The following is a 907,931-nucleotide window of genomic DNA, read 5'->3' as shown; positions in this document are numbered from 1 at the left end:
AGCATGGCGGTGAATGGGCAGCATTTAGCGTGATGGAAGAATAGATGATGGCAGTGGGGAAAACACTTAGCTCAAGAGCTTGTGATAGTGTGATGGGTCACTGCATTTGTGAATGGATTGGGCACGATGGAGTGTCATCGCACACCTCCATGTCTGCATCAACTCGAGAGCCAAAACCCTCTCATTTGCCTTTGTTATCTCAGGATGTCGATTCCAATACAATCCTGGCTGCCCTCTTTAATTCCAGGGATAACATTGAAGTAATCTGGGACCCCGCCATCGATGTCCTAGCTCTCCAGGTCCTTCCGTCCATCATCCCTGTGCTTGCTAAAGAAATGCCAGCTCCCAGTTCAGCGATGCTTGGAATTTCTCATCCTCAGTTTCAAACTCCTTTGTGGCCTTGAATGCCCTCCACAAACAACACAACACAACACAATCCTCAGCAGTTCCCGACCCTTGCACTTCCCCGAATGATCGGGCCATCGCCCAAGGCGTGAAATTCCCCGCCTCCCTAACACTCGCTCCCCGAAGGTGTATTTTCACACGTGCCTGTTTGACCATGCTTTTGCTAGCTATACTTATCCTGCCCGTTGTTGCTGGAGTTGAAGTGTATTTGTCGATGCTCGTTCAAAGTACCTTGGCGTCATCACCAAAGATGGCGTTGCTCTTTTGCTGGTACACTTCGTAGCTCGTCAGGTTTGTGACGTTACACGCGCCCACGACTTTTTCCCCTTTACAAATATTGGAGCCAATAGCAAAATAGAAAGGCTGCATGATAAAGAAATGAACCAGTAATCCAGTCTCCAATAAGTAACATTTGCCCTGTAGGATCCTTCCATTTACATCAAGTTGCGGGCGTATGATTGACCATCACTAACACCTCAAGCTACAGGTGCTGCATTGGAAATATCAGCCTGCAGGTAAGTGTCCTGACCACCAGGTGGCATGGTGGCATAGCGGTATATTTGCTGCCTTGCAGCGCCAAGTTTGATCTCGACTACAGTTGCTCGTCTTAAGGCATCTGTACGTTCTCCCCGTGACCTGCGTGGGTTTTCCCCGGGTGCTCCGGTTTCCTCCCACACTCCCAGGTTCGTGGGTTAACAGGCTTGGTATAATTGTAAATTGCCCCTGGTGTGTGTAGGGTAGTGTTAATGTGTGGGGATCGCTGGTTGGTACGGACTCGGTGGGCCGAAGGGCCTTTTTCTGCGCTGTATCTCTAAACTAAACCTGCAAAGTCAGGTGGTTTGGTGCAAAGGAAGGGGATGTCCGTGATGGGGTGGGCATGTGAGGTCCACTTGGTCGCCCAGACTTTCAGTGACAATTATGAGAGGGAAATAAACGCGTATTAATGGTCATTGATGTAGCTGGGGGAGAGTAAATGGCGAAGATGAATGAGGGCTGCTGCACGGCAACAAAAAAGCACAAGTCTTGCTGGAAATATGAAACGTACGAGATGAAGCTGGAATGGGCACAGAAAAACATCTCCAGTACATTACCAGGACTCGAGAGATTGAGTTATAAGGCTGGGGATATTTGTCCCTGGAGCTTAAGAGATAGAGGGTGACCTTATTGAAATATTCAAAATCATGAGAATAGATCACAGTCTTTTTTCCCAGGATAGAGAAGTAGCCCCAGAGGGCATAGGTTGAAGATGAAGATGAGAGGGAAATTATTTAAAAGAGACACAAGGGGTAATTTTTTTTCTTTTATGCAGTGGGTGACGTGTACATGGAATGAGCTGCCAGAGGGGGCTGTGGTGCTGGGTACGATGGCAAAGTTTAAAATACATTTAGACATGCATGTAGATAGGGAATGTCACGAGGATTTGGTCCAAATGTGACTAGCTCATCTATAAAATATTAATGGCAAGGATGAGTTGGGCCGATGAGTCTGTTCCCGTTCAGCATGACTCTGCGAATGCTGGAAATACTTGGGTCAACCAACCACCGCGGAGAGCGAAATGGATTATGCAATGTACTGGTGACTTTGTATTAGAGATCGCCGTTTCTGACACAAACAGGAAAGGCTGGTCATCTGAAACTGTTGAATTCAATATTGGGTTTAATTGGGTTTTACATTTGAACCAAGCTTAATTAGGAATCTTTAGCTCAAGGAGTATAGAATGCTCGTGTGCTCGTTAGCCCAGATTTCCGAATACATCATTTAATATTTTGGTGATCCCCATTTAAAAATGTAGATGTAGAGAAGCTCTTGCAGTGTCACCATTCAATGAGCTCATGGTTGCTTTAACCTCAATACCGCCTTCCGGTATTCGTGACATAGCATTTGATTCTTATAATAGCCAAAAATCCATTGACTCCTGCTTGGATATGCTAAGTAACTGTACCTTCATCACTGTTTAATACTGCCAACTAATTTTCCACTTATACAATCTTGACACACTACTATTGTGCAATTTCTGGTTTTCATTCTGCCATGCCTGCAAATGTGGTTTTGGGGCTTTGTGTGATTTAAGGTGATTGATTAAGTCATCAGTAATCAGCTTCTTGCAGTTCCGCATTGCTTCCTCTCAGCCAGTGCTTGTATTTCAGTTCCTCTTTGCAAACTGCACTCGCTTTTCCTGTAGAGAGTTGTGTTTTGGAAGCTTTTGCCCATTTCTGGATCAAACAATAATTTCGAGAGAGCAAATCGCTCTTGGTCATTAGTTTATTGTCGCGTGTACCAAGGTACATACTTCTTCTTGAGCCGAGGCGTGCACAGCTTAAAGTTGCAGATCAATGGTAGACATCCAGGCTGGAACAGCATCAGTTACTGGGTGGATGGCTTTGATGCCCCCAGGGAAAAGTCTCGGTGGGCAGTCATTCACGATGCGCAGGATGGTCTGGTGTAGATGCCTGCGATTGTGAGCAGGGCTGTCTGTCACCCCCCACTTACGCAGGTTATGGGCTGTTCTTGCATGGAGGGTGCAGATTCTGCTGCAATACAGTGGGCTGAAATGCTCCACATACCACCAGACAGACTGTGTTTGTATAGCTGAATGAAATGACTGATGCAGTGCCACAGGGAAGAAGAAACGTACAGTCTCCTCTTTGACTGGATAGTACATGTCAAAGTAGCAGAATTAGGCCATTCGGCCCGCCGAGTCTGCTCCACCATTCAATCATGGCTGATCTTTCTTTCCCTCTCTGCCCCATTCTCCTGCCTTCTCCCCATAACCTTTGACACCCATACTAATCAAGAACCTGTCAGTCTCCATTTTAAAAATACCCAATGACTTGGCCTCTACAGCTAGCTGCGGTAATGAAATCAACAGATTCACCACCATCTGGCTAAACAAATTCCTCATCTTTCCAAATGTACATCCATTAAATATGAGGCTGTACCTTCGGGTCCTGGACTCTCCCACTAGTAGAAACATCCCCACATCAACTCCATCCAGGCATTTTACCATTCGGTAAATTTGATGACATTCCCCTCCCCACTCTCATCCTTCTAAAATTCCAGTGAGTACAAGCCCAGAGCCATCAAACACTCATCATATGTAAACAAAAGCTTTTAACTGTACATGTGACAATAATAAACCAAACTAAAACAAATTAGTGTTGAACTTTCGTTAGAGAGGACAACGGATGGATGTGGGACTGAGAGCATCCACCAGACAGAGCCCGCTGACCATGAAGAAATTCCATGTGGCTCTCGGAATGCCATGGTATCAGTCGGTATTGGCAAAAGTTGTTCCGTGCAGTTGGTGCCAAAGATAGGACATCATAACCGTAATTCATAATTTAATTATAAGCCAAGTATGTTAAAATACATAGAGAAAGGAACTTTAGACCAAGACCATTGCTAGTATTGCATCGGACAAGTTTGGCTGATTGCATGTTGTTCCAATCTTCTACCCCGTGGTGGCGCTGTAAAGCCATCAGATTTGTCCAACTTTAAAATCATTGCGTTTTCATCCATTATTTCCAATAAAGTGATTTACTTTGAGGCGACAAAGCTGAACAAGAACTGACGATATTCCTGCTTTATTCTTCCGTCTGCTGTTGTGTTAGTGACTGGAAGAGGCAAAGCGCTTTGTGAAACAATTGGCCAGATTTTTTGCACAACTGTCAGCTTGACGTTACTGCATTGCCCAACATTCCCTGCCAATTCATCAATTTAAAATGGAAGGTTAACACCACAGTGGGGCTGTTCTGCAAATACATACACTAAAGCAAATTGTCTTGCTTCACTCTATTCAATGGTGCACGTTCAAATTAAACCTGGGTCCTCATCATACAATGGATTGGAATGGAATATTTTATTGGCACATAGAAACCTAGAAAATAGGTGCAGCAGTAGGCCATTCGGCCCTTCGAGCCTGCACCGCCATTTGATATGATCATGGCTGATCATCCAACTCTGTATCCCATCCCTGCCTTCTCTCCATACCCCCTGATCCCGTTAGCCACAAGGGCCACATCTAACTCACTCTTAAATATAGCCAATGAACTGTGGCCTCAACTACCTTCTGTGGCAGAGAATTCCACAGATTCACCACTCTCTGTGTAAAAAATGATTTTCTCATCTCGGTCCTAAAAGACTTCCCTCTTATCCTTAAACTGTGACCCCTAGTTCTGGACTTCCCCAACTTCGGGAATAATCTTCCTGCATCTAGTCTGTCCAACCCCTTAAGAATTTTGTAAGTTTCTATAAGATCCCCCCTCAATCTTCTAAATTCTAGCGTGTACAAGCCGAGTCTATCCAGTCTTTCTTCATATGAAAGTCCTGCCATCCCAGGAATCAGTCTGGGATAGCAGGACTTGTGAGGAAGGCACAGTGAAATTCTTTGCTTGCTTACCCAAGGCATACAAATGGTCACCACATACACAGCGCTGACAAAGCTCCAAGGTACCCCCACCAACTCCTCCAAATGTACATGGTGATTATCTTTTCTTATTATCCACGTCAACACACACTGACGCAGCAATCCCAATACATTCACAGATCTCTGAACAGACCAGATGCACAAGGTTCAGCCCTGCCTCTGTGGGCGACTTGCTCACCTCTGATCCGGATGATTGTAGATTTAAGTCCCAATGACTTGAGCTTCATAATCTAGACTGACACTGGTTGCTGGGGGAGCATTGCACTGTCAGAGCTGTTAGCTTTTAGATGAGATGTTAGAAACATAGAAACATACAAAATAGGTGCAGGAGTAGGCATTTTGGCCCTTCGAGCCAGCACTGCTGTTCAATATGATCATGGCTGATCATCCAAAACTAGTACCCCATTCCTGCTTTCTCCACATATCCCTTGATTCTGTTAGCCCGAAGAGCCGTATCTAACTCTCTCTTGAAAACATCCAGTGAATTGGCCTCCACTGCCTTCTGTGGCAGAGAATTCCACAGATTCACAACATCAGGAATGGAATGGGTAGGAAGGAACTGGTTAAAACCGAAGATAGACATAAAAAGCTGGAGTAACTCAGCGGGTCAGGCAGCATCTCTGGAGAAAAGGAACGGGTGACGTTTCAGGTCAAGACCCTTCTTCAGACTGAGTGTCAGGAGAAAAGGAAACGGGAGATATACATGGTGATATAGAGAGATATAGAACAAATTAATGAAAGATTTGCAAAAAAGTAATGATGATAAAGGAAACAGACCATTATTAGCTGCTGACTCGGTGAAAACTAGCTACGGACAATGAGACTCAACATGATGACTTTAGCTGGTACAATCACTTGGGTGGGGGAAGGGACGGGGAGAGAGAGGGGATGCAAGGGTTACTTGATGTTGGAGAAATCACTATTGATACCACTGGGGGTTGCAGTAATGGGGATTGCTGCATAACTGTGTGTTGACTATTCACCATGTGGCTTCTGTGCATTATTAGTGAATAGTTTTCACCCCGTTTCATCCATTGCCCCGTGTAAAATCTTGTGCCAACACATGCTACCATCCCCATCTTTTGTAGACGAGTGGGATAGATGTGTTGGAAGGAACTGCAGATGCCAGTTTATACCGAAGATGGACACAAATGCTGCAGGAACTCAGCAGGTCGGGCAGCACAAATGTGTTGATGGTTCAGATCATGAGGGGTGGGAGGAGATCCATGTGAAGTGTGAATCTTGAAACAGAAGAGAGCGGCTGAGTGGCCTGTCTCTGTACTGTTGACTCAATGTTTGCCCTGGCATCCTAACCAATATTTATCCTTTGTTACGATGTTGGTTTACACCACAGACACTGGAGTAACTGAGCAGGGCAGGGAGTATCTCTGGAGAGAAGGAATGAGTGACGTTTTGGGTCAAGACCCTTCATTACTCAGCATCACCAAACCAGGCTGTCCAATCTTTGTGGTGAAACAAAGAACTGCGGATGCTGGTGAATGCACAAAAGAACAAAAAGTGCTGGAGTGACTCAGCGGGTCAGGCAACTATCCCCAGAGAGCATGGAGAGGTGACGTCTTCAGGTCGAGACCCTAATCTTTAACACATCGCTGTGCTCAAATTAATGCAGCGCTGCTTCCTATTCTGCAAGAGCAACTAAACTTCAGAAGCAGTTAAGTGTGTGTGGACATACCGAAAGAGATGTGAAAGATGCTATATAAATGCAAATCTTTTTTGCTGCTTAGATTAGTGGGGAAGAATGAAAGGTAATGCATTTTGCAAAGAAACTGACGCAAGGGCATAAATCTCATTTAAATGAATGGATTTATGCAAATGAAATGGGTTCATATTACAAGCAAAATACTTCAGTGTCGTATAACTTAATGAATTATGTAATAAAAATGTGCAAAGATATGGAAAGAACTGTATTGGCTGTATTTAAATAACCCATAAATCTAAGGCAATTACAATCAACAGTTGTAATGTTCCCAACTGTAAAAAAAAAGTTAGAAACAGGAAACATTTAATGTTCACCTTTTATGAGTTTTAAAATGGCCATTTTTATTCTGTGCCTTTGGGTGGGATGCTGAGCAAAAGGCACTTATTTTCTTGTAGATGTATCAACTGCAGATGATCCCACGAAAAGAAAGCACACTAAAGATTTGTGCAGGCTCTCAACCTGTTTGACGGAGAGCGAGAGAAAGAGTTCACAGAGCTTCTCTGACTGGTAACGTGACAGCTCAAGCAGATAAAACATTTTCCTATTCGATTTGTGGAGTTTGGGTCACAAGTTCAAGGCTGGAGGTTGCCTGCCATCTTAACCATATTAATTCCAGTGGGCATAGGACTTGCGGGACAGTGAATGGAGCAGAAGGCTAGTCATTCCATCACACAGGGGACAGTGGGGAGAGAAGGGAGCGCGGTCTCGTCATAGGGACATCCTACTTTCGATTTGTTTTGTTCCCGCTAATTTCTAGTTTACGGACTCATTGGAATATCTCACAAAATAATGAATAGGAATTGCAATGAAGGCGCCAAACTGAGTTTCATTGCAACACTTTTTGATTCAGAGGTTATGAGTTCAAGGTCAAATATAGAGGCTTGGGCATCATAGGCTGATGATGCATCACAATCCAGAGGAAGTGTCTCAATGTTGTTGGCACTCAGATGGTCTCCCATGCAAGGGTGGGGTGGGGGTGTGAGGGGGGGGTCAAGCAGCATCTCTGGAGAAAAGGAATAGGTGAAATTTCCGATCGTGACCCTTCATCACTGCAAGAATCGACTGGGAAGAATGTTGGTCAGCATGCTCGGACATCTTTCCTGGCATTACCTCTCTCCACTCACCATTGGGACTTGTCACGGGATAGTTAAGCAGAAATACAATGACTAGCAATTGGCTCTGTCAAGTGCGGGGATGCTTGGGAGGCCAATGAGAAAGTGGCTGAAGAAGAACAGCAGAAAATTGGCTCCTGGAGAGAAAGGTGTGATTGGAATTTTATTTTGCTTTTATTCACAGGAACCTCTCATCACAATTCTCCTGCCAACATATTGACTTCCTGAGCATTCCTTCACCTGAAAGAGCAAATTGTTAGTCAGTATTCATCAGCTAAGTGGCTGTGACCAATTATGTAGCAAGGAACTGCAGGGGCTGGTTGAAACCAAAGATAGATATTAAAAAGCTGGAGTAACTCAGCGGGCCAGACAGCATCTCTGGAGAATAGGAATAGGTGCCATTAAGTGTACGTGACCAATTCACTTTTTCAAAAAGAGAGTTGTGAGTCTGTGGAATTCTCTGCCTCAGAGGGCGGTGGAGGCCGGTTCTCTGGATACTTTCAAGAGAGAGCTGGATAGAGATCTTAAAGATAGCGGAGTCGGGGGATATGGGGAGAAGGCAGGAACGGGGTACTGATTGGGATGATCAGCCATGATCACATTGAATGGCGGTGCTGGCTCAAAGGGCCAAATGGCCTACTCCTGCACCTATTGTCAATTGTCTATAATTCAACAAGTTCCTTGGTTCTACAATCAAAGAGGAGTGATGCGCATGTCGGAAAGAAAAAATGTAGGGCTCCAAGGAGATAAGGAGGGGGTGATGGAACTGATGGGCTAGCTCTGCTGGAGGCTGGATGGATGTGATGGGCTCTACAGCTTCCTCCATTGTCGTTGCATGTCTGTATCTTCTGAACCATCGTTTCATCCATCAATGTGCATCATTAGGGGGAGGAAAAGGCTTGCTGAGCTTGAGCAATTAAAACAGAATCTCAGCTACAAGATTTTCATTTCCCCCTTCGTCTCAAATGCTTTGCCCGCTTGTTAGTGTTGGAGAGAGCTATCAGCCGCCCAGCCAGTTCATTAAACAAGGGTGACAAAGTTGCTACCCCCTCAACCCATGTGATTTGAGAGAGAGAGAGAGAACAGGGCTGAATTAGCCATATCAGTGGTGCAGCGGTAGAGTTGCTGCCTTACAGCACCAGAGATCCGGGTTCGATCCTGACTTCGGGTGCTGTCTGTACGGAGTTTGCATGTTCTCCCCGTGACCGTTTGGGTTTTCTCCAGGTCCTCACACTTCGCAAATACGTGCGGGTTCGCAGGTTAATTGACGTCTGTGAATTGCCTCTAGTTAGTAGGATAGAACTCGTGTATGGGTGATCACACCCGGGCGATCCGGTCCGGGGGCTGGGACGACGTTCTGGCGGCGGTGTCCCGAGTCCTGGGTTCAGCCGCGGGCCGGCGGCTGCGTGTGCTGGACTGGAGGTGCGGCGGCTTCGACCACCCCGGGCCGCAGTGTTTGAACCGGCCCGTTTGCGGGGTTCGGTGAGCTGCGGGACTGTTTGTACCATCGCCCGGTGGGGAATCGCCTCAGCGCAGAGGGAGAAGAGGGAAGAGACTGCAGCCCTAAGATTTTTGCCTCCACCACAGTGAGGAGGTGTTTGGAGGACTCACTGTGGTGGATGTTAATTTGTGTTTATTGTTGTTTATTATTGTATTATTGTATGTATGACTGCAGGCACGAAATTTCGTTCAGACCGTAAGGTCTGAATGACAATAAAGGAATTCAATTCACTGATCGGCGCGGACTCGGTGGGCCAAAGACATGTCTCCACACTCTATGCTGAACTAAAACTAAAGGTATGTGAAGCAAAATGAAAGGAGAGAAAGATAACATCATGCATATGAGAAAAGTAAAATAATTTGGAATATTATTTATAAAACATAAAATTAAACTCAATTTATTATTGGATTGGAGTGTCAGTATCATTGTGAGAATATTTTATCAAACGGTGCTTGTGTTGTTGAGTGACTGCGATCTCTGGTGATTTGCAACAAAAGCACAAACGACCATGTAACTGTGAAGCCAATTGCCTTGCCTTGTGTCAGATTGCAGCACTTCTGACTTTTTGCAGTTCACTGAACAAGTGGCACAATGGCACAGCTGGTAGAGCTGGTGTCTCTTAGTACCAGAAACCTGGGTTCGATCCTGACCCGAGTGCTGTCTGTGTGGAGTTTGCACGTTCCCCCTGTGGGTTTCCTCCAGCTTTCAAGAGAGAGTTAGACAATAGATGGACAATAGACAATAGGTGCAGGAGTAGGCCATTCGGCCCTTCGAGCCAGCACAGCCATTCCATGTGATCATGGCTGATCATCCCCAATCAGTACCCCGTTCCTGCCTTCTCCCCATATCCCCTGACTCCGCTATTTTTAAGAGCCCTCTTTCTTGAAAGCATCCAGAGAACCTGCCTCCACCGCCCTCTGAGGCAGAGAATTCCACAGGCTCACCACTCTCTGTGAGAAAAAGTGTTTCCGCGTCTCCGTTCTAAATGGCTTACTCCTTATTCTTAAACTGTGGCCCCTGGTTCTGGACTCCCCCAACATCGGGAACATGTTTCCTGCCTCTAGTGTGTCCAAGCCCTTAACAATCTTATATGTTTCATTCAGAGTTAGATTTAGCTCTTCGGGCTCGAGGAATCAAGGGATATGGGGGATAAAAAGCAGGAACGGGGTACTGAGTTTGATTGATCAGCCATGATCATATTGAATGGCGGTGCTGGCTCGAAGGGCCAAATTTTTCCATGTTTCTATGTTTCCTCCCAAATCCCAAGGATGTGAAGGTTAGTTGGCTCATTGACCTCTGTAAATTGTCCCGTGTGTTGGGAAAGTAACATCATGGAATGGATGATGTGAATGGATGATCGATGGTAGACATGTGGTGCATCTTTCAGTCAATTAATGATGTGTTTCATTTAATTCAAAGGTAGATAAAAATTCTGGAGAAACTCAGCGGGTGAGGCAGCATCTATGGAGTGAAGGATAGGTGACGTTTCAGGTCGAGACCCTTCTTCAGACCTACTTCATTGAATTCAATGTCACTACAGTGGCCTGTATAAGCTATGTTTTTTTTAATTTGGAGGGAAGCATTTATAAGGCAATGAATTAACTGTCCACTAGTTGTTTGTCATCTATCCTTTCTATTGTTTGCTTCCTTGTAACTCTGTCATTAACACATCTTCCCCAACCAACAATGGACCATTGTGGACTCCACCCTTCCTCAGGTTATCTGTTGCCGGCCCTGATTTGCTCTGGTTGAAGAACCTTCCTTGCATAAGATGTCTGACTCCACTAATTAACTTCCAGCGCCTCATGAAACCATTGTGTCGACAAGATGACTATAACTGTGTTAATTTTACTTCAACTTCATTTTGCCACATTTAAGCCCATCCAGAATAACTTATTTTCCAGATGGAATCATCAATATTTATATCTGATTTATTTTCTCCATCTGCTTCAGCCACCTGAGAGCACTCCCTATGAGGTGTGGGAAGCTTTATAACATGTTTGCAAGGCTTTGCTATATCCTGTTATGCCTTTCCTCGGGGACTATCCTGACCCTAACACCACATTTGAGTCAGTGCACTCTAGACTCTGAGCCTACTGTAGAACAAGCTTAATATCTTTGCATCGGACGGAACTGCAGATGCTGGTTTACACCAAAGATCAACACAAAATACTGGAGTAGCTCAGCGGGACAGGCAGCATCTCTGGAAAGAACGAATGGGTGACCCTTTTTTCAGACTGAAGAAGTCTCGACACGAAACGTCACCCATTGCTTCTCTCCAGAGATGCCGCCGGTCCCGCTGAGTTACTCCAGCTTTGTGTCCATCTTCAAATTACGTCACGCGCTCCAGATGGCTGTGCGTATGCATGTAATCGCGCCCGACCTTCGCGGGCGACCACGAGGTCGCGTAATTTGCGTGCCAAGGACACGTAAGTGGGACAGGCCCTTACATCCAGCATTTTGTGTCTAAAGTTCTCTTTCATTGAAATGATCACTCATGAAGTAATTGCCAGAAATATATCTGCTTGCCTCTCTCTCCAAACGCATTTTATATTCAATTCTTGTTGATCCAGATGGCAAATTTTACTGATTTAAGATGACATCTGGGAGAGCGGTTCTTATTCATTTTATTGAGAATAAGGTCTGAGCAGTAACAACCGATCAACATTGATAACGGTCTGGAAGATATATAAAGGCTGCACAGTTAAACCATTTCAGTATTCTGGCCATCATAACTAACTGCCTGAAGCCTCATTAGATGAAGTTAACTTATAGACGGGGTGAGAAATTTTAAATAATACACACGCATGGGCAATTTATCTGCTGTAAACTGAATAATTCTCCCCGTTGGATCTCAACCTTGTGGTGGTAGGGGAGCTTGTGTGTCTCAGTGACCCCTACAGCTATGCCAGTGGGAGATTCGTCTCCTGTTAGGGTCTCCCATGCTGGACAGGTCGAAGGGTAGAGGCGAGACGAAGAGCGATCCACTGGTCCTCCAGGTTGGAGGTTGAGCACAGGGCTAACAACCCTGCCTCGTAAAACAAACATGTTACGGAAACAGCAACTGAGGGAATCAACACTGCTGGGTGGAGGACCTTTGTTGCTGCCCTACATGCCAGGAGGCAGCATAGGCTGTAAGTACGTAAACTGAATCATTCTCCATCTGAATGCCACATAAAGTTGCAAAGGCTACACAAACGCTACCAGGAGTTCAATGAGGAGCGTGTTCACGTCTGATGAAGACCATGGACTGCAGGTGTCTTCCGGGACTTCCGAAACATTGCAGCTGAGAGAGAGGATCCTTCCTACTTGCACACTGGAGTGTAGATGAAATACATCTTGCGCTGATTAACTAAGAGACCCAGGTTTGATCCAGATCTCAGATGCTTTCATTGTGGAGTTTGCACGTACTCCCGCGTGAGTTTCTTGCACATTTACGAGAATGATCCCAGGAGAATGTGTGTGTTAACATATGATGAGCGTTTGTCGCCACTGGGCTTGTACTCGCTGGAGTATAGAAGAATGAAGTGGGATCTCATTGAAACTCACTGAATCATGAAAGGCCTGGATATAACGTATGTTAATAGCTGGGGTGAATCAACACTTTCTTGTTCATATTATTTGAGGTGTCAATACTGACCAGGGCAGTGGGGAAACTCCCTGCCTCTCTTCAAGACTCCATCAATGGAGCATTAACACATGTCTGAGAGGGCAATCAGGACTTCAGTCCATAGGAAATGCCTCCAGGAATGCAACATACCATCAGCTGCTCCAAAGAAGCGGTGCAGATTATTTTCGTGTCTTCAGACTGAAGAAGGGTCTCAACCCGAAACGTCACCCATTCCTTCTCTCCAGAGATGCAGCATCAGTTTTGGATCAAGACCCTTCTTTTGACTTCAGTCTCAACCCGAAACGTCACCCATTCCTTCTCTCCACAGATGCTGCCTGTCCCGCTGAGTTACTCCAGCGTTTTGTGTCTATCTTCGGTTTAAACCAGCATCTGCAGTTCCTTCCTACACGGTGTGGATTATTTGTGCTTCAGAGTCCAGAATGAGAATTGATACAGACACCAGAGGTGAGAGTGCGGACAAATGTGCCCAGTCTGAAAGTTTTGTATTCGAAAAGCACAGACTGGAAGATTCAAACTGTGTTTAAACGTTATCGATCAGAGCATTGTAATCAATATGTGCTTAGATATTAAAGAAATCAAGGGATGGTGTGTTGCTGCAGGAATGTGGTACTGAGGTAGAGGTCAGCCCAGATCTTATTGAATGTCGGAGTGGAGCCAAAAGAGCCTCTTCATCTTTCTCTTATGTTCCAGCAGAAAGATGGTTGCAGTTGAAGAAGATCGTCACTTTCTCAAGGACCACCAGGACGGGACAATTAGTTAGGCCAGCAATGACTACATCGTGAAAAATGAATAGATCCGAAAAATAATATTTTATCTCCATCTTCACTGACTACTGCCTCAAGTCTGGTTCCTACTAAAACCATCATTCGTGCAAAGATCTGACTATTACTGAGAGTGTTTTCTCCTCAATCATTAATACCCTGCTCCAATTCCATGCACAATCATATTCCCCTACACCTCAAACTAGAAGTTTTCAACCATGGGCATAAATGTATTCATCGACCTCCCTCTTCCTTATCTTCTGACCTCCTCCAACCCAAATGTTATGTCCAGTATCACCATCTCTAATCTCTTGTGCAGCCAAAGCCTCCTTTGTCTATAAAGTAGGCATCCGGAGAGAGGAGGAGATCAGTCTGAAGAAGGGTTTCGGCCCGAAAAGTTGCCTATTTCCTTCGCTTCATAGATGCTGCTGCACCCGCTGAGTTTCTCCAGCATTTTTGTCTACCTCCTTCATCTATTGTTGGTGACTGGGTGGCACTGAGGCACAGCTGCTGGAGCACCAGAGACTCGGGTTCAATCCTGACCTCGGGTGCTAAATGTGTTGAGTTTGCATGTTCTCCCTGTGATCGCAAGGGTTTCCTCCAGTTTCCTCCCACATCCCAAAGACGTGTAGGTAAAATTTGTTTATTGTAAAATTGCCTCCAGTGTGTAGGGAGTGGATGTATTTTGTGGACTCAGTGGGACAAAGGGCCTGTTTCCATGCTGTATCTCTAAACTGAACTAAACTAGTAGTTGTAGGAAGGAGCTGCAGATGCTGGTTTTAACCAAAGATAGACACAAAAATGCTGGAGTAACAGCGGGAAAGGTAGCATGTGTAAGAAAGAACTGCAGATGCTGGTTAAAATCAAAGGTAGACACAAAATGCTGGAGTCACCCATTCGTTCTCTCCAGAGATGCTGCCTGTCCCGCTGAGTTAAATTAAACTAGACTGCCTTTTGGCTTTCTGTCTAAAACTTTCCATCATTTTAAGATCTTAAGGAGGATCTTTTTAAGAGACCCTCCTTAAAAGCTGGCCCTTTGACGGAATTGTAATCACACCTCCAACATATCCTTATTTGGTCTGTTTGCCATCTCTGGTTCAGGTCCCTTCCAGGATCCTTTATGTCGAGCTTCTCCTTGAAAGGTACAATATAACATTAGTTATCCCCGAGCAGCATCTTTGCTCATAAAAACAAACAAGGTGCCGTTAATTAACTGGTAATTGCTTGCTAACTTATCACGCCATTATGACAACAATCTTGGTTAAAATGAACCTTCATTTCTATGAGTAATGAGTGCAAACATTTTAACATTAGAGACTTTAAACACATTTTGTTTTTATAAACTGCATCTGATAAATAATTACAAGTTAGCTTCAAAATGATTTGAAATAATTCATCGCTTCAGAGCTTCATAGACATTATCCAAACCCAAGATTATATTAGAAGATTGAAATCACTGTGGAATTGTCTTTCTGTTTACGTTTAGATTGCTTGCAAAATGTTATTCCATTTCTAAGTCACGGTTAGCTGTCATTTTATGACATCAGTTGTCACTCAGACCATGCCTGTGATGCATATGGTTTTAAACACCTAGTGGATTAGAAATTTTGACATCAGTTTGACTGGTTGAGGATGGAATATTTTCCCTTCACGGTAGTCAGAGGGTGGTTATTTTTTTTCGTCAGAGGGTGGTGAATCTGTCATTCTTTCCCACAGAAGGCTGTGGAGGCCAAGTCAATAGATATTTTAAGGCAGAGATAGAGAGATTCTTGATTAGTACGGGTGTCAGGGATTGTGGTGGAGAGGGCATGAGAATGGGGTGAGGAGGGAGAGATAGATCAGCCATGATTGAATGGCGGAGTAGACTTGATGGGCTGAATGGCCTAATTCTGCTCCTATCACTTGTAGTAAAGTTATCAGGTCATAAGATTCCCATCCTTTACAGATATTATGTTGGATTTTCCACTTTAGGTTTCGGTTCATTATTGTCACGTGCACTGATGTAAAGTGAAAAGCTTTGCTTTGCATCCAACCCTAAAATATCAGATATACTGTCAAGAATCAAGAATAGATGGAACCTTGAACAAGGGTTCAGACCCAAAACGTCACCTATTCCTTTTCTCCAGAGATGTTGCCTGACCATTTTGAGTCTATCTTCAGTATAAATCAACACCTGCAGTTCCTTCTGACACATAAATGCAAGTCAAACTGCAGTACAATAGGTAAAGCTAAGGGGGAATGCAGAATACAGTTTACTTTAGTTTAGAGATACAGCATGGAAACAGGCCCTTCGGCCCCGCGAGGCCATGCTGACCAGCGATCCCCACACACTAACACTATGCTCCACACACTAGGGATAATTTACAGTTTTACCAAGCCAATTAAACCTATACATCTGCCTGCAGCGCTCAGCATTCTCCAATGTCTGCAATGTTGGATCCTTAATACGCCGCCTTGAAGCCAAACACATCAGCCAAGACTGTTCTCAACCCCCTGGATCCCAGGTCAAGCTCCAATGCAGACACTTAAACACAAAATATAGACTGATGCTTCCGATCAATATTCCTGCTGTACTCTTACAGACAAAGCACTCTCCTGACTTTGTAGACATCATGAAGTCATACAATACAGTGACACAGAGGTAGAGTTGCTGCCTTACAGCGTTTGCAGCGCCAGAGACCCTGGTTTGATCCCGACTATGGGTGCTGTCTGTTCTCAAGTTTATACACTCTCCCCATGACCACATGGGTTTTCTCAGAGAGATTCGGTTTCCTCCAAAGACGTACAGGTTTGTAGGTTAATTGGCTTAGTATAAGTGTAAATTGTCCCCGGTGTGTAGGATGGTGTTTATGTGCGGGGATTGCTGGTCGGCGCAGACTCGGTGGGCCGAAGGGCCTGTTTCTGCACCGTATCTGCAAACTAAACTACACAACACAGCAGCGGGCCCTTCAGTTCTCCGAGCCCACGGCAATTATCAGACCCCATTCCCCCTAATGCTCTTTGTATTCTCCACATCTTCCCATCATCTATCTTCTGCCCCCCTCCCACAAATAAAATCCCTCCACTCACCCGCACTTACTGGAAGCAACTACCCCACAAATCGGCACGTCCTTTGGATGTGGGAGGAAAGCAGAGCAATTGAGGAAATGCATGTGTGGCCAAAGGGTTAACGTGCAAACTCCACATAGACAGCACCAGAAGTCAGGATCATACCAGGTTGTGGGAACAGCTACTCAGCCTTGTCCATCCTTTCAGTTGGATGTAAAAGCTCCCATGCCAAGGAATTACCCCACTGGCTAAATATTGATACTTCATCCATTATCACAAAAAAATGATGATTTGTTCAATATTTGGTGTTGGTGTTGAAGAAGGCTGCATTATAGACAATAGACATTGACAATAGGTGCAGGAGTAGGCCATTCAGCCCTTTGAGCCAGCACCGTCATTCAATGTGATCATGGCTGATCATCCCCAATCAGTACCCCGTTCCTGCCTTCTCCCCATATTCCCTGACTCCGCTATCTTTAAGAATCCTATCAAGCTCTCTCTTGAAAGTATCCAGTGAACCAGCCTCCACCGCCCTCTGAGGCAGAGAATTCCACAGACTCACAACTCTCTGTGAGAAAAAGTGTTTCCTCAACACCATTCTAAATGGTCTATTCCTTATTCTTAAACTGTGGCCCCTGGTTCTGGACTCCCCCAACATCGGGAACATGCTTCCTGCCTCAAGCGTGTCCAAACCCTTAATAATCTTACATGTTTCAATAAGAGCCCCTCTCATTCTTCTAAATTCCAGAGTATACAAGCCCAGCCGCTCCATTCTCGCAGCATATGACAGACCCGCCATCCTGGGAATTAAGCTTGTGAACCTACGCTGCACTCCCTCAATAGCAAGAATGTCCTTCCTCAAATTAAGGGAGCAAAACTCCACACAATACTCCAGGTGTGGTCTCACTAGGGCCCTATACAACTTCAGAATTACCTCTTTACTCCTATACTCAACTCCTCTTGTTATGAAGGCCAACATGCCATTCGCTTTCTTCACTGCCTGCTGTACCTGCATGCTTAGTTTCATTGACTGATGAACAAGGACCCCCAGATCCCGTTGTACATCCCCTTTTCCCAACTTGACACCATTTAAATAATAATCTGCCTTCCTGTTTTTGCTACCAAAGTGGGTAACCTCACATTTATCCGCCTCAAACTGCATCTGCCCACTCACCCCACCTGTCCAAGTCACCCTGCATTCTCATAGCATCCTCCTCACAGTTCACACTGAAACCCAGCTTTGTGTCATCTGCAAATTTGCTAATGTTACTTTCCAACAGTTCAGGAGTAATTCCTTGTTTAGTTTTAGTTTAGAGATACAGCATGGAAACAGGCCCTACCGCCCAGCAAGTCCACGCCGACCAGCGATCCCCAAACACGTACACTAGCACTTTCCTACACACAAGGGACAATTTTACAATCATTACGAAAGCTAATTAACTTGCGTGTTTGGAGAATGGGAGGAAACCGGAGCCTCCCAGAGAAAACTCATGCAGGTCACAAGGAGAACGTACAAAATCCACACAGACAGCACCCGAGGTCAGGATTGTACCCGTGTCTGTGCTGCTGTGAGGCAGCAACTCTACTGCTGCGCCACTGTGTTGTCCTGTACACATGTGTAGAGTGCGTTGGCAGCATGGGGAGGCAGCTGCAGAAATGCCAGCAGTTTTTACCTTTCAGGAGCGAGCAGGCTTTGGCTCACCGACAATGTGGAGCAGTTCTGACAGCGGACCCATAAATACACCACTGACAGTGCTCCATAAACCCATTGTGTATCTCATTTACAACATAGCTGAGTGATTTTTATCAGTTTATATAAGTGGGTTTTTTTTTTTTAACTTTGAGTTTGAAAAACATATTCTGTGGGCACAGACCATAGCCGAATGATGGGCTGTTGTAGGTGACAGTGGATACATTCAGTGTGGAGATGTGCGGGTTGATTAAGTCATTAGGTATTGTAATGAAAAATTGTTCCATTATGAATGCAAGAACGCTCGGTCTATGGGCCTTGTCCCAACTTCAATAAATGGTCAGTTAATCCGCATGTTAAGCACCTAATGGCTGTCGAGCCTCTGGGAGAAGCCTTACAACATTAGCTTCGTCATTCAGAGAGATCAGGTGTGATTCTGTACCTATTCCACTTTTCCATTTGCCCCGTTCCTCTGTATTGGAGTCAGACAGAGTGGAAACAGGCCCTTTGGCCCAATTTGTTAAGAGGATTATCTAATCTATGCGTTTATCCGTTTTGGTATTCACGTAAAAGCCCAGGTGATGGTTTAATCAGCTGCCACTGAGTCAAAGTTATTGGTCCAAGACCCTCTCCATGTGATAAGACAAACATCGGGACTGGTATTCAACCAAGTGCTGGAATAGGGCTACTCTGTCAGACGTTCTGCATTTCTAGTGAGATGTTAAGCTGAGATCGCACCAAAATATTCCATGTCCATGTTTAAATTAATGCAAGCCTCCCATAATGTAGAAACAAGGAAGTGCAGATACGGTTCATATACAAAAGGACTCAGAGTGCTGGAGTCGCCAGACTCTGATTCAGTCTGAAGAAGGGTCCAAATTATAAACGTCACCTATCCATGTTCTCCAGAGATGCTGCCTAACCTGCTGAGTTACTGCTGCTGAGTTACTGTATGCCCTTTCAAACCACCCATAACGCTGGATAAGATTTTACCCTCAACTAAGCACAATAAGATTTGTGTGTGTAAATTGGTTGCTGTCTCTCTAACACAAGAATGATTGTCTCTCAAAAATATTTTATTGGCAGTCGTGCTTTGGGCTGGGTTGAAGTCACACAAGGTGCTCTATAAATGCAAGTGTTCACCAAACAAAATGACTAATTTCCCTAACTGCACGAGGCATAAATTACGAGGCATACATTTTCTTTAAAATTCACCTTCTGTTCAAACTGTTTCGTTTCAAAAGAAATCTGTAGTGCAAATTAGACCCTGGATTTTTGTTTCACCCCTTGTGAGAAACGATTCATTCTGAAAGCACTGATTAGGGAAAGAATGCAAAGCAATCAAACTGCATCACAAGTGCTCCACATGCAATTAATAATTTTGCACGTGAGTGACTTTTGCAGAAAAATACAACAACTATTTGGTGCAGGTTAGACTTCCAAAATGGCAAATAAATTCAGTGACCGGTGAACCACTGTATGTGTGCGGCTGGGTCAGATTGTTGGACAAAACACTGGATGAACTCTGCACTCTTGAAGATTGCAAGGGTCCCTTAATGTTCAGGTGCATCAATGAAGCCAATATTGAACAAAAAAGAGTGACACCTCTGACAGTGCAACAATAACTCAGAATAGAATTGAATACTTTATTGTTGCATGTGGCAAGTCTCAGTGAAATCCTTTGCTTGCATACCTTGTTAAGGTATGCAAATAGTCACCCTAAAGGGCGCTTAAAAGTTACAAGTTTTCCAAACCCCCCTGTCCCCCCCACACTAGTTCCCCCTTTGTTCTTCCCTCGCCCCCCTCCCCCACGCTGGGTCCTGCATTGTTCCTCCCCCTCCCTCACGGCGATCCTCCCATGCCTGGTCCTCCGCTGTTCCTGCTCTCGGCAGCGGCGTCCTCACTGCCACGTGTCCGTCCGCATCAGGTGCTGCTCAGTGGTGCAATGTCGGAATTAGCCGAGATGGTTTAGTCAACGCTGCAACTTTCAATATCAGGAAAGAGTTACAAACTCTTCGTAAAATTTCTGAAGAGCCTTTGAAAGATTAAAATTGTGCATTGTGCCCCCGGTATTGATTCAATCCCAGGCCAATGTAAAGCAAAGACTGATTATACTCTGTGGTGGTACAGTGGCGCAGCTGGTAGAGCAGCTACTTCACAGCACCAGGGTCCTGGGTTCAATCCTGACCTTGGGTGCTGTGTGTGCAGAGTTTGCATGCTCTCCTTGTGAGTGTGTGGATTGACCCTGGGTGCTCTGGTTTCCTCCCACACCCTAAAGATGTTTTTTTTTGTACATCGGCCTAGATCTAGGCATCTTGTTGGAAGGTTTGCTGTAAATCGCCGAAAATGTGTGGGTGGGGGTAAAATCTGGAGGGAATTGATGGAAAGGTGGGAAGAATTAAATAGAATAATGTAGAATCAGCAAAGGTGGGTGGTTGATGGGCTGAAAGGTTTGTGGGCTGCAGAACTCCATGAGAGGTCATTCAAAAGCAGGACCTTGTGGACAGGTGATGAGCTGGAGAAACTCAGCGGGTGCAACAGCATCTATGGAGCGAAGGAAACGGGCAACGTTTCGGGCCGAAACCCTTCTTCAACGTTTCCTAAACACCTACAGGTTCTTCCCCCTCCCCCACCCAGTGTGTAGGAATGAACTGCAGATGCTGAGTTTGTACATTCTCCCTGTGGCCTTTCTCCGAGATCTTCAGTTTCCTCCCATACTCCATAGACATAGTTAATTGGCTCGGTGTAAGTGTAAAATTGTTCCTAGTGAGGTCGGGTAGCGTTGATGTACGGGGATCCCTGGTCGGTGCGGACTTGGTGGGCCAAAGGGCCTTTTCTGTGCTGTATCTCTAAAACTAAACTAAAACGAAGTCTAGGCAGAGTTATATGCACTATTTCAAGAGCAGCAGTCTCACTCGAGCCAGCAGTTATTCCTGAATTAACATTGCCAACTTGGTCATTACTGCATTTCCTGTGCATCAACAGGCTGCTGTGTTTCCGGGGGTACAACAATAACTCATTGCAAATTGATTACAAAGTCCTTTGAGCTATTACTAAAGGTGTCACCACCAGTTCCACATCCAATGGATACCTGGAGGAGGTTTTGCACTGTTTAAAAGGGTGTGTCCGCTGTAACATATTCCACAACATTTGGTTCATCGAATCTTGAGAGATGTGATCGCAAGTGCAAATTTTGTAGATGTCTATTGATCTACCACACACAGAGAATTGAGATCATCAGAGTTAGAAATGAGGGTGCTAGAAATGGCTTTTTGGAACGAAAGTTGTTTGTGGGGTTTTTTTCCCCCAAGGGAACATAAATTTAAATGAAGAGAAATGCTGTTTAACAATAAAAATAATAATAAAAATGAGGAAAATAACAATGCATACTTCAACCAAAGTTCCAAAAGATTTGAGAATATAAAAGAGCTTTGGTGCTGTTATTCTTAAAATATTTTTAATGTGGTCCAATTTAAATTATTTTAGATTGTAATGCATTATGCATTGCATTTGAAGCCTTTACCATGTTTATCAATATCTCATTAGGAGTATGTTAAGATTTTCAATATGCACAATATATCTTTTTTGCATTATGCATATGATATGCATGCTAGATTTATGTCTTTCTTCATTTTTCATATTTCACACAGTATGCATTATATTGTCATACACTAGGTAATGCAAGCATATTTGTTTGTATTTTATTCACAGTGTGAGCAAATCAATGTAGCACATTACATACCTCCAATTAGCAGGCAAGCCATTTACCATTGTATGGTGCTGTGGCACATTATATGTTATTGGTATCAATTTCCAATTACTTTTTGAGAGAGGATTTAAATTCACCAAAGTGAGCATTGTGCATGTTGATTAATTAAGTAGTTTCCTATCTGAACGTTTAATGTTTTATGTGTCATTCCTAACTGTCACTGTATGTCATGTAGACAAATATGCTGGAGGAACTCAGCGCGTGAGGCAGCATCTATGGAGCGAAGGAAATAGGCAACATTTCGGGCCGAAACGTTGCCTATTTCCTTCGCTCCATAGATGCTGCCTCACCCTGTGAGTTTTACCAGCATTTTTGTCTACCTTCGATTTTCCAGCATCTGCAGTTCCTTCTTAAATAACTGTATGTCATGTTGTCATTTGTGGGCGGAGCACCACAGCAAATTCCTTGTATGTGAGTATTTGGCCAATAAACTTATTCATTCATTCATTCATAATTTGATCAAGCACTCAATAAAGTAAAAAAAAAAGACAAGGTACTTATTGTCTCAAGGAGATAAAATGAAAATTATAGATTTTTTTTTATTTGGCTCTTTATTGTTGCTGTCTCGATAGGGGAATGCCGCAAAGCTCCAATCACTTAAGTGAGGAAATATAATTCTCTGTTTTTTCCCTCTCTTTTCCACCTACAAAGTGTTTAACTTCTTTCAGCATCATGCATGAAACCTGAATTAAAATGGGAATGCGTTCTTTGTGTTGCATTCAGTATTGCTGCTGCCGTCAATGAACATGGAACTTTGTCCTGCAAATCTTACTGACTAATAGCTAATGTGTTCAATTTCCTTTCCCTCCTGTGCCTATGGAGCAGATGATTCAAGTTCCTGCTTGTGGTGAGGTGCCTTGCCTCCAAGGTACACTATGAACTGGGTAATGATGACTTTCAACTATGCTAACTGGGTGCAAATGTTCTTATTTGTGGGTAAGGACTTGGAAAACCTAACTTAAAAGACGATAAAAGAGTACACTAAGAATTAACAACCAACAACCGACCATTATTCATTCTGTCATTCCAAAACCGGAGGGACTTTTTAATTTCAGTCTCATTTTTTCAATTGAAAACCGTGGAAGACAGATAATGGCACTCAGTCTGATAACGTTCTACCTGACCATGCTGCATTTAACTGATATTCCTTCAGTGGAAGTATTAGTTATGTGTATGATTAAGTACAATTAATATAAATTTTGAATGGAAATAGAAGATATTCAACTTGAAGGATCGGTCTCTAAAATATTTATGTCTCGGATTAAGAACTAACAATTTAGTTTAGTTTAGTGCACCTTTTCACTGTGACAATAAACTAAACTGAACTGAACAGGGAAGTCGGGAATGAACTGGGTTGACTGGAGCTATGGAGCTGGAGCTTTACCTGCTGAACCATCTCATCAACAACTGACCTTCACAAACCAAATCTGACAAGATCGCCTCCTGGCTGTTTGTGAAAGGTGCTGGCGGGTGAGTGTCAACTATCACAGTTCCAGACTTCCTATGTTGACACTGTGGCAGATTCTGTTTTTCAGGCTGCAGATTCAAATGCATAGCCACATAGTCTGAGGATCAACAAGGAGGTAGATAGTATTTAAGAGGGAACTGCAGATGCTGGAGAATCGAAGGTTACACAAAAAAGCTGGAGAAACTCAGCGGGTGCAGCAGCATCTATGGAGCGAAGGAAATAGGCAACGTTTCGGGCCGAAACCCTTCTTCAGAGGTAGATAGTAGTTCAGGACTGCTCTCCAGTTGTAGTGGGATGGTTCAGTTGCCTGATGGCAGCTGGGAAGAAACGGTCCCCATAATAATAATAATAATAATCTTATTTATATAGCACATTTTTAGTCAACTTGCATTGACCCCAAAGTGCTTCACATAATTACATTACATTTACACACAGGCAAAGGTGGGTGAAGTGTCTTGCCCCAAGGACACAACGACAGTATGCACTCCAAGCGGGATTCGAACCGGCTACCTTCCGGTCGCCAGCCAAACACTTAGCCCATTGCGCCATCTGTCGTCCCACAGACACCAAGGAGAGTCCCTGAACTCTCCTTGGTGCTGTCAGTGTGTCCGATGCACATTACTCTGTGATGGTGGGTCTCTAGTCTACGCCCACATTCTCACTTTTTGAGAAGGCTCAGAGGAGCACCTTCTGAAGAAGGGTCTCGACCCAAAACATCACCCATTCCTTCTCTCCAGAGATGCTGCCTGTCCCACTGAGTTACTCCAGCGTTCCAGGAGATCATTCTTCCCTGTGGCTATCAAATGTTACAACTTCTCCCCCTTCTGTCGTGGGGTAGAGTGAGACTGGGACTGACTACTTTCCCTCCCCAATCTTTGCACATCCCCAATCCTTTCCACTCGTCACTTTAATTTCATGTTTCATGTATTTTGCACTTTTGTGACTGTTGGCAGATCAATTTCCCTCCTGGGATAAATAAAGATATATGGTATCATGTCGTATCGAGACACGCTGACTGATCAGCCACTGTAAATCACCCTGAGTTTGGATGAGTGGCAGAAGAATCAGGAGGAGCTGTTGAGCAACTGAGAGAAGATGGGTTGGGATGGGGAAAGGACCAGATTTATCTGGAGCACAGACCTGTTGGCCTAAATTATTATTAATAGAGCGGAAAAAAAGACCACATCAGAGATTGCTGGCGAATTCTGTCCTTATCCAATTGCTGAGTATCCATGCCGTCTGAAGAAGAATCCAGACCCAACACTTCGCCCTAGCCACGTTCTTGAGAGACATTCGACACTAAATGCTGGAGTAACTCAGCGGGACAGGCAGCATAAATTCATGTGATGGGAGCAGAATTAGGCCATTCGGCCCATCAAGTCTACTCCACCATGGCTGATCTATCTCTCCCTCTTAACCACATTCTGTGTTGTCTGACCCGATGGCTTACTCCAGCTTATTTTCTCATAAACCAGCATCTGCAGTTCCTGTGCCAGCATTTCCCTGCTTGCATTCTCATGATCCTCACCTTTGATCACAGTAAACACACATAGTTAACGAGAGGAGTAAACATCTTGCTCGCTGTTTGCTACTCTTCCTTCCATTTGGGTTGCCACATCATTGATATTACCCAGAAATGTTACTCTACCATACATTGTGCATTCTATATTTTCAAGCAATAGCCGAGTATTTGTCTAATGGTGGTCTGAAGGCTCCCGACCCAAAATGTCCCTTGTCCATTCCTCTCCACCGATGCTGCCTGACCCTGCTGACTTCCTCCACCACTTTTTGTTTTGCTCAAGATTCCAGCATCTGCAGTTCCCTGTGCCCCCAGGGTGCCTAACCTTTGGTCTTCGCATTTCACATTTTAACTTTTGATTTTCATAATTTACCTCTGATATTGTTCAGGATTAGTAAAAATAATTTACATAATCAATCTATCTTTAAGTGCCCTTGACATCCCTGTGATTGCAGATTGATGCACGGCCCGCATTTCTAAAAACATCGATCCAATAATCATAACTAATTGCAATATGTCACTTATTCCCTTCAATTTGTGCTTTTGTTGGCGAATGCTTACATCTTGAATGGCTTGAACGTGCATGGAAATTGAAGGCGTGTGTAGGAAGGAACTGCAGATGCTGGTTTACACCGAAGATAGACTCAAAATACTGGAGTAACTCAGTGGGACAGGCAGCATCTCCGGAGACAAGGAGGGCATTCCTTCTCTCCAGAGATGCTGCCTGTCCCGCTGAGTTACTCCAGTATTTTATGTCTATCTTTGGAAATTGAAGGGCGCTCGACATGTTATTATTATGGTCATGGCAATCTGAGGTTAAATGCAAAAACAGTTCCCACATTGAATGATGCATTTGGGGAATAATAAGGAACTTCAACCTCCACAACTATCCCTCACTATCAAGTCTGATATTTCACAAGACACAATTTCACCAACTCATCAATGCTGATTGATAAGAATGAACCTATTGTATTGGGTCGGCACCCAATTTGCAATTGCTTTGGTTGATGCTTTATTTCCACCCCCCTCCTTCTCCAATTGTAATTTGTGCAACTATTTGCACGGGAGCTTGTTCTGCTGCAATTGGCTTTGCAGGAATTCACCTTTTCCTGCAACTGGGGGAGTGACTAAGCTGTGATCCCGCCCCTACCAGCACCAGGGCCAATCAGCGGCGTCCCCGCCCATCGCCGGGTGATTGACGCGGCGACGGACCAATCGCGCGCTGGGAACGCCTCCCGGGCCCGCGTTCTGATTGACAGGGGGAGCCCTCCCCGGGGCGTTGATTGACAGGAGGCGGGTGCTTGCAGGTAGCGCTGCTCTTGATCTCGCCGCTCTCTCTCTCCCCCCCCCCCCCCCTCTGTGCCATCCCCATTCGTGGCGACTGAAGCTCCCTCGGACACTTTGCACCGTGCCTGGCAAGATGCACGGAGCAGCAGCTCCTCACTCAGCTCTTGGCGAGGATGGTGGAGGTGTTTGTGCAACAGGTGGACGCTACCCAGCTCTGCAAGACCGGTAAGAAGGGGCTCAATCGATGGCAGATGGGACCGGGGAGCAGGGTTGGAGAAATGTATCGTTTACACACATATCTATTTCCCACTTGCCTGTGAGGTAATTCTATTTGTAACCAGAGCTGCCTCTTGTTACTTTGTATCGTGTCCTAAATTGCCTCTCTTTCTCATTCATCTCTTTGCATTAATTTTGTTTCCCCATTCAGTATTTTACATCTGTTTGCTGCCCCATGCATACATTTAACCAGAATGTTTTGCAAATTAAAATTCTTCCACAACAAAAATGTCAATTTGTAAGGGACGTGCGGGTGACGTTAATATTTTTATCCCATCTCAATTTAAGTCTCGTTCAGGTGAAAACCCAAAGGATGAGAGGTAGACTTTTTTCTGCTAGTCTGATTCAGAGGGGCCGAAGGGCATCGTTGTACTGTTCATAATATCATGCATTGGAAACTCGGCTTGTCCAATATTTATGCAAGCAGTCGAGCGGTATTTAGAAAGAATGTGCCCCGTTTAATTTGCAATGAGAAAAGTCACAATATTTAATTCTGCACCGCGCTGTAATGAAACGAAGTGGGGAGAATACTGGACTCTCAACTCCTCTTCGTGGGCTAATATATAAACCGGCCTGAGGTTATTGAATCTCCGATGTAATGAGCGGCGTTTGCGGGTTTATTTGCCCAGGGGGGTGGGAAGGGTTAAACCCCAGAGACAACAGGGTCGTTGTTAGCAGCGGGATACAGAGCAACTCTGCGCTCCATTGCATGCACATTGGAATCTCTCCCATCGTAAGTAACTTCCCGAGCAGTGGATTACCCTGTCTGACAGTGTACAGTCTGAAGAAGGGTCTCGACCCGAAACGTCAGCCATCCCTTCTCTCCAGAGATGCCGCCTGTCCCACTGAGTTACTCCAGCATTGTGTGTCTACCGGTGGATTATCTACTGCAGGTTAACGACTGCACCAGGAGGAGGTGGAATGAAGATATATTTACTTTTTGTCAATCTACCTTCCTCCGGCTGCTTGCAATCAGCACGTTACTCGCACACAACGCTGTGAAAACTAATGTATGGCAAAGCCCTGGGTGCCAAATGCCAAATACCCGTGCAATGGTCGGAGAACCTGCACTAGTTCGCCAGCCTAATCTGCCAGAACTAAGAAGAAGGGTCTCAGGTCTCGAAACGTCACATATTCCTTCTCCCAGAGATGCTGTCTGACCAGCTGAGTGACTCCAGCCTTTTGTGTTCATCTTCGGTTGAAACCAGCATCTGCAGTTCCGTCCTACACAGAACTAATAACACGTTTTATTTTACGCTGTGTGTCTTCGAGGGAACAGAGGCATTGCATTGCAAATCGTATATATCAGTGTGCATTGCAAAGGAAAACTGTCATTGCAGAATCCATGTGCACACAGACATTTCCAATCATCTTGCCTAGTGATGTAGAATTGTAGTTATGGTAGGAAAGTGAAGATACTTAATGGAGTTACCTTCTGTTGACTTGTTCGGACAGATAGAAGTCTGAAGAAGGGTCTCGACCCGAAATGCCATCAATTTCTTTTCTCCAGATATGCTGTCTGACCAGCTGCGTTACTCCAGCTTTTGTGTGTGTGTGTGTGTGTGTCTTCAAGATATAAGACCCTCTTAACTCGTGCAACTAATTTATTAGTTTCTGGTTCCGTGTTTAATTGCAATTCAAAGCTGCAGAAATATCCGAGACACGTCTGAACAAATTATCCCAGCTGTGAGCTGGGGCTGGGAGAATTGAGTGGGAAATGAATCCTGGGTTTATTAAACAGGGACACTGAGAAAGCTCCCAATAACTGCAGTCTGTTGATACTAATCGAGTTGCTCATTGATTGGAATCTCTGTGGGCTATTGTAGTTAACGAAGGCTCCTTTATAAATTGCACCCGGCAGAATTGCCTTCCGGACTGAGTTGGACCATTCACGGCCAACAACGATACGATACGATAGAACTTTATTTATCCCAGGAGGGAAATTGATCTGTCAACAGCGATAAAATACAAGATACATGAAACATGAAATTAAAGTGATGAGTGGAAAGGATTGGGGATGTGCAAAGGTTGGGGATGGGGAGAGGGAGAGAGGGCAGGGGAGTCGGTCTACCCCACGACAGAAGGTGGAGGAGTTGTACAGTTTGATAGCCACAGGGAAGAAGGATCTCCTGTGGCGTTCTGTGCTGCATCTTGGAACACTTTCTGTTGGAGACACATGGGCACAATGGGCGCTTGCTTGGCTCCGAGTTAAAGTCCCATTGCAGAACACTTGGAGACTGGCTACTGTGTCTGTTTCCCTTACAATTGATGTAGCTTTACATAGCCTCTTCTCTACACCCCTGACACCGTCCCAAGGTTCTTCAGGGGCAACAAAGTTCTATTGAGATACACAGTGGCACAGCTAGTAGACCTGCTGTCTCAAGACGCCAGAGACCTGGGTTCAATCCTGACCTTGGATGCTGGCTGCGCGGAGTTTGCAAGTTCTCAATGTGACTGTGTGGGTTTCCTCCCAGTGCTCGGGTTTCCTCCCACATACCAAAGGTGCATGGTCTTAATTGGCTTCTGTAAGATTACCGTTAAAGTATAGGGAGTAGAAGGGTGGACGGTGGGCCAAAGGGCTTGTTTCCATGCTGTATCTCAAAATTAAATTGGGAAACACGGTGATCGTTACCAGCTAATGGTCTGGACACCAGAAACAACCTTTCTTTTTTGATAGAGAGTAAGGGGCGCCTAATGTTCACATCCCATACACAAGATGTCACAAGCCTAATGTTCACATCCCATACACAATACGTCACCTCTGACTATGTATTGCCCCTCCAAAACTGCATTGAAGTCAGTATTGTCTGAAGAAGGGTCTCGACCCGAAACATCAACCATTCATAGAAACCTAGAAACATAGCAAAAAAAGGTGCAGGAGGAGGCCATTCGGCCCTTCGAGCCAGCACCCCCATTCATTGTGATCATGGCTGATCGTCCCCAATCAATAACCCGTGCCTGCCTTCTCCCCATATCCCTTGATTCCACTAGCCCCTCTAGATTCCTTCTCTCTAGAGATGCTGCCTGTCCCGCTGAGTTACTGCAGCTTTTTCTGTCTATCTTTGGTGTAAACCAGCATCTGCAGTTCCTTCCTGCACTGGTTTTTGTACTTGGGTCTCCATATTAAATCACTTCTAAAATTCACTCCTTTGGCTGTAATGGACTCTGTAATGTTTGGAGATCATGAAAGATGCTGCATAAAGGAAAGTTATTTTTTTCATAGTTTTGAGAGACATTGCCTCTTCTGTCTTTTTATTCACACTCTCCATCATATGCAATAAAGATCTGGTCTGCATGCAGAGTTTTATGCCACATTGGAGCTGTGCTGCTGTGCTGGGTTATTCTTTGGCGAGGAATTGCTATCTTCCTACAGAGTCTCGATGCACCTTAACAGCGCCATCATTGTAAATAACCTACTAAAGATAATCTCTTCTCCGAAAGTTTGCAACCAGAGGATATTTATTTGCCAATACCAGGTTTAAGACTTTATAGTTTTTTATTTTGTTTCAGTGCAAAAGTGAAATATAAAAATAACAATTTTTAGTTGTTGGGACAACACAAATTTGTCTGATTGGAGCACATTTCTCAAACTATAGAATCCAATAATGCTTTGTCACATATAAACTGCACAGGAAATTATTTTTGCACATATTACACATGCGGGCACTGCCATTTTTTGGTGCTATTATTCAAAGTCCAAAGTCCAAAACAGCTAACCGATTCTTACAATTAAATAAAATTCGAAATGGTGGCAGAGCCACTGCCTCCCAGCGCCAGGGACCCAGGTTCAATAGTCACCCCTGACTATGGGTGTTTGTCTGTTCAGAGTTTGTTCGTTCTTCCCGTGACCTGCGTGGGTTTTCTCTGAGATCTTCGGTTTCCTCCCACACTCAAGACATACAGGTTTTTCCGTTAATTGGTGTTAATGTAAAGAAAAATTGTTCCTTGTGCGTGTAGGGTAATGTTGATATGTGGAGATCGCTGGTCGGTGCAGGCTCGTTGGGCCGAAAGGCCTGTTTCTGTGCTGTATTTCTAAACTGAGGTAGTGGCCATAAAACATTGCACATCGAGGCCATTTGGCCCATTGCATTCCTGCTAGCTTTGTGAAGGTTCCATCTGTTTTATAGGAGGAGATGATATGATCAGCAAATCGTAATGATATCCAGAGAGATTGTTCTAGTTGCTGACAACCCATTCCTGGTCTGAATGTGGCCAGACCTGGCAAAAGTCAAGTGGTTGTTGTGTACCCTACAGGACTGAGGATGATTTGTTATTAGTTTATGGCTGAAGATTGGAAGAAGATGTGTGCATTAATTTTGGTGAATACGTGTGAAATCCCATTGCACATCACCGTCCTGATGAAGTGAGATCTTGGTTATTGGAGACCAGATTCTATTGCACAAATGTGTGCATGCATCTTTGTTGACCCTGTGTTCACAACGCAGCATATCCTAGATATGTGTAGGAAGGAACGGCAGATGCAGGTTTAAACCGAAGATAGACACAAAAAGCTGGAGTAACTCGGTGGGCCAGGCAGCATCTCTGGAGAAATTTATGTATCTTATTCCTCAACATCTCCCTTCATCCATTCCACCCCCACCTGTCTAACCCGGCTCCAAATCCCTGGGTGCGTTATCTAAGGCGGGTAGCGTCGCAAGAATAGAGCAATGGGGACACTTCTTACAACAGTGAATAGAAAGTTTTGCTCACAAAATTAATTTGTGAAGGTTGAAGACATCGTGGGGGATGAGAGGGCTGGTGCGTGGAGTCATTCAACACAGAGACAGGTCCTTTGGGTCAACCTGCCCATGTTAACCAAGTTGCCCATCTATGCTGGTCCCATTTGCTTGTGTTTAACCCACACCCTTCCAAACCTTTCCCATCCACGCTCCTGTCCAAAGACCCTCAAATGATGTTATTGCAGTTGCCTCAACTCCTTCCTCTGGCAGCTCGTTCCAAATATGTAACGAGGAGTGAAAGTCAATGCATCTCCTGAGAGTCGGCTGTGGTGATCTGAACGCTGAGTGGAGCCTGGACGATTCCAGTGCCAGTGAGTCTGAAGAGGGGTCTCGACCCGAAACGTCGCCTATTCCTTTTCTCCAGAGATGCTGGGTTACTCCAGCATTTTGTGTCTACCTTCGGTTTCAACCCAGCATCTGTAGTTCCTTCCTGCACTGTGCTCCTCCTGCTTTAGCCAAGATGCAACTGTCTGAGACATCCGTGCGTGGCAGCTCCGTGTGTGGCACTTTAACCAGAGTTGGGATGTGTTTGTGTTCAAGTCCATCCCTGGAGAAGTAGTGCTGCATGGATGATGCTGCAGTCGGGAAGCCACTCGATGCTTGAGATGTTCAGCTGAGGTCTCGGAAGTGAATGTAAATATACAATGCCATGATTTCTGTAGAACTGGAGGGGAGTTATCCCAGGTACCCTTACTCGCATCACTTAGAATAATGCATCTGAACGCTGTGATTTGGTTCTGATTAGATTGCATTTAGTTGGGACCTAGCTGTGTATATATCAGCTGTTGTGCTCTCTGCTCTGCAACTGAAGGACTTTGGTTTAATAACACACAGTCATGAAAGACTTGCATGGCATTTTGTGTCTATCTTTGGTGTAAACTAGCATCTGCACTTCCTTCCTACACTAGTTTAGTTTAGAGGTACAGGACCTTCGGCCCACCAAGTCCACGCCGACCAGCAATCCTACTCCGCGCACAAACTCTGTCCTACACACACTAGGGACCGTTTACTATTTTACCAAGCCAATTTAGCCGACAAACCTGCACATCTTTGGAGCGTGGGAGGAAACCGGAGCTCCCGGTGAAATCCCACGCATGTCACGGGGAGAACGTACAAACTCCGTACAGACAAGTATAGTCAGGATCGAACCCGGGTCTCTGGTATTGTAAGGCAGCAACTCTACTGCTGCATAGTGAAATTTTGAGCACTTCATCTTATTATTTGCACATTTGTATTTGCTGTGCAAACTGTTTGCCTATGTTATAACAGCGGCAACACTTCAAAGCCTGTATTGGCTGCAAAGTGCTACATGTAAAATAAATGCAATTTACATTGCCTCAAATGTTTTTGCTGCTTTATAAACAACTGTTTCGCACCCCACCTCTCCATTAATGTGAGAGTGAGACTAGCTCCTGTCACTAACCAAGTAGATTAGTGCCACATCCCCGTTGAGGCAGTGATCCCACATAATAAGAGTCTTGGTGGATTGTGTGGAGTGTGAAGGGTTTGCAGAAGTGATACAGTTCATCAAAATTTTGAGTAACTTAATGACTGGGTTTGTCTCCACAACTGGTATGAGATATTACAGCTATCATTGACTGGCCACTTGAGCAGCCCTCGATATAATTGCTCCCACTGTTGGCAGCAGCGCCTCAGTCAAAGCTCAGGAAGCCCCCCCCCCCCGTCTGCTGCCTGTCGGTGATTGTTGTGCATTATATTGCAAACAGTGGCCAATTTACAATAACGTTGTTTCTGTGAGTGACCTGTCCATTTTGTTTTATCTTGGGGCTAATTTGTTCACTTGCCCTAATATCTCCTTATGTGACTTGATGCCAAGTTGATAACACCTGAGTTATGCAAAGTTTGAGGAATGTTTTCAAGTGTTAAATCCATTGTACAAGTGTTGTTGGCTGAGTGCATAAAACAGAACTTGAAGCTAAACCTTGAAGAAGGGTCTTGACCCGAAACGTCACCTATTCCCTTTTCTCCAGAGATGCTGCCTGACCTGCTGAGTTACTCCAGTTTTTTTTGTGTCTATCTTCAATGTAAACCAGCATCTCCAGTTGCTTCCTACACATGGTATTCAACAACTAGAGAGCAGTCCTGAGCTACAATCTACCTCATTGAAGATCTTTGGTCTGACTTTGTTGGACTTTACCTTGCACTAAACGTTATTCCCTTTCTCATGTATCTGTACATGGTGGATAGCTCAATTGTAACTGGGTATTGTCTTTCCACTGACTGGTTGGCACACAACAAGAGCTCTTCACTCTACCTCAGCACACATGACTATAAAGTAAGCTCAAACTAATCTCAAACTGGATTTCTTGAAGTTGCCCTTGATGCAAGTAATTTAGCAGATCAATTTTGAGAAATGGTTACATTGTTAGAGGTTGTTTCCCTCTCCCCTGACTCTCAGTCTGAAGAAGGGTCTCGACCAGAAACGTCATCCACTCCTTCTATTGAGCGGTGCTGCCTGTCCCGCTGAATTACTCCAGCATTTTGTGTCCATCTTCTGTGTAAACCAGCATCTGCAGTTCCTTCCTACACATTGTTGGAGGTCAGTGTTTTGGCTTGGCCTGCTCAAAGGGAGAGGGGGACTTTTTTACCGTATTCTCAAATATTTTTGAGATCCACTTTATTTATCTACTGATCTTGGTGGGGAATTTATTGTTCATTCCTAACTTATTTCAATTAATAGTCAACTATGTTGGTGTTTAGCGACGCATTTAGCAGACCAGAAAACAACAGGCAAACTAACTTCCTTGCAGAATATTTAAGAATCATTTTTGTGTTGGCTGCCAATTCATTTGTTGCCAACACCAATCTATTTCAGATGCTCGGGCCTCTGGGTATTAGTCCAGTGGCCTCACCACCACTTATTAACACTCGTCATGCGTACACTATTCCTCTTGAAATTGGGTTACAGAGATAATGGATCGAATGATATATTATTTAATTATAATATAATATGATAATTTAGGATGAGAGGGGATCTTATAAAAACATATCAAATTCTTAAAAGATTGGACAAGCTAGATGCAGGAAAAATGTTCCCGATGTTGGGGGGAGTCCCAGTACTAGGGGGTCACAGTTTAAGAATAAGGGCTAGGCCATTTTGGACTGAGATGAGGGAAAAAGAAAATCCACCCAGAAAGTTGTGAATTTGTGGAATTCTCTGCCACCGAAGAGCGTGAAGGCCAAATCACGATGTTTTCAAGAGAGAGTTAGATTTAGGGCTAAAGGAATCAAGGGATATGTGGAGAAAGAAGGAACGGGTTTACTGATTTTAGATGATCAGCCATGATCATATTGAATGGCGGTGCTGGCTCGAGGGGCTGACTTGCCTACACCTGCAGTGAGATTCTTTGCCACGCATCACCGTCAAAGTGACAAAGTATTCCATTTAGCCCCCAATAGTCCCTCTTTGATCTCGGCTCCCCCACCATACTGGGGCCCCCTTTGTTCTCCTGCGCCCCCACCCACGCTAGGTCCGTCTTTGTTCTTGGTAGCCCACCCCCAGCGCACCATGTATAGACCCTCTCTTTGACCTTGCTACATGACACTTGGGTTGGTGAGAAAGTTTTCAGGCCCTGGTTAATTGTGCGATCTCATGCCTAAAAATAAGCATTGAAGATCAATGTTCATAGAGGGATAAATATGTCGACTGCATCTTAAATATTACTGAAGAATTAGCCTGAAGAAGAGTCCCGACTCGAAACGTCACCTATCCATGTTCTCCAGAGATGCTGCCTGACCTGCTGAGTTACTCCTGTACTTTTTGTCTTTTTGTGTAAGCCAGCATCTGCAGTTCCTTGGTTCTTCAAATATGACTGCTTTGCCCTGTCTGAGGATGTTGAACTAATTGGGTGCTTGGGGAAATAAATTGGGAAATAAAACAGTGGAATATTTTTGTTTGTTTTTGGCAATCTGACAGATATTCATCTGATGCCCATTTCTCTCTCTAGCATACTTTTTCCTTTCTCTTGCCCTGTTCCTCTGTTTCGCTGTCTTATCTGCTTATCTGCTCCTTTGCCCCTCTTTGTTTTAGTTCTTCCCCATCTCTCCACTTTTAACACTCTCCAGTTGGGAGTCATTGATGAGGGGGATCGACAGGACCTATCTGAACAATGCTCTTGGATGAGGCTCCATGGCAGAGAGTAACACTTGAATTGTAAAATTGTCGGAGGCCGCTAACTCGGGAGGATCGGAAAGAGAGCATCAAAGGCGATCGAGAATCCATTGTCATCCCCGGAGATGCGGATGGCTGTGTCCTAGCAGCGTTGAATGCTGATCTTAAAGTTTTTGTTGTTAGTTTTGAATGTGGCAGTGCGGAGTAAAACAGACAAAATGCCTCGGGGTGGGTTTAGCATCTCCCTGACGTGCTTCTTCCACACGGAGCATTGACAAAGGAGAACATGATCGCACTGTAGCAAGCTGTTGCTACTGTAATAATTGCTCTGCTTTCTGTCAGAAATAAAATTGAATAAAATTATGCTTCTACAGGAGGTGGCCTGCTCAAGGCTTTGTGTGTGTGTGTGTGTGTGTGTGTGTGTGTGGGGGGGGGGGGGGGGGAAGAATAGTTCTCAAATTATTTTTTTTCTTCTTGCTTCCCATGTTCTTCAAACCAGTTCAGACATCTTTCTAACCAATATCTTTACACGGAGGGCGGTGAGAATGTGGAGCTTGCTACACGAGGGAGTGGTTGGCGTGGAAAGTTGGGAAAGCGCTTGTTAGATGCAAGGGAGGAAACTTGAGGGACGAGGCATTAGATGGGGTTCATGATCAAAACAAATGTACATCTCAACCAGGACTAGTATTTTCTTCACCTGGAACATCAACTGACTTTATCCCGCCTTATCTTTCAAAGCTCTCATCCAAGCTTTGTTTACTGGTGAATGAAAGACAGAGTGCTGGCGTGACTCATTGGGTCAGGCGGCACCTTTGGAAAACATGGATAGGCCACATTTTGGGTCGGGACCGATCTTCCTTCTTCCAGCAGCATTCCTTGATCAATTTTGATAAATTGGAAATTTTGCAGGAATCTATTGTCCAAGCCCCCAAATATTGTCACGTCAATTTTATTTACCGTAATATCTGTACTAGGCCAATTTACTGTAATAGGCCAAGCACAGATTCCCGTGTGATCTCTCCGAACCTCTCCAATGCTGCTCTTCCAGCTATGAGGAATTCTGACAGACCAGCCAAGGATAGATCACTCCAATTTCTTGCCCTCCTTTTGTTGTTGGTTCATAAATCAGTCTGGATGGGCAAACTTGCCTTCATTTTTCTAATGCATTTGGATTTAACGCAGATCCCAAGCTTGTCTCGTACACAAAGGAAGATAGTCACAAATAGCTGGAGTAACTCAGAGGGTCAGGCAGCATCTCTGGAGAAAAGGAAAACATGATGTTTCGGATTGAGATCCTTCTTCAGATACAAAACGCGGTGCGGTGGCGCAACAGTAGTGTTGCTGCCTTAGAGCGCCAGAGACAAGAGATCGAATCGGACTACGGGTGCTCTCTGTACGGAGTCTGTGCATTCTCCCCGTGACCTGTGTAGGTTTTCACCGGGAGCTCTGGATTTTTGCCCGCACCCCAAAGATGTACTGGTTTGTTGGCTAATTTGCTTGGTAAAATTGTAAGTTGTCCCTAGTGTGTGTTGGGTAGTGTTAGGGTAGGGGGGTCGCTGGTCGGAGCGGACTCGGTGGGCTGACAGGCCTGATTCCACGCTGTATCTAAACTAACCTAACCTAAATTAAAATGACCATATTAAGCATTGGTGTGAATGTGGCAGCTATATCACCCTTCAGTATGATGGCAGACTGCAGTAACTAAGCCGGTGGATCTCAGCAGGAATCCAATCTAGCCTTAAATATTCATCAGCAGACGGTCCAAGATTCAATTAGATTCTGTTCATTCAGGGCCTGGATTGAGAATGTTTCACTGTGTGTATCTGAATGTGGTGCCTTGGCATGATGTTCTGCTGATGCACAATTATGTGGTACCTTACCCTTTGAAACATCTTGTGCATTATAAGTCCATAAGTCATAGGAGCACAATCAGGCCATTTGGCCCATCGAGTCGACTCTGCCATTTAATGGTGGCTGATCTTTCTCTCTCAACCCCATTCTCCTACCTTCTCCCCATAACCTTTGACACCTGTCATAATCCAAGAATCTGTCACTGTCCACCTTATGCACATTGAATTCTGAAGCGTGTGTGTGTGTATCTATCTATCTATCTATATGATATTAAAACTGTGGCTGGCTGGTTGTGTGTGTTTCTGCCTGACTTGTGGGTGCCAGCCTTTGATTTGTTGCTACGCCAACACCAGACCTACAAACGCCCAGATTTTTTCCATTTTGGTAGAGATTTCACTTTTCATTCCAAGTATCCACTCCTGATTAAATTTCGTCATATTTATGTACACATTTTTAATAAAATCCTTCTCGCCCCCCCCCCACTCACTCATTTTGTCGCCTCCTGCTGGCCAGCGACAATAACGGCTGCTGGCGCCCGCACCTCGCCTCAAAGACGCCATTTAAAAACAGCCGCACTGCTGAGTCCTCAACGGCTTGAGTTGGAGGACCACGTCTCCCGTGGGGGCTACGGGTGGGGAACGGCTGCGTTGGGGGAGCAGACCCAACGGATCTGCACTTGGTCTAGTATATAAATAAAAAGATTTGACACATTAACCCTGCCAGGAACAATGTTATTGATGCCTGGGTTATTGGTATCTCAGAGAAGAGTGTAGATAAAGCATTAGTGACATAATTCATTTATAAACAGCGCCGGGACCTTGAACAGGGCAGTAGGAATTACTGGATAAAAAAGACCAGTGTAAAGCGCGAGTGACTTCTGCTAACTTGACATTTGGTCAATACTGTAATGGATTTGTTGACTAATAGCAATCAATCTCTCTCAATTTAACCTCCATTTAATATCTCATCTAAAAGGCAATACCTCCAGCAAAGAATGCAAACCCTGTCAATACCAATACCAGAGAGCAGCACTGCTGGTGTTAATGCTTTGTGAAAATTATTTAATTTTCCTTTCAACATGCTGCTTCCTTTACATTTCCCGCAGGCCTCACTGCTTCACTGGCTTTGGTGACGGGAGGATCCAACGACTTTCTATTCTGCTCATTTAATAGCAAAGTTTTGGCTTTGATGATGAATTTGCCACAATTGCCAGCACGCTCCACCTCCAATAACCCGGCCCCACGGGACTTTAGTGCCAGGCTCGCAGAGTTTCTGGGCTCTTGGATGTTGCTCAATCTCATAAGGTCATAAGTGATAGGAGTAGAATTAGGCCATTCGGCCCATCAAGTCTACTCTGGCATTCAATCATGGCTGATCTATCTCTCCCCCCTATAACCCCATTCTCCTGCCTTCTTCCCATAACACCCATACTAATCAATAATTTATCTAACTCTGCCATACCACATGGCCTTCTGTGACAAAGAATTCCACAGATTCACCAATCTCTGATTAAAGACATTTCTCCTCATCTCCTTCCTAAAAGAATGCCCTTTAATTCTTCGGGTTTGACCTCTAGTCCTAGAGGTTTCAGTTTAGTTTATTGTCACGTGTACTGAGATTCAGTGAAAAGCTTTTTTTGTTGCGCCCTATCCAGTCAGCAGAAAGGCAATACATGATTGCAAACGAACCATTTACAGTGCATAGATTCATGATGAGGGAATAATGTTTAGTGCAAGGTAAAGCCAGCAAAGTCAAGTCAAGTTTATTTGTCCACATACACATACGAGATGTGCAGTGAAAGTGGCAATGCTCGCGGACCTTTGTGCAAAAGACAAACAACAAAACAACCAAACAAATTATAAACACCATCATAACACACATATTCTTTTACATAATAAATAATGGAAGGAAAAAAGTTCAGTAGAGTTAGTCCCTGGTGAGATAGGCGTTTACAGTCTGAATTGCCTCTGGGAAAAAACTCCTTCTCAACCTCTCCGTTCTCACCGCATGGCAACGGAGGCTACACTCGGAGGATAGGGATAGTCCGAGGGTCATTAAAAGGTCATCAGGGATAGTCCGAGGGTCATTAAAGAGGAAGATAGTAGTTCAGCACTGCTCTCTGGTTGTGGTAGGATGATTCAGTTGCTGATAACAACTGGGAAGAACCTGGTAGTGTGCGTTTTCACACCTATAAGTTTTGCTTAATGGGAGAGGAGATGAGGAACTCTTATAATCTTATTAATATCACTGCACATTTTGTATTGTCAAATCAAGTCAATGTTTAAGAAAGAACTGCAGATGCTCGAGAAATCGAAGGTAGACAAAAATGCTGGAGAAACTCAGTGGGTGAGGCAGCATCTATGGAGCGATGGAATAGGCGACGTTTCGGGTCGAGACTCTTCTTCAGACGTGCAGTGAATGTAGTAAACAAGGTGCTTTTAGAGGGATCCCATGGAAATTGGACCTGGTGAGTTTAGAAGGAATTCCACAGCAAAGGGAACTGATGCTTGCAGGGCCATCCCATGGATATGGGATCCAGTGCTTTTAGAGGGATCCCATTGAAATGGGACCTGGTGCTTTTGGAGGAATCCCATAGAGATGGGATAGGGTCAACTTAGGGGATCCTATGGTAATGGGAGCTGGCGTTTTCAGAGGGGTCTTGTGGAAATGACCTGGCACTTTTAGAATGATCCCATGGAATTGGGACCTGTTGAGTTTCGAGTGTTTTCCATGGGAATGGGATCTAGTGCCTTTCGATGGATCCCAGGGAAACGGGTGCTGGTGAGTTTGGAATAATGATGCTTTTCGCGGGATCACAAGGAAGCTGGTCCTGGTGAGTTTCAGCGCCAATCTGGCAACTTATCAGATCAAGCTGAACCCTTGGTCCGGTTCCAATCCTGGCAGCACACTGGCACGTGACTGAGATTCCCCATCAATTGGATAGTCGATCACAGGTCCATTGTCTGACCTGTGGACTGCTCATGCATACGAGTGTAGGTTTGGGAGTTTGGTGGGAAGGATTTGCGGGCATCTTCTCCCATGAGGGAACACCTTTTGTGCAATATTGATGCATCTTGCAGCAGAATCTAATTGATTCAGTTAAATGCCCTTGCTCGCCTGTGTTATTAAATTCATTCAGACAGGCTGGGGAGGCATTTTTTGGTACCGGTACAATGATGGATTTTTTGAAGCAGGCAGGGACCACGGACTTGTCCAGGGAGAGGTTGAATAATGTAGTGAGCACTGCGTAGCACAGGACTTGAGTACTCGCTCCGAGATGCCATCGGGGCCTGCAGCTTTTCTCGTGTTCACCCGTGTCAGAGCCCTCCTCACGTCGTGCTCGGACAGTGAGAATGTGTGCACATTCCTCCCTTCAGCTTCGGTAGCCAGCCCACTGTCGGTATTGTCGATAGTCGACAGACCTGGAGTGGTGTTGCCCCTCTCGAAACGAGAGAAACGGTTAAGCTACTAATAACTGGATGTAACGCTGACTGTTCGCAGGTGGGAAAATCAGCTGCCATACAATATTGAATAATGTGTAGGAAGGAACTGCAGATGCTGGTTTATACCAAAGATAGACACAAAAATGCTGGAGTAACCCAGCGGGACAGGCAGCATCACTGGAGAGAAGGGATGGGTGACATTTCGGGTCGAGACCCTTCTTCAGAATATAAGCTCAGAGAATCGGCAACACAAAACTCATCGAGCTGCTACCCTGACCTGCATTTTGATTCCTTCCAATATTGTGAATAGGATTTTGTATTAGGCACCTTGTTATAGTTTGTAAAAGAATGCTTGCATTTCCAATGCACTGTTCACAAAGTCCGAGCAATCCAACTGCTTTGTGGCCAATTATGTGCCTTCTCAAGTGAACTGATAGCGGGTAAAATGGAGTAACTGCGCACATTGTGAGCTCTCTATCGTAGTGATGTCATAGTTACCTGCTGCAGTGTTGAGGAATAAATACTTTGCTCAACATGGGAGGAGTGGCACCGTGGTGCAGCGATAGAGTTGTTGCCTTACAGCACCTACACACCGGTTCGATCCTGACTACGGGTGCTGTCTGTACGGAGTTTGTATGTTCTTCCTGTGACCATTTAAATAAAATGTATATATGTGTGTGTACATATGTATATATGTGTGTGTGTGTGTATATATATTATATGTGTATATGTGTGTGCATATATATATGTTCACACACACACACACACTCTCTCACGCACACACTCGCACGCACTCACACACTCACACACTCACACACACACACACTCTCACACTCTCACACACACATTCTCCTCCCACATTCTTCCAAAAACTTCAGTCTGAAGAAGGGTTTCAGGCCGAAACGTCGCCTATTTCCTTCGCTCCATAGATGCTGCTGCACCCGCTGAGTTTCTCCAGCAATTTTGTGTACCTTCTTCCAAAAACGTCAGTTTTGTAGGTTAATTGGCTTCTGTAAATTGCCCCTGTTGTGTAGGATAAAACTAGTATATGTATGACCGCAGGCTGGCGTGGATTTGGTGTGCAGAAGGGCTTGTTTTTGCTCTGTATCTTTAAACTAAACTACTGTGTGTGTGTGTGCCAAAAAAATATTGCGTTTTGATTTGCCGCTCCTTGGTGCTGCACAGCACCTTACTGATGCTGAAATTCCTGCAAGGTTGTGAAATTGTGGTCAACACAATGACAACTTGTTTTTCTCCAGAAATGCTGCTTGACCCACTGAGTTACTCCAGCACTTTGTGTCTATCACTGGGATGCACCAGCATCTGCAGTTCCATTCGATGCATGCGCAGAACCTAAATCAGGTACCACGAAAACCTAAATTTAAATCGGGTGGAGAGAGCAAAATAAAGGAAGTGAAACCAAGTCTGGATAAAAATAGAAAAAAGTGTGTATTTAAAGGAGGAGCAGTGGTGTGGGTCTTGAGTTCTGCATAGTTATGATGAGGTTTCATCTCTGCAACTGAGCAACGTATTGTAGAAATGCAGGTTTCTTTCCAAATCGCCTTTTTGAGTTTAGTGAGACGGCTTAGAAAGGCCCTTTGGCCCACTAAGTCCAAGCCGACCATACATAGATCACCCTTTCAAACCAGTTCTATGTTATCCCACTTTCTCGCCCACTCTCTGCACACGAGGGCCAATTTTACAGGCCAATTAGCCCACAAACCCGCACACCTTTAGAATGTGAAACCCACGCAACCACGGGGAGAACGTGCAAACTCCACACCGATAGCACCCGAGGTCATGATTGAACCAGGGTCTCTGGCACCAAGGCAATAGCTTAACGAGGTGTGCAAGTCTCTGCAAGTACCCACTCTCAAATATCTGGGATAGAACTGAAGGATTTGCGATCATTTTTGACATTCTTTTTTCACATAAGTTGTGGGGCAGCACAGTGGTCCCTCATCCTAAAGACATGCAGATTTACAGGTCAATTGTAGGCGGCATGTTGGCGCAGCGGAAGAGACTCTCTGCCTTACAGCGACAATGACCCGGGTTCAATACTAACTACGGGTCTGTACGCTGCCTGTACGGAGTTTGTACATTCTCCCTGTGACCTGCTTGTCTTTTTTCCAGGTGTTCCGATTTCCTCCCAAGGTCCAAAGACAGACAAAGTTGTAGGCTCATTGGTTTGGTAAAATGTTTTAATTGTCCCTAGTGTGTGTAGGATAGTCTTAGTGTGCGGGGATCGCTGGTCGGCGCGGACTCGGTGGGATGTAGGGCCTGTTTCCTTGCTGCATCTCTAAACTATACCAGACTGAACTCTGTAAATTGCTCCTCGTCTGTAGGGAGTGGATGAGAAAGTAGAGAGGGGATAGCATAGAATTAATGTGAATGGCCAGCATGGACTCGATGGGAGAATTCATCTTTCAGGCAAGTTACCATACTGTAACTCTCAACAAAACTAAACCAACTGTAAACTCTGGGTGATAATATTCATTGGTTCCTTCAGAAAATATTGGGGAAATTGGAAAATACCTTGTGTTACAGGTCACATTTTAATCATGATGTAAATTACGGAGTCTTCAAACATTTCATCTGGTTCACTAAACTGCAATGGCAAGCTGTTAAATGCAGATTAAAATAAATAACGAGAGCTTGCTCCTGACAAATGAGTCTTCTGTTTAAAGCTTTGTTGCCAGAGTGTTCAATAACTCTGTGCTTCAATGAGATGCTTCCAATGCACAGCACCAGGAGTTGTACATGAGAACGGACAAGGAAGATGGACTCTGAGTCGCTTCCAAGATGGCGCCCAACGCAGGCGACGATTTGCGTAGTAGCCAATGAAGCAGATTTACATATTACAGTCGCTTCACACTCTTGCATCACTATACATTAAATGGCTCGCTTGTAATCATGTATTGCCTCTGCTGACTGGATAGCACACGAGAAAAGCTTTTCACTTCACCTCAGTACACCTCAGATTCAGATTCAATTTTAATTGTCATTGTCAGTGTACAGTACAGAGACAACGAAATGCATTAAAATACGGTTTCTTCGAAATGCAATTATTGCGTTTGAGCAGATCTACCTTTAATTGGAGTTAATGCATTATTTATGGGGCTACCACCATTTTGAATTTCGATGGAGCTCAAGACTTGAACCCACAACCTACTAATCCTGGGCCGAGGGTACAGCCCACTGAGCCATAGGGTCTACACGTGACAATAAACTAAACTGAATTGCCAAAGATGGAGGAGGGGTGTATTTTGGGATTGATTTCTGGATCTGCATCTCTGTAAAACATCAGCATTCCCAAGTGAAGAGATCATGTTAAGCGGAAAGAGTTGCCTTGAAATTATTGGCGTTCAAAGGAAATATGGTGGAGTTCCTCATGAAGATGTGAGATTCTGAGGGGTCTTGATGTGATAGCTGCCAAGACAATGTGCTCTAGGTGGATGGATGGACGTTGAAATCTACAGAACTCTAGCTGACTGTTTCAGAATAAGGGGTGTCCGATGTTGACGTATGTAGAAGAAGTTGTTCTGTAGGTCGTGAACCTTATGGATTTTCTTTCTTGGGCTGGCGAGTCTGCAGCATTGAAAGTGTTCAATGGCTCAGTTGTGTTTAGTCTACAGTGGATTTGAGAGCAACAGTGAATGATGAGGAAGGGGAAGCTGAGAACATGATCAGAGAGAATGATGTTGTCGCTGCATCACTGTGTTGACTTAACACCGAATTGGAATTATGGTGTTGAAGATGGAGCTATAGTCAATGACATGGAGTCTCGTGGGTGTTGATGTATTCCAGATGTGATCCAGATGTTCCAGGAAAACGCGCACCTCCAGATTCAGAGACCGTTTCTTCCCAGCTGTTATCAGGCAACTGAACCATCCTATCAATAAGACCAGGATGATGCTATCTGCCTTGGAGCTGTTGCAACTGTAGGCAGATTAGTGGATCAAGGCTGCATTGGAGGCTAGAGCTGATGACAGCCGTGACCTATCTTTCGTAGCATTTCACGATGGTGGCTGTCGGAGGCCTTTGAGGCGTGCTAACTTGCTGTTACTTAGCAGCAGAGCACCAGTGGTCATCTTAAAGACTCAAAATGCTCGGACATCTCAGCGGGTCGGGCAGTATCTCTGGAGAAAAGGAATAGGTGACGTCTTGGGACGAGACCATATTGGACCCGAAACTTCTCCTCTTCCTTTTCGCCAGAGGTGCTACCAGACACGCTGAGTTACTCCAGCATTTTGCGTCTACCTTTGGTGTAAACCGGCATCTGCAGTTCCTTCCAACACACCGTGGTCATCTTAAAGCAGGTTGGAATCTCAGACTAGCACGGGGAGAGGTTAAACATGTCCACAAATACTCCTGCCAGCTGATCCGTGCAACTTCTGAGGACATGACCAGTGACTCCATCCACCCAGACCTGGTGCTTTCCGACGGTTGACCTCAGGAAGGCCAATCAGTGATGGTGACCATGGATGGAGGTGCACTCGTTGAGGTGGGTGACATCAATCCCTCTGTTCATAGTCGTGGTCATAGGGTGATAATGTGGAAACGGGCCCTTCTGCCCAACTTGCCCACACCGGCCAACATGTCCCAGCTACACTAGTCCCACCTGCCAGCATTTGGTCCATATCCCTCCAAACCTGTCCTGTCCTGTCCATGTACCTGTCCAAATGCTTCTTAGACATTGGGATAGTCCCTGCCTCAACTACCCCCTCGTGCTGCTTGTTCCATACATCCATCCATCCTCTTTTGTGTGAAAAAATTATGTCCCACTTAGCACTATTGTTTCAAGTATTGATTTATTCTTAGAAACCATAAGGAATGTATAATATATTTCAATTCGATCTAATTAAAGCTAAGAGATTACTGAAAACCACGAGTAGAATGATTGGCGTGCAATTTTCTGTTTAAATTGGAAGATCAGTATGTTTAATACCAATTAGAAGAGCTAAGTACTACCCCACTAAATCAAATAAGGTAGTTCGTGATTTTTTTGGGCTAACGCAGGAAGTTGAACAAGGTTTTAAATTAGATGGGTCTTCATCACATAACTTACATGGCCCCATTTGTAATGTATTGTATATCCATATTGTATCATGTATTATTTTGTCTGCTTTCATTCTGAATGTGTGGTTGTTGTTGGCTCCTGGACATCTGAATTTCCCTGAGGGGATCAATAAAGTATTTATTTATTATTATTTATATGATGAGGCAAGAAACAGCTGGTATCTCGAGCAGAACATAAAGTGCTGAAGAAACTCAGCAGGTCAGGCAGCATCTGTGGAGGGAATGGACAGATGACGTTGTAGGTGCTGCCCGACCTGCTGAAATCCTCCAGCACTTTGTGGTAAGCTCCATTTATGCACCTGCCTCTTGGGCTTGGCTTCATATCCCTGCAGTTGGCCCACTCCCCTGGGCTAATATTTAATAATTGATATTTATTGGATACATTTTGCCTGATGGGTGTTCTCTCACTCCCTTCAGGCAAGAGGGACACAATTGTGAAAATGTGCACCTCCAGATTCAGAGACAGTTTCTTCCCAGCTGTTATCAGTCAACTATCAACAACTAGAGAGCGGTCCTGAGCTACCATCCCCCTCGTTGGAGACCCTCAGACTATTGTTATTCAATCTTTACTGGACTTTATCTTGCAGTAAACGTTATTCCCTTTATCATGTATCTGTACACTGTGGACGGCCTGATTGTGATAGTTTATAGTCTTTCCGTTGACTGGTTAGCACCAACTGGGTACACGTGACAATGAACTAAATGAAACTAAGGTACACACAAATGCTGGAGAAACTCAGCGGGTGCAGCAGCATCTATGGAGCGAAGGAAATAGGCAACGTTTCGGGCTGAAACCCTTCTTCAGACTGATGAGGGGTGGCGGGGAGAAGAAAGGAAAAAGGAGGAGGAGGAGGCGGAGGGATGGGAGGAGACAGCCCGAGGACTGAGGAAGGGGAGGAGACAGCTAGGGCTAACAAAATTGGGAGAATTCAATGTTCATGCATTTTTGTGTGCCTTCGATTTTCCAGCATCGGCAGTTCCTTCTTAAACACTAAATTAAACTAAGATGAGTTTTAATCCTTTTTTCTCTGTCTGTCCACCAGGTAATGGCAACAGCAGTCCAAAATGAAGTCTGGTCCACTTCCTTGTGTGTTTGGCTCATTGCTGTTCCTCCAGTCTTTATCACTGGGTAAGTATTGTCACTGAGAGTGTTTGTGTCATCGGAACGTTGAGGATAAGGTTGAGCAAGTAATTGCCAGCCAAATCATCCGAAACCTTGCACATTGTGTGTCGCTGTCAGGTTGTTTCATTGAGGTTTAATGCAGCAAAGTCAACCGGGAATAACTGTTGAATGAAAAGCAATGGATGTACACTGTAGATCGCGAGTGACAAGATCTCTGTGTTAGTTGCCGTTCAGTGTTATTCTGTGCTGATGTCGCTAGCAACGGCAATATATATTCCCTATATTCCTCAATGGTTCTGAACCGTGGAGGCAGTTGTTGGTCCGGTGTCGATCCGTGAATCCTGGTAAAGATTGCAGATGTCTAATGGAGGATGACTCGACCACTATGTCAGCTCCTCTGTCCAACCCTGACCGACACCTGAATCTGAGTCTTCCACGTTACTACAGGCCAGCCTCCCTCGATTAACTCTTTGTCAAGTGTTATGTTTATCATTATTCTTTTTACTCTTTTATTTATGTTTTATTTTTGGAGTTTTTAAAAAAAAAAACAATAAAAAGATTTTAAAAGAAAAAATGGGATCAGTAAAGCATTGTAAAGCGGAGATCCTGCAAAGATCTCCTGTCCCTGCCAAAGTTGTACCAATTGTTATTTCTGTCGCTGTTTACTAAAAAAATAAAATGCTGGAAGCACTTGGTGGGTCAGGCAGCATCTGTAGAAAGAGAAATAGGGATTACGTTTAGAATTGTGAATCTCTTTCTGTAGATGCTGCCTAACATGCTGAGTGTTTTCACCAGTTTTTGATTTGTATGGAGACCTGTTGAGGCTCCTGGTTAAGCGATGCTTCAATCCTAAAATTGACTCCCCTGTGTTCATATCCTGCCAGGGTTAGTCTTCCTTCAATCACCTGTCTGTATAATCTCGGCTTGTCACACTGTGATCTCCAAATTCTCTCTTTACAGCATCCAATCCAACCCCAAATTCAGTTGCTCCAGTACCCGATGAAGAGATTTCTGCTGCCAAAATCCAAAGATCTCTAGTTTCCTCCCTCATCTCCCCCCACCGCTCCCCACATGCCTGTCATAGAAACATAGAAAATAGGTGCAGAAGTAGGCCATTCGACCCTTCGAGCCTGCACTGCCATTCAATATGATCATGGCTGATCATCCAACTCAGTATCCTGTACCTGCCTTCTCTCCATACCCCCTAATCCCTTTAGCCACAAGGGGCACATCTAACTCCCTCTTAAATATAGCCAATGAACTGGCCTCAACTACCTTCTGTGGCAGAGAATTCTGAAATATAGCCAATATTTCTGAATTCAGAAATATAGCCAATGAACTGGCCTCAATTACCTTCTGTGGCAGAGAATTCCAGAGATTCGCCACTCTCTGTGTGAATTTTTTTTTTTTCTCATCGTGGTCCTAAAAGATTTCCCCCTTATCCTTAAACTGTGACCCCTTGTTTTGGACTTCCCCAACATCGGGAACAATCTTCCTGCATCTAGCCTGTCCAACCCCTTTAAGAATTTTGTAAGTTTCTATAAGATTCTGTCCCTTGCCTCCTTTAAGCTGAACCTTGTAAACCCATGGTGTCGGAAGGAACTGCAGATGTTAGTGTGTACTGGAGATAGACACAACATACTGGAGTAACTCGGAGGGTCGGGCAGCATCTTTGGAGAAATAGAATGTGTGACGTTTTGGGACGATATGTCTGAGGTAGGGTTCCGACACCCTATTCTTTTTCTCCAGAGATGCTGCCGCCCCGTAGAGTCACTCCAACATTTTGTGTCTGTCTTTGGTGTAAACCAGCATCTGCAGTTCCTTCCTCCCCCAGATGAATTAATCACCCATGGTTTTGTTTAGAGACGATCAAAAACTGCCAACGTGGGAATGGTCAGCAAATCGCTCCGAGAGAGAGAACGAACAATTCAGGTCGAAGATCCATCATCATTTGACGAAGGAATTGATCATCTGCCTGAGCTTCCCCTTGCGTAACTTGGCTGAAATTTGTTTGATGAAAGCTCCAGTGAGCAGGTTGGGCTCAATTAAAATATCTGTGGAATTGAAAGTCCAGCAGAATTATGGAACCGATACAACAGTGATCACACTCAACAGGACCCAGTTTTGCTGTAGAACTGGGTATTCCCTAGAGCTTTCATGTTGGTTCTCCACAACTTCCCAATTAGTTTTTTTTTGTTGTAATTTTATTGACCTATTCATAAGAGACATCAGTTTCTGTTTAACATCTTCTTTTATCCATTTGAACATGTCTCCTTTCATTTCAGAGTTTGTGACCAAATTCTGAAGTGAAGACTATGCTCTGAAGTAACCTTCACCCTTTTTACAAAGTGTGTGTGTTAAGCTGTAGTGGGTAGGGGGTCGGGCATGGATGATGGGGGCTGGAGGATCCGGGGAGTGGCATGGGCAAGTGGATGGGAAAACTGGGAGGATGGGGGAAACACATGTAGGGGAGCTGACCTAAAATTGGAAGATCCGCCGTTCTTGTCTTTGGATTGTAGACTACACGTGGAATATGATGTGTCGTTCCTTTAGTTTGTGTTGACCTTCACCTTGGCATTGGAGAAGGTCAAGGATGGACTGGTTGGCATGGGAATAGGAGAGTGGGTTTTCTCTAGGTGCTCTGGTTTCCTCCCACACTCCAAAGACGTACAGGTTTGTAAGTTAATTGGCTTGGTATAATTGTAAATTGTCCCTAGTGTGTGTGTGTGTGTGTGTGTAGGATAGTGTTAGTGTGTGTGGGGATCGGTCGACCGAAGGGCACTGTATCTCTAAACTAAACTTTAGATATCTGCAAATTGCCAAGTGGGACTCCCAAGGCTAAAGCTCAGGGACTCAAATGTAGTGAATCTCTCCACCTGAGGACTAAACTTTATTGCCATAGAGGGAGTGCAGAGACGGTTCACCAGACTGATTCCTGGGATGTCAGGACTGTCTTATGAAGAAAGACTGGATAGACTTGGTTTATACTCTCTAGAATTTAGAAGATTGAGAGGGGATCTTATAGAAACTTACAAAATTCTTAAGGGGTTGGACAGGCTAGATGCAGGAAGATTGTTTCCGATGTTAGGGAAGTCCAGGACAAGGGGTCACAGCTTGATCAAAGTCGAGATGAGAAGAACTTTTTAGCTGGTGCACTCTCTGCCACTTGTGCCTATTGCTAATTTAAGAGGGAGTTAGATGTGGCCCTGGTGGCTAAGGGGATCAGGGGGTATGGAGAGAAGGCAGGTACGGGATACTGAGTTGGATGATCAGCCATGATCATATTGAATGGCAGTGCAGGCTCGAAGGGCCGAATGGCCTACTCCTGCACCTAATTTCTATGTTTCTATGTTTCTACCTCCTACGATCTGGTCACACTGATCAAAGTGAGCTAGTAGCTTGCAGACTTGTGCTAAACGTATCTCTGTTCTCGCTGTCTTGGACTGGGAAATGCTCTCTCCCATTGTTGCAAAAGCTGAGAAGTTGCCCCATACGTGTGGCCACAAAGCGAGTGCATCTTAAAACGCATGCCGGCACTCTGCTCCTTGCTCACTGTTGAACACTTTAAGGGCTGATGGCTGATAGCTTGAAAAATCATTAGTATTCAATCAAGTGAAAAGAAGCGTAATTATATAGTGATGGTTCGGTGAACTGAGTTGTATTGAGTGGCAGGGGTCAAAAGTTATTTTCTACATTACTGATCCCTTAACAGTATTTTATATGGGAAGCTGTAAACTGCATAATATAGTATCAACATATAAGTACATTTTTGCATTCAATTGTGATGTTGATGGTATATTTTACATTTCCGTGGTCTTTTATTTTGTTTTGAATTTAAATGAGGTTACCCAGTCCCAACATTGTTCGGTGTGGTGTTGAGAACATTTGGCAGATTTAACATATTTAAGAGTTGTCCTGAAATGGGCCCTTCAGGCTCAGTGAGTTTAGGCCATCCACCATGCATCAATCTTGATTGATTAATCCAGCACTGACCCCATTTTCTTCCCCCTATATGCCTATCGCCTCATCCCAGAGTCTACCATTCACTGCATGTGAATGCATTCTACAATTCATTACTTGGAGTGACCAATTAGCCTACACATCCAGAGCAGAGGTGGAGCGGAGCCTTGATGGAAGGATATACAATTATGGGAGACATAGATAGTCAGAACCACACGGGTCTCAGAGGTTATGGGGAGAAGGCAGGAGAATGGTGCTAGGAGGGAGAGATGGATCAGCCATGATTGAATGGTGGAGTAGGCGATGGGCCGAGTGGCCTAGTTCTGTTCCAATCACGTATAATCTTATGACAGAGTCCGCACCCGACACACTAGCACTTTCCTACACACCTGGGACAATTTACTATATATTTTTCACTGGTCAACTAACCTGCAAACCTGCACGTCTTTGGTGTGTGGGAGGAAACCAGAGCACCCACATGGTCACCAGGAGAACGTGCAAACTCCGTACAGTCAGAATCGAACCCTGGTCTCTGTCACTGTAAGGCAGCGACTCTACCAATGCCACCCCAAAGCACATGTGCACCCACACATAGGGCCTCTTAGTAGACAGTGCAGTGCCGCAGAGCTCAAGATACTGTCCTTGGGTTAAACATTCAGACCAAGGCTCACTCCCCATCATTGCATGCCTGCAACAGAGCACAACCATTCTCCTGCTGCATGTTCATCGGCCAGTGTCGAGTTGGCTGCCTTATTTCCTACAAATGGGGCTCAGTGATCGCCTTTTCATTTGATTTGCTCATGGGATGCAAATGTCACTGGCAGCGTTGACATTTTGGTATCTTCCCCTCGTTGTCACCAGGCGGTGGATGGAGAGTGTTGTTTACATACAACATTAGTGGGTCTAGACCGAAAATAGACACAAAAAGCCAGAGTAACTCAATGGGACAGGCAGCATCTCTGGAGAGAAGGAATAGGTGACGTTTCGGGTCTTCAGACTGATGAAGGGTCTCGACCTGAAACGTCACCCATTCCTTCCCACCAGAGATGCTGCCTGTCCCGCTGAGTTACTCCAGCTTTTTGTGTCTATCATCAGTTTAAACCAGCATCTGCGGTTCCTTCCTACACATTAGTGGGTCAAGGCCAAAGTGAGTCAGGAGATCGGGCATCTTACCTGGTGGACGTTGTAACAACAACACATCACGTTCAGCAGTCCCGTAGTGTTGTAATGGAGACAAGCTAATTTTTTTTGGGTTCCAGATTAATTTGAGCTTTGAATTCAGCAGCTGCTGTGGTTGAATATGAACTCATCCCTGGATCAATGGTCCAGAACTTTAGCTGACAGTCCAGTACCTTAACCACAATATTCACTGTAAGGTTCTTTGGGATTTTAAGAAATTATGAAAGACACTACATGAATACAGCCCCCCCACCGCCCTCGTTGTCCAACTAGTTTCACTGTCTCCTGGTTCATTTTACTGTTTGCACGCCTCGTTGTCACCTCAGCCAACACTGAAGCATTCCATACTTCCTTGATCATCGTCTGTGAAATGCATTTGCACCTAGGGTGATTGCCTGTACGGGGGGGGTTGGTGATTGGCAGTCTCCCGTTGTTGAGTGTGACCGAAAGAAGCTGTTCCTCGACCTGGTGCTCCAGTCCCCTGTAGTGTCCGTAGGATATTGTTTGTGAGAGCAGTCCTTGGCGTGCGCGCCCTCCGCAGACAGCGCTTGCTTTGGACAGACTCAATGGAGGGTTCACCCTCTGCAATGCCTTGGGACAGAGCCTACTGTGATGCAGTTGGTCTCGATGGTGCAGCGGTAGAAGTTCTTGGGCCTGTTCCCGCGCTGTATCTTTAAACTACAAACTAAACACCACAGCACCACCCGAGTTCTGACTCGATACACCGACGTGACCACATGCTCAGCTCTTTGGTAAGCACCAGTTGGTTGGTTATAATGGGTGAGCTGAAATAAGGAGTTACATAGATATTCTACCTTTCTAAGAACAAAGTGAGGCTTGAGTTGTAATCGATTAGATACAATCAATCTTACAAACTAATTGTGTTTCCAAAACAAGGCTCTGCAGAAGATCCACGCCAGTTGATAATGAATGTTATTGTTTGTTTGTTTACAGGTCTGGCTTACAACCAACTACCTTACTTCCTGAATTACTACTTTGATCAATATTTTTTAGTCTATGAAAATGTTTCTGTCGGTGAGTATTTGATGCCTTTTAAAGACTTTTTTGTTAAACCAATGTTGTGATGTGGTTTGAAAATGTTACGCTGAGGAAGTGTTGTCCACTTGCTGGGACTGTCCTCCAGGTGTTTGTGGAGGTCCCTGCGGCCCCATTAAATGTGGGAGCGGAGGATAAACCACGTTCCATCCAACATTCCTCATCCCAAAGATGAATGATGTAGCATCTAAACCTGTCTATTTGTGGCTACTGAATCTATTCCTGTTCTGTAGAAACCTATTGTGAAGTGTGCATGGTTACGACTGAGTGAGAAAGAGATCAAGGGCCCGAGATGAACAGAAAAACCTTCATATCCTGAATGCAAAAAATGGAGCTGAGCATTTCCCATTTAACGCAGATCCGAGCAGTCAGTGCAAAATGAAGGAACAGATTGTGGAAGTTATTTATTGGTCGTGCCTGCTATGTTGGCTTGATGTTTGGACTTTAATGCCCATTTTTGCAGTCAATGGAGAAGCACAGTGTCCAGTGGAAGCTGAGGAACAGATTGAAGGGAGGCAGTGAGAATTATAACTCGAGTAACTCTGATTAGAGCAGTAATGAGATTGAATCGAGGCATGGGGAACAATACTGATTGGAACTGTGCAAAATGTATGGGAATGCAAAGAAGCAAAAACTGAAAAGCAATTTGTTTCCACGACCAATATATAATTCAGGTTGGATGTTTTTTTTTCCTTAATCGATTTAATAAGCTATTGATCATTACAAGGAAATAAATAAAAGAGGAAAATGCTGGAAATGTTCGTCAGATCATGCAAGATAAATGCAGTTAATGACCTTTCTGTCATCAAAGCCGTCTGACACAAGTATTCTCACCATTTAGACAAACACAAAATGCTGGAGTAACTCAGCGGGGCAGGCAGCATCTCTGGAGAGAATGAATGGGTGACGTTTCGGGTCGAGACCCTTCTTCAGACGCGGAACGTCACCCACTCCTTCTCTCCAGAGATGCTGCCTGTTCAGCTGAGTTACTCCAGCATTTTGGCTCTCTTTGGTTCCTTCTGACACATTATTCTCAGCATTTTCTGTGTTTACTTCAACTTTCCACCACCTGCTTTGTCTTTTGATTGCAACCAAAGAATTTGGCTCCGATTCTGCAAAGCAAACTGATTCTGCTGCTGTAACTTGCAAGTGGGTACAGGGTTTGTTGAAGTCTCCGTTGGGGAACAAGTGTAATTTAGCAGTAGTCCGAATGGAGAAATGTTGATGGCCCAAAGGATTTGTTTCCTTATCAAATGCCTGGTTGGTAGAGAGGGAATCATGATATGTCCTCACCAGCACAGTGTCCCAGTGTGATACAGTGAAAGACCTGTCCCCACTGGTATATCATACACCAGTGTTACAGTGACTCACATGTCCCCACCAATACTGTACCCCAGTGTTATGCAATGACAGACCTATCCCCACCAGTACTCTACACCAGTTATACAGTGAGAGATGGTTGGACCCACTGCAGAGTTCTGGTTTTCAGTGATTTTTCCGCATACATCTACCGGTTTTGTGGGGCAAAATACATGAACGTGGGTTAATATTCCAACAAGAAATTTATTGTTAAACTACTTGGAACCTGATGTGTGATAATTGTGATTGAGTACTTAAGAGAATCATTGGTCAATCTTGGGTAATGAGCTTGTCCTATTGACAAACCTCTGAAGTATGTAACTAGTACAGATAAACGCCAGGCTAGAGAACTCCCAATGCAGGTAGGTTGAATGAATATTCAATGTTTATATAATAATGTATTGCACGAGAACATTGTACCGGGCAACTGTGCATGGAATTTTTTATCTGCGTTAACCGTTCCAGAGGAGAAGGCGAGGTCAAGTGCTGGGTGTGGTGTGAAAGTGTTGGGTGTGGTGTTGGACATTCTCTCACGCTTGATGCTGGGGACACACGTGGTTTCTCTTTAATTACGGTGCCGCAGCGGTAGAGTTACTGCCTTACAGCCCCAGAGTCCCGAGTTCAATCCTGACTCTGGCCGCTGTTTGTACGGAGTTTGTACGTTCTCCTCGTGACCTGTGTGGGTTTTCTCCGGGCGCTCCGGTTTCCTCCCGCACTCCAAAGATGTTCAGGTTTGTAGGCTAATTGGCGTGGTATAAATATAAATTGTCCCTAGTGTGTGTAGGATAGGGCAAGTGTGCGCGGATTGCTGGTCGGTGCGGACTCGCTGGGCCGAAGGGCCTGTTTCCGTACCATATCTCTAAAGTAAAGTAAGTATCTGATCTGAGGGAAAGAATTAAGAGAACAACAGATTAGAATTTCTAGTTAATAACCCAGGAAAGGCTTGGATAGGGAGTTGCCTGGGTGAAAGGCACACTTTAAACAATGGGAAATATGTAGCATGAGTAAAATGTATTTTGTAAGTATAGAGAAAGCTGTCGAGACTTTTAGTGGAAGATATTTAATGGTATAGGCGCTGGAGGGCAGACACTTGTCTCATTAAGGATAGATGTTTAAAAAGGCAAATACAAGCTGAAAGATGGCACATTGAAAGAATATTAAATTTGATTTGGTAGGATGTGTTGGGATGTGTTTGGAATATTTTTTTGAGTAGATTATTATAAAAAACAGTGAATGTTGGTTTTTTGGGTATTTGCAGTTGAGGGAATTAACATATGAAAATAATCTTGAGAATTTGAGTTGTTTTTAAATTGTAACCAAGATTAAAGCCAAATAACGAAGGGCTCTGTGTGTGCTTCCAGCACCTGATAGGATGAGAGGGCAAAGGATAATTGTCAATAATTAAAAATAAAATAAATTGATATTTTGTGTAAGTTGGGTGGAATGTGGAATTCCAACAAAGATTGAGATTATATCTTCCAGGCAAACTTGGAAATGTGATTGGACCCTATCTTTGGATCCAGTCTGTCACTTCCCATCACATGTTAACTCAGCTGGAATTGATGCATCTTATTCATTCTGTTTCTGGCTATTTTTTCCTTTATCAGTATTCCTCCTGCCTTTATTTTGATTTTAAGTGTTGCCTTTGAGCAATGTCTTGACCCAGTGAGATCATCGATGCAAGGCAAGAGATAGTTGCAAGACTGAAGAAGGGTCTCGAGCCAAAACGTCACCCATTCCTTCTCTCCAGAGATGCTGCCTGTCCCGCTGAGTTACTCCAGCTTTTTGTGCCAAAGAGCAGGCTCAATACCTCTCTTGCTTCCAGTCTGATGGTAGTGGAATGGCAACCCATTCAAGAGACCTGAACACTGCGGTTGAGGTGGTTGCAGCAGGAATGCTGAAATGCAAAGGAAATGTGGAAAACACTCATCAGCATCGACGGGAAAATAGGTGGTTGTTGTGGAGGAAGGAACTGCTGATGCTGGTTTAAACTGAAGATAGACACAAGCTGGAGTAACTCAGCGAGTCAGACAGCATCCTTGGAGAAATGGAATAGGTGATGTTTTGGGTTGAGACCCTAATTCAGACTGAGAGTCAGGGGAAAGGGAAACTAAAGATTTGGACGTTGATATCGAGAGATGTACAGCAGAACAAATGAATGACAGATATGTAGAAAAGTAACATTGATGAAGGAAACGGGCCATTGTTAGCTGTGGGCTAGGTGAAAATGAGTAACACATTGCAAACAATAGTTACTGTTTTGAGTTTGCATATTGTTGATGTGTGGTACCTTGCAAGCTGGAGGAACAAGAATTGAACCTTGGCACGTTGTGGTTTCAGGACTAAGTATAGACTTCTCAACTTTGGGTAACTTGTTCTGTCCATCTGCAACAGAGCTGGTCATTTCTACCCATCTTTTTCTGGGGCTATTTGTTTTCCCCTCTCTCTCTCTCTGGCCTACTGGGCATGTCCTGACACTACGCTGTTTGCTGAAAGAGTTTAGTCTCATTGTAGCTACCGGGCTACATCATTCTACCCGCTAATTCTACCCGCATAAAACCACGTGGCGCAGGAAGAAACCGGAGATGGTGGTTTATGGGCCTGTCCTGCTTGGGCGTTAGTACACAAACTTAAAGCACACCTAATTTACGTGTCACGACGCATGATGCGCGCATGGTGCTTGGTGACGTAGGCAGTGACGCAAAGAGCAGGAGTAAACGGGTCCTTTTCACAATGGCAGGCAGTGACTAGTGGGGTACCGCAAGGCTCAGTGCTGGGACCCCAGATATTTACAATATATATTAATGATCTGGATGAGGGAATTGAAGGCAATATCTCCAAGTTTGCAAATGACACTAAGCTGGGGGGCAGTGTTAGCTGTGAGGAGGATGCTAGGAGACTGCAAGGTGACTTGGATAGGCTGGGTGAGTGGGCAAATGTTTGGCAGATGCAGTATAATGTGGATAAATGTGAGGTTATCCATTTTGGTGGCAAAAACGGGAAAGCAGACTATTATCTAAATGGTGGGCCGATTGCTGGAAAGAGGGGGAGATGCAGCGAGACCTGGGTGTCATGGTACACCAGTCAATGAAGGTAGGCATGCAGGTGCAGCAGGCAGTAAAGAAAGAGATTGGTAGGTTAGCTTTCATAGCAAAAGGATTAGAGTATAGGAGCAAGGAGGTTCTACTGCAGTTGTACAGGGTCTTGGTGAGACCACAACTGGAGTATTGCGTACAGTTTTGGTCTCCAAATCTGAGGAAGGACATTATTGCCATAGAGGGAGTGCAGAGACGGTTCACCAGACTGATTTCTGGGATGTCAGGACTGTCAATGTGACACTAAGACTGGATAGACTTGGTTTATACTCTCTAGAATTTAGGAGATTGAGAGGGGATCTTATAGAAACTTACAAAATTCTTAAGGGGTTGGACAGGCTAGATGCAGGAAGATTGTTCCCGATGTTAGGGAAGTCCAGGACAAGGGGTCACAGCTTAAGGATAAGGGGGAATCCTTCAAAACCGAGATGAGAAGAACTTTTTTCACACAGAGAGTGGTGAATCTCTGGAACTCTCTGCCACAGAGGGTAGTTGAGGCCACAGTTCATTGGCTATGTTTAAGAGGGAGTTAGATGTGGCCCTTGTGGCTAAGGGGATCAGGGGATATGGAGAGAAGGCAGGTACAGGATACAGAGTTGGATGATCAGCCATGATCATATTGAATGGCGGTGCAGGCTCGAAGGGCCGAATGGCCTACTCCTGCACCTATTTTCTATGTTTCTATGTTTATTGGCCTGTCCCACGGGCGTCATTTGCGCCTCATTTAAACTACCTCATTTACGCGTCACGACGCATGATGCGCGCATGGTGCTTGGTGACGTAGGCAGTGACGCACGTTTGCGCGCGACGCCCCAGGATTTTGGGATGTACAAAATCATCGCACGCCATCTGCGTGACATGCAAATGACACCCAAGTGGGACAGGCCCTTTACACAAATAGTTAGTTTACAGATAGACTCAAAATGCCGGAGTAACTCAGCGGGTCAGGCAGCATCTCTGGGGGAAAAGGAATAGGTATGTATTTATTTTCTCTAGAGATGCTGCCTGACCCACTGAGTTACCCCTGCAATTTGTGTCTTCATTCATTGAGCCTCTCCCTACCTGAGACATTTCCTTTGTTCTACCTGTTCCTACCCATCTTCTCTGTGGCTGAAATAAACTTTTTTTCCTCTCCCTTTCCCATTTCTGACGAAAGATCTCGGACCTAAAACGCTAACTCTGTTTCTCTTCGCATCTATGCTGCCGGAACTGCTGAATTTTTCCAGCATTTTCAGTTTTATTTTAAAATTTCAGATGTCCAGCATCTGCATTTAAAAAAAAAAAAAAAAAAAAATCATTTACGATCAGAGTGCTGTCATGTTATAGAGATACAAGATGAAGCAATAAACTGAGCCATTGGATCCTATGTGGGTGAGCACGCAAGAACATCATCGCACTGATTCAAAGACATCCCTATTTCAGGGCCAATCATTTATCTTTCAATTGACACTATCACGAGATCTGCCCCATAAATCGTCTCTGGTTTGAAGTGTGGATGAATGACTGAATGGTAAAGCTGATGGGAGATTGCTGTGTCTCCGATACTGCAGCAATGATTACACTTGAGAAATATATTTTGCCTGTCTCGTGTTCAGAGACTGAATTGTAGTGAATAACACAAGGGTTCTTTTATATCCAGACTGGATTGCTTCCATGTGAAAGCGAGAGTGAATTAGGAGACGATTCATGCAAGATAGTAAACATTTACTGGGTCCATGATCTGTAGAACATTTTTATGCAGAACCGATTAAATGCTTAGTTGGGGTTGTCTTTAATGTGGCACACAATGCTTTTGTACCATTTGTAATTCATTTGTCTTGGAGAATATGTATTAAATGACATTAGTGTATGGCCATGAAGCCATAATTGATTTTTAGGCTTCAAGTGGCTACATACTGACTTAGAGTGGCACGGTGGCACAGCGGTAGAGTTGCTGCCTATTGCCCCTGTTCCATTTAGGAAACCTGAACGTAAACTTCTGGAAACTTTGCACCCCACCCAAGGTTTCCGTGCGGTTCCCGGAGGTTTTTGTCAGTCTCCCTACCTGCTTCCACTACCTGCAACCTCTGGCAACCACCTGCAACCTCCGGGAACCGCACGGAAATCTTGGGTGGGGCGCAAAGTCTCCAGTGGTTTCCGTTCATGTTTCCTAAGTGGGACAGGGGCATTACAGTGCTAGTGCTGGGATCGATCCTGACGTTGGGTGCTGTCTGTGTGGAGCTTGAGAGATCTGCGTGGGTTTTCTCCGGGATCTCCAGATTCCTCCCACATTCCAAAGACGTACAGATCGGCTAATGGTAAATTGTCTCCAGTGTGTGTAGGATAGTGTTCGTGTGTGGGGATCACTGGTCGGTGGACCAAAGGGACTCTTATCTCACTGTATCTCTAAACTAAACTAAACTTGATGTTCGATGTAATCTTTAGTTAATCAGCAATGCACAAATATTTCTGGAAAGAGTTGTGAATCCCTGGCACTGATATCTGGGCTAGTGCAGTAGATGCATTACCAGATTGTCCACATGGCCACATTACCAAGTCTTGTCGTTTAGTTTAGAGATACAGCGCGGAAACAGGCTCTTCAGCCCACCGAGTCTGCATCAACCAGCGATCCCCGCACATTAACACTATCCTACACGTACTGGGGACAATTTACATTTATAGAAAGCCAATTGACCTCCAAACCTGTACATCTTTGGAGTGTGGGAGAAAACTGAAGATCTCGGTGAAAACCCATGCGGTCACAGACAGCACCCGTAGTCGGAATCGAACCCGGCTCTCTGGCGCTGCAAGTGCTACAAGGCAGCGACTCTACCGCTGCGCGCCTCCAATTATTAGAAAGATAAAACATTGTCTTGTGTTTCATTGGCGCCTAATGAAAGGGCATCAGTAAGTTTTCCTGAACCATGTTGTGGTCTGTTTGTTTAATCATGTTCCTATATCAGTTGTGTCCACAGTTACCCGTGTCTCCACGATAACTAATGATCAGATCTGTACTCCAGAAGATGCAATGATGTAAGGCCATAAGTGATGGGAGCAGAATTGGGCCATTTAGCCCATCAAGTCTACTCCGCCATTCATTAAAGGCTGATCTATCTCTCCCTCCTAACCCCATACTCCTGCCCTCTCCCCATAATCCCCGACATCCATACTAATCAAGAATCTATCTACCTCTGCCGTAAAGATTTGTGAAGCTCAAGCTGGTAAAGATGCCATGTTGGCCTTGATTGTAGAACCGATGGCTCGGACTTTGAACCATTACTGCACATCACATTTATGCTGACAGATTTCTGAAACTTCAGTTAATCGAGTGTGTGAGACGTGAGATAATGAAACTTATGTATTGCATTCCAATATTCTGGTCACTGCTGCAGGATTTGCTACCCAGTTTTGCTCTCACTACCTGCCTTGACAAATTATGTGTAAAAGGTGTCTCGTTTCAAACCCGATTCTTTCAGCGCAATGGAAGGTTTGTTGATTTTATCTCAATCTTAAACAGATCGATTATGAGGACGTGTTTTGAGCTCTTGAAGTTGGGTAAAAGCTATCGGTATAGATGCTGGGCATGAGCACAGGTGTGGACACTGGTGTAGCAGATGACATGTTACTCATGCTTATACAGTCCATCAAGACAATAGGTGCAGGAGTAGGCCATTCGGCCCTTCGAACCAGCACCGCCATTCAATGTGATCATGGCTGATCATCCCCAATCTGTACCCCGTTCCTGCCTTCTCCCCATATCCCCTGGCTCTGCTATCCTTAAGAGCCCTATCTAGCTCTCTCTTGAAAGCATCCAGAGAACCTGCCTCCACCGCCCTCTGAGGCAGAGAATTCCACTTTTTCTCACAACTCCCTATGAGAAAAAGTATTTCCTCGTCTCCATTCTAAATTGCTTACCCCTTATTGCGTAAACTGTGGCCCCTACTCCCCCAACATCGGGAACATGTTTCCTGCCTCTAGCGTGTCCAAACCCTTAACAATCTTATATGCTTCAATAAAACCCTCTCATCCTTCTAAACTCCAGAGTGTACAAGCCCAGCCGCTCCATTCTCTCAGCATATGACAGTCCCGCCATCCCGGGAATTAACCTTGTAAACCTACGATACACTCCCTCAATAGCAAGAATGTCCTTCCTCATATTAGGGGACCAAAACTGCACACAAAACTCCAGGTGTGGTCTCACTAGGGCCCTATACAACTGCAGAAGGACCCCTTTGCTCCTATACACGACTCCTCTTGTTATAAAGGCCAACGTGCCATTCACGTTCTTCACTGCCTGCTGCACCTACATGCTTACTTTCATAGAATGTAAATCATTTTAAAATCGGCCTTTTCTTCACCTTTTCTAGGAACCCATTTGATCCCTTGAATGATTTCAATGCTGTCTTGATTTACTTGCTATTGATAGTGAAGTTCAAGTTCGCATTTAGATGAGTCCTTCTAGTTACAGTATTTACGTGAATGGACCAGTTAAGGGTTTAACTTAAGTATGTGACACCTTCAGGCAAAACTAATGCTTTTTAAAATAATAATAATTTCCCTGACTGCTTTGGTTACATTTTCTTTTCCTGAGGTTTATTTCACTAATCCTTTTAGCATCATTTTTATACTTGTGTTTGATGTATTATCCGTTTTGTCAGAAACCTCCTCAAGCTCTACAGTACATCTGCTGGATCCAAGCACTTGTTAATTTAATCAGTCACCCTTTACTATCCCGAGCTTTGTTTCTTTGGATCTCTCACGTACCTTGCCGCCCTCTTGGAAATGCTCCTTCAAATAAACCTCTCACCTGCGTGAATACTGCAGTAAGACAAAGATTGAGATAGCTGCACATCACAACAACCTTTAGACCTTGTGTGTAGAAAGGAACTGCAGATGCTGGTTTAAACCAAAGATAGACACAAAAGGCTGGAGTAACTCGGCGGGCCAGGCAGCATCTCTGGGCAGAAGGAATGGGTGACGTTTCAGGTCGAGACCCTTCTTCAGACTGATTTCAGGGGAGAGGGAGATGCATAGATAAGTCTGAAGAAGAGTCTCGACCCGAAATGTCACCTATTCCTTATCTCCAGAGATGCTGCCTGGCCCGCTGAGTTGGTCTAGTTCTTTGTGTCTATATTCGGTGTAAACCAGCATCTGTAGTTCCTTGCCTACATTACATAAATGCAGATCATTTGTTTATCTTGGTTAGTTTAAGTTTCATGTCATGTGTGTGGTACAACACAAAAAATCTAGTTATATTGAATCTTTGCTGTGGTGAATAGATTTAGTTCAATTTGGAGGTACAGCCCATCGGCCTAACAAGTCCCCATCAACCAGCGATCCCCGCACGTTAACACTATCCTACACACACTAGGGACAATTTTTTTTTTTAGATTTATACAAAGTCAATTAACCTACAAACCTGTACATCTTTGGAGTGTGGGAGGAAATCTCGGCGAAATCCCACGCAGGTCAGGGGGGCCAACGTACAAACCCCATACAGACAAACACCCATAATCGGGATCGAACCTGGGTCTCTGGTGCTGTAAGGCAGCAGCTCTACAGCTACTCTGCTGTGCCGCCCTGTGATTCAACCTCCTGAAGAGGTCCACCTAAGCCCTGGAAGTCCTCTAGTACTGACGGTGTACCTCCCTATGTCTTCAACATGTTCATCCCATTTGGTCACTGCAATTTCTATGAAGCATCACTCACTATGGGAAGAACTATCTGTATTTACGTGGAACCCATCAGAGCTTTGGTCCCAGCATGACAGTAAACAACGCTGTACGTTTTCAAAGTGCCGTCACTATTGTAATACACCAGCCAATTCCTGCACAGCTGCACCCAATAAATAGGAGTGTATGTATATATGCACCTCGGTCCACGCGACAATAAACTAAACTCAAGAAAGCTGCGAGGTCTTCGTTTTCCAACAGCCCCCGGAAATATATTGAAACAAAGTTTCTGCCAAGCTAAAATAATAGGGGTGAGACACAAAAAGCCGGAGTAACTCAGCGGGTCAGACGGCATCTCTGGAGAAAAGGAATAGGTGACGTTTTGGGTCGAGTCCCTTCTTCTCGACCCATTCCTTTTCTCCAGAGATGCTGCCTGACCCATTGAGTTAATCTCTCTTTTTGTGTCTCCGGTTTAAACCAGCAATCTGCAGTTCCTTCTTCCGCTGAAATAAAAGATTTGACAAGCAAGCAGAATTAAGTCGCCTCTTTTTTGACGTGGCTCTGTAAATTGAAAATTAAAGAGGATATGATTTGGGAAATCTTGATGAGAATCTTCCAGTCCCATGTTGTAAAAATGTAATTTGTTATTCAGTCACTGAAGTGTGGGATTGGAATTTACAATCTTACAGACAAAGGATTGGATTCAGTCAATTGGCCCCTAAATGAATGGAGTTCAATGTTAATTGTTTGTCCAACCATTTGTAGGAGGATAACTCTTTTAATAGCCAAAGTTAAATGGTTTTCAAGCTGTCATTTGTCGCAAAATTGAGATACGGTAGTGCAGGTGCATGGAGGGTTGTGGATAGCTGGATGTTGGTTCAAAGATAATTTCAAAGTGAATTGCTTGGAGGATCTCAAACAGCAACGCCTTGCTTAAGTGACTCCTCGATGTGCTTTGTGCATGGAACTGCAAATTAAAGATTGTATCTGAGCTACATTTACTGTACATTTTTTCTGCATTTATTGTACCTTTTTCTTCATCTTGCCAATGGACAATAGGTGCAGGAGGAGGCCATTCGGCCGTTCGAGCCAGCACCGCCATTCACTGTGATCATGGCTGATCATCCACAATCAGTACCCCGTTCCTGCCTTCTCCCCATATCCCTTGACACAAAGCAGTGGAGAACTCTGTTCAGTTTAGTTTATTGTCACGTGTACCGAGGGACAGTGAAAAGCTTTCTGTTGCGTGCTAACCAGTCAGCAGAAAGACAATACATGATTACAATCTATCCATTTACAGTGTATACATACACGAGGGAATAAAGTTTAGTGCAAGGCAAAGCCAGCGGATCCAATCAAGGATAGTTAGAGAGTCATCAAAGGGGTAGATAGCAGTTCAGTACTGGTCTCTGGTTGTGGCTGGTCAGGCAGCATCTCTGGAGAACATTCAGTTTAGTTTATTGTCACCTGTAGCAAGGTACAGTGAAAGCTTTTTGTTGCGTGCTAACCAGTCAGCAGAAAGACAATACGTAACAATCAAGCCATTTTCGGTGAAAAGATACTTTATAAGGGAATAACGTTTAGTGCAAGGTAAAACCAGCAGAGTCTGGTCAAGGTAGACAAAAATGCTGGAGAAACTCAGCGGGTAAGGCAGCATCTATGGAGCGAAGGAAATGGGCAACGTTTCGGGTCTCCCGAAACGTTGCTCATTTCCTTCGCTCCATAGATGCTGCCTCACCTGCTGAGTTTCTCCAGCATTTTTGACTACCTTCGATTTTCCAGCATCTGCAGTTCCTTCTTAAAAACAGAGTCTGGTCAAGTATATTCCAAAGCTTGCCAATGAGGTAACCAATTTTCAGTTCCAAGCACAACAGTGATTGGTGAAGGGTCTCGACCTGAAACGTCACCCTTCCATGTTCTCCAGAGATGCTGCCTGATCTGCTGAGTAACTCCAGTGCTTTGTGCATTCACCAGCATCTACAGTTCCTTGTTTCTTCCTCTGCTCTAAGCGACTTCCCAAGAGGAGAGACAACAGTGTAAAAGAGACTCCTCTAGCTGTAAAGCACTTTTATATACCCTGAAGTCAAAGGTTTTACAGAAGTACAAGCCTTTAATTTTTATTTCTTGCTGTTAAGCCAATATAAAAGAATAAGGGCAATTGCTTGGGTTGTGTGGATACTCTCATTGTGATGAAATTTGCTGGAGGCAGTAAATGGAATTTTATATGCATGTCGAAGCAGCAGTATCAATGAAATTGGTTCATGATGAGTGTTGCTTGATGCAGGGGAAATAGAAATGCACTGCCTCAAAGCTGTGGTTTTAATTAAACATTCACTTCAGTGGTGAACAAGCTTTGAAGTGATTTTTTTTTCTGACTCTTATTCAAAAGCAGCTGGACTTCATTCCTGAAGATCCAACTCGATGAATGGCGGTGGTTATTCCCATTGTGCAATTTCATTTGAAAGTTTAAAGGCCTTGTGAATCGAATTTGTACTTTTCAACATTAAAAGCCAATGTGATCCTCAAAATCTGAGGCACCCAGTCCAACCCTTAACCATACGGCAAGAGTTTTAGTGTCGATTGACAAAATGTTGCGTGTGCCGAGGTACAGTGAAAAGCTTCTTGTTGCGTGCTAACCAGTCAGCAGAAAGACAATACATAATTACAATCAAGCCATTTACAGTGTATACATATATTACAAGGGAATAATGTGTACACACTGGCCAATAAGTCCACATTCAATAACTTGCTTCAGGGAGTCTTATGATCTGGATTAAAACGTGCCTGGTTCTGATCGCAACGAGAGATTGTTATTTGTCTTTTCCTGATTGAAATTGACTAAGTGTTAAAGAGGGAACTGCAGATGCTGGAAGATCGAAGGTACACAAAATTACTGGAGAAACTCAGCGGGTGCAGCAGCATCTATGGAGCCACAAAATTACTGGAGAAACTCAGCCCCCACCCCCCATCAGTCTGAAGAAGGGTTTCGGCCCGAAACGTCGCCTATTTCCTTCGCTCCATAGATGCTGCTGCACCCGCTGAGTTTCTCCAGTAATTTTGTGTACCTTTGAGTAAGTGTTAGCTTGGCTTATAACACAGATCCATGGTCTGAAGACTGGTCTCGTCCCAAAATGTCACAGTTTCCGTCTCTCCAGAGATACTGCCTGACCCGCTGAGTTACTCCAGCATTTTGTGCCTATCCACAAAGTATTGGATTGAAGATAAGGGAAATGAGATATCTCGATGATGATGTGGAGAGATGAAGAACAATGAGCATCGTCCATATCTCTCGTTTCCCTTATCCCTAACCAGTCTGAAAAAAGTCACCCATTCCTTCTCTCCAGAGATGCTGCCTGTCCTGAGTTAAGCCCCTTGTCCCACTTTCCTGAGTTACTCACAAATTCTCCCGAGTTTTCCCCCTGTTTCAAACTCGGAGAATGTCCGTAGGAGTCCATAGATATTTCGTAGCGGCTCGTAATGTCAGCCGTAGGTACTCGGAGCATCAGGTAAGTCGGGACATTTTTTCAGCATGTTGAAAAATGTCCACAAGTAAAAAAATAAATAAAAATAGCCCAAGTACCTGCGGCTGGCATCTCCGAGTTTGAATCCAGGGGAAACCAGCATCTGCAGTTCCTTCCGACACAAGTATTGGATTGATACTGGTTGCAGTTGCGGGAGCTGGTCACCAGGTGGCAGGGTGTTGTATTGTACCAAGTGGCTGTAAAATCATCAATCATCTCGTGAAATTTCAAAAGCTTCTAAACAAAATTAAACATTACCAAATCGATACCTGACAAGCTTTGCTGCATTTCACTGTGGGCCATGTCTCAGCGGCCCGTGCCTTGGTTATTCTTAATGTGTTAACAATTGGTCAGTCTTCACTAAGGGGCTGTCCCACTTGGGCAACCTAATTGAAGAGTTTAGGAGAGCTTGAAAAAGTGTCATGTTTAGACCTCCTTCGACTATGTTGAAGACTAGCTTTGACTAACTTCAGGAAAATTGGACACCGAATAGTGGAGAATGAAGATGACCTCCTTCGACCTCCCTTCGACTATGTTGAAGACTATCTCCGACTACCCTCGACTACCTACGACTAACATGCCGACCTACTACGACCTACTTCGACTAAACCTGCGAGCAAAATAAAATTGTTTTTTTTTCCATGGCGACTTTTTTTACTCGTGGACATTTTGCAGCATGTTGAAAACTACGCCGCGACCTAGTCGAGGCCTCGAGTACGCGGGGACTAATCTCGAGCATGAAGGAGAGTTACAAAGACCTCCTAGGACCTCGTGTCGACCATGCTGCGAGTATGAATCGAGGCAAACTCTTCTAAACTCGGCAATTAGGTTGCCGGAGTAGGACAGCCCCTTTACACTCACAGTGAATATTTAACATGCTACCCCTTCACCCACAGTTAAAAGGTGTAGTCGTTGATACCCTGATAATTCTGAGATCCTCATGTGCAATTAATATTGTTCGTACCCAATGAGTGAAGGTTACGTAAGGCACAGTAAAGATTTTAATAGCTACAAGGCATCCTTTAAATGGAAGATCAATCATTGTGTTCGTTTGTTTACATTCAGTTAACAAAACCACATCATTTTTTGAAGAAGGGTCCTAACCCAAAATGTTGCTTACCTGTATTCTCCAGAGATGCTGCCTGAGGTACTCCAGCACTTTATCTTTTGTAGTAAACTAGCATCTGCAGTTCTTATGTCCCCATCATTTTTGAGATGTACAGTAAAATGAAACCTCATGAATAACAGACGATAGACAATAGGTGCAGGAGTAGGCCATTCGGCCCGACAAACCAGCCCTGCTAGTCACTGTGATCATGGCTGATCTGTTGATCAATCTTTGTTACACTCAGCAGTGAATGCATTTCGTTGTCTCTTAATGCATTTCGTTGTCTCTGTACTGTACACTGACAATGACAATTAAAATTGAATCTGAATCTGAATATTTAACATGCAGCCTCTTCATCCACAGTCGTTCGCTGAACTGACCAAATGTTGTTATGGTGAATGCTTTTACAGATTACGCTATGTTTATTTTACTAATTTATAGCAAGGTGTTCCACCTTGTTGGTTGGTGCAACTAAATGTGTTTCTAAGTGTGATACACACACTGGATTTTTTTCTCATTGATTATATTTACAGTGTACTATGTTTACATGTTGTGTTGTGCTGCTACAAGTAAGAATGCCATTGTTCCATCTGGGACATTTGACAATAAAACACTTTTTTGACCACTCTTGAAGCACCAAAGTGGAGATGAATCCTGAGGCAAATTGGCCATGATGTTATTGAAGGATGGAACAGCATTGAGGGGGCGAATGGCCTTCAATTTTTTTTTCTCTGCATGTAAATCCTTTAGGCAGGATTCTGAAGATAGGATTGAACAATGGATGAGATTAGCACTGTTTAAGGAATAATAATTAGTGCAAACAGCATGATGTTTTAAATATGTATGTTTAAAGGCTTGATGTCTTAATGTTTTGACATTACAAGGATCATTACTGAGCAACATTTCAAAATATTGTAATGAGTGCTATAACATATTAGTTTAGAGATACAGCGTGGAAACAGACCTTCCGGCACATCGACCAATGATCCCTGCACGTTAACACTACCCTACACACACTAGGGACAATTTACACATAAACCAAGCCAATTAACCTACAAACCTGTACGCCTTTGGAGTGTGGGAGGAAACCGAGGATCTCAGAGAAAACCCGCGCGGTCTAAGAGGAGAACGTATAATCTCCGTACAGACAGCACCCGCAGTCAGGATTGAACCCGCGTCCCTGGAGCTGAAAGCGTTGTTAGGCAGCAACTCTACTGCTGCACCACTGTAAGGCTGAGAACTATGATCATTCAATCTCCTTTGATGAGGGCAGAGGTGCTTTCTATTTATTCTCTAGACATCTCAATTTTATGAACCTCAATTAAATTTCCCCAATGTCTGTTCTGTTTCAAAGAAAATAGCCCTGGCTGAATCCATGCATCTGTGAAAGATCTTTATTAACACACATACAGCATATTAAAAATACTGAAAATGCTATAAATCTGAATTAAAATACAAAGTGGGATCATTTTCTGAATAGAAGGCAGTGGAGGCCAAGGCAGAGGATAGTTTTAAGGTGGAGATCGATAGATTCATGATTAGTACGGGTGTCTGGGGTTATGGGGAGAAGGCAGGAGAATGGGGTTGAGAGGGAAAGATAGATCAGCCATGACTGAATGGCAGAGCAGACTTAATGGGCTGAATGGCCTAATTCTTCTCCTATCACTTATGAACATGTAATGACTTTGTAGGTCAGGCAGCATCTGTAGATAGAGGAAACAAATAACATTTCAGGTTGAAAACCTTTGTCAGAACTGGGAATGGAAGAAAAAAACAGTCACTGTTAAAATGCAAAAAGTGGTGGAGGAGGGGTGGATAGGACAAAGGGAATAATGCTGTTGCCAGGGTTGTCACGGTGAAAGGCTACTGAGGATGCAATCTCGTTGATGTTATTGATGGCAGATAGAGAAATGGCGAACTAAGCGATATGTGCATGTTGTGTAATGTGGATGGGGGACTGCAAGGGCAGTGATCCCCGCATATTAACACTAACCCACACGCACAAGGGCCGATTTTACATTTACACCAAGCCGATTAACCTACACACCTGTATATCTTTGGAGTGTGGGAGGGAAAAACAAAGATCTCGAGGAAAAACCCACACGGGGAGAACGTACAAACGGGATCGAACCCTGAACTTTGGCGCTGTAAGGCAGCAACACTACCACTATGCCACCCTACTGCCCTATTTCAGCAGGTCGTGGGGAATGTGGAATGGAAACTGTGGCCACGAACTCATAAAATGGAGGGGTAGGTTCCAAGGGCTGTGTGTGAGCTCCTGATCTGTACATTCCCAGTAGGGGCCAGACACCCGACGTTCTTCATTGCCTCAAGGATTTTCTAAACACGGTTCATTTTCTTTTTCCCTCTGCAACTTGTTGCACTGTGGACATTTTAAGGGGTTTGTCAAGAGTGTTTTATTGACACATGGTATGTCCCAGATAAAACAATGAAATTCTTACTTACAACGGAATATGTAAACAAAGTACACTATAAATAATTTAAACAAGAGAGGAAAAAAAAGGTTCAGTGTGTGTATACACACACATACTCACAAATACACATATACATAGATCGTATATATGGGTGTGTATATATACGCACGCACACATATGTATAAACAAAAAAATAATAATAGTGCAATAATATGAAGCATTTTTAGCGATTTCCAGTTATATCGTGCCATTGATGTAAATGGAGTAGTTATTTTGTGCTTTGATTGTTGTGGTCATTACTGGCAGTGCTGATCTTTCTTGTCCACCACTATTTACCTGGGGAATTGAAGACAACTGTCGAGAATCGGCCACATTTAGGCCCTCGCGTCACGTCATGTGCGATGGTGAGCAAGGGGAGGGTCGTGTCGCATTGCAGATCAGCCACAGGAACGGCGGAGGTTACAAGCGTTGTCGGCGAGAGCATTGTTTACACGGCACAAATAATTGAACTTATCCCAAGACTAAATAATTCACGTCCCCATGGACCAGAAGCAAGAGGGTCGAGAAACTCTTTGGAGTTTAGGATTCTGAAATGATTCAGAGGTTTGCCAAAAATGTTCAGAAAGGGGAGAGTTGCCATTTATATTGTGCCTTGACACATTCTCCAAACGGTCCTCGCTCGGTTCCGTACCTCTGGTTCTGCGGGGGGGGGGTCCTGTAGTAACACCTGCTGGTGCCTGTGGGTAGTCGAACCCTGCGGTTGGCTACCTCGGTCCTGTGACTTGGGGAGGGGCACCTACTTCAAATGAATACTGTATTTTGAAGCACAGCCCGCGAAATAGGATGGGAGAAACACAGCAGTTGGTTTATGAAGGTACACAAAAATGCTGGAGAAACTCAGCGGGTGCAGCAGCATCTATGGAGCGAAGGAAATAGGCAATGTTTAGGGCCGAAACCGTTCTTCAGTTGGTTTATGAATTCTTGGCAAAGATCCATGTAAGTGTGACCAGGTACGAGCCAAATACAACGTGGTGGAGGAACTCAGCAGGTCAGGCAGCATCTGTGGAGGGAATGGATAGAGGAGGCTTTGGCTTGGGGCCCTTCTTCAGACTCATTTCAATGGGAAGGGAAAGTTGGAAAATAGTTTTCTGGGGGTGTGGGGGGGAGGAAGGAGCAAAGCCTGCCAAGTGATAGGTGGATATAGGCTGGGGGGGGGGGGGGGGGGGGGTGATATTAGATGTGTGTATGCAGAGATGAAAAGATGACAAAAGGGTGTCAGATACAGAGAGAAGTGGAATGAAATGTAAATCCAGAATGTGGGACAAAGCTGATGGGTGTACGAAAGCTGCAGTAGGAGCAGGTTGATGGGAGATCTTCTATGTCCACCTGATAGGGCTGGACGTGCCTCGTATTTGTGTCTCCGTTGACGGGCTGCATGTTGACCGCTCACTTTTCACTGCCGGAAGAGTCAATATAGACTTGGCTGGAGCAGGACTCGAACACTCAACCTTTGGAGTGGAAGGCGAGCGTGCTACCTACTGAGCTGTGGCACTGGGGTGAAAGCACCATAAGTGCAATTGGACAAGGGGAGAAGGCAGGAACGGGTTACTGATTGGGGATGATCAGCCATGGGGGTTGGACAGGCTAGATGCAGGAAGATTGGTCCCAATGTTAGGAAAGTCCAGGACAAGGGGTGACAGCTTAAGGATAAAGGGGAAATCCTTTAAAACCGAGATGAGAAGAACTTTTTTCACACAGAGAGTGGTGAATCTCTGCAACTCTCTGCCACAGAGGGTAGTTGAGGCCAGTTCATTGGCTATATTTAAGAGGGAGCTAGATGTGGCCCTTGTGGCTAAGGGGATCAGGGGGTATGGAGAGAAGGCAGGTACGGGATACTGAGTTGGATGATCAGCCATGATCATATTGAATGGCGGTGCAGGCTCGAAGGGCCGAATGGCCTACTCCTGCACCTAATTTCTATGTTTCTATGTTTTCTATCTCATTAAATGGTGGTGCTGGCTCGAAGGGCTGAATGGCCTACTCCTGCACCTATTGTCTATTGTATATTGATGTGTGCTATGGGCTGGATCTTGGAGTATGCAGGGATTGTGGACCCCAGGAGTATCAAAGCAAGGCCATGCACCGGACAATAGACACAAAAAGCTGGAGTACCTCAGCGGGACGGGCAGCATCTTTGGAGAGAAGGAATGGGTGACCCTTCTCCAGACCCCGAAACATCACCCATTCCTTCTCTCCAGAGATGCTGCCTGTCCCGCTGAGTTACTCCAGGTTTTTGTGTCTATCTTCGGTTTAAACCAGCACCTTCCTACACAGGTCTGGAGCAGTTCTTGATGTTGGCTTAAGTGAAATGCTTCTGTAAAACAGCGACATTATCGTGTACGTGCGTTGTGTACCACGGGTTGTTTACATAGACTACCAGCAATCAAATTGATCAAAAGGAAGATTTTGTAACGAAACGTTTGAAATTGATGTTAATGGGGCATTTAAATGTTGCAATGGAGTCCGCTTTTTATCTCTGTGATTGCAAATGTGCAAGTAATTCATGAAATTAAAATACACACACTACACCATGTCAGAATTTACTGTTCTCTTTATATGATTTCCAACATCTGTACTGCCAGATAGATTTTTTTTTTTTTGCTGTGTTTTAACTCCGGATCCCAGGGGACCTATGAACACTGACGGGATTTTCCACTCTCAGTGAATATGGTTTATTTCACAAGAAAGGCACAATGCTGCACTGAAGATGTTATTGATCTTTCAGTAAAGAGTGATGTTCTGGTAAATGTGGAAATAATAACCCCATACATCAGATGCACACTGTGATGCGACACTTGGTTTATACACCAGGAAATGCCTCATTATCTCGTCCTGGCCTGCATCAGGTGGAGAGGCAAATGATATGTGTTGGATTTGTTCCAAGACGGGCTGCGAGTTTGAAGATTTGACCCCGACTACGTGCGCTGTCTGTACGGAGTTTGTACGTTCTCCCCGTGACCGCGTGGGTTTCTGTCGGGCGCTCCCGTTTTCTCCTACACGCCGAAGACGTCCAGGTTTGTCGGTTGACACAAGATGCTGGAGTGACTCAGCGGGACAGGCAGCATCTCTGGATAGAAGGAATCGGTAGCGTTTCGGGTCGAGACCCTTCTTTAGGCTGATGTCAGGGGAGTGGGCGGTTGTAGTGGCACCTAGTGGTGGGGCTGGGAAGTCAGAACCCTCGTCATTGGTTGGCACTGTCACGTGACCGTGGGCTTTTAGTTAGTTATTAACGCTCCTCCCATCGACAGGAGCTCTGTTCGTTAGCGAGACTAGGTACGCGGTTTTACAAGCTTGTGTTTTGTCAATAAAAAAACATTTTGCCCAACCTGCCAGGTCTCACTACACGGTACAGAAATAAAATGTAGTCAGAGACAGTCAGACTGGTAGGAGAACTGGGAATGGGGAGGGGATGGAATGAGAGGGAAGGCAAGGGCTATTTGAAACTACCAGTCTTACTCTCTCCAATAACTCTCTCCACCCCCCTCCCCCCTTCCCAGTTCTCCAACCAGTCTTTTCACACAGTTGTGAGTCTGTGGAATTCTCTGTCTGCCTCAGAGGGCGGTGGAGGCCGGTTCTCTGGATACTTTCAAGAGAGAGCTGGATGGGCTCTTAAAGATAGTGGGGTCAGGAGATATGTATGGGAAGGAATACTGATGGGGGATGATCAGCCATGATCACATTGAATGGCGGTGCTGGCTCGAAGGGCCGAATGGCCTACCCCTGCACCTATTGTCTATTGTCTAAGAAGGAGTTATGTATTGTGGGTAGTTATTAGTCCAAGCTTTCTTCTGTTCATCATTGGTGAAATTGGTGAGGCAAAGATACGAGCATTAGCAAGGGTGGTGGGGATGGGATGCTGAGTGGGGGAGGATTGACAGCAGATGGGCACATAGGCCATTTGACCCAACCTGTAGCTGGGTATTTGTGCTGCACCTGAGCCTCTACTTTTCTTTCCTCATTGAATTCACTCTTGGATGTTTCTCCATGTTAGGTTGATCCACACTGGTTGCTTCACCACTATCTGTGTTTAGTTTAGGGATACAGCGCGGAAACAGGCCCTTTGGCCCACCGAGTCCACACCGACCAGCGATCTCCGCACATTAACACCATTCTACACTAGGGACAATCTTTGCACTTATACCAAGCCAATTAACTTACAAAGCTGTAGGTCTTTGTAGTGTGGGGGGGAAACCAAAGTCCTCGGAGAAAACCCACGCGGGTCACGGATAGAACGTACAGACAAGCACTCGTAGTCAGGATTGAACCCGGGTCTCTGGAACGTTCAGGCAGCAACTCTCCCGCTGCGCCACCGTGCCGCCCTTATGGCAGGTACCACATTCTAGTAGAGAGGTTGGATGCGTAGATGCCAATTCCCCATCCGCCTCACAACAAGCGTTGCAGCCTCACTCAACTCCAGCCAGAACTTTATTTGAATTTGACACTTAGGCTGCTGCGTTGATTTTTCCAATTGGCCACAAAGATATCACCATGGATATTCCAGAGAAACTGTTAATAACCGTGTTATGGTTGGAAGTGACTGGCAGGCGAAGAGTACTGTATTGGCCCGTAGGTGAACTAATTGTCACCCATCTTCACTCGCGATCAGGAGGTTCTAGTTGTCCACCTCCGTGGAAGTGAGGTACAAGTGACTTTATTGAGAAGCACGCTCAGTGGTGAAGTCTTCGGGTAAATCCCTGACCATCTGCTCTCTTACGGGCGATAGATGTCCAAAACTGATGATGCCTGCCTAATCTAAAACATTTGGGCGAATGCTTTTTATCTGTAGTCATTTAAAATCGGCATCTTTTAATAGTCCAGGTGTTTGCGGTCTGTCATAAAGTATTCTGCATCGTAAAGAGATAATTGTAAAGAAAGCAGCTGGTTGAGGCTAAGTGTGTCGGATCACATTCCCCTCACTCCCGAGACCAGGCTTAAACTCTGCACAGATGAAGATGATTAAAATGGTATCTTTCTACCTGTTAAGGCTCATTAAGTGAAATGAGTTGGGGGCAGCCACAACCAAGCTTTCAATGGGCTAATGTACTGTGTTGAGTTTGGCACATTGCTTTATGCTGGCAAGATGTTGAAGCTACTGGGCCTATTTGTTCAAGACAAATATGGTTTATTGAATGGAGGGCAAATGTTAATGGCCAAGATTTGCAACTTAATGCTTGTAAATGTTGTATCTGTATTGTACTTGGTTTAAAACTGGTAGTAAGAATTTTATTGTTTCATTTCGGGACATATGACAATAAAATGCTTTTGGCTGGGTGGCAGTGTGATCTGTGAGGAGGATGCTATGAGAATGCAAGGTGATTTGGACAGGTTGGGGGAGTGGGCAGATGCATGGCAGATGCAGTTTAATGCAGATAAATGTGAGGTTATCCACTTTGGTAGCAAAAACAGGAAGGCAGATTACTATCTAAATGGCGTCAAGTTGGGAAAAGGGGAAGTACAACGGAATCTGGGGGTCCTCGTTCATCAGTTTATGAAAGTAAGCATGCAGGTACAGCAGGCGGTGAAGAAAGCAAATGGCATGTTGGCCTTTATAACAAGAGGAATCGAATATAGGAGCAAAGAGGTCCTTCTGCAGTTGTACAGGGCCCTAGTGAGACCACACCTGGAGCATTGTGTGCAGTTTTGATCCCCTCATTTGAGGAAGGACATTCTTGCTATTGAGGGAGTGCAGCATAAGTTTAGAAGGTTAATTCCCGGGATGGCGGGACTGTCATATGCTGAGAGAATGGAGCAGCTGGGCTTGTACACTCTGGAGTTTAGAAGGATGAGAGGGAGATTTCATTGAAACATATAAGATTGTTAACGGTTTGGACACGCTAGAGGCAGAAAACATGTTCCTGATGTTGGGGGAGTCCAGAACCAGGGGCACAGTTTAAGAATAATGAGTAAACCATTTAGAACGGAGACCAGGAACCACTTTTTCTCACAGAGAGCTAGATAGGGCTCTTAAAGATAGCGGAATCCTGTTCCTGCTTTTTCCCCATATCCCTTGATTATTTTAGCCCTAAGAGCTAAATCTAACCCTCTCTTGAAAACATCCAGTGAATTGGCTTATGGGGAGAAGGCAGGAACGGGGTACTGATTGGGGATGATCAGCCATGATCACATTGAATGGCAGTGTTGGCTCGAAGGGCCGAATGGCCTACTCCTGCACCTATTGTCTATTGTCTATTTTCTCCCATCAGGCAAGAGGTGCAGAAGTGTGAAAACGCACACCTCCAGATTCTGGGACAATTTCTTCCCAGATACTGTCGGGCAACTAAACCATCCAATCACCAACCATAGAGTGATCCTGACGTCCCATCCACCCCATTGCAGACCTTTGACCTATCGTTAACATGAATCTACTGGAGTTTATCTCTCACTGTTATATCCTTTATGGAGTTTGTACGTTCTCCCCGTGACCCACGTGGGTTTTCTCCAGTTTCCTCCCACACTCCAAAGCCAAACAGGTTTGTAGGTTAATTGGCTCTGTAAAATAAAATATTGCCCCTGGTGTGTATAGAATAGTGTCAGTGTGTGGGGGTGATCGCTGGTTGGCGCGGACTCAGTGGGCCGAATAGCCTGTATCTCTAAACTAAACACTTGGTGAATTGGTCAGACACGAGCTAGATGGTTCTTCGTGGAGTGAAGGAGGGAGTTGGTCAAAGGCTGGGAGGGGGTTGAGAACAAGCCACCATCTATCTCACTGGCTGACAATAGGCTCGGAGTGGTGGTCTACTACTGAACCAATTTGTCTTGTGTGTTCCGTGGAATGGTTTCTTGTCTCATGTACATCAAACTTGAGAAGTTAGGTTTTTAAATTTTAGTTTGAATCTGAATAATGTGGGCCAATGGTATTTGACTCTCCCATTTAAAATCTGTAGAATATTTTATATTCCCCCTTGAAGGTAGGTGTGTGTGTGTGTGACAAATAAATAGAGAGTACAAACTGCAGGTGTGATATGTCCTCGTGTAATGTTAACTACTTTTGAGTATATGCGTTGTCTCGTGTATATTCAGCCATGTATTATTAAAAGTATTAAATTAGCATGAACTGCTTTTCCTGAAACTTTATTCCTTTCCTTGACTATCCTTGGGGGAGAAAATATTACGTCATTGCCCGAGGCTAGTTAATTTTGTGTCAGTTTCTCCAATTCCCTGATTGTAGTTTGCCGTAACCTGATTACATCTGTCACTCCTGACTTGCAGCCATTAAGTTGTTATTTTTTTTAGATGAGGTTTCAATTCAATCCGATCCTCCAGCCCATTTGGTCTCTCACTTCCAGACTTGGTGTTTTCCATTGTAATTGTTCCATTTGAACATTGGTGTGATGAGGTTTCAGCTTCTTGTCTCTTCCTAAAGCCTGTTGGCTTGATTGTGTTTAAGAAGGAACTGCAGATGCTGGAAAATCAAAGGTACACAAAAATGCTGGAGAAACTCAGCGGGTGCAGCAGCATCTATGGAGCGAAGGAAATAGGCAACGTTTCGGGCCGGGGAAATGTTACCTATTTCCTTCGCCCCTTAGATGTTGCTGCACCCGCTGAGTTTCTCCAGCATTTTTGTGTACCTTGGTTTGATTGTGTGTTGGTCTCTGACTGATGTTATGTCCCCCTTTGTGTATCATATGTGTATCAGTTTTGTTTATTGTCATGTGTGCCGAGGTACAGTGAAAAGCTTTTGTGGCATGCTGACCAGTTAGCGGAAAGACTCCACAGTGTGGCATGACAGCGACAAAGACCTGGGCTCTATCCCGACTACGGGTGCTGTCTGTACAGAGTTTGTACGTTTTCCCCGTGACCTGCGTGGGTTTTCTCCACGGTTTCCTCCCACACTCCAAAGATGTCTAGGATTGTGGTTTAATCGACTTGGTACAAATGTAAAATTATCCCTGGTGTGTGTCGGACAGTGTTAATGTACGGGGATCGCTGGTTGGCGTGGATCGGTAGGTTTCTGCACTGTATCTCTAAATTAAACTAAAGATGATAAAGGGAATAATTTGAACAACGTTTAGTGTGAATAATGTTGAACCCGCACCTGTATTTTAAGTTGGGCACTTAACATTAATGTACAGTACGTGGCCCTTCAATCTTCAGAGTGAAATGCCTCCATCATGTTTCCCTGGCTTCAAAGTTCCATGGCATTGTTTTGGAGGAGGATGGGGTTCTCCCTAATGTTCTGCCCAGCTTGTTGCCCTTGATCAGTGTTACTACGTTGGATGAGCTGGCCGTTACTGTTTAGTTTAGAGATATAGCGAGGGTAACAGGCCCTTCGGCTCACCGAGTCCGCACCGTCCAGCGATCCCCGCACATTAACACTATCCTGCACACACACGGACTGGGAACAATATTTACGTTTATTTCAAGTCAATGAGCCTACAACCTGTACAACTTTGAGATTTTTGATCTCGAAGATCTCGGAGAAAACGCACGCGGGCACGGGGAGATTGTACAAACTTCGTACAGACAGCACCCGTGGTCTGGATTGAACCCCGGTCTCTGGCGCTGTAAGTGCTGTAAGGCAGCAACTCTACCGCTGCGCCACCGTGCCGCCCAAACAGCTCGCTGGCACATGGTTCCCATGTTACAACAGAGACTCCTCTGAACATTGCTTTGTTGGTGCTGGAAGGAACTGCAAGTGCTGGTTTAAACCGAAGATAGACACCAAATGCTGGAGTGACTCAACAGGACTGGCAGCATCTCTGGAGAGAAAGGATGGGTGACGTTTCGGGTCGAGACCCCTCTTCAGACTGAAGAGGTCTGACTCCAGTTGCTGTGTGGAGCTTACATGGTCTCTGTGATCTGCTGCAGTTTCCCACCACATCTAAATGTGCGACGGATGCAAATTGTTCCTCAGAAATGGAGCCCAAAATTGCTCACAATACTCCAAATGCGGCCTGATAGAGCCTCAGCATTCTAATCAGAATTAAATGTAGATACATTCAGTTCAATGCAGTGCTGAGCCACAGGAAAACATTGGAGCTGGTTGCTTCCATAATTTGATCAGGTGCTTCAAGGTCACAGCCACATCGAGTCACAAAGTGTTTGTATGAATTGAACAGACCATTCGGCCCAGCATGTTTGTGCTGTGCACAAGATTCAGCCAGCTGAAACTCATTCACCTGCCTAGAGTAGGAGGAGATAGAAGTGGATAGATGCAATGGTGTATGTATTACAACACCGTAATAAATCTGCTAATTAAATCATTGAGTGGGTCATTAGGTTGAGAAATGTATTCAAGATTTTACTAAAGATTAACAGTGGTGGTGAACAGGTGGTGGATGTGTAGAATTAATTGCCACAGAAGGCTGTGGATGCAACGTCAATGGATGTTTTCTCGGAAGAGATTAACTGATTCTTGATCAGTACGGGTGTCGGGGGTTATGGGGAGAAGGCAGGAGAATAGAGTTGAGAGGGAAAGATAGATCACCCATGATTGAATGGCAGGATAGACTTGATAGGTAAAATGGCCTAATTCTGCTCATAGAATTTATGGACTTATGAACAGTGAAAAGGGCCATGAGATGATTCCAAATATATAAACTCCAGTGTGCAGTAACATAGAAATAGAAAATAGGTGCAGGAGGAGGCCATTCAGCCCTTCGAGCTAGCACCGCCATTCATTGTGATCATGTCTGATCGTCCCCAATCAATAACCCGTGCCCGCCTTCTCCCCATATCCCTTGATCCCACTAGCCCCTAGAGCTCTATCTAACTCTCTTAAATGCATCACAATGATTTGGCCTCCACTGCCCTCTGTGACAGGGAATTCCACAAATTCACAACTCTCTGGGTGAAAAGGTTTTTTCTCACCTCAGTCTTAAATGACCTCCCCTTTATTCTAAGACTGTGGGCCCTGGTTCTGGACTCGCCCAACATTGGGAATATTTTTCCTGCATCCAGCTTGGCCAGTCCTTCTATAATTTTCTATGTTTCTATAAGTAAAAGTGGAAATCGAGCAACTGTCAATATATTGTGATAAAGGAAATTGATTTGGGAACGGGATCAAGGGAAATGTATTTAATTTTTGGAATTTGGAGTCTGGAATTGTCGCAGTTGTTTTGGTGATTTCATTCCGAGACTTGTCTGTATTAGATGAATCTGTTCATCAAAAGCTCGTTTTTCTTCAGTGAGTATATATGTTTGAAGTTTAAATATCAAGCGATAATATTTGCTGGGATTTAAAATGAAATCCAAACGTACACTCATCCTGCTGCTGGGCAGGAGTTCCAGGATATAGAGCTGCTGCCGATGATGAAGAAACAGCAGTGTGCCTTCAAGCCCAGATTATATGTGACTCAGAGCGGATATTGGCGGTGGTTCTGTTTGCATGCAGCTATAACTCTCTTTGGGTGGGTGTTATGGCACGGCTGATGCGCTCTGAGAAGCCTCAGGGATTTTCCGAAATGATAGGAGCAGAATAAGGCCATTCGGCCCATCAAGACTACTCCACCATCCAATCATGGCTGGTCTATCTTTCCCTCTGAACTCCTGACTCTCGCCTTAACCCCTAACACCCGTACCAATTAAGATTTTCTGCAGCGAACCTCGGGCACACTGGTGGGACCGAACAATTTCTGATCATGACAATATAATATACAATACAATATTTTATTACATGTCATTTGAGCCTCAGTCAGGCTCAAATGAAACTCCGTTTCCACAGTCATACAAACAGACAATTCCTGCAAGACATACAAACAATTCAATTTACACAAACCTCCATCACAGTGAATCTCCCCCTCACTGTGATGGAAGGCAAAGTCTTGAAGGGGTGGGGTGTTTACCAAGTGGGTTTTATTATCTAGAATAAACTCAGCGGGTCAGACAGCATCTCTGGAGCAAAGGAACAGGTGACGTTTCAGGTCGGAACCCTTCTTCACTGTCGTGGGTTAGGACCTGAAACTTCACCGATTCTTTCACCGAAGGATTGGAGCCCTTTATGCAGAAGAAGACCCACTGAGTCTGCGCCGACCAGCAACCCATGCGCATTAATGCTATCCTACACGCACCAGGTCCAATTTCCAATTAAACCAAGCCAATTAACCTACAAACCTGTACGTCTTTGGAGTGTGGGAGGAAACGGGAAATCCGGAGAAAGCCCACGCAGGTGACGGGGAGAAGGTTTAAACTCCGTACAGACGGATTGAACCCGGGTCACTGGCGCTGTAAGGCAGCAACTCTACCGCTGCGCCGCCTTGTGTGAATGTGAGGTTTGTCTTCCGCCGTTATCCTTCAATTCTCATGGCCAAGAAACACAAAAAACTGGAGGAACTCAGCGAGTCAGGTAGCATCTGTGGTGGGTAATGGTGCCCCAATCAGATCGACCCAGCTGAAGACACACCAACGCACAATAATGTTCACAAAAGTTGACGTTTCGGGTCAGGGCCCTTCTTCAGACAGAAGTTGAACAGGAATTGTTACTCCCTGGTGTCAAACAACAATTGATATTGAGCACCTGCTGAGTTTATAAAAACTAATTATTCAAGTCAATTAATTAATAACTTGGTGTGTGGTTCAAAGGATAAATGGCCTGCTTTTATTATTTGATGAAGCATTGTCACGAGCTTTTAGCAAGCGGTTTCACAGCGAGTCAACTGAATGTCGGCTGGCATATAATCCCAGTAAACTCATTAGCTCTTGCATAATGGCAGACACCTGATCCACTTGGAAGTCACAGCAGACATAATGATGCTGCAGTTTCACATGCTTCGAAGGATGGTTCCCTTTTGCATTGCATGTTATGTAAAGAGTGGGGAATGGTTCTAGTCTGTAGAAGGGTCCCGACCCCAAACGTCACCTATCCTTTTTCTTCAGAGATGCTGTCTGATCCGCTAAGTTACTCCAGCGTTTTGTGTCTATCTTTGGTATAAAGGGCCAGTCCCACTTTCAGGAACTAATTCACGACCTCTGCCGAGTTTGCCCTTGACTCATCCTCGCAGCATGGTTGTCACGAGGTCATAGGTAGGTCGTAGCAGGCCGTGATGCTAGTCGTTGGTACTCGTGACATTAAGTAGGTCGCGGCGATTTTCTAGCCTGGTGAAAAATGTCCATGAGTAAAAAAGGACGTGAATTAGGTCAGGAAAGTGGGACAGGCCCTTTAAGCAGCATCTGCAGTTCCTTCCTAATACATGAAGAATGGTAAATGTCTGTGACGTTGAAATACTAGTTGATATTTTAGCGTTGCGATGATATGCAATCTGGCTAGACTCCAGGACATGATGCTGTGACATAGAAGGTCTCTTGTCTCTGGAGCAGGGTGTTGTCCACCTCTAGTGAACCTGAGGCTGCTGCCTTTCAGATAAAACAAAACTGAAGCCATGTTTATGTTGTGGCGCCGCATAATGCAAGTATTTTCAAGACCTCGGTGTCCCGGCCAATACTGGTCCCTTGCGGTGCACCTTGCATCATCTTATAGACGTGTACAAAAATCACGAGAGGAATAGATCGGGTAGACGCACAGAGTCTCTTGCCCAGAGTAGGGGAATCGAGAACCAGAGGGCTTAAGGTGAGGGGAGAAAAGATTTAATAGGAACCTGAAAGGTTATTTTTTCACGCAAAGAGTGGTGGGTGTACCTAACGAACTGCAGGAAGAGTAGTTGAGGCTGGGACTAAGGCAGCCTTTTCAGAAACATTTAGACAGGTGCATGGATAGGGCAGGTTTAGAGGGATATGGGCCAAACGCAGACAGATGGGACTAGTGTAGATGGGATATATTGGCCGGTGTTACTAAGTTGGCCTGTTTCGACGGTATAAGACTCTATGACACCGTTAAAGCAGATTATCTGCTGGTTATCACATTCCTGCTGGTGAGATCTCACTGCGTCCAAATTGGCTGCCACATTTCCTTCATGGCAACAGAGACAACCCAAAACATCTCAGCGACTTTGTGGTGTCCTGTGGTCATGAAAGGGAAGAGAAAACCTGGAGTTTAGTGTAGTTTAGTTTAGAGATACAGCGCAGAAACAGGCCCTTCGGTCCACCGAGTTCGCATCGACCAGCGATCCCTGAACGTTAAAGGGCCTGTCCCACTTTCATGAAGTAATTCACAAATTCTCCCGAGTTTTCCCCTTGATTCGTAATGAGTCCGTAGGAGTATGTAGATGTATCTCAGCGGCTCGTTATGCCAGCCATAGGTACTCGTGGCATCAGGTACGTTGGGACGTTTTTTCCAGCCTGATGTAAAATGTCCACGAGTAAAAAAATGGTCGGGATGAAGGAATTAAGTCATGAAAGAGGGACTGGCCCTTAATGCTACACACACGAGGTACAATTTGCATTTTTACCAACCCAATTAACTTACAAACCTGCACGGCTTTGGAGTGTGGGAGGAAACGAGAAAACCCACGTGGTCACGGGGAGAACGTACAAACTCCGTACAGACAGCACCCATAGTCTGGATTGAACCCGGGTCTGCAAGCACTGTAAGGCAGCGACTCAACCGCTGTGCCACCGTGTCGCCCTTAATCTGAAGCAGCGCAGAATTGTATCGCAAGGCGAACCTTCAAAGAGTCTGCTGCCAGGAATGAATTATAAATAATAATTTAGATACTATTTACATATATAAATATGCAAGCCATTTTGCATGGTAGGTGACAATCTTTTGTTTCATTTGAGCCTCATTGAATCTGGTTAATGTTGACGTAGAAGATGTAATGTCTTTGCCATGATGTGAATGCTGAGATCTGTTCTACCATCTGTGCTGGGGATATTGTAGAAATGTCTGATTGCTTTATTCACCTTCCACTCTGCCCCCCCCCCCCCCACCCCCTCCTCAAAATGAACGTGTCTCTGGGAAAACTAATTTGCCAGGATCCACTCTCACTGACCCCTTTGAAATCCCACTTCAAACACGCATGGAGCGTCAGAAGGCAGCTGACTTTGAAGAAAAGCTATTGCAATCAAGGATGCACACTGATGCACGGGTGCAAAAGGATTGATTCGATTACATCCAGCAGCTGTGGTTTGAGGAGGATGGAAAGTCTGAAAAAGGGTCTCGACCCGAAACGTCACCCATTCCTTCTCTCCAGAGATGCTGCCTGTCCCGCCGAATTACTCCAGCATTTTGTGTCTACCTTCGGTTTAAACCAGCATCTGCAGTTCTTTCCTACTGCAGTATATCCTGTATTCTGTACCTTCCCCTATCTGTACTGGAGTTTGACTTGATTGTATGGATGTATAGCATAATTTGATCTGATTAGATAGCAACACTTTTCACTGTACTTTGCTGCAAGTGACACTAGTAAGCCTGGAGCTAAGACTAAATTGCATTGAATACTTAAATTAGTTAAATATTGCAAGCTTTTAAAAAAAGAGCTATTATCGGTTAAAGGTTGACAAACTGTAAACAAAGCACTGGAGACCTGTCACAACAACAGAATGGAGAAGTAGTGGGATTTATTTTTACGCTTGGATAAAACCCATAAGGTTCGCTGGAAGCACTGTGAACGGTTATGGCCTCCATGTTATGAAGAAGCTTCAAGATTCAAGAGAGTTGATTGTCATGTGTCCCAGATAGGACAATGAAAGTCTTGCTTTGCTTCAGCACAACAGGATATAGTAGGCATGAATACAGAACAGATCAGTGTGTCCATATACCATTATATAAATATATACACTCGTGAATAAATAAACGGATAAGGTGCAAATAAACGGATAATGGTCTATTAATGTTCACAGTTTTGTTTCATTTGAGTTTAATAGCCTGATGGCTGCGGGGAATGTCCTGAGAATGAGAGATCCAGAATACTGGGCTAATTATTTTAGCTTATAGAAATACAGCGCGGAAACAGGCCCTTCGGCCCACCGAGTCCGCACCGACCACCGATCCCCACACATTAACACTATCCCACACACACAAGGGACAATTTACAATTTTACCAAGCCAATTACCCTACAAGAAGGAATGGTGATGTTTCATGTCTGCAGTTCCTTCCTACATGAAGAAGGGTCTCGACCTGAAACGTCACCCATTCCTTCTCTCCAGAGATGCTGCCTGTCCCGCTGAGTTACTCCAGCATTTTGTGTCTATCTTCAGTGTAAACTGCAGTTTACAGTTTACAGCATCTGCAGTTCCTTCTTGCATGAAAACTAAATGATGCATCTATCTTCACTGGAAGTAAGGGACTTTATGGTGCTTTTTGTATTGAAGTGGGCAAATGCACCTAAGTTATTGACTGATGTATCTCTTTGTTACCCAGGGGCAATTTCACCCTTTACCGACGCCAATCAACCTTCAAACCTGCACGTGTTTGGAGTGGGGGTGGAAACTGGAGCATCCGGGGAAAACCCACGCCAGTCACGGCGAGAACGCACAAACACAGTGCAGTCCATAGTCAGGATCCACAGTGGGTCTCTGGTGGTGTTCAGCAGCAACTCTACCACTGTACCGGCATGCTGCCCCCAAATGATCCTTGCACTATAGTAGAGTCTGACCCCCCCCCAAATGTGGCCCCTGCCCACAGATCTTATTTTATCCCCGGGACATTTCTCCCCAGAATCAAGATGAGTCTTGATTCTGAAGTTGAAAGTTAAGCCAGTGCAGTGTACTGATAAGATAAATGTGATAGATTGAGAATTTCAACAACTGTATCACAGACATTTAAGCTGCTTACACCCCTTCTTGACTCTGTTAATTTGCCATAATCTTTAATCATTGCTGTTCCAGCTAATGAGAAATGCTGCAAGTCTGCCAGAAAACACGCAGGTCCAATAAATATATTCCTCGAAAAATATTCTGTTTTGGAAAATGTGAATTATTTCCAGGGCACTACTTATCTTTGAATACATCCATGAACTTGTAACACTGTTAGGTAGGTAAATTACCCCCTCATCTCCTTTAACCACTTTGGGGCGCAACGGTGGAGTTGCTGCCTCATAGCGCCTGAGACACGGGTTCGATCCTGGCTACGGGTGCTGTCTGTACGGAGTTTATATGTTCTCTCTGTGACCTGCGTGGGTTTTCTCCGAGATTTTCTCTTTCCTCCCCACACTCCAAAGACGTGCGGGTTTATGGGTTAAATGCTTTGGTATAAATGTAAATTGTCCCTCGTATGTGTGTGGGTTGGTGTTAATGTGCGGGGATCACTGGTCGGCGCGGGCCCGGTGGGGAAGGGTCTGTTTCCACGCTATATCTCAGCGGGACAGGCAGCATCTCTGGAGAGAAGGAATGGGTGACGTTTTGGGTCAAGATCCTTCTTCAGGATGTTAGTTTAGAGATACAGTGCGGAAACAGGCCCTTCGTCTCACCGAGTCCACACCGACCAGCGATCCCCACTTACTGATACACTAGACGGCAGCATTGCCTGTCCCGCTGACTTACTCCAGCTTTTTGTATCTATCTGCGGTTTAAACCAGCATCTGCAGTTCCTTCCTACACAACTGAATAGGCATGTTATACATGCACGTGCAAGGATTTGCAATGTCTATATTACAAATTTAGCTGCAGGCAATCAGGTTAGAGTTGTGTTACTATAATACCCTGGTTCCTGTGATCATCCAACTACTAATGTACATCTACAAACTATTGTATGAACAGTGTTTGATGGCTCTCCTATGAAGGGAGACAAGAAGAGAAACTGATGAAAGGATGTGTCTGTGGCAACGAGAGGTTGATGTTAAATGCATCAACTCAAGTAAAGTTTGTGTACGCACGCAGCTGCTGTCACTCCTTTGGAAGGGATTGTGATGAATTGTTTCCACTTCAGTTCCGTCGCTACTGAACTGCTGATGAGATAAATGTGGAATCTACAGACCTGACCACGGATGAGACAGGAGGAGCCTGGTGGGTGTGTGGAGCTGCCATTTTGAGAAGCTGCACACTCCTGCCGCTCATGCTGAGCTTCTGTGCACCTGAATACATGGACTGGAGGTCCACGTTTGCCATCCAGAATAGTCCCTCTATATTCTGAGCAGTTAGGGTGCCCCCTCAGTGGATGGGGAGGCTGCACAGTTTTCACGGAGGCTTTGAGAACAGCCCTGATCTGTTCCACCATTGGATTTGCAATCAACAAAGTTTCTAACCTCTCTACCACGGTGGCACAGTGGTAGAGTTGCTGCCTTACAGCGCCAGAGACCCAACTTCGATCCTGGCTGTGGGTGCTAACTGTGCAGAGTTTGTACCCTCTCCCCGTGACCACGTGGGTTTTCTCCGAGATCTTCGGTTTCCTTCCATACTCCAAAGGCGTACAGGTTTGTAGGTTAATTGGCTTGGTGTGTGTATAAATTGTCCTGAGTGTGTGTAGGACAGTGTGTTAGTGTGCGGGGATCGCGGGTCGGTGCGAATTCGGTGGGCCGAAGGGCCTGTTTCTGCACTGGATCTCTAAACTCTAAAACTAAATGGAGCTATTTTTGCACCCAGCATAACGTTTCCTTAGCACAGGGAAAAAAAGGTATTACATCCATGGCTCGCCAAGAGCTATTTCTCACCACAATGCATGTGGATGTTGTTGGTACATTTTGTGTAGGTTGGGCCCCAATAAACATCAAGGCTACGCATTCGGAGCAAGCATTGCTAATAATTTGGCCAATGATTCCGATTAGCTTTACAGATGTTTGCTAATCCTCTATGCACATTTTCAAGCAAAATCCTTAACTGGTTGGAAGGATTCTGTCAGCTTTCACACTTCCTAACTTCATTGTCGATTTCACGCTCCAAACACCTAGTATCATTCTCCCCTGAATAGAATCGAATTGCCTTCACAAGCACCCGGACACTCCAAGCTCCAAGCAGTCGGACAAATTATTTTCGATAGTTTTGAATATTTTTGTCTTCCACTTTTATTTTCTCCGCTTGGTACCAAAACAGAAGTTCCCAGTAAACTTCAAAACTACAAGGATAACACACATTTTAGTCACTCCCAGTCGAAAAATGGGCTTTCCTCTAGGGTGAGTGAGAACTGGGACAAGGGGTTACATAGAAACATACAAATAGGTGCAGGATTAGTCACGGGCCCTTGCCTGCACCGCCATTCAATATGATCATGGCTGATCTTTCCACTCAGGTTCCTGCCTTCTCTCCATACCCCCTGATCCCTTGAGCCACAAGGGGATTCAACTCCCTCTTAAATATATGGAAGTGCAACTACCTTCTGCGGCAGAGAATTCCAGAGATTCACCACTCTCTGTGTGAAAAAAGTTTTCCTCATTCGGTCCTAAAAGATTCCCGCTTATCCTTAAACTATGACCCCTTGTTCTGGACTTCCCCAACATCGGGAACAATCTTCCTGCATCTAGCCTGTCCAACCCCTTAAGAATTTTTAAGTTTCTATAAGATCCCCCCTCAATCTTCTGAATTCTAGCGTGTACAGTCTGGTGAACCTTCTCTGTACTCCCTCTATGGCAAGAATGTCTTTCCTCAGATTAGGAGACCAAAACTGTACGCAGTACTCCAGGCGTGGTCTCACCAAGACCCTGTACAACTGCAGTAGAACCTCCCTGCTCCTATACTCAAATCATTTTGCTATGAATTTCAGTCAATTTCAAAGTTTAGTGCACACACATTAAGAGTACATCAATGTCAGGGTTCTGTAGTATGATACTGCACCGTGTAGATGGGTAGCAAAACATCCTCCACCATCATTTTAGTTTGGTTTAGAGATACAGCGCACCAACAGGCCCTTCAGCCCATCGAGTCCGACCTGCCATACTCCCACATATTCACACTATCCTACACACACTGGGGACAATTTACATTTATACCGAGCCAATTAACCTACAAACCTGTACGTCTTTAGATTGTGGGAGGGAACCGAAGATCTTGGAAAGAACCCACTCAGGTCACGGGGAGAACGTGCAAACTCCGTACAGACAGCACCCGTAGTCAGAACCTAGTTCTCTGGCACTGTAAGGCAGCAACTCTATCACTGCACCACCGTGCCGCCAAATCAGTCTCTGATTGTGCTTCATATTCTGCACGAACTGTGACATGTAGCCCTTCTTGTTAGACTAATGATCACGAGAGCTCCCAGTGTCCTTGCCAACCTTCATGCCATGAGTGCCACTGAAAATGGATGGCTGTCTATTTCCAAGCTGCTTGTTGGTCAGAATCATGCCATTTGACTCTATTGTGATGCCAAATGCTTCATCAGCTGCATAGCACTCTGGATCACGCTGAGTTAGTGCAAGGCTAACTTTGATTCCGTTTCTAGCTTTAGTGACAGAAATCCAGAGTCGTGTCTTAATTGGGCTGCATCAGGGCTGGTTACTGGAACCATAATCGCAGCCAAACGTGCAATCCACGGCATTCCCACTTATCTGGGAATAATTTCATGTGAGATCCCACACGCACAGGAAAAGCCTCTATTTCAATGCAGTTGGGAGGCTGTGCAGCTCACAGTGCAGCTCAGCCAAGCTTGCTTCATGCTTGTTAGTGTAGGAGCCCGCTGATTTGGACCTGCTCCCTGCTCAAATGCGAGTTTGTTTTCACGCCAGCTAGTTAGTAAAAGATTGTGCGTGTCAGAATTGGCTTTCTTTTGCCTGAGGTAGTTGATATCATTACATCCAAACTGATATTTCTGTTTCTAATTAAACCCTCCAGCTAATGAATCTTGTATCTAATTAGTTTATTTATAATCCAGAAAATTAGCCTGTTTGGTTTTAAAATTCAGCTGTTTTGTTGGATCCACAATCGCTCCAGTTTTTTTTTTCTCGACATGTTAACATGCCTTTTTCTCTCAGTATTAAAAGGAAAGCCTCGACTTTGACTGTAAAGTCTCCTGATGTCAATTTGTTTCGATGTGAAAATAATTATATATATCAGCGAGAGGCAGTAGGATGATCAACAGGCGCATATGGCCAGATTATTGAACAGCTGGTACTCTGCGAATCACACTGCCTGATGAAGCAGCAATATAGCTGAAGATATGGCCACTCCACCAGCTGCACTTTGAGGAAAGGAACTGAATAATTTCTCTTTAACTTGTAACATCAAGAAAATTAGTCCCTTATTCACCGTGTTAGAAATTTAAAGAAAAAATGTAGATGTTGGAAATTTGAAATTACAATGCTGGAAAAACTCGGCGGGTCAGGCAGCGTCTGTAGAATGGGAAACAGTGGATATGTGTAGGACGGAACTGCAGATGCTGGTTTTAGTCCAAAGATAGACGCAAAAAGCTGGAGTCAAGGGTCTATCCCACTTGGGCGACCTAATCCGCGAGTTCTGGCGACTTTGCCCTCGACAGCATGGTCGACACGAGGTCGTAGGAGGTCTTCGTAACTCTCCTTCATGCTCGAGAGTGGTCTCTGCGCACTCGAGGCCTCAGCTAGGTCGCGGCTTTTTCAATATGTTAAAAAATGCCCACGAGTAAAAAAAGGTCGCCATGGAAAAAATTGAAACTTTTTCTACTCGAAGGTTTAGTTGTAGTAGGTCGGCATGTTAGTCGTAACTAATCGAGGGTAGTCCTAGGAAGACGTAGATAGTCTTCATCATAGTCGAAGGAGGTCGTCTTCACTCTCCACTATTCGATGTCCAATTTTCCCGAAGTTAGTCGTAGCTAGTCGTAGCTAATCTTCAACATAGTCGAAGATGGTCGAAGGATGTCTTCTACATAGTCGAAGGGGGTCTTCAACAAGTCATTTTTACAAACTCTTCTAAACTTGCCAATTAGGTCGCCCAAGTGGGACAGCCCCTTAACTCAGCGGGTCAGGCAGCGTCCCCGGAGAAGAGGAACAGGTGACGTTTCGGGTCGAGACCTTTCTCCATTCTGACTTCACAGTTCACAGTTACAATTAACAGGTAATCTCCAAAAGACATTTTGTGTCTACCAACAAAACACTCCCTCTTCTCCCGTTTCCCATCAGGCAAGAGGTAGAGAAATGTTAAAACACACACGTCCAGATTCAGGGGCAGTTTCTTGCCAGCTGTTATCGCCAACTGCCCAGCAACTAGAGAGAGGTCTTGAGCTACCATCTACCTCACTGGATAATCTGTGGTCGGACTTTACTGGACTTTATCTTGCACTAAACGTTATTCACATTATTCCCTTTATCATGTATCTGTACACTGTGGACGGCTCGATTGTAATCGTGTTTTGTCTTTCCGCTGACTGGTTAGCACGCAACAAAGCTTTTCACTGTACCTCAGTACGCGTGACAAACTAAACTAAAACATGCTTGAGGAACGTAGTGGGTGAGGGAAGGAACAGATTATCTGAATGGTGGCCGATTAGGAAAAGGGGAGATGCAACGAGACCTGGGTGTCATGGTACACCAGTCATTGAAAGTAGGAATGCAGGTGCAGCAGGCAGTGAGAAAAGCAAATGGTATGTTAGCATTCATAGCAAAAGGATTTGAGTATAAGAGCAGGGAGGTTCTACTGCAGTTGTACAGGGTCTTGGTGAGACCACACCTGCAGTATTGCGTACAGTTTTGGTCTCCTAATCTGAGGAAAGGCATTCTTGCCATAGAGGGAGTACAGAGAAGGTTCACCAGACTGATTCCTGGGATGGCAGGGCTTTCATATGCAGAAAGACTGGATAGACTCGGCTTGTACACGCTAGAATTCAGAAGATTGGGGGGGGGGGATCTTATAGAAACTTAAAAATTCTTAAGGGGTTGGACAGGCTAGATGCAGGAAGATTATTCCCGATGTTGGGGAAGTCCAGAAGTAGGGGTTACAGTTTAAGGATAAGAGGGAAGTCTTTTAGGACCGAGATGAGAAAATCATTTTTTTACACAGAGAGTGGTGAATCTGTGGAATTCTCTACCACAGAAGGTAGTTGAGGCCAGTTCATTGGCTATATTTAAGAGGGAGTTAGATGCGGCCCTTGTGGCTAAAGGGATCAGGGGGTATGTAGAGAAGGCAGGGATGGGATACTGAGTTGGATGATCAGCCATAATCATATCGAATGGCGGTGCAGGCTCTACTACTGCACCTATTTTCTATGTTTCTATGACAGGCGATGTTTCAGGTCAGGGCCTTCTGTGGAGGGAATGGATAGGCAACGTTGCGGGTTTGGATTCGTACCATTTTGCTCCCGTTTTATAAAGTCTATCCCTGTCAAGCCCATTATGTCAAGGAAGTTTGGATTCTCTCTGGAGCATTTGTAGCCCCTGGCGCATCAGCTGTTTAAAGCACAAAACTCCGTCTTGTGTGTTGCTTCTTCCTTCTGCTTGGTAATGAATGTGTGTGTCCAGGAATCTGGATGCAAGCACAGATGTAATACTTGACTGGAAATGCAGCCTTGGTGGTGATATTGCCTCTCTAATTCTAATCTATGGTTAAAATGTAGCTTTAATAATATTCGTCGCAACATGTCGAAGACTTGACCTTCGAGTGTGTGTCTTTTGGGGAAAAATACAAACTCCCCATCCGTGACTCAACCGGCTATAAATCTATGAAATTAATATTCTCGACCTCCAGGTGCATTGTCTTGTTTGTGTGGCGGAAATCCGTGGCTCTCTTGGACATTAATTTTTCAAATTATCTGTCGTCTTCAAAAGAGGGAAGATCTATTTCTAGTACGCCTTGTTGCTTGTATCACAGAACAAGCAGGATGGCTTTGAGAGCCCCTCCAGTGGAATGGTAAAGCAGGCTTTAAAATGGTAATACCTCAAATCCTGCTTTGATCTGTTTCCTGAAACAACGACTGAAATGTCTTTACCCTTGCACTTGCTTTGGCAGCTTCGACAAGTTCTCTGTAGATGGAACGGGAGTTTCACTCCCGTTCCATCTACAGAGAACTAGTCGAAGATGCCAAACCAAGTGCAAGGGTAAAGACATTTCAGTCGTGGTCTTGTACCAGAGAAACAGGCCCTTTGGCCCAACTTTCCCATGCCGACCAACATGCCCCATCTACACTAGCCCCACCTGTCCACATTGGCCCACACCCCTCTCAGCCTTTCCCATCCATGCACTGGCCGGAATGTCTTTTCAATGTTGTTTTAGTACCAGCCTCACCTCCTCGTTCCATGTACCCTCCACCCTCTGTGCGAAAGAAGTTACCCTTTGGATAATATTTCCCTTCAAACCTATGTCATAGAAACATAGAAACATAGAAATTAGGTGCAGGAGTAGGCCATTCGGCCGTTCGAGCCTGCACCGCCATTCAATATGATCATGGCTGATCATCCAACTCAGTATCCCGTACCTGCATTCACTCCATACCCTCTGATCCCCTTGGCCACAAGGGCCACATCTAACTCCCTCTTAAATATAGCCAATGAACTGGCCTCAACTACCCTCTGTGGCAGAGAGTTCCAGAGATTCACCACTCTCTTTGTGAAAAAGTTTCTCCTCATCTCGGTTCTAAAGGATTTCCCCCTTATCCTTAAGCTGTGACCCCTTGTCCTGGACTTCCCCAACATCGGGAACAATCTTCCTGCATCTAGCCTGTCCAACCCCTTAAGAATTTTGTAAGTTTCTATAAGATCCCCTCTCAATCTCCTAAATTCTAGAGAGTATAAACCAAGTCTATCCAGTCTTTCTTCATAAGACAGTCCTGACATCCCAGGAATCAGTCTGGTGAACCTTCTCTGCACTCCCTCTATGGCAATAATGTCCTTCCTCAGATTTGGAGACCAAAACTGTACGCAATACTCCAGGTGTGGTCTCACCAAGACCCTGTACAACTGCAGTAGAACCTCCCTGCTCCTATACTCAATCCTCTTGCTATGAAAGCCAACATACCATTCGCTTTCTTTACTGCCTGCTGCACCTGCATGCCTACCTTCAATGACTGGTGTACCATGACACCCAGGTCTCGCTGCATCTCCCCCTTTCCCAATCGGCCACCATTTAGATAATAATCTGCTTTCCCGTTTTTGCCACCAAAATGGATGTCCTCTGGTTTTTGATGACCCTACTCTGGGCAACAGCCTCTGAGCATTTACCCTATCTATTCCCCTCATGATCTTGTACGCCTCTATAAGATCACCCCTCATCTTGCCTTCCACCAAGTTACAAGCACCCAGCACAGAAGTAAACCATTCGCACCCTCAGTTCTGCATCTACCAAAGACCAGCACACTGGGTCCCTACTCCCAGTTCATGCTCTAAAACTCTGCCTTGGTCCCTACTCCCAGTTCATGCTCTAAAACTCTGCAACTTATTTCCTCCCCCCGTATTCACTGTTCATTGGGAAGACGGTCTTTGAGCCTCCTTGCCGGCGGTTTACCCAACGTTACCGCTTGTACATGAGAAAAGGTTTTTATTTTGCAGGTTGCTTCTGGTTCTGTTGAATCGTAAATACTTTGTGAGCACATTTTACCTCTTAGCACTGATGTACGCCACCACTTAGCTTGCTGCTGGAGGAATAAATGCAGATAAGAAGCAAAACAAAATAACCTGACTTGTGGAGATACTGGGCTAAAAGCTGAATTGGACACCTCTGATGGTTTGCTGCTCTTGCGCCAGGAGTGGTGGGGAGATTTGTAGACCAGTATCACATTTTGGATTTTTATTGCCCAAGTAATTCAACTGTCGGTGAATAGGGTTAGTATACTATCAATTTGTAATTTGTGGGCAGCATGGGGGTAATGGGGCGAAGGGCCCTTTTCTGTGCCTTCATCATTCTGAGTGCAGGCAACATTTAAGAAGCGTCCAGATAAACACCTGAATCACCAAGCTGAGGGAACAATGGGACAAGGGCTGGGTATAGGTTTAATAACAGATGGGTCCCAATGGTTGGCATTGATGTGGGGGGCTGAATGGCCTTCGTCCAAGCTGCATGGCTCTGTTTCCATGTCATATTGTGGCATGAAGCTTAGGATTAATGTAAATGGTCAGCATGGACTTGATGGGCCAAAGGGCCTGTTTCCATGCTGTTTCTCTCTATCTACAGCCCTGCAATAATGACTCAAAACGTCACCCATTCCTTCTCTCCAGAGATGCTGCCTGTCCTGCTGTGATACACCAGCTTTTTGTGTCCATCTTCAGTTTAAACCAGCATCTGCAGTGCCTTCCTCCACATGTATTCCTAGCGTGCTGGGCTGATGTTCATGGGACAAGATAATCAGTGGCCAACTGTTGGTGTTGGTTCAGGAGGTCGAGTCCACATTAGACACGAGACTTCAAGGAGTGAACAGGCATTTCTACACAATAGGTTTTCGAAATATGGAAAGCATCCCTGAGTACCCATTGGAAAAAAGGAACTACACATGCTGATTTACACTGAAAACAGACGCAACATGCTGGAATAACTCAGCAGGTCAGGCAGCATCCCTGGAGAAGAAGGGTCCCGACCCGAAATGTCGCCTAGCTATATTCTCCAGAGATGCTGCCTGACCCGCCGATTTACTCCAGCACTTTGTGTCTTTTCACGAGTAACTGTTGATGCCCAAGAATATTCCGAATATTTCAGACACTTGGCTCAATGATTGAGGTGGGAAATTGAAGGGCAGGGGGGTGGAGGGGGTGGGGGTGGGGGGGGGAGAGGTGATGGATGGGAAATTGTGTCCATTTCTTCCAATGTTCTGTTGGAAAGTTGTTGGCTTTCATCTTGTGAAATGTTCTGGCTGTTCGAACATTGATGAGAACATCAGTTCAAAGATCTGAGTGAGTCTTCTATTTATAATGCATGTAAGAAGAGGAATATTGCCTGGGAGTGATTCGAAGGCCCAGGTTGAAAGCGCAAAGGAAGTGGCAAGCTGAGAGCGAAATTACTTTCAATTGTCCTCTGAGATGGGATATTACCACGTCGATTTTTGTGGTTTAACGCTCGAAGCAGATATCACAGGGATGAACGCCAGGAATTCAGGTGCAGAGATCAAAGAAGCCAATTTGCAATCCCACTATTTTTCTCAGCATCCTCGCCACCACACTCGAGTTGCCCTCAATGCGTTCTTGACTCATTAATCTGTGTCCTTGGAGAATTAAATTCTAAACTTCACCCTCACCGTACCAACTTCAATGTGCCGTGTTTGCACCTTGCAGCTCGTACCGTGTGTTTGAGAATGAACGATAAGACTTTAAACACAAAGGGATAATCAGTTCACCTTTAGTATCTTGATTGTGGGGCAGTAAACTGAATTCACAGATAAACTCTTAATAATGGGATTCCTTGTTCAATGCTGTTATTAAGAAAATAAATTAGAAGCTATCGTTTACTGTTTAGTTCCCACTCTTGAGGTACAACTGCTGCAATTTCAATGGAAGATTTTGGCACTCTGAATGCTGAGACAACTGATTAGCAATAACATACATGTCCGCAGGTGTAATGTACCATTTGACCAGAGACCACCCTATCGGGAAAGTCCATACACACTGGTCAAACCTCAAATGAGAGAAAGTCATTGTTGTCTCTTGACCCAATCAATATTTGCTTTAAATCAGAACTTTAAAAAAAAAAAGTATATGATGCATATCTTTGTGGCATGTGTGATGTCTTGACCCCAGTATCCTCTGTGGGTGGCACAGTGGCACTAATGCCTTACAGCGCCAGAGACCCAGGTTCGATCCTGATCATGGGTGCTTGTCTATACGGAGTTTGTACATTCTCCCTTCTCCCTTTTCTCCGGGATCTCCAGTTTCCTCCCACGCTTCAAAGACCTACAGATGTTTAGGTCAATTGGCTTGGTAAAATTGTAAATTGTCCCTAGTGTGTGCGGGATAGTGTTGGTGTGCCGAAGGGCCTGTTTCCACGCTGTATCTCTAAACTAAACGAGAGATAGTTAGTTATTGAAGGCAGCATTGTCGTATCTTGACCCAATTAATATTTGCTTTGTTTTAAGTCTGAAGTTTTAAAAAAAATGAACACGATTCAGATCTTTGTGGCACAGTGATATCTTAACTCCAGTATCCACTGGATCACAAGCTGAGTCTCTTGGGCATTGGGATGTGCATGCTGAGAAGTCATGCAGGAATTGCAAAGGCAATAAAGTGCTCCACAGAGAGAGCTTGGCTGTGATTTAGGAACTGTAAACCAACAGCTTTGCAACAGTGGTTAAGATAACGCATTATCTTGAAGGATAAAGGTAAGTGTTTAGTTAAAATGTCACAGCCAATGTGTCCGAAAATGAATCTTGTTTCTTGCAAGCACTGCATTACTGATGGAGGACTGCAATCTAATTATCACCCATGGCTCACAGGTAGCACTCCTGCCTCTGAGTGCAAGGGTCGTGGGTTCAACACCCTTGACCTCCCAATGAGCATTGATGCTCCAGGCTGTTACTGGAAATGCAGAGTCAGAGCTTTTGATGGAAGATAGACCAAATGCTGGAGTAGCTCAGCGGGACAGGCAGCATCTCTGGATAAAAGGAGTGGGTGACGTTTCGGGTCGAGACCCTTCTTGGGACGCCTCTTCTTCTGAGGAAGGGTTTCGACCCGAAACGCCACCCATTCCTTCCATCCAGAGATGCTGCCAGTCCCACTGAGCTACTCCAACATTTTGTCTATCTTTGGTTTAAACCAGCATCTGCAGTTCCTTCCTGCACTTCCCTTTGATGGAGATATTTTGTCAAATCATTTCAACTGGATGCCAAACATCTTTGCAGAGTCTTGCCAAATCTTGAGTCTGAAGAGCGGTCCCTCCCCAGATGCTGCCTGCCCATTCCATCCCGAGATGCTGCCTGATCTGCTGAGTTATTCCCACTCCTTGTGCTTTGCTCAAGATTCCAGCATCTACAGTTCCTTCAGTCCCCACTGTAAATGGCTTTCTGGTGAAGTGAAGCAATGTGAATGACTCTAATGTAAATGTGTCACAGAGTCATAAAGCCCAACTTGCCTCTGCTGACCAAGATGCCCCATCCATGCTTGTCCCACCTGCCCGCTTTCGGCCCATGCCCCTCAAAACCTTTCCTATCCATGAACATGTCCAAATGTTCTTTGTTAATTGTTGTTATAGTGGCTTGCTTTTAATTAGTTTAGTCCAGGGAGATGCATCATTGAGAGCAGGCCCTTTGGCCCATCGAGTCTGTGCCGTCCATTGATCACCCACACACTAGTTCCACGTTGACCCATTTTCGTATCCTCGGGTCAACTTGCAAAAACCAATTAACCTGCAAACCTGTATATCGTTGGAAAGTGGGAGGAAACCGGAGCACCTGGAGAAAACCCACGAGGTCACGGAGAACTTGCAAACTCCGCACAGACGGCACCCGTAGTCTGAATTGAACGTGGGGTCCCTGGCGCTGTGAGGCAGCAACTCTACAGTTGTGCCACCGTGTCACCCTGCTATGATCCAATCTGGGCGTTGTCAATTCTTCATTGTAAAGATTCTTCATCTTTACCTGTATTACTCTTGTAGATAGGCTGGTGGTGAGAGTGTTTAGAACTACATCTCTCATTACATTTGGCAACATTCCTGGCGTGTCGAAATGCCTTTGATGTCTTTATTTATTTTTCCTTATGTGGCTGATGTCGTCTTGTTGCAAATTCAACCCCTTGTTTTGCCAGTGCAGTCATTTGAGAAGATTGAGCTGTCTGCACTGGGATGTAACAGCCCATACTTAGTGTGAAACAGAGCTTGAAGACTGCAGCTAAATTGAAACCAAGTGTTGGTTTCTAAACCATTACCCCTGATCCGAATACAGAAATATCGCAAAATGGTTACTGGGTCATTAGTCAGCGCCCTTCCGAGAAGGCGGCCTGACATGAGACAAACATACAAGGCCAAATTTGCAGAGTCCCTCGCAGTAGGATATAGAACCATTCATTAGGAAAACAAACGACAGCAGATGCTGGAAATATTCACCGGACCAGGCAGCAACTGTGGAGAGAGGACCAGTTTATTGTCGCAAAGGCAGCAACCTCCAGTAACTTGTGTTGTAAGGAACAAACTCCAGATGCTGGCTTAATCCGAAGATAGACACAAAATGCTGGAGTTACTCAGCGGGTCAGGCAGCATCTCTGGAGAAACGAAATAGGTGGCGTTTCAGGTCGAGACCCCTTTTCAGATTGTGTGCCGTTTCTCTACAATATAGTTTGATGTGGCTCAGCCCATCACGTCTGTGCCAGATCTCAGAGCATTGCCATCGGTCCCATTCCCCACTTACATCCTACAATCTATTCTCGTTCATTCCCTTCAACGCCTCCAAATCTCCCAACCCCCCCCCCCCCAACCTACACGCAAGTTGACGTCCAGCAGCTCATTGATAGAAACATAAAAAGGTAGGTGCAGGAGGAGGCCATTCGGCCCTTCGACCATACATTGTGATCATGGCTGATCTTCCCCAATCAATAACCCGTGCCTGCCTTCTCCCCATATCGCTTGACTCCACTAGCCCCTAGAGCTCCATCTAACTCTCTCTTAAATCCATCCAGAGACTTGGCCTCCATTGCCCTCTGTGGCAGGGAATTCCACAAATTCACAACTCCCTGGGTGAAACAGTTTTTTTCTCAACTCAGTCTTAAATGGCTTCCCCTTTATTCTAATACTGTGGCCCCTGGTCCGTGACTCGCCCAACATTGGGAACATTTTTCCTGCCAACACGGACATCATTGAGGCTATAGGGGAATCCATTTGTTGAGGGGAGGAACCGGCAAAGTTTATACAGAACCAGAGGGCAGATGGCGCTGGGTCACTGGAGCCGTTAGACGGCAGCTCGTCCAGCTGTGCCACTGTGCCCTGTCCCTGATGGGTTTTCCCCTGGGGCCGTCTGCCTGCATTGTACACTGCTGCCCGTCGAAGTGTTCAACAATGATTATTCATGCAGGCAACAGGATCCTGGATGCCTTTACAGGCTTCTCCTTCTTTCCTGTCCATCTTCCATGTTCACATCGCTGTCATCGTCTGTCCTGAAAAGGGCGCAAGCTTCCGTCGACAATCAGTGGGAGCCATCACTTGTTGCAATAGATGATGGTGGTGGCAGAATTAGCTCGGGATACTTCCAGTTTCCAGCCCCGTGATGTAGACGCTATTCTGTTAAAGGCTGATTCCATGTCTGATGCGAATAACTTCCAGGAGTTGACTGTTGACAGACAATGTGTGCCCCAATTTACAGAGACAGATGAAAACCAAATATTTTTTTCCTGTAAAATGCATTTAATTCAGTGATAATTCGTATGTGGTGCAAAAAGAAAACTGCATTTGAAGTAACGTTAAATATTCTACATCCCAGTGTTTAAGACTGGATCCTGGAGCAAACCTTGGGTTGTGACTGAAACAGTGGAAGTGTCTGCTGGTGGGAGTGATTGTAGAACAACCTGAAGCTTCATCAGCGCAGAAAGCTGGTGTGGACTCTCAAATTGATTGAATTGATTGAAAGATACAGCATGAAAATGGTCCGACTTGGGTCCATCGGGTCTATGCTGACCCATTCACACTAGTTCTATGTTATCCCACTTTCACATCCACTTCCCACACATTCGGGGCAATTTACAGAGGCCAGTTAACCTACAAACCCTCCACCAACTAGTGGACTGTCCAATTCACCTCTGTAACATAAGGATCATTGCATTTGGACTAAAAGCCCTGTCCCACTGTACGAGTTCATTCCAAGAGCTCTCCCGAGTTTGCCCTGATTCGAACTCGGAGATTTACAGTAATGGCCACTCGTCAGTACTCGGGGCTCTCGTGGACATTTTTCATCATGTTGAAAAATCTTCACGAGTCTTCCCGTGCTTACCTGCCATTAGCGAGTCTTCCCGAGTACCTGCCGTTAGCGTTACGAGCCGCTAAGGGACGTCCCCGAGCTCCGACGTACCCACTACGTTCATTCTCCGTGCTTACCACGAGTTTGATTTTTTTTAAACTCGAGAGAGCTCTTGGAATGAACTCGTACCATGGGACAGGGCCATTAGGAACTGATACGCTACAATGCAGAGAACTTTATTCTGCACTCGGTATCTTCTGCGTTAATCCTTCAATTGTACTTGAGTTACAACGGATTCTAATCTGATCTGTTTGGATAGCAGGCAAAATATTGGATAACAGTTTGACAGCCGCAGGGAAGAAGGATCTCCTGTGGTGTTCTGTGCTGCATCTTGGTGGAACCAGTCTGTTGCCTAAGGTGCTCCTCAGGTTGACCAGTGTGTCATGGAGGGGGTGAGCTAGATTGTCCAAGATAATAATAATAATAATAACTTTATTTGTAACCACTTTTCATACAATTGAACGCAGCCCAAATGCTTTCCACATAGACACAGGTCTAAACAAAAGTACAATTTACAACAGGAAGAACATAGGCAGTTAGTTGCATAAAAAGCACATTTATACAAAAATATAAAATATATAATTGAGAGTGTAAAAGGACAAAGGAAGTAAAGTTTTAAAAGCTTGATTAAAAAGATAAGTCTTTAGCTGCCGTTTAAAAAATGTCAACTGAGTGGACGTCTCATCGCCCTGGGTGGGATATTCCACTGCTTTGGGACGTAATTGAATAAGATGCTCTGCTCCGCAGTTTGAGGAGCATCCTCCCCTCCAAACCCTTCTACAATGAATTCAATCGAAGCTCTCAGCGTTGGCTGGAAGCGGATAGTCTTTGGCTATCACTATGTTATTCGTCACAAAACCTCTCCAGGGCTTGTGTAACAGTAAATCACACAAGGAGACTTTATGTTGATTTAATCAACCATCACCACAAAGGGCTGTCATGAAAGATAAACCTAATGTGTGACTGGAGAATCACAAACATGTACTTTTACTGCTCATGTAAAGGATGCGTGTCTTTCATATTCACGAATCATCTTCAAAATAAGACTTGAACGTTGCTTAAATCCCGGCTCAAAATGTGTCAATTTGCACTTTCCTTCCCCCACCCTTTCACTGTGTTTGCCCCCCCCCCCCCCTCTCTAACCCCCCCCCCCCCAACTCCACCCATGTCTATCCTTTCTCTTCTCCATCTGGGCAAAATGTTAGAGTTGCTGCCTGACAACGCTTTCAGCGCCAGAGACGTGGGTTCGATCCCGGCTACGGGTGCCTGTCTTTGTACGTTCTTCCCGTGACCGCAGTGGGCTTTCTCCAAGATCTTCGGTTTCCTCCCACCCTTCCAAAGTTTGTAAGTTAATTGGCATAGTATGAATGTAAATTGTCCCTAGATCGTAGGATAGTGTTAGAGTGTGTGCGACACTTGTACTAATTGAACCCTTCCTAACCCCATGCCCATTCTCCTGTTTTCCATATCCATGTTCCTACCATTTTGTCCCCACATCCACCATCCCCATTTGTGTGTTCAGCTCCCCCCCCCCCCCCCTTCCAGCCAGTCTTGCACTCTCTCGCTACCCCTCACCATATCTGTGTCCTCCTCTCCAGTAACTACTGATGTTCTTCTTGCCGAATCTGCCCCAATCTCTCCACCCATCCCACTATGACCAACCCACATCAGTGTGGGCGCCAAATGGTGCCTGTGGAAATAGGGTTTGGGACCTGAAATTATCAATGTTTCTATCACCTGTAAGATTTAATAGGTACAGCTATTTAGTTGCATTAATTGCAAACCTTTCGTGTTATCATTTCCAATTTGAGCGCATTAGACCTGATACGTCACCCATCCCGTCTCTCCAGAGCCGCTGCCTGTCCCGTTGATTTTAGTTTAGAGATACAGCGCGGAAACAGGCCCTTTTGGTCCAGTGCCGACCAGCGATCCCCGCTCATTAACACTAACCTACACACACTAGGGATAATTTTTACATTTACACCAAGCCAATGAACCTACAAACCTGGAGTGTGGGAGGAAACCGAAGATCTCGGAGAAAACCCACGCAGGTCACGGGGAGAACGTACAAACTCTGTACGGCTAGCACCCATAGTCGGATCACCGGCGCTGCATTCGCTGTAAGGCAGCAACTCTACCGCTGCACCACCGTGACTGCTCAAAGTTATTCCAGATTTTTGTGTCTACCAATGATTTTGTTCCCACCTCTCTCACGTCTTTCAGTTAAAGAGAACGGATAATTAGCTCTCCCAGTGACTTTGAATTTGACGACAGCAGAATGAGTATGTGCCACTTCATCAGCGCATAAAAACATCACTGCTTTTGTTCTGTTATTAATGGACTGGGTCTGTCATATCATTCATAATACTGATAGGAGCATCAATTGTCTCAGCGAGCGGCATTAATCACTTTGCAAATTGATGAGGGAATGATCTGAAAATGAGAAATCAAAGCAGGCTGGGATGTCTGAGTCCCTCGGGCATATCTGCCTCAATATTGCGGCCAATTTTCTGCCTTTCCTAAAAGCATCCTATTTCCCCCCAACTCTCTTAAGGCAGAGATGGATAGATTCTTGATCACCACAGGTGTCAGAGGCTGATGGGGAGAAGGCAGGAGAATGGGGTTAAGAGGGAAAGATAGATCAGCCATGATTGAATGACAGAGTAGACGATGGGCGGAATGGCCTAATTCTACTATTCCTTACGAATGCCCCAAAATCCTTGCCCTTAGTACACTCGGAATGTGTGTATAAGCTTGCGGTATGCCAGCTATATCCCAAGGCCTTTCTTCAGTTTCACTTTGCTACACCTTAACTATCACCGAAAATGTCTTCCTGGTGGCGCAGCGGTAGAGTCGCTGCCTTAGAGCGCCAGGGACCCGGGTTTGATCCTGACTACAGGTGTTTGTTTGTATGAAATTTGCATATTCTCCCCGTGACCTGCGTAGGTTTTCTCCGGGATCTCGGGATTCCTCCCACAAAGATGTACAGGTTTGTAGGCTAATTGGCTTGGTGTAAATGTAAATTGTCCCTCGTGTGTAGGATAGTGTTAGTGTGTGGGGATCACTGGTTGGCACGGACTCGATGGGCGGAAGGGCCTGCTCCCGTGCTGTATCTCTAAACTAAATCAAAACAAGAACTCCTCTCCCTAAAACCTGTGGATCAGAAGATCAGTTCCAAACGTAGAATATCCTCAACATTGGTTCCCCGCAACGATGTGTTCTCGGTCCCCGACAATACTCCAAAAACACTCTCCACTGTGCAGCTAAAATATCAATCCCACTCAATTAACGTTTGTGACGACATCAATGTAGCCCGATATCAATACTCCAGACAAAACACATTCGACACGTGCACTGTGCAGCATAGACACACACAAATCATGCACACATGCACACACCACATCAATAGTAATCGAGCTTGTCATTTGACCCCGTCCAATCAATGTAGCGGGCTGGATATACAAACAATTGCTGTGATGGAGGCAAACTTACTCCACACACACCCAGACAGACAAAGCCCCCGGCTGGCGATGGCATTGTGCCATTAAAGCCACGCTGCGAGGTCGCACACCGGGCTTGATGTTGGAGCCCCACAGAGTCCCGCACATTCCAAGCCGCACGCACACACGCACGACCGCACACTCCAGACGTCGCCGTTGCAGAGCCCCTGAAAAGTGCAGGGATGCTCCCGGTGCCGCCTCAGACAGTTGCAGCCTCCAATCAGCAGCAGCAGCAGCAGCACACACACCCGCTCTGGACTCGGCCAGCTCCCGACAGAGTCGGCACAGAGTCCCCGGCTTCTTGCAGGCCGCTCCTCACACTCGACAAGAAAAGGTCGCAGTGCAGGGAGAGATTTAAAAGTTGCCCCCTCCCTCCCACCCCACAGACCCCCCCACACACACACACACTCTACATGTAAACATGCACGCAGACGGGCTACAGGCCACATGCAGAGTACGCCCACACACATCACATATGTGGGTGCCTGTGTGTGTGTGTGTATATACGTGTGTGTGTGTGTGTGTGTATACGTGTGTGTGTGTGTGTGTGTGTGTGTGTGTGTGTGTGTGTGTGTATGTATGTGTGTGTGTGTGTGTGTGTGTGTGTGTGTGTGTGTGTGTGTGTGTGTGTATGTGTATGTGTGTCTGTGTGTGTGTGTGTGTGTGTATATGTGTGTGTGTGTGTGTGTGTGTGTGTGTGGTACCATTTCGGTGGCTTTAGACTTATGCAAAATAAAACTATTGTGTCCTTGTGTGCACTCGATTAAAGATGGTCTTTATGGGCCTTCCTTGCGCTTCCACTTTAACAATGCTCTGGGGCTGTTAAAACATTGCCGTTTGCGAATCCAACTTTTGACAAGAGCCGGTTAAAATATTATTTCTTATCTGTTTTCTCCAGAAAGATTACAATCCAGTATCACTGTAATGGATGATACAGCTCAGCCTACAGGAAGCACCATCTTATGTTCTTTGCTTGGGTTTACTGGATGGGTGTAAGAATTGGCACCACAGCTCTGCTCAGACCATAGCAAACTAGATCGGAACCTAAAGCGCAAGTTGCACATCACCGTTCTCTCACAAGAATGTGTTTTCCAGCTCAAGCCCAACTCTTTTTTCAGAATCTGCATTTCCCGCTCGTGTTAAATTTATGAAACACAACATTTATTCATGTTATTGATCTGACTTTAACAGAGTTTTATTGACTTCTGAACAATAATATATCCACTCACAGAGACTCTTTGCCAGTTTACAAGCCACGCAGCTCCTCACAATTACAAAATATTCCCTCTTTCATAAAACAAACACTTTCCAAATCGGGGGGAAAAAAACGCTAAATAATCACGTGATATGAATCGATGCGCTCACATTCAAGTAAAGATCAGCTGTAATTGAAAGGACTTTCATGTTCATTGTCAATAAATGTAGTTAGTAAGCAGAGTTTTACGCAGAACACACTCTTGTGGAAGAATCTTGAGACAAGCTCAGGGTGTAAGGTTAGGTTTTAATGCTGTAATTACCTATTTTCTGCTGCAGAAGTGATAGGAACAGAATTAGGCCATTCGGCTCATCAAGTCTAGTCCGCCATTCAATCATGGCTGATCTATCGTTTCCTCCCAACCTCCATTCTCCTGCCTTCTCCCCAATAATCCCCGGACAACAGTGCTAATCAAGAATCTATCAATGGATTAAAACATGTGTTTACTGTCCAGTTCTAACGCTGCCACTTTAGTGCCACCGTGTCACCCAAACAGAACAATATAACGCAGAGCACAACACACTTGAATAGAATTTGTGAATGCCTTTCAAATGTTCCTTGTGCTCGTGTACCAAAGAGAGTTTGTACCAAAGTGCGGCAAGGTGGCGCAGCCCAGCGGTAGAGTTGCTGCCTCACAGCACCAGGGACCCGGGTTTGATCCTGACTGAGGTTGCTGTCTGTAAGGGGTTTGGACGTTCTCCCTGTGACCTCGTGGGTTTTCTCTGGGTGATCCGGTTTCCTCCCACACTCCAAAGTCGTGCAGGTTTGCAGGCTAATTGGCTTCTGTAAATTGTCCCTAGTGTGTGGGGTGGAACTAGTGTATGGGTGATCACTGGTTAGCACAGACTTTGTGGGCTGAAGGGCCTGTTTCCCCACTGTATATCGAAAACTAAGTTGATGCAAAACGGTTGCATTGCTGTGTCAAGTTGTGCCTTTGGTCTGTTCAGTGACGTGGCTTCAATCATCTGCAGGGCTTGGTGTAACTGTACCCTGAGCAGGCGGTGATGAAGTCTTGGACCAGTGAATGTGGTGAGGCCACTGACCCATGGGCAGGGTAGGATTGAGATGCAATCATGGCAATAATTTCTGAATCATATTTCTTTAAGCGATAGGAAACCATTTAGCCCAGTGATTCTATGCCGACTCAGCAGTCTCATTACACCAGGCAAAGATAGCACCGGAATGTAGAGATAATTTGCCTACTGACTTATCTACTTGCATCCATTACAATCGGTCTATTTTTAAATCTCACTACCCAATGTGCGTGCTTGTGTGTGGTCCGTTTGCTCGGATAGAATGCAAAACAAAATCATGTATCTTGGTCCACATGACAATATTGCAGCAATACTTCCCAGTAACCGATACCCTCCCACAAACCAGCAAACACCCCTCAACTCTCCGACCACACACTTACAAAAGGGGCAATTTAATATGGGCGATTCAGCTGGCATAACTTTTCCAAGTCAGGATGCTGGGAACAACTCCTGAAATGTTGGGCTTATTGAAATAAGATTGGGTACCATTTTATGGTTATCCTAAATACTTAAATCTTGAAATAACGAGAAATAATAAGATGAATTCGAAATGTACTTATTACTGACGGAGTCACTCACATTTATTGTCTGTCCTTGACCACCAATGGTTAGAGTTGCTGCCTCACAGCGACAGAGACCCGGGTTCGATCCTGACTACAGGTGCTGTCTGTACGGAGTTTGTACGTTCTTCTCCGTGACCCGCGTGGATTTGTTCCGGGATCCCCGGTTTCCTCCCGCACTCCAAAGACGTACAGCTTTGTAGGTTAATTGGCTTGGTATAATTGTAAATTGTCCCTCGTGTGTGGGGTAGTATAAGTGTGCGGGGATCGCTGATCAACATGGTCTCGGTGGGCCGATGGGCCAGTTTCCACGCTGTTTCTCTCAACCAACCTCAACCATTTGGGAAACTGGAGTGAGCTGCTTTAATAACACAGGTATGTTCAGTACAGTTTTGGTCTCCAAATCTGAGGAAGGACATTATTGCCATAGAGGGAGTGCAGAGAGACGGTTCACCAGACTGATTCCTGGGATGTCAGGACTGTCTTATGAAGAAAGACTGGATAGACTTGGTTTATACTCTCGAGAATTTAGGAGATTGAGAGGGGATCTTATAGAAACTTACAAAATTCTTAAGGGGTTGGACAGGCTAGATACAGGAAGATTGTTCCCGATGTTAGGGAAGTCCAGGACAAGGGTCACAGCTTAAGGATAAGGGGGAAATCCTTTAAAACCGAGATGAGAAGACTTTTTTTCACACAGAGAGTGGTGAATCTCTGGAACTCTCTGCCACAGAGGGTAGTTGAGGCCAGTTCATCGGCTATATTTAAGAGGGAGTTAGATGTGGCCCTTGTGGCTAAGGGGATCAGGGGGTATGGAGAGAAGGCAGGTACGGGATACTGAGTTGGATGATCAGCCATGATCATATTGAATGGCGGTGCAGGCTCGAAGGGCCGAATGGCCTACTCCTGCACCTAATTTCTATGTTTCTGTTAGGTGGTGATTCCAGGATATGGATGCAGTGATAGTGATACTTTTCCAGAACAGGATGGCATCTGCCCAATACCACTATGTTGGTTATTCTCTGCACACTAGTTGATCAGGGGATAGACACAAAAAGCTGGAGTAACTCAGCGGGACGGGCAGCATCTCTGGAGAGAAGGAATGGGTGACGTTCGGGTCGAGACCCTTCTTCAGACTGAAAGTCTGTGGAGATACAGAGATATGGAAGGGCGAGGTGTGAAAACATGCGATCAAAGGTGGACAAAGAAGTTGGAAAATGTAGATCATCGATCATTGATGGGGGCCTGGGTTGCGTGCACAAGTTCTGGACAGAGCCTTGCGTCCCGATCCTTTTCACTTCAAGATGACTAAAACCCCGTTGGTATAATTACCTTGCGCAAATGAAGCCTTTTTTTGTTGTTATTTGAGTGATTGTTGTAGAATTTTGCAGGTTTTAAGAGATTTCTTATTCCTTGGTCACAGCTGCTCCATGCAAGATAAATGAGCTCCCACTTTAAACCTCATTAAGCTGGATGAGCAAAACAGAAATAATCGTCTAGTAATTCAGTTGGACCGAAATTGGAAAATAAGCTCAACTGAAGTAACTGCTGTGGGCAGTTTTTAATTCACTACTTAACTTGATTGTTAAAACAGAACTAGACAAAAATTTATCCAACGTAATAAACCGGTTTCAAAGCTGACTAGTTAATCTGTTCCTATGTTGGTTGTGGAAGGGATGTAGACCAGGAGAGTTCCTGCTCTCATTGGAAATTTCTGTGATTTAGTTTAGTTTACATAGAAACATAGACAATAGGTGCAGGAGTAGGCCATTCGGCCCTTGGAGCCTGCACCGCCATTCAATATGATCATGGCTGATCATCCAACTCAGTATCCTGTACCTGCCTTCTCTCCATACCCCCTGATCCCTTTAGCCACATCTAACTCCCTCTTAAATATAGGGAGGGGAAATTGTTGGATTACAACAACGGATTCACTTCAAATGATACTTAGATAGGTGGAGCAGCACAACACTACAATGAGCCATTTGACCCACAATGTTGAGTTTTGTTTAGAGATTCATCGTGGAAACAGGCCCACTGACCAGCGATCGCCTTACACTCACACTATCCTACACACTAGGGACAATTTATAGTCTATACCGAAGCCAATTTGTTTAGTTTAGGGATACAGTGTGGAAGCAGGCCCTTCGGCCCACCAAGTCACACCAACCAGCGATCCCCACACATTGATACTATCCTACACACACTAGTGACAATTTTACATTAATTGAAGCCAAGTAACTTACAAACCTGGACATCTTTGGAGTGCGGGAGGGCACCGAAATATCGGGGGAAAACACACGCAGGTCACGGGGAGAACGTACACACTCCATACAGATAGCACTCGGTCGGGATCGAACCCGGTCCCTGGCTCTGAGAGGCAGCAACTCTACTGCTGCGCCACCGTGCCTGTGATGTACATGGTGCCAAATTAAACTAACTTTCTCAGCCTTCACATGATTCATATTCCTTAATTCCCTTTACTTCCATGTTCCTATCTAACCTGGAGATACCAAGGAAATGGATGCATTAGTGCCTATGTTTGGTTTTGCAAACTAGCTCGGTTGTCTTTGGAAGGACTGTGAAGCTGATCAGAGGGAAAGCAATGCTACTCATGCGGAGTCTGAGTTGTGGTGTTGGTGACAGATGGTATTGTGTCGTGCCAGCAAATCCCTTCACATTATTATTGTAGCTCTAACAAGGAGCAGTCTTATTCAAAATCATACTTGAAACCTTAAAATTATACATTTTGCTAAGAATACGCGCTCCACAAATTCAAGTGTGTCAATTGCTGTCTCTTTTAGTATGAGATATGATATTGCTTTAACCGTTTCTGTGTAGCCTTCTCGATCGTCGCAGTCCCCCGCTCTCCTGTTCAGTGCCAACCACTCTCACATTTTATTTGGTCATCGAGTCGTACAGCACAAAAACAGGCTCTTCAGCCCAACTCATCCATGCCAACTTACGGCACAGTGGCGCAGCGGTAGAAATTGCTGCCGTACAGCGCCAGAGGCCCGGGTTCGATCTGGAATTCGGGTGCTTGTCTATACGGAGTTTGTACGTTCTCCCCGTGACCTGCGTGGGTTTTCTCCAAGATCTTCGGTTTCCTCCCACACTCCAAAGATGCGCAAGTTTGTAGGTTAATTGGTTTGGTCTAAAATCTAAATTGACCCTAGTGTAGTATAGTGTTAATGAACGGGGATCGCTGGTCGGCATGGACTCGATGGGCCGAATAGCCTGTTTCTGTGCTGAGTTTGTACGTTCATCCTGTCTGGAGTTTCTCTGGGAGCTCCGGTTTCCTCCCACACTCCAAATACTCACAGGGTTGTAGGCTAATTGGCTTGGTATCATTGTAAATTGTCCCCAGTGTGTGTAGGGTAGTGTTAATGTGCAGGGGTGGCTGATCAACGCGGTCCCGGTGGGCCGAAGAGCCTGTTTCTGTGCTGTATCTGTAAACTGAACTCCAGGTGTCCCATCTCACCAAGACCTCTTCACCTGTGCTTAACCCACATCGCTCACAGCCTCTCCTATCCATGTCCCTGTCCAATTCTTTGTTCTCCAGAGTGCACTAAATTTATGACCAATTATTCATTAAAATTTGCTTTGCCGTTCAGTTTTGAGCTTGCCCAGTAACTGCATGAAATACTTAGTGTCACTTGGTGTAATTTATCGGTCTTCATCTGTGTTACGGTCCCATAATATAGCTGGCTGCAAATCACCGCTTAACGACCCACTCATGATGATTATTATTAGCTTAATTATATTTGCTTGCCCTCGAATGGTGGAAAGCCAAACATGATCATGTTTTCACAGAAGAATACAGCACGGAAACAGTCCCTTTGCACCATCGAGTGAGTCCACGCTGACCATTGATCGACCGTTTGCCTTAGTTTAGTATATTTTGCTTGGGTAACTTCTGACCTAATGCTATGAATTGAATGGAATACTTTATTGTGGCAAGCCTCAGTAAAATTATTTGCAAGGTATGCAAATAGTCACCACATAAAGGGCACAGACAAAGTTACAAAGTACGCCCGCGCCTTTGTTCTCCCCCCTCCCCCTTCTCACGGTGGTCCTTCCAAGCCGGGTCCTCCCATTGTTCCTTCCCCATTGAATTCTTCAACTTTGGGCAACTGCAAACCCTCTCCCTCTCCCTTCCAGTCACTCTTTCCGTCTCACGCCTATTTCTCCCTGCCCCTTCCACCTATGTTCCTTCCTCTAGCTTCACAATTCTCAACTCTTCAATCTTTTTTGTCTCACACCTCCTGTCTTTGCTCACTGGCCTTTCAATCTCTCTGGCCTTTGCTCACCGTCTATTAGCCTGTTACCTGCCATGCTTTGCCCTGCTCCTCGTCTCTTCCAGCTTTCTTCCCTCCCCCCCCCACCCCCCTCTAAAATCTGTGTGAAGAACAGTCCCAGCCCAAAATGTCACCTATCCATTTTCTCCAGAGATGCTGCCTGACCAACTGAGTTACTCCAGTGCTTGTGTTGTTTTTTTTGTAAACCTGCATCTGCAGTTCCTTGCATCAACACTCCAGTTCTGTGTTGTCCAAATTGTGCATCCATGCCCTACACATTCCAATTAACCTATAAACACGCACATCTTTGGAATTTGGGTGGAACCTAAACACCCAGAGGGAACCCACACGATCACAGGGGGAATGTGGAACTTGTACACATAGGTCAGTGTTAAATCCAGGTCTCTGGCACTGTGAATCAGCAGCTCTACCAGCTACCCCACTGTGGCACACATTCAGCTTGGCATCTATAAATTATGTCTTCATAGGTTCTAAGAGCAGTATTAGGCCATTCGGCCCATCAAGTCTACACTGCCATTCTATCATGACTGATCTATCTCTCCCTCTCAACCCCATTCTCCTGACTTTGGCCCATAACCCTTAACACCCATCCTAATCAATAATCTCCACTTTAAAAAATATCCATAGGCTTGGCCCTCACCGCCGTTGAATTCCACAGATTCACCACCTTCTGACTGAATAAATTCTTTCTCTTCTCCTTTCTAAAGGTACATCCTTTTATTTTCAGGCTGCGGCCTAGACTTCCCCACAAATGGAAACCTCCTCTCTCCATGGACCCTATCCGAGCCTTTCCAGGCCTTGAAAAGCGGCTGCTTCCGTTAACCTGGCGGCTTTTGTCTATCCCCGCTCCTTCCCCGACAGCACGATGTCGATTTGCCTCAAGGTCTGCAGGAGGACTGGTGAATTTGTCCAAGTGGCTCGTCAGTCAACTAACAAGCATGTCCCAAGTCAGTGTGTCGAATCCCTGGCGATCGCCCTCTTTCATTACTCGTTGTGCATCGTGGCAGCCGTTCGATTTATCTTGCAAACGCGAAAAGCATTGTGCACCTATCTGTCGTCGCTGGCTAATTCAGTGGCAATGGGATGGGCCAGGTGAGAAGGGAGGTGACAGCTCCAGAGACTCGGGGAGTCAGCGAATCGAGGGAACGTGTTAACGCGCAGTTTTTTCGAATGCCTTCAATAGCAAGCTGGTAATTGTCAGCCTTTCCACTGAAAGAGGCCTTTTGATATCGAGGCACTGGAGAAGGTACTTTAAAGATTTACAAGGGTGATACCGGAACTGAGAGGCACTGCCTGTCAAGAAAGCATTGAGCAAGCGGTAGGTCTCTTCCCCAGAAACAAGGAGGCTGCCGGGCCACCTGAAAGGTTTATAACACTTTGATAGCTTGAACCTAGCAAAGATATTTCACTAGGGAAGCCAGAAAACGGGGACCTGTAAATATAAGACAGTGCCCAGTAAATCCTCAAGAGAATTCAGGAGAAAGTACTTTAGCTAGAGTGTGATGGATGTGAAGCTCGCTTGCACGGGGTGGTTGAAGTGAAGGCTACACATGATTTACAGGGGAAGACGAGGAAGTAAATAGACGAGGAAGAAGAGAAGGATAAAAGCGAAATTGTCTACTATTGTAGGCAAGTGCATGGGGCATAATATTGGCATTCACCACAGCAACTATGCTCCTGTGCTGTATCATATCATTGAGGTGTAAGATGCTAGGGACTTGATCAGTAGAAACAAAGGACTACAGATGCTGCTTCATATACTGAAGGACTTAAAAAGCTAAAATGTTGCACATTTCAAGCTCCTGTACCTTCTACCTGATGGCAACGGAGGGATGAGTGCGTGGCCGGGATAGGGTGTGGGTCCTTGATGATGTTGGCGGCCTTTTTGAGGCAGCGACTGCGATAGATCCCCTCGATGGTAGGGAGGTCAGAGCCGATGATGGACTGGGCAGTGGTTACACTTTTTCAGCCTTTTCTGCTCGTGGAATATAGAGTGAGTGCAGCAGGGGGCTGAGCACGCAGCCTTGAGGTGCTCCCGTGCTGATTGTTATCGAGGATGACACATTTCCACCAATATGGACAGACTGTGGTCTGTGGATGAGGAAGTCGAGGGTCCAATTGCAAAGAGATGCGCAGAGACCCAGATCTGAGAGCTTGGTAACCAGCTTGGAGGGGATGATGGTATTAAATGCTGAGCTGTAATCAATGAATAACAGCCTGGCATGTGAGTTTTTGTTGTCCACGTGGTTCAGAGCGGAGTGGAGGGCCAGTGAGATTGCATCCACCGTTGATCTGTTGTGGCGGTTAGCAAACTGCAGTGGGTCCAGGTTTTTGTCGAGGTAGGAGTTGATTTGCGCCATGATCAGCCTCTCAAAGCACTTCATCATCACAGACGTTAGTGCCACTGGTCGATAGTCATCGAGGCACGTCACCTAGCTCTTCTTGGGCACTGGTATAATTGATGCCCTTTTGAAGCAGGTGGGGACCTCAGACCTCAGAAGTGAGAGGTTGAAAATGTCTGTAAAAACTCCAGCCAGTTGGTCCACACAGGTTTTTAGAACACTCCCGGTTATACCATTAGTCCAGGTCCAGGCGCTTTCCGAGGGTTCATTCATCCCTCTGAAGGATCTTCTGACGTCGGCCTCCGTGACTGTGACTGAAATGCCATCACAGTGAATGGGGGTTCGGGAAGGCACATCAGTATTCTCCCTGTCAAAGTGTGTGTAAAACGCATTGAGCTCGTCAGGGAATGATGTTTCGCCGATATTCGAGCTGCCTCCTGATTTTGCCTTGTAGGAAGTGATGCCATTCAAGCCCCGCCTCAGCTGCCAAACATCTGTCTCATCCTCCAGCTTGGAGCAAAAGTCCTTTTTGGCCTTTTTGATGGCCTTACCAAGGTCATATCTGGACTTCTTGTGGACTCTGTATCTCCGGACCTGAATGCCCGGGATCTGGTCTGCAGAAGAAAGCGGAGAAGAAGAAGTCTGGGTATAGTTTCGAGATACAGCACGGAAACCGGGTCTTCAGCCCGCCGAGTCCACGCCGACCAGCGATCCCCGCACCCTAACACTATCCCACACACACACACAAAGGACAATTTACAATTTTACCAAGCCAATTAACCTACAAACCTGTACGTCTTTGGAATGTGGGAGGAAACCGGAGCTCCTGGAGAAAACCCAACTAGGTCACGGGGGAACATACAAACTCCGTACAGACAGCACCCGTAGTCAAAATCAAACACTGGTCTCTGGTGCTGTAAGGCAGTAACTCCACCGCTGTGCCAAGGTGATGGTAATATTGTAGAATAAAACGGGATGAGTGTAATTGGGCATTTGATAGTCTGAACTTGGTGGCCACAGGGCCAGCTTCCATGCTGTGTAAACTCTGGAACCATCTCCTTCCATGAAAGCCACTCACTATTCAGGAAGAATTTAACTACACTTATCATTACTGATACTGGTCTCTTACTGCAGATCAAATTAATTACTTGAATTTAAATTTTCAAGCTGCAGTTTGGGAATGTAAACTCTTATCTGGATGAAACGTATAGCCTTTAGACATTAACCACTCTGCTGATGTACCCCTATTTGAATAAACATCGGCATTGGTACAGGAATTAACAAATAATTAATAATTAAATAATTGCCCATGTAATTAGTTCCAGTTGTTTTATCGCAAAGCAGTGCAAGTTTACTCCGTCCCATTTATCGCCTCGATAATCTACTCATCTGTCTTGATGAGTTAACAACTCTGACTTTTTGAGCTCTGATGTGAACCTGGGCTGATCGACCATGAAGACGTTTGAATTGTTGTTTCACCGGAGGTAAAAAATTCACAAGCGCTGGGCATTTCGGAGAATATGTGACGAGATCAAAGTGCCGTCAATACGAAGGATGATCGCGACTTAACTTCCTCGGCATCGGCCCGAGTCATCTGTCAGAAGTAATGAACAAGTAGAAACATTTGCGTCTTTGTTCCGTGGGCCCGCAGCCCTTTTTTGATGTTTGGTTGGAAGTGTGAGGCTCTTCACCGCATGTTTGCCTGGTTAATTACTCCATCATTTTCCACAAGGACCGGCTGTAGACTAGCTAGCTTCCGGCCTGCCATTAAATATGCAGGCAAACTCCCTGCTGCTCCCTGGGCAATTTGTGAGGGAAAAAGAGAGAGCGAGTCTATTCTGAAATACTCAGTGTAAGCAATCTCAGGTTAACACCACACTCCCATGTAGAAAGTCAGCAAGATCTTATTTATTCTCTGGCGATTGGATTCCCTGGCCAGAGCAATTTGTTATCCACCCTCAACATTGCTGAGCAACCGCCAGTGAAATATGTAAGAAAGAAGCTGGTTTAAATCGAAGGCAGACTCAAAATGCTGGAGTAACAGCGGGTGAGGCAGCATTCAACGTCGCCCATTCCTTCTCTCCAGAGATGCTGCCTCACCCGCTGAGCATTTTGTGTGTGCCACTGGTGACTAAATGTTCTATCCCACTGCCGACACTTATTATTTGATTATTATTGAGGTTGTTTTTGATTTTTGGAGGTTTAATTGGCTTGCTGGGCCCTGTGCCTGGAGCCCATCAAGGAGCCTGAAATCTGTTACATCCAGGTTCAGGAACAGCTTCTTCCCCACAGCCATCAGCCTATTAAACTCGACAACAACCAGAGTCTGAACTGTAACAGCCTATTGCACTTTATCTGCTTATTTATGTGTAGATTGAACTGAACTGTTCTGTATTTTTGCTTACAATACTCTGTTGTGCGGCAGCAAGCAAGAATGTCATTGTCCTATCTGGGACACATGACAATAAACTCTCTTGACTTGACGATCAGATGCTGGTGTTGGGTCCATGGAGTTCAGACTTGGGGCTGGATGGACCATTCACACTTGCCCCACAGTTCTACAAGATTAGGGCTGCAGTGCATTTCAGAACTCCACCTCCTGGGTGGAAAAAAACATCCCGACTCTCTTAACCATTGGGTTTCAATTAATTGGCTGTTTATTGCCTTGTTACTCAACTCTCTGCTGAAATAGATAGGAAGAATCTATTCTCAATCTTGTGTGGGGAGGAACTGCAGATGCTGGTTTACACTGAAGATGGACACAACATGCTGGAACTAATTGGGAGAACTTTGGCACCATTGTACTGTCTTCCTCAAGTATCCAAAAAGCTGGTGTTGCATCTACTCAGTGACTGAATCAGCCTGAAGAAGGGTTTTGACCTTCTCTCCAGAGTTGCTGCCTGTCCCACCGAGTTACTCCAACATTTTGCGGTCTATCTTCGGTTTAAACCAGCATCTGCAGTTCCTTCCTTGCTCAGTGACCAAATCTCCACAGCTCATTAGGGTAGAGAATTCCAAAGTTCCCTACCTTTTGAGCCATAAGGAATTATTTTAAAGATTGCAAGCCTTAGTTTTAGCCTCGTCAGCCAGGGGAGGCCACTTAATGTTCCGATGAGGTTGCGTCTCAATCTTTAAAAAGTGGAATTCTTTGCCACAGAAGGATATGGAAGCCAAGACGGTAGTGGATATTTTTTAATACACAATAGACAATAGGTGCAGGAGTAGGCCATTTGGCCCTTCTAGCCAGCACCGCCATTCAATGTGATCATGGCTGATCATTCCCAATCAGTACCCCTTCTCCGCATACCCTTTGACTCCGCTATCTTTAAGAGCTCTATCTAACTCTCTCTTGAAAGCATCCAGAGAACCGGCCTCCACCGCACTCTGAGGGAGGGAATTCCACACTCACATCCCTCTGTGTAGAAAAGCATTTCCTCATCTCCGTTCTAAATGGCTTAGCTAGATTCTTGATTAGCACGGGTGTCAGACGTTTTGGGGAGAAGTTGGGAGAATGGGGCTAGGAGGGAGAGATAGCTCAGCCATGATTGAATGACCGAGTTGACTTGATGGGCCGAATGGCCTAATGCTACTGTCACTTATGACTTTAAACTTGAGGACTCTCCCCAGTTGGGAGTTAATACAACCCCAGGGTCCAGTCTGGTGATTTCCCTCAGTCGCTCGGCATTGTTCGGCATTCCTGATGGTCCGGCACCGGGGTACAACTTCATACACCACCCCCCCCCCCCCCCCATAGCCCCATTCGGGTACCATTCCCGCACTCCCTTTAAATGCTTGAGCATCCTGTCTGCAGTGCTACTTTCTACATCCACCAGGGCCCAGATTCCCATGCGACCTATTATACTTGCTGCAAGCCTCTTGTCCATACTCCCTTGAAACCGCTGTGGTTCACTGAATTGGGAGAACCACCAGTGTGAAAGATTTGCCGGTCCAACACGTCCAAGATTCCTTGATGCTGGTTTAGCTATGTCCTGAGTTTTTAAGAAGAAACTGCAGATGCTGGAAAACCGAAGCTACACAAAAAAGCTGGAGAAACTCAGCGGGTGCAGCAGCATCTATGGAGCGAAGGAAAAAGGCAACGTTTCGGGCCGAAATGTTGCCTTTTTCCTTCGCTCCATAGATGCTGCTGCACCTGCTGAGTTTCTCCAGCTTTTTTGTGTACCTTAGCTATGTCCTGATATTGAAAACTCATTTGAAATACCGAGGCAAAACAATAATGCATTGAAATTGATCCGTTTTGTCGGCATTCTTAACGTGGTTGTGAGTTCTATCGTAATTTGCAATTTCCAGTCGGAAAGCTCCTAACCCATGCTAATTGGGGTTCAAGAGTTCACTGCAGAAGGGTGAGGTGTCGGACATTCTCTAGTGGTGATCATCGGTCACTTTGAGATGATTAGTGCAGGAAAACAGGCACCAGGTGTTTGCAACCCTACATCTGGGCCAGATGTTTCATTGGTCAGATAAGCTTAGAGCACAAGAGGAGGCTGGTTGTCCCAATGAGTCAGTGACAGCAGGAACATGGACAACCAAGCCTCATCTCATCTAATGTTTCAATTCCTGGGCTGCAGCCCCATTCTCCTGCCTTCTCCCCATTTACCGCTGACACCCATACTAATCAAGAATCTATCCTGCTCTGCCATAAAAATATCCATTGTCCTATCCCCCACAGCTTTCCGTGGCAATGAATTCCACAGATTCACCACCCTCTGACGAAAGAAGTACCCAGACTTGCTTGTGCATTCTCTTCGGACCAGAACCAGAGGAATCGCTGGACTAAACCTTCACAGAGTCAGTGAATACTCAGTAGATAGCTTCTGTGGATATTGACCTTTCTGGCCAGTGAACTTTCATCTTCCTGTTTCAAATCCTGCAGCACTGGTGCAGAATACTTCAAAAAAAAAACATACATATAATCTGATGAAAGGTCATTGATTTGGTCTGTTAACCATGTTTCAGTCAGCGCCTCTTGACTTGCTGGATGCTTCACCGTTTGGCAGTGTGGAGGAAGGAACTGCAGATGCTGGTTTAAACCGAAGGTGGGAAGGAATGGGTGATGATTCTGGTCGAGGAAGAAAGGTCTCGATCCAAAACGTCACCCATTCCTCCTCTCCAGAGATGCTGCCTGTCCCCCTGAGTTACTCCAGCTCTTTGTGTCTATCTACCGTTTCTCAGTCCTTGTTCCAATATCTGCTGCCTTTTTGCTTTTTGTTATTAAGTTATTGTTTGTCTCTTTGTTAGACGCCTGCTACAAGCATTACCATGATACGCCCCTGCACTCCAATGTAAGTGAAGTGGCGAGCTCTCTCCGATATGCGATGAGACTCCCTAACAAGACAAGTCTTTTATTCATTCCCAAAGAACTCCTCCACCCGCTGTCAGTTGAGACGAATTATATCAATGATGTTGGCTGCAGCATCAGAGAAGTTTTCAAGTGTTTTTGCTGTTAAGAGTTTTGAAAGGGGAGAAGAAAAGCTCTCAGCGATGGTTGAATTGCCGCGACACTCTATCCCTGTCTGAAATCAGTACAAAGGATAACCTGGGCAGACAATTTGCTTTGGTGGAGAAGAATTGGATTTAGATTGTGCTTTTGTAGCTCTCTTATTGAAGTGCTGTCTTAGACGAGTTGTTTCCTTTGGGGGTGATCAAACACAGGAGCTGCAGCTCTCAAAGTGTACATAGAGCTTGGCAGAATAAACAAGCACATTTAGAGACGGATCGAGGAGCACCAGTGCCGGCCGGTGAAACTCAGCGGGTGCAGCAGCATCTATGGAGCGAAGGAAATAGGCAACGTTTCGGGCCGAAACCCTTCTTCAGACTGATCAGGGGTGGGGGTGGGTGGGGACAAGAAAGGGAAAAGGAGGAGTAGCCGGAAGGCTGGAGGGTGGGAGGAGACAGCAAGGGGGGGCTGAGGAAGGGGAGGAGAGACAGCAAGGACTTGAATTGGGAGAAGTATGTTTCATGCCGCCTTTTTGCTTTTTGAATATGAGGTAAGTTCCTCCAATTCCGTTTGCTCGCTTGGCCATGGAGGAGACCCAGGACAGCTACAGGCGGAGTTACCATGAGTGCTGAGCCCCTGGAGGTCCAATGTAAGTGAAGTGGCGAGCTCTCTCCGATATTCGGCGAAACGATCGCCCTAACTCCGCTTGGTCTCACCGATATAGATCTGCTGACCAAAGAGCTCCTCCACGCAATGTCAGTTGAAGACGAGGTTATATCTGGAATGATGTTGGCTGCATCATCAGAAAGGGACAAGTGTTTTTTGCTGTGCCCGGGGGGGGGTGGACCGAGAGGGAAGGGAAGAAGAATTTATGGAAGCGGTCTTTGCGGAAGGCAGATATGGTCGGAGATGGGAAGATGTGGCGAGTGGTGGGGTCACGTTGGAGGTGGCGAAACTGACGGAGGATTATTTTTTGTATGTGACGGCTGGTGGGGTGAAAGGTCTATCCCGGTCTGTTGCGAGTCAGTACAAAGGATAACCTGGGCAGACAATTTGCTTTGGTGGAGAAGAATTGGATTTAGATTGTGCTTTTGTAGCTCTCTTATTGAAGTGCTGTCTTAGACGACTTGTTTCCTTTGGGGGTGATCAAACACAGGAGCTGCAGCTCTCAAAGTGTACATAGAGCTTGGCAGAATAAACAAGCACATTTAGAGACGGATCGAGGAGCACCAGTGCCGGCCGACCTCTGTGAAGCCCTCCCCAGAACAAGTGCTCAGAGGCCGGACATCCTTGTACTTCATTAATTGTATGGAGCCATTTCAAAAATCCAACATGATTAGTGGCTCGGACTTCAGCGTAGAGAATTCACTTCTTCCTGTTGTCCAGGATTATACAATCGTGAGCAGAATAGATAGGTTGAATGCCCAGACGAGGGGCATCGACTTTAAGGTGAGAGGGGAAAGATTTAATGGGAATTTGAGGGACAATATTTGCACACAGACGACGGTGGGAATCTTTTTTTCACTTCTCTTTTAATTTAAATTTTAATCACAACTTTATCGGGTGCCTTGTTGTGCATTCTGAGTGTTGGCAGACCGATTTCCCTCTGGGGATGGATAAAGTTTTATCGTATTGTATATGGAACAGGCTGCCAGACGAGGTAATTGCGGCAGGTACAATGACAATATTTAAAAGACATTAGTTCAGGTACATGGAAAGGCAGGTGGGGCTAGCACAGATGGGGCATCTTGGTTGGCATGGACACGTTGGGACTAAGGGCCTGTTTCCATAATTTGTGACTAGGACTATTTCAAATATATCTCAGCCTTTGAAGAGATAACTAGTTATAATGTCAACTTTGGATGCTAGTATTCTCCAGCAGCGCTAAATTAGATCAGGAAGCTCTAATCATGTTGCGACTGGTGTGAACAATAATATGCAAATAAACTTTTTGTTGGGTGCTAACTAGTCAGCGGAAAGACAATACATGATTACAAAGAGTGTTCCTGAGATATCATCTACTTCACTGGAGACCCTCGGACTGTCTTTTATTGGACTTTATCTTGCACTAAAGTCAAATAAGTTCCCTTTATCCGACCGGAAAGCATTGCAGAGGGTGGTGAAAATTGCCCAACGCATCACCGGTTCCTCGCTCCCCTCCATTGAGTCTGTCCAAAGCAAGCGTTGTCTGCGGAGGGCGCTCAGCATTGCCAAGGACCGCTCTCACCCCAGCCATGGACTGTTTACCCTCCTACCATCCGGGAGGCGCTACAGGTCTCTCTGTTGCCGGACCAGCAGGTCCAGGAACAGCTTCTTCCCTGCGGCTGTTCCACTACTCAACACTGTACCTCGGTGACTGCCAATCACCCCCCCCCCCCCCCCCCCCCCCCCCCCGGACACTCCTCCCACAGAAAAAACACTATGGCTGTATACATGTAAATAGATTTATTTATTGAAATCATATTCTATGTCGCTCTTCCAGGGAGATGCTAACTGCATTTCGTTGTCTCTGTGCTGTACACTGACAATGACAATTAAAGTTGAATCTGAATCTGAATCTGGTTTATCATGTATCTGTACACCATGGATGGTTCGATTGTAATCATGTACAGTCTTTCTACTGACTGGTTAGCACGGAGCAGAAGATTTCACTGGACCCTAGTCCACGTGACAATAATCATCTTCATCATCGTTGAAAACATCCGCGGGCACGGTGCCTTAAGGGCCTGTCCCACTTTCACAACCTAATTCACCACCTTTTTTACTCGTGGACATTTTTCATCAGGCTAGAAAAATGCCCCGACCTACTTGATGCCACGAGTACCTACGACAAGCATCACGACCTACCTACAACCCACCTACAACCCACCACGACCTCGTGACGACCATGCTGCGAGTACGAGTCAAGGGCAAACTCGACAGAGGTCGTGAATTAGGTCGTGAAAGTGAGACAGGCCCTTGACAATGCTGTGTACGACAGTGATCGCAACTTCTACTAAAGTTGGATGTCCGTTGGCACTCTAGGAGCTCATCCGCCCTTAGACAGGTCTTGTTTTTGGTCCTGCTGGGGGTCCACAGCCCCCTCCTCACCTGGCAAACCAGGTGGGGGAGACAGTTTAGTCGTTGACTATCCGACCATGGAGCAGGTAGCACGGGATTACATGGTACCTGTGACTTGACCGTAAACTAAACTAAACTAAATTAAATTATCTATAGATGAGACAGGCATCCAGTAGCCTCTCTTATGGACCGGAATGAGTCCTAGATGTTATTTCAAAGTAGAGCATGGTAATTCTCCCAAATTCACGGGCGAGCTTGTATCTCTTCCGAAGGGTCTTGACCCGAAAAATCAGTCTGAAGAAGGGTCATCGACCCAAAACATCACCCATTCCTTCTCTCCAGAGACGTTGCCTGTCCCACTGAATTACTCCAGCATGTTGTGTCTATCTTCGATTTAAACCAGCATCTGCAGTTCTTCCCTACACTAGAGTCTCTTGAGTATTTTTCTGAACAAACAGTGGTGTTTTAATCAACAGTCATGGCCTTAAATGACAGGCTAGTCTTTGTTTCAGAATAATTATCCATCCCTGCAAAATAGGCCACTGGTGCCTGTTAGAACCGGAAATGAAATAATGTCCTTGTTCACATCTGTGGTTGGATTTCTGCAGGGTCTGGTTCACATGAGATTTCTAACTGGTGTTTTGGGGAAGTCCTGTTTGAAAGATGGGTGAATTACTCGAGCTCTGTGGCTCCGAGGTGCTTTATATTTGTTGAGATCATTAGAGTGCTCTCACCTCCGGACGCAGAATTAGATATTACTCCACTATATCACTGAATACTGAAATTAGTTTTCATTTGTTCTCGTTCGTGCCATGTTAATTGTGATTTGTGGATCATATCCTCGATTCCATCCAGCTTTATTAGAAACCTCCAGCCCCTTGATCTTGGCCCTCTGCGTTTATTTGCTAATACTCTGTTGCAATTGCTCTTCAATATTTGGGGGCGGAGGCAAACAGTTTAATAAAATAATATAAATCACTTCGGAAGCTCAGTTCGAGTTACTGTATGTAACATTTTCTTCACTGTTTTACTGGAGGACAACGTATTAAAAGGTGATCTCTGGAGGAAATGGATGGGCGACGTTTCGAATCGGGACCATTTGTCTGAAGAAGGCTCCCAACCTGAAACGCCAACCACCATTTTTCTCCAGAGATGCTGCCTGACCTGTTGAGTTACTCCAGCACTTTGTGTCTATCTTTGGTATATACCGGCATCTGCAGAACCTTCCTACACATTGTGTCTGCCCCACTGCAAAATCTCCGCAAGGCATGACTACTTTGAAGAAGGTCACTTCCTCTCTCCGACCCTCTCTCCCGTCTACCCCTCTGTAATTCTGACTGCTCTCCGGCTCAGCGAAGCCTGAAGAAAGGTCCTGCTCGAAATGTCACCCATCCTTTTGCTCCAGAGATGCTGCCTGACCTGCTGGTTTAGTCCAGCACTTTCAGTCTATCTGAAGCGTCACTTACCAAAGACCAATGGGCCCATGTGTGCTATGTGATGAGTGCAGACTGTGCCCATTGTGGAGGTTATGTCTATCCAGGGGGCCTTTGGAGCGATGAGAAGGAATTTCTGTACTCAGTGGGTGGTGTATCTGTGGAATTCATTGCCACAGATGGTTGTGGAGGCCAAGTCAGTGGATATTGGCAAGGCAGAGATTGACAGATTCTTGATCAGAAAAGGTGTCGACGGTTTGGGGGGAGAAGGCAGGAGAATGGGGTTGAGAGGGAAAGATAGACTAGCCGTGATTGAATAGCGGAGTAGACTTGGCCCTTAACTCCAAGAAGACCAAGGAGCTCATTGTAGACTTCAGGAATTCCAGAGGCGGCACGCACACCCCCATCCACATTAACGGACGGAGGTGGAACGTGTTTCTAGCTTCAGGTTCCTGGGAGGCAACATCTCCGATGACCTCGCGTGGACCCACAATACCTCTACTCTGATCAAGAAGGCTCATCAGCGTCTCTTTCTTCCTGAGGAGACTGAAGAAGGTCCATCTGTCTCCTCAGATCCTGGTGAAATTCTACCGCTGCACCATCGAGAGCATCCTTACCAACTGCATCACAGTATGGTATGGCAACTGCTCTGTTTCCGACCGGAAGGCATTGCAGAGAGTGGTGAAAATTGCCCAACGCATCACCGGTTCCACGCTCCCCTCCTTTGAGTCTGTCCAAAGCAAGCGCTGTCTGCGGAGAGCGCTCAGCATCGCCAAGGACTGCTCTCACCCCAACCATGGACTGTTTACCCTCCTACCATCCGGGAGGCGCTACAGGTCTCTCCGTTGCCGAACCAGCAGGTCGAGGAACAGCTTCTTTCCGGCGGCTGTCACTCTACTAAACAACGTACCTCGGTGACTGCCAATCCCCCCCCCCCCCCCCCCCCGGACACTTATTATTTTTTTTTTAATTCAAATCGTTTGCTATGTTGCTCTTCAAGGGAGATGCTAAATGCATTTCGTTATCTCTGTACTGTACACTGACAATGACAATTAAAATTGAATCTGAATCTGAATCTGACTTGGTGGGTCAACTTATGGACTTAATAGAGATGTGTGGTATTCAATGATCCAGTGGCTGCTGAATGCTCTTCAGCCGACCCCCTCACCGACTAGTAATGTGCGTGTCTGCCATGAAGATGAGTGTCCATTATGGATCATTTTGATAAACATCAGACGTATTAATCGAAGGCAACTCATTGATTGAGGAGTTCTGTTAAATGTTGAGAAATAATGAAGTGATTCAACGCAGTGCTTCAAAAATTCCCCGCCAACAGTGGTATTGCTCATCCTCTAGTTGGAAGGTTTACAATGTGAATTCTTAAATATTGGAAATAAATATTGCTTAAGACCTGAAAAAGACCTCTCAGTCCAATACCAGCTGGCACACGTCTACAATATAGAGTGTTAAATTGTGATCCTATTTGACTCTTTAAACACAAATGATCCTCTGGCATACTTAGGAGAAGATAATTTGTCCAAAATGTTTCCAGTTAATAGAAGCAATTACACTTTATATCTTTATTTTTTTATTTCTTTTGCTTTCTTCACTTCTCATCTTTTCTTTTCATTAAATCTTTCTTTGTTTCTCTCTCATTTTCCCATCGGTGCCGTGTCTTGGCGAACACACTGACCTTTTTACACCCGGCAAGGTCCACACGTCTACAATGATACAGTTTTCATTTGGCGCTCGGAGGAGAAATCTTCACGGGGATCTTCACAGCTCCCTGTTCCTTTTATCAATGGTTCAGAGGGTTTAATGTCCCAGCTGAACGAAGGCACCTCTCGCAATCAGCACTACTCTCATGTGTCACTTTAGATTAGACTCTCGTGTGTGGAGTGGATTGAGAATGCACACCCTGAGGCTTTAGCCAAGCCGATAAAAATCCATGAGGATTTGAAGTGACTCTCCCCACAATCTCTTCGCTGAGTGAGTTTCTCAGTCTTTTGAAGTTTGTTTTAAAATATTAGTGCAGTAGGTCATAAGGACTGTTGGAGCATGGGGCAACTAAGTGCCAAGGTAAGCTAACCTCGTCTGCTCATGTCATAAGGAATAGGAGCAGAATTAGGCCATTCGTCCCATCAAGTCTACCCCGCCATTCACTCATGACTTATCTATCTGTCCCTCCTAACCCCATTCTCCTGCCTTCTGAACATAACCTCTGAAACCTGTACTAATCACGAATCTATCTATCTCTGCCCTTACAAGTATCCACTGACTTGGCCTCTGCAACCTTCAGGATCTATAGGATCAATAAACTTATCAGGAAGGCTGGCTCCATGCTGGGGGCGGAGTTGGATCCTTGGGAGGGTGGTCTTGGAGGGGAGGGTGCTCCTCAAACTGCGGAGCATCATGGACAATACAGCTCACCCCCTCCGTGACAGCCTGAGGAGTACCTTCAGCAACAGACTGGTTCCACCAAGATGCAGGACAGAACGCTACAGGAGATCCTTCTTCCCCGTGGCTGTCAAACTCTACAACTCTTCCCCCTTATGTCGTGGGGTCGACTGAGACTTGGCTCCCCTCCATTTGACTCTGGTGCCTTGGGATATTTTTTTGCCACAATGCTGTCACTACTTAACGAAAGATTAATACGATGCATGCTGATGGTGTGTCACGTGTATTTCATGAATTGGCTTCGCCCGAGATTGGTTCTGATGTGGAGTGACTCTAGTATAGTGTGGGTGCAAAGATGCATTCAGTGCATTCATGAGGGAGGAATGAATAGAAGCCCACATCAACAGATGGAAGGAGTGTGGGCAGAGGCTCATGCAGGGCCAAATGGTATATTTTCCTGTGTTTGAAATGCAATGTAATTCGATCTAATTTTGGAGGAGTAAATGCTTCCTCATCTGCCTGTAAATGCGTCAGCCTATTGCCATAATCTCGCACCTTTCTCTGCTTTCTGTGCGAACCTCAAATTCATGCATTGCAGGGAGATGTTCGTCTTGCTTTACCAGCAGGAGATAAAAAAAAGTCTGCAGTGCTTCGTGAATGATAACAGGTTGGTGACGTGCCAAATTCCAGCTTCAAAGGCATCTATTTGGCACTGCCTCAATGAGGCCCTGACTGTTCATTTTTTTTATTATTTAAAAGGCTAACATTTACAGTATTTAAACAAATGTAATTCCATGCTGATCAGGATAAACCCATATCAGGAACATTGTCCAGCGATTAATGTCAAACATGCTCCAACGCTTACACTGAAAAATGTTTTAAAGAGGAAACTAATTTGTATGTTCCCGTCATTGAAGTTACTGACAAAATATATTGAAAGAATTGAGCAGTTATTCAAGCTGAAGTTCATTAGTTCATATGTGATAGGATCAGAATTAGGCCATTCGTCCCATCGTCTACCCGCCATTCAATCATGACTGGTCTATCTTTCCCTCTTAACCCCATGATCCTGCCTTCTCCCCATAACTCCTGCTGCAATGTAGTTAGGCTGCCTACATTGATGGTATACAAAATCCAACTTTAGTTTAGTTTAGTTTAGAGATATAGTGTGGAAACAGCCCCTTCGGCCCACCGGGTCCGTGCCGACCAGAGATCCCCGCACATTAACACCATCCTACACCTACCAGGGAAGTTTTTTGCATTTACCAAGCCAATTGACCTACAAACCCAATATCTCGTAGAAAACCCACGCAGGTCACGGAGAGACCGTACAAACTCCGTACAGACAGCACCCATAGTCAGGATCGAACCAGGGTCTCCGGTGTTGCATTTGCTGTAAGACAGGAACTCTACCGCTGCGCCACCATGACCAAACTAAATAAGAGCTGGAGCTACCTACCCAATGCTCCTTCTTGGAGCCGAGTGATATTCTGTTCATTATGTCAAAAGTGATCGGAGCAGAATTAGGCCATTCAGCCCATCAAGTCTACCCCACCATTCAATCATGGTTGATTTAACTCTCCCTCCCAATCCAATTCTCCTGCCTTCTCCCAATAACCCCTGACACCCGTACTGATCAAGAATCTATCCATCACTGCCTTAAAAATATCCATTGACTTGGCCTCCACAGTCTTCTGCAGCAAAGAATTCCACAGATTCACCACCCTCTGACTAAAGAAATCCCATCTCATCGCCTTCCTAAAGGAACGTCCTTTAATTCTGCGACTATGACCTCTGGTCCTAGACTCTCCCACGAGTGGAAACATCCTCTCCACGTCCACTCTATCCAAGCCTTTCATTATTCTGCATATTTCGATGAGGTCGCCCCTCATTCTTCTGAGCTGTCGCGAGTACAGGCCCAGTGCCGTCAAACACTCATCATGTGTTAGCCCACTCATTCCTGAGATCATTCTCGTAAACCTGCTCCAGAGCCAGCACATCCTTCTTCACATATGGTGCCCTAAAATTGTTCACAGTATCTAAATGCGGCCTGACCAGCGCCTTATAGAGCCTCAGCATTGCATCCCTGTTTTTGTATACAAGCCCTCTTGAAATAAATGCCAGCAACTGCGTTGGGGCAAGGTGAAGTGCAGGGGTGTAGTGTGTTATTTGTATTGTTATAGCTGAATAGAATTGTGTTGGTACTTTTACATAATTTCAGTAAAGACTGCACAGGAGGCAGAGCTGAGCGCAGGTGCCAGCCAGCATCGCCTGGCAGTGTGACTGGGCTGGGCTATTTATCTTGTCTTGCTCGGAACAGATGGCAATTGCTTTTCATCTTAAGCTGTGCGTCTTGTTCAGTCGGGGGAGCTGGAGGTGACAGACTCGAGGGGTTCTTCATCAAAGTACACCACTTGCCGCAGCTCGATGAAAGTTGTTGCGATGTATTGGCTGTCCCCGTATAGTTTGTCCCCTCTCACTGCGATGTACATGCATGCCCTGGTTAGAGAGGAAGGATGAGGAGTGCTGGGTTCAAGTCTCACTCCGGAGACGTGCTGCCCTAAATTCCAGTTTTTGTACTTGGGGGATTATTATTGTACGTGTTCACGATGTCACCAATCCCCTGCACTTGTTCACAGTATCTAAATTGACCAGCGCCTTATAGAGCCTCAGCATTGCATCCCTGTTTTTGTATACAAGCCCTCTTGAAATAAATGCCAGCAACTGCGTTGGGGCAAGGTGAAGTGCAGGGGTGTAGTGTGTTATTTGTATTGTTACAGCTGAATAGAATTGTGTTGGTACTTTTACATAATTTCAGTAAAGACTGCACAGGAGGCAGAGCTGAGCGCAGGTGCCAGCCAACATCGCCTGGCAGTGTGACTGGGCTGGGCTATTTATCTTGTCTTGCTCGGAACAGATGGCAATTGCTTTTCATCTTAAGCTGTGCGTCTTGTTCAGTCGGGGGAGCTGGAGGTGACAGACTCGAGGGGTTCTTCATCAAAGTACACCACTTGCCGCAGCTTGATGAAAGTTGTTGCGATGTATTGGCTGTCCCCGTATAGTTTGTCCCCTCTCACTGCGATGTACATGCATGCCCTGGTTTAGAGAGGAAGGTTGAGGAGTGCTGGGTTCAAGTCTCACTCCGGAGACGTGCTGCCCTAAATTCCAGTGTTGTACTTGGGGAATTATTATTGTACGTGTTCACGATACGTGGGTCTCTGCCAACATTTCTTATCAATCCCCTCTTGTCCCTGATGGAGGAGGTAATTAAGAGCCAACCATATTGGAAGGTCTGGTATTTACTACACCTGAGCAGATGATAAGAGCCAAATTCCTCCCCTAGAGGACATACTGAACCAGATGGGTTCATACTTGCCATTAATAAAACAAGTTTTAGTTTCAGGTTGAGTTGAGTTTAGCTTAGTTCAGAGATACAGACCCTTCGGCCCTTCGCGTCCGCACTAACCAGCGATCCCCACACATTAACACTATCCCACACACACCAGGGACAATTTACACTTATACCAAGCCAATTAACCTACAAGCCTGTACGTCTTTGGAATGTGAGAGGAAACCGAAGATCTCGGAGAAAACCCACACAAGTCACGGGGAGAACGTAGTCAGGATCGAACCCGGGTCCCTGGCACTGTCAGGTGGCAACTCTACCGCTGCGCCACCGTGCCGCCATGAGTTGACTATTTGAAATTGAACTCTTCGCTGACATGGTGAGATTCAAATGTTCTCGGGGTTAATAGTCCAAAACTGTGGTGATGGTTTAGTAGCGTGATCACAGCACCACTGCAGAGGACCGTGTGATCAGAGATGATCTTCTTTGGGTGAGAGATTAGAGACATAGAGTGATACAGTGTGGAAACAGGCCCAACTTGCCCACACCGGCCAACATGTCCCAGCTACACTAGTCCCACCTACTTGGTCAATCACCCTCCAAACCTGTCCTATCCATGTACCTGTCTAACTGTTTCTTAAACGTTGGGATAATCCTAGCTTCAACTACCTCCTTTTTCCTTCAATCAACATTGAGTCCTCCTTGCTCTGGGCAACTTTTGCTGACAAATTAAGAATAAAATAAAATAAAAGGACGTAACTTTTAGAAAGATGGGGAGGAATTTCTTCAGTCAGAGGGTGGTTTAAATCGAAGGTGGACACAAATTGCTGGAGAAACTCAGCGGGTGAGGCAGCATCTCAGGAGAGAAGGAATGGGCGACGTTTCGGGTCGTGACCCTTCTTCAGACTGATGACTGCTTCCGTCTGAAGAAGGATCTCGACCCGAAACATCGCCTATTCCTTTTCTCCACAGATGCTGCTTCACCCGCTGAGTTTCTCCAGCATTTTTTTTGTCTACTTTTGACTTTTCCATCATCTGCAGTTCCTTCTTCAACACTTCATCAGACTGATATCAGGGGAGGGGGGGGGACATAGAATGTAGACGGAGACAGTAAGACGAGCGGGAGAACTGGAAAGGGGAAGGGGATGGAGATAGAATGGGTAAGTTGGGCTGAGGGCCCTGCCTCCATGCTCTTTAGCTTCTTCGTCATTTGTGTGGTGTGCACAGCCTAAAGTTGTGGACAACTTGTTCTATTTGATCTTCCGTTTGTGCACGTCGAGTTGATTGCATTAGTCGAAACAGGGCGGACCACGTGAAGGTTGCAATCTTCCACCCCAGCTGTTTAGCTCTATGAATCTGACTGGGCATAGGTTTGTGATGATTGCGATGTTGGGCCAGCTGGTTTGCCCTCCACGCTGCACCTACTTGCGGTTCTAAGTTACAAAATGCAAGTAGTGGCGTTCCTTCCGATTTCAAGGTCTGATGAGCGTGCCTATGGAGATCTCTGCTGGAGCTTATAAATGATGCATCACCATAGTAATTAGATTCACTTCATATTTATCCTTGTTGTTCATAATTAATGAGATGTTTGGGACTCAGATGCCCGACAAGATCCCAAGGTAGGATTACTGTCGAATCTTAATGTGCCAGATGACAGAGGGGAGTTGAAGGGCCCTTTCCTGACCTGATTAGAGATAAACAAACGTAACAGCACAATCAACATTCAACAAAGACATTCGTTCTGTGCAGTAACTTTCTTGTGGATTAGTTGAATCATTGAAGTTTACAGCATGGTAGATGATTATTGACCCACTGTGTGTACAAACGCTGCTTCCCAATGCTGGGTTATTTACAGGCTGCACAGTGGGAGAGTCACTGCCTCACAGCGCCGGAGACCCAGGTTCAATCCTGACCACGGGTGCTGTCTGTACATTCTCCCAGTGACCGTGTGGGTTTTCTCCGGGCGCTCCGGTTTCCACCCACACTCCAAAGATTCAGATTCAGATTCAGATTCAATTTTAATTGTCATTGTCAGTGTACAGTACAGAGACAACAAAATGCATTTAGCATCTCCCTGGAAGAGCGACAGTAAGGAGCCAAAGACGTACAGATTTGGAGGTTAATTGACTGCTGTAAAATTGTAAATTGTCCCGAGTGTGTAGGATAGTGAAAGTGTATGGAGTCGGCGAGGACCTGGTGGATTGAAGGGCCTGTTTCCATGCTGCATCTCTAATGTTAAAACTGTGTCAAGAGGTCGACTGAGTTACGGTTTCTACCTTGCCCACCCCATTAGGGAACATGTTCCATACCCATAACCCTTCGTTGGGTGAAAATCATTTTCTTTAATCCTTAAATCTGTGTGGCTCCGAATTTTTAACCCCTCTCAGAGTATTCGGTCTTTCCAGTCCATTATGTTAATGATATTTATGATGGAACACTTCTCAATTGAATCTTTCCTGAGCCTCAATCATCGCAAAGTGAAACAACCTGTCCTGAACCAGCCTTTCATTGTAACTTTTCCTGGCCACCTCCTGAGCAATTTCTATACCCTGCTGAGGTTGTGTTAGAGTCTCCTTGTAGCATGATGACCAGAGCTGTGCTCAGTAGTTTTAGTTTTAGAGATACAGTGCGGAAACAGGCCCTTCGGCCCACCGAGCCTGCACCGACCAGCGATCCCCGCACATTAACACTATCCTACACACATGAGGGACAAGTTTTTACATTTACCAAGCCAATTTACCTACAAACCTGTACGTCTTTGGAGTGTGGGAGGAAGCCGAAGATCTGGGAGAAAACCCACTGGGTCATGGGGAGAACGTGCAAACTCCTTGCAGACAGCACCTGTAGTCGGGATCGATCCCGGGTCCCCGGCGCTGCATTCGCTGTAAGGCGGCAACTCTACCGCTGCGCCACCGTGACCGCCCCCAGTCCAGCAGCAGAACATCAACAAGTAGCCATGAGTTAAACTTGTGCCAGAGGGAGCTGGGCCCACTGAAGTTGATCTCCGCTGGCTCAGCAGTACAGGTCCTCCCCAGCTGACGATCGCTTGACAATACATACGTGAAAGTAGGATTATGATTATGGAGAAAGCTTGTGAAGAATGTGAGGTTGCGGAGGATTGATGGGCTAAATGGCTGCCATCTCCTGTTGGAGAAGGGAATATGGGACCAATACTGGCCTCGGAGATGTGCTAAGGTTTTGAGCAGTTTTTTTAATAAAAGAGTTGGTAATGTCCTTGGTTCAAGGCCATTGGAGGAATATCAGTTTTCATTGGGTACCAGTTGATGTAATTGGGAGAGAGAGCCTTCACATCATCCACTTCTTTAGATATATCTTACGGAAAGGAGATTTATCTCGGTGACAGTTATACAATACCATTGAACATCCATCATGGTGAGGGCAACTTACATTAACAAACATTAGAAGAAAAATATGATGAACTTGGCCTGGGAAGATGGGCTGAATGGCTCGTTTTGGCTGTAGGATTCTCTTCGTTTTGTGTCCATCTTGTTACAAATGTCGCCCTCATTATCATCGTCCGCACTGAAAAGGACGCAAGCTTTTGGCGACAATCAGTGGAAGCCATCACTTGTCGCAGTAGATGATGGTGGTAGCAGAATTAGCTCAGGATACTTCCAGTATCCAGCCCCGCGATGTGGACACTTCTGCTATGGGGTCGTAAGCTTCACTGATGGGGTAAGGACATTTGTGTGAGCCCAAGACAGTATTTAAATTGGTTTTGTTTAATATTATCACGTGTACTGAGGTGAAATGAAATGAAAAGCTTTTTTAAGAAAGAGGGGGAGAGGGAGAGGGAGAGGGAGAGAGAGACCCTTGAAGATGAAGAATCAAGGAAACATTCATTAAATTCAACAGCACTGATATAGTTGAGAAGCTGCCTTGCAGTGCCAGAGACTTAACCAGCACGTTTAATTACTTTTCATCAGAAATTTATTAATGAATTCTTAGAAAGAGATATTTGCCATCAATTAAAGCTTTAGAGAAACATTAGCATTGCCAACCCTGTTTTGACCAATTGTTGACATTCCATCACGTGACATAAAAGTCATGTGATAGGAGCAGAATTCGGCCCATCAAGTCTACTCCGCCATTCAATCGCGGCTGACCTATCTATTCCTCCTAACCCCATTCTCCTGCCTTCTCCCCTCAACCTCTAATACCCACACTAATCAGGAATCTATCTATCTCTGCCTTAAATATATCCACTAATTTTGCCTCCATGGCCTTCTGTGGCACAGATTCTCCACCCGCTGACTAAAGAAATTCCTCCTCATCTTAGCCTAACCCACATTTGGTCACATGGCATTTAATCACATGGTTCTTGGTCACATGATCACAGCATTGACCGTATTTGATTTTTGTTTCGTATCAGTTAGACTCGTTCAAGCCATTGAGTCTTACAGTGTGGACACAGGCCCTTCGGCCCAACTTGCCCACACTGGCCAAAATGTCCCATATACACCAGTTCCACCTCCCTGCATTTGGCCCATATCCCTCTAAACCTGGTCCATCCATGTACATGTCTAAATGTTTCTTAAACATTGCAATAGTATCTGTCGCAACTACCTCCTCTGGCAGCTCGTTCTGTACACCTACCACCCTCTGCGTAAAAAAGTTACCCCTCAGATTCTCTCCCCTAACCCCCTTAAACATATGTTAGTTGGGTCTTACTCACACATCCCCTTTAAACTTGCTCCTCTCTCCTTAAAGCTACGCCCTCTGATCTTTGTCATCCACCCTAGGGAAAAGGTTCAGACTCTCTATTCTGTGCCTCATCATTTTATACCGTAGACTGGGGTGAAGGAAAGAGTGTTCACGTCGCGGCCCTGTTTCCACCAATCTTTCCACCACCATGCACAAGAAGCACAAGACCTACACCATTGTATGCAGATGCCGAGACGTGTGTTCATCTCTGGCTGAACAACCTCTAATCTTGCGTGTGGACTCGATAAGAAGAAGACTGTAGACTTGCCCATTAGCAACTGCTTTATTTAGTTTTTGTTTAGTTCAGAAATACAGCACAGAAACAGACCAGTGATCCCCGCACATTAACACTATCCTACACGCTGGGGACAATTTTTTACATATCATACCTATAAACCTGTTGGTCTTTGGAGTGTGGGAGGAAAGCGGAGATCCCGAAGGAAACCTAGGCAGGTCATGGGGGGAGAACGTACAAACTCTGTACAGACAGCACCCATAGTCAGGATCGAACCAGGTTCTCTGGCACTGTAATGCAACAACTCTAGCTCACCATGCCGCCCAATATTATACAAGTCACCAAAATGAATTAAAACAAATTCCATTCATTAATTCCCACATGCCAGTGCAGTACAGCGTCAGGAATGTGAAATGATATCTTTGGAGGGAGTTGGAAAAGAAACTACCCAATGCTTAGGAAAGCAGCATATTGTACGGCAATGCATTAGCAGCGGTCATGAACATGGTCTCCTGCAGTTTCTGACAGGTACAAGTAGTTAGCTGAAATGAATGAGCAATACAGAGCACAGAACTGTGACTGTGGGACAGGGATCACCATTCATTTATCATCTCTGCGTCGAAATCCAGGGACTCCCAACCCAGTAACTTTGTGCGGACATGTTTGTCATTTGGACAGCAGTGGTTCAAGGGGGCAGCTCAGCACCACCTTCTGAAGGGCAATAATTGTCATCCTTCCGAGTTCCGCAACCTGTGAATTAATTAACAGAACGCTAAGGCCTTTGCGGTAAACTTAATTGCAGCGTTGTTTGATCCATCTGTCAAGTTGGTGGCTGAGGTATCGAACCCTGCAAAAATTCAAAGTGAAAAATATGAGCAAATAGGAAAGAATTGTGTAGGAAGGAACGGCAGATGCTGTTTTAAACCTAAGATAGATACAAAAGGCTGGAGTTAAGGGCCTGTCCCACTTGGCTGTCATTTGCGCCTCATATACGCATCATGATGCGCGACATCGCGTGCAAATCGCGCGTCAGCACAGCTGTCTGGTGCGCGTGATGTCATTAGAATGCCCTGCGGCAAGCGGCGGTGCCTGGTTACAGACTTCGACGCACGGTGACGTAACCATGCATCACTAAGCGATACACGTGAGACGTCGGGACGCCAACGTGCGACGCCAATGCGTTAGCGATTCGTCACTTGGTGGCGCGTGAGGATTTTGTTACACTACGAAATGCTGGAGCGCCGCGCAGTACCGCGCACCACCACATGCGATTCCACGCCTCACCATGCGCAATGCTGCGTCATCCACGCGCACCCCATGCATCAAGACGTGTCGATCTATTTTACATATGACGCATAAATGAGGTGCCAAGTGGAACAGGCCCTTAACTCAGCGGGACAGGCAGCAACTCTGGACGGAAGGAATGGGTGACATTTCGGGCCGAGACCCTTCTTCAGACTCCAGGGAGAGGGAGACTAGAGGTATGAAAGGGTAAGGTGTGACAACAGCAGATCAAAGCAGACAATGATCAAGGAAAATGTAGAATGGTTCATTGCTAGCCGAGGGAAAGGTGACAACGAGGCAAACAATCGGAAACAATTAATCAGGAGGACAGTGAAACTAGTCTGAGAAGTAGGGTAGTGGAGGGAGGGTTACTTGAAGCTCGAGAAGTCAATATTCTAACCACTGTATTTTAAGCTGCCCAAGAGAAATATGAGGTGCTGTTCCTCCAATTTGTGTTGGGCTCCACTCTGACAGTGGAGGAAGAAATAGTGGAAATAGATCAAGTGAGAGGAGTAGAATTAGCCCATCAAGTCTACTCCGCCATTCAATCATGGCTGATCTATCTCTCCCTCTTAACCCCATTCTCCTGCCTTCTCCCCATAACCCCTGACATCTGTACAGAGGGCAGTGGAGATGGGAAAGAAATATTGCGTGAATGTTGCATCTTATCACTTTGCTTGGGAGCGTTTTCATTTCAGACAATGAATTTATTTAAAGTCTGCAGGAGTCTTCAGCAAGGGAGTGCAGCAATGAAACCCTAGTCTCAAATAGGATGGATGGTGTGTCAGCGTTAATGGGGGTAGTAACGGCGTTAGCTGGGGAATTTACTGTCTTTCGGATGGAGTCACTGCATCTTTCGTCCCTATCTGATCATGCGTCTTTGATCAATGTTCAATCTGAAGGAAAAGCCTCTGAATAGGCAGCTCTCCCTCAGTGCTGTGTTGGGGAGACAGTTTTAGTAATCTGTGAAATGCAAGCTGGCTCGGCAAGGTTGTCGTTGGAATTCCTCAAAGTACTTAAACGACGATAGTTGTGTGTCAGATCTAATTCTGTATCCCTTTCCTGCCAGCTCCATCAATATATCTGTTTCATTCTATTCTCCCTCTGGTGTTTATTTAGCTTGCTTTCAAACACACTTGTGTTAATTTTCCCCCCAGTAATCCTTGTGGTAGTTAGTTCCACATTCCCACTCTCTGAGCAAAGAAGTTTCTTGTTAATTCCTTTGAGATTTATGAATGTACTTGAGGGCTTTAGTATTGAGCCAATTCAAGTCATGTTTACTGTTATATGCACAAGTACCATCGGGCTCCATGGTGGCGCAGCGGTAGAGTTGCTACCTTACAGCGCCAGAGACCTGGGTTCGATCCTGACCATGGGTGCTGTCTGTACGGAGTTTGTACGTTCTCCCCATGACCTGTGTGGGTTTTCCCCGGGATCTCCAGTTTCCTCCCACACTAAAAAGACGTACAGGTTTGTAGGTTTGGCTTGGTATCATTGTAAATTGTCCCTAATGTGTGTAGTTAGTGTTTGTTTGCTAGTCGCTGGTCGGCGCGGACTCAGTGGGCCGAAAGAAGGGTCTGTTTCCGCGCTGTATCTCTGCACTAAGATGCAGGTACAATGGAAATCCTGCTTGCAGCAACATCACAAGTGCCTGGGTCAGATAACACACAATAACATATCTTATACATAACCTGCAAGACACTGAAGTAAAAGATTGTACAGATACAAAGATGTTAGTGCAAATAAGCTTTTGGCATTCTCGCTAACCAAGAATCTATCTAACTCTCCTGAAGACTTTGCTTCCACTGAATTTTAAGGTTGAGAGCTCCAAATACATTCAATTCCCTGGGATGAGAGATGCCTTATTTTAAACAGTGGGCACAGTTCTAGATTTTCACACACAGGTCTAACTAAACGCAACACTAACAAAACAATGAACTACTATCTTTGGTTGCACTGAGGACTTGGGTTTTTTGCGCTTGAATCGGGGCTATTAATTTATTGATTTTTATTGATGATGTTATCAATGGATATTGTGTTTGCAAGCCTTTTATGCTGCTGCAAGTAAGAATGTCCTTGTTCCGTTGCCAATCCGAATGGACACTGGACTTTTGACTTGCGATGGGGAAATATCCACATTTGCCAGACTCTCCTGTATCTAGTGTGTCTCAGTCTAGTCCCCCCTCATTTTCTAAAAGTCAGCAGATCCAGACCTAGTCTTGCCCAGGTCCATTCCAGCATTTCTCTGAACTGCCTCCAAACATTGTCTATTCCTTTTCTCCAGAGTTGCTGCCTGACCTGCTGTGTGTTGCTCCAACACCTTTGTGTCTATCACTGCAAGGTAGCCCCGTATGTAGACATTGGGTGATGTTCCTCTACCCTCTATTCTTAGCTCATGCTTATGTCTGGGGCGACTGACTGACTCACTGACTGTTCTCTGTATTATTCCACAGGAACCTCCGTGACCAAACTGCGGGCCAGAGATCCAGACAACGACACGCTTGTGTTTGGTGTCGCGGGGGAAGAAGCCAGCAAATACTTTGCCGTGGAAAGCGAGACCGGTGTGGTATGGCTTCGCCAGCCTCTGGATAGAGAGGTGCTTAGAAACATAGACAATAGGTGCAGGAGTAGGCCATTCGGCCCTTCGAGACAGCACCGCCATTCAATAAGGTCATGGCTGATCATCCACAATCAGTACCCCGTTCCTGCTTTTTCCCCCCATATCCCTTGATTCCGTTAGCCATCATTACTATCATTGCTCCTGGCAGGGCTGGAGACACAGTACAGACCCCAAGATCTTCAAGCAGGTTTCATTGCTGGGATGACTGATTTATCTCAACTAAAACATATATTAATTAAGCAATATTCGGCCCTTGAGAATAAATTACTGCCAGTTTGATTGTGGTGATTTGCGGCAAGTAGCACTCATCTATTCAATAGAAAAACAAATGTCTGCTAATTGGCAATAATCCACTGTAACCAAGTGCCTTGTCATAATTCACTCTTAGAGTGGATTAACACGGGACGTGACACTTGTGCCCCGCATTCATAATTATCTCGAATGTCTTCCTAGACGTGATTCTTGAAATGGTTTTTAAAAGTAAATGCCCCCCCCTTGCACAATGTAACTTTGGCTTCCTATGTAATATGATCACTTGCTCAAATGATTTACTGTGATCTGTCGTTTGCTGTGGTATTTTTACATTAGACTTCCACATGATGTTCTCTCCCCCTCTCTCCCCCCCCCTCTCCCCCCCCCCTCTCTCTCCCTCTCTCTCTCTCCTCTCTCCCCCCTCCCCCTCTCTCCCCCCTCTCTCCCCTCTCTCTCCCCCTCTCTCTCTCTCCAAATTAATGACCTACATTGTTAATTAATTAATAATCTTATTTATATAGCACATTTTTAGTCAACTTGCATTGACCCCAAAGTGCTTCACATAATTACATTACATTACACACAGGCAAAGGTGGGTGAAGTGTCTTGCCCCAAGGACACAACGACAGTATGCACTGCAAGCGGGATTCGAACCGGCTACCTTCCGGTCGCCAGCCGAACACTTAGCCCATTGCGCCATCTGTCGTCCCATGTTGGCCCAATGATGTGTGTGGGATTGGAGGGGTGGGAGGGGTTGTGGAGAGTTTGGCGGGTGGAAATACTGAAAGGAAGTAAAATATTGAAGAGTAACAGATTGGTAATTAAGAAGGAAGGAAAATAAAGGAAAGTGTGGCTCGAAGTTTGCTTTAACTGGGAACTCTTTGCAGTGCTTTAAACCCCATAATCTGTTTGAGCAGTTAAGATGTGGTTAATTCCGACAGTCTCACGTTTAACATTGTCATTTTGTAGCAGACAAACAAGTCGTAGGCCAGTCACGGTAGAGTAGGCTGGTGAAAGGTCACCACCCGAAACGTCACCTATTCCTTCTCTCCAGAGACGCTGCCTGATCCGCTGAGTTACTCCAGCATTGTGTGTCTACCTCCGGTGAAAACCAACATCTGCAGTTCCTTCCTACACATGGTAGAGTGGGAATTTGTGGGCTAGAAGTTCTCCGGGACCGTGACCCACCACGGGAATCCTTGTCCATCTGGAGTAAGCACAAGCGGACAACCTAGAGGTCACTACTTCAAATTTCAGAATCCAATCGTTTTTGATTCAATGATGCTTTTTCCACAGTTCTTCCCAGGACTTGTATTCCCTGACCTGTTTGTCTCCAAACTGCGGAAAGGAATTCATTCTTAAGGTCCTGTCCCATTTTCACGACCTAATTCACGAGTTTGCCCTTGACTCGTACTCGCAGCATGGTCGTCACGAGGTCGTAGCAGGTTGTGATGCTAGTCGTAGGTACTCGTGGCATCAAGTAGGTTGCGGCGTTTTTTCTAGCCTGATGAAAAATGTCCACCAGTAAAAAAGGTTGTGAGTTAGATCGTGAAAGTGGGACGGGCACTTTACTCCCTCCCTCAATGTCAGTTTGTGGTTTTATGTACATTTCCCAAATGTCTCCACGAAGTGGTTGCTCGCTCAGTTCAATGTGGTGGAACACTTACCATTCATAAGTGATAGGGGTAGAATAAGACCACTCGGCCCATCAAGTCCACTCCGCCATTCAATGATGGCTGATCTGTCTCTACCTCCTCTACCCCATTCTCCTGCCTTCTCCCCATAATAGACAATAGGTGCAGGAGTAGGCCATTCGGCCCTTCGAGCCTGCACCGCCATTCAATGTGATCATGGCTGATCATTCTCAATCAGTACCCCGTTCCTGCCTTCTCCCCATATCCCCTGACTCCTCTATTTTTAAGAGCCCTATCTAGCTCTCTCTTGAAAGTATCCAGAGAACCTGCATCCACCGCCCTCTGAGGCAGGGAATTCCACAGACTCACCACTCTCTGTAAGAAAAAATGTTTCCTCATCTCCGTTCTAAATGGCTTACCCCTTATTCTTAAACTGTGGCCCCTGGTTCTGGACTCCCCCAACATCGGGGACATGTTTCCTGCCTCTAGCGTGTCGAAACCCGAATAATCTTTGACACCCGCTACTACTTTTCACACACTCTACGAGATGGTGTTTTGTTCTGGGGAAGTGGACACATCAGTCCTACCATCATGCGCTATGTAACATTTGCTCACTAAATCATTATTCTTTAGTCCCAAGGTGCTTTCTTAATTACACTTTCAGACTCAAATTTGAGCCTTGTAACCTATATTCAAATTACAGGCAATGTATTACCATTTTCCTTGGAGAATTCACTGTATTAATGAAGGATGCAGAGCATTAATGGCAATGGATTCCTATTCATTCTTAAAATAGTGCTATCTTGGGAGTTACTTTTTTAAATGAAGTAATTTTTTATTTTTAAAAACAGATGTCGCCTTTTTCAACCAGAGTTTATATTGTTCAAGAAAAGGTTGATTTTTAAATTCAGAGGTCGAATTGCTTTAATGCCAACATTTTTTATTTATTTGGGAGGCACAAGGAATTGCAGATGCTGGCTTACAAAAGTGGAGAGTGCTGGAGTAACTCAGCAGGGTCAGGCAGTATCTCTGGAGAACATAGATAGGTGACGTTTCGGGTCGGGACCCTTCTTCAGAAGGAGTCTTCATTTTTATTTGAGTCGTCTTCCTGCATATGGCGTGCACAGCCTAAAGGGGCTGTCTCACTGCGGCAACCTAATCCGCGAGTTCGCCCTCGACTCATACTTGCAGTATGGGCGACATGAGGTCCTAGGAGGTCTTTGTAACTCTCCTTCATGCTCGAGAGTAATCCCCACATACTCGAGGCCTCAGCTAGGTCGCGGCGTATTTTGTAACATGTTGAAAAATGGCCGCGAGTAAAAAAAGGTCGCCAGGGAAAAAAATCGATTCTTTTTTTTACTCGTAGGTTTAGTCGAAGTAGGTCGTAGTAGATCGGCATGTTAGTCGTAGGCAATCGAGGGTAGTCGAAGGTGATCGAAGGTAGTCTTCAACATAGTTGAAGGGAGGTCGAAGGAGGTCGTCTTCACTCTCAAATATTCGGTGTCCAATTTTCGAAGCTAGTCGAAGCTAGTCTTCTAGTCGAAGCTAGTCTTCTATACACTTCTAAACTCGCCCATTAGGTCTCCGCAGTGGGACAGCCCCTTTAAGTTGTAGGTCAATTTGTTCCATTTGATCTCGTTTGTACACGTCGGGTTGATTGCATTCGTCGAAACAAGGTGGACCACGTGAAAGTTGCAATCTCCCACCCTTGATTTGAGTGCACAATGTGATTTGCAATTTATTTTGTAAAAGTTCATTTTTCATACAAATTAGCCCACCTGCCTAATGATACAAGTCAGAGGCTGGAACAGTAAGCTGCAAGCCCCCTGATCATTCCATTATAAATCTGTAATTGTATTGGGTATCCTGAAAGCACTCACTTTCTTCGAAAATAAAGAATTAGGCTGAAGCTATGGATTATAAATTGAAACAAATTATGGGATGCATAATCAGTAGTTTAAATTGGAAACAAGGCAGGGCATAAATTGCAAGTCCTCTTTGGAAGCTTTTCTATCGACACAGAAAATTGCAAGAAGAAAGCCAATTATTGTTCCTAATGTGAGTGTCTCCATGTTTCAGCAATTCCTACCGGCTTAATGGCAGTATGCAAATCGAACAAACTTGCAGCGAAAATATAACCTTCACAGTATTGAATGTTTTATAAGCTGGAGTGCCTTTTTTATTGATGGTGTACACTTAGTTTCGAGAGACATGCAAGGCTTTCTGTACTTTTGATTATAGCTTTTTTCTGTCAGGACATAGAATTACTATCCAAACTGTTTTATTTCATGTTGTCACAAAGTCGTACAGCTCAGAAACGGGTCCTATCACCCATCACGTCTGTAACAGCAATCAAAGACCTGTTTATATTGTTCTGTTTTTCCAGCACTCAGCCCCAGCCTTTTATGCCACGGCATTTCAAAAATGCCCATCTCAACATTAAACGTGAGAATACCTGTTTTGTCCAACCCATCAGGTGGTGTGTTCCTGATTTCCACCACCCTTGGGGTGCCTACCTTGTCTACCTGTCCTCCACCTGAGTAATCCTTGGACATATATACTCACAGATCTTCACTCCTTTTTAAAGTCATATTAGCCATCTCAAAATGCATTGCCTCTTGCAGTATTAATTTCCATCTGCCATCTCTTTGCCCATCCTCCCAACTGATCAATATTGTTCTGCAAAGTTATCTCGTCCAAATAACTGCTGTGTATCGGACAAAACTTTGATCTCGTACTTCTTTTCAATTTTTTTTGGTAAAAACTCAGAAATTGAAGTTTTGATCTAACTTCACATGTTTCGTTTTTTTTTTCAACTTTTTTTTTCCAGCTGATCTCGGAACTTCAAGTGGAATTCTCCGTAAGCGACAAGCAGAGTGTAAGTAATATTCTTTCAGCTGAGTTTAAAGATGTGATTTGTGAAGTTTAGTCGTTTTTCACCATCAATGTTAAAACAAAGCACCTCTATTTGAGAGACTGCGGATGAGATAGATGTGTCCATTACACAACTCTTCGAGAAAGTGAATGGACAGAGCTCAAAACTGTTCGCGATTCTCCAACTACAGTTTGACCAGTCCCCACCGGACACAGCCCCTCAATGTCCAGCAGCGGAAGGACCCCGGATTGTTGTCCACCCCCTGCTGAGTATTTGTATTGGTGGCACCAAGCTTCAGTGAGTCCCTCAGCATGAAATGCTGGAATGGGCCAGTTGGCAATAGTCCTTGTGGAGGAAACAAACTGCAGATGCTGGTTAATTGAGTAATGGGGCTGCCCCACTGTACGAGCTAATTCAAGAGTTCTCCCGAGTTTCCCCTGATTCAAACTTGGAGAATTGCGATAATAGCCGCTCGTAGGTACTCGGAGCTCTCGTGGACATTTTTCAACATGTTGAAAAATCTTCACGAGTCTTCCCGAACTTACCGCGTTTCCCGAGTACCTGCCATTGGCGTTACGAGCCGCTAAGAGACGTCCCGAGCTCCGACGTACCCGCTACGTACATTCTACGTGCTTACCACAAGTTAGATTTTTTTTTTAAACTCGGGAGAGCTCTTGAATTAGCTCGTACAGTGGGACAGGCCCATTACTCAACGGGTCAGGCAGCATCTCTGGAGAATGTGGATAGGTGACGTTTCGGATCGAGACCCTTCAATATTCCCTAACGCACATCTCACTGCGCTGGGAGATCAACACGTTTTGGACAGACCAACGAACGTCTTCCACTGAGTTGTTGGCCTTGTAGCAGCATGATGTCTGTCACCATGCGTGTCCCTGGGAACAGCCGTAGATGGAAGAGTCGACAGTCGCACAACTCCTAGGGATGAACCGTGACAAGGGCCCTTGCATCCTCCTCTAGACCCTCTTTACAAATCCAGATTCGGAGAAGAGGCGGGGAACTATCTCCTCTCCACTGCAGCTGTTCCCAGATCCTTTTACTCTAAAGTTATGAATAAAAAGGAACTAAAAGTTGACTTTGCTAAGGTTCTGTTGGATGCATATTTAAACACTGCAGTGTACATGCATTGCTTCAGTTCTAAAAATACAATTTTGATTTTGGTTAGTTGTACTGATTAACTATACAAGCCCATAACTGGTAGCACAGTCAGTGATCTGCATGAATTAATCAAGCTATTTCACATTTAGCATAATGCATAATGATTAGTTGGGAGCTCTGTCCTCTCCTGCATTGGGGTAGAGAAGCCTAATGAACGCCAAACTAGCAGTCAGGTGGAGGGTAGACAAAAGTGCTGGAGAAACTCAGTGGGTGAGGCAGCATCTATGCAGCGAAAGAAATAGGCGACATTTCGGGTCGAGACCCTTCTTCAGTCAGGTGGAGGGATCCATTCTGTTGAGAATTTGATTAATTTACAACCAAGGGCGGCACGGTGGTGCAGCGGTAGAGTTGCTGCCTTACACCGAATGCAGCGCCGGAGACCCGGTTCGATCCCAACTACGGGCGCTTGTCTGTACGGAGTTTATACGTTCTCCCCGTGACCTCCGTGGGTTTTCTCCGAGATCTCCGGTTTCCTCCACTTCTTCTTCTTTCGTGTGGCGTGCACAGCCTAACGTTATTGGACAACTTGTTCTATTTGATCTTCTGTTTGTGCACGTCGAGTTGATTGCATTAGTCGAAACAGGGCGGACCACGTGAAGGTTGCAATCTTCCACCCCCCTCCCACAATCCAATGACGTATGGGTTTGTAGGTTAATTGGATTGGTAAATGTAAAAATTGTCCCTAGTGGGTGTAGGATGGTGTTAATGTGCGGGGATCGCTGGTCGGCACGGACCCGGTGGGCCGAAGGGCCTGTTTCCGCGCTGCATCTCTAAGTTAAATTAAACTAAAGTGCAGTACAACTTCTGAAACCCTTCTTGACTTTTAATTTGCAGGTGATTAAAGGCATTGTCAATATTCAAGTGGGCGACGTGAACGACAATCCACCCGTGTTCCACAACCAGCCCTACAGCGTGAGAATCCCTGAGGTCAGTGACAATCCCGGATGGGGAGCCTTGTATTAAACCCAATTATTGCCCAGTTAATGTTAATTTACCTGCTCTCTGCAAGGTCATCGAATTTCTCTCCATGACAACCACTTGTGGATTGCGCTACCTCGACAATTGTGTTTATTTTAGGTTTAGGCAGAGAGTGGTGAGTCTGTGGAATTCTCTGCCTCAGAGGGCGGTGGAGGCAGGTTCTCTGGTAGCTTTCAAGAGAGAGCTAGATAGGGCTCTTAAAAATAGCGGAGTCAGGGGATATGGGGAGAAGGCAGGAACGGGCTACTGATTGGGGATGATCGGCCATGATCACGTTGAATGGCGGTGCTGGCTCGAAGGGCAGAATGGCCTACTCCTGCACCCATTGTCTATTGTCTATTGTCTTTCTTCATTTTATGAGGCCAGTGCAACAGAATGGTGGAACTTGTGCAGGAAGGAACTACAGATGCTGATTTAAATTGAAGATAGCCACAAAGTGCTGGAGTAACTCAGCGGGACAGGCTGCATCTCTGGAGAGAAGGAATGGGTGACTTTTTACGTCGAGACTGAAGTAGTCTGAAGAACTTTGAGCCTGAAGAAGGGTCTCGACCCGAGACATCACCCATTCCTTCCGTCCAGTGTAGGTAGACAAAAATGCTGGAGAAACTCAGCGGGTGCAGCAGCATCTATGGAGCGAAGGAAATAGGCAACGTTTCGGGCCGAAACCCTTCTTCAGACACATTCCCTTCTCTCCAGTGATGGTGGCTGTCCCGCTGAGTTACTCCAGCTTTTTGTGTCTAGAGCATCTTGGCTCCAAGTCCAAACACTCCGGATTCATGCACCACTGACTAACTTAGGTTGACATTCCAAATGCGATGTTGAGATTGTACAACAATAATGAGGTCGCTGTTTTTTATAGCTGAGATGAACTAATGTTTCAGAATTAATTGAAGACACCATGGTGTTATTTGCAGAATGTTTTTCGTATACTTCATCCATCGTTCACTGAGGAAAACCAAGTGAAATGATTCCGAGTCACTGTTTGCACCAACAAAATTAAGTGAAATGATTGGAGTTATTCTTTCACTAATTTTCCTCATTCAAGTATTAACTGGACTTGAAAAGCATGTGTTCCTTGGACAACCTTTCATTTCATCTTCTCACGGATACTCACTCGGTTCTCTCCACTCCTCCTCAATCTCCAATTCACTCAATTCCTTGGTGTGCGACTTCTGACGAGGGTTTCATTTTAATTGCAATGTTTTTCTCCCTTTACAAAATGTTGCCTGACCTACTGAGTATTTTGGGTGAGATTGTTGTTCTACTCAATACCGGCGTTTACTAAGTGAGAAATGGCTGCCATGTTTATGCTACAAATGAATTCTATACTAATCCCATCTTTGTCATTGTTAATGGGTTTAAGGTGAGGCGGGGGGGGGAGGAAAGATTTAAGATGAATCTGAGGGGCAACATATAGAACGCGCTGCTGGAGGAGGTAGTTGAGGTAGGTACTATCACAACATTTAAGAAGACAGGGACATGAATAGGATAGGTTGAGAGGGTTGGGCAGAAGGGCCTATTTGGGCAGAAGGGCCTATTTCCACGCTTATGACTCTATGGGTCTATGAGTCTATGAGACAATGAATCTATGACCTACTATTCAGGGGCACCTGGAAAGTGTGATGGTTGTTCCTGGAATATTTTTGTTTCGTGCCTTTTAGAAATTCACAGCACAACATGGCGAATGCCAACATTTCCCCAGGGTCCTGAGAGCAGATGTGTTTCTATAGAGAACAGATATAGGATCGTTTATTTTATAACTGTGTATTTGAAAACCATTGTGTGTGTGTCACTTTATGACTTGGCCCCTCTCTGTCTTCCTAAGCACCTGACTTGTCACCTCTGCGCTGCTCCAATTCTGGTTGATATTATGTGTTCCTGGTTAGAGCTGTTCCTATAATCCAAAGCCCCTGGGTTTACTGCTAAACTGTCATTACCACTCTACTTGCCTCGCCTCAAAGTTTCTCTTTAAGACTGTTCTGTTTTGCCAAACTTTAGTTCTTTTTAGTTTTGTTTAGTTTTTTTTAAGTTTTGTTTAGAGATGCTGCGTGGAAACAGGCCCTTCGGCCCGTCGAGTATTCACCGACCAGCGATACCCACACACTGACGCTCTCCTACACACACTAGGGAGAATTTACATTTATACCAAGCCAAGTAACCTACAAACCTGTTCGTCTTTGGATTGTGGGAGGAAACCGAAGATCCCGGAGAAAACCCACGCAGGTCACGGAGAGAACGTACAAACTTCGTACAGACAGCACGTATAGTCAGGGTCAAACCCGGGTCTCTGGCGCTGTGAAGCAGTATCTGTACCGCTACGCCACTGTGATGCCCTTTCCATCTATCCTAGCATCTCCAACCTGGTTCAATGTTAGATCTTAGTTGGCAAAGGCCCTGTAAAACCCAATGGGACATTTTGCAGTGTTATAGGTGCTGTATAAATTCAAATTCAACATTCGGATAATGCGTACTCAAATTTGTAACAAGGTGTATATTTTCAGCTAAAGTTGCAAATATAGAGTTTGGATTATAAATCTGATGTGTATTTAATACTCTTGCCATTTGGTGATGCTGAACAAAGTAGAACCAACAATTAAAGCACCTTGGATAGACCTAAAAAGCTGGAGTAACTTAGCGGGCAAGAGAGCATCTCTGGAGAAAAGGAATAGGTGGCGTTTCAGGTTGAGAACCTTCTTCAGACCATGCCAACGTTCTGCTCTGTATGGTATCCTTTAATACTGGATGAAAATCAAACACCTTTATCAGGAAGCAAGTTCTAAAATAAATGTTCAGAATTGTTGTGCATTTGTTGATGCCAAGAAGAGAAATATTGTCTTTGCATTTTCAAACGCAATTATTGACCATGTATTATTAGCTGTTCAGCTTAAAGTGGCAAGTGATCCAAAGTCACTTAAAGTGGTCCAAAATCAATTGCCGAGACAATGTTCAGAAGGTACAAATTTTCAGCAAGATTGTATTGATGAGATTAGATATGAATGCAATTAATATTTGTAAAATGCCATTAGGATTACAAATTGCAAAAGAACACTGTCTCTACTAACAGTTAAAAGGCAAAAGTTGTAACACGCTGGTTTAAAGCGAAGATAGGCACAAAAAGCTGGACTAAAGGGCCTGTCCCACCTACATCCTCTGCCAAGTTTCCCCTTGACTCATGCTCGCAGCATGGTCGTCACGAGGTCGTAGGAGGTCATAGGTAGGTCGTGATGCTAGTCGTAGGTACTCGTGGCATCAAGTAGATCGGGGCGTTTTTTCAACATGATGAAAAATGTCCACGAGTTAAAAAGGTCGTGAAAGGTCGTAGGACGGGCCCTTATCTCAGCGGGACAGGCAGCATCTCTAGAGAGAAGGAATGGGTGATGTTTTGGGTCGAGACCCTCCTTCTTCTTCTTCTTCTTCAGAAGAAGTCTGAAGAAGAGTCCCGACCCGACACGTCACCTCCTCTCACACACGACTTCTCTCCAGAGATGCTGCCCGTCCCGCTGAGTTACTCCAGCTTTTTGTGTCCAACATGAGGAGTGACGCTGCAAGTTTATCTCAGCAAATGGGAGCTGAAGGTCAGTTTAAAAACATCTTTCAGCCCTTAACTAATGTGCAACAATGAGCGCTGGTTGACAGACATTCTGCAAATTGGAGAGTCATAAAACTCTATTACAAGGAATCAAATACCCCGGCAGAGAACAGTGATACGCATAAAATGAATACATGCAAATTTAATGAGGTTTGTCACGTTCAGCTCCTGGTGTCAGTTTCAGCCACGCCGACACTCAGCCATCCTTTAAGATGACGAAAGAATCATTACGGCTTCACAAAGAAAGTTTTGTGCAATTGGTAACCTGTTTTCATACTTTATTCATGAATAAGCATTGTGATTTGTATTCCATAAATTAAGCTATAAAACCATTCCCAGACCATAAATAATTTACACAAACATGCCGCCCATGCTGGTGATCCAGATTTCTGACGAAAGATTTCCAATTCCTGGGCTAACAATGGCTCGTTTCCTTCATCATCGTTACTTATTTTGCCTATCCTTTATTCATTGTACTCTATCTCTCTACATCATCATCCATATCTCTCGTTTCCCTCGTCCTGAACCAGTCTGAAGAAGGGTCTCGACCCAAAACGTCACCGATCCCTTTGAGGCACGGAAATCGCTATCAAAACATGGGGGGGGACACAATTTCCTGTCGACCGCGCGCGCGTATGCGCACACACGTGAGGTTTCGGCCGTGGGCCCTGTGGACGGTAACAACGGGAGCTGACCTGGTTGGTGACTGACTCAACACTCCAGCAACAGCAGCTTCGTCCGCCCCCGAATCGTGGGGCTTGAATCGGCCCGTTCACGGGGTCTTTCATCAGCCGGCGGGGGCTTCAACATCAGGAGTCTTGATCGCCTCGACGCAGCAGTTTGATTTTAAGCCACGACGGGGGCTGAAAGGCCCCACGAATGGGCCGATTCACCCCTTAGAAAACGTCTGATAAAACATGGGGGGGAGGGAGATTGTCCCCCATATCTCAAAGCAGCTTACGTTTAAATATTGCAACTTACTTGAAAGCTTGGACCATGCAATCTTACTGTTTTATTTATGAAGTCTATAGGAAAACATCGTCAAGCACAGCTTATATTGGCAAAGAGCTCCACACACTTTTTATTCAAATCTTTAGGTTATTTTGATATTTGGATTACCCCCCCCCCCCCCCCCCCCCCCCCCCCCCCCCCCCCCCCCCCCCCCCCCCCCCCCCCCCCCCAAGATCCCCCCCGTTCCCCCCCCAGGATTTCCGCCCAGAGATGCTGCCTGTCCCGCTGAGTTACTCCAGCTTTTTGCGTCACTTCTATTTCCTGTATTTGTAACTGGCCGGTCGTCAGTCAATAAAAAAACCTGATTCCCTGCTATTGCCCTTCCCACTGAGAACCTTTAATATTCTCACCTAGCCCAAATTATTTTGTGACTAACTGAAATATCACCATCATTTTGAAAACAGGAATGGCTGATAAGTACACACAGGTTGAAGTGAGACCATTGGAAAGCAGAGTGCTTATTGTACAGAATCCAAATGCATTTTCAATGCTTAGTTCAGTTTAGTTTAGAGATACAGCATGAAAACAGGCCCTTCAGCCCACACAATCCACGCCACCTATGTCAAGTCAAGTCAAGTCAAGTCAAGTTTATTTGTCACATACACATACGAGATGTGCAGTGAAATGAAAGTGGCAATGCTCGCGGAACAACAAAACAACCAAACAAATTATAAACACAATCATAACACACATATTCTTTTACATAATAAATAATAGAAGGAAAAACGTTCTGTAGAGTTAGTCCCTGGTGAGAAAGGCGTTTACAGTCCGAATTGCCTCTGGGAAGAAACTCCTTCTCAACCTCTCCGTTCTCACTGCATGGCAACGGAGGCGTTTGCCTGACCGTAGCGGCTGGAACAGTCCGTTGCAGGGGTGGAAGAGGTCTCTCATGATTTTGTTTGCTCTGGAGTTGCACCTCCTGTTGTATAGTTCCTGCAGGGGGGTGAGTGAAGTTCCCATAGTGCGTTCGGCCGAACGCACTACTCTCTGCAGAGCCTTCTTGTCCTTGGCAGAGCAATTCCCGAACCAGATGGTAATGTTCCCGGACAAGATGCTTTCCACCGCCGCTGCGTAGAAGCACTGGAGGATCCTCGGAGACACTCTGAATTTCCTCAATTGCCTGAGGTGGTAAAGGCGCTGCCTTGCCTTACTCACCAGTGCTGAGGCGTGTGATGACCATGTCATATCCTCAGAGATGTGGACTCCCAGATATTTAAAACAGTTCACCCTATCCACAGGATCCCCATTTATACTCAATGGAGTGTACGTCCTCGGATGATGTGCCCTCCTAAAGTCCATGATCAGCTCCTTCGTTTTTTTGATGTTCAAGAGGAGGCTGTTATCCTGGCACCAGAGTGCTAGATCAGCCACCTCCTCCCAGTAGGCCTTCTCATCATTGTCTGAGATCAGGCCCACCACCACAGTGTCATCAGCAAACTTAATTATTGAGTTGGAGCTGAACCTAGCCACACAGTCATGTGTGTACAGGGAGTACAATAGGGGGCTGAGGACGCAACCCTGGGGCGATCCTGTGCTCAGGGTGAGGGACTTTGATGTATTCCCTCCCATCTTGACCACCTGGGGCCTGGCGGTGAGAAAGTCCAGGACCCAGGCACACAGGGAGGTGTTGAGCCCCAATTCCAGTAGCTTCCCAGGGCAGTCTGGTGGGGACTATCGTGTTGAAGGCTGAACTGTAGTCTATGAACAGCATCCTCACGTAGTCCCCCTTCTGGCTGTCCAGATGGGAGAGAGCGGTGTGCAAGACCTGGGAGACCGCATCGTCCGTGGATCTGTTCGGACAGTATGCAAACTGCAACGGGTCCATGTTCCGAGGGAGGAAGGCGCAGATGTCAACCCACGACAGCAATAATTGTCACCACTGTCACCTAAAATGTTTCAACATGTTGAGAATTTTGAGGCAGTCGCCTGTAGTTGCCTAAAACATCGCCTAAGTGGGACAGGCCCATTACACTAACACACACACACACACACACTCACACACACTCACACACACGCACACCCATACACCCACTGACCCACACACACCCAGTGACAGATACACATATGGACTCCCACATACCTAAGCACACACACACACAGACACACACACACACACACACACACACACACACACACACACACACACACACACACGCACGCACACGCACACAAGACTATTTACAATTTTACCAAGTCAATTGATCCACAAAACTGTACGCCTTTGGAGTGTGGGAGGAAAACAGAGATCCCAGAGAAAAACCATGAAGGTCATGGGGAGAACGTACAAACTCCAAACAGCCAACACCCATAGTCAGGATAGAACCCAGGTCTCTGGTGCTGGAAGGCAGTAACTCTACCGCTGTGCCACCGTGCCACCACAGTAGCTGTGATAAATTCATCAAGGCTTGAACCGTGGAAATTGCTTTTCCCTTGGCCTCTTGGAGTTCAGTTCTACACCCTCTCTGCATCTGCACCAACATGCCCTCTGCTTGGATGTGTTAGCTGAGGTTAAATGCTTCATGTTGGAGGAAGGCTTCAATGTGAAAGGTGCAAGAATGCTTCCAACTGAAGTACATTTGCTACCATTGGTTTGAAAGATTTTTATCGCGAATCAGGAGCAATGTGTTGACTTAGATTGTACTCTGGCAGATTAGCTCCTGTGAGGCTGAATAATTCAGATGTTCCACTTCCTGCCTCTGTGTTTATCTGTTGGCTCAGCTAATGTTTGCTCGGTGAAGCAAGCTGGGGAAGGTCCATTATTTCAGATGATACACTTGGGACCAGCCATAGCTGTCCATAATGTTGTTTCACATTACACAGCGTTGCAGGAGGCACGGAAAAGATACAGATTGCACAGGAGTCACAGTGTCACAGTGCGGGCTCTTATTGTGATTTAACTCAAACCCAACAATGAAACATTTGAGATGTGGAAACATACAAAATAGGTCCAGGAGTTGGCCATTCGGCCCTTCGAGCCAGCACTGCCATTCAATTTAATATAAGACTTTAAGACTTTTGCCTTCCGTCACAGTGAGGAGGTGCCTGGTGAACTCACTGTATGGATGTTAAATTTGTGTTTATTGTGTGTTTTTATCATTTTTATTATATGTACGACTGCAAGGCAACAAAATTTCGCTCAGACCGAAAGGTCTGAATGACAAAAATAATATTCAATTCAATTCAATTCAATATGATCATGGCTGATCATCCAGAATCACTTTTTTGTTCATCTAAGGCAACGGCTCCCGGCTGGGGTAATCTACCAGCCCCCTGAGACAGGCATCAGTTTGTGGGTCAGTTTTGTACCATCATAGCTCTGTCACCCATTCCTTCTCTCCAGAGATGCTGCCTGTCCCGCTGAGTTACTCCAGCATTTTGTGTCTTGTCTTTGGGTTTAAACCAGCATCTGCAGTTCCTTCCTCCACAGAAGACGGCCAAAGTTGGTTGAGAGGTTAGGAATGACACAATAATTCAGGTAATAAATATTTCGCACGGTTTCACACGTTTCGTCTGCGTGAAGCTATTCATTTGATGGAACAGAAACATTGTTTTTGTGGTAAAAGGAGGTGAGGTTCAGATTGCTGATGATGCTGATTTATTAACATGCATCACAGATTGCATACTGTAGAAGTGTTTTAATTAAATTCACACATGCTGAGCAAATATGAATCTGGAACAACTAATTTTACTTGTCTGTATTTTAATAACTTGACTACAGAAACATGTTTAATGGTTTTCCTTCAGCTCCATGGTGAGTGAATTAACATGAGCATTCACCAAGGGGTTGTTTCAGGCCAGTGATTTTCCCCACTAGAGGGTCCCGCCGTTTTGTGCTTCATTATGCCCCTGTCCCACTTAGGAAACCTGCATGGAAACCTCTGGAGACTTTGCGCCCCACCAAAGGTTTCCGTGAGGTTCCCGGAGGTTTTTGTCAGTCTCCCTACCTGCTTCCACTACCTGCAACATCCGGCAACCACCTGCAACCTCCAGGAACTGCACGGAAACCTTGTGTGGGGCGCAAAGTCTCCAGAGGTTTCCGTTCAGGTTTCCTATGTGGGACAGGGGCATTTGTTCACACAAGGTTTTAAACGAAGGGCCTTGTTGTTAATATCTCACTTCGGGGTGCATTGGCCAATTTTGCAGCAAGTCACTTCTGTTTTGAGATGTTTTTATCTAGTTGCCTAAGTGGTGGGAGATGAGGTCGAGGCAAGGAACTGCAATAAGCTATTGGCATTGGCTGTGTCGTTCTTACCATTTGGCATCTCCAAGATTTCCTGGTTCCCTGAAGTGTTTCTATTAATACCAGAGTAAAACACAAAGTGCTTGAGGAACTTAGTGGGTCAGACAGCATCTGGGGAAGGGAATGGATGGGCGATGTTTAGGTTCGAGACCAGTCGGGTGTTGGGGGGTTAATGGGTAGAAGGCAGGAGAATGGGGTTGAGAAGGAATGGCAGTGGACATGATGGGCTGAATGGCCTAGTTCTGCTTCTATAACTTATGAACTGCTTGCTGTTTTGCTCAAGAATTCAGCTTCTCAGCCTCTTTTTTCTCCTTAATACCAAGTATTCTGTCTCAAGTCCCTGGCTTTGCACACTCCATTGAGTATAAATGGGGATCCTGTGGATAGGATGAACTGTTTTAAATATCTGGGAGTCCACATCTCTGAGGATATGACATGGTCATCACACGCCTCAGCACTGGTGAGTAAGGCAAGGCAGCGCCTTTACCTCAGGCAATTGAGGAAATTCAGAGTGTCTCCGAGGATCCTCCAGTGCTTCTACGCAGCGGTGGTGGAAAGCATCTTGTCCGGGAACATTACCATCTGGTTTGGGAATTGCTCTGCCAAGGACAAGAAGGCTCTGCAGAGAGTAGTGCCATTCGGCCGAACGCACTATGGGAACTTCACTCACCCCCCTGCAGGAACTATACAACAGGAGGTGCAACTCCAGAGCAAATAAAATCATGAGAGACCTCTTCCACCCCTGCAACGGACTGTTCCAGCCGCTACGGTCAGGCAAACGCCTCCGTTGCCATGCGGTGAGAACGGAGAGGTTGAGAAGGAGTTTCTTCCCAGAGGCAATTCGGACTGTAAACGCCTTTCCCACCAGGGAATAACTCTACAGAACGTTTTTTCCTTCTATTATTTATTATGTAAAAGAATATGTGTGTTATGATTGTGTTTATAATTTGTTTGGTTGTTTTGTTGTTTGTCTTTTGCACAAAAGTCCGCGAGCATTGCCACTTTCATTTCACTGCACATCTCGTATGTGTATGTGACAAATAAACTTGACTTGACTTGACTTGACTCTACTGAATTCATTATCCACGCTTTTGAGATCTCTACATGTTTTCCCTGTGTTAAACAAAACTTTAAAACACAACACAAAGATCGGGTAAGACGATCAAGGCTTTATTTAAGAGCGCCAAATACAGTGATTACATGTAACTCAACGAACAAAGATTCATCTGCTTCTTTTATACAGAATTTTCCTTTGTTATTTGTTTATTGAAGAAGGCACTTTATAACTTTTCCTTCTTCCAAATGGTCTTCCAACAAATATACATCGTGCATCTCTGAAAGACCCAGCAGAGTAAACACAGCCCTATTCCACCCCATTACCAATGTCCTGTTACGCTTTCGACCTTATTTTACACTTTTACGATTGCTATTTGTCCTTTGTCAACAGAGAAGAGAACCTGACTACAGTAGACTGCAGTAAGTGCCAGGTGCACATGCTCAGTTCCAACCCCCTTTAAAGCACAGAATTGTTATAGCACATGAAGAGGACTTTAAACATTTTACACATTCTACCTATCCCTAAGCCTTGCCGTCTTCTTGAAGCTTTGCAATTTATTTTTGATACTTGTGACCACATGCATTAACCCTGCGAGGGCCCAGTTTCCTCCACCATCACACAAATGGGGGGGGGGGGGGGGGGTAAATTGACTGTTATAAATTGTTCCTAGTACGGAGGAAGTGGTAAAATCCCAGATATGATAATGGGAATGTGGGAAAAATAAAATTGGATCAAGAGTCAAGAATTTGTTTTCCATTCTCTCAATTTTGTCTTTTCGGGAGTCAAGTTAATATCGTTCGGAGGTAGAACCTTTTGCACTTTATCTGCTTATTTGTGTGTGTATTCAATGGTATGTGGTCACACTGATTTGTTTTGTGTTTATTTATGCCTACTATATTCTGTTGTGCTGAAGCAAAGCAAGAATTTCACTGTCCTATCTGGGACACTTGACAATAAACTCTCTTGAATCTTGAATGGCGATCGTAGGTGTTGTATCCTGAGATTTTCTGTTGCCGTAGAGCAAACTCAACAGCAAGTTGTAGCTGCTCTGGTCTCTGTTTAGGGCCCATGAGAGGCCAAGTGGGAAATTAAGCTATAAATTAAAACCTTTCAATTTAGCAGTTACAGCACAACTATGGAAACAATTACTAGGTGAAATACTTAATTGGAATTCCTCATTTACTGAAGCAAGATTAAATCATGTCGGAGCATTTAATTTACCCTCACCGCCTCCTTATTTTTGCATCAAATTTTACATTAGCTGCTGCCGTTGTCGGGTCATTGAGCTGTTTACATGCAGTGATGCTGACACTTAATAAAGGAGACGCATTTCAGCCAGGCGTAGTTTATGCTTTGCCGCAAATGCCATTTGTGAGGGTCTCGTTCAATTTTAGACAAACTTTAAGCCGTGGCAATTATTTGGGCAAGGTGGGCTCCCCATATTGGATGGGCATCTTGGATTGAGGGCAAAACATGTCATAGAATCACACAGCAGAGAAACTGGCCATATGACCAAACTCACCCATTCCAACCATGATGCACCATCTTAGCCAGTCTCCTTGGCCTGATTTTTGCCCATATCTGTCTGAACCTTTCTTACCCAGGTATCTATCCAAGTGTCTTTTAAATGCTGTATGGTACCTGCCTCAATTACCTCCTCTGGCAGCTTGTTCCATATGCCCACCACCCTCGAAGTGAAAAAGTTCCCCCCCGCCAGGTTCTCTATAAAATCTTACCTTAAAGCTTATGACCTCTGGTTCTTGATTCCCCCACCCTGTGTAAAAGACTCTGTGCATCCACCCTATCTATTTCCCCTCATGATTGTATACACCTCTATAAGATCACCCCTCATTCTCCCATGGTCCAAGGAATAAAATCTGAGTTGGACCAACATCTCCCCATAGCTCAGGCCCTCGAGTTCTGGCTACAGAAATTCTCCTCAAAATCAGGGTTATTTAAAATGAGCTACATATTTGGTCTGGAAGCCTTTTATGACATCTCCAGATAGAAACATAGAAAATAGGTGCAGGAGTAGAGGCCATTCGGCCCTTCGAGCTAATCAGTATTAGGAGCATCTGGCAGGTTAAAGGAAAACTTTGGAGTTTAGGAGCAAGGTAGTCCTACTGCAGTTGTACGGGACCCTGGTGAAACTGCACCTGCAGTCATCAGTCTGAAGAAGGGTTTCGGCCCGAAATGTCACCTATTTCCTTCGCTCCATAGATGCTGCTGCACCCGCTGAGTTTCTCCAGAAATTTTGTGTACCTGCAGTACTGTATGCAATTTTGGTCACCTAATTTGTGGAAGGACATTATTGCCATTGAGGGAGTGCAACGTAAATTCACCAGGTTAATTCCTGGGATGACGGGACTGACATATGAAAGAATGGGTGGACTGGGCTTGTATTCACTGGAATTTGGAAGGATATGAGGGGGATCTTACAGAAACATAAAATGATTGGACAGGCTAGATGCAGGAAAATGTTCCCGATGTTGGGGGAGTCCAAAACAAGGGGTCGCAGTTTAAGAATAAGGGGTAGGCCATTTAGGACTGAGGTGAGGAAAACTTCTTCACCCAGAGAGTTGTGAATCTGTGGAATTCTCTGCCACAGAAGGCAGTGGAGGCCAATTCACTGGATGTTTTCAAGAGAGATTTAGCTCTTAGTGTTAAAAGAATCAAGGGATATGGGAAAAAGCAGGAACAGGGTACTGATTTTAGATGATCAGCCATGATCATATTGAATGGCAGTGCTGGCTCAAAGGGCTGAATGGCCAACTCCTGCACCTATTTTCTATGTTTCTATGAAGCGTCACCTATCCATGTTTTACAGAGGCACTGCCTGACCCGCTGCGTTACTCCACCTCTTTGTTGTCTGAAGAAGGGTTTTGGCCCGAAACGTTGCCTTTTTCCTTCGCTCCATAGATGCTGTTGCACCCGCTGAGTTTCTCCAGCTTTTTTGTGTACCTTCGATTTTCCAGCATCTGCAGTTCCTTCTTAAACAGTTTGTTTTCTTTGTTTGGTGAATGGGCATCAGCATTTTGTTGTCTCTAATAAATCTTCTACGGAGCTTTGCTTAACAGCGGCAGACATGATTGCATACAGATGGCAGCACAGTCATGCCTCACTGCTGCTGTTACCTCGGTTCAGTCCTGATCTTGGCTGCTGTCTTTTGCGGAGTTTGCATGTTCTCTCTGCAACCACGTTCAGTGAGTTTCCTCCGACTGCTGCCGTCTCCTCCCACGTCCCAAAGGCTTCAGAGTTGGTCGGTTAGTTGGCCATAATAGATTGCCCCAAGTGTGCAGATGAGTGGAAGCATCTGGGGGGAGCTGAGTGAGTGAATGAATGAAAGATACTTTTTTGTCATATGCGGCAAGTCGTGGTGAAGATTCTTTGCATTGCAAACTCAAGGTATGCAAAGAGTCACTAGATAAAGGGCGCTGACAAGGTTACATAGTATTCCATTTTAACACAAAGTATCCCATTTGTGGTTCCCCTTGGAATGCGTTGGGGAAAAAAGAGAATTTGGGGTAAATAGTTACTGGATGGATCGCGTGAGCAGAAAGGCTTATTTCCATGATGGGGGAAACACTAAATTTGTCTGCACCGGCCACCTACACAGAACACATGAGAAAACACCCCCCATATTGTTTATCAGAGCACTGTCCCGATCCGAAAATACTGTCAACCCATTCCCTCCACAGACGCCGCCTGACCCACTGAGTTATTCCAGCACTTTGCTGGGTTATTTCACCCTGATTGTTCATCATTTGATTTGCATTTAACACATTCTATTGCTTAAAATGAAGTGCATGTCTCGATGTTAACATGTTAACAATTTCCCAATGAGTAATACCTAATCCGTAGGTGGCAATATTTTGTTGCTTCCAGATGTTTGCCTCTTTTCAAATATATTTTAAGCTGACCCAGAGGACACATTTCAAAAAGCATTTTCCTTTGGTGAAATAAAAATTCATTTGTGTTTTTTTGTTTTCAAACCAGTGCGGGTTTGAAATTGTGATGGATTAAACTGATTACCTGAATGCTGTAGCTTTTGCCAGTGAGTTTTGTGAGATTTTGAAAGCGTAATAAGCTGTGAGAAAGATGGTCTCCCTCTATGAATCGCGAGCTGAAGCATTAAAGGTGGATCCCTACAGTAATGAACCATTGCTACAACCTAAATGCCGACTAAAAAATATAACAGGGCTAATTTCCGACCTGACAACGATTTGGAGGGCAGGTGAGAAAATAAAATGATTCAAAGACTGCAAGGTTTAGTGGACGAAGCTTAAAATAATGTTGCCTGGGCTGGAGTAGCTCAGTTATAAGGTGAGACAAGATAGACTGATCCTGGTTTCTTTGGACGAGTGGAGGCTGAGGGGGGTAGGGGGAGATGGAGAGATAGTTGTTTCTTCCCAACAGAGAGATACATCTCAAGCTCAGTGGCATGGGTGTAAGAAAATGGGTCAAGGTTTCGAGGGGATCTGAAGAAGAGGTTTTACACGTAAGGGCCTGTCGCACTGTACGAGGTAATTCAAGAGTAATTCTCCCGGGTTTTCCCCTGATTTGAACTCGGAGAATGTCCGTAGCGGGTCCGTAGGAATGTCCGTAGCGGCTCGTACGAGTAAAAAGTAACAATTTTTTTCATCACAAGTATTTTTTTTTACTCGCTGACATTTTTCACAGTGTTGGAAAAAAAAGTCATGAGTTTGCCGGATGTCCCGAGTACCCGCCGTTAGCATTACGAGACATCCACGAACTCCAACGTACCCGCTACGGACATTCTCCGAGTTCGAATCAGGGGAAAACTCGGGGGAATTACCTCGTACAGTGGGACAGGCCCTTTAGTGGGTGATTGGAATCTGAACTTAATGGCCAAAGGAGGGAGAAGTACCTTGATGGGCACTTGGATCACCAGGGTTTGGAAGGCTGCATAGCAATTGCTGTTCAGTTGGATTAGTGTAGGTGGGTAAAGTGGTGGGCATGGATGTAGTGAGCCAAAGGGCCTGTTCCTGATGCTCCTTGATTCTCACGGCCTATCGAGAACCAGAGGACATAGGTTTTGAGAACCAGAGAGCATAGGTTTCGAGAACCAGAGGGCATACCTTTTGAGCACCAGAGGACATAGGTTTAAGGTGATTGGGAAAAGATTTAATCGGAAGCCGAGGGGCAAAATTTTTTTACACAAAGGGTGGTAGGTATACGGAACGAGCTGCCGGAGGAGGTAGAGGAGGCAGGAACTATCACAACATTTGAGAAACATTTAGACATGTACATGGATGGGATAGGTTTAGAGAGATATGGGCCAAATGCAGGCAGGTGGGACTAGTATAGGTGGGACATGTTGGTCAAGCATGGACATGTTGGGCAGAAGGGCCTGTTTCCACGCTGTAAGACTCTGGGTAGATGTAAATTGTGGAGTGAAAATGCGTCTGAATATTGATCTAATCCCAATAAAGCTACAAAACCTTGAGGAAGTCTATGAGGAAATGAATGATGTAGATGTCGGATTGTGTGTGGAGTCAGTGATGGTGACAGGAACCTTGTGTTATGCTTTGTGAGTGAGCGTGGGAGGGTGGATGGACGGAGTGGAAGGGTGGTGGGGAGCGTGGGGTTGGGCTTGTCAGAGACACAAAATGCTGGAGTAACTCAGCGGGACAGGCAACATCTCTGGAGAGAAGCGATGGGCAACGTTTCGGGTCGAGACCCTTCCTCAGACGGCTATGTTCAGTTTGTTATGTTGGGGTTAAATCAGTTGTTTAATAGGGAAGAGAAAAGATGTGTGAACAAAGTCAGAGACTGTAAGAAGCACAATTTGGAGTTGTGATTCAGCCCAAGTGACTTGGAGTCACAGTTGACCACAGGTCAAAAAGTGAGACCATATTCTCTGACGCTGAGGTGCAATGGGAGATCAAGATGAAAAAAAATCAATATCCTTTTTCATTTAGTTTTAGTTTTGGAGATACAGCATGGAAACGGGGCCTTCAACCCACTGAGTCCACGCCAACCATCGATCACTAGTTCCATGTCATTCCACTTTCTCATCCACTCACTGCGCATGAGAGACGATTTACAGAGGCCACTTTACAGAGGCCAACAACCCCGCACGTCTTTAGGATGTGGGATGAGACCGAGTACCAAGAGGAGACCTACGTGGTCCCAGGGAGATCGTGCAAACTCCACACATACAGCACCTGAGGTCAGGGTGGAGTCGGGATCTCTGGTGCTGTGAGGCAGCAGCTCCAGCCTCTGCGTTACTGTACCTCCAGGCTCATTTCTCTCCAAAGATGCTGCCTGACACAAAGAGCTCCTCCAGCAGTTAGATTTTTGCAGCTGATTGGGTTTGTTGATTGTGATATCACTTCGAAATCATGGTTCAAGTGTAGAGATTCAGGTAGTCTCTGAATGTTTTGTACCTTTCTGTGTATAACCAAGACATTAGTTGGTTCTCATTTATCCAACATACACTAACTCCATCTAAAGTCCAAACTATAAACTCCCTTGGTTGCAGTAAGGACATTGGGCTTTATGTTTTTGCACTCTATTGCCGTTTTTATGTATTGAACTTTTATTTCTGTTTATTATTTTATCTATTATTGAGTACTATGTTGACAAATCTGTCATGCTGCTGCTGCTGCTGCTGCTGCTGCTGCTGCTGTTGCTGCTGCTGCAAATAAGACTTCCATTGCTCCGTTTTGGAACAAATGACCCGGGTTCGATCCTGATTACGTCTGTAATCTAGATTAATCTAGATTACTAGATTAATTTACCCACATTGTACATATTGTTTTAACTAGTATTTTACTACTTTCCACTGATTAGATGCTTAACTGCATTTCGTTGTACCTGTACTCGTATTTGTGCAATGACAATAAAGTTGAATCTAATCGAATCTAATCTTGTCTGTACGGAGTTTGCCCGTTCTCCCCGTGACCGTGTGGGTTCTCTCCAGGCCCTCCGGTTTCCTCCCACACTCCAAAGACGTACAGGTTTGTAGGTTGATTTGGCTTTGGTAAAAATTGTAACTTGTCCCTGGTGTGTAGGATAGTACGAGTGTACAGGGATCGCTGGTCAGTGCGGACACGGTGGGCCGAAGGGCCTATTTCCGCACTGTATCTCCAAAACTAAACTAAACTAAATTCTGCTGTGGTTGTTCCAGGGACGATGAGAGAGGTGCTTCCGTTAATAGCGCAGAATTGGTTGAAGGCTGCTGTGTTAGTGCATGGGGGACCAATGGTCGGCACAGACTTGGTGGGCAGAAGGGCCTTTTTCCACGCTGTATCTCCAAACAAAATACTAAGATGAACAACAAAACACCCGTAACTCTGCATATTAAGAGTCTCTTGGCTTGTTCTGCAGGGGAAGTATGTTGCATGAAGTATGAAACTTCATAGGAAGGTAGGAATTAGGACCAGGACCAGGCTGCTTGGTCCCTCAAGCCTGTTGTAACATTGAATCAGATAATGTATACTATGAATGCAGCCTGGACTCTGCACTCCTGCCCACCCAAGGTAAACTCTCACCCCTTACTTATCAAGAATCTGCCAACCTCTGCCTTCAAAATATTCACAGCAATCTCATTACGTTCAGTGACAGCACATCAATAATATTAGTCATGCGTTTTGGGATAACTTCAGGGCATGATAAGTATATTTATTCTCCATCAAAAGAAGAGTTTGGAAATAACCCAAGCAATGTAAAATGGACCTTGATTCCACCGTCCTTTGAGCAAGACTCTATTGACATTTCACACTGCCTCGGGAAAGCAGCCAACGTAATCAAGAACCACTCACACCCTGGTCATTCCCTTTCCGCTCCTCTCCCGTCAGGCAGAAAATATAAAAGAATGAAAGCATTTGCCTCCAGGTTAAAAACGCAGCTTCCTCCCTGCTGTATCAGACCTGTGAATTGTCCTCTCCAAAGACAAGGATGTATTCCGGATCCTCCAATCTACCACATTGCGACCCTTGCATTTTTCCTATCTGCTTTTTATCTGCACATTTTATTCTGCACTTAATCCTTTCACCATTTGCACCATCCCTCATACTCATGGATGATTTGATTGTAATCATTTATCGATAATTTACCTGGACAGTACTTTGTTTTTCTGTATCTCAATATACATGACAACAATAAACCAATACCAAGAACTGCAAAAACTCAGAACTTTAAAAGCAGAATATGTTTCATTCAGCTCTGTCCTAGTTTACTCCACATTTACTCTGGACGTGAGGAGCAAGAGCCGGTCAGAAGGTGAACTGGAGTACTGCCTCCGGCCCCTTCAAGGTCGCCTGTAGGAGGCGCTCCCGGGACACAAAGATTTCCGGCCGAGGAAAGGGACATCAGCTTGCGTCGTATTTATCTTTGGTATAAACCAGCATCTGCGGGCGGCATGGTGCAGTGGTAGAGCGACTGCCTTACACCGCCAGAGACCCCGGTTCGATCCTGACTACGGGTGCTAGTCTGTACGGAATTTGTACGTGACCTGCGTGGATTTTCTCTGAGATCTTTGGTTTCCTCCCACACTCCAAAGACGTACAGGTCTGTAGGTTAATTGACTTGGTGTAAATGTAAATTTCCCTGAGTGTGTGTACGATAGCGTTAATGTGCGGGGATCGCTGGCCAGTGCGGGCCTGTTTTCACACTGGATCTCCAAACTAAACTAAATTAAATCTGCAGTTTGTTTGTTTCTACATTTCCTCAATACTATTCTGAAGGAAGATCACCAACCTGAAGTGCTAGTTGGTCACTTTATTTGTTTGTTTTCATTATGTTTTTATTTCATCACCCTGACTTCTGCAGTGTTTTGTCTTTGTGGCTTGGTCACTCATGTTCCGGCTACTCATGCAGTACTGTGTTCAGTTTTGCTCAGTCTGTTACAGGAAAGATGCCAGCAAGCTGTAAAGAGCCCAGAGAAGATTTGCAATGATGATGCTGGGACTTGTGGGTTTTGACCTATAAGGGGTTGGGCAGGCACAGTAACAGGGAGAAAGTCAAACTCCGCACCCACAGACAGCACCCGCAGTCAGGATCGAACCCCAGTCTCTGGTGCTGCAAGGCAGCAACTCTACCGCTGCGCCATTGTGCTGCGCCTGAGTGGCAACGTTTACATGCGGAGGGTGGTGGGTAAATGGAATGAGCTGCCACAGGAAATAGTTGAGGCAGGAAACAATAAAATAATGTAACAGACACTTGAAACAGGTTCATGGATAGGAACGGTTTGGAGGGCCATAGGGCAGATGGGACGGGCTTGGATGGGGCATCTTGGTCGGCATGGTCTTTTTCCCCTTCAGTGCCAACTGTTCCTCCACTACTGCCTGAACGGTAGATCTTTTCCTGCTGGTGATGTCTTCATTTCGTATTCCTGGCATTCGCAGTGTTTTGCCTCGGGTACTCTTGCGCTGTCCCAGCTCACAGTCCTAAAGTGCAACGTGCTCCTCGCTGGGGAATCGGACGCATTGTGACTCCTCATGCAGTCTGATTGCTTTGGCTCGTGATAGTGAATGATGACCCCAAACCTTGGTGCCTTGGTGTTGCAAATGAAAGGCTAAAAGGCTAATGTGGATGAAGACAACTCAGTCCCCTGGCATCCTCTGTTGGTCTTTATTGTGTTTGACTTTGCAAATCTTGCAGCCTGATCGTGTGAGTCAATCCACTGGAGAGAATGGTCAGCAGTATCTTCTGTTTTAGTGCATGTTTTTAAACTGAAGATTGCCCACTGTAATATCGTTTAAACATTGCATATGTAGCAGACAAATGAGGATGTGGTGGCTGTTAAATATGGGCTAATACTCTAGGATAACTAAACAAAGATAATTGAATTAAATCGTTGTTAAAGCGATTGAATCTTCTGAAGAAGGGTCTCGACCCGAAACGTCGCCCATTCCTTCACTCCAGAGATGCTGCCTCACCCGCTGAGTTAAGGGTCTGTTCCACTTTCACGTCCTAATTCACGACCGTTTTTACTCGTGGACATTTTTCATCAGGCTAGAAAAACGCCCCGACCTACTTGATGCCACGAGTATCTACGACTAGCATCACGACCTACCTATGACCTCATGACGACCATGCTGCGAGTATGAGTCAAGGACAAACTCGGCAGAGGTCGTGAATTAGGTTGTGAAAGTGGGACAGGCCCTTTACTCCAGCAGTTTGTCTACCTTCGGATTGACTTCATAAGCGCACCTTTGAGGCGCTCAACACCATGCCTGGGAGAAAGTCCACCCCTACTACCCTCAACGTTCCCCACTGTGCGGGAAGGCAATAAAGTCCAGTCATCTTCCTCTTTGTTCATCCGTGGTCGGGGCCTTTGAGCGCTCCGCAGTCACCGCAACGCTGGCCCGATGTTTCAGGCCCTCTCGCCGGGATGATCGGAACTCCGGTGTCTGAACGGGAGAACACTCTCAGCCGCTTGGATTTACGAATCGGCCACTTCTTACCGGAGACCATGGCTTCCGAAGTCCACAGGCCGAGCTGGGTGGAGCTCCAACACTGGCGATCCTCGGCAAAAGATCCCAGGACTCCGCGATGTTAAAAGTCAATGCCGCCCGCGGCTGGAAGCCCCGGAAACTACAGCTGTACGATGTAATCAGCTGACCCAACTCTCTGGAGCTCCAACACAGGCGACCCCCGGTAAGGCATCACCTGTTTCACGACGGGATTCAGTGCTGCTCCGCCGCTGAAGCTCTGGCCGATCTCCGGCAGGAAAGGCTGCGCTAATCCAGATGGTAGGCCGCGAGGGGGGAGGGCTCGGAGAATAGACACATCCCGATCATGAAGTGACTGTGAAATGGTTTCCCCCTTCCCCTTCCCACCTCCCCCACATAAAAACGTCTAAGCAACATCCAGGAACATACTTTTAAACAGATTAAAAATAACAAAAATGGTGAAAGGACGAACAGACTGCTGCGCAGCGCCACCCGATGACGTAATATCTAACAGTTAATTAGCAGTTATATTAGCAGTTAATCCCATTTACCCTGTTCTTGTATAGCCTAGGTTGTGTGATTTTTTTGTTTTTGTTTTCTTGACTCATTATATTGTTAGCCAACACAAAATAAATAGTTTTGCATCAAGTTTCCATTTACATTCTGGACATTTTCAACAAAAGACACTCCGAAAAGCCTCCAACATTATAAAGGACTCCTCCTACCCTTCCCATGGACTGTTTGCCCCTTTGCCCTCCGGCATGAGGTACCTGAGGCATCAAGGCCAGCACCACCAGGATGTGAAACAGCTTCTGCCTCCTGGCTGGTAGAATGATGACCTTGCTACCCTCCAACGCACACACACACACACACCTCACCTAGAACACACACACCTCACCTAGAACAACACACACACCTCACCTGGAACACACACACACCTCACCTGGAACACACACACCTCACCTGGAACACACACACCTCACCTGGAACACACACACACGCCTCACCTGGAACACACACACCTCACCTAAAACACACACACACCTCACCTGGAACACATACACCTCACCTAGAACACACACACCTCACCTAGAACACACACACCTCACCTAGAACACACACACACCTCACCTGGAACATACACACCTCACCTGGAACACACACACACACCTCACCACACACCACACACCTGACACACACACACCACACCTGGAACACACACACCTCACCTGGAACACACAGGCCTCACCTGGAACACACACACATCACCCAAAAACACACACACACCTCACCTGGAACACACACACCTCACCTAAAACACACACACACCTCACCTGGAACACACACACCTCACACTAGAACACACACACACACCTCACCTGGAACACACACACCTCACCTGGAACACACACACACACCTCACCTGGAACACACACACACCTCACCTAGAACACACACACCTCACCTGGAACACACACACACACCTCACCTGGAAACACACACACACCTCACCTGGAACACACACACACACCTCACCTGGAACACACACACACCTCACCTGGAACACACACACACCTCACCTGGAACACACACACCGGCACCTTATATCAATATCAACCTCTACGCACCTTGCACCTCAGCCCTGTGACGAACGGCACTTCGTTCAAATGTATACTTATATGTTCGAATGACAAATAACTCATTATTATTATTACTACTACTATTAATATTACTATTATTATCACTCATCTCTAGCAAGTCTCTTGAATAAAAATAGAAAATGTTTGAAAAATTCATTAGATCGGTGAGGAACGGTGAACGTTTCAGGTCAAAGACCCTTCGTTGGAACTATACTAGAGAGAAACAGGTTGGTCGTGGTAAGGGCTTGTCCCGCTTGGGCGTCATTTTCACATCAAGCAGATGGCGTGCGAAGATTTTGTACATCCCAAAATCCTGGGGCGCCGCGCGTCACTGCCTATGTCACCACGTACCATGCGCGTGTAGCGCCTCGTGACGCGTACATTATGTTGCGTAAATGACGCCCAAGTGGGACAGGCCCTGAGGTTTTTTTAAAGTTCAGGAACAAAGGGAATTTCTGGGATAGGATGGAATAATGTGTCCATTAATTAGCAGTGAATCCCATTTGACTTGTGCTCTTGTACAGCCTGGCTGGTGTGATTTTTTTTTTCTTCCTTTCTGTTTTCTTAATTCATTATATTGTTAGCCAGCACAAAATAAATAGTTTCTTCAAGCTTCAAGTTTCCATTTACAATGCAATTCATTTCTCGTGGATGAAAGCTGTTTTTGTTTCGAAATTGATTTAAAGACGTACAGGTCTTCCAGTCCAAAGGATTTCAATTGCTTGTGTTTTCCTGTAACAGCGAAAAAACATTTTAAATTGGGGTCTTTAAAAGCACCCATAACTGGAAGTACTGACTCCAAGGCTGCATTGTATTATTCTTGATACATTTGTTTTACATTTGATAGATTTAATCTTTCAATGACCTGTTTACGCAGTATGTCTGATCATCTTTTAGCGTTCCATCCCTTGAGGGGAGAGAGCTTAGTTTAGTTTAGAAATACAGCGCGGAAACAGGCCACTCAGTCCGTGCCGACCAGCGATCCCCATCCACTAAAACTCTAGGGACAATTTACATTTTTTTCACCGAAGCCGATTAACCTACAAACCTGCCAGTCTTTGGAGTGTGGGAGGGAAGTGGAGCACTCGGGGAAAACCCACGCAGGTCTCGTCTCAGGGAGAACGTACAAACTGTGTACAGCCAAGCACCCGTAGTCAGGATAGAACTTGTGTCTCTGGCGCTGTAAGGCAGCAAATCTACCGCTGCGGCACCGTGTTTGCACTGAATAGAGACAGTAGGCATCTTTCCTTGGACCTTTGTGCCAGCAAGGTCATGGATGGATGTCCAGGGGCTGCTTATGAACATGGGGTGGGGAGTGGTATTCAGTTTGAAGAAAGATTCCAACCAGAAATTATGTCAGCCCTCCCCCCCCCCCCCTCCCCCCCATCCCATCCCTTTCCCTTATCCCTAACCAGTCTGAAGTAGGGTCTTGACTCGAAATGTAACCCATTCCTTCTCTCCAGAGAAGCTGCCTGTCCCGTTGAGTTACTCCAGCATTTTGTGTCTATCTACGGTTTAAACCAGCATCTGCAGTTCCTTCCTACACATGTCTTCCCTGGTAATTGGGCCTTGGCAATTCTCCACTCTGGAGAGTCTTTGCATCATGGCCTGGAGTATATTCAGATGGTCGGCTTAGGGGCACCAAAGATTTTAGGGCCAGTCAGGAAAGAAGGCCAGATCAGCCACGATCTTATTGAAGGGTGCAACAGGATCAGGAAACATATGGCGTATTCTTGCTCTTATATCTTGTGCTGTTATGTTCCAATATTGGTGGCCATTGTGTTCAGAATATTTGATTGAGGGTGCAACCTTGCCAGTCTGCCCAGTGGTATCTCAGCAGATGCCACATGAGGGGCTTGAGACTGGGTCATTGCGAGTTCAAATCAACCAAGGAACCCGCACATCTGTGGAATGTGGGAGGAAACCGGAGCACCCGGTGAAACATAGAAAATAGGTGCAGGAGTAGGTCATTCGGCCCTTCGAGCCTGCACCGCCATTCAATATGATCATGGCTGATCATCCAACTCGGTGTCCTGTACCTGCCTTCTCTCCATACCCCCTGATCCCCTTAGCCACAAGGGCCACATCTAACTCCCTCTTAAATATAGCCAATGAACTGGCCTCAACTACCTTCTGTGGCAGACCCAGGTGGTCACAGGAAGAACGTATAAATACCGTGCGGACAGCATCCGTGGTCTGGATCGAACCCCCATCACTGGTGGTTGTAAGGCAGCAACTCTACCGCTGCGACACTGTGCCTCCCCTAAATACTCCCTCCATTGTCTACGGCCTGCAGCAATATGTATTGTAGTGGCAAGCAAAATCTCTTGGTTGGTATCACATTGGTTTTCCATTTATTGGCTCATGTTTCCCCCATTTTTATAGTTTTTATAGATTGTGCTCTCTCCCCCTCGTGTGGGTTGATGAAGTGTTACCTTCCTCCCCGAGTGCTGCGATTGTCTGAACTCTCCAGGCTCCTGCTCTTTATTTCTCTCCCGTCTCTACTCTGCATTCTGCACCTCTCTACCTTCTCCTTAGATCTGACCTTTCAAATCGATCGCCTGATCTTAGAAATTGGATTTTTTTTTTTTTTTTTTTAATAAGCCTCTGTTCTATTAAACTCTTAAATTTCATCTCCCGATCTACAGTTTTGCCTGGGTATGCTGGCTGGGCTTTATCTCCCAGTACTGGCCACATGTGACTGCACATCGAGGCATCACTTTGAATACAACATTGGTGTTTGTGTATTCAGTGGCAGTCAGTCAGCCAGTCGCTCACAAGAAGCAGAGCAGAGGCAGTGTTAAGGCCCTGTCCCATGATGCGAGTTTACCCAAGAGCTCTCCCGAGTTTAAAAAAAAAATCAAACTCGTGGTACTTCATCACGAGTATTTTTCTACTCTTGGAAATTTTTCACACTGTTGAAAAAACGTCACGAGTTTCCGCGTTTCCCGAGTACCTGCCGTTAGCATTACAAGCCGCTACGAGACATCCACGAGCTCCGACGTACCCGCTACGTACATTCTACATACTTACCATGAGTTTGATTTTTTTTTTAAACTCGGGAGAGCTCTTGGATAAACTCGTACCGTGGGTCAGAGCCTTGAGGAAAATTCAAACTGACTCCATCCAGCGTTGAGTGCAGCAAGTAAAAATACAGAGAGTGTATGTTGGGAGAGATTTGAGAAAGAGACTCACTATTCCATCTCTCCAGAGATGCTGCCTGTCCCGATGAGTTACTCCTGCTTTTTGTGTCAATCTGTGGTTTAAACCCGCATCTGTAGTTCCTTCTTACACGGAACTATTTACATGTTGCACGACTGTGAATTTCTTTCCGTGGCTGATTTTATTGGTGTTGCCTTTTGCCTCATTGAAAATGTCTCCAGTTAGAACTACAACCAACAGGTGCAGTGTACGATTCAAATAAATAATACAACAAAGACTGTGAGCAGTGGAACAATGCATGATTTATGTGCATGGAAATGCCCTGCGGGGCGGTAATTAAAATAAAATATAGTCAAGAAGCAACACCAACTGCGGAAAATAGACACAAAATGCTGGAGTAACTCAGCGGGACAGGCAGCGTCTCTGGAGAGAAGGAATGGGTGGCGTTTCGGGCCGAGACCCTTCTTCAGACTGAGAGTCGGGGGGAGGAGACACAGAGATAAGGAGGGGTAAGGTGTGAAACTGGGACATCAAAGTGGGCTAAGTTCAAGGAAAATGCACATAAGCTCTGGGAAGTTGGAAAGATCTTAAAGCCATCTGATCATTTTAAACTTGACCTTTCTTTCCAGTGATTGCATTTTTATCCCTCATTTCATTGCACCATCGATAGAATAGAGAGTCAGAACTGTTCTTCCAGGTGGAAATATCAACCACGGCCTGGTCTGGCAGCTCAAAGTCCCAGGTATTAAGGAGATTACAAAAAGTAATCTGCCCGGTCCATCACACCCTCCCCACCTCCCCACCATCTAAGGGATCTACAGGAGGCGTTTTCCAGCATTTTCTGTTTTTATTTCAGATTTCCAACATCTGCAATTTGTTTGATTTCCAATTCGACTCGGGGTTTGAAGGTGGGTCAGAATTTCCCAGGAACCAATCTAAGTTGCTTGGAGGGCCAACAAGTAAAGAGTGGCACTTCTCATATATGACGGACAGATTATCCCTGCCATTGCTAATTTCTTTGGCAGTTTCATTTCTAAAAGTTGGTGTATTTGAACAGGATTATCCAGTCTGATAATCAATAGTTTATGTATGATTTATGGAATTGATTGCATGTCAACTCTGTCCAAGAGAGTTAACAGTTATGAGGAAGGAGCTCCATTGATTCAGGAATTGAAGTGGGTGGTTTTGCAGATTAAAAATTTCTTGCTTGGTTTTTTAATTAATTCATTAACAATGCTTGATTTTCCCGTTATCCCTCACCCCTGCCATTGTCCCCGTGTCCAATTGTACTGGCCGAACAATCGACAACTTCCGGCAGCTTCCAACCACAAGAATAAAAGGATGTACCTTTAGAAAGCAGATGAGAAGGAATGTCTTCAGTCAGAGGGTGGTGAATCTGTGGAATTCATTGCCACAGACGGCTGTCTATGGAGGCCAAGTAAATGGATACCTTTAAGGTGGAGATTGACAGGTTTTGATTAGTACGGGTGTCAGGGGCTATGGGGCAAGGGCAGGAGAATGGGGTTAGGGGGGAGAGATAGATCAGCCATGATTGAATGAAGAGTAGACTTGACGAGCCGAATGGCCTAATATAGTTTAGCTTGGAGATACAGCGCGGAAACAAGTCCATCGGCCCACCGAGTGCGCGCCGACCAGCGACCCCGCCCATCAACACTATCCTCAGCGTCTCTTCTTCCTGAGGAGACTGAAGAAGGTCCATCTGTCTCCTCAGATCCTGGTGAACTTCTACCGCTGCACCATCGAGAGCATCCTTACCAACTGCATCACAGTATGGTATGGCAACTGCTCTGTCTCCGACCGGAAGGCATTGCAGAGGGTGGTGAAAATTGCCCAACGCATCACCAGTTCCACGCTCCCCTCCATTGAGTCTGTCCAAAGCAAGCGCTGTCTGCGGAGGGCGCTCAGCATCGCCAAGGACTGCTCTCACCCCAACCATGGACTGTTTACCCTCCTACCATCCGGGAGGCGCTACAGGTCTCTCCGTTGCCGAACCAGCAGGTCGAGGACCAGCTTCTTTCCGGCGGCTGTCACTCTACTCAACAACGTACCTCGGTGACTGCCAATCACCCCCCCTCGGACACTTATTATTTTTTATTCAAATCGTTTGCTATGTCGCTCTTCAAGGGAGATGCTAAATGCATTTCGTTGTCTCTGTACTGTACACTGACAATGACAATTAAAATTGAATCTGAATCTGAATCTGAATCTACACACACTAGTGACGATTTACATTGATACCAAGCCAATTAACCTACAAACCTGTACGTCTTTGGAGTGTGGGAGGACGGAGTTTCCAGAGAAAACATACACAGGTCACGGGGAGAACGCACAAACCATGTTACAGATAGCAACTGTGGTCAGGATCGAACCCGGGGCCCTAGCATTGTAAGGCAGCATCTCTGCCTATAACTGCTCCTACAACTCATTACTGGAACTATCATTGGGTATTGGCTGAATGCCCTTGATCCGCTAGAACTTAGCAACTTATAATACGAACCTTACCTCAAACACGCAAGAAAATGGACAATTATCTGAGACACCTCTCCAGGAAATTATGGTGCAAAAAAAAAAAATCTTGGGCAGTTTTCAGCTCGAAAAGTGGTCGTTATGTGATTTTTTTTTTTGTTTGTTGTATGTGACAATTTGCTGAGTTAATTAATTTTATCTTTTGAATCTTTTTCTGTAATTTTACCAACAGAAGTAAGGTGATGTGAAATCTGGCAACTCTGCAATGGCATTGAAAGGCAAGCAGCATGTGTGAGGAGAGAAGCAGTTTTTAGTTCCAGTTGAGGAATGAATCAAAGTTGTTCGACATGAAATATTAAATTTCACTCTTGGCGGATGCTGCCTGACATATTGGTTGTGTTTTATTTCAGTTTTCCAACATCTGCGCACTTTTGAGTACATGTGTAGGAAGGAACTGCAGATGCTGGTTGAAACCGAAGATAGACGGGAAATGCTGGAGTAACTCTGCGGGACAGGCAGCAACTCTGGAGAGAAGGAATGAGTGACGTTTCGGGTCGAGACCCTTCTTCAGTCTGAAGAAGAATCTTGACCCATTCCTTCTCCCCAGCGATGCTGCCTGTCCCGCACAGTTACTCCAGCATTTTGTGTCAATAGACAATAGGTGCAGGAGTAGGCCATTTGGCCCTTCGAACCAGCACCGCCATTCAATGTGATCAAGGCTGATCATCCCCAATCAGTACCCCGTTCCTGCCTTCTCCCCATATCCCCTGACTCTGCTATTTTTAAGAGCCCTATCTAGCCCTTGAAAGCATCCAGAGAACCTTCCTCCACCGCCTTCTGAGGCAGAGAATTCCACAGACTCACCACTCTCTGTGAGAAAAAGTGTTTCCTCGTCTCCGTTCTAAATGGCTTACTCCGTATTCTTAAACTGTGGCCCCTGTCTATCTTCACTTTTGAAAAAAGTCAGAAGTTACTCATAGGTATTTCGCTGGGTTTTTTTTGTGGATGCTTTTGTGTTAAGTCTTTCCTTTCTCTTCCTTGCAGAACACACCGACAGGGACACCGATATTCATAGTGAATGCCACGGACCGCGATCAGGGAACCGGGGGCAGTGTGCTGTATTCCTTCCAGCCTCCATCACGCTTCTTCACCATTGACGGTGCCAGGGGAGTGGTGACTGTCCAAAGACCCCTGGATTATGAGACCACTCGAGCCTACCAGCTACAAGTCAATGCAACGGTATGATTCATTATCATTACACTTTAGAGACACGGAAACATCGATGTAGAAAATAAGTGCAGCAGTGGGCAATTTGGCCCTTCGAACCAACCCCACCATTCAATACGATCATGGCTGATCATCCAAAACCAGTACAGGTACACAACCTTTTATCCGGAGTTCCGGAAACTGAAAAGCTCCGAAAACCGGACATTTTTTCCAGGATGTCGTCTGCGCACCAAAGCTCGCGTTTGGCGCCAAACTTGACCCGAAACGACCCACGGTCAACCCAGGTCTGTACTACTGTAGCGGCTGCCTCCTCCCCGGAGACCGGGGAGACACTTAAACATCTGTAAATCATTGCTTAAATGTTAGTCAGTTAGTTTGGAGGGCTTTTATGTGAGGGGGGGCGGGTGAAAGGGAAAACTTTAATTCTTAGTCCCCTACCTGGTCGGAGAGGCGGGGAGCGGGCAATGCCTTACCGGGTCGCCGTGCAGTAAGCTCCGGAGCGCTGTGGCCGCCGACTCCCAACATCGCGGAGCTGGGGCTGCGGGCGTCCGGCCGCGGGCGGCGCCGGTTGTAGCTCTGACCCCGGCAACTCTACCCCTGGCTGCACGGCGCTCCAAATCCAGCGCGGCCCGTGGCCGGATTCCCGCAGCCCCCAGCTCCGCGATGTTGGGAGTCGGCGGCCACAGCGCTCCGGAGCTTACTGCACGGCGACCCGGTAAGGCATTGCCCGCTCCCCGCCTCTCCGACCAGGTAGGGGACTAAGAATTAAAGTTTCCCCCTTCACCCCCCCCCCCCCCCCATCACATAAAATCCCTCCAAACTAACTGACTAACATTTAAGCAATGATTTACAATGATTCCCCGGTCTCCGGGGAGGAGGCAGCCGCTCCAGACTTTTCAAGCCGCCCGCGCTACCTACCTAATCTACGCTAAAAATCTTCCATTCGGAAATCCGAAAAATTCCAAAATCCGAGAAGTGTCTGGTCCCAAGGCTTTTGGATAAAAGGTTGTGCACTTGTACCCCGTTCCTGCTTTCTCCCCATATCCCTTGGTTCCGTTAGCCCGAACATCGTGCAGAAACACGCCCTTCGGTGATCACCCCTATACGCTAGCACGATCCTATACACTAGCGACAATCTACAATTTACAGAAGCCAATTAACCTACAAACCTGCACGTCTTTGGACTGTGGGAGGTAACCGTAGCTACATGGAGAAAACCAACGCAGTTCACGGGGAGAACGTACAAACTCCGTACAGACAGCACCCGTAGTCAGGATCGAACCCAGGAGTCTGGCGCTGTGAAGCAGTTGCTCTACCACTGCACCACCTTGCCACCCCCTTGCTCCCTTCCCTTTACAGGTACACACAGGGAGCCGGGGGGAATTCTCTTGGGCATGGGAAGCTGACCAAATCCCACCTTTCATTTCCCTGATGCGATCACACTGTCGTAAAGAAGAGTACCTGAAATGATTGTGTGGGCTGATGAGGAGACGTTGGACAGGCTATGTGTCCATTGGGTGGAGTTTACAATTTGAGGCAGGGCCAACTCTTGTACTGCCATGGACTTGTTTCCTAATTGTGTATTCTGGCACAAATATATTTTTCTTGCAGTTTTTCTCTTCTCGCTGTCTTGTGCCATTTATGTGTCATTTATGTCTCCAGATATGCTCCAGATGTGGCCTCTCCGACGTCTTGTAGACTTCAATGGTTCATTATTGTCACGTGTACCGGGATACAGTGAAATATGATTTGCCATACTGTGGATATGAGCGAGAGATCGTATCCAAATTATGGATAATTGTGAAATTGCCGAGACCAATTGTGAAATTGCAGAGAGAGAGAGAGAGATGATTGTCTTATTGTGGCACGGTGGTAGAGTTGCTGCCTTACATCAAATTGCAGCACTAGAGACCCGGGTTTGATCCCGACTACGGGTGCTATTTGCATGGAGTTTGTACGATCTCCCCGTGACCTGCGTAGGTTTTCTCTGAGATCTTCGGTTTCCTCCCACACTCCAGACGTACAAGTTTGTAAATCAATTGGCTTGGTAAATGTAAAAATTGTCCCTGGTGGGTGTAGGATGGTGTTAGTGTGCGGGGATCGCTGGTTGGCTTGATAAAAAAATGTAAAATTGTCCAAGTTGGCGATGTGCAGAGTACTGCCCTGCTGACAACAACATTCAGAAGGTTCAGAAGGTATTGATTCAGGGAGGGAGAGCGAGATGCAAGAGTGTACATTTCACTGAAATGATTTCAGTGCGAGGAAATCTGTAGAACATGCAAAATGCTAACTGCAAAAAAAGGCAATCAATAGGAGAAGTTGTACAAAGACAAATCAACATTAAAATTAATTTGAGTGGATTTGCTTTTTGTGCAGCAGGATGTGATTGCAGGCAATTTGGTTGCCATCTTTATCAATGTTAGCATATTAATCAGAGGCAATGACAAATAACCTAGAAGTCAGCGTCATTTATTATTCATTTATTTAGAATTTAATTTGCAGCCATTAATGACTTCCGGCATCAGAGAGAGATGATGCCATTTGACTCGATGCATTTGTAATATTCATTTATTGTGGCTAAATTTGACCTCTGTGCTTGTGAAAGACTTGGATTTTATATACTGCCTTTTACAATCTGGGGATGTTGAAAAGTGGTTTATAGTCTAAAGGACCTTTTAATACATGGTCACCTTTATCCCCCGCAGGTAACTTTCTGGCCAATTAGTACATAACAAACTGCTGCAAATAACACAAGTGAAGATTAAATAAAGCACAAAGTGCTGGAGTAACTGTGTGGCAAAAACCCTTCAGCCCACCGAGTCCATGTCAACAAGCTATCACCCATACACTAGTTCTGTCTTACACACTGGGGACAATTTACAGAAGACAATTAACGTACAGACCTTCACGTCTTTGGAGTGTGGGAGGAAACCGGAGCACCCCAAGAAAACCCACGGGGAGAACGTACAAACTCCGTCCGGACAGCACCTGTAGTCAGGATCGAACCCAGGTCTCTGGTGCTGTTAAGCAGTAAAGGGCCTGTCCCACTTGGCCGTCATTTGCGGGTCACGCAGATGGCGAGCGAAGATTTTGCGACTCCGCGCGCGGCCGTGCGTTACTGCCTATGTCATCGTGCACCGTGCGTCGTGACACGTAATTATGTCGCGTAAATCACGCACAAATGACGTCCAAGTGGGACAGGCCCTTAACTCTACCGCTGGATCACTGAGCTGCCCAACTGAATCCCTTACTGAATGCATTCACTTGAGATCAATGAAATAGATATCTAGAAATTAACTCAAATCCTATTAAATCAGTTGATTAGAGCTGGTTCAATGGCCAATAAATATGAATGAAATAATCATAGAACATATTATAGTCTAGCATAGAATTCAAGCCCTTTGACCCACGATGTGTGCAGTGAACACGATGGCCTGTACATTGGGCCATCCGTACGACTACGGAGGGTTTATAGCCCCGACCACGGATGAACAAAGGAGGACGACTGGCTGAACTTTCTTGCCTTCCACCGTGAAGAATGCTGTGGTGGATGTTTGTGTTAAATTCTATTGTGTATTGTTTGTTCTTTTTTTAAGTGTATCGCTGCTGGCAAATTCATTTCACTGCACCTTCGGGTGCATGTGATGAATACATTTGACTTTGACTTTGATATCCATGTGCCCATCTAAAATCCTCCTAAACACATCCATCATATCTGCCTTCTCCGCCACACCTCGTGGCATGTTCCAGACACCCTATGTAAAAACTTGCCCCACACGTCTCCTTTACACTTTCCCCCTCTAACCATAAAGCTATGTCCTCTAAACCCCCCAGTTCTGACTGCTTACCCTCTCTAAGCCTCCCATATTTTTATGGACTTCTATATCAATCTCCCCTCAGTCTCTGGCATTGCAGAGAAAACAATCCAAGTCTGTGCAACCTCTTCTTTTAACCAAAGATAGGCACAAAATGCTGGCGTAACTCAGCGGGGCAGGCAAGGAATGGGTGTGACATTTGAGAGAAGGAATGGGTGACGTTTCGGGTGGATTCCCTCCTCCAGACTCGTTTAACGAGATCACTTGTTTCTCCTGGCTCTGGTGAGCATCTCTTGATTTGGAGCTGGGTCAAGCAATGATCACTAAATGTCCAAACGTTGGGGGAGTCAGGTGGATTGTTGTTCCGTTGTCCACAAAACTGCTGGACTGGTGTTACCTCTCAAAGACACAGCTTGTTGCTTGGCGTCTACCTGAGCGTGCAGCTGGGCTTCTTGTGTCTACAGATGGTCACAGTGGTACTAGTGTCACAGTTTGACTTGAATGAAATACTAGCTCTGCATGAAAGGAACTGGAGCAATTGCTTTCTGACAACCTGTTTCAACTTGCAAATGAGCAACACTGCTGCAGAAACCAATGTGACATACATCAATGTCTGTGTAAAAAGAATGACGGGCTTGTGTAAAGTCTTTCCCTGCCTCAGGACATATTATATAGTCATAATTAACGATTCATAAAACATGGAAACAGACCCTTCGGCCCACCAAGTCCATGCTGACCATCAAGCGGGCATTTTACACATCTTATTTTGTTCTTCCCTCACCAATTGATTACCCTAACCTCTACACAGGAGGCAAATTTACAGCAGCTACTTAACCAACCAACCTTTGGGGTATGAGGGGGGGCAGAGTACCAACAGGAAGTGCATGTTGGTGCTGGGAAAACATGCAAACTCCACACAGAAAGCACCAAGGGATCAGGATCATCAGCTGGGTCCTTGACCCATCACTGGGTCATTAGCACCACTGTGCCGCCCGTACTCACCGACATACTTGTCGACGTGCAGCCACTGTTGCAGTGTGTGGGTCTTGTTCCATTGCAGAAGAACACGGCATGGGAACTTGCCATTTGGCCCAGCATGTCTATGTGAAGGGTCTCAACGCTGCTCTCCTCCATTGTCAGCTCCGAGGGACCTGGAGGGCGCCGAAGCTTTTCCCCAAACAGCCGCAATCTGGGCTGGTGTGTAAAAGATGGCAGTGAGCTTTAGCCCCGGTGTCTGCCTTTGTGAGGACTTGGTCCCTTCTCCAGCGATCTGTAGTGGACTCTTCATTGTCACCCCTCTGCTGACCTACCCTTGGTGTGTACAGAATAAAGCGAACGATGGCACGGTTAAGAAATCCATCGCTGAAACGAGGATGAAAAAGCTGGGATAAATAAATGTAAATTAATTTCTCTTTGTTTCAGGACCAGGATAAAGACCACCCACTCTCCACGTTGGCTAACCTGGCGATCACTATCACAGATATCCAGGATATGGACCCCATTTTCAACAACCTTCCTTACAGCACAAACATACATGAAAACTCCCCACCTGTGAGTAGCAGTGTTTTGTTTTATATCTCTCTGCAATAAGATATAAGCATTGCAGCAACAGCTTCCTAAATGTATGGTGGACGAGGATTTTCAAAATGTCGCGAAGAAAAGTGGGGAAGGAAGGAAAGTTATGTTGAAGATATTGTGACTATGCATTGGGACAGGTTGAGTTGGTGGCTGAAAATCTAGCAAATTGAAATTAATGTGGGAGATTGTAGGAACATAGTCAAAGGGCAGGTTATTATCTAAATGGAAGGAGACTGCAAATGTGTATAAAGGGTAACGTTTCAGGTCGAGACCCTCATACTGACGTCTGAAGAAGGGTCTCAACCCGTTACGTCACTCATCCCTTCTCTTCAGGGATGCTGCCTGTCCCGCTGAATTACTGCAGCATTTTGTGTCTGTCTTCAGTTTAAACCAGCATCTGCAGTTCCTTCCTACACAATGAGGATAAAGGGATTGTGGTAAATGTGTATGAATCTCAAAAAACTGGTGGGCGAGTTTAGCAAGAGGTTGAGATTTCAAATGGCCATTAGTTTAGTTCAATTTAGAGTTACAGCAGGGAACTTCAGCCCACCGAGTCCGCGCCGACCAGCGATCCCCGAACACTAACATCATCCTACACATACCAGGGGCAATTTACAATTTTTACCGAAGCCAATTGGCCTTTAAACCTGTACTGTATGTCTTTGGAGTGCGGGAGGAAACCGGAGCTCCCGGAGAAAACCCACGCAGGTCAGGGGGAGAGCATACAAACTCCATACAGACAGCACCCGTGGTCAGGATCGAACTCGGGTCTCTGCGGCTGTAAGGCAGCAACTCTTAACTCTGCGCCACCGTGCCATATTATTGCAAAGAGTTTGGAGTTTAGCAATAGGGAAGTGTTGACATGATCTTGGTGAAGCCAAACATGGGGTTGTGCACACACTTAGGGTCCACCAACCAAAGAAAGGGGATTAGGCAATGCAAAAGGGATTCTCCAGGCTAATTCCTTGGATGTGAGGATTGTCTCTCAGGATAGACTAAACATATTAGGTCTGTATTCTTTGGAGTTTAGAATAATAAGTGTTGACCTTATTGACAGAGTAATGTTGAGATACTTTCCACCAGTTGTCCTTTGTTGTGTTACCTGTATTTGGGGCCATCTCATATTCAGGTATTTGGCCCTTTCTTGAAGAGGCATTTGAAGATAAGGAGATGGTCATTAAAAACCAAGGTACAAAACATTTTCTTGCTGCAGAAGGTAGCAAATCTCTGGCTTTCTCTGCCCCCCAGAGAGTTGTAGATGCCAGCTCATGAGAAATACTTAACATGGAAGAAGATAGGTCTTAGATATAAGACATGATTATTGTTTTTTGTTTCTTCAGGGATTGATTCTCAGTGAATATTAATGTTTTATTTCAACCCATGAACCGTTACTTTTAATAGAAATTTTTATGTGGTAACTAATTGAATGTCTTTTTCAATCTAAATATATTACATCTACTAGTTCTCCCTTATCCATCCCGTGACTCACATCTCACGTATGATTTTCCTAACGTAAAAGCATAAAGCCTATGCCACTGGTTTTGGCTGCTCAAATAGTGAATGATTCATGTAAATATTCCTCAGAAATTGTAACTTCCTCCAGAGGTACTTTAAAACACTGTTCTAATGCCTCCTTGAGTAATGCCACCAAGTGTGGTTTGATCCTTTGAACATATTAAAGCTGTTATTATTTTATCAAACCTCATACCAAATATGAATGCACAGTCCTTTGCCTTGGGTAAAGAACCAAGGTCCAGGTGACCTAGGCTTAAGGTGAGAGGGGAAAAATTTAATAGGAACCTGAGGGGCAACTTTTTCACACAGAGGATAGTAGAAATATGGATCGAGCTGCCAGAAGAAGTGGTTAAGGAAAATACTACAAAACCATTTAAAAGATATTTGGACTGCTACATGAACAGGGAAGATTTAGAGGATTATGGGCCAAATGATGGCAAACTGGGACTAGTGTAGATAGGACATCGTGGTTGGCATGAGCAGGTTGGGTCGAAGGGCCTGTTTCCATGCTGTAAGTCTGAAGAAGGGTCTGGACCCGAAACATCACCCATCCCTTCTCTCCAGAGATGCTGCCCGTCCCGCTGAGTTCCTCCAGCATTTTGTGTCTACCTTCCATGCTGTAAGAATCCGACTGACTCAATCCATGAGCCTTCCCGTGGATGCATTACTAATGTTATTAACTGCTCAGAGTTAGAAATGATTAAGGTAAATTATATGGTAGACAAAAATGCTGGAGAAACTCAGCGGGTGAGGCAGCATCTATGGAGCGAAGGAATAGGTGACGTTTCGGGTCGAGACCCTTCTTCAGACTGACGTGGGGGGTGCGGGGTGGAGGGCGGAAAGAAGAAAGGAAGAGGCGGAGACAGAAGGCTGTTGGAGAGCTGGGAAGGGGAGGGGAAGGAGGGAGAAATCCAATGTTCGTACCGCTGGGGTGTAAACTACCCAAGCTTGAAAGCAAGGATTACCTGAAACTGGAGAATTCAATGTTCATACCGCTGGGGTGTTTCTTAAACAAGGTAAATTATATATACGGTTGTCATTTTTAGTTTGTATATCACACATTGGGGATTTGGCTTGCTGTCTTCTCAAGAGTGGTGGACTGCTCAACGTGAGGAATGTCTTGGAGCTGGCCACCCATTCTAGCTTCATCTCAATTTAACACGTCCATTGTTATGGCCCAGGTGGAAGGCAATGCAGCAACCAACGAAGGGATTACAGAAAGATTACTTTATGCACCAGCTTCCCCAACCAAATGCCACTAAAAATAAATGAGCTGACTAATCTTTGTGTCAATATTTAGCTGAGCATGTTGGAGCATATAATGGCTACAGGTGCTGCACTTTGAAGTAATTAATTTCTGAGATGCAGTGAGTTCAATATATAAATGCAAGTCTATGCATCATGGACTTTATTTGACCCACTGAAGGTTTAAAAATGTAGAGATTTGTAAATATGTTTCTAGTTGCGATATCAAAGCATTGGTGTGAAATTACTCACCTTCTAACTTGTTAATCAAGTTAATAGACTGTGATAAAGTGACTTGTATGTCCCCCATGTGGTGAAGGTTTATGGTGGCCCATAAAACTCAACAGCTCTGAATGTCCAAGTGTGGAACCTGCAATAGAACTGGAACCCCTTATTTAAACTTCTAAACATGTGCGGGGCCATTTGGTTAGAACCAAATCTTCCTGAGGGATTTCAATTAATATCCCCATTACAGCCCTATTTTTGTATACAGCCTTGCTCAGTAATGCATCAAACCCTTTAATTAAATATTTAAAGATAATTGAAGTGAATAGTAGCGATTAAGTGCTCATGTATCAATGAGGCTCAATCGACCATTTCCTTCAAGTGTTGCAATAATGGCAAGCAAGGGCTTGTGTCACTGTTGGTACTTTTAATATTCAACCCATGTGCTTTCAGTCAGAAATAATTACCAACAAACTGGAGTTACTCTTCTAAAACGCAGAATAATAGGCCCTGCGGTTCTCTGTTTCGATGCAAATAGCAGTGGCTTCAGAGACTATCTGGTGCGTTTTTCTCTGTGTGAGGCTAATACATTAAAATAGTGAAGAGAGACTTCAAAACCTCTGTTGTATCCATTATAAATATAATTAAAACCAGCTCCAAATCTCTTAATCCTTTTTATATCAAGGAAATTAAATGATACACAGAGAGTTGCATTTGCTTAATGAAATTACTACATAATAGAATTTAATTATTTGCTGCAACAAATGCTTCTAACTGAACATAAACACGATGTTTGTTTTACACCCCAAGGGATATTCTCAGAGATATCTTGTGGCTTTCAGTTGTCCTACTTGACACGATGTAATCCACACAGCCCTCTGCCTCTCCCACCACCATCACACACACAGTGGCGGCTGGTCCTTGGTATGCACTGAGTTCTTACTTTTAAAGAGGGCAGTCACGGTGGTGCAGTGGTAGTGTTGTTGCCTTACAGCGAATGCAGCGCCAGACACCCTGGTTCGACCCCGACTACGGGTGCTGTCTGTACGGAGTTTGTACGTTCTCCCCATGACCTGCTTGGGTTTTCTCCGAGATCTTCGGTTTCCTCCCACACTCCAAAGACGTACAGGTTTGTAGGTAAATTGGCTTGGTAAATGTAAAAAAATTGTCCCTAGTGGGTGCAGGATAATGCTAATGTGCAGGAAACGCAAGGCGGCGCGGACCCGGTGGGCTGAAGGGCCTGTTTTAGAAACTTACAAAATTCTTAAGGGGTTGGACAGACTAGATGCAGGAAGATTATTCCCGATGTTGGGGAAGTCCAGAACAAGGGGTCACAGTTTAAGGATAAGGGGGAAGTCTTTTAGGACCGAGATGAGAAAATCATTTTTTACACAGAGAGTGGTGAATCTGTGGAATTCTCTGCCACAGAAGGTAGTTGAGGCCAGTTCAGTGGCTATATTTAAGAGGGAGTTAGATGTTGCCCTTGTGGCTAAAGGGATCAGGGGGTATGGAGAGAAGGCAGGTACAGGATACTGAGTTGGATTATCAGCCATGATCATATTGAATGGCGGTGAAGGGCCGAATGGCCTACTCCTGCACCTTTTTTCTATGTTTCTATGTTTCCGTGCTGTATCTCTAAACTAAAATTGAACTATCATAGGTTGAAGTGCAGAGATGAGGGCGCACATGAATATATCCTGACACTTCCGGGTGGGAATGCCACCTTTCGCACCGACCAGTGATCCCCGCACACTAACACTAACCTACACACCAGGGACAATTTACATTTATACATTTATAACATTTATACCGAGCCATTTAACCTACAAACCTGTACGTTTTTGGAGTGCGGGAGGAAACCGAAGATCTCGGAGAAAAACCCTCGTGTTCACGGGGTGAACGTACAAACTCCGTACAGACAGCACCTGCAGTCGGAATCGAACCTGGGTCTCTGGCGCTGAAGGCGCTGTAAGGCAGCAACTCCACCGCGGAACCACCTTGCCGCCCACTCCACTTTAGTGAAGGGGCATTTAGATCGAATCTCCAATAAGCGAGGCATTGAAGGATATAGACCTAATGCGGGCAGATGGGATTGGTGTAGATGGGCAAAGCAGTCGCCATGCACGTGATGGGCCACAAGGCCGATTCTTTGACTCTAATCCTTGTGGAGCGGCTTGATTTATTATTGCTCAGCATGGCGTACTGAGTTCAGAAGCCTGGGGCCCGTGGCTTGCACTGGGGCCTGTGGGGCCTGTGGAGCTCTGGGCTTTGCTTGGTGCAGCAACCCTGTGGGGTAGAGAGGTCCTCGAAGGGGAACTGAGCCTTTGGTGGAGGATCCTGAGATCATTTCTCTGACTGTCCCCATCTCCACATCATGGCCGGAAGGTCAATTGCCTTCAGTAACGCTGATGAGCTGACATTCATTTGAATAATTAAAAAAATTAAGTTCTTAAAAAAGTTCAATTTTGCTTAAAATATATTTGTGACAGAAAGTAAAGACATTAATATTAATGATAATAAAACAGTGCATATTGACACCAAATGCTGGAGTAACTCAGCGGGACAGGCAGCATCTCTGGAGAGGAGGAATGGCTGACATAGATTCATAGACATTAGGTTCAGGAGTAGGCCATTCAGCCCTTTGAGCCAGCACCGCCATTCAATGTGATCTTGGCAGATCATCCACATCAGTACCCCGTCCCTGCCTCTTCCCCGTACCCCTTGATTCTGCTAGCCCTAAGAGCTCTATCTAACTCGAGTCTTGTTGGGTGAGTTTGGTCTCCCATGGGATCTCCACAAGATCGCCACATGGGCTTGTTGCTGTTCAGGGAACATTGCTCTGTGGAACTTCAACCCTTTGACAGGCAGTGCTTAACTACTAAGTATTTTGCCTACATATGTTGTAACCAATATTCTTACAGGCTTTAGATGGACACAACGAGCTATGGCTAAGCAGGTCAGGCAGCATCTCAGGAGAAATAGGCTTTGGGTCGGGACCCTTCTTCAGACCCATCTTTTGGTACCGACCCAAAACGTTACCTATCCTTTATCTCCAGAGATTCTGCCTGCCTGCTGAGTTACTCCAGCACTCTGTATCTATCTCTGCTATAAACCAGCATCTGCAGTTCTTTGTGACTATAGGCTTCTACTGATGTGTGCTGAGTGTTTTTGCCATTGGTACAACCTCTGTTATTTCTCCTCACAAAGTAGATGGTTGATCAGACTTCCATGGGACTTTGTCTCTGTGTCTCTACATGAAGGAATTTCCCAAGGATTTGTAGGTGGGAGGAGGTGTTGTTGGCATCGGTTGTTGTGGTAATATTTGCAGGAGAGGGCATATCTCCAGGCGTGCTGGTATATTCAGTAGGGGGGGGGTAAGGCTTCATGTGTCAGTATTTACAAGGCAGTATTTAATGGTAAGCCATTGTGTGAATAGGATTTCACGATGTCAGTTATTGACTTTTACAAGCAATCTTCTGGGACTGGTGCAGTCAATTAAATTCAGACGGTCCTTCTTACTGATAGCCACGGGAAAGAGCAGATTAAAAACAATTTACAATGTAATGCAAAACTCTACACATTCTCGATTTGTATTATGAGGTTTTTGTAACATTTCAACAGAGATTGAAACCTACACGGTCACTGGGTGAATGTACAATCTCCGTACAGACAACTCCTGTGGTCAGGATCGAACCTGGGTCTCTGGAGCTGTAAGGGCCTGTCCCACTTGGCGATATTTTTCGGCGACTTCCAGCATCATTGACTGATGTATCCGGTCACCGATAAAGTTGCGGCGTGATGACGAATGACGCGCAGTGTCTCCTCAAGTGTGGCAACATTTTTTTTGTCGCCCGCTGGATTTTGAAATGTTCAAAATCTTTTGCTGTCCCTGATGCATCAGTCAATGTCGCCGGCAGTTGCCGAAAAAGTCGCCAAGTGGGACAGGTCTTCTGTTCCAACTTCCTCGTGTTCTTCCTCTTGTCTGTTGTTATTTGCAAGAAGGCTCTCTGGTAGTGTCTATCCAAGCATCTTGAAGGAAACATCAGATAGATACAAAATGCTGGAGTATCTCGGGGGGGCAGGCAGCATCTCTGGGGAGAAGGAATGGGCGACATTTCGGGTCAAGAACCTTCTTCAGACTAAGATTCAGGGGAGAGGGAAACAAATGATAGTGACAATGACACAGAACAACGAATGAAAGACCAGGAAACGTAAATGGACACTTCACTTTTCGCAGGTAAATGTAAAATGTAAGCTGTTTCACCAGATAAGATGCATGATGGCCCCTTGAAACCTTAGGGACTCAAAGCTCCGCTGGAGATTCTCAGCGAGTGCGTCTATGTTTTTATACCTGGCAGTAGGCTTTTATGCTTCACAGGGAAAGCTGCTGAAACGTGCTTGTGATTGTGCAGATTGTCCCCCTGAAGGTTAACCCACCCTGACACAACTGTCAGACACTGTTTACTGCCTTTAAGAAAACAGAATGTCAGTTTTGCTCTGAACGAGAGATTCCCAGGCTGATTTAAATTAACTGCGATAAATTCTGGAAATGGGATGTTAAATATCACACGTTGCGTCTCTTTCCCCCTCTCTTTAATACTGTGGCTGATTTGGAAAACAATTACCGCATGACTTATGGCCACCAGAGACCATTTGCGTTCTTTCCCCACCCCCTCTCTGGTCTCTCTACATGGAAAGGTCAGTGGCCTTGGATTTATAGGTATCGCTGTCTAAGTCGAATGCACTTTTGATTCTGTAAGCTTGGTGAACATGCTGCAAATTTCAGCTACTGCAACAGAGCAGGCAACACATTATTTTCTGCTGTTTGATCTCAAGACAAGATAGAGCTGAGACCCTGGTACGGTTTAGTAGCATTTATTGGCAGACTGTTTAGTTTAGAGATGAAATGCAGAAACAGGCCCTATGGCCCACCGAGTCCGCACCGACCAACGATACATAGAAACATAGAAACATAGAAAATAGGTGCAGGAGGAGGCCATTCGGCCCTTCGAGCCAGCACCGCCATTCGATATGATCATGGCTGATCTTCCAACTCAGTATCCCATCCCTGCCTTCTCTCCATACCCCCTGATCCCTTGAGCCACAAGGGCCACATCTAACACCCTCTTAAATATAGCCAATGAACTGGCCTCAACTACCTTCTGTGGCAGAGAATTCCACAGATTCACCACTCTCTGTGTAAAAAATGATTTTCTCATTTCGGTCCTAAAAGACTTCCCTCTTATCCTTAAACTGTGACCCCTAGTTCTGGACTTCCCCAACATCGGGAATAATCTTCCTGCTTCTAGCCTGTCCAACCCTTTAAGAATTTTGTAAGTTTCTATAAGATCCCCCCTCAGTCTTCTAAATTCTAACATGTAAAAGCCGAGTCTATCCAGTCTTTCTTCATATGAAAGTCCTGCCATCACAGGAATCAGTCTGGTGAACCATCTCTGTACCCGCACATTATCACCACCACCACACACACTAGGGACAATTTTACATTCATACCCAGCCAGTTATCCTACCAATCTGTACGTCTTTGGAGTGTGGGAGGAAACCGAAGATCTCGGAGAAAAAACCCACGCAGGTCACGGGGAAAACGTACAAATTCCGTACAAACAGCACCCGGAGTCAGGATCGAACCCGGGTCTCTGGTGGTGTAAGGCAGTAGCTCTCCCGCTGTGCCACTGTGTGGGACAGGCAGCTTCGCTGGAGAGAAGGAATGGGTGACGTTTCGGGTCGAGACCCTTCTTCAAACTGAACCAAAAACCAGCTGACTAGGAAGCTCGATCTCACACACAGAGTCTGAAGAAGGGTCTCCAGAGATGCTGCCTGTCCCGCTGAGTTATTCCAGCTGATGTGATGGGACTTGAGAGACGGGAATCTTAAATGTTCACTGTGTAAATCAAATAACTTTGTCGGAGTGAAGAAGATCTTTCCCAGAAACACCAACATATTTTTATTTTAAGCCCCACTCGGACTTCATCTGCCCCAAGTACTTGCGTCTTGTTTTGAATTGTTAAATCATAATTTGAAAGCAAAAACACTTCACTGCCTTTCAAAGCAGAACGATACCAGGAGGCCAGTGGAAGAAGTGTCGCGACCCCCGTCATTTCAGAACAATTTGCTGTCTGTACAGGTCCCGTCATCTTTTGGTTCGACAATTAAACTGATTGTTTTGTTCAGCATTTTCCGCATGAACGGACGACATTTACGCAATATTTCGCCCTTTCTTTCTGTTAAAAGTCAGGATGAGGGGAGAAATTAATCCGTGACACCATAAAAATAACGAACGCTTCTGGTGGTCGGGTCTAAATTGGTTTGGGCACTTTATGCGCAGTGTGGTGGAACACTTAAATGAATGTTGATTACCAGGGTCAGTTCTGTTGGTAGCGCATGGAATTCCAGTACACAGAGCAGCAGAGTGGATTTTAACCAGCACTACCCCCCCGACAGCTATTGCATTTCAACGGAAGGACACAAAAAGCTGGAGTAATTCAGTCGGACAGGCAGCATCTCTGGAGAGAAGGAATGGGTCGAGGCCCTTCTTCGGACTAGTTCAGGATAAGGGAAACGAGAGATATAGACGATGATAGTCAGGTTTATACCTTGGTTTATAGACTTGGTTTATACTCTCTAGAATTTAGAAGATTGAGAGGGGATCTTATAGAAACTTACAAAATTCTTAAGGGGTTGGACAGGCTAGATGCAGGAAGATTGTTCCCGATGTTAGGGAAGTCCAGGACAAGGGGTCACAGCTTAAGGATAAAGGGGAAATCATTTAGAACCGAGATGAGAAGAACTTTTTTTACGCAGAGAGTGGTGAAGAATGCCACAGAGGGTAGTTGAGGCCAGTTCATTGGCTATATTTAAGAGGGAGTTAGATGTGGCCCTTGTGGCTAAGGGGATCAGGGGGTATGGAGAGAAGGCAGGTACGGGATACTGAGTTGGATGATCAGCCATGATCATATTGAATGGCGGTGCAGGCTCGAAGGGCCGAATGGCCTACTCCTGCACCTAATTTCTATGTTTCTATGATATAGAGAGATAAAGAACAATGAATGAAAGATGTGCAAAAAAGTAACGATGATGAAGGAAACTGGCCATTGTTAGCTGTTGGGTGAAAGCGAGAAGCTGGTGCATCTTGGCTGGGGGAGGGATGGAGAGAGAGGGAAGTTAGAGAAATCAATGTTAATACCACTGGGCTGTAAGCTGCCCAAGCGAAATATGAGATGCTGTTCCTCCAATTTGCGTTTAGCCTCACTCTGACAATGGAGGAGACCTAGGACAGAAAGGTCAGTGTGGGAATGGGAAGGAGAATTAAAGTGTTCAGTAACCAGGAGATCAGGTAGGTTCAGGCGGACTGAGCGAAGGTGTTGAGCGCAACAATCGCACAGTCTACGTTTGGTCTCGCCCAATGTATAAGAGTCCACAGGTACACAAAAATGCTGGAGAAACTCAGCGGGTGCAGCAGCATCTATGGAGCGAAGGAAATAGGCAACTTTTCGGGCCGAAACCCTTCTTCAGATATAAGAGTCCACATCCTGAACAACGGATGCAGTAGATGAGGTTGGAGGAGAAGCTTGCCTTGACAGCTCCGGGCATTTTCCCTGAGGTTTGGTGCCTGGGTTAGACTGCCCTGTACTTCACAGTGGAAGCCTGTTGTTCCCTGACTCTGCCAACTCGACGGAGCTTCCATTAAAACTCTGGTGTGAAATTGTGGGAGAGCTCTCGTTTCCCATTCACGGGAAGTTGAGGTAATGCAGACAAGCGGCAATGCAGTAACGCAGATAGCAAACCCGTTCCCAGTACCCCGGAAAGTCCTGCATTTCTGTAGCACCTATTGTGATCCCTTTATGCTACACTGGGGTACTTATGAAATAAATCAAGGACAGCATGGAATTGATGGACCGAATGGTCTCCATGGTCATAAGAAAATGATCACTTGTAGCGGCGCCTGCTAGCGCACGCAGATATCGAACCCGGCGTTCGGAAGCCGCGGTCACGTGACTCGGGAGGGGCTGGGGTTTTCGTGCGTTTTTTCCCTTGCGCGCGTTAGTTCAGCGCTGACCACCGATGTGGCCAGACGTGTCTGTTAAACCTGTATGCTGCAACTTAAACTTTTGAATAAAGTATTGGTGGAAAACTCCAGGAGTGGTTTATCAGACTGCCAAACACTGTACAATACAATACAATACAGGCATTGTCTGATGCAGCGAATGGGGATTGTGTGCACATTGGTTGCCACAAACTACAGGGGCGGTAATAGCCGAATTAAGACCATTTTGAGGCTGAGAGGAGAGATGGCTGATCCGAGCAGCCCGATTACATTGGGAATGTGGGAGGAAAATGGATCGATGGCTTAGTTGCTGTGAATGAAGTTAGATTGTGGTGGGAAGTGGGGCTGCAATGATGGAGCATCATTCAGGCTAGCTTTCCCTTGCAGTTTAAGTGCAGCCGGGCAGCGCTGATATGCTGCATTGCTGCTGTCTTGGTATTAGTGTTTGCTTCTGCCCGCTGGCAACATTCTCAACATTGAGCGATGAGGCTGTGGACTGAGGGGGCGAAGCACAAACCTCAGGAGTGAAGGTTGGAATGTTGATCAGAGGAGACATTGAATCCAGCCTTTGCCTGTTACAGTCAGTCATAGTCATGGAGCTTGGCTCTTTGGCACAACTAGTCCATGCTGCCCCATCTAAAGTAATCCCATTTACCTGCAGTTGACCCATTTGGATGCCGCTCTTAACAACGAGAGCGCGGGCTGGACTATGAAAATGGCGCCAAAATGTGCCGTGTCTTGTACGTGGGCTCAGTGGTCTATTTCTGTACACTTTGTTAATCCAGGATGTGCTTGGACATGGGAATACTGTACTGGACTATCTGTGAGAACATAATTTATCTGTATATTTGCACCTGTGATAATAAAAGCACCATTGAACCATTGATATCCCTCTAAACCTTTCCTGTCCATGTACCTGTCCAATTGTCCATTAAATGTTGCTATAGTACCAGTCTCAACTACCTCTGCTGGCAGCTTGTTTGATATACCCACACCTTCTGAGTGAAAAGGTTCCCCCTCCAGGATACTGTATATATCTTTCCCCTCTTACCTTAGACCTATAATCTCTGCTTCTCGGTTCCCCGACTTTGGATAAAAGGCTGTGCATTCACACCATCAGATTCAGATTCAGATTCAGATTCAGATTCAATTTTAATTGTCATTGTCAGTGTACAGTACAGAGACAACGAAATGCATTTAGCATCTCCCTGGAAGAGCGACATAGCACATGATTTGAATGAATAATAATAAGTGTCCGGGGGGGGGGGGTGGTGATTGGCAGTCACCGAGGTACGTTGTTGAGTAGAGTGACAGCCGCCGGGTAGAAGCTGGTCCTCGACCTGCTGGTTCGGCAACGGAGAGACCTGTAGCGCCTCCCGGATGGTAGGAGGGTAAACAGTCCATGGTTGGGGTGAGAGCAGTCCTTGGCGATGCTGAGCGCCCTCCGCAGACAATTCCCCTCGTTGTGGATGAATCCTTGATACAATTTTGAATACGCAAGGCTATTTATTTCCCAGTTTTAGCCAACATTTAACGTCATTTATCAGTTTAGCAGCTATCGGAGATTGCAGTGCACTTCCAGTGCTATCTATGTGGAGTTTGCATGTCCTCTATTTGACCATTGGTGCTCCATTATCTTCCCACATCCATAATATCATCTCATTGTTAGTCACCTGTTAGTTATTTCTGGTGTAGGTGAGTTGCAGGAGGGCTGGGGGACTTGATAGAAATGAGAGGGCAACTAGGTTACATGCAAATAAGTGCAGGAATGGATGACAGAAATACTCTGAGAGTAGGAGAGGACTTGATAGACAAAATAATATGAAAATAACATGCTGCATGTAATGACACAACTAATCCCAGAAAATGTGTGAACTTATTCATCAGCGTCTGAGAATGTGATTTTTATGCAGATAATTTGGATAGAACTACATCCCATTCACAACATTTTGTAGTGAAATTAATCTTAGATTGATAGACTCTTGATTAGTATGGGTGTCAGGGGTTATGGGGAGATGGCAGATGAATGAGGATGAGAGGGAAAGATAGATCAGCCTGATTGACTGGTGGAGTGGACGTGATGGGCCGAATGGCCTAACTCTGCTCCTACAACCTATGAACTTATGATTGGAGGACATTACCATAGTTTCTTAAAATCTCTTTCCGCCTTGTGTTCTGTTTAAGTGGTCTGTCTTCGAATCTAATTGAATATTGTACAATCTGTGTGTGCCGCATAATTAGACTTGACCATTTCCAACTCTTTGGCCAACTCATTAGATTTAAGTCAAATATAAATATACCTCAATTATCATAAAGGGCTTTGGGAAAGAGTTCACTGTGAAAAGAATCGAGTGTGTTTAAATTGTCATGTGTATCACCACTGAACAATAAATCCTTGCATGCAACAGCACAACAGGCTGGTAAGCACAGATAATACATAGATAATATATAATAAACACAAATTCAATAAATAGCCCAAAACACGCTCAAAAATATGTCATAAATCTCACCCCACAGGCAGTCTAAAATGTAAAGGCACATGCCATCATTTTACACAGAGAGTGGTGAATCTGTGGAATTCTCTGCCACAGAAGGTAGTTGAGGCCAGTTCATTGGCTATATTTAAGAGGGAGTTAGATGTGACCCTTGTGGCTAAAGGGATCAGGGGGTATGGAGAGAAGGCAGGGATGGGATACTGAGTTGGATGATCAGTCGTGATCATATCAAATGGCAGTGCAGGCTCTAAGAGCCGAATGGCCTACTCCTGCACCTATTTTCTATGTTTCTATGTTTCTATCATCAATGACATGCAAAACAGGCCAAATGGCCACTACACTAATTGCAACCAAAACAGGTCCGTAGAAGTTCATTGTTGACATTACCGTTGCGTTCAATAGTCTAATGATTGTTGGGAAGAAGCTCTTCTTGAACCTGGAGGTACATTGTTTGATCTCCTTTCCCTTCTTGCCGATGGTAGGAGTGAAGTGAGAGCGTGGCCAGGGTGGTGTGGGCCTCTGATGATATTAACTGCCCATGCAAATTCTTCCTTTCCAAATAGGATTTCAGCTATTTGTTTGCAATTGTTTTCCAGGGTAAGACCGTGCGAGTTATTACGGCGCTGGATCAAGACCGCGGACGGCCTCGGGGAATTGGTTACACCATCGTTTCGGGTAAGAGAGTTGGTATTGCTTTTGTTTTAATGCCATTTTGCTATCCATTGGTGAAAAGAGATGAGCAAGGACCTCCATTGGTGGTGAAAGGAATTTGCAAATGCATCCAACAGGAATGGAAAACAAGGAGTGAATAATAGAGCTATTGAGTAATGTAACTGTCACAATTGGGAACATTGTGTAAACTGGTTATTGTGAAATGGAAGTGGTCCCTTCTCATGAAGCCTGGTGGCTGTGTCAAGAGCTCGGAGAGATTTTCAATTACAGCTCTGAGCAACATTAGCTTGCAAAGTGAATTCTTTCATGTTGCTTTCTCTGGAACATAAAATACCAGTCCCACTTAGGCTATTTTTTAGTTGACTACAAGCGACTGGGCTGTTGCCACATGGTCACCGAGGTGTCGCCTGTATTATCGTGAGTAGTCTCCTCGGTCGCCCAAAGAGTCATAGCGTTGGATTTTCAGCATATTCAAAAAATGTTGGCAACAGTGGGTGTAGCTTGACTTCTCCTGATGTAGGTGCTGTTGTAGGTTGTCGCTGGGTGACGTAGGCTGACTTTGGTGAATTCCATTGGCGACTACCTACGTCAACCGGCGACAGGCACCGGCGACTGAATTGTCTTCAGTTGTCGCACCAAGTCGTATCTGTAACAACTTAAACGAGAAGCTACGTTTACTGAAAGCAGAGTGATCTCTCCTGCCAAATGCAGTCGGTGGGAGTTCGCCACATAACAGAGATTCTGGGGAACATCAAACTGCAGTCAGCTTCAGGAGAGTCTAAATGAAAGAATTGCGTTATCTGACTCATGGCGGTTAGTTCCTTGTCACTTGTTCAGAAGGTTGGCAGATTTAAATGTGCTCCCAGAAAAATCATTTCAAGTATCCAGGCCAACACTTGGCATGAAGCAAGTGGTGAGGAAGAACAAATGACTCAGACTGACACAGGGATTTGAGTGCGTCATCAAAGGAGTGTCGCCCTGTCAAAGATGTTGCCTTAGAAATAGAACATTAAGCCAAGGCCCAGTCTGGTGCTCCAGCTAACTGTAAATTATTACATTAACACTATTGCAACAAAGAAAACTGGGAGATATCCCATGGCCTGGCCAATATTCATCACCAACCATAGCAAACCATATCTGTCCTCCAACATATCGTATCTGACTGGGCTCGTCGTGCAAATTAGCTGCCAAATTTCCTTCATGACATTGCGACTGCACTTCCAAAAACTGTCATTGGCTGCAAAGCAATTCAGGACATGCTGAAAAAATGCTCTGGAATTACTCTCCGCTTGGGTTTCCAGTCATTGCTCCAAAGCCGCGCAACACGCTAATTTGTCTCTTTGACCTTTTGGTGGCCAGTTAAAAGGCCACGGTTAGCTAAACAACTGATTGTGGCCGCTTCTCTCTGAAACTACCAGTCTGCAAATAAAAGCTATTTGGAAATTTGGTCCCTGAGGAAAGTTCCTGAGGATATTAATCCTTACCTGGAGAGACGGGAGCAGAGAATCAAAATTCCACATGTAATACCAAACGCGACAAATTAGTTTACCGCTGGCTCTGGGTATCCCAACGCACAAGATCTCACTTCATTCCGTTCACAAGAAGAGAAAGCCTGCCCTCAGGGACCTGAGTTTTATGTTTGGTTCAAATCATTACAGTTGTGTAACAAAAAGCCACATGACTGTTGTATTATAGTAATGGACCCACTTGAGCGCAAGTCAGAAATTAAATGCACTTTTCAATCAAAGCCCTTATTGTGTTTTTTTTGTGCTTTGTTAACTCAGGGAAGGATTACGTTAAGTGAGTAATTGGATCTTGGAGCTTGTTTGTGTCGGGAGTTCATTAATTCACTCAATTTCTTTTTTGAAAGTGCATGTGTGTGCATCGGTAATTTTACAGCCACACAATATATTATGGCCTTTGAAAAAAGGTCTCGAGGAATCTGTTAAGTCCGGAAATATTTCAATAAAAGGTTAACCATTAAAAGATCAAATCAGAACGTATGATACAGGGAAGTCAAGGAAGTAGTAATCACAAACTCCAAAAAACGTAAGGTCTGAAGAAGGGTCCCAACCTGAAACGTTGCCCATCCATGTTCTCCCGGGATGCTGCCTGACCCACTGCGTTACTCCAGCACTTTGTGTCCTTTTTATATGTGAAATGGGAATCAATCCAACACCATTTCTGCCTGTTTTACTGTTGAATAAGATTTTGATGGACATTCTGCCTAACATCTATTCTCTGATCAGTTCCATGAATCTTTAGATTAGTTTAGAGACCCAGAGCGGAGTCAGGCCCTTTGGCCCAGCACGTCCGCGCCAAGCAGCGATCCCCGTACACGAGCACTATCCGACACATTAGAGACAATTTACAATTTCTACAGAAGCGAATTAACCTACAAACCTGCACGTCAGTGGAGTGTGGGAGGAAACCAGAGAAGACACACGGGGAGAACGTGCAAACTCCGTACAGACAGCACTCATAGCCAGGATCGAAACTGGGCCTCTGGCGCTGTAAGGCAGCAACTCTACTGCTTCACCAGCGTGCACCCTCCTCTTGATTTCTCCCAGTCTCTTATCGTAGACAGATCAATGATAAGTATTCATCTACTTGAATGACTGCAATTTTAACAAATGAAAGAATAGAAATTGCTCATTGTACCTTGAGCAAAATATAGACTCGAGTGCAGAATATGAAGAAAATTTGAAGACTATTCTGGTTCCAGAGATTTAATAAATGGATGAATTTTAGCAACTATGACATTGTTTTAGATCCAGGCGTCGTGATCAGTGTAACCTCTGTACTCTGCACATCTGCTGATGCATAGGAGCAGACACGTCCTGCTTCTTGGGGTGTGGAGTTACAAGATGCAGCGCGGGAACAGGCCCTTCGGCCCATCGGATCAACGCTGACCTGTGATCCCTGCACACTAACCTATCCTACACACACTGGGGACAATTTACAATTATGCCCAGCCAATTAACCTACAAGCCTGTGCATCATAAGCCCCATCTACACTAGTCCCACCTGGCCCATATCCCTCTAAACCTATCCTATCCATGCACCAATCTACATATTTCTTCAATGTTGTCAGAGTAAATAAATTGTTGGCTTGTGTCCTTCGCCAGAATGAGCACAAAAATTACCCTGATGATCTACGATAAAGAACTCCTGCAGTGTTAACCTGTGGTTGAGATCATTGATCTGAAGGTCCCATTAATCATTCCTTACAAGAGCAGAGCTTTCTTTGATGTCTGCCAACATTCATGCCTTTACAGCATAGAAGTGTAATATCTCATGATTATAACATTGCTAATAATGGGAGCTTGCTGTGCATAAACAGACTGCCATATATCCTGTATTACACCTGTGTAGGAAGGAACTGCAGATGCCGGTATAAACCGAAGATAGATACAAGATGCTGGAGTAACTCAGCAGGACAGGCAGAACCTCTGGAGAGATGGAATAGGTGACGTTTCGGGTCGAGACCCTTCTTCAGACCCGAAACGTCACCCATTCCTAACCTCCAGAGATGCTGCCTGTCCCGCTGAGTTACTCCAGCATTTTGTGTCTATCCTGAAAAATACATAACTGGTTGTGAAGTGTTCGGGGATGTCCTGAGGTTCTCAAGGTGCTATATAAATGCAAATCTGCACTTTTAAAATACACAATGCAAGTCACCATCCCAAGTCTTTATCTGTTTCCCTCTCCACAATGGCTCCTGAACACTCACAATATTCTCCACTTTTCTTTGAATTTTCTTTTACTTATTTTTCTTGAAAGAAAAAGTTTTTGGGCCAGCGAGCATTCCATTACAGCCTTAAATCGCCGACAAACGTCCATCTCATTCATGTCGAAAAGCATTTTCTATATATTCACGTTTTTCATTAGGCAGAACGTCAACAGTATAAACAAGACCTTACTAATAAAGCACACTGCATTTTAAAACAGCCAGCTTCAATTTACAATCAAATGCATCTGAGAATTTGATTAAATCGCATTGAGTTCTGCTCGAGGTTGAATAACCCTTCCCAGTCAATAGTTGCCACTTTCGCTAACAGAGACCAATTTATTGGTCTCAAAGGCTTGACATATCAATCCCATTTGCTCAGGAGGAGATCGTTAATTTTTAATTAAAACTCATAATTTCAGCATGAGATTCATTAGCTACGTGGGGAGGGACATCAGTTGTTAATGGTTCAACACTGGCCTGCCCGTGATCATTTTTGCCGAGACCGGTGTTTCGATGTTCAAGCACTTTACATTTATCCTTTGATCAACAGTGTCAAAATAATAAGGTTTGCCATTGCAAGTGCTGTTTGAGTGAGGTTCATGTGTGGTAATTGGGTGTCATGCATTGTATGGTCAAACAGTCAATGCCCTCCAAAACTGCTGAGTTGGCTGAAAGGTTTTTGCTATTAAAGGCACTGCACAAACACAAGTCTTTCCTCTTTCATTGACACCAATTCCAGATGGTGTCTTAATCCAGGATGATGGATTGTGAAAGACCTTTCAGCTGCATCACCTTTTTCGTTTAGAAATACAGAGTGAAAAGCCCCTGGCCACTGGGTCCAGGCCAACCAGCAATCATCTATACACGAATTCCATCCTAAGCACTAGGGCGATTTACACAAACCAATTAACCTACAAAAACCTGCACGTCTTTGGAATGTGGGAGGGAACTAGAGATCCCGGAGAAAACCCACGTGGTCACTGAGAGAACGTACGAACTCCACACAGACAGCATCCGTAGTCAGGATCGAACCTCGGTCTCTGACTCTACCATTGTGCCATTCTATCAAGGTTGTCTTTATGGTGCAGTGCTGCGGCAACTCTACTGTGTGGAGTTTGCACATTCTCCCTGTGACTGAGTGGATTTTCTCAGGATGCTCCCAGTTTTCTCCCACATTCCAAAGACGCAAAGGTTTGAAGGTTAATTGGTTTATGTCGATTGCCCCTCGTGTGTAAGATAGAATTAAGGGCCTGTCCCACTGTCCGAGATATTTCAAGAGCTCTCCCGAGTTTAAAAAAAATCAAACTCATGGTAAGCACGTAGAATGGACGTAGAGGCTATGTCGGAGCTCATGGACGTCTCGTAGCGGCTCGTAACGCTAACGGCAGGTACTCGGGGAAACGCGGTACCTCGTGACGTTTTTTCAGCATTGTGAAAAATGTCCACGAGAGCCCTTAGTACCTACGAACGGCTATTACCGTAATTCTCCGAGTTCGAATCAGGGGAAACTCGGGAGAACTCTTGAATTACCACGTACTGTGGGACAGGCCCGTTAGTGGGCAGTTGATCGCTGTTCGGCGTGGACCAGCTGGGCTAAAAGGGCTAAAGGTTTCCATGCTGTAACCCTAAAACTTAAACTGTAGATTGGTACCTGATGGATCGACATGGATGTAGCGGTCTGAAGCACTGCTGTGGAGTGGGGCTAGTTGCACAGGATTTTCCCAAGCATAATAGATGCATTGCCTTAGATAGACACAAAAAGCTGGAGTAACTCAGCGGGACAGGCAGCATCTCTGGAGAGAAGGAATGGGTGACGTTTCGCGTCGAGACCCTTCCGCATTGCCTTGTTTGTGCTGTGCAGTTCTGTGATTCTGCTGCGGTGGACGTGGATGGATTGGGAGAATTTCAAATTAACATTTTAATCTCTTTGTCATCCCACCTTGTTCTCTGTGCACGCTGTCAGGGGAGCAAAATAAATAATTTTCTGCCGGTCTAGTCATTGTATAATAATAATAATAATAACTTTATTTATATAGCACTTTTCCTACAATTGAATGCAACACAAAGTGCTTTCCACAGGACTGAACAGAATACAATATAAAACAGAAAGAACAGTTAATAGCATAAAAAGCACAGATTTATATAAAAATATAAAATATCGAATATAAAATTGAGAGTGTAAAAGGACAATGGAAGTAAAGTCAGTTCAAAGCTTGATTAAAAAGATACGTTTTAAGCTGCCGTTTAAAAATGTCAACTGAGTGGGCATCTCTCGTAGCCCCCCCTGGGTTGGGTATTCCACAGCTTGGGGGCGTCATTGAAAAAGGCCTCTTCAATTTTCTCATTGCTGGGGCATTGAGAGGCTAACAGTCCGGCATCAGAAGACCTGCGGGCTCGAGTAGGGGCAAAGGGAAGGGGAGACTGTAAAATATGCTGCTCCTGAGACATTTAGGGCTTCATAGACAAGAAGGAGGACTTTATAGTCTATCCTGGATCTCACTGGGAGCCAATGAAGGGAGTATAATACTGGGGCGATATGTTCCCTTTTCTTGGTTTTTGTTAAAAGCCGGGCTGCGGCATTTTGAAATGAGCTGTAACTTGTTGGTGGATTTTGAAGGCAGACCGGTAAATAAGGCATTACAGTAATCAAGTCTGCAAGTTATGAAAACATGTACGAATACTTGGTGCTGGATGCTGTCATGTCACATACACGCCCAGAGACTTGTGAATTACTCAATACTGGTTTTCAGCACAAGCATTTTGTGCAAATTTATCGCCCGAATAGAAATGGCCCTGATAAGAATGAACATCACTGACAATGGTCATAAAGAATAAACTGTGGTTGGACCCGCCATATATTAAGTGAACTGTTTGTGAGGGAGATTGCTTCTCCACAGCAGAAATGTTGGGAGGGAATTTAATTCCAGACTATACACTTCAGTGTGCTTCTTCAAAGTCCTGAATATTATCGACCAATTTCGTTTCTGCATGGTCGCTCTGTTACGGTTGGGCAACGCACCACATCTTTGATCTATCGTGCAATTCCACGGTGTCTAGACAGTTTTCCTTCGTAGCTGGGTCAAGAAGCAGAGAAGAGAAAAAAAAAACATGTGGCTCAGAAAGCTGATTTTAAGCGAAAAAATGTTCTTGCTTAAATCTGTCACTTGTGGCTGCTAAATTGCACCGTGTATCTCAGCTCATGGCAGAGGTGCTGTAATTCTTGAAGAGAATCTCGCCACTGGGGAAAAAGTTTTATTCACCCCCATGAGAGATTGTGCGCATTTGTGCATTTATTTACACATCCCCGATATCAGACCAGTCGCAACGTGTAGAAATAAGGAATTGCAGATGCTGGTGCATACACAAAAAGGCCACAAACTCAGCAGGTCAGGCAGCATGCCTGAAAAACATGGACAGGTGACACTTGTGGGTCGAGACCCTTGGTGTCGAGAAAGTTGTATTGTGGCGTAGTCCGTGATGTTTTACAGTTTGAAAAATGTTCCAGGCCCCTCAAGAATAATGTGACCACAGAAACATAGAAACATAGAAATTAGGTGCAGGAGGAGGCCATTCGGCCCTTCGAGCCTGCACCGCCATTCAATATGATCATGGCTGATCATCAACTCAGTATCCCGTACCTGCCTTCTCTCCATACCCTCTGATCCCCTTGGCCACAAGGGCCACATCTAACTCCCTCTTAAATATAGCCAATGAACTGGCCTCAACTACCCTCTGTGGCAGAGAGTTCCAGAGATTCACCACTCTCTGTGTGAAAAACGTTCTTCTCATCTCGGTTTTAAAGGATTTCCCCTTTATCCTTAAGCTGTGACCCCTTGTCCTGGACTTCCCCAACATCGGGAACAATCTTCCTGCATCTAGCCTGTCCAACCCGTTAAGAATTTTGTAAGTTTCTATAAGATCCCCTCTCAATCTCCTAAATTTTGTAAATTGACCATTGTAATTGCTTTCTGTGACTGTGGTTTTGATGGCGTTTTAAAATTCTAATAACGCGTGAAGATTGGCCCAAACTCTCCACTGATGCCACCTGAGCTGCCGGGTGTTTTCATCAATGTTTTTTTATGTTTGGGCATTTCCGTGTCTCGTTCAGAAAGAGATATGTTGCAGAACTTTTACAAATGGAACCGAGTTTCTGCAAAAAATATCTCTGGAGTTAAAGGGCGACATGGTGGCCCGGAGGTAGAGTTGCTGTCTTTCTGCACCAGTGACAGGGGTTCGATCCTGACTTTGGGCGCTGTCTGTACGGAGTTTGTATGTTCTCCCTGTGACCGCGTGGGTTTTCTCCAGGTTCTCCGGTTTCCTCCCACATTCCAAAGATGTAAAGGATTGTAGATTAATTGGCTTTGTTAAAATTGTAAAATTGTCCCTAGTGTGTAGGATAGTGCTAGTGTATGGGGGTGTATGGGGATCGCTGGTCGGTGGGCCGAAGGGCCTATTTCTGCACTCTATCTCCATAGTCAGAACACAGAGGATGTAACTACTCTGAAAGGCAAACACATGGTCAGGGGTGACTACACTCAGGATTGGAGGAATGCTGCAGATGTGGCCCAGTGTATGAGATGCTAAAATGAGACATCTTCTACCTCTTGCTGTTCTATTAGTGCTAGTGTACAGGGTGATCGCTGGTCGGCATGGACTCGGCGGGCCAAAGGGCCTCTTTCTGCACTGTATCTCTAAAAGCTAAAGTCCACACATGCGTTAGCCATGACAGGAAGGCTGAGACCAAGAAACAGGACGTGAAACAGCAGTAACGTGAAGTAAAGGGCGAATGGAGGTATATAGAGATGCAAAATGGAAATTCAGTGTTAATGGTCCCTTGCAACAAGATATGTAACAGTGCAATTTCACTGTTTCCCTTCAGGGTCTTCATGGTTAAATCATATGTCAGGCATCCATTCCATATTACAGATGCTCCTCGATTTACGATGCTTCGACATGATATTTCACCTTTACGATGGTGCTAACGCTGGGTAGCGACAACGAGCCACAGCGCACGTCCGTCACGTGATCACATTGTATTAAATGTGTTTCCGACTTCCGATATACGATGGGTTTATTGGAACGTAACCCCATAGTAGGCCGAGGAGCAGCTGCATATTCAGGGTCTCTGGTGCTGTAAGGTAGCAACTCCACTGCAGCGCCACCGTGCCTTCCCACCTAGAGCCACGACACGGGCAAGCAGTGTGGTACAGCGTTGGTTTAGTTTAGTTTCGAGATACAGTGCGGAAACAGGCCCTTCGGCCCACCGAGTCCGCATCGACCAGCGATCCCCTAACACTACCCTACACACACTGTGAACGTTTAGACCAAGCCAATTAACCTACAAACCCGTACGCCTTTGGAATGTGGGAGGAAACCGAAGATCTCGGAGATAAAAACCACGCAGGTCACAGGGAGAACGCACAAACTCTGTACAGACAGCACCCATAGTCAGGATCGAACCCGGCACTCTGGCACTGAAAGCGCTGTGAGGCAGCAACTCTACCGCTCTGCCACCGTGCCGCCCAGCAGGTTGCAGGCTGGGGTGAGGAGACGAAGCTCTCTGTTCACGTCAGGCATTCTGCTACTCCAGTGGTTTCCAGACCATTATTGATCAATATTGTTTGAACTCGTGTAGCCTCGGGTGCTTTTAACAAAATGTTTCTGAGAAGTAGAGGCCTGACCTCGTAACACCCTATCCCTCCCAAGTGACTGTCACTGACTCTAAACCTTATTCATCCACAAAACAGTGAGTCAGTCAACCAAGATCTGAATTAAACAATCAATTGGCTTTCTACTCCCGGACTTGAGGAAATGGTGTTTCTGCCTGAATGGTAAAGGCTTTGGAAAGTTTCAGAAAGCTTTTCACATTGTTTTTCATTCAACGTTGAACCTCTTGTATAGATTGCAGACTTTAGTTTGGATTGCAATCAGATTTGTGAATCTTTGGCCTAAGATCGTGCTATGCGACCATTTCAGGTGATTTGAGCTTGGCTTTCTTCAGCTTCTTAGTTTGATTACACAGTCTTCCTTGGTTGTAGATAAATCCCACCACTAATACTTTAGAGTTGGGTCGTTATATTGCATAGAAACAGAGCCTTTGGCTCAATGCATCCATGCCAACCAGGATGTCCCATCAAGTCTCATTCCCATCTGGCCCATATCCCTCTAAACCTTCCCCATCATTGTACCTGTAAATTGAGCTGTAATACCTGCCTCAACTACCTCTTCTGGCAGCTCGTTCCATACGTGTCCGCCAACCGCAGTTCAGTTTAGTTCATTGTTACGTGTATCGATGTACAGTGAAAAGCTTTCGTCGTGTGCTAATCGGTCGGTGGACTGAATGAAGAAGATGACACAAAGTGTTGGAGTAACTCAGTGGGTCAGGCAGCATCTCTGGAGAACATGGATAGCTGATAATTCGGGTTGGGACCGTTCTTCAGGCAGTCGAGTTAAAACAATGTCCCTCAGGTTACTATTAACTCTTTCTGTGTGCCCTCTCTTCCTCCACTCCACCACACTGTGCGTTCACTCTAACTATTCTCTTTGTGATAGTCTCTTCGTGCTGTATCTCTAAACTAAAAGAAAAAGTGATAGGAGCAGAAGTAGGCCATTTGGCCCATCATTTCTAGTCCACCATTCAATCATGGCTGATCTAGCTTTCCCTCCCAACTCCATACTCCTTCTCCCTATAACCCCTGACACCCTATGTAAGTTAATTGGCTTCTGTAAAGGTCCCTGGTGTGTAGGGAGTAGTGGAATAACTTTGAGATAATGTGAACAGGTGATCAATGGACTCAGTGGGCTGAAGGGCCTGGTTCCACGCTGTTTTGTTTAATTAATCAACTGATTAGTTATTGGAGTTGAAGAAAGTTGTGCTCAATATATAAACTCTTGTCCAATTTGCCAGGATTGTAATTGTGAAAGCATTTGTGTTTCATTGACCTCCCACAGTGTCTTTGATGAGAAATGGTTTTCCAATCATTCATTCGTATTGATATTGAATGGATGCTCTATTGTAGAATAGATACACATCACTGAGATGTGAGAATGAGAGGAAGTACATCCTTTACAGCTTTGAGCTGGAGACAAGGAGTTATCAAGTGATTTGAACCTGACAATTTCCTTCACAAAGTCCTTTATAAAGATAGGTAGCTCCTTCTGTAGCTGCATCTATTTGCAGGTGCACCTCTATAAATAACAGTGCAAGTAGAACTACAGTAGCATTGACCATTGCTCCACTTAGAAAGGCAGAGATGCCAATAGCTACAAGAACTTCTATTTAGAAACCACTGTTAGGAGAGGCAAAAAGTCTTAGGTTGCCTCATAACATACTTTTCAATTGGAATTTGATTTGGTGCCATATAGCAGAGCAGGGAACCCAAATTTTGCCTAAAATGGTTTTCACTATAGAATGGGCGGCAAGGTGGTAGAGTTGCTGCCTTACAACGCCAGAGATCCAGGCTCGATCCTGACTGCGGGTGCTGTCTGTATGGAGTTTGTACGTTCTCCCCGTGACCTGCGTGGGTTTTCTCCGAGTTCTTCGGTTTCCTCCCACACTCCAAAGATAATTGGCTTGGCAAATGTAAAAATTGTCCCTAGTGTGTGTAGGATAGTGCTAATATGCGGGGGTCGCTGGTTGGCACGGACCTGTTGGGCCGAAGGGCATGGTTCCGCGCTGTATCTCTAAAATAAACTAAACTGTGGTTCCTAGTGCCTCTATGAAATAAAAGCATGATGATGTTGTGCCACTGCGGTGTGTGACTGATCTGTTGGTGTAAACTCAAGTATATTCAGATGTCACAACTTTTTCCACATGCTTTCAGCATTATTCAAGAATGAAATCGCATTTACAGACAGCTTAATTCCAATCGTTTAAATTGCATTCACCGCTTTCATTTGTTGGGCAGAGTGATACTGTTTACAAATCACCCCATTTCATTGTTCCTTCTTCGGACTTGCGAGGTGGAGGAAAGTGCCTCAGTTTCTAACAATAGTAGTTGATTCAAGTTTTAAATTGATGCTGTTCAGCGTGTAAATTTAAGAATGGATTCCCAAGTAAGATATCTCATTCATGCCGAGCTGTTTCACATTTAATGAATGGATTTTGCTGTCAACACATTTAAATGATGCCTGTCAGGATCTGAGTCACGATCCAGTTATTTGGTTTTATTTCATGGCTGTTCAACTTCGCCAAGAAGAACTGGCGGGTGAGGCACCGTGTTCAGAATGTATGACCCTATGCCTCTTTCCAGGCAGCTGTTGTGATACAGGCTCTTGATCCAAAACGTCAAGCACCCTTTAGCCTCCACAGATGCCGCTTGACCTGTTGAGCACTCCCAACGGTTTATTTATTTCTTGTCTCTGATTAAACAATCTGCGACGAGTGGTGTGCCTCAGGGTTCGATGCTGGGCCCATTACTTACTTACTTACTTACTGCCTATTATGCCTCCTGGCATGTAGGGCAGCAACGAAGGGCCTCCACTCCTGTGTGTTCTGGGCTAGCTTCTGGACACTACCCCAGGTCAGCTCCATTGTTTTCATTTCCTCCTCTACAGTTCGACGCCAGGTGGTTTTGGGTCTCCCTCTCTTCCTTTTCCCTTCCCGTGTCCAGTGCAGGCCTATTCTTGGGATGCTGTCGGGTTCTCTTCATCATTGACATTCATCCTACAATCTGTCGATAGCCCTGGAAGTCCATCACGCCCAGTAGGGTTGATTCCCTCAGTTGCTGTTGCTGTAACATGTTTGTTTTACAAGACAGGGTTGTTAGCCCTGTGCTCAACCCCCAACCTGGAGGACCAGTGGATCGCTCCTCTTCTCGCCTCTACCCTTCGACCTGTCCAGCATGGGAGACCATAACAGGAGACGAATCACCCGCTGGCATAGCTCTAGGGGTCACTGAGACACACAAGCTCCCCGACCACAACAAGGTTGAGATCCAACGGGGAGGCTGGGCCCATTGCTGTTTGTCATCTCCATCAATGATTTGGATGAGAACGTACAGTACATGATTAGCAAGTTTGCAGATGACGCAAAAGCGGGTGGCATTGCAGGGAGTGAAGATGAAGAAAAATCAGTTGGGCAGGTGGGCTGAGGAATGGTTGATGGAATTTAATATAGAGAAATGTGAGGTGTGGCATTTTGGGGGCACTAACATGGGCAGAACCTGCGCAGTGAATGTTAGGGCTCTGGAAACTTGCAGAGCGGAGGGATTTAGGAGGACAGATACATAGTTCATTGAAGGTGGCATCACAGGTAGATAGGATTTGGCAAATTGACGTTCAGTTCAGTTCAGTTTACTGTCACGTATACCAAGGGTCAGTGAAAAGCTTTTTGTTGTGTGCTAACCAGTCGGCAGAAAGACAATACATGATTACAATCGAGCCATTGACGGTGTATAGATGCATGATAAGGGAATTGAAGTAACGGCAGATCTGGGTCATTGAGTATAGACGTTGGGAGGTCATGCTGCAGTTGTATAAGTTGTATTCAGAATGAAGACCGCGGGGGGTTTTTGGGTTAACATTTCACCACTGCGTTAATTTTGTTTGAAACGTACCAATAGTGACACACAAATAATTTCTACAAAAATCCTTTAGCATCATTTGGTTGCATCTAAGCAATATTAAGTTCTCAACTGCAGTCATTTGGTTCACCCACAAAAACCATGTGTGAGAAAGACCAAGTACCACATGGACACTTTCTTCCAAACAAATCTTCCTCTGTCTTAGCTGTTCACCACAGAAAACAAGTTCCCCCATAGGCACCGCGGAACGGAAATGCAGTGAAGTCTTAGAGCTACAGTGATTTGTAGAGTATAATAGAGTAAAAGTTGATCTGGAACTTGAACTATTGATTCCAACATAATTTGTAGAATCCAGAACAAGAGTTGAATTTAGATATACAGCGCGGAAACAGTCCCTTCGGCCCATCGAGTCCGCACCGACCACCGATTCCTGCACACATACACGATCCTACACGCGCTAGGGACAATTTACAATTTTTACCAAGGCAATCAACCTACAAAGCTGGGAGTGTGGGAGGAAACCGGAGCACCTGGAGAAAACCCACGTGGCCACAGGGAGATCACACAAACTCCATACAGACAGCGCCCGTGGTCAGGATCACATCCGTGTCTCTGGCGCTGTAAGGCAGCAACTCTACCGCTGCACCACTGTGTCGTTAATGTTGGATGAGAAAGAAAGAAAATTATTGAAAAATGCTGCGATGCATATCATGTGCATTTTTGGAAAACGCTGTCCATTCATGGCTATCCATTAAGAGACTCACTTAAGTCTCTTTGTAGACTTTAAATTGGAAGTAACAGATTTGAGCTCTCTTGAGACAGTCACGTGCAATTTCTAATTACGTCGGCAAAACTTAACTGAAGGTTAACTTGCTGTTTTTCTATTTGAAAAGAGAGATTGGAAAGAATCTATAATATGGCTCTTGCTTGATGCGATCTTTGTTTTCCAAAGCTGGAGCCATAATTGGAAACGTTCTTGAGATTGGAGCGCATCTGTGTTTACAGAGTGGTGTCTGACTCTCACAATAGCTGCATATACACCGACTGCCATGCGGACAAATGCAGCTGTTATTTCGCAAGCAATGGGGAAATCATGGTAGCACAGCAGGTAGAGCTGCTGCCTCACAGCGCCAGAGACCCAGGTTCCATCCTGACCTTGGATCCAACTGAAGACCCATCATTTCACTGTGGTCATTTTGTCACAATGGCCTGGTCAACATCAGGTCAAGGTCAACATCAGCCCTGAATCTGGACTACCAGTAGCACACAGTAGAAACATGGAACTGATGCTGGCCAATACACAAAAGGACACAAAATGCTGGCAGGTTAGGCAGCATCTCTGGAAAACATGGATAGGTCATGTTTCAGGTCGAGACTGATTGTAGAGGGGTGGGGGCTGGGAAAGGGAAGGGGCAGGACGAAACGTGGCAGGTAATAGGTGTTCAGTTTATTTGAGAGATACAGCGCAGAAACAGGCCCTTCGGCCCACCGAGTCCTCACTGACCAGCGATCCCCGCCCATAACACTACCCTACACACTGGGGACAATTTTACATTTTTTATACCAAGGCAATAATTAACCTAAAAACCTGCACGTCTTTGGAGTGTGGGGGGGGGGGGACCTAAGATCTTGGAGAAAACACATGGGGAGAACGTACGGACTAAGTACAAACAAGTCGGGATCAAATCCGGGTCTCTGGCGCTGTTAGACAGTAGCTCTACCGCTGCGCCACCTGGTGGGCCAAAGTATGTAACCCCCCCACTGCTACCTACAGACCAGACCACCGCCAACTCTCCACCCACTACCTATCATTAACATGCAGGTGGCATTGAGTGGCAAGACCTGGGTACAACGTTGAGCATCTCAAGCCAGAGCTGCAAGGACAACATGGCTTCCTCATCACCACCCAGCCCTCAAAACCCATGGAATCTGTTTGGATACGGAAGGTGGTGACTTTTTTTGTGTGAATTAAGTTACTTATCGGTGGGATTTGGGCAATTCTCCCCTTGCATCTCATTTGAACGTCAAACTATTGCTGTCTGCGATGTGAGGCAGCACAGATACCATGTTTAATGAGGTAGGACTACAGAGATTAGTCATTTAATGAGATGGGATCAGACCAATTCCGTACTTAATGAGGTGGTACTGTAGAGGGTCGTCTTAATGAAAGGGAAAGGACTTCACAGTTTGACATTTAAAAAGTATTATCTGATTAAAATAGAAAGTGACTCTCATAGCAAGACTTTTTTTTTGTTAGTCTGTGTGGAAAGCCTTGGCTGTTGGTCAATGTGTGATGACTTGGTATCCAGGTGCCCTAGGTATCAATGCCAAATGGAAAAGCTGAATAGCAAATGCCTGATATCCAGAAGATTCAAAGCTTGGTATACATCTGTACTTGCTTGCTTCTCTCTGCAGGAATTTAGACCCAGCTTGTCACCTGGAGATTGTGCGGGTCTTTCTGGAGTCTCCTCAGCCGAAAGAGGAGCTGAAAGCCCAACAAAGTCATATTGAGAGTGAAAGATCGATCAGCCATGGTTGAATGGCGGAATAGCCTTGATGGATCGAATGGCCTAATTCTGCTCCTAGAACTTATGGTGCATGGTCGCACTTGGTTCTTTGTGGCCTAAATAGGTAACTTTGGGCATGCAGGAGTCCCTGGCAGAGTGTGTGGTCAGTGCTACAGATGCTGACATTCTGAAACAAAAACCAAAAGTGTTTCCACTAGTGGGAGAGTCTGGGACCAGAGGTCATAGCCTCAGAATTAAAGGACGTTCTTTTAGGAAGGAGATAAGGAGAAGTTTAGTCAGAGGGTGGTGAATCTGTGGAATTATTTGCCGCAGAAGGCTGTGGAGGCCAAGTCAGTGGATATTTTTAAGGCGGAGATAGATAGATTCTTGAACAGTACAGGCATCAGAGGTTATGGGGAGAAGGCAGGAGAATGGGGTTAGGAGGTAGAGATAGATCAGCCATGATTGAATGGCGGTGTAGATTTGATGGGCCGAATGGCCTAATTCTACTCCTATCATTTATGACCTTTTCAATCTTGAAACACCCAGCAGGTCAGGCAGCATCTGTGGAATGCAAAACAGAGTTAAACGCGTTGAGGAATAACCGTCAGAATGCAGGAGCACAATTCTTGGTGCTGTGCTTCATTTTTGCCCAGGATAAAGGAATCAAGAACCAGTGGTGAGAGGTGAAAGATTTAATAGGAACCCGAGGAGCAACATTTTTTATCAGATGGTGGTAGGTATATGGAACCAGGGGGTAGTGGAGGCAGGTACAAGAACAATGGTTGAAAGGCACTTGGAAGGGGAAAGGTTGAGAGGAATACTGACCAAATGCAGCTTAGATGGGGCATCTTGGTCGGCATGGACGAGTTGGGCCGAAGGGCCTTTTCTGTGCTCAATGACTCAATTACTCTATTGGCGATAGTGGCTGATGAACTGTCTGTGGCTGTTCGGCGTCAACCACTTAAGATGGAGGGTCCACCATGACCTGGAATGATGGATCTGTTCCTCTGCCCTCAGATGCCGCCTGGCTTGTTGAGTGTCTCAGCGTCTTTGTTTCTCATCTCCAGCATCTACCATTCATTCTTTTTTTGTTGTTGTTACTTTTCCTCTTTGGCTTCCAGCACAATAAGTGATCAGCTGTGACCAGACTCTATTCGGCAGAAGATATTTGATCTGCTTCCGCTCCTAATTTTTACAGATATTTGCCTGGAATATTTATGAGGCTGATAGCAAGAAGCAGTATGTCTGCGTACAGGCTGGTCTACCCGTGCTGTTCTACGTACAGTCAGAACACGGAGTACTGATGTATTTTACAGGCTGGTGCTGTTGCTGTTAAAATGGAGGCCCAGTCTTGGTGATTTTGTAAGGCTACTCAAGGTTATCAGCAGTGTATTAGATGACTGTTCAGGACAACATAGATGGGTCATTTATAAAATGATAACTGTGGCTGCTGAGAACTCCGTGAAGCACATCAGAAAACATTTATTTCAGGTGAAGAGTCTGACAGAGCAGATTTTGAATAATAAATTCTCTGACGCAGACTGGTCTGATGGACTTTGCCTCCGTGTTTCTTCAAAGTCACAAGCAACTTTTGCTGAGGAACAGGGGAGGGAGAAGTCTTATGTGAGTGTGTCAGTGAAGAAGGGCCTCAACCCGAAACGTCACCCATTATTCCTATTCCAGAGATGCTGCCTGTCCCGCTGAGTTACTCCAGCATTTTGTGTCTTATCTTCGGTTTAAACCATCATCTGCAGTGTGAGAGGGTGGACCAGTGGGTCCAGGAGCTGCTCACTGAAACAGCTCAGAGTTCATCATCAGCTGTGGCAGGTGCTATCCTTGAATCAAGGGAGCACTGACAGTGATTGGAAATTATGAGATCTACACTTCTGTATCACCTTTAACGTCTAAGGGAATGTTGATGGTCTCTCTCTCTCATCCCTTTACATACTCTCACTTTATCTTGCTCTTTCTGCCTCTAGTTCCTTTTCTAAATCATTCTCTCTCCCCATTCTCTCTCCCTCCCACATTTCCCTCACTCCCCCCTTTCCCTCCCCCCCTTTCCCCCCCCTCCCCCCCCTTTTCTCTCCCTCCCCCCTTTCTCCCCCTTTCTCTCCCTCCCCCCTTTTCTCTCCCCCCTTTCTCCCCCCCTTTCTCTCCCTCCCCCCCTTTCTCTCTCTCGGTCTTGTAAGGCAGCGGTAGAGTTGCTGCCTTACAACACTTGCAGCACCAGAGACTGGGGTTCGATCCCGACTACGGCTGCTGCTTTTTAACGGAGATTATACATTCTCCCCGTGACGTGCATGGGTTTTCTCCGAGATCTTTGGTTTCCTCCCACACCAAAGTCGTGCAGGTTTGTAGTGTGTGTTAATGTGTGGGGATCGCTGGTCGGTGTGGTCTGGGTGGGCCGAAGGGCCTGTTTCCGTGCTGTATTTCTAAGTTAAATTAAACTAATCTGCCAAAGAAGGTGAAAAGTGAGACTGGAATACCGGATACAGTCCAAGGAAATATGAGAAGGAAGGCTGGGACAGATGGTGCAATAAAAATAATAGGTAGACTCAAGGTTAAGATGAGAAAGCAGGAGACTCCATAGTGGCCGAGCAAACAGGTCTTCATTGATGAAAAACCTCACATACTTCCCCCATATCTTTATCGCTCAGTCTCCTAACCCTCCCGTACATTATTGGACCCCTTTCTATCTTTCACTTTCAATTGCTTCAGCTTTGAGTCATGTTCATAAGTGATAGGAGCAGAATTAGGCCATTCGGCCCATCAAGTCTACTCCCGCCATTCAATCATGGCTGATCTATCTGTCCCTGCTAACCCCATTCTCCTGCCTTCTCCCCATAACCCCTGACACCCGTACTGCTCAAGAATCTATCTATCTCAGCCTTAAACATATCCATTGGCTTGTGCTTGTGAGTGTGGTACATCTAAGATCTCACTTTAAACACACATTTCTACTCGAGTCATTTATATGCACAATGGAGCCATTTCCAAAAAGAATTGGGCGTAAGAAGTCATATTAGATGTGCTCTGAGGCTTCATTCAGGTGACTGCATATTGTTAGTGATGTGAACACTTCTAGACTGCAAATCCCGTCAGGGCAATGGAGCAGACAAACCAATTTGGAGCCATCATTTTCTGTTTTATTGTACAGCATCGCTCTCCTGACAGTCAAGGTTGTCCGTTTAGGCAAGTCTATTGGAAATGCAAACATTTCCCCTCATCGTTCTATCGAGTTGGATTTCAAACAAACCCATCTCAAGTTTCCATTACATTGATTATTTACTTGACGCCAATACGGGCAGCACAGGGGTAGAGTTGCTGCCTTACAGCGCTAGAGACCCGGGTGCGATCCTGACTACGGAGTTGTACGCTGCCTGTACGGAGTTTGTACCTTCACTCCGTGACCGAATAGGTGCTCCAGTTCCTTCCCACACTCCAAAGACGTACAGGTTTGTAGGTTAATTTGGCGTTGGTAAAAATTGTAAATTGTCCCTGGTGTGTAGGATAGTACGAGTGTAGGGGGATCGCTGGACTCAAAGGGCCGAAGGGCCTGTTTCCGCGCTGTATCTCCAAACTAAACTAAACTAAGGTAGACAAAATTGCTGGAGAAACTCAGCGGGTGCGACAGCATCTATGGAGCGAAGGAAATAGGCAACGTTTCGGCCCGAAACGTTGCCTATTTCCTTCGCTCCATAGATGCTGCCGCACCCGCTGAGTTTCTCCAGCAATTTTGTCTACCTTCGATTTGTCCAACATCTGCAGTTCCTTCTTGAACATTTAAACTAAACTAAACTCTGCTGTGGTTGTTCCAGGCACGCTGATTAGGGGTGCTTCTTCATTCATAGCGCAGAATTGGTTGAAGGCTGTTGTCATCGGACGTTGCAATGGAAGTGAAGTTGATGCCCGACACCAAGAGACTGTGGTATCGTTGGAGAAGCTAAATGTGCTCTAAACCCCAACTCCACCACCCATGTTAGTTTAGAGATACAGCACAGAAACAGGCCATCGAGGCCTCACCGACCAGCGATCCACATACACTAGCACTATCCTACACACTAGGGGACGATTTACAATATTTACTGAAGCCAAATTAACCTACAGACTTGTACGTCTTGGGAATGTGGGAGGAAACCAGAGCTGCCCGGAGAAAACTCATGCGGTCATGGGGAGAACGTACAAACAACACCCGTAACTAGGATCGAACCCGGGTCTCTGGCGCTGTAAGGCAGCAACTCTACCGCTGCGCCACAGTAGCTGCATATTCTTTGGTATCATTTATAGACCAGTGGGTAATGTGGGAGAATAAATTGGGGTTAGCGTCAATGGGTAGTCGGAGATTGGCATAATCTCAGTGGGTCAAAAGGTCTATTTTTAAACTATATATTGTTAAATGCTGTTTCTAAAACTCACACTTGGGGTGAAGAATTCCTCTGTGCGTCTGTCACCGTGTAAGTATGGAACGGGCTAAATATCCTTTTGATATTAATGCACTTAAATGGTTTTATTGACCCTGCTCCTGTCAAATTGGTGCCTTGGGTTCTCTCCATACCCACCTGACAGAGATGGAGCATTGGTTTAATGTTCTTATAGAGTCATAGAGTGATCCAGCATGGAAACAGGCCCTTCGGCCCAACTTGCCCACACCGGCCAACATGTCCCAGCTGCATGTCCCACCTGCCAGCATTTGGTCCATATCCCTCCAAATCTGTCTTATCCATGCACCTATCTAACTGTTTCTTAAACGTTGGGATAGCCCCTGCCTCAACCACCTCCTCTGGCAGCTTGTTCCATATGCCCACCTGTGTGAAAAAGTGACCTCTCAGATTCCTATTAAATCTTGTCCCCCTTCGCCTTAAACCTATGTTCTCTGGTCCTCAGTTCCCCAACACAAGAGGCTCTGTGCATCATTCTACTCTGAACGAAGACATCCCTGGCAGTGTGGTGCATCGGTTTGCGCCCAACTCTTTAAACTGGTGTAAGGATAAAGCAAAGCTAGTGACGCAGAAACCTAATTTCTCTGCTGCTTATACGCCCACTGATCCTTTGCCCCGCTTGATTTTAATCACACCCAGTAATGGTGGCAAGTCTTAAAAAACGATCTCCAGGGTGGTATTTTCGAACTGCTGCAAAATGCATTGGAGGGAGGGATAATCCGTCTGATGCCTGTGTGGAGTTTCTCTCCTTCCCCTCGCCATAAAATGCAATTAAAGCGCTGGCTGCCTTGAAACAGCGGAGAGCCTCCTGAAAGGCAGCTTGATGTGCCTTCTGAATCTTTGCATCTGGAGATTTTACAATGCAATATTATTTTACAAATGCTCACATCATCCTTTCACTGTTTCTCTCTGCTGTTTTAATGAAGTCATTAGACTGGATTAATGCTGTTGGAGCAGCCAGTATAAATGTCCTTAAACATCCTCAGGATGGTATTAACCCGTGCAATTTACAGTCTGTGAGTGAAACTCCGTGGAGCATCACTGATTGACATCAATCTGACATTCTGGATATAAGTGGTCTTTTTTTACAATAAGTGGATGCCTCGACAAAGGAGCTACATGTATAATGGAGCTTTCAGGCAGACTAACAAACAAATACTCATCAGTCCAGAGAAGGGTCTCGACCCGAAACGTCACCGACCCCTTCTCTCCAGAGATGCTGCCTGTCCCGCTGAGTTACTCCAGCATTTTGTGTCTACCTTCGGTTTAAACCAGCATCTGCCATTCTTTCCTACGCACAAGTACTTCTTTCAGCCAGAGCCTTATTTTCTCATGCATTTGTAAATATTGAACATAGTACCCCTCCCGTTCATTACTCAAGTGAGACATCGTTTTTTTTTTTTTAAAGTAATCACAAAGTGCTTTTTGCTCAAGGACGCACAGTGGTTGAGCTGCTGACTTACAGCGCCAGAGATCCAGGTTAGATCCTGACTACCGGTGCTGTATGTACAGAGTTTGTACGTTCGCCCCATGACTTGCATGGGTTTTCTCCGGGATCTCAGGTTTCCTTTCAGACGCCAAAGGCGAGCAGGTTTGTAGGTTAATTGGCTTGGTATAAATGTAAATTGACCCTAGTGTGTGTAGGTTAGTGCTAGTGTGCAGGGATCATGGACTATGAGCTAAAGGGCCTGTTACATAGAAACATAGAAATTAGGTGCAGGAGTAGGCCATTCGGCCCTTCGAGCCTGCACCACCATTCAATATGATCATAGCTGATCATCCAACTCAGTATCCCGTACCTGCCTTCTCTCCATACCCCCTGATCCCTTTAGCCACAAGGGCCACATCTAACTCCCTCTTAAATATAGCCAATGAACTGGCCTCAACTACCCTCTGTGGCAGAAAGTTCCAGAGATTCACCACTCTCTGTGTGAAAAAAGTTCTTCTCATCTCGGTTTTAAAAGATTTCCCCCTTATCCTTAAGCTGTGACCGCTCAATTTCCGCTCAATATCTCTAAACCAAACTAAATTAACTGGCCGAAGTTAGACACAAATAGCTGGAGTAACTCAACGGGTCAGGCAGCATCTCTGGAGAAAAAGAATAGGTAACGTTTTGGGTCGAGACCCTTCTTCAGACTTCTAACTGGCCCCCTGGCCCTCATCCCTTGTTAGTGGTCGTGTTTTCAAGATAAAGAACGATTGGCAAAAATACTTCAGTCATTTCCCTTGAATGGTTGTATGGGATCTTCCACAGGCATGTTGACTGTGTTAGTGATCTTTAGTAGCATCCTAGCTGGGGCCTTGAGTGGCTGATACAGACATTGTCGTCACCTTGCCTTGTCATTGGCACCACATGAAATTCTAGTTATATCTGAACCAAAATAATTAGTTGTAGATGCAAGGAACTGCAGATGCTGTTTACCAAAGAAAACACTAAGTGCAGAATAGCTCAGTGGGTCAGGCCACATCTCCGGAGTGAATGGATAGGTGACTTTTGGGGTTGGGACACTTCTTCAGAATAATTGTATGGGTGTGGGGTGGGAAAGCTGGAAGAGGGGTAGGGCTCTTGTCCTGCCACACCCCTCTTCCACCCCCACCCCCCCCAACAACAATCAGTCCGACTGCAAAAGTTGCCTATCCACGTTCTCCAGAGATCATACCTGACTCGCTGAGTTACTGCAGCATTTGTGTCTTTTCAAGATAACTAGTTGTTTGATATGCTGTCCAGAATAATGTCTACATTGGACTTGTGTCGCTGGTGTGTGATATAGCTGTAATTCACATGCGACTTTATAATTTGTTAGGTCATCCCAATTGCTTGATGTAAATTGTACTTGGCAAATGATAACTCGATATTCTTGGAGAGAATTGCTGGAGGCATTGGTTTGAGCAAAAGAAAAACTGTTTGAGGTTTTGCATTTCAATTCACCCAGTAATCTGCTGTAACCCCCTCATGTCCTGGCTCCTGCTCCAAGCTGCTCCTGACCCAACAGTCTCCCCACTGGCTAACACCCCCTCCAAAACATTTGGATTAAAATGACTGCTCCGATATACTGGGAATAAAGGCTGAGAATCAAGGGATGTGGGGAGAAAGCAGGAACGGGGCACTGATTTTGGATGATCAGCCATGATCATATTGAATGGCGGTGCTGGCTCATAGGGCCGAATGGCCTTCTCCTGCACCTATTTTCAATGTTTCTATATTACTCTATGACTAGACACGGAAGTGTTCCAAGATCTCCGTAGCAGTGCTGGGTTGGGTGAGTGCAACATTGCAGGGAATTTGTTATTCAGAAGGTTGAGCGTTCAAGTCTCAATGTGCAGATTTGAGCGTCAAGTTGCAGACTGACTGACCCCTGCACTTCACCTGCTGCACTGTCGGAGATACCATGCCATGGAGGATCCTCTGTAACTGAGAGTGTTGGCCAGCAATTTGGGAGTCAGATCTGTGGAGTGGAGTGTCTATGAACACAGAAACACTCCGCAGGTAAGGTGGTGACTGTCAACGAAGGAACGCATCAGTTAATGACATAAAACACACTCTTGTAGGTGGTTCAGAAGAGGTTTTGCTACTTTTTCCATTATTTCAATTGATTTTAATAATATTTTTCCATTATTTCAATTGATTTTAATAATATTTTAATTTACATTGGAAAAATATTTTAACGAATTAAATCATTTTTAAGTTTTGAGATTTCAACAATTCATCATCTATGGTCAATAAACACTGTATAAAGAAATGGAATGGCCGAGCGCAGCCCAAGATGTTCAGTCACCATGAGGGTGGTCAGTGGATGGTGTCTCGGGACCCACCTGAGAGCTCTGATTGCTCTGATTGCCCCGCCCCCCAGTGTGGCCCCGCCTCCCCGAGTTGCACCCCTCCCCATCTTGTCCCACCTCCCAGTGTTGCCCTGCCCCCTCTTGCTCCACCTCCCAGTGATGCCCCGCCTCCCGTTGCCCCACCAACCAATGTTGCCCCTCCCCCTCTTGCTCCACCTCCCAGTGATGCTCCGCCTCCCCATTGCCCCGCCTTCTTGCCCCGCCCCAAGCGTTGCCATGGCAGTGAGATCATAGCCGCCATAGCTAGGTGCCAGTGAGGTAGAAGCGAGGAACTGCAGATACTGGTTTCCAACCAGAGATACAAAGTGCTGGATACTTTGGATACCTCAATGGGTCAGGCAACCTCTCTGGAGAACATGGAATTATGAAATTTTGGGTCCCGCCCCTTCTTCAGTGATTGTGGTGGAGGAGGGTTTGGAAAGAAAGCTGGAAGTGAGAGAGATGGGACAGGTCAAAGCCTGGCAACTAACAGGTGGTTTCAGGTGAGGGGGAGAGATGGGAGAGGAGGTAAAGCTGGGGTTTAAATAACCTGTATATAGCACAATTCTACTTTTTGTTTTACATTGAGGACCTTTTATCACACTTGGAATCAATATCACTAACTACAGGGCCGAGGGGAAGAGAAAGGAATAAATAAAATATGTGTGTTTAAATAAAGGATGAAAGTGATAAAAAATACAACGTGGGATCATGGAAATGATTTCCAGTATATGTTTTGTTCACGTAAAGTGCTGGAGTAAGTCAGTAGGTCAGGCAGCATCTCTGGAGAACATGGTTACAAGTGGAGATACTTCTTCAGACTGATGGGTGGTGTTTTAGGTTGCGTCCCTCATTGCTTTTGTTCTCGTCTTCATAGTTAAACTGGACTATGCAATCAGGCAACCGAAACAAAGCATTGCTCTGAGCCCAAATCCATTGCATTAAACACTTCTGCTCACCACAAAATCCTTGATTAGTTGAACACATCACAAGGTAACAGTTGCCATTGCAGTAGTCACAATCTTCTGCAAGAAGATGGGTAATGGAAGTGTTGGATGTATTTAGCTGGATCATCCATCTTGGGGCAGCTAACATTCTAGGCTGTTTATTTCCACAGGGAACACCAACAGCATCTTTGCCCTCGACTACATCAGTGGAGCTCTGACTCTCAGTGGACCTCTGGATCGGGAAAACCCCCTGTACAGCTCGGGATTTACGTTGACTGTGAGGGTGAGTGTCTCCAGTTTGGAGTTTTCCTTCAAAAAAAGGGGGGAAGGGTAAATTGGGTTCCGCGCGGAGAATCGCGCCATCCACCCACGTCACCACTGCTGCAGCATGCAGAGGGGAACAAAATGAACGCAAGGTTTTTCCGCAAGGTCCGCCTGCGATCTCCAGATTGTCGCTAGAATTTAGAAGATTGAGGGGGGATCTTATAGAAACTTACACAATTTTTAAGGGGATGGACAGGCTGGATGCTGGAAGATTGTTCCCGATGTTGGGGAAGTCCAGAACAAAGGGTCACAGTTGAAGGATAAGGGGGAAATCTTTTAGGACCGAGATGAGGAAAACATTTTTCACACAGAGAGTGGTGAATCTCTAGAATTCTCTGCCACAGAAGGTAGTTGAGGCCAGTTCATTGGCTACATTTAAGAGGGAGTTAGATGTGGCCCTTGTGGCTAAAGGGATCAGGGGGTATGGAGAGAAGGCAGGGATGGGATACTGTGTTGGATGATCAGCCATGATCATATTGAATGGCGGTGCAGGCTCGAAGGGCCGAATGGCCTACTCCTGCACCTATTTTCTATGTTTCTATGTCCTTCATAGAGTGGGGTAAACATAAACAATTGATTGAGGTTTACTTTCTACTGCTGGTGGTGGAAGCTGATACGATAATGGCATTTAAGACTTTTAGATAGACTTATGGATATGCGAGGAAAGGAATGATATGGATCACGTGCAGGCAGAGGAGATTTGTTTAACTTGGTATCATGGCCAGCATTGACCAGCCTTCTCCTGCGCTGTTCTTTGTTCTATGTGAGATTTCAAGAGTCTTGTTTAACTATGGCGGCACGGTGGCGCAGCAGTGGAGCTGCCTTACAGCTCCAGAGACTCAGCTTGGATCCTGACTACGGGTGCTGTCTGTACAGAGTTTGTACGTTCTCTCCGTGACCTGCGTGGGTTTTCTCCGAGATCGTCGGTTTCCTCCCACAAGCTCCAAAGAAGTGCAGGTTTGTAGGTTAATCCCCGCTGTATCTCTAAACTAAACTTGAATCTGTTATAAAACTTGAGCAAGTCATGTAGAGAATAATATCTACTTATTTGCCGTGAATTATAATTGTGCTGCTTTCAGATCAGAGCCCTGCGAATCTTTGCCAGTTGGAAGTACTTTCATTCTAATCAAAATTGCCAAGATCAGAGGAAAGCGTGTGTGTGTGTGTATGTGCGTTGGTGGCCAGATTTCTTTACAAGGTTGGATTCAATCCACTGGATTTGAAAGAGTTCCAGCAGCACTCTGGAATCTGAATTGTAATGGGAGATGTTGGGACATCTTTGGCAGTGATAGGAATCGTGAGTTAGACATTAACACCAGGACAAGTAGGAAATAATATTTAAGGATCATTTCCTACATTCAACTTGAAGTTTTACATATTTTAATCACGTGAATGCAGCTGATGTCTATATGTTTAAAATAGTCTGTATAGATCATGTATAATATCATGAGAGGAATAAATCAGGTATATCATAAATATATATATATAATATATATGTGTGTGTGTTGTGTACGCACATATATATATTTATAGAATACTTTGATAGGATGGAGCGGCTGGGCTTGTATACTCTGGAGTTTAGAAGGATGAGAGGTTAGCTTATTTAAACATATAAGATTATTAAGGGTTTGGACACGCTAGAGGCAGGAAACATGTTCCCGATGTTGTGGGAGTCCAGAATCAGGGGCCACAGTTTAAGAATAAGGGGTAAGCCATTTAGAACAGAGATGAGGGAAAACCTTTTCACCCAGAGAGTCGTGAGCCTGTGGAATTCTCTGCCTCTGAGAATTCCACAGAGGTGGGGGGTCATGAGTACTTATAAAAGATGAATTTCTCCCTCTTGTATATCTAAATTGAGCCATCTCTCCCCTCTCAATAAGGAATTTCCATGGCCATATTGCAGGGAGGGTTCAATTTGTGTTGCTAATTGCTGAAAATAGTTTAGTTTAGAGAAAACATGCCCTTCAGCCCATCGAGTCCGCACCGACCAGCGATCCCCGCACATCAATACTATCCTACAAACACACACGAGGGACATTGATACCAAGCCAATTAACCTACAAACCTGTACGTCTTTGGAGTGTCGGAGGAAACCGAAGATCTCGGGGAAAAAACACACGCATTCTACGAGGAGAACGTGCAAACTCCACACAGACAGAGCCCGTAGTCGGGATCATAGGCGGGTGTCTGGTGCTGTGAGGCAGTAACTCTACTGCTGCGCCGCTATGCCACCCCAAAAGAGATTCTGTGGACACAGAGGCGGAGGGCTGTTGAATATTAAGTAAATAAATAATCTAGGGGCATATTATATTGATACCTGTGTGATCTATTCTGATCAGTCCCCTGCTTTACGACAAGATGGTGAAGATTAACATGTAGTCAGCCCGTCCTCTCTTGATGTGGCTTCTGGGCAGCTTTTCAAGGCCGGGATTTGAGCAAAGCATTTCTCTCTCATTAGACCGTTCTTTCCTGGCATTAGCTCCTTTGTTCTATATTGATGGAAAACGTTTAATGTACCGCTTTGGGACACACAGATCTATAAACACTTTATCGGGGAGCTGTAATTACTGAAGTCCATGAGCTGATGTATGCAAATCTGTCGCTGTAAAACACACTTGGACCAAATACAGTCCATGTGGAAACAGTGATACGTCTCTTTAAAATAAAGAGCAATTCAGGGAATTCGACAAAACGCCAACACTTTAAGAGAGGAAAGAATGGATATGCTATCGATGGCCTCAAACATCCGATTTTTATTCCAATCCCCTATCCAAGAAATCATAATTATAGCTTCCAGCACATTAATGTGGCAGGAACAATAAGCTTTTAATACCCGATCATAACCGTTCCTTAATCCAGCATTAAGTTTAAAGACAATTTTGTATACATTTACATTTCGGAGCGAAATAGAATAATTTTAAAACAATGTATTTACTTCCTATTTATCTGCGCTGTGTGTGTTTCCCCGAGGTCCCACCTTGTCTCCAGTGTTGCAAGTATCTGCCAGTGTTTCCATCTTTGCATGGTCTCCTATCTGTTCCACCCGAGTAAAAATGATATCTGGGATCTACATACATTGTCCAAGCGATTTCAGTAAATGTTGCTGCCAAAGTAGGCCATGGCCCTTAAAAGAGGTCGTTAAGCCTTAGATTTCCAAGACCCGGTTGTGTTGTGCTCTAAACTGCAATTGATGCTTCAGGAATTTATTAGCGGTTGAGCATCTAAGACATACCTTGTCCGACCCTGGTTTAGCTGCAGCGTTATATTTCTTATGTGTAGGAAAGGGACTGCAGATGCTGGTTTACACAGAGGGTAGACACAAAATGCTGCATTAACTCAGCGAGTCCGGCTGCATCTTTGGAGTAAAGGAATAGGTGACACTTCAGGTCGAGACCCTTCTTTTTCCGACTGAGAGTCGGGACAACTAGAGGTATGAAAAGGTACAAAGGAATAAGGAGTATTCCTTTAAGAATAAGGAGTAAGCCATTTAGAACGGAGACGAGGAAACACTTTTTCTCACAGAGAGTGATGAGTCTGTGGAATTCTCTGCCTCGGGTGGAGGCAGGTTCTCTGGATGCTTTCAAGAGGGAGCTAGATAGGGCTCTTAAAAATAGTGGAGTTAGGGGATATGGGGAGAAGGCAGGAACGGGGTACTGATTGGGGATGATCAGCCATGATCACATTGAATGGCGGTGCTGGCTCAAAGGGCCGAATGGCCTACTCCTGCACCTATTGTCTATTGTCTATTGAATGGTACAGTGTTGATGATGCAGAACTCCAGTTGGAGAGAGGAGGAGAACTTCTTCAAAGTAGGCGTACCTTGAGGCGATTTCGCGGTGGAGCAGACGAAACGTGTCGGAAGAAACCGCAGTGGAGCATATGTTGCTTCACAGGTTGGTCTTTGTTCTAATTTGTAGAGCAGTGATGAAGTCTGCCCATTTAACAAAGGTAAACAGATTCAGACAGTGGCTGGACGTAGAATCATACTTCCAATAAAGACTGACATCCCAATGGAGAAACACCTGATAACTGGCAGGAGGACATTGCTGGATCTCTCGATCCCAGGTCACAAGCTCGATGTCCTGCCAGTTCTCACAGGTTAGTGCCTGACTCTCACCCGCCCAAGAGTCCAAATCCTCATTGTCTCTGCATGAGGTGATGGAGAGATCTCCATCTTCACAACAACATCTAGCTGAGTTGTCAACTGCTTCAGAACTTTAATCTGGAGCCTTTGGGTCTTTGATGGTGACCAATGATTGTGCCCAATTCTAGTAAGGCATACATTTAATTCACTTTTTTAAAGATGTTACAAATATAATAAACTTTCTAGTGTTCCTGGTTAGTTTAAAGGGAGCAATGGAAACTAGGTACTACTATGTTTAAAGGCTGAGAAACGTGACGGTGGTGAGATTAAAAGCAGAGCAGGAATGCAGGGTGGTGAGTTTCAAGGGAACATGGGAAGCTGAACTCAATGATCCATTTGCTAGATTATTTGGATTTTCAAACGACCTTAACATTGGACACTACCACCCTGGGAACAAGGTTCTGACAACCTAGCCTATCTGGACCATAATTGGCGCATACATGCTACACACACACACACACAATAATGTCACGTCTTTGCTTTACATACTCTTCTTTGGCAGTGGAGGAGAGATTGAATGCCTTCAGTTTTTCAGGAACTGAATCGGAGACGGGCCATGCTTTTCAGTCTTGTCATCCAAACTACTTTGAAGCCAATAATGATATATCTTAGAAGTGCATCTACCACAGCAATGCAAATATGGCAGGCAGGTTGTACATCGCAAACTGCCAGAAACAACACTGATAACTAATTTCCATTTGGCGATGTTAATTGGGGATAAACATTAGCCAGCACACTGGAGAGTCTCCCTCACTAATGTCTGATGAAATGATCTGGGACTTTTTTATGCCCAAGCAATAGGGTATAATTTCATCCATGAAGCAGTGCCACAGTGATGGACACGCACTCTCTCAGTTCACCACTAGATCCACAGTGTAAAATAAGGCCGGACAACGATGCAGCTGGCGGAGCTGCCGCCACACAGCTCTAGAGACCTGGGTTTGATCCTGACCTCGGATGCTGTCTGTGTGGAGTTTGCACATTCTCCCGGTGACTGCTTGGGATTCCAGGGTGCTCTGGTTTCCTCCCACATCCAGAAGACGTGGGTTTGTAGGTTTATCTGTAAATTGATCCTTGTGTGCAAGTAGTGGATGTGAAAGTGGGATAACATAGAACTGATGGGAATGCATTGTCGATGGTCAATGGTCAATGTAGGCTGATTGGCCAAAGTCCGGTTCCCATTGCTGTATCTCATAATATTTCTTTAAAAAAAATTGTGTTTAATTCCATGCGCTGGGATTGGAATCCACTGTCCTCCTGATATTCATCAAACTAGTGTGAATGGTTGTTCGATGGTCATTGTGGACTCAGTGGGCCAAAGTCCTGTTTCCATGCTGTATCTTAATTGTTTAGTTTAAAGATACAGCTTGGGAACAGGTCCTTTGGCCCACAGTGCCGACCAGCGATCCCCACACACCAACATTATCCAACATATACCAGGGACAATTTTACCATACCAATTAACCTACAAGCCTATACGTCTTTGCAGTGTGGGAAGAAACTGGAGCACCCGGAGAAAACCCACGCAGGCCACGGGGAAAATGTACAAACTCCCGTGTACAGACAGCACCCGTAGTCAGGACTCTCTGCCGCTGCATCACCGTGCCACTGCCTGTTCTATTATAGGTCAAGCAATACTGCCTGGATCCATATAAAACCCATCACTTCTTGGCAGGCTTCTTCGGCTACTTTGTGTGCTGTATTAAAGATTAATGGGCTGAGATGTGTAGCTGCAAATTGGCCTAGAATTGTCAAAGCTTGATTTGAAGCCTTTGGAGTTGCCTGGACAGATGCAGCCTCTGCCACAGTATGAGTTCATGTTATTGTCACAAACTCTAAATATGGGAGGACCTCATTGAAACTTACAGAATAATGAAAGGCACAGATAGAGTGGATGTGGAAACTATCTTTCCACTGGTGGGAGAGTCTCGGACCAGAGGTCATGATCTCAGAATTAAAGGGCGTTCTTTCGGAAAGGAGGTGAGGAGGAACTTCTTTAGTCAGAGGGTAGTTAATCTGTGGAACTCATTGCCACAGAGGGCTGTGGAGGCCAAGTCAGTGGATATTTTTAAGGCAGATTTAGACGGGTGTCAGGGGTTATGGGGAGAAGACAGGAAAATGGAATTAGGAGGCAGAGAGCAGCAATGGTTGAATGGCGGAGTACTGGATGGGCCGAATGGCCTATTTCTACACCTATAACTTGTGAATGTCACCTGTTCCACAGTTCAGTGAAAAGCTTTTGTTGTGTGCTAACCAGTCAGGTGAGTGGCTGAATCTGAAGGGGGTGGAGTTGGAAAGAGTTGTGGAACGTGGGAAAAATAAAATGGGGTGAGTGTAAGTGTCCACTTGGTGGATGGTGAAGACCTTCATGGGCTGAACAATTCGATGACTCTGTCCAACCATATATAAGAATGCTTGACAGTTTCTCTATAAAGGCCCTGTCCCACTGTACGAGGTAATTCAAGAGTTCTCCCGAGCTTTTCCCTGATCCGAATTCGGAGAATGTACGTAGCGGGTACGTGGGAGCTCGTGGATGTCCCGTAGCGGCTCGTAATGCTAACGGCAGGTACTCGGGAAAAGCAGAAAGCCGTGAAGTTTTTTTCAACACTGTGAAAAATGTCCAAGGGTAAAAAAAATACTCGTGATGAACTTGCCACGAGTTTGATTTTGTTTTTAACTCGGGAGAGCTCTTGGGTAAACTCGCAACGTGGGACAGGGGCTTAAATTCGTTACTGTTTTGCAGCCGCAGGTGGAATTAACTCGGCTTAAGTAGAATTTGAAGAAATATTTAGCAGCAAGAAGAAATGCCAATGAAAGTAACACTGCGGAGCAGACAACATTACAAGACACAACTAAACAATATTGTGCTAAGTCTAATGCATGTCATACACCCTGAAATGTCATTATTTCTGATCCCTGGCACATTCTCCTTCAGTCTTTGTGCTTCAGATTCCTCTTATGCATTCCTTAAACTTTCGTCCTCACCAGGTTTTCGATTGTCCTTGCGTGACTCCATCCCCACCATTGCTCGATAACGTTTCCCCAAAGCCTTTTGCTACATTAAAGATGCAATATAAACTTTGCGTGGTAAAACACTGCGATATTTCAAGCAGCCATAATATTGACACATTATTCCCTCAGTGGAGAACAACTTCCACTTACTTGCACACTTCTCAGACGCTTCATTGAATTCTGAGCATTGATTTGCTTCCAAGACATTCCTCAAAAGCTCCTCCCCTGATCTGTCTGCTAAAGCTGTGAAAGTAGTGGTATCTCGAAATTCCAATGTAAGGAATAACTGTATCCAGATTGTGCTGTTAGTGGAAACATCCTTTCATTAATTTCTGCTACTAGTTGGAGATGAGACTGCTGTTCTAGACTTGCAATGTAATTATTATTGGGGGAAAAAATATCTCCTTGACCTGTTTTTACTGACATCTAGTCCATTCTGTGTTACTCCATTGGGTTAGAGCTGCTCTAACTCCAACATCTTAATTGTTCTTGAATTTTTTTGCACCATTAAGCTCTTCAAGTGAGGCTATAAGCTCGGAGGTTCCTTCCCCAAATACCCTGCCCACTTTTCCACTGGCATGTACCAACAACTGCCCCTCAATCAAACCTTTTGACTGAGCTAATATCAGTTTTGACTTTGGTATTGTCAATGGTACTGAAATATCCTTAAAGCCCTGTCCCACGGTACAAGTTCATTCCAAGGGCTCTCCCGAGTTTGCCCTGATTCGAACTCGGAGATTTACGGTAATGGCCACTCGTCGGTACTCGGGGCTCTCGTGGACATTTTTCAACATGTTGAAAAATCTTCACGAGTCTTCCCGTGCTTACCTGCCGTTAGCGAGTCTTCCCAAGTACCTGCCGTTAGCGTTACAAGCCGCTAAGAGACGTCCCCGAGCTCCGACGTACCCACTACGTTCATTCTATGTGCTTGCTACGAGTTTGATTTTTTTTTAAACTCGGGAGAGCTCTTGAATGAACTCGTGCCGTGGGACAGGGCTTTAAGGAAGTGATAACTGGATTCTTGATTAGTACGGGTGTCAGACGTTATGCGGTGAAGGCAGGAGAATGGGGTTAGGACGGAGAGATAGATCAGCCACGATTGAATGGCAGTAGACTTGATGGGCCGAATGGCCTAATTCTACTCATGACCTAATGGACAACAAATGTTTGAGGAATAGAATGTTCATTTTTGCTCGCACAGTATCGATCCCATGCCCATTAACTGAATGAGGTCATTCCTCTCATGATAGATTATTGCTCTCCCAGTGGGGGCTATAATTACAACAGCAGACTTTCCAAAAGATGCTGAAGACTTTTCATGAAAAGTACAGCAAATGCTTTCTTCATTTATTTTGGATTTCGAGGGTCTGCATTTGAAAAAAGAAATCGTTTTGATTTATTCCAGGGTCCGTCCAACATTGATCACTCCACAAACATTGCCATTATTTGGTCGGTGCTTTATCTTGCTGTTTGAGGCACTTGCTGTGTGCCCATTATTTGCTGAATTTTCTACATTACAACAGCGACCACACTTCAAAAAATACACCAATGGCTATAAAAATCCTTCGGAGAAGTGAAGTCTGTCTTTTATTATTGTTGGGAAGCAGCAAAGTGGAATCCCTGCTGGACAGAACAATTTCCTTCTGTGAACAACTCCTCACAAAAGAAAGTATTAAATTACTTGGATAGAAAAATTGCAGTTGCACTTAGTCGGAAAAAAATTGATCGGAGGGGATAAAGGCCTTAATCAAAAATGGGACTTTGAGATAGTGGATTGTTCAGGCATTTGTTGCAAAGGTGTCCCTTGCCAACTTTTTATTGTCAATTCCATGGTCATTACATCAAGCAGTGAGATTAATTTAATGCACCTTGTGATTTCTTTCAAGGTTTGTGCTCAGTTTTATGCAGCACCCATGGATTGGAGAAGCAGATTAATTCTGGACATTGGTTTAATTCCGGCTGCCACTCTGCTAAAAAGTTAGATCTTGAGCATGGAGATGAAACACGGCCGTACGCTCATGGTGCGAGGCGATCATCCAATTATTTCATTTAATGTTTCATAATATAGTTTTTAGTTTAGTTTAGAGATACAGACAGCATGGAAACAGGCCCTTCGGCCCACCGAGTCCGCGCCGACCAGCGATCCCCGCACACGTTAACACTATCCTACACACACTAGGGACAATTTACACATACACCAAGCCAATTAACCTACAAAGCTGTTCGTCTTTGGAGTGTGGGAGGAAACTGAAGATCTCGGAGAAAACCCACGTGGTCACGGGGAGAACGTGCAAACTCTGTACAGACAGCACCCGTAGCCGGGATCGAGCCTGGGTCTCCAGCGTTGCGAGCGCTGTAAGGCAGCAACTCTACCGTTGCGCCACTGTTCCGCTTGCTGCGTTCTTAAGACCCAGATCCTACTTCCCTTTGGAGCACATACCACCATCTTCAGGAACAACTCCTTCCCTCTGCTGTCAGACTCTTGAACAGCAGACTAAGGTTGTCGTCCCGATCTCCCAACCTGCCCCTTTGCATCCCTTGCACTTTTTTTTATCTGCACTTCCTTCCTATCTGTAACATTAACAATATAACGTTTCAACACCAGATCCTACACTCTGGTATTTTTCTCTGCCCCTGTGGACTTTGTGTATAGCATGATTGTACTCGTGTATAATATGATTTGACTGGGTAGCATGAAACAATAACAAACCATAACAAACCAATACTAATACCATCCCAAAGCTAGTCAGATAACCCAACTGGAATGGGCAGTGTTAGTCTTTGGGGAAATGTCAGTGAAGATTGTAACTCACTCTGTGTTGCAGTAATCGTAAACTTGTCATTGTAGCAGGTAAATTGAGCTTTGATAATTTGGAAAGCATGACCTTAATTATTATAAATGTCAATAAAAACTGTTAGTGAAATTATTAAAAGTTAATTTTTAAAAAAGCATTGTTGTGAGGGCTGTGCTCAAACCAGCTCACTCTGACACTGTCCTCCCCTATTAGTGTGATGTGGTGAGTTAGCGTGTCCATAAATCAATACCACAGGGTCATTCATTTGAGGCAGCGCTCCAGGATTTATAAAGTATTACAGAGTAAAATATGTTCTGTACTCTGACTTCACCTTCAGGAGGAGCTGCATTAAATCTTTTTTTTATCTCATTGTTCTCATGATGCTGAAGTAACTCAAATCCATTCACCGTTGTGACTATGACAGACACAAACTGTCAGAGTAACTCAGCGGGTCAGGCAACATCTCTGGAGAGAAGGAATCGGTGACGTTTCGGGTCAAGACTCTTGTTCAGACTGACCTGGTACTCATCCATGGAAGGGTCTTGACCCCAAATCTCCACCTATTCCTTTTCTCTAGAGATGCTGCCTGATCGGCTGAGTTACTCCAGCATTTTGCGTCCATCTTCGATGTGCAGTTCCGTCCTGCACCATCCTATCCATTCTTAGAACAAAGCAAGAGTTGTCCTACCTACAATGAAGAGGCATCAGAGATAGATCGGGCAGTCGGTTTGGAAACAATGTCTTTCCCGCTGTTACCAGACTACTGAATGGACCTCCCAAAAGTTTAGAGTGTGGTCATGATCTTCCAACCTGCCTCATTGCAGCCCACTTTTTTCTTTTTTGCCAACTGCACTTCCTCTGTAGCTGGAATGCTGAAGCATTGTATTCTGTACTCAAAAGAAGGGACTTCTGACCTGACCCCGACACCAAGGTGATCGCTGATCGACCCGGACTCAATGGGCCTGTTTCTGTGCTGTGCCTCTAAAGTCTAACCATGTTCTCCAGAGATGCTGCCTGATCAGCTGAGTTATTCCAGTGTTTTGTGTCATTTTTATACACCAGTATCTGTAGTTCCTTGTTTCTACATTCTGGTGACACTTCAACACAATGCAGAGAAATTAGGTATGATCTGTGATTTTGTTTTCTTTCAATCTTATAAACTGGAGAGGAAAGATGGCCAAGCATAGATATGCTCAATATTTTGAGATGTTGTGTAAACAGACACTGTACATACATGATAGGAGGAGTGTTTCAGTGTGCATTTTTTATTTTATTCAGCAAACATTGGAAAATGTGCTGAGCTGAAGAGGGAGAAGTGAGAGTGTGTGACTGGCTTTATTTAATGCAAGGTCAGAAAGAAAACAACATTGATATTCAAATCCCATTAATCATGTCTCTATTAAGTCAACCACCAGGAAAGGTCCAAGGCTGTGGCGTGCATTGGGAATACATAGAAACATAGACATAGAAATTAGGTGCAGGAGTAGGCCATTCGGCCCTTCGAGCCTGCACCGCCATTCAATATGATCATGGCTGATCATCCAACTCAGTATCCCGTACCTGCCTTCTCTCCATACCCCCTGATCCCCTTAGCCACAAGGGCCACATCTAACTCCCTCTTAAATATAGCCAATGAACTGGCCTCAACTTCCCTCTGTGGCAGAGAGTTCCAGAGATTCACCACTCTCTGTGTGAAAAAAGTTCTTCTCATCTCGGTTTTAAAGGATTTCTCCCTTATCCTTAAGCTGTGACCCCTTGTCCTGGACTTCCCTAACATCGGGAACAATCTTCCTGCATCTAGCCTGTCCAACCCCTTAAGAATTTTGTAAGTTTCTATTAGATCCGCTCGCAATCTCCTAAATTCTAGAGAGTAAACCAAGTTAGTCTTTCTTTAGAGACATCCCAGGAATCGTCTGGTGAACCGTCTCCCTCCCTCTATGGCAATAATGTCCTTCCTCAGATTTGGAGACCAAAACTGTACGCAATACTCCAGGTGTGGTCTCACCAAGACCCTGTACAACTGCAGTAGAACCTCCCTGCTCTTATACTCAAACCCTTTTGCAATGAAAGCTAACATACCATTCCCTTTCTTTACTGCCTGCTGCACCTGCATGCCTACCTTCAATGACTGGTGTACCATGACACCCAGGTCTCGCTGCATCTCCCCCTTTCCCAATCGGCCACCATTTAGGTAATAGTCTGCTTTCCCGTTTTTGCCACCAAAATGGATAACCTCACATTTATCCACATACACTCTAATTGTGTAGGGAGGAACTGCAGATGCTGGCTTACACTAAAGATAGGCACAGAATGCTGGAGTAACTCAGCGGATCAGGGAGCATCTCTGAAGAGAAGGAATGGGTAATGTTCGAAACATCACCCATTCCTTCTCTCAAGTGATGCCGCCTGTCCCGCTGAGTTACTCCAGCATTTTGCGCCTATCTTCGGCACTCTAGTTATTTCTCACTGCCTGTAATATTCATTGTACTCAAGCATGGTATGATTTGACTGGATAGCACTCAAAGGTTTCACTGTATCTCGGTACACATGACAATAATTAACCACGACCAGTACCAAGAGTAACTCAGCGGGTCAGGCAGCACTTCTGAAGAAAAGGAATAGGTGACATTTATCATCAGATTGGATGAAGGTTCTGAACCCAAAATGTCCTTCTCTCCAGAGATACTGTCTGACCCACTGTTAGTCCAGCATCTGCAATTCCTTCTTATATCAAGACGTCATGTCCTAAGGTGTCGGAGATCCTTGATGTTAGAAGCCTCCTTCTTGAGGTAGAATCTTTCTATGGACTGGTGGCATGTGCTCATGATGGAGTGGGCTGAGTCCACCACTCCGTGCAGCCTCTTGTGTTCCTGTAGGTTGGAGTTGGAGTACCAGGCCATGATGTCACATCGATCAGACATGATACTTTCTGCTGAGCATTTGCACATGTTGGTCAGAGTATTCAGTGACATACTGAATCGCGTTAAACTGCATGGAAAGTAGAAGCGTAATGGGGATAGTAAGACCAAGCAAAATAGTGTAAGAGAGGCTGGTAAAGTTAGAATAGGGAGAACTGATGTGTATGGGGAAGTATGATTTTGGAGTACAGGGAGGAAGATGAATCTAGGCGGAGACTGAAATTACAAGATTTAGATTCTTACAATGGACTCTTTGGCCCAACATGACTATATACACTAGTCCCACCTGCCTGCGTTTGGCCCACATCCCTCTAAGTCTGTCCGATCCATGTACTTGTCTAAATGTTTCTTAAATGTTGCAATAGTCCCTGCCTCAACTACCTTCTCTGGCAGGTACACAAAAATGCTGGAGAAACTCAGCGGGTGCTGCAGACTGAAGAAGGGTTTCGGTCCGAAACGTCGCCTATTTCCTTCGCTCCATAGATCCTGCTGCACCCGCTGAGTTTCTCCAGCATTTTTGTGTATCTTCGATCTTCCAGCATCTGCAGTTCCTTCTTGAATACCTTCTCTGGCAGCCTGTTCCATACACCCATCACCCTTTGTGTGGAAAAAGTTACCCCTCAGATTCCTTTCACCTTAAACCTATGTCCTCTGGTTCTCGATTTCCCCTACTCTGGCCAAGAGACTCTGTGCATCCGTCTCCTCGATCTATTCCTCCCCTGATTTTGTACACCTCTATAAGATCAACCCTCATCCTCCTTCACAGGTTATGGTGAAGCAGTTTGGTGTAGAGGTTGAGAAAAGAATGTAGTTCAGATGTCTCAGTTGAAACAAATTTATAGCTCCTGGGAGTTATATATATGTTTGCTCCTGGGAGGTCAGGAGCAAACAATGATTTTCAATAAATGCCATGCAATAGAAACAGAATTTTGATTCCTTCAATCACAAGAGACTCAACAGTTATCAGTTTGTCTTTTTATTCAACCCCTCTGCTATTTTTAGATCCCCATTCATTCGCTAAATTAAACCTGAAAGTTCTAATAAAATGTGCATTGAAGCATATGCACACCATAAAAAGTGCTGACTTATCTATTTTGGATTTATGTTTAACTCCCAAGGAATTCTTTTTTAATTAAAATCAATATGAGAATTGGTGGACTCGCAGAATACATATTTGTTAAATATGGATTTATGACTCGAATACTGGTTGTCATCGATTCTGCGAGCCTAACAGCTGGAAAAGTATTAAAATAAACATTTATTACACCTCAACAAATGTTACTTATTTAGGGCTTGAACGAGGTGCATAATCACGAACTGGCTGCCTTCACTGCCACAGTTGTACGTTTATATTACGGTTGGATTCCGTCAATAAGCAGTGCTCATCATAACAAGATCCATCATAATCCATTGTAGTGCACAGTTGAATTGATGGCCCCTGCAGTCCTCAGAGGGACATTTTGATCAAGTTCCCATCTCTTCTGGTATCAGTGATTCTCAGACTCTCTTCCAGGAAAGCTGAGAATGCTTCTGATATCCTGGCAAGTATTTATCTTGCAGACTGCACCTTCATTGCCTCAATCACCGGTCATTTAATGGGGGGGGGATTTTGCTGAGTGCGAAATGCCTACCTACATTTGAGTTTAGTTTAGAGATACAGTGCGGAAATGGCCCACCGAGTCCACGCCGACCAGCGATCCCATCACACTAACGCTATCCTACACACACGCGGGCCAATTTATAATTTTGCCAAGCCAATAAACCTAGAAACATGTACGTTTTTGGAATGTGGAAGATCCTGGAGCAAACCCACGCAGGTCACGGGGAGAACGGACGAACTCCGTACTGACAGCACCCGTGGTCAGGATCGAACCTTGGTCTCAGGCGCTGTAAGGCAGCAACTCTACCCCTCTACCGCCCTGTTAATATACACTTCTGCTTTCAATTGTCAATGGTTCAAAAAAATGTTTTGGAAACGATATATAAACTCTTGTCCTCATTGACACATTCTCTTTATCATCTTCACCGTAGGGGACTGAGCTGAACGATGACCGAACGCCATCAAACGCCACCGTCTCCACCACGTTTAATATCCTGGTCATTGACGTCAATGACAATCCTCCACAATTCAACCGGTCTGAATACATCGTCAGCATCACAGAGCTGGCTCAGGTGGGCTTCGCTCTCCCTCTCTTCATCCAGGTGCAAGACAAAGACGATGTAAGTAGCAAAGTACAACCCCCTAGGGTTGGGCCATTGATGCCTTTTTGCCATGCACGGTAAACCCAAACCAATTGTTTAATTTATTGTCACGTGTGCTGAGGTACTGAGGTATTGTCATGTGTCATCAAGTCAGCAGAAAGACAATACATGATTACAATCGAATACAATCGAATGTAATCTGTACACGATTACAGTGTACACATTGCATGATAAGGGAATAACGTTTAGTGCAAAGTTGAGCCAGCAATCTCCGTGGATTGTCACCTTGTCGTGGTGGAGAAGCTTGTGTGGTCCTGAGATCCTAAGAGCGATGCCGTCTGGAGCTATGCTCCTGGTAGGGTTACCCATGGCGGTAAGGTCGAGGGGGAGGTCTCTCACAAAGAGCAATCCAACCAAGACCTCAACGGTGGAACTGGAGACCCGAAACGTTGCCTATTTCCTTCACTCCGTAGATGCTGCTGCACCCGCTCAGTTTCTCCAGCACTTTTGTCTACCTTCGATTTTCCATCATCTGAAGTTCCTTCTTAAACAATATATATGCACTCTGTTTATTTATCCTCTTAGACTACCTGATGTATGATTTAGCTGAATGGAACGCAAAACTTTGTTTCGGAAGTTTAGAGCTGATCTGAGGGGACTTTTTTAAGTTCAGGGAGTGGTTGGAATCTGAAGTCGGATACTTTGTTTTCCACTATGTTGTCGGACTTAACAATAATAAGCCAAGAAAGCTGCAGCAAGCAAAAGGGTTTCATTGTTCTAGTTCATATTCAGTGCCGATGATAAATAAGCAGTCTTGCCTGTTGATTCTGCCGGGAGATTAAGTTGCAGGGAATCTGTAAAGGTGAACCATTGTACATCGATCACCAAGACAAAAGCCAGGTTAATTGACTTTTATCTGTTCATCCACACACAGTGTTGTCACACTATCTCGACTCCCAGAATCAAAAGGCAGTGCAATCTCTTCCTGCCTTCACCTCTCCTCCTCCTCGCCCAGCTACCATGTGTCAATGTCTCGTCTATAAACTCTCTTGAAATAGAGCACCAAATATTTTAAACATTGAGGTTTTTGTACAAATGCAAACGTGTGGATTCCTCGACTATTGTGCTTCACAGCGGCCACAGGACAAGCACTCGCCATTTGACACAACCAGTCCACGTTTAATCCCACACACAAATCTCCTGCCACTCCTGTTTGGTTTTATGCCTGTTGGCCCATGCAGACCATTGCACCCAATACACAACATAACCCCACAGTGGCACCAAAGTTGAGGAAGGTACCATAGTCCCATCACCCAAGTCTCGACACGAAACGTCACCCATTCCTTCTCTCCAGAGACTCTGGGTTACTCTTGCTTTATGTGTCCAGCTTCGGTTTAAACTAACATCTGCATTTCCTTCCTGCACCAATATACTAATCCCACTCACCCACACAAGGTAGAAACGAGGAACTGCCGATGATAGTTTACAAATAAAAGGCACAAAGTGTCGGAGTAACTCAGCAGGTCAGGCAGCATCTCTGGGTCAAAACAATTAAATGTCTATTTGGTGGAAGTTGGTCTTGTCTGGCATCCCTGGGGCTCCATAGAGATCAGCACTGAAGAAGGGTCTCGACCCGAAACGTTACCCATTCCTTCACTCCAGAGATGCTGCCTGTCTCACTGAGTTACTCCAGCTTTTTGTGTCTACCTTCACCACCACATATGTGTAGGAAAGGACTGCAGATGCTGGTTTAAATCAAAGATAGACACAAAATGCTGGAGCAACTCAGCGGGACAGGCAGCATCGCTGGAGAGAAAGAATGGGTGACATTTCGGGTCGGGACCTTTCTTCAGACTGAAGTCAGGGGAGTGGGCAATACATAGATAAGGACGTTTATAGATAAGGAAGTGTAAGGTGTGAAAACAGGACCAAGGGAATGGAGATCAAGGAAAATGTGGAATAGATCATTGTTAGCTGGGAGAAGGTAACAACAATAGACAGATAAAATGTAGTCAGCGACAGTAAGTGGTCGGAGAACTGGGAAGGGAGAGAGGATGGAAAGAGAGGACAAGCAGGGAAGTTAGAGAAGTCAATGTTCATTCTGCTGGGTATTCAGCACTACATATCTCCATTGGAAGTTTATTTACAACATCTTGGGCAGCTCCACCAGGACACGGGAACAGATCGCTGCAAGGAAGATTTAATTTGGCTCGTGCTGCACGGCAACGTACCAAGAAATAGATTGAAAGGGAGGGGGAGGTGGGGTGGGAGAAAATCAATGGCCTTAGCCATCAGGCAGAGATAAGCTGGGAACCTGTTGAGTTTCATTGATCTTTCTCCTGTGTCTGTCTGTATGGAACCCAAGTGATAATTCACAGGGTGACAACAGGACAAGAGAAATAGCAGAATTGTAATGATTCGCTCACTTGCTTTAACTGCTAGAATAAGGCACGGAACACTTGTCCACATCACTGCCTTTAGCCACACATTTAATTAAAAATATGGAGGATTCAAACTCGAAAGGGAATTCTTTGTGGGTTTTTTTCTGAATTTCCAAACACTTCAACTTAATTCTATTTTAAAAGCAGGAACGACCATTTGTTTTTGACCAGCATTTTGTATATATTTCCTTCGGTCTTTCTCACTCCTGTCATGATCCCAACCGATGACCTGCTGCTTCTCCGTGTCATCCGCCCTCTGGAGCTTGTATCCAGCGTGTATCTGATCCCAACTCTTCCTCAATGGAAGTGTCTGAAGAAGGGTCTTGACCCGAAACCTCACCTATTCCTTCCCTCCTGAGATGCTGCCTGGCCCGCAGAGTTACTCCAACATTTTGTGTCTCTTCCTGGAGTCGCTGCCTTACAGCGCCAGAGACCCAGGGTCGATCCTGGCCTCAGTTGTTGTCTGTATGGAGTTTGTACATTTTTCCGTGACCGCGTGGGTTTTCTCCTGGTGCTCCGGTTTCTTCCCACACTCCAAAGAGATACAGGTTTGCAGGTTAATTGGCTTTGTTAAAAATTGTAAATTGTCCCAAGTATGTAGGATAATGTTGGTGTGCGGGGATCGCTGGGCGGCACAGAATCAGTGGGCCGAAGGGCCTGTTTCCGTGCTGTATCTCTAAACTAAACTAAAATACATCAACGCTGATTCTTTCAAAAAACTGGATGTTTACTATTTAATCGCAGTGGGCAAAAATTCTCCCCCCCGTCCTAATTTGGGAAGCTGCTCACGGTAACACAGTCTGCCCGCACACTTCACAATCCTTTACAGCAGCAGCCTTATCTTGGAACATGTCGGATTCCTGATGGGCACAAAATGCTGGAGTAACTCAGCGGGACAGGCAGCATCTCTGGTGAGAAGGAATGGGTTGACGTTTTGGGTGGAGACCTGCCCGTCTCCAGCATGGCTAGGATCTGGGAAGGGGCAGCAACAGGGATGGTGATTTGACCATCACACAGCTGTTGGTGCCAGTAGCTGCTGATTAAAGAAACCATTGACTTTGCAGTTGGTGCTGGTGGGACATCTGGCTTGGTGCAATCTGGTGCTCAGTGCCTGGGTCACCATAGAACATTGAACAGCATAGGAACTGGCCCTTCGGCCCACAATGTCTGTGCCAAACATAATGTCAAGACAACTCCTATCTCCCTGCATACGATCCATGTCCTCCATTCCCTGCATATAAATATGCCTTTCCTGAAGTCTCTTAAATGCCTCAAGATGCATCATATCTGCCACAACCACTATCCCTGGCAGCTTATTCCAGGCACTCACCACCCTCCATGTGAAAGATAAACTTGCCCCGTACGTCATCCTTTAATTCCCCCCTCCCCTCTCACCTTAAAGCTCTACCCTCCAGCATTTGATATTTTTATCCAGGGGGGAAAAGGTTCCATTGGCAGCAAATTCATTGCAAATAGGTTTTAAAAGCACTCTCTTTCTCTTGCGCCATCTACCTTGGTCCTTTTCCCCCCCCCACCCCCAGATTCTCAGACCCCTTAAACCCCCTCCCCCCCTCCACCCCTCACTCCCGACTCAGCACGTCACGCACGCTCTCGTACACGTCCACTTTCTACCTCCACTCGAGCCACTCGAGCCAACCTCTCCATTGTCCACAATCCCAGACTCTCCTTCGCGCGCGCGAGCGTGCGTGCGTCCGGGCGCTGACAGCCGGCTCGTTCCCTGCTGTTGCCGTTGTCAAGGCCAAGCTTGCTCTTGGTAGCCTGTGCAGCCGGAGGCCGGAGGCCCAGGCACATCCCAGTCACACTCAGCCAGTTTCCCCATTAGTGGCACTCCAAGCTTGAAATTGGACACCGTTTCCTCACGCTCTCCACTTGATTCCGAAGAATTCTGATTACACGCTGTTAGTTTGTGCCATTATGTTGCATAATTCTGACATCAGTTTGTCTTCCTCACTCACCACCCTTCCCCTGCACAATTTTTCTAGCAAGATGGTGCTGGAGACTGGTGGCATTGTGCAGGGCAGCAAGCCTGGAAACACTTGTGCCCTCACCTTGTAAACATTTTAAAGCTGAAATCTGCACCCTGTACACCAGCAATTGGAAATTCACTTTTTAACCAGTATCCGCAGTTCTTTCTTTCTAAAGGGCGGCACGATGGCACAGCGGTAGTGTTGCTGCCTTACAGTGCCAGAGACCCGGTTTTGATCACGACCACATGTGCTGTCTGTATGAACTTTGTATGTTCTCCCCGTGACCGCGTGTGTTTCCTCCGAGATTTTCGGTTTCCTCCCACACTCCAGAGAGGTACAGGTTTGTAGGTTAATTGGCTTGGTGTAAATGTAAATTGTCCCTAGTGTGTGTAGGATTGTGTTAACGTGCAGGGATCGCTGGTCAGTGCGGACTTGGTGGGCCGAAGGGCCTGTTTCTGCGCTGTATCTCTAAATTAAACTAAATCAAATGCATTAGCGATCGTACGTTTGATTGCCTGACAACAACTGGAGACACTAGGCTGCAGGAGCTGGAACATTGAGCAACACAAACTACTGGAGGAACTCATCAGGTCAGGCAGTATCCGTGCAGAAAATGGAGAATGTCCCAACCTGGAATCAGCATCGCCCGAAGAAGGGTATTGACCCAAACCGTCCCCCATTCCTTCTCTCCAGAGATGCTGCCTGGCCCGCTGAGTTACTCCAGTGTCTTGTGTCTGTCGTCTGTCACAGATGTGACCGGTCCCACTGTGTTCCTCCTGCTCTTTGGTTTTAACACTGAGAGGTAACTTTTTCACACAAAAGGGTGGTGATGGGACATGTGCCTGTCAGTGGAGGTAGTCGAGGCAGGGATTATTGTAAGGTTTAAGAAACAAATTGACAAGTCATGGATAGGACAGGTTTGGAAAGATATGGGATTAGTGTAGATGGGACATGTTGGTCGGTGTGGGCAAGTTACACCGAAGGGCCTGTTTCCACACTGTATGACTCCATGACTCAAAAACCTTATCTACCAAGGACTTATTCTCCAACTTATTTTTTGCACTAATGTCTTACTTGGCACATTATTTTTCTTTGCACTGTCTTGTATAATTGATGTCTAACTAATGTTTTGAGTGTTGCATCTAAGTAGGCATGATGCTGCTGGGAAAAGGGTTTCTCTTTACATCACTGTATTTGTGCATGTGACAATAAACTCGACTCAACTGTTGCACAAGCCCAGTGATTTGGTCAAGGTGAGTTGACAGTGAGTTTGTGAGGTACAGTGAAAAGCTTTTGTTGCGTGCTAACCTGTCAGCGGAGAGACAGCACATCTTACAATCAAGCCATTCACAGTGTACAAATATACAAAGGGAATAACGTTCAGTGTAAGATAAAGCCAGTAAAATCCAATCAAGGATAGTCCAAGAGTCTCCAATGATGTAGATAGCAGTTCAGGACTGCTCTCTGGTTGCAGTAGGGTGATTTCAGTCGCCTAATAACAGCTGGGAAGAAACTGCCCCTGAACCTGGAGGTGTGCGTTTTCACACTTCTATACCTTTTGCCCGATGGGAGAGGGGAGAGGGAAGAGGAGGGAAGATGGTGTTGACATTCCAAATCATCATAGCCACTACTCTACTTGATTTCTTCCCAGGTTCCCAACAACATGTTTGACGTCCAGCTCATTGGAAACAACTCTGACCACTTCACTATTTCCCCGACGTCTGGCCAGGGCAAGATCGATATCCGGATGCGAGTGGCCGAGCCCTTGGATTACGAGCGCATCGCCCACTACCAGTTTTCAGTAAGTTGTCCCGGTTAAATCTTGCTTCACGAGCTGTTCCTTTGGTAAAAATACATACAGGCGTATTGGACACAAAATGCTGGAGTAACTCAGCGGGACAGGCAGCATCTATGGAGAGAAGGAAGGGGTGACGGTTCGGGACGAGACCCTTCTTCAGACTGATGTTAGGGGTGGGGGTTGGAGATGTATAGATAAGGAAGTGTAAGGTGTGAAAACGGGGTAAAGGGAGTGGAGATCAAGGAACATGTAGAATACATTATTGTTAGCTGGGAGTAGGTAACCTGAGATCATGGCTATATCTTGTCATTAATCCACATGCCACCCATGGGTAATGTATTAACAGTGACCTTCCCTCACTTCCAATTAAACATTTTCCGTATACATTGTGTAGCTAAGGATCCCGACCTGAAACTTTACTTGTCCACTACCTCCAGAGACGCTGAGTTCCTGAACTACTTTAGTGTTTCAATTAACAATTCCACCGAAGACAGACACAAAAGTGCTGTAACATAGAAAACATAGAAACATAGAAAATAGGTGCAGGAGTAGGCCATTCGGCCCTTCGAGCCTGCACTGCCATTCAATATGATCATGGCTGATAGTAACTCAGCAGGGTCGGGCAGCATCTCTGGAGAAAAGGAATAGGTGACGTTTCTCGTCGGGACCAAGGCCTTTTTCAAAGAGGTTCAGGAGGTGGAGATTTTCCTGAATACTCTCTGATAAGCTGCGTAGTTTTGCTGTTCCAAAAATGGCTACTATATTCATCTTGTTAATAGTCACTGCTGGAGGCCAGCGTGAAGCAGCGTTGGAATTTTCCTCAATGGCCAATTTTCCTTTGAGTTGCTTAATTGTTCCTTCAGCTTTTTAATAGCTAGCGATTTTCAGGTTTAACAGCCCCAAGTATCTTTATGGCTCATAGCTGCTAGAACATGGAATGGCTTAATAGTTCTTATTTATAAAGCAGACATATCTGAGGCAGGCCTTGTGTCTTAATGTTAGTTGAGCTGAGCTCCGTCATTAACCAGTATTATACGAGGCCATATGTGCACAGTATGCTTGTTTGTGTGTGGTTGTGTAATTGCCTCGTCAACCAGTGTAATGAGGTGGATAAAGGTAGGTGTTCCTTTAAAAGTCCCTGAAAAGGAGTTGACTTGCAGGGTTGATAACATAATAATCGCGATGATTGGACTATAATTCTAACACAAATATTGGATCTGCGATGTGAATGTTCTCGGAGATATGGCTGTTTCCATTAAAAAAAAACACAGCGTATAAAGGAGCTATTTAGTCCAATTACTATGAATTAATTCCCCACACATGCCTCCTTCCATCCAGCAGTTCTTTCTCCTGATGTACTTAACCACCTTTCACTGAGCATCTTCGTTGATATGGAGAACCCAGGAGAGAGACGGCAGGCCAGATGCCGGAAAATGAGGAGCAATCTCCTCTCCTTGTGAATAATGAATGAGTGGATCAACTGGGCTTATATTCACTGGAATTTATAAGGATGGGAGGGAATCTTACAAAAACATATAAAATTTATAAGGTAGACAAAAGTGCTGGAGAAACTCAGCGGGTGCGGCAGCATCTATGGAGCGAAGGAAATAGGCAACGTTTTGGGCCAAAACCCTTCTTCAGACCCTTCTTCGGCCCGAGACGTTGCCTATTTCCTTCGCTCGATAGATGCTGCCGCACCCGCTGAGTTTCTCCAGCACTTTTGTCTACCTTCGATTTTCCAGCATCTGCAGTTCCTTCTTAAAAATTCATAAGGAATTGGGCAGGCTAGATGCAGGAAAAATGTTCCCAATGTTGGGGGAGACCAGAACCAGGGGTCACACTTTAAGAATAAGGGGTAAGCCATTTAGGACTGAGATGAGGAGAAACATTTTCACCCAGAGAGTTGTGAATCTGTGGAATTATCTGCCACAGGAAACAGTGGAGGCCAATTCACTGGATGTATTCAAGAGAGAGTTAGATATATCTCTTGAGGTTGACAGAATCAAGGGATATGGGGAAAAAGCAGGAACAGGGTACTGATTCTGGATGATCAGCCATCAGCTGGTTCGAAGGGCCGAAGTGCCTACTCTTGCACCTACTCTCTATGTTTCTATGAATGAACGGTAGTTTATTGTCACATGTGACAAATCACTGTGATATTCTTTGTTTTTAGTACCCAAGGTATGCAAAGAGTAGCCACAGAAAGGGCGCTGACAAGGTTACATGATTCTTTGTCTTTCTTCTTTTCATGTCCATCTTGTAACAAATGTCGGCCTCGTTGTCATCGTCCGTCCTGAAAAGGACGCAAGCTTCCGGCGACAATCAGTGGGAGCCATCACTTGTTGCAATCGATGATGGTGGTAACAGAATTAGCTCAGGAAACTTCCAGTTTCCAGCCCCGCGACGATGATTCTTTGTGGATTATGAATCTTTATGAAATTCAGAATCTTTGGAACTCGTAACCCGTGACAGCCTTGATTTAGTCTGTTTTCCTCTCCTGCTCCAGCAGATAGCAAGTTCCGTGTTGTCAGCAGCTGGGAGTTACTTCACGGTCAAATCCTCCAACAGAAGGTCGCTCACTCATTCTGTTAGTCTGTTTCAGAACTCGTCATTTCCAACTGTCATCGTTTGGGTTCAACCTTTTTTATTTTATTTGTGTAGGCAGGCATGTCCCACAGCCTCACCATTCACAATGAAACGTACAGCGCAGGTAATTGTTCTAATTAGCTCACCTAACTTGCCTGATCGGAGACAATCACCTTTAATCATCCCTCCCCCATTTTCTCTGACAATGGAAGCTAAATTATTTTCCTATCTTTGCCAATTCAAACATAGAAACCTGCACCTGATAGATTAACTATTTATCTTTCCACTAAATGCCGAATCTGCTGTCTCTTGCATATCTCTGTGGTCTTTGTAATAAGTAGCGCAGGTTTAGTTTAGAGATACAGCGCGGAAACAGGTCCTTCGACCAGCGATCCCCACATATTAACACTATCCTGCTCACACTGGAGACAATTTTTGGTGCATTACAACGTTGTATGAACTATATTTTGCACTTTTTCTCTTCTCCTTTGCTCTGCCTATTGTACTTGAATTTGGCTTTTAATTTATTTTTGTGTGGTATTATCTGATTTGATTGGATAGCATGCAAAGCAAAGCTATTCGCTGTACCTTGATGTGACGAATCTAAAAGCTAAAGTAATTCTGCCTCACTGTTTTTACTTTTGGCAGCTTTGTTAACTTTCTTTGGCACATTTACTGAATTCTGAATCGGGATTCTTGGATTCATTTGCTCATCTATCTCATTTTCTAAATTTTCCAAGGGTTGCGTAAACTCCTCCAACCAAAATACACCTTTTCATTATTTAGTTTAGTTTCGAGATACAGCGCGGAAACAGGATCTTCGGTCCACTGTGTCAGAGCCGACCGACGATCCCCGCAAAGGTAGACTTTCCTACACACACTTGGGCCAATTAACCTACAAATCAGCACTCTTTGGAGCGCGTGGGAAAACCGGAGCAAACCCACGCAGGTCACGGAGAGAACGTACAAACTCCGTGCAGTCAGCACCCGTAACCACCTTGCCAACGAGGGTTTTGTCACTTCAGAAGAATCTGTCCTAGTTGTTTCTACAGCAGTTCATTTCCCTAGGTAGACAAAAGTGCTGGAGAAACTCAGTGGGTGCAGCAGCATCTATGGAGCAAAGGAAATAGGCAACGTTTCCGGCTGAATCTTCAGTTTTGTAGATTATTTGGTTTTGGTAAAATTGTAAATTGTCCCTCGCATGTAGGATAGCATTAGTGTATGGGGTGATTGCTGGTCAGCACAGACTCAGTGGGCCGAAGGGACTGTTTCCACGCTGTATCTCTAGAAACTTTAAAAAAAACATTGGCTTTTGAAAATTGTCCCTTCTTCAGACTGATGAAGGTTGTGTGGGAGGGGGGGGAGAACATTTTCCAGCCTCTGCAGTTCCTTCTTAAACAGGTAATTTCCCTAGATTGGAATGGCCTGATGCCAATCTACCTTTCAGCATTCTCTAATATCCTTCAGTTTGTCACTAGTGTTTGCTTTTCGCAGGCTCATGCATAAACATGCTTGCCTTTGGGTCTCAATTAGGAACGGTGCTGTGTATTCACATCCCATTACCAAGGGAGTAATGGAAATCTGCTGTATGATTGAGTAGTTTAGATTCATTTATTAAGATACGTAATTGGAACCAACTGTACATTCTGATACCAAGTGCAGGCGCTCTGCTGACTGCCAGTGTTGCATGTTGTAGTTTTGGAAAAGAACACAAATGTAGCCATGTTCAAAGGTTCACAGGTTCTTTATTTGTCTCATACACCAATTGGTGCAGTGAAATGCGGATTGCCATTGCAGCACATTAAAAAGAATACAACATAACAATAATAAAGAAATTTAAACATAAAAACATCCCCCCCACAATGGTTCCCATTATGAGGGAAGGCACAAAGTCCAGTCCCCATCCCCATGTCCACCCATAGTCGGGCCTATTGAGGCCTCCGCAGTCGCCTTTACGGAGTCCCGATGTTTCAGGCCGTTCTCGCCGGATGATGGTGCGGGAATCGGGAGAATCCTCTCAACGGCTTGGGATACCTGGAACGGCCGCTTTCTTACCCTGAAAAGCAGTCCCCCCCCCCCCCCCCCCCCCCCCCACACACACAAAAAAGACTAAACCTCCAAAAACAAAACACTTTAACTCACTAAAAATAAGAAAAAGAGGTGAAAATCTACACAGCTGTAGGCTGGGCAGTCGTACCCATACAGGACGGCACCCCCCGTTTTATAATTTGTCCAACTCATGTCTTTTACAGTGAAATAGTTTTAAATACAGCAGCGCCTTGGGGCATTGAGACAAATTTGTAATTGAGTGTTGTGAGTGGCTAGTGTTTGAAGTGTGTAGATTGGTTATTTCCTACTAGCCAGTTGTCGTGCTGGTTAGTACCACACCCGACGGGTCCCCAGTCACATCCCCTTCTCCGGTGAAAGTGGGGTGAGGCGGATTCGAACCCGTACACATGCCAGACGGGTTAACAGGCCACCCATTAGATCCGGTGATTTTGTGTAACTCTATAAACTTCCCCACGTGCGTTATTAACGTTCCGTTTCCTATATCGCTCAGCCGCCATGTTCCCACCTATCGATGCTTTATTTTTGTTTCTACAAGGAAAGATGTAGATTGGGTATTTCTTACTAGCCAATTGTAGTCCTTGTTAGTACTTGCTCTGCCTAATATGAGATTCATATATCCGTAGTATGAGTAGCTGCTAGGAACTGTAATGTCCTGCAGACCGATGCTGTAGGTAGATTTAATAAACATGTGTTGCATCTCGATGTGTGTTTGACTCGACTCATTACAGAATGGGCTTCTCCAAATGCCAGAACCAGAGCATAAGTTAAAGAGTTGATGGATTAAGGGCCTGTCCCACTTTCACGACCTAATTCACGACCTTTTTTACTCGTGGACATTTTTCATCAGGCTAGAAAAACGCCCCGACCTACTTGATGCCACAAGTACCTACGACAAGCATCACGACCTACCACAACCTCCTACGGCATGTGACAACATTGCTGCGAGTATTAGTCAAGGGCAAACTCGACAGAGGTCGTGAATTAGGTCATGAAAGTGGAACAGGCCCTTTAGCATCTCATATTTCGCCTGGGCAGCTTACAACCCAGTGGTATGAATATTTATGAGTGTATGAAGGAACTGCAGATGTTGGTTTAAACCAAAGATAGACACAAAATGCTGGGGAACTCAGCGGGACATGCAGCATTTCTGGAGAGAAAGAATGGGTGACGTTTCGGGTTGAGACCCTTTTTCAGACCTGTAGAAAACCAAAGAAGAAGACCTGAAGAAGGGTCTCGACCCGAAACGTCGCCCACTCCTTCTCTCCAGAGATGCTGCCTGTCCCGCTGAGTTACTCCAGCATTTTGTGTCTATCTTTGGTATGAATATTGATTTCTCTAAATTCAAGTAACCCCAGCATTCCCTCTCTCTCCATCCCTCCCCCACCCAAGTCACACCAAGTTCTCACCTAACAAACAGCTACCAATGGCCTGTTTCCATTATCATCATTCCTTTTTTGCACATCTTTCATTCATTTGTTCTATATCTCTCTACTTCTGCGTCTATAAACTCTCATTTCCCTTTCCCCCTGACTCTAGTCTGAAGCAAAGATCCTACAGCGAGCAAGATAGTCCACTCGACAAAAAATACATAGTACGGTCACGGGCAGATTCATGGGTGATTTTCGGCCCCATTTCCGTAACCGGCTTCCGTCTCCGCACCAAAGATCCCAGAGGATAATCGTGCGGAGACGGAAGCCGGTTACAGAAACATCCTCGTAAAAATAAAAGTTATTTGGTAAAAATCTTCTCCTCATTTTCAGAATTTTAATTTATTAACACAAACTGTTCCCCTGCAACGTTGATTACACTGCGGGTCGGGTCCGGTTACGGAAATGGATGAAAAAAAGACCCACGTTCCGTTCCGTTGCGTACTACACATCAGCCCATTGCATTTAGCAGGAGTGGTCTATCTTGCTCTGCTATAGGATCTTTGGTCTAAAGAAGGGTCTCGACCTGAAACGTCACCCACTCCTTCTCTCCAGAGATGCTGCCTGTCCCGCTGAGTTACAGCATTTTGTGTCTGTCGACAATTGAAGACTCTTGACTCTTCTGTCTTGAGGCAGTGTTTGGGGGGTGGTGGCGATGATAGTGGTTGTGTTCTGGGGTGCTGGAGTACCCCTGGGTCCCTGAATCTTCACCAAAGTGCAGTTTTGAGCCTACTCGTTTTTCACACCCATTTCTTCCTCCGTCCCGCCAACAGCTCTTTGCGAACGAGACCTTCTCTGATCACGTTGGGTTTGCACGCGTGAAGATTGACCTCGTCAATGAAAATGACAACCGGCCAGTATTCAGCCAGCCGCTCTACAACGTGAGCTTGTACGAGAACGCCACGGTCGGAATGATGCTTGTCCATGTCCTCGTGAGTACCACTTATTTTGTTTTGGAACAGCAAGTTAGGAAATAGTTTTATGCAGAGTGAAATGATTTTCCCCTGAAGAAATGCAGTAAAGTTCTTAAGCGGTTGACAAGAAAATTAAAAATGGTGTTACCTGGATCTTCCAATACGCGATGACACAAGGAACGACACAAGATGCTGGAATCTTGAGTAGGTTTCAACGTGCTGGAATACCTCGCTTCTGAAGAAAGGTTCCAACCTAAAACGTAGAAAATAGGTGCAGGAGTAGGCCATTTGGCCCTTCGAGCCTGCACCGCCATTCAATATGATCATGGCTGATCATCCAACTCAGTATCCTGTACCTGCCTCTCTCCATACCCCCTGATCCCTTTAGCCACAAGGGAACATCTAACTCCCTCTTAAATATAGCCAATGAACTGGCCTCAACTACCTTCCGTGGCAGAGAATTCCAGAGATTCACCACTCTGTGTGAAAAATGTTTTTCTCATCGGTTCTAAAAGATTTCCCGCTTATCCTTAAACTGTGACCCCTTGTTCTGGACTTCCCCAACATCGGGAACAATCTTCCTGCATCTAGCCTGTCCAACCCCTTAAGAATTTTGTAAGTTTCTATAAGATCCCCCCTCAATCTTCTCAATTCTAGCGAGTACAAGCCGAGTCTATCCAATCTTTCTTCATATGAAAGTCCTGACATCCCTGGAATCAGTCTGGTGAACCTTCTCTGTACTCCCTCTAACATCACCTATCAATTCCCTCCACGGATGCTGCCTGACCGGCTGTGTTAATCCATCATATTCTTCCAATGCAGTCCATGTTGTTGGTCACATGCATGCCTTGATGTGCTTACTACTTTGCCAAGAAGGGAGAGAAAGTAATGATTTTGATGAGATGTTTTTTTAACAAACCGGCAAATTAAATGCAAGGTGTCTTTGAATTATTCTAGTCCTCATAGTGTCCATGACGTTTGCCAAGAAACATCAGGGAGCTCTGATATTCCTTGTGAGGTGCTTGTTGCTGCTGCACCTGCAGGTCTATCGAAGAAGCTTTTCCTTTGTCTTCTTCTGAGAAATAGTGGTCGCTTCCAGTTGTGGTCGGTAATTATTGCCGTGAGAGTCGTTCGCTCATTACACTAATTTGATGTTGAATGGATAATTTCCAGCACTCTCCAAGAATTTGATATAAGGAAGAAAGGAAGTCTTCCAAAGATGGGCTACCGTGGGATCTGCAGGTGGTCTTAACAAAGAATAATTTTCTGGAATTGTACCGCATCCTGTGAAATCAGACGCATTGGAACTGAATCTAAATCAGGGAACATTGTTGTGTTAATTATGGTCCATTTCAAGAAATTTCTGGTTCAATTAATGGCTGGTGTGTGTGTGTTGTTTTTCTTTAAAGGAAAATAGAATATGATGGGACACCTGTTGAAATTGTCAGCAGTAAATGTGTGCAATAAATTATGGTACGGTTGATATTTTCAGTACAGGCTGAGCAGATGTTATCCTTTATTAAAATAATAGGAAGAAAGAAATGTTTAGTTTAGAGATACAGTGCGCAAACAGGCCCTTAGGCCGACCGAGCTTGCAATCGCCACACGTCAACACTACCCTAACATACACTACCCCACGCACATTAGCACTACCCTACATACAATTGTTTTACATGATGTGTTTTACATTTAACATTTATACCAAGCCAAAAAGCCAAATAACCGACCAACGCTGTACAACTTTGGAGTGTGGGAGGAAACTGAAGATCTCGGAGAAAACCCATGCAGGTCACGGGGAGAACGTACAGACAGGCGCCCGTAGTCAGGATCGAACCCGGGTCCCTGGCGCTGTAAGGCAGTACCGCTGCACCACCGTGCCACTCCGTTTCTCTGCGGACACCACAGCTGTGTGGTTCCATTCTATGTTATACATTTTCCTAAGGCTGAACCAGTCTTTGCAGTTTTATTTTTAACCTACGATGGGGTTTCTGAGCAACAGTCCACACTTTTACTGTGGTTTCAATGTTACCCATGGTCGCTGAAACATGCACGCTCTTTATTTTTACCAAGATTGGTATTTCAGCAGCCTTTGACTGATTTGTCATTTTCAACTCTTCATTAAACTAAATCCTGTCCAAAACTCGTGCTTGGACTGTAGCTAGCACCAACTCTTCCATCCAGCACCCTGTATCGAATGACCAATATCATTTGAGCAAACTCTGATCATAAAAACCCAGCCTTAAATCCCACCCTGGCTCTTGTAGTTTTATCTCTCTGATTTCTTCCAACGCAACAAGCCTTTGTACCTCTCCAATTCATAGGTTCATGTGATAGGAGCAGAATACAAAGATAGCGGAGTTGGGGGATATGGGGAGAAGGCAGGAACGGGGTACTGAGTGTGGATGATCAGCCATGATCACATTGAATGGCGGTGCTGGCTCAAAGGGCCGTATGGCCTTCTGCACCTATTGTCTATTTAGGCCATTCAGCCCATCATGAATTCCTCCTCATCTCCTTCATAAAGAAGTGTCCTTTAAATCTGGGGCCATGACCTCTGAGACTCTACCACAGTGAAAACATCCTCTCCGCATCTACTCCATCTAGGCCTCGAGTACAGTCCAGGAAAATCATACAGCAGACCTCACCTGGACATTATACAAAGAGTCGCCATGTGTCTGGCATCGACTAAGTTACAAAAGTTCATGGGCCACCTTGTCTACAACAGTGAGCATGAAGGACAGCGTACGCATCAACAGCCTGTGTGCTCATTCCCCTTATATACTCCTCCTGCCTTACCAACAAAACATCTTAAATAGGAGTAATGCATATTATTATTATTTACAAGCTCATTTTAAAACACTAATCCCATTTTAGATTTTAAATGTTAATTAGTACCACTTTCAGTATCGCTCTCAAGAGTTGAATCTCATTTGAGCCTCTTGTTAGAATACTTATAGCTTCATAATCAGTCCCAGGTGTCCATTATGCTCTCTGTTCCATTCCAACAATGGCCTGTAAATTTTACATCAAAATTGCGCTGCTGTGGCCCCGCAAAACAGTGGGTGTTTTGTTTGCTTTTCCAAAGTAGATGGAAGACAGAATATATTTGTGATTATTTTATAAACAGATGGTTTTGAATTAGGAATTGCACACAAGATGGCCACATTTGGCAGGTGTAATTACCTGAAACAGATGCTCAAAATCTCTAATTGCTCAGCCATTAACAAGAATAACGTGATACCTTCTGATTTTAAATCCACCAGACCAGCAGGGCAAGCTGGTCAACTGCTTCCAAGCTATTAGTTGATAGCTAAGGAGTCATTTGGAGCTATTGACAACATAACAATGTGCAAAGTAGCAACAGGCATAGGTCACAAAACCATCAAGTCTGTTCCTCTACTTAAAGATTACGACTGACCCATTATCTCGTCCGTTTCCCTGCCTGGTCTCTGTGTCCCCTTGGTTCCTGCGATGCCCAAGACTCTATTAATCTCAAGATACATTTATTTGTCACATGTACCACTTGGTACAGTGAAATGTGTGGTCGCCATACGGCCATACGAATAATAAAGAGCACAGAACACGATAGTCTTTAACGCAGACATCCCCACACAGCGGGATCAAAGTTTCTCACTGTGAGGAAAGGCTCCAAAGTTCATCCATCCTCCTCTGTTGCCTCCCGTGGTCAGGGGGGAGGCTCCCAAACCCCCCGCTGTACCCGCTACGGGCGGCCCGATGTTCAGGCCGGGGTGATGGAAGTCCGACGTCGGGACTGGAGGACACCCTCAGCGGCTTGGACATTTGATCTCCATCTTTGTTATGGGTCTTCCTACACCTCCCCCACCTCCAGAGCATTGTGGATGCTGGGAGATTTGCTACTGCATTTCACCTCATCTCCATCCTAACTGGCTGACCCCTATTCCTGACTCTGAACACCATCGGGAAACATTTAAAGCTGATTTATGCTTTAAATCACCACCAAAGTTACGACACAGACAGCTTAGTGGACCTTTCACATCAGCAGCAATTCTCAACCCTCTTATTTCCTTAAAGTGCTTTTTTACATTACTCTTTATTGTTACTGTGGTCTCTGCTAACTCTGGCTTCCACAGCTTCAAAAAGTTTTCTCCCACCCTCTGCCCTAAATCTCCAACACTTCCCAAGTACCACATTAACTCATTATCAGCAGATCATCAGCAAAGTTTTTATTTGTTTAACAACTAACCCTCATAAGTTCATAAGTGATAGGAGCAGAATTAGGCCATTTGGCCCTTCAAGTCTACTCTACCATTCAATCATGGCTGATGTATCTCTACCTCCTAACCCCATTCTCCTGCCTTCTCGCAATAACTTCTGACACCGATACTTATCAAGAATCTGTCTATCTCCCCCTAAAAAATATCCATTGAAAGCCTCCGCAGCCTTCTGTGGCAATGAATTCCACAGGTTCACCACCCGCTGAATAAAGAGGTTCCTCCTCATCTCCTTCTAAAAGCGATGTGCTTTAATTCTGAGGCTATGACCTCTGGTCCTAGACTCTCCCACTAATGGAAACATCCTCTCCACATCCACTCTACCCACTTAAGGAATATCTGCAGATTCCTTACTGTCTTGAACTCAATCCTGGCAGATCTGATGTATGAACGTTGAAAGCTGTGGATATCTCAAGATTCAAGATTCAAGAGAGTTTATTGACGTGTCCCAGATAGGACAATGAAATTCTTGCTTTGCATCAGCACAACAGAACATAGTAGGCATAAATAAATTCAGAACAGATCAGTGTGTCCATATACCATTGAATCTATATATACAGACACATAAATAACCAGATAAATTCCAATAGGCTATTAAAGTTCAGATTTTTGCTTGAGTTGATCTGAAATAAAAACTGAAACTGCTGGACGCACTCAGCGGGCCAGGCAGAATCTTTGGAAAGAGGAAAAACTTTAATGTTTCAAGTCCAAGTTCTGATTGCCATGGAAGGCTGTGGGGGCTGAGTCAATGGATATTTTTAAGGCAAGGATAGAAAGATTCTTGATTAGTACGGGTGTCAGGGGTTGTGGGGAGAAGGCAGGAGAATGGGGTTAGAAGGGAGAGGTAGATCCGGCATGATTGAATGGTGGAGTAGACTTGATGGGCCGAATGGCCTAATTCTGTTCCTATCACTTATGAAGTTATGAAAGGATGGAAACAAGTTTGTTTTCAGTTGCAAATGATGTGGGGGGACTTTCTCATGACCTGAAAATCTACAAACTATAAAAACTAGAAATCTGGAGTGTAGCACGGAGAGCTGGGTTTCGCTTGCTTTGAATTTTACATGATTGATGCTTATAAAAATTGTATCCAGCTGTCAAAATGTCTGTGCAAGACTGAAGTGAGTTTGGTGTTTGCTTTGGGGTTCCTCATGGTGCGCAGATTAAAATGTTTTGAACTACCTCTCCAATGTATTGGGGGCAGAAAGGTGATGGTGGGCTTGAGAGCATCATTGGAAAACGATACTTGGGAGCCAGGTAGAATCCGGTTTATCTATTGATCGAGGCTTACTCCATGATGGTGGTTCTCCCTCAACTATTAACACTGTCTGCCATACTCCAGACATAGATCTGTCTCAGATCATTGCAACCTTAACTGGGGAAGGCTAAATTTATTTTCCCTGTACGAGAGAACACACAGTAACTGTAGGACCTGCTTTTTTGCTTCTAAATTGGTTTAGTTTATTATCACGTGTAATGAGGTACAGTGAAAAGCTTTGTTCTGAACATTGACCTCTAACTTCAGGTAGCCCTTGCCCTCTCTCTTCATCCCCCCCCCCCCCCCCCCTTCCCAGTTCTCCCACTGTCTCCGCCTACATTCTTTCTTTGTCCTACCCCCTCCCCTGACTCTAGTCTGAAGCAAAGATCTTATAGCGAGCAAGATAGTCCACTCGACGAAAAAGACGTAGTACGGTCATGGGCAGATTCATGGGTCATTTTCGGCCCCATTTCCGTAACCGGCTTCCGTCTCCACACCCAAGATCCCGTAGCGGAGCAAAGATACTAGTGCGGAGACGGAAGCCGGTTACGGAAACATCCTCGTAAAAATAAAAGTTATTTGGTAAAAATCTTCTCATTTTCAGAATTTTAATTTATTAACACAAACTGTTCCCCCGCAACGTTGATTACACTGCGGGTCGAGTCGGGTCGGGTCGGGTCGGCTCCGGTTACGGAAATGGATGAAAAAAAGGCCCACGTTCCGTTCCATTGCGTACTACACGTCAGCCCATTGCATTTAACAGGAGTGGTCTATCTATAGGATCTTTGGTCTGAAGAAGGGTCTCGACCCGAAATGTCACCAATTCCTTCTCTCCATAGATGCTGCCTCACCCGCTGAGTTTCTCCAGCATTTTGCGTCTACCTGTCTACCAGCATCTACAGTTTTTCTTAAACGAAGAGCTTTGTTTGTTGTGTGGTATCCCGTCAGCAGAAATACTCCATTTATTTCAGATATACGGCCCACTGAGTATGCGCCGACCAGCGATCACCCCGTACACTAACATCATCCCACACATTAGGGACGATCTACAATTTTTACCGAAACCAATTGGCCAACAAATCTGCACATCTTCGGAATGCTGGAGGAAACGGAGCACCCGGAGAAACCCCACGCGGTCACGGGAAGAACGTACAAACTCCACGCAGACAAGCACCGGTAGTGAGGATTGAACGCAGGTCTCTGGTGCTGTGAGGCAGCAGACAACCGTGCCGCCCCTTAACAGGAACATGGTTACAATCAAGCCATCCACAGGGTAGTAAGAAATGCTGCCGTTGGAGTGGAGTTTTAAGAGTGGAGTGATTGTAAGGAATTGTTACCGATCCACTTTTGGGACCAGCACGCAGCGAGTCGCCTAGCTTGGGCGCCATGCTAATATTGATCCAGTTTCAAATCATACAGCTGTGCAGTCACGTCTCATTGTGATTTGTGTTTGAGAGGTTTATTTGGATATCCTTTTATTTGAGGACACAATAGGACACAGCGTACAAGTGCCTTGGAGTTTACCTGGACTGGTCCAGGAACGCTGAGGCACTGTATAAGAAGGGACAGAGCCGCCTGTACTTTCTGAGGAGGCTCGCTCTTTCAACATCTGCAGTGAGATGCTGCAGATGTTCTATCAACCGGCGGTGGCTAGTGCCATCTTCTACGCTGTCGAGTGCTGGGGCAGCAGGGCGAAGGCTGGGGACGGCAACAGAATCAACAAGCTCATCAGGATGGGTGGCTCCAACTAGGGGGTAGAGTTGGATTCACTTGGAGATGGTCTTGGACAATACAGCTCACCCCCTCCATGACACGCTGGTCAACATGAGGAGTACCTTCAGCAACAGACTGGTTCCACCAAGATGCAATTTAGAACACCACAGACAATCCTTCTTCCCTGTGGCTATAAAACTATACAACTCCTCCCCTTTCTGTCATGGGGTAGACTGACTCCTCTACCCCCCCCCCCAATCTTTGCACATCCCCAATCCTGGACTTTCCACTCATCACTTTAACTTCATGTATCTTGTTGTGTTGTATGACCGTTCTTCTTCTTCTTCTTCATTCATGTGACGTGCACAGCCTAAAGTTGTTGGACAATTTGTTCTATTTGATCTTCCGTTTGTGCACGTCGAGTTGATTGCATTAGTCGAAACAGGGCGGACCACGTGACGGTTGCAATCTTTCACCCCGTATGACTGTTGGCAGACCAACTTCCCTCCTGGGATAAATAATGTTCCATCGTATCATATTGAAATTAACATGGGTCCTCAGACCAAGACCATGCGTTACCCTATTCCCCATCCACAGGAACCTCCACTAATAGTCAGTTCCATTGACCGAATGGAGTTAAACATATTGATTATGGGGAGCACATAGCACAACTAGTGCTGTTGTATGCATTTGCATTTGAGAATTTAAGGTCTTTAGCCTCAAGCTCAGGCAGCTCGCTATTTAATCTGGCTGTGTGTTTCTCTGCAAGGTCTTAAGAGTTAATATTCCCAGTGTGAAGTTGTAAACATATTAACTTGCCATCTGGTCCTAGCTGAGGTGGGAGGTGACTCAAGGTAACATTTTTGACTGCATCTGAATGGCACCATGGAATGAGGCAGGAAACATTTGGTTTTCTGAGTTTCCATTATTGCTCCAGATCCCGAGAATGCCTGGAGGTTGTGCTCCGAATCAAGGTCTCGCTTCAATCAGCTAGAATTAATGTCACTTAATTCACAGCCAATTCCCTGCAGTCACGGTGGCGCAGCGGTAGAGTTACTGCCTTACAGTGAATGCAGCGCCAGAGACCCGGGTTCGATCCCGACTACGGGTGCCGTCTGTACGGAGTTTTATATTCTCCCCGTGACCTGCGTGGGTTTTCTACAAAATCTTCGGTTTCCTCCCACACTCAAAATACATACATTGGCTTGATAAATGTTTTTTTTTTAAATTGAAGAAAGAGACTGAAGAAGGGTATCGACCCGAAACGTCACCCATTCCTTCTCTCCAGAGATGCTGCCTTTCCCGCTGAGTTACTCCAGCATTGTGTGTCTATCTTCAGTGTGAACGAGCATCTGCATTAATTCCATGTCCACTAATGCCTTGCTCATTCCAGTACTATCCAGATGACTCTGAAATACTCCTATTCCTGACTTCACTAATAGCTCATTCTTAATATTGATCACTCTTTGTGTGAAAAATATACCCTGCAGACCCCTTTCACCTTAAAACTATGCCTTCCAGTTTTGAATATCTACATCATGGGAGGCAGGCAATGGCTAACTGCACTATTGATGAAGGAATAATTATATATATGTCTATAATGTTAGCTCTTAGCATCCTTCTGCTTGGCAAAAACTGCTTATGACCCAGTTTATCCTTATACATCCTTCCCTCCAATTTGGACATTGTGCTCCAAATGATTTATCTTTCTATTCTGACAGATTCATCTCTTCACCACACCAATGATCTAGTTTAAACAGCAGTGTTTCATTTTATTTCTCCTACCTCTGAGTGAGTCTGCCTGCCTTTTAAGGAGAGGGCATTTCATCTTTTATGCTAACAGTCACAGGAGACAACAGGATTTAATGCAATGACTTTCAGAGGAACATGGAATTAAAATGCTCATCCCCCTCAACAGACTCGTTAAAATTGGAATAATTTAAACAGCTTTTCTCTTGCCCATCCCACCCATAATCACCCCCTATTGTACCACCAGCAGTGCTAAATCTAACCACTAATGAAATGTTTGCAGATAGAGCTTTTGTCAAAGTACCGTGATTGAATTTGATCAGGAGTTGATCGCACAAATTTCCAATCGGTAAAATCTCTGCTCGTGTTCCAATTTTGAAGTGGAAATCTAATTTTACAATGAAGTGGATTAAGCCTTAAATCCCAGCCTGTGACCTTGAACGAGCGGGTAACTTTGAACCTGGTTTGGTTACTTCTGTGCCTCCTGCAATGCTAGTTTCTGAGACAATGACAGTGATGTTGGGTTTCTCCAGCTAATCTTTTATAAGTTTGACCTTGCCTTCAAGATTGCAGCTCCTTGTGTAAATAAGATTCAAATCATTTTTTTTTTTTTTTTTTTTTTTTAAATTTTATGTATTTTATTTTCTTTTATTAGAAGTTAATACAATACAAAACAATACAGTGGTACCTAATTTTAGGTGCCAACTATGTCATAACGTAATACATTCTATGTACAAACTCTAGTTGCAATCAAATCAATTTTAACGCAGTGGGCACTGATTGTGATATTGTACAGTTGCCTTGTACGTAATGATCAAACCCTCCTGGCTAATATTTTTGTCTAATTAACCCATCTTGGAGACTCTCCCTGAGAGGGCGGGGAAATAAATGGTTTGAGACATTGTATTAACTCTCTACTTGTATTATATTCAGTTCTGCCTTTCTGAGAATAATGGCTATTATTGTAGTGATACAGCACAGAAACAAGCCCTTCAGCCCTCGACAACGAGCTGCAAACCTTGCCTACATCAAACACCAAGTTATTACATAATTACATTATTACAGGGCATCATGGTGGCGCTGCAGAAGAGTTGCTGCCTTACAGCTCCAGAGACACGGGTTCAATCCTGACGTGGTATCTGTACAGAGTTTGTACGATCTTCCCATGGCCACATGGGTTTTCTCTGGGTGCTCCAGTTTCCTCACACGCTCCAATGACCAACAGTTTTATAGGTTATGTTTAAGAAGGAACTGCAGATGCTGGAAAATCGAAGGTAGACAAATATGCTGGAGAAACTCAGTGGGTGCAGCAGCATCTATGGAGCGAAGGAAATGGGCAACGTTTCGGGCCGAAACCCTTCTTCAGACCCTTCTTCAGTTTTATAGGTTATTTGGCTTTGGTAAAATTGTAAATTGTCCCTCGTATGTAGGATAGCGTTAGTGTATGGGGTGATTGCTGGTCAGCACAGACTCAGTGGGCCGAAGGGACTGTTTCCACTCTGTATCTCTTGAAACTTAAAAAAAAACATTGGCTTTTGAAAATTGTCCCTGAGGGACAGAGTGGAAGGCATTTTTTATTGATGTGTAGCAGTGATCTAGGGTGTTCTAGCCTCTGACAGTGGGACAGGCAGCATCTCTGGAGAGAAGGAGCAGGTGTCATTTTAGGTCGAGTTCGGAAGAAGGGTCTCGACCCAAAACATCACCCATTCCTCTCTCCAGAGATGCTATGTGCCCCGCTGAGTTAAACCCCTGTCCCACGGTACGAGTTCATTCCAAGAGTTCTCCCGAGTTTGCCCTGATTCCAACTCAGAGATTTACGATAATGGCCACTCGTCGGTACTCGGGGCTCTCGTGGCCATTTTTCATCATGTTGAAAAATCATGACTGGACGAGGGTTGGTCAAGATTATAAATAATGATCTCCTTTTTTTATTTTTATTTTCTTTTTTCTATTTTCTCTTTCTCAACTTTCTTCATTTACTCGTTTTCTTTCTTCACACACGATATATTTCACATCTTTCTATCCTTTACTATCTAACTTCTTTTTCTTATTCTAATCTTTTTTCAATGTAACAAAAAAAAAAGAAGTTGTACATAAAATGTATTATGAAAATATATATTAGGCACTTTGGTGCCATATGATTGTACTTACTTCTAATAAAATAAAAAATTAAAAAAATAAAATTAAAAAAAAGAGAATTTTTCACGAGTCTTCCCGAGTACCTGCCGTTAGCGAGTCTTCCCGAATACCTGCCGTTAGCGCTAAGAGATGTCCCCAAGCTCCGACGTACCCGCTACGTTCATTCTCCGTCCTTACCACAAGTTTTTTTTAAACTCGGGAGAGCTCTTGGAATGAACTCGCACCGTGGGACAGGGCTATGACTCCAGCATTTTGTCTCTATCCGTGTACCTGCCTGATTGCTTCTGACTTGACTAACTTTGTTTTGTTCCATTGACGTCTCTGGTTTTAAAGAAAAATGCAAACACCAGCAATGCTGTGAGTTGGCTGGCATGCATTATCATTCCTATAGCGCCAGAGGTGTTAGCCAAACAAGATTTTTTTTTTTCTCTTTAATAAAACCAAGATGGGTCACCTTCTGTTTAAGTTAATTGATAACTACAGATGGTACAATGTATAGCTTAGAGTCAAATGGCCCAAACACACAGGAGTTTCTTTTGGAGAAGAACAACAGTGTTTAATTTCAGTTTACAACACCTGGCCCAGCAGATGGAAAGATTCAAGAGGGAAAATTAATTGTTTTTCAAGTCGGACAGAGTTCTGCTGCCGTTGTACTACCTATACATTTTCAGGGAGATGCTGTCTGTCACACTGAGTTACTCCAGAATTTTGTGTCTATCGTTCAAATAATAATCTGCCTTCCTGTTCTTGCCACCAAAGTGCACAACCTCACATTTATCCACAGTATACTGCATCTGCCATTTTTCTGTCCACTCACCCAACCTATCCAAGTCACCCTGTAGCCTCCTAACATCCTCCTCGCAGCTCACATTGCCACCCAGCCTTGTGTCATCCGCAAACTTGGAGATGTTACAATTCATTCCCTCGACTAAATCGTTGATATATATTGTAAACAACTGGGGTCCCAGCACCGAGCCTTGTGCCCTTGGGGCTAACGGAATCAAGGGATTAGGGGAGAAAGCAGGTACGGGGGGGTACTGATTCTGGATGATCGAGGGGTCAAATGGCCTACTGCTGCACCTATTGTCAATGTTTCTAACTGCTTGACAAGCTGTACACTGTAGTTTGTATACCAATAACCTAGTAGAGAGGGGTTTGGGTTGTTGGAACAATGGGTCAGTGGGTTAAGCAGCCCCTGTTTCTCTCTCCGTGGTTGCAGTTCTTACATTGCTGGAGGTAACGAGGAAAGAGCATTTCATCAAACATGTTCTAATACTCAAACAGCAGCAGAGGCTGACACAGTACATGAAAGAGTCAAATCCTACTAAAGGTAGATAGGCACAAAATGATGGAGTAACTCATCGGATCAGACAGCATCTCTGGAGGAAAGGAATGGGTGACGTTCTGGGCCGAGACCCTTCATCAGACCCGAATGTACTCTTTTTCTCCAGAGATGCTGCCTGACCCCGCGGAGTTACTCCAGCATATCATGTCTAACTTTGGTGTAAACCAGCATCTGCAGTTCCTTGTTACACATCCTACTAAAGATATACGTGCACGCTATACTATTCCAGCATCATCTTTATTCATTCGCAAAACAATTCCTGAACCCAGCCACCGTGTGATCTGGGAGATCAGCGAGAATTCATCAAAGACAACACCACTTTAAATTGCAAAGGTACAAATCTTCATGACACCAACTCTACACAAGCGCTGAGAACAGCTTCAAACATGGAAGTGTACAAAGTGAGCCAGTAATCATTTGAACAAACAGTGCCCAGCAGGGCGGCACGGTGGCTCAGAAGTAGAGATACAGTCTTACAGCGCCAGAGACCCGGGTTCGATCCTGACTACGGGCGCTGGCTGTGCGGAATTTGTATGTTCTCCCCGTGACCTGTGTGGGTTTCCTCCAAGATGATCCGTTTCTTCCCACACTCCCAAAGCGTACAGAAATGTCGGGCAATTGGCTCGGTATAAATGTAAATTGGCCCTCGTGTGTGTAGGGTAGTATTAATGTGCGGGGATCGCTGGTCGATGCAGACTCGATGGGCCAAAGGGCCTGTTTCCGCGTTGTATCTCTAGACTAAAGTAAACTCCATGACCAGGATGAGTGGTGGGACAGACGTGCGCTCCTCTCATGAGTCCAAATCATCGGTTTTAGGCAAATTGCACAATATAGCCGAGCGCAAATTAATGCCATTCCGACTGCAGGCTGGTTGTGTACAAATAATCACAGCCTCTGCGACGCAAACCCTCTCCAGTGTTGAACCTCCTGCCTAATTTATCTTTTTTGTCATTGACCAAGTCCTGAAGGGAAATGCAAATGACATTTTGAAAATAATGGCCTACCATACAATTGCCCAAAGGCTTGCTGAGCATAATTAAGTAATGCATCATTACTTTATGCAGGGGTGAAAAATTAATCCACATCACAGATGCGCACACAGAAACAATATTAATGGGAAGGCGTTAATGCAATCGAGAAGCAAAAATAAAATGCAGATGCTGGAAATCTGAAATAAAAACAGAAAATGCCAGGAATATTTGGCAGGTCAGGCAGCATCTCTGGAGAAAAAGAATAAGTGACGTTCAGATAAAAGCCTTTTATATTGATTGATATTTTGGAATGCATTTCCAAAGGGTAGGGTATTGACATGGATAGAGAACTGGTATGGCAGACAGGAAGCAAAGAGTAGGAATTAAAGGATCCTTTTCAGAATGGCAGGCAGTGGCCAGTGGGGTGAGAGCTATATCCAACTCTCTCTTGCCTCCATCCAGTGAATTGGCCTCCACTGCCTTCTGTGGCAGAGAATTCCACAGATTCACAACTCTCTGGGTGAACACGTGTTTCCTCATCTCAGTCCTAAATGGCCTACCCCTTATTCTTAAACTGTTGGTTGCACAAGGTCACGTTGGCTCTGCACATGATTTGTCAACTTATTTTGCAGTGATGTGGTATCAATGGCATTGGGCGAGATACCATCTCTAATTGCACCAGAAGCAATTGTAATGTACAACACCGTATCTCTTGGAAACAGACAAGTGATTATTTGCCGTCAGCAGCTAAAGAGGGTGGATAATTTGTTGTAATGGATAGTACTTTCTCAGGAACCACACCTTGTGCTCGGCTCTACTGATTGATACAAGAGTGGCTAAATTTGTTTCAGCAGTCAGCAAGTCTGAAGTGACCTTGCTCCAACAAGCTTATCAACACCTATTTATCCAACCCCTTCAATGCAGCAAAATGTCCACAGGCACTTTGTGAAGCATTGTCAACATTTGACATGAACACACCTCTGTAATTAGTAGGGCAGGAAGTTATTCAAATAACTTATAGAAGTTATTTGAATAACTTCCTGGCATCTTAAAATAGGACAGTTATGTGGAGGTACACAAAAATGCTGGAGAAACTCAGCGGGTGCAGCAGCTTCTATGGAGCGAAGGAGATTTTTTGTGTACCTTCGATTTTCCAGCATCTGCAGTTCCTTCTTGAACACAGATAGGTGGAGGTCAGATTCCAGAGTGGAGATCAGAGTCATAGTCACACAGCACGGAAACATGGCCTTCAGCCCAACATGTCCATGCTGATCAACATGCCCCATCTAAGCTAGTTACATTTGTCGGTATGTTTAAAAAGGAACTGCAGATGCTGGAAATGGCTATGCCACACATGGCTTACTATGTGGCGGAACAGTGACACAAGGTTGGCTCGGAGGGTAGTGTGAAATATTGGCTTCTGCTCACTGGAGTTCAGAAGAATAAGAAGAGACCTCATTGAGACAAACGACATCTTCAGATGGTGGATGTCTCAAGGTTATTGCCTTTGGTTAGCGAAAAGGATGGATCTGGTATGATCTTGGGATACAGGCCGTTCATCTGCACAAGGTATGCAAAGAGTTGCCACATAAAGGGTGCAGACAAAGTTACAAAGATGATGAAAGGTTGTTTCCCCAATGAAGGAATTATAATCTCAGGTGCTCCCATTAAGATGAGGTTTGGAGGGAATTCTCCTTTGTATTATGAATCTTAACCCCCTGCCCCACACCCCTCCCCACCCCCCCAAACAAAAAGTTTTAGGATGAGTCACTGAACATATTCAAAGCTGAGAGAGTATTTGAACTATGTTGGGGCTGAGGTGACAGGAAGGCAGAGCTTAGGCCAAATTCAAACCAGCCATCATCTTATTGATAGTGGAGCGAGCAGGCTTGAAGGTTTGTATGGCCTATTTCAATTTCTTGTAATCTTTATATTGTCTGTTATAATGTCATTGAAATATAACCAAGCCCAGTAACATGGCAGTATATTTGGTTCCTACATCATTGCTGTGGAAGCGATTGAGTAAATCATAGAATGAGGCAATAATGCCATAGACGGGAACCAGAGATTGGAAACTGACTTTTGGTGTGAATTTATTTTAAAGTTATTCATAGCCAACATGATGAAATCTCACAACTGCAAATGATGCATTTTAAGTGTCATGATTCAACAGTCGGGTGGTATCTGCAAAATCGGCAGCTAACATTTCAGGCTGAGTTTTGTACGCACAATTTTTTGCTGAGGTGTCATAGAGTCATGCAGCACAAACAGACCATTTGACCCAACTTGTCCATGCCGACCGAGATTCCCCATCTAACCTTGTCTGCATGTTCTGAACACGTTATAAATGTAATTACACGTACATACTTCGGCCTCTCAACTAATATTTAAAGAGGAAAGCCCGTGACTGTAAAGAGCCTGTCCCACTTACGTGATTTTTTTTTGGTTGACTTGCCGGCACCCGTCATAGTCGCAGTAGGTCGCCGAAAATTTCCAAAATGTTGAAAACCCAACGGCGACCACGAAATGGTACGACTCTTTGGGTCACGACTTACAACCAAACAGGCGTCAGTCGCCCCGTCAATGCCTCAGGGGCACCCCAGTAGTTTACATGTCCCATTAAAACTGTTTCTCTCAGCAACTGCTCTCCGCTGCTTTTAATGTTTCTGAGGGAACGCTGCCCAATCAACGATGGCATTTCGGGTGGACATAAAAATCCATGGCTTGATGATTTCTTGATTAGCACGGGAGTCAGGGTTCATGGGGAGAAGGCAGGAGTGCGGAAACAGACCCATCGGCCCACCAAGTCCATGCCGACCAGTGATCCCCGCACACTAACACTATCCTACACACACTAGGAACAATTTGCATTTATACCAAGCCAAGTAACCTGCAAACCTGTACGTCTTTGGAGTGTGGGAGGAAACCAAAGATCTCGGAGGAAACCTACACGGTCACGGGGAGAACGTACAAACTCTGTACAGACAGCACCCGTAGTCAGGATCGAACCCGGGTCTCTGGTGCTGTAAGCGCTGTAAGCGCTGTAAGGCAGCAACTCTGCCGCTGTGCCAATGGGGTGAAGAAGGAAAAATAGATCAGCCTGAATTGAATGGCAGAGTAGACTTGATGGGCCGAATAGCCTACATCTGCACCTATCACTTATGAGCTCATAGCATTGTATTTAGGAACTTTCCGGCTGATATTTATCTCCTGACTGGACACCAGAACAGATTAACCAGTCATGCAACTCATTTACAGCTGTGCGGGTGACAGCTGAAACAGAGGCCCTTTCTCCTTCTGCAGCCCATGAGGATGTTAAATATTCCACCGCACCATCTTCCCTCAACCCGCACCACCAAAAAAATGAAGTTGTCAGACCTCTTGCTGAGGGACCTTAACAGTGCATGAAATGGCTACAGCATTCCCATGCACAGCAAGAACATCCAGACAGGAAAATAATTGTGTACTAAATAAAGCAACCTAGGACATTCTGAGATGCGATATAAATGTAAATTCTCTGCTGAAAGCTGCAGACTGCTGCTGACTTTCACCTTGAATCGCAACCCGCAGTCCTCGTTGAGTTTCTGAATATTTGGTGATGTACGTGAATACAGTTTTTGTGCCCCTTGAGAGTGTGAGAGAGAGAGACAGACACAGAGAGAGAGATAGGGAGAGAGAGCACCTCAGGCCCATCAGTGATTAGCCATGAGGAAAACGAACAATCTGTTCTAATCAACTTGCAGTCCAACTGGAGGGGGAAAAGGGGAGAACGCACAGGAGGCCTCCCTCCGCAGATAGCCCGACCTTTGCTTGTTGTCTCTCGATAGCCCACATTCCCACGTTTGCATCATTCATTACCATTTCAGTGCACAAAAATCTCTGGGTTTCCAAGAGTCATTTCAATTTTGGTTGCAGAAACTGGCAATTTACGAGCAATAAAATGTCAGCTTACAGGGCACAAAATGTTTACAAAATTACATGAAATGATGGTAAAAGTTGATAAAAAAAAAACAGCTTGAGTCATTAAAAATGTAATTCGCGCGTGTATTCTAATCCAGTTGGTTAAAAAAAGAAGATAGTTTATGTGTTCAGATAGCGGAGTTATTTTTTGCCTGGATGTTTAAAGATGATATTTGTGAAACATGTCCTGAAATATTTCATTATGATTTGTGGTTAAAATGGATAATTCTGGACAAGTCCGAATATTTTTGTTTCAAAATATCATTAATTCTTATTGAGAGTTGCTTGTGGCAGATTAAAATGTAATTAAAAAACTGATCCAGAATCTTATATTTTCTTTAAACTTTAAATCTCCCCCAACAGTTCGGTGAAGTGAGGCCAAATATATAAAATGAGACCAAACCAAAGTCACAGATCGGTTAGCAATTTGTGGAAGTTGAAATGCTTTTGAATCTATGTACAGGGATAATTGATGCCTCTCAGTGGAATGTAGATGATAGTATCTGATTTTTCTCACTGTGATTTAGCTTTGCAATTCTTTTTCCATGCAAAACAAATAAAAATAAGGTTTCTATACTTGCTACACAAACAAATGAAAATGTAAAGGGCCTCCCACTTTCACAACCTAATTCACGACCTCTGCCGAGTTTGCCCTTGACTCATACTTGCAGCATAGGTCATAGCAGGTCGTGATGTGATGCTAGTCGTAGGTATTCATGGCATCAAGTAGCGTGGCATTTTTTCTAGCCTGATGAAAAATGTCCATGAGTGAAAAAGGTCGTGAATTAGGTCGTGAAGGTGGAACAGGCCCTTAATAGATCATATTAATGAATTGAGAGAAGTATACAGGAAAAATGTTCCCCATCTTGGGGGAGTCCAGCTCCAGGGGTCACTGTTTAAGAATAAGGGATAGGCATTTAGGACTGAGATGAGGAAACATTTTTCACCCAGAGAGTTGTGAGTCTGTGGAATTCTCTGCAGTGGAGGCCAATTCACGATGTTTTCAAGAGAGAGTTGGATTTAGCTCTTCGGGCTAATGGAAACAAGGGATATGGGGAAAAAGCAAGAACGGGGTACTGATTTTGAATGATCAGCCATGATCATATTGAATGGCAGTGCTGGCTCGATGAGCCGAATGGCCTACTCCTGCACCTATTTTCTATGGTTCTATGTAGGTAGTATATGGAGATAAGTAACACACTAATTATGATCTCTTTGATCGTGGAATAACCTCCTCCTTTTCCTATATTTGATGGTCATCTCATACAGTTAGTTTGACTAGACAATTATTCATCTCTACACTCTGTGATTTGCAACTTCCTATCTCTGAGAACCTGGTCCTTTTCAAATCCTGGCTTCTTGTACAATGTCAATTTTCATTGATCCACTACTAACGACCACACTGACAGCTGCCTGGATACCAGTCGCTGGGATTAGCACTACCACTTCTCTGCTCTTTAAAACATTGTTTTAAACCCTTGATCTGCTCGAGCCTGTGTGGTTACTCCATCAAAACACACCTAATCCTTTACCTTAACTCTGTCTCTCCTTGAAAGCACATTATCCGATGCCTTTGTGTAAGAAAAATCGATCTCAGTTACATAGAAACATAGAAAATAGGTGCAGGAGGAGGCCATTAGGCCCTTCGAGCCGGCACCGCCATTCATTGTGATCATGGCTGACCATCCACAATCAGTAACCCGTGCCTGCCTTCTCCCCATATCCCTTGATTCCGCTAGCCCTAGAGCTGTATCTAGCTCTTTTTAATTAATCCAGTGAATTGGCCTCCACTGCCTTCTGTGGCAGGGAATTCCACAAATTCCCAACTCTCTGGGTCAAAAAGTTTTTTCTCATCTCAGTTTTAAATGGCCTCCCCTTTATTCTTAGCCTGTGGTCCCTGGTTCTGGACTCCCTCAACATTGGGAACATTGTTCCTGCATCTAGCTTGTCCAGTCCTTTTGTAATTTTATATGTTTCTATAAGAAACCCCCTCATCCTTCAAAATTCCAGTGAATACAAGCCCAGTCTTTCCAATCTTTCCTCATATGACAGTTCTGACGTTTTCTATTGATTCGCTGTGTAAACAGAAATTTTTTTTTGACAGGAAGGTGCTGTACTAGGAGCTTCACGAACTTTTACATGAATAAGCCCTTCCTTACAACATTACCCCCATAATTCCACCTCTGCTTTTGAAGAAACATCCTCCTTCCTTGGATTTGTACATCTGAGAAAAAAAGATCTTAGCTTCTAGAGGCAAGCCTCAACTCGATGTGTCCTTATATTTAGTGGATAAACAGCAGTGTTGCACCATTAATCAACCAGATCTTCCCCGTACCAAAGGCAGAGGCCCATTAAATATTCTTACATTGAACTGGCTTGGTGATATAAACTTGTCCCACTGACTCCCTGTTGGATCTGGGCCTTCCCTCGTAGTCCACTCTCTCTCACTCGTTCTCAAGCGCACCAGCTCCATCCTGACTAGCCCACACTGGGGGTAATTTACAGTAATGCCCCTGTCCCACTTAGGAAACCTGAACGGAAACCTCTGGAGACTTTGCGCCCCACCCAAGATTTCCATGCAGTTCCCGGAGGTTGCCGGATGTTGCAGGTAGTGTAAGCAGGTAGGGAGACTGACAAAACCTCCGGGAACCGCACGGAAACCTTGTGTGGGGCGCAAAGTCTCCAGAGGTTTCCGTTCAGGTTTCCAAAGTGGGGCAGGGGCATTGTCGATTAGATGACCAACATGTCTTGGAGGCGTGAGAGGTGACTAAAGTTGAGGACACGCCACCGAGAACAAAGGAGGACCCAGTGAGGGGGGGGCAGCCGAGAACAAGAGGGACTGGGGGTTGGGAGAGGGCAGAGGACCATTGACTCTATATTGAAGGTAGACACAAAAAGCTGGAGTAACTCAGCGGGACAGGCAGCATCTCTGGAGAGGAATGGGTGATGGTTTGGGTAGAGACCCTTCCTCAGACTAGTCAGGAGAAAGGGAAATAAGAGATATAGACGGTGATGTAGAGAGATGAAGAACCATGAATAAAAGATATGTAACAAAGTAACGATGATAAAGGAACGCCATTGGTAGCTGTTTGTTGGGTGAAACTTGGCTGGGGTGGAGAGAGAGGGAATGCCGGGGTTACTTGAAGTTAGAGAAATCAAGGTTCATACCACTGGGCTGTAAGCTGCCCAAGCGAAATCCTCCAATTTGCATACTTGTGTATTGTATGCAAAACGAGGAATGTCACTGTACCAAGCACACATGACAATGAATTACCAATCAATTAATCAATCAAGCACCAGGAAGAGACCAGTGGTCACAAGGTCAAGCCGTTGAATAGCTCATGGAAAGCATTCTACAACAGTTTGCGGCATAATTTAAATTGTACCTTGGCAAAACTAATTTTAATCCACACTAGGAATAAGTGTTTAATGGATTCCTAGACCAAATCAAAGTCAGTTGATTATGAATAGGGTGATAGATATATCTTACCAATGAGTGATCACCATCCAAATTATAACATAACTGTTTAGTTGATTGCAGTGCACAATGTGGTAATTATCTGCCTTCTACACAGAGACAATTACTTGTGATTAACTCCACCGTTTAACTTTTGAGGGTTAGAGGTATTAAATGCAGATTTATTCCGTCTGGGTCCAGGAGATTGACTCCAAACCAAACAATGCAAATAGTGGCTTGACAAGGTGTATTTCTCCTGTTGTCCCCTGTGTTTGTTTAATCCTTTCATGATGAGTTCAGTTCAGTTTAGTTTATTGTCACGTGTACTGAGGTACAGTGAAACGCTTTTGTTGCGTGCTAACCAGTCAGCGGCAAGCCTATGCATCATTACAATCGAGTCATTTGTAGTGTAAAGATACATGATAAGGGGGTAACGTTTCATGCAAGGTGAAGCCAATAAAGTCCGATCAAAGATAGTCCGAGGATCACCAATGAGGTAGATAGTAGTTCAGCACTGCTCTCTACTTGTGGTAGGATGATTCAGTTGCCTGACAACAGCTGGGAAGAAACTGTCCCTGAATCTGGTGGTGAGCATTTTCACACTTCTATATCTTTTGCCCGATAGGAGATGGGAGAAGTGGGAGCCAGGGTGCGACTTGTCCTCGATTACGCTGCTGGCCTTGCCGAGGCAGCGTGAGGTATAAATACTAGATCCAAGATACATTTATTTGTCACAGGTGCCAGTTGGCACAGTGAAATGTGATCACCATACAGACATAGACTAAAACAAAGAACACACCACACGATAGATTGAAACATAAAACATCCCCACGCAACAGAATCAAAAGTGTGTCACCACTGTGAGGGGAGGCACCAAAGTCAGTCTCTTCCTCGATGTTCACCCGTGGTCGCCTCGGGGCCTCCGGAGCCCTCCGCAGTCGCCGCTATGGGCCGCCCGCCGCTCAGGCCCGCTCGCCAGGATGTTGGCTCTCCGACGTCGGGACTGGAGGCCAACCTCAGCGGCTTGGACCTCCAAAAACAGCCGCTTCCCACCGGAGTCACACGATGGAATCAATGGACTCACACGATGGACGTACAATGATTTATTCAGTAGGCATTAATAAGACTCCAGCGTTGATTGGCTTGTCATTTGAATCATCTGGAAAATACACATTGAATGAGCCCAATACAATTAGGGGGTAAAAACAGCTGTAATAACTGAAGGACTGCAGCGCCTTTAATCCATGGCACCCAATGTACCAGCACAGCTCAGTTTCCAGCAAGCTGCTTCAGAATTGGAAGACTCAAGACCACTGGAGAAGCTAAGTACTTCATCCAGACTGATACTTGAGTGCAGGACTGCCGCGATGGATCGTGTCTCTTTCATGTGACATGCAGCCAAGTTTCCCAGCTCCACTCATCGAATGAATGGTAATTGCACAGAAGTGGAGTTGTGAGCGTGTTTGTCAAGAGTGTTTTATTGTCGTGTGTCCCAGATAGAACAATGGAATTCTTACTGACAGCAGCACAACAGAATATGTAAAAATAGTACACTGTAAACAATGGAATAAACGAGAAAGAAAAGTTCAGTACAAAGTACATATACTGCCCACATAAATGCAAATTGGAGGAACAGCATCTCATATTTGGTTTAGGCTGCTTACAACCCAGCGGTATGAATTTTGATTTCTCTAACTTCAAGTAACCCCTGCATTCCCTTTCTCTCCATCCCTCCCCCACCCAAGTCGCACCAGCTTCTTGTTCTCACCTAGCAAACAGCTAACAATGGCCTTTCCTTTATCATCGTTACTTTTTCCAATAACTTTCATTAATTTGTTCTATATCTCTCCCTATCATCGTCTACATCCCTCGTTTCCCTTTTTCCTGACTCCAGTCTGAAGAAAGGTCTCGACCTGAAACGTCACCCATTCCTTCTCTCCAGAGATGCTGCTTGTCCCACTGAGTTACTCCAGCATTTTGTGTCTATATTATTACTTATATATATATATATATTTGTTGGAATCTCACTTTAAGTATCACCAAAACCGGCTGGTTGAGCCTGTGCAGATTATGCTTGTACCGAGAATAATGATGAGCTCAAAGTCATTGCAAGTGCAGCACTTTACAGTATTTCTGTGTTGAGGTGCTGTATGTTTATACCATTAGGCTCATGTTTCAGGGAATCCAACACATGTCCGAAGAATGGTTTTGGCCCAAAACGTTGACTATTTCCTTCGCTCCATAGATGCTGCCTCACCCGCTGAGTTTCTCCAACATTTTTGTCTACCTTCGATTTTCCAGCATCTGCAGTTGGTTCTTAAACATGTTTCTAGATGTTGGTTATCTGTTTCATGTTCTACAAAACAATGGCTTCCTGCTTGAGCATACAACCCTCTTGGGGTGGGAGATGGTACAAAAGCTTATTTGTGTCCGAGAGGCTTGAATAATATTAGTGCAATTTAGTTGGAACATTACAAAAAATTAACAGTCAATAAAATCTCTATTCAGGGTTAGGGCTAGTTGCCCCAATCATTGCACTCCAGGAATCCCAACTTCTTAAAAGATGTGGGATTCTCGAGGGGATGGGACATTTATGGGGCCGAACATATTTTTACCAAGTTCGAGCAAGTCGGGCTTTCACTTGGAAAGGTTGAAAGTCTCTGCTTTAAAAGGTCACTTTGTAACTCATCTGCAATTTATTATACAGCGTTTTGAATCAGCAACATATTCACTTTGTTATGTGTTACAATGGGCGCAACCAATCCTGCTAGGCATAATTAATAAAGGAATGTTGACCTCTGTTTGCCTTCTGGTTAATAACAGTTTTGCTAATTTACCAAATATTAGATTAGTCTCTTTGACAGATTTCATGGAGCTTACCTTGGCTGCGTTGGCTCCTGGGCTAATAGTAACTGAATTATGATTCATGCTTGTTTTTAGATTCTCTTGTGGCTTTAACCACCTCCCAATCGCTGTTTAAATGCACCAGCCTTCCAATTTAGGTTTAAGTTTATTAGTGTCACATGTACCAAGGTACAGTGAAAAGCTTTGTTTTACATGCTATCCAGACTGATCAGATAACACTACACATAAATATAATCAAGTCAAACTCAAGTACAATATATAAAAGAAGATTTTTTTAATTTGCTTGTTTATCCTGTTCAAACCCCAACCCTACACAATAGAGAAGCTGTTGCCCTGTCTCATTTGCACTTTGTCGGTCCTTGTGTGCCTCACCTATTTGTGGATGAGAGAGGCTTGAACACAGAATAGAAGAGCACAAAGACAGGCCTCTCAGCCCACCATGTCTAGACCAACCATGATGTCAAGACCACTTCTTATTAACTGTGCCTAATCCATATCCCTCCATTCCCTGCATATCCAACAGCCTCTTCAATGTCACCGTCGTATCTGCTTTAACCATCACCCCTGGCATTGTGCACCAGGCACTCACCCTTTCCAAGGTTGCAGAGGAGGTTTACTTGACTATGTGTCACTATTTGTCCCTCTTCTCCCCTCTCCCATCAGGCAAAAGGTACAGAAGTGTGAAAATGCACACCTTAGGATTCAGGGACAGTTTCTTCCCAGCTGTTATCAGGCAATTGAACCATCCAACCACAACCAGAGAGCAGTCCTGAACTACTATCAACCTTATTACTGATCCTCAGACGATCCTCGATCGGACCTTGCTGGCATTACCTTCCACTAAACACATTCCCTTATCCAAACAAACTGTTAATGACCCCATTGTAATTATGTATTGTCCTTCCCCTGACTGGATTGCACCCAACAAAAGCTTTTCGCTGTACCTCTGTACACGTGACAATAAACTAAACTGTAAACGGTAAAAAAAACTGTGGAAATATAAAGAAAACAATCTCTGTCTTCCAAATCAAATCAACTGAGAGGAATTCTCAACTAGGAATTTAAAAAAAGTGACACATACTTATCCAACACACATATTTCCCATTTGTATTGGCGGCACAAAGAGTTTTCCTTTCCAATAGCCAATTACACTGTTTTGTGAGTAATGATCCTTTTATTTTTTTTGGCAGCAGATTGAAATGATCTGGGCCGTTGAGTAGCGCACGACCATTAGAGATGGCACTCTGATTTATGGTGTCTGCATGTTCGTAACAAGGTGATAAGACTCTCCTTGTATTTCATTTCTTCCCAATTGTCCCCGCGTCATCACCGGGCTTGGTTCGTGGAAACCTTGCCTCTGGATTACCATGTTTGTAATCTCCACAGAGTAATGGGCCTGTCCCACTTAGGCGATATTTTGGGCGACTGCCACAAAATTTTCAACATGTTGAAAATTTTTCAGCGACAGTTGCGACAATTTTTGTTGTCGTAAGTGTTGTGGGTTGTCGTAGGTGAATTCCATTAAAACCAGTCCCTGGCAGTCGCCTAAAGTGTTGCCTAAAGGCATAAACCCCAATAGTAAATTATGAGAGGCACAGATTGGGTAGATAGTCAGAGTCAGTTTCCCACAGTTGTAATGTCAGGAGCAGGTCGTTCAGTCCTTTGCTAACCATATAACATATAACCATATAACAATTACAGCACGGAAACAGGCCATCTCGGCCCTACAAGTCCATGCCGAACAACTTTTTTCCCTTAGTCCCACCTGCCTGCACTCATACCATAACCCTCCATTCCCTTCTCATCCATATGCCTATCCAATTTATTTTTAAATGATACCAATGAACCTGCCTCCACCACTTCCACTGGAAGCTCATTCCACACCGCTACCACTCTCTGAGTAAAGAAGTTCCCCCTCATGTTATCCCTAAACTTCTGTCCCTTAATTCTGAAGTCATGTCCTCTTGTTTGAATCTTCCCTATTCTCAAAGGGAAAAGCTTGTCCACATCAACTCGGTCTATCCCTCTCATCATTTTAAAGACCTCTATCAAGTCCCCCCTTAACCTTCTGCGCTCCAGAGAATAAAGCCCTAACTTATTCAACCTTTCTCTGTAACTTAGTTGTTGAAACCCAGGCAACATTCTAGTAAATCTCCTCTGTATTCTCTCTATTTTGTTGACATCCTTCCTATAATTGGGCGACCAAAATTGTACACCATACTCCAGATTTGGTCTCACCAATGCCTTGTACAATTTTAACATTACATCCCAGCTTCTATACTCAATGCTCTGATTTATAAAGGCTAGCATACCAAAAGCTTTCTTTACCACCCTATCTATATGAGATTCCACCTTCAAGGAACTATGCATGGTTATTCCCAGATCCCTCTGTTCAACTGTATTCTTCAATTCTACTACTACAGTAAGATCATGACAGATGTTTTTATCTTAGTGCCAACCTCGTGTACGGAACCCATTTCTTCAATTCCTTGACCATCTGAAACCTACCACTTTATGTTCTTAAATGTAGTCTGCAACTGAGTTTCTACTCCCCTCATTCCTATGCAATTACTAGACTCCAAGCGCCCTGGGTTAAGATATTTCTGATCTATCTATAAGGTAGTGAAATGGATCATCCATTTTTCCTGGAACCTTTGTGCTTGTTTTCAGCTCGTCGTTCTACATTTCTGGCCCATATTATTTATTTTCAAACCTGCTTCACAGCAGCGACTGATCTTTAACCAACATGCGAACAAATAAAATGGATGGCCTGATTACACCAAGGTCCATTTATTCTCACAGTCATTTCTGTTGTCAATTATTTAACAAGTCATTACGGGAGAGGAAATAATTTTGTTCTTGATGTATTTGGCAACGCTCCAGTTTAATTTAATGCTGGCATGCAAATTAAACAAAAAAATGTAGGCATTTCATTTTCTGCAGACATTTACTTGTGAATCATAGCTATTTCAATATTTGATTATTTTGTATTTCAGAACACTTCACTTCAATTAGATGAAAAGGATATTGTGTTTGGGTTTGATCTAACATGTTATTGTAATTTGAGGAGGAGAGGAGCTTCACAAGAAAAGCCACAACCAGCCCTGTTTATGTGCATGACGTCTCAAGTTTGTCATTACAAAAGAGAATTCTCAGTGTAGTTTAGTTTATTGTCACATGGACTGAGGTACAGTGAAAAGCTTTTGTTCTCTGTAACCCGTGACAATAAACTAAATTGAACTGAGAATTTTCATGTTTACATCGGATAAAATTCTGCGTGTGAATTCTGGCTGTTGTTCTGTTGTGTTTCTCACTGTGATGTTCTCCTCTGACCCTCTGTAATCCTAGTCACATGGTACTCCTCTCTCTTGCACTGAGTCCCTTTCTCCTGTCACAAGTTAAACAACACCACGACTTTTAAAATTTGTTTCTCGGTTCTCCCTCTTGCCTCCTACTATCGTGACCCAGTAATTATCTCCAGTCCTGCATTCCTCAGGGATTCCCACTGTTTTTAAATGTTCGTGATCTCAAAATCTAACTGCTGCACTATTTGGTAGCAGAGCATAGCCAGCCAAGTCCCCAAGTTCTGGAATTTCCTTCTTCAAGTTCCAAATACACCATAAAATCTCGCTCTTTGCCAAGCCTTTGGACAAGGGTCCTGATACCCATGGGCTTGGTTCTGAATTTTTATTTGGTGGCACTTCCATAAAACACCTTCGGATATTTTTCTGCGTTGAAGGAGCTTTATAAACATAAGTTGCTGTGTGTTCAGAATATGTTGCTATTAAAAGATAGCCGCTTTGGGGCTCCAGCTAATTCGAAGCCACGTAAAACCTTGGATTAATTGGGAAATTGTGCAATGGTAAATTTGAGGGTGTTGGGAAGAGTTATCCGTTTGTGCACATCTAGTTGATTGCATTAGTCGAAACAGGGAGGACCACGTGAATGTTGCAATCTTCCACCCCGAAGAGTTACCCCTGAGCATGCTAATGAATTCCCCATTTTGCAAGACAAAATATGATGTCTGTAAAACGGGACAAATATGCATGGTGCGCCATATAAATGTATCCCAGGTGAAGCTCCAAATCGGGTCTGTGGCCTAATGGGAGGATAGCAACCGCAAACAATAACCCAGCAGTATGAACATTGACTTCTCTAACTTCAAGTAACCCTCACTTTTCCTCTCTCTCCATCCCCTCCCCCTTCCCAGTTCTCCGACCCGTCTGACTATCCCCGACTACATTTTATCTCTGCTTTGTTGGTGTTATATTCTCCCAGCTAACAGTGGTCTATTCTGCACTTTCCTTCATCTCCATTCCCTGTGTCCAATATTCACACCCTACACTTCATCATCTATTTATCTCCCTCTCCCCTGGCATCAGTCTGAAGAAGGGTCTCGACCCGAAACGTCGCCCATTCCTGCTCTCCAGAGATACTGCCTGTCCCGCTGAGTTACGCCAGCATTTCGTGTCAGTCTGCGGTTTAAACCAGCATCTCCAGTTCCTTCCGACACATAACAGCCACCCCTGATGGTTTACCCTTTATTACTTGCAAGAGAGATTGTTTTCTCGGCAGCAGATGAATGAATGAGAGCTGAAGGCATCCTGGAAATAGAGCAGCCTGCTTGGAATTATCTCCTTCTGTGGCACAAGTGTGCAGTATGAAAATGGACCATTTCCCCCAACTAATCCATAACTGCAATTAGTTTCCACTGTCCCTCACCTTGCACCATCACCATCTATCTCTACGCCTTCCTCCCTCAGATATGCTCAGCCCTGCCAATTAATGTCTTTTTGTGACTGCCATCTTTCCATGCGGTTGATTGAGTTGGGTCAAAGTATTGGCTGTGGTGGGTCGGTATAAATACTGACTTCTGGCTCCAAATGATTCCAATTCCTTCTCATGCTTTATTAGTGGTAGCATTGTGATTATAATACCCAGTTAGATAAACATTGCAGACCTGGTACAGGAATCTTTTGTGCATGATTACCTTCATTATAGGGCTTTGGAAGAGATGTCTGTGGAGATGATTGATGCAGTGGTTGCTATCTTCCAAAATCAGAGGACGATCAGGTTTCTCATAGATTGGCCCCCAATCTGTCATGAGAACAGTACCAGAACTTATTATTAAGTATGTGAGAAGAGAGCACTTAAAAAAATAACAATAGTAATAAGAAGAACTGATGCCTGGATTAGGGGGTATTAGTTGCAGGAAGAGATGAGATAGACTTGGATTGGTTTCTCTGGGATGTCAGAGGTCATAAAGTCATAAGTAATGGGAGCAGAATGAGGCCATTCAGCCCATCAAGTCTCCTCCGTCGTTCACTCATGGCCGATCTATCTCTCCCTCCTAATCCCATTCTCCTCATAACCCCCTGACACACCTGTACTGATTAAGAATCTATCTATCTCTGGTTGCGGGGATATAGATGAGGGAGGAAGGAACAGAGAGATGCGTGCTAATGGAGTGAGATGGCAGCCACTTGCCAGGGGACTGACTGCATGGAGAATGAAGACCATACACTTCCATGGGTGCTGGCTGACTGATGTGCTTGTGTATCAGAACACTGCCTTCAATGTAAATCATTATACTGGCTTCCGTGAGCAGAGATAATCTGATGGAAGTGAGAATGTCACTTAATATTGTCAAGTATATTGGGTGAACAGTTTTTTTTTATGACTGGTACTTTTCCATAATGCATGGCCTTTTAAGATTGCTATCAGGAGTTCTCCATTTTCCAACAATGATGCACTTTATTCCATAAATTCTCCGTGAAATAAAATTCTGTTCGGAGAGAAATTCTAACCAGGTGCAACCAAAATCTCTAAGGTACAGTGTTGTTTTCTGAGAGGATAAATTACTAATGGAAACCAATTCATAGGTGATGATCTAACACATCAAAGAATATTTTGTTCTATTAACTGAAGTAAAATATTTTAGTTCATTCCATCTTTTTTAAACACTCTTTTCTCTTTTAAAATGTTTTAAAAAAAAATACAATTTACACCTCAATTTCAGATTCACAGCTTCAGGCTGTGTTCATCCCAAGGCAGATTATGGATGGTTGTTCATTGTTACTGTGTCGATTCCTAGTGATAGTCTTCCAGGTGGTGAACCAAGGGAATACATATCTTCCATCAGGGTGCCTGGTAAAGACAGGGCACACAACAATACTACGAGGAGATAGACACTAAAAGCTGGAGTAACTCGGCAGGTCAGACAGCATCTCTGGAAAAAAGGAGTAGGTGATGTTTTGGGTCGAGGCCCTTCTTCAGACTGAGAGTCAGGGGAGAGGGTGACGAGAGATATAGACGGTGATATAGAGGAATAGAACAAATTAATAAAAGATATGCAAAACATTAATGATGATAAAGGAAAAGACCATTGTTAGCTGTGTAATACTGAGTGTACACTGAGATCTAAGTAGCATGTTTTAATTTGGGATTTGATATTCTAGCCTCAGTGTTAGCATGGAGATAGCACAACTGTCCGGAGAAACTTGGTTACCTGGGGTTGATTGAGTTGATCACTTTAGGGCAGCACTTTAGGCGGCACAGCAGCAGAGTTGCTGCCGTACAGCGCCAGAGATCCGGGTTCGATCCTGACCGCGCGTTCTTGTCCGTAGGGAGTTTGTACGTTCTGTGTGGGCTTCCTCCGAGATCTCCGGTTTCCTCCCACACTCCAATGACGTACAGGTTTGTAGGTTAATTGGCTTGGTATAATTGTAAATTATCCCTAGTGTGTGCAGGATAGTGTTAGTGCGGGGATCGATGGGCCAAATGTCCTGTTTCTGTGCTGTTTCTCTAAATTACATTAAACTTTGTTCTGAAATACAAATACTCCTGGAACACAATGTAGGGTCAAAAGTTATCCTCTCCCATACTCATTACTGCACTCACCATCTGAAATGTTGCTACTGTTGATGACTAAAGGGTTGGAATAGAACAGGCTGAAGTGATGATTCAGTGGTTCAGGCAGCATCTCTGGAGAACATGGGGAAGGACATTTGGGGTCGGGGCACTTCCAGTCTGATGACGGATCCCAGCCCGAAACATCACCTATCTTTCTCCAGAAATGCTGTCTGACTCGCTGAGTTCCTCCAGCACTTTGTCTTTTTTTTGTTGTAAACCCAGCACCTGCAGTTCCTTGTTTCGGTATTTAAGGAGAAGCTGTTTGAATTGGAATGGAAAGCTTCATTTGTACAATTTGAGGTGTAGTGGGAAGCGATTCAATTGGAGTAAAGACAACAGCATGGACATAATAAGGAGGAGCTTTCGATGCTGGTTTATACCAAAGATAGTCACAAAATGCTGGAGTAACTCAGCGGGTCAGGCAGCATCTCTGGACAACATGGATGGGTGATATTTCAGGTCAAGACCCTTCTTCTGGTTTGAAGAAGGCTTCCGACCTGAAAAGTCATCTATCCTTTTAACCCAGAGATATTGCCTGACAACTTGTGGTCTATCTCCGGCATAGATGCGTAAGATGTAACTGCAGATGCTGGTTTATACCAAAGATAGACACAAAATGCTGGAGTAACTCTGTGTCTATCTCAAGCATGGATGTGTTGGGTTGAGTGGCCCTCTGTGTGGTAGAATCGCCTGTTGGCCAGGCATTGACTCACTGAAGGTTAATTTTCAGCAAGCCATCTCCTCTTTATTGAAAGGTATTACTAATGCCTTCTGATAAGAGTTGAAAAGATTTCCCATGTGCTGTCTTCACTCACTCCTCCCCATTCAGACCGGGTCACCCATGTCCGTCTGTAGCCTCTGCGCAGAACTGCCAACCTACGAGGTAAAGAATTAGTTCTACTATCTGTCAATACGTGTTTGTGATCTCCAAGCTGCTGTTCAAACAGAACTGGCCACAACAATCAGCAGCAGCAGAAAATCAGTGCTTTCCAAATTACAGCACAACTGAGCTGTTGTTTATTTCCTGCAAACATCCTGTTGTCCTCTGAAGCCAATTTCAGCAACACTCTCGCAAGGCAGAAATTAATTTTCTCGCTGCTGCTGTGGAACAAATCGCCGTGAAGACCTGAATCTCAGGCTCAGCTAGAAACCATCTAAACAGTGTTGGTTGATGCTCACCACCTTTTGAAATGTCTCCAAGAATATTATGTTGACTGCCAGTTCCTGATGGCCGCGATGTTAATCAGTGCACTGGGAATTATGTGGGGAAAAGCAAATTGCTTTTGCCCTTGTTGCCTATCAGTCACGAGGCACACTGTGTTGACTCCTGTAACTTTGCACAACGAGATTGATTTTCATTCAGAAATGCCATTTCCCCTCGAGGAAAGGGAGCAGCGGTTTAATTTTACTGCGTGTAACTTCACTTCCTGCGCCGAGTCAGCATATCTCTGAGCTAGGCGGGAGTACTTTCATCAGAGGTACCGCATGCGCGCCTCATCAAGATGCCTCCTCTGCTGCTGGGAACTATAACTTAATAGCCAATGATAAACACAAAAAGCTGGAGTAACTCAGCGGGACTGGCAGCATCTCCGGAGAGAAGGAATGGCTGACGATTCCGGGTTCCCGGGTTCGATCCTGACTACGGCTGCTGTCTGTACGGAGTATGTACATTCTCCCTGGGACCACGTGGTTTTCTTTGGGAACTCTGGTTTCCTTCCACATTGCAAAGACATATAGGTTTGGAGGTTAATTGGCTTGGTATAAATGTAAATTGTCACGAGTATGTGCAGGATAGTGTTAATGTGCTGGGATCACTGGTCGGCACGGACTTGGTGGACCAAAGGGCTTGTTTTCATGCTGTATCTCTAAACTAAACTAAATTAAATTAGGCCATTCGGCTCATCAAGTCTACTCCGCCATTCGATCATGGCTGATCTATCTTTCCCTCTCATCTCCATTCTCCTGCCTTCTCCCTGTTACCCCGAACACCCTTACTAACCCTAACTGATGTTTTAGAAATCGTGATGCAACAAGTACTGAAAACGTCAGAGATTCTATTTCACTCTGAATAGTTTTTTAAAAAGCGTGGGAGAAATACTGCTTTTACTCTCTCTTCAACTTTTTTTTCTGAGACTGCAGGATTAAAATGACTGGCTCCTAAAATCAAACATCCTGGTGGGAAAGAGATCTATTCAGTGAGTCACGGGGCTTCGATAATAATGAATCTTCAGCACTTTTCATGCAACTAACGAGTCCCTTAATGAGCATAAATGTTGGAATGCTTGTTAATACAGCGATAAATTACATCGGTATTTTTGTGTGAAAATTGCGGAAACAAAAATCCCGATTCAACTAGCGGGCTCTATATTTTCAGGCGTAATTTGCAGCTTTTGTACTGGGAGATCAATGTAAGCAAACATTCTATACCATCTATACTCTGGACAATTGCCTTGTGCATAGACGGATGGGAGTTATAAGCCTGATATTTTGTTGTACTGTAAAACTGATTGCTCCAGGATTTAAAACTGGACTAGTAAACGTCTTGTTCAAGAAGGAACTGCAGATGCTGGAGAATCGAAGGTAGACAAAATTGCTGGAGAAACTCAGCGGGTGCGGCAGCATCTATGGAGCGAAGGAAATAGGCAACGTTTCGGGCCGAAACCCTTCTTCAGACTTGTGTAGGAAGGAACTGCAGATGCTGGTTTACACCGAAGTTACACACTAAATGCTGGAGTAATTCAGCAGATCAGGCAGAAACTCTGGAGAGAAGGAATAGGTGACGTTCAGGATTGAGACCAAGAGGTAACTCCCTCTCCCCTGACGATCAGTCTGAAGAAGGGTCTCGACCTGATACGTTAACTATTCCTTCTATCCAGAGATGCTGCCTGACCCGCTGAGTTACTGCAGCATTTTGAGTATAATTGTCTTTTTGGTAGAACAGTCGTTGAGTCATACAACGTGGAAACAGGTCCTTTGACCTACCTAGTCTGCACCAGAATTCTATCAGGGATGTGTAGAAGCAGGGGAATGTCTCTGATACTGAGAGTCCAAATGCCTTAAGGGAGGCAGGTAACAGCACATTACGTTTCTGTGGGCAGTGTGATGTGTTGTGATTGGTGAGGCTGTGTTATATAAGGTCATGATAGAAGCTGAATTAGGCCATTCGGCCCATCAAGTCTACTCCTCTGTTCAATCATGGCTGATCTATCTTTCCCTCCCGACCCCATTCTCCTGCCTTCTCCCCATAACCCCTGACACCCGTACCAATCAAGAATCTATCTATCTCTGCCTTAAAAATATCCATTGACTTGGCATCCACAGCCTTCTGTGGCAATAGACAATTGACAATAGGTGCAGGAGTAGGCCATTTGGCCCTTCGAGCCAGCACCGCCATTCAATGTGATCATGGCTGATACTCAACATGAATATCAATGAAATCAACAGATTCACCACCCTCTGATACATGTGCAAATATATGAACAGAGTAATCACAGCCAACATTACAACAGGCAGAGATGTCCAGGTGTGATTGACACAGGAGGAGCGAACGAGTTAACAAAGTTGGAGAATTCTGTATCGACCGATCGTATCATCAGTGAAATGGGATGAGTAGAAGGGTCTCGACCCAAAACGTCGCCTATTCCTTCAGCATTTTTTGTCTCCCTTCGATTGTTCCAGCATTTGCAGTTCTTTCTTAAACATGAGTAGTTACATTGATCAATCGCCTTTCTTTTGCACTTGGATAAGAATTAGAGGGGAAATTTTGGGCACTCAAAACTAGTTCCACTATTCAATTAGATCATGTCTGACTCGTACGGTAGCTTTTTACTGCCATGGTTCTGTAATCCTTAATAACTTTAATTCCAGTCGAAGTGGAATGGAAGGGAAAAAATACACTCCAGTAAGTTGATGATAAGCTGAAATAAATAGAGATATAATCTACATTAAAATCTCTAATTCTGGTCTAGCTGCAGCATAATTGCTTCATTATAACCTCTCATAAATCAGATGACAGTATTATTCCTTGGAAATGGATTCACGAGCCTTTTCACTCATCAATACGTATAATTTCAGTTTCATGTTTCGCTGTGATTTGAATTTTCAAGCTGTAAGACGGTAGAAGATATTGTTAAATGCCTCGAAAATCAGAGCATGTAAAATGGTCGTTTGGTCAGGCCGTTCCGCTGAAATTCGTTAATAGCTGGAGATTAATTTTGTGTTACAAATTAAGGTATTCACTCGATTTCATTGCTGTAAAGGTAACATGTTCTGGTTTCATTGTACATCATAAAATGAACAAGCTGGTGCCTGATGTGGTTGAGTTTGTAGCAATTGCTTTCTTGAGGTAGAGATTGTAGGTTAATTGGCCTCTATACATGACCCCAAGCATTATTTATAGAGGCCAATAAATAACGCCTCTATTTACTGTGGGGGAGTTGTGAAAATTGGATCACTTGCAGCGAGTGTGAGTGGGCGATCGTATGGATTCGGTGGGTCGATGGGCCTGTTTCCATGCAGTGCCTTTAATCAAATCAAAGGTTCTACTTCAGGCTTCAATTGAAAGACTTGGCTGTTGCAAACTCTAGTACTGAGGGACTGCCGCACTGCCTGAGGTGCTGTGTTTTACATGACCCAGTTTAATGCATAATATGCCATTCATCTGCTTTGAAGATTGTGATATTCTCCCTACTCTGCTGCACGATGTTTATTCTTTAATCTATGTAATTTCTGACTGTGGAAGTTCTCTGTGAATGTATTGATTCCCCTTAACGGGCTTCCCCCCCACCCCATATCAAACATCTTCTAACCCACCATTCTACCTCCAGGTCTCTCAGGTCGGCCGACTTGGGACGACTGACTATCCCGCGGTCTAGGTTTAAGCTCAGGGGTGACCGCACTTTTGCGGTTGCAGCACCAAGACTGTGGAACAGCATCCCGCTCCTCATCAGAACTGCCCCCTCCATCAACTCCTTTAAATCGAGGCTCAAAACCTATTTCTGGAGGTTCCGAAGCCATCTGGAAATTAGTTTATCTCAGCATCATGTTCGGCACAGACATTGTGGGCAGAAGGGCCTGTTGCTGTGCTGTACTGTTCTACGTTCTATCTTGGGATAACACTATGAAGTAGGTTCATGATCCACTCCAGAGAACTCAATGGATGTGGTGGGTGAAGATATGCAGGCGAGACTGGGTGAGGATAGTAGGTATTTCATTTCATTTCCAATTAAGCATTGCACTTTCAAGCACAGACAGGGCAGCGGGCCAAACAACTCATGGCATTGTCATTAAGGGCTAACAAATCATTTATTGCAAGTACATTACAGTTAGTTGTTTGGCCTGCTGCCCTGCCTGTGCTTAAAACGGCAATGCTTTCTTAGGTCCGACTGTGTTTGGAAGGAATAAATGCTTTATTAGGTCCGATTGTGTTTGGAAGGAATAAATGCTTTATTAGATCCGACTGTGTTCCGTCCAAAAATCCCGCTCATTTCGTGATTTCCGCTTAGTGGACAGGTCGCGCTGTTTGAAGCTCGGCCCACCATGTCCGTGCTGACCAGCGATCCCCGCACATTACCAACATCCTACACATACTAGGGACAATTTACAGTCATACCAAGCCAATTAACCTACAAACCTGTACGTCTTTGGAGTTTGGGGGGGGAAACCGAAGATCTTGAAGAAAACCCATGCTGGTCAGGGTTGAGAACGTGCAAACTCCGTGCAGACAGCACCCATAGTCGGGATAGAACCCAGGTCTCCAGCTCTGCGGCCTGTCCCACTGTACGAGGTAATTCAAGAGCTCTCCCGAGTTTAAAATCAAATTCGTGGTAAGCACGTAGAATGTATGTAGCGGGTACGTCGGAGCTCGGGACGTCTCTTAGCGGCTCGCAACACTAACGGCAGGTACTCGGGAAACGCGGTAAGCTCGTGAAGACTCGTGAAGATTTTTCAACATGTTGAAAAATGTCCACGAGAGCCCAGAGTACCTACGAGCGGCTATTACCATAATTCTCCGAGTTCGAATCAGGGGAAACTCGGGAGAACTCTTGAATTAGCTCGTACAGTGGGACAGGCCCTGAAGGCAGCAACCATACCGCTGCGCCATCGTGCCGCCCCTTGATATTGGTGCATTGACGTTAGCCAGAAAACAATGCTAGTGCTCCACGAGCAATGTTGATACTCCACACTGGTCAGGAGATGGCTCAAAGACTTCACACTGTCTCAAATGATTACCTGATCACTGCTGATTGGCATTTTACCCATTTAACTGCAATCACCACAGTCACCGACATATTCATCTCGTCTCGTTTAAACGTGAGTCCCATCTGTGAAGGGAAGGGGACTGCTAATTTGAATATTGACAGCCACATTGTATTAAAGCCAAAGCTGTAGACATCTGCTGCAGTAATGTAAAGGTTGATGAGAGTGCTGAAGATCCTAACCAGTGTTAAACAGCCTCTGCTGCAGGGTTTTGCCTCAAACGGAACTCAGCAGAGGAATAAAAATAGAAATGAACACTGCCCTGGTTCAGAAATACAAAATAATTTAACAAAATAGAGATTGAGCCATTTATGATTTTCGGATAAGCCACTTACTAATTAATGATTTGTGATGACGTGGCTCGGACTATGCTTGGTGTGTTCAGGAGATTGACAGCTGAAGTCGCTAAACACTTTGCATTTTAATTGGCTATTTATTGACGTCTGATGGCCAGACCTTGAGGGACAGTTGCATTATTACATCTGTGCAGTAAAGTCTTTGACAACTGGCGGAGGATTGATTTATCAGCTCTGATGTGAATTCTGAGTAACTAGATAGAAGGTGTTTTTTTTTCCCCTGAAAGGAAAGACTTGCCATAAAATTGGTCAAACTTGCCAAATTGAATCTAAAATTCACATGATGGATGGCAAATCTTCCTCCACAGATGATTCCCAGAGAATCTGTTTTGCTAAGTTCTATGAGAAAGGGAAATTGAGTTGTATCTAAGTTGGTTTCCATGTCCCTTTCAGAATGTCACAGAGCTTCAATGCCAATGAATGTCTGGCAGTGTCGCCACTCTTGTCCTATAAGAAATCCAACAGCTAATTTACCCAGAGCATGTTTACATTATCAGTATTTTTTTTTCCTGAGGTTGGTTGGAATCTGCAGCCCACTGCCTGAGTGGGGGTGGTGCTGGCATGTACTCTAGACACCTTCAAGAAGTAAAGACACACAGGTATGTAGGTTAATTGGCTTGGTGTATGTATAAATTGTCCCAAGTGTGTATCTGCTGGTGTTAATGTGTGTGGATCGCTGGGCGATGTGGCCTCGGTGGGCCGAAGGGCCTGTTTCCACTCTGTACCTCTAAACTAAACTAAAAGTAGCAACCTTTAAGGGCAGCACAGTGGCGCAATGGTCGAGTTGCTGCCTCACAGCGCTAGAGACCCGGGTTCGATCCTGACTAAGGGTGCTGTCTGTACGGAGTTTGACTAGTTTTCTGGAATTCTCTGCCACAGAATGTAGTTGAGGCCTGTTCATTGACTATATTTAAGAGGGAGTTAAATGTGGCCCTTGTGGCTGAAGGGATCATGGGGTATGGAGAGAAGGCAGGTACAGGATACTGAGTTGGATGATCAGCCATGATCATATTGAATTGCGGTGCAGGCTCAAAGGGCCAAATGGCCTACTCCCTATTTTCTATGTTTCTATGTTTCTATGTACTCCATGTAACAGTCTGGGTTTTCTCATGATGCCCCGGTTTTCTCCCGCACTCCAAAAGTCTATGGGTTTGTAGGTTGATTTCCTTCGGTAAAGGTTGTAAATTGTCCCTAGTGTATAGGATAGTGCGGGTGTATGGAGATCGTTGGTCAGCACGGCTCGGTGGGCCGAAGGGCCTGTTTCCTGCTGTATCTCTAAACTAAACTAAAAAATCAGTATTTAGACAGAAAATATAAAATCATGATAGCTTGTTGAGATGGAGCAGGAGCTAAGTTCTCTCTCTCTCTCTCTCTCACTCTCACTCTCTCTCACTCTCTTTCTATTTCTCTTTTTCTCTTTTCTCTTTCTCTCTCTCTCTCTCTTTCTCTTTCTCTTCTCTCTCTCTCTCTCTCTCTCTTTCTTTCTCTTTCTCTTTCTCTTTCTCTCTTTCTCTTTCTCTTTCTTCTCTCTCTCTTCATTTTGTTTCCCTGCACCAAGCTTGCAACCAAAACCCATTGGAACAGTTGGGACACCAGAAGCTGTTGGCCAATTGATGCGGTACCCTGTTCATTTTAGATTAGAATAATATGGAGTTGATGATATTAGTGCGACAACAGTTAAATTAATGTTTCATTACCCCAGCTTCATTGTTTCTCTTGGAAGTGTAACATTAATCTATTATTTTGTGTTGCATGTGAAAACAAACAGTTATCCATGATGGTTTATAACGTCAGGCACAGGGATTGTCTTGACACCTTCATTCCACTTCATTGCCACACACTGTTACCAGAGCCCTCTGCTCTTCCTGCAAAGCCAGCTTGGGTTTCTCCGCATGGACACCCCCTTTCATTTTCTGCAGCAGCTTTAATTAATTTAGTTAATTTTGTGCATTTGTTGGTGAGTAGACGTACACATCTTGTAATGGCGCCAATCTCCAGTCTGTTATGTTCACAGTTGCCGACAATATTTTAAGATTCACCGCTCGCTGTGGTGTTCATGTTTCTCACTAACACAGGTAAGCGTTCTTCATTCCAGGCATTTATTAGTTGGACCTCCTGAGCTTGTATTTTCCTGCAGAGCTCACTGCTTGTGGGGCTTTGCACATTGCCTTGTCGCAGGTGGATACGGTGTCACAATGACATCAGATTAACACCTTACTGTTGTGCAGGTGCATAGGGTGATAAAGATCCTATACTGAAAGAGCTATCCTTAAGAGGCTGTCTTGAAAATTATATTCATTAATAAATGAGATCCAAGTGCAACTGGCAACACTGGCATTTAACGCCTCTCCCTGATGTCCCTTGACCTGCATCTTTCGAGTGTTGCTGTTGCATCCAGTGAAGCTACTTCCACAGTTGTCGTTAGGTCAGGTGTTCCGAGATTTGCAGCCAGTGAGGATAAATGATGGTGAAATATTTTCACAAAAAATAAGACACAAAGTGCTGGAGTAACTGAGCGGGTCAGGCAGCATCTCTATATTATATCTACACATATATCAAAGAACATCAGATGAAAGATGACTGAACTTTGGTGCCTTCCCTCACAGTGGGAAACTGATTCCGCTGTGGGGATGTTTTATGTTGGAGTCTATCGTGTGTTGTGTTCTTTTTTATTCGTAAGGCTGTATGGTGAACACACATTTCACTATACCAATTGGTACATGTAACAAACAAATGTATCTTGTATGTATATATAAATATATATATATATATGGTAACATGGATAGGAGATATTTCAGGAATGGACCCTTCGTCACTTTGAAGGGTCGCGGCCCAAAACACCATCTATCCATGTTCAGAGATGCTGCCTGACCTGCTGAGTTACTCCAGCACTTTGTGCTTTTTTGGTAAACCAGCATTTGCAGTTCCTTGATTCCACTGTTTCAAGGAAAATTTGGTTTTCAGCAACTCTCGGCTCACGTTCTGTTCCCTGCAGTTTAAGCTGACTAGGCCATTTGATTTGCAAGATATTAAGGTGTGTAGATGCGGGGAAACTATTTTTGGATTTGAAATCTCAGTCTGCGAATTAGAGAGAGTCTTTTCAAGAGTGAAATTAAGAAATGCCTTTCCCACCCTTTGAGCTTAGAGATATGAAAATCTCCCACAGAAACCAATTGATGCTGGAGCAAATGTTATCTTAAAATGTACAGTTAATAGTTTTGTATCCACGGGTATTAAGGGACACGGGACAACATCATAGATTAGTCATGATCTAACAGAAAAGGCTCGAGGGTTTGAATGCACTGCCCCCCTGCTCCTTGGTGCCTGCCCATTCCCTGAGTTAGCTGTTGTGTTTTCTTTGTGTAATATTATTCCTTCCTTGCACTCGACACTTATCCTATTCCCAGCACTCATTACAGATCCGGGATTATACCACGACACGGCCGACTGACCCTGTGTCCCAGGAGTGTTTGTATTTTAAAGATGAGAAACGCCAGAGGTTAGTCACTGATAGGAATTCTCGATCCCACAGGTTTGTGATGGGAGTTCATTGAAAATGTGGATCAATAGATTTGTGAATGACAAGGGAATAGAGAGATAGGGGGATAGTGCAGGTAATTGACATTGCGATGGAAGATAAGCTACGATAATTACTGGCTGGGCCAGCCGGCGGGGCCTAATTTTATTTTCTAACTATTAGTTTTCCCTGATCTGTGGCTGATTTACATAGAACGTACAAAATATGCTTTTTTTTTTGCCAGTTGTGAGAAAGGAACATTGTCATGAAACATAACAGCACAGAAACGGGCCCTTCGGCCCACAATGCCATGAGGGGATAGGAGCAGGATTAGGCCATTCGGCCCATCAAGTCCACTCCACCATTCAATCATGACTGATCTATCTCTCCATCCTCACCCCATTCTCCATAACCCCTGACACTATGCCGTGCCGGACAGGTTAAACAAATCTCACATCTGACCCACATTCCTCCATTCCCTGCATATCCAAGTGCCTACCTAAAAGCCTCTTAAATGCCACTATTGTGTCTGCCTCCTCTCACCACCCTTGGCAGCACCTTCCAGGCACCCACCAACCTCTATCTTAAAAAAAAAACTTGCCCCACTCATTTATTTTAAATGTTGCCCTTCTCACCTTAAAGCTACGCCCTCTAGTCATTTACATTGCCACACTGGGGAAAAGGTCTTTACGATGTTTTTTGAAAATTCTTCTTTTAGAGTTATTGAGTCTTGGGGTCGTACAGTGTGGAAACAGGCCCTTCGGCCCAACGCCCATGCTGACCAACACGCCCCGTCGACACTAGTCCCACCTGCCTGTGTTTTGCGGGGAACATTCTGCTGCCGTGATTTTCAGGTGGGAGAGAGGGGTCACAGGACTCGCCTGTGTGTGTGTGTGCAGAGATAAAGCCCTGACCATCTCACAAAGTTAGTGGTAGTTGTCAGCGATGATGTAGAAACATGATTGTTGACCTGCTGCCTTCTGCTGGTTTACGACCAGCTGCATGTACTTGTGGGCAGAGGCAGTGGGACTATAAACACACATTGAGGCACCGTCTAGTGATCCAGAATGGGTTTAATTTGTTGAATAGATGTTGAAGGTAATGATCTTCCTAGATGTTGATTTAAGCCACTTAATTGAACATAATAGAGATAATGAAAATCACCTGAATAAAATTGCTACTTCAGTCAGAGTCGAGCCAAAGCATCTTGAAAACCCTGCCTGTGATTCACTGCTGGCCTCTTTTGCTGCACAAATGGTACTGTAGAATAGCATTTAAACATGTTGGAACATCTCCATTCATGGAAGGATGATTGGACTGTTCAGTGTAACATATTTGTGATTACAGATTTGTACTTTAATTGGCTTCAGTAGGTTGTATCATTGTCCCTAGAGTGTGTAGGATAGTGCTAGTGCATGGGATGATCGCTGGTCGGTGCGGACTTGGTGGGCCGAAGGGACTGTTTGTATCCACACTGTACTGTATCCCCCAATGTCTAAAGTCTCAGCAGCACCTTCTCTTGGCAATTAGGGCTTAGCAATAAAAATAACTGCCATTGCCAATGACACACAGACATTGATAACACAGCAACAAAAGAAATAACTGGGTCATCTCCTGCCTGCAATTGATGGCAATTTAAAGCAAGGGTCTAACCAAATGCTCAATCAATGATGCTGAACCTCCATTGACTCAGGTTTCTGGAGTTATTCCAATTAATTATTGAGGATAGCTTTGTATGGCTCAGTTTGGGCAGGGCCCACAAAGATGGCAAGGAAAACTGTCATTGCAATGGCCTTGTGTATTACTTGCCCCTGGATAGTGACTCCTCTTTTCTCTATCCACATCCGTTTCCTCCCAAAGACACATGTGATTCTTTTGATATGAAATACGGAGATGTAAAAGCCCAAAGTTCAGCTATTGCTCACTGCAATCCAAGATTGCATGAACATTAATATGTTTTCTTTCATGTTTTGTGCATCATCATTTTTTTCTGTTGAATAACTCCCTTATCTGGTTTGACACTGAGTTTTAGTATGTAAAAAGCACGTGTGAGGCTACTTGGGTAAGTTTGTTGCTTGAATGGCAGTATGAACATTCAGGTAGTGATGGGACACGGGTTCCTTTGAACTGTCGGCTGCTGCCTTTGTTCCAGCCTGCCTGATTCCTGTATTGTATTTCCAGTTTCCACGTTCGAGGTTATTATCAAAATAAGCACTAGTGCAGTTTATTGGCCTGCCCAACATGGCACACATCACAAAATAGACACAAAAAGCTGGAGTAACTCAGCTGGTCAGACAGCATCTCAGAAGAATTCTGAAGAAGGGTCTCGACCTGAAATGTCACATTCCTTTTCTCACGTCACGTATTCCAATCGTATCAGATACGATATGATATGATAAATCTTTAACATTGCCGACATCGTAACAAACGAACGAACGCACACAGACTTATCTAGAGCCCCCCCCCCTCTCCCACCCCCCACACCGGGTCCCCCATTGTTCTCCCGCTGCCCCTCACGCCGATCGCTGCCATGCCGGGTCCCCACGCCGGATCCTCTATTGGCTTCCCCGCTCTCCCATCTCACGTTCCACTACCATCGATGCAGTCTGACCCGCTGAATTACTCCACCTTTTTGTGTCCGTCTTCGATTTAAACCAGCATCTGCAGTTCCTTCCTACACATGACATGTGTCACAACTGTTTTCAGCATTAGGATCGGAAAGATGGATTTGAAACTTCATTGAGGCTTAATATCTCCTCACAATCGAACTGCATCCCAACAGCTGAGCACCAAATCAATGAGAGCCGTGTCTCGTCACAGGTCATAGGTTGCCTTAATAGCATTCCACATTGCTTTTGCATTAAGCAGCAAGCTGAGAGCTACGCATTTATATCACCAGCTGTTGGGTAACGAGTTAACTGTGTTTGGATGATGGAGTACATGTTGAACACTTGGAATAATGATAGACAGCAACAGTGCTATTATCAATATTGTTTATTAGTCTTTCTTAGGCAAACTAAGTTGCGTAACGATAGACATGCTGTTAATGATCCTTTTCAATATAAAATATTATACAGGAAGTAAATTCAGAATTATGGACGCATTGGTGATCAATTTCCAATTGTTTTCCAATGTTCTATAGGTTCTGGATCAGTTCCTGTGGATTGGAGGATAGCTAATATTATCCCACTTTTTAAGAAAGGAGGGGAGAGAGAATACTGGGAATTATAGACCAGTTAGCCTGACATCACTGGTGGGGAAGATGCTGGAGTCAATTATTAAAGATGGAATAGCGGCACATTTTAGTGACTATCCACCATTTAATCAGCTAACTTCACTTGCCTTTATTATTCCCATTATTCACACACTGCTGAAAAGATATCACTATGGTATTGTTAGAACCAGGGGCCACAGGTTAAGAATAAGGGGTAAGCCATTTAGAACGGAGATGAGGAAACACTTTTTCACACAGAGAGTTGTGAGACTGTGGAATTCTCTGCCTCAGTGGGCGGTGGAGGCCGGTTCTCTGGATGCCTTCAAGAGAGAGTTAGATAGAGCTCTTAATGATAGCGGAATCAAGGGATATGGGGAGAAGGCAGGAACGGGGTGCTGATTGTGGATGATCAACCATGATCACATTGAATGGCGGTGCTGGCTCGAAGGGCCAAATGGCCTACTCCTGCACCTATTGTCTAGACTTTATTGTCTATAATTTATAGTACAGTCTAATATCCTCCTCTGGACACTTTTGTAATATATACATACTGGTTTTACACATGTTTGATTGAGCATTTTTGGAACAACGCGTTGAAATTTACTGCTTACAGCATAGTCCTGTATATGTTTAATTTAGGTGTTGTTTGAATTAAGTGTTGCTTCTCAAGTGCGTAAATCCCGCATAAAATGTGAGGTGCCTGTGTATGTATAATATATGATTTCCACAAAAGTGTCAGTGCAAGTTTGAAGGTGACACAAAAACCGGTGGATTTGGAGACGGTGGCTGTCAAAACATATGGAAGGATATAGATAAATTAGAAATTCGAGCAAAGAAATGGCAGCCAGAGTTAATCTGAGCAAGTGCAAGGTCTTTGGAAGGTCAGTTGTAAGAGGAAAGTATACAGTAAAAGGCAGATTTTCAGACTGGTGGCCTGTGACTAGTGGTGTACCTCGAATCAGTGCTGAGCCCATTGTGGTTTATATCACCGATGTGCAAGGCATGCACATGTCAATGAATTTGATGCAATCATAGACAGAGTGGGTGGTTATCAAAAACTACAGCAGGATCTTGATCAGCCGGGGCAAGTGGGCTGAGGAATGATCAATGGAGTTCAATGCAGGTAAGTGTGAGGTATTGCATTTTGGAAGTCAAAGCAGAGCAGACCAGAGGAAGTAGTTGAGGCAGGTACAATAACAACATTTAAAGGACACTTGGGCAGGTACATGCATTGGAAAGGTTTGGAGGGATATGGACCAAAAGCATCGAATAGGACTAGCTTAGATCGGGTATCCTGATCAGCATGGAGTACAGTTGTAAGGCCTGTTTCTACGCTGCACGACTCTCTGACATTGTATTCTGCCCACCTGGTCTGTGATTGTTTCAGCGATGTGCGGACACTGGAGAGGCTTGTGCGGGACATCAGCTGTGTGTCTGGACTCCTGTTTTGCCACTTGACGTGAAGTATTCGGCACAGACAGGCCGTTAAGCTGTCTGGTGTACATTGTCCATGCCTTGTGAGCATGGAGTAGAGTGAGGTTGGCATGACAACAGATCGATACACCTTCAGCTTGCTCTTTTGACTGATCCCACTTGATTCCCACAGTTGACATCTCATTTTTTTCCAAAAGCAGAGCTGTCCAGTTGCTGAATTTATCATCAGTGTTGACTATACCGTACACAAGGGGCCTTGCCGTGCCCTATATCTTTTCAAGACTCAAGTGAAAGAAAAGTTCAATAATGTTCCATGCAGTTCCTGGGAAGACAATCCAGAGCGACTAGGCAACACCAATTTTAGTAATGTCCAATGCAGACGAAGTGATGATTACACAGCGGTATTGAGTGATGCAGTTGTTGAGGAACGATACTGATTACCTACTTCAAAGGATCTATGTACAGCATTGGCAGGAGCCAAAGGTTTCACCAGACTCCATCTGTCGCATGCATATGCTCAGCCGAATGTGGATAGAAAATGTCAACACAATCTGACAATCAACAAGCATAACGCCATTAAACATATCCCAAACCACCTTCTGGTGTGAATTTGTGACTCAAGATCTTTCAAACTATCTTGGACAAGTTACACAAAATGTTAAAGAAGGAACAGCAGATGCTGGTAAATCGAAGGTGGACAAAAATGCTGGAGAAACTGAGCGGGTGAGGCAGCATCTATGGAGCGAAAGGAATTGGCAACATTTCGGGTCGAGTTGTTTCGGGACGAGATTGTAAGAGGTGTGTTTGCTACATCTGAGCCGGACAATGAGAATTAGAAAATAGGTGCAGGAGGAGGCCATTCGGCCCTTTGAGCCAGCACCGCTCGAAGCTGTGCCGAACCATACATAATTGTATGGAGAGACAGGAAGAGACAGCGAGTTGCTGCGACAATTGTGATCGCTTCATTCAGCTCTTTATAAACTACAAAGGTGTTCAATATAAACAATGTTTAATTGGTGCCAAAATATAAAGAGTGCCTGCATCGTGTCTGGAATAAAAGACAGGTGGCGTGGTGGCGCAGCAGTAGAGTTGCTGCCTTACAGACCCAGGCGTGATCCTGACTACAGGAGCTGCCTGTACTGAGTTTGCACGTTCTCCCCATGACCTGCGTGGGTTCTTCCGGGATCTCCAGTTTCCTCCAACACTCCAAAGACGTACAGGTTTGCAGGTTAATTGGTTTGGTACATTTGTAAATTGTCCCTAGTGTGTGTAGGACAGTGTAAGTGTGTCAGGATCACTGGTCGTTGTGGACTTGAGATAGATAGATTCTTGATTGGGTGCAAGTCTCAGAGGTTATGGGGAGTGGGGTTAGGAGGGAGAGATAGATCAGCAATGATTGAATGGCGGAGTAGACTTGATGGGCCTAATTCTACTCCTATTCCTTATGACTCGGCGGGCCGAATGGCATGCTTCCACACTGTATCTCTAAACTAAACTAAAATGTCTAAAGATGTAATAACAGTTGGCGTGGGCAAGTTGGGCCCAAGACTCTGTTTCGTGACTCTGTGACTCTATAACATAGTTTAGTGAACCACCAATGCATCTTGAATGTAGGCTTGGAAATTGCCCAAATACGCCTGCATTTAAAAAAAAAAAAAAAAAATTCTGAAAAGGCTCAGCGGGTTCGGGAGGAGGAACGGGAGATGTTTCAGTTGAGGAACTCCCTGCCCTGCTGACAGTTTACAGCATTTTATGCTTCTATATCTTATTTCCAGCACCTGCAAACTTGTTTTTCATGCCTGTATTTCATCGTGTTTTTTTGAAAACTAATGCAGCCTGATTTGTATTGCTCACGGATCCCATCAAAGTCTTAAATGGATGCTTCGCTCCCGTTTGTGTAGCTGTTAATTGCACATAAATATACTTTCCCATCTTTGTTTCAGTTGAGGGCAGTCACGGTAAATCTCAGTGCAAGAGAATTCCCGGTTGGTTTTCAGACTGAAGCTTAGCTTGTGCATAGATGACCAACACGAAGCTCACAGGGTAAGGATTCTCTCCCATTTAATGAGGTATTTTAGCTCTTCCTTCAAGTAATGGGGGGAGATGGAAAATATAATTCCCTCTTTCATCAAGTGTCAAGCACAGTATAAAGTGGAGAATGAGAGTTGCTACAGAGAGGTGATTTGTTTCCAGTATCATTGATCCATTGTTTACTGCGATGTGTTTTTGCCGTATATCCTTTTGTTAAAGATAACCTTGCACTTGTACCGAGGGTCGGCACATATTCTACACTTTAAAGTTCTTCCTTCACCTATCTGCAAAACACCTAGCTGCATTCACAGAGCAGAATCATCATAGCATGATGCTAATTCATACAGCATGGAAATAGGACCTTTATTCCAACCTGTCCATGCTGACCAAGATGCTTGTCTAAGCTGGTCCCATTTGCCCATGTTTGGCCCCATATGCCTCCAATCTTTTTCTATCTATGAACCTGCCCAAGTTATTATACCTGCCACAACTACTTTCTCTGGAAACTCATTCCATATGCCCACCATCCTCTGTCTGGGAAAGATTGCTCTTCAGATTCCTATTACATATATTTCCCCTCCTTAAACCTGTGATCTCCAGTTCTTGATTCCCCTACTCTGAGAGAAAAAAACTCTGCACTCATGATATTCATTCCTCCTATGAGTTTGTACCCCTCTGTCAGATCATTCCTCAGCCTCTTGTGCACCGTCCAAGGAATTAAGTCCTAGACTGACCAATCTCTTCCTTCATCTCAGGCCCTCAAGCTCCAGTGACATTCTCATAAATATTGAGTCCCAGTCCAGAATTGCCATTTTCAAATTCCTGTATCCTTCTCCAATAGCCTCTTCCAATTCTGACCTCTTGCACAGTGTCAATTTTAATCCATTATTGACAAAAGCTTGGACATTAACTGAGGTTTAAATCAATAAATGGAAGGTGACTGTCCTTTAATTATTCATTTGCACTGTGTGGATGTTGTTGGCAAGCCCTGTATTTATTGCCCATCTTTCACTGGGTTTGAGAAGTTGGTGGCAAGCTGCCTTCTTGAACCATCTGGTGAGGATATTCCCAGAGATTAGCATCCCACGGGAACAAAGAGCTGTCGGAGGACAATTCCCAATCTTAGGGTCTTGACAATTTAAGCTGCAGGTGAAGCTATCTGCCTGCTGCATTCATATGTGGCCCTTATGTTTTGTCGAATATGCTACTTTGGACTTTAGAGATACATTGCGGAAACAGGCCCTTCGGCCCACCGAGACCACGCCGACCAGTGATCACCTCGTGCTCCTGTACTATCCCACACACTAGGGACAATTTTACCCAAGCCATTTAACCTCCAAACCTGTACATCTTTGGAGTTTGGGAGGAAAATGGAGCACCCAGTGAAAACCCACGCGTTCACGGAGAGAACGTACAAACTTCGTACAGACAGCACCTGTAGTCAGGATCGAACCCGAGTCTCTGGCGCAGTAAGGCAGCAATTCTACCGCTGCATCACCATGCCTTTCTGTGAAATGCGTTTGGATGTTTTGCTGAACAAGTTTAAAGATTTTTGGATTCTCATCGTGTTGGTTTCAAATCATTTCCATATCAAGCATGTTGAATAATTAAATTATACAATGTGCCACAATTTTGTTTCTACGTGCATGTGAATGCAAAATATCAGCTAACGCAGCTGGCAATGCTCATCTATATGCAGCAGAGATTATTGATACTGTATGACTCCCTTTCATTGTGGAAACTAATGGTCTTGCTGGGACAATGAGCAAGAGAAATGAAGGCAAAACTGCAACAAGCTCCTTCCGTTTGGATCGGCCCATGTTTTGGGAAGTTAAGTCAAGTTGAGTTTATTGCATACACAGTACAGGTACAATGAAAATCTAGCTTGCAGCAAAGTCATAGGCATGTAGATGAATAACACACACACATAAATCTAAAAACCTACACAAATTTTACAAGACAGTAATGTTAAAGAAACAGTTAGACAGGTACATGGATGGGACAGGTTTAGAGGGATATGGACCAAGTGCAGGCAGGTAGGACCAGTATAGTTGGGATATGTTGGTCAATGTGGGCAAATTGGGCCGAAGGGCCTGTTTCCACACTGTATCACTCTGACCATCACAGTGAACAGAAAGAGACTGCAAAATACAATTAGAGTTCAGGGTTTGAATAAGGGGTTTCAACACGGACGGGGAGTGGAGGCACTGCTTTAGGGTACTGTAGAGTCGTGGTTATGTCACTAATGTCCAGAGTCCACGGGTGTTCAGAGATCCAGATGTAGATGTATAAAAATGACCCAGAATCTTAACATGAACCCATTGAATCAATTAAACTAAATAAATTTGGACAATAAGCTGTTTTTAGTAATGGAGTTTGTGGAACGACCAGATTGTCAGTAAAAGTCTGTCTGGTTCCTTAATCTCCTTGGGGAAGAAAATCTTCCAATTTTCTTGTAATGGTTTTTGACCCTGCAATGTGGTTGACTTGTAACGGGATCATTTACTAAAATATACCACCTTTGCCTTGATGTGTACTATGGTGCAGTACTGAGGGTGTGCTATACTGTGCTATGTAGCGCCCTTTAGATTAGTTTAGAGATACAGCACGGAAACAAGCCCTTTGGCCCACTGAGTCCGCACCGACCAGCGATCCCCGCACATTAACACTGTCCTACACGCAAGGGACAATTTAAATTTATACCAAGCCAATGAGCCTACAAACCTGTATGGCTTTGGAGTGTGGAAGGAAACCGAAGATCTCTGAGAAAACCCACGCGGTCACGGGGAGAACGTACAAACTCCTTACAGACAGCACCCATAGTCAGGATCGAACCCGGGTCTCTGGCACTGTAAGCGCTGTAAGGCTGCAACTCCAGCACTGTGCCCCTAAAGAGGAATGGTTAAAACACATTCATAACTGCTGGATGCAAACATCACAAGGCATTATTTTGAAGAAATGCAGGTGCCCCAGCTAATATTAATCCTACAGTTAATATCACTAAATATGAATCTGTTCACCATTGCTTTGCGGCAGGCAAGCATATTTTTGATTGTGTCATCTACAGTATGGTAAACTAAATGGGGCACGCTGTGGAAACAGATGCGTAAATGCACATACTGCATTCAGTACACTTGATGAGGTTTTAAAGGTGGTAAAATGGCCACGGTGACATTGCACGTTGGACTAATAAATAGCATAAGAAATATCATGAATTGTTTATGAAGTACAGGAAAGTTATGACTTCTCAAGTCTACAAGGGGAATATATCAGGCACTGATACGCGAATTGCCATTAATCCACAGGCCACAAAGCAAACCTGGCCTTTAGTCTCACTCACTAAGACAATCCGACCACTGGTGTCAACCTTTCTGACCTTACTCTGTCAATCCTCTTTGTGGATTGGAGCACCAGTAATAGAATTCAGTTGCGTTTGATGGCTTCAGGTCATCAAAGCTTCTGACATGTTTTTGACATTTAATAATTGGATTCCTTTATGACTCTTTTTAAGAGAGCTTCTGGCAAAAGCAATTTGATTTCCATCAATTTTATTCGTAGTTTAAATAAAAGCAGAAGCTCTTTATCTAAAAGCATTCTGTCGCCGTTTATTATATTGGTTATGTCACTCTGGCCTTACAAAAGTGAGCGATAATGAATGGTTTCCTCTGTTCTGTGTGGTTTGGAAGGAGTACGACCACATTTGGGTGAAAGGGGAAGAGGACACAGATGAGCTGGAAGACTTGTCTCGGAGTGATGCATAATTTTATCTCGAGTCCTGTCCAAGGTGACGAGTTCGCCACTGAATTTTCAATTGATGATAATGGCTGGAAGAAATTGTGCACAAATTGGAAGAAATGGTGGCACGGAGGCTGCCGAGCATTTCTGATGCAGAGGTAATGGAGTGTCAGAGGATACCCAAACGCGAGATTATCTTTTCATTTCACCGAGGCACTTGTGTCGGATTTAGCATTCACTTGCTTCGAAGCTGGGCTCCAGGTGACTCTAAACTACAGACAAATGTTTCAACAAATTACCAAGTAGTGTAATATGTGACCATTCCAGTCTAAGAAACAATTGAGGGAGGAATGGAAATGCACACAGTGGTGCTGAACAGGCCAGATGGTGTCTGTGGTAAGGAAACGTTTTGGATCAATGATATTTTACAGTGGAGCCAGCCTCACATCTTCCACCTGTTGTAGGACCCAGCTGATATTCATTTCCTTTGGCTTGGTATGCACTTACTCAAATTAACAATTACACATAAAGTCTTTGGTATTGAATGAAGAGAAATATGGTGCCGAACATGAGAGAGATCTGTGTAAAGAAGGTGAACACTTCAATACATGACAGTAAATTGAAGTATAATCCAAGTGTGATTTAACTCGTTAGAAGCACAGATACTCTTTGATATCTCCACTATTAAAGCGTCCTTACATTGAGCATTTCCTTTTCATCGTTTGATTGTGATGTGTAAATTGAAGGAATAATTTTGCTTTCAGACGGCCATTCCATTTCAAAATCCGTCAATCACTAGGCTTGGGTTTCGAATTTTTATTTGTAGATTAGGTGGGATAGGGAAATATCTGAGATTGTATCTGGATTTGTGGGGCTTGTGCAGGAGTGTCTCTGAAAAATCCCAATGAGTTAGTTCAGTTTATTGTCAAGGGTACCGAGGTACGGTGAAAAGCTTTTGTTGCGTGCTAACCAGTCAGTGGAAAGACTGGACACTTACAGACAGACACACACGGAGGGACACACGCAGACACAGACACAGACACACGCAGACACTGACAATTGCAAATCGAATTGGCAGTAAGGAAGGAAAACGCAATGCGAGCATTTATTTCAAGAGAGCTAGAATACAAAAACACGGATGTAATACTGAGGCTCGAGAAGGCGTTGGTCAGGCCCCATTTGGAGTATTGTGAGCAATTTTGGGCATCATATCTGAGGAAGGATATGCTGGCCCTGAAGGGGTTCACCCAGGAATGAGTGGGTTAACATTTGATGAGCGTTTGTCAGCACTGGGCCTGTACTCGCCGAAGTTTATAAGGATGAGGGGGAACCTCATGTGAAAGGCTTGGATAGAGTGGATGTGGAGAGGGTGTTGCCATTAGTGGGATAGTCTATGACTGGAGGTCATAGCCTCAGAATTAAAAGACATTACTCTAGGAGGTAGATGAAGAGGAATTTCTTTAGGCTGAATCTGTGGAATTCCTTGCCACAGAAGACTGCCGAGGCTGTCAGTGGATATTTTAAGACAGAGATGGATAGATAGATTATTGATTGGTATGGGTTTCAGGTTATGGGGAGAAGGCAGGAGAATGGGGTTGGGAGGGAGAGATAGATCAGCCATGATTGAATGGCGGAGCAGACTTGATGGGCCGAATGGCCTAATACGGCTCCTATCACTCATGACCTTATGAACCTCTACAGAACTGCCCACCTCGAAGCCGTTTTCTTTCTTACCATCCCCTCCATTAAGATGGTAGTTAACGTCATAGACCCAACATCCAGATCTCATCACAGCAGCTGGTGGAATTGAAAAATTGAAAACCTTTAATTAAAAAAATCTGGAATCAAAAGCTGGTGTCAGTAATGGTAGCCATAAAAGTAAGTGAATGATATATTTACCCATCTGGTGAAGTGATATCCTCCAGGGAGGGGAATCTGCTGCCTCTCCTGCCTCTGACTTCAGACAGGAGCCTGATGGGACCTTGCTGTGTGCCTCAGGTTTGTGTACAGTCAACCTCTAAATATCGCCCAGTCATGAGCTCAGGCTTCGGCCTACTTAGCCCACGTTTTATCATTAAATATGCTGATGCTTGGGACTTTATACACAATATCACCTCTTATAAATAAAGCAAATGTTTTAATGGTTTCTAAACCACTTTATAACTGTTTTCTTTCTTACCATCCCATACTTGGTCACGGGGAGAACGTGTCTCAGGAACTGATGCACTACAATGCTGAGAACGATATTTTACACTCTGTTGTCTTCCCCTTTGCTGTATCTAATGTTCAAATTCAAGTTCAAGTGAGTTTATTGTCATGTGTCCCTGATAGGACAATGAAATTCGTGCTTTGCTTCAGCACACAGAACATAGTAGGCATTTACTACAAAATAGATCAGTGTGTCCATATACTATAATATAAATATATACACACATGAACAAATAAAATGATAAAGTGCAAATAACAGATGGTTATTAATAATCAGAGTTTTGTCCGAGCCAGGTTTAATAGCCTGATGGCTGTGGGGAAGTAGCTATTCCTGAACCTGTATACTCACTGTGCACTGTGTCCCACTGTATCTAATGACCCACACCACCCTGCCCACACACTCATTTCATCCCTGCTATCAGGAAGAAGGTTCAAGAGCCTGAAAACCATAACGTCCAGATTCACAAACAGCTTCTTCCCTACAGCCATTCGGCTGTTAAACATCTAATTTGTTTACTGGAGCTCGGTACATGTGGCAATAATAAACCTAAGCAGGTAGCTTAAACCTAGTGTCAGTGCGGAAACTGATCCTTTGGTCCACTGAGTCTGCGGCAACCAGCGATCCCCGCACACTAACACTATCCTACACACACTAGGGACAATTTACAATTATACCAAGCCAATTAACCCACAAACCTGAATGTCTTTGGAGTGTGGGAGGAAACTGAAAACCCCGGAGAAAACCCACGTGGGTCACAGGGAGAACGTACAAACTCCGTACAGACAGCACCCGTAGTCAAAATCAAACCCGGGTCTCTGGCGCTGTAAGGCAGTAGCTCTATTGCTGCTCCGCCCACTTGATATAACTTTTCAGTTGGCCAGATGATTCATAACAGAATAATTAATTTTCCTGCGAACCCCATCAATTTAAAGTGCAAAACCCAGGCACAGGTGAGTTTCAAGAGAGTGTTGGAAACTATAGCAGGGGAGCTTCAAGGGACTGGTTCTCATCACAGCAGTTTAAGCATTTCGCACGTGTGTTACAAGTAAAATTGTTGCCAAGGTTAGAGAGAGTTACATCCAATTTGGGAGCACAGAAATTTAAAGATCAGTCATGAGGCAGAATCCATCGTATTCTCATGAGATGAAAGGTTTATCTCTCGGCTGGGTTTAAGAGTCTTAAGTGAAATGAGTTTGACCAGTCAACAGTGTTCAACCGTCGTAATATCAACAGCTGAAATCTGACTGTAATTTGGCAATAATTGGAATTAAATTGATAGACTCAATCAGAAATGGAGGTGTCACACTGATTTAATATTAAGCATTCTTAGAAGATTTAAGGTTACGATTTCTTCTTAGCAAAGCGGAGTTGGAGCATCATTTCACATTCAGTTTGCGGTACTTTACCTGACCTTGCTAGGCTTTACTCCAATAAAGATTGTGAATAGAGAGAGCTATAAAAAGGAAACAGACCTGCAAGTGTCGCTGGAAATGGGCAGAAGAATTTGGCTCTCTGGACACGAGTCTGAATTTAACAGTGTGAAAACTTCAACTCTCCAGAGTTTGAGTAGGAAGGAACTGCAGGTTCTGGTTTCTACTGGAGGTAGACACAAAGTGTTGGAGTAACTCAGCGGGTCAGGCGGCGTATCTGGAGAAAAGGAGCGAGTGATGTTTCAGGCCGGAACCTGTGAATCTGTGGAATTCTCTGCCAGGGAAGGCAATGGAGCCAATTCACTGGATGTATATAAGAGAGAGTTAGATACAGCTCTTGGGGCTAATGGAACCAAGGGATATGGGGAGAGAGCAGGAACAGGGTTCTGATTCTGGATGATCAGCCGTGATCATATTGAGTGGCGGTGCTGGCTCCTGCACCTAATTTCTATGGTTCTGAATTTCTATGACTGAAAGGAGAGGGGTGGGGGGTGAACTGGAGGTAGGAAAATCAGTCCCCTACTCTCTCCCCCCCCCCCCCCCCCCCCAATCCACTTTCAGAAGAAAATCCAACCTTCAGTTCCTCCCCCTCTCAGTCTGAAGAAGGGTTCCAACCCAAAACATCACCCACCTTATCTCCAGAGAGTTTAAGGAACTGCAGATGCTGGAAAATCAAAGGTAGACAAAAGTGCTGGAGAAACTCAGTGGGTGCGGCAGCGTCTATGGAGCGAAGGAAATAGGCAACGTTTCGGACCAAAACCCTTCTTCAGACTGATGTAGGGGGGGGGGGGGGGAGAAGAAAGGAGAAAGGAAGAGGAGCCAGAGGGCTGAGGGAGAGCTGAGAAGGGGAGGAGACTGCAAGACCTACTGGAAATTGGAGAAGTCATTGTTCATGCCACTAGGGTGCAGACTGCCCAAGCGGAATATGAGGTGCTGCTCCTCCCATCCCAGAGATGCAGCCTGATCAGCTGAGTTACTCCAGCACTCTGGATAGTTTGAGTGTTTGTCACAGTTGGACTAGCCAGCCCGAGAGAAGGACCATCTACCTCTGATCAGGATAGAAACGAAGGTGGATTTCATAATTAGAAAATTTACGTAAAGAATCTAACGAGAGAAATATCTGACTTTCTTATTTTCACATTTCCCCAGAAAGAATTAAAATCTCTAATGTAGTTTTCAAGGGGAAGCCAGTCTATGTATTGGAAGCTTCCACCAGTAGCAGTGTGATGATCATTAGGTTACCTGTTTGTTGTTGGGTATGGAGTGAATGTTGGCCAGAGGAAGAACTCCTCTGCTCTTCATCAAAGTCATGTGGGATCCTACTGCCTCCCCGACAATAGAGGCGGGATCTTGGTTTACCTTCTCATCCCAAACACCCGCAAAGCAGTGCTCAAGTCTGAGAATGGGCTGAATTCTCAACCTTCTGTCTTGGTGGGAAGAGGCAAACACCACAAACAAACAACATAAATAACAAATAAATAACATTGTCGAGTGGTGGCACCATAGGGTGTGGCAGCCTCGCCTGCAGCTGTTCGTTCGTCACCCTTTTTTATATTTGTAGTTTGTTAAAAAGTTTTGTTCTGGAGGCCTTTTAGTCTTTTTTGTGTGGGGGGGTGGTGGTGGGGGGGGGGGGGGGGGGGTGAGAAGGGGGAAACCTTTTTTTCCAGTCCCTACCTGGGCGAAGATGCGTCCTTCCTCCGAGCCGCATCTTCGCCCCTCCTCCTAGTGGCCTACTATCTGGATTGACGCAGCCTTTCCTGTCGGAGGCCAGCCAGAGATTCAAGCTGCAGCTTCAGCACTGAGGTACCATCGCGGAGGGGGGCGATGCCTTACCCAGGTCGCCGTGCTGGAGCTCCAGAGTGCTGGGCCTGCCGACTTCAGCTTCATGGAGCTGTGGTCTGCGGAGCTTCCAGCCACGACAGCGCTGACTTTATCAACGCGGAGCCTGGGATCTCTCGCCGAGGTCTCCAATGTTGGAGCTCAGCCCAGCGTGGCCCGTGGACTTCGGGAGCCGCAGTCTCCGGGAGGAAGCGGCCGTTTTGGAACTCCAAGCCGCTGAGAGTGTTGTTCTGTTCCAATGCCGGAGTTCCATCATCCCGGCGAGAGGGCCAGAAACATCGGGCCGCCATAGCGGCGACTGCAAAGGCCTCAATAGGCCCCGACCACAGGTGAACATCGAGGAATGGACTGAACTTTGCTGCCTTCCCTCACACAGTGGGAAATGTTGATCCCGCTTTGGGAAAATGTTTTTTTTTAGGTTTAATGTTAAATTCTATAATGTTGTGTTTATTTTATTTGTGTGCTGCAATGGCAACTCAAATTTCACTACACCAATTGGTGTATGTGACAATAAATGTCCTTTGTCCTTTGTGATGAGGAGTGGGAGTGATAAATGGGATTAGCCAGGATTATGTGACCCTCTATATGATTGTCCAGTTCGAACTACAGGGCTGCAGAGTTGAATTAAAACTTCCTCTTCTGCAGTTCCCAAAGTAGTTACTGATATTCTGTCGTTAATTGTTTGACATTCCCAGAGCTCATTTTAGTTTTCAGCGTGTTCATCGCGGCTGATGAACCACAGAATCCTAGTCATGGTGTGATGGCATAACTGGTACAGGATGGCCATTGAGTCTGATGAAGGGTCTCGACCCAAAACGTAACTGATCCATGTTTTCCAGAGATGCTGCCTGACCATCCGAGTTACTCCAGGACTTTAATGGAGGTGGCCCAATCTGGGTTGGGATTAGATTGTTCACCACAATCGTCACCCAGTCTTAGCTCCTGGATGGGGTCATTTCTAGGGTCAAATATTCAGTCACTTCAGAGACCACTGTGAATACCAGAACACTGTATGCAACACAATTTCCCTAGGAAGTGAAATGTGGGCCGGATGATCCGTTAGTAATCATCTCCTTTCCTCATAGAGACTCTGACATCCGTGTCCCATCCAAGGCCTGTTGAGATTGTAAGATCAGCCCGCATCAGGTATTTCCAGCCCATTTCTACCAACTTGACTCTCAATCCTTTCTCTCGCATTGTGATCTGATAATGGAGGATCATTCCATCAATGTTGAATTGATAGCTCCTTGCATCATCATTTTATTCATTCTAGTAAATGATCACATCATTCTCGGGGAGAGACTGGAGTCAGTCCAGATCAATCAGCTAATATCTCCACTGATCTCGGTTCCCGTTCCCGTCACCAGTGTTGGATGGCTTGAACCATTTGTCGTTTTTTTCTGAGAATTTGTTCCAACATCTTATTGGAGAGTAAAAGAGACAAAGATCTTTTTTGGTCGAGCCTGAAGTGATGGTCCGGAAATGTGTCCTTTTCCTTCCCCTGACCATGTTAACACTCTGTTTGAAAAAGAACTGCAGATGCTGGTAAATCGAAGGTAGACACAAAATGCTGTAGTAACTCAGCTGGTGAGGCAGCATCAATGGAGAGAAGGAATAGGTGACGTTTCGGGTCGTGACCCTTGTCAGGGGAGGGGGCGGGACAAGGAAAGAATGTAGGCGGAGCCAGTAATGGCTCCGCCTACATTCTTTCCTTGTCCTGCCCCCTCCCCTGACATCAGTCTGAAGAAGGGTCTAGAAACGTTGCCAATTCCTTCTCTCCGTAGATGCTGCCTCACCCGCTGAGTTACTGCAGCATTTTGTGTCTACCTGTGTTAACACTCTGATTCCGAGTTGCATGTTCAATTTGGGGCATGGTTTGAGCAGGTATGAGCAGGCGTTGTTTTGTGGCGTCGTTGTGGCGGTATGAGCAGGCCCTTCGGCCCAACTTGCCCATACCGACCGACATGTCCCAGCTACACTTGCCTGCATTTGGCCCACACTCCTCTAAACCCATCCCATCCATGTATCTGTCTAATTGCTTCTTAAACGTTGCGAGCCTGCAACTAGAAGGGGGATGCCCCAACGGTTGCTTCCTGTCTCCCCTGCATCTCCTCTCTGGCTGGAACACCTGGGTTTATAAGGAGGAGGCTGACGAGGTTCGGGTGGGCCTGTCCAACAGCAGCTAATTGGACACAGCTGCGGCATCAGCTCAGTAGTGCTGAGGTTTGGCTTGTCTTCGATCGTCGGCTGGTGGCTGCGATCACAGCAACAACCAAGGCAGGGAGCGCTGGCACATGTTCTTCATTCCTCCGTCTTCTCCAGCTCCGTGGCGGCAAGGTTGGTCACCCGATGACCTGACTGTGGAAGGAACGTTGCTGTCTGACTGAACTTTGTTTGAACTGAGTGAACAATAGACAATAGGTGCAGGAGCAGGCCATTTGGCCCTTCGAGCCAGCACCGCCATTCAATGTGATCATGGATGATCATCCCAAATTAGCAGAATGTTAGCCAGGTGAGCTAAATCACCTGTGGTGGTGGGTGTATGGACCGAGCTGCCAGAGGAGGTAGTTGAGGCAGGGACTATTGAAACAATTAGACTGGTATGCATATAGGACAGGTTTAGAGGGATATGGGCCAAACGCAGGCAGGTGGGACTAATGTAGCTGGGACATGTTGGCCGGTGTGGACAAGTTGGGCCGAAGGGCCTGTTTCCACGCTCAATGGCTCTTTGCTTAAAAATCCAGTGTTAGCTATTGGACTTTAGTGTTCTATCAATATTAATGTTGTTTTTCAATGTTCTTTTCCTCAGGCAACAGATAATGACATTGGAAGCTATGGAGACATTCATTATTTCTTCAGTGACGACTCTGACAGGTAGGACTCAGCTCTGGGTAGTAAGCATTTCTGAATGTTTACCTATATACACTGATGGTGTCATCCATTTATGAACTATTTGCTGAAAGGTGTGATGCATGAAGTCTCGTAAATCTCCTTCAGCGCTTCGAAACATCTGGGCTGAGGAAATGTTGCATTTGGATTTAATCGACGGGAGTTTTGTATCTCATCCCCTCCTGGTCAAGACGTGGTGAATATTTGTAACATCCGACCTATATGTTGTAGTCAGCCTCCCGCCTATATCCAACTCCTTTCTCCAGCTTTCAACAGATTCTTACTGAGCTTCTGAGAAGACCTGTGGCTCTCAATCTGCCAGAACATTGAGGCAAGATTCATAGAATCATACGGTGCGGGAACAGGCCCTTCGGCCCAACTTGCCCATACCGACCGGCATGTCCCAGCTACACTTGCCTGCATTTGGCCCACAACCCTCTAAACCCATCCCATCCATGTATCTCTCTAATTGCTTCTTAAACTTTGCGATGGTCCCTCCCTCAGCTACCAAAGAGATTATGATTTTAGACATAGAGACATGGAGCTATTGAGCGACGGAGCTCTACAGCACGGAAACTGGCACATCAACCCAACCACGTTGACATTCTATTGTGGTTATTAACAATTCATTTTTGTTTGCTATATATTATCTATGTTTACAGGCCTTATGCTGCTGCAAGTACGAATTTCATTGTTCCGTTGCCAGTATATATGACTTATTAAACAATCTTGACAACCCTCACACCCTCCGATCCATATATCTGTCCAAAAGTCTTTTGATGGTCGTAATTTTATCTGCTTCTCCAGCTTCTACTTGTGGTTCATACAGACTGCCCTCAGAGTGAAAACATTATTGCCGAGGTCCCTATTAAATCTCTCCCCTTTTACCTTGAACCCACAGCCTCCAGTTTTAAAACCCTCCACCCTGCGAAAAAGATTCTGATCGTTCACTGTTCCGTCCAAGGCAGTCGGCAAATTAACCTGCAGGTTTATGCGTGTCCTAAATAGATCATATTGTTGGAAATGTTACCCTCAGGTTGTACCATCAGTGCCTCTAGATTGCCTGTTAGGGAGAATACAAAAGATCTGGTACATTCTTGGAAGAGGAGCATGATGTTAGTTGTCCTGGTGTTCTGGCCAGCTGCAGCGAGAAATGATCAGTCGTCTCTATGTTGTAGCTCCGTGCAAATGGACTGCCAGGTTTGTTTCTGTAAGCAAGGGTGACTCCATTTTGAGTAGTAATTCTTTGTTTATCAAAGTGCTTTAAAAGATCCTGAGAAAGTAATAAAGCATTACTGTATATAAATACATGTACTTCTAATGAATGAAGAGCATTGATTAAATGGCCTTTTGAGGGCGATTTTTTATTTATTTTTCTTTTCATCTATTTTGTGTCCTGTAGAGGGCTTTGAATGTTTGTTTTTAGTGCGACATCTTCAACCAAACTTCAATACAAGTGGCATCTGAAATTATTTAAAAACAGGCAATATAAAAGCATCCCCAGTTACTAAAATGCAAACACAAAATCAATTTAATTTCACTGAAATGAGTACTTAAGAAAAAGGCACTTGGGCTTTTGATTCCTTGGATATGGCAGGAGGATATTGCAGGGTATAGTGTCGTCAGCTGTACCATCCTGCTATCACAGAGTTGTTTTGTTCCCATTGAAACCAGACGCAGCGGCAGGCCGAGTAGAGATGCTGTCAGTGTGGAGTTTGCACGTTCTCCCTGCGACTCTGTGGGTTTTCCCCTGGTGCTCCAGTTTCCTCCCACATCACGAAACCCTGGATTGACGGGTTGATTGACACCAGTGGTTGACCCTAGTGTGATGATAAGTCGAAGGATGTGAGGGGAAGTTGATGGGAATGTGCGTGGTGTTCCGTGGCTACCTCAGCAATGGGACACTACTGACTACAACTTACACTAGCATGGACTTGTTTTTCTAATTATGTTTTTCATGAGTCTTGTTTTTTCACAGTCTCTTTCTATTAAATGTCTGGTATAATTTACATGTTTGTGTGTTGTCTAAGTTGATGTGCTTGTGATGCTGCTGCAAGAAAGATTTCCATTGACCTCACCGTAATTGTGCACATGGCAATAAGCTCACATTGACTTAAGTAAAATAGGCGATTAATGTAACAGTGAATGCTGTGGGCTCCTTGAGTGGATGAGCCTGTATTACTATGACTCCAGATACTGTGCAGTATCCAGTGAGTGTTCCCAGTGGGAATGGGTGGGAGTCACACCGATATAGCCTGCTGCCACCATCCAACTACACATGGGAATGTTTAGGAAGGAACTGCTGATAATAATAATAATAATAATAATAATACATTTGTATAGCACATTTAAAAACAACTCACGTTGACCAAAGTGCTTTACATCAGTGCAGGTACAAATTTGATACATACAACGGTAGACAGACTTAACAATGCATACATAAACTGTTCACAGCGCCCCCTCAAAGGGGCTCAAAAACGTTAGGGAGTAGGAATGGGTTTTGAGTCGTGACTTAAAGGAGTCGATGGTGGGGGCAGTTCTGATGAGGAGCGGGACACTGGTTTACACCGAAGATAGACCCACAGAAGGAATGGGTGAAGTTTTGGATCGAGACCTTTCTTCAGGCTGGTGCACACAAGGGTAAACCTTTGACTGCAGCTTCCATTCATGGAACAAAAGCCAGGACCTACCCCAGGTGCTGACTTTGCCAGGGGAGAGATATTCAACAGTGCGAGTAGCAAGACCCAACCATTGAGCAACTGTGAACAATGGAGAATTTATTTCCAATTATAATGTTGGTGAAATCTCTACGCGTGGGCGATTCAATAAAATATGAGGTCAAAATATCAAATAGAATTAGAATGGACAGTTCCTTCTTAAATATTGTGCAAACAAATTCTTGTTTTGCAAATTGTAATATGTGTCATCATTGATACATTTCTAGCATTGTGCAAATGTACTTCCTAGTTTCTTCAGCACTTCACGTAGACTGGGGTCCGGTAATGTGATGAAGCACATCAATTACAGTGTAATGTGGAAATAATGAAAAAAACAATTTTATTCAAATCTACATTTGCCCAGAACACATTGTGAAACACATAGTTAATTTATTTTACTGTGAGGATATTGCATACGCATCACATTTCATTAGATTGTTGCCCATATATTTAAATATGTTGTGCTGTAAAGTATTGTCATTGATCTTACTCCACGGCTGTCTTCTAACATTTAGAATCGGGCGGCACGGTGGCACAACGGTAGAGTTGCCGCGTTACAGCCCTTACAGCGCCAGAGACCCGGGTTCGATCCCGACTATGAGCACTGCCTGTACGGAGTTTGTACGTTCTCCCTGTGACCGCATAGGTTTACTCCGAGATCTTAGGTTTCGCCCCACGCTTCAAAAGACGTACAAGTTTGTAGGTTAATTGCCTTAGTAGACACGTAATGCTGGAACGCTGCAACTCAGCGGGACAGGCAGCATCTCTGGAGAGAAGGAATGGGTGACGTTTCGGGTCGAGACCCTTCTTCAGTAAATTAGTGACTTAGTAATTTAGTAAATTAGCCCTAGAGTGTGTAAATTAGTGTAAGTGTGCGGGGATCGCTGGGCGGCGCAGACTCGGTGGGCCGAAGGGTCTGTTTCCGCTCTGTATCTCTAAACTAAACTAAACAAATGAGAAGTGTGTAGGGGGGAACTGCAGATGTTGGTTTAAACCAAAGATATACACACAAAAAGCTGCTCAGTGGGTCAGTCAGCATCTCTGGAGAAAAGGTATAGGAAACATCACCTGTGCCACATTACGGGAGAGCCACATGAAGTATCGTGTCAAGGGTCAGCAAGTTCAAGTCTCAGTCGAGCTTGAACCAGAGCACATAGGATTAAGGTGAGAGGGGAGAGAGGGGCAATGTTTTCACTCAGAGGACAGTGGTATATGGAACAACCTGCCAGAGGAGGTGGTTGAGGCAGACACTGTAACAGGCATTTAAAAGATATTTGGAAAGGTGTATGGAAAGCAGAGATTTATAGTGATATGGCCCAAAAGCAGGCGAATGGGAACAGCTTAGATAGAGCATCTTTGTCTGTATGGACGATTTGGACCAAAGGGCCTGTTTCTGTGCTGTATGACTCTATATTAGCTAGTCCTCCGTTGGGGTACCCTGCTATATCAGAGATGCCATCATTTGAGGGATAAGAGTCAACTCCATGGAACGTAGCCTATCTCCTTCACTCCATAGATGCTGCTGCACCCGCTGAGTTTCTCCAGCATTTTTGTGTACCATGGAATAATATCCTTGTGCTTCATCATGCTGCCTTTTGGGTCATCAATATCCACCTTGGTGACTGGACACAGGTCTCTGATTAACGCCTCATTCAAAACAAAATGGTATTAATGTTTCCATAAGAAGTCAGAAGTCATTCGCACCATCCGTTCTTCCCACCAGATTGTTTTTATCAGTGTCCCTGTTGATCTGCCTGACATGCTACATCCATTGTAACAAGCATCCTCTGATGTAACAGTTAAAGATCAGCATAGCGTTTTAAAGCGAGTGTAAAAGGAGTCTGGCAGCGTGTTTGAGGCAATAATTCAACTGCAGAATCTTGATGGTCGTAAACTGCTCGAGTTTTGTTTTTATGGCACCATGTGAGATAGTGGACAGGAATATTTCCCATTAAAGGCTGCCAACCATCGTTTATTTCACTGTTAAGTATGGTGTACATTGATGGTGATTCAGATCTCGTTGGACTAGCCTCGGGGATTAACTTTGTAAAAAACAGTAAGTATCCAACGGAGATGAGGAATGGTTTTCATGGAATGCCAAGGGTTTATTTCATAGCACTTGGAGCAATTATGAAGGGTCATCACAAACTCATAATTTTTCCTTTTATGCGTTTTGTTTGGTTCAATATTGGTTTGGTGGCAGTTAATATTTCTGGAGAAGAACTCATCCATTACTTCCTTGACAGGCTCGAGAATGTTCATTGTGTCGGTTTTGTTGTCGAATCTTCCCGTGCGTTTTAATTTGCATAATGCGAATATGTAAATCATATTTTAATGTCATTAATATGGTCTGATCACAAGAAAGATTAATCAGCGGTTAATGACTGGCTGTCTTTCTTGAATTAATGGAAATGCAGTTTGTCTTTGAAATCACTGCAAACTTCCTTGTTGTTAATTAATCCATGGTATTAATTTTTTAAAACAGGAATCTCAGCCTATTAAGCAGAATGACTCTTCCCTTCAACGTTTCTGTCAAAATCTGCTCAATTCCCTCCAACAAAAAAAAAATCACAGCCCACAAATTTCCAAACCAGACCTCGGGATGATTGATTACCGATGAATTGATCAACTAATTATTTCAATCCTTTAAGCACAATACCCATAATAATTAATCATAGTGAATATAACAAATATTTCTAAACTTCTCCGAGTGCAGATAAATGGGATTAGTACATGCCCCGTACTTGAGGTGTGTCATGGACATGGTGGGCCTGTTTCTTGCCCTCCATCACTTCTCGTTCATCTACATTCTGCTGCGTTACATGTGCAGATTTTCGGATGGGTTGGGACATCTTCGACCCTGGAAGTGATTATTTATCAGCTTGAGTCTTATTTCAGAACTTCAGGCTGACCAGAGACAGCGTACAGGTTATGAAGTGGCGCTGAGGTTAAAGAGATTATAAACCAAGCCGACTCGGACAAAAACACAAAGTGTGAGGAGGAACTCAGTGGGTCAGGCAACATCTCTGGGGATGATAGACACAAAATGCCAGTCATTCAGTGGGACAGGCAACATCTCTGGAGAGAAGGAATGGGTGATGTTTTGAGTCGAGACCCTTCTTCAGACAGATGGACGTTACATTCTAGAGGGTTAGCAGAGAAGTTAACCTGGACTTGCAGAGAACGTCAGTGGGAAGGCATATATGGGGAGTGCTATAGTCTCCATTTTATAAGATAGGGAAGGATTGAGGAAAGGTGTGTGGGGGTAAAGACATCTGAGGGTGACTCCAGCACTCTGAGATTCACCTGTTGGGATAGGTACATTGTTTGCGGAGTGAAAACCTGCCTGTGAAATAACTGGTCGGCTAGGATTGATGTGAAGAAGAAGTTGTTCCTCTTTGCATGCGAGATTCCAAACTAAAGTCCTCAATGTAAGACGGTGCGAGATGAATCCAGGAGACATTGTTTCACCCAGAATGTAGTTAGACTATGAAAGTTGACACCCTCAAAAGTAGGTAACGCAAAAATCACAACTGAAGCTGGATAAATACATGAGGGGGAAAGAGCAGAAGGAAATGTTGACCGGTTAATGAAGGGAGGCGGGAGAAACACCTGGCGGGTGATCTATCACCTATCATCACCCATCCACGTCCTCCAGACATGCTGCCTGAGTGACTCCAGAACTTTGTGTCCTTCCATATGCTTCCCTTCTGGTCACTACTCGGTGTGGTTTAGAGATACAGCATGGAAACAGACCCTTTGGCCCATCGAGTCCACACCAACTATCCGTCACCTCTTCGCACTAGTTCTATCTTGGCCGTCTTTTAAATCCATTCCACACACTACGGGCAGCACAGTGGCGCAGCAGTAGAGTTGCTGCCTTCCAGGGTCAATCCTGACTAAGGGTGCTGTCTTTACGGAGTTTGTATGTTCTCTTCGTGACAGCATGGGTTTTCTCTGGGCGACCTGGTTTCCTCCCACATTGCGAAGACGTACAGGTTTGCAGGTTATTTGGCTACAGTGAAAATAAATTGTCCCGTGTATAGGATAGGGCTGATTGCTGGTCGCTGCAGATTCAGTGGGCTCAAGTGCCTGCTTTCACACTATATCTCTAAAGGGGCAATTATACAGAGGCCAGTTAACCTACGACCCCACACAGCCTTGGGAATGGGAGGAAACCAGAGCACCCAGAGAATGCCCACACAGTTCGAGGGAGAATGTGCAAACTCCACTCAGACAGCTCCCAAGGTCAGGAGTGAACCCGGATCTCTGGTACTGTAAGGCAGACATTGGTTACATGTGCAGAATTCATTTTTATTTTCAAGGAGATTTTCTTTCAGCCTATATGATGGGTTCAGGAGTCCTGTCTGCCCTTAATCCTATCGTTCCACCATTCAATTATTGACTGATCGTATTAATTATTGACTACTTTAGTTCCACCTGAGAAGGGAAGACCTCTCCTCCTCTTCTCCTCCCCTTCTCAGCTCTCCCTCAGCCCTCTGGCTCCTTCTCTTCCTTTCTTCTCCCCCCCCCCCCCCCCCCCCCCCCCCCCCCCCCCCCCCCGCACATCAGTCTGAAGAAGGGTTTTGGCCCAAAACGTTGCCTATTTCCTTCGCTCCATAGATGCTGCCTCACCCGCTGAGCTTCTCCAGCAATTTTGTCTACCTTCGAATTTCCAACAGCTGCAGTTCCTTCTTAAACTTGATTACAATCAAACCTTGTTCTTGTTTCTATGGACAGAGGAAGCAGCCCTACAAAAGACACCCCATCAAACCCTTAAGAAAGGTAGATGCAAAATGCTGGAGTAACTCAGTGGGACAGGCAGCATCTCTGTAGAAAAGGAGTGGGTGACACCCTGAGTCTGAAGAACGGTCTCGACCCGAAACATCACCCATTCCTTTTCTCCAGAGATGCTGCCTGTCCCTCTAAGTTACTCCAGCATGTTGTGTCGATCTTCGATTTAAATCAGCATCCGCAGTTCTTTCCTACACAAACCCTTAAAAAATATATGTTTCAGTGGAGATAGAATCTGTAGAATTTGTTCATCACCCATTTTTCTATGAATACATTGCCTGAAGCTTAGTAAAGCATTAACACTTCATGCATTTGTATGAAATGACTTTCTCCTCTGTTTGAACAGTGATGTTAACATATTTATTTTAAATTGCTAGTAAAACAACTCATTCTAAAGGCACCCAGATATTTTTTTGCTTAGCTGCACAGTGTAATCTCAAAAGAGTCAGTGTGTGGAAGGAGGCTATTTGGCCCATCAAAGTCTGCACCAGCTCTATGTTAGAATGGTTCATCTAGTCTCATTGGCTCTCCTCCCCAAAACTGGGCAATTTCACCTTGGTCATTGAGTCTTCTCCCCTCTCCCCTCTCCCATCAGGTAAATATATAAAAGCTTGAAAGCACATACCTCCAGATTCAAGATGCATTCAGATTCAAGAGTTGCTTCTTTCCCTCAGTTACGGGTCAACTGAATGGTCTTCCCATAAGCTTGGTCCCGATCTTCCAATCTACCTGATTATAGACCTTTAGTTTTTTTTAAATCTGCATGTTCTCCATAACTGTAATGTTATAATACTGCAGCACTGTATTCTGCACTCTAGAATTTTCTCTTTGTAATTGTGTAAAGCTTGAATGCATCATTTGACTGCATAGCACGCAAACAAAGTTTATCATTGTATCTCGGCGTATGTAACAATAATAAACCAATACCAGTAACAACTTCTTTCCTTTCAATACCAAGACATAGAATCATAGAAAATAGGTGCAGGAGGAGGCCATTCGGCCCTTCGAGTCATTGTGATCATGGCTGATTGTCCCCTATCAATAACCCGTGCCTGCCTTCTCTCCATATCCCTTGACACCACTAGCCCCTAGAGCTCTATCTAACTATCTCTTAAATCCATCCAGTGATTTGGCCTCAACTGCAGTTTCCTTTAAATTGCTGCAGTTGAGTTTTGGGTCGACCCCCTTCTTCGGACTGATCAGTCATCACAAATAGATATATTTATGTGACACTTAAGCATTAACATGAACCGAGACACGGGTTCTCTGCCACAGAAGGCAGTGGAGGCCAATTCACTGGATGTTTTCAAGAGAGGGTTGGTATAGCTCTTAGGGCCACCTTGCCAATGTTAGTACAGCTTGATTGGATGAGTTCCTTTGCTTTGTATCTGGAGCAATGGCCACAGATGGCATTACATGGAATGAGGAAAAACATTTTCACCCAGAGCGTTATGGAATTTTCTGCCGCAGAGGGCAGTGGAGGGCAATTCACTGGATGTTTTCAAGAGAGAGTTAGATTTAGCTCTTGGAGCTAACGGAATCAAGGCATGTGGGGAGAAAGCAGGAACGGGGCACTGATTTTGAATCATATTGAATGGCGGTGCTGGCTCGAAGGGCTGAATGGCCTACTCCTGCACCTATTTCCTATGTTTCTAGTACAAGTATATTACAATGAGCTTTATGCCATCTTCGCCTCTTTGTTTTGTGACTTGTTGCAGTAAAACTTCCTTTGCTCGGTAGGTTTGCAATCAACAAGGATACTGGCAAGATAACGCTGATCCGGAGTCTGGACTTTGAGACCACGCGGCGATACACGTTAACCCTGATAGCGAGAGATGGCGGGGGCGAGGAGAGCACGGGCCGGCTGCGCGTCAACGTGTTAGATGTCAACGACAATGTCCCCACCTTCCAGAAGGAGACCTACCTGGGAACGATTCGAGAGAACGAGGCTGCCCCAGTGCAGGTGGTCCGTGTGCGGGTGAGTATGCTGGTCGCGTTGGGCTCGGTGGCGTTGTCCACACTGACTTCACACAGCCCTTCACGCCCCACCGCCCGCACGTGTCCATGGAGTTCCTGAAGGGATTCGGCCCCATCCCTCCCATGCAATGGGACACCACGATAGCCGATGGCTTTGTCGTTGGGCCTCCGTGTATGTGGTCATTTGCTGCAGCTCGGCCGTCTGATGCAAACATCCTCTTCCCATCTCTTCTAAGATCCAAATACCAACCCCCTCCCCCACCTCCCCCTCCCCTCCCCCACTTCAACAAGCGAGAAAAAAACACCGCGTATGAAGGAACTGCAGATGCTGGTTTACACCAAAGCTAGGCCCAAAGCTAAGCTTCCCGATAGGCGGCGCGACTCTGGGTCAGCAGCGGCCTCTGCAGCCTGTCCGCGTTTTTATTATTTTTTGTCTGTTTTTTTGTATTTTTTGTTATTTTTTGTTGGGGTGTGTGTGTGGGGGGGTGGGGGTGGGGTGGGGAGGGGGGGGAAACTTTGTAAATCTCTCCCTGCACTGGAGACCCGACCTTTTCTCGTCGGGCCTCAGCTGTCGTTGGGGCCGCAACGAGGAGCGGCCTCCAACAGGAAGAAGCCGGGGACTGAGGTGCCGACTCACCTCACCGTCGCGGAAAAGCGGGTGAGCGGTGGAGATCGTTGCCGCTGCCGCTGCTGCTGCTGCTGCTGCTGCTGCTGCTCAGCGGGTTGCCGGCTGCTGCTGCTGAGTCGGATCTCTGCTGATGAAAAGCAATAGGTGACATTTTGGCTTGAGCCCTTAGCACCACTGCCCCGTGCAAGCTGTTGGCCTGCAGATCACGCTTTGCGGCGCTGCTGCTGGGGCTCAACAGCAGACGCCGATGTTCTCAGATTGTCACTGTGCTACTGTCATGTTTCTAACCTAACTCCTGAGGAAAGGACCTTTGACTTTGTCTGCGACCTCGCACCACCCGGCGTGGCTTTAATGGCTGCGGGACAATCGCCATCGCCAGCCGGGGGCTTTGACTTTGACTCTGACATCGGGGGGGAGAGAGTGCAGTGGAGAGATAAGTTTGGCCTTCCATCACAGCTATGTGATGGATGTTTATGTAATTATGTTGTGTCTGGGGTCTATTTGTGTGTAATGTATGGCTGCAGAAACGGCATTTCATTTGGACCTCCAGGGGTCCAAATGACAATTAAATATACTCTTGATACTCTTGATACTCTTGATACAAAAGGCTGGAGTAACTCAGCGGGTTAGGCAGCATCTCTGGAGAAAAGCAATAGGTGACATTTTGGCTTGAGCCCTTTCTCAGATTGTCACTGTGCTACTGTCATGTTTCTAACCTGACTCCTGAGGAAAGGACCTTTGAGTCTGCGAAAGGAACTCGACCCAAAATGGCATCTATTCCTTGTGTCTTTAAGAAAAACACAGGGCCATAAGCCAATTCCTATTGAGCGATATAGCATGGAAATATGCCCTTCTGCCCTTCGAGGCTGATCTATCTCTTTTCCTAACCCCATTCTCCTGCCTTCTTCCCATAACCACTGAACACTGGCAGCGCTGAAAGAAAGGGTTCCATGCTTGCCGTGGGAGTGACCAAGGATTGCCACAGTTTGAGCAAACTCTCGTTAGATCCCACTGCATCCATGGAATCCCTTCCCCGGCCTCAGTTCATGCATTGAACACATGGGTCAATGTATCTATCAGGAGATTACATCTATCCATCGAATTAAACCATTGTTCATTTCTGTAATATTCCTCCCAGCTTCACGATAATGTCTCTAACATAAGATCCATTGTTTGATAGAACTTTTCCCTGTTAGAATATGATGATTCACTAAGATTTGTATTACCGACACTTGTGAAAGAATAGTATCTCTCTTTCCAATCTACCCTCCGAATTGCTCTTTTTGTATGTGTGTCCATTGAATTTGTGAGCAGCTCTAGGGCTACAATGGAGATTGCGCAGGGTCCCTGCAGAAGCCAGTGTGTGTCAGTTGAACCAGGCTCTGACCAAGAACTGAGACAAATCATCTTCTCATCCAGGAGCACTGATTGAAGTGGAGGTCCTCGGTCATTAATAACCCTCTTTCTGGACAATGAGCCAAGCTATATCACACTCAAGATATCCCATGCAAACCTTATGCTTCGTAATAATTGTTTTTAAAATCTTCCTGATTGATGTTGCATTGAAAAGCAAATACAAATATTGGACCTTCTGAGTTTAGTTCAGAGATACGGCGTGGAAACATGCCCCTCAGCCCAGACTGTCCAGCTATTACCCGTACATTAATTAGTTCCACACTACGCACTAGGAACAACTTACTGAAGCCAAATAGCCAACCAAACCTGCACGCCCTTAGAATGTGCGAGGAAATCTGAGCACCTGGAGAAAACCCACGTGGTCACGGGGAGAAGGTACAAATTCTGAACAGACAGCACCCATGGTCAGGATCGAACCCAGGTCTCTGCCGCTGTAAGGCAGCAACTCTACTGCTGCGCCACTGTGCCGCTCACAAAAAGAGGGTGTGGTGTAACTTCTGAGGGAGCTGTCTCTCCTGAGGATTGGCACCCTGCACATTGTAATGGATGGCCATTTAATGCCTCTTGAAGAATAGTGCTCTCTTTCCAAAAGAAAACGATATATTTTTTAAATGTACATAATGAGGACAACTCCGTGTTACCCACTGTCTGCAGCGGTGGTCAAAGGGGTCACGTTTCACATGTCTTTTGGCAATTACTTTAATTTGTGTTTTAATGAATCAGTTAATGCCTCACTTAGTGAGCCAGTGAAACGCGCATCTTCCTATTAATGTCAGCGATAATCCTCTCTATGCCCATGTTGAGAGGCCAGCTCTACAGTTTTAAACTTCACTGCTTTTATTCAAACATTTATTACAAAATAAATCATAATATTTAAAATGTTAAGTCATCCAAGATCTGGTAATGTTTTATGAAGAGATCTTCTTTTAAATATCTATAACTACTTATTCTCCCATGTGTTATAATTGGACCCATTGTGCCTTGATAGTGCTTAATTGTGTCTTCCTTCTCCCTGAAGAAAAATGTTAATGATTATCAGATACATTTCATTAGCACCAGGTGATTCTATTCATCACCTTGCCAATGTTAGTACAGCTTGATTGGATGAGTTCCTTCGCTTTGTTTCTGGAGCAATGGCCACAGATGGCATTGCATGGAGTGAGGAGAAACGTTTTCACCCAGAGATCTGTGGAATTCTCTGCCGCCGAGGGCAGTGGAGGCCAATTCACCGGGTGTTTTCAAGAGAGAGGTAGATTTAGCTCTCGGGGTTAACAGAATCAAGGGATGTGGGGAGAAAGCAGGAACGGGGTACTGATTTTGGATGATCAGCCATGATCATCAGCCATGGTCTGTGGAATTCTCTGCCTCGGAGGGCGGTGGAGGCGGGTTCTCTGGATGCTTTCAAGAGAGAGCTAGATAGGGCTCTTAAAAATAGCGGAGTCAGGGGATATGGGGAGGAACGGGGTACTGATTGGGGATGATCAGCCATAATCACATTGAATGGCAGTGCTGGCTCGAAGGGCCGAATGGCCTACTCCTGCACCTATTGTCTATCATATTGAATGGCGGTGCTGCCTCGAAGGGCCAAATGGCCTACTCCTGCACCGGTTTTGTATGTTTCTATGAGTGTATTTCCCTGTTTTTGCTAATCATAGAGGCCTGGTGCAATTGACTCCATTCAGAGATATTGTAGAGGGAATGGCAACTGATGTTTCACACATCACATAGTCCGAGGGTCACCAATGAAATCGATAGCGATCATGAACTATTATCCATCTCATTGGTGACCCTCAGACTATCCTTGATCGGACTTTGCTGGCCTTACCTCCACACTAAATGTCATTCCCTTATCATGTATCTATACACTGATGGCTCGATTGTAATCATTGTATTGTCTTTCCGCTGACTGGATATTACGCAACAAAAGCTTCTCACTGTACCTCGTGTAGTCCATGCAGCCAAACCCTTTTACATCCCCCTCGCTCCATCCCTCCACCACCCAACTCGTACTAGCTTCAAAGTCGTCTTGTTCAAGAAGGAACTGCAGATGCTGGAAAATCGAAGGTAGACAAAATTGCTGGAGAAACACAGCAGCATCTGTGGAGCGAAGGAAATAGGCAACGTTTCGGGCCGAAACCCTTCTTCAGACTTCTTCAAAGTCGTCTTGTTGAATCTTATTATCTGTGCTCTTTGTCACGTAGTTCACAGCAAACAGTGACCTGTTTCTTTTATCATAGCATATCTTTCATTCATTTGTTCTAAATCTCTCTACATCACCGTCTATATCTCTCCTTTCCCTTTCCCCTGACTCTCAATCTGAGGGAAGGGTCTCGGCCCAAAACGTCACCTATCCCTTTTCTCCAGCGATGCTGTCTGACCCGCTGAGTTACTCCGGCTCTTTGTGACTAACCTCAGTCAGACCTTGTCGGCCCGAAACATTGCCTATTTCCTTCGCTCCATAGATGCTGCTGCACCCGCTGAATTTCTCCAGCATTTTTGTGTACCTTGTTGGATCTACAATGTGTATGTAATGCCCTCTTCACATTGACTAGTCCCTCGGCAGGGAAATTAAAACAAGTCATTTCCAGCATTGTCTGTACTTGTGTCTACACTTTTAGCTCGAGCTGTCTGTTTGATGAAAGGTAGCAAGTTCTACGCCTTTGGTTGCCGACACTAAGATTGTAGCCCTTTAATTACAAGCCTCCACCTTTATCTGTGCATTCTCTATGATAAAGCAAGACTGACTGATCCTTAATTACTTGTATTTTCTTTAAAGAAAAGCTATTTACTGCACTGTCGGGTTCTCCAAATCTACTGTCATTTTGGTCATTGAGTTTGATTAAGATGTGATTGTGATGCTAATGGAATTGACAGTGTGTTGATTGTGTGGCAGTTTAATTTATTGGAGGCAAAAAGGAAAGCAGGTGAAAGCATTCTGTGTTACTTCAAAAGTACGTTTTAAATATAAGATGTGACCTGTGAAACTGATGTGAAATCCAGGAGAAGGAATGTCACCTGAAAGGGTCATTGTCTCGTGAATATTGTTCGGCAAACCTCTGCTTTCACATCTTTGCACGTGCCCTGACCTCTTGAGTCCCGCTGTTGCAGATTACAATGCCACTGGAAATATTGCAGACTGGAGAACAGGAGGAGGCCATTCAGCCCGTCGACTTTATTCCCTTTTTCAGTTATATCAAATAAACCAACTTGAATTTGGAGCATTGTCTTAAAAACTAGCCTGTATGAAGGTCTTGTCAATAAATACTTGTTCAGACAAAAGGATTGATCGAGCCAACATCAATATGTGAATTAAGCATAGGGGCAGGCCATTCGGTCCTTCTCTCCCGTTCCATAATTGATTAAGATCACAGCCGGTCAGATTGTACTGGTATTCTTGCCTCCCTCCTGTAACCTGTCATCCCTTTCTTATCAAGAAGGGCAGCAGAGTGTCTCCCAGCTGGTGGAGCTGCTACCTCAGTGCCAGAGATCCTGACCTCGAGTGCTGCCTGTGTGGAGTTTGCACGTTCGCTCCGAGTTTCCACCCACATCCCAAAAACGTACGGGTGTGTAGGTTAATTGGCCACTTTAAATTGCCCCTTGTGCTAATGCAAAAGTGGGATAACATAGAACTAGTGTGAATGTGTGATCAATATCAGCGTGGACTTGGTGAGCCAAACAGACAGTTTCCAGGCTGTAATGTTAAATCAATTTCATTCATCAAAAAGGATGGGTGACGGTTCGGCACGGGACCCTTTTTCAGACCCCGGTCCCAACCCGAAACGTCACTCATCCTTTTCCTCCAGAGATGGTGCCTGACCCGCTGAGTTACTTATGCACTTTGTGTTTATCATCTAATTAATTAATATTTTTGGTTTGCACAAGTTTCAACTTTTAAGTTGTCATCCCCATCAGTTGCTGAATCATCTAACATCCTTCTGTTGCATGCTTCCTTTCCCTTGAGTTTACTTCCTCACTCATGGTCGTTGCTGGACACATCAGTTTTTATTGTCCATCCCGAATTGTTCCTGACCTGAGTGGTACTGACGCAGATATCAGCCAGAGCAGGTCAAGATAGTGTCCTTCCCTGCATCAAGGGCATTATTGAACCAAATGAGTTTCCAATGAAAATCTGCTGGTTTCTTCCAGATTTATTTAAATTTCTTGAACTTGCTACCATTACCGAGCTACCGTTGTGGATTTGAACCCAAGCCTCTGGGTCAATGTGTAGGAAGGAACTGCAGATGCTGGTTTACACCGAAGATAGACACAAAATGCCGGAGTAACCCAGCGGGACAGGCTGCATCTCTGGAGAGAAGGAATGGGTGACGTTTCGGGTCGAGACCCTTCTTCATCTATGAAGCTCAGGACCAATTGTCCCAAGACCTGGCTGCCAACTCGATTTGGCTGTTGAAACATAGAAACATAAAAAATAGGTGCGGAGTAGGCCATTCGGCCCTTCGAGCCTGCACCACCATTCAATTTGATCATGGCTGATCATCCAACTCAGTATCCCATACCTGCCTTCTCTCCATACCCCCTTAGCCACAAGGGCCTGGTGTTGAGACCCAATAGCTGCCATGTGCACAGATGGCCATTGGAAGAGGTGGTGTTACTCCTTGAGCTGGTGTTGGACTTCTTTGGAGCAATGTAGGAGGCCACATTGTCAATGTCTGCTTCATCCTCGGAAATGTGCCAGTGTTTTTACTTCCAAATGATCCATGTGTTTTTCTTTCTCTTGTCCCGCAGGTGATCGATGATGACTCCCCACCAAATAACCAGATCACCTACACCATTTTCAACGCCTCCATTCTCAGCAACTCCTTTGATATCGGGGTGTCAGAAGGCTATGGAGGTAAGATGTCTTGCCGATGACTCAACGCCTCTCAGGCACAGGTTATGCAATGTGAGATGTTGTGATAATGCTAATGGATGTGTGGGAGGGCGTAACCCAGATGGGGCTTACAGGAATGAGCAGAAGCCAATCATTTCATTGTATCTTTGTTGTAAGTATTGGGCCTGTCCCACTTGGCGATTTTTTTAAGCAACTGTCATAGTTGTAGCAGGTCGCCGAAATACCGGCGACAACCTACGTCATCCTGGCGTACGACAACCAACGACAGCACCTACGTCAGGAGAAGTCAAGCTACGCTCATTGGCGTCAAACCGACTGTCACCAAAAATGTTTCAACATGTTTGAAAATTTAGAGGCGACCAGAGAGACGCTACGACTTTACGATTTTTTGCGCGACTGAGGAGACCATCGGCAACAATCTAGTCGCCTGTAGTTGCCTAAAAAATTGCCTAAGTGGGACAGGCCCATTAATGATGATAAACAGGTCCCAGCGTATAATGTGTTGGAATGGGAATCTCGATGCCTTGACTCTTCCACCACCTATTGCTTGGATTCAGTTACATGGACTTGTAATGAGGGTAAATGTATCAGCAGTGGCTTGGTAGCTGGTGCTTTCGCCACTCATTCAGGGGGTTGTGGGGTCAAGACCCTGCTCTAAGCTGAAACACATTGTGTACTGTGGCAGTTTTTCACTACTTGAGATGGCGTTGGTTAGGTGAGGTGCATAGTGTGGCTCTCTCTGCCCTCTCCCTTCGACAGACAGAGATTCGGTTTTAGTTTTAGAGATACAGCGCGGAAACAGGCCCTTTGGCCCACCAAGTTTGTGCAGACCAGCGTTCCCCGCACATTAACACACTAGGGACAATTTACAATTATGACAAGCCAATTAGCCTACAAATCTGTACGTCTTTGGAGCGTGGGAGGAGACCGGAGCTCCAGGAGAAAACACACACTGGTCGCTCAGAGAACATACAAACTCCGTACAGAAAGCACCCGTAGTCAGGATCAAACTCGGGTCCCTGGCGCTGTAAGGCAGCAACTCTACATGTGATGATATTTTGAAGAATTTTGGGTGACTGTCCTGTAACACAGGCCATAATTTTCCTTCCATCAACATTTCTCTCTGTTGCTGTTGCTGTTTATGGGAACGTTCCAAGCACAATCTATCAGCAATATTTGTGACACTACAGCTGTGACTACACTCCAGAAGTGATTCATTAGCTGTAGAATCCTTTGGAATACCACGAAAGAAATGTAAGGGACAGAATAGAAATACAAGTCTCTCTGATCTTCAGCATTCTCCTGTCTGCTGTTGCTGCTGCGTGACACTGCTTGCCTGATCACCTGTCACAACTTGTTAGAACTTCCTTTGTCTGTGCAGTTTCTCAGTTTGGTGGGCTGTCAGCATTGAAGGTAAGAAAAATGTGATGCTTCTGGGTGCGATGCAAAGCTTTAAATCTTCGAAGCTCCGTGTGGCAAAGGATCGCATTGGGAAATAAGATGTACAGATTAGAATGCAGATGCCTCGTCATTCACTTCCCAACCCCACCCATTGCTCTCCCTCCAACTCCATCCCATCTTTCAGTTCTTTTCTTTGATTAATTCCCAAGGTCTTGGCCAGCTTGGAACTCCAAATCAACACTGCTTTTAGTTTAGAGATACTGCAAGGAAACAGGCCCTTCTGCCCATCAAGTCCATGCTGACCATCGCTTGCCTCTTCACACTAGTTCTATGTTTTGCCACTTTCCCATCCGCTCCCTGCACACCTTTCCAGAGGACAACCAACCTTCAAACCTGCACGTCTTTGGAGTGTGAGAGGAAACCGGAGCACCTGGAGGACCCCGTACAGTCACAGGGAGAACGTGCAAACGCCACATGGACAGCACCCGTAGTCAGGGTCGAACCCAGGTCTCTGGCACTAAGGCAGCCACCGGGACAGCACCCGAGGCCAGAATCGAACTGGGGTCTCTGGTGCGGTGAGGCAGCAACTCTACCAGCTGCACCACTGTGCCATCACCATGCTGAGCCAGTTCGCAATTGGTTTAATGTGCTGATGGGTGTCTACCCTATGAGCATGACCCCCACCTTGACTCAGACTCTGCGGATGTGAAAGGCACAGATCTGTCCTGAAATCTTGTAACGGAGAGACACACACTGGCGCATGTTCCCCATGGGTTGATGTCAGGATGCGAAAGGCCATTATTTGAAAATCAGGAATGTTACAAGTTTTTTATTTTTTGGGTGGCGCAGTGGTGGAATTGCTGCCTTACAGCACCAGAGACCCGGGTTTGATCCTAGCTACGGGTGCCGTCTGTACAGAGTCTGTACATTCTCTTTGTGACCTGCTTGGGTTTTCTCCGGGATCTCCAGTTTCCTCCCACACTCCAAAGACGTGCAGGTTTGCAGGTTAATTGGCTCGGTATAATTGTAAATTGTCCCTAGTGTGCGGAGGGTAGTGTTAGTGTACGGGGATCGCTGGTTGGCGCGGACTCGGTGAGCTGAAGGGCCCGTTTCCGCGCTGTATCTCTAAACTAAACAAAATAAATTACAGTGATTGAAATTTCAACAGTTTGTACATTGAAATAGAAAACGGAACCAAATGTAGACCATGTAGTCCTTTGAAACTGCCCCACCTTTCGTTACGGTTGTAGTTCATCACCTCTCTCACAACACAGTGGCTGGCACTTATGTTAGGCAGGTTAGGGCGACCACTATGCCAGTAGTAGTGAAAGCGTACTCTGCAGAGACGGACATTTCTGAGGCTGCAAACAAGACTCCTGGATGGTGTGGTGCTTCCCTGTTGCCAAGGTCAAAGTTGTCTCAGAGTCAGGACATTCTGAAATGAGCGGGTGAGCACTGACTCACTGAGTTACTCCATCACTGTGTTTTTGTCTTCCAGACCAGCCTGCAAGGAATACATGTGTCGGAAGGAACTGCAGATGCTGGTTTAAACCCAAGATAGACATGATAACCCTGCAGATGCTGGTTTAAACCCAAGATAGACACAAAAAGCTGGAGTAACTCAGAGTGTCTCTGGAGAAAAGGAATAGATGGCGTTTTGGGTGAAGGAGGATCTCGACCTGAAACGTCACCTATTCCTTTTCTCCAGAGATGCTGTCTGACCCTCTGAGTTACGCCAGCTTTTTGTGTCAATGCAAGGAATACAGTTCCTTGTGTGTGCAAGTTCAGGAAGTTTAATATCACATCCAAAAGATGCCTCTTTCCACCAATGTGCACTCCCTCAGTTCAGCCGACTAAATTAACCATTTGTGTCATTGGTGTCCAACCCATGGTCTTCATGTCTTCACCCAGACATGAAGACTCCAGTCTTCATGTCTGGAGATCAGACATCGTCCCGTGCTTAGCCACCACCAACAACTCCAAAGATAGACACAAAAAAGCTGGAGTAACTCAGCGGGACAGGCAGCATCTATGGAGAGAAGGAATGGGTGACATTTCGGGTCGAGACCCTTCTTCAGACTAAAGTCAAGTCAAGTCACTTTTATTTATATAGCACATTTTAAAAAACAACCCTCGTTGGCCAAAGTGCTTTGCATTGGTGGAGGTACTAACGTTATATAACAGTGGTTCATAGATTAAGTACATAAAGAAGGGTCTCAACCCGAAACGTCACCGCTTCCTTATCTCCAGAGATGCTGCCTGTCCCGTTGAATTACTCCAGCTTTTAGTGTCCAGCTTTGGTTAAAACCATCACAGTTCCTTCCCACAACAACATGTCCAACCTTGAACTGCGATATTTTGGGCCGTCAGATTCAGTTGGAATCTCGAGAGCTGGGACTCTTTCCCCTCTCACTGAGTGCAGGTGGGGAAGCAGGAGGCAGATGTTTGCCTCCAGCTGTACGCTTGTCACGCAAAAATAATAAGCCTAAAGAAAGGAAATAACTCTCTGAACGGTTTTCACAAGTATTACCATAAATACACAACACAATGAAACAGAAGGGTCATTATTCTTAAACCTTTGTCACAATGTAATTACATGCAATGGTTAAAAATAGCTCCCTGGTTTGTTAAGACCACAAACTGCATGCTAATAGTGGAATCACAAAAGCATGACTTGCACTGCAAGATGTTCTGCCTGTTGAAAAATCTCATCGTTCCACAAAATACTTTGAGTGAAGCTCAACGAATGGGATTTAATTTAATCCCTCACCTCTGCGACAGCTCTGCTCTGAAATAAGTGGCTTCTTACAAATTTCTCTCCAGTCATTTTTTGTTGTTGTGAAGAACGACTGCATTTTTTGTTTCTTCTGATCTCCGTGATACAACCAGTGAGCAAGAAGAGACCTGGTCCTAGTTCTGTTTTGAATCTGTTCTGAAACTATCCACAAAGGACAGTGTAATGAAGGATTTGCCTTGTTATAGCGTCAGGTATCATCTCAGAAGATCCAAGGTACTTTAATGCCAATGAAAGGTTTTCAACATAACAGACGAACATGTCGGGGAGGCTCAGCAGGTCAGGCAGCATCTGTGGAGAGGGTGCTTCAGGTCAATGTCTTCCCGTCAGAATAGGAGAGGTGAGAGGCAGGATTACAGTGTGGATGGGGGAGGAGGAAACGAAGAGAATATGTGCAAAAGACCAAGAATGTTCAGGTGCTTGTGTACCGTCTGAAGTAGAGTGATGAATTCTCATCAATCATTGCCGATATGTGTGTGTGTGGACTGGTGGAGTGGAGGGGGAAACATTTCCAAAGTGCGCTCCATGTAGGAATTGCAGAAGCCAATTTGCTCTCTCAACCTGGTTTGCATTTGGGTTTATTCCTGTAACATGTACCGAGGAGCAGTGAAAAGCTTTCTTTTGCATGCTAACAAATCAGGTAATACTACACATAAGTACAATCAGCCCCGACTACAGTATAACAACAGCACCTTTATACAAATTAATCATCCACCTTTGATGGTGTTGAAGGGAAAAATATTTGCCTGGTCATTTGGCCTCACTCCCCACTATTCCTAAATATTGGAACAAGATAATTTCTATCCAGTGAATATAGGAAAGATAGACCCAAAGTGCTGGAGTAACTCAGCGAATCTGGCAGCATCTCTGGAGAAAAGGATGGGTGCCGTTTCGGGTCAAAACCCTTCTTCAGACTCTTCAGACCCACCCTCTTTCTCCAGAGATGCTGCCTGACCTGCTGAGTTGCTGACCAGCATGTTTTGTTCATCTTCAGTATAAAGCAGCTTCTGCAGTTCCTTTCTACACAGTGAATCTAGGGACTTGATTAAATGTCTCATCTGAAAGGAGCCAATTAAACAATAGTCATTTCACCATCCTGGTGTTAGCCTGTAGTTGTGCTAAGGTGTTGGAGCAAACTTTAATCCATTAAACTTCCTGACTCCGTTCCCGGAGGTTTTTGTCAGTCTCCCTACCTACTTCCACTACCTGCAACCTCCGGCAACCACCTGCAACCTCCGGGAACCGCAAGGAAACCTTGGGTGGGGCGCAAAGTCTCCAGAGGTTTCCGTTCAGGTTTCCTAAGTGGGACAGGGGCATTACTGGGTGTCTGCTAACATCCAATCCTATGAGCCTGATGTTTGCAAATGAAGGAATTACAAGCTTAATACTTTCTTTAAAGAAAACAGCCACCTCTGCAAACAGTTAGGAATGTAAATGATGTGGTGGCCTTTTTTGCATTCAGGTTGATCTACAAGAGAAATATTGTTCGATCGTATTGGACTTTAACAAGACAACATCTGCGTACAATTTGTTCTTCACACCTGAAGAAGGGCATACACAATGGAGTCAGTGCAGCATAGATTCACTGGATGAATTCTAGAATTGTTGGCTGGGTCTGTACTCATTGAGAGGTGATCTTGATTCCAATAAGATTAGGAGAGAGATTGATAGGGAAGCTGCTCAGGGACTGAGTCTGGAACCAGGTCGTAGTAGGTTTAGGAGTTGGACATGTAGGGACTTGGATGAGAAGAATCTTTTCATTCAGAGCACTGTGATGCTCAAGAGTATCTTATCCAATATACTTGATTTTCAAGTATACTCAAAGCTGAGACTGATCGATGTTTGAAAGTAGGGCTTCAAGGGATTTGAGGATTTGATGTGAAAACGAAGTTGATCAACTGTGATCTTATGATGGAACAGGTTCAAATCCTTCTTCTTGTTTTCTTACAAATGTAAATGCTTTGGCAGTGGTGGCTGTTTTTTTTTTAAAGGAAGTCTTAAGCTTGTAATTCCCTCATTTGCAAACATCAGGCTCATAGGATTGAATGTTAGCAATCACCCAGGAGTTGCATTCACCCGCTTTGACTGTAACTAATGCAGTGCCGTGAGATCGGGGCAAAGAGAGGAACATCTATCCTCTGCATATGAGGAACACATTTCCAGCATTTCAAGGTTCCTGTTTCACATCAAACAACATGTTCCAGTTAACTGTGTGGAATGCTCTGTGTATGGATCAGCTACAGATGACATTTGATTGTCCTCTTGAATTGATGCTGTTAATTACAACCAAGTAACGATTATCTGTGCCTGTAGTGGGCAAGTGTTTAATGTGCCCTTATGACAGTACTCCCCTATAATTTTAATTAAAAATGTTCAAAAATCAATGGTTCTGTCTCTGGAGATGTATTTAATAGTGAAGCAGGCAATTAATTTTTTACGGAGTCAAACAAGTTTAAATTATCTGTTGCTGATGAGGATAAATCGAAAACTTGAAAAAATAAAGCTACTGTTGTAATCTCCAGCCTGAAGAAGGGTCCTGACCCAAAATGTTGCCTGTCTCATTCTGTTCACATATGCTGCCTGACCTGCTGAGTACCTCCAACACTGTGGGTTTTACTCAATGTTAGAATTCAGGCCTGACCATCTTTCTCAAGTGGAGACCAGCAATAATCTTCCTCGTTGCATTTCTGTCTTCCAGTTGTGATCGTCACCAGGCCCATTGACTTTGAACAGGTACCAGGAGGGTTCATCTACCTGACTGTCATGGCCAAAGATGCTGGGACCCCGCCTCTCCATAGTACAGTACCTGTGATTGTCGAAGTCTTTGTAAGTATGCATCAGCCCATATTGTTACTGCTTCTAGCACTTGTGGCAATGCAGGTTAGTTCTGGGCAAAGATACTAGAGGAGCAAGTTAGACCACTCCTACAAAATCCAATGGACTGACGTGTAGTACGCAACGGAATGTCACTTCCGCCATTTTAGGAATAAGACCCCGACTTCCGTTATGCCTCTCGCAGTTTATATCTTTGGTTGTGGGAAGTGGGAGGGATCTGTGGTGGCCTTGCTATCACTAAATAATCTACCGTGGGATCTTAGTGCCAATATCAGATGGGAGAAAAACGAGATTTCCATCCATGTAGCACATTGCACAAATCCAGTAAAGTGTTATCAAATATAAACAGAAAATACTGGAAGTGTTCAACAGTTCAGGCAACATCTGTGGAAAGATCAACAGAGTTCAAGGGCTGCCGGAAATTGGAGAAGTCAATGTTCAAGCCGCTGGGGTGCAGACTGCCCAAGCGGAATATGAGGTGCTGCTCCTCCAATAGCCCTAGCAGTCTCCTCCCCTTCCCCACTCTCCCTCAGCCCTCTGGCTCCTCTTCTTCCTTTCTTCTTCCCGCCCCCCCCCCCACACTGCATCTGCAGTTCCTTCTTGAACATTCATTGGCATTGGTTTGGTTTATTATTGTCACATGCGCCAAAGTTCAGGAAAACTGCAGGTGCAGAGAAAGGTCTCGTACCTGAAAGAGTTTCCCTTTCCACAGATGCTGCCTGACCTGCTGAATGTTTCCACCATTTTCTGTTTTTTGTCACAGATTTCCAGAATCTGCATTTTTAAGAATGTCATAAAGCATCGACATAGGGAAGCATCCAAACTATGTATCAGGACAGTTCGCAATCAAAAACTATAGATAAAGAATCCAAAAGAGTGGTCAAAGTGATGTGTTTTTCAAAGAGCGTTTTATAAGGGGAAGGAGAAGTTGGGAGATTTGGATCTTCTTATCGAGTCCACACACAAGATTAGAAGTTGTTCAGCCAGAGCAGAACACACTTCTCAGCATCTGCACACAATGGTGCCTGTCTTGTGCTTCTTGTGCGTGGTGTTGGAAAGATTGGCGAAAGCTGGGCCGCGACGTGAACGCTCTTTCCTTGAGCCCGGAGTCTTGGATACTGGCAGCTGAAGGTAGGGTTTGTGGTGGTGGTGGAGCAATTCAATCTGAGGATGGCCAATGGACCAGAAGTAGTGGCGGACTGTGTCATGGAATTATAGGAGGCAAGAGATGAGGAGGGCTGAGACCAAGGAAAGGAGGGAAAATGGTTTTAAGAATTGAGGTAATGCTTGGTGGGTCAGCAAGTATGGGTGAACAGCACCTGGTGTGTGGTGGAGCTCATGCAGCTGGATTTTGAATGATTTGACGTTTAGGAGAATAAAACAAGGGAGGATATCAGGAGTGTTGGAATATCATGGTTAAAGGCGGGCTGAGGCAGGACGGGAGTTGGATATGTAGTCCATACATCACTGTAGGGTTGATTACAATCTCAAGGTTGTTGACAGTCTGGTGGTTGGTCCAACAAGTTGCCAAGAGGAGAGGTGTTGTCATTGACAGCGATCTGTCCAACATTTAGTTGAAAGGAATTTCTACTCCTTCATTATTCAGTCTCTGACAAACACAATGAGGTGTTAAGATGAATGGTACTTCAGAATATTTAAAAACTAATTTTAGCTAATGATGAAGGACATGAACTGTAATTAGTATCGAATGTCATTTGGACACCAAGATCCCAGAAGCATTGAGATAATCTGACTAAGTTATTTGAGGGGTGAATATTGGGCCTGCGCTTCTTCAAAATAGTGATCTATATTGATTTATGTAATTTGAGATTAGCATAGTATCACCGATTGAAACACAGTGACCATTTACAGTCTCACTGTTGCAGCCTTTAAAGTATCTCAAATTAATACTTTGTGAAGGGTGACAAGTTAGTTTATTAATTTAGTTTAACGATACAGTCTAGAAATAGGCCCGTCAACCCAATGAGTCTGCACTGACCACTGATCCCCGAACACTAACACTATCCCACACACACACTCGGGGCAATTTACAATTTTATCAAACTAAACCAGTGCGTCTATGGAGTGTGGGAGAAAACCAGATTACCCGGAGAAAATCCATGCAGGTCACGGGGAGAACGTACAAACTCCATTCAGACAGCACCTGTGGTCAGGGTTGAACCACAAACTATGGCGCTGTGAGGCAGCAACTCTATTGCTGTGCCACCCTGCCGCACTCCCTCAAGTTGTTGGGGCCCCGTTCAACAAACGGCAAGTTCACATCATAGAGTGCAAGTTGAATGTTTTTTTTATTCCAAGAATTGTTTGTTGAGGAGGGGGAGTTGGTGTGAAGATGAGGCATTCACCCTGCTCACCTTGTGATATGTGAAATTTGACACGTTCCCACGGAGCTCAGGATCTTGTTGGCTCTGGTGTTGGAGGATCAGCTTTACAATAAAAGTATTACAAATTCTCAGTTATCAGAACTTGACAACTCTAACAGTTTTGCGAATGTTAGACTCAGTCCAAACACCTGTCAGTGGTCTTGAACTCCCAAACCTCTGGCTCTGAGGCAAGTCTAGATTTCCCCACACTGTGAAGAGAGCCTCATTCAAAGATCACAGTGGTTAATGGCCTCGGGCAAGTTCGGAATGAGCTCATTTATTCCTGTGGATATCTGCAGTCTCGACTCCGACACAGCGATATGAGTCCCAGGGCTATGTCTTGTCCACAGTGCACAAAAGACTGTTTGTAAACAAAGCAGGAATGAATCTTTGTAGGTTTTCCAATTATCATTTAATGAGGGGATGGTGCACAATTGTTTGAATAGAGCATGGGGCATTTGTAACGTATACACCTGGTAGCATTGTTCATAATGAGTTCACATTGCCATTGAAGTAGCATTGAAGGTGTCATGCAGTCATGATCTGGTATCTGACGACTAAACTTAGAAAGTCCATGGACTTTTGTTGCGACTTGGCCTATCACCAAAGTGAAATTCTAACTTTAAAATCTTGTGCTTGGTTTATCAATTATTGATTTTTTTTTTTTTTAATCTGCTGATGCTGGAAATCTGAAACAAAACCCAAAAAAACACCTGGGGAAACATTCAACAGAACAGTCAGTTGGGATTCTGATGCAGATCTGAATACCATGTCTACAGTTTAGTTTATTGTCACATGTAGACAAAAGTGCTGGAGAAACTCAGCGGGTGCAGCAGCATCTATGGAGCGAAGGAAATAGGCAACGTTTCGGGCCCGAAACATTGCCTATTTCCTTCACTCCATAGATGCTGCTGCACCCGCTGAGTTTCTCCAGCACTTTTGTCTACCTTCGATTTTCCAGCATCTGCTGTTCCTACTTAAACGCTTATTGTCACGTGTACCGAGGTACAGTGAAAAGCTTTTGTTGCATGCTATCCAGTCAACGGGAAGACAATACATGATTATCTGAAGAAGGGTCGCAACCCGAAACATCCAGTCTGAAGAAGGGTCTCGACCCGAAATGTCACCTGTTCCTTTTCTCCAGAGACACTGCCTGACCCGCTGAGTTACTCCAGCTCTTTGTGTTTATCTATATGATTATCTTCTCTTAATAATAATAAAAAAAAATAATTAAAAAAATAATAATTAAAAAAAATAATAATAATTTTAAAATAATAATAATAATAATAATAATAATAATAAATAAATAAAATAATAAATACTTTATTGATCCCCTCAGGGAAATTCAGATGCCCAGAAGCCCCCAACCAACAAACCCACACATTCAAAATAATGCAGACAGAAAATACATAAAATACCATGTGGACACTTCCTGAGAGCAATAAATACTTAAAAAGACCAATTTTAAAAAAGGGGGAAAAAAACCACAAGTCCTCTCTGATCTACTAGCTATTTCCAACATTTTTTATATTTATTTTGTGCCATTTTATATTAAATAAGAAAAACAAAGTTAACATTTCAGATCAAAGACTAATCTTCAATCAATTCTTCTGTTGCCACCATTGCGGGCTGGACCTCTGTCTCAAGCCCCTCCACGCTCTCCAGCTACGCTCCTTCATGGTTTAGTATTGTATTGTATTGTATTTTAATGACCACACAGCCAGGCTGGTGGAATTTGTTATCAGTGTAGCTCGGTACAGGTTCCAACATTTCATCAAACATTAAACATATAGCATAGATATACATACAAACAGACGCATTTCATAATACATAAGGGCCATGCTTATTCTTATTCCTCACCGTACAGAGTTTAAAATGTTAATTGCAGTGGGAATGACACTGTTTTTGAAGCGGTTTGTTTTGGAGGCAATTGTCCTGTAGCTGGTGCTGGAGCAGGGCTTCACTGTGAGATGGCACAGCTGGGTAATCTCAACGACTTTGCATAATTACCTGTTTACGGCAACTTGCCGCTTTATTGGTTCTTAATTTGAAAGTATGTTTTCAAAAGAAAATATGCCTGAGATGATTGCTTGAGATTAACCCAGGCACTGGCAGCTGGCAAAAGGAAATGTCAGCTGTCCATTTGACACTGCATGCAGTGACTGGAACGTTCATTTATACGGGGTAATTACCTCTTTTCTAAGTGGCTCTGCTATCTCGTAGATTCATACAACATGGAAAAAACGTCCTTCGGCCCATTGAGTCCGTGGGTGGAGAGATTTTTGTTCTTAAATGTAGACTGGTCCTGGTCACGATAGTCCCAATGCAGGGCAGCACGGTGGCACAGAGGTAGTTGCTGCCTTACAGCGCCAGAGACCCGGGTTCGATCCTGACTACGGGAGCTGTAGGTACGGAGTTTGTACCTTCACTCTGCCACTGCGTGGGTTTTCTCCGGGTGCTCCAGTTTCCACCCACACTCCGAAGACATAGAAACATAGAAAATAGGTGCAGGAGTAGGCCATTCGGCCCTTCGAGTCTGCACCGCCATTCGATATGATCATGGCTGATCATCCAACTCAGTATCCCATCCCTGCCTTCTCTCCATACCCCCTGATCCCTTCAGCCACAAGGGCCACATCTAACTCCCTCTTAAATATAGCCAATGAACTGTGGCCTCAACTACCTTCTGTGGCAGAGAATTCCACAGATTCACCACTCTCTGTGTAAAAAATGATTTTCTCAACTCGGTCCTAAAAGACTTCCCTCTTATCCTTAAACTGTGACCCCTAGTTCTGGACTTATGGGTTTGTAGGTTGATTGACTTCTGTAAAAAGTGTAAATTGTCCCCAATGTAGTATTAGTGTACGGTGTGATCGATAGTCGGCGCAGACTCGATGGGCCAAAGGGCCTGTTTCCACGCTGCATCACTGAAGTCTAAAAGTCTATCGTGTGTGTGTCAACTATCATGCACCTATTCTCACTAATTCTACGTTATTCCAATATCATTCTTAACTCCCCTCATCCTTTCACTCACCCATGCTAGGGGCATGTTGAGCAGCCGATTAATTCATTGACCTGCATGCCTGGTTTAGTTGGTGTCAGGATTACTCACGTTTTCCATATGGCCACCCTCCCAGATGTGCTGAGCTGAACCAAATGATAGCCCTCCTCCAAAATGAGAACGGGATTTATGTCATAAGTGATAGGAGCAGAATTAGACCATTCGGCCCTTCAAGTCTTCTCCGCCATTCATTCATAGCTGATCTATCTCTCCCTCCAAACCCCATTCACCTGCCTTCTCCCCATAACCCCAACACCCGTACTAATCAAGAAACTATCTCTGCCTTATAAATATCCACTGACTTGGCCTCCACAGCCTTCTGTGGCAAAGAATTCCACAGTTCACCCCCTCTGACTAAAGAAATTCCTCCTCATCTCCTTCCTAAACGAACGTCCTTTAATTCTGAGGCTATGGCCTCTGGACCAAGACTCCCCTAATAGTGGAAACATCCGCTCCTCATCCACTCTATCCAGGCCTTTCACTATACGGCAAGTTTCAATGAGGCCCTTCCCCTCGTCCTTGTAAACTCCGGCGGGTACAGGCCCAGTGCTGCTGAACGATCACCATATATTATTGTTCCTTTACATGCTTTTGCATTTCAACAAGTGTTGACAAGGCTGCCTCAGTGGGCAGACTATGTGTAATCACATGAGACTAACATCTCCAGTGATCTGTTTCAGAGAGATGCAGCCCTGCACTGACTTTTGTTTAACCTTTTTAAATATTTACATTAAACGGCATCGACTGCCACCAGTTTTAAATAAAATTTACCAAATGCTGTTGAATATATAATATACAGACTGAAAGCATCACCACTCTACTGGAAATGCAATTGCATTTACAATATAGAAAGGTATGGATGATTAATTTGACTCATAAACCAGGTAATAGAGAGCTGCAAATGTTAGTTGGAATTTGTAACTACTTGATTGCTGGAGTTACATAGAAACATGGAAAATAGGTGCAGCAAGAGGCCATTCGGCCCTTCGAGCCAGCACCGCCATTCATTGTGATCATGGCTGATCGTCCCCAATCAATAACCCGTGCCTGCCTTCTCCCCATATCCCTTGATTCCACAACCACAAGGAGTTGTCTCCTTGTTTTGTATGTGGAGAGAATGATGCACAGAGGGGTCTAAGTCCACAGCTCCCTGAGATTGGAAATACAGGTGAAATACTCATAGTGCAGCTTTATACATTCTTGGTTAGGCTGCACTTGGAATATTGTCCTAATTTATATGCTGCAATAACCCAACTTTTAAATTGGAACTTAATGCTTGTCCCATTCTAATTATGCCCACACGTATTAGCCCTGCTGAAATTAAACACATGTAAAATTTAAAATACTGTATTGTTTATGGTGCTAGGGAGAACTGGATAGAATATCCTCTCCGGTTATGCTTAACAAAGTAATAGACTTGCTTATGAGAAAAGGACTACCTATTTATTACGGAGACAAAATCTTCCACAGTGGGCACCTTTCATCCTCTGCAGGGTATCTTGCAAATACAGCCTTTACAAGTTTAATGCTCCGTTATTTGTCATTGATGAATTCCAGAGCCATCACTTCCAACCGACATCAGCTGATGAAATAGCAAATTGTGATGGGGATGCCTGGCTGTGCTTGTCAGCAGCTTTCAGACCAAGTGATGAAAATCGTGTCAGCTGAGAAAGTGTGTAAATAGCTTTAGCTCTGCTGATGCACCTGCCCCCTGGGTACAGATGGATGGGATAACACCATCTCAGAGCAGTGCAACTTAGAAAGTTTATTGAAAGTCAGAAAATGCTGAGAGTAAAATAAATGCCAAATGCGACAAATGTTATATTGCAAAATATGAAATAACTCATAGAAACAAAGAAAATAGGTGCAGGATGAGACCATTCGGCCCTTCGAGCCAGCACCGCCATTCATTGTGATCATGGCTGATCGTCCCCAATCAATAACCCGTGCCTGCCTTCTCCCCATATCCCTTCATTCCACTAGCCCCCAGAGCTCTATCTAACTCTCACTTAAATCCATCCAGTGATTTGGCCTCCACTGCCCCCTGTGGCAGGGAATTCCACAAATTCACAACTCTCTGAGTGAAAAAGTTTCTTCTCACCTCAGTCTTAAATGGCCTCCCCTTTATTCTAAGACTGTAGCCCCTGGTTCTGGACTCGCCCAACATTGTGAACATTTTTCCTGCATCTAGCTTGTCCAGTCCTGTTATAATTGTATATGTTTCTATAAGATAACCCCCTCATCCTTCTAAACTCCAGTGACTCATGATATAAAGTGGCACAGACTGTTGTGTACAAAAATGTCTCTGGATCTTGCACAACCTGAAGGTAAGGATGATAATGTTTGAATTCAAGATGTTGGCAGAAATGGGGGCCAGTGTTAATGAGCTTTGGGATGAGAAGTGAACAAGACTTGGAGTGAGTCCAACAGTGAGCAGCACAGACCTTGGGAGAAACTAACATGAATTAGTGATCGGAAGGAACTGCAGATGTTGGTTTAAATCGAGGATAGACAAAAAGTGCTGGAGTAACTCAGGGGGGCAGGCAACATCGCTGGAGAGAAGGAATTGGTGTCTGAAAGGAATTCAGTCTGAAGAAGGGTCTCGATCTGAAACGTCACCCATTCCTTCTCTCCAGAGATGCTGCCTGTCCAGCTGAATTACCCCAACATTTTATGTCTATCTATGAATTAGTGATATGGGTGACACACTTGATAATTCTCATTCATGATCCAAAACGAGGAAAATTCTTTGATTTAGTTTAGTTTAGAGATACAGCGCAAAAAAACAGGCCCTTCAAACCACTGAGTCCGCGCCGCCCAGCGATCCCCACACACTAACCATCCTACACATACTAGGAACAATTTACAATTATACCAAGCCAATTAACCTACAAACCTGTACGTCCTTGGAGTGTGGGAGGGAAACTGGAGATCCCGGAGTTTAGTTTAGAGATACAGCACAAAAACAGGCCCTTCAGCCCACTGAGTCTGCGCTGACCACCTACCACACTGTCTCTGCTATCCCTCTCTCCCATCCCACACCCTGCACCAAGGGCAATTTCCAGAGGCCAATTAATCCACAACCTGTACGTCCTTGGGGTGTGGGAGGAAACTGGAGCACCCGGAGGAAATTCACGCATTCACTGGGAGAACGTGCAAACTCTATGCAGACAGCACCCGAGGTCAGGATTGAACCCCGATCTCTGGTACTGTAAGGCAGACAATCTCTGGTGCTTCGAGGCAACAGCTGCACTAATGTGCCACCCAGTTGTGATTGAATTGTGCAAATCAGGGAAATAAATTAATTGATGTGTTCACGTCAAATAAGGTAGTTAACAAACCCAGCAGCCACTAAATAATGTGAGATTTACTGCTGATGTGCTTGTCCCTCTAATTATCTACACTCCAACCTTTTAAACACATTAATTGACAGCTTCCAGAAGCCTTGTTAGGTGATGTTTGCTGGTTAACTCTCAAAGGCATTGCAACAACCCCCATTTGTAGCATTGCCTGAGTCAGTGTGTCTAAGTGTGTGTAAGGCTCAATGACGGAAGGCACTGCAGGAGACCCTCTTGCAGGTCTGCAGAAGCGACTTTGGGTGAAGTTGAAAGCTGTTACTGAAAGGAGGACCTCATCGGAACCTACCGAATAGTGAAACGCCAGGATAACATGGATGTGGAGAGGATGTTTCCACTCGTGGGAGAGTCCAGGACCAGAGGCCATAGCCTCAGAATCAAAGGACGTTCCTTTTGGAAGGAGATGAGGAGGAGTTTCTTTAGTCAGAGGGTGGTGAATCTGTGGAATCTATTGCCACAGAAGGCTGTGGAGGCCAAGTCAATGGATATTTTTAAAGCAGAGATCGATAGTTTCTTGATTAGTACAGGTGTCAGGGGTTGTGGGGAGAAGGCAGGAGAATGGGGTTTGGAGGGAGAGACAGATCAGCCATGATTAAATGGAGGAGTAGACTTGATGGGCCGAATGGCCTAATTTTGCTCCAATTACTTGTGACCTTATGAACTAATATATTCTTGTCTCTGCTCTTAGGATGAAAATGACAATTCTCCAACTTTTAGCCAACCCTCCTATGTCATGGCAGTCTCTGAAAACATCATCGCAGGTGAGACCAGTGAACTATCAGCAGTTCAGCTTCAGTCCGTGGAACGCCACCTATCCATGTTCTCCAGTGATTCTGCCTGACCAGCTATTACTCCAACATAGTGTGTGTTTGTTTTGTAAACCAGCATCTGCAGCCCATTCTTTATCAGTTCTGCTCTTGCTCGATTAGCTGGGAGCACCTAGCCATTACGCGGAGAATATTGTTGACCTAGGAGCCATTTATTGTTGACCTGGGAGGACATGGGCAACGTGTCTTTGGTTTGGTTTGGTGAGGTAATGTGATGCTCGTTACATGATGTGCCTGAATATATTGTACAGGTGTAACAGTGTGGGATTCACTGAAGATGATCCATGACAATCCTGTTTCGGCCCGAAACGTTGCCTATTTCCTTCGTTCCATAGATGCTGCCGCACCCGCTGAGTTTCTCCAGCACTTTTGTCTACCTTCGATTATCCAGCATCTGCAGTTCCTTCTTAAACATTGTTTCCATACTCTATGTTTTTTTCTTCCATTTGCCTCCCCATGGTCATCGAACGGATGGGGATAGATGGGAAGGGAAGTGATTGATGCAACAGTAACAGTCCAGTAATCAAGAGAGTCAGGTATGACTTCCCCAATTATTGTCTATTTCGTATTGACACAAGGAACTTCAGATGCTGGTTTACAAAATAAGACACAGTGCTGGAGTAACTAAGTGTGTCAGGCAGCATGTTCTGTAGAGATACTGCCTGACCCACTGAGTTACTCCAACACTTTGTGCTTTTTCTTGCCAATTTCCAGTATTTTGTTCCTTTATCCTTTTGTGACCGCAGTCTGTTTCTCTGTCACAGGAGCGACCGTATTGTTTGCCACCGCATCTGATTTGGACCAGTCTCGGGAGTACGGGCAGGAGTCAATAATCTACTCTTTGGAGGGATCCTCACAGTTTCGCATCAACACTCGCTCAGGTAGACTGTTTGCCTCCTAGGTGGAATTGACCAATCTGTCACAATTTAATTGAGCAGTCATTCACAAGCAGGATTAATGATTTCACCTAAGAACCAGTCAAGGGATCAGCTGAAGGACAAGTCAGAGCCTTAATGTAAATGGAAGGATTTCTCTCTTTTCTGAGTTCACAAAACCGCTTTCATTGAATGTTGAATGGCTCGTAATAATTTTACAGATTCTACCACTAAAGGGCCTGTCCCACTTGGGTGTAATTTGTGCATCATGCAGATGGCGCGCGAAGATTTTGTACATCCCAAAATCCTGGGGTGCCGCGCGCGACCGCGTGTCACTGCCTACATCACCACGCACCATGCGCGGCACGACACGTAAATGATGTCGCGTAAATTACGCGTAAATTACGCCCAAGTGGGACATGCCCTTTACAAACCTAGCAATGATAATGCAATTACCTTGTTCAATAAAGAAAGCAACTGTTTGATTCTAATGAGTGAATGATCTGTGCGAGGACTGCAAGACCCACACTTAACACAGTTTACATAAACATCCATCACACTGAGTCTCCAACACCTCCTCATTGTGATGGAAGGCAAAGTCTTATCTCTTCCCTTTATTCTTCACCTACGGTCCAGAAGGCAGGCGGAGGCAAAGAAAATAATAATATCAAACACTACAGTGATTCACAAGGCAAGTATTTTCATATAAAGGGAGTTGAGTCTATGGAATGAGCTGCCAGAGGAGGTAGTTGTGGCAGAAACTATAACAATATTTAAACGCTATTGGACAGGTACATGGATAGGGAAAGTTTGAAGAGATGGATAGAATAGAGTCATACAACAGGGAAACTGGCACTGTAGCCCACCTTGCCAAATGTAGGCAGGTGAGTCGCATAGATGGGGCATCTTGGTTGGCATGGCCAAGTTGGGATGAAAGGCTGGCTCCCGTGCTCTTTGACTATGAAAGAAAAGCCTGGATTCCATGCTCGATTCCAATGACTTTTCCAAATCAATCATAATGCAATTTAATTACTAATCCATCTCCACGAGCAATTAAATGGGAGGGTTTTCTAGCTGTGTTGGGGAAGTCTAAAGCAGTCACGTTGTGCTGTGATTTTTGCAACGGGGTGGAGAGATCTACTCGGGTGTAAAATGAAACACCACCTGAGCCCAGTGGTTTGAAATGGTCCCTATTGCAAACCTGAAAAGTCTCAGTTGTTGAGATAAACAAATAAAGCATGCAATTGATCTGTTTGAGGATGAAGCATCTAATAATTGATCGAGAACAAAGAATGTTTGCAGTGATACTGAACAACTCCTCCTGGGATAAGTCAGCAAGCCTGGCCTGGCTTGACTCGACCCAAAATGTTTTTTGCAGAATTTGCAATTGACCCAAGCTTGACACATACAGTTAATATCCAGTGGGCTTAAGTTCGAGTGTTTGTGTGAATTTACTGAAGGCAAGAAGAGTAGTTGGGCAGTCTACATATATATATGATGTTGTTTAAACGTCATGGTCTTTAAAGGAAAGATCGGTGCGGCATGGTTGCGCAGTGGTAAAGACCCGGGTTCGATCCTGACTACGGGTGCTTGTCTGTACGGAGTTTGTACATTCTCCCCGTGACCTGCGTGGGTTTTCTCCGGAATCTCCCCTTTCCTCCCACCTTCCAAAGACGTAGAGGCTTGTCGGCTAATTGACAGTATAATTGTAAATTGTCCCTACTGTGTGCAGGATAGTATTAGTGTGCGGGGATCACTGGTCAGCGCAAACTCGGTGGGCTGTAGGACCTGTTTCCACACTGTATCTCTAAACTAAACAAAACACAAAACCATGCATATCAAGATACTCTTGATGTAAAACAAAGGGTCAGACAACTGCTGTTCAGTCCCTTGAGCCTGATCTTGTAATCAATTAGATTTTGACTCATCTGTATCTCTTGCCCTGTTTCCATTATCCCTTGGACAAGACACATGCTTATTATTTGTAATTAATGCTTTGACTTTATTACTGCCATTGTGCGATTATAACAATCCTGTCCATTTTCTTGCAGGGGAAATAACCACAACTTCACTGCTGGACAGAGAGACCAAATTTGAGTACATCTTGATAGTCCGAGCAGTAGATGGCGGAGTGGCAAACAACCAGAAGACGGGAATAGCCACGGTGAGTGATGTTGCCATACCAACCAGCCGGCAGAACACTAGTCTTGTGATGGGTGTCTCCCCTGATACAGATCTCTTCGCAGAGCTAATGGCCGCGTTTGTTCTACTGTCAGCTCTTGGCGGACAAACCTCATTTAGCTGACAGCAACTTGAAAGGCCAGCAGTCAGGATTGGGCATTGACCGAGTCTTCGCTGTGGGCGGGCTTTGTCACACCGACATGTTTCCACTCAAATGCTTGTACCTCCGGAGGTGCCAGTGTTAAACTATAGCACACCCATGGCACATAGGACATAGCACATTGGGCGGCACCCATGGCACATAGGACATAGCTTGTAGGTACTGGCTTGTAGGTTAATTGTCTTGGTATAAATATAAATTGTCCCTAGGGTGTGTAGGATAGTGTTAATGTACTGTGATCGCAGGTTGCTGTGGACTCGGTTGACCGAAGGGCCTGTTTCTGTGCTGTATCTCTAAACTAAACAGGATGTCTCTAACAGCTGTACACTCAGTAGTGTCGCCCCAATATTCTTGGCATCCTGAATGTGCATAGAAAGCTCCCACAAAAAACAGCGATAATGATCACGGACAACAAAAATAATCAGACATTTTTTGTATTGAAGTATTGTAGAAGGATAAATATCAGTCATAATGTTGGAAAAACCCCCCTGTTGTTCTTCAAAATAGTGTCATGGTCACTTTGACATTTACCGTCATGGTCAGATTAGATGTCTTCAGTTTAGTTTGGAGACGTAGCGGAGAATCAGTCCCTTTGGCCCACTGAGTCCACGCTGACCAGCGATCACCTCGCACACTTGCACTATCATACACACTAGGGTCAACATACAATCTTTACTGAAGCCAATTAGCCTACAAACCAAAATGTCCTTGGAACTAACTCAGAAAGCCATTCTTCTTTTTCCTGCTGCATTCCTAATTCTAAGGTACAGTGCATGGAATGTGATGCATCTCTTACTTGAGTTCTTGCCAAGGAAACTTTCCAAGGGCATTTTGTTTGCATAAGGAGTCTAGGCAGCTTTATTAAAGCATCCTTTTAACAATCCATCAGTTATTGCAGTTGCTGGTTGGTGTTATTGATGCCTCCCTAAGTATAGCCCTATATCTCAGTGTAATTCTGCAGGGCACTGGTGAGACTGCACCTGGAGCCCTGCTTTAGGAATGTTTTAGGAAGGATATCCTTGTGGTGCAGAGAAGGTTCCGCAGGTTGAGTTATGGGATGAAGGGGCCAATGTTCAGTGGGTTGGATGACGACTCATTGGAAATCAGAACAAAAGGTGATCTTTGTGAAACATGTAGAGGGTTTTCCCAAAGTGGATGATTTCACTTTAATGCCTGCCTATATAATGAGGCTAATGAGAATGGTGTGAGAGTTGGCATTGACTAGTTGGAACCAATGGCTCTCAAGGGTGTCCGGGGTTATGGGGAGAAGGCAGGAAGATGCAGTTGAGGGGGAAAGATAGATCAGCCATGATTGAATGGCGGAGTAGACTCGATGGGCCAAATGGCCTAATTCTTCTCCTAGACTTCTCAACTTTTAAGACATAGGAAACTATGATAAGCATCGGGTATTGTTACAGAATAAGTGCCCGTCCATTTCACTTGGAGATGATTAGAAATTACCTCTCCCTGTGGGTTGTTTCCATGCTATATTTCTAAACTAAACATAACTGGTACCTTACTGCTACTATTGGGCAAGTGTCTGGTGTCAATGGGAGTTTATTTTAAATTGGCAAAGCATCGACAAGTCCAGGGTCCAGTCAAGCCCAACACGAATCTCCAGGAAAAATTCCTCTAATGTGGCGCTTTGCTCGAATTTGTGTACTTGTAAAGCTGCAGTAACTAAGAATGTCATTGTTTTGGTCCCGGTACTTATGACAATTAAATACGCTTGACTCTTCAACCAAACGGCATGGTGGCGCAGCGGCAGAGTTGCTGCCTTGCAACGAACGTAGCGCCGGAGACCCAGGTTCGATCCTGACTACGGGTGCTGCCTGTACGGAGTTTGTACGTTCTCCCCATGACCTGCGTGGGTTTTCTCCGAGATCTTCGGTTTCCTCCCACATCTCCAAAGACGTACAGTTTTGTCGGTTAATTGGCTTGGTTAAGGTTAAAAAAAAATTGTCCCCAGTGGGTATAGGATAGTGTTAATGTGCAGGGATCGCTGTTCGATGCGGACCAGGTGGGGCGAAGGGCCTGTTTCCGCGCTGTATCTCTAAACCCAATTTATTCCATCGATCCTCACCGCAAAAGTGTCGTTTATTGTTATTGTCACGTGTGTCGAGGTGCAATGAAAAGCTGTTTTGTCGCGAGCTGTCCAGTCAAAGAAAAGACCTTTACATGATTACAATCAAGTCGTCCACAGTGTGCAGGTACATTAGTTTAAAGTCACATTATCCATCCGTCTAACACAGTCAATTATTCTGCCTGATCATTCTCTGTCCCGTGCCTGACACCACAATGCCTCTCCCAGCTTTTATCTTTGCCCATGCTGATAAAAGAATTGTCAGCAGTCCTGTGCCATCGACCAAAAGCAATTGCAGTATTTCCCAACTCAGCCTGTCCGCCTTCAGTCTTTTGTTCACAGCTTGCAGACTGTTTTGCTTCAGCTGATGAGCAAGATAACTTTCCCATTCTCTCTCCACCGCTGTTGGAAGCCCGGGACTGAATATCACCAGACTTTGGCACGTGACGAGTTGCGAGCTTGGACTCAATCCATCCATCCTGTCATTCGACATGGAACCCCTGCAGCCGTTTCCTGCTCCTGTCTTGGCTGCTCTGCTGGAGGGATTTTCAGCATATATAGCACCTGGCCCATTCATATTTCTTCTTGCAAAGACTAAAGCAGGTTTTTGACCATTGTCGGGACAATGATCACAGCAATTGTTAAGGACTTGCGTTCCTTGGGTAAGGAAAGACAAACTGCTGAACATTCCAGGAGAGAATGCAAGGCTTTGGACAAAGAGTGCACCCGATTTCTGGTATGTGTGCCCTGCCATGTTGAGCATGGCCATTGTGGCCCAAAGGGTTTTTTCCTGTGCAGTACTGTTCTTTGTGGGCGACAGCACCCATAGTTGGATCACACCCGGGTCTCTGGCATGGAGACGAAGCAACTGCTGCTGCACCATTATGTTCCTCTAGTGTTGGAGCAACTCAGTGTGTCAAGCAGCATCTGTAGAGGGAATACATCACCTCTCTATTCCCTCCAGCGATGCTGCCTGACCCATTGAATTCCTTCAGAACTTTGTGTTTCACATCAAAGAAAGTGTTGGTTGAGGAATGAATGTCACCAATGCAGAGATATGATTAGTATATGAAATAATATAAAACCATGAGGGCAATAGATGGGGTGAATGCACTGTGTCTTTCAACTAGGGTAGGGGAATCAAAAACAAGAGTAGATAAGTTTAAGGTAAGAGGAACTTTATTTAGTATAAACATAAGGAGCAACTTTGTCACCCGGAGGTCAGTGGGTATATGGAATGAGCTGCCAGGGGAGGTAGTTGAGGCAGATGCTATAACAGCATTTAAAAGACACTTGGACATGTACATGGACAGAAAAGGGTATGGGCCACATGCAGACAAATAGGACGAGCTTTGGAGGGGCATCTTGGGCGGCATGGATGTGTTGGGCCGAAGAGCCTGCTACTACGCTGTATGACTCTATGACATGACCAGGCAGCAGAGTTTTGGATGATCCCAAGTGCGTGGAGAGTAGGTCAGGGCACTGAGCCGGAGTCGGTGTCTAAAGGAACTTAAACAGCTGAGTTGTGGGATGCAGTGGTCAAAGGTGATTGTCCAGTCCACAACCCACTTTGGGGCCACATATGAGACCTAGATTGCAAACTGATTAGCCTATTTTTAGTTGCCAGAGGGAGGGATATATGGAGGTGATTGAAAGCCAGGAAGTTAAGGTCTACACCTAACCTTTTTGACCATGGCCCAGAAAATAAAGGCTTTTTCTCTCTATTCCAACCCACAAATTGCCTGTCCCTTTCCTCATTTACTGTTCCATCATTTCACTTGATTTGAGGCTACTTAAATCAACAGCAAATTTTATTGTTTTGAAAGGGGTTCCTGGTTGATAAATTCCACCTAACTAACAGTTCAAATGAGAGTAGCATTATTCATTCTGAAGGATTTATATGGTAAATAAATTGTCTCCTAGTAGCTAATAATTTGATAATTTAAGGCATTTTCTGCATTGTTTCAGGTGAACATAACTCTGCTTGACATTAATGACAATCGCCCTGTTTGGAGGGATGAGCCATACTTGGTCAACGTGGTTGAAATGTCACCAGTTGACACAGATGTCATAACTGTAAGTGTTGTATTATTACCGCTTCAAATATCTGAACCTGTACATCAGAGTAAACCAGAAAATGTTTTACATACTCAGGAGATCTGTGGAGAGAGAAGTGATCTTTCACTTCTTTGTCTCTCTCGGTCTCTCTCTCGGTCTCTCTCTCGGTCTCTCTCTCGGTCTCTCTCTCTGTCTCTCTCTGTCTCTCTCTGTCTCTCTCTGTCTCTCTCTGTCTCTCTCTGTGTCTCTGTGTCTCTGTGTCTCTGTGTCTCTGTGTCTCTCTGTCTCTGTGTCTCTCTCTGTCTCTGTCTCTCTCTCTCTCTGTCTCTGTCTCTCTGTCTCTCTCTCTGTCTCTCTCTCTCTCTCTGTCTCTGTCTCTCTCTGTCTCTGTCTCTGTCTCTCTGTCTCTCTGTCTCTCTGTCTCTCTGTCTCTCTGTCTCTCTGTCTCTCTCTCTCTCTGTCTCTGTCTCTGTCTCTGTCTCTGTCTCTGTCTCTGTCTCTCTCTCTGTCTCTGTCTCTGTCTCTCTCACTCTCACTCTCTCTATTATACACACACACGCACACACATTATCTCAGTTTTATCTCTGTTTGCTATGGTGTTACCTTTTCCTAGCTAACAACAATCCTTTCCTTGATCTTCACCCCCTTTGATGTCTGATTCTCACACCTTAGACTTCTTTATCTCTGTATCTCCTGACTCGGTCTGAAGAAGGGTCTCGACCCACAACGTCACCCATTCCATCTCTCCAGAGTTGCTGCCTGTCCCGCTGAGTTACTCCACCCATAGCCCTCGCTAGCTCCCTCTCTCCTTCCCCCGAACTCCATGACTGGTCAGTATGTTGATGGCATGTGCATTTATCTCGGCATCATACATTGTCAGCTGGTTTGCCTTGTATACATGAGCTGAAATAGGGCAGGAAATATGTGAGAGTTGGACAGAGTGAAGAGCAAATTTGCAATGATGATGCCCAAACTAAACTATTCTAACTAGCTGGCGAGATTAGCGAGGCTTACTTTTTCCTTGCAGGACATTAATCTGAAGGATGATTCCATGGAGCTGCATGTGTCTGTACAGCTTACCTGCTACAGGTGTACAGACACATTAAACACAACAACGATATGAATTTTGCAATAATTATGAGTTATTCTAACTAAACCCCAATAATGTAAAAAATCAAAGGACACAGAGGAGCCAAGGGAGTGCAATGGTCCGCTGCTGAGGTAGGGTTAATGTTCGGGTTCACAAGCCTGTAGGAAGGAACTGCAGATGCTGGTTTACACCGAAGATGGACACAAATTGCTGGAGTAACTCAGCGGGACAGGCAGCATCTCTGGAGAGAAGGAATGGGTGACGTTTCGGGTCGAGACCCTTCTTCAGACTGAGAGTCAGGGGAAGGGGAAACGAGAGATATCGGCAGCAATATAGAGAGATATAGAACTAACAAATGAAAGATATGTAAAAAAGTAGCTGGTGAGCAGAAGGAATCACAGCGGAGGAGCAGCGAGAGAGGGTGGTGCAGAACTCTCGCCGGAGAAAGGAGGATAATTACTTCAAAGTAGGCATACCTTGAGGAGAGTTTGCAGTGGAGGAATGTGTAGGAAGGAACTGCAGACGCTGGTTTGCACTAAAGATAGACACAAAATGCTGGAGTATTGGGCCTGTCCCACTTGGGCGTCATTTGCGCTTCACGCAGATTCTTAAGGGGTTGGACAGGCTAGATGCAGGGAGATTGTTCCCGATGTTGGGGAAGTCCAGAACAAGGGGCCACAGTTTAAGGATAAGGGGGAAATCTTTTAGGACCGAGATGAGGAAAACTTTTTTCACACAGAGAGTGGTGAATCTCTAGAATTCTCTGCCGCAGAAGGCAGTTGAGGCCAGTTCATTGGCTATATTTGAGAGGGAGTTAGATGTGGCCCTTGTGGCTAAAGGGATCAGGGCATATGGAGAGAAGGCAGGTACAGGATACTGAGTTGGATGATCAGCCATGATCATATTGAATGGCAGTGCTGGCTCGAAGGGCCGAATGGCCTACTCCTGCACCTATTTTCTATGTTTCTATGGCGTGCGAAGATTTTGTACATCCCAAAATCCTGTGGCACCTCGCGCATCACTGCCTACATCACCGCGCACCATGCACGCATCACGTGAGCGTGCGTCATGACGCGTGAATGATATCGTGCAAATTACATGCAAATAACACCCAAGTGGGACAGGTCCTTAACTCAGTGAGTCAGGCAGCATCTCTGGAGAGAAGGAATGGTGACGTCTCTAATTGTTGTTTATTGATAAAAATCAGTAGAGGTAAGGAAAGATGTTTCCACCTGAAGAGTAATGGTGGTCTCGGATTTGCTGCTTGAAAGGGTGATGGAGGCAGGACCCCTCATCACTTCTAAACAGCAAGGAAAGACCCTTGAACATTTGTAACCGGCAAGACTGCAAAGTGAGAGCGGGGGAGATGGGATTCGCTTCAATAGATCTTGTTTTGTCCACCATAGACACGATGAATAGATGGTGTCCCACTGCGTCATGAGTTTCTACACCTCAATAACAATGAATTAAAACTGCACACAGGTCATTCACAGTAGCACGTTACTGGTGAGCCCCTGTCATGATTCTCTGCAGAGTGGCTGTCACCCATTTCATTCACTGAACCAATGCATGTGCTTACTTTTGAGCGATGAGGAGGGGTGATTGATTCTTAAGTGTTAAGTACTTGAGTGGAATAGAGAGTCAACTTAGCTTATCTACTTTCAATAGGCATTGACAACATTTATTGCTCTGTAGTTCATCAGACTTGATGCTTGTTACAAGATGGATGTTTTAGAAATGCCATTTGAGTATTAATGTGAATGCCGGGTAGGTTTAATATAAATGCTCTTCCTGACTTCCGAGTATTTAAATGAATGATCGGGTGACACCGTGCTTTGATGATGTACTCGCTGCAAAAGTGTCCTTGTTGTACAGACCAAAAATAATTGAACAATTAAATATCACAACGCATCTGTGATTATATTCATATTGGCGTCTGCGGAATCAGCTCCATGAATCTTCACGTTCTCAAGCCGAAACAATTAAATAGAGAATTGGCAGACTTGTGCATAAACCCATAACAAAGTGAGTTGATAATTGAGGGAGTGTGAGGATTAGTTATGACAGCTAATTTTCTAGGCAATGTTTCTTGGAGAGAATCACACAGTGACTACATTTGACAGGATAGTGGAATGATTTTTTTTGTTGTTGCTTTGTTCATAATGCTGATAAGCAAGCTGTTAAGTAGCTGCTTTATCTGTGATTTACTTTGGCTGAAAGGCAGACACATTTATTTTTCTTCCTTATCATGTGTCGTGACAGCCTTAACACTAATCATACATTTTGAAATGTAATTGTAGATATGTCAACTAATGGAGCAACCATCTTGCAATGAATCAGTCAGAGAGAGAATAAGATGATTTGCCCTTCATTTATTTCTCTTTTGGTGTTGTTTATAGTAAAGGGTTACACTGCCTCTTTGCTCCATTGACCCAAGTTCAATTCTGACTTCTGGTGCTCTTGAATTTGCATATTCTCCCTGTGACTACATGGGTTTCCCCTGAGTATCCCAACAAAATGTGCAGGTTGGTAGGTTTATTGGCCAATGGAAATGAATGGTAGACACAAAAAGCTGGAGTAACTCAGCGGGACAGGCAGCATCTCTGGAGAAAGGTTTCAATGAAGAGTCAAAACCCTACTTCAGACTGAGAGTCAGGGGAAAGGAGAACAGGAGATGTAGACGGCGATGTAGAGAGATACAGAACAAATGAATGAAAGATATGCAAAAAAAGTAAGGGATGATAAAGGAAATAGGCCACTGTTAGCTGTGCGTGAGGTGAGAACGAGTCGAGAGAATCAGGCTGTTAGGGTCAATGAATGGCTCATCGTGCAAATAAATGGTAGAGTCAAAAGGTGAATTAATGGCAATGTGGAGAGAATACAATGGGATGCATATTGCAATCGTGCGAAGCAGTGGCTAATGGTCCACATGGATTCAGTGGGGCCTGTTTCGCTGCCGTATATTTCGGTAACGAAGAATATTGCTCTGAGCATCCAGTTAAACATCTGAATGAATGGACATTGACTCTGACAACTTGCAAACTCAATTATATGCTAGTCCTACTTACACCTACAACATTCAGGCTGAACGACAATGTTTGTAACATGCCTTTATAGTCGAACTAGTCAAGGAGTAAGTGTAGGTATAGATTAGAAACATAGAACATAGGTGAAGGAGGAGGCCACATCCTATATAGCTGTACTGAAGAAGGGTTTCGGCCCGAAACGTTGCCTTTTTCCTTCGCTCCATAGATGCTGCGGTGCCCGCTGAGTTTCTCCAGCAATTTTGTCTGCCTTAGCTGTACAATAACTTTCCCGTTCCATTCTTTGCTATGAAGGTATTTGTTATTATGACAGAGTTGCTTCCAAAGAAACCTTATATTATGCAAAATCGTGTTATAAAAACAATCATGTCAGTGGGGGAAAAAAAAGGGGTTAGGGGCCAGAGAGTTTCAGATAGCAATAACAATGTTATTTTTCATGCACTATAATCAAAGCAAAAATATTTTAATAGCACAAGTTTATGTTGGTTACTGCTAGCTAAATATAGTAGTAGTTGGCCCCTCTCGGTCATGACTGACCATGGGTGATGCATCCTAGTCGGATGCAAGCCTGGGCGATCGATGTCATATGGAGGACAGGCTGTTGCCCATGCAGCACGTCCCCCCTCTCCACGTCGCTGATCGATCCAAAGGAACAGCAGGGCCGTTACAGTTTGGCACCAGCGCCATCGCAGGAGCTGCCAGAGCGAGGTTGTAGACAACGACAAACTGCCTTAGGGGCTCCGACTCCGGATTTTCTTGAGGTTTACTCCTGGAGCCTTTTCCATGACTGGATATGGCCACAAGGCAGTGGAGGTTTTAAATCAGAGTTTTCCCTCTCCTAGATGGACTGCCTTCCCAGGCTGACGAGCCCCATCTGCCCGAGACTCGTGGGGGTGGGAGCGTCTACCTTCCCGTGCAGGTCTATAGCACCTGCCCACTGCCCCGAAATATACTAAAGGCTATATGTGGCATTTAGTGGAGTATAATTACACATGTGTCAGAAAAAGCAACTATTTTAATAGCCACACAGTGAAACTCACAGCCTGTATTCTTAAGGGTCAATGGTGCTAAATTACTGCAGGGAGGTTACTTGGAAACTGTTTTTGTTTTTCAACAAAGACTTGTTTTTGTCCAAGACAGCATTTTTTACTGCTTGGTAATTGCCAAAGTGACCTTTCTAGTTCTTGGTCAAAAATTGTGCTATAACCAGATAGACCCACGCAAAGCAAATAGTCTTCCCGAATACATCAACAGCCTTGTATCTATTCATCACAGTGCAGCAGAACAACCTGCATTTATTATACTTACATTCTCAGGGACACCCAGCCTCTCCTGTACCCCACTGTATTCTGTAGTTTCTCATCGATTTAGCAATATTCTACTTTTGATTGAATGATTTCTAACTTTTGCCTTCAGTTCTCTCCACAGTTTCTGCTCCCGTTTCTCTTTCCCTGATTATCTCCTGTCTCACCCACATCATTCCAAAACCTTGGTGCTGTCCTAATCCTGAATCTTGGCTCTTGAACAAATTTGTCATGAAGGAACAATAGGTTGAAAAATCAGCTTTTATTGCATTCTTTAAATGTCAGTGAATACTGGCAGTCTAACAAGTTACTTTGAACCTGACGTGCATTCATAAAAAGCTGTTTTTTTTAAATTATTGATCCACCATCTGTCTTAATTTACCATTTTTGGTCCCATCCTCTACTCTGTGTGCTTCAATTATATCTATTTTTATTTTTATATCTCCTTATTAACAAAAAGATTTCCATGGTACCTCAGGGCACATGACAATAATAAACTAACTAGAGTCTCCTTGTCTGCTTTTGCTGCTTAAAGCTGCTCCTTAAAGCCCACCTTCTTGACCAACTTTTTGGAAATTGGCCTCGGCCTTGCCTTGTGTTGCTCACTCTCACATCTTATCTGTGAGTCTCACTGGGGCATTTTCCTTGGTGAAAGGTTACCCACCTTGTATCTACTGCTGCTGAGCGAAATAATGAATAACAAGGCCAATTGTATCTCTTCCACAGGTGTCGGCCTATGACCCAGACCTGGCTGAGAATGGCTCTGTGGTGTACACCATCAGCCCTCCAAACCCTTTCTATCGAATAAGCAGAACCACGGGGAAGATCCGAACTTCAGGAGCAGTGTTGGACCGAGAGAATAAAGATGCCAGGGATGCTGAAATGATGAGAAAAATTGTTGTTTCAGCCACGGACCGTGAGTAATAAAGAAACACATTAAACAATTAAGACTTCATGTTGCACTTTGCTACATGTGCCTTCCAATAGTCACATACAGGTGCACAACCTTTTATCCGAAGATCCAAATAACGAAAACCTCCGAATAGCGCCATTTTTTCGGTCCTTGAAGAAAGGTCCTTGAAAACGTTCACCGAGGGCGGCCCGCAGAGGTGACAGCGGAACCTCGGTCGGTCCTCGAAGAAAGGGGAACTAAATCCCCATTCATAAAAGAGGTGAGGGTATATTGCGCGGGAGGGTTAATAATTGACAATATGCTGCTACCTGCCAGCTGAGTTAAAATGTTCCCACGGTAGACACGATACAGTGTATCGTGAGTCTTGCGTGGGAACTTTGTAACTCAACGTGCAGGCAGCAGCAGATTGTTGCTCCCTTCAGTTTCACCCCACCTACACCCCTCTGCTTCCCGGCCATGTGTGTAACCCCATCCCTCCCCTCTCCAGCTCCCCGCTCATCGCACCGGCGCGGGGGCTTTGTACTGTCTTCACGTCGGCGATGGCAGCCAGCAGGCTAGTGCAGTCACCGGAGATGTCAGGACCAATTGGACGTCGACCACCAGGCCCACCGCAAGCACGGAGAACCCAGAGACCCACAGCCAGCAGCACCCAGCCCCGCTCCAACTACAGAGGAACCTGGGTTGCGGATGTCGGGGCGTCGTAGGGGCCCATCGGGGAGCGGGTTCCTGTTGGTTCTGACGTCTCTGGCCATCTGCTATCCTCCGTACTGTACCGCCCTTGCAGGAGAGTTGGGTTGTTTGCAGTTGCAGAGGGAGGGGGCAAGGGCGGTACAGTTCCCAGTCTCAGCTCCAGTCCAGGGGGGGTGGCCGGAGACGTCAGGACCAACGGGACAGCGACCCCCAGGCCCACTGCAAGCACGGAGATCCCAGAGACCCACAGCCAGCAGCAACTCCAGCCCAGCCCCGCTCCAACTCCAGAGGAACACGTAGGGGCAGAAGCTGATGGTGTGCAAGGTGTTCTTGGGGTGGCGCAGCTCGGGATGTGGGCAAACTGCCACTTGTCTCTGTAGCGGCCCATCGGGGAGCGGATTCCTCTGGAGTTGGAGGGGGAGGGGGGTATTGTGCTGTTTGATCGCCCCCTGCTATCCCAGGGACAGGGAGACACAGCGGCTTTTTAGACTGGTGGGCAATCACTTCCAAAGTTCTGCCCACACAGTCAGTACACCTCTCCTACACTGCATTTCTTACAAACATTTATTCTGCAAGAAAAAACGACATTGAAGACTCAAACTCGCGACCGAGTAACTGCAGGGATCAAGGCGCAAACTCGCGACCTTGCGGATATGAGCCGAGCACTCTACCACTGAGCCAGCCATTAAAATCTACGCTAAAAAAATTCCATTCCGAAGACCGACAAATTCTGAATTACGAAAAGTGTCTGGTCCCAAGGCTTTCGGATAAAAGGTTGTGCACCTGTAGTATTTTATGTCCAATTACTATCGCAACGTTTAGACAGGTACATGAATAGGACAGGTTTAGAGGGATATGGGCCAAATGGAGGTAGATGGGACCTGTATAGATGGGACATGTTGGCCAGTGATCCACCATGGGTTTTCTCCAGGTGCTTCATTTCATCCCAGATCCCAGATCCCAAAGACGTGCAGGCTTGTAGGTTACTCGGTAACCTACAAGCATAGAACTGGTGTACAGGCAATCGTTGGTCAGCATGAACTTGATGGACAGAAGGGCCTGTTTCCGTGCTGTATCTCCTAAAACCATGCTCTTTATACTGATGTGTTTGTAGTAAAAATAATCCCATATTTGTGAAAATGTTTGTGCTGGATACGGAACTGTTTATCTACAACCATGGATTCTGGTGCATGGTGACTGACCAGTTGAACTAATTTGTTTCCAACCTTTGGCATTTGAGCCTTTACTTCCAGAATTCCAGAGAACCACATTGCTTGATACTCATGGAGCCCCTTCCTTTTCCTAAATGTAATCCACATTTTATTTCACAGCCATCTTATAGACTTGAATTATTTTGTGTCCAGTTCATTCATTCCACGATAATCCCTCAAACATTTCCCTTGAACTAGGTGAGCCTTGGAACACAGGAGGTTTTGAGGCAGAGGTCAGGCATAGAGAAGCTCCTCAGTCCTTTCCAGGGTGGTTGCATTGTCAAAGGTCCATCAGTCAAGTGAAAGTTCACACCAAGATCCCTCACGTTGGTGAGGAAGAGCCTCTGACACTTGGAAAAAGACCAAGGGAGATTCCCCTTCATTATTTATTATTTATTCCTCAGCCGCCACCACTGAAAGATTGGTTCTCTGGGCAGAATCATTGTGGGCTGCAGAGATGCATTGACAGCATGACTTAGAAAGTGTCATAGAAGATATTTCCTTCAGTATTTGTAGAGTGTGACAATTATAATCAAGGAAGGACAGTTCTTGTCTGCTTATCAATGTGGTCTTGTTCTATAAATGCATGGCCATCCACTCAGGCCCTGAGGAGGGGAAGTATGTAGGTAAACAGAAAAGTATAACATACAGCACCATTATAACAGCTGATCAAAGTCCTTTCATTAACTCCTATACCTGCTCTAAAACTGGAGGTGCTACATTTGAGTACTGTCACAATTCAGCAAGATCAGTTCCTTGTTTGTATCGGAGAACTAGTGTTTTTTTTTCTCTCTTTTCACTCTGGGCTTTCTGCCGGTCGATCGTCCAGTTGCCATTCCCTCCCAGCTTTGCAGTGCGTGCGCTGTGTTGCTGACTGCCCCACTAATGGGAGAACCTGCGATGACTCTAGCTTGATTTGCCATTATTTGGATTCCTTTCTCCTCCCTCGGTGTTAGTCTGTGTTGCAGCTGGTCCTGTAATTGGGCAACCGCACTCCATGAGCCATCATCCTTACAGAGCAAAAAAATATATATATATAGCAGAGAATGTCTACAAATAAAAGAGCTTCGGCTACGAATCCCCAGCACCAACTCTGCACAGTTAGTAACCTGATCCCTTGCTTGCTGACAATGCATTTATTAGCATGAATCACAAAAGCGGGGCGCTATGGAGACCTGATTAGATGAAATCATTCTTAATGAACAAAATGTGACTTTTATCTTATGACTTCTGCGGTTCAGTCGATACTCAGAGTGTCGAGCGAAGGGACTCCCATGGTGGCATACACATGGTGTTATATCAGCTTCCTCTGCAGAAAGGAGCAACTCGATCCAAGTCCATGGCTATTTTTATACTCGCTCACAGAAGGTTCTCATCCTCCTTCACCCAACCCCATCAACATATCCTTCCAATCCCAATCCAATTCTTTCAAGCACCATCAAAACTCACGCTCAATGTCTTTATTCACAGCCTCAATGGTTTTGATTTTGTTAATCCCAGCCCAGGACATTCCTGAATTTATTTATTCTACCAATAGTTTCAAGAAGTCCCGACCCAAAACATCACCTATCTATGTTCCCCAGACATTGTCCGCTGAGTTATTCCAGCATTTTGTGTCTCTTTTGTAAACCAGCATCTGCATTTCCTTGTTTGCACATCTGCCTGTTTAGAGATTGTACAAGTAAGTCACTTTCAATAGCTGTTATACACACACACACACACGCATGCATACACACATGCATACACACACAGAAAACACCACATACAGCAACGAGATGCAAAATCAGCATTAGTCAAAGCAGACATTTAGATCTTTAATAGTCCTGCATGAAGGGCTTGGACAGATCTTGCACCCCTGGCTCTTTACAGGATATTTATGTGTACATAACAACTGTTTTAAAATAACTTGCTCTTTGTAGTATTGGATGGTGTTTAACAGATGTAATAATATGTCGAAGATAGACTCGAAATGCTGGATTAACTCAGCGGGGTCAGGCAGCATCTCTGGAGAAGAGGAGTGGGTGAAGTTTTGGGGTCGAGACCCTTCTTCAGGCCAGCAATAATATACTGATCGTGGTCCATTTCCAATTGAAAATAGCAGGGCTCAGCCAAATTACAGCTCCCATCGCCCCAAGCCTCCGTTCATGAGCTCAGAATGTTTTAAATGCAGCCGGTAAGCATGGTGTCCTGATCCGTGTTATTTCCATTGCAGAGGGAAGGCCAGCTCTCCAAGCCAGCAGCAGCACCATTGTTTCCGTCAACCTGTTGGATCTCAATGACAACGACCCAGCTTTCCAAAATTTACCATTCACCGCTGAAGTGCGAGAGGGTCTACCCATAGCCTCGTCCATTTTCCAGGTAGCTTTTTTAGACCTGCGTGCAAAGCCGCCTCCACTTTACAATGTGGAGCGCGTGTCTCTTCCCCTAATTCAGAGAGGAAAGCGAGCGGGGCAGACATTTCTCTAGTGACTGGGGTGGACTGGGCTAAAGGGCCTGTCCCACTGTACCAGGTCATTCAAGAGCTCTCCCGAGTTTAAAAAAAAAATCATACTCGTGGTAAGCACGTAGAATGTACGTAGCGGGTACGTCGGAGCTCGGGACGTCACTTAGCGGCTCGCAACGCTAATGGCAGGTACTCGGGAAACGCGGTAAGCTCGTGAAGACTCGTGAAGATTTTTCAACATGTTGAAAAATGTCCACGAGAGCCCCGAGTACCCACGAGCGGCCATTACTGTAATTCTCCGAGTTCAAATCAGGGGAAACTCGGGAGAATTAGCTCTTGAATTAGCTCAGACAGTGGGACAGCCCCTTAAGTCTTTCCTTGATCTCTGATTAAAACCACAGTCAAACCACACTAAGCCCAGTTCTGAATAAATGGAATGTTAATCTATTGAAGGCCGGGAATGCAGCACTAGTTTAGAAGCACTCATATACTTAGTGTGATGCACATTGCCCTTGCCACAGTTGAATGATTTATTGGAAACATTGTGGTCCTGTTACTGTACTGAACGTCCATATGTCTGGATCAACTGCTTGGACGCCTGAATTAGTGATTACACTACAGTTGCTGTCAAACTCAAACTAATTTAAATGCAGCTTCTGGCGGTAACCCATATGGTTGTAAAAACCATATGGTTCGCAAAGCCAGTGAAGATTCTTACCTGGACTGACCCACATATGACCCTGCCCCTTGAACTGGCCGGGCAAGCCCATCGGTTCAATACAACAGTTAGAAACGCCCAATAAATCTCGTCATTCCCAGTAAAATCCATAGCTGGGAATGAATGAATGAATATGGAAGAAATAGCTTCTGTCTACATCTTCTGACGTTGATGTTTTATGGATTCCTCTCAAGGCGGGAGAGAAATATCCCCATTCTAATTCCCAATTCTTAGTTCCCATTCGCCATTTGTGAGAAAACACCTTGCTTGCGCGCCAGTGACCATCATTAGTTTTTCCACGTTTTGTTTTTGTTCAGTTTATTTCAACACGATGATGCTTTACTCTGCCCACAGGTATCGGTGCTGGATCCAGACGAAGGGATGAATGGATTGGTCACGTACTCAATGCAAGTGGGCATGCCCCGACTGGACTTTGTGTTAAACGCCAGCTCGGGCGTGATCACCTCCACGGTGGTGCTAGATCGAGAGAGGATAGCCGAGTATTACCTCCGGTTGATAGCCAGTGATGCAGGAGCAGTGCCGAGGAGTTCCACCAGCACCCTGACCGTAAGAGGTAAGCAGCAACAGTCCTGGGCATCCTGCAGTAATGAGTCAACTCTAAACACTGCAACATCTCTGCTCCACATTGAAGTCTTAGGTCAGGACATGCGAAGGAAAGTTCTCCGCTTGCCTGGGTGAGCCTAGCTCCAACACCCAAGAAGCTCAAATCTTTCCAGCCCACTTGATTATCACCCTATCCACTACCTATACAGGTCCTATACAGTGAATGGCAGGGCATATGGGGAGTGTTGTCGAGCAGAGGGGTATCGGAGTGCAGGTACTTAGTTTTCATTGAAAGTGGCATCACAGGTAGACAGGGTGGTTAAGAAAATTGTTTCAGCACATTGATCTTCCACAGCCAGAGTTGTCAGTGTACAATTTGTAGGAGGAACTGCAGATGCCGCTTTACACCAAATGCTGGAGGAACTCAGCGGGACAGGCAGCATCTCTGGCGAAAAGGAATAGGTGACATTTTGCGTCGAGGTGCTTCTTCAGACTGTGACTGTGCACTCTCATGCTTCTAACTTTTTATACATAGGGGAGGTTTCGGAAGCGGGGCTTTCGAATTCCAAAAACCCATTCACGCCTGGTTAATAGTGAATTTGTTCTGCCGAGTCCTCATTTTAGAACACGGGCCTTGTTTGTTCTTTCAGTGATGGACATGAATGACGAGACTCCGACGTTCCACCCAGCTGTTTACCGCATCTCTCTGCTGGAGGACGTGCCCAGGGATTATGTGGTCGTTCATCTCAACTGTACCGACGCAGACGCCGGTCTGAACGCTGAGCTCAGTTACTTCATCACAGGTGCGTGCCTGGCAAAACCAACAAAGCTGAAGTTTAGCCACAGAGCAATGCCCAGTAAATCTTTGTCCTGTCTTGCAACATCCATGTCCGCACCATTGTTTGCCAGCACACCAGTTTTAATCAACATGTTTAAATGAACATGGACAGGTACATTGATCGGAAAGGTTTTGATGGATATAGACCAAAGGCAGGCAGGCAGGTAGTATATAAGTGACACCTGGAATAGATGGGGTAAATATACAGTATTTTACCCTGAGTAGTGGAATCTAGAACCAGAGGACATAGGTTTAAGGTGATGGGGGAGATTTAAGAGGAAACTGAAGGGCATCATTTTCTTGTCATGGAATGTAATTCAAAGAAAGCCAATTCTCGCTCACCTACACTTCTGTAGATGGGACATGTTGGCTGGTGTGGGCAATTTCCACACTGTAAGAGTCTATGACTGTAACTAAGCTGAACTAAATTTAGATTAAAGGCCAGCGTAGTAACCAGGCACATATGAAGATGATTTATTTGTACGTGACTGAAGGGACTAGCAGGTTACGTTCCTGAAAATCTTTCAACAATGATTTCCATTTTGAAGTCTTACTACCATTGAAAGCTTATTGACTTGAATTCATAGCTCTGCCACTCCCTTCAAAGTTGCTGCCTGGCCTGCCGGCTACAGATATAATGCATCATAAGGTGATTTGGGATAGGTAGTAGAATTAGGCCATTCGGCCAATCAAGTCTACTCCACCATTCAATCATGGCTGATCTATCTCTCCTGCCTAACCCCATTCTCCTGCCTTCTCCCCAAAATCTCTGACATTAACTCACTCTGTTGCCTGACACTATGGTTGTTTTCTGAACATAATTTGGTTGCTGGTGTTAATTTAAACAAATGACTGCACTTCAAAAGTAATCCAGTGTTTGCTGAAGATTTTGTTTTGTAAAATTGAATGCATGTTTCCTGAATTACTATCATCCATTAAACATATCCTGGTGCATGCTATGGGTATATTCACAGTGGCACGCACGTGTAACTTCACAAGGAGCCAGAGGTCACAAACGTAGAAGGAGATGGCACTAGAGAAGATTAAATGGCGCAGGATTAACTCCAATAGATTTACAGTAGTTTAGTTTAGTTTGGAGATCCAACAGAGAAACAGGCCCTTCGGCCCAACGAGTCCACACTGACCAGCGATCCCTGCACATTAACACTATCCTACACACACTAGGGACAATTTACATGTATAGCAAGCCATTTAACCTACAAACCTGTACGTCTTTGGAGTGTGGGAGGAAACCAAAGATCTCAGAGAAAACCCACGCAGGTCACGGGGAGAATGTACAAGCTCAATACAGAAAGCACCCGTAGTCAGGATCGAACCACGGTCTCCGGCGCTGCAAGCACAGTAAGGCAGCAGCTCTACCGCTGTGCCACCGTTGTAAGCCATATTAGTAACATTTAAAACATAGGACATAGAATAGAAATAAAATAAAACACAGAAACAGGCCCTTTGGGTCACAATGTCTGTGCCGAACATAATGTCAAGCTAAACTAATCCCATCTCCCTGCATGCAATCATTAGTCCTCAGTCCCCTGCATATCCATGTGCCTATCAAAAAAAGCCTCTTAAATGTCACTGCACACCACTGGTTTCCCCAATAACTGAATAAGCATCCAGTTGCTTTGTGAAAATTGTGTGTGGAATTAACTGTGGAATACATATTCCTCTGGAGCTTTTGTCTACATGTGATCCCTGGTCTCATTTAGGAGAAGAAACAGTTTCTCCACTTACGTCCTCATGCCTAATATTTTTAATGTCTCTCCTGGCAGCCTTCCTCTTCTCCAACTACAATCATTGCATCTCCAGTTTCACCACACGACTGATGCCCTGCATCATTGTTATCACCAACATAAAGCTCCCCACAATGTTCTATTCTTCTGAAAGTGTAATGCAAAAAGGATTATTATGACATGACTTTTTGTATTAGTGCCCTTATTTACAAAGCCAAGCATAAAATGAACTTTCTCAACCAGTATAAACCTCCACTGCCTCCTTCAGACTGTTGAATATGAATGATTCCTCTGGGCCTGAAAACCCACATGCTCTGCTCATAATAGAACATAGAACACGACAGCCCAACAACAGGTCTTAAGCCCACAATGTCTGTGCCTAACATGATACCAAGAGCAACTCATACCAAGAGCACCTGCATATAATCCATAAGAAGGATTTCGGCCCGAAACGTTGCCTATTTCCTTCGCTCCATAGATGCTGCTGCACCCGCTGAATTTCTCCAACATTTTTGTCTACCTTCGATTTTCCAGCATCTGCAGTTTATTCTTTAACATCCATATTCCTCCATACCCTGCAGAGCCACAAGCCTAACCAAAAGTGTCTTAAATGCTGCTAATATCGGCTTCCACCGCCATCCTCGGGTACCCATTCCAGGCACCCATCACCCTCTGTTTAAGAATCAAAAAACTTGCCCCACGCATCTCCTTTAAACCTTTACCCTTTTTTTTGTTTTTATTGATTTTATTTATTTTTTTGTTGTTGTTGTTCATGATTAGTCATGTACAGCACTTTGTTGCAACAGTGGTTGTTTTTAAAGTGCTCTATAAATAAAGTTATTATTATTATTACCTTGAACTTTGCCCTCTTGGTATTTGACATTTCCATCCTCGGAAAAAAGTTCTAACTGTTTACCCAACCTATGCCTCTCATCATTTTATAAACTTCCATCAGATGTCCCCCTCCAGTATTCCAGAGAAAACATTCCAAGTCTGTCCCACCTCTCCTTGTAGTAATGGCCATCAGGCTATTAAGCACAACAACAAATAGGCTCTGAACTGCAACAAACTCATTATTATTGTTTCACTATATTTGCCATTTATTGAATATGTGTGCATGTGTGTACACACACTGAACTTTTTATCTTCTCCCGTTATGTACTATGTTTACATATTCTGTTGTGCTGCAGCAAGCAAGAATTTCATTGTCCTACCTGGGTCTATCTGACAATAAAACACTCTTGATATAGCCACTAATCCGTGCAGCCTTCTGGTAAAAGAGCCTTCTCCTCTGGCCCCTTTTTCACATCCTTACTGTTTTGGGGCAATCAGAAATGCACGTTAGATTCTGGCTTTGCCATGAAGTCACCTGTGAATAATCCCCATTCCTCGGGCTAAATGAAGCAATTCTAGACAACATCCGGGTCTGGCTGTTACATGGCAAGAAGCATCCATGGCCCATCACAAAGCTCAACAACGTCTATCCACCTGCCCTCAACATTAATTGGCATTACCAATGCAAAGTCCTCCTCCGTCAAATCCTGGGTGACCACCATTGACCAGCAACCCGATTAGATTGACCACATCAATGCAGTGCTAGAAGATCAGTTCTAAAGTTGGTTATCCCGCAGTGAATGGCTCACCTCCTGACGCTCCAGAGCCTTTCTCCAAGTCGGGAGCATGGTGAAGAGTGTCAGGGGTTATGGGGAGAAGGCAGGCGGATGGGGTTGAGAGGGGAAGATAGATCAGCCATGATTGAATGGCGGAGCAGACTTGATGGGCCGAATGGCCTAATTCTGCTCCTATAACTTTCCACTTGTCTGTGTGAATGTAGGGAAGTTTGATACCATCAGGACAAAGCAGCTTGCTCAGTTTGTACCTTGTCCACCATGCTAATCATTCTTTCCTTCCACCATTGGCGCACAGTGGATGCTGTGCGGACACATTCGACATTCTGCATCCCAAATAAATGAAGAGTTGAGTGGCCTCCCCTGCTATATTATTCTATGATGATGTGGCGCTCATTTTAATGTCTGCGGGCATTGGAATAAACTGGAGCTACAAAGGGAGACTGCATACAAATGCTCTGAGTGTTCTCATGTGAAGCAAGTTGCATCAACCCTCCATCTCTCCCTTTACAGCGCAGGAAATGAGACCTGTCCTGTTTAATCTGTCAGATTTGTGGCCTCAAGATAACAAGTCCATCTCACAAAAAAAATAATGCAAAGTTATCTTTCAGGTGGAAACAACGATGGAAAATTCAGCGTTGGCTTTCGAGACGGAATTGTCAGAACTGTGGTGAACCTGGACAGAGAGACTCAAGTTTCTTACACACTGATTTTGGAAGCTATCGGTGAGGAGCTAAGCTGAGCCATTACAAATGGGCGTACAGTATTTCGGTTGTTTAAAGAGATCAAAACATAGAATCTCAGTCTGTCTTTCTCCAGTTATCGCCTTTTGATTGTCCTTGGTTTTAATTGCTGTGTCAGTGGTGATGGAACCTTCTGCTATCAAGGCCCTTTTGCCCGGCATTTCCTTCATAAACCTCTGTCTCTCTCTCTCTCTCTCTCTCTCTCTCTCTCTTCACCTCTCACTACTCCGTTAAAACAATCCTCAAATCCTAACGGTTTGGCCACCTGTCAAGCTCCTTGAGTTATTTAATTACGCAAACGCTTCTGAGACTTATTACTACTTAAATATTGGGCTACAAGAGCTCTTCTGACTGTTCTGATCAATACCAGTTTCTCCTAAAGCAAATTAGCAGGTCATTTACTGCCGTTTGTGGCAGCTTACTCTTTGCTGCTCTAACAGTGACCCAATTCAAATCATTTGTGGCGACTCGAAATTACAAAGGATATGGTGCATTTTTGGCCTTTTCATTTATCTTGATTCCCACTGGCCACTTTATTTTAAGTTTGCAGAACCTTTGATCAACATTCAGCTAGAGCTCTAATACCTGTTCTTATGTGTTCCTTTGCACTTAATGCTTCAACATCAATTCCCATGCTAGTCGTGTCAATTCTCTTCCTCCCCAGTGTCCCATTCTACATTACCTTGGCCATCGCCCCCATTGATCAGTGTTTTCACTTCTTCCCCATCCATATCTCTTTGCCTCCCTCTCTCCTGACTCTCAGTCTGAAGAATAATCTCAACCCGAAACGTCACCCATTCCATCTCTCCTGAGATGCTGGCGGTAGCGCTGAGTTACTCCAGCATTTTGTGAGCATCTTCCCATTGTAAATGAATGATGGTGGTGCCGAAAGGCAAAGTGATTAACGGGAACCTGCGCACAGAGTTACTTTAGAACAGAGTTCAAAATAACATTGAATGCATGCCTTATGTTGGCCTTCAGGCTTGGCTAGCCAGTCCGACCCCACAGCATCCAACCAGTGTAGTTGCGAACTGGACAAAACAATGGAGTCGGCTCATGCCTGCCCAGTCCATCCCCCTGCCCGATTCAGGCCGACCCACCCAGCATCACCATGAGTCAGTTACACATCTGAGACTTGTAGACAGGTCAAGGTGAACATAGGAAAACCCACCAACGCTTGAACTCAGATCAGCTCGAGCAGTCATATCTGGGTATAAGGCCCCACATTTAGACTCAAGCACACTCCTACATGTGCACTCCAGAGAAAATAGTCTAGTTAAGGTGGAGGAAGGTTAGTTAACTGGATAGCTCAACACTGCAGGCCAATGCAACACATCTCTCCAGAAGACCAGGTGGTAACCGAGTGCCCTGTAGTGCTGCTCATGCCATGACGTGTTTCACAACCAACGCAGCACTTTTGAAATGTAATACAAAGGCTCTGTAGATGCTTGTTTGTAACAAAAATGCTGGAGTAACAGTGGGTCACGCAGCATATCTGGAGAAAATGGATAGGTAACGTTTCGGGTTGGGACCCTTCTATCTGACGTCACTTATCCACGTTCTCCAGAGATGCTGCCTGACTCGCTGAGTTACTCCAACACTTTGTGTCCATCTACAGCACGTTTGAAGTTGTAGCCACTGCAAAGAAATTAATAACTTGAATTTCTGTCGCACCTTTCATGTCCCAATGAACCACTTTACATCACTGGGGTAATGGAGCACAACAAGGTCCCAGCAACGCAATGTAATAATGACCCTGAGAATCCTTCTTGGTGACTTTTGTTTAGAGATGCATCGTGGAAACGGGCCCACTGAGTCCGTGCCGACCAGCGATCACTACACACTAACATTATCGTACACACAATTTACAATTTTACCAAGCCAATTAGCCTACAAACCAGTACATCTTTGGAGGAAACCTGGAGAAAACCCACACGGTCACAGGGGGAGAAAGTACAAACTCCATTCAGGCGGCACCCGTAGTCAGGATTGAACCCCTGATCCCTGCAGCAGTAAGGCAGCACTCTACCGCTGCGCCACCGTACAGACATGGTCAGAGAGATAAATATAGTTGTACTATCAACTTCTAGCTCTTCGTCAAAATGATTCCTTGCGATCTGTAGGCAGGCAGAAGCTTATTTTTAATTCCAAACTGAAAGATATCTCCTGTAACCATGCGGCACCCTGCAGTGCCAGCATTGAGACGGTTAAACTTGTAAAGATCTGGTGTGGGACTTGCACCCACCACCTTATGACTCAAAGGTGAGAATACATCAGGCAGAGAGGCCAATTAAAGATTGAGAACCGACAACTCAGCCTTTCAGGATTGGCGCATGATTTGAAAATACTTGAGAAAACAGTGACTCATTTTCTTTAATTCGAGGCTTTAAGTAAGAATGAGCCTAACTTTATTCAGCGTTGTCAGAAGTCGGGAATGGAAGTGAGGAAGGTTATTTGAATTGATGACAGCCTTAGATTATCAAACCAAGGGCTGATCTGATCTGACATGAATTCTCTTCCGCTGAGTGCTTTCATCCTTCCAAATTAAGTCAGATTTATTTTTTCTATTATTATATTTGACGTTTATTATTAATAAAAATCAGTGTTGTCATAATGACCCATCAGGGAACAGAATAGTTTTTAGCAAGGAAATTATTTTTTTAAAGTTTGAGTCTTGCACAAGTTAAGTTTGATTTTGGCTACGTTTCTGGTCAATTGTGGGCTTGGCAATGATCAGTTAAATGCCGGCCGTGATTTCTCCCTGGTGGTACAGTTTGAACTCTTTGTGCTTAGTTTAATTCCAGTCACGGATGCACATTGAAGGGATTGGATCAGGCAGACTGCACAGGGGAGAGTCATGAGGGTGGACAAGTATAATTTAGACCCTTTGTGACATTCTTCATGACCTTTAGAAACTCCTTGTAAATGGAGCAAAACCCTTAACTGTTCCAAATTAATCCAAGCCACACGGATTTAGTAAAGGGGGTTCCTACCAGTAAGTTCAGGAGGTTGTCCTGCAACACGGCAACAGATTCCTTGGGGGGTCATGGGTGGGGGCTTGGAATTATCTACCAACTCTGCTGGAATTTTGTCAGAAGTAGTTACAGACTGCGATGGGGGCATTCTGGGTTGAGGTGTAGAATCAAAGAACTGCTGATGTCAAGTCAAGTCAAGTCAAGTTTATTTGTCACATACACATACGAGATGTGCAGTGAAATGAAAGTGGCAATGCTCGCGAAACAACAAAACAACCAAACAAATTATAAACACAATCATAACACACATATTATTTTACATAATAAATAATAGAAGGAAAAACGTTCTGTACAGTTAGTCCCTGGTGAGAAAGGCCTTTACAGTCCGAATTGCCTCTGGGAAGAAACTCCTTCTCAACCTCTCCGTTCTCACTGCATGGCAACGGAGGCGTTTGCCTGACCGTAGCGGCTGGAACAGTCTGTTGCAGGGGTGGAAGAGGTCTCTCATGATTTTGTTTGCTCTGGAGTTGCACCTCCTGTTGTATAGTTCCTGCAGGGGGGTGAGTGAAGTTCCCATAGTGCGTTCGGCCGAACGCACTACTCTCTGCAGAGCCTTCTTGTCCTTGGCAGAGCAATTCCCGAACCAGATGGTAATGTTCCCGGACAAGATGCTTTCCACCGCCGCTGCGTAGAAGCACTGGAGGATCCTCGGAGACACTCTGAATTTCCTCAATTGCCTGAGGTGGTAAAGGCGCTGCCTTACCTTACTCACCAGTGCTGAGGCGTGTGATGACCATGTCATATCCTCAGAGATGTGGACTCCCAGATATTTTAAACAGTTCACCCTATCCACAGGATCCCCATTTATACTCAATGGAGTGTACGTCCTCGGATGATGTGCCCTCCTAAAGTCCATGATCAGCTCCTTCGTTGGTTTATACCAAAGAGAGACACAAAGTGCCCCTGCGTTCAGTCTGAAGAAGAGTCTCGACCCGAAACGTAGAGTCTGGTCTCAACCCAAAAGGTCACCCATTCCTTTCCAGAGATGCTGTCTGTCCCGCTGAGTTGCTCCAGCATTTCGTGTCTATCTTCGATATTAACCAGCATCTGCAGTTCCTTCAGTACCCATTCAGACCTGAGATGTCACCTTTCCTTCTTTCTCCAGAGATGCTGCTAAGTTACTCCAACACTTTATGTTTAAGAAAGAACTGCAGATGTTGGAAAAATCGAAGGTCGACACAAATGCTGAAGAAGGGTCTTGACCCAAAACGTCGCCTGTCCATTCTCTCCATAAATGCTGCCTCACCCGCTGAGTTACTCCAGCATTTTTGTCTACCTTCTACACTTTAAGTTCATCTTTGCTATTCTGGGTTGCTATGGGAGAAATAGATCATATAACATACACATTCACTCTTAATGTTGTGATTTACAAAATCACTTCTTCATGTAACTCTTTAAAGACAGAGATTCAGAATTAACAGAGATCAAATCTACTTGAAATAAAATAAGTTTATACCCCCAATTGTTACTGCCAGCAGTATAACTATCTTGAAATGCTGTGTGTTTGTTTGTGACAGCATTCATTTACCTCAAGAACGCATTGCTGCTTTGATCAGTGTAGCTTTGCCTGTCCTCAAAAGCCTGACATAGTGAGAAATGCATTGGAGACTTCTCAGTGTCTAAAATAGGGGATTCAGCCTATCAAATCAACAGCGGTGTCTATCTCAACCCGAAACGTCACCCATTCCTTCTCTCCAGAGATGCTGCCTGTCCCGCTGAGTTACTCCAGCATTTTGTGTCTTATCAGCGGTATCTGTCTCCGTGCGTTGATACCCATTCCTTCCTTCCTCTCCACTTCATTCAATGCTCATTTCTTGAGCAAAATTTATTTTGATGAGGTTTCTGCCTCAGCAATAATTTGCAAAGAAATACTCACTGCATTCACACTCAGTGAGTTTTAGCACATTTTAGATGCGGTTTCTTGTAATTAAATCATTATTGTTTTGTCTCGTTGCCGCTGCCGTGACTGAACCTTCGTGATTCATTTTGAATGGATCTACTGCTGCTCATTCTTAATTCTTGCAGTAGTTCCCTCCCGAGCAGTGGTTCCTAAAGAGGGCTGTGGCATTTCCTATGTGTGGGGGGGGGGGGTTAAGAGGCAAGAGGATGTTTCCACTCGTACAGGGGTTCCCAATTTTATTTTGTCCTGTTTACCCCCGGCAACTTTAATAGCACATAACAATAATATTTCACTTATTTATGAACAACTAATGATGAACAGATACCGGTATACCAGAACCAAACACAGTCAGTCAATGACAATAAAATATGTACAAATCCAGAATCAACAAATTTACCCCCTGGGTAGGCGAAATTTACCCCCTGGAGGTAAATTTACCCCAGGTTGGGAACCTGTACACTAATGGGAGAGTCTCGAACCAGATCAGAATAAAAGAGTGTATCGGTGCACTTTCGGGTTCATTTTAAGTTACTGTTATTTGTTTTTAAATCTCTGAATGGGCTCGCCCCGCCTTACCTCTCTGAGCTGCTCCACCCATACACTCCTGCCCGGTCCCTCAGGTCAGCTGGTCAGCTGCTCCTGGAGGTACCGAGGTCTAGTCGGAGGCTCAGAGGGGATAGAGCCTTCTCTGTTGCTGCTCCGGCACTCTGGAACACCCTGCCGCTGCACATCAGACAGGCCCCCTCACTGTCCACCTTCAAATCCAGTGTTAAAACGCATTTGTACTCCCTGGCTTTTGACCATGCCTGAGGCTTTGCTTCTGTTTGTGGTGTTTTTGATGTTTCTTTATTTTACATGTCTTTTCCTACTATTTCTTTTGATTGTTATTTTTGGTGTGTATTAACTTTTTTGTCAATGATTAGTGATGTACAGCACTTTGTTGCAGCTATGTTTGTTTTTAAAGTGCTCTATAAATAAAATTATTATTATTATTATTATTATCTTTAGAAAGGAGATGAAGAGGAATTTCTTTCGTCAGAGGGTGGTGAATCTGTGGAATTCATTGCCACAGACAGTTGTCGAAGTCAAGTCATTGGGTATTTTCTTGTCAGAGATTGACAGAGTGTTGATCAGTACGGGAGTCAGTAGTTATGGGGAGAAGGCAGGAGAATGGAGTTGAGCGAAAAAGGTAAATCAGCCACGATTGAATGGCGGAGTAGACTTGATGGGCTGAATGGCCTACATCTGCACCTATGATTCATGGATTTATGAAGAGGGGTGGACCAGGCATAAGGCGAGAGAGCAGTCAGTACGCACTTGATTGCTCTGCCGTGCAATCCACAGACCTTCTCTCTAAAAACACGCACTCTTTTGCTAAATAGGATTTGATGAAACTTCTCAAAGTTGAGAAACTGGTGACACATCATCAAGCCCGTCCATCGCATTGCAAATTGCCGGAACAGTGAGGTAGTTACTAAATGTGTTAGAGATACAGCACCAAAACAGGCCCTTCGGCCCACCAAGTCTGTGCTGACCAGCGATCCCCGTGTGCCAGCACTATCCTACACACACTAGGGAGAATTTACAATTAAACCAAGCCAATTAACCTACAAACCTGTATGTCTTTGAAGTGTGGGAGGAGAATGGAGCTGCCGGAGACGGTCCACGCAGGTCACGGGGAGAAAGTTCAAATTCTGTACAGATAAGCACCCGTAGTCAGGATCGAACCTGGGTCTCTGGCGCTGTTAGGCAGCAACTCTACCGCTGTGCCGCCATTCTGGTTTCTAAGACTCCAGCTAAATGAGTATCAGTATCAGAAAAGCTGGTATCATGGGATGAAGTTCATTAATTTTGTTAAATTAATTAAACGAAAGCAGTAATTGGACTTTGAATAAATGTGCAATTAATTGCTCCTGTTTTTGAATTTTATTTTGTCATTATCTTCCTTAGTGGGTTGTGCAAACCGCTATTCTGAATAATGCTTTTTATTGAGTAGGGGAGGGGAGGGTGAGTTTATGGAGCCAAGGTGGCCCAAAACAGGTTCTAGGGAGAGCTGGGTGACCTGAGCAGAGAACTGGCTTCATGGAAGGAAGCACAAGAGTGATGGTGGAAGGTTGTTTTTCCAGACTGGAGGTTTGGGAGTAATGGTGTGCTTCAGAGATCGGTGCTATTTGTTTATATCAACGATTTGGATGAGAATGTACATGGCATGATTAGTAAGTTTGCAGATGACACCAAAGCGGGTGGTATCGTAGAGAGCAAAGATGGCTATCAAAAGTCACAGCAGGATCTTGATCAGCTGACCAAGTGGGCTGAGGATTGGTTGATAGATTTAATGCAGATAAGTGCCAAGTGCTGCATTTTCAGAACTCGATTCAGGGGAAGGACCTGAGGGGCAACTTTTTCACAAGGAATATGGTGGGTTTATGGAACGAGCTGCCAGAGGAGGGAGTTGAGGCTGGTACTATAACAACATTTAAGACATTTGGACAGGTAGGTGAATAGGAAAAGTTAAGAGGGATAAGGGCCAAATGTAGGCAGATGGAACTGGCATAGATGGGGCATGGGGCAAGTTGGGCAGAAGGGGTTGTTTCTGTACTGTATGAATCTACAGTATGTCTATAATATCCTGTTGATTCTCATCATTTTGCACTGCGGAACAAGGTAGCAAGATAACTTCCTCAAAGCTCATTAACTATCCGTGTCTGTAATATTAGCGAGTGGAATTCTAATCTCTTTCACTTCCCTGGTAAATAATCGCCATCCACTTTAGTTTTCCCAAGTGCATTCCTCCTGAGGTGAGGAAATAAATGGCAGCTTTATATATGGGAATATTCGAAAGGTGCAGGAATGAGCGGATGTTCACAAAGTTCACAATCTTTCGATGAAACATCGTAGATGGTCTGGAGTCTGGATTTTTTCTTTATGGCAGAGGGAAAAATGGCGATACATGTGTAAAGAGATCATTCAGAAACTTGCAATGGAAAGAGTTAGGGAAAGAAAAGCACAATTTGAGTTGGTGAAAATGTGTGAGGAAATCTGCTCCACCCATGACAAGTTGTGGGTGCAGCCCTGTCCACCACATAAACCGCCCCCCACCCCCGTTCACCCCATCATCTCCATCTATATTTCATGCTGCCATGAAAAGCAGCCAAAATTATCAAGGACCACTTGCACCCACTTGAGAGTTTGTACCATCAGACTCGGATACAACTTCTTCCCCATTGTTATTACACTACTGAACTGACTCTCGTAATCTAAGGGTGTAGTCCCGTTCTTCCAACCTACCTTGTTGAGCCCTCGCACTTATTTTTATCTACACTTTCCCCCCTACCTGTTGTACATATGTTACGGTTTGATTGTACTCGTGCATGGTAAGATATTACTGGATAGCGTGTGTTGAACAAAGTTATTCATTGTACAGGTGACAATCATAAACCATAACCAATCTTCACACAGATAATGGTCCCGCAGGAGGCAGAAGGACAGGGACGGCCACTGTGTACGTCACGGTGATGGACGTCAATGACAACCGCCCCATCTTCCTGCAGAACACCTACGAGGCCAATGTCCCTGAGAACATCACCAAGTCCACTAGCGTGCTACGGGTGAGTTAGACTGAAGCCTATTGCCTGCACAATCGGAGATGAAATCTAGATCATAAAGGAACAAGACGTTTGTGTGTGTGATAAGGGTCTGTCCCACTCAGGTGATTTTCTGGGCGACTGCCGCAAAATTTTCAACATGTTGAAAAACTTTCGGCGGCAGTGGCGACAATTTTTGCTGTTGTAGGTTGTCGACAGGTGTCATAAGTAAATTCCATTAAAACTAGTCCCTGGCAGTCACTTGGAGATTTAAGACTGAAAATTGATATTTTCATTTTTTTAGTAACCAAAGTTATCAACGTATAATTTTTTGTGTGTTGGAAAACATAATATAGTGGCACAGCTGGTAGACTTGCTGCCTCAAACGCCAGAGATCTGTGTTCGATCCTGTCCTGCGCTTGGTCTCACCGAGGTTGATCATCCACTGAATAATCCAACCACATTTATGTTTGGATGTGGAAAGAAATAATAGAAATAGCATTTATTGCAACATGTAAAAAGAGTTGAGCTACTTGATTATAATTTTGCTGCATGTCATTGTGGTATATATCATGTCTTGATTGGTGAATATGTTTAGTTTGTGACTTTATTTGAAGCAGAAATAATATGTGAATGCTTCATTAAGCATAATTCCGACTGGTAACTATGCACTTCGAGCACATTATCACACGCATCATGCAAGCCGTCTTAAATGACTTAAAAACTTAAAAAGCTGCCAAGGTTGCTGACAACAGAGAAAAAAAATTAAGTGAGAGCCCAGCTATGTGTATAATATTTTTGACACTGTCATAGGCCTTTCTCACATATGTTGTCACAACGCACTGTAGTCTCTAAACAACCCTTCAGTAATTTTCCTTGTCCTCCATTTCAGAATAATAGTGTTTTAAGCCGATAACTCGACACTAGCACTGGCAATAAATAAATAAGTAAACAGCGCTGCTTTCCAGCCACTCATCTCATTGGCCACGCTCGGCTGCAAATCGGTGTCAATCTGGTGGACCACCTTCCTCTAGTCGTGGGGGTGGGGGATTGGGAGGGGCCTCACAAGTGGAACAGCTTAGGGCCTCTCTTCATCTAAATCCAGCCCTGAGGGTGATCGCTGGTCAGCGCGGACTCGGTGGGAGACAGGGCCTGTCTCTGCGCTGTATCTCTAAAGTCTGAAAAGACTGCAGAGTGCTTTGAGAAACATTGACAATGTGATAAATGCTGCAGAAATGTGCAGATTAGGCTGGAATTATCAATCAAAACAAAGCAGAAATGGATCGAGGCTTCAGTGGTGATCAAAATCATTGATAGATGGGACAGGTCTATTTCTTTACCCTTGCTGATGCTTCACCTTGAAGTTGTGAAATGTTTTCATCGAGACATTCACTCCCTCAGCAGGTTGAGATGTTGATGCAGCCTTGCAAAAACATTGGTAAATTCCTTTACAAATAATTGAAGGGCCTGTTCCACTTGGGAATAGCGCGCCAATTACGTGACCTGCTAGCGTGTGGGTAGCGCGTGGATAGTGCGGGATGGGCGCATGGAGTGCATGTGGAGGAGTGTGGACTCTGTCCTGAACAAATTCTGTCGTGTAACTGACGGCCAAAGTGGGACAGGCCCAAGATACTGGCGCGGCACAACGTCTCACCTCCAACAGCAGCAGAAGCAGGCAAATGATCGCCGAGCTCGACCTGGGGCTCACGGCCGTTGCGGATCCGAATCCACCCCCACTTCTACTCCCAGAGCGGGGCCAAGACGATTGGAGATAGATGCAAAATACAGGAGTAACTCAGCGGGACCGGCAGCATCTCTGGAGAGAAGTAATGGGTGACGTTTCGGGTCGAGACCCTTCTTCAGGCTGAAGAAGGGTCTCGACCAAAAACATCATCCATTCCCTCTCTCCAGAGATGCTGCCGGTCCCGCTGAGTTACTCCTGTATTTTGTGTCTATCTTCAAATGACATCACGTGCTCCAGACAGCTGTGCGGACACATGATGACACGTGCTACCGTCGTGGCGTCAGTCACTACCGGCCTGTCACGTAAATGACAGCCAAGTGGGACAGGCCCTTAACACTTCAGAGCTTCAGGTTGAATAATGGTTGTAAAACCACTTCCCATCTGGAGCAGAATAACCTTCTCCATTCTCCGACAGTCCACTTTCAGATTTTTACTGTTCTATTTTGATGGATTTAGTATGTTATTTTTCCATACAATGTCGATCATTGGGAATTCAATGTCGACCAAACAAATGCATTGATCCTTTACCCAAATCAGTTGATCTGCACTATGCGATTAATTGCTGCCAACGTGTGTAATGTTTGCTCCGCATGTTAGATCTGGCCACTGCTCAATGGCTGCCTGTTGAAATGTTTAAGCAGACAGGATTTAGTGTAGTCGGTCGTGGCCAGGATCAGACAAGCAAATAAGGTTGTGCCCTGCACGTCTAATTCCTAACACCTGCAGAAAGGCAACAAAATCTGGGTTGGAGGAAATAGATAACACAGTGGGCAGGACCTGTGGGGCATTGAGTGGAAAATATAGACACAAGGAACTGCAGACATCCAGTTTATGAGTAGGGAGGAACTGCTGGTGTACACAGAAGATACACACAAAATGCTGGAGTAACTCAGCGGGACAGGCAGCATCTCTGGAGAAAGGAATAGGTGACGTTTCGGGTCGAGCCTGAAGATAGGTCTCGACCCGAAACATCGCCCATTCCTTTTCTCCAGAAGTGCTGCCTGACCCGCTGAGTTAATGAAACTTTCTGTGTCTGACTTCCCTTTAACTGTATAAGAAGGAACTGCAGATGCTGGAGAATCGAAGGTAGACAAAATTGCTGGTGAAACTCAGCGGGTGCGGCAGCATCTATGGAGCGAAGGAAATAGGCAACGTTTCGGGCCGAAACCCTTCTTCAGACTGTAGTTCTCCAACTCTGGTAACTCTTGCACCCTCTCTCTTGTTGCCTTGTCCTGGTCAGTGCAGTGATGAGCAATATAAACAGTACCCAAGTTGTGGCCTGACTAATGTTCCCTTCTAATTAATATGGCTGAAGTGTTATTGCTTCAGACCCAACAATGGGGCTTCAAGAGGTGATGCGTTTAGTTTAGTTCCGAGATACAGCGCGGAAACAGGCCCTTGATCCCACCAGGTCCATGCTGACCAGCGATCCCCGCACACTAGCACTGTCCTACAAACACTAGAGACAATTTACAATTATACTAAGCCAATTAAACTACACACCTGTACGTCTTTGGAGTGTGGGAGGAAACCGGAGCACTCGGAAGAAAACACGTACAAACTCCGTACAGACAGCACCCGTAGTCGGGATCGAACCCGGGTTCTCTGCCGCTGTAAGGCAGCAACTCTACCGCTGTGCCACCCTCTAAGTCGGCCAGGCTATAATTGTAGTGCAGTGCAGAGGTAGCGTTGAAGTGTCAGAGGCACTGTGTTGATCAGGGGTCTGTCACCCTCTTCAATAGAATAAGTGAAGGCTTCCATGGAACTGGTTAAAAAAAAAGCTGAAGTCCTTGGTCCTGTGCCCACCGCACTTTGCTTAACAAACATGCCTAAAACATTCTAATTGGTCGTTCATTTGACTTTAAGCCTTTATAGTGTACAAAATGTTCAGCTTAATGACATTGATCTACTTAATGGTCCCTGTAAGATTTCAAAGTAATTACATTTATGCAAAATGCTTTGAGACTCTTGAGACTCAGAAGATGAATTGCAATGGAAGTAAAAATGTTTTTCTCCGTTCCTAAATGAACTGGAGTAGACTAATGGTAATGTGATATTTACCATAGTGAGAAAATATGTGCGTGCATGCACATATTTCCCAAGTAAGTCCTTTGTACTCCCCCTTCCCAGTTCTCCGACCAGTCTGACTGTCCCCTGATTTCATTTTATTGCTGTGTGCTTCATTGTCAATCTTCCCCGAGCTAGCAATGATCTATTCTATATTTTCCTTGACTTTTGTCCCCTTTGATCTCATTTTCACACCTTACCCTTCCATATCTCTGTGTCTCCATCTCCCCTGACTCTCAGTCTGAAGAAGGGTCTCGACCTGAAACGTCGCGCATTCCTTCTATCCAGAGATGCTGCCTGAAACCCCTGTCCCACTTTACAAGGTAATTCACGAGTTCTCCTGCGTTTTCCCCTGATTCGAACTCGGAGAATGCCCATAGAGGGTCCGTGGGAGTTCGTGGATGTCTTGTAGCGGCTCGTAATGCTAACAGTAGGTACTCAGGACATCCGGTAAACTCGTGACATTTTTTCATCCCTATAAAGAATGTCCACAAGTAAAAAAATACTTGTGATTAAAAAAATTGTTACTTTTTATTCATACGAGCCGCTACAAAACATCCACGAACTCCGACGGACTCGCTATGGACATTCTCCAAGTACAAATCAGGGGATAACGCAGGAGAACTCGTGAATTACCTCGTACAGTGGGACAGGGGCTTGACCCGCCGAGTTATTCCAGCATTTTGTGTCATCCTTTGAGACTTCACTGAGGATTCATCCAGCAATGTAGTCCAAGTGTTTGGAGTGCAAGTCTTCCACTCATATCCACTTTTTGTCATGCACCTTTTATTTGTGCATTATAATGTTGACAGTCTCCGAGCAGTAGAATCATGTTCAATTCGACACAGTTAAATGATTACTGGTGGTGCAGTATCCTGACTCCAATGTTGTTTCAAAGGTTCTGACACTCGGCAACCGACCTTTACCAGAAATCACGATCATTTAAATTTTTAAGACATGGTCATGACTTTGGATTAGTGCACTCAAAATGTGATTGAAGTTGTCATCTTGCACTTATTCCCTGGAGGTACTGACTCAGTCCTCCGCCAGTTCTGTTAATTCTTTCTGTGGAATATTTTGTTCCACCTAATTCACGGCTTGTGCTGTTTCTGATGACATGCACTGTGGCGTTCCCTCGGATTAAAAACACCCAGGAAAAAAAATAATAAACAGGATCATAAGTTGCAGGAAGTGCACAGCTTGTTTTAGCATAGCTTCCACAGACCCAGCCCAAAATATTTGTTATTAGTAGAATAAACAGTGCTGCACTGGGGCCCAGCTACTGCCTTACAACGCCAGAGACCCGGATTTGATCCTGACTACGGGTGCTGTTTGTACGGAGTTTGCACGTTCTCCCTGAAGTTAACTTTTATTTCACTTGCACTTTATGTGCAATGTGACGAATAAAACTGTATTGTATTGTATTGTAAGTCTGAAGAAGGGTTTCGACCCAAAACGTCACCCATTCCTTCTCTCCAGAGATGCTGCGTGTCCTGCTGAGTTAATCCAGCATTTTGTGCCTACCTTTGATTTAAACCAGCATCTGCGGTTCTTTCCAAAGCATGTGCTGTTCCTTCATACACCTAACCATTCCCAGAACTCTTTCCATGGCAAATACATGCCTTCCTATAAAAGGTGAGTAAACACAGTTGCTCCTGAAACAAACACCTCTTCTTCTTTCCTTCTATTTCCTTCTATTTCCTTCGCTCCATAGATGCTGCTGCACCCGCTGAGTTTCTCCAGCTTTTCTGTGTAACCTTCGATTCTCCAGCATCTGCAGTTCCCTCTTAAACACCTCTTCTTCTTCATGTGTATGGTGTGCACAGCCTAAAGTTGAAGGACAACTTGTTCTATTTGATCTTATTTGATTGTGCACACCAGGTTGATTGCATTCGTCGAAACAGGGCGGACCACGTGAAGGTTGCAATCTCCCACCCCGAACAAACACTCATCTTGTCAAACATTAAAGACCACCCCCCATCTGCTATTTGCAATTCTCCATTCTCAATTCAGTTTCCTTTGCCCCAAGCTGCTCTTTTATGATGAACAAGTTAGATTCTTGTCCCTGGATAAGATAACGTTGTTGGCGTCTGCTTCTATTATAAAGGCAGTCAATAAGGTAAACCTGGGAAACATGTGTCCATTGTGGGGAAAGACCCAAACTCTTCATATAATTACCAGAAATAAATGCAACAGTGAATGTTAGCAAGCGTCCTTTACCCAGCGAGGGTGGAATTCTCGACCACTTCACGTAATGCGGTGTTGACAATTCTTGTATGTAAGCACGGTGATATGCAGAGAATGGAGGGATATGGAGCATGTGCAGGCCGATGCAATTCGTTGATCTCTGCATCATGTTCAACAGAGACATTGTGGGCCTGAGGGCCTGTTACTGTGTTGTGCTGATCTATGGTCTCTGCTTCATGCAACAGTCTTGTGACTGACTGCAGCAACTTAGAAACTTCTGCTCTCAAGCACCATTGGAAAGGTCACCCTCTCGTAAATGATACTTGGATGAGAGAGGAGTGCATTATCTGCAAACTGCATTCTGACCCTGACTTTGCTCAACAGAATCTTGGAGATTATTTGTCTTTGCTGCCCTAATAGGTTGGTGTTTTATAAACTATTTCTATTAACCTGCGTGCCATTCATTCACCCCTTGTGTATGCTGCAGCACAGAATGACATTCCACTTACCGACCGAGAGTTTAAGGGACAGTTCAACAAACACTTCCCCTCGGATTTTCAATCCGAGTTACTCCAACACTTTGTGTCGATGTTATGCGGCGTTTAAAAGGCTTTTAGAGAGTCACGTGGATATACAGGGAATGGAGGTATTATGGCAGGCAGAGGAGATTAGCTTAACCTGGCATCATGTTCCGTACATAAATTGTGGGCTGTACCCACACTGTCCTGTTGTATGTGTTGTTAGCACACGTCAATTGTGAAGGAGCTCCGAAAAGTGACAAATGGACTCACAGCCCAGATATGTATCCAGGTCACTTCAGAGAGTGACGTGGTTTGACTTGTATCTACTTTGCATGACCAGCTATCGATAATCACATTCCCATTGCCATTTTGACTTTGAGAGTAAGCAATTTTCACTGTCATTTCAAATTGCTCCAGGTACCTTTTGTTGGCTGTCAGCTGAGATTATATGCTTCCATTCTTATTTCTCCCTCAAATCCGACCTTCAGGAAGCTGACTCATTGCAATTCATGTTGAAATGCAGCACATGGAGTTTAGCTGCTAAACAATCTGCCCCTTGGGGTTCCCTCTGCAAACTTATTCCCCCCCCCCCCCCCCCCCCCCCCCCCCCCCCCCCCCCCCCCCCCCCCCCCACCCCCCACACCCCCCCCCCCCCCCCCCCCCCCCCCCAGGTCACAGGGTGTTGAATCACTACTCACCCTCTGCACTTCCCATTTCACACGGACTCTACACCCACCTTCCCACACTTCACCATCCTTAAAGCCCATCACAAGATCTTCCCCCATCCACCTCCAGCCATCCCTCTTTCCATATACATGTGCATAGATAGGATTGAGTCACGGAGTCATACAGTGTGGAAATAGGCCCTTCGGCCCAACTTTCCCCACACCAAACCATCATGCCCCATCTACACAAATCCCACCTGCCCGCAGACACAAAAGCCTGGAGTAACTCAGCGGATCAGGCAGCATCTCTCGAGAAAAGGAACAGGTGATGCTTCGGGTCAAGACCCTTCATCAGACCCGAGACATCACCTATTCCTTCTCTCCAGAGAAGCTGCCTGTCCCGCTGAGTTACTCCAGCTTTTTGTGCCTATCTTTTGTATTCGGAAGAATGTATGCTTAAAGGGCCTGTCCCACTGTTCGAGCTAATTCAAGAGTTCTCCGGAGTTTCCCCTGATTCGAACTCGGAGAATTACTGTAATAGCCGCTCGTAGCTACTAGGGGCTCTCGTGGACATTTTTCACAGGAAATTCTTCACGAGCTTACCCCGTTTCCCGAGTACCTGCCGTTAGCGTTACGAGCCGCTAAGAGACGTCCCGAGCTCCAACGTACCCCCTACATACATTCTACATGCTGACCACGAGTTTGATTTTTTTTTTTAACTCGGGAGAGCTCTTGAATGACCTCGTACAGTGGGACAGCCCCTTAAAGTGGGCAGGTGGGATTCATGGAGATGAACATGACAGTCAGCATGGATAAAGTCGGGGAGGAAATGTTTCTTATGATTCAACTTTCCTCCCCATTTTATTTGACTGGACTGACAGTAGTATTTCAATGCAAATAGTTGTTGAAGTATTAATAAGGAATTTGTACCAAGTATGTAAGCCCATCACACACAGCTCAAAGGGACAGTTGAAATTCTACCTCCCCGTTGTGACAAAGGGAATATTCAATTTCTCCCCGGGTGCTTGTGTGATTCTGTTTCTGGGATTATGGTTCAGTCATTTATGAAGGCCAACTAATTGGATTTCAGAAGTGTGGTTTTTAGAAAGGGATTAGTATCCACAAGATAATTGAACAGTTACCTGTCGTTGAGGGGGATGGTTCTCTTGGTTGAGTGAGTTCAACTAAATGATGGGTAAATTATGCATGGTCTTTACAGCCATTGAGAGCTGGATCGTTGCCGCTCGTTTAGGACATATTGTGCTTATTATCGTAGCAAAGTGTAGATTTCACAGCACTGTTGCGGAAGAGAAAGACCTTTTTCCTGTAATAGTCCATCCATTTGAAACAGGCCTGCAGTGTTATTTTTGATTGTGTGTATATGTCGGGGTTAACCCCCATTAATGGATCCATGTGGAGGAAGTTCCTGGGACATCATAAATTTTACATTTCGTAGGGAAAAGGTACGTCTGGGCAACTGGCATTAGTTCTGTGGGTTTTGGTTCAGTGATTGAAGCCCCTCCCCTCCACCCATCCCTTCTTCCCTCTTCCCCCTCTCCCCATCTAAAGGACCTGCCCCGTCACCCCCCACCTCTGGAATTCCCTCCCCCACCTCTGGGAACATCCACCTCCGGAACCAACTCCCATATCACCCACAGAACCCCCACCCCTTCCTTCTGGAAACCCTCCTCTTTCCCCACAATACTGTAAACCTGTGGAATTATTTCCCACAGAAGCAGTGGAAGCCAGGTCATTAAATATATATTAACAAAGGAAGGTGATCAAGCAGTGTGGGATAAATATGGCAACAAGGGAATGAAGCGGATGATCATCTTGAAGGGTGCAATGGGCCTGAGGGGCCCATTGGCCTATGTCTGGTTTTTGCTGTGTTTCTGTGATGTATCCATCCAATTAAACCATAGCTCGGAGGCAATGAATTACATCCGATAGCGAATACAGCCTGGTGTTTGTACATCCTCCCCGCTCACTGTGTTCAACTGTGAAAGATAACCATAGATTATCGCATTGGAGCTGACGTGTTGTTCTTTGGATGATACTGTTTACTGCACGGCATGAAAGATGCTCAGTATTACCTAATGCATTCTCCAAAGGCTAATGAACGATGACATTTGTTTTCCTGCTGATATTGATTACAGCAGTAGCTAATCTTTTATGACTTTTAATCCCTGGTTCTTATCACCAAACAAGTCGGTGCACAAGTTTTATAGGCGCTGAATCTTTACATTTTTGTCGACTCTGCAAGGTCTGTGTCATTCTGGTCCACTTGGCACTGGGATGCAGGAGTAGGTTGACGTTGAACGAGGGATCGATTGCGCCGGAAGCTGTTTATCGAGTGCCTCAAGGAACCCAAACGTTTCCACAGTTTTAACCGAGGCTCGCTGGCATCCTCGGCGTGGTGGGGCATACATTCGTAGGGGCCGTAGCGGGAGCTGTCCAGCCCAGCAGGATTGCACAAGGCCACAAAACTGACACACGTGGCCAAGAGAAGAAAGATGGATATCACGGCTATGATGGTTGGCAAAGGGTCCGCTGCTCTGGTCGGCAGTTCGATCCCCCCCTGGGCTTCTGTGGTTGTCAGAAGAAGCTTAAGCAATACAGTTGTCCCATTTTTGGTCTCTGACGTCATTGTTCCTATTTGGATTTTAAATAAAATAAAAAGACCAGTTAATTTAGGTTGAATAAGTTAGGTCTTTATTCTCTGGAGCGCAGAAGGTTAAGGGGGGACCTGATATAGGTCTTTAAAATGATGAGAGGGATAGACAGAGTTGATGTGGACAAGCTTTTCCCTTTGAGAATAGGGAGGATTCAAACAAGAGGACATGCCTTCAGAATTAAGGGACAGAAATTTAGGGGTAATATGAGGGGGAACTTCTTTACTCAGAGAGTGGTAGCGGTGTGGAATGAGCTTCCAGTGGAAGTGGTGGAGGCAGGTTCATTGGTATCATTTAAAAATAAATTGGATAGGCATATGAATGAGAAGGGAATGGAGGGTTATGGTATGAGTGCAGGCAGGTGGGACTAAGGGGAAAAAATTTTTGTTCGGCACGGACTTGTAGGGCCGAGATGGCCTGTTTCCGTGCTGTAATTGTTATATGGTTATATGGTTAATTTATTTGACACTTATCTGAGAAAATGCAGCACAGTCCAATCTTGTTGAAGCATGTTTTAACAGGAGGAGTGTGTTACATGTCCATTGGAGGCAAGGGAAGCAAGGTTCAGCCAGGAATGGGTGGAGATTGGATGAGCCATATTAATGCTCCCAACCCATTAGTTTGAGCTGTAGGTACAATTGTGAGCTTGCAAAATAAAGAAAGTTTTCCCAACTGCGCAGTCACAAGCAAATATTATTTTTCAAGTCAACCCCCCCTGGCAGGTCTTTAGTTTAATGTCATCTAGAGGATCTATAGGGAATGTAGGCAGAGAAGATGTTTAACATAGGTCAGCAGTAGAATTGCTGCCTTATAGCCCTGTCCCACGGTACGGGTTCATTCCAAGAGCTCTCCCGAGTTTAAAAAAAATCAAACTCGTGGTAAGCACGGAGAATGAACCTAGCGGGTACGTCGGTGCTCGGGGACGTCTCTTAGCGCTAACGGCAGGTACTCGGGAAGACTCGCTAATGGCGGGTAAGCACGGGAAGACTCGTAAAGATTTTTCAACACGATGAAAAATGTCCACGAGAGCCCCGAGTACCGACGAGTGACCATTACCGTAAATCTCCGAGTTCGAATCAGGGCAAACTCGGGAGAGCTCTTTGAATGAACTTGTACCGTGGGACAGGGCTTTTGCAGCGTCATGGACCCGGGTTCGATCCTGACAACAGGTACTGTCTGTGTGGAGTTTGTACGTTCTCTCGGTGACCCTATGGGATTTCTCCGGGTGCTCTGGTTTCCTCCCACACTCCAAAGACATGCGGGTATGTAGGTTGATTGACTTTGGTAAATTTGGATGGGTGATGGCTTTGATTGGGATCCTCCATCAGTTTGGAATGTCCTGAGCCATTACCCCCACAGATGCTGCGTGACCCACTAAACTCCCCAAGCAGCTTGTTCTTTGCTGAAGTATAAGATATGGTGCTCAGGTATTCTTTCAACCTTCTCGTGTTATAGATGGTGCTTCTTCCAACTACATTTTGACAGCGATTGATCAGATATTGCCTCATTTAATCAAAAAAACGTATTTGGAACAAAAAGACAAGAAAATCAGATATAAATGTACATTGAAACATTTACCTCACAATGTTGGTTGTCAAATACCTGTGGAATTCTGAAGCTAGTTTTCTTAAAGGCATCAATTGGGGATAAATATCACCACTTGCTGTGAATTTGTCAGCTTGCCCTTCAAACAATTCTTTCTTCAGCACATCTCTTCCAGTGTACAACTATTTCCATTTTATTAGCATTGTATTGTGTATTTTGGAAGAAATTTCCTAAGAAAAAAGGAAAATGTGACCCATATATTAAATAATACATTTATGAGCCATTTCATTCAAGAAATGAATTTCATTGTCCTATCTGGGACACATGACAATAGACTCTCTTGACTTGACTTGACTTGAAAACTTGCTTGACTTAATAGTAAATCTTAGAAACAAGGAACTGCAGATGCCGGCTTATAAAGAAAGACACAAAGTACTGGAGTAACTCAGCAGGTCAGGCAGCATCCCTGGACGATATGGATAGGTCATAGAGTGAAACAGTGTGGAAACAGGCCCTTCACCCCAACTTGCCCACACCAGCCAACATGCCCCAGCTACACTAGTCCAACCTGCCTGCGTTTGTGTTTGGTCCTATCCATGTCTGTCTCTGTTTCAAAACTGTCCCAGTGTCAACTCTCTCTGGCAGCTTGTTCCATGCTGCTTTGTGGAAAATTACCCCTCAGATTCCTATTAAATCTTTGTGGCTTTTAAGCTGAACCTAATCCTTATTCCCCTACTCTAGAGATTCTGTGCGTTGGGCAGCTCATGATTTTATGTGATTTTAGGTGATTGCAGGGGTAGAAAATTGCGAAACATCCTTACAACGTCAGGATTTGATGCTGACTACAGTGCTGTCTGTACAGTGTTTGTATGACTACTGTGCTGTCTGTACAGTGTTTGTATGTTCTCCACGTGGCCTGTGTGTATTTTCTCCGGGAGATCCAGTTTCCTCCCACACTCCAAAGATGTACATCTTTGTAGGTTAATTGGCTTCAGTAAAATTGTAAATAATCCCTAATGTGTAGACAATAGATAATACACACTAGGTGCAGGAGTAGGCCATTCGGCCCTTCGAGCCAGCACTGCCCTTCAATGTGATCATGGCTGATCATCCCCAACTAGTACGCCGTTCCTGCCTTCTCCCCATATCCCCTGACTCTGCTATTTTTAAGAGCCCTATCTAGCTCCCTCTTGAAAGCATCCAGAGAACCTGCCTCCACCCGAGGCAGAGAATTCCACAGACTCACCACTCTCTGAGATAAAGTGTTTCCTCGTCTCCGTTCTAAATGGCTTACTCCTTATTCTTAAATTGGCTTAAATTCTTAAAATAGCTTACTCCTCATTCTTAATTGTATAGGATAGTGTTGGTGTGCGGGGAATTGCTGGTCAGTGCAGACTCGATGGGCTGAATGGCCCGTTTCTACGCTGAATCACTTAACTAAACATCAAGAAAATGTTAATTCTTGGTCAAATCAGGGATGGAAAGGAACATTCTTATAAAATGTAACCTGGTTCTGGCCTATTGTAGACAGATTAAATGGGGGAGAGAAATTGACGGCAGTTAAAGTCGTGCTGAGTTGCAAAGCTATGTTGATGTTTATACTGTTAGTAACATGGCAACTAACGAAAAGTGTTCCCACTACATTAACAGTTTTGCTGATGTACCGTAGCCTGCGGAATCTCATCCTATGGCTGCTGTAAACATTCCCAGCCCTTTTGGAATCATGCAATAATAATTGCAGAAGGCCATTCTATCCATACATCTTTCAAAGATAAATCTGTGTCGTCCTATCCCCGTTCATTCTCACCGCCCTGTATTTTGTTTCTTTTTGAGAATCTATCTGATTTGCATTTGAAAGCTACTATGGATTGTGATCCCACTGCCCTTTCAGGTAGCATATTCCAAAACACAGCTCACTACATAAATACATTCTGAGAGAACCACTTTAAACAAGCACGTACACGATGCACCAAATGATAAAATCATGCCATACATTTTCTCTGGTTCAATGAATTAGCTTTAATCTGTTGCCTTCCAATTACAGAATGTCCTGCTATTGGATGCACTTTTTTGTTATTGAAAACCTGTGCTGAATCGCTTAATTCTTTTCTCTCTCTGTGAATGGCCCTGGCACTTCCAGTCAGTCCATATACCATAAGTTAGAGGGTTGTAGGGGAAATACACAGGCTACGGTTTTAGCTGCTCGTGAAAGATCAACGGAAATTTTTGTTACCTTTTCACTCAGTGTTTTAGTAGTTAGCGTTTGATCCTCACTATTTTCTTCGTAACGTGGCCAGAATCATGTTCGCATCAGACTCCTGAAACATAGATAAAAGTCATTTGTAAGCTCAAAAAGCAAGGGCCACGTGGATAAATGTGTGTCGGAGCAGAAAAACCCTGCCGTGCTTTCAGGAAGTTTTATATTTAGACAAGGCAAGTTCTTAGTGAATTATGTAACGGCAAGTTGACAAATTTAAAGCAATGGGTGTTTTTATCACCTTTGCACTAAACCCAAGTGATTCATGCCTTTTCTACAACATGTGACCGAAATCAATGTAAACTGTGCTGGTTCATGTAACCATCATAACTTGGATCAAGAAATAAACAGGTGACGTTGTGCTGTACAATCATACAGCAGCAACGTTAAAAACCTTGCCTGCGATCTCAGGAGGATATAAAATATCTCATGGCATGACTTTAACCTACTTAGGTGTCTAAGTTAAATAGGCACTTCTACTAATTTTAAGCCAGTGGTTTGCCTTGTGTTTACTATGTGCCATTAGTTAATTGATGCATCGTGCAATGATACCCAAAGCATCACATCAAAACCCTGCCCGTGGTGTCTGATAGCAGTAAAGGACTATATAGGTAATATCTTGTGAAGAACCTGGAGAGCCACCCTTTTCTGATGACACATGCAACATCACCGCCCTATTATGGCACTGCTCATTGTAGAATCCTCTGTAGAATAAGGCAGCAGTCCCACTGTCCTGGTGAAGGTGCCTGCTTCATACTCCACAGCTGATCCACAGTCATTTCATTCCACTGTGGGCTATGAATCAAATTCTTAACAGGCAGGAGAGAGCTGCAGCCATTATGGAGATGTAAATCAAATCTCAGTCAAAGGCTTCTCGAAGAATCTGGATAGACAATCAGAATGGAGTCAGCCTCCCCCTCCCCAGTTATCCTCTACGTAATAAAGGCAATTTAGCAAATAGGAGATCCCGAGGGGGAGGGGAGGTTGTGACCTGCCGCCCATCCTTTAAGCTTCAGTCACATTGGATCTCAGGGGACTGGGGAGACAATGGGAGGGTTACGTGACCTCCGATATAAAGAGTTGGTTAATGTGCAGTCTAAACAGAGTACCTAACCAAGAGCAACGATGATTTATATCGACTGGTTGAGATTGGCCATAACTCAGCTGAGAGCTATCCGCTGACTAGTAGGGGTGTTAATCAGATAACACGGCTCTTCATCAAATGTCCTCTGTCACTTAACCAACACCACTACTTTTTGAGGTATGTCGCTCAGTGATTAATGGGAAGCCCTTCAGATCCTCTGATAGTTAGCGGTGATAAAATGTAGGCTCAGGTCCTCAAGGGCAGCATGAAGACACCTTGCTTTTCTTCAAATTCTTCAGAGCTAATCCTTTTTTTTTTACAGAAACTTTTTTTCTTTTCTGATGAAACGTTACAAAAACCAGGGACAGCCTAGTAGCTGGGTCAAGAACCTGTTCCTATTTTAAGAGGAACATAGCAAATTTAACAAAACTGTCACTCAGTAACTCAGCCACGCCACTGGAATGTTTCAGTTTAGTTTATTGTCACGTGGACCGAGGTGCAGTGAAAAACGTCACCCATTCCTTCTCGCCTGAGATGCTGCCTGTCCTGCTGAGTTACTCCAGCTATTTGTGTCTTTCTTCAGTGAAAAGCTTTTATTGCATGGTGAGAACTATATTCTGGTGTAAAATTTGCCACAATGCCCAAATTGACACAATTAGTCAAGATATTGTGCACAGTTTGCAGTGTTGGGTCAGTCCATCATGTTCTCTATTCTTTGTTCCTCCACTCAAATCCCCTCCCACCCAACATCAACCAAAACTAGTAGAATTTCTTGAAGCTATTTTGATCTCCGTATTTTCTTCTTCCTGCCTTGTGTTTTGTACATTGGTGTTTTTTGTGGGCTTCCATGTTGACATGAATATAAACAAGAAGTGGACATTGCACCTCCCATATGGAGCCATGCCCACAGCTCGCTGTGTTGGAGAAGGCAAGATGTTTGATGCCATGCCGTGTGACATCAATTTCTGTTCACCAGAGCATGCAGGGAAGTCGTCAAAGGAGCTGCTCCCAGTTTTGCTTCAAAGGTGACTGAGCGCTGTGATCTGCGTGTGTGTGGACCAGAGTTGGCTCTGTGCGTTGGGCAAGCACAAAGAGCTGCCCACAAGTAACCACACTCAGCTGAACGTAAACGCACGAGCAAAGGGCCATCGTACTGGACAGTGGAGTCGTGAGGAAGCAGCTTCAATTTACACCATGGCTTTAATGTTTGCAGGTCTAGGAGGAGCCTCTATTCACAAGTAGTGCCATAGAAATCTGCCTGGGTGGACAGCTGGGGATTAGTCCTCTGTCTAAAATGTGCAGGACACCCTGATTATGATTGTAACTGAGGTAGCAGACCAGTTCCCATCCCTATGGCTATTAAAACATTTAATTGCTCTTGTATTCTGCCCAGATCCTTTGGGAAGCCTGCAAAAATAGTGGAAGTCATCACTTTAGCTTTAAGTTAATTACTGTCACAAGCACCGAGGTGTAATGAAAAGCATTGATGTGCATGCTATCCAATCAAATAAAAATAACACTGTACAGAAATGCAATTAAGCCAAACTCAAAACGATAGGTAGAGTGATGGGGTAGATACAGGGAGCACAATGTGGTTCTCAGCGTTATGGTGCAACAGTTTGCAGAGCCAAACTCCAATGGCCATAATGAAGCAGAGGAGAATTGGACTGCACCGTACTAGCATGTGGAAGGATGGTACAGAAGCTTGATCACAGAGGGGATGAAGCCGTTCCTGAGTCTGGTGGTGAGCATTAATGCAATATTTAAACAATAATCTGGACCGGCACCGATGGCTGGTGCTTGTAAATAGGATTTGCATAGGTGGGTGCTTGCTGGTTGGTGTTGATATGGTGGGTCAAATGGCCTCACCTCTGCTGCATGGTTCAAACCATTGATTTATTTGAGTTGGTATTTCAAACCATTACTCAAGTTGATTGGCATGTGAGAGGGAATTGGTTGCTGGGAACTGTGCAGGACTGTTGGGATTGTTGACCCAGCATAGACTCTGTGGGCTGAATGGCCTCTTCCTACATCATCAGGGAACATCTGAGAAAGTGGTGGAAACTGAGTCACTGACAGGATTTAAGCAGCATCTGGATTTCCTTAACGTATTGAACTGCCGAGGCATTGAAGGCTGTGAGCCAAGCGCTGGAAGATGGTATTAATATGGATAACTGCCCACACTGGTTGGTATGGACATGATGGGCCGAATGGCCTGTTTCCAGCTGTCTCCCTGACTCTACATGAAATGTGACGCTGCCCAGCTGCAGCACAACATAGACCAAGAACCGAGTGTTTACAGACGGGTTTACGTCGACCTTTTCCATTTGCAAAGGCATTTTATTAGCACACACTAGTCTTTCTGTTGCACAGAATGTTACATTTTCCAGCCACAATGTTTTTCCACTGTCCGGTTAGTGTTGCCCACAGAATGATGCAACGTTGAAAGCCTTTTATTCAGTCTGATTATTTCTGACTGGGTTTTATGAAAGGCTTCATTTAGTTTTGGGTTTCCAGAGTGGGAGCTATGTTTGGTGAATCTGACGTCGTGATGTTTACCTCATGGAGCTGATATATATATTGCAATCCTCCCCCCTTGGCCTTTGGCGTTTAGCCCAGCCTTCAGCGCTCTCATTTCACCAGGACTTGCCCTCCCATGCTCACTGCACCTCTCCACACTTGTGGCTTTCGTGGAGGAAAATGTTTTTGTAGGGAAATGTTTGGATTTTTGTCATTTATTTCATGGGCGTTTGACATGCGATGATACAATGATACACAGTGTAGTTTCTATTCATTATTTTGGGGATATTCCTTGGGGATTCCCCATCCCACACTCTTTAATGGGTTTTTAGTAAGTTTTCATTTATGTGCAGGATATTGGAGTTGCTTGCTAAACTGACATTCATTGCCCTTGAAAAGGTGTTGATTAGCTGCAGTCTTGAACTGGTTATATGAACTTTAGCTGAGTTTACAGATACACCATGGAAACAGGCCCTTCGACCCACCAAGTCCACACTGATCAGCCATTCCTACACATTAACACTACCCTACACACGCTAGGGACAATGTCACATTGAATCCAAGCCAATTAACCTCAAAAACCTGTACACCTTTGGAGTGTGGTAAGAAACTGAAGATCTCGGAGAAAACCCACACAGTCATGGGGAGAACGTTCAAACTCTGTACAGACAACCACCACGTACAAAATCATGAGGTGGGGGGGGAGGGTCTAGGCTGCCAAGAACAAAGAGGGGCTATCGGGACTCTAATGAGTCAGTGGATATTTTTAAGGCAGAGTTAGAGAAATTCTTGATTAGAACAGGTGTCTCGAGCTATGAGGAGAAGGTAGGAAAATGGGATTAGGAGGCAGAGATCAGCCGTGATTGAATGGCGGTGTGGACTCGATGGGCCGAATGGCCAAATTCTACCCCTATAACTTGTGAACTTGTGAGTACTTTTGTAACTTTGCCGGCACCAGATACTTGGCGTCCCTTTGCCTACTTTGTGCATTGTATGCAAAATTATAAAATATATTTAAATTATTATTTAAAAATAATAAAGTATCATTGAATTTCCTTTAAAATTTGTCCCTTTCACCTTATAGAAAGCTAAAATATTCTCTGGTTTTAGAGTCATGGAGTCATTCAGCATGGAACCAGGCCCTTCAGCCCAACTCATCCATGCCAACCAAGATCTCCATATAAGAATGTCCCACTTGCCTGCGTTTGCCACAGATCCCTCTAAACCTTTGATATCCATGGAGTTTGAAAAAGGGAGTAGGGAGTTTTTCAATGTGTAGGAAGGAACTGCAGATGCTGGTTTAAACCAGAGATAGACACAAAAAGCTGGAGTAACTCAGCGGGACAGGCAGCATCTCTGGAGAGAAGGAACAGGTGACGTTTCGGGTCGAGACCCTTCTCCAGACCGTACAGCATGTTTCAATAGTGTGCTGACCTCACAATTGGTGCCAATATAAGCAAATGATGTACTAATCCAAACAGTATTATCGAGTAGGTTGCGGGGGTCTTATTTGTACAATTTAGTTACAGCATTCCGGACTATACTTCAGAAGTACTTCATTACCTGCAGAGCACTTTGGGTGCACTGGTGTGGTGATAGAAAGCAGGCACGTGCAACTCTTCATCTTTCTACTTTCAAAATACACCTTAAATCCTTCCTCTTGGAGGCTTTTGGGCACGTTGCAAAATGAAGGAACTGACAAGGACCACTAGTTATAAGGATGAGGTGTGGGGGGAGGAAGCCTCATTGAATCCTCCCCAATAATGAAAGGCCTAGATAGAATGGATGTGGAGAGGATGTTTCCAGTAGGGGTCGGAGAGTCCAGGACCAGTGGGGCACAGCCTCAGCATTAAAGGATGTACATTTAGAACGGAGAGGAGGAGGAATTTCATAACCCAGAGGGTGATGAATCTGCGGAAGTCGTTGCCACAGGCAGCTGTGGAGGACAAGTCATTGGGTATTTTAAAAGCAAACTTTGATAGGTTCATGATTAGAAACATAGAAACATAGAAAATAGGTGCAGGAGGAGGCCATTCGGCCCTTCGAGCCTGCACCGCCATTCAATATGATCATGGCTGATCATCCAACTCAGTATCCTGTACCTGCCTTCTCTCCATACTCCCTGATCCCTTTAGCCACAAGGGCCACATCTAGCTTCCTCTTAAATATAGCCAATGAACTAGCCTCAACTACCTTCTGTGGGAGAGAATTCCACAGATTTACCACTCTCTGTGTGAAAAAAGTTTTCCTCATCTCGGTCCTAAAAGATTTCCCCTTTATCCTTAAACTGTGACCTCTTGTTCTGGACTTCCCCAACATCGGGAACAATCTTCCTGCATCTAGCCTGTCCAACCCCTTAAGAATTTTGTACGTTTCTATAAGATCCCCCCCCTCAATCTTCTAAATTCTAGCGAGAATTAGTAACGACATCAAAGGTTGCAGTGAGAAGGCAGGAGAATGGGGTTGAGAGGGAAAAATAGAACAGCCATGATCAAATGGCGGAACGGATTCAACGGACCGAATGGCCTAATTCTGCTCCTATGTCTTATGAACCTATGTTTAAGAAGGAACTGCAGATGCTGGAAAATCGAAGGTAGACTCAGCGGGTGAGGCAGCATCTATGGAGCGAAGGAAATAGGCAATGTTTCGGGTCTCGACCTGAAACATTGCCTATTTCCTTCGCTCCATAGATGCTGCCTCACACGCCTGAGTTTCTCCAGCATTTTTGTCCTATGAACCCATGGCCATCTTTTGGCCATTTATCGAAAAACAATTAGCCTGTAGGCAGTCAACACAGCGTTAGCAAGGTTTATCGGTTAAAACCTGTGGGATTAAACATGCAGTCCCCTGCCAGAAAACAACATATTCCATAAAAATCCAGACGGGAACTTCTGCGTCAGATGGGGAGAAACTTTCTCACGGTTGACCCAGTCCCCAAAGCACAGACACTGGTTAAATGCAAGTTATCAGAAGAGTGCCTTTACCTGAGGTTCATGAGCAGCTGCTGAATGATTGCTCTCTCTCTCTCTCTCTCTCTTTCTTCCACATTCACCGCTTGGTCAGGCAGAGCTGCATGTTATAGGGCTGGAGGTGGTGGGAGAGCAGGGGGTGGAGAGGATTTCGTGGCGGTAGCTCTACAGCTCTGGCCTGAGGCAGCTCAGCTCAGCTCAGCATTCGATGAACCTTCGTTACGTTTTCCTTTTGCCCTGGAGAACTGCCCGTGGAGAGGTTGGTCTGTCTGTCTGCCGCCTGCCTTTAAAGGAGTTTGCATTTCCCTCCTCGATTCCTTGCGGGATGGAATATTCCAGAGCTGGGGCCACTGTCTGTCTGCTGGTGTAGAGGGATTGCCAACTCTCCAGGAGAGTCCCGGGTTAACCATGAGTTTGCTAATCTCCACAGTTAGAGACAGCAACACCTCAACACCAAACAGCTACAACTGGGGGAGAGAACTCCTAAGAGCCCTTTTAAAACAAAATGTGCATGTGTTTAACTGTAACAGTAGCCCTGCTGTCTTGTAATCCCAGTGACCCAGGTCTAATTCTGACCTCCGCTGCTGCCTGTGTGGATTGTTCACATTATCCATGCGACCACATGGGCTTTCCCTGGGGGGCACCAGTTACCCCGCACATCCTAGACACTTGTGGGTTGGTAGTTTAATGGGCCACTGTCGTGTTGCTAGTGTAGGTGAGAGGCGGGTGATTGAACTGTGGGAACAATAAAACGGGATTCATGTAGGATTAGTGCAAAAGGACGTTACAGATTCGTCCCGACTGAGGCAAGATAACTTACGGGCGTAGGTAATTCAAGAGTTTTCCCAGTCCTCCCTTGATTCGAACTTGTGTAATGTACGAGTGAAAAGTGACCATTTTTTTAATCACGAGTATTTTGTTACTCGTGGACATTTTTCACAGTGTTGAAAAAACGTCACGAGTTTACCGGATTTCCCGAGTACCTACCGTTACTCGTACGAGCCGCTACGTGACATCCACGAGCTCCTACGTACCCGCTACATACAAAGCAGGTACAGGATACATAGAAACATAGAAACAAAGAAATGAGGTGCAGGAGTAGGCCATTCGGCCCTTCGAGCCTGCACCGCCATTCAATATGATCATGGCTGATCATCCAACTCAGTATCCCGTACCTGCCTTCCCTCCATACCCCCTGATCCCCTTAGCCACAAGGGCCACATCTAACTCCCTCTTAAATATAGCCAATGAACTGGCCTCAACTACCCTCTGTGGCAGAGAGTTCCAGAGATTCACCACTCTCTGTGTGAAAAAAGTTCTTCTCATCTCGGTTTTAAAGGATTTCCCCCTTATCCTTAAGCTGTCACCCCTTGTCCTGGACTTCCCTAACATCGGGAACAATCTTCCTGCATCTAGCCTGTCCAACCCCTTAAGAATTTTGTAAGTTTCTATAAGATCCCCTCTCAATCTCCTAAATTCTAGAGAGTATAAACCAAGTCTATCCAGTCTTTCTTCAAAAGACAGTCCTGACATCCCAGGAATCAGTCTGGTGAACCGTCTCTGCACTCCCTCTATGGCAATAATACTGAGTTGGATGATCAGCCATGATCATATTGAATGGCGGCGCAGGCTCGAAGGGCTGAATGGCCTACTCCTGCACCTATTTTCTATGTTTCTATTACACGAGCTCGAATCAGGGGAGCTCTGGAGAACTTGAATTACCTCGTACAGTGGGACAGGCCCTTTAGCAAAGATGGGGAACAGCGCTATCCCACGACAGAGTGCTTCACACTGAACAATCAGACTGTTCTAGGTCCTGTTCTACTGAGGACTGTTCTACTGTGTCTTGGACTGTTCTACTGAGTTACCTTGTAAACCTTACCTGGTTAACCATTATAACCAGTGTTAATGAATGCTTCATATTGATCAATTAGGTTTAATTTCCCAGGTAGACATCTTGACTAAATTAGGATCTGAAATTAATATTGAATTGATTCACAGATCATCTGTTTCCTCACTTGTAAACGTGGTGTTTCCAAGATCCGTGTCCCAGTCAATGTTTTTTGTTGAATAATAGTGGTTGAATTATTTTCATTGCTTCTTTAGAAACATAGAAACATAGAAATGAGGTGCAGGAGTAGGCCATTCGGCTCTTCGAGCCTGCACCGCCATTCAATATGATCATGGCTGATCATCCAACTCAGTATCCTGTACCTGCCTTCTCTCCATACCCTCTGATCCCCTTAGCCACAAGGGCCACATCTAACTCCCTCTTAAATATAGCCAATGAACTGGCCTCAACTACCCTCTGTGGCAGAGAGTTCCAGAAATTCACCACTGTTTTAATACTGTAAAACATCTATGACAATTTCTCAGGATAGTTCTATAGTTTAGTTTGGAGATACAGGGTGTAAATCGCCCATTCGGCCCATCGAGACCGTGCCGGCCAGCGATCACCTCTACAGTAGTTCTGCCCTACACACTATGTACAATTTTTACAAGGCCGATTAACCTACAAACCTGCACGTCTTTGGAGTGTGGGAGGAAACCGGAGAACCTGTGGAAAAGCACACGTGGTCACAGGGAGAATGTGCAAACTCTGTACAGATAACATAGAAACATAGAAATTAGGTGCAGGAGTAGGCCATTCGGCCCTTCGGGCCTGCACCGCCATTCAATATGAACTGCAGATGCTGGAAAATCGAAGGTAGACAAAAATGCTGGAGAAACTCAGTATCCCATCTATGGAGCGAAGGAAATAGGCAATCTCTCGGGTCTTGACCCGAAACATTGCCTATTTCCTTCGCTCCATAGATGCTGCCTCACACGCAGAGTTTCTCCAGCATTTTTGTCCTATGAACCTATGGTCTTTTGGCCATTTATCGAAAATCAATTAGCCTGCAGGCAGTCAACACTGAGAGTTCCAGAGATTCACCACTCTTTAATACTGTGAAAAATCTATTCTTTTCTCAGGATAGGTTTTCTATAGTTTTTCCCCTTTATCCTTAAGCTGTGACCCCATTGTCCTGGACTTCCCTAACATCGGCCAACAATCACCTCTGCATAGTTTGGCCGTCCAACTATGTAAATTTTTGTAAATTTCTATAACCTGCACCCCTTTCAATCTTCTAAATTCTAGAGAAAGTAAACCAAGTCTATCCAGTCTTTCTTCATAAGACAGTCCTAACATCCCAGGAATCAGTCTGGTGAAACCGTCTCTGCACTCCTACAAGGAATGATGGCAATAATGTCCTTTCTCAGATTTGGAGAGACAAAAGCATTGTACGCAATACTCCAGGTCACTTGGTCTCACACAAGACCCTGTACAACTGTATAACACCCATAGTCAGGATCGAACTCAGGTCTCTGGTGCAGTGAGGTCTGTCTATCACACCTACAAGGAATGGTTTGGGATGGAGTTTCTAGGTTAGTAAAATAGCAACAAACATTGTTCCAAAGATGTGTGTTCATAACTTCATAAAACATAGGAGTAGAATTAGGTAATTCGGCCCATTGAGACTGCTCCACCATTCAATCATGGCTAATCTATGTTTTCCTCTCAGTCCCTTTTTCCTGCCTTCCCCAGTAACATTTGACACCCTTGCTAAACTGCAACCTATCTATCTCCGCTTTAAAAATGCCCAATGACTTGGCCTCCGCAGCTGTCTGTGGCAGTGAATTCCACAGATTCACCACCATCTGGGTAAAAGAATTCCTTCTCATCTTCATTCTAAAGGTACATCCTTTTATTCGGAGGCTGTGTCCTCTGGTCCTAGACTCTCTTACAACTGGATGAATCCTCTTCACATTCACTCTTTGGATCAGTGACTTACATTGAGGGGGTGAGTTGTTTGGGATCTTTTTGGTTCATTTTGGAGTTTTAGGACTTTGTTTGTACTCTTCGTAAAACTCATTTTGTTTCAGTAATTGGAAAATATCACTCGATTAGACCAGTGACTTGCAATCTCTAAGGGACCAACTATTGGATGAAGGTATTTCATGACATTCCATTTTTCTTTATGACGTAGATGGAGGCCATTCAGCCCACTGAGCCTGTGCTGGCCAACTGGTCAATCCCATTCCCCAACTCACTTTCCCTTTATTCCCCTGACATTCCCGCCAACCAGTTCTCCCAGATGCTGTATAGGAAGGAACTGCAGATGCTGGTTTATACTGAAATTATATACAAAGTGCTGGAGTAACTCAGCGGGCCAGGCAGCATCTCTGAGGGACAGGGTTCATCACCCATCCTTTTTCTCCAGAGATACTGCCTGACCCGCTGAGTTACTCCAGCACTTTGTGTCCATCTTCCAGATGCCGCCTTGAAATCCTCTGTTTCGAGAGGAATTCACGCGAAGGATCCCTGCTCCTCGTTAGAGATGGTGATGAAGGTCAGCCTTAACCCTGGTGTTAAGGAGGAAAGTAGTTTTGTCATTCATGCCGGTGTTTCAGTCAGACACGCACAAGCGCTGAAGCGAGTCTACTTTCCAATCTGCCAGGAAATGGGTTTAGCACTGATAGCAATCCTGTCAATGCCTCAATGGTTTTCTTTTACTGCACAACTTTTCTGAAATCTCTCAGTCTAAACAACTTGGCAAATCCCCTTCACTTTCTTTCATTGAACTGCGCACCGTTTGGCTCAGACTTTTTACCCCAAATCCGCCCATGCCTTAAAGTCACTGTGTTTTTCAACCACGTCTTGTCCATGGACATGCATCCCACTGACATGTGGGATTGCTGAGTGGTAGGAACACATGTTTTGAAAGGCACTGAAACTGCATTTTGTTAGCAAAGTGCTAATTTTGTGTGATCACTGTTTATTACCAGCAGGTGAAAAGAACAAGTTTGTCCGTAGGATTGAGTTCCACTGGAGTCCAACTTAAGTGTGTGTCTCTACTGTGATTCAGAAGCTAAATGAAAAGTCCAAGCAATTTATGTGAATCTTAACTTGATGAAAATAACTCATTGTTGATGTAATAACCATTAACTCCAATTGAACAAAAACCTCATCACCATCAAACAAAACATCTCATCATCTCGCCTGTGTTGGAAGGAACTATAGATGCTGGTTTATACTGAAGATAGACAAGCAATGCTGGAGTAACTCAGCGGGTCAGGCAACATCATTGGAGAAAAGGAACAGGTGACGTTTCTAGTCGAGACCATTCTTCAAGCCTGAAGAAGACCCCAGAGATGCTGCCTGACCTGCTAAGTTACTCCAGCATTTTGTGTCCATCTTTGGTATAAATCATCATCTGCAGTTCCTTCCTACACACAGCAGAGTGAAGGACAGACTAGATAAACTTGCCTCTGAAGCTTGGAAGTGAAATGGCTTTAAGCGGCTTGATCTTATTTAAACAGTCTGCTGCGAGGTGGTGTCCAGGGAGATAACGTAAATATGGTTCATCAGGTGCAAATGCATGAGAATTAGCAAAACACAGATAGAGAATTAGAATGTAGAAACAAAGAACTGCAGATGTTGGTTAATACACAAAAGGAGACGCAAAGTCCTGGAGTAACTCAGCAAGTCAGGCAGCATCTCTGGAGAACATGGATAGGTGACGATTCAGGTTGAGACTGAAGAAGAAGGGTCCTGGCCCAAAATGGCACTGATCGATGTTCTGCAGAGATGTTGCCTGATGTGCTGAATTACTCCAGCCATTTGTGTCCTTTGGAGAATTAGGACTTTATTAACGCAGCGATGGAAAATAACCCAATTAAAATAGTGCTCACTACAAACTCAATACTATCTTTCCAAATTGCATGAGTAAATTGTATCTTGTAAGTTGAAGCACAGGAGGAAGCCACGGAGTCTCCCGAGTCATCGATGTTCCCCTGCAGTACAGTCCAGTACCTTACCCCAGGCCCTTTCCTTCAATCAGCATAAGTTATCTTTCTTCAATTACGTGCCCAATTTCCATTTACAAACCCAGACTAACACTTGCATCCCCCACCTCTGCAAGCCATGTGTTCAGGAGAAAAGCCACACATGAAAAAAAAGATTCCCTGTACTTTGGACCAGTTTATTGATACACCACGTTAACTGGTCCTTCGGCCCACTGCATCCACGCCAACCATCGTTCATCCATTCACAACAAATCTATGTTATCCCACTTTCTCATCATCTCCCTACACAATTTTATAGAGGCCAAATAACATGAATATGAATTTAAGAGGGAGTTAGATGCAGCCCTTGTGGCTAGGGGGATCAGTGGGTATGGAGAGAAGGCAGGTACGGGATACTGAGTTGGATGATCAGCCATGATCATATTGAATGGCGGTGCAGGCACCTATTTTTCTATGTTTCTATGAATATCTTTGGAAGAATGTGCAAACTCCACACAGACAGGACCCGAGGTCAGGTTCGAACCCAGGCCTCTGGCGCTTTGAGGCAGTATCTCTACCAGCTGCACCACTCTGATGCACTGTTTCACTGGTATGTGTCCAGTGAAAGAGAATTATTGATATTGTTTCAACAAAGATTTTCCTTTGTTGAAACACTGCTCAGTAACTGCAAGAACAGCAGAACAAGAACCACATTGACAAAGGTGCAAAAGATATCTGAAATTTCAATGACACCACTTGTTCCTGTAAATCCTTTAGAACGATATAATGTTAGTCATTCCTTCCTTTGTTCTGTTGCATTTGCCTCTTACGTTGAGAAGAACACTTTGAGCAGGACTTTGGAGATAAACTAATGTAAGTGGAGTGTGTAGAAAGGAACTGCAGATGCTGATTTACACCGAAGATAAACACAAAATGCTGGAGTAACGCAGCGGGACAGGCAGCATCTCCAGATGGAAGGAATGGGTGACGTTTCGGGTCGTGACCCTTCTTCAGACCCTGAAAACTTGAAGAGGGGTCTCGACCCGAAATGTCACCCATTCTACCCCGAGAAGCTGCCTGTATCACTGAGTTACCCCAGTATTTTGCGTCTATCTCCAGCAAATGATGTACAGACTTGAAGGTTAAGATTTAAGAAGGAACTGCAGATGCCGGTCTAAACCGAAGATAGACACAAAAATCTGGAGTAACTCAGCAGGACAGGCAGCATCTCTGGAGAGAAGGAATGGGTGACGTTTTGGGTCTGAAGAAGGGTCTCGACCCGAAACGTCATCCATTCCTTCTCTCCAGAGATGTTGCCTGTCCCGCTGAGTTACTCCAGCTTTTGGTGTCTATCTTGAAGGTTAAGGTGTTTGGCAAATCTCCAGAGTTATCATACAGCAGGGAGGTCAACATTAGTGCACATTAGCAACTTAATTTGTCTCCGACAGCAGGTTAATCAGAATTTAGTTAAAATCATGCAAATCTACCACAGTCGTTGCATATGGCAATTTATTATAATAAGCATTAACAAATGTCAGTAATTGTGACTTTGGATCATGGATGGTAAATGAGCAGATGAGAACTACTCGTGTAACAAAGAGGTGGTGCAGATGTTCGCTTGGGTTTTTGGAATAATTATGGCACTTAACCCTGGAGGAAAGGATCCCACACACGAGAGAACAGGGAGAAAGTGGGCAGACTTGACAACTGGATAAAGCAGAATATGAATTAGAAGCTTTTTAGAGTTTTCCATTTTAGTTTAGTTTAGACATATAGCACAGAACAAGGGGTCACAGTTTAAGGATAAGGGAGAAGTATTTTAGGACTGAGATAAGAACATCATTTTTTACACAGAGAGTGGTGAATCTGGGGAATTCTCTGCCACAGAAGGTAGTTGAGGCCAGTTCATTGGCTATATTTAAGAGGGAGTTAGATGTGGCCCTTGTGGCTAAAAGGAGCAGGGGGTACGGTGAGAAGGCAGGTACGGGATACTGAGTTGGATGATCAGCCATGATCATATTGAATGGCGGTGCAGGCTCGAAGGGCCGAATGACCTACTCCTGCACCTATTTTCTATGTTTCTACAACCAGGCCCTTCGGCCCACCGATACTGCACCGACAAGCGACCTACACACACTAACACTAATCCTACACTCTAGGGACATTTTACATTTACACCCAGCCTATTAACCTACAAACATGTACATCTTTGCAGTGTGGGAGGAAGGCAAAGATCTCGGAGAAAATCCACGTGGTCACGGGGCGAACGAACAAACAGCACGCGTAGTCAGGATCGAACCCGGGTGTCTTGCGCAGTAAGGCAGCAACTCTACTGCTGCACCACCGTGCCACCCTAAGTTGCAAGTTTCATTAAACTACATTTTATTTTCATTAAACTCTCCAACCATTTCCAGAATAGCAAGGCAACATCGGTCTGTTTGTGCTTCAGCTTTTGACCAGGGGATTTGTTCTGCAATGGCCTAGAATAGTAAGATTAAACGAGAACTTACCAGTTTGAAGTTTGATCTGTATTTTATGAGGAGGAACGTTGAGGGAATACATGAAAGAAACCCGCTACGCGCATGCGTGTCATCCTTCAAAGCAGCGGTGTGAGGTCACAGATACCCTATATTGACCTAAAATAGCAAGATTATCAAAGAGATACCAGCTCAAGATTTGACCCTATGAGGGTGGGAGCGGAGGGCATGTATTCCCTCAACGTTCCTCCTCATAAAATACAGATCAAACTTCAAACTGGTAAGTTCTCGTTTAATCTTACTATTTTACTTCGGAGTCACGTGAGGGACTCCATGAAAGATTTCAAAGCTCTGTGACCTCATGCCGTGGAAACGAGTCCATGCTTCACAACTGCCTTGGTAGTTAGAGAGAAATTGTTAATTATATTCAAAGCATTCATACCAATTATTTAATGGAAATGATAAATAATATCGAATTAATTGAAATCATAACCCTGTATTCTTCAGGGATAAATTATCATACAGAACTTAAAATTGGTCCCCGAAAACACGTTCCCATACTGCTAACTGGTTTGTTAACATTTCTGAAACGTATTCTCCAACAACCATCCTGCAATCCTGATGATTTGGTCCATGGATACATCAAGGCGTTTTGCTGCAGATGTAGCTGCAGCCCTGGTGGGGTGAAAATGAAATATGTTATTGTCCACTCCCGCCTATCAGACCATTTTGCGGTGGCAGAAATATGGGATATGAGTTATACTCTATGGTACAGTATCTTAAAGCTGATTAAACGCCAATTCCTTGCCTCTGATAGCCTTTTTTCTTACTGTATAACAAAACCATACTTTACTATACAGAGGCATTGTCCTCCGGGTAGGCCATCAATTCTATGACCTGCCCCGCTAATCCTGGCCTATTTTGTTTAATAACACGGTCCTGGATCACAAACCTCAATCTTCGTGCCGCAATAGTGAAGCCATCCAGTCTTACTTTTAGCAATAACTGGAGCTTATACACTGTGACTAGCGCTATCAGCATACCATTTCTAGTTAGTTATCCAGATTTAATGCTGTAGCCGGCGACCAATTCCTTAGCAAGATCAAAGCCACACTTACATTCCAAATATAGTTATGTTACTGTTTCTTGCCATAAATAACTTGACAATGCACTTTCGGCATTATTCACAGTGCTGAAACACAGTCCTCCATATTGCAGGCTGGTAAGCAACTGTAGCACCCCCGGAACATCCTTATTTCTGTGGTCCAGAAAGTTATCATGGCAGTAATTAGTCCATATTAATAGGACGTAAATACTGTTATAGAGTAGACCTTCTTCGTGCTGCTGTGATCATGTCCACAGTTCTATCGATAGCCCCATGTCCCATAGCGGTGTTATAGAGTCTACAACCTACTAAATCAATATTTTCTATGACATGGATAGCTATCCTCAGTTACTGGATGCACCAGCAACTTAGGACTACGGCTATCATTATACATAGTTCCAGCACCATGTCCTGTACCCCGGGAAAACCATAGTTGGGTAAGCCAATCAGGTACTAAGACATCCCCAATGCCGATTCCTGTTGAATGTCCCTTCGTACCCCAAATTTATAACTAGACAAGGAGGTAATACATAAATGGAAAACCCCTCCCCTAGTGCAGTGAAAACAGCATCTGTAGCTTCTGCCTCAGGATCTGGTATCAATGATACATACCTCGGTAACTGGTGATTTAACCCCGGATACAATTCTAATATCCGGCCTTACCTACTTTACTGATTTTAGCAAATACCATCTATCCAACATCCATTTAGTACTTCCAATAATTTTTCGTGGCCTGGTGTCTGCCACTGATTTAGTATCCCTGGTAGATATGTAGCCCATAACCAAATATTCCTTTGGACACACCATTCCCAACTTTAATTTGCCAATTCATCACAAGCTGGTGATATCTTTCCACCCATATGACTTAAATATGCCATCACCGAGGTATTATCTATCTACCATCTAGCATGCTGCAGTTTCATTCCTGAGCAATAAGATTTTTGCCCATGAAATGCACTTAACATTTCTAACCCTTAGTGTTATGTAGGTTAGCTTCTTATATATTCCATCTCCCCCATAGCTCGAGATGGTATCAGTTGTACCATAACCAATTGCACTGGCGTCTGTTTGTAATAGCACAGACGGGTTGTGAATAACTATTGGGTTTGGAGCAATACTAAACATTGTGTTCCCCACATTGTAATTCTTTTATAGCTTCTATCATTTTTTCCCCTTGGCCAAAATAAATGACCTCTATAATATATGCACCCATTAAACTCTGTGGCTTTCCATATTAGTAAAGTCATTAACATATTAAATGTGTTAATGGTGTCAATTTTGACTTAAGTGGATGGATAATGAATCCCAGCTGTTCAAACAATAGTTTAGTGGCAACCACTGGCTAACATGCCGATTCATAAGTTATTCCCACAATAAGGATATCATCCAACTATACCATTACTCTATGATTTTGGTGTTGCCACAGTCCCAACGCTGGTTTAAAATTTTTCCCCCTGTTGGATATTGAGTAGCAAGGATCTTAAAGATTAATACTTGCCATACAGTAGTCTGCTGAACACTAAGTCTTTAGCACTGCTAAAAATATCCATTTTTAAAATGAATAAATTGCACAACATTGTGAAGTATTGATAATCCATAAGAATACGGCACCCCCATCTTTCTTATTTCTAATAAAGATATTTGAGACAAATCCTGTTGTTCAGGTTTGGTTTATTCCATTACCAGCATGTATATCTGTCCGGTATATGTTGTACTGGAGGGTTTTGTTTGTGTAGAAACTCTATCAGATATCCCTTAAAACCCTTGCTAAGGATATATCTGTCCATAGATATATTACACCACACTTCAACATGAAGTTGCAATATCCCCCAACTTCCGTGCTCCCTATTAATGCTGGAGCCCCAAATTCACCTACCTCCATGGTATTGTTGGTAACCAAGTTATTTTTCTTGGTTTCATATGCGGTTGTGGAGAGCCTAATGGTTAATGTTACTTATGCATCTTCCACAGTGGTCGTCCCGGCCCAAACCCTAAACAGGACGCTGCTGCTGGGTACCTCTGCCCAATTCTTTGTAGTATAATACAAAAACACTACCTCTCTTAGGATGCACATGAGGTTAATGTCTTCCCCAGATAACCTTTGGATGCTTTAATCAGCCCCAAAGTGAAGCCTCCTCGCCAATTCTTTACCTGTTTAGACAGGTCTCCCCCCCCCAAATAACGGGGTGTATAGCCCTTTGCTTACATAGTATAGCGAACTAGGGTCTAGAGCTGGCTTAATGGCCCTTCAAACTGCACATTCCAAAAAAAAAAATAGTGCTAATGGCATCCTCGTGGTCACTAATATTGTACACCTTATTTAACATGCGGGCCAAAGCTGTTATGCCCGCCATGAGACCTTTCAGAGTATTACGGATTTTCCCCAACTCCTAACGGCCTTCCCAACATGTCTGCAAATGTACCTGTAACAATGGCTACATTAAGAGCAGCACAATATTCCGGGGTATAGAAGCCTTGCCAACACTTCAGCAAAATATTAGCTTGAAGTTGATGGGTGGACACACAGTCCTTCAATACTCACAGCCATCCTCTCGCAATCCTTCTCCGTGAGTTCTGCTGGCAGTACTGCTCATCATGTTCGGCAGGTTGTTTTCCCCCCCTTCAATAGGGGACAGTGGCTCCATCACCTGCTCAGGCTTTACCCCGTCAGACCTTCCATACCCTCCTAAGAGGCGTCCGACATTTCATGCAGCCCATATGGGAAACAGCTGTGGGACTATTATTTGCCCACTGTGGCTACCTCCAATCCCGGAGCCTGCCAATATGGAGAATTTTACTCCAGCAAACCGCTCCAGCCGACTTACATGCTCTCGGGCACTCGTCGTCGCGGGTGCTTAATATATGGGACCGCTCCTGCCGACCTTGGTGCTCTCGGGCACTAGTCGCACGCGGTATATCCCACAGCCCGTCCCCATGCCTACGGGCACTGGACCGTTCCCCATGGTCCTGGTCCTCACGGGCACCTCTACCCATTTAGGGTGAAGTTTGGCACTCGCTCCCATCTGGGAGATGCTGGTGCCGACATTTATAGCTGGCTGCTGCTGGTCATTAAACAACAGCCCTTCAGCTCTATACTGACATCAGTCGGTGGCTCCCTGCTGTTCAGCATCCCACCAGTAACGACCTGTGGCTGTGGCCTGCCTTCCTTAGGTGGCTCCCTTCTGTTCAGCAACATACCAGTCTCTTCAGAATTCAGCAAGCACTCTGGAAAAAGCACCAAAAAAGGTAAGGGAAATTTGTTCTTACCTGTACTGGTTTTCAGCCTGCCGTTTTCGGAGGAACGTCCTTCCTCCCGCAGCCCCACAGACCCCGTAGCACAGGGCCATGGGCTGCTGTTCCCGATGTCTGCTCTCTCTCTCTCTCTCTCTCTCCCCGGGTGGAGCAGCTGCTTTAATCAGCTGCGGAGCGCCGAACGACTGCGTCTAAAAATAGACCCGACTTGGTCTAGAAACTCCCCGGGCCGTGTAGCTTTATTTCCCGCCCGGCAGCAGTGTTTTGCCGGTGCGGGAAACAACGTCGGGCACAGCTGTTCTGTGCTAAAAATAGCCGTTAGGGAAACCTCTCCGGAGGATTCCCCGCTAACGGCTGCTGCTGGCTGGTTCTGGCTGCAACATTTCTACAGTCTCCCTCCAGCTCCTGCAGCTTCTTGTATTTCCTACCTGCAAGGTAAGTGGAAAAATTTTGCAGTCTCTTACCTGCTTCTTTGCCTTTCTCTCTAGGGAGACGTTGTCTCCCACTTCTGACTCCGTCAATGCGTGTATGCGATATGACACGCATGCGCGTAGCGGGTTTCTTTCATGGAGTCCCTCACGTGACTCCGAAGTAAAATTGTAGAATTTATTCATGGTACAGGCAGGCTCTTAATCAATAAATATCCACAGATTACAAAACATACGGCCAATGCAAACGCTGGTTTAATTCCAGGATATTCCTTTATCTGGACGTAGACATATTTGTCAAAATTCCCGCTCTAGCAGTCTGGATCTGAAGCTGATTGAGGAGTTTCCAAGGTAACAGCGTTTCATTCCAAGTCCCATTAAGAATTAGATAAGAGATAGCCGTCAGTGGAAGTTAAACTAGTTTAACTGGCACTCAGCCACGCCATGTGCCTTTCTGGAATCCTCCCATATAATAAATGAAGCATCACATCATTAATTTACATTATGGCTGCTCAAAGGCTGCCATTAGCTCCTCTAGCTTGCCACTTTCTGGTGGGGTGGAGCGATTGATATGATTCCCGTGATGCATTCTGCTCGGCAAACTGATCCATATTGGGATCTGAAAATGAACATGAAAAGCAACCGAGCATTTCACACGGATAAACTTTTGCAGTTTGAATTTGTGCAATGTGTAGAACAAGAGGCTTTGAGCTGACAGCTTGTTTTACAATGTAGCGAGAGATACAGTTTCCAACCCAGCACTTTTTGCAGTCTCGTGCTGATTGAACAAACTTTGCAGCCAATTAGTTATTTTCCAAAGCACAAAGTCTGTGTTGCAATGTGAGGAAGGAGCAGGGGTCTGAGCCATCATTCCACAGGGTATGCGGGGCAAGTTGCAGATGAAAGTTGTTCTGCATAGTGTGGGAAGATTTTGGCACAGGTAGCAACATTGAGGTGGGTGGAAGATTGGCTGTTTCACAGCAAACAAAGAGCAGGCAAAATGGGTCATTTTCAGAATTGGCAAAGTGTAATTAGTGTTCTGCTATAGGATTGGCACTGGAACCTCAACTTCCTAAACATGTATTGGATAAAGGCACTGGAGACAAAGTTGGTAAATTAGCTGATGACTCAAAAATAGACAGGAAAATTCAATGATACTTTATTGTCACATGTACCCAGGTACAGCCATGGAACTGAAGATGGTGTTGGGTAAATTGTTGGGACTGAAGGCAGATAAATCCCCAGGGCCTGATGGTATACTTCCCAGAGTACTCAAGGAGGTAGCCCTAGACATCGTGGTTGCATTGGTGATCATTTTCCAATGTTCTCTCGACTGGATCAGTTCCTGTGGACTGGAGAGTAGCCAATGTAACCCCACTTTTTAAGAAAGGAAGGAGAGAGAAAACAGGGAATTAGAGACCAGTCATACATCGGTAGTGGGGAAGATGCTAGAGTTAAAGATGTTAGTAGTGCATTTGGAAATCAGTGACAGGATCGGTCAAAGTCAGCATAGATTTATAACCATATAACCATATAACAACTACAGCACGGAAACAGGCCATCTCGACCCTTCTAGTCCGTGCCGAACACTAATCTCCCCTAGTCCCATAATCCTGCGCTCAGACCATAACCCTCCATTCCCTTCCCATCCATATAACTATCCATTGGGGGAAATCATACTTGACTAATCTTCTGGAATTTTTTTGAGGATGTAACCAGTAGAATGGATAAGGGAGAGCTAGTGGATGTGGTGTATCTGGATTGTCAAAAAGCCTTTGACAAGGTCCCACTCAAGAGATTAGTGTGCAAAATTAGAGCATGTGGTATTGGCAGTAGGGTATTGAGATGGATAGAGAACTGGTTGGCAGACAGGAAGCAAAGAGTAGGAATTAACAGGTCTTTTTCAGAAGGGTATACAGTGACTAGTGCCACAAGGCTCGGTGCTGGGACCCCAGTTATTTACAATATATATTGACGGTTTAGACGAGGAAATCAAATGTGACATCTCCAAGTTTGTGGATGAAACAAAGCTGGGTGGCAATGTGAGCTGCGATGAGGATGCTATGAGGCTGCGAGGTGATTTGGATAGGTTGGGTGAGTCATATACAAGATCTATGTCTGTCTAGAGTGGGGTTTCATATTTCCAGGGTAATTCTTGCTATGGTTGGCAGGAGAGGTTGATCCCACTGCGTTAGTGTGTTGAGCTGAGACAGGCAGGAACACCATAGAAAATAAATAAACTTTATCCTTCTGCTGACAAAGTGCAATACATATGGGTACAATGATTTACAAATTAAAATGCAGGGTAAACGTGTAACAGAAGCAGGAAAATGGGAGATGTTAAATAATTGATTTTACTGTTTGATTATGTGTATAATGATGAAACTGACTCTCAAAACGCTCGGCAACCAGATACCAGCAGCATCAGTGAAACAGCTGAAATATTCTTGCCCCGGAGAGAACATTCTTGGTGTAATAAATAATGAAAGTGTAGGAAGCTCACAAAGACCGACAGAACAACTGGTGTAAGTCTGTGACGGGCAAAAACAGGAGGCATCAGCAGGAGAGAGCAAGTCGGAGATGGGATCAGAGGATGACAGAGCTGTGAGAGAGAGTGAGAGAGAGAGAGAGAGAGAGAGAGAGAGAATGTGACAATGTCAGAGGACGAATTGGGACTGGCTGCTGATGGGTTTGGAGGAGAGGAGACGGGTGACAGAACGACAATATTAGAGCATGCATTAGCACAATGAAAGAAAGAGCCAGACGGTATTAGTGCACAGAGAGACATGGCACTGGAATATGAATTTAGAACAGTCATGGATCCAGCACGCATTGCTGAGTGGACACAAGTCGGTACCAAGCACATAATATTGCTTGGTCTGGCAGATCACAAGCTGGCTGTAATGGGTGCAATTTAGTGTGTTTTAGTGTTTACGTGAGTCTCTGTTATATCTGTCAGCTCGGTGCTGTCAGAAGCAGCAGGAACCCAGTACTTATCCCATGGAGGAAGGAGAAGGTGCTGTTTGAGCCTCTTTACGTTTTCCAGTAAGCTGTCCTCGACTGTTCTGAATATGATTTAAATGCTTTCTCACAAGTGCATCCAGCCACTGTCTGAAGAAGGGTCTCGACCCGAAACGTCACCCATTCTTTCTATCCAGAGATACTGCCTGTCCGCTGAGTTGCTCCAGCATTTTGTGTCTATCTTCGGTGTAAACCAGCACCTGCCGTTCATTCCTACAAAGTAATTTTATGTGCTGCTCTTGGTACTTGGTCACTACTCAGTGAGCCAAAGAGCCTGGCTCCATGCTGTATCTCTAATCCAAACTGGCCAAGGCTTCTTCACCTGCAGTTCAACGCAGCATTGTTTTGTACTGTTGTTCTAACAGCAAGAGGCTGGGTTACAGTTCCAGAGTGTTGAAGCAATGTAAATGATTCGATGAGTTCTGGAGGGTTTTTCAGCCTCGAGAAGCAAGCGGAGGTTGTTTGCCGTTAGACCCGGGATAAACCTGGGATAAATTTACCCCCAATGGGGTACATATTTTTTCTCATTGACTGACTGTGTTTGGTTCTGGTATACCAGTATCTGTTCATCATTAGTTGCTCATAAATAAGTGAAATAACATTGTTATGTGCTATAAATGTTGTCGGGGCAAACGGAACGAAAAAGGATGGGATCCCTGTCCTAGATTGAGATGCAAGATTGAGAGGATGGGCTGCTGGAACGGTCGAGAGGTGTAAGCTGACTTCTCATTTGTTTAGATAGACACAAAAAGCTGGAGTTACTCAGCGGGTCAGACAGCATCTGTGGAGAAAAGGATTAGGTGACATTTCCTATTCCTTCTCTGCAGAGATGCTGTCTGACACGCTGAGTTACTCCACTGTTTTGTGTCTATCTTCGATTTAAACCGGCATCTGCCTTTCCTTCCGACACATTTCTCATTTGTTTAGTTTAATTTGGAGCTACAGTGCGAAAACAGGCCCTTCGCTCCACCGAGTCCACACCAGCCAGTGATCATAGTGTGTACACTCTCCTACACACACTAGGGACAATATACATTTATACCAAGCCAAATGAACATGCAAACCTGTACGTCTTTGGTGTGTGGGAGCAAACAGAAAATCTCGGAGAAAACCCACGCAGGTCACGGGGAGAACGTGCAAACTCCGTACAGACAGTGCCTGTAGTCTGGATTGAACCCGGGTCTCTGACGCTGTAAGGCAGCAACTCTACTGCTGTACCACCCTGGGGTCACGTGTTCTGAGGATGCAAACATGTTCTTCCTCTTCCTCTTGTCTCCCATTTCTGAAGATGTTGGTATTAGTATTGACAAGAGTATTTTATTGTCATATGTACTGAAAACAGAGTAATGAAATTCTTACTTGAAGCAGCAGCACAACAGGTTTGTCAGCACAGTACTTAATTGATAATGTAATAAGCAAACAAAAAAAAATCAGTGAATATATATCATACAATATAGTGCAACTCAGGCAGTTAGTTCAGTGTTTAGTTGGTGTTCATAGTGTTCAATAGCCTGATGGTTGCTGAGAAGATGCTGTTCACTGGTGTTCAATTAGTAGGTGTGGATGTGTGGAGCCAAAGAGCCTGCTTCATGGGGTCACAGAGTGATACAGTGTGGAAACAGGCCCTTCAGCCCAACTTGCCCACACCGGCCAACATGTCCCAGCTACACTAGTCCCACCAGCCTGCGCTTGGTCCATATCCCTCCAAACCTGTCCTATCCATGTACCTGTCTAACTGTTCCTTAAATGTTGGGATAGTCCCAGCCTCAACTACCCCCTCTGGCAGCTCGTTCCATACACCCACTACCCTTTGTGTGAAAAAGCTACCCCTCAGATTCCTATTAAATCTTTTGCCCTTCACCTTGAACCCTCTGGTCCTCGATTCCCCTACTCTGGGCAAGAGACTCCTCATCTGTTTCCTCATGACATGAGCTTTGTTTATGTGTAGTCTGACTCTGTGGATCATCCTGTGCAAACTAGTGACTGATTCCGTGGGATACCCTACAGCACGCTCTGATTTGGGTCAAGTTTTCAGCAGCCAATGAACCTTATAAAGCTGCACTAGATAGCCCAAACCTCAGCTGCAGATGTGCCCTTCCTTATTCAGGCCAGTGGTTTAAATGTAACTTGGAGCTGTGAAACCTGTCATCGCACAAGTAAAAGGGCTAAACCCCTTCTGCCAAATAAAAAGATTCTCCGGCGCATTCGATTTTTTGAAAGGAAATAACAATTTGGAGAGAGGGAGAAAATGATAGGTTAGCAGAAGAGTGCTGGTGAGATTGGTGTGTAGAATGGAGCATTGACTTGAATCTGAGTGGAAATGGGGGCTGGAGCAAAGCTGGCAATTGTGTGTGTGAGCGGGGAGAGAGAGGACAGACAACTTCTGATGGCACTGTGCACTTCCGACCACTCCATGCAAGTCACTTTAAAGCTTTTAAGGAAGGATGTCTAAGCAGTTCCTATGGAGCAGAGCAATTTCGTTGTGAGTTAATCACTATTTGCAAACCCACATCCACTGATTTATTTTTGGTAAGTGTATAGAGGTCAAAAAAACATATCTGTACATCACCTGCACCCATTGCATCATTACATCCCTATCCACTTTCTTTTCTAGAGAGTGAAACATTGACTCGTGTGCATGTAATGAAAGATCGCCATCTACAGGTTCACAAAAAACCACCAGCCAACCCAAAATTATTACAATCTCTCCACTAATTTGTCCTTTACAATTTAGTTTTAGTTTTTTTATAAGATACAGGCTCGTCAACCCATCAAGTCCACACCGACCATTGATCACCCGATCACAGTCGTTCTGTTTTCCTACTCAGTTCCTCCGCTCCCTACAAACTGGAGGCAACTTACTGGGCCGATTAACCTACAAACTGGCACGTCTTTAGGACGTGGCGTGAAGCCGGAGCACCCAGAGGAAACCCACGTGGTCACAGGGAAATGCAAGCAAGCAAACTCCACACAGACAGGACCTGAGGTCAGGATCAAACACGGTTTTCTGGTGCTATGAGGCAGCAGCTCTAATAGCTGTGCCATTGTGTCATAGAGTCATGGAATGTGGAAACAGGCCCTTCGGCCCAACTTTCCCATACCGACCAATCTACACTAGTCCCACCTGCATACGTTTGGCCCATACCCCTCCAAATCTGTCCTATCCATGTACCTGTCTAATTGTTTCTTAAATGTTGCTATAGCCCCTGCCTCAACCACCTCAAGCTACAAGTGTCAGGGAGAAGTAGATGTGACCATTCAGCCCATTGACCTTTTTCCATCATTTATTGAGATGTCTTGGGTTGACAAATGTTATTCGGCCTTAAAATAATCAATTGCCATTTGTGAAGGTGGATTCCAAAACCCTACGTATTTCTTGAACCCACTATGATTTTTCAACGTTGACCTTCACTGCCCAGCTTGTGAAAAATGTTTTCAGTCCACCTAGCTTATTAGTTCTGATGAATACCTTGAAAAATGCAGTCAATTCACCCAATAACCAAAATCCGAGAGGATAATCCCAGGTTTAGTCTGTGCACCGGAGAAAATACTCTGATAAAAAGCTGCACGATATGCAGGTGGAATTCAATCCTCCTCTGAAATCCATTCCGACAATGCATTTGAGCTGAAGGGCAAGAAAGTTAAAAAAAAAAACACATCCACACATGCATATGGTTGGTGTGTGTATGTGTGTATGTGTGTCCACACAGTGGGACTGGCTTATGCATGAATTCGAAGGATGATGTGTGCAAAATGTATGGAATAAGCAAACTAAACAAGGGCTTCTCCCTGGTGCTCAGTAATAATATTTAAGGTCAGGCATTCCATAAAATAAATGCACTTTCCTTTTAAAGTTTATTAGGTCTAAAACCCCCCTGGGTGAGTACGCTGGCAACTGTTTGTGTTTTATGTTTTTGAAGACGGGTTTTTGGAGCAGATTCAAGGCAGGGAAAAGGCATTATAATAATCATAGCCTTACTATTGCACTCAAACAAATCCTATTTATTCTCCTCATCGTTGCCATCCACTGAACCAACCTTTCCCCAGGCCAGATTCCACCAGCCATCTGCTAGCAATGGGCAATTTGCCTCCAAACCTCCCAACCCACGTCCCGGGAGAAAACCGTCGTGGTCACAGCGGAAATGTCCAAATTCCACGCAGATGTGAATCGGGTTCCGTTTTTATTCCATGACTTTACCGCACCTTATTTTTCATTATTCATCAAACCATCATCTGCAGTATGACTGATTGTAAAAAAAAAACAACTTGACTGTTTGTAAAAATAAATAAATCTGAGGATGTGCAGAGGTCCTGAAAGAAGGGAATTTTTTTTCCAATTATTTTTTCCCCAATGACTGATAGTCGATAAAAAACAAACAAGTTAAAGTAGTTGGAATCTGGAATTCACGGCCTGTAGGTATGGTGGAGGCAGGGTCCAGTGTGGTTCTCAATAGGGGAACGGGAAAATAAATGGTGAGGAAAACTCTTCAAGCCAACAGAGAAGATGCTGGAGGCCTGATCTAGTGCATCGCTCTAGTGGAGAGCTAGTATCGTCACAATGGGCTGAATGGACTCATTTTGTGGTGTAATCATCTCATGATTCTAAAAGCCGATTTCTTAGATGACCCTTATACACCAGATGGCGGGGTCTTATATGTGTCCATATAACCATATAACAATTACAGCACGGAAACAGGTCATCTTGGCCCTTCTAGTCCGTGCCGAACACTTATTCTCCCCTAGTCCCATCTACCTGCACTCAGACCATAACCCTCCATTCCTTTCCCATCCATATACCTATCCAATTTATTTTTAAATGATAAAATCGAACCTGCCTCCACCACCACTGGAAGCTCATCCCACACAGCTACCACTCTCTGAGTAAAGAAGTTCCCCCTCATGTTACCCCTAAACTTCTGTCCCTTAATTCTCAAGTCATGTCCTATTGTTTGAATCTTCCCTACTCTCAATGGAAAAAGCTTATCCATGTCAACTCTGTCTATATTTGCCCATGAAACAATTGCATTGACTTGCGCTTGTAATCCATGGCTTTCATCACGAACAAACAAATGCAGTACATTACAGCTGCCAGATGATGGTGGCCTAAGATTCTTTGACAGGGAATCATAAACTCGCAACCTTTACCCTGAGGGCACCAGGTGCACGGGAACAGCATCATCTGCAGGTCACCCTTCAATGGCGCACCATTCTGATTTGGGAGCCAAGTGGCGGTTTCCTTCACTGGCGCTTGGTCAAAATCTACCGTGGACACTCCTTCACCAAAAGCTCTGCAGCCGTTCAATGAGGTGACGCACCACACCGCTTTCTCAAAGGCGTTTAGCGATGGACAGTCTGCGCTGGCTTTGCCTTCAATCTCCACTCCTTGTGATTGAATAGAGAAGATAAACTTAAGGGCCTGTCCCACTTTCACGACTTAATTCAAAACCTCTGCCGAGTTTAAAGGACCTAAAAAAAAAATAAAGATCGTGGTAATGTACGAACTCCTACGACCTTCCACGACTATGTCCACGAACTTCTACGAGTATGTCTACGCATTCCCACGACTATTTCGATGCCCTCCTTATGAGTAAAAAGTTGCAATTTCTTTCATCCCGACCATTTATTTTCCTCGTGGACATTTTTTATCGGGCTGGAAAAAACGTCCCGACTTACCTGATGCCACGAGTACCTACGGCTGGCATAACGAGCCGCTACGATATATCTACGGACTCCTACGGACTCGTTACGAACATTCTGCGAGTTTGAATCAAGGGGAAAACTCGGGAGAATTTGTGAAAGTGGGACAGGCCTTTTAGAGTTGTGTTTGACAGGAGGGACGGCACGGTGGCGCAGGGGTAGAGTTGCCGTCTTATAGCGCTGTACAGTGCCAGAGACCTGGGTTCGATCCTGACCACGGGTGCTGTCTGTATGGAGTTTGTTCACTCTTCCCGTGACCTGCGTGGGTTTTCTCCGTTGTTTTTGACGGGGCTCAAGTTGGCAAATGCAAACTCTTTTGTTATTGTGGATCGCAGCTGATTATAGTTCCTGCATCCGCGATGTGTGAAAACCTGGCTCCGAAACACGTCCGAGCAGCTAGAAGCTGCCTCCTGTTGGTGTTTTTGCTGAATCTGTCTTTACTCTTGCTTTAATAGGTGGAAGCTACTGATGCAGATGAAGGAGATAATGGGAACATTTGGTACAGAATCCTCTCAGGTAACGTTAAGCTGCTCCTCCACCATTTGCCTGACCTGGCATCAAGCATTAGAATCTAATTTGAGGGTCTGTTTTCGCTGGAAGCAGATGTTTTCCACAGAGTTTGGCCGTGTGGAATCACAGGCTAGACAGAAGGGTCACATCAGTTTAATTAGCATCAATAACAGAATCTCTTTCAGGGGTTCTTACATTGCCAGCCACGGGAGTCTGAAGGTTGTGACTTCAAGACCCTCTCTAGTAGGTGTCCTGCCTAACCTAGACTGCCTGGGAAACAGCTGAAAGGTATAGTTTACTTTAGAGATACAGCGCGGAAACAGGCCCTTCAGCCCACTGAGTCCACGTCGGCCAGCGATCCCCAAACACTATCACTATCCTACACACACTGGGGATAATTTACAATTTTACCAAAGCCAATTAGCTTACAAACCTGTACGCCTTTGAAGTGTGGGAGGAAATCGGAGCACTAAGAGAAATCCCCACACAGCTCACGGGGAGAACGTACAAACTCTGTACAGGATCGAACCCGGGTCTCTGGCGCTGTAAGGACAGCAACTCTACCGCTGCTCTATCATGCCACCCTTAGCAAGCCCCTATTCCGTCTCTATGTCAGATGTAAGTGTTCAGAGATACCGCATAAATGTAGCCCTGAGCTTATCTCTCTCCTGGGGGAGCTCGGTGTCAGATCTTTGTCTACGTTACAGCTTTAAAGCACTTTCTGACATCTTGCTACATTAAAGATTGCATTAATACAACTTGTCGACGTCTTTAAATGGTTTGGAAGTCTCCTCTGTTAAATGCAAACTTGCAGGCACTGGATGACACACAGTGGAATTCACTTTCATGAGTAGAGAAACAGTAATAAAACGGTCTCATCTGATTCTCGAGACGTGTTTTCCTGCAGGCACTGTTTTGTATTTTGATCCTGCCGCTACTTAACCATGTTCCCTTTGATTTTTTTACGTCTATGTAAATAGTTGCCACTGACTTTCCTTACTCACCCAGCTTCCTGCAAACTATTAACAACCAAACGCTGACCTATGACAATTGAAAATTCTTGACTAACCTTACAAGGTGAAAAAGCCTTCGTTATAGACTTGCTTCCAAAACCTATGCCTTCACATTTATTTTCACATTGAACGGCACCTGCCACTATTTGCCTCCCCTGCAGCCTATTTTTGTCTTGTCTTTGTTCCTTTCCCCAGAGATTTATCAGACATTTCATCAGTTGAGACATTCAATTTTTTATTGTGTAGCAAGGAACTGCAGGTGCTGGTTTACACCGAAGATAGACACAAAATGCTGGAATAACTCAGCGGGACAGGCAGCATCTCTGGGGAGAAGGAATGGGTGACTTGTCGGGTCAGTCTGAAGAAGGGTCTCGACCCGAAACATCACCCATTCCTTCTCTCCAGAGATGCTGCCTGTCCCGCTGAGTTACTCCAGCATTTTATGCCAATCTTCATTTTTTTAATTATTGGATAAGAGATCTGTAAAGCAATTAAACCCATGAAATAGTCATTGGTATCATCCTTCTGCTAATTACTATAGTTCTACAAGACACAGCAGAACACAGTCTCCTTGCCCTGCTGAGCTGTACCATTTGCTCCGAGTTGTAGCATCAACAGTCTCTAGTGTGTCTGTTTTACAAGTTGCAAAGTAACTTGAGAAGAAAATTGGAACTTTCAGCCAACTATAGAAAGAAAAACAATATGTATGGTGCTATTTCTGCCATTGGTATGAGTTAATGCTCTTTTTCCAAGAATTAGATAAAGGCTTTGTTTATCAGTAACATAGGCTTCCGGGAACTGTAGACCTGATACAGGCTGCATCCTGTACCGTGGAATATCCCACTGCTTCCTCGGACGTCAACAAGAAAATAAATTATTGCCCTTAACAGTATGAGGGATAGATAGCCAAGGATACATATTTTTAGCTTTGAAGCCATTGGCGTGATGTGTGTGGTTTTGTTTTTCAGGAAATCCCATTGATAACTTCCGGATGGACCAAGGCACCGGACTCATCTCCAGAGGAACCCACCCTCTAGACCGAGAGGGCAGTACCACCCATGTGCTAGAGGTGGAGGCCTACAACAGTGACTTTGGGAGGATGCGGAGTTCTGTCAGAGTAAGAGCTCAATGCTTGCTCATAAGTGTCTTTTGTTTGAGTTTAGTTTAGAGATACAGGTGTATGGAACGAGCTGCCAGAGGAAGTAGTTGAGGCAGGAACTGTTGCAATGTTTAAGAAACCCCCCATCATTCTGAAGAAGGGTTTTGTCCCGAAACGTTGCCTATTTCCTTCGCTCCATAGATGCTGCTGCACCCGCTGAGTTTCTCCAGCATTTTTGTGTACCTTTAAGAAACATTAGACAGGTACATGGATAGGGCAGGTTTGGAGGGATATGGACCAAGCGCAGGCAGATGGGACTAGTGTAGTTGGGGCATGTTGGTCAGTTTGGGCAAGTTGGGCTGAAGGGCCTGTTTCCACACTCTATGTTATATCTAAGCACCTGAAACAGTGTTGATCATGACTGCCACGGTCAAATCTGGATCATGTCACCAAAGACTACATCCCATTGACAATGCAGGACTTTATCAGTCATTTTAAATTTCAGTTTTCAAATTTCCAGAGCAGGATTTGAACCCAAAATCTGTCGGGGAGTCAAAAGTGTTACCCGCAGCTGTAGAAGCACCCTCTCCTGCCTCACTCGAATACTGCATTATGTTTGCCATTCTCGTTAATATTCTCACATTCTCCACAAGGCAGTAAACTATTACATGACACACAAAGAGCTGGAGTAACTCAGTGGGTCAGGCAGCCTTTGTGGAAGACATGGGCAGGTGACGTTTCAGGTCAGGACCTTTCTTCAGTCTGAAACATCACCTGTCTATATCCTCCACAGATGCTGCCTGACGCGCTACTTTCCTCCAGCACTTTGTGTTTTGCACAAGACTCCAGTACGTATCTGCAGTTCCTTGTTTCTCCAATTGTTAATTTAGGCTGTGGGTGTGTCTTCAAAGGGATAGCGGAATTCATGATAATCCTGCCATCTGCTTGTCTTGTCTTTCATTGCCCTTGACTTGGCCCTCCCTTGTCCAGGTGATCGTGTATGTGGAGGATGTGAATGATGAGACGCCAGTCTTTACCCAGCTGCAGTACAACCGGCTCGGCCTGAGAGAAACAGCAGGGATCGGCACATCAGTCATTGTGGTCCGGGCAAGCGATGGGGATACAGGTAGCGCTCTCCTCCCAAACCAGCATTGGCCTTTCCTCAGCCCCAAGGTTGAACAAACAGGAATAACTTTGAAATAAATTAGCTATGGAGGGATAGGGATCGTGTGCAGGCTGATGAGATTAGTATCTCAAGTGTTCCAGTTTATCACTGCATGATTGGAACTAGAGTCAAAACTGAGATAAACAAACTTCCATCCCCATTCACGGCAGTCAGCAGATGTGAGCAATGGCTCTACTGTTGCCATTTATGTAAGAATGCAAGACAATCACAGGTATAGCTGATCAAAGTGCTGGAGAAACTCAGCGGGTGCAGCAGCATCTATGGGGCGAAGGAAATAGGCAACGTTTTGTCCCGAAACGTTGCCTATTTCCTTCGCTCCATAGATGCTGCTGCACCCGCTGAGTTTCTCCAGCACTTTTGTCTACCTTCGATTTTCCAGCATCTGCAGCTCCTTCTTAAACAGGTATAGTTGATCATTTGACCCTTTTAATCTGTTCTGCCATTCAACAAAATTGTGGCGGATCTCTCTCAAATACCATTCTCCTGCCCTATCGCACTAGTAAACTGAATACAGAATAGTACACCCAAGGAACAGGCTCTTCCTCTCACAGAAACATAGAGAATAGGTGCAGGAGTAGGCCATTCAAGCCAGCACCACCATTTAATATGATCAATGCTGATCATCCAAAATCCTGCTTTCTCCCCATATCCCTTGATTCAGTTAGCCCTCAGAGTGATATAGAAACATAGATAGAACATAGAAACATAGAAATTAGGTGCAGGAGTAGGCCATTCGGCCCTTCGAGCCTGCACCACCATTCAATATGATCATGGCTGATCATCCAACTCAGTATCCCGTACCTGCCTTCTCTCCATACCCTCTGATCCCCTTAGCCACAAGGGCCACATCTAACTCCCTCTTAAATATAGCCAATGAACTGGCCTCGACTATCCTCTGCGGCAGAGAGTTCCAGAGATTCACCACTCTCTGTGTGAAAAAAGTTCTTCTTCTCATCTCGGTTTTAAAGGATTTCCCCCTCATCCTTAAGCTGTGACCCCTTGTTCTGGACTTTCCCAACATCGGGAGCAATCTTCCTGCAGATATCTGACTATCTCTTAAATACATGTGACTATCTCTTAAATACATCCAGTGAATTGGTTTCCACTGCCTTCTGTGGCAGGGAATTCCATAGATTAAGATTGTAGAGAGGGTGACAGGTATTTGTCATCATTCCAGGTGATGGAGGTACAGTGGCCTACACCATTTTGAGTGGATCGGACGGGAAGTTTTCCATTGACGAGAGCACAGGTCTGATCACCACGGTGGATTACTTGGACTACGAAACCAGCACCAGTTACCTGATGAACATCTCTGCCATGGACCAGACCACACCTTACAACAGGGGTTACTGCACTGTGTACATCACCCTGTTAAATGAATTGGATGAACCTGTGCAGTTTACAAGTCTAGTGTATGAAGCCACCATTACAGAGAACATCGCCACTGGGACTGAGGTGGTTCAGATTCAAGCCCGTTCTGCTGACAACATGAACATGATCACCTATAGATTCGACCCGGACACCTCTGCTCAAACACTGTCCCTGTTCCAGATAAACAGAGTTACTGTGAGTATACACAGGCACGGCAATCGCTATCAAAACATGCGGGGGGGGCACAATTTATTGGCGGCCGCAAGGGGCATGCCCACACACACACACACGCGCGCACATGCGCACTCACGCGAGGCTTCGGACGTGGGCCCTGTGGACGGAAACATTGAGAGTTGACCTGGTTGGTGACCGATTCAAAACTCCAGCAACAGCAGCTTCGTCCGCACCGAATCATGGGGCTTGAATCAGCCCGTTCACGGGGTCTTTCATCGGCCAGCGAGGGCTTCAACATCGGGAGCCTCGATGCAGCAGTTTGATTTTAAGCCGCTCCGGGCGCTGAAAGGCCCCGCAAACGGGCCGATTCAGCCCTTAGAAAGCGTCTCATAAAGTCCGGATTACAAAATGGGGGGGGGGGGGGGGGGGGGGTTGTCCCCCACATCTCAAAGCATAGGGGGGGAGGGACGTGTCCCCCCTGTCCCCCCCGAGGAGTTCCGTCCATGAGTATACATGTTGTGCTAATTAGTGGTGTGTGAAGTTACAATCATTTACTGAACCACCTCCAATGCAAGTTTTGCTTTTGCTGTAACCAGTTTAGCGAACTTTGAGATTATGTTTTACCTCGGCCATGTCACACAGAATGAAAAGGGGAGAATTGCTCTCAGTTTTGAGGAAGCAATCTCAATAACACGCTTCTGGTTTCCAAGCATAACAACCCAAAGAGATACATCTTGGAAACTAGCACCATAGAGAGAGAGACTGTGCTGACCACCCATTTACACTAATCCCTTTTTAATTCTCCCTCACTATTCAGTAAGTTTCAATGAGGTCCCCCCTCATCTTCCTAAACTCCAGCGAGTACAGGCCCAGCACCCGTCAAACGCTCATCATATGTTAACCCACTCATTCCTAGGATCATTCTCATAAACCTCCTCTGTGCCCTCTCCAGAGCCAGCACATCCTTCCTCAGATATGGGGCCCAAAATAGCTCACAATACTCCAATTGCGGCCTGACCAGCATCTTATAAAGTCCCAGTATTACATCCCCGTTCTTGTATTCTAGTCCTCTCGAAATAAATGCTAGCATTGCGTTTGCCTTCCTTACTACCGATTCAAACTCGCAAATTTTTTTTTTTGCGAATCCTGCACCAGCACTCCCAAGTCCCTTTGCACCTCCAATTTCTAAATTCTCTGCCCATTTAGAAAGTAGTCCTTGCCTTTATTCCTACTACCAAAATGAGTGACTCCACACTTCGCTACGCTGTATTCCATCTGCCACTTCTCTGCCCACTCTCCCAAACTGTCCAAGTCCTTCTGCAGAGTCCTTGCTTTCTCTACACTACCTGCCCCTCCACCTATCTTTGTATCTGTATTCTTGTCAATATATGTCCAATTTTAAATTCAAATCTACTCTGGCAAGTAAAATATCCATCAGGATGGGAGTTGCAGAAAGGCTGTTATTCACAGGATATGGTCATCTTATTCTTGCCTTCCCATCGCAGGGGATGATTACAGTCAGAGGGCAAGTGGATCGGGAGAAGAGCGATTACCATCTCATCACTGTCATCGCGGATGACGGTGGACCTAAAAAAGACTCCACTGTGGTGAGTGTACATTTAAATAAAATCAAAACAAGCTCATGCATTTCTAATTTATGTTAAAGATAAAAAGTAAACATTTTATTCATAAAATGAGTGATATCGACAATAGCTGGAGTCTATGTTGTGGCCGTGGGAACCAAATATCCCCGTGCTGGGTTGAGAAGAGAGGCGACTGATGAGGCACAAAGATCTACGTTGGTGTTGCCTTCAAGCACAAGGCAATCTATTTAATCACCAGATTTGCTCTCTTAACTAGTGCGGCACGGTGGTGCAGCGGTATAGTTGTTGCCTGGCGGCGCCAGAGCCACAGGTCCCGGGTTCGATCCCGCATACGGGTGCTGTCTGTACAGAGTTTGTACATTCAATTCAATTCCGTCAATTTAATTGTCATTTGGACCCCTTGAGGTCCAAACGAGTTTCCTCCCGCATACATTAAAGACGCGACAACATAATTTCATTTTACATAAAGGTAATTGGCCTGGTAAAAAAAATGTAATTGTCCCGCCCTAAAGTCACGCCGGGTGGTGCGGGTCGACCGGGTCTTGGTGTAGAGCCCCCGGCGTGCGCTCGCAGGTCCCGCGGACCCGGTGGGGCGAAGGGCTCTTGCAACTTCTTTCCGCGCTGTTTCCTCCCCGCACTCCAAAGACTAACTAAACTATAAAAACTGTGTCGGGGATCGCTGGTCGGTGCGGACCTGGTGGGCCGAAGGGCCTGTTTCCGCGCTGTGTCTCTAAACTAAACTAAAACTAACCAACTGCACCCGGGGTAACATTACGCAAAGATCTTGGTCAAACCCTTGAATCTTTCCATGTTTCTCTCCTGATCCTTCATATTATCACTTCCCATTGCTTCCAATCATCCTCTCCCCATCCACAATCCTTCACATCATCTCCTCTCAATCCTTCCCAGCATTTTCTCCGGAGAATCTGGCAGTCCAACCGACCTATGTGTGAATCTCTCCTGAATCCATTCTTGATTAGTGCAGGTGTCAGAGTTTATGGGGTTAGGAGGGAGAGATAGATCAGCCATGATTGAATGGCGGAGTAGACTTGATGGACCGAATGGCCTAATTCTACTCTTGTTCCTTATGACCTTATGACAAGACTCTTGTGAATGGCTTGAATTACCACTGGGTTTAACAGTGGTCTGTTGACCCTACTCCCTTGGACTGGTGTAACAAGGCCTATGGGCGGCGCGGGTGGTACTTGGACCTCTTGGAGCTTTGGGCAGAGGAAACAATCACTGCACACATTGCCCGTGTGTGCCGTAGTGAGTAGACTGATATAGCATTACCAGGTTGCCAGTATTCTGTTTGCACATACCTTTTGATCACAACAGCAGAAGCAGCAAAGTTGAAGTGGCACCTTATGAAGGAGGAGATGTTACAACGTTAAGTTAAGTATTGCTGATGTAAATTGATTGATGTTGTGACACATTTGACTAATGATCTCCTTTGTTTCTCTCTTATCGTGGATGAGCAGAAGGTAAACTATGTGTCTCAGAGCTGCTTGGTGTTGCTTGCATTACCTCAGTGGAGCTGTGCATGTTGCATGCTACCCGGTCGAGTTTGCTCCCTCAGGAACATCCTTAGACTTTTATTTTGTTCATGAGCATTGTCCGAAACTCACCACATCTATCACTTGTAAGCCCAGTGGAGAAAGCACGGTGATACTCAAGTCACATACCATCTTAACTTGGAAATATGTTGCTGCATCTTCATTGTCACTGGTCAGATTCCCAAACCCTTACCTACGTACTTTGTCAGCATGCCTTCACACTGAGATTAGCTACTTCATTCTCATGAACATTGCATCATAGGCATTAAATGGTGATCTTGCCTGTGAAGCTTCTTCCCCATGAAACAACAATTATAAAAGGATTTTTAAAGAAGTGGAAGGAAGTTATTTCCAATCTCTGGTCAATAGTCAATTTGATGTTTTGTATGCAGTTTTGGGCCCCATATCTGAGGAGGGATGTGTTGGCCATGGAGAGGGTCCAGAGGAGGTTTACGAGAATGATCGGTGGGGGGGTTACAACCTGTTACGACAGCTCCTATGTCAGCAGAAGTCAAGCTAATTGTCACCAGAAGATTTTGTACATTTCAAAATCCAGCGGCGACCAGAAAAACGCTACAATTCTTCGGGCGACTGCGGAGACGACACATGACCAACAGGCGACACACCGGCAACCATGTGATGACAGCCTAGTCTAAAAAATCACACATGGGTCAGGGGCAGCATGACACTCTGAGAAGAAGAGCTATGATGTGGCAAGTCCAGCTCATTATCTGTCTGATTTATTGATTTAAACGATGGGTGTCTGGGCATTTCAAGGGGCAGTTAAGAGTCAATTATGTTGCTGTGGGTCTGAAGCCTCATATAGACCAGACTGAGTAAGGATGGTAGATTTCCTCTCATGAAGAACATGAGTAAGAAAAGGATATTTACAAAAATCCGGTGGATTCACAGCTGGGTATTACCATTTGAATTACAGGGAAGAGTTACTAAATTGGTTAAGTTCCCCAGCTAATAGTGGCTATGAACCTGTTTCTTTGCATCATTAGACCAAGTTTCTGGATTAAGGAGTGTGACCATCCTACTTGCTGTGAGATTTGTAATAAATTGATGTCAGTGCAGACTTAATGAGCTTTGGAAGCAATTGATAGTTTGCATGGGAGATGAGATGAAGGATGTACCTCTATTGTGCACCTATGGTGTTTGACTCCAGCAGGACTCTTAAGTATTTTACTAAGCTTTTGGCATATCAGAAACGCATGCTCGCGATGCTTACAGAGGACCCAAGGCCAGTACGTTGGGAATAACATATCTGGTGTAAAACTACCGGGAATAGGGATGGATTTCACATTCCTTATTCTAATTAAACCTGGGACACAATAAATGAAACAGGAAAGCTTAAATAAAAAAACAAAGTAGAAATAAAGAACAGCAGATGCTGGTATAAAAAAAGACACAAAATGCTGGAGTAACTGAGCAGGGCAGGCAGCATCTCCGGAGAACATGGATAGGTGACATTCTGGATCAGGAACCTTCTTCTGATTCAATAAGGGTATCATAAAAATGCATTACTAATTTTTGAAAATGTTAAAAATGAAACCAAACCCGAATTGTAACTCTGAAGGAAAGAACTGCAGATGCCGGTTTCAACCGAGATGGATACAAAGCTGGAGTAACTTAGCGGGTCAGACAGCATCCCTGGAGAAAAGTAATAGGTGACGTTTTGGGTCGTGTCTGTCTGAAGAAGGGTCTCAACCTGAAACGTCACCTATTCATTTTCTCCAGAGATGCTGTCTGACCCACTGAGATACTCCAGCCTTTTGTATCTATCCTGAATTGTAACTGATGCATGCACATGTCCAGTTCCTAACCACAGCCCACACATGCACACCTCTCATCAATGTATATCAGGAGTTTAGTTCAGAGATACAGAGATATTTTCAGGGATCAAGTTGAGGGACATATTTAAGAATGATTTTGAGTTAGGATCTGAAGTGCTGTCATCAACCATGAAAGGAAGATGGTGGCACAGGAGAGAAGCAAGAACTTCCTTCACGTTCAACGAACACCTATAGCCAAAACATCTATCACTTGGAAACCCAACGGAGAAAGACAATAGACAATAGGTGCAGGAGTAGGCCTTTCAGCCTTTTGAACCAGCACATCCATTTAATGTGATCATGGCTGATCATCCCCAATCAGTACCCCGTTCCTGCCTTCTCCCCATATCCCCTGACTGCTATCTTTAAGAGCTCCATCTAGCTCTCTCTTGAAAGCATCCAGTGCTAAGCCTCATGTATTTTGCAACTGCATCTGCTGTACTGATTCCTGCACTGGGTCAGCCACAGGTCTCCTTGCTACACCCCTTAAGTAGTTGAAATGTTTACTCAAGTTGGCTTTTGAGAGGAACTTGCATTGTTGGAAGAAGCAGTTGAAGGATTGCCTGTGATAGCTGAGAACAAAGAGCAATAATTTTATCTCTGCAAAAGAAGATGGTGACCAAGTAGTTGTTACCATCATCTTTTGCCAAGGATGATGATAATGATACTTTATTGTCACTTGTACCTAGCGAGGTGCAGTAAAATTCAAAATGTCACCCATTCCTTGTCTCCATAGATGTTGCTTCACCCACTGAGTTACTCTAGCATTTTGTGTCTACCTTCGATTTTATCCAGCATCTGCAGTTCTTTCTCATACATGATAAATTAAGTATTCCACCACTCACTAATGAAACGGTCTGGGCGTGATGCTGTTACGTTAATCGGGAACTAACAACAATCAATTATTTTGTAAGAAGTTGAAACAAAAAAGGGCACACAACTTCTCTGGTGAGCAACATTTGTGCTGACTATGTTTGTGAATGCTGGAGGTTTGTAGAATGAAAGGGAGGTTGATTAATGAGTTTTGCAGCCGGATGCAGAGAAGATGTTTCCTCTTGAGGCAGAATCTAGTACTAAGGGTCACTATTTACAAATGACCCCATTTAAGATAGAGATAAGGACAATTTGTTTTCTCTCAGAGGGCCTTGACTCGTTGGAATTGTTTTCCTCAAAGGGACAGTACAAATAAGTCTTAAATAAATGTGAAAGCAGATAGATTCCTGATAATTAAAGAGATAAAAAGTAACCAGAGGTAAAGAGAAGAGTTGCGTTATTATCTGATTAGCCATGACCTTGATAATTAGCAGAGTAGCTAATGGTCAAATGGCCTACTCCTGCACTTCATTTGTGTTTCCTAATGCCCAAGCCTTCTCTGCCGCACATTAACGTCATGACTGTTCTTAAATGCCCACATTTTTGCTCAATCTACAGATCCCTTGAAAAACCCGGTGTCCAAATCTTATTCAATTATCAGGCTTGAATATAATGCCCACATGCTGTGGTAGGGTTTTCCAAAGGTTAGCAATCATTTGTTTTAGAATCTTACCTTATCTCGGTCATAAGTGTGTGATATCTTACCTTGAAAGGATGTTTCCCAGTTGTAGGCACTCCATCGATGAAATATCCCTCAGCATATACCTTGCCAAACTTTCTCAGCACGCCGAGGTCTCAAAGAGGCCACTTTAAGTTCTTCCAAACTCCAGTGAGTAGGGGGATCCATCAATTTTAATCTCTCCTTCTTGGATGACCCCTTTACACACACCTCCATGTCCCAGCTGCATCTCATTGCTGGAATGATTTGGGAATTCTCCTCCAAACGTTACCACCTCCAATTTAAACACCAAGATCTGAGTTTAAATCTTGGGAATACTGCTTTCAAAAAACAGAAATTCAGGTTGAGAGGAGGTGTGAATAATCCAGGTACAATTTAATTGAATGGATACTTTATTATTACATGTGACAAGTGACAGTGAGATTCTTTGCTTGCGTATCCAAGGTATGCAAATAGTCGCCACATATAGGACACTGACAAAGTTACAAAGTTTCCCGCACCAGGCCTACCCTTGTTCTCCCCTCGCCCTTCCTCAAGGCACCCCCCCCAACCAGGTCGGGTCCTCCTTTGTTAATTTCAGTAACGCCCTGGGTTCTGTTTTTGTTCAAGGTTATTGTGGCGGGTCAGCCAGACATCTTTCACAACTGAACGTACAGCCTTTGGTCAATGTAAACAAATCATCCTTGTAACAGTAAGTAACAGCAGTGGGCCGAATCCTCCTGGACTCAGTTCAATGCCATCTGTATACCAGCTGGTCATATACATACACATACACACACTCAAATATACACACACATGCACACACATCCTGGACTCAGTTCAATGCCATCTGTATACCCGCTGGTCATATACACACATACACATGCACTCACGCACACTGACACATAGACACAGGCACAGAGAGACACACAGACGCACGCATGCACACACACACACACACACACTCAGACATACACACAGACTCACTTACACACACGCACACACACGTGCATACACACAGACTCAGACACACACACACGTGCATACACACATACACACAGACTCAGACACACATACACGTGCACACACACACTCAGACACTCAGACACACACACACAAACACCCAGAACTGAGATGTCAGTGTTATAGAGGGTTCCGAGGACTGATCTCATTGACCATGTGCACCAGCCACAGTTCAGCCTCAGGAGGCTTGGTTAAGGTTGAAGGCCATTGACTGAAGGCCGAATTTGGGCCAGAGCTTTTTCTTTATCACAGCTTCAAGAATTAAACAGAGACATTTTAAAATTAGTATAACAATTTCTAAAATATTTATTAAACACGTTGACCATCAACAATAATATTTATTTATTAACAGATTAGGAAATAATTAAAAATGTCGATTTTTTTTAAACTTGGCTTTTGCTTGTGAATCTGTCTCTGAGCATCCACTGGTCTGGCCACGTAATGGGTTACTGTGACAGATGCGATGCCATCTGTCGCTCAGCAAGCCCTGGCTACCAGCCAGTCTGCACAAGCCAGCAATGTAATGCCATTGGAATGGCCAAACCTTGGCAATTCCCTTCAGAACCACCAGTGCAGGCAGGAGGTTGGCCTCAATGAACCAGCTCCAAGAAAGACAAACAATTAAAGCTCCCTGATGGATACAAAATGCTGGAGTATCTCTCGAGAGAAGGAATGCGTGATGTTTCGGGTCGAGACCCTTCTTCAAAGCTCGCTCCTTAGTTTAGAGATTAGGTTAGAGACACAATGCGGAAACAGGCCCTTCGGACCATAGAGTCCGTGCCAACCAGCGATCCCCGCACACTAACACTATCCTACACACACTGGGATCAATTTACAATTATAGCAAGCCAATTAACCTGCAAACCCATGTGTCTTTGGAGTGTGGGAGGAAGCCGGAACACCCAGGGGATACCCACACAGGTCACGGGGAAACATACAAACTCCATACTTAACTGCGATAGTATTCTGCAGGGAAAAAATACTTTTTCATAGAATTGTAGATATTCTGGGATTGAAGAAACCCTTTAAATATAAGCTGGATGGAAAAGATGAATCCAGCTAAATTGTCCTTCTCAGTTCTTGGCTCAACAAGGAACATATTATTCAAAATTGAAAATCTGAAGAAGGGTCTCGACCCAAAACGTCACACATTCCTTCTCTCCAGAGATGCTGCCTGTCCCGCTGAGTTACTCCAGCTTTTTGTGTCTATATATTATTAAAAATGGCGGTGACTGTATCCCACTTCCAGATAGGTTGGGAATTCCAGATCCCACACCACTCTGTGTAAACAAATAAAACCCTGGATTTGCCTCTAATCCCTGTATCCTAAAGGGCCTGTCCCACTTGCCGATATTTTCAGAGACTGCCGGCATCATTGATTGACATATCAGGTCACCAAGAAATTTGCAGTGTGATGAAGTAATGACGCGCGGTGATTTTTTCAAGTGTCGCAACATTTTTTTTGTCGCCGCTGGATTTTGAAACGTTCAAAACCTTATGGCGACATTAATATGACGCCAGCAGTCGCCGAAAAAATCACCAAGCAGGACAGGCCCTTAAATCTACTCGCTTGCATTCCCTCTCTCTCCATCCCTCCCACATGCTTGTCCCCTTACTAATATCACCATTTGCATTCGTTCCTTACAACCTCGTCCCCTGCCAACAATGGACCATTGTGGGCTCCAGTTTTCCTGAGTCAACAATGCAGTGTCTGCTTTGTTCTGTCCCTTCCCATACCTCTAGTTTCCCCTTCCATGACTCAGTCTAATGAAGAGGCTCGACCCGAAACATCACCTTTTCCTTTTCTCCGAGGACGCTGCCCGTCCCGCTGAGTTACTCCAGCATTTTGTGTCTGTCTCCGGTGTAAACCAGCATCCGCAGTTCCTTCCCACACTACATCATCTCGATGCTAACAGGCCTTCCTTGGACTCTCTTTATTTTAAATACTTTCAATGAGACCACTCCTTCAGGTTCACCCTCGTACCAAAGGAAACGCAGACAGAGCCAATCTCAGTCACAACTCAAATGACACAGCCCTTGACACAAATTCTTCTCTCCACTTGCTCATAGTTACATCATTCCTGCAGTGTGGTGAGGAGAACTGTGCATAGTGTTTCATCTGCAACCTTACTGCTGATTTGAACAGGTCTAACTTTTGGCCGAGGCACAGCGTACAAGTATCCCGGGCACCAAATTGTAACCAATTCATTGACGTGTCCCACTAGCTTCAAGAATTGTGCATTGATTATCCCTGACATGACCGAGTCGATGTGTTTAAGAGTTATTTGTTTCATGTGATGCCGTTGAATGTGGCTCTGAAAGGTAAGATAAATTGTTAGATCGTTAATCTCTCAGTCTCAGCAACCACAGCTTCCTTTAACATCACAAAAACAGCCATGGCACTGTACAGACCACAAATGATGTACCAGGCTGCTGAAACAAATATCACTGCAGGTAACAAAAGACTAAGTCAAGGGTTTGCTTTCTGAAGCATCTTAGTGGGGAAGTCAGAGGTAGAGAGAGGTCTCTTTCCATGTACAATGCCAGTGATCTCTTCATAACCACTGTGTCGCTGTACCTTATTTCACCACGTTATTGTACAAAGGGAGTTATGGTCCTGTGTTGGCCTAGATACCTCCAAGTCAGACCTGCTGAACCACTGCCTCAGTGAAAAGCAGGAAGCGACAGACTCTAGAAATGTAAGAGAACAACAGGAAGCAGAGCAAGCAGCATCAGTGGAGAGAGATGCGTAGGAAAGAACTGCAGATGCTGGTTTAAGCCGCAGATAGACACGAAAAGCTGGAGTGACTCAACAAGACAGACAGCACCTCTGGAGAAAAGGAATGGGTGACATTTTGGGCCTCGGACTGAAAGCCAGGGGCCCTGCTGAGTTACTTCAGCTTCTTGTGTCAATCTGCAGTGGAGAGAGAAACAGCTTTAGCATTTCAGGTTGCTGACTCTGCCGTAGAACAGCAATTTCTTCACACTTGTTTGCCCGACTTAAATCATTTTATTCTCCGATCCGGTTCCAAGCTTCCAGTTAACAAGGTTAACTTCAGAGCTCATGAGAGTGGATGGTTGATGAATGATAGGTTGATATAGTGAACCATCATCCAACCCACGGGCCCACTGCCACTTTATCCTGTGAGCATGTCCAGTGCCTGCTTCGTAGAAGGGAGAGGATGTGCTCCTCACCTGTGAACGGCACTGCCTCTCTAATGTTTGATTCTCTCTCAGTTCATGATGACAAGGCCAACATCGACAAGGAAAGTTTGCTGCATTTCTTCTAACAATACGTTGCATCCTCCTTGAGATATGGAGACTAAAACTACACATTGCTCCACGGATAGCCTTATCTTATCATATTAAGCTATCCTTATTCTTCCACTCTTGTAATAAAGGTCAACAAACCATTTGCCATCCTAACTGGCTGCCTAAACTGCATGTTTGCTTTCAATGATGTGTACCTGCACGTGGACAGAAGGTTTCATTTCAACATGGGCTTTTCCTAATCTCACACCATTTAAAATCAAATAGCACTTCTGCATTTTTTGTACCAATGTGAGTAACCTCACGTTTTTCCACATTCCGTTCCCTCCGCCATGTTTGTTTTCCACTCGGTCAACTTGTCCATGTCACCTTGAAGGGTCCTTTGCATGCTCGTCACTACTTAAATTGCTACTTGTGTGTCGTGTGTTATCGGCAAACTTGGATTGAGATGGGAGAGCATGTAAAGGTAATGGTTTGAGAATTAGCAATATGAAATCACTTTGCATTTGATGGGAAGGCAAGTATGGAGTTGGGATGCACTTCTGTTGACCACCCAACTGCACTGAATGGTGATCAATTGAAGTTGAACATCGGAAATTGAGAAGTGTCAAAATATCAACACCTTTGTTGTTATAAGTTGGAGGATCTCGCAACTGGCAAAGAAATATTTGTGATGGGTTGTGTGTGACTCTGCAATCACGGCCAATTGCTACTTTTTACCTGGCAGGTCATCATCACGGTGGAGGATGAGAATGACAATGGGCCAGTGTTTGATGCCAGCTCAGATTCCTCTGTGGAGGTGCAGGAGGATGCTCCCGTTGGGAAGCAGGTAGCTGTCGTCTCTGCACGGGATCTAGACGCTGAGAGGAATGGACAGGTAGGAACAACTGATCTCCTGTTGCACTAAAGCATTTTGCTCAGCATCATATTGTTCACCACTTATTTGTTTTGGGGAGTTGCTGGGCCAACAAGCAGCTGCCAATTTAATTCGTAGCAAGGAACTGCAGATGATGATTTCAACTGAAGATAGACACAAAATGCTGGAGTAACTCAGCGGGTTAGGCAGCATCTCTGGAGAGAAGGAATGGGTGATGTTTCGGGTCGAGACCCATCTTCAGACCACACCTCACACGCCCTTCGTCTCTTCAATGATTTCCATTTTACCAGGCCCCCAGTCCCTCATCTTTACTAAGCAGTCTGAAGAAGGGTTGAGTTACTCCAGCATTTTGTGTCTATTGCCAATTTAATTATGTTGTGCTATTGCAAGTTAGACTTTCATCGTTCCATCTGGGGCATATGCCAATTAAATTGATAGAGGGGCGGCAATTAACAGTTTATTTTTGATGTTAAGATCCATCTAATTTACTTCTGTAACTAGACTGGCTGGCCAAGTGCTTTAAAAGCGTTTTAGATTATTGGATAAACCTTTGAACCACTCGACAGGCTTGTGGATTCACCTGAAGGATACAACAGAGGATCAGTCATTAATAACATGGGAGACCTCATGTGGTTGTCACTGAGTTGACATTATGTAGGGTGGCAAAGTTGCATTCATTCTTTGTGTCTATCTTCTCAACCAAATCATATCCGCTGAAAGTAGTACTTCCATTAAAAGCAAAGAGATCTTTGACGTTATTCCTGTGCTGAAACATAGGTAGAAATTTAAGAAACATTTAGACAGATACATGGATAGTGCAGGTTTGGAGGGATATAGACCAAATGCAGGCTGGTGGGATTAGTGTAGATGGGACATGTTGGCTGGTGTGGGCAAGTTGGGCCGAAGGGGCTGTTGACACTCCATAAGACTATTACTCCAGAAGTGCAGATGCTGGTTCACGAAGGGAAGACACAAAATGGTGAAATAACTCAGCGAGTCAGGCAGCATCCCTGGAGAAAATGGATAGGTGACACTTCGAGTCCAGACCCTTCAGGACCTGAAACATCACCAATCCATGTTCTCCAGAGATGCTTCCTGACCCGCTGAGTTACTCCAGCATTTTGTGTCTTTCCTTACTCCCATGCTGTTGCTTTTATCCATTTTCTAATTCCATCAGGTATAAATTGATTTGTCTTTGTATAAACATCAGGTTAATTTCACTATTCTGTCTGGAAATACTGACGGAGCATTTCGGATTAATACCACTAACAGAAGTCGCGGAGAGATCTACCTTGCTCAACACCTGGACAGAGAACAGACCGACAGATACGTGTTAACGGTAAGTTCCCTGGAGCTCCGTGTGTGGTGGTTTAGCTGGGCTGGGAAACCAGCAGCCGTCCTGTATTTATCCTTTGTCCACTTAAGTACGGCTTTGCAATTATTCTCAAACTCAGAGATTGAATCACAATTCACAACAGCAAGCTCTTTCTGTGTCTATTCAGTCTATACAGTGCTATTTATTTTGGGTTACTGCCTCACATTGCCAGAGACCCAGGTTTATGGCCTTGCTTCAGGTCGACACACTGAATGAAGACTGAGAGGGAAGAGGAAGGGCAGTACTGTGTTCTTCCAGCATTCTGTTTCAAGTTCCACTTTCCATCAAATGCACACTCTTTTGTAAACATGAGAATTTATTCTGATTTTCCAACCATTGCTTCCACCGTGAGGCCAATAAATGAAAAGTATAAACCCGACTTTATTGGTTTTAGTCTTTCTTGTGTGACGTGGGCCTGAGAGCAGTATTGTGAGCCTGAAATCATTTCATTTCATCAGAATGTCTGAGCCTCAAATAATTTCATTTGATCAGAAAAATAGCCCAATTTTTTCTGAACCCCGAGCATGTCATTTAATCTGGCAGCAACACCTGACCTCTGCTTTCTGACAGTTTTCTCACAGATTTTCTTCCACAATGAGGTAATTTCAACGAAGTGCGTATGGTTATAAGTGGGGTTGACAGAGCGGAGGCTAAGAGGCTGTTTCCTCAGGTAGAGACCAAAACCAGGGGTTATTCTGTTAGCTTGAAGGGTTGGGTGCTTAAAACTAAGGAGAAATGTCTTCACTCAATGAGTTGTACAATTTCATAATTCATAGCCCTCAAGGGTAAGTGGGGGGTGTTGGAGTCATACAGCATGAAAATAGATCATTCAGCCCAACACTGCCCATGCCGACCAAGTTGCACCATCTACACTATTCCCACCTGCCCGCATTTGGCCCATATCCCTCTCAACCTATCCCATCCACGTACCTGTCCACATGTATTTTCCATACCTGTCTCATATACCTCCTCTGGCAACTTGTTCCATATACCCATCACCCTCTGTGCAAAAAGTTGTCTCTCAGGTTCCTATTAAATATTTCCCCTGAAGAAGGGTCCCGACCCGAAATGTCATCTATTCCTTTTTTTCCAAAGATGCTGCCCGACCCGCTGAGTTACTCCAGCACTTTGTGTCGGTGTATGCATGGTAGAGTCTGGTAAAGATGTCTGCACTAATTAGCGCAGTGAACAAGATCCATTAAGAACTGATCTATTGTTTATTTCAGGTCCAGGCCTTTGACAATGGTTTGCCACCACGCACGACAAATCACATCGTCACCATTAAAGCTGTGGATGTCAATGACAATGCTCCGGAGATCATAAACCCTGGCAGCTACAACCTCAGCATTTATGAGGTAAACTCACTGTTCTCTGGCGAAACTACTGGAGGTGAAACATCTTGTTCAGACGGTGTAGGAGGAAACTGCAGATGCTGGTTTATGCCAAAGATAGACACAAAATGCTGGAGTAACTCAGTGGGACAGGAAAGTCTCGACCCGAAACGTCACCCATTCCTTCTCTCCAGAGATGCTGCCTGTCCCACTGAGTTGCTCCAGCATTTTGAGTCTATCTACTTGGATGAGACTATGCCATTTAAAGAGTTTTGCAACATTTCTGTATTTGTCTATACAAGTTAAATAGAACAAGATTATCACTGCATTATTAAGGAAAGACCGACGCAATCTCAGGGCAACAAAAAATTATTTTGCGGTTGATGGAATACATTTTCTTGCAGCTTTAGTTACTGATGCAATGCAGGAAATGCGGCAACCAATTTCCCACAGACAGCAATGTGTGAATGCCCTGCCCGTCCGCACTGTCGTGGACTGAGGTGTAAACATTGGCCTCGACGCTGGAGATGTCTCAAGTCTGAGGTTTTGCATCTTAACTGAAAGGCCAGCACTCACGTCACAACTGGTTTTCTTGCTCAACTCCCTGAAATGGGTCATGAACCCACAGTTTTCTGAACCAGAGGGACGAGTGTGACCCACTAACTATTGACATGTGATGGTCCTTATGAACACAAATATTTATTTTCATTTGCATCCTCCCGACATAAAAGTATATTTTAAGTGATTTGGGTGTTTTTTCTTGCTTATTATGACAGCAATGGAGGCCGTTTGGCCCATTGGGTCCATACTAGCTCCCAAAAGAATCATTGCATTTTACCTCTTGTCTGTGTGTAGCTCTGCAACTTATTCTCACTTATCACGAGATGAGAAGAACTTTTTTCACACAGAGAGTGGTGAATCTCTGGAACTCTCTGCCACAGAGGGTAGTTGAGGCCAGTTCATTGGCTATATTTAAGAGGGAGTTAGATGCGGCCCTTGTGGCTAAGGGGATCAGGGGGTATGGAGAGAAGGCAGGTACGGGATACTGAGTTGGATGATCAGCCATGATCATATTGAATGGCGGTGCAGGCTCGAAGGGCCGAATGGCCTACTCCTGCACCTAATTTCTATGTTTCTATTCCCTGCAATTTATTCTCTCTCATATACCCACTGACTCGGTGGGACGAAGGGCCTGTTTCCGCGCTGTAAATCTAAACTAAACTAAACTAAACCAGCAAAATGTTCATGATCAAATGCAAAAGTGCAGTCAGTTAGTTGATCCACACTTCACTGCAGAGTTTAAAGGGCCTGTTCCACTTGGGCGTCATTTGCGTGTCACGCAGATGGCAAGCAAAGATTTTGTACATCCCAAAATCCTGGGGCACCGCGGGCGACTGCACGTCACTGCCTACGTCACCACGCACCATGCGCGCGCGTCTTGCGTCATGACGTGTAAATGATGTCCCGTAAATTACACGCAAATGACGCCAAGTGGGACAGGCCCTTAAGTCATTTTCACACTAACATGCACATCGTTTGATCCCCAGTTTCCATTCAGAGTTTCACACCTCACTGCTTTGGTTCAAACATTCACGGCTTATGTACATTTCAGATCAGCTTGCACATTTAACATTAGGCATGCAGTCAGAGTAAAACATTTTTATCGCTTGCTTTTGCAGAATAAATATTTAAGTTTGTCCTTCATCTTGTGCAATGAAAAATAATTGGTATAAATTAAAACAGATGGTGTCTTCTTAATTTTTCTTCTCCCAAAAGAGGGAATACAGGCAATGTTTTGAGGACTGGAACTCTTTCCATTTTCTATCCATGTCCACGTTAATCCGTCAGGATTAAAAGTTGAATTTTGGATAGAGTGAGACGATGGCTTCTGTGTGTTCTTGATGTTCCTTAACCCTCAACTGCAGATTAACGTTCCATTTTGGAGACTGTTGCATCTTAATTTCCCAGTCCTACCCTGCCCATTTTTGTGACCACTTTGTGGCCATTTGCTGGAAGCTTTGGTTTGTGGTTCTAACCCCACGTGCAAAGTTACACTGATAGCTTGAGACTGAAATAGAGGATGATATTTTTGTCGCTATTTCTATTGCAACCTACTCATCAGCTGTGTAAAAGGTATTAATGATCAACCAAAAAGCAACTTAAATAAATACCTACAGAATTCAATGGCATCCAAGTGCACTGATTTTTAATTATTAAAGGGCATTTATTGGAAATGATTTTTACTTTTCACCACTTGCTTCATTATGAATCCTTGGAGTATCATGTCTTCTCCAGTCACAACTCGTATTCCTCCACTGATCCCTGAGTAAATTATGGTAATGCTGATGATATTTCTCCATTGCTCATTGTCACAGACAGAATCTTGCTACACTCCACTTAACACCTTATGTGGAAGTACCTTCACCATGCTCACTGCCGCAGTTCAAAACATTTCACCGCCAATTTTTTATACATTCTCCCCGTGACCTGCATGTGTTTTCTCCGAGATCTTCGGTTTCCTCCCACACTCCAAAGAAGCACAGGTTTGTAGGTTAATTGGCTTGGTGTAAAGGTAAAAAAAAATATCGCTGGTGTGTGTAGGATAGTGTTAGTGTGCGGGGATCGCTGGTCGGTGCGGACTCGGTGGGCCGAAGGGCCTGTTTCTGCGCTGTATCTCTAAACTAAACTAAACTGGTTTTGTATCCAGAGAAGAATGTAACATCATCACACCCCTTCAGCGTTTGCTTCAAGTGTCAGTCCCATTAATTATCTCTAATCATACAATGCAGGCAACAACTATTGTACATTAATTGTATATCTGTCGCTCATTACTGAGAATCAAGTGACTTGGGGGTCAATTTTACTTTTAACCTAATTAGCTGAAATATTAGCATTTGAATTCCCACTTCACAACCCCAATTTCCTTGCAATAGCAATGTAGTCCTCAAGCCAGCCCTTTATCATTAAGAAATGCCAGTAGGAGGCATAGAAACAGTGGTGATAAATATGAACACTGATTACAAAGGATAGAAGGGCCTTAAAGGAAGAGAGAGGGAGCTAGATGTATGTGAGGAAGTCATTGTTGGTTCTGGGCATATGGTGCAGGAAATGAATTCGGTGCTGGTGTATTACAGTTGGCATCATGTTAGGCAGACACACTGTGGGCTGAGGGTCCTGTTTTTGTGCTGTATTGCTCTATGTTCTATAAAGAGACAATAGAAGCAGGAGTAGGCCATTCGGCCCTTCGAGCCAACACCACCATTCTCTACGATCATGGCTGATCATCCACAATTAGTACCCCGTTCCTGCCTTCTCCCCATATCCCTTGACTCCGCTATCTTTAAGAGCTCTATCTAGCCAAGGCTGGAGAAGCAAATAGAATCAGAAATTGGAGTGTATGGGAGAGGGCATTTCACAGCACAGAAAGTTAAGGAGAAATCGGGGCTGGGATTTACAGGCCAAGGGGTAAAAATGTTAAATCAGAGCATTTATATAATAAACTTAACAGAGTAAAATGTCCCAAGGTATGACACTGATCGTCAATGCCTTCAAGAATTAAAGGGGAAGAAAGATCTAGGACTTGCTGCAGAGAAGGAGTCAAGAGGATGGTGTAAGCTTGGCTGTGCACATTGGATATTGTGTAGGTAGGAACTGCTGATGCTGCTTTACACTGAAGATGGACACAAAATACTGGAGTAACTCAGCGGGACAGGCAGCACCTCTGGAGAGAAGGAATGGGTGATGTTTCCGAAACACACGTGCACACACACACACACACCTTTTGATTCAGATCTTAATAATAACCCTACATTCAAAAAGTGTTAGAGACAGGAGAATTATTAAAAATGCCCAAAGATATAAATGATAGATTTCTACAATACTATCACGACCTTTATTCAACTAAAACGGTAGCACAACCAGAAGGAATAGCAGATTTTTTAATAAAATGTAATTTAAAAGGTTTAGATGTAAATGATAGAGAATTATTAGAAAGGGAAATTACGATAAAGGATATTGAGGAGTCTATTGTCTCTCTAAAAAATGGTAAGGCAATAGGGCCAGACGGTTTAGGTTCAGAATTTTACAAAAAATTTCATGATCTGCTGAGCCCACGCTTGCAAAGACTATATGATTACATTTACACTCAACAGAAACTCCCAGACACCTTAAATGAGTCTATAATAACGCTTATTCCTAAAGCCGACAAAGATCCGGAAGATCCGGGATCATACAGAGCAATTGCACTTCTGAACACAGACCAGAAAATACTAACTAAAATACTAGCACGTAGATTAAGTACAGTGATAAATAAATTAATACACCCTGACCAAACAGGTTTTATTCAGAAACGGTATTCATATTATAATCTAAGAAGATTATTTAATATTATATATACCAAGAGAATTATTAATGAAGATTTAGCAATAATCTCACTTGACGCTGAAAAAGCATTTGATCAGGTCGAATGGCCTTATTTATTTTCGGTGATGGAAAAGATGCAGCTAGGGGAGAAATTTTGCACATGGATAAAACTACTATACACAAATCCTACGGCTAGAATACTTACCAACCAAAGACTTTCATCTAAATTCAGTCTATCTAGAGGTTGTAGACAAGGATGCCCGTTATCTCCATTACTATTTGCACTTGCAATTGAGCCACTTGCAGAAAGAATTAGGGGGCATCCGGAAATATATGGGTATAACACTAAAGACACAGTGAATAAAATTTCTTTATATGCAGATGACGTATTAATTTACATCACTAAACCAGAAATTAGTATCCCAAACCTATTAAAACTAATAAACCAATTTGGTGCACTTTCAGGATACAAAATAAATTGGAATAAAAGTGAAATTATGCCAATAAGGGAACATAACAAACAGATAATACAACAATTCCCATTTAAAGTAGTAAATGAAAAATTTAAATATCTAGGTATCTACGTAACTAAGATATATACATCATTATTTAAAGCGAATTTCCCTCCATTATTGAATAAATTACATAAGAATATCCAATACTGGAAAACATTACCTATCTCAATGGTTGGCAAAATTAATGCCATAAAAATGATTTTTTTACCACAAATATTATACCTTTTTCAGACGATTCCGATATACCTGGCAAAAAACTTCTTTAAAAAATTGGACTCTATTGTTAATGATTTTATCTGGGATTATAAGAATCATAGGATAAGCAAAAGACACTTGTGTAAATCAAAAAATAATGGAGGCTTGGTTTTACCTAACTTTTTGTTTTATTTCTGGGCAGTTAATATTAAAAATATGAACTTCTGGTTGGGGGAGAAATAGACCAGCAACCAGACTGGTTAAAAATGGAAAAGGAAGATTGTATGCCTTATGACATTGGTTCGATATTATTTGCTACGTCCAAATTAAACAAGAAAATTTACAGGGAAAACCCTATAATATTTAGTGCTATAAAAATTTGGAAACAATTAAAAAATACATTAAAATTAGATAACTTATCTCTTTCTCTTCCAATCGTGAATAATTCATTGTTTAAGCCTTCATGTTTAGACGGGGGTTTTACACAATGGAAGAATAATGGAATTAAAAATATGGGACACCTTTACAAGGAAGGCTCTTTTTTGACATTTCAGGAGTTGCAACAGGTTTATGGACTTCGAGGGAATGATTATTTCAGATATCTTCAACTTAGAAATTATGTTAAATCAAATTCTAAAAACTTTCGAAATAGAAACCCAGAGATTCTTGACGAATGTTGGAATAAGCATCCTAATACAGAAAAATTAATATCTTTTATATATAATATCTTATTAGACAGTGACATCCCTATGACGGACTTACATAGACAAGCATGGGAAAAAGAATTAAATCAGGTAATAACGAAAGACACTTGGGAAGAAAGTTTACAACACATACATCAGTGTTCACTAAACGCCAGACACTCTCTAATACAATTTAAAGTAATACATAGGTTACATTACGCCAAAACAAAATTACATAAAATTTTTCAACATATCTCACCTATATGTGATAAATGTCAACATTCAGAAGCTACGTTATCGCACATGTTTACAAGCTGTACAAAAATTAAAAATTTTTGGGTAAATATTTTTAGTATAATATCCAAAGTAACCAAAACACAACTGGAACCAAACTCAAAATTAATAATACTCGGAATATTAGAAATTAAATCAAACACTTAGAATAACACAAAGAAACTTTATCGATTACAGTTTAATAACAGGAAAAAAATTAATCTTAAAATTTTGGAAAGGCCCTACGGCCCCCACAATCAGAATGTGGATTATAGAAATGACGGAGACCTTAAACGTGGAAAGAATTAGACTTGCCCTGTTGGACAAACAGGAATTATTCGTTGGAACATGGTCTCCTTTTATTGAGTACTTAAAGGGTCAGAATAGTTCAGCACAGGAACCTGACTAGCACCCGGACTAAAGATTGGATGAAATACTACACTTTGAAATATACGAACATATCTCGAATGATGTCTTTAAACTTAAACAAACTTTTCCATTCTTCCTTAATTACCTTTTTCACCCCTCTCTCCTTTTTTTTTTTTTTTTTTTTTTTTTTTTTCCTTTTTTTTCCTTTTATTTTCCCCCTCTTTTTCCCTCTTCTTTCCCTCTATTTCACCTATCCTTTTAGTTCTATCTAGTTATAAAAAAAAAAAACGAAGAAAAATGTAAAAAATATTGGAGACAATGTAATAATAACTGTCAATGTTATCATTTTAAAAATGTAAGACAGTAATGATGTAATAGACTATGTACTTATCTCCAATAATAATAAAAATATAAATTAAAAAAAAAAAAAAAAAAATAAAAAATAAAAAATAAAAAAAAATAAAAAAATAAAAAAATTTAAAAAAAAACAAAACAAAAAGTGTTAGTCTCAAGGGTAAAACCTTTCATTTGGTCGTGCACCCCCATTTCAAGAGAGAGAAAATTCCATGCACCTTTTTCTGGTGAATGGCTGAATTCTGCCTGTGATATTTTTGTGGAGTTCCTCACTGGAAGAAATAACTTCCCCAGCGTATTCGTCAAAGTATTTGTCCAATTTCAAACAATTAAATCACCTGAACTTCCCAAATCCATGGCCAAGCCTAAAGCACTTCCCTTGTAATTCAGTCATCTTAGCTCTGGGAAGTTTTTCACACAGAGAGTGGTAAATCTCTGGACATCTCTGCCACAGAGGGTAGTTGAGGCCAGTTCATTGGCTATATTTAAGAGGGAGTTACATGTGGCCCTTCTGGCTAAGGGGATCAGGGGGTATGGAGAGAAGGCAGGTACGGGATACTGAGTTGGATGATCAGCCATGATCATATTGAATGGCGGTGCAGGCTCGAAGGGCCGAATGGCCTACTCCTGCACCTAATTTCTATGTTTCTATGTTTCTAAGTCCACACTCTTCTCCTTTCCAAGACCAGGCACGTCCCTGGATGTTTGGTCACTAACATTGAGCAGGGTATTGCTGAGGCTCCATCCACCAGCTCCATGTAACAGGTTCTCTGCACTGTTTCAGAATGTCGGTGGAGGTACGCCGGTCACCAGGGTTCAAGCCATAGACATGGACTCCGGTGCCAACGCAGTGCTCTACTATTACATCACCCAGGGCAACAAGGATCTCACCTTCCGAATCGACCGGCTGACGGGGGACATTGTTACCCGCCCGTCTCCGCCGGACCGGGAGAGACAGAGTTTTTACCGGCTAACCGTCACGGTGGAGGATGACGGCACCCCTTCACTCTCGGTAAGTGTTCCGCTTTAATTTACCTCAGTGAACATCCATTGGAGGAAAGTTATGGGCCTGTCACACTTGGGTGATTTTTTGGGCGACTGCCACAAAATTTTCAACATGGTGAAATTTCTTCAACGACAGTGGGGACAATTTTTGCTGTTGTAGGTTGACGTAGTTTGTCATAGGTGCTGTTGTCGCCAGGTAGGTGTCGTAGGTGAATTCCATTAAAACTAGTCCCTGGCAGTCGCCTAAGTGGGACAGGCCCATTAGAACACAGATCGAGCTCACCTGGCCTGAGTCCCTCTCCAATGTGTTGAGTAATGTACCAGCCAGCATAATGACGTTTGTAGTTCACAATGCTCTGATTTGATCTTCTGACAAGGCCACCCCACAAGGATCCTTGTGGTGGTGATGGTAAGCTGTTGCCGTGACCTGTAGCTGCCCATCTGGTAAAGATATTCTACTGTGTTCTTGGGTTGTGACTTTGAATCTAGTGACAATAAAGAGAATGGCGACCTATTTTCAAGGCAGGATGACTTAATTTGGTGCTTTACTGGTACAGTAGTTTATTTGTCACTTGTACCGAGGTACAGTGAAATTCATTTGTGTATACGGTTCTGTACAAGTATCACTATACACATAAGCACATAGATACATATTAGATCAGCATCCCAGCTCCAGTACAAGTGTACAGCAGTAGTACACTGTGAGAGTATACAGAAGCCCAGTTTGACGCCATTCCCAGTGATTTGTAACTGTGTTGAGAGGTGAAATCTACACCAAAGGTGTGCAGGTTTGTAGGTTTAGTTCAGCTTTTTAGTTTAGAGATCCAGCGTGGAAACAGGCCCTTCGGCCCACCGAGTCTGTGCCGACCAACAATTACCCCGTACACTCGTTCTATCTTACACTCTAGGAACAATTTACAGAAGCTAATTAACCTACAATACCGGCACTTCTTTGGAATGTGGGAGGAAACGGGAGCAACCGGAGAAAACCCACGCGGTCACAGGGAGAGCGTGCAAACTGTGCACAGACAGCACCCATAGTCAGGATTGAACCTGGGTCTCTGGCACTGTAAGGCAGCAACTCTACCGCTGCGCCACTGTGCCGCCGGTCACTTAGTTTCTGTAAATTGTCCCTGGTCTGTGTGTTGGATAGAACTAGTGTCTAGGTGATCGTTGGTCTGCACGAACTCGGAGGGCCGAAGGGCCTGTTTCCACCCTTAATCTCTAAACTAAACCAGTTGAGCTGAGAGTTCACCACCTCTAACATGGAGTTGACAAATTCCCTGAAATAATACGGTTTTTATATGTGTGCATATGATGGGGCATTTCATGCTCTCTCCCGTTGACAAGGGAATAACACTGATTGATTTTGGTCGCTCTATGCATTTTACATATTCCCCATTTGTTAGTTGCATCAATTTAAATGGAGACTCATGAATAGTTGGAAATAAAATAATTTCTGGTACAGCTGTACCATAATCAAAATGATCTCCGGTGAATTTTCTTGTCACAACTGATACATTTGATTCAGAAGTTAACCAATTTGGAAAGCTTGCCATGGCTCCTGAGCCCTTAAATATGAGGTCTGTGCTGCTTTATAACTGTTAGTTCATTCCAGACAAATTGGCTTTGCACTGACCAGTCAGTCATGGTGAAAGAGATGAGAAATTGTTTTCACAACTCGTTATCTCTTTCTAATTTGTTCACTTACATGGATGTCACTGCCGATGTTGGTGTTTAGGCATTTAGTGTCTGTGCCGAACTTTTCCTGAACCGATGCACATTTACGGGGATTAAATCACTTCCTGACTGAGCAAGAACATCAGATTTCCTTGCTCGAAAGACATGAATGAACCAGATAGATTTTTTTGTTATGAGACCCCAGTATTTCATGGTCAACCTTGCTCAATCTATCAATTGTTCAAATTTTCAGATGTATTTACTTACAGTATTTGAATTGAAATTCCCCAGCTAATACACTGGGATTAGGAAATTGCAGAGCAGAACTCTGGTAGCTGGTCCAGTTACTTAATCAACAATGCTTTCATTCCTGTGTACACCGTGAATAATGTTTTTCCGTGATCTACTCTGGCCAGATGTTTAATTATCCCGTCTAATGTTGTGTTCTCAGTCACTGCCTGCACAGCATGGGCTTGCTGCCTTGAATCTCCTCAGTCCCCAGTCATTGCAGTTGCAGCATATGTTCTATGCATGTAAATAAGGTCGGTGATTTGCCACGAGTGACCTCATGCTGCTGCAGAAGCACTTTACTGGACTGATGGCAGTGGAGTATATTGAAGAAAAATCATCAGAATGTTTTAATATCTCACGTGTGAAGATTTTTCAGAGGGTTCAGAGTGGGATGGGGATGGGGGTGAGGGGACGAGTGGGAGGTGATATCAGGAGCTTTTAATGGTACATTGGCTGCAGAATGTTTTTTAATCTGTTCAGTAAACTCTTCATCTTTCGTGTCCATCTTCCATGTTTCAAATGTTGACATCGCTGTCATCATCCGTCCTGAAAAGGACATGAGCTTCCGGCAACAATCAGTTGTTGCAATAGATGACCGTGGTACTTTAAAATGATGGGAGGGATAGACAGAGTTGACGTGGATAAGCTTTTCCCACTGAGAGTAGGGAAGATTCAAACAAGGGGACATGACTTGAGAATTAAGGGACAGAAGTTTAGGGGTAACATGAGGGGGAACTTCTTTACTCTGGTGGCTGTATGGAATGAGCTTCCAGTTAAGGTGGTGGAGGCAGGTTTGTTTTAATCAATTAAAAATAAATTGGATAGTTATATGGACGCGAAAGGAATGGAGGGTTATAGTCTGAACGCAGGTAGATGGGACTAGGGGAGAATACTTGTTCGGCATGGACTAGAAGGGTCGAGATGGCCTGTTTCCGTGCTGTTATATGGTTATAAGGTAGGAGAATTAGCTCGGGATACTTCCAGTTTCCAGCCCTGCCTCGCGGATGCTTCTGCTATGTGGCCTTCAGTAAACTTAATAACCAGAAAACTGCCCAGCCAGCAATCCAGTCATTTTGATCTCCCTGACCAACATTTTATTTTCCTAATATCTTTTCCCCATGACAAAGAAGGACATTCAGCCCATCAAGTCTGGATCTCAGAATAATGCCATCAGAACCACATTCTCACCCATTTTTGCAACAATCTCTTCTCCCACATGCCAATTAACACATCGCCTACCTGATGTGCTGGCCACTGTAAGTTAGTAAACTTTACTGTCATTTACATTAGCCAGTAATTCTCCCTGCAGATGCAAGGAATGGCAGATGCTGGTTTACTAAAAAAAAAGGCATCTCAAATTGACATCCCATTAGAAAGATGGCACAGTGGCGCAGCGGTTGAGTTGCTGCCCTACAGTGCCAGAGACAATTGTGACTGGCGCTGTCTGTTTGGAGTTTGTACGTTCTCCATGTGACCATGTGGGTTTTCTCTGGGTGCTCCGGTTTCGTCCCACATTCCAACGTCATTGTTGGTTAATTGTCCCTCGGGTGTAGGGTAGAACTAGTGTACGGGTGATCATTGGTTGGTGCGGACCACGCTGTGTCTCTAAACTAAACATGACTGCCAACAATCCAGCTGCCCTTTGGTACTGCTTTGGAAATGGCAGCAGAGATTTATATGCCCACATCACTGGATTACAACAAGAACACACTGGCTTCTGATTCAAAGCAAGAGAACTAAAAAACGGAGTCACAGTGTGTAAGGAGCTATCAGGATATAGAGTGCTTGCTGACTGGTCTCTCTGCTATATCAGTGCCATGATAAATTTTGTTTGTTATGCAATAGCAGGTGCAATGTTGGTCAATGCAAAGCAATTGCAGATGTTTCCGCAGCTTGGCCATCATCAAAAGATTTATATTTCACTGCAAAACTTCCCTATCATCAGCTCTATCCAAGTGCCTTTTGCATGCTGGAGTCAACCTGATGGGACTGCTGCATGATGTTTGACGGCGTGCATTGACCCAGACGTTGAGACAGATTAACTGGATAAACATGTCTGACAGCAAACAGAATTGATCTGATTTCTTTGACGTCTCGTTTTTTTTGGGGGGTTTTGCTCTTGCGCTGATCCGATAACCGTGTAGCGATGCTGCATTTCGAGGGACAGGCAGGGAAGATCATCTCCTCAACCCATGAAAGAGTGGGGAAGAAAACGGGACGCAGAGCGATGGAGCGAGAGAGCGGTGGCAACTTGGGCAGGAGTAAAGAGCAAGAACAGAAATAGACGACGAGGGGAGGAAAGAGTTTAAAAGAATATTAAGAAACATTTTTTTTTTAAAGTGACACACATTGGGACCAGAATTTATAACCCATTTGTAATTGGAAATGACTAGCTCATCTAACTCACCCACTTATTTCCTGGATAATAAAGCTCTTAACCAACCATAGCAATAGATTGCTATCCTAACAACTCTGTGGAGATGGTGGTAATTTTCTTCCTCAACCTGCTGAAGCAATTTTGTTGGTGATGCTGCTGAAAGGGGGAAGGCCACTCTGAGCCGGCTCCTGCTCTCTCCCCCCCCCCACAAAACCCACAGCCGGACGCACAAAGATCCAGTGTGCCGCGCCTGCAGTGGGGAAGCTGCCGAGCCGGCCCCCCCTTGCTCGCCCCCAAAGACCTGATCGGGCAGGATGGAGCAAGGCAGGTAGGAGAGGGACAGAGGTCAGGCCTATCATTCCCTCAAGCTCACCTGGATCGGGCACCGCTCATAAAACCTAGAGCAGACTGGACTTCGAACATGGCGCCAAAACATGGCGCCTCTTCATGCAGGGCAAGTGGACCATTACTGGACACTTTGCTAATCGGGGATTGTGCTTGGGTTTGGCAATGCTTTACTGAACTCTACGTAAGGAAAGAATTCCACTGTGCATTAGCACATGTGGCAAAACATCATTGAAATGCAGATGCTGGAGTCTTGAGCAAAACACATAAACACAAAGATACTCAGCGGGTCTGCCAGCATCTGTGGAGGGAATGGACAGGCAACGTTTCGGGTCAGGACTGTTCTCCAGATGCAATTGCTCTTCTGTGACCCATCCTCTCACCTTCAGCTGGAGGGATCACATTCAGCAAAGTCACAGCTAACAATGGGCACCAAATTGTGATCAAAAATCGATTAGGGAGGATGCATTTTAGACTTAGTCATAGAATTGTATTTGTATTAGAATTGCTAATGGTGGTCATTTGATGAAAGCTGCCTCACGAATGCTGCATTATCTGTTGCGCTCTTTGCTTACAGCACTGATGTGGTTAATCTTCGTTGTGTCAAGTAGCTAATCTAAGGAAAGTCAATCAATGCAGAAAACAAACAGTTGTTAATGTTGGATCATTTGAGACAGGAACTGGAGCACAGGCTAATGGAAGATGAAAGGAAATTTCTTGATTAGATTTAACTGCTGTGATTATCCCAGCTTTTAATGGGATCAAATCTTTTTTAACCGCTCGTTAATTAATTATATACAGAGTTCTGAATAATTAGAACCGTGTACTCTGCCAGACAAAGGTGCCAAGTGAGGCACTAGTTACACTCGGTTAGTTCCACTGATCCCAAACCGTCACCTATCCATGTTCTCCAGAGATGCCACAGTAGGCTGTGGAGGCCGAGTCAGTGGATATTTTTAAGGCGGAGGTTGATTGATTCTTGATTAGTATGGGTGTCAGGGGTTACAGTGAGAAGGCAGGAGAATGGGGTTGAGAGGGAGAGATAGATCAGCCATGATTGAATGGCGCAGTAGACTTGATGGGCCGAATGGCCTAATTCTGCACTTATCACGTATGATGATGCTGCCTGACCCTCTGAGTTACTCCAGCACATTGTACCATTCTTTATCAACCAACACATGTGGTTCCTTGCTCTCAACATCATCTGAAGACTCCTGAAACAAATACTGACTACGGACAGAGGAAAAGATTCACGATGTGACCAAGGCTTAGCCATCCTGAGACATGAAAAAGACCTCTACTACCTTCAGTGGCAGAGAATTCCACCACTCTGGATGAGAGAGTTTTTCCTCATCTCAGTTTTATATGGCCTCCCCTTTATTTTTAGACTGTGACCCCTGGTTCTGGACTACCCTATCATGTTCCTCCTCAAAAACATTTTCACCCAGAGAGATGTGAATTTGTGGAATTCTCTACCACAGAAGGCAGTAGAGGCCAATTCACTGGATGAATTAAAAAAGAGAGTTAGATAGAGCTCTTGGGGCTAGCGAAATCAAGGGATATCATGTAAAGTCTTTCCGCTGACTGGTTAGCACGCAACAAAAGCTGTTCACTGTACCTCTGTGCACGTGACTATAAACTAAACTAAATTAAACCAAACTATTCCAGCTACCATCCAAGCAGTGTTTTAATAAGGTTTAGTGTAACGCCCTTGCTTTTGTAAACTGTGAATAATCCCAATGAGTTTTTATTTTTCACCAGCCTCCATGAGAGTACCAGGTTGGTCACAAGTAACTCAAAAGTGATATCCCTTGATATGCTGCTTCTTGGAAGATAGGTGAGCAATCAGGATCCATCTCTGCATGGCACAGGTTCAACTAGCAGCAATGTAAATATATCTGTCCCCTTTACAACTCCTTTATGTTCACACCACTTTCATGTGGTGATCTGATTGCTCTGCTAACCAGTTGGACAGTGAGTGTAGTTTTTTTTTACAAAAGGTAGATGTGAGCTTACGGTTCATTTCAGATGGTTGTCAACTCTTAAGAATGTATTTGTGTTATTCTGCACCACATTACCTGACTTGTATAGAACATTAAGAACAGGAAACCTCAATGTAACAAGGGACACAGGTTTGTGCACCATGAGTCTCTTGTTTTTAGCATGGTAGCTATGTTTAGCAAATTCAGTTGAACTTTCCGGTGCCTGAATTTCCTTTCTGTTAATGTCCTAAATGTTTTGTTTAATTGGGTTCAACTCGTGCAGAAAGATACGAGCTGCTTTATGTTAAGAGAGGATTTTGGATTTTAATGGTGCAAAACATTTGCAAGTGAAATTTCAATGGAATGAGATACTTTTACGCATTGAGTCAAAGGGACCAGGGTCTTGTCTCTCATGTCCTGGCTGCACAAAGTCTTCTGCTGTTCTTGGTTCTTGGTCCTCCAAAATATTCCAAATGGAATTTAAACTGGAGGTTGATACAATCTCCATACTTGCCTTACTTCATAAATGGGCGGTTAGCTTTGCACCATTCAGAGCAACACACCCTGCTAGACTGGCACTCCATTCTCCACCCTCAACACTGCCTCTGTCCACCACCAGCACACAGCAGGTACAGTCTGTAGCACCCAGGAGATGCCCCTGAAAAACTTGACAATGCTTCCTTAACACCACACCCCAAATCCACAACCTCTGTTGAACTGAAGGGGAGGAACAGCAGACACAGATATCTAAGTTGGACACACATTGCTGTCGCTGGGTCAAAACCACTATAGAGGTGTTCCCTTACCACAAGAACTGCAGCAGACCGAGATGCAGCTCACTGTCAATGCTGAATTTGATTTCTCATGCATGCATGTGAATGTGTATGTGCAGAGTTTAGTAAGTAAGATTGGTGACAGGGAATATGTTGTTACAGTGATAACAGAGATGTGGTTTAGAAAGTAGCAGGACTGGGGATTAAATGTACATGCATAGAAATTGTTTTGCAAAGAATGAAATGGGTGGCAGCATAGAGACCAGCCAAGGTATTGAAACGCAGTAGAGAGAGGATGTTGCAAGGACAGAATCTGTCTGGAGAGAGTAACGGAAATGTTGCACTGGATGTATTTGGAATAATTTGGAAGTGGCAGAACAGATTGAGAGACTTTGCTGAGCCTTTATAAAGTTTCGATCCAGGCTCATCCCAATGTTCATATCGTATCATCATTTAGTTTAGAAATACAGTGGCCCTTCGGCCCACTGAGTCTGTACTGACCACCCATACACGCTAATTTCATGTTAACCCACTTTCGCATCCTACACACTAGGGGCAATTTACAGTGAACCTATGAACAGCACGTCTTTGGATTGTGGGCGGAAACCGGAGCAAGGGGATATTTTGGGCCGGGACCCTTCTTCAGACATATGGAGGCGGGACAAAATCGGGCAAGTGATAGGTGGATACAGATGAGGGGGCTTTGATTGGCAAATATTTATCCCACCACTAATCTTTAGTTAAGTTATTGAAGTGCGCAAGAACAGAGTTGAGTATTTCTACGAATGTAGCACAGGAACTTTTATTTGTTAGATTCGTTCAATTCATAGAAAGCTAATTTTTGATATAAAAATGTTACAACCATAAACTTCTAAGAGGTATTACAAAGAAGTCTCTTTCAAAGTAATTTACATATATTTTGAATAATTAACAAACATGGTTAACAAATATTTTATACATTTTGTTACATAAAAATATGATCCACGCATTGTTTCCAAGGAGATTTGATATTTGTAATTGTACATTAAAGAGATGGGATATAATTCTGAGAGTGTAGGAAGAAACTGCAGATGATGGTATATATTGAAGATAGACACAAAGTGCTGGAGTAACTCAGCGGGTCAGGCAGCATCTCTGGAGAACATGGATGGGTGATGTTTTGGGTTGGAATCCTTCTTCGGACTGCTTGACATTTAGGGTTGGAACCCGAACCGTCACCCATGCATGTTCTCCAGAGATGCTGCTTGACCCGCTGAGTTACTCCAGTACTCTGAAACGTCACCCATCCATGTTCTCCAGAGATGCTGCCTGACCCGCAGAGTTAGTCCAGCACTTTGTGTCTATAATTCGGAAAGAGACTGGGCACTCATTCCAGGAAGAATGACTACGTGAGGATCTGATAATTGCACACTCTGTGAACAACATATCCTCAGCCATTTGAACTTGTCCTTTATTGTCGGGTCTTTCTCTCGTATCAACATCAAGCGTGCGAGTAGGGGTGGCAGTCCCCACACACCACACCAAATAGCAATCACGTATGTGTTTTCATGTAAGGCACCCATCCAACACTGGTCAGACCCAACTTCTGTTGAAATGCATTAATGACATCTTTTGGTGGTAGAACAGTTTGCCCATGGAGAAGATTTGATTTCCAATTTCACTGAAAGAAGTGTTTCTTTTTCAAATGAGAATGACTTCAGTCCAGAAAGAAGGTGGGGCGAGTTAGAAGGTATTTGTTTCTTCTAATGCGTCTCCTCTCCACAATGCCGAGCTTTTCTCTCTGTCTTGACATGAAGTTTGACCACCATTGGCAACATGGGGTCTCTTTGCATTGGCGCAAGGCTTTGACAAGTAAATGCACCATCTATAAAGGCCCTGTCCCACTCTCCCGAGTTACTCACAAACTCTCCCGAGTTTTCCCCTTGATTCGAACTGGGAGAATTACGATAATAGACGTTCGTAGGCACTCGGGGCTCCTTCGAGCTCGCTACCGACATTCCCCGACATTCCCAGAGTTCGAATCAAGGGGAAAACTCGGGAGAGTTCGTGAGTAACTCGGGGAAAGTGGGACAGGCCCTTAACTTGGAATTCATGGAACAGATAGAAAGGTTCCCCATGTCCTCTGGAGAGACAGATCCACAGTTATATACAATGTTTCTTACTTATATACAAACAGTTCGAAAGGAAGAGCATATATCAACAAATAAGCAACCAGTACACTCGATTCCCATCAAATACCTCCATGGACAAACTAAGTGGTTGTGGTTGAAAGAGCTATATTGGTCAAGCTACCATGGGAATACTTCCTGGAATAGCATCACAGGATATTTAAACATCCAATGGAGAAATAGCATCAATATAGTAACATTAACCTGTACTGGATTTTCCAAACCACATCAATTCCAATGATGTATGTATGAAATGCTGTTTAACACACAAACACAGCAGATAATTTGTGCTCCTGTAAATAGCAAAGAAGAAAAGTCTGGAGAGATGAGGGATAAATATAGGCCTGCACGTGTGAAAGATTGCTCTTCGAATAATGACAATTGACAATAGGAGCAGGAGTAGGCCATTCGGCCCTACGAGCCAGCTCCACCATTAACTGTGATCATGCTTCTTGATGGGAAAGACAGAGCCTTATTTTACCATCTCATCCAAAAGACAACCACACTGGGATAAATCATTGAGCAGAGGTTTCTGGTGTGGACTTTTGGTGAATAGAGATTTAGGTGCAGATGTCCTATCTGCTGTTTGTGGCGGCTTGCTGTGTATAAATTAATCCTTACACGTGTTTTATTACGAAAATCACTTCTCTTCAAAATCTTTGGGGGCTGTGAGTTCGGATGTTCTTGTAAGGAAGTGAAAGGTGAAGATATTTATTAATTTCCTTAATCTTGGTTGAAATGAAATGCCTGGAATTATAGTTATTCTCAAGTGCAACATAATTCACTGTAAAGTACTTTAACGAGAAAAGGGGCTGGGAGATGGGACAATTGGAGGTCGTCTAAAATTGGAGAATTCAATGTTCACACTGAGTCGTGAGCAACCCAAGCAGAATATGTGCTGTACGCATGCAATCCACATGCAAACATCACGTCACCATGTTCTCCAGAGATGTTGCCTGGCCTGCTGAGTTACTCTGGCATTTTGTGCCTATCTTCACTGAGTTACACCAGCACTTTGTGTCCTTTTGAGCATTTGAAGCACATGTATTTGAGATGTGCAACAATTTCCATCCCGGCTGATGTCCCGCTGGGTAGGTGTGTTCACTGCACCCACCTAGACGTGACCTGCTTTGAACAGGTTGCAGAGCTGGGGGCTGGTGTTCAGCTGTTGTGATCACCTCGTCATGCGAGGGTCCCCTCGCCCAACAGCCTGCCCCCCTCGCCTCCCTGCCCACTGTTTACTGCCACCGTGTGATGCATCTGCTGCAATGCAGTGAACCTTCCAGCAGCCTGAAGTGTCAGCCATGACTCAGGCCTTGCGAGAACATCTCTAATCTTATCTGATAAGCCTCCAGGAACAGTGCTTTTCAGAACAATAACTGCATTAAAGGAACTGTGTGTATTGATGCAGAAAAAAGAATGGAGAAGGGTTTCGGCCTGAAACGTTGCCTATTTCCTTCACACCATCGATGCTGCTAAACCCGCTGAGTTTCTCCAGCACTTTTGTGTCTATCTGCAAATGCTGATTTAAACTGAAGATAGACACAAAAAGGTGGAGTAACTCAGCCGGTCAGACAGCATCTCTGGAGACAAGGAATAGGTGGTTTATTGGGTCCAGACCCATCTTCAGACCCTTCTTCAGTTATTCTGCTATGGGCCAAGTCTCACATCTCGTCCTCTCCCTCCCCTCCTCAAGCTCTCAAAGTATTCTAAGTAGAAGATACTCATATAGTGTGCAACACAGGAACAGGCCCTTAGCCCACTGAGTCTATGTTGACTATGAAGCACTCATTAATGCAATTTTTTTTTTAAATCTCTCTATATTCCCTTCAACTTCCTCTGCACATTAGGACACTTCACAATTCACCTACTAACCCGTACATTTTAGGATGTGGGAGGAAACCCGTATGGACTCGTGCAAACTCCACACAGTCAGCGTGGAGGTCAGGATTGAATCTGAGCCACTGTAGCTCTGTGAACTGCAGCACTCTGCCACTCACATTGACACAAAAAGCAAGTGAGGGAAAAGGTTATCATTTATGGAGCTATAGTTGTGACTAAATAATTGCAGTGAGCATTACACTTGGCACATGTGCACCTGGCTGGTACAGACCTTGGGGGACAGAGCAACAGTCTCTGACAGGGTCTCGTCCTCCCCGAGTTCACTGTTTCGAGACTCCCTCTGGAGATTGAGAGTTAGACAGCTTTATGTTTGTGCCTGGGCATCACTGGCTGGAGGAAAGGAGAGGATTTGAAGAAAAACACACAGAGATATTCCGTACAGAGGAAAATGCATTAATCCACATCTACTAATGACTCACATTTTGGGAGCAGTGCACCAAGCTTACACCAACATTTTGGTGCAATAATAATTGATGATCATGTTCGGTCATTTCCCCAAATATAGACATTGTCTCCTTGTTAATAAAACAGAATGTACCACTGCGCAATCCTTCATCCTCGTCCCTGTTGGAACTTAAAATGGACGAAGACCTTTGGTCCTGAATTTCCAACAAAGCCTGGTTGCCGTCTATTGCTGCCACGTTTGTGTGGAATATATTTCATTGCGTAGCCCATAGCAGTAAATACTCTTGACAATTTGTGCCACCTTATGTCTTCCTGCTCCAGCCAAGGTCCCATTTGTGATACCATCCAGACGTGTCCGATCAGTATGGAGAGTCTGGCACCAGTTCTGCAGGCAGAACAGAAATGAGATTACCGTCGGCATTTATTACTGATTTGATATCCAGATACAGTTCTGCTATAATGCGGGTTTCCATAACACAAATTCGATATAACGAGGAATGAATTAGGAAATACGAGGAATTACCAGGCCGTCACGGGGAGAACATACAAACTGCATACAGACAGCACCCGTAGTCAGGATTGGACTGGGTCTCATGCGCTGTAAAGCAGTCACAATCCGGCCGTGCTCCCCCCCCAATTCTTTTTTAAAAAAGTAGCTGGAGCTGTACTTATTCTCGTTAACCAAAGATCTAGCGTGATGAATAAGCGGGAACATAATTGTAGAGTTACAATTTAAAAAGTTGCGGTGAAGTTTTGAACATTGCAATGAGTTTCCGTGCTGAGGTCTAGTGTACCTGACTTTATATTATCAGGAAGTGGGTGCTTTTGGAGCTATACTCTGTGAGGTGACTTTCAGTCTACTTAGTGGGTTAAACCCAAACACTGGGGCACAGTCTTTTACTGGGATTCCATCTGATGATTATGCAAAAACACTTCTTAATTTGTATGTAATTCCAGCTGCCTCTTGGCTACATTTGGCATTTTGGAAAATAAAAATGGAAAGATTGTTGATTACTTCTTCCATAAGGTGACGGATATTTTTGCACCTCGTCACCAAGGAATGTTGTGTGGGACAGCATTTGCACAGAGCCAAATTAAAATCTTAGCCTCCAGTGAATTACGTCTGTGCATTTTAATCTTCCAGCCCTCCAAGATTTTTATATTCTTCAAATTTGAACATCTTGCTCACTGCAAATTTTACTCGCCACCACCCCAACTTCCTTCACTCCCCAATCTCCCTGTCTTCCCAACCTCTGCCGCCGTCCTCCCCGACCATATCCCACAGTTTAACAGGCACCAAACTTTGGCCTCTCTCCTTAAATTCCTGTTCTGAACTTTCTTCCTCTTCAGACCCAACTTACAATTTGAGACTTGGCTGAATGTTTGACGATCTGCCCAAATTTCTCTCATTATATCTCGATGTCAAATTGTGTTTGATGTCATTCTTTTTGCAAGACCTTTGGACTTTTGAATGTGTTAAATACTCAAGAGTCAAGAGAGAGTCAAGAATATTGTCAAATGTCCCAGATGGAACAATGAGATTCTTAAATGTAGCCAATAATAAATTGGAGACAATACTCCAATGTAAACTGGGTCTGTTGTAGTCCTCTGGTGCTTGGATGCTGCAGAAATGCTTGCATTATTGAAATGGTGCACAAGCATGGTTGTGCACCAGTTAGTATTGCATAAACTAACCATCTTTGCAAAACATTTAGCTGTTAACCACAACACCCCTATCTTGGCAGGTATGCTCCCGGTTTGGGTGTTCGAACCTATCTCTTCAAGACTGTTTTTTAACACCTCAAAGATTCATCAAGTAAGATATCAATTAAAAACGTCTGATAAGCCCAGCAGGTCCGATATATTTTTAACAACTTCTTTCTCCTCTAAAAGAAGGTTCAGCATCTTAAAGTGGGCTTGAGAAATATATTATGGAAGGTGTATAAAATATAAGAAAGTGGTTTAAAGTAAAGACTGTTCTCAAGTTTAGGTTGGCTATGTTTTGTGTTCTTCGTTTCCTCCTGCCCCTCCCCCTTCAACAGTGACTCTTATTCTCCACTTCTCACCCCACCCTTACTAACCACCTCCTCCAGATCGCCCACCTCCCCCGTTCCCTCCTCGCCTGTTCTCTCTCCATCCCGCTTTTGTGTCCCAGTGCGCTCCCTCGCCCCGAGCCTCACTGTTCCTCCTCACGTTCAGGACTCAATGATGAGAGTTACGGGAGGCTGGATAGGCTGGGACTTTTTCTCTGTAGTGTTGGAGGCTGAGGGGTGACGTTATCGAGGGTCACGAGGGGACAAGGATGAAGTCACCGCCTTTTGTCCAGGATACAGTCCAGAACTAGTAGGGATAAATGAGAGGGGGAAATGTAGAAGAGATCTGAGGAGCCACGGAGACAAGGATGAGCTGCCAGAGGCAATGGTAGAGGCAGGAACAGTGACAACATTTAAAAGACATTTTGACAAGTACATGGATAGGAAATGATGGGAGGGAAATGGGCTAAATGCAGGAGAGCAGGACTAGTTCAGTTCTAAAACCTGGCCAGCATGGATGAGTTGGGCTGAAGGGCATGTTTCTATGCTGTGTGATCCATTCATTTACAGGCTTGGTGCCCATTTGTTGCCCTTTAACTTCATTTCTCCAAGCCCCCATCTCTTTCCCACTCATTCTCTATTTTTCTCTCTGCTTCACAGATTTCTCTCTCCCTCTGTCACATACTATCTCTGCCACACACTCACTCTGTCTCAAGGGCTTGTCCCGTTTGGGCGTCATGCAGGTGGCGTGCAAAGATTTTGTGAATCCCAAATTCCCGGGGCGCCGCGCGCGACCGGGCGTCACTGCCTACGCCACCACGTCTCACCACGCGCGTGACGGGTAAATGATGTAGCGTAAATGACGTGCAAATAACGCCCAAGTGGGACAGACGCTTAACACACTCCCTGTCTTTCTCACCCAAGCACTCGCTCATACATACTCTCCCTCTCTCACGCCCTCCCCCTCTCACGCTCTCCCTCTCTCACGCTCTCCCCCTCTCACGCTCTCCCCCTCTCACACTCTCTCCATCCCACGCTCTCCCCCTCTCACACTCTCCCTCTCACAGTCTAACACAGTCTGTCTATAACCAGTGCATCATTCAGTGCATTTGCAATGGGTTCTGTGCGAATCCTTTCCCACTTGCGTGCGCTTGTTTCTGTATCGTGCCCGTACAGTCAGTGTATAAAGAGAACACTTACCCAGTATTGGGAAGAATCGCTGTGCAGCCACGGGGGATGCTGGGGTGTTGGGCTCGGAGAGCAGGTGCCGATCGGATTCGGACAGAATTCGCCCACTGATGGGCGGCGCTCGAGGTTTCACTTCTGAATTGTGCGTCGAGATTTCCTCAAATACTGGATTCTCTACTCCTATCACCTCGCTATGAAAGTAGAGAAACAACACGGCTCAGCGTATAGGAACAAGGAACTGCAGGTGCTGGTTTACACAAAAGGACACAAAGTGCTGGAGTGATTCAAGCAGCAACTCTGGAGAACATGAATGGGTGACATTTCGGATCGGGACTGTTCTTCAGACCTTCCTGCAAAGTGCCTATGGGAGTCTAATTTTCAGCATATGAGCTTTGCTGGCTAGACCCTTCCTTTGGAAGATGGGAGTGAACAACCTTCTTTGATCCCTGCAGTCCTTCTGATGAAGGTATTCCTTCAAGGCTCTTGGATATGGTGTTTCAGAATTTGGACCCGGCAATGATAAAACAATTTTTTTTAATTTTATTTTATTTATTTATTCCGAACAAGTAAAGACATTAAAGACATTAATAGTAACAAAATCAAAATTATCAAACAATTGGACATTATAATCAATATTTACAAGCAATGAAAATAACAAAAAGCAAATTTCCAATGTCCAACTCTGTGTCTGTACAAGCTCGAAAAGGAGTGAGAAGAAGAATAACTTATAAAATCTCACCCCTTTCCCCAACACTTCTAACTTATTTAAAAATCAATTAATTAATAATAATAATACTACCCCAGGCAATTTCCCATAATACCTACAGACATATATATACATACAACTATTTTTATCATATAATGACTTAAACATAGCAATAAATGTTTCATAAGCACTATCAATGTCTCTTTTTTGGTATATTATGTCCCAATTTTGTACCAATAAATCCTTTTTTAGTGCATTGATAGCTTCCTCCGATCTCACTCGTCTATATTCTGTTAGTTTATTTGGTTTGTTGTTCCTGTGGATATTATCATAAACTATAAAAACTGGCAGGTGGTCACTTATATCATTAATTAATAATCCACTTACTATTTTATTTTCAACATCATTGTTGAATATATTGTCAATGAGTGTAGCACAATGGGAAGTAATTCTACTCGGTCTAGTGATTTGGGGAAATAGGCTCATACTGTACATTGTATTCATAAAATCTTCTGTAAGGTTGTGATGATTAGGATTTAGTAGGTCAATATTGAAATCTCCACATAAAAAAACTGATTTACTACTTGTTATTGAAAACATACTCTCCATCCAACCCCTGAAGATTTCAATACTTGACCCCGGTGCCCTATATATATACAAATAATGATTATATTTTTATTTCCACCATTAAATATTTCTATAGTTATACATTCATGCAGATTGTCAACCACAGTTGTCAATAACAACAGTTGTCAATAACACACACAATAACAACATACTTATGTTTCAGGATAGTGTGTGCATATGTTCCATGGAAGGTCATGGGGTGCCTCATTTGATGAGAAATGATGAAGGGGTTTGAATATTGTGCAATCAACAGTGGCCTTACAATGGATTGGAATGACCATCAATAAAGCTGCCAACAATGATTTGATCAAGGACACTGCCCAGGGGATCTCCTGCAGTCATGCCCTCGGCCTGGGATCGTCGATGTCCAACAGCCATGAACATCTACCTTTGTGCCAGCCGTGAATCCAACCACTGGAGATTTTTCCTTTGATACCCATTGACTTCAGTAGGGCCCTTTGAAGCCACACCTGGTCAAATGATGTCAAGGGCAGTCACTCGAAGCACACCTGTGCAACATAGCTCTGGCCCCTGTTTGGATCAAGGCCTTGGGCCTGAGGTCACGTATTCTGATAAAACTCAAACTAGGTTTCAGTCTGAAGAAGGGTTTCCGACTGGAAATATCGCCTATTCTGTTTCTTCAGAGATGTTGCCTGACCCACTGAGTTACTCCAGCATCCTGTGTCTATCTAGAATTCAGTGGAATGTAATGCCCAATAGCACCATCAACATCACTTTGTTGATGTTTGAAAATGATTGAGTTGACAATGTTTAGGTGATTGGATTTGCCCTGCTTTCGTTGGACGGGATACAACAGGGTCATTTTCCGCATTGCTGGGTAGATGCTAGTTTTGTTGATGTTCTGGAACAGCCTGGTTAAAGGTGGCACTAGTGTAGGAGTTAGACAAAAATGCTGGAGAAACTAAGCGGGTGCAGCAACACCTATGGAGCGAAGGAAATAGACAACGTTTCGGGCTGAAACCCTTCTTCAGACTAGTGTAAGAGTGCTGGACTTCAATATTAGACCTGGGATGCAGCCTGGTCCCATTGTCTTTAGTGCATCCAGTGCTCACAGCCATTTCCCAATGTCACATTGAGTGAATCAAAATGGTTAAGGAGTGGCTTATGTGATGGTGAAGATAGTGGATAGAAGATATGATAGCAAATCATCGGTGGGGGTGTTGTGCAGCTCCACACTGCGACTGCCCAAATATCACCGTGCCTCCACAGTGACTGGAGAGAAACACAAATCTGATGGTTCATCATCTATTTGCCTTTACCCTTCCAGTAGCTGCCCACCTCCCCAGCCCTACCACCGCCCCCTAGTCCGCCTAGTGCCCAGTTAGTCTCTGTATGATTCCCACTTCCACAATCTATCCGCACACTTGGATGATCTGGCAAAGAAAAGGGGAATGTCCCCAAGAGCTTAAAGACTTGTAACAGTTGGGGAACTTACCTGTCCATTCGGACAAGCTCATGCGCTCCTGCAATGAAAAAGAAATGAGGTGAGAAAAAGACAAACATTTCAAATGAAGATTTCAATAGAAAAGACACAGGCAATGTTGAACGTTTAATGTTTACATTGCATCTAAGTTCACAAGATATAGGAGCAGAATTAGGCCATTCGGACCATCAAATCTAGTCTGTCTATCAATCATAGCTGATCCATCTTTCCCTCTCAACCCCCTTCCCCTGCCATCTCGCCATAACCCCTGACAACCGCACTAATGAAGAATCTATCAAATCTTCACCTTAAAAATATCCATTGACGGCTTCCGCAGCTGCCTGTGGCAAGCTCTGCATTACAGTGGACTATTGGACATGGTGGGTCCACACAAAGCCTCCTTGTATCCATCTCTATGTTACGCAGCCTTCCACAGTCTCCTTGATGGGTTTAGCAGGCTTCCCCTTTAATGGGCTTCACCTGTTTAAAGGTTAATTTCCAGAGGGACATTGGGCGGTGTTGATGCTGATGCTTTACTCTGTACCAACTTGGCTGCATCATGGAGCGATGTGCGGGAGTAGGAAAGTGTCGTGTGATGCCTGATTATCATCAGCTGTAGCAGAAACCTCAGACATTTTTGTTAAACCCTGTTTTAATCTGGTGAGGATATCACCTACTAAATTCTGCTGATTATGTTAGACTTTCTCTGACTATCAAACCACAAGCCCCAAGCGTTTTGATTAAGTTGACGTTGCAGAACGGAATTGGCGAGGTGCTGCCTACAAAGTGAGTTTGGCTCCATGGCTGTGCCCGAGGGAATCAGAAAGAGCAACACGAGATGCCCGCTGACTCTGTGAGTCACGATGCTCTTTCTGATGCCACAAGTTGCAACCAAGAAGTCAGCGTCCCCGTTCAATAACGTTGTGGTTGATACTCAACAAATTTCCACCTGATCTCCATAATCTTTGATGACACAATCATAAAACACCTCGTATCCTGAGATCTCCTTCTTGGTTGCATTAACAACAAATTGGAGCAGAAAATGACAAAGTTCAGTGCATTTGTCAACCTGAAGCTATACTCCCCTCGCTCTGCATTCTCCAGATTGAGGAACCGGTCGCTTAGCATCACCCTGTTAATCCTTTCAAGGTTTGTTTTATTTAGATTACTTGATTTTCTTGTCAACGCTATTGGGTTTGATCCCAATCGACGTGATCTCTCCTTAATCCTCTTACCAAGTATCTGAGATAATGCAGGTGAAAATGTATCTGGTAATGCATGAGATTCATTTAGTTTGGAGACACAGCGTGGAAACAGGCCTTTAAGGTGCTCCACCGAGTCTGCGCCAAACTAGTTCTATCCTACACGCAAGGGACAATTTACAGAAGCCAATTAACCTACAAACCTGCACGTCTTTGGAATGTGAGTGGAAACTGGAGCACCCGAAAGAAACCCAGGAAGTCACAGGGAGAACGCACAGACGCTGCACAGACAGGACCTGTAGTCAGGATCGAGCCCAAGTCTCTGGTGCTGTAAGGAGCATGTAAGATGCTTCACCAGGTTAAAGGTTTGTTTTGTGCAAGGACGTTTGTCGGTGTTGATGCTACATCAACTTGGCTGCATCATGGAGCGTTGTGCAGGAGTAGGTAAGTGCAGTGTGATGTCTGATTATCATCTGCAGTAGCAAAATCCTCTGAAAATCTTTTGGTACTGTCAGATTTTGTGGAGCAGGCTTGGTAGCAAATCAGTTATTGCAGGGCAATCTGGGAATAGGTAGAACCCTGCTGGTGAGTCTGGTGGTGAGGGTTTCATTGCAGGGTAAGTCTGGTCATGCTTGAATTATTGATGGGTAGATCTGGTCATATGCAAGACTTTAGGGTGCATGGTTAATAATGAATAAATCATTGCAGAGTGAGTTCATGCTTGTTCATTACGAGGTGGATCGGTCATGGCCGAGTATGTGAGGAAGTATTAACAACTGCAGCCTGCATCTGGAGGTATCATGAATACTCTGGGGTGCATCTGGATGTGCAGCAGTCACTGCACAGCATGACAAGGTGAGTCTGTAAATATACAAGTCAATGCAGGGCTGGTCAATGCTGGTCCATTTCATTGCTGCAGGTTACCACTGAGAGAATATCATTCATGCTAAAACCCCTCTGTACACGTGTGGAGGTTGCTGTATCCAGGGACAATTATTTGATTTGATTATTTTGTTTTGCAATATGATTTTTTTTTTATTGATGCTATTTGGAAATGATGTGAATGCTGTACATCAGCCCAAAGCCGTGCAATTCTGAGCTCCACATTTCCAAAGCCTCGCCAACTAGATGCGTGAGTAAGAAGGAAGCTGGTTTACACTGACGATAGACACAAAATGCTCAGCTCACAAAATGCTGGAGTAACTCAGCGGGACAGGCAGCAACTCTGCAGAGGGGTGGGTAACGTTTCGGGTCGAGACTTTTCTTACAGTCTGAATAAACGTGTCGACCCGAAACGTCACACATTCCTTCTCTCCAGAGACGCTGCACGCTGAGTTACTCCAGCATTTTGTGTCTCACTAGATGCTCGAGTTGATCTGTTACTTACTTCTCCTGGCACCCGTCTCCTGCCTCTGTTTGTATATGAGCAGTAGAATCAAGGGGAGCGACAAGATGGTGATCACGCATCCCATGGTGGCCAACGCGATAGCTGTGGTGGCTGGGGTAATAATCAAAAGCCATGTGATTATTCAGTGTGTCAGATACCAGCACTGAATGGAACTAAGATACACAAGTACAACATTGGAGAATGAAACAGCCCGTCATGCATTTTGGTCCTCATTGCACAGTAAATATTTCATTTCAATATATATATAGAACTGGGATTCCCAATCCTTTTTATCCCGTTTACCCCTGACAACTCTAATAGCACATAACAATGTTATTTCACTTATTTATGAACAACTAATGATGAACAGACACCGGTATGCCAGAACCAAACACAGTCAGTCAATGAGAAAAAATATGTACAAATCCAGAATCAAGGGTTTCGGCCCGAAACGTTGCCTATTTCCTTCGCTCCATAGAGGCTGCTGCACCCGCTGAGTTTCTCCAGCATTTTTGTCTACCTTCAACAAATTTACCCACTGGGTCGATGAAATTTACCACCTGGGGGTACATTTACCCCAGGTTGGGAACCCTTGATATAGAAGATAGACACAAAAAACTGGATCAATTCAGCGGGTCAGACAGCATCTCTGGAGAAAAGGAATAGGTGAAGTTTTGGGTCGAGACCCTTCTTCAGTCTGAAGAAGGGTCTCAACCCGAAATATCATCTATTCCTTTTCTCCAGAGATGATGCCTGTCCCGCTGAGTTACTCCGGCTTTTTATGTCTATCTTCTGTATACACCAGCATCTGCAGTTCCTTCCTACAAACTCATTGTTTTTTTAGTTCTCTTTGGATGTTACTAATAATTTGCTATCACATGTGCAATCAAGATACTTTTTCACAGCGTACATCATTATTCTGAATAGCTAGAGTAAAGAGGTCTCCTCTGACGTGCGTCTTTGGGGTAGATTTGTACCATGTGTTGGTTTGCCAATAGTGAACTCGTCCAAAACACTGGAGACACAAGAAACTGCAGATGCTGGAATCCTGAGCCAAACACAAAATGCTGTGGAAGAACTCAGTGGGTCAGGCAGCATCTGTGGTGGGAATGGACAGACATTCCCTGTTTGAAGAGGGGACCTGACCTGAAACGTCGTCTGTTCGTTCCCTCCACAGATGCTGCCTGACACACTGAATCCCTCCAGCACTTTGTGTTTTGCTAATTCTAGCGTCTAAAATGCATTGTTATGCATGCAGCAGTCATAATGTGGAATGGATAATGGTGCTGCATAAGTTACACAGCGAGCAATCACACCATTTGTAATCAAGGAGTGCACGTCAAGTATCCTTGTTTATTGCATTAATTTGTCAGCTTCATTGAATCCTTCCAAAGACACAGTAATTTGCCCTCAACCACTGGCATTAAATGCTTGATCGCGCAGCAAATGTGCATTGTACTCTGCTTCAAGATTCAATTCTATTGACTTCGTCGACAATGAATTTTAGAATCAAAGCACAATGTTCAAATGTCACTATATCAGGTGGCAGTGACTGCAAGCAATTACCTCCTCCATTAGTTCCCTTACCAAGGTGCAGTATAATAAAGAACCTGTCAACTTAGGTACCGCTGATGGACGGCCCGGCTTGGGAAGGTGGGAGAGCAAAGGGGAACCCGGGGTGGGGGTTGGGGGGGGCTCTAGTTTTAGAATCCTCTGCCCAGGGGATAAGTCTGCATTGGTTTGTTTGTTTGTTGTCCGTTCCAGTGAAGGCGCTGTGTGCACATGGCAGCCAGCCCACACTCGCTTGACCTCTTCTTTCTGTTTTGCACTTTTAATTTCAAGATTCGTTTTTTTTTTCTCTTTGTGTAACTTGTATGTTGTGACTGTTGGCAGACCAATTTCCCCCTGGGGGTTGAATAAAGTTTTATCTTATCGTATCGCAAAATTATACTTCATTACTTCCATTACTTGTGGCGGTTGGTGTTAGAGATACAAAGAGGCCATGAAGGGCCTGTCCCACTTACGTGACTTTTCCGGCGACTGCCGGCACCCGTCATAAGTCGGCGAAATGTTTCAACATGTTGAAAATTCAGCGGCGACCAGAAAGACACTACGACTCTTTGGGTGACTAGGAGACCTCTCATGACCATACAGGCGACACCCTGGTGACATGTCGCGGGGTGAAGCCTGTATGGTCGTGAGTAGTCGCCCAAAGAGTCGCACCTTGTTCTGGTCACCGCTGGATTTTCAACATGTTGAAAATTTTCAGCAACTTGTGTATGACGGGTGCCGGCAGTCACCGAAAAAGTTGCGTAAGTGGGACAGGCCCTTAAGGATTTGTTTCTCCCAGGTGTATGGAGCAACATCTTACCTTCTAAGTCTGATTCTCCTTTCACATCTTGAACAGTACACTTTCGGTTAGAGGCCTGACTGCCGTTTGCTGCAAAATATGAAAATATTTGGATTAAGCATTGATCTGTTGGTGTTTCACCATATTGCCTGACTATGGTCCCTTTGGAGAGAATATAATAACAAATTGGGGAAATTCCAATGGCAGATCCCATTCTTTGTTCTATCGAACCGAGCACACAGGTGTTTCTGTCACATAACTGGAAATGTATTCATGTACTTTCTCTGAAGGCATTTTCTACATATCTATCCGGAGGTTTTCTTTTACTAGCTTTGAAAGATTTGTATGTATGCCTTATCTTCCACTATCTCTTGTGATTCACAAAGCGACTACTTCTGCACTTCAAATGCAGCAGATTATGTGTACACAGTGGGATCCCATGCATCAGGGATGGCCTACTAGCCAGTCAGAAGATTATGAGACTTAAAGATAAAGATCGATCTCTCGTGTTACTAAAGTACCAGAAGAGTGCTGCATTATCAGTGGTACCATCATGAGGAAGAGACACTAAACCAAAGTTCTGTCCACAGTTTCAACTGGATTTAAAGACCACTTGGATCGATTTCATTGAGGGGTGGACATCTCCCACGTTGTCTTGGCCAATGAATATCCTTCAATCATTGTCGTTACAAACAGATTATTGGGCATTCTCAATTCGACATTTGTCAGAACTTTGCAGACATTAGCCACCTGGGCTTTACATTACGTGTAGGGAGGCTTGTTTACACTGAAGATAGAAACAAAAAGCTGGAGTAACTCAGCGGGTCTCAGCATCATCAGTCTGAAGAAGGGTCTCGACCTGAAACTTCACCTATTCCTTTCCTCCAGAGTTGCTGTCCGACCCGCTGAGTTACTCCTGCTTTTTGTGTTTATCTTAGATCATTACATTAGTTTAGTTTATTGCCACGTGTACCAATGCACAGTGAAAAGCTTTTTTGTTGCGTGCTATCTAGTCAACGGAAAGACTGTACATGATTACAATCAAGCCGTCCAAACTGTATCGAGACAGGATAAAGGGTATAACGCTTAGTGCAAGATAAAGTCCGATTAAAGATAGTTCGATGGTCTCTAATGAGATAGATGATGGTTCAGGACTGCTCTCCAGTTAGTGATAGGATGGTTAATTACCCTGGTAACAACGGAAGAATCTGTCCCTGAATTTGAATAATGGAGTTTTGTTATCACAGTGACTCCGTTTGACACATACCTTGCTGGTTGTAACATGTTGTGAATGGTCTTGAGCTAGAATAGCTATTGTAGAAATGCTAATTTTTATATTTTGTTAGCTATAAAGAATATTTCACAGCTGTTCATTGAATATTGCTCAAGAATCTGGGGTAGATTTGAAATATGATGCACTTTGGTCCAATTGTTTTCTGGGTTTTTTTCATGTCTCCTTCATGTGTGTATTATGCCCCTGCGACCTGTGTTCAAGGGACATAGGTCCTCTTCCTCAAAGCCAGGCTGCCAGCCAGCTTCAGCCTTGTGCTCATCTTTGCAGCTGAGGCTGGTGTGAACAAAGTTAGATACTGTAATTGGTTTCAGAAACGGTGAATGTCCAGTTGGAGTAGGGATGACATGCAATCCTTGTGACTTGCGGAGATGGGTGTGTTTCTTTGAATTCCCCCAGCCCAAGACAAACATTAGACAATGGCTGATAAGTTTTCAGAGGATGGCAGAACAATCTCCCTTCTTCCTATAACTGAACTAGCTTTAGCTGTCTGACGGGTCTGAAGATGGGGCTCGACCTGAAACGTCACCCATTCCTTCCATTCCTGCCTGTCCCGCTGAGTTACTCCAACATTGTGTGTCTATCTTCGGCTTAAACCGGCATCTGCAGTTCCTTCCTACACATACAGTAGCTTTAGCTGTACTTTTATCACGACAAAGTGTTGACAAAGATGAATGGGATCTGACTGATATGTGCTGGTGGTGCTGTGGAGTGAATGAGAAGTGGAAATAATGACCATTTACTTAAATAAATGTGTGGGAGAAAATAATGAGACTGAAACCGATAAATCACAGTGACATCTTGACCGCAACGCCAAGGAGGTGAATATGGAGAGGAACGCGATGGGTGATGCCTTGCAAACATCCATTGGTTCTAAGACGGTTACTGCAGATTGGACAGTTGAAAATGTGAGTCTACTATTTAATAAATGTGCAGGACAAAACATGGGGAACCATGCATTCGTCTGACATCAGTGGTGGGAAATCTATTATTGAGGAAGTGGTAATGTTGGCCTTTGAAAATGTTGAAATTGGACAGAGCCGATATGGATTTTCAAAGGAAAAATTCAAGGGATTCTTGAGATTCAAACCAGCAGAACAGATAAGTGCTGAGTTTGGACTTTCAAAAGACCTTCAATAGAGCTTAACAGACGAAAAACAAGATGCCATCTTTCCAAGTGTGGACTGAGAATTGGTTAACGAGAGTTGGAATTGGAGCATGGAGCCCAGCTGTTCACAATCCATGTCAAATTATTTGAATGCAAGCACCTAGTATTATATACCCAAGCTTACTGATAATGCAAGCCTAGTTGGGATTGATTTGTAAGGATCATATGGGGAGGTTTTGGGGGATATAGACAGGTTAAGTGAATGGGCAATTATGTAACATATAGAATATAATTGCCTTTGGTAGACCTTTTGGAAATGAAGTATCTTTTAAACCATAGAAGGTTGAAAGGTATTGGTGTTCAGTGGGATCTGGGTATTCTTGTGTATGAATTACTGAGTTAATTTGCAGTACAGGGAGCATTTAGGAAATATGTATTGTTCTTTAATGTATATGTGTAGCAACTTCCTACTGCGATTATATTGGACAATGGTATTATTTTGTCATTTTATAGACAAAATAGATGTATAAAACTATCATTGTATAACTCTCCCCACCTAATCAAGGATAGAGGGAGCATAATAAATGTTTGGCAGTCGAATCTTGATTTGCACAATTTAACCTGTAGAAAGGTGATAAACTGACTGGCCCTACACTCTTTAGGATTCATAAGAATGAGAGGTGATCTAATTGAAAGGTACAATATATTTACAAGGCTTGATGGAGAAATGATGCATTCCTCTGGGCCGAATAGAACCAAAGTCACAGGCACAAAATTGGAGACCACATTTCAGGAGATGAGAGGAAATGCCTTCATCCTGGCTGTGGTACATCTTCACAATTGCCACAATATATTCCATATTTTCCAAGAGGGATGGGGGAATATATTTAAGACAGAGATCAAAAGATGTTTGGCTGTTAGAGGAATTGAGAGATATTTGGTTAGTTCCGGAGAGTGGTGCTGAGCTGAATGACCAGCCATGAACTCACGGAATGGCAGAGCAAGTGTCAGAGGATTAATGGTTGCCAATTAGTAGTTTCAGTAGTTTGTAGAAACATAGAAAATAGGTGCAGGAGGAGGCCATTCAGCCCTTCGAGCCAGCACCGTCATTCATTGTGATCATGGCTGATCGTCCCCTATCAATAATCCGTACCTGCCTTCTCCTCATATCCCTTGACTCCACTAGCCCCTAGAGCTCTATCTAACTCTCTCTTAAATCCATCCGGTGATTTGGCCTCCACTGCCCTCTATGGCAGGGAATCCCATAAATTCACAACTCTCTGGGTGAAAACGTTTTTTCTCACCTCAGTCTCGTACACTTGTGTCGTCCTTAAGTTGCCGAACGTACAGCAAGCACAACCTCACTAAGTCTTGTCCAAGTTGTGCCATCTGTCCCTTGGTACGGCAGCAGAGACAGTTTCAGCACAACCACAACACTGCGTACGGGTTCACGACTTGTGCACCAGCTGCCTGCAACGTTTCCTGCAACACTGTTTTCAAGTGCAAAGGAAGCGTTGCATTTTTTTGACATTTGATATTGCAACAGGATTTTATGCCAGCCATCTTTAGGCCACCCATATTAATTCTTGCAACTGCTTTCACCCATTCACAATATCCATATTATGCCTTTATCTTTGGATAATAATCTGGTGGTGTGGGAGGAAAGATCCACCAAGCAGGTCCCCTGTTTGCACTGCAATACCTTATGCATAGCTATTCCCTTCTGCAGTAAATATTGACACCACGTTTACAAGAACTGTAAGATGGCAGAGATAGACTATTGTGGTTAATCAGTCCCTTGTAACAATGTGTGATACAAGATTTAGTTCAACGGTGACATGACTAGACTAAAGAGATCCATTCCAATAACAACCTCAGTCCGTCCTTCAGTAAGTCCCAACTTAGTTTACAGTTTGGGGTGGCACAGTGGGGCAGTAATAGAAATACCTCCAGGTTCAAGAACAGCTTAACAAAGACAAGAAACCGCAGATGCTGGTTTACAAAAATCGACACAAAGTGCTGGGTAACTCCACGGGTTAGCAAGTATCTCTGGAGAACGTTTTGGCCCAGGACCCTTTTAGACGGATGGCCCCTGTTGTGCACGATGAGTTTATTCATAGCCCGGTAAACACTGCTGGAGAAACTTAGGGGTCAGGCAGCATCTGTGGAAGGAAAAACACACTAATGTTTTGTGTTTCTCTGGGCTAAAAGAATGGAGGGGAGGTAGTCAGTATAAAGAGCTGGGGGAGTCCAGGACAATGGGTCACAGCTTAAGGATAAGGGGGAAATCCTTTAAGACCGAGATGAGAAAAACATTTTTCACACAGAGAGTAGTGAATCTCTGGAACTCTCTGCCACAGAGGGTAGTTGAGGCCAGTTCATTGGCTATATTTAAGAGAGAGTTAGATGTGACCCTTGTGGCTTCTTAAACGTACTTATGTATCACTGATCAGATCCAGACTAGAGTATGGCAGTATAGCTTATGGATCAGCATCTCAGTCAGTGTTGTCCGAGTTGGACAAAGTCCAAGCGGAAGCTCTAAGAGTCTGTATAGGAGGTGTGCGGACGTCACCTGTATGTGCACTGCAGGTGGAAACTGGGGAGATGCCGTTGAGACTGCGCCGCAGACAACTAATGGCTAATTACTGGCTAAGCCTTAAGGGTCATGGAGAGAACCACCCAACAAAACAGGTAGTACAGGAGTGCTGGCTCAGTCTGGAAGCTTCGGCTGGGTTGGAGGAGTTTTGGCAGGGGACATGGGAGTAGATGACAAAGAGTTCTGCCCTGCAGTATTATGGCCATCTGTGCCAATATGGTTACTGAACATCCCAAAAGTTGATCTGGAGATATGGGAGGCCAAAAGGAGGAACAAACATTCAGACCTAAAGACAGAATATCATAGCCATATAGATAATAGATACAGGGAACACCTCGTAATTTTCACAGATGGATCAAAGGACCCAGTAGCTGAAACAACAGGGGCGGCTGTGGTAGTCCAGGGGATGAATGTTGAGCTTTGCAAAAGAACAAACAACTATTTGACAGTATATACAGTGGAACTGTACACTATTTCGATGGCAGTTCAGTGGATGGAACAGATGCAACCATGTAAAGTAGTAATATGTAGCGACTCATTATCTGCAATCCAGAGTAATGGGTCTGGTGCATCCCATAGGCGGCCTGACTTAGTGTATGAAATCCTGCTACTATTAAGCCAAGTGACAAGGAGGGGCAGTGACGTGACTTTGTTGTGGGTCCCAGCACACATTGGTGTACTAGGGAATGAAAAGGTGGATAAATTAGCAAAGGAGGCTGTAAAAAAAAGAAACATAGAGGTAAACTTACAACTATCCAAATCTGAAGGAAAACACATTGCGTGGAAGAAAATAAATCAGGAATGGCAACAATACTGGGAACGGGAGACAAAGGGGAGACACCTCTATTCGCTACAAAACAGAGTGGACATTACAGCAAGAAGAGGGGGGAACAGGAGGGAATAGGTAGTATTAACAAGATTGAGGATAGGACACACTCACCTGAACAGCACATTAAAAATATTGGGAAAACACCCTACTGGGCTGTGTGAGGAATGCCATCAGCCGGAAACAGTTCAGCATGCCCTAGTTGCATGTAGGAGATATGAGACAGAATGAGGATTTATGTTCATTGAAATGAGGAAAATTGGATTGACAGAAATATCAGTAAAGAACATTCTAGAGTGTGGAGGGAAAGGAAAAGGAATAAAGTTGTTGTTTGATTTCTTGAGGGCCGCTGGGCTTATAAAAAGGATCTAATATAAAGACATGAGTACTGTGGAATGAAGCCAGAAGGTAGCAGCAAGGCAACATTGCGGATGCCGGCTGCCGTAAAACTCAGAAGAAGAAGAAGAAGAAGAAGAAGAAGACCCTTGTGGCTAAAGGGATCAGGGGGTATAGAGAGAAGGCAGGTACGGGATACTGAGTTGGATGATCAGCCATGATCATATTGAATGGCGGTGCAGACTCGAAGGGCGGAATGGCCTACTCCTGGCACCTATTTTCTATGTATCTATGTAAGAGGTGAGGAGTTGGGGCAAGAGTTGGCACATAATAGGATCTAGGTGAGATGGGGTTGGAGTCAAGTATGGGAGGGGTGGGGGTTTGGGAAAACAACAGAGTCTTGGATGTTACACAGAAAAGCTGGAGAAACTCAGTGGGTGCAGCAGCATCTATGGAGCGAAGGAAATAGGCAACGTTTCGGGCCGAAACCCTTCTTGTCTTGGATGTGGTTAGTGAGGTGACCAGGTGCTGAGGGAGATGGAAATAGATGGGGATGGGAAATGGGAGCAAATAAGGTAGGTAGGGTGAACTGATGGGAACAGTGGGCCTGATACGAAGAGCATGTGCCGTCCACAGCATCTAGGATAACGGCAATAACCTTTAGCGCACAATAAAGTCCAGTAACGTTCACTTAAAGATAGTCCGAGGGTCTCCAATGTCTTTGGACCCCATCTCTGTGACCAGGTTTTATGGTTACGTGTAGGCATGTACCAACTTTAGTTTGATAAATACCGCACGCTTTGGTCAATGGCCGTGCATTGAATTAAATGTGAGTGTGTGAGTGCAGATCCCAAGGGAGTTGTTTTGCAAGGAGACCTACCACGCACAATCTTGAGCTCCGTGGTCCCATGTACAGTGAGTGCGATCCTTGCGTGTTGCTTGCTTTCCGGCTGTTTGTGCAGCTCGTGCACGACGCAGCAGTAGATTCCCTGGTCGTCGTGTACCAAGTTGGTGATGGTGACCCAGAAGGTCCCCCTGCGATCGGAGTTCATGTAGACCCCGTGGTCTTTGTACTGATTGTGGCTGTCCCTTTTGAATGAAGCGTTACGGATGTGGGTCTTCTCCGCACACGTGTCATTCTTGCTGTGGCTGAAGTACCATAACTTGGCTAAGTGGTCGTGCCTATGCATGAGGTGTCCAGACAGGCTGCACTTAAAGGTGACATTCAGTCCTTCTGGACACGAGTAGATGGTGTGATCAATTGATACCTTCAGCTCCGTGGCCTGACCTGAAGAAAAAAATCAGAATCAGAATCAGAATCACCTTTATTGTCATTCAGACCTTTCGGTCTAAACGGAATTTCGTACCTGCAGTCATACATATAATAAAAATAACAAAAACACACAATCAACACAAATTTAACATCCACCACAGTGAGTTCACCAGGCACCTCCTCACTGTGATGGGAGGCAAAAGTCTTAAAGAGAAAGAAGGATAAAGATTGTTAGTCCTACCAGACATCTCACGTCAAGAGGTCCCAAGGGACTTTACAGACTGTGAAAAAGTTGCAAATTAAAATCAAACTAAGCTAAGTGGATGACGCAGTGGCTCAGTAGTGTTGCTGCCAACAGCGCCAGAGGCCCGGGTTTAATCCTCACTATGGGTGCTGTCCGTACGGTGTTTGTACGTTCTCCCTGTGACCACGTGGGTTTCCTCCAGGTGCTCCGGTTTCCTCACACACTCCAAAGACATCCAGGTTTATAGGTTATTTGGCATCAATAAAAATTGACCCGATTGTGTAGGATAGCACTAATGTACGGGGTGATCACTGGTCGGTGTGGGCTGAAGGGCCTGTTTCCATGCTATCTCTAAAGGCTAAGTAAAAAGTGCAATTGGAACATTGTATGCATCATTGTGAGCAACAGCAGCGTGGTGACTATGGGGAGGTTACATGGAAACACTTTTGACTCCCATACTGTTTAAATCCAAAGCAGCTTTTTTTCTGCTTGTCAATTTGAAAGACCACCTGCAGTCAAAGTTCCTACGAGACAAATGGCGTCTGATTACTGAAGAGAAAGTGATACGGAAAGAGTTTTGAACCCTAGATATACACCCTAAATGCTGGAATAACTCAGCGGGACAGGCAGCATCTCTGGATAGAAGGAATGGGTGACGTTTCTGATCGAGATCTTACTTCAGATCTTGCTGCCTGTCCTGCTGTAGCATTACGCCTGCATTTTGTGTCTATCTTGTGTCTAAACCAGCCTCTACAGTTCCTTCCTACGCAGTTTTGAACCCTATACTTTTTAAATCCAAGGCTCCTTTTTCCCCACTCATCAATTCCCAAAGTAGCATTTAAGTGGTTCTCCAGTTCCCAATTAAACTCTGTGCTGTGTTGCCTCAGATTTTGCTTTCCAACCACCTTGAATCTCTCAGCTGTAGTCACCGAGCTGTATGCCATGAAAACGGGGTTCTGCTGGAGACATGAACATTAGCAAACAGCTGAATTGCATCAATCAAAGAGCAGCTGAACTCTCTCTTTCATTTCCTCATCACAGTGAGAAGTATACCCTGAGCCTGGCTCACAGGTGCCTTGGTTATTTCTGTCTGATTCTCCCAATATAAGCAAGTGCATTGATCCCAATTTAAAAATATCTTCAGATAGACAAAGGCTGATTAGGGATATTGAACATGGTTTTGTATGTGGGCGATGTCTCGTGAATTTATTGAAGAAGTCACCATGAAGGTTGACAGCAGGGCCACAAACAATGTCAATATGGACAAATGCAAGGCCTTTGGTAAGGTTCAGCATGGTAGACTGCTCTGGAAGGTCGCATGGTATCCAGAGATAATTATCTGCCTGGTTATAGAATTGGCTTCATAGAAGGCATGAGAGGGTGATGGATCAAGGTTGTTTTTTGCACTAAAGGCCTGTGATTAATGGTGAGCCTCAGGGATCAGTGCTGGCCCCATCGCTATCTGTCGTTTATGTCAATGATTTAGATGAGAATGTGTAAAGCATGATTCGCAAGTTTGCAGATGACACAAAAGTAGACAATGAGGAGTATTTGATTTTTCCACTCCTGGAGAAAGGTCCTGACTGTCTACCCAATCTATCCATCCCATAATTCGCTGGGACCATGTAGGTTTCCTCGGGGTTCTCTGGTGTCCTCCCACATCCCAAAGACATACGTTCACAAGGTATAGGAGTAGAATAAGGCCACTCGGCCCATCGAGTCTACTACTCCATTCAATCAAGGCTTATCTCTGCCACCTAATCCCATTTCTCCCTATAACCCTTGACACCCGTTCTAATCAAGAACTTGTCTATCTCTGCCTTAAAAATATTCACTGACTTGGCCACCACAGCCCTCTGTGGCAATGAGTTCCGCAGATTAACTACCCTCTGACATGCGGGTTTGTTGGTTAATTAGCCTCCGTAAATTAAGTAAGTAAGTAAATAAGTTTCCTGGCCAAGTATTCACATACAAGGAATTTGCCTTGGTGCTCCGCCCACAAGTAACAACATGACATACAGTGACAGTTACGAATGACTCAGAAAACACTAAACATTAACAATAATAAAACATTAATGATAAAACACCATTGATCAAGCATGTGAACCAACTGAATACCAGATCAAAGGGAGGCTACAGATTTTTGGCTGTTGAGTAGAGCAACTACTCGTGGATAAAAACTGTTTTTATGTCTGGCTGTGGCAGCTTTGACAGTCCGGAGTCGCCTTCCTTATAGTGTAGATAATGAATGTGGAAGTGGGAATAACATCTTCTTCTTTTATGTCCATCTTCCATGTCACAAATGTTGGCATCGCTGTCATCGTTCGTCCTGAAAAGGACGCAAGCTTCCGGCGACAATCAGTGACATAGAACGATGAGTAGTTGGCGAGGGCCGAAGGGCCTGTTTATATGCTGTATCCCTAAACTAAACTAAACTAAACTCGACTTCTATCAGGTTGGAGGGTCTCTGCAACCTCCTTACAAAAAGCACGCCCCTTGCGGGTTTTAATACAAAGTGATGTGTGCTTATGCCTGGGTCTCGTTGATTCACCCCCACCCCTGATCACTCACTGCCTCTGGTTTCCTCCCTTATCCCCCCATTTACAACGTCAATTCGGGAAGCAGCAGTAGCTTCCGTTAACAATGGGAAGACTGCCTCCATTGTATATCTCCAAGGACAGGCTCACAACTGTGTAACTGTGCTGATATCTGTCCGATTTAGCAATGAGTCGTGGTAGCATATGCTGAACCTGTCACCACACTGCACACACACAGAAACCCAACAAAACCACGCCAAGAACCTTGCCTGCAAAGATCAGTGTCGCAATGGGACATTGACACACAGTGTTAAAGTGGCAGCCAACCCTGCTTTAACACTGGTTACTAGCCCAGCGATGCAGGAGGTTGCAGAGACCATCTAACCGGATAGAAGTAAAGTTTAATGTGTAAGAAGGAGCTGCGAGTGCTGGTTTAAACCGAAGATAGACACACAAATGCTGGAGTAACTCAGCGGGACAGGCAGCATCTCTGGAGAGAAGGAATGGGTGACGTTTCGGGTCGAGACCCTTCTTCAGACTGGTTAGGGATAAGGGAAACGAGGGATATAGACGGTGATCTGGAGAGATGAAGAACAATGAATGAAAGATATGCAAAAAAAAGTAACGATGATAAAGGAAACAGGCTGTTTGAGGTAAAGAGATCTTTCCCGCCCCCGACATCAGTCTGAAGAAGGGTCTCAACCCGAAACGTCGCCTCTTCCTTCTCTCCATAGATGCTGCCTCACCCACTGAGTTTCTCCAGCAATTTTTGTCTACCATAGTGAATTTAGCGTTTAGTTCACCAGGGAATTCATCCAACTCAAAACTTATCTCCCCAGACCACCATACAATTTCCTCATGATCCCCTCTGGCTAATGTCCCAGTGTGTTGGCGTTCTGTTTAATTGGTTGAAGGTTCATTCTTCGGGTTTACTAGTCATAGGACATTTTGTGAATTCTGCATCAAACGCAATTCAATATTTCCGCTCCGCACTGGGGACTTATGGCGTCATAATCCTCGCTGACATTTGAACACAGCCGCAGAGGACACCACACCACTACAGGTGTCATCTGCCAAATAGACCTTTTAAAGCAATTTCGAGGGACACTGCTTCACCGCACCAGAGAACTGGGTTCGATCCTGACCACGGGTGCTGTCTGTGTGGGGTTTGCACGTTCTCTCTGTGACAGCGTGGGTTTCCCCCCCCACATCCCAAAGTCACGTGGATTGGCAGGTTCATTGGTCTCTGTAAATTGTCCCTGGTGTGTAGAAAGTGGACGCAAAAGTGGGATAACAGAGAACTAGAGCAAGCAGGTGATAGATGGTTGGCATGGACAAAATGGGCCGAAGGGCCTGTTTCCATGCTGTACCTTTCAATCAAGAAATCTGAGGGTTCCATCTCTCCCTTGTGGTGGTCACAAAAGACCACACACTTCTCGTCTCTCATGGTCACTATTAATCTCCTGCTGTTTCTGGCATAAACAAATATCGCACGTCAGAATATCTGGTAATTAGCTCCTCAGGGGCGATGTGTGAGAAGCGAGTGTCGAGCAGTCAACGACTCATGTTCCCCAGAGTTGCTGCCTGGCCCGCTGAGTTACTCCAGCACTTTGTCTCTTTCTTTGCACTTATTTACAGGATGTAAACTGCTTGGGGGATTCTCTGAGGAAATGGCATAATGGAAGTGAAAGTTTCCTCTCCCTTTCTTTCTGGAAGACAGTGGTCCCATCATGGAACAAATTGTAAATGACTTGTGTCCCCATTATCAAAAGGCAAACATTAAAAGGCAGAATCTGGAAGTCTGAAATAAAACAAAAATACTATAGAGGTTTTAGAAACATAGAAAATAGGTGCAGGAGGAGGCCATTCAGCCCTTCGAGCCAGCACCGCCATTCATTGTGATCATGGCTGATCGTCCCCTATCAATAACCCGTGCCTGCCTTCTCCCCGTATCCCTTGATTCCACTAGCCCCTAGAGCTCTACCTAACTCTCTTAAATCCATCCAGTGACTTGACCTCCACTGCCCTCTGTGGCAGGGAATTCCATAAATTCACAACTCTCTGGGTGAAAAAGTTTTTTCTCACCCTGGTCTTAAATGACCTTCCCATTATTCTAAGACTGTGTGGCCCCTGGTTCTGGACTCACCCAACATTCTGAACATTTTTCCTGCATCTAGCTTGTCCAGTCCTTTTATAATTTTATATGTTTCTATAAGATCCCATTCTATACGATTCTATAAGATATTGTGCAGGTCAGGCTGTATCTGTAGAGAGAGAATTCATGTTTTAGCTCATGATTCTAAACTTTAGTAAAATTGTGTTAGTGTCACGGATTGGTGAAGCTGCTTTTTGCCACTCAATGAAAACCCATGGACTGGACATAGTAACTATACGGATGCCACCTGGTCTACTGAGTAACCCGATCACTTTCTCTTTAGTTCCAAAATGATCCAGCTGTTACTGATTAGCTTTGGTCACATCAATCTTACTGGATTTGTTTCCAACAAAAGGAGTTGCATGCCAGGAAGAAATAAGCTTCAGGCCCTGAGGCTAGTTGGCTGTTGCTCTCACCAGAGATGCAAGGAAGCACGCAGTCGGTACTGGGATGGTCTCCGGGCTATATTCCATTAACAATGATTCATCATCATGACTAAAGCCCCATCCTTGGCTGCTCTGGAACGGACGGGCTCACAGTCAGGTTTGGATTGTGACTTATCCTTGCCTCTAAACGTCAAAGCTAAGTTTCCCAATCACTGCATAAGCCCTTAGATTCTGATCCTGTTCTCATTAGAATTCTGTTCTCTCCTTTTCTGTCACAAATAGACGTGACTTTATGTTCTTATTGATGTTTCCAATGGTAGAACCGTGAATAAAGAGCTCGGGGTTTTTTAATTCCAAAAGCAAGATACAACAGATGATGGAAGTCAAAGACAAGAGCCAGAAAATGCAGGCCGCACAGCATCTATTGTGGGAGGACAGCACAGTGGTGCAGCAGTAGAGTTGCTGCCATACAGTACTTACAGTGCCAGATACCCGGGATCCATCCCGACTATGGGCGCTCTCTGTAAGGACTTTGTATATTCCCCCCGTGACCATGTAAGTTTCCTCTGAGATCTTCAGTTTCCTCCCACAGTCCAATATCGTACAGGTTCGTAGGTTAATTGGCTTGGCATAAATGTAAATTGTCCTAGTGTGTGTAGGATGGTGTTAGTGTGCGGGGAACGCTGGTCGGTGCAGATCCAGCGGGCCAAAGGGCCTGTTTCCACACTGTATCTCTAAAGTAAACTAGGATATAAGGGTAATGATTCAGGTTAATGTCCTTTCACCAGAATGCCCCTGAAAGGTCATTGCCCTGAAACATTAACCCTGTTGCCATTTTTCTTCTTTACTCAAAATCTCACCTATTTTTCCAAGAGCTTAATAGGTTATAAATAGTTAAGATTAGTTAAGAAATTAATGAGATAACGAAGGTAGACAAAAATGCTGGAGAAACTCAGCGGGCGAGGCAGCATCTATGGAGCGAAGAAAAAGGTGACGTTTCGGGTCGAGACCCTTCTTCAAAGATAACGAGGTTGATTTTAATATTAGGGGAACGATTTTTTTTGGGAGCAATTCTCATGCACCCAGCATATTTGTGTAACCTGCACCCTCCCACCCTATCCCCACGGTGTCAGATGGTTGAGTGTATTCTGCAGGCGAGTAGTGGCAGAAACTAGAAATAGTGGAGACAGTTGTGAGGTCAGGCAGCATCCGTGAAGGCAGAGACAGATTAATGTTTCAGGCCAAGAGGTTGTTCATCAGGTCAAGAGGTCGTTCATTCATCAGAGATGCTAAAGCCCCACTTTCCCGAGTTACCCACGAACTCTCCCGAGTTTTCCCCTTGATTCCAACTCAGGGAATGTCGGTAGCGAGTTCGTAGGAGGCCGTAGATGTTTCGTAGCGGCTCGTAATGCCAGCCGTAGGAACTCGGGGCATCAGGTAAGTCGGGACGTTTTTTCAACATGTTGAAAAATGTCCACGAGTAAAAAAAATAGCCCCGAGTACCTACGAACGGCTATTACCGTAATTCTTCGAGTTCGAATCAAGGGGGAAAACTCGGGAGAGTTCGTGAGTAACAGGAGGGCTTAACTCAGTTTCGCTGTGCACAAATGCTGCCTGATCTGTTGCTTAAAACCATTTTATTTCAGATTTCCAGAGGATTCATCTTATTGCCATTTTACATTCAATAGCACAGAACCACAATATTTACTTCCTGACCATTTTTTAAACCTTACTTATGCCCTCAAGATAATTACTCATATTTCTCACGAGGAAGTGTTCTTGATTTTGAAGATATGATTCTACTTCATCTTTTCATTCAGTGAATCACCTGGGTCGGAACATGGGGCTCAGAGTCATTGAAGAATAACAATTCAATTTTCTTTCCATTTTTGTTGATTTCATCATCATGATACTCAAAGTGCTGACGTACGTGGGGCTTGAACCCACAAATTTCTGTAGTAATTCTTATTGAATCCCACAAGATGATGGTCGAGATTAAGTTGTGTGCTGAGGTATTATGATACGTTTGTTCACATCACAAGGACAAGATAATGAATCAGCCCAAAGTGTGAGCTAGAGTTTCCCCACCCACGGACCTAAATATTATACACACATCTATTGAGAGATTTGAGAGAGGTGACTGTGGAATGCACGGCCAACTATTGTTTACTTTAGTTTAGAGATACAGCACGGACATCCAAACTATCAAATGAAGTCCCAATATGTTGTAAGTACAGTACTCCACAATCCGGCCAGTGGCTATGGAGGGAGAAACACAATTCACATTGCAGGTCATTGGTCTTTCATCAAAGCTGCCTGAATTGCTGAGTTTCTCCCTTGTACTGAAAATGCAGATTTATTTGCTTTTTGTTTTCCAGAATATCTTTTATACCAAATTGACAATCCTGGGAGTTTCTAAGTAGGCAGCATAATGACAAATGACGGGCACGGCTTTCAGAAGCCTCCGTCTGGAAACAGCAATTTGCTTCTGTTCTTTGATTCTTTGTGTCCGAATCACAGAGGCCGACACTTGCTCAAAGGCTAACCTTAATCTGCTCCTTTGAATATTTCCCACTTGTGGATATGGCCATTCATTGTCAGTTCAACACTGCTTCATTGAGAGATGCTGCACCATTGTGGCCCTGTCTTTATGTGGTACAGTCTACTTCATTGAATAGGGTTTATTTCATTTCACAAGTAAATCTTTTAGCCTGGCTTCAGTTCATTTGCCATTGAAGTCCACTGCCATGCCTCTTGTTAGATCCAAACTTGGCTCCTCCAGCACTGCCTCATCTTTTATATGCATAAGCCTTTCCAAAACCTTGGAACCTTTACCCTTATGCCCCTGTCCCACTTAGGAAACCTGAACGGAAACCTCTGGAGACTTTACGCCCCACCCAAGGTTTCCGTGCGGTTCCTGGAGGTTCCCGGTGGTTTTTGTCAGTCTCCCTACATGCTTTCACTTATTGCAACCTCCAGCAACCACCTGCAACCTCCGGGAACTGCATGGTTGGGGCGCAAAGTCTCCAGAGGTTTCCGTTCAGGTTTCCTAAGTGGGACAGGGGCATTACTCACTCCAAGTTCTCTTCACCCATCACCACAGTGCTACACAATTGTCTTTGTCCGTACAGTGCCTTAGCTTTGAAATAATCACCCTAGCTTTCTTTAAGAAGGTTCCTGACCCGAAACGTCACCTATTCCTTCGCTCCATAGATGCTGCCTTACCGGCTGAGTTTCTCCAGCATTTTTGTCTACCTTAGCTTTCTTGTTTCATCTTGAGACTTAAATCCTCAAGATCTCGGCATTTATCAATGTTGCCCCCCTGTGCATCTCTGATTTCTCTTATCCAACCACGAAGAGCCACAACTTCAAATGCTTTATAATTATACTCTGGAATTATGAGAGGGATAGACATAGACAGAGTGGACGCGGATAAGTTTTCCCATTGAGAGTAGAGAAGATTCAAACAAGAGGACATGATTTGAGAATTAAGGGACAGAAGTTTAGGCGTAACATGAGGGGGAACTTCTTTACTCAGAGAGTGGTAGCTGTGTGGAATGAGCTTCTGGTGGAAGTGGCGGAGGCAGGTTCGATTTTATCATTTAAAAATAAATTGGATAGGTATATGGACGGGAAAGGAATGGAGGGTTATGGTCTGAGTGCAGATAGATGGGACTAGGTGAGAGTAAGTGTTCGGCATGGAACAGAAGGGCCGAGATGGCCTGTTTCCGTGCTGTAATTGTTATATGTTATAATTATTTCCCTCAATTGTGCACTCATCCTTTTAAGTCCTTTACTAAAGCTTTTTTTTTACTTGGACTAGCGTTCTTCGGTTTGCTTGGCTATATTTGGAAACTTTGCAAAACTTTAACCTTGTAATTTTTTGTTCTGTAATGTGAGATTAATTTATTACCAAATGTTTGGTCACCTCGATGTGAGTTATTGTCAAATTTAGTTTCCTACACTTTTGTGAGGCTACTTGGAAAGTTTTACTGCACTAAAACTGCAGAATAAATCTGAATGATTGCAGCATTAGGAACTGCAGATGCTGGAATCTTGCTTAAAATTCAAAGTGCTGGAGTAACTCAGCGGGTCAGGCGGTATCTGTGGAAGGAATGTATAGGTGACGTTTAGGGTCAGGACCTTTCTTCAGAATGTGAATGTTTGTTGTTTTCTGGAGTGCAGTCAAACATAGATAAGCGGGTTCATTGGAAGGCAACATAAAGAACTATTTTCACTGAATAGCTGAGAGATTTGTATTGGTTTTAAAATGCGGCATGTCATTCATCCTCATGAATAGGCATTTAAATAAATGTTATATATTTTAAACTAGCATAAAATCTCGCAGCTTCGTGAAAATAATTGGAATCGTAGATGTTATGTCACAGAGGCATCCACTTGCTATTATGTCCAAACTAACCTTTAGTCCAGCTCTAGGTCACTGGTCCTCTATGTAAAGGCACAACTGGACACTTGTTAACTACAATATGATTTCTGCCTCAGACAAAGTTTCTAAGTCTCTTCCACGTTGTACGTATCGTGAAAATGCTTTTCCTCAATTTTCCTGCACTAATCTTTTTAAAATACTCAAGATTCACTCAATGTATTTACAAACCTTAAAACACAAAGGCAATTTAAAAAAAAAACAATCTCACATTGCAGAACAAAATTTAGAAGGTTAAAGTTTTGCAATGTTAGACAAACTGAAGAACAGGAGTCCAAGAACTTTGAAAAACACCCTTTTCTAGGCCTCCTGACAGAATGTTTGACTTTAAACTGCAAACCAGATTTCACAGAGAGCCCACATTACAGCTGAGAGTAGATTGGAAAAAAATCATTGCAATGGGAAGGTTATTGTGAAATGTGAGAGAAACTGGGGAACTTTTTTTTTTAATGCTGATGAAATAATTATTACAAAACCTGAAAGCCATTTTTTTGGGGGGGGAAGTAGTTTTGTAATAAACCAGTGAAACTGAACATGTCCTGGCATTAAGGAAGGTTTTAGGTTGCACTTTATTCAACATTGTTTACTCCAGTTTGTCATGTAGGTCAGTCTGAAGAAGGGTCTTGACCCGAAACGTCACCCATTCCTTCTCTCCGGAGATGCTGAGTTACTCCAGCATTTTGTGTCTATCTTTGGTTTAACCCAGCATCTGCAGTTCCTTCCTACACATGCCATGTAGGTTAATACACAAGGAGTAACTCATCGGGTCTGGCAGCATCTGTGGAGGACATGGATAGGCGATATTTCGGAACGGGAACCCTTCTCGGAAGAAGTCTGAAGTAGGGTCCTGACCTGAAACGGCACCTTTCCATATTCTCCACAGATGTCACCTAACCCGATGAGTTACTCCAGCACTTTGTGCTCTACGTAAAATTCCAGCATTTACAGTTCCTTGTGTCCGTCATAAAGGTTAATCGACTTTTAAGGGAGAGGTGTGTTTCATGATTGTACAATTTTAGCAGTGGGCTTTTTCCCTTTATCCAGTTTGTTGATTCGTTATATTACACTGATTCAAACCCATATTAGCCGGGGTATCCTGAATATTGGGCTAAATTGGTTTGTCCTGCATGGGACCGCCCTTGTGCTGTATTTGACTGCTCCTACTTGGGTCGAGGGGACTATCGGGTCAGAGCATCTCATCCGGCCCCAATGTAGTGCAGCCCATGGAGTGCAGCAGCAGCAGCGCCTCGCCCATGGCCCCGTCGGTCGGCAGCCCGGCCAACTGCCCGACCTTCAGGTCTTCGCTTACCACCGACACCACCACCCCTCCTTCTCATGGCCGATCATCGGTTCATGAGGGATGAGGCGCCGGACTTTGTGCTCGACGTCGCGCCCAGGCCAAAACTCCTCAGCTGGCCCACCGGCTGGGCTTTGTGTTCAGTCCAGCACCCGGACCAACTCATCATTCACCCAGCCACGGCCAAGTCGGTCAACGAATTGCCATCGGGACTTTGTCCTGTATTTTGACCTTTTGTCCCATTTGGGAGTGAGAACGTTGGCAACCCATTGTGTGTGACCCACTCAAAGCCCCTCAACGCTCCATCATCAGGTGCTCTTCAAGAGCAATCTGGTATTTTCTCTACTCCAACATAGCTGGAAATACTCAGATAGTCACACTAATTCTTTCAGTTTATCACCAAGCAGAACAAATGGCAAATACTATGGAATTACTGGTAACCAAGTGATCGCAAGTAACTTAGTGCACAATATTTATGTGTACCTCCTCTTCACTCATGGCATCTTCGTAGATACATTTTCCTGCCTTTGCCAGGAGACGTTCCTGCAGTTTTTGTCTCGTGCCCTCATTAAGTAAAAGAATATGTGTGTTATGATTGTGTTTATAATTTGTTTGGTTGTTTTGTTGTTTGTCTTTTGCACAAAAGTCCGCGAGCATTGCCACTTTCATTTCACATCTCGTATGTGTATGTGACAAATAAACTTGACTTGACTTGACTTGACTAAGTAGACTGTTTCCCCTGAGTAAATTGTTGCCTTTAGCCTCATCATACATGCCAGATGCTGCCAGTTATATGCTGACGCCCTGTTTTAATAACGCAAAGTGCAAACACATTGTCTAATGCCTGCCAGGATATCATTACGATTGATCATAAATCTCACCGTTGAGATTTGGTTTGTACATTCATTGCATTCCTACATGAAACTAAAATGCTGATTTTAAAGGAGAGGTTTTGTGCAATTACATCCTAATATTAGATACAGCCAGGTCGCATTTCCAAGAGACTTGAAACAAACCCAACTTAAAGCCCTGTCCCACAGTACGAGTTCATTTCAAGAGTTCTCCCGAGTTTGCCCTGATTCGAACGCGGAGATTTACGGTAATGGCCGCTCATCGGTACTCGGGGCTCTCGTGGACATTTTTCATCATGGTGAAAAATTTTCACAAGTGTTCCCGAACTTACCTGCCGTTAGCATAACGAGCCGCTAAGAGACGTCCCCGAGCTCTGACGTACCAGCTACGTTCATTCTCCGTGCTTACCACGAGTTTGATTATTTTCAAACTCGGGAGAGTTCTTGGAATGAACTCGTGCCGTGGGACAGGGCTATTAGTTCTCTCTCTCTCTCTCTCTCTCTCTCTTTTTCTGTCTCTCCCTTGCTCCATCGCTCTCTTTCTCTCTCGTACTTTCTCTCACTCACTCATTCAAAATTGTACTTTCATATGAAATAGTTTAATGATCTATCCTGAAGGCTACGTGCAGCCTGTGTGATCACTTGCACACACTCACTCTGTGGGCCTCTTGACCCTTGGGTAGTGAAGGCCCCTTGAGTCCCTGCAAATTCACCATTAAAAATGTGAGTGCTCGCTGGCGGAATTTTTAACAGTGGTTTAAAAGAGGTCTTACTGTCTCCACACAAGCGGTTAACCCTGATTTTGTTTTAACTTCTCGTTGGTGACCCTGGTTTTCTTAGTTCAGTGAGATTCTCTCAGCCTGAGAGATTTGGCAGAGATTTCAAAGCCTTTCAAACAAAACCACCTACAGTGATTGAAGGACAGGCTTTGAAAGGAAATTGGAGATATATTGAAGGGATGACAAATTGCAACTGTACAGGGGGGGCTGAGCAAAGTGGTTCTTGCAGAGAACTCGCCAGAGCTTGATGGTTAAATGGCCTCTTCTCCTTGCTTTGACAGTTTGCTGATTGTGTGTGTGCAAGTGCGTGCGCATGTGTTTGTGCGCAAGTATGTGCATGCGGAAGTGTGTGCATGTGTGTGCGTGAATGTGTGTGTGTGTATGCGCAAGTGTGTGCGGGCAAACAGTTGTGTGTGCGAGCGAGCGTGTGTGTGTGAGTACGTGTGCGTGCAAGAGTACATGCGCCTGTGCATGCATGTGTTTGTGCACGCGTCCGTGTGCTTGCAAACGTGCGATTGTGTGTCTGCCTGTGATTGAGACTAAAACAAAAATAAGCGAGCAAATGGGTGTGCGTGCGATACGTGTGCGTGCAAGAGTACATGCGCGTGTGCATGCATGTGTTTGTGCACGCGTCCGTGTACTTGCAAACGTGCGAGTGTGTGTCTGCCTGTGAATGAGACTGAGACAAAAATGAAGGAAGAGAGACATTTGAGAAGTGAGGGGCAGGGCAAGGGTGAGATGTTTGCAGAGACTTCATTTTAATGACATTGTGCGCTTGGCGGCACAGAATCACAATGTTTACTTCCTGACCATTATAACTTTACTCATGCACTTAATATAATTACTCATGTATCTCACGAGGAAGTGTTGAGGGTAGGTACAACTTGAGCTCAAGTTGAGGCTAATTGCTGTTGCGGGTTCTAGAGATTAACAGGGGGACCCTAGTATCACCTTCAGAGAAACCTTTCCAATTACCATATCAACCTGTGAATCAGTTCTGTCAACATCCTTTCACAGCTGAACTTGGTTTAAGAAAGTGAGACAGAGAGAGAATAAGAGAAAAGCAAGTATTTTAGGAAAATGGAACCAATTTGGCATCAGCAGTTATTTTAAACACTTTTGTTCAAGAAGGAACTGCAGATGCTGGAAAATCGAAGGTAGGCAAAAGTGCTGGAGAAACTCAGCGGGTGCGGTAGCATCTATGGAGCGAAGGAAATAGGCAAAGTTTCGGCCCGAAACGTTGCCTATTTCCTTCGCTCCATAGATGCTGCCGCACCCGCTGAGTTTCTCCAGCACTTTTGTCTACCTTTAAAACACTTTTGTTGGTATCTAATGTGTGCTCTTTGTCAATAGGAATCCTCCCAGAGATTGTAGATCGCCAAGCTTGATGTACACCAGAAGTTAAGATGAAACTGACACTTATTGTGCTTGTTCTGCAACTGTGTCCAAGTATAACAAGGGATATCTCCAATAACATGGCAACCCCTCCCTTCAACAGTAGACCATTCATTCAGCCCCATTGCTGCTTACGGGATGATCTTGTCGCAATTGCCCATAAACCATCCCAAAACTAATTCATTCCATGATCCGTTACCATAAAAATCAGCACAGCAATGTAGCTCATTATGGTAAATGAAGCTTTAATTGTAAGAGCTCATAGTTGTTATTTACTATGGGTTCAGGGATTGTGGTTAAACCAAAGACAGTTTGTGTTTTCCTGTTCACACCCAGTTCTTCATGTTTTTATTGTTTTTAACCTGACACACCCTCTCCACTGTTAGTCTTCAGTTTTTAGTTTATTTGCGTACAGGATGTTGAGTTGTTAACTGAGGCAGTTGGCAGTGATCCATGCCACTTGTGCTCTGCGCTGAGTCACCTAAGGACCTGTCACCACGAGCATGCGACTCCATGCGGCAAGCGCGACCTAACGTGGTCGCTTGAGCCGTACGGCCTCGCGGGGCCGGTCCCACTTCGATCGCCGGTGCCGTATGGAGTTGTGCGGAGCTGGTCCCGACATCGCGCGGGGCTCCGAAAAACTGACCGTGTTCAAAAATTCTGCGCGGCAATGGCCTGCTGTACGCATACAGCGTCTTGACGCCGTACGTCACGCGCGAACTTCCCGCGGACTTCGCTCGAACTTCACGTCACTCACTCGACCTCCGCGCGGCCCCCGCTTCCGGTTTGGTCGCGCTTGCCGCATGCAGGTCACATGCTCGTGGGACAAGCCCTTTACTCAATAGAGTGCTCAGATTCAACTACATTGGTAGTGTTTGTGGAGTGGTTTAGTTTAGAGCTGCAGTGCTGAAACAGGCCCTTCGGCCCACCGAATCCGTGCCGACCAAAGATCCCCGCAAACCAAAACCCCTGTCTCACGTTGCGAGTCCACCCACAAGTCATCCCCAGTTTAAAACAAATCAAACTCGTGGTAATCACGTAGAATTAACGTAGCGGGAACGTCGCAACTCGTAACGCTAACGGCAGGTACTCAGGAAACTTGTTAACTCGTGAAAATCTCTCAACATGTTAAAAGATTTCCATGAGTCAAATTTACTCTTGAAGTAAACATCAATACGATAAACTCACGGGCTACTTACGTTCTTACAACGAGTTTAAAAGTTTAAAATGTTTACTTCAAGAGTCACTTCAAGATTTGTTTTAAACTCGGGATCACTCGTGGATGGACTTGCACCGTGAGATAGGGCCATAACACTATCCTACACACACTGGGGACAATTTACAATGATGCCAAGCCAATTAACTTACAAACCTAGATGTCTTTGGAGTGTGGAAGGAAAACGGAGATCCTAGAGAGAACCCTCGTAGGTCACGGGGAGAACGTACAAACTCCGTACAGACAGCACCCCTGGTCAGGATGGGACCTGGTCTCTGGCACTACAAGGCAGCAACTCTACTGCTGCGCCATCATGCCGCACCATGAGCCATCATACCATGTCTCAACCAGGTGTGGGAAGCCTCTATGAACTGCATGGACAAAATGTCCTTGTTTACAGCAATGTGGTAACAATGAGCATAATCGGTACCAGCTTTCAATTCCAGATTTAGATAGTTACTTCCGTTTAAATGATTCAGCTGGCATGCTGGGGCTTGACTCATCAATGGTCCCTGGATGTTGGTCCAATGCCCGAAAAACCACCATGCTAAGTGTTCTGTGGTTAAAGATGAAAGCAGGGACTCGGCACAGTGTGCAGGGACCAATGTTTCCTCCCTTCCTGCTGACTCAAGGTCCACAAACCAGGGCCAATTGTAGAAAAGTCTTGCCGAATCTTACATTAGAGATTGAGGCCATTCGGCCCATCTTGCCCCTCCTTTGATTCCATGTCCTGCAAATGACTACTTGCCCTGTGTTGGCACCCAGTCTTGGTCCCACCACCAGTTGTGGTCTCGACCTGAGAGTGAGCAGGAACTTAAATTTAAGACTAAGGGGTAAGCCATTTGATGAGGGGAAATCCCTTCTCCCAAAGAGTGATGAACCCATGGAAATCTCAGCCCCAGAAAGCAGTTGAAGCTAAATCATTAAATATATGAAGGAAGGAATTAGATAGGTGCAGAGGGAACAAGGGGTACAGAGGTAAAGGGGGAGCCAGCTACTGAATTTGTACACAAAAAGCTGGAGTAACTCAGCAGGATAGGCAACATCTCTGGAGAGAAGGAATGGGTGACGTTTCGGGTTGAGTCTCTCCAGAGATGCTGCCTGTCCCACTGAGTTACTCCAGCCGTTTGTGTCTACGGTTTAAAGCAGCGTCTGCAGTTCCTTCCCACACTGAATCATAGCCATGATCATTAAACACTCGAAGGATCAAAGGGCCGTCTCCTGCGTCTTTCCTCTGAGTTTCTATCTCACGTTTGCTGACCGATGGAGGGTCACACTCGCCAGCTGCTGTGGTGGGGTTTGACTTTTAAGTGGAGCCTGGATGCTGGTCGGCTGGCTAAACCACTTTGCAACCACACACCCACCTGTGGTTTGTGGATGTAATGGAGTGAACATGGTCACACACACATCCACCATCATTTTTTAGCTGTTGTGTTGGAGGGTGTGGGTGGCTGAGGTTCCCCTGCATCCCCGCGCCAGGCTCCTGGATGAAGAACTTTCTCCTCAGTTTCCTCTCGTCCACTTGTCAGTCGCACTAAATCTGTCCCCCCCCCGGCCATTGGATTGACAAGCATAACTGGAGACACAACCAGTTCAGGAGCACTGTCTTTAGTACTAGAATTCTACTATTTCAGAGGGCAAAACGAATTGTGACGAGATTGCAGAATTTGGGTGTTTAGCAGGTTTTTTTAATTTCCAATGATAAACTTGTTGTGTATCTTGAGAGGAATGGTGCATTATCTCGGAAAGTTCACTGTAAACAAACACAGCATGTTGCATCTATTCCAGTCATTTCAGTGCTTTGTGAGGCATCCTGCGGGTGTGATGTGATATACAAAGACATGGTTGTTCAATAAGAGATGTGACCTTATCACGTATCTACACATTGCGAAAATGGATTGATTGTAATCAGGCACTATATATAACCATATAACAATTACAGCACGGAAACAGGCCATCTCGGCCCTTCTAGTCCGTGCCGAACACTTACTCTCACCTAGTCCCATCTACCTGCACTCAGACCATAACCCTCCATTCCTTTCCAATCCATATACCTATCCAATTTTATTTTCAGATGATAAAATCGAACCTGCCTCCACCACTTCCACTGGAAGCTCATTCCACACAGCTACCACTCTCCGAATAAAGATGTTCCCCCTCATGTTACCTTTCTGCTGACTGGATGGCATGAAACAAAAAGCTTTTCACTGTACCTCAGTACACGTGACAATAAACTAAACTGCAAACTGACCAGTCGAGACAGATTAGTTGGAGCAATTGAACTGGGAAAATGAACAGTGGAAGGATCATCAAATGTGATGTCTGAAGGAATACAGCAGCACAGGGCAGTAGAGCCGCTGCCTCACACTGCCAGAGACCCCTGTTCAATCCTGACGACAGGTACGGTCTCTGTGGAGTTTGCACGTTCTCCCTGGGTTTTCTCTGGGTGCTCCAACTTCCTCTCACATCCTGAAGATGTGCAGGTTTGTAGGTAAATTGCTTCTGGTGTGTAGGATGTGAAACTGGAAGCAGTGAACGATGGTCGATGGTCAGTGTGGACTTGCTGGGCCGAAGGGGCCTGTTTCCATGCTGTATCTCTGATACTAAAACTAAGGAGCAGGCGCTTCGACCCATCAAGACCACATGAGCTCTTTCACATAGCCGTCCATTCTGAAATTAATTACCCCGTACCTTCTTTTAGTTTCAGCGAGTATCTATCAGGTTCTCCTGGAACATTACACCTGCATTTTTTTCACTTCCCCGTCACTGCCAAAATCCTACCAGATGCCGGTTTAAATTGAAGGTAGGCACAGAATGCTGGAGTAACTCAGTGGGACAGGCAGCATCTCCGGAGAGAAGGAATGGGTGACGTTTCGGGTTGAGACCCTTGTCTCCATTCCTTGTCTCCCATTCCTTGTCTCCATAGATGCTGCCTGGCCCGCTGAGTTCCAGCATTCTGTGTCTATCTTCCAAATCCTACCATTTGGTTGGATTAAAAAAAAATCTCCCCCTTTCAATTTGTCAATGATTGTAAGTCCGTGCCCATTGCCTATCAACTCTCAGTCAATAGAAGAACATTCTTACCAGATCTCTCATGACCCACGAGGACCATGCCTGAGATGTTACCTACCAGCAGTGGAAAATGTGACTGTCTGTTTGTAAATGCAGAGCATAGCTCGGAGGAGAGAAACATGTACAGTGCAATTGATTTTCCGCAAACCCAAGATGTGTGGTGTGTTGGAAACAGCCTCCACATTTTCCCCCTGCTTTGTATATTCTACATCAGATACAGATGCAATTCTGAAGGAGGAGAGGAACGATAGAGATATTAGGGACTTTTCTTAGATATTAGAAATGAATTACTGTGGTAAGGGGGGTGGTGAATTAAATTTGACTATTTCCAGTTCTAGCCAGCCGATCCAAGAGGGATATTGCACCAGAAAGGTGAGAAAGTAAACAGAAACTGCCGCCCCCCAGCTTCTTCATTCCCTTACAGATCTGGGAGGGGGGGGGAGAGAAATCTTGGACAGACTCTGGTGCAGTTCCTGGAGCCAGAAGATGTTTTGTTGTTTGGGAGGTGAGGAACAGAGTGATGTGTGCCTTGGTGAGCTCTCCATTACCCGTGGTCCTCCTCACCAGATAGATTGAATTGCTTCACTCCATGGCCCACTTCAGCAAACGCAGGTTTTCATAAGTTCTAGGAGCAGAATGAGGCCATTTGGCACATTGAGTCTACTCCGTCATTCAATCAAGGTTGATCTATCTTTGTCTCTCAACCCCATTCTCCTGCCTTCTCCCCATAACCCCTGACACCTTTACTAATCACAACACCCATCGTGCAATTTGAATGAATGAATGAATGAATAGTTTATTGGCCAAGTATTCACATACAAGGAATTTGCCTTGGTGCTCCACCCGCAAGTGACAAAATGACATACCGTGACAGTTAGGAATGACACATAAAACATTAAACATTAATAATAAAACATTATTGATTAAACATGTGAATTAAATAAAATACCAGAGCAAAAGGAGGCTTCAGATTTTTGGTTATTGAGTAGAGCTTCTACTCGTGGAAAAAAGCTGTTTTGATGTCTGGCTGTGGCAGCTTTGACAGTCCGGAGTCGCCTTCCAGAGGGAAGTGATTCAAAGAGCTTGTGGCCAGGGAGACAATTGGACACTGAATTATTATTGAAAATTGTACGGCAGCTTGGTCTAATTTCAATAGAGCATCTTGAAGGATTTCCTTATTGTGTCTTGCTCTAACCTCTTGCTTCTATCTTTTGGAACTCTTATTGGAATCGATATTTTTGTGCGTTTGAGTCCATGTGCCTGTGATGCTGTTGCAAGCGAGATTGTCATTGTATTTATGCCTCATCCGTACATGTCAATAAACTCAACTTGACTTGAGGAACATACGATGGGGTGGAAAGATTTGGAGAGGCTAATTTTTCGAGATGTGGGCCTTGGCAATTGAAGGCACAAGCTTCAATGATGGGCTGTTTGGAAACCAGCGATACATGGGAGGCTACATTGATCAGTACGTTAAATGCTGACACAATTACACACTGGGTTTTCAAAGCCCGTGGTGCTTACTTTTATGACATCTCCAAAAGAAGTCCCAAGTGTAGAGGACAATTTGCTGTGGGCCCTGCAGATGACATAGATGTTTCCCTAGCAGAAACATGAATCCATAATTTGCCACCTGCTATAGACTCTGTCTATTATTCCCATGGAACAATAAGGAACCGGACTGTGATCTGGTCATAGATTGAGACATGGGCTGAGGGGGGTTTCAGAAGGCTTTAATAAATGAGAAATTCTTCATCCCTCGATGTAGCCTATTCTTTAAGAGGATGAATAGCCTTTTTGTTTTCAAGTTGTGTGATAGATTTCAAGTTGCTGCCACCAACTTGATTTCATGCAAATGAAAGTGGATTTATTTCCAGATAATAAAACCTGTAGCATACAGAGTGACGAGAAGCTTCAGTGAACGAGTTGAGTATATTGTGAGCAGGATACTCACTGGCGTGTGGGTGTGTGTGTGGGCTGGGACACAGGATGGAGGACTTCACACACTATCACAGTTTCAGATACAAGTTGGGTGCTCACTCAGAGCCTGCTGCTCATCTGTTGCCCTTGACAAGTTGCTGCCACTAGCTGGGAATTACTTATTCAATGCCCTAACCATAAAGAGACGGGGCAACAGGTAACAAATCAGTACAGCTGTTCAATAAAAGCCCCCGTTATCTATTATGTATCTATAATACAGCACAAAACTCACATTTATTTCACTACATCTTTCACATACTCAGAATGACATTACTTTGCAAGTAAACTCTGTTTCATACGAAGAGACGTGATGTGCCCACTTTGGGACGTATTCACAATCCTCCAATCTACCTTGTTGCAGCCCTTGCGCTTTTTAATCTGCAATTTCTCTGCAGCTGGAACACTCTGCGATCTTTCCTTTCTCTTTTAGCCCCAACTGTTGTATAATGTATTGTTTGATTATAATCATGTATGGATGAACAGCACGCAAACCAAAGTCTTTCACTGTATCTCCGTACACCTGACAATAGTAATAATACTAACCCAAACAGCAGGATGACAGTGAACAGTTTCTTCAGTGTAGGGTTGTATCCAAGCACTGGCCAGGGCACCCTGCATCACCCCGATAATGTGGCGTGGCCTTTTATTACACCCGTCCAAGATGGTGCAGGGGCTGTCATTTTATTGTTATCACACGCTCGGAATTTTACCAAGAATGTCCCCACCCCCTCCCCTCCCACCCTGAGGTGTCTGCACCCTCCCTCGCCTCCCACCCTGAGATGTCTACAGTGGCAGTCAAACTCGCAGCCTGCGGGCTCCGAGTCAGGCATGATAGGTACCCACAGCCCACTGCAGTTGGAAAATAGACAGGCACGTAAACTTATAGAAACATAAATAATTCTTAAAGGATTGGACAGGTTAGATGCAGGGAAATGGTCCCGATGTTGGGCGAGTCCAGAATCAGGGGTCACAGTTTAAGAATAAGGGAGAGGCCATTTAGGACTGAGATTAGGAAAAACAATGTTTTCACCCAGAGAGTTGTGTATCTGTGGAATTCTCTGCCACAGAAGGCAGTGAAGGCCAATTCACTGGATGTTTTCAAGAGAGAGTTGGATTTAGCTCTTAGGGCTAATGGAATCAAGGGATATGGGAGAAAAGCAGGAACGGGACACTGATTTTGGATGATCGGCCATGATCATATTGAATGGCGGTGCTGACTCGAAGGGCCGAATGCCCTACTCCTGCATCTATTTTCTATGTTTCTATGTAAGGCGAGCAGAATGTAAATATTGTGAGCGGCACCTCCACTCAGAAATCGCCTGGGGTAAAGCGATTCCCATTGTACATGTGTTACACTTGCTGCTGCACCCAGCTGCTGAGCTTAAAGGGTGGCTGGGGTTTAATGAACTTTGAGCGGGGTGAGTAAGAATGAGCCGTTCCGAGAACCAAAAGCAATGTGGACTCGCAGGGAGTGTGCGAACAGTGCCTTATCTATGGCATCCTGCTGAAGACTGGCTGAGTGGAAGTCCCATTTAGTGAAACGCCCGCTCGTGAAATGCTGCAGAATACAGCTGGCCAGATTAATCTGCATTCCGCTGTTGGACAAGTGTGCGAGAAACAAGAGGATAAGAATTTCAGGAACTCGATAGCTTTGATCAGAGTTTGCGGTAACTTGGTATTGGTCTTTAACTTTACATTTAAAGACCTTTAAAATCGTTCCTTCCTCTAGTCCTTCGGTGAAAGAGTGTACAGTGGCAACTGCACCTCAGAGTGACAACTAACCAGGGCTGTCCATGTTTTGCTTGTAAACCCAAAACTTGGTTTCGAACCAATTTATAACTCTGATGAAAAAACATCACAACGCAATTAAAAAAAAAAAGAGAAGTCACTATTTCAGATCTGCATCTAGATTAACTCAAACGCAGTATTGCACTATTGAAATGGCAGCAGTCTGAAGTATTGTCAGGCAAATGCAGCAAAGAGCAGTCTTGTTAGCGCACAATCTTTCTTACCTTTTGTAACTGTGACGAGAATCAGTATGACAGCCAACACTTGTAGCTGACAGGTTATCCGGTTTTGAACATCCATTGCTGTGTGCTTGTCTTCACAGACTCAATCTCCTTTCATCTGTTAGCTCCCCTGTCCGAGTGTATGTGTATGAGCGAGTGAGAGAGAGAGAGAGAGAGAGAGATCCTCATTGATGTTTACTGTATGAGCTTTAAGCATTGACTTCAGGCCAGAATCTGTGAGTGTCTGTGTTTAATAGGCTCAAGCTCTGTGAAAGAAACTTGAAACCAGAAATTTGCATGAGGCAGTCCCACAAATGTTTTAATTGGCCCCGGCCTCAGGAACTGGCGCCTCTATTGCTGCTGTCAGACAGTACGTTAGAAGAGAGGAAGCAGGCTGGTACTTATTCCTGGCTCTTGGCAACTTTGCTCCCCCAAACCCCCCAATAATTCAGGGTGATAATGACACAATTGCACCTGCCAGTCTGGTAAAGTGGGCCACTCCACCAAAGCTGCCAGGAATGCATGCATTATGACACATGAGGCCCTATGTTACACTCAGTGTGCAGAGTCTAAGTTGCTCCTATGTTCTAGGAGCAGAATTAGGCCATTCAGCCCATCAAGTCAACTCTACCATTCAATCAAGGCTGATCTACCTTTCCCTCAACCCCATTCTTCTCCCCATGCCTTCTCCCCATGCTGACTGCGGTTGGCATGTCATCACCTCCTCAACAACCAACAATGGAGCATTGTGGGCTCCTTGGCCATCAGTGCCGGCTCTGATTTGTTCTGTTCCTTTTCACACCTCTAGTTTCCCTCTTCCCTGACTGAGTTTGAAGAAGGATCTTGACCCGAAACGTCATCTATTCCTTTTCTCCACAGATGATCTCCTTGATCTCCGAAGCTCGATAACCAACACCCCCTCACCAATATTTCTCCTCCATCTCCAATGTTATTTAAAAGACAAAGCACATTAGATTATAGTCACAACTAGACTAATTGGGACCCGTTGGGTCCCAGCTTCACACGGGAGGCCTGGTCCCCCAATGCAATATTCCACCTCTCCACCAATTCCAATATCGCTGGCCAGTTGGGTTCTGGAGTGCTAGTATGGGTGTTGTGGGCCAAAGGGATTGGTTTCCAGACCACATAAAATCACATAAACCACATAAAGGGCACTCACAGTTGAGTAGACACTCAGTGTTGTGTAGATTCCCCGTTCAGACTGAGAGTTGTGGCCTCTCCCTCGCCATCTTGCAGTGACTGAGCCATGTCCAGACTTCCGGGTTTTATAGTCCCTCCCCCCCCCCCCCCCCCCCACCCCCCAGAAGGGGTGTGGCCTTCATCGCGATGATTGACAGAAGAGAGAATCACAAGATTTTTTAAACACTAATAACTTTTTTTAATCGATGGGAAAAATCCTCGGGGCCTGGTCATCGAAGGAGGACTCTGACTAAGATGGCCAAAAAATCACAGCCATATATGGTAGCGTTTTTTTTTCTAAAATCAAAAAACAACGAAACAGGAAGTGGTCAAGATGAGACTTTTAATTATATAGATGTAATACTGCACCGAACCAGGCAACTTGTGTAGGAAGGAACCTCAGACACTGGTTTACACTGAAGATGGACACAAAATGCTGGAGTAACTCAGCGGGTCAGGCAGCATCTGTGGAGAAAAGGAATGGGTGACGTTTTGGATCAAGACCCTTCTTCAGATTGAGTATCAGGGTAGAGGGAAACTATGAAAAGGTGCAGGACAAATCAGAGCCAGGACTGATGGCCAAAGAGCCCACAATTGTCCATTGTTGGCTGTGGAGGAGATGATAACGAGGGGATACAAACAGTGAAACCATCAGGATGACTATGGTGGGGGTGGTACAGAGAGAATGGGAATGCAAGGGTTACTTGAAATTAGAGAAATCAATACTCGTACCACTCGGTTGTAAGCTGCCCAAGTGAAATATGAGGTGCTGTCTCTCCAATTTGCATCTGGCCTCACTCTGACTCATCCATGCTGACCAATATCCCCATCTAAGCTAGACCTATCTTGTCCAAATCTCTTTTAAGTGTTATTATTGTATCTGCCTCAACCACTTCCTCTGGCAGTTTGTTTCATCCATACACTGTGTGAAGACATTGTCTCGCATGTCCCTTTTCACAGGTCTTGTTTGCCCTTAATCGTATGTCCTGACGCCCTTATCTGGGAAAAAGATTGCAGACGCCTGGAAAGCACAGGGGGTCCAAGGCTCCCTGGAAAGAGGTCGCGGAGGGGTGAAGAATGTTTTTGGCATGCTGGTCTTCATCGGGAAAGGCATGAGTATAGAAGTCAAGATGTTATGTTGCAGTTGTACAAGACGTTGGTCGGACTGCACATGGAGTATTGTGTTCAATTTTGATGGCCGTGCTGTGCAGTCACTGACATTAAGCTGGAAACAGTGAAGGACGTTTTTACGAGGCTGTCGCCAGGACTTGAGGGATGGAGCAATAGAGAGAGATTAGGTGAGAGAGGCAGAGTTTAAAGGAGATATGCGCTGCAAGTTGTTTTTACACAAAGGGGCATGGCTACCAGGAACACACTACGGGTGGGGGCAGATGCAATGGTGTCACGTACACTTAGATAGGCACATGGACATGCAGAGAATGGATCAGTATGGATCATGCAAAGACAAATGAAATGAGCTTATCTTGATCTCACGTTTGGCACAGACTTGATGGGCCAAATAGCCTGTTCCTGTGCAGTACTGTTCTGCGTTCTATTAGGCTAGGCATTTATTTGTTTGAGTGTAGGAGAGATAGTATAAAATCATGAGGGTCTTAGAGAGGGCAAATCCTTTCCTCAGGGTTGGGCAATCAACAACTGGAGGACCTCGGTTTAAGGTTGGAGAGGAAATATTCAATTGAGTCTGTGGAATTCTCTGCCTCAGAGGGCGGTGGAGACTGATTCTCTGGATACTTCCAAGAGAGAGCTAGATAGGGCTCTTGAAGATAGCAGAGTTAGGGGATATGGGGAGAAGGCAGGAACGGGGTACTGATTGTGAATGATCAGCCATGATCACATTGAATGGTGGTGTTGGCTTGAAGGAGTATGACCTATTCCTGCATCTATTGTCTATTGTCTATTGAACCCTGAGAAGCAACTGTCTCACACAGAGGGTGTTACGTATATAGAACAAGCTGCCAGAGGAAGTGGTTGAAACAGGTGCAAAAACAATATTTAAAAGACATTTTGACAGGTACGTGGACTGAAAGGATTGAGAAGAATATGGGCCAAATGCAGGCAAAAGATGGGGCCGTCTTAGATGGGTGCTTGCTAGCATGATCTCCAAACTTAAAAACTAAACTGAACTAATCAGTGTACCAAGGCATCAATGAGGGAATGGGAATTAGAACTTCGATTGTTTAATGATCAAGAATTTATTGATGACCCAGTAGTGAAGACTGTTTGAGGGAAGAGTGATCATAAGGTCACAGTGTGTGTGATCTGGTTCTATCTTAAATACATGTCTTAAACCTGGATACAGTAAACTACTGAATTAGGTTGTGAGATGCTCAGGATTAGTTAGATAGATCAAAGAATAGACAGTCAAAAGGTATCAAGTGATTTATATCTGATGGTAAAAGTCACTAGTAAGTTAATGAAACATATTTGGACAAGCCCGTGGTTAAGTAATGTTGAGAGGGATAAAGGCAAAAAACTAGGAACATTGAACCAGTTTAGGTAGGCATCTTGGCATCAGGGAGAAGTTGGGCTGTAGGGACTGTTTCCATGTTATATCTCCAAACTAAAACTAAAACTGAACTTTAGATATGCATCTTTGTCAGCATGGGCAAGTTGGGCTGAAGGGCCTGTCTCCGTCCTGCCAAACTCTATAGAAATAAACCTTTTAAAAGAAAAGAAAAATTACTCCCAGCGAGTGATTTGCCGTTCAGCACAGGAAGACTAGGGGCATTTATGGGAAGTTGTTAACCCTAAGTGAATCAGGACTCAATTGGTGCTTTTGGGTGGCACGGTGGCACAGCGGTAAAGCTACCGACTTACGGCGCAAGAGACCCGGGTTCGATCCTGATTGTACAGAGATAGCACCTTCTCCCCGTGACCTGCGTGGGTTTTCTCCAGTTTCCTCCCACTCTCCAAAGATGTACAGATTTGTTGTTTAATTGGCTTGGTATAGAAGGTAAAATTGCCCCTAGTGTGTGCAAGGTGGTGTGAATGTGCAGGGATCGCTGGTCGCTGCAGACTCGGTGGGCCGAAGGACCTGTTTCCACACTGTATCTCTGCATTAAACTAAACTTTGGTCAGATCGGCATTTTTTTTGAGGTATGAAAGTAAAAGCGGACGCGATTAATTTTGTTGCGGTGTGGAACCATGTGTTCAGAAATGAAGATGAATTTGTAAATAAGATGCGAGGTCGGGTGAGCGTGGAATGGACTGATGAACTCATGCCCCATTCCGCTGCTTCACTCGTATGTTTCCTGATGCTGCATTTCTGATGTGCAACACATTGCAACTTTTATCCCTCAAATCAGAAATTAGAGAAATTATTATAATTCCAGATATTAGGTGGTTGTCATAACCTCAGTGCGGTTCTGGTTCTGATGTTTGAGAACCTTGACGTTAGTTCCGTGCCTTTAAATTTGTGAAGTGAAACTCAGTCTGACACACAATGGCCCCACACGGCACTGCCTTCCTGTTCAACAGAGTTGTGTTCACTATCCCATATCTCCTTAGCCTGGGCCTCTCGGCAACAATGAGGCTGCCAGATCTCCAGGAGATGTTTTAGGAATGGAAACCACTTGGGCAGCACAGTGGCACAGTGGGTAGAGTTGCTGCCATACTGCACCAGGGACCCGGTTTCGATCCTGACCACGGGTGCTGTCTGTACAGAGTTTGCACGTTCTCCCTGTGTCCGTGTGGGTTTTCTCCGGGTGCTCAGGTTTCCTCCCACACTCCAAAGGCGTGCGGGTTTGTAGTTAGCTGCTGGAAATAATTATGGGCCCTAGTGACAATAGACAATAGATGCAGGGAATAGGCTGTTCGGCCCCTCGAGCCAGTACCGCCATCCAATGTGATCATGGCTGATCATCCACAATCAGTACCCCATTCCTGCCTTCTCCCCATATCCCTTGACTCCGCTATCTTTAAGAGCTCTGTCTAGCTCTCTCTTGAAAGCATCCAGAGAACCAGCCTCCACCGCCCTCTGAGGCAGAGAATTCTACAGATTCACAACTCTCGGTGTGAAAAAGTCTTTCCTCATATCCGTTCTAAATGGCTTAGCCATTATTCTTAAAACATGTAGGATACTGCTAGTGTATGGTGTGATCGCTGGTCGGCGCTGACTCGGTGGGCCAAAGGGCCTGTTTCCTTGCTGTATCTCTTAAGTCTTAAAATCTAAAGCTTGAAATTATGTTGGAAAATATTAGCATCGGAAGAAGTTAATCAATTTATTTTAAGTTTATGGATGTTTTCATTGAAGCAGTGGAGGAAGAAATCTCATGCTAAATCAATTCACTCTTCCAATAGTGAGACAAGATGATCGGAATGCTATTCCTTCTTCATCATCAATGGTCTAACTTCTGGAGATTCCAACCAAACAGCGGGACCAGAAGACCACAGGGGTTCAAGATGGCAGCTCACCACCACCTTCTCAAGACCAATTAGGGACAGTCTTTGCTTATGACATCCACATCTCAATCCTCATTAGAACCCCCAAAGCATTGGGATTCCTCAACTCTTCCTTTGTCATCACATGCTTTGACAACATTGCTGTTAGCTTTGCTAATCCTTGACATTGCTTCTCTCTGTGTCTTTATCTGTTGCCATCTTTTCACACATACTTCCTCTGAGCAATATTGCTATGGGTGGCATTGTTATTGTGTAGTGGATTGTAACCCAATATTTAAAAAAAAAACATATTTTCCTCTGCTGTGCAAGATTCATTGCCATATTGTCGAAGGACATCTTGTCCAAATTACTATCAGAAAGTATAATCAGTATAGCTCCTGAACAGAAAAGTTGTATAAATTGTCGTGTTGAAGCAGAATTACCGATGTGTCAGAACAGCATCTGCATTCTGAGCCTGTGAGCAGGTCTGTTGCCGGTCTATTGTAAGTGAATGCAGGAGTATGAACATAATGCAAGTCTTGCTGAAGTTGTCTTTAAAAAGAGCAGTTCATAGTGTCAGGAGGAAGTTGAAAGAGTTTCATCATGAGATGTTAGAATGTTTGCGACATGCCAACCTCTTTACATGGAACCATTGCAGGGTGGGTATTAAACTTCAGAACACTGTGTTTAAGAAGGAACTGCAGATGCTGGAAGATCGAAGGTACACAAAATTGCTGGAGAAACTCAGCGGGTGCAGCAGCATCTATGGAGCGAAGGAAATAGGCGACGTTTCGGGTCGAAACCCTTCTTCAGAACACTACTGGAATAGTATTAGAACATGTGGGGAAATAGTTAGAACCTGTTCCTTGCAATATCATTTATATGTATTCTTGTATGAGTTATGAGTGTTGTTAGTAAGGCCAGCATTGACGACCATTGAACCTTTCCGTTGACTGGTTAGCACGAAACAAGTACTTTTCACTGCACCTCAGTACACGTGACAATAAACTAAACTGAACTGAGTAAGAAGGAACTGCAGATGCTGCTTGAAACCGAAGATAGACACAAAAAGCTGGAGTAACTCAGCGGGACAGGCAGCATCTCTGGGGAGAAGGGTGAAGTTTCGGGCCGAGACCCTTCTTCAGACTGATTATTCTTCTGAGGCGGAGAATTCCACAAATTCACAACTCTCAGGGTGAAAAGGTTTTTCCTCATCTCAGTTCTAAATGGCCTAGCCTTTATTCTTAAACTGTGGCCCCTGGTTCTAGACTCCCCCAACATCGGGAACATGTTTCCTGCATCTAGCCTGTCCACAATCCCGTAATAATTTTATATTTGTGCGGGAACAGAGCAACTGAGAGGTTTACATGCGGAAATCTTTCAAAGGTGAGAAGGTGGGGAAAGTTTAATGGATGCTAGAATCTTCAGAGAAGCTTAAAGTGCCAAGGCATTGAAATGTCAACATTGGCAGGTAGATTGTTATTAAATGTGAACATGGATGAGAGTGAACCCAAGGAAAGTAAATGGGTAATATCCTCCTCATGTTCCCATTCTTATACGCAAATCCAGGCTGGAAGTTGGAAGAGACAGTGATATGAAGCCTTTAGAAGGGGGTGCTCCTACTGTGTGCTTTCATCTGGGATCCACTTCCTCTCTGGTTTGCATGAGAACATGAGTGTTTGCATACACATCACAACAATCGCATGCTCAACATCAACAATCCAAGGAACTCACTGCTGTTTGCAGAAAGGGGAAGTCGGGAGACCACAAGCCTGTTTCCATCGGTGGGTCAACGGTGGAGAGAGTTAGCAGTTATAATTCTTGGGCATTATTATCTCGGATATTTTGTGCTGGGCCCAGCAAATAGATGTAATCACAAAGAAAGTGTGTCAGCATCTCAAACTTGTGAGAGGTTTAAAGAGATTCACCATGCCACCGAATGCTCTAACTTCCACAGAAGTATTCCAAGTGGTTGTATCATGGAGGCATGCGGTGCTGGCTCGAAGGGCCGAATGGCCTCCTCCTGCACCTATTTAGTATGGCTTGGTAAAGTCATAAGGGATAGGTGTCGAGTTAGGCCATTTGGCTCATCAAGTCTACTCTGCCATTCAATCATGGCTGATCTATCTGTCCCTTCCAATCCCATTCTCCACCTGGCTCACCATAACCTCTGACACCTGTACCAATCAAGAATCTATCTATTAAAAATATCCACTGCCGGCCTCCACAGCCTTCTGTGGCAAAGAATTCCACAGATCCACCACCCTCTGAGTAAAGAATCCTCTCGCAGGAACGCAAGAGGCCACAGAGAGTGGTGGACTCAACCCGGTGCCTTCCCCACCATCAGAAGCATCTACTGTACACAAGGCGCTGCCTGACGAAGGTGGAATCTGTCATCAAGGAATCTCAGCATGCGGCTCATGTCCTCTTCTCACTGTTATCATGGGGCAAGAGATTCAGGTGCTTGAAGTCCCACATCGCCAGGTTCAAGAACTACTCTCCCACCGCCATCAGGTTCTTGAATCGACCCGCCCATCCCTAATCCTACCTCTGCAACGGAACACTACACACCACCTCTTGCACAATCGCACACTTGTTTTCTACTCGTATTCCCACGTTCATCTCTTGTTTCCTTTCACAGTGTTAAGCCCCTGTCTCACGATGCGAGTTTACCCAAGAGTTCTCCAAAGTTTTTAAAAAATCAAACTCGTGGTACCTCATCACGAGTATTTTTTTACTCTTGGACATTTTTCACACTGTTGAAAAAACTTCACGAGTTTCCGCGTTTCCCAAGTACTTGCCGTTAGAATTACGAGCCGCTACGAGACATCCACGAGCTCCGACGTACCCGCTACGTACATTCTACGTACTTACCACGAGTTTGATTTTTTTTTTAAACTTGGGAGAGCTCTTGGGGCAGGGGCTTTGTTCTGTTCACTGTCTTGGATCATTTATGTACAATTTAAGGTTTTGTGTAATTGCTTGAGACCTGTGATGCTGCTGCAAGCAAGTCTTTCATTGTACCCGCACCTCACCATACTTGTGCCTGTGACAATGAACAACTAACTGGACAGGATCTCTCTCTTCCCCTGCTTCCTTATTTTTGGTGCATTCGTTTGAAAGGTTCACGGAGAACCCGGACTTTGGGAACGTGTCTGTCTCCACAATACACAAGGTGTGAGCAGAGAGAAGCGTGCAGTTTGCAGTTGTTTTTCTGGATGGCGGAACAATGATGCATTTGCTTACGAGCAAGAATCAGTTTTCATTCTCTGTTCCTTAAGAGAGGTTTCCTGTTTATTGTATTAGTTTGCGTTTTAACTCGACCTCACTCACTCAGCATGGTTGCTCTCTTGCAGAAAGTGCCTGTAACACATACACACTGTGCCTCAATGCCACTAGGTCGTATTGGACATAGACAACGATTAATTAATGTGCCGGAAGGAACTGTAAATGCTGGCTTGTACCGAAGATAGACACAAGGTGCTGAAGTAACTCAACGGGTCAGGCAGCATCTCATGAGCAAAGGATGAGGTGATGTTTATTTTGACTGTTCACCTATCCCTTTTCTCCAGAGATGCTGCCTGACCCGTTGAGTTACTTCAGCACTTTGTGTCTATCAATGAGTAATTAAGACCAATTGTCGGGAATCCTCTCGATTTGATCTGAGATTGAAGCCAAGCTTCACCTGCCTGATCAGATGGATATTGGACGTTTGGGTCTACTCCGCCATTTGGTTAAATTGTGATGGAACTTGTGTCTCCTGCATCTTCTTGTACTATTCAAAAATCACAAATCTCTGCTTGTAAACATGCAAAGCTCAAGTTATTCCAGTACCATGACAACGCTGGCATCTACACAGCAATTTGGAAAATTGCCCAGGAATGTCCTGCCTGGAAAATTACTGCCTGATCGGTCTTCAGCCAAGTGATGGAAGATGTCATCGAACATAGAACAGGAACAGGCTCTTCGGGCCACAGTGTCCTTGGCTGGACGTGCTGTTACTTTAACAGTGTCAAACTTTGTCTGACTTTGCTAAAGGTCGGCCTGAACCAAGTTTGCCTTTCCTCGCACATCCCAACTCAAACCAAGATGATCAATGATCCGCAAAAAAATCAAAGAGCTAGAGGAATTCAGCTGGTCAGGCAGCATCAGTGGAAGGAATGGACAGTTGATGTTTTGGGTCAGGACTCTTCTTCAGACTGTTGTAGTCGTGGTGAGAAGGGTGGAAAGCAGGTTAGGGCAAAGCTTGACAGGTGGTAGATGGATACAACTGAGGGATTGGCAGATGGGTGGAGTCAGTGACAAAGTCTAGAGATGAAAAGAAGACACAATAGTGGCAGAGGAGTGAAATGTAAAGCTGTCGGAAGGGACATGGGTGGAAAGAGACAGGGAAGGAGAAGACAGGGGTTAAAGCGAAATATGGTACCCGGGGTTGGAAGATGAGTGTGCGGAGAGGGGGAAAGGGTCAGAGTGACCAAGGAGGTGGGGGATGTTGGAAGAAATGCGTATGCACTGGAGTAGAGGGAGTAGGGGACAAGACATATAGGAGGTATTACTTGAAACTGCGGCTCAATTTTCTCTCAGTTTTGTTGGGAATTTGGGGAGAGAGGAGGAGGAGAAGAGGGAGCTCGGATGATATGAGGATGTGGTAGAAGCAATTTGATTCATTAACCTTAAGGAGCATCCCGAATAAAATTAAAGGAGACCCTGGGAGCATTTTGAACAATGGTTGACTCTGAGCGGCAATGGCTATAATGCTTCATATTATGCAAGTGGTTTGGATAAAAATAGCCAATTTTTATTTTGAGTTGTGATGCAATGATGTGGACATCTGCCTATTGCATCATACATATTTTCCCTCAGTAACAAAAATCATGTTTGTTCTCCAAGGCTTGTGCAGATCGGGATTCTCAGCTCATCTTTTGTTCTCATCCTTCTGAACACACGCACTAGACATCTGAGTGCATTGCATTGTTACTAATACAATTCAGCATTCTTGCAGTGTGGGCTCACTCCAGTGGTCTGCCTTTATAACTCGAGCTTCGTCATACTCCTTTGATATGTCCCACAATAGCATTTCAGTCCCATTAAATGATTCATTGATAAGGAGCAGAAAATGCTGCTGTAAATAACAGCGTAGCAATCAGTCAGCATTGTGCGAAAGTTGTACGATTCTGCTCGGGATGAATAACGCACGGTGGGTGGCACGGTGGCGTAGCGGCAGAGTTGCTGCCTCACAGCGCCAGAGACCCGGGTTCGATCCCGACCACGGGTGCTGTCTGTACGGAGTCTGTACGTTCTCCCTGTGACCTGTGTGGGTTTACTCCGAGATCTTCGGTTTCCTCCCACACTCCAAAGATAGAATAGAATAGAATAGAATAGTTTCTTTATTGTCATTGTAACATGAGTCATGTACAACGAAATTTAAAAATGTCAGCCAGTCAGTGCACCATTCAAACATTTCTAAAGCTAACGATACATACAAGGTAAAATATTAAAAGATGAACAACTAAATAAATATCACGAAAATAGCACGCATAAACACCCAACCCTCCATCCTTCTGTCGATTTCACAGTGTACCACAGTCCCTTAGTATGTATCGCCCCTGCGTTCCTTGGCGGCTACATTTAGTGCTTTTATAGCAGTGGGGTAAAAACTGCTTAGACAGATAGACAGATTTGCAGGTTAATTGGCTTGGTGTAAATGTAAAAAATGTACAAAAATGTTCGTAGTGTGTGTAGGGCAGTGTTAGTGTGTGGGGACCACTGGTCGGTGCAGACGCGGTGGGCCAAAGGGCCTGTTTCCACGCTGCATCTCTAAACTCAATTAAACTAAACGCATCTCCAGAGTACAGCTGCTTTGTCTCTGCTGTAAGGTGGTGGAATGCACTCCTAGCTGATCCCTCTCACTCCCCTTTACTCTATGCATCCTTCCCCTCCAGGCTGCACTCCCTTCCAGAGCAGTCTCTTTGGCATCCCATTGATATTGTCCATGCAGATCAATGACAAGCAAGTAAATCCTTCACATCATGTGAAGATAAAATTGAATTGAATATTTCTTTACCGATGCCAACTACTAGTGGCCAGTTGTAAAACAACCATGGATTTATCTGGGCACAATATTCCTCTTGAAGAACAATTGCATTGCTATAAAACATAGAACAGTACAGCACAGGACCAGGCCCTTCAGCCCACAATGTCCATGCTGAACATGATGCCTAGTTAAACTGATCTTATCTGCCTGCACATGATCTATATCCCTTTATTCCCTGCACTTCTACATGCCTATCTAAAAGCCTCTTAAACACCACTATGGTATCTGCCTCCACCACCACCCCTGGCAATGCGTTCCAGGCCCCTACCAACCTCTGTATAAACAAACTTGCCCCGCGCATCTCCAGTGTTGGACTTTTCCACTCTGGGGGAAAAGGTTCTGACTATCTATCTTATCTATGCCTCTCATAATTGTATATATTTCCATCAAGTCTGCCCTCAACCACTGATGTTCCAGAGAAAACTAATTCAAGTTGATCCAAGGGATCTGAAGAAGGGTCTCAACCTGAAACGTCACCCATTCCTTCTCTCCAGAGATGCTGTCTGTCCCGCTGAGTCACTCCAGCATTGTGTGTCTATCTTCAAGTCTATCCAACCTCTCCACGTAGCTGAAACCCTCTCATCCTCTTACACACATAATGCAACGCTAACAGCAATATTATCAGTAGGTTTGAGATTTATCAAAGGGAATTATCAATGGAACGTGGATGGGATGATATTTTATTTCAAAACACACATCACCATGATAACTTCCTCCCATAATATTTTAATTAAACGATTAATTAATAGGTCTTTCAATCCAATCCTTTGGGGTTTTTTTAAGCTCTGATTCCATTCATTTAAAGGCAGATATTTCTAGCCTGGCTGTGCAAAACCTATCAAGCCAGTTACAGGCTGTGGCTTGGGGTGGTGGAGGTGGAGAGGTGGGTGATGTTGTGGGGAGGAAATGGCTTTAACAAGTATCTCCTCTCTTGAAGGTCATGGTTCAAGAGATGCAAAGAGGTGCAGGGTTTCGACTACCAGTTTCAAACCTTACCCAAAGTCAACTTTTTTATTTCACTTCATGGGAGTGTTTTATTTTTTTTGTTCCTCCAGCACCACTTATTCAAAAGGTCAAAAACGTGAGGGCTTTTGTTGTGAATCAGACAAGATAATTTCCACTGTCAAAATGCTCAAAAGGCAGCAGGTGGTTTTATTGGACATAAAAACCAGAGAGAGAAGGGGGAAATGTTTTACAGGGCAAAGTGGAATGGTTTTGGAAGCAGAATCTAGAAGAACATTCAGAAGAGAACTGGAATAACACAGGAAATGCAAACATCTTGGAGGAAAAGGATAGAGGGGTGAGATTAATGGAAGATCTCTCTCAGAGAGCCAGCATAGACACAGTGTGCCCAGGGACCTCCTGTTTCTGCAGCTGACCCACCATCTCTTTGTTGCAGGTGACAACGTCCGTACTTGTCAACATATTGGATGAGAATGACAACCACCCAGTGTTCCACCAGCAGCAGTACGACATCACCTTGGATGAAGGGCCGTCTAGTTTGGATTCTTTCACTGTCAACGTGAACGCAACCGATCGGGACGAAGGTCCCAATGGAACCGTGACTTATGCCATTGTTGACGGAAACATAGACAACACATTCACCATCCACAGTACCATGGTGAGTAGTAAGCGTCAACAAGTTCCATTCACACACATGGATCGCAAATGAGGTCAGAACTCAGACAAGTGTTATTTAGTCAAATTTGAAGGCATATAACATGGATGAATTAACAGGGGGGGCACGGTGGTGCAGCGGTAGAGTTGCTTCTTACAGCGCCAGAGACCCGGGTTGGATCTTGGTTACGGGTGCTGTCTGTACAGGGTTTTACATTCTCCCCATGACCCGCATGGGTGTACCCCGAAACTTTGGTTTCCTCCCACACTCCAAAAAAGTACAAGCTTGTAGGTTAATTATATATAAAAATTGCCCCGAGTGTAGGATATTATTCTTATCGGATCCACATCATAAGATGAGGAATTGTTCAGGCCTGAGTTGAACACACTTCTCATCATCTACATAGAATGGCAACTTGCGCTTCATGTGCTTCTTGTGCACAGCGGTGGAAAGATTGGCGGAAACAGGGCCGCGAGGTCAACCTTGGCCCCAGGATATTGTTAATGTGCAGGGATCGTGGATTCAGTGGGCAGAAGGGCCTCTTACCACGCTGTACATCTAAACTAAACTAAACGCTAATAGTCATGTAAGTGGGCCTGACCAAATATCATTGCAGAATCAAGGCTGCAGGCTGGTCAAAATATGGAAGTAAATATTCAATATTCGGGAAGGGCACCCAAAAAGGGAAAGGGGATGGAGTATCGCTATTAATAAGCAATGGTGTCATTAAATAATTTGGGAAGGATTTAGTTCTGGCAGATGGTGCTGATATGGAATTAGAATAGTTTCAGGTACAAGCAGTGGCAAGGGTAGAGAATTGTGGTGAGAGTAGGCTATAGGCATCTGAATAGTGTCTGTATCGTAAGTACAAGAGAGGAAATGAGAAGTGTATGTAAAACTTTGTAACACAGTAGTCATTGTAGACTTCAAATTAAAATTTAAAAAAAACTGCAGTAGCTGGCTTTCTGAAATAAAAACTGAAAATGCAGGAAAATGTGAGCTTGTGGAAAGGGAAAAAGTTAATATTTCAGGCCAAAGGCCCATCACCCAAACTCAGCTGAAAGGTCTTCAACTTCAAACATTGATGGTGTGTCTTAGATAGACTTGACCTACATAGAGAGTGTGTATTTCTAATTAATGCAGTAAATGCAGAGGATGATTTCCTGGAATGTATAAGGTAGATTTCTAATTCAATAAACTGAGCTTCCTGGGGAGATTGTAGATCTAGTAAAATGCAATGACGATGGCGTTAATTCATAAATTAGGGTGGCATAGTGGCACAGCGGTAGCGTTGCTGCCGTACAGCGCTTTCAGCGGCAGAGACCCGGGTTTGATCCCGACGACGGGTGCAGTCTGTACGGTGTGTGTACGTTCTTCCCGTGACCGCGTGGGTTTTCTCCGAGACCTTCAGTTTCCTCCCACACTATAGACGTACAGGTTTGCAGGTTAATTAGCTTCCCATAAATTTAAATTGTCCTGAGTGTGTGTTTTTAGATATTTTTCTCGAAAATAAGGGGTAGACGATTTTGGGTTGATGGGAGAAATATCTACAGTCAGAGGGTAGACAAAGATGCTGGAGAAACTCAGCGGGTGAGGCAGCATCTACGGAGCGAAGGAAATAGGCAATGTTTCTGGTCGAGAACCTTTGTATTTCTCGACCCTGAGGGCAGTGGAGGCTGAAACGGTGATTGCATTCAAAACTAACGTCAATTAATTTCTGGATATTGAAATAGGAAATGTGAGTATGCGGCAGAAAACAGAGATAGACAATAGGTGCAGGAGGAGGCCATTCGGCCCTTTGAGCCAGTACCGCCATTCAATGTGATCATGGCTGATCATTCCCAATTAGTACCCCGTTCCTGCCTTCTCCCCATATCCCCTGACTCCACTATCTTTAAGAGGCCTATCTAGCTCTCTCTTGAAAGTATCCAGAGAACCTGCCTCCACCACCCGCTGAGGCAGAGAAGGTCAACTATCATCTTATTGAACGGCGGCGCAGAGTCGAGGTCCAAATAACCTACGAATTATGTTAAAGATCAGACCCCTATTCTGACATATATATTTCTTCCAGTAAGGATAACATTTTTGTGTCTCTGTAATTGTGTAGCCATTGTACTAAACATTCGAAGCATGTCGCAAGCATTGCCCGATAAAGATACTGGTCTGTCCATTCTTCTGTTGCAATTAGGATGTAAATAAAAGTTTTATCTGTGTGTACGTTGAATAAATTAAGTTATATCGTTCTGTTGCTCCAGGGTGAAATCAAGGCAGTGAAAGAATTGGACTATGAGTTGTGCCATGGCCGATACACACTCATTGTTACGGCCACTGACCAGAGTCCAAAGCCTGCACACCGCCTGACCACCACCACCACAGTAAGTACTTCGGAGTGAAGGAGACGGCTGATATACTACTTTCCTCCTGCAGATGTTACAAGCCTTCTACGCCCGAACCTCCAGACTCAGGAACAGCTTCATTCCCAGAGCTATAGCGGCTCTGAACCGGCCCTGCTGAGTGCCCCCACCCCCCCATGGACTGTCTCCCTCGGATGGTCACGTCACACAGACACATCTGTGCTTTAGTCTGTTTGAACTGTTTTGACTATTTTACTGTTGTAATGTTCTTTTTACAAACCATGTTCTCGGGGTATCTAAATCTAAATTGTATTAGTTATTTAAGTCATGACATCGGATGGAAGCTGCATACCAAATCTCGTTGCGCTTATGTACAATGGCAATAAAATATATTATTATTATTTATTATTATTATTATATGCAGTTTGTACCAAGTAAATACTTTGATGCAAGACACAGTGGGACTGTATAGGACCGCATTTAGAGTGTTGTATGCAGTTCTGGTCACCTCATTACCAGGAAAGTTGTGCAGAATTTGGAGACGGTGCAGAGGAGGTCGACTAGGATGATGCCTGGACTTGGGGGGAATTAGCTTCAGGGAGAGTTTGGACAGACTAGGATTGCTTTCTCTGGAATGCCAAGAGGTTGCTAGAAGACCTAATAAATGTATCTAAAACTATGAGAGGCATAAATAGGGTAGACACTCAGAACCTTTTCCCAGGATGAAAAAGGTGAATTACTAGAGGGCAGAGCTTCAAGGTGAGAGAGTCAAAGTTGAAAGGAGATGTGCGGGGCAGAGAGTGGTGAGTGCCTGGAACTCGCTGACTGGGCCGGTGGTTGAGAGATGCAATAGTGGCATTGATGAGACTTTTGGATAGGCATGTGGATATGCAGGGAATAGAGGGATATGGATTTTGGGCAGGCAGATAAGAATTAGTTTTGGCATCATGTTCGGCACAGACATTGCTGGTTGAAAGATCTTTTCTTGTGCTATACGCTTCTATGTGTGGGAAAGAACTGCAGATGCTGGTTTAAATCGAAGGTAGACACAAATTGCTGGAGTAACTCAGTGGGACAGGCGGCATCTCTGGAGAGAAGGAATGGGTGATGTTTCGGGTCAAGATCATTTTTCAGACTGCTTCAGATTGCAGACTATAGCTATGTGATATCAAATTGATGTGAGTGAGGTCTTCAGTCTGCGCCCCCAGAACTCACTGATTCAGTTTGAGTTTAGAGATACAGTGTGGAAACAGGCCCAGTCTGAAGAAGGGTCTCGAACCGAAACGTCACCCATTCCTTCTCTCCAGAGATGTTGCCTGTCCCGCTGAGTTACTCCAGCATTTTGTGTCTGTCTTCTGTAATTTTCTGTGTTCCACAGCTCTTGGAGATTCTCAGCCCATCCTACCTTAGGATGACTAAGATAGTTGACTCAGATGGTACAGAATAGATTTTCAGAATAATACCTGGGCTCCAAGGGTTAAGTTGTGGATCCCAATGCTTAAATTAGGAGAGATTGCACACAAAAAAGATTAGGATGAATTTGGGCTGAATTCTCTAAAATTTGTTAGATCAGGAAGTGCAATGCTCAGATTATTGAAGATTAAGAGGATACATAGAAATTATTTCCACTAGTTGGGCAGTAAAAATAGAGAATTTAAAACAGGCCTTTGAGCAATGTTATAATGTTAAGGGGCTGTCCCACTTGGGCGACCTAATTGGCGAGTTTAGAAGAGTTTGAAAAAATGACATGTTGAAGACCTCCTTCAACTATGTTGAAGACCAGCTTCGACCTCCTTCAACTATGTTGAAGACTAGCTTCGACTAGCTACGACTAACTTCGGGAAAATTGGACACCGAATAGTGGAGAATGAAGACAACCTCCTTCGATCTCCTTCGACCTCCCTTCGACTATGTTAAAGACTATCTACGACTACCTTCGACTACCCTCGATTACCTACGACTAACATGCCGACCTACAACAACCTACTACGACTAAACCTACGAGTAATAAAAGTATCGATTTTTTCCATGGCGACCTTTTTTTACTCGCGGGCATTTTTTAACATATTGAAAAAAACGCCACAGCCTAGCTGAGGCCTCGAGTACGCGGAGACCACTCTCGAGCACGAAGGAGAGTTACGAAGACCTCCTCCGACCTCGTGTCGACCATGCTGCGAGTATGAGTCGAGGGCAAACTCGCCAGAACTCGCGGATTAGGTCGCCCAAGTGGGACAGGCCCTTCAGGAAATACATCCACGTATTGGGTGGGAGAATTCTGGAAGTAATATCTACAAGTTACACTTGTTACTAGTCCATTGTAAAGTGTCCCATATCCAAATGTCTTGTGTCCACATCCAACCACAGCTGCTGCCTGGCCTGCTGAGTTCCTAGAGCTTTGTTTTCAGTGAAGATCAATGTATTTTGTTAATCAACCAGGTTAAGGGAAAAGATGGTAGGACGAGGGGAGGAATTGAAAACAGAAAATGAAGACAGGTCACCGTTTAGCAATGGACTCACTCAGTTGTACGAATGGCTTCCTATTCGAGTGTACCTGCAACAGGAGCAAACACACTGTCCTGGCATTTTCACTGTTACTCGGCTATTCAGTTCCTTATCCCGGCATTATCATTGTTACTATGCTATACCATTCCATATTTTTCATTAACTGTTCTTTTCTGTGGCCTCCTTTGGTGAGTTTGGTATTTTCATATCAGATTGGGAAGGATTTACCATTGGTGAAGGGGGACTTATAGACTCATTGACATTATGCCGGGCAATATGATTACTGCAAACACTGCCTGTGATGCAAGTTTGAAAATCAAGCACACCCATAATCTCTGACCTCTCCTGGCCTCTCTCCACCATAAGATGCACAGTGGGGCAGGGGTCGAGAGACCTGACTACAGGTGCTGTCTGTACCGAGTATGTACGTTCTCCCCGTGACCTGCGTGGGTTTCCTCCGAGACTTTTGGTTACCTCCCACACTACAAAGACGTACAGGTTCGTAGATTAATTGGCTTGGTATAAATAAGATAAGATAAGATAAGATAAGATACATTTATTGTCATTTGGACCCCTTGAGGTCCAAACGAAATGCCGTTTCTGCAGTACATACAAACACATAGACCCAATAATTTACATAAACATCCATCACATTGCTGTGATGGAAGGCCAAATAAACTTATTTCTCCACTGCACTCCTCCCCCCCCCCCCCCCCGATGTCAGAGTCAAAGTCAAAGCCCCCGGCTGGCGATGGCAATTGTCCCGCGGCCATTAAAGCCACGCCGGGTGGTGCAAATGTAAATGGTCCGCAATGTGTGTAGGATAGTGCTAATGTGCAGGAATAGTTGGTCGGTGTGGACTCGGTGGGCTGAAGGGCCTGTTTCTACGCTGTATCTCTAAACTAAAACTGAACCAGTGAGTTCTGGGGGAGCAGGCTGAGGATCTCACTCACATCCATTTGTTATCACGTACCTGTAGTCTGCAGTGTGTTGAAATGCAGCAGCTAAACCCCATCCTAATTGACCAAGGCACGAGCAGAGAGTTGGTACACCACAGAAGTATCTGCAAGTTCCTTTATGATGCAACTTGCATAACGAAATGACGGGAATTACTAAAAAACAGAACATGATTTACTGGAGGTAAATCTCGTAACAGCACCGAGTTTGAACGTTCTCCCCGTGACCTGCGTGGGTTTTCTCCGAGAACTTTCTCCGTTTCCTCCCACACTCCAAAGACGTACAGGTTTGTAGATTAATTGTCTTGGTATAAATATAATAATGGTGCCTAGTGTAGGATAGTTAATGTGAAGCAATCGCTGTGAGCCAAAGGGCCTATTTCCGCACTGTATCTGTAAACTAAACAAAGCTGCAGCATTTAGCTACAACCTTGTATTGAGTTCAAAGGTACCTTACACATATATGTAATATATACACTACCACTTGCCCTTAATAAATAAATAAATCCATGCAATCAAATCAATATCACTTCTGAAATTACCAAAGGTGAACAAAAGTGCTGGAGGTCTTGTTTTTGGTCCTGCTGGGGGTCCACAGCCCCCTCCTCACCTGGAAAACCAGGTGGGGGAGATGGTTTAGTTGCCAACTATCCGACCATGGAGCAGGTAGCACGGGATTACATGGTAATGCAATAATATGAATAAGCATTTTCTCCTGTTGTAGGTGATCGTCAATGTGAATGATATCAATGACGTGGTCCCGAGGTTTCTTCACCCTTACGAGGGACCATTCGATATCACCGAGGGTCAGCCCGGGCCGAGAGTGTGGACATTGCTGGCAGAAGATGAAGACTCAGGACCCAATGGCCAAGTGGAATACAGCATCATCGCAGGCGATCCCCTGAGTAAGCTTACGCACATCGACACAAAAAGCTGGAGCAACTCAGCGGGACAGGAAGCATCTCTGAAGAGAAGGACTGGGTGATGTTTCGGAGGTTACACAGAAAAGCTGGAGAAACTCAGCGGGTGCAGCAGCATCTATGGAGCGAAGGAAATAGGCAACGTTTCGGGCCGAAACCCTTCTTCACACTGGGTGATGTTTCGGGTTGAGACCCTTCTTCAGTCTGAAAATCTCGGAACGAGACACCTGTATAACGCTTTTTCAGATTGAAGAAGGGATTCGACCCATTCCTTCTCTCCAGAGATGCTGCCTGTCCCACTGAGTTACTCCAGCATTTTGTGTCTATCTTCGGTTTAAACCAGCATCTGCAGTTCCTTCCTGCACATAGGTTCCTGCATAATCAGATGTGCAGTGGATTAAATGTGGGGACTAGTCCATGATCCACACCTTGTGTAAAAAACAACAATGGTTTCAATATAAAATCTTTAGCTTTCGTCTCCAGATTGCAAAGTGGTTCAGACAAATAGCATGACTGTCCTTTAGGGGAAGCTAGCTCTGTGGGTGAGGGAAAAACAAGGGAGAGGTTTGCTGAAAGAATGATCTGAAGCAAGGAGACCAACTACTCTGTCACAATAGGAGTGAGGAAATTCTGTAAGCAACATGGTTCAGAGATCCTTTTCCAACTCCCAATTTCTTATAAGTTTAAGCAGATGCTTCGGAGAGAACTTCCGCCAAAGTGACGTACATGTAAATGCAAGCAGAATCTGTTCACCAAATTCAATTAAAACATTTGGTTTGTTATTATTGGCATGTGTAATGTGGTACAGTCAAAAAAACGTTGCTTCCCTGCTATCCAAGCAAGTCGTACCATCTACATTAATCTAGTGCAAGAGAGGAAATGAAACGGAATGCAGTATAAGAATTTTTTTTTTAATGGAGATAATGTAGATATAATGGCCATGACAAGGTAGATTGGGAGATCAGGAATCCATCCTCAGCTTAAGAAAGGTTAGTCCAAGATTCTGGTAATAGTTTGTTTACTCTTGTGTCAGACGATGTAGCTCGCTGTTGGCTTCAGTCCTCGTCCAACATGTGGACAGAATTGTCGCCCGAAGGGTCACTGAGTGCATCGTGTCGTCCCATCCAGCGATCGGCACAAGGAGGCTTCAATCATGATCCCTGCTGATAATGGCGAGGAAGAATTTGCTTTCAACCTTTTGTATCTTCTACCCGATGGGACAGGGGACAAGAGAGAATGGCCAGTGTATGAGCAATTCGTCGTTATGTTCGTCACTTTCTCAAGGCAGGTTGAGGTTATACAGGTGGAAGCTAGCTTGTTTGATGGACTGGGCTGCACTCACAACACACTGCAAATTCGTGCAGCCTTGAGCAGAGCAGTTACCATTCCAAGCTGTGACGATAGGTAGTGTGCCAGTGTCCAAGGGACTTTGAGTCTTTGGTTGGAGAGGAGAAGTGTTGATGGTGTTTTGGTAGCACACTCTTGAGGTTGGCCTGGTTGAAGTTCCCGGCTGTGATGACCAAGGCATCAGGGCTATTAGTAGCAGTACATAGTTCATCCAGTCCACATGGGGTGGGAAATACACTGCAGTTAAACAAACTCTCTCAGAGTGTGTATATCCCACAGTCAGTATCACTAAATTGGTTCAGCCCACCATTATCGTGCTTGTGAGAGCTTGCCTGTGTAAACTGGATGTGGTCCTGATACTACAATCTGACTGCACTATTGTCACTTCTGCGGTAAAGTGTTTGGGATGACCAGATGCCCAGAAAGCTGCCATGAAAGTTTCTTACATCATATAAACATAGAAAATAGGTGCAGGAGTAGGCCATTCGGCCCTTCGAGCCAGCACCGCCACTCAATACGATCATGGCTGATCATCCAAAATCAGTGACCCGTTCCTGCCTTCTCCCCATATCCCTTGCTTCCGTTAGCCCTAAGTCCAACTCTCGCTTGAATGCGTCATGCAAATGAAGAATGCAAATGCAAGAGATTGTGAATGAGGAGACAAGGCAGGTTTTACAATTTTACAATTTGCAAAATAGTACAAAATGTAAGAAAGAATTATGATAAGCAGGTTGTGGTCCATCAGTGGGTAACCCGCAGGAACTTCATGCATGGTTTATCTTGCATGTACTGAGGATTGTGTAAGGGGAACGGAGGTGGGTTTATTTACTAAAATTCCCATTGCTTGAACTTCAGATGAGTTCATCATCTCTCCAGTGGAAGGGGAGCTGCGTGTGAGAAGAGATGCAGAGTTAGATCGGGAGAGTGTGGCGTTTTATAACATAACCATCATGGGCAAGGACAGAGGAACGCCACCGCTCAGCAGTACGGTCAGTCAGCACGTTTCTGCTCTCAGCTCCTTGTGTTCATCAATGTACAAAATATTCCGTCTTAGTCACCATCTTAGTCACTTCCGGACATAGACATGAGCTGTGGGCACTCATTGCCATCAGGCACCGGCTTGGATTGTCATGAATACTGCGCAATACCTTCTTAATGCGGCACGTTGGCGCAGCGGTAGTTGCTGCCTTACAGTGCCAGTAGACCTGGGTTCGATCCCGACTATGGGTGCTGTCTGGATGGAGTTGATACCTTCTCCCCGTGACCTGCGTGGGTTTTCTCCAAGATCTTAGGTATCCACCCACACTACAAAGACGAACAGGTTTGCAGGTTAATTGTCTTAGCATGTGTAAATTGTCCCTAGTGTGTGTAGGATGGTGTTAATGTGCGGACTTGGTGGGCCAAAGTGCCTGCTGCATCTCTAAACTAAACTAAATTAATGTCCTCATCCCATTGTGTAAGATGTCGAAGGACTCTCTCCTCACATTCATCAATATATTTTTTTATTTTCCTTTAATTACATTCTCTCTTCTGTTTTCTCTTTTTTCTTCTCTTTTATTGTTTATCATTTTCACCTCATTTTTAATCCGATTTTCTTCCTGTCTTTATTCTTTCTTTTCTTTTTTTCTTTCCCTGCACTCTTTCCTAATCTCTTCTTTCCTTGCCCAATGGTGCAGTAGTAGAACTGCAGCCTCACAGTGCCAGAGACCCCGGGTTCGATCCGAACTGTGCTCGGGCGCTGTGTGTGGGGATTGTGTGTTCTCCATGTGACTGCGTGGGTTTTTTCTGGGTACTCCCATTTCCTCCCACATCTCAAAGACGTGCAGGTTTGTAGGTTAAATGCTCTTTGTAAATTGCTCCGTGTGTACGGGGTGATACGTAAGTGGGATAACATAGAACTAGTATGAACGGGTGATCGATGGTCGGCATGGACCCAGTGGGCTAAAGGGCCTGTTTTCATTCTGCATCTTTCAACCAATCATCGGCCAGTCCACGGACAAATGGTTTTGTTGTGTATTTAATGTTTCTCACTGATTCTGCTCTTTGGTTGTGTCCCATGTAGGTACTGGTTGCAGTCCGTGTCCTGGATGTTAACGATAATGATCCCGTGCTCCAGAACATTCCACGCAACTGCACCATCAGTGAGAACACTGCTGCGTCCACAAGTGTAGCCAGGGTGCAAGCCACCGACATTGACAGTGGCCACAACGCCCTCCTCACCTTTCACATCTCTGCTGGAAACATCGATAACACCTTTTTTATCAATGAAACAGTTAAGTAAATGATTGCTGTGGATATCGCATAGAGTCATACAGCCCAACTTGCCCACATCGACCAACATGTCCCATCTACACTAGTCCCACCTGCTGCCGTTTGGCCCATATCCCTCCAAACCTGTCCTATCCATGCACCTGTCTCATTGCTGCTAAAGGTTGCAATAGTCCCTGCCTCAACTACCCCCTCTGGCACCTCGTTTCATACACCCACCACTCTTTGTGTGAAAATGTTACCCTTCAGATTCCTGAAAAATCATTTCCGCCCTCACCTTAAACCTATGTCCTCTGGTTCTCGATTCAGAATCAGAATCAGAATCACACTTTATTCCCAAGTATGTTTTGCAACAAACGAGGAATTTCATTTGCCAGGTCAGTCATACAGTTAAAAGCAACATCTTAACATGAACATCCACCACAGTGACTCCTACACATTCCTCACTATGATGGAAGGCTAAATAAAGTTCAAGTCTCTTCCTCTGTCATGGGCCTTGAGCCCCTGTTGACGGGATGATCTTAACTCTCGTAGCTGGCGGCATTTTGGCCCTCCCCCACTCAGGTCAACTCTGTGCATCTACCCGATCTATTCCTCTAATGATTTTATACACCGTCCAACTGATCTCCTCCTCTGATGATTTCATACACTATTCTTCTCATGATTTTATACACTGTATTTATACTGAATTATATTGCATGATTTATATTCATTGTTAAAACACACACACGCTTCTCGTTCACCACTCACTTGCTGATCTGGTTAATCAACTTTAGTTCCCGGTCCAAAGTGGCGCTGATCCGTGACCAAATCCCTCCTGGTGCCACCAGCCAGCATCTTCCATTGCTCCAGTCATGGCCCGATTACTCTTGGGCCAGGTTGCTGGCTCCATTCTCATCACCCAGTGCCCTCTTCGCACGGAAGCCCAGTGCTGCGTAAAGATCTATCCAAGGGTCGGCACCTGTCTACACCCACACAATGACTCTGTCACAGTGACGCCCCTGCTCCCAGCCTCACCTTTTGAATTCTTCACATGTCAGGCAGCATCTGTAGAGTCAGAAACTGTGGTTAATGGCCTTTTTTCATGACCTGTTCAACCTCAGTTTCCATCCAGAACTGCTCTCTGATGAACAGCGATGATAGACACAAAATGCTGGAGTAACTCAGCGGGACAGCAGCATCTCTGGATAGAAGGAATGGGTGACCCTTCTGAAGAAGTATCTCGACCCAAAACATCGCCCATTCCTACTAACCAGAGATGCTGCCTGTCCTGCCGAGTTACTCCAGTGCTTTGTATCTATCTTTTGTGTAAACTAGCATCTGCAGTTCCTTCCTACACTCTGATGAACAGTCTCTGATCTAAAACATCAACGCTGCTTCCCTCGATGTACAGATGCCACCTTGCGCTGTTCAGCATTCCTATCATTTTCCATCCGTCACAGTATTTTGCTCGTGGTTAGTTTAGTTTCTTCACTCGTCTTACTATCTCCTGTGACTAACCTTTCAGATCGGTGTCATCTATGTCAACCGGCCCCTGGATCGGGAGCAGACCGCTGAGTATCGACTCACTATCACCGTGAAAGACAGTCCGGAAAACCCAAGACATGCTCGAAGAGTAATTATGATAAACATTATTCATATGTTGTCCAAAAGTCTGTAATATGCTCTTCCCATTAGAAGTACATCAAAGATGCTACGTACCTTAATCACTATGATATACCTATTTATTCATAGTGTATACATGGAATCTTGCAATGATACAACACACGCAGAGTTTTCAAATTAGTTCTCATTCTCAATGTTCTGTCCATGTCCTTGTACATGTTTGTCCATCATGCATTTGTTGAACTTCCTTGTGACTGTTATTGTTGAGTCTAGTCTGCCTGCACAATCCGTCACCACAACTTGCTCAGTGAAATGAAAATCTCTTCATCAGCCTATTTGGCCTGAAACAGTATGAAAGGATACGACTTGATGAAGAGCTAGAAATATGTTCAGAAGGAAGTGAAAGTGTAAGGTAGTTGCGGAGTTTTGGAAATGGAGTTAATGAAAGATGACTTCCATTTAAGCTGTTCCACACCTTGGAACAGCTGGTACGTACCAGAAATAAATGTGGATTTTCGTACCAGCTGTTCCAAGGAGTGAACAGAGTAGAATTTCTTTTAAGATGGACTTATTAGAATTGGTAGGTCAAGATTTATAAAGCCATCCTTTCAACCAAATCTGAGCAATTGCATTCCTTATGATGAAGTGTGTGTGCTCAGAGTGTTGTCTCTGTCTTACCAGGATTCCGATTTGCTGATGATCACCATCTCGGATGAAAATGATAACAGACCCATATTCACCCAAACTTCCTACCAAGCTGAAATTACTGAGAATCCAGAAGCAGGTAGGTCTTCAGTTAAAACAAAAACGGACTAAACTTTCAATATTCAACTCTTCTCACACGGCAACTTTGTCAAACACCAACTTGCATCGTGTAGCACCTTAAGACCACCGGTGTGATGGGGGGAAAGGCGACCACTTTGCAAGATTTTCATTGTCACTGTGTTTACAAGACTCTTGCCGGCAAGTTCATATGTCAGTTACGTTAACTCAGTGGGCTGAAGGGCATGTTTCCACCCTGTATCTCCAAAAACTCAAAAAATTCTAGTGCAATGTTATTTGAGGTTTTAATATTGGCTACAGAATATTACAGATCATCCCAAGTACTACTTAACGTGGCACCTCATCTGAAAGTGTTTACCCAGCACTGCAGCCAAAGGACGTGTTGAAACATAGTAGACAATTGTTTTTCCTTTAGTCAGCCTCCATCTATCATCTGCCTGCTTTGAACTCCTTATCCGCCCCTCGCTCTCCCCTGCCTGACTCCTCCAGTCTGTTTTCGTTCACCCCTCCACGATGCATCAATCACCTCTGGCTCCTGCGTGACCACTCACCCTATCCTCTGTACTAGCAATCTCCTCTCTCCTCTCTCAATCCCAATGCAGGGTTTTGGCCTGAAGCCTCGACAATTCTGTTACCCCCCCACAGATGCTGCTCGGCCAGCTGAGTTCCCCCAGCAATTTGTCTCTTGTGTTGAAGCATTGATTGATTCCTCAAATCCAGCCATTTGTCACCACTGGTATCTTGGTATGATTTTGAAGAGCAGATTCTCTCCAGTGTGCTAAGCAAATATGAGTCCCCCCCAGCTGCATTAAAGTGTATGCACTCCCTCAGAGCTAAACATATCGTAGCCAAGCCTTTTGACTCTTCACCCTCCTGACTGAGAGACAATAATGCTTCTCCAAAAAACCTATGGGATCTTAAAATGTATGAAGGAACTGCAGATGCTTTGGTTTACACCAACATGTTGCAGTAACTCAGTGGGACAGGCAGCATCACTTGGAGACAAGTAATGGGCGACGTTTCAGGTCTGAAGAAGGTTCACGACCCGAAACGTCACCCATTCCTTCTCTCCAGAGACGCCGCCTGTCCTGCTGAGTTACTGCAACATTTTGTGTCTATCTGTGGGATCATAATAGTGAGTTTAGCATCTTGTCATATTGAATAATACTCTGCCCTGTACGGAAGCCAAGGAAACTGATCGATTTAAGCCAATGATCCTATTACATTTCACCCTTTGTCGGAGCTTTTTCTGCCAGGGCATTGCTGAATCATTTTCTTGCTTCCGACAGTGAATACCTGGTACATTTAATAACTGCTTTGGTTCCGAAATTACACGTCTTTTGTTCCACAAGAACATCGTTTGCAGATACCTTCATTATTCGTGCAGAAGTCACAGAGTGAAGGAATTTGACTGAAACCAAGACCTCGTTGTCTATGTTGCAGGTGCATCAATCACCCTGATGAATGGGCCCATTTTAGCCATCGACCGTGACGAAGGGCCAAACGCTGTGGTTAGTTACCAACTGCTGGGGAACAGGTCCGACTTCTTCACTGTTGACAGGAACACAGGTGAGTTATGTCCCTTCAGTCCCACGGAATAGGAAAGCAAGGCTTGTGCTCCGTCCTTAATACATCCTCCAGAAAATGTCCTCAGATGTCAGATCCAAACTGATTTTCTAAGGCCCACTGATTGTTAAGCTGACAAATGTCGCTTCCATTTTACCAGCAGGGAACAGCAAGACAAGAGGCCAATTAATCTCTCGCTGGCATTATTGACTGGGAAAGGGCCAAACAGTTCGATCTTGCCTTTAATAAAATCGGAGAAATTCACAACACAGAGGCATCTCATAGAGTCCATACCGACTGAAAAAGAACAGTAGGCCAATCCCACTTGCTTCAAAGAAGGGTCGTGTCCTAAAATGTCACCACTCTATGTTCTCCAGAGATGCTGCCTCTCCTGCTGAGTCACTCCAGCGCTTACAGCATATCATGAGCTCCTCTGGGTTTGTTTCAACTGTAGAGAGTGTTTCTGCCTCCACCACCTCACCACTCCTTGGCTGATAATTTGTCCTCATCTACCCCTTCCTCCCATTTATCTCAGTAGTACGCCCAATCCCTGCCATGTGAAGTGAATCCTCCCATTCACGCTGTCCGGGGCAGCACAGTGGCGCAGCGGTAGAGCTGCTGCCTTACAGTGCCAGAGACCCGGGTTCGATCCTGACTGGGGTTGCTGTCTCTACGGAGTTTGGACATTCTCCCTCTGACCACGTAAAGGTTTTGTTTTGGGTCTCACACATGTCTGGATTAAATTCCACCCGCCACCATTCCACACAACCTCCAAGCTGATCTACTGTACATCCCACAGTAGTCTTGGACACCTTTCCTCACCAACTACAACACAACCAATGTTCATGTCATCTACAAACGTACACATCGTATGCCCGACATCTCATCAAAATAATTTATATATATATATATATATTACAAATAACAAATATCCCAGCATCCATTCCTGTGGGATGTCACTAGTTACAGTTCAAGCCAGGAAAACACTCATCTACCTCCCTTCTATCCTGAGCCAATATGAGGATCCAGTTTGCTAATGTATCTCTAATCTCTGATGCCTTGATCTTATGGACGAGCCTCCTATGTGGGATTGTGTTCCTCACCAGTCACTAGAACTCCCTACCTATCGGCCGTGGCAATATCTTCACGCAACTCATGGATGCAGCTCACCGTAACCTTCGTGATGACAGTTCAAGACAAGCAGTAGATATTGGTCCCGGCAATGATGCCCACATCCTATTGGAGAATAAGAAAATAAATTGGAAGAATCAAATCTGTTTACAGAATTTAGAAATTGTCCAGCCAAAATATTTATCTTATAGAGTCATACAGCGTGGAAACAGGCCCTTTGGCCCAATTTGCCTGCACCAATCAACATGTCCTATCTATTTCCTATTTTCCTATCTATTTCCTATCATTTCCTATTTTTTCCTTCGCTCCATAGATGCTGCCGCACCCGCTGAGTTTCTCCAGCAATTTTGTCTACCAACATTTCCTATCTACACTAGTCCCACCTGCCTGTATTTGGCACATGTCCCTCATAACCTGTCCTATCCATGTACCTGTCTAATTGTTTCTTAAAGGTTGCAATGGTCCCTGCCTCAACGACCTCCTCTGGCAGCTCGTTCCATACACCAACTACCCTTAGAGTGAAAAAGTTACCCCTCAGGTTCCTGGTAAACCTTTTCCCCATCACCTTAAACCTATGTCTTCCGGTTCTCGACCCCCCTACTCTGGACAAGAGACTGTTCTTAGATATTAAACTGCTCAGATTATTTTATTGAGTCTCGTGCTTTCAATGTTTTTTAGGGATGGTTTCTATGACACCAGGAAAGACAATCGACCGGGAGTCTTTGCCCAGCGCTCACCTGGAGTTTACCTTGATAGCAGAAGACATTGGCCTGCTGAGAAGTGAAGCTGACCTTATAGTAACCATCCTGGATCAAAATGACAACGCACCAGTCTTCACCCCGACTGCACTGACAGTACATGTTCGGGAAAACAGTCCCTCAGGTGAGAAAATCTTATTACGGTTCTATGTCAATGAATTGCTAATGGCCGTGCTGGACACTTAGCTAAGGTCAGATACACTGGAAGGCGACTCCCGATTGTCAAAGCTGCCACAGCCAGAAAAAAAGCAGTTTTTATCCACGAGTAGTTGCTCTAATCAACAGCCAACAATCTGTAGCCTCCTTTTGATCTGGTATTTTGTTGGTTCACATGCTTGATCAGTGGTATTTTATCATTAATGTTTTATTATTATGAATGTTTCGTGTTTTCTGTGTCATCCGTAACTGTCACTGTGTGTCATGTGGTTACTTGTGCACGGAGCACTTAGGCAAATTCCTTGTATGTGAATACTTGGCCAATAAACTTATTTACTTACTTATACCATGGAAGGAATGTGTTGGGATTCTGAAAGTTTCCATGATTAGGTTTCAGATGAACTGAGGTAAAGTGCAAAGCTTTGCTATCCAAACTGATGAGGTATACTCTGCATGAATATAATCAGGTCAAACTCAAGTACAATAGGCAGGGCAAAGGGGAAGATGCAGAGTATAGTTCTCAGCGTTAAAGCGCATCAGTTCCACAGACAAAGTCCAATAATCACAATGGGGTAGAGGTGAATCAGACAGTACCCCAGCTTATGGAAGGACCATTCAGATAACAGAAGGGAAGAAGCTGTCCCTGTATCTGGTGGTACGCACCTTCAAGCTTCTGTAGCAGGTATTTCTGCTATAAAACCGCATCCTAAAAAACCTTGTGTTATACAAAATCTTGTTATAAAAAAGTTGTGTCAATGGGGCGAAGAGGTTTCAGACTCAGAATAACAAAATTATTTTTCCTGCAGGATTTAAAAAAAATAAAGATATTTTTAATGGCCGGCCGTAAGTTTATTTTGTAACTGCAACCTAAAAATGCTCATGGCTGTATGTTACCTTGTTCAATGGTGTTCATCAGTCACATTATACCCACTCGGGGAAACTACCTGCACTAAGTTGGAAACTATTAGAAGGACAAAGGGAAAGCTCCATCTCCAATCTTGGGCTTGGATGTCAATGAGTGTTTTGTTGCCACAGCTCAAAGACTGTAGGTGAGGGAAGGTCTTCCCACTGTGGTTTTTCACCCTCTTTTGATGAGAGGTCATTCACCTAAACCAGTCATTCACCTCTCTCCCCACCAGTGCCAACTGACCTGTTTCCATTATTTTCTATTGATATGTTATCTACCTCTGGCACTGCTTTCCCCCCTCACTTCTCCTGTCGTTCATCTCGTCTCGCCCTTGTGTTTGTTCAGCAGTTCCTGTGTGAGCCCTTGTTGAGCACATGAACTCTGAGTGACCCCATGCCCAATGGATGCTCAACTCCCCATGCCCTACTGAGACCTACGTGTCCCAATTCTAGTTGAGGGGGAAAAGTATATGAAACGGTTCACAAACAAGTTCTAGGCCCCTTTAATGAGCATTCCAGCTAGTCTTCTTTAGATGAGAACTCTTCGTAATTGCATTTTTTGTAAAGTTGATGGCAACGTTGCATGTCGATGGCCGAAACTTTGTAAACTGTAACAATTCACGCTGTTCTTCTTAAATATCTCAGAAATGTTGTGTGTTTACACATTGTTTGTGTGTTTTAGGCTTCAGTATCGTTCAGGTGATAGCCACGGATGCCGACACAGGTGTGAATCAACAGCTGAGCTACCGAATCGAGGGGGGCGCCCAGGATAAGTTTCTCATTGACCCTCCCAGTGGAGTTATCAAGGTGGCCAATGGAGTAACAATAGATCGAGAAGAAAAGGGCTCTTACACAATAGTGGTGGTTGCGATGGACCAAGGAACTCCGCCATTGTTGGCTAACGCCACTGTGAACATCATAGTAGACGATGTCAACGACTGCCCTCCCGAGTTTGTGAACCCGGTGCAGACTATCAGCATCAGTGAATCGGTGACAGTCGGGAGCATCATAGCGAACCTTACAGCCATCGACCGTGACCTCCGACCTCGACTGGAGTACTACATCATCGGGATTGTTGCGAAGGACGATGCTGACAAAGTGTTGGAGGAGCAGCAGAGAGCTTTTGACATCAATTTTCAAACAGGTAAAGTTTGCACGCAAGCTCCACAAGAGAAAACGTACACCGACTCCCAACAGCCTCTGAGCCTGGAGTTGCAGTGCGGTGAAATGGGATTGTTGGCTGGCGAAGTGAGTGGAGTCAAGTCAAGAGTCAAGAGCATTTTATTGTCACGTGTCCCAGATAGGACAATGAAATTCTTGCTTGCTGCAGCACAACAGAATATGTAAACATAGTACATAACGGGGGAAAAAAATGTTTAGTGTGTGTATACACACATGCACACATACTCAATAAATAAATAAATATAGTGCAATAATAATAATAGTCTGTTATAGTTCAGAGCTTATTTGTTGTATTTAGTAGCCTGATGGCTGGAGGGAAGAAGCTGTTCCTGAACCTGGATGTTACAGTAAGGTCATTTACTCTAATGGGGCTGTACGAGCTAATTCAAGAGCTCTCCCGAGTTTAAAAAAAAATCAAACTTGTGGAAGCACATCGAATGTACGTAGCAGGTACGTCGCAGCTCGGGACGTCTCTTAACGGCTCGTAACGCTAACGGCAAGTACTCGGGAAACGCGGTAAGCTGCGGACGACTCGTGAAGATTTTTCAACATGTTGAAAAATGTCCTCGAGAGCCTCGAGTACCTACGAGCGGCTATTACCGTAATTCTCCGAGTTCGAATCAGGGAAACTCGGGAGAACTCTTGAATTAGCTCATACAGTGGGACAGGCCCTTTAGTTCCCTGGACTTGGACATAGAGTCGTACATAGTGGAAACAGGCCCTTCAGCCCAACATGCCCATTCCGACCAACTTGCAACTGCATCCGCTCCTGCTTGTATTTGGCCCATCTATCTATACATACCTAAAACTCTGATCTTGTTATCTTCCGGTTTGAGTGGTCTTTCTATTTGTGCAAAAACAGTTCTATGATTTTTCTCCAGTTTACTCAACGTTCTCCTGCGCTGCGAATGCACCAAGTTTTGTTCCAATCGGTTGAATGTCGTAAAAGTTAGCGAGGTTTAAAACAATCTTAAAAACCACGTGTGCGCAGATTAATCTCTTCTGCCGTTCAGCGCCGCACGGATTAGTCTCTTCCCCTGTCACTCACCGGGACGGTCCGCCCCTTCCTGCGCCATCGCATCTTTACTGGAGCTGAGAATGGGCGGGGGAAGTTTCCGACCGGACACAATTTTCGGAGGGACCCCAAGCAGCCCAGCCCCAAGCAGCCCAGCCCCAAGCAGCCCAGCCCCATACAGCCCAGCCCCATGCAGCCTAGCCCCATGCAGCCTAGCCCCATGCAGCCCAGCCCCAAGCAGCCCAGCCCCATGCAGTCTAGCCCTATGCAGCCCAGCCCCAAGCAGCCCAACCCCATGCAGTCTAGCCCCAAGCAGCCCAGCCCCATGCAGCCTAGCCCCATGCAGCCTTCATGTGCGCAAAATTTCGAATTGTAAACATGCTGTGGAAAACGTTGATGATCCTTACTGATGTTCTTGTTTCTTTTCAACTAGGTGCTGTATTTGTAAGAAGGCCTTTGAATCGGGAACTGGTAGCGACATATGAGCTCACTATATCAGTTCATGACAATGCCAGTGAAGAGATCACTCACTCTGTCAGTGTGCCCAATGGTAAGGTTTTCACATTCATCACAAGTATTTAACGTTCAACATTGCATTTATTTACAGAGGGCGTTACGGTGGCGCAGCGGTAGAGTTGCTGCCTTACAGTGCTTACAGCGCCAGAGACCCGGGTTCGATCCTGACTACGGGTGCTTGTCTATACCGACTTTGTACGTTCTCCCCATGACCTGCGTGGGTTTTCTCCGAGATCTTCGGTTTCCTCCCACACTCGAGAGATGTATAGGTTTGCAGGTTGATTGGCTTGGTTTAAATGTAAATTGCCCCTAGTGTGTGTTGGATAGTGTTAATGTGCGGGGATCGCTGGTCGGCGCGGACTCGATGGGCCGAAGGGGCTGTTTCCACGCTGTATCTCTAAACTAAACTGAACTAAAACTAAGCACTACAATCAATCTGAACAAGGGTCCTGACCCAAAATGTCACCTGTCTATATTCTCCAGAGATGCTGCCAACACTTTGATGTATTTCCTTGTTTCAGCGAAGTTGACTGTGAACATCCTGGATGTGAATGATAACCCTCCACGATTCAGACCGTTCGGGGTGAGGATTTTCACGGAGAGGATTCTGGAGGGAGCAAGGAGTGGGACGACGCTCCTCTCTGTGTCTGCCGTAGATCCCGATAAAGGCCCCAATGGCCAGATCAGCTACGAGCTCTTGAACCTTCCTCCTGGGGACTACATCAGGCTGGAGGATCCAGCTGCAGGTGAGAAGGGCAGGCTAATATAATGAGCCTCCATGTCAACTCGACCTGAACCACTATCTACCTCATCGGGGACTCCTCGCACTATCCTTGATCAAACTATACTGGCTTTAAGGGTCTGTCCTACTTTCACCACCAAATTCATGACCTCTGCCGAGTTTGCCCTTGACTCATACTCACAGCATGGTCGTCACGAGGTCATAGGTCGGTCGTGATGCTAGTCGTAGGTACTCGTGGCATCAAGTAGGTCGGGCCGTTTTTCTATCCTGATGAAAAATGTCCACGAGTAAAAAAGGTCGTGAATTAGGTTGTGAAAGTGGGACAGGCCCTTTACCTTGCACTAAACGTTATTCCCTTATCATGTATCTGTACACTGCAACGGCTCGATTGTAATCGTGTATTGTCTTTCCACTGGCTGGTTAGCACGCAACAAAAGCTTTTCCTCCCTACCTCTGTACACACGGCAATAAACTAAGCTAAACTAGACTGCTTCAACAACTATTTGAGGGAAGAGTCTTCAGGAATGCCACTGAAGAGCAGATTCCCAATCAGTACAGAGTTGCCTGGCTATAACCTGACCTTCATGTCCCTCGGGGGTGAGAGCTTCTCTCTGGTTATCCTATCAAACCCTCTTATCATTGCAGACATCTCTGTTAATTCATCTGTTAACATTGCCATGCCTGAGGTATTTCAATCTCTGCAGCCTGCCATCCTAATTCCATTCAACCATCTTCACTTTGATTCCATTCTGAACGATCTGCCCTGTAGCAGTTCCCACAACAGTTTATCGTTCCTGCAGCTATTGCCCGAAGTGAAAACCTTGTGGTTCTGCTGTTGGAACAAAACGTCTTCACATCAAGGCTAACATCCTATTGTTATTTTTTAATGGTACTTGAATCCCAAATCTCCCGGATACTTCTTGCCATTATTATTTCTCTTGTTCACACTGAGTTTTATTCCCCACAGTTTGCCTGCTGATTTAATCCATAAGCATCCTGGGTGTTCCTGACAAGTTTGAGTTTAGTTTATTGTGGTTTATTGATTACCCACTGTACCTGATATCTGGCTGCCATTCACAGTCTTGAATCAATAAACATTTGCACAGACACAGCAACTCCAATTTGCGCTGGGCCTCACTTCATAACTTCATATAGCCCTTGTTTTCCCTCTTTCTCTCCATCCCCTTCCCCTTCCCACTTCTCCCACTAGTCTTACTGCATTTCCAAAGGTCCCAGTGTGCGAATGTCATTATATACAGTATATCAGCACAATGTATGCATCAGATAGGGATGAATACATTAGCGAGCAGATGTCCTTTGTGTGATCATTGCCAACAATCACCCTGTCCCATCCCATCCCATCTCGTCTGTCTTTCCACAGGAAAAATAGTTGCAAGTAGAACAGTGGATTATGAAGAGGTCCATTGGCTGAACTTCACAGTCCGTGCAGTGGATCACGGATCGCCAGCTCGATCTGTCGAGGTTCCTGTTTTCCTGCAGATCCAGGACGTCAACGATAACAACCCCGTCTTTGTGCAAGTCCCCTATCAGGTAACTGTTGCTAATGCTCCTCACAATGAACAGTGAATGGCTGCAGAATACCAAACCTGAGACCGCCATGAGTAAGGCTACATGAAGCAGGTGGGGTGGAGCACACAATCCTGGACTCTGTAGAGGGTCGTAACACTACCTTTCCCTCAATTCTTCTTGCCCTCTTCGACCCACATCCTTCAAGAGGGTTTTATGCCAAGAAATTCAATCACAGTCCTGAATTTACTCAATGACTGTTCACCCAGTGTCCAGAGGTTCAACATCCTCTGAGAAAAGGAGGCTCTGCTCATTCTCGGACAACCCTATACCCTAAACCAACTGATTACTGACTCACCAGCCAGTAAAAGAACCTTTAGGCACCCATCCTTGTGTGAAGACCATGATCGTATAGTGTATGCTCATGGCAAGAGTGTTTTTTTGACTGCACTAAGCACCAGGGTGTAGATCATCTCAGATGAATGTCACCACTATGTGATTCCCTCAGCCGTGACTGTTGGAATCTGCCTGTGATCCACAATCCACCCCAGTGAGTAGAACACAAAGTGCTGAAGTATCTCACAGGTCAGCAGCATCTCTGGAGAACATGGACAAGGGGATATGCTTGGGGTAGGGACCTTCTTCAGGCTCTGTCTTTCAGAAATGCTGCCTGAGGAAAGGTCTCAACCCGAAACGTGAGGTCCAAAGAAGAGTCCCATCGTTGCTTATCCCTGATCTCCAGAGATACTGCCTGACCCGCTGACTTACTCCAGCACTTTTAGTCTTTTTTTTAATGTTCCAGCATCTGCAGTTCCTTGTGGTTCTGCATACCCAACAGTGGTGACCTTAGCCCTGTGTGATTGTGCGTTAATTACCCAACATCTCGGTTAGAGAGGAAACTCCATTCTGGTCTTTATATCATCCCTTTATAACAACCCTTGCTGTTATCTGCTGGTATCTTGTCTCGTTCTGACTTAGAATAATTCCTTCCCCTTGAACCGTGTGTTTTGTTTGATGAGACAGAAGCCCGTGTTTGAAGACGTGTCCCTGGGCACGGTGATTCTCCAGGTCCGAGCCGTGGATGCAGATAACGGCCGATTCTCCCAGATCGAATACAACCTTGTCGACGGCGAGGGCCGGTTTGGGATCAACCACGAAACGGTGAGATGGATTATGATTCCTCCCGCTCGATAATCACCCAGAATAAATGAGCAACTTGTAATGAAGGGCAGGCAACCCTGAAACGGGTCTTATTACAGGTACAATAGGGCGGTCACGGTGGCACAGCGGTAGAGTTGCTGCCTTACAGCGAATGCAACGCCGGAGACCCGGGTTCGATCCCGACTACGGGTGCCGTCTGTACGGAGTTTGTACATTCTCCCCGTGTCCTTTCTCCAAGGTATTCTCTGAGATTTTTGGTTTCCTCCCACACACCAAGGGCGTACAGGTTTGTAGGTTAATTGGCTTGGTAAATGTAAAAATTGTCCCTAGTGGGTGTAGGATAGTGTTAATGTGCGGGGATCGCTGGACGGCACGGACCCGGTGGGCTGAAGGGCCTGTTTCCGCACTGTATCTCTAAGCTAAACTAAACTAGTAAGAATCTTTCCCAATATCCTCCAGGGGTGAGTGAGCAGCATTGGCTTGGACGGACATTACTGCCCATCCCTCGTTGCGCTTGAGAAGGCAGGACCTTCATGCTGCAGACCATGTGGTGAAGGTGATCCCTCGGTGCAGTATCTCCCAGTCTGGGTAGTTTCCTCGGGCTGCATTAGTTTAGCGATACAGCGCTGAAACAGGCCCTTCGGCCCACCGAGTCCATGCCGACCAGCGATTCCCACACATTAAACACTATCCTACACACACTAGGGATCATTTACAATTTTACCAAGCCAATTAACCAACAAACCTAGGAGGAAAACGGAGCTCCCGGGGGAAACCCACGCAGTCACAGGGAGAACGTACAGACAGCGCCCGTAGTCAGGATCGAACCTGGTGCTGTAAGGAAGTAACTCTACCGTTACGCCACCGTGCCGCCCGTTGGGAGACAGGAAGAAATCGTTTTGTTCAGACAATGATGACTCTTTGGAATTCTCTACCAAGGAAGGCTGTGCAGACTTGATTGTTGACTTCAAGCACTAAGATGGAAGCAGAGCTGGGATCTGAATGAATGGGAATCAGGCACCAGGGGCTCTTTGTCTGCTGCTGCTGCTGCTGCTGCTCCTATTTCACGTGTCTTATGTTTTATGTTCCTGCACCTGGATTTATGATACCAAGGTGTTCAAATTCCCCAAGGGTTGTTGGAGAATTTAAATCATTTAATCACATAAATCTGGAATAAAAACCTGCTGTTAGTATTGATCATCACAATACTCCAGAGTATCATTAAAAAAAAACATCTGGATCACTTATGTACCTTAAGGTAGTAAACCTGCACATGTATCAATCCAGACCCACACTCAGTAAGTGTTAGCTTTCTGTAAATGGATTTTATCAGGGAAATCAAAGAAAATTGATAATGAAAATTAAGAAACATTGATAGGAATTGGACCAATGTTTGAAGTGTTAAGATGAGTGCATGTGAGTAAAGTTGCCACAGTGTTAAATGTGCTACTGTCTCTCAAATAAAGGGCGATATTTATATTTTGGCTGCTCTTGATCGGGAGAAGAAAGACCACTACACGCTGACAGCCGTTGCCAAGGACAACCCAGGCGACATTGCACGTAATCGCAGAGAGAACGCTGTGCAGGTAACTCCCTCACCGACATGCGTGGTGGCGAATGTTTCAAGATCATGGTACTGTCACAGGAGTTCATTGGAGAAATGTATCGATTCTACTACTCTGGGATTGTCACACTGGGAATACACGACTTGGAAGTGTGCAGCCCCACAGTACCAGGCCCTGGACATGATCCCTATCCTTCCCTTCCCTGCATACCCATGTACCTACTAGTATGTCTACCACTTAAAGCCCACTGTTGTATCTGCCTCCACTACCGCCCACGACAGTCCATGTCTGCACCCAATGTCGCAAATGTTCTTTGTACAAAAAAAAGACTTCTCCCTTAAAATTTGAAGGTAGTCAAAAGTGCTGGAGAAACTCAGCGGGTGCGGCAGCATCTATGGAGCGAAGGAAATAGGCAACGTTTCGGGCCGATGCGTTAATGTTGTCACGTAAATTACACGCAAATGACGGCCAAGTGGGACAGGCCCTTAAAACTACACGAGGCGGAAGAGAGAGTCAGCAAGTGAGAGGGCAGGAGGATCTGTGCGGGATGGAGAGCAATGGTAGGTGGAGGGGAGATAAGGATGGGGAGGTCATAAGGAACAGGAGTAGAATTAGGCCATTCAGTCCATCAAGTCTACCCCGCCATTCAATCATGGCTGATCTATCTCTCCGTCCTAACTCCATTCTACTGCTTTTCCCCATAACCTCTGACGCCGATACTAATCAATAATCTATCTGTGTCTGCCTTCACAATATCCATTGATGGAGATGTGGGGGAGCAGGAAGTGTTGGTGTGGAAGCGGGGTGCATCTCACTTCCGTGCTTAATATCGCTGTCGATCCAACAAATTACAAAGCGAGTGTCAAAACAAAGGTCATCTTCTCCCTTTATTTGTTTTAACTTGCTGATTCTGTGATTGCCTCACATGTTTTTGAGAAGTGAAAGAGGATGTGGTGACTTTCATAATGTGTCAACCATTTGGCCAGTTATGTAGGATTTTGTACCCGCTCTAGGTTGATACTTCCATGGAGTGCCAATCACTTGTTACTGAGCTCCTGCCCGGAAATTTCACCCGTTTAAATCCATGGGACATATCCTGCGGATCCGTTCCCAGGGATGTTTTAGTTTCGTTCGGAGATACAGCGCGGAAACAGGCCCTTCGGTCCACCGAGTCCGCGCTGACCACCGATCCCAGCATGTCAACACTATCCTACACACACTAGGGACAATTTACACTTATACCAAGCCAATTAGCCTACAAACCCGCACGTCTTTGTAGTGCGTAAGGAAACCGGAGCACCCGGAGAAAGCCCACGCGGTCACGGAGGGAACGTACAAACTCCATACAGACAGCACCCATAGTCAGGATCGAACCCGAGTCTCGGGCGCTGTGAGGCAGCTACTTTGCCCACTGCACCGCCCCTCTCCTACACATTCACTTACAACCCCCTCCCATTCCCCATCTTCGATAAACTATTTTCGCATGGCTTTGTGCCTGCATATTTAACACATGACTTCATCTGTGGCTTCTCACTGGAGTTGTCCATTCTTCAGAACCGAATATGTCCGATTTGCCTGTTGCGGTGGAGCTTCTGAATATCCAACCAGTGCTGCACTGGTGGTGCAGCGGTAACGTTGCAGCGCCAGAGATCCGGGTTCGATCCCGACTACGGGTGCTTGTCTGTACGTAGTTTGTACCTTCTCCCCGTGACCTGTGTGGGTTTTCTCCGGGCGCTCCGGTTTCCCTCCACACTCCAAAGACGTACAGGTTTGTAGGTAAATTGGCTTGGTATAATGTAAAATTGTCCCTAGTGTGTGTAGGATAGTGTTAGTGTACGGGATGATCGCTGGTCGGCGTGGACTCTGTGGGCTGAAGGACCTGTATCCACGCTGTATCTCTAAACTACGCTACACTAAGTAGTGCAGAGCTTGGACATGGGAGGATAAGCTCTCTGGTCACCATGGCAACCCATGCTGGCCTTCTCCTCTCCCCATTCCCATAGGGCAATAGACCATAGGTGCAGGAGTAGACCATTCAGCCAACACCGCCATTCAATGTGATTATGGCTGATCATCCCCAATCAGTACCCCGTTCCTGCCTTCTCCCCATATCCCCTGACTCTGCTATCTTTAAGAGCCCTATCTAGCTCTCTCTTGAAAGTATCCAGTGAACCGGTCTCCACCGCCCTCTGGGGCAGAGAATTCCACAGACTCACCACTGTGATTAAAAAGTGTTTCCTCGTCTCCGTTCCAAATGGCTTACCCCTTATTCTTAAACTGTGGCCCCTGGTTCTGGACTCCCCCTACATCGGGAACATGTTTCATGCCTCTAGCGTGTCCAAACCCTTAACAATCTTATATGTTTCAATAAGATATCCTCTCATCCTTCTAACCTCCAGAGTGTAATAGTCCAGCTGCTCCATTCTCTCATGTCCAGAGCCATCTTCAAACCACTCAGAATGATGAGCACAGCACAGGAACAGGCCCTTCAGCCCACAATCCCAATTCTGAACATGATGCCATCTGCCTGCACGTGATCCAGTGCAACTGCAGCCTAGAGGCACGGTTTAATTTCGACGTTATTTCCTGCTACAGGTGCTGGTAACTGTCCTGGACGTTAACGACTATCGCCCCAAGTTCTCGAAGAACGTGTTTAGCACCAGCGTGTACGAGAATGAGCCTGGAGGGGCCTCGGTGGTTACCATGACAGCGACAGACCTGGACGAAGGGGAAAATGCGGAGTTACAGTACAGTATCCAGGGAGCAGGAGCAGGTAGGCTCAACAGTTAACTCTTTCAGAAAACATTTCAATTGCACGTCATCTTATTTATATTTGGAGCTCTTACTTTCCACGTCTTTCCAGGGACTGTATGAATGAGTACACTGCTAACCATTTTATTCTTCAGCTGGGGAGAGCAGCTGGCAAGGTCAGCGTTCAATGGCCATTCCTAACTGCCCTTGAAAAGCTGCCTGTGTGTGAGTCGGTCACCTTCCTTTGTCCAGTAGAGTTTCCAAGACTTGTACTTGATGCCATTGAAAGAGCAACCAATGGATTTCAAGTCAAGGAGATCTGCATCGCTGTAGATAGTCTTCCCATGGGGCCTTGGAGCCCTCACTTTCTACTTTAGCCCCAAGAGCTAAGTCTAACTCTCTCTTGAAAACATCCAGTGAATTTGACCTCCACTGCCTTCTGTGGCAGATAATTCCACAGAGTCACAACTCTCTGGGTGAAAAAGGTTTTCCTCATCTCAGTCCTACATGGCCTAACCCTTATTCTTAAACTGTGACCCCTGGATCTGGACTCCCACAATACGGGGAATTTTTTTCCTGCATCTAGCCTGTTCAATCCCTTCAGAATGTTATGTTTCTATAAAATCCCCTGTCTAAATTCCAGTGAATATAAGCCCAGTCAATCCATTCTTTCATCATATGTCAGTCCCGCCATCCCGGGAATTATCCTGGTGAACCTACGCTGCACCCCCTCAATAACAAGAATGGCCTTCCTCAAATTAGGGGACCAGAACTGCACACAGTACTCCAGGTGCGGTCTCACCAGGGCCCTGTACAACTGCAGTAGGACTCCTTGTTCCTATATGGAAATCCTCTCAATCAATCAATCAACCTTTATTGTCATCTTGCAAGAAATCCTACTCGCTATGAAGGTTTCCCAGTGAATGCGGAGTTGCTTTCTTCATTAACACCAATGCTGTACCTGTTAAAATGCTGTTGACAGATTGCTAAAAAATCTGATTTAAGCTTCTAAGAAAATAGAGTGCCACTGGAGCACCTTCTTCATGGTTTCGCTCTGTGGTGCAGGGCAGCCTCGTAGTCCGGGGTCTTGATCTCTTGCCCATAATGTGTAACGCAAGGAATCTGAAGCTGCTGAACAGTTCTCTCGCCACCACTGCTCCCCCCACCACCCCACTGAAAACTGGAAGCAGGTTGGTGCTCCCGACTTGCCCCTTTCCCAAGGTGTAGAAACGATGTTTGGGGAGTGAGGCCTGTTTTAGTTTCTTGTTGATGCTGATGGGCCCGTTTGAGGTTGGTGTTCCTGGGCAGCAGGCACTTCACTCTCGGAGTCAAGCTGAGGGGCATGCTCAGGCTGCGCCCTCCTTGACTTAGTTTTTTTCGACATTCAATTGCCACATCTCGCTGCCAACCAATCCAGTGTCATTGCCTGCTCGGCACTGTTGAAGTTTGTTGGATGGCGCTAAATCTTTAAGCTTCTAAGAGAGTAGAGAGGGGCTCAACTCTCCAAAGCAGGGCCAGGGGTCTGGGTTAACGGGGATCTGAAATGACCCACCACTGAAAACTGGGGGAGGGACGGTAGTTCCATTGGGGGAGTGGAGGAGGGAGAGCTGGGCATTGGGGTGCCAACCATCCTGGGAGTCGGCACCTTTATGGGATGGTGATCGAATGGGGGAGAGGGACCAAGGAGGGGGTGGGGAGAAATGGGGGAGGGAGGTCGGGGAGTGGAGGAGGAAGGAGGGAGGAGAGGGGTGGGGAGGGCGTGGAATCAAGGAGGAGGGGGATGGGAGGGAGGGGGAGGGGGGGAGGTGTGGGGGTGTTGGTTAGGGGTGAGAGGAGAGTTAAACTGGTAGGGGCAGGGTAGGGGAGTGGAATGAATGAGGAAGCACTGGCCATCCTTTCTGCCCTCTCAGGGTACCCTTGTCCTGCATCGTACAACGAGCCATGTCTGGCCACAGAAAGCAGGTCCGTCAGCAATTTCACAATCCCATCACTGGAAGTCAACTCCCACCGCAAGACGCAAGCGCAGGAAGTTACAAAACATTTTGCAATCGTTGGCAAAAAGATTGTTTATGTAAGGGTTTACCGATAATTAACACTAAAGGCTAGAAGTTGTGTTGTCAGCAAATTGGATACATTTCCTCTCTCTCCCACACCCCCCCCACTTCTCTCCTCTTCTCCCCCCAATCCCCACCCCACCCATTTCCAGATAGAAATTCAATCACTTAATTCAATCCAATCACCTTCTGCTGCCACCAATGTGACTTTATTGTCACATGTACCTAGATACAGTGATTTTGTTTTGTATACAATTCAATAAAATCATACTATTCATAAGCACAGTGGTATATAAGTACAAAAGGTGCAACCAATGTAGTGTGATAATGGTAGACTTCACTGGGGCATCACAGTGAGACAGTCCCAGCGCCATCTTGTACCCTTCAAGTTTCAAGTCTTAAAAATGTTGAAGAAGGGCCTTGACCCGAAACGTCCCTATTGCTTATCTCCAGACTTGCTGCGTGACCCGCTGAGTTACTCCAGCCTTTTAATGGGTCTGAAGAAGGATCTCGACCCGAAACATCACCTATACCTTTTCTCCAGAGATGCTGCCTGTCCCACTGAGTTACTCCAGCATTTTGTGTCTATGTTAAAAATGTAGTGTCTTATCTTGGCCTCATAGACCCGTTGTCATGGCAACGGTACTGGGTCGGTGTTGCTGGGGTTGGCCTTGGCCTGGCGATGCCAACAAAGTCCTCCACCGTCTGATATAAGACATCTGTTCTCCCTCCCTCTCTCTGTATTTCTCTCGTTGCAGAGGCCTTTAGGATCGATGAGGACACAGCACTGATCACCACCACAAGGCTCCTGGAATCCTACGAGAGGTTTAACTTGACCGTGGTGGCCACTGATAAAGGCAGGCCACCATTGTGGGGCACAACTCTGCTCAAGGTCGACGTGATCGATGTCAACGACAATCGACCTGTGTTTGTGAGGCCCCCCAATGGGACGATACTACACATCATGGAGGTAATAGGATGGGCCGGGACCTCCGTTTCACCGGCACTGAAACGTTGCCAATCCCATGCCCAGGCCACATCATCGCAAAACGTTCACAAGGTTGTTTAAGAAGGAACTGCAGATGCTGGAAAATCGAAGGTACACAAAAAAATGCTGGAGAAACTCAGCGGGTGCAGCAGCATCTATGGAGCGAAGGAAATAGGCAACGTTTCGGGCCCGAAACGTTGCCTATTTCCTTCGCTCCATAGATGCTTGCTGCACCCGCTGAGTTTCTCCAGCATTTTTTTGTGTACCATAAGATTTAGGTTAGTTTAGAGATACAGCACGGAAACAGGCCCTTCGGCCCACCGGGGCCGCGCCGACCAGCGATCCCCGCACATTAACGCTATCCTACACCCACTAGAGACAATTTTTACATTTACAAAGCCAATTGATCTATAAACCGGTACGTCTTTGGAATGTGGGAGGAAACAGAAGATCTCGGAGAAAACCCACGCAGGTCACGGGGAGAACGTACAAACTCGGTACAGACAGCACCCATAATCGGGATCGAACCCGGGTATCCGGCGCTGCATTCGTTGTAAGGCAGCAACTCTACTGCTGTGCCACCGTGACTGCCACGTTGTCTCGAAGAAGGTGTTAAATCCTTTAAAATGCAGCATTAGAATAAACTTCATTTCAGCACAGTGTGAAATGTGCTGGTGTTTTTTTTATCAGAAAGTGTAGCTGTCTCTAGACATGACTAGAGATGAAAGAGACCACAAGTCAAGTCAAGTTTGGAGGTCTAGAGAGTCAAGAGTATTTAATTGTTATATGTATCAGAACAATCAAATGCTTATTTACAGCAGCATACCTGGCCTGTAAAGGCAATGACTGTAGATTAGACTTTTTGAGATACAGCGCAGAAACAGACCCTTCAGCCCACCGAGTCCGCGCCAACCAGCGATCACCCCGTGCACGAGCACTATCCTACACACTTGGGGCAATTTACAATTTTTACCAAAGCCAATTAACCTTGTAGTGTGAGAGGAAACCTGAGCACCGTATGAAAATGGTGGCGGGCGTGTGGGCAAGGCAGTGAAGTGTGCATTGTGTTCCTTCCCAGGAGAGAGAGCCGGGCTTCAACGTGTATGAGGTGCTGGCCACAGACAACGACGAGGGTGTAAACGGAGCTGTCCGATACAGCTTCCTGAAGACAGCCGTCAACCGAGACTGGGAGCATTTCAACATCGACCCCCTCAGCGGAATCATCAACACCACAGCCAGGTTGGACAGGGAGCGGCAAGCCGTCTATAATGTGAGTCCTTGTACACGTTGTCTTGTCCCTGCAATATGGTGGGAGGGACTCATCTGAAATCTGAGAAAAGTAATAGGTGACGTTTCGGGTTGGAAACCTTCTTCAGGAATTGCTTATTTCCTTTCTCTAAAGATGCTGCCTGACCTGCTGAGTTACTCCAGCATTGAGTGTCTATCTTACATTGTTCGGAACTGCTTGTCTGATATCCAGAGGTAATTGCATGGGGAATTTATATTAGCTCCCTTTAAGCAGGAAGTTGGGTGACTGTATGATGCCTTTAGTTATCACTGTGAAGATGGAACGATACCAGATGATGAGACTCATCGTTGATTCTTCTTTTCTCTTCAGCTCATTCTCCTGGCCTATGACCTGGGGCAGCCCGTTCCCTATGAGACCACACAGCTCCTGCAGGTGGCCCTGGATGACATCGATGACAATGAGCCACTCTTCCTCAAACCACCCGTAAGGACAGTTCAGGGATCTGAACTCGCAGTTGGGTTCTGCAAACGCAGCCCATTGGCCAGGGAAATTCTTGCTTCGGTTTAGTTCATTATCAGGTGCATCGAGATACAATGAAAACCTTTAGTTGGCCATTCGGCCCATCATTCCTGAGATGACTCCAAGATAAAAGTTAGCCCACGTTCGGACTCTCCAGCCCTGCACTTACTCCTGCTGCCATCCTTCCAGGCAGTGTGTTCCTGGAGACAGCAGCTAGCTGAGAAAGAGAGAGGGAAACATTCCTCTCTACTCCCCTCTGACCTGTTAGTTTGCCTGATATGTTAAAACTGCATCCTTTTCAAAGGCTGTATGCTTTGAGCTGCTCCGTTGCATCACCCAGAGTAAGTAGAAAGCATCTTCCCTTCATCTCCTTTGTCCCAAGGAGAACAATCGGACTTCTCTAAAACCAATAAAGACGTGACTTCACTGAGATGGCGGAGCTGAGCTAACTGTGCGCAGCTGAGTTGTGGTTTCCCAGGGCTCGTTAGAAACGCTTGGATGATTTAGGGCTGTGCGGTGACAGGGTTATGTGACATGAATCAAAGTTTTATGTTTATATTCTTCACGTGAAATGAGGCAATGAGACAGGGCAAGAAGGGAGGTGGGAGTAACATGTCAGGGAGGTAACGATTGATGAGTGATCTGGAGACATGAACGGCAAGGCTGAACATCTGATGAAGACAGTGTCAGATTGCTGCAACAAACATTGACCTTTACTGGCTCTGCAATCCAACAGCATAAGTCAGTGAACAGGGACTCTGCAATGGGCTGCATGGTGGTGCAGCGGTAGAGTTGCTGCCTCACAGCGCTTGCAGCGCCGGAGACCCGGGTTCTGTTCGTACGGAGTTTGTACCTTCTCCCCGTGACCGCGTGGGTTTTCTCCAAGATCTTCGGTTTCCTCCCACACTCCAAAGGCGTACAGGTTTGTAGGTTAATTGGCTTGGTAGAAACAAAATTTAAATTGTTCCTAGTGTGTGTAGGCTAGTGTTAATGTGCGAGGATCGCTGGTAGGTGCGGAAGGGCCTGTTTTCAAGCTGTATCTCGAAACTAAACAGGGCTACCTACAGATCGGTTTCAATGAATGCGCTATTTCTGAAAGCTCTATTATATGCTGGATCAACTATTAATTTTTCTTCCTATATTTATCGGAGCTTTGTATCTCCAATGGAAATTGTTCCTTTTACCCTATTACCTGGGGTACAGCGGTGTAGTGGTTAAGTTGTCAGTCGGAGTTCTGCACCATTAATCCAGGGATGCAAGTTCAAATCCCACCACGGCCACTGAGCAATTTGAGTGCAAGTACTTAAATAGAGCAGAGAATTCTGAAGCATGCAGCTAGACAGAGTAACAGTTGCTTTGAAATTGCTGGGTTAGAATAAAAGCTCAGAATAACAGCTCAGCCTCGTAGGATTCAACAGAGGAGACATTTCTTCACTCAGTGGGAATATAAATCTTCGGATTTCTCTCGCCCAGGAACCTGTGCACACTCACGCCTCCAGGGTCATTTGTCGGGAACATGGAGAATATGGTGGATGGGTGGGAAGGTGGAGCTGATGCAGAGGACGACTCACTGTCTTAGTGAATGGGAGGGATGGTACAGGAGGCTGAATTATCTCCTCCTATTCCTTTTACCTTTCAGAGATTTCACACATTGAAACATGCCTTTATCATTCCCGTTGTAGCAAATTGCAAAGATGTTTTGAATAGAGATGAATGGAAGAAGTATGAAATCTTTCAAAGAAAGGATGTCCAACATCTTATTAAATCCATCAAACATTTCATAGAACACTGAAAAATACAGATTTGGGAATTATTTAAGAAAATATATAAGTGGAAAAAAAAGAGAAAATATTTCCAAAATGCAGGGACCAAAGTGAACTTTATTGTAAGCATTAGAGTCATAGTCAAACACTGTCCTTTGGCCCAACTTGCCCACAGTGACCAACATGTCCCACTTGCCTGCGTTTGGCCCATATCCCTCTAAACCTGTCCTATCCATGTACCTGTCAAAATGTTTTTCTTAAATTACAATAGTACCTGCCTCAACTGCCCCCTCTAGCAGCTTGTTCCATGCACCCAGCACCCTTTGTATGAAAATGTAACCCTCACCTTAAACTTATGTCCTCTGGTTCTCGATTCCCTTAGTCTGTCTCTGTGCGTCTGCCCGATCTATTCCTCTCATGATTTTATGCACCTCTAAAAGATCACCTCCGCGCTCCAAGGAATAGAGTCCTCGAACACGAGAGGATGTTTCAATTTCAGACATTCTCACTGGCTTGATCTCTCTAACCTGCTGTGGTGTCCATCTTTTGTTAGAGAAGTTCGCAGTACCAGCGCCTCTTTGTGGCTGAGCACTCTGACCCTGCCACAGTGGTGGGCAATGTGACCGGAGCCATCGATGCGGATGAGGGGCCCAATGCCGTGGTCTACTACTTCATAGCAGGTGGGTTCCCAACCAGTTGAGGTGTGCCTCATCATCTGTGTGAATCTTGTGTATTATGTCCAACTCCACAACGCAACCATCTTCTACTGATCTGACTGCACCTGCTTTTTCGTCACCCATTCCTTCTCTCCAGTTGCTGCCTGTCCCGCTGAGTTACTCCAGCATTTTGTGCCTATCTTCGGTGTAAACCAGCATCTGCAGTTCCTTCCTACAATCCTCTCAGTGTCTACTGAAATGGCTAAGGAAGGGGGCAATTAAGGTGGACAATAAATGTTGCCCTTGCAACATTAAAGGGGAGGCCATTTAAAACGGAGATGGGGGAAAATCTTTCATCCAGAGAGTTGTGAATTTGTGGAATTCTCTGCCACAGAAGGCAGTGGAGGCCAAATTCACTGGATGAATTTAAAAGAGTTAGATACAGCTCTAGGGGCTCAATAGCGGAATCAAGGGATATGGGGAGAAGGCAGGCACGGGTTACGGATAGTGGATGATCAGCCATGATCACAGTGAATGGCGGTGCTGGCTGGAAGGGCCAATTGGTCTCCTCCTATGTTCTCTGTTTCTGTGCCAGGAACGGGTTAATGAAGGAACAAATGAAAATTCAGCGTTTTGCTAATCCTTGCTGACTGAATGTGAACACATAATAGTTAGAATTATGACCTTGCCTGCCTTACTTATGCAAGGTCCCCCTCCCCTATACAACACAGGTTCCCATGTACATATAGCCCCTCTCTGTCCCCCACCAGTAATTCTAATGCCTGGAACTTCAAATCCCAATCTCAGCCAATTTGTCAATCCCATCCTTAATCTACAATTCCTGCCATTGTGTTCATTTCCATATGCCGGGAAATTCTTTCAAGATTAAATCAATGATGTTGTTATCTTTGGGCGTGTGCATTGCTTCTGTACCTTCACCTTCAATCTCTTCCTTCAACTCCAGAGGAGGGTCCCTGTCATAAAACTCACATTGGTGGGGAAATTTAAGCAGGCAGCTCCCGACTTTAGAATCTGTCCTTGATGCAGCATTAGAATATGATCTTAATGTGTTTGCGTGGAAGGAAGTTGATTGCAATGTAAGGCAGACACAAAATGCTGGAGTAACTCAGCGGGTGATGCTGCCTCATCCGCTGAATTACTCCAGCATTCTGTGTCTATCTTCGATTTTAAACCAGCATCCGCAGTTCTTTCTTACACATTCATCGAAATGTGCTTCAACACAGCTGGAGATCCGGACAACAACTTTCATCTGAACAGGAATGGGCTTCTCAAGGTGGTGAAGGACCTGGATCGAGAAATGAACCCATTCTACACCATCATTGTCAAGGCCTCAAGCAACCGCAACTGGAGGTCTTCAAGGCAGAAGAGTCGGGTCTTTGACCCCAGCACCGACCTCACCCTCCAAGAGGTCCGCATCATCCTGGGGGACATCAATGACCAGCCACCGATATTCACCAAGTCAGAGTACACCGCTGGTGAGTTTCCTCACGTCCATGCGTTAGCAGCCGTTTGGGTAGAAGCTTCAATAGGGCAGAGATGTTTAGTTTAGAGATACAGCACGGAAACAGGCCCTTCAGCCCACCGAATCCACGCCGACCAGTGGTCCTGTACACTAGCATCTAGGGAATTTTTTTTACAATTTTACCAAACCAATTAGATTATAAACCCGTCCGTTTTTAGAGTGTGGGAGGAAAGCTTAGCACCCAGGGGCAACTCACGGGGTGAAGGTACAAACAAATGTGTAAGCAACAGCAGTGATTAATAAGGGCAGTTACAGAAAAACTAATGGTGAGAAAACTCACATCAAATATAGTGCGTTTTTGGTTTGATCGGACATGGAACTGTGACGAGATTTCTAGTCATTTTATAGAGGCTTGAGAGAAGGTTATTCTAAAACTGAGAAGTTATTCATACCAGGATACACTGAGTGCGGTGACCTCATTTTATTCTTGCAAAGTGGCTGAGGGTGGCCCGATAATGATAAATGAAATACTTTAGTGTGGTGGATAGAGAGAACATTTTTCCATTTATAGGGAATTCAGGCCCCCAGGTAACTAACATCAACAGGGAGTTTTAGTTTCAAAAAGTCAAGAGTGTTTTCTTGTCATATGTCCAGGATCGAAGAATAAAATTCTTAAAGATACAACGGAGAAACAGGCCCTTTGGCCCACCAAATCCATGCCGACTAACGATCGCCCATACACTAGTTCTATCCTACACATTAGGGGCAATTTACAGAAGCCAATTAACCTACAAACTTGCACGTCTTTAGAGTGTGGGAGGAAACCTGGAGCACATGGATAAAACCCACACTTTCACAGCGAGAGCAACTCCATACAGAAAGCTGGTCGGTGTGGCCTCGTTGAGCCGAAGGTCCTGTTTGCACGCTGTATCTCTAAACTAAACTAAGATATTTCTTATATATAATCTACACAGATCTGTCTGTGATTGATCTACAAGATGAGCTTCCTCATTTCCACTGCTATAAATATCATTCTATATATCTGCAGTTCCTTGTCTATTCAGTGTCATTTGATGTTGCTTTCCTCCGATCCCATTTCTGTTGGACATTAATGAACCTGTCTCCCCCCTACAGGTGTTGCCACTGATGCTAAAGTGGGCTCCGAACTGATCAGAGTAAAGGCCTATGATTCTGACATTGGAAACAACAGCCTCGCCTTCTATCAGATCATTAACATCCGCTACATCAAGCAGCAGTTCAATGATTCTGAAGATGTTGGGAATGTCTTCATCATTGGTAGGATCATGTGCCTCACTGTACCTTGCTGTGAAACACTAACACCCAGCATTTGATGTTACCTATATATCAATGTTAGCACTTAACAAGTTGATGGGAACTGCCGTTTTCAATGCTTTTAGCTCTTTTCCTTAATGTTATGCTTCAGATATGATAATTCCCAAAGCATTTCACACGGGCTCACACAAAAACAGTCGGCACAATGGAGATATTGGAAAAGGTGACCAGAGGACTAGTCAAAGAAAGGTTCCCTCTCCTGAGAGAGATAATAATTGGTAATTGTATCCACATTTATCAAAATTCTAGTATTTGCTCCATAAACAACCCTCAGATCCCCTACCAAAGCTTTCCATAGATGCTGCCGTACCCGCTGAGTTTCTCCAGCAATTTTGTCTACCTTCGATTCTCCAGCATCTGCAGTTCCTTCTTGAACACCAAAGCTAGAAACCTACTTCATTGACCAGATTTCTGCTCACCTAGCCACGGATCGCCTTTTTTGGAGTTGCTGGTAATTGTTACAATGGGTCCAGGTGGACATTTCATCCAGAAAATGAATGTCACATCCCATCAGATAACCTAACTGCAAGCAAATTAGAAGTGGCAGAGTTCCAGTAACCATCCTGCTGTTTGCGACTTCACTTTGTCATACAACACACCTTAGTTGTCATATTGAAAGATACGCAGAAGTGAACCTATTTCACGGAAAATAAGAATGCCCAGTGATGTAAACCTCACCTTCTCCCATCTTTGTTATTCTATTCAGGGTCAACTTGTGATATGCAATTAGTGAGTGTGGTATTGACATTCCCTTCATTGTTGGATTATCAGACCTTTCAGCAGTGGAGGGGATTCCAGTCCATCAGATTCATGGTTTCGGCCCGAAATGTTGCCTATTTCCTTCGCTCCATAGATGCTGCTGCACCCGCTGAGTTTCTCCATCACCTGTGTCACCCTCAGTGGTCAGCAATGGGCCTGGTTCATCTCACTTCCCACCTATTGGTTCACAACCCTACCCAAAGAGACCTGGTGCCCCTGTACTTTATCCAAGTACTATTTACTCCAGATGGTTTCATTATCTATCATTCAGTGAACCCCCGACGACTACCATCTTCAATTCCCATGTATACCAGACAGAAGCAGTAGGGGCCTCTAAGAGGCTTTTAGATAGTATTATAAATATGCAGGGAACAAGGGGATGTAGATCACAGGGAGATCAACCAGGCATCATGTACAGCACCGACATTGTGGGCCGAAGAGCCTGTTCCTGTACTGTATTGTTCTATGTTCAATCATTTTAACCTGGGCCCCTCTAGCTACTGACAAAAGGGAACAGGCCCTTTGTGTCCACCCTCTATGGGCCTTGCCAATCCCATCATTTTGATGATGAAAGACATTGGAACAGTTGCTGAAGAATCCCACGTGTTAAATGTGTAATCCTTGACTCCATTTGCAGGGGAGAATGATGGTATTGTGAGGACGTTTGACCTCTTCACGGCCTACAGTCCTGGGTATTTCCTGGTGGACATCATGGCGTCAGACCTGGCCGGGCATAACGACACGTCAGTGATCGGCATTTACATCCTGAGGGATGACCAGCGGGTCAAGATTGTCATCAACGAAATCCCCGAGAGGGTGCGGGAATTTGGCGAGCAATTCATTAAGTTGCTTTCCAACATCACAGGAGCCATCGTCAACACAGATGATGTGCAGGTAAGTTCCCCCACTCTGGACAAGAGATTCTGTGCATCTTCCCAATGTATTCCTCTCATATAGCTGATGTGTAAATCACGTGCCAATTCTCCATCGCTGAACCGTTGCTTGTTTGTATTTATAGTTTCACGTCGACCAAAAGGGGCGGGTGAATTTTGCCCAGACAGATGTGCTGATCCATGTGGTGCACAAGGAATCCAACCGCATCTTGGATGTCGAGCGGTGAGTCCTCAACTAGACGTCAGTCTTTTCCACTGCTGTAACTGTGTCAAAACTTGTCCCAATCCCCTCTGGCCCTGATAGCTCCCAATGTTTACTGTGTGTACCATGCAGGAAAAATCCCTCTTAACTTCTTAAATTTCCATAATTCCTTACAATGTGGCAAGCCGTTTGGCCCATTGAGTCAATGCTAGCTCACTGATTTTCTCCGTGACCTGTTCTTCCCATATCCCCATCAATTTTACCACCCACACGCGCTGCATTAATTGTATATGTAGACTCTAGAGATACAGCACGGAGAGTGAAGGCTCCTTCAACCCACCCAGTACTTTTACACCATTTTCTGTTTGGATTTTATGTTTCCAGCATTTGCATGTTTCTTTGGTTTGCATTTACATAGCACTTTTAATGTAGTGAAAAAAATCTTTTGTACTACATTGGGGAATAAGAGTACAATGGTTATAGCACAGTGGTTTAGTCACTTCTGGAGACCTCGATTCTGCGCTGCTCTGGAGATCCTCCTCAGCAGTTGGGGAATTTAATTCATCCTATTTAAGAGACTTTTGAATAGACACATTATGGGGGGAAATGGATTTTGCACGTTCCTAATGTTGCACCTCATGGACTTGCACAGGGAAACTGAGAATGCTTATTCCGTTTCATTGTCCACTTTTACCAAGCTCACCGTACTCTTCCGTTGCAGAGTAATACAAATGATTGACGAAAATAAGGAACAACTAAGGAATCTGTTCCGGAATTACAATGTCCTCGATGTCCAGCCCGCTGTGACTGTCAGAGCAGCTCATGATATGACATCCCTGCAGGTAATGCATCATTGGCTGGCTTAAGGGCTTGTCCCATTTAGGCTATTTTTTAGGCGACTACAGACAACTAGGCTGTCTCCACATTTACACCACAGAAATGTAAATATTTATTTTGCCCATGATGATAATTATCTTTCTTTAAGTTATCATAGCAGAGAGGCCCTAATTGCACGGCAGTGGGGATGTCCCACTGCAGAGGTGTACAACTTTGATCCTACCTGTAATCTTCTTTGTCTATGGGGCAGAGCAGCGATGGTTTACTGCGTTGGTTCATGGGGTGAGGGGTCGTCCATTTTAAGACTGTGGTGAAGTGTGTGAACCATTTCTGCTCCCCATATCTGAGGAAGGATGTGCTGGCTCTGGAGAGGGTCCAGAGAAGGTTTACCAAAATGATCCCAGGAATGACTGGGTTAACATATGATGAGCGTTAACATATGAGGACCTCATTGAAACTTACCGAATAGTGAAAGGCTTGGATGGAGTGGATGTTTCCACTAGTGGGAGAGTCTGAGACTAGAGGACATGGCCTAAAAATTAAAGGATGTTCCTTTTGGAAGAAGATGCGGAGGAATTTCTTTATTCAGAGGGTGATGAATCTAGAATTTTTTGCCACAGAAGGCTGAGGACACCTAGTCAATGAATATTTGTAAGACAGAGATAGATAGATTCTTGATTTGTACGCGAGTCAGTGGTTATGGGGAGAGATAGATCAGCCATGATGAATGACTTAATTCTGCTATCACTCATGACCTTATGAGTGATATATTTTTCTCAGAGTTGTGATTATTTGCAATTCTCAACCTCATGGATACAGAAAAGCATTGAAAGCATCTAAGACAAAGATTTAGATGATAGATACACCACTGATCATGGAAATGACACAGGAAAGATTAGCTGAAGTCACAGATCTGGTTAGCCATGATCAAGGTAGTATATATTCTACCTCTGCCGGCATTTCTCATATTCTTAGGTTTTGCAGAAAATTTGGTTTACTTAAGCACGGATGAATTTAAGAACAAGTTAAAGGGAGAAAGGAACGGAAAGTTAAACTGAAAGATGAAGCAGAGACTAGTGAAGTAAAGTTGTCTTGTTTCGGTTCTGGACACTTCTCTCTGACATTATGATGTGATTTACTGTGTCAACTGTCCCAGTGTCTGTTTGGCCAACCATTTTATTACATATCAGATGAGATTCAATAGGGGAATCTTCTGTCTACCTTTGACAGCTGGAAAGCTCCAGTAATTGGTGTCACCATCATTCAGTGGAAAATCTCCCAGTTAAAACTCACTTGGACAGTAAATGAAAATAGGTAAAAATCCTTAGTCTGACTGGATGAACAAAAAAACTAACATGCGTTTTTTGCTATTTTTATGCAATTTTGATGCAGATAAATCATAGGAATAGAAACATAAAAAATAGGTGGAGGAGGAGGCCATTCGGCCCTTCGTGCTAGCACCGCCATTCATTGTGATCATGGCTGATCGTCCCCTATCAATAACCCGTGCCTGCCTTCTCCCCATATCCCTTGATTCCACCAGCCCCTAGAGCTCTATCTAACTTTCTCTTAAATCCATTCAGTGACTTGGTCTCCGTGACGGGGAAGTCCACAAATATCATTTGTGGAATCATTTATCTACAATGAATCTAATGATTGCTGTACAAATCTAAATAACAAAACAATAACTACATGATAAACTAAAGCATTGGCTAGAATCTTTCGAAGTGCTATGTCATCTTTCTTCCCTTTTGCAGATGGCAATAATCATTCTTGCAGTGTTGCTGTTCCTGGCTACCATGCTGTTCATCTTTATGAATTGGTATTACAGAACAGTGTAAGTGCCTTGGTTGATATTTACATTGTACAAGATCTCAAAAGCAATAATGAACAAAAGAAACTGCAGTCACAAGGAACTGCAGATGCTGGAATCTTGAGAAAAACACAAAGTGCTGGAGTAACTCAGCGGGGTCAGGCGGCATCACCACAGATGCTGCCCGGTCCGCTAAGTTACTCCAGCACTTTTTGCTCGAAATACACTGCAGGATCATTAATGTTTTTGATGTGGAATGTTAGAAGTGTGGGGGGGGGCACTTCTGAAAAGCTCCGTGACCAACCAGCAAGATGTTTGGTTTAGTTTATAGTTTAATTAATTTTATTATTGTCATGTGTATCTTCTTCTTCTTTCGTGTGGCGTGCAGTCTAAAGGTGTTGGACAACTTGTTCTATTTGATCTTCCATTTGTGCACGTCGAGTTGATTGCATTAGTCGAAACAGGGCGGACCACGTGAAGGTTGCAATCTCCCACCCCGTCATGTGTATTGAGGTACAGTGAGAAGGTCAGCACTTTTGTCTACCTTCTTTTCTACCCATGTACTTATCAACATTTATTTTATTTTATGTTATTATTGTTCCTGTCCCAAATCACTTCCTTTTTAAAGTTAGTTTCAAATGGGTACCATCCACTGTGTGAAAAAGTTGTCCCTTTTAAATCTTTCGCCTCACCTCAAACCAATTCCATCTATTTTTTGTGTGGGAAGGAACTGCAGATGTTGGTTTAAACAGAAGATAGACACAAAGTGCTGGAGTAACTCAGCGGGACAGATGCTGCCTGACCTGCTGAGTTCCAGCATTTGGTGTCCATCTATTTCTTGATGCACAAAGCCTGGGAAAAAAGACTGTGTGTATTCACCATCTCTGTGTATCTCAATAGCTCTTCTTTATGTTAGGGGTCAGTATTTCCTTAAATCTCCCCAGTACATGTGTCCTCCCTTCAAAATACGATGCAGCCGGCTCCAAATAATGAAAGCATCTCTCTGTTCATTGTCAATAGGCACAAAAGAAAGTTGAAGGCCATTGTAGCAGGTTCCACTGGTAAGTAATGTACAGGGTAAGTCATCCAAAGCACTTTACATCAGCTTAGCCTATAGCCAATTCCCGAGTTGGAAGTATGAGGTTTCATAGGCTACGGTAGATTGAACACGTAAGTGCAATGATACACTTGGAAAAATACAACCATGCCAACTGTTAAAATGTGGATTAGGAATATGATGGACATAGCACGCCTTGAAGAAATGAGACTCCGACTAATAGATAAATATGACCAATTCTTAAGGAGTTGGTCTCCTTTCATCGACATTTTGGAATCATGTGATGCAGCGGTACCGTAAGGATTGCTGATTTTAGTTCATGACGCGGATAGATCTACATCTCCGAATACAGATTTGAAAAATTCTCTTTTAAGGGGCCTTCTCTTCTATTTCTACTTTCCACTTTCTCTCTTCCTTTTTTCTTTTTTATATACACACTTCACGTTTTTCTACTCTCTACCATCTATTTTCCCACTTTTTCCTCTTTCTATTGTTTTCTTTTTCTTGTCTTGCTTACTTCCTTCTCATAACATAAAACTAGAGGTTGTACATAGAATGGATTACGGTATTACATAGTTGGCACCTAAAATTAGGTTCCAGTGTACTGTTTTGTGCTGTATTAACTTCTAATAAAATAAAAAAATAAAAAAATAAAAGTGCAATGATACAAGGAGTCCAATCAATGATTGACAAAGAACACTTCAAGGTTACGAAGAAACCATGTGTATTAGAGTATAATGAAAAACAGTTAAATGATTAATAGATTAAATAAGATGTAAGTCTCTCAGCCCTCTGTTCGTCAATTCTTCACTTATACGAGCCTCATGTCCTTCAGTCCAGTGGAATCTCCGGCTTGCAATGGCTGGTCTGGAGAACTCAAGGGTCCTGGCACCATTGTGGATCCCAGTCTGAGGAGAAAAGTCCAGTGAGCTCACTCGCACAGGCACTTACATATTGAATACGTTCACGCTTCTTGTCTAATCTACAAGGAACAGTCGACTATGTGGTTTTTTAAAACTAGTAACCTCCTTAGTGATGGCAACAGGGATTATTTGTTACATTCAGAACTGAGTTAGAGTTAGAAATCTCTGAGTAGAAAAGTTTGACTTATCTTGCAACTGCATGGTGTGAGGGCTCAAGATTGATGAGATCTTCCAAGTAAGGTTTTTCTGAGAACCCAATTGTTTTTCTAAGTGAGCTTGCTCGCTCAATATGGAGGCTTTTAGCAGACAACCTTTCCGCTGAATAGTCTTTTTTAACCATTACATTACAGTGAGCCAGTTAGATGCTTAACTGTTCTGTCTGACAGTTTCCCTCTGATAGATGTTCTATTTGAGCAGCAGTGGTTTACCAGGTAGGTTGGCTAATGTTTTTCCACCAGGATGACCTGATTATCCATGCAGTGTTGTCTCTCGGACCTTGCTTTGTGCAAACCTGCATCACATTTTTATCAAATGATTGCAAGTTGTCCACTTGTACTACCAGAGAATCCATTCAAATTCTCCCCACATCCTTTGCAGGGTTTTAATTACCTCACAATCAGGCATGAAGCTAAGAATAAGATGCAAAGGCCAAACAACACCCCTGCCCAGACTATGCCCAATGTTTACCATTAAGAGTTTGTGGCATTAAAGAGACACTGTTCCATTCTGGCCTCAGCATAGTCAAATGTGCCATGCGTTCCATGGCTCTATCCTTCAGCGAGAAATACTATGAAAATGACGCTCCAATTTAAAGCCATTGTTTGTGTAGTAATTGTGGAAGTTAAGTGATACACAAGGGATAGATGACCTGGTGATTTGCTTCACTGCAGTTTGTGGCACTCTCCACTTTAATACATTTAGAGCAGTAAGATGGGAATCAGTTGGACAGCTCTCCATTAATTCGTATATTAACTCCTCTGTGCCACAATTTTCCCTGATTCCTGTCCTCTCCCCGATTACCAATATTACATGGTTTCTCCAGTGAACTGTTCACTTGTGTTTTACTACTTAATCTGATAGTATCTCTACAATTTCTCTGTCCTGTCAAGTCATTTTTCTGTTGCTCTCCATTTGCCACTCGTACCCCAGAACTTGAAGGTGTCAAATCAAGAATGTAGGACTTGCACTTTGAAATCCATTCTGAAACTTTGCCTGTGTTTGCCTATGCAGGTAATCAAGGGTTTATGGACATATTGGACATGCCAAACACCAACAAGTATTCATTTGAAGGGTAAGTCCAGCGAGGGATCAACAAGGTTCCACATACTGTGTCAGTATTGAGAGGTTAACGTTGTCGGTGCAGAGTTTATTTGAGAAGCAAGTGTTTAAATTAATAACACTTGAAGAGCAGCTGTTTGTCCCTCTCCCAGTTTATAATATTCAGTGGACCATTTGTATTTTTCCTACCTGACAATTTTCTTCATCTGTTGACCATACAACAAGATTACTGGTATCATCATGAGAACCCTAGAAGTTTGAAAGAAAGCTTCTTCTGAAGTAACCCAAGTAATTCTGCCCACCTTAGCAAAATCCAAAAGCATTCTGTGCTACTCACTAAAATGTAACACCTGGCCAAGTGAGGTTACCAAAAGCTGTCAAAGCTTTGAAGTATGTGTAATAAAGGAGGGAAAGACAGGTGGGGAGCTGAATCTTGAAACGTCCATCCATGTTTTGCAAATTAACTTTTCCCTCCCTATCCCCGTATGATTGTCTCAGTGTTTCAACACTTCTGTAACTGATGTGTGCATTAAAGAAGGGCAGCAACCGGATTAGCATGGTGCCGACAAAGGGGAGAGAGTGGGGTGATAGATAGTGAAAGGTGTGCCAGTGAGAGATGAGAAGAAGGGTCTCGACACAAAATGCCACCCATTCCTTCTACCCAGAGATGCTACTCTGTCCCGCTGAGTTACTCCATCATTGGCAGTTAATATTATCAGATCTAGACCCCTTTCTCTTGACCCCTCTGGCTAGAGCCTCAGTGAGACCACAACTAAAGTAGCATTCCATATAACCATATAACAATTACAGCACGGAAACAGGCCATCTCGACCCTTCTAGTCCATGCCGAACACATAATCTCCCCTAGTCCCATATACCTGCGCTCAGACCATAACCCTCCCTTCCCATCCATATAACTATCCAATTTATTTTTAAATGATAAAAACGAACCTGCCCCCACCACCTTCACTGGAAGCTCATTCCACACAGCTACCACTCTCTGAGTAAAGAAGTTCCCCCTCATGTTACCCCTAAACTTCAGTCCCTTAATTCTCATGTCATGTCCCCTTGTTTGAATCTTCCCTACTCTCAGTGGGAAAAGCTTTTCCACGTCAACTCTGTCTATCCCTCTCATCATTTTAAAAACCTCTATCAAGTCCCCCCTTAACCTTCTGCGCTCCAAAGAATAAAGCCCTAACTTGTTCAACCTTTCTCTGTAACTTAGTTGCTGAAACCCAGGCAACATTCTAGTAAATCTCCTCTGTACTCTCTCTATTTTGTTGACATTCTTTCTATAATTAGGCGACCAAAATTGTACACCATACTCCAGAATTGGCCTCACCAATGCCTTGTACAATTTTAACATTACATCCCAACTTCTATACTCAATGCTCTGATTTATAAAGGCCAGCACACCAAAAGCTTTCTTTACCACCCTATCTACATGAGATTCCACTTTCAGGGAACTGTGCACAGTTATTCCCAGATCCCTCTGTTCACCTACATTCTTCAATTCCCTACCAGTTACCATGTACGTCCTATTTTGATTTGTCCTGCCAAGATGTAGCACCTCACACTTATCAGCATTAAACTCCATCTGCCATCTTTCAGCCCACTCTGCCAACTGGCATAAATCTCTCTGTAGACTTTGAAACTCTACTTCATTACCCGCAACCTCACCTATCTTAGTATCATCTGCATACTTACTAATCCAATTTACCACACCATCATCCAGATCATTGATGTACTGATCATTGATCATTTATAGTCAACTTATATAAGAGATCTGCCTCTTCTCCCATCCAACTATTGTTGGGCTGTCCATATCCATGTTCTGATTCACTTGTTTTCTGTCCTCACAGTTGCTGCCCAACTTGTCTATTGTAAATAAATCCAGTTTGATTTCCTAGTAGGCACAGTATTTTGCATTCATTGCTCTCTTCCACATTCCTGGATGGAAATTTGGTTGAATTTTGCAACCTCTCTCCGCAAATATTTGATACTTGGCCAATTAAATTAATTTTAATAGAGATGGATTCTTGTTAGCCAAAACGATTAAGTGATATAATGTCTCGTTGCAGGGCAAACCCCGTTTGGCTTGATCCTTTCTGCAGGAACCTGGAGCTAGCGGCTCAGGCTGATCACGAGGATGACCTGCCGGAGAACCTCAGCGATATCACAGATCTTTGGAACAGCCCAGCCAGGACCCATGTACGTTTCTCTCTCTTTCACTGGCATATCTTTCGCTATCTATCAGCCCAGCTGTAGACTGATGCCTTGGTTAACACATTGACCAACAACCAAAACAAACTTAGTGAAGCAAGTAGCTAGACACTTGTTTACGGCAGTGTAGCCACTTTAGCTGACAGATCAGAATTTCACTTAAAAATTTGATCCTTTGTTTTTCTAAAAAGTCTATAATGTGGAAGGCATGACAAACAAACTCTATCCAGAAGGATTTAGTTGGAAAAAATGTTTAAAATGGAATTTTGCCTTTCTTTTCCATAGTTAAAGAAGCTAATTCAAGGGAACAAGGCTCTAGTTAATAGCATCCCAAGTGCTTCTTACCTAGAAGTGCTGGCATCATGTAGAGAACCTTGGTAAAAGAAGATATTTTCTTTGGTGGAATCATGAGGATATAGGCATCGACTACATTTCAATATTATTCTCCATTGTAAATACGGAGCACGAGAGAGCCTGTAGTTTCTACCTTAAGCTTGAGACCTCTGTAGAAGACTCAAGTAAGGTTTACTGTACAGTTTGGTGCTGGTACAAGGAAATACTTGCTTGCAGCAGCATCAAAGCTGAGTTGGTGTTGGGTGGGTTTGCACAGTAAAGCCACAGAGACCAATAACTGAAGGGTATTGGAATAGCTGGGGTTCTGTATGGAATGTTACGTCCGATAAGTGCTTGCAACATTAGTGATGTTGACAGTCAAAGCACCGTGTGTGTCAGAACATCAAGTCCGGGGCAGCACAGTGGGAGTGAGTGTTGCTACCTTACAGCGCCAGAGACTCGGACTACAGTACTGCCTGTGCGGAGTTTGCACGTTCTCCCAATCCAGTTTCAGTTTTGTTTATTGTACCGAGGTACAGTGAAAGGTTTTGGTTACGTGCTAACCCGTCATGATAAGGGAATAACGTTTAGTGCGAGTTAAAGCCAGTAAAATTCGATCAAAGATAGTTTGGCCTCTGTAAATTGTACATGGTGAGTATAGAGCTAGTGTACACTGGTCTGCAAGGACTCAGTGGGCTGTTTCCACACTGTATAACTAAACCAAACCTCATTGTTTTCTTTTACAGGGAACATTTGGACGTGAACCTCCCGCATCTAAGCCGGAGGATGATCGATACTTACGTGCAGCCATACAGGAGTACGACAGCATCGCCAAACTAGGGCAGATCATGCGGGAGGGCCCAATAAAGGTACAGCTTTTTCCCTTGCATTGGAATTGTAAGAATTCAAAAATGTTACAGTGCACTTAGGAACACAACTTGGGGAGCAGAAGGATCAGCAGGTTGCAGATTTGAGGAAAAGTTTGGAAATGTAAGCAATAATTTGATTCCAAAGTGAGGAGAAAGTGTCCAGGGTCAGACCTGATAACAGTGAAAGTATACGTGACTTTGACACATGTAATGACCATGCAAAATATGGCAGAAACAGCTTCAATAAGTTGCAAAGGTGAATTGAATGATCTTTTAACGGAACAAACTCTTACCTATATATCTATTAAATTCTCAGATTATTTTAAAGCTATGGTTTAATGCTTTGATGTTTGTGGTGTTAAAGAGTTCAGGAGATCTGAAAACATAGATCTGCAATGGAGGCTGCAGCAGTGAAATGGTAGCCAGTCTCCCAGCTCTGTGTTTTACCCTGTTGTGCATTACCTCAAGGGCTCCCTCTTGAAGGTGGTTCTGGACGACTACCTGCGGCTGAAGAAACTCTTTGCGGCTCGGCTGGCTTACAAATCTACCACCAGTGGGGATCAGTCGTCTGTGCTGGAGGTACACATGGTGTGGAACCAGCCAAGTTTGCAGTGTGAAGTGTGGCTTGTCACTTTTGAAGGCTGGGAGTGTTGTGCATCTCTTCCGGTGTGATCATGATGAGTTTGAGAAGGGAACGGTGAAGGAACTAATTTACAGCTATTTCCCCCTCACCCCAGGTTGTATTGTGAACCTGCAGCTATCTCTGGTGTAATGCATAATTGTTAGGTTGAAAACAAAACCATCAAGGGGCAACACAGTGTTGGAGCTGCCTCAGACACGGGATCCATCCTGACCTTGGGTGCCGTCTGTATGGAGTTTGCACGTGTGAATGGCCGTGTGAATTTCCTGTCTCCTCCCACATCCCAAAGGCATGCAGGTTATTGGCCTCTGTAAATTGCCCCACATGTGAACTTCACTATCTTTCTCACTAATATTAAGAAAAGAAGTTTACTGGAATCAAGTCCAATACAAACTTACCATAACCGCCTTCATTTTCAAATTAAGAAGTAACCTTATTCCATGTTTTTAAGACTTTTTTGTCGAGTCAGAGATGGTTTCCCTGCAAATTCCCTCCTCATTCTTTCCAAAATCAAAAAGCCTACCATGAGTGTACTGAGTACACATGGATATCCTGTGGATCGAGCTTAGTGTTGGAGTCAAAAACTTGCTTTGTGGAACCTCCTTGTCTGAGGTCATCTGTTGCTGGCCCCGATGTATCTTACTTTCTCTCACTTCCAGTTTTCTCCCTACTACAATCAGTCTGAAGAAGGATACCGACCCGAAACATCACATCCATTTTCTCCAGAGATAGACACAAAGTGCTAGAGTAACTCAGCGGATCAGGCAGCATCTCTGGAGAAGAAGGATGGGTGATGTTTTGGGTCGGGACCCTTCTTCAAACTGCTCCAGAGATGCTGCCTGACCCGCTGAATTACTGTAGCACATTGTGTCTATCTTTGGTACAGTTGTGTAGGAATGGTTGGTTTCTCAGTCCCACTCCTTTAAGCATCTGTATTAGACTCTAATGTCATTATTTCCTTACCTTCTTCCAGCTGATCCCCAGCGACATGGAGGACGATGACGAGAAGCCCCCCAGCCGAGGAACACTGCGCTTTAAGCATCGCCACCCGGTGGAGTTGAAAGGTCCGGATGGAATCCACATGGTCCACGGCAGCACCGGCACATTGCTGGCCTCCGACCTCAACAGCTTGCCGGAGGACGACCAGAAAGTCTTGGTCCGATCCCTGGAGACTCTGAACACAGACTGTGGGAGCTACACAGACAGAAACACCAGGACTGAGTCTGCAAAGTCCACCCCATTGCACAAGATGAAAGAAAGGGTGAGGGACATCCCATTGGAAATCACAGAACTCTGACAGCAGGGCCAGCCTGTGATCCCCACCAATCTTTTACCACAAGTGACAGACTGGGGCTAAAGCCTAGCAGCAATATTCAGTGGCTATTGCAGTCAGGGGAAACTGTACAAAAAGAGCGTTTACTACAAACAATCCACACTGCCGCTACCAGAAAGATATCGGCCCGATGCAAATTAAAGCCTGAAGACGTACAGAATCATCAAAATGATTCAGTCTGGTGGAGGCCACCATGTGTAACCAGATGCCATCAGCTTGAACTCAAAGTGGTGTATGTGCGTGTGTTCCCGTGTGTGTGAAAACCTGTTCTCCCACCCCCATTTGTAGTTTTAATTTCAATGGCTCAACTTGGTCAATAAGGACACAAGGAGCAACATCCAATTTTAAAAGAGAAATAGTTGAATTTCTCAGCAAGCTCTGAGGGAGAGTTTTAAGTGTTTTGGGGAATGTGGGGGGGGGGGGGGGGGGGGGGGGAGGATGTCCACTAGAATTCTCACTTGCCAGTGTAAATCTGACTATTAAGCAAGCTGTTCTAACATGCAGCGTGCAAAGAAAAACTGGAAATAAAATAAAGGTGATCAACAAACTGTTGTGCTCTAAAAGGCCGAGACCCTTATCTTACCTGGCCTGGTTCTAGCGGTACGGTTAGTTCTTCTCTTCAAAGTGGCTGGAGTTGTATCAAACTCCAACTTCCTCACAGCAACAAAATAAAGCACACTCACCTGAGCAGTGATGCCCACATCTGAAATTAAACAATTTGTTACTTCACAGAACAGGGGATACTCAATAGTGGCCAATCCACACCTTAAATCCCACGGGCCACCTTTTCAACTCCACTCAAGTTTTTTTTTGTAAACTGCATAAATACAGATGCCTTCTTTAAAAGGCTGACAAAGTATACAGCGGGATCTATGGCAGACGGAGTTTAATCCGAGCAAGGTTGGATGGTTGAATGTAAGTGGAGAGTTAAAGGCAGGACCATTAATTGCATTGATGCATTCCCAATACATTATAAACAGCAATATGTCGAGGGTCAATGCTGCCTTTAACTGATCCACAATTGCATAGGTCCAGCCAGTTCCAATATAAACTTCCACATGCAAGATTCTACCGATAAAGTAAACAATGGTTTATCTAATTGATGGCTTCTCTGAAAATTAAGATGGGTGACGTCAAGGAGATTACATTATACTGAAAACCCTGTCTATACAATATTCTTCGATACTGCGAGACATGACATCCTATTCCTGAACATGTGTGTATTTTGTTAAGAGCACGCTTCTATAAAAAGTTATTAAACAGTGATAAAAGTGTACATTGGACCACAGCTCTGTCCCCTGCAGACAGGATTGACTATTGATGACAATTTACCATACAACATCTCGAGAAGTTTCAAACTGTCAGGACACTAGGGGATATTGAACCACAGTCAATGTTAGTCAGAGACACAATTTCTTGTCAAAAAAGAAATATTTTTTAAGGGCTGAAAGTTATTCTTCAGAAGCATGTGGGCTACATAACACATTTATTGAAACATGGAACAGTAGACCACAGGCCCTTTGGCCTATTATGTCAGTGCCAGACATGGCCCAGGTTAAACTGATCTCATCTGCCTGCATGTGATACATATTCCTATCTAAAAGCCTCTTAAACGCCACTATCATATCTGCCTCCATCACCACCCCTAGCAACACAATCCAGGCAGCCACCACTCTCTGCAAACAAACATGTCACGCACATTTCCTTAAAACTTTGCCCTTAAAGCTCTGCACCACAGTCATTACCTGATCTGTCTGTCAACCGTATCTATGTCTCTCATAATTGTATATACTTCTAACAGGTCTCCCCATAGCCTCTGACGTTCCAGAGAAAATAATCCAAGTTTGTCCAAATGCTTCTTATAGCTAATACCCTCCAGCTCTAGGTGGGTCTGAAACAGTTTCTCAAGAACAATTAAACACAGCCAATAAACAACAGTCTTGTCACCGAGTTAAATATCCCACAAGTATATTAAAGATTTGACACAAAACCCATCTTACATACATTTTCTTTGGTAAGCTTCCTCATGGAACATTTCAGATCTATTTCCAATGGAAGTTGCCCAATCAGTCTGCTTGCTCTGGAGAAATAAATGTTTAAGAAAGAACTGCAGATGCTGGAAAAATCAAAGGTAGACAAAAATACTGGAGAAACTCAGCGGGTGAGTTTCAGGTGGTCCTTGCTTTATCCCCCCCTTCCCAGCTCTCCCACAGCCCATTGTCTCCGCCTCTTCCTTTCTTCTTCTCACCCCCACATCAGTCTGAAGAAGGGTCTCGACCCAAAACTTCACCTATTCCTTCGCTTCATAGATGCTGCCTCACCCGCTGCGTTTCTCCAGCATTGTTGTCTACCCTGGAGAGACAAATGATAATTTTTCAATGGCATTGCTTCAGTACTTAGAGCAGTATCTAGTAACGCACAGTGACAACCCACTTACTTATTTGGTGCAATCCAATCTAACCACTGTTAAAGAATGAAAGGGAAATTATAGCTTCTTGGCATGAAATGCCAATGAGTTTGAGCAGATTAAAACTGACGTGGTGATGTACATTGCTTAGCTGTGCAAATTACTTACAATTCAGCAAGAATGAAAGACTGAATACATACACGTGTGTTATATATGTAGCACCTTTCATTGTCACAGGTTGTCCAACAATGCTTCGTAGCCAATTAAGTACTTCTCAGTGTAGATGGTGCACCCGTCAGATTTGGGCACAGCAAGCTCTGAAAAATAGATTATTATTGACATTCATTATTTCTGCTTCATGGGCATATTTGCCTTTGAATTTTCCACTGCATTTCAAGATAGTGCTACAGGATCATTTAATCCAGTGAGAGGTCAGATAGTAGTTTTGAGATACAGTGTGGACACAGGCCCTTTGTCCCACTGAGTCCACGCCGACCTTGGCTTTAACATTTCTCATTGTGCAGCATCACATCGTCCTGACAGGGGCATCGATGCCTCTTAAACCAACAGAATAGAACCTCTACACCAGCGCACCTATTAAACTGTGCTTGGTGCAGCTGGGAGAAGCAAGAGGGCTGTTCCTTGCACACCACATGCCACATTCCTCTGCTGCGGACATTTCACACCCGTTCCCTCCACCAACACATCCAACTTCCCATTCACACACTGTCTAGCTGGGCAGTGAGCCAATGATATTCACCTGCAGCTCAGGAGTTAAAGTAGATTTAATTTAATCCCCAGTTACCTCAGATCTTACGAGTTCAAAATGACCCGCAAATCTCTCGTCATCCCCCAACTTATAAAATAAATATTTACGATGTGACGCAGACTCTCAAGTTAAAATCTTTTGAAGCCACCTTGTGGCAGCATATGGTATTGTTGACTAAAAAGAGGCACTAAGTGCTGGAGTAACAGCAGGCCAGGCAGCATCGCTGGAGAACGTGGATAGGTGACTTTTCGGGTTGCGACCCACCTTAAGACTGATGACCACGCGTTTAAAGCAGAAAGTCATTTGACCCACATTTGATTACACAAAAGCAAATCGATGTGGATTCATGTAATCTGAAATAGAAACAGAATATGTTGAAAATACTCAGCAAATCAGGAATCAGTAGGAGAATTAGCATTTAAAGTCAATGTTCTAATGGTCATTCACCTGTAAACTCCATGCATAAGACCTGCACAAGACTCCTACCTGCACTCCACATGTCAATACATCACGTTCCTTCCAGCTTGAAGTGCTGACTGCTACCTCTTTTAATTCTATCTAATGCCAGAAAAAAAAACATTTCTCAATTCCACTTTCTCATATCGAGCAAGTTTCACATGGACGATCGTGATGTTACCTCCTTGGGTTTGAGCAGCATTCAGGGGTCAGATACATTAAAACAGTGCATCATTATTGCAGATAAGACAATGGCAAGATCTGCATGTGAATACCTCTTTCATTGAAGGAAAACTCTTCACTGATCCTTCACGAGAGCTTACTTTTAGTTTTTAGTTTTATAGATAAGACGCGGAAACAGGCCCTTCAGCCCACTGGGTCCGCACTGACCAGCAACCCCACATATTAACACTATCCTACTAGCGCACTAGAGACAATTTAAAAAAAAACATTTTATAACCAAGCCAATGAACCTACACGTCCTTGGAGCGTAGGAGGGAGCCGCATGCAGGTCACGGAATGTACAATCTCCATACAGATAAGCACCCATGGTCAGGATCCAACCTGGGTCTCTGGCGCTGTAAGGCAGCAACTCTACTGCTGTGCCACCACTTGATCATCCTTGCACAAAACTTGACATAAGTGCACCCAAGCATGCGCAATTTTATAAAATGGCAAACATTTTCAAAGAGATTAAAAGGGGCGACTGCCAACAGTGGAGCGACTGCCAATCGGGGTTAAACTTGTGGCCGGAATTGAAATCATTGGAAGGTCTGAGGAACAGAATACGGGAAGACAAATCTACAATTAACTCGCATTATCCTGGGAGTCACAGCTCTAACAAGTTACCTGTTTCTCTGGATCACTTTCCCCTTCATTCATGAATTGCACAAGTCAGCGAACAATCATGCGGAAAGAAATTCCTGTCTAAATAAGGCATTCTCAAACAATGAAAATAATTGACATTCATTTATTTTTAAGCTTTTCTTTAAAATAAGTGCATTGAGCATTGAGGTATATGACTGAGTACAGAGTTACAGTTGAACAAAATAAAAAATACCGCCATGTCCTGTCAGGTCACGAGTCCTAATGGGAGCGGAGACCCAGCGTTGTCTTGAGGTATTCATACATAATGTAGCTGATGCACACAGATGGAATGGCTTTGATCATGTTGGCAGTGAATCCACGATAGAAGCCGGGCAAGCCATCGTTTGTCAGAATATTCCAGAAGTATTCTCGCAATCGTGGTTTTCTCATTCCCTTTTTAATCACTAACAGCAAAAATAAAAAAAAGACAGTCCCTTCAGATTTCTCAAGAGCAACGTCCCATTAAGTTTCATGGTCAAAAGATTTTTGTTCAGTCGTGCTGACTCAGCAACGGCTACCCAAGATGTAAGTTATTATTGGACATTGTGTATTGGAGTGTGTTTAGTTAGAGGGTGGTGAATCTGTGAAATTCACTGCCACAGAAGGCTGTGGACACCAAGTCAATGGATATTTTTAAGGCAGAGATAGATGGGTTCTTGATTAGTACGGGTATCGGGTTATGGGGAGAAGGCAGGAGAATGGGGTTGAGGGAAAGGTAGATCAGCCATGATTGAATGGCGGAGTAGACGTGATGAGCTGAATGGCCTAATTCTGCTCCTATCACTTATGAACTTATAGAATAGAACATAATAGGAGCAGGTGTGGATCACTGGGCTTGTCAAGCTTGTCCCTCCATTCCATATGATTGTGACTGGTCTACACTGGCCTCAACCCCTCTCCTATACCACAAACCCATAGGTTTCAATGCCTCCATTTTTCAAACTCCGATCTACCTCCACCTTAAATACTTCTAATGATCATGGCAGTCTTGATCCTACCTACATTCACTGTTTTTTTGTAAAGAATGAAGGGGGATTGTTCCCCAATTGATTTTAAGAGTTGTAAGTATCTCTGTGTGTCCATGGCACAGAGTGGTGGTCTGCCACTTTCCTGAGCGACTGCAGTCTTTGTGCTGGAGATACTCCAACAGTGCCGTCAGGTAGGGGGCTTAAGCAGTTTGGCCCGGCTACAATGAAGGACTGGACAACCTATTTACAAATCACAACATACTGCACCTTGCAAATCATAGCAACCAAGTACCTACGATCTTTACCCTCCTAAATCTGAGGGGTATTTGGGAGGATCGAGGCCACTCATGCACGATTGTGAGTGTGCATCAGTGCAAGGCAGTGGGAATGTGTCACTAGACATTTATTATCTAGTTCCTGCAAATATCCTTGGTGGTCCCTGCCTCAGACATGAGCTATACAAAATCCTACAGCACTCACTGGATACAAATGACTGGAGCTAGGCATTGTTATAGTACTGTGTCACAGCAGTCTGAGTAAATCACATTGAGATGGCCAGGCCTACACTACAATAAACATTCACAATAGACACTTCCTTATCTATGTCTGAAAAAGAGTCTTGACCCAAAACATCACCCATTCCTTCTCTCCAGAGACGCTGCCTGTCCCACTGAGTTACTCCAGCGTTTTGCATCTCTCTTCCTTATCTATGTATCTCCCTCTCCCCTGACATCAGTCCGAAGAAAGGTCTCGACCCGAAACGTCACCCACCTTCTCTCTCCAGAGATGCCTCCTGTCCAGCTGAGTTACTCCAGCATTAATTGTCCATTTACAATAAAACCTGGTTCCTGTGGATGTTTATGTTTACTCTGAAAGGGGCGTCTATGGAGGTGATCATAGACACAAAGAGGCATTTCCACAGAAGGGTTTGAACACCAGGATGAAAAAGAAAACCATAGCACTGGCATGCTGAGGGCCCACCAGTCACTGAGCACAGAGGGTGGTGATGTGTATAGTGAGGGACAAGCTTGAATAAAGGATGTTGCATTTTAAATACGGTCATGGGAGATTGACGGGCAGTCCAGTGGTCTAAGATGAGGCATGTTGTTTCAACAGCTTATGAACTGTTGCAGACCTGGGAAGGTGAGAGACATCAAAATCAGCAGCAAAACAGTGGATCAATAAACAACCAAAACTATTCCAAAGAAGGGCAGGAGAATACTCCACAGGATCTAAAATGTTGGGATAACTGATGGACCTTTATCTCTTAACAAGGAGGTCAATAATAAAATGAAATGGATTTAAGACAGGAGGACTCTGGGGATCTAGAACCATGTCAAAAGGGAAATGGAGATAGAAATTTGAAAAGGGTAAGATTGTCGACGTGGGGAAGTGGGACTTGGCTAAATATTTACCACTAGCTTGGGCACAATCGGTCTTCTTTGGTGTCAGACATTTCTGTAAAACCTTCAATACTTAAATAACACGAAACAAAGCCAGTCTCCTTTAGTTATGAAAGGTGCAGTCAAAAAGCAAACTTTTTCTTTTAGCAAACGGATGGTCAGGTTGAGATCCATGACCTCTTGTTCCCAACTGCACTCACCTTCTGCCTGCATGTGAGTGTGTAGCACGAGCAATGGGTAACTAGCCAGCTGACCAACTATATTGGAAGCTGAGGCACTACCCACCACCAGTAACACATGGGGCCTGTCACTGCCTGTGGCATATCTCTCTATCCATAAGTTCTTCAGTGTCTGCAAGAACAAATTTCAGACACTTTAGAAAGGAACTGCAGCATTTATGGGCCTGGAAGATGCAAAGTGCAAGTAAACATGTCCTGTATAAGATTGCAGTGCTAAACATGGAAAATAGAATCACGGAATTCAGTCTCAACTCTATAAAATACTATAAAGTGTGATACATAGAGCAACTTGCATTAGTGTTCACACAAAATGATACAAACTGCATAAAATATTGGGTCTAAAATTTGGTTAGAAATAAGTAGAAAGGGACAAAAGGAGACAGGAAGATAATTTTAGGAAATCAGAGCGATTTTAGTCAAACAGGGGCACAGAGGACTAGTTTAGATGGGGCTCTTTGTTGAGCAGGGATGAGTTGAGCTGAAGTGCCTGGTCCCGTGCTGTAGAACTATGACTAGTGTACACGCACCAGTCAGCATCAATGGGGTAGAAGTGGAGACGGTCGAGAGTTTCAAGTACATAGGAGTGAACATCACCAAATATTTGTCCTGGGGCAACCACAATGAAACTATGGCTGAGAAAGCACAACAACGCCTTGAATTAATCAGAAGATGAAGGACATATACATTCAACAACTTTGACCAATTTCCACAGATACAGTGTGGAAAATATCCTATTGGGCTACATCACAGGTTGGCGGGCAACAGCTGAATAAGAAATTACAAAGAGGAATGATACAGAGACAGACCACAAGAAATTGTAGAGCATTATGGACATCACGCAAACCAACCGCCTCCCAACAAAGAAGGGTTTCGGCCCAAAACGTTGCCTATTTCCTTCGCTCCATAGATGCTGCTGCACCCGCTGAGTTTCTCCCGCATTTTTGTCTACCTCCTTCCAACAAATCCATCTACACTTCATGCGGCCTCGGGAAAGCAGCCAACATAATCAATACCTGGTCATTCCCCCTTTTCCCATCTCCCGTCTGGCCAAAGGTACAAATGCTTGAAATCACACACTCCCAGAGTCCAAAATGTTGTGGATACTAACCTCATACACTGCCAGGTCAATGCCAGCATATGGAACAATTCCCATGATATTTGGAACGTAGCCCCTGAAGAAAGTGGAAGGACCTTCATACATGAAGATATTCCTGACCATGGCGTAGAGTTCTCTTTGCTCTCCTGTCTTGCGCAACATCATTCTTGTTTTCACCATCTAGAGGAACCGAGACCAATTGCAGAATCATTAACACCAAGGAGCACACAATGATTAAATAACTCAGATCAAGCAGTGTTTGTGGAGGGGAACATGAGAAAAACAAATACACTTTTTTTTTAATGGTGAAAGGAAGAAGGCAAAGAACCAAGGTAGATCTGTGAGCAGCCGGCGTGGAATGCACGTTATGAAAGGGATGAAGATGATAACCAGGAAGTATATGTAACGAGAAAAATACAGATGAGAGAGGCACAATTATTAGGTGGAATCACAAAAGTAAATTTACAGATATTAGGAATCTTAGGTAAAACATTTTTTTTCATGCTGATTATCTGCATTCTGGTCTCAATGATAAGAACAAGGCAGTCTGAAAGCCCCGGATGTGTGCTGTATAATTCTCAGGCTGAGGAGGCTGCGATGTTCTTCACAAGGGCATGATCTCTGAATTACTGTAAGTGTACTGCCTAAGTGAGGTCTGCTACATGATTTTACCAGGTTATACGCAAAACAAAGCATTTCACTGACAATAACGCATCATTGAATCATTATTTCTAATGACTAAATATTGCTGTTTCATTATAGATACATGCTCATAATTAAACATAAACCAAAAGCACGATCATATTGTCCTACCTCAGCGGGATAGGTGGCTGATTGAGAAACTGCACCAGCCATTGATCCTGCAAGGAATCTCTCTTTCATTTGCAGATTTTGTGGATCTGCTGCAATTATACCTTTTAGCTGTAAACACATTTCAAAACCGTCAAGTAGTTAAAAGTTCTGTTGTTAAAAATGGCAAAGAAAGTACATCCAGCTGGCTATCTAGTTTCATATTTTTATTCGGGACATAAGCATCGTGTAACACTACACCGTCAAGCCGTGTCCATCAAGACTCGACTCGACACGATAAAGAACAGACACACTCACCTGTCGGCACCCTCCCTCTCAACAGTAAGGTTCATCTCTGTGTAGGAGGGAACCGACAGATGCTGGACAAAAAGCTGGAGTAACTCAGCGGGACAGGCAGCATCTCTGGAAAGAAGGAATGGGTGACATTTTGGGTCAAGACCCTTCTTCAGTCTGAAGACCCGAAACGTCACCCATTCCTTCTCTCCAGAGATGCTGCCTGTCCCACTGAGTTACTCCAGGGTCTCTTTTATCTCCTAAAGGAGACTTAGGGGGCAAGAAGCTTGAAGCAGTAGAATGTTGTTTAACTCCCAAAGCCCGACAGAGGTACTTAGAGAAGAGTGGGAACGGGAACTAATGATAAAAATTACGAAGGTTACATGGGAAAAATACTTGATATATATTCACAAATGTTCGATTAATGTAAGACATAATCTAATTCAATTTAAAATTTTACATAGATTATATTATTCAAAAACAAGATTGAACAAATTTTATCCAAATATATCCCCCATTTGTGATAAATGTTTATCCCAAAACGCAACTGTAACACACTTTTGTTTCCTGCATAAAACTTTATAGATTTTGGAGTGATATTTTTGAAATATTTACAAAATTATTTAAGATAAGAATGGAACCTAATACTGAAATGATTATATTTGGAGTAATGGAAGATGGGAATAAATTGAACACATCTCAAAATTTATTTTTTAATTATGGTTTAATAATAGCAAAAAAATTAATACTTAAATTTTGGAAAAATACATCAATACCAACGCTTAAAATGTGGATTGCAAGCATGTTGGACACCGCACATCTTGAGGAAATGCGATTCCTCCTAATGGATAAATCAGACCAATTCATAACGAGTTGGTCTCCATTTGTCGTCTTTTTGGAATCATATGGTGCAACACAATTGTAAAAGCTAACTGTTTCAGGACTGGACGAGGGATGGTCAAGATTATAAACAATTATCTCCTTACTGCTTTTCTTTAATGTCTTATTCTCTTTTTCCTGTTTTCTTTTCCTCAACTTTCTTCACTCATTGGTCTTTTTACTTTACCTTCACACACTATATATCTCACGCCTTTCTATCCTTTACTATCTCATCTCTTTTTCTTATTCTTATCTTTCTTTATTATAACAAAAAAAAAATAAGAAGCTGTACATGAAATGTATTATGAAAATATATATTAGGCACTTTGGTGCCATGTGATTGTACAACTGAATACAATAAAATATATATTTTTTTAAACTCCCAAAGCCCATCAATTGACTTTTCTTGGCTAATTCAAGATCTAGATATTGCTGTCAAAGATTTATTACCCACCCCTGAAAGCCCTTCAGTAGATGGTAGAGGGTCACTTTCTTGAACAGTTATAGTCCTTCTGGTGAACATTCCGCCCAAATATTAATGACCAAGGTGCAGGATTTAGCCCTTTTGAGTTCTTGCCTTGTAGATAGTAGAAAGGCTTTGTGTGTCAGGAGGTGAATCACAGAAGAGAGGATAAGCAGGTTCTGATCCTCTCTTGTAGCCACAGTATTCATTGCGGGTGCTCTACATGAGATCCTAGTCAATGCTGCTATGAGGATGTCCAAAGCAAGCGTTGTCTGCGGAGGGCGCTCAGCATCGCCAAGGACTGCTCTCACCCCAACCATGGACTGTTTACCCTCCTATCATCCGGGAGGCGCTACAGGTCTCTCCGTTGCCGAACCAGCAGGTCGAGGAACAGCTTCTTCCCGGCGGCTGTCACTCTACTCAACAACGTACCTCGGTGACTGCCAATCACCACCCCCCCCGGACACTTATTTATTATTTTTTATTCAAATCATTTGCTATGTCGCTCTTCCAGGGAGATTCTAAATGCATTTCGTTGTCTCTGTACTGTACATTGACAATGACAATTAAAATTGAATCTGAATCTGAATGTTGTTGGTGAGAGATTTGGTCAATGCTAATGCCATCAAATGCAATGGGTGGGGCTACTCTCTAGATGGGGAGGGTTATCGCCTGCTATTTTCTACAGTATAAATGTTACCTGCCACTTATCAACCCATGCCTGAACATTTGTCTTGTTGCATGCAGGCAAGAGCCGTTTCATTTGCTGAAGAGGTGCCAATGGAATTAAACTTTGTGCAATCAGCGATCATCCTCACTTCATGGAAGGAAGATAAATGATGAAGCAACTGTAGATAGTTGGGTCCAAGACACACTTCCATATGCATCAATATCATGTCATAAGTGATAGTAGAATTAGGCTAATCACCCATTCAACCATGGCTGATGTATCTCTCCCTCCTAACCCCATTCTCCTGCCTTCGCTCCGTAACCTCTGACACCTGTATATCCATATATCTTCTCCCCGTAACCTATGACACCTGACATCTCTAATGTCTTTAGTTCACAAACCTCAAATTTAAAAAAAAGTTTTGCTCAGAAAATATCTAAACTTCCACCATTCTTTACAAGCTTTATCCTAACTTCAACCGAAAAGCCCAGCTCTAATTTTTAGGCAACTTCTGCTGGTCCTAAAGTCCTCAAAAAGCATAAAGAGTTACTTTCCATCCATACTAATCACTCCCATTAGCTTCAAGATTGCAATATTCTAATTGAAGTCATTAACACTTTGACTGACCCATGTAATTGTAGCTCGTTAGGAAGAGAGGAAAGAAAAACTACTGAGGTCAGGGTTTAATTGGTGTGTGGAGACACAAGAGACCACAGATGCCGCAATCTCGAACAAAACGCAAAGTGCTGGAGGAACTCAGCGAGTCGAGCACCATCACGTTATCAGTCTATTCCCTCCACAGATGCTGGCTGATCTTCTGAGTTCCTCCAGCAGTTTATGTTTGCTTTTAATTGTTATATGGCCAGTTAAGTTTGTAAACTTGAATGTTCTCCTCCACTTTCGGCTCCAGCTAAGATGCATCTAACATTTTAAGACTGTTGTGCATCTGCGATAAAGCAGAACTACAAAATGACTTTCAGTTATTAAACAGTTAGGTGTAATAAGTAATACAATACAAAGCGACAATGAATATATATATGCCTGCCCATACCTCTTCATAAGCCATGAACTTAATGGCAAGCTCTGGGCAAATTTTGATAATGTTAGTTAGATTTCCTCTCCACATTGAACTGAAACCTCCTTCTGCTATCATTTGCTTTATGCCACTAAATATATTCATCTTGTTCTCTCGTGTAGAATATACCTAGAGAAATAGGTACAAAAATACGCTTTATTCGGGTAACTATAGGTCCAATAGCTAGTGCTGACAAAGTGCGTGCACACACCCATATTAACTACAGCTGGGTTAAAACAGTGGATCAACAAAAAAGTCAGAGGAATCATTTGATATTGGGGTCACAATTTTCCTTTGAAAGTGCTCAATGAGGTGATTCAGTCTAATATGTCTGTGTCAGCGCTTTAGTAGACCTATCCAATCTACAAAATGGATGGAGTGCTTTGGCTTCTGACAAGTCACTTAACCCAATATAGCACTTTTGCAATGTTTAGGTTGATTTGTCATTGGCACAAGTCTGATGAGGTACACACACCTTTTCATAGACTACAGCTCTGCTTTCAATGCCATTATTCCATCCAAGCTCATGCTCGTGGAACTTGGAGTCAGCACTCACTCACCTTTGCAACTGGATTCTCAACTTCCTGACCAACGGACCACAATCAGTGGGGATGGGTGACTAATCATCCTCTATGACAATCCTCAAGACTGGTGCCCTGCGAGGATGTCTTCCCAGCCCCTGTCTTTTATCCGTACGCACCCACGACTGTGCAGTCAAATACAAATCCAATTCAAGTTACAAATTCGAAAAGGACACACCCAGAGTGGGCTGGATATCAAATCATGATGAAATGGAGGACAGGAAGGAGGTTGAGAACCTCGTAACCTGGTGCCAGGACAACAATCTGCCCCTCAATGTCAGCAAGGCTAATGAGATTAGGTTTGACTTTAGGAAGTGAAGCGGTACACTTACCCTGGTATATACATTGACAAAGTATACACCAGGGTGCCGAAGTAGAGATAGTTAAAAGCATCAAGTTCTTAGAAGCAAGTATCAGCAGCAACTTATCTTGGACTAGCCATATAGAAGCAATGGCAGAGAAAGCACACCAACATCTCTACTTCCCTAAAGAACTTAGGAGGTTTGGCATGTCCCCAATAACTCTCACCATAGAAAGCTATCTTGGATTCAAACTGTATGTGGGGTGGGGGTCAGGGGAAACTTGTTTCCATGTAACCCACCAGTAGTAATCAGATACCATTTTCCCTTAATAAACCAGCTGCCACTTTAACCGTGGTGGTCATTAAAATTGAGTCACCTTTATTGACACGTACTTCAATACTCTATTACATGATGTAACATACAGTCTTTAGTTATTTTGCTGTAATAAAAATAACGTATTGCTATTAAAAAGACCATCTTTGAAAATCTTGTGAGAAAAGTAAACCTGCGTTATTACCTCTCGCCCCTAACCCCCTTTTATCTAGTGAGACAATTGTCGTCGTCATACAGCATGGAAACAGGCTCTTCAACCCAACATGGCTTTATAACACGATTTTCTTCACAAGGTTTTCTAGGAATGCAACTAGAATCCGTGACTCCAAACCAGCAAACACAACAGGATCATTAACACGCTTGGGAAGCATTAATACGTGAATTGTAGCCACGAGCAATGAGCGTTCTACCTGCATTAGCACTCTTAGACGATCAAAAGGGGCGGTGACAGTTCGTGAAGTAGCTCCAGCTGTGCCTCCTGCAATCAGATGCCCCCACCACTTCTCTGGTTCCTGATTCTCCAAGAATTCATCACAGTTGGTTATATCGTCGTTGATAGAAAAGATCTGTGAAGGTTTATGATGAAAGAAAGCATTAAGACGGTAAAGTGACTATCTTTGTAGGTGCTTCCATCGCCCTCATAGGTTAATGTTAAAAGCTCAAATCCTCTGGAACTACTACCATTCAACTTGTGCATGCAGGACCTTCCTGTGTGGAATAAACTGGAGGTTCAGACCCTGTTCGAGACTGGAGCACAAACAATGTAGGCATTAAACTCTTCTATTCTTTGGGAGGAGCTATTCCTCAAAGAAGATGTTATTGAGGCCCCTTGTTCTCTCAAGTGGACATATGACATCCATATCCCCAATATCCTGACCTCTATTTATCTTGTGTTCAATATCATACTGCAACTTGGTGTACTTTGTAAACAGCACCTCTAATCCTAATGCACTTCAAAAGTACTTTTGGTTCAGGATGGTTCAAGTCTATAAATGCTATTTCTTTCAAATGAAACATCTTTTTCTATCATAGGATTGAACAGACCCAACACCAATATTATTATGACAGCGAGATTGAAAGAGATTACACCATTTATATACACAAATCCTATAATTTCTGTCATCTCGATACTTTATAACTTGCAATACCATTTTTCAAGGAGGAATTAATGATCCGTATAATTCTAACTAATCTCAAAGCAAATAACTTACCACCCGTTCAATCCACAACCCCATCTATTTTAGGATACAGACCATGTCAAACTATATTATTATTAAGAATAAAGGGTAGGCCATTTAGGACTGAGATGAGGAAAAACGTTTTCACCCAGAGAGTTGTGAATCTGGAATTCTCTGCCACAGAAGGCAGTGGAGGCCAATTCGCTGGATGTATTCAAGAGAGAGTTAGATATAGCTCTTAGGGCTAACGGAATCAAGGGATATGCGGAGAAAGCAGGAATGAGATACTGATTCTGGATGATCAGCCGTGTTCACATTGAATGGCGGTGCAGGCTGGAAAGGCCGAATGGCCTACTCCTGCACCTAGTTTCTATAAACTACCTTCATCAGTGGGAGTGAATCTGTCCAGCTGCAGACTCTAGATACATGTACATTTCATCATGGCACTAGCAGTCACAGAGCATTTAATCATTATCCAGTCACTTGGCCTCCAGCCCTCTGTGGCAAAGAATTCCACAGATTCACCACCCTCTGACTAAAGAAATTACTCGTTATCTCCTTCCTAGAGGAAAGTCCTTAAATTCATCAATGTACATACAATACTTACACTATTATTTCTCCAGACATCAATCATTTTTAGCATATTTTCCTCTTTGTCTGTTACATAGATTTTCCACCATTCGTTCCAGTCCATGTCCATATATTTATCGTTGTCCAAGCTGGTGAATTTTGAGAGAGCGACAGCAGGTTTGGGTTTCTTGCCATATTCTGTGCCATTTTACTAAATGCATACATTTATTCCCTCAAAACATTGTTTTTCCCATTTATTCAAGGCAATGAAACATAGGTTTGTGTTTTCCAAGTTTATAATCTTACAATACTGTTCTAGCCAAGGAAGAGAACCTGGTTGGAATAGTGGCCAGTGTCTCCTGCAATTGAAACCCATTCTCCCCCCCCCACTAATCTTTCAGTTACACGTTCATTTTTCTAATCTTATTTTACACACTGTGGCAATTTGCACATGGCTCAGGTAGTAACTGAGACCATCACCTTTATAATTTGTACTTTAACTGTTCATTTCTCTAATCTTATTTACATACCATGGCAATTTGCAGATAGCTCAGGTAGTAATTGAGAAATTGAGGCCATAGCCTCAGAATTTAAGGACTTTCCTATCGGGAGGAGATAACGAGGAATTTCTTTAGTTAGAGGGTGGTGAATCTGTGGAATTCTACTATGAACTCTACTACAAATCTCAAATTGTGGAGTACAGAGGCAAAAAAATAAATGATGGGTCTTTGTCCCAAACATTATGGAGGGCACTGTATAAAGAGCCAGAGACTTTAAGATTTTGCCTTCCACCACAGTGAGGAGGTGTTTGGTGAACTCACTGTGGTGGATGTTAAATTTGTGTTGACTATGTGTTTTGTCATTTTTTAAAATTATATGTATGACTGCAGGGAAACAGAATTTCGTTCAGACCGAAAGGTCTGAATGACAATAAACAAATCTAATCTAATCTAATCTAAAAAATGCAACCAGGTAGGGTTTTTAAAGCAGTATGGCATACCAGGGAGGAAGCAGCGTGTGACCCTTTTATGTTAGGGAATGAGCATGGGCGAGTGGTGGAACTCTCTTTGGTTTGAAGAAGGGTCTTGATCTGTAATGTCACCCATTCCTTCTCTCCAGAGATGCTGCCTGTCCCGCTGAGTTACTCCAACATTTTGTGTCTATCTATCTTTGGACAATGTTTTGGTCCGTGTTATCAACCAAAACATCTTTACATCTTTTGCCTCCACAGATGCTTCCTGACCCATAGAGCACTTCCAGCGATCTGTATCTTGTTTAAAAAAGATTCCCAGTGATTTGATGTGATCTTAAATGGATTATCTCATCTGTGTCTTGTGAATCGCCCTTTCATCCACCATTGCACAATGCAAATTTAGTTTAACGGTAAAGCAAATCATTCACTTATTTGAACTCTTAAGTTTATTTATCGGCTTGGGTATCATTGACAAAGCCAGCATTTATCCCATATTCTTAATTGCATTTGGTTTCATGAATTCATGTTAGAGAAGAAGAATTAGGCCCATCGAGTCTACTCCGCCAAACAATCATGGGTGATCAATCTTTCTCTCCCAACCCCATTCTCCTAACCATTGACACCCGTATTAATTAAGAATCCATCATCTCTGCCTTAAAAATATCCATTGACTTGGTCTCCACAGCCTTCTGTGGCAATGAATTCCACAGATTCACCAGCCCCTGACTAAAGAAATTCCTCCTCATCTCCTCCCAAAAAGACTGTCCTTTTATGCTGAGGCTATGGCCTCTGGTCCTTGACTCTCCCCACGTCTGCTCTACCTGGGCCTTTCACTATTCAGTAAGTTTCATTGTTTGGCACAATAGAGGGATTTGTTTAATCAATTCGTAGAGTCAACCATGTTGCATTGGTTGCATGGTTGTTCACAGGTGAGATCAGATAAGAACTGCAGCTTACTTTGCCATCTGTGAGCCAAATGAGTTCTGGAAATTTGCAAAAAAAAAAAAAAAAAAAAAAAAATTCTAGATCCCATAATTAGCTGAATTTAATTTCCCCAACTACCATTGCAGAATTGTAACTCTTGCCTATGAATAATTAGCACAGATTTCTGGATCCAGTAATTGAAATGCTACGCTACTTACTGTCGTTTAATCTTTTTCGCTTGGTAGAGACCAAGACTGACATGTAGTTTTCCCATGACATGAATAATTTTCAATGTTCCAACTTTGCCTACAAATTTAACAAAATAATAGCAAAACAGTGCAGATGAGAAAAATATGAAATTAACGTAGAAAAAACCGGAAGCATTCAACTCCCCACCTCACAGGCGCTATTTGCTATCTTGGGAGTTTTAATTCACGTTAAATTTGTTTCCAAACAAAAAGATAGAGGCTCGAAATTTGAAATAGAAACCGTGCTAAACGCTCACCACATGAACCAGCTGATGTAGGGAGTGTAGTCACAAGGAACTGCAGATGCGGGCTTACAGAAAAGGATACACAGTGCTGAAATAACTCAGCTGGTCAGGCAGCATCTCTGGAGTACGTGGATCAGGAACTTGGCTTGTATCTTCAACCATCTGCCAAATGAAAAACCCTCCTCACTTGTATTCACCTATCACTTGCCAGACTTTGTCCTGTCCCCACCTCTCCTCCAGCTTCACACATCATCCCCCCTCTCCCCCCCACACACAATCAGTGAAGAAGGGTCCCAACCTGTTACGTCAACCTCTCCACGTTCTCCAGAAATACTACCAGACCTACTGTGCTCCCAGCACTTTGTGACTTTTTTGGGTATAGAAAGTACAAGCTTCGGGTCAATGATCTTCCATCAGAAAGTATACGGGAGGCTCTTGAGAAACTGGATAAGCTGGATGAAGAGGGCACTGAAGCATTTTGTTTCACTGATGGGACAATGCTGATCTAAAGACATTTAATGCTCATTCTCTTATTGCAACAGGGAAAGTAAGAGTCAGCATGTAATGGGAACTAAAGTCAGAAATGGGCCAGGAAAGAGAAAGATGAGGCATTTGGTTATTATTGGTATTCTACCAAATGTCATTGTTATTTTGTGCCAGATTTATTACATTTAATTATCTTAAGCAAAAACAAATCACAGGATTAGCTATAAATATAGGTATCTCCCCAGACCCACTCACCACCCGCAGCCCAAGTGCCCCTTTAAACAACACAATATGGACTAATTAGATTTTGAAATGATAGAAATCAGTGTCACAGAGTGCAATGCTGTATCACCTACAAAGCCATGTTAATGCTGAACACAAATTGCACTTTTACAGGGCTGAATTTGGACAAGCTGATGGGCTATTTCAATGGCAACCATTTCATTGGCAGACTCACCGGTTGTCTCATTTGCGATTTTCCCGAAGCCAAGTTTCAATTTCTTTTGCCGGCTCTTCAGATATTTCCGGAATGCTTCAAAGTCTCTTCCGTCGAAGCCATCCTGGGATATTTGTGGAAAAGAATAAATTTTAATGCCATCGCTTACTGACCATCAATCCCCAGTTCACAGAGAGCAAAGAGACAGAAGCCACCTGTAAGGAGTATTCATTTTACTCAACCATAGATCTGTGTCTAGATTCCAGATGTGAAATATACCATTCTGTCCCCACAGCTTTGGTTTAGAGATACAGCGCTTCTGCCCACTGAGTCCACACCGACTAGTGATCCCCGCACACGAGGGACAATTTACAAATTTACAATCGCAGGGATCAATCTCATGAACCTACGCTGTATTGCTTAAATCACAAGGATGTCCTTCCTCAAATTAAGAGACCAAAACTGTACACAATACTCGAGATGTGGTCTCACCAGAGCCCTATACAACTGCAGAAGATGTAAGGTCAAATCAAGATAGATTGGGTAGATGCACAGAGTCTCTTGCCCAGAGCAGGTGAATCAAGGACTAGATGACATAGGTTTAAGGTGAAGGGGAAAAGATTGAATAAGAATCTGAGGGGTAACTTTTTCACACAAAGGGTGGAGGGTGTATGGAGCAAGCTACCAGAGGAGGTAGTTGAGACAGGGAAAATCCCAACATTTAAGAAACAGATAGACGGGTACATGGATAGGACAGGTTTGGAGGGATATGGATCAAACGCAGGTGGGACTAGTGCAGCTGGGACATGTTGGCCGGTGTGGGCAAGTTGGGCTGAAGGGTCTGTTTCCACACTGTATCACTCAATGACTCTCCTTCTATGAGAACAAGGTAGACCTGACTGGTGGCCTAAGTAGGTCTACTAAATAGTATGCCTTGTGATGAATAGTCTATTTAAAAGAATAGAGAGAAGCCGAGGATGTGTTGAAAGAATGAAAGAATAGGAAAGCCCCCCCCCTCCCCCCCCCGGTTAATTTCTGCAGTACATGGAAAAAATGATGTCAGCTTATTGACATCTGACAAATGATCCACCTCCTCACACTATACCTTTCCAATTTGTTCCAGTTCTTCCCTCAGGTCTTGGACATCCACACGGCCATCTTTGTGAACATTTAGCTTTTTGTAAAGACGTTCCCACAAAACATTCACGTTTTTCGGGTCACCATGAAAGATGTCCTTGAAACACGACAACATTGCGATGGCTCCTGAAACACAAAAGAACCATTCAAACTCTACCAATTTTGAATGAAAGCTACAAGCAGTTGCTTTAATTTTTTTGTTCATCCGTGCACCATGTTAATCAGAAAACGAGTCAAAGTCAATAGCGCTTTAACTTAATAATCATATAGCAGTTTAAGGGCAAGAAACTCAGGGTCATGATTGCACATCTCGTAAATTAAATGCATGTGGGAGCTTTGAACTCATCGCTAGTTTCATCCATTCTCAAACCACAAAAAAATGGCACTCACAACGAATAACTGAAATTCAAGAGAGGTATAGGAAAGCAGGCATTATGTCACTCTTTCTGATCAATTGTAATAACCTTTTATGGATATCTGCCGTATCAGCTGGACTTACTTGCCTCACCTTCAGGTCAAAAGGATGCAAGTTCCAAGACCACCTCCATTCTCATGCAATACTTGGTGTACAGTGCACCACCAAAGGCTTCAGTTTAGCACAGGTGGATACAAGGGCCTACAATGAGAGTAGGTGGTTACATTCACGTTCTAGAAAAATCAAATGGATTAGATTTCATCTGAACAATCCCAGTCCCATTTTTCCGACCCCGCCTCGCTCTGCTTTCCGCAGAGACCACTCTCTCTGTGACTCCTTAGTTTACTCATCCCCCCCTCACCCCGCTGAGTTACTCCAGCACTTTGTGTCTCTTTTTGAGTTGAAAATTTGATCAGAAAACTGATATTCCATAAACTGAATTTTCCGTTGCTTTTTCACGAACCAAACAAAGTATAGTTTCCTCGAAAAACTATAGCAATGCAAAGATGCATCAACTCCAACACCAGAAAATTCCCTCAGTCTTTACTTCAAAATCAGAAGGCAATGTAATTATGTAAAATAATATGTGTGTTATGATTGTGTTTATAATTTGTTTGGTTGTTTTGTTGTTCCGCGAGCATTGCCACTTTCATTTCACTGCACATCTCGTATGTGTATGTGACAAATAAACTTGACTTGACTTGACTTGACTTGATGCAACTCTTTCACATTTACAATTTAGGCAGGTCTAAAGAAAAAAGGACATAAGCAGACGGAAAAGAATGATGACCCTTTTTAAGAAGTCAATGGGGAAAACAGAATGGATTTTTTTTTTTTTTAACACAGATTAATTGCACAGTATTGTCCAATGAGTTGGAGGTGAGTTGGGATGGATTACTGATGGAAACTAGTCTATAATACATCAAGGTTAGACTGAGGAAACAGAAGCAACAGCAATGCTACCTCAAGGGTAATTTCTCCAGTAAAATACATAGTGGAGTAAAGGATTGTATCATTACCTGCATAACATCAATGACAATCACCAGAATTAATAGGAAGATTGGTATTTTAAATTGTGGATTTAAAGTCCAGAAAATGTTATACAAAACTCTCACAAATTTGTCAGCGTCAAAACATGATGGCACTTGTGTACTTGCCTAGATTGTATGCAAAACAAAGCATTTCACTGTACCTAGGTACATGTGACAATGAAGTATCATTCATTGCTCAACTGAAGGTGGGAAGCAGTAACGCAAGAATAATGGACAGTGCGGTTTTAACATTTGACATTATAACTAGGCTGCCAATGCAGCACATAAGACACAAAAGGCTAGAGTAACTCAGCGGGCCAGACAGCATCTCTGGAGGACAACTCAGCGGGTCAGACAGCATCTCTGGAGGACAATAGCGCATGTTGCTCAGGAGTCACCATGAAATGAAAATTAATCCACGGGGTCATTGTAAAGAGAAGCTGAAGATCGTACCAACTTTAGAAAGGTTTTAAAATACCAAACGTTGTTTGACCAAGAGCAAATTGGGTAGCGGAGTCTATCCGTGTTCCAAATAGCTTGGAAAGGCAGAGGGGGTTAGACAATAGACAATAGGTGCAGGAGTAGGCCATTTGGCCCTTCGAGTTAGTATGGACATATTGAGCAAGAGAATAAGATGAAACAGCCGAGGTGATGAAACCTCCAGGATTACAGCTGCCGATTGGGCAGTACCACTTAAAACCCAGGCACTTCAATATGTTGATGTGCACTTGAATGAAATGATTAAATAGCTAATCAGCTGCTCGGATATACAATTTTTGATATAATCCATAGTTATTAAAGCCCAAATCTTATCAAATATTCCATGGTGAATTACCATACCAGAAAATCTGGATTCCTTTCTTAACAATGTAGTCAATAACGTGCTTGATGCCATGATATTTATTTATATTTGCTAGAATGCTAAATATCTTACCAACTGAAGTAATAGTGACATCACAAAGGATTCAACCAAAATATCACTGTTCAGAGAGGGGGTGGAAAAAAATCAAACATCATTTAATCCATACTAAACTTATTATTTAGTGCGGCATGCTAGGCTCCAATGTTCACCATTCCTATATCAGTGTCATACGTTCACAAGTTATAGGAGTAGAATTAGGCCATTTGGCCCATCAAGTTCACTCCGCCATGCAATCACGGCTGATCTCTGCCTCTGAATCCCATTTTCCTGCATTCTCCCCACAACCCTTGGCACCCGTTCTAACCAAGAATTTGTCTATCTCTGCCTTAAAAATATCCAACAGCCTCCACAGCCATCTGTGGCAATATGTTCCACAGATTAACTACCCTCTGACTAAAGGAGTTCCTCCTCACCTCCTTTCTAAAAGAGCGCCCTATAATTCTGAGACTATGACCTCTTGTCCTAGACTCTCCCATCAGTGGAAACATCCTTTCCACATCCACTCAATCCATGCCTTTCATTATTCAGTAAGTTTCAATGAGGTTCCCCCTCAACCTTCTAAACTCCAGCGAGTAGAGGCCCAGTGCTGTCAAACGCTCATCATATGCTAACCCACTCATTCCTGGAATCATTCTTGTAAACCTCCTCTGGACCCTCTCTAGAGCCAGCACATCCTTCCACAGATATGGGGGCCATATTTGCTCACAGTACTCCAAATGCGGCCTGACCAGCGCCTTACAGAGCCTCCGCATTACATCACTGCCAGTGTTGGCTGCAATAGTTCGATGGTTAGCAGTACCTTTAAAAGATGGTAGGTTCAAGCACCTCTATAAGGTAATGGGCAGCTATCAAATGACAATGCAATCCGGTAGCAAGATGCCGCTGCATATTTAAAGTACCATTCTTCAGTATTTAATGTACATTCAATCAAAGTTCTATGTTAACCCTCTGTTCGGTGACTGATATTCCACAACCATTACCATTTTCACACAAAGGGTGGTGGGTGTATTAAACGAGCTGCCAGAGGAGGTAGTTGAGGCTGGGACTATCCCAACATTTAAGAAACAGTTAGACGTGTGCATGAAAAGGACAGGTTTGGAGGGATATGGACCAGGCGCGGGTAGGTGGGACTAGTGTAGCTGGGACATGTTGGGCCGAAGTTTCCACACTGTATCACTCTATGACTCCATTACCTAACAGAAGATGGGTTTCTCACATTATCTTCTTAGCATTCCGTGCTGGAGGAACTCAGCGGATCAGGTCGCATCCGTGGTAGGTAAGGACAGACGACGTTCAGGACAGGATCCTCTTCAGCATCTGCAGTTCCTTGTGTCTCCTTTTAACATTCTTCCCTGCCTTTACCAATAAAAACATTGAACCCAAACACAAATATCGCACCGTAACAATTAAACATTGAGCTAGAGAACATAAATCTAAAGATGTTGTAACTTTTAAAGACATTTATAGAGACCTAACAGAAAACCTAGGATGTTAATGTCATGGCGATAATCCTCCAAAAAACACATTATTCTTTATTCGTTATTCTTTCCCAAAGATTCTTGTTGAACCCAATAACTAATTCCAACACTTAAGAAAATTACTTCAGTAAAAATTGCAATAAAGTTTATTATTTTCAAACAAAAGTCCGCAAAGCTGGAGTGTGTAGCCTTGAGATAGTTTGATATAATGCCTGTGGACTATTCCAAATGTTTGATTATTGGACTCCTCTAAAGGCAAATATCAGCTCTAACTTGCAACACTTGTCTGCAGAAAATATTCTAATAGTAATATTAGCTTATTATTATTATTAGTGTCATATGTACCGAGGTACAATGAAAAGCTTTTTTTGTGGCGTGCTGTCCAGTCGTGAAAAAACTATACATGATCCCAATCAAGCCGTCCATATACACAGGACAAAGGGATTAAAGTTCAGCGCAAGAGATAAAGTCCAGTAAAGTCCAATTCAAGATAGTCTTCAATGAGGTAGATGGGAGGTCAGAAACGCTCTCTAGCAGCTGATAGCATGGTTCAGATGACAGCCTGTAAGTAACTGTCCCTGAATCTGGAGATATGCGTTTTCAAACTTCTATACCTCTTGCTCAATGGGAGAGGAGAGAAGAGGGAATGGCGGGGTGAGACTGGACCTTGGTGGTGGCCTTGCCGAGGCAGTATGAAGGGTAGATGGAGTCAATGAAATGGGAGGTTGGTTTGCGCCATGATCTGGGCTACGTCCATTACTCTCTGCAATGTCTTGCAGTCTTGGATGGAGCTGCCCCAAACCATGCTGTGATGCATTCCGATACAATGCTTTCTACAGCCCATCTGTAGAAATTGGTGAGGGTTGCAGGGGATATGCCGAGCTTCCTTTGCCATCTAAATTGTCTTGAAAAACAAATCATAGTAAAACTCTGATCCATTTTAAGAGAATGGGCTGAGAAAGAACTGAAAATGTGTATTGTGCACATACCAAGCAATTCAGCAAGAATATGAGCCGTCTAAATTATGCTGTACATTAGAAATAGGACAACACAAGCAAAAGTCACTATTTCTCATCTGCTTTTAAAATCGCAATGGAGGCCTTGGAATGCACGTTAAAACTTGATCTTATGCTCACCTAAAATACACTGTTCTAAGCAAATAACACGGACTCCATCTAGTGGTTCTATTTAGAGTGAGCAAAGCACACTCAAGTAGCTAAACTCAGCTACTCCATTTCACAAAATAAACAAATGAATATTTTCTTTATAGATTGGTTCTTGACTCTACAGCCCATTTCTGTTTGGACTTCCATGCTAACAACACAATGTCTACAATCACCAGAACATCTCAAATGTTTCAGGACTGCATTGAAACAAGCTAACCTTTACCTTCCCCCAATAGCAGAATCCTTCAAATTGATTGTGTTTTTGGTCCGGAGGCATCAAGTCGACTACATTGTACATGTGCAACAATTTCTCAAACTTCACACACATTGGACCAAATGGTTGCAAATAACTGATCTTATTATTAAAGATACAAGGTGCTGGAGTAACTCAGCAGGTCCAGCAGGCAGCATCTCTGGAAACATGGATACGTGACCTTTCGGGTCGGGACCCTTTTTCAGACTTACTGTGGGGGTGAAAGGGCGAAAGGTGGAAATGAGGTGGGGGTGGGACAAAGCCTGGCAAGTGACAGGTAGATCCAGGTGAGAGGGTTTTTTGACTGGCACACGGTTGGACAAAGGCCACAGATGGGGAAAAAAAAAGCGTAAGATAAGGATAGGAGGTTTGGATTGTGAAGCCAGAGGAAGGAATTGAGGTGGAAGGGGAAGAGGGAAATTGGTGCGAATCCCGGTGGGGTATACGGAAGAGAGGTAAGAAAAGAGATTTGCGGTGTATGTAGTGGCTACTTAAAATCGGAGAATTCAATGCTCTGTGTTTTTGTAAACCGGCATTTGCAGTTCCTTGCATCTTGATCTAACTTGTTTAATTCACACATTAATAAATAAATGGTTTCAAAACAGTTACAAAGATTGCAGCTACAGGAGAAATGTATGTAAAATGAAGATATAATTTAATTTAACCACAATCTGGCAGGTTAGTTGGAGAGGGTCGTTTTAAAGAACAGCAAGAGATTTAACTGGAGAATACACACACTCACACTACTTACTTTTTATCCTCCATGTGCTTTACTCAAAGGATAAGGAACATTTATGTCAATCATTTTACAGATATGATGCATTTGGATACAAAAGCAATGACCCAAATGTTAGTATCAAATCAGAACATTACACCACAGATTTCCATGATATTGCGAAACCCTTAAAACTCACTTCCAAATGCATATTTTTCAATACAGACCAACTATAAGTTAAATGGACATCAGATTATTTAAAAAAACAGGTATAATTTGCTACTCTCAAGCTTCACTTGTGTATCAAGGTCAGACGAATCTGCCATGCAAGTGACTTTTAAATATACCTAGTGCATTCATAGCCAAGAGTTGCAGATTTGCATTGTTTCATACTTTTGTAAAAGATTATTCAAAAATACCAGGTTCAAGTCCATTCTCTATTGCACCATCATAAAGATGTAAGCAAAACATTTTGCAACTCGTACAAATGTGTAAAGGGTACTTTAACTTTTACTGTACCATATTAATCAGCTGTACATTATCACAAAGGGGAAGCTGTGTAAATGATGAAGCAGCCAGTAATGGACCATTGGAAAAAGTACAAAGTAGATGAACTGACATGGTGCACATTATAGCTGTAAGAAAATATTGAACAGAGTAGGGCTTTGCTCTCTTTCTATCCATGAGATCTAATGGAACTTAAAAGTAGGGCATATCAATTGGAGTAGAAATCTTTATTGGTAGAGAAAGCAATTTAAATGTGGGAAATGCTGTGGTGATTTGGTTTGGGGTGATTGGTATATGTGCATTTATAGAGAAGGCTAAATAAACACAATAAAAAAGAATATGGGTATAGGATGGGATGAGATGAAGCAGGATGGGACACGGTTAATATTAAGTAGCAACACCAGGACTAGGCATTATGGTTAATAGCCTCCTGTTATAAATAGCATGCAGCCAAGCTTATGAACTATGGAACCCTGTTCTCCTAGACATCCAAATGTTAATTCGTCAAAAAGACACAAAGTGCTGGAGTAATTCAGCGAGTCAGGACGCATCTCTGGAGAACATGGATAGAGAACATTTCGTGTCGGGACCCTTCTTCACACACTTGAGATATATTTCACAACTAAATTCACAACATCCCAAACGCATTCATAAATGTCTACAAAGATTTAGAACACCTTTGTAGGATAACACTGGAGAACCGCCAGTAATGTTGCACATATTTTGTCCAAAAGTGATCCAGGGAGGAAAGTTTGACCAAAGACCACAGGGGACTAATCATTGATTAGTAAGGGTGTCATGGGGTTATGGGGCGAAGGCAGAAAAATTGGGTTTAGAAAAGATAGATCAGCCATGATTAAGTGGCGGAGTAGTCTTGATGGGCCGAATGGCCTGATTCTGCTCCCAGAACTTATGAAGGACGAGGCAACTTTTATGCATTCAATTAGCAGCATAGCTCAAGAAATGTGAACATCCAGTACCATCTTATGAGACCTGTCATCCAGGTATGAGTTATTAAATAATGAGAGGAACTGCCACTTGCGCCCGAACAAGGAAGAAAACCATGCCAGAAATTTGGACAGGCAGGGGAGAAGAGGCAGCCAACAGCATTACACTTTCATATAAACCAGTGGCAGAATATGTCATGGCAATTGAAGATTTAGAAAACTAAACTGAGGGGGAGGGGGGGCAGTAAAGTATTTGCTTTGCACTGTTCAAGGTAAAAAAAATCATTTCATTCACTCCTTATTTTCAATATGCCATACACGTCGCAATTAATATAAATTATAAGTAATCCAAGTTGGGTGCAGCATTGTACCAGATTGTACAATGGTTGAACTAACCCACCAGTATCGTGAACAGATTCTGGAGAACTACACCAGTTCAATACTTACAACGGGATACAGACCACTTGTTCCAGATTATGTTTCAATCGCTTTTATACAAAATACCAAAACTTCTCTCTTCAATACACCAAACTGACTTGACAAAAAATTGACACCAGCCGTCAGCATCTTCAATGAGAATTTAGGAACTATTATAAACAATTAACGAAGATTCAATATACCAGGTAAAAGTTTTCATAATTTAGCAAGACCATTTCTAAGCAATTACTTCACAAGACTGAGGTTCTGTCCATGGAAGGCCAGTGGTTGGAGGTGCAGGGAGAGCTGAAGCATTGAGAGCCTTATCGCACTCCACCTCAGTACTCATAGGATTGATCGAGAGGCTTTGCTCCAATGGTCACAGAACAGATTGAGACAGAGAAGGAACAACCCATTCAAACCCAAATTCAAACACAACAGAAAGTTAAGCTTTCAAGCTACTTGTACAGCAAATATTTACTATTATTACAAAATAGTTAGTAATTGCAACGTATCTAGTCCAAATAGGTTACTTGTAGCTGAGATTCTTGCCCATGTGTGCAGGTAAAAGAATGCTCTAATGCAACCACTCTTTGCTGTGGATTTTTCAGTGCAGAATAATAAAGACTCGCTCCATCACAGTCTCATCAGTTATCTAGTTCTTTGTCAATCGCTTGAACATCATCTACCCACGGATGGACATCGATCATTCATGACACCTTCAGTGTAGTGGAGGTCATCGCTTCTCTAATTTCTTAAATTTGGCTTCTATAAAAGAAAAAAAATGCATGAGAATTTTGTGTTACAACTTAGAAAGGGCTGTAACAAAGATGTCAATTTTTGTCTATAATGGGTTTGTGTAAGTGTGTATGCTCGCAGCAGGTTCAGTAACACAACATGATAAATCAGTTTCATGGACAAATAAACTATAGACATCCAACACATGAAAACATTAAATCTTTCAATTCTGATCTATAGTTTCCGGCTTTGTCTTGTTCCCATTTAGAATAAAGGAGTTGTACTTCCTATTTTTCAATCTAATGGAATGTACTATGAATATCGGAAATTTAAATACACATCCACTACCTCACTAGCCAATTCTCTTGAGACTAAAATGAAATCCATCAGGACCTGGAAACTTGTCAGTCCACAACTTCGATAATCTGTTCAGTAATATTTCCCTAGTGATGATATTTTTCATAGCTCCCCACTCTCAATTTACAACTACTTTTCGGATGCTGTATAGTGAAGCCTAATGTAAAATACCCATTAACTGCACCTGTCATTTCCCCGTTTATCATAATTAATTGCCCACTTTCTATCACTCTAATTACTCACTTAGTTAGCTCTGCATTTTATTATATATTTATACATTTCTGGTTAGCTATATTGAACACAAATTCAAAATCCTATGCTATTCTCGAAAAGTAGATGTTCACTGAACTGCAGAGATTGGAAGATTGTTACAAACTAAAGGCATGAGTTCCCACCTAGTTTCTTGGAGTATGCATCCAATCTGTATGCTGCTTGTTCCAGTGCCGCTACTTGTTCTTCAATCTGACCGATCTGGTCAAGGTACGGTTGTAGGCTAGCATCTAGGAGATAAGGAACATACAGATCTTATTACCCACATGTCCCCTAACAAAACCAACATAAACAAATGTTATTGTGAAATAAACTGAAATGATTTGCACTCAACATCAATCCCCTATCCACAATACCATGTGCTCTAATTTTGCACACTATCTCTTGTCAAAGGCTTTTGCACACTATCCCTGTCAAAGGCTTTTTGAAAGTTCAGATACACCACATCCACTAGCTCGCCCTTATTCATTCTACTTGTTACATCCTTAAAAAAATCCAGAAGAGTAGTCAAGCATGATTTCCCCTTGATAAATCCATGCTGATATACACAAGATTGTACTGCTAAGATGCTAAGATCGTACATACAATTGTGTCATAAGGCTGCATTTTCCCACTTCCAATGGAGATTTACCCATAAACTAAAACAGGTGGATCACTGGATTAAATAAGGGTCCCATTCTTGAGAACTGTCCAATTTCTTTGTGTCAGAAATGTCCTTTTTCTAAAGCAACCACCTCAATGTGAAGTTGAATATTGGACAAACTACAATTCTATGCTATAAAATGCAATAAAGCACAGATTAATTAACGTATTGGGCTCAGCTCTGCAGATCCTCATTCATCATGAGAATGCCGAGGACATTGTGCGCACCATCCATAAAAATTGGTTTCAGCTCTGGCTTCCCTGTCTAGACGAATGCAACATTCAGCGCACAGCTTTTGAAGTGGGGAAAAAATCCAGTTTGTAATTAACTTGACAGTGTATTAATCAAGAAACATCAAACAGTTGCTAATCTCAAAGAACTTCAAATAAGTCACTAAGATTCACTCAAACAAATCTCTGAAAAGGAGTTAAAGTGGTTACCAATTAAACAATGAGTGGTGTGTCCCTTTGCATGCCAGAAACTTGAAATACCAACTACTCACATTTCTGATTTAGATCTTTGAGGTTGCGATTAATATTAACAGCGATCTCCTTCATCTCAAGGTACTTAAGGCCAGTCACTTTGTTCATGTTCTCCAATAGTTTGTAATCTTCACAGGTAGCTAAGTAAACAGTTTGGCATACATCAATAACTCAGTGATCAGTTATTTCTGCAATGTGCAATAGTCTGTTAAAGATAGCAATAGGTGTAAGTTTTCATGCTCAACCTAAAGTGATGCTGACAATGTTTACCTTCAAATTGAAGTTGTCAGATTGATTACAAACACAGTTCATCAACCTACATGAACTCATTATTCATATTAACAAGCATTACATTATTTTACTGCAACATTCAATTTTTTTTAAAAAAGGAACCAGTTAGCTGTCTTCAAGAACCTGGTATTTTCTGTTAATAAATACATCCAGTCATAATTTTACCCTTTCACATTAATGTGTTTATTTTGTTCTTCCATTATCCCTCAGTCAACATACCAGCTCCTTGAACACACACTCTCTCCCACCACCCATACCCACAAAATAATGCAAATGAATCATTTAGACTTCACCTTTCACTTCCTTCACTCGACTACCCTCTCCTTATTCTCAATCTTCACAATCATGTACTATACCATATAATGGTCACATCTTTCAACTGTTTTAATTCTTCACCCAGCCCTTCCCATACACGTTACTAATTTATTTGGTTCCCTCAACTGATTCTTGTGTTCCAGTTAATTCCTCTTGTTTTTATACTAAAATGACATTACCTCGTTTCTATAATAAAGGCAAATGGAAATGTAATTTTACTGCACTAGTTTTCTCAGAAAATAGCTCAGTTTACATCAAGCAGGATAAATCAGTACATTATTGACCAGCAGAAGCATCTTAAAGATGTACGATGTCACCTTGATATTATAACTTCAGATTAATGTCAAAATCATTTCAAAAGTATTTACTTTTGCAATGCACTGAATTATGCAGACTGCTTCTAATGCAACAATCCCAAATGCAACAAGACAAAAAATCCAGTTGTTTCTAAAAAAGCTTATCCTGGAAATGTGCAAAGGATGATTACAATGGTGTGAAACATGACATACACTGCTCAAGTTGCAGAGGTCAGCTGTGGATTTTAATCACTGCAAAACCAACCACCAACTGACCTGTAAGCTCTCCTTGCAGATAGACGGACATTTTTGTAAACATCTCCTTACAGAGTTCATTTATGTCTGGTTCTGAAGGTTCTGTAGCTTCCTCTGCTGTCTCCACTCCAAAATCATCTGTCAGAGAAAATATATAACGAGTAAACCCATTGACTCAAAATGTGGAGGTGATAAGAGAATAGAACCAAGATCCACAATTTTTATTTTTTTTAATCCAAATTAGAAAATTTCCAATCATAAGTCATCTTTGGAAACGTACAGTTGTTGGAGAAACAAACGTGTAGTCCTCCACGTTGGTATTTTATATAAAACTGTGGTGGTAGTCAAAAGGTTTAATGTGCATTTCGTATTTTATTATTTAACATATGTAAATGGATTTTTAATTTCATAGATAATAAATTCTGACTTGAAAAGATTGGTGTGAAACTAGAGGAAACAGGAGCACTTGAAGGATACCCACCCAGTCTCAGGGAGAACATGCAATCTTCATGCAGTCAGCACCTGAGGTCTGGATCGAACATAGTCTCTGGCACTGTGAGGCAACAGCTCTTCCAGCTGTGCTGCCCCACACACGATAATGTAAATATACCCAGATGTTTGTTTCCATAATGTTAATCAAGAAACAAATAATGACCGAGCAGCAAGGTGAATTCCCTTGTGGTTTTACATGGGTAGAGTATATGTCCACATTAAACAGCGAGTTGCTTCATATTATGCCATGTAATTTCAGCCAAAATTTCTGCATGGATCTTTAGAATGGGACTTGAAAATGTTAACACAAGGAACAGTATTTGCTTGAATGTTGAGCAAATGGATGTTGCGCAAGTCTGAATTTGGAAGATGAACGGTCCAGTGAACAAAATACTTCCAACCAGCTACATTTCCCGTTGCATATAATTAGCAACTCAACATTAACTGGTAGGAGGATTAGATTTAGTTATTTTAACGCCTGGAAATAACTGTTTACCAGTTATGCCCTGGAAATCACTGGTAAATATATTGTAAAGCAGCCATTGTTGTTTTTATAGTGCGTGTGGTGTTGCAGGCAATGGGACTACAGACCGAGCGGTCCCCGGCATTTGTTTTAGTTCCATGCAACGCTGCGTTGCTGTCTCCTCCCCGGTGCATGGGACAAGGGGAGAGGGAACCAACATAGAAACATGGAAAATAGGTGCAGGAGTAGGCCGAAGGTACACAAAATTGCTGGGTGCAGGAGTAGGCCATTCGGCCCTTCGAGCCTGCACCGCCATTCAATATGATCATGGCAACCCCGGGCAGAGAGAGACCGGGCGGAGAGATAACTAACCGGCTCCAGCTGCTTACCGGTCCTCTTGCCTCCGCCCCCCGCCACCTCCTGCTCCCCCGCATCCCCGTGCCCGTTGCCGGCCGTGCCGACCCCATGCGCTGGGCCTGCACCGGCATCGCTCAACGGACGCGGCTCCACCTCCGCCATCTTGCCTCCGACTACGGGTCACATGACCAGCCGGTCTGCGTCATGGCCCCACGTGATGCAGAGCGGGTGGCCACGCCCCATGGGGGGTGGGGCTAATGGTGCTGGGGTCACGTGGCTGCTGCCCCCAGCTTACGTCATACGGTCATAGAATGAAACAGGCCCTTCGGCCCAACTTGCCCACACTGGCCAACATGTCCCAGCTTCACTAGACCCACCTAAATGGAGGAGGACTGGCCAAATTGTGTGCCTTCCACCACAGTGATGAATGCTGTAGTGGATGTTTATGTTAAAAATTTATTGTGGTTTTGTGTGTGCCCTTTATCATTGTATCGCTGCTGACGTATCATTTCACTTGCACTTTTTGTGCAATGTGACAAATAAACCCTTGCATATATTGTATATTGTATATAACCACGGAAACAGGCCATCTCAGCCCTTCTAGTCCGTGTCGAACACTTATTCCCCCCTAGTCCCATCTACCTGCACTCAGACCACAACCCTCCATTCCTTTCCCATACATATACCTATCCAATTTATTTTTAAATGATAAAATCGAACCTCCCTCCACCACTTCCCCCTGGAAGCTCATTCCACACCGCTACCACTCTCCGAGTAAAGAAGTTCCCCCTCATGTTACCCCTAAACTTCTGTCCCTTAATTCTGAAGTCATGTCCTCTTGTTTGAATCTTCCCTACTCTCAATGGAAAAAGCTTGCATTTGGTCCACATCGCTCCTGTCCATAAGTGATAAGAGCAGTATTGGACCATTCGGCCCATCATTTAGACAACGAAAGTGATAGGAGCAGAATTGGACCATTCGGCCCATCAAGTCGACTCCGGCATTCAATCATGGCTGATGTATGTATCTCTCCCTCCTAACCCCAAATTACTGCCTTAAGAGTCGTAGCGTAATAGTGTGGAAACAGGCCCTTCAGCCCAACTCGCCCAATCATGTCCCAGCTACCCTCAACCCCCTTGCCTGTGCTTGGTCCATAACCCTCCAAACCTGTCCTCTCCATGTACCTGACCATGCTTAGGCTTCGCGATCGCTTCGCCCAACACCTACACTCAGTCCGTATTAACCAACCTGATATCCATGTGGCTCAGCCCTTCAATTCCCCCTCCCATTCCGAATCCGACCTTTCCGACTTGGGCATCCTCCATGGCCAGAGTGAGCACCACCGGAAATTGGAGAAGCAGCACCTCATATTCCGCTTGGGCAGTTTGTACCCTAGCGGCATAAACATAGACTTCTCCAATTTCCGGTAGCCCTTGCTGTATCCTCCCCTTCTTAGCTCTCCCTCAGCCCTCGGGCTCCTCCTTTTCCTTTTCTCCTCCCTCCCCCCCCCCCCCCCCCCCCCCCCCCCCCCCCCCCATCAGTCTGAAGGGTTTCGGTCCCGAAACGTTGCCTATTTCCTTCGCTCCGTGGATGCTGCTGCACCCGCTGAGTTTCTCCAGCACTTTTGTCTACCAACTGTTTCTTAAACAATGGGATAGTCCCAGCCACAACTACCTCCTCTGGCAGCTTGTTCCATGCACCCACCACCCTCTGTGCGGAAAAAGTTACTCCTCCGATTCCTGTTAAATCTTTTCCCCTTCACCTTGAACCCATGCCCTCTGGTCCTCGATTCCCCTACTCGGGACAAAAGACTGTGCATCTCCCCTATCTATTCCTCTCACGATTGTGTATACTTCTAAGATCACCCCTCACCATCCTACACACCTTGGAATATACACCCAGCCTACTCAACCTCTCCCCATAGCTCACACCCACCAGTCCTGGCAACATCCTCTTAAATCTTTTCTGAACCTTTTCAAGCTGGACAATATCTTTCCTATAACATGGTTCCCAGATGAACACAATATTCTAAATGCGGTCTCATCAATGTTTTATACAACTGCAACATGACCTCCCAACTAAACTACTCAATACTTTGACTGATGAAGGCCAAAGTGCCAAAAGCCTGTTTGACCTCCTTATCTACCTGCGACTCAACCTTCATGAAACCATGCACTTGTACTCCTAGACCTCTGCTCTACACTACCCAGAGGCCTGCCATTTACCCTGCCCTTGTCCATTAAGTCCTGCCCTTGTTCGACATCCCAAAATGCAACACCTCACACTTCTCTGTATTAAATTCCATCAACCATTCCTCCGCCCACCTGGTCAATCCTGCTGCAATTGATCACAACCATCTTCACTATCTGCAAAACCACTAATCATCAGCAAACTTGCTAATCTTGCCCTGTATGTTCTCATCCAAATCATTGATGTAGATGACAAACAGTAATGGGCCCAGCACCGAAACCTGTGGCACATCACTAGTCATAGGCCTCCATTCTGAGAAGCAACCTTCCACCATCACCCTCTGCTTCCTTCCATGGAGACACTTTGCTATCCATTCAGCTAGCTCTCCTTCAATCGCATGAGATCTAACCTTCCAGAGCAGCCTACCATGCAGCACCTTGTTGAATGCCTTAAAGTCGATGTACACATCTACTGCTCTGCCTTCATCAACTTTTCTGCTCACATCTTCAAAAAAAATCAGATTTGTGAGACATGACCTCCCATGTACAAAACCGTGCTGAGTGTCCCTAATCAGCCCTTGCCCATCCAAATGCCTGTAACTCCTATCCCTCGGAATACTCTCCAGTAACGTACCAACTACAGATGTTAAGCTCACCGGCCTATAGTTTCCAGCATTTTCCCTGCAGCCCTTCTTGAAAAGAGGTACAACATTTGTCACCCTCTAATCCTGGCATCGCTCTGTATTTAACAACGACTCATAAATTTCAACCAGGGCTCCCGCAATCTCCTCGGATATATCTGAATAGGCCCCAGAGATTTGTCTACCTTCAAACACGACAGTACCTTCAGTACTTCTTCGACGGTAACCCTGAATGCTCTCATGACACTTCCAGTGACTGCTCCAATTTCCTATGTCCTACTGTCTTTCTCCTCAGTAAATGCACATTGAGGACCTTGCCCATCTGTGGCTCCACACAGAGGTGACCACTTTTATTCCTGAGAAGTCCCACTCTCTCTCTCTAGTTACCCTTTTCCTCCTAGTGTATTTATAAAATATTCTGGGATTGTCTTTTATGCTACCCGCTCGAGCCCTCTCCTGGCCCCCTTTTGCCCTTCTGATCTTTTTTAGTTTGCTCCTTAGTTCCCGAAACTCCTCCAGGGATGCCCTTCTCCGCAGAACCACGGACACCTGTACTAATCAAGAATCTATCTATCTTTGTCTTAAAAATACCCTGCGGCCTCCAGCCTTCTGCGGCAAAGAATGTCACAGATTCACCATCACTGACTCCATCTGCACTTCAGAAAATAGGCACAAAATGCTGGAGTAACTGAGCAGGATAGGCAGCATCTCTGAAGAGAGAGTGAAGAACATTGGACATTTCAGGTCAAGACTCTTTTCATACCACAGAGAGGGAGCAGACGAGGATGTTGCATGACTCTCAATGGAGAGCGGAGAACTTCAAAGTAGGCATACCGTGAGGAGATTTTGCAGTGGAGCAGACAAAATATGTAGGAAGGAACTGCAGATGCTGGAACCAACATCGGCAATTCTATATGCACTTCAAGTGCACTGCATTTCACCCCACTGACTCCATCTGCTCTTCCCCTAGAAATGCAGCTAACATATCACAGAAAAGTCAAAGTTCTCAAGAGTAATGCGTAGGAAGGAACTGCAGATATGGTTTATACAACACACAAAGTACTGGAGTAACAGCGAGTCAGGCAGCATCTCTGGAGAGAAGGAAATGGGGTGAGGATGAAGCAGAGATTCACTTGCACCTCCTCCAACTTAATCTACTGTATCCGCTGTTCCAGGTGTGGAATCCTATATATTGGCTAGACGGAGTACTCTGCGATCGTTTCGCTGAACACCTCTGCTCAGACTTGCACGATCTTCCGATTGCCAATTAATTAACTCTGCTTCCATTGACAATCCAAAGTCACCATCTCTGCACCCCCATCAAATTTTACCCCATTAATTTATGAAAGTAACATTCCTGCATTAAATGCCATTTCAATTAGATCAAGTGAGGTCTTAAAGAAATTCCAAGAAAAAAATTAAGTTAAAATGTTCTTACAATACAATCCAACAGCAATGCTGTAGAAAAACTTAAATGCTATTAACTTTGATCACTTCCACAAAGTTGGCAAAGCTTTGATTTTTTTTTCAATATATATAGATAGATAAAGGACTGTAGTAGAGATGCCAAGAACATGTACAAACGTTTTATTTAATCACGCAGGAGGAGTTACAAATGGAAATATTTCACAGAGCTCATACAACAAAAAACACATTTTCCCCTTACATCTGCCACACTGATCCACGATGTGCTCACCAGCAGTAAAACTAAATGGTGGTACATTATATTAGTTTAAAAACTTTACACAAGAACTTTTGTCCCCTTTACAAAACAATGTCACAGTCAAGTATTACTTGCATTTAAAAAGAAAAAATACAAAGGAAAAGTAAAAAGTCCAAATTCAACACTGCCCATAATGCAAAAAAAATCTGTGACCGATTTCTTCACTTAAAGGATTTCAAAAGATGTCTATTCCCTCTTGTTATTATATTTGCCGCCGCCTGAAAAACAGAAGGGACAACCACAAGGTTAAGCTTTTACCTCAGCTTTGTAGAAGCAGACAGTAACCATGTGAAGTACTGGGCTGGCCGAGTCATGTTTACTGTTTTATCAATATTGGATTAGAAGAATTAGTTTGATGAGCAAAACTATATTTTTGTTTGATTGGTAGTTATCTTCAAAGGAATTACCCAAGTCCTCCATGCTCTTGGGCCCAGCCTTCAGTTGTTATGCCAACTGCATTTACAATATATTAACTATAATCACACACTGCAGATGCTGTAAAAATATACAAGTCCATTAACATTACAGACATCAGTCACGCATCACTACTGAGCTATAGAAAGAAAAAAGCAAGCATTATTTAGCAATTGGTAGTACATTACCAAATTACACACTACTAAAAGAAAGCACTTTTGTAAGAACGGCTTTATCCATTGAAGAAACAGGAGGTCATGGCTATATTACCACTTAACTTGAGCCTGTAAAGAAAATATGACTACATAATTTTATCTAAAAAGGAAAAACAATGTCTGCGTGAATGAAAGTGTATAATTAGAGTTTTTTTTTTAAACTGTCTTTAATCTTTATGGTGAGACAGAAGGTTGGAAGAGACCATACCACAGGGCATCTCGAATTCTGTCCACAATGTGCAGGCTTGTACGAATCGTGTGGTCATGGTGACATGGCCTGCAATGAAGTTCCCACTGGCAGGTACAAACATAACGGTACAAGTCAGAATTAGACTGGTAGAATTCTTATCAGGCTGTTGCTCTGATGTTCTTAAAACCCATTATGGTACATTACCTGAGATCTTTTACTCATTAAGTGTTCAAATATCTCTAGGTTATCCTTACACAATTTACTGCTGTAACTAGTTATGCAAAAATTCAAAGCTAAATGGGAGTAAGAGTAAAAAAAGTTATACCCATATTTAATACTTAGAATAATTACATATCTGCAGCATAAAAATAGGCAATTCATGAATCTAGATTATATTAAGCACAGAAATTAAAGAGCTAGTTCAATCTGGTGACAAATTGTCAAGTTAATAGTACACACCAAAGCAATTGATGACATTATATAATCTCACAATCCGATAAGTACTGCCCATTTCAGAACACTAGTTTTACTTCTAGGTTGTCCAGTGAAATGCTTCCGCCCCAAAAATAAGTACTTACATGATGATTTGAATTGTCATTTCTGCCATACTAATTCAATATAGAGCAGTACGTCATCAGTGGTAGCCTTAAAATTACAATGGATTGGAGCGTGGCATGTTGTCCTCTCATTACTCCACAACCCACTCTCGCAAACAGCCAGATCCACGAACCAATTTATAAACTACACGCTCTCCTACAAACTCTGAAATTAGTCTCACGTACATCATTTTAATGCTATTCATTTAAAAATGCAGCTATAATTCAATGACTAAGAAAGGAGGATTTGGGTCCATGAAATCCAAGTCTAAATTGTACTATGTAACCTCAATAAGCTGAGTTTTTACATCTATCATAAAAGGTTCTTCTTGTTTTTCAACTCAAGAGATCAGGCATTTATGGCACAGAATGAATCCCATTGGCCTTATACCTGTGCAATGTGAAAGAACCAATTAATCTAATTTAATTTAACATAATGCTATAAACCTGTACTTCTATTTTTTGGGTAGTGACCTAATGACTAATGCTATCCGCTTCTCACATCTAATACATCTAACAATTTTAAATCTATGTGCCTAATTTATTGTTCATGGATAGCAATCAAGCACATTTGGCATTGCATCACAGCAACAGTTTAAGACTCCGAAGTTGAATTTAATATTGCAAAACGTAGGTAGCTTACCATCAACTGTTAGCCATTAAAAAAAAAATTACATTACAGACGCGGTGATGTATGCACAAGTTAGTGGACAGTGAAGGTTTCAGATGAACTGTGGAGTTTATGATTTTAGGGTACCGGCAAAGGCTTAATATAAGGGCAATTTCAGAAAATATTGAACCAGCTTTTTAATTCTACATGTGCAATGTGGCCTCAAGTACCCAAGAAACATAGCTTTACCTTGTTCCTGGAGAGCTTCGGAACAGTCAAGTCATCTAATAAGGCCTATACTGAGTTTGGCCACTTCCTCCTCTCCTAGGAGCTTTACCATAGGTGCCTGGTTGACCTGAAAATAAAATTAGTTGAAGAAAAGGATTTGTCAACTCTTCAGCTGTTGACTACCTTTTGAACTAAACTGTTGTTCAGCCAAAACCTTTGCCAGAAGTGTCAGTTTGGCTCAGCTGGTAGCAACCTCATCTCCAGTAAGGAACCAGTGGGTTCCAAGCTCCTAATCAGATTGGAATGCAAAATCCAGGTTGATTGTTACAGTACAGCGCTGAATTATGCAGTGATAAAGGTGCCATGCTTCAAATGAGATGTTAAGCAGAGGCAGCGTATAATCTAGAAGATTCTCTCGTACTATTCCAAGAAACCAGCAGCTCACGATACTCCACAACTGGCACAAAAAACAAACCACGACCATTCATTTTATGTTGTTGATGGCATGCTGTGCATAAAGTGGATGAGTTTATCTACGCAACAGTAACTTCATTTCGGAAGTAGTTGGTTGAGGAGTGTTTTAGGACAGCTAGCTAAAATATTGCTATTACAAGTCAGTTCTTTGACATAGCTTTAATTAATATGCACACTGCAAGTTGCAACTTTCCACGCAGCTAATTTAAAAACAGACAGACTTGCATCAAGTTTTTGTTCCTTTATCAAATACAGTAGCAGTTTTACAATGTCAGAGGTTTCATTTATACTTCACAGCATGGAAGTATCAGCTTCTCCTGATCACACAGAAGTATGGATCAAAGCCAAATTCCCTTCAGATTAAATTGGCATACATTCTATCCTGTACGAGTTCTTCGTGGAAGTTGAAATCAAATATAAATATACAAATACACTTTAAACAGCAGAGTAGTGCCAACAGCAGCAGGTACTTTCATTCAAATTAAATTTCACGTTAAAATTCATCCAACCAACATCCACTGGTTGTTTTTAGGAGGTGTGAACAAAGATAGCATTGGGTCGTGCTCTAACAAGGCATCATACAAACATTGTTCTTAGGCTGAAGATATATCCTATTTAAATATAAAACACACTGAATGAGATGCCCAATTTTACCCTTGAATGGGTATCATATCAGTTCTATTCATCAATCAAATTTGGATGGATATCTAGTCAATTTTGGGGTTTTCATTTGTCTCATTATAGCATTCCTTTTCTTATGGGAACATAATTATTAACAAGATCTCTCATTTTCACCAGATCAATCTGGAATAGTAAGATTTTCTGATTTTGTGGTAAGAAAAGGCACTATAACAAAATAGGAGTTATTTATGGAATACTACAAACTTTCCTGGACAGAGGATGCTATCAAAAAAATGCACACTGGGTCCTTTAACGGCTCGGAAGAGGGCATCTAATTCTCTTGTTGCTTGACAAATACCCAGGCCTTGCCAAAGTTATCACTGTTCTAATGTATGTACCAAATCCTAATCGTATTCTCAGCTGTCTGCAAGTATATGTCCATCAAAGGATCTGGTATAATGCTGACCTAGGGTAAAAACCTTAAACAATAACCTCCGTGTCCAAGGAAATGTAAAGACCAGTCCCACTTGAAGGCATCAGCCATGGCTCAGGTGGTTAATTTCACCTCAGAATCAAAGCTGTGAGTTCAAGCCCAAGGGATTGAGCATAAAATTTAAGATGGAACTCCCAACACAATAAAGAAATTATGCTACCGTCAGAGACTCGGTCGTTTGGATCAGAAATTAAATGATGGCCGTAACTGCCCTCAGGTGGATATATAATGACATAAACTGAGTGAGTTTCCCCAGTGGCCCAGCCAAATAATTCCTCAGAACACATCTAAAAGGGATGATCAAGTTATTTAATGCATTGTTATTTGTGCACAAATTGCTTGAGTTGTCTCTATTACACTAACTATACTGCAAAAAAAAGCATTTAATTGGATGCCGAGTGCGTTAGGAAGCGATGTAATTATCAAAAAAAATAAAAAGATAAACAAGTCCTTAATTTATACCTGCCACTGTCCAAGTGCAGATGATCTAACACCAGATTCTGCAAAATCCAATTGTCTCCCTAGTAAGCAATCATCCAGGCAACAGTTTGGGGGATAAAACTACGTTCTCTGTCGGCTTCTCCAAGCTAGACAAATACCGAGTAGGTGTGACTCAATATTAATGACTAACAAATCACCTGCTAGAGAGACAAAGCAAGCCACTCTCCATTTTGCCACTCTTTTTGAAAATATTTCTCTACTTCAGATTAGCCAAGATCAGCAACCCAGAAGACTGACAGAATATGGGACTACTTACTGGATTTTGTCAAGTAAACTATTGAGAATTGACTCCTGGTCACTGAAACTTACTGTTATAATCACCATATCCCTGTCCATAACCATAATAGCCATAGTTGTATGCTGGGTAGTCATAGCCACTATATCCACCATAATTCTGGTTATAGCCATAGTTATAATTTCCATAACTTGGGTTCCAATAGTTACTGTTGTAGCTTTGGCTCCAGGTCTGACTTTGTCCTAGAAAGGGAAAAACAAACAATTATTAACAATTCAAAGTGGACAAAAAAAGTATCAAAATTTGTACAGAACACATTTCATCTTTATGGCTGCAATCCATACACCTCATTCTTAACTGTAGTTGTGAATTAGATGTATAAACAACAGAAAGCTACGAAAGCAAATAAAGCATAAGATTGACAGAGTTGCTGGTACATCTCATGGCAGAAGACGGAATTTGATCCTATAATCCAGACCCTCAGAATAATTTAATTCCAGCACAGTATTATGTGGAGCTATACTGTCCAGACCCACAGAAACATGGCCATAGCTTGCAAGCGAAAGACTGAACATTTGGATGTTTGCAAGATTATTGCAAGTTACCCCATCTCTGGCCAATCCGCATTCAACCAAATCAGATGAACGATTTGAATCATCCAACAGCTGCTCAGGGAATCATTTAAAAAAATACATTATAAATGACTACACTTCCCATTGGCTGCATGCACAATCATTCTGATGGAATGATATGCAATTTAAATGCAAGCCATTTCTATATGTGAACATTTCATCATATATTATCTGCAATCGTGGCAGTCGTGACAACGGGATAAAATAACATAGTATTTCCGTTATGACACACTGATACCTTGCATAGCTCTTGGGATGTTTGCAAGAACAAGAGGATTAATTGATTTAACAATAAAAACGGACACCAGAGACAGAAGCTGTGCTGGGAATCTGTAGTGAATTAGACATCCCACCCCCACCCAGAATTACAACACTAGGCACAAACTGCCACCCTTCCTGTCACAACATACCACTTTGCTGGAAACCTACTCTGCTGATGTTCCCTCAGCAAAGAACTGCCCATAGCTCAGTATGAAGACGTTGCCTGTGAAAGTTGCTATTCAGAAAGCAGCTTAACCGTTTGCTGCTAAGATGTGTTGCTCAGAAGCCGCAATCCAGCCAGATCTTTTCTTGAAAGTGGTGTCATCTTGTACGAAAGGGTTTAGAAGATTTGAGCTTGTTGCCAGGACTCGAGGGCCTGAGCTACAGGGAGAGGTTGAGCAGGCTAGGACCCTATTCTTTGCAGTGTAGGAGGATGAGGGGTGATATTATAGAGGTACACAAAATCATGAGGAATAGATTGGATGAATACACTCCAGTCTCTCGCCCAGAGTAAGGAAATTGAAAACCAGAAGACACAGGTTTATGGTGAGGGGGGAAATGATTGAATAGGAACCCAAAGGGGTAACTTTTGGTTTTACACAAAGGGTGTATGGAACGAACTGTCAAACGAGGTAGTTGAAGCGACGTTTAAGAAACATTTGGACAGGTACATGGATACAATAGGTTTAAATGTATACGGGCCAAATGCAGACAGGCGGGACTAGTGTAGAGGCGACACGTTGGTCAATGTGGGCAGGTTGGGTCGAAGTGCCTGTTTCCACATCGTAAGACTCGATGACTGATGTCCAGATCTCATGTGCTCCAAAATTATTATTGTCGGGTGTTTCGAGATAGTGAAAAACGCAGTTTTGCATGTCCCATTCACCTCCTGTTAAATGTCAAGGAAATTACAGTGACTTCCCTTCTGTTTTTGGCCACACTGCTCTTCCCATGTATGGAAAAACCTCAAAGGCCAGCAGCCACCATAAAATGTGTTGCTAAAAAAAAAGGGTTGTCAAGGGTTGTACATTTATTACAGCATGTAATCATTGTTCCCTACTGTGAAGATCACTGTCCTCCACACATTATACCTCCTCTACCTCTTCCTCTTCCTGTGAGTCCACCTCTGCCTCCCCACTGCTGTTGCTGGTACACTTCCTTAGGCTGAGCCAATTTGATTTCCACCTTTAAAACAAACATAGTAGCAATTAAAAGTTGTGCTTGTGTTCCAGAAACATCATGTATTATATGAAAGCTTAGAATAACTGTGAATGAGGCTTATAAAAATGGATTCGATATTTATTTATTCTTGTAATTGACAAGATACTAATATAATGTACACACAATCAGCATTTATTAACCAATTCACAGAAAATGAGATTAGTGTAATTTACTGATGGGCCAAAGGGCCATTTTGTGTTGTGAAACGAGGATTCTTAACTACCATTAGAAAATTACCATACCTTGCTCGTTCCCACATCGTGAAACTTCTTCTCCATAATCGTCTTTACTGGATTATCTTCTTTGAATGTGATGAAGCAGAACCCTCTTCTTTTGTTGGTCTTGGTATCCATGGGAAGTTCAATTGATTCAATCTATGAAATAACCAAAGGAAAAAAAAAAAAATCTAAATTGGGGAAATCAACTTTACTGTTCTCTTAACATTTCTTTCAGACAGCCTTTACATCATTGAGCATGTTGGTCCAAGGCAAACTTTTGGAAATTATTTTCTCTTTCTTACCAAACCCCCAGGAATACCAAAGACCTGGCAACAGTGATCAGCAAGAAAGTTACAAGGATTAAACAAATTATTGGCCTGAAAGTAATTATGGTTTCCATCCTGGATTAATTTGTGAATGATGATACACTTATTACAAAACATTTACATACTGTTTTGCTGAGGGCAAAGTAAGATCTTACCTCTCCATAGGTTCCGAAGTATTCTCTCACTTTTTCTTCCGGACAGTCAGGATCCAACCCACCCACAAAGATTTTCTTGATTTGTTCTTTGCCCTTCATAGCTTGTGCTCTCTTGGGGTCAATAACTCTTCCATCAAGTTTGTGTTCCTTATTTAATACCTGAACATTAAAACAAAATACTGATTTATAATGCTTTTGTTGAATTAATGTAATGATCAAGTGCAAGTGATTTTATTTTAACAAGCAAAATTAAATTAATATGCATGTAAATTCTGTAGGTTCTAAAATCCCTGGTTAAGTACTTTTTGAAAAAGTGATAATAGCTTAATTCAGAATTTATCCTCCATCTCCCGAATCTCTTACTCTGTTCCAACAACCACCTTAAATACATGACAGTTGGAGCAGGCCACTCAGCCCCTTATACTACTCCAAGAGATCATGGCCGACCACAAACATAGTCACCGAGCCCCGCTGCCCTCTCAAATAGAGAATTTCAAAGATTCACTTCCCTCTCTGTAAAGAAATTTCTCATGTCCCATTTGGAGATCATAGCTCCTGATTCTGAACAGTTACAGGAAACATCGACTCCAACCGACTCCACACCGACTCCACCACCACACCCCAACCCCCCCCCCCCCCCCCCCCCCCCCCCCCCCCCCGGCAGCTCTCATTCTGCTAAAACTTTAGAGTACAAGCCCGGTCTGCTTCGATTCTGGCAACTCGTCCTTTCACTGCCTCCATGTAAAATATATCCTTCCTAACATGGGAAATAAATGTGTACACAATATTCATGACATGGAGTCACCAGGAATTTAATTGCATGGTATTTCTGCTCTTTTACTTAAACTATCTTGCAATGAAAAACAAGGTATAATTTGACTTCCAAATTTCTTGTGCACCCAAATTTTAAATGTCACCAATACAAAGGAATTCAGTGAAATAATTAACAATGTTGTACTAAAAATAGTATAATATAAGCAGCATTAGAGAAAACAATTAAGCTATGTTGAGGGAAAACCAGTGCAAACATTATCACCATTTAACTAGTGGTCTCTGTTTGTATTCCAATTTTCAAGCTGAACTCCATGATGAAATGCTCCCCACTATACAAGTGTTTGTCACTGTGCCTTTATTTCATTCAGATCTTGGATCATTTGTAAATCCCACAAACTATTTCACATTTTAAAATCCTATATATCAAACTTAAAAATGTTTAAAAAAATTAAGGATGGAATTCATCTGTGTTTCAGTGCATCAAGCCTTGCATTTGTTTGAAGATTTTATTCTTAGTGCTAGCCTCAGCCCCTCCTGGCATCAAATATCTATGCCAGCTTGTCAAAGGCCAAAATACAGATGTGTGATTTATATGGGATATGGACATTTATACTTCCCTCTTTCTCATCACCAAGTCTAAATCTTAATATGTCTGAACCAACAGACAAGGAGCCACAAGAGACTGCAGATAGTGGAATTATGAGTAAAAGCAAACTGCTAGAAGAACAGGTGGGCAGCAATGTTTCAGTGAAATGTTGTTTGTCCATGTTCCTCCACAAGTGTCGGTCTCAGAGTTCCTCCAGCAGTTTATTTTTTGTCAACAGACTGGGAGCATCCTCTCAGAAGCACTAAATCATTCCAAGATATTAATTTATCACAAACCTTCATGAGAAATCAATGTGCTAAAGCCAGCACTGCCAAAATACCCAAATACCTCAAGACATTTATCAACAGAACCCTGATATTATTGATATGGGGCAAATTTACCAATACTTTAATGATCAATACTTTATTGATGAGCCACACATTAGTTCATTCCACCAAAAACTGTTATAAAGCAGTGCTTTGGCAACTAAACATATAGAACCTTATTCAGCGTATTGACCTGAAACATCAAGCATCCACAGATGCCGATTGACCTGCCAAGATCACTGAGCAGTTTTTTTTGCTCCAGATTTCAGTAGTATCTTGTGCCTCCTTGTATCCAGATTTTCTGAAATATGGCACTCAGTTCCATCAGTTATTCATAATTATAACCACAACTTGATGTGTATTGGTGATTTACAGTTTGCCAACTTGAAGAACAACCCATTTGTCACTACCTCTATTTGTTAACCAATCTTCCAGAAATATTCAATCCTAAAGTCCTTATCTTGTGGCACCTTGTCATGCATAGAGAAAATTATGATACAGGTACAGCAAATGATTTTGACAACGGAATATTGACCTTTATTGCAGAGGATGGAGTAGATAAAGAATCAATATTTTACCCAGATACATTCTTGGGTTACCCTTTACCTAACCTTCTGGTTAGATCTTCAAAAATAACTAATTTGTTAAACACAATATATTTTTCATAAAACATTACGTCCCCTGTTAGCACTTAATTTTATCCACATGTTACTTAATATAAAATGCAAGAAAACTTGTAAGTTGCATATACCTGCGTCTAAAATGCAAAAGGAACCTCGTCACAAGATGAATGTGAAAGAGACCAAATTCTAAACACTCAAATTAAATGGTATAAAACAATTTAACAGCTACTTCTGAAGTCATCCTATTTACCCAATAGTGGATAAAATGCAGAAAGCAGACTAGGTGCACATTAGCATTTGCCCAAAATATTTTTTCCCCCCACAATGAACTATTACCCTCTCAATTAACAAGAGGTACACCTATCCTAGTATTGTTTCAATGCTCAATTCACAACCCAAAGCAAAATGCATCATGGTGTCCAACACCTTGGGATAAGTGAACGTTTCCTTGTGATTCAATGGTGATAATGGGTCACCTGAAAGAGCACTTCATGAAGCCCCTCAACCATTTTGACCTCAACAATATATTTACTACCTTGCTGTGATCTGCACACTGCATAACACATCCAAATATTTGCTATAAAATGTGTAATATTTAGCTATCAAAATGAAAGCATATACTTGGGATTATAATCTGTTGTTTTAGCAAAGCCTTCCTTCACTGTATTCAACTGATTTTCCTTCATGTTTTACATCCCTTCCACAGGGAAACAGTCATGTTAAAACAGAATCAAGTTCAAATACTGGCTGTTGCAGTTTGCCAACATGTCCAAATCTTGATGGTATATTGAAGAAACTTCAAAACGCAAATACTTTAAGTTTGCTGTTGAAACGGTCTGCAGGACAAAACTGCATTGCAATAGTTCCTTTACTCTCCTGGTCACTGCTTCAAGTAAAACATTGATAATTTCAGCTGCCAAGACCATTTAGAATGTATAGCTCTCAGACAGCACTTCCAGATTTCTGCCATTTTCAAAATATTATTTTCTTCTGTCAATCTCCAATATCTTGCTCCAGAGAAGAGCTCCTGATTCCAGACCTCTTCCATTGTCCTCCCAAATAAAATTGTGACACTTGTTGTAATAAGACCCTAAGACAAAGTTACAATGTCAATTTTTCCCAGTCCTAACTGACGACACAAATGAAATCTAGATCAGCACATGAAGATGTGCAGCAGCATCAATTCAAACCAGTAACTTCAATACCAGCATACTTATATGTAAAATCCTTGTATCATTCCCCCTAGTCAACGCATCACCCAGTTATCAACTCACTATTTAAACTGGCTTCAATGTGTGACAAGACCAAAAGGAATGGGATAGCAGCAATATAGCACAGGTGGGCAGGAACGAGAGTGGGAGAGCTATAGTGATAGGGAGAGCTGTAGTGATAGGGGATTCCATGTAACGGGAATCAATAGGCGGTCGCAAGAGACTCCAGGTTGGTATGTTGCCTCCCTGGTGCAAGGGTCAAGGATGACTCGGAGCGGCTGCAAGGCATTCTGGAGGGGGAGGGCGAACAGCCAGTGTTAGTGGGGCACGTAGGTGCCAGCGGCATAGGTAGAAAATGGGATGAGGTCTTACAAAGCGAATTTAGGGAGTTAGGAAGTAAATTAAAAAGTAGGATCTCAAAAGAGTCAAGAGTGTTTTATTGTCATATGTCCCGAATGGGACTATGAAATTCTTACTTGCTACAGCACAACAGAATATGTGAATATGTAAACATTGTATACAACGGGGAAAAAAGAAAAAGTTCAATAAAAGAAAAAAATAGTGCAAATACCAAATAATAATAGTCTTTTGCAGTTCAGAGCTCATAGCTTATTCGTTGGGTTTAATAGCCTGATGGCTGTGGGGGGGAAGAAGCTGCTCCTGAACCTGGACGTTAGTATTCAGACTCCTGCACCTTCTTCATGATGGCAACCAATGCAGGGAGACAGAGGGCTATAGTTCCTTGGTGAGGGATCCATGCTTAAAGATGGTGCCAGGGGGTTGGGATTCATTATTCCTAGGGCATTGGAACCGGTTCTTGGGACCAGTACACCCGGCTGGACTGGAACCAATGTCCTCGGGGAGTGTTCGCTGGTGCTGCTTTGGGAAGAGTTTTTAAACTAATGCGGGGGGGGGGGGGGGGTTGGGGGGGAATGGGGGCAGGGGGGGCTAGAAAATGAGGGCCGGAATCTAAGGGTAGAAAAGTAGAAGTGGAAGGTCTAAGAATATTAAAATAAACCCAAAAGCTTTGTGCCTTAATGTGAGGAGCATTCGTAATAAGGTGGATGAATTGAATGTGGTTAGTTGTTAATGGATATGATATAGTTGGGATTATGGAGAAATGGCTCCAGGGTGACAAAGGCTGGGAGCTCAACATGCAGGGGAATTCAATATTCAGGAAGAATAGACGGAAAGGAAGAGGAGGTGGGGTGGCATAGATGGTTAAAGAGGAGATTAATGCAATAGTAAGGAGTAACAATAGTAAGGAGTAACAATAGCTTGGATGCAGTAGAATCTGTATGGGTGGAACTGCAAAATAGCAAAGGGCAGAAAACGCTTGTTGGAGTTGTGTACAGACCACCAAACAGCAGTAGTGAAGTTGGGGGTATTAGGAAATTAGGGATGCATGTAGCAACGGTATAGCAGTTATCATAGGTGACTTTAATCTACATAAATTGGGCTAACCAAATTGGTAACAATACGGAGGATTTCTTGGAGTATATACGAGATGGTTTTCTAAGTCAATATGTAGAGGAACCAACTAGAGGGCATGTCATCCTAGACTGGGTATTGTGCAATGGGGAAGGATCAGTCAGCAATCTTGTAGTGCAAAGCCCCTTGGCAACAGTGACCATAATATGGTAGAATTCTGCATTAAGATGGAAAGCAACATAGTTCATTCAGAGACACGAGTCCTGAACGTAAAGAAAGGTAACTTTGGAGGTATGAGATAGAAATTTGCTAGGATAAACTGGCAAATTATACTTAAGGTTGACAGTGGATATGTAATGGCAAAGATTTATAGATTGCATGGATGAATTATAACAATTGTTCATACTTGTCTGACATAAAAATAAAACAGGGAAAGCGGCTCAACCGTGGCTAACGAAGGAAATTAGTGATTGCTTTAAATCCAAGGAAGAGGCATATAAATTGGCCAGATGAAGCAGCAAACCAGAGGACTAGGAGAAACTTAGAATTCAAGAGGACAAAGGGGTTAATTAAGATACGGAAAATAGAGCATGAAAGAAAGCTTGTGGGGAATATAAAAACTGACTGAAAGCTTCTATAGATATGAGACGAGGAAAAGATTAGTGAGGAAAAATGTAGGTCCCTTAGTCAGAAACAGGTAAATTTATAATGGGAAACAGGAAATGACAGACCAGTTAAACAGATACTTTGATTCTGTCTTCACTAAGGAAGACAAACAATCGCTCAGAAATAATATAGGACCAGGGATCTAGTGGTCGGGAGGAACTGAAGGGAATGCACGTTAGTCAGAAAATGGTTTTAGGTGAACTGTTGGGACTGAAGGCAGATAAATCCCCAGGGCTTGATGGTCTGCATCCCAGATTACTCAATGAGGTGGCCCTAGAAATCGTGGACGCATTAGTGATCATTTTCCAAAGTTCTATAGACTGAGTTCCTGTGGACTGGAGGGTAGCTAATGTAACCCCACTGTTTAACAAAGGAGGGAGAGAGAAGAGAGGGAATTATAAACCAGTTAGACTGACATTGGTTGTGTGGAAGATGCTTGAGTCAATTATTAAATATGTAATAGCAGCGCATTTGGAAAACAGTGACAGGATCGGTCAAAGCCAGCAGTGATTTATGAAGGGGAAATCATGCTTGACTAATCTTCTGGAATCTTTTTGAGGGTGTAACATGTAGAATTGAAAAAGAAGAGCCAGTGGATGTGGTGTATCTGGATTTTCAAAAAGCCTTTGACAAGGTCCCACACAAGAGATTAGTGTGCAAAATTAGATCATATGGTATTGGGGGTAGGAGATTGACATGGCGAGCTGGTTGGCAGGCAGGAAGCAAAGAGTAGGAATTAACGGGTCGTTTGAAAAATGGCAGGCAGTGAGTGACTAGTGGGGTGCCGCAACACTCAGTGCTGGGACCCCAGCTATTTACAATATATATTAACGATTTAGACAAAGGAGTTAAAAAGTAACATCTCCAAGTTAGCAAATGACACAAAGCTGGGTGGCGGGGTGAGCTACAACGAGGCTACAGGGTGACTTGGATAGGTTTGGTGAGTGGACAGATGCAGTATAATGCGGGCAAATGTGAGGTTACCACTTTGGTGACACGAACAAGGCTGCAGATTATTATCTGAACTGTGTCAGATTCGGAAAAGGGGAGGTGCATTGAGACTTGCGTGTCCTTGTACACCAGTCACTGAAAGTGAACATGCAGGTACAGCAGGCAGTGAAGAAAGCAAATGGTATGTTGGCCTTCATAGCGAGAGGATTTGAGTATAGGAGCCAGGAGTTCCTACTGTAGTTGTACAGGGCCCTGGCAAGACCACACCTGGATTGTGTGCAGTTTTGGTCTCCTAATGCGAGGAAGGACATTCTTGCTATTGAGGGAGCGCAGCGTAGGTTCACCAGATTAATTCCCAGGATGGCGGGACTGACGTATGAGGAAAGAATGGATCAACTGGGCTTATATTCACTGGAATTTAGGACGAGAGGGGATCTTATAGAAACATATACCATTCTTAACGGATTGGACAGATGCAGGAAACATTTTCCCGATGTTGGGAGAGTCCAGAACCAGGGGTCACAGTGTAAGAATAAGGGGTAGGTCTTTTAGGACTGGGATGAGGAAAAATGTTTTCATCCTGATAGTTGTGAATCTATGGAATTCTCTGCCAAGAAGGCAGTGGAGGCCATTTCACTGGATGTTTAAGAGACAGTTTGATATAGCTCTTAGGGCTAATGGAATCGAGGGATATGGGGAGAAAGCAGGAACGGAGTACTGATTTTGAATGATCCGCCATGATCATATTGAATGGCGGTGCTGGCGCGAAGGACCGAATGGCCTACTCCTGCACCTATATTCTATGTCTATGTTTAAAACAAATATAGTGTGTATTAATCAGAATGGCATCAGGACTGAGGACACTCCAGATAGAGATAACATATACATCTTTATACTCTCAAGCAGAGATGGTTGATAGCTCAACTGAAGAATTCACAATGAAAGAAATCAATATTGTCCATAGAAAGAAACTAGATTCCTAAAAGTAGCCTAAAGTAGAAATTAGCCAACGAGAAACAAACAAAAAATTGAGGTGCAAAGATGAATAGAAATCTTCCCAAGATTGTGGAATACCAAGTCAACCTGCAATTTTAACAAAAAATCAATTTGAATGTACTTTTAAACATATTACAATAGCTACTTCAGGATACCCTCTCCCCATTAGACAAATGTTTAAAGTTTAAGTGTTGGATAATGTCATTTAAACACACTATGTTGCAACACAAATTCCACACAAACCTCAACCCAATACAACTGGATTCTTTGTTTCCCCAAATATAAAATGCAAAAGTTAGTCAGGTCTGGTCCGTAATCTAATCAAGCAGGAGCATATATTACCACGTATTATTTCTACCCTAACCCCATCTACTGAGCCCGTGGGACTAGAACCTTTCAATTTACAAAAATGGCATTTTCAAGCTGAACCACCTAAATGTTCTTTGTACTACTTCGGGGCACTTTTTTCCCCCTTTAAAACGAACACATGCAATTGAGAGAGCAGTGTAAGATATTTTAAAACACTTATTCAGAACTATAATATTTAATTAGCATGCCTGTGAACTATAACCATTGCATTTCCAAAAAAAAAAATTCTGATAAAACACAATTGCAGTTTCTATTCAGTTTTTTTATTGTGGTCTGTGGGTTCAAGGCTCAATGAATGCAGGAGAATCATAAAAAGGCAACAAGAGCGCTTTTAACAATCGCTGAACAAACTGACGGGAGTCCAATGAGAAACACCAAAGGGAATCCACTGGGTGATTGTGACATGAACGTGCCCATTATATCTCCCTGATATATTCAGTATTCTATTAAATGAAGCAGAATTTGTGTCTGGAAATGCAATGGTTTGTCGTGGTCAAACGGTTGTGGATTCAGATTCTACTGGGACGTGTGCACATGACTGGAGCACCGAGAAAGTGTGGCTTGGTGAAGTAGTCATTTGCCAGATAAGACATTTTTAACTGACTTTAGGTGGATAATGGAAATGGTGTAATTGCCATCAGAAGCAAGTTCTCTATGTCTTGAAGCTATTTCTCTCAAGAACAAAAAACATTAAAATAATTCATCTTATTATTCATTATACTCTGCGTACACCAATACAGAAGCTGCATTTGTCCAAAAAAAAAAATAAACACACAAATACTTTGGATGTTCAGTCATATAATGGCAGTATATGAATGTAAATGTATTTTATACTTGTAAATTTTGCAGTTCAACTTCACCCTACAGGAAGATGTGGTAAACAGATGGTGCAAATTAAAATGATATGCTCAAATGACTTGGGCAAACACCCAGGAACAGATCACTCATTTGTCATCCTGGTGGAAGAATGGAGTCGGTAGATCTAAAGAAAGGAGCACAAGTAAAATGGAAACCAAAATACCCTGCTGTTCAACCTTATGCAGTATCAGAGTTGAATTGTTTTAAGAAGTTAGGTTTCCTCATTTAACCTGAATGAAGTCAGGTTAAAACCAGGTGAATACCAAATCCTACCTTTTCTACACTTTCAGGATCCTTGAAGAGGATAAACCCAAATCCTCGCGAACGCCCAGTCACAGGATCCATTTTGATTACGCAGTCTACAATTTCTCCATATTTAGAAAAGTAGTCCCTTAAATCTTTCTTGCTTGTTTCCCAGCTGAGTCCACCAACAAACATCTTCCTGCACAGTGACAATATAAAAAAAGGAAGTGCAAATCAGTTTTGAGAACAGCGCTAGTACAAGAATGTTAACTTAGCTCAGATGGGGTGGAGTCAGCACTACCAATACTGGTCACCTCCTCCACTGACATTTTAGTGCAAACTCAATCTTGGCTTAGAGGTGAATATCTTGTTTCTCCGTCCAATGCTCTGGCAATTAGTTAGCATTATCCATGTTACATTACCTAGAAATTTAAATGTTATACTCCAATGGAAGGCGTTTGTCAAGAAAGAAAGAAAGAAAAAAATCAGGGATGCTAACTCCAAGTACTTTGCATCAGACACTTCAACCATCAAGCTACCCATAACCTTTGACAAATCCCATGTAACATTCAGGCCAAGTAGACAAATGAAAACTACATGATCTAATTCTTTTTATTAAGCAGAAGTTGGGATGGTAGAAATTTTGTATATTGTGATTTTGAGCAACAGCAGCAGTTGTTAGCCTAACATTATTTCTTCATCATATTAATATACAAACATACCATAATAATCGTGCAAGAGTTGGAAAAGAGATTCCAAGACCTGTGTACTTAAAAGAACACAAACCCTTATGTCATGCCAGCAATTCCAAATAATACATGCACACTCTACCCAACTTCTGTGAACAGCATTGTGAAATATCTTCCCCTCATTGTCCTGGATTTTACTCAGTTCAAACTATGCTTTCATGTTGTACCTTGCTCTTAAGGGCAAGGAAGACAGACTATGTGTACCCAGTTCACTCATCACACAGGTTCCAATCAAAAAAGGTACTTGGATTACCAAACACATTATGATTAAAGCAAACTGTGAATTAAAAAAATGGTTTCAAGATGGCCAATGAAAGCAGAAATTACTAAGGCAAGTGAAAACAGTCAGAAATGTATTTTGATTGCAATTTTGGTTCAATAAGAGATAATTCACACACCAAAGAAAGAGATCACTACTTCCAGATCTACAAAGCAGCACCAATGGTTAAATAATCAAATTGAAATGGATCCAGCATTATTAGCCTCCAAGATGCCATTTTGGTTGAGACAAAAGGTTTAATAGAGTACAAACCCCTGGATTCAAAGAGTTGTACCATGGTGACCACCATTTGACCAGCAACTGGTGGGGTTATTGAGTCATGAAACTTATACATCTTCTTGGCTTGAACGTGCCAAGAAAAAATCTCCAGTACGACAAATTAAAATGCTTTCAATTAAAAATAATTTCTTATAATCAGAGTTCAGTCATTGTCGTATTAAATTGTATTACCTGATCTGGACACCGAAGAGATGGGAAGAGTTTTGGTTTGAATGAAATTAATATCAATTTCATTAAACAAGACGGATAGTGAAGCTCAAAGGGAAATGGAATGCAACTTATACAAAGCTCTGCAATGTCCCAAATAGCTTTCAAAATAGTTTTGTTATAAGGTTATTCAAATGTTCACTGTAGCATATGGGAAAATAACAAACATATTTAATGGTACAGTTGGCCATAAACCTCAACTGACAAAGATTCCATGCATTGGCTTGCAACAGACATCATGGTAATTTAAACAATGTCCTAGGCCAAAATGATAATCAACAGCCCATGCAATTTTCCAATGGTAATATTTTCCTTCACTGATGCCAATAATATAGTTTAGTTTATAGGAATGATGCAAGAGACAACATTACAACATAATTGGAGCAAGTATACTGTGAACAAAAACCCATCTTTTGCTCCAGGTTTAGTAAAGGAGCCAAGAATGTTATTATGCATTACAACCTTGCAAACACCATTGCACAAATTATCAATTGTCAAACTTCACTGCACAAATATCTTCTCACTTATCAACCTTACCAGACGAACCCATCCTGGCCCTGTGTCCGGCTGCATATTAAATAATTATGTCACTGTGCTCCTCCAACTAATTTCTAAATCGTTGTCATGTCAACACCATCCAAAGATTCTTGCCAGCCAACTTACACACATATCCCTCCTAACTGCTTACTGTACCTCAACTTTCTGCATTTCACAAACCAGTAACATTCCACTCCACACCAATATTTAAAAAGCTTTTCTATTCTTTCTCCACGTGAACAACTTCTCATGGAAATGGTGCCTGTTATTGATCGTCTGCTACAACTGAGTAAAGAATTTGCTTCAACCACCTAGCAGTCACTCCATGAAACAAGTTGTTTTCAAATAAAAGTTATTTTGAACAGCTAAACATTTTTGTTACTTCAAACTAAAAAACACTTTTTAAAAAGTTACAATGTTTAACAGAGTATCATTCCACAAATGTCCATCGAAGCAATTACTTGTCTATTTCAACAATCCTCTCGCAGTGTAACTAACAGCCTGTGTTCTTAGAGATAATAGTGTCTGATTACTGTGGGGACGCTCCCTACAACTTAACCAAAATCTAGTACAAAAGAGTGTAGGAAGAAACTGCCGATGCAGGTTTACACCCAAGATAAACATAAAATGCAACAGTAATTCAGTGGCTCACGTAGCATCTCTGTTTAAAAAAAAAAAAAAAAAGGCTTAGTTTTGGTTCAATCTGAAGAACGGTCTTGACCCAAAACATCACCTATTCCTTTTCTCCAGAGATACTGCCTGGCCAGCTGAGTTACTCCAGCATTTTGCGTCCATATCCATTACAAAGAATCAGCAACAATGAGGGTGGACCGTATTCTACATATGTAACCTTTTTATCCAAAACATTCACCTTCTTTCTTTTTAACTTTAGATGATTGGTTCAGGATAGGCTAGCTAGAATAACTCAGTGGGTCAGACATCTCTGGAGAAAAGGAATCAACAGATGACGTTTACGATCAAGTCCATTCTCCAGACTGAGAATCAGGGGCGAGGGAAACGAGATATGAAAAGGAACATAGAATAAATAAATTAATGAAACATATGCAAAGGGACAAATCAAAGCTACCAATGATGATCAAGAGAAGATGGGAGCCACAATGGTCCATTTTTGTCTGTGGAGAAGGTGATAACAAATGATACAAACAGTGAAACTCGGCAGGATGACAGTGAAACTAGTACAAAGACTAGGGTGGGGGAGGGACAGAGAGAGGGGATGGAAGGGTTACTTGAAGTTAGAGAAATCAATATTTCATTACAAATGAACAGTGAAGTTCAAAAAGGGAAATGGAATGCAACTCAGCCCTATAGTCAATCTTTGGGAAGTACAGGATAGGCCAGAATCTCTCCTTTTGTCCGAGCCGACTTCACTTTCCTGGCATAAAGACAACTTAACTGAGAACTTCCAGAACCTATTCTTGTGCATTTCCAGGCATAGCTGTCAACATTAATACATAACTTTGAGTTTGCAAAGAGTTTTTTGAAGACAGCAAGGGATCAGGCACTAAGTTGGCACTAAGCATCCTGCCAACTCATCATTCTCCAAACAAACCCCCCGCAGAAAAGTAGTGAAGAGCAGTGCAACTAATCAAATTTCTCTTCAGCCAAATAAGGAATGCAGAGCAAAAGTTATAAAATTGTGCGTAATGTTTTGTTTTTAGAGTACTTGAAATCACTCAAGCCACCCAACAGGCAACATCTACTGGCAACATCTTCCCATCTCCACTTTCCTTAGAGACCGTTCCTTCCCCAACTCCCTGTTCAACTCGTTCCTTCCCACCCCCTCCCCAGGTACTTTCCCCTGCAACCACAAAAGATGCAACACCTGTCCATTTTCCCCCCCCCCCCCCCCCCCCCCAGGACCCCAACAGTCTTTTCAGGCGAGGCAGAGGTTCACTTGCACGTCCTCCAACCTCATCTACCGAGACCAAGTGCTGGCTCGGTGATAGTTTCCCTGAACACCCACGCTCAGTCCGCCTTAACCTACCTGATCTCCCGGTTGCTCAGCACATAACTCTCCCTCCCATTCCCAATCTGATCTTTCTGTCCTGGGCCTCCTCCATTGTCAGAGTGAGGCCCAGCACAAATTGGAGGAACAGCACCTCATATTTTGTTTGGGTAGCTTACACCCCAGCGGCATGAACATTGACTTCTCTAACTTCAAATAGCCCTTGCTTTCCCCTCCATCCCCTCCCCTTCCCAGTTCTCCCACCAGTCTTACCATCTCCGACTACATTCTATCTCCATCCCGCCCATTCCCCTGGCATCAGTCTGAAGGGTCTCGACCCGAAACGTCACACATTCCTTCTCTCCAGAGATGCTGCGTTACCCCAGCATTTTGTGTGTACCTTCGATTTAAACCAGCATCCGCAGTTCTTTCCTACACATCCTAGGCAATAGTTGTTGTTTATTGATGTCAGGAGTGACACTGTAGGTACTTCCCATACTCATGTAAAATATAGATTCTTATTCTAGTTCAAAACTTATGAGATAGTCATGAACCAGTCATGAATCAACATATAGGTTTCCAGATCTGTTTTTTGCATTTTTCCACCCAATGTAAAATATGCAGTAAAGAAGAAGGTAAAGAAAATCCCTGTATCCATCAACCTATTATTGCAGCATTATACTTGTACCAAACTTTGTAGTGTGACAAAAGATAAAACATTGCAATTACTAGCAAATTATTATAAGCAAGTCCGTGCAGATCTCAGATACCAAGCATGATTTATTCGCAGAGTCACCTGTAGGAATACTCCATACTAGCTATTGCAGGCAATTTGCATTAAAAGGTAAAAGAAAGGATTGGTTTTCCCAGCGTTAGTTGAGGATTCCAACAACAGAAGTTCCACTCTAAACTGGATCCTCAACTTCCTGACCAACAGTCAGTGATGATAGGCAACAAATCATCTACAATAATCCTCAACACCGGTGCCTCGCAAGGATGCATACAATAATAAAACTGAAACAAAGAACTGCAGATACTGATTCAGCACAATAATAAAGCCAATTCCTGCAATGCCTCACGTATACAATCATGGATTTCACTGACTTTGGAAAGAGGTTCATACCTGAAACACAACCAATTATTTGTAAACCACTAGCATTATCCTGGCAGTCGTTCTTTCCACTATAACCAAAATCCATTACAAAGAGGTTCAAAATAACACGGGTAGACTCTACTACAAGCTCAAATAGTCCATTCTTTATCTGCGGCAAAATGTTGAAATGACCCATGTGGACAATTCCACCCAGGGGAAAAAAGTTTTGACTTTCTACCTTCTGTGCCTTTTATAATTTATTTTGCATATAAAATTTATGAGTGGCCTAGTCAGAGCTTTTTCCCGGGGTAGAAATAAATCTATACGGTGAGAGTGAGAAAGTATAAAGGAGATGCGCGGGTCAAGGTTTTTTTTACAAGGAGAGTGGTGGGTACCTAGAATGCATTGCCATGGGTGGTGGTGAAGGCAGATACGATAGTGGCATTTAAGAGCTTTTAGATAGGCGCGTGGAAGTCTGGGGAATAGAGGAATATGGATGATGTACAGGCAGATGAAGTCAGTTTAACTTGGCATCATGTTCAGCACAAACATTGTGGACAAAGGGCCCATTACTGTGCTGTACTGTTCTATGTTTACTCATCAAATAACTTATAGCTCGCACAGAAGCAGTGCAGAAAAAAAATTAAAAGTTAAAAATGGCTGCAATAAACTTCTCACCTACTCCAACAGACGCTAGCAATAGGCCACTGAAATAAAAACCAGGCAGTTTTAAGAGAATAATTAAATAGACCGTTTAATTGAATTAGGAAGCAAACGTGTACTGTTAATAGAGACCTAGTAACAAAGGTGGAAACAGCAATGGAAAATTATGATTGCCCAGCATATTACTGGTAAAGAAAAATAAGATGAGTAGGGTCAGTTGGCGCTTTGCGTGTGTTCTGCCATTCATCAAGATTATGGCTGTCCATCTTGCTGTAGACCAATTTCCTCAACCATTACCTCGATTCCCTTAGTCATTTTGTTAAGATTTAAACAATTCCCTTAGTCAAGATTGTTTTCTGAATATTAAGCCTCCACATTCTTCCAGGGTAGAGAATTCTTAAATTTGCCACTCTGCATGAAGCAATTTCTCACTTTTAAATGGTTCAGCCCTTATTCCGAGACACAAATCCAAACTATAGCTCAGGCCCTCAAACCTAATTTAATATCTAACCCGGAAATATAACTGATCTCCTCAGCCAGACTGATAATGATTATGAGTGGCTGGGACTCGAGCACTGATCCCAACTAATCAACAATCCTGATTATGTGGCAGCCTATTTTAGAATGGTTTGCTAAAAAACAAAGCAAAACCAACAATTGTGTCCTTGATTAATCTTTAAAAGGCCATTCATACTGGCGGCAAAGGGATTGTGTAATAAATTCCACGGCTTTGGTCAATCACAACAACACAAAAAATATATCAATAATAATAATAATTTATTTATAGGTCAAACATAGCTGCACAAGTGCTGTACACACCAAAAAAAGTTATATCCATCAAAAATAACAATCAAAAAAATAGTAGGAAAAAAATAAAATAAAAATCTAGCAACAGAAGCAAATTGGCCTTCAAAAGCCAGGGAGTAAACAGTGGAGAAGATGGACAACTGTCTGATGTGCAACTGTTTTCAAAGTGCCGGAGCACACAGAAAAGCTAAGTTCCCAGCTGAAGCTGACCTGAGGGACCGGGCCAGGTTGAGCCCATTCAGAGAGTAAAAACCAAAGTTTTGCAACCTACCGGGAGCCAGTGTAGGGAGGCCAGAATTGGCGATATGTGCTCCCTCTTTCGAGTCCCTGTTAAAAGGCGAGCAGCAGCATTCTGACTGGAGAGAGCAGTAACGAGACCAAAATAAGGTTACAGTAATCCACCAAATTGGATTAGTAATTTCCTGAAAAGACTGAAAAATAACCACCGCGCATATTTGGCGACTAAAAGTCAATTATTCTACCTTAAAAGAATGACAGTAGATGGCAAGCACATTGGATGTACAACTTTCATTAGCACCATGTATGGAAATAAGAAACAAAGTTCAAAATTAAAATGGCCCATTAAACTGAAAATCTCTCCCCAAATGATTTCCATCCAAAGGAACTAATTAATCCTCTAACATGCTAGATAGCTACAAAGAAACATACAGGCAACAGCTAGAGCAATCAAATAGTCAAAATCATCATGTGGGTTGGGTGTGCCAAAACATCCAACTAAACTGGGATTAAATCATGATTATGTATGGAATTAATGCCCTGGAGATTGCTTAATACTTAAGGGATCAAGAAGCATTTGTACAAATTCTCCTATAGATAAGCTTAACAGTGCATTTATGGTTTTTGTTTCCAACTATGGTGCATAGTAAATCTAGTGTGAAGAGTTGTGTTCAGATATTTTTATGATATGGAATATAAAGAAAACTCCTAAAGATTAAAAAGTAAGCATCAATTGTAAAGGAACCCTCAAAGATTTTAGGAGATGCTTATTTGCTTGCCCTCCAAGTGGATTTGGAGAATTTTACAAATATAGGGCTGTGCTACTTCTTACAGTGCTGAGATGTCTGCTGCAGGTTTTCCATGGCTCCAGAGCTAGGTCAAGAACTAGAAACACACATTTCCTCTCAGGCTATGTTGACACACTGAAGATAATGATGAATGTCATCAGCATGAATGCCTGCTTTTGACGAGAGATGGTTCCTGGGATATCAGAAGTGCAACGTGTTTTCTGGGGTCTCTTGATAGCCCTTTAACATTGGACATCATTGAGGCAAGTTACCAAATGAAGTAATTGTAAAAGTGCAGAGAATAAGATAACCATTACAAAAAAAACCCCACTAAAGCTGGCAGGGATTACATTTTGAAAACAGCTATTCAACATGGTTCCAAAAAAATGTAGACCTTTGTCGAAAGCCACTTCAATATCCCTGCTACTAGAGAATTTAAACAGCTTTGATCAGGATTCAACTGCACATTCATCTCACTGCCAACCTCAGACCAGAGCAGCAGGACATTACTATTTGCAGTGCAAATTCCAAGAAATCAAAAAGTATTTATATTTTCCTACATTATTGTACATTTTCATCACCCATGCACACTTCTGTGGAACACAAAATGTGGCAATATTTACAAGAATAAATACTGAACAATTACTATTTTGGATTCACATTTCAATCACATGTGTCTAACAATAGAAAAAAAAACTATGAAACCTAGCCTGGTGAAAAATCAGAATTAATAAAAAACTGAAGATGCTGGAAATCAGATTCATAAATAGAAAATGCTGGAAATGTCAGCATGTCAGATATTGTCCGATGTGCTGGGCGTTTGAGCATTTTTCTTTAAGTTCAGCCTTGAAGGCCTTGGATCAACTCATAACATTTTCACTTAAGAAACTAGCATGTCCAAGTCCTTCTCCAGAAGTCCAAACACAAATATCTAGGGTGACATTTAAGTTTGGTACTGAGGGAGTAAGTACCATGTGGTCGGAGACAATTTAAAAGTTGTTAAACCAAGGCATTGGTTGCAATTCTAGTTGAATGATCAGTGCCACAATATCACTGATACAACAGTGGGGCGATTAACACCTAACTAGCAACAAAGGAAGGTTGACAAAAATGCTGGAGAAACTCAGCGGGTGAGGCAGCATCTATGGAGCGAAGGAAATAGGCAACGTTTCGGGCCAAAACCCTTCTTCATTCAGGACCAATAATCTGAAATATCATCTTAAATTTCCACACAGGCAACTAAATGAATCCAAAAAATCTAGTATAATTGCCTGTAAACATAAACCCACTAGATGGTCAGATCATACCCCATTATTCACATGTCCATCTGAAAAGGAAATCTGCCGACCTTACCTGGTACAGACCATGTCTGACTCTATCCACCCGAATATTGTCAACTTTTAACAGCCACCTCATTTCAAGGTAATTAGAAAGGAGCAATATTCACAAGAAAGGGAGTTCAAGAGAATACTGGATATTATCCCCCATCCAGCATCAAAAACATGATCACAAAATATAGAATGGTATAGCACAGGAATTGGCCCATTGACCCAATGTTTGCGCCAAACATGTTTAGCTGAACTGATCTCATCGGCTTGCAAGTGATCCATATCCCTCCATTCCCTGCAAATCCATGTGCCTATCTAAACGTTTCTTAAATGCCACCATCACATCTGCCTCCTTCACCACCTCGGCAATGCATTCCAGGCCCCCAAAAAACGGCCTGTATATCTCCATTATATTTTCCCCTCACCTTATAGCTATGTCCTGTAATGTTGGGCATTTCCACCATGGGGAAAAATGTTGTGACTATCTATCCTACCTATGCCTCTCATAATTTTGTATACTTCTATCAAGTCTCCCCTCAACATCTGACTTTCCAGAGAAAACAATCCAAATCTATCTAACCTATCCCTATAGCTGAAACCCTCTAATCCAGATAGCATCCTGGTAAACCACCTCTGCACCCTCTTCAAATCTTGCACATCGTTCCTGTCATGGGGCAATCAGATCTGCACACAATTCCCCAAATGTGGTCAAACCAAAGTCTTAAAAAGCTGCATCAAGACTTCCCGATTCTTATATTCAATGCCCCTAACAATGGAGGCAAGCACACCATATACCTTCTTTACCACTATCTACTTGGACTGCCACCTCTAGTGAGCTATGAACTTCGATTCCAAGATCCCTCTGCACATTAATGTTGTTACGGTCTTGCCATTAACCGTATACTCCCTCCTTACATTCAAGTTCTCAAAATGCAACACTTCACACTTGCTCAGGTTAAACCTCATCTGCTATTTTTCCACTCATTTCTGCAACTTATCTATATCCTGCTATATCTTCCGACAGCCTTCCTTACTGTCTGCAACTCCTCCAATATTGGTACTGTCAGCAATCTTAAATCAAGCTGCTGATTTTCACATTATGCAATGCCCATGGACAAAAAAAATCGCTATTATGTGTCTATGTTATCCTGCACTACAAATATTTTTCTTCAGCTGCAAAATATTTTGGAAACAATAGAAGCCTCTGCCATATATTGTGCAGACCAGTTGAAAAAAATCAAGGCCATGGAAGTTCAAAACATTTTTTGTTCTAAATGTTCATTATTTGATCATTTGTCAACACGGCGTCTATTACACCCCAGCACGTTGTTACGCCATTTCAGTAGAAGCAACGACATTGCTGTAAATCAGATGTCGTGAAAGATCATGAAATTGAATCTCAGTGTCCTATCTGGGACATGAGAATAAAACACTATGGACTCTTGAATTTGATCGTCAGTATTGTTTGCCTCACCACCGATACTGATTGAGCTGATGAGTATTTCCAGCGTTTTATTTTAAATTAATATTTTGCACAAAGATCAATGAATGGGCCGTGAGAGGAACGTGAGTAATATGGGCACTTTGAAGAAGGGTCTCGGCCTATTCCTTTTCTCCAGAGATACTGCCTGTCCCGTTGAGTTACTCCAGCTTTTTGTGTCCATCTTCAGGGCATTTTCAATAATAGGGTCAGGATGAGTATTTAATTTCACATAGTTAATTCAAAGTAGACTACCTTTGTTGCTTTGCTTGATCAGGACCCTGGTCTCTGGTGGTTAGATTCCCCTGTCATTAAGCCGCCGAGGCAATAAGGTGGGGGACATTTAATCTCATTACAAACTGGCTCACCAGACCCTCAATGAGCTCCACAAAGGGGGGTCACCCGCGGGTCAGCCCAGGACTAGGCCTCTGCGCCCCAAACACAAGCCCGGCCTCTGCTCCCTCCCGCACTCACCCCTCGTCCTCCTCGTTCTTGCTGGCGTTGATCTTCGAGCCTTCCATCTCCTTGTTGGTCGGCGGCTGTAGCTGCTGCGACGACGGCGCCGCCTGGCTCCCGTCGCCCGCCCGCCCCGAGGCCTCGTGGCCTGGGCCGCCGCCGACACCACCGCCACCGCCGCCGCCGCCCACGCCTTTGGACGCATCGGCTTTCGAGTCCGTCGCGTTGCCGAAAGCCTCGTTGTCTACCGGGCCGCCGAAACTGTAAAAAGCGGCGTCGAAACCGTCGGGACCCGCCCCGGCGCTGCCGTTTTCTGTGAACTGAGCCGAGTCCGCCATCTTGACAAGAGCTGGAGCACGAGGGCGGGACGGAGGCGGGACGTCCGCCTGATGGACGGGCGCTGTCACCAATCAGCAACAGGCCCGCCCCACTCATCTGCCGCACTTGACCAACAGTGATGGAGAGGGCGGGACCTCCGCCTGATGGGCGGGAACTATAACCAATCAGCAACGGAGGCTCCGCCGCCGCTGCCAGATCTGGCCAATAGTCATGGTGGGGCGGGAACAGACGTCTGACTGACGGGTGTTCTCGCCAATCAGCAGCGAAAGCTCCCCTCCCGCTCTCACACCTGACCAATAGTCATTGAGAGGGCGGGATCTTTCCTGATGGGCGGGCGTATTAACCAATCAGCAACCGAGCCTGGCCTCAGCCGCTGCCACGCCTGGACCATCGCTGTGGAGAGGGCGGGACAATGAACAACCGGTCCCGGATGACGAGTGCTGACCGCTGTGTGACAGTGCGGCTAACCAATGGGTGGAGAGAAGGAAGCCAAACAATGGCAGGTCTCAGCCTATCGCAGGCGGCGGAGGGCGGGAGCAACGCTGATTCTGCAACAATTCAAATCTTTGATTCAAACCAAAGATTATAGAGGAGCTCCTCTAGGATCTTTCAGCATCTGCAATTCCTTCCTATTCACTTAATACGTTGATGTTGCCACGTCCCATCTGCCAAATATTTCACGTTACCATGGGCTTTACCTGCATTCGCCTCCCCTTCAGTTTTTTTTTGCAAAATCTAGTTTGCATTGTATCTGTTTTCCTTCATTGTTTTTGTCCCTTTCCCGATTAAATAATAATAATAGACACAAAATGCTGGGGTAGCAGCGGGACAGACGGCATCTCTTGAGCATCTTTACATTTCACATGTCTTTCATTCATTTGTTCTATATCTATATATATATACAGTACCGCCGTCTTTGACTCACGTTCCCCTTTCTCCTGACTCTCAGTCTGAAGAGGGGCCTCGACCCGAAATGTCTCCAAACCTGTCCTATCCAGCTTCTTGTGTCTTTGTTAGACTGGGCTGGCAGATTCGCACCGACTTGGATGTGCAGTTGGTTTCCTCCTGAGGAATTGAGAAAAAGCTTTTGTTTCATATTTTTAACATATGCAGCTTTCTGCATTGTAATAAATGAGACAACTTGCTTGCAACAGATTTTAATAAACTCACTGTTCTCTGTTGTTTGATACCATAAGTTGCATCACAACTCAATTTCATAAAGGTTAAAAGCATTCCTGAACGATTTGAATGCTTGTATTATTCAAGAAATATTTGACAGTACACTCAATCAACTTGCATTTATTTATTTGTGTATTGTATCAGTTTATCATAGTCCCATTGTTCTTGAATCTGGTGATATGCTGTGTTATCAAGCACCAGGAGAGTTTCAGCCCGAAATGTTACCTATTTCCTTCGATCCATAGATGCTGCTGCACCCGCTGAGTTTCTCCAGCATTTTTGTGTACCTTCGATTTTCCATCATCTGCAGTTACTTCTTGAACTCAAAAAAAGATTGTTGAGTAGGTGAACAAAAGCAGAATGAAAAGGTATATTTCAAGGAATATTTCAAATGAGAAAGGGAAGTGGAGAGATTTAAAGAGGGAAATTTTAGAGCTAGGGTCCAGATAGCTGTAAACATGGCTGCTAATAGTGGAGTCGTAAAAAAAATAGATTTGTGAAAGAGGTTGAAAGAGGGGCAGAGATCTCAGAGAATTGTAGACTGGAAGATGGAAAGGGACAAGACTATTGAGAAATCTGAAAAGAATGAGATTTAATTTGCCAGACTAGGTCAGTCAGAAAATGCAAAGATGATGGGTGAAAGCGATTTTGTGCAAAAAAGGGTACATACAAGAGTTCTGAGAAGATCCAGTTCCAGGAGGGGGCCGGGGCATTTTGGAATACCGAGGTTAAAGGAAGCAACGGCACGCTTAACAGTTTAATGGTGTGGAGATGGGAGACATGAAGGAGATGAAACCAGGCAGTCTGTTGAGGAGGATATTGGCTGGGAATCCCAGCATTCAGTCAAACATGACAACAAACTGATAGCAAATCCCAGATCAATTTCAGACACTTGCCTTGGTGGGCAATAGCGTAATTGGAATTTGTGACATAACCAATGAAAGCTTTGGTCTTCATAATATTTAATTGGTGACAGTCTAGTTCAAGGAAAGTGCGTTCATGTCGCGGCCCTGTTTCCACCAATCTTTCCACCACCACGCACAAGAAGCGCAAGACAGACACCATTGTATGCAGATGCCGAGAAGTGTGTTCAGAAGTGTGTTCAGTTCTGGCTGAACAACTTCTGATCTTGTGACGTGGACTCGATAAGAAGTTGTTCATCTCCCAACGGGTGCCAGCAAAGCAGCACAATCAATCAAACTGAGGAGGAGTTTACAAAACCGAAGCTGAGAGAGCTGGCCTCCCACAACACAGGAAGAGAAGTCTTGGGGTGGTAGCTACGATTGGAGGAAGAAGAATGAAACTAAGCAACGACATTCCCATTTCAGCTGGAAAATGTTGGAAAAGCATTGAAGGAGGACGGTCATAGAATCACAGAGTGATACAGTGTGGAAACAGGCCCTTTGGCCCAATTTACCCACACCGGCCAACATGTCCCAGCTACATTAGTCCCACCTGCCACGTTTGGTCCATATCCCTCCAAACCTGTCTTATCCATGGACCTATCTAACTGTTTCTTATACGTTGGGATAGTCCCTGCCTCAACTAGCTCCTCTGGCAGGTCGTTCCATACACCCACCACCCTTTGTGTGAAAAGGTTACCCCTCAGATTCCTATTAAATCTTTTCTCCTTCCTCTTAAACCTATGTCCTCTGGTCATCAGTTCACCCACTCTGGACAAGAGGCTCGGTGCATCTACCCGATCTATTCCTCTCATGATTTTATATACGGTGTGAGCAAATAAAGTCTGAAGACAAATCAAGATGCAATACCATGAATGTTGAACCACAGACCAATCCTTGTGATTCTGATATAAAGGCATTTTTTATATCAGAGCGTATTCAGTGCAAAATGGCTAACTGCTACTACCAATCCGACTTAACTTATCTTTCCAAACTTGTCACTTCCTTATGTTTTATGTTTATTTACCTTTTTAAAAAGCGTTCTTCTGCTTCTTCTTGTTTATAATATTTAATTTCAGCCACTCTGTGGCACTGCATTGAAACTGCCATCACTAACCACAAAACACCACCTGGTTAAACACAAGTAGAGCAGTAGTTCCTCAGTGCATGAAGGTGATTCAGATTCTCATGCCCAAAGTGCTGGAGTAACTCAGCGGGTCAGCCAGCATCTCTGGAGAACATGGATAAGTGACGTTTTGGGTCGAGACCATTCTCCAAACGTATTGTCCGAGACCCGTTGATTGCAATAGCAGAGGAAAAATAGAAACATAGAAAATAGGTGCAGGAGTAGGCCTTTCGGCCCATCTAGCCAGCAATATGATCATGGCTGATCATCCAAAATCAGTACCCCGTTCCAGCTTTCTTCCCATATCCCTAGATTCAGTTAGCCCGAAGAGCTATCTCCAAATCTCTCTTGAAAACATCCTGTGAATAGGCCTCCACTGCCTTCTGTGGCAGAGAATTCCACAGATTCACGACTCTCTGGGTGAAAAAGTTTTTTCCTCATCTCATTCCTAAATGGCCTATCCCTTATTCTTAAACTGTGACCCCTAGTTCTGGACCCCCCCAACATGGGGAACATTTTTCCTGCATCTAGCCTGTCCAATCCCTTAAGAATGTTATATGTTTCTATACGATCCCCTCTCATTCTTCTAAATTCCAGTGAATACAAGCCCAGTCGACCCATTCTTTCATTGGAAAGACATTGGGGGACACATGTCTAATGTGGGTAAAGGGGATTAATGAATGAATGAATGATGAATGAATGAATGAATGAATGCATGCATGAGTGAATGAATGAATGAATGAATGAATGAATGAATGATGAATGAATGAATGAATGAATGAATGAATGAATGAATGCATGAGTGAATGAATGAATGAATGTTTATTGGCCAAGTATGTACACTTACAAGAATGTGCCTTGGTGCTCCGTTCGCAAGTAACAACACGACATACAGTAAACCATTAAGAATAAAACATTAAAACATTAATAATAAAACGTTATAGTTTAAACATGTGGATGAAATAAAATACAAGAGCAAAAGGATATATATGACATGGATAGACATCGCAGTATGCATGCTTAAGGTGAGCTGAAAGGGACATGTTTCTGTGCTGTCCAATTTTAGAATGAGAGCAGGAGAATCACACTGCAGATGTAGGCTACAGTGCCACACACAGGCAGCAGTTCGGCATCATCACAATATCTGCATGAAGATCAAAAACAAATTGCTGGAAGTGCTCAGCAAGTCAGACAGCATCCGTGGAGGCAGAGGGATGATTGACGTTTTGAGGTAAGACCTTAAGAACTCATGAGAATTATGAGGTTATACAACACAGCAGTAGAGTTGCTGCCTTACAGGGTCAGAGACCCAGGTTCGATCCTGACGATGGGTATTGTCTGTGTGGAGCTTGTACCTTCTCGCTGTGACCACGTGGGATTTCTCTGGGTGCTCTGGTTTCCTCCAACATTCCAAAGACGTACAGGTTAGGTTTAGTCTGTGCTCTGTTAAGGGTGCTGCACGTTTCAACACTGAGAAATGTGTAGTTATGTCTTTGGGCACTGTTTCTCCTAGCTTCCTGCTTTATTCCGATGACCCAATTCTTTCTGTCCAGAGATGCTGCCTGTCCAGCTGAGGTACTCAAGCATTTTGTGTCTACCTCGGTGTAAACCAGCATCTGCAGTTCCTTCCCACACACTGTGCACTAAATGGGTCTCTGTATATCAAAATACTGGAACATTTGGTTATGTACAGTATGGTTATTGCCATTGACAGGTTTATTGTATTTTGTTAGATAGTAAATTGATTGGGAGACCCGTTATGTCAGACGTGAAACAATCTCATTTGCAGCAAGCAACACATCATCTAGTTTAGTACAAACAGCAAACAGATTCTACAGGCTGGGTTTACTTCACAGCAGATTATTTCATCGAAGCTTATAACAGAATCCAGTGCAGAGTCTCTGAGTTTTAGTCAAACTATTTATTCAGTAAACCACAATTAACTTCTAAGAAACCTGATAAGACTCCACGAGCAGCAAATATTCCACATGTAAGGGTGAGGGTTCCATACTTGACATCTTCTGCCATCCTTACTTCATTCACTTAGCTCTCCATTCAGTTGAAGATTAAATAGGTTTTATACACAAATCCGAAAAAAAACTTCTTGCATATATACTTAAAGTGTTTTCTACTTCATTTCAAAGGCTCCATGATTAAAATATAATCCACGAGCTTCAAACAAAAATATAAAGAAATGAGAGTTTAGGAGTCTTTGTGCCTTCAGCGGCCAGCCAGAGGTGAACCAGTCATCTCTGGAGCCATTGAGGAGATTGCTTTCATACCTGCTCCTTCAGGTGAAGCAGAAATTCATAGTAGGACATTGCTGATTCAGTGCGGTCATTGATCAGATGCTGGATGAATATGGACCGTGAAGTACTGTCATCCCTGTCGAAGAAAGGCCAGCAGAATTAATCCATGGCATTACTTAACTATTCCTGAATTGTCAAACACTCCAATATCTGGTCATCAACATCACAGAGTGAAGCGGACAGTATTATCACTTACAGTACAGGAGGCAACAGGTATTTTGATGTTAAAATCACCGTAGACGTGCATGGTTTGTTGAACTTCGGCTTATTTGTGCTTCTGCTGATGCTGTGACAGAGTTCGGGGCGGCCAATCTCATGCTCTTTTCCTACATTACCTTAAACTTATTCTTAAACTTTGCAATGACATCTGCTTTCAGCACGTGAGGAGGGCACGGCCATTTACCAAGTAAAAGAAAATTCTCATCTCCTCTTTGCTTCTTTTACCATTCATCACAAATCTGTGACCTTTGGTCCCTATACTCCAACCATTAGAAGTAGTTTGTCCTTAGTAAACCTTTTCCCATTCCTTCTCTCCAAAGATGCTGCCTGTCCCGCTGAGTTGCTCCAGCATTTTGTGTCTATCTTCGGTGTAAACCAGCACCTGCAGTTCCTTCCTGCACTAAACATTTTCCGTGCTTGCTCAGTTATCCAAGTTATTCTTCCATACTTTTTTGTCTCAATCAATCAATGTAAGAGTATATCTGTACCGAATATATTGGGGACAATCTTATACTAAAGCCCCGAATGGTGTGAAGGGCTGGACACAGACTGGCTATGAGTACTCTAGATTTGCCACTGGGCAGCACTGAACCTTCAGTTACTGCAGGTTGCTCACTCTCACCCACAGTGAGTGAACTTTAAAACATTGCCAGGAATTGCTCCCAGATGTCTTTTAGTGGAAGCATTTAAAGTGTATTCTGAGCAGAGGTATTCAGCTACATAATCATAAGACTAAAATCTATGGGCTGCAGGACGAACTCAATCAATCAATCTCCTCATAGAGAGATTCAAGTAACAAATTCCTGTAAATTAGCTTCATATCTCATCCGACGCCATATTTTACAGCCCTATAATTTGGACGATTGCGGGAATGTGTCATTGGGGTGGCACAGTAGCGCAGCAGTAGAGTTGCTGCCTTACAGCGCCACAGACCTGGGTTTGATCCTGACTGCGGGTGCAGACTCCCCGGAGTTTGCACGTTCTCCCTGTGACCGCGTGGGTTTTCTCCGGGGAACTCCGGTTTCCTCCCACATTCCAAAGACGTGCAGGTTTGTAGGTTAATTGGCTTCTGTAAATTGTCCATAGAAAAGAGAATGATGGTTGATTTGCGCAGACTCGGTGGGTCAAAGGGCATGTTTCCACGCTGTATCTCTAAAGTAAACCAAACCGGTTGCTTTGCCTATGTGTGCGTTTGGACTATTCAAATATAGATATTCAAATTTGGAATGACGGGATGGCTGTGATGGCAACTGTTGCACATTCTCAGCTCCACTTCTCAAAGCTAGAGACATCTAATGATGCAAATGGCCCTTTAATATGGGGACAAATCTGACGACATGGGTGCACATTTCCCTGTTTTGATGCTTGACCAATTCACCAATACTGTACATCAATCAGTTTAAATGTCAGCGCCAATAGTGTCTATGAGACATAAAGTCCAAAGAGTTTAAATGAGATTATAAGAAACCTTGTACTCACTTAATGATAAAGCACGGTGCATAGTAAATTCTCTCCTTCCTTAAAGATTCCAGCAGCGCATGGGTTTGTTTAGAAGCTGGACTTTCCAAAATGGGCAGCAAAGTCTGAAACACAGCAAAGGTATTGACGTTGACATTTGTTTGGCATTTCCTCATGTTTGCCCAGACAAAATCTATCCCAAGATCCCAATCCCTAATCCTGTTTATAATTTTGCCCCTTGGTTTTAGTTTTCCCTTCACGTGGAAACAACCACCTGCATCGACCTAACAAATCCATTCACAACTTTAAAGTCCTCCATCAGATTACATCAGTTTTTCCGACATTGAAGAAAAGGGCCCCCTCTGTTCAGTCTTTCCTGAAAGATTTTATTTCCCCTGCTGGACGTAGATTATTAGAGTCATAGAGTGTGGAAACAGGCCCTTCGGCCCAACTTGCCCATACCGGCCAATATGTCCCAGCTCCCACCTGCCTGCACTTGGTCCATATCCCTCCAAACCTGTCCTATCCATGTAATTGAATAACTGTTTCTTAAACGTTGGGATAGTCCCAGCCTCAACTACCTCCTCTGGCAGCTTGTTCCATACACCCACCACCCTTTGTGTGAAAAAGTTACCCCTCAGATTCCTATTAAATCTTTTCCCCTTCACCTTGAACCTATGTCCTCTGATCATCGATTCCCCTACTCTGGGCAAGAGATTCAGTGCATCTACCCGATCTCGTCCTCTCACGATTCTTGCAGTTTCTCCCATGTTTATTATCCTTTTTATATAATGAGGGTTGAACTGTTTAATAACCTGGTCAGAAGTAAAGGGAGTGGCAACACAGACACAGGACTTACCACAGTGGCTGGTAGCGAGGTATAACTGGTCACACCCAGTACGTCAATGAGGAAATTAGTGTTGCAATGTCTGCCGACCCAGAGATACAGAGCCTGCGGAACACAGCCCACAATCCTGGTCACACAATTATTGTATGGTCCCAGTGGTCAACAAAACACATTCGCTTTAGAATACATGATATATGAGCTATCCAGCAGTGCTCAGCAGCACCTTTCATCCAAAACTGCTAGACTCCATCGGTGGAGAACATACTGACTGGTTGCATCATGGCCTGGTTCAATAACTGGAAGGAAGTTGTATAAAGTGGTGGGCACTGCCCAGTCCATCATGAGCATTGACCTCCCCGCTACAGAAGAGATCTTCAGGATTCACTGCCTCAAGAAGGCAGCTAATATCATCAAAGACCCACACCACACTGGCCACAATCTCTGCTTGCTGCTACAATCGGTAAGAAGGTATCGGACCTCCAGGTTCAAGAACAGCTTCTTCCCATCTACGATCAGGTTCATGAACTAAACTGCACTGCGCTAACTCAGCAACTAACTACTATGGACTTTCTAATAGGTTGCACAATGTACTTCAGCGGGCACTATTATAGTCTGGTTACCTATTCTATTTGATAGTTTATTGTATTGTTGTTTTATTGTATCTTTATTCATTGCGTCTTTGCATTAATGAGCCGGTGAAGCTGCAGCAAATAAACATTTCATAGTTCTATTACTGGAGCGTATGAACATTAAACACTCTTGACTCAACTCTTCCCTGTCTCAACACTGGGTGGTGTTGATGTATAGGGAATGGGAGCCCTATGTGCTCGCAAGCCCAGAACATAAGTGTATTCCTGATTATAAAAAAACAGCTATAAAAATGTGTAGTAAGCCAATCATGATTTCAGTTAATATATTCCTTTAGGTAGGTGGCAGTGCCTTTTGAACATGGGGTTTGAGAGAGGTATATGTGGGCAACACTTGTGGTGTCATCTCTCAGTCACCTAGACCCCAACCCTTGCTAACTCAGTACCCCACCCAACTGTCCCCCAGTCACCCCGTCCCCCAACTATTGTTCACCCAGATCCAATCCTGTCACCCAGACCTCAACCATCAGCCACTCTTGACCCTGACCCAATCATCAGCCGATCACTTCGTCCCCAACTGTTGATCACACAGACCCAATCCTCAGTCACCCAGACCCCAGAGCTCAGCCACGCACTCCCCAAACATCAATCCACCAGAAACCACCTGGTTCCCAAACTCCCAGGTGCAGAGAAACCAGACACCAGAGGCTCTTTCAGGCGCCGGTCAGGCCACATTTGGAATATTGTGAGCAAGTTTGGGCCCCATATCTGAGGAAGGACGTGCTGGTCTTGGAGAGGGCCCAGAGTAGGTTTACCAGAATGATCCCAGGAATGAGTGGGTTAACCTATAATGAGCGTTTGTTGGCACTGGGCCTATATTCGCTGGAGTTAAGAAGAATAAGAGGGGACTTCATCGAAATGTTAAAAATAGTGAAAGTCTTGGGAAGAGTGGATGTGGAGAGGATGTTTCCACTCATGGGGGAGTCTAGAACTAGGACGTTCTTTTAGGAAGGAGATGGCGAGGAATTTCTTTAGTCAGGGAGTGGTGAATCTGTGGAATTCTTTCCCACAGAGGCTGTGGAGGAAAAGTCAGTGGATATAGTTAAGGCAGAGATAGATAGATTCTTGATTAGTCAGAGGTTATAAGGAGAAGAGGATGGGATCTGGGAGGTAGATTAGCCATGATTGAAAGGCGGAGTGGACGATGGATTGAATGGCCTAGACGGTGATGGTCATAATATGAAAGAATCTTAATAGTTCCAATTTAAACCCATTTGGGTCGCATCTCAGGACTGGTATTCCCTGTCAGGAACATCTTCACCTTTCTAACAGGCAATGGGGCAAGTTTCTCTCTTCACACGTGCTTGATGCCTGGAGTTGTTTGCTGCATGTTACCTCCACAAAACCATTGACTTTTATAGGTGGCCATGACAGGAAGGTGTCTGGGACTGGTAAAGAGGCTACACGTCTGTAGGTTCCCTTCCCATGCTCTTGAACTGTTTCCATGTGGCATTTACACTTACATTACCACAGTCCATTAGGAATGCCCCTGCCAGTGTAAGACCTTCTGCAGACAGCGGTATCAAGGCCGGCCTCTTTACTGGCCTGGTGTCTGTTTCCACAGAACCCTGCTGTTAGAAAGAAAAAAAATAAAAACAGTTTGATGCCCTGTTCGCTAAACTCACTACCACGACCAATCTCTCTCTCTCAGTCGGTCTCCCTCAGTGTCTCTCTGTATCTCTCTCTCTCTCTCTGTTTCTCCCTCGCTCTTTGTCTCTCCCTCTCTCTCTCTTGCTCTCTATCTCACTCTTGCACTGTCTGTCTCTCTGTCTCTCTCTCCCTGTCTCTCTCCTTCTCTCCTCTGTCTCTCTCTCTCTCTGCCTCTCTCTCTGTCTCTCATTCTCTCTCTCTCTGTCTCTCTGTCTCTAAGTCACTCTGTCTGTCACTCAGTCTCTCTCTCTGTCTCTCTCTCTCTGCCTCTCTCTGTCTGTCTCTCTCTGTCTGAGTCTGTCTCTCTCTGTCTCTCAGTCTGTTTGTCTGTCACTCAGTCTCTCTCTGTGTCTTTCTCTCTGTGTTTCTCTCTTTGTCTCTCTCTGTGTCTCTCCCTCTCTCTGTCTGTCTGTCTCTCTCTGAGTATACATGGCTTGATTGAAGGAAGAGCCCATTTACAGTGTAACCACAACACTCACATTGTCAACAGTCTCGCCATTGAGGTAATCATCGATGCGATACAGATCTGGGTAAACCATCTGCAACACAAAACTCAGAGGCTGCTCCATCAACTGAGACATCCTGAAGATCCGTTCATCCAGAGTCATTGTAAGACCCGTGTGGAAGGCAGGCTGGAGGGCAAAACATAATGCATTTTAAAAATCAGTAAGAGAAAGGTTAGGATGCATATCTTTACAAGAAGACTTGGAAAATTATCTACTTCATGCCCAATGCTATATCTTAAATAAATCCCTTAGTATCCTCGATGACAGAGAGGAATGTCCACCAGCACCCTCCCTAAAGATAGACACAAAATGCTGGAGTAACTCAGCAGAACAGGCAGCATCTCTGGAGAGAAGGAATGGGTGACGTTCAAGGGCGAGACTCTTCTTCAGCCTATCTTTGGTTTAAACCAGCATCTGCAGTTCCTTCCTGCACCACCCTCCCAGATATTGTGGGAGATGTCGTGACTTCAATTTAAGAACACAAACTAGCATTTTTGACAGGGCAACGTTAAATTAAAAGTTTAAATTTAAATTGTGTGGTCCAAACTAAAACCAAAATGATTGCTACAACCATTCAAATATGGCCAAATGTCATTAGATTCTAGAATATGTTTCTCAGAGATTTTGCACAGTAAATGTTAATTAAATCCTTCACAAAAGGTCGACACAGTGGTGCAGTTGGGAAATTCAGTGGTGCAGCGGTAGAGCCTCTAACGTACGTCAGTGACCTGGGATCAATCCTGATTTTGGGTGTTGACTGTGCAGAGTTTGCATGTTAATTAGCCTCTGGAAGTTGGCCATCCAGTGTTGAGACAGGGAAGAGTTGAGTCAAGAGCCTTTAATGTGTAGGGAGTTGATGTAAAAGTGGGATAATATGGAACTAATGTGAATGAGTAGGAACAAAGAACTGCAGAAGCTGGTTTACTGAAAAATATACAAAAAGTTCTGGAGTAACTCAGTTATTCCAACACTTTGTGTCTTTTTCAATGTGAATGGGTGATCAGTGGTTGGTGTGGACTTGGTGGATGTAAGTGCCTGTTTCCATGTTGTATGGAAATTCTGAACTAAATATCGAGCTGGGACAGGGCTGGAGATCTGGGAATATTCTCGGCTCAGAGTGTTCAATTATCTGCAAGACGTACTTGCGGAATTCATCAGGTCAGAGTTGAAAAGCAACACTGTTGCACGAAAGACGGAGGAATGCTCAGATCTCACACAGATCTGATTTGTTATCTGATATTGAAAGCATATCTCAGTGTGCTCTTATCAGTTGGTTTAAAGTATCTGGTTCTTGCGTGATGAACTGCCAGAGGCTGCCCTCGACCATCGTCCTGGATGGCCTGTTTATTAACCCTAATCATGTCAAAATCTAAAGAAAAATTGTTTTGTCTGGGGATAGACTCTGTTTCAGAATTTCCACATTAACAGCGTGGAGGTCTGTTAAAATTTGTAACATCTCATAGTATGGTAACGGACTACTATTTATTTTCTCATTATAGGGGGCGGCACAGTGGCGCCGCGGTAGAGTTACTGCCTTACAGCGCCAGAGACCCAGGTTCAATCCTGACTATGGGTGCTGTCTGTGCAGAGATTGTACATTCTCCCCGTGACCATGTGAGTTTTCTCCAGGTGCTCCGGTTTCCTCCCACACTACAAAGACGTACAGGTTTGTATATTAATTGTAAAATTGTCCCTGATGTGTCGGGTAGTGCCAGTGTGCGGGATGATCGCAGGTCGGCATGGACTGAGCGGCATGTTTCCACGCTGTATCTCTGACGTCTAAAGTCCAAGGATCAGAGGGCATAATCTACAATAACAAGGGTTGTGGAAGGAGCAGACATTGTGGGACTAATTACTTGACCATTTCACCCTTTAATTTCAAACAATCCCTTAGTGTCCTTCATGTCAGAGAGGAATGTGCACCACTATCCTCCCTGGTATTGTGAGAGGTGTCATGGCTTCAATTTAGAAACACAGCCTAGCGTTTATGAAAGGGCAACGTTAAATTAAAAGTTAAAATAAAATAAAAATTTTCGAACAAACTCAAACCAAAATTATTACCACAATAAAACAAATATTGCCAAATGTCATTAGATTCTAGTATATGTTTCTCAGAGATTTTGCACAGTAAATGCTCAATAAATCCTTTACAAAAGGGCAACACCGTGGCACAATTGGGCTATACAGTGGTGTAGTGGTGGAGCCACCACCTTACAGTTTCAGAGACCTGGGTTCAATGGGTGCTGCATGTGTGGAGTTTGCATGTTCTCCCTGTTGAGGCAAGATAGATGTCATCTAATTTAATGCTGAACAGTCTTCTCCGTATTCTGTGGCTCTCACCTGCTTCAGGAGGGCCAGGACGTAGAGTGGAAGCTGCAGCAGGGTGTTGGGGATGGGGAGTGTGGCGTGCTGTGGGCTGCGTGCTGACGTGCGATAAGCAACAAGAACGTCAGTCAACATCTTAATCAGCTCATCCCGGCTGCTAGAGAGCGACTGCCTCACTGAGCGATCCACTGCTGCAGAAAAACACACAGAGAGATCTTGTAAAGACAGACACAAAACAATTTTACTAACCCACAGATTGCTGGTAATCTCCCTGGAAAATGCATTTTTTAATGTTTTCAACTTCAATAATAAAAAGTTTAATATTAAAAATATATCTTTACATATCAGTTACAGGTAAGTAATATTAACCTTGAACCAAAAGTAATATTAACCACTGTGGTGGATGTTCATGTTAACATTTTTTGTGCCTTACACCACAGTGATGAATGCTGTGGTGGATGTTATGTTACATGTTGTGTCCTGTTGATGCATTTTATTATTTTGTTAACCCATCTTTATGCTTTGTATGGAACTGATTTTTAAATTATGTAAAGCACTTTGGGGTCAATGAAAATTGACTATAAATGTGCTATATAAATAAACTTATTATTATTATTAAAATTGTGTGTTTTTATTGGTATGGCTGAATGGCAAATGAAATTCCTCATATGTTGCAAAACATATTTGGCTAATAAAGTATTATTATGAATGTGAAATATTTTTGCCTATGCTCAGCTATCTGTACAATATCTCCTCATATACCCTGTGGGATCTTTGTACATCAGGCTACCTCACAGGGCCAGAGACCCGGGCACGATCCTGACCTCGGGTGCTATGGTAGTTCAAATGCATGAGACTCGGGTGTACTCAGCCCAGTCCCACACAATCACGGGGACAATTGACAGCATCTGTATGAGGCGCTGCCTGGTGAAGGTGGCATCTGTCATCAAGGAACCTCATTATCTGGGCAATGCCCTCTTCTTGCTGCTAGCAACGTGCAGTATATACAGAAGTCCAAGTCCAAAGCCACCAAATTCAGGGACAGCTACTTTCCTACAACCATCAGTTTCTTGAACGACCTGCACAACCCTAATAACATCTCAACAATGGAGTACTACGGACCACCTTTTCCACTACCATGGACTCATTTTCTAATTGTGTTTTTGCACTGCTGTGTTGTTTCAGCAGTCTTTTTCTTTTAATTGTACAATTTATGCATAAGCATAATTCATGTCAGTGTGTTTTCTGCATATATGTGCCTGTGCTGATGCTGCTACAAGCCAGATTATCATTGTACCTGCACCACATCATATGTGTTGGAAGGAACAGCAGACGCTGGTTTAAACCGTAGATAGACACAAAATGCTGGAGAGCCTGAATGCAGGAACGGGGTACTGATTTTGGATGATCAGCCATGATCATGTTGAATGGCGGTGCTGGCTAGAAGGGCCGAATGGCCTACTCCTGCACCTACTTTCTATGTTTCTATTCAATAATTATGGTTTAACCCTCTAATGCCAAATGGTTAATTCATGGTCTTACCCATCTTAGAAAGAAAGCCCACAATAATGCCGACATTGGCTCCTGCATAAACATCAGCTGGGGAGCTAACAACCGGGAGGCAGTAGGTGTAGATACGAACTCGCCTTTCACCTAAAATACAAGAACAGTCTCAGGCAGATTCATCACTTTCATGCTCAAGCAAACCTGGCCAAAGAAATTGTGGAGAAAGCTTGTAGTTGGGGGATTGTGCAGAACGAGGGGTTGTTCTACCAAGAGCTGCGATGGTTATGATGAGATTTCATAGATGTGCTCCAAATTAAAGGAAAGTTATTAAATAAATCTGGGTTCTAAAGAAAAGATAATTCCAGTTTGTTATAAAAATTCATCAGGTTCATTAATCTCCTACAGGTAGAAAAATCTATCATCCTTGACTTGTTTTGTCCTACACAGGACTCCAGACCTGCCCAATATCATTGACACTGAGCTGCCCCCAACTGGAAACAAATGGCAGCATTGCCAGCAGCATCTAAATCCCATGATCAAATAAATGACTAATGACTTCAGCTGCAGAGGAAGTCTGATAACCTTGGCATAACCTTTCCCATTTTAGAGTTCTTGAGTAGGGAGGAACTGAGATGTCGGTTTACACCAAAGTTAGACACAAAATGCTGGAGGAACTCAGAGGTAGAGTTGCTGCCTTTCAGCGCCAGAGACTCAAGTTCAATCCTGGCCACGGGTGATGTCTGTGTGGAGTTTGTACGTTTTACGTTTAATGTGCGGGGATCACTGGTTGGCGTGGTCACGGTGGGCCGAAGGGCATGTTTCCGCGCTGTATCCCTATACTAAACTAAAAGGATGCAAACTTGTTCATGAAAACCAACACGCAGTGGCCCAGGGGGTGGCTGGAGTAATTCTGGGTAACTAATTTTGACACTAGTTGGGGGACTGAATTCCCACTTGGCTCGTTTGCAAGGATTTGGATAAAGGACAGATAAGGATCCTGGACTGAAATGTCACCCATCCTCGTCTTCTAGAGAGGCTTCCCGTCCCACTGAGTTACTCCTGCACTTCTTGGTTTTTTATGGATAAAGTTTGCGGAAACGTTGAGCGAATTATGTTCTACCTTGGCAGGAAGTGTAGAGGAGAGAGCATTGAAAGATCACATGCGAACTCTCAGCTATAGCGCCATCTATCAGCATTTGAAAGGCAAACTCTGCCTGAGGATAGACGCAGGGCACAGTCAGCATCTGCATTGATTGCAGGAAAGAGTTTCCATAGAAAGTGTCCACAATGAGACCTAAAGAGAGAAAAATAAAATGATAATTACCTCCACAACAAGAACGTTTCATAGACCAGCATTAATATTTCAAAAACTTCCAAGGTGGCTCAGAGGATGTCTCAGAGCATCATTATCAAATTCAAGTTGGCACCTAGTCGCTTGGGGAGCAAACACGGCAGTTAGTTGTCCTTTGACAGTCTATGAGGTTGAAGGAGCAGGTTAATGGAGGACTGAGAGGTGATAGATATAGATATAGATATGCCATTTATTGTCACTATACATGTACAGTGAAAATGAAAGCTGCTCGTACTCAGTGCATACATACAATTTAGCACAAAAAAACAAGAAACAGAAAAAACAAAAAACAGAAGGGAGAAGGGGGGGGGATGGGGGCGGGAATAGGTGCACAATTTCTGCGGCGCTACATACATATATACAGATGGAAGTCTGTGTTGGGCAGTGAAGTCAGTGCATGTGTGAATTAGAATTAATAGTAGATATAATTCTCGGAAAGCAACTATTCCTGAGTCTATTTGTCCTGGATTTGATGCACCTATAGCGCCTTCCAGAGGGCAGCAGTCGAACAGTCCAAACGCAGGATGGGAGCTGTCTTTGATGATCTTCTTTGCCCTGCTAAGGCAGCGGGAGGTGTAGATGTCCATCAGGGAGGGGAGAGGGCAGCCAATTCCTCTGCGCCCTGGTTACCCTCTGAAGCCTACTCCTGCTGCCATGGTGGTTTTGCTGTAATGCAGTATGTCAGCAGGCTCTCGATGGACGAGCGGTAGAAGGTCAGCAGCAGGTTAGAGTCCAGGTTGTGCTTCCTGAGGACCCTCAGGAAGTGCAGCCGCTGCTGAGCCTTCTTGATGACCGCTGTCGTGTTGTCCGTCCAGGAGATATCAGCAGCATTGGACGCCGAGAAACCGGAAGGTGTTGACCCTCTCCACACAAACTAGGGGGGCTAAGTCGGTGCTGCCTCCTGAAGTCGACAATGAGACTTTTGTTTTCCTGGTGTTCAGAGCCAGATTGTTTTCAGCACTAGGTTGCACTTGATTCCTCTCTGTAAGCCTCGTTCCATAGACAGTAGTGTCGTCACAAATTTGACGACCTACAGTCGTAGGTGTAGAGACAGTATAAAGGGGGCTTAGCACACAGCCCTGAGGGGAGCCGGTACTCAACCTGCAAGTGGAGGAGAGGTGGGGGCCGAGTCTCACAGTCTGGGGCCGGTTGGTGAGGAAATCCTTTATCCAGGCACATGTGACAGTGGGGAGGCCGAGAGTGACCAGTTTACCAATGAGAATGTCCAGAATGATTGTATTAAAGGCTGAACTAAAATCCACAAAGAGCATCCGGACGTAGCTCTGCCCCTGCTCCAGATGGCTCAGCACAGAGTGGAGAGCTACGGTAATGGCGTCTTCTGTGGATCTGTTTTGGCGATAGGCGAATTGGTGGGGGTCGAAGTCTGGTGGTAGATAGTCCTTGATGTGCTGGAGGCAGGAACAAGAGTAGTCAGAGAATTACAGAGCTTTGAGTCTTGGCATTGAAGGCAGAGCTGACAAAGGGAATCATCACAGTCAGAATTGGAGGTTTACAGGGACCTGGTAGAATTGTAGGGGTGATCCTACCAAAAGTGCAGCATTGCTTAACTGGGAATTAATGTATCCATCAATCTCAGAGGCTGCAGTTGAGTTTTAGATCATATTCAGAGAGCCATACTGCATGGAAACACATCCACACCAACAGCAGGCTATCCTTATTAATCTGTACAAATTACGTCGTCAAGTCACTTTTATTTATATAGCACATTTAAAAAACAACTCTCGTTGGCCAAAGTGCTTTACATTGGTGGAGATACTAGCGTTATACAACAGTGGTTCATAGATTAAATACAAACATCACTACATACATATAGCCCTCGCTCAGAGGACGTCAAGAAAGGCTTGGGAGTAGAGATGAGTTTTAAGTCAAATAACCAGATCAAACACATGTATTTCATAAATCCATGTTCGAAGAGCAGAAGAAGGCCATTCAGCCATCAAGTATTCACGGCCATTTTATCATGGCTGATCTATCATTCCCTCTCAAGCCCATTCTCCTGCCTTCTCCCCATAACCCATAACCATATTTGATATGGTTTTGGGTAAGCCCAGGGTGACTCCTCCGCTCACCTTGTGTACATCGAATCCTCAGCATCCCCTCATGGCCGAAGGAACGGGTCAGGTAGCTCTGGAATTCTTGGTGGAGTTTTTCCACCAGGGCAGAACTGTGGATATGGTGGAATGCTGGATAATAATACATAGAGCCACATGTGTACCTGGAAAGACAAGCTGGAAAAAGGAAAAATAACTGTGTGGCATGGGCATTTGTAAGGTTGTTTAATAACTTAAAGGAAAAAAAACATGGTCAGAAAGTTAACAACCTTTCGACAGCCCTTCCCCCTAAATTAACTCTCCTCCCACATCCGTCTCCACGAGGATTCTCACAAGCATTCATTTCAATGGACGTACAAAATGTTCTGCAGCAAGAGCCGGTCGGGCCGAGGATGGTCCACAACACCTAGAATATAAGAGGGACCTGCAATTGGGGGTGGGGCGAGAATGAAGAGGGGCCATCACGACTCTAAAGCGTACTTTTATAACTTTGTTGGCACCAGAAACCTGGCAACTCTGAGTACTTTGTGCATTGTATGCAAAAGCAAATGATGTCACTGTACATAGGTGACAATAAAGTATCATTGAACAGATCAGCTGATCCATCAGAGAGACACAAAATGCTGGAGTAACTCAGCAAGACAGGCAGCAGCATCCTTGGAGAGCAGGAATGAGTGACCTTTTGGGATGAGACCCCCCATCAGACTGAAGAGTCCTGCATTTTATCTCTATCTTCGGGTTAAACCAGCATCTGCAGTTCCTTCCCACACTGCTGATCCATCAGTACAGAAATGATGAGCCGAAGGGCCTCATTCTCTGTAGTTACTCTCCATACAATACAATGACGGGCACCCAAAAAAGGGACCACATCACCCCGATTCTGGCCTCCCTCCACTGGCTCCCAGTGCGGTTCAGAATCAATTTCAAGCTCCTCCTTTATGTATACAAAGCCCTTATGGGGCTTGCCCGAACCTACATCCAAAATCTGCTAACCCACCATTCTACCTCCAATTGCCTCAGGTCTGCCGACTTGGGGAGGCTGACTATCCCATGGTCCAGGTATAAGCCCAGGGGCGACCGTGCTTTGCGGTTGCAGCACCTAGACTGTGGAACAGCATCCCTCTTCTCATCAGGACTGCCCCCTCCATCGACTCCTTTAAGTCTAGACTTAAAACCTATTTCTACTCACAAGCCTTTCTTGAGGTCCTCTGAGGGAGCGCTGTATGTATGTGTTTATGTATGTATTGTTAGATCTATCTATGTATGTAGCATGATATTACTTGCACTGATGTAAAGCACTTTGGTCAATGAGAGTTATTTTTAAATGTGCTGTAGAAATAATGTTGACTTGACATGACTCTCTACTAAGCCTGCAGCATAGATTAATTATCAGCTAAATCTTTCTTCCCTCCCTAACAGCTCCAACAATTGCCCCACCCAACTTCACAAGTATAGTTGGCTCTACGTCATAGAATCCCACTCATCAAATTCTTCATCTCTAACTGCTTCTGAAGGACCAAAACTGTTTTCTTCAACTCATTCTTTGATCTCCTGATTAACTCATCTACAACTAATCCGTGGGGACCATTTGCTGCCTAAATGCCTGGGAATGTTGACTATGTTTAATCATGCTCCATAAATGCAAACTCCCATGATGAAACTCCCCACAGTCCCCAAGAGTCTGTAATGCTGATCTAGAAGCAGCAAAAGAAACATTGATAGTTCCTGTCAGAAAAGAATGAACAAACTCGTTCTCTCAAAGAGGCCTTTACAATTAATGAAAAGTTTCGAACGGACAAATAATTCCACGTCGGTTGGGGAGGGGAGAGCAAAAGTAGAGACATCTCAAAGTAAGTACTGGGGAAAAAAAATGATTGAGAAGGAATTAGAAGGATATCATAAATTGGGTTCAATTGAAAAGGGTTTGAAGTTTCATCACGGTGTGTAGCAAATACACCAGAAATTGGTCAGACACCTTAGCGCGAGCGGCATGGTGGCGCAGTTGTAGAGTTGCTGCCTTACAGCGCTTGCAGCGTCAGAGACCCGGGTTCAATCCCGACTGCAGGTGCTGTCTGTACGGAGTTTGTACGTTCTCCCCGTGACCGTGTGGGTTTTCTCCGTGTTCTTCCGTTTCCTCCCACACTCCAAAGACGTACAGGTTTGTAGGTAAATTGTCCTTAGCGTGTGTAGGATAGTGTTAATGTGCGGGGATCGCTGGTTGGTGCGGACTCGGTGGGCCGAAGGGCCTGGTTCCATGCTGTATCTGTAAACTAAACTCAACTAAACCTATGCTCTAAATACTATGTATGCATATGTAACCTTTTGCTCTTTTTTCGTAATGTATCATCAATCATTCCTGCAAACTGGTCGATGAACATCCGCTCACCTTATGCACATCGAATCTTCAGCATCCCCTCATGGCTGAAGGCGAGGGTCAGGTAACTCTGTGTAGGGCAGGCAATACACATGGATATCACCTCCCTACAATGTACGAGGTTAGCGTAAGATGCTATGCTACACTAGGAGGGGGAGAAAAGGGGGGAGTTTAAGGTTAGTTACCTAATATTGGAGAATTATATTGGTATCTTACATCGGTAGTGCTCTAATGTTGGGGCAATGGACTGCTAAGTCCAAATGGCCTTTACTGAAGAACGAAAAGCTAAACAACATTCCCTACACTGGTACAGAACAGGAGAACAACCAGCCATTGTATCTATTCCAGTACTGTTTAGTTATTACAGGTTGTTGTTATCTTATTTTGATGCCTGAAAGGGGAGATGCAGGCTTAGTAGGAAGCTAGAATAGAGAACCCAATGTATACTTGAAGCCCGAAATGTGAAGGGTGACATGGAGTGGCACTGTTTTGATTATTCCTCAAAATAACCAGAGCAGGTAGGAAAGGCCTCATTAGTTGTTAAATTTGTAAGCCTAGAATTTCATCTTTGCTACTGAACGACCAAAATGTAGCACATGCACTCAAAGATTGCCTCAAGGTGTCTATTTCTTAACATCAATCTCAATACTTGGGAGTAGCTTGCTCTGGACCACCCAACTTGGCCAAACAAGATCACCACAGGAGTGCATGCAGCTGAGAAGAAACGCACGGCAGAAGCTAAGAGGAAACGCGCCGCGCGCAGGGCTCGAACCACTTCAACTTCTCCACCCAACTGTGCCCCGTATGCGGGCGAGCCTTCCAGGCCCAGATCAGTCTCACCCGTCACCTCCAGACCCACAACCAAAAACACTGGTCATGGTCTTCTTCGACTACGAAGGACAAACGACAAAACAAGTCTATGCATATTGTACTTAACATTAACATGCTATGTTTAACATATTAGACACTCTGTCCCTATTACTGTATATCCCAGGACACTGACTGGCTTTGCCATTGTCTAAACACTCACCTATAGATGCAAGGTCCGTATACTGCTGGCTCAGCAAGAATAGGTCCACCCCCGTCTGCTGTCCACAAAACTCAAGTGCAAGCACTTTGTAGAAATTCATAGCTGACCCCAAGTGCTTGGCTCCCTTGTGGAGAGGGAGGAAGGAAGAAACATTCATTCAATTCAAGTATTTAAATTTAAATTCATATATTCTAAATGTAGATCCTCCTGCATGTCTTTGTGTACAAGTTCATACTGTGAAAGATTGGAAGGCGATGCACTTGCATCCCAGGAGCAACAAAGTTAGTAAGTCCATTGCCTCATAAAAATATCACTGCTAACATTCGACTTATGCGAATTACTGTGCGACAGTAATTAACAGGACCAAGAAAAAAACAAATACGTACTGGTTCATTCCGAGAAGGTTAGAATTGTAAAGCAAAGAGATTAAGTTAAAATTGCACGGGACATTAGTTTGAACCCAGAAAATTACCATTTCTTGTGGAAAATGGTTACATAAAACAACCAGAAAGTAGTGGAGTAACTCAGCAGGTCAGGCAGCATCTCTGGAGAATGGTCTGAAGACCCGAAACGTCCCTTTCCATGTTCTCCAGAGATGCTGCCTGACCCGCTGAGTTACTTCAGCACGTTGTGACTTTTTAGTTTAGTTTAGTTTAGAGATACAGAGCGGAAACAGACCCATCAGCCCACCGAGTCAGCACCGACCAGCGATCCCCGAACATTTTAAATTACAATTAAAACACAAAGTACTTGTGCTATAACTCCAGGATAAGTGGTCAACTAAGAAAACCAAGGCCCAAACCAAAGTATGATCTAACTAAATACACCAATTTACAATAAATGACTCCATATGTGGTAAAAAAAAACCCAGCTAGCTACATATTAATTCTCTTAAAAAAAAACTAATCGTGTAGATACAAGTATATCATTGGGGTTATCAAGTGGGCACCTCCCTTCATTGGTGTTTCATTGAGTTAGGCCCACGATACCTCGGGAAGGCTCAGCAGTTGGCTCTGGTGTCCCTTAGGGGTAACCAAAGGAAAAGCCAGATAAGAGGAGAAAGGAATATACTGCTAGAAAAACTGGTTACCCTTATCATGCAACTGAACCATCCTCACCAACAGGAGGGCGGGCCTTACCTACCATTTACCTCATGGGGACATTCAGAATATCTTTAATTGGTCTTTACTTCACTATATCTTGCAATTTTGCATACAGTGTATGTGACAAATATTGCATATTGACTATTGACTAAATGTTATTCTTGTATATATGCACTATGGACAGCCTGATTTTAATCATCATTTTGCTGACTGGATAGCACACAACAAAAAAGCTTTTCTTTGTGCCTCGGTACATGTGGCAATAATAAACTAATCTAAAGTAAAATGGAGCATAAACCAGTGAATCCTATGCCGAGATTTCTTTGTGATTCCAGCTAACTTGTGAGGTGGTATTTTGCTGATCAGTGAGACTGCCCACTAAGGTAACGGTTCGTAGGAGAAACGTCAGCCTACCAGAGTACAGTCACCAGGATCCTCCCGTAATTGCAAGGACCCACAGCCGGTGTTGGGTAACTGGGTTAAAAAGGCAGACACTCGCCCGCCACAATACGTCAGGACTTTTTGAGCGAGCTGCAGGGCTGGTCCAAAGGCACATGCTTTCTTCTGAGTGTCTCTGAACATACCTGGCAGTTCTTCCAGTAAGGAAATGATGAGCTGTGACACAGGAAGTGTTACATTAGTGGGAACATTAGAACAGTCACACACAACTAGTCATCATCGGCTGCCACTCGAAACGAGTATGACTGTCCTCTCATGGAGGACGCCTGTGTGTGACTTAACGTGGGGAGACTGGTGCACAGACAGCCACCACACGGTCCTTGACAGATCTGGGTCAGGATCCAGTGGCATGGAGTCCAAGACGACCGGAGATCCTTTTCAGCTGCAGCCTTCATCCGCCTTCCCAGCCGTTGTGACGCCCCACTAAAGTCAGCCATCATCCTCCGCTTGTTCCACCTGACCTTACCGCCATGGGTGGCCCTACCAGGAGCATGTGGCACTTGTTTCCCCCCACAACAAGGTGACAATCCACGGAGAAGAACGATGTAGATTCATGCTTTCAGCTGCAGCTTTCATTTGATGAGGTAAACCAGTAAACTTGAAACATAGAAACATAGAAATTAGGTGCAGGAGTAGGCCATTCGGCCCTTCGAGCCTGCACCGCCATTTAATATGATCATGGCTGATCATCCAACTCAGTATCCCGTACCTGCCTTTTCTCCATACCCTCTGTCCCCCTGGACAGCCACATCTAACTCCCTCTTAAATCTGCCAATGAACTGGCCTCACTACCCTCTGTCAGGATCCAGAGATTCACCACTCTCTGTGTGGCATGGATTTCCCCCCCTTAAGCTGTGACCCCTTGTCCTGGACTTCCCAACATCGGACCGGAGATCCTTTTAAGAATTTTGCAGTTTCTATAAGATCCCCGCCTCTCCCAGTCTATCCGTCTTTGTGACGCCCCACAATCAGCAATAACCATCATCCTCCGCTTGTTCCACCCTGCACCCTCTATGGCAATAATGTTGAGACCAAAACTGCACGCAATACTCCAGGTGTGGTCTCACCAAGACCCTATACAACTGCAGTAGAACCTCCCTGCTCCTATACTCAAATCCTCCTGCCACGAAAGCCAACATGCCATTCGCATGCCTACCTTCAATGACTGGTGTACCATGACACCCAGGTCTCGCTGCATCTCCCCGTTTCCCAATCGGCCACCGTTTAGATAATAATTTGGCCCGTTTTTGCCACCATGGAGCATAGCTCCAGACTGCATCGCAAACAGTGCCCATCACCCAGGACCAGTCACCTGCAGTCTCCTCTCCTCACACCCACGCCCCCAAGCTTAGTGACAATCGCAAACTTGGAGATATTGAAGATCCAGATCATTAGATTCATGCTTGCGGTTTCAGCTGCTGCTTTCAGGACCCGTTGATGAGGTTCCTGTTTGCCAGCCAGTTCTCTAAACAATACTGAACCCCCAATGAGGGCTTTAAGGCCATGTAGACCTTGTCGAAAGGAAGGCTGGTTCCCCTAACGCTACTATACATCCTCGAAAAATTCTATATTCGTCATGATTTACCTTTTGAGAGGGGAGGCCTGTCAGCTAAGGGAATCTGTCAGCTGAATTGATGAGTACTGTTTAGGAATTTTAAAAATGAGGCTCAAAACTGGTGTGAATTGTGGGCCTAGGGTGGGTCTGCAGGAGAATCACAACAGTGGCATACAATACAAAATGATACGATAGAATTATTTCTCCCAGGAGGGAAATTGATCTGCCAACAGTCAATAAACACAAGATAAATGAAACATGAAATTAAAGTGATGAGTGGAAAGTACTGGGGGTGTCCAAAGATTTGGGGAGGGGAGGGTAGGGGAGTCAGTCTACCCCACGACAGAAGGGGGAGGAGTTGTACAGTTTGATAGCCACAGGGAAGAAGGATCTCGTGTGGGGTTCTGTACTGCAGAAAAGTGGAACCAGTCTGTTGCTGAAGGTGCTCCTCAGGTTGACCAGTACGTCAATATGGATGCTTGGTTGTCATCTTCCAAAATGTTATGGAACGGTCATTAACAGTGGAGCAGACTCGAAGGCCAAATGGGCGACCGACCTGCTCTTGTTTCTGTATTTTCAATTATTCCAGCAAGTAGCAATTTGGTAACAGATGTCATTTGGCTCCTCTGGTGCATTAAGGGCCTGTCCCACTTGGCCGTCATTTGCGCGTAATTTACGCAACATAATTTACGCGTCACAACGCACGATGCGCGCATGGTGCTCATTACGCGTGCATGGTGCGTAATGACATTGGCAGTGACGCGCGGCTGCGCACGGCGTCGCAGGATTTTGTGATGTGCAAAATCTTCGTGCGCCATCTACATGACGTGCAAATTACAGCCAAGCGGGACAGGACCTTTAGACCTGCTATTACTCTCCGTACTCGCCTAAACTTCTGATTCCATCAATCCACCAAAGAAATTTTAAAACAACGTGAGATCATGCAAGAACTTTCTAGTGTGTGAGGCATAGGTGGTCAACAGTCAAGATTTGATGGCATAAGTCAATGAAGGACGAAGTGATTAAGTATTATGGAAAAAGGGTATAGAACAGACTTATTTTCTTGCATGGAGTGTAAACACAATGAGCTGGATGGGCTGAAGTGCCTGATTCTGTGTGAACATTACTACAATATACAATTGTAATTTGGTAATAAGATACATTACATGATCTTATGAGGACAAGGATTGTCATACCTGTCTACTTTGTTGGAGATTCACCAACATCTCATTTTCATTTGGGACAAAGATATCTAAAAGAAGAAAACTGCATGTGATAACTGTGAAGACCACAACAGGGATTGGTTAAAGTCAGTTGATTCAATGTTCTAGATACAAAGTGATGGAGTAACGCAGCAGGTCAGGCAGCATCCCCGGAGAAAAAAAGGTGACGTTTCGGATCGGGACCCTTCAAGTCCTACATGAAGTGTCCTCTACAGTAAGACAGTAGAGTCTGAAGAAGGGTCTCAACCCAAAATGTCACCCATCATTTTTCTCCAGAGATGCTGCCTGACCCGCTGAGATACTCCAGCACTTTGTCTCTATCTTCAGTATACACCAGCATCTGCAGTTCCTTTCTACAGATTCAATGATCTAGCCTTGTCTGAGTAGTCCAAACCACAACTTTCTTTTAACAGTAGAAGAACATCCCATTATTTTTCCAGAGGAATTATCAAAATAAAATGGGAACTGAATCGGAGGATATGTTGGAATGGGGTTTTTATTTGTTTAAAATGGGGATCAAAAAGGACTGTGAGAAATCCAGATTTAAGATTTAATCCGGATTTACTGAAGATTTACTGAATTAAAGAAATTAATTTAACACAAGACCCATGTGGCATTTAAAAGGGAGCTGGATATTTGCAGAGCACTAGGGAGAAAACAGGGGAATGAAGATAGACACAAAATACTGGAGTAACTCAGCAGCATCTCTGGAGGAAAAGAATAGGTAACATTTCGGGTCGAGACACTTTTTCAGACTCGAAGGGGAATTAGATCATTTGACAGCTCTTTGACAAGTACAAATGACAAGTAAAAATGACAGGTAGACAAAAATGCTGGAGAAACTCAGTGGGTGAGGTAGCATCCATGGAGCGAAGGAATAGGCGATGTTTTGGGTCGAGACCCTTCTTCAGACTGATGTGGGGGGGGGGGGGGGGGCGGGAAGAAGAAAGGAAGAGGCGGAGAGTGGGCTGTGGGAGAGTAAAAATGGCATGTACAAAGGGCCAAAATGCTGCATCCTTCTGCTTCTAATCCTAACAAGTCGTATTGCAAGAGTGTTGCTTTCTTATGCTCAGACAATTTAGATATGGAATGGCCAGCAACAAAGTCTAAGAATCCCTGAACATTAACAGTGGTACCATTGATATTTAACACCTACACAGTGTTGAGAATTAATAGGCTTCAGAGAACGTGTCCAACCACAGGATCTTCCAAGGCCAAAAGATGTGCATCTAATCATCACCCAGTCACGGGGACGAACGGCACTTCCTACCCCTTTAGTTGATATCCATCAATAAATGCACCTGGAGTGGCCATTTGGCTTGTTTTGTGTGTCAGTAATGATGGCATGTGTCTTTAAATTTTAGACCACCCGTTATATTGTAGGTGGGATTAATGGGCGTGTTTGGGGCTAAGGTCTCTAGCGCAGAAGCTTAGTTGTTAGTTTCATTTCGGACCAGCATGGAGAAGGTTTACCCTTTGACCATGCAAAGTGTAATGGAGACATGAGGAGTTTTCTAATGATTAAAGCGATAAGCTGGAGTTTGATGAGGATTATAGTAACGAGTCAGAAGAAGTTTGGATGTACATTGTTTTTCATCAACAATAAAGAATTTATTCATCAAAAGTGTGTTTTTGAAGACTTCTCTGTGAAGAAGCTCTGAAGGTCTCTGACGGTGAGCTTGCATGCATATAAAGACATTCCCCTTAACCATTTAGCGGCTAGAGGGAGTAATCTCTTGAACGATATTAGAATCAGCCGCTATAGCACCTAGCTCAAGAAACATTGGGTAAACTAATCCCAGCACACCCGATCAACATTGACCTACCATCAGTATCAGCCATGACCATCATGCGGGGCCGAAACAGACTGTTGTGCAATTGGAAGACATTTACCGTGCTGGAGAATGTAATGAATCCAATGCGGGTCTGTGAATCACCAGGTAACCTAGGCAACAAGAGACAGCAAATAAGGTTGGAAGTAGGTTTGGACATTTGTGGAGCAATTGTACTTGTTTTCCTGTTACACCATGGGAGCAAGGTTGCAGGGGGAGAGATCCTAGATATGAACTAACAAGCACAGATGGAGGACAGGTCTCATCAACCCATAACATCCCCATACTTTCAGATGATCATTCATCCCCCCTGTTGTGTAGTCTTTCCCACCTACTGAATTTCCATTTCCATTTTGAATTCCATTCAATATTTTTCGGTTTCACTTGCTCCGTATTTTATCCATAAGTTGCCAGCTATTTTAACCTGATGTATCAGCTGCCAGGGAGTCGATTCTGATTCATGGTTCTACATGTCAGTAGTTGAGAGATATAGGGCGGAAACAGGCCCTTCTGCCCAACCAGTAATCCCCGCACATTAGTACTATCCTACAACGGGGACATTTTTTCACATTTACACCAAGCCAATTAATCTACATGCATGTACATCTTTGGAGTGTGGGAGAAAACCTAGGCTGTTTACATCAGCTTAAAATAAATCTAATGAGAGCCATTGTGAGCCTCACCTGTCTATGTTCTGCAGCAGGATTTTGCAGACAATTCCCAGGTAACCAGTTTCCAAGGCACAGTCACTAACATCAAACACAAACAGGTATGTTACGGGCCGAAGCTGCCCAGCCTGAATAAGGACAGAGATAACAGCAAGCAATTAGTGAAGCCAAGCTCTTGCCAGCAGGGGAGATGTACAAAGTACATCACAGTGAGCGGTGGATGTCAGATGGGGAGAGAGGATGATGCCGACTCGTGTTACAGGGGAATTTGTTCACCTCAGCTGTCCATTTGCAGAAGGGTGCAGAGTGCAAGAAGTGACTGTTCACCAAGTGGAGGTGACATAGTGCGTGCAACTAGTATCTGATCCCAGCACCCCTGTCAGCGTGACTGGGTTATAGACAGGGATTGATCTAGTGCTGAGAGCCCCTCATCATCCACCAGTGATACCTGCAGCAGATGTGTTGTACAATGTGCCTGTGTGGTCCTAATTTGTTCTGCCCGTTTCCTACCTCTGGTCCCCCCCACCCCTCTACTTTCAGGCAGAAGAAGGGTTCCGGTCCCAAATGTCACCCGTCCTTTTTCTCCAGAGATGTTGCCAGACCCGCTGAGTTATTCCAGTACTTTGTGTCTATCTTCAGTATAAATCGACACCTGTAGTTCCTTCTTACACATGAAGTGTCCTCTGCAGTGACACAAAGCAATTATTCTGCACTGTGAGATGGAGAAGTCCTAATACGGGCTTACAGAGTGAGTATCTTGTACACTTGTATTCCACACAACAAACAGAGCTGGTGTGTCTTGTTTGACTGCCTGACCGTGGGAGAAAAAGCGATAAGAGATAAGACTAAGGAAGAGATAAGACTGTTTTTACCTTCCATCACAGTGAAGAGGTGCCTGGAGGAGACTCACTGTGATGGATGTTTCTGTTAAATTGTGTTTCATTGTGTGTTTTGTTGCTTTCTTACTGTTATGACTGCATGGCAATGACATTTCATGCAAACTTTTTTTTGAATGACAAATAAAGAAATTCAATTCAATTCAATTCTGTGGTGCTTTGAAGAAATGAGAGGAAAATAATGTTAAAAGCTACATCTGGTGCATCTTCACAACATGGAAAGAGTATACATAAAAACTGGTGTTGTGTATAATATGAAAGGAATTAGCAATAAAATGAGTATGTTGGTATATCGGTACTCTGTATAGTGTAAGCGGCTATGGTTAGTGGAGATAATTTGTGCAATGAAAGTGTATTTTCAGTAATGTTGTACTGGGGATTTGTACAGTGAAAGACTATACATCCAGGAAGTTTTGTGTGAAATGAGTCAGTGTGTACTTGTTCCCTGTGGAGTGATGGGGTTTGTACCTGATATTCCATTGGCACCAGAAACTCCACCGCTGCATGCTGTAGTTCAGGCCGATTGTATGGGTTTGAGGGACTGCCAGTCATGGTGTCAAAGATGAAATTCCCAGGAACTGGAAGGAGAGAGAACATGGGTCATGAACTCTTTATATGTTAGACTTTTAAGATACAGCGTGGAAACAGGCCCTTTGGCCGATGAGTCCCTGACAACCTGCGGTCACCCCGTACACTAACACGATCCTACACACCAGGGACAACTTACAGAAGCCAATTAACCTACAAACCTGTACGTCTATGGAGTGTGGGAGGAAACCGGAGCACCCGGAGGAAACCCACATGGTCACAGGAAAAACGTGCAAACTCCGTACAGGCAGCACCAGTAGTCAGGATGGAATCCGGATCTGTGGTGCTGTAAGGAGGCAACACTACCGCTGAGCCACTGTGCTGCTCCAAATTAGACTCTAATTAATCCAGACTCTCTTGTCAAAATTTTCTGCCACTGTCCCAGTCCCTGCCAACCTTGTGAGTGACCAGCTATGCAGACTACAGGTTTTACAATCTTCACACATGACAATAAATGTCTCTGCAACCATCCCCTCTCCTCACCCCCAGGTTTCCACTCTTCCTGCATATTCTCACTGCCTTCCACTGCATGTCCAACAGCACAAGTGTTCCTGGCATCATTTCATGCATCTGCTTCAGGCCGTCCATTACGCTCCACCTTTCCCATCCTGCAGAGACCCCCCCATAAACCAACGCTTCTGCTGCGCTAGACACATTCTCTGATCCTGACAGGGTTTGTGACGGTAACATAGACAGCTGAAGACAGGAAGCCAAATGCTGGTTTTAATCTTCAGGATATTTATAAGCGATCACGGAACTCTAGCTTCTAATTCCCATCAGTAACTAGAGCCCCACTCCGGGATGGCCCTGGGACACGTGCAAGTTGGGGGTACTCATGCATCACTTAAAAGAGACCCACACCACCTTGGCCACGCACTCACATATATAAGAAAGTCAAGAGTGTTTTATTGTCATGTGTCCCAGATAGAACAATGAAATTCTTACCTGCAGCAGCACAACAGAATATGTAAACGTAGTACATTGTAAACAATATGTAAACGTAGTACATTGTAAACAATATCATAAACGAGAGAAAAATGAAAAGTTCAGTGTGTATAGATACACATACTCTGTTTACAATTTCTGTTGTGCTGCTCAAATAAGAATTCCATTGTTCTATCTGGGACACATGACAATAAAACACTGGGCTGCTCAATACATTTGCTTATCAATCTTTTCACTACCAAACGATATCAGCCTTGATCACATTGAATGGCGGTGCAAGTAATAACCATATAACAATTACAGCACGGAAACAGGCCATCGTGGCCCTACAAGTCCGTGCCGAACACTTTTTTTCCCCTTAGTCCCACCTGCCTGCACTCATACCATAACCCTCCATTCCCTTCTCATCCATATGCCTATCCAATTTATTTTTAAATGATACCAATGAACCTGCCTCCACCACTTCCACTGGAAGCTCATTCCACACCGCTACCACTCTCTGAGTAAAGAAGTTCCCCCTCATATTACCCCTAAACTTCTGTCCCTTAATTCTGAAGTCATGTCCTCTTGTTTGAATCTTCCCTATTCTCAAAGGGAAAAGCTTGTCCACATCAACTCTGTCTATCCCTCTCATCATTTTAAAGACCTCTATCAAGTCCCCCCCTAAACTTCTGCGCTCCAGAGAATAAAGACCTAACTTATTCAACCTATCTCTGTAACTTAGTTGTTGAAACCCAGGCAACATTCTAGTAAATCTCCTCTGTACTCTCTCTATTTTGTTGACATCCTTCCTATAATTGGGCGACCGACCAAAATTGTACACCATACTCCAGATTTGGTCTCACCAATGCCTTGTACAATTTTAACATTACATCCCAGCTTCTATACTCAATGCTCTGATTTATAAAGGCTAGCATACCAAAAGCTTTCTTTACCACCCTATCTATATGAGATTCCACCTTCAAGGAACTATGCATGGTTATACCCAGATCCCTCTGTTTAACTGTATTCTTCAATTCCCTACCATTTACCATGTACGTCCTAAGTATAATAACCCTTTTGTTATACTTAACCGACTAAAATAAAGCTGTATGAACTGTAATTTGTTCTTTAACATACATGTTGGTTCCCAAAACCACAAGACAGGAACAGGTTATTTGAACTAACTGAAAACTGTGAAGGTCCAGTCCCACTTGGGCGTCATTTGGGCATCACCCAGATGGCGCACAAAGATCCAAGTTGCCTGGATTAAAGGCCATTAGCTATAAGGAGGCTGGACAGAATCAGATTGTTTTCTCAGTAGCGTCGGAGGTAGAGAGGATGCCTGTTAGAAGTATCTAAAATTACAAGAGGCTTAGGGTAGACATCAGAACCTTTTGCCCAAAATGGAAATGTTCATTATTCTGTATTTTGGACACAATCTACACTTGGATTTGGACACTGAGTAGGCCCAGAGCAACTCTAGACACAAGAGCTCGTACCTTCATTGAGGGAGAAACAACTGTTGCACTTCCAGTGCCTCTGATCAGTGAAGGTGACGAATGGGTTGATGTAGGTCTGACATGATGGACATTGAGGAGGTACATCAGGAATCAGCAATGGGGGCTCCTAGAAAACCAGCAAAGAAGAATGACAGCACAAGGTTGTTTCAGTAATTCCCTACCACAGAGAGCCGAGGAGTCATTAAGTATTGAAGGTACTCCGGTGGACTCCGGTTATCAAGAGTGATGGGAATCAGACATTATGCCAATGGGCGCGATAATTTGGTGATAATTGGCATTCTGATAACATTCTGTTTCTTGGTTAAACAGAAAATGTTCAATATTATGTGAAATAATTTGTTGTCTGGTAATCATAAAGCATCACATTTGATTCAAAACGTATAAAGATGGTTGAGATTCCATCAGGGACAAGTTATTTTTCAGGCTGAAGTTGCAGGGAGATTCTTGGACAGCTTAGAAAAGTGTACTTTTGCTGTGCAAGACTCTGATCTAACTGAAAGATATTGTGGAAGCAAAATTAAATGCAAAACACTTGTAGCAGTAGCAACTGTTGTACTGCAAGATAACAAGCTCTGACACATGAAGCAGTTTGTGGCTGCTGTGAAAAATCACTGTTTGTGCCTTATTCTGGTCAATTCACCCCCCCCCCCCAGGTCTGTTCCTCCATGTTAGGTCACAGAAGATGTGCATCTCAAGCCCAATTCTCTTCCCAAACACAAACCTATCGCCAACTTGCCTGGGTCACATGAAATGATAAAAATGCATGTAATCCAAGGGAATCTTCATCTCACCCAATTCTACTTACCCTGGAATCCTTAAACGGTCGGCAAATAAGCCCCAGAGGAAGTTTCACCTGTTTCAGCAGGGCCTGGCTCTGTGGGATGTTCACCAGCGTACACTGAATGGCACTAGAAAGACAAGAACAAAATGATTATAGCAGCAGTTCCTTTTAACCACCCCCCACCCCCACCCCCCCTCCAGGTTCAATGTGGACAGAGAGCAGTTCCATTCTGCAGATAATAACTGCAACTTTCATTTACAGAGCTCTTTTAACTTAGCAGAAGCATCTCAATGCATGTATTAAATAAAAAACGGAACCATACAATCAGAGATAGCCAAATGCTGGGCAAATGGGTGAATTTTGAGGAGCATCTTAAAAAAGACGAGGCAAAGAGGTGAGAGGATTAAAGAAGGAAATTCCAAGCATAAGACTTTGGCAGCCAGTGATCCAGTGATGCAACAATTAGGGAGGCACGGTGGGGCAGCAGTAGATTCACTGCCCTACAGCACCAGAGACCCGGATTCAATCCTGGTTCGATCCTGGCTACGGGTACTAGTCTGTATAATTTGTTCGTTCTCCCCGTGACCTGCGTGGGTTTTCTCCGGGACCTCCGGTTTCCTCCCACACTCCAAAGACGTACAGATTTGTAGGTTAATCGGCTTGGTATAATTGTAAATTGTCCCCAGTGTGTGTGTGGGATAGTGTAAGTATGCGGGGGGGTCTCGGTGGTCCGAAGTGCGTGCTTCCGCACTGTATCTCTAAACTAAACTACAATTATAGTTTAGTTCTGAGAGCAGTAAAGAAAGGCCACGCTCTTCATGCAAAGGGACAGCAAACTGTCCTTTCAAAATACAGGTAGGTGTAGGGGCAGGTGGAGGTATGCAAGGGGTTCTGGGTTCCTAAGAAATCTTGTGTTATAGAAAACCACATTATATAAATATGTTAATGGGGAAAGAAGGTTAGGGGATTTCAGACTCACAATTACAAAGTTATTTTTCCCGTGGGATTTTCAAAACTTTTCAATAGCAATAAGCTTATTTACATTGCTGCAAGCTAAAAATACGAGCGGCTTCATGTTACAATGTTTGATGGAGCATCGTTGCACAGGTGTCAACAGAAGAGATGGCTTGACAATTTTAGTAGTCACCCGAGGTTAAAGTAGCAGCTGTGTATTTAAGAGACAATGGTGTCTGATTACTGAAGAGAATTTACATGGAAACAAATTTCCTCTGCCTATACTGTTTAATTCAAAGCCACCTTTTTCTTGCTTGTCAATTTCCAAAGTAATTTTTAAGTGATTCTCTAGATTCCAATCAAAATTATGTCCTAACCATTTTGGCCCGCATTACAGATATAGTGTTCCCTAATTCATCACTCACATTATTTCCAATTTATGTTATAGAAATTAGCTTTACCATGGGTGTCAGGGGTTATGGGGAGAAGGCAGGTGAATGTGGTTAGGAGGGAGAGATAGATCAGCCATGATTGAATGGCGGAGTAGGCTTGATGGGCCAAATTCAGCTCCTATCACTTATGATCTGTATGTAGACATAAAAAAGCACTAAGTATTTGTGTCCCCCAAAGTCATTAAGTATTTTTTTAAAGAAAAAGGGGGCTAATGCAGTGTCAAAGCCTCAAGAAAAGAACTTCCACTGTCAAGTGAATGTGTTATCCTGAGTGTGAAAGTTTGTTCAAAAAGGAGACTATCTTTCCACAGACGTTTCTGCCTGTGCAAATGGTATGCATTTCTTACTCAGAGCTGCAGTTCAGCTTCTGCAAGCTAGGGGTCAGGTTTGGCTCAGGCGCTGAGGCTGGTTCTGCTCGTGGGACATCCTGTTGCTCCAGCAAGTTGATTGGCCGCACCTCGGCTTGCTGCCCATTCCCGTTAGACGTTGTCCCCATCAGCTGCTCCATGGGGAGTGTATCCTGCTGGGATTAACAAAGTCATGTTATAGAACACGATAAGAAGAAACATGTAGGGAGGAACTGCTGATGCTGGTTTGCTCCAAAGACACAAAACTCAGCAGGACAGGCAGCATCTGTGGAGAAAAGGACTAGGTGATGGTTCGGGGCGAGACCTTTCTTTAGACTGGGAGTCAGGGGACAGGGAAACCAGAGGTGTGAATAGGTTCAGAACAAATCAGAGCCGGCACCAATGACCAAGAAAAGGTGGAGCCCACAATGGTCCATGGAGTGGTCTATCACCTCTTGTCTGTGGAGGGGATATATGGATGCAAACAGTGGAACAGGCAAGATGACTAGGGTGGGGGAGGGATGGGGAGAGAGAGGTAATGCAGAGATTACTTGAAAATAGAGAAACCTCTGGGTAGTAAACTGAACTTGTAGTCTACAATAAGAAGAAAAATGGGAATCATTTGCTTTTAATCATTAACATAGAAACATAGAAAATAGGTGCAGGAGGAGGCCATTCGGCCCTTCGAGCCAGCACCGCCATTCATTGCGATCATGGCTTGGTATGAATGTAAAATTGTCCATAGTGTGTTGGATAGTGTTAAAGTGAGGGGATCAGACTCTGTGGGCCAAAGGGCCTGTTTCTGCGTTGTATTTCTATAGCTAAGCTAAACTAAACTACTATCTATCTCATTGGTGACCCTCAGACTATCCTTGATCGGGCTTTGCTGGCTTTACCTTGCACCAAACTCTGTACAAGTTTTTGGAGAGTGTGAACGGGAGAGAGATCTGACCCAACGTGCCACATTCAATCTCAACTAAGGCAGCAGTTCGGGCCCTACAATTATTCATAGCTTGGAGAAGATAAGAAAAACTACCGTTCAGAGTGGATTACCACTAAAAGATGAGCTAAGTTGAGACTGCCTCTCATCATCACACTGATTGGATGGAGAGGGAAGCGGAGGGGGCTCCTCTACAAAGAATATTGTTTGACCCCTCTGGCACATCAGTGGTTTTAGGTGGGAGGAAAGGAAGATCGTAATAGAGATATGTTTCTTTGATGCTCGGCATCACGCCCACACCCTCCATCATCAATGCACAATGCTGAACTGTGTGCCCTGGCAGGTTCAATGCAGATGAATTAATGAAAGGCCATCAGCCGGAAATGTCACTAGATGGTGTCAGACCGACTGAGCATTTCTTGTTTTCTATTATTATTTCAGATTTCCCCCACCCACTGTTTTATTTGCAGCACTGGAATGGTGGCGCAGCAGGTAACACTGCTGCTCACAGCTCCAGGCACCAGGTTTAAGCCCGACCTCAGGTGCTATCTGTGTAGAGTTTGCATGTTCTCCCATTGCTACTAGATGCTCAGTTCCCTTCCACATCCCAAAGAAAGGCTGGTAGGTTATTTGACTCCAGAAAGAGATGCCTTTAATGTGGGAATCAAAGGGAAGGGGGGGGGAGGGGGGGGTGGAGCTGATGTTATTGTTCTATTGAGCCAGCATAGACTAGATGGGCTAAATGGCCACCTCCTCCATTACAGTAAGTTAGTTTATTTTGTTTGTGTACCACCCACAGAGTGAACCAGCAACTCATCAAGGTCCCTTCTCCAGTATCTCTTCTCAGTACAACCCTTTCTACATTAGAGATACAGCGTGGAAATAGGCCCTTTAGCCCACCGGGTCCATGCCGACCAGCAATCACCCCGTACACTAGGACTATCCTACACACTAGGAACAATTTACAATTTACCAAATTAACCTACAAATCTTTGAAGTGTGGAAGGAAACCGGAGCACCCAGAGAAAACCCACTTAGTCACAGGGGGAACACACAAACTCTGCACTGACAGCACCCGTAGTCAGGATCGATCCAGGGTCTCTGGCACTGTAAGGCAGCAACTATACTGCTGTGTCACCACTCTGTACTTCTCTGGGGCAGATGTGAGGGATATTTGGACATGATGTACCTGAGTTGCTGAAGTGCCCAAGCCCGTTGTCCAGAGTGACTTGTGCTGCACACTTTGTCCTGGGTGGGTGTGTGACTGGAATCCAATGGCCCCATTAGAATGCTGAGCTGAAAGGAAAACACAAACAGGTTCAGCCCTCTCCCTGTGTGACATGGAACGCGTGCCCTGAACAATTAGTCAGTCCAGTCTAACCCACACACACACGTTACACTGAATCAAGAACAAGGTGAGAATTTGCAGCGAATTCCAAAACATTATCAAGTTTGGTGAAATATGCAAAAAGCAATTGATTGATTTTACAATGCTCGTGTTGTTAATTAAATGCCAGTGAACATGGTCATGACTCAGGAGTTAGCATCTGTACGAGAATGAAATAAAGCAGAAACAGGTACATGGATAGGCAAGGTTTAGGGGAAGAAGATAGACACAAAATGCAGGAGTAACTCAGCGGGACAGGCAGCATCTCTGGAGAGAAGGAATGGGTGATGTTTTGGGTCGAGACCCTTCTTCAGACTGATCAGTCTTTAAACCAGCATCTTTGACTTAAACCAGCATCTGCAGTTCTTTCCTACACAAGGTTTAGAGGGATATGGGCCAAAACGCAGGGAGGTAAGACTAGTATAGATGGGCCATCATGATCAGAATGGATTAGTTGGGCCGAAAGCCCGTTGAATTATATCAATGACGCTAAAACAAGAACTGAGGCTCAGAAAAGTTGGAGCCAGGGGAGGTCCGGCAGAGAGACGGTGTCGCAGCGGTAGAGTTGCTGCCTCACAGCGCCAGAGACACAGGTTCGATCCTGACTACGGGTGCTGTCTGTGTGGAGTTTGTACGTTCTCCGCGTGACCACATGAGTTTTCTCCGGATTCTCCGGTTTCCTCCCACATCCCAAAGACGTGCAGGTTTGTTGGTTAATTGGCTTTGGTAAAATTGTAATTTGTCCCAAATGTGTGGGCAGAACTAGTTTATGAGTGATCACTGGTCGGCACGGACCCGGGGAAGCGAAGGGCCTGTTTCCAGCTCTGTATCTCTAAACTAAAAAGTTGGAGAGCAGAGAGCCGCCAGAGTGGGAGTAAGGAAGTGTCCAGGAGCAACCAGCTTGTCTGGAGGAAGGAGGCTATCTGGGAATAAGCTGATTGCCTGGAAATAGGTAGCCCTTCCCGGAGCAAGCAGAGAGTGGCCTGGCCTGACTGAAAACTGAGACTGGGAAAGACTGACTATGGAGAGTCTGGCATTATGGTGAGAGCTGCCAGTCTGGGACTGACTGGGCAATTGAACAGGAATTAGCTGGTGTCTATAAAATCCTAGGTGTGTAGCAAAGCTCTCTGCAAGCCAAAGAATTATTCTTTAAGTCTACTTTATTTCCAATGTGCAAAAAAAGTGATCGACAAACTACATTTGAGATGAATGCACAAAAAAACACGAGGAAAAGTCTGGGATTCTGAACAATTTATGGAGAAATTAAAGGGAGATCTGCTAGAAGTTTATAAAATTAAGCAAAGCATAGATCAGGTGGACAGTCAGAACGTTTTACCCAGGGTGGAAATTTCAAACAGTAGAAAACAGAGTTTTAAGGTGAGAGGGGCCAAGTTTAAAGGAGGTGTATGGGGCAGGTTATTTTTTAGTGTCAGGTGCCTGAAACACGCAGCCAAGGGTGGTGGTGGAAGCAGAAATGATAGTGGTGTTTAAGAGAACTTTAGATAAGCACATGGTTATTCAGGGAATGGAGGAATATGTATCACATGCAAGCAGAGGAGATTTGTTTAACTTAGTCATTATCGGCACAGACATTGTGGGCCGTGGGGCCATGGGGCCTGTTCCTTGTGCTGTGCTGCTTTCCATGTTCATTGTAACCTGCATCTCAATAGATGCTGTCACAATTTAACATGTCCTCCAAAAGGCTGCTCAGCACCCACTGCCCCACCCAAGCACCCAATCCGCACCCCCTTCTCCCATCTCAGCACTGCTTTGAAGCACAAACCAAGGAGCCACGTTTTTAAAGTCATGTCTTTAGAATGGTTTTTTTAACTCGCTCCCATCCAACTAACCGATCCACTGGTGGTGAATTATTTTGGAAGATGCCACAGCAGTTTTGCAAACAACCACGTGAACGAATTAGATCTTGCAAACACGAAGGGAACGACTCATTTGTTTTGGTGGTTCTGGTGTGGGACAGATGTCGCCCTGTTAAGGGGTCGCTTCTGCAAAGGGCACAATTGGATCATCTTATGACCATCTGAACAGATTGGAAAAGGCTTATCTTCAGAAATACAAGCCTCCCTGAACAACACGCTCCGGGTTCCGTCACAGAACCCAGCCCAGGTTTGGTTCAGTTGATAACATACTTGCTACTGAGTCAGAAACTAAAGTCCAAACAGCCAAATCAAACTTAACAAAGACCAACTTGTGTGTGGGGTGGAGCATAAGATAGAGATAGAGACAGTGAGAAATGAATGGACGCTCATAGATATGTAAAAGTGACTTGTGCAATTGACTCATGCAAGATATCTTGATGCTTCCGATATCTATTAAAAACAAGTGATAATATTAAAAGTAGACAAAAATGCTGGAGAAACTCAGCGGGTGCAGCAGCATCTATGGAGCGAAGGAAATAGGCAACGTTTTGGGCCGAAACCCTTCTTCAGACTAATGCTAATAATATTAAAAACTATTCTACCATAAGAGAGGACAAAGAGATAGAGCAAATAAGTTAAACTGATTCAAATGCAGCATGCATCATTCTGCAGTACAAATAGATCAAATGCTACCAATCTCCTCCTGCCCACTCGCCAGTTGGTTTGTGCTATTTGATCCTAGCTCTGATTTCAGAGGCAAATGGCAAATGAAACAGACACTCCATCCTCAGACCAAACCATACAGATGGCTGAATTTTAATTAGCAGAGCAGAGCATCAATCATTCATATCAACAGCAGATTGTATCACTTTTCTCACTGCAATAATCTGTTCATTTGCCTCCTGTTGGCATAGCTACAAAAATAGTTCCATACGCAGCAACCAGCACAGATGAATCTAGAGGCAGATGGGCCATTGCCTGTACAGACCTTGAGTTTAGTTTAGTTTAGAGATACAGCACGGACTCTTCGGCCCACCAAGTCCGCACCGGCAAGCGTATGAACACTATCCAACACACACTAGGGACAATTTTTACACATACACCAAGCCAATTAACCTACAAACCTGTACTTCCTTGAAGTGTGGGAGGAACCCGAGGATCTCGAATAAAACCCACTGGGTCATGGGGAGAACGTACAAACTCCGTGCAGACAGCACCAGTAGTCGGGATCGAACCCGGGTCTCTGGCGCTGCAATCGCTGTAAGGCAGCAACTCTACCGCTGCACCACCACAGTGCAGCCCTAAATCCATCTGAAGATTGTCTGACTGACTGTGGCCCAGACTGTGGTTTCAACAAGGAGATGTAGCATAGTTACTGAAGTAAAGGTGCAAATGCAGTAGCTATTTTGCACATAACATGCTTCTAATCACCTTGATCGCCTACTTTTTTTTAAGTCTGTATATAGTGATGCTACTCAGTCAGGAAAACAAGGGATTCTTGGTGATTCCTGTGCCAAACAAACATGGTGGCCTGGCTGTTATGCACTTCATTTGCTTCGGGATGCATCGCAGCTTGGTTTTGGAACTGCTCCATCCAAGACCGCAAGAAATTGCAGCAAACTGTGGACGCTGCCCAGACCATCACACTGACTAACCTCCCTTCCACTGACTCCATTTACACCTCACACTGCATCGGCAAGGCCAGCAGCATAAACAAGGACCAGTCGCACCCTGGCCACTCCCTCTACCCCCCTCTCCCATCAGGCAAAGGGTATAGAAGTGTGAAATCCAGATTTGGGGACAGTTCCTTCCCAGCTGTTATCAGGCAACTGAACCATCCTCCCGCAACCAGAGAGCTGCCCTGAACTACTATCTACCTCATTGGTGACCCTCGACTATGGTTGATCGGACTTTGCTGGCTTTACCCTGCACTAAATGTTATTCCCTTATTATGCATCTGTACATTGTGAATGGATCGATTGTAATCATGTATAGACTTTCCACTGACTGTTCAGCACACAACAAAAGCTTTTCACTGTACCTCAGCACACATAACAATAAACTAAACTAAATACATTTACGGCAATGATCCTCTTAATTTACTGGCTGTAGGTGCTGTTTTTCAGATGAGATGGTGCCTTCTCTACATTCCCGAGTGAACAAAAGATCCTAGAGCACTATTTCTAAGAAAGGTGGTGAAGTTCTCCCCAGGTGGCCTGCCCAATACTTGTCCCTCAATCAACATCAGTAAAGCAGATTATTTGGGTATTATCAGATTGCTGTGTTTGGGAGGTTCCTTTATCTAAATGGTTGCAATATTTTCTATACATACTGATGCCCACACTTCAAAAGCACTTCCAAAGTTTGTCTGTTTCCAAAAGGGCCTATCCTTTACTTTTTTTGTTACTTTTTTTGTATATCTTTCATTCATTTGTTCTGAATCTCTCTATATCACCTTCTATATCTCTTGTTTCCCTTTCCCCTGACTCTCAGTCTGAAGAAGGGTCACGGGTTGGCGGGACTGTCATATGAGGAACGATTGGAAAGACAGGGCTTGTATTCACTGGAATTTAGGAGAGAGGGAATCTTATAGAAACGTATAAAATTATAAAAGGACTGGACAAGCTAGCAGGAAATTTTTTCCCAATGATGGGAGAATCCAGAACCAGCGGCCACAGTCTAAAAAAAAGGGGAGGCCATTTAAAACTGAGATGAGAAAAAAAAATATTTCACCCAGAGATTCGTGAATTTGTAGAATTCACTGCCACAGAAGGCAGTAGAGGCCACTTCACTGGATGAATTTAAAAGAGAGTTAGATAGAGCTATAGGGGCTAGCGGAATCAAGGGATATGGGAGAAGGCAGGCACGGGTTACAGATTGTGGATGATCAGCCATGATCACAATGAATGGCGGAGCAGGCTCGAAGGGCAAAATGGCCTACTCCCGCACCTATTTTCTGTGTTTCTATGTCCCGAAACATCACCCATTCCTTTTCTCCTGAGCTGCTGTCTGACCCGCTGAGTTACTACAACTTTATGTGTCTATCCAAAGTTCTATATTACTTTATGGCATCTAGATGATGTGAAAGTTGCTGCTTAAATTGAAATATTTGTCATTGTTCTGATCAAACTCACTCGCTCAATCCAGTCTCATTCTAGTCTCTCAAAACTCATTCAACTAACTGAAAATCTGTGTCCTGCGATCACTTAGGCACACTGGATGAGAGGAAAAAAGAACAGTTATTTAGTAATTCATAGCTGTAGTATAAATTTAGAGAATCATTTGCAAGTGTGGGGACAAACATTTTAAAGGACATTACAGTGTATTTGACAACATCCTAAGAGGTAACCCAAGCAGTTGATGTACTGAGCACATCTGCAATACAGCAAGACAAAAACGCTAATATAGCATTTTTCTCAAACAAGCATCATTGACAGTGAGGGATGAGAATAATATTAAGACAAATGGGAATAATGTGAAGACAATTCAGAAAGATCATGGTTAAAATAGCAAGTTTACAGATGCAGATTGAATTAGGAAAAAATAGGTTTTGAGGCAGAGAAAGGAAATTACAGAAATCAAAGCCACAGTTGTAAAAGGAGCCGCCACTGAAGGTGAGGCAAGTAAAAGTCAAAAGAGTTTAAGAGGCCAAAGTTGGTGGAGCACAAAGAACTTGAAGATGCACGAGATTACAGATTGCTATCACACACTAGATTGAACTCCTAGACCAGCAGGTGTTCTGGCAAGAACAAATCTGGTCAGATTAACTCTGTGGCAAGTACAATCTGATCAGGTACAGCTGAGACAGGTGAGGTCCACATTATGGCTTCAGTCTCCACGGGATTGTTGCTGTTCGCGTTTCTGTTCTCTGCACGGAACAATATTTTACCTGAACCAACTTACCTATTCAAAGGATACTTTTATTCTTGACCTGGCCAGCTAACCTAGTTCAGTGTGTAATTTGTTGTAATCTCTTCTTCCATAAATCTCCTCAATGGATTGTGTGCCAATCTGTCTCCATAGCAACATTCATTGGAGCCAACCAATAAACAAACTGCTTCACGTTTAACAGTTTCCCTCGTCATCACATCTCCAGCTCTACGGGTCCTAGCTAACAGATTTCTATTCTGATGTGCAGGAAGAAAATGTTTACAGAGTTTACAGAGAAGACAGGCACAAAATGCTGGAGTAACTCAGCGGGACAGGCAGCATCTCTGGAGGAAAGGAATAGGTGAGGTTTCAGGTTGGGCCCCTTCTTCAGACTGAAAGTCAGAGGGGAGGGAGACTGGAGGTATGATGAGGTACAAAGGGCAAAAGAATGAAAGATATGAAAAGAACAAATCAAGGCCAGCAAGGATGATCATGGAAAGTCAGAGCCCACAATGGTCCGTTGTTGGTTGTCCAACTTTTGAAAAAAGGGAGACACGCAAGAAATCTGAGCAATTTCAGAGCTCACCCACCCTCACCCTCACCCTCACCCTCAAAGCAAGTCAGAATAGTGAAGGAGAGGAGAGAATTATTCAATCAGATTCGGAGGAGCTTCCTGTCTGAGCTGACTAAGGAGGCCGGAAGAGTTTACAAAACTAGAGTAAAATGGAGCTGTGTAAGTATTTGTAAATGTGAAGTATTTTGAAACCATTATCACTCTGATCTGGCCAGCTGCCATGAAATAGCTTCTGCTCTATTAAACCTGGTTTAATGTCTTTTTTGAAAGATGCACCTCTGACCAAGCAACGATCCCTCTGTGGAGACACAAAAGTTGGCAGATACTGGAATTCTGAGCAGAACACAAAGTATGGGAGGAACTCAGCAGGTCAGGCAGCAACAGTGAAGTGGATGGCAAGGAGATTTTTCGGGTTGGGACCCTTCTTCAGACTCGACCCGAAATGTCACCTGTCTATTCCCTCCACAGATGCTGCCTGACTTGCCGAGTCCTTCCACGCTTCGTGTTTTTCCGAGCAATCTCTCAGTTGCGCAGTGGAGTTTCAGTCTGCAATATCGCGCTCAAGCTAAACTGTCCACATAAATGCAACTTAAAATGTGAACTAACTACACTAACCAAACCTGACTTGTGGGTTCAGAAAGAGGCATGGTCCCAACCCAAAACATTGCTTATCCGTGTCCTCCAGTGTTGCCTGACCCACTGAGTTACTCTGGCACTTTATGTCTTTCTTCACTTGTGGGTGTTCCCATTCATAATTAGATCCCCTCTGATACTTCAGAGACCAGCTTGATCTTGATTGAACATTAACTCATGGCATTATTAGATATTACCATGCAAACTAATACATCAGTCATTGGATTAAGGTTCTGGTCCCGTAATATTGTGGGTTAAAAGAGCAATGGTATCAAAAAGAATGCCGTCTCATTCACTGCTGTAACGTCGGAAACTCAATGACTAATTTGCCACACAGCAAGTCAAGTCAAGTCAAGACACTTTTATTTATAAGGCACATTTAAAAAACAACTCGTCGGCCAAAGTGCTTTATATTGGTATAAGAATAGTATAACAAACAACAATGGTTCATAGATTAAATACAAGCATCACTACATACATATAGCCCTCGCTCAGAGGACGTCAAGAAAGGCTTGGGAGTAGAGATGAGTTTTTAGTCTCGACTTAAAGGAGTCGATGGAGGGGGCAGTTCTGATGGGAAGAGGGATGTAAGCGTCCAACAAACAGCAAAGTGACAATAAGCAGACAATACGTCCTTTTTATTGACATTGATTGAGGTGTATTGGCAATAAGGGGAGGAAGGACAAACCTAAAAAGACCACAGAATACATGGGAGAGAAAAAGACTGTCAGAGATAAAACACAATGTGTTGGAGTAACCCAGCGGGCTCGTCAGCATCTGTGGATGGAAAGGACAGACAATGTCTCAGGTCGGGACCCTTCTTCAGATGGTCTGTGACAATCTGTGAGATGATAATACTGAAGCTATATGGCTTGGGTTAAATCAAAAGAACCGTGCTCATGAATGTTACATCAAACAATGGTGGCACAATCTGCAACTGATGTCTTTATTGATTCCAATCGGATCTGAGCAGAAGTTATCACATCTGTTGGAACAGGTCGTCTGTCAGGTGAACAAAAGCTGAAGTAAATGTAGTGGTGTTGCAGTAAGTAAATTTTGTACATAAACTTTGGTTTTTTTACACTATCATTGTCTAATTTATTTAGAATAGCTGACCATTATTGCATATTTATTGTCGTCGTTCCGTCTAATGTTCCCGTAAAGCTGCAGCAAGTAAGAGTTTCATTGTTCCGGCTCCTATCTGATACATCTGACAAATAAATGATCTTACTCTTGTATTTTGTAACCAGATCAGAATATCTCAGGAATCGTGTAAAGAGCAGCCACTTACCTGGGGGCAATGGGTGAATTTTCCTCTTCAGCTGTTTACTGGACTTGGGAAAGACAGGCATTGTAATCCTCACCTTTCTTCAACATCCATTGTCTTTGTTCGAGAGTTTCCTACCTGGAAGATTTACCAAAGGTGACTGACGCTGCGGGTATATGATGTTAGTAACCCTGCCCATTGTCCGCGGCATATTATGCATTTTGCGCTCATTGGCAGTGTGGAATCTCCGTCAGTCTCCAGGAAGGCTACATGGCAGTCCTACCCCTTGTTGCCACCAAGGGTTTATGTTACACTCGAGGGAAATGCTGATTAACTGATTCTCAGACCTAGCCTGGGGTGTTGAAACAGTACCATTTTGTTGTACAATAAATCTCCAGTGCTGCAGAGCAATAAAACTATGAATTCCGTTCCCGATATTTGTTGTACCCACGAGAAATCAGCAAGATTTGAAATAGTTTGATCTTGAGATAAACTCTGTATTGTGCTTTAAGTGCCTCTGATCCATCAAGCATTAAAATACTTACTCCCTGCATCAAAAATACAACTGTGTGTTACATAGGTCACATTTATTTACCTTGTTAGTGGGGCTCATGTTGTCGACCGCCCCGTGGTGCGCCCTGAAAACTGACATCAGTCAGACGAACCACAACAAACAGAGACAGCAGCAGCGTCGCAGCTTGGCGCCAACTCGGAGCATGCGCCCTTTTTAGGGCGGGCACCTATGGGTGTCGAACCGAATGGCATCACCCTGCTGCAGACTTCTGCTGCCTCAAACGCAAGAAGAAGAACCTTGCAAGTCTTATGTTTTAACCTGGCATCACCTAGTAAACACCTACCTGACCTCCTGGTGGCTCAGCACTTCAACTCCCCCTCCCATTCCCAATCCGACCTCTCTGTCCTGGGTCTCCTCCATTGCCAGAGTGAGCAACACCGGAAATTGGAGGAACAGCACCTAATTTTCCACTTGGGGAGCCTGCATCCGGTGGGCATGAACATTGAATTCTCCCAATTTTGTTAGCCCTAACTGTCTCCTCCCCTTCCTTAGCCCTCGAGCTGTCTCCTCCCCTTCCTCAGCCCTCGGGCTCCTCCTCCTCCTTTTTCCTTCCTTCTCCCCGCCACCCCCTATCAGTCTGAAGAAGGGTTTCGGCCCGAAACGTTACCTATTTCCTTCGCTCCATAGATGCTGCTGCACCCGCTGAGTTTCTCCAACATTTTTGTGTACCTTCGATTTTCCAGCATCTGCAGTTCCTTCTTGAACAAACAGCTAACAATGGCCCGTTTCCATTACCGTCGTTACTTTTTTGCATATTTTTAATTCATTTGGTCTATATCTCTTGTTTCCCTTTCTCCCCGACCCCCTGTCTGAAGAAGGGTCTCGACCCGAAACATCACCCATTCCTTCTCTCCAGAGATGCTGCCTGGCCTTGTGGAGTTACTCCAGCATTTTGTGTCTATCTTCAGTTTAAATCAGCATCTGCAGTTCCTTCCTACACTTCACTTGCTTCTTATTATAATCAAACCCCTACACTCCCTACATACTGCAAGGTGATGTTTTCAATTCACCAAAACAGTGGGCAGAAAATGGAATAGTTATTGAATTTTCTTTTGTCAAGCATATTAAGTTAGATCTTTCAGGACTGAAACTAACATTTGGAAATAAAAACTGGATGAAATAAATTGGGTCAAATTTCCTTAAAGAAATTATCAATTAAATTAGTATTTTCCTCAAATGCCCCTACTACAAAACAACTATTGGCTTCTCTTGACCATTGGATGTGAATTAATTTCTGACCTATACAAGTTTGTATTAACTCCAATGCTACAGAAAAATTCAGGCTGATCTTTTCCTTAGTGATTGTAAAAATTCAGACCAAAACGCATCTCATCAATAATTTGGCATTTTGCACAAATAATGGTTTGCTCCAGAACAAAGGAAAACAAACTGCTGGACTGTTCAACCGCCTAAATAAATATGTCCCTAACTGGCTGCAGAATTCCCTATCGTGGTGTAACAAAACCTCTAGTAATAAAGGAACAGTTGTCTGTCTGTTAATCAACAATATTTAATTTTACCATTGACATGTCCTTTTGAAATCCTTAAATTGCCACAATAATCACGCCCATTGTCCATTTAAAAAAATATCTTTTTGGCTCATGAATCACGTGACCTTTCAACTACAGGCGATTCAACTATCATAGAAACATAGAAAATAGGTGCAAGAGTAGGCCATTCGGCCCTTCGAGCCTGCACCGCCATTCAATATGATCATGGCTGATCATCCAACTCAGTAGCCTGTACCTGCCTTCTCTCCATACCCCCTGATCCCTTTAGCCACAAGGGCCACATCTAACTCCCTCTTAAATATAGCCAATGAACTGACCTCAACTACCTTTTGTGGCAGAGAATTCCACAGATTCCTTGGTATCTTGTTTCAAACCATCTTATAGACTGCTACAAGGTACCCCACACACTTGACTATTCCTGTAGATGGGGTTCTGCGCCAGTTGCAATGGCGATTGTAGAGGCAGGCAGTAAGTTACCAGCAAGCTTCTGTATGTACAGTAATGGCTCATTGAACCAGCCAATGCGGCATTTTGCTGCTGGTCCCAGAACAACAGACAGCCAACCATGTCATCTCTGGGTGCCCGCTCTACCACCCACCAAATGGAGCTCAGGGCCTGGTAGACATTGACACAGAGACAACAACCTGGCTGCTCAACACCCGGCTTGAGATCTAACTATTCCTTTGGTTTATGTTTCAATGGCAAGAAGAAGAAGAAGTGCTGGTCTTAAAAGACTGTGTTGGACCCATGCGCCATTGTGACTGAAAAATGCAAGCCAGTCATTATCCGCAGAAGTCACTGATCATTGGTAGCTTTGGACAATAGAAAGACTTTGCATCACAATGCCAAAGTGACTTCAGTCAGACACTACAGATTTTCTTCAACTAGACAATTTCCAGTCCAAATGTCATTTTATTTTAGCCATGGTGTTAAGGCATAGGAATTGCCCATTGTTTAAGACCGTTGGCCAATCTATTTCTTCAAACTGGAAAATGCACGATACATCTTTAATGGAGTTTATGACTGATTGGTGAGCCAAAGGGCCTGTTTCCATACTTTAAACTAAACTAATCATACAATGATTATCTGCAGCAGATCCATTACTGAGGCAACCAACGTTCCCAGAAATTAACAGAGAGTTTGGGAATAGTAGTTACAAAATGATTTTGTTATCTACCCGGGTATGTTGCATTGACCAAATTACGTCTCTTAATTTCAGTTGCTTCATTTTTCACATTTTATTAAAAGTAATCTCTTTAAGTCTAGCCTTTAATCACATCTGTTTACATCATCTATGTATAAATACTGCTGTAATTTCTACATTGTGAAACCAAAATGTATAAAAATGGCCTTTATTAAAATCTGACAATGTGCACTTTGACCACATGTGTTTTTTTTCTATTACAAATCTCAAATTCTGGAGGGAAATAAATAAATAATGGGTCTTTGTCCCAAACATTATGGAGGGCACCGTAGCTCTGGGGGCCAACAGAATCAAGGGAGGTGGGGAGAAAGCAGGAATGGGATCCTGATTTTGGATGATCAGCCATGATCATATTGAATGGCGGTGCTGGCTCGAAGGGCCGAATGATCTACGCCTGCACCTATTTTCTGTTTCTATGGGTTAGAGTTTACGTTGGGAGCTGATGTTAACAGCCTCTCTTCTCGACATCCAGCTGGTGAAATTTTAAGCTCGTTCAATAAATGTGCGTGAGACGAGCAGGTCTCAAGATTTGGAGGGAATGCAAAGGTCAGGAGAAGGGATTCTACTTTATCAAGGCACAAATGTGCTTTGGGATGAATATAATCAAAGGGAAGATTGGAAAACAGAAGCGGTCCAAGGACCGACACTTTGGAGGCACAGAAGTAAAGGTGAATCATGATCTTCCACATCTACAGAGAATTCCCAAGTAACTTGATAACACCAATGGCAGCTCACCCCCTCCCCCCACCAGGACAATTAGTGATGGGGACATTAACTGCAGGGCTTACCAGTGGCAACCACATTCCATCAGTGAAAAAGTCATTGAAGGCTATTTTCTAAGGTAGACAAAAGTGCTGGAGAATCTCAGCGGGTGCGTCAGCATATATGGAGCAAAGGAAATAGACAATGTTTCGGGCCGAAACCCTTCTTCAGACTATTTTCAGCTATATTCTAGCTGGATGGATACGAGTGATATCAAGCCAATGCTATACCACTTAGCTGAATAGTGATTGAGAGCCTTTAGAAGGTACTGCAAGTTGAGAATATCAGGACAGATCATCTATCATAGTCACAACAGCTTTTTGCCTTTCTGCATGTTTCCTCCTTTCTTCTCCCAACTTCATATTCTCCATAATTTTATCTCTTTTTTTAAAAGTGTTCTCTTTCTCCTGATTTTTGGTATTTTCTTCCTTCTCTTGACCTCTATCCCTATTTCCTTCTCTCTCTTCTTTACATTCCCCCAAAGCTGTTTCCCTCTTTTCCTGCCCTTCTACCATATTCTCCCTTCTTACACCACATCTCTCTCCCTGGCACTTCCCTCCTACCCCCTCTCACTCCCTCTGGCCCCTCTCTCTCTCTATGCCCTCTCCTCCTCCTCCCTCTCTGCCCCCTCTATAGAAACATAGAAATTAGGTGCAGGAGTAGGCCATTCGGCCCTTCGAGCCTGCACCGCCATTCAACATGATCATGGCTGATCATCCAACTCAGTATCCCGTACCTGCCTTCTCTCCATACCCCCTGATCCCCTTTAGCCACAAGGGCCACATCTAACTCCCTCTTAAATATAGCCAATGAACTGGCCTCAACTACCCTCCTTCACCACAGCCCAGATCCAGAGATCACCACTATCCTCTGCACCTCCCTCTTCCTCCATCTTTCTGTCCTCTCCCTGTCTTACTCTCCCTGCCCCCTCTCCCCTCTCCCCCATCCTCCCCTTCTTCTCCACCGACCTCTCCTCAATCCCTCCTTCCTTCTCCTTCCCCTCTTCTTGTTCTTCCCTCCATCTCTCCCGCCCTCCTCTCTCCATCCTCTCCTCCCCCTCCTCCCCCCATCTCCTCTCCCCCCTCCCTCATTCTCCTTCTCTCTCCTCTCCCCCTCCCCCCCCCTTCATTCTCCTTCCCTCCCTCTCCCCCTCTCCCCCTCCCTCCCCTCTCCCCCCCACAGACACGAGCATCTTTGACCAGCAGCTTCCAAAGATCTTTGCTGCTTCTCCCTCCTCCCGCCCCCGGAAGCGATCGTGTGCTAGTGTTTTCCGGGGCGGGCGGGCGGATCGGGGGCCGGGGTCGGGTCGGGGCCGGGAGCAGCGGCGCCAGGTGAGGGGGGACCGGGTGTGTATGTGTGTGTGGGTGTGTGTGGGTGGGGTGTGTGAGTGTGAACCGCGGGAGGGTTCAGTGTGGCGGATCGGGGGGAGGGGCGGGGATCGTGGGGGGAGCAGCGGAAGGTGGGGGGGGGGACGGCTGAGGGAGAGGAATGGGGGGGGGGGGCGATGGGGGGGTGGGTGGGGGGGTGGGTGGAGAGGTCCAACCGGGGGGGGTTAGATAGAGAGAGGGGGTAGGGGGTGAGAGGGGATAGGGAGGGGCAGGTAGAGAGAGAGAGGGATGGTGGGAGTAGAGAGATTGGGGGGGTCAATAGGGGCATAGAAATGGGTAGGGGTGGTGAGAGGGTTCGGGGGGGCAGATAGAGAGAGGGGGTCTGGTGGAGGAGAGGGATTGGGGAGGTGAGGGTCAATAGGGGCAGATAGAGAGAGGGGTGGGGGTGGTGTGAGGGGGTGGGGGGGGGGGGGGGGCAGATATAGAGAGAGAGGGTGAGGGCTGTGGGGAAGGAAGGATGGAGAGTGATGGGGTAGAGAGAAGGGGAGAAGCAGGAATATATGATGGGAGAAGGGGTAGACAGAGGGTAGGTGCAGTAAGGGTTTGAAGGGGGGGCAAAGAGACAGATTGCAGGTGGTGTAGGGGAGAGGAGAAGATGAGATGATAGGAGGGGGACATCAAGAGCAGATGTGTGTGTGTAAGTAGTAATGGGTTTGGGGCTGGAGGGTGGGTTTGGGTTAGTCTGTACAAGAAAGTGTGGGAGAGAATGGAGAGAGAGAGAGTAGGCTTAACGGTGGAGAAGGGGTTCCAGGGGAGTGGAGATTGTCAGTGGTGTGGTGAAGTGGGTGGGGACAGAGGTGAGGGGGGGTGGTGTAGAGAGGAGGAATGTATAAAATTGGTGAGTAATTAGAAGTGGGATCAACAAGAGTGGTCAATGGGGTGAGGACTGAGAAAGACTTTAATCTAATTTTGCTGAAATTTGCACCATTTCAAAATTTAAAAATACATTTGGTGCTCAGTCCGCCCTGAGCATATTCTGGCCCTTTTCCAAGTCTTTGACATTAAGTGCAGGAATCAATGCAGGATGGGATTCCAAATGCACAGGTCTTAATCTGTGCCCCCCTCAGGCCTCAACTCTTGCAGTTGTGACTTTAGAACATAAACAATCTCACTACAACGTTCAAAGTAAAGCAAAGAACTTCACATTTGTTTTCTCCACTAGATCAGTATCAATAAAACAAAATATGGCAGTCATAGCATTGAAGTTTGTGGGCATTTTATGTACTGAAAGTGGGTACCATGTTTCACTGGAACCATTGCAGTGTACAATTGGTCATATAGAGCGGTTGAATGTGGACATATTTTCTTTTTTGTCAAAGGAATGTGTAGTTGGGGTCAAATAAGGGAGGGGGAGGTGGGGTGTGGAGAGGAATTGAAATGACCAGCAACTGGCTGCTCCAGGTAGCTAAGCTGATGTGCTGTCATCGATGAGACCAAGTACAGACAAGGCACCCGATTTATCGAGCCCCTGCTCTCCACCTGCCACGGACAACTGGAAATCCCAGTCACTAGCCATTTCATTTCCCCTCCCTATCCCACACCAGTCCGCCTATCCAAATATAAACTAGCAAAATAACATTTCGCATTTCATCTCAGTTGTCTACAACCCAACAGCATAAACATTGAAGATGGACACAAAATGCTGGAGTAAAGGCCCTGTCCCACTTTCCCGAGTTACTCACGAACTCTCCCGAGTTTCCCCCTTGATTCGAACTCGGAGAATTATGGTAATAGCCGTTTGTAGGTACTCGGGGCTATTTTTTTAACTCGTGGACATTTTTCAACATGTTGAAAAAACGTCCCGACTGACTGAGTCTGAAGAAGGGTTTCGGCCCGAAACGTTGCCTATTTCCTTCGCTCCATAGATGCTGCTGCACCCGCTGAGTTTCTCCAGCTTTTTTGTGTAGTCCCGACTTACCTGATGCCCCGAGTTCCTATGGCTGGCATTACGAGTCGCTACAAATCATCTACGGACTCCATCGGGCTCCTACGAGCTCGCTACCTTCTGAGGCAGCGAATTATACATAAATATAACCAAGTTAGACTCAATTCAAGATTCAAGAGGGTTTATTGTCATTACAGCCATATACACAGTGCAATGAGATAGCGTTTCCCTAGAACCTCGGTGCTCCATAGAACACAATTGGACAACATGCTACATATATAGATATGCTAAGCTACACACATGGTGCAAAACCTTCCTTACTAAAGTGCAACAAAGTAAATAGAAAATGTGCAAAACAGCAACATGGGACAGTAGACAACAGTGCAACAGAGTGCAATGTACACAAACCAAGTGTGCAGAGGGTGCAGTGCAGAGTTTACATAGCAGCAGATGGGGGGGGGGGGGGGGGGGGGGGGGGGATTCAGATCAGTTCCAGAGCGTTGAAGAGTCGGATGGCCTGGGGGAAGAAGCTGTTGCATAGTCTGGGTGTGAGGGACCGTATGCTTTGGTACCTTCTGCCAGAAGGGAGGGGAGAGAAAGGTTTATGTGAGGGGTGGGGTGTGGTCCTCCGCAATGCTGGTTGCTTTGCGGATGCAGCGTGTGGTGTAGATGTCTGAGATGGGGGGGGGGGGGGGGGGGGGGGATTGGGGGGGGGGGGGGGGGGGGGGGGGGGAGACTCCGATAATCTTGTCGGCTGTCCTCACTACTCGCTGCAGGTTCTTACGGTCCATGCTGGTACAGTTTCCAAACCAGGCAGTGATGCAGCTACTCAGGATGCTCCCTATAGTCCCTCTGTAGAATGTGGTGTGGATGGGGGGGCGTGAGGTGGGCTTTCCTCAGCTTTTCTCAGGAAGTGGAGACGCTGCTGGGCTTTCTTCACAGTGGAGCCGGTGTGGAGTAGATAGGGCAAAAGGGAAGATACAGAGCGCAGAATATAGTTCTGACATTTCCAAGAGATTAACTTTGCTGAAGAACAGGCTTGTTCTGCTCAATCAATGTTCATAAGCCAGCCATGTGATGCTTATGGGCTGTGTAATGAAATAATGAAGGTCCCATCTTGAAAGGAGAGCCAAGAGCCCTGTCTCTCATTGCCACACTTTTTAATAATAGTTTTTATGAGGTCTTTCGTTGCTCCCTTATACCTTTGTGCAATCCTCAGAGGTGCCTGCATCACCGTCATCCACATCATTAATAAGAGCAATAAAATGCAGTGACTCCAGCAGTGATTCTGGTGAATGGTGTTGCATACAGATACCATTAATGCTTGCCCTCATGGACAATTCTTTCTGTTGGGTGAAAGTTTACTCTGCAATTTTCTTTTGGTGCGGCAGATTGTTAGGAATATTAATTAATTAAAATTCCAAATTCCAGTTGAGTTAATTCTGTAACCCACTGTGAAAAGTTCAGTCTTTGGTGAGACAGCATCTCCATTTTTATCAGCGCTTCCCAAATTTTTATCCATGTTTCAAAGGACATCTTCTAAAATTCCAGAACCAATTAGAGAACAAATATATATATTTTTAACTGGTTGGGGAAATCTAAAACTAGGAACAAACTTAAAATGATGACACAAAGCATATAAAGTGCTACAATAACTCATCAGGGCAGGCAGCATCTCTAGAGAAAGATACACGGTTCTGGAGTAACTCAACGGGTCAGGCAGCATCTTGGGAGAACCTAGATAGGCAAGGTAAGATTTCCGAACCGAAACGTCGCCTATTAATGTTCTTCAGAGATACTGCCTGATCCACTGAGTTACTCCAGCACCATGTGTCTTTTTTGGTAAATCAGCATCTGCATTTTCTTGTGTGGGTATATCTGAAGGTGTTATTGTGAACCTAGGCCATTCATCAGAGAAGTTTAGAGGCACTTCAATGTTGGTTAAAATTTTAGAGGTGATGGAACTGTAGGATTCTCTCTCACCAAACAGCAATCAGTTATCTGATTTAATTATTAGTTTTATATCTGAAGTTGGAGGTAAAGTGACACAACGGTAGAGTTGTTGCGTTACAGTGCCAAAAACCCGGGTTTGATCCTGACTACGGGTGCTGTATGTATGGAGTTTGTACTTTCTCCCCGTGACCGCGTGGTTTTTCTCCGGGTGCTCTGGTCTCCTCCCACATTCCAAAGACGCACAGATTTGCAGGTTAATTGGCTTTGGTTTATATTGTAAGTTGTCCCTTGTGTATAGGATGGCGCTAGTGTACGGGGATCACTGACACGGGCTCTGTGGGCCAAAAGGTTTGTTTCCACACTGTATTTTAGAGATACTTTAGTCTGAAGGAGGTGAGAATTAAGTGACAAAGTGGCCTGAACAGACTCTGAGGGATGAATGGCCTCTTCCTGTCTCAATGTTAATTTAACACAAACATTTGACATTCAGGGAAACATCTGTGACCTGGACTTGTCTTTTACCTGTTGCAGGTGTGTGTGTGATTCAGCAATGTCGGGCTTACTCGACTGGCTGTACAATGGCTTCACCAGTATGCTGCAGTTTCTGGGTAAGTAGCCCCAAGCCGTGTCCTATTTGTTTCTCTCCCTTATTCCCTTCCCTTGAATTTGGTGACTGCAATTTGTGCATTGGGGATATGCAAAATTCACCTCATTATTCCTAATATTAATCTAACTCTAAGACACAGAACCATGGGACCCATTAGCCAGGGCATTGTTAACTGTGGACTTGGGAGCATCAGTGGTTTAATTCCAGTTAATAAAAACTGCTTATAAAATGTTTGCCTTTATAAATGCTTGCTTAGTGTGGTTTAGGAAAACTGTCCCAATCCTCAAAATATTATAAATTGAATTAATTTGGTCAATAATTTATATCATTCATAATTAAAGGTTTATTTCCTACCCTGCCATGTGGATAACAGCATACTATTTTTCCGATGACGAAGGGAATATTTCTGATGGGGTGAAGCCATGGTTTCTGTAGAGATGAATTGTTTATAAAATCATCTAGTTGATATGATTGATGAGGACAGTTAGATAAAGAGATAACGAACATGTAAAAGCTGTGAAACACAGGTTAGAGCAGTTGCAGAGAATGTGGGGCTAAAACAAAAGTTGTTTGGGGTGAGGATATGTAGCCAGGCGAAGAGGGGTTGCTGTAGGGGATAGAAACATAGAAAATAGGTGCAGGAGTAGGCCATTCGGCCCTTCGAGCCTGCACTGCCATTCAATATGATCATGGCTGATCATCCTGAGTATCCTGTTCCTGCCTTCTCTCCATACCCCCTGATCCCTTTAGCCACAAGGGCCACATCTAACTCCCTCTTAAATATAGCCAATGAACTGGCCTCAACTACCTTCTACGGCAGAGAATTGCAGAGATTCACCACTCTCTGTGTGAAAAAAGTTTTCCTCATCTCAGTCCTAAAAGATTTCCCCCTTATCCTTAAACTATGACCCCTTGTTCTGGACTTCCCCAACATCGGGAACAATCTTCCTGCATCTAGCCTGTCCAACCCCTTAAGTTGTTCAAGGTATAGCAGAGGGTTCTCACACCCTCCTTATGTGTAATGGGGGGGATTGTACACCCATGATATAGATAAGTTGGTTGAGACCAGAAAATTAGGACGGCACGATGGCACAGTGGTAGAGTTGCTGCCTTACAGCAACAGGCACCCGGGTTTGATCCTGACTGTCTGTATGGAGTTTGTACATTCTCCCCATGACCTGTGTGGGTTTTCTCTGGGAGCTCTGGTTTTCTCCCACACGCCAAAGACTTACAGGTTTGTAGGCTAATTGACTTGGTAAAATTGTAAATTGTCCCTAGTGTATGTAGGATAATGCTAGTGTGCGGGGATCTTCGGTCAGCGTGGACACGATGGGCCAAAGGGCTTGTTTCCGTTGTGTATCACGAAACTGATCCCATGACCCATGTAAAAGGGAAGAGGTGAAGAGCATAATCCCAATCCTCAAGAGGATTACATCATTCCAGATTCAGATGACTCTCTGAGTGAAAAAGTTGCCCATGAGGCCCCTCTTAAATCTCTCCCCTTAAACTATTGCCCCCTCACTTCAGAATCCTCTATGCTTGGAAAAAGACTGAATGTTCACTATATCCATGGCCCTCATGATCTTGTACATGGTGGCGACGCAGTAGAATTGCTGCCTTTCAGCATCAGAGACCCGGGTTCGATCCTGACTACGGGTGCTGTCTGTACAGAGTTTGTATGTTCTCCCTGTGACCTGCGTGGGTTTTCTCCAGGATCCCCGGTTTCCTCCCACACTCCAAAGACATACAGGTTTGTAGGTTTAAGGCTTGGTATAATTGTAAATTGTCCCTAGTGTGTGTACAATAGTGGTATTGTGCAGGGATCGCTGTTTGGTGCAGACTCGATGAGCCTAAGGGCCTGGTTCCGCGCTGTATCTTTAAACTAAACTAAACTAAATTTCAATGAGGTCACCCCTTATAAGCTTCCTATGCTCCGAATAAAAATCTCCCAAACTATCCAGCTTCTCCCTATAACTTGTCCACAAGCCCAGAGTAACAGTCTGGTGAATTGTGTGTGGGAATCAACATGTAAGCAGGCGGTAATAAATATTGTTGTTTTCTTTTCCCAGGTTTATATAAGAAATCGGGGAAATTGGTCTTCCTGGGCTTGGACAATGCTGGGAAAACCACCTTATTGCACATGCTGAAAGATAACAGACTGGGGCAGCATGTGCCAACATTGCATCCCAGTAAGTAGTTGCAAGGTTCACTGTCCGCTGCTGCCAGGATCTCTCTTTAACAGAGAGAAGCATTTGTCCTGCTGATGCAGCACTCTGCCTACTTGTAATTGTATCTATTCATTGTTAAAGTTTTAGTGTTCAAAAGTAAGCACAACAAAGCAGTCTTCAAACTTAATTCCTGACCCTTGACTATTTGCCACAAGACTAAGACTTGACTAACGCAAACTTCATAGATTGTGACATACCCGACCACATTTCCTTAATGCAGTAATTATTGAAAGGGTCTTGTCGTTGCTTACTTTGGCTGCATACAATGGATGAGGCCCAGGACACACAGGTCAGTGTTGGAATGGGAAGCGGGGGATTCCCACATGGATCTTTTTGGCCTGGTTCACCTCCAGTGCTGGAGTGTAGTGAGTCCTCGCCCTACCTGGAGGAACAGCACCTCATATTCCTCATAGCTTACAACCCAAAGCTATGAACATTGAATTCTCCAATCTTAGAGCGTAGAGCGTAACAAGGAGTGTAAAAGAGGTAGCAACGTTTGGGGAATGAATCTCAGAGCTTGGCAGGTGAAGACATAGTTACCAATGGTAGAACAATTTGGATGTGATCAAGCAAGGAGATGCTCTAGAGACATTATTTTGAGAAACGCACAGATGGTTTGGAGACCTGTAACAGATTAGAGATAGGGAGGTAGGACCATGAAAGAATTTTAAAAAACAAGGATACATACATTAAAATCAAAATGTTGCTTAACTGGAAGATCAGAATGAGATGGAGCAAAGATAGTTCTGGATAACTTACACCCACTTGAGTGGAGCAATATCATGTCTGGCAGAAGGAAAGGAGGCAAAGATGGAGCCAAGTGACAATGTAAAGTAGTACCCCTCAGAGAGCAGTGGTTATTCTACACATTGGCCGAGCCATGCAGCTTTGACAGGCTTTGTACTATACTATGTGATGCCCTCAAAGCAGGTTGGCTGTCAGTGTAACATAAAATGCCTCTGCGGCACAAAATCATTGCACGTGTCATGAGGCAAATAAAAAGTACACAGCAACCATTTAATTTTGAACTCTGGATTATTCAGTGGTGATTGAGCAACATGTGCTTCCGCACTGTGGGGTTCAACTTTTGATTGTGCATTTGTACAAAGCACTCTGTACTGCCCTTGGCCTGCGTGTGCATTCACTTCTAGTTCTGGGTTTGTTTGTTCATCACATTTACACACAGACAATTGGCATTGATGGTTCTAACTTTTAAAAATTGTTGTTACAGCATCAGAAGAGCTGACTATTGCAGGAATGACTTTCACTACCTTTGACCTCGGAGGTCACGCACAAGGTATGACGCCAAAAAAATGGTTTTATCATATTTGTGCATAGTAATGTGCTGCTCAGTTTGTGCTGATCAGGCTTGGCATTTTCGCTGTAGTCTGCCAGCCTAATAAACGGTAAAAAATATCTGTCCAAAGCATGTAATTAATAAATATCTACAGATTTGCAGGTAAGGAGTAATGAACCTGACCACAGTCCTAATCTTGTACTATTATTTGTGGTTTTTAGTTAAAGAATAATTACAAGTGCTCAAATATTTCTCATTCATAAATTGTTGGTCATCTGTCCTGTTTTGGCCCAGTACTGGTTTTTCTTGACTGTTCTCTGGTGAACAATCTTAGGACATTATGTGTAGTATCTGAATATTTTATCTGACAGATTATTTTTGGCACTTTGGTCTGGAAACTGCAGTTACTATTGTGTCAATTAGTGGCGTTTAGAGATACAGGTCCTTCGGCCCATCGAGTCCACGCCGACCAGCGATCCTCTTTCATTAACACTATCCTACACACACTAGGGACAATTTACAATTATACCAAGTCAATTAACCTACAAACCTGTACGTCTGGAGTGTGGGAGGAAACCGGAGCTCCCCGGAGAAAACTACGCAGGTCACGAGGAAAACGTACAAACTCCGTACAGACAAGCACCTGTGGTCAGGATCGAACTCGGGTCTCTGGCACTGTAATGCAGCAACTCCACTGCTGCGCCACCGTGCCACCCCAATTCTGAAAGTTCAATTCTTGGATTAAATCCAAATACCACGTCTCCCTCAGAATCTTGTCCTTTGGCGAGACCACCATCTCATTCTTCTGAATTCTACTAAACCTAGGTCCAATTTGTTCTATAAGGAACTGCAGATGCTGAAAAATTGGAGGTACACAAAAATGCTGGAGAAACTCAGCGGGTGCAGCAGCATCTATGGAGCGAAGGAACTAGGTAACGTTTCGGGCCGAAACCCGGTTTCGGCCCGAAACGTTACCTAGTTCCTTCGCTCCATAGATGCTGCTGCACCCGCTGAGTTTCTCCAGCATTTTTGTGTACCTCCAATTTGTTCTACCTTTCTTCATGGGTTGCAAGGATATACAAGTGTGCAAAGGGATGCAGATGGGTTAAATGAGTGGGCAAGAAGTCAGTTAATGGAGCATACTGTGGGAAAACATGAGATATTCATGATTTGGAAGGAAGAATCCAAAAATCTTATTATTACGGAATAAAACGACAAAATGTTGCGATACGGAGGGATCTGAAACACCTCGTAACTGAAACATAAAAGATTAGCAGGAAGATTAGGCACGGTGGCGCAGTGGTAAAAGATTTAACCGGTTCTTTTCTGAATACCACAATTGAACCTACCTCCATTACCCGACCCAGGCAATGTATTCCAGATCTCAACTGACAGGTATTTAAAAGGGAAAAGCAAATTTTGTATTACTCATGTTCACCACCACTGTGTTTTCTGACACTTCCGTTCACTGCTGCAGCCACATTGGCTTTGGTCTTCAGGATGACCCAATTATGTAGCATCTTGAAAGTATCAAACACCTTCTGAAATGTTGTATTTAATTATTGCCCCTTGTTTGCAGCCCGAAGAGTCTGGAAGAACTACCTCCCTGCAATCAATGGGATTGTTTTCCTGGTTGACTGTGCAGACCACTCGCGGCTTGCTGAATCTAAAGTGGAACTTGATGTAAGTTCAACAATGTTGACCATTTTTTGGGTATAGGTAGATCCTTCAACAGAGTGCCTTTTGATGTTGATTTTTGTGGCAAGTCGGTTCGTTCCCTCCCTTCTAATAAATGACCACTTGAAATGTACATCAGGAATGTGGCACCTTGCATCTGAAGAAGGGTCTCAACCCGAACCATCACCTATTCCTTTTCACCAGAGATGCTGCCTGTCCAGCTGAGTTACTCCAGCTTTTTTGTGTGTATCTTCAGCACCTTTTTTTTTTAGTCTCTTTTCAATTAGCTGGGAGAAGTCAGGGGGTGTACTGCACCTGATAGCACTCTGAGACACAACTAAAATCATAGCTATTTATTGCACTCTCCGGCACCTGGTGTGTACAGATTGGAGCAGAATAAATGTGTATGAGGGAAAGCCTTCTGCTCCTGTAATGACATTATGGGGAACTGAGACGTGGGGACAAGCAAACTCATGGCTAGTCCTGAGGTGGGGGGGTGGGGACCATAATTTACCTGTGGTAAAAGTGATGAAGTGACAGATAACATCTTGTAACGGAGGAGTGGTTGTGATCGGCTTGCTTTCAAGTTTTGTAACTTGGCATAATAGGGCAGCTTGCTCATGACAGCAACGCTCGGGCAGTCTTGGAGCTTTGGTGCTCCACTGGCAAACTGAGTACAATTCCTACTATTACCTCAACATGCATTCAATTCACTTATTTAGATGTTACACAGTAGAATATTTAATTTTTTTAATCCAGTATGTTTGAAGGGAGTGCAGGAACAGGGAGTAAGAAACATATAGGGGAGTTGGGATCCAAGGTCCCAATGACTGGGCAGGGACATCAGCTAATCACCCACATGAATTACCCGTTTTAATGTATCTACAGCCACCAATTTTACAGATTGTTTTTGTTTCTAATGATCATGTTTCTCACGTTCATTATCTTTCTTAGGCATTAATGACAGATGAAACAATAACTAATGTTCCCGTCCTCATCCTGGGTAATAAAATCGACCGATCGGAGGCCATAAGTGAGGACAAACTACGGGAGATCTTCGGGCTATATGGACAAACGACAGGAAAGGTAACGGAAAGGCTCAAGTTTCTAAGTCATTGTATCAGTAGAGTGCACATGTAAAGAATGACCTTTTGAGGCAAAGCAACTCTGGTTGAAGATAACATGGGAGTTTTATTATTGCCACATGTATCAAGGTACAGTGAAGAGCTTTGTTTTGCATGCTTTCTAAATAGATCAGATAATACTATACATAAATATAATCAGTTCAAACGAGTAGAATAGATGGAGCTAAGGGGCAGATACAGAGTGCAGTATGTAGTTCTCAGCATTGCAGCTCATAGGTTCCCTAGACAAAGTCCAATGTCCACACTGGGGTAGAGGTGATTCAGACAGTATCCTAGCTCACGCAAGGACAATTCAGAAACCTCATAACCAAGGGGAAGAAACAGTTTGTGAGTCTGGTGGTGCGTGCTTTCACCGGACAGGAGCAAGGAGAAGAAGAAATGACCAGAGTGTTTCAAGTTATTCATTTAATAACTCAGTACCCTGGCCAAGTTGTGGTGCAGGACTAGCAAATTTACCAGACAACCAGATGCTATTCCACACCTGGAGCACACACTGGGCCCCGGATCTTGGCTACAGATTTACTTGCATTCCGGACCCCCCCCCCCCCCCCACAACTCCAAACAAGCACCTGGCCCACATGCTACACAATATGTAGCCAACCTCACAAGTATGTGTATAGGAAGGAACTGCAGATGCTGGTTTAGACCGAAAATAGACACAGAATTCTGGAGTAAGTTAGCGGGTCGGGCAGCATCTTTAGAGAAAAGAGAAAATGCCCGAGGAAGGATTCTGATCCGAAACGTCACCTCTTCCTTTTCTCTAGAGATGCTGCCTGACCCACTGAGTTACTCCAGCATGTTGTGTCTATGTCACAAGTATGTGGATCCATGGATAGCTATTTCTTGTTGCATTAATGACTGAGGCTGATATCTATTCATCGGGATTTCTGAATAATTGGGTATTGAATTATTGGAGTTTTACTGGTAATATTGAAACTGGTGCTGGTTGCAGGATATCTTTTTAGTTAGTTCCCTATTTTCTAATAGGTAGCAGGTAGACAATTTAATGCCTCATCTCTGAATGTACACACTGTACTATCCTGGATATCTATTTTTAAAAGAAATTAACTTTGCTTGAGCATATGGCATTGATCAGCCCGTCTAATATTTTCCACAACTCAAATTACACATGTTGGAGCAAGTGGAACAGATTCTAATAGACACAAATGACAGCGTGTTTATCTTGCAATTTCCAAGAGCCCACTCGGAAACTATTGGAAAATCTAGATATGTTTTTATATGGTAAAGTCACGAAAGAGCTGTAAGTAATAGTGAACATGTTGCAGCTATTTGAATGAATGTAGTTTATAAAAGAGAATAATATTAACGAGCGAGTGCCCTTTCAGTGAAACTTAGACCTGGTGTCATATAACTGTTGCTATGTTCGAGTTTACTTGGTTTCATTCACTTGTTCAGACCGGGTACCTACAAACATGGCAAAGAAAATCATTTGACACAATTATAAATAGCTTTAAAAACTCTTGGGGGGGGGGGGGGTGGGGGTGGGGAATTTCCAGCTGGACTTTTCGTACAAAGGTAGAATCGCACCTAATGGGTTGGAGGAGTGAGCCTTTGGAGCAACAGGAAAGTAGAAGCACATCGGTTTGATGCGAGAACCTCCTTGTTAGATTGCTTCCACATCCAAATCATTGGCAGAATAGTTGGTGGGGCTGCACGAGAAAGATCAAGGATGACGGATGAATGGGCCCTGCATTATTATTGCCCAGCCCTGAACATTATTGCATCTAGTTTAGTTTAGAGATACAGCGCAGAAAGAGACCCTGCGCCGACCAGCGATCCCCGCACATTAACACTATCCTACAACCACTAGGAACAATTTTTTTTTAAAACATTTACCAAGCCAATTAACCTACAAACCTGTACGTCTTTGGAGTGTGGGAGGAAACCGAAGATCCCGGAGAAAACTCACATGGGTAACGGGGAGAACCTGCAAACTCCGTACAGACAGCACCCGTAGTCAGGATCGAACCCAGGTCTCTGGTGCTACATTTGCTGTAAGGCAGCAACTCTACCACTGCGCCACCGTGGCCGCCATTATCTAAAAACATCTCCAAGCTGACTCCAAGAAGACCAGCTGAAGACCGATTCGCACCAGAACATAACTCCAGCCTGGGCAATAACTATTCTGTGTAAAAGACCCTGGGTTATAAGTGTCATCAACGTATTCTAACATGCAGTGGGATGCCAACAATCACAGATTTTGGTTGCCTGACACCAACACCTCTGTATGGGGACTGGACACTGATCAAGGGAAAATAGACACAAAAAGCTGGAATAACTCCGTTGGTAAGGCATCATCCTGGAGAAAGGGAATAGGTGAAGTTTGTGATATCTTTGTGACCCGAAACGGTGAATAAGTGATGTCTTCAGACCCGAAACGTCACCTATTCCTTTTCTAGAGACGCTGCCTGACCCCCTGAGTTACTCCAGCATTTTGTGTCTATCTTCGGTTTAAACCAACATCTGCAGTTCCTTCCTACACCCACTGATCAAGAGAACCCTGACTTTGATGATGTCGTTGCCACTGCCTCTGGCACGAAGACATGGAAACCCATTATGTGTCTGAGACCAAACAACTGAGTAGCTAGGAGCTAAAAGCTAGCAATTATAACCTTTTGTGTTTGTGGGCTAGGGAGAGCTATAAAAGGAGTATATTTCATGGTTAGTGTGTATCGTTCACTTTGCAATTTATGGAAAATACGTGGGACCTTCAAACAGTCTGACTGCAAACTAAGCAGTGAGCAAAGGCAGAACAACAGTCAAACCAAAACTAGGTTGGTGCTGCTACTAATTAAACATTGATGATTTGCAAAGTAACTCAGCGGTTCAGACAGCATCTCCGGAGAAAAGGAATAGGTGACATTTCGGGTCGAGACCCTTCTTCAGACTAAGAGTCGAGAAAGGGACCGAGAGATATGTAGAGTGATTTAGAGAGATATAGAACAAAGGGATGAAAGATATGCACAAAAGTAACACTTTGCAGGATGCTAGTTGATGACTCTTAAATTAGAAGATTAAATCTAGTTCAACCGGTAACACTATTCAGGTTAATTATCTCTGTAGATAGACTGCAGGTAGATCAAAAATAATCCTTGTTTCTAGTTTTCATTCAGTGTTAAAATTATGTTTTAAAACCATGCAGTTCAACACATTGTATGACGATATTAAGTGGGTGGCTTTTGTTTTTGCTGTGGTTCAATATGGTAACACTCTTGCCCACAAATTGGGGATTTTGTGCTCAAGCCCAACTTCAGAGAGTTGAACACAAAAACTTAGGTTGACTCTCTCAATCAGTGTTCCTTCGGCACTATTCAAAAGGAAAGTTCTCTCCATTTTCCATCCAAACTTTGTTCCGTACTAACTAAGCACTACAAAATTGCTGCGGTTTGGTCAAAATTCAACTGCAGCACCTCTGCTGTGTTTCGAATAGAGAGCCAGCCATTTGCACAGGGCACCAATGCTAAGATAAAGGGCATTCGGCCCATTATCAAAGCACATCACCATCTGCCCATGTGTTATGAAAGCACATCACTGCCCTTTCAAAGCTAAAGTTCAGACATAATTATTTTATAATTATCACTTGACATATTGATATGGACATAGTTTTGTCACCTGATTAATGATACAGATCTTATGAGTTCACTTGTGCAGCCAGATTGCAGCCCTTGTTCGTCTCTCTCACAGTAACCCCCTCCCACCTCAAAGTTGGTTCCGTCTGCTCTTCCCTCACGCAGCAAGGCTGTGTTGCTATCAATCTGGCAAGTTTAGAAGTTTTGTTGTGGATATGGGTCTCGGAAATGTAAATGATAAAATTGCACGTTAATAAAACATTGTGCTGCAATGGCCCCTTGTCTGCAAAGCTTGTTTTGCACGAACACTGCCCTTGACCTTGACTGGCCATATGCGGCAGCAAAGAAGATCAACAAGTAATTTTTAGATGTTCGGCCTATAGAAAGCATGGGCAGTATCCGGCAGGCAGCCTTGATCTCTGATGACGTTTGCACGAGGTTCACTCCTGTAACTTGACATTCTCCCACATGATTGAAACTCTGCCTCCCCCTCCCCTCTCCAGCTGGCCACCTGTCAGCTCGAGGTAATTCATCGGCAGTGGCTGATACATGGTTTGTGTTAAAAGCCAAAATTGAATTTCATCCTTGTTGTCACCACACTCCTTGTGTACAAACGCTGAGGTAGCATGTTATTCATTGAATTAGTTGAGACGAAGGTAGACACAAAAAGCTGGAGCAACTCAGCGGGTCAGACAGCATCTCTGGAGAAATGGAATAGGCGACGTTTCGGGTCGAGACCCTTCTTCACCTGAAACATCACCCTTTCTTTTTCTCCAGAGGTGCTGTCTGACCCGCTGAGTTACACCAGCTTTTTGTGTCTACGGTTTAAACCAGCACCTACAGAGACTTCATTAAGACGTTGGTTGTCTTTCTGCTGACTGGTTAGCACGCAACAAAAACGTTTCACTGTATCTCGACACACGTGACAATAAACTAAACTGAACTCCGTTTTGGAGTCTTCTGTAAGGTTAATATCCAATAGGCAGTATAGCTCTCCAATTTAGCTTAGCTTAGAGATAAAGCAGCAATCCCCACACACTGACTCTATCCTACACACACTAGGGACAATTGCCAATTATACTAAGCCAATTAGCCTACAATTCTGTTTACTATTCCCAGTCATCTTTGTATTTCTGTTACATACACATTTGAAGGCCATTTCCAATTTAATTGGTCATACAAGTGATTATTTAAGCTGTCTACCAAATCAGTCTTATCATTGGATTTAATTGTAAATGACATTATTGTTTAGAGATAGTACATCTTATAATTCACATCCCATCTTTGTATTTCACAAAAAGATCAGTAATATTTTACACAAGCCAAGAATGCAATTATAGCCATTTTTAGATGCATCATTTGAAAGATGTGTTTTCAGCTGCAAAATGTGTATGTTTTAAAATTCACACTGCATGAGTCTCTCTGCTCTATTTCTTTCATCTACCTTTCATTGCTCCTTAAAATCTACTTCTGCTCTGGCTTAAGGACTGTTAAATCCAATTTTGACTGATAATGCTCCATTGAAAAGCATTATGATACGACCACATGCAACTTGCCATGCAATTACAGACTGACTGAATGTATGCTTGTCAGAACTCACTCACTGGTGGTCTGCTGATTCCCTACCACTCCTTGAGTCTCAAACACTGCTATGAGTTTGGAGATGCAAGAAAATTAAGATGTCAGAACCTTGTGCAAAACAAAGTGCCGGAGAAACTCAGTGGGTCAGGCAGCATCAGTGGACAGGCAACATTTCGGTGCTGGACCCTTCTTTGGGACCCTGAATTGGGTCCAGACCCAAAACACTTTCATAAAGTAATACAGCGTGGAAACAATCTTTCAGCCCAGCTTGCCCATGCCGACCATAGTCTGTTCATGCCCTCCAGAGATGCTGCCTGACTTGCTGAATTCCTCCAGCGCTGTGTGTTTTGCCAGGACTTTGAATCCTGCTTGCACTGAAAGGAGCAGTACTGGGGAAACTTGGTTCTACCCACCCAATGCAGTGGCTGCAGTTAGTGAATCTTCTGCAGTAGACTGAAGGAATTAAGGATGCCCGCCAGAAAGTTGGCAGAGCCCAAGACACCTTGAAGATGGAGCAGTGAGGAAAGGTTTATATTCGTTTAACGTATGCTTTGGTAAGCTTGAATCTGAGCACTAAACGGGACTGTCCCACTTGGGTGACCTAATCCGTGAGTTCTGGCGAGTTTGCTCTTGAATCATACTCTCAGCATGGTCTAGGAGGTCTTCGTAACTCTCCTTCATGCTCAAGAATGGTCTCCGCGTACTCGAGGCCTCAGCTAGGTCGCGGCGGTTTTTTCAATATGTTAAAAAAAAGCCCGCGAGTAAAAAAAGGTCGCCAAGGAAAAAAAATCTACTTTTTTTACTCGTAAGTTTAGTCATAGTAGGTCGGCATGTTAGTCGTAGGTAATCGAGTGTAGTCGAAGGTAGTCATAGATAGTCTTCATCATAGTCAAAGGGAGATCGAAGGAGGTCGTCTTCACTCTCCACTATTCGGTGTCCAATTTTACCGAAGTTAGTCGTAGCTGGTTGAAGCTGGTCTTCAACATAGTCGAAGGAGGTTTTCAACATGTCATTTTTTTCAAACTCTTCTAAACTCGCCAATTAGGTCGCCCAAGTGGGACAGCCCCATAATCCTCATGTGAGAAGAAAGCAATGGAAATAAGTTGACCAACAGTATTGGGGATGCCTCAACAGGAATTCTAGTTAGACATCAACATCCTTCATACCCCATGTATGCATTTATGGACATCTGATGTAAATTGTGCACAAATTAGGAGAGGGACCTACAATACACTCAAGCTTCATTTAGACTGATTTATGATGTGTTCAGAAGAAAAGATGACAAAGTGAATGTTAATGTTTGTGTGGAAAAGGTTTGACTTGGCTGTAAGTGATTACATATAGCTTAGAATGTGTGTGTGGGGCATGGGGGACATGCGAACATGAAAGTTGCTCCTCTGGGATGGTGTGGTGACTTAATTTTGGGGTTGGAACACTGGAATATATTGTAAAGTCATTGTTGTGTGAAAATAATATGACCTGTTGCTGCATACATCAGGGGTATGAATGTTCCTTGCCGATCTCTTCCAGGGGGGTGTGCCATTGAAAGAACTCAACACTCGACCACTAGAGGTGTTTATGTGCAGCGTGCTGAAACGTCAGGGATATGGAGAAGGATTCCGCTGGCTGTCGCAATACATCGACTGAACCTGAGAGTAAATTATGCCACTTTGGACTGAACTAGTTTGCAGCTGTCTACATGATCTTCTTTTCCTCTGCTTCCTTTCCAAAACAACAAAAAAACAGGTCACACAGCTGTTGACAAGATCGCAATGCCTAGCAGGGGAGGTTTCAGATGCAGGTTTTTAAAGTATAAACCTGACGTAGGCGTTTGTACCTGGTTTAACATTACAACTGTTTTGCCCCAAGTGTGGCCTGTTTACAACACCCCCTCCCCCCAACCCCCCCCCCCCCCCTCCCCCTCCCCCTCCCCCCCCCCCCTCAATAATAGTCAACTGAGAATTCACACTTGAGTTTGGCTATACAATGGTCTTAGAGATATATGTGAGGATTTATTTTTTGTGTGTGTTCCTTTCTTGTGATGCTCTGTGCTCCCGAAGATATCCAGGTATATCTGCCCCTCTGGGGCCACGTCATAGAAGAAAGCATGGGTCGAATGGATGGCAGTGAACTGACCACTCTACAAAGCATTTTAACCAAATCAAGTGATAAGCTGAATAGTGTTCACAAGTCAACTATTCAAACATGTTCCCTGTCTGCGCTGATTATGGTAAGAGCCATTTTTCCTGAAGCTCGGAATGGTTTGAGGCCAAAATTGAAATATGGCTGATGTAAACGTAACCATTCAGGACTTGAAGCTCCCATGAAATGAGGCTGTGGGAACTGTTTTGTTAAAATTCTCTCTGCTGCCAGTTTATTCTAAGTGGGATGTGCTTTACATACATGACATTAATATTTGAAGATATGCCAGTGGTGTTTGGACTGGTTAAATCACGATCAATTCATTAATGTGATTCAGTTTGGTTAATTATCTTACTGTCGACTCTGTGTGGCTGTAGTTGTCGTGTTGGTGTATCGTGCATCGAGGTGGATTGTAGCCAGGGTTTGAGTATGAACTGGGGATGTTTCATCAATAAACAGCCCCAGTTTAGTTTTAGGTATATATAAAACTGCATATCAGAAAACATCATATTTTAAAATTTAGATATTTAACTTTGTAATTGAATGATGACACAGTGAGTTTTATTTTGCCAATTGGGTGTAACGGGATCTTGGGAATTGGAAAATGAGCAAAGTGTGTCTCAGGTGGATAGAGTGTAATGCAGTCTGTTTGGACTTGTTTAGTGAGTCATTCTGAATAACACAAGCTGGGTGGCGTGGTTTACAAGATGGGTTTGTTGCAGAAATTATTATCTTCTAAGGGGCTCACGAACTGGAGGAATTGCCCAATATCTTGCACACTTTTAATGTAAAGCTTTTATATAAAAAATGTGAACAAATTCATACACCTGGTGCTTTTAACTGTGGAGTCAAAATGGAAGTACACAGGCTACGTAATGCTGGGAACTGTTTTACAAATATGTTCAAATAGCTCGTGTCAACAAAACCGAACAGTGGGTGCACATGGAACAGGGAATTTTAAATCTCTGTTCACTGAACTAGGTAATACTTACAAAATGAATAAGGCTGCATTATCAACGATGTGGACTGTTATCAAACAGCCATTCCACCAGGAAATTGAAGGGAATGAAAAGTGGTTGGTCAACACCATGTTATATTTTTTCTTGCTTCTAAACTTTTGCCTCTTGCACAGAATGGTGGTGTTCTTTCGCGGTTGATGAAAGGATGGAGACATTCTGTCGTGGCATTCTCCTTCTGCCAAAAAAGAGAAAATCAAATCGCACCTTCTCCCTGTCGAGAAATAAATGTCTGTCTCGGAAAAGCCAAGCTGGCTGTTTTGCTCTGTTGAGGCTTATTTTGCCAAACCAGACAAAGACTCATTACTTCCAGTAGATGCCATTTAATGAGAATGTTATGTTTGTACTTTATTGTCTATTTAGGCTCTTCCATTTAAAAAACCCACATAATTTGCTCTAAATGAGTGATTGGATAAAGAAAATGTCTTGCTTGTCCCAGGAGCAAGGTCATGTTTCCACAACAGAGGCATCAGCAGATATCCATTTGAAGGGCATTTATTTATCACTGTGGCAGTCTGAGTGGATTTTCCCTTTTCCTAAGCATGACTGCAGAACTAGATATATTCTTTCCCCCTTCCCCAAAGGCTTTTGGGCTTTTAACACAACAGGTTAGTACTGTACCTGCAGTATTACTCAGTTATTACTGTTCTACATGTTTGGGGTTATTGATCTCCACTGAGAGGGTATAGGTGACTGCTTTAACATTTCACCAATCTGATGCCTTCCCCAACTTTATTCTTGCAAAAAACTAGTTCTCGCCCTCAATTTGTTCATTCTTTATGTGGTAGAAAGATAACTTGCAACGTGTATAAATGTATTATAAATCATTGCTTTATTTGAATAAATGTACTTGTATATCTTTGTGTCTTGAACTTTTGTTGAGCTATGCATTCGGCATGGGTTGATGAGCATCTAGCAACTGCTGCAACTAAAACATGTGCTGGATACTTCCACCAGTTTGTGTCTGTGTGGCACCTTAGCCCATGACTGAGCTTCATTGCTTGCATTAGGTTAATAACGACACCACAGTGACTTGATGTACAGCAGCCACAATCCCAATGAGATATATGCCCAGTTAAAGTTTATTTTCATTGCACATTGAGAAATGAATAGAGGTTAGCTGACTAACTCGAACCATCTTCACAAAATGCCAAGAACCCTTCAACAAACACCAGCATTAATGCCACTATCAAAGGACAGCCAAGCACTCGGGTTCACTGGACTCTACAGTTTCCAGAGCACTGCAAATTATGAATCTCCCAGCTGCACTTAAAAGTTTAAAGTAGTTTATAATATCGTTCCTCTTCAGTAATCAGCTTGCCTTTCAGCCTAGAATACTTTCAGATTATTGCATTACTCCCAAAATAGTTTTCCCTGATGGAAGGTCAATTTCTACAGTACCTTGAGATGACCTCGAGTATAATGCAATAGCAAATATGACTGTATATTTCAGGGTTTTGAATTCAATGTACATTCTTGTATTTAAGCTCATTATCTAGCTTGTGGATTGATTCTTGACATCAGCGACTGAAAATTGCTCATTACCGGGTAGAAACCAATTGCAACTATTTCTAGGTCAAATCTGCCACTTAAAAAATTAATCTCGACACTTTCAATCACTCTTGATTGAGTCTGGTGAAGTCCTGTCTGCCACCCTGGGAAATGAAGGCGCATTGTTCCAAGTTCATCACTCATCCATCGGTTGGTCACACCCTGAACTCACATTAGCTCGGGTGTAATGCCAATCTTCCAACCTACCTCCTGGCAGGCCTGGGACTTTTTCCTATGTAACTGTTACACTATAATGCTGTAACACTATGTTCTGCACTCTGGTATTTTTCTCATTGCACTACCTGCTGTATTTGTGTATTGGCTCATTTGTAGTCATATAATGTTATTTAATTTGACTGGATAGCACGCAAACAAAAGCTTTTAATTGTATCTCGGTATGCATGACTATAATAAAGCATATACCAATATATTTTCATTGTGCTGCTTGGTCTGCAGACACAGGTCCTCTTGGAGCAAGACCCAGTCTAGTCCAGAACACAACCTAGATAGCCACTCCATTTTTTTTAAATTTAAACAATTGCACCCATTTAACCACCTTCAAGTTGAGTCTAGGCACCCAAGAAACTGGGATAAGATTTTTGGACTTTCTCAGCCAGCCACCCTCATCAATGTGCAAAGAAAACTCCAATAAGTGATCAGTAGATCTGGATGTCCTAACCTCAGTAGCCACAGATGATTGCGGCAGTGAGTCCAGGACAGAAAATGACATTGGCACATTGAGCGATAAACTTTTGCTTTGATGGTAAAAGCACAAATTAACTTTTAGTTCTTAATGTAGAAAGGAGAGAAAGAGAATTAATAGACTGGTTGACCTAAAGGATGTATACCTAGGCTGAGAAGCTTATATGGGAAAGAGACATCAGCCATTATTGAATTAGTAGACCTAATTCTGCCACTGTAACATGTACTTTGAAGGGAAACATTATTTGAATTTGAGAAACATAAGCGATCTTGTGGAAATGTACGCAATTGTTCGAGGAATTCACCAGGTGTTTCCACAAACTGCAGAATTCACTACATAGTCTCAGGATAAGTCTCCTATTATTTTAGACTGAGTTGGTAAGAAATGTCTTGACTTAAAAGAGTTGTGGATCATTGGAATTATCTGCACTTTAAGGCCAGGACTGTTCGTCATTGTTCACATTTTTGAGCTAGGGGCTGCAGGAAAATCAATGTATATAATCAGCCTTAATCTACTTATTGAGCAGCAGAGCAGGCTTGAGGGACGGTAGGACCTGCTATTTTTGTGCTAATGTATGATGAAGAGCCGGGCCCACACACATTGAAAATGAGTGGGTTGCAGACTTTCCATTGGAAACTGAACTGTATTGCAGCGTTCAGCATTCTGACAACCACTAATGATCGGTGTGCTTTAAAGTATCCTCCTGCCACTGATGACAGCATCGTGTTTGTGGCATCCAGCTGTGAGTTCAGGGTCTACTCCAGAAATCAGTAACGCGACTAGTTTGATAAATTTAGCTTTTAGTTTAAGGATCATTGCTGAGTGTTTTGATCAAAGACTCCAGCTAAAAATATAACTCAACCCCAGGCACTATTCAGACATTTAAGTTAGGAGCAATGGTGGGCGATTTGTCTCTCTAAACCCGTTCTGCTATTCAATAAGATTACAGCTAATCTGATTGTAAACTCGAACTCCATATCCCTGCCTACCTCCAATAATCTCTAATCTTCTTATCAAGAATCTGTCTATGTCTGCCTTAAAGCATATCTAAAGGGTCTGGGTTAACGAAGGGGGCTCCAAAGACTCCTAATCCTCTGAAATAAATTGTTTTTTCATTCTCTGTCTTAAATGGGAAAAGCCTTATTTTTAAACAATAGCTTCTTCTCTAGTTACCTACAGCAGGAAACACCCTCTTCACATGCAGTCTGTCTGGATCCACAGGATCTTATCCTTATTAAGTCACCTCTCACTCATCTAAACTCAAGAGGATGGCAAGTTAAATTGGTGTGTCCTTGTAAACATTCATCTATCAACCAAGATAAGTGCCCTTCGGGTGACTTATTCCTGTGTGTGAGATCTTGTTCTCAAATTCATTCTTGATTAAATTAATTGTAGTGAGTAACCCAGCCTTACCGTGCATTGCTGAGGAAGTACAGAAGCACTGCAAGCAGCGCTGCTACCTCACTGTTCCAGTGATCCAGGTTCAATCCTGACCTATGCTGCTGTCTGCATGGAGTTTGCATGTCCTCCTTTTGCCTGGGTCGAACTCGCCCCGGAAGCTCCCGTTTCCACCTAAGTCCCAAAGACATGCAGGTTAGTATGTTAATTATGTGCTTTGAATTGCCCAGAATGTGTAGGTGAGCAATAGATGGAAACATGGCAGTGTAAGTTTAGAGATACAGCATAGAAACAGGCCCTTTGGCCTACCGAGGGCACGTCAACCATCCATCACCCATTCACACTAATTCAATGTTATCCCACTTTCTCACTTTCAACACACTAGGGGCAATTATAGAGGCCAATTAACCTATAAACCTGCATGTCTACTGCACCAGAGATCCAGTTGTAATCCTGACTATGGTTGTGGTCAGTATGGAGCATGTTCTCCCTGTGACCGTGTGGGCTTTCTCCTGATGCTCCAGTTTCCTCCCACATCCTAAAGATGTGCGGGATTTGTATGTTAATTGCCTTCTGTAAATTGCCCCTAGTCTGTAGGATGTGAAACTAGGATAACACAACTAGTCTACAGGTGATGTGTTCAAGAAGGAACTGCAGATGCTGGAAAAATCGAAGGTAGACAAAAATGCTGGAGAAACTCAGCGGGTGAGGCAGCATCAATTGAGCGAAGGAATAGGTGACATTTTGGGTCGAGACCCAAAGGGTTTGAGTTTTGTCTTGATTGTATTTATGTGTAGTATTATCTGATTTGTTTGGATCGCATGCATGCAAAATGAAGATTTTCACTGTACCTCGGTGCACGTGAAAATAATAAATCTAAACCTATGGGTTTAGTTTAGTTTAGCTTGGTTGGTTTGGAAAAGCAGCGTTGGGTTGAAATCCCTATTTCCATGCTGTATGTCTCTATGTCTAACATTACTGTCGCTCCATTAATACGTAGATACGAAATGAACTAGGACGGTCTTCTGATAAGAGTTGGACTAAGTAGGATTAGGGCATGTCAAAAAGGCAGCCAGCATCATCAGAGACTCTCACCACCCTGGCCACACACTCATTCACTCCTGCCATCGGGAAGAAGATACCATAGAAATATAGAAAATAGGTGCAGGAGTAGGCCATTCGGCCCTTCGAGCCTGCACCGCCATTCAATATGATCATGGCTGATCATCGAACTCAGTATCCTGTACCTGCCTTCTCTGAGTTGGATGATCAGCCATGATCATCCAACCGGAGTCTGAAAACTAACGTCCAGGTTCAGGAACAGCTTCTTCCATGTAGCCATTAGGCTATTAAACACTGCAACCTCCAAATAAACTATGAAGTACATAGACTGTTATTGCACTATAATTGTTTGTTTTTTATGTGTGCGTGGGTGTGTATATATATACATATGTGTATATATATATATATATATATATATATATATAAATGTGTGTGTGTTCATATATATATATATATATATATATAGGAAGGAACTGCAGATGCTGGTTTAAATCAGAGACACAAAATGCTGGAGTAACTCAGCGGGACAGGCAGCATCTCTGGGGAGAAGGAATGGGTGACGCTTCGGGTGTGTGTGTGAGTATGGGTGTATATATATATATACACACTTAACATTTTGACGTTTATTACATTGTTTCAGTGTACCACGTTTACATATTCTGTTGTGCTGCTGCAAGTAAGAATGTCCTTGTTCTATCTGGAACATAAAACACTCTTGACATGACACGTAGCTTGAACATACACATTTCCTGAGCTCGTTCCCGTGCAATCCAGCAGAAAACTGGAATTATTCCCCCAAATAATGAAGGCTGCGTTTCACACGACCTGCAGATGGTGACATGTGATGCGAAGTGCATCGCTTCCGGGTTAGTGATGAAGTTTTGCAATGGTTCTCGGCCAGCTGTGGGATCTCCCTGTCCTCCACTGCAGACCCCCCGCTCTGTGCAATGAGCAATGATCTCCCCGGAGCGCTGCAGTTGCATCGTCTCCGCGTCCTTGGTCAAGGAGGTGAAGGAGATCTCGGCTGGCGAGTGTCAACGGGACGGAGCCTGGGGCTGCAGCGGCTTGCTCCTCCACCCCAGGCGCCGCTTGGTCCTTTGCCACGGACAGACCTTCTTCCCCTTCCTCCGGCGGCCGAAGCGAAACCTCGGCCGCCGGCCCTTCCTGCTCCCTGGAGCTTTCCACGGCGACCTCCAGATCCAGGTGCAGTTCCCTGCAACTAGCTACTCAACCCAGCCCGAACTCTCCATGTCCTTGGCTTCCAACGACACAGGAGCACTGAATTCTGAATCAGAACCCCCTAATGTGGATTACAGACCTAGACTGCCCTCATTGACTCCTGGCCAAACCAAGGACAAGAGTTCCAGCCCGGCTGAGCTGCTAATGGTCTTCTCATGCCAAGAATTTGGAGATATCTTCAGAACCTTGTTTAGCAAATCAGACAAGTGGTACTTCTACAGTGAGGACAGGGACCAGCAGGTCAATGGGGACCCTCTGGATCTGGCCTGGTTTGCCCTGTTGTGGTGCCCTGGTTGGGTGGATGGAGGCAGCGTCTGTGGGGAGGAAGCCTTGAGGTATGTGAGGAGTGAGTATTTGAGCAAGGGCCAGCCTCTCTACAGTTGCGCATCACCCTTCGCCTCTTTCTGCTCCGAGATCTTCATGAACACGCTCAGTCAGGGGATTGTGAGCAACCTGGCAGGAGAGAGGAACGCCCTGATTTTAACTGATGCCCGCTGCTTGCCAGGCACTGAAGGGGGTGGCGTGTACATCCGATCCCAAGAGCTGTACTACCTGGCGGGATTGATTGTGGCACCTCTTTGTTGGAAGGCCAACGACTGGGTCGGCCTGACCTTGGTGTGTTCCATCACCTGCATCTTGGAGACCATGAGGAGGATTCTGAATGGATTCGAGATATTTGGTCCCCCGACCCTGACTGTCCCAGGGAGTCACGGGTTAGCCCGGCTGCTCGGCACGGCAGCCCTACTGGAGTCCAACAGAGTTTGGGGATCAGGGGTGATTGTCAGCCCTAGACTCATCATCACATGTAGACACGTCTTAGACCGGGCGCAGTCTGTCAGAGTGAAAATACAGTCGGACTCAAACAGGTAAGAGTCATCCAAGATACCAGAGGTGCTCTGAGTGTGGTAATCGAACAAAATGTCGAAATTCTCAGCAGGTCAGTCGGCACCCATGGAGAAGGAAGTTCTTAATGTTTAAGAAGGAACTGCAGATGGTGGAAAATCGAAGGTAGACAAAAATGCTGGGGAAACTAAGCGGGTGAGGCAGCATCTATGGAGTGATGGAAATAGGCAACGTTTCGGTTCAGACGGAAGAAGGGTCTCGACCCGAAACGTTGCCTATTTCCTTCTTCCATAGATGCTGCCTCACCCGCTGAGTTTCTCCAGCATTTTTGTCTGCCTACAATGACACTCCTACTCGCTGCAACATTACAAGCACCTATGACACAACAATAAAATATAGTCAATTATTAGTCATTCTAAGTAAACCAGACCACAATAACACAAAACTAAAGTATGCAAGGCAACCGCAGCAGTGCGATTTCCTCTGTAGTTCGGTGCTGACGTGGGTTGTGGTTCGGGTTTGTGCAGGGTGGTACAAGAACCTGATGGTGGATGAGCGGAGGCTGTACTTGACTGCAATGTCATGGTTCTCAGGCTCCTGTACTTTCTTCCCGATGGTGAGATGAAAGAGTGGCCGGGCTGATGTGGGGCTTCGATGATATTAGCTGCTTGCTTGATGCAGCACTTCCTGTAGATCCCTTCGAAGGTGGGGAGGTTCCTGCCCATAATGGACGGGCAGTGTCCAACAGCGCTCTTCGACCTTGCGCTTTCGAGTTTCTGAACCAGGCCGTACGCTCCCCACTGTGCACTTGTAGCAGAATAATCAGTGACGTGCCGAATCTCCTCAAACCTTTGAGCAAGTAGAGGCATTATTTGCATTTTCATCGTTGTGCTGGGCCCAGGACAGACCATCAGAACAATGAGTGACAAAATGCTTGAGAAACTCAGCGGGTGAGGCAGCATCTATGGAGCGTAGGAATAGGCAACGTTCCGGGTCGAGACCCTTCTTCAGACTGATGTTGGGGGCTGGGGGGGGAGAAGAAAGGAAGAGGCTGAGACAGTAGGCTGTAGGGGAGCTTGGAAGGGGAGGGGAAGGAGGGAGAAAGCAAGGACTACCTGAAATTGGAGGTCAATGTTCATACTGCTGGGGTGTAAACTACCCAAGCAAAATATGAGGAGCTGCTCCTCTAATTTGCGATATGACTCACTAAGGCCATGGAGGAGGCCAGCATCTGCAGTTCTTTCGTAATCAGAACAAAGAGTTACTGTTTCGGCTCATAGAGTCATTCTCCATTATAGTGTAGCCTGATCTTCTACTGAAGTTCTGAGAGGAATCTGTACAGTCAGAAATGTCTGTTCTTAGGGTTAGACATTAATTCAGATCCCTGTCATGTTATCTGTGGATTCAGGTCAATGTCAACAATCTCTTGGTTATGTTGAAAGTTCTCCTGGTGCCCTGGTCTACATTGTATCCTCATTCATATGAAGAACAGATTATCTCTTATTCATTCCATTGCTGATTGTTGATTTGTTTTCCTATTCAATAGTGATAATAGTTCCAACTAATTAATGGTAGACAAAGCAATAAGGAACTTTCCTCAGATCACAATAGGTGTGGTAAATAGGCCATGTATATACATGCACGTATAACACCTTTAATATGGAAAACTATCCCAGGCCTTCTCATAGAAATATTTGCAAATATAATTTTCTATCAGCAGTATTGCAAAAAGTAACCCAATAATATGTCTTTATCTCCATCCCTCCCCCACCCAAGTCGTACCAACTTCAAAGTCGTCTTGATGAGTCTCATTGTCTAACTTGTTCTCACCTGGGCCACAGCTAACAATGGCCTGTTCCCTTTATCATTATTACTCTTTTGCATATCTTTCATTCATTTGCTCTATATCTTGGGTGGGGGAGGGATGGAGAGAAAGACATATTATTGGGTTACTTTTTGCAATACTGGTGATAGAAGGGCCGAATGGCCTATTCCTGCACCTATTTTCTATGTATCTCTCTACATCACCGTCTATATCTCTCGTTTCCCTTTCCCCTGACTCTCAGTCTTAAGCAGGGTGTCGATCTGAAATGTCGCCTATTCCTTTTCTCCAGAGATGATGTCTGACCCGCTGAGTTACTCCAACCTTTTGAATCTATCTTCGGTTTAAACCAGCATCTGCAGTTCCTTCCTACACAATATGTTTTTGGTGTTGATTAAAAGGGTACAAATACAGTATGTAAAAGGGATACACAGAGAACTTCAGATTCTGCTTTACAAGGGTTTAAAGGGGAGCTCGATATACACTTGTAGACACAAGGATGTCCACTTGAATTGAAAAGTATGATGTGGAAAGTAATTCCAATGAAGAAAGGTGTGTGTGAAGGAGAAACACCTTCATAGACCTTTAGGCCTGAAAGGCCAGTTTCCTTGTTGAATTTCATGTGTAAATGTATGTAAAATTCTACTGTGTAGAGAAGGTACCCAAACGCTCGGCCAGAGTGGTTGATTTTAAGGAGGTTCTTTAAGGCAGGAAAAATGGAAGGCAGCCGGATAGACTGAAGGAGGGAATTCCAGAGCTTTGACAGCTGACGTCACTGACATCAGGTAATGGTGGAGTGGCAGAGGCAAGGAATGGAAAAATACAGAACATGTGGGAAAGCTTAAGGTTGGTGGAGGAGGAGGTGCTGGAATAGAGAGTGGCAAGGCACCAGAGACAAACCATAAATAGGTTCAGCTATGATCCCCTTGAAATGCGGAAAAGGCTTGAGTTCCTGTGTCGCCGAATCTTGCTCCCTGTTAAATTTTATCGTGCTCAAGTGGATGTGAAAATCAAAATTAATGAAGTGGCAGATTGAAAATGTCATAAAGTGGAGCACAGGAAAAGCTCTTTTGTTCCACAATGTATCTAACACGATGCCAAATTAAACTAATCTCTTCTGTCTGCATGTGATCCATATCCCTCCATTACCTGTCTCGACCCGAAACGTCACCCATTCCTTCTCTCCAGAGATACTGCCTGTCCCGCTGAGTTACTCCAGCATTTTGTGTCTACCTTCGATTTAAACCAGCCTCTGCAGTTCCTTCCTACACATTTTGTCCCTCCATTATCTATACGTTAATGCGCCCATTGAAAAATCCCTTAAAGGCCACTATTGTGTCTGCTTCCACCACCACCTCTGGTAGCTATCTCCCTTCTCAAACAAAGGGGAACATTGGCTACTCTCTGGGACCTTGCCTGTGGCTAGAGACGTTACAAAGATCTTCGTCAAGAGCCCACAATCTCCTCTCTCAATAATTTGGGATAGATCCCTTCAGGCCCTGGGCTGAAAGTGGCCACAGGATGGATGAAAGGGGTGTGACAATAAACTAAACTGAGTATAGGGAATAAGCTGCCTGGGGGAGTGGTAAAGGCAGGTATAATCACAATGTTTAATCGAGATTTGGACAAGTATATAGAGAGGAAAGCTTTTGAGGGATACGGGCCAAATGCAGGCAATGGGACCAGCTCCGATGTAAATCATGGTCAACATGGACTGTACAAGTAATTGGTACATGTTGAAAATCGCTGATTAACCTTTCCCTTGTGTTTAATCACAGCTGCCTTGCATTAAAGGGAAGAGTGGTGTTTGCCACAAAGGAAAACTCACCCTATGATGTGGCAGTGGTGGAACTGGAAGAAGATCTCTCATCCATTGAAATACCGACCATTGCTTCTGATTTTAAGACGGGTAAGAATGGAGGAAGGGTTAACTTAAGAAGTATAAAATTCAGAGCAAAAATTACATCTGAACCAAATCGTCTCACTGTGAATATGATGGGAGAAGGACTATTTTAGAATAACTCTGCAGAACAGGCAGCAATTCTGGATAGATGGAATGGAGATGTTTGTTAAAGTTTACATTTATTAACAGAACAGACAGAGCACTTTTTACACAAAGCAAGGATGACGTTTCGGGTTGAGACCCTTCTTCAGACTGAGAAACTCTCCAAAATGTCACCCATTCCTTCAATGCAGAGATGCTGCCTGTTCCTTCCGCTGAGTTACTCCAGCATCTTGATCTTGTGTCCATCTTCAGTGTAAACCAGCATCTGCAGTTCCTTCCTACACTTTATTTTAGAAATTCACTCACCCTTCAACAGCATTTTGTGTAGAATTGTTGCAGCTTAGGAGGAGGCCATTTAGCCCATCCAGCCTGTGCTGTAACGGCTTGTGGTAGCACAATCCCTTCAGTCACATTCCCATGGTCATTCCCCATCTACTGGCAAGTTATACACCACCCAACCAACCCCCTTTTATAAGCCCTGATTGATTATATTTCTACCACTGATGCAGACAGTGATTAACTGATCCTAACATTAACAAAACATTCTTAATGTGGCAAACTCAATTTAAAAAATATTTGGATTTTTTTAATTTACCTTCCTACAGAAATAGCTGCAATTCTTTTTGAGCCATGACAAATTTTCTTTTTAAAAATCTCCCATTCTTCCCTTTTAGGTTATGGACAGTGTAGTGGGATTTAAGGGTAGAATGGTCGAGGATGTGACTCTAGGGAGTCTTTGTCTAACTGGCCCGCTTGTCAAAACTGTTATTAACTCCTGGTTGTGAATAATATCGCCTTCCACAACACTCGCACACTTTGCCAGGGGCTGTGAAGCAACCACACCCCCCCTATGAATAACTGCACTGATGGGGGGAGATAAACATTGCAATGTAACTAACAGGGAACAAAGACACGACCAAGGGTTGATAAAAACTTATCTCCCCCTCGCAGTGTGAGGAGCCGTTTACACAGGAGGTCGTTTATCGTTTGTTAAAGTATACATTTATTAACAGAAGAGACAGAGCCCTTTTTAAACAAAGCAAGGGACTGATTCATGGGGGGAAAAAAACGTTTCTGTGGTTCTGGCAGTGCTTATTCTCGACTTGACAATTTGTATTTTTCAGGGAAGGGGACGTTCTATTTGGGAGAAAATAAAAGGTTTTGAAAAGTTTGCACACGTTATATCGACCAGACATGGTCATTGCAGCATTTGAGTCCCAAAGAATTCATTTAGAATAGAGAATATTACTGCAATGTCAGCGCAAAAGCTGAGCCTCTATGTCTGCTGGTCGGATTAAGGTATCAACAATCAGGAATCATGTCAAAAACAGCAGTTGTTGAGATAGACACAAAAATCTGGAGTAACTCAGCGGGGACAGGCAGCATCTCTGGAGAGAAGGAATGGGCGACGTTTCGGGTCGAGACACTTCTTCAGACAGAGCAGTCACTCGTTCTCTCCAGAGATGTTGCCTGGACCGATGCTGAGTTACTCCAGCTTTTTGTGTCTACTTTTGGTTTAAAGCAGCTGCTGCAGTTCCTTCTTACACAGCAGTTTATTGAGAATCCAAATTAAAATGTAGAAGCATAAAATCTGATTTGAATTTAAGTCCCAGGAGCAAAAAAGTCCCAGTTCTAGGACCAGAATTAGGACATTTGGCCCATCGAGTCTACTCCATCATTCAATCATGGCTGATCTATCTTTCCCTCTCAACCCCATTCTCATGTCTTCACCCCACAACCCCTGATGGCCTTTTATCATTCCAGTCATAGAACATAGTGGAGACAAAAGTGCTGGAGAAACTCAGCGGGTGCAGCAGCATCGATGGAGCAAAGGAAATAGGCAACGTTTCGGGCCCAAACCCTTCTTCAGACTGATGTTGGATAGGGGGGGGTAGGGAGAAGAAAGGAGAAAGGAAGAGGAGGGGCTAGAGGGCTGAGGGAGGGCTGAGAAGGGGAGGAGACAGCAAGGGCTACCGGAAATTGGAGAAGTCAATGTTCATGCCGCTGGGGTGAAAACATTGTGTAACATTGTGTAACATTGCCATTATATTCTTTATTGTGTAGAAAAATGAGGGAGCTCATAGAAGCAGCCAACATTCTTAAATGGGTCCACAAGCTACAGACAGAGAATGTTCTCTCCTTGGCTGGGAAGTCATGGACTAGAGGGCATGACTTTGGAATAAGGGATATAAGGGATAGGGAGAAAGTTTGGCACACAGACGGTGGTCAATCCTTGTTTTAGTTTAGTTTAGTTTAGAGATACAGCATGGAATCAGGCGCTTCGGTCCACTGAGTCCATGCCGACCAGCGATCCCTGCACACTTACACTGTCCTACACACTAGGGACAATTTACAATTAAATACAAAGCCAATTAACCTACAAACCTATACATTTTGTGGGAGGAACTAGTTAAAAAAACCACGCAGGTCATGGGGAAAGGTACAAACTGCGTACAGACAGCACATGTAGTCAGGATCGAACCTGGGTCTCTGGCGCTGTAAGGCGCCACCCTCTGCTGTGGAGGCTCAGTTATTTTGTCCGATAATACTTCAAGTGAAACTGCGTCCTGTTGTCTACAGGAGAGGACGTCTACGTCATCGGCTACGGGGTTTTTGGCCGTGCGTGCGGGCCCTCAGTGACGGCCGGGATCTTGTCCGCTGTGATCACGATGGAGGAGCGGCCGGTCATGCTGCAGACCACCTGTGCTGTTCATGCTGGGGCCAGCGGTGGACCCGTCTTCAGCACCAGCAGTGGACAGTTACTGGGTAGGTGGCCTGTCTTTGAAGCTAATGGAGGGCATCTTCCCCAAGACCTGTGGGTAGAGTGGGGAGTTGGCTGGACATTGGAGATCAGGTTGGTAGATCTCCAAAGATAGACACAAACTGCTGGAGGAGTGTGTCTGCCAGCATCTCTGGAGAAAGTGGCGTGGTGATGTTTCAGGTTGGGACCCTTCTGCAGACTGATTATGAGCCGGGGAGGAAAATCAAGACAAATCAGAACCAGCAATAAATCTCCTGAGGCAGGGAGGTTCCCTGATTATTGGCTGCCTGAGGTCATCTGGTACAAGCCTCGATTTGTCCCATTTTTTTTTCCTTGTTTGGAGTTCCAGTTCCCTTTCCGACAATCAGTCTGACTAAGGGTCCCAACCCAAAAGGTCACCTATCTATTTTCTCCACAGTTGCTGCCTAAAAGCCCTGTCCCACGGTACGAGTTAATTCCAAGAGCTCTCCCGAGTTTGCCCTGATTCGAACTCGGAGATTTACAGTAATGGCCGCTCGTCGGTACTCGAGGCTCTCGTGGACATTTTTCAACATGTTGAAAAATCTTCACGCGTCGTCTCATGCTTACCCGCCTTTAGCGAGTCTTCCCGAGTACCTGCCATTAGCGTTACGAGCCGCTAAGAGACGTCCCCGAGCTCCGACGTACCAGCTACGTTCATTCTCCGTGCTTACTACAAGTTTGATTTTTTTTAAACTCGGGAGAGCTCTTGGAATGAACTCGTATCGTGGGACAGAGATTTGACCCACAAAGTTACTCCAGCTCTTTGTGAATATCTTTGATATAAACCAACATCTGTGATCCATTTGTATAACACTGGTAGTTCTCCATGCTGTCTTGGTCACTATGCTTCCTCAGTCAATCAATGTTGATTGCCAACAGTGGGAACTTTCTGTGTACAGCTAATCGTGCTGCCACCTCAGACCTCCAGCAACCTCCACTGCTTCTCTTTGTGGAGTTTGCATGCTCTAGTCCTTTGATTTTCTTTCCTAGTGACGGTTTGATAGGTTAATTGGCCACTCTTAGTTGCTCTCCATGAGTGGGGGACTGTTGGAGCCTGGAGAGAGAAGAGAATAGGATTAGCATAGATGATTAGCCTGATGGGTCAGCATGAACTCGGCGGGCCAAAGGGCCTTTTCGCCACATGTACCACATTACAGGAAGTGTTTCTGTGGCTGTGAAGCCATCCTCAACATCCATGCAAAGGGTGGTGGATGTATGGAACAAGCTGCCAGAGGAGGTAGTTGAGGCTGGGACTATCCCTACAATTAAGAAACAGACAGAAACATGGATAGGACAGGTTTGGAGGTATATGGATCAAATGCTGGCAGGCGGGAATAGTGTAGCTGGGACATGTTGGAAGGGTCTGTTTTCACACTGTAACACGACAACTATCCTGAATCACCTCATTGTTTGATATCAGGCTGCCCTCCCTATCGCCAGAATTGGCATACAACCATTTGCCTGGCCTCCACAATGGGAGATTCTGTTAGGAGATTTAGTGATCCTCCTTAACCAATGTATCAATGTTAAACTTGTCAAGTGCTGGAGTAACAGTAGGCCAGGCAGCATCTGTGGAGGTCTTGGATAGATGACTATTCAGGTTGGGATCTTTCTAGATGTCACTAAGTTTGTCAATGGTGTCGAACCTGTGGTGCTTTCCCCTGCAGGGATTGTTTCCAGCAACGCTCGCAATAACAACGGGGGAGCTACCTACCCACACCTGAACTTCAGCCTTCCCATCACCGTCCTGTGGCCCGTTCTGTCCGCCTACAACCAAACGAGGGACGTTGCCGTCTTCGAGGAGCTGAACAGAGGCAGCAAAAACCTGCGCGCACTCTGGAGACTCCAAGGCAGCACCTCAGTCCCACAGAGGAGCAAACTGTAACTGGCTGTCAAAGGTAGACACAAAAATGCTGGAGTAACTCAGCGGGACAAGCAGCATCTCTGGAAAGAAGGAATGGGTGACGTTTCAGGTCGAGACCCATCTTCAGACTCCTTCTCTCCAGAGATGCTGCCTGCCCCGCTGAGTTACTCCAGCATTTTGTGTCTTATCTTCGATTTAATCCAGCATCTGCAATTCTTTCCTACACACTCTGGCTGTCGAGTGTGCTCCCTCATCTCTGGCCGTGACAGAAATGGAGGGGAGATCATTCCAGGAGAGTTGAAATGGCAGGAGTTTGGTTTTGACTCAATTTGCTGTTATCTGGAATATACTGCAGTCAGTGTTTACAGATTATCTCAAATCTAAGAAACAGAGGAATAATTGTGAAGCAGTGATATCAGGGTGCTTGGTTCATGATAGGGAACTGATTAACACTTGGTCTCCAATGTAACTTGAATCTTTGAAATTGGCTGTTGCTTGGATTCTGATTCATTATTGTGGCCACTTCACTTACTAGCGAACACCACTGTTCTGGTTCAGTCAGCAGACAATCCAGATCTCAACCCCTCCAGTCCCTACACCCCTAAGTACGATGCTAAATGAGCGCCACACTCTTGGAGGTGCTGATCTTAAACTGAGGTTTGCCCACTTATTTTGCCGGTTCAAGCAGAAATCACAGACGGCTGAGATACTTTTTAAAAACACAGTACAGGGAATTTTCCAGCTGTTCTGTCAGAACATTACAAGTAGGCTTTTACCCCTTCTAGCATGTTCTGCTATTCCTCAAGATCTTCTACCTCAATTCCAATTTCCTTCCCTGTCCCCATTTCTCTTGATCACCTTCCCCTCAAGAAATCTATTGACCTCCGTTTTAAGTGAATCTTCGACAGGATTGTGAAGTTTCGCTGTGATCTGGCTGAAGATGTTTCTGCTCATCTCAGTCCTAAATAGCCTCTCGTATTCCCAATACTGAATGTACGCTCCTCAGACAAAGGAAGCATCCTCCTTGCCTCTAGCTTGTCGAGCCCTATGAGAATTCCAGTTACTGAATTGTCCAATTATCGTAGTCAGTTGAATTTTAACTCTGTTGCAAGACTCCAGAAATATCGCTCCAACCCAAGGTGACAAAACTGGGAACATATCACATTGAAACTGGGTCATTTGCTATTTACAGATGAAATTGAAAAGTTATTATACGTTGGTATCTTGAAGAGATAGGAACATTTCTGAGGCTACATTTTCTGCACTTTGAACTGAATGACAAAACAGTCCACCCTCTGAATTTAATGATTTAATTCAAATTTCCCAGTATCCAAGAGAAAAATGTATTGTTAATTTTTCACTTTTCTGTATTCTGCTCAGTTCAAACCAGGAAATAACATAATATGGGTAGCTTGTAACAACAAAAATAATTTCACTGTACCTTACCACCCATGACAATAAACTAAACTATCAGGAAGAGATGTAATTCCTCCAACACCATCCTGGGTATTTTGGTCATGTTATAATTAATATAACATGCTATAATTGAATGTTATAATAACGCAATTGGAGGAACAGCACCTCATGTTTTGCTTGGGCAGCTTACAACCCAGCGGTATGAACATTGACTTCTCTGACTTCAAGGAACCCTTGCATTCCCCTCTGTCTTTCCCCCACCAAAGTCGTATTAGCTTCAAAGTCGTCTTGTTGAGTCTCGTTGTCTGTGACTCGTTTTCACCTCGCCCACAATTAACAATGTTTAAGAAGGAACTGCAGATGCCGGAAAATCGAAGGTAGACAAAAGTGCTGGAGAAACTCAGCGGGTGCGGCAGCATCTATGGAGCGAAGGAAGTAGGCAACGTTTCGGGCCAAAACTCTTCTTCAGACTGATGTAGGGTGGGGCGGGAAGAAGAAAGGAAGACGAGGAGCCAGAGGGCTGAGGGAAAGCTGAGAAGGGGAGGAGACAGTGAGGACTACCTGAAATTGGAGAAGTCAATGTTCATGCCGCTGGGGTTCAAACTGACCAAGCGAAATACGAGGTGCTGCTCCTCCAATTTACGGTGGTCCTCACTGTGGCCATGGAGGAGGCCCAGGACAGATAGGTCGGATTCAGAATGGGAGGGGGAGTTGAAGTGTTGAGCCACCGGGTGATCAGGTTGGTTATTGCGGACCGAGCTGAGGCGTTCGGCGAAGCGATCGCCAAGCCTCCGCTTGGTCTCACCGATGTAGATGGCCTGCTTCCTTTATCATTGTTACTTTTTTGCATATCTTTCATTCATTTGTTCTATATCTCCCTATATCAATGTCTATATCTCTTGTTTTCCTTTCCCCGACTCTCGACCCGAAACGTCACCTATTCCTTTTCTCCAGAAATGCTGCCTATCCCGCTGAGTTACTCCAGCATTTTGTGTCTATCTTCGGTTTAAACCAGCATCTGCAGTTCCTTCCTACGCAGTGGGCAGGAGTAATCCATTTACCCTCTCAAGCCTGTTCTGCTGCGAACCTCTTTTCTCTCATGTTGATGGTTCTCGTCTGTGTCTGTAGGTAACTTAGTAAGAGCTGTTCGTACCCACTACTGAACCATTGAGGAAGATCATGTTCGTCCCCCACGTGAGCTTCAGAACACATTGAGAACAGCTGTTTCCTTCACAGGACTGATACTAAATTCCGTTACAAACCACAATGTCATAAGACACCATCTAACCAGTTAGGCCAACTGTAGGCACAACTGCAACCACTCTTCGACCACTGATCTGCTTACACCCCCCTCTTAGAAAGGCGATCATGTGGGCGACATGACAACACAGCATCATTTTAATTTTCTATCTCAGATTCAGTTGTCGCCAACTGAGGCAGAGCTGACACACCATGACGCATAACTTGACTTGGCATTGAACAAAGAATTATCAAAACAAATGATATGAAGCTGAATCACATGGTGTGGGTAGGTTATTCAAAGTATGGTGGGATCACCACCAAATGTGAAGGTATCGCCACCTTAAATGTATGTTGCAACAACTGGCTAGATCACTGTATATTGAGAGTCATGAATGAGTCCCTGCCCCCTGCCAGGACTACAATCACAAAGACCTGTGACTGCCTCTGTGTGTAGCGAAGGTGCACACTTCATTGCACAGTAGATGCAAGATCGCCTCTTTGTTAGAGTTATCAATCTCTTAGAAGGTTTGAACGCAAGTCAATCACTTTGTTGACCCATGGCCAGGCAGGTACAGATTTATGAGCAAGCTTCATTGATCTTGTCTGAAGAAGGATCCCAACACTTCTGCCCGACCCACTGAGTTACTCCAGCACTTTGTGTCTCTTTTTTGTAAACCAACATCTGCAATTCCTTGTGTCTGCATTCTTCCACGAACGAGTACAGGCCCAGTGTCGACAAAGGCTCACTATGGGTTAACCTACTCATTCCTGGGATCATTCTTGTCGACTTCCACTGGACCCTCTCCAGAGCCAGCACATCCTTCCTCAGATATGGTGGCCAAAATTGCTCACAATATTATTCAAAGAGTAATAATAACAAAAATAAAGGGCTATTCAAAGAGGTAGATTTGAAGTAGATGAAAAAGCAAGGGAGAAAAAAAATCACAAGCCTGGGGTCCAGGCAACGAAAGGGACAAATTATAAAGGGGATTAGATTAAATCATCAAGCAGTGTATTTTTATCTTTGAGTTTAAGCATTTTTAATTTTACATCTGATCCTTTGGAAAAATCCTTCCCACCAGAGGGCAAAAGAGTAAGACTATGCCAACGCATATTTGTGGCCCTGATCCACTCAGCACAGCTTTAACTCAGCATGAGATTAGCATTGAGGGTTAGAGTGGGGTGAAGGAGTGGGGGTAATTAAATCAGACCGAGTCTTGCACACAGAGATCCAATGAATTTTTGAACTGTTAATATTCTCAACTACCTATTCAAGGCAGAAAATGGCTTGATCATAATCATGTATAGACTTTCCGCTGATTGGTTAGCAAGCAACAAAAGCTCTTCGCTATATCTCGGTACACGTGACAATAAACTAAACTGAAGCAACCAGGAGATCCAGTGGATCTTGGAGGTGGGGCAATTGGTATGGGTAGAGCCAGTGACAAAGGCTAGGGATGAAAAGGTGACGAGTGTCAAATGAGGAAAGGAATTAAACATGCAAAGGAATTATAGGTGGAAGGGAACAGGATATTAGGGGACTCAAGGATGGAAAGTATGCATGTGGGGGATACTGGTGGAGGGGGGGGGGGGGGGGGGGGGGGGGGGGGGGGGGGGGGGGGGGGAAGGGAGCAAGTCTTAAGGGGGTTGATGGAAACAGTCACAGGGAGCACTGACTCCAGATAGCACTGTGTTAGGATTGAATCCAGGTGCTGGAGCTATGAAACAGCTGCTCCACTAACCACTGCTCCCAACAAAAGGTCAGAACAGAAAAAAAATCTCCCCATTGCCTTTTGAAATAACAGATGGTAATTTGTGACCCGAGAGGACAAATCTACACCGTAGAATGTTTCAGTCACAAGATGGAATTCTTGAAAACTTAACTGGCATCAAATGTTAGGAGTGTTGATCAAAATAAAGTTTCAATCAATATACCTCCAATTCAGGAGGACTGTTTAGAACAGATTAGAATTGAAGTATATTATTCAACCATACTGATCCTTTAACCAAAAATAAACTTGCAGCTCATTCTGCAGCTTCACACAGCAGGGAAGTAACAATTTAGCTAATTAACTTCATCCTCATTGATTTGGATGAAAAGGAATGGGAGGGGGGGGGGGGGGGGTATTGTTCACAGGTTGTACATGCAGAATTAGGCCATTTGGCCCATCGAGTCCACTCTGCAATTCAATCATGGCTGATCTATCTATCCCTCTCAACCCCATTCGACAAGTCTTTTGCCCATAAACTCTCGACACCTGTACTAATCAAGAATCAATCAATCTCTGCCTTTGAAATATCCATTGATGGGTCCGCACAGCCTTCTGTGCCAAAGCATTCCACAATTGTGTGAAAAAACTGTGGCAAACAGAAAGTGTTGATTTTGGAGATTTTACAACATAATTGCCAGTGAAGTGAGAACTGGTTTTGCCAGTCAGTACTCGGGATCATAAACCCGATTGCTTTAAAGTTCCACTCAAATTCAAAGGGAGGTCTTACAAAGACATTTGTAATGTCTTACAAATTCAAAGGGGAGTTGTTTAGGCGCTAAACAAAACTGCTAGCAAGTTCTGGAATTTTCCTTTTAACTGCAGGCACTAGGACCATGTAGCACATTGTAATAATAGCAATTGGAACAGGGCCAAATGATGCAATTGTTAATCTGAACCAAATGTTCAGCTTGCCAATGTTACACTGAAGCAGCAAGCAATTAAAGGGACAGCAAATATTTGGTGTCAGAACCAAGTAAATGATCAAACTAAACATGATTTGAGTTTTGTTCTTTTATTTAAGTTGTACAAACTATAGAATAGCACCAATGTATCAAAAAGAATGTGTTGAATGCAAATCAATACCAGTTCAAAGGAAAAATTAGGCTGCCCTGCAGACCTTTTGGCCCCACCGAGGGGTATTTACACAATTACACAAGTTAGCACCAGTTTGTAAACAAAGTTTTTTAAAAAACTGCAGGAGATATCAAAATGGTATCAAATGCAGTACAGGTCCAGCTTCACACTTGGTTAACGTTGCACTCCTCTGGGAATACGAAAGGCAACTGTATGCAGAGTCCCCCACCCTGGTGCCCGTTTAAAATCGCTCTGTGATTTATTTGTCCCCATTGTCAGATCAGAGCCCCGAGTGGAAACCTCTTCCCCTCCCTCCCTCCCTCCAGCAGTGTCTTATCACCTCAACATTCCTCGACGAACACCACGTTAGAACTGTACAGTTTTCTCTTGATGATTCGGAACCTGGGGCTGAGCCGGAGAGCTTGGCTGTAGCCCGGGGTGAAGGAAGGGCCCGAAGTCAAGAGGTCCTGGACCTTGGACCAGAACCCCCCTTCCAGTCTCAGCACCAGGGCGAGCTCGAAGGTGGGCGTCAAGCTGCCGTCCACCACGATGCGGTCCACGTCCTTGCAAACGTCGCCATCCTCCACGCTGAGGTGCAGCACGGCTCCCCGCAGACCGCAGGGCTCGCTGGCCGCCAGCCGCAGCAGCTCGTCCGCTACCTGGGCGCTCAGCTCCTCCGGGATGAGCAGCTTGAAGCAGTGCAGCGCCGCGCGTTTGGCCTCGCTCAGGCTCTGCTCGATCAGCTGCATCACGTCGGCACACAGCAACTCCTCGAACGGGTCGTCGGTGACCGAGTCCCTGTCCGACTCCAAACTCCCATAATCTGTAACATTTAAGAGTGGCAACAGAAGGGTTAAAACCCAGTCCATTCTGAGCGGAGACCAGATTAAAACTAAGCAAGTAAGCACATTTATTGGCAAAGTATTCACATACAAGGAATTTGCCTTGGTGCTCTCTCTGCCCACAAGTAACAACATGACATATAGTGACAGTTATGAATGACTCCGAAAACACTAAACATTAATAATAATAAAACATTCATGATAAAACACCACTGATCAAGCATGTGAACAAACAAAATACCAGATCAAAGGGAGGCTACAGATTTTTGGCTGTTGATTAGAGCAACTACTGGTGGATAAAAACTGTTTGTATGTCTGGCTGTGGCAGCTTTGACGATCCACAGTCGCCTTCCAGAGGAACTAGCAGGGAGGACAAAAAAGGAACTGCAGATGCGGGGATTTTCCCAGCAAAACGCACAAAGTGCCGGAGGAACTCTGCGGGTCAGGCAGCATCCAGAGGGAATTTTTAAGAAGGAACTGCAGATGCTGGAAAATCGAAGGTAGACAAAAGTGCTGGAGAAACTCAGCGGGTGCAGCAGCATCTATCGGCCCGAAACGTTGCGTATTTCCTTCGCTCCATAGATGCTGCTGGACATGCGACGTTTCAGTTTAAAGGTCCCGGGCTAAAACATCGCTCATTTATTCTCCACTCAGATGCTGTCTGACTCGCTGAGTTACTCCGTCACTTTGCGTTTTAAAACTACCACAGGATTGAGCTGCTAACAAATAAACATTGCTGCAGGCAACGGGATTATTCAAACCAGGGTTAAATAAATTTAAAGCACGCAGGACAGACGGAGCGGAACAGTCCATTCGGCCCATCGAACCTATTATGCCCCCCCTCCCGTCTCCAGTTTCCCCTCTATTGACTAAACTACCCCCAGTGTTAATTAACACCCGCGAGGAAAAGTAATGTTACATTAAGAGTGAAGGAAGGAATTACTGAAAGATGCTTGTTTAAAAAGAAGACAGCCACTAAATGCTGGTGTAACTCAGCGGGTCAGGCAGCATCTCTGGAGAAAAGGAATAGGTGACGTTTTTCACACTGGGAGTCAGGGAGAGAGGGAACCGAGAGATTGGCGTTGTGTTGGGCGGCACGCACACAAGACAATTACACCGGGTTTTAAGAAGGAACTGCAGATGCTGGAGAATCGAAGGTAGACAAAAGTGCTGGAGAAACTCAGCGGGTGCAGCAGCATCTATGGAGCGAAGGAAATAGGCAACGTTTCGGGCGGAAACCCTTCTTCAGACTGAGCTTCAGACAATTACACCGGGGTCCTGCAATGACACTCACCGCTGTCAGTGTCCAGGTCGTGCTCGGCTTTGCCTTCGGGCTGGGACGGCGGCTGGTGGTGGTGTTGTTGTTGCTGTTGAGCCGGGGAGCCGCCGGTCAGATCGGCGAATCTCTGCAGCAGCTTCCCCCAGGAGGGGAGCAGAGGCGGCGGCGTCGGGGGGGCTGCAGCACGTCCGTGACACATTTCTAAGTGCGGTGGTGCCGGTGATGAGACTGGAGTGAGCAGAATCACCACGACACGACTGTGCCAGGCGGAGTGGCGAGCAGCTGCTGCCGCCACATGCCTCTTATACTGGATACAGCATTGGATACACCCGCGGCCCCGCCCACACCTCCTTATAAGGAGCGGCGCTCCATGTAGCAATGTAACAAGTTCACCTCCGGCCAATCCGCCTGCCCCGCACGTTCCCCACGTCCTTGTAGGCAAAGCCTCGCCTCCCTGAGGCACCTTGTTACCCACCCCAGCATTGGTCAGGCAAACAGGCCAGAAACATTACCTATTTCCTTCGCTCCATAGATGCTGCTGCACCCGCTGAGTTTCTCCAGCACTTTTGTCTACCTTCGATTTTCCAGCATCTGTAGTTCCTTTTTAAACCCCCTCGGTCATGACTGACTATGGGTGATGCATCCTAGTTTGCAGGTGATGTGTGGTCGGATGCAAGCCTGGGTGATGTAATATGGAGGACAGACACCTAATTCACTTTCATATTCTGAAACTAAATAATGTAATACTTGTTGCCCATGCAGCACGTCCCCCCCCCCCCCCCCCCCCCCCTACCAAAGATTATAGAGCAGAACTATAATCTTTGCTCTCCACGTCGCTGATCAATCCAAAGGAACAGCAGGGCCGTTACAGTTTGGCACCAGCGCTGTCGCAGGAGCTGCCAGAGCGAGGTTGTAGGCACCACCCGCACTTAGGGGCTATGACTCCGGGTTTTCTTGAGGTTTACTCCAGGAGCCTTTTCCATGACTGGATATGGCCACAAGGCAGTAGAGGTTTTAAATCAGTTTTCCCTCTCCTAGATGGACTGCCTTCCCAGGCTGATGAGCCCCATCTGCCCGGGACTCGTGGCGGCAGGAGCGTCTACCTTCCTGTGCAGGTCTATAGCACCTGCCCATTGCTCAGGCATCTGTCCTAGTCAGGCAAGGACAGAGAGCAACATAGGAAATAGGTGCAGGAGTAGGCCATTCGGCCCTTCGAGCCAGCACCACCATTCAATATGATAATGGCCGATCATCCAAAATCAGTACACCGTTCCTGCATTTTCCCCATAATCCCTTGATCCCTTTAGCCCCAAGAGCAAACTCTAACTCTCTCTTGAAAACATCCAGTGAATTGGCCTCCACTGCTTTCTGTGGCAGATAATTCCACAGATTCACCTCTCTGGGTGTAAAAGTCTTTCCCCATCTCAGTGCTAAATGGTCCACCCCTTATTCTTAAACTGTGACCCCCCCCCCCCCCCCCCCCCCCCCTTGGTTCTGGACTCGCCCCAACATCAGGAACATTTTTCCTGCATCTCGACCTTTGCGTTACCCATTCCCTCTCTCCAGAGATGCTGCCTGTCACGCTGAGTTACTCCAGTATTTTGCGTCTATCTTCAGGCAAGGACAGAACAGGCAGAAATATGTAGGAAGGAACTGCAGATGCTGGTTTACACCGAGGACAGACACAAAATGCTGGAGTAACTCAGCGGGACAGGCAGCATCTCTGGAGAGAAGGAATGGATGATGTTTCGGGTCGAGATCCTTCTTCAGGCGAGTCAGGGGAGAAGGAGACTGGATTATTGAAGGGCAAGGTGTGAAAAGGACTGATCAAAACACTATGATCAAGGAATTTTTGTTTCTATCTCCAGTCCTATCTCGAAAATGCTGGATTAACTCAGCGGGACAGGCAACATCTCAGGAGAGCAGGAATGGGTGATGTTTCAGGTCGAGGCCACCAGGGGAGAGGGAGACTACCAGACTATCAGCATCAAGGTGTGAAAAGGACAGATCAAAGCAGACAATGGAAATGTAGAATGGTTCATTGTTAGCTGAGGGGGAGGGTGACAATGAGGCATACAATCAGAACAAATAATCAGGAGGACAGTGAACCTGGTTGGAGAACTAGGTGGGGGAGGGACACAGAGAGAGGGAAAGCAAGGGTTACTTGAAGTTAGAGGAATCACTATTCATATCCTGCTGGGTTATAAACTGCCCAAGGACAGGCCAAGCAGTGCTCAGCACCTCACTGTGGTCAGGATCTTTTAGTTTTGATTAGAGATAATGTGCGGAAACAGGCCCTTCATCCCACAGAGTTAACACACACACACACACACACACACACTGTACAATTATACCGCATACAGACAGAACCTGTAGTCAGGATCGAACCCGGGTCTCTGACACTGCGAGGCAGCAACTCTACCGCTGTGCCACCCTGCCGCTCTCATCTTTGTTCAGCTTTAAGCCCTGCTTTCTTCGCAGGTCTTGCATTAAGTTTTGCAGCTTACTTTTTTAGTATGGGGGTTTTTTTTTAAACCTTTTGTTTCAAATTTGCAGATCTGCAGTGTGTGGTTTTGTTTGTGTGCAGTTTGTTCTGGGCCGGCAGCCAACAGCAGTTTATGCAAAGGAGAGAGAGCGAGAGTGAGAGAGAAACAGCAAGAGCTGGGACATCAAGTCCTTGGCATTTGGCCAGCAAAGCGAAGGGCTGTGCTCGTCACGTTGTTAATCAACTGTTCAGTACAGTATGCTTTCCCTTGCGGCTTTGCAGAAACCTTCATAACATAATCTGCAATGCAATGTCAAAGTAATGTGAGGCAGATGTGGATTGGATAGGGGGTGGGGTGGGGGGGAGTCTTATAGAACAGTACAGAAGATAGACACAAAGTACTGGAGTAACTCAGCAGGTCAGGCAGTATCTCTGGTGAATGACTATCTTCGGTAACAAACCAGTGTCTGCAGTTACACAAAAATGCTGGAGAAACTCAGCGGGTGCAGCAGCATCTATGGAGCGAAGGAAATAGGCCTATTTCCTTCGCTCCATGGATGCCGTTGCACCCGCTAGTTTCTCCAGCATTTTTGCGTACCTTCGATTTTCCAGCATCTGCAGTTCCTCCTTAAACACAGTATCTGCAGTTCCTTTCTACACACAGAGCAGTGCACAGGACGGATCCATGGGACCACAATGTTTGTTCCCAACATATTGCTAAGTTAAACTGATCTCATCCGCCTGCACATGATCCATATCCCTCGCTTCACTGTACTCCCATTTATCCAAAAGCCTCTTAAATGTCACTATCTTGATAAATAATTTTAAAGTTTATACCGCAGAAAGCCCACAGAGCAACCAGCCGCCTCAAATTGACCCAACTGGGCGTGCACCATATTTGCATTTCAAAGGCAGTTTGCAATATTTTTAATTATGAAGCATGAACAACCTACATTTACAGGGGCATTGTCAGATCGTTCAAAAGCATCTTGGAGTATTTACGCTGTATACAGCAATTGTTCATGATCAAGCCAGCAAGATCCAACAGGTAGGAATAAAATAAACCGTTTGTAATTAGTTGTCAAAATTTGGGAGAACCTGCGATTATCTCATCAACAACATGCATTTACATTCAGACATGAGCCTCAAGAGTATGCAAAGGTGTCATCAGTGTTGTGGAGATGCATAGTTGAACATTTTGTTTAAGAAGGAACTGCAGATGCTGGAGATTCGAAGGTAGACAAAAACTCAGTGGGTGAGGCAGCATCTATGGAGCGAAGGAAATAGGCCACCCTTCTTCAGACTGATGTAAGGGTGGTGGGGGGGGTGGAGAAGAAAGGTGGAGCCAGTGGACTGAGGGAGAGCTGAGAAGAGGAGGAGAAATTAAGGACTGCCTGAAATTAGAAAAATCAATGTTCATACTGCTCGGGGAACATTTGGTGGGTTGCAAAACAAAAAATAAAGGCCCCAGTTTTAAGAAGTCAGCTGTGAAACAGTCCTTGAAAGTGGAGTTGAATTTCACTCCATTAACCTGACTACAAACAGGTCTGAAGAAAGGTTCCGACCCGTGGGTCAGTCTTCCTTTTTCCCCAGAGATGCTACCTGACCCGCTGAGTTACTCCAGCGAAACGTTGCCTATTTCCTTCGCTCCATAGATGCTGCCTGACCCGTTGAGTTACTCCAGCATTTTGTGTCCACGATATAATCCAACATTTGCAGTTCCTTACGACACAAATATGGCGACTAGCATTTGTGTACAGTATTGAGGAAGTGTTCAACTGTTGGCGGAACTGTGCATGAGGTGTTCAAACTGAAACCACACGTCTACCTTCTTGCATTGAAGCATTGTAGCAACAAGGAACTGCAGTTGGCGGTTGGTGCACAAAAGGACACAAAATGCTGGAGAAACTCAGCGGGTCAGACAGCATCTGTGGAGAACATGGAGAGGTGACGTTCCAAGTTGAGAGCCCTCTTCCGGCCATGAGCATTTTTTTGAGATGAAGAAAGGCCTCCAGCACTGAAAACAGACACAAAATGCTGGAGTAACTCAGCAGGTCAGGCAGCATCTCTGGGGACAAGGGATTGGTGACGTCTCATAAGTCATAAAATCATAAGTGATAGGAGCAGAATTAGGACATTCAGCCATCAAGTCTACTCCGCCATTCAATCTGAAGAAGGGTCTCAACCCAAAACGTCAGCCATTCCTTCTCTCCATAGATGCTGCCTCACCCGCTGAGTTACTCCAGTATTTTGTGTCTACATTCAATCATGGCTGCTCTATCTCTCCCTCCTAATCTCATCTCCTACCTTCTCCCCAAGAAGGTGTTGGGTCATTGCAGCTTGAATATTTATTCCACACTGAATGTAAACAAAACCAACCAGTCAAGTATAATTGAAAATGATAAAAAAACTGCAAGTGATGAAAATCAAAAATAAACACAGAAAACACTGCAACTACTCAGCAGGTCAATCTGTTCCACTCCCCACTGATGCCTGATCTGCTGAGACTATCTGGTATTTTCTGATTTACTCCAGTCACAATTGCAGTACTGGTTTTAAGAGCTTGTTTACAAATTTGCTGCTGCAACGTCCACCTTCCAGCAGAGATTGTATATTAAATATAAAACCATTGAGAGATCACGTGGCCGCAAACACTGCTGTAAAATGTGCAAGCTTTTCTTCTGACAGAGGAGCAGAAGTTGGTGAGTGGAATCATGGAGTTCTATGGAGGGCAATTGACTTATGTAAAAGCACTCCTGCTGACTGCAAAATCAGGATTGACATGCAAGAATGTTTAGTTTAGAGATACAGCATGGAAACAGGCGTTTTGGCCCACCGAATCCGCGCCGGCCAGCGATCCCTGCACATTAACACTATCCTACACACACAAGGGACAATTTACACATACACTAAGCCAATTAACCTACATACCTGTACGTCTTTGGAGTGTGGGAGGACACCGAAGATCTCGGAGGAAACCCACGCGGTCACGGGGAGAACGTACAAACTCCGCACAGACAAGCGCCCGTAGTCGGGATCGAACCCGTGTCTCTGGCGCTGCAAGCACTGTAAGGCCGCAACTCTACCGCTGCACCACCGTGCGGCACAATTTTACAAAATTGATAGGCGTGGACAGGGAAGATTGTGTAGAAGTGTCACATACTGGAGGGCATAGCTTTGTGAGATGAGCTAAGTTTAAAGGAGATGTGTGAGGCTAGTGCTCTACACAAAGTGGTGGGCGTCTGAAACACATTGCCAGGGGTGATGGAGGAAGCATACACGATAGTGATATTTAAGAGGCATTTAGGCAGGCACGTGAATATGCAGGGAATGGAGGGGTATGTGCTCATGCAGGTATGTAGATGGCGTTAATTTAGTTCAGCATCAAGATCAGTATGGACATTGTGGGTCTAAAGGCTGTCATTTTGCACTAGGCATGAGTTCCTTGAGTTAATTACATTGATTAAGATCCTGTTCCAGATCATGCAACAACACAGGTGGGTCCCGATCTAAAACGTTTGACTGAAGAAAGGTCCCGAACCAAAACATCACCGATCCATGTTTGCCATCAATGTTTGTTGGCAACATAACTGTTTGTTAAGACAATGATACTGGATTAGAAGATCCAGCATCTTTGAAGCACCTTCTTCAGAAGGTCTGAAGTGCTTCAAGTTTCCAACCACCATGGAAGCAGCAATAAACGCAGGCCTTGCCAGTGAACATCAGAGCCGAAGAAAAATAATAAATAAAAAGCCGAAACTTAATAGTGAAACGCTGTTAGATTTTTTTTTTTACTCGGCTTGGCATCTGATTCACCACAAAGTTGACAGCATTTGACTGACAGAAGTTTTAACTGAATCCATTTATTTACAGTAAAAATACCAGAAAACAGTTGGTATTCATGCTGTGTTGACTGGACAATTTTGTGCTCGCAAATCCCCTCAAGTGCTTTAGATGGTGAGCTGCTGAAGCAGAGGTTGGGCGGAGGTATGTAGGTCAGAGCTGATATTGGGAAACAGAGAGTTGGCGGAGGAGGTGCAAGTGGTTGAAAGCTGCAATGGTGACGAGGAGCGATCGAACCCTCAAAGGAAGTGGTGATGCTGGTTCGACACAATCTGGTGCCATGGGGGAGACAGAAATCTGATGAGAGAGATTTGGACGCGGAGTTTGCAAAACTGATTGGTGACGGCTCGCCTCGGCAGGAAGGTAAAAATACACCAGAAGATCAGGAGGAGACACAAGGAACTGCAGATGCTGGATTCTTCAGTGAAATACACAGTGCTGGAGGAACTCAACGGGCCAGGCAACATTTCGGGTGGGAATGGACAGGCATTCAAAAAGATAATGCAGCTGCAGGAAATCTGTAATAAAACTAATGATGCTGGAAATTCTCAGCAGGTCAGGCAGCATCAGTAGAGAACTAAAAAGAGTTAAAGCTCTGTCCCAAATAGAATCAAACTTGTGGTAAGCACGGAGAATGAACGTAGCGGGTACGTCAGAGCTCGGGGACTTCTCTTAGCGGCTCGTAACGCTAACGGCAGGTACTCGGGAAACGGGAAAGCTCGGGAAGACCCGTGAAGATTTTTCAACATTGAAAAATGTCCACGAGAGCCCCGAGTACCTGCGAGCGGCCATTACTGTAAATCTCCGAGTTCGAATCAGGGCAAACTCGGGAGAACTCTTGAACGAACTCGTACAGTGGGACAGGGCTTTGAACGATCCAGATTGTTGACTTCCTTTAGAACTACCAGCTCCAGAGGATATTATCAAGTATGATGCAACTGTCCCTCCACACACCAATGAATTGTCATCTTAAAGCTTTATATAGTGTAATATTAAATCCAGTCTGTTAATTTTGCATAATTTTGAAGAAAGTGCAGATGCTGGTTCAAACTGGATAGACACAAAAAGCTGGAGTAACTCAGTGAGTCAGGCAGCATCTCTGGACAAAAGGAAAAGGTGAAGTTCGTTATTGAGCTTCACCTGAGTGAGGGCTAAATGTATGTATTTAAGTTTGTACTTAATCTATGAACCACTGTTGAATAACGTTAGTACCTTCACCAATATACAGCACTTTGGCCAACGAGAGTTGTTTTTTAAATGTGCTATAGAAATCAAAGTGACTTGACTTGACGACCTGAAACATCACCTATTCCTTTTCTCCAGAGTTACTGTCTGACCCGGTACAATAGAACTTTATTGATCCCAGGAGGGATATTGATCTGCCAACAGTCATAAAAACCCACAGAATTACTCTGGCTTTTTGTGTATATCTTCTGTTAATATTGCACATGTACAGCATAGAAACTGGCCTTGTGCCCCATCCCATCCATGTCTGACTATACTATTCACATTTGCTCACATTAGGCAGGTTCCATGTCCTTCATATCCAAGTGCCTGTCCAAATCTCTTTTAAACATTGTAATGTATCTGCCTCTACCAGTTCCCCTGGCAGCTCATTCCATAGACGAACTATAGGTCCATTGAAGGATAGAGAAAAACATATCCCTCAGACCACCTTTAAATCTCTCCCTTCTCATCTTAAATTGAAGCCCTCTAACTTTAAACTCCCCCCACACTGGCTGACTAGCCTATCCATGCCCTTCATCATTTTATAAACTTCTAAGTCACCACTCAGCTTCCTAAATTCCAGTGAGAATAAGCCAAGCCTTTCGAATCTCTCCTTATAAGCGGTCCTTTATTCCTCTTCAAATGTCTAGCTAATCTATTCATAACTGTTAACATGGTCCCTGCTTCAATTACAAACTCTAGTGGTGGAACCAATGGCTTCAAAAGGCAAAAACAGAAACGATGAAAGAACTCAGCCAGTCAAAAGGCATTTGTGGAACAAGCTCTTCCTGCAGGGGCGCCTGACCTGAAACGTTAACTGCTTTCTCAATTTATTTGAAAAGAGGAATTTCTACAAGAAATACAAAAAACAGTACATTCATAATATTGCCTGGTCTATACATTCATCGCGTTGCCAGGACTGTGCATGTTTGCGAATGCATTCTATATTCAAAGCCTGTCTTGTGGCCTCTGTGGAAGTACACTCTTCAAGTGTTTCAGTTGCTGTGTCAGAGTTCCTGGCTCTCCAGTGACTTGTAATTACAGGAACCAAGTTTAAAGCCCTGTCCCATGATACGAGTTCATTCCAAGAGCTCTCCCGAGTTTAAAAAAATTCAAATTCGTGGTAAGCACAGAGAATGTACGTAGCGGGTATGTCGGAGCTCGGGGACGTCTCTTAGCGGCTTGGAACGCTAACGGCAGGTACTCGGGAAGACTCGCTAACGGCAGGTAAGTACGGGAAGACTCGTGAAGATTTTTCAACATGTTGAAAAATGTCCACGAGAGCCCCGAGTACCGACCAGTGGCCATTGCCGTAAATCTCCGAGTTCGAATCAGGGCAAACTCGGGAGAGCTCTTGGAATGAACTTGTACCGTGGGACAGGGCTTTAAACTAGGTTCCTGTAATTACAAGACACTGGAGAGCCGGGTCCTGTGACACAGCCTCTGAAACACTTGAAGAGTGTATTTCCACAGAGGCCACATGACAAGCATTGGTGCTTTGAACATAGAATGCACTGAGTTGGATGATCAGCCATGATCATATTGAATGGCGGTGCGGGCTCGAAGGGCCGAATGGCCTACTCCTGCACCTAATTTCTATGTTACTATGTTTCTACAGTGCTTTCCCTCTAAGTCTTTAGACCATGAGGCATTGGAGCAGAATTAGGCTGTTCGGCCCATCGAGTCTACTCTGCCATTCGATCATAACTGATCTATTTTTTCTTCTACACTACCTTGTCCCCTAACCTTTGTTGCCCTTACTAATCAAGAATCTATCAATCTCCGCTTTAATAATACCCAATGCCTTGGTCTCCACAATGAATTCCACAGATTCACCACCCTCTGGCTAAATACATTCCTCCTCATCTCCTCCTTTGTTTTGGCCACACCCAGTTTCAGTTTGTCCACCAGCTTGAAGTCTTGCTTCTAGACTTTAGACTTTAGATACAGTGCAGAAACAGGCCCTTTGGCCCACCGAGTCCATGATGACCAGCGATCATCCCGTACACCAACACTATCCTACACAACAGGGACAATTTACAATTTAACCAAAGCCAATTAACCTGCAAACCTGTACGTCTTTGTTCTTTCCACACTGCTTGACTGGTTGAGTTGCTCAAGAATTTTTAGTTGTTTTATATTCCACCATCTGCATTTTTAGGGGGGTTTTCCCAACTTCAAGCATCCCTGCGCAGTTTCACCTGCTCTCAGTACTAAAGGTCTTACATTCCTCTTGTTTAATATATTGAGATCTTTTACATCTACACACCAGGAGAGCTCTGTTAGAAACATAGAAACATAGAAAATAGGTGCAGGAGGAGGCCATTCAGCCCTTCGAGCCAGCACCGCCATTCATTGTGATCATGGCTGATCATCCCCTATCAATAACCCGTCCCTGCCTTATCCCCATATCCCTTGACTCCACTAGCCCCTAGAGCTCTATCTAACTCTCTCTTAAATGGTTCTTCCAGAAAACAACACTTCTGTAGTCAGCACTCCCTCACTATTGCACTCGAAGGTCTGCGTTTTGCCAAAGGTTACGGGGAGGGAGAGGAAGGGAGAATAAGGTTGAGAGGGAAAAATTGTTCGGCCATGATGGAATGGCAGAGCGGACTTGATGGGTCGAATGGCCTAATTCTGCTCCTATGTCTTATGAACTTGTGCATCTCATTCTAGACCCCCCTCAACTAATTCACACTGTGCAGATTATTAAACTTGGCACATAATGTAAATAATTGTAAATGGAAAGAGCTGTCATTATATGTGCTTACCGTAGACGCCCTCAGGATGTCCCAATACTCTTTACAATCAATACTCTGCTTCTGAAATGCAGTCGCAGTTGTAATAAAGGAAGCAGGGCCACAGGGCGGATCTTGGTCAATGTGCCCAACCTTTCCCTTGTGCAAAGGAAGCTCTCACAGATGGTCGGGCTGGTGATAATAACCAGATCATGTTTTTTTAGTCATGTTGATTAAGAGATTAATATCAGCCAAGGCACTATGAATACCTGACTCAGCTTCTTCGGAATAATATCTCGAGATTGTTTACATCTCCACACCAGGAGTTCATGTCACACAGCAGGGTGAGGTAGACAAACATGCTGGGGAAACTCAGGGTGAGGCAGCATCTATGGAAGGAGCGAAGGAAATAGGCAATGTTTCGGGCCGAAACCCTTCTTCAGTAGAGGGGATATGAGGGGAAAGTTTTTTTTGCAGAGAATGGTTGATGTCTGGAACTCACTGCAAAGGAGGTTTAGATTTGTTTAGTTTAGAGATACAACGTGGAAACAGGCCCTTCGGTCTACCGAGTCCGTGCCGACCAGCGATCCCCACACATCAATACCACCCTACACACACCAGGGACAATTTTTACATTTACACCAAGCCAATTAATGTACAAACCTGTACGTCTTTGGAGTGTGGGAGGAAACCCAAGTTCAAAACCACAAGAAGAAACCAAAAAAAACCCCCCAAAGAAATCCACACAGGGCACGGGGAGAACATACAAAGTCCGTACAGGCAGCGCCCATGGCCAGGATCGAACTCGGGTCTCTGGCGCTGCAAAGCAGCTACTCTACCTCTGTGCCACCTACCATGCCACCCAATGTGATGGTGGAGTCCGAAACAATCAGAATGTTCAAGAGACATTGAAGCCAATGGTTAAATATCAAGGACACAAATCTGTTGCAGACAATGGGAATAGTATAAAGGACTAAAGCGTCAGCACAGGCGTGATGAACTGAGAGATCTATTTCTATGCTGTACAACTCTATGTCTCCATTTCTTAATGTAAATAGTATCTATTTGTATAATGTAATCCCATTTATCTTAAAGCTGGATTTCTTAAAAACAGCAAAGCAATTTAATTGTTGAGAGTAAAACTAGAAGATATCTGGATGCCTATAAATGCCTTATCTGCAACGTACTATCACACAAGATAAACAATTTCAATTAAAAAAAAGCAAAGAGGCCACAGTTTATAATGATCCAGAAAGTGCTTTCAAGGCAAATATTAAAAAGAGTTGGAATGGGGGATGGACATATTCTTTAACTAACGTGAAGCCTCAAACAAAGACACTGAAAATGGATCTTCATAGTAATAAAATGTCTTAATTTTCAGACAACTTTAACTTTACTAAATTAGTCTCTTCTTCCTGGGCATTCCCTATGGATTCTTCTTCTTCTGTCGTGTGTCTTTTAGACCTGCAGCTCCGTTGAGGCGAGCCAGGCCAACGTGTCATTGTCCATGGCAATCAGACCTCGTTCACCATTCGGTGGCCGGTGTTTGGGGCAACTGGTGACTATGTGCTCCACTGTCTGTGTTGGGTCCCCACACTCGCAGGAGGCGCTGTCCTCGAGGCCCCATCTCTTCATCGTTACTCCATAGCGTCCGATGCCTGCCCTCAAGCGGTTGAGGGTTGGCCCTATGGATTGATTTACTCCACTCCAGTTCTGGTGGTTCAAAGGTGTCTGAATTCTAAATCCTAAATTCCAGTTCTTCCTGTGACCACGTGGGTTTTCTCCAGGTGCTTTCCTTTCCTCCCACATCCCAGAGACGTGTTGATTGACAGATGAATCAGCTACTGTTCAAATGTGCGACGTGTAGGTGTACGGTAGAATTGATTTGGGGAATTTTGAGAACATAGGAAAAATTATTTGGAGAATGGGATTGCTCTATTATCCATTATAGACGATGAATCGATGGCCTCTTTCTGTGTGACGAGAAATGCAAAATGATTTAAGGCCTTTCTTAAACATGGTACAAAACCCATGGTCTATCAGGCAGCAATGTTTGTTATTTGAGATACATGGAGCATCTACTGCAAGAGGCATCGGACAGAAACCACCATACTGTGCTTGCCCCATCCTCCGATTCAACTATGAGGCTGAGCAATCCCAACATTAGCTTCCTCTCCAAAATCAACTTGCCCTAGACATTTATTGAGTTGTGTTTGAGTTGAGCTTAGTTTATTGTCACGTCTATTATATAAGAACTGGACAAGCTAGATGCAGGAAAAAAATTCCCTATGTTGGGTGTCCAGAAGCAGGGGCCACAGTCTTAGAATAAAGGGGAGGCCATTTAAGACCGAGGTGAGAAAAAACGTTTTCACCCAGAGAGTAGTGAATTTGTGGAATTCCCTGCCACAGAGGGCAGTGGAGGCCAAGTCACTGGATGGATTTAAGAGAGAGGTTGGATAGAGCTCTAGGGGAAGGTGGAATCAAGGGATATGGGGAGAAGGTGGGCACAGGTTATTGATTTGGGGACAATCAGCCATGATCACAATGAATGGCGGTGCTGGCTCGAATGGCCGAACGGCCTCCTCCTGCACCTATTTTCTATGTCTACCGAGGTACAGTGTAAAACCTTTGTTGCTTTATGTTGTGTGCCAACCAGCCAGCGGAAAGACCATACATGGTTACAATCGAGCCGTCCACAGATACATGATAAAGGGAATAATGTTTAGTGTAAGATAAAGTCCAGTGAAATAGATGAAGAAGAGCACAGTTAAAGTAAGAAATGCTGCAGTTGGAGTGTAGGTTTAGAAGAGAGGAGTGAAGGTGATGTGTGATTGCAGACTCACTCTGTGACCAGCACACACACGGAGCCGCCTGGCCTGGGCACCTTCTTGGATTGGCATTTATTGTTGGGATATTGACGCTGGGAAGCAGAGGAAGGTTGGTCAATGACCTTTGTTTGAGAGATGTCTGGTGTAAGGCCCGTTTCTTCAGTGAATGAGTTGATTTAGAGCTCGACCTTTGTGCGTATGCGTGTGTACACACAGACGTGATCGACACACTGCGGCTTTGGGTGACCTTGTTTCCAGAGTGGAAGCTACGTAGGTTGAATCGTTTCCCATTTGTCCCGCAGATTGGCTCCTCTCCATGGGAAGCCTGTTAGATGTCAGGTGCAATGTACTGACGACAAAGAACGCAAAAGGATTTGTCAGCTCCTGTTAGAAGGACCCATCAAGGAACTTCTCAACCAAGGTTCTGTCCTTAACTCCATCCCACAGCTTACACTCTCACTCCCAGCTCAGACTGACATGAGGTTGAAAGGGCCACATGTCAACTGCATAAGCAGACAATGCCCCTGGTAAAAAACCAACAGAGAGGGACTTCATACACAAATTCACAGCCTCATCTAGGTAACATGTTAGGCACATGTAACAATAAACTAAGCTCAAACTCAAACTCATGAACATCTTCAAGAATGGAGACAAAACTGACCAGATCATTCCCTGTGATGTGCCACAGAGAGACTCATTACAGGGGACCTCCCCAACCACCTCCGACCAGTGGATCAGCAACAAACGTTATATCGGGACACCATCGACCCCACTGAAACCTTTGATTCTGGAGAATCCTTTTCAAATGTGGTTGCCTCCATAAATCCATCTCCATCCATGTCTGCGACAAGATGGCATCAAGCCATGAACCTAATGGGTAAACCCACCAGAAACATAATCCCTGTGCAGACTGAGGTCAAACAAGGCTGATCTATCACATCTCACATGTTTCTCAATATTTCTTGCTGTAATATTGCAGAAATAATGGCCTGCAACAGCAGCATATGGTAGAGCATACGTGTGGGTGGATTGGAAGGATTTACATTGGTCTATATGGTACCAATATAGGGTGGTCAAGGTTCACAATACTGCCTTGACTGATCTTTGCAGCCACAAATTCTCGACATCAGAGGCTGGCCACTCAAGACCTCTCCTGAACTATATGTATCCCTGTCTTGAACTCTTACAGGAACAGACCGCAATTCTAAATGTTCAATAAATGCAATGGTGGAAAATAGAACACCTCCCTCAGCATTCCGTGGAATGCCAGCCCAGTTTATTCAGCCAGGACCCTGGAATGGAGTGTGAAGCCTACCAAGGTTGAGAAATGGCAGATATTGTCTGCAAGATACATCCAAATTCATATTCAACCTACACGTCTGTCTGATGCTGGTTTATGGAGTGAATGGGAGTGAGTCTTCACACTTGACCGATGATTGCAGATCAGGTCAGGTATATTTTCTCATCTCACTTCTTCTTAGGCCAGTTACATAGAAACATAGAAAATAGGTGCAGGAGTAGGCCATTCGGCCCTTCGAGCCTGCACCGCCATTCGATATGATCATGGCTGATCATCCAACTCAGTATCCCATCCCTGCCTTCTCTCCATACCCCCTGATCCCTTTAGCCACAAGGGCCACATCTAACTCCCTCTTAAATATAGCCAATGAACTGGCCTCAACTACCTTCTGTGGCAGAGAATTCCAGAGATTCACCACTCTGTGTAAAAAATGATTTTCTCATCTCGGTCCTAAAAGACTTCCCTCTTATCCTTAAACTGTGACTTCTAGTTCTGGGCTTCCCCAACATCGGGAATAATCTTCCTGCATCTAGCCTGTCCAACCCCTTAAGAATTTTGTACGTTTCTATAAGATCCCCCCTCAATCTTCTAAATTCTAGCGTGTTAGGGTCAGTTAAGTTCTGCGGGGTCTGTGGAGCCTGATACACCAAGATGAGACACTCCTTGGTGTGGTGGGGCTGGACAAGCTTGACAGAGTGGGTGGTGTGGGAGGAAGTGTACCTCTTCTAACATTTATGGTGGGCTTCTTTGAAGGAACTACTATTGAAGGAACTTAAGGTTTCTCCAGTTTGAGCAGTCATGGGCAAGGACATTTGTGGGAAGTTACAGGACATGGTTTCAAAAACACTTTGAGAGCATCCTTGATTCTGTTCTCAGTGAAGGAGCTTCGAGCAGAAGGCCTGCTTCGGGTGTCTGATGTTAGCTATATAAATGCCCTCTGTTTGTGCGTGTGTGCGTGTGTGTGTGTGTGTGTGTGTGTGCGTGCGTGCGTGTGTGTGTGTGCGGGTGTGTGTGTGTGTGTGTGTGTGTGTGTGTGTGTGTGTGTGTGTGTGTTGTGTGTGTGTGTGTGTGTGTGTGTGTGTGTGTGTGTGTGCGGGTGTGCGTGCGTGTGTGTGTGCGTGCGTGTGTGTGTATATGTGTGTGTGTGTGTGTGTGTGTGTATGTGCGTGTGTGTGTGTGTGTGTGTGTGTGTGTGTGTGTGTGTACGCATGTGTGGGGGCACGTGTGTGTGTGTGTGCATATGTGTGTACACTGATGTGATCAACCCACTGTGGCATTGTGTGACCTTATTTCAACCTTCTTCAGATTGACCCGCCCTGAAACATCACCTACCCATGTTCCCCAGAGATGCTGCCCGAACTGTTGAGTTACTCCCAACACTTTGTGTAAACCAGCATTTACAGTTCCTTGCGTCTACATATAAATGATGTCCCAATGCTGTCCTTGGGGAGGACAATGTAACTGTCACCTATCCTTTCCATGGATTCCCTTGACTTTGCAGGGATAACAATGGTGCTCTTGATATTTGCAAATATATCAATGGTGCTGTTTGTTCAGTTCCTTGAAATGCCTGCTGTGGGTTGCTCAATTCCAAGCCACATGGACAGCATGGATCACTGTGACTCAGCAGACCACGAGAGTGGTGGAGGTACTATAGTTGGAGCTGCTCCCTGCTGTTCCACCACGTTCAGACTCGTGTGTTTCCTGCCTGACGGATACCTACCTGAAACCTTGCCTCTCCATTCCCTCCACAGATGCTGCCTGACCGGCTAACTGACTGACTGGTCAGCATGCTTCGTTAGTTCTTCACTGTACCTCGGGACACGTGACAATAAACTCAAACTCAAACCCACAGAGTCACACCACGACTTTGTGTTGTGCATGATATTGCTGTGCGTATGAGAATTAATCTTTAAGTATTCTTTTGTGGTGGTGAATCTGCGGAATTCATCGCCACAGACGGCTGTGGAGGCCAAGTCGTTGGATATTTTTAAGGTGCAGATTGATAGATTCTTGATTAGTACGGGTGTGTCAGAGGTCATGGGGAGATGGCAGGAGAATAAGGTTGAGGGGGAAAGATAGATCAGCCATGTTTGAATGGCGGAATAGACTTGATGGGCCGAATGGCCTAATTCTGCTCCTGTAACTTATGAACGTGAACTTGGCCTCAAAAATACTACTGCGTTAGAAGCAGTGGTGAATTTTATCACCAATATCTGTCATTGCTGAGGTGTCTCCTGGAATATGTAAAGATAACTCTATTTTCAAGTGATAGACACAAAAACCTGGAGTAACTCGGTGGATCAGACAAACTTTTCCTTGGCGAAAAGGAATAGGTGACGTTTCGGGCTGAGACCCTTCTTCAGTCTTTACTCCAGCTTTTTGTGTCTATCTTTGGTTTAAACCAGCAAATATAGTTCTTTATTAAACATTTTCCAGCACCATGTGGTAGGTGTTGATTGTTGGTGGAGTTGTTGCAAAGGGAGCAAGTTGTTCGATATCCTTATCTTCCAGATGTTTACAGCCCAATTATGTCTGGTGTGGGAGGGCGTCTTCATAGCAGCACTAGATCATTACATAAACAAGTGTCACTGAGATACACACCGAGCTCGCCCCAACAAGCAACCATCCCTTTACATTAATCCAAGATTAACTAAAACAAATTTTCTCCACATTCTCACCAGCTCTCCTTAGATTTTAGTCCTCACACAATCCTCAATTAACCTCCCAACCCACAAGTCTTTTTTGGATGTGGGAGGAAAACGGAGCACCCGGATGAACGCACGCTGTCACAGGGAGAACCTGCAAACTCCACACAGGCAGCATACAAGGTCGGGACCGAACACGGGTCGGCGGGGCCACAGGGCAGTGTCTTTACCTGCTGCACCGTCATGCACAGTGTGTGACAATTGTAGAGCACTCTTAAATGCTTTATTATTCCAGCATCACTCTCACCAGCAGCATTGCAGAAGCTTTCACATCAAGTCACAAACGGAGAAATTTGGTCAAATGAACTAGAACGGAAAAGACTGGGGTTTAAAAGATCTTTAAGGGTGCGGGGGGGCGGGGGGGGGAGGGGGGAGGAGGGCGGGAGGGGGAGGAAGGGAGGGGGGAGGGAGGAGGGGGAGGAGAGGGAGGGGGAGGGGGAGAGAGGGAGAGGGAGGGGGGGAGGGGGAGAGGGGGGGAGAGAGGGAGAGAGAGAGGGGGAGGGGGAGAAAGAGAGAGGAGGTGGAGGGGGAGAGAGAGGGAGAGGGGGAAGGAGTGAGTGAGAGGTGGAGGGAGAGAGAGGGAGAGGTAGGGAGAGGGAGAGGGAGGGGCAGAGAGCGAGGGGGAGGGGGAGGGAGAGGGAGGGAGAGACAGAAGGAGTGCGAGAGGGGGAGGGAGAGAGAGAGAGGGGAGAGAGGGGGGAGGGGGAGAGGGAGAAAGAGGGGAGAGGGAAGGGGAGAGAGGGAGAGAGGAGGGGGTTGCAGATAGCAATTGCAGAGTTCAGGAGCCCGGGCATTGACAGCTGAGTCAGCATTACTGGAGCGTGCTGGAATGAGTGAAGGCCCAGTGAGCCGCGGTCTGCAGGAACTGGAGATTGCAGAGGAAGGATATGGCCCACAGAGTAACTTGAATATAAGATATTTATTTAAAAAACGCCTTTGGGACACGGATAGCTGAATTTTGGGAGGGGTCAAATCTTAAATCTGAGTTTTTAACACTGCATGGCACATTACTGAGTTCACTGCCTTATTGGTTTGGGTTTAAAAAAAAATCAACATAAACTTTATTCAGGATAAAAAATATATACAAAACAAGAACTGTGCAAAATTCCAGCGACATTCTCCGCGGCCACATATACAATTGTTACTGTTATCCTTGGCAGTGTTCCCAAAAAACATCATTGTACCGGGACCCTTGGCACGCAGGGTGATACCCCTCTTTGTGGTGCTGTTTGACTGCCTGACCACGGGAGGAGAAGCAAGGAAGAGATAAGACATGGTTCTACCACAGTCAGGAGGTGCCTGGAGGAGAGACTGTGATGGATGTTTCTGTTAAATGGATGTCATTGGTTTGCCTTTTATTGTTGTGACTGTATGGTAACGACATTTCGTTCAAGTTTTTTATGGAATGACAAATAAATTCAATTGGATAGTATTAATGCAGCGAGCTCGCTGGGCCCACAGTGACTGGGAGCTCCAAGTCATTGCCTTCATCTCCCCCACCCCTCATTGTACCATTGTTTCTGAAAGGCACTGGGCTTGTTTGCGAGCAGGGCAATGTTTGAACTGCTCTCTTTGTCCCTGGCTCGCTGCGTTGCATAAGTTCAAAGGGGATGTTGTCCTGTCCAAAGATCTTATAGCAGAGCTCTGCTATAAGATCTTTGGTCCTGTCCCCGAGGGGGGTGGGGGGTGGAGTTTCCCGCAGACTCAATTCAGAGCATACAGATCACGTACAAAGCAGCTCCGAGTCCATCTTGGACATTGTGCTTTGCCAGGTCCTAGTGCTAGTTGGTTGCAAGTGTTAGTGTTGCAAGTTAGTAGATAACTAAAGGGCCTGTCCCACTTTCCCGAGCTGCTCACGAATTCACCCGAGATTTCCCCTTGATTCAAACTCGGAGAATGTTCGTAATGGGTCCGCAAGAGTCCGTAGATATATCGTAGCGGCTCGTAGTGTCAGCCGTAGGTACTCGGGGCATTAAAAGTTGCAATCTTTCTCCTCACGACTTTTTTTACTCGTGGACTTTTTTTATCAGGCTGGAAAAAACGTACCGACTTACCTGATGCCACGAGTACCTACGGCTGGCAAAACGAGCCGCTACGATATATCTACGGATTCCTACGGACTTGTTACGAACATTCTCCGAGTTGATTCAAAGGGGAAAACTCAGGAGAATTCATGAGCAGCTCGGGAACGTGGGACAGGGGCTTAAAGCTGCACATTTCTCCATCCGCTGTCACCATGTCTCAAAATGAGTCTTGTAAAAGCTGCCCAGTCTGCCTAAACCTGCACGATCTTCTGGTTGCTAATTTTAACTCCCCCTCCCATTCCCACACTGACCTTTCTGTCCTGGGCCTCCTCCACTGCACCTCATATTTTGCTTGGGTAGCTTACACCCCAGTGGAATGAATATTGACTTCTCTAACTTCAAGTAATCCTTGCTTTCCCCCTCTCTCCATCCCTCCCCCTTCCTAGTTCTCTGACCAGTCTGACTGCCCCCTGATTACATTTTATCTCTGTTTACTTCGTTGTCAATTTCTTCTCGTTAACAATGATCTACATTCTCCTTGAACTCATCCCCAAGTTGATATCTCGTTTTCACACCTTACTCTGTGTCTCCCTCTCCCCTCACTCTCTATCTGAAGAAGGGTGTCGACCCAAAACACGTCACCATTCCTTCAATCCAGAGATGCTGCCTGTCTTGCTGAGTTACTCCAGCCATTTTGCGTATTAAAAAAAAATGCAAAGTGCTGGAGTAACTCAGCGGGTCAGGCAGCATCTGGAGATGACCTGAATTCCAGAGTGAGCTACTCCTGCACTTTGTGTTTTTTTGCAAAACAGCATCTGCAGTTCCTTGTGTCTGCTGTGGACAAGTAAACTTGTATGTATTGTAGAAAAAGCAGCAGCCAAACCGTTCACAGTAAACTCCCACTGTCTGCAGTGACCAAGACATGTATTTTAGTGTTATTTAGTGAGGGGAAATATTTGGTTAGAACACAAGAAAGATTTTTTTTGTTTTTCTTTAAAATGTGCTGTGATGTGTTTTACATCCATTCATGAGAGCTTTGGTATAATATTCAAAAGGCAGTACTTCCAACTGCACTGTATTCACTCATTTATCACTTGAGTTTAATTTAAGGGATCTAGCATGTCATAGGCCCTTCAGTCCATCAATCCCATGCTGACCATCGATCAACCATGCACATTAGTGCTACATTGCCCCATTTTCCTATCCACCCCCGACACACTAGGGGCAATTTACAGCAGCTGATTGTTGGCTTCAACTCACAATTAACAAGAAGCCAACACCAAACCCACACATCTTCGGGATGTGGGAGAAAACCGGAGCACCCGGAGAAAACCAACACAGTCACAGGGAGAACGTGCAAACTCCACACAGACAGCATTGGAGATCAGGGTCTTTGGTGCTCTCAGGCAGCATCTCTCTCAGCTGCACCACCGTGCTGCCCATCCGTTCCCACCTACCTCTCCTCTCCCCCTTCCCCCTCCACTCCTCTCCTCTTCTTCTCCTCCCTCCCGCTCCACCCTCTCCTCCCCCTCCTCCCTTTCCCCCCCTCCCCCTCACACCCCCCTCCTGCCCCCTCCCCCCCTCTCCCCTCTCCCCCTCTTCTCCCCCCTGCTCTCCGCTCCCCCTCCCCCCACCCCTACACATGTTCCCCAGCCTGCTTGCTCGACAGATTACCCATTCAAAATGATGATTGCACCAAGTAGCTCCCCACAGCATGGTGCAGGAGCCTGCTGGTACACTGCTTTCATTAAACACCACACGATAATTAGTCTTCAAGATCACATTGACAGTAAACTTTTATTCTTTGAGTCTGAAGAAGGGACTCAACCTGCAACGTCACCCATTCCTTCTCTCCAGAGAGGCTGCCTGTCCCGCTGAGTTACTCCAGCATTTTGTGTCTATCTTGTATTCTTTGGAATCTTCTGTATAATGAAGAATGCCTTTAACAATGACCCTTGAATGAGCTGAATCGAATTTTCATGGATGCAAAATGTGTCGAAAATGCTATCCGAGATTCCAATCACCTTGTACTGCTATTTTGGAGGAACAATGAATTCAGACGCCTGCAAATGGTGGAAAAATTGTATGTGAAAAGCATTATCTTAGTATTATTATTGAATTGCTTAATATAATAATTTCAGTATTTCTCTGAAGGATATGTTGCGAAAAGTGCAACTTATTTTCGTTGTGATTTCACATTAATAATCTAAAGTTGTTTTTTTTTAATTGGTTTGCAGCCTGTTATCTTGCTTTGTGGCCATGGGTTGTGGCGAATGTTTTCAACTACTTGGCACTGTTGAGTATAATTAACATGTCATTAAATGTGTGGCATTATGTGTCTCCAATGTTTATCACCAATAATGCACACTTTGCAATTTAGCTGGCTTTGTTGCTTAGCCACAAGTCAAATAAGAGCTTAGTTGTGTCTATGTGAAAAAACAGGACTGTTTTGCACATAGCTCACGTTTGCTGTGTGAGATCTTATGTGTCAAGAGTTGAGACAAGAGTGCTTATTTATTATAGGCAGTGGATACGAAACAGAACAAAGACATACTTAAGACAGACACAAAATGTTGGAGTAACTCAGCAGGGGGACAGGCTGAGTTACTCAGGAGGTGCTTTCAAGAGAGAGTTAGATAGAACTCTTAAAGATTGCAGATTCAGGGGATATTGGGAGAAGGGGGGGGTACTGATTGTGGATGATCAGCCATGATCATAGTGATTGGCGGTGCTGGCACGAAGGGCGGAATGGCCTACTCCTGCACCTATTGTCTATTGAGAGAAGGAATGGGTGACGTTTTGGGTTGAGTCCCTTCCCCAGACTCCGCCCCATCGTCACCCATTCCTTCTCTCCCGAGATGCTGCCTGTCCCGCTGGGTTACTCCAGCATTTTGTGTTTATCACCGGTTTAAACCAGCATCTGCAGTTCCTTCCTGTAAAATCTCCAGCCGGCTCCTCGGATTCAGCTGATAATAATGGTTATAAAAATAAATGACTGGCTTTCAAAAGGAATGTGGCCTTTCCCTTTTATTTGCTTGTAACGTCTTGTAGCTTCTCAAATTTCATTTATTTGGAATAAACAAACCTCTCAGGCAGCCTGCTTATGTAATGAAAGACATCTCGTCTTACAGAGTGACGATGGGCAGATGGTGCTTACAGGAGTAAAAGGACAAGAGATTAAGGCATGTAGCAAATGCCTGGGTGCAGCAAAGGATTTAGTAAAAGCAGAGAGAGCTGGCATCACACATACGCTGTTGAACATCCGGGGCGCTGCATGATGGCTGCCTCTGCCCACAGTCTGTTTGATTTTCTGTCTTTTTTTAATTTTTGGTTTGTTTGGAGTTGTTTTGGAGGATTTTTTTCCGGTATTTTGTGTGGGGGAGGGGGTAGGGCAAGGGGGGGAACCGTTTTTCAGTCACTTCCTGGCGAGGATGCGACTATTTTCCAGTTCGCGCCCTTGCCCCTCTCCTCGCGGCCTACCAACAGGATTGGTGCGGCCTTTCCTGCCAGGGACCAGACCGGAGCTTCAGCAGCGGCGGAACAGCGCTGGATACATCGCGGAGCGGGCAATGCCTCACCCGGGAACGCTGTTTGAAGCTCCGGAGTGTTGGGCCTGCTGCGTCAACATCGCGGAGCTGTGGTTTGTAGAGCTCCCAGCGCGGATGGCGCTGACCAACATCGCGGTGTCCTGGGACCCTTTGCCGATGGCCGCCAGCGTTGAATCTCCGCCCAGCTCGGCCTGTGGACTTCGGGAGCCGGTAGGAAGTGGCCGATTCGGAGGTCCAAGCGGCTGAGGATGTTCTTCCGTTCCGACGTTGGAGTTCCATCGTCCCGGCGAGAGGGCCTGAACATCGTGCCGCCTGTAGCGGCGACTGTGGGGGGCTCAGGAGCCCCGACCACGGGTGAACATCGGGGAACATCAACGAGGAGGTTGACTGAACTTTGGTGCCTTCCCTCATAGTGGGAACTTTGGTACCACTGTGGGAATGTTTGTGTTATGGACTATCGTGTTTTGTGCTTTTATTTTTTTAAATTCATATGGCTGTATAGGAAAACGCATTTCATTGTCTAAGTACTTGCACTATGGACATTTACTATAAAGTTGAATCAAATTAAATCAAATCAAATATGAAAAATTATCCAGTTGGTAAATAATAATGAACCAAGCACAGGCTAGTGTAGCTGGGACATTGTTGGCCAGTGTGGGCAAGTTGGGCCAAAGGGCCTGTTTCCACACTGTATCATTCAATGACTCCATGACCCTATAACTTCTTAATATAGAGGTGGATAAAAGTTTGGAATTCTACACAGTCTACACAGACTAAGCCAGTCATTCATTTGAATCAGGATTTCATAGGTGATAGGAGCAGAATTAGGCCATTCAGCCCATCAAGTCTACTCCGCCATTCAATCATGGCTGATCTATCTCTTCCTCCTAAACCTAATTCTGAAGATTAAGGAAATCAAGGGATATAGGACAGAGCAGGAAAATGGTTCTGAGGGAAGAAATCAGCTAGAGTCCCCAATGAAGGGGCATGTGGACTTCTCCTGATCTTCTGTCTTATGTTTGTTGCATGGATCTTGGGTTGAATGTAGAAATGATTGTCCTAAACTGGAATGTAAATTAACATCAGGTTTTACATGATTTTGAAAGGCAAATCACCAGAGATGCTGCCTGACCTGTTGAGTTACCCCAGTACTATGTGTCTTGTTTTGTTGTTGTATAATCTGGCATTTGCAGTTCCTTGTATCTCCGGAGGTCGGAACTGAAGGAATATAGAGTTATCTAAAGAGTGCAGGAATGAGGGAGGCCACAGAGAAAGAGCAGCAACAGTACAACAGAATAAGAATTTTTAATTTGTGATTGGTAAATTTTGTCCATTTTCCAGAATCATTAGATGGGCCCCAGGCAGTGAAGTGGAGCTGAATCATGGGGTTAATCATGATCTTATCCAATGGTTTGAAGCCCAAGGGACCAGTGGACAGAGTTTTTTTTTTCCCTGCCTGAGTCATTTGTTTATACGATGAGATTATATCTGGTGTTAACACAGCTGTAAAAAACTCATGTATCAGGAAGTGGCATGTTGAACATGTTGGTGGTGTGATTGGTTGGTGAGAGAGTGTCACCTCTTACATGGGCTGTGGTTCTGCGTCAGTCAAAACGTCTCTCGGGTGAGATGCTTAATAAAAAATCTGTCTGTCCCATCAAGATGAGAAACGTTCCCCTTTACTGGGGTTGACTGACAATACGACAATAAACTCTCTTGACTTTTTTTATATAAATATTTTTATTAGAAGCATGTGTACAAAGCAATAATTTAATTACAGATTTCTTACATAGCTTCATTTTTATTTTATTTTTCTAAAATATAAAGAGAAAGGGAGAAAAAGATGAGAGAAAGTAATAGAAGGAGAAGAAGAAGAGAGAGAAAGGGAGAGGCAGAGAGAAACTACCAATGACAAGATTATGGAGATAGATCTGGGAAATGTTGAGTGTTTTATGCCCCTTTGTCCCACTTAGGAAACCTGAACGGAAACCTCAGGAGACTTTGCGCCCCACCCAAGGTTTCCGTGCGGTTCCCGGAGGTTGCAGGTGGTTGCCGGAGGTTGCAGGTAGTGGAAGCAGGTAGGGAGACTGACAAAAACCTCCGGGAACTGCACGGAAACCTTGGGTGGGGCGCAAAGTCTCCTGAGGTTTCCGTTCAGAAGTGGGACAGGGGCCTAACTATTCATCCAGTCCCAAACTCAGGTTTCAACGTTCTGTGTTAAACCAATTTACCTTTTCAAATATTCAATAAATGGAAACCATATTCTAACAAAAAGTTTGTCAATTAAGACGAGTCTTATTTTTCCCAAATGCAAGGTCTCAGTCATTTCCAAACTCTCTCTACTCTTGGCGTCCAAGCCCGGCTTGTGTTAGAGAGGGACATGGTTGTATTGTAGCTATTTAGTATATCTGTAACATAGTCGTTTGGAATTTAAAAGTCTGAATAATTTGGTGATTTTGTACCACAGTTGCGGGTGTCCCCCCACAGTTTTGTTTTGTACCGTGATAGTAATTAAATCAATTATCTTTTATACCAAAATAAAAGACGAGAAGCGTTTTAATCAAAGGTATGTGAAGCTGCGTAATTCTCACTTGTTGAGTGTTTTGAATGTTGGGATGGATATCTGTGGCACCAGAAGAGAGAGACATCGGGAAAGGAGGCATAGTGTTGGAGGAACTCAGCGGGTCAAACAGCATCACTGGCAACTGAGGGACTGGCGATGTTTCACACCCATCGCGGCTGTTTGGGTGTGAAAGTGGAGGAGACAATAGATTATCCAACATCTCACTGAACGGTGGGGCGGGTGAGAGGGGCTGGAAGGTCTACTCATCTTTCTGTTTGCTACACGCTCCTATTTTCTTTGAGGTGGCGATAAAAGATTTGGTGACTCTGCATCGAATGTAGCTCCACCAACTGGGTCTGTGTTTGGAATGACCTGGCCTGACTAAGATGCCTCGCTCTCTCCTCTTGGTAGCCTCCGAAGGTTTCAAGTGGACAATCAGGAGAGAGGGGAGGTTGCCGCTCTGCGTGACTGATGGTGGACCTCACGCTGGTGGATGAGATGGTCACCTCCACTTGGTCAAGAGTTGACTGCTGACTTCAGGGCAAATTGAACCAGGGATCTCAAGTGTGTGGGACCAATGAAGGGTGATTGTGCCCTGCACGGCACAAGTGGCAGGAAGCGTTTGCAGTTGGGTGAGTCATCAGTCTGACCGCAAGACTTGTTACCACAGCACATCCCATACCAGACACAGAGTGTGTGTTTTCTGCTGCCTTTGTGACATCAATGACGTTAGTTAGTCACTATCAGACTGTGCACGTTACTGCAATATGAAATCATATCCCTTCTGCTAGAAATTATGTAGAATTACATTGGAAATCAATTGCGCCAGATTTATTGACTCAAACCATTTACTGAAAATGAAAGGTAGGGCGGTTATTATTCAGGCTCTTGCACAATCTCAGGCTTCCAGTAACCTCATGCTCATTCACCTGCCTTTGTGCCTAATCCTCTGAATCTCTCCATTTTTTAATTCCATAGCCTGCCACTACCCATCTCCTTAGCTTCCTCCAACCTCTCTAAAGCCCCTGTTCCTCAACTTTTAGATTTTAGATTAGATTAGATTCGTTTATTGTCATTCAGACCTTTCGGTCTGAACGAAATTTTGTTTCCCTGCAGTCGTACATATAATTAAAAAATGACAAAAACACACAATCAACACAAATTTAACATCCACCACAGTGAGTTCACCAGGCACCTCCTCACTGGTGGAAGGCAAATCTTAAAGTCTCTGTCTCTTCCCTCTTTGTTCTCCCTCTGCGCAGCGGCGACGGTTCAAACTCCGCGGGTGGTCGCTGCCGCCGCCAGGCCTCGGCGCAGACGGGGACGGGGAATACGACAGAAAAGAAGTCGCATCCCCCGAAGGAAGAGACCATAACATGTTTCTCCCACTCCACCCACACACATACACAACTTAATAAAACAAAATTAACTAAAACATGACAAGGAACAAAAAGAAAGAAAAAAAACAGACGGACGGCAGGTGGGCCGCAGCTGTTAAGCCAGCGCCGCCATCTTAAGCCAGCGCCGCCATCTTGCTCTGCTCTGTACTCACCTTCAATACCAAAGATCCTATAGCGGAGCAAGATAGACCACTCCTGCTAAATGCAATGGGGCTGACGTGTAGTACGCAACGGAACGGAACGTGGGCCTTTTTTTCATCCATTTTCGTAACCAGACCCGACCCGACCCGACTCGCAGTGTAATCAACGTTGCAGGGGAACAGTTTGTGTTAATAAATTAAAATTCTGAAAATAAGGAGAAGATTTTTACCAAATAACTTTTTATTTTTACGAGGACGTTTTTACGAGTCTCCGCACTAGAATCCTACGGGATCTTTGGTGCGGAGACGGAAGCCGGTTACGGAAATGGGGACATAAATTACCCATGAATCTGCCCATGACCGTACTACGTCTTTTTCGTCAAGTGGACTATCTTGCTCGCTGTAGGATCTTTGATCAATACCCCCTCCCCCACCATCCCCACTAACCCACCAAATCTCAGTGGGTTTGTGGGGATGACTTTGTTACCTTCAGCCACAAAGTCTCACACTCTGCCGCTCCATCCATCAAACTCTCTTCTTCTCCGATTCCTCCTTAAACAAACCTTTGGCTGAAGATTTTATCATCTATCCGAAGATTTGAAAAAAAAGGTTTAAAACATACTTTTTTCAAAACATTCCTTTGGCCAATCAATTTATCTATCTCTTGAAACATGTTTTCAAAGTACTCGCATCGGGACAGGTAGACAGATAAATGCTGGAGAAACTCAGCGGGCGAGGCAGCATCTATGGAGCGAAAGAATAGGTGAGTCTCGACCCGAAACGTCACCTATTCCTTCGCTCCATAGATGCTGCCTTACCCGCTGAGTTTCTCCAGCAATTTTGTTTACCAATTTAACCAGCATCTACAATTCCTTCTTAACCATGCATCGTGACAGAGCCTTTAATATCCTCTCTACAGCCAAAATGATAAATTTGAATCATCATTAGCATTCCAGCTGAGTTAACTGACTCCATTCCAAAGGGTGGCTAACTGAGAGACTGAACACATAATATTAAAGGACATCAATTATGGCATTGAGCTTCTTTTGAATCATCAAAAACATTTTTAATGAACGTTGATCAAGGCAATCGACAAGATGGAGGAGCAGAAAGACGTACATGGCCCTGGCCACGCTCTCATTTCGCGACTACTATCGGCAAGAAGGAGCTTGAAATCATTGATCGCCAGGTTTAAGAACAGTTTCTCCCCAACAAAAATCAGGCCCTTGAGCACAACGCAACACTAACCTCTGGTATGTAAAATAGCAATCTGGAGAAAAGTTCCGACCCAAAACATCACCCATTTTGTTTTCACCAGAGATGTTGCCTAACCTGTTGAGCTACTCCAGCACTTTGCGTCTAACACTAACGTCAGTAATTATTATCTTCTATGGACCGTGTCCTTGGCCGCACCTCATATTTTGTTTTTTGCACTTTTATGGTTACCATAAATTATTGTATTTTTGACTATTATATATGTATCTATGAATTATTACATTTACAGACCTATTAAGCTGCAGCTAGTAAGGATTTCATTGTTCCATTGCCAGTACACATGGCAAAGAAACACTCTTGACCAAAGATCCCATAGCGAGCAAGATCGTCCACTCGACGAAAAAGTCGTAGTACGGTCATGGGCAGATTCATGGGTGATTTTCGGCCCCATTTCCGTAACCGGCTTCTGTCTCCGCACCAAAGATCCCATAGGATACTAGTGCGGAGATGGCAGCCGGTTACGGAAACATCCTCGTAAAAATAAAAGTTATGTGGTAAAAATCTTCGCCTCATTTTCAGAATTTTAATTTATTAACACAACGTGTTCCCCCGCAACGTTGATTACACTGCGGGTCGGGTCGGGTCCGGTTACGGAAATGGATGAAAAAAAGGCCCATGTTGCGTACTACACGTCAGCCCATTGCATTTAGCGGGAGTGGTCTATCTTGCTCTGCTGTACTCCCGTTGCCTTTGACCTGCAGACAACCTGGATTATCATTACAGTTCACCCACATAACAAAGTTGCACATTCTGGTTTTTCAGACCTCAATTTGAACAAAGAAAAATACAAGACAGTCAAGTCAAGGCAGGTCGAGTTTGTTGCCAAATTCACAAGTTCGATCAGGTACAGGCTCAATGTAAACCTTGCTTTCAGCAACATGAGAGACACAAAGACTTAGACAAACACAAGAAACATAAATTAGACATGAATTATTCATATAATTACACCCAAAATTCTGCAAAAAAAAAGAATTACCATTAAAAAAATTACTATTACTGGTAAAGAAAGCAGATGGTGTGCGCTTGCTTTCATGGCTTGGGGCATTGAGTATAAGAGTCAGGAAGGCACAATGTAGCTTTGTAGGACTTTGATTATGCCACATTTGGAGTATTACATGCAGTTCTGGTTACCCCCGTTAGAGGAAGGATGTGGAGGCGATGGAAATGGGGCAGAGGATGTTTACTAGAAGGACGCCTGGATTCAGGGCTAATAGAGGTTGGATAGACTTGCATTGTTTTCTCTGCAAAGCTGGAGCTTACGCGGAGATCAGATAGGAGTATATAAAATTAGGCACCATCTCTGGAGAGAAGGAATGGGTGACGTTTCGGTTCGAGACCCTTCTTCAGAATGCTGCCTGGGCCCGCTGAGTTACTCTAGCTTTTTGTGTCTATCTTCAATGAAATGGCACAGTGGGCAGTGCTGCTGCTTCACAGATGCAGCGATCAGGGTTAGATACTGAGCTGGGTTACTGTCTGTGTGGAGTTTGCACGTTGTCCCTAAACCCCATGCGGGTTCCCCCCGCCCCGAGTCCTCTACTCCCAAGTCCCAAAGGCATGTTAATTGGCTGCTGTAAATGGCTCATGTTATAGCTGTGTCTCCAGGGGACTGCTCATTAACATGTGTGATGGAACAGATGACAGGGAAATGGGTGGCAGGATGGGATTGATGGATTGCTATATGCGTACAAGAACAGACTTGTTGGGTCAAATGAGTTCCTTCGTGGCTGTAAAAGAATTGCTGCTATAATGTTGGAAACGCAGCGGCTAATTTGCACAGTTTAACCCTATCAGTGGCCAGAGGAAGGTGATAATGGCCAGACATCCACCTGAATCTTCTTTTCTGTGGGTCTTTTGGGGCTACCAATGATGGCAGGCAAGACCTCCGTTTTTTAATGAATCTGGCAAGTTAGCACATCTTCAATGTAGGTACTGCAATCTGTGGGAGAAATTGCCCCAGCACCAGGGACAAGAAACATTAGTTCATAAGTGATGGGAGCAGGATTAGGCCATTCGGCTCATCATGTCATCTCTGCCATTCAATCATGGCTGATCTACCATCCCCTCTCAACTCCATTCTCCTGTCATTAGCACTGCAGCTTGCAATGGGGATGGTGAATGCCACAAAATATAGGAACTGATCTTTTGGGTTTGAGACCCATCTTCAGACTGAAAGTCAGGGGAAAGGGAAACTGAGTTCCAGGCTTAGTTCCAGGCCCACAGCCTCCACCAAGAGCTTCCATATTGCGATTGTCCAAGGAAATCTCTTCCATGTTGTCCACTATTCTCAGAGGGTAGCACTAGATCCTGAATTCTAACCTTGACCTGACGTTGCACAACATAATATTATTTATCTTAGATCACTGTTGGACATTTAATTGGAACCCATCACCACAGGGGATACAATCATATCCTCTTCATTATTTTGCTTGGCTCATATTGGCAGCCGATTGCAAGAATTTTAGTTTAGTTTATTTCAGAGTTACAGCGCAGAAACAGGCCCTTCGGCCCACTGGGTCCGCGCCAACCACCAACACTATCCTATACACACTAGGGACAATTTTTACACATACACCAAGCCAATTAATCAACAAACCTGCACAGCTTTGGAGTGTGGGAGGAAACTGAAGATCTCGAGGACAACCCACACGGTCACGGGGAGAACGTACAGATTCCGTACAGACAGCACCCGTAGTCGGGATCGAACCCGGGTCTCCGGTGCTGCGAGCGCTGTAAGGCAGCAACTCTACCGCTGCACCACCGTGCCGCATGACATAATTGGCCCAATCAATCTTGGTTAAGATTAAACAGCCACTGTGTGTCCAGTTACCCTTTCGGGAAGGAGACTTTGAAAGAGGACTATGGCCAACCGCCCTTACGGCGTTATATCTACCACTGGTCATTGTCTTTTGATCGATTGAGAGGGACAATTGCTTGGATGAGAAGCTTTAGGTCAACAAGTTAACCACGTGCATAGCAGAGGGCAGAAGGGAATTAAATGCATTACGTTGAACTTTCCATTATGTCCCAAACCACTTTACAGCGACTGAGGTAATGTAGGAAACACAGGAGCTAATTTACCCACAACAAGCTTCCACAAACACAGTCTGAAGAAGATCCTCGACCAGAAACGTCACCCATTCCATCTCTCCAGAGATGCTGCCTGTCCCGCTGAGTTACTCCAGTTTTTGGCGTGTATTATCGTCAACCTATTCATTGGGTCGTTGCTGAGATTGGGCTTGTGCTATCTATTTTAATGAGAGCAATATTTAATGAGGAATAATTGATTAGCCAGGAAACTCGGAGAGCTCTCGGATCTTTTTACAATCCTGGCCATGTGTTGAGAGTCATAAAATGGAGCAAATCTTGGCCTTTCATGTCTGTGCTGGATGAAAAAAGAGCAACCCAGCCTAATCTTCCAATATTGTGTCCTCAACCTGTAGGTCTCGGCTTGTCAACGACACACCCACATGCTCTTTAATGTGGTGGTGTGTGTATGCATTCGTCACCCCTTCAGGCAACTCATGAAGGATGAGTCTCACCACAGACACTCCCTCTTCTCCCCTCTCCCATCAGGCAAAAGGTACAGAAGTGTGAAAATCTCCAGATTCAGGGACAGTTTCTTCCCATCTGTTATCAGGCAACTGAACCATCTTATCAACAACTATAGAGCGGTCCTGACCTCCCATCTACCTCATTGGAGACCCTTGGACTATCTTTAATCAGACTTCACTGAACTTTATCTTGCACTGAATGTTATTTCCTTTATCATGTATCTGTACACTGTGGATGGCTTGATTGTAACATGTGGCATCTTTCCACTGACTGGTTAGCACGCAACAAAAGCTTTTCACTGTACCTCATGACACTAAACTAAACTTTCTGGCAGCAATTTACAGATCGTTAAGATTCTCTGAGTGAGAAAAAAAAATCATTCTCTCCTCTAATTCTTCTTTCAATTGTTGGGCTTTTGACCCCGCTGTTCAGAAAATAATCCTTTCATATTTACTTTGTTATATGTTATATGTTATTTACTTTGTCTGCGACTCTCATTATTTTATATCCCCATCCTCAGTCTCCTTCTAAATCAGGGAACACTCTTATCGAAGATAGACACAAAAAGCTATAGTAAGGTCTCGACACAATCCTTCTCTCCAGAGATGCTGCCTCTCTCGCTGAGTTACTCCAGCTTTTTGTCTATCTTCGGTTTAAACCAGCATCTGCAGTTCCTTCCTATACTCTTATCTAGTCTTTAGTACTAAAAATCTTTTGCACCTTCTGCAGTGCAATGCAGCCTTCTGGTAATACAGCAATTAGAACTGGACTGATTTTGATGGGACATGTAAAAAGTTGATGTGTGCATCGTTAATAATTACAGATGAAGTGTAGGTGTTGGAAGGTTGACCCTTCTGGCCTGAGCCTGGGGTCTGTGGAAGGTTTCGTCTCCGGAGACACTCGGAGCCTGTGGCTTTCTGACTTGGAGCTGAGGCTGCCTTGCACTCAGCCACGTATTGGTGCCAACTGCTGCACCCGTCCCACTGGTTGGAAACTGATACACTCAGGCCGACATGCAGGGAGGGGTGAACAGATCCCTCATTGCCACAGGGCTCATAGCTCCGCTCTATGATCTTAGCTCATAGCTACCACAACACATGCAAACAGGCCAGTCATTCAACACCACTTAGCCTCCTGAACTCGGCAAACCAGAAACCGGGGGTGGGGGGGGGGGGGGGGGGGGGGGGGGGGTGGGGGGGGGGGGGGGGGGGGGGGGGGAGGGGGTCAGAGATCAGGGGAAAGCGCTGACTCTGCACTTCAATTTGGATCCCAGCTGACTGAGAGATGAACTGAAGCCTCCCCTCCCCCCTCTGCTGCTCCGAGGCACAGATGGAATCAGTCAAGAACTTTTTAACCACTTGTGTGCTGATGTTGCATTGTTTGTTGCCTCAGAAACAAGCCAAGGCATTGAATTGTCATAAAACATAGTTTAGTTTAGTTTAGAGATAGAGTGTGGAAACAGGCCCTTCGGCCCATCGGGTCAACACCGGCCAGCGATCCCCCACACACTACACAGGGTACGTTACAATAGAACTTTATTTAATTGGTCTGCCAACAGTCATCAAACACAAGATACATGAAATTAAAGAGATGAGTGTAGAGTCCGAAGTTGGGGAGGTGCAAAGAGTGGGGGGGGGGGGGGGGGGGGGGGGGAATTAGGGGAGTCAATCTACCCCCACGGCAGGAGGAGTTGTACAGTTTGATAGCCACAGGGAAGAAGGATCTCCTGTGACGTTCTGTGCTGCATCTTGGTGGAACCAGTCAGTTGCTGAAGGTGCTCCTCAATTTACAATTGTTACCAAAACCAATTATCCTGACCAACACGTCTTTGGAGTGTGGGGGGGAGCTGGAGCATCCAGAGAAAACCCACGCGGTCACAGGGAGAACGTACAAACTCTGTACAGAGGGCACCTGTAGTCAGGGTCAAACCCAGATCTCTGGCGCTGTAAGGCAGCAACTGTGTCACTGTTCAAAATCAAAAGCAGGGTTAGTTAGCCCTCTTTCAAATAATTAACTACACAATCCAGGTCTAGTACTGGGTAAGGCTGCACTTGGCATATTCATCTTTTGGATGAAGTGTTAAAACATAGACATGCTCTCTATTGGTTGTGAGACTGAATATAAAAGCAAAGAGATCATATTCAAGGCAATGGTTGGTCACAGCTAGAGTATAACAAGTAGGTCTTGGTCACCACACTACATAAACACTAGTTGCCTAGTATAACTGAGAATGTATTGTGTCATTGTTTAACGGTATATTTCTTTGGCTCGTTGCGGTGTTTAATGTGCCTGCAACGAATCTCTTTGTTTCAGTCCAGGTGCTCAAGACAATTAAACCCTCTTTCCTGGCAGCACCCAAGAAAAATAGGATCGGGACTCTCGAGTCTGCCCCACCATTCAACATGGTAATTGAAAGGAAAGGCATACAACATACAGGTTTTCTGTCTGAGATGCTGTCTGACCCGCTGAGTTACTCCAGCTTTTTGTTTCTATCTTGGGTTTAAAACAGCACCTGTGGGTTTTCTTAGAAGACAGGGGGTTTTGGGTAAAGTATGATTGAAATTTAACGAAATTTAATAAAGTCACAGGCAAACAACAACAGAGACAAGCCCTTTTAGCCATCGTGAGTCTCCACTGACCACCAGTTACCCATTGTAGACAAAAATGCTGGAGAAACTCAGCGGGTGAGGCAGCATCTATGGAGCAAAGGAATAGGTGACGTTTCAGGTCGAGGCCATTCTTCAGACCGAAATGTCACCTATTCCTTCGCTCCATAGATGCTGCCTCCCCCGCTGAGTTTCTCCAGCATTTTCGTCTACCTTCGATATTCCTGCATCTGCAGTTCCTTCTTGAACAAATACTTTCTGAGAATGTTCACTACTTGATGTCACAGGCCTAACAGTAATACAGCCTCGAGTCTTGAAGTAGAAGACACCATTTGGCTAAGTAGGTATCTCTCCTGACTCTGAGCCAGAAGCTTGGAGTTTCAAGTCTTACTCCAGAGAAATGGGCATCCACACTAACCTCCCTTTACTGTGACCTGTCAGTTGTGCAGATGTTAAATAGTGGTCCTGTCCAAAAATCCATGGAGCACCAGTCGACGTCATTCAAGCAGACTTTCCACTTGTCATCAGTTTGCTGATTGCAGCTACTAACAAATTACAATTGTTTCCGGCATTCTGTTTCCTGTCTCACAACAGTGTCCGTACTTTGAACGTTCTTTAATGTGCTGACTGGCACCCGGAGATGTTCTTAGGATGTGAAAGGTGCTACGTAAAAGCAAGTCTGTCATTGTTTCCGTTCCATTGGAACATTTAATGCAGGTAAGTGCGAGGTGTTGCATGGTGTGAAGTCAAACCAGGGCAAGACCATGTTGAATGGTAGGGCCTTGCGGAGTATTATAGAGCAGAGGGATTTGGGAGTGCAGATACATAGTTCCATGAAAGTGGCGTCACAGGTAGGTAGGGTGGTCAAGAAGTCTTTAGATACATCGGCCTTTAGCAGTTTATAGAGTCAAGAGAGTTTATTGTCCTGTGTCCCAGATAGGACAATGAAATTCTTGCATTGCTTCAGCACAACAGGATATTGTAGTCATAAATACAAATCAGATCAGTGTGTCTATATACCATAGAATATATATATATATATATATACACATCAGTAAACAGATAAAGTGCATAGTTCGTAGTTTGTTTGAAGTTGTGTTTAATAGTCTGAAGGCTGTGGGGAAGCAGCTATTCCTGAACCTGGATGTTGCAGATTTCAGGCTCCTGTACCTTCTACCCGATGGTGGCGGAGAGACAAGTGTGTGGCCGGGATATTGGCTGCGTATCGGATGCGTTGCGCAGGCTAGGACTTCTTTCTTGCTCCACTGGCGGTGCGGTGCTCTTAAGCGGGTGTCACCTTCATCCGCGGCCTCGATCGGATGCCGGCCCCGCGTCTTTCCCCGGCTGGGCCCGGTGACCCGGGCCTTGGTTCGGTTAGCGGGCAGCTTCATAGGCACCTGCCGGGCCCCCTATCTTCCCCCCAGAGGTGGTGCCGCCTGGCCCCCATTGCTTGCCCCGCGCCGGTCCTGCGAGGATGGTATTTCCCACCTTAACCATACATTACCCTTGGCCAGGTTGTCCTAGGCCGCTTTGTGGCTCTGGGCCCCCTTGGCCAGCGGGACCCAGTGTCTGCTCCCTAGGGCATGTGCCCCTGATTCACCTCCTCCGTGATCTGCCTCCCCTCATTGACGGCGGATGTGGTCCCACGCTAGTTCAGCCCCGTCCCCCCACCACAGTTTTTGGCTCCAGGGTTATTTTCTTCTCCAATCCCCGGTAATTGAGCCTACGACCCTCTCCCGCCGTTCACTTCGTTCCCCCCCGCTTTTCCTTCTGGGTCACTCGGGCCCCCGGCATTCCTTCCTTATCCCGTGACTGCCTCTGGGATTGCCTTTGCTTTCCTCGTTCTATCTTCGCGTATGGGGCTTCTCTCAGTGTCCCCCGCGGGAATCAGCGGAACCTCAGGATCTCGTTTTTTTTTGCCTAGGGTGTTATTGGGTCGGTGGCATTCCCCCCCTCCCCAAATCAGCAAACTGATTTCACCTATTTTCCTATGTGGGGCTTGATTTTGGGTGCATCCTGGCTTCACCTTCTGTATTGTGGTGACTACGTTTCCCCTTATCATCCCGCGTACCGGTGTTCGTTTCCGAGGACCTGTCGTAAATTTTTCTTGATAGAGCTTCAGGCGTTTAGTCGCGTCGACTTCTTCGTATTATGTGTCGAGGTCCCTTAATGCCTGGGGGCGTACGCTCCGTCGGCTCCGTTAGACGATTTCCCCGCGCTACAATTGTCGCGTTTGACTGGTTGAGTATCTCCGAAGTCGGCCCGATGAGAGGGGGTTTCCGCCGATCGATGTTAGTCCAGCACATTGTTGCTCCGGATCTCCTCATATCGAGATCCGCTCTTGGCTTGGTCTGGGCCGCGGTCAGTTTGTCAGTGTCCTGGCATCATCGCTCGCTGTGTGTTTTGATTGATTGAGTCCTTGGCTCTGGTCCCGCATTTTTCACCACCCTCCGGTTACTGTTCCCCCTTTTTTCATGATCCCTTCCTCTCACTTTCTCACCTGGCCCCACTTGTATGTGGGGTCTCGGTTCTGTGCATTGGCCCTTTTCCTTGTTCTCTTACAAATCGGGTTTATGGTTCTCTTGGACGCGCCTCACGTACTGGCTCCCCTGCTTTTTGCCGTGCTCCATCCGTGTGATTAAAGTACATTTTCCCGTCACTTCCGCCTTATCGACCTCCACGTGTTCCTTCGCCCCCGTCAGATGTGATTTTTCTCTGGTTCTGGGAGATGTCTCCCCCATGAGCTTGGTTTGGTGTGCCTTTTGTCCCTCTCCTGTTACGATATGGAACCTGCGTCTCTCTCCGTTTGTCGCCCCTCCCTCTTTAGCCCCCGTCGAATTTATACCCTTACGTCATCTACTTGATGTACCGCTTCCGCCGCCCCTTTCCCTGTGTGCTGTGTATCTTCCTCACCATCCCTCTTGTATACGTCCTGCTCTGATACATCTGCTTTGCCCGTAGCGGCCTTGCCCCCCCGCCGGCCGTACCAGTCGCGGTCCTACCTCACCAGGCCACCGCGTCCCCCCCCACACGGCGATTGATTCTCTGCGTGTCTATAAGTTCCCTGGAGTTCTTTTAGTAGCGGTATCAATTATTGCCGGCCTGGCCTAGATCCGAGGCTTGTAGAGTAAGGTGACGGGCCAGGTCGGCGTGCCTGCGTACACCGACATGTCCAGATGGGCGCTGGTCAGTCTCAGGTGGCCGTGCGCCACCCCACGGCACGCACACTTCCCAGTGTCTGTTGTTCTTGCCAAGGCTTGCAAAGTGCTGCTGTGGTTCCTGCCAGCCCTGCATCTCCCACAAGGGGCAATGTTATGTCTCTGCCTGTCCAAGTCAAAAAATCTCATTTCACCAGCCACCCCCCTCCCCTTCACTCCCCCCTCCCTGTCCCACCAGCATCTGGTGCATCCCCTCACCATGAACAGCCAATGACTAATTTCCACCACAATGTTCCCTGCTTGTTGACTTTTCCCACGGTTTCATTGTTGTGAATTATTTCCCAAACACCTGTCCTTGGAACAGTTTTGGGGAGTTTCCCCGTGGGTGTGTGTGGCCCGCGGAAATGCTGCTCAGTTGGAACTGGGAATAATTCCCCTACTCGAAAATGCTAGTGCGTAAACAAACCAGCAAAAACAACCTCTGCAGTTGGCAATGTGAGGGGTGGCGAGAGTCGTCCTGTGGGTGAGGGGTTGCAGTGACGTGCAAGTGGCAACAAGGGCAAGTGTACCCCTGATGAACGCTCCCTCAGAAGGAAGCAGTGTTCCCCCTACTTTGATCGTGTTTCCGTCAGCTGAGGGTCCCTCATTCAATCCTCGAGCAACTGGGACAAATGGTTCATTGTACACTCATAATGTAACGGCCGTTCCTTATCCCTATTTCAATATTGTGATCCACAGATGAGACCCCCTCGTTCAACCCTCTCTCCCTCCTCATGCTTGGGCTACACTCTGGGCTGTGGTCGTGCACTGATGTTATCTTGCTGCTCTCAGTGCTACAGTGATAGTGATAGTGATAGTGCAGTTAATAAGTCAATGATGTACTCACTGGTGCCAGGGATGCCATTGGTGATCATGTACACTGTGTGGGGATGAGATAATTTATCGGTCAAAGTGGCTGATGGAGTGTGAGGAATATGTGCCAAGTGGCTGGTAGTGCGTCTGCTGCTTGTCTACCAGATGTAGCCGCCGTCATCGGCCTCCCCAACCTCCCCCTCTTCCTCCTCCGTCTCCTCTGCGTTCTCCTCTCCATCTTTCTCCTCCTCGTCCTCCCATCCAATTCCACTCCCAAAGTCTCCTGAGAAACTTATCACATCATCTGCAAAATAAATTAAAAAAATCAGCAGAGCGTTAGTAATGAGAAGAAGCATGGCAGATTCGGTCAGACTCGAAACGTCACCAATTCCTTTCCCCCAGAGATGCTGCCTGTCCCCACCCGCTGAGTTAAGGGCCTGTCCCACTTTCACAACCTAATTCACAACCTTTTTTACTCGTGGATATTTTTCATCGGGCTAGAAAAACCTACTTGATGCCACGAGCACCTACGACTAGCATCACGACTTACCTACGACCTTGTGATGAACATGCTGTGAGTATGAGACAAGGGCAAACTCGGCAGAGGATGGGAATTAGGTGGTGAAAGTGGGACAGGCCCTTTTACTCCAGTATGTAGTGTCGTTCTCCAGTGTAAACCTACAGTTGTGCACTTCCTTCCTATACCGTTTCCATGGTGAATGACTCACTTTTAATTTAATTTTATTTTCAGGTTTTTGTGTACCAAGCTTGTTGTGTGTTATGTGACTGTTGGCAGACCAATTTTCCTGCAGGGGATCAATAAAGATCTATCGTGCTGTACTGAGCCGGATTCAGTCCAGTGTGTCGGTTCCCGCTGGCCATTGAGATTGTGGGCCAAGAAGGATGAGGAACTGCCAGAGACAGAGTTAGTGGAAAAGAGAATGTAACTTTATTACCGCAATCTGGGTTTCCTTTGACACGGGTTCCAGTCACTTCACTGCCTTGCTGGTCCACGCACCAACACTCGCTAGAGTAGGGGTTGCACTGCAGCTTTCTGTAGTAGCCATCCTCATCGCAGCTGGGGATGAAGGTACCTGTGAAGTAAGGAGTGAGGTTAGTCACACTGTCTGACGATGGTGGGGGTGACACATTTTTTTTAGATGTACAGTGCGGAAACAGGCCCTTCGGCCCACCGGGTCTGTGCCGACCAGCGAACCCGCACATCTACACCATCCTACACCAACCCGGGACAATTTTTACATTTATGCCAAGCCAATTAACCTACAAACCCGCACGTCTTTGGAGTGTGGGAGGAAACCGAAGATCTCAGAGAAAACCCACGCAGGTCACGGGGCGAACGTGCAAACTCCGTACAGACAGCACCCGTAGTCGGGATCGAACCCCGGTCTCCGGCGCTGCATTCGCTGTAAGGCAGCGACTCCACCGCTGTGCCACCGTGGCCGCTCTTGTGTTTGACGCTGAAGGATGTAGCGTTATAGGACTTTGGTTGGACTGCCATTCGGAACATTGCATGCAATCCTGGTCACCCTTTCACGGGAAGGAGGTGGAGGCTTTGGAAAGGGCGCAGAGGAGGTTTACCAGAATGATCCCTGGATTAGGGAGGAATCAGCTACAACGAGAGGTTGGACAAATTTGGGATTGTTTTTCCTGGAACGCTGGAGATAGGGGCGAGAGGCCAGTTAGAAGTATATAACATGATGGGAGGCATGGATAGGGTAGACAGTCAGAATCTTTTCCCTCAATGTGGAAATGTCAAATAATGGAGGGCATAGACTGTAAGGTGAGAGGAGCAAAGTTTAACGGAGATGTGGGGTGCAATGTTTCTTTCCACATTGGGTGGTGTGTGCCTGGAAGGTGCTGTTGGGGGTGGTGGTGGTAGCAGATATGGTAGAGGCATTTGAGATACGGGTCAGGTCTATGGATTATCTACAGGCAGATAAGTTGGTTGGCAACATACATGGCACAGACATTGTGGGCTGAAGGGCCTGGTTTTGTGCTGGATGTTCTAATCACCATCAGACATCCCTGAGGATTTCACAGCTGGTGAAGCAGTTTCGGAAATGAAATCATGCAATCAATGTGAGAATGCAGCGCTTGGATTGTACACGGGCAGCCATGTGATAATCACCCATGGCCTCTCTCCCTGACGGGCAAGGGCATGGGGCTATCGTGACCTTCTCTCCAAAGCACACACTATCCTGCCTTGGAAATAAGTTATTCCCTCATGGAATGTGTAGGAAGGAACTGCAGATGCTGAAGTCTGAAGAAGGATCTGGACCCGAAATGTCACCCATTCCTTCTCTCTCCAGAGATGCTGCCTGTCCTGCTGAGTTACTCCAGCGTTTTATGTCTATTCTTTCATGGAGTTGGATCGACATCTTGGCGCTCGCTGCCCACAGCCCTGGGCAGCTCCTCCACCCACACCAACAGCAGCTGAACAAGACCAAGCAGGAGTTGGCCATTTAGCTGAGGAGCATGGAATGGTGTTAAGTGGAATTCTCTGCCACAGAGGCCAGTTCATTGGCTATATTTAAGAGGGAGTTATATGTGGCCCGTGTGGCTAAAGGGATCAGGGGGTATGGAGAGAAGGCAGGGATGGGATACTTAGTTGGATGATCAGCCATGATCATATCGAATGGCGGTGCAGGCTCGAAGGGCCGAATGGCCTACTCCCGCAACTATTTTCTATGTTTCTATGTCTATGTTTCTAAGTGTCAGTGCTGCCAGAGCTGGCACATCAGGTAAATGAACAAAAGTAACCGGGATGGTGGGGGGGGGGGGGGAGAGAAACTGTAAGACCATTCTGCTAAACAAACTCATCAGGGCTTACGTAGGGTATCTTGGTGTTTGCTTATGAGCAGCCACGCCAGATTACAGAAACAATCTAATCTACTTTTCAATTTGTTTTAGCTTAGACCTTCTCAAACTGCAAATAACCAGCTAGCCAAACGACAGCCTAATCATTAACCAACATTTATCAGCCCACAATTCTGCAAACCTTCAATGCTGAAAGTATTTTGCAAATCAAAGTATAAATTGCACAAGATGGCCGAGCCTTCGTCAAAGCCTCGAACTTTGCCTGAGTATCTATCTATCCTTCTATGTGGGGTCGATGCTGGTGTACTCACTACACTGATGTACATCTCAATGTTATCACCAACCCTTCCATCCCTGTTGTACACGTTCCCACAAAGTTTAGGTATCAAGCTAGCCAGCTGCCAACCAAAAGACATTGGGCAAAACTTCAAGAGAAGGGCATACATTGGAGCCTTTCACTCAGCATGCAAGGGCCATATACAGTGTTGGTTCATCGTGTTTCAGGGGTCCTATGGGGTTATAACAAGATGAAGATAACAAGGGCTAAAGAAGGGTGTCAACCAACCCATTCCTTCTCTCCAGAGATGCTGCCTGCCTCGCTGAGTTACTCCAGCATTTTGTGTCTATCTTCGTAGATAGCAGAGTTGTGGTTTGGGCAATGACTGGTCAACCAAATGCTAGCCTATTACATTTCATGGGAACAAATTCCGGGGGAACTTAGCCATTTCATCGGTTCTCAGCCTTGGATAGTTTTCTCTGGAACATTGAAGGTTGAGGGGAGACTTGATAAAACTCTAGAAAAATTATCAGAGGCATTGATAGGGTAGACAGTCAGAACCTCTTCCCCCATGATGTAAATATCAAATTCTAGAGAGCATAGCTTTAAGGTGAGAGGGGCTAAGTTTAACGGAGAAGGGTGGGGCAAGTTTGTTTTTGCACAGGTGGGGTGGTGAGTGCCTGGAATGAACTTCTGGGGTTGATGGTGGGCAGATAGATACAATATCCAAAGCCATATTGGAACTTAGCAATTTAACTCTGGTGTTTAGAAGGATGAGAGGATATCTCATTGAAACATATAAGATTGTTAAGGGTTTGGACACGCTAGAGGCAGGAAACATATTCCCGATGTTGGGGGAGTCCGGAACCAGGGGCCACAGATTAAGAATAAGGAGTAAGCCATTAGAATGGAGACAAGGAAACACTTTTTCTCACAGTGGTGAGTCTGTGGAATTCTCTGCCTCAGAGGGCCGTGGAGACAGGTTCTCTGGATGCTTTCAAGAGAGAGCTAGATAGGGCTCTTAAAAATAGCGGAGTCAGGGGATATGGGGAAAAGGCAGGAACGGGGTACTGACTGGGTTGATCAGCCGTGATCACATTGAATGGTGGTGCTGGCTCGAAGGGCCGAATGGCCTACTCCTGCACCTATTGTCTATTGTCTAACTCTCTCAGCCCTCACTGAAACTTCCAAAAATTCAATTCCTTTTGAATTATAAAATGTCTTCTCATCTCACTCCTGAATGACTGATCCCTGTTTCTAGGTATCATTGTTCCTGCCGAGCCCAATAAGAATTGTGTATGTTTAAATCCCTACGGCACAGACAGAAGCCATGGGCTCACTGGGTCCCAGGAAAGCAATCCATCGGTAACTTTTCCCAATCCTTTATGAAGTGAAGGGAAATAAGATCAAATTTTCCATTAACCACCTTTTTGCTTGTTGCCTTAGTCAACTCACCCTCATAGTTTGCTTTGTTGAAATTTAAGACTCAAATGAACTAAATCACTTAATAACCTTCACATAAAACTCCATCATATTCAGATAACTCTTCCCTCAAGATCTCTCGAGGCTGCGGAGACCAAGTCAATGGATATTTTTAAGGCAGAGGTAGATAGGTTCCTGATTAGTACGGGTGTCAGGGGTTATGGGGAGAAGGCAGAAGGATGGGGTTGGGAGGGAGAGATGGATCAACCACAATTGAATGGCAGAGTAGACTTGATGGGCCAAATGGCCTAATTCTGCTCCTATCACTTGAGAACATGAACTAACCACCTGATTATTAATGAATCCCTTCTCATTGTGCAAAACCAGCTCAAAAATACCCTACTCCCTCTCTGATCCAAATCGGGGAGAAGATAGGAGAATGGGGTTAAGAGGGGAAAAATATATCAGACATGATCGAATGGCTGAACAGATTGGATGGGTTGAATGACCTAGACCACACCCGAGGTTAGGATTGCACTTGGAGCTGTGAGGCAGCAACTCTACCCACTGTACCACTGTGCTGCCAACAATCTGATGCGTGTTATCATTTTTTAATCTATTATATACATCATATATTATATATTTATATCTGTATATTATATATTTATATCTGTATAATCAACCATAATTTTATATATATATGTGTGTATGTTTAAAAAATGATAACATATATGTGTGTATGTTTGTGTATGTGTCGGTGTGTGTGTTTGTGTGTGTGTGTAGGGGTGTATGTATATAATATGTGTGTGTATGTATATATTTATATAATTATGTTATATATAATATGTATTTTTAATATTATATTATGATATAAGGTGCTAGAATTTGCTGCTGATTATTTAATTAACTGAATCTCTATGTCCCAATGCTGGCTGAGATTCATTTCATTGTATTATTGATCTTTACAACTGCAACAACAGAATCCCTGCATCACACACTGAGACGGGTGAAGTTACTTATTTGCACAGAGGGTTCTATTGGCTGTAACTATGATTCTGCAGGCGGCTGGCTACAGAATCCCTCGGGTGTGAAGAAGCTGACAGTTTCCAGCTGAGACTCACCAGGCACCTTCTGTGCTGCCTCTTGCAGTTGGATCTTTTCCAGCTCAACGAGGCAGGGGGGCTCTGTCATAACACAAAGAGAGAGTTCATCAACAACTTGCATTTAGAATGCAGTACAATACAGCACCAGAACAGGCCCTTCTGCCCACAATGTGTGTGCTGAACATGATGCCAAGCTAAGCTAATCTCAATGTGGCTGCACATGATCCATAGCCCATCATTCCTGGCATATCCATGTACTTATCTAAAAGATTTTAAGAAGGAACTGCAGATGCTGGAAAATCGAAGGTAGACAAAAGTGCTGGAGAAACTCAGCGGGTGCAGCAGCATCTATGGAGCAAAGGAAACGTTGCCTATTTCCTTCGCTCCATAGATGCTGCTGCACCCGCTGAGTTTCTCCAGCACTTTTGTCCACCTACTTGTCGAAAAGCATCTGAACTATCATGTCTTCACCTCACCACCAGGCACCCACTGCAATCTGTGCAAAAAAACTTGCCCCACACATCTCCTTTTAACGTTTTCCCTTTCACCTTAAGGCTATGCTCTCTAGTCTTAGACATATCCACCCTGGGAAAAATGGTTCTGACTGTCTGCCCTATCTATGACTCTCCAAATGTTGTATATTTCTATCAGGTCTCCCATCAGCTTATGTTGTTCCAGGTACACATATTCAAATATGTCCAACCTCTCCTACTAGATTGAGGGGCCGAATGGCCTACTCCTGCAACTATTGTCTGTTGTCTAGCTAATAATGCCTCAGCATTAATTCTTATTCTTTAGTGTCCATCTTCCATGTTTCAAATGTTGGCCTCGCTGTCATCGTCCGTCCTGCAAAGGATGCAGGCTTCCAGCGACAATCAGTGGGAGCCATCACTTGTTGCAATAGAGATGGTGGTGGCAGAATTAGCTCGGGATACTTCCAGTTTCCAGCCCCGTGACGTGGATACTTCTGCTATGGGGCCGGGCAGCATTCATTCACAAATCATGTTTTCAAACTAAACTGAGTTACAAGGGTTTCCAACCAAATGCTTGGTCACGGTATTGGGGTACATGTTTGTCCCTGGTTACCCATATGAAACACTGCCTCTGAAATACAGTGCCATCATCTTTAATGGGACTGCTGCTAAAAAGAGTGTTTCGGAGGGGAGAGAGTGGAGAAATAGACAGGCTTGGGGAGGGAGTTCTCCACATTTAGGACCTGGTCGCTGAAAGCACAGTCAGCAATATAAACCAGAGAGGCACAAGAGGTCAGAATTGGAGGAATGCAGAGAACTCAAAGGTATGTAGTTCTGCAGGAGATTGCAGATGGATGGCACAGCAAAGCAGTTAGTAGAGCAGCTGCCACTCAGCTCCAGTGACCCGGGTTCAATCCTGTTTTCTAATACTGTCGGGGTTTTTTTTTGCAGTATTTTTCCATTGTCTTTCACAGAATCTATGTATAATTGATGTCCTTGCATGTTGTCAAAGTCTATGTGCCTGTGAGGCTACTGCAGAGAAGATTTTCACTGTATCTGTATCTCACTGTACTTGTGCATATGACAATAAACTCAACTTCATTTGTCTTGACCTCCAAAGGTGTCTATGTGGAGCTTGTACATTCTCCGTTACCATGTATGTTTCTTCTGGCAAGGGCGGAAATTGCTATCAAAACATGGGGGGGACACACAATATTTTGGTGGATAGTGTTAGTGCGGGGATCGCTGGTCGGCGCAGATTCGGTGAGCTGAAGGGCTTGTTTCCGCGCTGTATCTCTAAAACTAAAACATCAGCCATGAAGTAAGGGAGCGTCCCCAAATTCCCAGCAACGTACTTTCTCTCCAGAAGCAGAAGCACCACTCGGCCATGGAGACCTGCCCATCCCGGTAGGTGTCGCAGGAGTTGAAGAATGGCCTCACGCAGACCTCGTACTTGTCGAGGTTGATGGCAGAAAGCTCGGTCTCGTCCAGAAACATGTCCACATCCGTATCCAGCTTGGAGAACATCCAGCCAATGGAATCCCTGCAGCTGGCCACCAGACCCTTGTCCAACACTTTGGAGAGAAAGAGCAGAGGTCAGAATAACAGGGAACCAGAGCTAGGATTGAATAATCAAGGTTAATTCCCGGGATGGCAGGTCTGTCATATGCTGAGAGAATGGAGTGGCTGGGCTTGTACACTCTGGAGTTTAGGATGAGAGGGGATCTTATCGAAACATATAAGATTGTTAAGGTTACACAAAAAAGCTGGAGAAACTCAGCGGGTGCAGCAGCATCTATGGAGCGAAGGAAATAGGCAACGTTTCGGGCCGAAACCCTTCTTCAGACTGATCGGGGGTGGGGGTGGGTGGGGACAAGAAAGGGAAAAGGAGGAGGAGCCCGAAGGCTGGGGGATGGGAGGAGACAGCAGGGGGGCTGAGGAAGGGGAGGAGACAGCAAGGACTAACAAAATTGGGAGAATTCGATGTTCATTCCCCCGGGATGCAGACTCCCCAAACGGAATATGAGGTGCTGTTCCTCCAATTTCCGGTGCTGCTCGCTGTGGCCATGGAGGAGACCCAGGACAGAGAGGTCGGAGACGGAGTGGGAGGGGGAGTTGAAGTGCTGAGCCACCGGGAGGTCAGCTTGGTTATTGCGGACCGAGCGGAGGTGTTCGGCGAAACGATCGCCCAACCTCCGCTTGGTCTCACTGATATAGATCTGCTGACATCTAGAGCAGCGGACGCAATAGATGAGGTTGGAAGAGATGCAGGTAAACCTCTGTCGCACCTGGAACGATTGCTTGGGTCCTTGAACGGAGTCGAGGGGGGAGGTAAAGGGACAAGTGTTGCATCTCTTGCGGTTGCAAGGGAAAGTGCCCGGGGAGGGGGTGGGACCGAGAGGGAAGGGAAGAATTGACAAGGGAGTTATGGAGGGAGCGGTCTTTGCGGAAGGCAGATATGGGGGGAGATGGGAAGATGTGGCGAGTGGTGGGGTCACATTGGAGGTGGCGAAACTGACGGAGGATTACTTTTTGTATGTGACGGCTGGTGGGGTGAAAGGTGAGGACTAGGGGGACTCGGCCCTTGTTGCGAGTGCGGGGATGGGGAGAGAGAGCAGTGTTGTGGGGTATGGAAGAGACCCTGGTGCGAGCCTCATTTATGGTGGAGGAGGGGAACCCCCCGTTCCCTGAAATAATGAGGACATTTCAGATGTCCTGGTGTGGAACGCCTCATCCGTGGAGCAGATGCAGCATAGACGGAGGAATTGGGAGTAGGGGATGGAGTCCTTACAGGAAGCAGGGTGGGAAGAAGTGTAGTCCAGGGTTAAGGGTTTGGACACGCTAGTGGCAGGAAACATGTTCCCAATGATGGGGGAGCCCAGAACCAGGGGCCACAGTTTAAGAATAAGGGGTAAGCCATTTAGAACGGAGATGAGGAAACACTTTTTCTCACAGAGAGTTGTGAGTCTGTGGGATTCTCCGCCTCAGATGGCGGTGGAGGCCGGTTCTCTGGATACTTTCAAGAGAGAGTTAGATAGAGCTCTTAGAGCTAGCGGAATCAAGGGATATGGGGAGAAGGCAGGAACGGGGTACTGATTATAGATGATTAGCCATGATTACATTGAATGGCGGTGCTGGCTCGAAGGGCCGAATGGCCTACTCCTGCATCTATTGTCTATTGTCTATTGCCTATTGTCTAAAACAATCTGGGCTAACCTGCAGGCACGAAAGGTGTTATTTTCAATTGGGTTAATTCTCGAAAACACAATGCAATTTCTCGACTGGTTCTCAGGATTCTCACTTGTCCAGCATTTTCACAATGAGGATCTGAAAATCCCAAGTGTTTGTTCTCCAGCAGATATCTGGCACACAGCAAGTTCCCAGCATGGAATGAGAGACTATGTAAAAGATGCAGAGTTGTGGGGAGTAGATCGGTCGTGTCGGAGCATCGCAGGTGGTGCAAGGGTTTTGAGTAGGAATGTGTCAATTCCTGGAGCCCAATTGGAAGAGGATCTTTTATTGGTCATCTATTTATTGGTGGGATGTGCCAATTGATCTCTCTTCAGTGGCATCTACACATCGATAGATATCGAGGACAGAATGCCTCATGATCTTACCACTGTCCGTTGACCTGCCCGAGGTGTTTTGCTTGGCGTTTTCGTGCAGGAGTTGGAACCAGTCCCTGAGTCGATCACCAAGATCTGCGAGGTCCTGGCCTGTGCACCCATCTAGATGGAGAGAGGGGCAGAGAACGGGAGATAAAGGAACTGTGAGCGTTTGGCAACTGCACCCACGTAATGGTGGTACAAGACATTGGAGCGGGAGCAATGCAACCCTTGTGCATTGTGTGGAGACAAGGGGGAACTTTGGGGGGTATTTGGGGACAAGACGACACAATTGGTGATGATACAAAGCAAGCCCAGTGGCTGCCTGTAGAACAGCTTGCCTGATATTCACATCTTGAATCAATAAAGGGGCTGTCCCACTGCGGGCAACCTAATTGGCGACTTTAGCAGAGTTTGCCGTCGACTCATACTCGCAGCATGGTCGACACGTGGTCCTAGGAGGTCTTTGTAACTCTCCTTCATGCTCGAGAGTAGTCCTCGTGTACTCGAGGCCTCAGCTAGGTCGCGGCGTGTTTTTCAACATGCTGAGAAATGCCCGCGAGTAAAAAAAGGTCGCCATGGGAAAATAAAATCGATATTTTTTTTACTCGTAGGTTTAGTCGAAGTAGGTCGTAGTAGGTCGGCATGTTATTCGTAGGTAATCGAGGGTAGTCGAAGGTAGTCGTAGATAGTCTTCAACATAGTCAAAGGGAGGTCGAAGGAGGTCGAAGGAGGTCGTCTTCACTCTCCACTATTCGGTGTCCAATTTTCCTGAAGCTGGTCTTCAACGTAGTCGAAGGAAGTCTTCAACATGACACTTTTTCAAACTCTCCTAATCTCGCCAATTAGGTTGCCGCAGTGGGACAGCCCCTTAAAGCAGGCAGACGTTGCAACAAACACTGAACATGCAACGACTGTGCTGCACTCTGAATTCTGAAGTTTCGCAGCACTGAGACACAGGGCAGAAACAGGCCCCATGGACCCCAGGGCCTGTGCCGACCAGCGATCCCCGCACACTAACACTATCCTACATACACTAGGGACAATTTACGTTTTTACCAAGCCAATTAGCCTACAAACCTCTTCACGTCTTTGGAGTGTGGGAGGAACACTGAATGTGTGGAGTTTGCACGTTCTCCCCATGACCATGCGTGAGTTTCCATAAGGTGCACCAATTCCCTCCCACATCCCAAATATGTGCTCAAGTTGGTATGTCATCCAGTGACTGTAACTTGCTTCTAATTTAAGTGGTGATGGAAGGAGAGCAGAATAGGTTACAGCAAAAAAATACTGGGAGAATGGGATGACTCTCTCATTGACAAAGGCACATGGGCTGCATCGGATCCTATTTTAATAGGAAATATGGAAGTCTACCCACTTTTGAATAGTGGAAGGCCTGGATAGAGAGGATGTGGAGAGGATGTTTCCACTAATGCGAGAGTCTAGGACCAGAGGCCATAGCCTCCGAATAGAAGGATGTACTTTTAGAAAGGAGATGAGGAATTTCTTTAGTCAGAGGGTGGTGAATCTGTGGAATTCATTGACACGGAATGCTAGGGAGGCCAAGTGATTGGATATTTTTAAGGCAGAGATTGATAGATTCTTGATTAGTACAGGGGGCCAGGGGTTATGGGGAGAAGGCAGGAGAATGGGGTTGAGAGGGAGAGATAGATCAGCCATGATTGAATGGTGGAGTAGACTCGATGGGCCGAATGGCCTAATTCTGCTCCAATTTATACCCACTTGATTCCCTTACATTTCATGTTCCTTAATGGGCTGGACCCTATCAATCGCAACCTTGAGCAACCTTAGCATCCGAGCAACCACAGCCCTGTACGTTAAAATGAGCAGAGACCATCAGGTCCATGGCTATCACCCAGCCATTCCCGGGCTGCCCCGTTAGCACTGGCCCCCTGCGCCTGCGTCTGGCATTCACCTGCTTTGTTGCCTGGATCAGAGGTGGATGTGAGTCCAGTGGGGCATGGACACTTGCCTTTGCACTGCTGGCTGAGCTGTTTCCCAGTCAGACATACCTGCAGCTCCAGCTTACACTGCAGAGGAGAGAGGAGAGGGAGGAGAAGAAAGCCAGGAGATAAAGAGAGATTAGAAGCAGACAATGTGATGATCTCACTTGGACAATGTCCAACATGCACAGTTGATAATTGTAGAACGAGCTGCCGGCTGATTCATCCTTTTAATTATTTCCTTTTAATTAGTTCTCCATTTTTCTTTCTCCAAAGGTTATTTTTATTCTAGTTTGATGGAATGGCTTTGGGCACCTGCCCAACACTGCCTGCATAAACACAGCAATCATAAGTGATAGGAGTAGGATTAGGCCATTCGGCCCATCAAGTCTACTCTGCCATTCAATCATGGCTGATCTGTCTCTCCCTCCTAAGCAATCTGCCCCTGAAATCATTAGCACAAAACATGGGGCCCCGATTAAGAAAAAGAAGTTGGTATAACTTAAAAATAATGATGGTTCAACTTCACGTCAGATCTGGACAATACATTCTAGCTCGGGAATGAAGGTTTGAGATTGTCAAATCTATTGACAAACTGCCTCAGTCCCACCTCGATCTGTATTAAGTGTGTGGTGCTGTAACCCAATCCCACACACAGGTGACATTTGTGGTTTGTGGGTCAAACTTGTGCCTTATTAGTAGGTTTAAATCCCAAAGTGGGACAGTTTCTTCCCAGCTGCAATCAGGCAACTGAATCATCCTACCACAACCAGAGAGCAGTGCTGAACTACTATCTACCTCTTTGGTGACACTCGGACTAGCCTTGATTCGACTTTGCTAGCTTTACCTTGCACTAAGTGTTATTCCGTTATCATGTATCATCTATACACTGTAAATGGCTCGATTACAATCATGTACTGTCTTTAAGCTGACTAGGTAGCACGTAACAAAAGCTTTTCACTGTACCTCGGTACACATGTCAATAAACTAAACTGACAGGAATTCTTGTGACTTGGCTTGCAGTACTGAGGATGTTTTGCATTGATCATGGCACTGCCTTGTTATGTATCCTAGGGCGGCACGGTGGTGCAGTGGTAGGGTTGCTGCCTTACAGCGCCAGAAACACGGCTGCTGTCTGTACGGTGGAGTTTGTACGTTCTCCCCGTGACCTGCGTGGATTTCCACCGGGTGCTCCGGTTTCCTCCCACACTCCAAAGATGTACCAATTAGTGGGTTAATTGGCTTTGGTAAAATTGTAAATTGACTTCAGTGTGTGTAGGATAGTGCTAGTGCGCAGGGATTGCTGGTCTAACTCCAACAAGTAGAGCTGGGGGGGGGGTCAGACTGGAGGAGATTATGGGGCAAGGTTGTACAAAGACAGCAAAGGATTTTAATAGAATTGCCGTGGCTGTAAATCTTAAATAAAAATAGAAAATACTGAGCAGGTCAGGTCAATAGACAATACACAATAGGTGCAGCAATAGGCCATTCGGCCCATCGAGCCAGCACCGCCATTCAATGTGATCATGGCTGATCATCCCCAATCAATACCCCGATCCTGCCTTCTCCCCATATCCCCTGACTCCGCTATCTTTAAGAGCCCTATCCAGCTCTCTCTTGAAAGTATCCAGAGAACCTGCCTCCACCTCCCTCTGAGGCAGAGAATTCCACACACTCACAACTCTCTGTGAGAAAAAGTGTTTCCTCGTCTCTGTTCTAAATGGCTTACCCCTTATTCTTAAATCGCATCTGCGGGAAGAAAAACAGAGTGAATGGTTCACATTGACGTGCCAGGCATGTCTTCCTGCTCTGCATTTTGCAACTGCTATGTCCTCTATGTTCTCACTCTCTATCTGCTCCCAATCACTCATTGACTAGATAACCTTGTTTACTGCTCATCCCAATGGCCACCCATGTCTTACACTATCGGAGACATCCCTCCCTGCAGCTGAGCAAGCTTCCCTTGCCAGATCTGACCAAGACGCCTTCAACCTAAAGCACTGACTCTGTTTCTCTTCCCACAGATGCTGCCTGACCTGCTGAGTTTTTCCAGTATTTTATTCTTCCATATTCTATGAGGGAATTTTAAATGTCCACGGGGCATTAAATGTTCCAGCAATGAACAGCTTCGAGTAATGGAATCAATTTAAAATGATGATCGCAACAGAACACAAGCCTTTCTGTGATTAAAGACACTGAGCAAAACACTTAATTTTAATTACAAATGTGCAATGTATATTAATATAACACTTGTGTTTTACCAGCAAACAGTGACACGGAGCTATATCAGTCGATACAGGCAGCATAAACAATCATCAACATCATCTATAATTTCATTATATCTTCAGGGAAAGTCAGCTAACGAGCAGTGGTTTCAGCAGTAGATTTTATCGACAATTGCAGCCACACTCAAATCCCACACTGACAACTTGTGACAGTTGAATCCAATACATCTAGTCAGCGATGGAATCTGATCAAGTTAATGCAGATACTTTAAGGTAGACAAAAGTGCTGGAGAAACTCAGCGGGTGCAGCAGCATCTCCATAGATGCTGCTGCACTCGCTGAGTTTCTCCAGCACTTTTGTCTACCATCAATTTTCCAGCATCTGCAGTTCCTTCTTAGATGCAGAGACTTAGATGTTTATTCTCCATTGTTTGCAAAAGCTGACTCCAAACTTCACCGCAAGTAGTTTCTACCTTTTGAGAAACAGAGCTATTGTTGGAAGGATTGTTATGGTTCAAGAAGGTGGCGTGGCGGTGGAGTTGCTGCCTTACTGCGCCAGAGATCCAGGTTCGATCCTAACTATGGGTGCTATCTGTGTGGAGTTTGTACATTGTCCTTGTGACCCGTTTCTCCCTGAGCTCTGGTTTCATCCCACACTCCAAAGACGTACAGGCTTGTGGGTTAATTGGTATAATTGTAAATTATCCCTAGTGTGTGTAGGACAGTGTTAGTGTGCGGGGATCGCTGGTCGGCGTGGACTCGATGGGCCGAAGGGTCTGTTTCCTTGCTGTATCTCTAAACTAAACTAAAATAAAAGTGTTTTACCACCACTTTGCAAGGGCAATTTGGGAAAGGCAACAGATGTTGGCCTTGCCAGTTGTAACCAGATTGCAAAAACAATAAGAATGAAAGATAATTAAAAACTAGTCGCACAAAATTAAACCAACAAGTGGGGTTACTGCATTTGCAATTTCTTCCTACACATTCTTGAATTATCAGCTTGAATGCATGCTTATGGACAACAAGACTGCAGGAAATGCTGCAGCTACACACCACTGCGGCAGTACTATACTGTGCTTTGCGTGCAAAATGGCAAGTTTTGATATGGACTATCCCTACTGCAGCTTGGAATGCAATCACTTTCAGCACCATTACCAAACTAAGGCCTCTCTGGTGTTATAGCGACAAAATACATAAAAGCCTTTCAGTTCATTGTACCCAAAGATCTTACAGCGGAGCAAGATAGACCACCCCTGCTAAATGCAATGGGCTGACGTGTAGTACGCAACGGAACGGAACGTGGGCCTTTTTTTCAACCATTTCAGTAACCCAACCCGACCCGACACGCAGTGTAATCAACGTGTGGGGGAACAGTTTGTGTTAATAAATTTATAATTCTGAAAATGAGGAGAAGATTTTTGCCAAATAATTTTTATTTTTACGAGGATGTTTCCGTAACTGGATTTCGACTCCGCACTAGAATCTTTGCTGCGCTACGGGATTTTGGGTGTGGCAGACGGAAGCCGGTTACGGAAATGGGGCCGAAAATTCCCCATGAATCTTCCCATGACCGTACTACGTCTTTTTCATCGAGTGATCTATCTTGCTCGCTATAGGATCTTTGATTGTACCTGCTTTAGATGTTGGAAAAAACGTTACCTCTTAACTCATCTCGTTAGCATTTTACCCAGTTCCCCCCCCCCCCACCCCCCGTTATTTATCCCGTTGTCTTTGGAGAGCAATTATTTTGCTGCCATTTTTATGCTGAGTGCTGCAGTCACAGCAAGCCACAGAAAGAGAGACCTACCTGGGAGGTGTATGTGTGTCCATCTGAGCCACAAACAGGGGACACTAGCATGGCTTGGCATGGCCTGCAGGGACCCTCTCCGTGCTCCATCGACGACTGCTTGATTCTAAAGCACATAGAACTCACAGTGAACAACTAAATGGCAACCAGAACTGAACACAATACACCCGTTTTTTATAGACTCCATCTTCCTGAGAACCTCTGGAGGTCTGCTCCATTATACTGTGAGCTAACGACAATGCGTTTTGCCTCAGCCCAGCATGAACCGGAGCAGGTCCTTAATGTTCTCCATATATTCCACTGTAACCAGACACTTTGTATGTACAAGGACAACTATTGCCCCACTGGGAAGACGGTGCATTAATAATTGCAAGGATCATTCGGACCTAGCTCGGAAAGGATTCAAGATTATTATCCAAGATCATTTCCATGTAGGTTATGCATAGCTCAAGGACAGATTCATCACAGCAATGATCCTTTGTCAATTTTGTTCATTGAGATATTGCTGTTCACAGCAATATGTTTGCGTCTTAAGGTCAGGATTTATCACTGATTACCGATGAGTGAATCCAACCCAGACTGAATGGATGAAGGTTTTCCATGGCTGCTGAGGGTCAAGTGGCAGCATAAATCACGCGCCCTATCTCCTCAGAGGTTAACTCCTGACCTCAAGCAGAGCTCTGGGTTGCCGCTGGCAACTGGGCATAACTTCAGATACTTGAGGGCGATGGCTGATGAATCGCGGATGGGATTTGTAATAGTGCAGTGTCTCGGAGGGTGAGGGTGACTGAGTCCCAGTTCAGGGGAACAAACTTCTCTCTCAGAAACATTCTGTCAGCTATCACTGCTGGGATAAACAGCCCAGACGCTAATGAGCCTCGGTGCGTATTCTGTAGACAGAAAGGTGGCAGTAGACATGTCAATTAAAAATGAAGCCACACTGATCACAATGTATGTTCCCCGGTATTAATATATTCTCTGCTTTAAGTTTTGTGGCCAATCTACTTTTAATTTAATGAGCAAATAAACGTATAAAATCAAATTAAAATTCTAAAACATTGAAAATCTGATTTTTTTTAAACTTTATTTTTAAGAAGCAATTGTACAAGGATAAGATAATCGACATAACAATGATACAATTATCGTACAGCTTCATTTTTAACCTTATAACCTAAATTTTAAAAAAGGGGAAAAAAGGAAAACAATGAAAGGAAAAGAATGAAGGAAAAAAAATACAAAAGAGCAGGAAACAGACCCCTAAGCTACCAGAGCAGTGCAGAAAAGAAATAAGAAATGAAAAGATGGAGATATACCTCCCCCTCCCCAACCCGTCCCTAGCGTCGGATTACATTTTAATTTGTGTTTAACCATTCTGCTATTGCAGAAATTCAGTAAAAGGTAACATTGTCTTAAGAAATTGATCTGTTTTTTAAAAACTTTTTTGAGATGCTGTTACACTTCACCAGTGTATACTGTCACGCCAAGACAATGATGAACTCCTGCACAGAACTCCAGTAAACAATTCAGTATGTGCTTCCCTTAAACAACTCCTTCTATGACAGAAGCACGTCTTTAATTATCTCATTATGGAAATGTAGTTATTAATGTTTGGATGATGTGCATGTGTGTGCTGTATGTGTTTATTCACGCATGTGTCCTATCACTGAAGGTTGTGTGTGTGTCGTTAGTAAACTGTACATCATTATCAATTGTAATGCCATGATTAAGATGTGTTTTATTATCACTTGCGTGTGTATGTGAATGCGTTGTGAAAATGTAGGTCAGCATGGCGATGTCTGTGTGTGTGTGTGTGTGTGTGTGTGTGTGTGTGTGTGTGTGTGTGCGTGCATGTGTGTGCGCGTGTGTGTGTGCATGTGCATGTGTGTGTGCGTGCGTGCATGTGCGTGTGTGTGTGTGCATGTGTGCGTTGTGTGTGTGTGTGTGTGTGTGTGTGCATGTGCGTGTGTGTGATCAGCTAGTTATAGTAATTTATAATTAGTTATACCTGGGCCATAATTCTGGTTTTTAAAATGAGAACAGGTTTGTATACATGCTACCTGCGTTAAGTGAAAACAAAAACTGCAGTTGCTGGAAATTTAAAACAATCCACAACAAAATTTAAGGCGTCACGGTGGCGTAGCGGTATAGCTATGCCACGAGAGGGCCAGAGACCCGGGTTCGATCCTGACTAAGGATGCTGTCTGTACGGAGTTTATACGTTCTCCCCGTGACCTGCGTGTGTTTTTTTTCCCGGAGATCTTCGGTTTCCTCCCACACTCCAAAGACGTACAGGTTTGTAGGTTAACTGGCTTGGTGTAAGTGTAAAAATTGACCCTAGTGTGTGTAGGATAGTGTTAGTGTGCAGGGATCGTTGGTCGGCGCGGACTCGGTGGGCCGAAGGGCCAGTTTGCGCGCTGTATCTCTGGCCTAAACTAAAAAACAGAAAATGCCAGAAATACTCAGCAGGTCACATTACGTCTTTGGGAAGAGAAACAGAGTTCACCGTTCATCAGAAAGGGTGGCGAAAAGTCTCTGACCTGACACCTGACCTCCGCTTCTCTTCGCACAGATGTGGCCTGACCTGCTGAGCATTTGCAGCATTTGTTGCCGTTTGCTTCTTGCATTGTGTGGCTGGGTTGGTGTGTGACACCATGACTGACTGACCTGTGTTGTAGCTTCTTGCGGCTGATGCACATGGCCTTCCTCTGGCCCTGGGAGATGCACACCTTGTGTCGACTGCACTTCACCTTCTGACACGGGTCCTTGGTGGGATCCAATGCTGTGGGGAGAATCGCACATCAGCTACTTCCAAATTACAGCAAATTGCCCCCAGTCCCTCTCATATTCATTCTTTAAAAAATATATATTTTTATTAGTTTTTTTCAAAAGCAAAAACAAAAGAACAAAAAAGTTATGATAAACATAACAGTGATATTGATACACAGGGATCAGGGTTACATTAATGGCAGGTATAACCTAAATATGAGCCCAGTGTCAAAATACACATTGAATATCGGCCTCCCGGTCTCTGTAAATATAGTTAAGTATTTAAAAGAGAACATATGTAGAAAAACAAAAAGAAAAAAAAGAGAAAAAAACAAAAAAACAAAATCCCCCTAAACTAAAGAAGAAAAAAAAAGCAAAACAGAATCTGGGCTGCAAAGAGTTTCAACAATTTAAGTCCTTGTTTGTCGTACAGCAAAATGGCGCAGACAAACCCAGGCATTTCTTTGGTTACACAAAAAGCTGGAGAAACTCAGCGGCTGTAGTTCCCTCTTAAACACCAGGCATTTCTTTCCTTTCCAGAAGTTGATACCATGAGGCAAACACCCAGGCCCAGTGCTCTTCCATCATTTAGTCAGCTTGCTCTCCCCCTAATATTCATTCTAATCAAGGACTCATAGCCAGCTTCTTGCCCCCAGTCCCAATCTCACGGCAGGCACGAGCTGACATCAAGTTGCTGACAATAGGAAAGAAATATGGCCTATGTGGCAACGTGAGCTGAGTGTGTGGGCAGCAGGAGATGGGTTCCAGCCTGGTGAGCGACATTAAAAGCATGTGTGGGTGACACCCATTATTCATATCCACCGCCTACTGAAGTCAACCTGTGAAAATTAGTGCAATTCAGGATTGGTGCTACTTGTATCTAACACCAGTCAGGAACTTCTCCCTTCCATTGCCCTTGCCCTCCAGGCTCAATTTAATTCCAATTAATATAATTATTAATATGAATATAATATCATTTTAATATAATTGTAATGTATAATGTAACATTATTATCAGTTAATATATTTCACGTGCCACCTTATATTTTAACCTCCCAGACCCGCCGTAGTCATCTCACAAAACAAGACTCCAAGTATTATATTTACTAGACCAAGTGGGACCCTTGTGTTGGGGGCGGGGGCGTTGGGTGGAGTTTGTGGGTGAAGCGAGCACCACTCTCTCGCATACTCTCCTGTCCCCTCCACCTACTCCCAGACCTCTCCTCCCACATTATTTAGATCCAGCTTCCATCCCCCCTGCTCCCACACCCCATCCCAATCTCCTGGTCCGCTCCTGATGGCAGTAAGTGGTGGCAGAGGGCAGGGTGGAGGAGGGCAGCTGGAGTGGTGGAGAAGGGAGCCCAGCCGTGCCGCAGGGGGGAGTGTTTGCACATGGCTCCCATTTGATCAACAGGATTTATTCTGGCCAGGCAGTATCTCCAGAGAAAAAGGCAGGGTGACATTTCGGGTCGGAACCCTTCCTTCAGATTTTCATTAGACCTCAAAAGTCACCCATCCTTTTTCTCGGGAGATGCCGCCCGACCCGCTGAGTTGCTCTATCCTGTCTCTTCTGTTCCTCTCTTCCTCCTCTAGACTCTGTAATCTCTCTTTTCACTGGCTTCCCCCTCAATGACTCCCTTCGACATTAACTGCGGGTACATTTTGAGCCGTGGTTACCCACTTGGAGCTTTGAGGTCTGTCAGTGGGTGTGTGCTGTGGTATCATTGACAGAACCTTTGCAACTGAAGCATTGGCCGCTAGTTATTCCAGCTTTAGTTCTGCAGCAGGCAATATATTTTCCAGGGTCTGGCTCCCTCTAGGGGATCTAACTCATCGACAGATGAGAAAATGGACAAAGTGGTTTTTATACCCGCATCCGATCCTACAAAGACACAGATAATACTTACTGAGATTGTATTACGAATCTACAAAGAGTTTAGCATTACACCAGACCAGTAGGGTGGCACGGTGGTGCAGCAGTAGAGTTACTGCCTTACAGCGCCAGAGACCCAGGTTCGATCCTGACCATGGGTGTTGTCTGTCTCCCCGTGACCTGCGTGGGTTTTTCCCAGGTGCTCCGGTTTCCTCCCACACTCCAAAGACGGACATGTTTGTAGGTAAATTGGCTTCTGTAATAATTGTAAATTGTGTGTAGGATAGTGCTCGTGTATGGGGATCAATGATTGGTGCGGACTCGATGGGCTGAAGGGCCTGTTTCCGCTCTGTATCTCTAAACTAAGCTAAAAGTCAAAATCCTCTCTCTCTTCTGCTCCTCTCGCCCTCCTCTAGACTCTGTAATCTCTTTTTTCACTGGCTTCCCCCTCAATGACTCCCTTTGACATTAACTGCGGGTACATTTCGAGCCGTGGTTGAACATTTCGAACCAAACTTGAAGGAATGTTTTGTAATGGGCCTTAGCTTTAAACTCAGGCAACATTCCACAAAGAACTCATGATATTCACAGTATGAAACGCAATCATCGCACGATGACTGCCTTCTAGAAGGTTCTGAGCCCTTGGCTTTCTGCCAGAGTTCAAGTAGAAGTGTGTCTGAGGCATGCCTTGTGATGCCTGAGTCATATTCTGGTCAGGAGAGCAGTACAAGATGTTACAAGCTCTTGCTGTTGGCAACAACTCCAAGAGGCAGATTAATACTTTCATACAGTGGAATTTCTGGAAATTCCAGAACTAGATTTGGAAGGGGTTTGGACGAATACCTTGAGGGGGAAAAAAAGATCAAACAAAGGTACGGGGGAGGGGGGAGGATAGACACAAAATGCTGGAGTAACTCAGCGGGACAGCCAGCATCTCTGGACAGAAGGAATGGGTGACGTTTCGGGTCGAGACCCTTGTCGCTGAGTTTTTTTGTCTACCTTCGATTTTTCCAGCATCTGTAGTTCATTTTTACATATAAGATCAAGTGACATTGGAACAGAATTAGGCCAATTGGCGCATTGAGTCTGCTCTGCCATTCAAAACTGGCCAATCTATTTTCCCCTCCCAACCCCATTCTCCTGTCTCTCCCCGTAACCTTTTGACACCCTTACTAATCAAAAGCCTATCGAGCTCCAGAGGTCAACACACGTTGCCATAGCAACAGGTTTAGCTTGGGTTAATCATGTCACGTGTATACCTCACCTTGCTAACCAGATCACCCATTGCCCCAGGGATAAATACTAATCATATCCCTGTGTTTAAGAGGGAACTGCAGATGCTGGAGAATCGAAGGTTACACAGAAAAGCTGGAGAAACTCAGCGGGTGCAGCAGCATCTATGGAGCGAAGGAAATAGGCAACGTTTCGGCCCGAAACGTTGCCTATTTCCTTCGCTCCATAGATGCTGCTGCACCCGCTGAGTTTCTCCAGCTTTTCTGTGTAACCTAATCATATCCCAGCCTGGCTCAACATTCTCTGGGTTGACTGAAGACGCTACTATATCATGGGTTGGGGGTGGAATCAAGGTCCTTTGAGGAACGCCAATTTTTGCGGTCCTCATTCTAAGACCTTCGGTAACTGGATACAAAGCAGCCACTGACAAAAGTTCTCAGCCAGTAAAAATTCTGTGACTGTGGATGTACAAGCCCCCCCCCACCTCCCCAATCGCCCCCATTAACAAGACAGCGACTGCGTTGTTTTCTGACACAGAAACAGACCTTTCAGCCCATCTAGCCCATACCAATGACAGAGCTCCATACGACTCTACCTGCTCTGGCATTTTATATAAAGGTAGACACATTACGCTGGAATAACTCAGTGGGAAACATAGAAACATAGAAATTAGGTGCAGGAGTAGGCCATTCGGCCCTTCGAGCCTGCACCGCCATTCAATATGATCATGGCTGATCATCCAACTCAGTATCCCGTACCTGCCTTCTCTCCATACCCCCTGATCCCCAGGACAGGCAGCATCTCTGGAGAGAAGGAATGGGTAATCTCTCGGGTCGAGGCCCTTCTTCAGACTGAGAGTCAAGGGAGAGGGAGACGCAGAGATATGGAAGGGTAAGGTGTGAAAGCGAGAGATCAAAGGAGGAGGACAAGGAAAACGTAGAATAGATCATTGTTAGCCAGGGGAAGGTGACAATGAGGCTTACAAAGAGCAAATGTAATCAGAGGACCATCATTCCCTCTCTCTCTCATGTACTGCCCCTTCAAACGCACCGATGCACACATCTCCCATGATAATGGTTTCCACATTCTCACCACCCACTGGATAAATAAGTTCCACCTTAGCTTCTTCATGGATTTGTCTTAGAAACATAGAAAATAGGTGCAGGAGTAGAGGCCATTCGGCCCTTCGAGCCTGCACCATTCGCCATTCAATATGATCATGGCTGATCATCCAACTCAGTATCCTGTACCTGCCTTCTCTCCATACCCCCTGATCCCTTTAGCCACAAGGGTCACATCTAACCTCCCTCTTAAATATAGCCAATGAACTGGCCTCAACTACCTTCTGTGGCAGAGAGTTCCACAGATTCACCACTCTCTATGTGAAAAATGTTTTTCTCATCTCGGTCCTAAAAGACTTCCCCCTTATCCTTAAACTGTGACCCCTTGTTCTGGTCTTCCCCAACATCGGGAATAATCTTCCTGCATCTAGCCTGTCCAACCCCTTAAGAATTTTGTAAGTTTTTATAAGACCCCCCCTCAATCTTCTAAATTCTAGTGAGTACAAGCCGAGTCTATCCAGTCTTTCTTCATATGAAAGTCCTGACATCCCAGGAATCAGTCTGGTGAACCTTCTCTGTACTCCCTCTATGGCTTACGCTCTGAGCTTTTCATTCTCACTTTCCTCTTGTTGTTTTATACCTCTGAGTGTCACTGCTTAGCTGCAAGGGACAGAACGCTTTACCCCACGGACAATTTTACACACTTTTTCTATGTGATGCTTCAAGTCATGGTGAAACCCCCCCTGAGGGAGTGAGCAGTTCTTAAGGTCAGCCTTGTTTTGCAGTGAAACCACTGGTGCGTAAAGGGAATTGCCAATACCCCAGGGGTGAGCCGGGAGTTGTCAGTATTACACGCGGCTGTTGAGATCCAACCCGGGAGAAAATGCTGGAGTAGATTACACAAGTCTGGTTCATCAGGTCACTGGCAAGTAAGACGTCAAGTTGTTGTAAGGAAGCTACCAAGAGACGCAGATTGGTTAAGTAACTGAGCTAAGATGCGGCGAATGGTGCGTAATATGGTGAATGTGACATTGTACGTTACAGCAGGGAAAATAAAACACATGGTGAGAGAACAGAGAGGACTGAGGTACGGAGTGACCTGGGTATCCAAGTACATGATTCAATAAAGACTAGTGTACATAGGGTGGCACGGTGGCACAGCGGTAGAGCTGCTACCTTACAGCACCAGAGACACGGGTTCGATCCTGACTATGGGTGCTTGTCTGTACGGAGTTTGTACCTTCTCCCCATGACCTGCGTGGGTTTTCTCCGAGATCTTCGGTTTCCTCCCACGCTCCAAAGACGTACAGGTTTGTAGGTTAATTGGCTTGGTATAAATGTAAAATTGTCCCTAGTGTGTGTGTGTGTGTGTGTGTGTGTGTAGGCTTGTGTTAATGTGCGGGGATCGCTGGCTGGTGCGGACTCAGTGGGCCGAAGGGCCTGTTTCCGAGCTGTATCTCTAAACTAAAAGTACACGGTTTCGGATTTCTGATAGAGGAGGCCATTCAGCCCATTGAGAACATGCCAGCTCTCTGAGCAATCTCATCATTCCTCCTTCTCTACTTATTTCCATGTAGCATTTTCCCTCTCAAATGTTCATTAACCCCCCCCCCCCCCCCCCCCCCCCCCCTTGATTTTCTCAACATCTACATCTATATTTTGGGGGGAATTGGCGAACCAATTGCAACGGTATTTCAACACAGTGTGGCATTACTCTCTTGGGCTCTTTGTAAGAAGATGAATTTCACTGTGTTAGCACTTGGCATCATTGACCCATTGAACCTTGCATGCCTTTAGGATGTGAGAGGAACCCATGGAGTCACAGGGAGAACTTGCTAAATGCACACAGACACCAGCGGAGGTCAGGGTTCAACCCCAGTCACTGGAGCTGTCATGCAGCGGCACTACCTGCTTCACCGCTGCAGAGCCCGAGGTCATTAGGAACGCTAACAAAATGTTGTTTCTTCCCACAAGAATTGAATGCAATAGAAAGGGGGTGGCGGGGGGTGGGGTGGAGGGTGTTTACCCATTACTTTGTGTAGGAAGGAACTGCAGATGCTGGTTTAAACCGAAGATAGACACAAAAAGCTGGAGTAACTCAGCAGGACAGGCAGCATCTCTTGCCAGAGACATTTATTTTGTGTTTACTTCCATCAACACTGTGACGGACACCTGTCACTACCACAGGCAGTCAGCCTGAAGACAGGGTGAAGGCAGGTTTATCCCTGATGCTGACTACCTGCTATGGACCTGGTCCAGTAACTATATCTTTCAGTGAGATACACAGAACTGCAGATGCTGGAATCTTGAGCTAAATCTCTCCATCTTTCTCCTTACTCCTTGCAACCAATCCTCCTGACCAAATTGTTAATCTTAACACCTCGTTCTTTGTCCATGGTCAGTTTTTCCCCGACCCATTTTCATGCTTATTAAGTGGCTGAAAGGCACTGTAGGGTCACAAACTTGTTAGTAAACTCCCCTGGATAGTCTATCACCGCAGTGTATTTTCCTAAAGCACATTAGCTCTCCGTCTGTAGCCAAGTTGGACTGTTGCTGGTCCAAAAAGCATTACACTAAACATAGAAGCTGTCTAAAAGCCAGAGAGAAACTGTAGTCTAAAACCTTTAATGATTTCATTAAATAATCATTAAATGCTCACTAATGGCAGAGTTGCTGGGAATATATTTCCCATCCGAGAGATTGTAGATATTAATGCATCTTTCCATATCCCTGTGCTGTCTGAAGGAATATATCCCTCAGCACGTCAGAAACTGAAGACCATTTCAGGTCCTCAGCAGCGTTATCATCTGGTAGCCACTCAAGTGACTGAGACACACGATGGAGTTGATTCCTATTCCAGGGACCCAAGTTCATAAAATCCAGTCTGTTGTTCCCACTGCATTACCGAAGAAATACTACATAGCAGGGGGTGTGAACAAGTCACATACCCTCACCACAACACCATTAAAAAAAAAAAAGAACAGGGAGTTCTTATCCAATATCTTGGCTAATATTTATCCTTTTTATTAAAAGTTGGCTGGTCGGCATCACACAAATTGGCTGCTGTGTTTGCCACATTACAACTACATGAGTCAACCGCCTCTCTTCTCGAAGCTTTCTAAACGGCTGGTCTCACTCAGAGAGCGGTGGGTATGTGGATCAAGATGCCAGAGCAGGTAGTAGAGGCAGATGGTATAATAACATTTGAAATGCACTTGGACAGATACTTAGATAGGATGGGTTTGGAGGGATAAAGGCAAACACAGGCAAATGGCACCAGCTTAAGCAGGGCATCTTGGTCGGCATGGATGGGTTGGGCTGAAGGGCCAGTTTCCGTATTAGGACCGAAGGGCTGTATGACTCTGTGACTCAGAAAGGTGAAGCTTCATTTGGCAGTACCGCTTCAGTGACTCTGGTTCCCATCTTGGCCTCTGGTGCTCTCTCTGCAGAGTTTGCATGTCCTCCCTGTGACCGTGTGGGTTTTTGAAGTAGGGTTTGTCTAAACCCCGTCCTCCAGAGATACAGCCTGACCTGCAGAGCCCATGCAAGATTGCAGCATCTGCAATTCCTGTATCTTCCACTGTCTGAGAGGACAGCTGGATTTGGGCTAAGACACTTCCATATTCTGAAACATTTCTGTTCTTGGGAAAAAAAACAATGAACTGCAGATACTGGTTTCCAAAATAAAAGTCAAAGTGCTGGAGTAAATGAACGGTAAAGGCAGCAGCTCTGGAGAACATGGGTAGGTGTTGTTTTGGGAGGGGACCCTTCTTCAGATAAGGGGGAGGAGGGGGTGGGGGGAGAAGAAAGTTGGAAGAGTGGAGAGGTAAGACAAATGTTGGCAGGCAGGCAGGTTGATACAGGTGAGGGGGTTATGTGTTAGCCAGGTGGTTGGACAAAGGGCAGAGCTGAAAAGACAGAAGGTGTGAAACAAAAGATTTGAAGTTGTGAATTGAGAGGAAAGGAAGTAGGTGGGAAGAAAGGGGGAGGGGAGAAATAGATGCAAGTACAGGAGTGGCCCTGGGGAGCTGAGAAGAGAATGGAATGAGGGGGGGGGTTGTAATTACCTAAAATTGGACAATTCAGTGTTCAGTTATAAGCTATCCATGTGGAATATGAGGTGCTGTTCCTCCAGTTTGCAAGTGGTCTCACTCTGGCAATGGAGGAGGCCCAGGACAGAAAGGTCAGTGTGGGAATGGGAAGAGGAGTTAAAATGATCAGCAACTGGGAGATCCAGAAACCTTTGCCTTCGCGATGCTGATGTTCAGAAAATGGTCTCGCTGATGTGGAGGAGGACACATCTGGAACACCGGAGATGCAGTAGATGAGGTGCACGTGAACCTCTGTCTCACCTGGAAGATCTACCGAGTACTTCCAGCATTTCTGTTTTTGTTTCAGATTAATCAGCATCTGCAGGGTTTGTTTTTTTTTAAATTCTGGTTATCCCATGCAGCATTTATCTCAAAATTAATGTACTGAATGCAGACAGTCTGGTCATTGCCATGTTGTTCAGTGTAGGAGCTTGCTGGTCTGCAAACATCCTGCTGTAATTCAGGCTGTACGAGTCTCTGCATCTCAAAAGTATTTAATTGCCTTCAAAGTGCTCTGGGATATCCCAAAGTGCACTGAGCAATGCAACTTTGCTTTTCCAAATTTACACTAATTTTACACAGGTTCGATTTTCAAAAGTACCAGAGCACTCTTAATACTCTCATGGAACATATTAGTGCCAGGGTCATATAATAAGTTAATGTTCACCCTGGCTAAACTAGCAAGGTCAATTAGGAGTCTTTCTTATTGATGTGGGCCTGTTGTTGATGAAGGTCTTGCAGGATTGAAGTCATAGGAACAGAAAATAGGTGGAGTAGGCCATTCGGCCCTTCGAGCCAGCACCGCAATTTGATATGATCATGGCTGGTCATCCAAAATTCCTGCTTTTCCCCCATATCCCTTAATTCCGTTAGCCCTACGAGCTAAATCTAACGTGTTCAAGAAGGAACTGCAGATGCTGGAAAATCGAAGGTAGACAAAAATGCTGGAGAAACTCAGCGGGTGCGGCAGCATCTATGGAGCGAAGGAAATAGGCAACGTTTCGGGCCAAAACTCTTCTTCAGACACTTAGAGAGTTAAATCTAACTCTCTTGAAAACATCAAATTAATTGACATACACTGCCTTCTGTGGCAGTGAATTCCACAGATTCACTACTCTCTGGGTGAAAAGGATTTTCCTCATCTCAGTCCTAAATGGCCTACCCCTTATTCTTAAACTGTGACCCCTGGTTCTGGACTCCTTCAACATGGGGAACATTTTTCCTGCATCTAGCCTGTCCAATCCCTTAAGAATTTTATATGTTTCTATAAGATACCCGCTCATCCTTCTAATTCCCAATTCGACCCATTCTTTCATCATATGTCATTCCCGCCATCCCGAGAATTAACCTTGTGAACCTACGTTGCACTCCTCAATAGTAATAATGTCCTTCCTCAAATTAGGAGACCAAAATACTCCAGGTGTGGTCTCACCGGGGCCCTGTACAACTGCAGAAGGACCTCCTTGCTCCTAAACTCAAATCGTGTATCAACATGGTATTATAATCCAGAAGACTTTCTCTTGGAACATATTGAGTTTGCATTTCCATAGCGCCTTTCATATTCAGTAATCCAAATTACAACCACCACCCTACTTCTGCATTGAGGTCAGTGTTAATAATATGGGAGATATCAGACAATTTGTAACTAGAGGAGAGGACTGTGATAACTGGTTTCACTGCTGTTCCTTGGAGGATAATTATCAGCCAGGACAACAGTGAACAGAGCCTGGCCTCCTCTTTTCAAAACTGTGCCATGGGAATATTTATGACGCATAAGAAAACAGAAATGGGCCGAAGGAACTGCAGATGCTGGAATCTTGAGCAAAACACAAAGTGCTGGAGGAACAGTGCCAGTCACCGAGTTCCTTTAGCACAGAGAACAGATTGGGGTTGGATTTAACACAAAAAAATGTGCTGGAGTAACTCAGCGGGACAGACAGTATCTCTGGAGTAAGGAATGGGTGACGTCTCAGGTCGAGACTCTTTTTCCTGAGATGCTGCCTGTCCCGCTGAGTTACTCCAGCTTTTTGTGTCTATCTTCGGTTTAAACCAACATCTGCAGTTCCTTCCTACACAATTAATTTATTGGGCTGCAGGCCCTAAGATCAATGGCAATAAAGAATGAAGCACTTTCTTATCTGCATTGTTGCCAACATGCATATTCACAGAACCAGGCAGCAAATAAAATCACTGTGGCCCCTGAGTTGGGACTTAAGAGGCAATTCACACTGTTGCCTCACTGTTTTTGCTCAGTGCGCACGACCATATCTATTCAATTACATCAGAAATCTTTAGCGTGTTGGACCTACACGCAAGAAGCAAGGTAGCATATTATTGATGTTTGAAGTCTGAAGAAGGGTTTCGGCCTGAAACGTTGCCTATTTCCTTCGCTCCTAGATGCTGCTGCACCCGCTGAGTTTCTCCAGCAATTTTGTGTACCTTAGCATATTATTGATGTCTGCCTCGGACTGTTCTTGCCACAGGGATTCTCAAATCCACTGGATAAAGTCAGATAAAAATGAACAGTTTACCACCACGAGTTACTGGCTGGGTCACGTCTACCAACTGTTAACAGTTTTGCTTGTGCAATCCACACACGTCTTCTTCAAGCTTGTCAGTGGGTGGGATTCACCCGTATCTCATCTCATTGATCTTCTCCCCTACAACTTTCAAGTGCGGAGACTCCTGGACTCACAGATTGGTTTGTAAGCCCAGGACTGCAAGTGTGCTAAAGAGAGACACAAAATGCCGGACTAACTCAGCAGGGACAGGCAGGCAGCATCTCTGGATAGAAGGAATGGGTGACGTTCAGGGGTTAAATCCGAACTGTCCAGTTATTGGGTGTAGGTTAACCAGAAAGCAGAAGTAACGCACTATCTCTACAACAAGATATGCCCACCTTGAAGAAGTTCTCCTCTTCTCTCCGGAGACAGTTTCACAACCTCCTCTCTAACTGTCCCCCATCTGTGATCCCTCCTGCCCTCCAACTGTACGACCACATTCTCCTCCATGGCCACAGCGAGCAGCACCGGAAATTCAGCACCTCATATTCCGTTTGGGGAGTCTGCACCCCGGGGGCATGAACATCGAATTCTCCCAATTTTGTTAGTCCTTGCTGTCTCCTCCCCTTCCTCAGCCCCCCCTGCTGTCTCCTCCCATCCCCCAGCCTTCTGGCTACTCCTCCTTTTCCCTTTCTTGTCCCCACCCACCCCCGCCCCCGATCAGTCTGAAGAAGGGTTTCGGCCCGAAACGTTGCCTATTTCCTTCGCTCCATAGATGCTGCTGCACCCGCTGAGTTTCTCCAGCTTTTTTGTGTAACCTCCTAATCTCTACAACATGAGTTGGGGTTTAGCAGTGTGAATGACCCGAAACGTCTTCTCTCCAGAGATGGAGCATGTCCCGCTGAGTTGCTCCAGCATTTTGCGTCTATCTTCGGTTTAAACCAGCATCTGCAGTTCCTTCCAACAACTGAAAGAGTGCTATGTTTGGTGTCCTTGAGGAGAGTAACAATTAGGCCCAAGGCTGCCTGATTATCAAAGGCTCAGGGCCGTGCTGCATTGGGTGACGCAGCAGGAGGTCCTTCAACTAACCTAAAGAACATAGGACAGAACAACACAAGAACAGGCCCACAATGTCTGTACCGAACATGAAGCCAAGATAAACTAATCCTCTCTGCCTCTATTCACTGCATGTCCCGTGTGCCTATCTAAAAGCCTCTTCAATGCCATTCTTATCAGCCTCCATCACCACCTTGTTCCATGTACGCACCACTATCCTTATCAAAACTTGCTCTGCAAAGTTCCCTTAAACTTTCTCCATCTTCCCTTGATCTTTGACATTTCCACTGAGAAAAAGGTTCTGACGAAGGTCTCGATCCGAAACGTCACCCATTCCTTCCCTCCAGAGATGCTGTCTGATCCGCTGAGTTACTCCAGTTTTTTGTGTCTATCTTCGGATTAAACCAGCATCTGCAGTTCCTTCCTGCACATTCTGACTATCTACGTTATATATTTCTGAGGTCTCTCTCAACCTCCTACACTCCAGAAAAAACAATCCAAGTTTGTCCGAATATCTATTAGCTTTACTACTTATTACAGTCTTTGTTATGTTATCAAATTCACCTGGGTTTGAAACTGTATAATCATAGGCTAGTAATTGCATCAATTCTTCATTAGGTGGTGTTACAGAGCAACAGAATATAATGCAAGAGGCACAAGGATCTGTGAATCATGAGTAAAGCACAAAGTGCTTGAGTTACTCACTGGGTCAGGCAGCATGGAAAGAGACATTTTGGGTCAGACCCTTCTTCACAAGGTGATACAAAATAGAAGGAGTGGCACTGTGGCGCAGCGGTCGAGTTGCTTCCTTACAGCACCCGGTTGCGATCCTGACTGCTGGTGCTGTTTGTATAGAGTTTGTACGTTCTCCCTCATGGGTTTCCTCCGGGTGCTTCGGCTTCCAGTCGCACGCCAAAGACGTATACATTTGTAGGTTAATGGGTTCTGTAAAATTGAAAATTGTCTCTAGTGTGTGGGAGAGTGCTAGTGCATGGGGTGATTGCTGGTTGGCGCAGACTCGGTGGGCCAAAAGGACAGTTTCCGCACTGTATCTCTAAACAATGTACCTCCGTGACTGCCGATCACCCCCCCCCTCCTCCCCTCGGACACTCCTCCCACAGGAAAAAAGAAGTCTATGACTGTTTGCATGTAAACAGATTTATTTATTGAAATCATATTCTATGTCGCTCTACCAGGGAGATGCTAACTGCATTTCGTTGTCTCTGTACTGTACACTGACAATGACAATTAAAGTTGAATCTGAATCTGAATCTGAACTAAACAAAAACAAATTAAAGTCTACTCTGGCATCTACCAAACTTCTGCAGATGTACCGTGGGACCTCATTGGTCGTATCATGTCCTGCAACGGCAATTCCAATGTACAGAGGCTGCAGAGTGGTGGACTCACCCGGTTCCAACCTTCCCACCATCGATAGCATCTACACGAGGTGCTGCCTCAAGACGGCGGCATCTCTCATACAGAATCCCCACCATTCGGGCCGTTCCTCTTCTCACATCGCACAGGAGGTACAGATGCCTGAAGTCCCACATCACCAGGTTCAAGAGCAGCTACTTCTCTCTAACCATCAAGTTTTTGAACTGACCTGCACAACCCAAAGCAAAACACAAAGTGCTGGAGTAACTCAGTGGGTCAGGCAGCATCTGCGACGGGAATGTGCTTTCACTTCTTCCGCAGATGCTGCCAGATCCGCCAAGATCCTCCAGCGCTGTGTTTTGCTTAAGGTTCCAGCATTATCAGTTCCTTGGTTCTCCATTTTACTGCACAACCCTAATCCTACCTCAGCAACCGAGCATTATGGACCACCTTTGCACCACCATGGACTTGTTTTCTAACTGCGCTTTGCACTTCTGAATGTCTTGTTTTTGCACAGTCTTTTTCTTTTCACTGCCTTGTAGAATTTATAGATAATTCATAATTAATGTTGTGCGTGCTGGTTGAGTCTACTTGCCTGTGATGCTGCTGCAAGCTAGATGTTCATTGTATCTACACTTCACTGTACACATGCATATAATGATCCACTCAACTTGACTTGCCCCCATTCTGTATTATTTCAATGTCTCTTTAGATGCAGTGACCCGACATGATCACTTTATACTGGTTGACATTGCCACATATCTGAAACGCTGATGTGTTGAGTGGCGTTATTAGCAAACTAAAACCAACAATAAAAATAGCACCAAGGTGCTTTTCATAATATGTTAAACATGCTGGGCCCCACAGTTCAATATCAGATATGTAGAAAATTCATGGAGCTCAGGAAGACTGACTCCTGGTACGCGGTCTATAGTGCAGGAAGGATGCTGGTTTAAACAGAAGATAGACACAAAAAGCTGGAGTAACTCAGCGAGTCAGTCAGCATCTCTGGAGAATGGAGAAAAGGAATAGATGACATTTCGGGTCGAGACCCTTCTTCAGACTGTTTTCAGTAGTTAGTCTGAAGAAGGGTCCCGACCCGAAACGTCACCTATTCATTTTCTCCAGAGATGCTGCCGCTGAGTTACACCAGCTTTTTTTTGTCTATGTGGTCCAGTTTTAAGGAATCATAGCCTGGTTAAACCAGCATTGATAAAGCCTAGGTGTACACAAAATGCTGGAGTAACTCAGCGGGTGAGGCAGCATCTCTGGAGAGAAGGAATGGGTGACGTTTCAGGTCGGGACCCTTCTTCAGACTGATGTCAGGGCAGGGGCAGGACAAAGATAGAATGGAGGTGGAGACAGTGAGACTAGTGGGAGAACTGGGAAGGGGGAGAGGATGGAGAGAGAAAGCAAGGGCTATCTAAAGTCAATGTTCATACCGCTGGGGTATAAACTAGCCCAAGCCAAATATGAGGTGCTGTTCCTCCAATTTGCGCTGGACCTCACTCTGACAATGGAGGAGGCCCAGGACAGAAAGGTCAGATTGGGAATGGGAGGGGGAGTTGAAGAGCTGGGCCACCGGTTGGTTAAGACAGACTGAGCGGAGGAGTTCAGCGAAACGATCGCCAAGCCTGCGCTTGGTCTCGCCGATGTAGAGAAGTTGACACCTGGAACAGCGGATACAGTACATGAGGATGGAGAAGGTGCAAGTGAACCTCTGCCTCACCTGGACTGTTTGAGTTCTTGGATGGAGCCTTGAAGTTGTTAAAGTGTTGTTAAAATTGATAAAACCCTGTTCTCCCAGCATGTCTGCATCTGTCTGCGTCTCTGCAACAAATTCAATGCATGCTTCAGCTGCTCTGTCTCTGTGCTGCCTTCAATGTTCCCAGGGGCTCCAGCACTCTGGCATCATCTCCCATCTCTGGCAGCTCAGCTGATTTATTTCACACATGCTTACAGCTGATGGCTGACAGCTGTACCAACACCAGGCTACATGACACGGCCCAGTGGCCAGCTGACACCACTCATTCACCTCAACTGTTTGTTCTCCGTTAATCTCTGTTGAGCCTAGAAGCAGCCTACTGACTGACAGAGGAAGGACACAGTGCCCTGCTCTGTCCCTTCCCATGCTCAAGGTTATTCTTCAGTCTCTGCCATTCTCTCCACTCCCCTCTCAGACGGAACCCCCCTGATTCATGGAAACAATAGACAATAGGTGCAGGAGTAGGCCATTCGGCCCTTCGATACAGCACCGCCATTCAATATGATAGACAATAGACAATACATGCAGGAGTAGGCCATTCGGCCCTTCGATACAGCACCGCCATTCAATATGATAGACAATAGACAATAGACAATAGGTGCAGGAGTAGGCCATTCGGCCCTTCGAGACAGCACCGCCATTCAATGTGATCATGGCTGATCATCCACAATCAGTACCCCGTTCCTGCCTTCTCCCCATATGATTAATACATAAAAATCTGGAGTAACTCAGCAGGTCAGCCTTTCTCTCCCTCTCACAGACTAACAGCCCATATATATATAAATTATAAATATACACCTATATATTTGGTGAGGAACTGGATCTCACTTCCTTCTGAGGTGAGTTTGGTACCTACTGACCCTGGGCTAACAATGACCTTTGCTTTGATCACTATCACCTTGGTATTAAATGAGATCTGAATTGCAAGCAGAAGGCTCAAGTCCTGTTGAAACAAAAAAGCAAACTAATTTCATTTAGAAAGCTCACAGATATAGAGGGAGAGAAAGGGAAATAAAAGGCGAGGGAAGTAAATAGGAAGAGAGGGAAAATGGGCCGGAAATTGGGACAACGTGAGTGTCCATGGATGGAATTGAGACAGAGTTACAGAAACACTAAATCATCTAATGAAACAACTCAGTTTTAAACTCCCAGTCTCACAAAAAAGAAAAGCCTCGATGGAAAAACTCACCCTCATCGAAGGCCTGACGCTGATCCCATGTCCGGATGTAATCATCCTACACAAGAGAAGAAAACTATTAAAACACAAACAAAATCATCATCGTTTAAACAGAACGTCCCTCCTCAAGTTCCTACCTAGAGCTTTGAAAGGATGAAAGACCATTAGGTCTCAGCAATAATGAGTTATTGTTGGACTGTCGTTGTTATGTGGAGGTTTGCAGGCGGCTGCCCTGTCTATTCGTGGAGTTAGTTGTAAAATTAATTTCCCCTGACGTGTGCCAATAAAGCACTGACAATGACTCTGGGTCTTGCGCTGTCTCTCGAACATCCTGATATGCTGCAATTATCTGAATATCTTTCTACCCACTGAAACAACAGATCAAAAATTGCTTTTGTTTAAGAAGGAACTGCAGATGCAGGAAAATCGAAGGTAGACAAAAATGCTGGAGAAACTCAGCGGGTGAGGCAGCATCTATGGAGCGAAGGAAATAGGCAACGTTTCGGGTCGAGAGCCGTCTTCAGAAATAGGAGTAGGCTCAGAAATAGGCTCAAAAATAGTAGAACGAAAGACTTGTGGTTGATAATTTTCTCAGCGCTATTGAAAATAAACAATTGTTTCATGACTATATAGATTGTATCAGCGGGTACATCTCAAGTGCACAGGGATGTAATGCTGAGGATCTTTTAGGCGCTGGTAAGGCTGCACTTGGAATATTGTGAGCCACTTTGGGCACCATATCTGAGGAAGGATGTGATGGCCTTGGAGAGGGTCCAGAGGAGGTTTACAAGACTTCCCAGGAATGAGTAGGTTCACCTACAATGAGCGTTTGTTGGAACTGGGCCTGTCCTCGTTGGAACTTAGAAGAATGAGGAGGGACCTCATTGAAACAAACAGAATAGTGAAAGGCTTGGATAGGGTGGATGTGGAGAGGATGTTTCCACTAGTGGGAGAGTCTAGGACTAGAGGAATCAAAATGAAAGGACGATCTTTTAGGAAGGAGATGAGGAGCAATTTCTTTAGTCAGAGGGTGATAAATCTGTGGAATTCTTTGCCAAGTCAGTGGATATTTTTAAGGTAGAGATAGATAGATTCTTGATTAGTACAGGTGTCAGAGGTTGTGGGGAGAAGGCTGGAGAATGGAGTTAGTAGGGAGAGATAGATCAGCCACGATTGAATGGCAATGACTTGATAGACTAGATAGGCAGAATGGTCGAATTCTACTCCTATTCCTTATGACCTTATGACAGATCTTAGGCGGTGGTTGTCAACAACTGTTCCCAACTCCCAGAGACACTCCCATCTACAATGGCGACTCTATCTCTGCCGTTGGTTCTGAATCATGAGACAGTGTGGAGTTAGGTGGAGGAGAGGGAGCTGAGGGCTGAGATAGCAAAGGCAATGGTCGTGTGGGCCAGAGAAGAATGGAGATAACCTCTTGGGCATTCGGCACCAAACGGCTAATTAAATGGGTGGAAAGGTGAAGCAGAGAACCAGTCCCAGGTGATACCAGCAACTTAAACCATGCTTTGTCGATAAGGCCACAACACTTCATCGATGTTGCACCTGAAACCATGTTATGTCAATAGCAACAGTGCTGATTGGCTGATTGGCCTTAAGTAAACCAATTCACTCTGTTAAACTAACTGGCTGGGGGGGGAATTGAAATGAACAGGGTCAAGCATCCATTGAGCTATTATTTGCACAGCATAATTTGAGGCCTAAGGTTAATTATCTTTTAAGTGCAATAAATGTAGTCAGAGTCTATTTACAATGAGCTTCAGCGCTGCAGTGCAAGGAGAAACAAACGTGTACGGCAGCCAGCTAAACGGGCTCGATCAAGCTTTGTGAAGAGCATCGATGATTGCGCCCGCACCGTGCTTGGATGCTTGCACAGATCTTTTAGGAAGAAAGTTTATTTTTGAAATTTAGAAACCTTAATAACCAACTAAAAAAAATTAAAGTTACAAATCACCTTGCAGCTGTTGAGAGCTACACTAAAATACTGGATAAACTCAGTGGGTGCAGCAGCATCTATGGAGCGAAGGAAAAAGGCAACGTTTCGGGCCGAAACCCAAGGGTTTCGGCCCGAAACGTTGCCTTTTTCCTTCGCTCCATAGATGCTGCTGCACCCGCTGAGTTTATCCAGCATTTTTGTGTACCTTAGATTTTCCAGCATCTGCAGTTCCTTCTTAAACACAGCTGTTTGGAGCTACCTGGCTGTTCCTATTTTGTTGTGTAAGGACACTAAGCAAGTTTACAACAAGGACCTGCATTTATAAAAAGTATCTTTAGTTTAGTTTAGTTTAGTTTACAGCGATAAACTAGCAATCCCGTTCTTACACATACCGGAGACAGCTTACAATTACACCAAGCCAATTAGCCCTCAAACCCGTGTGTCTTTGGAGTGTGGGAGGAAACTGGAGATCCCGGAGAAAAATCACACAGGTCACAGGGAGAACAAATAGCACCTGTAGTCAGGATCGAACCCGCATCTTTGACGTTGTAGGCAACTACTGCTGTGCCCTTACCATCTTTACCATCAAAGTATACACAAAAGTCATTGAAAATCTGGGGGCAAAGTTGTTACTGCTGACTTAACCTCTCTTTACATCATTTGTCCAATTTTTGATAAACATTTCTCTAATACATGGCTGGAGTCAAACAAAAATTGTCACTGCCTTCTGGGTAGGGGCAAAACAGGTCTGGGGAACAATGGAGGAAGGAACTTCAGATACTGGTTTACGCCAAAGATATGCTGGAGTAACCCAGCGGGACAGGCAGCATCTCTGGAGGGAAGGAATGGGTGATCTTTCAGGACAAGACCTTTTGGACTTTATTAGACATTTTTTTAATTTAAATACTCTAACTTAATTAAAATAATTTAAATTCAATTCTTGAAATAGTGGGTGCGTTACCCTGTTCAAATGGCAGAACCCAAAAAAAAATTGCTTGCGTGCGTGCCAATATTGCCGCATACTATTTCCAAGCAGTGGTACTTGGCAGTGTTTCATTCATCAATATTATTGACTATGCTTCTGAGAACCAGCGCTGCTGGTGGGCTCGGAGTGCTTGCATTGTTCCTTCAGTGGGCCTCCAGGTCAAGACAACTCTTTGGAAAAGTGTGTTTATTGATCCCAGTCCTATCTGTGGAGAACCCGCCAGGCACCGCAGAGCTGATAACTGACCCGTTTTGGTGCAGTTACTCAGTGAACGCTGGCTGATAAAGCCATCATCAGCAGAAACTCACAGAATAATCCCCTGAATGAGGACACACTTATTTTATTTTTTATTTCATTCTTTATTTTTCGAACAAAATAAAAGAATAAAAAGCAAGTGTGAAACAGCATACAAAAAACACAATTTAGAAAGTGTCATAAAGAAATATTTATTAATAAATTAAATCGTATGTGTCCGAAAAGGAGCAGGAAGAAGCCAAAGCTTATTAATTCCCACCGCTTATTCAACTGCTTATAATTTTCTTATACAAATTTAGCAGCTATATGTACACCAAATTATTTATATTTATACACTAATCAAATATTTACAAAGCCATACAAAAAAGAGAGAAAAAAAGAAAAAAGAAAAACCCCTCATATACTTACTACACAGTATCTCTTAGTCATATATACAACCCATCACCCTATAATCACCCTTCCCAATACAATCAGTATAACAAATATCCCACTCTTGAGACCAGATCATGACTTCCTTTTTAAATACACTTTGGTTTCAGAAAGTGGTTCACCACGGCCTTCTCCAGGGCTGCGTGGATGGAAATAAATACCCTGTGCAGATCCCATGACTAAATAACACAGCTATGAATGCACTGCAGAACGTACCCTGACTGGTTGCATCATGGCCTGGTATGGCAATTGCAACGCACAGGCTGCAGAGAGCGGTGGATTCAGCCCGGCCCATCACAGGCACAGCTGCCTGGTGGTAGAAGTTTGGACACAAGTTACAGCTGGAGTAACTCAGCGGGACAGGCAGCAGCTCCGGAGAGAAGGAATGAGTGACGTTTGGGTCAAGACGAAATGCCAGCCATTCCTTCTCTCCAAAGAAGCTGTCTGTCCCACTGAGTTACTCCAGCTTTGGTTTAAACCAGCATCTGCAGTTCCTTCCTACACAGTAGATGTTTGGTACTGGATTCCCTGAATGGCAATTGTGGATGTTAAAACTAACATCAAATGATGAAGAGATGATGGGTAAATGGCAGGTGTACAGTTCAGATCCCACACGAGCCATAGCTTCAACAAAGTGGTCTCAAGTTAAATAGTCTATTCCGATTTCCATAACCCTACATTATACCACCTGTTCTTAAATTGGCTATCATTTTGTATTATTGATATGGCTCCTTTTTTAATCTGCATGAGATATTGCAGCTACAGTCATTACTAGACTACAGGCTTGTTCAATATTGGGACTGGGAGAAGTAGCTGAGGGCATCTTTGCATTGGGTTGGTAAACCCGTCAAGAGGTCCCTGGGAGGAAGGCACCAGTGGAATCCATGAACACAGCAAGCCAATGCCTCGAGTTGACTGCAGCGATGCGGGGACAGACATCAGTGGTGACTGGGGATCCAACCTCTGGAAAATAGGATGCAGGAGGCAAGGAACATATGTAGCCAGGTTGAACTTTGCCACTTCAACAGCAACAGGATAACACAAAGCCCCACTCGGGCTAATTCCCCCAGCTTTACCGCATAATATAACCACCTATTGCACTATGAGCTCCTGCAAGGAGCAAGGTCAAGGAAAGAGCGTTCACGTCGCGGCCCTGTTTCCACCACCAAGCATAAGAAGCACAAGACAGACACCATTCTATGCTGATGCCAAGTCATGTGCTCAGCTCTGGCTGAACAACGTCTAATCTTGTGTGTGGGACTCGATAAGAAGAAGCTCCTGCACCAGAAATCTTTTAAACTCGGCTCCATGTTCTGGAAGTCCTTTCTTTCACCTCTCAGCAACCCGAGTCTCTCTGGGAAATTCATCTCTCCAAACACCATCTAAACGTGATATGGATTTCTGCTTCTACTGCCTGATCAGTGGTGAGTTACAGACTCTAATCATCTCCCAAGTGAAACGACTTCCTTATCTCCTCTCTAATCCTTCAACCAGCTACTTCAAAGCTATATCCTTAGTTTTCATGCTTTGCGTAGGGAACTAGGTCATTTCTATTTACTCTTTTGAAGTGCCTGTTTCCATGCTCTATCTCTAACCAGTATCTTCCCATTTATTATGTGTTTCTTAGGTTTCAATCATCTCCCCATCACATTATTCTGCATATCTATGGGTTACATATGATTCACCACTTTTTTGCCCCACTTGGATGAATGCTATTTTCTTACAGTGCTTTCCATTTCCTCGTCATTCACCACTGCCTAGTTTCCCTCTTGCCTGCAAATCGCCCCGATGTACAAGTTAACTTTCCTGCCTATCCACAGTAACAGTTCACCCCTTTGTTCATCCAGAATCTATGTCTTAAATATAGAACATAAGGTTCAGGTTCAGATTTATCGTTACCACATGCACCAATGCACAGTGAAGAGCTGTACATCAGATAGGACCATGCAGCAATGCAATCAGGCCAAACGTCAGTGCAAGAGTGAGAACAAAGGGGACGATACAGTGTGCAAAATATAATTGTCAGCATTGTAGTGCACCAGTTCCGGAGACACGACAGCACAAGAAACCATGGGCATTTCAGCTCACCATGTCTGTGCCAACCATAGTGGCAATTTAAAGTAACCTAATCTGCCTGCTCATCATTTACGTTCCTCCATTGCTGCTCTTGTCCCTGTCTAATGCCACTTAAATGCTGATATCACATCTGCTTCTACCACCTGCCCTGCAGCATTTTCCAGTAACCTACCATTGTTAAGTGTCATAGAGTCATACAGTGTGGAAACAGTCCCCATTCGGCCCAACTTGCCCACACCGACCAACATGTCCCATCTACTCTAGTCCCACCTGCCTGCGTTTGGCCCATATCCCTCCAAACCTGTCCTATCCATATACCTGTCTAAATGTTTCTTAAACGCTGCGATCGTGCCTGCCTCAACTACCTCCCCCGGCAGCTCGTTCCATACATCCACTACCCTTTTTACAAAATGGTTCCCATTAAATCTTTGCCTCCTCACCTGAAAGTGAATCGGCAATTGTAAATTGCCCAGAGTGTCGGTGGGTGGTCGGTGAATCAGTAAGGGTGTGTTGTTAAAACACATGAAAAGCTTCTTTAGGTATGTGAAAAGGAAAACATCAGTTAAGACCAATGTGGGTCCCTTGAAGACAGAAACAGGTGAATTTATTATGCGGAACAAGGAAATAGCAGACAAATTGAACAGGTATTTAAGAAGGAACTGCAGATGCTGGAAAATCAAAGGTAGACAGAAATGCTGGAGAAACTCAGCGGGTGCAGCAGCATTTATGGAGCGAAGGAAATGGGCAACGGTTTGGGTCGAAACCCTTCTTCAGACTTTGGTTCTGTCACCAAGGAAGACACATACAATCTCCCAGGGGACAGAGGACCTAGGGTGCCAGAGAAACTGAAGGAAATTCACATTACTCAGGAAATGGTGTTCGGTAGACTGATGGGACTGAAGGCTGATAAATCCCCAGGGCCAGATGGTCTGCATCCCAGGGTACTTAAGGAGGTGGCTCTAGAAATCGTGGACGCATTGGTGATCATTTCTCAATGTTCTATAGATACTGGATCAGTTCTTGTGGATTGGATGCGTTGGCCTTCATAACGAGAGGATTTGAGTATAGGAGTAAAGAGGTCCTTCTGCAGTTGTACAGGCCCCTGGTGAGGACTGCACCTGGAGTATTGTGTGCAGTTATAGTCTCCTAATTTGTAAAATGTAAAAATTGTCCCTGGTGGGTGTAGGATAGTGTTAATGTGCGGGGATCGCTGGTTGGCACGGACCCGGTGGGCCGAAGGGCCTGTTTCCGAGCTGGATCTCTAAACTAAACTAAATGCCGGAGTATTTATAATAAACATCAATGAGTCAATGGTAATCAACGATGTAGCAAAATAAAACTACTACTAACCTCCACTTCCTGAGGAGCAACCGAGATGGAGAGCGAGAGAGAGAGCATGAGAAAGAAAAATGGAAAAAAAATGCAATTAGTATGTTAGTGTGAAATAAATTGACACTAAACCAAACACTGTATCAGTAATCCATTCAATGCAAACCAGGACCAGAACCCAATCTCATAGGAAATTATCCCTTTGAAGCACGAAAGCCCACACTTGTGCCACTTGAGAGTGAAGTGCCCATGAGAGTGGAGGACCAAACTGCGGCCTGACCTTCAACGGGTCAAGATCTAGACTTGGCTCTGCAGCAAGCACGGACACACTAGCACAGGCTGGCGTTAAACAACACCTTGTTGCCGAGGAGGTGCCTGGACCACATGAGAGGAGGCCATCCACTCCTCTGTCCAGGACACAAGACTGCACCGTGCTGCAGCCAGTAGAACTGCTGCCTCACGGCCCTAGTGACCCCGGTTCAATCCTGACCTCTGCTGCCACCTGTACAGAATTGGTTAAGTTCTCCCTGTGATAGTAGGGTGTTCCAGACTCCTCCCTCTTCTCACATACGTGCAGGTTGGTGTGTTAACCGGCTGAAGTGCGCGTGTGTGTGGCAGAATCTGGAGGGAATTTACATCGGATATTCGAAAGAATGAAACTATGTCTGAAGGGGTGCTGGCGGGCTAGTGTGGATTAGATGGGGGGAATGGCCCATCTCCCTGTCTGTCTATGACTAGAACAAGGAGCCTTGGGCAGATGAGTAACTCTCTCGCCTTCAGGCAGGAGCCCTGTGGTGGCAAGTTCAAGCCCCGCAGGAGCTTGGCCAGGGTTGGTTCAATAGACGGGGGAACGGAACAAAATAAGGTAAAGTTGCAACGAGATCACAACGATTTCATCGGTCTGCATGTAGTAAAAAAATATAACAGTCATCCATACAAAAAAATGCCACATAGTTTGCTGTGGGTGGATTTTGTCCTCTGGAATTATATTTAAGAAATCTATTCAATTCCATTCATGTGAATCAGACTATATGCCATCATCATGCTTGTTACCAGAGCCTCGATCAGATTATGAATCAGGAGGCCATTCAGTCCCTCAGCCCTACTGCTAACCCTTCTCCACCATTCAATTCTATCCCAATTAATCCACATTCACCTGGCAAAAACCTATCTACTCACTCTTCAGTGCCCCACTATTCCCCGGAAACCTTTCAGGGAGAGAATCCACCTCTTCCTGGCTTCAATCCGAAGTAGCTTCGATCTAATATTGCGATGGCTCTTCAAGTTAGTTTTGTTTACTATTGTCACATGTACTGAGGTACAGTGAAAAGCTTTTTTTTTGTGTGCTATCCAGTCAGTCAGTAGGCCATTCTGCCCCTCATACCTGTCCCGCCATTTACTTTGAAGCAGATTATGTCTCCCCCTAATCATGACTTGATAATCTTGACAATTATAGTCACTTGCTTGTGCAGCTACAGGTTCTCTGGGTTTGAAAACCCCCCGCATGAGAGAACAACCTTCGTCATTTCACACTCGAGGTGCCCAGACCATTAACAAAAATGCATCTACTTCCATAACAGAAGGCTGGAGTGTTCCTGCCTGATGTGGCTTGATGTCACTGCTCTGCGCATCAGCAGGGAGCCACAAGAAATAGACTTCGGAAATTAATCTTTGATGAAGAAGCCAGGTCTCGTTCTGTTTTAAACTAGTGTTGCTTTCACCTTGAGCTGTAAGCCATACAATCAGGCAGAGCGTTCCTCTTGAGCATAACCAAGGTCAAGGAGATCTTCAATTATTAATATAGAAACGCTTACGAAATCGCCAATAAACTGACCATTAAAGTAATGGTTGATCAGCAGCTTCCAACCGCAAGAAGAGCGATGGTGATTTCATTAATGTCTTCTCGGTCTGATAATTGCCATTGTCCGTAACTGAACTATCACAGGAGTTTAATTAGTAGTGATAAAAGGAACTGCAGAGGCTGGAATCTTGAACAAAACACAAAGTGTTGGAGGAACTCAGTGGTCAGGCTGCATCTGCGGAGGGAATGGACAGGTGACGTTTCAGGACGGGACACTTCTTCAGATTGATTGACTGACTAGAATCTTGACCACCCGTCTGAAGAAGATCCCTCAAGCCGAACATCGCCGGTTCACTCCCTCCACAGACGCTGCCTGATCCACTGAGTCTCTCCACCACTTTGTGTAGAGCTGAATTTCTTCTCACTTCTTGAGGGTCACCATTGCTTGGACAATCAAGTCCACAAAAAGTAGCCTAGCTGACCACTCCCCTGTTTATTTATTCTAGGTTCTAGCTGTGGCCAGAATGGATGCAGTGACTGCTCAAAGCTGAAGGAATTGCACCTTGCAGTAACTCATTCGATGTGGTGTGCATTGAGATATCGAGTAATGTGTGCCTATGACATTTAACACTGGTCATGACTTCGAATTTAATTTCTCAAGGGAATGAGCATCAAGTATCTTTTGTCTTAAAAAAAATGATTCTCCCTTAAATTACTAGGGTCATTTCTCAGATTAAAAATACGTGGTAACACTCAGCTGGTCAGGCAGCATCTGCGGAAGGAGAAATAGTTTAATGGTTTAATAGTCTGAGACCCTTCATCATCAACCTGAAATGTTAACTTTGTTTCTCTTTCCATAGATGCTGTCTGATCTGCTGAGTGTTTCCAACATTCTTGGTTTTATTTCAGATTTCCAGTATTCAAAACAAAACCATTCTATCCCCAATAGGTTTGGTCAATAGTAACAAATTGTGGTGTCGCCAAGAATTGAAGGGAGATTTCACACTCTGGACATTCTTTGGCTCAGTTTCTTACACTGGTTGTGGAGGAATAGCTCACAGGGGCACGTCGAAAGTTAAAGGGAATTTGAAGATTCTGATGAGCCCAACTTCCACACTTTGAGAGAAATGGCAATTCCGCCCTGGATTACGTAAATGTGAATCCCAAAGCAGCAGTGAGAACTGGGTGTTTGCTTTTGCATGATCTGGTATAATCTCTCTATAGCATAGATGCATGTTGCAATGCATTTCCTTCCAAGGTGGAAGACAAATGTGGAGTATGGCCATTAACATTGAGATGTCTCCAATCTTAGCCGCCTGAAAACCCAGGTACCTCGCAAACCCCAGGGAAAAGTTCCTCACAAGCATTAATGAAGGTGGTATGGAGATCCCTTTGTTGTTGCTAGGTGTGTACCAGCCATCTGAAGATAGACACACTGGAGTAACTCAGTGGGTCAGGCAGCATCTCTGGAGAAAAGGAATAGGTGACCTTTCGGGTGGAGAACCTTCTTCGGACCATCTGATCTATCTTTGCCTCTCCACCTCGTGCTTGGCTTGCTGCACCTTTAATCCCACTTGCTGCCATGCCAAGTCTCTATTTTCTGGAGACGAGGGTGGGATTTTAACTGCGGTGGTCTTATTAGCGAGTTAATCAGATTGTCAGTATCTGGATCTCAGCCTTGGCTCACCGCGTAATCCATCACTTGTGAACTGGAAGGGCCAGAATTCAATGGATTTCTGACAGTGATTGAGGGGGAAACTCCGCCACACTATTGGAAAAGAGACTTGCGTATACATAGCAACTTTCCAAACGGTATCACAGCCAATGAGCTAATTAAATCTCCTGTGGCAAGGTTTCAGACAATTAGTAATGGGAAGAGCTCGTCACAACAATTTATGCACAAATAAAAGAGTAATAATGATTAAATATCGTTTTGGTGATGTTGATTAATGGATAGCATTCATCACTACACTCCTCTGCTCTTTCCTGAAATGTTGGCATGGGGATTTTTACAGCCACTCGTGTTGGTAAATAATATTTCACCCAGATGGTAACACCCTCAGCAGAGCAGCACTGGAGGCCTGACTTCTATCTATCTTCTAGGAGTGGGTCTTGAACTCACAACCTCTAGAGAATCCAATGCCAAGATGTGCCGAAGAGCCAGAGGTAAAGACTTCCAAATGAGTCTTCAAATGAGACTCTCGTCTCAAAGCCTTGTCTCCCTTCACTGATGAATGCAACAGTTTCACTTGGGGAAAAAAAACAGGGTTGGAACTATCAAGACTGCTATCAAGTGCAAGTATAGACTCAATGAGCCATTCGATCTACATCAATCGCTAGTTTAGTTTGGAGATACAACGCAGAAACAGGCCCTTCGGCCCACTGGGTATGCGCCAACCAGCGAATCCCGCACACTAACACTATCCTACACACACAATGGGTTCAATCGTTCCATAAGAGTGTGGGAATACTTGCTAATATTCTGAACTATTGAAAGCTCAGCCAACATCACTACATTACCTGATGAGAGACACAAGTAACTGCAGACGTTGGAATCTAGACACAGAGTGCTGGAGGAACTCAGCGGATGAGGCAGCATCGGTGGGAGGAATGGACTGGCGGAGTTTCGGGTCGGGACCCTTCTTCATTATCTGACTTCTTACTGTGAGAGTTTCCTACTCATAAATTATTGGCTCCATTTCCTACAGAACAACATTGATTACACTCCAAAATGTACTGTGGAATATGTTGGAACTTTCCTTCCGTCAACTGCAGTGAAAACATCAAGCGTTTAGGAAGGAACTGCAGATGCTGGTTCATACGGAATACAGACACACACAGAGCTGGAGTAGCCCAGCGGGTCAGGCAGCATCTCTGGAGTAAAAGGAATAAAGGAATAGGTGATATTCTGGGTCGGAATCCTTGTTCAGACGTCTGACGAAGGTTCTGACACAAAACGTCATCTATTCCTTTTTCTCCAGAGATGCTGCCTGACCTGCTGGGCTAACCCTGACCTGCTGGGCTAACCTGACCTGCTGGGCTAACCTGCTGGGCTAACCCTGACCTGCTGGGCTAACCCTGACCTGCTGGGCTAACCCTGACCTGCTGAGCTAACCCCGACCTGCTGGGCTAACCCTGACCTGCTGGGCTAACCCAGCACTGTGTGTCTGTCTATCTGTGAAAACATCAAGGTATGTTAGTGTGAGGTGTGTGTGGGATACACAGGAATTAACGCAAACACAGATTTAATAATCAAATATGGCCCTCTGGCTCCTTGGTAAGCACCTTGTGTCACATGAAAGCAAATGATTAGATGGCTGTGGCCTGTGGGAGAGTACATTGTTCAAAAACAATTTAACTCAATGGTATTGAAAATTGCAAATTTATGCAGGTGAAAGACAATTTAATTAAATCTCCTGCAGCAGTATTACAGACAATTAGGTGCAGACACTAATGTGGTTGAAGAAAAGTAATTAGCTGCTGTGTGCAATGCTGTTGCTGCACGCTGATTGTCACAGGAGCCCGGATCAATGGGAGATGCCGGCCACGTCAGCCGCCTCTGGAACTGCAACGCCGACTTCGGGGGGCACTCACCGGCCCACCAAGGCTCACGCTGATGCAAGATAAATTCTGGAGGCGGAGGTGTGTCATAGTTATAGAGTCATGAGAGTGATACAGTGTGGAAACAGGCCCTTCAGTCCAACTTACCCACACATGTCCCAGCTGCACTAATCCCACCAGCCTGCGTTTGGTCCATATCCCTCCAAACTTGTCCTATCCATATACCTGTCTAACTGTTTCTTAAACGTTGAAATAATCCCAGCCTCAACTACCTCCTGTGTTTGAAAATACCCCCTGTTGCGACCATCTGAGGAGGTTTCAGAGTTCATCTTGCCTGTAAAGCTCTTGTTTTAGCCATCGGTGCAGGTTTACCTGCTGTGCTCTTCACATTCCTTTCAGGAAATCCTGGAGCTCTTTACAATCAATGAAGTACCGCTGGTATATATTGAATCATAGTTATACAACACGGAATCAGGCCCTTTGGTTAACTCGTCCATGAACAAGATGCATCCCTACACTAGTCCCACCTGCCCACCATATCCCTCTAAACCTTTCTTATCCATGTACATGTCCAAGTGTCTTTTAAATGCTGTTATAGTACCAGCCTCAACTACCTCCTTTGGCAGTTCATTCCATATACTCAAAGAGTCAAGAGTATTCTATTGTCGTATATCCCAGATAGGACAATTAAATTCTTACTTGCTGCAGCACAATAGTCTCCCTCTGAGTGAAAATGTTGCCCCTTAGCTTCCTATTAAATCTTGCCCCTCTCACCTTAAACCCATGTCACTTGATTCCCTCCCCTTGGGTAAAACTCTCTGTGCATTCACCCAGTCTATTCCCCCATGATTGAATCATTACATCATTGATAGATACGACAAGGAAACAGGCCTTTCGGCCCACTGAATCCATGCCGACCACCAATCCCCCATTCACACTAGTTCGATGTTATCCCTCCTTTTCTCATCCAATCCCTACACACCAGGGACAATTTACAGAGGCCAATCAATTTACAAACCCGCCCATCTTTGGGATGTGGGAGGAAACTGGAGGAAACCCACTCGCTCACAGGGAGAATGTGAAAACTCCACAGAGAAAGCACGCAAAACCGGGTTCGATCCCGAATACGGGTGCTGTATGTATGGAGTTTGTACGTTCTCCCCGTGACCTGCGTGGGTTTTCTCCGAGATCTTCGGTTTCCTCCCACTCTCCAAAGACGTACAGGTTTGTAGGTTAATTGGCTTGGTAAAATGTGTAAATTGTCCCTAGTGGGTGTAGGATGGTGTTCATGTGCAGGGTGATCGCTGGTCGGCGCGGACCCGGTGGGCCGAAGGGCCTGTTTCCGTGCTGTATCTCTAAACTACATGATCTATGCCCCCCGATTCCCTGCTTATCCATGTGCCTTTCCAAAAGCCTCTTAAACACCACTATTGCATCCACCGCCACCACCACCACAACCATGGCAGTGCGTTCAGGCACCCACCACCCTCTGTGTAAAAAACTAGCCAGACACATCTCCAGCACCTTTTGTCCTTATTTCAAGTTTCCAGCATCTGTATTTGATTCTCCACCTGTGGTATTTTGCAGATGAGTCAGAAGGAGGGGAGAAGGGTGGAGATAGAATCTGACGGGGTGGTGATGTGGGCAAGACAATGGTGGAATCTGAGCATTTAGCCCGTTCTTGCTTGTGGGGAGTTTGCTGTGAATTGGTTGCAGCGTTTCCTACAGTACAACATCATCACACTTCCGAACTGTTTGCAAGGCTCCTTGGAACCATCTTCTCGTCTTTTCCATTGGGATTGAGGATGCGTTGCTTCCACTGAGGAGCGGAAGGAGCCTGTATACATGTGTTTTAACGTGGGGTAGCTGTCGTATTTCAGTCACTGTATTTATGGTGCTGAAAATTGCAATGAAGGTCCACGCATGTTACCATGTGAATAGCGCCTGGCACAGCATTGTGAATGGCACCAGGCGATCACCATTTTAGATGCGTGGCTGAAATTGTGTTCATTCTCAGGACAACAGATTGTGAAAACACCAAAGTGTTGTCCGTTCCTTCGTGTGAGTTTAGGGAGTCGCTCGCTGCAGCTTCAGCTGAGATCGAGCCTCTGCTTGTGGCGTTGAGCCTGTACAACCCCGTTGCTATGGAAGTGGCCGAGACAATGGGGGCGGCAACAACAGGCACAGCTGCTTGCCTGCGGCACATTTCCAAAACATCAGACCCCGGTGGCAGTGGGGAACAAAGCACTGCTGTGCCCTTTAGCGCACGTTATTTTAAGAAATCCAAAGGTTTTCTTCACGTTGTTGTAGAGGGATTGCTGCATTGGTGCAGAGGCAGCAACATCGCGGGTGACCTTGGAGGATCAGCTCCACAAATGATGGAGTCCAAGAATAATACGACATGGATTTGCAACGAAAACTAATGATTACTCCTGACTGCCCAACTCATGAAGATGCGAGAACAACCACGGGGACCTGACAGCCTAGTGTGCTGATGCCCAACAGGGAAGGACAATTGCAGAAGGATACATTCACTGGCAGAATCCCCTTCCCTTCCCAAATATATTGGCTCTTAAATTACCTTGACATACACACTGGGGAAGTGCCAGGTTCAAGTGTACGACTGCCGGTTTGCCACTGAGAATAGTGATAGCAGCAAACTGGTCACCTCTTCTGAGGTTAAGATGGAGGGTTTCTCTCAAGGTATTGCAATTCTAATCCAACAATCCATAATCAGAGACCGCATCAGGGGAGTGCTAGTTTGAAGAATCATTGTATTTAGAAACCAAGAGCCAACAGAGCTATACAAGTGCAAATATTATTGTTTCTGAGGACCGGCAGCCAACTTGTGGGAGGGGAGAAGGAAGCTCATATTTGTCAGAGTTTTCCACAATCAGTCCCATTTCCCTAAATGAAGACACAAAGTGCTGGAGTAACTCAATGGGTCAGACAGCATCTCTGGAGAATATGGGCAGGTGATGTTTCAGGTTGGGACCCTTCCCCAATCTGAAGGAGGGGTCCGACTTGAAACGTCATCTGTATATTCTCCAGCGATGCTGCCTGACCCACAGATTTACTCTAGCACTTTGTGGCTTTTTTTTTGTAAACCAGCATCGGCCAGTATCTCCAACAGTCCCAATACTCAGACCTTTCCTCATAGCTCGACAACATTTTAAAATATTTCTCCCCTTGTTTTTTGACAAATGGATCTGCTTCCATTGACATTTCAGGTCAAATATTTCAATTCACAATGACTTGCTATTTAAAATGTCCTATACGCCTCTAGTATTTCTGCCAGTTCCCAGCAAGAAATGAATTATCTACATTCTCTGGAGACATCGTCCAAGATGAGATATTACAGTAAACTCCTGACTTATGCTAAATATCCTGCGGCACCATGTAGACTATATCATGTGTACCAACTATGGTACACCAGACAAGATTGGTTTAACATGGCATCATGTTCGGCATGGGGACCTGTTCTATGTTCAATGTAAACGCCATTCCCCTTCTCTGGCAACAAATCTCACATAGAAGCAAAATCAGTTACATAATTGGTATGGGTTTTTCCTGCATAATAAAAAAAAATGGCTACTTTATCTATCCAACCACAATCATTGAGACTGAACAGAACTCACACTGAAGAAGGGTCTCGATCAGAAACGTCACCCATTCCTTTTCTCCAGAGATGCTACCTGTCCCGACTGAGTTACTCCAGCATTTTGTGCCTTTCTTCACCACTGGTGATACTTCAGACAGACACTGCAAGTATTTCTGTTCCTCTAAGTGGATATTGGAAATAACATTGACATTTACTGTAAAGTAGTCTTTTTTAATATTCATTCACGGGATATGGGCTTCGCTGCAAGCTTGGCCACCCCTTTGGGAAAGTGGTGCTGAAGCATCTTCATGAGTTCTGCGGTCGATATGAGGAAGTTGCCTCAAGATGCTGTTACATGCTGAGCTCCAGTCTAACGAATGAATGACAATATATTTCCAACTCAGGGGGGGTTTGTGATTTGTACGGGAGCCTGTTACTGATGGTGTTCCCGTGTGCCTGCTGTCCTGTTAGTTTGGAGATACGGCATGGACACAAGCCCCTCGGCCCACTCCGACCATCCATCACCCGTTCACACTTGTTCCATGACATCCCACCTTCCTCATCTACTCCCTACACACTAGGGACAATGTACAGGCCAATTAACCCACAAACCCTCATGGGTTTAGAAAGTGCTTTCTCTTAAACATCGCTCTTAATTGAGAACAATCTTCACTTCTTCTTAGCGATGACTTGCTTCCACTGAGGAGCGGAAGAGGCCTGGTTGCGTTTTAACGTGGGGTCGCTGTTGTATACCAGCTACTGTATGGTGCTGAAATAAAGTGAAAATTGCAATAGAGATCCAGGTATTCCTTGCAGTTTGTGGACTGTTGGCAGGTGAATAATGCCTGGCACAATATTATGGATGACAACAGGAGGTCACCATTTTAGATTTGTGGCCGAAATTGCGTTCATTTTTCATGAGAAAATCCGATGCGACTGAACTGGCACCTTAAGGTTTTTCAACATTACACAAGTTTAGACGAACCCCCCCCCCCCCCCCCCCCCCCCCCCCCCCCCCCCCCCTCTCACTCACGCGCCCGTGGGATCCTCTAGGATCTTGCACAGCTCTGCGCTGCTACAACCAAAGGGCTCAGTAAATTTAATGAAAGTCACATTTACTGTGAAGACTCCTCGGAGACATCTGCGACCTGAAACGTTGACTGGTTTCACCTTCAACAACTGCTGCTTGCCTGGCTGAGTTCTTCCAGTTTTTCTGTTATTATTCCATTTTTACTGTTATTGTTCGCTATTATTTGCTTCATGGGAGCAGCAAATAATGACACTTGTGGCATACACAGTCATTTGCCATCCTCCACTATTTTAATTAATAAAAGCTCCACATTAAACATGGCACCACTGGTGATCTGAGGATGACCCAGAATATGTTATAGCCCGAGGAGCTATCAATGTGTCAATGGAACACCTCACCTCATTTAAATACTGCAAGATTCATAGAATCAGTCACACATGAAAACAGGCTTTCCACCCCGTTAAATCTGATTGTCAAACACCCATTTATGCCGATTCTACACTAACCTATATTATTTTCTCAGATTCTCATCATCTCCCCCAGACTTTACCCCTCACCTACATACTCAGGGCAATATACGGCGTCTTGCTTAGTTACGAACCTGCGTGTTTTTGAGATAGGTGAAGAAACGGGTCGGTCTGAAGAAGGGTCTCGACCCGAAACGTCACCCATTCTTTCTCTCCAGAGATGTTGCCTGACCCGCTGAGTTACTCCAGCGTTTTGTGTCTACCCAAGAAACTACAGCACCCACTTTCATATACAGCAACTTGAAAGTGGCCAGGACACCCATTTTACTGATGAAGGTGGACACAAAATACTGGAGTAGCTCGGCGGGTCAGGCAGCATCTTTGGAGAGAAGGAATGGGTGACGTTTCAGGTCGGAACCCTTCTCTACCCATCCTTTTTCTCCAGAGATGTTGACTGACCTGCTGAGTTATTCCAGCATTTGGTGTCAACCATTGGTATAAATCAGCATCTGCAGTTCCTTCTTCACTCTGTCATTGCTGTAGACTGTCGAGCTATGATTGTCAGATCACGAGCGAGAATTACCTCCAAACTTTTGTTAATACAGGTCCATCCATCTACCCGAGGGGATAGCCGGGACTCCAGTTAAATACTCTGTCGATAGGAAGCATCTCTGGCAGAGCAGCACGGCAGATATACGATACTGGATCATGAGGCGAGATAATGTGCTCATGTCTTCTGAAACACAACCTGGCCCCGATGCTACCCAATGAACCACAGATGACAAGCAGTGGACCCTCTTAATATTTACAATGTGCTTCCCATTAAGCTAGCAAGTGGGAGATTGCCACACAAATGAGTTAAGTGTTCTTCTATTAACATCAGCCTCAGTAATTTCCAGGGTTGTGTCAGGATGGTGGAGCTCTGGGAATAGCTCTTGTCACAAAGATTTGTAAGTTAAGTGCTTGCAGCCAAGCCGCACTCACTCAGTAGCGCATCTCGAATGCAACTAATTACATGCAGGAAACGTAGGTCTGCTGAGGGGGTGCTTGCTTGGAGGCAGAGACTTGGCAGTTGTGCAGGGAGCAGACTTGAGAGAGCTTAGTTTAGTTTAGAGATGGCATGAACGCTGATTCACGCTGGTATACAATGGCACAGATAAAGGCTTGCATTGAGGTAGTGTTACATTGATGCTGATTCATGCAAGTGGTAACTTTCATAGGCATTGGGTTACACCGTTGCACAGCTGAAAGATTCTGATCTTTGAGTCACTAACTCAAAAACTCTAAAATGTTATAAAAATGATACATTGATCAGAAATGAGTAGCATTGGCTTTATGTTTTATATTTAAATATTATCCCATCTGCTGTGGAGGACTGCACATAATGAGACCGTGTCCTGGACAATATATCATCCAGAAGCAGTTAGAGTTGTACATTATCAGGCTCGTCACAGGTTCTGGATTAAGGAGGTCTGAAAATAAAATGTTTAATTTGGTTTAGTTTAGAGATACAGCGTGGAAATAGGCCCTTCGGCCCACCGAGTCTGCGCCGACCAGCGGTCCCTGTACAATAACACTATCCAACACACACTAGGGACAATTTACAATTAGACCAAGCCAATTAGCCTACAAACCTGTAGGGCTTTGGAGTGTGGGAGAAAACCGGAGATCCTGCAGAAACCCCACGCAGGTCACGGGGAGAACGGACAAACTCCGTACAGACAGAACTCGTAGTCAGGATCGAACCCGGGTCTCTGGTGCTGTAAGGCAGCAACTCAACCGTTGTGCCACCGTGCCACCCCAATCTGTAGTTAGACGCGTTACCCATTGCATCTCTGGCCAAGCCATTGAGAGTCTGAGGGGATGAGGAAAGGAAAACTCATCCTTGGTCTCCATGATCCATCGCACCAGGTACAGGCGGCTTGCCTTGTCAACCTGCATTTCCAAACCACTTCATGAGTAGTAAAGTGCACTGAGCTGCTGCGGTCATGAGCAGCACCTTTATAACAAAGATCTCTGCATCTGCTCCGCAATAATGGACCAGTGATGAGACATCTTCAACCACTAACTTGTGTATAAACAAGGTTTGGAGGTTAAAGATGTTGGTGTAGGAGACTTTTAACACAATATTCTGTCCGGGACATTTAAGTACAAATCTATTGTAATTTTAAGCTTGAGCCTTGTTGCAATGCTGAGCGTAGAAGGGTAGGAGGTATCCCTAAAAACTTCATAAAGTTCTGGAATAACAGCAGATTGGACAGCATCTCTGGAGGACATGGATAGGCGATGTTTCCTGGCCCGAAATGGCGCCTATCCATGTCTTCCAGAGACGCTGCCCGACTTGCTGAATTACTCCAGCACTTTGTGGCCTGGACCAGCATCTGCAGTTCCTTGTGTCTCGAGGTACTATTCCTGCACTCAGCTGGGCAACTAGATGGTCGAGTTCCTCTACCTTCGATTGAGGAACCAGCAGTTTCACTGCCTCTGAAACTCTGCTGTGCAGTAAAAGCAATAGGCATGCGCTGAGTAACGAGGTGAGTTGCACTGCCCCCACCCACCGAGCATCACTGATAGTCAATCAGAACTTGCAATGGTGTCTTTTGCATCCACATGGAGCACCATAGACTGCCCATCACACCACTGAGTATGAAGTTGAGCAGAACTGTATGTCTCAAGTGGACCTTTGCACAATAATAATTACTTCGAAGAAGGGTTCTGACCCAAAACATCACCCTTTCCTTTTCTCCAGACCCACTGAGTCTTTGTGTCTATGTCTATCTTCAGAATAAACCAGCATCAGTAGGTCCTTCCTACACATGCTTGGTTACTCAGTATTATTAGGTTACTGTGTTTTTGATTATTATATATTATCTGTGTATGTTTGTGTTCACGAGCTTGTTAAGCTGCAGCAACTAAAAATCTCATTGTTCTGCTGATGGTACAGATGACAATTATACAAACCTCACTATTGATCTTTCCCAGCGGTTACCCTGGCAACTGAAAATCAGTCGGAATGTAAACCACACTGAGAAGAGGCTATTTGGCCCTTTAAATAGGTCCTTTCAAAGTCCGTGCTAAACCAACATAGCATTTTCCCTACCCCAATCCAAAAGATTTGAATTGCATTCCTAATCTTTAGGTGAATCAATGCTGAAGTTGGAAAATTGACCCTGGATTAGCAACACATCCACTATCTGTTGTTTCTAGTCCTTAACTGTTCCTATGATGTAGGAACTGCAGATGCTGGTTTAATCTAAAAAAAGCTGGAGTAATTCAGCGGGTCAGGCAGCATCTCTGGAGAAAAAGAATTTCAGGTCGAGACCCTTCTTCAGGCTGAGAGTCAGGGGAAAGGGAAACAGGAGATACAGATGGTGATGTAGAGATATATAGATCAAATGATTTAGAACAGGTGGAATCACAGAGGGGGAGCAGCCAGAGAGGATGTTGCAGAGCTTGTCAGAGAGAGGAGGAGGAGATGTCTTCAGAGTAGGTATACCTTGTGGAGATTTGCAGTGGAGCAGACAAAATGAGTAGGAAGGAATAGCAAATGCGGGTTTAAACCGAAGATAGACATGTTGGTTTCAAGATAAAGGGGAAGAGACATCATTGTCACAACACTCCGCAGTTCAAACCATATTGTTATTTGACTGAACTTCCTTTGTTTCACTTTGAGAGCATGTTACAACAACAACTGCACTTCAAAGACATCCCATTGGCCTCAAGCTCCCTGCAATGTCCCGAGCTCATCAAAACGACTTTATAAATACAATACTTTTTAAAATGTGCTTACCTCTTTACAGTTAGGTTGCTATCAAACGCAGCCAGTGTGCCAAAAAAAACGCTGGTGATACACTGCAGAGCAGTCACCGTTTCTAAAGGCAATGGGCAGGGTCTCATGTCCCAATGCACCAAGCAAGGTACTGGTGATAACTGAACCACTGTGTACTTTCAGCAGTTTTGTTTAGTAATGTCCTCACAAAGGAAGAAACGCCCGTAGGAAACCCATGAAACTGCAGATGCTGGGACCTTGAACAAAAATCAAAGTACTGGAAGAACTCAGCAGATCAGGCAGCATCTGCGGAGGGAATGGACTGATGGCGTTTTAGGTCAGTAATTCTGTTATGAGGTTTGGGTTGGTTGAGGGTCAAATCATTGGCTTGGGATGAAGCCTGATTTCCAGAACTGGCTGTGTGAAGTTTGCATGTTCTCCTCGTAACTGCATGGGATTTACCGGATGCTCTGTTCCCTCCCACAACCCGAAGACTGGTGATTGACAAGTTAATTGTTGGCAATAAGTTACCTCAGGAGAGGGTGGATGGTGGGAGGAACAGGGGATGTGGAGAGAGAAGAGGTTACTGAGAAGACAAGTGTTGTTGTGGAACGGATGGGACTTACTCCCAGGCCCAACATAGACTTGATGGGCCAAACGGTCTCCTACATTGTAAGGAGATATGTGAAAAAATGTATGCCCTTGGGTTCAGGCTGGGATGGGCCAGGCTGGCTCTATAAATAAATGCACTGGTTGTGTGTAGTGTGGCAGGTCTGACTGTCCACATCCCAGGCAGGAAGGGGGTCTTGTCCTTCAACGTGTGATCTACCACTGAGGCCGAACCACCCAAACACAAGTTGGGGTTAGCTCTTGGTGGTCAATAAAATTGTCACAAGTCCTCAGGCTTGGGTCAGAATCGATTGACTGTGGATGGCACAATCCACCAAGTGGTGCTTCAATCAATGCTTTCATGGTATTTTATTGTCACGTGTATCTACTGTAGGTGGTGTGAGATTATTTTATTTGTATAGATATAACAGCACAAGAACTGGCCCTTCGGCCCACAATGTCTGTGCTGAACATGATGCCACAACCATCTCTTATCTGCCTGCACACAATCCACATCCTTCCATTCCCTGTATATCCATGTACCTATCCAAAAGCCTCTTCAATGCCGTTCCAGGCACTCGTGTTCCAGTCCCTCACCAACCTCTGTGTAAATAAGTTGCCCCCCACATTATCCATATCCCTCCATTCCCTGCATATCTATATACCTATCCAAATGTTCAGTGCAATACAGTTCAGTAACAATCTTACTATGCATCAGACACAATCATAAGCAAGGGCAAGCTTGCAAGATAGTGGTTTGCACTGAGGCAGTGTGCATGTGTCACCACATGTCCAGTACCATCCCAAGTTCAGAGTTGTTCAAAATGTTAGTCTTGCTTCCCAGGAGCCTCATTGAACAAAAGACCCCGATTCCCATTTCCATAATGGACTGATGGCCAAGGCCTTGTCCAAAGATGGAGATTTAATGCAGCTTCTCAAAGAAGAAACAGGTTGGACGGGTGGGTATCAAATTAAGGGGCCATGCTGGTGAAAGCACAGCTGCATATGGTACGGCAAAGATGATGTGCCTCCGCAGATGCTGCCAGACCCCTATCTTTCTCCAGCACTTTGTGTTCAAGATTTTCAGCATCTGCAGTTTCTAGAGTCTTCAAAAAATACACGTGTTTGTTTCCATGTGATCACCGTATGTGTGTGTGTGAGAGAGAGAGAGTGTGAGTGCGAGTATGTATCCTCATGACATATGCTTTCTGAGCTCTGATCTCCAATCATCTTGGCCCTTCTTGCCAAAGGACCAAGATCACACTCTGTCTGTGATGCAGCCACCCCATGTTGATTCACCCACAGGCATCCTCAAAACTGGTGCGTGGGGTTGAGCTGCAGATGCTGGTTTATACCGAAGATAGACACAAAATGTTGGAGAAACTCAGCGGGTCGGGCAGCATCCCTGGAGAGAAGGAATAGGTGAAGAGATGTCAAATATTCCCCCCCCCCCCCCCCCTCCCCCAGAGATGCTGCCTGACCCACTGAGTTACTCCAGCTTTTTGTGTCTATCCTCAAAACCAGAGGGGACTCAAATCAACCACAATCCTGGATACAAATTCAACCTCTGGGAACATTTGCTCCGGCCATTCAGCCTCTCTACAGCCCGACTCAACCTATCCTGGCCAATAATTAATGTTGGATTTGGGGGTGGGGGATAAAAAATATACGGACGGGGCCCATGATGAGATTTGCGTGGTGGACCATCCATTGACGCAGATTAGTGAGGAATTCCTGATTGCCAGAATCTTTCAGTGCCCCTCCCTCCCCTGTGAATGCTCCTTCTTGTCCACTGCTCCTGCTCTCCATCCCTCTCTGTCTCTCTCTGTCTCTCTCTCTCTCTCTGTCTCTCTCTCTCTCTGTCCCTCTCTATCTCTGTCTGTCTCTCTCCATCTCTGTATCTGTGTCTCCCTGTCTCTCTCTCTCTCTCTCTCTCTCTCTCCTCTGTCTCTCTGTCTTTCTCTCTCTCTCTCTGTCTGTCTATCTCTCTCTGTCTCTCTGTCTCTCTCTCCCTGTCTATCTCTGTCTGTCTCTGTCTCTCTCTGTCTGTTTCTCTCTGTCTCTCTCTCTCTCTCTCTCTCTCTCTCTCTCTCTCTCTCTCTCTCTCTCTCTCTCTCTCTCTCTCTCTCTCTCTCCCTCTCTCTCTCCCTCTCTCCGTCTCTCTCTGTTTATCTCTGTCTGTCTCTGTCTCTCTCTGCGGGGATCAGTTAGTTATTCATCCCCAGAACCCACGCATTTCGGGGAAAATAAATATCCTCATACAAAATATGCAGAACATTTTACTGCCGCAGGAGGTGAGACATACGTTTTCACAACTGCTAATCTGACAGAATTGATCACCAAATCGATTAGAATCGATCAGCAATGTACCCCAGTCGGAAGCCCAGGGTAAACTATGGTGCAATGTCTTCACTGGGACGACAGGTGTAGAGAAGCAAATATAAAGATCATTTTCATTGCAACCCCCTACACTATCCCCAGCCCCCGCACATCACCAGTCATTTGTTATTTTTCATCCCCTCTGCGGTATTTTAAAATTGCAACAATTCGGCTTCTGCGAAAACTCACGTCTCGGAATCGGTTCCAGTTTCTGATCTGCGTGCTGTACGGGGAGACACTTGCCAGCCATTCCTCATCCTCCAGGAAATTCCCCTTCTTGCCCCCTTTCTCCGGACTCTCCTTGTCCTCCGCCGCCGCCGCCAGCAGCAGCAGCAGGGGGGTCAGCAGCAAGTTTACTGCCCGCAACATGCTCCCAGCCAGGCCGCACTGATGCGACTTATCCCGCAGCTTGGCTGCTGTGAAATGCGAGCTGATTATATTTCCAATCACACTCCCCACCCCCTCTCCTTCATCTGAGGCGCTGTGAGTCTGCGCCACAAGCCCATCCGCACATCCCAGCTCACTTGACACACACACACAAACCCAGAAATCTATAATATATACACATGCATCCCCACGTATCTATCACCAATACATAGAAACACAGTTATTGCTCATATACCTACACACACACACACACATACATTGTCAATGTGCATATTATGAAACTACACATACATACATCTTGCATGTACACATTTACATACATATTAACAATGATCTATTCTACATTATCCTTGACCTCCATCCCCTTTGATGTCTCGTTTTCACACCCTGCCATATCTCTGTGTCTTCCTCTCCCCTGACTCTCAGTCTGAAGAAGGGTCTCGCCCTAAACGTGTAAACCAGCATCTGCAGTTTTCCTACATACAAGTACATGTGCACGCTATTCAGTCACATATATTTATACATACATATTATGAAAACAGTTACACGCACATACACACAATCACAAATGCTTAAACACACATACATGTAAACACATGTATTCAGATATGTATGTGATAACACCCCATCTCTCCCTGTCAGATATCTTGGTTGCATGGACAAGCTAGGGGTGGGACCTGTTTCCATGCTGGATGGCTCTATGACTCTTATAACTCTAAATATATACTAATGACACATACATAGAGCCATAGATCTGTACAGAACAGAAACAGACTCTTTGGCCCATCATGTTTGAACTGATGAAGTCAGTGGTTTGGTTCCATTTGCCTGCCTTTTGCCCATAGCCCTGTAAACCCTTTTGTTGAGACCTATTCTTTGCACACATACACATGCACCACACACTCAGACAGACACTAAATTGTCACCCAGCACAAGCCAGGCCCTACACCATTATATTGCAGGATGTAACTGTGACGTTGTAACTATGCTCCAGCATAGGTCAGCGCAATGCAACATTTTCAGCATCATGATCTTTCAGCTGAACAGCAGGACAACTCGACGCCCACCAACGTTACCACAGCATGAATCAGTTGCCATGCCTCAGTGCGAGTCAAATCCTGTGCCATTGTACACCAGCATGAGTCAGCACCTTATGCCATTACATGCCACAGCACGAGTCAGCAGAAAACACAAACACAAACGGATAAATACTGAAGGACAAATTTTAGGACAAACTCTCCAATATCCATGTAACACAAAAAAATATCTAAATTATATTGTAAATATTGCAATGGTTCTTTTTATTTTGACTATCTTAGAGAGATACAGCATAGAAACAGGCCCTTTGGCCCATCAAGTCCATACTGACCATCAACTACCCGATGCTGCCTGTCCCGCTGAGTTACTCCAGTTTTTTGGGTCTTTCTTCGTCCTTCACTAATATCTCAACTTTATTTTCTCCATTATTGTCATCGACTCCCCACAGTTTTGCCATTCACCTACCTACACACGAGGGGCAATTTGCAGCACTCAACTTATGCCCCTGTCCCACTTAGGAAACCTGAACCGAAACCTCTGGGGACTTTGCGCCCCACCCAAGGTTTCCGTGCGGTTCCCGGAGGTTGCAGGTGGTTGCCGGAGGTTGCAGGTAGTGGAAGCAGTAGGGAGACTGACAAAAACCTCCGGGAACCGCACGGAAACCTTGGGTGGGGCGCAAAGTCTCCAGAGGTTTCCGTTCAGGTTTCCTAAGTGGGACAGGGGCATAACCTGCAAACCTGCAGGCCTTTGGGTTGTGGGGGAAAACCAGAGCACCCGGAGGAAACCCACATGATCACAGGGAGAATGTGCAAACCACACACAGATACCACCCAAGGTCAGGATTGAACCCAGGTCTCTGGTGCCGTGAAGCAGCAGCTCCACAAGCAGTGCCACTATGCCTCCAGAGTGTATAATCATATAATGTTATATGATATTACATATCATGTCATGTTGATTGTGAATGGTGAGTAATTAATTCTTATAATATATCTTTGAAAGCTATTTACATCATGGTTCAGACCATAACAACATGATATAGGGGCAGAATTAGGCCGATGAGTCTGCTCCACCATTCAATCTTAGCTGATCTATCTTTCCCTCTTAATCCCATTCTTCTGCCTTCTCCCTGTAACCTCTGACGTCTTTACCAAACAAGAACCTATCTATCTCCACCGCTATCTATGGCAATGGGCATGCTCGCCACTCTTATTGAAATACTCCAGCTAAGTCAGGAATATGTAAATATGGAGAGAGAGGATCTAAATAATTGATATTGTGTCAATGTGTAGCTTGACTGACTAGAGCCACTGGAACACGACTTTCCTCTTCTCACCAGCCTTCAGAGGTGACTACAGGAGGAATGGGCTCAACCACTTGCAAAGTGCTCACTCTGTGTCATCTGGAGGCAAAATGGCGGGAGGTGAGACCAGGAGGTGAACACCACTTGATATTCCAACTAAAACAATGCAATATTTAGAATCTCATTATAACATGTTTAATATTACATGGATATGCTTGGAGATTTTGCCCTGCAAATTGTACTTCATCTTTTTAGGTGCTGACTCGTGCTGGCATGGATGTTGATTCACGCTGGTATACAATAGCACAGATGAAGACTTGATTTAAGGTAGCATTACATTGATGCTCATTCATGCTGTGGTAACTTTCATAGGCATTGGGTTACACCGCTGCATAGCCGAAAGATTCTGATCTTAGTCACTAACTCAAAAACTCTAAAATGTTTTAAAAACGGGACATTGATCAGAAATGAGTACCATTGGCTTTATGTTTTATATTTAAATATTATCCCATCTGCTGTGGAGGACTGCGCATAATTAGACCGTGTCCTGGACAATATATTATCCAGAAGCAGTTAGAGTTGTACATTATCATGCACGGCTCTTTCATCTCACTGGGTTATTGGATTAAGGCGGTCTGAAAATAAAATGTTTAATTTCATTTAGTTTAGAGATATAGCGAAGACACATGCACTTTGGCCCACCGAGTCCGCGCCGACCAGCGATCCCCGCACATTAACACTATCCTACACACACTAGTGGCAATTTACACATACACCAAGCCAATTAACCTACAAACCTGTATGGCTTTGGAGTGAAAATGTTTAATTTTCTTCCATTGGAAAAGTAACTGCACTACAAACAGTTCTCAATTAGCTGTGAAGCACTTTAGAAAGTATAGAAACATAGAAATTAGGTGCAGGAGTAGGCCATTCGGCCCTTCGAGCCTGCACCGCCATTCAATATGATCATGGCTAATCATCCAACTCAGTATCGCGTACCTTCCTTCTCTCCATACCCCTGATCCCCTTAGCCACAAGGGCCACATCTAACTCACTCTTAAATATAGCCAATGAACTGGCCTCAACTACCCTCTGTGGCAGAGAGTTCCAGAGATTCACCACTCTCTGTGTGAAAAAAGTTCTTCTCATCTCGGTTTTAAAGGATTTCCCCCTTATCCTTAAGCTGTGAATCCTTGTCCTGGACTTCCCTAACATCGGGAACAATCTTCCTGCATCTAGCCTGTCCAACCCCTTAAGAATTTTGTAAGTTTCTATAAGATCCCCTCTCAATCTCCTAAATTCTAGAGAGTATAAACCAAGTCTATCCAGTCTTTCTTCATAAGACAGTCCTGACATCCCAGGAATCAGTCTGGTGAACCGTCTCTGCACTCCCTCTATGGCAATAATGTCCTTCCTCAGATTTGGAGACCAAAATTGTACGCAATACTCCAGGTGTGGTCTCACCAAGACCCTGTACAACTGCAGTAGAACCTCCCTGCTCCTATACTCAAATCCTTTTGCAATGAAAGCTAACATACCATTCGCTTTCTTTACTGCCTGCTGCACCTGCATGCCTACCTTCAATGACTGGTGTACCATGACACCCAGGTCTCGCTGCATCTCCCCCTTTCCCAATCGGCCACCATTTAGATAATAGTCTGCTTTCCCGTTTTTGCCACCAAAATGGATAACCTTATCCATATTAAGGTATCAAAAACCACAGAATTTACTCTAATCTGATGATAGCCATGCAGCAATTTGTTTATTATGTCATTGCTATTTGTGAATGTTTGCCGTGTACAAAATGGCAGCAATATTGTCCACGTGCCAATAATGTATATTAAGCATTGTGTGACTTTATAGTCTAAGCTCTGAAAGGTGCCATGTAAATGCACTCGAAACAATATTGAACAATAAGCAACAAGCCATATAAGCCTATAACCCTTATCTTGCATTATGTACAGTATAATATATAAAATAATAACATATACAATGTAATATATGACACTCTATATATATATATATATATATATATATATATATATATATATATATATTTTTTTTTAATTTATTATACATAATACAAGACCAGGGAGCTTATTGTTAAATTTTGTTTGGAAATTACTTCTGCAGTTAATGCGCTCCAGAAATGTTTAAACAAGGTTTAGGATGCTACATAGATGCTATGTAAATACGAGATGTTGTATGAACACCTCAAAAACAAGTTATTCCACCATCAGCCTAACACTCTGCTAAACCCCCAGCCGAGCAAAGTAGATCTATGAATATCAGATTTGTTTTTTGAACTGCAGAAGTACTCCACATCAAACTATTCCTGGGAATTTGCTGCATTGTTTAGGGGACAAAGTACTTACATCTCGGCACTGCCCAAGGGCAGTGAATCTGGTGATTGCATTGTCAATCTTTGTTCTCAGGCTGAACAATTTCCTTGTCTTTAATTCACATTGACTGTCCATTGTTACCGAGCTTGCAAGCAAGTCTCCCTCCCACAGCAACAATGAAGCCCAAGGTTATCCAAGCTTATTCCTTGTTGAATCGTGTTTGCCACTGTTCTCTGGGCGCTTTACAACGAACAGTTGATCACGTACGCACTATTGACTGGGGACTGTGTCGAAAAACTGGTGGCTGTCGAGTTGTCCTTCTGCAGGGCGCTGTGATTTAGAGATAGGTCAAGCTCCTACATTTCCAAAAAAATGCCTTCTTTCTGCTTGTGATTTGTGACTGGAATAAAATAATATATTTGTGGGCTTGGAACTAAGAATGATTAGAACTTGACTGTGTTGCCTTCCACCGTCATAAATTGCTGGCTGGCTATTCAGGCTCAGTCACAAAGCATGGCCACTTTGATAAAGGAGGAGATGCCTGTGTTATATAGCTTAACACAAATGAATGCTTTCAGGGCAAGGCGAGCAGTAAAAGATCACAACTTAATCGTCTTCATGATTGCTTCTTGCATCTTGGATATTTCAGTGCATTCAACGAGGAGGCTCTATAGTGTTGGAGGTGCCACCTTTTCAATGAGACATTAAACTGAGGCCCCATCTTGTAAAATATCCCGTGAGCAAATAACTCTGTAGTCAATGGGAGTTAGAGGAGGAAATGGCTAAAAGAGTAATAGAGTTGCAATAGTAGGGAATTTCCATGTTCATAAGTGATAGGAGTAGAATTAGGGGGGGGGGGGGTGATTGGCAGTCACCGAGGTACAGTGTTGAGTAGTGTAACAGCCGCAGGGAAGAAGCTGTTCCTGGACCTGCTGGTCCGGCAAAGGAGAGACCTGTAGCGCCTCCCGGATGGTAGGAGGGTAAACAGTCTGTTGCTGGGGTGAGAGCAGTCCTTGGTGATGCTGAGCGCCCTCCGCAGACAGCGCTTGCTTTGGACAGACTCAATGGGATTAAGGAACCAGTGATGCGTTGGGCAGTTTTCGCCACCCTCTTCAGTGCTTTCCGGTCAGAGACAGAGCAGTTGCCATACCATACTGTGATACAGTTGGTAAGGATGCTCTCGATGGTGCAGCGGTAGAAGTTCACCAGAATCTGAGGAGACAGATGGACCTTCTTCAGTCTCCTCAGGAAGAAGAGACGCTGGTGAGCCTTCTTGACCAGAGTTGAGGTATTGTGGGTCCAAGAGAGGTCATCAGAGATGTTGACCCAGAAACCTGAAGCTGGACTCAGTGTGACTGTTTCAAAACTGTCACTCTACACTAATCTACACATTGCCCCCATGGCTTAAATGATGCTCCAGTGTCAGTGATACCCAATGAACACAGCACTCATGGTGTAGCCTGATCAGAGCACTGTATAATTTAATATATTATCCTTCAGGAAAGCAGAGCTAATCTTTTACCTGCCTAATGACAGCTGCAGCAATTGTTAGACCACGTAACATCGTCCTTGCAAAACCAATTTCCGCCCTTTACTTAGAGCTTAAAAGGAGCTCGAAAAGCTTGTAAAGGAAGCTTGAAAATGGTGCCGTCTTGATTTAAGATTTAAAAGCATGGCAAAAATCCCAAGACTGAGCAGAGTTTCCGATTGTAATACAAATTATGATCATGTTGTTGAACACATAGCCTTTTTGCCAAGAAATGCAATGTGCTCTTGGCACCGAACGACATTGGATCGGGATTTCTGTAAACTTCAACTGAAATTGATCAATTAGTGAATCTTCGCACGGCAAATCTCTTAACATTCATTCAAAAATCCACGCTATACAAAAACAACAGATAACACCCAACACAAACATATACTTTGCACTAAGAGATTAGTGTTCTTGTTGTGTAGTTGCTTCTGGGAGGATGTTGGCAATGGAAATGAATGTATTTAGAGTTTTTGACAAGGAAGATGGTGCAGGAATAGCTGGAGAAATAATGGCTAGGAAAAGAATCGTAGGGATTTTTTTTTTTAATGTGGCAATTGGAGCCATCATGTCTATGATAGCTGAATAGTGCAATTGAGACTAATCCCAATTTCAGATACACAGCTCCAGGCTTGCAGAAATGACAGGTACAAGACATTAGACAGACACAAAATGCTGGAGTAACTCAGCGGGACAGGCAGCATCTCGGGATAGAAGGAATGGGTGGCTTTTCAGGTCGAGACCCTTCTTCAGACTTGTTCTATCCAGAGATGTTGCCTGCCCCACTGAGTTACTCCAGCATTTTTGTGTCTGTCTTTGGTTTAAACCAGCATCTGCAGTTCTTTCCTACAACATGCACGAAACGTTGCTTGGACTGCACTTGGAATGTTGTGTACAGTTCTGGCCCCCAAAATAAAGGATGTGGACGCAATAGTGCAGAAGAGACTCACCTTGTAATGGGGCACTGTGGTTATTAGGAGAAATTGGATTAGCTGGTTTTGTTCTTACAGGAACATAGGAGGCTGCAGTGTGGCCTTATAGAGGAGCATACATAGTATGGAGAGCCAGATTTTTTTCTCCAGAGCAGGGGAGTTTTGAAGTTGAGGGTGCGGGTTTAATGTGAGAAGGGGGAAAATTGAAGAGGAGCTAAGGAGCAAGTTACTCACACAGAGTCAAGGGCCTGTCCCACTTTCACGAGTTATTCACAAATACTCCCGAGTTTTTGTCCCGAGATTCTCTCTTGATTCAAACTCGCAAAATGTTTGTAACAAGTCCGCAGGTGGTCGTAGGAGTTCGTAGATGTATCGTAGCGGCTCGTTGTGCCAGCCGTAGGTACTCGGGGCATCAGGTAAGTCGGGACGTCTTTTCCAGCCCGATAAAAAATGTCCACGAGTAAAAAAATGGTTGGGATGAAAGAATTAAGTCGTGAAAGTGGGACAGGCCCTTAAGGTGGTAACGTGCAAGAAGCTAGATGGTAGTGGAAGATGGTAGATGGTAGTGGAAGATGGTAGATGGTAGATTTGAGATGAAATGTGCAGAGAGGTATGAGCCTAATTTGTGGAAGATGGGTTTACAATAGATCGGCATCAGTCTTCTTCTTTTGTGTCCATCTTCCAATGTTTCAAATGTTCACATCGCTGTCGTCGTCCGTCCTGGAAAGGACACAGGGTTCCGGCGGCAATCAGTGGGAGCCATCACTTATTGCAGTAGATGATGGAGGGAGCAGAATTAGCTCGGGATACTTCCAGTTTCTAGCCCCCACAGCGAGGAGGCTTCTGCTATGGGGCAGGCATCAGTCAGCATGGATGAAGTGGGCTGAATGAGTGGGGACGAACTGCAGTTGCTGGTATAAACCAAAGATGGACATATAAAGCTGGAGTAACTCAATGGGTCAAGCGACATCGCCGGAGAAAGGGAATAGGTGACGTTTCGGGTCAAGACCCTTTCATCGGGCTGAATGGGCCTGTATCTGTGCAGTACATTTCTAAGATTCGATAAAATGTTCTTTGTAAATGTGATGAAGTTCCAGTTTTTCAGATTTATCAATTAAATGTTCCTCAAATCCTCCCAATACTTCTTCTCGTTGCCTTCATTCTTTTCCGTCTGTTTATTGAGCTCTTTCCTCCATCTGAGCATCTCATATCCTGAAATCCGCAGCTCCCACACTAGACAGGGTTGTACTGCTAGAGAGTAATCTTTAATTGAGGTCTCTCCTGTAGAGGCCTGGAAACAAATATATAATCCAATTTACGTTCGACAGAAGCACTTTGTCAATGTCAGTGATATTAGACAGACTGATCCATGCAGAGCAGATCAACTACCTTGTGCCTATTGCCATGGGGTTGGTCCTTTTACAGAACAAAAGTTGTAATTAACTTTGCTTGTAAAAGCCAAATGACAACAGATGGCTCAGTGCCAAGGTGTGTCTAATTAACACTCCTATGAAGCACCTTGGGACATGTGCAAGTAGAATCGCGAGGTTTCAGAAAGTTTGGAAAGTTCTGCGCTTGCCTACAATGTACAAGGATACGGAGAAACCGCAGGTAACGGCAGGCACTGACATGAGATAGACACAAAACGCTGGAGTAACTCAGTGGAGCATCGCTGGAGAGAAGGAATGGATGTCAAGACCCTTCTTCAGGCTGAGAGAGAGGAAGGCTGTGGAGCAAGTTCATGGATATTTTTAAAGCAGGGACAGATAGATTCTAGATTAGCACGGGCGCCAGAGGTTATGGGAAGAAGGCAGGAGATTAGGGTTAGGAGGGAGATAGATTAGTCATGATTGAATGGTGGAGTAGACTTGATGGGCCGAATGGCCTAATTCAGCTCCTAATATTTATGACCTTATGACTAGAGATATGATTAGATAAATCAATATTCATACTGCTGGGTTGTAAGCTGCCCGAGCAGTATGAGGTGCTGTTCCTCCAATTGTATTGGGCCTCACTCTGACAGTAAGACAATCAGGATCTGTCTCTGTAACAAAATCCAGGGTTGTAGGGGTGGAAATTGATTCATCATTTTCCAAAGAATTGAATGCCTCACTTGAAGTGTGACCCTGTCATAGTGTGGAGCTCTCAGTCATAGCGTTATAGAGTGATACAGTGTGGAAACAGGCCCTTCAGCCCAACTTGCCCATGACGGCCAACATGTCCCAGCTACGCTAGTCTCACCTGCCTGTGTTTGGTCCATATCCCTCCAAACCTGTCCTATCCATGTACCTGTCTAACAGTTTCTTAAACGTTGGAATAGTCCCTGCCTCAACTACCTCCTCTGGCAGCTTGTTCCATACACCCACCACCCTTTGTGTGAAAAAGCTACCCCTCAGATTCCTATTAAATCTTTTTCCCCTTCACCTTGAACCTCTGTCCTCTGGTCCTCGATTCCTCTACTCTGGGCAAGAGACTCTGTGCATCTACCCAAGTTGTTCCTCTGATGATTTTATACACCTCTATAAGATCACCCCTTATCCTCCTGTGCTCCAAGGAATAAAGACCCAGCCTACTCAACCTCTCCCTATAGCTCAGACCCTTTAGTCCTGGCAACATCCTCGTAAATCTTCTCTGAACCTTTTAAAGCTTGACAATATCTTTCCTATAACATGGTGCCCAGAACTGAACACAATGCTCTAAATGTGGTCTCACCAACGTCTGATACAACTGCAGCATGACCTCCCAACTTCTATACTCAATACTCTGACTGATGAAGGCCAATGGGCCAAAATGTGCTCTGTTAGTAACCTACTCCCATGGGTCGTGTACCTAAACCAATGACCTCACTGCCATTCACCAGGCCAAGGAGATGCATAATAATTATGTTGTTTTAAGTGGAACATAATATTTCTGCTTGTGGCTGTCATCCTTTGGTGCAGCGCAGAGAATACTTCAAATTACTTCAGGCACAATTTTTTTAGTTTTCCCTCCCTTCCTGCCAATATTCCCTTGTAATTTAAATCTTAATAATTGATTCCAGTAAACATCAAACTGAAAAGACTAGCGGAGTGCTGGAAAGGGACTTGCTTTACAACGGTTGTGGATATGGAGGCAGCTCCAGGCAATCATTGGCTCCAATGGCCTTGATAGAGATTTTCAGCAGACTTTATTATGCACAAGTAGTTAAATACTGCAAGGAATTAATTGATGTTGACTCTACAGTGGTAATGAAGACAATATTTTAGGCAGTTCTGCAAGATCGTTCTAGAATCATGAACTTTGGAGAGACTGTGTCCTTCATTCATGGAGGATGTAACAGGGGTATATGTTAATATAAATTCAATACTATGATCCTTATTATCTAGGGATACGGTTACACTATACCCTATATACGCTAGGGCAGCACAGTGGTGCAGTGGTCGAGTTGCTGCCTTACAGTGCCACTGTACATAGATCCTGACTATGGTTGCTGTCTGTATGGAGTTTGTACGTTCTCCCCGTGACCATGTGTGTTTTCTCCGGGTGCTCCAGTTTTCACCCACACCCCAGGTTTGTAGGTTAAATGGCTTCTGTAAAATTGTAAATTGTTCCTAGTATGTGGGATAATGCTTGCGTACGGGGATCGCCGGTAGGTGTGGACTCAGTGGGTCAAAGGGCCTGTTTCTATGCTGTATCTCTAAACTAAACTATTGAATTAGAAAAACGGAGGTCAGGAGATATGGATCGTATCATTTTTGTGTCGGAGCCATTTCACTAGTTAATTCCAACCATTAACGAGTGAAATGGCTCATAAAAGTCCAAATGGTTCTTTCAAGTTCCTTTCAAGAGAGGCACCAAGCATGTTCTTTGGTTGGGCACAGACAAGGAGGTTGGGTTGTCACCCGATGACTCATTCATCACAAGAGATGCTGAGCAGATGGTGGAGGCAGGAACTGGAATGGTGAGTGTGGAAGGCAGAGTTAATGCCGAGAGGTTGATTCAGTTGCTCGGTGCCCAGAGTCTCGGCATAGAACGGTTGGACATTTAGGGCTGAGACGAGGATAATTTTCTTCCCACAAGAGGATTGTAAACCTTGTGTTTCAGACCACTGTGGGTGCATTGGGAATATTACGATCAGCCAGGAAAGTAGATGAGGCACAGTCCAGACATGACCTTATTGATTGGCAGAGCCGGCTACTGCAGATATCTATGATATGGGTCATTTCTGCAATTTTTTACATATTCTGAGCAACACTGTACAGGGTTAAGAAACTGGACGTGCCGGAGGAACCTAATTTCTTTAAACAATTCCATGAACAAGGAGGGATTAGAACAAGATGCTTACATCAGGACAGAACATTGCAGGTTCCTCCCACAACAGGTGCAAAAAACCACTTCCCATCCCTTCAAATTCTTACCTTCACCAACAATTGTGCCAGGGCCAAGCACATAGGGTGCAGCTGAAGCCCCTGCCAGACCTCTGTCACTCCAGCAGTATCCTGGTCCTTGAATGTATGTTCTTGTATCTGCCCTGTGCGTTGACTGCCCAAGTCGTAGCTGTCTCCAACTGTCCTGCCCATCTTCACCATTCTCAACCACACATGCAGCTTTCAATTATTTCAGGGCCTGACAGGTTGGGTTCTGACAATTGTTATCAACACATTTTCAGTGAGTTGATGCAAGCAAAAATAATTCAGATGCCACACGTGTGAAATAAAGCAGATAAATGCTGGAAATTCCCAACAGGCCAGATGACATCCGAAGAATGGCCATGGACTTGTAATGCTAGCTCTGCTTCTCTCTCTCCACTAACTCAGGGAGAGTTATGTGTCATTGTATGTCATAGACTACAGGACAGCACAGTGGCAGAGTTGCTGCCTTACAGCGCCAGAGTCCCGGGTTTGATCCTGTCTACAGGTGCTGCCTGTATGGAGTTTGTACATTCTCCCTGTGACTGCGTAGGTTTTCTCCGGGTGCTCCGATTTCCTCCCACACTCCACAGATGTGCAAATTTATAGGTCAATTGGCTTCTAGAAATTGTCCCTAGTGTGTAGGATAGAACTAGTGTACAGTGATCTTTGGTCGGCAAGGACTCAATGGGCTGAAGGGCCTATTTCCACGCTGTACATCTAAATTAAACTAACCTACAATTAAAGTTTAAATCTGCGTGAGGTAGAGACTACAGATGTCAAATCTGTTTATAGAACTGTGTACCATTTCCATCATATAATATTTGGTAATTTCATATAGCACCTTATGTCATTGCTTGTGCAGTGTTTGGAACATTTTGTGTGAGGTGCTAGTTCAGTTTTTAAGTGTTCAGTATTTGTTGCTCTGTGAGCCTCGAGTTCTGGCAGAACAAATTATAACCTGGTGATATTTATAGCCGCTGGTAAACCCTGTCTACCAGAGCCGACAAAATGTGTAGGAAGGAACTGCAGATGCTGGTTTAAACCGAAGATAGACACTAAAAGCTGGAGTAACTCAGTGGGATATGCTGCCTGTTCCCGCTGAGTTTCAATAGACAATAGACAATAGGTGCAGGAGTAGGCCTTTTGGCCCTTCAAGCCAGCACCGCCTTTGGCTGATCATCCCCATCAGTACCCCGTTCCTGCCTTCTCCCCATATCCCCCGACTCCGCTATTTTTAAGAGCCCTATCTATCTCTCTCTTGAAAGCATCCAGAGAACCGGCCTCCACCGCCCTCTGAGGCAGAGAATTCCACAGACTCACCACTCTCTGTGAGAAAAAGTGTTTCCTCGTCTCCGTTCCAAATGGCTTACTCCTTATTCTTAAACTGTGGCCCCTGGTTCTGGACACCCCCAACACCAGGAACATGTTTCCTGCCTCTAGTGTGTCCAAGCCCTTAACAATCTTATTCTACCAGAGCAACTTGATAGCAGATCTCATTCCAACAGGCTGCAAATGCCTTGACATAGTGAGCCTTCCCCCACACTGGTGGCCTGATATCTCCATGAAGCAGAGATGCTGCAGGCCAGGTGTAACTTCCCAAGAGCTCCTCTCACGTGGAGCTAAAGTCAGCGAGCAGCTGATACCACTGGACATCTCAGTCCAAATGGGCGATGGGAATAAAAATGGCCAAAGTGCTGTCCAGTGCAAGAAGTGAACAGAGGAAGGGCAGGAGTGAATGTGGAAGCAGGGAAAAGATTGATAAAGGGCTGCAGAGGGGAAAGGTCGGCAGTATGGCATGGTTATATTCAATATGATTAAAGCTCCCTTGTGTAGATCCAGTAGACGCACCCATATAAGTGTCACATTAACTGCTCAGCACAAGGACCACGACAGAGGCTTTCACAGAGGTTGGTAGATGGCAGATGTCAGCACTCCATTCACACGTTTGCTTGTATCGCCTTTGCGTCCTCAGTTCCGGCCATGTTCTCATCTTGCTTTCCACCGGTGAGTTCCTGGAGATTTATCGAATTGTGAACACTCCACTAAACTATAAAAAAAAAAGTTAATATCCTTGCGACTGACAGAATAGCAATATTGAAACTGGCAAGCCGTCCCTCCAGAGGTTCACACACTGCTGAACACTGGAATTAAATCCAGAAGTCGGTGCGGAGGAGCCAGCTTCCTGACACACTGTCAATTTGCCGAGTTTTAATTTTCCGCCCTTGGGGTTGAACACATTAAAATGCAGCTCTTACTTCCCTGCATGCTATGGGGAAGGGGGTAGGCCAGCATTTGTCAGTGAAGTGGCAGGAACAGAACCAGTCGTGGTAACTTCACCGATTAACAAATGGTACATCGCCTTGGGTTGATGTTTAAGAAAGAACTGCAGATGCTGGAAAAATCAAAGGTGTACAAAAATGCTGGAGAAACTCAGCGGTTGAGGCGGCATCTACGGAGAGAAGGAATAGGTGACGTTTCGGGTCGAGACTCTTTTCCCGAAACGTCGCCTATTCCTTCTCTCCATAGATGCTTCCTCACTCGCTGAGTTTCTCCAGCATTTTTGTACACCTTGAGGTGAGTTTAGTTTATTGTCACATGTACAGTGAAAAGCTTTTGTTGCACGCTAACCAGTCAGCAGAAAGACTATACATCACTTCAAAGATTACCTTATCCGCTGAAAAAAAATAATTGTCACTCCCGATCTTTTCTAGAAAGGCCACAACTGTCAGATTGCAGCCAATTGTAGTCCCTTAACTGTAGGAAGCATACAGCGATTCTAGAGAAGGTACAGCAAATATTCACTGGAAGGGTTCCAAGGATGCAGGATGTTAGGGAGAAGATTAAAATGTAGCAGCCAGGACAGTTCTGCTGTGTTCAAAGAAGGATGGGAGGGTTATACAAGATTAATACTGGTTGAGTTAAAACACAGAGGGAGAAAAAAATAAAATAAACTGCAGGAAGAACTCAGCAGGTCAGAAATATCTGTGGATGCAAAGGGATGAAACTGTTTCAAGTCAAGAGCCTGCATCAGGCTGGGAGTGTTGAGGGAATGTAGCTGTGGTGTAGAAGTGAGCGGGAGGGGTGAGGCACAGGCTGGTTGGCGGCAGGTGGAACCAGATTTGTGGCAGAGAGTGTTGAGACAGAAGCTGATGGTAGATGGAAACAAAGGAAAAAACGAACAGATGGAGCCAGGCAGGGGAGAGGAAGGGGAAGGGAACAGAGGCTGGTGGGTGATGGGTGGAAGCTGATAAGGAAGGGATAACGGGCAGATGGAAGCAGGTAGGGGGGTGGATAGGTGAGGTACGCCAAGGGAGAGGAGACCCAAATAAATAGGTATGTGGAAATCGGAAAGCTCAATGTCGATGGGTATACGCCGCACCTGTTAATGGAAGGCTCAAGAGTAAGGGAAGGACAAAAAACCAAAGCAAGAAGCAATGGTAAATCTTTCCAAGGAGAGTGGATATAGTATCTTCAATCCCTGCATGTAAGGTGAGCAGACATTGAGTTGATCGGTTTCCAACAATTAGGAAGGCAGAAAGAAGAATGGTTTGAAGTGCGACAGAGAAAGAGCCAGAGGGATGAAAATGACTGTATTGTTCAACAAGACGGCATGGGCTCAGCCGACTCTCTGTACATCTGGTGCCTGGTGCTGTAAAACCATCCCCAGCCCTTCACTCCCTAATCCCAGCCACCTCACTCCGACTCATTTAAGACCTTCCTTAAAATCCCATCTCTTCTTGGCGTCAGGCTTTTGGAGAAACATCACCTTATCCATGTTCTCCACAGGGATGCTGCCCGACCCACAGAGGTACTCCAGCACTTTCTGCCCTTTTGTGCATTAACGGGCATCTGCGGTTCTTTGTGGTTTCACAGCACCTGGCACCAGATGCACCATTGCAGAGCCAACTCTTGGTGGAGTTTTGCAATTCAAATGCATCATTAAGGCACACATTGGCGCCAAGCAATTAGACACTGGAGCTCTCAAGATAAAGAATGCCACATACCAGAATGAGCCATGTACTTGCGATTCCCAACTTGGTCTCTGGCCCTCAAACTTGCCTCAATCCCAAAAAACCAACATCAAACTGATTTGTACAGCAGCTTCAACATAATTGTGCCTCCCAAGACACTTCCGAGGAACACCACCAAAACAAAGTAGAAGCAAAGAACCGCAGATGCTGGTTAAATGGACAAAAGGGACACAAAGTGCTGGAGTACCTCAGCGGGTCAGGCAACATCCCTGGAGAACGTAGATAAGGTGATGTTTCATGTCGTGAAATGTGTCAAATAATTTTCACACTTCAAATTCCCACCAGCAGCAGCTTGCATTTTGTTATTAGTTGACGGATGAATATCTGTCAGGAATCTGGGAGTAACATCCGTGCACTTTGAAATAGTCTCTTGGAATCTTTTGCATCCTCAGGGAACAGGTAGGATCAGGGTTAAGCATCTACTCTGAAGGACAGCATATCTGATGCTGGGGTACTCCCTTAATAATGCACTCATCCATCTACCTGCTTGGTCTTGCATGCTCGAGAACCTGACATTAAGAAGAGACCACAATGGGATTTTAGGGAAGGTCTTAAATGAGGAGTGGTAGTGAGGTGGAGGGGTTAGCGGAGTGGGTTAGCGGAGTGGGTTTCAGATGTCGCCAGTGGCAAGATTTATATGATTGATAGTGAACGATAGGAAGCCAGAGATAGGAAAAAGTATTTAAAGACAAAGTGAAGAATTGCAGCATGGATAGTAATGGCAAAATGAACACAAGGCCAGTGTCCACCGATGAGCTTGTGAGCAATGTGCCATTACAGTAATATCCATGGGCACATGGCTCTTTATTGCACACTCCCTCTGGCACTTTTCTGCCATTTTTGCAATGATCAACGAACCAAGTTTTTTTGAGGTATCATTTCCTTGGTGTACATGATTCCAACTACATGAAATGCAACTGCAGGCTATTGTGGGATGCACCCATCTACATCGCCAAAGAACCAGACAGAGAGCAAGGACAACTTATTGGGGCCACCTCAGCCATTTCAATTCCCCATCATACAGCAATTTATCTGCACTAACTTAGTGCATTAACTGCTCACATTGTGAAAGTCGTCATAGCATAGTACAGCATGGACACAGGCCCTTCGGTCCAACTTGCCCACATGTCACATCTACACTAGCCCCACCTAACTGCATTTGGCCCATATCCCTCTAAACCTGTTTTATCCACGTACCTCTCCAAATGTTTTTTTTTTTTAAAACATTATGATAGTACCTGCCTCAACTACCTCCTCCAGCAACTCATTCCATTTAACTCCCACCCTTTGTGTAAAAAATGTTGCTCCTCAGCTTCCTGTTCAATCTTTCCCCCCTTAACTTAAACCAGCGACCTCTGGTTTTTGATTCCCCCTACTCTGGGTAAATCTGTGCATTTACCCTATTTACTCCTCTCATGATCTTATACATCGCCCTTCATCCTCCTCCGGTAATTAGTTTGTTGAACTCCCCTATTCAGTTTGTCCCCAAGCTTCTGATCATTCACCATTTTAATTTTCTATCCACCTTCGTCACTGAATACCTACTGTTCCAATCAGGCTCAATAAAAAGTCATAATACAGCATCATCTTTTGATTAAACTCTTCACCATAGAATGCATTCAGCACTTTCAGATTAGACACAGTTCTCACTTTTTTAGAATTGAGCTGCTGGTAATAGTGTTCTTGCTGTTTAAGACGTGTTTCAATACACCTCTCTTTGGCCTTGAAGCATCAGGCCTTTTGTCATGAAATCACTTTCTTTCCACAAAGGCTGCTTTTTGTACTTTCCTCCCTCATGACCACTTCTTGAATTTCTTAAAACCTGTTCTCTGCTGCTCCAATAGTTATCAGTTCTGACAAGGGGGTTACCAGCCTGCGGCATTAACCCTTGTTTCTTTCTCCACAAATTCCATTTCACATGTTGAGCTTTTTCATTTTATTGCAGAAGGATTTTTAATTTGAGTTTAGTTTAAAAATACAGTGAAAACAGGCCCTTCGGCCCGTCAAATCCATGCCGACCAATGATCACCCGCACACTAGTTCTATCCTACAGGCAAGGGGGGGCAATTTACAGAAGCCAATGAACTTACACGTCTTTGGAAACCGGAGCACCCAGAGAAAACCCACGCAGGTCACAGGGAGAATGCAGAAACTCCATACAGACAGCACCCAATGTCAGGATTGAACCCACGTCCCTGCTGTAAGGCAGCAACTCTACCATTGCTCTACTGTGCCACACTGAACATCGATTATTTTCTTACCATTGGATGGTCCAGTTAAAAAAAATTAAGCCTGTTGGTCTAGAAAGGGATGTTTTAACAAATTCTCCATGGTGAATAAATTCTAACTCAATGTAGAAAAACTGGGAGTTTTTTTCAGCTTGTAGAAACAAGGTTCGGCAGATGCTGGTTTACACAAAAGGGCACAAAGCTTTCAGCTTGTCAGAAATTTGATTTAATGTTTAAGATGCTGGCACATTAATTTCCTTAACATACACCCACAAGGTGCTCAAAGGTTTATAGGAAAGGTGAGTCAGCCCCTCCCTCTCACCTCTTTACACCTACCCTTCATGCTCAATGGTGATGCAGGATCACATCACAAAAGATCGACTATCCTTTTGCCTCCACAGATCCTGCTTGACCTGCTGAGATCACCAGCAGTTATTTTTTTGCTCCAGATTCCAGCATTTGCAATCTCTTGTGTTTCCATTACAATTATAGATCTTATTGTTAGTACTATGCATTGTGTAGTCCTGGCAAACGGGATCTTTGGTGGGGTGGGAGGAGTGAGGTTAGTTGGGGTAACGGTGCTTAGATAACTTAAATAGTTAAATAGTGGATACTGAGTTCGATGATCAGCCATGATCATATTGAATGGCAGTGCAGGCTCGATGGGCCGAATGGCCTACTCCTGCACCTATTTTCTATGTTTCCCATGTTTCTATAGACATTTTGGTTGTGTCTACATTTTGTGTAGACTTGCTGGTTGAAAAATACTCACCATTTAATTACTTCTGTTTTCTCCATACACAATTGCATCAAAATATTCAATCCATATATATCTATATACACACACACACACACATATTTATACCTCTCTCTATATATATATATATATAGATATATTTGAGTCTGAAGAAGGGACTCAACACAAAACGTCACCTATTCCTTTTCTCCAGAGATGCTGCCCTACCTGCTGACTTACTCCAGCTTTTGGTGTCTATTATTGATGTAAACCAGCATCTGTAGTTTCTTCCTGCACACTATATATTCATAAGTTGCCTAACATAGGTAGGAGACTGGAAGACCTGGAGCAAAAGTGCTTAAAATCATAGATAGCTTTGACAGAGCAACAGCTAACTGTCAGTAACCGAAGGCAAGAGGTAAAATAAATAAAAGCCACAAGCAACCTTTATAGGTTTTGCTTGTTATTGTGAACTAGAATACAGTGTCTAAAGGGCAAATCCAATAGCAACATTCAACGGAGAACAAGATAAATATTTAAAGGGAAAATATTTACAGAGATTTAGGGAAAGAGCCAAGGAATGAGATTAATTAACAGCTCACCAATGAGCAATCAGAGCCTGGTGCGATGAATAGCCTCCAGGGCTGCATAATGCTGCATTTATCAAATGGCTACTTCCTGCATTTTATCCTAGATTTTCAACTGTGCCTGTTGTAAGGCAAAGAGAGAAAAAAACAATCCAAACAGACTATATTCTGCAGGGAATTGCTGGGCACGTCAGGCTTTGGCTGCGTGTGATGATTTATTCGTTACATGATAAAGCACATCTGCTCTGTTCCACTATTAACTTACCGCAACATGTTGCAACCAAATATTCCCTGTGAATGTTTGACAGACTGAGACCATTCACCGCAATCAGAGGGCAAGGTGGAGCAGAATGTCAGCAAGCTGGCCTCTCGCTTCTAGGGCTGGAGTGACCATGGATATCTCCTCTGCCTGCTGGCCTCATGGTTCATCTACAAAAGGTGTATGAGCGAGCAGGTCTGTGGTGACACATGTCAGCACAAATATGGCAATCTGCCCGAGACAGCACACGATGATTGGCAAGGGGATGGAAAATTGCCAGATTGGAACAATAGGAGATATCCTGCGGAGGACCAGTGCTGAAGTCAAGAACAGGGATCTCTACCAACCATCTGACTCTGTTGCCTATGACCTGGGAGCACCTGATTCTGTCATATGCAAGAGTACTCCATTGTTCAACGCCAGCATCTCATCCCAAGGCTAAGAAGTCATAACAATTCAATCATTGCTTCTGAAAAAGGGGGTTAAAAGGGGATCAAATTGAAACACTGGTTCATTTGCAATTAAGCATCACTCGAGTCTATTCTGCGGTGGTTTCCAAGTTGAGCAGACGTAAATCTATTGTCGTTATATTTTGGGTGGAGATGGGTGTGCAATGTTATTCTGCACATATTCTGTCAGTCAGGGCTCAACAATTCCACACTCTTTAAGAAAAGTTGATGGATCCTGAACAAGAATAAAAGCCAGAACTGTCAGCTGAGAACCTCTGGGAGATATGGACCGTGTTCAGCTCCACTTCACCAAAAAGGTAGTCTTCAAATTTCTGCAAAGGAAAGGAAGATATTAATACTTTAGTGACAAGGTGCAGGGTTATTTCTCCTTTAGCTGGAGCTCTGTTAATTTGGCCTATCTCAACGTGGAATGGTGATGAAAGAAAGATTACCATGAACTCTACAACTATGTAAGTATTGCAATCAATGCTCGGAGACCCGACTATAATAATTGCAGATGTTGGTTTATACCAAAGATGGACACAAAATGCTGGAGTAACTTAGTGGGTCAGGCTGGAGAAAATAGACTGGTAATGTTTTAGGACGGGACTCTTCTTCAGACCCGAGAATGGGAGTCCAGCCAGGTAGACAAAAGTGCTAGAGAAACTCAGCGGTGCAGCAGCATCTAAAGTGCGAAGGAAATAGGCAACGTTTCGGGCCAAAACCCTTCTTCAGAGTGATGTAGGGTGGGGGGAGGGGGGCGGGGAGAAGAAAGGAAAAAGGTAGAAGAGGAGCCCGAGGGCTGAGAAGGGGAGGAGACAGCAAGGGCTACTGGAAATTGGAGAATTTAATGCTTATGCCGCTAGGGTGCAGACTGCCCAAGTGGGATGAGTGCATTATTAAGGGAGTACCCCAGCATCAGATATGCTGTCCTTCAGAGTAGATGCTTAACCCTAATCCTGTCTCTTCCCTTTGGATGCAAAGGATTCCAAGAGACTATTACTAAGTACACAAATGTTACTCCCTGGCAAATATTTATCTGTCAACTAATATCAAAACACAAGCAAGCTGCTGCTAGTGGGAATTTGAAGTGTGAAAATTATTTGACACATTTCACAAACTGAAAAAGTACCACACTTCAAAGATATTTAATTAACTGTATAGTGGTTTTGTTTGTTCTGAGATCAAAAGGTGCTGTATAAAGGCATGTATTTAGGTCATACCGCACAGAACCAGGCCCTTCAGCCCAACTCTTCCACGCTGACTAACATGCTCCATCGAAGCTTTTCATATTTGCCCACTTTTGGCCTATATCACTCTAAACTACCTCAATTCGTCCATTCCATATACCCACCACCCTCTGTGTGACAAAGCTGCCCGTCTAGTTCTTACTAAAACTTTCCCAATTTTCCCAAGTGGCCCAATTCTATGCAGCAGACTGCGTTTGTTCACCAATTTTGTGCATTAACAAGCCATCTTGTGTTGTAGGTTCTATGAAAGGGTTGCTTTTGGGTTTGTAAAATGTACATAGCGATTAAACATAATTCAGTAAAGCAGCATCAGTTAGTTGCTATCTCCCGAGTTAGACATAGCTCTTTGGGCTAACAAAATCAAGGGATATGGGGAGAAAGCAGGAACGAGGTACTGATTTTGGATGATCAGCCATGATCATATTGAATGGCGGTGCTGGCTTGAAGGGCCGAATGGTCTACTCCTGCACCTATTTTTTATGTTTCTATCACACAGCGGAAAGCAAGGGAGAGAAACACAACAGGCGAGCATCGATCTACTAGCTACCAGCTCATAGAATGGAAAAAATACCTCATTACATTTAATTTTTTTTAAGTAATAATGAAGGAATTGATTTGGGTAGACAAAGTTCTCAGTGTGAAGCATCCAAAACCAGCTGGCAATTTCAGACAACATTATATGGGATGGATCCTTTAGAAAAGTAAAGATTTGATGATTGAAACACTATTAGCGTTCAGATACCAAGTGATAAGAATTTAAATGCGGAATTTGGAAGTCTAATAGGAGATTACCCAAAAATATTAATCAATAATATTTAAATAGAGGTTAAAGAGATAACTAGATATATTTCTGGACAATCGATATGTAATTAGAAGATCTGGAATGTAATTCTAAAATGCTATTCTGCCTTTACACTGTCGGTAGACGTGTTTGTTTTCCGTGGCCTTTCTGTGAGGTTCTCAATTTAATTCCGTGCCTTTATTCCACTCGTTTGTTGGATCTGACAGAGGTGTTTAAAAAAAATAAATAAACCACAGGTTAACGCCATCCACAACAGAGGTAGAAAGAGATGAACCCTGCTCAAACTGCAATTTCAACTGGATATCATTTAAACTCAAGGCCAATTTGAGACTAAAGTGGTGTTGTGGTGCCTGAACATATTCAAAGCCAATTGCGACACATTCCCACTGAGTCAGTGTGGGGCCACCGACACGGGAGAGCAAGTAAAATAGCCAGAAGAAGTCACATCAGCAAGCCTTCCGCACACAGCTTGGAGTTCAACTTGTTCCCAACCATAGCCATTTAATTGATGTAATACATGCTTTTCTTCATTAGAAATAAAAGCCTTCACGCATCTGCTAATCTAATTACTAGTGATTTTTTGTCATGCGTAACCATAAAGTCATACCAGGGTATCTACACGGAAGGTTAATAGATGAGTTGATTGGCCATTTCACAATGTTAAGTGCACTTCATGAGATAGAGGTACAGACAGAGAAAGAGAGACGCACAGAGATAGAACCAGTGGTCACAGTTTTAGAATAAGGGGTAGGCCATTTAGGACTGAGATGAGGAAAAACTTCTTCACCCAGAGAGTTGTGAATCTGTGGAATTCACTGCCACAGACGGCAGTGGTTGCCAATTCATTGGATGTTATCAAGAGAGAGTTAGAATTAGCTCTTAGGGCTAAAGAAATCAAGGGATATGGGGAAAAGGCAGGAATGGGGTACTGATTTTAGATGATCAGCCATGATCTTATTGAATGGCGGTGCTGGCACGAAAGGCCGAATGGCCTATTCCTGCATCTCTTTTTCTGTTTCTATGTTCTTTGAGAAAGTCAGGGATAGAGAGAGAGACAACGAGAGAGAGACTCACAGACAAACGGAGAGAGAGGAGAGAGTTAAAAAAACCCAACAGGTTTTCAGTTCAGAACTGAAGAAGCTGCTACGTGCAGAATGGAACTGTAAATTGGAATACTGTTCTGTAAACAGCAATTGATGTTGGATCAATTATTAATTTTATAATCCGATTTTAATAGACTTTTGTAAACTAAACATAACATGGCATTTCGGGAAATGTAGCATGTACAGCACTAAACCACAGTCTTAATGAGGAGGGAGAGGCTTGTAGGGCAAAATGGCCTCTTTCTTCATCCTAAATTCTCACCTTTACCAAAAGCTGTGTGGATATATTTTCTACCTTGAGTGTGAAGCATATCTGTGGCTGGTTCAAACTTCAATAATTAAGTCCTCAAAATAGTGCAGAATAAATAAGTAGTTGTTTACGTAGATGTACGTTAGAAAGTAATTGTCTCCACTACCAGTCAGTTTCCAGGAATTGTCTTATGGATCCCACGACTCCATATAATCAATAAAATACCAGACTGAGTGTCTAGGCCATTGCCCGCAGTCACTGCTTTAACTACCAGTGTTAATCTGAGTTCTGGATTGCAAGGTGTACACCTCATTGAAGGCATTTACTAACTCCCATTCTTCTGCCACTTGCTCAGGTAAAACCAGCCACCCGAGTTAAAGAAAACTGGAACCCTCAACGACTTTGCATTTTTGGACGCCCTTGAACACCAGATTTTAAAAATGTTTCTATATGCACCTCAACCATTGAACAGCAGGAGGCCCTTGTGAATGAGACCCCAGGAAGGTAAAGGAACTCCAGCTCAAGTTAGAGGCATAGAGACAAAACGTACAGAAATTTGCCCCACCAGGTCTATGTCGCCATCAAGCACCCGTTTACACTCATCCTACACAAGCCTATTTTATTCTCACCACAATCCCGCCACTTCCTCCAGACTTTACCCCTCAACTATATACTAGGGCAATTTATTGTGGCCCATTAACCTACCAACCGATTTGTGAGGAACTGGAGCACCCGGAGAAAATTGTACAGTTGCAGGGAGAACATGCATGCTCCACACAGACAGCATCAATGAATGATCAAATTAATTCATTCAAGCTCCACACAGACAGCACCAGAGGTCAGCATTGAACCCAGGCTGCTGGAACCATGAGGCAGCAGCCCTTCCCTACTGCCATTCCCACTGTTTGTTACTCAGTTTGATTCAATTCATGCTTCAGGGAAAGCTAAACTATGAATCATGTTGAGACAGAAGAGATTTGTTTAACTTGGCATCATGGTTTGGCACCGCCATTTTGGGCCGAAGGGCCTGTTCCTATGCTATCCTGTTCCATGTGCTATAAAGACGAGTGTATTACATTTCATTATTAGGAAACCTAATAATAAATATCATGACCTTGAAAACTAAATGTTAAAAGTAGCCAGGTGTTCCTGCTGGTTTTTCTGACTTTCATAACACAGTCACATCAAAGCGAAGGGGAGATTAGTTTTACACAAGCTCAAAACTAGATTAAAATTTCCTGAAAGCAATTAGCCTCAATAGGACCTCAGTGCGTTTTTAATTATAGAATCTCTCCAAACGGATGGGATCGGCGGGCAGAAATCAGATTTTGGCTCTGGTGTACTTAATGGACTGGCTACCTCAAACATAACGTCGTCTTGGCAATAGTTTCATTTGTCTTGGAGCAAATGGAGGAAGATTATGGGGATCTGATGCATTTCAGGTAGCTTACTTGAATTCTTTGGTTACACAAAAAAGCTGGAGAAACTCAGCGGGTGCAGCAGCATCTATGGAGCGAAGGAAATAGGCAACGTTTCGGCCCGAAACGTTGCCTATTTCCTTCGCTCCATAGATGCTGCTGCACCCGCTGAGTTTCTCCAGCTTTTTTGTGTAACCTTCGATTCTCCAGCATCTGCAGTTCCTTCTTAAATATTTGAATTCCTTGTCTGAATGGAGAAAAAACTAGATGGGCAATTATGCACCCAAGCAGTTTATAGGAAGTTAAATGTTTTATTTACAGTAGGGCATCTTAGAGAGGGGCAGATCATTCAGAGAGCAGAGTCAGAGGTTCTGATTAGCAGATGATCAGTGAGGGGAGGGATTTGGCTGATAGTCGAGCAGATGATGGAGGATCGGAGGAATGCCTCTGCTGAACGAGACCCCAGCAACGATCGGTGTCTCTGCTCAGTCTGGGAGAGAGAAGACAGGGGGAGTAGTGTTGGAAGGAACTGCAGATGCTGGTTTATACAGTAGATGGGACACAAAATGCTGGAGTAACTCAGCAGGTCAGGCAGCATCTCTGGAGAAAAAGGATGGATGATAAGGGTCAGACCCCTTGTTCAGAGTGCTGTAGCTGTAGTGCAGACTTCAGACTGAGTAGTGCTGTACAGACAAGCAACAGCTTGAGAATCACAAAATTGTGATGGAGGTTTCTTGAAACCACTAACATTTCCATTCTTGTACGTCACAAAAAGGGCAAAATATTTTCAGTCTGATGACTGCTCTGGGATACATGCATCAACGGGTCATCAATGTTGACCATTGCTCAATGCCCAAAGGCCTGAGGTTCACCAATGACCAGATCGCAACTGATCCAGCACATTACTAATGTAAATAGAAAAGGAGGCCAAGTGCTGTGTATAGGGTAGGGAATGACTCACTTCCTGACACCTCAAAGCAATTCCACTATCTCGAAGGCACAAGCTGGGAGTTTGATGAAACACCTTCCTGCATATAAACAAGAAGTTTCACACCATCAAAGTTGTCTGCTTGATTGGTATTCCATTCTTCAATCAAAACATTAGTTCCCTCAACCACTGGTGTACACGGACTACAGCAGGAGTCATCCACCGCAATCAGTGACACAGCGGTAGAGTTGCTGCCTCACTGCTCCAAAGAACCGGGTTCGATCCTGACTACGGCTGCTGCCTGTGCGATGTTTATATGTTCTGCCTGTGATCGCGAGGGTTTTCTCCGGATGCTCCGGTTTCCTCCCACATTCCAAAGGCGAGCAGGTTTGTACATTAAGTGACGTCTGTAAATTGCCCCCAGTGTGTGGGACGCAAAAGTGCGATTACATAGAACTAGTGTTCGGGTGATCGATGGTTGGTGTGGACTCGGTGGGCCAAAAGGCCTGTTTCTGCACTGTATCTCTAAAATCTAGAGTCTAGTGTGTAGGTGAGTGATAGAATTAGAAGCAATAATGAGACTGCGGGAAGAATAAAATGGGTGATTAATGTAAATGTGTGGTTGCAGGTTGGGTTGGTGTTGGGATGAAGGGCCTGGTTCCGTATTGTCCGATGAGCGCAGAGGCATGCTGTTACGCTGTGACTCGGACTCTAGACTGAATCTCTCTGGCCTCCAATGGGACTGTCACAGCAATGATCCAGGGCTGGGTGTGGGGAGATTTGCTTGTGTTGCACCCTCTCAGCTTTATAATGTGGAGCTGGCATGATGAGTGGGGTGGTCGCTGACTGTTCACCCATGTTACCGTGGAGAAACCTTGGGGCTGGGAGAGGGTAGTGGAGACGAGCACCGAGAGGCAGTGATGGGGGAAGGCTAGACCCAAAACGTTGCCTATTTCCTTTGTTCCATAGATGCTGCCTCACTCGCTGAGTTTCACCAGCACTTTTGTCTACCTTCGATTCCAGCATCTGCAGTTCCTTCTTGACCATCCTGGTGATCTGTCAGCACACAGAGGGCAGTGCCCGACCAGCCCTCAGCTCGTCATCCTCACACTGAGTGGCCACTCCTCTTGCACGAGCCTACTATCACCCGGCAGCCTCTCCACACCAAGTCGAGGGGGATTCATTGTGCACGGGTACCAGTGAAGGGCCAGGAATGATAGCTTGTTTCCAGCACAGCAGTGTGCGGCAGCAGGGAGGCAGAGATACCAGACACCTTCCCGGCACAACAGAGCTGTGAGACGTGCACCTTTTTATACATGATGCTATATCAATGCTTCTTAGCACTGATTCCATTAGCACTTTCATTGCTGCTTAGCGTTCGGTGCCGAGATCCTGCGCGCTAAGCAGGGCACCATAAACTTTATTGCAACACATAAAGTGATAGTGAGTGTGTCGTTCTCAGATTCATTGCACCTGTAATACAACATTTCCATCACCAAGGATTTCCGTGGGCCAGCAGTTAAAAAGAGAATCCATGTTTACAATTGCCAGACGGCACATCTGGAATTCCCACCGCAGTTGGTCAGTCCCAATGCCCAGTCATAGCTGCTCTCATTCAGTTCCTTGTGGACAACAAGGGAAGATAGATCATACATAACAGGTGGTTGGTTCATCCACTCGGCTAGTGGAGGACGGGGTGTAGGAGGGAAATATGGGGGCGAATTAGTGGCAGCATGGTGGCGCAGTGGTAGAGCTGCTGCCATGCAGCTCCAGAGACATGGGTTCGATCCTGACTACAGGTGCTTGTCTGTAAGGAATTTGTGCGTTCTCTCCCTGTGACCTGCGTGGGTTTTGTCCGGCAGCTCCGGTTTTCACCCACAGGTTCATTAGCTTGGGATAATTGTAAATTGTCCCTGGTGTGTGTAGGATAGTGTTAGTGTATGGGGATCGCTGGTCGGCACGGACTCGGTCACGAAGGAACTGTTTCCACGATGTATCTCGAAACTAAACTAAACAAACTGAAGAATGAAGCAGAAATCAATCGAAAGCAAGTTACTTTGCTTATTCACCTGTACTTAGATAGAGGCATTCTTCTCACAGATAGAACACACTCCTGTTCTTATAACACAGGGTGTTTTACAGCAAGATGGAACCTCAGTTTCATGTCTCCTCTGAAGGACTGAAGTGCAACTCTAGTCCGGAATTAGATTAAAACCCTCATTCTTATCATTCTCATTACAATTTTACTCATGTACAAAGATAATGATGCAAGAAAATATGGCAGCCATTCCATATCATTACAGACTTTAAGTGGTTTAAGTCAATGATGGGAGAAAGGGTAGCGTGGGTACGGGGTGTGGCATGTGTGAGCATCGTAGGGCTGGGGGTGAGTGAAGATTTCCAGTCAAGGATGCACGCACCAATACAAAGGTACACCTGATGAAGGTTGTCAACATAGCATATTATCCCAGCTGTACAATATGCTGGAATATTTATTGCTTAGTTTGTTTGGACTTTAAATTTCCAGAAACCATATTTTGTATTTACACGATGAATCTGCCCTACCGCTGATACTGATTTAGTGGGGTTTGTTAATCTAAGGCATCAGAATTGTTTTTTCCTCTTTGAAAAAAGCTCCAACATATTTAATACCTTATTGGAAGATAAGTACTCCAGGCAATCTCTCAGAAGTACAGCAGCTTGCCATACAGCTAAAATGGACAATATTCTGACATGATCAATGGAACCATGCTGATGCCCTTCAGGATTGTTTCTCATGGTCAGATATGGTGTTCATTTTCATCCACTTTAGTTTAGTTTAGTTCAGAGATACAGCACGGAAACAGGTCCTTCGTCCCACCGAGTCCGCGCCGACCAGCGATCCACATACACCAACACTATCCTACACTCTAGGGACAATTTCCAATTTTTACCAAGGCCAATTGACCTGTACGTCTTTGGAGTGTGGGGGGAAACCGGATAACCCGGTAATAACCCACACAGGTCAGAACGTACAAACTCCGTCCAGCACCCGTAGTCAGGATCGAACCCGGGTAACTGGCGCTGTAACACAGCATCACTACCGCTGCGCCACCATGCCGGCCTACTGCAAAATACAATTATTCTTCATTTACTATATCAGATCAGATTCAGATTCAATTTAATTGTCATTGTCAGTGTACAGTACAGAGACAACGAAATGCATTGTCAGGATCGAACCCGGGTAACTATAAATATATTGCAACGACTTGCAAACGTGCGGTATCTTCTACGACTTCAGAACAGCCCAAAGCATTCCACAGCTAAAGAAGTACTTTCCAAACTGAGTCAATGCTGCAAATTTAAAACGCACCTCAGCAAGTTCTTGATTTCTCAAGGCATACAAATGGAATGGTGTGGATAGGTACAATAAGTGGCATACATATGGTGGCCTATTTCTGTTCTGTATGACATGATGATTCTATAACTCTAATGTAGAAAGCAAAGTAACAATATTTCAGGAAACGATGTCCCAATAACAGGAGGGTAGGATAACCATATCCCAATGATGCACTGATGCCTTATTGTGAAATGTTTTGTTTTGCATACAGCCCGGTAAAATCATACAGCAGACATCATCACCTCGGCAGTACACAAGAGCTGCCATGTTTCTGGCACCAACAAAGTGGATTAGGGATGTTAACTGGTCAAGTATTGACAAGGCAGTAGTGAACACTCTCCTGAACTCATCACACGGGTTGCTTTACAGCAAATGATGGAACCTCAGTTTAATGTCTCACCTGAAGGACTGACTAGCAACCCTAGTCTGGAATGAGATTAAAAAACTCAATCGCTTTGAGAGAATGTGCTATGATTTTATCAACTGGACATGTACTATAAATGAATGTGCGCTCCATGTGTATTTGGAGTGATGATCACATGAGCCATGAATGAATCTAGAATCAAAGACCAAGATTCATAGATGTTACCAACTCGGTACATCATCCCACATAATAGTTAAAGCACTGTACAGAGGAACACAGGGCACTTTTCCCAATCAGGTTTGGTACTGACCTTCAATACATTTCTTGCATCAAATGATTCCCTTTCACGCACGTTCTGTTTGCTGCGTTCCTCCACTGAAAACAACAGAGGTTTTCATTATTGCCAGTTCATCACAGCCATTAAACTAGAATTACAAAGGCATTATTAACACAGAATAACAGAGATTTTCTGCAGGTAAATGATAGCAGAAGTCATGTTCACACCACCAATAAAACAATATCTAACCTACCTCAGTTTTCACTTGGCAGTCTCTCATGCTAGCATAACCAGAGTTCATCCAGATACCTTTTAAATGTTTAGTTTAGTTTAGAGATACAGCGTGGAAACAGGTCCGCCGAGTCCGCACCCACCACCAATCCCCACACATTAACACTATCCTACGCACTAGGGACAATTGACATTTATACCAAACCAATTAACCTACAAACATATGAGTGTGGGGGGAAACGGAAGATCTCGGAGAAAACCCACAGAGGTCACAGGGAGAATGTACAAACTCCATACAGACAGCACCCACAGTCAGAATCAAACCCAGATCTCTGGCACTGTAAGGCAGCAACTCTACCGCTGTTTCTGTCCATACCCTATCAGGCAGACCTCAACATCCCTGTCACTCTTAGATGTTCTCGCCCCCTCAACTCTCTGTAATCCTTCCACTAAACATGCTCGCTGGTCATTGATCTTTTGACTTGAGGAACAGGTCCCTCCTATTCAGTCATTTAGACCACTGATATGTACATCGAAAAATTCGCTCCTCTGTTAGAAACGACACTTTTTTGGGTGATTAATTAATCCTAGCCAGAAATAACACTAGATTTGACGTTAGTTAACGCCCTGGAGCTGAACTCTGATGGTGTGAGATCAGGATCAATATTGTAGCTATTTTTTCCCCTGTCAACCTTCTTGTTGCCTGCTGCAGATGTTAGCACCTGTTATGGAAGTGTTTCATTCACCAGCACCTCATTTAACTTGACCATCCTTCATTTGCAAGATTGCCATTCAGGCTTATGCCAACTCCGAGACCATTCTGGGGAATGCGTGTTGCTTTTTGCAAGATAGTTCTCATTCCAAAATAACACCCAGGAGCTCTCCAACTCTACGAAAAACTATGTGCAGGAAGGAACTGCAGATGCTGGTTTACACCGAAGATAGACACAAAGGACTGCTCTCACCCCAACCATGGACTGTTTACCCTCCTACTATCCGGGAGGCGCTACAGGTCTCTCCGTTGCCGAACCAGCAGGTCGAGGAACAGCTTCTTTCCGGCGGCTGTCACTCTACTCAACAACGTACCTCGGTGACTGCCAATCACCACACCCCCCCCGGACACTTATTATTATTTATTCAAATCGTTTGCTATGTCGCTCTTCAAGGGAGATGCTAAATGCATTTCGTTGTCTCTGTACTGTACACTGACAATGACAATTAAAATTGAATCTGAATCTGAATCTGAATCTGAAAAAGCTGGAGTAACTCAATGGGACAGGCAGCATCTGTGGATAGAAGGTTAGGTGAAGTTACGGATCAAGACGCTTCTTCTGAACCTGAAACGTCACCCATTCCTTCTCTCCAGAGATGCGGTCTGTCCCGCTGAGTTACTACCGTATTTTGTGTCTATCTATCAAAAACACAACAGGAGAACTCTAGAAACCGGATTTAAAAAAAATAATATTTTAACATTTTTTTTGGAGACAGAGGAATAGGTGACGTTTCAACTGGAAGAAGGGTCTCGACCTGAAACGTCACCTACTTATTTTCTCCAAAGATACTGTCTGACAGGTTGCGGTAACTCCAGCCTTTAGTGTTTATTTTTCTTTATACATATTGGTGGAAATGAAGCGCAAGCCCTGTGAAATATCTCAAATAATTTAAATTCAGCAGAGTTAATATCAGGGCTATACAAGTATAATCTATAAAGTTGCCCAGCATCTATCATACTGTGTGTGTGATTGATATGGTGATACAGCACTAGATGAGTTGAGTATAATGCACGCACCTGTTGGGTCTCTTCTGAAAAGCGTATTCATCATCGTCGCATGGAGCTTCACCCTGTCCCACTCTTTCCCCATCAGTCCTGACGCCATAAATCGCTCCAGCAGCCCATCAACAATCAGCTGCAATCTACACATAAAGGAATTTCAGGTCAATATCAGGAGACAAGCAGCAAAGTAGCAACCTCCACCAACACTGGATGCTTGCAGACTTGTTGCTCAAAATGCAATTATTCTTCATTTACTATATTGCAAAGACTTGCAAACGTGCGGTATCTTCTACGACTTCAGAACAGCCCAAAGCATTCCACAGCTAAAGAAGTACTTTAGAAGAACATTATTTTTTTTAACTGTGGTAAGCTATAAAGAAGGAACAATCCGAGTTCCAATTCTGAAACAAGTGGAGTTTAAAAAAAATACCAACTTCACCATCTGCTTCTGAAAGACAACAGTGGACAGCGTGGATCCCGCAAGGCAGGAGCCAATCCAACATGTAGAGTTACAGGTCCCTGGAGTGCAGGGAGATGTAAACCTAGGCAGGAGCAACCTCATACATAGCTGCCAGGTCCCCTGGGTAGGTGAGAATAGGACTAATCTTCCATGTAAATACGCAACTGTAAACAATATGACTAATGTTGTATGACTCAGGATTTAATGGACTGCATTGGTAATCAACAGCTAACATAGATCTTTACCTTGTCCAGTAATACAGTGTTGAAGTATTAAACTACCATTAGCAATAAGACTACGACATCAACACCCATTTCATCACTCTGAAACCTCTTAAGTCTCGGATTCCACCTTGGCTTACTGGCAGCAGCAGGGATGGGAATTGATTAGAAGACAATCTTCAGAACACTTCAATGATTCCAAGCAACAAAAAACTCTCATGAGATCATTGTTTGCCTGCTCCATCTCCATCATTAAATTGCAGAGACGTGGCAATCTTCAGCTCAGATCATCATACTTTCTCAGGGGTTTTGGAGGGGGAGGTGGGTCTGATGACACATGGTACTAATAATGGGTTTACTGAACACAATCGTAAAAGACATGGGTACAAATCAACCTCATCTCTGCAGCATCCCTCAGTTCCAAAGGAGCTTTGCTTGATTTGTGAGCAAGCCAGAGACACGTGGGTTGAGTGAATGCGAGGCGCCATGTCAATAGATTTTATTTACTAATTGCTTGGTTAATGATCACTCTGTAGCCAATTGACTTTCATTCATTTCTGTAAAAAAAATTAAGAATGGAAAAAAAAAGAATCAAAATAAAACCACAATTTAAAGGACATACACAGCTTGTACTCTCTTCATTGGTAATATTCCAATAGTATTCTGATACCATCTGACTCACCTAGTTGAGTACTTCCAGTATTCTACAATCCTGCCTTAGTTTATCAGTGACTAAACAGCCAAGTTTCAAGTAATTTCAGAAATTACATTTTACAGCCTCATTTGTCCATATGCTTGGAGTGGGCAAATGTTTGGCAGATGCAGTATAATGTGGATGAATGTGAGGTTATCCATTTTGGTGGCAAAAACGGGAAAGCAGATTATTATCTAAATGGTGGCCGATTGGGAAAGGGGGAGATACAGCGAGACCTGGGTGTCATGGTACACCAGTCATTGAAGGTAGGCATGCAGGTGCAGCAGGCAGTAAAGAAAGCAAATGGTATGTTGGCTTTCATAGCAAGAGGATTTGAGTATAGGAGCAGGGAGGTTCTACTGCAGTTGTACAGGGTCTTGGTGAGACCACACCTGGAGTATTGCGTGCAGTTTTGGTCTCCAAATCTGAGGAAGGACATTATTGCCATAGAGGGAGTGCAGAGAAGGTTCACCAGACTGATTCCTGGGATGTCAGGACTGTCTTATGAAGAAAGACTGGATAGACTTGGTTTATACTCTCTAGAATTTAGGAGATTGAGAGGGGATCTTATAGAAACTTACAAAATTCCTAAGGGGTTGGACAGGCTAGATGCAGGAAGATTGTTCCCGATGTTGGGGAAGTCCAGGACAAGGGGTCACAGCTTAAGGATAAGGGGGAAATCCTTTAGAACCGAGATGAGGAGAACTTTTTTCACACAGAGAGTGGTGAATCTCTGGAACTCTCTGCCACAGAGGGTAGTTGAGGCCAGTTCATTGGCTATATTTAAGAGGGAGTTAGATGTGGCCCTTGTGGCCAAGGGGATCAGAGGGTATGGAGAGAAGGCAGGTACGGGATACTGAGTTGGATGATCAGCCATGATCATATTGAATGGCGGTGCAGGCTCGAAGGGCCGACTGGCCTACTCCTGCACCTGATTTCTATGTTTCTATGTTTCTATATCTCAACTGCACCACGGCCCCTTAAACACCGAAAAGTATTGGCTCTGAAAATGGCCATGGAGCATATATGGAGAAAATCATCTTACGCAACGCCATCCAAATATCATTTTCCTGACTATTCCTCTTCAAATATGTATCTAGTTCCTCATTGAATTATACTCAATATGCTTACACCATCTTTTTCAAGGCATGCATTTCAGTTTGTAACTCTATTCCTATGCACAATAACTGTACATAACAAAGTTCCCAAAATAGCTATCATATGAATAACTATTCATGGTCATTTTCAAGGCACTGCCTTGTTTTGTTCTCACTGGACAGGACAGGATGCAATAAGAAATAGAGTAGGATTATTAAATTTTACAGCAATAGCTTTAAGAATAATTAATTCTCTCAAATGTAGTCTTCCCTCAGAAACCACTTTGAGATAGAACGTGCTATCAGAATCTTCATTACTTACTTGTCCGTTCCATTTTTCATTTCAATCTTTCCGTAAAGAACATCAACCATACTTGGGTCATCGTTCATGTACTCGATCCCTTTCACCCACACAGCGAGCGGCTTTCCATCTGTGAGTTTACTGAAACAGACAGGCAGAGCAACAAAGACATGTAAGCCACTCGAACTCTGATACTGCCAGAGGTTGGGAGATCAGATGTAATGGAATTTTCAAATGCAGGAGATAGCAGCAAACATACATTGTCAGAAAAATCTAAAATAAGGCAACAAGCCATGAATTGTTTGATGGACTTCATCTCAACATCACATGACATGGCATACAAAAGAAGACATAGCCAAATGTATGATAAGGTTATTTTGCACTTTCAGGCTCTCGTAGCCCTTCACTTCAAGACATTTATCCTAACATCCAAATGGCCAATGTGCTGACCTTAGATCATCAGCCCGTCAAGTCCATTCTGACTCCCAGGAAAGTGACCCAATTAGGTCCATACCCTCTCACATTCTCTTGTACACCTCCAACTTACTTTCTCTAATACATAGCCATCAACTCCCAGTAAGGGATTATGTACTCTATTTCACCTGTAAGAGTCTTCTTCAGTTTACTACAGATGCTTTCTGCTGTGCCCTTCCTATCGGAACATTGTAAGCACCACAACAGTGAGATCTTTTCACAAGTGTGTTTAAAAGCATTTCAGAGGGACACTATTGATAGTGCAGCAGTCTCTTAATACTACCCCCCAGCAACATTCTCGACTGCGTGCACTGAAGTGGTATTAAACTCCTGCTGTCTTTTGAAGAGACTGTGAAACCAGTTGGGACACAAGCAACTACACATGCTGAAACCTTGAGCAAAACACAAAGTACTGGAGTAACGCAGTGGGTCAGGCAGCATCTGTGGAGGATGTGAATAGGCGGTGTTTCGGTTCGGGACCCTTCTTCACAATACCAATTGAGCCAAGTTTATCAAATTAAACAGACAAGATTGAAGGGAGATGAAAGGTCACAAAAAGTAATGTTTTTTTAAAAATCTGTAAGTGCTAATGGGAGGATAAAGCAGGGTCTCACCACTGGCTTTAAATTGTTTGAATTTTTACAGTGACAATATTCTAAGAACGAGTGAACTCAATTGAGTAATTTCACAGTCAAACAAGTCGAGTGATCATGCTGGTTTAAATGATAGGGACCAAAATGAAACAAAATCTGGTAGTACTATTTTTGCTTCAAGAATATTTTGCTTGGATTGAGAGGAGATACTGTGCTTCATTCAATTACTCTGTTTCTCTTGCTCTTATAATTAGACTGCTTTCTGAACACACTGATTTTGTTTGTTTTACAATGGCCTATTTGCCCATATAGACACCCATCGCACTGCTAGCTGACATCAGTTTTCAATGGAGAACCTGTTAAAAAAATACCCCCCACAACCTGCTTCAATGCAAAGCCTTTTCTACTTCTGCCGTGATAAGTGCACCTGAGGAAGATGCTTAATCCACTGAACAACCAACATAAACTACTCCACATCTCACCCATACTTGTTGTGTAAACCAAAAATATGCTCTCCTAACAAACATTAATCTAAGTGTGAGTCATGATCTCCTGAGAGACAATGTTCCAATCTTAACACTCGCCTTGGAAATAACTTATTGCTACATGTTTACTCAAGTAGAAGCTGAATCCACTGGTACTCATTTGTATTCGTGTCACTGGTGAATGTCAGCAGACAGGGGTTGTATTGCATTACGTTCAACCGAGAGAAATACAATGAATATGTGACAGAAACAAGCGAGTGGATGTAAAACATATCTAACTAAAGATGCTGGTGATAGAAATGCGTCTGGCCCTTCAGTGGAAGTGCTGAATACAATTACTGCCTCCCCAAACCAAATGTGAATCACCAAAACCTAACAAATGTAGACAGATTTGGAATCTGTCTCACAACCAGGTAATCATAGCCCCTACCATAGATCCTTTAGCGGAGCAAGATAGACCACTCCTGCTAAATGCAATGGGCTGACGGGTAGTATGCAACGGAACGGAACAGTTTGTGTTAATAAATTTAAATTCTGAAAATGAGGAGAAGATTTTTCCCAAATAATTTTTATTTTTACGAGGATGTTTCCGTAACCGGCTTCCGTCTCCGCACTAGTATCCTGTGGGATCTTTGGTGCGGAGACGGAAGCCGGTTACGGAAATGGGGCCGAAAATTACCCATGCATCTGCCCATGACCGTACTACGTCTTTTTCGTCGAGTGGACTATCTTGCTCGCTATAGGATCTTTGGCCCCTACTACATCCAGATTTCTTCCTGCTGTACCATGATCCAGCCCCCTTTACCCCTCTCCACCTGGCTCACACTGCTAATCCATGTGGCTCCTTCATTATGGCTCCATGCAGTATCCACCCCGCCTCCACCCTGCTCCTCCATTCTACCCCTTTACCCCTCCATCATTCAGCCCACTTCCCCATTTTGCTCCACCCAGCTTCATTCCCTCTGGACCATCCGGCCCCCTTGCCCCTCCTCCATCCAGCCCATTTCCCCCATCCAGCCTCCATTTCTCCTGTGCCATTCAGCCCCATTCACCAATGCATAAAGCTGCTTTCCCTGTGTCAAATAGGCCCCCTTCCAGCCTGGGTCACACACACCCTCTTCCAGCCATCCTCTAAACGACATGGCTGACTGCAGGACTTCTTGTACCTGCCATTCAACACACAATTTGGCTTTGAAAGGGTATCAACACAAAACGTGAACTAATGAAGGCAATTAAACATAAGCATTTTAGGACAAAATGCTTGAGGGAGCCATATCTTACTAACTCTCCAGCTTAAAAAACAAGTTACAAATGGTGAATGACTGAAAATATATATATTTCTAATACGCAGCAGACCCACCATCATTTCAGAGGAAAACAATGTTAACATTTCCTCTCTCAGAGACTGGTAAACGTTATTCCCTTATCCTGTACCTGGACACTGTAAATGGCTCAATGGCAATCATGTATTGTCTTTCCGCTGACTGGATAGCATGCAACAAAAGCTTTTCACAGTAACTCGGTGCATGTGACAATAAATTGAACTGAACCGACTGTCAAACTTTCATTTCCATTTTTAGTTCTGCAATTTTTACCAAAACAGTTAAATGCACAATTTGGTAAAGTAACCACTTCCTTAAGTTACATAAATATTAGATTTTTCTGTTACCTTAACAGCGGAAATCTTTAAAGCTGCTCAGGGCAGAGGATTAATAGGCAGCCCAGGGTTTCTGAAAGACTTGCTGTAAACCTTATCACGAGTGTGATGAGCTTGCACCTCATTGTACTAAATGCACAAATCGTTTCTGTTGAATAATCAGTTTTTCATTCATAGACAAAGCCCGGGTTTGTTCTTAGTTTAAATCAGCCCTGATGTAGTTCTTCCAGCTATCAAGGGGAGCCGGGGAACAAGGTCAATTTTTTGGCAGTGCTGTGGCTCTAACAACATGTTGTGCCACGGAGTGTCTTGGCACAGTGCTCTGCACATCGGTGTGCGAGTTCAAAAACACACGTAATCCACGGCTGCTCTTTCTAAACTACGCTTGTTTACAAATTTTGCTTCGACAATGATTTGTGGCAAAGAATAACCTCATTTATTTTCTTTTGTGCAGCAACTTGAAGCTCAGTTTGCTTGATAAAAGCTTGCTGACAAGCGAAGGAAAATAAGAAGCTCTTCTCAGTTCCATCACTGCTCACTGGTAACTTGATTCACCTGTTTATTTTTACTGCTAACTTCCTGTGGAAATAAAGCTGCAGCTTTCCTAACATGGCTTTAAAGTTGTAACCCTTAATTATGGGCCTGTCCCAATAGGTGATGTTTTAGGTCGGGGACTAGTTTTAATGGAATTCACCTACGATACCCGACTACAACCTACGACAGCAAAAATTGTCGCCGCTCTCGCCGAAAAATTTTCAACACGTTTAAAATTTTGTGGCAGTCGTCTGTAGTCGCTCAAAAAAATTGCCTATGTGGGACAGGCCCATTAGGAGCATCACATTGAAGATGCTTGGAATCATTCATTACAGGAGCCTATTCAACTCTCTGTGCCTGTGGCAGCTCTATAAAATAATCATTAGGCCACTCAGCCCATCAAGTCTACTCTGCCAAATATATCTCACTCTCCTGTTCTTTACCAATGGTTTTATTGTTCTTGCTTTTAAATGTAAAGACTTGCACCTACTGTATGTTCTGATGCTTCCCTATCTTTACTGTAGACCTGCAAACTAAGTTTATTTTCTCCTCTCAACTAGAAAAAATGTTAGCTTTTAAAACACATATCTTTCTTTTGTTATTGCATACTAATGTAACTTAATATATTATTGATTGTAATTTAATAATTGAATATACTCCCATTTTTTTACAGATGGTATGTATCTTCCCTCCTTTTGCCCATTATACTAATTAACTGTTGTGGCCCTGGAGTATTTTGTAGGTTTTATTAACATTTCCTGTTGCCGCTCTAGTCAATATGGCGTCAGGAAGTTCAGCTATTGTTTTCACAACCCCTAAGATTCAGATTCAGATGTGTTTATTGCCATATACACCAGGGTGTAATGAAATTCCATGTTTGCATGACACTCACAGAATAAACAGTGCACTTGGCCATGATAGATACAACCATACGTAGGACAAAACAGTAGAATGGTGCAACGGTTGTAGTGCAAATAAAACTACAGTTACGGAATAACTGAATGAGGTCGAGTTAATAATAAGGCCACGTGACTGCACCTCTGAGAAGGGGATGTGAAAAAGGTTAGGAAGAAACTGTTCTTGTTTAGATGACTGGGCTTTCAAGCTCCTATGTCTTCTCCCAGAAAGTAGAAGAGACAAAAGAGAATGGCCACGGTGGTAGGCATCCTTAATACTTGCAGATGAAGTGCACCATGACAAGAACTGGATAGAAGGAAATGATGTGCATGTTATGGGCTGGGCTGCGTTGATTGAGTGTTTGATTGTCACATGTACTTGGTAGAGTGAAATTCTTTCTTTTCCATACCACGCGAAGAGACGCCAGGTATAGGATGCTGACAAAGTTGCAGAAGTATTCAATATAGTCCCAATGGACTCGCTTCCATCTCATCTCATCCTCATCCCACCCCCCCCCCCCCCCCCTCCATCCCCACCCCGAGTCCCTCATTGTCCTTGCCCCCCCCACATCGGGTCCCGTTGACCATTTCCCATTGCTGACCATTCTCTGCAGCTTCAGGCAAAGCAGTAGCCACCGTAATACTTTCTCTAACACACCGAAAGAAGTTCGAGACAATCATCGTTTACATGCTGAATTTTCTCAGACGCCTAAGAAAGTAAAAATACAGTTGCGCTTTCTTCACCACTGCATCAGGCCACGATGGAGAAAATGACATGAAGAAGAGATTAAATAAAGACTGGGAGAAGCACCACACTACACCCGTCTTTATAGACCTTTTGGAATAAGTAGCCCCCGGTTCCTTGTCAAACGTTTATGTGATAATAAATGATAATGAGGGGATTGCTAAAAGTTATCGTTGGGATATAAATAATTGCAAGTCATTACAAAAGGAGGTTTGGTGATTTTAAAACAAATAAGATTTGGCAATTTCTGAATTTCTTTCATTGTATTTGCGCTAGATTTTTAAGTCACCTTCTTATGTAGTCCGTCCACCATTACCCAACAAAATGGGTAGATTTGGCAAACATAAAAGTCTACAATACTACATTAGAGCAATTGAACCCGGGTCTCTGGCAATGTGTGGCAGCAACTCTATCACTGCGCCAATGTACTACCACTGCAAATCTATTATTCTATGTCCCTGCTTTTTTACTCCTCAGGTGAAGGAAAAAGGTCCTTGGTATTTACTCTGTCTAAATTTATTATAATTTTACAAACACCTCAATTGTGTTTTGTCTCTGGCTCCTCTGTTCCAAACAAAACAATCCAATCTTGCTTCATAGCTAAAATCTTCCGGTTCCAAAATCATCCTTGTAAATCTCTGGATATACCAGATGCATTGGCTTCTAATATTTGTGTTCTTCTGTGACTGAGTTACTGTTCTTTTTGTTCTATTGCCATGCATGTATAATATATTTGGCTGCTGCAATAGCAGTATCTCCCTTTGTTTTGCCAGCATTGTCTTTCTGAAATTAGAACCAGAATCTAGAGGATGTGTCGCTGTTTATTTGTGAGAATCCCTGAAACCATGTTGGCCAATTCCGTGAGATTCCTATAAATTTTTAGTCTTTGCAGGAAGCCACTGATTTAAAACATATGCACTGGAGTCCGCAAGGTAATTGATTTCCAGAGGGGGCATCTTGGACGGTGACAATCCTTTTTAGATAGCTCTCTACACCCGATTGTTTGAAAAATATCAATACAAAAATCATGAATCTAATTATTGCCAATTCTTTAACCTAAATGTATTACTGCAGTCATAATTCACCACCAGTATTATCAGTGGATTTAACAACATGGAATTTACATTGGAAGTAGAGGATTCCTTCACTATTGAACCCAGTCAGAATGCAGTTATTTCACTGCAGATCTAAACTGGTCCAATCCAGATTGAAGAAAGAGGATGCCACAAATTAACATTGCTCAGAACATTTTCAAGTGATTAATGACACCTAGTGGTGGATAAATCCTACCACTTATTGCATGGTCACACTAACTTCAAGGAAGGAGAGAGACCCTTTCAACCCATCGAGTCTATGCCAGTTCATAGAGCAATCCCATTCCTTGCTAATTTTCCACGAAACCTACAAACTTATCAACTCCTCGCAGATTCTACCAATCACCTCCAACAGGGGCAATTTACAGAAGCCAATTTAGTTACCAACCTGCATGTCTTTGGGTACACAAAAAAGCTGGAGAAACTCAGTGGGTGCAGCAGCATCTATGGAGCGAAGGAAATAGGCAACGTTTCGGGGGAAATGTCGCCGAGTCTGAAGAAGGGTTTCGGCCCGAAACGTTGCCTATTTCCTTCGCTCCATAGATGCTGCTGCACCCGCTGAGTTTCTCCAGCTTTTTTGTGTACCTTCGATTTTCCAGCATCTGCAGTTCCTTCTTAAACAACTGCATGTCTTTGGGATCCGGGAGAAAACTAAAGCACCTTGGAGGGAAAATCACACACTCAGAGTGAATATACAAACTCCACACAGACAGCACCAGTGGGCATAGCTTAAAGGAGATGTGCCTGGTTACTTATTTACACAGAGGGTGGCAAGTGCCTGGAACCTGCTGCCAGGGGTGGTAGTTGAGGCACATACGTTAGTTGGATAGGCACATGGATATACAGGGAATGGAATGATATGGATTATGCAGGCAGATAACAGATGGTCTGGGCAACATTGTGGGCTGAAGGGCCTGTACTTGTGCTGTACTGTTCAATGCTTGTAAGAATTAAACATGGATGCTGGAACTGTGAGCCAGCAGTTCTACTCATTGCCACCCCAAATGATGTTAGTTATCAGTTAATTAAATATGCTTATCTGGTATAAACACCACAATACTCGATGAATGAATAAATAAAATAAATTCTCCCCAGGCTCATTATAAAGAAGGGTCTCGACCCGAAACGTCACCGATTCCTTTTCCCCAGAGAAGCTGCCTGACCCACTGTGTTACTCCAGCATTTTGTTTCCATCTATCTGCAAATAAACATTTACCCTCCATTATACTATGAACCGCAGCTCTTTATGTCATAAGTGATAAGAGCACAATAAGGCCATTCGGCCCATCATGTCTACTCCGCCATTCAATCATGCCTGATCTCTCTCTCCTTCCCAACCCCATTCTCCTGCCATCTCCCCATAACCTCTGACACCCGTACTAATCTGGAATCTATCTACCTCTGCCTCAAAATGACTCAATACTGGGGCTGTGAGGCAGCAGCACCACTAGTTACACCACTGTATCACCATAAAGTCAGACATGGAGTCAGTCTGGTTGATATATCTGTGACCCTAGAAGAACAAATGGAATAAAGCTTCTGAATAAAGCCCCAGTGGGAAAACGGAACAGATAAACAATATTGAAGCCACCAGCATTCCAAGTTACAACCTGGTTCTGAACTTTAGGTTACTTGCTTATAAAGTTGCCGTGCCTTGACAACTGGTGCAGGGAGTGAGAAGATTACAAGTACACTCAAACGCTTAAACTGGTGATCATAAAGTAAGCAAACAAAACATTTGATTTTTAGGAAGTAAAGGTATGGAAGATATGACAAGCTTGCTCATACCTTAGTTACTTAAATAGTGAGAATGTGCTATTTTCAATCATAGTGAGTGTGGGGATGGATACTTTCAAGGATGATTGGCCAAGCTTGAAGGAGTGCTGTGCTGAGAGATGTAGGTGCTAGCAATCGATGCATAGACTGTTGTGGCAAATGAGCGGTTTTAGTGCCGTCTATCCGGTGTAACACTAGTTAATGCTGGAGGAGCACGGGAACGCTGAAAATCGCCGTGGGTTTTACTCACTCAATAAAGTCCTCCTTGCATTTCCGCAGCAGTTCACAGGCCTTTGTCACTTCTTGGTCATTAAGTAGGATGAGCGTTCCGATTGTTAGGTGTAGCTTTGTGGGGTTCTGGAAAATACTGTCATCAATCCCACGGTCCTGGAGGGGATAAGTTCAGAAGATCATGAAGTGATAGGAGCCCAATTAGGCCCTTCGGCCCATCAAGTCATTCATTCATGGCTGATCTGTCGCTCCCGCTCAACCCCGTTCTCCTGCCGTCCCCCCATAACCCCTGACACCCATAGACATCAAGAATCCATCTATCTCTGCCTTAAAAACATCCATCGACTCCACAGCCTTCTGAGGCAATGAATTCCGTGAATTTAGCGTGGGAGGAAACTGGAGCGCCCAGAGAAAACCCACGCGGTCCCAGGGAGAACGTACAAACTCCCTACAGGCAGCACCCGGAGTCGGGATCAAACCCGGATCTCTATCGCCGTAACAAGTCAGATATTATTGAAGTGGTGATTCTGCTTCCCAGATTATAAAAGCATTTGCACTGAAAGGCATTATTATGGAAAGAGGCATGAATACTGCCCAAAGTCTAATGAAGTAGGTAGGAATCTAACTCTCCATTGCTCTAGTGGGTCCTCTTTGAACTGTTAAGGGTCCAGGGATTGCACTTTTAACTTCAAGTACTTATCACTGCCGTTATGGAGATCCAATTATAATGCTGACGTAAGGGGGCAGCTATCAATACATGATTGCAGGCCGCTTTGCTGTGATTATATCAGTTTGATTATATCAGTTTGCACAACATAAGCTTCAGGTTTTCTTGCAACTTGACCAGTGCAACATTAATAGAATGGCCTCGGGGCTATCCAGATCAATCCGTACGTGTAGCAGAGCTCAAATTGGTTAAACTCCATTAATACCACACCACTGTGCTTCTTTGATCAAAGGCTTAATGTAGTAGGCTTGATTCAATTAGCAGTGGTGCTCTTTTGATCAGAAAAACTTTGATCAGTTGTAATACCATGGAGATATGCAACGTGTTAATTTCTTCCTAGATATGATTTAAAATATTCATATCATCATCTACTGGTAATTAGATATAAGAGCAAATCACCTCTTGAAAGATTTAAATTGTCTGGACTGCGACTGTGGCATTTAACTGCTAACTTGACGTCTCCCTGAAGGTCAGTATTCCAAGCACACCTCATGTCTGGATACTTTTAATTCTACAGTATTCAAATTGCTTGTGTTAAAAGATAATTCGCTTGCAAGTTTCATTCTCCATATCAATGAATGTTTTATTTTAATGATCACAAATTCAGGAAAGTTCATCTTACCATGGAAGAACACTTGAGGGGATAAACTGGGGCTTAATTTCACAGAACCTTTACAGCCTGCGAGATAGTTGTTTGGCCTGTCAAATGCACAAAGACTCTCTTCAAGAGCAATCCTACTAATCACACTCTGCCGCCTTCTCTACAAGTTATTCTCTTTCCAGCACCCTTCTGAACTACTTATTGTACCATTGTGTATTAATGATGAATGCGTTGGGGCTGGTGGATATAATGACACAGCATGGAAACAGGCCCTTCGGCCCACCAAATCCATACTGACCATCAACCACCCATTTACACGAGTCCTACATTAATCCTAGTTTTAAAAATCTCCTCACATTCTCATCCCCTCCCTCCAGGTTCTATTACTCAACTACACACCAAGGACGATTTACAGTGGCCTAAAACTTATCAACCCGCCTGCTCTTGGGACGTGGCAGGAAACCGGAGCATCTGGATAAAACCCAGCCAGTTACAGGGAGAACACCAAATTCAAACTAGACTGCAACCCTCATCTGGGGTCAAGAATGAACCTGAGTCTCTGGCAACGACAAGGCAGCAGTGCCACTGTGTAACCAATCTCGAGGTAAGATCGAATAGGTGGCAGCTCCGGATTCCCCCCACACACAGGTTAATTGGCTCGGTATCATTGTAAATTGTCCCTAGTGTGTGTAGGATAGTGTTAATGTGCGGGGATCATTGGGCGATGCGGACCTGGTGGGTCGAAATGCCTGTTTCCACGCTGCATCTCTAAACTAAACTAAAACGCAACTCTCAGTAAACTGGTATTCAAAGACTGCACTGTGGGAAATGAACCTCCAAACCTCTTGAAGGATCCTGAGCACTTCACACCAGAGGACCTACATCCTTCGACTCTCCCATTAGACCCTAGTCTAGAGGATGATACCTTGTGCCCAGCCCGAGTACTGTACCTGCGAGTGGCCTTCCAACACCTCCTCTTTAAACTTCACAAACTGTTCCTGAATGGTGCGGTGATTGATGGCAAAGGACAGGAAGTGGGTGAAAGGTTGTTTCCGACGGAAGCTGTCCAGCATCACCTCGATCCGTGTTTGGGCTGATGCCACGCCTGCTCTCTGCTGCCCAGTAATAACTGAAACAAAGTTGCTCGAGGTTAGAATGCATCTCTTCACTTTGTACTTTGTGAATAGACGATGCACCCTGCGACGGGTGGCAGGGCAGAGCTTTTCACTGGATCAGCCAGAGTCTGGTAACGTTAACCTGCAGAACATCGGATGCACTGGAGTTTTATAGGCATTTATAATATGATCCCTCCTGCAATCACTCCATTGAAATCGTGCACTAAAACACTCACACGGAGCAATAAATCAAGAACCAGTTTCATCCATGTCTTTGTTACTTCCACATTTGACCACTTCTCCACCAGGTTTCCAGCATTCAACCCTCTGTAACTTAAGATCAACCATAACAACCTGATGGTGCCACCAGCAGTGGCTGCCTCGCCAACAGTCTGTCTGTCCCTTCTTCTTTTTGTTATTTTAAGTATGTGTTAAAAAGTATGTTTTAGTATTCCTTGGTTTGTTTTATGTGGGGAGTAGGGGGGGTTGGGGGAAACTTTTCTTCAATCTCTTACCTCGACAGAGATGCGATCGTTCTCCATCCCCACCGCGGCCTAACATCGTTGAGTTGGCGGCCTTTCCTGGAGACCGACCCGGTGCTCCAAGCCTCGGGACTTCGATCATCATGATGTTAAACTCTCCTGAGATGTTTACAGTCCCAGAGATTTACTATTCATCATGAGGTGATATTAACATCCTTGCCCTCGAGAGACTGTGGCTCACATATAGGCTATCATCTATCTACATCTAGAATGCTATGCTTTATTTTTACAATATCATCATGCAAGTAGTGTAGCTGGTGGAGCTGCTGCCTCACCACACCAGGGACCTGGGCTTGATCCTGACCTTGGACGCTGTCAGAATAAATTACCTTTCACTCAAGATGGAGGCGGGAGGAACTATGCTCAGAGGATTGTGAATCTGTGGAATTTTTTACTCCTTAGGGCTGTGGAGGCAGACTCCATGAATATATTCAGGGTAGAATGCGGCAAACATCCAAACCATAGAGAGTTGGGGAATGGGAGGAAAGCAGGTAAAGGTGTTCAGACCAAGAGCCAATCAGCCACGATCTTACTGAATGGCAACGCAGACTCAAAGAGCCAAATAGCCCACTCCTTCTCCCCTTTCTTACATTTGTTATTCTGAATCAATACCTCTCATTCAGGTAACCGCTCTGGATGAAAGATAACCTGAGCAACTTGCTAATCCTCCTCAGAATCTTATTTAATTCAATAAGATCTTTCATTTCTCAATACTGCAATGAGTATAGGTATGACCGGCTCAGCCTAGCATTACACGTCAATCCCTTCAACAATGGAATCAACACTGAGAACCTTCCCTGCGCCCCCTCCCTACAAACACCTCCCTCCATCCCAAAGGAAACTCACCAATCGGTCCTTCCACTCCATGTTTGGGAATATTTATGGAAGTCCGTGTTTCAGTCTCTAATCTGCGTTTGGTCTCTGCTTTCTTCCCAATTATATATCTGTGATAAAGAAAAGGTATATTATCATTACACAGCAGAATGTGCTTCACACTGCGTAAAGGACAGCGCAATGAAAGGCCAAGTATTATTTTCACACACTCGACAGTCAAGTGAAGGGAGCATTGAATCGTAAAAGAATGAAACTGTCAAAAAGATTTTCCGGAACTGCGAGATCATGTTAAGTTGCAGCCATTTCCATGATGGTAAAGTACCCATACTTTGACCTTTACGAAGGAATGAACATTAACCACTTGTTAACACATCTCAATTACATGTTGTATAGGAAGGAACTGCAGGTGCTGGGTGACACCAAAATAGACACAAAACGCATAGAAACATAGAAAATAGATGCAGGAGGAGGCCATTCGGCCCTTCGAACCAGCACCGCCATTCATTGTGATCACGGCTGATCATCCCCTATCAGTAACCAGTGCCTGCCTTCTCCCCATATTCCTTGACATCCACTATTTGTCTCCTACACAGTAAGTTTAAGAAAGAACTGCAGATGCTGGAAAAATCGAAGGTAGACAAAAATGCGGGAGAAACTCAGCGGGTGAGGCAGCATCTATGGAGCGAAGGAATGGGTGACGTTTCGGGTCGCGACCCAAAACGTTACCTATTCCTTCGCTCCATAGATGCTGCTTCACCCGCTGAGTTTCTCCAGCTTTCTTGTCTACCTACACAGTAAGTTGATCATTTTGCTCCTCCCAATGCAATATCTTAGTTGCATTTGCGATGAACAATGGATTAATAAATCTCTAAAGATTCATTCAAACGTTGTAAGGAGCGAGTTTTCAGAATCTGCGACACATCAGCAGGTCACTCAACATTCCAGTCAGAAAGAATAGAATGCATTGCACTGAATGTGTCGTTTTGTACATCAAAATGGTCTGGTCCTTAGGTTTCTTTATGGGAAATAAGGAGGCTGCCATTGTACATCATGCCCACTGCCCTTCTAACCTGCAAAAAGGGAACTACCTCAAACTTTGTAATTGTCTCCCTAAACATTTCTGCCTTGATCTCAGTCTATATTTGAAAACCTACCCTCACTTTTACCTTAATTCCCTCTGCTTCCACCTCCCTGACACCCACCTAGAATTCATTGTGGGGCATCTTAACGCTGTCAATGGCATTCAATAGTGAACGTTACTCTTGCTGAACCTATGTTCATCGTAGCATATGATGGCAATGACTGAATTAAACCAATTTTCTATATTGCCTTCAAGAACAGCTACATTGCTCAAATACAGGCTGATTTCCTCCCGAGAAAGACATCAATGAACGTGGTGGGCTTTTACAACAACCTTGTATTTATTTCCCCCAAAGGCTTCTATTTTATTTGAATGGATGGCGGTGCTGGTTCCCAAAGGCACCTATTTTCTATGTTTCTATGCCGCCGTTTATTTGAAATTACAGATCGTAATTAAATTTAAACTTCTCAGCTTGTTGTGGTGGGATTTGAAGCCAGTTTCTAATAGTTAAGGAATGAACTGCAGATGCTGGTTATCACCAAAGATGGACACAAAATTCTGGAGTCTCAGCAGGTCAGGCAGGATCTCTGGAGAGAAGGAATGGGTGACGTTTCGGGTCGAGACCCTTTTTCAATCTGAGAGTCAGGAGAGAGGGAAACTAGTCTGAAGAAGGGTCTCAATCGGAAACGTCACCCATTCCTTCTCTCCAGAGATGCTGACTGACCCGCTGAGTTTCTCCAGCATTTTGTGTCTCACTTCAATAGTTAATCCAGGTCTGTGGATCACACAGCTGGTTATTTATCTGTCATACCAACAGAGGTGGTGTGGAAAGGTCAAACTTAAACCACACATAGAAACACCCTTAATAAATCTGTATAGGTCGTGACTCACTTGTAAAGTGCACTGGGCACATCCATGGTGCATCGGTAACCTTGCTCCGTCTGTTCTATGAGTACAGAGTCACAAGGCTCATCCATACAGTCCACAACTTCTGCAAGACAGAAGATAACTCATTGAAACAAAGGTTTGGGAGAGATGTGTGCAAATATTTCTTCTGATAGGCATCCACTTCACAGTTAGCAACATCTAGCCACATGAATCTCAAACAGGATGGCTGACTTTTTGGAATCATGCCACTGCATGGACTGAAAGAATGCAAAGTTAAATAAAGCAACACTATTTTCTTGGTACTTAAGCATCATATAGTGCTCCACATCTCTCTCCCGTTCCAACAGGGCAGCTGTAATAATCCTCAAATGGAAATGTTACCAACATTTTGATTCATACTTCCTACAGTTAAAACGTCAATAGATAAAAATCTGAAGAAGGGTTTCAGCCCGAAATGTTGCCTATTTCCTTCGCTCCATAGATGCTGTGTTTCTCCAGCACTTTTGTCTACCTTCGATTTTCCAGCATCTGCAGTTCCTTCTTAATGATAAAATGTCACATATCTTTCTAGTTCAGCAGATACAAACTAGCCCATCTAACCATTAATTTACAAGATTGCCCGCCTATTCCACATATTAATCTAATAAACTTTATCTGAACTATTTCAAATGCATTAACATTCTTCCTTAAATAAGATCAAAGCTGTGCACAGTCAATGCCAGTCAATGCCTATAGACTGAGGAAAGGTCTCGACCCAAAACATTGCCTTTTTTCTTCGCTCCATCAATGCTACCTCACCCACTGAGTTTCTCCAGCATTTTTGTCCACCTAATATGCCTACAGTATTTAGTCTTCTGCCATTTCCTTGCTTTCTATTATTAATTTCCTAGAAATTAATTTCACTTTCTGGAAGATCATTGTTCACTTTGTTGACTTACTTTTTCCACATATTTCAGTCCATTTTTTATCTCAAGCTCTATTTCTTGTCTTCCTTATTAATTATTCTGCATTTGTTGATTATTTCAGTAGTTCTAAGTCACTGGTCTAATAATAACAGGTATTGTATTTTAGAGATTCAATTAATAAGTATGCCATTCTTAGAAAGGAGTGGACTGATTGGTTCTCAATGCTGAAAAACAGTCAGACCATTGAGAAAGTGCTTGGTACAAAGTGGAAAAACATAGGCTCAGGGGAGAAAGGTTTGGGAGAGATGTATCCAAATATTTCTTCTGATAGGCATAACCAACAAACCTGGGACGAGCTTAGAAAGACACCTTAGTTAGAATGGACAAGATGGGTCAAAAGGCCCAATACCATGATGTGATTCTAACTGAGACAGAGGGCTGTGCCAATTCATTACAGATGTAAGCAAAGTGACTTTTTTTAGCCAAAACTATAATAATTGTGATTTATTTCAATAACACATATATAGAACTATAATATGATACATTCCTCTTTCTTTGGTCAATAGTGAAAAACAGCAATGCTTTTATGTCAGTGTTTACAGGTACAGTTATAATCAATGCTTGCAAATACCTGAGTAGGTAAAGTCATCTTCTTCCTCATTTGAATGCACCTGTTCTTTCACATGGTTTTTGCGGTAAATCCTTCCATGGATATTAATGAGTGTTGGACGAAGAACCTCCATCGTAGTTTCTCCTCACCCTAAAGGCACAGCTGGCAGTGGGCAAAATGCGATACAGGATCAAAACTGCAGATTAAACATCTGATTTTTAATCATCGGATTAGAAGATATTGAACACACAGATCATCTGTGGTACAGTGCTGGTGATTTGTCTGGAAGGCAAACTAACAATGACATGCTTTGTAAACACATTGCACAGGATGTCAGCGGGTGAGGCAGCATCTATGCAGCGAAGGAAATCCCTCAAGGTATGCCTACTTTGAAGAAGTTCCTCCTCTCTCTGAACCCATTTCCTTCGCTCCATCGATGCTGCCGCACCCGCTGCGTTTCTCCAGCATTTTTATCTACCTTTGATTTTCCAGCATGTGCAGTTCCTTCTTAAGAACAGGATGTCAGGTGTGCCTACTTAATTAATTAATATTGATTGTTCTAACTTCAAGTAACCCTTGCATCCCAGGAGTCAGGGGATATGGGGAGAAGGCAGGAACGGGGTACTGATTGGGGATGGTCAGCCATGATCACATTGAATGGTGGTGCTGGCTTGAATGGCCGAATGGCCTACTCCTGCACCTATTGTCTCTCTCCATCTCTCTCCTACCCTAGTTCAGTTCAGTTTATTAGTGGCCCCCAGTAGTTGTACTAGTTTCACTGTCATCCTGGGAGTTTCATGACTGTATAATGTGTTATCACCTAGCCCACAGCCAGCAGTTCCCTTGATCATTGTGACTTTTTTTGCATATCTTTCATTCATTTGTTCTATATCTCTCTATATCATCATCTGCATCTCCCTTTTCCCTCTCCCCTGACTCTCAGTCTGAAGAAGGGTGTTGACCTGAATAAGAATAAGTCATTTGGAACGGAGACAAGGAAACACTTTTTCTCACAGAGTGATGAGTCTGTGGAATTCTCTGCCTCAGAGGGCGGTGGAGGCAGGTTCTCTGGATGCTTTCAAGAGAGAGCTAGACAGGGCTCTTAAAAATAGCGGAATCAGGGGATATGGGGAGAAGGCAGGAGCGGGGTGGTGATTGGGGATGATCAGCCATGATCACATTGAATGGCGGGTGCTGGCTCGAAGGCTCGAATGGCCTACTCCTGCACCACCAATATTGTCTATTGTCTCCAGAGATGCTGCCTGTCCCACTGAGTTACTCCAGCATTGTGTGTGTGTGTGTACTTTCAGCAGAAAGACAATACATGATTACAATGGAGCCACACAGTGTACAGATAGATACATGATAAATGGGGGAATCTTATAGAAACTTACAAAATTCTTAAGGGGTTGGACAGGCTAGATGCAAGAAGATTGTTCCTGATGTTGGGGAAGTCCAGAAGAAGGGGTCACAGTTTAAGGATAATGGGGGAATCTTTTAATCCGAGAGGAAAACCGAGACAGAGAGGAATCTCATTTTCCACAGAAGGTAGTTGAGGTGAATCTGGCTATATTGAAGATGCATGTGGCCCTTGTGTCTAAAGGGTAGGGGATGGAGAGAAGGACAATGATACTGAGTTTAAGAACTGCAGATGCTTGAATCGAAGGTTACACAGAAATCTGAGAAACTCAGCGGGTGCAGCAGCATCTATGGAGCGAAGAAATAGGTAGTTTTGGGCCGGCCAGTGATCGGGGGTTGGCTGGGTGGGGAGAGGGAGGGAAAATGTAGCCAGAAGGCTTGTGGAGAAAGGCAGGGGAGCTGGGGAATGGAGAGAGACAGCAAGGACTAACATGGGGTCGATGTTCAGGACTCCCCAACGGAATACTGAGTTGGATGATCAGCCATGATCATATTGAATGGCGGTGCAGGCTCGAAGGGCCGAATGGCCTACTCCTGCACCTATTGTCTATTGATCTCTCCAGAGATGCTGCCTGTCCCACTGAGTTACTCCAGCATTGTGTGTGTGTGTGTGTACCTTCAGCAGAAAGACAATACATGATTACAAATGGAGCCACACTCAGTGTACAGATAGATACATGATAAAGGGAATAAACTTTAGTGCAAGGTAAAGCCAGCAATGTGGGATCAAGGACAGACTCGGGGTCCTATTAATGAGAGGTTCCCCTTGTGACAGATCAGTATATTAACTATTTGATCTAGTAGCTACTATCCTTACATGAATGATCCACTCCCCAGGCAAGTGTTGTCCTTCCTTCTCTCCACGTCCCACAGAGGCTGTCGTAAACTAAGCGCGTCACCACGTGCCCACTTACGGCAGTGTGTCATGTTGGGCAGCGAGCATGACCTTCTGCCGTAAAGGCGGGATTTCCGTCGTAAAGACTGACCTTCTGCGGTAAAGTTCTGTGGTGAGGGTCGACCTTCCGCCGTAAAGCGTATGGGCCATGGCCACCTCGGCGTCTTCGTCTGCGTCCTCGGCGGCCGGCGGTGGGGGAGTTGGAGTTGGAGTTGGAGTTGGCGGCTTCGGCGTGTCCGAGCTGTCGCCGCCGCGGAAGGTTCTCTTCACCTCGCCCAAGGGAGCGGGCGAGCTGCTGGAGGGTGAGACGTGGCATCAGTCGCCGCCTACACCGACCCGCTGGGCAGCCCCGGCCCCGGCCCTGGCCCTCCAGCACATTGCCGACTCACTCACTCACTGCAGCTTGGCCCCGTCTGCTGTGCTGTTGTTGCAGACAAACAGTGTGGGGAACGGACTGCAGATGCTGGTTTACACCCAGGATAGACACACCATGCTGGAGTAATCACGCAGCGGGTCAGGCAGCATCTGTGGAGAGAAGGATTGGGTCTGACCGAGAGACCAGAGATCAGGCAGCATCTGTGGAGAGAAACATAGAAATATAGAAATTAGGTGCAGGAGTAGGCCATTCGGCCCTTCGAGCCTGCACCGCCATTCAATATGATCATGGCTGATCATCCAAGTCAGTATCCCGTACCTGCCTTCTCTCCATACCCCCTGATCCCCTTAGCCACAAGGGCCACATCTAACTCCCTCTTAAATATAGCCAATGAACTGGCCTCAACTACCCTCTGTGGCAGAGAGTTCCAGAGATTCACCACTCTCTGCGTGAAAAATGTTCTTCTCATCTCGGTTTTAAAGGATTTCCCCTTTATCCTTAAGCTGTGACCCCTTGTCCTGGACTTCCCTAACATCGGGAAGACACACCATGCTGGAGTAATCACGCAGCGGGTCAGGCAGCATCTGTGGAGAGAAGGATTGGGTCTGACCGAGAGACCAGAGATCAGGCAGCATCTGTGGAGAGAAGGAATGGGTCTAGCAGAGAGACCAGAGGTCAGGCAGCATCTGTGGAGAGAAGGAATGGGTCTAACAGAGACCAGAGGTCAGGCAGCATCTGTGGAGAGAAGGAATGGGTCAACAGAGAGACCAGAGGTCAGGCAGCATCTGTGGAGAGAAGGAATGGGTCTAACAGAGAGACCAGAGATCAGGCAGCATCTGTGGAGAGAAGGATTGGATCTAAGAAGGAATAAGTCAGAGAGACCAGAGGCCAGGCAGCATCTGTGGAGAGAAGGATTGGGTCTGACCGAGAGACCAGAGATCAGGCAGCATCTGTGGAGAGAAGGAATGGGTCTCACAGAGAGACCAGAGATCAGGCAACATCTGTGGAGAGAAGGATTGGGTCTAACAGAGACCAGAGGTCAGGCAGCATCTGTGGAGAGAAGGAATGGGTCAACAGAGAGACCAGAGGCCAGGCAGCATCTGTGGAGAGAAGGATTGGGTCTGACCGAGAGACCAGAGGCCAGACTATTTATACTATTCTTATAACAAATGTAAAGCACTTTGGCCAACGAGAGTTGTTTTTTTTTAATGTGCTATATAAATAAATGTGACGACTTGACAGACAGCATCTGTGAATTTCATCTCCAGCCTTTGTCTGCCCATCAACCCTCCACCACCACCACATGTATCCACTTGCCTGGCTGGGCTTTGATCCACTTCTCTCTTTGCCAGCACCACCATTCAATCCCAACTGATCATCTGAAGAAGGGTCCCAACCCGAAATGTTGCTTATCCAAGTGTGTAGGAGGGAATTGCAGATGCTGGTTTACACCGAAGATGGACCGAATCTGAAGAAGGGTCTCGACCCCAAAACGTCACCCATTCCTTCTCTTCAGAGATGCTGCCTAATCTCGCTGAGTTACTCCTGCATTTTGTGTCTACCTCCAGAGAAGTAGCCTGACCCATTGAGTTACTCCAATGCTTTATATTCTGCTTTTCCATCAGGATTTACTTTTGCCCCAACCCTGAAGATACAACACTGAACGTGCAATTCGCTCAAAGCTCCATTTACCTCTCATGCCGGTTGTGGATCTACACTGGATCCTGCAATGAGCAATGCCCAGATTCTGAATCACTCTGAAGTGTCCTGATCTGAAATGTCATCTGTCCATTCCCTTCACATATGTTGCTGACCGTGTTCCTCTAGCACCTTTGTTTTACCTGGATTTAAAAATATTGACCATGTTTTCATCCTCTTGCTTCTCAACCTGATTCTTGTCCAGTTCAGTAATAACTGGTAGAGCCACTGCCTCACAGTGCTAGGTTACACGGTTTGATCCTAGCATCAGGTACTATCAGAGTGGAGTTTGCACGGTCTCCCTGTGACCGTGTGGGTTTCCTCTAGAATCTCTGGTTTCCTCTCGCATCCCAAAGATGCAGTTTGTAGGTTAATTGGCCTTTGTAAATTGCCCCGAAAGTGTAGGGAGTGAATAAGATAGTGAGATAACATAGAACACAGTATGAGCAGGTGATTGATGGTCAGGGAGATGAAGAGCCTGTTTCCATATAGTATTTCTAAACTAAACTCTTGCATGTCCTCTGTTTCCTAAACCACACCATTGGCAAACATCCCTAAAGCTGTGTAATTTGCTTCTTAATCTTTCCTCTCTCTGCTTAAAAACATCTTATTAATCAAACTTTTCATTACTATGGGTTCCAAAATGTAAATGCAATATTACTGGGTGTACCATATACGATTAACCCCTAAAGCTTCACCATTGTAAAATAACAGTTGAGGAATAGAGTGTGGAAATAATAATATAATACTAATGGTGTGATATTTAATGTTGCTTAAATAATTTAGACTGCATTTTAAATGCCTTCTTTCTGTGTTGACAGATGCCACAGAGAGGTTCCTGTGTGAAGCGGTTTTCAGTTATCAGGTGGCTCACACATTACGGCAGGTCAAACGAGGTAAGTCACAGTGCAGTTTAACTGCAGCTAAAAGAACTAAGACTACTGTACTGGGTAGACAAAAATGCTGGAGTAACTCAGCGGGTGAGGCAGCATCTATGGAGAGAAGGAATAGGCGACGTTTCAGGTTGACGTTCTCTCCATAGATGTTGCCTCACCCGCTGAGTTACTCCTGCCTTCGATTTTTCCAGCATCTGCAGTTCTTTCTTAAACTAGACTACTGTACTGTATGCTTTTTGCATTCTGAAGAAAATTATTGGGTTGGCACAGTGGTAGAACTACTGCCTCGTAGCAAGAGACCTGGGTTTGATCCTGATTTCGACTGTTGTACATTTGCACTTTGATCGCGTGGGATTTCTCCGGGTGCTACAGTTTCCTCCCTCATCCCAAAGGCGTGGGTCTGTAAGTTAATTGCATCTGTAAAGTTGCCCCTAGTGTCTAGAGCGTGGATGCAAACGTTTGATAGCGTAGTACCTGTACTAGTGTGAACGGGTGATCAATGGTTGGCATGGACATTGGGGTGAAGGGACCATTTCCATGCTGTAGCTTTCGATCAATCAATCTATTCAGTACTGTATCTGTAACCTCTTTTAGAAAATATACACAAAAAACATGCTTTTTATTGATGGAAATGCATGTTTTCAGTTCTTGCGTTACAGTGATTCAGTGGAATTTGTATGAAGGTGTGATGTGAGAGCAGCAAGTGTATAATTTGAAGGTAGACAAATTGCTGGGGTAATTCAGCAGGATGGGCAGCATCTCTGGAGAGAAGGAATAGGTGACGTATCGGGATGAGGCTATAATTTGAAAATTGATTGATAGCTAGAATACTGGCATAAACCTCAATTTCCTTAAGTATCCTGTTAAGCCCTCCCTTCACCACCTCCAGTTTAAATTCCATTTGGAATATTTTGGAGGACCAAGAAATCAAGAACCAAGAAAAGGAATGTGGTAATGTGACATTCAGTGTTGTGCAGATTGTCATTTGGATTAAATAGTGAATTTTTGGAGAAAAGTATCGCTGCGACCATCTGAAATTTTGTTTGCAGAATAATGTTGCCTGCTGGGAAGCATTGTGAAATTACAACTGAAACATTTAGTTTAGATTAGAGATACAGCGCAGAAACAGGCCCTTCGGCCCACCAAGTCTGCACATTAACACTATCCTACATGAACGAGGGACAATTTATTTCCCTCAAATTTACCAAGTCAATTAACCTACAAACTTGTACGTCTTTGGAGTGTGGGTGGAAACTGGAGGAAGCCCACGCAGGTCACGGGGAGAACATTGAGACAGCATCCGTAGTCAGGATCGAACCTTGGTCTCTGGTGCTGTCAGGCAGCAACTCTACCGCTATGCCACCGCGCCACCTCGATTTTTCCAATCATAATATAATTTTCTTCCCCCTTAGAGCAACAGTGCTCACGGATGGAGAAGCTGGCCAGTTTGGTTGAAGAATTGGAGGCAGATGAATGGCGCTACAAACCGATTGAACAGTTGCTGGGATTTACACCTTCCTCTGGATGAGATGAAACATTGAGTTGCAATGAAAGCTTTATGCTTCTCAGCAAGTTAAAACTATGGGACAAATAGACAAAAATTAACCCTGTAAAAAATGTACACAAGCGTTTTTAATGTTGTTTTTATTAGACATACTGTACATGGAATTCTGTGCTCGAGATTTATTTGAAATGGTCTTTTTCATGTCACATGGTACAGTAAGTTAATACATTCTGGTTTTACTTTTACAGATTAATTTCCTGAGCTAAATAGTAAATTCTGATGTCTGTTTTTAAACTCAACACGAGATACTGTAGTGAAGATAGTGCGGCACTGTGGCGTTGCAGTAGAGCTATTGCCTTGCAGCGCTGGAGACCCGGGATCGATCCTGACGACGGGTGCTGTCTGTACGGAGTTTGTACATTTCGCCTGTGCCCTGCATGGGTTTTCTCCGAGATCTTCGGTTTCCTCCCTCACTCCAAAGACGTATAGGTTTGTAGATAAAATGGCTTGATGTAAATGTAAATTGCCCCTAGTATGTGCAGATTAGTGTTAATGTGTGGGGATTGCTGGTCGGTACGGACTGAGTGGGCCGAAAGGCCTGTTTCCGCGCTGTACCTCTAAACTAAACTAAAGCACACAGTCTGGGTTTGCATCCTGGTAGGTTACAAAGGAAACCCAGCTTTTAAATAAGGCAGTTTAGACTCTGAACTCTCCCAGTAACTACAGACCAGTCACTGCAACCTACAGATGCTGCAGTCTTGAGCATATCACAAAGTGCCGCGCTAACTCAGAGGATCAGGCAGCATCTGTGGAGGGAATAGATAGGCGGCGTTTTGGATTGAGACCCTTTCGAGTGTTGGACAGGCTCAAGGGACTGAATGTTATAGATGTGGGCAAATTAATGCAGAGACGAGGGCAATTGTCACGGTACAGATTTATTTCTATAGAAGAGCAAAATAAGTTACAACTGATTTCAGCCCCCGCATAAAGTACAATGTATATACAACTATAAATAATTTCCAAATCATTAATTTAACACATTTGTTGATTTGTTCCATTAGAAGTGACTAGTGCACATGTACAAACTTGGTTCATGCGTAGTCATATCTCTTCTCTTGGTTGACTCAGTCTCTGACCAAATCCACTGTATTGTAGTTTACACAGCAGGGTGCTGTCCAAGAGATCTCGGGGCCTCTTGATCCAGTTCATGTGAAACAGTTCAGTATTTGGGAGCTCCTAAGGCTGTGAGTATTTTCAGCAGTGTTGCTGGCTAATCAAAATCCAGTGTTAAGACAAATTTCAAAAGTTTTTTTTTTAGTAATCGTCTCTATCGCTAAATTAAGTGAAAAGACAAAAAAGGAACAGATAATTTGAAAACAGCACAGCATTCATTCCACAAATCCAGATTACTTATATCGTCCAAACTTTCTAAACAAACTGTTATTTCAATTCAATCCTTTAAATATCTTTGAAGATGCCTTTTCCTTATTCTATCAGTCCTTCTATAATCAAGATAAGCAGAATACGTGTTACAATAATTTGATCCAAACATTAAATTGCAGACAAAGAAAGTGAAACTGAAACCGTTTGTTTTCAGCAATATGAATGTTTTCAAATAGAGATTGCATAATCTTCAGTTGGAGCTTTGAAGATCTGGAAGTTTCAACCCATGACAATGTGCCTGAATGCTAGGATTTACCTGCACTGCTCTGCAGGGTGGGCAAGGGAACTCTGTTTCATGCACACAAACCAACTGGTAATTCAGTAATTGAAGCAACAAACTGCAGACACTGAAAATACAAAACATTGAAATTACTGGCAGCACTCAGCAGGTCAAGCAGCAGCAAGGAACAAAATGAAATGTTTCCCCATGGATGCTGCCTTACCCACTGAATACTTTCAGTATTTTCCTTTTTTTGTTTTGGGTAATCTCAGGAGCTTGTTTTTGAGTCTTTGCAATGTATTACTGTGTTTCTCATAGCAGATACCTTAGCAGATGTAGTAAATGAATAATGGTGCATATTGTACATACCTGGTCTCTGGTTATTATTGTGGTAAACTCCATCCTATGCATGTAGGGATGCCTGAACTTCTGATAGTCTGGTACAGCTTGGTGTGCTCATTTTCTGGGCTTTCTGGTAAAGATCGACGTCTCCAAAATATCGGGCACGGTACAACAATCCCTCTTCTATAGAAAAAATAAGTTTTCTTAGTCCATTCATGTTTCCTAAAATCCATTGTAATTTTTTATAAGAAATTAGGAAGAACTCGAAATGTACTTCCATTCATTTAATGAGATCACATATTAAAGTGCTGAAATTATAGATTTTGATGTATCATTATTTATATAAGCAAATATTATCACCAAAATGTAACAACAGTGTTCGAGACACAAGGAAATCTAGATAATGGTTTACAAATAAAAGGCACCAAGAGCTGGAGTAACACAGCAGCTCAGACAGCATCTCTAGAGAACATGGATAGATGATGTTTTGGGTCAGGACCCTTCTTCAGACTCTGACTCAAAAAGCGTCCGGACTTGAAACTTTTCTTATCTATGTTCTCCAGAGATGTTTCCTGACTGAGTTACTCCAGCACTTTGTGTCTACAAATATTAGATACTAGTCTGTAACAGGTGTCCCTTATTAAGGGAGAGTGCCTTTACCGACAACATCAAGCATGGTGTGGGAGAGAAAGTCTTGGAAAAGTAAGACGACTACTGTCAGAGATAGGTTACGATTGAAATGACTGATTTTACTAGGATGACAAAGTGTGGGAATAAATGCAGAAAAGTATGGCTTTGTGTGGCTTTGGGATTGACTTGTTTAATTGAGCAACAGAAGCCAAAGGTATGGAATACAGGTGCACAACCTTTTATCCGAAAGCATTGGGACCAGACACTTGTCGGATTTCGGACATTTTCGGATTTCAGAATGGAAGATTTTTAGCGTAGATTAGGTAGGTAGCGCGGGCGGCTTGAAAAGTCTGGAGCAGCTGCCTCCTCCCCGGAGACCGGGAGAATGCTGCAAAAGTTAGTCAGTTAGAGAGGGATTTTATGTGGTGGGGTGTAGGGGTCAGGAAGAAACAATTCTTAGTCCCCACTACCTGGTCGACTGCTCCCTGTCCTTTTATGGGGTGCTCCATTGAGGCGCGGCATACTAACATACTGTGTATGCGTGCGGTCCAAATCCAGCGCTGCACAGCGGCTCAGAGGAAAGTCCGCTCGAGAATGTCGGGGCGGCATTGGGACAACGCCTTACCCGCCGGAGCGCTTGTCGGCTGCCCTCTCCTTACCTTGGAGGACTTACACAGTTCCGCGGAGCTGCACCAAAAAAAACTCTACCCAGAATATCATAAAGGACATTTCCCACCCCGGACTCACTCCCTGTTTGAACTGTTGCCGTCAGGCATTGCCCGGTCCCAGATGGTATACAAGCGCAAGGATGCAAACAGACTCAAAAACATTCGCGGAGCTTTCCCCCACTGCTGGATTTAAGGCACTAAATGTAGAGTTGCCGGGGTCGAACGCAGGGGCGATACAGGCCCTACCGGGACAGCGTGGGAGCTGTGAAATCGACCCAGAAGGATGACCGGGTCTGGGTAGGGGACTAAGCATTAAAGCGTGCTTCACCCCCCTTCGTGATATTGACTACATTTAGCAATGATTTACAGATGTTTATCTTTAGGATTTTACGCTACGTGTATGTATCGTTTTGGGTCTTTGGCGAAATGCTTTTGAATGACATCTGCATGGCCGGTTTTCGGAGCTGGCTGAACACCATAAAGGTTTAACCTGTTCGTTGTATCATGTTGTATCTCTAAACCAACTCTTTGGGTTACTTAAATGAGCAACAGAAGCCAAACTATTGGATTCTATTCTATACAATGGTCAGAAGGGCTTGAATCATTGTTGTATCTCTAAACTCATCCAGAAAATGGATACGCAACATTTTGTGTAAGGACCCTTCTTCGGATTCTGAATCCGAGTCTGAAGAAGGGCCCGAAACATATTCAATCCAGGTTCTCCAGAGATGTTGATTGACCTTCTGAATTATGCTAGTACTTTTTTTAAATTACTAAATATAACAACATCTGTAGCTGCTTGTGTCTGCTGGAAGAACTCAGTGGTAAGTCAAATGTTTTTGGTTGAAACTGCATCAGAACTGAGGGAAGAGGAAAGCAGTATGATGTTGGGTGGGATAGAGACAGGTGCAACCAGATGGGGGGGAGATGGTGGACAAATGTAAATAGATGAGAAGAGGAGGCTGAGAGGTGAACAAAAGGAAAAGAAAATCAGACGCAAGGGTGATTGTGGCTGGGAGAACACTGAGGGTGTGGGTTACCTGTAACTGGAATAACGTTCATACCCTGGGGATGTCTGCTATCCATGTGGAATACGAGGTGTTAATCTCCAATTAACATAGAAAATAGGTGCAGGAGTAGGCCATTCGGCCCTTCGAGCCTGCACCGCCATTCAATATGATCATGGCTGATCATCCAACTCAGTATCCTGTACCTGCCTTCTCTCCATATCCCCTGATCCCTTTAGCCACAAGGGCCACATCTAACTCCCTCTTAAATAAAGCCAATGAACCTTTCAGCTTAAGTATGGCATCTCCCAAAATTCGGCAGTTCCCAACACTGGAGTATGCTTGGTGCAGCTTGAATCTTTGAGATTCTGATTCAGAGGTAATAATCTGATTGACCAAGTCAAGAACATCATCCTTGCTTGAAGCATCCTTCTTCCTTTACAGTCGCCCACCCACCCTCCAGTTGAATTTTCCAACCAACCTCCTTATCCCATCTTCTCCACTATTACTTACTCTGTTGTTTCTCTTTCCAGCAGTTATTCCGTAAATTTGCAATAAAGTCCTCTTCTACATTCCGTTCTACCATCTTCAAGTTCTGTCCTGTATATTCTTCTGCAAATTTTTCTGCCACAAAATAGTGCACGTTCAGTACTTCCGTTGCCCTTCTGTGAATGTGACCAATGGACCTGGAAACCATAATAGCCTGCAATTAGAATGCTCTCATAGGTGCTAAGTATTATTGCTACAAGCGGGTCTTGGTGTACACACGGTGCATTTTCATCATTTTATTTTGCAACATCTATTTTGAGATAAATCTTAAGCAATTGGCTTATGATGCTCTGCCACATGGCCATCTTCGGTCAGTTTCACCAGTAACTCTGGGCAATAATAGGTGTGAACTCGCCTTGTACTACTACTAACTGGAGAACCCGCTGGTAGTTATTCACATACGAGTACATTTATAATAAATAAATTATTTAATTTTAAAAAAATTTAAAAAAGTTTTTTAAAAGGAGGGAAAAGCATTTCATACCCATATTTTGTTGTGTGTTAGTGGAGTTTCTGCAGTGACACAAAATCCTGACCTGGTCTTAATTTCTGATATCTTCAGTACTCCATAGCACTACCGTTGCAGCCTCTAAGGCTTCTGATTTCCCACTTGTTGCTTGTGTTACTTGTTTGACTTTCCTCGCACTCCTTGTTGGCCTTCTGATTTCTTCAAATGCCACTTTGTCTAAAATTCTACCCCTCCATTCTGTTCTACCTGATGACCTGTTGCCATGAGAAAACCCTTGCTAACCTCTCTCATTTCTCAAAACCCTTCCTTTACAAAGACCACTTTAAATAGCTTGGGTTTTTTTCCCGCCCACAGACTCCTTCCTACCAATGCAACCATAAAGAGATGGCTATTACTGTTTTTTATATGGTGCGTAAATCAAAAAAGTCTCCAAATAGGTTCCATATCATTAATTTAAAACCAAAACTTTTGTTTACTGAAGATTTCTTATGTGAATGTTTGCCAATGTGAAGATCTCCATTGTCAACTGTTTGGATGCCAGATCAAATGGCTTTAATCCTCTTACCTGTTAAACATGCTTCTTCATAAACCTATTCACTTTAATTAAAGCTTTCAAGCTAAATAATTGATCTCTTGTTCCATGTGTTGTGACCACATTTGGTTTGAGAGGGCAATTTATTCACTCTTATCCCGAAGCAACCCCATGCTAAGAATTCAGGATATACTTACGGCCTATGGCTCAGACTGTAGGGAGGGCTTGATACCATCATCTGACTGATCACAGAGACAATGACCAGGATCAAGATTGGCATTAATTGCACAAAGAGTGCCAACCCACCCTGGAAAAATGAACACAGAATTAAACTGGATAATGCACACAGATTGGTAACATTTATGTACTATCAATACTACACATAGATAGGCACTGCACTATTTCTACATGGTATCAAGAGTTCTACCAGATGTTTGGTGACATTAAATGTTAACTCTCTGTCTTTGTAAATCATGTTTCATTAACTCAGCACAGACAACATTTTATTATCCATAATATTTGTTGGGAATTTTTTTCTATTAACGCTCTATCCATTTATTGACAAGAACCAGTTAGTTCCATCTAGAATTCCATGCTTATTTATTTTGTTTCATTATTAATTCTAAGTAGCTGAAGGTCGTGGGAAGACGAGCAATGATTGGAAATTACTAGTTACTTTAGATAGGTTGATATGACTGAGTACTTCACAGGTCTGTTCCTGAGTGAGATTAAGAGTCAGCTACACTTACATGAGACTGGTTTATGTTACCCAGGCCGAGTAATGTTTCCTTCTAAAAAAGAGCATTAGTGAATCTAAGGAAACACATCAAATAAAATTCCTGCAATGTCCGTACATTTTTCTAAAATTCACATTTAAGGATCTGAACATTGTGTTTGAGGCCAGTAGTTATTGCTTATTCCTAAATGGACCAAGTGGCCAACTGGGCCTTTTCAGAGGCCTTTAAAGAGTCAACCACATGAAGTGCGGTGCAGGCTCCAAGGGCCGAATGGCCTACTTGTGCACCTATTTTCTATGTTTCTAAGTGGGTCTCAAGTCACATACAGGCCAGACAGGGTAAAGAGAGCAATTGTTCTTCTCTGACGAATTAGTAATGGACTGTGATGATAATCCAGTAGTTTTTATGGTCATTATTACTAATTGGTTATCATATCCTCCAATATCATCCTAATTCTAAATTCAAAAGAACCAGGGTGTGATTATAACCCCAGTCTCAAAATTGTCAGTCTTGGCCACTGGATTTTAGCTGCTAATCCACTACTAAATGCAACCTGATCATGAGGGAATGTTGTGAGATTTAGCTATGCTTTACATTTTTAATTATTATAGCAGACTTTGTGATGTGTAGAAAAGTATATACCATCAGTCATTTGATAATACAAAACCTTTAAGACACGACCATATTGTCCATTTTTTTTACACCAAATTGGTGCAGTTGGGGTGTCCTCTTAAGCAAATATGCTCCCATGACACCAGTTTAAGACTTTTCCTTAAACCCAATCCTGTCGTTTCCCTGTACCGTGTAAAATCCGTTGAGGTGCAGTCAAAGTGTAGTTTTGTCGTAAACAAACAAAACTACAGATCATATGAAACAAATGCATTTGGACATCTGCTCTGTTAATCTAAATCCACAGCATGTGGAAATCCCCGTTTAGGTAATGCATTTAATCTCCCCTTTACTTAGATCAGTAGATTGTTGTGCAGTGCTGGTGGATGCAAAAAATAATTCCCTGCAAATGAATGAATGAACGAACATCTGATAATTGAAAAGCTAAAACATATTCTAGCAGGGTTGTGGTGAATTTGAGTATTACTTTCAACTGCAACCCAATAATCTACACGGCAAGGCATGCCAAGAATCAGAAATAACTTTAATACATGGCAGATGAAAAGCAAGATTTTGTCTTATTTTGGTTGATCAAAAATAAAGTATTATTAACTTCTACTCAATTATTTCCAATGCAGAAATGTTCATAACAAAACAGAGCATTCTTATAAAAATTAAGTACACAAAGCTGATGGGGATGACAGTGCAAACTGATGCACTAGAGTTTGTTGGATCATCTTGTGTGTTCATAGAGAAAGTATCCCATATTTTATCTCTTAAACTGAACTGCTTCTCTATGGAGGAGAGAAATGGGTTCAATGGCACAAGTAGGTTGGATAATGGTGAGATTCCATAGCCTTAATATAGAAGCTAGTCTTTCCTGAGCGGTTGTGCAAAATTTAACGAGAGAAACATCTCGATGTATTAATCAAATCCCAAAGAAATAGAGCACACAGTAAACAAATTGGACATTAGAGCAATCCAAGATTATTTGTTTAAAACATAAGTGAAAAACTGTCCAGGGTGCTGGTATGGTATTAATTTAAAAGATAAAAGAGTGAGGCGAGTATGAACTGGTTTATGCAGAAATTGTTAGTACTCGGAACAACTGAACAAATATATTGGAGAAGCAGAAGCTATAATAGCTTCTTAAGGAAGTACGATGAAAATGTTATTTAAAGATATATTTAAATGGTATGTGTAAGAAGGAACTGCAGATGTTGCTGTACATCGAAAATAAGACACAAAATGCTGGAGTAAATCAGCAGGACAGGCAGCATCTCTGGAGAGAAGGAATGTGTGACGTTTCAGGTTGAGACCCTTGAAGGGTCTTGACCCAAAACATCACCCATTCCTTCTCTCCAGAGATGCTGCCTGTCCCGCCGAGTAATTCCAGCATTTTGTGTCTATCTCAAATGGTACGGGGTTGGTTGAACAGTTCTTTCAGGAAGCCAGCACAGGTAAAACAGGTTGAGTAGCTGAATCACCGCACAGTTCTATATACTCACGTCGCCATGTTGTTCTCGTCGCTCAGGTCTGTGGTATGTGTAACGCATTCGCCCATTACTATATACATGTACATTACCTGAGGCAGGGATTGGGAGAGGTAGACGGAACAGAATAAATTAATACAAAGAGGACATTCAACTTGCAGACGTGCAGTGAAATTAGAGCGGCTATTTCTATATTTCTAACAAAAATAAAATTACAGTTTACAAAAGGTATATTTACAACAAACACGAAGCTGGATATTGGATAGAAAAACATATCTGCATCTAATCCTATTTATCAGAGATTGGACAGTTATCTGAATCTTCTCACATGGTTGTGTTTCGATTTTCAGTAATAACATTCTTAATTTCATTCTTAAGGCCACTAGAGACAATGCTGTTGCTTTGTTACCAGAGGAGATTTGCAAAGCAACAGCTAAGGCTCCAAATTCAAGGTAGTTTAATCCTACTGTAAGTGGTTATCATGAACAAGTGGGCCACTCTTGTGTATCAACTCTCATTTTGATCACTGCCTTTCCATACCGATTTTCCAAAACCTGCACGATTTCAATCATAGAACCAAGGCCCAGGAGGGAGTAAGGAGTCCCAGAGAGGAAGGACACGGAAAAAGAAACAGTACAACAGCTTGTTTTGTGCACATGCAGTTCAAAGGTAATTCATTGTGAACTGCTTTGAGTATTTTGCAGAGACTTAATAAGATATTAAGGTGCTTTTTTTCTTTGCAATAAAGTAGAACGGTACAAAAACATTAGGTAATCCAGGCAAACTAATTTTGTACAATGTATTATGGGTCTTGAAAGTGGAGAACTGTAATGCTGGATAATGAAACATGCTTTTGTTTTTGCCAGCTAGTGATCTTACATCAGATGCAGAATGAACCTGGTGCTAGTGATCTTACTTCGGATGCAGCATGAGTCTACCCAACTATATATCTTCATACAAATCTGTCCAATAAAGCTCCTCTAATAATAGAGCAACAGCTATAACTTTATTTACCGTTCTACAAATCCCACGCACTCCCAAGTCACAATGTCAATTTAATGTCAATCAGCACCGAGGCTGGCTTAGGCTAAATGCCCGTGTTCCCTGGAAACCAAGCTGGAACTGCCAAAAAATGCACTTCAAATATGATTCCCTTGAAACAGAGGAAACATTCAGCAGTTGAGACCCGGGGTTCAGATGGAGGCATGTCATAAGAAGTGGTGGGAAGGAAACCAAGAAGATGCTGAAATAAAAATCAACTCCAACTCAGTTAAGAAGCTGTTCTGAATGCAGAATACCCAATTAGAATCGAATACTAAAGCCCATTCGATCCTAAAACAAAATAAATATCTGGAACATTGAATCAAATAAAACTAATACCAGCAATTTAGACCCTAATAAGTTGAGTAACATTTAAAATTTGAATATTATGCTAATAAAGTTCCTACTTTTGAAAACAGCTTTGAACCTAATCACCTTCAGGTAATATTACTCCCACCCAAGCAGAATTCAACCCACAACTTTCTGCCAGCTCTAGTAACCTATTGCTAGACTTGCATAATTGACATTCTGCACTGAACTGAAGCCCAATTAGCGTTTAAAAAGTAATAACATAAAGACTCTGAGGCAAAAATGTTGAAGGGTAAGGGACGAGCAAACTAATATGATTAGTCAGTTAAATAGAGAAGCTAGAATGTGCATATTAATGTTGGCCGGATAATCTCCTTCATGCTGAACCTTGTGGGTGACGAGTGTGCCTAATTGCTTCAAATGTGATTTCATTATAAATCAGCCTGAAACACTTCCAACTGAAAAGGACATAAGTTTTAAGTTTCTTCTGTTATTTGAATTCCCCAAACTTCCTCCTCACCTTAACGTTCTGCGGTGTATGCAAGATGTAAGGATTTTTTTTCACCTTTATGCCATAGAAAGTGGCCACTTCAGCCCATTGAGTCTGTGCCAGCTCACAGAAAAATCCGATGAGCCCAAGTCATTTTTCCTGTAACTTATTCTCTTCACATTCCCATCAATGTCGCAGATTCTAACACTCTTCTACACAATGAGGGCAATTTCTAGTAGCCAATTAACCTTACCAACCCACCCATCTTCAGAAAGAATGTGGGACGTTTCGGGTCGAGACCCTTCTTCAGGGGAGAGGGAGATACGTAGATAAGGACGTGTGAGGTGTGAAACCAGGACAAGGGGGATGGTGATCAAGGAAAATGTAGAATAGGTTTTTGTTAGCTGGGAGAAGGCCAGAACAAAGTAAACAGAGATAAAATGAACTCGGAGACAGTCAGACTGGTCGGAGAACTGGGAAGGGGAAGGGATGGAGGGAGGGGGAAAGTAAGGGTTACTTGAAGTTAGAGAAGTCAATATTCGTACCGCTGGGGTATAAGCTTCCCAAGCGAAATATATGGAGTATTTATTTAGTGAAGTTATTGGAAATACGTTCTGAACCACAAATATTACATACCAGAGGGGAATCCACCACCAAAGAACATATTGAAGAGGTCTTCAGGTGAGATGTCTGCTTCAAACCCTCTGTGATAGTCCGTGGGACCGTGACTGTGCCTGTTTGTAGCCTGTCGTTCATCGCCATATATGTCGTACTGTTTCCTCTTGTCTTGATTGCTGAGCACTGCATATGCATTCCCAATGGCTGCAGGAACAGGGGTAGAATCAGAACAAATGCAAGAAACAGCACAGTGCCTTCAGACCAAACCATGCCCAGGCTGTGCTTGGCATCACCATTCACATTCAAATCAAAACATCCCATTAATTTATCATCAATTTGTGCGCACCAGCTAGAATCCCACACAAAAAGAAACTTTGCAGAATTTGATACATTTTTGGAACGACTATGGATCAGCTGGTAGAGCTGCTGCATCATACAGCCCAGTGTCCCGGACTCAAACCTGACCTCTAGAGTGGAGGGTGCTCATTCTCCCTGAGAATATGTTTTCTCGTGGTGCTCTGGTGTCCTCTCTCATGGCAAAGATGTGCAGATTAGGAGGTTAATCAGCCACTGTAAATTGACACTAGTTGTAGGGCGAATGGCAGGATAAGGGAGTACTTCATGAGAGTATGGGGAAAGAAAATGGGATTAGAATAAAATGGGTGATTGATGCTCAGCATGGACTAGGTGGGCAGAATAGTCTTTATCGATGTATTAGGAGACTATGATTTATTATAATAGTAAGCTTTCAAATTACATTTCTACTTCAGAAAACGGTTCAGGTTGTTTGTTATTTTATTGTGTACCAAGGTACAATGAAAGGCTTTATTTAGCATGCTATCCACTCAAATCAAATAATACTATACATAAATACAATCATGTCAAACTCAATTACAATAGGTAGAGCAAAGGGGAAGATACAGTGCAGAATATGGTTCTCAGCATTGTAGCTCATCAGTTCCAAAGACAAAGTCCAATGTCGGCAATGGGGTTGAGGTGAATCGGACAGTGCCCTAGCTTATGGAAGGACCGTTCAGATGCCTGATAACAGAGGGGAAGAAGTTGTTCCTGAGTCTAGTAGTGTGTACTTTCAAGCTCCTGCACCTTTTCCCTGACCGGAACAGGGAGAAGGAATAACTGGGGTGGAACAGTCTTTGATTACGTTGGCTGATTTTCCGAGACAGCGTGAATGGTCAGTTGTTACTCATGAATTGATTCTCAGGTACTTGGGAGGAAATGTAATATTAAATAACAATTGGATTGAATTTCAGAACAGGCTTATGTCCTTTCAAGATCAAACAATTCTGCTTCATAATTTGGCTGATGGAATAAGTATGGAACAAAACTACCCATGTGCATTTTTTCTTGTAAACCATGTGATTTAGCAAAATAATTTGCAAAGCTTCTTTCCTATTATGAAATGGCACCTGAGCAGTTTTGCCCCATGTTTCTTCCAACAGTCAAACTATGCAGCAGAGATGTGAATGTATGAATGAATGAATGCTACTTAATTGTCACATATACCTAATTACAGGGTAATGCTTTGTGTTGCAGACAATCTGGGCAATACACAAGTGTGGCACGTTTTGGCACCGACAAAGTTACTAAAGTGTCCTATTTACTGTCTGCCGAATCCCCATTGTCCTTGACCTTGAAATGGATATGAATGGGAAAGAATCTGGGCAGAAACCAACCTGGTGTCCCATAGCATGGCACCTAACAGTTTCAAAATTAAGGAAAAGAATTGGGAGTAGGTTAACATCTCATCTTTGCATCCAGAGGTACGATATACCAGTTTCCAGTGTAATTATACATACATGCCGGCTCCTGCATACTGGCATTGCTGCTCTGGACAGAGGGAGCAGCTTCAATATCAGGTACTTCTTCCACAAGAATAACACCCTTCAGACTCCCATTGACTCACTGATGGCAAAGAGTGGGAACTAATGGGCCAAATACTCCTGGACTAATTACTAAATCAGAAAAATCCTTTGTGCAAGAATTAAAATCAAAAGTCCCCGCATCACCCGGCGTACTACATTAGAAATAACATATTCTTTAAATCAGTAGTGCTTTTCAGCAAATCCTAAAAGCCTGGGGGAAAGATTTCTGATAATTGCTTGCTTTAACATTTTGTAACTGAAATGAGTGGATGTCTCAGGAGAAGACGATTAATTTGTCTCAACTCAGGTTTTAATGAGGTTGACCAGTGGTATTTAAATAGTGTCATTAAAAATGTGCTTATAATTCATAACCTTTAAGATTATTCCTTTGATGAATGAAATGTGGTTTATTTGAGTCATCTGAGCCACGATGTGTGTATTGTGCAGTGTGTTTGAAGGCATCATGCAAGTTTGGATGGAAAGTTCCCAAATCTCTCCAACACTGGGGCAGTGGAGTAGGGTTCCACATCAACTCATAGCTTGATCAATTATTCACTGAAGAATCGACAACCAATGGTACAATTAATCAACACCTCTATTATCGTTGAACCACGAGACACCATGTCCACGGTAGTAAATCTCGGTCTGTTTTACACCCATGAATTGTGTGTGTTCCTAACCATCACACGTAAATTTGTTCAGGGATGAGAAAAAAACGAGTGAAATATCCGACATCAAAAATTCTGCAGCCCCCTTTTTGTTCTCACACTATATTACGGTGCGATCTCTCAGGTTCTCTCTCTCCTATACTGTTACAGGTGACTGCGCTTGGAACAAGCAGCACCCATTCAAATCAAAGTTAATTTTCCACTTCAATGGAACTGGTGTGTAAAATCTGAATGATAGATCTATCTAAACGATCATCGTCAAGAAGTATTTTCATCTTACACCGGACGATACCTGAAAGAAGTGTGGATCTGTGCAGCTTAGTTCACTGGGAAATACATGTCTATCTGATCCAGAAGGTTGTTGTTCAAGCCAACATTTCAGGATTTTGACACACTGCTGTCAAATCCGCGGTGGAGTAGGAATGCTGCAATGTCAGAGATTCTGCCTTTGGATTAGACATTAATAAGTCCCCCTATTTGTTCTGGTGGACGAGATTCCACAGCACTATCTGGAGGTCAATAACGGATTCTTCCAATGCCCTTGATCAGTAGCCTTCCTTCTAATGAGCCATTAAAAAAAGATCATCTTATCATTCATCTCTATTTGTTGAGAAAAATGAGAGATGATACCTCTAGTTTCCCTCTCCCCTGACTCTCAGTCTGAGGAAAATTCTCAAACCAAAACGCCACCTATTCCTTTTCTCCAGAGATGCTGCCAGACCCGCTGAGTTACTCCAGCATTTTGTGTCTATCTTCAAGTCAAGTCAAGTCAAGTCAAGAGAGTTTATTGTCATGTATCCCAGATAGGAAGAATCTGGGACACATGACAATATTCTTGCTTGCTGCAGCACAACAGGGTATTGTAAACAAAAATACAGAACAGTTCAGTTCAATCTTATTGATCTTACTGAAGCGTGAAATATTCTAACGGGGATTGATCCGGGTATATGCTGAGAGAATGATTCCCCTTGTGAGGGTATCAAGAACCAGGAGGCATAGTTAAAGAATATGTCATTTAAGACATGAGGAGGAAGGATTTCTATTTCAGAGGGTGATGGCTCTTTGGAAATCTCTACCTCAGAGCTCTGGAGGCAGTGTTAATGAAAATATTCAAGATGGAGTTAAGGTGTATGGTGAAAAAGTAGGAATGCAATGTTGAGGCCGAGATTAGATCAGCCATGATATTACTGAATGGGTGGAAAAACTGAAAGAGCCAGTTGGCCCTGTCCTGTTCGTGGAATTTTGACAATACCACGTTTGTTTCCATCTACTGGTTAGTACAGTTCAAGTAATTTACTGTGTGAAATGTTTGTGAGACCTGACAACTTAAATGATGTTTCAGTCCAGTAGATCCATTTATTCTGCTTTCTGGAGTCAATTTAAGTTGCCTATGGGACACAACAGTGCCATTGCACTTACCTTTGAATGCCTCTGTTGCTCCTGGTGCCTGGTTCTTATCGGGATGAAACTTTAAAGCTAGTTTTCTGTAGGCTTTCTTCAAGTCATCCTCTGAGGCTTCTTTGGTTAGCCCCAGGATTTCATAGTAATCTTTACATTTTTTTATTCTGCACATAGGACAGAACGCAGAGCAACTTGTCAGTTTCCAGTAAGTAAACACTTCCATGCTCAATGTGAACAACGTAGAACATAGCACAGGAACAGGCCCTTTGGCTCACAATGCGCTGAACATATTGTCAAGATAAACTAATCTTATCTACCTGCTCAATGATCAAAAGCAATTTGATTGGAATGATGCAATTTTATAGGAGCGGCAGTATAAATTAAATGACGCATTTTTAAGAATGGCAGAGAAACAAAAATGTTGAATGAACACACAAAAAAATAGAAACTAGTTGGATAGGTTTGGAAGACTATTCTAAAGACGGTTGGACAACAAAAAAATGATCAAGATAAGCTAAACTCTCGTTAATCATTGATTACGCCAGGTCTTTATGATCTCTTCCTAAGTGAATAATATCAAGGCTTAGAAAGATTCTAGAATGGCATCAAGACTGTGGCACTCCAGTCATGTGGAGAGAATCGAGAAACAAGGATTGTTTCTCTGAGAGGAAAGAAAATGAAGAGGAGATTTAATAGTGGACTTCAAAACCAAGAATCACGAACGTCATCCCTCATTCTTCTGAACTCCAATGTGTAGAAGTTTAACCTGTTCTAACACTTCTCACAAGACAACCCCTTCAGCCTGAGAATGAATCCTGTGATCATTCCAATGCAAGTACATCCCTTCTTAACTAAGGAGATCCAAACTGTGTGCAGTGTGGTATCATCAAAGCCCTGTACAATTGTGGCAAGACTTCCCTATTGAACATCGGGCCGCCTGCGGAGGGCTCGGGGAGGCCCCGACCACGGATGAACATTGGGGGAACATTAGAGGAAGAGACCGACTTTGGTGCCTTCCCTCACAGTGGGAAACTTTGATTCTGCTGTGTGGGGATGTTTTATGTTTAACTCTATCGTGTGTTGTGTTCTTTATTTTATTGTATGGCTGTACGGTTATCTTATTTCACTGTGCCAACTGGCACATGTGACAAATAAATGTATCTTGTATCTTGTATCATACTTCATTCCAATAACGTATAACATGCCACTGCCTTCCTAATGATATGCTTTGCTTACATACTAACATCCTGTGGTCAACTGCGGGGCTACTCACATTTCTCTCTCTGCAGCATTTAGTTTCCCTCTGCTTAAATAATATTCTACTTATCTAATCTTCCTAGCATAGTAATAATCTTAGATATCCCATTTTATTTTACCCTGCCAAATCTTTAGCCACTTCCTGGACCTTGTCGCAGACGCTATATTCTCCTCACAACCTGCTTTCCCATCTCTCTTCTCATCATTAACAAATCTGGCTCCATAGACACAGTCCCTTCATACACATCATTAATACCTTTCATACCATTAATCTCTGTCTGCAACAGTTTGTAAAACATTTATTTTTCCAGACCACCTTAATATCTTTTTGATTGGTTTTAAGTTTAAGGCACTAAGTTCAGATCAAAGTTTTGGCAACTAAACACAGAATTTTATCAAAATATATTTATTCTACTCAGAGGATCTTTGACACTGAATTATCAATTAATCCTATTTCACTGCACAAGACCAGATCTAAAATAAACCCTTCCATAAAACATTGTTTGAAGAAAATTACAAAATTACAAGATGTTGGAAATCGGGAATAAAAATGGGAAGTGCTGGAAAATACACAACAGGTCAGGCAGCATCTGTGGTAAGAGAAAGAGAGATGCCACGAGAGAGATGCTTCATCAGGAGTGGGAGAGATAAAAAAAAAAGTGATTTTAAGTTTGTGGAGTATGCACATTCAAGTGCCCAGTTGAAATCCCAAGCTTGCCACTTTCATTCTCCATCCCACACCCACTTTCTGTCCGTGGCCTCCTGCACTGTTTCAATGAGGGAAAAGGTAAACCTGGGGAACTACACATCATCAACTACATTGAATTGTTTGTGCATTTTATTTGGGGCATTCCAGCTCTTGCTCGTACCTTTTCACAGCCTCGAGCTGGTCGACTGTATAGGTTTTACCCGTTTCTCCAGCCGCCTCTCCAGGACTGGAGCCAGCAAACTTGCCTCCCTTCCTTTGGTGACATTCTGATGACTCTGAGCCCTCTGTTGGCTTGAAGTTACCAGATGGATAGCCATTCTGTGTCAAAGACTCTATCACATCTGCAAGGCAATTAAAGTACATGTGAAAACGTGGAAACAAGGAACTGAAAATGCTGATTTACAAAACTCTTCAAAATTATGAAAGCTTTTGGTAAGTAAATAATGCTAGATTTCTATCGCCATACTGAATTGGTAACAAAGAAATGGAGACTCCTTTGTCACGAGCAGAACAAAGAGGAAGTGAGTCAAAATTCATTTGCACTAGATTATTAAAACAAGGAAATGTTTTACACTCGCAGCCTTTGAGATGAAAAGCTTTCTGTACTTTGGTGAAGTCATCAATCTGAAACTGTACTGGTTTTTCTCTCTACACTCATTGCCTGACCTATTGAACATTTTACAAAACTGTTCCCTTGACTTCTTCATTGTATAGTAATTCACTGATTTACAAAAACCCAGTTATAAGTTTTGACTATAATGCCTCTTTGTAGGGCGATGCATGTCTTCAAACCTCGGGCTTTGTGGGACTGCCAGCACCTTCACAAATAATTTCTCCAATTAATTTTTTACATTGAAATTTAATCACACGGCACATAACAATATTACGACACCTGACCTTCTTTCTTGGAAAACACATTTACCCAATCCATATTTAGTCATATAACGCAACAGGAGGGAGGGTGGGGGGGGGGAGGCGTTTAACTAATTACAATTGTTTCTCTATTGTGGTGCAAGGACACCATAGAGATTAAATCAAGATCTAACAATTTAACAGCACATTCATTCAACATATCTCTGAAGTCTCTACAGTGGGGAAAAACTCAATTCCTCAATGCCTCAAAACTCATTGGCCGGCAGCTCATTCTACAGCAAGACAATGATCCCAAACATACTGCTAAAGCAACAAAGTGGTTTTTCAAAGCTAAATATTGTCAATTCTTGAGTGGCCAAGTCAATCACCCAATCTGAACCTAATTGAGGGTTACACAAAAAAGCTGGAGAAACTCAGCGGGTGCAGCAGCATCTATGGAGCGAAGGAAATAGGCAACGTTTCGGGCCGAAACCCTTCTTCAGACTGATCGGGGGCGGGGGTGGGTGGGGACAAGAAAGGGAAAAGGAGGAGGAGCCCGAAGGCTGGGGGATGGGAGGAGACAGCAGGGGGGCTGAGGAAGTGGAGGAGACAGCAAGGACTAACAAAATTGGGAGAATTCGATGTTCAAATTGTCCCCTCTTGAACCTAATTGAGTATGCCTTTTATATGCTGAAGAGAAAACTGAAGGGGACTAGCCCCCAAAATTCAATTCAATTCAATTTATTTGTCAAAACAAGCATAAACTAAAGATGGCTACATAACAGGCCTGGCAGAGCATCACCAGAGAAGACACCCATCAACTGGTGATGTCTATGAATCACAGACTTCAAGCAGTCATTGCATTCAAAGGATATGCAACAAAATACTAAACATGACTACTTTCATTTACATGACATTGCTGTGTCCCAAACAGTATGTTGCCCTGAAATGGGAGGACTATATATAAACACTGCTGTGATTTCTACATGGTGAAACCAAAATGTATAAAAATACCCTTTAATAAAATCTGACAATGTGCACTTTAACCACCTGTGATTTTTTTTCTATTACAAATCTCAAATTGTGGAGTACAGAGGCAAATAAATAAATGATTACTCAACCAATATATCACGATAGATTAATAATAGAGTCCTTGTGACATGTACCTCTAATCCTACTACCCTTTCAGATATCTTTCTTCCTCCAGGACTGACACCACTGAACGTGATTGTTCCATCTTCAGTAGCAAGCAAATAAACACAAAATGCTGAAGTAACTCAGCGGGTCAGGCAGCATCTCTGGAAGGAATAGGTGAAGTTTTGGGCAGAGACCCTTCTACAGACTGAGAGTCAGGAGAGAGAGGGAAGCTAGAAGTATGAAAAGGTACAGAACAGATCACAGCCGTCACCGATGACTCAAGAAAGGTGGAGCCCACAATGGTCCATTGTTAGCTGTGGAAGAGGAAATAATGAAGGGACACAAACACTGAAACTAGCGAGACGACTAGGGTGGGGGAGAGATGGACAGAGAGGGAATGCGAGGACTACTGTAAAATAGCTACAAGCACTTTTTCCAAATGAACTGCATCTGTGCACAGGGAGAATGAGCACTTTGCCTACATGAACAATTTCTGCATGAATCAGAAGTTGAGAGTTCGAGCAGTATTCTGAACAGCCTAGAAAGTGGAATCTAGACTGTCCTTTAAATAGCAAGACATATGAGCATGCATGGAGTGAACAAATCTACCCATGTCAGCGTTTGAAGAGTTGGGCTTGAGTCCAATCCCAGGGGCTACTGTAGACCAGGAACAATTTGCATCAGATCTGAATTTTAACATCTAGCAACCCTCCCTTCCCATTGAAAGGTGCAGGAGAACCACTTTAGATTCCAATGAAGCTCACAAAGGTTTCCGAAAATAAAAATATTTAGGAGAAACCACCTCAGCTGTGATTTATCTGTACACTGTGAATGGCTCAATTGTAATCATGTACTGTATTTCCGCTGACTGGCTGGCACGTCACAAAAGCTTTTCACTGTACCTCGGGACACGTGGCAATAAATTAAACTAAACTAAACTAAACTAAGCTATTCATTGACTTAAGAATTTGAGGCATGCAATATGGGTTAGGACACTGCAGGAAAAGAAAAACAACCAGTTCAGGAGTTGCGCTTAGGAATGCGTTGAGTAATGCACACAGCTTCCATTTACAGTTACAAATAAACCAAAGCCTTGGCTCCAATTGGGAAATTATTTTTTAAAGTATATACTTTCCAAAATAAAGACATCTATTGTTTCACATTCCCAGCATCCTGTGTGACTTAGTGCTGATTCTGTAGACTGCATAGACCGTGTACTGAGAGCAGAGGCTTGCATTGAAGCACATATCATTGTCAGATGAAAGCAGCTGATGCATCTCTATTTAATCTGAAACCCTGTTATTAGTCTAGACTTTTGGTTCAGCATCCATAGCAGAACATTCATAAATAAATTATTTTCTATTAAAAACATTCCACATTCAACAAAAATTAGCGATGTGTGCAATGATATGGAATTCATCTCCAGTCTGCAGTTTTGGGTGTGACAATTGTGTCAAATGTGAGCGGCTGTGAGCTCCAATTCAGAGACTGATACTTCTATACTGAAGGAATGGGATATTTTAGATAGTCCAACTTTTCAATTAACCAGTTTTGCCTGGGTTCCATTTAATCTCGGGTGGTGTAAAATATCAAATGGCACTTGTTTGATGACGAACAGGGAACTGGTGAGCCAAAAATCATGTAAACATCAGCACCACAGCAAATTATCCAGAAAATCTCACATTGCCACTGTGGCAGCTTGCTGTGAGCAGACTGGCTGCTGAATTCTCTACATTACAACAGAGATTTCACTTTCAGAAATACTTTGGGATTCCAGAGGCTGGAAAAGAATGCAACTCTTTCTTTGCTTTTGCTTCCATGGCTTTTATGATTAAAGGCCTAAGACAGGAGGCTGTGGAGACCAAGTCAATGGATATTTTTAAGACAGAGATATGAAGATTCTTGATTAGTACGGGTCTCAGAGGTTATGGGAAGAGGGCAGGAGAATGGGATTTGGAGGGAAGGATAGATCAGCCATGATGGAATGATGGAGTTGGGCCGAATGGCCTAATTCTGCTCCTATCACTTATGAGAACCATTTATAAAATCTAGTTGTGAGAAAGGATCTACAATCTAAAACATTAATTCTAGTTCTCTTTCCGCAGCCACTCTTTCCGCTGACCCACGTTTAAGGAAAACATGTCTTGTATTACCCAAGGTTCAAAATTGAAGGCAAGATCTAATCTGGGTATTTTAAATAAACAACGAGCTGGATCGGGGAGATACAGAATTAACAATTTCACCTAAAGAAAATTCCGAATATATGTCATGAACCAGTTTAAAGTTAGGGTGCCTTGGGGTGAAACCAGGGACATATTCCACACAAAGGTTGTGGAAAGCAGGAACATATTTTCCGAAAAGACTGCAGAATAGATGCTTTCTGGACAGGTAATCAATGGACATGTAGCAAAGACGTGATATAGATCCAAGTGAATGGTGGAGTAGTTTCAGGAGGTGAATCTCATTCTATTTTTGTGTTGATAATCAGGAATCTGATCCAAGAGTGGATTATATATATTGTGTGAAAAGTTCCTAGAGGCGAAAGGCAATCTTAAGACTGGAGCGTATCTACATATTCTTGTCCTCCCTCCATAAATTTTAACTGGAAGTAATATTCTGGATTTACCTCTACATATTGTACTCTTAATTATTCTGTACAATGGACTTCACCTCTCAAACATATCTTTCCAAGGGTGAAATGAGTCCAGGGTCGAAATTTAACCTCCGTTACATATGTTAAAAAAAACACTAATAATTAATTATGTTAGTTGAACTTTGTTTCTGAAATTCTGTTCGTCTGAATATGTTACAATACATATGACTCTATGTTACATTACTGTTTGTGACGCACGAGAAACTTCTATCTCCTGGCTCTCCAGTCTTTCTTCATAACTCAAAATATTGTACATTAAAGACAAGTTATGTGGTCTTCATAAAGTATTAATTTTTGTTTGGTCATATGGGTTAGAAACATAGAAACATAGAAAATAGGTGCAGGAGCAGGCCATTCAGCCCTTCGAGCCTGCACCGCCATTCAATATGATCATGGCTCTTCATCCAATTCAGTATCCCGTACCTGCCTTCTCTCCATACCCCCTGATCCCTTTAGCCACAAGGGCCACATCTAACTCCCTCTTAAATATAGCCAATGAACTGGCCTCAACTACCTTCTGTGGCACACAAAAATGCTGGAGAAACTCAGCAGGTGAGGCAGCATCTATGGAGCGAAGGAAATAGGCAATGTTTCGGGTCGAAACCCTTCTTCAGACTGGGTATCCTCCATCAGTCTGAAGAATGGTCTCGACCCAAAACGTCACCCATTCCTTCTCTTCAGAGATACTGCCTGTCCCGCTGAGTTACTCCAGCATTTTGTGTCTACCACAGGATCTATGATCTCCATCTGAATTGTGGACGGTTTGAGCACCTGACCAAAGTCAGCATCTCCAACAAAACAGGAGGCATAGTGGCGCAACGGTAGAGTTGCTCATAGACATGCTCATCAACGATACAGCTCCATAGACCCGGGTTCGATCATTACTAGAGATCTTGACTTGTACGAAGTTTGTACATTCTCCCTGTAACCGCGTAGGTTTTCTCCGTGTGCTATGGTTTCATCCCACACTCCAAAGACATACAGGTTTGGTGGTCAATCTGTAAGTTATAAATTGTCCCTAGTGCGTAGGGTAGTGCTATTGTATGGGGTGATCGCTGGTGAGTGCTGACTCAATGGGCCGAAGGGCTTGTTTTCACACTGTACCTCTAAAGATCAACAATTAATAATCCCAGCAATTTTCAAATATTGCTAGTTTTTACTAAATTATGTCAACATTTGATATACTGTTACATATTGTTGTAATGTGGTTAATAACATCTGAACAGACACCAGCAGCTCAAGATAAATTGTCACAGTTTCTTGTTAATATGTTACCATACAACATAGACTGAATATAAAGCTAACTACAATGTTGCATCACTGGGTGTAAAGAATGATACAAGTAGCAAATTCTCTGGGTTCTCCAACAATAACATTGACAATGTCCTTCCACAGAGAACTCCCTGATCTATTTGAAGCTATTTCAGGATACACAGAAATATCATTGAAGATTCCCTACTTAACGAAAATGACAAATTGTCCTTATGTTATACATTTGACATGAAAAGAGTCCCACGCTAAGCCTCACAAGATCCGAAAGTGCTAAAAATCAGAAGAGGATGTGTCGAGATTCCTTACATCAGAGTTAAATTAGATTTTTTTTTATTAGGAACCTGTCCCTATGTCCCTGGTCAAATTATTTGGAGGTATAATTGAGGATTTACTTCTATCCTTTGTTGTTATGTTAAGATCACGTCTCAAAAGCCACGCACGGAGATGGACTTGATAAAATGGAGTACAGGGAAATGATGAAGCTGAGTGGTTTGGGAAGGGAATTGCTGTTTAAAAGACATAAACAGGTGAAGGGAAGACTGAATACGGGTGAATTGAGGGTTAGAGCAGAGGAAAACACAAGGATGGAGTACGTGGAGGCATAGGGACCTGGGATAGGCCAGTGACAAGGAACAGCAAAACTAGGAACATTTTAAAATAATTTTGATATTTCCGGTGGGGAATTTATATTTTTTGACCATCCCAAGCACGATAAAGACAGCCAAGTAACTTAGCCCCATCAAGGCAGGTAGATTCCTGTGTGCTTCATTGGCAAATAAATTGTATTTAAAAACAAACAATCCAGAACTTTTATGGTTTAATTTCTATCACCAAATGTAATTTAACCGTTTTCCAACTTGCTCCAAAGGGACTTCAAGACCAGAGTTATAAGGGTCAGTATGTAACCACTAGAGTTATAAAGCTATACAGTACCGAAACAGGCCCTTCAGCCCAACTCACCCATGCTGATCGTGACCTAATCAAGATAGTCCCACTTGCCTACGCCTGAGCCATAGCCCTCCAGTCCTTTCCTGACCACGTACTTGAACAAGCGACTTTTAAATGGCAAAATTGTACCCACCTCTACCACTCACTCTGGCAGCTTGTTCCATGCACACACCACACTGTGTAAAAAAGTTGTCCCTCAGATCCTTTATAAATCTTTACATTCTCACCTTAAAACTATGCCCTCTAGACTTCTCTACCCTGGGAAAAACACTGTGGCTATTCGCCTAATCTATGCCCCTCTTTAATATACGTCCATAAGGGCTTCCCACATTCACCTATGCTCCAAGGATAAGGGAGTAAACCTATCCAGCCTCTGTTATTTATTTGCCTCTGTACTCCACAATTTAAGATTTGTAATAGAAAAAAAATCACGTGTGGTTAAAGTGCACATTATCCGATTTTAATAAAGGCCATTTTTATACATTTTGGTTTCACCATGTAGAAATTACAGCAGTGTTAATACATAGTCATGGCCAGGTTACAGTTTGCCAAGAAGTATTTAAAAGAGCAACCACAGCTCTGGAAAAATGTCTTGTGGACAGATGAGGTGAAAATTAACATATCAGAGTGATGACAAGAGCAAAGTATGGAGGAGATAAGGAACTGCCCAAGATCCAAAGCATACCACCTCATCTGTGAAACACGGTGGTGGGGGTGTTATGGCCTTGGCATGTATGGCTACTGAAGTTACTGACTCACTTATCTTCATTGATGATACAACTGCTGATGGTAGTAGTGTAACGATTCTGAAGTGTATAGACACATCCTATCTGCTCAAGTTCAAACAAATGCCTCAAAACTCATTGGCCAGTGGTTCATTCTACAGCAAGACAATGATCCCAAACATACTGCTAAAGCGGGGGTCGGCAACCTTGTCCTGCATAGGAGCCAGGATCCATGTCTGTGAGTGGATTCCTCACCGACCCCACTGATGCTTCGCTTTCCTCCTGCCCGCCCGCCGTTGGGTTCCCGAGGAAACCGCTCCAGCACCGCCTCGCTGAAGCCGCTCTCAGCCCGCTTTAGTTTCACACATGCCGCGGCACCGGGGTGGGGGGCGCTTTCACTCCGGGTGGTCGGGAGGATGGAAGAGGGGATGGGAGGGTAGGGACGGAGAGAGAGTGAGTCGACAGGTGTTGTGATGTGAAATTGGTTGTGTGTGTGTGTGCGTGAGAACTACACGCGGGTAAGTGTTGTGTGTGTTTTGTGTTACGCCTGTGGGCCGGGTCCGACCCGTGGGCCGTAGGTTGCCCACCCCTGTGCTAAAGCAACAAAGGAGTTTTTCAAAGCTAACAAAATGGCCAATTCTTGAGTGGCCATTGAGGGGGACTAGCACCCGGAAAAAGCATAAGGTAAAGATGGCTGCAATACAGGCCTGGCAGAGCATCACCAAAGAAGACACACAGCAACTGGTGATGTCCATGAATCGCAGACTTCAAGCAGTCATTGCATGCAAAGGATATGCAACAAAATATGAAACATGACTACTTTTATTTACATGACATTGCTGTGTCCCAAACATTATTGTGCCCTGAAATGTGTGTGTGTGGGGGGGGGGGGGGGGGGGGGGGGGGGGTTGGTATAAACACTGCTGTAATTTCTACATGGTGAAACCAAAATATATAAAAATGGCCTTTATTAAAATCTGACAATGTGCACTTTAACCACATGTGACTTTTTTTTCTATTATAAATCTCAAATTGTGGAGTACAGAGGCAAATAAATAAATGATGAGTCTTTTTCCCCAAACATTATGGACGGCACAAACACCAATTCAAATAAAGGCCAAAATATTAAAGCAGAAATTTGTCTAAAAGGCTAATTTTGCTTCTAGGCATCACTTCACTATGTAAAAAATGAAGGTCTCGCTATATTTCTTTCAATGGGATCATATCAGACTGTAAAGCCTTTCAATACAAGATAAGACACAAAATGCTGGAGGAACTGATAGGCAGAATCTCTGGAGGGAAGGATAGGGTCAATGAAGACAGTGAATATTGATTATATACGAATCGTGAATCAGATTAGCCTTGCTGGGAATCCAAGAACTGTCTGGTTGGGACAAGTGAAGCGTTTTGTGTGAATCACCTGTTGCTCTGTTGGTGTTAATTCATTTTATCCACTGCCCCTGAATAAAGGAGGTTTCTTTGAGAAGGTAGACACAAAAAGCTGGAGCAACTCAGCAGGACAGGCAGCATCTCTGGAGAGAAGGAATGGGTGACATTTCGGGTCGGGACCCTGCTTCGAACGGGTGTTGAAGAGCATCTGTAAGTTGGGTCACTAGAACTGTGAGGCAGTGGGTCTCCTAGCTGCACCACCTTTTTGTTACAAAGTTCACGGCACAATGCAAAAACTACAAACTCTTAGAATTGTGAATGTGACTGAGGTGAGACTGATGGTGGCATTCATATGCTACAATAACTATCTGTTCAACACCCATTTGAAGAAGGGTCCCGACCCGAAACGATTAGATCTGTGACTACTCGGATGTCCCCAAAGCACTCTCATTTCCTTCCATTCCTCGTTGGTAGGTTAATTGACCGATGCAAGTTGCCCCTAGTGTAGATAAAGAAATGGTAGAATCTGTGTTGTTGATGGGAATGAGTTAAGTTAGAATTAGTGTAAAAATGGGCGCTTGATGTTGGTCATTAACACAATGAGCGGAAGAGTCTGTTTGTATCCCCCACCCCATGGTTCTAGAATTCTGAAAACATCTTTAATCAGCCACATAAGACACAAGAGGATGAAGATGCTGGAATCTTGAGTAAAATATAAAACTGCTGGAGGAATTCAGCAGATCAGGCAGCATCAATGACCTGAAATGAACGAACCATGTTTCAGGTGGGAAACCTTCTTCACAGTCTAACGGATGGTCCCGACCCAAAACACTGGCTGTCCATTTCTTTCAGCAGATGCTGCTGACCCACTGAGTTCCTCTAGTACTTCCTTTTGCCCTTGAATTATCCACACAGAGGGCATTGTACTCAGGCACCTACAATGTGTTCAGCACAAGAGCAGAAAACGATGCACCCTAAACTATTTAGCTTTTTTTTTCTCTTACTGTACAGCCCAGAAAAGCATATTAGTACCCAGAATCACATCAGGATGGCATTAAGAACCCTCTAGATTTTATGATTAGAGTGCCTGCCTCATGTTAAAGTTAAAACCTAAACCACATAACTAATCAGCTGCAGACCCTTCGACCCTCAAGGCAAGAAGGTGATGAAAGTATCAGTGAATGGGATATAAACATTTGTGCATCTGAAGATTGACAGCTACATTTAAAGTCCAGAGTAAAGTGATACTTGTCAGGCATGTGATTTGGAGGGGGGTTCTTTTTATTTTCAAATTTAAAGTGTATTAACTCTTCACCTCCGGCCTACAATGTTCACCAGCCCTTTACCCCGTAATTACACTTGAGACACTATCTGGATGGGGGAGCTTGTTGTCAGGGGTGGAGAGGTGCATCTCGAGAGTTGTAGTTCTCTTGGCCGCCGGACAACAACACCCGATACACAGCCGGACTACAACTCCCACAAACCACCTGGGCCCCGGCACATGCGCACTGGCGAGCGGCTTGCTAGACAGGCCGCATTTTATCCTAGCTCTCGCGTAGTCCCGCCACTCTCACCTTTAACTCTGTCCGTCGGGTATAACTTCTGGGCCTTCCGCAAGTATTTGAGCGCCTCCTCCCTGTTGCCGTGTTTCAGCGCGTTCAAACCGATCTCCGTGCAGCGTTCCGCCTCATCTCGGTTCCCTTCCATCCCGGGCTTTGGGCTGAACGGTCACTGCCGCCGTGCTCGGCGCACTCGCACTCGCCGCCGGAAACACCCGAGCGCCTTCGGCACCTGGCTCGGCTCTGTCACTGGCAGCGACGGAAACAGCCGAGTCTCTTCGGGATGGGGTCATGATTCAAGAGTGTTGTCTTGTCATATGTCCCAGATAGAACAATAACATTCGTACTTGCAGCAGCACAACAGAATAAGCATAGTACACTGTGAACACAATAGTGAACGAGAAAAAAGGTTCTGTGTGTGTGTGTATATATATATATATACAGAATATGTAAACATAGTAAATTGTGAACACAATAGTGAATGAGAAAAAAAAGTCCTGTGTGTGTGTGTATATATGTATATATATATATATATATATATATATACAGAATATGTAAACATAGTAAATTAAATTGTGAACACAATAGTGAATGAGAAAAAAAAGTCCTGTGTGTGTGTATATATATATATACAGAATATGTAAACATAGTAAATTGTGAACACAATAGTGAATGAGAAAAAAAAGTCCTGTGTGTGTGTGTATATATGTATATATATATATATATATATATATATATAGTAAATATGTAAACATAGTAACACTGTGAACACAATAGTGAATGAGAAAAAAAGTTATGTGTGTGTATATATATATGTATATATATATATATATACACAGAATATGTAAACATAGTAAATTGTGAACACAATAGTGAATGAGAAAAAAAGTCCTGTGTGTGTGTATATATATATATATATATATACACAGAATATGTAAACATAGTACACTGTGAACACAATAGTGAACGAGAAAAAAGGTTCTGTGTGTGTATATATATATATATATATATATATACAGAATATGTAAACATAGTAAATTGTGAACACAATAGTGAATGAGAAAAAAAGTCCTGTGTGTGTGTGTATATATGTATATATATATATACAGAATATGTAAACATAGTACACTGTGAACACAATAGTGAACGAGAAAAAAGGTTCTGTGTGTGTGTGTATATATGTATATATATATATATATACAGAATATGTAAACATAGTACACTGTGAACACAATAGTGAATGAGAAAAAAAGTTCAGTGTGTTTTTTTGTTTTTTTTCTCTACTTGTACGTCTTTAGAGTGTGGGAGGAAACCCATGCAGTCACGGGGAGTAAAAGTCCGTACAGACAGCACCCGAAGTCAGGTGATCAAACCTGGGTCCCTGGCGCTGCAAGCGCTGTAAGGTAGCAACACCAATTTCCATATGTGCACCAAATTATTTACATGTATACACTAGTCAAATATTTACAAAGCCATACAAAAAAAGAGGGAAAAAAAAGAGAAAAAGAAAAAGAAAAAACCCTCATATACTATACTCTTAGTCGTATATACAACCCATCACCCTTCCCAATACAATCAGTATAACAAATATCCCACTCAAAAGCACCTATCCTCATCCATTATCCTTTAAAAAAAGTGTTTTTGTACATCTTTTTAAACTGAATTTTGTTTGCGCTAAGTTTTATCTCCTGTCTCTATCTCAAGAAGAAGACGTCAGCAGTGAAACAGTTGGAGGATATGACTGGTCTACGGGTGAAGTAGCGACTAAGAAGGTGGGAGAAGGCTGCAGTTGGTAGAGACTCCCAACATGGTTTAATCCATGCTGTTGGACCCAGGTCTGTCTCTGTCAAGGAGCGTGGGGTGACTGTCTGTGCACCAGTCTCCCAAATGTTAAATATACCATGCACAGTTCATCCACCTGGTGGGAAGGGCCCACTGGGAGGACATTCATACTCAACTTCGAGTGATCGTCAATGATAATTTGTTCAGTAATTTGTCTTCCTCCTGCCCTTTGTTAACACTTGTCCAGCTTACTTTTTAAATAATGATTTCACAATGAAACAGGCCATTGATTATGGAACAACATAGTGGCAGAATTACTCGCTGATGACTTTTTAATTGGGTTGTTTTCCTTTGAACTTCACTGGTTTCTGTGTTAATCTGCTGATTACTTTGAATTAATGCTTTTCTGTTCTTTGGCACATTTGCTGCCAAGCATTTCAATAGATGTTGAAAAGAAAGCATGAGGAAACAAGGGACGTTGAGGCAATTATAAACCACTATCAGCTTCTGGGCCCTCACTTGGAAAGGATTCATTAAAATGGAGAATTAAAGAGTGCTACAAACTGCAGAGAAGCAAATCACCAGGTTATCTATCGCTAGTTGGCCAGCAGATTCTTAGTCATATTTTCAAAGTAGGTGTAGTCCCTGACTGATCTCAGTAGGCAAATGGAATCCAGGTAAACTCAGGTACATCAGCTTACACCTTTTACCCCAACAGATGCTGCTTGGTCCGTTGAGTTCTTCAATTGTTCTGTTTTAATGTCTCAGGTTACAGAATCTATATTTTCTTTGGAGGATAGACTTTGTCCATCAGGAGGTATTTGATGCTGGCTGCTAAAATCATCCCTTTTGTGAGCATGTAGACAAAAGTGCTGGAGAAACTCAGCAGGTGCAGCAGCATCTATGGAGCGAAGGAAATAGGCAACGTTTCGGCCCGAAACGTTGCCTATTTCCTTCGCTCCATAGATGCTGCTGCACCCGCTGAGTTTCTCCAGCACTTTTGTCTACCTTCGATTTTCCAGCATCAGCAGTTCCTTCTTAAACACCTTTTGTGAGCATGAAGAAATTCTGTGCACTCCTGAGAAACGTGGCATTCACTATTGGGATTTCATTAGGATCCATAATGAATGGTGGGCCAAAACCATTGCTCTATTGATGGGAGCCCCTACCAATAGTTCTCCAACCTGAAAACATTATTAGTTTCTCTTTTCGCAGATGCTGCCCGACTTTCCACCATTTTCTGCTTTTACTGCACAACCAACCTTGTAATGACCTTCTTGTTTGAAGTCTAGAAGTCCTTGGTCCGATTTTGTGATTGGTGTGACTTCACCTGGGTAAAAATAGTCGTGGATAACATCGTACCCAAAAGACAAGCAACACATGATTCCATTTCTAGGCAAATAGATTTCATATTACTCCTGAATAACATTTTAATCAAAAATAAGGTGTATTTTCTGTTTTGCAATAATAAAAAAAAAAAGCTCTATTCCCGAGAAACCGTGGCAATTCAAATAAACACTGGAAGGAAATAAATAAGACTGGAAAATTAATAGTACAACCTGGATCACCACAGAATGGTAGATTGTCATTAACAGCAATGCTGCTCAATGTTCAGTAGTTCAGTGCATGGCATCTTATAACATTCTTATTTGACCTAGGACTTGGTGGAGAATGAGGCCATGTTCCAATAGTCTAATAAAACAGCATGTGAATTGGAGGATTTGCATTGTAAGGTGGTCACTGTGTCAAATAGTAGACCCCTTCAGGATCTGAGACGTTCACAGTTAACTTGGGCATCGCAGTGATGGAGGAGCAGCAACGGAGCTCTCCTTGAGAATGCACAGAGTCTTTTACCCAGGGCAAGGGAATCAAGAGACAGAGGACATACGCTTAAGGTGAGAGGGGCAGGGTTCAAGAGGAAACTGTGAGGCCACTTTTTTTAATTCACAGGGTGATGTGTTTGGAACGAGCCACTAGAGGAGATAGTTGAGGCAGATACTATAATAGCATTTAAAAGACACTTGGATAGGTACATGGATAGGAAAGGTTTAGTGATATATGGACTAAATGTAGGCAAATGAGACTAGCTCTAGATCAGATGGGGCATCGTGTTCGGCACGGGCAAGTTGGGCTGAAGGGCCTGTTTCCCTGCTGTGCGACTCTATAATTCCTGCTCTATATTTCCTCCTAACATCCACAGCATAGAAGCTTTAATTCACCAGTCAGGGTATTGCCATGCTGATACTTTCCTATCCAAATTCCTAGATTGCAACAGTGACTGCATTTCATAAATAGTTGTTAGCCAAATTGGTGTTTTTATAATCCACCAGCAATGGTCTGATTAATTTAGGCTGCCAATCTGTGACACAGTTCACTTTGGACCTTAAATAATCTCCTCTGAAATGGAGCAGAAGCTTGTGTAAGATTGTGACCAGATTGGAACAAAGGCAGACTGTGCAAATGGTCAGTAACTACATCTGTACTGGCAGAGTAAGTAATGTCTGCTCCTGAGGATGCTCACAATATGCTGATGGGTTGTACATCCTGCAGTAACAACGACTTATTGACTCCGAATGAAGAGACTGTTCTAACTAATGTAGTGTCTGCTGTGTTAGTCACGCAACGATTCTTAACATTTCACTCTAGAGGGAGCTCTTGTAAAAAGGATCAAAAATGAAGATGTTTTAGTTTAGAGATACAATGTGGAAACAGGCCCTTCGACCCATCTCTTGCACAATGACCATCCATCACTCATTCACACTGGTTCTATGCTATCCCACGTGCATCCAGTCCCTACGCACTAAGGACAACTTACAGCAGCCAATTAATCTACAAACCCGCACATTTTTGGGATGTGGGAGGAATCTAGATCACCCAGAGGAAACCCATGTGGTCACTGGGAGAACGTGCAAACTCCACACAGATAGTGTTCAATGTCAGAATTGAACCGGGTCTCTAGCACTGTGAGGCAGCAGCTCTACCAGCTGTGCCAATATGTTGCTATATTAGATTCAAGAGAAGAGGGGGTACATGGAGGAATAAAGAGCAGTGAAAAGATTGGGAATATGTAAAGAACGACAAGCGTGAAGCTAGTCTTTCACAGGTGTATCATGTCTTGGGTAGGAAAACAGACCTGCGATCAATATTCCAGATGTATATAATTCTGTATCATCATTGGTGGTCACTCAAAACGAGTATGACTGTCCTCCATGGAGGTCGCCTGTGCGTGACTTTGTTTAACGTGGGGAGACTTGTGCACAGACAGCCACCACACAGTCCTTGACAGATCTGGGTCAGGATCCAGTGGCATGGAGTCCAAGACGACTGGAGACCCTTTTCTGCTGCAGCCTTCATCCGCCTTCCCAGCCGTTGTGATGCTCCACTAAGGTCAGCCATCATCCTCCGCCTGTTCCACCGTTGAGGTCTTGGTATAATAGCTGTAACCAATCTTTAATCTTGCATTGAAATCCAGTTGTAGTTCCAGAGGCAACATACCATTTGCGATCCTTGTTGCCTGCTGTACCCATTCAATAACTTTCAGTAGTTTTTATACAAAAAACACAGTCTCTGAGCATCAAATCTTACCATTTAAAATTACTCTGCTTTTCTGTTTTTCTCTATCAAACTATTTAACTTTGCACTTTTCCTAGATATGTTCCATCTGCTATGATATTACCTGTTGACATCATAATATCTGTTATATTATGATATGTTCTGTCTTCAACCTGCTAAAGCTTTCTCCATCTTCCTCACAACACATTCTGTCTGAAGAAGGTCTCGACCCAAAATGTCACCCATTCCTTCTCTCCAGAGATGCTGCCTGTCCAGCTGAGGTACTCCAGCTTTTTGTGTCTATCTTTGGTTTAAACCAGCATCTGCAGCTCCTTCCTAGGGGTCAAGGAAAGAGCGTTCACGTCGCGGCCCTGTTTCCACCACGCACAAGCAGTGACAAGACATACACCATTGTATGCAGATGCCGAGAGGTGTGTTCAGCTCTGGCTGAACAACCTCTAATCTTGTTTAAGAGGGAACTGCAGATGCTGGAGAATCGAAGGTTACACAGAAAAGCTGGAGAAACTCAGCGGGTGCAGCAGCATCTATGGAGCGAAGGAAATAGGCAACGTTTCGGGCCGAAACCCTTCTTCAGACTGGAGACTGAAGTCTGAAGAAGGGTTTCGGCCCGAAACGTTGCCTATTTCCTTCGCTCCATAGATGCTGCTGCACCCGCTGAGTTTCTCCAGCTTTTCTGTGTAACCTCTAATCTTGTATGTGGACTCGATAAGAAGAAGTTCCTTCCTACACATTCTGTCACCTCACTTTATTTCAGCATTAAACTTGATTATGTTACACATGGTCCAGGCCATTAATTTAGATTCCGAACAGAGTGTTTAATTGCCATACTCAATAGGAAAGGAACAATTAAATCCTTACTTGCTGCAATTCTACAAGCTCATATATGCAGCAGCAACATAACACCACAAATAAATATGCAATATTCAACGATACAATAAATGATAAATAACACTGGCTAACCAGGCCATAATTCTGCAAACTGAAGTAATGCAGCTTACACAAAGTCCAAGTAGATCATTGTGTAGGAAGAAATTGCAGATGTTGGTTTAAACTGAAGATAGACACAAAAAGCTGGAGTAACTCTGCGGGACAGGCAGCACCTCTGGATAAAGGAATAGGTGTCGTTTCGGGGCGAGTCCCTCCTTCTTCAGACTAATGACATCAATGGCCGACTGTTTAACCCTCATTATCATTATAAAATGAAGGCTACATGTACTTTTAGAGTTAGACAGACTGACTCACTGCATCCGAATTAAGATCTCTTGACTATGATACTTCACATCAAAATCCAATCAAGACCTCAGGATTGAGTTTAAAACTGTTGCCTCTCCTATCCATGCTCATAATTCATCCATTAAAGTCTCATTCAACTAAATTAATGCTGGTGTCAAACCAGAAATGTGCATTGAAATGTGAATTAGAACGGCATCACCATAATTTTTCATCAGTAGCCTGTACTGAATTGAGATTCCTTCCTAACTTTCTGGGTATTTATGTTACCTCTGTAAATTGGCGACAAATGTTTATTCATATTAGTGCTGGAGTATAAATAAAAGACACAGTTACACAGGAAAAGTAGGCAAGCAATGAGAATACGATGATAAATACAGATGCTACTTTTCTGCAGGCTATAAATTTGAGTGGGATAGATGCAAGTGTATGAAGTGAAGATTGTTAACATTCTTATGTCCATTTGTCTCCGAGAGGAGTTAATAAAGCTAGAATGTTTCTGTTGAACAAGTGGTGATGAATCTGATGTTGTCAAATGTTTGAATACAAAGCCCTTTACATAAGGAAACCATTATATGAGCGGCGCAGTGGCGCAACGGTAGAGTTGCTGCCTTACAGCGCCCATAGACCCGAGTTTGATCCCGACTACAGTGTGGAGTTTGTATGTTCTCCCCGTGGCCGCGTGGGTTTTCTCTGAGATAGGTGCAGGAGTAGGCCATTTGGCCCTTCGAGCCAGCACCATTTGGCCCTTCGAGCCAGCCAGATCTTCGGTTTCCTCCCACACTCCAAAGATGCACAGGTTTGTAGGCTAATTGGCTTGGTATAAATATAAAATGTCCCTAGTGTGTGTAGGATAGTGTTAATGTACGGGGATTGCTGGTCTGTGCGGACTCGGTGGACCGAACGACCTGTTTCCAAGCTATATTTCCAAACTAAACTAAATCATTCTTGATAAAACCTTGCATTTTCGCCTTAATGCTGTGCCCGCTCATCTTTGACATTTTTATCCTGGGGAAAAAGGTTACGGCTGTCTATCCAATCTATGCCTCTCATAATTTGATATACTTCAATCAGGTTTCCGATACCAGTAAAACCCTGAACTGATGCAGCCCCAGGCACAGCCAAGACCTTGGAGAAATATCAGGTGAATGTTCTCATATTTGATCTGTGAATGTCCATCTTTATCAGGATCAGTAGCAGAGTCATAATGAATTGTCCAATTTGATGAATGTCCCATTCATGCTGCTAAATGTCAGGAAAATAACACCCTGTTGCCTATTGTGGACATTTTCTCCTGTTGAATGCAAAGGTCTTTTTTGTATTTATTATCACCAATGTTCATAAGTTCTAGGAGCAGAATTAAGCCACTCGGCCCATCAAGTCTACTCCGCCATTCAATCATGGCCAATCTATCTTTCCCTCTCAATCCCATTATCATGCCTTCTCCAATCCCCTCACACTCACCACTAATCTGCTGCTTTTCCACGTCAAGCTACAGTTTAACGAGATGGAGCTCGAGGCTTGAAATAGACATTTAAATGATTGAAACGATTTTAGTGGATGACAGCTTGGGTGCAAGAGATAGACACTGCAAGGCATTAATAAGATCAGAATAATCTCATCCATCAGGTTCAATCACATAACAGGGTGACAGAGGAATTTACCCGATCTCTTGCCCCAAAACCCCATCCACAATTTGACCAGGATTTCATTTGCAACTCTGAGACATTGCATAGCGGGATTTTGAAGAGTTGGGATGGGAGACTAGATTATATTATGCTGCACAATTTATCACAATATGCAGGGCAAGTGAAATGTGTTAAAACATCTCCCTCCTGCACACAAGTGAAACAACAGGAAGCAGGACTTGCTGTAGTGCAGCCAAAAGGTAAAGAAATACTAATGGAGACACAAGGAACTGCAGATGCTGGTTTATTTTAAAAGACACAACGTGCTGGAGTAACATAACGGGTCAAGCAGCATGGAGAATGTTGTAGGATGGAACTACAGATACTGGTTTACACCGAAGATAGAGACAAAATGCTGGAGTAACTCAGCGGGTCAGGCAGCATCTCTGCAGACAAGGAATGGGTAACGTTTCGGGTTGAGACCCATCTTCAGACTGAGAGTCAGGGGAGAGGGAAACTGGAGATGGAAAAGTACAAAGGGAATGTGAATTGTGAAAACAGATCAAAGCAGACGATGATCGAGAAAATGTAGAATGGTTCATTGTTGGCTGAGGGGAAGGTGACAGAAGCAAAACATTCAGTAAAATTAATTAGGGGGGAAACAACATACTAAACTCGACCAGCAGGTGGCAGATTCTTACAGCCTTCAACACTTTGTCAACATCAGATTCACAGCATCAGATACAGTGCAGGGACAATACAATTGATTATCCCGTCAGGTAACTTTGCAG

The 907,931-nt window shown here is 44.3% G+C and overlaps 14 protein-coding genes across 23 annotated transcripts; 4 read left to right on the top strand and 10 right to left on the bottom strand.

Annotated features, from left to right (window-relative positions):
- The first annotated feature begins 26,413 nt into the window (after positions 1-26,413).
- cdh23 (cadherin-related 23) lies at positions 26,414-559,706 on the top strand. 2 transcript variants are annotated; one of them, XM_055661758.1, is made up of 68 exons: positions 26,414-26,562; positions 46,901-46,986; positions 53,074-53,154; positions 138,327-138,469; positions 143,210-143,257; positions 145,265-145,357; positions 174,060-174,254; positions 179,480-179,608; positions 193,774-193,852; positions 218,992-219,104; positions 234,046-234,234; positions 240,297-240,446; positions 247,300-247,458; positions 306,895-306,959; positions 316,226-316,463; positions 323,253-323,358; positions 330,252-330,379; positions 339,878-339,950; positions 340,781-340,897; positions 342,943-343,055; positions 347,284-347,391; positions 353,538-353,727; positions 357,838-357,983; positions 359,141-359,360; positions 360,001-360,153; positions 364,176-364,289; positions 372,702-372,850; positions 415,319-415,379; positions 417,355-417,503; positions 418,476-418,611; positions 419,849-420,237; positions 421,722-421,823; positions 431,766-431,915; positions 433,126-433,254; positions 434,517-434,645; positions 442,157-442,384; positions 508,127-508,348; positions 510,601-510,720; positions 514,882-515,062; positions 517,280-517,413; positions 518,487-518,696; positions 520,200-520,307; positions 520,979-521,081; positions 522,524-522,649; positions 524,456-524,659; positions 526,280-526,741; positions 528,228-528,344; positions 528,832-529,056; positions 530,434-530,603; positions 531,603-531,740; positions 533,207-533,326; positions 535,901-536,078; positions 538,869-539,080; positions 540,177-540,368; positions 540,717-540,830; positions 543,183-543,309; positions 544,530-544,781; positions 545,903-546,064; positions 547,518-547,774; positions 547,899-547,996; positions 548,697-548,817; positions 550,570-550,649; positions 551,646-551,686; positions 553,836-553,896; positions 555,965-556,094; positions 557,186-557,308; positions 557,777-557,887; positions 558,922-559,706. In XM_055661758.1, exons 2-68 carry the CDS (start codon positions 46,923-46,925, stop codon positions 559,243-559,245), a joined length of 10,059 nt encoding a protein of 3,352 aa, XP_055517733.1. In that variant the 5' UTR covers positions 26,414-26,562; positions 46,901-46,922; the 3' UTR covers positions 559,246-559,706. The 2 variants fall into 2 exon arrangements, with proteins under 2 accessions (XP_055517733.1, XP_055517734.1); XM_055661759.1 differs by lacking the exon at positions 557,777-557,887.
- On the bottom strand, positions 381,765-393,751 carry LOC129712961 (uncharacterized protein C10orf105-like). Of its 2 annotated transcripts, none has more exons than XM_055661765.1 (4): positions 393,073-393,751; positions 386,461-386,545; positions 384,285-384,457; positions 381,765-382,662 (listed from the first exon to the last, which is right to left on the bottom strand). In XM_055661765.1, the coding sequence occupies exon 4, from the start codon at positions 382,655-382,657 to the stop codon at positions 382,250-382,252; it is 408 nt and encodes a 135-aa protein (XP_055517740.1). In that variant the 5' UTR covers positions 382,658-382,662; positions 384,285-384,457; positions 386,461-386,545; positions 393,073-393,751; the 3' UTR covers positions 381,765-382,249. The 2 variants fall into 2 exon arrangements, with proteins under 2 accessions (XP_055517740.1, XP_055517738.1); XM_055661763.1 differs by having other exon boundaries at positions 384,261-384,457; positions 393,073-393,748.
- On the bottom strand, positions 450,611-495,728 carry vsir (V-set immunoregulatory receptor). 2 transcript variants are annotated; one of them, XR_008726163.1, is made up of 8 exons: positions 495,036-495,728; positions 472,275-472,682; positions 465,259-465,327; positions 462,888-462,998; positions 460,311-460,338; positions 457,534-457,712; positions 451,159-454,685; positions 450,611-450,957 (listed from the first exon to the last, which is right to left on the bottom strand). XR_008726163.1 is itself a non-coding variant. In XM_055661761.1 (7 exons), exons 1-7 carry the CDS (start codon positions 495,109-495,111, stop codon positions 454,660-454,662), a joined length of 897 nt encoding a protein of 298 aa, XP_055517736.1. In that variant the 5' UTR covers positions 495,112-495,728; the 3' UTR covers positions 450,611-454,659. The 2 variants fall into 2 exon arrangements, 1 of the variants encoding a protein (XP_055517736.1); XM_055661761.1 differs by having other exon boundaries at positions 450,611-454,685.
- On the bottom strand, positions 559,013-580,018 carry LOC129712958 (calcium-binding mitochondrial carrier protein SCaMC-2-like). Its single transcript, XM_055661760.1, has 15 exons — positions 579,569-580,018; positions 579,038-579,195; positions 577,954-578,056; positions 576,736-576,823; positions 574,658-574,769; positions 573,283-573,438; positions 571,633-571,785; positions 568,300-568,407; positions 567,499-567,666; positions 566,352-566,502; positions 562,722-564,184; positions 561,889-562,005; positions 561,286-561,361; positions 559,865-559,984; positions 559,013-559,142 (listed from the first exon to the last, which is right to left on the bottom strand). The coding sequence occupies exons 2-11, from the start codon at positions 579,182-579,184 to the stop codon at positions 564,000-564,002; spliced, it is 1,371 nt and encodes a 456-aa protein (XP_055517735.1). The 5' UTR covers positions 579,185-579,195; positions 579,569-580,018; the 3' UTR covers positions 559,013-559,142; positions 559,865-559,984; positions 561,286-561,361; positions 561,889-562,005; positions 562,722-563,999.
- Positions 580,019-584,891: 4,873 nt separating this feature from the next.
- Positions 584,892-592,052, bottom strand: bloc1s2 (biogenesis of lysosomal organelles complex-1, subunit 2). The gene is made up of 5 exons (XM_055661762.1): positions 591,912-592,052; positions 590,589-590,705; positions 589,431-589,550; positions 588,411-588,515; positions 584,892-587,688 (listed from the first exon to the last, which is right to left on the bottom strand). Exons 1-5 carry the CDS (start codon positions 592,039-592,041, stop codon positions 587,657-587,659), a joined length of 504 nt encoding a protein of 167 aa, XP_055517737.1. The 5' UTR covers positions 592,042-592,052; the 3' UTR covers positions 584,892-587,656.
- Positions 592,053-596,280: 4,228 nt separating this feature from the next.
- Positions 596,281-624,091, bottom strand: LOC129712956 (heterogeneous nuclear ribonucleoprotein D-like). Of its 3 annotated transcripts, none has more exons than XM_055661754.1 (8): positions 623,745-624,088; positions 612,887-613,055; positions 603,823-603,981; positions 603,366-603,497; positions 602,994-603,087; positions 601,084-601,251; positions 598,707-598,812; positions 596,281-596,650 (listed from the first exon to the last, which is right to left on the bottom strand). In XM_055661754.1, exons 1-7 carry the CDS (start codon positions 624,062-624,064, stop codon positions 598,742-598,744), a joined length of 1,113 nt encoding a protein of 370 aa, XP_055517729.1. In that variant the 5' UTR covers positions 624,065-624,088; the 3' UTR covers positions 596,281-596,650; positions 598,707-598,741. The 3 variants fall into 3 exon arrangements, with proteins under 3 accessions (XP_055517729.1, XP_055517730.1, XP_055517732.1); XM_055661755.1 differs by having other exon boundaries at positions 603,003-603,087; positions 623,745-624,087; XM_055661757.1 differs by lacking the exon at positions 598,707-598,812 and having other exon boundaries at positions 623,745-624,091.
- Positions 624,092-629,174: 5,083 nt separating this feature from the next.
- Positions 629,175-674,004, bottom strand: LOC129712954 (protein transport protein Sec24B-like). 4 transcript variants are annotated; one of them, XM_055661751.1, is made up of 21 exons: positions 673,497-674,004; positions 669,444-669,557; positions 661,001-661,107; positions 658,872-659,047; positions 657,143-657,245; positions 656,317-656,443; positions 653,771-653,880; positions 652,422-652,534; positions 651,733-651,851; positions 649,880-649,935; positions 647,084-647,284; positions 645,567-645,690; positions 642,181-642,339; positions 639,860-640,033; positions 638,776-638,886; positions 637,249-637,424; positions 634,882-635,034; positions 634,216-634,323; positions 632,118-632,210; positions 631,280-631,383; positions 629,175-629,657 (listed from the first exon to the last, which is right to left on the bottom strand). In XM_055661751.1, the coding sequence occupies exons 2-21, from the start codon at positions 669,502-669,504 to the stop codon at positions 629,549-629,551; spliced, it is 2,484 nt and encodes an 827-aa protein (XP_055517726.1). In that variant the 5' UTR covers positions 669,505-669,557; positions 673,497-674,004; the 3' UTR covers positions 629,175-629,548. The 4 variants fall into 4 exon arrangements, with proteins under 4 accessions (XP_055517726.1, XP_055517725.1, XP_055517728.1 ...); XM_055661750.1 differs by lacking the exon at positions 673,497-674,004 and adding an exon at positions 670,015-670,331; XM_055661753.1 differs by lacking the exon at positions 673,497-674,004 and having other exon boundaries at positions 634,216-634,320; positions 669,444-669,696.
- A 740-nt stretch (positions 674,005-674,744) lies between these two features.
- On the top strand, positions 674,745-692,737 carry LOC129712953 (GTP-binding protein SAR1a). The gene is made up of 7 exons (XM_055661749.1): positions 674,745-674,801; positions 679,228-679,304; positions 681,373-681,492; positions 682,763-682,828; positions 684,408-684,511; positions 685,460-685,591; positions 692,352-692,737. The coding sequence occupies exons 2-7, from the start codon at positions 679,247-679,249 to the stop codon at positions 692,466-692,468; spliced, it is 597 nt and encodes a 198-aa protein (XP_055517724.1). The 5' UTR covers positions 674,745-674,801; positions 679,228-679,246; the 3' UTR covers positions 692,469-692,737.
- A 6,806-nt stretch (positions 692,738-699,543) lies between these two features.
- Positions 699,544-710,725, top strand: tysnd1 (trypsin like peroxisomal matrix peptidase 1). Its single transcript, XM_055661748.1, has 4 exons — positions 699,544-700,798; positions 704,376-704,506; positions 707,183-707,368; positions 709,052-710,725. The coding sequence occupies exons 1-4, from the start codon at positions 699,648-699,650 to the stop codon at positions 709,267-709,269; spliced, it is 1,686 nt and encodes a 561-aa protein (XP_055517723.1). The 5' UTR covers positions 699,544-699,647; the 3' UTR covers positions 709,270-710,725.
- A 3,949-nt stretch (positions 710,726-714,674) lies between these two features.
- Positions 714,675-717,187, bottom strand: ddit4 (DNA-damage-inducible transcript 4). The gene is made up of 2 exons (XM_055661747.1): positions 716,889-717,187; positions 714,675-715,575 (listed from the first exon to the last, which is right to left on the bottom strand). Exons 1-2 carry the CDS (start codon positions 717,070-717,072, stop codon positions 715,094-715,096), a joined length of 666 nt encoding a protein of 221 aa, XP_055517722.1. The 5' UTR covers positions 717,073-717,187; the 3' UTR covers positions 714,675-715,093.
- Positions 717,188-754,333: 37,146 nt separating this feature from the next.
- On the bottom strand, positions 754,334-814,459 carry spock2 (SPARC (osteonectin), cwcv and kazal like domains proteoglycan 2). The gene is made up of 10 exons (XM_055661746.1): positions 814,171-814,459; positions 789,746-789,791; positions 773,499-773,613; positions 770,835-770,940; positions 766,775-766,889; positions 764,851-764,961; positions 762,589-762,807; positions 760,779-760,841; positions 756,077-756,214; positions 754,334-755,424 (listed from the first exon to the last, which is right to left on the bottom strand). The coding sequence occupies exons 1-10, from the start codon at positions 814,348-814,350 to the stop codon at positions 755,279-755,281; spliced, it is 1,239 nt and encodes a 412-aa protein (XP_055517721.1). The 5' UTR covers positions 814,351-814,459; the 3' UTR covers positions 754,334-755,278.
- A 19,231-nt stretch (positions 814,460-833,690) lies between these two features.
- ascc1 (activating signal cointegrator 1 complex subunit 1) lies at positions 833,691-866,882 on the bottom strand. Its single transcript, XM_055661744.1, has 10 exons — positions 866,766-866,882; positions 864,551-864,691; positions 863,018-863,117; positions 861,058-861,155; positions 859,505-859,683; positions 857,246-857,382; positions 848,763-848,882; positions 845,984-846,108; positions 843,997-844,061; positions 833,691-834,524 (listed from the first exon to the last, which is right to left on the bottom strand). Exons 2-10 carry the CDS (start codon positions 864,660-864,662, stop codon positions 834,408-834,410), a joined length of 1,053 nt encoding a protein of 350 aa, XP_055517719.1. The 5' UTR covers positions 864,663-864,691; positions 866,766-866,882; the 3' UTR covers positions 833,691-834,407.
- Positions 866,883-866,950: 68 nt separating this feature from the next.
- anapc16 (anaphase promoting complex subunit 16) lies at positions 866,951-873,639 on the top strand. The gene is made up of 3 exons (XM_055661745.1): positions 866,951-867,145; positions 869,739-869,813; positions 871,226-873,639. Exons 1-3 carry the CDS (start codon positions 866,992-866,994, stop codon positions 871,339-871,341), a joined length of 345 nt encoding a protein of 114 aa, XP_055517720.1. The 5' UTR covers positions 866,951-866,991; the 3' UTR covers positions 871,342-873,639.
- On the bottom strand, positions 872,235-899,148 carry dnajb12a (DnaJ heat shock protein family (Hsp40) member B12a). Of its 2 annotated transcripts, XM_055661742.1 has the most exons (9): positions 898,943-899,148; positions 888,553-888,733; positions 886,445-886,590; positions 882,493-882,678; positions 880,032-880,108; positions 877,375-877,484; positions 876,141-876,313; positions 873,350-873,505; positions 872,235-872,650 (listed from the first exon to the last, which is right to left on the bottom strand). In XM_055661742.1, exons 1-8 carry the CDS (start codon positions 899,073-899,075, stop codon positions 873,384-873,386), a joined length of 1,128 nt encoding a protein of 375 aa, XP_055517717.1. In that variant the 5' UTR covers positions 899,076-899,148; the 3' UTR covers positions 872,235-872,650; positions 873,350-873,383. The 2 variants fall into 2 exon arrangements, with proteins under 2 accessions (XP_055517717.1, XP_055517716.1); XM_055661741.1 differs by having other exon boundaries at positions 872,235-873,505.
- Positions 899,149-907,931: the final 8,783 nt, after the last annotated feature.

Source organism: Leucoraja erinacea, chromosome 34 (assembly GCF_028641065.1).
Source record: "Leucoraja erinacea ecotype New England chromosome 34, Leri_hhj_1, whole genome shotgun sequence".
Taxonomy (NCBI): Eukaryota; Metazoa; Chordata; class Chondrichthyes; order Rajiformes; family Rajidae; genus Leucoraja; species Leucoraja erinaceus.
The sequence above is the reverse complement of the archived record's forward strand: the minus strand, read 5'-3'. Positions and strand labels throughout refer to the sequence as shown.

Excerpts from the sequence above, each read along its gene's own strand:
- LOC129712961 (XM_055661765.1), bottom strand. The coding sequence starts at position 382,657 with ATGACGTCAGAGACCAAAAATGGGACAACTGTATTGCTTAAGCTTCTT.
- spock2 (XM_055661746.1), bottom strand. The coding sequence starts at position 814,350 with ATGTTGCGGGCAGTAAACTTGCTGCTGACCCCCCTGCTGCTGCTGCTG. Across the intron at positions 773,614-789,745 it reads GCGTCAGGCCTTCGATGAGG|CATTGGATCCCACCAAGGAC; the intron begins GTGAGTTTTTCC and ends TTCTCCCCACAG. Across the intron at positions 764,962-766,774 it reads TGATCCAGGCAACAAAGCAG|ATGGGTGCACAGGCCAGGAC; the intron begins GTGAATGCCAGA and ends CTCTCCATCTAG.
- ascc1 (XM_055661744.1), bottom strand. The coding sequence starts at position 864,662 with ATGGAGGTTCTTCGTCCAACACTCATTAATATCCATGGAAGGATTTAC. Across the intron at positions 861,156-863,017 it reads GTGCCCAGTGCACTTTACAA|ATATATAATTGGGAAGAAAG; the intron begins GTGAGTCACGAC and ends TCTTTATCACAG. Across the intron at positions 844,062-845,983 it reads TTTCAGAAGAGACCCAACAG|TGGAGGAACGCAGCAAACAG; the intron begins GTGCGTGCATTA and ends TGTTGTTTTCAG.
- cdh23 (XM_055661758.1), top strand. The coding sequence starts at position 46,923 with ATGAAGTCTGGTCCACTTCCTTGTGTGTTTGGCTCATTGCTGTTCCTC. Across the intron at positions 174,255-179,479 it reads AGCTACAAGTCAATGCAACG|GACCAGGATAAAGACCACCC; the intron begins GTATGATTCATT and ends TCTTTGTTTCAG. Across the intron at positions 339,951-340,780 it reads CTCTGAAAACATCATCGCAG|GAGCGACCGTATTGTTTGCC; the intron begins GTGAGACCAGTG and ends TCTCTGTCACAG.
- anapc16 (XM_055661745.1), top strand. The coding sequence starts at position 866,992 with ATGGCCACCTCGGCGTCTTCGTCTGCGTCCTCGGCGGCCGGCGGTGGG. Across the intron at positions 867,146-869,738 it reads AGCGGGCGAGCTGCTGGAGG|ATGCCACAGAGAGGTTCCTG; the intron begins GTGAGACGTGGC and ends CTGTGTTGACAG. Across the intron at positions 869,814-871,225 it reads ATTACGGCAGGTCAAACGAG|AGCAACAGTGCTCACGGATG; the intron begins GTAAGTCACAGT and ends CTTCCCCCTTAG.
- bloc1s2 (XM_055661762.1), bottom strand. The coding sequence starts at position 592,041 with ATGGCGGAGGTGGAGCCGCGTCCGTTGAGCGATGCCGGTGCAGGCCCA. Across the intron at positions 590,706-591,911 it reads GGGCGGAGGCAAGAGGACCG|ATGATTTTGGAGTGGAGACA; the intron begins GTAAGCAGCTGG and ends TTTCTCTGACAG. Across the intron at positions 587,689-588,410 it reads TGCATACTCCAAGAAACTAG|AAGCCAAATTTAAGAAATTA; the intron begins GTGGGAACTCAT and ends TTTCTTTTATAG.
- tysnd1 (XM_055661748.1), top strand. The coding sequence starts at position 699,648 with ATGATCTCCCCGGAGCGCTGCAGTTGCATCGTCTCCGCGTCCTTGGTC. Across the intron at positions 700,799-704,375 it reads ATACAGTCGGACTCAAACAG|CTGCCTTGCATTAAAGGGAA; the intron begins GTAAGAGTCATC and ends GTTTAATCACAG. Across the intron at positions 707,369-709,051 it reads CAGCAGTGGACAGTTACTGG|GGATTGTTTCCAGCAACGCT; the intron begins GTAGGTGGCCTG and ends TTTCCCCTGCAG.
- dnajb12a (XM_055661741.1), bottom strand. The coding sequence starts at position 899,075 with ATGGAAGGGAACCGAGATGAGGCGGAACGCTGCACGGAGATCGGTTTG. Across the intron at positions 888,734-898,942 it reads CCCGACGGACAGAGTTAAAG|ATGTGATAGAGTCTTTGACA; the intron begins GTGAGAGTGGCG and ends ATTGCCTTGCAG. Across the intron at positions 886,591-888,552 it reads CAGCTCGAGGCTGTGAAAAG|AATAAAAAAATGTAAAGATT; the intron begins GTACGAGCAAGA and ends TCCTATGTGCAG.
- LOC129712956 (XM_055661754.1), bottom strand. The coding sequence starts at position 624,064 with ATGGCGGACTCGGCTCAGTTCACAGAAAACGGCAGCGCCGGGGCGGGT. Across the intron at positions 603,498-603,822 it reads ACTTCGGAACCTATGGAGAG|ATTGAATCAATTGAACTTCC; the intron begins GTAAGATCTTAC and ends GTTATTTCATAG. Across the intron at positions 603,088-603,365 it reads ACGATGTGGGAACGAGCAAG|GTGGAAATCAAATTGGCTCA; the intron begins GTATGGTAATTT and ends TTTGTTTTAAAG.
- LOC129712958 (XM_055661760.1), bottom strand. The coding sequence starts at position 579,184 with ATGTTGTCGTGTTTCAAGGACATCTTTCATGGTGACCCGAAAAACGTG. Across the intron at positions 576,824-577,953 it reads AATCGCAAATGAGACAACCG|GCAAAGTTGGAACATTGAAA; the intron begins GTGAGTCTGCCA and ends TTAAATTTGTAG. Across the intron at positions 564,185-566,351 it reads CACTCACATGCAGGCAGAAG|TGATTAAAAAGGGAATGAGA; the intron begins GTGAGTGCAGTT and ends TTTTGCTGTTAG.
- LOC129712954 (XM_055661751.1), bottom strand. The coding sequence starts at position 669,504 with ATGCCTGTCTTTCCCAAGTCCAGTAAACAGCTGAAGAGGAAAATTCAC. Across the intron at positions 656,444-657,142 it reads GACCGTTTAAGGATTCCAGG|GAGCCCCCATTGCTGATTCC; the intron begins GTAAGTAGAATT and ends CTGGTTTTCTAG. Across the intron at positions 645,691-647,083 it reads ATCCTGGTGACTGTACTCTG|GGAGCCAAGCACTTGGGGTC; the intron begins GTAGGCTGACGT and ends CCTCTCCACAAG.
- vsir (XM_055661761.1), bottom strand. The coding sequence starts at position 495,111 with ATGGATGTTCAAAACCGGATAACCTGTCAGCTACAAGTGTTGGCTGTC. Across the intron at positions 457,713-460,310 it reads GAGCTTGTCCGAATGGACAG|CGAGGTGATAGGAGTAGAGA; the intron begins GTAAGTTCCCCA and ends CTACTTTCATAG. Across the intron at positions 454,686-457,533 it reads GCGATTCTTCCCAATACTGG|AACTGGTGCCAGACTCTCCA; the intron begins GTAAGTGTTCTC and ends TTCTGCCTGCAG.
- ddit4 (XM_055661747.1), bottom strand. The coding sequence starts at position 717,072 with ATGTGTCACGGACGTGCTGCAGCCCCCCCGACGCCGCCGCCTCTGCTC. Across the intron at positions 715,576-716,888 it reads CGACCTGGACACTGACAGCG|ATTATGGGAGTTTGGAGTCG; the intron begins GTGAGTGTCATT and ends TAAATGTTACAG.
- LOC129712953 (XM_055661749.1), top strand. The coding sequence starts at position 679,247 with ATGTCGGGCTTACTCGACTGGCTGTACAATGGCTTCACCAGTATGCTG. Across the intron at positions 682,829-684,407 it reads CCTCGGAGGTCACGCACAAG|CCCGAAGAGTCTGGAAGAAC; the intron begins GTATGACGCCAA and ends CCTTGTTTGCAG. Across the intron at positions 685,592-692,351 it reads ATGGACAAACGACAGGAAAG|GGGGGTGTGCCATTGAAAGA; the intron begins GTAACGGAAAGG and ends GATCTCTTCCAG.